The sequence below is a fragment of the Podarcis vaucheri genome (assembly GCF_965113315.1).
Source record: "Podarcis vaucheri genome assembly, chromosome: 5".
Lineage (NCBI taxonomy): Eukaryota > Metazoa > Chordata > Lepidosauria > Squamata > Lacertidae > Podarcis > Podarcis vaucheri.
This window is the reverse complement of record NC_138763.1, coordinates 13,365,238-14,518,670: the sequence shown is the minus strand read 5'-3', so window position 1 is coordinate 14,518,670 and position 1,153,433 is coordinate 13,365,238. Positions and strand designations below refer to the sequence as shown.

The 1,153,433-nt window shown below is 44.0% G+C and overlaps 2 protein-coding genes and 1 long non-coding RNA gene across 16 annotated transcripts in view; 2 read left to right on the top strand and 1 right to left on the bottom strand.

Annotated features, from left to right (window-relative positions):
• The window catches only part of NLGN1 (neuroligin 1), a 674,832-nt gene extending 554,035 nt beyond the window's left edge, over positions 1-120,797 (top strand). For 6 of the 9 annotated variants that reach the window (XM_082224056.1, XM_082224062.1, XM_082224060.1 and 3 more), the window contains 3 exons: positions 103,727-103,939; positions 114,362-115,151; positions 117,964-120,797. In XM_082224056.1, the coding sequence (XP_082080182.1) occupies positions 103,727-103,939; positions 114,362-115,151; positions 117,964-118,798 (1,838 nt within the window). In that variant the 3' untranslated portion in view covers positions 118,799-120,797. The remainder of the gene's footprint in view (positions 1-103,726; positions 103,940-114,361; positions 115,152-117,963) is intronic. The other 3 variants (XM_082224059.1, XM_082224063.1, XM_082224061.1) reach the window with 1 other exon arrangement.
• A 186,951-nt stretch (positions 120,798-307,748) lies between these two features.
• NAALADL2 (N-acetylated alpha-linked acidic dipeptidase like 2) lies at positions 307,749-976,342 on the top strand. Of its 6 annotated transcripts, XM_082224107.1 has the most exons (15): positions 307,749-307,786; positions 326,173-326,253; positions 569,835-570,327; positions 637,282-637,552; positions 647,128-647,247; positions 693,991-694,141; positions 764,943-765,086; positions 775,243-775,338; positions 777,810-778,015; positions 783,597-783,725; positions 819,192-819,338; positions 858,242-858,337; positions 928,273-928,366; positions 935,705-935,903; positions 975,438-976,342. In XM_082224107.1, exons 3-15 carry the CDS (start codon positions 569,843-569,845, stop codon positions 975,634-975,636), a joined length of 2,337 nt encoding a protein of 778 aa, XP_082080233.1. In that variant the 5' UTR covers positions 307,749-307,786; positions 326,173-326,253; positions 569,835-569,842; the 3' UTR covers positions 975,637-976,342. The 6 variants fall into 6 exon arrangements, with proteins under 6 accessions (XP_082080233.1, XP_082080234.1, XP_082080235.1 ...); XM_082224108.1 differs by lacking the exons at positions 307,749-307,786; positions 326,173-326,253 and adding an exon at positions 326,260-326,437; XM_082224109.1 differs by lacking the exons at positions 307,749-307,786; positions 326,173-326,253 and adding an exon at positions 399,194-399,198.
• A 6,839-nt stretch (positions 976,343-983,181) lies between these two features.
• Positions 983,182-1,153,433, bottom strand: part of LOC309533346 — a 510,607-nt gene continuing 340,355 nt past the window's right edge. The window contains exon 2 of the long non-coding RNA XR_014220149.1: positions 983,182-985,282. This is a non-coding gene — a long non-coding RNA (uncharacterized lncRNA). The remainder of the gene's footprint in view (positions 985,283-1,153,433) is intronic.

Here is a 1,153,433-nt window from a genome sequence, read left to right as displayed (position 1 = left end):
ACAATGCTATGCTAGACTGGGGTATAATGTCTGCTCCATTTTCATGATGGTTTATATTAAATTATTACCAGGCTAGAAGTAATAATAGTGTGTGACACACACACTATTTATTGTATATAAACTGACTGACCACACAAAGAAGGGGGGAGAGCATTCAAACTCTTTGTTTTGGGAAAGGAACCAATTTTGGCAACTCCCCTTCCTCCCTGAAACCCATCCCCATTTGCTATAGAGGGACCCCCAAAACTCTGGGGAGCAGAATTTGGGAACTGGCCTTGAGGGGAGAGGAGAAGTTGCCAAACAAAATCCTCTCCCTCCTTTTCTCCTAACAGGTGCCTTTCATCACCTGTTGAATTCTAACCACATTGCCCAATCACCAAACAATAATTTTAGTCTAAGCCTCCTCTTTTCCTACGGCCACCATCAAACCACGCTGGTAATCAGGACTGTGAAATATAGAAGATTAATGTAAACTTAATCCGTACAGGCATTGATTTGAATGTTCCCATGCCAAGATCTATTATCCGTCTGCCTTTCAGATAGCTCTCTTAAATGACCCAGTGCATTCGTTTAGCTTCTGACAGCATGAGAAATGTCATCACCCCCCACCCCGTCTCCATCCCTAAAATCATTTTCTCATTTACAGAGAGTTAACCAATCACATCCTCAAGATCCCCCTCCACTTTTGCACAGGCAGCTCCTTGGGGACCGCCGTGGTTTTATTCCTCCACTGAGTTACGCAGCTTCTTTAAACACAGTCCTGTTGCTCTCTATTTCTATAGCGGTGCCTTGAAAAGTTCTCGCGGGGGAATCTGCGGCGACCTTGGTGTTGTGTGCCATTTGTGCATCATTAAAAGGTTGTAATGAAGTTCTGCCGCACACAGATTGTGAAAGGTCAAGCAGAAAGTTGTGAGCCAATGAGGTTGGGAAGAAAAATTGCGCTGGCGGCAGAGGTTGAGGGATTCATTATATCGATGCTGTGGGGTTTTCAGCAGAGTAAGAACTGGGTTAGCAACAGAATGTAAATCTTCGCAGCCACTTAGTCGGAGTCTGCTGCTTCTTGATTTGTGAGGGTGTATTTTTACTGGAGTACAGGAAAAGTCACTACGCTCCTCAGGAAAGCCCCTGGAAGAGGTTGATGCCTAGTAGGTGGTGAAAACAAGACAGACAGACAGACACATTGATGCATCTTGGTACCTTAAGAACACCAATTCTGTTTGCTGAATGAATGGGGATATTTCAACATAGTTGTGTAATGTGTTGAATGAATAATGCTGCAATCCTACAGCTGACTTACCAGGGGCTTTGGGTGCCCCCAACTGTCACAATTTTCAGGTGGTATTCAATCACATGCCAGCAAATTCATATCGTACAATTAAAGGTGAGTTTAAATTCCTGTGTGACAAACCTGCTCTCCCACCCACCCCACACAAAAAAACCACTGGACTTAGGAAATGGGGGGGGGGAATGATAAGGAAAGTGATAGAGAAATGTGCTGGAAGGTTAACACTCACATAACATAATGCAGTGTAATCTCCCCACAAACATTTCAGAGTAAATGCTGAATGAATAGCAGGCATTGTCTAACCTCCCCACAACCTTTGTGCAAACAAATCAAGACAAATGCTTAGGAAACAGGAAGCAACCTAAGCCTCATAGAAACCAATAGGACTCACCTCTGAGGAGTCATTTTATAGGATTCTGCTGTAGGTTGGAGATAGAAGACAAATGCGCGACCTGGTTCTCTGGCAAAATGCCAATCATTATGATGGATATTTTTTTAAAATAAAAAATATATCCCGCATTCCCATAAATTGTACTCTAGACAACTTATGAGAAAACAAAACATCATGAAAATACGATGAAATGTGAAACAATACCACATGCACTACAGGAACCAAACTAAAACAATTTGGGTGTGTGGAGGGGAGCTTGCATTTATGTATTGAAAAAATTGCTTCCAGCTTTTCTGCCAAATGCCATTCTTTCAAAAACAAATCCATTAAAATGAGCGTCGCCTTGAAAATTCCTGCCACATCTTCATAATGATTCTCCATCAATTAACAAGAAAAGAAATTGTGCTGTTTTTTCAATTGCACCAATCGACAGGAAAGAAATGGCATTTATCGAAAGGGAGAAAAAAGTCCAATGGGATTCTCAAGGGAGGCAGTGCAGGATATTTGATGAGCTGACCTTACTCACAAAGGGTGTCTGATGCCACACAAAAACCCCCAAAAAACCAAATGCAGAACTGTGCCAAACTTGGCATAACATCCTGCAAACATCAGGAGAAGGCATCAAGATACTCAGTTTCTGGTCACATTAAACTACTGTAATGCCGTGTTCATCAACGACCTTTGAAGATCACACATGAACTTCAGCGGGTTGAAAATGCTGATAACAGTCACATTTCACAATATGTCTATTCTGACTTCTAGGCCATTTCTGAGTGCGATTCAAAGTGGTTGGGTGGGTCTTGTGGCTAGTGACTATTGATATCCTCACACTCTGTGAATTAAAATCCCATTTAAATGAATGAAAAACCAAACATAAAATTTACGGTTTAGAATATAACAACAGAACGTGTGATGAAATGGATTCATGACAACTTACGATACAATAAGGCTGCTATCTTAACACCCACAAAGTGTGCAGGTGAGGCTTACAGAACACAATGGGGTTTACAGTGGTACCTCGGGTTACATATGCTTCAGGTTACATACGCTTCAGGTTACACACTCCGATAACCCAGAAATAGTGTTTCAGGTTAAGAACTTTGCTTCAGGATAAGAACAGAAATCGGGCTCTGGTGGCACAATGGCAGCAGGAGGCCCCATTAGCTAAAGTGGTGCTTCAGGTTAAGAACAGTTTCAGGTTAAGAACGGACCTCCGGAACGAATTAAGTACTTAACCCGAGGTACCACTGTATTTTGAATTTAACATGCATAGCCATGGCACTGTTCATTTGTTTGTCTTTGATGCAACACAATATTCTTGGCTTGTGCCCAACTCAGTCGTACTTAGAGTAGGCTCACTGCAATCAGTGAACTTGACAACTTAAGAATCTTCAGACTTCTGGGGGTTTACTCTGAGTATGACTTAGCTGGATACAACCCTTTGCTACAACAGTCTAGCAATTTTACACCTCTGAAGAGAATAGTAACAACTCTGGGAACAGCTTGGTTAGGCAGCTGTACAAATACAAACGCAAAACGATCAGGTGTGTCATTTTATAAGAAGAATATAACAAGTGTTTTAAGGGTTTGTTGAATTGAAGTAACTGACTATAATTCAAAAGAAGAAAATGCTGCTACCTGCCTTAGAGATGGATCTGCATATTTAAACAGATGGATAACACCAACATATAATTTATCGTTTGGGAAATTATCTTTGATATATTTCCCCAATCAAAACTGTTTACAGAGAATGTTTACAGCAATGCTGTTTGGTGCCAAACCATCATTTTGCAGGTGAGCAATGAACAAATTTGTGACTAATGAATTAATCCCACCAATTAATTGAATGATACTTTTGGATCCCATTCCTTGTGAAAGAACTTTTACATCACACGTTTGGTGGCTGATAAAGTAGTTGTGGCACATTATCACAAACCCTGTTCTACACAGTTTTTTCTGGTGGGATATGTGGTTATTAATGGTGTAATTAGTAATTTCTAACAGGAAGCACTGAAGGCTTAAGCTACATTTTTCATCCTTAGTAGGATAAAATGGAAATAAATCTGAGCAAATAAAATCTGGTTGGATTTGGTTTCTGTAGTTGTTGTCATCCACCATGGTTATAAATATTGCATCTTTTCCTGTCTGAACAAAATTCATATTTTAGATGAGCAAGTCATCCATAGTTCAAACTGAATCAGCTTTCATCAACAGTGAGCTATTTCCCCCAAAATTACAGAAGTGGCTCAGCTCATTTCTGAGCCAATTTGAATTTGACAGTCAGGGATCATCTGCAAGCCTCCCAGATTTCTGGCTGTCAAGTGAAAGCTTTGGGTTGTCACTTTTCTGGGCCTGCAAATAATTTTAAGTGAATATACCATAAGGGTTAAAATCTCTTGAAGTAGGGGCATGAGGGGGAAGCACAATTCCTTTTTTGCAGGAGATCCTTGGGGCATGAAGTGAGTGTTTTCATTCATGCAGTCTCATTAAATCTCTCTTTTTACCATCTAATGGAGTGATCACCCTATCAGGGTCATTGTATTGGGGTGGGGTGGGAAGATGGTTGCTGCCATAGGTACATGGAGGCGGCCATCTTTCCCCCCATATAATTCCCCAGGAAGGGACTGCATGTTTTGACATCCAGTCACTTCCTGACAACATTTTCAAGTGGTTTTTTATTTTATTTTTTAGGGCAGGCAGGACTGTAGAGCCACAGAGTAGAGCTATCGTTGCTCTATGCAGCTGTAAAAATGTTAAAGAAAGAGAAAGACAGTCCTTGGGCTACCTCATAACTACATGGACCCATGATGTGGCTTAATCGACATATTTGCATTCAGCTGAAGGAAGCATGAGCAGATTGACTCTTAAATGGAGAGCAAACCAGAACGCTCTTCAGCCCTACCTTTAAGCAGAGACACGTTATACATTCTAACAATGGAAGTGTTTTGACAACCATTCTCTGCGCACAAAAGAAATGCTTCTGAATTATGCAAAGATGTGCCCAAACCACTAAGAACGATGGCCTATCAGTCTGTTTTCACCCTTCATTGCCGGTGAATTGATCTTCAAAAGTGGGCATGATACAAGTCAAAAATTGGGGTGGGAAGTTTTGAAAGGTCAACATGGCAGAAGAACAACAGCAATGTTGTAGCATCACAACATAGAGGGGGAAAATACTCTATATTTTACTGCTGTTATTAGTAGTGACAATTTATCGACAGTACTAGTGTTAATGGTGTCTCTTCACAGCAGGGATTCCCAAACTTTTTGGGCCGAGGAGCCCATTTCAAAAATGTAAGGATTTGTTGTAGGTACCCAAATTGCAGGAGACAAATTGATGATGCTTCCGGGCAGGTAAGGTCACTGCTGCTTAGCAGGAGGGAGATGGGGAGGGGCAGTTGCACTGCACTGAGTTCTATATCCCTTTTGGATCTCCCCCTTCTGGTAAATAAAAATAACCCATCTGTCAGAAACCTGGAACACTGGCTCTGACGCATCTGGAAAGCCACTTCTAGATTTAAGGGCAGAGAGATAAAGGAGTGAGGGCAAGGCCACAGGGGTGTTTGAAGTTGGCACTCATATACCACCCAGTCAACATTGTGTTCTAGAGAGTTTTCCATTAATAAATCGGTTTGCAATTCAAACTCATTAAAATACTACTAGAGGGGAAGTGTAACAACTCTGTGGTTATGAAGCAACTAAAAGAGCATCCATTTCTGGATTGGCACCTTTCACATTTGGAGGGGTTTTTATTGAACAATTATAAAATAATCTCACATTCATCTTCCTTGGAGAAGAAGATGGAATTTGCAGTAGCTACAATTTCATAAATATGGCATGCTCAATCCAGCAAAATATGTGTACTTTTCATGTTTACTGAACAAAGAAGACTCCCTCACCTTGTAACCTTAAACTTTTTCACTCAGCTCATTACATATTGGCTTGGAGAGACTCTGGGAACAAGAATTCAGAGGATCAAACAATGATTTTCTCAAAGAGAAAAAAGGGGTGGAATTTAAATAATATATTAATGCAAATAAAGGGAGGGAAAGTTTTGGAGTTGGCAGCCTCCAGGTTCCTTTCTGTCATACAAATTTATCATCTTGATAAAGTTTGCACAAGCCCAGCAGCAAAAAACCAAACATCTTCTTATACAATCTTGAACACCCTTGCCTGGTAATAAGTCCCACTGAACTCATTTATAGGATTGCACTGGTAATCTACAAATGAGGAAAAACAACAGTTTGAAAGGAAGTGAGCACATTTTGTTTGTGATTATGTGTGATTCCATCACTACTGTTGATTTTATATGCCTTGGTCTCATCTGCACCATATATTTAAATCAGTATCATACAATTTTAAACTGCAGTGGCTTTTCCGAAAGAATCTCGGGAACTGTAGTTTGTTGTTAAGGGTTCTGAGAATTCTTAGGGGGCCTTCATTCTCCCCACAGAGCTACCATTGCCAGAAACTCTGGGTGCCAAATGGATTGAATGTTTGGTAGAGCTGCTAGTCCAGGTCATAGACCAGCTATGCTTCCTTTATGAGAAATTTTCCTATATCACTTAATATGAGGGAGGAAAAATCCAGCATACTGTAAAATCACTATGAGCATTGTCAAAAAAACCCATAACCAATAAAAATGCTACAAATGTCAAAGTCAGAAATACAAAATTCAGTCTTTGGATATGCAGCCCCCAGTTTCCCCCCACCAGTTGTGTAAACCAGGCAGAGAGATCACTGAAGACTGCAGCACCTAATAATAATAATAATAATAATAATAATAATAATAATAATAATAATAATAATAATGTATTTTCCCAGCCACTCTGGGTGGCTCCCAACAGAATATTAAAAGCACAATAAAACATCACACTTTAAAGCTTCCCTACACATCTGGACTGCATAAATGCCACTTCAGCTGTCCTGACCTCCGAAGGAAACAGTTTATAACATACAAAGTAAATAATGTGTGGTTTAATACACCCTCAGACCCTGAAATCTGGGCTCTCTGATAGGGTTGCCATACATCCAAAATTTCCTAGAACATACCCAGAATACTGCAGTCGGAAGCGGCAAAATGTCTAGGAAAATTCAGACGCATGTTGGCAGTGTGGTTTTTGCCAATTTCCCTCAAAAATAGCAGAAAAAGAAAAAAGCTCAACAACTTTTGTGTCTGGATTTTTTACTTTTTGAAATATGGCAACCCTACTCTCTGAACATCTCTTGAGATGGGACATTGTTTCATAGTGTCCACATTGCCCATGGTTAATAATATAGCATCTGCGGGTCTGTAAGTGCTGGTTTGGAGGGGAGGGAATAGTGTCTCTCTGACCTTGCAGGATTCAGCTTCCTCTTCCTAAAATGAAGAAGATTCAACTGCTTCAAGAATGCTCAGCTAGACAGCATATTAACATCAAGGAATTAGCGCATGTAATGCAAAGTGACGCACTATTAAAATGGCTTTCAACCATAAATACATCGCAGCTGCTGTTCCAGTGACAAGATATCTATCCCCATCACTCAAATTCCGCACTTATCACACAAAGGACCTGTGTTTACAATGAAGGCCCGAAGATATCAACGAGAAAGCACTGAGGAATGAGAGAACCTCATTTGCAGTGCTTGAGGCGCTCTCAAATAGATTGCGCTCGCGTCTTCCCTTGACTGACAGCAAATCTCAGGAAGGCAGCCGCAGACATTTCTATAAAAAATGTATAAACAAAGATTATACAGCTGTTCACTTAACGGGCGACCAATTATTCAAAACTCTATGAAAAGCGCAAAAGTCATTTGAGGCTGGCAAACTTGGCAGCGAGATGACCCGGAACGGAACTGAGGGGAGATTTCCACCCCCCGCAAAGAAACTGGCAACAGAGCAGCCTTCAGAGAGAGGGAGGGAGACAGAGGGAGAGAGAGAACAAGACAGATTTCTCTGATAAAACTTCTAAGAAGCAAATTGCTTAGAAAATAAGCCATTTGTCAATGTAAGATACAACAGACTGCAGTGATGGTCTGCTGGCACCCTGATTAAAACCTGCAATATCTTCAACAGAGTATGGTAATCAGTTATGGAATTACAAGCTATCCAAGATGTAGTCCCCAGAGTCCTCACAGTAGAGTAATCCCAATGTCTTCCATAGGTTTACTCAAAGATGGAGGCTGCAATCCATTACCTAAAGTATGGGATTGCAACCTTAATGTGAAAACTATCATGCCAGTGTTAATTTCTCACACAGCAGGCTCATAAATCAGAAGCTACTGCGAATATTATTATTTCTTATTAATAATAATTAAATGCATATACCAACCCTTCCTCCCAAAGGAGCCCAGGGCAGCAAACACACAGGTGATAAAACCAAATAGCTAAAAATATCTAAACATGTTCACCAAGATCAGAATACTGGATTTCTGCATCCTTGTTGGAAAAGAACATAGACTCGATATGTTTTATCACTATTGGTTCTCCAATCAGGAAACTGTAGAACCTAGATTCTCTGAAGTTTCTCATCAAAGTGAGAAGTGCTGTAGATAGAAGAATGCCGGTCAAAGATAGCCACAATTGTTAATCTACTCTCCTTAGTTTGTAAACTTGCTTTGAGTACATCTTAAGTGCCATTAGTCGCAATGGCATAAACAAAGTAATTCAGATAACTGGGTTGTTGATGAAATGCTAAGGTAAAAAGGTAAAGGTACCCCTGCCCGAACGGGCCAGTCTTGACAGACTGTGGGGTTTGTGCGCCCATCTCACATTTATTGGCCGGGGGCCAGCGCTGTCCGGGGACACTTCCGGGTCACGTGGCCAGCGTGACATCGCTGCTCTGGCGAGCCAGAGCCGCACACGGAACGCCGTTTACCTTCCCGCTGGTAAGCGGTACCTATTTATCTACTTGCACCCGGAGGTGCTTTCGAACTGCTAGGTGGGCAGGCGCTGGGACCGAACAGCGGGAGCGCACCCCGCCGCGGGGATTCGAACCGCCGACCTTTCGATCGGCAAGCCCTAGGCGTTGAGGCTTTAGCCCACAGCGCCACCCGCGTCCCGATGAAATGCTGCTGTGCAGCTAATTCAAAACTTGATGCTTGTCAGGAGACCGAATAATAAAAAGTGGTTTCTTCTTTTCCGCAGAACCCTGATAGTTTTGAGAGGTCTTTTGATGTGACAGAGGTCTTTTGATACATTTGAGGCCTATTGTGCTCCCCAATTGCTTCTTGCAACCTGTATTTACAATAGTTCTGTGGTTCAATGGCATCAGGACCATTTTTAATGCCATCATGTGCTCCCTAGATGTTGCCCTGGCTTCTTTCACAGCAAGACCTTTTTGAAAATAGCAATTCCTGACATAACTTCCATCTTTTCCCAAGACAAAAATGGTGACAAATGGGCAGGAAGAAGAGTGAAGCCCAAACAGTTTGCCTCATTTCATGTTGTGTTCATTAAGTGAAATAAAACACCTCCCTTTATTGACACCTATGGCCAAACGTATTCCTAATGCTTCAAAATGCTGTCATTCTTGGTGCCAAAGTGGTGTGCATCTTCTTCATTCACCTTCAATGCCCATGGCTTCAGTCTCATGACTGCCATTTAATTGGCAAATCCTAGGCTCTGTTTAACCCATAGCGCCACCCGCGTCCCTTTGTAAGTAAATAAATGAATGCAATTTCCCGGGTGTCTGAAAGTGGGATCATATGAGATTCAGTGGTATGGATGACTTGTGGATGTCTTTTACTATTACTGCACATTCATTTGGAAACTACTTGGTGCTGTAATTTGCTTTTCAACTCTTTTCGTAGTGTATTCTTAAATGACTATGACATACCCTGGGACCTTCTGGTGAAGAGTGGGTACTAAGATCATGTATAGAACACAGCCATTACATGTTCTCTGTGCCCCTTTCTCTCTCACACACATCCCAGACACGCTCTCTATATTGGACATATCTGGTGGAGACCAAATTGCACTGGTCCAAATATAACCTGCCACTCTGCTATCCTCCAGCCTCTGATCTGCCTTGTAGGTTGAAGGGTCTCTGCAAATGCAGACCTCAACACTGTGTTCTTGGTGCCTGTCCTCCAAACCTCTACAAAGGTCATGGCAGTGGTAGTTGTTTTCCTTTCCTTTCTGGGGATTAATTTGTAACTTTGCTTGAACTCACAGTTCCTCCAGATGCTTTGAAACCCCCTGACTTGCCTGGCACAGCATATTCCTGCTGAGGTTCCCTGATATCTGATTCTTTGCACATTGCAGTGGTATTGAGGCACTATCCTGGATAAAACCAACTCAGTAAGGTCTTTTACTGCCGTTGGGCACTGAGTGACCTTTTGAGCTTTTCTGTCACAGATTCCTTCTTTGGAGAGCTGTTCCATATCGACAGAATCTGGAACTGTAGGTTTGCGGTGCAGTCTCTGAAGTTGTATCTCTGGCCTAATTTCTCCCTTGGCCACCCAAAGCATTCCTCTTACACAGAGCTGTCAGGTCATTCAGTCTTGTTTTCAAATGGATTTCATTCTTATAAGAAGCAGCAGAATAGTCCTAACTTCAAGAAATGATGTTCCATAAACCTTCATGTTGTTATATGATTCTGTGAAGAAGAGCAGCAATTAATCCAGAAGAATACAGTTCTTACTGCTACGTGAATTAAGCTGATTTATTCAGATAATTGCTTTGTATATCGTCATCAGTGCAGCTGGTGAGAAATCACCTCCATTGCCTCAAGCAAAGGGGACAACTCTGACTTGTGTCGTCTGCAAAGGAAGATGCAAACACCAAGTTTTGCTGGTTAAACCCCATACATGCATGTGTACATGTACCACAAGCAATGTTGAGGGGTGGGAGACAGGGAGCAAACACCCCACCCCCAAACAAGAGACTTGGCCTCCTTCCCCTCATTTCTGGATCCTTTTCATTAACATGTGCTATTGTTTTTCTTTGCCTCTTCTGTGACCCCCCTTTTTATTATTATTTTGATTTTTAAAAGAGTTAATGATATCTTTGGAATATATTAGGAAATGGTTCCTGAAAGTAGCTGCAACTAAATGGCCTTTTGTCATATTGCTGTTGGACTTAGTTTATAAAAAGGTAAAGGTAAAGGACACCTGGATGGTTAAGTCCACTCGAATTTGACTTTGGGGTGCAGTGTTCATCTCAGCTTTCAGGCCCAGGGAGCTGGCGTTTGTCTGCAGACAGCTTTCCAGGTCATGTGGCCGGCTTGACTAAACTGCTTCTGGTGCAACAGAACACCATGACAGAAGCCAGAGCTCATGGAAATGCTGTTTATAGTTTATAGATCCAGATAATTGTACCAATAACATAATCTTCCTAGGTAGCATCTCGTTATATCTGGCAGCTATTTTCAAATCCTTCTTAAAACTTTCCCAGTGGAACGGGTGCAGAGGGGCAGGATGAGCAAATCAAGGCATTTATTAATTATTATTGATTGCTCCCTACCAGTGGCGTAGCGTGGGGGTTGCAGGGGGGGCCGGCCGCACAGGGCGCAACATCTGGGGGTTAGGGGGCGCAAATTACTTGCCTTGCCCCGGGTGCTGACAACCCACGCTACGCCACTGCTCCCTACCAACTACACCCTTCCAGACAATTTTCTGTACTGTTTCAGAGAGAGACCCATACCTTCAGGAGCAGCTTTTGGATTGGTGTAGGGGGTCATAAGTGGCTAGGTTGTTTTTGTTTAGTCGTGTCCAACTCTTTGTGACCCCACCGACCAGAGCACACCAGGCACTCCTGTCTTCCACTGCCTCCCGCAGTTTGGTCAAACTCATGTTGGTAGCTTCAAGAACACTGTTCAACCATCTCGTCCTCTGTTGTCCCCTTCTCCTTGTGCCCTCCATCTTTCCCAACATCAGGGTTTTTTCCAGGGAGTCTTCTCTTCTCATGAGGTGGCCAAAGTGTTGTGTGCTAGCGCAAGACCACTATTAAATACTTCCCCATGAACCCACCTATGTTCCTCAAGCACTGCTCAGGTGCTAGATTTTGTACAGAACTGAAAGGAGGATTCCTCTAGCAATACAGTACGGTTCATCTGCTTCATAAGGCAATACAGGGCAACAAAGCACTCCATCCTCCTCATCTGGATTCACCCAGAAAGACCAAGGGAAAGTGAGGACACACTGGGGGTGATTTGTGCAAAGGAATTGCCAAACTGTTAAGGCATCAGTCTTAGCTTCCAATTTCCTGCCCTTGTGGAGCGTGAGCCTTAACTCTAATCTTAAACAGGCAGGTTTTTTAATCACTGAATGTAAATACATATTCAATATGTATCTTAATTATGTACATTTCAAATATGTATGTTATCTCAATGTACACATTTCTAAATGCATTTTATCTTTAATACACACATCACTTGCATGCATATTTTAATGCATCTTGGTACGTCCTTTGAGCCAATAACTTTATTGCAAAATTCAGAGAAGTATGAAATCTGGAGAGAGAGAAAATCATTATGTTCTGATCCATGGATTAATCCTAGAGGTTATTCCACTTAAAAATGCAGACCAAACACATTCTCCTCCATCCATATGCATGTTTTGTATATTATTATTTATAATTCTCCTTAAAGAATTATTCCCAAATGTGTTTGGCCCGAAAAAAAGATCTGCCTGCAAGAATCTTTTGTTCCTTCCTCTCCCCCCCCCCACATGAACCAATAGTCTGATTCAGGATAAGGTGGCTTCATAGGTTCTTCTGTACTAGCTAAATCCCTAAATCTGCATGCAGACCATGTTCTATATGTAAGCCAGTTCCTAAAGATCCATCACTCTCCATTGAAACTATGAAACAGGCTCTAGAATCATAGAATCATAGAATCATAGAATCATAGAATCATAGAGTTGGAAGAGACCACAAGGGCCATTGAGTCCAACCCCCTGCCAAGCAGGAAACACCATCAGAGCACTCCTGACATATGGTTGTCAAGCCTCTGCTTAAAGACCTCCAAAGAAGGAGACTCCACCACACTCCTTGGCAGCAAATTCCACTGTCGAACAGCTCTTACCGTCAGGAAGTTCTTCCTAATGTTTAGGTGGAATCTTCTTTCTTGTAGTTTGAATCCATTGCTAATATAGGACACCCACACAGCACAGGGCACCTTTATATAATTGTGGTCCATCTAGTTCATTGATAACTACTCTATCAGTGGTTCTTCACAGACTCAGGCAAAGGATCTCAGGTAATAGGTTCTGATCTTTCCCAACACCGGCTACCTGATACCCCTTTTTAGTGGGAAATACCAGAGGCTGAAGTTGGGGCCTTACACTTGCAAATCATGCCCTCTGCCACTGAACTATAACCTTGTTGAAAAGCCTTGTTGAATGAGACCAGAGGCCTGTGTAGGCAGAGGCACCATGGCCAACCAGATGTCTATGAGAAGCATGCAAGAAGGACCTCCATGAATTTGCCCAATCCTCTTTGAAAGCCACCCAAGTTGGGTGGCCATCATTGTGAGGATGAATGATATGCTTTAACTAGACCCTGTGTGAAGAAACTCATTTTGTCTATTGCACCCTTCCAACGCTCGTCTTCGCCTTATTGTCATCCACGAGATGTCTCATTGTTGGTCATGTTATGAAGCTAGTCACCACATTTAGCAGTTTTAAAAAATTTGGCCTATGATAATGCTGCTGATTTTATTTATTTATTGCATGAATGCTCATTGAGTTATAATTGTAAATCAAAGAGTAAGTCCCTCCTGACACCCCCTCTTTTGTTCATTGTAATAGATGCATGCCTCTTAGAGGATTCAAATCTCCTGCCACTCAAGATTTGTTTCCAGAAAAACCTTATTAATCTAAGTACACCAAGTGAAATCTTCTGGTACGTTGGGTTATCTTCTAACGATGGAATGCGTGTGCGTTTTCCTTTCTTTCCAGGGAGTCAAAATGTTTCTGCAATCCCTCCCTTGGTTTTTCTTTTCGAGCCATTTTATTTCATAGAACATTAAAGAGGAAAATGAGATAACCCGCTCATCCCATACTGCATGAAACGCTAATCTTCTGTAACATTTAATGAGGATTTTAATGCTTTATTGATATATTTATTTTTTATTAGAAATTCGTTTAACTTTAGCTTAATATTTGTATCTCCATCTCTGTTAAAATAAAAAAGTGGCTTATAAAAAAGAGATAATGTAACCTAATAACACAAAACAATGAAACAATACCCAGGCAACAGACAACCATGGTTAAACGATTGCATTATTATTATTATTATTATTATTATTATTATTATTATTATTATTTATAATTAAGCATCATGGTAATTAAGATGGCACTCCTAGCCCCATATCCCTATACTGGTTGTGCACTGGTTGTGTGTGTGAATGGAAGTATCTCCCCATCTGCGAGGAGAGTACCACTGACAGCATTTGCACCAGCGCTAGACCATGATAAACCCTAAATTGTGGCAGGGAGGGGCTGAGCTGGCCATGGACCCACTGGATCCCAGCCCAGCCCTGCTGCCATCATCAGACAGCCTGAGGTCTAATCTGGCTCTGATCACCAACCCCGCATCTGTCCCAGCTGGCCTAAGTTGCATGGCAACAGAAGAGGTGGTTATCTACACCTTCCATCCATCCCCACTGGTGCACTGCCAGGGTTAGGATCGCTCTGTAAAACTCCAGGTGGCATCAGTATTAACACTTCACTGATAAACATAATGGAACAGCAAACCTCTGACTGAAAGCTAGCAATATTCCCCATTTTTGCCTATGTTCTTCCTTAGTGGTCCTTTTCTGCAGTGGTGCCTATTTGTGGAACGCTCTCCCTAGGAAAGTTCCCCTGATGCCATCTTTATATATATTGGCCGGCACTTTCTTGATCTCCTGCCCTCAGGCAGAAGATATAGACGCATGATTAGTCGCACCAACAGGGTAAAGAACAGCTTCTATCCGTGGGCTGTTAGGCTGCTGAATGAAAAGATAACAACAGGGCAACTGACTTTTGGGTTTGGGGTGTGTGTGTGTGTGTGTGTGTGTGTGTGTGTGTTAGTACACGAGGGGAATTAAGACTAAGAGAGCTGAGTGGGGGGGTGCTTGTGTAATGTCACTATATACAAGTTGTATAAGTGACAATAAAGTATTTCAATTTTTAATTTCAATTATATAACTTTAGGTGCCAGACAAAAACTTTCCTCTACCTCCAGGCTTTTGGATTTTACCTATCTGTGGCCTTATAGAAGTGGGTGGGATGTTTCTAAGAAGTTTCTTTTTCTTCTTGGTTTTAATGTACCTGTGTGGGGTTAATTGTCTACTTGGTTGCTTTGGGTTGCTCTGGGCAAGATTAAGTACCTGACCCGTTATAATTATAATAATATGCAGGAGAATGAATGAAGAGATATTGGAGTTCTGATATTTGTTTGGTGGGTGGCAGCCACAGCTTTGTTTTGGCATCTTGTTCCCCTGCCCCCACAGAATCTTTCAAACTTCTAAATGTGGCACAAATCATTAAGGGTGGTTTAAAGTGCCTTACAATTTGTAGGTTGTTTTAAGAGATGTTTGAAATACATTGTGATGCGGGCAAAGAACAGGGATACTGACGGTCTCTTTAAAAAAAGCAATCAATAGCATTCCATACTGAAGGCAGCTTCTTTGATGAGATTAATAAAGGCTGAGAATCCATTCTGAATGCATGCAATGACTTCTATTACTGGGGGGAAATGAAAAAAGCTGCTATTACTGACATAGTCAATAGATTGCACCTCGGTGTATACTGTACTTTCTGCATTTTTAATATAAATTCATCGTGCTCTAGTCCCACAGCATGATCAGCATTCATTTAACTTCAGGCCATAACGCAAAAGAACTTAAAGTGTTATGCAATGGAACAGATAACTTGACTTTAAAAGCTTCTATTCAATACAGATTTCTCCGGTCCTTATTTACACATCCCTCTGCAGGCCTTTAAGGGTGGGGGGGGGGGATGAAACACCTGTTAAGGATGGAGATTTCACACAAACACAATACAGAATAATAGAATTCTAGGTTGGAAGGGATAACTAGAGTCATCTAGTCCAACCCCCTAAAATGCAGGAATATTTTGGCCAACATGGGGCTTGAACTCACAACCCTGAGATTAAGAGCTCCTGTTCTGCCAACTGAACTATATGTATGTATACACATGCATGCACCCTGGGACTTCTTGTCCCAGCCAGTGTGGCACAGCCAGTGTGGTGTAGTGGTTGAGAGCGGTGGACTCGTAATTTGGTGAACCGGGTTCGCTTCCCCGCTCCTCCACATGCAGCTGCTGGGTGACCTTGGGACAGTCACACTTCTCTGAAGTCTCTCAGCCTCACTCACCTCACAGAGTGTTTGTTGTGGGGGAGGAAGGGAAAGGAGATTGTGAGCCGCTTTGAGATTCCTTAGGGTAGTGATAAAGCAGGATATCAAATCCAAACTCTTCTTCTCTTCTTGATTTCCATGGAACTTATATCACAAGTTACTCTTATTTTTCCTTCACTCAAAAACTCCTTGGGCATTTCTGGCAAGCAGAAACTGCTGCGGTCATCTCAAAATTTTACTTGATATTTTTATTTGTTATATACCCGTGCTACTTTTCATTCAAATGAATTGCAAAGCTGCTTACAAACAATAAATAACAATAACGTCATAGAGCATCCCAAATAAAACATAAGTCATGTAGAACAATTCACACATCAGTGAAACAATTGCAATCTATAAAAGTCCTATCAATGAAACAACTAAGAACCTAAGGTAAGCAGCACAATTACAACAAATGTCGTATTATGCAGGGGTCAGCACACTTTTTCAGCGAGGGGCCGGTCCACCATCCCTCAGACCTTGTGGGGGGCCGGACTATATTTTGAAGGGGAAAAAGAACGAATTCCTATGCCCCACAAATAACCCAGAGATGCATTTTAAATAAAAATACACATTCTACTCATGTAAAAACACGCTGATTCCTGGACTGTCCATGGGCCAGATTTAGAAGGCGATTGGGCCAGATTTGGCCCGGGCCTTAGTTTGCCTACCCATGTATTATAAGGTAAAGGGACCCCTGACCATTAGGTCCAGTGAATTAAAAAATCAATTCATGTTACATGTTAATTGTCACACACATTCAACCTTATACATAACATATAATATATTATTTCTACAAATTCCCCACACCTCACCCTATAACTATCTCCCCTTTTACCCAAATACCCATGTGACTTCCTTCACCCACATGCGTGATATCCAACTTGTTACTTACAACAACAACAACTCTAATATTGTGTTTATTTTTGTTCATTAGAATGATCATCCATCTATTAAAAACATTGCTTCTTAACTTAATGGGTTCAATCTATACTTATCCAGAGGTTTCTAATAGAACGATTTTGTACAATATATTCTTCAACACATTTCCATTCCTTTCTTAATTTTTATTTTGATTGCATTCTGATTGATGCTGTCATCTTGGCTAGTTCAGTATATTTGCAGAATTTAGTTTGCCACTCTAACACTGAGGGAAGAGAGAACTGAACCCTTTCAACACTCCAGGTCTGGAACAAAAATGTACATGAAGGGCTAAACACGTGAAATGGATTTATGAGAAGAAACTGAGGTGCTGTTTTTAAGGTGAAAAAGTGGACAGCTGGAAGGTTGGTTTAATGGCAAGTGAAGGATGTCAACTGGGGATTAAATAAGAAATGAGCAGCTACGGGGGAATATCTTGGACATATGCTTGCAACGAGAGCAGGAAACCGGATTTTAAGAAATTGTGTTAAATTAAGTAATTTGGTTTGATTTGCAATCATTTGGGGCTCCTGGGGCTAGAGGGTGGGGCAAGGCAAGGCAGGTGGGAAAAGCCATTGCCTGATGGTCTCCTACCCCTTGTGATGAGGTGAGACGTGATGGCAACTCTAGTTATATTTTTGGGCAAAGCTCATTGCCCTCTTCAAAAAGAAGCCCCCATGTGTAGTGCAGTGGGACATTTATTTATTTATTTATTTATTTATTTATTTATTTATTTATTTTGCAGGGAGTGCTGTCTGAAAAACTGGGCCAAATGTAATGAATTCTCACCATTCAGCACTATCTAGAACATGGTGCTTGAATGGACTTTGCATTCACTTCTGCAAAGTGGTGCGGCTGGGAACTCTCCATGTTTATAGGGAGATTCCACACTGTGCAGCACAAGAAGTGTACCACTGCACAGATGACTTGAAAGCGTCTGCGTGCTCTGTAGCAGTTCCAGCATCGGCTAATATATTACATCATGGTTCATGGCTTCACTAGGTTCTGGTGAACCTCTTCAAATATCTTGAAAAGTCATATATACCTTGTCGCTCTTACGTCAAGGGCTATCCCTGCCCTTCTGATTGTTGTAAGCCAAAGCTGGGAACAGGGTGGAGGTAGATCAGGATCTATATACTATTAGATCATTGGATGATTTGAGGAAGAGTCCTTGATGTTCCATGTTTCACATCAATAGAAATAGCACCAGTAAATTAGGGTGCTAGATCTCTGATATCATTCATTGTGATGCAGAACTGTACATGCAGATTATTATTATTATTATTTATTAAATTTGTATAACCGCAGGTGTCAGATCCATGTATTCCTGATTTAAAGGTAAATGTAAAGGGACCCCTGACCATTAGGTCCAGTTGCAGACGACTCTGGGGTTGCTGCGCTCATCTCACTTTATTGGCCGAGGGAGCCTGCGTACAGCTTCTGGGTCATGTGGCCAGCATCTGGCGAACCAGAGCAGCACATGGAAATGCCATTCACCTCCCCCCCCCCCCGAGCGGTACCTATTTATCTACTTGCACTTTGACGTGCTTTCAAACTGCTAGGTGGGCAGGAGCAGGGACCAAGCAACAGGAACTCACCCCATCACAGGGATTCGAACCACCAACCTTCTGATCGGCAAGTCCTAGGCTCTGTGAATTAGGGTGATATGCACCTGTATCCCCAAGAGCTACACAGTTCATGGGAATGCAGTAAATTGGATCTGCCCAAAGCCGCCATTATCCATTGGCTGCATCCCTCTACCTGCCCTGCTTCCAGTTTGCTGTTTTCAACTGGCTTGGATTGGAAGACCTCTGGATCCTAGTTAAAAGAAGAAGAAGTAGTTCCCCCCAGGTATGTCCACCCATGCCTGTTGTAAGCAATTCACTATAATCCAATCAGTACTGCAGTATATAATAACATGAAGTATTCAGCAGGCAGGTTATCATTATATTTGAAGAAAATTTAGATCAGAAGGGAAGAGAGGAACCCTTCAACAATAGCTGATAGCTAGCCAGCAATTTTTCTAAGTACCGCTTTACTCTCCACAATCAAGTAGGCAGGGGAGGCAAGCTATATGGCATTAATTTGCAGGTTCATCAAGGGATGACATTGACTTCTTTAGCAAAAGGTACAGAGGTAGCCTCTTTAAAGAGGAGTTGGAACAGATCATGACATTAAAGACAAATAAATCTCGAAATTACCGGAGCAAATTCTAAGGGGAAGCTATGAAGGTTCTTTGTAGGTGATGGATCAAGTGCACACATGTTCATCCTAATATTAAGAATAATAAACTAAAGCTGGCAAGACTGGCCAGAGCAATGCCAGCTAATTAGGGTTCTGAAGAAGGAGCTCTGAAGGGAACACATGAAATAGCTCACAGCTGAAGGAGACGGAGCGCCTGCAAATGTAATTTTTATTAAAAGGTAGCTAGCCGTCCCACCCCCACCCCCCATGGTAAAATCATCAGATAGTTTTTACCGTATTTTTTGCTCTATAAGACTCACTTTTTCCCTCCTAAAAAGTAAGGGGAAATGTGTGTGCGTCTTATGGAACATATGCAGGCTGCGCAGCTATCCCAGAAGCCAGAACAGCAAGAGGGATCGCTGCTTTTGCTGCGCAGCGATCCCTCTTGTTGTTCTGGCTTCTGGGATTCGGAATATTTTCTTTCTTGTTTTCCTCCGACAAAAACTAGCTGCGTCTTATGGTCTAGCGTGTCTTATAGAGCAAAAAAAAATGGTATTTTATTTTAAAAGATTGTGTGCAAAATGTTTAGAAATGAAAACTATTCTACAGAAAAGAACAAGGGAGGATTAATTACCCGTTTGCTTCTTTCAGCATTGAGCCTTTTGCCTTTAACCATGGAATGCACTGAAATTGTTCCTGTTTTGCATATGTGGACTTAATTAGACTGTAGGATGGGCATATTGCTTGTAACCTTTTTTCCTTAACATACTGCTTGTAACTTTCTAAAGCTAAACCCAACTGTCTTTTCAGACTTCATGTCAATACTAAGGCTTTCTCCTGGGCCATAACTTTTTCATCGTCCTTTTGTTCCAGTGCTGCAAGTGTGAGGCATGAGGAGACATGAAAGGACGAGGTGCTACAAAACATGTTAAGTTTTGTGTCAAATTCTATAATACGTGCAGAACAAGCTCAGCTTGTTTGGAGAAGAAGTATCTGCTGCATAGCCTCAGAATTACACTTCTTGAACATGAGGGATAGTCATAGCTCAAAAGTGAACATGACAGAACCCTTCGTCTCTGCTTCTGTTGCACTCTTCCTTCTTCCCAGAAAAATGTTTAGCCCGTCTACCACCAAGATGTTACAACCATGCCCTCCTGGTAGTTGTCCTCTGCTCTGCCACCTCCACACGTATACCTTTCCCCTAAACAGGGGAAAACAAGTTCCCAGTTATTACCCCTTTGCCAGGATATATTGGGACATAACTGGGAACACTTAGAGTGGAACTGTTTTGCTGTCATATAAAGGTGACTGCTTATCCAGTCTCCCAATCCACCCTTGGTCTCCTCTGACCTAGTGGGCCTATCAAGGCCTCCAGGTTAGGTTTTGCCTTTGACTGGGAAAGAGCCACTCTTGACTGTGCCAACCTGACAGCTACACTTGGCTTTTGTAAGGACTTGCTTTGTTGGCGCCATCTCTGCTGGGGTTCCCAGACCCTGCCGGCTCTCTTAGGCAGACAAAAACACAGCAACAAAGCTTCCATACATATACACATTAGTTGCATGAAGAGGTCTCCAAACATACAATGGGAGGTGGGGACACACCATACCCTGCTGCTAATGTTGATGGACTCCCACTCCCTGATGGCCACACATTGAACATCTGCATTGGAGAAGCTTATACAGACAGGACTCTATGCAGTCAATAACCCTGATCATGGGGTGACCCTTTCTGGTGGGTGGTACACAGCTTACCTCCAAGCTATATGAATGACCGTATGCCCCCATACAAACCTGCCTGGGTTTTGAAACCTTTGGGTGCCGTTCTCTTGGTCCCACCACCACCACAGTTACGCTTGGTGGAGATGCAGGAAGAAGGCCTTCTTGGTGGCTGCTCCCAGACTTTGGAACTCCCTCCCTAGAGAAGCTAGACGGGCTCTCTCCTTGCTCTCCTGCCACTGACAGGTGGAGACTTTCATGTTCCCATAGGCTTTTTGGGAATGGACTGCTTTTTATTAAAAGGCTGGTGCTTGCTGGTTTTATTGCAATTGTTGGTACATTTTAAGCAGATGTTACATATGTATATAGTTTTAATTCTATCAATGTTTAATGGCATTCTGTTCTAATTCTAATTGTATTCTAATGATTGGTTTTTCTCTATTTTTAGTGGTTCTTGTTTTCTGTCAGGGAAAAAGCAGGGAAGAACTCAAGTTACCTTGTGTTCCATCAGGAGAAATGTTAGGGTATTTAACAACAACAACAGCCGCAACAACAACATTGTCACTGTTTAGCAGCTGATTGTTCTGGGCTAAATTACTTCTATGGAAGGGCAAGATATAGTCATCCAAAGTTGCCTCCTCTCTGACCCAATGGGTTCTTTCATGGTTGGTTGGAATGACATGTGAATTCATCCTTGAATATTCACTTATACTCACTTAATGCACATCTTATGAAGATCCTTGATCCATATAAAGCAAACAAGCCTTTGTGTCTTTGTGTCTTGCAGAGTGACAGCTGTCAAACCCATTCTTACCCCTTGATTTGCTGTTTCTCCATCCAAACTGATTCTTAAGCAAAGTGGGAATAAGCGTCTCTGATTGCTGTTGCTTCCCCCTCCCCCATTATTGTGATACTATACAGTTTATCCATTTAAAAATAAATAGAATGAAGCTGCTTTCTTTTTTTTTTACATGGCAGAAAAATTGCACATTAATAAGGAACTTTCCACAACTTGATGAATTTGTTTGCATTGACAGGTACCAAATGTTTATGGTGTCAGCTTATTTCAAAACATTACAGGTGCAGAAAGCAGGCAGAAATAGCTTTGCACAAAATTATGCCTTGCCAATGGATAACCCAATCCAGCTTTCAATCAGAAAGAGATCTCTTTTCAAGTACAGCCATTAAGAAATGAAAGGTCTATTCAGATGCTAAACAGGAAAAAATGAAGGTAGGGCTGGAGATTTCTTGTGAAATGCAGGGAAATAGGGGCAGCACATATACACATGTGACAGCAAGGTGGAAGACCCTTTTCCTGGGGTTTTCAAATAGATACATAATTGAAGTTGTTATCTATGTGTTGATTGGGTGATTGGGCCATCTTGGAGGTGTCGACAAGCTGGAGGCGAGGGAATGCAACTTAATGGACAGCTAATCTGATGATTGAATGGTAAAAGTGGAATCTGATCTCTTTGATGATGGAAAATCAATAGTCTATTAAATTCATAGGGAGGACAGAATGGGAATGGGCTGGAACGACAGAGAGAGAGAGAGACCACTGGATTTCTTCCTCATATTGCCTAGGTTGCACTAATTAAGCACCAGTTTTAAGATGGAGGGCTGCCAGGAGAATTGAACTAGTAATGAGATTTCGTCTTGAAGTAAATGAAGCAAATGCACCATAAGGCTTGCTGACAGTCAATTAAACCTCTTTATCAATGCGGCTCCTTCCTTGAAATAAAGTATCATATGGTGGCTATAAAATAAACTCGGACGGGGAGCCTGTGAAACTTGTATTACAGAATCGTCAGTTGAACTTGCCACTGTCTGAGGTTTCCTGACTTGGGGAGACCGGTGCTCAGAATACAGACACTTGTTTGCTGCTATTCAGACAGAATGGTCAGGAGCAGAAATTGCCCTCAGCATTGCTAATGGTGGGTGGGTTGCTGTTTGTTTTGAAAAGCATGCCAGATAATGAATACTGGATATGGAAGGTGTGCTTTCCATAAAAGGTGTTACAAAAAGTGGTCCTACTGATAACTTGAAACACAGTCAAAAGAGGGAAAGCAGGGTAGCCAAGCAACCTCCCTGTGTGTTTGCTTACACATGAGTAGAATTAACACGGCAAAGTGGCTTCTCACTGCCTCCCAACTGCAAACCTGCTCTGATAATAACCCTTTTCCTGTTCCCGGGAGATCCCATCTTCCCTAATGTGGGTATCTCATTCAAACATATGGAGAGACTGCCAACTATCTCCCAGACATTAGCTTTCATTGATGAGCTCTCATCAACCTATTCCAGGCTATTAAGCAGCAATCTATCTAAGGAAGAAGTAGTCCCAGAAGCTGTAATAATAAACACTTAGCACCATGTATGCAAAGCATGCTCCGAGCCCAATGACATGAGACATGCATACGATGTTCCCATGTTTACCATAACACTGATGTGGTTCTGCAGGGAGATTTGCTGCCAAACGTATTAAGAGTCTGGCCTTACTGAGCACTAGTTGCTTGTGTTCTTGCAGGTATCCCTCCTGCTCCCTTAAAACAATGAATTGACTTGTAAAGTCTCACTGATATTTCTCCACAGTGAACTATATGGAATGTGTGCAAGCGATCACTACGTTTCTTGTGAAAGTCTTATTCATTGCAATGGAGCATACAAAGGAGACTGTCCTCTTGCATTGCGCCATCAGCGCTCGCTCTGCATATACCGAAGTGCATTCTCATGTTCTATCTGCTATTGACTGAATATACCGCTGGCTGCTTTCTCACACAGATAATCCTTGTTTTAACAGAAAGTATGAGTGATATCCATTCACCATACAATCCCTACCTCCTTTTTCCCTACGTGATTCAGGTTCCGTTTCTTTCATCGTCTGGGATAACACTTCCAGACTACAGTGGTGCCTCGCAAGACGAATTTTTCGTCTTGCGAAGCACAAAATCCCATAGGAATGCATTGAAATTCAATTAATGCGTTCATATGGTCAAAAAAAGTCCAAACAAAGCCAAATTTGGTACAACAAGAGTTTATTAAGTGCTCTTTAAAGTCACACATACTGTAAAGAGCATTTCAAAAATTGAAGGAACAATTAAGTTTCTAAACATGACAGAAAAACATTTAAAAATCAACAAAGTGTACAGTACATTTTCTAAGACTCTGGGGGACAACTCGAAGAAGGTTCCTTTTCCACTCTTTGCTTCTTGCTGAAGAACCCCCTCCTCAACTGTTCCCCCAGCCACCCACCACACAGAAATTCAAATCCAGAATTTTTTAAAAAAACAGCAGAGTGGCCCAATGGTCACAGAAAATCATAAAAATGCAGAAAAAACACACACAAGCTTCCAGATTCTTGCAAACCCCTCCCCAACACCAGGTCCTTGAATTCCAAACACCCCAACCCAAAATCCAAAAAACCCCAAAAAAGTTTTAAAAGTTTAACTTACCAAATGGCTGCAAAAGAAGTTTTGGAAAAGCTTCAAAAATCACCAAAGTCTTCAAAAACCTCAAAAAAGGCTACCACACCGCGTTCTATGAGTTGCTCCTCGAAGTCAAGTCGCAACTGTATTAACGGTGTTAAGAAAAAGGAAACAAACTTGCAAGACGTTTTCGTTTTTCGTCTTGCAAAGCAAGCCCATAGGGAAATTCGTCTTGCGAAGCAGCTCAAAAAACGCAAAACCCTTTCGTCTAGCGAGTTTTTTGTCTTGTGAGGCATTCGTCTTGCGGGGCACCACTGTATTGCTGTTTTCAGGTTGGATTCAATCACATACCAGCAATTAAAGATTGAGTACTCTTGCACACACAAAAAGAGACCACTTATTGACTCCATATCAAACTTTTAAAAAAAAACAAGGAAAGTGATGGGGAAAGTGCCCAGAAAAACGTGGGATAAAACTACTCGATGCAACATTGTAGGATCTCCCCACAATCAAATCAGAATGGATGCTCAGTAAATAGCAGGCATCGTCTGACCTCCAACCAAATTTGGTCCAAGGAAATCAGGATGAATGTTGAATAACCAGGTCTTCAGGAAGTGACCCTTGTGTTTCCTTTTAAAAAAATAATCCTTATTAATTTAAATTACACACATATACAAAGAATTTACAATCTCATACTACAAAAAGGAAATTAAAGAAAAAACAATTAAGAAAAAAGAAAAGAAGAAAATACAGGGGGGAAAGAAAGAAGAAAAAGCAGATTTACGTGCATAAAAAAACTTAATCTTCCTAATTAATATTTAAACAAACACTTAAACAAAAAAGACTTCTGACAAAACGAGCCTTCCAATCATTCTCATTGTACTGTTTATACTGTCGTCGTTTTTTCCGCAGTTTTATATTCTTTAATATTGTTCCCGTTTACTCCACAAACAGTATTTGTTGTGTTTACAAGTATCACTCGAGTTCTGCTAATATGGTGTGGTTGGTACAATATGATCTTATGTTTCCAAAGAACATTACAGTCCTCTAGGTACATGTCAGCCTGCCCATTGACATTAGGTTGGTCTATTCCTCCTTTCTTTTTCCCCCCTGCCTTTGGTGCATGTGGGCAGCTGGGGAAGACAAAATGGCAGATAATGAACTTTAAGGATCTCAGCAAAGTCCAATGGTATTTCCTCCTGGGAGATTTTGAAAGAATCTCCCCCCACCCCTTTACATTTTCCACCACCCTGTACAGCTGATTGCAGTTCAGCTCTGTTTGTTTCCAGAACTTGTTTCCAATTACTGAAGCATGGTGACAAAAGGGGACACAGGCTAGAAAAGTCTGGTTGTCATTAAAGCATTTCTGAAGTCACCCTGAAAATCGCCGGAGGATGTCTTTCGCACTTGGTGAATGCATGTTCTTAGCTCTTTTCCCTCTTGAAAAGAGGGAAACATGGTTGGCATCTTCACAGGAGTCTGTGTGGGAGCCCAGGCACCAGATGAACTTCCTGCAATTCAGCGACATGCCTATACACACAAAATCTTGTCACAGCCCCACATTTTTCAGGCAGCTCATTCTTAGAGAAAGTGAGGTGAATCCCTGGCTAGAACCATTTAACACTGATAGTAGTCGCGGATGTGAATTCTAAGGTAGCTTTTCAAACATGGCTAAGCTTTTCTGTCTCCCGTTGCCTCAAAGAAGTGTTGTTGGTCCTAGGCTGTGGAACACTCCTTTGGCTGAGATCCCCACTTTTGGCCTTCAGAGGTCTCCTATACACACACATACACACACAAACACACAGTGGTACCTCATGTTACAGACGCTTCAGGTTACAGACTCTGCTAACCCAGAAATAGTACCTCAGGTTAAGAACTTTGCTTCAGGATGAGAACAGAAATTGCTCAGCGGCAGCGCGGCGGCAGCGGGAGGCCCCATTAGCTAAAGTGGTACCTCAGGTTCAGTTTAAGAACAAACCTCCTGAATGAATTAAGTTCTTAACCCAAGGTACCACTGTGTGTGTGTGTGTGTGTATGTGTATATATATATATATATATATATATATATATATATATATATTTGCTTTCGTAGATTTTCACGGGTACAGGAATGCAGGTTTTGGTGTCTTCGGGTGTCTTCCCGTGTAAGAGTCGGGGTGTCTGTGCGACGTTTCGACGAGGTCTCACTCGTCATCTTCAGGCTGGTGCTTTCGGCTTCTTGTTACTGGAACAGAGCAGAGTCTGGTGTTTGAGTTCCTATAAATACTGTTGAGGGGTGTGGTGTATAGCCTCCAACGTTCTGGGCAGAGAGGAAGTTCCTAGATTAGTGTGCCTTTTCTTCTTTTGTTCCTTAATTACTTGAGGGATATCTTGGGTGATTTCATGAGTGATATTCTGAATATCACTGGGTGGGTCATTAATTACTTGAGGGATATCTTGGGTGATTTCATGAGTGATATTCTGAATATCACTGGGTGGGTCATTAAGTGTAGATTAGTTGCTAAAGCTCTCGTGTCTTGACCTCTTGAGCTTGTGAAGAGTTTTTCTGAGAAGATGGCTGTGCTGCATTTAGTTGTGCTCTGGCTTGGCTTCGTGTATAGGGGCGAGCTATGGTTTTGTGCCTTGTGCCAGCAATCCCTACACAGATCTGGCTGGCACAAGGCACAAAACCATAGCTCGCCCCTATACACGAAGCCAAGCCAGAGCACAACTAAATGCAGCACAGCCATCTTCTCAGAAAAACTCTTCACAAGCTCAAGAGGTCAAGACACGAGAGCTTTAGCAACTAATCTACACTTAATGACCCACCCAGTGATATTCAGAATATCACTCATGAAATCACCCAAGATATCCCTCAAGTAATTAATGACCCACCCAGTGATATTCAGAATATCACTCATGAAATCACCCAAGATATCCCTCAAGTAATTAAGGAACAAAAGAAGAAAAGGCACACTAATCTAGGAACTTCCTCTCTGCCCAGAACGTTGGAGGCTATACACCACACCCCTCAACAGTATTTATAGGAACTCAAACACCAGACTCTGCTCTGTTCCAGTAACAAGAAGCCGAAAGCACCAGCCTGAAGATGACGAGTGAGACCTCGTCGAAACGTCGCACAGACACCCCGACTCTTACACGGGAAGACACCCGAAGACACCAAAACCTGCATATATATATATATATATATATATATATATATATACACATACACACACACACACCCCCCACATGCCTGTGCAATTGTTTAAGGTTATGATGATGACTCTGTATAGCTTTTAAGCAGGGGGTTGTTTTGAGTGGTAACTCGGGAGAACTGAGTTCCTTACCCTTTTAAAAAAAATTATTATTATTATTTGTCGGGGGGGGGGGCTGGAATGGATATATATCCAATGTCTGAGCCCAAAATCCACCTATATCTGTAATCAATAAAGTTGTGGTCATTTCTAATCCAGACCATTCTCTGCTTGTCTTTATTAATCACATCTTACATTTAGCAACTGGCACCACGACTAGGCCAGCAACAAACAAACAAACAAACACACACAAAAATCTTCGTGGTGAGTTCCCCACCTTTTTTCTAGAAAAAATGGATTTTTTTAATGCTAATGTACACCTCCCTGATGTATAAGATATTGCTAAGGAGGTGGTGCTGTGCAGGAGCAGGAAGCAGATGATATTGCACAGACCTTTTTCCTGGATATTTATTTAATCAAGTACTAAAAAAAAATCCTCATAGTTATTTGGGTGTTAGGAACCTCAGAAAACTCTGGTCCTTTTTGCGTAAAATGTAGCCATTTCCCCCATTTCTATCTATACCATGGGGATAAGAAGGATGATCAACGATAGGGTTATAGATTCTTGAAACAAGGGAAGCACTCTGGGTAGTAGAAAACACTATCACATTATCATTACTATTTCCAATCCATTTCTGGGACAAGGAGATATTCCCATTGGAAACTCAAGTCTTGCAGACGTGTAGCCCATAAGGAAATAGTGGGGCCAAAGTTAAATGTGAGAGGTCTTAAGGAAGTTGGGAGGCTAGGGATTTTATGGCATGCGGAACAATTGTTTGTGAACAAATACACCATCATTGCTAGGAACAACTTTTGCAGATTAACTTTTTGCATCTTAATATTTATCCTAATATTGTTTTTCAGTCTTTTCGTAACCTGCCCTGAGACTTTATGGTGAAGAGTGGGTAGGAAATATAAATTTAAATAACATTTTAAAATGGTCATCTTATTTCTATGACTTCCTGAAAACTACCACATGTATAAAAAACCGTTTTGAAATTTGCTATATTCTATTCCCCCATTTCAGTAATTTCCTTTGATTCCCTGACTTTTCATGGATACATCATATTGGAGAGATATTTTTTGTAGACTGAATACTGTACAGGTAGGCTGGGTAAGTCTGCAGAAAGAGCCTTCATGCTGCATTCTTTGAAACCACAAATGCTCTCTCGGATAGTTTCCCTTCACTAGAGCTTCTCCCTTATTTTGAAGTTATTAAATTCAATTCCGCTGGGTACCGTATTTTTCGCCCCATAAGACGCACTTTTTCCCCTCCAAAAATGAAGGGGAAATCTGGGTGCGTCTTATGGGGCGAATGCAGGCTTTCGCTGAAGCTTGAAGAGCGAGAGGGGTCGGTGCGCACCGACCCCTCTCGCTCTCCAGGCTTCAGGAAGATATCCGCAGCCTAGGCAGCCCTGTGGGAGGTCCCACAGGGATGCCTAGGCTGCGGATAGCAGCCTGCTTCTCGGAGCGTCGGGCGCCCTGAAAGCAGAGCGCCCGACGCTTCGGGAACAATTCCGCAGCCCAGGCAGCCCCGTGGGAGGTCCCACGGGGATGCCTAGGCTGCGGATAGCAGGCTGCTTCTCGGAGCGTCGGGCGCCCTGAAAGCAGAGCGCCCGACGCTTCGGGAACAATTCCGCAGCCCAGGCAGCCCCGTGGGAGGTCCCACAGGGCTGCCTAGGCTGCGGATAGCAGCCTGCTTCTCGGAGCGTCGGGCGCCCTGAAAGCAGAGCGCCCGACGCTTCGGGAACAATTCCGCAGCCCAGGCAGCCCCGTGGGAGGTCCCACGGGGCTGCCTAGGCTGCGGATAGCAGCCTGCTTCTCGGAGCGTCGGGCGCCCTGAAAGCAGAGCGCCCGACGCTTCGGGAACAATTCCGCAGCCCAGGCAGCCCCGTGGGAGGTCCCACAGGGCTGCCTAGGCTGCGGATAGCAGCCTGCTTCTCGGAGCGTCGGGCGCCCTGAAAGCAGAGCGCCCGACGCTTCGGGAACAATTCCGCAGCCCAGGCAGCCCCGTGGGAGGTCCCACAGGGATGCCTAGGCTGCGGATAGCAGCTTGCTTCTCGGAGCGTCGGGCGCCCTGAAAGCAGAGCGCCCGACGCTTCGGGAACAATTCCGCAGCCCAGGCAGCCCCGTGGGAGGTCCCACAGGGCTGCCTAGGCTGCGGATAGCAGCCTGCTTCTCGGAGCGTCGGGCGCCCTGAAAGCAGAGCGCCCGACGCTTCGGGAACAATTCCGCAGCCCAGGCAGCCCCGTGGGAGGTCCCACAGGGCTGCCTAGGCTGCGGATAGCAGCCTGCTTCTCGGAGCGTCGGGCGCCCTGAAAGCAGAGTGCCCGACGCTTCGGGAACAATTCCGCAGCCCAGGCAGCCCTGTGGGAGGACCCGCAGGGATGTCTAGGCTGTTCCTTGAGCCACTTGCCGGGGCTTTATGGGACCAGCGCAGCTCTGCCCGGCCACCGGGAGCTGGGGGAGAAGCTCCGCCACGCTCCCGGTGGCCCTGCAGAGCTGCCTGCGGTCCTGGGACCAGCGCAGCTCTGCGCCGCCATCCCGAGCGGGGTAGCTCTGCAGGGCCACCGGGAGCGTGGCGGAGCTTCTCCCCCGGCTCCCGGTGGCCGGGCAGAGCTGCGCTGGTCCCAGGACCGCAGGCAGCTCTGCACGGCCACCGGGAGTGGGGCGGAGCTTCTCCCCCAGCTCCCGGTGGCCGGGCAGAGCTGCGCTGGTCCCATAAAGCCCCACAGGGCTGCCTGGGCTGCGGAATTGTTCCCGAAGCGTCGGGCACTCTGCTTTCAGGGCGCCCGACGCTCCGAGAAGCAGGCTGCTATCCGCAGCCTAGGCATCCCTGTGGGACCTCCCACGGGGCTGCCTGGGCTGCGGAATTGTTCCCGAAGCGTCGGGCGCTCTGCTTTCAGTCCCGTCGCGGGACTGCAGGCAGGTCTACGCCGCCATCCCGAGCGGGGCGCTAAGTCCCGCCCCGCTCGGGATGGCGGCACAGAGCTGCCTGCCCTCCCGGGACTGGTGCACTTCTCCCCATCGCCAGCCCCACAAGCTCGGGGGACAGCGGGGAGGCAGAGCGTGCCTTCCCACTGTTCCCCGACCTGGTTCTTCCAGCCCCGCACCTGGGGGGGGGGAAATAATTTTTTTTCTTTATTTCCCCCCAAAAAACTAGGTGCGTCTTATGGGCCGGAGCGTCTTATGGGGCGCAAAATACGGTATTTACCTTATTGGGGTTTATCTCTGGCTGGCTTTCCCCCTCATGTCAAAACCCCTGCTGCTCTGACACTATGTAATCTATTCTACTACTTGCTTCCATTGCTGGCTCTAGTTAAAAACCAGCTTGTATCAAAGGAGGCTATGGTTTTATTGTGAGTTTACCTCAGACTGGCCTCTTTTGCTCCTGATAGAGACAATCTCTCCGGGTTCAGAGGCCAGGCCTCAAAGGGAACGCTGGGAGATGTGTAGCTCTTTCAAGAAGTTGTTTGCTCTGATCTGCTTTATGTAACCCTGACTCCTTTCTGTGCACAATTTGTCATTTTATATTGCACTGGGACACACTTGAGATGAACCAATAAAACCTGTGACACCTCTTCTCAGCCCTGAGGGATACCAACTCTTGACCCAAAGTGAGCTCCCATGCCTCCTAATCGCTGCAAGGCTGGGGGAAATCTGAGCAGGCATGGCATCTCCCTCCAGCGTGCTAAAGCTCTCCCTACTCTAAAGCTCTTCAAAGTCTCAGGTGTCTCCAGGTGAGAAAGTGGCGTTCTTTCCAAATCTGTGCTCCCATCATCTCCATCCACAAAATCTTAGCCACCTCTAGTCTATAGGCTTCCTCTAGTCTATAGCCGTGTGGTGTAGTGGTTAAGAGCAGTGGACTTGTAATCTGGTGAACCGGGTTCGCTTCCCTGACCTCCACATACAGCTGCTGGGTGACCTTGGGCTAGTCACACTTCTTTGAAGTCTCTCAGCCCCACTCATCTCACAGAGTGTTTGTTGTGGGGGAGGAAGGGAAAGGAGAATGTTAGCTGCTTTGAGACTCCTTCGGGTGGTGATAAAGCGGGATATCAAATCCAAACTACTACTACTACTACTACTACTATTCTTCTTCTTCTTCTTCTTCTTCTTCTTCTTCTTCTTCTTCTTCTTCTCAAACTCAGCCCTCCAGATGTTTTGAGACTACAATTTCCATCATCCCTGACCACTGGTCCTGCTAGCTAGGGATTATGGGAGTTGTAGGCCAAAAACATCTGGAAGGCTGAGTTTGAGGAAGCCTGCTATAGTACTTCTTGCAAGATTGTGCTGGTCCATGGAATTCCCAAGTGAGGTCATGTGCATGTACGGTATATGTATGAACCACTTCCTTTGAAAAGTTCACTGTTCTTAACAAAGCTCTTTTAGTCTCCCATTTCATTCTTCAGAGGCTCAGGGTGTGCAAATTTGTCAGTTTTGATGTATCTCAGTTTCTCATTTTTCCACTTTTTTTCACTTCTCTACATTTCCAAATCAGTTTGTGGGTTTTTTTGTTTTTGTTTTTTAAAAGCTCATGAAAATTTGCCTGTTAAATTCTCCTGATATACATGTCTTTGTACACCATTTCCCCCAATGCACACATTTTTGGTAAAGCAATTTCTCCTTCTAGAATGCATTTGTACACTCTTTTCACTAATGTATATACTTACGCCAGTAAGTGCATTTCTGTACACATCCTACTTGCCGAAGAATGGCATTGCAAAATTTGGAGAAGTGCAAATTTTGTAGGTTGGCTCTGTTTTGGCTCATGTATGTTTCACAAACGACATCTTAGATTGGTTCACTTTTAAATGCAAACTGAATCTCCCCCATTTATCCATATTCACTCCATATTTTGTTTTCACTTGACTTCAGCGGCAAAGGAGATAGGTTGGGAAGGTTATATAGCACTAGCTGAGCAGCTATACAATCCCCAGTGTGCCCTAAAGAGGCATGTCCATGGAAGCCACTCAGAGTGAGGTGTGTAGTTCTTTGCCTAGCCGGTTCCCCAAGGTTGGATTGTTTCAGAGAACTGAGCACAACCTTTCTGAACTGGCTGGGGATTGCTAAGCCCTTTCTGCCAAGGTTTTATTGATCTTAAATATGAGTTAATTGCTATTTCAACCAAAAGTCTACCATGTCAGAAGGTCTATTTCTGATGTGAAAATATAATCTCATAAAAATGTGGTTGAAGCATAAAGGTTGGGGCTCAGAACCCATAATTCCTATGGGTTGACAATGGTTCAGATGAAATCCAGTGTATCCAAGTTCCATTTACTTTAAGAAAGAGAATTATATATTACAATCACACAGTCCGAAACTCAACACAGAGTTAAGCCTACATATAAGCCCATTGAAATCAGCGGAGGCGAGCTTGTTTAGTTATGAGTTGGGTTGTAGCCTTACTATTGACATGGTGACAATAGCGTGAATGCACTTTCCCAAAATATATACTAATTACTGCATTGCAGGGATGTTATGTCAATAGATAAACTGGTGCAAAAAAGTAGGATATATTCCAGTTGTGATTCAAGAGGGGAGGAGTAAAAAAAGGGAGGGGAAAGTTTCCTGATAGCTTTTTTGAGAGGGGGAAAAAAGAGATGTTCACCAATTTGCATATACAATAATAAATTCTATCTCATTATGCTTATCTGAATGCATGTGGCATTGAATGCAGTATATTGTGTGATGCATCAGACAAGGAAGTACGGTATATTGAGCTAAATCTTTGGAAGTTAACATTCTCTTTAGGTAATGCTTAATGCAATTCAGTTTATTAGTGCTCTGGTACGTATGCGGCATTCTTGGAGCTTGGCAGCAATCCATGTCCATTCTGGAGATAGTTTTCCCCCTTTTGCCTTCTTCTTCTGACCTTGAATTCGACTTTGGAACAATACTTTTATGCAGGGCAAGCAATGTCATGAGAATAATATATTTTAGATTGCAAATATTAGATAGCGTCTTTGCTATGAACTGTTTAAAAGCTCGTAAAATTACACGGGAGGTATTGGGGGGTGGGGGTGTTTTATGCAGAACTCCCACCCTCTTCTCCCCCGCCGTTACTCTTCTCCCCAAAGGATCCACCAAGCTCAGCTTGATAAATCAGCTTCAAAAGAGGCTTGGGCAAACACATGGCGGATCAGGCTATCAATAGCTACTAGCCATGTTGATTATACAGGGACGCAGGTGGCGCTGTGGTCTAAACCACTGAGCCTCTTGGGCTTGCCGATCAGAAGGTCGGCAGTTCGACTCCCTGTGACGGGGTGAGCTCCCAGTACTCTGTCCCAGCTGCTGCCAATGTAGCAGTTCAAAAGCACACCAGTGCAATTAGATAGGTACTGCTGCGGTGGGAAGGTAAATGGTTTTCCGTGCACTCTGGCTTCCGTCACGATGTTCCATTGCGCCAGTGGCGGTTTAGTCATGCTGGCCAAATGACCCAGAAAGCTGTCTGTGGACAAATGCCGGCTCCCTCAGCCTGAAAGCGAGATGAGTGCTGCAATCCCATAGCTGCTTTGACTGGACTTAACAGTCCAGTGGTCCTTTACCTATGATGATCATGCTCTGCCTACAGAGTTGGGTGCAGTCATGGTTCTGAATACTAGTTGATGGACAACACAGAAGAAGAAGAAGAAGAAGAAGAGTTTGGATTTGATATCCCGCCTTTCACTCCCCTTCAGGAGACTCAAAGCGGCTAACATTCTCCTTTCCCTTCCTCCCCCACAACAAACACTCTGTGAGGTGAGTGGGGCTGAGAGACTTCACAGAAGTGTGACTGGCCCAAGGTCACCCAGCAGCTGCATGTGGAGGAGCGGAGACGCGAACCCGGTTTCCCAGATTACGTGACTACCGCTCTTAACCACTACACCACACTGGTGAGGTGTGCTCTTGTGTTCGAGTCTTGCTTATGGCCTGTTTAGCCACTGTGAGTACAGGATGCTAGATTATCTGGGCCATTGGCCTGATCCAGCAGTAATAATATTAATAATAATTTATTATTTATACCCTGCCCATCTGGCTGGGCTTCCCCGGCCACTCTGGGCGGCTTCCAACAAAATATTAAAATACAGTATTGCGTCAAACATTAAAAGCTTCCCTAAACAGGGCTGCCTTCAGATGTCTTCTAAAAGTCTGGTAGTTGTTTTTCTCTTTGACATCTGTTGGGAGTGTGTTCCACAGGGTGGGTGCCACTACCAAGAAGGCCCTCTGCCTGGTTCTCTGTACCTTGGCTTCTTGCAGTGAGGGAACCACCAGAAGCCGGACCTCAGTGTCCGGGTAGAACGATGGGGGTGGAGATGCTCCTTCAGGTATACTGGACTGATCCGCAGGCACTTCTTACGCTCTTATGTTCTTATTGCTCCTTTCCTCTCCCAGCTACTACAGCCAGATATTACCTGGGGAAGGGAAGAGAAGGGAAGGGAGTGGAAGAGTGAAACTTAAAAAAAGGCTCTCACCCATTCTCCTAGCAATTAGCTGTCTCTCCTTTGCCATGCTCTGAGTAGGATCACCTTCTTGAGCAGCACATTGGATGGAAGGCGAATTGTAAACATCCTTCAAAAATAAATAAATCTCAGAGTATGACAAAAGGGCTTGGGGAAGTTGTTCCACTATGTGTGGGAGGAAGCAAGAGCGCACCGGCTGTCTTCACCTGTGCTTGTTCCACCTTTGAGTCTGCTGGGTATCCATTTGTAGATGTGGAGCTCAGACAGTGTGCATGCATGTAAAAACCATTCTGTGTGCCTGAGAGGTTGGTTGCTTCCTGGGTTATATGTGGGATATAAACCATGAAGACCTGGTTGGCATGTTACACCCACATGCCCATGTCTAAGGAAGTTGCAGGCCATGTGCATGCTTTCTGCCATGAACAGAGAAGCAATTTGTGCATGTGTAATGACACAATAGCTCTAGCCCCAAAAGAGAACATTGGGAACTGCTGATTAGATATATACATGGGAGACTTGAAACCAAAAAATGCTCCTGATCAGAGTCCCGATCAGCTGAGCCCCCCAAGTACTGCATTCCACTGCTTTTTCCTTCTGATTTTCCAGAGGCCCCCCCCCCCCAATGGATGTGCAACATCCCATAGTTACTGAATATGTTCCGTTTGCCTCTAGGTTTGTTTTTTGAGGGGGTGCTCTGTTATAGTTTTCTTTTTAAAGAAATGTTCTTCGGTTTCCCAGACATCCCTGTTCTTTATCAAAAAAGTGGGCCTTTTGGACTCACCTCTGTTGGCACTCAACTCCTGAGTTTGCTATTAGCAGCAGTGACTTCAGAGAGAGAAGAGCCCTTTTCAGGTATTCAGTGGGAGTGTGCAAAGAGGCAAACAGGAACATGTAGTGGGGTGGGGTGGGGGGACTATTCAGTGATGCTGTGTGCGCCTGTGTAGGGTTTCCAACATGAGGATGGGGACCATGATTGCTTAGGCATTACAGATTTTCATATCTTTAATGCAGAAAATCACCATCTGCCTGGAAGTTTATATGCACAAGTCCCATTGAAATGAATGGGTTTGTGCAAGGATAGTACTGCACCAATCTATGTTAATAAGGCTTGCACTAAACAGTTTCTGGGTGGATTGAATCCACAGTCTTTACGAATATCTTCCTTGGACCCTAATAGATAGAATTCATATGATACCAGCTTTGGGGAATTTCTTGAGATAATTCACTGGTTCAAAAGCCTTGATTTCTAACAATTTATTAGACTCCAAATTGTGTCGTGGGAGTGAAAGAGTCCCTCTTGTTACTTCACTTTTAGTTTCCACCTCCAATCATTTTCTGAAGCAATCATGTTTTCTCAAATGCAGAAATAGATTGCAAGCCTTTCTTATCCAATCCCCCCCTCCCAAGTCTATAGAAATTGGATTCCGTATGCTGATTGTGTGCTGATTTGGACAACAACTTTTGAAAAGATCTAAAAGACTGCAGAGAATTGGAAACTATATTGAATTATGAAAATAGGCTAGAGGGGCTCTGGGAGACTACAGAGAATTGAAAACTATATGGAAGGAGATTCAGAGGGTTAGAGGATATTATCTAATGAACACATAATGCAAAGAGAGGTCTGGTCATTAGTGGTGATTCAGATGATTGTGACACAAGAACTTCTACTAGGAAAAAGTACCCAAGAAAATTATAAAAATTCCTTCTAGTAGCACCTTAAAGACCAACTAAGTTAGTTCTTGGTATGAGCTTTCTTGGTATGAGATTTCGTGTGCATGCACACTTCTTCTGTGTATCTGAAGAAGTGTGCATGCACACGAAAGCTCATACCAAGAACTAACTTAGTTGGTCTTTAAGGTGCTACTAGAAGGAATTTTTTTATTTTGACTACGGCAGACCAACACGGCTACCTATCTGTAACAAGAAAATTATGTCTATGATTGTTAGGATCAGTACAACCACTGGGCAAACTGGCAAGTTTCTGGGGGTCGGTGTGGTGGAGAGAAGAAACAGGCATTGCATTATATTACATTTACTTACTTCCACATCTCTCCCCTCAATTATTAAAAGCTTCAAGGTCATGCTAAAATCCACTGGAAACAGCAGTAATATTGAATAGGGATGTAAGCCTTAATCATAGAATTACTTAAATGCCATTCAAATCTTGTTGAGGACAGATATTGCCAAGTGTCTAAAAGATAGAAATATACCAGCTGAACATGAGTTGGGAGGGAGTTTAATATTTTGGCACAATCACACAAAAGATGCTTTCTTCATTACTACTTGCATTGCATTACAATGCAAGAAGGACCCTCAAATGAGCACTCAAGAAGTCTATGTTGTGTGCTCCAGACATGGTTGTACTCCAACTCTCATCAGCCAAAACCAGCATGGCCAATGGTCAAGGATGATGAGAATTGTAGTCGACAAGATCCAGAGGGGACCATAATGGCTACACTGGTAGTCCTCCAGGTCCCATTCTAATTAGGGTTATAATAAATCAGTTGCAATACAACAGACTCTAACTATACTTTCCAGAAGCAATGGAAAACATTTTTGTTCTGAAAAGTTGTTCCCCCCCAATGGGATGAAAAGTTCCCTGCCTTAGGTGTTCTTTTTATATTGGTTTTTAAACCCATCTTCAGTTGTTTTCTTGTACTGTTTTAGAAAGTGTTTGTAGCTCTTACGATGGTATGTCTATAAATTGCCTCGAAACATAAAGGCAATCCATAAATTAATTTAGTAATCATCATTCTGATATAGCAGGCAGCTGGCATTCTGGGGCTCAATCTGGCCTTCATATGTTTAGCTATAGCCTTTTGCTTTTTGCTTGATTCCCCTGCGTGAATTATGATGTGGGCAATGGGGTCTCCAGTGTGAGCAGTGGAAGGACTTCTATAGGAAATGAGCAGCTGAGGTACATTAGAAGTGACCTCAGACAGAGCCTCTCTTGCCGTCATCAAGCTAATGTAATGACAGAATACTATGAAATATGGAAAGGATTTGCTGCATAATTATTAACCAGGATACAAAAAAAGGGAGGAGGAGGAGGTCAAAGAAAGAAGGTAATGAGAGTTGAGGATTTGAGAATGATGGATTTATTTTTGTTTGTTTGCGGTGTATTTTTGTTTTTTGAATTTGTATTGTTGGATGTGGTTTGTTTTTTCTTTGTTTTTTCTATTTTCTTTTTCAGCTTTGTTTTTTCCTTTGTAATTTCAAAAATTTTCAATAAATGTCATATTAAAAAAACAAAACATCAAGAGACGTAAGGTTGGTGCAGGGAAGGATTCAGGTTTGATGAGGCCCTAAGCTACTGAAGGTAATGGAGCTCTTTATATGTCCAGCTGTCCTTTGTCAACAACAAATTGTCGCTGTTTTTTTGTGTTGAATATATGCTATATGGTAATTTATGGACCTAACAGAGCCATTTGCACATGTTGCAATGCAACCAGTCCATGCAGAATATAGGCACCCTATGTACAGAAATGAGCAAACCAGTGATATTTTAGGGAGCAGGCTAGCAGGTGGGGCCCATTACTTTTGTTAGGGGATCCCTGTTCTCCTCGCCAAACTACAATCCTTAGAGTGGTTTATCAATCAATTGCTCTCCTCCCAGAGAACTATGGGAATTGAATCTCTACCAGGCAAATAACAACTAACAACTCTAAGCTCCCCTAACAGACTACAGCTCCCAGAACTCTTGGGAGGGAGCCATGAACGTTGAAAGTGGTGTAGTGCTTTAAATATATGTTGTGAATGTGGTCTCAGTCTGCTACCACTGCTAGGCTGAATTACAGAGAGGATTTCTCCTCTGCAGTTGAATGTTTCACCTATTTATTCCTCTATGAGTCCCTGTTAATTAAGAGTCATTATCTTTTTAAGAAAGGCAGTGCTGCCTGCTGAGAATTCCTGTTATACAGCAAATGTATCTATCTTTTGAAGTTTGAGATGAAAAACAACAACAACCAGATATGTGCATGGTATCTTAAAAAATAAAAATAAAAATGCCACTGGAAATAACTTCTTTAAATACTAATTTGAAAGGAGTACAATCTGAATGGGAAACAAAGATAACTTCAGAGAAAAAGGGGGGGGGAATCTTGTTTTTCCTTTCTCCCCCCCCCCCAAAAAAAAGATTTCTCCTTTGGGGACTAAACTGCTGCCAGTCACATGACGGATTAGATGTTTGGAAGTTTGCCAGTCCATCATACTGAGTGTGTGATTTCTTTGATGTCAGTTGCATTAGCATTCTGCTAAATATGATGAATACCTACTAAACTAGAATGAATTGAGGTCAGCATACCAGTTGGCTATACTGCGGTTTGTCTGCCTTCATACTGAGATCTGGGCTTCCAACCTAGTTGGGGGGTGGGATTCAGAGATGTAGAGAGAATACTCCGCCTCCCCCCATGCTAAGATTTTATTTAAAGGCTCTTGTTGGTAAGACATGTTGTTCTTGCTGTTGCAGTTCTTAACATTTTACTCTGCTTGCAGAAGAGGCAGAAGCTGTAAATCTAGGCACATGTTTCTGGGATATAGTATAGGGATCAGCCAGTGAAGGGCCCTCCTGGGAGGGATTGTAGCTCACTGGCGGAGCATATTTTTGCATGCAAACCACAGTCAGTTCCTGGTATCTTAAGCCTGGCTGTTTTATTTGTGTTTCTGGCTACCCACCAAGCCAAATGCTACCCACCAGCCAGGTATGGTCAACAACCATGGATCACTAAATCTGCTGTTTTCTAACTAACTGCACTCGCTCTTTGTGTGTCTCTGTGTGTGTGTGTGTGTGTGTGTGTGTGAGAGAGAGAGAGAGAGAGAGAGAGAACAGCTAATGTGTTGGGCTTGATGGATCTAAAGTTGTGCGATCCCTGTTAAGTATGTAATTGGTTTAATTGTCACTGAAATGGGCTTGCCTGTGTATTGGTGAAAATATTTAACATGGGGAGATTCCACTAAAGCTAAAGAGCAGCAAGAAGATCTCTCTCTGAGCTTTAACTAGTTGACAATTAACTATTGTTGTTTCCTGCTAGCTAACATGTGAGTGAGTAACCTTAGATCAGGTGGCAAAGGTATTTGGTTGCAAATCTCCATTTTGAAGGGAGTTGCCTTTGAGTCTTTTGCGTCCCAGGCTTCATGGAGTAAGGCTGTAAATGAAGCTCTCAAGGAAAACAGCTCCAGACAAAATGAATGATGTTAAAGAGAGAAAGAGAGAGAGAGCGAAACCTTTGCTTATAGATCTGTTTGGCTTATTTAATATTTTCTAAGATGCTGAGCTGATGCTGGACAGCACGAGATATTGTATGGATATTTTTGGTGCTTTAATTTTGTTTTAAAGGAAATTCTGCAAGTAAAATTTTGAATAATCTTTGTATGGGCCTGGACAATGATTATTCCAAAAGGACTCAGTTCTTACGCTTCCCGTCACCTCCAACCGCGCAATATTAATATCTGCAATAGTCCTCCTATAAGAAATTATGGCAGGATTTTCTTTCTTTGTGACTGAGCCTGCCATTGAGCCAACCTTTCAAAGCTAACCTTCAAATCTCCTACCGAGACTTCAGAGGTGTAATCTCAACAAACATGTATTAATTTTATGTGAAACTCAGAACCCTTGGGTACTGCAGGGTCCCCAAAGCTAGCTGGCTGTCATTCTGCCACCAGCCTAGCTCTATCAGGAGAGAGAGTCAACTATTAAATGCTATATCTACTTCACTACTGAGAAAGAAGAGGAGGTAAACTATAGTTCCCCAGGTAGCTGCTGGAGTAGAGTACCGCATCAATCAACCTTGTAAAAATAAACTGATTGACACTGAAGCCTGCCGGGTGACTAATAGGAGAGCTAGCAGTTCAGAACCTTAAGGACATTCTGAACAGTACCAGAGAATTAATCCCAGCTTTTCTCCTTGTAAAATAAATTCAGCCAACCCTGAAGTCTGCCCCATAGGTTAAATGAAAAGCCAGACTGCCAAAGGCTGTTTCACCAGATGCAGAACTGTGGTGCGGTGGGTGGTTGGGGGAATAAAATAATATCTCCAGAGCATTACTCTCAGACATTTACAAAAAAAATTGCCACTTTTAAGACAATTTGAGAATTGTGTGCAGGAGTGCTGCTGGGAAGAGGGGAACCCGGTTTGTTATTTTACCCCAGAATTTCCAGCTGTCATATCTTGGGGCTGTTGATGTAGTTTAAAAACACCCAACGTACTCTTTTCTTCAGTGGCGATCACTGTGAAAAGTAGAGAGCAGCACTCTTGTTTATCTGTCAAAGGGTCACGTGCAGTGCCTTTTTCTAGAAAAATAGGTTCCAGTACTCACCGTGTTACAGTAAGCATCACACTTTTTACCCCCCCCCCCAAAAAAAAGAGGTGTTGGTACTGCGTAGCCTTGAGTACCCCCTGAAAAGAAAGCACTGGTCATGTTGCTTTGATGCCATTGGTCAAGTGTTACTAAACACTTTGAGCATCTCCTCTGGAGACAGAGGTGGATAGCAAAGGAGAAAGCTTGTTATATATAAATTGGAAATGAATAATATTTGCTAGGTGATCTGAGTATATCTCTTGGAGGTAGAGAGGAATAAACTCAATTCACCTTGCATTTTAAGGCAAATTTACCTCAAACGCCATTTCTGAAACAATACATGAACCAAACCACAATTATCCTTCGAAACTGGCAGTTTTGTTTTTATAAAAAAAAACAAATTACACTGTTGTTTTCTAGCCAAGCAATGTGTACAAAAATACATGTCCAACTGTAAATTGTGCATATAAGTTCATGTGTTGGTGGAAATTACCCTAATAGAATGCAGTTCTCTATGTAATGTATAGAGACCACCATATTGGTTTTCCCTGTCTCACATAACAAATGTGTAGCAGACTCATTGTTCCCTCACTGATTATGTAAACTATCAAACTTATCCAGATTTGCATTCTCAGTTTTTCTCATGTCAATACACCTGTCTATTTAAACCCTCCTATTTAACCTGCATGAGTTGGGTAACCGTCAAGTTACTCAGATGAAGGTGCTTGAACCATAATTAATTTTGGAGCATCTGCTTTAAAAAAAGGAATCACAAAACAAGTGAGCATATAGTATCCAGCTTATAGCTTCTCATTCCTAATACAGTGGTACCTCGGGTTACAGACTCTTCAGGTTGCAGACTCTTCTAACCCAGAAATAGTACCTTGGGTTAAGAACTTTGCTTCAGGATGAGAACAGAAATTGCGCGGCAGCGGGAGGCCCCATTAGCTAAAGTGGCACCTCAGGTTAAGAACAGTTTCAGGTTAAGAACGGACCACCAGAATGAATTAAGTTCTTAACCTGAGGTACCACTGTATTAATTTGAGAACAGTTTGGGTTCATTCTAGTGCCAAAATCTGCCCACTAATTTCTTAGTCACTTTCTCACATGGCAAAAGATGCCTCCATTTTTCTGCCTCATTTTCAGAATTTCTTTAGAATTTCGGTGGCCGTGCAGTTTTGAGCTCACCTTAGTGTTGTAAGCTCACTACGGGTGTCATGTGTGCTCTTTCTTTCCAGTAAACATTGCTCTAACATTCCACAGCCTCCCTGGCTGCCTCTGCTTCCTGCTCTGGAAAGCGCCCCTTGGAGGAGTCAACTTGCGATGTCCTCCCCTGGGAAAGGTGCAAATGGAGATAATTTTATAGAATTAATTTATAGAATGACAAAAAGGGCACTCATAGAACCACTTTGCCACCTCAAAAGGAAGCTACACATACCGGAAGAAAATCTGCACCCCAGCTGTGAAAATTTCAGTGAAATTTTCTCTCCCCTTTGGTGATTTTCAAATGCAATTTCATTTCTCATCAAGTGATGGAAAATGGTCAAAGAAGAAGGGGGGGAAATGCAGGATAAATTTCCGGCACAGCACTAGGTCATTCACACGATCGATGGAAGTGAGATGGAATAATTTGTACGGTTTTCCCCCTCTCATTCTTTTCAACCTCCAGGGAGTGATTTTTCCCTTTCCTTCTTTTAACATCCCTGTTGATAATCCTGCAGCCTTGCTCAGTAATAACCTCTCCCAGGAAAAGGGGGGGTGGAATTTGCAATACCCCCATGACTACTGTATGCCAAATTTGCCCTTCAATCTTAGCTGTGACTTTGTTTTAAGCCATTATAAGGGGATAGACCTCCCAAAGCAATGCCAGTGTGGTACTTTCTGCATCCCTCATATGGATGATCATTAATGCTCATAAAAGAAAGACAAGGACAACATTTCATCAGCTGCCCTTGCTCAGTGTACGACCTGGATATTATAAGAGAACGGTTTTGCTCCTTCAGCTATAAGGAACCTGCCAGGAAGCACCATGCTAGGGGGCATTCAATATGCAAAGGCCACAAGGGGTTTCACTTAGCTTAATGAGAATAGGAACTAATAAACCTACAGAGTAGAGATGGAATGAAACCGGGATTAAACAGGTAGCTCTGAATAAAAATAATAAAAATAATAAACCCTACGCCTTCTAATCTCAGGAGAGAAATGGGAAAAGTCAGAGGACTACCGTGCGAGGGGCAACACAACATGGCAATAACCTTATTTATCTGTTTTGATTATCAGCTTACATATCCACAATACCTGGGATAAGGTAAAAGCAATGGTTGTATGAAATAGATTGGCCCCACATTTTCCAGAGGAATTGCAACATAATTGCGGGATGGGGGGGGGCAGCGACATCCGGAAATGTTTTCACCCTCTCTCGGAATACTAGAACTCAGAGTTACCCAGTGAAACTGATTTGCTAAAGATTCAGAATGGACAAAAGGAAATAGTGCTTCACCAAATCTACAAGTAATTTATGGGATGCATAGTCGATAGAAATGGCATTGGCCATTAACTTAGGTTGCTTAAAAGAAATAAAAATAAAAAAGAGGGTAATGTGCCCATCAGTGACAATTTAGCCATGAGACCTTGCCCTTTTTTTGCTGAACTACAGATCCCATCATTGCTGACTATTGCCCATCGTGGCTGGGACTGATGAGAGTTGAAGTTAAGCAGCATATCATTGCCTGTTGGCGAGTCTCCTTACAAACACTAGGTTGCATCCAATGTAGCGCTAAGTTGGCCACTTAATGATATGGTTGTTCTCCTGGTGGAATGTTGCTGTGCGAGGGAAAACACAAATTCATTACCAAAAGTAGTTACAAAGAAGTGTAATAATTTCACACAAATCCATTCCAAAGAATGTCAAAAGCTACTTTTAAGCTCCTTATACTCAACTTGACCGTTTGCAGTTGTTCTGTTAGTTCCAGTAGTGCAAGCTTTTGCACAACAGGCTTCTGCTAGAGCAACTGTTAACATTAGAGTGCTACATCAGGCATAAAACGTGGCCTTCCGCTAACACAACAGTCCTTGGACTCAGCTACATTTGTAAAGATAAAGTGTTTTATAAGCGTTATAACACTGTGACACCCGATGGCGCTATGGAGTCCCGTCGTTTGCCAACGGGATTTCCCTGTGTGATGTTCACAACGCGTTTAATCTGTCTAGATCCAGCCCTTGTATTGGAAGAAGGAGAACTCTGGATACAACTCCCTGTTACATGAGCAGCAGTAAACGACAGCATCCATCAGCTTTAATAATTTGTGTCATTTTGTTTAAGAAAAATGAATGGCATGCAGCACTGAAAATTAGGGGTATATGTGTGTGGAGGGGGAAGTATTATCGTCTTAAGAAGAACATATCCAGCCTTTTACTATAAAAGCCAAAGTGTGCAGAACCTTCTTCATCGCTTTGTAGCACCCCCATTGTCTGCTTGCCCCTCGTGTGGAACTGAAAGGAAGGCTGCTTATGCAGGAGGACAAAAAGAGGTGTAATGAATCATGAAATGAGCCCATTTTGTTCAATAGGGCCCACTCTCAGCTTTCTTTCCACACAGGAAAAGAGCCATTCAGACCCAAAATGGAACACAGAATCCGTGCATCGAGAAAAGCCCAGGGGGAGCAGGACATTGGTGATCAAAACTCTTTTTGTGTCCCCGCCAAATATATTGCAATTCAATGAAACAATATGCGTGTCTGAACATTTGCTTAATAAAAGCAAGGGTGGAATAGAGCAGCCGAAACGTTTATTTTTTTTTCCTCCTTCTTCTGCCTGAAAATGGCATTCTTGTGTAGAAAAACGCCACCTCTCTCCGCTGTCTCAGGAATCATTGCTTCAGGTCCTTCTGAACCAAAGGAAAACATAGGAAGCTGCCTTATACCAGGTCAGATCACTGGTCTATCTGGCTCAGTATTGTCTACACTGATTGGCGGTAGCTCTCTAGGGTTTCAGACAGCAGATATTTCCAGTCCTACCTGGTGATACCAGGGATTGAACCTGTGACCTCCCGCATGGAAGACAGATTCTCTACCAGTGAGCTATGGCTCTTTGGATGTGCTGCTGTAAGGATTGCTAGGACAATATCTGGGAAGCAACATTTGAAACTTACTATATGAGCTCTATTTGACCCATCCTTTCTCCAGCAAACATTGTGTACCAAGGCTGAAATGACCCAATCACCCACTTTCATGACACATTGTGTGTGTGTGTGTGTGTGTGTGTGTGTAATTTCTATGCTGCCCTATTCCCCTAGATCTCAGGGCTATTCACAACATAAAATTACAATATAAAAAACACAGAATACACAATAAAAACAAAAACAAAGACAACCCAATGATTCCCCCTTCTGCAACACATTTATAAGGGCATTGGATAATGATGATAATATTTGTTTGTTTGTTTGTTTGTTCACAACAGAATAATAATAATAGTAATAATATTAATAATAAAGCAACAAAACATCAAACATTAAAAACTTCCCTGAACAGGGCTGCCTTTAGATGTCTTCTAAAAGTCAGATAGTTGTTTATTTCCTTCACATCTAATGGGAGGCCGTTCCACAGGGTGGGCGCCACTACCAAGAAGGCCCTCTGCCTGGTTCCCTGTAACTTGGCTTCTCACAGTGAGGGAATCGCCAGAAGGCCCTCAGCGCTGGACCTCAGTGTCCGGGCAGAACGATGGGGGTGGAGACGCTCCTTCAGGTATATTGTAAATCTGAGAGCCAGTGTCAACTGAAAGCCAGTGTGGCGTAATGGTTAAGTGTTGGACGAGGATCTGGGAGAGCAGGGTTCAAATCTCCAATCAGTCATTGAAGCTCACTGGCTGACCTTGGACCAATCGCCATCTCTTAGTCTAACCTACCTCAGAGGGTTGTTGTGAGGATGAAATGGGGTAGAGGAGAACCTTGTGAGCCACATTGAGCTCCTGGGAAGATAAAGGTGGCATATAAATGTAATAATAATAGGCCTGGTTAAAGAGGAACTCCCCCCCCGCCCATATCTAAAGTGCACTCATACCATTTAACTCATGACCTGCTTATGTCCTTCCTCAGAGTAGATGTAGCTTCACTTTTTGCATTGGCAAGAAACTCCAGATTGTTTGGGGTGCTGATTTCATCCATTGTGCTCTTGTTCTCCCCATCATTTCACTCTCTCTGGTTTTCTCCCAGTAAGATTGTCCCAATACTCCCTCTTTCACTTTTGCTAACTTAATTAAGCCCTGCTTAGGGAAGCTTTTAATGTTAGATGCATTACTGTATTTTAATATTTTGTTGGAAGCCATCCACGGTGACGGGGTATAAATATATTATTATTATTATTATTATTATTATTATTATTATTATTATTATTATTATTAGGTGGAATGTCCTATCAAGTTAACCAAGCAGGGTCCGCTCAGAGCAAGACAATCACAAATCTAGAAACTGCTATTGGAACTGTGGTCAGTATTACCTGAGTCATCCTTGTGATCGCAATAGCAAACCTGGACCTTTTCTTCCCTACCTTAATTGGCCTGATCCAACTCTGAAGAGACGGTTAGTCATTTTCATTATGAAAGGGCAATTTAATGTTCTGCTGAAAAATTCAAAGATTATCCCTGCTATTTCCCCACATGTCATTACAGCTGCCCACATAAACGCTGGCTTTCTTTATGTTTCTCACCCTTAGCTACTTGGAAGTAGACGTTCTGTCTGAAGAAAAATGTTATCTGTAAGGAAGTTGTTCCATAACCCTTGTTCATCATCATTCCCCATCACACAAGTGACAATGAGTGTGTCTCTGCACATAGCGCTAGGCAATTGTTGCTGAAAAGATTGGATTGTTCTCCTTCCTGTGAAATTGGGTGAAAATGGTGCAACAGCTGAAGCAACAAGTGCCCCTCTCTGTTTTCTTCCATGGATTTGTAATAATTGTTTGAAACAGCTGTGTTATTCAGAACAGCTGTCTGTATCTTCAGGTATGTGCTTTTTGTCCCCCCCCAATGGGATCGATTACATGCAGCAAAGGCACTCGACCCCCAAGCCACAGCCTTAGCACATATTTACAACCACAGCTGCTTCAGGACCAGGGTAGAAGTCAATCTTTGCCAGCTTCCATGCCTGTCATCAGCATTCACACAGCTGTTTCAGCAGCCCAGTGAAAATCATCTCGATATTGAGAATGGATCTTAAGGCACAATAACTTGTTAGCACCTACACAACATTGTGAGGTGGGCAGGAAAATGAACAGAAATGCTAGTGCCCAGGAAATGGCTTTACACATATTGCTGTGGAAATGTGAAGGCCTAAACGCAAAACTGGGGAAAAACAAGAAACTGAGAGATGCTGAAATTGAAAAGTTTCTTCATCCCTACTCCCTGTTTAGGGAAGCTTTTTGTTATGTACTGAAGTTCTCACCCTGGGCCAGCAGGGGGATACTGTAGATAGTTTTCCCTCAGGTCCACATATGCAAATAAGGGATTGAAAGTGACGTTCAGTGATTGGATAGTTGCAGGAAATGGTTACTGTTGCGTTCTAGTGGAGCTCTATATAAGCAAGCTGGCTGAACCCTTCAGTTCAGTTCTGTTCTAGCCTGTTGAATACACAAGAGCTGTTTGAAGAATTGCTGTGTCGTCTGATATGTTCACCCACAACTTAACACTTTTAATGTTTGATGCATTACTGTATTTTAATATTTTGTTGGAAGCTGCCCAGAGTGGCTGGGGACACCCAGCCAGGTGGGTGGGGTATAAATAAATTATTATTATTATTATTATTATTATTATTACTACTACAGACCTTTGCACTGTGCTCATGGATGCTGGGAAAGAAGTGAGGAGTGAGACTGCTCAGCATTCTTAGCTCATTCTTTGCTCAGATGTTGATGCACGAGAAAACAAATAACACCCAAATAGGGCTTAAGTTTATGTTTGCACCTGACTCTGGCTGGGGGGATCTCAGAGTTCTGGTGGATCCCTGAAACCTGGTGTCTACCCACCCCAGTACTTTGATTATTTTACTTTTGCCACCATATATTCTGCTCAAGACACCAGACGTATCTTGGAACATATTGGGTTCCATTATGTTGATTAGAATCTGTACCTCTGCCACAGATCCACATAGAAAACAAGAATCCCAACTGTAAAGCCCTCCAATTGTTGGCAGAGCAGCTGGTTAGAATCAGAACTTAATAAAAAAAATCCTGCACAGTTTCCGGTGAGCATTTTCATCAAGTGCTAAGAACCAACAGCCCTTGGGGCCCAGTTTTTCATCCCTTCCCGTGAAAAGCTTTGTTCATTTTCATTGAACTCACTTGCTCTCTGTTGGTTTTTTTTAAATTTTATTTTATTCAGGATTTTCTTGTTTTACAGAAGTGTAGTGCCTCGTATTTATTTTTTTTTATGTAACATTTTTACAAATCCATTTCATTTGTTGAGGCATTAGGGGAAGAAGAAAAGAAAAAAGAAAAAAGAAAGGGGGGTGGAGAGGGGGAAGATGGATAGGGGTGGGGTCGGGTGGCGGTGTTTCTATTATGTTTAATGTATGTAGAGTTTGGTGTCAGCGTTGCTTGTGTTGTTCGCTTGTGTTCCTTTGGTGGTGAGAGGTTGGGGTTGGCCTAGGGTGTGATTGTTTGCTTGTGATTGGCTGTGGTGATCTTTGTTTTCGTGTGTGGGTGAGGTGGGTGGGTGTTTTGGATCAGGTTAGCCATACTGATTTGTATGCTGTTGGTGGATTATTGTCACTGTTCTGTTGGGCTGTGTATGTGATAAAGGGGAGCCATACCGGGGTGAAGGCGTCTTCTTCTGTTTGTCCCCATGTCAGTTTCAGTTTATTAGTTAATTTTTCTAGTAGGGCTGTTTCCCATACTATTTGGTACCATTGGTCCATGCTTACTCCTGACAGGTCTCTCCAGTGTCTGGTTATGGTGTTTCTGGCTGCTGAGAGCAGGTGGGTTATGAGTTCTTTGTGGTGTCCCTACTAAACATCTTCCAAGACAACAATGCCCATTTACACCACTTGCCCTCTGTTTTATAATCATGAAGCTACGTAGCATTGTGATGTCATCTGACTCGGTGGGAACCACACACATTTGACTAATCCAGAAAAAGGAGAAGCATGGGTGGGAGCAAGAAAGCAGGGAGAAAACAATGAGGTCTTTAAGCAGAGGCTTGACAACCATATGTCAGGAGTGCTCTGATGGTGTTTCCTGCTTGGCAGGGGGTTGGACTCGATGGCCCTTGTGGTCTCTTCCAACTCTATGATTCTATGATTCTATGATTCTATAACAATGCAGCTGAGCAAGACTGAAACCTGCTTGGGTATATAGGACATGACTTAACAGTCTTGTAGTTAAGAAGCTACCTTAACAAACTTGCTAATTTCTCCCCCAAATGTGGAACTGGGACAATATTCAGCGCTTAAGGAGTGACTAATCCACACTGTGATCTTGTGTGTGCGTGCTATGCAAAAACCCAGAAATGCACAGTGAATTTGGTCGTGCCAAACAGCTGTAATGCTGTGTGCTATTTCTTCACTTAAGATGTGTTGTGCTGCAAAGGAAAATAAAAATGGAGTGCAAATGCGTGCTTGGCGGCGGCGCTGAAGCCCTTTCCCAATCTAGCCTTAACTTCAGCAACTGCATTTATGCATGCTGAAATGTGGTGACAGTATTTCATTTCCTTTGGTATAAATTAGAGCAGCTCCTCTGAAGTCTATGAAATGGCTCGAGATTTATGCCGGTGTCATTAAAGGCACAACTGGCCCATTATGATTTCATTATGGTGATGCATGTGGTGCTGTAGGAGACCCAATTAAAAACTATCACTGCTTATAGGCTAAAAAGACAAATGTGTATAAGATTTACCAGGTTGCTCCAAGGAATATGGTAACTCGGAAGGTGGTAAAAGTTCATATTGTGTTTTCTTCCCCAACTTTGGTTGCAATTTCCTCTCTCTGCAGTAGCCAGATCTGCGCAGGAGACGAAAAAAGGTACACCTGATGAAATTTACACAATTTATTAAAGGCACGGAAGCCAATTTTGGGTGAGTTCGTAGCTCCCTAGTGATGGGGGGGGGAATTCAATTCAGATTGCATATTTTTTTATATAAAATCACTTCTGAAACAAATTATGAACCAGAACAGTCATTTTTCAGGATTCGCACTTCTCCGAATCTTGTGATGTAACTCCCCACCCAAAGTAATGTGTAAAAAAGAAAGCACATGCTTGAGTAATGTGTGCATTAGAAAGTATATATTAGTGAAAATAACATGCAAGCATGCATTATTGTAGGGGAAATGGTTTTGCAAAAAATAAGATATATATTTTTTGCAGACTTGCATACTAGCATGCATATATTAGGAGAAAGTTACACCAAAATGTTGGTGAATTGCTGCAAGAACAGTTGTGTTTTTTTAATGCAAACTGAAGTGGAAATGTAGAGAACTGAAAAAAGGACTGAAGCAACAGAGAGAAACTGAAATTGACAGATTTGCCTGTCCCTGGATAGAGCACATGCCCTGCATGTAAAAGGTCTCCAGTCCAATCCCAGTTAAAAAGGGAGAGATCTGTACCAGACACCCAGCTGCCATTTAGAGGAGGCAAGCTGGGCTAGGTGGCCAAATCAATCTGTGTTGGCTTAAGACAGCTTCCTATGTCCTTGTTTGCCATCATTTCGGCTATTGTGGCAAAAGAAGAAGAAGTCTTCACCCAGCACCACCAATTCCTGAATCCACTGGAGCGTCCATGACTTTAATAGTTGGATGGAACAAGAGGAACTCTGAAGTTTCTCAATTCAAAATGCTCCAGTTGTGGCGAGGATATAATCCAACGAACACTTTATCCTTCAAGATTAAGGATGAAATCAATGTCTGATTGTCTATCTGTATTTTTTTTTTTTTGTACACTTGTGTCCCATCTTCCTGTCTCCAACACACACACACCCCGGCTTGTGCAGCCCTCATTATCTATGAAACCATATTCTGTTCTAATCAAGCTACATGGTGCCATGCAGTTAAGTGGTACACCGAAATAAAAAGTGACAAGAACCTTTGTAAAATACCAGAGCGTCGTGACCCATTTTTGATGCTGTCGTCGTATACGGTATAAAGTCATAGGTAGTGACAAATCTAGTGGGACATCCAAGAGGCAGATGAAAATGGCTTGCGGTGTTTGCTGAGTGTCTGAATCTCTGCTTTGTGTCCCCATGCAGCCAACACCAATATTATTTATTTATTTGCCAATTAGATTTGGTTAGCCACCTCATGATGCAAGTCCGCTTGGTGTCATCATCCAGTTTTTTACTCATACCAAACAGGAATGGTAAATACTTTTGGCTTTATTTGTCGTGATTATTTTCATTCAAGTTCTCGTTACTTGAAGGATGGAGAAAGACCATTTTTTTCAAAAGAGAAAAAAAACTTGCCTTTTCTCTTTCTCTTGTAATGCTTTGGCTTCCACAATATTCTCTTTTTCACCTTGGTTCATTCATACTGCCAGTCTGGGGTGAAAGACAAACATTGGACAACCCAACCCTGTTTAGAAATCTTGGTTATCAGTGGGAGCCTTTAGTGCCTATCAAAATGACATTCCAGGAGTCCAAGCTCATTTTCAAACCTGCTTTTTACACTCAGCCCCTGCAATGCACCAAAAATTCAGACATATGCCATTCTAGTTGCAGGTGCATTTATATCTATTTTAGTCTACATACATGCATCATTTTATTTGTGTGTTACATCATAAGCAATAAATAAAACATCAAAAAGTACACAACCAAATTACACCATCTCCACATAAATAAGATGATCTAAAATAAATAATAATAATAATGATATATAATAATATTTTTTTATTTATACCCCGCCCATCTGGCTGGGTTTCCCCAGTCACTCTGGGCAGCTTCCAACCGAATATTAAAAACAATACAGCACCAGACATTTAAAAACTTCCCTAAACAGGGCCGCCTTCGGTTGTCTTTTAAAAGTAAAATAGTTGTTTATTGCCTTGACATCTGCTGGGAGGGCGTTCCACAGGGCGGGTGCCACTACCGAGAAGGCCCTTTCCCTGGTTCCCTGTAACCTCACTTCTTGTAGCGAGGGAACCGCCAGAAGGCCCTCGGCACTGGACCTCAGCGTCCGGGCAGAATGATGGGGGTGGAGAAGCTCCTTCAGGTATATAGGACCGAGGCCGTTTAGGGGTAAAGATACAGAAATTTAATATCAATAACAACAACAAACCTCCCCCCACAATAAACCCTGCTAAACAATACCCGAGTCTATTCAGCAGCCTCAGCTTTTGTAGCTGAAGTCAGGCCCTTGTCCTCCCAGGCCAGAAGAACTGAACAGAGGATAAGGCTACCAAAGTCTACTACCTACAATGGCTATTTTCTACAGCCACTGTTGGAGGCAGTCATGCCTCTGAATATCAGGTGCTGGAGACCAGAGGAAGTGAGAGTCCTCTTGCCCTGTAGGCATCTGGTTGGCCACTGTGAGAACGGAACTCTGGGCTAGAGGGACCATTGGCCCAATCCATCGGGCTCTTCTCAAACCCTGTAACATTTCAATACCACAAATGTTATGGGCTGGTTTCCCTGTAGAGCAGGAGCCCCCCTCCAGACAGTGATGATGTGGCAGCATTGGGGAAGCAACAGAGAGGAATGAATGAAGCAGGCTGTGGACAGTCCTGTATAAATCCACCACTAACACACTATTATTGTGTCAATGACACATTGTGCAACACACCTGCAGACCCCTGCCCTCCTCCACGTCTGGAAGGGTTCTGACCTCAAAGAGATATACTGCAGGACTGCTGTAAGAAGTCAACATGGCTGTCAAAAAAAATCCTCAAGGCCTAAAGCGATGAAGCTGCCAGGGACAAAGAGCTCGTGAGGGGAGAGGTCACTAGTTTGGGGAATGAACGGACCGGGTGGTTTAAGGATATAGGTGGAAGATGAGGGGGAACTCACACTGGACTCTGGAGCTTGGTGGGCTACAGATTGCTGATGGGAAGGAGAGACACAACAGATTGAATTTTACATACTGACTCAAAGCCATATTTTTTTCTGCTGTAGGTGTCGAGTAAACACAATAATTAGGTAAAGCCAGTCATCCATCAGGAAAACTACATGTGGTGTAATCCTTTTTGTCAACTGTTGCCTTTTTTCTGGATTGTATCCATGATTGCTTAGAGATGCCTGACCTTTCTGTGAGGAAAAGAATGTTCTCAGAGAATGCTCTTCATTCTAAGCCCACTGGACTGCCATTATTCAATAAAGCTCAGCGCCTAACCAATATCCAGTTTTGCAATAAACAGAAGCTTGAAAGGTAATTCTATGAGAATTGTTTATTCATCTTCTCCATAGGGATTTGCCCATGCTATTGAAATGCTACCTACAAATGTTGACAAGTGGCTTATTTCTTTTCTTTCCCCCTCCTAATTTATAAAATGTATTTTATTCAGTCTTCGGCATTTAGAATTAATTATGTATGATACTGGAATTACTGCAGAGACATCCACACAGCAGAAACGGAGAATGGCCAGATAGACTTGCCAGATCATTCCAGTAAAAATAATGGGAACCTCTATAACTTACGAGGACTTGATGGTCACTTCCATGCCAGACAATTGCATGGGCTACATCATGTTTGCTGTTTCCTTCCCTCCTGCTGCCAAATTGCCATTATATATAACTCCCTCACCAACCCCAAGTGAAGCAGAGCAGTCATAGGTTTCTCAATTAAGAGTTTGGAATATGGTAAGGCAATAGATCCCTGCAAATGGGCTGAGCTACATGAGCAGCGGGGACAACAGCAGCATTTTCAGCGGGTGCAATTCAAGGCTTCTGATAACTACTGAAAACAGCCTTGTTTGCTAGGAAATTGAAGGAAGCACTGCCAGCATTTCCTGGGGGACCTGAATAACCACATAGTGTCCTTTCCTTGTGAAGGTCTCCCAAGAACATGAACATCTATCAAGGCTCATTGGTAGAGGCTGAACAAAAGAGTCCCACAATTTTGCCTCCAAATTTGGCAATTTCAAGGGGTAAGCAAAAGTCACCCAGAGATGTTCTTCCAGCATCTACCCCACCCTAGAAGCCTGTCTGAGCTGTGCTAGACCACCAAGCAGCACAGCTAGTTCTAAGGCAGAGATGAGGAACTTTCATCAGCTCCACATTCCCTTTTGGGCAACCTTCTGGGTGCCACGTGGCAGTAGCAGGCAAGATTACAAGCGAAACTGGGCAGACCAACATATGCAAAATGTTTCTTTTGTACAGTAAGCTACTTTCTGCACACACACCTCTCTGCCTCCCAACCAGGCAAGCAGGAGGTGTTGCCAGAGTTCAAGGACGCATTCTAGCCAGGCAAAAACAAAACAAAACAAAACCACTTGAGAAGATTGTGCAAATGGTTGGAAGTGTGAGGACGATATGTTTGGTAGCAGGTGTGTGACCTAGCTAAGCCTGGAAGGACAGCTAAAGTCTTCACCCCTTAATGCAGATGTTTTCAACCTTTTTGAGTCCACGGCCCCCTTAACCAACTGCATTCTTTCTGTGGCACCCCTGTGGGGCACAGGAGCCCAGTTCTGTCACCCCTTGCCTACAGAGCTGGCAGCCTCTCACCCGTTTATTGAACACCCTCCCTTGTGGGGTATTCCCTCAGTCTCCTCTCCCCCTACCCTCTCTTGGGGAGCCCCTTTGGAGGCAGAGACATGAGACAACATCAGAGGAGGGAGAGAAGGGAAGGGAAGGGAAGGAAGCCATAATTTAAGACACCCCAGGGTGTCATGCACACTGGTTGAAAGCCCCTAGCTTAATGCATTACTTAGAGGTCAGCATGTTGGTTGTGTGAGGTTCGATGTATCCCTCAGTGAGTTGTGTTGTCCTGAGGGTCCCCACCCAAAACAATACACTGGTGGGTGGAAGCCACTGGGAAGAGCATCCCATTCCTGGTCAACCGCTTTTTGTCCCACTTCCCCCCTCCCAAGTTGAATATTTTCAGAAGAGAACCTATTTGTGTTTGTTTATATATTTACCCGTTTTCTTACCCGCACTTCATCATAAGGTAACCAACGGCAGGTTGCAACAATATAATCCACAATTATAGAAAGAAATGTAACCTTTGCAGTTCTAAAGCACCAAAAAAAGGAACAGAGCATGAGGAGAAGAAAAAGAATGGGTTATATTGTATTTATTTGTTGCAATTAAACCTTTTGATTGGTGAGAAAGTGAAGTTACACCAGGTCCAAACCCCAAGGCTGCTGTTGCTGTTCTGCCTAAGCCTAGCAGAGGAGAAGCAAGCTTCTAAAACAGTGTTCTATGCCAGGTTGCCAGGTTACATGACAGAGTTCAAAGGGCTTAGGACCCAGCTTTTCTCCTTGCCACTTCCATTCACACTCCATTTGGGGGGACTTACAGCGCTGTGGGTTAAACCACAGAGCCTAGGACTTGCTGATCAGAAAGTTGCGGTTCGAATCCCAACGACGGGGTGAGCTCCAGTTGCTCGGTCCCTGCTCCTGCCTACCTAGCAGTTCGAAAGCACGTCAAAGTGCAAGTAGATAAATAGGTACCGCTCTGGCGGGAAGGTAAATGGCGTTTCTGTGCGCTGCTCTGGTTCACCAGAAGCGGCTTAGTCATGCTGGCCACATGACTCGGAAGCTGTACGCTGGCTCCCTCAGCCAATAAAGCGAGATGAGCACCACAGCCCCAGAGTCGGCCACGACTGGACCTTATTGTCAGGGGTCTCTGACCTTTACCTTATTTTCGTCCAGCTTTGACTCAGCCTGCTGAATTCCAACTAGGCCAGAATGAGCAAGTTATGCCAGCTTATCTTTGGCTGAGCTGGGGTGTGGGACTTAATGTTGACTGAACGCAGCTAAGCTGGAGATTTGATGCATCTGAAGACCTTGCCACTTTGACAAACTGCAAAACTTGTTTGCCTCCGCGTACCCCTCCCATCTCTTCCTAGAAATCGTCCTTTGTTCAGAGTGAATGCAAAGTGCGTTGAAAGTATTGTAATGTGCAACGGTAAAGCATTCTCTTAGAGCCTTGGCAGGTTATATAACAAGAAAGGAAAGGTACAACCTGTCCTTATGCAATGAATCATTGCACAGATCACACCTAACTGTCTGCCACTATCTTTAGAAATTGGTGGAAGTTAGTCATTACTCCTAAATGGCAGGCCCCCACAAATTACTAAGCGGTGTGGGGGGGGGCAGAATGCATTTGGCAGCAATCACTTCTACTTTGAATGTTTCGTGAATTTAACAAAACCAATCTGGACTGAACTCCATGCATTTCAAAAGTTTGTCCAAAGTTTCTGCCATACCGAAGAAGCAGGCCAGTTTTGAATATTGTCACGTTCTCTGGAGCATGTGAACAGCTTGCTGCTAAAGGATGAGGTGGGAAGGTGAGACTGTGGAACTTCATCACCAGCCTAGCACTTGAGTGACGCATTTCTGCATTTTGCAACACTTTGAATTGCTAGGTATTTCTAGACCAACCACACACACACACAAAAAAAAAAACTTTCCAAAGTCGCTTGGACTGTTTTGGAATATAAGGTTGGCATCAAACAGGCACTATGGTACCACTTCAACAGTCATCGCTTCCCCCAAAGAATCACAGAAACTTTTTTTGTTTACATTTTATTTATTTGCTTATTTATTTATTAAATCTATTAGCCGCTTTATCTTGCTCAAGGGAACCCAGAGCAAGTTACAAACAAACAAACAAACAAACAAACAAACAAACAATTTCACATCACAGTGGTACCTTGGTTCTCAAACTTAATCCGTTCCGGGAGTCCATTCAACTCCCAAAATGGTTTGAAAACCAAGGCGCAGCTTCCAATTGGCTGCAGGAGCTTCCTGTACTCAGTTGGAAGCCAAGGAAGCCACGTTGGATGTTTGGCTTTCAAAAAAACGTTTGCAAACAGGAATACTTACTTCCAGGTTTGCAGCGTTGGGGAGCTGATTTGTTTGGGAGCCAAGCGGTTCAAGTACCAAGTTAACACTATTCCCTCTTCTCTGGATTTTACAACCTATGTTTGGTGTGAATATATTAGTGAAAATGATGCACAAAAAAATCATTCCATTGGGGGATGTTTGCTTGCAAAAATGTGTATGCTAGGCAAAAGTCTTTACAAATACAGATATATTGAATAAATATATACAGAAATTATTGTGAATTTTCATCAAGACTTTTCACAAACCTAAATGGGAATAGCATGAACCAACTGGGAAAAACTGACAGATTAAACCATCCTTACTATGAAATTGAAAATTTCTGCATCATCGAATGCTCCCCATCGCTGCCAACTCTCTCTCTCTCTATATATATATATATAATGTGTGTGTGTGTGTGTGTGTGTGTGTAATTTTCAACAATTATTAAACATACTTTTATATCTCATACAATTTTTTTACTTCCATCAATCACATCTGAAAATTTTCCAATCTTTTTCACTTAATATACATTTCTTACTTTCACTATTACATTTAAATATCATAACTAATATCTGTCTTCTTTCTCTTCTTTGCAATATTTCATATATTCCTCCTTACAAAACTTCTTGTAGGCCTACTAGCGTAATTTATTGATTACTGTTGCTCTTCAAATCATTTGTATATTTCTTCCAATCTTCTGAAAATCTCTGGTCCCGCAGGTTTCAAATCCTTCCTGTCATTTTGTCCAATTCTGCATAGTCCAATAATTTCGTCTGCCATTCTTCTTTCATCCCTGCCAACTCTCATTATCATTGCCAAACTGGTGAAAATTAGAGATTAGCCATTTTTCCCCACTGCAGTGCAGAAACCACTAACAGAGAAGAACCCCTCTCTTTCCCATTGCTTCATCTTGAGTGTGCATGCATTGGGCAAGTGGTGTTGCTTCCATTAAAATAGCTCCCTGTCATTCAGAAGGTTGACATTTTAGAAGTTTAACACACACAAGGCACCTTTCTAAGCTGCAAGAAATCTCAAAGCTGAGCTTTTAATGCACTGTTGTTGGTTCCATTAAATGGTGTGTTTCATCTTGCTTCTTTTGGACCCTGTTATGAATCTATTGCATTGACTCCATGGAGCAGGCTCAGTAATGTGGCTGGCTTAGTTCTGCATTCCCTGCAGAGGACTAAGAACATATAGGTTGCCTGAGTGCATTAATTAAATGTCAAGCTTGAGTCAATGGACCATACATGTTTGTTCTAATGACTCAGTCAGACCTCGCTGGTTCTGTTGAAAAACCTGATGAGAAATCCAGACAGGTTTGGCCTCAGCAAGCCAAGTGCCCGTGGGGCTGTCTTTTCCATCAGTCTCCGGGAACTCAGCCTCCCATGGTTGACTTGTTTGCCCTGTTTTCTTGTTTATGTCATGGAGGGTGGGCCCATCATCAGTTCCTTGCATCTTTGGGTAGCTGCTAGGGACCCTGTACCCTCCCCACCAAAGTTGGCTCTTGCCAAGGGATGGAGAAAGATTGTGGTTTTTGTTTTCATTTTAAGAAGAAACTACCTGATTCACATGGACGCGGGTGGCGCTGTGGGTTAAACCACAAAGCCTATGACTTGACGATCTGAAGGTCGGCGGTTTGAATCCCCGCGACGGGGTGAGCTCCCGTTGCTCGGTCCCAGCTCCTGCAAACCTAGCAGTTCAAAAGCACGTCAAAGTGCAAGTAGATAAATAGGTACCGCTCCAGTGGGAAGGTAAACAGTGTTTCTGTGTGCTGCTCTGGTTCGCCAGAAGTGGCTTAGTCATGCTGGCCACATGACCCAGAAGCTGTATGCCGGTTCCCTCGGCCAATAAAGCGAGATGAGCGCCGCAACCCCAGAGTTGGCCACGACTGGACCTAATGGTTGGGGTCCCTTTACCTGATTCACAATGCAATATACCAACTCCACAAAATTATGATCTTTTGAAAGAAGCTCTTTGCTGAATTTTGCAATACAGTTCTCCAAGCAATGCGCGCAAAAATGCACACGTTAGGCAAAAGTGTGCATAAAGTTGTGCACACTTGTGAAAAATACAAAATGCACTCGGTTAGGGGAAGCTGCTTGCCGTGTCTCTGGAGCTGAGTCCCATTAGTCTATCTTCCCCATTGCATGTTCATTCCGTGAACCTGCGCGTACTTTCCTACTCCCATTGTATTCCCTTTGCCTTCACCTCTTTATGCCAATAAAAGCATTTATACGAGGACATAAAGGCAGCCCATCATGGGCTCTTTGCTGTTATATAAATGTTAAGTAGAAGAGGAGAGCAAGTGGCACAGGGGTCACTGAGGTGTGAAGCCGCAGAATACCTCCCAGCAAAGGGCCTCGTATCCTTTAATCCAGTGCCGAGCACAACAAGGAACATTTCTGGAACGATTAAAAAAAAAAAAGAAGGAGGAAGAAAAGAGAAATGAAAAAAATGAAGGTTCTCTGGTGAGGTTTGATTAGAAGTGAAGAGGACTCTGAAGTGTTGCTGAACTAAAATGAACTTTGATCTTTTGCAAAGACAGTCGAGCCATAATGAAATGGCTACTTAGCAGGACAAGAGCAAGCTGGAAGCAAATTTCTGTAGCTTTCCCTTCTGAAAGCAGGCAGTGGGGGGTCTAGGAGATGATGAATGTTATACTACTGTGCAGCTGCACTATTTTTTTAATTTACAGTGTGCATTATGATAAACAGGATCCCGGGGTCTGGAATGACTGTGCTGGCCATCAGCTTTGAGAACAGATCAAAAACCCCTGTCATTTTCACATCAAAAAAAGTGTATCTTGAATTCCTTTCTCTCCCTCCCTCCCACCCTCCACTGTGAGATTTCAGGGAGAATGAAAACCACCCTTCTCTGTGCCTTTCTGTGACTCCCCCCACCAAAAAAAAAAAAAATCTTTTCTTTCCACTTTTCGTCAAAGGCAAAGCATTCATACTCAGGAGGGTGGAGTTCATCTCTCTTCTTTTCAAAAGATGTATGACAGCTTCTCCCGGGAGAGGGTCCCAGGCTTTTAAAAGATTTATTAGGCTGCACTATTTGGGATTTTTGAGGCTAGACTTCTGTCTTTGAGGCAGTGCATTTGATGGTATGAATTTTTTAAGCAGCAGCAACTGCACGGGATAAGGATTGTCAATCTGTTGCCCGTCATTTGCTGGGAAGCAGTGGTGCAGTGGTGGTGGGGACAAGGAGGCTTTTGTCAGCCAGACACTGGGGGGGGGGAGTTTGCTGGCATGGGGGTCAGCATAGGGGTCAGTATGCTGCCATCTTCATGGGAATTATATGTAATATGCAAAACTGCAGAATGGGGTTACTGGGCAGGGATGTCAAATAAAGCTACATCGATATGCAGACTTCATTGGGTGAACACAGCTGGAACGTTTTAATGGCAGTTGGACCCGATCCTTCTTTCGTGTCATGAACTTAGCTTTGTTAAACTGCACATTAACCAGGAAAAAAATGTGCATTCAAACCACAATGGATGTTTTCCAGTGGAAAAGTGTTTGTGTGTTTGTTGGGGAAGCGCCTAACCCTTTCCTCAACCATCACTACTTCTTCCAGCCCACAATCTGCTCTCCTTTCCAGAAGAAAAGTCCAGATGCATGTATACAAGGGTGCCACAAGAGGAGAAATATTGCAGGGGAATTTTCCGTGGGGAAAATAGTAGGTGGGGAGAGTGAAGCACCTCTCCGCAAACATCTAGTGAAAATCACCCTCCTCCCTTATACACAATACATCCCAGCGAATCAAAGAGTGGTTCAGTCATTTGTGTCCCAACCTCAGCAAGTCCCAGTGGCATGTGCTCCTCAAATGCATATGGTAGCCTTGCCCATCCCGGTTCCCTTCTGATCTTTTGGTGGCCGCAACAGGAGTTGTGCTGCAAAGCATCTGCAAAGCCTGTGGTTAGGTGAAGCTCATCTACAGTCTCTTCCAGAAATAAAGACCTTCTCCTGCTCCACCTGACCTCCTAATTAGCCTTGTTGGCTTTCTGCATAAGCAGCTGAGGTCAGCAATAATATATAATGATCATGTTTCTTGCTTTTTAAATTAATCTCATGTTCAGCGTTGGCAAGATCTTTCATCGCTAATTAAATGTGAAGCGCACAGCCCTCCACCCAGCTTACGGGACTTTTGTATCCACTGATAAGAGCATAAATAGCATTTAAATAAAATGTGATCATCATAAAGGTGAAATGTGATTAAAAATAAATCTGGGAAATTCTGCCTTCTATGAAATATTTCTTAAGAGTCCCCGTGGCCCTTGGTCCAGAGGTGTTTACTCCTCTGGTTTATACCCAAAACCAACCTGTGCTGATCTATTAATAATGCTCAAAGTACAGCATCTGTTCTCTGGGCTCATATTCTGGCCAAGCAAACCCTGGGTAATGTATCATAGCAAGCAATGCATTACTGAGAACGGTGCCACTTTGAAGATATACTGTAGTAGTTCATCACCAGGTCCCCTTTCCTGTGATGATGTATTGCCTCATCAGAGCACCAGCTGACAAGTGGAAATGCACTTCAAATAGACTTTGTTTAAGCAGAAGCATACTTTCAGCAGAGCAAGCCTGTTGAGATTGTGGCACTGACAAGCTTTCAGAGTTTAAGATGGCGTTAAAAACCATCTCAAGAGTTGCTGGTGAGAAAAATGGGGCAAGTGAGGAATTTGAAATGCCACTTGGATCTGAAATGTTTTTGCAAGTTCTTTTATTTCCTTGAAGACTCTGGGAGCAAAAGCCACGAGCTAGAAAAAACACACGACTCGTTCAGCCTGCGAGGCTTTTGATTTCACGTTTCCAAGCTGCCACTCCCACCACATGGCTGCTGTTGAAACTTTCCCAAAAAGAGTTTCTGGTGTGGCATAGCCAGGTTGCAATATAAAGATGAAAGCCCTATTTCAGATTGAAGCAACTGGATGCATAATGCATTTTGGAATGAAGCATTGTCCGGACCCATAAAAATATTATTCAAACTTTTACTTGCAGGATTTTCTTCATAACAGAATTAAAACATCAAATGTGAATGAAAAATATCCGTACAATATCTTGTGTTGTCCAGCACAGGCGCAGCACTTTAGAAATAAAAGATAACTCCAGAAATCAAAAGGGTGTCTGTCTCCCCCATTCCAGCCTGCCTTAGCCTGCCTAAGGCTATCCATTTTCTTTGAGAGCTTTTATCACATCCTTCCGCATTCAGAGAAAGACTAAACAGGCAACTTCCTTCAAAATGGCGAATTTGCAGCTCAATAGACTCATCAAAGGTTACATTCAGTTTGGAGCTAGAGAGCAATCAACAGGTAATCATTAACCCATTAAGGAGCTTAGAGTCTCTTAGAAAACTACTGTGGAAAACCCCCAATATTAGGAATGCACTTTTAGCCATTCTCAATTTTAAACCTTCATTAATACTCAGGTATTTTCCATTTCTGTGTCAATTAAACCAGTTATACTTAACAAGCCCCAGCGTCCTATGAATGCAGGAACAACTCCTTGGCCACTCCAAAAGGAAACATCTGGATTGTGACCTACATCATTTTCTCCTCACCCCCCCATCTCTTTTTAAAGCCATCCAACTTTGTGGCCATCACTGCACTTGACACGGCTCACTTTTATGGGATGCAGAGGAAGCAGGCATTGCAGGAAAGACACACTGGCTCCCTTCAGACATTCTACTTGTGTGTAAAGCCAACATGTGAGTGGAGAGTGCAGTGACAAGTTGTCCTCATTATCACCTGCATCACCCTCTCTGCAACCCAAGAGCTTCCATGGGTACACCAACGGGCTGAAGCTTAGCATGATCACCCCTGCTCTCTCTCTGCTCATGTGCTGCAATGCCTGATCCTGCCAACCTAGCAGTTCGAAAGCACATCAAAACTGCATGTAGATAAATAGGTACTGCTCCGGCGGGAAGGTAAACGGCATTTCCGTGCGCTACTCTGGTTCGCCAGAAGCGGCTTAGTCATGCTGGCCACATGACCCGGAAGATGTACGCCGGGTCCCTTGGCCAATAAAGCAAGATGAGCGCCACAACCCTAGAGTCGGCCACAACTGGACCTAATGGTCAGGGGTCCCTTTCCCTTTTTACAATGCCTGAAAACAGCTAATACAGTGGTACCTCGGGTTAAGTACTTAATTCGTTCCAGAGGTCCGTTCTTAACCTGAAACTGTTCTTAACCTGAAGCACCACTTTAGCTAATGGGGCCTCCTGCTGCCGCTGTGCCGCCACCACGCGATTTCTGTTCTCATCCTTAAGCAAAGTTCTCAACCCGAGGTACTATTTCTGGGTTAGCGGAGTCTGTAACCTGAAGCATATGTAACCTGAAGCGTATGTAGCCCGAGTACCACTGTATTTGTCTCCAACTACAATCCTGCAGTCCTATGCAGATTTACCTGCGACTGAACTCCGTGTGACTGGTTTCCAAGTAAGGAAAAATAAGATCCATGGCATGTCAAACCTTCTTTAAAGCAACCACCCATTTTAGCAATCCTTCCTGCTTGAAAAATTAATGAACTGCTATTGATTTTTTTTTGTTTTTAACCCTCAGAAGTGTCTTTTTATTTTGGGGTGGGGTGGAAGCAGGAAACTGTCTCTTCCCCCTTGCTGATTTAATGCCAGGAAGGAAGTTTCAGCAAAACCATTGAAGCGTCCCCCCCCCTTTACTTTTAACAAAAATCCAAGAGTTGTTTCTCCTAAAAGTGTTGAAATGAATGGTACTTAAGAGGAACCCCTTATCCTTCTGTGCACTAAATGAAGTGCAAAGCCGTTTCCATATTGAGCTGCACTGACCTTTTGGGAAAGCTCTCTTTGGGATCCAAAGGTCCATTATAGTTGAGCATTTTGCTTTAGCAGAATAGAGAACTTAAACTGCAGTGCGCTTGGTAGTGAAGTGTGGATGTAGGACAGGGAAGGGATGTGATGTATGGTCCAATCTAGCCAGCGTTTCTCTCATTCACTCGTGCTGGTAGAGCAACTTGCCTTTCTTTCAATGAGGTTTGAAGGTGTGAAGGATGGTGAACTACAGCCAATTGCTTTCTGCAGAACAAGGAATGAGAGAAGGGCTTTGAAGTCATTTTTTTTAGCACAGACCCTGGGATTCTGGAAAAACGTTTCAGGAACACTACCGCTGGTCAAAGATGGGGGTAGTTCTGGCCAGTGGCGTAGCGTGGGGGGTGCCAGGGGTGCCGGCCGCACCGGGCACAACATTGGGGGGGCACGTTTGGCTGGCCCTTCGCAAGACGAAAGTCCATAGGGAAATCTCCGGGACAGCAGGGAAGCGCAGCGCGTCTTCCCCACTGTCCTCGGATCTCCTCCGAAGCCTGGCGGTGGGGCGGAGAGACCTCCTCCCGCCGCCAGGTTTCGGAAGGATGCTCCGAAGGCTGGCGGCGGGAGGAGGGCTCTATGCCCCACCGCCAGGCTTCGGAAGGCTGCTCCGAAGCCTGGCGGTGGGAGGAGGTCTCTCCGCCCCACTGCCAGGCTTCGGAAGGCTGCTCTGAAGCCTGGCGGTGGGGCGGAGAGACCTTCCCCCCGCGCCAGCCTTCGGATGGCTGTCCTGAAGACTTGTGGTGGGAGCAGTGGCGTAGCATGGTGGGTGCACCTGGCGCAACATCTGGGGGGGGCGCGGAAGAGACTTGAGTGCTAAAATCCACGGGTTAGGGGGCGCAAATTACTTGCCTTGCCCCGGGTGCTGAGAACCCACGCTACGCCACTGGTTCTGGCTGTCCCTTGAGGCTCAGTTGGGTTAGGTAGCATGGTGTTGTGTCGTTTGCCTCCTAGGATGGGTCATAAGGAAAGGGTTAAATGAGTGTGATGTGATTGGCCAGTGGGAATGCAAGGGAGGAGTAAAAAGAGTGGGAGGTTTTGAAAGTCAGTTGAGGTTTCGGAATTGGAGAAGGAAGAGGGAGGAATAGGCAGTGAGTTGGTCGAGTTGTATTGTGAGAGAGTGAGAGGACTTGTTAGGTGGAGTCAGATAGATAGTTGGGGATAATCAGTTTGAAGTTGTTAGGAACTAAGATAAAGAAACTGCCAAGAAAAACTAACTGAAAGCATAAGCTTGTTCCTGCATTTAAAAATAAACTTGATTATTTGTTAATGTTAACAACCGACTGGACTCCGTGTGTCCCCGTGAGATACGGGGTGGTGGCAGCAGAAGAAAGCAATCGCAGTGGCGGCACAGGGTCAATAGACCATCAAACATCCGGGGGCCCTGTGTGATCACCACAGGTGCATTGTCTATCTGCAGCCTCACAAGGCTTCAGAGTGAATGCTGCACCTGGGGCCATTGCCATTGCTCACATGGACAAAGGCTGTGGGTGCATATCTGGTGTACATAAGGCTCTTCAGACCTTTGAGTGAAATATAGAGGCCAGGGGCAGCACCATTAAGAACCTGATTCATCCCATCCATCTATTTTTATGCATGCATAAGAACATAAGGAGACCCTGGTGGATCAGGCCAGTGGTCCATCTAGTCCATGGTTCTGATCCCACAGTGAGCAGTCAGGTGCGCATGAGATACCTACGAGCAGGACCTACGAGCAGGACAACAGCACTCTCCTCTCCTGCAGTTTCCATCAACTGGTATTCAGAAGCGTATTGCCTCCAACACATAGCCGTCGTGCCTGGTAATCTTATTCTGGATGAATGCTTACTTGGTGGGGATGTAGGAGAGAGAGCAGAGAGAGCAGAGGACCTTAAGGTCCATAAATAACAACACTTTGGAGGTCCCGAGCCTCAAGGAGATTGGTCTCAAGTAGGGTGAAGGTCTTTTCAGCACTGGCCCCAACTTGGTGGAACGCTCTGTCACAAGAGACCAGGGCCCTGTGGGATTTGATATCTTTCTGCAGGGCCGGCAAGACAGAGCTGTTCCGCCTGGCCTTCGGTTTACACTCACTCTGACCCCTTATATGGGATTTGGCATATAAATTTTCCACTGGCTTTTTTTGCTGGCCCATGTAGGACAAGCATGGATAGCTGGATCGGGGGAATATCTGATGTTTCCTCCCTTTATGGTCTTGATTTATGGGCTACACTAAAATGAGGCTGCATTTTAAGCTGTACTTTAAGCCGTATTTTAATTAACTGTTTTTGTTTTTTTCCTATTACATTTTATTGTAATTTATATTTGGTGTTATCCGCCCTGAGCCCAGCCCTGGCTTGGGAGGGCGGGGTATGAAATTATTATTATTATTATTATTATTATTATTATTATTATTATTATTATTATTACCTGCTCCCAGGCTTTGGAACTCCCTTGCTAGAAGGGGTGCCAACTCCATGAGGCCAACCTATCTTTGGGGGCCCCCAACATCTGTTGTCAGGGGCCCAGGTGTCCTCACTGTTGAAGGGGCAGAAGAAGCCAGCATGGAGCTGTGTGTGGTATGGCTTCAGTGGCCAGTTCCTCCTGAGTGTGAGAGGAGGAGGCGCCGCTGGACATTAAAGCTGTGCTGTTTTGGGCTCCATGCTCAGCCTCCTCCTCACCATGCAATGTCAGGCATGTGCAATGAGATCACCCAACGCTCCCTCAATCTTGGGAGCAACTTGGGGCCTCTGCTCCCTAGAGAAATTAGACAGGCTCCCTCCTTGTCTTCCTTCCGCCGGAAGGTGAAGACTTGCTTGTTTTGGGAACTTACTGCTTTCAAAGAAGGGCCTCTTGCCATGCTGCTTTGTTGTGATTTGTCTGTATGTTCTTAATAGATCTTATATTGACAGAGACCAGTGGCGTAGCGTGGGTTGTCAGCACAAGGCAAGTAATTTGCGCCCCCTAGCCCATGGATTTGCGCCCCCTAACCCTAACCCTCAGATGTTGCGCCCGGTGCGGCCGGCCCCCCCTGCACCCCCACGCTACGCCACTGACAGAGACAGACAGTTGAAGTCTATTCATGTTTTTATATGATTTTTTTCGTATGTTTTTTCTTATTTTACCTGTAAGCTGCCTCGAGTCCCTGTCAGAGAAAAAAGTGGGGCATAAATGAAATACTACTACTACTAACAACAACATCATGGGATGTATCTTATATAGGGTTGCATCTCACTAGTGATTCATAACCCACCAGATATGACCAGTGTCCTAGCGATGAAATTTTCATTCTTTGCCATAGCGAGCCTCCCTAAGTCATAGTGCTAATGGAGTGGCATTATGCAAAATATGCCTTGTACAAATAACTGGAATCTGTAAGCAGTTTGTTCTCATCCTCCCTGTCGTAATCCATCAAACGATAACTCATTTGTCAAACAGAGGACAGTTCATTAGTATTCAACAACCATTTGCACAGAATAAAACAGCAACAGTATAAAAATTGATGTTGCGAAACTTAACAAATGAGAGAATAAGGGAAGTGCAGCTCAGGAAATTGCAGACCTGCCCTCGAGGGCCATTTTTAGGTCAGTTGTCTGCATTTTAATATTACATTTGTTTTAGAGGCGGACTCTACGCTCTTAGGTTGGGAGAGCAGCCAATTTACAGCTAGGTGACTTTAATATCAAGGGGATTTAGTAAATGAGAACATAACAACTCCTGGGACACAGTCTGGGTCAAAAAGGTGCAACACATCCGAACGTGGAATTATAATTCAATTTCACAATTAAATTACAAAATGACTCAGACCTCTCACTTCCATATTTCCCCTGTTACAAATAGACTTTCCTTCCTTCCTTCCTTCCTTCCTTCCTTCCTTCCTTCTTTCTTTCTTTCTTTCTTTCTTTCTTTCTTTCTCTCTCTCTCTCTCTCTCTCTCTCTCTCTTTCTTTCTTTCTACCTCATAATACAAATTATCTCCTACACCACCTGCCACTAGGGGCAGCACAGTCCCTCCCTCCCTGCCACATACCTGCATCGGAGGCTGCTCTGTGCCCACAAGACTCTCACGCTAAACAACAGCAAGCCACTTTAGGCCACTAGCATTCCAACTGCTTAGGTACTCACCGCAAGCTTTTATAAAATCCAGCCACTTTTCAGCCAAACTATTACAACTTCCATACAGCCTTTCTCAACCTTGGGTCTCCAGATGTTTTTGGCCTACAACTCCCATCATTTCTAGCTAACAAGGCCAGAGCTCAGGGATGATGGGAGTGGTAGTAGTCCAACAACATCTGGGGACCCACAGGTTGAGAACTGCTGCATGATAAGAACAAATCAACAGAGGGAGAGAAAAATAGTGCTTTGTGCATGTGAACCCTATCTCATATAAACCTACTTGCACATTAAGCTCTTCCTCAGAAGCCCTGCTCCAAGGGCAGGCCTCTGTTTGTCAGACATGTGGTGGGTAGTTCTGAGAACAGGGCCTCCTCAGTGGTGACACCACTGTCCTTAGGGGAAAATCATTTGTGTGTGTGTCTGATAAAAGGGGCTATATTTCATAAGCTGCTGCTTTAGACGAAGTGAGACTCTAGGTCTATCGAACTTACTAATCTTGAGCTAGGTGGTTCAGACACAGGTCCAACTCTTCTTGGAGAATTGGACCTTTGACTTCAAAAGCAGATGCTTCACCATTCAGCTATATCTGAAGACATTTGAAGTTTCCTTGTTGTTCTTTTAGCTGTAGCTGTAATTGTTTCTGTTGTTTACTGTCATTTGCTGAGTTGTTGTTTTCTCCGTTAAAAAATAATAATTCCTGATTATTTTTATTGCTGCGATTCTGGTCTTCTCTGAGTATTTTATATATTTTTTTTATTGTGGCTCTTTAACAATGCTGCTAGTTGCCTTGGGGATACGTTGACTGGAAAGGAAGGGTATAAATGTCTTAATAAATACATACATCAGCATGTCAAAACTTCTCAAAAATCCGATTTCCAGCGATTACTCCAAAGTTATCAAATTATAGATGCAGGAGGATTGATGTGTGCACATAAATTTTCTGTCGAGCTTTTCCCACATTTCTTTTGTTCAGCATAACTGTGTTATACCAGTTTCCTGGCTTTTGGGGTGAGAGTACTGTGAATTTCCTTAGTTGGCTACTGCCCAAACTTCACAGCTCTGTATTTCCAAGTGAATGTCTGTTATACCAACTGAAGGCTCTAACCCTGTCCATCATTAGTTGGGGGTAAGGCCTGCTGAGCCCGGTGGGTCAAGTACTTTATTCATTCCACACTGACTTTATACTCTAATTTTCCCCATTTCAATTTGGCTTGGCACCATTCGCTGTAATGGCTTGTCACATTTATTTAGCCTAGTAATGGGGAGCCTCATGTTCAGGGGCTGAATCCACCCCTATGGGCCTCTCTGCTTGGCCTTTGGAACTATTCCCAAGTCATATCCCCTCTTCCCAGGCCAAATCCCTCACTGGCTCTGCTTTGCAACCTCCTTGATTGTTTTTGCTTGGGTGGAATGCATCCTTGAGCTTCGAGCATGCTTGCTGCTTATCTGCTTGGAGGATAGAGAGGGATTTGTGAGTGCGATGAAAACTAGCCCACATTTAATGTTGCACCCACTTCGGGTCCTGCCCACCCCCTGCCCACATTTGCCTCTGCCTCGAAGGTCACTCAGAAGGGTATGTTGCCCATGGACTGAGAAACGGTTCCCCACTCCAATTCAACACCTTGGAGAGAAAAGAAAAGGCCAGCATCCGTTCTGAGCTTCCACTTTGAAAGCCCAGCAACTGATCTGTACTAAGATTGGATTAATGAACCTCTCTGGGAAAGACCTTTATGAGTTCCTAGTAGGCCACAGTGTTGCCTGTAAGCTATAGAAAACCATCCTACATCCACGACATCTGATATATTCCATTACCGTTATTGGATTCCAACCGATTGCCCACTGCCAATAAATCAACGGCGCTAGTAAAAAATGATATCATGCGTATGAAAGCAGCAGGTCTGGAATGCCGCATGTACACGGTGATAAAAAGTGATACCTTTTGTTTCTTAACTTTCTGTTCCTTAGATTTAGGATCTCTGAACAGTGGGTCATAGAAGTAACAATGTTTTCCCAGCTGGGTACGATTTTCAGTGAATACAGACCTCCCTCTCCTACTCCCCCCCTCCAAAAAAAACCCCTCTTTGGTAATGTTTACAACCTTTCAACTATAATAGAGCTTTGCAAACCCATCTACCTTCAACTTTCCAGATCTAGACATCCCGGGCTTTTAAACTATTAAAATGCAGATTAACTCAACTTCAAACAGATTTATTTCAGATAGCTCCTGCAAATCCGTTAGGATTACCTGCCCTTAGACATCATTTCCGAGTCTGCAGGGGTTCATTAAGGAAGGATTTGAATGTGACGGGGGAGGAAAGGGCCGGCAGGATTGCATTTCGAAAACAACCCATGTGATCATCACACCTGATACCGCAGAACTGCTTTGAACTCAAGAGACTCCCCAACATTGTACGTTTCATAGCTTTGTTTACAAAGCCAGAGCATCCATCTAATGGCCTTTTGCAAGTAGTTTTATGGCTTTGTTCCTCGTGGCGTCAGGAACAACAATATTAAAATGGTCGTAATTTATTCTCCAAATTGTAGGAATCTTCAGTAATTTCCTTTAAGGAGTGCCTTGAGATTCCAACTTGAGTTTTTCAGTATGTTCCTATCATCTATAACCCGTTTCAAAATGCAATTAGCCTGAGGGTGGATCTAAGGCTCCTCTTCCCCCTCCCCGCGCCCCCCCACTTCCACTACGGTTTTTCAAATTGGAAAAAGGAACTGTTTAGAATTATACGCTTTAATAATTGCGCTACCACTTGTTTTGCTAATTGGCTCAGCAGCTCTTCAAGATACACAGAGCCAGAGCTGTGTTCGCAGCTTAATAACAAATTAATGTTTTCCCTGACTCCAGACTCTGGAAGGAAGACCCTCTGCCCGGCAAAATCGCGTAAATATTTAAATTAAGATTATGCCCTCCAAGAGCAGAGAGATTGTTATGATTAGGGGCTGCAAGGTTAGAAATCAGAGATTGTGTATCCATTAACTCTGGAGCACCAAATGACAGCACAGCTCTGGCTACTCCTGCCTAGCAACTTCTTTCTGCACTTGCCAGTTGCTGTAGTCAAAGAGAAAAGATGTGAATGAAAGTCATCAGGTAGGAGAAGATTTGAGCACATTATGCATGGCGCATGATCTCTGGGTTGTGGGCAGGTGGCCCTAGTTATGACTAACTCTCCTTCTTCCGTAATACTAGAACTGTCTCATAGCACCAGAACTCAATACCTTGCAAGTGTCCTGATTTTCCAGTGGCCAGTCCCGGAATGACAGAAGCCATCCTGGTTTCTGATTTGATCCCTCTTTCCCCCCTTTTCTCCATGTCTCAGAGAACAATTAAAAGTGGTGTGCTTCTGTAATATGCAAATATGAAGTCCTGTTTCTGCTGGGGAAAAGATACCTGCACCCAGTGAAGGAAATAATGGAGCTGGCATACGAAGCCCTTCCTATAACTTTGAAAGAAAAGCTCACCAAATCCACTTTAGATTCTTTCATTGCAATGCTTCCACAGCCAGCCATTTCTTAGGAAACATGAGGAGTGTTGCTTCCTTTGGTACCTGGTTGGCTGCTGTAATCAGGGGCGTACGAAGGGGGGTGCAGACCGCCCCGGGTGTCACCCTGTCGGGGGGGGGTGACAAAATGGCGGACGGCACTCGTCACCATGAGGGCTGCAGCATGCATGAGCCAAGCGTCTTGGTGCCTGCAGGCTCCATGCTGTCCGCCCGCTGCCTCCCCCCCAGCTGAAGGCGGCTGGGCCCCCGCTGTGCACCCGTCCCTATGGGTGCCATGCGCCCCATCTCATCCCCATAGGGATGGCACGGGGTGCGTGGTGCCCATAGGGACCTCACGGGGCATGCCACTGCGCCCATAGGGATGGCATGGGACGCCGCACGCCCTGTTCCGTCCCTATGGGCACTGTGCCACACTCCTATGGGTGGTTCATCCCACCCCTGGGCATGCCACCCCAGATGCCTAAGAGCCTTCCTCTGTCGCTGGCTGTAATACAGGACTAAATAAGCCATTCCCCTTCATGGATCTCTTGCAGCTGAGGCTGCAATACTTTGGCCACCTCATGAGAAGAGAAGACTCCCTGGAAAAGACCCTGATGTTGGGAAAGATGGAGGGCACAAGGAGAAGGGGACGACAGAGGATGAGATGGTTGGATGGTGTTCTTGAAGCTACCAGCATGGGTCTGATCAATCTGCGGGAGGCAGTGGAGGACAGAAGTGCCTGGCGTGCTCTGGTCCATGGGGTCACGAAGAGTCGGACACGACTAAACGACTAAACAACAACAACAAAATAAGCCATTGGCCTTGATCCAGCAGCATTCTACTTATGTTTTTAATTGTATTAGATTTAGAAGTCTGTTTCAGCTGCAACGTGGAAATACAGTGGTGCCTCGCAAGACGAAAAGAATCCGTTCTGTGATTCTCTTCGTCTAGCAGTTTTTTCGTCTTGCAAAGCAAGCCCATTGACGGATTAGCGGATTAGCGCTATTAGTGGCTTTTAGCGGCTTATCTGCTGATCGGATCAGCTGATAAGCAGCTTAGTGGCTTAGAAAAAGGGGGGGAAGGGAAAAAACCAGCAGGAACTCGCAAGACATTGTCGTCTTGCGAAGCAAGCCCATAGGAAATTCGTTTTGCGAAGCACCTCCAAAACGGAAAACTCTTTCGTCTAGCGAATATTTCGTCTAGTGATATTTTAATTAGCAGGCATTAGTCTTCTTTGGCAAGGCTATGAGGAGGAGATTGGAATTACCCACTTTCTATTTTTCCTTGTTCCTGTTTTCTACATTGCTTATTTTGGGGAAGGGTTGCAGTTCAGAGGCAGAACACACACTTTACATGCAAAAGATTCCAGATTCAATTCCTGGCATTAACCGGTAAGGCTGGAGAGGAGTCCTTGCATGCTCATGTGCTGCGAGCCCCGCCACACATCTAATGATGTGTATGCAAGAACAAAAAGGGCACAAGATCACTTGTTTTGGTTCACTGAGGCAAGTAGGTGGGCTGAATTTAAGCCCAGGGAACGGCCCTGAGTGTAGGCTGTGGGCATGGGCCAATCAGATCCACTCCCCAGAAGCCTGCCTCTAGGACCACCTGTGATTGGCCAGCTTCAGGCAGGTCAAAATTCAAACTCCCCACAGCTGACAGGAGAGGGGACATGATATAACCTTCCAGCCATTGGGCACCATCCCCAGATGCAGTGACCATGGGCAAATCCAGTATATTTGACTGAGAAAAGGTCGCAACTGCAAATCCTGTGCAAAAACAGGAGCTACAATCTACAGCTGGATGTTTGTGAGTGCGAAGAGTTGTTGCGGATTCAATTTAAAGGCTGCATGCCAAAGAACAACTTCTTTAAATGCTACTTAATTGGCAGTAAAGCTATTTAATTGTGCTACAGATCTACAGCCCTTGCTGGAAAGGCTCGTTAAAGACTGGCGGTGAAGTCATTTGGGATTTCTAGCTGTAAAATGATTCAATCTCATTCATAAGTAGAAGAAACTGAACATACAACGCAAGTGTCACTTATAGGTGGTAATCTTCGGCTCATGGGCTCTTGTTTGTGAAGGTTTCTGGGAACTGTTGTTCTGTGGAGGGAAACTAAATGTGTGTTGCATGTACTTTACATGTATGGTCTGGACCTGGCCAAAGTTTAAGGGACCCTGGAGGTCATGTCATCCAGCACCCCGGTCAGTGAAAGAAACATTGCAACCACAGCATCTCCAACAAATGGTCTTTCACCCTTGGTTTGAAACCCTCAACTGAAGGAGAGTCCATCACCTTCTCCTGAGGCAGCCTGATCTCCAGTTCTTTGCCAGTAGGAAGGTTATCTTCAAGTGTGGGAGGGCCATAGCTCAGTGGTACAGCATCTGCTTTGTATGCCAGAAGGTCCTAGGTCCAATCCACAGCCTCTCAACATAGGACTGGGAGAGAACCCTGTATGTGAAATTCTGGAGAGTCCACTTCTACTCAATGTAGGGAATACTGACTTAGATGGACCAATGGTCTGATTCACTCTAAGGCAACTTCTTACATTGCTAAACTTGAGCTAAATTCTGATTCCCTGCAAATTCTACCCACTGGATCTAGGCCAGATAGGTCTGCTCATGGAACGGATACTTCCTCCTCCTTTTTGCTGCTGGAAATACAATACTATAATCTTTATTGTCATTGTCCCATACAGAACAACGAAATTGAAAAATCTATGAAAAATCAGACATTCAAAAACCAACAAGCCTGCTATCCCAACTATCCCAGCCTGGTTAGCCCCTAAAAACTCTGATACCCCATAATTAAATACAATATACTCACACAGAGACTACTTTAAAGTAAAGGTAAAGGTACCCCTGCCCGAACGGGCCAGTCTTGACAGACTCTGGGGTTTGTGCGCCCATCTCACATCTATTGGCCGGGGGCCAGCGCTGTCCGGAGACACTTCCGGGTCACGTGGCCAGCGTGACAACGCTGCTCTGGCGAGCCAGAGCCGCACACGGAACGCCGTTTACCTTCCCGCTAGTAAGCGGTACCTATTTATCTACTTGCCCCCGGGGGTGCTTTCGAACTGCTAGGTTGGCAGGCGCTGGGACCGAGCAGCGGGAACGCACCCCGCCGCGGGGATTCGAACCGCCGACCTTTCGATCGGCAAGCCCTAGGCGCTGAGGCTTTAGCCCACAGCGCCACCCGCGTCCCTAGAGACTACCTTACACTGTGTTTAAAACCAAAATCGCATTTGGGTAGAAACTGTTTCTCAGACGACTAGTCCTAGTCTTTATAACCCTGTACCTTCTTCCAGAAGGCAGAAGCTGAAAGAGATCGTTTCTGGGGTGTGCACTATCCTGCGCTATCTCTGCAGCTTTCTTATGGCACCTGGAAGCATAGATTTGATCCAAGGTGGGAAGATTGCACCCAATTATTCTCTCCGCAGTCTTTACAACCTTGGACAGCATTGTATTTCCCTGACCGTGCAGCTCCCAAACCACACACACAGACCATAAGTCTCATCATCATCATTATCATGCTTATTCAGTGTCATGGCATTTCCCCAGCCTGCTCCGCATCTTTGGCTCCTAGGAACTGTACAGTAGCATATCACTACATGAAGTAAGTAGCAGTAAATGTATATCAACCCGGATTGGGATAACACAATACAGGGATGCCATTACTGGGCATTCCATAACACGGTCTACCTTACACTGCAACATTTTAACAGAATCAACATGGGCACCTGTGAAGAAACATGCTGCATACCACATCTTGTTGCACCCTTCTCTCTGCATTCTCCTAATGCAACCTTGTTCTCCCCAGATGTTGGACTAGAACGCCTATCAGTCCCACCCGCTGTATTCTAAAACACCTGGAGACAGCCATAATAGCTATCCTGAAAGCTGTTACATGCTGTGAAGCTGTCCCAGGGGTGCAAAGAAGGAAAGGGAATACATTCTACAGTGGTGCCCCACAAGACGAATGCCTCGCAAGACGGAAAACCCGCTAGACGAAAGGGTTTTCCATTTTTGAGCTGCTTCGCAAGACGATTTTCCCTATGGGCTTGCTTTGCAAGACGGAAACGTCTTGCAAGTGTTCTGAATTTTTTTCGCTTCCCCCCCTTTTTCTAAGCCGCTAAGCCACTAATAGCCTTTTAGCCGCTAATCCGCTAATCCTTTAATAGCCGCTAAGCCTTTAATAGCTGCTAAACCGCTAATAGCGCTAATCCGCTAAGCCGCTAATAGGGTTGCTTCGCAAGACGACAAAACCGCTAGACAAAGAGATTCACGGAACAGATTAATTTCGTCTTGCGAGGCACCACTGTACTCTGCCCTGCTGGCTGTCCACTAACACAAATGACCACAAGATGCTAATAGGTTGCCACAGCTTCTAACTGTAATGATTCTTTCCCTGGCACCCTACAACTTATTTGTGTTAGCAGAAAGCCACAGTGTGAGAGGAGATTGATCACAGAGCTTTCTCCCCTCAGCCGAAGAAACTCCACAGAAGAAATTCCCTTGATTGAGCCATTAGATTGGAATAACCTTTCTATCTAGACCCTGAGTTCAACCTAGTTTCTTTTCGAGCTCCTGTGCTGATTCGATTGTCCAGTCATTTGGCTGCTGTCACAAATGGATGGCATGTAAAGAAAAGCTATGTATTCTTAACCCCAAACATTTCCATCACTTGTTGAACTTTGAACATACATTCCAAGTTTTCGGTCTGGTGTTACTTGTCCCATCAGTCTTTCAGTACTGCTGCTCTCTGGGAGTCCCTCATATATTGCAAAAAGCAAAAGTTTGATTCCCTTAACAAAATAACAAGCCACATTGCACTGTATAGACATAGACCCCTCTGGAAAGTTGTGGTTTTGCCTGAATCACTAGTGAGATCAGAGGCAGAGCATGGAGGGGATGGGGAAAATGCTCTCTCATTCTTGCCTACCAGCAGCTATAGGGGAGCAATCATTGAAAGTATTGCTTGATCAGGTCCAGTCCCAAGTTCGATCCCTGTCTTCTGCAGGGGAAGACTTCAACACTTCAACACTGGAGAGCTTCTGCCAGTCAGAGTTGGCAGTTCTAAGCTAGATGGCCAAACAGTCTTGATATGGTATAAAGTGGCTTTTTCTGTTCCCAGGAACAAAACCCCATCAACACCAGCATTGTGCGGTGATTAGAGTGTCAGACTAGGACCTGGGACACCAGGGTTCAAGTCTCCACTCAGCCATGAAGCTCACTGTCTGAACACGGGCCACTCACCGTCTCTCAGCCTAACCTATTTTGCAGGGTTTCCATGAGAATAAAACGGGAAGGGGGTGAGCCGTGTACATCAGCAGCAGCTCCTTTGGAAAAAGCTGACATGCAAATGTAATAAATAAATACAAAATATTCTTTCATAATATTTTAACTAGGATTTAAATATTGCAATGTTTGAAGTATGAATTTGGAATAATTGATTATGAAAAGTATTTTTTCACCCTTCATTCTTTTTCTTGTTTCTTTCTTTTCTCTTTTGTCTTTCTTCTTTTCTAGTCTTCATTCTGGAAAATTGTGTAAACAAAATGTTTTTATGTATGGTTATGTATTGTTTCTATTTCTTTTCTTCTATTCATTTTTTGGTAACATTTAATAAATTTTAAAAAACCAAAACAAAATATTCTGTGTTTATAGCATATGTGCTTTGGGAATGTGTAAATAATAATAACAATAATATCCAGTAAGCAAAGAGCACACCAACTCAGAGGCATAGAAACTGTTTGTATGTTTTCTTTGCCCATTGCCTTGGAGAGAGAGAGAGAGAGAGAGAGAGAAAGAATAATTCTATTACAGAAAGTCAGTCATGTAGAATAAATAGGAAGCAAAAGTAGGATTTATCAGTCCTTAGCCCCATGGGTTGTACACAACACAGGAAAATCCAATTAGAGCTGCAGCAATGTTGTTCAAGCTCCTCATGGTCAGGGCTGTGAATGAACAGCCTTGCCTGCAACTTCATCTTTACACAAGTCCATTTTCTTCTGTTGCTGGCCCTGCACTTTGCTGGCCGCACCTGACAATGTAGGCAGCACACTGGGCTACTTACTCCTTTATGATCAGAAACCAACCCAATGCTTTTTCCTGCCTGAGGCAAATAGCAAAATGGCACCCATTCATCCTACCTGCAGAACCTGTCTGGAAATAGAGAGAGGACAATGCTCATCATAATAAGAATAAGAATATAATAATTTATTATTTATACCCCACCCATCTGGGTGGGTTTCCCCAGCCACTCTGGGCGGCTTCCAACAGAATATTAAAATATAATAATCTATTAAACATTAAAAGCGTCCCTAAACAGGGCTGCCTTCAGATGTCTTCTAAAAGTCTGGTAGTTGTTTTCCTCTTTGACATCTAGTCAGAGGGCGTTCCACAGGGTGGGTGCCATTACCGAGAAGGCCCTCTGCCTGGTTCCCTGTAGCTTCACTTCTCGCAGTGAGGGAACCACCAGAAGGCCCTCGGAGCTGGACCTCAGTGTCCAGGCAGAATGATGGTGGTGGAGACGCTCCTTTAGGTATACTGGACCAAGGCCGTTTCCTCCACCAGACCTGAGAGCACTAGACTCATTTAGCAGGTGCAGGGTAAACTAGCTCAGAGGAAATGGCACCAGGATTTCCCCAGCATCCACCACCTGAGGCAACTGTCTCATTCTGCTTAATGAGAGCGATGGCCCTGTTTGTGACCTTAACACCTGCAATTTTCTTCAGGGCTAATGGTGGAGGAGTAAAACTTCTTTGGACGAAATGGACAGTTCTTAATTTTGCCAAATACTCTGAATGGCATTGTCCTAAATTCTAGAGATCAAAAACCACCTGGTCACTCCTGGGGATTCTTTCCCACAACAAGGGTTCTAGCCAACATTTGCAGGATCGATTTTATTTTATTTCCCCTCCTGCAATCCCAGTCAGAACTTAAACATTTTTATTTATTTATTTTGTAAGGATGCAAGATGACCTAATACCTGGCAAGGGACTTGATTTCACCATGCTGCTGTTAGTTCTGGATTGGGAAGCGGCATTGATTCAGTGCATGACCTTCCAATCAGCCATTTCATTCCCTCGGATGCACAGCCTGGAGCAAATTATATAATTGACTAAACCCCAAGCAAACAATCCTTTATACGAACTAGTAATGAGCGGAGGGTTTGTGTTTCCAGAACTTTAAAGCACAGGAGCTGTCACAGTCCTGCTGGAGGAAATGGCAGCCGTTGGGACGGTTGTGAATGATACTTTGCAGCATTACAAAAAAGGAATGGCTCTTGCAGCCCTGAACAAAAATTGTTTGCTTTTTGAGAAGTGCGCCCACTGAGATCAGCTGACCGCATCCTCAACTCTGCATTAAATGGAGTAACCCAGCCAGATGGGCGGGCTACAAACAAACAAACAAATTACAGTGGTACCCTGCAAGACGAACGCCTCGCAAGACGGAAAACCCGCTAGACGAAAGGGTTTTCCGTTTTGGAGGCGCTTCGCAAAACGAATTTCCCTATGGGCTTGCTTCGCAAGACGACAGCCCATAGGGAAATCTCAGGGACAGCGGGGAAGCGCAGCGCGTCTTCCCCACTGTCCTCGGACCTCCTCTGAAGCCTGGCGGCGGGGCGGGGACACCTCCTCCCGCCACCGCCGGGCTTCGGAAGGCTCCTCCGAAGCTGGGCGGTGGGGCGGGAACACCTCCACCCGCCGCCGGGCTTCGGAAGGCTCCTCCGAAGCCGGGCGGCGGGGCGGGAACACCTCTCGCCGCCGCCCGGCTTTGGAACGGTGCTCCGAAGCCGGGCAGGGGGGAGGGAACACCTCCCGCCACCGCCCGGCTTCGGAACGGTGCTCCGAAGCCGGGCGGGGGGGAGGGAACACCTTCTGAAGGCAGGCGGGGGGCGAAAGTCTTTGCTCCCCCCTGCCTGCCTGTCCCGGAGGGCTTTTGAAGGCAGGCGGGAGGGAGCAAAGACTTTCGCCCCCCGCCCGCCTTCAGAAGCGGTCCAGGACCTCTTCTGAAGGCTGGCGGGGGGCAAAAGTCTTTGTCCCCCCTGCCTGCCTTCCCAGGGGCTTTCAAATCGCCCCGGACAGCGGAGAAGTCCTCCACTGTCCCGGGGCGATTTTAAAATGCCGCCCGCCAGCATTTTAAGATCGCCCGGACAGCGGAGAAGTCCTCCGCTGTCCCGGGGTTTTTTTAAATGCTGGGGGTGGGAAGAAAAGCCCTTGTCCCCCCCCCCCAGCCTTCAGAAGAGGTCCGGGGACAGACTGTCCCCGGACCTGGTCTGAAGGCGGTTTCCCTAGGAATGCATTAATTGATTTTCAATGCATTCCTATGTGAAACCGTGCATCGCAAGACGAAAAACTCGCAAGACGAAGAGACGTGCGGAACGAATTAATTTCGTCTTGCGAGGCACCACTGTATTATTATTATTGTTATTATATTTTCCATGAAGGGTCCACTTTCTCCTTTCAGTAATAGACCACCCTGGCTCCTACTTTATTTATTAAAATTCTTACAGAAATTTCTTAAGGAAACAACACACAACTATAGAAACAACACAGACAACTACACACCGTAACTCCAAGACACCAGTGTTCCAGAAGATACATTAAAAACAGATGCAGAATCAAAGCAAGGTGATTTGTAATTGTCTTCCTGTTCTATCTTGCACAATCTGCACATTATTCTATCTTGCACAAGCTTGCACAATCTTGCATTGTATTTGATGTCATCTTAATGTTGATTATTTTTTGAGGAGACTCAGCATCAATCCTGTTGTGCTTATCTTTGAGTATATGCCTAAAAGGTGGAGTTATAGCTCATATAAAAAGGTAAAGGACCCCTGGACGGTTAAGTCCAGTCAAAGGCGACTTTGGGGCTGCAGTGCTCATCTCACTTTCAGGCTGAGGGAGCCAGCATTTGTCCACAGACAGCTTTCCGGGTCATGTGGCCAACATGACTAAACCGCTTCTGGTGCAATGGAACACCGTGGAAAAAACCAGAGTGCACTGAAAAGCCATTTACCTTCCTGCCCAGCGGTACCCATTTATCTACTTGCTCTGGTGTGCTTTCGAACTGCTAGGTTGGCAGGAGATGGGACAGAGCAATGGGAGCTTACCCTGTCATGGGGATTTGAACAGCCGACCTTTGGATCAGCGAGCCCAAGAGGCTCAGTGGTTTAGACCACAGCGCCATCCGCGTCTCTATAGCTCATATAAAGAAATAACAAGCAGGAGGTCTGAATTTTAGTTCAAAGGTGTGTTTTAATGACAACAACAACAACAACAACAACAACAACAACAACAATAAATTTTATTTATATCCCGCCCTCCCCAGCCGAAGCCGGGCTCAGGGCGGCTAACAACAATCAAAATAGTTCAACATTCTAAAACATTCATTATAAAATTAATTAAATCAAATTAAAATCAAATTAATGGCAACCATCAAGCAAAATTTTGTGCAGATTGCCAGAGGAGGGGGTCAGGCTGCGCCCTGACAAAAGGCCTGGTGGAACAGGTCTGTCTTGCAGGCCCTGCGGAAGGATGTCAGGTCCTGCAGGGCCCTAGTCTCTTGTGACAGAGCGTTCCACCAGTTTGGAGCCGCGGCCGAGAAGGCCCTGGCTCTAGTTGAGGCCAGCCTAACCTCTCTGAGGCCTGGGATCTTTAGGGTGTTTTTATTTGCAGACCGTAGATTTCTCTGTGGGACATACCAGGAGAGGCGGTCCCGTAGGTACGAGGGTCCTAGGCCGTATAGGGCTTTAAAGGTTAAAACCAGCACCTTAAACCTGATCCTGTACTCCACCGGGAGCCAGTGCAGCTGGTACAGCACCGGATGGATATGATCTCGCAGCGAAGACCCCGTAAGGAGTCTCGCCGCGGCATTCTGCACCCGCTGGAGTTTCTGGGTCAGTCTCAAGGGCAGCCCCACGTAGAGTGAGTTACAATAATCCAGTCTGGAGGTGACCGTCGCGTGGATCACAGTGGCTAGGTCAGGGCGAGAGAGATAAGGAGCCAACTGCTTAGCTTGGCGGAGATGGAAAAATGCCGCCTTTGTTATAGCTGCAATCTGCGCCTCCATAGAGCGGGAGGTATCGAAGATTACACCCAAACTCTTCACAGATGATGCTGGCACTAATTGCACCCCCGCAAGAGACGGGAGTTGCCCCCTCAATCCCATATCGCTCCGTCCCAGCCAGAGGACCTCTGTCTTCGAAGGATTTAACTTCAACCGGCTCCCACGTAACCATCCAGCCACAGCTTCCAGACATCTGACTTTTCCCATGAGAAGCAATAGAGCAGTCAACCCCATCTTGGTCTCTCCAGATGTTTTGATCTGCAACTAGCATCTGCACCAACCAGCACATCTGGAGGGTATCACTGCTTTGCTGGATGGTGCTGAGGGAAGCTGTAGCCCAAAATGTTTGTGGAGCACCAGGTTGGGGAATGCTGCAGCAGAGGGTGCCCCTCTCTCAGCAGGCAAATGAGATCAGTTCCTTCATTGCTCTACACTACACATCTGGGCTAGACAGCATCAAAAAAAGACATCACCTTGCCAACAAAGGTCCATATAGTTAAAGCTCTGGTTTTCCCAGTAGTGTTGTATGGAAGTCAGAGCTGGACCATCAAGAAGGCTGATTGCCGAAGAATGGATGCTTTTGAATTATGGTGCTGGAGGAGACTCTTGAGAGTCCCATGGACTGCAAGAAGATCAGACCTATCCATTCTTAAGGAAATCAGCCCTGAGTGCTCACTGGAAGGACAGATCCTGAAGCTGAAGCTCCAATATTTTGACCACCTCATGAGAAGAGAAGACTCCCTGGAAAAGACCCAGATGTTGGGAAAGATGGAGGGCACAAGGAGAAGGGGACGACAGAGGACGAGATGGTTGGACAGTGTTCTCGAAGCTACCAGCATGAGTTTGACCAAACTGTGGGAGGCAGTGGAAGACAGGAGTGCCTGGCATGCTCTGGTCCATGGGGTCATGAAGAGTCGGACATGACTAAACGACTAAACAACAACAGCAACACATATGGGATCAAAGGGCACTGTTCCCCAGCCATTTTTATCAATGGAACCTATTTTTTATTTGGAAATTAACTACTGGAGAATAATGTGAACCCCCTTCCCACTAAATGCAATTATTCCATTTGCATCACTTGCTATTTTCAACCACAGTATGTGCAATATGTGATACAGTCGACTTGATTTTATAGTACATTAGTTTTGCCCAAATGCATTTATTATATTGAAACCCCTATTAGGTACTTGCAGCAGGAGCAAAGCCTCTAGATTTTTCTTTTACTGTGCCTTGTGGGAAATCAAATGTTTTGAATTTTTTTAAAAAATCCATGGGTGAAAAGTTCACTCTTGTGGCCTCCTATGTAGTCAGTACCCAAGGCAGCTGCTATAGCAATTTAAAAATGGATGAAGCAGGCCACTACCTTGATGAATTGACTGCCTCCTGACCGCCATTGCATAATTTGATATGGAAAACATGTGCAGTGTGGATTGGTGATGAAATAATAAAATGATTTATTTAATAATGGACACTCTCCTCGATCTATTAATCACATTGGAACAAATAGCTCCAGGGTTTTTGAGATAAAATGCATTGGAAAATATATATAGGCAACAGTAAACATCAGGGGCTGCATTGGTATCTCAGCAGGAAAAAGTTCCATGTCCCTGATTTGAAACCATGTACATCTTCTTCTTCTTCTTTCCAGTTTTGACTGACCCAAATATAGGGCAAGGTTTCAAGTCATGATTAAGAGTGAGTCACGCAGTCAGTTTCCATAATAGCAAACTCATGGCAGGCTTGTAGTTGCTGCAGTAATTAGCAAGCAAGCAAGCAACGCAGAATCCGGGTCAAATGCTCCAGTTCCATCATTCCTGAATTATGTTCCAAAAATTCTGGCAACCACAGCTGACTCCAGAGGGTGGCATGGCTGAACATTTGCTCAAATGGTAAGACCAGAAAAAGGCACTTCACCTCAATAGGCCCACAATCTCCCTTTGTATGGGACCTCACACAAAGTTGAAAAGAGAATTCATGGGAGAATTCTTGGTTTGTCCACCCCTCTGTTTGCAGGTTAATGGAGCCCACCATTTTGGTCAGAGAACTACACTTCAACATTCAGAGTAGTGTGGTTTTCAGTGGGTAGCTGTGTTTTAATTTAGTATTGTTCCAGTAGATTCATTTTTACAACCAGACCAAATTTCCTCGCAATTCCTGCTAGCAATACTCTTTCACAACAAGGGTATTTCCAGATTTCTGAAGCGGCTTGCATTTTCCAAAGGGTGGACTTCTAAATTAAGGTTGTACTGGGATCACCACTTGCCACCTAAGGCTATGTGACAAATTTGAATTTGGGGAATTCCAACATATTTTTTTTTATATCCACGTCTTTCAAGTGCCAATTATAATGTATTGATCCAGCTGCTAAGACTGTTCACTTCCAGGACATTTAAAATGCATACTTTGAAAGAAAACGCATTGGAATTTGGTTTGTGACCTGTACGATTCAGCTCCTGGGAAATAGGTTTTGACAGGATTGGGCCTGGCACACCTTTGTTTAGTCCTTGTTGCAGTTCAGCTGATATCTTAATAGATTGATGGTATTTTACCCCCTCACTTGTATCTTGAAATTTTCATATTTTGTTTTTGTACTAGGGGTTGCTACCCCTGCTCATTTTGATTGCCAACCCTGCCTACCTTCTATCACCTGCAAACCCCACCCTCTCCCTTTATACCTCACCCACCCCACCTCCTCACAGCTCCTTCAAGGTGGGCATGGGTGGCACTGTGGTCTAAACCACTTAGCCTCTTGTGCTTGCTAATCAGAAGGTCAGTGGTTCGAATCCACACGACGGGATGAGCTCCCGTTGCTCTGTCCCAGCTTCTGCCAACCTAGCAGCTTGAAAGCACACCAGTGCAAGTAGATAAATAGGTACCACTCCAGCAGGAAGGTAAACGGCATTTCTATGCACTTTGGCACTCGTCATGGTCCTCTGTGCACCAGTAGCAGTTTAGTCATGCTGGTCACATGACCCAGAAAACTGTCTGTGGACAAACACCATCTCCCTCAGCCTGAAAGCAGAGATGAGCACCACACCCCACAGTCACCTCTGACTAGGCATAAGCATCCAGGGGTCCTTTACCTTTTACCAAGGCTCAATAGCCTCATAGCTCTTTCAGCTGTCTCCCTTATTCTCACAGCTCTTCTGTGTCATTTCATTTCTGCTTTATTCAAACATCTGCTGTTGTTTAAAGCCACAGTTTTAAAACCTGCCATGTCTTTTGCTCCCCTGCCTTGACTTCATGCAAATCCGGGATTGTGGTGTGACCCTACAAATCTTCCAATGGAGGCTGCATGATGACAGCCTTGCCTTTGTATGTATATAGGAAGATACCATGTGATTTTCTGTGTTGCGTCCCACCATGGTGTGAGTACAGATGAAGCGTGGTTTATAGATATTTTAAGATAAATAAATAACCTCTGCCCCCCCCAAAAAAAATAAGACAGCATTTCTGCATCATATGCAATGCTATGAAATCTACAGGAATGATTTCAGACTTCATCCCATTTCCACTGTGAGGCATTATGAGATTGTATAGCTGCAGGCATAACCTAAGGGTTCACTGTGTGGCAGAGTTCATATTTATCTTTGAGGGCGATGAAGAAGGAACAGCTAGATTTCCAGTATTCCTTCTGACCTGATAATAGTTCTATTCTTCTCACAGGGCTTTTTCTGACAAATGCATTTCCTTGTTAAAAGGAGGCTGGTGAGGCACAGCATGAACAAAAAAAAATGTGCAAACCAGCCCTTAGTGCACCCTTACAATATTAGTTGTGAATATAGCGTTTATATTGTTGGTGGGGCATAGCGGCTAAAGTCGCTGAGCTATGAAGCAGAAAGCCCTTGGTTCTAATCTCCCCTGTCTGTCATGAACTCTGCCAGCTATTATCTCTCAACCTAAATTGGCTTGTCTGCAGGAGAGAGGATATTCTTCTTCTTCTTTGGTGATCATTTGTAGCTGAATAAGATTGTCTTCCATGAAAATGGTCTTAATAGCGAGTCCATAAGTGACTGTGGAGGCCAATTCTGGATCCACATGCCCTTCCACAGTGGGGATGTAGATTTCTGGGTGGGAGTTGATCACAGTGAGGGTTTTCCAAACGTGCCTTCCTCTTATAGCATGTTTCTCCTTTTCACCCTGACTTCATAATTCTTCAAAGTCCACAATGCCTTTGCGCTCATTGGAGCACTCATAGGCCAGTGTTTCCCAATTGTCGGTGTTTAGACTACATTTTTAAAGATTTGCCTTGAGAGCATCTTTAAACCTCTTTTGTTGTCCATTGGTATTTCGCTTTCCATTCTTAAGTTGGGAATAGAGTAGTTGCTTTGGAAGACAATAATCAGGCATCCGAACACCATGACCAGTCCAACGAAGTTGATGTTGAAGAATCATTGCTTTGACACTGGTAATCTTTGCTTCTTCCAGTACACTGGCATTAGTTCGGCTGTCTTCCCAAGTGATGTGTAAAAATTTTCAGAGACACCGTTGATGGAATCTTTCAAGGAGTTGGAGAATATTATTACTAGAACTATTGCTACTTTCTAAACCATGGTCTCAAGTTGATTTACATGTAAGATCATTAAAAACAGCTAAAAACACAAAAAATACATGCCTATTAACAAGACTAAAACTCTAATGCATGGCAAAAACCCATTTATCAAGCTGGGAAGGCCTGTCAGAACAAAAATGTTGTGTATCTCAAAAGGAATACTATTCCATAGACTGGGTGCAGCCACACTAAAAGCCTTTTTCCGAGTTACTTCAGAGGGGCCTTCAGATATCTTTGGGACATGCAGGAGAAACTCTATTGCAGACTGCAGCAATCTACTGGGTGTATAAGGAGTAAGGTGGGCACTGAAGTAAGCTAGTCCTGAACTGTATAGGGACTTCTATGTTTGCAGCAACACCTTGAATTTGGCTTGGCAGGAAATTGGCATTGACATTGTAGAAGGTTTCCCCCCATAATTTTCTTCCACAAGAGCAGCACGTAAAATTTGTAGAGGAGCTTCCTTGAGGCCTGGCAAGTCTGCCTGGCCCTGTATACCATTTTCCTACCCATTATACAAATGCTGAAGTATTCCTTCTGCAGCTCTAATGTGAGTGCCTTCAGCTGCCAATCCAGCGGGTTGGACCTGCTCTCCCTTGATGTCATCACCTGGTAGGGGAGCCTCAACTTGGAGCTACTACCATGGCTTTTGCAGAGACCAGGCCCTATGGCACTGAGGAGAAAGAGATGGGAACCCGAGGACAGTCAGTCGGTCCTAGGCATGCAGGTCCAAGGCTGTGGCAAGGGCAGCTGGAACTCTAATTAGGTGCCCATAGAGCCCCAGTAGAGATCTCCTTAGAATTCTTTGGCTGCTCTCAGCCGTTGAGCCAGTTCAAGGATATTGCACCTTTTGTACCTGGGCAAATGTACTAGTTTCCTAGACAAGCTCGCCAAATGACCTACCAAACCTATGTTTATATGGCTACAATATGGGTGTGAATGGATTTTCACTTTATATGTGCAATTTACACAACACAGATGCTCATGCTAAACATGGATCAATGTATCTCAAAGCTGTTATAGATTATCCTAAAGCTATCATTGCAAATGACCTCCCCAAAGAGGAACTTCATTATTATGTATTGACAGAATACCCAAGCTTAGGATCTTTAGGAAATCTGGTTCATTGGGGGTTTTTTTGTTGTTGTTTCAATTATTTTGCTTTTTTCAGTTTTAAAGTAAGAACTGAAATGGATTTGTCACACCTGGAGTTATACTGAAAGGACCAAATAGGGTGTCCCAGACTGATGCTTCCTTATCTATCTTAATGAGATGGATAAGATTTCTCCAGAAGGACCCAATGAATTGTGTGCTTCAGTTAGAGTAAGCAGGGCAGAATTAAGGTCTAGATAATTAATCTAAATAATCTCGGATGAGACTCAATAGAGACTCTGCAGAACAGTCATTGCACACTTTAATTCATGCACCATCTGTTTTGGGCAAATTAGCACAGATGAAATTTTGCATCCACTCATCTGCCGACATGAAGGCTCCGTTAGCCTTCGGGATACATCAGTGCTTAGTTACCAAGGCTATATTACATTGGCATGTTGTTCATATCATGCATCAGGCATATCTCAGTAGATAGGAACCCTTTCACCATGAGTCACCAACATTTTTGGACCCATGGGCACATTTGCAAACTGTTGTGGGCACCACAGCTATACACAACATACATGGATAGCACGCACATGTACACCCACCACAGAACAACAGCCCATCCACTCAGTTAGATTTTTTTTTTTTGGGGGGGGGAGTGCTTTAACGTCCCAAGCCTAATTGGATATACTGGATGTTGTAGCAGGAGAGAAAAGGTCAAACCTTGTTTCTTTCAAGCCGAATTTCAGGAAGAGAAGCAGCAGGGTGAGACCCTGTGCACACTATGTTGGCAAGCATTCATGGGTGTAGCCAGGGGGTGCAGGGGGTAGCTGCCCCACCCCCAAAATCAAACAAGTAAGAAGTAAGTAAGTAAGTAATGATAGTCATTGCTGATGGAAATATGCTAATTGGACAGCAGGACATCTTTGGCGATTATGTCCTTTTCGGAAGAAATTAAAATGTAATGGAAGAAATATGGGGTTATTATCTTTAAATTAATCAAGCACAATGTGTATTGGCTTGTACCAAGGACAAAGTGCATCCTTAAAAAAAGATAAATAGTGGTGTATATATATATAGTAACTACAGCTTGAGTAACACGTCCAATGTTGGACACAAGAGAAAGTAATATTATGAGTTATGTTCCAGTGATGAAATATGACAGCTTAAAAGAAAGTGGGGGAAGACAAAAAAAAGGTGGTCACTTTTAACTGAGCACTTTTTACTGAATACAATAGTAGAAATCAGTTGTGTTCAAATTCAAAATGATGATTACTTGGTTTAGAAAAAGAAATTGTTGATTATTTTTTTGAAGAAGCAAAACTTAAGGCTTGAAAATGTGCTGGGTGTGGGATATGTTGATTATTAGCTTAATAGTGGTTTTGTTGTTGTTGATTTTCTTTTTGATGCTTGCAGAAAATCCACATAGCAGTGTGAGTTCTGTGTACTTTCGCAAGAGGGATGAGTATTGTGTTGCTTTTCAGTTTTATTGTTCCCAATGCACCTTGAAGACCAGGCAACTAGGCTTTTGGGCTGGTGTCATTTTAAATATATTTGCAGCTTAGACTGTGTCACTTGCAATCTTACTGGTAGAAACTATGAAGTGTTATGATGGCAATCATCTCTATTAACTGTGTAATTTGGAATTCTTACTTTCCATTATTCGTTACGCTCAAGATTCTGTATTCCAAGTTTTGAATCCCCCCCCAAAAAAAAATCCCTGTTTTTTTGTTTTTGTTTTAAAAGCTAGAGTCTAGTCCTTCATATCTCTGTAGATACCATCTTAAAACATGCAAGCAGCAGTAAAGGAAGAAACATTTGTTTAGTGCTAGAAACACATACTACATGCATTTAAATGTGTTCGTTTGCGATAAAATAGATATTTAGTTACATTCTTTAATCAAAATTTTCTTACAGATTTTTTCTTTTTAAGAGTTTGGTGGAGAAATGAGACAGAATGGATGTATGAATGAAAGCACGTGATTTTGACATGGACCAGAAATAGACTGAGCTGTCCATCATTTAACTAGAATCAAAATTGTAAGGACCTGTCACCTCTGCTCTGTGATAAACAGCCTGGTGTTTTGCTGTGCTAACAGCCAGGCAAATACTTTTGATCTCTCTTAATACTGAACAAAGCTAATTTACTATCTATACATATTCAGTATAAAAGAAAACGCATGCCCTGTGATTCATAAGGCTTAATACTATGGTCTGATTTCTAAGGGAATCAGAATCTAGTCTCGGAGGAGGAGAGTTGATGGGAGGGAGCAGAACTGAGGGGGGCACCAAAATGAGATCCACACTAAATTGCTTGCTAGTACTCTAGAGGCCCACTTTGAGTTAATCGGTAATTTTTCACAGACGACATCTAATCTATGACTATAAATTACTTTGCACTCTTATTATTCCTTAATTGAAGTGCACCAATGTGAAGTTTCCATACATGTAGCAGGAACGATTCTAGCTTCAATTAACTGGAATAGAATTGAAGCCCATTTTCCCCTCCCCTCCCTGTTCTCTCTCCTTTCCTCCCTGAATGAGGGAGTATTGTTTGACATCTTGTATTTATTTAAATGGTCACAGAAAATTAGAGAGATTACTACTCTCTGTGGACTGTTTCATAACACTACTCTTAAGCGTAATGGTAGGTCTTTATATAATCTTGTATTAACTTGAACTTAGTAGCTGCTATGTATATACTACGAACACACACACACGCACACACACACTGCCCATTGGCTTAGCGTGTATCCCAAATTACAAGGCAAATCAGGGTGTTTCAGGGAAGACATCTTAACAAGACATCTTAAAGTGGATACGGGAATTTGTCACTTTCTAAGTGACTCTATGGCTTTGGATGTTGAGAAAACACATGGCTTTGACTCCCACCAAGAAACAAAGTGACAGACTTCTCAATTAGTTCATTTTTTAAAAAAATCTAAATGTTGCACATAGCACCAAACACATAGAATTTACCTCCAGCTTTCAGATCATTCTGATTATGTAGTTTCCTCTCTCCTCCAGATGCTTCATTGCTGGTTCACATGAAAACGCTGACTTAAAAAAACCCCTAAACAATGATTTTTTGTTACGGATTTGTGCCATGAGTGTCCTGACTCAGAGCCTAAAACATAGCAGAGTTGGCACCATGTGTTTGACTCTGGGTAGACTAATGTACAGCCTGGGTGCCACCACAGAAAAGGCTGCCTGCAAATTGCCAGCTGTGCAACTTCAGGTAGGGTTTCAGAAGAAGATTTAAAGCAGGGATTGTTGACTTTCTGGGGTCAGTGGGCACATTTGGAATTTTAAGAAAGTACCAAGGCACGAGTTACAAAATGGCTGCTACAAGGGCAAGGCAAAACACAAAATGGCTACCATGGGGGTGTTGCATAACACAAAATGACTGCCACATATATAAAAGGCAGGACCCCCAAATGTTGTGTTCAATCCTGGCATCCAATGAAATGTTGGTATGTTTAAGGCGGCATGTTCCATGCAGGAGAGGCTGAGCTAGTGTAAACAGGAATGGAGTGGGAAGAGCAAACAGTCTCTCATGCACTGTGGAATTTTGAGGGGATATTTTCTGAGAGCTTTCATGGGTGGCCCAGAAGGTACTGGTGAGACGCGTTGCCAATTCCCAATTTAAAGGTTTACATGGAACCTGGCTGTTCTTCAGATGGAAGCAGACTTTGGACTCTGCTTCCACTATTGGCTGGCTGTGCCAGACAGGCCTAAGCTGTCAAGCGAAATGCGTTAACTTGCCTTCTTTCCATGATGATGCTCAATGTCTGTTTCACCTTGGCTTATATTATTTTTAAAATGAGAGGGGCTGAAATTGAATCAATGCTTTATCTACTCCTCTGCGTTATGAAAAGCGATTCCCATTCTCCTTAAGTGAAAATTGAAATAGCCGTAAGCAGAGCAACCGCCAGGAAGGCAAGATTTTTGATAAAAGACAAATTTGCTGGTGAGTTTCCTTAAAGCGGGAGAGCTCATGCTCTTAATCCACAGAGATAGAAATATTACCACAAATTCTCTCTGAAAGGTTTGCTCAGCAGAAAAAAAAAATAACACACAACACCCCATTCCTATTTACCCATTCATTATAGCATAATATATTTCAGAAAGCACCGAGAAAATACACTCAAGTCAGCTTGAATGACTTATATCCTGGAATACAGTTGTATATAGATGTGCGCACATATGCATCTAGATTTGCAATCTACCTCATCTCAGCGGCTCATGTTTAAAACACAAAATAAAAGACTGCAAATGGACAAATGAAGTCATTCCTTATTATCCTGCTCAACAGCTAATTTTGCCAGAGTGCCATGTGGAGAAAATGACTGCAGGGCTTACAATCAGCAACAGTGGGAAGCCAAGCACCCTTTTAATCCAGAGTCTAGCATAGGCAGCAAATAGGGCCCCATCTGAGCTATGTCCAAACAACACCAGCAACAAATACACTCCGCCATCCATGTGGAATGATGTGATATTGTGATGAGCATCCGGAAAGGAGGGGAAAAAAACAAACAGAAGAGGCGACTGCATTGGTCACCAAGGCAAGGGAGAAACGTAGACCCTCCAAGTTTCCCTCTTTTCCAGGGACAGTCCCAGATTTACAGAATCCGTCCCATCTTCTGATTTAAGCCTGGGATGTCCCGCTTTTCCTTAGGATGTCCCTCTTTTCACCAGAGAAATGTCGAAGGGTATGGTAGGACACCCCTATTTTCATTGGATAAATATTGGAGGAGATGGAGTTATGCGACCCCCCAAGCCAAGGGGCTAAGTAACTATACAATAAGGAACTTCAGAAGACATCCGAAGGCAGACCTGTATAGGGAAGGTTTTAATGTTTAATGTTGCATTATGTTTATAATATATGATGGAAGCCACCCAGAGTGGCCGGGGCAACCCAGTCAGATGGGTGGGCTATAATAATAATAGTAGTAGTAGTAATATAATAATACAGTCATACCCCATGTTACGTCTGCTTCATGTTACGTTCTTTCAGGTTACGTCCCGCGGCAACCCGGAAGTACCAGAAAGGGTTACTTCTGGGTTTCGCCACTTGCGCATGTGCAGATGCACAAAAGGACATGATGCGCATGCGCAGAAGCGGTGACTCACAACCTGCATGTGCGCAGACGCACCGCTGTGGGTTGCACTCTTTTCATGTTGTGAACGGGCCTCCAGAGCGGATCTTATTCGCAACCAGAGGTACCACTGTAATAATAATAATAATAATAATAATAATAATAATAATAATAATAATAATAATATATTATTTATACCCTGCCCATCTGGTTTGGGTTTTCCCAGCCACTCTGGGCAGCTACCAACAAAATATTAAAATACAGTAGTCCGTCAAACATTAACAGCTTCCCTAATAGTAGTAGTAGTGTGGTGGTGTAGTAGTAGTAGCCAGTGTGGTATAGTGGTTAAGAGCGGTAGTCTTGTAATCTGGTGAACCGGGTTCGCTTCCCTGCTCCTCCACATGCAGCTGCTGGGTGACCTTGGGCTAGTCACACTTCTGTGAAGTCTCTCAGCCCCACTCACCTCACAGAGTGTTTGTTGTGGGGGAGGAAGGGAAAGGAGAATGTTAGCCGCTTTGAGACTCCTGAAGGGGAGTGAAAGGCGGGATATCAAATCCAAACTCTTCTCTTCTTCTCTTGTAGTAGTAGTAGTAGTAGTAGTAGTAGTAATACATTCCTATTTACATTGGAGAAATGTTGGAGGGTGTGGACAGGTTCTCTAGGAAGTGCCATTTTTTTATTTGAGCTTGACTAGAACTTTCTTTTTCACAACATGGATGTAGGAGTTTATTTATTACTTGGGAAGGCCCATATCTCAGTGATATAATACCTGCTTTGCAAGCAGAAGATGCCATGTTCAATCCCTGGCATCTCCAGGGAGGGATGGGAGAGGCCCCCTAACTGAAACACAGATAAAGGGTGGTACTTAATGCAGCCCATAGCTAAACTATGGGAACTTGCTCCTACCAGAGGCAGCAATGGCTACCAACTTAGATGGCTTTAAAGGAGGATTGGAAAGATTCATGGAGGACAAAGCTGGGTAAAGGATAAAGGGATACATCCGATCAAACGAACTGAGGAAAAACTCCATCAGAAGTACACAGCCAATGTTACCTCAGAGCACACCATGCCGCCCTGACTGGTTGCTAGGCAACAACTCCCAGGCCACCATTGGCTAGCTGACTTTAACACTAAGAGAAATGACCCTCCAGTTGCACTTCCAACAATAAGAGCAACCATATTCTACCAGAGGCTACAGATGGGGACCGAAGGGAGATTCTGCAAGAATAAATCCCTATTGCAATTCAGTGCAGTCGTATCATTTCCTTAATGTAATCCCTGACCTTTCATATCCATTACAACACTGCGAGGGAACCAGCAACTAGCAGAAGCATGTGGAAAACATTATGGCACTCTGTGTGCCCGTGAGCAAGAGTAGGCACACCCCCCCAACAGAGTATTTGATTTGCCAGTCATTCCTACAACATCCACATGCATTTTCCGTCACTGCTGCAAAAACTCCACATGCATTTTCCCAGCACAGCATAACGTTTCCCACAAGTGTCACCCCAAATAATATCTGTGTTGTAAAAGAAGACATTACAATGAAGTAAGCTCTGGTGGCTCTATAATTTTGCTGCCCTGGGCAAGTTGGGGCAGCAGGATAAAGTTAGATGACACTCAAAGCAGTTGAACTCAAATGCTTGGGAGCTGGGGGGGGGGACTCAAGTTTTTTTTTGACACTTCCGTTTGAACTCGCAAAGAGCTCCTTTCCTTTTCATCCCCCAAGCCTCCTTGTGTCCTCTGCTTCTGTCTGTGTGACAGCCACCTTGTTCCTCAAAACAATAGAAGTGCAGTACTTTGTGGCAAGGGATATGGGAGTAGGACAGGATTAAAAATGGACTTGCACAAAGCGCAAAAAGTATACATTTCTTATACATGTCAGGAAGTGGCCAGAAGGCTTCTCCTGAACAGCGAAAGGTCTCTCATTGTATATATTTTTCCCTCCGGGTTATGGGACTTGCAGTCGATTCCCCTAAGCCAGTAAGAGATGACTCATGAAATGACCCCTGATCTCAAGACCGAGGCAGGTTGGCATTGGCAGAGAGGTTATCTCGGCTACCTCGATCCCAAGTCACTCAGGGCTATACATCAACATGAGCACCTTAAACTGGCCCTGCGAATGCACTGGCAGCCATTGCAGATTCCCACCCCCAAACAGATTATATGACTATGTGCTACAGTACCAGTTTGGTGGGACGGGGGTGGCGCTGTGGGTTAAACCACAGAGCCTAGGACTTGCCGATCAGAAGGTCGACGGTTTGAATCCCCGCGATGGGTGAGCTCCCGTTGCTCGGTCCCTGCTCCTGCCAACCTTGCAGTTTGAAAGCACACCAAAAAGTGCAAGTAGATAAATAGGTACCACTCCAGCAGGAAGGTAAACGGCGTTTCCGTGCGCTGCTCTGGTTCTCCAGAAGTGGCTTAGTCATGCTGGCCACATGACCCGGAAGCTGTGCGCCGGCTCCCTCGGCCAATAAAGCGAGATGAGCGCTGCAACCCCAGAGTTGGCCACGACTGGACCTAATGGTCAGGCGTCCCTTTACCTTTACCTACCAGTTTGGTAGCAGCAATCTCCACTAGCTGCTGTTTCTACACTTCAAAGGCAGCTCTATGTAGAGTGCATTATAGTAGCTGAGTCAGGAGCATGCAAAATTATGGCCAGGCTAACCCAGAGCTGGAAAAAGTTGCTCCTAGCTACCGAAGTGGCCAGGCTTTAATGACAAAGATGACTCAAGGAGCAATTCTGGGTGGAGTGCAACAGATTCAAATTATCTGATGCAAACAAGCCCTTTCTGAGGGCACTTTTCAAGTGAGAAAGGGACCACCGGGTCTTCCTTACATGCCGCTTCAGTAAAGAAATCACAGGTTTCCTTTTATTTGTTTGTGTCCAACAGTGCATGTGGTTTTCATGCATTATTACCAAACGTGGGGTATCAGGTCAGGCCTGGACTGGAATTGCTCATGAATCGAAGTCAAAGCAAACTGCACTTTCCTCTCACGCTCTACCTCTTACTTTCGATTTTTGCTTCTGTTCCCCGCATCCTTGCAGGGGAAATCTCTAAGCCCAGATTGCTTGTGGAAAGCACTTAGGGGAAGAGTAACAGCTTGTTCGGAAAACTTCACAACAGATCCTCTGGGAAGGGAACCTGTGCAATGTTAAAAGAAGGCAAGGTTGTTTGTACCGGGTTAGTCTGCAGCCGAGACAAGCAAGATCGATATAGCTTTGAAACTGATGTAGGTTGCAATGGGACACCGGATCTCCACTGGTGGGATGGGAATGATGTATCTAACAACACAACAGCTGCAGAGGCACAAAATAAATAATAATAAGAAAAGGCAGCGTACATTAGTTCTGTGGATCGAAGATTCCCTAGGAAGGGATGCTTCTTCCTTTGCTTCAAAGGCCACAGTAGGACAGACCTTTGGGGTTTTTAATGCCCACAGAATGAAAAGGAATGAGGAATGAGACCACCAGAAGAAATTCATATTCAGCTTCTGATTTTGGCAATAGGGAAGGAGGATGGAAGTTCTCTCCCGCTCTCAAGCAGAACCAAACTACTTAGCATAAATTAGTTCTCAAGAGAGGTCCTTGGGCATTTAATCCAGTCATGGTCTGGACATAATTTAGCCAAATGAAGCATCTCTAAGTCCCATGGATCTCAAAGGACTTGAATAGCCACATGTAAAAAAATTAAAAATAAATTGTCGTGAAAATTCGCCAGTAGTTTAGTGCAAATTTCTCCTAATAAACACACTTGTGCATTTCGACTAACATACACATTTTTTCAAGCAATTGCCAATAATGAAATGCATTTTGTATGGTGTTTTTTTAATAAATATATTTACATTTTATGCACACTTCCTTATAATATACACATTTTTTGTGTGCATATTGTTTTGTTGGAGAACTGCATCATAAAACTCAGAAAACTGAATTCTAAGGGAACACTTTGTTTCAATTCATGCATTGGTTTTGAAATACGTGAATTAATCAGTCATTTTAAGTCATTTTAAAGTCAAAGAGAAGGGAATTTCTCATTCATCTGATGCAAAGGACTGGATCTTACCTTGCTTCCTCCCAGCATAATGCAAAATGGGTGGAGCCTTGCATCTGATCAAAGCTTTAACTTCTATTGGACAGCCAGTCTTTTGAATGGAATGCAGTCCCTTATTTCTCTTTCCGTACTTAAATGGCAAGACTTGCCTCTTCGAAAGGAAGTGGTAAAGTGTCTTGAAAGAGACAACAGTTAGCCAATTTTTTACTTTCTTTTCTTTTAGTATTCTGCCTCTTTTTATAAGAATTTTAAGACTTTGGTAGAAGGTTTATTTTATGTCTCTTATTTTGTCTTCTTTTACTCTAGGCAGGCGTTAGCTTTTATCTGCCTCCTATATCCCTTTTCATTCCCCTGGAAAACAAACAAAGAACAGCAATTGCCTGGGTCTGACCTTTGGGCACATTCCAAGGTGTTCCAGATGGGGTGTGGGGAGGGGTTTGATTGACAGGCCTCAGGAGGCACTCAACTTAAGGCACGAGTCCCTCCTGTATTCCATGCACACTTTACTATGAAAGAGCACATCCTGTATTTTCTGTATTCTGATACCTACTCACAGTGGCATCCCTTGTCTGCCAGAGGAATATATTAAAGACATGCTAAGCAACATTATTCATATATATATATTTAAAAGTGGCACTGTCAGCAAAGTGAAGTATACCATCTTCTATGTTATGAATATAAGATGTGCCTTAATATTCACAGCAGGGCGATCGACCTAATAAAACCTGATTGGGGAGCTGATCTAAACTCACAATAGATGCCCATTGCAGAAGCAAATGTGTTCTCTGAAATTAATCGCATTATTTATGTGGCGCTTTAAATCGCCCACAGCTCCCAAGCTGAGGGGTGCATTTTAAAGGACCCTGCCCTCCTTCTCCTTTAAAGCCATTCAGATAGTACACGCCCAGCAGCCGCTATTGAAACTCCAGAGGTATGTCACAGGGGGGAACAATACAGGAGTGTGTGTAGAGCAGCAGGGCTGCACATGTAGAACTCTTTCAAAAGGCTGAGATGTGAACAAGCAAAGGGTCCAAGTAGGAGACTGAACAGGTGTCTGGAGGAACTGCAAGAAGGGACAATCTTGGCTTCTCCAATCTTAAATTCAGTTCTCTACATGTCTGCATCTATTATTATTATTATTATTATTATTATTATTATTATTATTATGATGAAAAGTGGAAATTCGTGGAAATTCACCAGCATTTTAGTGTGAATTTTTCCTAATAAGCACTTTTTAAATCTGCAGTTTTGACAAACACGCACACATTTTTGCAACAAATTTCCCCTTTTGTGATGGGTTTATTGTATGTTATTTTCACTAACATATCAGTATCCCCCCAATAGTTGCATTTTTTGCTTGGCTGGAGAACTGCACCACAAAATTCAGAGAAGTGTGAATTCTGAAGGATGACTGTGTTTCGGTCCTCGTGCTGTTTCGGAAAGCGTGTCTTTGCTAGATTTCTCCTTAAATGTCAACTGAATCAGAGTTCTTCCCCATCCCTAGTTGCAAGGACTAAATGCACACAGCCCCGGATGCAGGATCAGATAATAATAATAATAATAATAATAATAATAATAATAATAATAATAATAATAATGTATTTATACCCCTATAATTTATAGAGTTTCCCCAGTCACTCTAGGGAACTATGCACGTAGCACATGATTGTAACCTGCAATTCCCCACCCAGCTAGAATATATACTGCAGAAGGCTGCATCATATGCATATAGGAGGAGACCTATGATACATATCCATACATTCACCTTCTGAAGAGCACAGGGAGCCCTGTTGTGCACAAATGTTCTGCCTGCCTAGGGCTTCCTTGTTTACTTGAGATGAGAGCCTACCACCACATGCATGAACTCAGGTGAATTGCTCACTCCACCGTGACCAAAAGCCAGGACAAATTTGGAGGGAGGTCTTTGTCTCATTGGATGAGCATGTATTCTGTTCGACGCAAAAGGTCTCATGTTCAACCCCCAGAATCTCCAGGTATGGCCAGGAAAGACACCCTGTCTACAGCCCTGGAGAGGCCCTGCCATTTATTGTATGCAATGCGGAATTAGGTTCACCAGTGGGCTATGACAACTTCCTACATTCAGCCTGGCTTAAGGCCACTGAAGCAAAATCTGTGCCAGATTGTGGCATGGACTATCAATTTGCTTCTGTGTATCTGGATGGTGGTGTTCATTTCTAAAGCCAAGTATATCCTCTCTCCCCCCCCCAAAGAAAACCCCTCCTATTTTGGAATAAATAATAATATTGTATATTAAGTACAACTGGTTACATACCCAGAGATTGTAATCTGACATTTGCTACAGTGGTTATGCATCTCTGCAATCTTTAATGAAGCATAACTGTGTCTGATTCCTGTATTCTCATTTCATCTCTTTTGCCCTTTCCTCATCTGCACAATATTTTTTAGCTTGTAGTAGGCCATAGGCAATGTATTGTCTTATTCCACAATCATTGTACAGGGCTTATTGAAAGCCAGTCACCTTTCTAGCTAGTTAGCTAGCTATCCTCTATCTAACTATCATCTATCTTTCATTCTAGAAGATGGTTTGTAAATTGGCAAGTCACACTAAATTTCACTGTGACTTTATAATTCCTGATTTAGGCACCTTCCCTCTGAATCGTTATTATATTTCCAGTGTGGTCCTCTCTGCTGAGCAAGGTTTTCTTGTTGTATAAGAATAATTTATTATCACAATTACTCATTTCTGGATCTAAGAGGCATGTGATTTTAAAGGCCAGAGTGGAAGGCTGATATCCTTGTTTCTGTTTTTACTGAGTTCTCTTTTGATTTCATCATGAAAATTGGTGGTAACTGCCTTAATATTAATGCACTGAATATTTTTTTGTGCTTGGTTCTATTAGATTAAACAGTATAACACTCTGAATGAAATATCTTAACAATGTGCCCACTTTCTTAGCAGTAAATTGTTAACAAAACCATGTGGCACTCAGTTCTGTTTTGGTGCATAACATGAAGAATACAGGAAGTCAACTAAGTAGGGTCTGAAGCACACAAAGAATCTATTCTGCTCTGACTAACATTGGAGATAACCTGAGCCGAAATATTCCTGTGACAATCTTGACCTATGGCCAATAAATTCATGGGTTGTGAGCATCTGAGCCAGTTTTATAGCACATCTTTTGGAAGGACTCTTGTTGAAACATATCAAGAGCTGGTGGAGCAAGCAAACAATTAAAAACTGTTATGTACTGAAGTTCTCACCCTGGGCCAGCAGGGGGATACTGTAGATAGCTAGTTTTCACTCAGCTCCACATATGCAAATAGGGGATTGAAAGTGATGTTCAGTGATTGGATAGTTACAGAAAATGGTCACAGTTGCGTTGTACTAGAGCTCTATATAAGCAGGCTGGCTGAACCCTTCAGTTCAGTTCTGTTCTGGCCTGTGAATAAACAAGAGCTGTTGAAGAATCGCTGTGTCATCTGATATGTTCACCCACAACTTAACAAAAACTGAAAATCAACATGGCTGCTTTCGGTCTCCCCCACCCCCATATACAGAATGCTATATGTACTGCATACCTATTGCACTTTTCAAAATGCCTTACATTTATTTGTCGTTTATTTATTTACGTATGCCATTCACTTCATTTCTGAATGCCTTCCCACGAAACATCCTGAAGCAACTGAGCAATAAAAATGTGTGCAAAAAGAACTGTAAATGACAATTACGCAGGGCTACATATTGTGTCTTGCACCAAGATATAATGCTGTCTCTGCATCCTCTGAGAGAATAATAGTGGACGCCGTTATTCCTCACCACCCTGAGGAACTCTCTCTCTCACGCTGTACAGAGAGAAGGCAGAGAAAGAGCTTTATGAAGAAAGAAAATAATAAAACGTAAATGCTCCCTGACCCCACTAGGGGTTCTTCTCAGTTGCTTATTTTTTTCCAATCCTAAATTCAGTTCCTCACATTTTGCAGCATTTTTGGGGGGTAATCCTCATGAAAATTAACCAGCGTTTTAGTGCATATCTGTCCGAGTGAGAACATTTTAATATTAAGTTTCACTAATATACACATTTTGGAAAGCAGTGTCTTAAAGACAATGCATTTTTATGTTATTTTCTCTAACATCTTAAGTTCCATGCACACTGTCCCCTAATTTATGCAAACATTGGTTGAAGAGCTGAATTTGCAAAATTGAGAAAAGTGTGGATTTTTAAGGACAGCTGTGCTTTTGTTCGCACATTGTTTCGGAAAGATAGATTCAGTTTTAAATGCATACCAAACCAAATTTCTCCTGCATCTTGAGCCCCTTCAAATGCTTTGGTATAGATCCCCTCACCCCAAAACAACTGAAATTCTCCACAGCTGAACAGGGCGGTAAAAGGGGGAGGGCCATTCAGCGTCAACCCCAATAGATTGCGGCTTATCCAGCTTAATAAATAAAATAAAACCAATAACTTTACAAAGGATATTAAATCACTCTATGACCCAAAAGGCCAGGCTTCTATTTGTCACTCTGGACATAAAATTATTAGAGTCAGTCAAGATTCTCCACCAGATTGCTAAGGGCAGAATCAGTCTTGGACTTCCTTTCTCTCTCCTTATAACAGTTTGTTAATAAGATGCCATTGCTATCGCCCATTATGAAAAGGGCAATGTAGATGGGCCATCTCGTTTTTGATTAAAGAGTGGAATGGAAATTTCGTCCACTCCTCATCATAATTAAAGGTTGTTTCTCCATTTTCTGTAATTAAACCCAGTTATGAATAGAAGTAGCTTTTTCTCTTTTTTACAAAGATATTCTTAATCAAAGGTTTGCGGGTGTTGTTTTTTTTAAAAGTTCTTTCTAAAGCATCCTGTAGACTGTTGCCCTATGAAGAAGTGGAGGGATTTGATCCAAGTGCTCTCTTGCTTTGATTGCTAAGCTTGAAGGTTAAAGATCGACATTTGCAATTTTCATAGCTGCAACTCTTAAGCAAGGTTTTCAAATAGCACCAGGAAGAACCTTTAAACTACAGAATGCTACAGAGCAGAGGGAGGAGACACAATTTTGTGATCATTGTCCAATTCATGCGTATATTAGACTTGCGTGAACAAAGGCAGCGAAGTCCTCTTGGGTGTGTGTGTTTTAAATGTTATTAAACAAGAATGACAGCCCTGTTATCTATTTGTTATCTGTGTGTGTGTGTGTGTGTGTGTGGTTTAAATCACTGAGCCTGGTCAGCGGTTCAAATCCCCATGATGGAATGAGCTCCCATTGCTCTGTCCCAACTCCTGCCAACCTAGCAGTTTGAAAACACCCCAAAAAGTGCAAGTAGATAAATAGGTACCACTCCAGTGGGAATGTAAATGGTGTTTCTGTGCACTCTAGTTTCCATCATGGTGTCCCATTGCACCAGAAGTGATTTAGTCATGCTGGCCACATGACCCAGAAAGCTGTCTGTGGACGGACGCTGGCTCCCTCGGCCTGAAAGCGAGATGAGCACTGCAACCCCATAGTCTCCTTTGACTGGACTTAACCTTAAGTCCAGGGGTCCTTTACCTTTTGTTTTTACATATGTATGTAGTCAGTTCTCAACATTCCATAATAGTTAGTCTGCAGGGAAAAAGAAACCATAAATGGGGCCATTCATATAAAGAGTGGGGGTGAGTTGCACAGCCCGGCTGAGGAGTGGTTCTCAATGGTTGGGGTCACATGGGGCAAGGGGAAGGCATAACCCACAACCCAGTATTGTCCCGATGTTACTCAGAAAGTGCTGTCATTTGCTCCTACGTGAAAAAGGAAAGCATTGTGTTTGAGGATACTGTCACTGTTTATTGATGTACATTGATGATTATGTTTTTATATGGAAGCCACCCACAGTCGCTGAGGCAACCCAGCCTAATGGGTGGGGTATTATTATTATTATTATTATTATTAATTATTATTATTATTATTATTATTATTATTATTATTATTATTATTATTACTATCAATGTTGCTTAATGCCAAAAGAGGCTACACAGCAGTTTAAAAAGTACAGAGTCCAGTTACACCAACCTTAAACCATAAGCATTCACAATTAAAATGGAAAATAAAATAATCCCATTAAAATATTAAAATGTAAGTATCCGCATTGAAACAGGTAATTAAAACAATCTTATTAAAACAACACAGCAATTGTACACCTGACGCCTCACTGTGAAAAAAGCTCACCTCTGCATTGCTACAAGCGGATGCCACAGGCATAGCAAGACCAACTAGGTTTCATTTGCTGATCTTAATACCTTTACCGGCATGGGAAAGGAGAAAGCATGTACAATATATTTTACAGTGGTTTTAACCAACAGGCCTCGACGCAAAGAGCATGCACAGTGCACAAATGGCGCTATAACCATGTACAAATGGCTTCTCAAAATTCTCCACCCTACCTTTGGGAAGACACGTTGAATCTGAAATTTTCTCAGAAAAAAATATATATATCTTAGTTTGTGAATAAGGAAAGAATGAACAGAAAGTGCATATAGTGCTACGCAGCTCGAATCATTGCAATATTAGAGAAATAAGTAAGATTTCAAAATATTTATTTATTCTTTCTATCCCACCCTGTTTCCTGTGTATATACAAATATGGATGTTAACTTGAGGTTGGGCAACAGTTAGGTGGGTAGATTACCTATTGCTGGAGCCCCCCCCCCAATGATGGGCTTCCCGATATTGTTGGACTGCAACCCGTAGCCACCCCAGCCAGCTTGAACGATGCTCAGAGGTTGTAATCCACAATATCTGAAAGCTATCATGTTGGTTACTCCTGGACTAGGAAGATATTCCTGCCCGGCTCTTGATGCGTAACATACATGCTCCCTGTGGGCCTAAGGAGTTTGGATATGGGGGTCTCAAAACACACCACGAAACAGATTGCGGGAGATGCTTATGTTCCTTTTTTGCATTGAAAGCAGCCTATCTTCTTCCAAAGTGCCTGCATAATGCATACCATCGTTTATCATGCATAACATTATTATAATAAACACTGAAGGATTTGTAGTGGGAATGATGAGTCACTTGTAAATGGTTGCCAAGTGGATAAAGAACACAATGTATTTACATAGCGCTTAACTCCTGTTACATTCGAAAGCTGCCGTCAGATAATAACGGCACAACAAGCGTAAGCCGAAATTTAGCATGCTCTAAATCCTTTCTCCTTTCTCTCTCCCCTCTTTTTGCAACTTGCAGGTTTCTTGAGCACAGGGGATCAAGCAGCTAAAGGAAACTATGGCCTCCTTGACCTCATTCAGGCCTTGAGGTGGACTAGCGAAAACATTGGGTTCTTTGGGGGCGACCCACTGAGAATCACTGTTTTTGGATCTGGCGCCGGTGGCTCATGTGTCAACCTCTTGACTTTATCCCATTATTCTGAAGGTAACCGTTGGAGCAATTCAACCAAAGGTATTATTGCAGGTTGCAAATTTTGACGATTTTGGTGTCTTGCATGCCACCACTATGACTTCTGTGTGACGCTCTTGTGTATATATGTGCATATATATAAATATATAAATATTTGCTTTCGTAGATTTTCACGGGTACAGGAATGCAGGTTTTGGTGTCTTCGGGTGTCTTCCCGTGTAAGAGTCGGGGTGTCTGGGCGACGTTTCGACGAGGTCTCACTCGTCATCTTCAGGCTGGTGCTTTCGGCTTCTTGTTACTGGAACAGAGCAGAATCTGGTGTTTGAGTTCCTATAAATACTGTTGAGGGGTGTGGTGTATAGCCTCCAACGTTCTGGGCAGAGAGGAAGTTCCTAGATTAGTGTGCCTTTTCTTCTTTTGTTCCTTAATTACTTGAGGGATATCTTGAGTGATTTCATGAGTGATATTCTGAATACCACTGGGTGGGTCATTAAGTGTAGATTAGTTGCTAAAGCTTTCGTGTCTTGACCTCTTGAGCTTGTGAAGAGTTTTTCTGAGAAGATGGCTGTGCTGCATTTAGTTGTGCTCTGGCTTGGCTTCGTGTATAGGGGCGAGCTGTGATTTTGTGCCTTGTGCCAGCCAGATCTGTGTAGGGATTGCAGGGGGGTGCAGCATCCGGAGGTGCCACTATAGTTTGGCTACTGGATGGAGTCTGTAATATGTCTGTGGAGAGGGTCTGGGTTTGGGTCTGGTGTGGTTGATTGGTGACGGCGTTCTGTGTGCCTCTGGTTCTGGTGTCGGTTTTTTACAGACTCCATCCAGTAGCCAAACTATAGTGGCACCTCCGGATGCTGCACCCCCCTGCAATCCCTACACAGATCTGGCTGGCACAAGGCACAAAATCACAGCTCGCCCCTATACACGAAGCCAAGCCAGAGCACAACTAAATGCAGCACAGCCATCTTCTCAGAAAAACTCTTCACAAGCTCAAGAGGTCAAGACACGAAAGCTTTAGCAACTAATCTACACTTAATGACCCACCCAGTGGTATTCAGAATATCACTCATGAAATCACTCAAGATATCCCTCAAGTAATTAAGGAACAAAAGAAGAAAAGGCACACTAATCTAGGAACTTCCTCTCTGCCCAGAACGTTGGAGGCTATACACCACACCCCTCAACAGTATTTATAGGAACTCAAACACCAGATTCTGCTCTGTTCCAGTAACAAGAAGCCGAAAGCACCAGCCTGAAGATGACGAGTGAGACCTCGTCGAAACGTCGCCCAGACACCCCGACTCTTACACGGGAAGACACCCGAAGACACCAAAACCTGCATATATAAATATATATACACACACATACACACATATATATGTAGCTAGATGTATCAAAAGCAACTCAATCATTAGATGGTATTAATCTTTCTGTGCTTTGCGGGGAGGGGTGGGGTTCATACCCGACTCAAAGGGGTGTAAACATATGTAAAAATCTCCCTCTAACTGACACAACTTCATACTCCTTGCATTCTCCTAATGTAGAGAGGATGGCTTTCGTTTGGCACTTTAACTCTTCCACGTTTATTGGGAAATTGAGGGCTTAATTAAAATGACTCGAGTAACGTGAACGGGAGAAAATGAACCACAGCATGTTGAATGTGTTGGGAGGAAGGGAGTCAAAATGGCTCTGGTGTCATTGTGAACACTTAATAAATAGCACCGTCATTACTGGTGGTGCCACAGTGAAGATAAGGAGGCATTTAACAGTTGATATTCCTCTTTTCGGAATGCGGGTGGCGCTGTGGGTAAAACCTCAGTGCCTAGGGCTTGCCGATCGCATGGTCGGCGGTTCGAATCCCCGCGGCGAGGTGAGCTCCCGTCTTTCGGTCCCAGCTCCTGCCCACCTAGCAGTTCGAAAGCACCCCTAAGTGCAAGTAGATAAATAGGTACCGCTTTATAGCGGGAAGGTAAACGGCATTTCCGTGTGCGGCGCTGGTGCTGGCTCGCCACAGCAGCTTCGTCACACTGGCCACGTGACCCGGAAGTGTCTGCGGACAGTGCTGGCCCCCGGCCTCTTAAGTGAGATGGGCGCACAACCCTTGAGTCGGACACGACTGGCCCGTACGGGCAGGGGTACCTTTACCTTTATTCCTCTTTTCAATCATACCATCAGAAGATTTTGTCCTGAAAGGAAAATGAACTAAGAGACATGAACTAAGAGACATATAGGGCAGAGATGGGGCAATCCAGGCCTCTCTGTCTGGTCCTCTTCTCCATCACGTACCTTATTCCTAGGACATGCTTTTCATCAGCCTGAGTTTATACCCTCCTTGAGTGTTTTGCTTTGCTGGAATGTCTCCTTGAACTCTAATAATGCCTCTTGCTTCCTGGATGGAGGACACAGAGGAGTGTGTGTGTGTGTGTGTGTAGAAAGCAGCCTACACAGGGCATTGGAATAGATGACCCTTGGGGTAATCTCTACTGCCCAGAGATACAATGTGCATGTGTCTCTTCCCCCACATTTGCCCCCGTTCCTGCCTGCTGCTGACAGGTAGACCCTGGAAGTGGAAGGTTGCCCAGATGGGATTGTGCTTCTTGGTCTGCAGAATATCCCCCTTGGATATAAGTTCCTAAAGGGGGGGCACACTGGGGATCATTGCAGTTGCCCGATACCCCTATAAGTAATAATCAGATTTCAGGGTCCTTGTTTGTTTTCATTTTCAAATACATTTTCATCTAATATTTCAACTGAGGTTGGGTCTGTTTGATCCAATGTTTATGAATTCATTCATTCATTCATTCATTCATTCATTCAAGTGTTTATATATTCAAGACAAAAGCATCCACAAAGCAGCTTGCACTATAGCTAATGTGAATGGGACCTGAGATGGCTTTTTAAAAGAGACTGAACAAATTCGTGGAAAATGAGGCTAATAGTCACAATGGCTAAATGCTTCGTCCGAGAACAGACACCAGTGCCAGATTTAGGGACGTGCAGGCTGCCTCCTGCATTGGGTGCTGAGCCGGGGGGCGGGGTGTAAAATTGAGAAGATTCATAATCAAGAAGATCCATTTTGGGGTGCCAGTTTTTGGGTTCGTGCAGGGCGCCATATTACAAAAGATTTCCAGAGATTTCCACAGTCTGCCTCTGAATACTAGTTGGTGGGGAACAACTGCAAGAGAGGGCTGTTACCCTCATGTTCAACTTCCGAGCCTCCCAAAATGTATCTGGTTGGTCACTGTGGAAAATGTAATGCAAGACTAGCAATACCTTTTAATTGATCCAATATCCTTACACTGGGAAGGAGCAGTTACCTCCCTCCGCTTGTGAGGCTTGCAGAAAACACTTCCCTGTTGGGTATTCACTCAGCAGAACTTATATGCCATGCTTTTCCCCCCCAGGGGGTACATACTCATGGGTACATAGTACCGGCACCCCTTTTGTTGTTGTTAAAACGTGTGGCACTTACTGTAACAACTTCATGGTGAGTACCACCACCTATTTTTCTAGGGGGTGAAAGCACTGCTTATATGTACAGTGGTACCTCTGGTTGCGAACGGGATCCGTTCCGGAGCCCCGTTCACAACCTGAACGGAACGCAACCCGCATGCACGTGACGTCATTTTGCGCTTCTGCGCAAAACCCGGAAGTAACCCTTTCCGGTACTTCCGGTTTGCTGCGGGACGCAACCTGAAAAGACGTAACCCGCAGCGTTCGCAACATGAGGTATGACTGTACAGTGGTGCCTCGCAAGACGAAATTAATTGGTTCCGCAAGTTTTTTCTTCTTGCGAGTTTTTCATCTTGCGAAGCACGGTTTCCCATAGGAATGCATTAAAAATCAATTAATGCGTTCCTAGGGAAACCGCTTGCCAGGCTGGTGGTGCAGAGAAGGGCTTTTCTCCGCACCGCAAGCCTTCAGGACAGGTACGGGAACAGAGGGGAAGGCGTGCAGCGCTTTCCCTCTGTTCCCGGGGCTTGCGTGGGAGGAGGGTTTTTCCTCCCCACCGCCAACATTCAGAACAGCATTCTGAATGTTGGCGGTGGGAAGGAAAACCCTCCTCCCACCCCAAGTCTTCAGGAAAGCCATCCAATGCCGGGTGGCGGGAGAAGGTGCCCCCCCGGCATCGGAGCTTTGTTCTGATGCCGGGTGGCGGGAGAAGGTGTCCCCCCCTGGCATCGGAGCTTTGTTCCGATGCCGCGCGGCGGGAGGAGGCGTCCCCCCCCCGCCGCCCGGCATCGGAGCTTCGTTCCGGTGCCGCGCGGCGGGAGGAGGCGTTCCCCCCCGCCGCCCGGCATCGGAGCTTCGTTCCGGTGCCGCGCGGCGGGAGGAGGCGTTCCCCCTCCCCCGCCCGGCATCGGAGCTTCGTTCCGGTGCCGCGCGGCGGGAGGAGGCGTTCCCCCTCCCCCGCCCGGCATCGGAGCTTCGTTCCGGTGCCGCGCGGCGGGAGGAGGCGTTCCCCCCCCGCCGCCCGGCATCGGAGCTTCGTTCCGGTGCCGCGCGGCGGGAGGAGGCGTTCCCCCCCCCGCCGCCTGGCATCGGAGCTTCGTTCCGAAGCCGGCAGCGGGAGGAGGTCCGAGGACAGTGGGGAAGACGCGCTGCGCTTCCCCGCTGTCCCTGAGATTTCCCTATGGGCTGTCGTCTTGCGAAGCAAGCCCATAGGGAAATTCGTTTTGCGAAGCGCCTCCGAAACGGAAAACCCTTTCGTCTAGCGGGTTTTCCGTCTTGCGAGGCGTTCGTCTTGCGGGGTACCACTGTATATATTCTTTGGAAAGAGAGTCAGTGACATTCACAGTATAGATGAAGCCAACAGTATTTCGCCAGTTGTCAAGGGCCTGTTTAGCTTTTTTTTTAATGTGTAGAAATGTCTAGAGGAAAGTTCACTGACACAGCTCTCTGTTTCAAAGCTAATGGCAGAGCGGCTGCAAACTGTTATCTACTGTGAAGAAAATGAGCACTTAGTCCAGAAGTCTTTTGTCTGAATCGGTTATGAATTACACTTGGTGCCACCCAAGGAAAGAACAGGCTTTTAAAAAACCATCTTTTTGCATGTGCAATCTAAAATTGCCCAAGTATCAAGGTCACTCCTGCGTGCCTTATCCTGATCTGTGCTCTTTTCAGCACAGCCAGCCAGCAAGGGAAAAAGGCTTTCTCCCCTTCAGGTTTGACACCCCATAGCAGGGGTCGCCAGCCCGGTGCTCTTGAGAACTCATGCGCCCATCACTACCTCCTATGGAGGCGGTGAAAAATCACAGCAAATGTCTCTTCAAAAATCTACAGTGCATGGGATGGGGAAGCTGAAGCTGCCTGCACCATTTTGTGTTGCTGTCTCTTTTGCTGCTCTTTTAGATGTGGCAGCCAGGGGCAGACTTTGGTATTATGGTGCCCTGAGCTAGGCCAAAATTTGGCGCCCCCGCCCCAGCCCTCACAGCATGCTGGGCTTTGGGAAGGAGGTGGGAGAGCCAGTGTGGTGTAGTGGTTAAGAGTGGTGGACTTGTAATCTGGTGAACCGGGTTTGCGTCTCTGCTCCTCCACATGCAGCTGCTGGGTGACCTTGGGCCAGTCACACTTCTCTGAAGTCTCTCAGCCCCACTCACCTCACAGAGTGTTTGTTGTGGGGGAGGAAGGGAAAGGAAAATGTTAGCCGCTTTGAGACTCCTTTGGGTAGTGATAAAGCGGGATATCAAATCCAAACTCTTCTTTTTCTCTTGGACCCTGTCAGAGCCCTCATGCCTTCTCCCCATAGCCAGGCAAGTGCTTCTCATGCACCCTCTCTGCTTGGAGCCCAGTGCAGAGGAACTGGCCAAACTGCCCTAAAACCACCTCTGTGGCAGCCATTTTATGCTAAGCCACACACGCCCCAGTTCCCCAGTGTTATGGCATTGCTAGAGCTCTCCTCCGAGCTCCAGCCTCTGTGACCTGGAGAAATGGACCACTGCCTACCATCTCTTCCTCACACCGCATTCTGAGAGGCACTTTGTAAGTGGGGGATGTGATTGTCACAAGGAAAGCAGTCATCAGTGGGGAAGCCATTTTTGCAACCCCTTTCATTTTGCCTCAGGATAGGGTGGGAGAGATGGTTTGAGCTGCACTGGAGCTGTCATCCATTTCCACATCCCCAACAATGTTCAGGACTAATAATTAATAATAAATAAATAAATAAATATCCCGCCCTCCCCACCTGAAGCCGGGCTCAGGGCGGCTAACAACAATAAAATAGTACAACATTCTAAAATCATTCCATAATAAAAGTAATTCAAATGCTCGGGGGTCGCATAACCAGTTAGCATGCCAGAGTCTCGATCGTTATCGGAATTAACCAGACAATCGCTCCACCAACTAAGAACGGCCATGCACCACCACCCACAGAATCAAGAAAGAGCTATCAATCTGTCAATCCTTTCCGTGTCCAGGCCGGGTGAGCTTTCCCCAACTTGTTCTCATTTCATCCCAACCCTGCCCCCAGCAAAAACGTTTGAAAGTTCAGCCCAGTTCTAATGAGCTCACTCCGGGGGACAACATTGCCCACCCAGAGATGTGCAGCTTTTGGTGTGGTGGCTCATTCACTTAGACAGTTGACCATTTGTTCCTGCAGTTATCCAGTATTGATGAAGAAACATGCATAGGCCAACCCCATACTCCAAACAATTGTTTAGCAGCATCAGCAGCACAATGGTTGAAAATATTTGAAGAAGAATCCATATCATCTTTTTCTCAGAGAGAGGTGGATTTTCTCAAGGAATGTTTTTAGAAGAAGTCCTCTGGAGAAGGTTGGGTTCAGCTTTAATCTGAACCATGACATTTTTGTCGAAATTAACTCGACAACATAAGAAGGGTCTACTGGATCAGGCCAGTGACTCATCTAGTCCAGCATCCTGTTTTCACAGTGGCCATTCCATAAATTAGAGTAGAAATATCCATCTGTCCTCCAGTGACTGTGATAAATATGACTCTCACTCAAAGTGAGACTAGATTTATTTTAGCTGTATAGAACCACAGACCAAGATAGCGTTTTAAAAATGGTGGGTAATAGTGAGGGATGTACACAATGGAAAATATCAATGAACAAACTGTAGGCATGAATAACATACATTCAACTGGAGTTTGGACATGACCCAGCCAAAGTTAAGCACTTTTAAATCAGCATACGTCCCAGGGAATAAGTGCTGTTCCATCTTAATAAAATTTACTGTTAAGTAAACATACATTAGATGAGGTTACACAGTCTGTTGATTTTGGTTCTATCCCACTGAATGTAAGGTAACTTCAACATGACCAGATGGATGGATTATGCCCTTTACTTTTGATAGTACCTGCTCTCTGTGCTAAGGTTACAATCCTCAAACCATTTACTCTGGAGCAGTGCCTCTAATTTCCATGGAGTTGCTTCAGAGAGAGAGGCTTTAAGGGTTAAAGTGGAATATCCCTTTCATCCATTTTTTTTCATTATCACAGTTCAATAAAAAAAAAAAAAAGATTTTTGTCCTTAAAGTAGCTGAATTGAGCTTTATGGTTTGAGGACTTCGACCACTTTTAACTTAATCCAACCTTTAATGGAGCATTTAACAAGCTCTGCTGTTTATATCAGCAGTTTCTGAGCAGGTGACTTTCCTTACCATCTAATCCATAACCCAGTAAGGCAGAAGTTGCAGGGATTTAAGCCGATTTAGTGCTTTTGCCATCAGTGGAAATAAACACGGCGCAGTGGCATTCATTTGCTATTTTCTCCCATTGAGGAGAGAAGGGAGTCATGTGTCAGCTTGAGGGTTATACTGGGCTGAGGATTATCCGTGGAACAGGAAATTACTCTGTACTATCTATGTGAATGAAGCTGTCCTTTCCACTTAAGTGAATGGCAAAGCCTTTTGGGTGTGGCTGAATCTATTTCTGGTCTGTGTTACCGACACCTTTTTTTTTTACCCATTCTGTTTCACATTTATTTACTTTCTCCGCCCCCCCTCAAAATCCTTTCAAAATACATTGCATTCTGTCCATCAAAAAACAGGTGTAAAACCATATTTTTGATATCTTTAAACCTATTTGGGTACCTTTAAACTGCTGAGGAAATTCATGGCAACATTCAGAGGAGCGTGAAATTTATTGGATAGTGAGATTCCAATCTGTGTGTTGGTCCAAAAGGTGCAGAAGGAATCAGAAAGTCTCAGATTCCTTAAGCATTCCCGAAACAACAGTAAAGGGAGCAGCGTGGGGCAGATCCCATAAACCCATTCACTGATGGAGCAGAATTCTTAATCCAATTTGAGTGTATTCTGCCATAATTTAAAAGAAAATTCCTCGAGTTCAATGTAAATGAAATCCAATGAATAGTTCAGAAGCTGAACTTGGATTCAGAATTCTATTGATTTGTACAGTGCTGGCAATATTAACCACCGTAATGCAATGCAGAGTTTGAAACTGCCCACACTGATTGAAGATTACAGTCAGTAGTAAGCATATTGGCTCTGTAGAAATATGAGCTGCTTTCAAGCGGTCACTATTTTGTGAGAGGGATTCAACTGCAAACCAGAAAATTAAAGGTTTGAACAATTAAAGCGCTGTGTTTCAAAAAGCAACCACCACCCACTTTTACAAAAATCAAACCTTCTGTGGTAAGGAAAGTGATGGGGGAAAGCACTAGAAACTATGGGGCAATGATCTATTTATGGAGAAACTTAGAAGTTCAGCACAACAAGGACTGATCACATCACCTGGAAGCAATCTTAAGTTGATACCTGTGACATTTTCATGGGTCCTGTTGAAGTGCCACCTTCTTGGGGTGCTGCAAATAAATAACAAACTAAAATGTGTAATTCAGTGTTTGACTTTTGCACGCTGTGCCCTTTTCCTACCTACCTCCTCCTCATGTGGAGATAGTAATAAGTATGTGGGCCTTATTCCATTTGTTTGAATCTAGGAATTCTCGAACCGATTGATCTGTTCCTTGGAAGAAGGAGGCCTATCATGTGCCTATGTTCAAATAAACATGGTCTCCTCCATTGATTATTTTCTTCCCAGATGGAAGGAGAGAGGTTTCTGTGTGATGCCACGATGAGGATGCTGCCAGTTCACTTCCACAACTCAGTTCTTGTGGAATGTGAAAAAAGTGGTTTATAGGGCATAAAGAATTAAATAACTGCAGTAGAGTCTTTTTTTCCTGAAACTCAGAGATGAGGGACCTGTGGCCCTCCATACATTCCCATAATCTCTTATTGTTAAGGTAGTCATGCTGATTAGAGCATCTCAAGTTCATCCAGACAGCCACAGGTTCCCCATCTCTGCTATAACAATTTAGTACAACAATTTTATTCAAAATAAGCCACATTCTTCATGGACGAATTGTGACACTGAAGGCAGCAATAAATACATGGGCATTAATGCTTTGCATCCGACATTCAACTCATGTTTTATTCAGTGGTCCAGGTGCAGGAATGATCCATCAAATAGCTATACTCTTTTCTTAGTAATATTAATATTGATTTATCTACCACTTATACGTATGTCCAAATGGCTTCTAAGTGGTTTAAAACTATAAAATCAATGCATAATTAAAATACACAAAGCAATTGCATCAAAGCAGTAAGAGCATCCATAACTAATATATACAGTAAAACAAGTCAACTTTTGACAATAAAACACAATTAAAACAATAAAACCAGAAGTTCAGTTCAGGGGAATGCTTGCCTAAACAGTCTTCCAGAGCCAGAGGAATGCCAACACTGTTGGGACCTATCATAGTTCAGCAGGGAGGGCATTCCACAACACTGGGGTCACCAATGGAAAACCCCATCTGTGTGTATCTCAGGATTGGCATTTTATCATTTGTATACAGATCAGCGTGGACAGAAGGCAGATCTGAATCTTCAGGCCATCTTGACTTCTGATTGCTTAACAATAGCAGCAATGAAACAACCCTCCTTCTACCCTAAATTTTACTGTTGAAATTCAGAAAACCTGGGAGAACACAGGGTAGATTTTGTGTGTGGAAGGCCTGTGAGCTCCATTATGTTCTACTACTAGTGCCTGAGCTCAGAATTATTTAATTCTAAGTGTATTGTTTATTTGCACCTGGCTCCAATTGGGGGATTTTGTGGTTATCGTAAAATGTAAAGTAGGCACTGCAAGTTTTAAGTCTGCTTGTCTCACTTGTGTTCTCTCATTAGTCTACAACAATAATATATAGTTTTTGTTTGGACACAACTGTATTACATTGTTTAACTGCACACTGCACATATACCAACCAATGAGTTCCTCCTCCACTTCCTTATCATTCTCATTCTCATCCTCATTTATTATTATTATTATTATTATTATTATTATTATTATTATTATTATTATTATTTCCTAATGATTGTATTGCAAAAATGAGGTGTTTTCCTAACTTAACTCAAATATTTTAAGCATGTAACCACTTAGCTATTGTTTTCGGGTCTGTTTTCTTATCCTGTCTTCTACCTTCCCATACAGGACTTTTTCAAAGGGCAATAGCTCAAAGTGGAACAGCTCTTTCCAGCTGGGCAGTCAGTTTTCAACCTGCAAAATATGCCAGGATGCTGGCTACAAAGGTTGGCTGCAATGTGTCCGACACTGTAGAATTAGTAGAATGTCTACAGAAGAAGCCTTATAGAGAACTCGTCGATCAGGATATCCAACCAGCCCGATACCACATAGCCTTTGGTCCAGTCATTGATGGGGATGTGATACCAGATGACCCTCAGATATTGATGGAGCAAGGAGAGTTCCTCAACTACGACATAATGTTGGGAGTCAACCAAGGAGAAGGGTTGAAATTTGTCGAAAACATTGTCGACAGCGAAGATGGCATATCTGCAAGTGACTTTGACTTTGCTGTTTCAAACTTTGTCGATAACTTATACGGATACCCTGAAGGAAAAGATATACTGAGAGAAACAATTAAATTTATGTACACTGACTGGGCGGATAGACATAATCCTGAGACAAGAAGGAAAACACTGCTGGCTTTGTTTACTGATCATCAGTGGGTTGCACCAGCGGTTGCTACAGCTGATCTTCATTCAAATTTTGGATCACCCACATATTTTTATGCCTTCTACCATCATTGCCAAACAGACCAGGTACCTGCATGGGCAGATGCTGCTCATGGGGATGAGGTTCCTTATGTATTAGGAATCCCAATGATTGGTCCTACTGAATTGTTTCCTTGTAATTTTTCCAAAAATGATGTCATGCTGAGCGCAGTGGTGATGACATATTGGACAAACTTTGCAAAAACTGGGTAAGTAATTGATGAGCTTATAAGGCAGATCAAGATTTTGGTCAAATCAAGGCCTATCCTTTCTCATGACACCCAGATCACAAAGAAGGGTTTCCACATTGGTAATTGTAGTTTCATGTGTTTTCAGCTCATAAGCTTACAACTGAGAGCAACATATTTAAAATGATCCAGAAGGGCCATAATCAAAGCATTTCATCTGAAATTTCCCTTAAAAGGATTTACCATTTTATCTCTTAACACTCACAGAGGATTACATTTCTCTACTAGTCTAGTGTATGTCTCTGGAATTGTGGGGAATGATATTTTCCCATGTTCCCATTGTTGTTGTTGTGTCCGACTCTTCGTGACCCCATGGACCAGAGCACGCCAGGCACTCCTGTCTTCCACTGCCTCCCACAATTTGGTCAAACTCATGCTGGTAGCTTCGAGAACACTATCCAATCATCTCATCCTCTGTCGTCCCCTTCTCCTTGTGCCCTCAATCTTTCCCAACATCAGGGTCTTTTCCAGGGAGTCGTCTCATGAGGTGGCTAAAGTATTGGAGCCTCAGCTTCAGGATCTTCCAGTGAGCATGTTCCCATTATGGCTGGGGATATAAGCTGAGTTCCAATATAATTATCAGGTGTTGTCAACCACTTTATTGATGCTACCTTGTTAGGCTTTTGATTTGAGATAGTCTGATGACTAAATCTAAATAAATGAATCTGATCAGATCTGCATTGCAGGGGGTTGGAATAGATGACCTTCAGGGTCCCTTCCAACGCTACAATTCTAAGATTCTGTTCTCACTATATGGAAGGATTAGACTGACATCCCAACCAGCTGTAAATGATGCCTAACACTTTAAACTCAAAAGACAACCAGGAGGAGAATGGGCTTCATTGGATGCCAGGGTGATATTACCCTATATGTGCAGCTGCAACCATGAGAGAATGAATCACGCCCTTGTTCAATTTTAACATTTTGAATATTTTAAATATTTTAGAAGTAAGGTGCATGGAAACAATAATGTGCGTAATTATTATATTGGGGGAAAAACCAGGAAGCTGCCTTATACAGATTAACACCGTTGGTCCCCACTTCACATTTCACCTCTGCTGCTATGAGCTCACTGGCGAAACGTCTCTCTTCTTCAGCCTCCCCCCACCATGAATAATATGAGGACAATGCTGCCCTATTTTATAGCATTGTTGTAATAATTGCAAAGGGATGATGAATGTAAAGTGTCTTGAACTTTCAAAAATTGCCACATGAATGTTAATCATTTCTTCTAGTTCCAATGTTCTGGTGGTGACTGCTCTTGCTTATGTAGCTAAAATGGCAACACCCAAGCATGAGAGAGGAGGTGGAAATAAGCTTGGGAATAACCTGAAGGGTGAACATTCAGTGGGTTTGGGGGCAGGATTTCTCAGTGAGGAGGGAGCCTGCTCAGTGGTCATGAAATGCTAACTGATTGTTGAGAGGAGGGGACATAAAAGCAAGTGGGAACGAATATGGAGTGAAGTATTGGAGAGGACTTGGCTGGCTGGCTAGAGTAGTGAGGAGGAGTACTCCAAACTGCAAGATTTTGTTGCAGGTTCGACTTACTGTTATTATTCTTATGGGCAGCAAACGTAGCAGGAGTATTTGGTTCATGTAGCTCAGTCACTGTTACGACACGAATCCGTCATGCATTTAGCATCAAAGGCTGTGTGAAACTTTTATCTTCAGAAGACACTGCACCACTGATTACCACTTGCTGGAAGTCAATAGTGAGGAAAGTATATTGACTTCATGTCCTGCAAGTGGACTTCATGGTAACACCTGGTAGGCAACTATCAGAAGAATGAAGTTCAGCTCTTGATCTGATCTATCTGGACTCCTCTTACATTATACATGCAGGAGTGTCTCCACCCCTACCATTCAGCCCAGACCCTGAGCTCTAGCTCCAAAGGTCTTCTGGCTGTTCCCTTATTGTGAGAAGTGAGGTTTACAGGGAACCAGGCAGAAAGCCTTCTCAGGAGTGGCACTCACCCTGTGGAACACCCTCCTATCAGATGTCAAGGAGATAAGTAACTACACAACCTTTAAAAGACATCTGAAGGCAGCCCTGTATAGGGAAGTTTTTCATGTTTAATGTTTTATTATGTTTTTGTATATGCTGGAAGCCGCCTAGAGTGGCTGGGGCAAACCAGTCAGCTGAGTGGGGTACAAATAAATAAATAAATAATATTATATTTTATCTGACCACGTAACAGATGGTATGGCATTACTAAGAGCTGAGCCCTCTCCCCAATGTTTTGCTGATCAAAAGCCAACTTCATAATATGTTTTATTTTAAAAATGCTGACACTACAGTGGTATCTTGGGTTACAGATGCTTCAGGTTACAGACACTTCAGGTTACGGACTCTGCAACCCAGAAATAGTACCTTGGGTTAAGAACTTTGCTTCAGGATTAGAACAGAAATCATGTGGCAGCGGTGCAGTTGGCAGCGGGAGGCCCCATTAGCTAAAGTTGTACCTCAGGTTAAGAACAGTTTCAGGTTAAGAACAGACCTCCAGAACGAATTAAGTTCTTAACCCAAGGTACCACTGTATATGAAATATTTGTGGGGTGGGGGAAGAGAACATAAGGAGAGTCCTTCTAGATCTGGTCAAAGGCCTGCCTATGTCCACATCATGTTCTCACAGTCTCAGGCAGGATGCCCATGTGAAGCCAGCAACCAGGACCTCACTGTAATGATGTTCTCCCCACTTGTGATTGGTGTTTTTTCCACCAATGCTGGAGCCATTTTCAGTAACATTGAACGTGTCCACTTTTTTCTCCCTAGGGATCCGAACCAGCCTGTCCCACAAGATACTAAGTTCATTCACACGAAACCCAACCGCTTTGAGGAAGTAGCATGGACCAGATACTCTCAGAAAGACCAGCTTTACCTTCACATTGGATTAAAGCCGCGAGTGAAAGAACATTACAGGGCCAACAAGGTGAACCTGTGGTTGGAACTGGTACCTCACCTGCACAATCTTAATGACATTTCACAGTATACCTCTACGACGACTAAAGTGCCATCAACTGATATTACTTTCAGACCAACCCGGAAAAATCTGGTACCCGTAACTTCAGCCTTTCCTACAGCCAAGCAAGATGATCCCAAACAACCGCCAAGCCTAATTTCAGGAGATCAAAGAGACTACTCCACGGAGTTGAGTGTAACTATTGCTGTTGGAGCATCTTTGCTGTTCCTGAACATTTTAGCCTTTGCAGCTCTATATTACAAAAAGGACAAGAGGAGGCACGACGTCCACCGGAGATGCAGCCCACAGCGTACAACTACCAATGATCTTACACACGCACAAGAAGAGGAAATAATGTCCCTCCAGATGAAGCACACTGACTTGGGTCATGAATGTGAATCCATCCATCCACATGAGGTGGTTCTCAGGACCGCCTGCCCCCCAGACTACACACTAGCTATGAGGCGGTCACCTGATGATATTCCTTTAATGACCCCCAACACCATTACAATGATACCCAACACTATACCTGGGATTCAGCCCTTACACACATTTAATACATTTACTGGTGGACAGAATAACACACTGCCCCATCCTCACCCACACCCGCACCCGCACCCCCATTCACATTCAACAACTAGGGTATAGCCAGACAAGGTGAAACAAACTTTTTTGTGTGTGTGTGGATTACAGTGGGTTATAATTACAGAAGATTTCACTTGGCTTTCAACCTACAAGACTCTTATTATTTAAATATGGAGAAATATGATGTGAATATACATATCAAGAACTTTGGGGATTTTGGGGGGGAATGAACTGTACATATATACAAATGAACTTTTAACAAAAAGAGAAAAAAAAGAAATTATAACTTTTTTGCAATTGCTTGAAGCAGTTGTCCTGAATGATACTTTTTTCATTCACATTCGAGTATTAATTTTTTGAGGATTTAAGTTACATAATGGAATTAGGCATGTGCAACACAAAAGTGGGAAAGAAACTATGACTGAAATTAAAAAGTTCTATGAATATGCACAATGGGACACGTTAATGGAATGTCAGATAATTTTCACCAGTTTTTATTTGGAACTGTTTTCTTGTGTAGACCATATTTACATATTTGGATAAGTATACAAAGCACTAGTGCTGTTAAAAGGCCTTAGAAAGGGGCTTATATGCTGAGATCTGCCAGTTTAAAAAAAAAGGAAAAGGGAGAAAAAAGGAAATGAGCTTTCATAGTCTGGCAGGTTATCACATAAGTGCTGTCAGTATAAACATTGCGGGAATAAAGGAAACCGGATATTTTAGCACGATGTGCATGATAATTTATTATGCTTGGTGGCTGTGCTGCTGATTAAGCCGTAATTAAAAAAATTCTTCTTGTCCCATTGGAGTTCTCAACAGAAGCTTCTTTCCTCAATTGGCGCAACCTAAAGGAGGTTTGTTTTCAAGGGGGAAAAAAACATAATCGACAACCCCGAAATTCCCAGTAGCTTCCCAGTAATGGAAGGCATTACAGAAGGTCTTAGAAGTGTTTGATGGTACAGTTGGTGCATAGCAGAGAACAAACCCGGATAGGAATCCCAAAAGAACATGAAAGGCAACTCTGTATGTTTCTAAATGCTCTCTTTTCTTTCCACCCAATTAATTTATAGCGATAACAATGTGACTAGGGCATCCTTTGATGAAGCACTTAACATGTTGTTGAAGGTTCATTACAACCTCTTGCGTTTATACCAGTAAAATAAAATTTTTAAAAAATAATCCAAAGATTTATTTGCAAGGAATATTTTGCAATGTGTAAAGATGCCCTCATCCCCTCCCTGCCCAAATCACAACTATTACAGCTCTCAGTAATTCTGTTGACTTTGTTATATTGCACTGAGGAAGTTCATTCCTAGGATTTCCGAGGTATTCCTTTTTTCTTCTGCATTTACTCTTCAGCATTCCTGTAAACTCGCTCAAAATCAAAGGAGATCTCTCTGCAGAGTACAAATATTGATACAGAGGCTATGGGAGGATTGAAGTCACCATCTGGAAAATGTTTTACTTCTGCATCTTACTTAATATTGTCCTGTTTTGAAAGGAATGGTATAAAATGAGAGGAAGGTCTTTGTATCCCTCCCCCCCCCCCCGTTACTTTTGGATTTTAAAGAAATGGTATGTCACGGTCATTTAAAAACAAAACAAAAAACAAAATGTTTGTATGTGTAATCAGATGTACATTTATATTTAAAAAAGAGAAAAAAATTGAGATGGACTAAAGAGCACATCCCTGAGGAATACTTTCTCTCTTTTCCTGTATTATATTTCTATTAGAGTAAAGTTACGTGATTTTTTTTTATTTTGCATTTTTTCAAATTACTAGCAATTTTGATAGTTTGTAAGATAACGCGCAGAACTTTCTCTGACAAACTAACTGCAGTAACAGAAATGTTTCTTTTCAGTTACTCTTTTTCAAGATTGAAAGCTTATTACACACACAGCAAATTGTATACTACTTGATGGGGGAAAATAAAATCTTTGTACTTCTGGGCCATTCATGTTGGCCGCTGAGTGAAAAAATAAAGCTAATCTGGATAATGGATATTATAATTATTCCAATGCTAAGAGACCTGATATTTGCTCATTAAAGAGCTCAAATGTTTATTGCTGTTTTGTCATTTTTTTAATGAAGTAATGGTAACTGTCTCAGAATAAAGAGTTATTTCTTGAGATCAGTCTGGCTTTTGAAGACTTTGGTACGCCTTCTACAGCTAAAAATAATATAATAAACAAATAACAACCATCACTTTGGGGTTGCGACTCCACCATTGAATTCCTTAGGAAAGCGTAAGTCACAAGCTGTAACCGATTACATTCTTGCCTGGAAGTAACTAAGCACCACTAAACACACTGGGACTTACTTCTGAGTAAACATATATAAGACTGGGCTGTGTGTTTTCCAGCCAACATTTGCAAGGCAGCAAAAAGTTGGTTGCTGGAAACAACAACTTCAGGTTTTATTTTTAAACACACATTTCAAATAATATTTGACAATTACAAGAAAAGGTTATACAGCAAATAAACGCTCAGAAATCCAGCTCTTAGCACATCAAATACGAGTTTAAATATGAAAGTGGAAAATGGACCCTTTTTAAAATTTTCAAGTGCTTCCTTTAGTTCTCCTTTCCTTTCCTTTCCTTTCCTTTTAAAAAGCACACAATACAGATAGATTAATGGCCCCAGTCATTAAAATTCCCTCGTAGAAGATGACACAGGGAAAGTCTTCAAAATTCAGGATGGTCTATGTGCAATTTCTGCCTGACGTGGTTGTGACTGTGACCTGCCAAATGTAAACCAATAAAAAGAATTGTTTGCCATCGGATAACTATTGTTTAATCAGAAGATTGTATTTTGCTATGTGAGTAATGGAAACAAATCCGGGGGGAGGGGAGATGACCACAAGAAATATATAAATGAATTGTTGTAAACCAAGATTACACATTGAAGAACAAAAAAACCCCAAAACCCATAGAAAACCAGGTTGATGGATTTTTTTTAACAGTAAGAAGACAAAATAATTTTCTGTCCTAGATTCCTGGTGGTCATATATCTCACTTTAGCTCTCTCATCCTCGTTCATATTCCCTCTCTCTCTGTTCTTGTTTATGTTTATTAGTTAAAAATAAATGATACCCAACGCTATACACCCCCCTTTGCTTTGGGCAGCCAATGATTTTATTATAACTGTGAATTATGAAGGGACTAATGCAAATGTAAAGTTTATTTTTTACTTGCTCACAAAAGCACAGGATGAAGATCCTGGCTGTGATCCTGCGCAGTTGGAAATGGAACACATGTATATATATGGCTGCACAAAATCACAGTCACGGGTGTTGCAACCCTTGACATTCCTCATTTTCAGCTGTGTGTTGGGGCATATCTAGCGTGTGCCCTATCTCAAGCTCCCTGTAAATTCCTGTGCACATATGAAAGTATCGGGTGTATGAGCGCTTGCATTTGTTTTCATGAAGGGGGAGCAGATTCCTCTGGATATTTTCTTCCTCCGTTACACCAAATGGGAAAACCCTTGCAAGTGGAAGAGCTGCGTCAGGGCTGGGGAATCTGTGGCCCACCAGGTGTTCCTGCACTACAACGCCCATCATCCTTGAGCACTGGACACAGGCTCCCCAGCCCTGAGCAGCCTATACAAGGCCCCAAAACTTGTAAGAAACCACTGGATGATGATGATGCATGCCTTCATTAGGGCAGGGAAGGGGATACTGGCCCTCCAGATGTTGTTGGACTGCAACTCTCTTCATTCATGGATCATGCTGGCTGAGGCTGGTGGGGGTTTGTTTACAACAACATCTGGTGGATCACAGGTTCTCCATCTCATATAGGAGAGGGATCCAGAAGCTCTTGGGTGGCCATGGAGAGCACCATCCAGCTTGCAACTCTATAATTGCAGGGCAGCAGTTAGGATGAAAGTGGAGGGATGTCTCCCCGCACATCATTCAGTTTTGAAAGGCCGTGATTGTGTTGCTCTGATTGAAGACATCTGGGATGTGTTGTCGTTGTTCATGAAATAATAATAATAATAATAATAATAATAATAATAATAATAATAATAATAATTTATTTGTACCCCGCCCATCTGGCTGGGTTTCCCCAGCAACTCTGGGCGGCTTCCATAGAAACAAAAAATACAGTAAAATATCACAGATTAAAAGCTTCCCTGAACAGGGCTGCCTTAAGATGTCTTCTAAATGTCAGGTAGTTATTCATCGCTTTGACATCTGATGGGAGGGCGTTCCACAGGGCGGGCGCCACTACCGAGAAGGCCCTCTGCCTGGTTCCCTGTAGCTTTGCTTCTCGCAATGAGGGAACCGCCAGAAGGCCCTCGGCGCTGGACCTCAGTGTCCAGGCAGAACGATGGGGGTAGAGACGCTCCTTTAGGTATACTGGGCAGAGGCCGTTTAGGGCTTTAAAGGTCAACACCAGCACTTTGAATTGTGCTCGGAAACGTACTGGGAGCCAATGTAGGTCTTTCAAGACCGGTGTTATGTGGTCTCGGTGGCCGCCCCCAGTCACTAGTCTAGCTGCCGCATTCTGGATTAATTGTAGTTTCCGGGTCACCTTCAAAGGTATCCCCACGTAGAGCGCATTGCAGTAGTCCAAGCGGGAGATAACTAGGGCATGCACCACTCTGGCGAGACAGTCCGCGGGCAGATAGGGTCTCAGCCTGCGTACCAGGTGGAGTTGGTAGACAGCTGCCCTGGATACAGAATTGACCTGCGCCTCCATGGACAGCTGTGAGTCCAAAATGACTCCCAGGCTGCGCACCTGGTCCTTCAGGGGCACAGTTACCCTATTCACGACCAGGGAGTCCTCCACACCAGCCCGCCCCTGTCCCCCAAAAATAATACTTCTGTCTTGTCAGGATTCAACTTCAATCCATTAGCCGCCATCCATCAGTTGCTTTCTCTTGCCCACGGCAACCCAGAGCAACTTACAAAAAACCAAACAAACAGACAGTGAACCCCGCATAGATACATGAAAACCAAGAGGAAAGAGAAATATATCGAAAACATCCCAGCCACTACTAAAAGGCCACAGGTAGTTAAAGACCAAAGGCCTTGTTATAGAGGAAAGTTTTTGCCTGGTGTCTAAAGATATGCAGGCCCCAGGCAAGCCTCTCTGGGGAGAGCATTCCACAAACAGGGAGCCACAGGGTTAAAAATGGCAATAAATTTTGGAGCTCTTTCCTGAAGTTTATTCCCACCGGAAGGTATAAATGTTTCTGGAGGGTCGCCCCTCCACATCTTTCAAAATAGACCGGGGGGGGGGGATGAGTGAGATATTTTATTTGTTGCGTCTTTCTATCAATAAGTTATCCAATATAATCAAAGAGGAATCAACGTTCGGAATTCATGCGAAGCGACTGCTTGTTTTTACTGCCTTTGCATATTTGTCAATATATGTGTAAGTACAATGAAGTATTATTTTTTATCCTTTATTTTAGAAAAGTATCTTGGACAAGAATCTAGGAATCATTGGCATCGTTTCCTGCCAAATCGTTTTCTATAGTATCTTGAAAGTATTATCCATGCACAAAATAAACTACCTTGGCATTTGGTTAGCAAATAGAACCTTTGCTGCCCAAGGTTCCTCCCTTGTCCCCCGCTAGCCCTTGGATAAGAGGTTCTGCAGGTTTTCTGCATTATTTCACATTAAAGCATGGAATAGCTGCCTCTTTCTCTCATGCAGATTGTTTTATCATTGTGACAGAGTTGTACATACAGGCCAGCACCTGTGATGTTACCACCAGGCACAGAGAAGGACTGTTGTTTCCCCAAAGGTTCAGGATGAAGATGTACATGTGCACACATGTTTATGTACCTTTGAACTTACTTTTTAAAGTGAGGCAGTCCATCTCTTTCTCAAGGGGAGAACAAGGCTGCGGGCCACCTGTGGCACTGATCCATTGTGCTCCAGCAGTCCCCACTGACTGAGGATGCTCACTGCATTTTGGTATCTGTCTCTTTTTTGCTGTAGAGGAGAGCAGAGGAGCACTTAAAAAAACGAAACCACAACATTTTGTTAGCATGTGCACCTATATATCAGACACTGCACTAGTTCCTTTTTTCACACTTGCATCTTACAGCTACCTATCTGATTAGTAAATGTTGCTGAATGGTTTGGAGTCACTTATATTCTATGTAACTAGACTAGACCTATTTTAGGATTAAACTTCCTTAAGGTTTTTTTCCCCAGGTTAAAACTCCACATGTATGGCCTTTGGCCAATGGAAGTGAGAGACAAGTAGTGGGACAGAAAGAGAGAGAGAGAGAGAGAGAGAGAGAGAGAGAGAGAGAGAGAGAGAGGCAGACGGACAGAGATGATCCACCCACTTTTCTCTCTGGGTTCACCAAACTCTGCCCACTGCTGGTATGTCAGACTGACAGATAGCCATTAAGTGAATGTGACCCTCAACAGGAAAAATAATGCTCTGTCTTCAGCCCTAGGTGATCTATCATGAGATACATGCATGCATTAAAGAGGTGATAGTGAGCTACAACAGTTTCCTAAGTCAGTGCAGGATAGATTATTGCAAACTCAACAGCTATAGTGGGCAGCAGATGGAGAAGACTTGTCATCACAGTAGGGCATGCACAGGCTGTGATCTTCAGTAAAGTAATAGGCAATGTGAATATCATGACAGATAGATAGATGATAGATAGATAGATGATAGATAGATAGATAGATGATAGATAGACAGACAGACAGATAGATAGACAGACAGACAGATAGATAGATAGATAGATAGATAGATAGATGATAGATAGATAGATAGATAGATAGATAGATAGATAGATAGATAGATGATAGATAGATAGATAGATATAGATGGTGATGGATAGATATAGATATAGATGGTGATAGATAGATGATAGATAGATGATAGATAGATAGATAGATAGATGATAGATAGATGATAGATAGATAGATAGATGATAGATAGATAGATAGATGATAGATAGATAGATAGATAGATAGATAGATAGATAGATAGATAGATGATAGAGATAGAGAGTCAATAGATAGATATAGATAGAGAGTCTTCACTCCTAATACTGGAACCCAAAGCTGATTGTCAGGAGAGTCAGCCCAAGCCCTTCTTCACAGAGTGCATGATTGGACTATGAAATTTCCTACCATGAGATGTGATGATGGCCACCATATAAAATGGCAATGAAAGATGATTAGACAAATCAATGGAAGAGAAGGCTGTTGTGTCGTGTGAGCTATGTGTTGCCTCCACAGCCAGAGATGCCAGTTGCTGGGGAACAATGTTCTACATAGGCAGCTGGTTGCCCATGGTGGGAAACAGGATGCCAGACTAGGCAAGCGTATGGTCTGATCTAGTGGGGCTTTTCTTATGTTAAGCAGAAGTAGTGCTTAAGCAGGGGTCCACACCTCAAGGTCTGGATGTGATGAGTCACTGAGCAACTCTTGCCATCTGGTCCCTTACAAACAAGCAGGTAGCAAGTAGTGCTGGAAGAAAGGAGGGTTAAGGGTGTATTGAAGAAAGTGGGTCCCACTGGCTTCAAAACCTGGGACTGAGATGTAAGCAAGGGTGCGGTATCTTAATCTGTGAAAGTTTGTTAGATAGCTAAACCGGTACTCAGCTTCCTGGTATTCAGGGCTTTTTCTTTCCAGCCGGAACTCACTGGCACTCAGTTCTGACACCTCTCAGGTGGGCACCATTGTCATGCCATTATAAGAGAACAAGGGAGGCGTTCATAGTGAGTTCTGGCACCTCTTTTTCTAGAAAAATAGCACTGCTGGCATTTTTCATTTGAATCACACCACCTGTGAACCTGGTTTCACGCTGCAGATGAGGGATGTTGCTTTGCTGGGGGGAGGGAGGAACCCACACAATATGCCTGGCATTCACCCCCAAACTTGGACGTGATTGCAAAACTGCCCTGCTATGTTCAAGAGAAAAGCACATACACACCCACACACGACTTATTTTTAGCTGATCACCTGGCTAAACGTTTAAGCTGGTTTTAAATAAAGAAGCCACTTGATTGCCTACTGAGAGATCGGCTGCTCTCAGAACAGCTTCAAGTCTGTGCATGCCTCTTAAGAACACAGTTTCCAGATGAGTCAGGCCAACGGCCCACCCAGTCTATCATCCTGCTTCTTTCAATGGGCAACCAGATCTCTTCAAAGGCCAGATCTCTCTAGGAAATCCACAAGACGTACATGAAGTCAAGAGACCTTCCATGCTGCTGTTCCCCCTGCCAACCTGATAGTCAGTGATACATTGCCCATTTTGCTGTGTAGCAGGGACTGAGAGCCTGTCATCCTCCAATGTTATTGGACTCCAACTCCCATCATCCTTGGCCATTGGACTTTCTGGCTGGGGTTGATAGGAGCTAGAGTTCAACGATATCTGAAGTGCCACTGGCTCCCCATTTCTGCTGAGATGTATTTGGCCTTGGAGCCAAAATAAAGGCATGCAGTGTTTTCTTGGAGATCTTGGTTAGTGTTAGAGTTACCAGCTCATTTTGCAAAAGAAGAAGGTATAATTGGAGCACATGTGGAGGGTTCTGCTCTTGTAAACCTTGCAGTAAATTGTATAGCGCAATTTCTCTTGGGTATGGGAGGCTCTTGTAAGCAACCGTTGCGCATAAATGTTGAATACATTCCTTAAATGTATTCAGAAATGGAACCACCGCAACTAGAATTGCAGGTGGTTTTTCTCATTGAGCATTGTTACATTATTCAGCATTCAATAAGTGGGTGTTTGCCACCTCATGGGTTAAATATATCCCTGAAATTAAAGTACAACAGCTGTAATTAGATCACAACAAGACATTCTTAATGTTCTGCTTGTCATTTTACCAGATATGTTCTGAAAAGGCCTCAAAGAAGAGGGTTGTGGTTTTTTTTTTAGTAAGCTGTCAAACGTGACGTCAGTTTACTCTTTGATGTTTTGCAAATTGTTTTCCCCTGTGATATTGGTTCATTGTATTAGTCCCTTCCACTTCTCTAATAATGAATTGTTATAGACAGCTGCTATATAATGTAAGCAAACATTAGATAATTTGATGATCATTGTCTGGGGAAGGGGGAATACGCCGAAATAAATTTTTAAAGAATGGACATTCCTCAGATGAGTGTTTTGGGGGGTTTATTTTGTTTTTAATTTCATTCTGTGAAGTAAATTGTCAAGATTTCTGCTGCAGCTGTGGATGAGAATTACATTCCTCCTTTCACTCAAAATGAAAATGCATCATTTAGCCCTTTTCTGAGGTCTCCAAAGAAAAGTTCCTTCTTTGAAACACGCAACGTTGAAACAGATTTATTTTCTGATTGGATTTAATTCTGGTACGACGCTGTTCTTCAACGGAGGCCAACCACCAGCTACGTTTGATAAATTGTTCAGTTGAAGTATCAAGAAGAATCAATGGATAAACCACAAGCGGTGCACGGCAAGCCTTTTGTCTTGGGTTTCATTAATGCTATTGTGTAATTGATTTCTTATTTGCAGATTTGAGAGAGAGAAATCATTTGAGAGATGTGGTAAGAATGGAATGGCATATGCAAAGCTAAGCATGGACAGAAGCTGTTGCATGAAAAAGCCTTGGATTGGCAGTAGATGCCTTATTTCTATATTATAGGATGATGATGATGATAATTTATTAGTCATATTTTTGTACCAAGGTGTCTCAAAGGGCCTTACAAAACAACAAAAATGGACATAGCAAAGATTTTAAAATCATATAAAAGGTAAATAAACAGAAACGTCTAAGGGAGCTGGGCATGTTTAGCCTGGAGAAGAGGAGGTTAAGGGGTGATATGATAGCCATGTTCAAATATATAAAAGGATGTCACATAGAGGAGGGAGAAAGGTTGTTTTCTGCTGCTCCAGAGAAGCTGACACGGAGCAATGGATCCAAACTACAAAAAAGAAGATTCCACCTAAACATTAGGAAGTAAGACAGTAAGAGCTGTTTGACAGTGGAATTTGCTGCCAAGGAGTGTGGTGGAGTCTCCTTCTTTGGAGGTCTTTAAGCAGAGGCTTGACAACCATATGTCAGGAGCGCTCTGATGGTGTTTCCTGCTTGGCAGGGGGTTGGACTCGATGGCCCTTGCGGTCTCTTCCAACTCTATGATTCTATGAGAAACTAAGGGAGCTATCATAAAAATGAGAAGCCACTGTAAAATATGGGAAGTCAGTTTAAAAACACACCAGATCAAAACTCCATTCAGGAGCAGGGCTACTGCTGCCTGAGCCAGCCAAAGTCTGGCAGAGGGAAAACAAGTCTTTGAAATAAAGCTTGAATTACACCACCCTTTCTCGCTGGCTTGACAGGTCATGTGATGGAGCTGAATGGACTTAAGATCCGACCTTAGTCCCCACCCCCACCCCAGTCCTGCCTCCCCCAAGCCCCGCAAAATTATTTATGTATTTATTAATTAATTATATACCACCCTTTATCCAAAGATCCCAGGGCAGTGTAGAACATTAAGAACATAATTTGCACAGCATAAAAATAAAACCATTTTGTTGTTGTTTAGTCGTTTAGTTGTGTCCGACTCTTTGTGACCCCATGGACCAGAGCACGCCAGGCACTCCTGTCTTCCACTGCCTCCCGCAGTTTGATCAAACTCATGTTTGTAGCTTCGAGAACACTATCCAATCATCTCATCCTCTGTCGTCCCCTTCTCCTTGTGCCCTCCATCTTTCCCAACATCAGGGTCTTTTCCAGGGAGTCTTCTCTTCTCATGAGGTGGCCAAAGTATTGGAGCCTCAGCTTCAGGATCTGTCCTTCCAGTGAGCACTCAGGGCTAATTTCCTTAAGAAAGGATCAGTTTGATCTTCTTGCAGTCCATGGGACTCTCAAGAGTCTCAATAAAAACATAATACAGCATACTAATAAAAAAATATCATAATAATAACCCCCCCTCGCACACATTTAACAGGCCATCGATTATTTAATGGCTGAAGGCCTGGGTAGAGAGGAAGGTTTTTGCCTGGTGCCTAAAGACATATAATGATGGTGAGCCTCCCTGGGAGAACATTTCACAAATGGAACCACTAGAGAAAAGGTCCATTCTTGTATTGTCATCCTCCAAGCTTCTCAGGGAGTAGGGATGTAGAGAAGGGTCTCTGATGAGAAGCAAAAGGGACAAAATGCCCCTTTTGACTTGAGATCCACTAGTCTCAGCTTCAGCCAGCTGCATCCTGGCTGAGGTGGGATGAGGGCGTTAATGCCAACACTGTCCAGCTCAGGCGGGAACCTCCTGGCTCAGCTGGAGAGCCACTGGATCCTAATTTCCTTCATGCCGGTTGATCTAGCCTTAGGATTGTGCCCTTCCAAAACTCTTCCAAAATACATTCAAAAGGACGAGGTCCTACCTACCCTCAATTATAGGATATGCACAAGAAGGCCACTGACATAATTTAATACCCTCACAATTCAAAACGTAAGCCCTGTGGAAATGAAAATGTTTTTACCTTGTACCTTAAAACAGACAACAATTGCACCAGGCAGTCTTCCCTGGAAAGGCTTCTCTCAAATGGGGATCTTAGCTGATGAACTAAGTGTCTGGTCGGTTCAGAGATAGGCCCAGTCCTTAAGGTCCTGAGGTTTTATAGGTCAAAGCCAGAACTTTGAAGTACACCTGAAACTAACTTGTAGCCAGCAAAGTCAAGCCAGGATTGGTGTTGCATGCAGAATCATCTTTCCCTGGTCAGCAGTCTGTCTGCTTAGTCCTGCACCAGCAGCAGTTTCTGAACTGTCTTCAGGGAAACTCAAATGTAATGCTTTGCAGCAATCTAACCAGAATGCGGACAAGAGAAATTAGGCAATCTCCAGATGTGAAATTCAAGATCTTTTGAAACATTTCTGAGCAGTCAGGGCAATTTATTAGAACATTTTCCCATCAAATTTAAGTAATGTTTAATAGTTAAATTAAAAATTAACTTTTTTAAAAAAAAAACAACAACCGTGCATTTTACAAAGTGGAATTTGATGGCCACTTTTTACCTCAGAACCCTAGTGCTGAATCTTGGAATAAAGATTTGATCTCAAAATCTGAAAGTCAAATGTTTTGATGGGATAAATGAATGGGAGAAGTTGACATAAAATGTACTAAAATCAATGGCAAGTTATCTATCAGAAACTGTCAAATACCGTCAGCTATTATATACCATCTGTCTGCTATGATATTGACCGTTTGCATTTTAGACACTGTCAGAAATACTGACCTCTACTTCCAGATACTGTGAAATGTTGATTGATTCTGCATAACCTTTGGGTGTTAAAGGCTACCGCTGGATATTAAATATCCCCCATGTATTTGCTGAATGCTCTTGCGCAGGCCGGAAATATTGGAAGAATAGCCACCGTTTAAATTTAGAGAGGATAATTCTGAGTTGCACTTTTCGAGCAAGTTTGACTCGGCTGTTTAAATTTTGTGCAGAGATGATGCAGTCAGCAGAATGTAGTCAGTGGAAAATGGATTTTAAAAGATCTCAAACCTGTGGCCTTCCAGATGTTATTGGATGCCCTAGTTGGGCTTTGCATAGCATTCCCGCAGTGGTGTCCAAACTTTTTTCAAAGAGGGCCAGATTTGATGAAGTGAAGTGAAGTGAAGTGAGGGCTGACCAAAGTTGTTGACCTTTTTTTAGGATCAAAGTTGTTGAGCTTCTGCCACAGGGGCCAGATTAAACTGACTGGTGGGCCGGATTAGGCCCCCGAAACAGACTTTGGACATGCCTGCTGGGGTCATGAACATAGCTGTCAACGTTTTCCTTTTTTTTAAGGGAAATTCCCTTATTCTGAATAGGATTCCTCGCAAGAAAAGGGGAAAGTTGACAGCTATGGTCATGAACAATGGCTAGGACAGAAGGTCTGGGAGTTAAGCAAATCACTCTATTATCCACATCATCAACTCAAACAAAAGAAGCCCGAATGAGCTGTTAAAGCTAACCATCAAAGTGGCCTGGATGAATCCCATAATATTTGCAACAGCACAGCAGAGTGGGCCTTTCTCTGAGTGCAGTCTTGCCCTCAAAAACCACAACCCCCTAATTGAAGACTTCAGGGACCTTCAAAGCTTATAGCGATCATTTTCTTCATAGTGACTGGGTAGTTAGTTTCTATTATAACATTTCAGAGCCTATTTTCTCTCATCAAGGTTGCTTCAGGCAACACACAGGTGGTAGGTACTCCTTTTCCCTGCTTCCATTGGAACAGTTTAGCTTCTTTTCAAGTCCATAACAGCTCATTCCCAAAGTGTTGTTCATCTCAAGTTACATGCTCTGGCTGTCATACTAGAACACAGTAGCGGCTGGAATTGAATTTCAGGCGGGTCCCCTTCCTCAAGCAGCTGTGACTGTTGAAGCCCAATGGGCCCCTGTCTAATCTTTATATTTCGCCCATTTCAGACCGCCATTTTAATTCCCACAATGCCCTGGAGTGACACTACATTGGTGCCACTGTGAACAACTAAAATAGCCGCTGCTTGGCACCAGTCAGGGTGTGTGACATCATCCCATTGCTGTGAGAGGTAGTACCAGATTGCTATATGCAGAGAGAAATACGAAGTGTACAGTTGGCCCTGCGCTCAGGAATATATTTGTTTTTTAAAAATATTGATATATGCTATTCATTTGAAATATAATCGCAGATTACAACAAGCATACATAAAACTGTACAATAAAACAGATAGATAGATGATAGATAAATAGATAGATAGATGGATGATTGATAGATAGATAGATGATAGATGATAGATAGATGATAGATGATAGATGATAGATGATGATAGATAGATAGATAGATAGATAGATAGATAGATAGTGAATCAGGAATCGGCTAACTTATGTAAAGATATATTTGTAATTGCCTGCATAAGCTTGGTGGGGGGACGTGGGTGGCACTGTGGTCTAAATGACTGAGCCTAGGGCTTGCCGAACGGAAGGTCGGCAGTTCGAATCCCCACAACAGGGTGAGCTCCCGTTGCTCAGTCCCAGCTCCTGCCAACTTAGCAGTTCGAAAGCCCGTCAAAGTGCAAGTAGATAAATAGGTAACGATCCAGAGGAAAGGTAAACAGCCTTTCCGTGCACTGCTCTGGTTTTGCCAGAAGCGGCTTAGTCATCCTGGCCACATGACCTGGAAAAACTATCTGTGGACAAACGTCAGCTCCCTCAGCCAGTAAAGCAAGATGAGCACCGCAACCCCAGAGTCCTTCGCGACTGGACTTAATTGCCACAGGTCCTTTACCTTTACCTTTTAAGCTTGGTGGAATAGAAAAGTTTCCAGCAGGCATTAAAAAACATGGAAGCAGAAGGTTCCTGCTAAATCTATGTCAGCAAAGTAGTCCTCTAGACTGGACCAATGACCAGGGAGGCATTCTAGTGTGTGGCATTGCTACTCATCTTCCCTGACCCTTTAACAGAACACCCCAGTTCCCACCATATTTGGCAAGATCTGGAAATATGTTTGTGGGAGGAGAGGGGCTATTTTGTTATTTTTTTAAAAAAAAATAATGCATTTTTTTATCTTGTATTTTTGTTGTTGTGAACTGTCCTGAGACCTACAGGTGATGGGTGGCATACAAATTTAATTAATTAATTAATTAATTTTAATAAATAAATAAATGAAAGAGCCAGGGCGTTCCTGTACCCTACATTTGCCCTTGGGATGGGGGTGGGGAGAGAAGCCAAGCTGCAACATTTTGAGAAGCACCCTGGCTCCCGCAAAGTTCTGTGAAAACGGGGGCATTCCTGAGAGCTGTGTTCCCATTCAGCTCCCCCCCCCCCGGGGGGCAGTAGCTAGGCAGTAACGCTTTGAGTAGCATCCTGGCTCCTGCCAAGTTCAGCGACAGCCAGTGGCAGAAGTGGGTGATGGCAGGGAGTGGTAATTCCCGTTTCTCCTCAGCTGGCAAAACGGAATGGGATGCCCCTGCCCATGGAATGAAAGGCTTGGTTTTCAGTGTCACATATGGTCCCCCCCCCCAGGGGGGGATAGGTTAGGCTGAGGGAAGGCAACTCAGTTCCTGCGGCTGGACTATGTCAGCCATTGACCTGATTGAGAAAGGTCTGCTCATGTTCATATGTTCTCACTTTGATGTGTGCTCCTACTAGACTATATACAAAATTGAAGCTAGTCAGATCTCTATAGCTTCCTTTCCCTGCTTACATTACAGAACTGCCTGTAATTCCCAATGGAGATATCTAAACTCTTTCTCTTTCTCTCTCAAATTTCACAAGGTTAATGAATTCCCATCATTAAATTTCCAAGTAATATATGGGCTACACAATGTATCATGATTGCTGGTATTTCATTTGTTATCTGTGCTTTTGCTTGTTTGTTTGTTTTTACAAATAATAATAATAATAATAATAATAATAATAATAATAATAATACTATTTTAAAAAGAAAATTATCCTCATACGTTTTGCAGGACTTGTCAGTCTTGCTTCCAATGCTGCTTAGGGAAAATTTGTGTGCCAACTCTGATTCTCATGGTAACTTTTCAAGAGCTGCAGCCTACAATTCATTTGTCAGCATTTGTCAAATATATGTTGTCCAGAGAAATAAGGATGTCCCAAACCTTTGGATTTCCACTCCAAGGTGACTGTAATTGGGGAGTGGGGAGGAACAGTCATGTAAGGCTATCATCAGTGAGCAATTCATACTTGGCGAAATTTTACATCTTCAGCTTAAGGTCTATGACTCATAGAAGCCTCATGAAAAAGGCATCTGAAATGTTCCAGCCTTGCACTGTCTGTTTGCAAACTAGGCCATGAAAATCACACGGAGGAATGAGTTGTCATCGTCTTTCCCCTTCACTCCTAATATTGCGCTAAAATAGCTCCATGGGTTTTTGCTTTTTTTGGTAGATTAACAAGACTTCCCTGGGATCTATTAATGTGTCATATGGCATTATTTTCCTTCATTGTCTGATGCACCTTAACTCTCTCTTAATCATACGTCTCCACTATATTCCATTGACAGAAGCTCCAGGGCGCTTTTCCGTTTTACTGCAGCCCATATACCACTGTGATGGCCTTCCAGATATCAGCACAGCTTGGGATTCCATAAACTCTATTACCCATGATTTACTTGGTGCGCTTGGAAGTTTTGTGGGCAGGAAATGGAGGAAGGTAAAGCTGAATGGCGAAATGGTGCTACAACCATGCTCTCCACCCTCTAGAAAATCTAGATGAGTGAGAGGGACTTGCAACAAAATGTTCATGTTTAGAGTTTCAGCCATACCTACTTCCAGAATATTCCATTCCACCTTTCTCAAACATAATGTATATTTAGCATTCTGTGGCCACTGAGAATGTCCAGTTCTCACTGGGCTTTATTTTTTTGGAGAGGGGGCTTTTCAGTTTCCCCCAATATTGTTTCGCTTTTAATGTTTTGATGCTGTATCGTTTTTAATATTCTGTTGGAAGCCGCCCAGAGTGGCTGGGGAAATTAATAATAATAATAATAATTTCTACCTCTGAAAACCTCCCTTGTTTCTTCACAGTAGCCCAATTTAGGTGATGCATCCATCACAGTTGTCCACTGTGAGAACAGGAGGCTGTGCTAGGTGGGCTATTGGCCTCTTATGTACAAACCAGACTATCTTTGTTTGGGGGACCTCCTTCTCATTCTGTTGAGTGAGGCTCTGAAGTTGTGTCTCAGTCCTTTCTGGACAACACCACTGAATCAACTCAGGAAGAACTTGGGCTGAGAACAGATGCGATGTTTCTAGTGCCATTTTGATGAAGCATTCACCATACCCCCATTTCCCCTGAAGACTGAAGAGAGATTACAAAATTGGCATGTTGAATTCTCCTGCCCCCCCCCTACCTTCGTTCCCCACCCCTCCCGTCCCCAATTGATTTCTTTACGACTTAATATATCTGGCTATAGCTAAGCACTGCAACTAATTTCTCATATGTTTCTTTTCTTTCCTTTTCTGCTTTTCATTTTCACCTTCAAAAGAATATTCCCTTTGCCCGCACAATGGAGATAATTAATCAGTCAGCTGCCTATTTTGGAGAGAACAATAGCTTTTGCTAAAAATAGGCAACTTTCTGGTGAGCAGAGGAAATTGCAAAAATCTTTACATTTGCCTTTCACAGAGCTCAAGTGAGAGTGGGCAAAGCCATTTTGCAAAGCTGACACCTAACTTTAAAATCCTCATTTGAACTGATGCAGGGGGTAGAGGTTGGCCGAAAATTGCTTCTTCTGATGGAACATTATTTATTTCATCACACATGTGATCTTCAATTTTGCTTCTGAGTTGATTAAATTGTGATTTCTCTCCCTTTCTTTCACCCACCTGGCACAATCCCCACAGAATAGGCAGCTGTATAAAGGCAGTAATTATTTTTCCTTATAACCATTGGCATGAAAGGTTTAGTCAAGAAACTAAGAAAGAACTTTATTGTCTCTTGGAAACAGGGATGGGTAATTCTGACAATTCCAGTTTCTCTCAGTTTCTCATTTTTTCCAATCTCATGTTCAGTTGCCTGCATTTCCATTTCTTCTTCTTCTTCTCCTCCTTCTTCTTCTTCTTCTCCTCCTCCTCCTCCTTCTCCTTCTTCTTCTCCTCCTCCTCCTACTCCTCCTCCTCCCTTTAAAAAAGTTCTCCTGAAAATTAATCAGCCTTTTGGCGTGAGTTTCTCCTATTATGTGCAAATGCTTGACAGTTAATCCCTCTTCTATGGGAATTGTAGCTTTGTGAGGGAAATATGGTGGTCTCTTAACAACATTCAGTACCCCCCAATGAACTACAGTTCCCAGAATTCTTTGGGGGCAAACCATGACTGCTTAAAGTGGTATAATAGTGCTTTAATTGTACAGTGCAGATGGGGCCAGACTGGGAAGACCTGAGTTCACATCTCCAGTATGGCCTGATTGCAATATTACCCAGCTTGGCTGAACTATCTATATCTATATCTATATCTATATCTATATCTATATCTATATCTATATCTAATCTATATCTATATCTATATCTGTGTGTGTGTGTGTGTGTGTGTAGCTGAGAGCATAAGTGCAACTTGTAAAACACAAAGGATCTTCAGACAGCTGAATTTCTAGCTTTACACTAGAAATGCAAACCATCTTAGAAAGAATTGGTGTCCCTACTAGCATGAGTTAGATACCAATAAGAACATGTTGGGTCAAACCAAAGCCCAATTAACTCCATCATCCTATTCTCATAGTGGCCAACCAGATGCCTATGGGAAGGCAATGTGTGGGACCTGAGCAGAACAGTGCTCTCCCCACTTTTGATCCCCATCATCAAAACCCATCAAAGGAAAGAAGCATCCAGCCTCTGAATGATTGCTTCCCCTCTTCTCCGACTTCTGTGCTAATCTGTCGCAAACAGTAGCAAAACCTGAAAGTTTCCCCAGTGCCTCATTCCCCTGCCAGAGTAAGGAAAGGAGGGTCTGTGAATTGCCCTGGGGTTCAAACAGATTATATCAACGCTCCTGCTCTTGGGGGGGGGGGTCCTGGGGAGGATGGAAAAGGAATTGGCAGCAACCCATTGCGTGCTATTCTAAGGGGAAGGACCATAACTCATGAAGAAGGTGTGAGGTTCAATCTCGAGCATCCCCAAGTGATAAAACTGAAGAGTTGCTTTCCATTAACATAGACAATGCTAAGCATGGCTGGTCCACCCATGACAAGGTGGGGCAACTGCCTCAGGTGGCAGGATCCATGGGGGCAGCAGATCTGGCCTCCAAAGAATGCATCGCCCACTACTGTGGCCACTGTCATGGTGGCAGCAACAGCTGTGCAACACAACTTAGAGGGTGGATCTGCTGCCTCCTTGGCAGCCTCCTGGCCCAATGCCACCTCTACAATGGCCTCTTGGTGAATAGGAGGCATCACTGGCTTCCAGTGTAGATCTTCACTCAGCCGTTCTTTCCTAGAGGGCAGGGAGAGTGGTGCTGTTTTGTGGTTCATTTCCAGTGCAAAGACATGTCTTGGACCAGCTCTGATGCTAAGCTAGATGGACCAATAGTCTGACTCAGTATAAGGCAGCTTCCTATGCACCTATGGTCTGTTTGACTCTGGTACCAAGAGCAGTGGTGAAGTACCCTGCAGTAATGGGGTTGTTTGGCAGGGGCTGGGGGTTAAATTTGGTGACTACATTTGAGGGTTTAAGACCATCGATGTTCCTCTGCTCTGTTTTTCAGTATCTAAGATAACAAAGATAGATCTGTGGTTGTTGCCTGCCAGTGGATTTCAGGTGTGCTTTATTGAGTAAATTGAAGACCATAGGAACATAAGAAGTTGCCTGAAACTGAGTAGGTCTCATTATTAGTCGAAACAACTCAGTATGTCTGAACTGACTGGCAGTGGTTCTCTAGGGTTCTCTAGGGTGTCCAGCAGGGATCTCTCCCAGCTTGGGGATTGAACCTGGGACCTTCTGCATGCAGGGCAACTGTTCTTGTACTGAGCTACAATCCTTCACCATAGAAGCTTTGGGAGAGTATATTCATATGTGAACAACAGCAGGATGCTGGGTGTATTTTACAAAAACAGATCAGGGATAAGAATGGCAGAAACATCCAAGTTATTCCAGCAGAACTCTTCAAGTAATATCACCACACTGAAGACTGGAGCAAAACAATCATGATATTATTATTAGTGCTCACTACCTTGACATTATTCATCCATCACTGTGTGTATGGACCATTGTTAAGTACAGAAATCACAACAGAATATGCAGTGTGGTGGGAAATTACTTGACGACATCACAGGGCAAATTTCATTGCACGGAAAGAGACATCAGCATGTAAACAACCGCCTCAGCTGTAAATTAGAGCAAGACCTGGCTTGTTCGCTATTCAATGATTCCTCAAATAATTCTAATTTAGCCAAGAAAATATTCCGGATGACATCCTCTCTCTTTTAACACATTTCAGATTGAAAATGAGGAAAACTAAACAAATGAACGGAAATGGCTTTGCTCCATCATACAGAGTTCATATTCATTTTTTCCTTTGGAAAATGATTCTGAATGCAGCTCCTTCCCCAAGCAGTGAACAATTTAAGTTTATTTTGTTTACATACCATTTTCTTGCATGTTAACTCACAGTTTAAACCAGGTTTCCGACCTACAGACACGTGCGCACACACACACACACTGGATGTTGTTTGAGTCCAACTTCCATCAGCCCCAACCAGCACGGGTGATCAGAGTTAAGGGTCTAACATCTTGGGATGCCATTGGTTTAAAATAATGGTTCTCAGTTAAATAGACAGAGAAATGGAGAAGGATAAAGGATACTAGCAAGTGAAGGAACCATATATGGCCACTGGCAGAGGCAGTTCTGGAAGAGGAGGTCCCAAATAACACTCATTCCTGGGTGAGCTGGTGGAGAGGTCCTCACTATCTCACCACTTCCCGAAATAGCAATTCTTATAGGATTAGATAAATTAATGGACAATAAGACTACCAATAAGGGACACGGGTGGCGCTGTGGGTTAAACCATAGAGCCTAGGGCTTGCCGATCAGAAGGTCGGCGGTTCGAATCCCCGTGACGGGGTGAGCTCCCATTGTTCGGTCCCTGCTCCTGCCAACCTAGCAGTTCGAAAGCACACAGTGCAAGTAGATAAATAGGTGGGAAGGTAAACGGCGTTTCCGTGCACTGCTCTGGTCATGCTGGCCACATGACCCGGAAGCTGTCTGTGAACAAACGCCAGCTCCCTCAGCCTATAGAGTGAGATGAGCGCGCAACCCCAGAGTCGGTTACAACTGGACCTAATGGTCAGGGGTCCCTTTACCTTTAAGACCACCAATGGCTACTAGCTGCCACATCTATGTACAACTTCCATTGTTGGAGGCAGTATGTCTCCGTTTACAAGTTGCGCAAGTGGCATTTTTGTGCTTGCCGGTTTCCCATAGGCATTTGGTTGGCCACTGTGAGAATAGAGTGCTGGACCAGATGGGTTTTGGCTCTAATACAACAGCACTCCTAGCATTCCTTTGCCCTAAGATTTGGTGGTGGACAGAAGAGGGCACATGCCCAGAGCTAGCTCTACCATTAGGCAGATTGAGGCAACCACTCCATCCCTCCTCAGCAGGAGAAAAACTGAGATCCTTGGAAGTCTTGCCTTGTTCACCAGAGCTCAAGGTCCCGGGAAACTACTCTCTCCATATATAACAAGAGCCTACCGAGTGGTCTTCAGAGGTCTTCCTGTCCACTTGTCCGCCTTCTTCTCCCGAACTGCTTTGATGGCGGAGCGTTGCGCAGGATTCTCCTGACAACACCTCCCAATTTGCGGTGATGGACGGAAAGGGATTTTAATGATAAGCCTCAGCCCACACAGAGCAGCACTTCTTTTCTTCTGACATGTTTAGCTAGTCTGTGGAGCAGCCCTGGACCTGAGCCAGCTTTGTCTAAGCTGCCATTAAGTTAGATATTGAAAGTTCTGACAGACACTTTAGACATGATATGAAGGATAAGGATCAAGGAAGGCTTGTGCTTATTAGGTGTGTAATAGAGAATGAACGGCTTGATGGGAAGTAAGAGGGCAGTAAATGACATGCTGCAGAGTTTATAAGAAGACTTCCTTGGGAGGGAACTTTCCCCATTTATCTGACTCTTTATTTATGTAGTTCCAATCATAATAGACATGATCCAGGCAAAATTAAACACACCACTACTGACTTGTTGGGTCTTAACCCTATGGTTATCTAAGAAGAGGAGCCTGCTAGATCAGGCCAATGGTCTGTCCAGTCCAGCATCCTGTTCACACATTGACCAGCCAGATACCTATGGAGAGCCCCAAAACAGGATCTGAGTGCAGCAGCTCTCTCTTCCCTTGTGTTTCCCAGCCACTGGCATCAGAGGCATACAGTGGTACCTCCGGTTGCAGACGGGATCTGTTCTGGAGTTCCGGTCGGATCCCAAGGTTTCTGCAACCTGAGTATCGCTTCTGCACATGCGCAGACTGCTTCTGTGCATGTGTGCGCAGTGAAACCCGGTAAAATACTTCTGGGTTTGCCATGTGCGCATCCCGAAGTTTACATAACCAGAGGGTTACATAAACGGTGGTACAACTGTACTCTCTCCCACTGAAGTTGATGGGACTTCTAAAAGTGCTTAAATTAGGCTTGGGTGTGCTTGATGTTATTACAATATTAAAGTGCATTACCTGACATGAATGGCATAGCCTTCATGCATTCATCAGGCCCCTGCAGAGCTCTGGGCCACGGCTAAAATGTGGCAATCAGCTCTCGCAGTGTTACTGAAATGGACAGGCAGAATGAAAGGGCAAATGAGAAAGGAGGAGGACATTTTGGCAGTTCCAGAGAATGAAAAAAACAAGAATAAAGAGGCAAGTCTCATAGTGCTGCTGGGGCAAATGTTCATTCCATCTCTTCACTCACTTTAAGGCAGAGCTTTCCAAATTGTGTGTTGCGACACACAGTGTGTCAGCTGCGGCTAACCTCCGGTTTGCTAGTAAAACTGCATTACTTTGTTGCAAAGTGATGCATGCCTTAAAAGTGTGTCACCAACGTGAAAGGTTTGGAAAGCTCTGCTTTAAGGCTTGCCTCTTCTAATATTAAAGGCAAATGATGCTGCAGTGGTAACTCTAAGGAGTACAGACTTATTTGGGGGGACATTTATACATGTCAGGATCTGAAATTTTGGAGCTGGGAGAACTTTGAAAGCAACGTATTCCCTTCAGTTTCCCACTGTTGCAAATGAAATGACACCCGCAGTTGAAGCTTTTTCCATCTTTCCCTTTGGCAATGAAAACACCCTCTAAACTGATATTTTACAGTTCAGGACCCCAATATATACCTCCTCACTCTTAGAACTTCTTTGAAGGTCCTTCTCCAAAAGGCTTGGAGGTTGGTGACAAGGGAGACGGCCTTTCCAGCTGTGATTCCCCCTCAGTGGAATGCACTCCCCAGTAAGGTCTGCCAGGCACCTTCACCAACATCTTTTTGGTTACAGGTTAAAAACTTACTTTTGTTCCCGGGCCTTTTGATGTAGGGAGATGATGTTATTTTGTTACTAGTGTGCTGCTAAACAATCCGTGTGGCTGTTATATAGGAGGGGAGTTGTGTTGTTTTTATTATGTTATAATGCAGTAGTGACTAAAAAAGGATTAATAATAGCAGCAGCAGTAATAATAATATCCAAAATATTAATCAAGAAAAATAGACATCCTAAAGTAATTTGTAAATAACAACAACAACAACAACAACAACAACAATTATGTATGCCCCACCCTCCCCAGCCAAGACCGGGCTCAGGGCGGCTAACAACCAATAATACAAACAAGTTGATTAAAATACAATTTAAAAGATTAAGATACAACATTAAAACATTAGGATGCAGCCTCTTCACAGGAGGAGAAAGGAAAAAGAAAGAGGGGGAGGGAATCAAACTGATTCTAATCCAAAGGCCAGGTGGAACAGCTCTGTCTTACAGGCCCTGCGGAAAGAAATCAGATCCCGCGGGGCCCTGGTCTCATGAGACAGAGCATTCCACCAGGGCAGAGCCAGTGTTGAAAAGGCCCTGGCTCTGGTTTAGGCTAATCTAACTTCCTTAGGGCCCGGGACCTCTAGGGTGTTGCTATATATGGACCTTAAGGTCCTCTGTAGGGCATACCAGAAGAGGCGGTCCCATAGGTACAAGGGTCCTAGGCCGTGATGGGTTTTAAAGATCAAAACCAGCACCTTAAATCTGACCCTGTACTCCACCGGGAGCCAGTGCAGCTGGAAAAGCACTGGGTGAATATGCTCCCATGGCAGAGACCCCGTGAGGAGCCTCGCTGCAGCATTCTGCACCCGCTGGAGTTTCTGGAACAGCTTCAAGGGCAGCCCCGCGTAGAGCGAATTACATAGCTTACATATGAACCTGGGCATGCATTTACCTAACCAGACCTCATCTCCACAGGTTCTGTATTTCATAGGGCTCCATACAGGCTTCAGTGTATAAATTTAAGTACACCAGGCAAAATTAAAAAGGACCACATCAAACATACTTATTCTTTTCATTGAAGACACCAATTGGGTTCTCAGATTTTGTTGGTGCCCTATTTACATTTCAAAGAGACAGAGTGTATCCAAGCAACAAGACGATCCCTAATTAGGACCCCCATAAAGTTTCCTTCCTCCGTTTGTGTTTCACTTTCTAGTCTGAATCGGGCTGGTAAGAAAACTTTCCTCCCTTCCGGCACATTTCCTGTGACCTCCAACTTTGAGCTGCTACTCGTCTTAATGCCTTCATGCGATCCAAGGGAATTTGTCTAAAAATATTCCCTTCCTTCCCAAATCTTCCTCTAATGGTTTTGTTATACTAATGAAGCGATTAGGTCTCCTTATCCTTGCTGTGGATGCTATTAAACCAAGTGGAGATATAAAGCCTGCAGGGAGGACCCTTCGGGCAAAACATAAAATGGCCATTTCATGGGGGCAGTTGACTTTCTTCATCCTTGGTAATTTCGCAACTAATTTGAAAGCCAGGCTGACACCGCATGTGATCCACCAGGCCAAAGACGCCTCTGGTTATAAACCAGTTTGCAACCTGCTAATCCCACTGGCTTCCTGGTGCTTTGCAGAATCGATCTCCAGCCAATAATGGCCTACCGCCCTGCAGCTATTTTGGAATTGCGCGTGAAGTGCATGTATCTCATGCAACAAACAACACGTCAAGATGAATTCAGTTTCCTTTGCGCTACAAAAAGCCACTTCCAGAAGCAAGGACGCAACACAGATCTGGTGGCTTTTCGTTCCTTAAGCAAAACCCAAATTGCAGTCCCTTTACTTTTCGCTATGTAGGCACCAAGCAAAAATACCCCCTTTCTCCTAGACCTTTGGCTAATTAGCTAATCTATGGCCTTTTAAACTGTGTTTTTGTTTGTTACTATTTGGGGTTTTTTTTAACATTGTAAACAACCCTGTGATCCTTGAATGGAGGTTGGTATAGATAATAATAATAATAATAATAATAATAATAATAATAATAATACCTCAATTGCCACCAATGAATATTTTGCTTCCAATAAAAAATAGCTTCTAGGAGTGAATTTCACAGGGACAACTGGGGCATACCTTCTGCCCAAACCCCATGGACTTGATTCTACTCACACAATGTCCACAACTGTAAGTTACTTTTAAAAGGGGACACATTAAAAGCATTCACATAATAAACAACATATCTGGTGTGGACCTATTTTTTTTAATCTTAGAATAGAAAATATTAGAATAGAATAGAATAGAAAATAGATTTTCTAGATTTTCTAATTAGAATAGAATAGAAAATATAGAATAGATATTTTTTTAATCTTAGAATAGAAAATGCATATGCACATTTGTGTTTCCATAGAAATGAATGAATAAATAAATAAACCGAAACATTGGAAATAAAATGAGTTTTCTGGGCTTTTAAATGATCAAGAAACAATGTTAGGAGCCAAATGAACAAATAAGAAATTCAGCCCTCTTGAGAACCACACCTCCACTTGGGCAGATAAATGTCCCACTAAATGTGAAAATAACAAGCAAGGCTTTTCCACGTTCCTAGTAAAAGACTGGCGCCTCTGTCAAAAACCTGTACTGGAAGCAAGATAAAATGCCTTCTCCACAACAATGGTAAATCAAATTATGGGACACAGCGATTATGTCTAAATTGACAAACTATGTGCAGGTTAAGGAAGACAGAAAACAAACTTTTTATTTGAAAAATGGGCACCTTTTATTCAATACTAGGATGCCACATTGTAAATGAATATAGGACAAGACAACTGTTTTGTCATGTTATAAGATGGATTAGCTGATATATTTTTTATTTTCCTTCTGTTGTCAGAAAATTGCAAACTGGGTATATATGCATGTTAACTTTGAAGAAAACCTTGCTGTGTTCAGTGCAGCTTGCTCTCTCAGATATGCATGCCTGAGATTGTAGCTATGCAGCCTGAGCCTATGAATAGTTACTCGAAAGGAAGAATAGATGAATCTGTCATTTTTGGTTTCTCTCGGTTTCTCCTTTTCCCAGTCACCACGTTTCTATATCAGTTTGTGATTTGTATTTTTTACAAGGTCCTCATGAAAACCCATCAGTGCTTTAGTGCACATTTATACTCACACACACTTTTCTTCATGCAATTTCCCCATATATATATTATTTATAGAAATATTTACATGCTGCTATAACAAAAAACTATCAAAGTGGTTTGAAACGGTGATATATCTATGTATAATAGTAAAAAACATGTACAATTTTTGAATCAGGCACCATTAGCTAAGTATTATAGAATATTGTCTTAATCGCCTGCATAAGCTTGGTGGCTTAGAAAAGTTTTCAGCGTGAACTTAAATGTCAAAACATAAAACGCCTGCTGAATCTCTCCTGGCAGATTATTCCACAACACTGGGACCATGCCACATAAGGATGGGTTTCTTGTTGTTGTCAGGTGAGCCTCAGCAACTCAAGGGATGACAAGTGATGCTCCTGTAGATGATCCTAGTGACAGAAGATTTCAGGTGGTCCTTAAGGCACCGTAGACCTAAGTTGTTCAGGACTTTGTAAATCAATACAAAGATATTAAACAGAAGTGATAGGGTCATATTCCCCATCTCTCTTCCTCCTCCTCCTCCTCCTCCTCCTCTTTTTCTTCTTCTTCGAATTTATATACCACCCTATACCCTGGGGTCTCAGGTTCACAGAATAAAATCAAGATATAAAACCACAAAATACCTAATAACAATAGTAATAAACCCAATAGCCCAATAACCCAATAACCCTCCCCCCAAAAAAACACATTTTAAAAGGGCATAGGATGTAAATCGGATCAGCCAAAGGCCTGGTTAAAAAGGAATGTTTTTGCCTGGCACCTAAAGGTATATAATGAAGGTGCCAGGCAAACTTCCCTGGAGAAAGCATTCTACAGACAGGGAGCCACTGCAGAAAAGGCCCAGTCTTGTGTTGCCACCCTCCGGACTTCTTGAGGAGGAGGCACATGAAGAAGGGCCTCAGAAGATGATCTCAGGGTCCGGGTAGGTTCATATGGAAAGAGGCAGTCCTTGAGGTATTGCAGTCTTGAGCCGTTTAAGGCTTTATAGGTCAAAACCAGCACTCTGAATTGGGCCCAGAAACTTATTGGTAGCCAGTGCAGTTGGACCAGAATCAGTGTAGTAGGCTCAGACCATCATGGTAAAGGTCATCTTGCGCACATTCAGCTTTTCACGCTTGGGAAGGGGGGAGGGAATATTTAAAAAAACTAAAAGGGGGAGGAAAAGAGGTGAACGTCTGGCAAAAAAGACTTTGTCAATCTCACACACCACTGAACCCAATGTGTTTTGATTTTACACAATTTTAGCTTTAGGCACGATCCCTGGAACAAAACCCCAATGTTAGTATCAAAAAGGCATCAGAAAATTTCCATCTACTCTCTGTGTGCTTATGACTCTGTGTACTTAAGACTTTTTTTCAAAAGCAATTCACTGCTTGATAAATTGTTGTCTTGTACTGCACACGCTCGCCCATTATATAAACGAATCAAACAATTTAATAAGCTCTTCAGCACACAAAGGCTTCCTGTATGAATTAAGCTACAAACATCTCTTGTTGGAACCAAGAAAGAGTCTTAATGTACAATAGCAACACTCTTCTATTACCCATTCACCTTTGCAGTAGTCTTAGACACAGGAAATAAAATAACACTATAACTAAAATGAATTGAGGATGCTGGAAATTGCTAAATGACCCTCATTACCAACCAGTATCCGACTTGAAGAAGAGATTAACTCCCTATGGGTTTGTCACAGAACCCTCCTGCTTCTCTGTTTATCTCAGCTCATTTTCAAATTTCCTTCCAGCCATCTGGAATCACAGTGTGTCTCCAGTTACTAGCCCCAGATCTCATTTAAGACCACCATTTTGAAAGGAAAAGGAAGAGGGAGGATGATGAGATGGAAAAAGGATTCACCTTAGAACAGATATCATTTCCCCTTCCTAGCTCAGCACCAGCCTTGCAAACATTTTATTTATTTTGATGGTTATGTAAAATATGTTTTCTGCCAAGGCCAGTGCTAAAGAAATCACGTGGGATTCAGACGCTGCCATGCTCATCTAAATAGCAATCACCAAAGTGTGTTTGAAATTATAAGGCTTTAATAATAGCTCAATTGCTTTAGACTGCATTAGGATGAATGAGTCAGACTCGGAAGCGTTCGGGGAAAAGAAAACCCCAACAGATTAAATCGGCTAAGCTGGCTTTTAATTTTGGCTGGGAAAGGGAGGAGTAGGGGAGGGAGCAAATTGAGACCTGACACGAACAGATGCAACTCTAATAAAGTTGACAGAATTGGAGTCACTTCTACCGGGTCGCCCTCCTAGGTCTTTCCAGGAAGTTATTATGCATGCCATCTAAGCGGCACAAGTGCCAATATTTGTTCCCTGATGCATGCAAATATCTCTGGCTGGTGTTTAAAAAGAGAGACTTGAACCAATCAATTTGCCCCAAGGAATTTGTAAATGCTTATGATGCAGTTTGTTTCATGTAAATTACTCTGAATGGAGAGACAGAACAAAATACAAAGACCCAAAACCTGGGAAACTACAGGAGAGAGAGAGACACTCATAAAAAACAATCTGCTGTCTTACCACGAAAATCTAGTCTTGTCCCAGGTTATCAAAAATAGTCCAAGGCAATAGGAGTCTGATTGACATAAGAGCAGAAGTAAAGCCTTGATAGAGCAGACCTTTGGTCCAGCTATTCTCACAGTGGCCAACCAGATGCCTATAAGAAGCCAAGAATCATGGCCTCACCCCACAGAAAGTAGTATTCAGAGGCATGCTGACCCTGATCAAAGCAGGCACCTTTTCTTTTCCTCTAGTCCTTTCCCCGTGAAAACCTGCTCTTTAAAGCTGGATCGGAGTAAACAGTAATCCGTGGAAAAATCAAATTGATGCTTGCTCCGATTAAGTGCTAAAGAGCAGTTTTGGGCAGGCAAAGCTCAGAACAAAAAACAACAATGCTCAGACATGCAGGTTTAAAGCGTAAAAAAAAAGCATGGTGTCAGCGTGGATAAGCCCTTTCCCAATTATAGCTTGCGGGGGGAGGGGGGCTGCAATTCTAAACAGATGTAAATCCTATTGAATTTAGTGGGGCTCACTTCCAGGTAGGTGAGATTAGAACTGCAGTCTAAGGGCATATCCACCCTTACCTTTTGCCTGTGTGCTCTGTGCTTTAAAGCTCCATCTCTGAGCACCTTTTTAAATTTTTGCTACGGAGCTTTCCCGCAAAAACCCACTCTTTATAGTTGAATCGGAGCAAATGGAAATTTGGTTTTTCCATGGATTGTTGTTCGCTTTGATTGAGCTTTAAAGAGTGGGTTTTCATGGGAAAGCTCTAGAGCAAAAATAAAATAAAATAAAGGTGCTCAGACATGGAGCTTTAATGTGTGGACCGTGCCTGGAAATTGCAGAGGAAAGGTAAATGTGAATAAGCCATAAGCCAAGAGAGCTGGCAAACTGTCGACTGGCTGGATTTCAGTGTCCCTTCTGACTCACATACAAAGTATTGAAACAAGCTGTTTTTTGTTAATAGCTTCTTACATCCATTTTGTACAGCATCATATGGCTTGCTTTCTCCTCCCCTCTCCTGGTTGACACAAGAGAAGAATGTAAGCAGAATGGATTAAGTCCACTTAGATGTGATACAAAATCAGTGTCTGAGCCCTTTAATCAGCGAAGAGGATTTTGTTTTACCCAAATAAAATCATAATGGCTAATCATAATACAAAAAGAACTGACACTTGAGGAATGAAGGAGTCCATTTGTGCAATCCAGCTGCAAAACAGTAACTAAATTATTAAATCATTGTTGGGATCCCACATCCAAGTGCACCTTGCAAATGTTACATATGGATGAAACCAGGCACTCAAGTTTTCTTTAAGGCTGTAGTCGAAAGCATGCTTTCTTGGAAGTAAATCGCACTAAAACCAACAGGCCTTTTCTTCCAAGGCTGCATTTCTGCTTGTTAGAGTAATGTGAGCAAAGCAGCAATTTATCAGGGAATATGAACAATATATTTTGCAAATTTTAAGAAAAGGGGTTTCAGTAAAAGGTAAAGATAAAGGACCCCTGGACGGTTAAGTACAGTCAAAGGCGACCACAGTGTTGCGGCACTTATCTCGTTTTTTAGACTGAGGGAGCCAGTGTTTGTCTACAGACAGCTTTCCGGGTCATATGGTCAGCATGACTAAACCACTTCGGGTGAAACAGAACACCGTGATGGAAGCCAGAGAGCATGGAAAAGCCATTTACCTTCCTGCTGCAGTGCTACCTATTTATCTACTTGCACTAGTGTGTTTACAAACTGCTAGGTTGGCAGAAGCTGGGACAGAGCAACAGGAGCTCACTGCCGCTGCATGAATTCGAACTACCAGCCTTCCGATTGGCAAGCTCAAGAGGCTCTGTAGTTTAGAGCATAGCGCCACCCACGTTCCTTAAAGGTTTTCAGTATCCATTGTTAAAGTTTGTGTGTGTGTATGGGAGAGAGAGACAGAATAGAGGAAAGGTGTTCCATGATTAGTAACCTGAGACTGACACGAAGGTCTTACCTCCCAACAGGAGACAAATATATACAAAATGAGACAAACTCAGAAGGGCATCTTTCCATTACACCTGGAATGACATGGAAAGTACTAAAGGCTACATTTTCTGAGATTATGGCTGCACAGTCTACACGGCATAAACTCTTGAAGGACTAGAACATATTTAAGTCATTAGACTTCTGCTGCTGCTGCTTTTTTCTGCTCCAGTATGTGTCACTATGTAATTTCCAACCACTCTCTCTAGTCCGAGAGCTTCAGTCATAGCATTTTCCTTTTGTCCTCTCTCTCCAGCATTCACACTTCCATGTTGTTGTTTAAAATATGGAAGGTTCTCTCTGTTAGATTTTCCCACACAGCAAAACTGATTTCGGTCCCTGCCGCCTGTGACTTTGAACTTTCATGCTTGAATGTTGGAAAAGAGAATGTAAGTGTGAAATGACAATATTTTCTACTCCTAGCCGAGGTTGCTAGTGGACCCTACCTTTCTCTCACAGAGTCCAAGACCAGCGTGTCACCACGCAGGTTAAAGGACTGCAGCTTTATGAGGCCCCATTCTAACCCCAAAGCAACAAAAACTGTGCTGCAAATTTCAGGTTCTGCATTGTCAAGAATATATATATGGGTGGGAAGGGGGGAGAGAGAGAGATTTAAAAACAACGATCAAAATTAAGTCTCTTTGTTCCTGAACCTTTCTTGCAAAATCCACATTGTTTTTGCATACCAAAATAACACCACAGGTCATACCAGGACCACTCTCCTCAACTTCATTCCCTGTTGCTAAAACAAGGCAGCATTTTTCTTTTTTCAGGGGAACTTGAAAAGGGGTGAAAACATTCACAGGTGGTGTTTCTGTTGCTGAAGCAACTGAACTGAGGTATTCTACTTTGCTAGTACAGTTGCCTTGGCAATAGAGACGTACGCCACACACACTGAATTAAAGCAAGTTCACAAGTTTAGTTAAGGCATTCGTTTGGGTTCACCTGCAGAGGCAATACTATTTTGGCAAAAATCTGGTTGGCCACATAGTTCTGTGACATTTTCACATTCACTATATGATCCCCAATTCGTTGGGAGAAGCTAGGGAATAAGCAAGCCATGGGGATCTGGAAACAGCAGTAGCAGAGAGGGAAGCAAGAGCCATCAATAGCGAAGAGCAGTAGCCAAAACAGGAGGAGGGAGGGGGAATATTGTCAAGTGTTTTGAAGTTTGGTATATATTTAATTGACCAAATTGAATTAAACGATTTAATTTCAGCTACAAGCCAACTGCAATGGGATGCGGGTGGCGCTGTGGGTTAAACCACAGAGCCTAGGGCTTGCCAATCAGAAGGTCGGCGGTTCGAATCCCCGCAACAGGGTGAGCTCCCGTTGCTCAGTCCCTGCTCCTGCCAACCTAGCAGTTCGAAAGCACGTCAAAGTGCAAGTTGATATATAGGTACCGCTCCGGCGGGAAGGTAAACGGTGTTTCCGTGCGCTGCTCTGGTTTGCTAGAAAAGACTTAGTCATGCTGGCCACATGACCCGGAAGCTGTATGCCAGCTCCCTCGGCCAATAAAGCGAGATGAGTGCTGCAACCCCAGAGTCGGCCACGACTAGACCTAATGGTCAGAGGTCCCTTTTCCTTTACCTTACAAGCCAACTGCAAGTAACCAAGAATTGCCTTGTGAGCTGCAGGTGTGATGAGTATTTTCAACAAGTTTTGATAGATGCAACCGAGTTTGCAAAGGAATTAGAAATGCAACACAACTTTTCAGACAGATCAAGTTAGAAAAGGAGGAGAGAAGGAGCAGCGGTTTGAGTATGCGGCCCAAGAAAAGGCACCACAAGGTCTAAAGTAGAAATTCAAAGTCGGTTTCTGTTATGATATTTCAGACATGGTCATACCATCTGTTTAGGAGAAATTTAAACAACTACGATATAGTTCCTTAGCTTCCTGTATGATATATGCAGTATCAACAACAACAACAAAACTACTGAAGATGTACTTCAGGCCTGCAAGAATTTGGAGAAATCATTGGTGCACAATGGAGACAAAATACTGATGCTGAAGATCTGTGCTGTGAACTTATAGTAATAGCTTGAAGACTTCCAAAGTCTATGCCAGGGGTCAGCAAACTTTTTCAGCAGGGGGCCGGTCCACTGTCCCTCAAACCTTGTGGGGGGCCAGACTATTTTTTTTTTTGGGGGGGGGAGAATGAACAAATTCCTATGCCTCACAAATAACCCAGAGATGCATTTTAAATAAAAGCACACATTCTACTCATGTAATAAACACCAGGCAGGCCCCACAAATAACCCAGAGATGCATTTTAAACATAGCTGTCAACTTTCAGATTTGAAAATAAGGGATCAGCGGGGACAGTCTACGGGATATCTAACAATCCAGGATAGCAGTGGGAAGCAGCACTGGAATCAGGGAATTTCCCGCAAAAAAAAGGGAAGGTTGACAGCTATGATTTTAAATAAAAGGACATATTCTTCTCATGTAAAAACACGGTGATTCCTGGACTGTCCGCAGGTCAGATTTAGAAGGTGATTGGGCCGGATCCGGCCCCCGGGCCTTAGCTTGCTTACCAGTGGCCTATGCTGCCATGAGGAGGGGTATGTGCAAGTAGTTAGTTTCGCCTATGGCACAAATAGCCTGGCATTGGCACTTTCACTATTGCTACCTATATTCATGGTACATCTAGAGAATTAGGAGAAAGGTTTTAGACTACTGGTACAAAATGAGTTGGATTCAGACTTAGTTGGACTACTTTAAGTGTGACTGACTTCAGCATGTTGACTCTTAAGTATTACTAAGCCTGGCTCCAACCCAATGCTATTTTTATCACAACTAACTTAAACCCTATTTATTTCAGTGGGTCTACCCTTAACATTACAAAGTCTGGCTCCAACTCAGTGAAACAGGATCAATGTGCCTTGACACTGTGCCAGTTAATCTTGCACTCCTGTGATGTAAATGTCCACAATTATATATGCATGTGTAGATCCAACAATTAGAAAAGACCTTCTAAAAACTCTAAAATTCAGCATGCATCAATAGCAATTAATTAAGTCAGCAACAAGATTGCCCAGCCACCCAAGGCTGTATGGATTATGGTATGCCTTTATGCTATGAAATGTTTCATTTTTATTGCTTAGCCACAACTTCCTTAATGTCAGTATGTAAAATTTGATCTTGAATCCAATGAGCCCCATTATAATACAGTCTACTTGTATGAAAAGGGTTTCCTCAAGGCAGATTAATGACTTAGTTCTACTTGAAAGCATTTTGTCATTCACTCTGTCCTGAGTCTGCAATTCATTCTCCATATAAGCTAGAGTTCAGCAAGCCACAGAAAAGAGAAAGAATTCTCACTTTAGCGTCCCTTGACTCAAGCGATGGTTAGGATTGTTTACCTTATGAGGACTAGTAAGAGATGTCATAAAACCAACCCAAACTGAGTTTGGAAGCTTCTTCTGCATGTCTCCCTTTCTTCAGCAACACCCCTTCCCCAGTGATTAATAAGGAATCTGTCTCTTGTGCACGTTTTAACAAAGGAAGCCCGGAAATCACTTAACTGAGCAACAGCTGCTACAGAGGCCTTTGCAGAGTATTGTGCATGCCTCTTCCCTGCTGGTCTTCGCTCAGTGGTAGAAAGCACATAATTTGCATGCAAAATGTCCCAGGTTCAATCCTGGAGAGCAAGCGCCAATCAGTGTTGATAATACTGAAGTAGATGGGCCAATGCTCTGAAATTGTATGAAGCAACTTCCTGTGAACCTGTGTAATTGTCTGATCGTTGTTAATTTTGATTTTATGCAGGAGCTGAATCGAGAGAATCAACAGAACTGCTCAACAAAGACTGGATATAGTCTGACCTCCATGAAAACTTTGTGCAAGCAGCCCATGATAAATGCTCAATAAACAGGTCCCCAGGAGGAGCCTGGGAGTTTCAAACAGCTCTGCTTTCCTTACTGGATATGATCTTATTTCCTTGTGCAGTAGGCTGTTGAGAGAGCCCAACTGCTACATCAGGCTACAAGCGAGAACTCAGTTTCCTCTACTTCTTCATATATATATTTTTTTAAAAAATTAAGGTACCAAAAAAGAAGAAGGAACTAGGGAAGAAGAGTTAAAAACCCAACTAGACTGCAAGCGATCAATTGACATCTGGCAGGCTTCATGTTAACAGCTAATAGTGCAGGTAGGGTAGCTTCCCTATTAGCGTTTGTAGGGTTTTTGTGTGTGTTTTCAAATCTATGTCTATCCTCATTATCAACTGGATGGCTAATTGGTTCCAGATGAGAAAAGAAACACCGTCTTTCTTGTTGGCATTCAAAGAGATTGTAGGGGAGACAAATTGCAACACTTTGCAACTCAACTTAGCGATCCACCAGCTGGTGGATTCTCTCCAGCTGTTTTGGGAACAAGGACAGATAAATATTGTAAAAGCACAAAGGGAAGTTACATAATTGACTTGTTTCACCAAGAGGTTGCCAAGACTTACGGAGCCATTTAGGATTCAATGGGAAACAAGGCTCGCTCTGCCACTACAGGTGTTTGGTTAGCATCAAGCAGCTAGGAAAACTGCATTCCCACTAATTCAGAACAGGCATTTTGCTGCCTGAGTCAGACAAGATTTGTCCTTCCCCATTCCACATGCAGAAGCCAACCAGACTGGCATCCACGCTGGTGATGGAATGCTATCCTCCACCACATCTGAAACAGCAGGCTAGTTTATAGGGGTCAGGACATGCCATGCACCATACAGAGTTTTCTCCTCCAACAGTGGAGAACAACTAGGGGGCATTATTGTCACCATGGACAGAGAAATGCTGTTTCTTCAATTCTCACAATACTAGAACACAGGTTATCCAACGAAGCTGAATTGTGTCACATTCAAGGTGGAAACAAGAACAAGTACTGACTCTGGATAAATGGAGAAATAAACTAATCGACTATGCGGAATTGGACAAACTAACGGGGAAAATTAGACTTCAAAGAGATCATAAGTTTTTGAAGGACTGGGGAAAATTTAGAGAGTATTTGAAAACTATATGTGAGGAGAATACAACGCTAGTGTGTTTCAAAGAAGCTTTGTGAAAATTGAGGAATATCGCAAAAAATGTAAATAAGGATATAAATTTTTTTATTTAAAGGTGATATTATTATTAAGAAATGTGTAAATAGGAGAATTATCTTGGATGACTGTCAGAGGAGTGGAGGGAGGTTCAACAAACTAAAATATGTGATGTGGAAAATGGAAAGATGGAAGTTTTCATAGAAAATGTAATAAAAAATATTCTTAAATAATAAAAAAAGAATTGTGTCACATTCAGGACATGAAAAAGGAAATAACAGTACAAAGTTCAACCTATGGAACTTGCAAGATGTTTGGTGCCCAACATCTTAGATGGCATAAATAGGGGGCTAGGGCAAATAGGATAAAGTTATCAATGGCCACTGATCAAGAAGGTTGCACGCTAACTCCAGTATCAGAGCCTGTATGCCTCTGAAAACCAGCTGATAAGGAAGAACAGCAGTAGGCTGTTGCACTCATGATTGGCTTGTGAATGCACCATGGACATCTGTTTGGCCATGGTCACTGTGGCAAACACTGGCCCATTGACAGCTATGAGTCAGAGAAAAAAGCCAAGAATCGCAACCACACCAGAGGAGCTAACCACATCAGCCACGTTTGCTGCCTGGTCCGACCCAGAACACTTTATAATCCTTCATTAAGAGGATCCAATGGGCAGTCAGGATAGACAGAACCCAAGAAACATTTATTGCCTATGGAAGTTTCCTCCTGTAACCCCTGCATCCTTACCACAAAGGAGCAGCGTTACAATACTCAGTGGGTTCATGATACAAGACAATGTTCCTTCAATGTTCTTAATTTGGCCTGCTTGGGGACTTGCCTACCCCTGAATTTACAACTTACTATCTTGGGCCTAAAATGGTAATTCTTGTCTCAGTTGGCCACTGACTGTAGGTGATGTACAGTCGCACCAGCAAAGCTGAGATTGCTTGGGAAGATGCACACAAAGAGTTGCTCCCGAACTGGGTATTTTTTTTACTTTATTTCAGTTCATCCTGGTGAATGTTTTATTTAAAAGCTTACACAGCTTGCTAAGGAAAAGGCTAGAATGTCCCAATGGCTCCATTCTCTGTGCTAAAAAGACAATGACCTGCAAAGTCTGTAGGGTGTAATTTACTTCAGAGGACAGGTAAGATGCAGCGCTTGTAGCCTGTGATTTTAATGATTGCCTAAGAATGGGTCATTTTGTCAAGTAGCAAACAAACCCAGTTCAACTAAACATTATCCTCTGATTCTCAAAGTCAGGCAGCTTTTCATCTGATTATTTCAGAGGCTGCATTTGCCATTTAAGAGGCTGGTGCAATGCTTAAGTTGAAAAGGGGCTGAATACCCATTTTAAGACCAAAGGCGTTTCGAGGGGAAACATGGGCATAAAATGTGAACAGACAACAGATTTATCTGTTTATTCACTCAACTGTTTATGCAGCATATTATTCATTTGTCCCAAATGCATTTCAAAGATCCAGAGCGTTAGAACAGTGAGCATGATCCATATGTGCTTAGCAGGGCAGCTGCTGGTTCACTCTACGCATGCACAGGCCTCTTCTAAGTAATGGGTGGACAGGATGCAGTGTGGATGGAACATTGTATGCCTGGCCAGGCAAGTGGCACAAGAGGAAGTTAAAGGACTCAATGGGCCTTCTTTTCCATACACAGGTAAAGGTACCTCTGACCACTGGGTCCAATCACGGACGACTCTGGGGTTGTGGCGCTCATCTATAGGCTGAGGGAGCTGGCGTTTGTCCGCAGACAGCTTCCAGCTCATGTGGCCAGCATGACTAAGCCGCTTCTGGCGAACCAGAGCAGCGCACAGAAACGCCATTTATCTTTCCGCTGGAGCGGTACCTATTTACCTACTTGCATTTTGACGTGCTTTTGAACTGCTAGGTGGGCAGGAGCTGCGACTGAACAATGGGAGCTCACCCTGTTGCAGGGATTTGAACTGTCGACCTTCTGATCGGCAAGTCCTAGGCTCTGTGGTTTAGACCCATACATGTTGTTTTACCATATCTTTGCCTGGTGACAGCACTCCTGTTGCAACCCACCTTGGATCAGGCCCTGACCAGCTGAAGACCAACACACATACTAAAACCTCAAGGACTTTGGGTTTCCTAGAGAAAAGCTCAACAACTTTTGTGTCCCAAATTTTCCTTCTAGGAATAATGGCAACTCTAGACTTGGTAGAAGGCAGCTTTCTCTATCCCTAGGTGGAAGGCCTTCATTAAGCTTTCCTCTTGCCTGCATCTCCACCTGCAGGGGTAAGCAAAGGCCCCCAGCTAGAGTGGCCAAAGTCTTCGAAAAGACTTCCCTGCCTGAAACCCTGAGAAGCTGCTGCCAGTCAGTGCAGGGAATACTGGTCTGATTCAGTATAAGGCAGCTCCTAAAGCAGAACCTCTTTCTGGCAGGCACCTGGTTAAGGGCGCAGGAGCAGCAGCAAGAACAACAAAAAAACCCCTCCTTTTTCTCAGAACGAAAAGGATTAAAAATGTAATTTCTTTCTGAGAACCTGGCACACAGAATACTGTTCAAATTACTGTTTGCATCCTTTGAACAATTTTGTGTAGGTGACCAATTCTTTTTTGTTTTTTATTATTTACCATGTCTTTTCCTTTTTATATTTTTCCTTTTTTGTATTTTTCTTATTATTTTTGAATATTTGGAAGTAACGTTTAATTCATGCTTTCTCTGTAATTTTAAAAAATACAATAAATATAATAATAATAATAATAATAATAATAATAATAATAATAATAAACTCTCGCTTTTCCCCTTCTTCCAAAGCTTATGTTTTGCTCATTCTTTCCCTTTTTTTGCAAAGCGGTCCCATTCTTCGCCCTCTGCCCGCCCCCTCTTGACACCGAGATGTCGCCATCTCGAACCGCTCTCGCTCCCTTCCGCGCCCTCCCTCGCCCTTTGCCGGGCCGCTAATGCCAAACGGGGCACTTGATCCCTTGTAATAAGCGCAAATCAGCTACCGGGAGGATGGAGGGAGCGAGGGAGGGAGACCGAGCGAAAGCCGCCCGCTGCTCTCTCACGCCGCTTTACGGCTGCTGAAAACCCCCCCGAGAGAGCTCAGCGCCGCCGTACAGCGCCCAGGCTCCCTCCTCTCCCAAGGTAAATGGATCCGCCGCAGAGAGTGGGGGGGGGGAGAGAGAGAGAGAGGGGGGCGGGGGAAGGAAGAGCGCAGGCGAGAGCCTGGTGGGCAGAAAAGTTGGCCAAGTCGCGGCGAGGCGAGGCAGGCGCGCGGGAGCGCGCGCGCGCAGGTAGCGGCTCGCGGGCTGCGAGGCGCCAACCCGGCAGCGGAGAGCGAGAGCGCGCAAGGACCGAGCGCGCGCAGGCGCCGCCGCTCTTCCAGCCCAGCTGCCGTTCTCCAGCACAGAAGCGCCCCCCTCCTGCCTTTTATCCCACACCCCCATCTTTGCCTCGCTTTCTCCCGCCCTGCCCGTAGCCGTAATGAGCTTGACCCGACTGTTCCAAGTCAAACGGGGGTGGGGTGGGGGGGGGGAAGGAAGGAGGTTGTGGTCAGAGTTCGGGGCAGCTGCTTTGCAGTTGGGAACACAGCTGTCAACGTTTCCCTTTTTTAAAGGGAAATTCCCTTATTCCGAATAGGATCCCTCGCAAGAAAAGGGAAAAGTTGACAGCTATGGTTGGGAAATGGAGAGGCTTTATTGTTTGCAAAAAAAAGGGAGGCTCTGGCCGGCTTCCTGCAACTAGAGCGAAGGGGGACCACGATGTAGGTGGAAGGAAATGTAAAAGGAGGGGTCACCCCTCCAAAAAAACCACCACCTTAGGGTCCCCAAGTTGCTTCTCTGGACACTAGAATAGATCCGTGAAGCGCATTGCAAAATGCTATGCCCGTTTTGCAACGCTGTTGGCAAACCCGCGTGCGGTTGTGTAATAACCCGGAGAAGGCTGCGGACGGCACCGATCGGCTCTGGACAGCAGTTGGTTCAGTTCCCTTTGCAAACAAAAGTCGCTCCCGTAGGCCAGAGCTAGGGAATGATGGCAGGAGGAGGGGCGCGCGCGCGCGGAGCTTTAGGCGCTGTTAACCCCCCCCCCCCGGAGCAGCATCCCAACGTGGGCTGTATCCCAGCAGAAACAAGTCTTCGCTTGCGACGATGTTGAAACTTGAGCGTGGAGCGCTTGACTCCCAGCCACGAAAAGCCCAGCGAAACTTCACAGCAGGAAGGGCGGAGACTGGCATGGGATCCATGCGCCCTGTCGGAACCAGCGTGAGGTTAGAGTAGCCACTTTGTGCGTCACCAGCAGGGGAGGGGGAAAAAAGAACACAGACTTTCATGCTCTAGTTTTTAGGTTTGGATGAAAAATTGGAGAAACCTCTGCAATGTAAATAGAAATACAGGGCACCTCACCATAGTGGGAAAGGCTGTGTGCCTGCTCAGTCTGCTGTCCAAACCCCCTTAATCTCAGATTTTATGCTTTCTTTATCTTGCACCAGACAGCTCTTAAAATTCTAGACTATCCTCTGTCAACTATGACACATAGCAGTCCTCCTAAGCACAAACATATAAAGAGTGCTCAGAAGTAAGTCCTGTTACATCCTGTTTACACCCAGACAAGCCTGTACAGGATTGCAGCCACAGTACCAATTAAGAACATAATAAGAGCTTGCTGGATCAGGCCAATGAGCCGTCTAGTCCAGCATCCTGTTCTCACAGTGGTTGACCTGTGGAAAACCTGCAACCAGGACCTGAGCACAGGAACACAGGTTCCTCCTTTGGTTTCCAGCAACCAGTATTCAGATGCATACTACCTGTGCCCCTGGGGGCAGAGCACAGCCATCAGTGAACTTCGGAGTGAACTTGCATAGGCTCAGGTAGTAGGGGATCATGCTGAGGATGCTTCTAGCTCCATCCTATGCTATGTGCTCAGAAGTAAGGCCCACTTCCCTAGTAAGTGTACAAAGTAGGTAAAGGTACAACTTTTGAGTGTACATGTAGAGCTGTGCTCTGAAGTTGCTGCCCAAAGGAAAATCGGAGTTGGAATGGAACTTGAAGGGCTGTCTAGTACAACCCCTATATTGCAGGAACAATATATTTCAGCTAAAGCATCCATCCAGCCTCTTCTTAAAAACCTCCAAGGAAGGAGAATCCATCACCTTCTGAGGTAGTCCCAGTCCACCGCTGAACAGCTCTTATTGCCAGAAAATTCTTCCTAATGTTTAGTCAGAATCTCCTTTATTGTCAGCAAGTAAGACTGTGTATTTGGAGGAACTAGCAAGTAATTATAAAGCTACAATCTGAAGCACAGCAACTGTGCCATTGAACTTGGCGAGGTTTGTCTCTTGAGCAAATGTTCATAGGATCATGCTCTGGGCATGCTTACATTGGAGTAAAAACCATTGAAATAAAATAGATTGAGTTTGCTTCCTAGGACTGGGGTGTATAGAAGGATCTGGGTCTTTCTACAGCACAGGTAACCCATAGAACTCAATTTATGATGGGGATTGCAGTTATTTCTGTAAACCAGGGGTCAGCAACCTTTCTCAGCCATGGGCAGGTCCCTCAGCCCATGTGGTGGACCGGACTATATATTTTTTTTTGGGGGGGGGATGAACAGATTCCTATGCCCCACAAATATCCCAGAGATGCAGTTTAAATAAAAGCACACATTCTACTCATGTAAAAACACACTGATTCCCGGACCATCTGGGGGCCGGATTGAGAAGGTGATTGGGCCGCATCTGGCTCACGGGCCTTAGGTTGCCTACGCCTGCTGTAAACGAAATCCCATTACTTGTGGGTCATGTGCTTATGTTGATTAAGTTCCGGCTGGTCATACATGCTGCCTTTTTGATTGGTTTTATGAGGCCCTTGGAGTGACCTGGCCCTGTAGAGAAGCTGAACATAGATGGTCAAAAATGATGTTGTAGACAAAGCGAGAGGAATAGCAATATTTCCAATCCTATGCAAGATTACTTGGAAAGTCTCATTGAGTTTCATGGAGTTGTTCCTTCAAAGGTATCCATAAGACTACAGCCTTGGGGGTAATCCTAGGGCATGATCCCCTGGGGTGAAGCTTAAGATGCAGTGGGTCTCCAGTTTATCTGGTGTTCCGCCCTTAACCCTGGCTTAGCCAAAGATACAACAGCTAGCTGAACCGATGCCCGTGTAAGTCCCCAAAAGGTGAGTTCCGGGGAGGTACAGAGTGGGAGCTTAGGCTGGATTCTAAGGCAGTTTAGTTCAGCCAAGTGACCTGGCAACCCATCACAGAACACTATTTTAAAAGCTTGTTTTCCCTCTGCTAGGCTTAGGCAGAGCAGCAGCATTGCTGGTGAACAGAATTTGACTCTGTTATATTAAGTTTAATACCAGTTTAATTTACACCTTCTTGTGTAAAATGCTTCTTGTGCATAGGATTGTTCCCTAAAAAGTGCTTGACTCTGGATCATGCTCATAATTGTTTGAAGCCTCCATATCCGAACCCTATTTACTGCTAAATTTGTTTGCCAATTACACCAACTCAGCAAACTGCTTGTCTGGTTCTCACTGTTGCATGCTATATTAGATTCAGATAAAACTGGAAATTAATTGTTGTGACATTTTTATCTGCATAATGTAAATAAATGGTGATTCATCCTACACAAAGGCATATTACTCCTTTTTTTTTTTTTAACTCAGCGTGATTTCCTTATTTTTCACTGGATCTTAAATGCTGCCCTGAATTCATTAAAACGTTGCAACATCGCTGGTAATCTACAAATAGTCTCTGCATTAATATGATTGGTGGGGCTGTCAGCGTGGTTTTTGCTTTATTTTTTATCCTCATTGCCTTCAGGTTTCATCCAGAAAGGTATTTAATTATTTGTTTTCAGCATGTTAGGGCTGTAGCTTTTAAATGTATGTGCAATTAACGGTGAATAGATAATGAAGGCTTTTTCAATTGAAGATTTTGTCGTGAATGTGGATAAATTGAACTGTCCAATACCTTTTTTCGGAATTAGATGAATAGCCTGCCTTAACCTAGTGGCACGGGGAATGTAATGAGAGTTCATATTGTAATGCATTAAGGCTTGTTTCTTAAACTGTGGTAATGAATAGCTTGCATATTGCAAGAGAGCAGGGTAGGTGGAATGGTCTAAGCCACAGGGGAACAGAAGAGGCTGGTGCCCAGAAAGAGAGGGGACCTAAGAAAGCAGCATGCTAAAGAAGGCAAAGGAAAAAAATATATCAAAATGTGGGATGGATCGTGGAGGGCTCCATAGGAATTACAGTGAGGGGAGGAGATGTGAGAAGAGATTGAAGGATTATAGCTGGCTGGTTTGAGCATCTGCCTTGTTTTAGAACAGGCAACCCCAACCTCCGGCCCTCCAGATGTTTTGGACTACAATTTCCATCATCCCTGACCACTGGTCCTGTTAGCTAGGGATCATGGGAGTTGTAGGCCAAAACATCTGGAGGGCCAAAGGTTGGGGGTGCCTGTTTTAGAAAGTTCTGGTTTCAATCCTTTTTTTAAAAAAATAATTTTTATTAACCGGCCAGTCAAATCAAATTAAATCACATCACATAAATTCCGAATTACAAAGCTGAATTTTAAATTCTGGTTTCTGGTTTCAATCCTGGGCATGTTCAAGTAGGGCTGGGAAAGACTCCCTTTCTGAAACCCCAGAAAGCTGCAGCTCATTATTGTACTAAGCTAAATGGGCTAACGTATACCTATACTACATGATATGCAGCAGTAGACATACACAGAGTAGATCTATTGAAATCAGTCGATATTTAAATTACTGCAGTCTATTAATTTCAATGGGTCTACTCTGACCAATGTTGAATATCACCCAATCTTTCATGTATTGAATGATACAGTCATACCTCATGTTACGTTTGCTTCATGTTACGTTTTTTCAGGTTGCGTCCTACGGTGACCCAGAAAGGGTTACTTCCGAGTTTCACCACTCACACATGCGCAGAAGTGCTAAATCACGCTTTGCGCATGTGCACAAACACCAAAATCGCACCGCACACCTGCGCAGATACGGCGCTTCAGGTTGCGGGCTTTTCATGTTGCAAACGGGCCTCCGGAACGGATCCCGTTCGCAACCAGAGGTACCACTGTATTTCAAATCTGCTTATCCATCTTCCAACTTCCTGCTACTATATATTGACTGGAAAGTTGTTTGTTCATCTATTTTCTATGCACTTGGACACCCCTTAAGATATTGTCACCAGATTTCACATGGTGGTTCCTGAGACTGAGGCCTGTTTGGATACCATCAGATGCCATTTTCAATCAAGATATCGGACTGGAAAGAGTTACTTTTAGGGCTAGACTAGAGATGAATTTTGCAACCTGCACAGGTGCAGACTGTTGACAGGTGTCTTGTTAATAACGTTAGCCAGCTTCATTGTATTTAGCCTTTACATTGCAACTTAAATGAAGCCAGGAGTGAGAGTCACAATTGCCAGATATCTAAACACACCTGGGCTTTATTCACTCACTGATGTGGGTGATACCAAAATGGTTCGACTGCTTTCATAACTAATAGAAAGCTGACATTTGGTACGTGTTTGGATTCTCAAGCAACTCTGAAAAGGGGGTGTTTTATATCTTTTACCCAAGACTTAAAACATGGCTTTTACCACTTTAAAGAATTCCCTTTGCTGCATTATACCATTCCCTTTACCACATTTTAAATTCACGAAAACATTTTTCATCCCAAGAGCCGCATTCCCTCTGGGGGAGCTTTTTAGGGGCTACATTCCACCACCCCGCATCCAAGCAAGCAATATGAAGACAAAGTCTTAAATTCCAAAGACACAAAGCACAAAAGAATTTGAGGAAGACATTGAACAGGGCTAGGGAGGGGAGTGGCACGGAAAGAGAAGGTGTGGCCAGAGCGGGGAGCACATGTAAGTAAGAAGGTGGGCAGGTGAGGGTGGCCTCAAGACAGAGTGAGGTTGGTGGGGTATTCACTCTAAGGGACCGGCTTCCACAATTGGTGATCTAGTGAAACCTATGGTTTGTGAAGGCCCATGAACATAGATGGAACTCCATAACTCTATAATAGCAGCCAGAACTGCATCAGAGACCATATAACAGTTCCCTGCTTCCCAGCCAACCTATTGGACTGGTGAAGATGATGTTATCCAGGACTGCCTTTATGCTTTCAAAATGCAAACTATATGTTGCCAGTGGCGTGGGGGCGGAGAGAGAGAATATATACTGTAGTGTGTCAATATCGGGATGCGGGTGGTGCTGTGGGTTAAACCACAGAGCCTAGGACTTGCCGATCAGAAGGTTAGCGGTTCGAATCCCCACAACGGGGATGAGCTCCCGTTGCTCGGTCCCTGCTTCTGCCAACCTAGCAGTTCAAAAGCACGGCAAAGTGCAAGTAGATAAATAGGTACCGCTCCAGCGGGAAGGTAAATGACGTTTCCATGCACTGCTCTGGTTTGCCAGATGTGGCTTAGTCATGCTGGCCACATGACCCGGAAGCTGTATGCCGGCTCCCTCGGCCAATAAAGCAAGATGAGTGCCTCATCCCCAGAGTCGGTCACGACTGGACCTAATGCTCAGGGGTCCCTTACCTTTACCTGCGTCAATATCAGTCTGTTGTACACAGAAGCAAGTGCCTTCCTTGTGGCTAAGATACCTACAGCAGGTTTAGATAAACTTTATTCGCAGCATGAATTTCCAAAGCAATGTTAGTGTTTATTTTTATATATATAATTTAATACATGTAGGCAATCCATAATTTCTAGGGAATGTCCTCATCTCCCTCCCTCCGTAGTCTCATCTATTGGAACAGGCATCTGAAAACACAGCAATATTACTTTGACATGCATCTTGCATCAAGAAGACAGATTATATATATTTTGCCCTTGTCTGGGTGTTCAATTGCGATTTTTGGTACTTTCTACATTAAATTGCATGATGCAACCTCAGGTGTAGTTTTAGGGATAGCAGTAGCTTATGCATGTTTACTCAGAAGTATTTTCCACATTTTCAGTGGGATTTACTGTCATTGTGTGTACAGAACTGCAGCATTATTCTTGCATTGTGAATAAACACGTTTGCCAGTGTTTAATACCTGACAGAAGAATTCATGTGGGCAGTGAAAGATAATTAATGGGAAGGGAATGTCAAGGTGAAGTCAGCTTGTTGTTTAGTCATTTAGTCGTGTCCGACTCTTCTTTTTTTTATATAAAAAAAATATTTATTAGAGGTTTGAAGATTACAGAAAAAAGAAGAAAGAAACAATGAAAAGTTAAACAAAACAATACCTTACAATACATTAAAAAAAGAAAAACAAAAAACATTACAGCAAAACAACAAGAAAAACAAAAACATTTAAAAACACATCCAATATTTCCGTACCTTTATCTTTCATTTACTTGTTTCATCGACTTCCTCACATCTCCCTTTTTTGTATTCTAGTTCAATTAGCTATTTCAGCAAATCCTTTCCATCTTTCTCAATTTTTGTTCTATAATTTATCTTAACACAATCTAACCTTAAATTTTCCACTTTGGCCCATTAACAATCTATTTTTACTTAATTCTTTATAAGATTTCTGTGAAAGCCATATAGCTTCATTCCAGCATCCTTTTAACATTCATTAATTTTGCAATATTTCTGTAATTTTTTTCCAATCTTCTTCCACCGACTCTTCTCCCTGGTCTCAGATTCTGCCAGTCATTTCTGCCAGTTCCATATAGTCCATCACCTTCATCTGCCATTCTTCCAGGGTGGGTAGATCTTGTGTCTTCCAGTACTTTGCGATGAGTATTCTTGCTCCTGTTGTGGCATACATAAAGAAAGTTCTATCCTTCTTTGGCACCAATTGGCTGACCATGCCCAGGAGAAAGGCCTCTGGTTTCTTCAGGAAGGTATATTTAAATACCTTTTTCATTTCATTATAAATCATCTCCCAGAAATTCTTAATCCTTGGGCACGTCCACCAAAGGTGAAAGAATGTACCTTCAGTCTCATTACATTTCCAGCATTTATTATCGGGCAAATGGTAGATTTTTGCAAGCTTGACTGGTGTTATGTACCACCTGTAGATCATTTTCATTAGATTCTCTTTTAAGGCATTGCATGCCATAAACTTCATACCTGTGGTCCATAACTGTTCCCAGTCAGCCATCATAATGTTATGTCCAACATCGTGTCCGACTCTTCTTGACCCCATGGACCAGAGCACGCCAGGCACTCCTGTCTTCCACTGCCTCCCGCAGTTTGGTCAAACTCATGTTTGTAGCTTCGAGGACACTGTCGTCCCCTTCTCCTTGGGCCCTCAATCTTTCCCAACATCAGGGTCTTTTCCAGGGAGTCTTCTCTTCTCGTGAGGTGGACAAAGTATTGGAGCCTCAGCTTCAGGATCTGTCCTTCCAGTGAGCACTCAGGGCTGATTTCCTTCAGAATGGATAGGTTTGATCTTCTTGCAGTCCATGGGACTCTCAAGAGTCTCCTCCAGCACCATAATTCAAAAACATCAATTCTTCAGCGATCAGCCTTCTTTATGGTCCATCTCTCACTTCCAGGTTGTAGATATGTGTAAATAAACCACATATCCTAAAGACACCACAGTCTCCGCTGTCCCTCATTCCAAGGAGACTGAACCCTGGGTAAGTGCCTGGAACCCCTGGAACCTCTCACCAATCAGAGCAACAACGCACACACATTATTATGTGTATAGAGTAAAGCAGTTAAGTGCATGCTTAATTTTAAATATGTTGCTCTGTTGAGGATTATTGCTTATTAAAATTTCACCACACTGAAAATGGCTATCCATTGACTGACATGAATTGAGGGAACTGTGAAGAGCACTTTCTAAAATACAGTACTTGCAGGTGCTGATAAAAACCAAATGATTACAGTCGATAAAGGAGGACACATGTGTTTTTTGTTTTTTTAAGCCAGCAGGGAGTTGTTTTTCTTATGGAAAAGACATATGGACTGGCATGGGCATAGAATATGAAGGAATTAAAACCAGCTTGTAATTTATGTGATTCCCACCAGGCTCTTACAGGAAGAAAGAGCACCAACAAAGTGTCCAGGTGGACCCCAGGAAAGAAGGGTAAAAAAATCCTGAAAGACTCTCAGTGGGAGAAGGAGCTAAGACCTTACACTGAGTTTGATGACTTCATCTAACCATGGGTGTGATAAGTATTCTGAATGCGCCAACCAACCTTGTGTAAGGTTGGCAATAAACGGTAAGACGTTCCACAGCCCCAGTTAGGTGGGTAGGCAGAACAATCCTTAGATGTACCTTGCAGGTGTTTTTTAAGTTGCAGATTCATGTGATCCTTTTCATAACGCAAAGTCCTCATGCAATTGCGTTTGGGTAGGTAAAGTTGGTCCTGTGAAATTAGACACGTGTTTTGCTCATGACTCAGTGTATCTTGGAAACGCACCATATTGTGAGCTGAGCCAAGATATGTGTAGGGATGTGAACATGGGCTGGTCACTCAAAGCATTCACAAAACCATGCTTAAATCCGCTACCTTATATAATACAATTTAACATAGGAGTGGCAATAGAATATCTGTCAGCTTGTTGGATGCACCTCGATCCAGATTACAGCTCTACTCATCCTTTGTGCTTTTGCTACTGGCATCTTAAGCTTAGTTGCCCATGCAGTATTCTTTCAAAGACTAATAAAACAAAGGAAGGCAAGAAGTGGGGAACCACAGTCCATTCTGCATTATTTCATAAAGCAGTAAGTTACAGGACAGAAAAGGAAAACACCGTTTCAAACCAGGGGTTACAACCAGGGCAGAGCAGTTGTGTGTTGAGACCCCACAGCCACCCCCTCATTGGAAATAACTCACACAAGGACACAGATATTAGGTTTATGTTATTGGGCAAATTTTGGCCACAACTTTATTGAATTACAGAATGTGAGTGGTATTGGCTTAGGCATTGATTGGACCTGACTATATCTGACGCCTGCCCATTGTGCAGGAAGTCCAGTAAGGGTAAGCCCTGTAGGGGGAGCCCTGTGGATGCGAACCAACTCAAGCTCCCCCTGGTGTTCCCGTCGGGGTAGTGTCAAGGCCCTAGCCCCCAGCCGGGCTTCGGACAAGATCAACCCCCCCCCGGATTCCTTTAACGGAATACCCGTAACCATGGAGGGGCAGGTGATGGCCACACCTCCCCTCCCCCACACAAGGTCAAACAATGCCTAACTGCAACCCTAACAAAGTTGTGGCGATTGCTACGAGGTAGCCAAAAACCAAGTGGCCAGTACCAATTTGCCAAGTGGAAAAATTCCTCCCAGGCCCCTCCGACAACCAAGGCGACCAACCAAAGTCCATAGCAAGGCCAGTGCCTAACCTGCAAAATAGGGAGGGAGGGCAGGTGGTTGAGGAAGTCCTTTGGCTCGCTCCTCAGTTTAAACGGCCCTGGCCACACCCCCCAGCCAGCGGATTGGCTGGCCAGGCTCTGACATGGCCAGAATCCCCCAGGCAATGGGGGACAAAGTCCCCTGCCCCCGGTGGGGAGTGGGTGGCCACGCGGTCCACCGCAACTCCTCCCCTCTGGGAAATGGAGCAGATTTTTCAGCTCGATGGGCCTGATTCATGTTTTCTTCTGAGGTCAAACTGAACCCAGCACTTTCACGCACTGCAGCAAATAAGTTCCTGGAATATACTTTTGTTTTTCTATCCATTTTTATGTGTCCTCGGCAGACTATTTGGGAAACGCAAGCAGCATTAGGGGGGAATGAGAGAACTATGAATAAGAATCACGAAACTGCTTCTTGACATATACTTTTGACAAGCAGAGCAGAAATCAAGTTGAAAGGTGAACTCAGATAAGCTGTTAGGTGTCTCGTATGAATTCCTCACCTCCTCTCTGGAGAGGGTTTTTAGCAGCCGTAGTAAAACGGAAGGAGAAGGTCATTGAGATAAATGAAATGTGCCAGGGTCATCCCAGATTGCTAAGTGATGCTGACATTTTTGTGTTCTGAGCTCTTAAGATCACGAGGTGGTGATTGGAGAGGGCTGATTGTACAAGGACGTTATGCAGAAGACGGCCGAAACGAGCAATGGGGATGACTTTTCAAAATGGGCTTGACGAGGGCTAGTTGGCACGTTGCATTCAATTGAAAAGTGAAAAGAATTCTTGCTGAAAGACTAGAGATGGAACATGCTAAATGGGTTGGGGAAGAATCCTTTGTAAACAGATCAGTTCTGACTCTGGGTTAAGATCACTGTACCTTCAAGGCCTGGACCCCTGAGCTTCTCCTCTAGCTATCTCTGCTGCTTTGTACAACCTGTTATACACCTGGATGTTTTGTTCCTGTTCTGAAAGTTCAAGTCCTGGGTATTGCTGCACATGCACAGCATAGCCAGGGAGCCTGGGATCAGGGGTGGACCTTGGTAATATGCTGCCCTGACCACTGAACTATGGCTGCTCCCACAAGCCTCATAAAAATGTTTAGATTATTGTGAAGACAGTATGGGACAGATGTTATCAGTGACACAGTCCAGAAATTTGCCTATCTCTAGCTGGGATGCTGGCATCTGTTACGAAGCAAACTTCAAGCCTGGACTATGAGGTACAAGCAATTCCCATTATCAGTTTCTTGTTACTTCCTTCACCCCGTTTTTCTGGAGAAATAGCTAAAATGTCTCTGATTCAGATTTCTCTAGCAATTGGTATGTCTTGGGTTACCTTATACCAATCTCTGAGAGTCCCCCACACACACACTGATTGACAATCTCTGCACTATTTTGGGGTGCAATGTAATCCCCCATTTTAATGGAGGGGCACACTAATATTTCCTTTTCTAATTTTCTATTACACGGGTGGCTTTATGTTGTATTTCCCCCCATTTCCAGTTCTCTAGTTCAGCAGGACGTGCCGTGCTAATTTCAGTCCCCTTGCGAGCGAATTGGTGAGGCGTCAGCATCTTAATATTATAATACAATGCAATGATATCAGAAGGAGGTAAAATCCTAGCTGTTAGGATGCAGCTTGCATCCTCCCCCACTGCAAAGGAGCTGTGGAAGGCATCCATTAGAAAGACAAAATTTTAAACCCCCTGCTGATTAGTTAGTGGTTAGGAAGGGATTACTCTGACAAACCTCTAACTAGATATCTACATAATATAATTAGTGAGGAATGGGATTCCCACTTGAAGAAAAACCACATGTGTATTAGTAGTCTTCATGTGGAGACGAGCATATTTTAGCTGTCTCTTCTTTGTGCTTGTTTAAAGGTGTGCTTGCTTTGCTAAGAACAGTGCAAGAGAAAGTTTATTTCACCATATGTTCCTGTCTTTACCGTATTCACCATGCAAACTGAATCATTTTGTTCCAGTAGTAGCATTTTTGTGTGAGGAGTAGGCTAGGGAAGATATAGAGAGGGGGCGGATATCATACACAATACATTTTAAAAAATGATCAGAGAGCAAAAGACAACAGATGGTTTTGCAGAGAATGCTTCAGCTGCTTTTGTGTGTGGGTTGGTGAAGTTGTATCGTTTTCCTTTCATACGTACCTGCTGAGTTTCTGGTATGGATGGTGTGGAGACTTATGACATACATAAGAAACATTCACACTTCTCTGAATTTTGCATTGAATATATGGAAGCAAAATTTATTTATACTCCTAGTTTTTGCCCTGATGGGACTCAAAGCAGCTTGAAGATAAAAACAGGAGCCACTAAAAAAATAGAAAAATCAAACATTAAAATGCAATTAAGCATTGATTGAATTAAAACTATATAATAGATAAGATCTGTTTAAAACATACCAATAAGTACAATACAAACAGCACAGCACCAGCCCTTTAATTAAAAACAGTCCTTCCCCCAAAAAAACCCTGTAGGAGCAAGTCTTTCACATCCCAACCTGGAAATTCTAGGGATTGGACCTGGTGCCTTCTGGACGCAACACAGATGGTCTAGCACTACTTAGCTATAGCCCGACTGTCAAAAGAACAGTCAGCAGAAGGGGACACAGGGTGACTCCCAAGCCACACTGAGATTCCTCTCCAGGAGGACTCCAGGCCACCAGGTAGCGCGTTGGAAGATGGCCGATAATAACATCTCTCTGACCCATATGAGGTAATTAAGGGGCTGCTATGGGAAGTATGCAGTCTTCATACCCCCCCCCAGGAGATGGGGGGGCGCTGCCTTGCCAGCGGTGTTCACAATGCACCCCCTGATCCGAGAGATGGGGGTGCCAAACACTTGGCACGAGCCCTCGGTGAAGTCAGATCTTCCTGACGCCGATTCCAATTAGCACGTGCTGGTTGCTTCAGCTCGGAATTATAATTGGAAACATACGATTGGAATGAAGCTGAAGCACATATATCAAGTAATGTTCGAGTGATAAGACTGCTGATTAATGGATCTCTGTGACCGGGAGTGACGGATGGATAAGTAAATCTTCTGATGAATCACCACTAGGAGACTGTATGTTTGGAATGAAGGGGGGGGGTGGAGGAAAAAACTTTTTTTTTCTTTGCACGATGTGATATTAATAATCTTTCACCCCAGATAGAAATAAGATCATTGCATTTTCACTAATCACAAGCAGGAATTCAAGAACTGTGTGGGATGGATTATAACAGAAGAGAGGATTGGTGTGTTGGTTTCTGCTCTCTTCACTGTGCAGCAGAGTGCTTGTCACAAGACAATGTTTACATTCCACAGTCAGAGTACTGTTGGGTTTTCCCACGGGAATGGGAAGCTGGATGTGACGTACACTGGTTTCCTGTTTTTCATAGTTCTCTCGGTGTTCTTCATTCCAAGGAGAAGGACGGTTGCTTCTCTGCTCCCGCAGAGGCAAGATGCATGTTTGTAATTTCTCAACTCTGAACTGAAAATAAAGCAACTTTAAGCATGTGGCACGTACTGTTCATCATTCCGTTGTGCAAAGGACTCTGCAGCATCAACATTTTGGTTATCGGGCCCAGAAAGACGTAAATCAAACTGAGGAATGCCAGCAGAGGTACAGAGGAACGGATCGCGTTATCTGCTCTGCGCGTCAAGTTTGATTGATGAAGGTATGTGCTCATGCTCCGGAGCAGCCTGCCAGTTTCTAGTTTATGGCTTTATGGCTGGACTTTGAACTTTTAAAAGCCGTTTTGCCGCGATACAGTTTAAGGCATAAGCTCACAGGCTTGGTGGCTGAGAAAGCGAAAGTACTTTTCACAAGTGCTTTTGGACGCTGCTGTAAGTGTTACGCAGCTTGGTTAAAACAGCAGAGATGGAAAATGCAAAGCTGGTTGAAGCTTTTGGGATTCCTAAGCTCAATAAGAAAAATTACACGGAGTGGGTGCAGTATGCAGAGGCAATTCTGCGGAAAGAAGGTCTGTTTAATGTTATTACAGACAACCCCCCAGCTCCAATTACAGCTGAATGGACTGCTAAGGATTCCAAAGCAAGGGGAACGCTTACATTGATAGTATCCCCAGAAGAGCTCTGTCTGTTGCGTGGCAAGACCACAGCTAGAGAAATTTGGGACTCTTTAAGAGAGGCTCACTTGAGGACAGAAGCTGGTTCCTCAATGTACTACTATGCCAAGCTGCATGGTATGGTTCTTGCTGAAGGTGGAGATGTGCGTAAACACCTGATGGAGATGCAGAATCTGAGACATGAGTTGCAACAGAGAGGACTCAACTTTCCAGAGGCTGTGTATTCCTTCATGATACTACATTCTTTGGGACCAAGTTGGGAGTCCGTTGCCACTCAGATTGCTGTTCAGCCAACTGCTCAGCTCACAGTAGCCTATGTTACTGCCGTGATCCAGAATGAAGCAGATCGCCGGGGTGCTAGCTGCATGGGTAAGGGGGAGTCTTCACAGACGTCATCCCAGAATGCAGTGGAACCACCAGAGGGCGCCAAAGCTTTGAAGGCAGTGAAATGCTACTCGTGTGGACGTCTAGGCCATATGAAGAGGGAATGCAAATATCCCAGGGCCAAGACAGAGCAGCGCAGCGGAAGTTCATCGCGTGGAAAAGGCCAAAGCAAAGGCAAAGGTCCGGTGTCCAGGACAACGCAGCACAAGGCAATGGTCTCACGCTTCACTCCAAAGGTTGCAAAGGTCCAGAAGACGTCTAGATCTTTCTTCGTTGTTGATTCAGCAGCTACCCACCACATGTGCAACGATAAGAGACTGTTCGTGTCTTTTACACCGCAGGAAGGTGCGATTCACCAGGCGGATGACCACACGATCCCCAGTCAAGGCTATGGAACTGTTGTACTTCACAGTTTGGACTTAGAGATACATGATGTACTTTACGTTCCAGATGCCACACACAATCTTCTAAGTGTGATGCAGCTGAATGAACGGAACATTGATGTTTCCTTCAAGAACAAGAAATGCACCATCACAAAGAAAGACGATTATGTATTGCATGCTGAATGTGTTGATCGTTTGTTTGTTTTGTATTATGATGATGTTGTGCAGAATGAGACTTGTTGCATTGCAGGTTCTAACAAAAGTTTACATGCAGGATGTATTCATGATTTTCACAGGAAATTTGGTCATTTGCATTTTGAGGCAGTATCTAAAATGCCTGCCTTGGTTGAAGGTATGACTATTAAACCCTGCAGGTACCACATGAAGTGCAAGGCATGCGCAGCAAACAAGGTGAAAATGGCTGTGAAAGGTAAAGTGTCTAGTAGGCAAGCTACAGAACCATACCAGATTGTTCATGCTGATTTAGTCGGTCCACTATCGCCCTCTTTGGGTGAAAATAGGTTCTTCATGGTTCTCATTGATGCATTTTCCAGGTATATTTATGTGTACAATCTCAAGCAGAAATCAGAGGCTTTTCCAAGGTTCAAGGAATTCTGTGCTTGGTTGGATAATGTGCATGGTAAGAAGATAAAAATTCTTTTCACAGATCGCGGGGGAGAATTCACTTCTCAGCAGTTTGAAGCTTTTCTGACTGAGAAAGGAATTCAACACGATTTGTCCAGTCCTCGCTCGCCATGGCAGAATGGACTTTGCGAAAGGGCAAATCAAACATTGCTTCAAGGGTTAAAAACCTTGCTGCATGATGCCAATCTTCCAGAGAGTTATTGGGCCGAAGCTCTCTCGTGTTTTGTTTACAGTTACAATCGCAGGTTATCTTCAGCGATTGGTTGTACCCCCTAAGAGAAGATGTTTGGCAAGAAACCATACATCAAACACATGAAAATTTTTGGTTCTGACATGTGGATTCACTCACCACAAAGCTCCAAGTTAGGCAAACGTGGATTGCATGGTATCTTTCTAGGTTATCAGAAAGGTTCTTACAGAATAATGATGACTGACTCTAAGACAATTAAGCTCACAAGAAGTGTTGAGTACAATGCCAAGTGGGGGGAGAATGTGGGAATTTTCCAATGTTATCCTGATGACAGTGATGAGACTGAGGATAAGCAACAACAACCCACACCCACTGATGAAGGTTCTGATTCTGAGTCTGAAACTGAATCGGATACTTCAGAGGATTTCAAGAGTGCGAAAGCCTCTATGCGACCCTCTGAAAACTCTGATCAGGAATTGGAAGAACCATTGTTCACAATAGGTCACTTTTCTCCTAAGAAGGAAGAGGAAAGTGTTGAAGACCAAAGGCTGATTCGCAGGTCACAAAGAGCCACAAAAGGCAGACCTCCAAAGAGATTTGCTGATGAATTTGCTAAGACAGCAGTAGCAGCTGTTAAAAGCTCCAAGAAGGTATTTGAACCTTCAAGTTTCCAAGAAATCCAGGATTTGGATTCTAAGGAAGCTGAGCCATGGTTAAATGCCATGAAGGCTGAGCTTGATTCCTTAGAAAGGAACAAAACTTGGGAGCTAGTTCCAGTAGTTCCAGGAATGAAACTGCTTGGAAGCAAATGGGTCTTCAAAGCGAAGACAGATCAAAATGGCAAGATAGTCAGACACAAAGCCAGATTGGTAGCCAGAGGTTTTGCACAGGTACCAGGTGAAGACTATCACGAGACCTACTCACCCACGGTGAGATATGAGAGCATTAGGCTTATGCTCAAGCTAGCTGCAGAGGAAAATCTACACATTAGTCACCACGATGTAAATACAGCGTTTTTGTACGGATCTCTAGGTGAATCACTTTATATGCTTCCACCTGATGGCGTACAGGTAAAACAGGGATTTGTTTGTGCTCTGAAAAAGTCCCTTTATGGTCTCAAACAAAGTGCACGGTGTTGGCACACGAAACTCACTGAAGCATTGTTTTCTCTAGGTTTTCAGCAAGGGAAAGCTGATCCATGTGTGTTTGTCAAAGAGGAAGGGCAAAAGAAACTATATTGTTTGTTTTATGTTGATGATATTTTATTCTTTTGGAAAGATGTCACAATGTACAATAATGCCCTAGCTCAACTGAAAGAGCACTTTGACATGAAAGATCTTGGTGAGGTAAACAACTACCTATCTCTGGAAATAGAGAAAGATCAAAGTGGTAACATTCTAGTACACCAGTCAAGGAAAATTGCTGATGTGTTAAGCAAACTGAACCTGATGGATGCTAACCCTGTAGACACACCGATGACAACAGGTTATCAGGTAGAAGACACTGAAGAAGCATTTTCTGACACTACACTGTACAGAAGTGTGCTAGGCAAGCTAAACTTCATTGCCAGATGTTCAAGACCTGACATTGCTGTTAGCTGTAATTTGCTAAGCAGACAAGTTAACAATCCTACTGTTAAGGATTGGAAAGCTCTGAAACGCATAGCACGCTATTTGAAAGGCACTATGCATTACAGACTGAGATTTAACAATCAGAAGTCTGGTGGTCTTGAGATTTTTGCAGATGCAAGTTTTGGAAGTGACACTACAGACAGGAAAAGTACGTCTGGAGTTTGCTACATGTACAATCAGGGTCTATTTGATTGGTCATGCAAGAAGCAAACAACAATTAGCTTAAGTACTTGTGAAGCTGAACTGAATGCACTGTCTTATTCACTTAAGGATTGTGAATGGTTGTTACAATTGTGCAAAGACATGAAAATTCCTGTCAAATGTCCAATCCAGGTTTACCAGGACAACAAAGCATGTTTGGCTTTGCTGAATTCGGAAGGTTGTAAGCAAAGCACAAAGCACTTGCAATTGAAGTTGCAACATGCTAGGGAACATATTCAGAAGGGACTCGTAACGGTGTCCTATATGCCAGGTAATGAAATTCCTGCTGATGTATTGTCCAAGATTGTATCAAGGGATCAACACTGTACCTATGTACAGAAGTTGGGTTTGTACTGATATTGTACGAACACGCTGCCCAGTGATGTTCACGGAAAGGGGGAGGATGTTGGTTTCTGTTCTCTTCACTGTGCAGCGAAGTGCTTGTCACAAGACAATGTTTACATTCCACAGTCAGAGTACTGTTGGGTTTTCCCACGGGAATGGGAAGCTGGATGTGACGTACACTAGTTTCCTGTTTTTCACTGTTCTCTCGGTGTTCGTTATTCCGAGGAGAAGGACGGTTGCTTCTCTGCTCCCGCAGAGGCAAGATGCATGTTTGTAATTTCTCAACTCTGAACTGAAAATAAAGCAACCTTAAGCATGTGGCACGTACTGTTCATCATTCCGTTGTGCAAAGGACTCTGCAGCATCAACATGGTGAACGGTGAGAAAGAGGAAAATTTTCATGACGCAGTTAAAAAATGGCGTCTCGCCAAGACAGGCTTGCCGGAGAAAGAAGGACAGGGGGAGGAGAATCAGGATCATTCGAAAGAGAAGGAATGTTGGAACGCAAGCTTGACCTGACAGAGCCTCCTGATTCATTTGATTTATTTGGCAAGCCTGAGAAAAGTAAAGGACAGACCGAAGATTAATTTTTTATTTTTGGAAGCGTTGAACAGAGGCTGTCCCTGAGTGATATGATCTTTGAAGAGTACAAAACCCACACAAAGGATGCCTGTTTTCTATCTGCTTGTGAAAATTATCAGAGATCGCAAAGAAAGGAATATACGATAACAACAAGAAGAGAAAGAAAGTAATAAAGGACTATCTGGATTGAACTGGATAGAACTGTCTAATTAAAGCAGTAATATAAGTGATGTTTGGACTCTTGCAGAGTATATGTATGGGTACCCCCAACAAAATTTGGCTGTATAATTTGGAACTAATGTGATTTGGATAATGTGATGTGATTGGCCTGTTAATAAAAATTATTTTTTTAAAAAAGAGAGATTACTCTCCAGGAGGACTATTGTTGACTACTGATCTCCATTTTAAAAAGATTCAGAGAGTATTTAGATGCGCATGGACTGTGGTGTGCGCAGAGCCAAGCTGCAAGGGGAAGCACAACCTTTGTCATCCATTTAGTCAGGCCAGCCTGGCTTTGAAACACTTAAAATATTAAGCCTGCCTTTTGCTTCTGGAAAACCAGGCTGATGGATTGACACCCGCAAATTGCAAAACATCACACTAACAACGATTTGCATTGAACCACTGCCTATATTAAGTTTAATTGGCTTTACAGAGTACTCCCTTCTTTCTGTTTTTTGGGTTTTTTTAATAACAATGCACCAAGAAGTTGAGCTGTAGGGGAGACTTGTTCAGCATAGCTTAGCTTCTTCAGTCATTATGAGCGGAACAAGAAATTAGGCTGGCAAAGGAGGATATCTGGAGGCAGCCAATATGATGGGAGAGGTAAGACTAGCATTTTCCTACATATGATAAGCCTCAGTAATAGGGAAGGATTGTGAGAGGCATTCCATGGACAGAAGCAATCCTGTAAGACCCATTATAAGGGAGCCACAATAATACAGGACTAGGAATCTAGAGAAAACAGATTTATTTCATATCAGGAAACCAAGAAATAAATTGGCCAGGAATTACTTTGTTGGTTGGTTCTAAGTGTCCTTGTGCATATTCTATTCATATTAATGGCCCTCTTGAAGAACTTCCAGGTGGGTTGTAGGGCTCTTGTGCACAGGGTGGTCATTTGTGTAAAAAAGAGGACACAGATTTGCATGCAAGTTGCAAATGCCAGGCAGTGTGGTGCTAAGTACAAAGAATTCTGGACTTCCCCCTTCTTCTCCTCTGCACCCTATAACCCTCCCTAGACAGTTGAAGGAACCTTCAAGAACAGCTTTAGGGGATGCACTTGCTGTATTCAAATTGAGCACCATGTCCATAAGAGCAAAAAGACCCAGAAAATGGTTCAGGTGCACAGTGGCGTAGCGTGGGGGATGCAGGGGGGGCCGGCCGCACCGGGTGCAACATCTGGGGGTTAGGGTTAGGGGGCGCAAATCCACGGGTTAGGGGGCGCAAATTACTTGCCTTGCCCCGGGTGCTGACAACCCACGCTACGCCACTGCAGGTGCATCTCTCTCCCCACCACACTGATGAAATAAAAAAATGTACATACATCAGCAACTGCGGTGCTTACTCAGAAAGAAGGTCTTTGCACCTCTCCTTTGCACCTCTGTTCAGAATGGAAGGAAGGGGGATATCCAGTTATAGGAGCCAATTCCTAGGGGCCAAAGTCCATTCAGCCCCCCCCCAATAAAATATTTGAGCTCCCACCCCATAATCATGAGATAATTTATTATTTGCACCCTGCCCATCTGGAGTGGTTTCCCCCAACCACTCTGAGCAGCTTCCAACAAAATATTTAAAACATGATAAAACATCAGACATTAAAAACAGGGAATGTCTCCTTCAGATGTCTCCTAAAAGTCAGTTGTTTATTTCCTTGACATCTGATGGGAGGGTGTTCCACAGGGCAGGCACCACTACTGAGAAGGCCCTCTGCCTGGCTCCCTGTAACTTGGCTTCTCGCAGGGAGGGAATTGCCAGAAGGCCCTCAGTGCTGGACCTCAGTGTCCGGGCTGAACGATGGGGATGGAGACGCTCCTTCGGGTATACTGGGCCGAGGCCATTTAGGGCTTTAAAGGTCAGCACCAACACTTTGAATTATGCTTGGAAACATACTGGGAGCCAATGCAGGTCTTTCAGGACTGGAGTTATATGGTCTCGGTGGCCACTCCCAGTCACCAGTCTAGCTTTTCACATTCCGGATTACAGTGGTACCTCTGGTTGCAAACGGGATCCGTTCCAGAGGCCTGTTCGCAACATGAAAAGAACGCAACCCGCAGCAGTGCATCTGGAGAAGAGGAGGTTAAGGGGTGATATGATAGCCATGTTCAAATATATAAAAGGATGTCACAGAGAGGAGGGAGAAAGGTTGTTTTCTGCTGCTCCAGAGATGCGGACACGGAGCAATGGAGCCAAACTACAAGAAAGAAGATTCCACCTAAACATTAGGAAGAACTTCCTGACAGTAAGAGCTGTTCGACAGTGGAATTTGCTGCCAAGGAGTGTGATGGAGTCTCCTACTTTGGAGGTCTTTAAGCAGAAGCTTGACAACCATATGTCAGGAGTGCTCTGATGGTGTTTCCTGCTTGGCAGGGGGTTGGACTCGATGGCCCTTGTGGTCTCTTCCAACTCTATGATTCTATGATTCTATTCTATGATTCTATGATTCTATCTACGCATGTGCAGGTTGTGATTCGCTGCTTCTGCGCATGTGCGTGATGTCATTTTGCACGTCTGCGCATGCGCGAGTGGTGAAACCCAGAAGTAACCCTTTCTGGTACTTCCAGGTTGCCGTGGGACGTAACCTGAAATAATGTAACATGAAGCAGACGTAACATGAGGTATGACTGTAGTTGTAGTTTCCGGGCATTGCCATTCAAATTCTATGCACATGTATGCAGGGTGACTGCCTTGGGTTAAAAACCTTGCTTCAGGATGAGAACAGACACCATGCGGCGGTAGCCTGGCAGCAGCAGGAAGCTCCATTAGCTAAAGTGGTGCTTCAGGTTAAGAACAGTTTCAGGTTAAGAACGGACCTCTGGAACGAATTAAGTACTTAACCCGAGGTACCGCTGTATATCCCATCTTTTCTCAAAGGAGCTCAAGGGGGCATACATGGTTCCCCCTCCCACTTCTCATTTAGTCTTCACAACAACCCTATGAGGTATGTTAGGCTGAGAAGCAGTGACAAGCCGAAGGTTACCCAGTGAGCTTTAGGTCTGAGTGGGGATTCGAACTGGTATCCCAGGTCCTAGCCTAATGCTCTAACCACTACACCACATGGGCTCCTGTAAGCGAACAAAGAAATGGGCCCCCAAATCATTACGATGTTAGTGGTTTGCCTTTGCAATTGCTAGAGGTGAACTTTCAGGAACTATTATTTTGTTCCCCCAGCTCACACACCTTCCGGAAGAATGTTTTCTTTGCTGACATCCCTTCAAGAGTTTCCCTTCCCCTAGAAATCGTGAGAAAGTTGGGTGAGCTTTTCTCTTTGTAAATCATTGTCCTCCTTCTCAAACCATACATTTTTATGAGTAAATGTATTTTAAATGAGTTTCCCTCCTTGTAAATAAATATTGAAGTGCATTCACTACTGTGCTGTAATATCTAGATGCTTATATAACTAAAAAAAAATGGCAAAAAGTAACCACTTCACTTTGGCCTTGCTTTGTAGTCAGGCATGAAGATTTTGAAAATATAAATTTGTATTAAATTGGGCCATTAGCTTTGAAGTTATGAATATTTAAACTTGGCAATTTTGCACATGCATATTACATGGACTGGTTTTTTTTAAAAAGACACATTTTCTAATACAGCCTCTTTTACTTCTAATGCTCCTAAGATACATTTAAAGAAAACATTAAATAGAAATGAATGTTGGCTGGAAAAGCTGATATTAATGCTGCAATTAGTCACTGCAAACTAAAATGACAAACAATAATTTCAACAGAAACAGAACCTATATTAGGGGGTTACTGAACGATTTTGGAGAAGTGTATTTTCTCATTTGGTTTTCTTTATTGGAAGGAGCAAACAAACTATTGAGCAAGTGGGTGTATTTGAACATCATTATAAATCATGGTTTATTGTGGCAATAATGTACCCAGGTGAGCCTCAGGGTCACAAACTCCTTGCTCTGTTTTTCAACTTATCTGACACAGCTGTTCAGAGATGTTCAGAAACTTTCCCCATTATTATTATTATTATTATTATTATTATTATTATTATTATTATTAAACTGCCACTTGGCATGTCATCTGTGTTAGAAAAACACTAGGGCCTAATTTGAATATTAGAATGTCTGGCATCTGGTGGGAGGGGCTTTTGTGTTCTGCTCCTGAATCGACCCCTTCCCTTTGGGTGTTCAGTTAAATTCAGTTAGACCAACTGTCATTCTTGCCTCATCATGTGGTTTTAATTTCTCTCAAACAGTATGTTACTGTGTTAGAACTTTCTTTATTCTTAAAGCTTTGTTTGACATTTACTTGAGCCACTTACTTGGCTGAATGAAAAGAAACTCAACTGAAGAAAGGTGGAATATTCTAAACTGGGTAAATGAGGGGATATTTACCAGTCTGACAGGAGGATTGATTTTTTTAATCACCCTACCCTCCACAACAATCTGAACCCAAGAAACTGTGGTCAGTACTAACTGTGGCTTCTTCAAATGGGGGCAGAGCTTCTGATGCTGCATTCCTGTTCCCCCACAGAATGGCCCTATAGGTTTGATGCTGCGTCATGATGTGGTGTCATTCCCCTGGTGTCATTGCTGAGTAAAAACAGGCTGTGAAGAGCGGACTGATTAACCTCGACATTAATATAATAATATATTGCCCAATACCTGCAGGTCTCAGGGTGGTTCACAAGATAAAATCGGGATACAGTGGAACCTCGGGTTGCGAACATGATCCGTGCAGGAAGCAGGTTCGCAACCCGCAGCACCATGCCTGCGCATGCACAGGTCGCGATTCAGTGTTTCTGCGCATGCGCGAGCGCCAAAACCTGGAAGTAACCCGTTCCTGTACTTCTAGGTTCAGTGCGGTGTGCAACCTGAAAACGCGTAACCTGAAGCGTCTGTAACCCAAGGTACCACTGTATAAAACCACAAAGTACATAATCAGCTTAGGAAAACAACAACCCAATAACCCCCCCAACACCCCCAACATAGGATCGGGCATAGGTTGTCAATCAAATCAACCAAAGGAATGTTTTTGCCTGGTGCCTAAAAGTGTGTAGGACTTCCGGCGATGCTGCCATGGTGAACAGCGGATCCCACGATAGTGGGTGCCAGCCATGCAGTTAATTAAGGATAATCCGGGAGTAATTATCCTTGCAAGCCCCCCGCCCCAGGGTCGGGGGGGAGAGCTTTTACTCGCAGATCATCCTATAACTGCCTCTCACTCCGATGGAATGCGGGAGCAGGGATGCAGAGTGCATAGCAATGTATGTATCGGAAACTCCCCAATGTGGTTGCCATGAGTGGAGGTACTTCTGTTTCTTTTAAGATGGATGTGCATTCGGACTTAAGAAACAGACGGGCTCTGGATAAAGGAGAAAGATGACGTGCTAAATGAATCAGCCACTGAGTGTCAAGCTTTTGATCTGGAGAGGACTCTCGTCGGAATTGGATTGCTATGTAAGTGAAGGGGAGCTTCAATAAACAAGAGGGGAAGACTCGAGAACATCAGCAGCAGACCTCCAAGCAGCCTTTGGAAGGCACAACCCATAGAATGATTCCTGCTACTCCCCAGAGGAGGAGGAGGAGATGAGTGGTGGTGATAGCTGACTCCCTACTGAGGGGAACAGAGTGAGAACTGTCTAAACAAGAATGTTTTTATAGCAGGCGCTGAAAAGAGTACAGTGAAGAGTACAGCCTGCTGGATCTCAATAGGCAAGGAGTTCCCAAGTGCTGGTGCTGCCACACTAAGTGACTGAGTTCTTACCTGTTCCTTCCACATAGCTCAGTTGCAGAGCATCTTCTTTCCTTGACAACTCCAGACAGGGCTGAGAGGTACACCTGTCTGAAATCCTGGAGAGCCATTGCCAGTCAAAGTAGACTATATTGGCTAGATGGACTTGGTAAAAGGAGCTTTCTATATACAATGATACCTTGGGTTAAGTACTTAATTTGTTCCGGAGGTCTGTTCTTAACCTGAAACTGTTCTTAACCTGAAGCACCACTTTAGCTAATGGGGCCTCCTGCTGCCGCCGTGCCGCTGGAGCACGATTTCTGTTCTCACTCTGAAGCAAAGTTCTTAACCCAAGGTAATATTTCTGGGTTAGTGGAGCCTGTAACCTGAAGCATATGTAACCTGAAGTGTATAGAACCCAAGGTACCACTGTACCTCGAAATACTTAAACAGTTCCTTTCCATCTCTGTTCAATCTGCATATTTGTAAATAATCTCAATTACTCCAAAACCTCAATAATAATAATAGCCACTCAGTGATCTCAGGCCTAAAGAAAACTAGTCTCTTTGTAGTAAGCGCCACCCCTGGAACTTCTCATTGATTGAAGAAGTGGGAAGCACACAACAATTCTTATTTTTCACAGTGCCAAAGGGTATGCTGTATTTGAGAGACGGGAATTCCCTGAAAATTTCACCAGCTGAGCACACTTTCCCCCTCCCTCCAATTTAAGTCAATCTGACAGGGAGAGTTTAAAAAAATGAATTGGATAAAAATGACAAACTGTCAAGATATGTAGATACTCAGAGCTAAGCTTCCCTGTAATGTATGCATGCACTCAGTTGGAAATAAGGGAGTATTATTCTATGTTAGCGAGTTTTATTTTACTTTATCCCACTAGTTATGAAGGGTGCAGAACTGCTAGTCAATGGCTGCAATAATCTTAGGACTGTAACATTGAAAGACTCCTGTTCTGTATAGTGTTCTCATTTCCTCTATTTTTAGGCTCTTTTTAAAAAGTGATTCCTACTTCCGTGCCTAGTTGAAATATGTTGTGAGAAGCTTGACATGTGGCAATGCAGGATAGAGCCTTTGGGTGCCCCATCTTTGGGATGACCTACTCTTACAAACCTGAGTGGTGCTCACTGTTACGAGCCCTGTGGAGACATCTGGGCAAGGCTGGTCAGCAGGGGAGGATGTCTGGGACAGGACTGTGGAATTAGATTTTGGGGAGGGGCCCAGTGGCTTGGGAGATGTTGGTCTAGATCAGCTGTTTTTGGACTACAACTCCCATCAACCCTAGCTAGCAGGACCAGTGGTCAGGGATGATAGTTGTAGTCCCAAAATGATAGTTGTAGTCCCAGGGATGATAGTTGTAGTCCCAAAACAGCTGAAGACCCAAATTTGGGAAACTCTGATCTAGAGGCTGATGAGCGGCCAAGTTGGTTTTCAAGCAAAAGTCATGACTCTGTATCATAGAGTTTCCTGATAGCTGTTTCTGTATCACACCCTGATATCTGTATCGAGATTGAAATATATGCATTAGAATGGCCTTTACCTGTTTGATATTGCCATAGTTTGTAGGTGAAAGCATATGAATCAGTTTCAACAGGCCTTTTGTTTGGAGAGGACTTGTGGCGTCGGATGTCATGATGCCACAGGCCTTTTGACTGGTAGTGGGTGATGTGGTGGGGTTGCAGCGCTCGCCTAATCTCCCAATAGCTGAGTCTCCAATGCTTACTGGGAAGCAGAGGGATGCAGTGAAAAGGAGGTTGGTACAGTGTAGATGCCAATCCAGTGCTCCTAATGGCGTGATTGCACCATGTTGACCATGATGATAGTTGTTTCTCATCCATTGAGTTGGGGCCAGTAAATTAGGGCAGGGAACTTTCTTTTCAGCCTAAGGGCCTTGTTTTCTCATGAGCAACCTGGGGCCCAGTTGCCATTGGTGGGTGGGGCCAGATGCGAAAGTGGGTGGAGCAACGAATGCAACTCTTACCTTTGTACAGCTACACTCCAGCCGTGCAAAAAATGAGATGCTTCAAGAGCCTTGCCTTGCACATCTCTCTATCCAGGCAAGCAAAGGGCACCATTAAAATTCCAGGATGAATTCCAACCACACAAAAGATCTTGAAGAAGGTGCAGAGGGTTAGCCTGAGGGAGAGGTTCCCTACCCTGCATTAAGAATATTGAGAAGGTAAAAAGTCCTATAGAAATCCCCCTTCCCTGATAGACCACAGTTTAGGCTATGTTACAGAGGCTTTTGATTGCAAGCTGTGTATCTAAATTCAGTGCCAGCCATCTTCCCAGGGAGGGTGGCTGTCTGAAGTGAATCCCCTAGGAGAAGATGTGATAATTCTATGCATAAATAATAATTTGCAATTAGCTTTTTAAAAACAAAACAAAAACAAAAACGAGGATTCATTGATCTGAACATGGATGCCATAGTTGTAAGCAGGCCCTGGAGGATGCTAACGATTTTATAGCACTCTTCTCATGCTGGGAATATAAAAAAAAAACGAGTCCCCTCTGACACGCTCATCTTTTGTTTTGTACTATGAAAGTTGTCTCCTGCGTTCTCGCTTTGGGATTTACTGGCACCAAATAAAAGTTTGGAGATTTGGAGAGCTGGATTTAGGGTTCAGCTGCTGGAAAGGGATAAGACGTAGGAGTGTTATCTAGCTAGGCAATGAAATAAACCCCTGAGGGAGTGAAACAATAAATGTCTTTTTCTACAGACACCTGCCTGGAAGCACAGAAACAGCAGGGTGGTTTTCAATACGGGGAATGTAAGGCCCAAAGTCAGGTGCGCTTGGGGATGGAGGAGATAATCTGGTTTGGTTCTCGTCTTGAACCTAGCTAATTCACATTCCTGAAACAATATGCAAAGCGAGAGGCAGCTGTCAGTCAACATTTGCACTAGACTGAATTTTGCAGTGCAGTTCCCCAACCAAATGATGTGTACAGCTAGCGCATATATTCAGGGGAAGTGTGCGTTAACATGCATACATTGGTAAAAAATAGCATTCGGAAAAGCTTTATATTAGCGGAAACAGCTTGCAAAAAGTGTGTCTATTCTGAGAAGCACATACTAAAATGCTGATGAAATTTTCTGATGGTCACAGACTGATGCAGAAATGTGGCGAAGTGATTGGAATGTGTCCTTGAGCTGTGATAAAGCCTCTTGCTTATCTTGATGGAGGTAGGTGGGGTGTGTGCATGCACGCACACACACTTTTCTGAGATTTGTATGGCTGGAATGTAGCCTACTGTACAAAGGGGGAAAGGAGAGAGGGCTTGGTAGAATAAAAACTATTGGTGATTAATTTATGTTTATCCTAATGCGATGGAATGAACAAAAGTTCGAAAGAGCCGATGGAAAAACGTGACTGTCACCATCTGTATACTCTACAATCTACAACTTTTTCAAAATCCTATTTGGCTCCGATATTTGCGCTGGCTCTACGGCTTCCTACAGACCCACACTTGATTTTTTGAATTCCTTCATGAAATACTGGTGATTCCACTCTGTCACAGTCCATCCCATGAATGGGATAACCTCATAATAAATTGCCAATCAGATTTGACTGTGCAATTGTAATAATAATAATAATAATAATAATAATAATAATAATAATAATAATAATACAATGCTGTTGCAAGAACCTGGATGAGGTAGGGGAAGGGCACAGCCAGGAATATTAATTACAGGTAATTTACAGCCAGATACTGTGGATGGGACACAGCATTTCCATGTGCTCTGGCTTCCATCATGGTGTCCCGTTGCGCCAGAAGCAGTTTAGTCCTGCTGGCCACATGGCCTGGAAAGCTGTCTGTGGACAAACGTCAGCTCCCTTGGCCTGAAAGTGAGATGAGCGCCACAACCCCATAGTCACCTTTGACGGGACTTAACCATCCAGGGGTCCTTTACCTTTCTACTGTGGGTGGTTACCAAGAATAAAACTACTTGATACTTTAAATGTGTGATTGCACATCATATGACTGTTGTTTTGTTGTTGCTGTTGTTTAAATAGGAGCTATGCGAATCCCTGCGATGGGGTAAGCTCCCATTGCTCGGTCCCTGCTCCTGCCAACCTAGCAGTTCAAAAGCACGTCAAAGTGCAAGTAGATAAATAGGTACCACTCCACCGGGAAGGTAAACAGCGTTTCTGTGCGCTGCTCTGGTTCGCCAGAAGCAGCTTAGTCATGCTGGCCACATGACCTGGAAGCTGTACGCCGGCTCCCTTGGCCAATAAAGCGAGATGAGCGCCACAACCCCAGAGTTGGCCACGACTGGACCTAATTGTCAGAGGTCCCTTTACCTTTACCTTATGGGAAGCATGATCAACATTAGGACCTTAGGGAGGGGGAGTTAGCCCTATTTACTCACATGCAAAATTTACATAGAACGGAAATGGACTAATTGTTCATCCTTAGAACACACAGAGCCTTGTTCCTCTGCGAGTGAATTTTGGCTGGGGGAAGTACCGGTAATTGGCATTCTTGATTTTTGATGATACTTTTGATTTTCTCAATTCAGACTCAGCAATGCCCAAGGACAGTTTTAACTTTTCCAGTTGATCCTGATATACCCAGCTGATGAACCATACATTAAAGAGAAACTCTTTTGTATTTTTATCCTGATTTGACAGAATGAAAAGGTGGAAAGATCCCTCGGTAAAAAAATTCACCATCACTATCTCCATAATCTCTACTTCAGTGAGCTTCATCCAAGTGCGAAAATGAAAAATTTTAAGCTGCCAAGCATCAGTGGCAGGCTAAAATGAAAAAATTGCAAGTTAATAATGGCAGTGCCTCCTAAAAAATTGCCAGCCAATTTAGCATTGTTTTGTCCAAGGTCACGCTTAGGTGTGGTGTTTGTTTGTTTTGTTTTAGGCATGGAGAGCTGAAAGCAAAGAAGTGGCAGCAAAGGTTTAACACTCAAGGTTATCTAATGTCTAAGATAAGTGCTGCTTCTAGGTTTATTTGCTTAAAATTGGGCAGAGGGATCCTTTCCCCAGCAATGAAGTGGGGAGTCTGTGCTATTCTTTATGGTAATGATAAAGTCAATGGAACATAAAATCTGAAAGGGAGGGCAAGGAGGAAAAGAGAAGGGAAAGATCTGAATTATGCCTCCTAAAGCGATATTTCACCTTCACAATGGACATCTGATAATATATAACTGATCACATCATGTAGAAAATGCTGCTCCTTGAGCCAGTGGAGAAAAGTGATGGCCCACTCAAAATAACAAAACAGATCCCGGCAGGCTTCTGCTAGCTAAGTGCTTGAGTACCTAACTCTGCCTATCAACAGTGCAATTGAAAGTGCTTAGTTTACCCTATAAAACCTCAAGTTGCTTTGATGCAGTGTGCTTTTGGAAATCACCGTTCTCACTGTCTCATCAGAATCACTAAGGTCAGACTTTTGCAGGGATGCACACACACACACACACACACACACACACACCACATTTCGAACCATAGATTTTCAGCCTTCATTTTAAAGGTTCAGGTCCAGAACATTTCTCCCATCCAGATATTAGTGAAGCCCACAGCTGCTTAGCTCAGAAATACATTCTATCACCATCAGAAGAGATTATTGTTGGGTGTCTTCCCTGACCATTTTTTCCTGAAGATGTCTTCCATCATCTGGTCACCTCCCCTCATAAATGATGTCGTAGAGCTGGAAAAGGTTAAGAAAGGGGCAACCAAAATACTCAAGGGGGGTGGAGAAACACCTCTTTGAGGAAAGGTTATATCGTTTGGAGCTTTTTAGTTTACAGAAAAGCTAACTTGGAAGCAACATGACAGCGGTGTATTCACTTATGCAGGGTTTGGGCAAAGTGGATAGAGAAATGTCCCATTCCCCCCAATCTCTCATAACACTAGAACTCAGGAATGTTGAATGAAGCTGAATGTTGGAAGATTCAGGGCAGGCACACAGTGCATTTTTGAAGCAGGGAAATTTGCTTGCACGAGAAGTAGTGATGGCCACCAATTTGGATTACTAAGAGGATTAGAGAAATCCATCATTATCAACATCTTCACTTTTAATTTGTATACCTCCTTTCTATCTTACAATACTCAAGGCAGTTTACAAACTAAAGAAACAAAGAACGTACACCTTATAACAATCTAATGCAATACAAAAATGTGATAATAAAACAGCTTTAAAATAAGCAATCTACATCAAATAAAGTAACATTCAACAATCACTACAATAGTATAGAATATTACTACGAGCATATAAAAATTAAACAGAAACCCACTCTTAACAATTACAATAAATAATTTCAAAACTACAATCAATAAAACAACAGCAAGCCACAGTGGATAAAATAATACAATACAAATTGAGAAGCAGAAACTGGAGGGTGGGGCAAGGCAAGTGGAAGAAGGCCTTGACTGATGGAGTCTCTCCCCTCACAATTCTTTTCCATGAAGGAAAAGGCTAAGTTCTACCTCCACTGTTGGAGCCACTGTGCCCAATGCCAGATGCTGAGAGATACAAGACGGGAGAGTACTGTTGTGTTCTGGTCCTGCTTGTAGGCTTCCCATGAACATCTGGTTATCCACAGGATGCTGAAGTAGATGGACCACTGGCTTGATGCAACAACTTATGTTCTGTGGGACAAAGAGACTTCACAGAATCACAGAATCATAGAGTTGGAAGAGACCACAAGGGCCATCGAGTCCAACCCCCTGCCAAGCAGGAAACACCACCAGAGCACTCCTGACATATGGTTGTCAAGCCTCTGCTTAAAGACCTCCAAAGGAGGAGACTCCACCACACTCCTTGGCAGCAAATTCCACTGCCAAGACAGCTCTTACTGTCAGGAAGTTCTTCCTAATGTTTAGGTGGAATCTTCTTTCTTGTAGTTTGGATCCATTGCTCCGTGTCCGCTTCTCTGGAGCAGCAGAAAACAACCTTTCTCCCTCCTCTATGTGACATTCTTTTATATATTTGAACATGGCTATCATATCACCCCTTAACCTCCTCTTCTCCAGGCTAAACATGCCCAGCTCCCTTAGCCGTTCCTCATAAGGCATCGTTTCCAGGCCTTTGACCATTTTGGTTGCCCTCCTCTGGACACGTTCCAGTTTGTCAGTGTCCTTCTTGAATTGTGGTGCCCAGAACTGGACACAGTACTCCAGGTGAGGTCTGACCAGAGCAGAATACAGTGGCACTATTACTTCCCTTGACTTGTCCTATATCGCCTGAGGGTACCATCTGGGGAAGGCTGCTTTCTATTATGGCACCCTATACATGCAATCTCAACAAGTCTTTGTTTTTGACTGGCTAATTTGAAATGGAGAGCTGTCTCTCTTTCTTCTGCATCACCTGAGCCTGTAAACAACTTCCCCACTCCGTTACTAACATGGTTTTGGCTTCTAAGATCCGACGGGATCACAGCTTGAGGGCTTTTAATTTTCCTAGCTGTCATATAATATAGCATATCAAGTCAGTTCAGCAGCCCTAATCTAATGTGCACTGCAATGAAACTTTCAACACATCAATCAATATGTATTAAAGTATATTTAAAACTGGTGTGTGTGTGTGAAGCAACCTCCCAGGTAGTAATGGTCTCTTGACAACTTCTGTCCTTTCCGTTCCATGTTATTTTATCTTGGACCAAAACTATTTCTTAAAAGTTTTCCACATTTCTTCAGACTTGCGTAACTTGTCTTCAGTCGTTAGATCATCTGGACGCCAGCAGCTTTCTTCCTTGCTAAGGAAAGTCCTCGCTAGTTTGTTAGGTTAATCGGCTGTGCCCTTCTGGAAGAGTAAAATCATGTCTCCACTGACTCAGCAAGGCACATGGGGAAGGCTGAGCAGACAAGAGAATATGAGAGTTCAACCTCCATTCACTTCCTGTCCTGTCCTTTCAGTACCTTTTGATTTCCTCCATGTCCCCATCATTGTTACATAGTGTTAACCCAAACCTCTCCCTTTTGGTTCATCTAATACATAGATCTTCCTGCAGTCTTGTTCACACTTGCCTTACTATGTAGATTTTACATGCTGTAAAACTTGCAAGGTCCCCATTGACTATCAGTTGTATTACTGTGAACAGAGACCCCCTCCACACACACACACACATTCTGAAATGGCTTTGTAAATAATGTTGCATAACTGAATTATGGAAAAATGTCATGCGTTGTCATGACCCTTGTCACCACAAAATATGACATTGGCCTAACTGCACTGGCTACCAATTAGTTTCTGGGCCCAATTCAAAGTGCTGATTTTGACCTCAGGTTGATCAGCCCCATCTGCCCCAGGGAAACATCTGCATTTGCTGCTCTGTCTGCCTTTGCCTCGGGCCCCACCCACAGTGACATGAGACCCCCAGAAGGCTTCACCAAAAGGAAGTGTGGCCCATCAGCTGAAAAATGCCCCATGCCCCAGTACTACACTCTTTGTTTTCTTGCAGTCTCATTTTCCAGATGGTTCTTCGTGAAGTTTGCAGCCAAACAAAGCCCCCTCTCTGCATTCTTTTTAAAGAGGTCTATCAAGCACATCATTTGACGAGCCCTTGACTGCCGCACATTTGAGGCAGAGAGACAGAAAACTGTGTCTACAGAGAGTGAAGAAGAGAGAATTAATAGGAGGGAATATATGGTGTCGAGGGAAAAGGTTAAGCAGATTCATGAATGCAAAACCAGAAGGAGAAAAACGAAAGAAAACACCCCCACGTTCTTCTAAAGCTAAAGTCAGCCATGTAAGTTAAATCGCATACAAGCATGACTTTTTCTCTGAGACAACTCGTGGATGGGCATGTCAGAAATTTAGATGTGTCCTTTGTTAAGATAAATGGTTTCCGTCCTATTCGGAAGCAAAACATTCGACTATGTTGAAGAAGCCTGTATTCTTTCAGTGCAAAAGAGGTTTCACCAGCGTGTTGTCCTAGGGTCAAACAAGACATCAGATCTGGGAGTTGGCCATGACATAATTACTGGCCCAAGGTGAAAACCTTTCTTAATACCTGGCAATGTAGACACATAACTTAGGATTGATGTAGTGTAAAGGGAACATTTAGAAACTTATGAATTTGGGGAAACAGAGATGGTGTCTGCAGGTATTGGTATGGTCAGGCATCTACTGAAGGGCTAGGTGCTCAGAAGGGCCCAGGGCCAACCACTCTGGGTCCACAATTATTGGGACACCTACTGTGCCCCCTTCCTCCCTTCACACATAGCAGCCATGACATGGCATTGTATCTGGTTACCACCAATACCAGTGACTCACTTCCAACCTGGAACTGAGCTGCTGAGCATTCCGCAGACGTTGGTCACCATTTGATACTACTAACACTACAATATTTCATTTTAATATGATGCGGATGCTGCTGGACTATTCAGCATAGACCCACTGAATTTAATGGCCCATGATTTTCAGTGGGCCTACTCCGAGAATGGTTTAATGCAAACCATGACGATGAATGATTTTTTATTTATTTAGATTTCTTATCCACTCTTCACTATAAGGTCCCAAGGTGGGTTACAACAATGTAAAAATACAATATTCAATTAAGTTAAAATCTGTTAAAATTTACAATGAGAATGATAGGATGGGTCCTAAAATATAGGATGTTAGAGTTGGAAGGGATCCCAAGGGTCATCTAGTCCAATTCTGCAATGCTAAAGCATCCGTGACAGATGACCACCCAAACCGTGCTTTCAAATCTCCAATGTTAAGTTTGTCGTCTATTAAGACACTTAGATCAGGCTTCCTCAGCCTCGGCCCTCCAGATCTTTTTTGGCCTACAACTCCCATGATCCCTAGCTAGCAGGACCAGTGGTCAGGGATGATGGGAATTGTAGTCTCAAAACATCTGGAGGGCCAAGGTTGAGGAAGCCTGACTTAGATCCTTTTCATATGTACTGCTAGTAAGCCAGGTGTCCCCCGTCTTATATTTGTGCATCTGGTTCTTCCTGCCCGTGTGCAGAATCTTACATTTGTCCGTGTTGAAATTCATTTTGTTAGTTTGGGCCCAGTTCTCCAATCTGTTATAGTCATTTGAATCCTGATTCTGTCTTGTGCGCCATTAGCTACCCCTCCCAGTTTGGTGTCTTCTGCAGATTTGATGAGCATCCGCTCAATTCTTTCACCCAAGTCATCTATAGAGATGTTGAAAAACAATGGGCCCAGGACAGAACCCTGGGGCATCCCACTTGTCACTCCCCCCCCCCTGGATGCTGGAGAACCATTAGTGAGCACTCTTTAGGTTCAGTTAGTGCTGTGGCGCTGTGGTCTAAACCACTGAGCCTCTTGGGCTTGCCGATCAAAAGGTCAGCGGTTCAAATCCCCACAACGGGGTGAGCTCCTGTTCTTGGGTCCCTGCTCCTGCCAACCTAGCAGTTCGAAAGCACGTCAAAGTGCAAGTAGATAAATAGGTACCTCTCTGGCGGGAAGGTAAACGGCATTTCCGTGGGCTGCTCTGGTTCCACCGGAAGCAGCTTAGTCATGCTGACCACATGACCCGGAAGCTGTACACCGGCTCCCTCGGCCAATAAAGTGAGATGAGCGCTGCAACCCCAGAGTCGTCCGTGGGTCAGGGGTCCCTTTACCTTTACCTTTAGTGAACCAGCTACATATCCACCTAACAGTTACCTCATCCAGCCCATATTTTACCAGTTTCTCTGCAGGAATATCATTTACCTCTGGTTTCAAAGACCAGGGAAAAAAGGGGTGCACCTTCAGCTTAACTCAGGGTACAATGACGATGCCAAACCTCCTTCTGTGGGGAGAAATTTCCAGTGATACCATCTAACATCAGCCCTGGGTAACTTGCTCCCTAAAAAGGCAGAAATCATGCCGTCGCAAATCTCTCTTAACACCATTGTGTTCTAAGTGAAGTGCAATACTTACTGTAGCAGCTACAGTAAGTGGAATCAGATCATCTGTCAGTAAAAAAAAGAACTACTTTCCCCCTTTTCAGATGTCTGCTGTTTTATGTCTGTTTTTCTGTGTTTAACATATAATGAGATGTTAGAATACACAACAGTTTTTTATATTAGTTGTTTTCTCATTTTAAGCTGTGGTGAGATAGTGAGGGATGTGTATATAGTTTTTCTTGTGTGTGGAAAGATGCAAATAAATGGGTGAAGGAACTAAAAGCTGCAGCAAATTCTCCCAGTTGAACTTGGAATCAGGAAGAGTGAATCATTCATTTATATAAAAATGGAGGACAAAGTATAGGAGTGGAAGCAGGGTAAAGGGCTCATGTCTATGCAGAATTTATCTTTATGACAAATGTTTCCATCCCAGTGCTCTGATGCAGATAGCTTGCAGTGGTGTTTAGTAGATATTTTCTGCTCTCAATGGAATTAAAGTTAGCTATCGTGACCCTCCCAGGAAGAAAACAGGACAGTTGTCTTAACAGGTTGCTTGGTTGGACTGCATCCTTTTCTATATTTCCACTTTCTTTCCTCTCACTATTAGTCTCATGAAGGGTATTTACACATTACTTTCAACGATTGTACAATCTGTATGTTATTCACATGTAATAATAGACTTGTAGAACTAGGTGGGACTACAAGGGTCAAGAGGTCCAACCCCTGCAATGCAAGAATCACAGCTAAAGAATCCCTGTTATCCAACCTTTAACAGTGGTGACTTCCCCCAAAGACTCCTGGGAATTAGAGTTAAGGGTGCTGGGAAATGCAGCCTGCCTTAAGAAACTACAATTCCCTAGATTCTTTCAGGGAAGCCACAAGATTTATCCATTCTTAAGGAAATCAGCCCTGAGTGCTCACTGGAAGGACAGATCGTGAAGCTGAGGTTCCAATACTTTGGCCACCTCATGAGAAGAGAAGACTCCCTGGAAAAGACCCTGATGTTGGGAAAGATGGAGGGCACAAGGAGAAGGGGACAACAGAGGACGAGATGGTTGGACGGTGTTCTCGAAGCTACTAACATGAGTTTGACCAAACTGTGGGAGGCAGTGGAAGACAGGAGTGCCTGGTGTGCTCTGGTCCATGGGGTCACGAAGAGTTGGACACGACTAAACGACTAAACAACAACAACAAGAAGATTTAAAGTGCTTTAAATGTATAATGTAGATATGACCTAGATGCCCAAACAGAAGCACTCCATGGAGCAATCTGTTGCAGGATGCTCTTCTTCTTCTTCTTCTTCTTCTTCTTCTTCTTCTTCTTCTTCTTCTCCAGAATTGCAGTCACTGGTCCCCTGTAAGAAAGCGACTAGACTATTTCTGAAAATTGTCCTTATGGGTAAAGCAACCCACCAGAATCTCACTTGTGGAGTAGCTCAGGGCTCTGTCCTCTTCCCCCATGCTTTTCAACATCTATATGAAACCACTAGAAGAAATAATCACGGGTGTTCATCAGTATGCGGATGATATCCAGCTCTACCTCTAATTTAATTTGGAGCCAGTGAAGGTGGTGAATGCCCTGTGTGAGTGTCTGGAGGACGGCTAATGGATTGAGATTGAATCTCAACAAGACAGAAGTATTGTTTCTGGGAGACAGTAGGGCTGAGGGACTCCTTGGTCCTGAATGAAGAAACTGTGCCCTTAAGGGACCAGGTGCACTGCCTGGGAGTTATTTTGGACTCACAGCTGTCCATGGAGGCTCAGGTTAATTCTGTGTCCAGAGCAGAGCTCCATCTGCTATGCCAGCTGAGATCCTACCTGCCTGCACACTGCCCTGCCACAGTGGTACATGTTCTGGTTATCTCCTGCTTGGACTACTGCAATGCACCCTACATAGGGCTACCTTTCATGGTGACTTGGAAACTCTAATCCAGAATGCGGCAGCTTGACTGGTGACTGGGAGTGGTCATCAGGGCCATATAACCTGTACTAAAAGACCTACATTGGCTCTGAGTTCATTTCCGAGCACAGTTCAAAGTGTTGGTGCTGACCTTAAAAGCCCTAACTGGCCTCGGTCCTGTATACCTGAAGGAGCACCTCCACCTCCATTGTTCAGCCCAGACACTGAGGTCCTCCTCCGAGGGTCTTCTGCTGGTTCCCTCACTGAGAGAAGCGAAGTTACAGGGAACCATGCAGAGGGCCTTATCGGTAGTGGCACCCTCCCTTCAGATGTCAAGGAGATAAAGAACTACACAACTTTTAGAAGACATCTGAAGGCAGCCGTGTATCAGGCATCTTTTATTGCATAATGTTTTATTACGTTTTTATATACGTTGGAAGCCACCCAGAGTGGCTGGGTCAACCTATCAGAGGGGCTGTAGTGTGAGCTGGAAGTCTCACAGATGAGAGAGGCAGTATCTTTCATATTCCATTGCATCCTGCCCGCTTTGTTTTATGATGTTTACATCGAAAACAGGTTTGGGGGACAGAGATATGGAATCATCAGATTTCGAGGAAAGGATAATAGAGTTCCTGCTTTCTCTCCCGAGACATGTTTTAAGCAAGCCCTTTACGTTCCACCAGAGCTTTGATGATGGAGCTAGGAGATGGCGTTACATTTGGAAACAAGGACCAAATGGCAACAATAGCATCACGTCATCAAGATTGACTACACTGAACGTGCTGGATGGGGAGAAAACAGATAAAATACTAATCCTATCTCATGGGATTTCGCTCCCTGCTGGAACTAATCTCATTAAGTTAAAACCACCTGAGGCTTAAAAGAGAGACATACAGTGCAGTGAGAAATTATATTTATCCCAACCCAGAGGAGAAGAAGGAGGGAGAAGGGTGCAATTTATACCTTCATTTTGACATTGCCAGTCTTGAATTATCAGGTCGTTTGTATCCCTTGGGAAAGTTATTGTATCATCAAACTGCACAATTATGTATCTTATCTAAACGTTGGTTACCTGCCTGCTCAATTTCATGGTTTTTCTTTTTCTTCAACCCCCTTTGAATTGATTTCTTAAAGAAAATAAATGATTGGGAACCTAACACAAGCAAATGGCAATTGATGTCTTGGAAATAAACAAGGCCCTTCTTTCAGAGTTAGAGGTAACCTTTCCTCAAGTGCAGACACCAGTAGAGAAATGCTTTCTCACTTGATGGCAAGTCCTTGAGAGAAAAGGGAGGGTGGAGGGAAAGGAAGTGCCCTGTAATATGCAATTATAATCGGCTTTTAGACGTTTTTTAAAGGAAATGGAAGAGTAACCCGTAGTTTGCATTCATTATTTAACATGTGTTATCATACAATCATAGAACTGTAGATTTGGAAGGTACACCAGTCCAACCCCAGCAATGCAGAAATCTCAACTAGATCATCCATGACAGAGGACCACCCAACCTCTGCCTAATCTTCAATGAAGTGATCTTCACCCAATCTCCAATGAAGGAAGGTGCGCCACCCCTTGCCAGCGTCATTCCACTGCTGAGCAGCTCTTACTGCCAGAAAGTTCTTCCTGGTGTTTGGTCGGAATCGCCTTTCTTGTAACTTGAAGCCATTGGTTTGGGTCCTAGCCTCCAAAGCAGGAGAAAATGAGCTCACTCTATCTTCCATGAGGCAGCCCTTAAGATATTTGAAGATGGCTATTGTATTTTTCCCCCCCCCTCAGTCTCCTCTTTCCCAGGTTAAACAATACCCAATTATGTCAACCGTTCCTCATAAGAGTTGATTTCCAGACCCTTTATCACCTAGGTTGCCCTCTTGTTGGCCATACTTGTGGGGCTAATGAGAGTTGAGTTGCAGCAATGAATTAGGGTCACTATGTTGGCTTCTCCTGTCCTGTTATAACTAAGGAGAAGATAGTGCAGCCTTCCACAACTTGGTGCCATTCAACTTGTTTGGACTAAAACTGCCAACATCCCTGGTGGTCATGGTGAATGAGACTGATGTAAGTTGTAATTCAAAATGTCAGGTTGTGGAAGGATAGCAAATTGTTTCTATGTCTTATCCACTATGTTTCATTTTCTTCTTTGTTTTTCCTATGTCTAACTTTAGGGTGCCCCCCACAGGTTTTTTTTAAAGAGAAGACCTGTTGAAATTAATGAGTATCTCTTAGGGCACATTCTTAATGCTAGAACTGCAGGGGTGAGCATGTTTGGATGTGGTGGATCTTTGGCTGCATCAGCCAGGCTTTGCCAGTGTAAGTCCCTGGCTCAGCTGGAGATATGCTGACCTAAGTCCCTCATCCCAGGCTCATTGGTTGAGCTGGAAGATCTGAGGCTGCTAAAAGCCCTGAAAAGAGGGCATTCTGGGGGAGTGGCAGGGGTAGGACCATAGAGGAGACTTAAGCTGGATCCTGTCTGTTCAGCTCGGCAATGTGCCCTAGCAACTCTGTGTTAGTTAAACAAATGAAAAGAGTGCTGCAACTCTTATTTTCAAGGCTCATTTTTTCCTCTGCTAAGCTTAGGCTCCACTCCTGAATGGAGTTTTGTGCAGTCGTACCTTGGTTCTCGAACAGCTCAGTTGCCGAACAAATCGGCTCCCGAATGCCGCAAACCCGGAAGTGAGTGTTCCGGTTTGCAAACGTTTTTCAGAAGCTGAATGTCTGACACAGCTTCCACTTGAGTGCAGGACGCTCCTGCAGCCAGTCGGAAGCTGCGCCTTGGTTTTTGAACGGTTTTGCGAGTTGAACAGACTCCCGGAACAGATTAAGTTTAAGAACCAAGGTACCAGTGTACTGGCATATTTTACACCAGTTTAACTTAAGCTGGTGTTGCTTCCTCTGCCTTTCCAGGTTTAGGATTGCTTCTTAAGTTAGGTCTATTAATTGCGGTGGGTCTATTCTAAGTAAAACCTAGCTGAATAGCACCCTTAGATTGTTAGCTTGTTTTGTGCTTTGTAAGCACTATGAAGAGTTATGGCACTATAATGAGCAATTCTGTGGTACAAACCATAGTTTGCCATTACGTATGAGCTGACAAACAATGGTTTGTTCTTGTTCTCCAAACAAGGAACTACAAGCAGGGTTTATTCAAGTAGTGCCAATTAGTTGGCATTACATATAGACTGAACCATAGCCTTGAATGGAGGGGGAAGAGAGAAAGCATGAAAGATTCATAGTAATGGAACCTCGTTACTGCAAAGTAACTTTTTCAAAGCCAATCCCTTTTAAAACACACTGAGTTAATAGTTGGCCTGTAGGGGCAATAATTAGTCAGGCGCAATTGTAGACCAATTAAAGTAATGATAAATGAGAACTTGAAACCCATCCTTCTTGTCTCAGCTTGATGGCTTGTGAATTTATTGCTGAAAAGGGGGGAATGTTAAGTCAACCCACTGAAGCATTATTACTGAGTTACTAGAGTAAAAGGCTGAATAAAGCATAATTTGACTGCTTGGAGAACTAATCTTTCCTTTGATGCTGGAAGAATGTCATCTCGGTATGGTTCAAGCAGTTTGGGATGGGGCACCCGGCTTATTTAGCAAATGTTCTGTGATTTAAAGGGCGTAAAATTGCAGTCCTTGGAAGAAGCCTGGAGTCTAAAGGCATTGTAATTAAAAGTCGCTTTGGAAGTCGCCATTGTGCCAGAGCATTTGAACTTCCAAGTGCAGTGGTTTGAGAACTTCCCATCTTTTTGGGAGTCCTTTCCTCATCAATGCAGAGGAAACCTGACATGCTGCAGAAGGCAGCACTCTGCATTCCTGGTAGCTGCCTCTCCCTTTACATCCCACCCCAGTAGCAATGCACTACTTGAACATTTTGGTTTCCCTCAAATCCTCATTTTTTTTTCCAATCTTAAGTCCAATTCTCCATGTTTCCACATTGCTATTAGCATGCCACCAAAGCTGCCTATGGCTGTTAAGGGAATTGTATGTTTCTCTCTCTCTCTCTCTAATGGTATAATATATTTATCTGTGCATTTAACTGTGTTTTAAGTTACTTGCAGACCTCCAAGTAACAAGCAACTAATAATAAAAATAGTAATAATACATTATTATTATTATTCACAATAAATTAAATTATAGCCTGTGGTGCAATGGTCAGTGTGTCTGGCTGTTAACCAGAATACATATTTTTGAATGGATTAGTTTTTGCTACTATTGACTATTGATTTGCGAGTAGGGACCACTCCCACTATTGAAACTTACATTGGCCTGAGTTCTTGGTGTGTTTTTTTTCTTGGCTATTAACCAGGGCAGGATTCCTGAATTAAAGGGGGCTGAACTGCCTGACTCCAGGGTTCCTTCCAACTCTACAGTTCTATGAGTCTACTGACTAAATTATTTTTTATTTCATTTAAAAACACTTATTAAAATCCACCAGCATTTTATGGCATTTCCCCCAACGTACTTGTTTTTGTATGCAATATCTCACAATACACACATTTTTTCAAATCCTTTCCCCCTAGTATAATAGGGTTTTTTGTTTTTGTTTTTACTAGTTTAGTGCATTTAATGCTCTACTCTGGTACAACGGTTAAGAGTGGCAGACTAGGACCTTGAAGACCAGAGTTCAAATCCACACTCAGCCATAAAGCTCACCTGGGTGATCTTGGGCTACTCATTGCCTCTCAGCCTAAGCTACCTCACAGGGTTGTTGTGAGAATTCAATGAGATGGAGGGGGGTTAACCATAGAATCATAGAGTTGGAAGAGACCACAAGGGCCATCGAGTCCAACCCCCTGCCAAGCAGGAAACACCACCAGAGCACTCCTGACATATGGTTGTCAAGCCTCTGCTTAAAGACCTCCAAAGGAGGAGACTCCACCACACTCCTTGGCAGCAAATTCCACTGTCAAACAGCTCTTACTGTCAGGAAGTTCTTCCAAATGTTTAGGTGGAATCTTCTTTCTTGTAGTTTGGATCCATTGCTCCGTGTCCGCTTCTCTGGAGCAGCAGAAAACAACCTTTCTCCCTCCTCTATGTGACATCCTTTTATATATTTGAACATGGCTATCATATCACCCCTTAACCTCCTCTTCTCCAGGCTAAACATGCCCAGCTCCCTCAGCCGTTCCTCATAAGGCACCGTTTCCGTTTTGTCGGTGTCCTTCTTGAACTGTGGTGCCCAGAACTGGACACAGTACTCCAGGTGAGGTCTGACCAGAGCAGAATACAGTGGCACTATTACTTCCCTTGATCTAGATGCTATACTCCTATTGATGCAGCCCAGAATTGCATTGGCTTTTTTAGCTGCCGCGTCACACTGTTGGCTCATGTCAGCTTGAGCTCCTTGGAGAAACAGTTGGCATACAAATGCAAGAAATAAAAACAAAATAAAATATGGGGGGGGGCTGTCTGGAAGGTGTCCTTGAAATGTGATCCTGTCTCTCTCTGGCCTGGGTGGGGAGAGGTATGAGCAAAAACCTCTGTCTTTTCCATGGCTGGAATGTAGGTGAGCATTCAAAGGTAAACCCAGACAGATGGGCAGGGTATAATAATTAAAACCATTAAATGTCACTTTTGCTTCCATCACTGCCCACCAATGGCATGCAATGCCTAAAAGTTTCCCAATGAGGAAAAGGGTCCATTTCCACAGCTAATAACTGGGATTTGTAAATCAAATATACTTTGCCATTGGAAGCATACCAGACTAGTATTTCAAGGACTGCCACCATATCTCTAGATCAGGCACAGGCAAACTTGGCCCTCCAGATGTTTTGGGACTACAACTCCCATCATCCCTAGCTAGCAGGACCAGTGGGTCAGGGATGATGGGAATTGTAGTCCCATCTGGAGGGCCAAGTTTGCCTATGCCTGCTCTAGATGGTACAGAATGTCCACCTGACCACACAGCGACCGGTAATTTCTCTCTATGTGTGACGGAGTCTGAACCACTAGAATCGCAGTGCATCGAAGGCTGTTCTTGTTGCAAGGGTTTGCTCTCAGTAATCACTCATAAAAGCAATTCCAGGTGGAAATATAAGCTCCCCAATAACAAGCGAGAACAATGAAAACCCACAGACTCCATCATAGCCAAACGGTTTTGGCAGGCAGTTTAGGAATCATGATAATACCCAAAGTGGCCAGGGAGAAAGAGGCTCAAACACCGATTATTCTTCAAGGTAGGCTGTCCGTTCCTTGCAAATTCTGAGCAGCAGGTCAAAGATCTCATTTTCTGCGGCAGAACTGCTTGCTGAGTAAGATAACTTGCACCCTAGCAAAATTGGTGGAATTGGGCCAGAAGATAATCAATGTCCTGTACTATTTACATTTTCTTGACATATTGCTTTGTGATTTATTTATTTATTAGGGAAGGAGGAGACGGGCTTAGAAGTAGGACACAATGAACTAGAAATGGAAATTGACAAAAGGGCAAGGTGGGGTTTTTTTCCTACATTGAAGGCTTCCTCCCCCTCCCATAAATTAGGGGTATGGGAGACTAAGAGTGAACGAACAGAGGGGGGGAGGGGAGAAAAAGTGTTAGAGTGATCTTAACGCAGAATCTCATTAAAGCGGCTGTCAAGAGTCCTTCTATTTCGCCATCACCTCCTCCATTCCGTAAGAGGCAACTGTCGTCTTGAGTGAGTGTCCTGCCAAGGAGGCATTTACAAATAAATGAAAAATGTCACAATTGATTTGGCTCCTTTTGGAGTACTTTGTGTCAGCTTTGTCACAAACTGTCTTTGTTACTTTCCCTTTTCAGATTTCTCAGGTGGACGTGGGGAAATAGCATATGATGGTTCTGGACCTTTCGCATCCGGCCGTGGGTAAGTTCTGCGTGCCTGACCTTTTCCTCCCATCTGTGTAACCATTTGGGGACACTGTTCAGGTTTTCTCCTGCTTTCCCTTGACTCCTCCGGAAACAACCAAAGAAAAGCAATATTGTCTGTAACGACGTTAGTGCGACAATCCCTGTAGCAGAATGTGACCAAAAAGGAATGGTGATCATGTTTCATAACATTCCCCGCTCCAATTTTGAAGTGTTACAGGTAATATTTAGGGAACGCTACAAACAGCAGCTGTTTTGTTAAAAGAAATAATAGAACAGGCTTTCATATTCCTGTACGTGTAATTTCCAGATACTCAAATCTGATCTTTGGTAATTCTTTTTATGGTGCATTTTCCTATAGAAAAATGTTCTGTATGTTTAATTCCTTGGAAATAACGTAGAAAGTGCAAGCTGCAACTTTCTTTTTTTCTTTTTTAAAAAAAGTTCTTTGATAAGAAAAAGAAAAGATTATTACATAATAGGTAAGTTGGCTTTTAACTTCTGTAAGACGCCTTGGGAACTAATCCATTAGGCTATAAACATAAGAAATAAATAATTAAAAAATCCATGATATAATAGCATTGCAATGTAATTGAAATGCCCTCAATATCAAGAGAGAAGAGACATGTGACATTTCCGATAAAACAGGGTTGGTGAACCTTTTCCAGCCCAGGGCCAAATTGCCTTGTTGTCAATCTTTTGAGGGCCACATACCTAAGTGTGTGGAGTAATGGATGTGACTTTGACTTATACAGTAGACTACATTCCAGCCACATATATCAGAGATTTCAATACACACAATACACACAAACACCTCTTCATCCAGGCAAGTGAAAAAGACATCATTGCAGTTCAGGGATACATTCCAGCCAGGCAAAAGCACCAGGAATATGTTGATTTCTTTTTGATAACATTGAAGTTGGATGCCCAGACAGATCTCCCTAAGAACAGAACTGTCTAGACTTGTCAAATTTCAGAGGATGGTGTGATCTCTGGAGACCCTCTACTGGTGACCTCATGGTCTCAGGGAGGGCACTTCTTTAGATATGTAGAGACAGATCATTATTTTAGGTCCTTAAATGTCAAGGATAACACAAATTAGAGCTGCGTGCACATTTCTTGGAAAGGGAGAAGATCAGAAATCGTTGGGGTTTTTGTGGGGGGAGAGAATAAAATCCTTGAGAAATTTTGGCCTATGGTTCTGCTTTGAATTGAGCTTGGAAATGAATTGCCAATCAGTACAGCTCGCCGATGAGAAATGCATGCCAGCAGCCTGAGCTCCACACTGGGAGACCAAAACCAGTTTCTGAAACACTTTTCACAAGCTGCTCCACCTATGCCCTGAGATCTTCTGGCTCAGGTTGGATGGAGAAAACAGGAGTGGTGGCTGCTTTCTTACTCCCTGGGTGCTGACACCATTTGAATCACTGTGAAACGCTGACCTGATTTTTTTGGGGTGTGTGTGTGTCAGGTTTTCTTTATATTGATAAGAATAAGGCTATCAATGGCTACTAGCCATGATGGTTGTGTCCTGTCTCCATGGTCAAGGGCAACATTTTTCTGAAAATCAGTTGGCTACTGTGAGAACAGTATGCTGGACTAAATATGCCATTAATCTGATCCAACAGCTTCTCCTTGTGTTCTAAGGTTCTTATGAGTGCATTGCATTCAAACTGGAACTGATCACTGCACGACTTCATTGTCAGTTATTATTATTTTTCCAAAAGCTATTTATTAAAGTTTTTAAAATATAACAATGAAAAAAAAAACATAAAAAGAAACAAAATACAAAATACAACATAAAAACAGTTAAAAAACATAGTTTTCCATAACATATCTTCCTTACGCTTATTTCCCTAGACCTCCTCATACCTCCCTTCTTTGTATTCCACTTCAATTTGTTAGTTCAGCAAATCCTTACCATTAGTCTTTTACCCATTTATAAACCTTTTCCCCCCCGTATCTCCTAAAGCATTACAGCTGGAAACCCCTTAGTTTCTATCCAACATCCTTCTAACATTCATTAATTTTACAATATTTCTGTAAATAGTCTTTAAATTTCTTCCAGTCTTCTTTCACCAACTCTTCTCCCTGGTCTCAGATTCTGCCAGTCATTTCTGCCAATTCCATGTAGTCAATCACCTTCATCTGCCATTCTACTTCATTGTCAGTTATATGGCATCCAGTCCTTTGCTCCTCCTCCATCTCCCAAAAACAAATTGAGCAATGTTAGAATTCTTAACCATCTTGGCCTTGGCGGCAGATGACTCTTGGGACCAGTAGCGTGCGGTCAGTGGACTAGCAAGACTAGGCTGGTCCCCTAAATGTTCCCCTGGCATCTCCTTCCCAAAGCCCGGGAAGCTTATGCCTTAGGGAGGGAGGTGATCTGATGGGTCCAATAACCCTCCTGCCATCTTCCCTAAGCCCACCCAGCTTTGGGAAGGCGGTAGGAAGGCTGCAGCATCCTATCACAGGCCCAATACCTCCTTCTCAAAGCCTGGAAAGCATCTGTCTGGCTTAGAGAGGGAGGTGCAGTGCTCACATATGTGATGTCAGAACGCCAAGATGTCATGTGTGTGATGTCACCCTCCCCACATTGCACTTGCAAGCTGGCACCTCTGGCCCAACTGTTCCTCTATGAAAAATTTCACCACACACCACTGCTTGGGACGTAAATGGGCAATGCAGAAGGTATTTGTATTTTGAGGAGATAGTGATCTAGCATGGCCATGTCTTCCTGCCTTTGTTTCCTTCCCCTCTCTATCTATTGTTCTGCTCTTTGATGGCTGAGAACAGCCATTTAATGCCCTAATCTGTGGAAGGAAGTAATAGTGATGGATACCTTCCTTCTTTGAAGTGAGATGTTGGGAGAGGTGGCTAGCTAATGAATAACCTATATGTAGTTAGTAGCAGGGGCGAACAAAGGTGTCGTGACACTCTGGGCGGGGCATCGCTACGTAGGGTGCATGTGTGGCATCGCTACGTATGATGCATGTGCTGTACGTAGCGATGCCACGCATGCACTGTACATAGCGGTTTGCTGGCAGCACTACTCCAGCGCCATACGGACGGTGCCAGGATGTCTCCATCGCCGCTACAGCCGCGAACGGAGGGTCCCCCACATGTGGTGGCGGCACGATGGCTGCTTGCACCGCTGAGAGCCCCCGTGGAGTGCCTTCTTGTCCCCCCCCCCCGACATGGTACCCGGGGTGCATCGCCCCCCCACCCCACCCCCGTTGCGACGCCACTGGCTAGTAGCATGTAGGCAGTCAGGCAAACCACACAGGTTAGCTGTCTATAAATCGGATGGCTTGGGGGCATAGTTCTGTGAAGCTCATGCATGGGCTGATCGACTGCAGGGCCATGCAAACTGAGGCTACCTGGGGGTCACTTTGCCACTTCTTGAAGGCTTCCCAGTGGCAGATCGAAGTGCTTGCTTGGTAATGTATGTAATGCTTGCTGTTTAGAATAAAATCTTTAATCTTCTCACTCACTTGTGTTTGTATTGCTTCTGAATCTTATTAAAAGAACCACCTTGCATTTGGCAAGACAGAACTCTTAACACTTTAATCCAATGCATACTTATTTGGACATGGATTCCACTCTGTTCAGTGCTACTTGCGTCCAAGCATGTATAGGGTTGCAGCTTATGGGGCAGTAAGTTTGCTGTGCTAGCCTGGTTGCTCACTGGTAGTGAGACCAACTTGTGATCAAATGAATCCTGGGGTATCTGGATCTCTCCCCCATGACCAGAAACGTGCCTTTCAATGCTACAGGTGGGCAAATATCCTTGTAGCAATGGGGATTTGAAGTTTACCCAACAACCCACAACTACCATCACAGTTATAATGAGCAAGCAGACTGCATTCATTTTTCTTTGTGCTTTTTGCTGTCAATTGAAGAGATGCCCCCCCCAAACCCTAATAATTCCTACAAACAACATTTGATTAACTCGTTCAGAATCTAGAGGTATTCTCCCCTCCGTCGTAGCAGCTGCTGTGCCTGTAAAGATAATGCTGGATTTAAACTTTAAACAGATGACATTCATTTTCCTCGGGTTTCTTCGCCCTGCCTTCTTAATGCATTTTTCTGATGAAGCGCTGAAACCTTTCACTTGATAACAAATGCACATGTGCAAGCACTAACAGCATTTGCATCGGCATTTTCTTAGAGCTTACAAGGTGCGCCACTTATGGCAGTCGCACTCCTAGAGTGGGCAGTTGCATAATGTGAGCAGAAATCAGAAAGAAAAGCCAAGCAGGTCGTGGTCCAAAGGTGCACCAGCAGCAATGCTGATGAACTTAGGCAGTTCTGGCTCTATTCAGTGTCTGGATGAGAGGTTGCATGGGAATCCCACTATGGGATACTGGGATGAAATCAAACTCTGTGTGAGCGTGGGTAACTCTGGAGTCTCTTGTCGTTCAGAGATTGCAGTAGTGCAGTGGTTCTCAAAGGGTGTGGCCTGCCACACTGGTGTGGCAGGCAGTGGCGTAGCGTGGGTTGTCAGCACCCGGGGCAAGGCAAGTAATTTGCGCCCCCTAACCCGTGGATTTGCGCCCCCTAACCCTAACCCCCAGATGTTGCGCCCGGTGTGGCCGGCCTCCCCTGCACCCCCCACGCTACGCCACTGGTGGCAGGAGAGGTTGGCAAGTGTGGCAGGAAGATTCAAGGGCAATGAAAGAAACATTTAAACCATGCGTAGGCAAACTAAGGCCCGGGGGCCAGATCCGGCCCAATCACCTTCTAAATCTGGCCCGCGGATCGTCCGGGAATCAGCGTGTTTTTACATGAGTAGAATGTGTCCTTTTATTTAAAATGCATCTTTGGGTTATTTGTGTGGCATAGGAATTTGTTCATTTTTTTCTTTAAAATATAGTCCAGCCCCCCACAAGGTCTGAGGGACAGTGGACCGACCCCCTGCTGCAAAAGTCTGCTGACCCCTGATTTAAATATTCAAGTACAGTGGTACCTCGGGTTAAGAACTTAATTACTCCTGGAGGTCCATTCTTAACCTGAAACTGTTCTTACCCTGAGGTACCACTTTAGCTAATGGGGCCTCTCACTGCCGCCACCACGCGATTTCTGATCTCACCATGAAGGAGACTTCTTAACCCGAGGTACTATTTCTGGGTTAGCGGAGTCTGTAACCTGAAGCGTCTGTAACCAGAGGTACCACTGTACAGCATAGTACAGTATCAAAATTAGAAAAAAAAAACATTGGCTATTCTTCTACAGTTCTCCATGACATACTCTTGTGAATGGGGATTTTTAACTCTGACTAACATGAAAGATCAGAGAAGGAGAAAGGTTTCTTTGTGTTGATGAGGAAATGAGAATTTGTCTCAAGTTGGACCTAATATAAATGAGAAGAGCTGGCAAAAACAAGCTCACACCTCTCCTTGAGTTTGTGTACATACTTAAGGTAAATACATAAGAGGCTCTTTTTAAATTATATTTTGGGAATGATTCATGTTCTTATGTAGCTGCATTTATTTATTTATTTTACTTTCTGGATGTTCCATGGTCATATTGCATAGTGTTATAAATCAAGCACTGCTAGGAATTGTTTCTGTTTGTTTTCCAATGTATTTCTTATCTTTAAAAAATTCTGTTTGTGGCAAGCAATTTTTTATTCTGAAAGAGCGGCCCAGATAAAAAAGTCTGCGAACCACTGGGGTAGTGGTCCAAATATCTGCCTTATAAGATGTGTCTTAAATAACACCACCTCAGTAGTGAGAGAGTTTAATGTATGAGGAGTCACTGCTGAAAAGTCTCTTTCCAGGATGCCCACACGATGTACCACATACTGAGGAACCACCAGGATGCCTTATCTGGTCATCTTAGAGCATGGGCAGGTTGAAAAGAAATAAGATGTTCATTCAGATATTTGTGTTCCAAGACAATTAAGGCTTTAAACGTCAAAGCAAGCACCTTGAACGAGACCTGGAAAACAATTGACAGCCAGTGTAGCTGGTTGAATGGGATGCGGTAGTGCTGTGGGTTAAACCACAGAGCCTAGGGCTTGCCGATCAGAAGGTCGGCGGTTTGAATCCCTGCGATGGGGTGAGCTCCTGTTGTCCAGTCCCTGCTCCTGCCAACCTAGCAGTTCGAAAGAACGTCAAAGCACGGTGTTTCCGTGTGCTGCTCTGGTTCGCCAGAAGCGGTTTAGTCATGCTGGCCACATGACCCAGAAGCTGTACGCTGGCTCCCTTGGCCAATAAAGCAAGATGAGCACCACAACCCCAGAGTCGTCCACGACTGGACCTAATGGTCAGGGGTCCCTTTACCTTTACCTATAGTTGATTTAAGGGGTGCTATTATTGTAGCCTGCTGCCCCACACCAGCATCCTTGTGGCAACATTTTGCACTAGCTGTAATTTTTGGACCATCTTCAAAGGCAGCCCCACATAGAGCACATTACAGTAGTCCAGCTTGAAGTTTGCCAAAGCATGGGTAATTGGTGCATTACCCAAAGCCAAGCAGCAATGCTCTTAGCTGGAGCCTCAAGTAACAACGGTTGTTCCAGGAATGCCCTCAAACTGTGCACAGACTTCTCCAAAGAGGAGTGCAATCCATTAATGGCAGGTAATTTTGCTAACTCCCAGATACGTGCAAATATTACATGTGTTGCCTTGAAAGCTGCTTTGAGCAACTCCTTTGTAGAGGGGGAAAGTGTGATATAATGTTTTAAAATGAAACAGGTATCGCTGTTCCACATGAGAGCCTGGATATTCAATTACCTAATCTGTGTTCTCCCTTTTTTGGATGGGAAAATTTGAAAATTACGGCTGCATTACTATATGTTCATTTACCTGAATTCATTCCATATTCAAAAGCACATTCTGTTTCAGTTGTAAAATGGAGATTGAATCAGCGCATGGTCAGTAGGTTTAATTACACGACGCTTTAAGCAATTAAGATACTGCCTTTCCATAGATAAGTTGAAAATTTTCTTATGTATCCAGTCTCAGCATGGAGAATATGTGGAGCGGAAATACATGGATACTGTGATCCATACTTTTGAGAATGGGCTTTCTATAACTTTAATGTAATCACATGCCTTTTGCATCAAACCAGATTGTTACAGGAGGTGTGATCTTTGTTGTGTAGTTTGTTGTTTCTACGTAAAGTGCCTTGGGCAGAAGGGTGGCAAACAAATTAAAAATGAAATGAAATGAATTCCATCAATTTAAATTTTCTGAAGAGCCTAAAATACGCTACCATTGGTGTTAGCACTGTAGTAGCAACAGTGTGTGATTTATTTCTGCAAGTTGAAGATTAACTCATCTGGGAAATAGTGCAAGACTTTATTAAAGGTATCCACTTCTGTGAAAACTGGAACCTGGATTTTCTTTACTTTTCCTCTTCCCACCCCATAAGCTTTTCTCTTTATGTCTTGTCTGTTGAATTGCAAGCCTGTGAGCAGGGCCTGTGTTGTCGATGAAAGCTCATGTCAATCAGGCATTATTTAGGGGTTCAGCCACACTTCTGCTTGTCTCGTGCTTAGAAAGTATGTGTCCAAGTAGTTTTCCACTTGAACCACATTTTCTAGGTTTGGTTTTGCCTGCTCTTTCATGCTAAATTGGAACAAACTGCAATCCATGAAAAATCTGCTGACCATTTGTTCCGATTCACCATTAAAGATTGGGTTTCCTTGCAGGACAAATGGAGGTGTGGAGAAGTCTCTTAGGTGCTGCAAGACTTTCTGGCCCTGCTGGCATGATACATTTATAATCGGGGCACTGACTTGGGCCCCAGATTATGGGTGTCCAATGGCACCCATGATGTAACGTGACGTCATGGCGCTTCCAAGGCTTTGCGGGGCCTTGGAAGTCATGTCTGAGGTCTAGTGAGACTTCTAATGCAACTTCGCAGAGCCTTGGATGTTACCTCGGAGATCATGTCAGAGCTCTGCAGTGTGGGTGCCGAGCACCCACAAAAATACAGTTGGCACCAGTGTTTATAACACTATGATACCACTTGAAACAGACATAGCTTCCCCCAAAGAAAAATGGGAACTGTCATTTGTTAAGTGTGCTGAGAGTTGTTAAGAGACCCCTGTTCCCCTCACAGAGCTACAGTTGCCAGGGTCCCCTGGGAAAGAGGGTTTGATTGTGAAACCACTCAAGGAATTGTAGCTCTGTGAGGTTTAAGGCGGTAAGATATTGCTTAAATTTTATAGTGCATATGGGGCTTGTGTTGGTTTCGAAGCAATAGACTAGCACGGCTACCCCTTTAGAAATATTGATGATGATGATGATAAATAGTTGTTGTTGTTCAATATTATTAATTCATATAAGCTTTTAGAGACGAGGAGAGAGGAACTTCTGTAGCATGAGCAAGATAGTGCAATCCTATATTTGTCCTTGCATGGAAGGAAATTTTATTGAGATAAATGGGGTTTTGCTTTCAAGCCCCTCTGCTTGGGGACTTGCGTAGCGGGGTGCAAGCCATGCCGTGATTGCTGCATTTTTAGATTGCTTATTTGATCTTGTCAATTAATGCTCATTTTAAAATGCTTGTTCAAGTATAATTTTTAATTGCTCATAAAATGCATTTTAAATGCTTTTATGGCAACAATTTGGATTTAACAGTCAATTATTGCCTCCAAATAAAGTGTTAATAGGTTAGAGAGAACCACTGAAATGCTTCTCAGTAGCTTGAAAAAGACTGTTTGGAAGAGGATTCCCTTGGTAGTCAGAGCGCATCTCTTGCAGAGAACGATGCCCTAAGCGGCATGTGCTGTAAATCTGTTGTGTCTACTTTCTTATTTTATTTTTTTGGAAAGGCAGCACTCACAAATTTCAGGGATGAGAGCCACGCCTATCAAATGGAACCTCTTCATTTGGGGTGAGGAGAAGATGACCAGAACAATGCAAAGGAGCTGGAAAATATTTAGGCATTGTGTAAGCAAAACTGCCCAATTGAAAGTAATGTGTATAGACTCCAGGGGGCCTTCTGGCAGAGCCTCCCTAAATCCCAAAACATGCCCAGGTTGCCAAATGTAAGGAAATCTTATTACCTTCTTAATTCAATTCCTTGTCAGTTCTGACTGCATTTCTACATCATAATCCACTGGCACCTCTCTTCACATTACCCTTCTCAATGAGACTAAAAATATGGAAGCTGCCTCTCCTGTCCCATGATTCCCATGTGTCTGGGACAGGGAGGATAGAACATGCCGCAGGCAGTAGGTTGACCTCAAAGGGATAGCACTAAAGAGTATTTTCCTCACTTTGGGTAACCGTAATAATAATAATAATAATAATAATAATAATAATAATAATAATAATTTATTATTTGTACCCCGCCCATCTGGCTGGGCCTCCCCAGCCACTCTGGGCGGCTTCCAACAAAGATTAAACAACAAAAGTTTTTTTTTAATTTTATTGATTATTTTCACATAACAAATTATTTCAACAATTATATTTTTCCCCATTTCCCCCCTCCCACCCCCACATACCGCCCCTCTCTCCCCCTACTTCCCTCAGTTCCTCTCTCTGATTTATCAGCACATATTGTTCTCTGCATATTAGAAAAATGTAAAGATCTCTAAATTATCTATCTATTATGTTAATAAATAAATTTGTGTATGTTTATTCAAAACCTGCCAAGGAGTCCAGTTCATTTTGTTGTTTCTTTAAGTACTTTGTAAAAGGTTCCCATTCTTCTTTAAAGTCACAGTTGTCCTTGTCACGTGGTTTATGCGTCAATTTTGCCAGTTCCACATAGTCCATCAATTTTTCTTGCCACTGTTCTTTCGTCGGGGTTTCTTCATTCTTCCATCCTTGTGCTATTAAGACTCTTGCCACCATTGTCGCATACATACAGTGGTGCCCCGCAAGACGAATGCCTCGCAAGACGGAAAACTCGCTAGACGAAAGAGTTTTCCGTTTTGGAGGTGCTTCGCAAAACGAATTTCCTATGGGCTTGCTTCGCAAGACGACAATGTCTTACGAGTTCCTGCTGGGTTTTTCCCCTCCCCCCTTTTTCTAAGCCGCTAAGCCGCTTATCAGCTGATCCGATCAGCAGATAAGCCGCTAAAAGCCGCTAATAGCGCTAATCCGCTAATCCTTCAATGGGCTTGCTTCGCAAGACGAAAAAACCGCTAGACGAAGAGAATCACAGAACGGATTCTTTTCGTCTTGCGAGGCACCACTGTAAATATATTCTTCATTTTCCTTGGCAGGTCTTTCCCTTAAACAACAAAGATTGTTGTGGATACATGAGTGTGGAACTGAGTTGACTTGAGTGTTGTGTGAACTAACATTCCCCATGCATGGGGGAAACTGTGGTTCTCCAGCTGTTGTTGAACTCCAACCTCCATCAGCCCCAGCCAACATAGTCAATTGTGAGCAGTTATGGGAGCAGTAGTCTAACAAAGTCTGCAGGGTTCTGTACCTCCAGTCTTTGCCAATGACCTAGGTGGAAGCTGGGTATTTGGGTGTGCCAGTGAATGCGAGAGCCTAGGCGGCAACTATCAGCTGATGAGTGCTGAGTGGGTGTGTGGGCTGGAGCTGTTTTTGTGAGGGTTGGTTGGTGCCAGAATTAGGGTAGATCAAACTGCCTGGAGTTGTAAGACTGCTGGTGCATGGAGCTGCCATGTGTTCACATACCCAGGAAATGATTAAGAGCTGGTCATCAGCTAGGTGACTAGGGGCGGGGGGCTGGAAAAGGCTCTGGTCAGAAACTCTGAAAAGTCAGTGCTGTTGCAAACAGTCCTGACCTAGATGGTCCAATGGTCCTTCTCAGTACAGTATAAAACAACTTCCTATATTCCATGACAGAAAGCATAAAGATAGAAGACACAGAAAGTTATAAAATTACTGTTGTATCTGCCTGACTACAAAACTGCCTCGACAAGCTACAGTTGATTTTTTTAACAGTTATGATTTCTTTTTTTAAAAAAAATAAGGGACTGCCAATTTTCAAGCTATAAAGATAAGATTTGTTTCTGATGCTGAGTCTTAGAACTTAATGTAGAGCTCAGCATTGGGTATGTAGCACATTTGTTTTCTCTAAAGCCAATTTATTTTAAATCTCAAGAGATCGGCGTTTTCCTTGTCGCACATTAACAAGGCATGTCCAAAAAGCTTACCTAAAGACCATTAAGATATGCATTAATCCACTTTATTTAAATGTGGTATATTTGTCAATACTGATTGTTGGTTTTAACTAATGAAGGTTTTTTAATGCAAAGTTTATTATGGTTTTCACATTATTACAACCCGCCATCCACAGTTCCTTATTCCCCCTTGCCCTCATACATTGTTGTTGTTATAGCATTTTCATTTCTGATATAATAATAATAATAATAATAATAATAATAATAATAATAATTTATACCCTGCCAATCTGGCTGGCCTTCCCCAATATTTTGTTGGCCTTCCAACAAAATATTAAAATACAGTAATGCATTTTAATGCAAACATTAAAAGCTTCCCTAAACAGGGCTGCCCAATCTTAAGTTGTTTGGAATGTTATACAGTGTTCAGGCTCATCTGCTGAAATATGGGCTAGTATAAATGAGTGTTAATGCTCTGCTTGGGTCCCAGAATCGCAACCATTAATGGTGTTTAATTAATACTGCCAAGTTAGAGATTGTCCCCCCACTGGATACACTAACAGATCTTGGTGCTCAAATGTCAGTGGCACCCTGTGCAATGCCAAAATCTGGCACCGCCACCTCTCGCCTTCTATTGGACAAATCGGTCATGTTCCCCTACATCTGCCTTTGCTGAGTAGACTCCAGAGGACCATGTCTGAAAGGATGGCAAGGGGAAAATTGTTATCTGGCTCTTTCCAACCATCTAACCCAACACAGGAGCCTTTTTAGAAGTCAAACTAACCATTATCCATTTTTATAAAGTATGGTTCCCCATATATCAACTGATGTCAGCGACTGGTCTGAAGAGGAGGAATGGTGGAGAAGAGGGAGACAGTATAGATTTAGAACACTGGTTTGCAGAAGGTCATAGTTCAGAGGCTGCAGAGGGAAGAAGCTGGGAAATATTGGGGGGTGAGCAGGAGCATGAAGAAGAAGCACCAGGAGAAAGACAGCTGACAGACTCAGTGTCATTAGACACCATTCCTGACCCCTCTCCCAGGGCATGGCATGTATTGAGAGTAGTAGAACAGAAAGCTCAGAGGCAGAAAGCTCAGATTAGCTGGCACAGGGATAAAGTAGAATAGAAGAGACAGAGGGAGTGGGACTTCACTTGGAGCAACACTAATCTAAGATTATCTAAGATTAATCTAAGAGAGACAGCATTTCTACGTCTCTCTCTGTGTGAATTTTGATTGAAAGACTGGTAAGAACTATTCTTGTTTTTCTACTTATTGGTTTCCACCATGGGAGGGATTGGATTCCCGGAAGCCTTGACGACTATGCAAATAGAAGTGAAGTTAATGTAAGACCTCTATTCACTCATGCTTACTTATAGAGAGGCTATGTCATGGATAGTTGAAGCCTTGGTGATGTATTCAATGATTTAGGTACTTGACAGTGTCCTCACTCAATTTTTATTTTTTTTATTTCTGCGTGACATAACACTCTATAGGTTTCATTGCTATTGGTCAATGTTATTTCACTGCAAAATTAATAAAATATTCAAAAAGAACAAACAATAATCTGGAGAAATCCCCATTCCTGCAACATGCCTCCCACTTGTTATAGGGTAATTGGATATTAGTAATTGTAATTGGCCCTGACCTAGCCACTGTGATCCACGCGACGGTCACCTCCAGACTGGATTATTGTAACTCGCTCTACGTGGGGCTGCCCTTGAGACTGACCCAGAAACTCCAGCGGGTGCAGAATGCCGCGGCGAGACTCCTTATGGGGTCTTCGCTGCGAGATCACATTCATCCGGTGCTATACCAGCTGCACTGGCTCCCGGTGGAGTACATGGCCAGCATGACTAAGCCACTCCTGGCAAACCAGAGCAGCGCACAGAAATGCTGTTTACCTTCCCACTGGAGCGGTACCTATTTATCTACTTGCACTTTGACATGCTTTCGAACTGCTAGGTTGGCAGGAGCAGGGACTGAGCAACGGGAGCTCACCCCGTTGTGGGGATTTGAAACACCGACCTTCTGATTGGCAAGTCCTAGGCTCTGTGGTTTAACTCACAGCGCCACCCACATCCCTTACTTGGGTATTACTTGATTCCAAAAATGCACTCCAAATCTCTTGGAAGCTTGTCTTTTTATGCAGTTAATAGAGCAGGGTTTGGAGGTTTGAACATGCAGAACCCCAAATCCTCGAGACAGCTTTCTGTACTGCCTCCCATCACTCAAGGCTGCCCATTTTCTTCCCCATGTCCACTCACGATCTCTGAGATCAAGCACCTTCTCAACCCATCAACCATTTTATTTCCAGCACTCAAAAGTACCATATGGTAACAAACTCAATAACCTGAACACCAAAACAGAAAAACAACCAAAAAGAAGAAGAACAACAACAAAAAATAGCCAAACAGAATCAAAAGCTTTGTTATAGACTAGAGTGCTCAGTCTCTAGATAACCTATTGTATTTTCCAGTTAGGAATTCAGCTCCCATAAATGTTACTCTGCCATGGGCAGCAGAACATCTGTATCTCTTTTAATTCAGCCACTGTTGCAACATGCCTGTAACCATGCTAGATATTTCTAGAGGTGTTAGTTGGGAAAGATAAATTGCTATATCACAGGTTTAACTGATCAACACGTTATCTCGTTACTGCCTTTAGTCATCATTGCACATTCAATAATGTCCAAAAACATTATCCATAACACAGCAGAGTGTGATGCCACTTATAGTTGCAACAGCAGCAGCAGCAGCAACAAAAAAGGAGTTAATTTAATAAGGCCAAATCTGTAAAACATGGCTTTAAGCAGTATGCATTAGGTTCAGACAAGCCTCAAGCCTGCTGGCATCCATTTGTCTTAGGAGACAATGGACGAGTGCACTTTTGAGAGTGAAGTCAAACCACCAGAGAGTTACAGCGCCTGCTGTGGCTGTAGAGACCAATACGTTTTGTTGCATCTGGGGCAGATGAAAGTGTCCGATTGTGCTGCTGCAGGTGCACCATGGCGCTCCCCCTCTCTGTGCTTCTGCCAGTGCTCATTCCTCCTCTGGTCACTGTTGTGGATGCATGACATAACTCTTTTGCCTCTTGGCACTGTGGTTGTCTGCAAGAGATTCCCATGGGGCTGGGTTGATGTTGCCAGTCTTCAGGTCTTGTTTGGAGACATCTTTGGACACAGATTTGGTCTGCCAATGGGCCTGGTGCTTGAAGCCATCTCCCCATAGAGAATGTCATAGGGCAGGCATGTCCAACAGGTCAATCCCCAGGAGTTTCTGGTCAATTGCGGTCTCCTTTTCCCTTGCAGTGGCATAAGAGCATCCAGCCCTGCCCCCTCGCCCTGTCCTCCATTTGTGCATGATCGCTAGAACAGAAGATGGAGTTTTTGCCATGAGGCTGATTGTTTCCTAAGCAATCTTTTTCTGAGCGACTTTTCCCCTTGCCCCTATTATAAATTTTGACACATTTTCCTCTCCCAAAAAAGATTTACTTGAACCCCCCAAAACAGCACTCCCCCCCTAAAAAAAGCTCAACAACTTTGACCTGGACCCTGACTGATCACAGTCTCTTGGGAGTTGGACGTCCCTGTGATCTTCTGCGAACATGATCAAGCCAGTGTAGACATCGTTTATTTATTTTATTTATTTATTGAATTTATATACCGCCCTATACCTGGAGGTCTTGTTGAGACAGGAGTGTGAACATGCTGGGAATGTGGACTTGGGAGAGAACACCTTTGTTTGAGACTCTGTCCTGCCATGGGATGCCCAAAATCTTCCTAATGCACCACATGTGGAAGGTGTTGAGGCGTCGCTCCAGGTGGTTGTAAGTTGCCCATGACTGATTTCCATAAAGTAGCATGGAAGAACACAATGATTTTTTGAAGCTTAGGTGGGCATTGGATCATTTTGAGTGGTGTGAAGAGTCCTTTTCAGCTGATGAGATCAAAGGCCTTCATCAGGTCTATGAAGGTGATGTACAACGGGGGTCTCACTGCAGCTGGTGCAGTGAGAAAATCATGTTGACCTCTGAACTCTAAAGCCACATTATGACTCAGGATAGACCCTGTCAACAAGTGACTGTAATCTGTGGAGAACTGCAAGGGCAAAGGCTTTCCTCAGGCATTCAGCAGGGAGATTCCATGGTAGTTGTTTCAAGTCATGGCAGTCACCTTTGTCCTTGTAGATGATCACACTGCTGTAGTCCTGCATGTCTTGCAGCACAGATCCTTGTTCCCAACACTGCAAAAGGAGGCCATGGAGGTGTGTCTTGAGGGAGGAATTGAAGCCAGCTTTCAGAACTTCTGTTGGGGCTTTACCACATGGCTGAGAGTTGATGGTGTTCTTCAGCTTGTTAAGGGATGGAGGGACATCCAGCTCTTCCAAGAGAAGCAGAGTCTTGAAGCTGTTGATTCCTGTGTCAGAGACCATGTTGTCTCTCAAGTACTTGATATTGCTCTTCCTTTATAGCTACACCTGCTTGCTGCAGTCTATGATGATTCTCCCAACAAGGTTTTCAGCGGGGCAGTTTTTCTGACACCTGGTCCAAAAGCTCTCTTCATGCCTTCGTACATTTTGCAAGTGTTGCAAGTGTCAGCAGCAAGCTCTGACACAGCTTTAGCCAGTAGTCATTGGCCCATCATCTGGCAACCACTGGGCTCCTTGCCTTTCTCAGTGCAGGAAGCATCTTTTCATATGGCACATACTTGAAGTTCACAAGAGCCTCATGCCTTTCAGCAATAACAGACTCCATGTCCTTCACGCTGACCTGAAAGCAATTGGGGATCTGTTGCTCATTTTTGCCAAAGGAAGACATAGCTGTGTTGTAGGTTGCCTCTTTGATGCAGTTCCACCTTGCTTTGACACTCTCCCCAAGGCAGTCCAGTAGAACCTGCTCAACAGAATGAGAGAAGCACTCACAAAGTTCAGGTGTGACTATTCTGGCAGTGTTGATTCAAGGCTGCACTTTCTGCTTTGTGCATAAATGATGTTTTGGGTGTGGACTAGCTGCAACAGCTCTCTGTAATAATGCCTCCACCTTCTAGCAATCTGCTCTTCTGGGTTTATCACTTCAAAGGAGCACAATCCATCACAGGTAGTTCAAAGCTTCTGTGATAATCTGACAGTTCATTCTTCCCCATCACTAGAATCAATGTGTTGCAGGGCATCCTCCCCCCTGGAGCTGAAAAAAGCACCTGCCTGGTGAGATGTGGTGGTAGTTCACGTCTTGCCTTTTGCCTGGACAGAATAACATAGTAAGAAAATAAGAAGAACCGTGCTGAGTCAAACTGAAGGCACAGCTAGTTCAACAGTCTCTCTTCACAGTGGCTACCTAGATGCCTATGGGGAAGCCCACAAGGAAGACATGAGCACAATAGCACTCTCTCAGTCACGTTCCACTCCTTCTCCTTTCCTCTTATTCTTTCTTCCACCTCTTCAATGTATCACCCACCCTTCACCCTCAGGTTTCTGCATGGGTTACAAAAACTTACAATTCAATATTAAAAATACCTAATTACAGGCACAGGAATATGCGTACAGCGGTACCTCGGGTTAAGTACTTAATTCGTTCCAGAGGTCCGTTCTTAACCTGAAACTGTTCTTAACCTGAAGCACCACTTTAGCTAATGGGGCCTCCTGCTGCTGCCACACCGCCGGAGCATGATTTCTGTTCTCATCCTGAAGCAAGGTTTTTAACTCGAGGTACTTTTTCTAGGTTAGCAGAGCCTGTACCCTGAAGCATCTGTAACCTGAGGTACCACTGTGCTGCCTCTGAAACTTGATGCAATACGTTTGAAGCCATCACATAGTCCTCAAAAGTCTCATCCTCTTTTAAAGCTTTCCAAGTTGGTGGTCATCATCTTATCTTGTGGGTTAAACTTTCATAGTTTAACTATGAGCTGTGTGAAGAAGTGTTTCCTTTTGTCTGCCTTGAATCGTCCAGCACTCAGCTTCATGGAATGTCCCTGACTTCTAGTGTTATGAGAGGGAGAAAAACAATGCTCTGCCCATTTCCCACAGACCAGATATATTCTATCATGTCTCCCTTACTTACTCACCTTTCTTTTAAACTAAAAGCACCACAGGTTATAACCTTTCCCCCAGCCAATTGATCATTCTTGATTGCCCTGTTCTGCATCTAGTGCAAAGTTAGAATGTGTCAGGGACTGGCTGGATGAGGAAGAGTGGTGGGCATCACCCATCCAGGAACCCCCCCCCCCAGGGATGGCTTGGAGGAAGAAGAGTTATACCCAGGAGAGTGGGGGGTGGGATACTGGAGACCGGTTGGAGAAGAGAACAAGCTGGGAGGTGGTAGAAGCAGGAAGTGTGAGAGTCAGAGAGTCAGAAGAAGAAAGCTGTTCAAGGACAGGGTATGTGTGCTGAGGGCCTCAATGTGAGCATAGACTCTGAAAGAGACTAGAGGACAGGGAGGAATCAGATAGTTTCAGTTTCACAGAAGTGGGCCAGTCACACCAGAGTGAGCTCTCCTCCTCCTCTTACACTGAGAACACGAAGAGAATTGCACATTGCTGAGCAATGGACCAGACAGGCCCAGAAGGCGGTTCTTCCTTCTCGCCATAGCTTACATCTGCTTGGGAGAAGAGGGCTAGAGACACCAGTTCCAGCAACATCTCCACCTAGGGCAGTTTAGTCTAGCTGAACTCTCTTGTGTTCTGCCTTTTCTGTATAAAAAAGCTGGTTGCACTTTGAGTCTCAAATCTTCCCTTTGACCTGTGGATGAACCTGCCTTTCTGACAGCCATGACAGAATGAATCACAGCAGAGGTTAGAACTTCCTCAGAGATCCCCAGTTTCCTGGGGATCACTGGTCTAGAGCCTAATTGTTTGCAGATGTATCAATATAGAAATATTCAACAGTTGCTGTAGAACACTGAGAACAGAGTTGGACTGGATGGGGCCTTTGGCAGCATGTTCTTATGTTCTTAGTGAAACTCAAATGCCATGACGTGTTGTTACTTGAATTAACATTTTCAAAAGTGATACATAGACAGGCTTACTTAAAAATAAAATTGTGGAAGGCTGCAGTTCAAAAGACACCACAATGCATCATCTTAAAAGGGCCCATAAGGCAACACAATATTTTCCTCAAAAGAGGTAGCTATTTATTTTGCTGTAGAGCATCACAAGTAATTAAAAGGAACCCTAACGTAATCCTTTAGCATTGCATATTAATTCCAAAGAGGGGCGAATTAATCTTCTCTGATTGCATGGTAATTCACAGCTCACCATGGTAATACTAGAAGACTATAAATAAATCTTATATAATAATGTAGGGTCTGCTCACACCCAGCTCCTTTAGATAGCAAATAAATAAAACTCTAAAGGGTGGAATACCGTGCATGCTTGTCTAGGAGTAAGAACTATTACTCTCTGTGGGGTTTACCTCTGTGTAGACATTTGTAGGACTGCACTGTAAATGGACTGCACAGTCTTGTGGTGGTGATCTTGGCAGAATCATAGTTGAAGTGACAATATTTATCTGTAATGGTTCTCATAAACAAGCATCCTTGGAACTATAACCCCTTGGAGATACATTTTAGAGTAAAGGCTTAGACCATCTGGCCATCATGACAGATAAGTTCTATATTAAAGTCAACGGGACTCACAGCTACTGGTGATTTAGAGGCATGGTGCATCCATTCCTGGAGGCAGCTTAGAAACCTATCCTTGTTATAGGAATTTCCTCAACTCCATGATCATTTTAGTTCTCCTTTCCAACTATACAATATCCTTTACAACATGTGGTGACCAGAACTGTACATAGAATTTCAAGGGTGGTGTTTGTTTGTTTTTACCATTGATTTGCATAAAGGCAATACAATAGGCATCACCTACCCTTACCCACAAAATCCCTCCCCTAATGATTCCTAATTTGGAGTTCACTTCTTCTACTGAGCTATTTACTGTAATCTCAAGGCCTCTTTCCTGGTTAGTCACCACCAACTCACACCCCATTAGTGAATTTAGAGTTTCTCCCACCCTGAATATAAAGAGAGAGAGAGAGATTTTACTTCAAACATCCCTTCATTATTAAAATTGCACATTTATTATTATTTTCTACTTACTCTTCTTCAGACAATTACTGATCCATAAAAACCAAATGCAAGATGGTGATTCAGGGTGTGGAACAAATTCCCTCATGGATCCTGTAGATTACCTACATAGACAATTATAACTTTACATCCAGGTTACTGCATATCAGGGATTACCTACCTTCCTTCCTTTGCTGTCCAACAATTAGGAGTCAGAAAAATCTAGTAGTGTTACCAGCAATCTTTCAGTTTGCCTTTAACAAAAATAAAACCCTTTAATATTTTATGTGATTATTATTATTACCTGAAAATGAACTTCCAGATTGTGTTGAGTTATATCCAATGATGTTGTCCTATTAGCATAAAGACCTCTGCCTGCACAATGGGACTCCCTCTACCCCCTATGTTGCCCAAAGCTTCTCTGGGTCTTCCCCAACCTCCCAGGGCATATTTGGAGAGCACACAGGAAGAGGAGACAGAGAGGAAGTCCTGTTGTACAGGCAGAAGTCCTTGACTAATGGGACAAATTTGATGGATACAATTCTCAGACTTTGGTTTTTCTGTGAAATCCAATTACAGCCTGAGGATATGTGGGCGCCATATATTGCTTATTGTATTGAAACTCTTTTCATTTCCTTGCATTAGGACACCTTGCCCCTGATCCACGGTTTCCATAACAGCTTTTGCTCCATAAATAAATTTCTGTCATTGAGAATAGGCTTGTGAAACATGGTCTCTTCTGCTGATCTTAAAAAGGCCTGTGCATCTTTGAGGCAAAACAAGTTACCAAAGCAGGATTTGACGTAAGCTTTTTAAGGCTCTGAAGTGTCTACAGCAGGGTGAAGAGTGATGTAGCTCCAAGGACATTCTATGCATCTCTACCGGCAGGGTGATGCAGTGGTACCTCTGGGCTTCCAGAGTTATTTTGGGTTGCCCTTGTGAACCCTGCTTAGGAGAAGCAGGATCTTCTGTATAGGCCATTGGTCTTCAGTTGTGGGTCAGGACAAGTGGGTCACACTGCAGGACAAGTGGGTCACACTTGTCCTGACCCACAGGACAGGACCCCCTGTCCTGTGGGTTAGGACAAGTGGGTCACACACACAAGGTGGGTCTCACCAGTAGCATTATCATGCTGCTGCTGGTGGCAGTGATGGTGGCAGTGGCAATGGTGATGAATACTTTAAGCAAAAGGAAAGGGGATGGGAAAAGATAGTGGAGGAAAGTTAAGGAGAAAGGTGGATCCCATCTTTGAGTTTGGGGGGAAAGGTGGGTGCCATCTTAAATTCTGCTAGTTGAGATTATTTGTATTTCATTTGCATTCTGCCTTTCCTCCAGTGAACTTAAGGCAGTATACAGTACATGGCAGCATAAGTCAAGCCCACAGACAATGATAGGGAACATGCAACCACCACTATCCATGCACATTGGGCATCAAATGGAGCTGATAGAAGCTGAAGTCCAGAAGAACATGGGAAGAGCTCACGTTGTAAGGGCTCCTTCGTTTACCCAGAGCTTGGTATCAGGAGCCCTTCTGCAATAAATACAAATAATAATTACTAATTAGACAAGCCTGGCTAAACAATTGGAAGGCTCGATATATTCAAACAAAAGGCACCCAGTTAAGGAATTGAGGGGGGAAAGAGAGAGAGGCTAGCTTTGGTGTTGAATTTGGCTCATAAGAATTTCTCGAGAGAAAACATTGGGGAAATGAATGAATGAAGAACTTCTCTTTTGAAAAAGAAAGAGGTGCCTGATAAAGTTAGTTGTGTGGAGTAGTGTGTATGCATGTGAGGGATGTGGGAACAGATGTTGGAAAGAAGGCAGATGTACTGGTTGTCTCTTTCCTGTCCTTCTGAAAAAAAGAATATCCCCCCATCTTCTGCTTAAAAATAAAAACCAACCATATGTCACAGTAGGAAGCGAGAGGAAACAGCTGTTAATCCCTGCAGATTTGCCTCTCGCAGCATTGCCCAGAGTCGGGGGGGGGTGGTATTCTGGTATAATGGAAGTCTTCTGTGTAGGAGACCGCTGGCTCATATTGAGAAATGAGAACTGTTAAAAGTAGAAGTTCTTGCCGTTTAAAAGTCAAATTATGGATGCTCCAAGTTGGGATTTAAGTACATTATCGGATTGACTTGGAAGATACCCAGTGATTGTACAGTCTTATCACCTTGATGTATAACACATTTCATAACACAGGGGTATAAAGCAAAATGCCCAGGGAACTCGTAGTACTTTCTAGGAGTCTCCAATGTGACTCATCCCTTCTGCAGCACACAAATTGTTGCTGCTGTTAAAATTTATATATTGCCCTTCATCCAAAGATCACAGGATTGTTTGCAGCATAAGCCACATTTGGGGCTAGGGTCCAGGTGCCTTGATCAGCCTGCTTCTTCTTTATGGGGGTGGTACTCAGGCGCATATGAAGTAGCCTTATATTGAGTCAAGCCAATGGTCCATCTAGTTTGGTATCACGACTGTCAGCAGCTCTTCAGAGTTTTAGAGAGGACCCTTTCCCCACCCTACCTGAAGATGCCTGAGGTCTTCCACATGAAATGCATGTGCTCCACCACTGAACTGTGGTAGAGAAGAATGAATTGAGGTGGAATTGATACTTTTCAGCAAGGGAGTAGGGAATGAACACAATCCTTTGATGTCTGCTTGGAGGATCTGGCTGACCAACCCAGTGCCGGATTTGCGTATAAGCTGAACAAGCTATAGCTTAGGGCCCCACTCTCTTGGGGGGCCCAAAAAAAATTAAAGGGGGAAAAACAACTGTATTAATTGTATTTCAGTTCAACAATTACTTTGATAAAATACATATTTTGTTATGTGCAAATGGCTTTAGATACTTGTTAGGTCCATAAATTACCATATCTCATATAAAAAGGTAAAGGGACCCCTGACCATTAGGTCCAGTCGTGGCCCACTCTGGGGTTGTGGTGCTCATCTCGCTTTATTGGCCAAGGGAGCCGGCATACAGCTTCCGGGTCATGTGGCCAGCACGACTAAGCCGCTTCTGGCGAACCAGAGCAGCGCACGGAAACACCGTTCACCTTCCCGCTGGAGCGGTACCTATTTATCTACTTGCACTTTGACCATATAGCATATATTCAACACAAAAAAACAAGGACAATTTGTTGTTGACAAAGGAGAGCTGGACATATAAAGGGCCCCATTACTTTCAGTAGCTTAGGGCCTCATCAAATCTAAATCTGGCCCTGGACCAACTCCTTTATACATTTGGTTACAGTGGTTAGGATGGTGGAATCTACTAGTTTCTGTAATTTTCTCATGGATGCAGTCTTCAGCTGAGTTGCCACATTTCCACATCAGTTCTGCTAAGTCATAAAGCACTGGCATTAGCACATCTGTACCGACAACCTATGCTAGGTTTAATGTATGCATTTATTTATTTAAATGTTTATAGTCTGCACCTCATAAAAGCAGTGGCGTAGCGTGGGTTGTCAGCACCCGGGGCAAGGCAAGTAATTTGCGCCCCCTAACCCCTAACCTGCCGACGCTGCCAGCTTCTTCTTGCTGCTGCCTGGTCTGGTCTGGTGTGGTTCTCTCCCGCGCTCAGCGCTGCGCTGGGCAGCCGCTGCACTGTTCCTCCCCCAGATAGTCCCTCGCTCTCTCTCTGCACCGCACGCCTGGCACCCACCCCCTCCACAGTGGGCGGAGAACCGGCGGCTCGGATCGGATTTGCACAGCCAGCACTGCAGTGAGAGAGAGTGAGTGAGCCAGGTAGGGGCAGAGAGCTGAGAGTGCGAGCGCCCCCCCAGATGTTGCCCCCCTGCACCCCCCACGCTACACCACAGCATAAAAGTATATCAGCATGCAAGATACAATAGAAGCAGTAAACACATGCATAAAATAATAATAATTAAAAACGTCAATAAAACATCAGTACATACTGGTTGATTGAAAAGAGAAATTCAGATTGTGAAGGCCTGCCTAAACAATACAGTTTTCAGAAACTGTCAGAAAAAAGGCAGGGATGGTTTCTGCCAAAGCTCTGCTGCCAGGGAATCCAACAGGTCAGGACTCCAACTCCCATCATCCAGCATGACTGAGGATCAAGGATGATGGGCCTTGTAGTCCAGCATCATATGGAGGTCCACAGGTTCCCCATTCCTCCTCTAGAGGGATACTGCTGGCGAACTGGTCTGTTGGTCTAAAAGAATTATAGATGCCAGACGATTGAACACTAGCATGTGGAAGAAGGTTGCTCTAGCAAAATTGGGATTCAGTTTTACTGTCTTGCTTTAAAAAACAAACAAACCATGAGCAAGCTCATTTTGTTAGGCAGTAAGAAAGCAATAAAAGCTTTATAACCATTTTCAAATTGCATTTGAACCCAGCTGGAATTAACCCGAGACCCAGCCGGGAAGTTAAGGTGATGGTCCATTTTTTGCAAAAGCCTAATTAAAAGGCCTTTAGGGGTGTGTAAATGTGTGTTCTGTGTGGAGAGTATGCCATTCCCTCTGTGAATCTCATGAAAAGCCAAGGGTGCCTTGAATATTCCCATTAGAAGATCATGTTGGGGGCTGCTGCAGTGCTGCTGGAGAAAAGACGTTTTATATGAATTAACCGTGAGCAATTTATAGGTGGTATCTGTGCATTAGTTCATTGGAGTGATGTCAGTCCTGGTCTGGAAGGAATAGTTTATGGCAAGCTACTCTGCAGAGCCAGCACAGAATATTGAAACTGTAATTTTTGTGAAGAGGTTTCTTCTTCTTCTTCTTCTTCTTCTTCTTCTTCTTCTTCTTCTTCTTCTTCTTCTTCTTTGTTATATACTGAGTTGAATAGGATCCAAAATGCAGCAGTCTGATTGGTCCTAGAACAATGCAGCAGTATGAACGGTCTGCAGGAGCCACCCAATCCGGCTCCAGATGGAAGTGAATCCACAACCTGATTGGCCTATAGGAGAATTCCGGAATTTGCTAATCACGTACAGCCCATTGTGTAAATAATGTATATAAAGCAGATACTTTGTGGGGATTTCATTCCTCCACACCACTAAGAGCTGAATAAAGAGCATGAAATCCACTCTCGACTCTGAGTATATTTCTCTTCTTCTTCTTCTTCTTCTTCTTCTTCTTCTTCTTCTTCTTCTTCCTCTTCCTCTTCCTCTTCCTCTTCCTCCTCCTCCTCCTCCTCCTCCTCCCCTTGGCAAATGCAGCACTGAGCTGAGAAAGGACACTAAAAAACTCGGCTTCAGTTCTCCCTGCCTTGCCTTGAGCATCTGGAAAGTGCGGTCTTTGTGCTCACACACGGGATGCTTTTTAAACTGAAGACTTATAGTGCCTTAGTGCAAATCTATTCTGTATCCATTTACAGTTTGAATCTGAATGATAGGGAAGGAAGAGCTAGCAAGCTGCATTGGTTCCCAAAGAGAACCTGTGCCGATCTCAGAGCAAAAGGTTAGTTCACACATACATGTCTATCCCTTCATTTCCCCCCGCCTGATAACTTAGCAGTTGAATGTGTGCATTGACTCAATCAAATAACATTTCATTGGAGCCGACACTGGGTGATATAAAAAGATTTGTCTGCAGCGTTAGGTGTGTGATAGTCAAGTCACTACTTGATGGTGGACTTGCATGTCTGAACCCATCCCTAGTGTCCCCATCAAGCTGCTTCTATGAGTCGCTTCGTCGTCGTCACAAATCTAACACCGCAGGCAGACCTTTCATATCACCTGTAGCGCCTTAAACATAGGAGACAGTTCACACATTCAAGTTGCCTGCGCTCAAGGAACAAAGCAAATATGGTGTGAATCAGCTCCTTAAGCTTCACTTTCCAACTCAGCCAGTATAGTCAGTTAACCAAAGGTGAGGAATTGTTTTGTTTTTGCCATGTGGATGCCCACAGCTAATTTAGTTCATCGATAAAACTAAGCGTTAGACAGTGCAACGAGTCATTAATAATAGTATAAATTCATTATTGGCCTGGGCCAGAATGAACTGACCCAACAAAAAGCTTTTAAATCCAATTATCAGCCATCCAAATGCTCTATTCCCTTGTGGTACAGTCATTTTTTAGTCAATTCGTGGGAATTCTGGTTAAAAGTGATAGAGCTGAATGGTTAATGAGTCCTTTTAAATGTCACGCCATCAATTTCTTTCCCAAAAGGGTAAACTGAAAATTCCGAACTACCACAGAACCACAGTGTAATTTGGTGTCCATGAATATCTCGCTTCTACTGTGAAATTTACGTAACCCAAAGTACTTTTAAAAATGTGCGGGACGTTTTAGATGTCAGACCAGATTACATCTGAAGGAGCAGGAAAAGGGAAAGAAAGACTGCTTTTAAAAGTAAGTGAAGTAATAACTCTTCAAATTGTCACAAAATGGATAATGACTGCACACCAAGGCTTTTGCATGTCTAATTTATGGGAACGAATCTACCAGAGTCAATTTAAGGAGTCTCATGGCAAATACACAACTAAGTAGAGAATTTATTACTGAGAAGAAGAAAAAAGTCTTCATAAATGTTGCAGGTTGGTTCAGGAAGGGTATGAGGAATCATAGGCCAGAGCCAAATGGTAACATTGAGTTGGCTGAATTTCATTCCACCATTATAATGAGAAATCAGAGAGAGAGGTATCTGTGTTTGATAGTTAGAAAATGCCCTAAATGATGCGTTTGTAAAGGGTGCGGCCCTTAACAGGTGATCAACATTTTGGAACTTGGGTGAAAATAATACACATTAAACTGAAAACGTTTTGGGTTTACTGAACAGAGTCAAGGTAGCTATACAGATTTCCATATTGCAAACTAGGATGCTGCTGTTGTGGAAAGGGCTATTGCCTTCAACGGCATTATGTAGTTTGTGCCTCCTTATTTTCCCCCTGTCCTTACTTCGTTGAAAGAATCTGTAATCAGTTTTCAAGTCATGGAAATGTGTGGCTTTCCGTGTGTGTACCTGTGACAAATGATGCTCCGGCACATCATCCTGGATGATGAAGGCTAGGGTTAGGGAACCTGAGACCCCTCTTGATGTTGTTTGACTTTGGCTCCTATCAACATCAGACAGCATGACCAATGGTCAAGGAATTATTATTATTTATTTATTTATTTACACCCCGCCCATCTGGCTGAGTTTCCCAAGCCACTCTGGGCGGCTCCCAATCACGTGCTAAAAACAATACAGCATTATGGGATGGGCTAATGGTTCTTGCATGTCAGAATAGGGGATAGAAAGGGATGTGCAAGCATGTACAGAAGGTTTCCTACTGAAAAAGTTAAAACGGATATCCATTGTTCTGCCCACTTTTGCTTCTGGCCATGCCCGCCACTGATTCTGAAGTCCTTGGGTTGTTCCCCAGAAGAGAATGTGGCCCCTTGGTCTGTACAAAAGATTCCCCACCCCTGCCTGAAGACAATGTTGCAGAATGTATAGACAAAGTACCTTGCAAGCCCTCCTGCTTCTTGGCAGCGGCGCGAAGTGTAGAAAAAGCCTCTCTAAGTGACACAACAGATGACATACATTCTTCAGATAAAAGATGCCACGGGTGTCTTGCTGCTTGGGTTTTTATTCTGCTGTTTTTTTATGAGTAGGGTATGAAGAAGAAAGTGGAATAAACGTTTGTGCCTGTGTGGAGGAAAGGGTATCATCTGGCAGCTTAAACATTCACACTTAAAGGAAAATAAAAATAAATAGATCAACTGGACCTTAGTTTTTGCCTCCTGCTGTTGTTCCCATAGGGAAGAGGTGCTGTTGTCACATAAGACAACCGTGAAGGCATTTTGTGTGTGGGGGGGGAGGGGGAACTATTCTCCTAAAGTGTTGTGCTATTTATTTGGCATGGTTGCTTGAAAAGTGTTCTTTTCATTCTTCTGCACTTTTGCCAAAGTCTGTTTCCCAGCTGGTGATCACAGGTGGATGCATTGCTTTGTGGGCAAAGAAACCCCAGAGGTATTTTGCCGTTTGGAAAGTGAAAATATGTGTTTCTTCCACTGCTGTCTTCTGATTTATAATCCACACCATCACATACGAACATAGCAAACTGACTGATACTGAGACGGATCGATGGTCTGGTCTGCTTTCCATACCAGAGCTCAGCAAACTGTCCCGTCGCGTAGAAATCCGCCCCTGATTTTTGACGCAAGCTCATGTGAGCAGCCCAGTTTAGGAGATGGGAGGTAGCCTTCCTGTAAAGTAAAGGGATCCCTGACCATTAGGTCCAGTCGTGGCCCACTCTGGGGTTGCGGCGCTCATCTCGCTTTATTGGCCGAGGGAGCCGGCGTACAGCTTCCGGGTCATGTGGCCAGCATGACTAAGCCACTTCTGGTGAACCAGAGCAGTGCACGGAAATGCCATTTACCTTCCCGCCGGAGTGGTACCTATTTATCTACTTGCACTTTGATGTGCTTTCGAGCTGCTAGGTGGGCAGGAGCAGGGACCGAGCAATGGGAGCTCACCCCATCACGGGGATTCGAACCGCTGACCTTCTGATTGGCAAGTCCTAGGCTCTGTGGTTTAACCCACAGCGCCACCTGCATCCTCAGCCTTCCCAGCCTTCCTGAGGATGATGTTAAACATTTTGGAGTCGGAATTCTTGCTGATCTACTACAAGATACTCAGAGATCGACTAGCAAATCCTGACTTACATTATACACCTCACACCCCTATTTTAAGGTAATTTGTCTCCAGGAAAGAGAGCTGCTGATTGCAATCAAAGTCTGAAATAAAAACAGACCAGTGGCTGGGTTGAACTATGGGCCACTTCATTAAATTCAAACATAAACAGAGCCTGAAGATGGGAAGCTATTGATGCGGGAGCTAAATAACTGAATATCAGGGAAATGTCTGAAACTGCCAGCGCCTGCCTGGATTGGGGAGGCAATTTCTCTTGCCCTCCCAACCCCAGCCTATTTCTGAAGGTTAGTGGAGATGCCTTGCTGTATCACCAAACCCAGAGCCCTCAAATTCCAAGTGGATGAGGCAAGCTCACAAAGGTGACCATTATGCTGCTCCCAGGCCTGAAAACCCTGAGCTGCAGGCCTTGGGAGCTACCCTTCGCTTTTAAAGGTGACTAATGGGGTCAACAAACAGGCCTGTTTCCCTTCTCACACCTACCAGCCAAAGCAAGCTGTTAAAATGTTCCTTCCCATGCAGTCTGGAGTAGGTGAGGAGAGGAAAGGGGAAGCTGGAATACACAAGCAGAAGTCTATTGCACAGGTGCAACAACAGCACTGAATACAACACAATATTTATTTGCACTGGTTGAGAGAAGATGATATTGGTTGGTTTTCCTTTCCTCTTGGAATTCTGTTGCTTCAAAATAGCTTTTCTGTGTGCATAAATTACCATATTTTTCACTCTATAAGACGCACCAGGCCACCACAAGACACACCTAGTTTTTGGAGGAGGAAAACAAGAAAAAAATATTCTGAATCTCAGAAGCCAGAACAACGAGAGGGATCGCTGCGCAGTGAAAGCAGCAATCCCTCTTGCTGTTCTGGCTTCTGGGATAGCTGTGCAGCCTGCATTTGCTCCATAAGACGCACACACATTTCCCCTTACTTTTTAGGAGGGAAAAAGTGAGTCTTATAGAGCAAAAAATACGGTAGTTCATGTTTTATATTGTTCATGGCTGGCCTAAATCTGCTTCATTGTCACAATTTACTTTTTTGTTTGTTTTACATTGCCACAAAACACTTCGATTGCCACTCTGGTGGCAGCAAAGACTGTGGCATGCAATTTATTTATTTTTTGCAGGAATAGTGATTGCCTCACAAACATCATAGGCTTTGATACATGGTTGTCGGACTTATTTGGAGATTTTGTTAAGGCATAATCCTTAACATTTTTTTACTAGTTAATGGCAAAACTCCCGTGGATTTCATTGGGACTATGATTTGCTCCGCTGAGATTAAAAAAAGTAAACACTTATTGGTGCTTAAAGCAAAATTGTCGTTCCATCCTACTATGAGCATTTTAATTGCTTTACTTCTCCATGCATCAAGAAAGGAAAGCTCATCTCCAGTGAAGCAAATATTTTGCACCTGCTTTTATTTTCTCAAAGTTAATTGGACTGGTACCAACTTATTCTTAAGGGGGGGAAATCATAAACAAGAAACATTGACCCAATATATTTCTAATTATTAACTATATATCTATATTAACCGTGCTGTACAGTTAGCAAATAATTGAGATTTAAGAGAACAATTTGCATTAAAGGAGATCTGTTAAAACCTGGGAGGAAATATAATAAAGACTGACTCTATTATTGCTGCAGATGGAACAACATAAAATATAAAAATTAGCCCAATCAGCTGCATATTTACTAATCTTAATACAGAGTAGATTTTGGTCTATCTGAATGTGCACTTGTAATTCAGCCTTGTATCCCACCCATCCTCCAATAATTTATGGTGAGACATTTTTTCTCCATCCACTGTTATCCTCAGAGCAATACTGTGGCATAGGATATGCTGGATTCAAGTGACTAACTCAGTGTTACTTGGTGTCTTCCTCTGCTTAAAGGTAAAGGTAAATGGACCCCTGATTGTTAGGTCCAGTCGTGACCGACTCTGGGGTTGTGGCACTCATCTTGCTTTATTGGCTGAGGGAGCTGGCTTACAGCTTCCGGGTCATGTGGCTAGCATGACTAAGCCGCTTCTGGCAAACCAGAGCAGTGCATGGAAACGCTGTTTACCTTCCCGCCGGAGTGGTACCTATTTATCTACTTGCACTTTGATGTGCTTTCAAACTGCTAAGTTGGCAGGAGCTGGGACCGAGCAATGGGAGCTCACCCCATCACGGGTATTCAAACCGCCGACCTTCTAACCGGCAAGCCCAAGAGGCTCTGTGGTTTAGACCACAGCGCCACCCGCGTCTGCTTACTCCCACCCAAATCTATTCTTTACCTTTGACATGTCCCTGTCTAGAATGCTCACTTTACATATATATTGTGCATTCAGTAGAGAAAGCAACAGAAGGAGGATTTTACCAAAAAGAAAAAAGAAAAAAGTGGGGGGAGGAAAATGTAATGGTATAATTACATGAAGAAATAAAATGAATGCAAGAAAGGGAAATTGTTCTCTTAATAGCTTGGGTTACACAGTTACATAATGGCTCACTTGCTTTTAAAAGGATGGAAGGAGAAGAGTGCCTTCTTGATAATAAGAGTGCTCATTTTGCAACTTGACAAAATGCCCCCAATGATACTGTTTTGTTCTGGAATGAAATAAATAGAGCCTATTCCAAGCAGCTTGAAATGTAATCAGCAATCCACCAAATAAAATGTGTTGTGCTTGTGTGAAAGTGAAAGAAACAGAGAGGAAGGGAGGCAAAGTGACAACATTCCAGCTGACTGTTCCTTTCAAGGAACTAATGAGGAAAACTAAATGTGGGTCTACCACCACTGCAGGGATGGAGGAGAAATCAGTTTCACTTAACATCTCAGTGCACACTTATCTGATTCACATTTCCAGAAAGGATATGCAGATTGAAACGCAAGCTATCCTTCAAAGTTAGCCTGCGTCTAAATTTTGTGATGCAGCTCTCCAACAAAAACATGTGTACAAAAATAAATATATTAGGGAAAAGAATGGATAAAAGTGCATGTAAAAGTGAGTGTAACATACAAAAAATTGCATTGTTTGGAGAAATGGGTTGCAAAAAAATGTGTATATTAGGCAAAATTGTGTACAAAAATGTGCATATTAGAGGAGAAAGGCACACTAAAATGCTGTCAAAGTTGCAAGAGGACATATTTTGATATCCTGATTTATTACTACCCTAAGGAGTCTCAAAGCGGCTAACAATCTCCTTTCCCTTCCTCCCCTACAACAAACACTTGTGAGTGAGGCTGAGAGACTTCAGAGAAGTGTGACTGGCCCAAGGTCACCCAGCAGCTGCATGTGGAGGAGCGGGGAAGCAAACCCAGTTCACCAGATTACGAGTCCACTGCTCTTAGCCACTACACCACACTGGCTCTCATTATGACAGAAGGATCATAGTAATGTGAATTTCAATTCTTCCACTACCTAGGCCCCCCTCCATGACACATGCTCTTATGCCCTCGGAGATGTTGACTGTGACATTTCTTTATGTGGAAAAGGAATCATAATATGCATAATTTTGACCTCACTAATGAGAGTTGGAAAAAAGCTATTTATAAGATGTAAAGAGGTGCTGTTTGTAAGGTGAAAAAAAACAGCCAGCTGGAAGAATGGTTTAACAGCAAGTGAAGGGTGTCAACTGGACTCTAAATAAGAAATGATGCAGCTATGCGAGGAAATGATGATGATCATAAAAGCCGATTTTAAGAAATTGTATTAGTTTAATTTGGTTTGATTTGTAATAATTTGGAAAATTAATAAAAAAAACTTTTTTTGAAAAAAATCTATAGGAAAATAGGAAATATCCTTAAAATGAGCCACACCACCTAGCTCAGCCATTGCAAACTGACTGGCAGCAGTTTCCCAGGGTTTCAGACAGGGAGTTTCCCAGCCCTATATGGGCTTGTTGGGTATTGAACCTGAGATCTCCTGCAATACGAAGCAGATACCCTAACCACTCTGCTGTGGCCCTTCCAAGAAAGTGACTTGACTTCAGGGAGGCATACTCAGATTTTATGTTGCTGGAAGCCTGACACTTGTAAGAACCTTAACATTTTATTCCCAGGCCATTGATACTGGGGAAATATAATCTATCCCCTCCTTTTGCAGTAAGAAATATCTTTTCAAACATTTCTATTGCTTCTTTTATGAGAGGCAAATTTTCAGATGCCTGCTGCAGAATAAATAAAGCTGTCCTCCTAAATTAAAGGCACTATTTAAACAAGGAAGAAGAAACTTTGCTGCAGTAGAGATGATGATTGGCTGTCATAGCCAAGGAGATGGCATCCCATTGAAATGAAACAATAATCATTTCTACCTTTCTTGGGACTTGGAAACTATTACTTAAACCTCTCCACAGATGTATTATCACTAACAAGGTCTCCTGAGAGAGATGGCAAAACTGCTAAGCTATCAACTCAAGAGCTGAATGGCTACAGTCCCAGAGGCTTGCTTTCCTTTGAAATTAGATGGGGAAGAGTTGAAGAAATATAACACAATCTGGAGAAGGAACTGCAACATAATTCCAGTGGTCTTGGGAGCAGTCACATGTAAGTAGAAAAAGACAGGACATTAACCCAGAGCGTCGGTCAAATCATAAAACACTTGCACCCAAGTTCACTGGCTTTATGTTTTCACTACATATATCTTGCTCCAGAGTCTGCCTTGTCCTGACCAGTTTATTGCACTCCTCAACTGCAAGGTAGGCTTCCGAACAATGGGAATCTTCGCCCTGCAATGTGGTGGCGGCGGCAGCAAGAGATACAAGCTCCCTGATCTGTTTGTTTGGATTACCACAGATAATGCATGATGCACGGTTGAAATGTGTGGTTATATTTACACAAGCAGATTTTTATCATGCATTTCTCTCTCTCTCTCTCTCTCTCTCTCTCTCTCTCTCTCCATACGGAGAGAGAGGGAGACTGGTGCCACCATTACAAGTTGAAAACAAAGGCAGGGATAATTAGAGAACTGGAGGGGATTGCAAAACATATAACACCTGAAAGATCTTCATTGGCTCCCAGTACGTTTCCGAGCACAATTCGAAGCGTTGGTGCTTACCTTTAAAGCACTAAATGACCTCAATCCTGTATACCTGAAGGAGCGTCTCCACCCTCATCATCCAGCCTGGACACTGAGGTCCAGTGCCGAGGGCCTTCTGGCGGTTCCCTCACTGTGTGAAGTGAGATTACAGGGAACCAGGCAGAGGGCCTTCTCGGTAGTGGCACCTGCCCTGTGGAATCCCTCCCAGCAGGTATCAAGGCAATAAGCAACTATTTTACTTTTAAAAGACAACTGAAGGCAGCCCTGTTTAGGGAAGTTTTTAATGTTTGATGTTTTATCGTGTTTTTAATATTCAGTTGGAAGCCATTCAGAGTGGCTGGGGAAACCCAGCAGATGAGTGGAGTATAAATAAATTATTATTATTATTATTATTATTATTATTATTATTATTATTATTATTATTTCAAACCATCACCCATGGCTGCAAAGAACATTGCGCTTCCAAGGGCAATGGTCCCATCCATCAAATGTATGAAGTGTACTGGGCAGATTAAGAGGTGCAACAGACTTTGGGTTCTCAAATTGCAGCAGCACCCTGTGCAATGCTAAAATTTGGCACTCCCTCCACCTCTCACGCTTCATTCTACAACATTGTTGTGGCGCCTCCTGCAGGGCAGCACTCAGTGTGGTCAAACTGGGTCGTGCTACCCTAAAACCGCTTGTGCAACAAAATATAACTCAAGTTAACACGCTGGATTCCAGGAGCCCAGCGGCTGGATGGAAGATGTCCTACACGCTACATCCCTTAGGATCCCTTCTCCTTTGTCAACTACATCACAAGTAGGTTCAAAGTGGAGGTGTGCTACATGCTGACAATAGGTTGTTCCAACCCTAGTGTCTGCACTGGTACCCGGCTGCAGCATCTTTAAGGGCAGCCCCACCTAGAATGCATTGCCCTACTCCAGTCTTGAGGTTGTCAGTGCCTGGAACACTGCTCTTCAGTCCAGGGACAGTCATAGCTGGGGTTTGTTCTTATCATGTAACACCCACCTTGTTAGCTCAGTTTCTCCTCTGTGGTATAGTTCAACTCACCCTTAACTAGGCCTGATGAAATGGGTCCTTGCCTCAGAAGCTCATGAGTTAGGTTCCGCGGAACGAAAGCAATTCTTTTTTTTTTACCACCACCCCATGCCTCAGTAATATCCGACGGGTCCTCTCAAAGATGACAAAGCTTGGCAAATGATCGTACCTTTCAGTACCTATAGAAATTAGCTACTTAATGCCATTAACCTTGGTTTTCATTCCCAGTTCTAACAACTATCTGTGTACATACGTGAGGCTGCAATTTAATTCAAGGTTACCAGATTTTTTTCAATGAATCCGGGGACACTTTTCAGCTTCAATGGAATTTGCATGGGGACTGATTTGTAAATCCGGGGACTGTCCCCAGGAAATGGGGATGTCTGGTAACCTTGTTTAATCAATGTGCCTTAAAAAAGGCAATGGACTCCTCTCTTCTTGGCAGCTGTGGCTTTCACTGGCTGTAGGAATTATGGAGGACGACAGGAGTTTGGATGCAGGTGAGCTGTGAAGAAGCACGCTGGAAAGCATGCTCCAGGACAAGCTGCAGGCTAGCTCTGTAGAGGCTCCTTTTATTAGCACAATATGCAAAACCAGACAAAGTTATTTTGGCACCTGTTTCCACCACGTCATTTCCCCCTTGAACAATGTATGATGGAGACAAAGGTCACAGACAGGGCATGGCAGACCACTAAGAGAGCAAAGGTTAGATAGACAACATGATGTTCAGACAGCTGTGGCTTTATCTGGGGGGGGGGGGAGTGTGCTCCACACCCGAAGGTCACGCGTTCAGACAGCTGAGGCCATCTGCAGGTGGAAGTGTGCTCCACACCCGGCGATCATTCCTTCACCCGGCTGTCAGAATCTTTCAAGATGGATTAGACAAATTTACGGAAGATAAGGCTGCCACTGGCTTCTTGTTGTTGCTTAGTCGTTTAGTCGTGTCCGACTCTTCGTGATCCCATGGACCAGAGCACGCCAGGCACTTCTGTTTTCCACTGCTGGTAGCTTCGAGAATACTATCCAACCATCTCGTCCTCTGTCATCCCCTTCTCCTTGTGCCCTCCATCTTTCCCAACATCAGGGTCTTTTCCAGGGAGTCTTCTCTTCTCATGAGGTGGCCAAAGTATTGGAGCCTCAGCTTCATGATCTGCCCTTCCAGTGAGCACTCAGGGCTGATTTCCTTCAGAATGGAGAGGTTTGATCTTCTTTCAGTCCATGGGACTCTCAAGAGTCTCCTCCAGCCACTGGCTACTAATCATGAATACCAGCTGTTGTAAATTGCAGGAGGGGCAGGGACTCTTGTGCCCAAGTCCTGCTTGTTAGTTTCCCATAGGCATCTGTGAGAACAGAATGCTGGACTTGATGGGCCATTGGTCTGATCCAGCAGGCACCATTTTCATTTCCTTTACAGGAGCAATGGGCTAAATCATGGTGTTTCCACTGAGGCCGTGGTAGTTTGCCAATGCTGTTGTTCGGGCAAACAACATTTAACAGTACTCAAATGACCTGTCAAGTTGCTCAAGTTAGGCCAAAACCAAAGATTAGTTTTCAGTCAAACATCCACAAAGCCTGTTATGTTACACTGGTGAATGAAAGACTCAGTTCCAGTCCTTCCCCCAATGTATGCCTGAGCTGGTTAGTAGACCACTTGGGTGTAATCTGTTATTACTCTAATAGTGTGCCCACAGACAACAGGAGACTTGCTGCTATTAGCAAGCTACTGCATTTTCTTTTTATGTCAAGGCCTGTGTTTATGGACCTGAAGAAACTGAATTTCCCTAGGTATATGGCTGTGTGGGTGATTTATGCAGTCGTTGGGCCTGCTATTGGCACCTCACTGAATTTGGCTTGCAGCAGCCACCCAACCTGATGAGAGCTGCTAGTTCCTTGCCCTCCAACACCCGGCACAGGGAAATAAATAACATGTGTTTTACGCTGGGCATGCAACACTATGCTAAACCACTTCTATGAAAATGGTGGTGGTCTTCAGGAATACTGTCTGAGATTCAGTAAAAAGTTTTCTTTTTTGCTGGGGACGGGGGCAGAGAAGCAGTTTCTCAGCAAGGTTTCAAAAGCCCACTTTGAGATCTCTTTGATATTAAATTTCAAAGACCACTGCATTTTAAAGAATGCCCCTTGCAGTTTCTCAAAGCAACTCTAGCATGGTTCTAGATTCAGGTAGGTAGCTGTGTTGGTCTGACACAGTCGATATAAAAATAAAAAATAAAATAAAAATTGCCCAGTAGCACCGTAGAGACCAACTAAGATTGTTCTGGGTGTAAGCTTTTGTGTGCATGCACACTTCTTCAGATACACTGAAACAGAAGTCACCAGACCCTTATACAGTGGTACCTCTGGTTAAGAACTTAATTCGTTCTGGAGATCCATTCTTAACCTGAAACTGTTCTTAACCTGAGGTACCACTTTAGCTAATGGGGCCTGCCGCTGCACGATTTCTCTTCTCATCCTGAAGCAAAGTTCTTAACCCGAGGTACTATTTCTGGGTTAGCGGAGTCTGTAACCTGAAGCATCTGTAATCCGAGGTACCACTGTATATAGTGGGAGGGTGGGGGGGGGTTCTCAGAAGGGTGGTAGGAGATGGGTGATTGACTCAATGGGTATGGTGAATGGCTGTTAACAACTGCAATTAGTCCTACAGGAAAAAGCAAGGGAATGTATGCAGATGACCAAAAATAGCTTTAGCGTATGTAATAAAAGCTATTTTTGGTCATCTGCATACATTCCCTTGCTTTTTCCTGTAGGACTAATTGCAGTCGTTAAAAGTTGCCAACAGGTTTACCATACCTATTGAGTCAATCACCCATCTACTACCACCCTTCTGAGAAGAACTCCACCCCACCTTCCCACTATATAAGGGTCTGGTGACTTCTGTTTCAGTGTATCTGAAGAAGTGTGCATGCACACAAAAGCTTATACCCTTTGCATTTTGGCAAAGCGCCCGACATTCTGATAGGTTGTCTTTTCACACAGAACCTTCCAAACACAGTAGCAAAAGAAATGTGCTTATTAAAATACTGAAAAGTGGAAGGTTAAGGCTTGTTGTGAGTTCTTAGAGCACCTCTATACTCTGTGCAGCCTTCCTGGGTGCCTGCGTTTCAATTAAAGTCCAGAGGAAGGTGTCATAATGTAGCTCCTCCCACATGGTTTTTTCAAATCAGGAAGTATGCTCAGTGTTGTAGAAATTGCTTCCTGGAAAGAAAAGGAAAGAAACACACCACCCACAACCCTCTTACTACAATAAGGCAAGCTCAAGATGGGAACCCACAAAAATTCTAAAGAAATTCTCACACCCCCTGAGGAATGAGGGAAAAATGAAAGCTTCTTTCACATAGGAAAATCTATCTATCTATCTATCTATCTATCTATCTATCTATCTATCTATCTATATAAAAAAACTGGAGGGTGGATTTTGGCACAGAACCAGCTTGCAGCTTTGTAGGGTTCAAGCATAGTGTTACTCAACATGCTTTTGTACACAAAATGTTCTACTAAACTGTTTGCTCTTGAACCACTAATGAAATTATTAGGTGCACATGCACACATCACAATCCTTTGAACTGTATGGATACCCCTCACCAATTCTCTACTTTTCTTTTGCTCTTTTGTTCCTGGAGTTCTATTGTTCAAGATCTCTTTTATTTCTCACAATCAACACATTCATTTTTATTTTTTTTGCCCGACTCTTTCATGTCCCTTGTGTTTTTAATTAATATTTCAAAATCTCAGCTTCTTTCACTTATTTTGAATAATCCAAACTCATCTGCATTTCAATAGCACACCTCTAAAATTGTGCAGGTTTCATATTAAATACCAATTAACATTTTTCTTTCTGTGCATGGAAATGGCTTAGTCTCCCTGAAAAAGTTTAATCACAGCTCTTACATTCATATGACACTTAAAATATTTAAACAAAGGGTATTATAGGTGGAAGAAATTAAAGCCAAATAGCTAGTCTGTGCAAGGAGTAATAAATGTATTATGTTAAGCATAGCTGTATTATTTATAATGACATAGTCCAACTATAGTACATTCTTTAGACAGATATACTGCGATTCTCTGTATTTTTTCTAAGCGTATCTAATATCTTAAAAATATAAACTTTGGGATGAATCATCTTAAGCTAATTAAGAGATGGATTTTAATTCGGGAAGAAGGAAAGAAAGAAATATAATGTACACTTCCAAGCCTATTTCATTTCAACTACCTTGTAGGTGGTAGCCTTAACTATTCTATTCTTGGCAAATGAAGAATCATGGGCTAAGAGAATAGCTTTAAAATATTGCCTTTTGTGGCTATTTGCAGTGGTTGGAATGAGTGGATGCTGGACAAACATGTAAGATGAGAGAGGAAGGAGAGAGAGGAAGGTGACATTCCAAACATTGCCTTCTCTATCCTGTAACCCTTAGTTTATGACTTTGATGAAGTTACCTGCAGCATCATTCGGTAGCAGGATGATGGGAAACCACAGGATACTTGGGATACTTGCACAGCACCATGTAAATCCCTTAGTTCCCATTCAAAGCATTGTGGTCAGAATGGGAGGAGGCAATAAAACTAGGCAGTCCTATACACCAGGTTGCAGCCTCCCCTCTCCATCTTGCACCATCACTTCCAGAGAACAAGGAACACACAGATCAAGGGACAAGCTTACTGTCAGGAATTGCTGACCGCTGCCCCATGTGGCAAAGCATATAACTACAGTTTTGCGCTGGTTCTGCCTGGCCATTCACTCCTCCTGGACAGGAAAGAGTATTACATGGCTTCCTGTCTGTGGTGCTTTGCTCAAGCAGCAAGGTCTGTTGATCAGAGTCTTCTGTTTCTAGTCTTGTTCTTTGTCCTAGATTCTTCTCTGGCCCTGCCTTGTGCTTTCTGCTCTGAAGGCTGACTGGAGAGATGGGCCGGCTGGAGCCCTCTCTACGTGGCCGTCACTCCACCCTCCAGCCAGCAGTTGATTGGCTAGCTCAGGAGAGGGTGGAGTGATGGCCGGCAAGCAAAAAGGGGTGTCGCCTGGGCTAGGGAAGCCCGTGCCATTTCACAAACCCTGCCCACTGCTTTAATGTGTGAGCGGTAATTCTGATCCAAATTGTTATTTGGTACTGACTCCTAGTTTCTGGTTTGCTGTGGGCAGCTAACCACAGCCCAGCCTTGAGACTTTTCAAGAATACAGAATTCTTCTTCAAACTTAGATGTTCTGGGCAAAGCAAATGAATAATAAATGTTGTATAGCTAGTGTGATGTTAAAGAAACAGGGTACTGGTAGTCAAAATAAAAAAAATCCTTCCAGTAGCACCTTAAAGACCAACTAAGTTAGTTCTTGGTATGAGCTTTCGTGTGCATGCACACTTCTTCAGATACACTGAAACAGAAGTTGCCAGATCCTTCTATACAGTGAGAAGGTGGGGAGGGGTATTACTCAGAAGGGTGGTGGGAATGGGAGATTGGCAGATAGCTGAGATGAGCTTGTTGACGACTCTTAACGACTGCAATAGGTCTTCCAGGAAAAGGCAAGGGGTGAGAAGGTGAAAAATGGCTTAGTCATGTATAATGAGATAAGAATCCAATGTCTTTGTTCAAACCAGGTCTCTCCATGGTTTTGAGTTTGGTAATGAGTTGCAATTCAGCAGCTTCTCTTTCCAGTCTATTTCTGAAATTCCTTTGTAGTAAAACAGCTACTTTGAGATCTTGTATAGAATGTCCTGGGAGATTGAAGTGTTCTCCTACTGGTTTCTCTGTTTTGTGATTCTTGATGTCAGATTTATGTCGTTTATTCTTTGGCGTAAGGTTTGGCCTGTTTGTCCAATATAGAGAGCTGAAGGACACTGTTGGCATTTGATGACATACACAATGTTAGACGATGAGCAATTATATAGTCCCAAGATGGTATGTGTGATGTTGTTGGGGCCAGTAATGGTATTGTCCGGGTGTATGTGGCAGCAAAGTTGGCATCTGGGTTTATTGCAGGCTCTGGTGCCAGTGTCCGTGTTAAGTCTGGTTGTAGTATTATTGTGGGTTAGGAGTTGTTTAAGATTGGGTGGCTGTCTGTAGGCATTGAAAGGTCTTCTTCCCAGAGCGTGAGAAAGAGAATTGTCATTGTCCAGGAGAGGTTGTAGATCTCTGATGATGCGTACTGGCAGGGTACTGGTAGGGCAGAGATTGCCAGGCACTATATTACAAGTTTGCAAATGTGTAGCCTTATCACACAAAAAGAAGAAAAAAGAAAATGCAAAGCTCACCCCAAACTTCAGGATCAGGTGGGCACATGGAGTCTTCAGCAGACAGAAGAGGAACAGGCAGTCTGTTGCATTAACAGAAGCCCATTTGGCTGTTGGGCTTACATCATTGGATGCCAGCCGGGGTATGTGGGTGGCACTACATATTGAATTTCTGGCATCTGTCTCTCTCAGGAGACAATGGAGCTGTGCATATTTAGGGGTGAAGTCAAACTTCTGTGATGGTAGAGATCGATACTGGAGAGACATGCTTTGTTGCAGCTGGGGTAGATGAAGGTGTCTGGTAGGGCTGGGCGATATCTGGTTTTCAAGATCACGATATATCACCAGCTAAACATCATGATAGCTTGATATCTTGATATATATCTGCAGTGGCAGAGGGTTCCACCGTACCTCCCTGCAGCAGAGGAGAGTGCACTGTGCTCCCCTGTAGCAGCAGAGGGCCTTGCCACACCTCCCTGCAGCGCAGAGGATCTTGTCACACTTCCTCACAGCAGAGCGCCTTGCCGCACCTCCCCATAGTGGCAGAGGGTCCCGCCATACCTTCCCACAGTGATGTAGGGTGCGTCATGCTTCCCCGCAGCAGCAGAGTGCCTTGACAAGGCTCCCCACGGTAGTGGAAGGCCTTAAAATGTAAGGAAGTAGCAGATTTAATAAAAATATTGAATAAATTTCCATTTAATATATTTAATATATTTTCAACTAATTTAAGAGTAGTTTAAGTGATTTACTAGACAAATTTCACCTGCTTCCCCACTCTAAGTGGAATCTATGCATCCATAAGCCCCATTGAGTTCAACCAAAGTTACTTCTACTTTCCGGGGGGAAGCCTCATTGAATTCAGTAGAGCTTGCTTGTGAGTAGACACGCATTTGCTTGCACTGACAAACACCCTCCCCATCATTCTCACACAGTACCCAACCTCCCGTTTCAGCATAAGGCAGCCAGATAAATCTTCTCCCCTCCATCCCCACCCCCACCACAGAAGGCCCCCCCAAAGCCAAACTCTCCCTTTTTTATCAAAGGGAGGGAGGGAGGACAAGAGAAATATGAAACTGCTTCCTTTGTTTCTAGACGTACACCCAGAAAATTGTTTCCATTCGATTCAGTGCACTCCTCATTCTGCACTTCTGACACCATGTTTGGAGGCAAGAACTGTGTCTGAACATTTGAGAATCATGAAATCCAATGGATAATGCACTTCCGATCCCCTTTTGGCTTGAGAGGAGCAGAACTGAAAAGTTGGTGTCACAATTCACAAACAAATCAAATTCCTCCAACATACCTGCTCCCCAGCAAGTGTACATTGGATTGCAGCCTGAGCAGTCTTACTGGTTTAGGGAATTCATAAAAAACGAAGAAGCCTGCAGTAAGCAAAGCCTAACACAGTGAGTATTGCACTATGCATTAAGAGTCTGCTTCCAGTTAATTATAGATAATGCTTAAGGGCCTTGATAAGTGATGGTTTTGTTGTTGTTGTTTTGCTTCTTTTGCATATGTACATCTGTCTTTCCATATACCATCTACGCTGCAGCAGAGAACAGCAGGCATCACTGTTTCATTAAGAAATAAGGAACAACGAAAGCAAAACTCTTTGCCTTCTGCTGATTTCCATTCCTCAAGGCCTTAGCAAGATGAATCGGAGTTCCAGGTTGCAAATCACAGGGGTGGGCCAGGCTGAATAAGAAAGCTGTAAATAACCGTCCACTCTTAACAGGCCTGATTAAAATGGTGTCACCTTTCTACCCTGACCTGCTCCTGTCCTAAATCACTGTGATTGTTCTCTGTTTGTGTGTGTTTGCTTTTTTATTTCTTTTTTTTTAAAAAACACCCAAACTAAAGCAACATCCTCATGCTTGCAGCAAATGCCTAAGCTGGAGGGGAGCCATGCCAGCTAGTTCCACCTCAGACGTGTGGCATCTTCATCCCTGCAGACATTTGCATTGTAGGTGTGCATATTGGAGAGATTTGACCTAGGCCTTCTCCCTGCTCATTCATTGACTGAACACAGAAACTACTCTTCCTTTTTTGTGAACCTCTCTGGCAGTGCCATTGAAGCATGTGAACGTAAGCGGGTACTCGCTTGGTGTTAATAAGGATCAGGCAGACTCAGCAATGGAGATTGACAGAAATCCAGAGGTCTTTATACCTGAGCAGATCACAGCAAATCATAGATCACGAGACAACCATGAGGGACTCACGATATTGTCATCAAAAATTAGCCAATTAGCAAGCTCTTGCCACGCTACCAGCTCCTGGTCAAGCACTGGTCAAGCACGGAATTCCAGTTCTGCTTTCCATTGCTTGCAGTGACGCTCTGTCTAACCTCTCCCCTAGTTATGACAGGACAGGGAGTTTTGGAGATTTTGTGGTTTTGCTCTTCCTGTTCTGTGGATTTATTTAGCCTGTATCTGAGGAGATTTAGTACCAGAATATCTGATTCACGTCTTCCCCTTGTCCAGGGTACACGGATGTTTGTAGGGGAAAGGTCGGCTCCTAACTTTGCTGTTTCAAGCAGTTTGCAGTTAGCTAAGGCACAGCTTCCCTTTGATTCAAAATGGATTTTAAAATACTGTAAGCCTGATTATATGTGAGCATATGTGAATATATTGATTACTGATAACTGATTATATGGATAGCCTAGGGGTAGCCCTTCTTCCTTGCCTCACCATAACCCTGAAGTCCAGCAATGACCAGGGCCACTGACTGCAGAGCAGGGCCTGTATTCCTGCTTTCAGTCTTGTATTTGTGATCAGGGGACCACTGGACCTGAGGCTGACTGGCAGGAGGCTGCTGAATTGCATCCCAGAACACTAGGGCCTTCAGAACCATCAATGGATACCTTCTCCTGGATGCAAGGAACCAAGCATTTTGCAGACTACCAAGCCAGTCCAGTGGTGAAGGGAGCGTACCTGGTAGGAGGTAAGGGAGAAAAAGAGAAGTATCTATCTTTATGACATAGAATTATCCAACAAAGGGAGTATAGTGTGGGAGAAGTGAACTGGAAGTCAAGACTTGAAAGGTTTCAGTTCACCTCCAGCCCCATCACAGCAAGTTACTCACTTGGAGCTCTCCACGGTGCTGGAACAAGCAAGCTGTATTTCCTATGCTATTTCCTCTGCCTAATGGACTCCTTTCCAGCTTCTTCCCACACCAGAGCAGAACATTGCAGTGTTGAAAAATGACACTGTATTCTGGTGGCTTTTTGGTACTCAATAATAAGAAGAATGCTTGCTTATTCCTTTGACTGAATAAGTAGCATTATGAAGTTGCTTCAACAAAGCCTGGGCCAAAACTCTGAACTTGCAAAGTGCTGGCTGAATTTTTGGTGTGTCTTGGGTAAGACAAAGGGAGGAATATTTCACTTGACCTTTGCAACTTCAATGGTAATAGCAAGGCTACTTCAGAAGGTGTTGAATTCTCCTTCACTGGAAATTTTTAAACAGAGGTTTGATGGTCATCTGTCAAGGATTCTATAGTTGTGATTCCTACATTACAGGAGATTGAACTAGATGACCCTTGGGGTCCCGTCCAACTTTACAATTCTATAAAAATTCTAAAAGTTTCTGCTGACCCAAAATGTTTGGTGACACTTCACATAGAGGGCAGTATAATACGCAGTTTGAAAATTTGGGGAGTTGGACTTTAGCGAACCCTATAACACTCAAATTGAAATCTGAGCTGCGTACAGCTTTAGACAATAATTTGTGCTGCGATTTAATGGTCATTGCTACTGAAGAAAAAAACATGTAAATCTCATTCTGAAGCATTTGATGAAAAGATGCACAACTGCTCACAAGGAAACACCAACTACTATTGTTTCCCCTCATTCTTTGAAATATGCATAGTTATTAGAAAAGAAATTCTAATAGATTTCAAGAACTGGGGTAAAGAGAGACTGGTGGAAGTATATAATTATGCCAGATAGTTAACTGAATGGTTTTGTGATGCTGATGAACAAATTGCTTGCTCTGTAGACATGCTTAAGGACAACTGATTATCCTGGATTCATTAATATTCTTGTCAAACTTGCTGAGATGTATAATATTGATAATCTCATCACATGCCTGCATTTTGTATCAATTCCTTGAAGACAATGCATCATGCATGTGATGAAGTGGACTTTAATTCAAGAAAACTTATGCCATAATAAATGTTAGCCTTTAATGCACCACAGTACTCTGAGTTTCTTTTCTTCCAAGGCAGAATTTACACTTTAAACCTGAAGCTCACCTGGTGCCTTCACTCCATATCTTTAGGCATCAGGCAAAAAACATCCCTCTTCTCCCAAGCCTTTGGCTAATTAAAAAAAATTATCTATGGCCTTTTAAACTGTGTGGGGAGTATTGTTTCTGTTTGCAATTATATATTTTTGTGTTTTTATGTTGTAAACTGCCCTGTGAACTTCAGATAAAGGGCAGTGTAGAAATTTAATAAAGCAAGCAAGCTAATGACCTTTTTTGTGATCTCTGAATTCAGCGGAGGAGGAAATGAATCAATAAAAAAACACAGGGTGGGATCCAGTGGTGACTGTCTACTGATGAAAAGGAATCCACCGACGGAATGGGGGAAAGAGGCCACTTCCAGAAAGCCCCAGACTGAGGCCTCGCTGTGGGCTTGAGTCCTGCTGGGAGTGAGATTAAAAGCATGCTAAATAAATAATAGCTGTGTCACTTGCAAGCTCTGAAGCCCTGCTAAAGTAGAATGCAACCATGTAGATATTCTGCTTTAAGAAATCCATATATGCTCTGCTTTGTTGAACTCTAAAAGGAAGAGTTTCTTTCTTTTTCTGCTTTTTATTTTTGTACTTTTGATAATGGGCTACCCCCCATGTCACCAAATCAGTATGTGATAAAAGGTCTTTGATTTATTTTACTTTATTGCACATGAACATATGACACTTTTTAAAGCAGCCATGAGCCTCATATGGCCCAGTACCGCTTCTTTTAACTGACAACGTTTCTCAAGATCTCAGACAGAATGTAGAGGATGAACCTGGGACCTCCTGTTTGCAAAGCATGTGTTCTGTGTCTGAGTTATGGCTCCTTCGCTTGGTGAAGCATATATTGTTTTCAGTGCTAAGGTGAATGTTGAGAGGTTTCTCTGCCTGCCCCCCCCCGCTTTAATTTTGGCATGGTTATTACGGGATTTAATGTTTCCGGTGTGTGTGTGTTTTTGTAGTTGCCATGGTAGTGCATTTTATCAGTCTCTTTCTTCATGTGACTGTCTGTTTGTGTACATGCATGCACATGCCTGAAGGACACTTCCTAGAGCTCAAGCTTAGGTGACTGACTGATCTACTGTCCCTTCTGGACTGCTTGTATTCTGCACATGCTCAGAGGTACTGTCTTCTCTGCTAAATCGCACAGGGTAGAATCTGGATCTGTGACTAAATTCATAGGTGTATCTTTACCTCCCTACATCCATAGCACACACACAATACTGGGAATGGAGAGTATTAAGAAAGAAGAAGAAGGAAATGCACCACACGTATTTTGCATATACTCCAGCCAGCCTGGAATAACTGCCCTAGTGACCAACAACACCAACAACAATGGGGTCATGCATTCAAGATATGTGTGGCAACAGCCTACTGATATCGCCTGTCATGGGCTTATATTCACTAAAGAGCTCTCTGAGGGCCAATGATTTCACACAGTGATCAGTTGCACATAGCTTGTCCCTGATTTTCCTTTCCTTTCCCAGAATAATGCAGCCTAAGGCAGAAGTCTTCTACCCTTATTACGCTTCCATCCCGCCCCACCCCTCATTCTTATTTCCCACTGCTTACATTTGACCTCCTTTGCTCCATCTCCTATGCACCCAATTACATTCACAGAGCATCCCCTGATACACTCATGAATGGAGATGCAAAGATCTACTGAAGCTGTCTGCAGACTTATTTAGGTTTTGCAAAAGTGCTCCGTATACAGTTGTAGCAAGGAACCCGTGACCCTGCAGACGTTGCTGCACTCCAATTCATGTCATCCCTGACAAACTGGCCAAGCTGTGCCAAGGCTCATGGGAGTTGAAGTCCAGCATCCTCTGGAGGGGGAATAGGCTCTCCATTCCTGGTATACAGAATGCACCTGCCTGCTTCTTCTGCAGATAATTGTTTGAGCTAAGGAGGCTGAACTTTGTGGCAGAGTGTGGAACTGAAACTGGATTGTTCAGAGTCCACCTTATTATACTGGTCCTTCTGGAAGGCTACTCAGAGAAGCAGAACTGAACAACTTGAAGGCTTCACTTAAATTTGCATGATTCCTCAGCAGACTGCTATGTAATCACCTAACTCTGCTATGTAATCTCAGAGAGGTGTCCTAATCTTAATCACTGACTTTCTCTGCCTGTTTTGGAAGACTTAGGCTGTGTGTGATAGGGAGGGGAGGAGAAAGAGAAGAAACAAGCGAAGCACAAGTGAATTGGGTTTAAGCATTGGCGACCTTTTCTGACTGGCATATCAGATTCATTTTTCTCTCCTGGTTTCTGCATTGTGCTACATTTAATTTCACATTGCATATTCTTTCTTCATTATATAGCCCTGGTAATAATGCAAAATTACATTTTTAATTCCCAGTGATACCTTAATCTAACATTGCATTTACCTCTCTCCTTAACTAATCTTCTGCCCTCCTGAGCAGACTTGATTAAAATTGTTGCATTTATTAAAAAAGAAATGGCCCAAAATAGATCAACTTGAATATTGCTATGCATAGGACCAAGCCGCCCTTATTAAGGTTTGCTCAGCATGCAGAAGGGTCTATAAGCACATCATCCTGCATTACCTGCGTGCAGAGAGCACCAATTCGCACATAATTTGTGTGTGCGTGCTTTTATGTACTTAATGGATGATTTACAAGGATCCTGTTACAGCCAGACTGCACAATCACAGGGTCTGCCTGAATGCTTAAACTTGCTAATTCAAATATACATTGACTGTGGGGGTCCAGATGCAAACTAGAAGCAGCACGGTTTGAAACTGCATGATGAGTCCATGAGCCACAATGCAGGTGGTCCTGTAGAAAAATATCCAGCCATTGTTCATTTTTTAATGGTTACTACAGTGGTGCCTCGCAAGACGAAAAGAATCCGTTCTGTGATTCTCTTCGTCTAGTGGTTTTTTCATCTTGCGAAGCAAGCCCATTGACGGATTAGCGGTTTAGCGCTATTAGCGGCTTTTAGCGGCTTATCAGATCAGCTGATAAGCGGCTTAGCGGCTTAGAAAAGGGGGGGAAGGAAAAAAAACCAGCAGGAACTCGCAAGACATTGTCGTCTTGCGAAGAAAGCCCATAGGAGATTCGTTTTGCAAAGCACCTCCAAAACGGAAAACTCTTTCGTCTAGCGAGTTTTCCGTCTTGCGAGGCATTCGTCTTGCGGGGGACCACTGTACTTCCTATGTATGGAAACAAGTATAGAATTTTAGGGCAGAACCACACCATATATTTAAAGCACATCCAATGCACATTTAATAATAATAATAATAATAATAATAATAATAATAATAATAATAATATGCCACCATCTGACTGGGTTGCTCCTCTGGGTGGCTCCCAACAAAATATTAAAAACACAATAAAACATCAACCATTAAAAACCTCCCTGAACAGGGATGCCTTCAGATGTCTTCTAAATGTCAAATAGTTGTTTATCTGTTTGACATCTGATAGGAGGGCGTCCCATGGGGAGGGGGGGTGCTACTACTGAGAAGACCCTCTGCCTGTTCCCTGTAGCTTCACATCTCTCAGTGAGGGAAGAAGGCCCTTGGAGCAGGACATGAGTTTCCTCAAAGAACCCTAGGAAGTGCAGCTTGCTAAAGGTGCTGAGAATTGGAGCTCTGTGAGGGGTAAAATACAGTTCTCAGGTTTCTTTGGGGAAAGTCATATGCTTTAGATGTGAAATTTATGTGCTTTAAATGTATGGGGTGGATCTGGCCATCACTGTATTCAATATTAGTAGTAAACACTCTAGGTTAGTGCAGCCTTCCTCAACCCAATTCACTCCAGGACCACAAATCCTGTTATCCTGGATGATGGGATGATGAGATGATGAGAACCAGAGTACAAAACACCTGGAGCACACCAGGGTCTGAAAAACTGGACCAGTGTTTCCCAGTCCTTTGATATCTGGAGCCCAATTTTCTTTTGAGGGGGAGTTGAAATTTGAGGTTCATTTCACTCCGACACTTCATAAACAAACAAACAAAACGTATAGTCTGAGTCAATCCCCACATTATGTGCAGAGTCATAGAATCATAGAATCATAGAATCATAGAGTTGGAAGAGACCACAAGGGCCATCGAGTCCAACCCCCTGCCAAGCAGGAAACACCATCAGAGCACTCCTGACATATGGTTGTCAAGCCTCTGCTTAAAGACCTCCAAAGTAGGAGACTCCACCACACTCCTTGGCAGCAAATTCCACTGTCGAACAGCTCTTACTGTCAGGAAGTTCTTCCTAATGTTTAGGTGGAATCTTCTTTCTTGTAGTTTGGATCCATTGCTCCGTGTCCGCTTCTCTGGAGCAGTAGAAAACAACCTTTCTCCCTCCTCTATGTGACATCCTTTTATATATTTGAACATGGCTATCATATCACCCCTTAACCTCCTCTTCTGCAGGCTAAACATGCCCAGCTCCCTTAGCCGTTCCTCATAAGGCATCGTTTCCAGGCCTTTGACCATTTTGGTTGCCCTCTTCTGGACACGTTCCAGTTTGTCAGTGTCCTTCTTGAATTGTGGTGCCCAGAACTGGACACAGTACTCCAGGTGTGGTCTGACCAGAGCAGAATACAGTGGCACTATTACTTCCCTTGATCTAGATGCTATACTCCTATTGATGCAGCCCAGAATTGCATTGGCTTTTTTAGCTGCCGCGTCACACTGTTGGCTCATGTCAAGTTTGTGGTCAACCAAGACTCCTAGATCCTTTTCACATGTACTGCTCTCAAGCCAGGTGTCACCCGTCTTGTATTTGTGCCTCTCATTTTTTTTGCCCAAGTGCAATACTTTACATTTCTCCCTGTTAAAATTCATCTTGTTTGTTTTTGCCCAGTTCTCTAATCTGTCAAGGTCGTTTTGAAGTGTGATCCTGTCCTCTGGGGTGTTAGCCACCCCTCCCAGTTTGGTGTCATCTGCAAATTTGATCAGGATGCCCTTGAGTCCATCATCCAAGTCGTTGATAAAGATGTTGAATAAGACCGGGCCCAAGACAGAACCCTGTGGCACCCCACTAGTCACTCTTCTCCAGGATGAAGAGGAACCATTGATGAGCACCCTTTGGGTTCGGTCAGTCAGCCAGTTACAAATCCACTGAGTGGTAGCATAGTCAAGACCGCATTTTACCAGCTTCTTTACAAGAATATCATGGGGCACCTTGTCAAATGCTTTGTTGAAATCAAGGTAGGCTACATCCACTGCGTTCCCTTCATCTACCAGGCTTGTAATTCTGTCAAAAAACGAGATCAGGTTAGTCTGACATGACTTATTTTTCAGAAATCCATGCTGACTATTGGTGATCACAGCATTCCTTTCTAGGTGCTCACAGACTGTTTGCTTAATGATCTGCTCCAGAATCTTCCCTGCTATTGATGTCAGACTGACTGGGCGGTAATTATTTGGGTCCTCTCTTTCCCCCTTTTTGAAAATAGGGACAACATTTGCCCTCCTCCAGTCTGCCGGGACTTCGCCTGTTCTCCAGGAATTCTCAAAGATGACTGCCAGTGGTTCTGAGATCACATCTGCCAGTTCTTTTAATACTCTTGGATGCAGTTCATCTGGCCCTGGAGACTTGAATACATCTAATCTAGCCAAATATTCTTGTACTATCTCCTTAGTTATTCTGGGCTGTGTTTCCTTTGCTGAATCATTTGCTTCAAATTCTTCAGGTCGGGCATTGTCTTCTTTATCGGAGAAGACTGAGGCAAAGAAGGCATTGAGGAGTTCAGCCCTTTCTGTGTCCCCTGTTTGCATTTCACCATCTTCTCCTCTGAGTGACCCCACTGTTTCTCTGTTCTTCCTTTTGCTACGAACATACCCATAAAAGCCTTTTTTGTTGCTTTTAACCTCTCTAGCAAGCCTGAGTTCATTCTGTGCTTTAGCTTTTCTGACTTTGTGTCTACACGTGCTGGCTATTTGTTTGAATTCCTCTTTGGTGGTTTCCCCCCTTTTCCATTTTTTGTACACATCCTTTTTTAATCTTAATTCAGTTAAAAGTTCTTTAGATAGCCACCCTGGTTTCTTTAGGCACCTTCCATGTTTTCGTCTCATTGGTATTGCCGGATGTTGTGCTTTTACTATCTCCGTCTTAACAAACTCCCAGCCATCATGAACTCCCTTTCCTTTTAGTATTGCTGTCCATGGGATCTCACCCAGCACTTCCCTAAGTTTTATGAAGTCGGCTTTCTTAAAGTCAAGAAATTGAGTCCTAGTATGCTTGGCTGCTACTTTCCGTTGTATAGTAAACTTCAGAAGAGCATGATCACTCGCGCCTAATGTTCCTTCCACATCTACCCCACTAACCAGGTCATCAACATTGGTTAGGACCAGGTCTAAAATGGCTGTTCCTCTTGTTGCTTCTCCCACTTTCTGGACAATGAAGTTGTCTGCAAGGCCAGTGAGGAATCTGTTTGACCTTATGCTCTTGGCTGAGTTTGACGTCCAACAAATATCCGGGTAATTGAAGTCCCCCATTACTACTATCTCCCTTCCTTTTGCATGCTTGGCCATCTGTTCCAGGAAGGCATCATCTATGTCCTCTGTTTGGCTTGGGGATCTATAGTAAACTCCCACAATGAGGTCTCTGTTATTCTTCTCTCCCTTAATTTTGACCCAAATGCTCTCACTTTGGCTTTGAGGTTCTAAATCATGGATCTCTTCACAGGTATACACACCCCTGACATATAACGCCACTCCTCCTCCTTTCTTGTCTGGTCTGTTTCTCTGAAATAGATTGTATCCCTCCATTATTACATTCCAATCGTGGGACTTATCCCACCAGGTTTCAGTGATGCCTATTATGTCATATTTAGTTTGCTGTACCAAGAGCTCAAGCTCATCTTGTTTATTTCCCATGCTTTGCGCATTAGTCCTTCTTGCCAAAATGGAATAACCAAGTTGAAAATGTCTCAATGCCCTCTTTTCACCTTTGCTAAATCAGTCAGGGCTCAGAGATAGGTCTGTATGTTATGGACAGTGATGATGCTTGTGGAATTCCCCTGCAGCCTATCAGATGGACTTTGCTCCTTACTTCAGTATGGTTTTAATGTCCTCCTATTTGCAGAAAGGACGCTGGTGGCACTGTGGTTTGAACCACAGAGCCTAGGACTTGCCGATCAGAAGGTCGGCAGTTCGAATCCCCGCGGCGGGGTGAGCTCCCATTGCTTGGTCCCAGCTCCTGCCAACCTAACAGTTCGAAAGCACGTCAAAGTGCAAGTAGATGAACAGGTACCACTCTGGTGGGAAGGTAAACAGCGTTTCCGTGCACTGCTCTGGTTCACCAGAAGTGGCTTAGTCATGCTGGCCACATGACCCGGAAGCTGTACGCCGGCTCCCTTGGCCAATAAAGCAAGATGAGCGCCACAACCCCAGAGTCATCCATGACTGGACCTAATGGTCAGGGGTCCCTTTACCTTTATTAGCAGAAAGATAAATGCTGTCTAGATCCTCTCTGCTCTGAGGGTCATAGAATACTGGATGCATCCAACATTGTGACTTAGGCTCAAGGGCAGGTGGGACTGGATTGAGTGAAAATGTTGCTGAGTTCACTTCTACTGGATTAGCAAACCTCCTGCATGCTGCCGAATATATGGGAAGATGGAAGATCCACTGGCGGTATCCCTGCCAGTGGGAACTGTCAGAAAGCCCCAAAACAGGGAATGTGAGGACAGAGCTGAATCAGCCTGGGTTTCTCTGGTTTCTGAGTTGGCATTGCAGAGGGTGTCCTATTGCTGTACCAGCCTAAAGCTGATGCAGGGATCAGGCCCAATCTGCCCGCCCCCACCTTCCATCATTGTGGCAGCAGCAGGGAATTTAGACTGCTCTGTTAATTAACCAAAGCACACTTCAGCCTCTCTCACATCTGTGAATTACTCCTATAGATAACAGGTTTAGGCCATCATGATGGGGGGGGGGGGAATGAGCAGTAACAAGCAGCTTTCAAATTGGCAAGATCAAGTAAGTTAAGTAAAATCCTCGTGCAAACTCTCATTTATATCGATGTAGAAAATGGTGCCAAGTTTAATTTGTACTGCTTTGCCCTGCAGTTGGAGTTCTGCTTCCTATCTTTCTTAAAAAATAAAAAGGTCTAAAAATGTGCTTAAGCATTTAAGTGGATCATCAAAATAGCAGCAGGAGCAGGTGTTTATGGAGTTGCACATTCAGAGCAGTGCAACAGGGTGCCAGTTTCAGAGGTCTAGTATACTGGAGGTGATGGAGTTTGGTTTGGGGTTGCAGCCAATAAATCCTGCAGACCATTGTAACCATGGATATTGCATGTAAAGTGCATTGAGTTTCAAGTTAATTTTTAGCCAGATTTCCAGCCTTCCTGACTGTAAAATAATAGAGAGAATTTGTGTGTGGAATAGCCTCCAGAGATAGGTTCAGCAAAGCCTGCAGTTACCATGGTTAATGTTGAATATTTGCAATTTCCAGTCCTTGTTTGGAAACCTGCATGGCAAAAGCATAGAAGAAGCTTCCTCAAATGCGGCCCTAAAATGCTGTTTAGTCATTTAGTCATGTCCGATTCTTCGTGACCCCATGGACCAGACCATGCCAGGCACTCCTGTCTTCCACTGCCTCCCGCAGTTTGGTCAAACTCATGCTGGTAGCTTCGAGAACACTGTCCAACCATCTCGTCCTCTGTCGTCCCCTTCTCCTTGTGCCCTTCATCTTTGCCAACATCAGGGTCTTTTCCAGGGAGTCTTCTCTTCTCACGAGGTGGCCAAAGTATTGGAGCCTCAGTTTCAGGATCTGTCTTTCCAGTGAGCACTCAGGGCTGATTTCCTTAAGAATGGATTGGTTTGATCTTCTGGCAGTCCATGGGACTCTCAAGAGTCTCTCAAGAGTCCCTCCAAGGCTCGTAGCTGAAGGCAAACCCTGGTTGTCCTCTTATCAGATGGGATCCTTGCCTTTGGCTGCTGCCTTTGAAAATCCCCACAGTGGACCATTCTGAGGAGAGAGGCTGAGTGACCTGTGTGTGGCCCCACTGTGATCACTTGAGCCAAATTATATCATTGGGCCAGTTCCAGACTGATGCAGCAATTTGCCTGCCCTCGCTTCCCACCTTGAGCAATGTGGCTGCTGGTGCGGTGGCAGTTCTGCAGATCCACCATGCTCTGTCACTTCCCAGCTGGGGTTTGAATCGTCCTGACAGAGGTATACAGTCATAACCCATCCTCTCCTAGTGTGTGTGTGTACGTGCATGCCAACTGGGCAGAGCTTTCTCTACTCACACTGGTTATTTCCCATTCCCCACATTGTTCAAAGAGGCCTGCTCCCTAGTAATTGTGTTTGGGATTGCTGCCTCGGGCCTCGACCTCCACGGTTGTTGCCTTGGCAGGTAATATTCCAGCTCCATCTTACCTGTGCCCACTGTACAGCTGTACCTTGCACACGATTTCACACTTCTCAGCCTATAGTATTGCTACTGTCACCTTTAATCCTTCTCCTTTTTAAGGAGAAATGATATCAAAAGAGAATGTGTAAATAGAGCTCATGAACACATGGCAGGTTAGCTATTTACTGCCGGCCCTATGTTGTCTGTCCCCATAAGCCCATTTAGAGACACAACAGCCTGCCTTTCCCATAGCCTGCACACACACTGCTCGTCCCAAGTATCCACAATGTAATAACTCAGCCTAATAACAGATTCCGTCTCTAGCATTGGTGGGTCTTCCCCCATCAACATGCAACAGCACACAGGCCTTCCTGTCCCCAGGCTCCTTGCACAGCCAGGAAGTTAATGTTTATGTGTCTTCAATTACATCATAGTAGTTCAGGAAGTGGCCTGGCAGGAGGTGGGGCCATCATTGCAACTCAGCCAGTGCCTGGAATGGGTAGTGGATCTCAAGATCCTCTACATTGTTGAATGCTTGTTGGTTTTGAACTGTTTGTTTTTATTACATTTACATCCTGCTTTTCCTCTAAGAAGCGTAAGTTGGAAAACACCCGCTCCCCATTTTATCTTCACAACAAGCTTGTGCTAGGATGAGAGAGAGTGACAGAAGTATTTGCACCATTACCAAATGAGTATAATGGCCGATTGGGGATTCGAGCCATGGTCTCCCAGGTCCCAGTCCAAGACTCTAGCCTAGAGGCCACTGGCATGGCACATGTGGTTCCCACAGAATGCCACCCCCTCTGAACTTAGGCTTCAAACAAGGGTTCTATTGTAGCTAATAGGTTGTGTCATGTTATTGGGGTGTGTGAAAGCCTAGAAAGGTTGGGTCTAGCCACTGCACTGCTCCAGCCACTAGAGCACACTGACTGTTGCTCAGCTCAGCGCTGCAACCTAACAACAACAACAACAATTTTATTATTTATACCCTGCCCATCTGGCTGAGTTTTCCCAACTACTCTGGGCAGTTTACAGCAGGGGTCAGCAAACTTTTTCAGCAGGGGGCCAGCCCACTGTCCCTCAGACCTTGTGGGGGGCCGGACTATATTTTGAAAAAAATAAATAAAAATGAACGAATTCCTATGCCCCACAAATAATCCAGAGATGCATTTTAAATAAAAGGACACATTCTACTCATGTACAAACACACTGATTCCTGGACCATCTACGGGCCGGATTTAGAAGGCGATTGGGCCAGATCTGGCCCCCGGGCCTTAGTTTGACTGCCCATGGTTTACAGCATATATAAAAACATGATAAAATATCCATTCCCGATACAGGGCTGCCTTCAGATGTCTTCTAAAAGTTGTGTAATTCTTTGTCTCCTTGACATCTGAAGGGAGGGCATTCCACAAGGAGGGCGCCACCACTGAGCAGGCCCTCTGCCTGGTTCCCTGTAACTTCGCTTCTTGCAGTGAGGGAACCAGCAGAAAACCCTCAGAGGAGAATCTCAGTGTCCAGGTTGAGCTATGGGGGTGGATATTTTCCTTCATAAGTCTTTTTGACAAATACTTATGGCCCCTCCTTTAATTCATCCCTCCTGTTCATGAAAGCCACACAAGGAACTTAAGGAACTGTTTGACTAAAGGCCAGTGCCTTAAAGGAGTTGCATGGCTTGTCTGCTGTATTTATATAGTTGTTGTTGTTGCTATTAACATAAAAAAAGTGGATTTTGTCACACAAATTGCTGTGGGTTTATTTTGCTCTGAATGTAAACTCTGGATTATTTTGCTAAGTGAGGGAGAAGGAAAACCCAAACACTTACATCTCTTCACAATTTAATTAGGAAACACAATGCTCATTTCAAACCATTTGGTACATTTAGTACAATTACCAGAATTAATTCTGGGACAAAGCCTAACAAACAGATAAACAACATAAAAAGGAAACAAAAGAAGAAAAGAGTGTGGAATTAATGAGATCAGCACTAAAGATAGTTTGCATTTTGTCTTAGGCTTTTCATTGTCTTCCCTCTGTCACTTTCAGTTTGGGTGACAGAATGAAAAGGTACCCCTTAGAATCTAATCCAGGGAAGTTAACGCATATGGTCAGAATCTAAACTTTAACTATATCCATTAATTTTCCTGCATTTTTAGGGTCTTGGTCAATGGAATTCTATTTTGCTCCACGGATTTTGATGTGGGGTTCTTGTGGAATTTAGTGTAATGGAAACCCACTCTGGCATTGGGCTTCCTATAGATAACATCAATAAAGCTTGAATCACCCAACTGACCTATCAGAATATGCAAACTTCTGATGAAAATGGGGCTCCCAAAATCTAGCCCCAAGAGTCCAAGGATATCTGGAGGACCATAGGTCCCCTACCCCTGGAGGAGAGACATGAAGCAGTATACGTAGCTGGTATGGCTCTGTTGCAGCGATTGATGCTGTTACCCCACACTAAATAAACATCTCGTTTTCCTGGTAGCTTAGCAATCACTTGTGCAATGCTTGAACTTCATTTTACAGTCCAGGCCCATCTCACGTCTAAAGGATCAGGAGAGGGATATAAGACCCTGGATTCTGGGAATTCATAACATTGTGTTATCTTCCCTTCTAAGCTAAGGTTACCAGATTTTCCCCCCAAAGAATCCAGGGACACTTTTTTGTTTTGAAGAGGGGAAAAAAGTTATTTAAAAAGTTAATTTTTTTAAAAAGATTTTTTAAAAAAGAAGTAATCTGTGGTCTCCTTTCTCACACGGCCTTCCTCTGGGCCCTGGCCTGCTCTCTTGGAGTGCTAGCTGTCATGGAGTAGGTTTGGGTCAGGCCTGGGCTTGGCCACATGTCCTTGCCCTCCCGGTGTTCTCCTACCTTTTTTCCTCAGCAGCGGCAGCAGCATGGCAAGGTCGGGGCTCCCCTCTTTTTTCTCCTTCCTCTTTCTCTCTCTTCCTTCTCCTTCTCCCTGTATCGGCTCCAGGGTTTTCCTGGCCCCGGAGTGCAACTGGGCAGTCAGCTGGGTAGCTGGGCTCTCTCGCTCCCGGCTCAGTTTGGGTCGTGGGGGGGGGGCAGCGGTTCCCCCAGTTGATGTGATAGGCGTCCCCAGTTCCCCCTCAGCAGTGGCGGTGGAAGCGACAGTCTTAGCAGCCCGGAGCCAGCCTGTTGGCTCTGGCTGGCTTCAGGAGCTGCTCGCTGCCGTGGCGTCCACCATTATGCCTCGCCGGAAGTCCCCATATGATGTGTCTTGTGCCGTTGAACCAATCACACAACGTCCATTCCCAACTAATAAATCTACAACACTTAAAATATAAATCCGGGGATACTGAATGAATTCCGGGGACAGATTTTGTTCGGGGACAGATTTGTAAATACTGTCCCGGGACTGTCCCCGGGAAACGGGGATGTCTGGTAACCATATTCTAAGCCAGAGGTGGGAAAACATTTGCGCTCCACTGGCCACTCAAAGGTGGTTATGGGGAGGGGGACTGTCAGCTCATCAACCACCTAATAGCACAATGACATTCAGTGACTGGGCACTTTGAAGTTCTTGTGTTGAGATTTCAAAGCACCACACAAAGCTAATCTAACTTCCTTAGGCCCCGGGACCTCTAGGGTGTTGCTATTTATGGACCTTATTAATGTGTTTACCAACCACCTCTCCCTCAGTTGCTCTAAAGCTGAGGGGGAGGTGGCGGGTGAACTCCCTGCACGTTCAGTGCTGCTTGAGTAGAGTGCGGCTTGGGCACTGGGATTCTGGCACTGGGATTCCAGCGCACCCTGCCCTGCAGTGCCTTGTCCCACTCCCACAGGTGCCCAAGTGGCTAGCTATGCCACTGTAAGTCAGCTAGTCACTGTTCTTTTGTGTCTTAAGCATTTGTACTCTTTCCTCACCCCCACCCGCATCCAACCATTTTCTTTTTTCCTGCTTTTTTTCAAGCAAACAATAATTTGACACATTACCATGATGGTCAGGTAATCAGAGGCTGCTACGTGAGTCGTTTGTCAGACGGCAATCAGAGCAATGTTTAGTTTAAATATTCAGGAAGTAGCAATCAAACATAAAATAGGCAAGGATAAAAGAGAATATGCATCAGGCAATTTCCAGCTAAACTTTCAGGTAGCAAAATGGGATTTCTCAATAACTGCAGCAATCTGGAAACAAAGTTTTCAATTGTAAGGTAACTCAGTGATGTTATGAAGCAGAAGACGCTCCCTGGCATGCCATACATTTATTTCATGTTGTTTAGTTGGGAGTAATAGGGGATCAGCATAAAGGGAACCGTCTTCTCTCCATAATTCCATCACTCTGTCTCATCTGAAGATTTGAGAAGGGGTAGGAAATTGCCTTCTGCATCCCGAAGTGTAGAGGGAAAGCATATCCTTGGGGAAGAGTGGTGTGTATCTTTCAATAAGAAGAGGGAGTATGGTGAGAAGTAGGGATGTTTGAGAAATATAGTTCTGTGAGTTCAGATGTAAATGGACCTGACTTACACCTCCTGAATTAACATGAGGATTGGAACGTAACTCCGATTTGGATTTTGCACATCTCAGAATTTTGCAGTATGGTTCTCAGCTCAAGAAAAGTACCATGGAGGCATTTTGATCACAAAGTATACTATTTAAATATGTATTTATTTATTTTTTAAATGATATTTATTAGAATTTTACAAACAATAAAAGGTTACAAAGTTAAAAATAGAAAATAAAGAAGAATAACAATAATAAAAGAAAAAAGATACAAAAATAGAAAGACAAAATACATAAAAAGTAAAAAGCAAGTTAAAAAAGAAAAAAAAGAATCAATATTTTCATGTCTTATATTTCAGTTACTTGTTTCCTGACCTCCTCACACACCCCTTTTTTTGTATTCCAGTTCAAATAGTTAATTCAGCAAATCCTTACCCTCTATCATTTATCTTTACTTAATATCTTAACCTATTTATAACTATATATTTCCAACCACTGTCAATCCGTATTTACATATTCTTGTTAATCTTTTTACCAATACCGCTTATTTTCAATCCAACATCCCTTTAACATTCATTAATTTTACAGTATTTCTGCAAATAGTCTTTAAATTTCTTCCAGTCTTCTTCCACCACTTCTTCTCCCTGATTATTTAAATATGTATTTTATCTCAATACATATTTAGATAGTATACTGTGTGGTTAAAGTATGCATATGAATATGATTTTTAATGCACATTTGCAAAATAAAAATAAAAATTACGTGCTAAAGCAGGAAAGAATAGATGTGTGGATAAGCACATGCAAGATTTACCCTGACCAGAGAAAGACCAACCTGTCCATTCCTAGGTGAGAGGAAGCACAAGCTCCAGTCTGTTTAACACCTGAAGCCACTCAGAGTGAGTTATTGTCTTGTGGATGGGATCTAGCACAACAACAACAACAACAACAACAACAACAACAACAACAACAACAACAACAACAACAACATTTTTATTATTTATATGCCACCCATCTGACTGGGTTGTAATGACATTTCCTGCTACACCAACACTGGGATGCTAAGGGTTGTCCCATCAGTGCAAGTATTTCTCATTCTGCAATAGAACATTATTCCCATCTCCTCTCTCCGTGTGTCTCCTAAATTTGTTCTGTGGGATTCCCCCAACCTTCTGGAGCAGAAGTTCTGGCAGCATAGGGTGCACCTGGGGGAGTGAAGAGGAGCAACGTTCCATTGTGCTAACAGTAATCCTTCCATGAGCACAATTATTTAGTTGACTTAGTCCCAAGTGGGTCATAAAATGCAAAACCAATGTTTTCCACAAAGGTTGCCGTGCTAATTGCATTAAGGGTTCATCAGGTCTCAGCAGCAAGAATGACTCAGATAACAAAAAAGAAACTCTTAACCCTGTCATTACATTAAACTAAGCCGAGGATTAATTTGCAAAACACACAAAGTGGAGAATCAATTCAAACATATTAGCTAGAAGTGGGAATATTAGGTTTCAGCAAGGTCATCATCATACATTCCACCTATCATAATTGTTTCAGGGTTGGATGACACCCACCCTTCTATAAAATCCCCATTTGGATGGAAAACGTAGTGTCTTTAAAAGACTTGTCATGTCACAGTCTTAAACAACACTGTGTAGGTGTAGGTCTTTAAGTGTAGGTCTTTAAGTGTGGGTCTTGCTGGCAATTATCTAGGCTTAGCAACCGCCAGAGTGTTTGTTTGAGGAACAAAGAGGAAAACAAACCAAATTTACTGTAAACTGGAGTCTGGAAGGAATGCAATTAGAGATGGTAGTCTCCTAAACACACTCTCACCTAACTCATTCCCTCTACTCTCCATGCTCTTCCTTCTCCTTTCTCCAGTTGGCAGAATGACCCCTGTTCCCCACTGCCATTTATTGATTTTATGAATTGCTTCCAAGGAAACATCTCAGTTATTTAACACTAAAAGCACATATAAAGCCATTTCACGTGTGATAATAATTTCACGTCCAACACAGATACAGGTTAAGATTAAAAAACAAACAAACCTTCACTTAAGAAATAAGAGCCTGTTGGATCAAGTCAATGGTCCAGCCACTTCAGCATCCTGTTTTCACAGTGGCTACCCAGATGCCTATGGTAAACCCACAAGTGGGACCTCGCTTCTCCTGTGCTTTCTAGCAACATATTCAGAAGCATGCTGCCTCTGATAGAACACAGTCATCATGTCTAGTAGCCTCGGATAGTACGATCTTCCATAAATTTGCCCAATTCTATTTTAAAGCCATCTAAGTTAAAGTCCACCAATAAGTTGGTGGCCATCACTGCATCCTGAAGGAGCGAATTCCATTGACTATGCACTGCATGCAGAAAAATTTCCTTTCACCTGTCCCAAGAAGCAGTGTTGGCCACCAACTTGGATGGCTTCAAAAGAGAATTAGACAAATCTGTGGAGGGTAAGGCTGTCAGCAGCTACTAGCAATGATGGCTATGCTCTGTTGAAGTAAGTGTAGTGAAATCACAGCTAAGACGCTTAAATCATATATATGACTGACAGTCTTCTTTGGGAATTAAGCCAATGTCCAGCCTTCAGCATTCAAAAACTTTACTTGCAGAAACTTGTAGTTATAGATGAATTAAAACATAATATATACAGTCACATGCTCATCCAAGCAGGGGCTTACAGCCTTTTCTTCTAACTCCCAAACAACTGTATTTTCCTCTCTTTCCAGAGTTAAGCACTCAACCTTCTGTATCTCCTTCAATTAGGCCATGTTTTGCAGCTCCAATGAGAGATCTCCACCTTTACCTTCTCCTGCTGCTTTGCTCGCTTTCTTTTGAGCAGAGAAGATGCGCTCCAGCACTCTATTCAACTTACCAGTGTTCACAGTGGATTCCGAAACACAGCCATCTTGTTTCACATAAAATGGAGTCTCTCCTTAGAAGCATCCAGTGTGACCAATGATAGCCAATCACATGAGAACTACCAGACAACTCTCTAGAATTCAGTTACCAACCAATCAAATTTAAGCACATAATAATCCATACAAGCATTTACAATTTCAGTGAATTAAATTAGTATACTTAACATGTTCTACCTCCACTGTCGAAGACAATATGCCTCCGAATACCAGTTGCTGGGAATCAAAAGTAGGGAGAATGCTGCTGTATTCAGGTCCTGCTTTCAGTCTTCCCATAGACATCGGGCTGATCACAGTGAGAACAGTAGTCTGAACAAGATGGGCTATTGGCCTGATCCAGTAGACTGCTATCATGATTTTATCTGGAAAGATTTAGGGATATGTTATAATTAGAAGGAGAGGTGCATGGCAAAAAGTACTCCTGCAAAACATCTTTCCCTGTCTTGGCAACTGCTTTTGCTACTGACTATAAAAATTTAGCATTGTCCTGTCATGAAGCAAAGCAAAGGAAGAGCAAAAGAAATGAAAGCAAATGATGGAAGGTATCAGCAGACTTTTTCTTCTTCTTAAGGGAGGGGGTAATGCCATAAAATCTGACACTTGTTAATTACCTAGTTGAAGAGTGTTTAACAAATGGGTAGCCAACATTCTTAATGGGTGCTTGACAAAGGATTCTGAAATGCCATTGCAGGCAGTACAAAATCCCATAAGAATGAGTTTCCAGGAATAGGTCTAATAGCCGAGGAACAGTAACAGACACTTTCAATTCAATTAATCATCTAAACAATGGGATGGAGGATGGGATGGGGGAAGAGAAGATAAAATAGAAGTTAATGTTTCAGCAGAAAACTGCCTGCATAGAGCTACAACCCTGGAAGAGAGCCATTGTGAAATCTGCCAGCCATTGAGGCAAGGTTTTTTTCCCCCCTCTTAAGAAAAGCAGCCAATTGGTGAATCATGTGACCTCATACTTCTCAGCAAATATCATTAACTAAATTGACCCACAACAATAACAGAAGAGAGAGAGGAGTAAGTGGCAGACTCCAAATTACATCCAAACCCAAGCAGGCAATGACAACAAAGATAAAAACTTGGGCAACCCACTCATTTGGGCTGAGCATTTGTAATCCTCGATAATTATGTAAACCTAATGTCAGATGATGGGGCAGCTATTCTTTACAGGGAGCTACAAATGCATTAAAATAATTCAAAAAATGGATTGCTGAGAAATGCCATTCTTCATGTGAGGTTATCCAACGAAGCTGAACAATGGAAGTTCCAGGACAGACAAAATGAATAACTTCTTTTTTGAAGTGCATAGCTGAACAATGGCATTTGCTCCCTCCCACAAGACTACTGAGTTGGATGCCTTCAAAAGAGGATTAGGAAAAAATCATGGTGGAGTAGGCTGTTGATGATGGCTTCTAGCTACAATGGCTCTATTCTACTTCTACTGTCAGCAGCAATATGCCCCTGGATAGCAATTGCTGGGAATTTTGTGGGGAGAAAGCTCTTGCACTCAGATCCTGCTTTGAGGCTTCCCCTAGGCATGTGTTTGACCACTGAGAGAATAGGGTGCTGGATTATCATTCTTAGTATTACAATTGATCCCAAGGTATGTTGCAACAACTAGCTAGGTGGACCTTTAGTCTGATCCAAATATTATATTGTATGTTCTCCAGATGGTTCTTTTAAAGCCAAATTTTACTTGTGAAGTGTAAAGTGTTGGGGAGAGCTTGTTGAAGTCTCATGAGCTTCCCACCTTAAGCTCATGTCTTTTTTAGAATTCCTGCTCCATGATTGCAGTCATGGGATTGTTGTTTTTCACATGACAGTATATGTTCTGACTCCACAGAGTGGGAAGTGACAGAGACAGGATGTTTTTGTTACTGTTTTCCGTGAAGTAGGACTATTGTCCTTTGTATTTCTCTCTCTTTGCTGCCTGATGCTAGAGAGAGAGGGAGCCATGTTGCAGTGCTCTGTGTGTGTTTATATGTAAATAAAGTAGATTAGCCAAAATGCTGAGCTGCTGAGGTCTGCTACGCAAGCTGCAAGGACTCTGCGGATCCCTAAGTGTGCCGATGTCTGTTGGCATCAGTCACTGTGATGTTTGGGCTCAATAAATGTTTTGAAGCTCCTGAACGATCGACCAGGAGGGAGAAAACATGCCAGTTGGGCATGTGTCTCTGCCAGGGTCCTACTCAAGTGTAGGATGAGCTCCTGACAGTTTTATCCTCCATCACAACATGTGTCTCAGGTGCATCATGCTAGTGTTTGCAATAAGAATAAATGCAGCCATTGACTTAGATGGGAGGAATGTAAAGGAATGCATTCAGGGACATTCTTTGGGCACAGGGATAATTCTCTTCCTTGGCTCTTGTGACCTCAGTTGTTAATAATCCAGCCTGCTCCTGATTCTGCAGAGTCTCATCTTTACATAATCTACTTTAGCTTATTAAATTCATTGACCACAACCAGCAGAAATCCGGGAATGCTTTATAGAACAAGAAGTGAAATAGAATAAAGAAAATACAACTCTTGGTTCAGTTTCTTCGGGGAAAGAAAAGATTAAACTGTTGAGAGCTGACTTTTTGTTAACTGGTAAAATCGTCTGCTTCAACCACAGCCCCAGTCATCCCCCACTGATGTGATTGCTACAGAGCAAACTGCTCACTTCTCCAGGATCATCTCAGCTCCCAGGCTCATCCCAGGTGACAATTATTTCAGGAAAGAAAGTTGGGCTATTCAAGGTAGAGGAGGGCTTTATTCCCTATGTCTGATCCAAGTAACACGCAGGGTCATTTTACATCATTGTGAATGTTGCTCCCCGAAAATAACTCAATCAAAGGATTGGCTATTTAATTTCACACAATTACCGTATTTTTTGTTTTATAGGACGCACATTTCCCCCTCCAAAAATTAAGGGGAAATGTGTGTGCGTCCAATAGAGCGAATGCAGGCTGCGCCGCTAAGCCCAAAGCCAGAACAGGAAGACGGAGCACTGCGGAGCGCTCTGTCTTGCTGCTCTAGCTTGGGGACGGTGCCTTCACCCCGCTGTCCTGCAGAAGCTAGCAAGGCTGTTCCCAACAGCGAGACGGAGGGCTCTGTCTCGCTGCTCTAGCTTGGGGATGGCTGCGCACAAACCTCTGCAGGGCAGCGGGGTGCCTTCACCCAGCTGTCCTTCAGAAGCTAGCAAGGCTACTCCCAAGCCAGAACAGCAAGACGGAGGGCTCCGTCTCGCTGCTCTAGCTTGCGGACGGCTGCGCACAAACCTCTGTAGGGCAGCGGGGCGCTGCGCTCCAAAGGCTTCAGGGATCTTTGAGGCTGGCGGTGGGGGAAAGCAGCACTTCCCTCCACCGCCAGCCCCACACGCTCTGGTGAATGTACCTTGAACGCACCTTGTTTTAGAGGGGGAGAACAAGAAAAAAATTTTTCCCCTGTTTTCCCCCTCCTATGGTCCAGTGCGTCCTATGGTCCGGTGCGTCCAATGGAGCGAAAAATACGGTAATAGCATCATGTGCATTTTGGACATGGAGGGTTTCCCCCGCTGAAAGGAAGGGTGCCTGTACTTGTGTTATTTAGTAATTGGGTGTCTGGAGGCCTTGGACTCATTACAGTGGGATTGAAGACACAACACTCCATCATTCTTCCATTGCGTCTACTAGAAAGCATAATATCAAAGCCTTTTGCTACCTAGGGAAAAGGAAGGCACTTGAGAATTCAGAGCTCTGCCTTTGTTTCTTATAAGATCAGTTTACAACCGAAGGTGCCTCATTTTATATCAGCTGTAACCAGTATACTTTCTTTATATATATATATGTATAAAACAACAAGGAATAAAATATTGAGGCTGAAGTCTGTCTCGTTGAAAAACTGGTGGTGGATGTTGTAGCAGAAGCATCTGATACACCCAGCTGAATCTCATACTTGTTTGAAAGGGAACCTGAAGGACAAAGAAATAAGGAAAACATTACAAAGCTACTTCGCTTCTTTAGTTTCACACTCATGTTATTTTCCAGTCTGCAAAACAAAATCAAAAGGAAGGAAAGTGTCTCATTTAGAATGTGGCAATGAAGGGTGAATCGTTTATTTTTTTTACTTAGCGGGAAACCTGTAGCTCAGTGGCAGGACATCTGCTTTGCATGCAGGTTCGATCCCCAATATCTCAAGGTGGATAGAAGTCCCCATCTGAAAGCCTGGAGAGCTTCTGTGAGTTTGTTGTTGCTGTTTAGTCATTTAGTCATGTCCGACTCTTCGTGACCCCATGGACCAGACCACGCCAGACACGCCTGTCTTCCACTGCCTCCCGCAGTTTAGTCAAACTCATGCTGGTAGCTTCGAGAACACTGTCCAACCATCTTGTCCTCTGTCGTCCCCTTCTCCTTGTGCCCTCCATCTTTCCCAACATCAGGGTCTTTTCCAGGGAGTCTTCTCTTCTCATGAGGTGGCCAAAGTATTGGAGCCTCAGCTTCAGGATCTGTCCTTCCAGTGAGCACTCAGGGCTGGTTTCCTTAAGAATGGATAGGTTTAATCTTCTTGCAATCCATGGGACTCTCAAGAGTCTCCTCCAGCACCATAATTCAAAAGCATCAATTCTTCGGCGATCAGCCTTCTTGATGGTCCAGCTCTCACTTCCATACATTACTACTGGGAAAACCATAGCTTTAACTATACGGGCCTTTGTTGCAAAGGTGATGTCTCTGCTTTTTAAGATGCTGTCCAGGTTTGTCATTGCTTTTCTCCCAAGAAGCAGGCGTCTTTTAATTTCGTGGATGCTGTCACCATCTGCAGTGATCATGGAGCCCAAGAAAGTAAAATCTCTCACTGCCTCCATTTCTTCCCCTTCTATTTGCCAGGAGGTAATGGGCCCAGTGGCCATGATCTTCGTTTTTTTAGCATGGACATTTCTGAGCTAGATGGCCCAATGGTCTGACTCAGTTTCCTATGAATGCTATAAGGCAGCTTACCATTGACAGACAAAGGAAAAAGATGGGGCAAAGGAGAGCAATTTGGCAGGAAAGGGGAGGTGGGTGGGGAAATTTTAAAATTCATCTTAAAAACCATTGTAAACAGTTAAAATCGTTAGTAGGATTGGAATGACACTTGTAGTTAAATGGTGAATATTGGATATAATGGAGATGTAAAAGATTTGGATTATTATAAAAGATGCAGGAGGAAATGATTAACAATAGGACCCACAAAGGGGAGGAGGGAAGTCCAGGAGGTTCTTTGGAATCTTGTTTTTATGTTGTATGTTGGATATGTGATTGTAAAATTCAAATTTGGAAAATGAAATAAATAAATTTATTAGGAAAGTAGAGGTGGTGCTCTTGGTGAAAGAATAGCTTGTTTCTCAATGAACACTAGTTCACAATACTTGTTGGGTTGTGTCCTTCTCTTTCATAAAAACACAGCGACACCTCCCAGCAATACCTCTCATGTAAGGAAAAGAGGATGTTCCCTATCTTGTTCCTTGACCATTCCATGGCTTTGCATTCCATTCTGGTCCAAACTGGAGAAACTTGCAGGCTTCACGTAGGGTCAATGTGAGAAGAGGATGCTGAGCTAGATGAAGCCCTGGGCTTGATCCAGCAGGGCTCTTCTCACTGTCCTGATGTAAGAAGTAATTCTAGAATCAGAGCAAGTACAGGTTGCTATGGACTTTGGTCCATCTTCATCTCTCTCACGTCCTTCACCTTAGATGCACATGTAAACATTGACTGATGTGATCATATAGATGATTGCCTCAGGATTATTTTCATGCAGTGTTTTATTGACGGGCACATCTGCTCCTGCACGTTAGTAAAACAACACAACAATGAAGCATGATACAGAGTATCTCTATCTCTATCTCTGTCTCTATCTATCTCTATCATCTCTATCTCTACTATCATCATCTCTCTATGCAAACACCAGCATGACATTTGATTTATTTTTTTTGTATGTTGTTTTAGCACTGCATACAACAATACAAGCACTGCTGTAAAACACTACTGAAAAAGAATTTTGGTCCACTTTTGCCTTCAATCAAATCAAGATGGTTTGCTTTTTTTCCCCTGAGCAGGGGAAAATATACACACCAAAAAAAATGGTTCTCTTCTATAGTTTCCCAGTTTTATTCCTCTGTCTGCAAAGTGAAATCAAAAGGAGGTAAGCTAGTAATACAGAGGGCAGAAAAGTTATGAAATAAATGAAAGAATGGAAAGCAGCAGCAGACTTCACATGCACAGTGATTTGTAAAAGATGAAGAAGTACAAAGGCGCATTCCTCATGCATCATCAAATCCACTTCAGAAACAAGATCATTTGGGGGGGGGGAATTCCAAAACCTGGAGAGATATTCCAATGAATAGAATTTCAGGAGCTAATTTGGACCATCCTTTTGCTTCAATGCTCTAACTAAATCTGCAGCAAATAGCCATCAACACATCTTCATTCGCAGTTTTAATAGAGGGCTTATCTACATTTACTTTTCCTCCAGATTTTTCAGGCACAGTCCATACTTTAATGTGTGTCTGAGTGCCCCCACTTCTTCTTCTTTTTGCTCTGAAGCTTTTCCCTCAAACACCCACTCTTTAAATTGAATTGAGGCCAACAGCAATCTTCAGGAAAATTAAATTGCCATTTGCTCCGATTCAGCTTTAAAGAGCAGGTTTTCACAGTGATACTCCAGAGCAAAGAAACACCAGTGAGCTTGAACACAGAACTTTAAATGACAGGCCTATGCCTGGAAAAAGTGGGGTAAGAGATAAGTGTGGATGAGCCCAGAAAAACAAATAACAGAGTGGCTATTGCATTTCCTGTATTAACAAAGTACCTTGCTATTCATTCTCTCCTACCCAAGGACATTTTCAGTATTTCAATGCAAGAAATAAATAACAGCAAAGACTCAGCTCAGAGAAGGTACAAAAGCTGGTCTCTTTAAAACAACTGAGAGGAACAGATTAATTTATTTTTTACCTTGTTGAGAGATGAATACTGTTTTCTCCTGCCTGCCCCCCTTTTACCTCTTTGAATGTTTTATCAATAACAGCCACCCTGAGGAAACAAAGGTAAAATTGAATTACCTTGGATTAAATGGATTAATTTCTCAAGCAGAGTAAAGGACTGATGGGAGGGTGGTAAACGATGAATATTTGTTCTTCAGGGAATTGGATTTAGTACTCTGCATCACTGCAAATACATACAGAATGACTCCATAATAAAGCTCCTTAATGGTGAACAGTTGTCCTTTTGAAAGTTCAAGTTCCATGTGCATTTCTTTGGTTGAGCAGCAAGGTGGTTGCCTATATAGCCTCCTCCAACCTGGTGCCTCCTAGTAGTTTTGGACTACAACTCCCATCAACCTCAGCCAGCATGGTCAGGGATGATATGACTTATAGTCCAGCAACATCTGGGGCACAGAGTTGAAGAATGCGTAGGTAGAGAACCGACAATGAAATATCCTGAGATAATTTGAAGGTTGCATATTCAGTACGTGTTAAAACAGGATGGGTTTTATTGTGGGTGGCTGTTTTTCTTATGTGAAAATGTTGCAGTGTTCTACCATGTTGAACCTTATGGTTGTGAATAAGTCCAAACAGAAGCTGCCCCCCAATGTAGGCCATGGCCCCCACCCCTCAAATTAGGTGTGCTGGTCCCAGGGGCTAACCAAGAGGTGAGGTCCGAGTCCAGTCCAAGGTCAGTGGTTTGGTATGGAGGCTGTCCGTCAAAGCTGTAGCTGGATCCAAGGGGGGAAGTCAGGTGGGATCAGGAACTCTGGCAGAAGAGCAGGACAAGGTGCAGGCAGGAACAGGCTAGCAACAATTTTGTTCCCGCAACCTGGAACTGGGGCTGACTGGCTTTTATCTGCCCCGGGGCATAGGGTGGCCCCGGTCCACAGGTTACTCGCCTCTCCTGGCCTGGAGGCGAGCACTCCTCCTGCGGGAACTTAGTTCCCTCCGCCTCTCTGCTGGAGGGTTACCGGACCCAGAGGCAACCTCCTCTTCCCCTGACGGGGCTGAGAGTGGAGCACCTGCAGGCAATGGGTCCTCTATCACCTCAGGGGCCAGAGCAGACTCAGCTGGTACCTGCACCTGAGGATCCAGCACAGGTGAGGACCCTTCAGGCTCAGCTGGTTCTGGAGGTGGGGACTCCTGTGCAGGCTGGGATTCCTCAGGTTCAGCCTCTGAGTCCGAATCCCAGGCCATCACACCAGGTCTATTTGAAAGGTGGGTGGAATACCATAGATCTACCATGCATGACTTCTAAACTTATCTCATATCATTGCAACTAGGGCCACCACTGAGAAGGGCAGATGATCTTTTCACAAAATCTGCCCAAGTATATTGAAGTTCCCAGTGGCGTAGCATGGGTTGTCAGCACCCGGGGCAAGGCAAGTAATTTGCGCCCCCTAACCCGTGGATTTGCACCCCCTAACCCGTGGATTTGCCCTAACCCCAGATGTTGCGCCCGGTGTGGCCGGCCCCCCCTGCACCCCCCACGCTACGCCACTGGAAGTTCCACATGGTTCCAGAGGTCTCCCAAGCTCAGGTTTTGTACAAGCCAGCTCTTTGTAGGGGGTGTTATGTGGCCAATACCGGTATTCAGACCAGTATGGTATTATTACATTTTGGTCCATACATGGGTTCTTTATGTGAGGGACACATAGCTACTTACCTTTCTTCAAATGTGCACTTAAAATGTTTTATTGCATAAGGCTCCACAAATATAGGCATGTGCATAAAGGGTCAATTTGGTCCATCTCCATCACCTCATTTTCCAGGGGAAATAGATATGCAAATCAGGGCTTTGTGCACATGGCTAAACACGTGGAACCATTGTAGATGTGCAGCATGATGGAGGCAGACTTTATGTATTTATTCAATGGAATCTGTACAGTGGTACCTCGGTTTAAGAACTTAATTCGTTCTGGAGGTCTGTTCTTAACCTGAAACTCTTCTTAACCTGAGGGAGCACTTTAGCTAATGGGGCCTCCTGCTGCCGCCTCACGATTTCTGATCTCATCCTGAAGCAAAGTTCTTGACCTGAGGTACTATTTCTGGGTTAGCAGAGTCTGTAACCTGAAGCATCTGTAACTGAGGTACCACTGTATACCACTTAAATGTAAAAAAAAACCCCCAAAAAACCCACTTGGAGGTTTTCATGTGATATGCTTTAAAACCAGTGATACAAGTCGGAGTTAAAAATAAAGTTACCAGGTTGGAGAAGAGTGGCTAAAATCCTCAAGCTCTTGTGACACCGCCACTCAGAATTCAAAATTTCTGCAAATTGTGGGCGGTCCCAAACGTTGATCTCTTGCTACCAGACACCAAGTAGTGGCTGGGCCTGTGGGCCTGTCTTCTCTCCTGGTGAGGGCCTGACCAGTAACTCATAAAACCCTAATAAGATCCCTGTTGAATCAAACCAAAGGCCAATGCTTTAAGAAGGGGTGGGTGGGTAAACTAAACTTAGCATCTATGTTTCAGTGTGTGCTAGTATTCTATTTCCAACATTGTACAATGTAAATGCCACCGTCAGTTGGCATTTGGAAACATATGGCTGCAACACCATGCACTATGCTACAAGTTTCTTATCTAGTGTTGTGTGACAAATAATTCTGCACAGCTTGTCAATGATGACAGTTGAAGTTTTGGGGTTTTGGGGGGTTTTTTTTGCTTAGATGCCTTGACAGTGCTTGTATTAAACAGCCAGAGCCCTACACTCCATTAGGTTTTTGTAAAATGAACTGCCTGTAACTTGTGGTTTCCCTTATAGTAGCAGCAGTGGCAGCGGTTGCAGGCTAATCCTCTGCAGTTGGTTGGTTTGGTTTAGTGAGAGCCTTCAGTCGTACAACAGGTAGCAGATCTTTCTCAACAGCTAGCGCAGGGACTTCAGGGCTAAAAATTAAGTGAGATAAGCAAGAAGTAATTTTCCTAGAACAGGGTTGTTGTTTTTTCAGCAGTGAACTCTAAACAGGATTATTAAATATAAAGGCTGCAGTGGGCTTTGTTTATTTTTTGCAAACAGCCTGGGTAATACTTCCCCAGTGGAGTACAATCTATCAAATATACCAACAGCAGACTCATCCACTGACTGAGGATCCTCATGTAGCCAAAAGAGCACCATCAGTGCTCAAGAGGTAGGAATCAGCAGGCCTGAAGGAACTCCAAGTTTGCAGAAGCACCTGGAGGGTGCAGTGTGGTGGGGAAAGATACAGAATCGCCCTCCTGACATCAGCATCAGAACGGGGCTGGGTCAGGACAGGGTAGCACTGATGTAACGGCAGCACAGATTTATCAGTGGAGCCGATGCAGTACCCATCTATCTGCACTGCCCATCTATCTGCACAAGCCTAACCTTGCCATCAGCTCACCCTGCCCAATCCCCATCAGTGGAAACATTGGGGCGGCCAACATTGGCTGATTGCTGAAGAATCTATGCTTTTGAATTCTGGTGCTGGAGGAGACTCTTGAGAGTCCCATGGACTGCAAGAAGATCAAACCTATCCATTCTGAAGGAAATCGGCTGCGAGTGCTCACTGGAAGGACAGATCCTGAAGCTGAGGCTCCAATACTTTGGCCACCTCATGAGAAGAGAAGACTCCCTGGAAAAGACCCTGATGTTGGGAAAGATGGAGGGCACAAGGAGAAGGGGACGACAGAGGACGAGATGGTTGGACAGTGTTCTCAAAGCTACCAACATGAGTTTGACCAGACTGCAGGAGGCAGTGGAAGACAGGAGTGCCTGGTGTTCTCTGGTCGATGGGGTCACGAAGAATCAGACACGACTAAATAACTAAACAGCAACAACATTGGCTTCCAAGTTCATTTCTGGGCCAAATTCAAGGTGCTCACATTAAAGCCCTAAATGACTTAAGCCCCAAATATCTGAAAGATTGCCTCTTTCACTTTAGACCTTCCCAGGACCACCAGAGTCAGCCCTCTTGGTAGTTCCACCTCACTATGAATTTTGAGATGGTGGCGACCCAGCAGAGAGCATTCTCTGAGACAGAACCCAAGTTGTGAAATCCCCTCCCTGCAGAGGTGTGTTTGGCTTCTGAACTCTGCAGCTTTTGGCAAATGCTGAAGACATAGCTCTTTATCCTGGTCTTTGACACCCGAGATGTGCTTTTTTCAGAGCCCACTCTATTCCTGTGATGGTGATCTGTTTTAGCTGTATTTAAATTGGAATTTCAAATAGTTGTAATCTGCCCTAGAATCTGAGTTCTGGTGGGCTCTGGCTGGAAAAAAAAAACTCTGTAAGGAAACTGCAGCAATTTAGATATAATATGCAGCAGGATAAGGGGAAACAAGGAAACTGTGGAGGGGTGAATGGGAAGTTTACATTGGTTAAAAATATTGGGGGGGGACCATATATGTAATTAACTTTTGAAAATCAAAATAAAATTGTAAAAAAGGGAAACTCTAGCAATTTACTTGAGTGTAGTTTGTTCTACAAATGGTGCATTATAAATGTAGAATGAGAGTAACCTATCATGGATTTCCCCATGGTTTCCCCCAGGACTACAGCTCCCTTCATCCCTGACTACCCATTCTTCCTAGGGCTGATGGGAGTTGGAGTCCAACAACAGCTGGGGAAAACCAAGTTGACTACAGTTGAACATCCTCATGTTCTACTTTGTGTCCATCTTCTACTTTTCTTCTCCGTGGAGAATTCTGACAAGACATTCATAGCCTACAAAATACGAAATAACAATAACATGGAGAGTATATTTTACTCATTGGTATGTTTATTATACCATATTTTACAAACTTCAAAGAGTTTCTTCTATCAGGATGTCAGGTCTTCTGTTGCTGCCCAGTTTCCATGGAAACATGGAAGTGGTAGCTGTGCCCACAGCTGAAGCAGAACTTTGTTTTCTAAAAATATTCTAGGCAAATCTGTAGATTCTGTTTAAAATATTAAGTACTGAACATTAAATTCCTAGCATTTTTTTAAACGCAAAAAAATCTCTGAGCTGAGATGTAAAGACTGTTAGTCTGTTGCAACAACAACAAGAAGAAATCTGCTAGCAGTTCAAAGACCTACAAATTAATTACACTTTCCCTCCCTAGAGATGTATATTTCATTTCTTTTGTCTCCAAAGTAGGTGGCCGAGGCTGTGCTTTCCGACAAGAGGCCAAGATGGTCATGACCTCGGGTGACTTTAAAAGAGGATTAGACAAATTCTTGAAGGAGAGGGCTGTCATAGGCTATGAAACAGAATGGCTACATTCTACTTCCACTGTTGGAAGCTTTTCAGTACTAGTTGCTGGGAATCGCAGGTGGGCAGAGTGCTGTTGCACTCAAGTCTTGCTTGCTGGCTTCCCATAGGCATCTGGCTGACCACTGTGAGAACAGGATGCTCTACTGAATGGACATCGGGACTGATCCAGCAGCACATTCTTATGTGTTTCACTTGGTGTTACTGTTGTTGTTGTTGCAAGATGGAGTTCATTGGATTCATTTTAGTAAATGTTGCACTTAATGAACAAGGCTGTTTTACATGGATTTTGCCTTTTGGTCCATCTAGCAGAATTGATGCTTTTGAATTATGGTGCCGGAGGAGACTCTTGTGAATCCCATGGACTGCAAGAAGATCAAACCTATTCATTCTTAAGGAAATCAGCCCTGAGTGCTCACTGGAAGGACAGGTCCTGAAGCTGAGGCTCCAATACTTTGGCCACCTCATGAGAAGAGAAGACTCCCTGGAAAAGACCCTGATGTTGGGAAAGATGGAGGGCACAGGGAGAAGGGGAAGACAGAGGATGAGATGGTTGGATAGTGTTCTCGAAGCTACCAGCATGAGTTTGACCAAACTACAGGAAGCAGTGGAAGACAGGAGTGCCTGGCGTGCTCTGGTCCAGGGGGTCACGCAGAGTCGGATACGACTAAATGACTAAACAACAACAACAACAAGCATCACTGCAGTGACTGGGAGAGGCTCTCTTGGTTTTCAGACGTAGGACATTCCTAGTCCTACCTGGAGATGCCAGAGATTGAACCCAGGAATTCTGCATGCAAGACACAGTTTCTGTACCACTGAGCTACAAACCTTCCTGTGACTTTCTACTATCTACTAGGCTTGTAGAAAGATAGCATTAAGAATGAAGACGCGCCCACTACCCTGTGAAGTAGAGAAGGCATGTGCAAGAGTGACCTGAGAATTGGGCTCTTGTGGATCCTAAATTACTTAGGTGCTCTTGATATTTTTACATGAAGTCTCATAAATTAACTCATTAATCAAGCATTAATGGCCTAGTCAAGGCAGATGTTGAATCCAGCTGCTAAACATGGTTTTAATGGGCTTTCTCTCACTTTTTTTACAGAGCCAATTAATTCCAGTATGATGTTATACTCTTAAGGGGGGAGAAATGTATAGTGTTTGTCAGCCAGGGAAGACAACAGAAGCAATTTCTGAACAAGTATTATTTAATGACTTAAGGTTAGTTAGATTGCCTATTAATTCTCGCATTATTCTCAGAGAACAGGAACATAAGTCCTTGGAGTGGGCCTACCAGGCAACCCTCATGCATAAGCGTGGTTTGTGTATGAGATCATCACAATTTTGTTACCAACTTACTCTATGGAATTCACACTCATTCTTAAGCATTCACTGTAAGCTGTTCAACATATTCCCAAGTAGTCATGAGGCTTACTGCCTTGAGCATGCAGTGTAACAGTTCATACTGAAATGCAGTTGTTGACAGCATGGTGGGGTGGTGGTGCTCACTTGATCTCCTGACAGCAGAGTCACAGCTGCTTACTGGAAGATAGAGGGGAGGTTGGCATGGTGCAAACACACCAGCAGGAACACTGAATTGGCTCTGCTAGTGTGTTTGAGCCACATCAACCTCACTACTGCCTCACCCATTCTCCTCTCTCTCCTGATTAGCAGAAGCAGCAACTCAGATGTTGGGAGGTCAGGGTAGTGATGATGCCCCATTGTGTTGTTCACTGATGCTGAAATGCCTTTACTTTCCCTCAGGCTTCTTACATATGCTTTGTCTGCTCTGGAGAACTCTGTCCAGAAATTAATAGGCCTTATAAGGACTAGAGAATATGGTGAAGAACTTCTGGTCAGTAAATGGCTTTCAGTAACTTTGTATTTCCAAATATGCTACAAAGACATATAACATTTGGGTCAAATAATACGGTGCAGAGAGCTTACTTTAAAGCAAACATTGTGTAATGGGTTTGAGTTACTCGTGCGTAAACTGTCCCCGTTAGGGAGCTTAATTGCCTGGGTTAAACCGTCCTGACTGCACAGCCCATCTCAGCGTGGCTGCCTCAGTCGCTAGCAGAATCTGTCTGTGGGCGTTTCTTAAACCTTTTCCAGCATAAAAGCTGTTTGACTCCCAGTCGTCTCTGCCTCTCACTGCGCGGGAGTCTTCTGCGCGGGGAGGGCGTGGGCAGTGGAGGACCAGTGCTCTCCTCACTGATGTCCAGGGAAGAATCCCGGAGCTCTGCCTCCGCTTCCCCCATCTGCCCTCCTGGATCCCTGGTGTTACGCCGATTTCCTTCCCCCTCTACCAAGCTGCGTCTCCCCCTGGTGCTGGTACCTTCTCCCTGACACATTGTTTCATAGCTTAGTTGATCGCTCCACTGTTGGGATTCTGTTACTTGATGAACCAGTGTTATTGTTGTTGCTGCTGTTTTTAAAAACCAAACCAATGGTTTTATTTGCAAGTTTTGTTAAAAATAATAAAAGGTAAAGGGTAAAGGGACCCCTGACCATTAGCTCCAGTCGTGGCCGACTCTGGGGTTGCGGTGCTCATCTTGCTTTATTGGCCGAGGGAGCCAACCTACAGCTTCCGGGTCATGTGGCCAGCATGACTAAGCTGCTACTGGCGAACCAGAGCAGCACACGGAAACACTGTTTACCTTCCCGCCGGAGCAGTACCTATTTATCTACTTTCACTTTGACGTGCTTTTGAACTGCTAGGTTGGCAGGAGCAGGGACCGAGCAACGGGAGCTCACCCCATCACAGGGATTTGAACCGCCAACCTTCTGATTGGCAAGTCCTAGGCTCTGTGGTTTAACCCACAGCGCCACCTGCATCCCTTGTTAAAAATAATAATTACCAGCAAAATGCTTGTTTCCTCCTCCCTTCTGGCATAGCTAAATATGCAATATGGTGCCCACATCCACATTTTTTGTGCGTGCTGTGAAGTGTTAGGGAACAATTACAGCTCAGTGGTAAGGGACGTGCTTTGAATGTAAAAGTCCTAAGTTCAATGCCTGGCATCTCCAGATAGGGCTAGCAAAAAAACCAAAACATATGCCTGAAACCCTGGAGAACTTGCTGCCAATCCTGATTTGTTTGCAAGGTTTTTATACCCCATCCAGTTAATCCCACATTTTTTCCAGTGTGTTTCCCTAGCACCTTGCTAACCACAAAAGGTCTGGTTTGGTTGTTGTGGTTATTTTAAAAAAGTGGTGTGTTGTGCTAGGGCAGTGGTTCTCAAAGGGTGTGGCATACCACACTGATGTGGCAGGAGAGGATGGCAAGTGTTGCGGGAATAATCAAGACCAATCAATATTATATTTCGGGAATCATTCATGTCTTTATATACCTGCATTGTTTAATCCTTTCAGGGTGTCCCATGATCACGTTATAAAGTAGTTGTGTTCTGTTAGCAGTTTGTTTTTGTATTTCTCATCCATAAAAAAAGTTCAGTGTGACGTGAGCAAATTTTTATTCTGAAAGTGTGACCCAGAGAAAATGTTTGAGAACCTCCGTGCTAGGGTAACTAAGCCCTTTGATTCACATTGTTATTATTTAACCACCCTTCACCCACAAAGTCCCGAGGTGTGTTGTACCGATTTAAAATGCAGTGTTAAAACAGCTAAAGTGAATTACAATCACAAGGATATGTTGAGTCTTAAAAATATACATCTCCACTGACAAAGGCCAGGGTAAAGAGGTACATCTTTAGCATATGACAAGAATTGCATAGTTACATACCCTCCAACATTTATCCAATGAAAATAGGGGTGTTAATAATAATAATAATAATAATAATAATAATAATAATAATACCCCACCCATTTGATTGGGTTGCCCTAGTCACTTTGGGCGTCTTCCAACATATATAAAAACATAATAAAACATTAAACTTTTTTTAAAAAAAAATGTCTTCAGGTGTCTTCAGAAGGTTGTATAGTTACTTATCTCTTTGGGTTGCACAACTCCATATCCTTTGACGGAAATAGGGACGTCCTTCCATACCCTCCAACATTTCTCCAATGAAAATAGGGGTGTCCTAAGGAAAAGCAGGATCAAATCAGAAACTGGGGCGACTTCTGTAAATTCTGGACTATCCCTGGAAAGTAGGGACACTTGGAAGGTCTGAAGCTATGCTGCCAGATGCTCCTCTCCTGCACTACCACTGTCTAACCTTCTGAGGGCGATAGAATTACCAGGAGAGTCCCCTGTACTGATATTAATACCCAAGTTCTGTAGTGAGAAAGGTGGTCTTTCAGATATCGGAGGCCTACCTTGTTTTACTGTGCAAACCTCCAGCATAAGCTTTGATCTGTCCCGCAGAATAGTGAGTGCCGAAGGCAACCATAATAAACAGATGACAGCAACAGACAGCAAGCAGAGAAAGTTGAACGGGATTGAGGCCTTTCACTTATGCAAGCTTGACAATTTCGTGAGGATAGAACTCATTCAGCAGCCTGTGGGACTTGGGACAATTTCCTTTGGGCCCAGGTGGACAGAGCAACTTAATTAGGTATTCATATTAGGGCAACAATGGATGAAAATAAAATGGAAAGAATTACACTTTTCTCCCTATGGAGCAGTCTAGTAAAACCGTTGAATTGTATAGGTCTTTGATTAGCCTTAATGGCCCATTACTGGCTCGGGAAGGGAGGCATAATCGCAAATACACTGAACTGAACAGGTCTGATCAAAGGGCAGGAACACAGCAAAAGATTGTTAAATGAATCTGCATTTACATTTCTGATGCGGAAGATCAAAGGCAAAGGCAAAGATTACGGGAACCTGTCAGGCTTGCAGGCTTTCGGGCTGAAATAAGCCAAACAGAGCAGGCCAAAAGCTCTGCTACAACTCCACAGAGCTGAGCTGCAGACATTAATAGCAGCCTAATTATAAGTCCATTTTCACCACATGGGCATATTCAAACGAAATGAGCTTGCTGTATGAAATGGGCTTGGACCAAGTTGCCTGACGGTGGCTCTCCCCTTTGGCTTCTGATGTGAGAATCAGGCCTGTTGTGCATTGCAGAGGGCATGGAGTAGAAGATTCTTGGGGTCCCGTCCAACCCTACACTTCTAAGTGAGAGGAATGGCATGTGAATAGCTTGTGGGTGTCAGTGTGTCACTGTGGCGTTTGCCCTCCTAGGTGTGTGACATCATACTGGGTTCATAAGGAAAGGGTTAACTAATTGTAAAATGACTAACCTATAGGAACCCAAGGGGAGGAGTAAGAGTTAGAGTCAGAGTTGTTAAGAAGTCAGTCTGGAGTTAGAGAAGAGAGAGGGAGGATAAGTCTGTGGGTTGGGCTAGTCTGATGTGAGAGAGTGAGAAAATCTGTTAAGAGGAGTCAGTCAACCAGTTGAGATAATCAGTCAGAAGCTATTAGGAAGGTATAGGCCGGTAAAGAAACTAAGGTTAAGAAACTGACAAGAAAATTATCTGAGAAACCATAAACTTGTTAATCCTTATAAAATAAACTTATTTATTTGGCTTAATTTTAACAACTGCCTGGACTCAGTGTGTACCCAAGAGTAATGGGTTGGTGGCAGCGGGGAAGTGAGCACAGTGGGGGCACTGTGGGTTAAACCACAGAGCCTAGGACTTGCCGATCAGAAGGTCGGTGGTTCAAATCCCTGCAATGGGGTGAGCTCCCGGCGCTCGGTCCCAGCTCCTGCCAACCTAGCAGTTTGAAAGCATGTCAAAATGCAAGTATATAAATAGGTATTGCTCCTGCGAGAAGCTAAACGGTGTTTTCATGCGCTGCTCTGGTTTGCCAGAAGCAGCTTAGTCATGCTGGCCACATGACCCGGAAGCTGTATGCCGGCTCCCTCGGCCAATAAAGCAAGATGAGCGCCGCAACCCCAGAGTCGGTCATGACTGGACCTAATGGTCAGGGGTCCCTTTACCTTTACCTAACCACTCCTTGAGTGTGTTGGCACGCAGCCAAGGAAACAGGGGCAATTGGCGGGCCACCAGCTGGCTCCAGCCCACTGTCCGGTGTGCCGGATGATCTCCAGTCCTTGATGCAGCATCTGCGACCCGAGCTTCAGAAGCTGGGGCATGCTACTCAGCAGAGTAAACGCTACGCAATGGAAGTGGCAGGAGAAGTTGTGTGAGCATATTTACAAGCAGTTTATTTGGCATACATCAGGACAAAAGGAAAACATGTCTGATCTCCTTCGTGTCCAAAGCAAGATGGCAAAAGCAAAAGCTATACACAAACGGTTCCCAGCAAGCTGTGCTGGAGTGTAAACAGGCATGTGACACACAACAATCATGCCTGTTCCTTAAGGTGGAACGGAATATCCTAACAGAGTGAACATCCCCTTCTCTTTAACACACTCACATTTCCCCCCCTTTGCTCTCAGGATTGGAGAAAGGCAGGGGCAAAGCAAGGGGTGCAGCAGGGGAGTGACGCGGTGGCTTGGGCGCATGCAGGCTCCACGCTACCCCAAATGATCCACCCCCTGCCTCCCCCTCAGCTGTAGGGCGGCTGAGTAGAAGGAGGCAGGCAGACTCCTTGGAGGCCCCATGGAGCGCCCTGCCCCGGCTTGTTCCACCCCACAGGCAGCAGGCCCCGCCCCTGGACACCACCAAACCAGGCGCTCGATTGGCTTGCTCTTGTTAGTTTTTGTTTCTCACTAAGCAGCTGTGTGGAGTCACAGGACTCTGTTTACATTCCAGAGACCTTGCAGTCTCATGGGAAAGGGAGATGGGATGTGACGTTAGTGGTTTCCTGTTTCCTTTGTTCCTTTGTTCAGTTGCTCTCTGCTTTCATAGAGAGAGGATGTATTTTCTGTTCTGCGTAGGTTAGAAATAAAACTCTTTGCAATGTAGCCAAACCTCTCGTCTCTTCCCTGTGCTGGGAACCCTACTGGATAGAATGTGCTTGAGGCCTTATCAAAGGCTCAGGTCATTAAACACGTCGGAGGCGATTTCAAAGGCTCAGCTCGGAGGAAGATGAGGCCTTATCGGCTTCGCCGAGCGGAGTTCCGACAGCTCTGCCACTGGAGAATGGAACTCCATAAATTGGAGAGGGGTGTCACTACTGAGAAAACCCTGTCCCATGTGCCCACGAGTTTAATAATGGGCCCGTAAGCAGGGCCTCTGAAGTTGATCACAAGGTCTGGGCACTTCGTATTGGTGCGAGTCAACTTTCAAGTAACTTGGTTCCAACTCATCAAGGGCTTTCAAAGTCATAACCAATAGTTTCAATCGTGCATGGGAATGAACTGGCAACCAGTGCGACTGATACAATATTGGAGCAACGTGCTGTGAGTGCCTCTCCGCAACTTCCGCATGAGCAGCCGCATTTTTCAAGAGCTGAAGTTTCCAAACCATCTTCAAAGGCATTCTCACCCAGAACACATTGCCATAGTCTCTAGGTTGTCACGAGCGCCTGGGTAGCTGATCAAAGATCCAGTGCAGCAAGACTGGGCCACAGCTGTGTGCCGGCGGAAGCTTTTAAAAGGCACTGCAGCTGCATTTTAGCAGGTGCATCATGCTTAATTGAAATCTACAGCAGCATCGCCCTTTCCCTGGCAGTGTAATGATGACTTTAGGGGTTGCCCACCTAGTTGGTTTCAAACAGTTTTACTTTTCAAGCAGTAGGGGAAAAAAGGAGAGGTGATCATTCAATGCTAAGAGGATTTTGTTGAGTAGAAAAAAAGACTGTTAATGCACATGTTGCTTTCAAAGAAAAAAGAAAAGAAGGAGTCGATGTCAAAGTGAGGCTAGATCATTTACTGCAAGATTAAAGTGGTTACCATAGGACCTGCTCCTATTATATGTCAGGGTTCAGGCATACTCGCCTTTATCGCTTCTGACTACACTCCTCACAATAAGATGTGGGAGGTCAGAGTGTGTTCGCCATCCTTTGAATCAGAATGTTTCATTACTCTGGCCCATTCTGTGCCAAAGTGTGGAAATGGGTTTACCTTAATGCTAAGCACGCCAGGGGTGCAATTCATCTTTCAGCCGATGTCAGCAGCAAGAACCCTGTCGGTCCAAGAGCTGGCTCTCATGTTCGACTCTTAATGTATAGGTCGCTGGTTCAAGTAGCTACTATAGATGTGCACTGCTCAAGCTGCAGGCTTCCTCTTCAGAGGGCTGCTGCCCACTCACCACCATCATGGCAACCTCTTCTTTGCTTCATAGATGGAACAAGAATGTTGTGATTTCCTTGACTGTTTGCTTTCCTTGCTCTTTCTAGCTTCAGACAACCTTGCCTGTAGTTGCAAAATGTGTGAGGGAGATCAGGAACGAGCAGCTGGTACCTTAGCTGTCATTCTCTTAAAATAAAAAATTATTAGGAATTTAAACAAACATATTATCTTAAATCATATCATCCTTAATTCCCCCCATTTCCCCCCTTCCATAAAACAACCCCCCCTCCGCTCCCCCCCTGACTTCCCTCAGTTCCAATCTCTGGTTTCTCTATACAGTGGTACCTCAGGTTACATACGCTTCAGGATACAGACTCCGCTAACCCAGAAATAGTACCTTGAGTTAAGAACTTTGCTTCTGGATGAAAAAAGTAATTAATAGAATTAAAACCATAGGAATAGAACAATATAATAGAATTAAAATGATATAAATATAAATCTATTAAAATACAGACAGTAAAACAGCAGAGTGATATTAAAAACCCTTTTCTTGAAAAACAGTCAGTTCCCAAAGACCTGTCTGAATACAACAGTCTTCACCTGCCAGCAAAAGGACAACAAAGAAGGAGTCAGTTGAGCTTCTCTAGGGAGGGAGTTCTAATGTGCAGGAGCAGCCACTGAGAAGGCCCTCTCCGGCATATCCATCAAGCATTCCTGTGAGGGTGGCAGGACTGAGAGAAGGATCTCTCCCAAAGCCCGGAGAGATTTGTATGGGAGAATGCAGTACTCAGAAATCCCCTAAATTAATCCATATTGGGAAGAGTTGGGTGGTGGGAGTTTGTGGTAAGGAGTTCAGAATGCCAGTTCACTGTAGTCTTATTCAGTTCATGTTCTATCAAAATGTGAGAAGGGAGCAGAGCTATGTTGATTTGTCCCATCATGCACTTTCTAGCCCCCACCTCCCCCTAACCTGGGCATAAAAAAGGTAAAGGGACCCCTGACTGTAAGGTCCAGTCGCAAACGACTCTGGGGTTGCGGTGCTCATCTTGCTTTATTGGCCGAGGGAGCCAGCATACAGCTTCCGGGTCATGTGGCCAGCATGACTAACCAGAACAACATAGGATGTGGTTATTTTCAGGTATGAAGTCTCCAACCCTGGCAATAATGTTGGTCATGTGAGTTGGCCCTGAGGTCACTAACGTGGGGAGAATATTTTAATCATAGGATTCCAGATTTGGAAGAGACCACAAGGGTCATCTATTCCAAACCCCTGCAATGCAGGAAACTTCTGCCCAGCTTGGGGCTCAAACCCACAACCCTGAGATTAAGAGTGTCATGTTCTTACCAACTGCGAATATCTGCATAGGTACCTTGTAAAGCAGAGATGGAGAACCTCAGGCCCAGGGTATTTATTTGGCCCTCAGAACTCTCCATAGGCCACACCTACCCTTCACAGGCCACATCCCTCTCTGGCCATGTCTCAAAAACATTTTTTTTTGCCTGGCTGGAATGTGTCATTGAACTCTATTCTCTCTTGCTAGTCAAGAAGGAAGGTGAAGATGTGTGCATGTGCATGTATACAGGGCCATCTTACCCAGGACAGTTTCTATACATGCAGGGCCGTCTTACCCATAGGCGCTAGGGCTGCGGGGCACCCAGGCACCAGGCTCTCAGGGGTGCCAGGCCGAGAGTCCGGGACCCAAGAGATGAGTCTGGGGAAGAGCCCACCCATTGATCGGAGCACCGTGGCAGGACCTTCTGCTGCGGGTGGCTCTGTGCTGTGAGTTCGGGGATAACTGAGCCAGTGAGATGCTGAGGCGGCCAGCTGGCTCTGCCCTCCTGCATGCCTGGGACTGGCCAAGCTGGGGGTGGGCGGGTGGATCTTTGCACCCCAGTGCCACATATGCTTAAGACAGCCCTGCATGTATAGAAACTAGAAGAAGAAGAAGAGTTTGGGTTTGATATCCCGCTTTATCACTACCCGAAGGAATCTCAAAGCGGCTAACATTCTCCTTTCCCTTCCTCCTCCACAACAAACACTCTGTGAGGTGAGTGGGGCTGAGAGACTTCAGAGAAGTGTGACTGGCCCAAGGTCACCCAGCAGCTGCATGTGGAGGAGCGGAGACGCAAATCCGGTTCCCCAGATTACGAGACTACCGCTCTTAACCACTACACCACACTGGCTCTCAATACAGAACTCAGAACTAGTCTTCTGTACACCCATTGCTCCATCCATATCTGCCTTTGGCTGGCCCCACTGACATGTGTCCCTCAGAATGCTGCCCAGATGGAAATGTAATCCTTAGGCTGAGGGGGGGGGGAACCACCCAGCCCATTATAGAGTATTTGCATAGTTGAGGTTGTGCCAGAGATGAGTCTATTCAGTGGCTGTTTGTGGATTCTCTCCTAAATTGGTGTGGGGGGATATGATTTCACATATTTGGCAATCATTGCATTATAATGGTACAGATTGTCTCATAGCAAACACCGACCAGCTGTCAGAAGCATAGTTTGAGGAATAACTTTGTTCTGCCGCTGACAAGTTTCAGATGAGGAAAGCGCACTATTACTGTAATGTACCTCTCCTGATGTGTGTCAGCAGTGAGTCAAAACAGCTTTGCAGATTATGTTGCTAACATGATGAGAGGGGTCTTGAGTCACCGTGTGACCAGCGTTTGCTTTGCCAGGAGCAGCACAAGTTGCTTTGATTCGGGTTGCCGGTGGGATATGTAAAACACATCTAGGGCACTTCAGATTCTCTGTAAGAAGGTTTCTCTTCTTGGACAGCTGGCTTTTGCTCTGACACAGGGCAGACGCAGTTAAACAGCTTTCTTGGGAGATGGAAATGGAGATACAAAAATGGCTTGTCGCAGAGAGGAGCCGCTGAGAGTGTGAAGCGCAGAAGAGATAAATAGGGTGAGTTGGAGGAAGAAGTATTTTGGATGTAAAAGCAGAAGAAGAAGGAAAGTCTTTTAAGAGGGCAGGATAACTGCGTAACCCCTAATGGACTGATTTTTGCAGAGCCAGAGAAGGCTGTATTGCCATCTCTTGGTAGAAGCAGAGAACTGCTGGATTTGGCTGGGATTAGTGATTTGCACATGGCCCCAGGAGTCTGTTTGCATGTTGGGATTGCCATAGGTAAAAAGGTAAAGGACCCCTGCATGGTTAAGTCCAGTCAAAGGCGACTATGGGGTTGCAGTGATCATCTCACTTTCAGGCCGAGGGAGCCGGCGTTTGTCCACAGACAGCTTTCCAGGCCATGTGGGCAACATGACTAAACCACTTCTGGTACAATGGGACACTGTGACAGAAGCCAGAGTGCACGGAAACACCATTTACCTTCCCGCCACAGCGGTACCTATTTATCTACTTGCACTGGCATGCTTTTGAACTGCTAGGTTGGCAGGAGCTGGGACAGAGCAACGGGAGTTCACCCCATCACACAGATTTGAACTGCTGAACTTCCGATCAGCAAGCCCAAGAGACTCAGTGGTTTGGACCACAGCGCCACCCATTCCTGCGATTGCCACAGCAGTCAAAGGACAGCCTATTACAGACTGCCTGAACTGTCAAGCAACAGAAGGAATCCTTGATCTGGGTTCATGTTGGTCTAAGAAAACATGGCTGATCGCCTAACCTCATTCAGGCTATAATCCTGAACTGGTGTCTGCCCAGATTTTACTGAACTCCCAACTCATCTTGCAGTCCCACAATGACTTTTGATGCTAAAAGCAGGTCCTTAGGCTTAACTCTGCTCAAATATAATGCCTGAAGCCTGTTGATTGCTGTAGGCTGCGCCATAAATAGATATAAAAATGCATCCACCTTGAATCGGAACTGGAATTATTTCTTTATATGGTATAAGATGAACTTTAATCAACATTTTGTACCCTCTAATGGTTTAATAACCCACTGAACTTTAAAAGAAATGCAAGTAAGTAAAATAGTTTTGCTGGTGGACTCATTTCCTGAAACAACTTGCAGCCTACAGCACATTTTGAGTGGCTTAGTTATAAACCTCAAGAGACACTGATCCAGTCTTAACTACTCAGTACAAACTGTGCCACGCTCTAATAAGTGCAAAGGTATGTTGTAGTACACTGTTTCCATTTGCTACTCCTTTTGCAGCTTTCTCAGTTGGTAGCAACTTTTTCTTTCTGTGCCTTCCTAGTCCCGGGAAAACAACTATGGAAAAAGAAGGAACTGCTAGGATGCTAATTATTATCCAGATTTGAAAACTGGCCTTTTAGGGTCATGCAAAAGCATTGTTCATGTTGACTTTCATTAGTTGCACACTAATCTCTTTCAGTGATTGGGGTGGTGGGGGGAAGTAAAACACTGTCTTTGAATTTGTGCATGTGAAATGACATAATTATAGTTTTATAATTATAGTGATTATAGAGCCAAGGGGGGAGAAATGATTTTTGTCTACTACATTTTTTTTCTTAATGATCTCTGAGTACAACAATAATAAAAAGAGAGCGTGATTTCTTGCATCTTGGGGAGCATGAGAAGTGATGCATTTTCGCCCATTTCAAATATTTATCAGTCTTTCCTAGACATGTTGTATATAAAAGTAATGAATAAAACACAACGGGAACAGCAAAAGGACCATGTTTTAATGCATTACACATGAACGCTCACAGTTGCAGGAAGAAATAACTGGCCCTTGCATTATTTAAGGAGATGTTTTTTCCCCCTTTCCCAGGGATGGATCGTGTTGGATTTACTCCATTTATGAGTCAACTTCCTGTGGCCGGGAGCTATTCTGCAACTGCTTTAAGATGAGATTCTCTTTGGCTTTGGAGTAGAAAGCTGTATTTTTAATAGCCAATGAGAAAGCAGGTTTATATTCAAAACAAGATGCAGCCAGGTAAAGCTGAGTGCTAGAATTGAGGTCAGCTAGAATTATATTGTATATAGACTGGTGATAAACATGTAGCACAGGGCTGTAGGCTCAGCAATATAGCACACACAATATAGCCTACAGCCCCAGGTCCCATTCCTCACATATCCAGTTAAAAGGATCAGATAGATGATGGGAAAGACTGTTGCCTGAGATCATTGTTACTTGCTGCCAGTCAGCCAGCTGCTGCTGAGAAGACCCATTCTATGTACAGTGGTACCTCGGGTTACATACGCTTCAGGTTACAGACTCCACTAACCCAGAAACAGTGCTTCAGGTTAAGAACTTTGCTTCAGGATGAGAACAGAAATCATGCTCTGGCGGCGCAGCAGCAGCAGGAGGCCCCATTAGCTAAAGTGGTGCTTCAGGTTAAGAACAGTTTCAGGTTAAGTACGGACCTCCGGAACGAATTAAGTACTTAACCCGAGGTACCACTGTATAGCCCTTACTTACCTTCAGTGTCTTAGAATTCTAATGGGAGCCCTTCTTTGCAGTTTCAAGAACCCGGGTACAAGTTTACCATTTCAGTGAGAGCTGGACCTGGGGCCTAATGCTACCATTCTAGACCCGAGACTTTATTGCCTATTCCTCACTCTACAGTGGAGAATGGAATGGGTTTGATTGGAGAACACTCTAACACTCCTTTGGAACATAATAGATTCTCAGTTTAGCTGACTACTGGGCATGCAACACCTCTTGATCTGCATTGGGTCCCTTACCTTTCTCGCCCTGATCTGGCCACAGTGATCCATGCGACGGTCACCGCCAGGCTTGATTATTGTAACTCGCTCTACGCGGGGCTGGCCTTCAAGCTGACCCAGAAACTCCAGCGGGTGCAGAATACCGTGGCGAGGCTCCTTAGGGAGTCCTTGCCACGGGATCACATTCATCCAGTGCCTTACCAACTGCACTGGCTCCCGGTGGAGTACAGGGTCAGGTTTAAGGTGCTGGCTTTGACCTTTAAAGCCCTATGCAGCCTAGGACCCAACCCATGTACCTACGGGACCACCTCTCCTGGTATGCCCCACGGAGGACCTTAAGGTCCACAAATGACAACACATTGGAGGTCCTAAGTCGCAAGGTGGTTAGATTGGTTTCAACTAGGGCCAGGGCCTTTTTAGTACTGGCCCCAACTTGGTCACAAGCTCTGTCACAAGAGACTAGGGCCCTGTGGGACTTGACATCTTTTGGCAGGGCCTGCAAGACAGAGCTGTTCCGCCTGGCCTTTGGTTTGGACTCAGTCTGACCCTTATGTTTCCATCCCCTTATGGTTTTGATCTATGGGCTACTTTTAAAACAAGGCTGCATTTTAAATTATATTTTAACCTGTATTTTAAATTGGTTCCCCCTCCCCTATTATATTTTTATTGTAATTTTACTGGTGTTAGCCGCCATGAGCCCGGGGAGGGTGGGGTATAAATAAAATTTATTATTATTATTATTTTATTGGGTTAAGCTGCCATGCTCTGGCAAAGTGATTGACAAGACATTATGGACTGTAAGTGTAATACTTTTGCAAAGTGCTTCTTCTTCTTTCTTTTTCTATCACCACGCCAGTGGATGCAACACAATTGCAACAGGTTTCCACTTCCTGTCTTCCGTACTGCATCTTCCTGAACACCCCCAATCTGATCCAGAAGGAAGAAAGACAAAGTCCCATGTGTGCAACTGGAAGTCTGCTGTCCAAGGGGGATGTTGATATGCAATATCACCCTCGGCGCTTGCACCGATGGTGTTAATACTCTCATTCCTTCATGTAGCTGTTTGATCCTGCAGCTGCAAATAGCGGCCGAGTTTCGCAGGATGGCTGGAAGCTTTTGGTTCCTCTTGGTATTTATGGACAACTTCTCTCTGGGCACAAATCAAAGATTAGTCATTGTCGGTGCTTATCAGCCATTCTACAAGCTTATCTACAATTCTGCCAGTTAGACTTGGAATAATTCTCTGTTTCTCTTTCCTTCCCGTAACATTTGAGAAGACCCTATTTTGTGTAGTTCTGCCATTTCCATCATGTAAGAATCTAAATTTAGTGAAGATTTACGGTAAAGAAAAAGAAGGAATTTCAGCTTCTGAATCCCAGAACAGGCTTCTGCCATTAAATCAGTGATTATTTACATTATGTCGCAGTAAAAGAAAGTTGTTATGCACTCTGTCCCAGCTCAATTTTCGCTATTACATCTTTTCTTTTTCCATACACAAATGCAAATATAATGATCCCACACTAGCAATTAAGCTTACCACTTCAACCAAGTACACGTCTTCTCCGTAAAGTGAAAACTGGGTTTACATATTCACTGCTACCAAAGAAAAGGGGGAGATACAAAACTTTCACCCATCCATCTTAAATAACTTTTTTTTAAAAAAGTGTGTGAATCTGTATCTACCGCAAGCTCATATATTATGTATGGCAGCTGTGCTTTGATCATGATGAAGGGAGGGCTATAAAAACTTTGAAATAGGAAAATAAATGCTTTGGTGGTATTTGAATCTTCCTCCAATTATTTGGCAGTATTATCTTTTACATGGTATACAAATGGTACCCACGTACGTTTTCCCGATTTTATGTGTCCTTCCACCAATTTTATTTTAGATGCCGGGTGGCGCTGTAGGTTAAACCACAGAGCCTAGGACTTGCCGATCAGAAGGTCGGCGGTTCGAATCCCCCCAACGGGGTGAGCTCCCAGTGCTCCTGCCAACCTAGCACTTCGAAAGCACACCAAAGTGCAAGTAGATAAATAGGTACCGCTCTGGCGGGAAGGTAAACAGCGTTTCTGTGCACTGCTCTGGTTCACCAGAAGCGGCTTAGTCATTCTGGCCACATGACCCGGAAGCTGTATGCCGGCTCCCTTGGCCAATAAAGCGAGATGAGCGCCGCAACCCCAGAGTCGTCCACGACTGGACCTAATGGTCAGGGGTCCCTTTACCTTACTGCCAGAGGCAGCAGGCTTCTGAATGCTGTTTGCTGGGAATTGAGTGGGGAAAAGATTGCTACACTCAGGTCCTACTTGTGAACTTTTCAGGGATATCTGGTCAGCTGCTGTATGAACAGGATGCTGAATGCTGGATTAATAATGCTGGATTTGATTAGAGTTTATCCACACTTACCTTTCCTCCTGTTTTTCCAAGCATGGCCTGTGCTTTAAAGCTCTGTGTCAGAACACCTTTTTGTTTTGTTTTGTTCCAGAGCTCTCCCCATGAAAACCTGCTCCTTAAAGCTCAATCGGAGCAAACAGCAATCCGTGTAAAACCTGAATTGATATTTGCCCCGACTGAGCACTAAAGAGCAGAAATTCCACTCTGATTTCCATACAATAATAATCTGGTGGTCATGCTGCTAAATACTTTGACCTCCCGCCACGCACACCAGAGGTAAGTGAGGAAGCATCACAGTTGTGACCTACAGCATTATGGATTTGGATGTTTTCTGTCTTAATAATGTTGCATTATTATTATTTCTTAACATCTGAACTTAGCCAACTGTATCTTTTTTAAAACACAAGTTTAAACATTCTTTATTCTGTAAGCAAAAAAAAAAAAAAAAAGAAGAAGAAGAAGAAGAAGAAGAAGAAGCCACATTTTCTTTGGATAATTTTAAATTGGGCATTTAGTAAACAGCTCAGTCATCTGGTTGAGCCGCTCACAATACCATGTTTGTTTCTTTCCCTTTCAGAACTGTAGGTCTTTGGTTCTTTCATAAGAGCTGTTTGCCAAGTGGCCTGAAGCCATGGAGAAATTACTTTTCTGTGAAAGCTGCACCTTTGCAAATAGCATGTGAAATTACTAAGATGTATTTAGTTAAAACAAGAGCAGCAACAGCAAAAAGTGACGGGAATAAATGAGAGGGGAAAGAAAAAAAAACCATAGGCTCTTTAACTCTCCCTTTCATTTCCTATAGGATAAGAACAGGAAATGCTTCCAAGCTTTCTTTTCCCTCTCTGCATTTTTCCATTAAAATGATGTTCGAATGTTTGGCCAGATTTGCCATCCAATTTTTACCCTTTACTCTTGCTTTTAGCCTTCATACCTTCAACTCTTTGGGAATCAATTGCACAGCATGTAAAATAGGACTTGATGGGGCAGAGAAATAGGTCCGTACTCTCCATAATCCCAATTAAAGGGGATTTCATCATAACCTGCATTTCATCTTGTTTCTAAATTCCATTTTAAGGCTTTGAGGCCATGCCGGTCACTGCAGAAATGTTTCATCTGCTTAACAAGACACCCCCTCCCCCCGCCCTTGATATTTTAGCAATTTGACCTTGGAACATTACATGGAAATGTGTTTCTGTCTTTGATTCTGTCAAAGGAAATGCAGAATTGGAGGGGGGGCAACTGGACGGAATGGGAAATCATTTTTAAAATAGTTGTGCTTAAAAGAAATGAAGTGGCTCAGGAATCAGATTAGCCCCTTTTTGGCATGAGGTTTTCTTCTTCTTTTTCCTTCCAAAGAACAATTCTGCATTCAGGACTTTCCATTACCTTGCTTGGAGGGAAGTGAACAACATAATGTTGTTGCCAACTTTATCTCCCCTCTCCCCTCTACTCTCTGAGTAAACTGATGATACTTCTCCTCAAATCTCCAAAGGTATCTGTCAAGGCAGTTTCAGGTTTTCAGCAGAGTGGGTTAGGTTGAAAGATGGTAACAGGCCAAGATCCCTTTCGGATGAGCAGAGCCTTAAACCCAAGTATCCCCAGTATAAGTCCAGCAGTCTACCACATGCTTAATAACATATATATTGCTGAATTTAGCCTACATAGTGTTGCTGTTGTTGTTTTTTCCAATTTAAGGCTTCTGTTTTTCTCTGATCGGGGAGTATGTCAGTGGCAGAGCACAGGTCTATTCAGGTAGCAGGACTGGAAAAAGATTTTCATTGCCTGAGACCCTGGAAACCAGCTGCCTGCTGGAGTAGAAAAGCATTGGGCTGTACCAAGGATAGCCAAAATGGTGCTCTCTAGGTGATATTGGACTACACTTTCCATCAGCCTCAGCCGCCATGGTCAATGGTTAAAGATTATGGCAATTGTAGCCCAAGAATATCACACTGGCTACCCCTAGATGACTTAGTGGTCTGATTTAGGATAAAGCAGCTCCATTATCCTAAGATATCTTTTATTATGCTAGTAAATGTTGTTGTTGTAGTAAATGTGTGGTGGAGTCTCCTACTTTGGAGGTCTTTAAGCAGAGGCTTGACAACCATATGTCAGGAGTGCTCTGATGGTGTTTCCTGCTTGGCAGGGGGTTGGACTCGATGGCCCTTATGGTCTCTTCCAACTCTATGATTCTATGATTCTATGATTCTATGATTCTATGATTTAGTTGTGTCCGACTCTTCATGACTCCATGGACCAGAGCACACCAGGCACTCCTGTCTTCCACTGTCTCCCGCAGTTTGGTCAAACTCATGTTAGTAGCATTGTCCAACCATCTCATCCTCTTCTTCTTGTGCCCTCCATCTTTCCCAACATCAGGGTCTTTTCCAGGGAGTCTTCTTTTCTCATGAGATGGCCAAAGTATTGGAGCCTCAGCTTCAGGATCTGTCCTTCCAGTGAGCACTCAGGGCTGATTTCCTTCAGAATGGATAGGTTTGATCTTCTTGCCGTCCATGGCACTCTCAAGAGTCTCCTCCAGCACCATAATTCAAAAGCATCAATTCTTCAGCGATCAGCCTTCTTTATGGTCCAGCTCTCACTTCTTTACATCACTACTGGGAAAACCATAGCTAGTAAATAAAAATCTTTTATTATGCTAGCAAGCTAGCACATTAATACTTCTTATTCTACTGAAAGAGACCCTCAAATGTGGGAGTGCTAGAGATTTGGCTTTGAAAATAGTACTGAACATTCACTTTGTTTCCCCTTCAAGATTTCACATTGAAAGATTTTGCGTCCGGTCTCCCATCTTAATCCTTTCCCTCTGTTGTTTCCTTATGATAATAGATACTGATGTAGCTCTTCAAATGAACATGAGTCTCATATGTTCTATCAATAGTATGAGCTCTGGTGCTTGAAATCCAGCTATTAATTGATAATTTTTTTCGGTGGTAGATTCCCTACATATTTGTCAGATTATATTAACTAAGGTGTATGGAATGAAAGAACTGTATTCTGAAAGACCACCCCAAATTCTGCCCTGAAATCTTTTTCCCCAGGTTAACAGGGTTGCAATTTGATTTATTTTCCCTGGAAGCAATTATCACAGAAATGAGTACTAAACCTCCACTGGATTCTGCTAGATTTCCAGAAGTGCATTCTCCGTCATGTGAAATCTTACATAAAATGCAAAAAACCCACGCTCAGGTAAGGAAACGTCAGGAAAATGGCATAAAGTGTTGTCTGAATGCAGCCCATATGTGTGCGTGGGGAGAGAGAGAGAGAGAGAGAGAAGCAGACTTACTGAGCAACCATCTCAGGAAGGAGAAGATAAATGAGACTCCACTTCTCCTTGGTGGGGAGAAAGCTTAAGTTTGAAAATAAGTTGGGGTCTAGCACTCTTGTCTCCTTCAAAGAACATCCTGTTAAAAGAGAGCCTTACATCTGTGAGAGCAATTGTAGAAAATGTTGAGATGTTTCTTTCTTGTGTGTGGTAAAAGCAAGTGAAGAAGCTGGTTGCATTCTTTTCTTTTCTTTTTATCAGTGTAAAAGGATTTTTTGTTTTGCTTTTATTTAAAGGCCCCTCCCCCCTTCCCTTTCTTCCCTTGCTGTTTCAAAACATTTCAGACAGGCACTGTTTGTTCTTTGCATCACTCAGAACAATGTGTCTTAGGCATCGCTTTGTGTATTTGTGAAGAAGTCTTTCTTACACAGTGCTGTGCTAAGTAGACAGTCCATTAAGAAATGTGCGTCGAATTCAAGCATATAGCTGATGAAATAACAGAACGGTGGAACTCGCTCAAGGACACCCATCACAAAGACAAATGCAAGGGTGCAGAGTGAAGTAAACTGTCATAGTAAAAATACCACAGGAAATGATGTACTTCATATATCTATTTTCCACCTCACCACCCATTGAGCAGAGAGAGCTCTGAACACAGAACTGAATGGAGCCAATGAGCTCCAGTCAGTTCTATGGGAGACGAGATGGGACTTGCCATCAGAAGATGTCTTGAGAAGACTGAATGGTTCTGTGCATATAAGGAGTTGTTTGAATGTGTGCGAGAGATCTGAGTGGAGACTGAAGCAACATGCATATAATTTGTGTTTGGATGTGAATGTGGGCAGCTACGAACGGAGAAGGAACCACCACCAAAAACATGTCTGTGAAGGAATGAAGCACTTTTGAATGTATTCTTACTTATGCAATGATTGCTTTCTGTTGAGACATTGGGTTATTTAGAGCAGCAATTCCCAACCTTTTGGGGCCCAAGGCCACATGTGGAAATCAGAGAAACTGCCATGGGCACCACTACAAAATGGCTGCCATGGGTGCTCAGCATACTCTTAAAATGGCTGCACTTTAAACTCGCCTAATGATGGGATTTTTAAATGTGCCATGGGTGCCAGCACAAAATGGCTGCAATAAGACCTCCCTCAAAAAAGAGGTAACGGTATTGTGTACCATTGGCTACCATCATACACCAAAATGACTAGGAAGCAACAGCTTTCTATATTATGTGAAGCTGATGAAGACATATTTGTGATATTATACATTTGTACAATGTACATGTGAATCCTTAGAAGGAATAACATGGAAAAGGGACAAGGTAAAATGAGAAATCTCTGCCTAGATGTGGAAACGAATGCAATGCCTGGCTCTGTTGTGTTCAGATATTGCACAAACTATTAGAGGGACTGATAGAACTATCATACTGATGAATGGCTGCATTCAGTGGCATTAAAGAAAATTTATGTTAGAGCAACTGTCACTAAAAACATTCATTTATCAAAGGAACTTACTTACTGGTCTCTAATTTCTATTAGTGAGCTATCAATACCACATTAGCTAATCCATGTGCATAATGGCAATCATGATGTTCCCCCAAACCCAGTAAACTTTCAAATTTATCATCTTCTTATGACTTGTCTTGGATTTTGATGGCATTCCTACAAAATGGTATTTATCAGCCCTGATCAGTTTATACCTGTAACTGTCTAATGCAGGGGTCTGCAACCTTTAAGACAAAAAGAGCCACTTGGACCCGTTTCCGAAGAAAAAACAACAACTGGGAGCTGCAAAACCATTGCGACATTTAAAACAAATATATCTCCGGAGCCACGATCTGACAGCGGGCGGGAAGGTGACGTCGGGACGGTGCGTGACTAACGCACGCACCGCCCCCATGCGACGTCACAGCCAGTACAGCGCCCGCCACAGTGAGGAGTGTCGGGGCGCACAATGCGCCTCCTCCCCTCGCTAGTATCCGCCCCGGAGCTGCAGCAAAGATGTAAAAGAGCCACATGCGGCTCCGGAGCCGCGGGTTGCAGACCCCTGGTCTAATGTGATGTTCTATGCTGAGCCCAAGTCTAATTATGCAGGTCAAAAATCTCTCATCTTCTCAAAGCTCTGATTCTTCAAGTGAATTTTCCCTCTTGTCTGGATCAGTAAGCTACCCGCAGATTCACCCTTCCTCACAGTTTGAAAATCTGAGTTTAACAAGTCAGTCTGTTTAGAATTTTGATAGGACACTTTGGTGTAATTTGTTCAAGGCTGGAAGGATTGACACTGATCTTTGAGGAGTTGGTGGGGTGGAGGAAATAGCTGATCATGTTGTATGTGATTTTTTGAGAGACTAGGATGAAAAAGAACCTCTCTTTCACAAACATAAGAAGTTGGGCATTACAAATTTGTATTTAGGGGCTGTCGTTTGTGTGGGAATGTTAAGGATAGTAGGAAAGGATACATTGAATAAGTATTATCTTTCCTTCACTCACGCTAGTGAGTGATGCAGCAGAGCAAATTCCCCTCAATCTAGCTGGAAGCTAGTTTGCAGATTCATTTGAATCTCTTAGTTAAGATTACTTTCTGTTATCTCCTTTAATCCCTCTTTAAAAAATAAAGACATGAGGAGTCTTTCTGAGTAAAGTAAAAAGAAGTTTACTCACATTTCAGTTCACAATTTAATCCCTGAAAGCTACATTCAGATGTCTTCTAAACGTTGTACAGTGGTACCTCAGGTTAAGTACTTAATTCGTTATGGAGGTCCGTACTGTCAGAGGCTTAGTGCTGTCCAGCTGGCCATAGATAAGACTCCGGGCTCCCAGCCAGTTCCAAACAATTGATTTATTTGACAAAGTTCAAACGTGCATCTCCAGCGTTTCCATTAACCTCCTTCCCCTTGAGCGCAGTTGCTCCCTCTAATGTTATTTCCTCCTTTTCCGCATCCAGCATGCAATTCTGTGAAAACTCCTCCCCTTACTTCCTCTGTGCAAGGCATGACTTGTCCCAGGCTCATCGTCCTCCCCCTCTACGTCAGACTGACTGTCAGACGACAAGCTGCTGATGATCTCTTTAGGCTCTCTATAACTGCTGGTTTCTGTCCTTTCCTCTTTTCCCATTTGCCTCTCCCTGACACGTACTTAACCTGAAAGTGTTCTTAACCTGAAGCACCACTTTAGCTAATGGGGCCTCCTGCTGCTGGCGCACTGCTGGAGCATGATTTCTGTTCTCATCCTGAAGCAAAGTTCTTAACCACTATTTCTGGGTTAGCTGAGTCTGTAACCTGAAGTGTATGTAACCTGAAGCATATGTAACCTGAGGTACCACTGTATAGCTACTTATCTCCTTGGCTTGGGGGTCACATAACTCCATACCCTCCAACATTTGCCCAGTGAAAACAGGAACATCCTAAGGAAAAGCAGGGCATTCTGGGATCAATTCAGAAACCAGGACGGCTTCAGTAAATCTGGGACTGCCCCTAGAAAATAGGGAAACTTGGTCTGTTCCTTTAGTGGAGTCCCGGCTAGGGAGCTCCATACCCCAAGAGACCCACCTGGCTTCTCTCATCCCCATAGCATTTCAATACAAAGCTATAATATTGTTTTGTCAGGCCTGTTAAGATATGTCCGAGCTCTGATGTCATTCCTCTACCCCCTAAGTATGGCTTTTATCGCTTTTAACTGCTTTTATTGTTAGCGTTTTAGCATCTAGCTCTCTTCTGCTGTGCTTTTAATTATGGTGTTGCAAGCTGCCTTGGACATCTTTTTCTAAAATATAAAAGGCTGTGGGGGCAACTCACTCTGAAGCTGCACCCATCATAAACATGCAATTTATCAATCAGCTTCACTCTCCCTTGGTGAATGGCACCTGTCCTGTATGGTTGGATCTTCTAGGGATAATGAAATAAGATTTGACAATGAACATCTGGTGGCGAAGGACCAACACGGTGATGGGTCATTTCATTGGTAGTGCCAGCTGTGTACTAGTGGTAAACTGCAAATGCAAACTATATTGACATATTCCCTGCTGTACCAGATTCCTCCCTCAGCAAACGTGCTGTTGATTTCCTTTCATTACCTCCCATCAGTTCTACTGATGATGCCACTGTCCAATGTAATAGCATTTCAATATTGATTTTCCAGACAGTCCTAAATAATGCTGTCATATTAATAACCTCCGAGGCACTCTTGGGGTCAGGCTTCGTGTATCTTCCTTAAGATAACACAATTGCAATGATCACCATTCTTTAGGGGGTCTCCAGGTCAACAACACATTTTTTTAACCCGACAGATGATTACAAGAACTGCTTGTTCCTGGGAGAGGGAGGGACATCGATATATTTGTTTAGTTTAATAATGAAATGTTGCTGCTGCTGCCGTCGCTGCTTTTTAAGGAATTGGTGTGTGTTGTGATCTGTTATTACACTTACTGTGCAGCATTAATGTGATGGCACCTTTCTCACACTGAGTTCCATTTAACGTTTGCCTCTGGTTTCCTTACATTACCTGAAGCATTTACGCCTATGGTTGCTTCCATGCTGTACAGTGGTACCTCGGGTTACATACGCTTCAGGTTACAGACTCCGCTAACCCAGAAATAGTGCTTCAGGTTAAGAACTTTGCTTCAGGATGAGAACAGAAATCGTGCTCTGGTGGCACGGCAGTAGCAGGAGGCCCCATTAGCTAAAGTGGTGCCTCAGGTTAAGAACAGAGTCTCTACCCAAATCACAACCAGATACAGTGGTACCTCGGGTTAAGCACTTAATTCATTCAAGAGGTCCGTACTTAACCTGAAACTGTTCTTAACCTGAAGGAGCTGCTCATGAGGTGGTGTGGCGCTTCAGAACAACCCTCCCGACATGGACATCTCTGCCGATTGCCTCAATGGGACAGGGCAAGGTGGCAGCAATGGCAGATTGGATCCACCGGCACAACTGTGTAGCCACTGTGGGATGCAATCCATTGGAACAGTCAAATGGAACATTCCTTATTTCCCTAGAGTGGGCACAGGTAGGGGGACATCCAGTCAGTGTAACTTCCTCTTCCACTGGTCTGGAGCTTCCTCCCCCTGTATGTGACCTGGGAGATGGGCGGGGCTCTGGCTGATGCCATAAAAGAGCCCAGTCACACAGCCATTTCTCTCTCTCTCTCTCTCTCTCTCTCTCTCTCTCTCTCTCTCTCTCTTTCTTGCTGCTCTCTTGCTGCCATGCTGCTCTCCAGCAGCCATTTTGTTCTCTTCATGTAATTTTGCACATGAGCTCAATCTCCATATGAGATTCACTCACAATTTGTTATGTAACTTCAGTGGTACCTCCGGTTGCAAACGGGATCCTTTCCAGAGGCCCGTTTGCAACATGAAAAGCCCGCAACCTGAAGTGCCACACCTGCGCAGGTGTACGGCGCGATTTGGTGCTTGTGTGCATGTGCGAGCGGCGAAACCTGGAAGTAACCCTTTCCAGTACTTCCGGGTCACCGCAGGACGCAACCTGAAAAAACGTATCATGAAGCAAATGTAACATGATGTGTGACTGTACTAAGTAAAGTCTGCCTTTCAGGGATCAAATCGTGAACTGAAATGTGAGTAAATTTCTTGTTACTTTTAAGGAAAGACTCTTGCGTCTTTGTTTTTTAAAGAGGGATAAAAGGGGACACCAGGAATAATCCATCTGGGCAAGCCAGATTGGATTACTTAACTAAAGAGATTCAAACGAATCTGCAGACTCGCTTCCTGCTATATTGAGAGGAATCTGCTCTGCTACATCATTCACTAGCGTGAGTGAAGGAAGGATAATACTTATTCAATATATCCTTTCCTGCTACCTTTAACATTCCCACAGCCACAACCTTGCTGCCATTCTCCCTAACCTCAGCCTCATCCAGGTAAGAGGGAACAAGGCCAGAGGTGGCCTCCACAGCTCTGCCCCACCACATAGGCCACTACTCAGTGGCATAGCGTGGGTTGTCAGCACCCGGGGCAAGGCAAGTAATTTGCGCCCCCTAACCCGTGGATTTTAGCAGGGGGCAGAGAGCTGCGAGTGTGAGCGTGCCCCCCCCAGATGTTGCGCCCGGTGCGGCCGACCCCCCCTGCACCCTCCACGCTACGCCACTGCCACTACTGAATAGGGCGCCTGTCAGTCTCTCAGTTTGTGATTTTCAGGTTGTGAGTTTTGTTGCTTATATAGCCAAAAGAGAATCACGCACATATATGAGGGAGGTATCAACAGGATTGGGTGAACTTTGAGATTTAGAGAAGTACAATTGAAGCAAAAAACCCCAAAACAAAACCTAAGGGCAGAACTGCCTACAACATAGGACTCAGTGAGTGGCCCTGTTTTATGTATTATACCATCTAGATGCCTACTACTGTGCCAAAGATACATAGCCTCATTCTTTAAAAAAACACAATAGAACTCAAGATAAAACAAAACCAACACTGTGAAAACAAAGCAAAACAGCAACAAAAGAAACAGAACTATAAAAGAAAACCAAGGCAACGAAGGAGAAGAATCTTTTCTACATTCAAACACTCTCTAAAACCAGCACAAGGTTTGCCTGATGTTGGAAGGCTAACAGTGAAAGGATAGAATGAACCCTGGGAGGAGCTCAAAACAGATGTCCTTGGACTTCAACTCCCATCAGCCCCAACTGGCATGACTAACAATCAAAGATGGTGGGAGTTGTGGTCTGGTAACCCCTGGTGAGCATTAGATAGGCCACCTTTGTTTTATAGCATAAGTGCCGCTGGAGAAACAGCTAATTTCACATAGAAAGGAGATTCGAAGCAGGGTTTCTGAGGAAGATCTCCCATGTGGGAGAAAGCAATTCTTTTATACAGCTATAACAAAGGCAGCATTTTCCCATCTCCGCCAAGCTAAGCAGTTGGCTCCTTACCTCTCTTGCCCTGACCTAGCCACTGTGATCCGCGTGACGGTCACCTCCAGACTGGATTATTGTAACTCACTCTACGTGGGGCTGCCCTTGAGACTGACCCAGAAACTCCAGCGGGTGCAGAATGCCGCGGCGAGACTCCTTATGGGGTTTTCGCTGCGAGATCATATCCATCCGGTACTATACCAGCTGCACTGGCTCCCGGTAGAGTACAGGATCAGGTTTAAGGTGCTGGTTTTAACCTTTAAAGCCCTATACGGCCTAGGACCCTCGTACCTACGGGACCGCCTCTCCTGGTATGTCCCACAGAGAAATTTACGGTCTGCAAATAAAAACACCCTAAAGACCCCAGGCCACAGAGAGGTTAGGCTGACCTCAACTAGAGCCAGGGCTTTCTCGGCCGCGGCTCCAATCTGGTGGAACGCTCTGTCACAAGAGACAAGGGCCCTCCAGGACCTGACATCCTTCTGCAGGGCCTGCAAGACAGAGCTGTTCCACCAGGCCTTTTGTCAGGGCGCAGCCTGACCCCCTCCTCTGGCAATCTGCACAAAATTTTGCTTGATGGTTGCCATTAATTTGATTTTAATTTGATTTAATTAATTTTATAATGAATGTTTTAGAATGTTGGACTATTTTGATTGTTGTTAGCCGCCCTGAGCCCAGCTTCGGCTGGGGAGGGCGGGATATAAATAAAATTTATTATTATTATTATTATTTTAGAGCAGGGTTGGGGAACCTCAGGCTCAGGGGCAAATGGAGTCCTCCAGGCCTCTCTGTCTGGTCCTTCGGACTCTCCTCGTGCCCCATCTCCCCAGGCACAACCACTCTCCCAGGCCCTACCTCTCACTGGCCATGATCTGTATCCTCCTGGAGCACTGTTTCTCAACCTGTGGGTCCCCAGATGTTGTTGGTTTACAACTCCCATCATTCCTAGCCAGCATGACCAGTGGTCAGGGATGATGGGAGTTGTATTCCAACAACATCTGGAAACCCACAGGTTGAGAACCGCTGTGCCTGGAGTGTGGACTTGAGTGCAGACAATGACTCTTGCTTGCCTGGAAGGAGGATAGAGATGGATATGGAAGTGTGTGTACAACTGGTGACATTTGCGGTCTTGTTCCACTCACTTTTGGTTCTTCATGGCAACCGCCATGGGCATGTGACCTCCACAGGGTTGCCAAGAAGGAAACATAGCCCTCAGACTGAAAAAAAGGTCCCATTTTGATTTAGTATTTCTGATTCTGATTCTTAATATACAGCTGAAACTTGGAAAATTGGAATATCATGAAAAAGTTCATTTATTTCAGTAATTCAACTTAAAAGGCGAAACTAATATACGAGATAGTCTCATGGCATGCAAAGCGAGATATGTCAAGTCTTTATTTGTTATAGTTACAGATAGGTAGCCGTGTTGGTCTGCCAAAGTCAAAATAAAAAAAAATTCCTTAAAGTAGCACCTTAAAGATCAACTAAGTTAGTTCTTGGTATAAGGTTTCGTGTGCATGCACACGAAAAAAGTGTATCTGAAAGTGTATCTGAAAAAGTGTGCATGCACACGAAAGCTTATACCAAGAACTAACTTAGTTGGTCTTTAAGGTGCTACTGTAAGGAAATTTTTTTATCTTTATTTGTTATAATTGTGATGATCATGGCGTACAGCTGATGAAAACCCCAAATTAACAATCTCAGAAAATCAACACAGACTGTGGAAACTTCACACTGGACTTCAAGCATCTGGCATTGTGTGCCTCCCCATTCTTCCTCCAGACTCTGGGTCCTTGGTTTCCAAATGAGATGCAAAAGCTGCTCTCATCAGAAAAGAGATTTGGGGAGCCATGTCATCAGTTGGTGTTGGTCCACTGTGGTTCATTAAATCCAGGGTCAACACAGCCGTCTACCAGGAGACTTTGGAGCACTTCATGCTTTCTTCTGCAGACGAGCTCTATGGGGATGGTAACTTCATTTTCCAGCAGGACTTTGGCACCTTCCCACACTGCCAAAAGTACCAAAACCTGGTTCAGTGCCCATGGTATTACTGTGCTTGATTGGCCAGCAAATTTGCCTGACCTGAACCCCACAGAGAATCTATGGGACATTGCCAAGAGAAAGATGAGAGACATGAGACCAAGCAATGCAGAAGAGCTGAAGGCTGCTATTGAAGCATCCTGGTCTTCCATAACACCTCAGCAGTGCCACAGGCTGATAGCATCCATGCCACGCCGCACTGAGGCAGTAATTGATGCAAAAGGGGCCCAAACCAAGTACTGAGTACATATGCATCCTTCTACTTCTCAGAGGTCCAATATTGCTCTATTTGCAGTCCTTGTTTTGCTGATTTCATTTAATATTCTAATTTTCTGAGATTGTTAATTTGGGGTTTTCATCAGCTGTACGCCATGATCATCACAATTATAACAAATAAAGACTTGACATATCTCACTTTGCATGTCATGAGTCTATCTCGTATATTAGTTTCACCTTTTAAGTTGAATTACTGAAATCAATGAACTTTTCCACAATATTCTAATTTTCCGAGTTTCACCTGTACTTGCCCCACAATTGCAGATTTCGCCTTTTGCTTTTCTCTTAATAAATGCTTATTTTGCTCAATGTGTCTTGCACCTGCATAACTCCTGATGGTACACAGTTCCTTCACTGTTTTTGCACTATCACTGCCACACTTCTTCCAAGTGGTTCGCTCCATAGCAATGTGTGAACTGGCTAATGTGTTCTCCAAGCACATTTTGTCATTTGCGCGATGCTCCCACAAGTTCCACTAAGCCAGCCAATGGATCATTGCATCCTCCCCCCTACAGTCTTATAAAACACTGCATTTTAAGTGCTCAGAAAATGTGAGGTTGGGAACGGCACCTTCATGGGAATAAGTTGCAGGCTGCATGCAACCAATGGGGGCAAAGGTGATTTACAAATAGGTATCAACTCTCGAAACATATCCCAAAAATGTAACAGTTTCCTTTAATCACAAATGCTTGATAATGATCAGAGGTTAAATAAAAAAGTGTCATCTCAGTTGCTTTAATTATTTTCACGCCCACAAAGAAACTTAACAGCAGTTTAATTAGAAATATTAGTCGATTGAGCTGCATCTACAGCAGACATTGTGTCTGTTCAGGGAGAAATAAAGAAAGCTGGGGTTAGAGATCTGAGCAAATCACTGCAAATAAGTTATTTGTGCATGTATTATAAACTTGTAGGGCCATTTGCAGTGTGTAATAAAAATGCAACAATCACCCTCCACAAAAAAATGTCTATAAAAGAGTGGCAAAGCCTAAAAGAAAAGATAACAGCATTAAAACTGCTTGAAATGACAATGGTTTGTTTGCTGACCATTCCATCTGTCAATTTTGTTTTCTTTGCACTTTTCCCTATGAATTTGAAATTTTGTTGTTGTTGTTTTTTAAAAAATGGCCTAATCCAACAGGCTATTATTGTGTTCTTATGTTCTTGATCATTTCTCTCCGAAAATATTCTGCTAGTATGGTGAATCTTCATCGGAATTCTTCTTGTGCTGTAAGGACATAAAAATGAGTGCAGGGCATATTTGTGCTTCCCTGAAAAACAACAGCATTTCACCTGGAAGGGAAGTGGTTGCTGATCCCCACACTAAGCAAATAGCTCGGTTTTGGCAGGAACATGACTCACATCCGTAATTGTCCTCATAATAAATATTGAGCTTTGGGGAACATGTTGCTGGAAAAAAATAACTTTGTGCCAGCCAACCACGGCAGCTTGCTTTGTTGTTCCCAGCAAATTGATGGGCTCAACCCTGTACTCTTGATGTTTATGCATTTCCACCCACTGCTACTGGTGCCAGCCACAGTTCTGCACCAGAATACCTCCCACCTCCCTTGAGATTCTTGGAAACGCAACCTCTTCGCATTTCTTCCTCCCCCTCCAACCACAACATGAATATCTGTAGATGTGAAATAGAGGTGTTGAAACTGATGGGCATTTTCACTTGCCAGGTTTGTCTGAGGCTAAGTGCCAGGGCCTGCACAAGACATTTTGGCACTTGGGATAGACCCACCAAATGGTGCTTCCCTCCCTGCCAGGAAAGAGGGGTGAGGGAAGATCAAGGAACAAGGGAGGAAGAAAGATTGACATTGGGATCTGCTGCCTTGGAGGATCCTGCTGCCTGAGGCAGGTGCTTCACCTGGCCTCAGGGATGGGCCAGCTCTGCTAAGAACTCTATGCAGAGCTTAATAGTTGTATCTGGTGTCAGCATTCGGAGGCCGGGAGGTAAGCTGGTAAGCCCCAGCTGTGCCATCTCCATCCATTGGCCTGTGCTCCGGGGCCTTGACACGCAATACATTTCCTATTTTTTGTGAACGGAGAATATGTGGAATCCACAAAGCTTCAGCAGTGGCAATAATAGATTCATTAGCCACGTTCAGGTATAGTCAAATTATTACTGGGGCAGGAGTGCAAGGCTGAGATCACTAAACTGGTGTTGACTTAAATGAATTTTTTTTTTCTGCTGAGAGAGAGAGAGAGAGACTTTTAGGGTCCAACCTTCTTAAGGCAGGTTCCAACAACATGTCAAATTTATATAATTGATAGTAAACATAAAACACAGTAACAATAGAATTGGAAAAGAAAAAAAACCCAATAGTCACCAGAAATAACCTCAAAGCAGCGGTAGTCAGTTGGAATGTTTAGACCCTTGGAATGTTTTGGACTACAACTCGCATCATCCCTGACCATGTGCCATATTGACTAGGGCTGTTGAGAGTAATCCAGAACATCTGCAGGACACCATATTGTCTGTCCCTGCCTTAAAGCAACCCCTTGTCCAGTAAAGCTACAAAGGTGCGTAAGCGTCAATTGACAATAATGACAGCAACATTTCAGTGAGATCTGGAAAAAAGAGACGATACTATATTTGTTACACTGACAATATCCTCAAAGAAAAACTTTGAGCTTCTTAGCATAAGATAATATCCACCTTAATTTTGAATAATTGCTTTGGTTATTATTGAGACTGTGAAATGGACTAAGCAGGCAAATCCAGTCTGCTTTCTAGATACAGCAAATGTGGATTAATTAAGCATTAGATCTTGGCCTCTTTATGGCATTCCAAAGTGTTGGAAAGAGGTATAGATCAATCATCATGCTAAATACATGATAGAGTAGGGCCTGAGCCAAACTAGACTATAAATACAATAATTATCTGGGAGCATTCCTGTGCGGAGTGCAGTTCTGCCCTGGGATCCTTTAAAATTATTTTTCAGCTGAGATATGGCCTGAGAGGAGAATATTTGCTGTATTTCTAGTGGAAAAGAAGCTTGTGCTAGCTTGTTTGACTATGGCAATCAATGTTGCACTTCTCTATAGAAAATGATGCAGATTGGTCCATTATAGTTGTCTTTGGTAAAATGGCCTTGGGGGTATTCTTCTGTTCTCTTGATTATACTTATATTTTGCTTTTTTCTCACAATCCAGCATGGTATAATGGCTAGTGTATTGGATTGTGACCTGGGAGACCTGGGTTTGAAGCTCACAGCCATGATGCTCACTGGGTTGTCTTGGGTGAATTAGGTATTGTCTCTCAGCCTAATGTACCTCACAGGGTTGTTGTGAAGAGGGGAGAACCATGAAGAACACCATGAGTTCCTCAGAAGAAACAGTGCTGTGTAAATGTAATAAAAGCAGTGGTACCTCTGAAGTTGAATGGAATCCATTCTGGAAGTCCATTTGACTTCCAAAACGTTTGGAAACCAAGGTGCAGCTTCCGGTTGGCTGCAGGAAGCTCCTGCAGCCAATCAGAAGCCACAGAAGCCACGCTGAACGTTTGGGTTCCAAAGAACGTTCACAAACCGTAACACTCACTTCCGGGGTTGCAGCGGCCGGGAGCCAAAACGTCCAACTTGCAAGGCATTCGGGGTCCAAGGTATGACTATAAATAGAAATGACATTGTTTTGGCAAGGGATTTCAAACTTCTGCATATGCACTAGCATCAGATGTACAGAGTGTGTTGTGCTGAAACCTAGCCTCCCATTTCTCTAGAGTTTTCTTTCCTTTGAAGGAAGCTGCCACTTTTCTTCCCCATATGATGGACACCTTAGAACAGGCTTCCTCAACCTCAGCCCTCCAGATGTTTTTGGCCTACAACTCCCATGATCCCTAGCTAGCAGGACCAGTGGTGGGAATTGTAGTCTTAAAACATCTGGAGGGCCAAGGTTGAGGAAGCCTGCCTTAGAATGTCTCTATGATTTCCATGAATTTAAGGAATGAATATATCTTATTTCTGCAAGGAGTGTGTGTGCGAGAGAGTTATATCCTTAAATGTTTGTCCACTTTTCTGCAGCACGCATTTCCTGATCCAATAAAGCCCTGTGAAAGAAGTTAAATCATGAAATTTTCCTCTGGGCCTTAACTGAAAGAATGGGAAGCTTGGGAGGGTGGTTTCCCGGTGCCGGAAGAAGCTGCTCTCACTCATTTTGCTTTTAAAGGAAGATCTTCCTTTTATTTACTTTTCAAGAGAATCTGTCTGCATTGATTTCTTGAAAAGCAAACAATACTTCATTTTCAAAATCACTAACTGCACAAATGTCAGGTGCATGGAATGCAACCTCCCTGCATTACCATGCTTGCAAAAAAGCTCAGCTGGGGCGTGATTGCGTTTTCAGGAAGTGCAGGCACCTGGGAAGTCAGCAGAAGGCAGGCACCACTGAGAAGAAAGAAAGAAAGAAAGAAAGAAAGAAAGAAAGAAAGAAAGAAAGAAAGAAAATCATTCACAAAGTTATTGGCCACCTCAGAAGTGAGGTAAGTGCAACCTGCGCCACATGAGAATTTCATCCAAATTTTCCTTTCCTAATTTCAAAATGCAATTTATTTTCTCATTAACTGACGGTTTGGTGGTAGGCAATGGTGGTGCAGAATTTTTTTAGGCACAGCAATAAGTCTAGCTGCATGCTTAGACCAGGGCAGGAATGTACTTCCAGACAAACCTAGAGATGGTGCTCAGGACATAAGTGTGTCCCATTGAAGGGGGACTGCCATACCATAATGGGGGCCTCTAGAGAAGAAGCTCATCTTGCACAACATGCAAGTTTTAATCTCATGTTCTCTCCTAGATGTGATGTGCAATTCTTTCAAAGCCTAGACATGAGGCATCTTCTATGATGCTTCACCCCACCCCACCCAACCCAACCCAGTCCCTTTAACTGACGCCTTCTCCTGAGAGCTCCATGATGCAACACTCTTTTCTTGCCTCTTAGGGTAGCATTTGCAGACCTACATATTTGTAGGCTGCAAGGACTTTGGCTCGGGACACTATTACTTACTTATTTGCTTACAACCTTCATATACCAAAAACTAATTCTAAAATTGCCCTTGCCACCAGTCTCAAGATCCGTTAAAAAAGACCACAAAAAAACCGCACACGCAAAACAAAAACGGGATGGGAGAGAGGAGGGCATATGTGGTCTCCAAATACCTGCAATACTTCATGGATGTGAAAGAACCTCTTATCTTTGTAGCCAATGAGTTATCAGTTACAAGCTTTGGGAGCAAACTCTTCCTCCCAAAAAGAAAAAGAAAGAGAGCTGTAACTGACGAGTGATACTGGTTGTAGCACATCTATTTTGCATATCAGCTCTGCAAATGCTGCAATTTGCATTGAGCACCTGAGGGAGGAAGTCTTATTTTTATCCTGCTGTTTCACAAAGAGGTCAAGGAAACACAGTGGGAAGAGCTGCATTTGCAAACGGAAGATCTAGCTCTGTTGTCAAGGAGGCCAGACCCTGGTGGTCTGGGGGCTGTTCTGATTTGGGGAATAGGGAAGATGGAACACTTGTGATCTCATGCCTGAATGTTCCAAGTTAGGAATATTCTGTGATCAGTGGCAGAACATATTGAACAGCCTTTCCCAATCTGTTGCCCTCCAGATGTTTTGGACTTCCATTCCCATCTTGCATGGTTGACTGTCTGCAGATGATGGGATTTGTGGTCTCACAAATATCTGGTGGGCAATAGGTTGAAGTGGGCTTGTCTAGAACATGGTTGATATTTTGGAAAGCAGTTAATATGTGACACAAATCACTATCAAATTAATTTGAGAGTGCCAGCACTGAAAGTTTGTAGATATTGATCACTAGCAGTGCATTCATGAGAGCAGAGTATATCAGAAGGTCCAGACACTTTTTTGGTGTCTCAAAGCAGCAGAGGTGAGAAAGTTCAGAATTAGAGAAGACTCTTGGTTGGAGTTGAAAATCCATTGATGTGATGTTTCCTCCCAGAAAACCCAAATCCCTAAAGTGTATTAAATGTAATCCCCCTTCCAAAAAAACCACACACAATTTTCTGAATGCCAAGGAGATGTCATTAAAGAGACAGCCTGTGCATAACGAGCAGGGCTTAAAACAAGAAGGAGAGCGGAAAGCCGATTGCCAGACATTAATGGGTCAGTAAGAACAGCACGTAGAAGTCTTGCTCCTTAAAACCAGCCAAGAAGTTATAGTCAATTGGCAATGGGTTTGCAGATACTAAAATACTTGCTGAGTTAATTGTCTAGGACTAGGGCAGCAGGGAGGGCAACCCTTTGAAATTCCATTTTGAAACTCTGGATTATGTGAAATTATGAAAGTGCCTCAAAGAGAGATGAGCTAGAGATTGGGTGACCACTTGGAGCAATGGCTCTTTCCGAAAGACCTTACTTAAGTTGGAATTAAATCATTATTTGCAGAGGCAAAGTCTCCTGACATGAAATCTGTCAATGCACAGATGTTCAGAGTGAAGATATTAATGTCATAGACATGCCCTCCTCTCTCCCTCCCTCCCCCAAAAGCTATTTCAAAGAAGTTGCAATTGCCTCATTAGTTGCAGACCAGAGCTCTTGAACATCATTGTACATGATGTTCTTGAACATATACAAATGACTTCCTGAAGATATACTAGATTTTGGGCAGGTTGTTGAAAATAAGTGAATTAGCAGGGCTAACTTGAATAGCCCAAATATGCTGTTTGCATTTATTTTCACAGCACTTTTGAGCACTGTTCAAACTACTAAAGTTAGTCATAGAATTATAGAGCTGGAAGGGACCTCAAGGGTCCTTGAGTCCAACCTTCTGCAATTCAAGGATCTCAGCTAAATAATCCCTCTCAAATGACCATCCAACCTCTGCTTAAAAACCTCCAGCGAAGGAGAGTCCACCACAGTCTGAGGGTGGCCATTCCACTGTCAAGTAGCTCTTACCACCAGAAATTTCTTCCTAATATTTAGTCAGAATCTCCTTCCCTGTCACTTGAATTCATTGGTTCAGGTCCTACCCTCTGGAGCTACACCGATTCTGTGAGTTTCACTGGGTTTTTTGTTTTCTCTTCCATGCAGTAATGGCCCATTGGGATAGGTCTGTTTTTCCACAGCACAGAAGAGGGCATACTGGGAGGAATAATGGCTTGCCAGGACTTGGCCTATTGCATTTCCATGCATGCTTTGTTAAATTTGGCTTTGTGTGTTTGAGGTTCCTCCATCCCCCCTCCAACCGCAGGATAACTTTCCCATAAAGATAGATCACAGCTGACAGTTTTCTGGCAGAATGATCGCTTACGTAGTACAATCAAATGGCCACCACTGGGCCCTTAAATTAAGTTGTGCCCCATCCCAGAAAACAATAAAGATGTTTGTTTGTTTAGGGCAAGTTGCTGACTTGTAAAGAATAATTCTGAAAATTCTGGTTTTCAGCCTTGTTTATCCATTTGTCACATTGATCCACTTCAGTCTAATATGAAAAGACAGCTATGGTGAGCCCTGCTGTTGAAAAACATGGTGCAGTGCTTGTGAGTAATCAGGAATGCCAAACACCCACCGCCCCACACAAAGAACAAGAAGTCAATAATGGAAAGAGCAATGCTTCTCTTGAATTGCTTTGCACCCAAGGGTGAAACAACAGGCTCCAATCAATAAGAGACCGGTTGCAACATCTCTTGAATGCTCTCTTCCTCTGAACGCAAACCATTGCTCAGCGCTATCCGCTTATGCCCGCTGAGGGGATTGAAGAAGTCTGACTTGCGCTTTAATGAGAGAGGTCCTCCTGACTTCCCCTCTGTCTTGCAAGCATTCAAAGCGCAGATCCATCTGTGCACACAACCTCTCTCCAGCTGTGCTTTGCAAGGAGGGTGGCGCCAGCTTTGATGTCGCCTTCCATCCAACTGGCATAGGTTAGCACTGCTATGGGGCTGTTAGCCAGCCTCCTCATCTCTCGCACTGGACCCCTCTTTGAAACCTTGCAATTTGCGCTTACAGACTATAAGTAGATCTGAGAATGCCACAGATGCCATCCCAAGTCAGTACATGTGAATTGCTTGTATATATATATATATATAAATAAAATATCCATAGTAGCCATGCTCATATTTCATTTTAGGATAATAAAAATGAACTTGGCGCAGGGCATTTCCTGGGGATTAATGGCTGGCTGAGGTTAATGGGCCTTGGCTATGCTCTGGGCCATCAACTCCTCCCAGCTGGTCATTAATCCGCAGGAAATACCCAGCACCAAGATGATTATATACCTTTATGTGGGTTCTTCTTTCCGAGCAGAATTCAGGAGCCCTCGGTGCCTGCTGCTTTTAGCCACAGTTAGAGCTTACAGCACTTACAGGCTTCAAATGTTTGCTGGCATTTCCGCTTAGTGGCAGCCCAAGAGTGCTGTGCTTCAGAGCTTTTTCAAAGAGCACCTACAGAACGGGTAGAGAATGAGCACTCAGCCTGCCGGACTGCTAGGTGACCTGCTGATTGAGGCAGCTTTACCAGCATGGACAACGTCTGGGTAGGATAGCCTGTGGACCGGATTTCTGCTTGCTCTTCACGGCATGCAGACGAAAGCCACACAAGCAAGCTCAAAAAAGCACAGTGAGATACGTTTTCATTTGCAAGGGGAGAGTGAGCAGTCCTGGTTTTTAGATCTTTGGGAGACTTCTGAATGTTATGATGATCTGACGGGAGCAGGGAGGAAAGGAAAAAGTGGAAGAACAAAGTGTATCTGTTATGTACTGAGTTGAATAGAATCCAAAATGTAGCAGTCTGATTGGTCCTAGAACAATAGGATCCAAAATGCAGCGGTCTGATTGGTCCTAGAACAATGCAGCAGCATGATTGGTCTGCAGGAGCCACCCAGTCCGGCTCCAGATGGAAGTGAATCCACAACCTGATTGGCCTACAGGAGAATTCCGGAATTAGCCAATCACATGCAGCCCATTGTGTAAATAATGTATATAAAGCAGATACTGTTGGGGAAATTCCATTCCTCCTCACCACTATGAGCTGAATAAAGAGCATGAAATCCACTCTCGACTCTGAGTATATTTCAGTATCTAAGATATACGAAGTCCAACTGATGGATTTAATTTTTTTTATTCATCACATTTATATCCCACCTTTACTCCAAGGTGGCATAAAGGGTTTTCTTCCTATTTTACCCTCGCAAGAATCCTGTGAAGTAGGGTAGGCTGAGAGACTGTGACTGGCTCAAGGTTACCCAGTGAGGACTCACCCACACATCCATTGGTCTGGCAATTTCTTCTGTTTGCCCCATGATTTCTAGGCACGGGTCCGGGAGGTGTGTTATTTGACCCACCTCCTTCCCATAGCTGTCAACTTTTCCCTTTTCTCGCGAGGAATCCTATTCGGAATAAGGGAATTTCCCTTTAAAAAAGGGAAACGTTGACAGCTATGCTCCTTCCCCGGAAAAGCCCACTGTTTACTGCTGAATCGGAACAAAACATCAATCTGCAGAAACCCCAATTGATATTTGTTCTGATTCAGCCTTAAACTGTGTGTTTTCCTGGGGGAAAGTAGAGGGACAAAGGGAAAACTTTGAACTCTGGTCTCTCAGGCACCAGTCCAACACTCTAACCACTACACAATGTTGACTCTCACGCCATACTGATATCAACCCCATTAATTTCACTGAGTCCTACTCTAACTAAAGTTGAATGCAACTCTGTGTCCAAAGCAAAAAAGAGCAATTTCTGAGGGGGGGGGCACTCTCCCTGCAAGCCACCTTCACACCTTACATTTCAAGCACTGTTATACCACTTTAATATAATAATACATAATAAATAAATATTCAAGTGTCTTAATCATCTGCTCAAGAATTTTCCAGGGCAACTTACAGAAATGTCAAATATACAGAGTTTAAAACTGCACAATAAAACAATTAATCCATAGACATTAAAAACACACCCCAGAAAATTATAATCAATACGGGCAATTAACCAAAAACAAATCAAGAACTAATCTTCAGTAGAAACAACCCATTGCATGCCATGGAATGTCTGAGAGCAGAGCAGAGTTTTAACTTGACACTGAACATATAGTAAAATTGGTGCCAGATGAGTCTTGCTGGAGAAAGCAAACCACAGATGAAGGGCCACAATCAAAATGGCCCTCCTCCTTATTGCCAGTCCTTGAATCTTGAAACAAATGTTTATGTGCATTGGTGAGACTGGTAATTCTGGACCCCGGTTTCCCATTACCAGAACATGCCGCAGTTAGCCTCAGCCTTGCACACTTCCCTTCCCTCCCTGCAAGGAGACGATCAATTTCCAGGCATCTTTTGCAACAAGCAAAAGTTTCCTATGTTGATGGAACACAGAAAAGTGGTCCATTCAAGCCACAGTTGCCTGTTTTGGGGTGGGAAACTTCAACTCTATAGACAAATGATGTAGATGGGGTGGATGAGCCAGAGGGGAGTCCATTGACTTCACCCCTTCCGTCACATCGCAGCTACAGTTCTGCACATGTTGCAGAGACAACTTGAGAAGCAGGGATCTTGCCATCCTCAGAGCTGCTCCCTGCACAGTCGGGGCTGTGGTACAATGGTTGATGCAGGACAAGTGAGATCATCCCCACTCTCTCCACCCAAGCAATTTCCATAGCATGCTTTTAAATGCCTGAACAGAGCTTATGGATTTGTTACAAATTGTGGCCGGAAGCTTCAGATTTCCTCCACTTACATGCAAAGGGAGAGAGGAGCACGCAAGCCTGAGGCTCGCCATGACACAGTCATACAATACTAAATCATGGTTTTGTGTTCTGTCTGAATTTAAACCCCACACACATCTTTAAAACCAACAAATCTGAATAAAGCCCGAATTCTTGTCTAGAAGCACAGAAATGGAATAATGCTTTTTTTAAATCCAATTTTTTACACCAGGGTTTAGCAACTCTTTTCTATTAATGCTTTTACTGCTGCACACTTTCAGTCAGTAGCATGGTGTGTGTGTTGTTTGCTTTGGACTGGCAACCTGAAAAGGAAAAAGTTGCTTTTATTTTTACCTCTCTGATGATCAAGCATTACTCTATTAAGAGATAATATTTGTAAACGAGTGGATGAATGCACAGCTTCAGAAACGGTAGGCTTTTTCCTCAGCTACATACGTTTCTGGTGATGTGATAAAATGATCCAATGTCATCTCTAGGCTAAGCAAGCAGGACAGAAGAAGGGCAATGCCTTACTTCTATAAATGCTTGTGTTCACCAATATCATGGTGCTCACTATGAAATCAAGGCCTTACAAAAACGCATGCCCAAACAAGGTTGCTTTAACTTGGGCTCCATCATGCCACTTTTAACAGTCATAGATTCCCCTCAAGAATCCTAGGGAGCATAGTTTGTTATGAGTGCTGAAAGTTGTTAGAAAACCCATATTCCCCTCACAGACCTACTATTCCCAGAGTTCCCTGGGAGAAGGAATTGATAGCAGCCCATTTTGAGAAACAGATACTGAACTCGATGGACCTTTAGTCCTTTTAGCAGGACTCTTCTTAAATTGTTTTGTGTAAAAATTGCAGACACAGAAGAATGGAAGCCTTTTTCAGACTATTTAAAAAAACATTATAGTATGATGAATTCGTGAGCAGGATACGAACTATGAGCAACAGCAGGAATTAGACATTACTGTATATTGTCATGATATAAAAGATATAAGATAGGGTGCAGCAAAGGGGAGAAATAAAAAACACAATTGAAAATGGGATGGCAGGTTGAACCCCCAAAGAGAAAACTCTATTATGGATTGGAATGTATATATGATTATTATTATTTTTGAAAATTTAATAAAATATAATGGGGAGGGGGGGATCCATCCATCACTACATGAGAGCCAGTGTGGTGTAGTGGTTAAGAGCGGTAGACTCGTAATCTGGTGAACTGGGTTCGCGTCTCCGCTCCTCCACATGCAGCTGCTGGGTGACCTTGGGCTAGTCACACTTCTTTGAAGTCTCTCAGCCCCACTCACCTCACAGAGTGTTTGTTGTGGGGGAGGAAGGGAAAGAAGAATGTTAGCCGCTTTGAGACTCCTTAAAGGGAGTGAAAGGCGGGATATCAAATCCAAACTCTATCAAATCCAAACTCTCTAATAGCAGGATTTTTTTTTAAGCTTAGTTTTTGTTTTGTTTTAAAGCATAGAAAATTCAAAAATGTTTAATCTTGCCTTAGATCACCTGTCTTGACTAGCGTTGAGGAAGAAACCCATAAGTAAATTAGATGGTTCAAGGAAGGAAGATGGGTGAATGACTTGCCATCTCTAAAAGGAGAATTATAAACAGAACCTGAGGCTAGAAAGGTCTTGTTTTCCTCAAGTTATCTATAATTTAGGATCCTCCTCCAATTCCCACCAGGCCCCTTGGAACATATTTATTTAGCTACGTCAAGCTTGGCTGGTAGGTAATAAACACTGCAGTTCAAGTTTGTGAACTGTGGATGTCAAAGGCTCAGATCTCCGAATAAAGAACACTTCCTCTTGTAATTAAACTTCAGATGGGTCAGTTTACCTTCCTGGCCTTGTAAGCAGCACAACTTGACTTCTGTCACACTCCACATCTTTCTAAAGAATGACCTTTTGTTGTTCCTGGCGTTTAATGAACTGTTAAAATAAGACCTGGCATAAAGGGGGCAGTTGTATAACATTGTGCATCTGGGCAGCACTTAATAACAGCCTCAGCGAGAAAAATAAATAAATACAGAACCCATCACCTGCCTTGTTTTCACACAGGTTCACAACATATAAGAAACAATAACTTTTCACATCCATTTAGGCAGTTTAGGCATCTATGGCTCACATGGTTGTAGTCACACTGGAGAGTACCTCTTTTCTGTAAAAAAATATTCCGTTATGAAATGACTAACCCACATCACAAAATGACAGGCTCATATTTACTTGTTTGCCATATTAAAGAAATGATCACTAAATATTTTGGTTGTCAAATATGATTCATAATGAATATGTGCGGGAAAGGGGTGCCAAATTTCTAATATCGAGAAACATTCACACAGTTGCTCCAAATTTTGAATAAGTTCAATTCAAGGCTCAGCCATCTTGGACCTGGGAAAATGGGCAAGTATATTGAGCCACACTACTGGCCGCTCACAATTGGCCTCAGGGGTGAGGAACATCAGGCCTGGGTCCCAAATGCATCTCTAGATCATTCTTGGGACTCTCTCCAGGCTGCACACCCTCTAAAACCACTACCCCACCCCTCGGTGGTCCTCTTCTGCACCACCCTTGAGGTTCTTTTGCCCGGCCTGGATGCATTCTTGAACTCTCACAATACATCTTGCTAGTCAGGAAGGAAGGCTTATGCGTTGCTGTAGAAACTAACCTACTGTACAAAGGTAAATTTTACGGTTGTTGATCCACCCAATTTTTGTCTCTGGCTCCGCCTATCGCTGACATGCTGCCCACAAGGAAACGCAGCTGCGCCATAGCCCTGAGCACCTCACTTTACCCTGTAGCATAACACAAGCAGGGAAGCCGGTTTTAGCATTCTGGCACAGCTTCCCACCCCCCTCTCCTCTCCGTCAAATCCAATCCAAATGTTTTCCCTTTGCTTATACTCTTGAGCTCTTTATATCTGTCATTCATGGCTGTGCCGGTTTCTCTGTTTAGCAGCAGCATGCTGTGGGCCTTCCTTGGGTCAATAAGAAAGCCTCTGATCTTTGAAGTGCCACTGAGCGTAAGATCTGAATGCGGGAACCAGCACAGCAGAAGCTGGCAGGTCTGGGGAGACCCTGTTATAGGTGTGTGTGTGAGAGAGAGAGAGAGAGAGACACACACACACAGAGAGAGAGAAGGCATGTATGGTTTTTTCCCACCCTCCATGTGCATAAGGGTTCCTTGGATCCAGGAACAATCCATAAACTCAGAGGCATAGCCACAGTCTGGTACTGCTGGCAGTGATTTGAAACATTAACTCAAGCACAGAAAGCATTGCCTTGCTATAGTTTATAGGTAAAGGTAAAGGCTGGGGACGCAGGTGGCGCTGTGGGTAAAACCTCAGCGCCTAGGACTTGCTGATTGTATGGTCGGTGGTTCAAATTCCCGCAGCGGGATGAGCTCCCATTGTTCGGTCCCAGCTCCTGCCCACCTAGCAGTTCGAAAGCACCCTTAAGTGCAAGTAGATAAATAGGTACCGCTTTATAGCGGGAAGTTAAACGGTGTTTCCGTGTGCTGCGCTGGTGCAGGCTCGCCAGAGCAGCTTCGTCATGCTGGCCACGTGACCCGGAAGTGTCTCTGGACAGCGCTGGCCCCCGGCCTCTTAAGCGAGATGGGCGCGCAACCCCAGAGTCGGACACGACTGGCCCGTACGGGCAGGGGTATCTTTACCTTTTTAAAGGTAAAGGACTCCTGGACTGTTAAGTACAGTCAAAGGCAACTATGGGTTTGCGGCGTTCATCTCACTTTCAGGCCGAGGGGGCCTGGTTTTGTCTACAGACAGCTTTCCAGGTCATGTGGCCAACATGACTAAACTGCTTCTGGTGCAACAGGACTCTGTGACGGAAGCCAGAGCGCAAGGAAACGCCATTTACTTTCCTGCCACAGTGGTAACTATTTATCTACTTGCACTGGTGTGCTTTCAAACTGCTGGGTTGGCAGGCTCTGGGGCAGAGCAACGGGAGCTCACCCCGTCGTGCGGATTCAAACTTCCAACCTTCTGGTTGACAAGCGCAAGAGGCTCTGTGGTTTAGACCACTCCAGAAGGTGCGGGGAGATTAGGAGAAGCTGTGCTGTGTGATGGCCCCACAAGACTAGAGGGGGCTGGAGGCCATAGAGCTGATCAGTCCCCACAATGCAGGGAATCAGTGCTTCCACCTGAGGAGGATGCTTTTTCAACCTGAGGGGTGCATTTCCCCATGGAGAACCTTCCAAAGGCCACAGCAGAGAGATGCTGTATTCCAGCCTCACAAAAGTCAGAGGAACATGTATATGTTTGTGTGTTTAAGGCTATATTCCAGCCACTCAAAAGCACTGACCTCCCAGTCAAAACGTGGCAGCAGGTGCACTTACTTGTAAGTAAATAAGCCTGGAAAAGAGGAGATTGAGAGGAGATACGATAGCTGCCACATAGGAGATGGAGCAAGCTTGTTATCTCCTGGCCTGGAGGGTAGGACTCAAACCAATGGCTTCAATTTATGAGAAAGGAGATTCTGACTAAACATATGGAGAAACTTTCTGGCAGTAAGAGCTGTTGGATTGTGGAACTGTCTCCCTTGGGAGGTTTTGGACTCTCCTTCCTTGGAGGTTTTTAAGCAGAGGTTGGATGGCCATGTGTCCTGGTTGCTTCTGCTGAGATTCCTACATTGCAGGGGATTGCACTAGAAGGATGACCCTTGATTCTATGATTCTATATTTATCAAAGCAGATTAGTGGTACAGACTCAACAGCAGGTCAATACAGCCCAGGAGCAATTACAAGGTGGAGAGTTGACGTGGATGAACCCAGCCTAGGAGCAAGGCCAAAGTTCACAAGGCCAACATTGGTAACAAGGAATTCAAGACTGTCCAGGAGCAGTAGAGCTGTCCCAACCAGTTTCCCTGCCCACCCGCCAAGCTTTTAAGCAGATGTGGGGAGCGTTCACCTACTTACAAAAATCTCTATTCCTATGTGTAAATTGACTTTAATTAATATAACTCCCTTCCTGAATTCCACCGTAACTATCTTCCTCCACCCATTCATCCTCAGAGCAAGGCCACTGACCCATCCATTTTATGAGTACACAAGAATGCATCACAACTAGCTCTGAAACAAAGCTAGAACTTCAAAAATACAGGTTCTTTTATTTCAAAAAAGTGATTTGGTTTCCAAAAAGAGGATTCTAAATGAAGCTTCCTGGTTCTTGCTAATGTTGTTTGCTTTGCTCTGCTTCATTTCCCCCACCCACCCCTTTTTGTTTTAATGTTTAAGCTGCCAGTTCCCAAAGAGCCTCATTAAGGGGTTGGAGCCTTGGAAGAACAAATTAATTCAGAAAGGTGATATTCTAGTTTTGGTGCCTGTCTTTGAGTGTGTGATGGCATGGCAGCAATAACAGGAGAGTGGGAGAGGGAGGGAGGGAAAGAGGAGACAGGGGAAAGACCCTTCATACAAACCCCGAGAGATGCACAAAGAGAGGGCAGAGGCATGCATTCCTCAGCGAGAAGCCAGAGCCTAATTAGCAGCCATGAAATGAGCAAAGATGAAGTGAATAATCTGCCAGGGAAGTACAGTATAAGTCCATTCTGTAAACATAGGCTGGTGATTCTCAACGTAGGTGGCAGCCTACATTAGGGCAGTGAAGCGGGGACTTCTTCCTGGAAATTCCCATTCATTTGTGGATTGGAACAATAAGTAGAAGGAACATTAACTCATCCCCATACAAGTGCAGTTGATGACACTGAGTGTTCCATCCTTCGCTTGATTCCCAATGTATGGAGTCATTGTGGAAAGTCTGGAGAGCCAGTGTGGTGTAGTGGTTAAGAGCGGTAGTCACGTAATCTGGGTAACCGGGTTCGCGTCTCCGCTCCTCCACCTGCAGCTGCTGGGTGACCTTGGGCCAGTCACACTTCTGTGAAGTCTCTCAGCCCCACTCACCTCACAGAGTGTTTGTTGTGGGGGAGGAAGGGAAAGGAGAATGTTAGCCGCTTTGAGACTCCTGAAGGGGAGTGAAAGGCGGGATATCAAATCCAAACTCTTCTTCTTCTTCTTCTTCTGATTTCCCTTAGGGTTTCCTAAGTATACAACTTGGATCAAAGTGTACACTTACACCAAACAAAATGATCTACTAAAATTGCAGGAAGCTGTATCAAAAGCTGCATATCTATATCTATATCTATATCTATATCTATATCTATAATCTCTATCTCTATCTCTATCTCTATCTCTATCTCTATCTCTATCTCTATCTCTATCTCTATCTCTCTCTATCTCTATCTCTATCTCTATCATCTATCTGTCTGTCTATCTATCTATCATCTATCTATCTATCTATCTATCTATCTGTCTGTCTATCTATCATCTATCTATCTATCTATCTATCTATCTATCTATCTATCATCTATCATCTATCTATCTATTTTAAAAAGTAGAGACATCACCTTGCCAACAAAGGTCCGTATAGTAAAAGCTATGGTTTTCCCAGTAGTGATGTATGGAAGTGAAAGCTGGACCATAAAGAAGGCTGATCACCAAAGAATTGATGCTTTTGAATTATGGTGCTGGAGGAGACTCTTGAGAGTCCCATGGACTGCAAGAAGATCAAGCCTATCTATTCTTAAGGAAATCAGCCCTGAGTGCTCACTGGAAGGACAGATCCTGAAGCTGAGGCTCCAATACTTTGGCCACCTCATGAGAAGAGAAGACTCCCTGGAAAATACCCTGATGTTGGGAAAGATTGAGGGCACAAGGAAAAGGGGATGACAGAGGACGAGATGGTTGAACAGTGTTCTTCAAGCTACGAACATGAGTTTGACCAAACTGCGGGAGGCAGTGAAAGACAGGAGTGCCTGGCGTGCTCTGGTCCATGGGGTCACGAAGAGTCGGACACGACTAAACGACTAAACAACAACAACAATCTATGTACCGTATTTTTCGCTCTATAACACGTACCCGACCATAACACGCATGTAGTTTTTAGAGGAGGAAAATCCGTAGGCATGCCACCCGTAGGCATTCCCTCCATAACACGCACAGACATTTCCCCTTACTTTTTAGGAGGAAAAAAGTGAGTGTTATGGTGCAAAAAATACGGTATTTATCTATCTATAGTGAAATCAGTCGCATGTTTATTAAGCAAATGTTACATTTTGCAAATTCGCTATCAGAGCAATGCTGGTTCTTTTGATACTGAACTGATATTAAAAGCAGGCAGCCAATCTTGTTCAGTCCCGCAATAGTGCTATTTTATGCCAACAACGCCAGTTACTTCTCACATCCCGGCGCAGTGCAAATGTGAGAACATACACAACAGCACAGTGCTTTTGCATCATTTACAGCACAATCCTATACATATATAATACTATTCTCAGCTTAAGTGTGTAAAACCAAAAGCTTCAGCCCCAATCTCATCTTCTTAGAAGTCTCATTGAACAATCCCAGGTCAGTGGGGTTGGGATCACAGCCTAAGACTACCAAACCTATGATGCAGTGCATAGCTAAACAGAAACATGCACACAATACTTAAATTCAAGATCACAATTGGGGGAAAAACAGTGAAAATAATCCCCCCCCCAAAAAAAATAGGCAATAGAAAGGGAGCCGGGCAAATAAAATTGAAAATGGATTTTTCTTTCTAATGCTGGCAGACAAATCTTTGGCCTTATTGGGGTGGTGGGCGGGTGACAAAGTATGATGGCATTGTCTCTGCATACCTGAACACCTGCGAAACCCACACAAATACACCAAAGTTCCAAGATTTTTATCTTTCCAGCAGCAGGTGAAATCCTCATTCTTTGCCCACGCTTTTCAGCTTTTCTTAGTTTGTGTTCTCATCCTCCCGCCTCTTGCATTTTTAGAAGTACGTGTGGTTTTAATGTTTAACGCAGGTATAAATAGTAGGAAGGAAAGGAAAGGAAAGGAAAGGCAGGCAGGCACATTTTGAGGCCCAATCTGTGTGCATAACTAGCAATCTCCATGTAATTTGAAGAAAATAAGCTTAAATCATAGAGGAGTTTGAGTAAGTTATTGATATTGCCAGAGAAAGAGAAGTGGGGAAGAGGCTGTGATTTGCCGACACTTTCCCACTCGGTGGGCTCTTTTTTTTGTAAGATGTTTTCTATGTGTCTGAATCCCACTGCTGGGGAATCACACGTGCTGTGTGATTTGTATGCGTGGTTCCCCATCCAGCTAGGGATGCACACACAGAAGTCTACTTACATGTGCATATGGCCCAAAGGTGCATCCAGGGAGAGATGCTTTTGGTTTTCATTCATTTTGGAAAGCACAGAGTCCAATAGATGAATCTCTTGTTGCTGGTGGTTGATTTTTTGTATGTGTGTGTCTGTGCAAGTCCCACAATATGAAGAGATCTTGCTTTGCAAACCTTAAGGAGCAGGAGCAGAGTTGGGGGTGGGAATCGAGAGTGGACAGAGAAAAATGGTCACAAGCAAGATACGTATTAATGAAAAATATTTGTCCTCCTGCAAGCAGGAGCATTGGGATGCAAATGAGACAGCTGCGTTCTTTAATTGCAGCTGGATTAATAAAATGTAATTTTTACAACCCATTTGCAACAGACCGCTGGGGAATACATTTTATTACCACTCTGGGTGTCTTCTAGTTAATAAATTCGTGTCTTCTGAGCATAAGCGTTTGGCTTCAAATCCCAGATACAAGTTTATTAAAATTGTAATAGTTCTTGGAGACTATAAAATGAAATGAAGTGCACAAAATGTACATTTCCAGCACATGGCTCTCAAGCCATTTTTTACATGACTAATTTCCATGTTTCTGGCCTTGGCGGTGTGGTGTGGTTGAAGTTAAATAATAAATATTTAACCAGCCACAGATATTGGTCTATGTGCTTTTCAAACGTGGGCTGTTTTAGCCCCCTTTGCAATCTTATTTAAGGTTTACATTTCATAGAATCAGAGAATTGTAGAGTTGGAAGAAATTTGAGGGTCATCTAGTCCAAAACCCTGCAATGAAGGAAGCTTGATCATCACTCAATAGAACAACGTTGGCAAAGTGTTTCTTAAGTTTTATTGACAGAAGTCTGATAGAGCATCATGTTGAACACATGGAAATGTTCACCGCCTTCTGCTCTGGTAGGTTTCTGCAATGCATAGGCTTTCTTCCACACATGCATACCTGTCATAAAGATGAGCATTTCCTTAATAATGGATATGTTCTTGTTCGATATTTGCAGAGCTTTAGACTCTAAAGTACATCTTGGTGTACAAACATAATTAGTGCCTTCCTACTGACAGAGGAAGGAGATAGCTATACTTTGCTAATTTCTTCAAGATGAGCCAGTCAATAGTTTCTTCATATTGATTGACACGCATCTCCTCTAACCTTTACTCAGGAGCTCACTTCAATTAATTATAGCATCTTGGTGCTATTTTGTCTTTTGCAATATTCTTGCCAATGATTCTTTTGCATTCAACCCTTGATTCTGATGTTTACTGGTATTCATTTCCTGGTATTTGAACAGAAATGGTTCATAGTCCAGTTCCCGACATTCCCTGTTGGTCTGGGGAAAACTCCTGCCTATAACTCTGAAACCCTGCCAATCAGTGTGGGCAGTACTAAACTAGGTGGGTGGATCAATAGTCTGACTTTGTAGAAGATATCTTCTTGTTGTGGTCTTTTGTGTTCCAACCAAATGGATATTGAACAGTGTCGTTAAGTGCAGGAGAATTTAATACCCCACTTAGAAGGTACCACTATGTGTTGATGTGAGGAGAAGGTGCATGGACTTTACTCCTGTGACTGTGTCTTGCTAAATGCAAGGTGGTTCTTTTGTTTATGAGATTCAGAGGCACTGCAAACACAAGTGAGTGAGACGATTAAAGATTTTATTCTAAACAGCAAGCATTACATACATTACCAAGCAAGCCCTTCAATCCGCCACTTGGAAGCCCTCAAGAAGTCGTGAAGCGACTCCCCCAGGTAGCCTTAGTTTGCACAGCCCTGCGATTGATCAGTCCGTGCGCGAGCTTCTCAAAAACTATGCCCAACACCATCCGATTTATAGATAGCTAACCTGTGTGGTTTGCCTGGCTGCCTACATGCTACTAGCTACATACAGATTAGCCACCTCTCCCAATGCTTCACTTTCTTCAAACAATGTCCAACATCAAAAGAAGGTACCCAACAATATCACTTCCTTCCAGCAGATTAGAGGCATTAAAGGCTGCTCTTCAGCCATCAAAGAGCTTAACAAGAGATAGAGTTGGGGAAGCAAACAGAGGCAGGAAAGCCAGGAAACCATGTTAGATCACCATCTCCTCGAAATACAAATATCTTCCGGCTAAATTGCCCATACAGTCTAGAAGGCACTGCTTGACACAACCAGGATGACACAGTGAAGGACTTCACGCACCATGCTTGGAGAGGACATACCAATCTGTCAAAGTAGCTTATCATGTCCATTGGCTTGTAAAGGTAAAGGACCCCTGACAGTTAAGTCCAGTCACGAACGACTCTGGGGTTGCGGCGCTCGTCTCACTTTACAGGCCGAGGGAGCCAGCGTTTGCTTTCGCAAACAGTTTTTTCTGGGTCATGTGGCCAGCATGACTAAGCTGTTTCTGGCAAAACCAGAGCAGCGAACGGAAACGGCATTTACCTTCCCGTTGGAACGGTACCTATTTATCTACTTGCACCTTTTGGGTGTGCTTTCGAACTACTAGGTTGGCAGGAGCTGGGACTGAACAATGGGAGCTCACCCCGTCACGGGGATTCGAACCACCAACCTTCCGATTGGCAAGCCCAAGCAGCACTGTGGTTTAAACCACAGCGTCACCCACATCCCCCATTGGCTTGTGGGGATCAGCAAATCTGTCAAATTCCAGTTTCTCTCCTTTCCCCCCCTTTGGTCCTTCACAATTTCATATCAGTTCGCAATTTTCAGAATTGTAGTGCAAATTTCTCCCAATGCAGTTTTGTCTAATGTGGTAGACACGTTTTTGCAAAGCATTTCCCCCCCCCCAACAGGATGCATTTTGCATATTATTTTCACTAACGCATGAATTTGTATTCATTACTATTTCATTATTGAATTTATACCCCAACCCTCCTCCCCAAGGAGGAAGTATTTGCACAGCTTCCATTAGTATGTTCGTTTTTGCACACATTACAAAATGTGTACAGTTGGAGAACTACATGACAAAATTCAGAGAGGTGCAAAGGGCGGCCATGCCTCATTTCACATCCTGTTTCAGAATGTGTGAATTAAACACATTTACATTTAAATATGAACTAAATTGTGTTTGGGCTGCATCCCTTTTGGGTGTAGTTAGCCATCTTCCACGCATTGCCACTTGCATTGTGCCTTTGTCACTATCAACAATGCCATCTAGCAATAGCCAGTGGTGGAGGAAGCCACTGGGGCGCCTGGGGCGGGGCGCCCAGGGACAGGGCGAGCCGCCCTTAGGGGCGGGGCTAGGGCAGGGCGTGCTGCCAATAGGGGTGGGGCGCATCGTGGGGCCTCTGGAGTCTGCCTGTCTCCTCGCACTCAGTCGCCTTACAGCTGGGGGGGGGGAGGCAGCGGGTGGACAGTTTCAGCAGCGCAGAGTCTGTGCGTGCCCAAGCCACCACGTCTTTCCTAGGAGAGATGCCTAGGAGAGATGCATGGCTCGGGCATGCTGCAGGCCCCGCGGTGAGTGTTGCCCAGTATTTTGTCACCCCCTCAGTGGTGACACCCAGGGCAGACCGCACCCTTCCTCCCCCCCCCAGCAAAAGCATGTCCCTACTGCTGGCAGGTTGATCCTTCCCAGGTGCGCTACAGATGCAAAAACAGTTAACACATTTATATAAAACACATTATATTATATTATATTATATTATATTATATTATATTATATTATATTATATTATATTATATTAATTATATTATATTATAAAATATAAATATACAGTATTGTTTAATTAGTGTTTTTATGGAGCAGTCAAGTAATTTCGTTGTCCCCGAAGGGGGCAATGACAATAAAGATATTATTATTATTATTATTAAAACACATTATATATAACACATATATAAAAGCAGTTTTAAAAAACTACTACATGCTTTTAAAAAATAAGCGATTGTATGTATAAAATAATTGCAAATAAATCCATGTAAGGACCTCCACTTAGGGATAAAAAAATCTCTTTTGGAGGCTTATTGAAAGAGCAAAGGTCAAATTCCTCAAGAAGTCAGCACAATACTCACTTCCCTTCTCATCTCGTTCACAGACAATGCCACTTATCCTTGAGATACTTGGAAGACATGGATTGGCCTGAACTAGTGCTTTGCAGAAGAGGCCTCTAAGTAAGGTAATGGTGGAGCTAAGGCTTATTTTATAAGTGGTATGTTGGGGCTATGTACTCCTACTTGAATCCTGTGCTATCCGACTTGGAAGCCCCAGATCCTATTACGTGAGCCATGAACATGTGCCATGCTTGATGCGGAACACTTTCGCATAATGAGGTTCACCTGGCACCCCATTAACCTCTTTAGGTAAGAACTCATCTCTTCTCCCAGGCATTCATGTTTATTTGCTGTGCTGGTATTTGATGCAACTTATGTGCACTTAACTCGTTTGCATTCAGCTTTATGCACTTGGGGAGGGGGGAGTAAAGGCGGATGGGAAGAGGGCTGGCATTCAGAAAAAAAGACATTGGCTATGCTACCCACCACTGAACTGAATGTGTTTTGACTATATACAATTTTGCTTCACACACTATCCCCAGATGTAGCCTTCGTGTAAGCTGAGAGTCGCCTGCTATTTGACTGAGTTTGTTTTATATGTTATTGTATGACTTTTATTGTACTGTGCCGTTCTTTTTTCTGATTTTATGTCATGCTTTATACTTTTAAAATTTTGTCAGTCACTTGGAGAGTTGTTGCTTGTATTATTATTATTATTATTATTATTATTATTATTATTATTGACAATGAATTCTTAGAGACATTTATTACTTCTCATATTGTGGGGTGGAAACTTATAAGTCAGGAAGCTAAGCTCTGGTGATATTTGGTGATCCTTGGTTCAAAAGTTCTGAATCTATGCTCTTCAGTACACCCCACACAGAAGTTTATGGCGCCTCTTTAGTGAGGGAAATGCACTCCCTGTATGCTCAGAGGCATTGTGTTCTACAACTAGCTTGTGGAGAGACCCCCCCACCACCAAAATGACCCCAAGAAACCCCTGATATAAGAATGAGCCCAGGCTGATGGGAAGCTGCTTTTGAAGAAGACATTAGTTTATATACTGGTCTCAGATTGGAAGATTTTTTTTGCAATTGGTACCAAGTGCATGTTAAACCATGTGGCATAACCATGTGATTTCAAGATACAGCGGAGTTTGGAGATACTTTGGGGCAATTGTGGTTGTCTTAGACACATGGGAAACCACAAGTCTCTCTGTCCTTCTTGATAATGCAAGACATTCCTTCTCTGTGTGCAGCATGCTGCAAACTTTCAGACTGGTGGTTGTAACTTGGCTTTTGGTCCATCTCAGCCTGTCATTGGACTTGTTCTTAGATGGCTACCTTCCCAAGAGAACAGATGGTCCTTGTTGCTTGCATTGCTCTGAAGCACTTTGTACTGCATGTCAGTGGATGACAAATGTCAGTGGTGACAGTAATGGTATCCATGTATCCTGAACGCAGATTTTCCTTAGAGTCTAATGCAGTTTGCAAACTGCTCCTCCTACATCCTGCTATAGCAGAGTTTGTGCATTGCCCTAACCCATGGGTAGGCAATCTAAGGCCCAGGGGCCAGATCCGGCCCAATCGCCTTCTAAATCCGGCCCGCGGACGGTCTGGGAATCAGCATGTTTTTATGTGAGTAGAATGTGTCCTTTTATTTAAAACGCATCTCTGGGTTATTTGTGGGGCCTGAATGGTGTTTTTACATGAGTAGAATGTGTACTTTTATTTAAAATGCATCTCTGGGTTATTTGTGGGGCAAAGGAATTCGTTCATTCCCCCCCTCTCAAAATACAGTCTGGCCTCCCCCAAGGTCTGAGGAACAGTGGACCGGCCCACTGCTGAAAAAGTTTGCTGACCCCTGGGCTAATCCATGTTGTGGAACTCCCAGTGTATGAAAGTTCACCAGATTCCGCCTTCCCTGCCTTTTAGGATGCTCATTTTCGGAGGATAGGCTAGTTTCTGAAATCAGAGATCTGAACACACACTTTCTTCCCAGTTTTCAGTTGCATGTTTCAGTTGGATGGTTTCAAGGTCTTTGGGCAGCATGTCTGAATGGAATAGTTTGAACAGGTTAGATGAATTGATTGCATTTAATTTTTTTAGTCAATGTGGTTGAAATCCAGTGAGAAGGTAGGTACTTTTCTTTGCAATTTTCAGAGTGATAGCACCATTATCAATGCTGCATCTTTGGGGATGCTGAGAACCAGGTCCATGCAGAGCTTGTCTGATGCCCATGGTGGGAGTCTTGTTAGAATAAAGTTAGAAACTAAAACAACATAAGTCTGCCAGGCCCATGACAGTTTCCCCACCCACCCCCCGACTTAGCCCTTCAAGACCTGGGGCAAGAATACCCAGCTCCCCCCACCCTCTCTCCACAGGCCTGGTTAGAATACTGGTGTTTCAAGTTAGTTGCCACTCATGACAGCCTTGATCAGCAATACAAACCAAGTGCACATTTGGGTTACATCTGAACTGCTCATTCCAGCAGATTGTGCCATAGAATTCTCCATTAGTCAATAAAGCCAGGTTACCTATAGGACCAACATGCCCCTTATATACCACCCAGATCATTCCAACCATCTGGTGAAGCCCACCTGACTGTCCCAAAGTTGTTTATGATTTGTTTAGTGTCTATGCAGACCAAGGTCTTTAGTGTTGTGGCACCAGTACAGCAATAGGACACTGTTCCTATTGAAATCATGCACCCATAAGTCTGATATTTTGCCACCTGTTGAAAACATTTCTGCCTCGTCAAGCAGTTTTAAAGCATTGGTGTGGTTTTGCATCTATCATTTGTTTTGTATTTTATGATTTCACAATATAAATCCATTTTAATGTTTGTGTTTCACATCGCCATGCTATATTTTTTTTTAGCATGAGCAAATACTCCTATGAATAAAAATAAAACGAATCATCTGGGCCAAGGTCATAACGCCAATTCCCGTCACCAGATAAGTAAGTGTCAGAAACAAACTAGGTTCGGCACTGAGCTGTGAAGATGACATAGAGTTAATTCTGAAGTGAGTCTGCAGAAAATTTACTCAAGTCCCATTATCAGCATGTCAGTAAGGATGCTTAAGGGATTCAATATTTGCTACTTTTGATAGGAAGTGATCTGCACCTTAGCCGCAAAATTTATGTGTGCATCAGATTTTATAATTTCCCATTGGTTGCAACACTACTCTTGCTGGAGGCGGAATCTCAGCATGCATTCAAAAATACAGATTTTGAGATAGAACACTTTGGGAGAAAATATACTCAAAAGTTTAATTGTGAATCTTGCTGCGGTTGTGTGTGTGTGTGTGTGTGTAGGTAGGTAGGTAGGTAGGTAGGTAGGCAAGTAGATCAGCATGATAACAGGATGGAAATGAGCTATGAGCAGGCATGCAAAAATTACTTAGTCTGAAAATAGACTGCTTGGACCACACTACCTATCAGTTTTGTTCGTCATATGGATTGGCTGTAGGAGTTTTACTTCAATAGGGAAGAAAGATTCCTGTATGCAATGTTTTTTTCATGTATTTTGCAATAGCTGTTAAATTCAATGAAAGGAGATAAAACTCAGGAGACCATTTGGTTATAGCCACATTAAGAAGAAAAACACACACAACTATATTAAATCCAATTTGATTCTTGCTTTAAAACACATGTAAAGAAATGACAATCTTTGTGGAAGCTTAAATTACTGCTAACTAATCAACACCACTTAGTGACTTGCTAACACTGTGTGTGATTTCTAATTACTTCTGTAGTTTGTCATTGTTTAACACAATCAAAGCTAATTGACCAGAAATTTTTTTTTAGGTGATATTGTTGTAGGCTGCAGCGATGTTTTTAGTGTTATTGTTCCACTTTCTTTTAAGCACCCCAACCTTCTCTGCATCATTAAATCTTAAATTGGACTTTGAAAAGAAGTGTATTTTATTACAATTATCAAATGGAAAGGAATGTTCATTCCATGGTAAAAAAATAATCCACCAGAAGGGTCTTTATTGCCATTCTTTGCAGGTCAACGGTTTTTAAAAAGGGAAATTTGAATCAAAATGACATATTCTCATTTATACTACAGTAGTTATAGAAGTCAAAGGCAAGAGCAGGAACTAGTGTTAAGTGGGCATTGCTGCCTTTCCCTTTTAGTGGAAAATCTTAATGTCTAAGAGTAAAATTAATGATAATGTAGAACTATTAGTGGATTGTGCAAATATGTCTTTGGTGAGTAATCTGTAGTCATTTTATCTTGTCCTACATATTATGAAATATGAAATCTAATTTTTCTGCATTTACCTATTTTTACAAATTTTCTTTCTCTTCCTTTCCCTTCTTCCTATGTGGAAAGAGAGTTCTTTGGAGCCGGGGTATAGATTTAGGTTTGATGAGGCCCTAAGCTACTGGAGGTAATGGGGCCCTTTATATGTCCAGCTGTCCTTTGTCAACAACAAATTGCCGCTGCTTTTTGTGTGGAATATATGCTACATGGTAATTTATGGACCTAATAGGTATCTAAAGCCATTTGCACATAACAAATGGGAGCCTACACAACACAAAACACTGTTGCTATATGTAGGTTTTATTTTATTTGTTTTTTATCTTATATCTTGGAAATGTACATCCAGGGTTTTTTTCCTTTAATTTTTTTTGGGGGGCCCAAGAGAGTGGGGACCTAAGCTATAGCTTGCTTAGCTTATACGTAAATCCGGCACTGGGTGGACATGTAGTATCTGGAACAGAGGGAACGACCACAGCACAGTGGTAGAGCATATCCACTCCATGCAGAAAACCCCAGCTTCATGCCCATTTGAAAAGACTGTTTACCAGGTGACGAGAAAAATCCTGGAGATTCTGTGCCAGCCAGAGTTAACCCTAATGAGTTAGATGGGCAAATAGTCTGACCTGGCAAAAGGCAGTTTCATGCCCTGGATCAATTGTTCTTCAAGTACAGAGCCATTGAGCTTAGTGGCAGGGACAAACGCGGCAGGCAGAAGGTACACTCTATTGACCAGTGACAAGCAGCAGAGGTTGGCGAAGCAGAGTGGTGTGCTGGTTTCCCAGTGTGGATGGCATTGCCGGTAACCAAGATGGAGTGGGGTGAAAAGCCAGGGAGGTCAGTGTGGTGAGGGCGCAGTGGCAGAGCTAATCCAATATCCCTGCCCCTGCAGCCACACAGCACTGACCTCCCCGTTGTGTTTACTCTTCCACTCAGTTGCTGGCAGTGACCTCTGCACTGGGACGCCAGGTGAGCAACGCCGCCCCACCCTTACCTGCCTGCTGGCCATTACCGGTAGAGAGTTAACGTACCTTATGAACCTTGATGGCTGGGATAGCTCAGTCGGTAGAGCATGAGGTGCTGATTCTTAGAGTCATGGGCTTAAGTCCCACGCTGGGCAAAAGATTCCTGCACTGCAGGGGATTGGATTAGATGATCCCCACGGTCCCTTCAAACTCTAGAATCATACTATGGTTCTATGATTCTATGACTACCTGACTCTGTATGCTTGATGCTAATCGCTGATGGGGCACTTTTGGGAGTTCCCTATGCCCCTGAAGTTTGGTTGGCCTTCACTAGGGACCAATATTGTGGAAGTCCCCATTGGCAGAAGTCTGACAGGAACCACCCCTGCCTTCTTGTAGGCATCTTCTGAAAACTGCATTGTTTATTTTCTTTTTCTTTCTTTCTTTTTCAAAAAATATTGTTATTAGTAATTTCAACATAACATTTTATCAAAAAGCATATCATCCTTAATCCCCCCTATTTTTCCCTCCCTCCTCTCCAAAATACAGCCCCTCATCCCCCAGACTTCTCTCAACTCCTCTCTCTGGTTTATCAGCATATGTTATTTTCTGCATGTTACAAAACTGTACAGATCCTTAATTTATCTATCTAAACGTTATCAATAAGAAGTTTGTGAATGTTTATTCAAAACCTGCCATGGAGTCCAGTTCATTTTGTTGTTTCTTTGAATACTTTGTAAAGGGTTCCCATTCATCTTTAAAATCACAGTTACCCTTATCATGTAGTTTGTGTCAGTTTTGCCAATTCTGTGTAGTCCATCAATTTTTCTTGCCACGGTTCTTTGGTTGGCATTTCCTCGTTCTTCGACTCTTGCTGCCATTGTCACATACAAAAAGACATTTTTGAAAACTGCATTATTTAGATAGACCTTTGTAATGTTTATTGATTTTTTAACGGTGTTTTTATGGATCCTTTTACTGATTTTATATTAACTCTGTATGTTGCATACCACCTTGATATGTTTCTAGGAAAAGTGCAGATTATAAGGACTTCAGAAACCAGGCTCCTAAACCAGGCCAAGTCAGAAGTTTTATACTCTCTGCCAAGTGCAAGAGCTGATGCAACATGCTTTTTCTTTAGTGCCTTAAGATGGCTCTGGGGCCTGAGTGCATGCTGTTTACTATAGGTTGAGGTCCCAACTTCCGACCATGAAGTCAGTGGTGCAATCCCTGGCAGGACTGGACAATGAATACATGTCATATTCTAGATTAGGGATAGGTTCAGAATATTTTGCCAGTATATTTTGCATGTACTTGTCTCTGGAAGTTCTATGGGACAAGGAAACACATAGAGAGGAATTTGGTCAGCTGAATTCTGGCAAATAGCCTGCCTCAGGGTTGTGGTTTTGAGCCCCGTGTTGGGCAACAGATCCCTGAATCGCAGGGAGTTGGACTAGATGACCCTCATGGTCTCTTCCAACTCTACAATTCTATGATCAGCAGAGCATAATGCTACTATGACCATAAGGGGAGCCTGCAACAAAATCTGATTTGGTATTGTTTTATGCAAGTGTTCCTACATGTGCAATGGTTTTAACTGTTTTGCATAGGTTGTTGTTGTTGTTGTTAAGTCGTTTACTCATGTCTGACTCTTCGTGACCCCATGGACCAGAGCATGCCAGGCACTCCTGTCTTCCACTGCCTCCTGCAGTTTGGTCAAACTCATGCTGGTAGCTTCGAGAACAGTGTCCAACCATCTCGTCCTCTGTCGTCCCCTTCTCCTTGTGCCCTCCACCTTTCCCTACATCAGGGTCTTTTCCAGGGATTTTTCTCTTCTCATGAGGTGGCCAAAGTATTGGAGCCTCAGCTTCAGGATCTGTCCTTCCAGTGAGCACTCAGGGCTGATTTCCTTCAGAATGGATAGGTTTGATCTTCTTGCAGTCCATGGGACTCTCAAGAGTCTCCTCCAGCACCATAATTCAAAAGCATCCATTCTTCGGCGATCAGCCTTCTTTATAGTCCAGCTCTCACTTCCATACATCACTACTAGGAAAACCATAGCTTTAACTATACAGACCTTTGTTGGCAAGGTGATGTCTCTACTTTTTAAGTTGCTGTCTAGGTTTGTCATTGCTATTCTCCCAAGAAGCAGGTGTCTTTTAATTTCGTGGTTGCTGTCACCATCTGCTGTGATCATGGAGCCCACGAAAGTAAAATCTCTCACTGCCTCCATTTCTTCCCCTTCTATTTGCCAGGAGGTGATGGGCCCAGTGGCCATGATCTTTGTTTTTTTGATGTTGAGCTTCAGACCATATTTTGCGCTCTCCTCTTTCAGCCTCATTAAAAGGTTCTTTAATTCCTTCTCACTTTCTGCCATCAAGGTTGTGTCATCTGCATATCTGAGGTTGTTGATATTTCTTCCGGCAATCTTAATTCCAGCTAGGGATTCATCCATCCCAGCCTTTCGCATGCATAGGTTATTATACTGTAAATCTCTTCAAGATGCTTTATGGAAAGCAATTAATAAATAATAAAATAGGGTTCTTTCTCATTAAACTGAACATAGACCCAACAGCACTTCATATAGATGACTGTCTGCTGACAGCTCTTCAGATAGAAAAGTGCCTTATTGTAGAGCAAGATACATAGGGACCGTATACTGTAGATGAGACTCTTAAGGCTGGAAGAAAGTAGATTTCTTGATAGCCCATTGCGAATTTATAGCAGAGGCAAGATTTGGACTGGGACATTAGCTACTACACCACCATGCAGAATCTCTTGTTTTGCACCAATTTTATTTAGGAACCCCAGAGAACAGGCAGAAGCTGCCCATATTTTTCACAGCCGCAGCACTCTTGAATTATTAGAACATTCAAAAATACAAGGCCAAAGTCTTGACTGGTGTAAATTGTCACTGCTCGACTGGAATCAATTTTACATCTGCAGAGAATCTGGTGAAAAGCCCTTTAAGGTTACTTGATTAATACTTTAGCAGAGCTGGAAAATTATTAGAACATTCAGGGGCCTCTTCTGTCATTCCATGAAGCCCTTGACATTTATTGTAATTAAAAATCAAAATGCCTACAAAACATTTCTCTTGTTTAAATGTTAAAGAAGTGGTGCTCTCGTCACTTGAAAACACCCATTCATCTTGACCCTGAGTGTGGGAGTTTAATTCATCTAAGAAGGGAGTCGGGGGATTTAGTGATGAACTAGGCATGAAGTGAATGTTACATTCCTCACCTTCTTCCTCTCCAGTATTTTGTTCAGGGTCATACACCCATTTTTGTTGTATTTTGTCATCATCTAATTAAACTGTGGGTATGTACTGAGAATACGCAACTGAGAGATAAGCTAGCTTTAGGGTGGAAGCCAAACTCCACCGCTTCTAACTGCCAGGCTGGAAGGTGGGGTGGCAAGGAAATTCTGGGTTTAGCTAGGACTGATTCCACACCTTGCCAGTAGCTGGACATGTTGAAGATCCAAAGAATGCTTGGCTGATCCCGCTCTGCCCCCTACTCATCCTGACCCTACCATCAAAAGGCTTGATTTTTTTGTGGTATGTAAGTGCCACCAGTTGTGAAGGTACCACTGACAGTAGCTTCACCTGCTCACAATTTAGGTGGGTGCAGTCAAGAGCTCTGCAGTTTCCATTGGTGGAGCCCACCTACCCCGGGCAGGTAGGGATGGGCAGTGGAAAAACCCTGCTTCACCCATACTCTTTCCAGCATGGTAGATCAGGGGGTTGGATTGCCCTGGCCAGCAGCAATCTTACGCCTGGGAGTTGTTGGCATCCGTCTGTCTTGAGGGACAATGAAAGAATATGCCATCAGGGGTAAAGTCAAACCATTGGAGAGTTGCAGCACCTGCTATGGCTGTAGAGACTGATATGGGAAAGACATGTTTTATTGCAGCTGGGGGAGATGAACATGTCTGGTTTTGCTGGCGTTTCTTCTCTCAGTGTTCCTTCCAGTGGTCATTCCTCCTCTGGTCACTACTGTGGATACACAACCTGACTGCCTGAGAGTAAGTCTCATTGAAGTCTATGGGGCTTACATCTGAGCATATATACATAGAAAATGTGCCAAGTTTCCAGAACAGGCATAGGCAAACTCGGCCCCCCATATGTTTTGAGATTACAATTCCCATCATCCTTGACCACTGGTCCTGTTAGCTAGGGAGGATGGGAGTTGTGGTCCCAAAACATCTGGAGGGCTGAGTTTGCCTATGCCTGTTCCAGAACCTTTTCCTAAAGCAAAATGGCAACCAGATTGGAGCCTTCCCCCACAAACACATCTGATAAATTGTAAGTTGAGTGCTTTGTAAGACTGGTGGAAGTATCTCTTGAACATTTTGAACATCCTTAGCTACTGCTTCATTAGATTTGTTGTAACCCATCCTGGGACCTGGGCAGGTAATAAATTATAATATTAAGAATAAAAATAATCGTCTTGCTTCATGCCAGTTGCTTGTGCATAGGATTACTCCTTTAGTGTCAGAACTGGGGCTCAGAAGATATTCTCAGTGTTTATAAAAAATAACATGTGAATCTGCCCCCTGATAACAAACTATTAGAGCACAGCACATTTAGAGCCAACCTCTGATGTTCTGACTTCACACATCTGCAGGGGCAAATCCCCTGTGCTGCAGAGAGGATGCGATCTTGTAAGGAAAGTTTGCTACTTTTCTTTTAACAAATCTTCACTCTCCCCCCCACCCCATTGAATCTCTGTCCACTCGATCAGGAAACACATTCATGCCACACGCAGCACTGCTTCTTCGCCTTCGTGATTGTGAGAATACTCTGAGGCAATTAATCTAGAACAACAGACACAGTATTTATGAAGGCAATATAAATGTTAATAGCAACGCGAATTTTGTGTGCACAAGACAAAAAGGTCAGGTCCCCCCCCTCCCCATCATCGCTTGGGACAGTTTGATAATGAACGTTTAATAATGTCAAAATCGTATTGCTTATTCAGCAGAGATGAGATATCATATCATGGAAGTCTATCACCAATGATGAAATCATTACCTGAGCTGAATGGGAAGAAAGCCAGTCAGTCATCTGGGAGGATTTATTTAGATAGCTTCTAACACAAGGAGGACCTTGATTTAAATCACTTCATAATGCCTTTTTGTCTCTGCCTCTTCATCCCCTTTACTTTCCGAGCTTTACAAACAGAATAGATCTGAATGACAATCGAGGAAATTTTCTTGGTTTCCTATTTTACGCTGTTTCACCCCAAGTGCTCAAGAGAGGTACTAATCCTTTGAAAAAGAGGACAGCCTTCTAACAAATTAACGTTAAATGCATTCCCTATGAGCCAGCAGAAGGCAAGGCAAATTAGGATTATCTTTTCGCTAAAAAAATAAAGTCTTAAGAAGAACACAGGAAGCTGCCTTATACTGAGTTAATCAATTGGTCTGTTGGATTCAATATTGTCTACACTGACTGGCAGCATCCGTCAAACATTTTGAGCAGGTTTCTTTATCTGCCCTACCTGGAGAGATCAGGAATTGAACCCGCAACCTTCTGTATACAAAGCATGTGGCGTGTATTCGGCCTTTTCCCAACGTTCAGCTTCCGAGTGAATTTTCTAGGAGAGGGGTAGCCAACATAGGACTTACCCACACATACCTTTACTCCCAATTTCCAAGCACAGCTTGTGCTTTCAAGCTTCATGTTTGATCGCCATTGGATCAGAGCAAGCAGCAAGCCTCAGAAAGTTCAAATTATCATTTGTTGTGCTTCAGCCTTATAGAGCAAGTTTTCACAGAGAAAGCTCTAGGGCGAAAGAAAGAGCACTCAGAGATTGAGCTTTTCATTGCAGACCTGTGATTAGAAACCACAGGGCAAAATGTAAGTGGCTAATAATTTAGAGATAATTTTATTATTTATACCTTGCCCCAGCCCCAAGTTCATTATTTTCAGTGGGTCCACGTAGTTCATCGCCACTCAGTGTTTTCAACACTGACGGGCACCAAATCTCCAGGATTTCAGGAAAGCATCTCTCCACCCTTACCTGAAGATGCTGAAGACTGAACCTGGGACATAATAATAATCATAATCATAATCATAATCATAATTTCCCCAGCCACTCTGGGCGACTTTCAACAGAACATTAAAAACAGAATAAAACTTCAAACATTAAAAACTTCCCTGATGTCTTCTGAAAGTCGGATAGTTGTTTATTTCCTTAACATCTGATGGGAGGGTGTTCCACAGGGTGGGTGCCACTACTGAGAAGGCCCTCTGCCTGGTTCCCTGTAACCTCACTTCTTGTACTGAGGGAACCACCAGAAGGCCCTCAGACGCATGCTACAACCCTTCCCTTTCAGAACAGATCAAACTTTTGGGGGGCTTCCTTTATGAGTACACCCTACGCCCGGGCTATCTGAAGGACTGTATTCTCCCATACAATCTTCAAGCTCCATGATCTTGATCTCTCATTCTTGCCACCCTCACAGGTGGTAGGGACCCAGGAGAGGGCCATCTTGGTGGCTGCTCCCAGATGTCCCTTACTGGGGAGGCTAGACTAGCTCCCTCCTCGTTGTCTCTTCTTTGGCAGGTGAAGGCTGTTTTATTCCAGCAGGCTTTGGTAAACTAAAGGAAAGGGCTTTTAATGGAGTTGTGCTGTGCGATCTGCATTTTAACATATTTGACATTGTTTTAAATTCCATTATAGCTTAATTCCTTTTTAACTATTATCTTTTATTTGTTTTTAGCTATCCGTGTTTTCCCCTCCCCTTCTTTTAATTTTTATGAGGTGCCTTGAGTCCCATTTCTGAGGGAAAGGCAGGACTTAAATGAATAAAGTCAGTGTGGTGTAGTGGTTAAGAGTGGTAGACTTGTAATATAGTGAACCGGGTTCACGTCTCCGCTCCTCCACATGCAGCTGCTGGGTGACCTTGGGCTAGTCACACTTCTCTGAAGTCTCTCAGCCTCACTCACCTCACAGAGTGTTTGTTGTGGGGGAGGAAGGGAAAGGAGATTGTGAGCCTCTTTCAGACTCCTTAAGAGAAGTGAAAGGCAGGATATCAAGTCCAAACTCCTCCTCTTCATAACAATGCTCTCAATTGAACATGGGACCTTCTGCATTATGGACCTGCTTTCAGAAAACTCATCAAGACCCTCAAGATATTGCAATACTTGCTCAGTGGCAGAGCGTGTGCCAGTCATGCATAAGGCCCCATTAGGTGATGGAGGTGGGTCAAAGGAACAGCTTTATGTACCTGCTTTCCTCCCAAGGCCCTCAAGGTATTGCAAGCACTCAAAGGGGATGCTAGGGAGAAAGTTTGCCCATCTCTTTGTCAAATATAGCTTAGGTGATGATGTGCTATAGTGCGGAGAAACGGATGCAAAGCCGCTTTTGCTTGGCATTCTTTTACAGGCAGGCGATAATGGCCCTGGCAACACCAAAATCCAGCATTCTCCCATCTCTCGCCTTCCACTGGATGTCACTGTTGTGGCACCTGCTATGTCTCTCCAGAAGCACTGTGCCTAGTGCGACCAAACCGGTTACTCTACCCACTAGATTCAACTTGGTTAACACTGGCTGGACTTGGCTGAGTTGGGAATCAGCCAGCTGAACTGGAGATCTGCTGCATCTTAAGCTGCTCATCCAGGCAGATCTTGCCCATAGGTTTGACCCCTTAGTTGTGTTTTCATGATGGATCTTACACCGGACTGCAGTTCCACTGTAACATTGATCACACCCTGAATCATCTTTTTAATGGAGCCTTGAGTGCAATTCATCTGAATCAGCGGGTACTTGTCCATTCTATGGGTGATGCTGAAATCTCATCAGTAGAAGTTGTATGAACACTGAACATTAGTAATGAGCTCACACTTTCCCCCTAAAAATCAAGTGTCAGAGAGGGTATTGGGAATGCAGGTCAGCAATAACTCACAAGGTGTCAGTGAAGCTAAGGCAATCTCATAGGTAAACTGGTCCTAAGTTGTTACGGGGTTTGTAGGCTCATAGTTGCACTTTGAACATGGCTCAGTAGCATATTGTCAACCAGTGCAGATCTCTGAGCACAGGTATTATTTGCTGACAAGGCCTCACTCCTGTTGGCATCCATGCTGCAGCATTCTGCACTAACTGCAGGTTCTGAATCAAATGCAAGGGTAGCCAATGTCCCTATTTTCCAGGGACAGTCCCGGATTTACAGAAGCCGTCCCAGTTTGTGATTTAATCCTGGAATGTCCCGCTTTTCCTTGTTGTTTAGTCGTTTAGTCTTGTCCGACTCTTCGTGACCCCATAGACCAGAGCACGCCAGGCACTCCTGTCTTCCACTGCCTCCTGCAGTTTGGTCAGACTCATGCTGGTAGCTTCAAGAACACTATCCAACCATCTCGTCCTCTGTCGTCCCCTTCTCCTTGTGGCCTCAATCTTTCCCTACATCAGGGTCTTTTCCAGGGAGTCTTCTCTTCTTATGAGGTGGCCAAAGTATTGGAGCCTCAGCTTCAGGATCTGTCCTTCCAGTGAGCACTCAGGGCTGATTTCCTTAAGAATGGAGAGGTTTGATCTTCTTGCAGTCCATGGGACTCTCGAGAGTCTCCTCCAGCACCATAATTCAAAAGCATCAATTCTTCGGCGATCAGCCTTCTTTATGGTCCAGCTCTCACTTTCATACATCACTACTGGGAAAACCATAGCTTTTACTATATGGACCTTTGTTGGCCAGGACGTCCCTATTTTCACTGAAGAAATGTTGGAGATCATGGCACTGCAGTTATCCCATCTTGAAGCAACCAGCACATGAACTATTGTGCAATGTTTTCCCAGTCCAGAAATGTCATAGCTGTTGGTAAAGCGCACTTCTAGCCAGTGACAGAGCTGAATCCAGAAGCTGCAAAACAGCTCCTTCAACAGGAGGGCAATCCCATCCAGGAAAGGCAAGTGACCAATTTCTTGGACCCAGGAATTGCTCACCCACAGTGCCTGCTTGTTGCCTGAATTCAAGCTCAGCTTCAGTTCTTCCCTAACAAACTCACGCACCTACTTTCTCATATATGCCAACTTTATATCATTAAAAAATAATAATAATCTGTGGCTGTCTTTAATGCTTCGTCACTTAGTTTAGGTGAAGCAGTGTAAATAGGAGCAAATCCACTTGCATTTACACCACTCCTGACAGCGGCTTGACCCTACAAGTTGGTGCCTATGTTGTTACATAGGCAGGGCTTATTAGCAAGACACCCACAGACTTCTGTATTGATCAGCTGCATAACAAATTGCACACCAGGCAATCACAGTTTGTGAAAGGATCAGGGAAAGAAAGGGGGGGGAGAGAACCACACACACACACACACACACATTATTATCAGCAGGAGCCCAGAGTCATTATGCAGTTAGCGTCTGGCTTTGATCTGAAATCTCGTTTCTACCAAATTTACGCCAGTGACTTTAAGGAAAATTGTCCTTTAATTAGGCTGGTGTAAATGAGAGGTGGAAGCGGACCCTTTTGCCTATACTTCACTCTGCAAAATGATTATAACTCACTCTTCCGTAGCCTTTTAACAAGTCAAATTACATTCTGTGTCTAGTTAAATACAAGTGTTTCTGCACAGAATTGGGTTGGATGGAAGGCGCCTAAGGATGTTTGTGTATCCAAGTAACGTTGTTAAACATTACACATTGCTCGTTCTCAGTCCTGTATGCCTGTTATGTGGAGTTTATTCTCTCTGCCACCCACCCTGTTTTTATGTGGTATGCTGTTTTGATGTCATGTCTGCTCCACCTACTGGAATATTGATTCTTAACCCCCCCCCAACCCGGGGCTTACTCTTAAAATAAAAATAAAAAATCAGTATGATTTATATTGGCACTTGCTGGTGACATTATAATTTCGAAGTCTGCCAGCAGCTGGTTTCTAGCAAACCTCAAAATAATGCTAATGCATTGATGGAAGCTCATGAATTGCAACTAAAGCTATGGATGGCTAAAATAGTCATGTGAGTCTCTCAGTCTGACCTACGTTTTGAGGTTGTTGTAAAGATAAAATGAGTGAGACGGTCAAAGCGCAGGCTGATCTGGCAGCTAGGATTCAGATGCAGCGGATGAGGAAGGGGCAATTGAATCAGGATTGCCCCAATCCCTGGCAAACCAGCAAGTCCTGGACCTTGATACTGAGCCCAACTCTGGCAAGCCTGAAGCACCCTGAACCAGGACTATCAGATGCAATGCCTCCTAAGTTGGACTCCCCCAACGGGCTGAGCCCCCTACACCAAACACCTCACTGATACATGAGATGTACCAGTTGGAATTAAGTCACAGAGAGAAAATAGAGGACTCAGCTCCATAGATCTCTATTCCCCAAGCTGTATGGTAAGCTCAGATTGGTGATGGGATAAGTTGGAGTCATTTGCTAATGCCCAATGAGCTGTCCATGGTTCTGCAGGCCTTGCAGTTAACCACCCTTATATTCTCTAGGTCGTTGTTGTTTAGTCGTGTTCCACTCTTCGTGACCTTATGGACCAGAGCACTCCAGGCACTCCTGTCTTCCACTGCCTCCTGCAGTTTGGTCAAACTCATGTTGGTAGCTTTGAGAACACTGTCCAACCATCTCGTCCTCTGTCATCCCCTTCTCCTTGTGCCCTCAATCTTTCCCAGCATCAGGGTCCTTTCCAGGGAGTCTTCTCATGATGTGGCCAAAATATTGGAGCCTCAACTTCAGGATCTGTCCTTCCAGTGAGCACTCAGGGCTGATTTCCTTCAGAATGGACAGGGTTTCCTAAATGTGGGTGTCCAGCTGTTTTTGGACTACAGTTCCCACCATCCCTGACCATGGGTCCTGCTAGTTAGGGATGGTGGAAGTTGTAGTCCAAAAACAGCTGGAGACTCAAGTTTGGGAAACCCTGCTCTAGATCTCTATCAAATGTCTACAATTGTGTGTGTGTGTGTGTGTGTGTGTGTGTGTGTGTGTTTTGAAGCTATCTGCTACCCTTGTCCTTGTCGTTGTGAGCTACCACATTGAACTTCCATGTTGGTGATCTCAGATCTCTCTACCACTCCAGTCTACTGACTGGTCATGCCACCCTTTGAACATGGGTTCTGCCTCTGCTGAGATGAAATGGTAGAGCAAACAACATTGCAGCACTCTGAATGCCTTGGATAAAGGGATAGGAATGAATGAATGAATGAATGAATGAATGAATGAATGAATGCAGCTTTTAATAATAGTGCTAATAAAAATTAGGGGGAGCAGATTCCTTTGGGATGTCAACCTTACCCATTCCAGAAAGCTACAGGCTGGCATTGCTACATTAAAATCCCGTATAAAATAACCAATTGAAATAATTGAATTAGATAAAACATAACAAGCTTAAACCCACCCCCATTTATTCTGGATTTCTTCTAGGCCATCCACCCCCAAGGAAACAATAAAAATGCGAAGAGCACAATAAAATGTCCAATTAGCAAAACCCAATAAAAGTGTGCAATTACAAATCATGCGAAATAAAAGATGCTAAGCAAGTGATGTCCTGCTGAAAACTCTTCTTGCCACAAGCCAGATCATTGTATCCACCACACAAGTAGAGCTAGCTATACGAGGGGGCACAGGGCCCCCTGTCTTCCAGGACCCCACCGCCAACCTCAGCATTGGCTCCTTAAGGAGAATGCTTCGCACTGGCCAATTCTACATCATACATTTAAGGTACTCTTATACCACTTTAAAAATCGTGGCTTCCCCCAAAGAATTCTGGGAACTGTTAAGGGAGCTGAGAGCTGTTAGGAGACCCCTGTTCCTCCCATAGAAACTCTGATTCCCAGAGTAATTTAACAACCAATCCCTTTTCCCGGGGAATTGAAAATCTTAGTGCCTGCACCCAACCAAAACCTGAAACGGTCCCCCTGTTGAGAACAACCTCCTTTCATGTGTTCACCTTGCCCGATTGCTCTTGCCACTTTCCGACTTAAAGTAGCTTATTCTCAGGTTGCATTGCTCTAAACCTCCAAATCCTTTCTTTTCTACCTTTGAATCAAAGGCTAGATTGTGACAAGAAACAGCCTGAGATTGTCGCTGGCCTTTTGAAACCAACAAGAAAGAAACCTTATGGGGTTCTATTAGGCACGGAAATGATCAGTAATAAAGTTTCTTTTGTGTCTGTTTTTCTTTTTTTCCTCCTGCGGAACAATATTATTCAACTTCTTGACACTAGGCACCCGGTTTTTATTTTATTTTTTCTATCCAAGGAGCTAATAATGTTATTTTTGTCCTTGCGTTATCGAGGCGAGACAGAGATATTTGTCCTTTTGATGCGTTAGATATCACATTATCCATTCCCCCACCCCATTACGATTTGGCAGGTGCTATCTCAAAGACCAAAGGGACAGTGTAAACATAGGTTCAAGTTGTCTTCTAGCACAAGGCCTGTTTGTGCATTCAGTAAGATCAAGTAGTGGAACTGTCCCTGGACTCTGCCACTTTGGAAAGATGGGAGGAGTCACAATTTTTAAATGTTCCTCTTGTAGCCTTATTGGAGTTCACCGATTGGGTCTGCATTGCTCCCAGGAGGGAGGGAGGAAGTCAAATGACACCGAGGGTTGGTTCAGAGAAAGGGTTCTTTATTTCTGCTCTCTGGAGCAGCAGAAAGGCACTTGCATGGTCAGTCCACAGCAACTCCAAAGAAAGAGAGATTTCATGCAGTATATATATCCTCCAGGCACCCTCTTCCCCCCCTTCCCCAGGAATCCAGGCACGTCAGCTTATACATGCAGGTTGACATCACAGATGTTCCTGCTCCGGTACTCTTAACCATAAAAGGGCTTTCCTTCCTGTATTCTGACCATAAAAGGGTATTCCTGTTCCTATATTCTTATCTTGGAACAAGAGGTCACCAACTCCAAGAACATACTCTGGCGCTGTTCCTGGACTAGGTCTGTGTGTCAGAGTGTGGTCAGGACGTAAGATAAGACCTACATAAGACATGTCATACCTACTCCACTGGAACAGCCAAGGTCATCCATTGCCATGACTGATAAAGGAGAGAGCTTTGTTTATACAGCTGTGTTCTTGTTATGCATTTGCTCAACAGCTCAAGTTTATGCATTTTAGAAATGCTAAGAAGAAAAGGCGGGGGTTGGGTCCTGTTTCAAACTGACTGCACAGAAACCCATTCCTTCACTCTGTGGTGGAAGGGAAAGCCTCTCTGCCCTGGTTGGGGGAGACATTTAGTTCAATTCACATTTGAAGACAAACTTATGTAATTCAAACTTCCTGAAACACCACACAGACCAGAATGCACCTGTCCTTGAAGATTCACACTTCTCTGGATTTTGTAATGCAGATTTCCTACCACGTATCTTAGGGGGAAGCATTTATGAAAATGATTACAGTGGTACCTCAGGTTACATACGCTTCAGGTTACAGACTCCACTAACTCAGAAATAGTGCTTCAGGTTAAGAACTTTGCTTCAGGATGAGAACAGAAATCGTGCTCCTGCGGTGCGGCAGCAGCAGGAAGCCCCATTAGGTAAAGTGGCGCTTCAGGTTAAGAACAGTTTCAGGTTAAGTACGGACCTCCGGAACGAATTAAGTACTTAACCCAAGGTACCACTGTATATTAATGAAAATGGCATCCAAAATATATTATATGAGGAGAATTGTAGAGTTGGAAAGTACATCTAGTCCAACCCCGTGCAAGGCAGGAATCACAACACACACACATACACACACAAATGCACACAATGTGTATGTTAGGAGAAGTGCATATTAAAATGCTAATAAACTTTCATGCTGAATTTCAAAAATAAGAAATTGAGGTGGGAAGTAACAGCATTGTTCATATCAACATATCTGAACATGGGACACTAGTATGCCAAGGACAAGCCTGACCCCTTTTCCCTGACATGCTACGTTTCTGTGTGCAGGAATTTTCGTTTGTAAGAGTACAAAAGCTCGTATATGCCAGATCAAATTGCTTGTCTGCCCAAGGAACTCATTTCAATACTCGGAAGAGGCATCAGTTAAAAGGATCACCTAACAGATGATGGAAAGTATCTGGAGAGTCCTTTTTGCATGCAGGATTTTTTTGTTTGTAAGAGTACACAAACTCCTATAGGCCAGATCAGTTTGCTTGTCCATCCAGCACAGTATGATCCTTTTAAATTATGCCTCTTCCAAGTATTAAAATGAGTTCCTTGTGCTTACACACTATGTGCTCCACCACTGAGCCATGCTCCCTTCCCAGCAGGAGACCATTCATTCATACGCCCAAGACCCAGAAAGGTCAAATGCAGGTCAAAATGGTGAAATCCAGAATAAGGCTTTGCCTCTTCAGATGGGTTCTTCAAGTGGCTTTCAAACAGTGTTGTGGGGAAACCTGGGGTGTCTTGGAAGTTTATCTAGCGTTCTTAAAAGAGAAGATTGGAAATGTCCAACAAGTTTCCCAGAGAGAAAGCTTTTCCATTCCTCTTCCTCTTCTATATAGGTGCCTAGGCCACATTTTCAGTTCATGCAGGAGAACAGTGGAGCCCTTTAGACTTAGACAACACCTGAAGTGGGAAACCTCAAGCCCAGAGGCCAAATGTGGTGCAGTGAATGGCCCTATCCCAGGGCCTGACCCTGCTTCCTTGTCAGCTTATTAAACAGCATGTCTTTAAAGCTTCCTCTGATGGCATTTCCATTTTCTTCCTGTGCAATTTTCCTCCTTCTCCACACAAACTTTCCTTTGCTAAGCCATGACTCTCTGAATGTTATTCTGTCCACGCCTGAGATAATAACGCATCAAAGTCAGAAAACGGAATTCGGCAGACAAAAAAAAAGGAGGCATTTTCATGTGAAGATTCATAGGGCCGAAGCTACAGTATACTTCCCTTTCTAATATCAGTGGAGCTTATTAGGACTCTAGGACTCAAAAAAAGCTATTTACATTTTCCCCCTCTATTTTTAGCTTTTTTCAAGCATTACTTCAGAAACAAATGCAGACTAATCAGGTTCGCTTTGGTTCAGTCGTTCCTCCATTCTCTCCTCACTGTCTTGCTGTGGGGAAAATGTATTGTTGGTTTTGGATATTTTACATGGACACAGAAGAGACCATGCTGGAGACCGTTTCTGTTTCTCTGTTCCCAAAGCAATTTTTATGTCCAAATTTAATCTGACCATGTCCCTTTAGAAAGCAAATTTTGTCATGAACTGTTGAAAATCCATTGTCAGATGGTCACAGCCATGGCTGTTATTTTCGTCCACTGTTAAGCCCTGCATTAGGTCATATCAGCAAGAGTGTAAAGCACTTAGATAAGCTGCCAAGCCGTTCAATCTTTCATCCCTCCCCCAAACCAGATCACTTATTTTATTTTTATTCTCTCTCTCTCTTCTTTGCTAGCTATCTAAGCCTTGCACTTTCACACATGTAGCCTAGTTGAAAGAATTGTTAACTTCCTCTGGGCAGCTCCCAATAGAATATTTAAAACACAATAAAACACCAAACTTCCCGATACAGGGCTACCTTCAGATGTTTTCTAAAGGTTGTGAGCCAGCGTGGTGTAGTGGTTAAGAGCGGTAGACTCCTAATCTGGTGAACCAGGTTCGATTCCCCACTCCTCCACATGCAGCTGCTGGGTGACCTTGGGATAGTCACACTTCTCTGAAGTCTCTCAGCTCCACTCACCTCACAGAGTGTTTGTTGTGGGGGAGGAAGGGAAAGGAGAATGTTAGCCCCTTTGAGACTCCTTCGGGTAGTGATAAAGCCGGATATCAAATCCAAACTCTTCTTCTTACTCATCTCTTTGAAATCTGATGGGGGGGGGCATTCCACAGGGCAGGTGCCACTACCAAGAAGGCCCTCTGTAACATCAGTTCTCATGGTGGGGGAATCATCAGAAGGCCCTCAGAGCTGGACCAGGCTGGACAATGGGGGTGGAGATGCTCCTTCGGGCATACAGGCCCGAGGTCAAATACCTACACTTTGAATTGTGCTTGGAAATGTACTGCAAGCCAGTGTAGATCCTTTAGGACCAATGTCATATGGTCCCAGTGGCCAGCGTGATTCAAGAATCTAGTGGAATTAAAGCAATTTTTTGACACAACCTTAGGAGCTGCAGGATGGTAAAAGGAACTGAGGAAAAAGGCCAGCCCAAGACATTTTGCTGCCAGAAGCAAATGCCAAGATGCCACTGTCTCCTTATTTCACATAATAAGATGACTAGGCTTGGCAGTTGAATCTTACCTCAACACTGGTGATGGGACGTTGTCTTCCACAACATCCGGGGCTAGGATTTTGATGTTTATTTTGGGTGGTGGTGAGATACACTGTGTGACATACACAGCTCTGCCCTTCAACAGAGGCCTTAGGACAAGACGGGGAACCTGTAGTTGAGGCCCTTCAACTCGCAACTAAACTCCAACTGGACTACAAATCCCATCATTCCTGACTATTGCCCATACTGGCTGGGGCTGGTGGGAGTTGGTTCACCCGCCAGCATTTAGCATCCGAGGCAGCTGTTTCCTCTTGTCTCATGATAGGGCTGGCCCTGGTGTGGAATTTAAAGGGAAACTGATGCATTTAAAATAAGCTGTGAACTTTCTTGGGCAGGGAGTTCCACACACTCGTCCCTGAGATTTTTATTTCTGTTGTACATCAGCCTCAATTGCAGACATCCATACTACAAAAGAAACTTTGCTTATACTCTCAGTTACATAATTTGCAGCTGTGTGGGCTTCCACCCAGTCTCCTGTGGTGGAGGAATAAGTGTCACTTGATTACATTTCTATTGCTGTTCTGAAACCTGTAATCTTTAGGCTCTGGCAATGTTTTAATGCATACGAGAAGGTGAGCTTGTGTCTGCGGCTCTGAATAAGCTGAATAGAAAAGGGGCCAATATTTCTTAAGGAGAATTCCTCACGTGACTCAAGAGGAAGAATACAACAGCAAGCCACAAAAGGGTTTAACTTCTCTTGTGAATACATATTGATTCAAATGGAGTGAAAGGGATGTCAATTAGTGTTCGGAGGTGTTTTGTATGGTCTATAATTAAGAAAGAAAAGGGGGGAGGGTGTTTTGCATCACCAAGTACTGAAATAAAACGTTTGTTACATTAAAACCACTTGCCAGAATTCCATCGCACGCTGTTTGCAGGGCTTGGAATGAATTAGTTCAGAGGAACGGAGTTCACTGAACTGGCTGAAAAGTTTCTGAGCTATATCTGAAAGTAGTTCCCATAATTGCTGGGTAAACTAAAGATGAATTGGGTTCATTTTGGGATAGACGTTTGAATGGCTTCTTGTTCATTTTCACATTTATTCCCTCTCCTTGCCCCAAGCAGACAATAACACCCACCCACACACCCCAACCCCGATAATGCTGAATGCAATCTCACATCAGCTCCACCCAGTATGGTCCACAGTCAGGGGTGATGGGTGTTACAGTCTTGAAACATCTGGAAGGCCACAGCTTTGCCACCGCTGCCACTGAGTGAGGGTATGGTAGAGTGGTCATAGCATGTGCTGCCCTCCAGATGCACAACTCCCTTCATCCCAGACCCATTGGCCTTTATGTGGACAAACACAAACCCCTGTGTTGCAAAATGTAACAATCAACGCAAATGCAAACGCAACATACTGGCTAATAACTGGTAAAGGGGACCCCTGACCATTAGGTCCAGTCGTGACCGACTGGTAGTGGATATATAATTAATTACAATGTCGTTCAAAATATACTAATACGCCACTTCAAAAGAATGTATATATCATACAGTACATCTCACAAAATATACAAGTGACTGTAAGTTGTTGTATATATAAGAGTCAAATGAGGAGTCAAACAAATCAATGAATGGCGAGGAACGCCAAGCCGTCTTTCAAAGGAAGACGTCCTATAAAAGTCTCAAAGGAAGGCGTCTCTCAGAAATCTTAAAAGGAAATCTCAAGAGGACAGTGTGTCCGGAATAGTTCACTGTTTCGGAATAAAGTCTTCATCAACAGAAAATGGAATAGAAGGCATTGCTGGCAATGAATGAGCAACCTGCATGTATGTTATCCAGTAAACCAAAATATATAAAGAGGTACATGTGTTTCCATTTGTATCTATTGGCCTTTAATGGCTGGTCAGTTCAGCTACATCCGGACAGCACTGTGTTGACTATCCCTGCTCCTTTATATTGTCACTGCGGTCAGAGGCATGACATAGTAGCATTTAACGTATTTGTTATAGCAACCATTAATTTCTGTTACTTCTTTTTTTAAAAAATATATTGTTGGTGTTATTTACTTGTTCTCCTGTTACTACTTTTCTGATTCAATTGTGATTGTTGATTTTGTGTTGCGTTGTGTTCATGGCTACAAGCAAGTTGCTGGGATCATTTCTTATTTATTATTTTGTCGAGGAGGATGTAGTAAAGGCTGCATGCAAATCAATTGGCAGTGGGTGGGGGGAACTAAAATACTGTAGCTGCCAGAATTCTCTGGAAAATCTTGCCTTATGGCTTGCTGCCAAGCTGTATGTTCAACCCATTCCTCCAGAGACCTGCTCCTTCACACAATCTGAATGCCTCCCATTACTAATCACTAAACTAATCTGTGTCCTGTCATCCTTGAAATGCGCTACTCCGTAAACTGCAAATTCATAACCAGAGACGCTGTTGTGATGGATTGTTAGTGACAGGTGATCCGAGCTGTCATCCATTCCATTCTCTCCCTTCTGCCTTCTTGAGTACCCACCAGTGGATTGACATTTACACACGTGTTGTCTTGACGGTACAGAGTTCACTAAGTTAGAGCACCGAAATCAGTGGAGATATTATTTCTTCAGTGCCCGTAGGCAGAGTAAAGACACACAGAAACCAACCTTTAGTCTATGCTTGCAATAAAGTGTTTCCCTTAGTTCAAGGAAGGTGCTAAGAAAAAGCTGAACAAAGACACGTTGAAGTTATTTTATACTGAATATGCCCATGGGTCCCTCTGTTCTGACTGGCAGAAGTTCTCCAGGGTTCCAGGCAGAGTGCTAGATGAGAACCTTTCTAGGAGGAGAAGCTGGGGACTGAACTAGGAACCTTCTGCATGAAGGGTTGTGTTGATGAGAGGCAGATTTCAGATTTCAGACCAGGGTATGGCTCCATCTCCTCTTCAGAGGTGCAGTTGCCAGAGAACTCTTGACTCCAAAGAGCCTGGGACCATGACAGACCTGTGTGTGAAAATGCCATACCTAATCTTGCAAACAGGGCTGCCCTTTTTCCTTGCTGAGACAGAGCAGCCAAAGGAGCCGGGCTCAGGGCAGCTAACAACAGTAAAAATTACAGTAAAAACATAATAGGGGAAGGAAAAAAACCCCCAATTTAAAATACAGGTTAAAATGCAATTTAAAATGCAGCCTCATTTTAAAAGTAGCCCATAGATCAAAACCATAAGGAGAGGGAAACATAAGGGCCAGACTGAGTCCAAACCAAAGGCCAGGTAGAACAGCTCTGTCTTGGAGGCCCTGCAGAAAGATGTCAAGTCCTGCAGGGCCCTAGTCTCTTGTGACAGAGCGTTCCTCCGAGTCGGGGCCAGTACTGAAAAGGCCCTGGCCCTAGTTGAGACCAATCTAACCACCTTGCGACCTGGGACCTCCAAAATGTTGTCATTTGTGAACCTATCCGACTAACCGGTATAACCGGGAAGGGTTAAGCACCAACAGGGGGAGCCCCCGAGATGCACATCCCTAGGCGCTCCCCGAGGGGTTACCGCTCGGGAGCGCGCTTTAGGCCCTGGCCTCCATAGGTTTCGGACGAGGCGACGCCCCCCCCGGAGTCCTTTAATGAACTACCCTTCAACATTTGGGGGAGGTGATGGCGTTCCTCCCCCCCATCTCATTTGCACAATAATACCCCTGCCAATGCCTAACCGCCAAAACCAAGGTGTTATGACGTTTTGCTACGAGGTAGGCGAAAACACCAAGTGGCTTCCAAAATATAGCCAATTAGCCAAATGAAAAAACTCCTACCAGGCCCCTTGTGGCGACCAGCTGAAGCCCATAGCAAAGTCCAAATGTAAACCTAACGGGCAGGAGGGTGGGAAACCGCAGCTGCTGAAAGAAAAGAAAGGGGCGAGCATGGGCTGCCCCGACCTTAAATGCCCCTTACAAGTACACGCCCCCGCCACCAGCCGATTGGCTGGCGTGGTGAATGATGAATCTTAATGACCCTGGGATTCCCCAAGTCCCGCGGGGCTGCAGCCAGCCCCGCGAGGGTGTGAATGGGGCGTGAGCCTGCAACCCCCCCTCCGAATGCCGGGAGTGGCTTTCCGGGCCAGCATTCCCGGGCACCAGGTGTGGGGCCAGCAAGCGCGCCAAGCTCCTGCCGAAGCCCCATGATGCCCCCGTCACAATGCCCACAGCGTGGCCATGGACAGAGAGGCCGGCGGGTGGGTGGAGAGTCTGGGCCAGGCCTCAGTGAGCGGGCGGCAAGGCTTCAGATTGGCTGGCACCAATCAAAGCCTAGCTCCCTTCCTCCGCAGGGCAGGGAGAAGCCAGGAGGAGGGAGGAGGCGCCGCCATGGTGTGTGTGAGGGATGCTGGTGGAAATGGCAACCGAAAAAAGAAATTGCAAAAGAAAAAATGGCACAGCTCGAACGATCACACTGATCCAAGCGGCAAATCCAGGACCATCTGCAGGCCGGATTCAGAGGGCAATTGGGCCTGATCCGGCCCACAGGCCTTAGTCTGCCACCCCGTGTTCTATGCTGCCCCATTCTAAGGTGCATACCCAAGGCTAGCTAAATTATAATGGTCCTTAGGCAGGGAATGTTACGATATTGAAGCAATGCAGCCGCGAGCTACTGCTAGCTTGAAAGCAAAACATAATGGGAATGTTGGGACTGTTCTGTGGGAAACAGAGGGACAGTCAGTTCACAGTGCAGAGGGCACCGGAATTAGCTCAGAGTGTAATATGAGCTGTACAGGAAGTACAGGAGGAGTTTGTCTCTCAGCTGTTGGAGTTTGAAGAGAGCAGTCGTGTTTTCTGTAACGCTGCAAAGACAGAAATAAAGGCATGTAAATACGTTTCTGTCCATCTCTTTCCCCTGCCTGGGGGGGGGGGCAGAAAAGGGTGTGTGTGTTCTTCTCACGCTGAGAAGGATCGCCTATCGCGACCTCTGCCTGGATCTTGCCGGGAAAGCAGACAGGGAGGTCAACAGGAGACCAAGCCGGGTGCCTGGGAGAGTTGCCAGTTTCTCCTGATAAAGGGTTGATTTCCGACAGAGAATTCCACACGTGCCTCTTCCTGGAAAGTAAAAATACAACAACAATACATTAAACAACTAACAATTTACTGCCCTTTCATGACCCCCCCCCCCAAATCAGCTGTCTGAACCAGCTGCCTCACTCTGCCTAATGGTAGGGCCAACTCTTTGCACAGCACAAAGGATTCTAGGTTCAGTCCCTATCATCACCACTTAACAATGGCTTTCAGGTAGCCTGTTACGTGTTCATATATCATCTCACTTGGAAACCTTTTCTTCCTTCCTTTTTACAAGCAGTCTAGGAGAAAGATGAAGAGCAGAATAATCAGGATGTTTAGACGAAAGCCAAATAAAGGAGGAATATACCCCAGGGGAGCAAACAAGGTTGCTGAAGGAAAGTCAGAGAGGGCTTTTAACCGGCTACTCTTAACTAATTTAATTGATTAAAACATTCCTACTGAAAAGCGACGTTCATAATTGGCCATCAGTACATCTCCCCATCACTACCTCTTCTTTTTTTAAAAAGTGCTAGAGCTCAGTCCCAGCTGTGGCTAATTAGTTTGCACACTGAGCTAGTTCCAGATGAGCAGATTCATCTGATAGGGTGTCCTGCGGCTGTAAGAGATGACCAGCTGCAGAACAGCAGAAAAATAGCCAGAGGTCTGATTGTGATGCAGAAATAGAACACTGTGGAGAGGGATGGTTGGGAGTAGAACCAGGTGCCGCATGAGAAATTTTAGCTTGGGTTCCTACTCCTCTCCCACCCACCCCAAAAGGTCATTTTCCTGACCCTGAGATGCTGTAGAGACCTGTGCAAGTCCCCAAACCATTTCACTGCTCTAGGTTGATCAAAACCCCTTTTGTTTGTTTGTTTCCCTTGCCATTCCTTAGATGATTAACCCAAATTTTGTTCAACACAACACTTTTTGGGTCTTTCCCCCAGCCCCAGCAATTTTGAATCACCTTCTCTCAAAACATGTTTGACATTTTGCAGAGGTTGGTAAAATCACTGTTTTTTTCAGGAAGGAATTAAAAACATTTTAAACGATGTATAGAAAATTGCATATATTAGGGGAAAGTGTCCATAAAAGTGCATATATTAATGTTTGCACTATATTAGTAGAAAATTACTTACCCAAATATGCATGTTAGGCAGAATTGCAAAATAAAGTATATATAATTTACATTATATATATATGACAATCCACATTTAAATATGCATTTTTAAACATATATTCTTACAAATGGGTAACTGAGATCTGATCTGTCCATTCATTCAGGAAAGACCAATTGCAGTGGTCAGTTTGCACTGGAATCCACAATGAACAAGTTCCTCAGTAGGCCCTACTTTTGTGTCCCTACTTTTTTTGGGTCTTTTGGAGCCACACACTTACATGGAACTTCAGCGCTTGCATTTTCTTGATGGCATATCTGAATCTGGATTGTGTCGGCCTTGCTGTGGTCCACTATTTCAAGCAGCTAGATTGCCAGATTCCTCCCCACCCTCTCAAGCTCAGGAAAACACTGATTTCCATTTCTGAAACGTTGAAGGGTCCAGAACGGTAGTTTAGCTCTTAAGATTAATCTTCCTGGGAGTTAAAAAGAACACAACAACAAAAGCATTCTCCACAGCTGTTCCTGCTGAGGATTTGCTTATGCTGCAATGTGGAAACTTCTGTTGGTGTTGGATCAAGGTGTTTTTAGAAGATGCTTTCTTTCAAATTCATATCACTCCAGATGCACTGGAAGAAGAATCAATATGATGCGTTCCTCCTTCCCAAGTGGGGAAGCTGCAGTATACCAGTGACAAAGCGGTTTGCTCTATTCAAGCTGGTAAAAGATCAGACTCAAAAGCAAACTGAAGTGGCAAACAGGCAATACACAGAATAACAAATGGCCCTGACTGGGTACAAGGTTACTCATGCATATATCGAGAGGAGGTACTCCTGAATACCTGTTTTCAAAAACTGAAGGACTTTCAAAGCGAGTCTGAGAAATATCCTCCTCCGCAAACACACAAAAACACACTCTTTGTAAACTGGGACATGTAAACTGTTGGCATTCCATATGGAATATAGCATGGTGGCCTGGGAGGAAATAAAATGTCTTTTACTTGGCTCTCATTTCACAAATCATCACCATCATCTTGCTGTTACCATAATTATTTATTGCAGTTATTGATGGCTTACTACGAAAATGTATCCAAAGGTCTTACAATTATAAAAGCAAACATGTTCCAAAATTCAAAATGCATCAGAAGGATAAAAGAACATTAATTGGCTAAAAGTGTTCACTCTGCAATTCCATAGAAAGGACAAATCCTACCACACCCTGATGAACACCAATATAGGCTTGCATATCATTAAACCCTATGTCCCCTCTTAAGATCCAAAAGGAATACAGTCAGAACTCTTCTTACGTCCGCCTCCGCTTGCATCCATTTCACCCAATGTATGCCGCAAACCCGGAAGTAACTGGCGGGTTTGCTCCTGCTCCTGCGCAGGATAGGCGATCACCATTTGTGCATGCGCAGGAGTGGCAATCGCCGTTCACACATGTGCAGAAGCGGCACCTCTCCCAGCAACCCGTTTCGACCTCCAGACGGACCTCTGGAATGGATTATGGTCACAGGTAGAGGTTCCACTGTATGTTTGCCCAGCATCCCAAAGTTGATAGGGGGAGTGTATCAACCAGCCAGGAGGCGAGGCTGTACAGCTGGAGGTGAAGGAGCCAGGGGGGCTGACCGCCAACCTGTCACCAATAATTTGCTGCCATCTCAGCGATTGAAAACAGTTCCAGACCTTTCTAAGATCCTTCTTTCTAAGAAGTGTGTGCCTCCAAGCACACCAGTTCCAAAAGTCTACAGGAGGGGCATAACCATTTTTTGAGACATCTTCACAGCATTTGTCTTGTCTCAGACTCTTGGTGCCATTCTTAAACACTTAAACTTCTTAAACTAGCCATGCCTGTAGTGATCTGTACTCGTAGCCTGACCTTGTTAATTATAATTGCTTAATTGACACTGAAATGGGAATGCCTGTATATTGCTAAAAGGTTTAACATAGGGAAATTCCCCTGGAGTATGCTAAGTGGTCTCTGAACTCCTTGATGGGTTGATAAATTCACTATCGGTGTTTTCTGCTAGGTAACACGTGGTGTTTTAACCTTAAATCAGGTGACAAAAGTATTTGGTTGCAAATCTCCATTTTGAAAGGGAGTTGACTTTAGTCTTTGGTCTCAGGCTCTGTGGGAATGAGAAGACTTACACAATATATTGTATGGAATTGTTTGGATATATCTTTGATGTTTTGAAGAAAGTTCTGCAAGTAAAGTTTCGGATAATATCGAATGGGTCTGGACAATGCTTCCTTTCAAAAACAGTCAGTTTTTATGCACCCAGTTGCTTTCAGTATTAATATATGCAATAGACCTGTCCCATTTGAGCACCACACAAAGCTTTATTTCTTACTTACACAAAAGAGCCTGTCATAGCATTTGGGATGGGAGCCCCAACAGTACCTTTGCTGTAGATGATACAGCTTTGGTTGTTTATCTGTTCTCCCCCCCCCCCTTTGTTTTTCGTTTCCTGGAAGCGGATGAGCTCAAGAGAATCATTTAGAAATCAGTAGCTGTTTTTAATAGTCTCATAGTATCAAATAGTTATACCAAAGATGAGCATTGCAAGTGGAAAGCATGCTTGCTTAACGATTATGTGTCCCTCGGTAGACACGTTGAAACCCTTGTTGTGTTAGTGGCTTCCCAGTCCGCCAGCCTCCAGGCTCCTATATCCGCCACGAATGTCCAATTCCAAGTTCTTGTGAGGGAGCCATATTCTGAATATTTCACAAGTGCTTAGCAGGAAGGCCTTCATCTTTTGCAGCTGTGGGGGGGAGCAGAAAGACTGTTCAAAAGTGCAACTTTAATCTTCGTTATAGTGAGCAATGAAAACGACTGACAGCTCAAAGAAAGGACTGTATGTGTTGTAACCCCACCTCCCATTTAGTTGCCAACAACTGGCTTGCAAGAAAGCAAACAACACTAATGTGATGTGTGTTCCTACAGACATTTCCATTTCAAAGTCCTCCTATTTTTAAGGAGAAAAATAATAATAAAAGGAAAGCAAACTGTACAGGAGCTTGTTTGTGGCTGTCATGGAATTTTCCTTTTGCCAAATGAAACGTACCTCCGCCTTCAGCATTTTAAAGTCCTTTTGCTTTGATTTTTATTGTCACCTTAATTGTCTTCCTGTCGTAAGGGGCCCTGTGCTTTGAAGGGCAAAATAAAATTTAGCTATTGCTTTGCCTTGCGCTTTCACTTTTCGAGAACACTGCCGTATTTTATATTACAGGTTGCCTTGCTTGGCTGATCTCCCCTCTAATGAAAGTACCTGATGATTGAGCAGTGCTTCACTCCGCTAGCATACCTGGCTACTTCATTTTTCCATGCTTTAGGGTTGCTTTTGAACTATGTATTGAGGGAAGGAAGGGGGGGGAACCTCCCTGTGTCTGATAGAAGGGACTGCAGCTGATGACTAGGTGAAATTCTCCTACAAACATGCCTCACAGTTAGAGTTGGGGAGGATTCAAGTTCATTCCATGAACCCCCATTTTACCTCCCTTACACATATCCTCAGATTAAGTTGCATAATCAGTGAACCTTGGTAGCGCTACAAGGACATCTTCCATTAAAAAGATGGTTGCCACTATAGAAGAAGAAGAAGAGGAGTTTTGATTTGATATCCCGCCTTTCACTCCCTTTAAGGAGTCTCAAAGCGGCTAACATTCTCCTTTCCCTTCCTCCCGCACAACAAACACTCTGTGAGGTGAGTGGGGCTGAGAGACTTCAGAGAAGTGTGACTGGCCCAAGGTCACCCAGCAGCTGCATGTGGAGGAGTGGAGACACGAACCCGGTTTCCCAGATTACGTGACTACCGCTCTTAACCACTACACCACACTGGCTCACAGGAACATGGGGGCAGCCATCTCTTTCTCCCTGCAATTCCCCAGGAAGGCATTGCAGGTTGTGACATACAGTTGTTCCTGGGGAGCATTTTAAGAGAGTTGTTTCTTTGTTTTAAACTGTGTAGCTGCAGAATACCTCTAAGCAGCTCTGTAGGTTAAAGGCTTCAGACCACCACATAAGTACCCTTTTGTGCTGGTCCTGGGGTGTTACCGTGCAGCGTGGTCTAAGCCTGGTCCTAGGTCAAGGGTAAGGAGGCTGTCTGTCAGGGGCGAAGCAAGGTCCAAAGCAAGGAGTTGGGCGTGGTCAGGAACTCAGGAGAGCAGGTCAGGGTGCCGGCAGGAACAGGATACCAATGATGTTGCTCCCGCAACCTGAGAGTAGGCTGACTGGTCTTTATCTCCTCTGAGGCCTATGGCGGTCCCGGCCCACGGGTGACTCGCCTCCCCTGGCCTTAAGGCGAACACTCCTTCTGAGAAAACTTAGTTCCCTCCGCCTCTCTGCCCTGAGCCTCTGCAGCTCAGGAGAGGCTGGAGGGTTACTGGACCCAGAGGCAACCTCACCTTCCCCTGACGGGGCTGGGAGAGGAGCACCTGCAGGCAATGGGTCCTCCGTCACCTCCGGAGCCTGAGCGGATTCAGCTGGTGTCTGCTCCTGAGGATCCGGCACAGGTGAGGGCCCTTCAGATTCAAGCTCCTGCCCTGGCTCAGCCAGCCCTGGAGGCGGGGACTCTTGTGCAGGCTGGGATTCCTCCGGTTCAGCCTCTGAATCAGATTCCCAGGCCATCACACCTTTTGTTGTTGAAAAAAGTATATGGATTTTGTTTAGGAAATGGGATTAAACAGAATGAAACAGGGCTGGTTTTAATAGTATCATAGAATTGTAGATCTGGAAAGCATCCTGAGGGTCATCTAGTCCTCTGCAATGCAGGAATCACTTTTTTATTGTTTCTAAAAAAGAAAATCTAGCATAAGACTCAAATACCATGATCCACCCACTCATACTCCCAAACCAAGGGTACAGATGGATTTTCCCCTTTCTAAAGAAATCTGTTAGTTTTCACAGAAGAGTCCTAATAAACATGTAGGCTTCCATCCACCACACTCCATACCTACTTCACCTCAGTGTGCCCACATATGGTACTGTGGTCTAAACCACTGAGCCTCTTGGGCCTGTCAATCGTAAGGCCGGCAGTTTGAATCTGTGTGACGGGGTAAGCTCCCGTTGCTCTGTCTCATCTTCTGCCAACCTAGCAGTTCGAAAACATACCAGCGCGAGTAGATAAATAGGTACCACTGGGGCAGGAAGGTAATTGGCATTTCCTTGTGCTCTGGCACTCATCACGGTGTTCTGTTGCACCAGAAGCCATTTAGTCCTGCTGGCCACATGACACGGAAAAGCTGTCTGTGGACAAACGTTGGCTCCCTCGGCCTGAAGCAAGATGAGCTCCACACCCCATAGTCGAATTCGACTGGACTTAACTGTCCAGGGATCCTTTACCTATACTGAAGTGAACAAGCATTCAAGCTAGTAAGGTTTGTTTTGAATGGTTGGTAATGTGTTGTAGGATAATCATGTTCCATTCTGTATATCTTTAGCCAAAGTGGGGGCGGGAGAAAGAAAATAGCCTCTTTGCTCTTAAATCTGTGCAGAGCAGAGCAGGCCATTGCAAACAAAATAAGCTGGTAGAGAGATGTCTTTAACATTATGCAATGAGAAAAGAAATTGCTTTTGAAAATGGTCAAGGAGGAGAGGAAATTTATATGAAATTCTCATAGGTGGGGTATAGGTTTTTGTTTGTTTCAGTTACCTTACTTTTAAGGTGCCTGAGGGGTGATTGTGAGTTCATTCTGCAAATCAACTCAGCAGTGGTCTGCACTCTGCAGCTTTCCTTGGTGCCCATACTTTTGTTAAAGATATCGTGTAGGAACTGCACCCTTTTTTTCATATCAGGATGCCTAGGCAGCCAGAGAAGCTGCAGAGTGCTGGGGGGCTGTTTACACATACACACCCCCACTGACCACCTTGCAATGAGAAAGTCAGCTCAAAACCCTGAGCCCATCAAAATTCTAAAGTGAGTGAGATCAAGAAATGGGAGATTTCATAGCGGGGGAATAAAATGTTTTGGGGGATGGAGAATAGGAGGACTGATATCAGCACAGTACCAGGTACAGCATAAGAGGTTTTTCTATTTGCATCTGTGAAATATGAAATACTGACCAAATATTTACCTAAAAAAAGACCTTTTGTTTCTCTCTTGCAATGCCATGCTTTGTGTGGAAAACAAGAACGAGTAATGCTCTTCTAATTTACATAAGGTATTAAAAAAGAGTGGGGAGATTTCATCAGGACTGTTGACGTCTACATGAGCATGGAAATCTGCCCTTGTTCCAGCAAGTGTGGGGGATGTTTTAGACAGATGGCAGCTGAAAATGCAAAATTAATTAAAATATGATGTGTGGAATATTAGAGGAAGTTATTAGTGTACTTAACTAGCTGTTGATCTCTAATGTCATGCGAGTTGCTGGCATCCTGAAGTGTAGAACAAATTGTTTCTGAAGAAAAAGCCCTGTCCTCACTTTTATTTTTAAGTCATTATAAGAAGGAGTGTTTCATGTCATGAGGCTGGAGCACACAGTACTTTTTAAAATTGCTCCACTCTCACTCTGTCTACACACCCACCCCATCTCTGATTCCACCAGACATTCATGCAGGAGGGCAACATATGAAAGAAGCCTCACAATACAACACCTGCAAGCTCAGACAGCACAATCAAATAGGGCTGGAGTCCAGTTTCATTTAGTGGGTTGCCCAAATCAAAGGGATTTCCTCCATGGACGTATTAAATTTGTCATGTAAGGAGACAATTGCTTATACAAGCAGATAAGCCTTCCAAACACTTGGAAGGAATGTATCTGGAATCCATTTTTAGAATTTGCTGGCAAAACACTTGGCTGCTGAATTCCCTTCTCAGCCAACAGAGGACTTTCCCATTCCTATGAGTTATCCTTTCCCCATTTGTGTGTATATGAATATATCCCTCCTTGACGCCTACCCTCCCTCCCTCCCTCCCTCTCTCTCTCTCTGTCTCATATGTATCCTCTAAAAAAAATGTGTGGTTGATGAAAATGAACACACTGGACATATGGATACTGTTGTGACCTTTTGTAATAGAGAGGAAGGAGTTGGCATATAAAGAATTCTGTCTTTGCTTGTTTCAATGTGTATTTCCTATGTAGCAATCATGGGGAGAAAATCACTCCCTATGGTCACTGTTATCAGGCAGCAAGCCATTGGTGGTTTGCTAAATAGCTCGCCACCCAGGTAGGGCATTCTTGATGACCTGGATGAAATAATCCAAATGCTATTGTGTACTGTCTGGCAATGGTCCAGTTTGGACATCAGAGCTGACTGTATCCTTTTCTCATCACATTGAACTCTGGTTTTATGGGATCATAGAATTGTAGAGTTGGAAGGAACCCCAAGGGTCATCTAGTCCAACACCTTGCAATGCAGGAAACTCAGCTAAAGCATCCATGACAGATGGCCATCCACCCTCTGCTTAAAAACCTCCAAGGAAGGAGAGTCCACAACCACCCAAGGGAGACTGTTCTATTGTCAAACTGCTCTTACTGTCACAAAGTTTTTCTTGATGTTTAGTGAGGATCTCCTTTCTTGTAACTTGAAGTCATTGGTTTGAGTCCTCCAGAGGAGGAGAAAACAAGCTTGCTCCATCTTCCACGAGACAGCCCTTGATATATTTGAAGATGGCTATCATATCTCCTCTCAGTCTCCTCTTTTCTAAGGTAAACATACCCAGATCCTTCAACCATTCCTCATAAGGCTTGGCTTTTAGACTCTTGATCATCTTGGTTGCCCTCCTCTGTACACGTTCCAGCTTGTTAACATCCTTCTTAAATTTTGATGCCCAGAATTGGACACAGTATTCCAGGTGTGGTTGGACCAAGGAACAATAGAGTGGTACTATTACTTCCCTTCATCTGGACCCTATACTTCTGTTGATGCAGCCTAGAATAGCATTCACTTCTGAATGCACCCATTATCAGTATAGTATGTGACAAGAGCTGCAATGTAGACAATGAGAAGGAATGTCAAAATTGCTCTACCGATCCACCTAGGGATTTCGGTTGCATACAATCAGATATTCCTTTGCAAATGGATACATGAATCATCCTGCTCAATCCAGCAGCTGGAGCTGCAAATATCTAGCCCAATGAATAAAGCTGAAGGCCTGCCAAATTCAGTCTCATTCCCCATCTGTGGAATAGGTAAAATAGGTGTCACGGTGGCCCTTGACAGCTGACGCCTTGTAAAGATCATGGCAACATCCAGCGCCCTGTGAGCAGATTCCTACCTGAAAGATGTGATTTCCCCTCCTCGGAAACCTCCTGCAATCTAGATCAGCTCCAAAGGCTCCCCCAAACACACAGGGCAACTTGGAGGGCATGCAAGGAGTTTCAAGGTGAAGTTGAAATCCATTCCATCGACAGTGACTGTTTCACTGTCCAATGGACATAGTTGGCTTTCACCCTCTACCAATGAGAAGGGCTTTTTTCCAGTTGGAACTCACCAGAACTCAGTTCTGGCACCTCTCGGGTGGGCGCCATTGCCATTCTAAGAGAATGAGGGAGCCGTTCATGTTGAGTTCCGGCACCTCTCTTTCTGGAAAAATAGCACTGCCAATAAGCATAAGGTAATGTGGTTTTCCTTAACAATAGTCTCCCAGACATGAAAAAGTTTTGGATACATACCTTCCTAGTGCAATTTTCCAAGCAGCTTAATGCAATTCCAATCGTCAAAGTTAATAACAAAGCCTTTCAGAAATATCTCATGGATTTCTGTTAGGAAGACTTTTACCCCCCCCTTTTTTTGTTGCAGCTTCTCAAAAAGAAATTGCAACTTGTAATCTCACTGTATCCTCCCCTACACAGCAATTACATGAGTTGTGTGGGCTGCTTGAGGAAACTTTGGCCATTAATTTTTTTTAAGAGAAAGAGGAAAAAAACACACACCTTGATATTACTTTTGATCAGAATGGAAATCATCTTGTTTCCCACTGTGGCTGCTTATATATAACCCAGGGAAATAAACCTTGATGGCTGTTAATGTCTAACGCGTAGGCCTTAGAATGCAGTCACTGTTGCCTGGCAACGAGAGAAGATATACTGAAGTCCCAGAAGAATAAATAGAAGATTCAGCAACCGTGGGGTCATCTTCAGAGCAGATGATAAAGAAATGGTTCTGCATGGTTTTAAGTAACATTTTAATAGCCTAATGGCAGATGCATTAATTTTATATCTTGCACGTTTTCTAGTTTTGGAAAAAAGCGAGACGTATGGCAGCAAATCCAGTGATATTTAGAGTAGGGGTGCTGGAAGAACTCTTGGCTTGCATCTCCAGACTGAAAGCTTCTGACATGGAGAAAAAACACACACTGCTTTTCTTAAGAATAGCCCTGCTGAATCAGGCCAGCGGCACATTAATCCAGCTTCCTTTTCTCTGTAGATGCTTATGGGAAGCCCATAGGCAGGATCTGAGTTTAACAGCGCTCTCAAAGATCATTTGTCCACCCTTCTGCTGATGCAGAAAAGTCCAGGACAGTGCACCTCTACAGGAAGGGAATTTCACAGCTGATGGGATGCTGCAGAGAAAGTCCCACAACATCCCAAATTCCCAAGGGCAGTGTAACTACTGCGCATTTGTTGAGGTCTTTGAGGAAGTCACTGTTAATAGTTCAGCATGGCTCAGATGCATACCTTATATCCACCATGAACTGTCTGTACAGTATTGGTGGGGCCAAGTTTGTGAACTCCCTTGCAGTCAAGGTCAGACAGTCCCACTTCCTGCTGAAATTCCAGCTCTTGCTGAAGACGACTTCTTCTTCTTCTTCTTCTTCTTCTTCTTCTTCTTCTTCTTCTTCCATCAGCCTTTTAAATTGAATTACGATTTTATAGTTTTAACTCCTGTTGTATTCAGTCTCTTGTACACTGCTTAGAGGCTACTGCAGTTAAGAGGCATACAAATGGTTGAAATGAATAAACTATAGGGAAAGTAAAGTAAATCTTAACACCTAAGAGGGTCTGCAAGGAACCCATTCATCTGAACCCATTTGTGTGTGTTCTACCTTCTTGGATCAACAAAAAACAATCCTCAGCCCCATCATCTATTTGGCAGGCATTCATATATAGCAATCTTGATCATCTCTCCTCTAGGCTAAGCATACCAACTCCTTCCTTGGAATATTCTCACCGTGGAATATTCTCATGTGACCTCATTAGTCAGGATCCTCCTTATGAGGGTCGTGCATCAAATGCTTATGTGAGCAAAATTTAAAAGTGAAGGTAAATCCATAGTCCTAAAAAGATCTCTATGGAAGAGTTAAGTTTGTTCATGGGTCAGACTGAATACAGGTGCAAACTGTCTCTACACATATGTGAAAGAGTGTACAGTGCAGAATGCTGCAGCGAGACTCCTTACGAGATCACATTAATCCGGTGATATACCAGCTGCACTGGCTCCCGGTGGAGTACAGGATCAGGTTTAAGGTGCTGGTTTTAACCTTTAAAGCCCTATACGGCCTAGGACCCTCGTACCTACCGGACCGCCTCTCCTGGTATGTCCCATAGAGGAACTTACGATCTGCAAACAAAAACATCTTGGAGGTCCCAGGCCACAGAGCCAGGGCTTATTCGGCTGTGGCTCCGATCTGGTGGAATGCTCTGCCACAAGAGATTAGGGCCCTGCGGGACTTGACATCTTTCCACAGGGCCTGCAAGACAGAGCTGTTCCGCCAAGCCTTTGGCCAGGGCACAGCCTGACTCCCTCCTTTTGCAATCTTCACAGAACTCTACCCAATGGTTGCCATCAATTTGATTTGAAGTAATTTTTTAATGAAATGATTTTAAAATGTTGTATTATTTTATTGTTGTTAGCCGCTCTGAGCCCGGCTTCAGCTGGGGAGGGCGGGATATAATTTTTTTTTAAATATATTATTATTATTATTACTCTGAAGAGTGTCCCTGCATTTTGAATAGGAAATGCAGATGTTTCCTTCTGCATCATCAGAAAAACCTTTTAAAAAGCAGGATTCCCAATCACAGATGGTGATGATCTCATTAGGTGTTCAAATGAACACGTGTAGGTCAGGATCAGACTCTGTTTCTGTCATCTAGCTCCCATTTGCATGTTCATTCAAACACCTGAAAGGGATTTGCGTGTCCCTCCAGGTGGAAGCAGTCTTGGAGACAGATTAGGTTTTAAAAGGGGGGAAAAGTTAGATCGAATCATATCGCTTAATTGTCTGCAGAAGTAAAACTACAGAAAAAACCAAACAAACTTAGATCACTTCTCTTCAGAAACAATTGATTTGCTGTTTATAAAGGAAAACAAAAGGAAGACTTTATAAGACCCATAAACAACACCATGGAAAATTCAAATGCAGCATCATTTATCAATTTCCATGGAGCACTATACAGCCATATACTTCAGATCAATAGGCAGAGCAGCTATTAAAAGAGCTGATCGTGTTTCTGTTTGCCATAATGAAATTTAAGTTTAATGTAAAATATCTACAAAACAGTTCCCCGGTAAGGTATAGAATAGGCAATTACTACAAGCTGGCGCAGAAATATAGAAGAGGGGCTCAGTGTCGGTGCTAAAATACCCTTTTATTGGCATCTTTTATCATATTCATTGCCTAAAGAATGTTAACAAAAATAAGTGTATAAAATAGCCATGAAACACAATGAAGTTCAGTGTAAACAAACTTATACCTTGGTTCAATGAGCAAAACAAGCTTCTAAGTCCCCAGTTCTGTTATGGCCAGGAGCATTTGTCCAAGGTTGTTTATTTATTTGACACCAAAAAGGGGTAGTCCTGTTGGACTCCACTACTCATCAGTCTTAGCCAGCGTCTCCAATGGTAAGGGACTAAAAGCGTTGCAGTCCAGAGCATATAGAGTGGACTATATTGACTACCCTGCCCTAGAACATAAGATGAGTGCTTCTGGATCACACCAGGGGTTCATTTAATCACAACACTGTTTTTCTACAATGGCTGACCAGATGCCCTGGTGAAGTTTACAGGTAGGTTGTTCTCATTTTCCACTTCTGTGTGCCCCCAAAAACTGGCATCAGAATTTCCAACTCATTGAAATTTTATCAGTTTGGTCACTGAAGCACATTCTGCTTCACCAACATGGGACTATGGAAAGTCATCTCTGTGTTCCCCCATCTTGGTGCTCTAGAGTTAAACTGGTCATGTAGTACCCTGTGACCGTAATGTTGTGAGTGGGCGCTTCTTACTGAGAAAGTGTAGGATGGCTGGAACTCAGTAATCATGAGGAGGACTCTAACTAGCTTAGTAAAGATATGGGTTGTTATGTAATGAGGCATTCAACTTGGCTGGAGTAAACCTGAGTCCACAAGGTAGCAGGGTTAGGGTTAAGAAAAGGAGAGAGCAGAGCGAATGTCACTTTGAGCATTTTGACATTTTTTCAGTGCAATCCTTAACACATTTACTGGGCCAGGGGTGGGAAGCTCAATCTGGAGAACAGGTCAGATCCTGAACTCCTCCAACTTTCCCCCTGCTAGTGAGGCTCACTGACCTCCCAGAAAAGCAAAAATTCGACCTTTTCCTGTTGGGCAAAGATCAGAAGATGACCCAGATGGTTGCCAGAGTCTGTGTACAGATCTGTAGGCACAGACCATCTCCCAACTCAAACTAGTTCGTTAAGAAAATCCCCAAACTCGGATCTATGGCTGACTCTGGGTCAGCTCACTGTGGTAGTTTATTGCTGCACATTGTTTTTAAATTTATTGTTGTACATTGTTTTAATTGTTTGTTTTCCTTATGTGACTGTACCCCCAAGTGTGTTATATAAGCTGGTCTCCGACTGTAATAAATTATCTATCTATCTACCTCCAACTCTCATGGGCCAGTTTGACATGTGGGCTGGACCACCTACTTGTCAATCACCTGACACCACCATCAAGTCAAGTGATAGAACTTCAAAGGAGAGAATCAGAAGAGCACTCGAATATTCTCCCTCACTTTGGTTTCAAAGGAGCACTTTGACACACCACTCTGTCCTCCTGAGAGGAGGAAAAGGCATCGCCAGAGTGAAGAGAGACAATCGGGTCAGGCAAAAACATTAAAGGAGAGTGTGAAGGAGGGCAGGTGGTGAGTGTGGCCTGAGGAGAGGCTGGGTAGGGGGTGTGAAGGAAGTCCTGGGGACCAGATAGAGAGTCTTTCAGCCATGCATTGGGGCTGAGGTTCCCCCGCCCTGATCTGGGCAGTCTGTTACACAGAAACATCCATCTGCACAAATGGGAGGACCCTTTTGAGTATGGGTAGGCAAACTAAGGCCCGGGGGCCAGATCCAGCCCAATCGCCTTCTCAATTCGGCCTGTGGGCGGTCTGGGTATCAGCGTGTTTTTACATGAGTAGAATGTGTCCTTTTATTTAAAATGCATCTCTGGGTTATTTGTGGGGCATAGGAATTCATTCATTCCCCCCCCTTCAAAATATAGTCCGGCCCCCCACAAGGTCTGAGGGACAGTGGACCGGCCCCCCTGCTGAAAAAGTTTGCTGACCCCTGCTTTTGAGTCTTCCCAAATAGCTTCCCAAATAAAGGATGAGCGGGGGGGGGGCATAGCATAAAGCATATCAAAACACAATATTGCTTAGATTGCCTAGGCTTGGCTGGGACATAATTACCAGGCAGAGCTCAAAATGTGCAGGTTCTGCAATACTTTATTCAAGAGAAATATTCAAAGAGTACAAAGCAGTGCTAACTGCCTGGTTCCCAGGCTAGTCTGACCTGGAACAACTTCAGTCAAGCTGTGTTTCTTAATGTAGGCATCAGATTGCACCCCGAGAGGGGAGAAAGAGTGCTGCCAGTCTTGCCTCTTCTTAAAATCTAAAAACATTGCAATCAGAGAAAGAGCAGCTATCCGCCCATTGTGATGGAGTCTGACTAGCACCTGAGTCTGACCAACATGTCAGGAACTGCAGGAGTTGAGAAAAAAGCAACTATTTAGACCACTAGTTCCCAATTACTTAACTACTGAAGACCTCCTTTTTTCAAAAGTCAAGCCACGGACCCCCTACTTTTGAAAATTTTGACAACTCTATGGTATTACCTGTGCAAAGCAATTTTTTGAATAAAATGTGGGGTGGTCCCTAATAAGCAAAGGATTTTAAGTATACTAAAAAACCCAGACCATACAATTGGTGATATTATCACAAATTGCCTATACCCAGATAGTAGGAAAAACTTGTCTCCATTGCTCCACTACAACTGATTTAAAAAAACCGATTGCATCCCTAACTTCAAAGTGTTCTATATGCAGAAGGCTATTTATATGAGAGAGTATTCAAACATGTCATTCCTTACTTCTAATCTGAGATGGTACATCTTAGCAAAACTTTGCAGCATATGGTTCTGCTAGCTGAGGGATCTTGCACCTTCAAGACAAAAGGTGAAGGCTTGGTCAGGACTTGATAAAGTATTGGTAAAGACTGAGTAGAAAACAGCAGGAAACCTGATTTTAAGAATTTGTATTAAATTAAATTAATTTGGTTTGTTTTGTAATAATTTGGAAAATTAATAAAAAGAATTTTTTGGGGGGAAAGAATTGAAAAAAAAAACCCTAGCTCATTCACAATACAGGGGCTTAAAGTTGTATTGGAAAACTTGTTGTTGTTTTTAAGAGCCGTCAACAAGGATAGAGAGGGATAACTGGTCTCTCTCTAAATCAGTGGTTCTTGGAAGTCCACACACACACACACACACACCCTTGGACTTCTTGAAATTTGCTGATGGACTTGGTGGACTCCTTAATTATTTTTCTGCCTGTTGCAAGAATTGTAAAGGGCATTGCTGGATGCCATGTGATTTAAAAAAAATCATATTTCTGTGCTTCTTTTATATTGCTTTTTATTGCATTACAATTATAATTCCACAGAAGTCACACTAGAAGACAATACGGGAAAAAATAAAAGAAACAATAAATATACAATAAAAAATAAATATGAAAATCTAATATGGAATGCCACGGACCACCCAAATGAAGCTCATACACAACTGCTGGTCAGTGGAGCACATTGTGGGCCATCCCCATGCTATACTATTATTAATATTCATTTAATGTGTTAATTTACCACTTTTGTCACAAATCACAGAACACAAGATAACAGTAAAATATAAGCAACATCAATAATAAAATCACACTATATAAACTGTAATATACCAGCAATATCAATAATAAGGCCACTGTCGGTACTATAAAACAGGAAAAACTGCTTGCAGGGTACTTAGAGAGGAGGCAACATGTGACCATTTTGATATTGCACAGTTCCTTTTTATAAGTTTTAGTATTAAAATAGTGCAGAATGTAGACTCACAGCAATGCATGCTTCCCAATGGAGAAGGCAATTGGTCTCTCTGTGATTCCCAAGTATATTAGGCACTTGTGCTTTGGACTTCTGCACAGAGATAATCTTTTAGCAATATGCCTAGCCGAATGATATCTCTTTTATTGGCATTGTTACAATTGAAATAAGTGCTCCACAAAATTGTTGCGATTTGTTTCCCATGTCAATTAATTTTGTTTAAATGCTGCCTTTTTCGAAAAGCCAATAAGCATATTCTAAAAAGCCACTGGGCCCATCACCTCCTGGCAAATAGAAGGGGAAGAAATGGAGGCAGTGAGAGATTTTACTTTCTTGGGCTCCATGATCAGTGCAGATGGTGACAGCAGTCACGAAATTAAAAGACGCCTGCTCCTTGGGAGAAAGGCGATGGCAAACCTAGACAACATCTTAAAAAGCAGAGACATCACCTTGCCAACAAAGGTCCGTATAGTAAAAGCCATGGTTTTCCCAGTAGTGATGTATGGAAGTGAGAGCTGGACCATAAAGAAGGCTGATCGCCGAAGAATTGATGCTTTTGAATTATGGTGCTGGAGGAGACTCTTGAGAGTCCCATGGACTGCAAGAAGATCAAACGTCTCCATTCTGAAGGAAATCAGCCCTGAGCGCTCACTGGAAGGACAGATCGTGAAGCTGAGGCTGCAATACTTTGGCCACCTCATGAGAAGAGAAGACTCCCTGGAAAAGACCCTGATGTTGGGAAAGATGGAGGGCACAAGGAGAAGGGGACGACAGAGAATGAGATGGTTGGATGGTGTTCTTGAAGCTACCAGCATGAGTCTGATCAAACTGCGGGAGGCAGTGGAGGACAGAAGTGCCTGGCGTGCTCTGGTCCATGGGGTCACGAAGAGTCGGACACGACTAAACGACTAAACAACAACAACAACAAAAAACAACAATTTAACCAAGGCCACCAAATGCTAGAAAAACCAAGTCAACTTTCAGAAAGTTCTTCCTGATGACTTATCAGAATCTCCTTTCTTGTAACGTGAAGTGATTGGTTCAGGTCCTAGCCTCCAGAGCAGGAGAAAACAAGCTAGTTCCATTTTCCATGTGACAGCCCTTGAAATATTTGAAGATGGCTATCAAATATCTCCTCTTTTCCAGGCTGGTGAGGTGGGAGAAGAAGCAGAAGAACGGTCTTAGTTGCAGTCAGCTGAGACTCTTCCAGACAGCAGACAAATAGAAGACATAACAATTGTTGTTGTTGTTGTTTAGTCATTTAGTCGTGTCCGACTCTTTGTGACCCCATGGACCAGAGCACGCCAGGCACTCCTGTCTTCCACTGCCTCCCGCAGTTTGGTCAAACTCATAGTGGTAGCTTCGAGAACACTATCCAACCATCTCATCCTCTGTCGTCCCCTTCTCCTTGTGCCCTCCATCTTTCCCAACATCAGGGTCTTTTCCAGAGAGTCTTTTCTTCTCATGAGGTGCCCAAAGTATTGGAGCCTCAGGATCTGTCCTTCCAGTGAGCACACAGGGCTGATTTCCTTCAGAATGGAGAGGTTTGATCTTTTTGCTGTCCATGGGAGTCTCCTCCAGTACCATAATTCAAAAGCATTGATTCTTCGGTGATCAGCCTACTTTATGGTCCAGCTCTCACTTCCATACATCACTACTGGGAAAATTAGGACTGGTGAATTTTACCAACTTCCATAGCAGAGTTTGGGCACTTTAAAATGTCAGGATTCTTATCGGATGGTCCAGAATCAATACTAAGATACATGTGAAATGATTTCAGATTTTCAGCTCTGCAATTATATGAAACACATGACTGCTGGTTTGAACACCCATTTGGATTCACATCCAGCAATCTGTCCATATACAGTTTCTTATTCTTCTGCAGATTTAGATATGGATCGCTGACCTATGTTCAAACTGTCTTTTAAATCAGGCAGAGCTGATTGTGAAAAAGAAAGAAAAGGAATCAAAAGCGAAGCAGTTTACGAGAGAGTATCAGCACGAATGTCCAGAAGATAATAACCTATTTTGCAGACATTCAATTGCTAATTATGTTTTTATACCTTTTTAGCAAACTGGATTCCCACCCCCCCCTTTAAGTACAAGAAAAGTATATAGCAACTATAATGGGGCTCTGTGGTAATTGAACAATCAGCTGTCTGTCATATCAGCATTCCTTAATCTTGAATTTGTGGCTCTTGCAACAGAAAGACATTTATGTAATATGTCCAGTCCGATAATGTATTATGTGGAGCTTGCATTGTATCCTGGTAGGACTGTGTTCTGCTCTGATCTAGGTAAATATACTCAATAAACACAAGAGACGTAACCGGCTGTGTTCTTAGATAAATAAGGTATACTATTCATTGTATCAAATTGTAAATTTCAACAAAAGTAACTCATAAAGTTCAACAAACGAACAAAGCAGAAGAAGCAGTGGATCAGATCATTCTCTAGTCAGTTCATCCATACGGTACATCTGTGTAATGGTGTCTATTCCACTATTCCACCTGTCTGTTCATAAAGTCCAAACCATTCCACAAAATCTGTGAAATTTACAATTTGATACAATGAATAGTATACCTTATTTATCTAAGAACACAACCGGTTATGTCTCATGTGTTTATTGAGTATGCTTTGTGTGACCATAGGTTGGTTTGTTGTTGTTTTGCTTGGTAAATATACAGCATTGTTTCTCTACTCTCAATAAATTTCCCTAGCCCTATCAATATCCCACCCTCAAAATCCCACCCTCAAAATCCTTCAGATGGAGATTTCAAGGACTTTGTGAGTGATCTGAATCCCCTTGCACCCGTAAGCCGATCTCTCTTGGCTTTCCTCACATTTTTGCATCGGTAGAGAACCCTGAGATGTTTTGGTGAGATGGTGGTGGCAACTCTACTCCACAGTGGGTAAGAACCTTTTCTCTAAGAAAGGTGATAACAAATGAGTCAATTTCAAATCAAGCCAAGGGTGATTAGCTCATCACTACTTAGGTTCAGGCATGTGGATCCAGTGAATCCTATCATTCGTTAGCTCAGGAGTGGGGTCTTGGGTTTTAAAAATAAAATTGTTTGGCTTATAGTTTGTAGCAGTTAAAAACTTGGGAGCTGGGTTTACCCAGTCCCTCCACTGGCAGGTTCCATTGGTGAAGGGCTGGGGGAATGTTTTTTTGTTGATTAATAATTAAATGTTTGGCCCTGTGGGTAAAAGCCTCAGCACCTAGGGCTTGCCGATCGAAAGGTCGGCGGTTTGAATCCCCGCGGCGGGGTGCGCTCGCCAGATGCAGCTTTGTCACGCTGGCCACGTGACCCGGAAGTGTCTCCGGACAGCGCTGGCCCCCGGCCTCTTAAGTGAGATGGGCGCACAAACCCCAGAGTCTGTCAAGACTGGCCCGTACAGGCAGGGGTACCTTTACCTTTACCTTTAATTAAATGTTACCCAAAGAATGATGAACTTGCCCTTGGTAACAACAGGACAAGTGGCTAATAAAATGTCCTTTTAGTGGCCAGTTCTTGATGATCTCCCGCTCTCCGTAACAATATCAAAAATATGGAGAATATCCTTGTGTGCTCTACCCACATTTTCCCACATCTGGTATTCCAGTTTATCAGCTGCTAAGACAGTGTATTGACTAAGGCATAAAAAGCAAGAAAAGAAAAATGCGACAGAGCATATGTATTTTATGTCTCATTTTCTCTGTGTTAGCTTTACATCTGAAACACACACACAAACCAAATCTATAGGAAGCTATTTAAGCAACAGTGTGCATCTACGCTAGAAATACACATGGCAAACAGCTGTGCGGTGCCAAAATATAAAATACTTGAAAATGGGATGAGTGAGACGTTTTCCTGCAGATTGGCAAGGGAGGGGGGCAGACGGAATGGCAGGTCTGTGGCTATCTAAAGTTAAGTCCCCCCCCCATCCTGTCTAGTTGCAAGGCAGTAAACTTTAACTCTTTTGAAATTATATATTGATTCGTTCTCAGGGAGATTGCACACTCTTCTGTAATCCTTTAAGAGATACAATGGAGAAAAGAGAATATTAATCCATACCTTTAGTGGTAGTCATATTCGTTTAAGAAGCTTGATTGCCATCTAGGGATTTTTTTTAAAGGGGATATGGGGAAGGCTCCCTTTTTATCTCAGACCTTTTGAAGAACAACTTTTTTTTGGCAGATACTTCAATTTGGAATTAAATCAGTCTGTGGCCATAAATGAAACACTGGTGATTAGGGCTAGTTTTGCCCAGCCAGTCTATGCTTGTGGTTGTATCCACTGGTAGTTTTGTACTAGTGGGAAGTACTTCTATTTAAGGACTTTTATTTGGGATGCTGGTGGCGCTGTGGTCAAAACCACTGAGCCTTTTGGGCTTGCCGATCAGAAGGTTGGCGGTTTAAATCCCTGTGACGGGGTGAGCTCCTGTTGGTCTATTCCAGCTCCTGCCAACCTAGCAGTTCGAAAGCATGCCAGTGCAAGTAAATAAATAGGTACTGCTGCGGGGGAAAGGTAAACAGCGTTCCCTTGCACTCTGGTTTCTGTCATGGTGTCCTATTGTGCCAGAAGCAGTTTAGTCATGCTGGCCACATGACCTGGAAAGCTGTCTGCGGACAAACACTGACTCCCTCGGTCTGAAGCGAGATGAGCGCCGTAACCCCATAGCGGCCTTTTACCTTTTCCTTTTTTTACCTACTTCTATTTGACATGGGTGGTGCTGTGGGTTAAACCACAGAGCCTAGGACTTGCCAATTGAAAGGTCGGCGGTTCGAATCCCCACGACGGGGTGAGCTCCCATTGTTCGGTCCCTACTCCTGCCAACCTAGCAGTTCAAAAGCATGTCAAAGTGCAAGTAGATAAATAGGTACCGCTCCGGCGGGAAGGTAAACGGTGTTTCCGTGCGCTACTCTGGTTTGCCAGAAGCTGCTTAGTCATGCTGGCCACATGACCCAGAAGCTGTAGGCCAGCTCCATCGGCCAATAAAGCGAGATGAACGCCGCAACCCCAGAGTCGGTCACGACTGGACCTAATGGTCAGGGGTCCCTTTACCTTTACCTATTTGCATGAGACTAATTGTCATGGAACCACCTTATGTGCTGCAGGGACCCCCTAAAAAGCTGGCATTGCCCCACCCCCAAATGCTGGCATTGCCCACTTTTGGAGGCCAGTGCACTCATTAGTGCTATGGCTGCCAGCCAGAAAATGGGTGCCATGGGAAATGTGGCATAAGTCAAAATGGGTGGCATAACTACAAATGGGTATGCACAGTTGGAAAAGCGCAAGTTGTGCATGGCCCTGTCAGCACCTGCAGCTCATTCACCCCTTTTGCTGCTCTGAGACACTTTTCTTGACACATTTTTTTGTGGGGAGTGACAGAACTGCCTGAAGGTGCCACTTCTGTAAGGGATATGTTTCTTAGAGACCTTCCTAGCTTTGCTGTCCACTTCATCTGTATCTCCAGCTCTCTGGACAGGCGGGTAAAGTTAATGTCTGACGTTGCAGGGCAAACTTGGCTAGCCAACTCTTTAGCTCTGCATTTACTGACTTCTGCTATTGCCAACTGATGAACAGTGAGCTCCAAAAAGCTTAAGGGCTCTGCCTTGCAGCTCTCCTTTCGATCTATCATAAAATGAGCCTCAAACTCCGGGTCCCCCCCCCCGAGATGTTCCAGTTTTAGGACCAAACTACATGTTATAATAAAAGCAAGGCCGAGATCTTAGAAGCTCTTTTTGTGCCAGGTCTACTTGGGTTACCTAATGCCAAAATAGCTTTTAAGCTCCATGCCTTGCTTGGGAGTTGACTTAACGCAGTTTCAACCAGCCTGCCTTTCAACAGTTGAAATCGCTCGAGTTAAATGTACATAAGATTAAGTCAAATTAAAGGTCCAACCAGACTGTGGTCCAACCAGTATTAACTGCAGGAATGTTTTCTGAGACTCATAAAACTTAATCAGTGAAAGGAGTAGAGATTTTCAGACCCCGGTTCTTACTGAAACTCCTTATTGTTTTGTCATGCTTTGCTTCCCTTGAAAGTGGTATTTTGCAGAAGCTGGTGTTTCCAAATTTATCTTGGAATTTTGCATTAGGTTTGTTGTGTTATTAGCTGGGTACAACAGTGCAAATGCTTTAAAAGTCCTTTAACCTTAACAGCTTTATGGGGGTGGTTGTTTTTTCTCTCTCTGCTCTATTCTGCATTTATTTTGGGTGAGAAATCTTCATTCAGTTTGCTTTCCATTACTTTAACAACTTGTGCATAAGTCCAGACTTACCTCTCAGCCCATGAGCCTCCTTGTAGAAGGATTTGGAAAAATCCAAGAAAGTGGGAGGGGTCAGTCAACCATGACATAGCAATATCTGAGTAAATCTTTCTGACTTAGATGGGACAGCAGTTTGCTTAAAAGAGGGGTGGGGGACATTTTTGGAGACTGCATGCTACTTGTGAGCAGGGCTACAGCAACAGATGAGAACTTCACCATTGTACAGTAGGGTACTTTCCATTTTGTTGTTGTTGTTGTTTAGTCGTTTAGTCGTGTCCGACTCTTCGTGACCCCATGGACCAGAGCACGCCAGGCACTCCTGTCTTCCACTGCCTCCCGCAGTTTGGTCAAACTCATGTTCGTAGCTTCGAGAACACTGTCCAACCATCTCGTCCTCTGTCGTCACCTTCTCCTTGTGCCCTCCATCTTTCCCAACATCAGGGTCTTTTCCAGGGAGTCGTCTCTTCTCATGAGGTGGCCAAAGTATTGGAGCCTCAGCTTCAGGATCTGTCCTTCCAGTGAGCACTCAGGGCTGATTTCCTTAAGAATGGATACATTTGATCTTCTTGCAGTCCATGGGACTCTCAACGGTCTCCTCCAGCACCATAATTCAAAAGCATCAATTCTTAACTATACAGACCTTTGTTGGCAAGGTGTTGTCTCTGCTTTTTAAGATGCTGTCTAGGTTTGTCATTGCTTTTCTCCCTTCATGGATCACTGCCTTGCCGTGGCGAAGGGGCTTGAATAACTCAGAGAAGCTATGAGCTATGCCATGCAGGGCCACCCAAGATGGACAGGTCATAGTGGAGAGTTTTGACCAAACGTGATCCACCTGGAGCAGGAACCGGCAAGCCACTCCAGTATCCCTGCCAAGAAAACTCCATGGACAAAGACAACAGGTACTTTCCATACACCTTCACAATTTCCAGACACGCAAGAGTCCTTATCTGAGTTCAAGGACTCATTTCACCCACCCAAAAACACTCAAGGAGCAACCAAACTGCTCACGGGAGCAGATTGCTGGCAGCAGGCCACTCCTCTGCTGATTTGCAACTGGGCCAGGTTCTTGTGTCAATTCACAAAGCCCTAAACAACGTGGGCCCAAAATATTTTAAGGGCTGCCTGACCCCTTATACACCACCTCAATCACTGAGCTCCTCTGATGAGGCCCATCTGGTACTTCCCTCAAGCCTTTATTGGGGCAGGTGCTGCCCTGTGGAACACCTGCCTGCAGATGTTCAGCAAGAACCACCCCCTGCTTTCTTTCAGACGTCTTCTGAAAACTATATACTTTAGACAGCCCTCAGCAATGTGAATTTTCTCTTTTTAACCAATCAATTTGTATTGATGCTTAGGTGATGTTTTCCGTAAGGTTTTGATGACTGCTTTTTGCTTATCTTATCTTTATATGCTGTATACTGTCTTGTTGCATTTTTATAAAAACGATTATATATATGCCAATATACATATATGCACACGCACGCGCATGCGCGCACACACACACACACACACACACAGAGGTATACAGAAGGAGCTCAACAAGTAGGATGGAGCCACTACACTAGCTTCCTGGCAGGTGAGTTACTGTTGATGCATGATCATAAATGGGTTTATGATAATAAACTCCCTGCTTTAGGATGTTGATTCTGCCACTCTGTTAAATGTCAGAGATAAGTTGGATGCTGGAATGAACCAAACCATGCAAAATTCCCATAATGCTGCTTCTGGAGCTTGGTGAAAAAGTCAACCAAGTATGCAACATGTGTGGGAAAACATGGTTCCCATGGTAGGGTGAATAATGCTGATATGCAGATCTCTGGTGTGACTGCAGTTGGAATACTGGGTGGAGTTCTGGTAACATCACTTCCAGGAGGCTATTGTAGAGCTGGACAGGATTCAGAAAAGGGCAGACAAAATGATTGCAGGCATAGGCAAACTCAGCCCTCCAGATGTTTTGGGACTACAGTTCCCATCATCCTTGACCACTGGTCCTATTAGCTAGGGATCATGGGAGTTGTAGTCCCAAAACATCTGGAGGGCCAAGTTTGCCTATGCCTGGATTAAGGGAATGGAGCAATTCACGGCAAGAATGTTACTTGCTCCAAAATGAAAAGAAGCAGAAGTTCCAGCAAAGGAAGGATGGATACAAAAACTTATGGAATATGCAGAAATGGCGAAGCTTACCGGAAGAATAAGAAATCAAGATAATTATTTTATATATATAAATGGAAATGGTTTATTGAATATTTACAGATAAATTGTAAGCAGATAGAAACATTGGCAGGATTACTGTAATGGCCTGCAGTTTCATAAAAGTATATATTTAAAGAAGATGAATAAATGAGCAAATGAGGTTAATTTGGATATGCAGAAGATATTGAAAATAAATTTAAGGAACCTCGGAAAGAGGGGGAAAGAAGTCAAGTTTTGAAATGTCAGAATGATTGTAAAATTAGTGAAATGTATACAATTAGTGCAAAGCAGAGACATCACCTTGCCAACATCCAAAACAACAACATCATCAACAACACACAATTAGTGAAATGTATAAACTTGAAAAGTGTTTGTGTGTGTGTGTGTGTGTGTGTGTGTGGATGGAACAACTCTCCTGTGAGAAAAGGCTCCAACATTGTAGTATTTCTAGTATTAAGAAAAGGCGAGTGAGAGGAGACAAGATAGAGATGTATAAAATTATGCATGGTTTGAAGAAAGTTTTTCTTCTTCTCACATAACACTTGAACTTGGAGACAACCAATGAAGGTAAGTACCTGAAGGTGTGTCTCCACCCCCATCGTTCAGCCCAGACACTGAGATCCAGTGCTGAGGGCCTTCTGGCGGTTCCCTCATTGCGAGAAGTAAAGTTACAGGGAACCAGACAGAGGGCCTTCTCAGTAGTGGCGCCCACCCTGTGGAACACCCTCCCTTCAGATGTGAAGGAAATAAGTAGCTATCCTATCTTTAAAAGACATCTGAAGGCAGCCCTGTTCAGGGAAGTTTTTAATATTTAATGCTGTATTGTTTTTAATATTTGATTGGGAGCTGCCCAGAGTGGCTGGGGAAACTCAGCCAGATGGGCGGGGTATAAATAATAAATTGTTGTTGTTGTTGTTGTTGTTGTTGGAAGAGTCAGGACAAACAAAAGAAAGTACTTTCCCACACATAGCGAATTATGGTATTTGCTCCCACAAGAAGTAATGATGGCCACCATTTGGGTGGTTTTGAAAGTAGATTAGACAAATCCACTGTCAGAGGCAATGTTTCTGAATGCCAGTTACTGGACATCCCATGTGTTATTGCATTCAGACTTCCCATAGGCACCTGGTACACCACTGTGAGAATGGGATGCTGGAATTGACAGATCACTGGCCATTGTTCTTATCTGTGTGATGCATGTTAGGTTAATAGTCACCTGTGCCCTACGCAGCCCTATGGAGAATTTCTGGATGTAAGAGGAAGTCTTAAAGGAGTGTTCGAGGAGGTAATAAAAGCAGTGCCATGGCAGGCCAAAACTTGCTAGAGCCACGGTCTGGATGAATTGCAGGCATTACGTTCAAATTGTCAAACTCTGTGTGCATGCTGGTCTGCTCTGCAGAAGCTCACAAAGTTCCAGGAATGGATAGCGCGAGTTGCAATGTATCAAAAGCAATTTTGTTCCCACGACAATCTGGTGTTTCTGCTTCTTTCCGGCAGCTTGGCGGGTGAAATATAGCACAGAAATCCCACACGGAACATCGCTTGTGCAATTTGCTACAGCAATATCCTGCGCCGTCTTATCTGCAATACGTCCTAACATGTTCCACTCGCGATTTATAGGCTCACCCTTCTGATACGCACTATGCCCTCCACCCGCTTGTCTTGGCAGAAATCGGAATTTATGGGTGAACATCTAGATGAAGACTAGACTTTCTCTGAAGTTGACCGAACACTGGCTAGTGCGCATAATTGCGCCTACTATGTCTCAGTGCAGGTGACAATGAAGATGCCATCCTTAGCCTGTGTTGCATCCTGAAGCAACCAACTGATGGAGATCTTTTTGGTGGTCCAGAAATGACTGGCTCCCTTGTGTGGGAAGGTTTCCTGGAGCCCCCTGAGACCTATTCTGACCAACTGGCTGCAAATTTTGAGGATAAAGTTGCTTGGTTCCATGGGGGCGTTGATTATGCAGTACAGTGGACGCTCGGCTTGCAAACGTGATCCGTGCGGTTTGGCTGGCATAATAGCTGTGACCATTCCTAGACTATGATAGATTGACCACAGTAGCCCAGTAGCCCACTTCATGTGGGGCTTAACTGGCAGTTGATCAAGAAGTTTGCAATTCATGCAGAATGCTGAAAACTTAGGCATATGGTGTTGTTATGCATATTACTCTTTTTACTTGCATTATAGTAACAATTATTCTATGTACACTTCTTAACAGTTTGCTGGTGTATCTATGTTTTATTGATAATTTTGAATCAATGATGCTTTATGGGTAATTTTATAATAAGCACTGCTTAGACTGCAGGCATGGCCAAACTTGGCCCTCCAGCTGTTTTGGGACTACAACTCCCATCATCCCTAGCTAACAGGACCAGTGGTCAGAGATAATGGGAGTTGTAGTCCCAAAACAGCTGGAGGGCCAAGTTTGGCCATGCCTGGCTTAGGGCATTACTGTTTTTGATTTTTTGATTGACTATCTGTCTATCTATCTATCTGAAGGAGCTTCACCACCCTCATCATCCAGCCTGGACACTGAGGTCCAGCTCCAAGGGCCTTCTGGCAGTTCCCTTGCTGCGAGAAGTAAGGTTACAGGGAACCAGGCAGAGGGCCTTCTTGGTAGTGGTGCCTGCCCCGTGGAACGCCCTCCTGGCAGATGTCAAGGCAATAAACAACTATTTTACTTTTAAAAGACAACTGAAGGCGGCCCTGTTTAGGAAAGTTTTTAATGTCTGATGCTGTATTGTTTATAATATTCAGTTGGAAGCTGCCCAGAGTGGCTGGGGAAACCCAGCCAGATGGGCGGGGTATAAATAGTAAATAATAATAATAGTTGTTGTTGTTGTTGTTGTTGTTGTTGTTGTTATATAAAATTTTCCTACTCATATTAAAATACTGCCCCTCAATGAGGCCAAACCTAGATTCACAAAATGTTTAGGGGTATGCGTAGCCCTGCGTCCCCCCAGGAAAAAAAACCACTGACTACTACTATTAATGCAGGGGGCTGGATTAGATGACCTCTGGGTTCCTTCCAACTCTATGATTCTATTGTTCTTATATTTATCACCCACTCTTCATCCTAAGTTCCCAGATTTGGTAAGGACATTAAAGACAACATTTAAAACCATTCAAAACAACTGTCCATTCTAAACAAACAAACATCTTCCTTAACCACATTCGCCTCCCTTTTCCTTCCTTCCTTCCTTTCTAGTAACTTCTTCACTTCTTTTCATTTTTCTTTCTACCGATGGACCTAATTAAAATGTTCCATATGAGAGAGTTTCTTTACAACCTTAAGTCTTGTTAAATATATTTGAGTTATCCCTATCTTCTTTAAAAAAGAAAGGAAGGAAGAAATAATTGAATCAGCCCCAGAGTGGCATTTCTCTCCCAGAGGGTGTGAAAAAATGTGTTGAAATTGAGTTGCATATATTAAGAGAACAACATAGTGCTCTTTAATACAGCCACATAGTATGTATATTGTGAGCTGTCATGGAGCTGGAACCTCACAGGCTGTTTTCAGTGTGTATAGATAATTGCTGGGGGAAATGTATTGCAAATGCCAGTTTATATGTGAGCGCATGAAACTTTAATGCCTTTCAACGCAGCATGTGATACCAAAGCAAAACCTAGACATTTCTTATTGCCCTTGTACCTCTCAGCTTAGGCTGAGGCTCATACACAAAAGTGTTGTTGTTGTAGGATGTATGGTGGGCCCACCGGATTTCAAAATGAAACGGGGAGGGCGGGGGGAAATAAAAAATACTGGCAGTCTGCTCTGTGGAAAGGAAAGTTACGCATTAAATAACTTTACCAAAACCACTCTGCAATTGAATTGTGAAAGTCTCAGCAGGTGCCAAATTGCCTGTCATTCATCCTTTTTTCTACGCATATCTTCTCTGGAGCATTGAAAACTCAGAATCCGCGTACATCTTTACTGAGCAATTGGATAGAGAACTAGGAACTACATACATTTTCCTTACATTTCTATGAATAAGATTCTATGTTGGGGATTCCCCATCCTCCTTCTGAGGAGGGGAGGTGCAGGTATTTGGGGTTTATTCTTGGGGTTTTTTGTGTGTGAGAATATAAATGTGTGTAAATTTTTTCTGCCATTTGCGAACTTGGGCTGGGGGAACCCAGATTGGGAGGGTTTGGAATATGTAGGTTAATTGGAGGAGGGTGATCATTTTGATCATGGCTATTTTGTCTGAGAAAGTGAAGTTGGTGTTGTTCCATCTCTTCAGGTCTTTGTTGATTTGTCGCCAAAAGGGGTTGTAGTTGTGGAGGTATAATGCTGATACAGGTGGCGCTGTGGCCTAAACCACTGAGCCTCTTGGGCTTGCCGATCAGAAAGTTGGCGGTTTGAACCCCTGCAACAGGGTGAGCTCCTGTTGCTCAGTCCCAGCTCCTGCAAACCTAGCAGTTTGAAAGCATGCCAAAAAGTGCAAGTAGATAAATAGGTACCACTCTGGCGGGAAGGTAAATAGCATTTCCATGCACTGCTCTGGTTTCGCCAGAAGCAGCTTAGTCATGCTGGCCACATGACTCGGAAAAACTGTCTGTGGACAAACGCCGGCTCCCTAGGCCTGTAAAGCGAGATGAGCACCACAACCGCAGAGCCGTTTGAGCAGGACTGGACGGTTATCAAATCCAGCCACTAAAGCACTTCTGTTCAATTAAAAGTCAGGCGTCGTGAGGGTAAAGAGATACAGTGGTACCTCGGGTTAAGAACTTAATTCGTTCTGGAGGTCCGTTCTTAACCTGAAACTGTTCTTAACCTGAAGCACCACTTTAGCTAATGGGGCCTCCTGCTGCCACTGTGCCGCCGCCACCGTGCGATTTCTGTTCTCATCCTGAAGCAAAGTTCTTAATCCGAGATACTATTTCTGGGTTAGCAGAGTCTATCACCTGAAGTGTCTGTAACCTGAAGCGTCTGTAACCCAAGATACCACTGTATTTTGAAATATGTTTAAAATACATAAAACATTTTTTAAAGGGCTTCTGATGTGGGGTGAATTTCCGTGGTGAGTGTGCCACAGTCAGAGCACTTCTTTGCGCTCCTTCCCAACTGGCAGCTTCTGCATTTATTTCTCCAGGTGCATTCTATATATAGTCAATAAGCTGTTTAACACCCTTATTTTTCATTTCTTTTTCTCTTCTCTGCCTCTCATTGACTGTGAGATAGTATTTTGTTATCTGTTCAGCTTTTGCATTTTAAAACTTTGATATTAATAGAGTTACATTGTAAGGTAAAGGTAAAGGTACCCCTGCCCAACAGGGCCAGTCGTGACCGACTCTAGGGTTGCGCGCTCATCTCGCTCAAGAGGCCGGGAGCCGGCGCTGTCTGAAGACACTTCCGGGTCACGTGGCCAGCGTGACGAAGCTGCAACTGGCAAGCCAGCACCAGCGCAGCACACGGAAACGCCGTTTACCTTCCCGCTATGAAGCGGTACCTATTTATCTACTTGCACTTAGGGGTGCTTTTGAACTGCTAGGTTGACAGGAGCTGGGCCCGAACGATGGGAGTTCACCCTGCCGCGGGGATTTGAACCGCCGACTTTACGATCAGCAAGTCCTAGGCACTGAGATTTTACCCACAGCACCACCCGCGTCCCTTTAGAGTTACATTGTGATCAGCCCCAAAGATCAGCCCCCAAATTGATCAGATTGGTGAGGCTTGCCTGAAGAGGCATATTCTCATGGCCTGCTGAAGCAGCACATTTTCAATTACTTGATTTTAGTATTATATTACTGCCACCAGGGAGCGACATTTGGGTTTTGTTTCAGGAGTTCCTTGGGTTGGCTTCTGTAAGATCATACCCATTGAGACCCACTTTTTTTTAGCAGAAACATAAAAACAAGGCAAACTTTGGAGTTACCACCTCCACATCCCACCCCCTCCAAAAAATTATTGGTTTTTAACATTTCTTTTGCTGAGGGACCAGATGTAGTGAATTTCTGAGAGTGAGAGGTCTTCTGGAATGTAGAACAGGATCCATAATTAAATATAGTGTGTTCACATGAGTAGAATGTGTCCTTTTATTTAAAATGCATCTCTGGGTTATTTGTGGGGCATAGGAATTCGTTCATTCCCCCCCACCCAAAAAAAAAAATATAGTTTGAGGGACAGTGGACCAGGTCTGAGGGACAGTGGACCGGCCCCCTGCTGAAAAAGTTTGCTGACCCCTGCTCTAAACCACTAGTGTCTCCAGACATTGATGTAGTAGCTGCATAACTCCTCCTGATTCAGATGATGTGGAGAGAAAGAGCATACTGACAATAGCTTTGAGGATTACTGAACATTTGACTTCAATATTTGAAGGGTTCAAATGTGTGGGGGGTTTTTTGGGGGGTGAGCACTTTGGTACCTGTCTGACATGAGATATAACTGTTATAAGTCCAGTGCAGGGAAAACAGGAGGTATAGGAAGAGGAAATGCCATATTTAGTGTTTATATTGATGCGTTAATTAAAAAAAGGATGTGATGGCAGATTACATTTTAAATGTAAATAATGGAGAACATTTTTTCAGCATAAAAGATTAGTGGTAGTGGGAGATTATCCAACTAAAGATTTCTACTTCCTCTAGGACACTAAGCTCCACATTGGAACTTCCCAGCCCTTTCCTTTCTCTGTGTGACTCCCTAAATGTGTTCTAGGCATTCCTTCAACCACCCAGGACAGATTTACAAGACATGCAGAGAGAGGAGAGAGTGAGGAAGTTTCACTGCAGCGCTAAACATCCTTGTGTGCTAGTGGAACTGTTTAGTTGGACACCAGCCTAAACTGTTTTTCCTTAAAAAAGCACTATATTACTCTGCAAAGAGCATTTATTGCAGCTGCGTTATTTGTGTCATAATAACCAAAGGCACAGGTGTGCAGATGAAGAATAAGCACATGCAATCTAAAACGCAGGTGAGGCTTGGCTGCTTTTTCTCCCCAGTTCCAGTCTCCTAAAGTGGTTCCCCTGGTTATTGCCAGGGAAGGGTTCCAAAATATTTCTGCTCCACAAAAACCAGGGCTGGGTGGTGAGAGGTTGTTGTTGTTTAGTCATTTAGTCATGTCCGGCTCTTCGTGACCCCATGGACCAGAGCACGCCAGGCACTCCTGTCTTCCACTGCCTCCCACAGCTTGGTCAAACTCATGCTGGTAGCTTCGAGAACACTATCCAACCATCTCATCCTCTGTCGTCCCCTTCTCCTTGTGCCCTCCATCTTTCCCAACATCAGGGTCTTTTCCAGAGAGTCTTCTCTTCTCGTGAGGTGGCCAAAGTATTGGAGTCTCAGCTTCAGGATCTGTCTTTCCAGTGAGCACTCCAGTGAACAATGGATAGGTTTGATCTTCTTGCAGTCCATGGGACTCTCAAGATCCTTTCTAAGGGTGGCGGCGGCCTTCCTTTCAAAACCAGAGAATCAGCAAAGTCTCCTGGCCTTGATTCAGCGAGAGGCTTCTTGCCCCAATTGTTAGTACAGCCATCATGTGTTTTAAAATGTCTGTATGCATCATGCTAATATGAGCTCCTCACACAAAGTAACATGGGGACGAGAGGCGTATGTAAATGCAGGGTGGTGGGGGGAGAGAGCGAAAGTAAAGTGAAGCCGTCTTGTCTCAAAACCAAAGTCCTAAATTACTCCTTTAATGGGGTTTTTATTGCAAGCAATATAACTAGTTGTTAGCACCTCCAGAGTACAGCTCGGAAGCAGTGCATTTTAATTGTTCTACGTGTTACTTGGATGTTTCTACCGATCCTCAACCCAGCCTCCATCTATTACAAGTGCTACAGCAGTGAATTATCCAGGGCCCATAGAGCTCTGATAATGACACACAAGGCGTCTGTATTGCTAGTTCAGATGCAGCCAAGATTAAGAGTGAAACAGATTGCTTATACAGTGGGCCTCTTCTCTGAAGTGTCAATAATGAGGGGCAGGGTGAGGGGTGGGAAGGAATAATTGACAGACAGACCATCACCTGTGTGAGAATGGAAAGCACTACAGTGGTGCCTCAGGTTAAAAACTTAATTCGTTCTGGAGGTCCGTTCTTAACCTGAAACTGTTCTTAACCTGAGGTGCCACTTTAGCTAATGGGACTTCCTGCTGCCGCCACGCTGCTGCTGCGCAACTTCTCTTCTCATCCTGAAGCAAAGTTCTTAACCCGAGGTACTATTTCTGGGTTAGCAGAGTCTGTAACCTGAAGCGTCTGTAACTTGAAGCGTCTGTAACCCGAGGTACCACTGTATTTTGAAATACGTTTAAAATACATAAAACATTTTTTTAAAGGCTTCTGATGTAAACAGTTGTCTCTTTGGCACCAATGAGAAGATCACTGTTTTAATATCTGAATCACTTTTCACATGTCTCAGCGTGTCATACAGCAGGTATAAAAGAACAGGGAAAAAATCTAATATATCATTGTTATTTCCTCACTTTTTCATAAAAGTGATTGAAAGTGACTTTCAGCATAAAATGGACATTAAAACCAAGCAGAACAAGAAAAAAAGGGGGGGGGGGAGTTTTGTAGCAATGACAATAAACACCAAGGCAGAGACCTAGCACATTTTTTTTAATGGCATGTGATCACGGGCATGCAGTCCCTGCCCCATTTTCAGGCTCCATAAGTTTCACAAGCAGCTGTGACTCAGACTGAAGATTGGCCCTACCATTAGACAACGTGAGGTGGCTGCCTCAGGTAGCAGCTGCTGGTGGATGGGGAACATCCATTAAGTTAGTCTGTGTCCCTTAGGTCTGTTTGGGGACAATGCCTCTCTACATATAGAGGAAATAAAACTGTGGTCTGGCCAGTGAGAGAAAGACTTCAGCATGTCTGTAGGGGCAAGGCGTTAGATGGCTACATGACGGAGCTGAACCCATCTCCACATATTGCTGCTGTCCAAACTTGGTGGAGAAACCAAGATGGTGCTCCTAGGTGGCTGGAGAGCTGAGCTGGGAGCAAAATGTGCAGAGGAGTCTTTCATTTCCTCAAATGACGCTGAAACTATCAGGATGCTCAAAGATTCGATGAAATAAAGATGGCCACTGTTCAGATGCAATTTTATTTTATTTTTTATTATAAATATGCATATGCCACTTGATGGCAAAAAAAGCATTTTTTGTAACAAAAAAAAGTAAAAAATGAAACAATGAAATTATTGGGACATCAGAGAAAAGCAATTATTTGAAACAATCGAAAATAATTAAAATAAACAGTAAGCTAGGTAAAGGCAAAGGGACCCCTGACCATTAGGTCCAGTCGTGGCTGACTCTGGGGTTGCAGTGCTCATCTTGCTTTATTGGCCGAGGGAGCCGGCATACAGCTTCCGGGTCATGTGGCAAGCATGACGAAGCCGCTTCTGACGAACCAGAGCAGCGCACGGAAAAGCCGTTTACCTTCCTACCAGAGTGGTACCTATTTATCTACTTGCACTTTGACGTGCTTTTGAACTGCTAGGTTGGCAGGAGCAGGGACCGAGCAACGGGAGCTCACCCCATCGCTGGGATTCGAACCGCCGACCTTCTGATCGGCAAGTCCTAGGCTCTGCGGTTTAACCCACAGCGCCACCCGCATCCCATCCAACAGTAAGCTAGGAAGCAGATTTAAACTATATATCTGGATAGGCTTGCCTAAACGAGAATGTTTTTTTAGAAAGCACTGAAAATAGGATAGGGAAGGCACCTGCCTGATGTCCATGCTGCCACACTAAAATTCAAGTGGGGATGCTAGACGAAGGGACCTAGACGATTCCATCAGGCAGAAATGTTTCACCATCTGAAGTCTGTACAACGATGACTATTCTGTGCTTGATGGGTTTTGGATTGCACCAGCGGAGTCATGCAGAGTATGAAAACAAAGCATTTCTGTCTTGTCAACCCTGCTGGAAGAGGTCTTAAGGGGCTGGAAGCGACACTCCTCTTCTGGGTGAAAATATCAGCTCTTCTCAGCCGAGTTGCCATCCTGGCTCGCCGTCAGCGAGGCAGAGCTTGCCAAAGGACAGGATTCAATTCCAAAGTTCTGGGAGGTCAGCCCAAATGTTGAGACCCCTTCACAAATCACACTTCGCAGCTCATGCATATTATAACACAATTTCATGGGGCGGCTAGCGCGATCCAGCCTTCCTGTCGCTGGAGAGCAAGTCCCTCAAACCAGACTTTTCCCACCTCCCATCCAAATTAAGGATCCTCATGCCAGGAATTAGTTGCTTACTTTGCATTCATACTTGTAACATCGTTGTTGTCTTGAGTCTCGCCTGCCAAAGGAAAAAGCCTTGCTGTTTTAAAGAACATAAAGCAGGTATATAAAAATTTGCCAAGCATGAAAGTTTTTAAAATACATAGATGTCCATCAGGCACAATGCACAGCAAAAATTAGGTCTGGCACTGCAAAATTGGAACCAGCAGGTGGGCACATGTGGGGAATCATCATCTTCATCTTCGTCATCTTCAGTGCTTTTTTTCTAAAAAAAAAGTTTAGAGGTACTTTTATTTTCCTACTTATATTGAAATACTGCCCCTCAAGGAGGCCAAATTTAGATTCACAAAATGTTTAGGGATATTCGTACCCCTGCATCCCCCAGAAAAAAAGCACTGATAATAATTATTTATACCCCGCCCAGCCACTCTGGGCAGCTCCCAACAGAATATTAAAAAGACGATAAAACATCAAACATTAAAAACTTCCCTAAACAGGGTTGCCTTCAGATGTCTTCTAAAAGCCAGGTAGTAGTTTATTTCCTTGACATCTGCTGGGAGGGCCTTCCACAGGACAGGTGCCACTACCAAGAAGGCCCTCTGCCTGGTTCCCTGTAGCTTCCCTTCTCATAGTGAAGGAACTAGCAGAAGGCCCTCGGAGCTGCCATCTCATAGGTAAGCTGGTCCTAAGGATTGAGCCACTCCCTGATGCTGCTTTCAGGGCACATTCACGGTCAATATTCTATCCACAATCTTGTTAGGTCAGCCTCCAGGGCAATAAGAGAGCCCTGCTGGATCAGCTCATCTAAATCCAGCATCCTGACCTCACAGTGGCCAACCACATGCCCAGGGACGCGGACTTATAAAAAATATTGGGGGGGCCCGGGAAAGCTCGTGAAATGTAAATAAGCTCATGAATATGCAAATAAGCTCATGAATATGCAAATAAAGTGGCGCCGCCCCCTCGTGAGCGTATAGGGGAGAGCGTGCTGCTGCCTATCAATCAGCTCCGGAACAGCTGATATGCGGGAAACCTGGGGCTAGAGGCAGGAGCCCCCGCCCCCGGGGATTCCCCTGTTCTCGCGGGGGACGGCCGGGGCTCTCCGGCTAGGGCGCACGGCTGGCTGGCTGGCTGGCGAGGGAGCAGGTGGGGAGGAGGCGGGGGACGGCGGCGGCGCTCTGCTGAAGGGCGCCCGAGATTATTGGGGGGGCTGAGCCCCCCCAAAAAAAATTTTGAGGGGGCTCGAGCCCCCTCAAGCCCCATGGAGTCGGCGCCTATGCACATGCCTGTGGGAAGCTTGCAAGCAGGACCCCAGGCACAACAGCATGTGCAATTCACAGGAACTATTATGCCTCAATAGATGTTGCAATCGTAGCCCTGGAAGTGTGCTCCACACCCAATGATGCATGGAACCTGTTGAAACTCCTGTGCTCTTGGACGAATGCAGCCTTGAGAAATAAAACTGCCCTTTTTTGGCATGAAATATGTGCTCCATTTCTTTTTCCATACTCAGTTTATTAAGAACTTTTTAATTTAGTGGAAGCATAAGTATTATCACATTTAGCTCCCATAAAGACCACTTTTTAATAACTGACTTAGTTCCACAGACTCTGGCCGCAAACATCTGTCCAAAATGTCATGTATGTACATGTTACCTGTCAGCATTTTTCCATATGGCCTAATTCAGGAATGGGGAACCTTTGGTCTTTCCTCCAGATGCTGTACAAATCTATTCAGCCTCAGCCAGCTTGGCCAATGGTCAGGGATGATGAGGGTTGGCATCCCTGTTCCCTGTGACTGAGATTTACTGTTTCTGACTGTAGATGCCATTCATGGGACTCAATGTTCCTCTCTGTGAAAACCTTTCCATTCACATAGGAAAACTAGGCTCATGTGTAACCACTAGACTCTAACCTAGTGGTATAGATTTTGGGGGCAGTTAGTCTGGATGATGCTCATGAATCGCTAAGAAACCTGTGACCTTGCATTTGTGGTGTTATAATCTATGAGAGGAAACCTGCTGAAATGGTAAGTCAGGTTTCTTTGTAAGATAATGACCTTAACTGACCAGTTACGTACTGCCATTTACAAGTCTAGAGAAGCTGCCATAGATGCAAATGGGTGTTCACAGGCACAAAGCAATCATGCTCAAGGTATTGGGCATGGCCGCATCTCAAATTCAAAGATAATTACATTATCTGGAAGGAGTTGCTGTGCAGGGTCAGCACCACTGGGAAGTCTCCACCAGGGTTGGCTCGAGACATTTTGGCACCTAAGGCAAACCACAAAATGGCGTCTCCCTCTGTGCCCAGGAAGAAGGGGTGAGTGAAGAGCTGAATCAGGAACAAGCAGGGAATATAGATCTTCATTGGGATCTTCTGCCTTTGTGGATCCTGCCACTTGAGGCGGTCACCTCACCTTGCTTTGTGGATGGGCTGACCCTGAGTTCCCCCATCCCATGAAATGGCATTTCTCCCATTTTGGAAAGGCCTTCCCCACTCCACCTCAAAATTAGGGACATCCTGAAATGCGAGGGTAAACACCAGCCATAATTCAATGTGTTTTCTCCACTTAAAAAGGAATAATAGTAAAATATAGAGGTATTTTCAATCATGTGTAGCTGGTGTGATAACTTCTCACATATCAATTGATTCATAGAATCATAGAATCATAGAGTTGGAAGAGACCACAAGGGCCATCGAGTCCAACCCCCTGCCAAGCAGGAAACACCATCAGAGCACTCCTGACATATGGTTGTCAAGCCTCTGCTTAAAGACCTCCAGAGAAGGAGACTCCACCACACTCCTTGGCAGCAAATTCCACTACACATTACAAATTCCATTACACATATTTTTTTTTTCTGTGTCACTTCAGGTGTTCCCCTTTCAGACTTCCACCAAGTGCATGGCCAGCTCACACTTGGTTGAGATGCACTTTGGCATGTGTTGGGTGTGCTTAATAGGCAGAATCTCCTTCACACCTTCAGTAAACGTGTGTGTGTGTGTGTGTGTGTGTGTGTGTGTGTGTTGCCTCTGGACATCCCTATTGTGTGGAGACTGCTTCCAGTGGCATCTACCTAGCACCTGCAAAATGTGTCAAACTATTAGAAAAGGAGAGAGGGCAGCTGCTTGCGGGTGGTAGATGTGTGGGTGTGAAAAAGCTTTCAGTCTCACACTTTCACCATAGGTTTTCCCAAGTAGTAGCAGAAGAAGACTTAAGTTCCAGCACAGCACATCAGCAGCCCTTTAACAGCCCTCAAACACAAGTGAATATAAATAAAATAAGTCAACAGAAGGTAATGTGGTGAAGTTTTGGAGAGTTAAAAAGCCACAGAGCACATTAGTAGGTGCTAAAAGCTTCAAGTTCAAGATGCTGTTTAATATGGAAAGTCAGCATTCAACAGCTGCACATTTATGTTCCCCATTGTTGCTGGAGACAATTTTTTTGCACTGCCTGGGGGAAAACAGCAACAACCAAACAAGCACCCCCTCTGTTCTTATTTTGCACACACATATATATGTTGCAGGTTGTTAGAAGGAAAGCATGAAGCACTCCTCCTCAACTGGCATTCCAAAACCATGTTGGAAAGTAGAATTAAAATCTTTTAGCTTGATAGGTTTTTGTTGTTGTTGGTTTTTTTTAAAAAAATTATTATGGGAGGCAGGTACACAATTCTCTCCTGTCACATGCATGCACAAGTTAATTGCAAAATAGTTCATGCATGCTCTGCAATGGGAAAATTAATTTGGATCCAAGAGTTAATTGTTTTTCAGTGATACTATCTTTAACACCAATCAAGTATTAATTGTGAAGCAAGCCATGTACAATTTTGTTGTCAGATGCAACTCCTTAGCTTATTAAGTCCTTCTCTGTGCAAAGGCAGAATGCGGTTAGATGTTGCGTTATATAGTCCACACCCCCCAAAAATGACCTTAAGGTAATTGTCCTGCCTACAGCATGAAGAAGAGAAGGAAACAGTGGAGGAATAATTGACTAGAGTTAGGAATGTATGGAACAGGTTTATGGAACGACATGACTTTGATCCTTTTTCCTTGGAACATGCTGGATTAATTTAGTTGGCAAATCCTTTCTCCCCTCCACTAGTGGGCATTTTGGTGCAAAATGCCACCATGGCATTACTATGCCAAGACACCATGATACTTCTGTTCTGCCTTGACACCGCCTTTGTAGATTTATCTTTGTAGAGTTTCTGAAGCTGGTGCTTCTGTGGGCGCTTGTGGCCTGCAAGGAACCAACACAAGAGCACAAAACCGATTTTTGATCCATGAGAATATCTTCGCAATAACAGAAACATGCTGCCACTGAATCGGGAAGTAATGTATAGCAATTATGCCCTGTAACTGTGAGGTAAAAAAAAGGCAAAGGACCCCTGGATGGTTAAGTCCAGTCAAAGGCGACTATGGGGTTGTGGCACTCATCACACTTTCAGGCCAAGAGAGCTGGCGTTTGTCCACAGACAGCTTTCCAGGACATGTGGCCAGCATGACTAAAATGCTTCTGGCACAGCGGAACACTGTGATTGAAACCAGAGCACACAGAAATATTGTTTACCTTCCCACTGCAGTGGTATCTATTTTATCTACTTGCACTGGCGTGCTTTCAAACTGCTAGGTTGGCAGGAGCTGGGACTGAGCAACGGGATCTCACCCCATCGCGGGGATTCGAACCGCCGAGCTTCTGATCGGCAAGTCCAAGGGGCTCAGTGGTTTAGACCACAGCGCCACCTGCATCCCTATAACCATGAATATGAGAATCAACAGGTAAATTTAAACTATGGGAACTAAAGGACATTTCAGTTGTAAGGTGTAGGACCAAAAGAAACAAAGGGTTGTATCCAAGCACAGAGTTCCATATGTGCAGTGACATCTCCCCCTTCCTCTCCTCAAAACCTGCTCCAGAGGGTCCTCCGATCCTCTGGAACAGACGTTGAGGGTGTGCAGGGGGCTGCAGAGGAAAAGAGGAGAAAGTTCTGTTGCATTAACAGGTATCTGTTGCGCTAGTGGAACAGCAGCGTTGGCTACAACCCAAAGGATTGTTTGCTTATCAGTTACATTTCCAGCACATCCTTCCTCTAAGCTGCAGTGCAAAATGGGATTTTTCTATTTGATCTTCACACACACACATCCCTGTGCTGTGCATATTAAGCGATGAGACACTGTCAAGCGCGAGGAGCACAGGAGACCGTGAGCTGCTGTTGCGGTGGGGCCTTGGAGTCATACTTGTACCACTGGCATCGGTGTCATTTACCTTGATGGGATTTTGAGGTGGGGGCAGTAGGGTGGCACTGAGGTCAGGGCTGTGAGGGCACACTGGCATGGGTGATGGATTACAGAAGGACACAAGAGGACCCTGCTGGAACACGTCAGTGACCCATCTAGACCAGCACCCTGGAGATGCCGGATAAACTTCAGGGATAACTTTCGGATAGTGCTGCTTGACAGTGGAACGGACTCCCTCGGAAGGAGGTGAATTCTCCTCCCTTGGAGGTTTATGCGCAGAGGTTGGCTGGTCACTTCCAACTCTATAATTCTATTATACTCATGTCCCACATGGCTGCCAATGCATAGCCTGGCAGCACAAGGAAATGGTTCCCACTGTAATAAGGTGTTGTGGGTGGGTGTTTTCTAGAGGTCCGCTGTGCTTGATTTGGGTGTGAGGGGTCTAGAATCAACAGCCTACTCATCCCAAAGCTAACTGGGACATTTGGGGCTAGTCAAATCTTTCTCAGCCTCCTCCATATATCACTGGGATAAACGGGATCAGGCCCATAAACCGCTTTGTGCATAGGGCAGTGTGAATAGTAGTTGAGCAAGATCGACTTTATGATTCTGTGGTTCTCACAGTGGCCCATCAGATGCTTGTGGGAAGCCTGCAAGTCGGGCACAAGCTCAACATCACTGTGTCCACTGGCAATTCCCAGCAACTGGCATTCCAAGGCCTAGGTTTAAAAAAAGGGTAAAAGACTCCTGGACAGTTAATTCCAGTCAAAGGCAATTATGGGGTGCGAGGCTCATTTCACTTTCAGGTTGAGGGGGCCGGCATTTGTGTGTTCAGACCCAGAAACCTCCCCCTTAAATAAATTCACACTTGACTCAAGTTTTGATTTTGTTTTTTGGCAGAATTTAGACCACAACTTTATTGATTACAGAAAGTGACTGGTTGCATAGGCTCTGGTTCAACTAGCTCCCTGCCATGCAGGTAGCGCTGACCCAGGGCACCAGCATAGGTCAGCCAAGGGTGAACACCTGGGTAAGTGGAAAGCTGGGAACAAGCTATCTCCGCCACCCAAATGTCCCCCTGAACTCAGGCACGGGCACAACCCCCTCTCAGGGGTTGACCAAACCATCGAGTCCCTGGATTCCTTTAACGGAATACCCTTCACATAGGGATGGTGAGAGCGTTCTCCCATTCCTATCACCTGAACCAATGCCTATCCTCAACCTTACAAGTTGTGATGATTTGCTACGTGGCAGGGGAAACCCAAATGGCAACAGCCAATCAGCCAAGTGGGGGAAATTCCTGCTGTGCCCCTGTCCCAACGACAGACAACACATGACGGCATAGCAAGGTCAAGCGCAACAAGCCCTAAAAACAAGGAGAGGTGGGTGGGTGTTCCTAATGCACACGCGGAAAGAGGAAGCTCTGGGTCACGTGCATGGGCATAAATAGGTCTCTCGAACAGTTTTGGATTGTGTCCCATTGGCCAGATTGCACCCAGCTTCAAGGGATCTGCCAATCAGGTGTTGTGGCTGACCAATCGTACCCACCCACAACACAGGGTGTCAGTTGTCCAGGTCTCACTGCAATATGTGCCCTCTTTAAGGGAGGACCCGATTTGGCCACAGACAGCTTTCTGGGTCATGTGGCCAGTATGACTAAACCACTTCTGGTGCAACAGGTCACTGTGACAGAAACTAGAGTGCTGGGAAATGCCATTTACCTTCCCACCTTCTGCTTGCACTGACATGCTTTCAAACTGCTAGGTTGGCAGGAGCTGGGACAGAGCAACAGGAGCTCACCCCGTCACGGGGACTCAAACTGCCAACCTTCCAATTGGCAAGCCCAAGAGGCTCAGTGGTTTAGACCACAGCACCACCCTCTTACACTGCCTCTGACAGTGAAGGTAGAACATTGATTGTCTATCAGTGCACTCGCACAACCCTGACATCACCATCACTCTGCCCGGTCCAGGGAAGTAGATGCACTGCTCGTGTCTGGAGAGCTACCCTGTGTTTCTGCATAGGAAGCTCAGCCCACCTAGCTCAAAATTGTCTGCAGGGACCGGCAGTGGTTCTGTAGAGTTTCAGAGCCCTACGCAGAGATTAATGGTTGAGTGGGGATCCGTGTCCCAAGTTCGGCTCCATACCATCAGAACTAGTCTGACTCCCAGAGCAGAATAATAACCAAGGCACCTTGCTGTACTGTATGAGTCCCGGCTTCTCCCCATTATTCACAGTAAACCAATATGACAGAAACGAGCTATTCTCTCTTGTTCGAACCTGCTCAGGTGTGGTCTGTACTGGCTGTGTCAGATGAAAGATTAAATTCTATCTTGAAATCAGATCCCGACGCAAAGAATTTGTCTCTCGGAACTATGAAGTGGCTGCTATGTAAAAAAGAAGAAGAAGAAGTAAAAAGGCTGCTACCTAGACTGTGGGAAACACGCGAGGGAGATTGAAGGTGCATTTCCCACAGTGGGTTCACCTGTGAGGGGGCGAAATGGCCATGGAAATATCTGCAGCAAACGGATACCAGGTTTAATCCCCCCGCCCCGCCCCGCCCCGCCCCAAATAAGCAGCGTGTGAAATCCAGCCCAAATCCAGCACTTCCAAGTTCTATTACAGTTAGTTTCCAGGGCAGAGGGATTTCAGCATCCGCTTAACTCTCACACTGATTTTGGGGTGAGATGGGGGGGCATTAAAAAAATAATACTTTTCCCCCCAGGTAAGCCACCACCTGACTCCTTGTTTCACTTTGAAATATTTTGATTACTTAACAAAATTAAGAAAAGTTTAGCAAGGGAAAAAAAGTTTATGTGATGGTTGTTGTTGTCTGCCTTGTCTGTAAATCACATTGGGACTTTGAGTTTTGTGGGAAACGATGTATAACCTGAATGAACCTAACCTAAACCTTGTTTATGGTAATTAGCTGCGCTTCTCTAGGGAATGCTTATTTGCTGGTTTTACAGCTTTATCTGGTTGTTGGACATGATTGGGTCCGTGCATCCCCAGAGAAGATTTGATTCGGGTGAGGGACCTGGTGTGGCATAGTTGGTATAATGCCATGGTGAGGGGGACAGGCTGAGCTTCCATGCTCCTCTCAGCTTCAAAGCTTGCTGGGTAACAACATTTATTGCCCGTCAGTCTAATCCAGTGTTTCCCAACCTTGGGCCTCCAGCTGTTTTCGAACTACAATTCCCATCATCCCTGACCACTGGTCTTGCTAGCTGAGGATTATGGGAGTTGTAGTCCAAAAACAGCTGGAGGCCCAAGGTTGGGAAATGCTGGTCTAATCTACTAGTTACAGAATAGCAGTCAGAGTATAAGAGAGGGGGGAGGAATGTGAATGTTACCTTGAGATCCTTCAGGAAAGGTGGGAAATGGTGTACTGAACAAACAAACAAAATTCCCTTTTCTGCAGGGGCTCAAAATGATATAAATGTGTTTGTGCATGTGCATGCGTGAAAAACGGGAATGTCACTGTATCGAGAATGTCTGTGTATGGTCTTCATTGTTAAGCAAAGTGACCTCCTAGACTAATACAGAGATGGGGTCCAAATTACTTTTTAGGTTCTGGGCCTCTCTAAATTCTCTCTCTCTCTCTGTATATATATATATATATATATTTAAAATGCATGCTTTGGGGTAAAATACATTTAGAAATGCATACATTTCAACAACAAAAACACTTATTTTGGGATTGATTTGAAAATAAATTTTCATATTAATGCAGATTAGTTAATTATTGATTAATGTAGAAGATGGGAACACATTTTTAAAAATATGATTTGTGAATGAGTGCATGCAAAATTGACCCAAATTGTCAATAGGTGGATCCATGTCTCTTGTAGACAACTCAGGGAGAAAGAGGAATGTCCCCATTCTCCTGTCTCAGTTGAGATTCATCAAAGCATGGAAAACCATTCTGCAAATAAAAACAAACAAACAAACCCTAGAATAGTCTTGCTTCTTCCTTCACAGCATATAAGGGCATGATAACGCTCAGCCTTCTTAATTAGATGACATTTTACAGAGTGCTCTAAATGGGAACAAATGACTATTGGCACACATGCCGTGTTGTATTTTACTATGTGTATTAGTTTAATATGCAGGGTATTTGCACAACAAGGTTGTAACTCTGTTTGCATTGCTCCAGTTGATAGCTCTGTAAACGCCAGAATAAAATAAATCGTAAGGTTTCATTTCTTCCTATTTTTTTGTTGTTGTTGAAAAAATATATCCAATTGTTCATTACCAATTTACTGCAGAATTACATTTTAACATGCTTGCTATTCCTTCAATGTATGTGGGGAGGGAGAAAGTAAATATTTCCTCAGACAACAAACTTGTGGCTCAGATAAGATTATCTTTGCAATTCTGCCCTTGGGCTGAAAGGAGAAGGGTGGAAGAACATTTCCCCCCATTCTTTGTTCAGTTTTGCAATCCTTGCTTTCCTCTACAGTCATACCTTGGGTTGAATGTGCTTCGGGTTGAGCGCATTTGAGTTGCGCTCTGCGGCTACCCAGAAGTAACGGAGTGCGTTACTTCCGGGTTTCACCCCTCACGCATGTGCAGACGCTCAAAATGATGTCACACGCATGCGCCAAAGTGGCAAAACGCGACCCGTGCACGTGCAGATGCGCTGTCACTTCTTACGTTGCATTCAGGATGCGAACGGGGCTCTGGAATGGACCCCGTTCTCATCCCAAGGTACCACTGTAATATTAAGAGTCAAAACAATCATGTAACCAGTGCTGGCCCTAGCTTTAAGCAGTTTGTGGCAACTACCTCAGGTGGCAGATGCTGGAAAGTGGGCAGCACTTGAAGGCCACTGCTGTGTGTACCACATGAGCTGCCCTGCATCTCCCCAGTGGGGCAGTAGTAAACTACTAGGACATTTGAAAAAGCTAAGCAGGGTCTGGTCTGGTTTCAAATTGGATGGGAGACTGTGTGTTGAGATCACTCTTGGGGTCCCTTCCAAGTCACAGTTGCCTCATCTTAACCTCTCAGGGAGGGACGCATTATATATATGGCCCTGCTTGGTCCTGAAGTACAGAACTTACAATGCAATCCTTAACAATGTCTTCTCAGAAGTAAAGCTTATTGAATTCACTGGGGCTATAGCTTGTTTAGCTTATACGTAAATCCGGCACTGACTGTAGTTATGCTGCACAAACCAAGTTCTGCTTGCGCAACAGGGCTTGTTTAGTATTATTCTCATAGAAGAATGGTTTCGGTTGCAATCCTAAGCCCACTTATCTGGGAGTAAGCTTTGGGCCCCACTCTTTTGGGGCCCCCAAAACATTTTGAAGGAAAACAACAACTGGATGTACATTCCCAAAATATAAGATAAAAAACAAATAAAACCTACATACAGCAACAGTGTTTTGTGTTGTGTAGGCTCCTATGATGTAAGTCATGGGCCCCGCCTGCTAGCCTGCTCCCTAAAATATCACTGGTTTGCCCATTACTATATATAGGATGCCTACATTCTGCATGTGCAAATGGCTTTAGGTCCATACTTAGGTCCATAAATTAGGTCTATTAGGTCCATAAATTACCATATAGCATACATTCAACACAAAAAACAGTGACAATTTGTTGTTGACAAAGGACAGCTGGACATATAAAGGGCCCCATTACCTTCAGTAGTCTACAGCCTCATCAAACCTAAATCCGGCCGTGGCTACAACCCCTTCATTTTGTTATATGTCGTTCTGTGTGCTCCATGTTTCCTTAGCATTCACACATGTGCTTTTACACCCATGTACATCTAGAGACAAGATGAATCTGCCCCGTGAGAGGTTTTGCTTCTAGAGACTAAGAGGAGGAGTCTGAAACCAGAAGCATGACAAGTCGCAAAAAGTCATTTCAAAAAGGCATGCCACAAATCTTTACTGATTTATCAGGGAGAGTTGCCAGAAAAAGTTGGCCTTTTCCTTGCAGACAGAGACAGCTGGAGATGTGCTTTTAAAGCAGGATCGTATCATGCAGTTCAGGTTGGAATGTGGTTAAGCTTGGGCCTTTTTAAACTTTCCTAAGAACCTTTCCCTATTTCTGTGGAATTTTTTTGGCTTTCCCAGTGAACCCAGATATTAGCTAACTGACATTACTTCCTGCTTTCCCCAAATCCCCACCTCTCCTGCAATCAGGTGCACAAAAAAGAAACAGACACTAGGAATCCCAAGCCTTCGGTGTTGTGACTAGTCACATTAGCTGCTAACAATGTACATAGCTCAAGCAGCGTTCTGCCCTGCCTAGAAGTGAAAGTAACAGAGGAGTGATTAAAAAGAGAGAGTGAATAAGAGAGTCCAAAGTTAGACAGCTGCCGTGTTGTCCGAAGCACATGGTAATTCAGCGGAGGAGATCAAAGGATGTGATGTCACTTTATAGAGAACAGAGAAACAGGTCAGGCGAGCCCAGGTAACTCGGGAAGGCAGGTTGCTAATTATTCCCAGAAGAAAGTAAGGTGTACGGTTACATTGCTACAGTAGGAAGTCAGGAGGTCAAACTTTCCCAGTCACCGACTCAGCTGGGCACTGCCTGGTTTCTCGGCAAAGATCCTGCTGTTTTCTTCCCCACATCCCACAATCCTTAGAACATGGGAGAGAAAGAAAAGAGCTTCGCAAATCCCCCCTTGCAAGGTAAGTGTGTGCAAGCGGTGAGATCACCTTTGTTGTCTGCGAGGAACAGGGATTAGGTTTGAGGCGGTTAATGTTTAGCTCTCGGAAGCTACAGGCAGCTGCTGTCTGTCATCCCTGGTGGAGCTTTGCGCCTGCACGTGGATGTGTTCTCTGGGAAAGCGGGGAAAACCCGGTCCCTTCCTGCGATCCTTTTATGTTCTCTTTTTCTTGGAAATGCCTCCTCGATTCCGAGGAGTTGTGCTGAGTTGTGCTGTGTTTTTAAAAGGACTGGGAAACATGCCATTCTTGGATGAAAGTCAGCATTTAGCTTCCGGTTCCTTGTGGTTGTTGCAGGTTATATTTTGCGGTTTGCAGTTTCCTTGAGTTGGAGGACTATCTTCAGTTTGCAATGAGGAAAAAGTTAACTTGAGGACATGGCATATCAAAATCCAAGAAAATATACGCACTTGCAAATTTACTGGTGCTCCTATCAAGCGGAAGAACTAATTTGACTTGTAACAGTTATTTTGCAGAGCCAGCTAGACCAGTCCTAAACATGTTTACTTAGTTGCAGTCTCTGTTAAAATTCAATAGGACCTGCTTACCGGCAAATAGGCTTTTGCATGTTGCTGTACAACGTACATTGTCAAACTTGGCGGTGACATATGAAACAATGGCTTATCTTCATGACAGATGATTCTGGATAGGTGTGTACATAGCCAACTGTATGGTGAATACAAATTCTTCCTTGGCAACCAGGCAAACCTTGCACACATTGCTGTGCTTCTATCCACCCCTCTTCCTCTTTTTTGGCCCCCAAATAACCAAGATCCATACCTGTGGGCAGGTAAGCAAATGGGCCAGTAATGTGTCTGGGGAAGCTGTTTCATAACAAAGCTTTGCTGAATGCCATCTGAATGGGTGGTGGAAGTGGAAGTGGGGAAACTCTCTAGACCCATTTTATTATTGTTGCATTTTTTAAAAAATCAAAGAGCACAAATTTCATTTTAAAAATGCTTCTCACTCAGGTGTGACTATATCCGCAGATCAGAGCAATGAGGCCGGTTAGGTGACATGGCTGCCGAGATGGTTCCCTCTTTTTAGTGGCGCCTTTAGGAAGACCCAGCCACTTCAGGATGATGGGTGGGCGCACAGCTAAGGAAGCTGTGGGGTACATTAAGTAAAATAATGCCTCAGAATTCCTTAAACAAGGAAAGTTGAGATAGCATACAAAATTTGTTCAGGGCGAAACAAATAGGCAAGGTTTGTGACTTGGCTAGGCCAGGTAAGAGCCAAGATGGCAGCTCTAGCAGATTGCTCCAGATGATGATGATGATGATTTATTTCCACCCCGCCCATCTGGCTGGGTTTCCCCAGCAACTTTGGGTGGCTTTCACCTAACATTAAAAACAGAATAAAACTTCAAACATTAAAAACTGCTCTAAACAGGGCTGCCTTCAGATGTCTTCTAAAAGTCAGACAGTTGTTTATTTCCTTGGCATCTGATGGGAGGGCGTTCCACAGGGCGGGCACCACTACTGAGAAGAGAGACCTACTAAACCTCTTGGTGTGAAGATTAGCAGAGGGGGCCTGCTTGGTAGTTCTACCATCCATCTTCATAAGTTTTTTTGGGGGGGGGCTGGGGGCTGAGAGAAGTTATCATCTGTGGTGCTCCCTAAGCTGTGGAACTATCTCTTACAGAGGTGCACCTGGGACCCTCATTGCATAGTATATGCCTTTGACACCTAATATATATTGTGGGACGCGGGTGGTGCTGTGGTCTAAACCACAGAGCCTAGGGCTTGCCGATCGGAAGGTTGGTGGTTCGAATCCCCGTGATGGGGTGAGCTCCTGTTTTTCAGTCCCTGCTCCTGCCAACCTAGCAGTTCGAAAGCACATCAAAGTGCACGTAGATAAATAGGTGGAAAGTTAAATGGCATTCCTGTGTGCTGCTCTGGTTTTGCCAGAAGCGGCTTAGTCATGCTGGCCACATGACCTGGAAAAACTGTCTGCGGACAAACGCCGGCTCTCTCAGCCAGTAAAGCAAGATGAGTGCCGCAACCCCAGAGTCATTCGCGACTGGACTTAACTGTCAGGGGTCCTTTACCTTATATATATATATATTGGAACTTACCCTATCCTCTTGACTGTAATCTGTATTTTTAAATTGTCATAACCTGCCCTGGAACCTTATGGTGAAAGGTGGGTAAGAAAAAAATAATAAAATAGCATTTGAATGCAAAATTATTAAAGAAAAAAAGTGGGTAGAGGGAGAGGAAGGAGAGGAAAAAACAACAAGAAGAGAACAAACAGCTCACAGCAACACTCTAAACATCAGTACAGTATTCCTGTTTTGCACATACTGATGGATGCATGCCATCCAAATTTTTGACTACGTATCCAAGTGAAGCTGGTGTTTATAAAAAGTGCATTCAAATGTAGCAAGAGTGTTAAGATCTGCAGACCATTTCAAAATAGATGGTAGGTATTTATCCTTCCAGGTTCAAAGTATTTTATCAGCCTTAAGGGCTCACAAAATCTTTTTTTGTTGTTGCTGTGTTGTTAATTCTCACACCATGGGAATGTGATTTAAAAGCGCGCAACACATAGACATCTGTGAATATCAAAGATTTCACCAGTGCAAAATGGAAATGGACAAGAAGTTGAGAACAACACAAAACATCCCTGGATGCACCTCCAGCATCTATCTGAATTAGATAACGTCTTCCTAAGGAGATGTTGCGTTGAGTCCATTCTACTCAGATTATCAATATTTGAAACTTCAATCTCTGTTTTAAATCTGATGATGATAATGATAAAAGCATTTTTGCAAAGCATTTTCCCTAATATAATGCATTTTTTTACACATTACTTTCACACACACACACACACACACACACACATATATATGTGACACTTTGCCTTAATACACTCATTTTGTAATGCATTTTTGAGTTGGCGTACTACATCACACATTTCAGAGAGGTGTGAATCTTAAAAGACAGCCGCACATCACTTTGCATATTGGTTTGGGAAATGGGAATTGAACCATCCCCCTCCCTTAGTGTTCACTCACTGCAGATGTGTTCATCCAGGGACTTGGTAATGTAACTTTAGAGGGAGACTTCTGCCTTTTTGGTTTTTTGCTCGCCTTATCTCTCCACCACCTTGAGCAAGCATTTCAGATTGTGATGGTGAAATATGCAGATGCTCATTTTCATGTGGATTAACGTGAAGCCTAAAGCAAGCAGGGTGTGGTTTTTGGAACAGGTAGAAAGTAAACACCAAATAATAGACCTTTTGATGGCTGCTTGTTTCAAATTGGCACATAATTCAAAGACTTTATGTATCTGAGGAAGTTTGAGGTAATTTCTTGTATTTATATCCTGTCTTTCTCCCATCATGAAGTCTAAAGGCACTGGTAAGGCACATTTAGACATTGTGGAAACTCAGATCTGTTTAGCTTCCGACAGCTTCCTATGCCTTCAGATCACACCCCAGGACTTAATATACATATTAGGGTGTGGAACCAGATTTCCACACATATTCATTGTCTCTATTTTCCTGGGATGTGGTTGTTGTAGTAAATAAATTAATACAAAAACAGCTGGTAGTTAAAATCCATTGAGAAGTACAATAGAATTAAGAATGTGTAGAGCGCATATGGCATTCTTCACCTGTGTGATGCAATGCACAGAGGGGGCTGTGGGACCCCCCACAATATTGGTCCTAACTCCAGCATCACACACTTCTTTGATAACTCAGCGGTCAGTGTGACATTTGAAAGGAAAGCCATTGGGTTGTATCCAGTGCTGCCATTCTGCTTTTGCTTGTGCAATAGAACATCCGTCTCGTCTCTCCCATGCAGTCCCCCCCCCCGAAAATCTGCAGCCAGGGTTGGTCCTCCCATTGGGCAGAATGAGGTGGCATTCTCAGGTGCCAGATAGATGCCTGAGAAGAAAGCTGTGTGTGCCACATGGGCTGCCTTGCACCCTTAAGCGAGTGTGCTGCCATCAGTGGAGGACGCCTTCCCATTGCCACTATTAAGTGAGATTCAAATGCTAGTTTCTTGGCTATCATGCATAGAATGTGATGCATGTCTGGGGATGGAAGGCTAGCCTGTCAACTTCAGTTTCTCATTTATCCAGTCTTGAATTCAGTTCACCCCATTTCTGCAGCAGTTGAAATTGCGAAAATTCGCCAGCCTTTTAGTGCAAACGTCTCCTAATGAAAACGTTTTTGTATGCAGTTTTGTATGCATATCCCCCCCCCTTTGCTACTTTAATGTTTTCTTATGCAACTTTCATTGGTATATTGATTTTTATGCATATTCCGCATAATACACACTTTTTTAAAAAAAAAGGAAAAAGGGGCTTGGAGAACAGCATCACAAAATTTGGATAACTGTAGATTTCAGTTCTCATATTATTTCAGAATGTGTGAATTTGAGAGGTTTGCTTTTATAAATGCAAACAGAATTGAATCCCCCCCCCCCCCTGACTGCAGTGTTGGCAGTGAGGCAATGCCATCAACTTGGGCTGCACCAAAGCTTGAAGACACCCCTGCCCAGCTACTGCCAAACGTATGTTTCATGCCCTTCAGAAATAGATGGCAAGAGTTTCCTCATCTGCTTCAGAGCAGCTGTAAAGCCTCTGCTTAGCATATGCATTTGCATTGTCAAAAACTTTTTAATTGGATGCAACGACAGATGCACAAAGCACTCGGCAAAGAGGGGTGGCATGTCGCCGTGGTGCCGCTACGACTGAAACAAACACAGCCTAATTGACAAATCATACTGCAACCTGCAAATATTGATTTTACGGTGCGTGGGGTTGGGGGGAGAGCTAAAGTACAGCAAGGTTAACTGTTTTGCCCAGAGTGGTATACCGTGTCAGCTGTGAAGCACTAGAAATAGAACCGAGAGCTCCAGCTTTCCGTCCCTGTGCTCCTGCGCTCACTTGGTTTTAGGAGCCTTTCCAACATTCACAGGTGTGCCGGCCTGATTGTCTCTTAGCATAGCATGCCTGCTAATGCAGCGTGAGCTGAAGGTAGCACCACCCCAGTGCCATGAGAAGGGAAAGAGTGAAATGAATGGATTTAGGGTCCTAGTTGAAAAACAAACCCAACAAATTTAGGGTGCAGACTTAATCGTTGTGGGGAGGTGTATAGCTTTGAGCAGGCATGGCCAAGTTTGGCCCTCCAGATGTTTTGGGACTACAGTTCCCATCATCCCTGACCACTGGTCCTGTTAGCTAGGGATGATGGGAGTTGTAGTCCCTAAACATCTGGAGGGCCAAGTTTGGCTATGCCTGGCTTAGAGGGAGAACATCTGCATTGCAAGCAAAAGGTCCTAGGTTTAATCCTTAGCATCTCCAGATAAGGATGGGAGAGATTCTTGTCTGAACCCCTGGAGAGCCACTGCCTGTCAGTGTAGACAGTACTGAACTAATGATGATGATGATGATAAATTTATTTATACCCCACCCATCTGGCTGGGTTTCCCCAGTCACTCTGGACGGCTCCCAACAGAACATTAAAAACACGGTAAAAGATCAAACATTAAAAACTTCCCTAAAAAGGGCTGCTTTCAGATGTCTTTTAAAAGTCAGATAGTTGTTTATTTCCTTGACATCTGATGGGAAGGCATTCCACAGGGCAGGCACCACTATCGAGAAGGCCCTCTGCCTGGTTCCCTGTAACCTCAATTTTCACAGTGAGGGAACTGCCAGAAGGCCCTTGGAGCTGGACCTCCGTGTCTGGGCTGAACAATGGGGGTGGAAAAGCTTCTTCAGGTATACTGGGCCGAGGCCATTTAGGGCTTTAAAGGTCAGCAACAACACTCTGAGTTGTGCTCAGAAATGTACTGGGAGCCAATGTCGGTCTTTCAGGACCAGTGTTATATGGTCTTGGCGTCCTCTCCCAGTCACCAGTCTAGCTGCCAAATTCTTGATTAAGTTGTAGTTTCCGGGCTACCTTCAAAGGTAGCCCCACGCAGCGCTCATTGCAGTAGTACAAGCAGGAGATAACCAGAGCATGAACCATTCTGGTGAGACAGTAGGGTCTTAACTGGCATACCAGATGGAGCTGGTAGACAGCTGCCGTGGACACAGAATTGACCTGCACCTCCATGGACAGCTGTGAGTCCAAAATGACTCCCAGGCTGCGCACCTGGTCCTTCAGGGACACAGTTACCCCATTCAGGATGAGGGAGTCCTTCACACCTGCCCGCCCCCTGTTCCCCCAAAACAGTACTTCTGTCTTGTCAAGATTCAACCTCAATCTGTTAGCCGCCATCCATTCTCCAACTGCCTAGATGGACCAATGGTCCAACTGGATATAAGGCAGATTCCTATGTTCCTATGTCTACTCAGAAGTAAGAATTGGTGTCCTATGTTGAAACAGTCTTGCACTGGGAATTCTGCACCAGCTGAAGTTTCCAAACTGTTTTCAGAGGCAGCCCTATATATAATGCATTTCAGTGATCTAACTCAGAGATTACCAGAGTATAGATGACAAAGGTGATGCTATCGCTGTCCAGATAGGGGAGCAGTTGGGCCACCAGCAGAAGTTGATAGAAGGCAGTCCATGCCATCGGGGACAGTGATGGATCATGAAGTACCCCCAAGCTGTGTACCTGTTCCTTCAAGAGCAGGCAACCTCCCATCCTAGGAATCCCAGATGATCTAGGAAACCACCCACTAACAGTACCTCAGTCTTATCTGGATCTAAGTTAGGGAGCAAGCCTTAACGCTGGCACAAAATACAACAGATTCAAATCCAGGAGGGAGGCTACTGTTGGTGGAACCAGCCCAAGCCTGGTACACTTGGAATTGGATTTACTCCACTCTAAGGAGGTCATGTGATGGAGCATCCAGTGTAAGTTTCTCCCTCTGCTCAGTCCCTCCCATGCCACACTCCCAGAATGCCCCTTTTGGGGAACTTATACAGTGGTGCCTCGCAAGACGAAAAGAATCCGTTCTGTGATTCTCTTCGTCTAGCGGTTTTTTCGTCTTGCGAAGCAAGCCCATTGACGGATTAGCGGATTAGCGCTATTAGCGGCTTTTATCGGCTTATCGGATCAGCTGATAAGCGGCTTAGCGGCTTAGAAAAAGGGGGGAGAAAGGAAAAAAAACCCACAGGAACTCGCAAGACATTGTCGTCTTGCGAAGCAAGCCCATAGGAAATTCGTTTTGCGAAGCACCTCCAAAACGGAAAACCCTTTCATCTAGCGGGTTTTCCGTCTTGTGAGGCATTCGTCTTGCGGGGCATCACTGTACCAGCTTCAGGTGAACCAGTAAGGGATGATGGGGGTTACTCCCGTATAGCCTCAGATGAGTTAGAGATCTATCACTCGCTCATCCGGGTGGATCTTGTGCTTGGATTGTGCCCTTGGTTAAGTCCATTAACTTCAATGAGTCTACTCAGAGTAAGACTAGCATTGAGTACCACCCCAGATTTATGGGTGCTGCCTTACACCAGTGATAGCTGAGGAATTTAATCTTTGCTAAGTCTAATACAAACTAACCTAATCTACACCTCCTGTTCAGATCAGAACATAGTTATCCTTTGGAGTTTATAATTCTCCAAATTGTGAGGGCGATTCTCTCCTTAAAAAAATAATGCATCAAAATGAGTGTTAAAATATGTTTTGAAATGTGTTGCTTTATGAGAAAATGAACTCAAAACGTGCATTTAAATGCTAGTTAGGTGTACATTTCCATGCAGTTGTGGTTTTTTTTTTAAATGCAGGTTGATTCCAAACAGGGGAGAAGGGGTGTTCTGCATATAAAGCATATTCTTTGCTAATGAGCTATCGTCTGTCTATACCTGTGTTATGCTTATTCCCAGCTGTGCTGCCTGAAATCCTTTTTAAACTGGGAGATACCTTTCAGCTATGGACCCTCCAGGAGTTTAAATGGATTAACTCTCTACACTCCCCAGCCTCGGATATAGTGCTACTAATACCTGATTAAACAAGTCATCATCCTCTCCCCTGCATTGCAATGGGGATAGCTCCCATTGGTGCATAGCTGTCGACGTTTCCCTTTTTTAATGGGAAATTCCCTTATTCCAAATAGGATTCCTCGCAAGAAAAGGGAAAAGCTGACATCTATGCATTGGTGTAAATAGTAACTCTCCCCTTCCCCCCAAGGTTAAGTACAAACATGAATGAGATGTTCCTCACACCAAATAATAATAAAATAATAATAATTTATTATTTATTTGGGTTTCCCCATCCTCTCTGGGCGGCTCCCAGATTAAAAACAGAATAAAAGATCAAGCATTAAAAACTTCCCTTAACAGGGCTGCCTTCAGATGTCTTCTAAAAGTCAGATGGTTGTTTATTTCCTTGACATCTGATGGGAGGGTGTTCCATAGGGTGGGCGCCACTACTGAAAAGGCCATCTGCACACACAGTTGCTAATGAAACATTTAGCATATGCCTAATTGTCTTTTTAAAACAAGTGGATTATTTCCTTTTCATAAAAGTGTACTGGATCAGGCCAATGACCCACCTAGTTCAGCACCCTGTCCTCACAGACCCCTAGCAAACACACACACACACACACACACACACACACCAGTGAAACCATGATCTTTAGTACTGGTCACTGCTGGGTGGATTGTGCCGTGATGGAATGGATAAACAGACCAGTCTCATAGCTATAGTTTGTTAGCGACTTTCTCAATAAAGTTGGCTAGACACTCCCTCCCCAAATGCAAGCAAACATAGCCTAAGGGAAAATGGTTGTTGCTGTCCAAGTGGCTCATATTCTATCAGTTTTCAGGAGTCTAGTTGATACCTGCAACTTGCATTGAATACAGACAGCCTGCCACGTCAGGGTTTGTGCTTTGTCTGGAGCGAACGGAGGGAATTTCCTCCACATGTTGTGTTCAATTACATGGAGCCAATTGGACTTCCGGGGTGGCGCCATCGGCAATGGCGGACTCCCTCTGAACTGGAGGGACTAGTTCTGCGTGAAATGGGTCTTTTCCGCTACGGCGAAGCGGGGACCCTGCTAAAAATCACAGGCAGATGAAGCCTGTGACCATGGGACTCGGTGGGCCCCCTTAGCACCCCCCCAACCCGCAAAGGAACCCACTAACGGGCTCCGAAGTGAAGAGGGGGAAGTGGCGCGGTGCTGTGAGTCAACTGCTATTTCCGTGGACTGAAGCCGCACAGCCGTTGCCGGAGAGCGCTGCCTTTTTCCTGGGACAATTTGGCTTCTAGAATAAACACCCGTGAGTACTTAAACTTTGAACAATCGGACTTTAAATAAGGACTTGCGAGAAGAAAGAAATTGGACTTAAAAATTTACTTTAATTTGGATTTGAGAATGATGGATTTATTTTTGTTTGTTTGTGGTGTATTTTTGTTTTTTGAATTTGTATTGTTTGATGTGGTTTGTTTTTCTTTGTTTTTCCTATTTTCTTTTTCTGCTTTGTTTTTTCTTTGTAATTTCAAAAATTTTCAATAAATATCATATTTTAAAAAAACCAATTACATGGAGCCAAACACTGACCTACAATGGAGACGAAGGACCTGGGGCCCACCAGATGATGTTGGACTACAACTCCCATCATCATTGACCATGCTGGCTGGGGTCTTTGAGAGATATGGTCCAGATTTATCTGGTGGACCATAGATTCCCCTCCCTTGGCCTAGATGGGGTGGTCCACAGAAATCACAAAACATTATTTCCAAGTAATGTGGAATCATGGGAAGATGCCAAGGAGTCAGACCATTGGTCCATTTCTGAGTGGAAGGGGCTCTCCAAGCTGGTCTGGTGATTGAACCAGGGATTTCTTGCATGCAAACTGCATGGTGTACCACTGAGGCATATTCTAGCTTGAAATTGGAATTTGCTGCGTCACTTACTGAACTAGGTAAAGGTAAAGGGGTCCCTGACCATTAGGTCCAGTGTGGACGACTCTGGGGTTGCGGCGCTCATGTCACTTTATTCGCTGAGGAAGCCGGCATACAGCTTCCTGGTCATGCGGCCAGCATGGCTAAGCCACTTCTGGCGAACCAGAGCAGCGCACAGAAATGGCGTTTACCTATTTATCTACTTGCACTTTGATGTGCTTTCGAACTGCTAGGTTGGCAGGAGCAAGGACCGAGCAACGGGAGCTCACCCTCTCGCAGGGATTCAAACCGCCGACCTTCTGATCAGCAAGCCCTAGGCTCTGTGGTTTAACCCACAGCACCACCCGCGTCCCACTTACTGAATTAGCTTGTGTCTATACCCATATTTGAGAGGGGGGGTACCATAGTCCTGCAGTTAGCTCACATGTAGCTTAGGCCTGCTTGAATAGTCCCACAGCCAGCTCACTAGTACTCTGTGCTTTTATTTGCTCATAATTAGGTGCAAACCTTTCTGCCCATCTCAGATCAATGTCAGGGAGCAGCAGCTGATTCTTGGAAGCAGTACAGAAGGCTGAGTAACAGTGTGCATGTTTTGCTTTGTGCAAAACCCAAGGCATACATTCCTAGATCACCTTCTCGCGTTCCTCTGGGCTAGTTGTGATTTGAAAGTTCAAGCTACCAGGCTGAGGTCTTTGAGTGCCTGTCAAATGTCTGAAATCAGAGATGAGATCCAGGTACACCTGGAGAAGATCAGTGAAGGGTTTTTCATGTTCTACCAGCTTTTGGCAGAAGCCAGGGATTAAGCTCCAAGGGCTCTCTCTTGTTGTTGTTTAGTCGTTTAGTCGTGTCCGACTCTTCGTGACCCCATGGACCAGAGCACGCCAGGCACTCCTGTCTTCCACTGCCTCCCGCAGCTTGGTCAAACTCATGCTGGTAGCTTCGAGAACACTATCCAACCATCTCGTCCTCTGTCGTTCCCTTCTCCTTGTGCCCTCCATCTTTCCCAACATCAGGGTCTTTTCCAGGGAGTCTTCTCTTCTCATGAGGTAGCCAAAATACTGGAGCCTCAGCTTCAGGATCTGTCCTTCCAGTGAGCACTGAGGGCTGATTTCCTTCAGAATGGATAGGTTTGATCTTATTGCAGTCCATGGGACTCTCAAGAGTCTCCTCCAGCACCATAATTCAAAAGCATCAATTCTTCGGCGATCAGCCTTCCTTATGGTCCAGCTTTCACTTCCATACATCACTACTGGCTCTCTCTAAATCCCAGCTATTCCCTTTATGCTAATTGTCTTCTCTGTCATTGGGGCTGACATTTGCCAAAGAATTCACTTGCTGCCATTTCATGGGTGAGTCAGAATTTGGTGCTCTGCTACTTCACACTCTATGCACATGGTGTGGCCAGGAAATGGTGTGTATGCATCCTGGATGCTACTGGGCTTGCCTGATTGTGGATGGGCTGCAGTTGTAAGATAAGGTCTACAGCTCTGCGGCAGAGCATATAAGCATTTGCAAAGACCCATGTGTCATCCTTGGCATCTTTCGTTGAAGAACCTCTAGTCAACCAGCTGAGCTGGGGGAAGCTTCCACCTAAAACCCTGGAGAACTGGTGGGCAAGCAGTGGCTAGAAAAGTCTCAGTGGGCACTGTGGTGTGTAAGCACATAACAGCCTCTTCTAACCTCTCATAATCGGGTCCCCTTTTAGTCTCTTGAGGTTGCTTTCATGGTGTCCTCACAATATCTTTGTCAATATCCTTATTGTGGCACCCAGAACTGGACACAGTACTCTAGGTGGCGTCTGACCAAGGCAGAATAGAGCAATGCTGTGACTTCCCTTGATTGGGACGCTATACTTCTGCAGCCTAGAATAGCATTTAGTTTCTCCCCTGCTGCATCATACTGTTGACTCATATTAAGCTTGTGGTCTACTTAGATTGTTTTAACATGTACTGCTGACAAGCCTAGCTTATATTTGTGCAACTGTGGAACCTTACAGTTATCCGTACTGAAATTCATTTTGCTAGTTTTGTCCAGTTCTCCAAGCTGTTAAGGTCATCTTGAATCCTCTCTTGAAACCCCTCCCAATATGGTGTCATCTGCAAATTGGATGAGAATACCCTCGATTCCTTCATCCAAGTCATTTATAAAGATGTTGAACAACAACGAACCCAGAACAGAAACCTCACTTGCCACCTTTCTTGTCAGGATGATTAGGAACCATTAGTGAGCACCTTTGAGGTGGGTCTCCATCCATTCTGCAAATCCACCTAACAGTTACCGTATTGGCCTGAATATAAGCCGCACTTCTCCCCCAAATTCCGACCATGAAAAGTTAAAATGCGGCTAATATTTGCGACCTTACGGTATGCAGCCAGGAGCATGGGGCAAACAGAGCCCAGGAGCATGGTGAAGTGGCATCCACCTTGTGCGTAGTCCCCGTCCTCTCCCCTAAGACCGGGAAGGGAGAGAGCGAGGAAGGGGAAAGGCCGCTGGCAATGCACCACTGCTCCCCCCCCCCCAGTATGCAGCCAGGAGCAGCGAGGAATGGAGCAGTTTATATTTGGGTATTTTCTTCTTCTCTTCTCTCTCCCCCCTCCAATTTTTAATATGCGGCTTATATTCAGGTGCGGCTTATATTCGGGCCAATACGGTACCTCACCCAGCCCAGATTTTACCAGCTTCTCTGCAAGATTATCATGGGGGACTTTTTCAAAAGCCTTACAGAAATCAAGATAGACTTCTGCCACAGCATTCCACTGAAGCTTGTAACTGTCAAAAAGAAAGAAATGGGGGTGTTTTTTTCTGGTGGTATTGTGTGGGTGGTTTACTAGGGAAGAACTGGGCAACCCAAATCCATCCTATTTCAGTGTGACTGGTGCTCAATGATATGTCTGCCCCATTCCATTTTATGACAATTTTTTAAAAGCGTACCTGAAAAACAATGTATTATTGTGTGTACACAAATTTTGTGTAAAATATGAATTTTCAATGCATTCATCATCTGTAAAATACATGTTTTATATTATTCAATGTGAAAATTTAATGTGTTTTATATTATTTCAATGCATTCATCATCTGTAAAATGCGTGTTTTACATTATTTTAATGTGAAATTATTTTAATGTGCACTTTCTGTGCAATGAAAGTGCTTTTCAAAATCTGGCGTAGTGCGCAATTTGACTAGGGATTGTGGTGTTTCAATCCACAAGAAAGTTCAGAGCATTGAGTCTGACCCAGCTAATTTCTCCCACAGACCTTCTGTTGTACATGAAAAAACTCTTTGAGAAGACTTGGGCCTTTTATTGATGATGCGTGTTGAATGGCATTGCCAGGCAGTGAGAGGGGCCAGGGTGGTGGATCAGATATCCTAAAGCAAATGCACTGATATGCTCCACTCTTGAGCACTGGTAATTATTTATGATTTGACATCAGTAAATGGGGCGGGGGGAATCTGCAGGACTAGAACAGAAAAGCAATCTTTTCGGCTCATGCTCTGGGTAATTTGATCTGAAAGTCACTGAGGTACAAAAACACAAAATAACTCAATTGTGCTTCCACAGTGCACATTGTAGAGCTGAATCAATTTTTCCCCCTGCCTGTTCTCTTCAAGCTACCAATTTCTGCATCTTTTCCTCTATTGCTGAGCTTTTATTTTCCCTGCTTCCTTTTCCTTTTCCATTTTGGACCTCTGCCCACCTCCCCATCTCCTCACCCGTTAAGATGCAACGGTATTTTGCAGTTTTGCACTTAAAACAGAGGTGTCATTGGAGCAGCTTGGTCCTGCTATTTAGACTATTGAAAAACTTTGTATCTCCCCACCTTAATGACTCTGCAGTAAGCTGTGGAGCTCAAATCAAGCCCTGCTGCTACACAGTTAAATCATAAGCACATCATTCTCCGGCAAGTCTTAAGAAAATAAGGCGACACTTGCTGGATTCAACTGTCCATCATCCAGCAGCCTATTTCTATCAGCAGCCAATAAGGATGTGGGGGGGGATTTGATTCCATTTGCATTTAAAGGTAAACCTATGTACCTAATTCACACTTTATGTGAGAATCAAAACACAGCCATTCCTCAAAGTCCACATCTCTATGAATTTTGTGGTGCAGTTCTCAAACCAACCACTGTTTAAAAAACACATTTATTGGGGAAATGTGTGCTTAGAAATGAATATATTAATGAAAAGAACATAGAAAAATGCATTATATTAGGGGAACCGCTTGGGGGGAAAGTGTACATTAGTACAAAAGGGGGGGATTTACTAGGAGCAGGTCACACTAAAATGCTGACAAATTTTCATGAGGATTTGAAATAAGAGCTGCAGAAATATAAAGAACGTAACTGAATATTGGAAAAAATGAGAAACTGAGAGAGTCAACATTGACAGATCTGACTGCTCTTGCTCACCACTGTTGCTTTCCTATATTTAGTATTCAGTAGCATGGTGCCTCTTTTTGAGTACTGATTTCATTTGTCCATTGCTGCGTAGAATCTGGACAACAGTGTGCCAGTGGAAAGCCTGGTTTTCAGATGGTCATGTTGTTACTGCTTACGGAGAGTTAAAGGAGGAGAGACAAGGTGCACCAGACCAGGCAAGGTGCCGTCCCCGACTGCCAAGACAGACCATCCTTTAAGGTGGAAAAGAAAAGCCCATCTCCAAAGCGTGTTCTCCCTGAAATCATAGAATCATAGAATCATAGAGTTGGAATAGACCACAAGGGCCATCGAGTCCAACCCTCTGCCAAGCAGGAAACACCATCAGAGCACTCCTGACATATGGTTGTCAAGCCTCTGCTTAAAGACCTCCAAAGTAGGAGACTCCACCACACTCCTTGGCAGCAAATTCCACTGTCGAACAGCTCTTACTGTCAGGAAGTTCTTTCTAATGTTTAGGTGGAATCTTCTTTCTTGTAGTTTGGATCCATTGCTCCGTGTCCGCTTCTCTGGAGCAGCAGAAAACAACCTTTCTCCCTCCTCTATGTGACATCCTTTTATATATTTGAACATGGCTATCATATCACCCCTTAACCTCCTCTTCTCCAGGCTAAACATGCCCAGCTCCCTTAGCCGTTCCTCATAAGAAGAAGAAGAAGAAGAGTTTGGATTTGATATCCCGCCTTTCACTCCCTTTAAGGAGTCTCAAAGCGGCTAACATTCTCCTTTCCCTTCCTCCCCCACAACAAACACTCTGTGAGGTGAGTGAGGCTGAGAGACTTGAAAGAAGTGTGACTGGCCCAAGGTCACCCAGCAGCTGCATGGGGAGGAGCAGAGACGCGAACCCGGTTCCCCAGATCACGAGACTACTGCTCTTAACCACTACACCACACTGGCTAAGGCATTGTTTCCAGGCCTTTGAGCATTTTGGTTGCCCTCCTCTGGACACGTTCCAGTTTGTCACTGTCCTTCTTGAATTGTGGTGCCCAGAACTGGACACAGTACTCCAGGTGACGTCTGACCAGAGCAGAATACAGTGGCACTATTACTTCCCTTGATCTAGATGCTATACTCCTATTGATGCAGCCCAGAATTGGATTGGGTTTTTTAGCTGCTGTGTCACACTGTTGGCTCATGTCAAGTTTGTGGTCAACGAAGACTCCTAGATCCTTTTCACATGTACTGCTCTCAAGCCAGGTGTCACCCATCTTGTATTTGTGCCTCTCTTTTTTTATTTTTTTTTTGCCCAAGTGCAATACTTTACATTTCTAGCTGTTAAAGTTCATCTTGTTTGTTTTGGCCCAGTTCTCTAATCTGTCAAGGTCGTTTTGAAGTGTGATCATGAGAGCATGTGTTGTGGTGGCGTCCGCTGAGCCATCCCTCTGTTTCCAGGCAGTGTTGTTAAGCTTAACTGTGGCAATGATTGGATGGCTGGGTTGCTGGGGCAAATTACATGTTGCAATTTTGGTGGGTGGGATCAAATGTTTTAAATACTGGGCACTCAGCTTATTGCTTTCTCTTTCACTGAGTGCATTGGATCACCCGCCCACCCACCCACCCTGAGTTCAGGGAGTTTCGTTTGACCTTGCTATGCGTGTCATGGGGTTGTCTGCCATTGGGGCAGGGGCCTGGTAGGAATTTTGTCCATCTGGCTGATTGGCTGGGCCATTTGGTTTTTGCCTACTACGTAGCAAATCGTCACAATTTGTAAGATTGCGGTTAGTCATTGGTTATAAATTGGTTGGAGGAGGGGTAAGGATTGGCTGGGCCTGCCCCTCCAATGCTGGTGCGGAAGGGAATTCTGTTAAAGGAATCCAGGGGCTTGCCACAATTTCGTCCGAATCCCTGAAATGGGGCTAGGGCTGGCAAGCACTGGGGAGTATGTGGGTGAGTGGTGAGGGCCTGTGACTCAGCTCCATTGCTCCCCAATTAATTCCCCAGGAATTAAGCATAAATAGATTAATAGAGTATTAAAGAAAAAAATAAGGTTAGAATGTGTTAAGATAATTAGAGGACTTCCGGGTTAGCGCCATCGCCGAATGGCGGACTCCCTCCGAGCTCCGGAGGGAGTCGGCTCGGCAGGGGCTGGGTCCTACCGCGCCGGCGACGCGGGGACCCTTAAAAACCACGGGAACGGATCCCGTGGACATGGTGACTCGGCTGGCACCGTTATCGCCCTCCCGGCTCGTGAAGGAGCCTTTTTAAAGGCTACGGATCGGGCGCCGGGGAGTGGCGTGGTGCTTTGAGTCCTCCGCTTCCCCTGCCGGGCGCAGCCGCATGCCATCCGGCGGAGAGCGCTGGCTTCTTCCAAAGGAAATTCGGACAATTAACAACAACCCGTGAGTAATTGGGCAACCGGGTATAAAAGGAGGAAAAAAGAAGTTTTTTTCCGGATTTGGCACGAGCGGGAGGGGATCCAAAAAGGAAGTCAGTCCCCTCCCTGATTGTAAACATGCTAAAACAAGGACTGAGAAACCAAGATCAATTCAGAAGTTTATTGATGACAAAAATTACTAACTCCACGATGTGAATTATAAGAACTGTGCTGGAGGAGAAGAGTTGAGGGTGAGAGGAAAAAGGCAACCCCCCCCCTGGGAACCGGGGCGATTCGGAGAGCCTGGCGAAGAGAGATGGAGAATTTGACAGCTGTCAAAGGAGCTGTCAAAGCTGGAGAATATAAAGAGGACTTTGCTACAAGTTCTTTGCTGGTTAATTTTGTTACAATTTGATATAAATATGGATATAAACTGTCGGGGAAAAAGAAACAACAAATTGACTTTTGGATTAGAGGATACAAAGTTACTGCAATCCCCCTAGAGGGGTTTCGGGACATTACAAGTGTCGTATGTGGAAAACTACTCTGGGATGTGCACAGGTCTTATCTCCTGGGAAAGCTGCAGAACTGAAATATTATTTTGTCTACAGAGGTGACCATAATATAATAGAATCTTCTATTGAAGCAAGAAAGGAACTGGACGTAAGTATTTGTCCCTGAATAACAAACCTCTGTAGAGACATTAAATTGTGGAACAAGAATGTTTTGACAGCTGAACAAGACAGAAACCTGAGAAACCAAGAAATAAAAGAGCAAATGACTAAATACGACACGGAAAGAACAACGGGAGGAGCAACAAAAGATTAAGGAAAATTAAAGGCCTCTATCAGACTGGATTTTTGAAGTTAAAAATTATTAAAACAACCAAATCTGAAGAAACCGGCAAGATGGACTGAGAAAAATTTGGCTGTGGACTTAAGATCTCCAGGCCGACAACATACAGACAAATGGACAGGGGGAATCAAAACCGGGGAAGGGAGGGGGAATCCTAGAATCCAAAGGCTTTGTAACCAACTTTTTGAACTTTTCTATATTTTCTATCTTATATTCTTTATAACTTTGATCTCATATGTTTTTGTCTTTTCTTTTTTTAGAAAGGGGGAACTCGTGGAAGGAATGAGAGCTGATCTTGGGGGGAAAATTTTGTTCTATTATAAGACGAGGAGTGACGTTAAGATTGTGTAAATTTAAATTGGTTTATGAGTAAAATATATTAGGCTTAAATTGGGGATGAGAACTTGTGGAACCAACTTAGGGAAAGGGGAATACAGTTGGGAGGGGAAGGAGGAAGTCCCAGAAAGAAGGCTATGAAAAGAAGGGTCTAAACTAGTTTCTCTTTTTTTCTTTTCTTTATCTTTCTTATTTTTCTTATTCTGTTATTATTGGAAATTTTAATAAATATGATTATAAAAAAAAAGAATGTGTTAAGATAATTATAGGATAGAAAACAGAGGAAGATGGAAAGGAATTGCTGAAACAACTAACAGAAGTGGAATACAAAAAGGGAGGTGTGAGGAGGTCGTTGAAATAAGTGAATGAAAGATAAGATATTGAAATTGTTTGATGTGTTTTAATTGGTTTTTGTTCTGTTAGTTCAATGTGTTAGTGTTATGTAGTGTTTTTGTATAGTATTGTATTGTTCTTTTTTTTTTTTTTTTTTTTTTGCTCCCCAATATTGTTTTCCCTTCACTGGCTTCCGAGGGAGTTCAGAAGTCAGTTCTGTCCCAGGCGGGAAGGACAGATAGTCTTAACCAATGCCTAAGCAACCACTCACAGGTATGTATTTTCATAAAGTTGTGGCCAAAATTATGCCAAAAACCTTAAACAAAAATTATGTGTGAGTTGTGAGTTATTTGAGAGGTGGCTTGGGGACCTTGACACTCAAATGCTCATGAGATGACTATCTGCAGGTTGTCACATGACCAAAGGGGCATCTTCTGATGACCATCAGTGGACAGGATGGAAGGAAGGCGGTCTTATTAGACACATGCACACTGTGACACATACACACATCAGAATGCAGTACCTCCCTTCTGCTGATACAGCGGCTTATTCCCCTGGTTGTTCCTCAGCTTACGAAATTACATGTAAAAGCCATAAACTCTTTTTGTATCATTCATAAACATAATAAAAAAACAACATTATATCACATATCTTTGACTTGTCAATAATTCTCTCCTTAGCCTGAAGGGTTGGGGAAGAAAATTATTCCTGTTCCACATTTTAATTATGCCATAAACTTTGGGAAATGACTATTGATCTTCTACATATGGCATAAAAAGATTGCTTTCTTCTTGTCATATAAAGACATTCTGAAACATATTAGAGAGATTGAAGCACATACACTGAACACTCGGATCATTTTCTTCTGTAAAAAAAATGCGATTTTTTCAAAAATATGCAACCAAATACTTTTATCTCTGGGGGATGCATTTTAACTAGCTATCTGCAGCCAAAGAGTTGTCTGGTCAGTTAATACCAACAAATAGCAATTATTTCTTTGTTTATGTACTGATTTTCATACAAAAATCCAAAGCAGCAAACAGTACAAAAACATAAAACCAAGAGCATACAGATTAGTTACACTTAAAATGTTATATACCAGTTATGGCCTGTCGAGTGATAAAGTATGCATTAAATTATTTTCCCCAAGGGGAAGAACCTGAGGTTATCTCTAAAATCAAAGAGGGTTATTTATTTATATATTTATTTGCTATTGTTAGGTGCTTTTCTCACAGGGGCAGCCAAAGTGACTTGCGTTAAAACCAATAAAAATCTTAAAAAGCAGTTAAATGACTACAAGAGATTGGGACTTACTCTTCCCTCCCCACTAGAAGAGGCCACAATCCTACCCTTCAAATTTAGTGCCAAAAGCCCAAGTATTTGCATGGCCCCTAAAAATGGATAAAGATGGTGGCAGGCATGCCTCTACCAGGCAGAAACACTAGTGGGTAGGATTGGTCTCATCATCATCATCATCATCATCATAATTTATTATTTATACCCCGCCCATCTGGCTGGGTTTTCCCAGCCACTCTGGGCGGCTTCCAACCGAATATTAAAAACAATACAGTGTCAGACATTAAAAACTTCCCTAAACAGGGCCTCCTTCAGTTGTCTTTTAAAAGTAAAATTTATTGCCTTGACATCTGCTGGGAGGGCGTTCCACCGGGCAGGTGCCATTACCGAGAAGGCCCTCTGCCTGGTTCCCTGTAACCCCACTTCTCACAGCGAGGTAACTGCCAGAAGGCCCTCGGAGCTGGACCTCAGTGGGGTGGACGATGGGGGTGGAGATGCTCCTTCAGGTATACAGGACCGAGGCCATTTAAGGCTTCAAAGGTCAGCACCAGCACTTTGAATTGTGCTGGGAAACGTACTGGGAGCCAATGAAGATCTTTCAGGACTGGTGTTATGTGGTCTCGGTGGCCACTCCCAGTCACCAGTCTAGCTGCCGCATTCTGGATTAATTGCAGTTTTGGAGTCACCTTCAAAGGTAGCCCCACATAGAGCGCATTGCAGTAGTCCAAGCGGGAGATAACCAGAACATGTTGCCACCATCTAAACTTCCTGTGGAGGGGGTGCACAGGGAAGGGTTTCCCAACAGTCCCAGATTGACATTATGATCAAACACCTCCCTGGCATTCGTTCTCCACCTTTCCCCTTCCACATAGTCTAAAACTGGGCACAGTCAATGCATGGGGGTGGGTGCAAGATCACACCTTTTGTCCCCAGCTGCCTAACCTTCGTGCGTTCATTTTTATTTTATTTATTAATATACCAACTTTCATCACAAGGTCGTGGGGTGTTTAGAAACATAAAAGCACAAAACACATAGCGTAACACCACCACCTCCATGTTCACAGAGCTTAGGGGGCATTGAGGACAAAGACACCACAATTCTCCCATTCTCATTGCCACCCACAAGTTGGAGGATCACTGTCTGAAGAGTGGAGCCTTTTGGAACTGTGGAGTTTCCCTGCGGATTTTTGAAGCCCGGGAAATCAGGATTCTAAGATGATGCTGGAGCCTCACTAGCACACAGGCTAGCCATGTCACTCTCCAAATTGTGGATAGTAATGGGAATGGCATGGTGGTGGTTGAGCTATTGCAGTTGTGGCCATTGTCACACTCGTGTTTTTTGAATGGGGCATTTGTGAACCTGGTATTTTTAATCCTCTTTTTTATATATAAAAATATGTATTTGTATATTACTTTTCACATGCAGTGCCAAAGTGTTGTGTCACAGGGTTAAAGCAATATGACACGAGAACAAATCAACATATACAGGGGAAACAAACCGCGGAAAATAAAATGTAAGCACTGCTAGGCTTGTATGAAGATCCTGTCAAATTTTTCAAACTTTGCCCTAGAAGAAGCTATACCTTTTGGTGAAATTTTGGTGGCAAATCTACACTCAGGTGGTAATAGTAATAATTACAGGTGGTAATAGTAGTAGTAGTAGTAGTAATAATAATAATAATTTATGCATACCCCGCCCATCTGGCTGAGTTTCCCCAGCCACACTGGGCATCTCCCAACAGAATATTAAAAACACGATAAAACATCAAACATTAAAAACTTCCCTAAACAGGTTGGCTCCTGTTTAGTGAGCCAGTGTGGTGTAGTGGTTAAGAGCGGTAGTCTAGTAATCTGGTGAACTGGGTTCGCTTCCCCGTTCCTCCACATGCAGCTGCTGGGTGACCTTGGGCTAGTCACACTTCTTTGAAGTCTCTCAGCCCCACTCACCTCACAGAGTGTTTGTCAGTGGCGTAGCGTGGGTTGTCAGCACCCGGGGCAAGGCAAGTAATTTGCGCCCCCTAACCCATGGATTTGCGCCCCCAACCCGTGGATTTGCGCCCCCTAACCCTAACCCCAGATGTTGCGCCTGGTGCGGCCGGCCCCCCCTGCACCCCCCACGCTACGCCACTGGTGTTTGTTGTGGGGGAGCAAGGGAAACGGAGATTGCAAGCCACTTTGAGACTCCTTAGGTTAGTGATAAAGCGGGACATCAAATCCAAACTACTACTACTACTACTACTACTATTCTTCTTCTTCTTCTTCTTCTTCTTCTTCTTCTTCTTCTTCTTCTTCTTCTTCTTCTTCCTACTGGCTCTTGGACCCGGTGTGTAGTTAAAAAGGAAGTGAATGTGGCCTTTCATCAACTAGAACAATTGGAACATTTGTGAAAAGTCTGCGTCATTGCAGCAGCTTTGGCAATGGTGAGGCAGAACCAGACTCACAAAGTCACATGATTATACCATGTTTATGAAATGGGGGGGGGTGTATTGCATTACTTTAAAAATCTTAAGGGGGGGAACTACTGAACTATAGTTGTTGGGAAATAAAGACTAATAATGCAAAAATGTGACTGTGAATAGAAGGACAATTGGACATCTCAGATTTGGGCTTTTTTGGATGTTCTGAAACATGCATTTGCTACACCTGCATTATAGCAAATGGCTGCCTCTGAAGAATGTTTGTATTTTGCTTCTTGCGACATTCTGTATCGGCCACTTGGTAAGACATGTTTTATTGGTGGAAAATATGCAGGTAATTATGGCCACAGTTGCAATTTAGTGAAATTAAATGGTCAGATGCCTGCCAAGAATTCCAGGACTCAAAGAAAAGCAAGAAGAAACCAGTTCATGACTTTCTTCTCGAAACTGGGCTTCTAGACAAAAAATGAATAATGATGCATTGAGCAGAAACATCAAGATCCTTTGATTCAGTCTAATTCTTCCATGCACTCTGCTGCTTTCCACTGTGAAGGCAGCAATGAGGGAGTGTGGTCAGTGGCATAGCGTGGGTTGTCAGCACCCGGGGCAAGGCAAGTAATTTGCGCCCCCTAACCCGTGGATTTGCGCCCCCTAACCCGTGGATTTGCCCTAACCCCAGATGTTGTGCCCGGTGCGGCCGGCCCCCCCTGCACCCCCACGCTACGCCACTGAGTGTGGTTGAAAGCCACAGAGATCTCACAGATGGATCTCACTTACTGTTGAAGTGCCTACCTGGATCCATCATGGCTGACTGTGCTTGACCTCACCTTCAAATCAGTACTCCATTTTCAACTGTGAAGGTGGCATTGGTAGAATGGTGGCTAGTGGCTATGGTGGCCTCACTAGTTGCCTTGCCTTGTGCTAGTGAGGTGCCCACTGTGCCAATTGTGATTGTCCGTGCTTGGAAGTGATCACACCAGGTGCCTAGTCTGATTGTGGACCAACCCAGAAGTGGAAGGTGAGGCCAGTAAGCCTTGGTGCAGTGATGGGGCTGTGAAGGGCAACACCAGAAGAACAGGCCTTGACCAATGACTCATAAGCTCATAGGGCTTGTGAGAAGAAGCGCGCGCACACACACACACACACACACACACACACACACCTCATGGCTTTCTTCCACATGCTGGGGAAAAGTGAGAAGGAAACTGGAAATACTTGGGGGCTGAGACAGAACCTGAAGGGGGACAGAGTCCTTGTTGTGTTTTCTTCTTCCAAGTCATACGCAGCCTGCCTGCTAAGAAGTGGTAAGTGGTAGGCAGGCAAGCAAGGAGAAAGAATCAAACCAACAGAAAGACTCCAACTTCCATTTTCTGGTAATATTCTCAAGAGACTGCAGCCCTATGGCATGGAGCTTCCACCTTCTCTAACCTATATCAAAAGTTGAATATATATTTTTCAGCCTGAGAGTTGAATTCTCTCATGGGCAACCTTTCATGGTCCACAGGCCACTGGTGCATGTGGCCAGAGACAAAATGGATGGGGCAATGGATGTCATTCATACTTTTGTACAATAAGCTATATTCCAGCTGAGCAAAGGTCAGATGCACACACATGCACACACACACACACACACACACACACACACACAATCTCCATCCTCAGGACAGCAAGAGGCATCACTATAGTGCAATGATGTCTCCCCTTCATTGCCGCAGCCAGTCAGCAGAACTTGAGGGGAGGACAGAATAGGCCCAGCAAGAGGCAAGGACTAGGGAGAGTCCTGAGGACCAGACAGAGAGAGCTGGAGGACCATATTTGGCTGTAGGCTAGAGGTTCCTCATGGTTTTCATATATAATTGCCAACGTGATTTTGTCCGTTCTTCAGCTGGTCGGTGGGTGGAACCAGTTGAAAGTTGGAGCTATAATTGTGTGTGTGTTTTCTGGAGAGCATGTGGTAATGACCAGCAATGATGGGCATCTTTAAAGCCTGAGTTTTGCACTCCCATAGCTTGTGTTGTAATAGGTTCTTTTGTGTTTTGGTGTGATAGGGGGATTTAATTTGGTGGCGCTAATGGTGGGTGAGGTGGAGGGCGAATTCACACTAGTCTGTTAATATTTCTAGCACTGAGCAGCTAGAATTCTTTCTGAGTGAAAGAATCACTCAGCTCTTCTATAGGAAACCCCCCACTCACCTGCTTTTATCATTTCCACTGTGCCAGGTAAGGCTTGAAGTATAAATCCTGGCAATGAGAATTTCCTTTTCCCTTTGAATGTGAGGAGAAGGCAGCTGAACTCTCACGAGTGTCTGAGGTTGCCAAGACCTGTAGGCTGCATTCCAGCAGGTACACAATGAACCAATTAGAAACATGCAGGGTGACAAAATGTGCCGTACGGGGGCAGTCAGTCAATTTGGATGAAGTTCCACGTCGAACAATGCCTTTGGAATTCTACCTCATGTAAGCAACGGAATGCCAAGAACACACACACATTTAGAAAGGAAGAAAGTTAGAAGAAAGTGGAATTAATTCTGATGGCAGCATGAAAAAGAGAACACACTGGGGAGAAATGATTCCAATTTACTTTTTCTTTTAGTTATTGGGAAATACACACACACACACACACAGCCCTCCTGGATCAAACCAAAGGCCTATCTATTCCAGCATCCTGTTCTCGCAGTAGCCAGCCAGATGCCAACCTAGCAGTCTGAAAGCATGCGAGTGCAAGTAGATAAATAAGTACCACTGCAGTGGGAAGGTAAACGGTGTTTCCATGCGCTCTGGTTTCTGCCATAGTGTTATTTTAGCCATGCTGGCCACATGACCCAGAAAGCTGTCTGTGGACGAACACCAGCTCCCTTGACCTGAAGTGATATGAGTGCTGCATCCCATAGTTGCCTTTGACTGGACTTAAACGTCGAGGGGTCCTTTGCCTTTTTCTTCTTCTTACGTTTATGGGAAGCTCAGAGGGACAATACTCTCCCCACTTCTTATTTCCAGAAGACAGAGGCATATGGACAGCAGAGGTTTTACTTTTTATGGTTGTCAGTTGCTTTAAATAGTTTTAATATTGTTTTAATGCTGTAATCTTTCCTGGGACCTGAAGGGAGGGTTGATGATGATGATGATGATGATGATAATTCATGGCGATCATGGCTCATAGCCATCAATTGACACCCCCCTGTCAAATGTCAAGGAGATAAACAACTTCACAACTTTTATTGAAGTTTTAAATGTTCGATGTTTTACTACATTTTCCTATTTTGTTGAAAGCAGCCCAGAGGGGCTGGGGCAACCCAGTCACATGGGTGCATGGGTGCAAAAAATAAAATTATCACCATCATCATTGGTCTGACCCTCTCTTAAAGCTACCCAAGTTAGTGACCATCTCTGCATTTTGTGGAAGTGAACTCCATAATTTAGCTAGTGGAGAAGTATTTTTTCCATTGTCTGTACTGAATCTTCCATTGCTCACTTTCATTAGAATTCATGGCTTCTAGTATTATAAGGGTGAAGGGACTTCTCCCCATCCACTCTCTCCACTCTATGCATAAGTTTATATGCTTCAGTTCAACCTTAACACACACACGTAATATATAGCAGGAAAAATTCAATATATTGAATTACTTGAGTCTGAAGGCAACTTCACTCTGTTTAAGTGTTCACATGAGGATGTGAGCCTTTCAAGTGAGACTAAAAGTGGCCTTTGGACATGCACTTACAATGTAAAATGTCTGTAGTATTTGGGATTCGTAATTCATATTCTTCCCAATGTTCCTACAAGTGCATCCTCAGGCTGCCTCGCAGTGGTACAAAACGTCTTCAGCGTGCTTTAAATATGGTTGCGTGCATGGAGGAATGCACTCGGCATTTTAAAAAAGTGAAATCAGAAGTGGACTCAATGCACAATGCCTCCAATAAATACATCAGGGCCGCTTCATTATGATACGTTAGTTCTGCAGTCTCCTAGCAGTTGCTCCAGGAACGCCGGGTTTCTTTTGGAAGTGAGTGAAACTGTTTAGTCTGAAAACAGGAGGAACTTGTGGCCTTTGGCTATCGGGCTCTTCCCATTCAAGTAATGAGAAAAATCCTTGGCAGCTTCATTTCGCTTTATTAACCACTTTTGTGATGGGGGCTCACAATGACATTTTGCCAAACATTATTCTGTCTGTGTCCGACATTTCTGAGCTTACTCTGAGTCCATCCAACTCCAGCTTTGATCAGCTTTGGCTTCACATCTATTGGCAATCTGGAATTCCCGCTGGAGGCGATGGGTGCAGATGGAACAAGGCATGTTCCTCCTGCTGTTCAGATCAGATTGCTATGTTCTCAGAGGATCAAGAGAGAAGAATCAAGGAGTTCCAATGGCAGCATCTATGGCGTCCCCCGGGTGGCGCTGTCGTCTAAACCACTGAGCCTCTTGGGCTTGCCGATCGGAAGTTCGGCAGTTCGAATCTCCATGACGGGGTGAGCTCCCATTGCTTGGTCCCAGCTCCTGCCAACCTAGCAGTTCAAAAGCACGCCCGAAAGTGCAAGTAGATAAATAGGTACTGCTGTCGCGGGAAGGTAAATGGCGTTTCTGTGCACTGCTCTGGTTTCACCAGGAGCGGCTTAGTCATGCTGGCCACATGACTCGGGAAAACTGCCTGTGACAAACGCCGGCTCCCTCGGCCTGCAAAGAGAGATGAGCGCTGTAACCCCAGAATCGTCTGCGACTGGACTTAACTGTCAGAGGTCCTTTACCTTTACCTATGGCGTCCCCACCTAAGATTACCATGATCTTCGGCAAAAGTCTTTTTCACCACGTATGACCTGATCTTATAAACTGAAGAAGCCAGAGACTGCACTTGGGATGTTCTGGATGGAAGAATACACTCCAGTACTGAGCTATATCCACTGCCCACAATGGAAATCTTTAGAACAGGGGTCAGCAAACTTTTTTAGGAGGGGGCCGGTTTACCACCCCTCAGACCTTGTGATGGGCCGGACTGCGTGTGCGTGCGTGCACACACACACACACGCACCCACACAGTGGAGGGGGCCTTCTCTCTCTCTCCCTCTCTCCCCCAGCCCCTCCCCTCCCCCTGCTTTCCTACCTCCTCCACAGCTCTGCCTGCGGTTGGGAGCCAGCAGCGCCAGCGCCTCTCCTTTCTGGGCCGGCTTTCCCAGGCGCCAGCTGCGGGGCCAGCAGGTGCGCCAAACTCCAGCCAAAGCCCCGTGACATGCCTGTCATGATGTCCGCAGTGCGGACATGGACGGAGAGGCTGGCGGAGTCTGACCGCACCTCAGTATGTGTGCAGCGAGGCTTCGGATTGGCTGGCTGCTGGCACCAATCAAAGCCCAGCTCCCTTCCTCCACAGGGCGGGGAGAAGCCAGGAGAAGTGAGGAGGCAGCGCCACAGTGTATGTGAGGGAAGGAGGGGGGAATTGTGCCCCCCCAAATGCCAAAAAATAGTGCAGCCCAAATGATCCAACAGTGTGACGCGGCAGCTAAAAAAGCCAATGCAATTCTGGGCTGCATCAATAGGAGTATAGCATCTAGATCAGGGAAGTAATAGTGCCACTGTATTCTGCTCTGGTCAGACCTCACCTGGAGTACTGTGTCCAGTTCTGGGCACCACACTTCAAGAAGGACACTGACAAACTGGAACGTGTCCAGAGGAGGGCAACCAAAATGGTCCAAGGCCTGGAAACAATGCCTTATGAGGAACGGCTAAGGGAGCTGGGCATGTTTAGCCTGGAGAAGAGGAGGTTAAGGGGTGATATGATAGCCATGTTCAAATATATAAAAGGATGACACAGAGGAGGGAGAAAGGTTGTTTTCTGCTGCTCCAGAGAAGCGGACACGGAGCAATGGACCCAAACTACAAGAAAGAAGATTCCACCTAAACATTAGGAAGAACTTCCTGACAGTAAGAGCTGTTGGACAGTGGAATTTGCTGCCAAGGAGTGTGGTGGAGTCTCCTACTTTGGAGGTCTTTAAGCAGAGGCTTGACAACCATATGTCAGGAGTGCTCTGATGGTGTTTCCTGCTTGGCAGGGGGTTGGACTCGATGGCCCTTGTGGTCTCTTCCAACTCTATGATTCTATGATTCTATGATCACGCCAATATAAGAGGCTATTCCAGGACAGTCCACGGGCCGGATCCAGAGGGCAATTGGCCCTGATCTGGCCCCCGGGCCTTAGTTTGCCAACCTCTGCTTTAGAATAAATCAGACCAGCTTGCTTTCCCAAGGCATCCCAATAGAAGCCATTGCAGGGTATATTTGTGTGTGTATCAAAGGAGCCAACTCCCAGGGGCCATGGGGCTTCGGCCCCCACAAAAAGATATTTGAGGCAGCTGGGCCACCACAAAGTTGATGGGCATTCCCAATCAAGTGATGTGTGTGCACTGCATCCTGTGATGCGATTATGTGCGGGCAGGGCTTACCTGGGCCCCCACAGTATTTTATTCAGTTTGGCACCCCTGATGTGTATCATCATCATCACCATCAATGAATGAATAAACTTATTGCCCACCCTTCACACTAAGGTCCCAGGCCAGGTAGCAACAATTTAAAATACAACATTTTAAATCAGCTCTGTCCTCTAGAAAAGCGCAGAGAGCCCATGTTGGGCAGCCATTCTGAATGGATGTTGTCTCCATGATCACTCTAAAACTCTTGTTGACTACCTGGGTGTACATTTCTGTGTACATATTTTTTAAATTAAATATATATATATATATATTTAAGATTCCAAACCCCTTTGTTCTCTACCAGTGGAGACCCATGAAACTTGTTTCCAGCTTCATGTGTTCCCCATGTTTTTTGAGCTAGCGTTTGAATTGGGTCACTCCTGGATATCTGACACCACACATGTGGCCATATCAATGTTCCTGTAAAACATCCCTGATACATTGTAGTGTGGAAGGTTTTGCTCCTTTCTAGATCACATTTCCTGTGTAGTAGCTTTTCCATTCACGGGCTGCGAACTTTTAGTCTAATTCCTTTCTAATTTAAATGTTAATGATCCCTCTTTTGAGATGAAAGAGGGATATTTCTATTTGTTTAACATTCAATCACTTTGAGAAAATGAAGATTTATTTTATTCCACCCCCCCTGAAAAATGATCACAGTAGCTATAATGTCTCAAGGATTCTCATTGAATAATTTAGTCCTCGCTGTGTGAGAGAACTATTTGCTTAGAACAGTATTTACAACAGCCAACTTTATAAGTGTGTCTCCAACATTGCCTTGCCCTTCACAAGCAATGCATTCTGCTATATTACTGCTTTGACACTTTTTATTACGGCCTTTTGATTGCCTCTTTTAAAATTAAAATTGTGGTGATTGTGTATACTTGTGTGTGTCTCTGTGTGTGTCTGTGTGTTATTCAGAAAAACAAATTTAAATGCTCATAGCTTATCTTGTTTTGCATTTTTGGGGTGGTGGTAGCAATTTTAATTGCAAATTTATAAATGGGGAAATGTTAGCTGTCATGTTTTATCTGAGGACAGGCATCAAGCAATCTAGTTCAGCATTCAGCATGGACTGTTTGCAAGAAACAGTTTGAGGGTTACAGCTGTGGGGAACAGGGAAGGCACACAGCCATTATGAAACAGATGTAACTCCTTCATACATGCCCTGATTGTGACAATTATGTGATCATTCTGGACTCACACACGTTTACTTGATGTTCACAAAATGCCTGCAATTTAGTAAGACTGAAATCTTATATCCAGTTACTTCGAAGTAAGCCCTATTGAACTTAATAAGTCTTACTTCTGAATAGAAATAATAATAATAATAACTTATTTATACCCCGCCCATCTGGCTGGGCTTCCCCAGCCACTGTGGGCAGTTTCCAAAAAATATATTAAACAACTGTAATACATCAAACATTAAAAGCTTCCCTAAACAGGGTTGCCTTCAGATGTCTTCTAAAAGTCTGGTAGTTGTTTTTCTCTTTGACATCTGGTGGGAGGGCGTTTCACAGGGTGGGTGCCACTACCGAGGCGGCCCTCTGTCTGGTTCCCTGTAACTTGGCTTCTCGCAGTGAGGGAACCGCCAGAAGGTCCTCAGTGCTGGACCTCAGAGTCCAGGTAGAACGATGTGGGTGGAGATGCTCCTTCAGATATACTGGACCAAGGATTGCTCTGTTAGCACTTAGAGATGCAAAAGGCACATTTTTCCTGTTCTGCCCTGTAATCGTTGCATGCATCACTGTTTCTGTCCCACTGCATTTCATCTTCCACCAAAAAATACATGGTTCAACCTGCTGTCCGCTACAGCAAAACTATGCAACTTACATAATTATGTAATTTACATACATTGTCATTACATCATTCCACTCCATTAATTGCAGACTGAGGAAACACAATGCAAATAGGGGAAACATAGTTAACTGTGTATCATTTGCAGACAGTAACAGTGAATAGTGATTGTATTTATTGGATTGGTTTCCATTCTGGGTGTTGGTATGAAAAAGCAAACGTTGGCAATTTCCATTTCTGTTTCAGTTTTTGTTAGAATCCAGCTCCCTGCCCTCAGGCTTGTACTCAGAAGGACTCAACATAAAATAATATTTGAAAATGGCGGTGGGGGGGGGGCGAATAGGCAAATTTAAAAACCATTTATTTAAAGTTAGGTCCCCAACCCTTACTCAGCCAAAGATACACCAGTGTAACCTGCTCACTGAAATTGAAATTGAAATACTTTATTGTCACTTGTACAACTTGTATACAGTGAGATTACATGAGCACTTTCCCCCCACTCAGCTCTCTCAGTCTTAACTCTCCTCGTTTACTGACGCATACCCACCAAACCCAAAAGTCAGTTGCCCTGTTGTTATCTTTTCATTCAGCAGCCTAACAGCCCACGGATAGAAGCTGTTCTTTACCCTGTTGGTGCGACTAATCATGCTTCTATATCTTCTGCCTGAGGGCAGGAGATCAAGAAAGTGCCGGCCAGGGTGTGAATCATCCCTGAGAATTTTCCTCACTCTCCTGAGGCAACGTTCTTCCGCTATTTCATCCAGCGGATTCACGGGACAGCCCATAATATCTTGTGCTGTATTCACCACCCTCTGTAGGCACTTCCTATCAGATTATGTCAAACCAGCGTGCCACACCGTGATGAAGTATGAAAGGACACTTTATTTTGTTGACCGGTAGAAGGAGATCATCAAATGTTGATTGATATCATTCTTCCGCAATACTCTGAGGAGATGGAGTCTCTGTTGGGCTTTCTTAACCACCTGAGTTGTATTTATTTTCCAAGTAAGGTCTTCACTGAGATAAACACCTAGGAATTTAAAGGAAGAGACTCTCTTCACACAGCCCTCCCCGATGTACAGCGGGGCTAGTTCTCCTCCTGCTCATCCCAGTTTAGCTGGAGCTTAGCCACCTGAGCCTATGCTGGCTGAACCAAGGCCAGTGTAAGTCCCAAAGAGGGATGAGGTGGGGCCAGCGACAGTAGATTTAACCTGGATCTTAACCCCATTCAGTTCAGCCATGTGACCTGGCAACTCAGGGCAGGACACTGTTGTTTCCCCTCTTGTGGGCTTAGGTAGCTGCAACAACTGAATGACTTTTGGATCTGGCATAACTTTACACTGGCTTAATTTACACTGGCTTGCTTTATGCTGGCTTCTTGTGGATAGGACTGGTCCCTCTGTTAATCTTATTGAAATATACTCGGAGTCCTGCAGTGATTTCATGCTCATTATTGCAGGCTGTAAAACAGTGATTAAATCCCCCCCCTAAAAAAAACCCTCAAGCCTTTATATACATTATTTACACAATGAGTCCTGTCTGATTGGCTGATTCTGCTTCCCTCCTGGAGCCTGATTGGTCTTCTCCTGCAAGCCAATCAGTTGTTGCATTCTACGATCCTACCAGCCTAATAGGCTGATTAACTTCTTCCTGGAGTCTGACTGGTCTTCTCCTGCAAGCCAATCAGTTGTTGCATTCTAGGATCCTACCTGCCTATTGTTCTAGGATTCAAGCTTAGTACATAACACTTATTCACCCTGCTTGCACCATCTTTAGTGTGTTGTCGGACTCCAGTGCCCATCAGACAGAGTGAATGGTCAGGGGGTGATGGGAATTGGAGTCCAACAACCTCTGAAAGGACCATGGGCTCCTTGCCTGACATCAAGAATCCTAGGACACATTTGTTACCGTTTTGGTCATCTCTACTGAGCTTTTTCTCACTACAGTGGTGCCCCACAAGACGAATGCCTCGCAAGACGGAAAACTCGCTAGATGAAAGAGTTTTCCGTTTTGGAGGTGCTTCGCAAAACGAATTTCCTATGGGCTTGCTTCGCAAGACGACAATGTCTTGCGAGTTCCTGCTGGTTTTTTTTCCTCCCCCCCTTTTTCTAAGCCGCTAAGCCGCTTATCAGCTGATCCTATCAGCAGATAAGCCACTAAAAGCCGCTAATAGCACTAATCCGCTAATCCGTCAATGGGCTTGCTTCGCAAGACGAAAAAACCGCTAGACGAAGAGAATCACAGAATGGATTCTTTTCGTCTTGCGAGGCACCACTGTACTAGGAATTTATTTAGTTTATCAACTAAATTTACACCCCATCCCTCATTCAAAACAAAGCACAGGGAAACTTACAGCCATGAAAATATCATATCGTAATCATAATAAAGCAAAACCAACAAAATGCAATACAATGAGCGTTAGTGAAAAAACTCTCTGCCAAGACCAGACCACAAATAATGCTACAGAATCTAAGTGCCCAGATTAATAAAAATGTCTTCAACTGTTTCTTAAATATTTCCACTGGGGAAGACGGACTATCATTTCGGTGATATGGTAGTCAACCATCATAAGTCCCACAGATTTCAAAGGAGAATAATTACGCACATAACAGGACTGATGGTATTTAAGAGTGTTTAACTTTGGCTGAATCATGCCCATCACTGCAGCATACATACATTTCTTTGGGTGGTGGCAGGCTGGTGCGGGGGGAGGACATGGGAGAGAAGGATCTCCTAATTCTGCATTAAATAAGAACAGGCTAATAATCTTATATATGGTGCCATAAAATGGCATCCCATAAACTACAGTAATGGCTTTTATTCTGAAAATGCTCCTAGCATCCTAAGTGAAGAAGTATAAATGTGACTTCCCTTTCGAATGGAGAAGCTGATGCTTCTGTTTATGGCAACAGCTGGAGCTGCCGTTATATTTTATTTTGTCATCCCCACCCTCTTTATGGCTCCAGGTAATGAAGCAGTCCATTTATGTGAAATAGTTGCATCACTAGTTTTTGCACCTCTTATCATTCTACTTCGTTTTGTTTTAGAGGGTTTTAATTGCTATTCATCTCCATACTGGGTTATGCTGGGCTAAGCACTTCTTGTCTGTTGTTGCTGCAAGATTCACTATTAGGCAGGGATAACCAAAATTATTCAATTCAATCCTTATATTAAAAAGTGTGACTGGAGTGTTGGACTGTCTCAAGCCCCTTTGCAGCCATGAAGCTCACTAGGTGACCTTGGACCAACTGCAACCACTCAGGATCACCCTATTTCTGTCCCATGGCAGTTTCGCATGCCTTCAACGTTAGGGACACATCTCATCCCATTTTCTGCAGATTTTGCTAAAAAGACACTGTATTCTCTTCTCTTCTCCTTGGCGATCACTCATAGCCAAGTAAGATTGTCTTCCATAAACACGGTTTTAACAGTGAGTCCGTAATTGACTGTGGAGGCCAATTCTGGATCCACATGTCCTTCCACAGTGGGGACATTGGTTTCCGGGCAGGAGTTGATCACAGTGTGGACTTGCCAAGCATGCCTTCCTCTTGGCACGTTTCTCCCTTGCGTCCTAAGTTCATGCTTCTTCAAAGTCCATGACACCTTTGGTAAAGGCTGTTCTCCAATTGGAGCGCTCGCAGGCCAGTGGGGTTTTTTTTTTCAGATTTGCCTTGAGAGAGTCTTTAAACCTCTTTGGTTGACCACCAGCATTGCACTTTCCATTTTTAAGTTTGAAATAGAGTAGTTGCTTTGGAAGACGACAATCAGGCATCCGAACAACATGACCAAACCAACAAAGTTGATGTTGAAGAATCATGGCTTCAACACTGGTGATTTTTGTATGCATCGCTCCTCCAAATACGCATTTTGTTTGAATTTCCCTCCTTAAACTGCATTTTTCTGCTTTTCTATGCAATTCTGCCTAAAAAAGACAGGCACATTTCCCCATGAAATAAAGAGGTTTTTAAGGAACTTTTTGAGCTGAAACCGCAGCACAGAAATTCGAAGAAATTACATAACAGGAACATAGGAAGCTGCTTTATACTGAGCAAGACCATGTAGCTCAGAATTGTCCACATTGATTGGAAGAGGATCTCCCAGGTTTCAGAGAGGGGGCATTCTCAACCCTACCTATAGATGCCAGGGACTGAACTTGAGATCTTCTATCCAAAACTAATGCTGTACCATCGATCAACCCCCCTTCCCAAAGGAACTGTGTTCTATCCTACTATCTACATATTAGGTCAGTTTGCTTTATAACGTGGATTGAATGAATTTGTCCTCCAGCCTAACTCCTAGCCTGAAATGAGGAGTGGGGAGGAGGGAGAAAGACAAAACAGGTAGGAAACCTTCAGCTCCTTGGAAGAAAGATGAAATATAATTACTGCTGCATAGCCATCACAGCAACTGGCACATCCTAGATCAGGCTTCCTCAACCTTGGCCCTCCAGATGTTTTGAGACTACAATTCCCATCCTCCCTGACCACTGGTCCTGCTAGCTAGGAATCATGGCATTTGTAGGCCAAAAACATCTGGAGGGCCGAGGTTCAGGAAGCCTGTCCTAGATGAAACAGAGAGAACTTGTGGATTTCTGAATGTGCTTGAGTACAACCTTCATCATCCCTGGCCTTGGCCATGCTGGCTTAGACTGACTCCACCCCTGTCTTATATATTGACAGCTAGTTCATTCTCCAACCCTGGATCCTTTCCTGTAGCCAAAAGAGCATAACTTTGTCACAAGAGGGAGGTAATCAACAGGTTCAGGAAACTCCCAAGGCTGCAGATCTAACAAAAATATTGAGAGGAGATCCCTCTCCCACAAAAATATATAGCCAATGTGGACTGAGCATGATCAGTAGCCATGATTATTCCAGGGGGACAGAAACTGGACGTGGATGTGAAATGGAGTATCCTGGAAATGGGTGTGGTTTTGCTGGCTGGAATTGGATCTCTCCATATTGCAGAATTTTGTTAAAGGTCCCTCCTGTAGGTAATGATAAGGCAACTGAACTGGATATAACACCGAATGCAAGCAAAGACAGCATTTATGCTTAACGTTGAGAGAAGCAAGGAAGTGTTGGTGATGCATGCCAGGAAGCATTAATCTTGTGCCTTTCCTTTAAAGGCTGTGATCAAAACTGGATTGTTGTGAGGGAGGCAGTAGAAAAATAGGCCCTTCAAGGCAGAAAGGTCAGAGTTCCCTGTCTCTTAAGAATGCCAGAATTCCGTTTTTTTTTTTTAAAAAAAAAAGGCTGGTTCACCCATCAGTCAAGAATAAACGATGCCTCAAATAATCGGGAGGCTTGACTAAAAATGGCCTAGTAGCTGAACTGTGGAGGTAATTATCGCTGGCCTTCTTTGGTGGTTTCCTCTGGCAGAATGAAAGAGAGAGAGGTTCAAAGGAATGGATGACTTAGGTGCTCTTTAAGGAAGAGAGGGAAAGGCATTTCGGAGGATAAGAGAGCCTTGAAAGGCAACTAACTGAGCTGTTTGTGTCAGGTTCAATAAATCCTCCCCAAACCTGCATAAGTCAGATTGGCCCTGCACAACTTAGGGCTGACCAAGTTGAAGACCTACAGGCCACCACCCATGTCTTAGGCCCACCGCCTGCTTCTCAACTTCCCTATTTTCAGAGTCCCAGACAGTCAGCAAAAACACAAAGCTTACTGAGCTTTGGTGGACAAGTTTGCATGTTGCTGGGCTGTGTTTGGCATTTGTAGGTCACTTGTGAGACTTTCATAGAGACCCTCACCAAAAAGAATAAGATACATGCATTAATTGTTGTAATTCCAGCACATATTGGAATGGCCATCTGGAATCCTGGTGGCCATACTTAATCCTTTGATGGATCTACTAGACCCTCCAAGTGTCCCTATTTTCCAGAGACAGCCTGAGATTTACAGAAGCCATCCCGTTGTCAATTAGACAACAGATCAACAGAGCCAGACTGATACCCAGAGAGAACTTGCTGCAAGACAGACCCAAAAAAGAAAACAACAGAACACCTCTAGTCATCACATACAGCTCCCAAGTTAAAACAGTACAACGCATCATCAGAGATCTACAACCTCTCCTGGCCAATGACAGTTCTCTTTCTCAAGCTCTGGGAGGAAGACCTTTCATTGCCTACAGACAGCCACCTAATCTTAAACAACTCCTAACCCACAATAATACTACAACCAGACTTAGCACGGACACTGGCACCAGAGCCTGCAATAAACCCAGATGCCAACTTTGCTGCCACATACACCCGGACAACACCATTACTGGCCCCAACAACATCACACATACCATCTCGGGACTATTTAATTGCTCATCGTCTAACATTGTGTATGCCATCAAATGCCAACAGTGTCCTTCAGCTCTCTATATTGGACAAACAGGCCAAACCTTACGCCAAAGAATAAACGGACATAAATCTGACATCAAGAATCACAAAACAGAGAAACCAGTAGGAGAACACTTCAATCTCCCAGGACATTCTATATAAGATCTCAAAGTAGCTGTTTTACTACAAAGGAATTTCAGAAATAGACTGGAAAGAGAAGCTGCTGAATTGCAACTCATTACCAAACTCAAAACCATGGAGAGACCTGGTTTGAACAAAGACATTGGATTCTTATCTCATTATACATGACTAAGCCATTTTTCACCTTCTCACCCCTTGCCTTTTCCTGGAAGACCTATTGCAGCCGTTAAGAGTTGTCAACAGGCTCATCTCAGCTATCTGCCAATCTCCCATTCCCACCACTCTTCTGAGTAATACCCCTCCCCACCTTCTCACTATATAGAAGGGTCTGGCAACTTCTGTTTCAGTGTATCTGAAGAAGTGTGCATGCACACGAAAGCTCATACCAAGAACTAACTTAGTTGGTCTTTAAGGTGCTACTGGAAGGAATTTTTTTATTTTGACTATGGCAGACCAACATGGCTACCTACCTGTAACAGAAGCCATCCTGGATTCTGATTTGATCCCGGAATGTCCCACTTTTCCTTAGGATGCTCCTGTTTTCATTGGAGAAATGTTGGAGGGTATGAAGTTATGTTACCTCTGAGCCAAGGTGATAAGTAACTACACAACCTTTATACTGTCATCATTGAATTCACACTTGGATTTTTACATACAATATGAATAGAAATGTATAATATAGCAAAAGCTAGTAGTGCTCAACCCATCCAATTTATGAACAAAATATCATTAACATGGCTTAACAACCATCATCAATTTTATTTTTTTAAGAAAAATAGTAGATTTATTTGGGTTGTGCTAGCTTTGGGTCTCTTTCCATGCTTATTCTCTTCAATGCCTCAGAAGTAATATTTGACACAAATAATATATGTAATATTAACATGTACATGAAGAGAGATTTTTCTTTTAGGAAAGAGGGAGGAAAAAAGCTCTGCAGCTTAGAGATAAAGTGCAATATGGCTATTGCTAAGGGAGCTACATTTATTTCTTTGAATAGCAAAACAAATTATGTGAGCAAGACAGCTGTGCATCGTCAATACACAAGTTAGTGTTACCTTTGGGCTGAAGAAGTTAACTTGCTGTTTGCCAGATTTCTGACTGTTGAAGCCCCTTTCGTTTCCAACAGAAAATTGTGGGCACAATTCAGGCTGACAGTGAAACGTGAGCATTTTAGAGTGTAAAAGTGAGACAAACTATCTGGTGTGAAAATTCTTCCGGGCCAGATTTGAAAAGGTTCAGGGTATGGCACAGTATCTCATTGATTTCCAAGTCTCTGTGATGCTCAGCAGGTGATCTGTGCGGTTTTCAGACATTTTGTAGGCTCGGGAGAATAGCAGACAACTCACCAGAATGAAAATGCACCCATCAATGGCAAGATGCCAGCACATCTGTAAGTATGTTGCAGATAGATAGATAAATAGACAGACAGAGAGACAGACAGACAGACAGACAATTTCGGGTTAGCTTCTTCATAGCTGCTGCTAACCACTCTGAAAACAACAATATACCATCACAGTAATATATCCTCTTATTGTGAAGGGTGTTTGTTTGTTTGTGTTTGTTTGTTTGTTTTTCTTTTTTTATAATAATTTTTATTAATTTTCCAAACATATAATAAGACAAATAACAAAACAAAACCATAAAAGACATACAAACAAATAAACATATATAATTTCTTAAACTTATTTTCATAAACCTTCTTTCCCGGACTTCCCCATACCTCCCTTTTTCTGCATCCTTATGTTAACCCTTTCTCAGCAACCCTTCGTTCAGTTGATTCGCTCGTTTTCGTTATGCATTCTTTAAAATTGTAATTTACAGCTGCAATTCTCTATTTCTTATAACTATAACATCTCAGCCATCATCAATTTTACAACAGTCTTTAAGATATTTTTTAAATTTCTTCCAGTCTTCTTCCACCGTCTCTCTCCCCTGGTCACGGATTCTGCCGGTCATCTCTGCCATTCCCATGTACTCGATCACCTTCGCTTGCCATTCTTCCAGAGTAGGTAGCTGCTGCGTCTTCCAATACTTTGCCAGAAGAATTCTTGCCGCTGTGGTAGCATACATAAAAAATGTTCTGTCCTTCCTTGGCACCAATTGGCCCACCATACCCAGAAGAAAGGCCTCTGGCTTTTTAATAATAATAATAATAATAAATTTTATTTATATCCCGCCCTCCCCAGCCAAAGCCGGGCTCAGGGCGGCTAACAACAATCAAATAATCAGTCAAATAATCACACAATCTAAAATATTTCATTATAAAATTAATTAAATCAAATTGATGGCAACCAATTATGCAGAATTATGTGCAGGTTGCCAGAGGAGGGAGTCAGGCTGCGCCCTGACCAAAGGCCTGGCGGAACAACTCTGTCTTGCAGGCCCTGCGGAAAGATGTCAGGTCCCGCAGGGCCCTAGTCTCTTTTGACAGAGCATTCCACCAGTTTGGAGCTGCAGCCGAGAAGGCCCTGGCTCTAGTTGAGGCCAGCCTAACCTCTCTGAGGCCTGGGACCTTGAGGATGTTATTATTTGCAGACCGTAGGTTTCTCTGTGGGGCATACCAGGAGAGGCGGTCCCGTAGGTACGAGGGTCCTAGGCCGTATAGGGCTTTAAAGGTTAAAACCAGCACCTTAAACCTGATCCTGTACTCCACCGGGAGCCAGTGCAGCTGGTATAATACCGGATGAATGTGCTCTCGCAGCGAAGACCCCATAAGGAGTCTCGCCGCGGCATTCTGCACCCGCTGGAGTTTCTGGGTCAGTCTCAAGGGCAGCCCCACGTAGAGCGAGTTACAATAATCCAGTCTGGAGGTGACCGTCGCATGGATCACAGTGGCTAGGTCAGGACGAGAGAGATAAGGGGCCAACTGCTTAGCTTGGCGGAGATGAAAAAATGCCGCCTTTGTTATAGCTGTAATCTGCGACTCCATAGAGAGGGAGGTATCGAAGATTACACCCAAACTCTTAACGGACGGTGCTGGCACTAATTGCACCCCCGCAAGAGATGGGAGTTGCCCCCCTGATCCCATATCTTCCCGCCCCAGCCAGAGGACCTCTGTCTTCGAAGGATTTAACTTCAACCGGCTCCCACGTAACCATCCAGCCACAGCTTCCAGACATCTGGTCAGTGTGTCTGGGGCCGAGTCAGGATGGCCATCCATCAACAGATAGAGTTGGGTGTCATCAGCATACTGATGGCAACCCAGCCCAAAACTCCGGACAAGCTGGGCGAGGGGGCGCATAAAGATGTTAAAAAGCATCGGGGAGAGAATCGCACCCTGAGGCACTCCACACACCAAGGAGTGACGCGATGACAATTCCCCCCCAAGCGCCACCCTCTGTCCCCGATCAGAGAGAAACGAGCGCAGCCATTGAAGGACTGTGCCCTGGATCCCCACATCGGCAAGGCGGTGGTCCAGGAGTTCGTGATCGACCATGTCAAAGGCTGCTGACAGATCTAGAAGAATCAGCAGCCCTGACCCGCCTCGATCCAGCTGCCTGCGGAGATCATCTGTTAGGGCGACCAGAGCCGTCTCGGTCCCATGACCAGCGCGGAAGCCGGACTGGAATGGGTCCAGAGCAGATGTTTCATCCAGAAACCTACCAAGCTGTTCAGCAACCGCTCTCTCAATCACCTTACCCAGGAATGGAAGATTCGAGACCGGGCGGTAATTGGATAGATCTGAGGGATCTAATGATGTTTTCTTTAAGAGCGGACGCACCACCGCCTCCTTCAGTTCCCCTGGGAATATCCCGGTGCCAAGGGACAAATTGATGATATCCCCCAGGGGGCCCCGCACCTCGTCTGGACACGCTCTAATCAGCCATGACGGGCACGGGTCAAGAGGACAGGTGGTGGGCTTTCCAGCTTGGAGGAATCTGTCCACATCAGCTGGAGATATCCGGTCAAAGTGGTCCAATACTGGACCCGAGGACAGTCGAGGGGCCTCCAGTTCCTTTATTGTATCCAAATTGGCAGAGAGGTCATGGCGGAGCAACAGGACCTTCTCCGCAAAAAAGCTCGCAAATGCCTCACAGCTGTGTGTCAGATTGTTATTTAAATTTGGCTGTCCTTCAAGGGACGTTAAAGACCGAATTATACTAAATAATTGCGCCGGGCGAGAGCTAGCGGATGCAATGGAGGCCGAGAAGTAAGACTTCTTAGCAGCCTTCACTGCCATCTCATAGGTTTTCATAAAAACCCTATAAGATGTTCTTGAGGCTCCGTCACGGGCACCCCGCCATACTCGCTCTAGCCGTCTGAGGTCCCGCTTCATTTTCCGAAGCTCCTCGGTAAACCAGGGAGCCCGGTTTCTGCGGGGTCGCAGAGGGCGCTTAGGTGCGATCTCATCGATGGCTGCCAGGAGCTGGGTATTCCAGCCCTCAACAAGCTCAGTCAATGAGTCGCCAGGGGGAGCAAGGTCCCGCAAGGCTTGACGGAATCTATCCGGGTCCATCAGCCTCCGCGGGCGAGTCCAAATCGGCTCGCCACCTAAGCAGGGTGGGGGTGGAAAGTCAATCCTGGCTTTCAGAGCGTAGTGATCAGACCATGGCACCTTCATCGAAGGAGACATGATCACATCTATACCGGCGCCAAAGATCAAATCCAGCGTGTGGCCTGCTTGATGTGTGGGGCCCGAAACAAACTGGGAGAGCCCTAGTGTCGCCATGGAAGACACCAGGTCCAGAGCCTGTGAGGAGGGAGTGGCATCAGCGTGGAAGTTGAAGTCTCCCAATACCAATAGGTTAGGGAACTCCAAGGCCCAGCCGGCCACCGCCTCCAGCAGGCCTGACAGGGTGGCTGCTGGTGCGCTAGGTGGCCGGTACACCAGCCAGACAGCCAAGCTCTCCTCGGAGCCCCACACTAGGCCAACACATTCAATGCCGGGGATCGATGGCGATGGTAGAGCCCTGAAAGAACAATCTTCCCGGATTAATACTGCCACCCCTCCCCCCCGGCCCACAGTCCGTGACTGGTGGAGGACGGAGAAACCCGGGGGCGCCATCTCTCGTAAGGTAACAGTTACCCCTTCGCGCACCCAGGTCTCCGTCACACAAGCCAGGTCAACTCCCTGCGAGATAAAGAAATCTCGCAGGGTAGCAGTTTTGTTGCCTATAGACCTGGCATTGCACAACACCAGTGAAGGAGGTGAGTAATCCTTGCTCACCCTACCCTCGTCTCTCGGGATGGGGCGCAGATTGGAAGGGGTACGAGCATATCCATATCTCGATCCCCTTCGCCTATAACATCTGCCCCCACCGCCATACCTCCCTCAAAAATGTCCATTTGAGGACCTTTTTAATTTCATTATAGATCATTTCCCAGTAGGCCTTTACCTTCGGGCAGGTCCACCAAAGGTGATAGAAGGTACCTTCCGTCTCATTACATTTCCAACATTTGTTACTGGGCAGATGATAAATTTTTGCAAGTTTGACTGGGGTCATGTACCACCTATAGATCATTTTCATTATATTCTCTCTTAATGCATTACAAGCTGTAAACTTAATACCTGTATTCCATAACTGTTCCCAGTCATCAAACATTATGTCATGACCTATGTCTTGTGCCCATTTGATCATGGCTGGTTTTACTACTTCATCTTGTGTATTCCACTTCAGCAGCAAATTATACATTCTCGACAAGTTCTTAGTATTGGGTTCTAACAGTTCTGTTTCTAATTTCGACCTCTCCATCTGGAAACCTATTTTCCTGTCCTGTTTAAATACCTCGTTTATCTGATGGTAGTGCAACCAATCTCGTACCTTAGACTTTAATTTGTCAAAACTCTGCAATTTAACTCTTTCACCATCTTGTTCTAAAATTTCAGAATATTTTGGCCAGTTGGACTCCATATTTAGTTTTTTTATCTCTTTAGCCTCCATTGGTGATAACCACCTAGGGGTTTTACTTTCCAGCAAATCTTTATATCTTATCCAAACATTATACAGTGCTTTCCTCACAATATGGTTTTTAAAGCCTTTATGCAATTTTACCTTGTCATACCATATGTATGCATGCCAGCCAAATCTATTATCATACCCTTCCAGATCCAAAATGTCTGTATTCTCAAGAAGTAGCCATTGTTTCAGCCAGCAAAAAGCTGCCGATTCATAATAAAGTCTCAGGTCCGGCAGGGCAAAACCCCCTCTGTCTTTTGCATCAGTTAAAATCTTAAAGTTTATTCTGGGCTTTTTGCCCTGCCAGACAAATTTTGATATGTCTTTTTGCCACCTCTTGAAACAGTCCATCTTATCCAAGATCTGGAGTGTCTGGAATAAAAACAACATTCTAGGCAATACATTCATCTTAATAACAGCAATTCGGCCTAACAAGGAAAGTCTCAATCTTGACCATATTTCTAGATCTTTCTTCACCTCTGCCCAACATTTATCATAATTGTCTTTAAATAGGTTTACATTTTTAGAAGTCAAGTTCACGCCCAGATATTTCACCTTTTTTGTTATTGTTAAACCTGTTTCCCTCTGAAACTTGTCTTTTTCTGCCATTGTTAGATTTTTCTCTAACACTTTGGTTTTTTGCATATTCAGTTTAAAACCTGCTACTTGCCCAAATTCCTCAATTAATTCTAAGACTCTTTTAGTACTAGTCTCTGGCTGTTGCAAAGTCAATACCAAATCATCTGCAAAGGCCCTTAATTTATAGTCTTTTGCTCCGAACTGAACACCTTTAACCAATTGGTCCCCTCTAATCATGTTCAGCAAGACCTCCAGGACTGTTATGAAAAGTAAGGGTGATATTGGGCATCCCTGTCGTGTACCTTTTTCTATAGGAATCTCTTCCGTTACCACATTGTTAACGATCAACTTTGCTTTTTGCTTAGAATATATAGCACCTATACCGTTTTCAAATCTTTGGCCTACCCCCATCCCTTGGAGATTCTTCTTCATAAAGGTCCAACCAATGTTATCAAAGGCTTTCTCCGCATCCACAAAAATTATCACTGCCTTTCTATTAATATTTACTTCCAACAACTCTAAAATGTCTATAATGTTCCTTACATTGTCTGACATATGTCTCCCTGGGAGAAAGCCTGTTTGGTCCTTATGAATCTCCTGCACCAAAACTCTCTTCAGTCTTTTTGCTAAGATGTCTGCAAAGATTTTATAATCCACATTGAGTAATGATATAGGGCGGTAGTTTTTGACCTGATTCTTTTCAGTCTCTGTTTTCGGTATAAGTGAAATAAAAGCTTCTTTCCACGATTCGGGTGCCTTTTTCCCTTCCAAAATTTCATTACAAACTTCCTTCAGTGGTTGTATTATCCAATCCTTCAGTGCCTTATAGTATCTAGCAGTCAAACCATCTGGGCCTGGAGATTTTCCCAGTTTCATCTTCTGAATGGCGTCCTCTATTTCTTGTCCTGTTATTTTCTCATTCAAAATCCTTTTACTTTGATCTGAGATCTTTGGTAATCCGTGCTTTTTAATAAATTCTTCTATTTCCTGCTCATTAACCGGCCCTTGTGCATATAGTTTCCTAAAGAAACTTTGGAAACAGTTATTTATCTCATTTGGTTTGTGGATAATTTTTCCTTCCATTTCCAAACTTGTCACAGTATTCAATTTTTGTCTCTTTTTCAGTTGCCATGACAGGAGTTTCCCACATTTGTCTGCCGATTCAAATGTTCTTTGTCTCATTTGCTTTATCTTCCATTCTATTTCTTGATTCATCAGTTCCATATATTGTGTCTGATAAAACTTTATTTCTCTCAAAATCTCGTGAGACTTTGGTTTGGACCTCAATTTCTTCTCGGCTTCTTTTATCTTTTCCAAAAGTTTTTCTTTTCTCTCATTCTGTTTTTTCCTCTTTATGGAGTTTTGTTGTATTAGGAAGCCTCGCATCACGGCCTTGCTAGCGTCCCAAATTGTTCTTTTTTCCACATCAGTTCTCAAATTTATTTCAAAATAGTCTTTCAATGCTTTTTGGGCCTTTTTGTAAATCTCTTCATCTCTAAATAGGGCGTCATTCATCCTCCATCTGAAGGTTCCAGTTGTTGTTAGTTTCATCTCTATCTTCACTGCGTTGTGGTCGGAGCAAGTCTTTGGGCAGATTTCTGCTTTTTTTATCTTCGGTGCCATACAGCTAGTTACCCAAATTTGGTCAATCCTTGTCCAGGTCATCTTTGCTTCAGAAAAGAAAGTTCCCTCCCTCTCCAGAGGGTTCTTTACTCTCCAAATGTCAATCAAATCCAGTGTTTCAGTCATTTCAAAAAAAGGTCTTTGGAAGTCTCCCATCATTGGAGATTGTCTGTCTCTGTGCCTTATCCATGTTAGTGGAAACAACACCATTCATGTCTCCCATCATTATAATTTTAAAGTCCAGATAATCCATTAAAGTCTCATGCAACTTCTTGAAGAATTCCGCCTTCCCCTCATTTGGTGCATATATTCCCAATATCATAATTTTTTCTCCTTGAACTTGTATTTCTATTGCCAGGTATCTTCCTTGTTCGTCTTTAAAGATCATTTTAGGAGCCAATTTCTCTTTTGCGTAAATCACAACACCTCTTTTTTTAACTTTATCTGATGAGATGAATTCTTGTCCAAGCCTCTTATTTATAAGTAGTTTCCTATGTGTCCTGGTCACATGCGTTTCTTGTAGGCAAATTAAGTCCAATTGCTCTCTTTTCAAAATATGAAAGACTTGGCGCCTCTTCCTGGGGAGGTTAAGACCATTACAATTCCAACTAAGAAGTTGCAGAGACATTTTGGTACTATGTACCTACTCCTCCAACTGCTCCAAGTTTTTGTTCCTCCTCCGATGGTAGTAAAAGTCCAAATGAGAGATTTGCAATATCTGTCGGTTCTTTCTCTACTGTTGTGTCTACTGTTCCTTTCTGTAGATCCTCCTGGTTTCTTTCCAAAAACAATTCTTTGTCTTGAACTGTTTTTATTTTAATCTTCCTTCCTGTGTAGTTAAAGGACAGTCCTTGTGGGAACTCCCACCTGAAAGGTATATTGTTCTTCTTCAGCAGGTAAACCAGATCTTTGTAGAAGGCCCTTATCTCCAAAATGTATTTAGGGATGTCTTTAAAGATCTGAACTTGACAGTTCTGGATTACAAGAGCCTTTTGGTAATGTAAATCTAGTATTTTGTCTCTTTCTTCTTTAGATCTCAATGTAATCAAGCAGTCCCTGGGTTTCTTGCCTTGCCTTCTGCCCAGCCGGAAGGCCGTTGTTATTTCAAATTCTTCCTCCTGAAATTCGTCCTGCCAAAATTCCAGAATATTTTCTGTAAGGAATTCTGCAAGACTATCTTTCTCCTCCTCTGGAACTGATCTTAATTTAAGATTTTTCTCCTTTCTCTGAAGTTCCCACAAAGACAAGGTTGCATCATGTTCATTCACCTTTTTTGTAATTGGCGCAAGCTCCCTCTTAGTTTCTTCTGCTGTGTCTTTTGCACTTTGAGCAATCTTTCTTGTTTCTGAATTTTCTTGAATAAGCTTATTTATAGAGTCTGTATTAGAGGCTACGCTTGCCGTGTTCAAGTCCAATCTTGTTGTCAGGTCATTCAATTTTTTTGTATTCTCCGCTGACTGCTTTGTCAGTGCTTCCAAAGACTGATTTATTTTGAGCAATGCCTGTGTCATTGACTCCATAGATGCAGTTGGTGCTTTTTCCTGTCCAGCTGGTGTTGTGCCTTGCATAGAACCCCTTTTCTTTTGAGTTTGCTGAGTTTGTTTTGCTTTGGATCTAGTTGTTATCTCATCTGGTTGGCTACTCATGTCCTCAAGGTCAATTCTCACAGGAAAGGCTTAGAAGTGGAAAGTTCCACTCTTTCCCTCTCACAGTAACAAATTTTCTTTAAGTCCTCTAGAGGGAGCATTTAATTGTATCCAGTTTAGAAAGTCAGAAACACATAAGGTAGGGAACAAAGAATCCAAAAAACAGAGTCCAAAAGTCCACAATCAAAACACTTTTTACAGTTTCAATATCCTGAAATGTTCACAAAATAACTCCATTAAAGTCTTATAACTTTGTTTCAGGCAAAACCCCCACTTTGTATCCAGTTTAAATTGACAGTTCAGTTGCCCGGTGCTAGCTCCGGCAGCCCGACTCAGGGTTTTGACAGTGAAAGATCTCTTTCCTCCTCTCCTTCACGCAGGTTTATAAATTTCACTCTTACTCCCCCCCCTTCTCCTGCTTACTGGGGGGAAGTTTAAGTCCGATGTCAGGTTTTAAACAACTTAAAAGTTAGTCTTCATTTAAATGCAGCTTTGTTCTTTCGTTGCTTTATTTACATGCAGTCCGGGGAGGCAGACTTCCTTACTTTATGCCTTTCCCGTTTTCAGTCAAATTTCAAAAATTCCACTTTAAATGTCCCGTTCCGTCTGTCAATCTTACTCACGGGTTTTGCAGTCCAAATTCAGTTTCAGGAAGGAATCGGCGCTCTCTGTTCAATGGCGACGCGGCTTCACTCCGCAGGCTGGGTGACGACTCTCAGCACCGCGCTCACACCCGATGCCGCTCCGTAGCCTTTAAAAAGGCTCTTTCACAGTATCGGGGGGCGCAAAAGGTGCCCGCCGAGTCTCCTTGTTTACAGGCTTCAGCGCCTGTAATTTTAGGGGTCCCCCGCTCGCCGTAGCGGGTCAGACCCGAACTTGCGGAGCAGTCCTCCCTCGGAGCTCGAGGCAAGGACCGCCATTGAACACTGGCGCCGACCGGAAGTCTGGCGCCGACCGGAAGTCTGTTTGTTTGTTTTTCTTTACACTTTTTATATGTGGAGATTAAGGCTACCTCACATTTCAGTTCTTATATTGTTCCAGAAAGTGTGAACTAGGTAAGGTAAAGGTAAAGGGACCCCTGACCATTAGGTCCAGTCATTACCGACTCTGGGGTTGCGGCGCTCATCTCGCTTTATTGGCCGAGGGAGCTGGTGTACAGCTTCCGGGTCATGTGGCCAGCATGACTAAGCCGCTTCTGGCGAACCTGAGCAGCTCATGGAAACGCCGTTTACCTTCCCGCCAGAGCGGTACCTATTTATCTACTTGCACTTTGACGTGCTTTCGAACTGCTAGGTTGGCAGGAGCAGGGACCGAGCAACGGGAGCTCACCCTGTTACGGGGATTCGAACCGCTAACCTTCTGATCGGCAAGTCCTAGGCTCTGTGGTTTAACCCACAGCGCCACCCACGTCCCTGTGAACTAGGTAGATTTGAACTAGGTAGATTTGAATTAAAAAGTGAAGCCAGCGGAATTTCTCACCCATCCCTAGGTCCCGGTCCCAATGGTCAAAAAGAGTAGCATTCCCTTGGCAATGGAGTAACTCCCAGCGCCATCGTGCCTGCTTTCTTTCCCACGCCTCTAATGGTAGGCCCACTTTCTGCTTTCTCGTTGTGTAGAGAATTTTGTGCTATGTTGCTGTGGTGGTGGTGGTGGTTGTGACTCTTATTATTACCCTCACATTTGTGCTAGGCCTCAAAAGTGATCACAGTACTTCTGAATCTCAGCATGGTACCATAAACGTGATTCTGCCCTTTACCTTTTGGGGAAGCACAGGCCACTTTCTAACACAAATTTTGGCTGACTACCAAGGCTGGCCAAAAATTACAAACTCTAATGATGTAATGATGGGGCTCTTGCTTTGGAAATAAAAGGTTCCCAGCTTATTTTCCAGGTCGAGCTGTGAAAGTCACTTGTTTGAAACCCTGATGGCCCAGGGCTGGTCAGTGTTGTGTAGGAAATGCTAAGCTAGGTAGACTAATGGCCTGACCCAATATTCGAGAGCATGCTATATATTAGTGAGCTGAAGTCTCTCTGTGTGTTCATAGATATATTTTTTAGTTTGACACTTGAAAATACCATCAAAAATGATGCATTTTCTCCACAAGGCCATTGTTTTTTTACTGATGCTGTGTAGAAAAAACAAATGACATAACGATCCATTCAGGAAAAATGGAATGATAGTGTCAGTGCATCCGATCTACATTTCAAAGTAGTCCAGAGTATGAAATTCTCATAGACTTTATTTGCTGCAAGCATTGAAATTAAATTTGAGACATTGTGTTGACAGGCACACATTTATCACCATGTGTGTGTGTGTTCAGACTACCAAGTTGTGTATGGTGGCAGCCTTCAAAGCCCTGATTACGTCTGGCTAGACTTCATTTCTCTGGAACTTATCAAGTAACCAAGGAGTTTACACCAAGGGACAATCAGAGGCCATGAATCTGATCACTACCAATATCCTGTTTATAGTCATGGCTTTGTGAATGGTATTGCGAATGCATAGAATGCATAAAAACTAATGTGATGTGTTTGGTGGTACTGGTGGGGGAGATAATATATACCGGTAGATATAAAATGAAGTCCAACACTGCTATGGTGTTACATTGAGAGGGATCCACACCCATGACATGCGTCTGATTTTATATAGCCATATTTGCAATCTTATGAGGCATACAGCCCCCACTGAGGTAGTTTCCCAGCACCAAACCCACAATATGTCATTATCATCATTACTGTCCTACCTTTTTTTCACCTCTATCCAATGAGACAATATGAAATCATTGCAATTGGTACTGGGAGCCACTAATCTGCAGTAATAGTGTTTCCTCTCTTCCTCTCTTCCTCCCTTATATCCTGTACTCATTCTGCCACTGAAACACCTTACAATGCTTAGCATCTTATCTTAAGGGCTGAAATGGTTTCCTAGCATCTGTGCTCACTTATAAAGAGGTGAGGATGAGAATTGATGGAATTGCATGAAACCCCACACGAAGAAGAAGAGGAGGAAGAAAAGCTACACACACAGACGCTGTGGGCATTTGTTAAATGGACTGGAATCTTGGTCTGAAAAGCAATTTTGATCACTGAGTGGCTTTTGGGGAAGGAAAGGGAAAAGGAAGGTGGTGAATTAGATGAGCTAGGAAAATTGAGGGGCGGGTAGAGCTATCGCTCTATCTGTGTAATTTTTTGCTATTTCCAAAGCCTTTAAGGGTCTAGCTGTAGGCTTCAATTCCAGACACAGCTGGTTGCATCTGAGAATGTCACCAAGGCCTGATTGTAGTAACCACCATGCAAAACATATGGGGGAACCAGAGGAGAATCCTCAGTTGTCACCACTTGCAAAACACAATGAAAGGGGAGTGTTGTGTTGTGTTGTGTTATAGTCTTGATGTATTGTTTTTCTGACTCCCCTGTACCAGGCACTCATAGAAGCAAGACAGGCGGGTGGTTGCAACACCATGGAGAGTTCTGAGAGATTAACGTTCTCTGGAAAAGGCCAGAGACATACCCTCCAAGTGTCCTGATTTTCCAGGGATAGTCCCAGAATTCCAGAAGCCATCCCTGTTTCTGATTTGATCCTGGAATGTCTCTGTTTTCATTTTTCCTCACCGCCGCCTCTCAAAGAATTAAAAGTGGTGGAGATCAGCCCTCAGCCTTCCTGTCATTTTTGGAAACAGGAGAAAACATTTTTGCTCTGTGTGTGTGTGTGTGTGTGTGTGTGCGCGCGCACACACACAACAACAACGGAGTCCTGTTCATGCTGAAAATAAAATACCTGCACCAAATGAAGAGAATGGCGAAGCTGACATACAAAGCCCTTCCTATAATTTTGAAGGAAAATGTAATTGCGATGCTTTCACACACAGCATTTTTTAAAGGAAATTTGTGGAGTCTTTATTCCTTTATTGCAAATGGAGCCTTACGTTGCAAGCCTTTACATGTCTACTCAGAAGTAAGGTCCACTTCTTTCAGTGGAGCTTGCTCCCATATAACTGGGCAAAGATTATGGAGCCTTACACTGCAATCGTAAGCATTTTTACTCAGAAGTAAGTCCCACTTAGTTCAATAGGATTTACTCTCTGGCATGTTCCTGATCATTCTTGGTTTTGTTGTTGTTGTTGTTGTTGTTGTTGTTGTTGTTGTATATCCCACCTTTTCCCTTGACAAGGACTCAAGGTAGCTTACAGCTGAAATTCCATTCCATTCCGTTTATCTGTTGAAGTTGTTGTCCATGATGCCCTCCCTCACACAATTTTTCTTTACAACAATTTTGTGAGGTAGGTTAGGCCGAGAGGTTGTAATTGGCTCAAAGTGACCGACGTAGATGTGCATATGACGTGTATGTGTGTGGGAGACCAAACATGGGAGAAGCTTCCTGATGTAGAATAGAATGTCCCTATTTTCATCTGAGTGGGACGCGGGTGGCACTGTGGTCTAAACCACTGAACCTTGGGCTTGCCAATCAGAAGGTCGGCGGTTCAAATCCCCACGATGGGGTGAGCTCCCGTTGCTCGGTCCCTGCTCCTGCCAACCTAGGAGTTTGAAAGCATGTCAGAGTGCAAGTAGATAAATAGGTACCGCTCTGACGGGAAGGTAAACGGCACTTCCGTGTGCTGCTCAGCTCCCTTGGCCAGTAAAGCGAGATGAGCGCAGCAACCCCAGAGTCGTTCGCGACTGGACTTAACTGTCAGGGGTCCCCTACCTTTACTTTTTATTTTCATCTGAGCAATTTGGAAGGTATGCAGAGGTGAATGGAGGCCTTGTAAGTCTCTTCCTCCAGCAGAACCTTCCCAAGCTTCACCCCCCATCACCTGAAAACTGGGGCCTTTACAAGGCTAAACCTCTGGCTTGCAGACAAGCATTCCTTTGCCTTTCTGTGGCCTCCCACCTTGCATGCTCTGTTGGACAGGTGCTGCAACACAGGAGGCAACTTCAGTGCTCTGAGGAGCCAGGCTCAGTTCTCCTGTTGCTTTGGCATCTTTCCCAAACAATGTGAAAAGGATCTAGGAGTCTTGGTTGACCACAAACTTGACATGAGCCAACAGTGTGACGTGGCAGCTAAAAAAGCCAATGCAATTCTGGGCTGCATCAATAGGAGTATAGCATCTAGATCAAGGGAAGTAATAGTGCCACTGTATTCTGCTCTGGTCAGACCTCACCTGGAGTACTGTGTCCAGTTCTGGGCACCACAATTCAAGAAGGACACAGACAAACTGGAACGTGTCCAGAGGAGGGCAACCAAAATGGTCCAAGGCCTGGAAACAATGCCTTATGAGGAACGGCTAAGGGAGCTAGGCATGTTTAGCCTGGAGAAGAGGAGGTTAAGGGGTGATATGATAGCCATGTTCAAATATATAAAAGGATGTCATATAGAGGAGGGAGAAAGGTTGTTTTCTGCTGCTCCAGAGAAGCGGACACGGAGCAATGGATCCAAACTACAAGAAAGAAGATTCCACCTAAACATTAGTAAGAGCTGTTCGACGGTGGAATTTGCTGCCAAGGAGTGTGGTGGAGTCTCCTACTTTGGAGGTCTTTAAGCAGAGGCTTGACAACCATATGTCAGGAGTGCTCTGATGGTGTTTCCTGCTTGGCAGGGGGTTGGACTCGATGGCCCTTGTGGTCTATTCCAACTCTATGATTCTATGATTCTATGAATAGGAGAACTGAGAGACAGCTATTGCTCGAAATTTGCATTTCTCCAAATTATGCAACATGGGGCTCCAGCCAAGTGCTGCATACAAAAATGCATATGCCAGGTTAATATGTGCATGAAGAGCACATATTGGTGAAAATAACATGCAAAAAATTGCCTCATTTTAGGGGGAAATGCTTTGGGGGGAAATATATAGATGATAGCCAAAATTGCATACACAGAGATGTTTAATAGTAGTAATGCACACTTGAAAACACTGTTGCATTTTCAGGATAACTTTTTTATAGTCAAAAAAATTGCAAACTGATATGGAAATGTAGAGAAGTCAATTTAAGATCGGAGGAATAGGAAGGAGACAAAATTGACAGATTCACACATTCCTTCCCAAAAAACTGTATAATGCCTCCCCTCCCCCCCCTCCGCACCTCATGTCTCTTTGCTATTTGTTCTAGCTAAAATTGCTCTGGAGCACAAGATGGACAGAGGTGAAGGACGTTATTATACAAGATAAGAGGGCAGAGTCCTGGCATTGCAAAAGGGTTGGGGGCTAAGACCTGTCAAGGTTTAGTTGGCTCAAATGAAGCCCATGTCAGAATCACGACAATTTTCAGTCCCTCGAGCCTTTCTGTGAGTTTCTACTCTATTATGGTGGTTACTATTAGCTGCTGTCACTTGAGTAAAAAAGAAAGGGGGGGAGAAGCTAGCTCAGCAGAATGTGAAACAGATAAAAAGAGAAATTACAGAGGCCAGAAGACAGTGGGAATCAAAACAGTACTGCTTAGAAGGCTTAGGTGTTTCAAAATGACAAGGTCATTGAACTCCTACATGACTTAGAGATGTGCTTTTATGCTGCTAGGAGCTTGCTTCATTCGGAGCAGTCTGGATATTATCCACTCTCTTCCACATGGAGAGATCATGTTGCAAACAGGGTCTGCATACAAATGCACTGTGAGCCTCCCCTGCCATTTCAAACCCACTTCAAATGCACCACTATGAGCCACAGCTATGTCCAGCTTCCTTCCATGGTTGGAGACAACCTGCCTCTGAGCACCAGTTACTGCAGATGAAGAGAGCACTGTTGCACTCAGCTCTTGCTAGTGGCCTTCCCACAGGCAATCCCACAGCTGCCTATTCCTGTATTGCAGGAAGCTGGACAGAATAAATAATAATAATAATAATAATAATAATAATAATAATAATAATAATAATAATAATAATAATAATAATATATTTATACCCCGGCCATCTGGCTGAGTTTCCCAGCTACGCTGGGTGGCTCCCAATTGAGCGTTAAAAACAATACAGCATTTTTATCAATACAGATGACCCTCATGGTTCCTTCCAACTCTACATTTCTTTGATTCTTTGATTCCGTTACCCTATCTGGTGGGCCACTGTGAGAACAAGATAAAGGTAAAGGGACCCCTGACCATTAGGTCCAGTCGTCGCCGACTCTGGGGTTGCGGCGCTCATCTCGCTTTATTGGCTGAGGGAGCCGGCGTACAGCTTCCGGGTCATGTGGCCAGCATGACTAAGCCGCTTCTGGCGAACCTGAGCAGCTCATGGAAACACCGTTTACCTTCCCGCCAGAGCGGTACCTATTTATCTACTTGCACTTTGACGTGCTTTCAAACTGCTAGGTTGGCAGGAGCAGGGACTGAGCAATGGGAGCTCACACCGTAATGGGGATTCGAACTGCCGACCTTCTGATCGGCAAGTCCTAGGCTCTGTGGTTTAACCCACAGCGCCACCCGCGTCCCCGAGAACAAGATACTGGAGTAGTATTGTTAAATGTTCGGAAAAAGTCAGAAGCCCAAGGCAGTATAAGTTCTTCAGCTACGTTTATTCAACATTTGTCAGTGACAACAGCTCACTCATAGGAAAACAAGAACCAAACTGACTGGACAACACAATAATAATGCCAAGCATGAACTGACCATTGACAGTTGAAAGTGCATGTGCTTACTTGCCATTAAAACGTTCATCTACCAACGCTTATACGATTGGTTAGAACGTGCCTTGTAACATAAAATGTGTGAAACCCAATACATAACAAGTATCCAGAAGGTTACGTTCTTGTAACAGCCATCTTCGAATATCTGAAGGGCTGTCCCATGGAAGATGGAGCATAGCTTGTTTTCTCCTGCTTCAGAGGGAAGGACCTGAACCAGTGGTTTCAAGTTACAAGAAAGGAGATTCCGACTAAACATCAGAAAGAACTTTCTGTTGGTAAGAGCTGTCTGACAGTGGAATGGACTTCCTCGGGAGGTGGTGGCCTCTCCTTCCTTGGAGGATTTAAAGCAGAGGTTAGATGACCATCTGTCACGGTCATACTTTAGTTGAGATTCCTGCATTACAGGGGATTGGACTCAATGACTCTCAGGATCCTTTCCAACTCTACAATTCTAGGATTTTATTCTATGATTATTTACCGCTGAGCTGATGCCAATATGCTCAAATCGTTCTGCTCCACCCCAATCGTTCTGCCCGGACACTGAGGTCCAGTGCCGAGGGCCTTCTGGTGGCTCCCTCGCTGCGAGAAGCCAAGTTGCAGGGAACCAGGCAGAGGGCCTTCTCAGTAGTGGTACCCGCCCTGTGGAACACCCTCCCACCAGATGTCAAAGAGAAAAACAACTACCAGACTTTTAGAAGACATCTGAAGGCAGCCCTGTTTAGGGAAGCTTTTAATGTTTAATAGGTTATTGTATTTTAATATTCTGTTGGAAGCCGCCCAGAGTGGCTGGGGAAACCCAGCTAGATGGGCGGCGTATAAATAATAAATTCTTATTATATTATTATTATATTGATAGTATGCGGAGAGCCTTCCTGACCTCCTAGTTGCCCTCGAGGGTCTTAATTGTCCATGAATGGTTGGTTGGTTGGTTGGTTGGTTGGGGGGAAAGGACCACTGTTGTGCCCTAAGTCCTGAAGCAAGAATGAGTTGTCAGTCTGCACCCTGTTATCAACATATGGATGGGCTGCAGTGTACTCTTGGTAATGGGGAAGAATCTAGTATTCCTGGTTGGGGGATACTTTATGAAAAAATTGCATTTCCTTCCCTGTAAGTGTCAACAGATGTTAAATAGTCTGAGCTGAGCAATCATAGTTTGCGATTAACTAGAAGCACAAATGTGTGGTTTGAAGTGGGTTTTCAACCTACATTCTGTACTAACAATCATTTGGCCTGATCCTTGGCAGACCTGCGTTGGCAGACCTTCATTAGATCCATTGTTGTACAGGAAGGGGTCAGTGCACCTGGTATTGTTACGAGGAGATGGGATGGAGAAAACAGTTAAGCAGCTCTAAGCCAGCGTCTGCCCAACTGATTGAAAGTTCAAACTATAGTTAGGTTCCAAACAATGGTTAACACAAGCAGGGGCTTGTAGTGGTGTCTAAATTGAGATTATATAGTGGTACCTCAGGTTAAGTACTTAATTCATTCCAGAGATCCATTCTTAACCTGAAACTGTTCTTAACCTGAAGCACCACTTTAGCTAATGGGGCCTCCTGCTGCTGCCGTGACGCCAGAGCATGATTTCTGTTCTCATCCTGAAGCAAAGTTCTTAACCCGAGGTAATATTTCTGGGTTAGCGGAGTCTGTAACCTGAAGCGTCTGTAACCTGAAGCATATGTAACCCAAGGTACCACTGTAATTGTAACAGAAATGTGGAACTACAGACCCTCTTTTATTATTTTTTTATTAGATGTGTTTGTTTATTACATTTGTATCTTGCACTCAAGGTGACTTACTCAGGGTGATCTATCTATCTCCTCCTTGCTAGAACCAAAGGCAGCATATTCCAGATTCCCTCCTATGTGCTCTCTCCCTGCTGAGGATGAGTCAAAATTGAATCATAGAATCATAGAGTTGGAAGAGACCACAAGGGCCATCGAGTCCAACCCCCTGCCAAGCAGGAAATCGCTGAGGTGGTAGCCATAAAAACAGGTGGTAGAGAATAGGTATGCAAGAAGGCATCATTTTCTGTTCCAGCTTGCATTTGTCTCATGCAGCAACGATTCCATTTCCGCCAAAACCTGCGTTATCCGTCACAGTTTCCGCTGTGGTGAAATTATGCAACTTGTGCAATTTGCATAATTAAGTAGTTAATTAGTTGAGCAAATTGCATCATTTGAGTTGCCGTTACATGATTCCATCCTATTCATATCAGTGTAAAGAAAACACTATGCAAATGTGAGGGGAAAACGAGTAATTTTGTATTCGTTGCAGACTGAAAGCAACAGCAGGAAATACCAATTGAATTTGCTGGATTGATGTCTGTTACAGACAAGGAACAAATAAGTGAACGTCAGCAATTTCCATTCCTGTTTCTCTTTCCATTGGAGTTCTCTGTCATCCCTAGAGAGGCACCACTCTCTTCCAGTTTGCTTCAGAATCTTCTGTATCTAGAAGCTGGGACCTAAGCTGATGAACTTTATCTCTGAAACTGCATGTGCTCAGTCAAATCCCGGTTAGACCCACCAGGGATCAAGAGACCCTCGTATATATCTGAATGTGCACCACAGGGCTATTGTGGGGATATGAAAGGATAAGGATATATTGCTGCTGAGCCCTTAGCGTTTGGTGAGGGACAAATCTAGAGAAACAACAAGTGAAACTGATTTAAGGCACAATCCAAACTCTGGTTGCTGCCTGGTTTAACAGAGACATGGGGTCACCAAAACATCTGCAGCCCAGCCAAACATACTTGCCAGGATAGAAGAGGGGGCAGTTAAATCGCTTTGCCAGCCTGGATATATCAGAATCCAATGGATCCTCAGCTGTCTCAGTCCCTCCCAATCATGGAACAATCCATTTCGGAGATTTTCATTGGCTGCCACCAGTGGGGATCCCATCGACAGCACCTCTGCCCACCCACCCATTCAGTGGCTATAATGGGGAGCTCCACACTGGCAGAGTGGCACTAGTTTCACTCTACAGGCAGAGGCTAGCATGAAGGAGCACCTTTCCCCAATCCAACTTGCTCCCCAGCCCAGTGCAAAGACAACGAAAGGCCATAGGCCAATCTAGCCCATCTCCTAGTTCAAGCAGATGTTCCATCCAGTCCTGCTACAAAATAGCCTTTCAAAGATCCCAAAAATTGTACTAGGAACCTTGGAAATTCATTCAAGTCAAGTACATGTCCTCCTCTCATAAGATAAATGAACATAAATCATTTAATGGAAAAAAAATACATTTGCTGATGATCTGTTGTTTTAATTAGGTCTGGGAGGACTTGTGACCCTCCAGATATTGTTGACCTACAACTCCCACCATCCTTGATCATTAACCATGCTGGTAGGCCCTCATTGGGGTGGGGGGGTGGCAAGCACATGTTCCTCAACCCTGATTTTCAGAATGACCTATCATTCTGCAGTTGGACATTAACATTGTCTCCATAGGTCCTGGCAAGTCATGTCGCTTTATGAACTTCCCATTTTCTTTCTCCTGAACTTTCTCTCGCCTTCAGTTGTCTTCTAGAAATACCCTTAATTATAATCCTGTGCACCTTTAGTCATTAAACAATACCAACAGAGCTTCAGAGGGAGATAAATCCTGTCAGTTCATGGCAAATGCTGACACCTGCCTAATTTCCATTCCCTTTTAAGAAGAAGGATGACTAATTTTCAAAGAATCATCTTGGAGCCTTCCTGGAAATGTGTTCATGTCATTGGACTCAAATAGGAAGATGTAGCTTACAAATAGCTGTCAATCTAAAATAAGTACCTCTGGAGCTTTTCCAGCTTAGGCGGGTTTTTACCTTATTAAACGGAATATATGATTGCGTTATGAAAGGAATTTCCATCACAGATTGCAAAGTTTTGTCAGGCGAGGCAAAACTCCACAATGACTTTACAAATTCACTTCTAGCTGTTGGCATGTGGATAAATGGTAGGTCTGTGGACGAACCGTACTGCAGGTAGTCAGGTCATAATAACTTCTTACTGATGAGGAATGAATTGTCTCAGTAAAGCTTTGTTATGGAAGTACTTTCTTCTCTCATTTCCCTGAAAAGCAGTGTTGGAAACATGGGGAAAGCACTACTGAGAAGGAAAAGGGAGTATTGACACCATATATGTCATTCCTGGTATCCCTCGCTTTAAGCTAACTTCTAATTTTAAAGCAAAAAACCAAAACCCTGTGATTGATCAAATAGTTTTATTCAATATATTGCATCCTCATGCAGGGGTACCCAGTTGTTTTGTTTCTATGTTACAATAATATTCATAATAAAAACAACAACCCAGTGGAATACTTTTCTTCGGAATATTTTCTGCTGTACTAGCAGTCCTACCTAGAAGATGCCATTTCCAGTGTTTCTATATGCAGTAAATAACACAATAAAAACACAGCTGTGATAGAAGTTGTTCAAAATGAATGGTGTTGATTTGCAGTTAAGCAAAATCCACATCTGGCCACAACTCATTTTACAGAGAGAAAATGTTTGTGTTTTGGAATAAGTTTTGGACTACACTAGATCACTCGAGAAAATCACTTGGTTACATTTAGTGGAACAGTTTCTCATTTATATATAGGTTTCAGAGGTCATAGTAAGACCTGCGCTATTAAAAGGCACATCCATATCAGTTAACATTTTACTTCCCTTGACAGTCACTATTTGGTGCAGACCACAACACAACAGTGTAGAAACTTGTATCAAGTAAAACACTCCTTTTCTTTTTTATGGAGTTCCTTTGGATCACACCATCCTCCACACAAAAAAACAGGCTTGACAACCATATGTCAGGAGTGCTCTGATGGTGTTTCCTGCTTGGCAGGGGGTTGGACTCGATGGCCCTTGTGGTCTCTTCCAACTCTATGATTCTATGATTCAATTTCCAGAGTGGCAGCCTTGTTAGGAAGAATTCTGTTCCCATTTAAAGACAAAGAGTATGTTGAGATTAGTGCTTGCTCTGCATCCAATGCATTCCCACTGCTAGTTTTTCGAAGCCATATTCACATGATATTATATTGATCCTGTAGCTTCTTGACAAACTCTGCTATTCACTTCGAAATGGTCTGTGCACCTGAGACAGCCATCGCCCCGCAGGGAGAAATAACCTTGCTGTGTTTTAAGCCACTAATGTGACCATACCCTAAGAAACATCACCATCTTTCATGGACCAGAAAGTCAGTCTTGGGTCTGAAGTGGGCTCCCTAGTCTGTGAAAGCTTTTACCATTCTATAATATTGGTTAACCCTTGCTTTTTCAACAAGCCTTTAAAGTGGAGATTAGACTTCTCCCAGTCTATGCCTGTAGTGGATTTGAGAGAGATTTAGATATGTCTGCACTGTTCATTGCTTATGGATGTTTCATCCACACACAAATAATAATAGTAGTAACAGTGGTGGGGAAAATGTGGTTTTCCACATACTGACTAGGAATTCCCATCAGTCTGTTACGGAAGGGGGGGGGCATGTCTTCTTCACTACAATATATTTGCTCAATTTCTCTAGGACTCCATCACCCCTCCCCTGTCCTCCATAATCTCTCAAGTAATCCAGTCAAAATCACTCTGCCAAACCTTTCCTCGGGCAATGCCAGGTGACAGACTATGCGTACATGGACCATTGTCTTCTCAGGATGTGCTTATCTGCGCATATCTCCAGCTCTGCATATTCCCCCCTTCCTCCTCCATATGTTAATCCAGTGTAACCCAACCTCTCCTTAATGTATTCATGATGTAATCTGTGTAACCCAACCTTTCCTTAATGTATTCGTGATGTAACTGGGAGGTATTTTGCACTGTATTCTGGGACATGGAGGGAGTTTCAAAAGTTCATGTCACCCCCTTTCTCGCTGTTCAATCTCGCCTTGAACCTGTTGCGCAATAAACTTGGACCTTCTGCAGTTGCTCCTGTGTCCGGCTGAGCTCATTTTCTTCCGCAGGGACCCACGGACTTAGTCCGATGAGCTGGGTGGCAGAGTAACCCCGCACCCAGATTTTAGCCGTAACAGTTGGCTGCCCAACGTGGGGCTTGCGGTTCTCCCGAGCTGCTGACTGGGGGCCCCGAAATCTTCAGCCGGCTCCAGGCCATTTTGCCTGGGAAGATCCTTTTGGACCCCCAGCCATCTTCTGGGCGGTAATCGAAAGCCCTAGGAGTTCAGCCGGGGAGCAAAAGAGGGATCCAGCCGGCTTATTCATCGATCCCGGGATCATCATAGAAGACGCGTGAGTATAAGGAAAAAGGAAAATCCAGTGCACTGGTGGGAAGGGGGTGGAAGTCTCCTGGCAACTGAATTCTCTGCCCTCCTCTCTATCGCTCCTTCTTGCCTTTCTCTTGGTCCGGTTAGTGAGAGAGACCGTGGACCGCTGCTCAACCCGAAAGGGGGGTTCTGAGCTCTATCCCTTTTCCTTAAAATCTCCAGCCAGCCGCACCAATTGGGAGCCCGAAAGTAAGACGGAGAGACCCAACTTGAAAGATAGCCGACTCTCTGCAACGGGCATCCCAGTTGAAAGCAAGGGGTTGGAGCTCTCTTTCCGAACTTCCCGAGCGTCCTTGCTAGGGGGCAGGAAGTGGTCTTGCTTTCTATCCCAATCCCAGCCGCACCGGTCGAGCTACATACCACGTGTACTGTAAGCTCGCTTCCGAAAGCAAGGGGGATTTTCGACCCGAAATTCTATCCAGGGACCACCCGATCTGGCACTGCATGGCGCAGGCGTCCAGTAGGGCCCCTTTTCCTGAGATGTGACGATAGGTAGGAGGTTGCCAGGAGGGATAGCCCATGAGGAATTGGGCAGGACCGGCAGAGTGGAAAGAGACCCCAGGTTACAGGAAATAAGGAAATAAGGAAATAGGAAATGGAACGCAAGGAACCGGATAGCTAGAGCTCTCTAAAACCCACTAAGGAAGTTGCCAGGCAACTAGAAGCCCCTTCTCCTCTTTACTATACGTCCCTGTACTAAGCATACCAAACCCCTAGACATACCAATCCTAATCAACCCCTCTTTTTCCCCTTCTCTATCCCAGACACCCCCCCCCAAAAAAAAGAAAAAAGCAAAAAAAGCAACAACAGCAACGCATGCATCTATAAAGGGGTACCCAGTCAACCAAGCGTTGTGAGCCCTACCAGTTTGATTAACTGGTGGTGTGTTTGAAGAGGCAAGGAGGCTCATAAAACCATGTGGGACCTTCCTACTAATTTCACTTAATGAAGCCAAAGGTAGTGGCCCAACTCCTTGCAATAACCAACTAAAGGATGAGAATATATATGTTTACATGTTGTCTGTTATGTGTGTTGTCTGTTAATACATATATGAGAAGATGTATGTTTACATGTTGTCTGTTATGTGTGTTGTCTGTTCCTTCTGTCTCTGGCAGACTGCCTTTCTTAAGTGTGCATAGTTTAAACTGCAAGCTTGCTTCAAAATTTAAATCTAAGGAAGCCATGCTGGATCTTAGCAGTCCTAAATAAGACAAAAATTGAGAATGAAGTGTGCAAATGTTTACCCCACCTCTTGCTTTGCCCCAACTTTTGAGATTGTGAGTCTACAGTCTTATTTTGGAAGGTGCTGATAACCTAATGTTTCTGCTGCAAAAGCCTAGTTGAGCCAACTGCTCTCTCAAGCTAAAATGCAGTGTATGTACTTCATTAAGCATATGCCTATAAAAGTATGGTGTTCATTCAAAGAAAAATATTTGAATCCAGTTTTAACTTTGATTTGGTTGGACAGAAGAGTTATTGTAAGGCTCCTGATATCAGTCTCTATAAGACTTCATGGCCTCTTTTGTTAGAAAATGCCCCCCTCCCCCTTGTTTCACTCTGCCTCTTTCAGTTGTTTTCCCCCTTCTTCTGTGCCAGGTAAATTTACTCCCGAGTAAGCTTCCTTTAAAGGAAACTGCAAAGAGGGGAGGGGGGCAACACTCGTGTATTCCCTTAAAAAAAAATAATCAAATCTAGGGCTGCTTTAACTGTGCTTTATAAGAGATCCTCTCCCTATCTTACGAAAACTGTTCACTTCAATCTTCCTTAAATATCATTTCAAACTCACTCAAACTATCTCAAGATCTGCAAAAAGGGTTCTGTGTAAAGTTATGTACTTTTATTTTCCTCTTCCTTAGTACATGATAGGAGCATAGATGTTTCCTTTCCCAGCTGTAAATCTGTACTTAAATGTGTATGCCTCTTTGGTAGTACAAATCTTGCTGCAAAATCTTGCTGTGAACCCTATATTTTGGAGGGTTGGACTAGATGACCCCAGGGTCCCCTTTCAACTCTCCCGATTTGTGGCTGTGTGGAAGGACATGTGTCTGCAAGCATTGGAGGGTACTTCTTAAATTCTGGTGACGTGATGGAGTTGAAATTCAAGCTAGCTATGCTCTTTAGTTTTAAAAGGTGAGAGGTGAAGCCCAACTGGTAATATCAAGCATTTAAGTGATTACAGTGTTCATCATTTTGTCTATTATTTTAAAAAAAATCAAACTTAAAAGTCCATTAAAAGTTTAAGCACATAAAAATTCATATAATCAAGTAGAATTAGCCTTGACCATCAATCCTGTAAATAAAGGGCAGTAAAATTTGTCTGCAGATGGTAAGGCTGAGAATGTTAAAAAAAAAAAAAAATCATATGAATTCTAACTCTCTGGCCATTTTACTCATAAATAAGAGAGCGGTTGATTGTTCCGCGAATGACCAGATAAAATGACCAATAATGATAGTCCTTTCCTGTACATAAAGGAAGCACTCCTGTTGCTGGGGCTGAAATTGCTAGCTTTGGTGAATACTTAAATTGCTGAGTTTCTCTTTTTTGTTGTTTTAAAATCTAACCCTATTTTTAAAATCTACTCCTTACCTTTCCCTTCCTTATTCTAATTGAGCCAAAGGATGCAACATTTTCAATGGTATAAAAGGTTTGCTGAGACATGAACTCTGCACATGCACAGAGGCTAGATCAGCTTTAAAAAAAAAAAGAGAGAGAGCGAGAGAAAGGAGGGGGGAGAGAGAAGGTTTGGAGAGCGTGAAACCTATACAAATTTCCTTATGTAAAACTTGGAACCATTGAGCGAAATCATCCTTAATGTGTTTTGCTCCAGGGCTACTTAAGACAATAGAGTTAAGTACTGGACATGCCAAATTCTTTTCACAGGTAAATATCAAAGCACTCCCACTGTGAGTTCCTCTCTTGAGTAGTTTCCCCCCCCCATGTGATTTAAATTTTATAACAGTTTTCTTGTGTGTGTGTGTATGTGTATATGCCTATGCATTTTAGGAACAGCATTTCCTGACAGACCTCTCACATGAAATAATTTTCCCTTTTAACAGAGTGTCCTTTCTGAGGGGATGCAAACAGTGATTTAAATACTCTATAAAAAGTAATAATTGCATTTGTTTTCCTTTTGTCTTACTTCCCTTAAAGCCAAACAGTCACTTTCTTTCTGTTCAGCAAAACAAGTCTGAATCCCTGCTATATTAGTTGATTTCCTTCTATCTCTTTGTGGCTTTGACATTATTTTTTAGGTTACAAATAATCTGTTTTCCTTTATTAAGTTCGTTTTATCAGTTCTTCCATTATATATATGAAATTAATCGAAGCACAACCAAACATTGTTTGTGGAATGGTATTTGTTTACCTTTTGCCTGAGCATTTCTTAATTCTGTCATTTTGGCTAGTGCAAGGTACTTGCACAACTTTAAATTGCCATTCATTTTCTTGGTATTAACTCATTTCCCAGTATTCCACTATTAACATTACAGCTGATGTCACATCAAGAAACACTTTTATTTTCATTTGGGATGTTAGAATGCCAAAACAGATTACTTCAGGTTACTTATTAATTGTGTGTCTTAGCATTTATTTATTTTTGGTTCCTCATAGCTCATTTTGTGTGTTTGTGTTTTACTTTGGGGACATGTTCATCACATGTTGAAAGTCAGTTTCATGAAGTTCTTTTATCAGATAGCACATGGTGAATTTTAAGTTTTCCCCCATTGTTTTCCCATCTTTTCAGTCTAGTGGTTTTGATAATATATTTAATAATAATTCTTTTCTAAATCTGATGTCCTTGTGTCAAGTTTGTTTTCATCTGACTGGTAATCTAATTTTTTGCTTTCTTTTGTATTTTTTTAACCTTTGTATTTTTCAGTTCTCTTTCTATACATGTGGAGTAATTTTTATTTTATAATATGAAAAGAACAACAACAAAAACTAAGTGAAGGAAAGCAAACAAACTTAGCAGATAATAACAGTAATTATATGGAAATGTGATAATAAATAATACTAAATAGTAAATTTTATTTCTATCCTGCCCTCCCCAGCCGAAGCTGGGCTCAGGGCGGCTAACAACAATCAAAATAGTCCAATAATGATAATGAATAAAATGTTTAATCCACTAAGATTGTTATTATTTGCAGCTTCCCATGGAAACTGGAGGACATCCTTTTTGCCTTTTGCCCCTTCCTTGTCTAACTGTTTTTAAGTCACCCCAAAACCCTGCCCCTTACAGGATATCACTTCTACAGATGTGCAATGATGAAAAGCAGCAACAACCCCTCAACAACCCCTCAACTCAGTTCTTCGCTATCACAAGACCTGCAACACCAGAGTTTTCAAAGTGGCCACAGCTATCTCTTTAAAATGATATAGACTGACGGGGGGGGGGGGCTGACAAAGGGGGGAGGAGTTGAATTGCAAGGACATTTTTCACTTGAACCTCAAGCCTCTGCTCCAAGATTCAAAAGATACATACGTAAAAGATCATAATGGTGTCAAGATATGCAACAGATATTTAATTATTTTGTTTTGTATTATGTGTTATTATGTAAGAATGTTGAAATGTGTCTGACAGTGTGATTTCCACAAAGGGGGGCAATTTATTGTGTGTAACTGTTTTTATGTTTAATGTCTTATTCCTTACACACCAGTGGAGAATTCTCATGCATTTTATACTTTCTAATAGCTCACACTATTGTGTAGTCCATTGTTTAGATAACCACAATTCGTTGTCCCACCTGGCACTATGCCAACCTTCCCTACCCATTTTAAAAATGTGCTAAAACTTGCTTTACCAAGGAGAAGCTTCTAAGAAACATGAAGGTGGATATGCTTTGGTTTAGCAGGAATGATTCCTTATAGACTTAAATTGACTTATTTGGACAACTGCCCTTGTTAAGAATGGTTTTCTTTTAACAGATTGGTTTGAAGAGTTGAGAACCATGGGGCAAGATAAATTCAAATTGGACTCAGTTTGAATTGGGCACGTGTATCCAGGCTGCAATTAGCCTTTTGGTCCTTTAAGTGCAAGTGAGCAACCCCCATGCGTGCAAAACCACAGCCTATAATAAAATCCCATAGCTAAAGGCCAAGGCGAAGACATCTCCCTCAGAGATGCCCAAACCTGTGCCAGCTATGGTGAATGCCAGGCGACATGGTTAAATGAAAGCCCTGAGGGGATTCAACAGACAGGATGTGTTGCTGTAGCACTATGTCAGTGTGAGACCACAGAAGAGCTACCTTGACACCTGAGAACACAAAATGGCGGGGGGGAAGCAAACTGCACTTTGCAGTCATTAGTGGACCTTCCTGCCTAAATGTAAAGCATAGATCACTATTGAGAAAATATTTCTTCCAAGGTGCTAGAATACCACAAGTAACTGAGCAACAAAATATTAATTTACGTGATATCCTATGTCTAGCTATGTGTACTGTTACACCATTATATTTCTGTGCAAATATCCTTAAAGCAGCATGATATGCAAGTCCCTTTCAGGTTTGCATAAACCCACACATCTGGTACGGTAGATACCAAGTTATTATTTAGCGCATATATATAACACGCGTGTACATTGTATTCGTCCGTGTTGCTCCCTCTTTTGCTGCCCTGCTCAACCCACCTCCTTTCCATTAGAGCGTATTCCCACTCACAGGGAAAACCTACATTCACCGAGATTTAGGGTGCGGAGAAAAGATTTGCAAGTTCTTACAGAACTTTAATGCAAATCTATCTCCGAATGGGGGACTGTTACGGAAGGGGGGGGGGCATGTCTTCTTCACTACAATATATTTGCTCAATTTCTCTAGGACTCCATCACCCCTCCCCTGTCCTCCATAATCTCTCAAGTAATCCAGTCAAAATCACTCTGCCAAACCTTTCCTCGGGCAATGCCAGGTGACAGACTATGCGTACATGGACCATTGTCTTCTCAGGATGTGCTTATCTGCGCATATCTCCAGCTCTGCATATTCCCCCCTTCCTCCTCCATATGTTAATCCAGTGTAACCCAACCTCTCCTTAATGTATTCATGATGTAATCTGTGTAACCCAACCTTTCCTTAATGTATTCGTGATGTAACTGGGAGGTATTTTGCACTGTATTCTGGGACATGGAGGGAGTTTCAAAAGTTCATGTCACCCCCTTTCTCGCTGTTCAATCTCGCCTTGAACCTGTTGCGCAATAAACTTGGACCTTCTGCAGTTGCTCCTGTGTCCGGCTGAGCTCATTTTCTTCCGCAGGGACCCACGGACTTAGTCCGATGAGCTGGGTGGCAGAGTAACCCCGCACCCAGATTTTAGCCGTAACAAGTCCCAGGCAGCGTGCTCAGGGATGATGGGAACTGTAGTACATCCACATCTGAAGGACCACAGTTTCTCCACCCCTTGTCTATCAGTGCCACGAAACACTCTCTGTTGTTTTTCAGTCCATCCATATTCCCCCCTCACTGTCCCCACAATCTGTGTTTGAAAAACGCTTACTAAACAATTCCTGAACAAAATAAAATGTCTTTGTGGGTGGTAAAAGGAAGAACCATTCATGGTAAACGTCTCCCTCTGGACGGGAAGGTTTGCTAATGTGATTAGTAACATCTACAACTCATCAATTATCCTAATCACGCACTCTTTGCTTTGTTGTCAGCATTATCACTCACCTCAAATCCTCACCTCTGACAGATACCCTGTAATCTTTGGTTGATCTATGGTGCCCCTTAAGGGACATAATTGGTTGATGTAGAGCCTGGTGGGTATTGAAACCCTTACGGCAAAGTGCACATCACAAGAAGGGTCAACAAGCAAATTATCCTTGCTTCAGGGATTATTTTGCTCTTTCTGTTGCCATTTTGTCTGGGCCAGACACAGGTTAAAGTCAGCATCCCAAACCATTATTGGCTCTTGTGACAACAAGTGACCTATCTGCTGGCTTCCAAATATCTCCTCCAATGCAAAGCACAATTAAATGTTGGTCAGATGAAATCAGCCCCAAGAAGGGGTTGTGGTGGTAGGATTTACAAGGTTTAGTAGCAAACCAAGGTCTCAGATTGCTGTTTTATAGTTTTTCTCGTGTAAAATTTATAGGACTAATCTGAATATGACCTTCCTCTAAGAATAGCAGTTCCTCCTTTAAATGCTTATCAAGGTAAGGCACAAGCAATGTTTGAGTACAGATCCTTTCTCTCTCTTAATTCCCCATTCTGTTTGTACAATTTCAAGGACACTTCAAAGACAGAATCTGGCGCTTCTCATTCAATATCCTTTTTCGCTTTCAAAGTCCTAATGAAAATGAACTACGGTAGTAATTGCCAATGCTTGGTTTCCTTTCATTTTTCACTTGGCTTGGTGAGTTTCCAACAAACATTTCTTTTCAGCACACTGCGGATTTCTGTAGAGCTGCCATTAATCCTAACCTGGCTACGTACGGCCTGTGTCAATGTAAACCCCCGGAAAATCACATCCCTGCTTATCTGTGCCTTAGCTTTAAAGTTCAATGTAACTGCAAGAGCACTGACAAATGTTTTGTGCCAGTGCAACCACACTTTGATGAGGATTACAAAGAGAGCAATATGGCCTAATAGGCCCATGCACCTTTCGCAATAGGGACTCTGATCCGACCACAAGAGCCAGTGTTCTCCAGTGCTTAGCAGAGCTAGCCCTACAAATAGGGGTGGCCATCTGAGGTGGCAGGTGTTGGGGGCAACAATAATAGCCCCCAGTTGTTCTGAAGTTGAGCCCCCATCAGTCATTCTGCTCTGTTGTCACATGACCTGTCCTAGGACCCCTCATCTATCTTGTTGGTTCAGGTTCAGTATGCGAGTGGTTCCCCCTCCACAGACCACCTGAAAATTGCTGTGGGTTTTAGTGATCACTTAATTACATTTTTTTCTGCCCGGTGTAAATATCATAATGCACTGTGCTAGGGGCTGTATGATTTTGAACTGGATTTTTATTGCTTCTTTAATTTCTTATGTATTGCCTTTTACAGTATTGTCCCACAGAATTTAAATTGTAATACAATAAGATACAAAATATAAAAGTAACAATAACAATACAACAAAAAAATCAGTATAAATAGTTAATGCAGTGGGTCTTCAACCACAAATTCACAGACATGCTGCAGACCACCTGAGGGAAGCTTGTGGACTAATGGTGGTCCACAGGTCACAGTCTGAGCAGCCCTACAGTGCAGAATACAGTGGTACCTTGGGTTAAGAACTTAATTCGTACTGGAGGTCCGTTCTTAACCTGAAACTGTTCTTAACCTGAGGTACCACTTTAGCTAATGGGGCCTCCCGCTGTGCGATTTCTGTTCTCATCCTGAAGCAAAGTTCTTAACCCAAGGTACTATTTCTGAGTTAGCGGAGTCTGTAACCTGAAGTGTCTGTAACCTAAAGCGCCTGTAACCTGAGGTACCACTGTACTATCCCATCTCCACAGCTGAAGTAATATTCAACTTCAGCTGTAAGACTGAAGCTGATTCAGGACTGCCCTAATGGTGAGCATGGTGGACTTAAACTAGGGAGACCCAGGTTTTTGTCTATGCTTAGGGGGTTGCCTTGGTTTGCTATTAGATGTCTGTGGCCTTTCGTATTGCTACTCCCAGGGGTTGCTAACCATTCCATAAAGCAATTAGAATAATAAAGGAATAAAGGTCTGCACTTAAATATCAGGGCAGGTTAAAGCATGCAATCAAAACAGCAGAATTAAACATGGGATATTGGCCAAAGTTTAAAAGCACTGGCATTTAAAAAACAAAAGAACCCATTTGCCTGATGCCAACAAGGCATAAGAATATATGCCAGGGACATATCTGATCTTAGTGCTAAGTTAAGGAAAATGTTACCTTCTCCTTGACAAGCTTGGACTTATCTCCAATCTTAGTGCTGTGGTGCTTGGTGTTATGATCAGAGATCAGAAATCCTTTACCTTTAATATTAGCTGTTCGTGCTTTGTATGGGAATTACAGGTCTCTGTGCCTAATATCATATGATGCCAAGTGGGCTTGTTTTGCCCAAAATGACTTCATGGGCCAAATTCAAAGGCCAGCTGGGCATAATTAAGCCTGAAGGTTGGAGGTTCCACACCTCTGGCATACAGGGAGATTTTTGTGGTGAAAAGCACTCCTTCAGTGGATGTACTGCAGGCCATTGAGATAAATTCATTGACTCCGCAGTGTGTGCATGTGCCTGATTCCCATCAATGACCATTCAGTAAGATCAAGAGGGGTGTTTCCAAAACAATTGATTTCCTGTGTTTTCTGGAAAGTGGACATTGACAGACTCCCATCACTTTTCTCACAGCAGCTGCTGTTATCCTCTCCTCTGAATCTTTTTTCTCTTTCCTCTGAAGAGTCATTTCAGTCTACAGCCACTTTAAATGATGGCTTGTGCTATTAATAATCCTAGTAATTACGGGCCCTTGCTGCAACTCTGCCTTATTGGGAAGAGGCTATTTTTACAGAGTGCCAGCTTGAGAGGCCCATGCCCTTTGATCAAATCCTAAGCTTCCCAGTGCATGCTTCCAGCAGAGATGATAAATTAACAATGAGGGCACACCTACCCTATGGACTTCACACTGGTCTAACATTAATTCCCTCAATTTAGAAAAGCCTGGCCATTGTACTTCTGGGTGGTTTGTTTTCTCAGTCCTTCACCAAGTTCTCAGTTTCTCCCAAAACTTCAGTTCCCAGAATTCTTTGGCAGGGGGGAGCCAATGGTTTACACCTGCTTGGAGTTTGTAATGTGTGTGCCAGGCTCCCATCAAGAAGAAGAAGAAGAAGAAGAAGAGGAGGAGGAGGAGTTTGGACTTGATATCCTACCTTTCACTCCCCTTAAGGAGTCTCAAAGCAGCTAACAATCTCCTTTCCCTTCCTCCCCCACCAACAAACTGTGAGGTGAGTGAGGCTGAGAGACTTCAGGGAAGTGTGACTAGCCCATGGTCACCCAGCAGCTGCATGTGGAGTGGAGAAGTGGGGAAGTGAACCCAGTTCACCAGATTACAAGTCTACGTCTCTTTAACCACTACACTGTACTGGCTTTCCATGCTGGATCAATCATATCATACATTGCCACCCTAGGTGCCTTTGGGCAGGCTAGATATTTAAATAAATGTTGCAAATTTATCAACTGTTTCCTTTAATACACACTTCACCTTAAAGCTGTTCTCTGCAGACCAGTGCAAAGGACCGCATTGCTTTCTTTCTCCATCATTACTCAGTGCTGATGAATATATTTGTCAACCTTTCGACTGAGTGGTTTATATTAAGGCCATCTCCCTGATGAAGTGGATCCTTGAACTTGTGACTTCTCATTCATAGACGCCATCTCCAGCTCCTTTTCACCAGATAGTTAGATATCTCTTCTGTAAGCTATATAATTCTCAGTTTCAGTTTGGCTCGCTGGGCTGTTTTCCCCAAACCATGCCCCACCTGCTATACCCCTGATGTCACAGAGGGGCAGGTGGAGATGCAGCTGTCAATGTACAATTTGGAGCTTTAAAGTGTGCACAGGCAAGGAAGGCTTGCTGCCATCACCAGTCAGCAAAGAGAGCAAGCTACTTGGGATTGGCTGCGCTAAAGGATTACCTATGGAGAAGTCTGTGATGCAGCCTATCCCAGCAGAAAGCAGAGCTTAAAGCCACCAGCTAATAGGTGCTGACTTCAAGTCGTGTGGAATCAACTGGGTTATGGAGTTCCCCATAGGGAACTTCGCAGAAACCTGATCCATGAAGGGCCCCTTCTTGCAAGGAGACCGACCCACACTTTGAAGTGTCAGCTTCAAAGCCCAAGTCATAAGCAAAGAGCCATACCCAGGGCTTGGAAGCACCCACAATCTGCTGGTCAAAGCACTGCGCACAGATCTATGGAAACCCTGCATGGTGCTTTGAAGTCCTGACAATTGTGAGGACTTGTTCCATCACTGGATGCCACTGTGAAGTCAGGTGATTCACAGGTGTATGGCTAAACCCACACCTCAAATTTCACCTGTGAGGGTTAGGGGAGATATGCATCTGGCCTACTGGCTGCATCAAGCTCCACATCCTTCATGTCTAAGGGGGAGTAGCAGTCAGGGGTATTGCTAGGGCTGGACCACTGGGTTCCAGAGCCCCACGAGGGGTATACCCATCCCCATTTCTTTTGGAAGAGTGAAATAAAATGGGACCCATTCTGCCAAATCTTTCTTGGAAGGTAAGGAGGGTTATGGGATGGGGGGATGGGCTCATTTTCCATTTACTAATCAGATTAAAAGGAACTCATCCCACTACCTGGTTGCTACCTAGACGTTAAGGAGCATCACTGATAGCAGACTCCTCCTAGTTCCTAAGATGTGGTTTCCTAACCCTGTAAATTATGCATCCGTGTACACAGCTTACTGTGGCTCCTTTACTTGCACCATACTTTCCCCCCTTTTCTAAAATCTGAATAACTTGTTCATTGGCACATGGGTATTTAAGAAAGAAGCTGCAGAGAAAAAGCCTTTCATCTAAATATGGATAGATGATAGATAGATAGATAGGCCAAATGTTTCCAACAAACCAGCTTGCTTGATTAAGAGAGAAACCTTTGGCCATGCTCATTCATGATTTTCCAATTACAGATAGGTAGCCGTGTTAGTCTGCCATAGTCAAAATAAAAAAATTCCTTCCAGTAGCACCTTAAAGACCAACTAAGTTAGTTCTCGTTATACATGACTAAGCCATTTTTCACCTTCTCACCCCTTGCCTTTTCCTGTAAGACCTATTGCAGTCGTTAAGAGTCGTCAACAGGCTCATCTCAGCTATCTGCCAATCTCCCATTCCCACCACCCTTCTGAGTAATACCCCTCCCCACCTTCTCACTATATAGAAGGATCTGGCAACTTCTGTTTCAGTGTATCTGAAGAAGTGTGCATGCACACGAAAGCTCATACCAAGAACTAACTTAGTTGGTCTTTAAGGTGCTACTGGAAGGAATTTTTTTATTATGATTTTCCAAGTTTTCTTTGGGCTATCTTCAGAAAAGTGGTAATCTGAGATTTCCTGCACGCAACTCCCTGGGCTTTTGATGGCTGCTGACGGTCCTTTTCCTTAATAGGAATGGCTTTGTGCCAAACCTGGCTAGATGCTTGGTGTCTTTTACTCCCAACATATATCCCCGGGATATTATTCCACGTGACCTTTCCTGCAGCTTTCCACTGAACCTAGTCAATTTGAGTGCATTTATAAGCTTCCTGCCGTCTCTATCTTTTGCCTTTGTGATGTGGGTTATCGTTTTTATGCAGATGATAACCAGACTTATGTATCTCTCTTGGCCAGCTTTCCCTAGTACACTCTGTTATCAGTCTGCCTCACTGATGATGAACATGGGGAGGCCTAGAACTTTAAATCCAGCTTAGTACTTGGAGCTTGCCTTATCGGTTTCCCAAGTATGTTAGCATGCGTATTACAAATAGTGTGTGCATGTGTGCATGAGCATGCGAGGATATTTAATTATCTTGAAAATATAGTTTAAGTCTTCACAAGCAGAAGTGGAATATTCTTCTTCTTCTTCTTCTTCTTCTTCTTCTTCTTCTTCTTCTTCGCTCTTAACCCACTGTCACCATACTGTATTAAGATGACTGTTCTAATCTGATTTAGGATTCAAACATTCCCTAAGCAGTTTGCTGCTGTACAAACACTTGGAGTATTCAGATGAAACAGCGGCAGCTGCAGCATGTCTGATAAACTAAACTTAAATGTCCACAGTGTATTCTAACACTACTCCTGCAGTGCCAACAGTTTTTGTACAGGCTTTATTCCAAGGAGCCTGATCCAATAAAAGTTTCTCTGCTTATAGAAGAGAACTCTACTGACTTCTTAACTCAGGTTGCAAGTTTGTCTCCCGTTTTTACCAAAATAGGGGTGGCCCAACCATTAGGCAGATGTCTCTGGCCACTGATTTTGGGTGTCCCAAAAGGGCAGCAGATAGTTATTTAGTTATTTGTGATTTTATTTTTTATTGCCTGAGAGGGAAAATCAGCTTATGGGGTTTTCTGCCTCAGGTATAAAAAAAAAACTTGACCATTCTTTGTGTTTTGCACTTTGGCCAGAAGGAATGGGAGCCACTTTCTGCCTGCCTCTGGAAGTAAAATGTATTTGGAGCGGGCACTCTGTCTGAGAAAGTTCAAGACTCTTCTTCTCATCACAGTATTGTGTTTGTCTATCCCTTTCTAGTTACTGGGCCCCTCACTATTCTTTCTTGTATCTAAGGAATTAAGTTTACTCTTCTTATCAAAGAAGTATCCCACTTACCTTGTAATCACTTCCCTCCTGAAGGTTAATTTATGGGTCTGATATGCTACAGCATCCTCCTACCTTCTGCATTCAAAGTCCATTGCTCTCCGTCATGCTTTCAGCCTGGGTCTCTCCCAGTCGTACCTTCCCCTTATACGTTGGCAGGGGAGAACAGAGCATGGGCAGGCCTCGGCCAGTTTATAACAACAGCAGCAAACACCAATTTGCATCCCAAAGCAGCTGCCCGAGGCACTTGCTTCACTGTGCCTAATGTTAGGGACAGCCCAGGCTGCCATTGCTTTGGAATTAATCCCCTAGAGTAATAGGCCTGCAAGAATATTCCATCATCAAGTTTACTAGGAAAGGACAGAAGAATGAGATTTTATGAGACTCTAGGAACTTCAAGTCTGTACTCCAGATATCAGAATTAGTCTGCAAATGAAAAGCTTCCTTCACATCAGTATGCAGGTCATAGGGAATGGTGAGTACTTAATGTGCATTCTTCAGAGCTCTTGGGGTTTTTTTTTCTATATCCTGAGCTAATATTTCTTGCTTATTCTCCAATAGTTCCTTTACAAGCCCACGTTTCACTCTTCCTATATGACACTACTTCCTGGCCTAATTATCATAGCTTATGCAGTGCCATTTCTGCCTTGGGGAAATTATGAATTGATTATTGTGTCTGGAGGATGGCAGAACACTTAGCTGTTGTTTTATAAACTGTCCTCCTTCAGAGCAACCAGTTTTGCCTACCACTTTTTGTTAGAAAAGGTCCTAGGGGCTTGAAACAAGCATCTCAGCTAACTGAACTGAATGAGATGGCCAGGCCTTCAAAGTTCTGAAAAATGTGTGGATTCAACATGATGACAGAAGTTCAGTTTTGCTTTGACTTTCTCCTGCTTCGGTGGTTCCTTGTGGTGGGCAAAGCTCATTATGGGGCATACCCAGAACCTTGATTATTTACAGGAGGCTGAGGCGAGAGGAGAGGGGCAGACTACAAGATCAAGGAGACTATTGTTGTCAGGAGTGTGTGCAGGAGCCAGGCCCTGTGACCAGTAGGACTTTGCAGGACTGGGGCCTCCCTAAGTTTGTTCTGGAGAGGCAAGGCGCAGCTGCACAGGTGAGGCCAGTTGGTAACTCACAGCACCTGGTGGCAGGAGCCAGGAAGGGATATAAGGTCAGCATTTCCCTTCGGCTCTTTGCCACAGCAACACATTTCTTTCCTTGCTGCGTTTGGCTCCTTGACCCCTTGCTTCTTGACCCTCAGACCCTTGACTTCGTGACTCTGTGCTTTCTGACCCTTGGCTTCTTGAATCCTGGCTCTCTGACCCTCAGACTCTTGGCTTCCTGACTCCTGGCTCTCTGACCATTGGACTCCTGACTCCTGGCTCTCTGACCCTTGGTCCGCAGAAAGTTTTTCCGGGTCATGTGGCCAGCATGACTAAGCCGCTTCTGGCGAACCAGACCAGCACACAGAAAGGCTGTTTACCTTCCCACCGGAGCGGTACCTATTTATCTACTTGCACTTTTTGGTGTGCTTTCTAACTTTTAGGTTGGCAGAAACTGAGACCAAGCAACAGGAGCTGACCCCATCACGGGGATTCGAACCGCCGACCTTCGGATCGGCAAGCCCAAGAGGCTCAGTGCTTTAGACCACAGCACCACCCGTGTCCCTTAGAATCACCTTATAAAATCATTATAATTAGGGATACATTGCAGAATGGCTAAAAAGTTCCCCTTTCATGCTGATTCATGAAAGGAATTCTGCAAGCATCCTGCTGCAGAAATAGTAAGGTATCTTTGACTACATCTGTTACCTCTTAATACCTGAGATTACCAAATGAAGCCACTGACAGATGGAACTACTTCACCCAATGTGTAACTAATGCTTGCATAATTCACTGCCACTGGGTGTGTTTACTACACTATTTTAAGGCACAGTCCTAACCTCCCCTCTCTGCTGCTGGGGCTTTGAGAGATTCTGTGTCTTTGCTGCTTATTATGGTCACAGTGGAAGGCGTGTGAGTGGGTGCAGGATGATCAGACCTGATTCAGTTCCGACGCCACCATGTGATCACCGTGAGACTAGCTTTGGATCAAATGGATACAGTGAGATGGCTTGGCTCTGCCCTCCTACCCACAGAATGGCCCAGCTGGGGTGGGGCTGGGGTTCACTGGCTCCTTCCAGAGAGGCTCTCGCTAGCAGGACATCCATTCATCCAGCAGTCAGTGGGAGCAGTTAGACCACTGATGGCCAAACTTAGCCCTTCAGCTGTTTTTGGACTACAACCCCCATCATCCCTTGCTAACAGGACCAGTGGTCAGGGATGATGGGAATTGTAGTCCCAAAACAGCTGGAGGGCCAAGTATGGCCATCACTGATTTAGATGGAACAGCTGGGTGGAGTGACGGCTCCATTCATTCCAAACACACACACACATTCAGCCCCGCGTACGGCTGGGGGACATAGGTTGCACTGCCCAATGACCTCAAAAAGGATTAAACCATTTAAAAAGTACTCTCACTGTGCAATAGAACATGTCTGTCGATTGAACAAATGCCTAAAGGATAGGTCTGTTTCAATGATTATTTGCGGAGCTCAGTCAAAGATTTCACATCAGCTGTTTTTTCTCTGAAAGAAAGGAGTAGGATGATGGGGAGGAGGGAGAAAAGACTAATGTGGGGGTGATCATCGGAGAAAATTGCTGCTCCGTTAAAGTCCAGAGTTAATAAATGCTAAATAAGTGTGTATATTTGCATTATGTATGGTGGAAATCTGAGGACTAACTCAGCTTGCACTTATATGATCCATTATGCATGTCAGTTGTTGCATGGAAATTCCCCTGTATGGAAGCTACTGTGAAGACAATATGGAGAAAGCCACTACAGCTTGCATTTTTTCTGTAGGCACCTCTTATGGGTTTGCCTAGAAAGCACTGTGGTTGTTCCTCTCCTGTAGACACTGCAAGCTTTATCCAAACTGTTGCCTCTTCCCTTATTCAGCTACTAGCAGACCTAAATCCATTGTGACAGAAGAGAAGGTGCTAAGCAGATTGAAGGAAAATAAATAGTTTATACATAATATATGCTACCCGACACAAATGTGTTTTATAGTCCTGTGACACAGGAAGCCTTGGGAAATCTTACACTCACAGGTGAATCTGCCATTACATTTTTCTTACGTGGAGCCACTCTTCAACCCAGCCACTATTTTTAAGCACAAAACCTCCAGGGCATCATATACTAAGATCTTCTTTACCTATTTAATCCATCCTTAAAATATGCACACATCAAAACAGCTTGGGGCGTCGCGGTACCATTTCGAGTGAGAAAAGCTGGGTGGAAAAAAATGTCCCAGCGGGGCTGAATCCCAGCTTGCATCCTTGTAGTTTCACAGCAGAGGTCAAAGAACATTCATTTTTTTAAAAATAATAATATATATATAGGTAATAATAGCAATGTGTATTTATAGTGACTTTTCAGGTCTGTTCCCTGCAGTGCTACTGGAAAGGCTGTACTCCAGTCAGAGGCGTAGCAAGGTCAAGTGGTACCCGGTTCAATATTTTTTTTGTCACCCCCCCAACATAGCAATTTTTGGGAATGTTGTCCAGAGTTGTTCAACTTTTTTTAGGGAAGGTTGCCCATAGTTGTTGAGTTTTTTTAAAGGAAGGGGTGGCCGCAGAACAGATATGCCCACAGATTGCACAAATCTGACTGACAATCACATTAAACTATAATAATAATAATAATAATAATTAATAATAAATTTATTATTTATACCCCGCCCATCTGGCTGGGCTTCCCCAGCCACTCTGTATGAGCGCCGCGCACTGGAGTTTTTGTCACCCCCCTATGCATGACACCCGGGGCAGTCCACACACCCCTTGTGATACCCCTGACTTCAGTAGGGCCATAAGACTGCAGATCTCCCTCTCCACGTGCATGGAATGACAGTAGCTCCTAGGATTTTACTGAAAGATTTCCCTAGGGCTGCTCCCCTCATGATCCTTTTACCTAGCATTCCCAAGGACTGAACCTGGGATCTTGTGGGGGGTATTATCTGCCAGTGATCTACGGGAACTTCCCCTCCAGGATGGGCCAATGAGAGCAGGCAAACTCTAAAGTATGTTGAGCATTAGCTTCTAAATGTTACAGTCATTCCAGTAAACAGAAGGCCAATTTGCATAGATCTAAAAGTGGAGGCGCACCTTGATTCTGAATAGCCAGCCTTCAGATAATAGGATTCTTTTGCACTATTCATTAACCTCAAAGAACTCCGAGACATATTCATAAGCCTCCAAGTCCAGTGCAGAAGATAATGTGATTACCACTGTAATTAATTGGAAATAATACTCAAACTTTAATTCCCTTTGCCATATGCTTCCCTGCATGCTAGAGTGTGAGGTGCTCAGAATCTATTTATGCTCCAGCTAGTGAATGGCGCATGCTGCATTGTTAAGCTAACCGTACTGCTGGTGTTTAATGTCATTTAGAATATAATTAACGTCAGATAAGTACCTAGCTGGACAAAGCGTAATCTGGTCAAATCTCCATTCATAGGTGGCTATGGAAAAACAGGGTGTAATAATGCAACGTGGGCTGTTCGAGGTTACATTATATGGGAAAGACAAGGGTGTTGCATGCAGATTGAAGTTCTCAGCTTCAATCTCCAGCACTGCCAGGTAGGGCTGGGGAGAAACCTCTACCTGAAGCCTTGGAGAGCCACTGCCAGTCCGTGATGAACAGGTATCTTCAATCTTTTCAGACTCAGGATCCACTTCTAACCGAAACCTGCATTTATGGACTCATTTATTAACATTTTAAAGGTAAAGGGACCCCTGACCATTAGGTCCAGTCGTGACTGACTCTGGGGTTGCGGCGCTCATCTCGCTTTATTGGCCGAGGGAGCCGGCGTACATCTTCTGGGTCAGGTGGCCAGCATGACTAAGCCACTTCTGGCGAACCAGAGCAGCTCATGGAAATACCATTTACCTTCCCACTGGAGTGGTACCTATTTATCTACTTGTACTTTGATGTGCTTTCGAACTGCTAGGTTGGTAGGAGCAGAGACCGAGCAACGGGAGCTCACCCCATCACGGGGATTCGAATCGCTGACCTTCTGATCGGCAAGTCCTAGGCTCTGTGGCTTAACCCACAGCGCCACCCGTGTCCCTTATTAACATTTTACTACATGCAGTGCTCCTGTTGAGATCTGCCTTGGATCAGTCAGCAACACACTAGTGGGTCTTGACCCACCAGTTGAAGATCAGTGATGTAGACAATATTGAGCTAGATGGACCAGTGATCTGGTTCTATATAAGGCAGCTTCCTAATGTCCCCAGAAGACTAAAGATCTCATTTAGCAACAGAAAGGAAGGAGGAAAATCTCTTTTACTCTGTTTCAGTGACTTAAAGTTGTTAATCTGGTCCAAGATGATCAACTTCTCATTAATCATAATAATTAGAGACAGATTTACTGAGCATTAGTGCAATTTTCAATCATGCTAATAGTTGTGCAATCCGCTGTTCATTAATATAAATGAGGTAAATTAGGACCATGACATTATAAAGAAGAGGAAGGAGCTGCTGGAACTTTCACTGATCCTCCCCAAACTCCATCAGTTTAATTGTGATATGTTGTTGCTCAGTAGCCTTTTCTCTCTCCCTCTGTAACTAACATCTGGGTGGTTTTTTTTTTGTTTTTGTTTTTTAAGCATAGATGGTTCCCCAGTAATTGATGGGAGCCATTGAAAGGGTTGGATTTTAACTGTAGACAAAGATCTGCAGTAATTGATGGGAGCCACTGAAAGGATTGGAGTTAAACTGCAGTGTGTGATCTTAAGAGCTGTCTGCACCAAAGGGTGTTCCACTGCTATGTTCTCTAGAGACTGATCTGAGGGTTAGTGGTGCATTTTATCCACAGCCTGGCCATCACCTTGTATTGTCTCCAGTTCCCCAGACTTAGCATTGTTCCAGGGCAGTGGGTGGTAGAGTAATAGTGGGTGCAAATAATAATAATAATAATAATAATAATAATAATAATAATAATAATGGTGAAGAGGATTCGGAGACAATTCTGCAATGTGCCTTTCTTTTTCTAGGAGGACAAGAAAAAGAATCTTAGCATTCCCCTGCCCCAGGAGAATGTCTTCTGATTATTTTTGGCTGAACTCTTACACCTCTTACACATTCTCCTCCCTCCTTTTCCTTAACAAGTGTAAACTTCTTTTTTTAAAAATGCACCATGATTAAAGTTTGGTAGAGTCATGCAAGCTAAGTAACACTGCTGTGTTTAGGGAGGACATTCATACTGACAGATCAGCCTTTGCTTATCTCAAAAGTCTACTGATCCAGCTGTCAAGTGAGGCAGGATTCTGAAGGCATATTGTTCTTATCAATGGGCTCCAAAACATTTTACACAACACTGAAAATCACCTGTTTTCTAATTAGTATTTTTAAACAAATTCTATAACTTTTTTTAAAAAAAACAAAACAGTATTTTAGCAGAATTAATATTCTGGCACGTAGACCGAATCTATCAGGCATTAGCTTTTGATAACCACACGTGCCACTTTAGGAGTTGTAATTTGATGTAGTAATTTTTGCCTCTCTTTCTTTTTTTGCCCAGATCATGTTTTTGAATAACATTTTATTTGTGAAATGATTCCCTTGCCTCTCTGCACTAATAATCTATGCTTGCGTTGGTTTCAAAAAGCATTGCTTTGCCCTTGGCTACTGCGGGGAAACAGCTGTGATTTGAGATGTCAGCTTTGCCGTTAACATCAAGTGCTGTGAATCACTTTTCATGAATGTGTTTTGACTAGCACCATAGTATTGTTGGGTGTGGATAGATGAATATCTGGGAGACTGACTGCCATGTCAACTTGAGCAAAAACATTTGCTTTCTTTCCCCCTCCGATCTAGATTTTCCCTTGTTGATTACAAAGACCCCACCCCCCTCCCTCCATATTTAATTAAACTTTGAATGGATTGCTATCAGAAGCGGCTCACCAGGTGGGGGCAGATCTGCCAAGCTAGCTTCTTGACAGCTGGGTCGCTGTTACTCATTGGAGGCAGAGGGGCAAGGTGGTGTGGTAGCCAATGAGCTACAAATACACCCTCAGAACCTAGTTAGAACGTATCCTTGAAGTCTGATAAGATCTGGATGGAGGGTTGAGAGGTATGTGTGTAGAAACTAGCATATTGTAGAAAACTACCTCCTACATTCAGTACTGCACCCACCTTTGCTTTTAGCCCTGCCTACCACTGCTCCCTTTATCTCTTATGGGGTATCCAAGAGCCCGTATAGAGAGCCAGTGTTGTGTAGTGGTTAAGAGCGGTAGACTCGTAATCTGGTGAACCGGGTTCACGTCTCCGCTCCTCCACATGCAGCTGCTGGGTGACCTTGGGCTAGTCACACTTCTCTGAAGTCTCTCAGCCCCACTCACCTCACAGAGTGTTTACTGTGGGGGAGGAAGGGAAAGGAGAATGTTAGCCGCTTTGAGACTCCTTCGCGTAGTGATAAAGTGGGATATCAAATCCAAACTCTTATGTAGGTCTTCTATTGGTCGGAGAAAATAACAGAGGCCAACCAGAGAATATTGAGAAGCAAAGCAGCTAGTAAGCCTGATCTTTATTAAACTGTTGCAACAGGCTCCCCCACTCACCCCACATAGGGAGAGAGGAGAGGAACCCAGGACATTGGTGTGCAAGCTCTTATACATACAGTGGTACCTCAGGTGAAGAACTTACTTCGTTCTGGAAGTCCGTTCTTAACCTGAAACTGTTCTTAACCTGAGGTACCACTTTAGCTAATGGGGCCTCCTGCTGCCGCCGTGCCGCTGGAGCACAATTTCTCTTCTCATCCTGAAGCAAAGTTCTTAACCTGAGGTACTATTTCTGGGTTATCGGAGTCTGTAACCTGAAGCGTCTGTAACCTGAAGCATCTGTAACCTGAGGTACCACTGTATAGACTTTTGAAATTGCCTACCTTGTAGCTCAAGACCACCCCACAAAACATCATACATACATCACAAAAAGAGGTGGTCCCCAGCAGAAATTTGAGTGTGTTGCTTCTCTCCTGTCTGCCAGGATACCTGATAATGCCTTATCTGATTGCCTTTTCTCAGTAGCCTGGCCTTTGAGATGGTAAATACTTAGTTCCTGAATCCCTTACACATATTGACAGTGTGCTCAACTTAACAGATACTTGCCAGACTGTATTTACAGGGAGGTGTAAGCCCCTACTGCCCAAAGACAATTGGAAAGCTTTTCCCATTTCCTTCCTCCTTGCAGAGAAATATTTGAGGTCAATTTGGGAGAGTCAAAATGGCTTCAGGATTGTTCTCCTGTACTATTTCAGACACGTGGTTTATATACTTATGTATGTGTTTGCCTTGTACATTTATGAACATTTGTTTTATATATATAAGACCTTAGAATTCCTATAACACCTGGAAGGTTACCCAGAATGGAATGTGACTCTCTGTCTGAAAAAGGTTCTCTATCATAGGGGTGGATTTTCAAATTTCAGCAGTGCCCTGTGTGTTGCCAAAATTAGGCACCCCCCCTCACCTTCCATTCTGCTCAATTCACTATGCCATAGTTGTTATGCCCTGCAGTATCCCCCAGACTTGGCTCCCCCAGTGCAGCATAACCAGTCATGCTGCCCTAAATCCACCTCTGTCCACCACTGCCTCAAATCTTTGCACAATCAGGTGGTAGCATGCAGAGGGAAAGGGAAGGAGGGTATTTTTCTCCTCCCTTGCCCATCACTTTTATATGCCTGTTGTCTTTGTCCATGGAGTTTTCTTGGCAGGGATACTGGAGTGGCTTGCCGGTTCCTACTCCAGGTGGATCACATTTGGTCAAAACTCTCCACTATGACCTGTTCATCTTGGGTGCCCTGCTCGGCGTAGTTCATAGCTTCTCTGAGTTCTTCAAGCCCCTTCGCCACGGCAAGGCAGTGATCCATGAAGGGCAGGAAGGTATTGCGGCAGGAAGGTAAATGGCATGAGTTTGATCAAACTGCGGGAGGCAGTGGAGGACAGAAGTGCCTGGCGTGCTCTGGTCCATGGGGTCACGAAGAGTCGGACACGACTAAACGACTAAACAACAACAAATGCCCATCACACTAGCTTCTGGCTTGCTAACAGCAAATGAAGCAGTACTAAGATAAAAATAAATTAGAAGGAGGAAGCCACTTTCAATGCAGGAGGAGTTGATGTCTCAGTAGATGTGGATCAGACTGTACTGTGGGTCATGGAAATAGTGTTGCTGTTTTTAAAGTACCGGTATATTACCACTGGTCGTGCTGTGGTCTAAACCACAGAGCCTAGGGCTTGCCGATCAGAAGGTCGGTGGTTCGAATCCCTGCGACGGGGTGAGCTCCCGTTGCTCGGTCCCAGCTCCTGCCAACCTAGCAGTTTGAAAGCATGCCAGTGCAAGTAGATAAATAGGTACTATTGCGGCAGGAAGGTAAATGGCATTTCTATGCACTCTGACACTCGTCATGGTCCTCCGTGCACCAGTAGCAGTTTAGTCATGCTGGCCACATGACCTGGAAAGTGCAAGTAGATAAATAGGTACTGCTCCAGCGGGAAGGTAAACAGTGTTTCCGTGCGCTGCTCTGGTTCGCCAGAAGCATCTTAGTCATGCTGGTCACATGACCCGGAAGCTGTACGCCAGCTCCCTCAGCCAGTAAAGTGAGATGAGAACCACAACTCCAGAGTTGTCCTTGACTGGACCTAACGGTCAGGGGTCCCTTTACTTTTACCTTTTACCACTGGCCTTATGGTGAAACACAGCAGTTAAAACAGCTGCTAGATGAGCGGTTAACAAGGATATGGGGAAGAAAAGGGAACCAAAGGAGATGTTGTGTGAGACGTTGCAAAGGGGGCATATTTGCCTAGTCTAATCCTTGTACAAATGCCAGCCAGGAATCACTTTGATGGTGCACTATAGAAGCACTTGAAAGCTGGTGAGAACGTTAAGGGGGAAGTACGATAAGCAGCAGTAAGCAAGTCAGCACTTTGATTGGAACCACGATAAGCAACATTTCAACACAATGCCTGATTGAAAGCCAGCTTTGAACAGGAATGATGACTCCGTAATAGGGAACCGGACAACTGGAAAATCCCATGCATGCTAAAATTACACCGTGGCTTGTGTGAAAACATTTCTTGAACATGCGATGCCACCTTTATATGAGGTGGCCACATCTGAGGAAATGCAGAGGAGGAAAATACCAAGGCTGTGCTGCCCTTTCCACACACAAAAACCACATCTGATTTATTCCATTATAGTTCTTACATATTTCTCCTGGAGTCTGCAGCCTTCCCGGCTGCTCAAGCTTCCCAAGGAGTGGAAAGGGCTGTCAGTGGTCACTAACCATTATGGCTAACCGTTATGGCTATGCATAAATGGTTGGAGGCATAAATACTTTTGAATACCAGTTGCAGGAAGCCACAGTGATGGTGAGGAGAGTGCTCTTGTGGTCAGGTCCTGGTTGCAGGTTTCCCAGTTGCATCTGGTTGGCCACTGTGAGAACAAGATGCTAGGTTAGATGGGCCACGTGCCTGATCCAGGCACTTCTTACATGCCCTTCCTGTCCTCTCTAGCCAGTCTCAGTCTTCACCCTCCTTCTCCCTTATTGGCTTCCACTCATCTGCACTCTCTCTGGTGCAACCTCTTAAACTCCCACTTCCTTTCCTGTACATCCATCTGCCTGTTGCCATTTCCAATTCCCATTCTCCTCACCTTTTGTGGCACTGCATCCTCAATGTGCTCTGCAAATTCCACTCCGACAGGCTCAGCTTACAGCATGACTGCCAATGCCTCAGTGTGCCAGAGAGGAATTCTTGCTCATCCTTCCTCACATCTCCCTTTTGGTAACTTGTGGATGCAATTTCTTTTTCTCGTTAATTGATGGGTGGCGCTTGGGAGACAGAGAAAACACCAGAACAATTTTTTGGGCACAGCATTATAAAATACAGAACATTTTTCACCTCCCTGGTTGAAAGAGATATCCATCAATAGCTCACGTCCAAGTCACATGACGCTATACATAAGCCAACTGAGTGTGTGCAATGATGTGAAAAACAGTCCCACAAAAGCAGCTCCCCGTCTAGTTTCTTAACATCTCACGAGCCCCCTCATGTCCATCATTTAATAATGACAGGCTCGGAATTCAGTTGAGACAATCTGTAATTAATGCATAATAGAGTGCCTCATGATTTTCTGAACAAGCTCCTGTTTGGATAGTCAGAAGGGTTTCAGTGCCGTTGCTTAACAGAATATCATGATCTATGAAGTTGAATATATATATATATATATATATATATATATATATATATATATATGCTTTCGTAGATTTTCACGGGTACAGGAATGCAGGTTTTGGTGTCTTCGGGTGTCTTCCCGTGTAAGAGTCGGGGTGTCTGGGCGACGTTTCGACGAGGTCTCACTCGTCATCTTCAGGCTGGTGCTTTCGGCTTCTTGTTACTGGAACTATTCTCTTGTGGTGATGTTCCATGTTAAAGAGCAATTTGGAATCTGCAAAATTAATTTCGTGTCCTGTTTCTTTCTTTCTAACAAGAAGCCGAAAGCACCAGCCTGAAGATGACGAGTGAGACCTCGTCGAAACGTCGCCCAGACACCCCGACTCTTACACGGGAAGACACCCGAAGACACCAAAACCTATATATATATATATATATATATATATAGTCTTGTCACTCCATCTTTCAATATGGCCCTTGATAGATCATTGCCAACATTTAATTATATTGTCATGGTTGAAATACTCAAGCAAAAGAAGTCAGGCCAACATTCACAGCCAACGCTTGCTTTTGGATGTAATTGCACATATCAAACAGATCCCACGGTTGTTGCTGTTTGTGAACAGAGGCTGCTTGGAAGCAAACAGGTGCTGGGTGTTGGTGGTGCCCAAAACATTTTAATAAATGGAGCAAAAGTGCAAATTAGGGAGACCAGAAATGTCCAAAAACTTCATTTCTGGCAGTAAACCTGTCCGCAGTTGTAGATAAACACTCTGGATAAAGTAAAAGGTTTCCGAAAAGTCACTGTAGATCATTGGGGAAAAGGTCATGATTTTATCCCCCACCAGCTGTCACAAAAGATTAATCCTATTTCCATACCCTCCTACATTTCTCTGATGAAAATAGGGACATCCTATTCTCCATCAGGAAGCTTCTCCCCAATTGGATCTCGCTGCACACATAGATGTCGTATACATCAACATTGGTCATCTTGGATCAACATTGGTCATCTTGGGCCAATCACAATGTCTCCGCCGAACTTACCCTGCAGGGTTTAAAATATCCCAGCCCTAAAAAAATATGAGCAACCTGCATAATTTTAACACTGATACTTTCTGCATGGAACAAATAGATAAGGTGATACCTGGATGATTGAGAACTTCAAGGACAGCCTCCATTTTCAGAAGTCTTCTGTATTGCACATTCAATTCCCTATAAAGATATTTTGACCCCGGTACACAAAGCCTATAAAAAAATTAACTGTCTTCACTACAGCCTTTCAGCAAGGCCACATTATTCCGTTATTCTCCTATCAGAAAATGAAGGTGAAGAACTTATGTTTGATTGCAAATTTCCTGAATATAAATGGCAGTTGAGATGCTAATAAACATTTACAGTATATCCCAGAACAAATTGTGAACATCACCATAAATCTCTAGGAAAGATACCTCGGCCTATTAAAATACCTGATAAATCATCTTTACAAGGATGTGCTTGAGAAAACACTGTCTTTCGTTAACAAGCTTCCTTTAACAAAATTATGAACTCAGGAGCGTCAGAACTTGCAGAACTCCAAAGAAGACTCCAAAGAATCTAGAATTCTACTTTGAAAGTTACCTTGGCATTCACCTAGCATGGCTGAAATGTATGTATTCCCAAGGTCATCAATTAACTGCATGTTGGTATGGTTGCTCAGACTATCAGTCTGTAGTCTCCTCTCATTGCTGTGGACATCTGTGGCTGGTAAAGTCATACCCATCCATGCCCACATGTCTTTTTCTGCCACCCCAGAGCTGGAGTCTCTGATGTTTTTTGCTAGAGTGTTTGAGCCTCCATCTAGAACGAATGCACCCAGAAGACTGCCCTGACAACCAGGCAAAGACAGGAGATAAAAGCCTTTGTATTCATGTTTTGAATTGATGCTTTTGAATTATGGTGTTGGAGGAGACTCATGAGAGTCCCATGGATTGCAAGAAGATCAAACCTATCCATTCTTAAGGAAATCAGCCCTGAGTGCTCACTGGAAGGACAGATCCTGAAGCTGAGGCTCCAATACTTTGGCCACCTCATGAGAAGAGAAGACTCCCTGGAAAAGACCCTGATGTTGGGAAAGATGGAGGGCACAAGGAGAAGGGGATGACAGAGGACGAGATGGTTGGGCAGTGTTCTCAAAGCTACCAGCATGAGTTTGCCCAAACTGCGGGAGGCAGTGGAAGACAGGCGTGCTCTGGTCCATGGGGTCACGACGAGTCGGACATGACTAACCGACTAAACAACAACAAAAGCTACATTTAGTCAGGGCAAGGTGGTATATGCAGAGCCAGATGTGTACAGACTAGAGCTGCGCCAAACATTTTGGTCTGCCTGCCAGTCCCAAGGTGCAATGCTGTTTGTTTCCACATGTGCCTGAAGAGAGAACAGATGCTATATTCCCAGTCAATGACTAGGCTAGATTCTAGCTTCCTCATATGGAATTCAAGTTCATGCCCTGGTACAAAAGACTTGGTGGGCTAATTCTGGCCTCATTTCTGTTGTAAGTGAACAAGCCCTAATCATCACGAACTTTTCAGCAGTGACAGCCTATAAGTGCAGAACACACGCACTGAAAAAGCAGTCACACAATTCCCATAGGATAAGCATTGTCCATATATTTGCAAATGATGTTTTGGGTTCTTGGGGCAAAAGCGAAGCCTTTGACTGGAAAGATGCCCTAGACTCTGCATTGGTGTAATTGTGCCATTGTATCAGCTCATGCCCATCTAATTAAGTATTATTTTTCAGTGGTGATGTCAGTTTCCATTGGAAAGCTCAAAAGCAAGGCATGGAAGATGATAGCCTTCATTGTTTATTTGTCCCCAGAATCTGTTTTAATAGAGATATACTGCCCCTTTATAAAGAGGTGTCATGCACCTTCAGGCCACAGCATTTCATCCCGTTCGTTTTGATAATTTTCATAGAATCATGGAACTGAAGAGTTAGAAGGGACCCTGAGGATCATCTAGACCAACCCCTTGCAAAGCAGGAATTTGCAGCTGCCCCATACAGGGATTGAACCTGCAGCCATGGCATCAATAGCACCATGCTCTAACCAACTGAGCTATCCAGGCTGTTCCCCAATGAACTGACTGGTTGGCCATCTTAGGGACATAGGAAGGTGTCTTCTACTTAATCTTAATCTATCTTAGTTTTGCCTGCAGTGCCTGCAGTGACTGGCAATGGCTCTTCATAGTTCTAGATAGGGGGCATTCCCAGCCCGACCTGTAAATGCCATAGATTGAACTTAGGACCCTCTGTAGATGCTGTACCATAAGTTCTTTCTAAGGGTTCTTCTTTCTCCCCTCCTCCACCAGTTGGTGGTTGAGTGATGAAAACATTGTGAGGCTTCTAATTCTCCTGAAAACTTTCATGGCTAAAACAAACTATTTCCACCCTATCTAAGTAAAGCGAGTGTGTCATCTGAGTTAATACCAATTTTGTAGTTCTGGAACAACAATTCCCTTGGTACGCTGGTATTTTTCAGAGCCGTGTAATGAAATGACAAGGAATACATTGTGAGCTAAAAGTAGGCAGAGGTGGAGGCTGTTTCTCGATTTCAGGGTGATTCAGAACAAAGAACACTTGAATGTTTCTCTTCACCTTATAAAACAAGTAATAGCAAGTATGTCCATCTCAGAGGAAGATAAAGGTAAAGGGACCCCTGACCATTAGGTCCAGTCGCAGATGACTCTGGGGTTGCGGCGCTCATCTCGCTTTATTGGCCGAGGGAGTCGGCATACAGGTCATGTAGCCAGCATGACTAAGCCGCTTCTGGCGAACCAGAGCAATGCACGGAAACGCCGTTTACCTTCCCGCTGGAGTGGTACCTATTTATCTACTTGCACTTTGATGTGCTTTCAAACTGCTAGGTTGGCAGGAGCAGGGACCGAGCAATGGGAGCTCACCCTGTTTCGGGGATTCGAACCGCCGACCTTCTGATCGGCAAGCCCAAGCGGCTCAGTGGTTTAGACCACAGCGCTCAGATCTCAGAGGAAGATACGACTCTTTAATATATACCAAAATGTACAGACGAGAGATCAGGTTGATTATTTGGAATCTTATTATTTGGAATTCCATAAGTTGATTCTCAGATAATGGACATTTGCAACCTAGCTGATGGATAGAGGAGCTGGGACGCACAGATCAGTCCTATTCCTAGCTCTTGACATGTTTGCATCCCTGTCTGCCACTTCAGCTCTCTGATATAGAGCAAGGATATACTACAAATATTGTTGTTGTTGTTGTTTAGTCGTTTAGTCGTGTCCAGCTCTTCGTGGTTCCATGGACCAGAGCACGCCAGGCACTCCTGTCTTCTATTGCCTCCCACAGTTTGGTCGAACTCATGCTGGCAGCTTTGAGAACACTTTCCAACCATCTCGTCCTCTTCCGTCCCCTTCTCCTTTGCCCTCCATCTTTCCCAAACAAATATTATGAATAGTAATAAAGGCAATGTGCCCAACCTCAGAGTTTTCAGAGATATGCAATGGAAGTTCCCTTTATGGTACCTTCTTAGAGCTCATCCTGGAGATTCTCCACCATTCAGGAAAATGGTGATTGATTGACTGGCTCATGTTCAACCAAGTAATGGAAAACTTGCCTGCATTTCCCTTTTGCCTTAATGCATTTCATGACCAGAGTAGCCCTTTCTCCCATTTTCCTAACTTATATCACTTCTAGCAACACTTGTTGCTTTCAGTTGACACACCAGCAGGTCCTATAAGTTTAATGGCCCCATCAGCATTTTCATGTTTGTGTGAGTAAATGCCTCTGGGGAGGACTTGCCAGGTTTTAATGAATGTAGATTTTCTAAAGCTGAACCTAAAATTGTGACAACTTCCATAATATTACATGTGAAGGGATGGGTGGATCAGGGTGGGGTGGGAGACAATGTAATTTACCCTGTTATTCCATCCTTCCCCCTTTACAGTGGTACCTCAGGTTAAGAACTTAATTCGTTCCGGAGATCCGTTCTTAACCTATAGGGTTTTCATTTTGCTTAGAATTATCATCATTATTCTTGATTCTGACAAGGTAGATATGGGCCTAAGATCTAAGAAGTCTTTTAACAGGTCACCCAAAGTATCAGTCTTATGCTCTGGTGATTTTTAAATAGTTATTCCTTGCATTTAAATCCCATCTTCTTCTTTTTTCTCCAAGGAGCTCAAGTTAGCACATTTATTCTCATTTATTCCCCACATTTATTCCCCACAACACCACCATGCAGTGAGCTTCATGGCCAGGTGGTGTTTTTGAACCCTGATCTCCAAGATCCTGGCCTGCTACTCTAACCACTACACCACACTGGCTCCCTAGTGGGAGATTAATATCAAATATAACAACACAGCACAGTTGCCTTTTTACTTTTATAACTTATCTAATGGCTTCCTTTGTGATTTCCTGCTGGCTAGTTCAACAGTTTTAAAGCTGTGGGCATCTTGTTAAGGTCTGCCTTTGTGAATGTGTTCTGAGCAAAAACAGAATAAGGTTGTATAGATTATTGCATGGTCAGTGACAATGGTTAGTCACCAGGGTGTTCTGAGAACTTAGGAGGTGGCCTGAGCAATCCGGAAGGGTTTAACTGCTCTGTCGATGGAATTATATATCTTTTACCTAATGGAAATAAAATCTGTCTTCTGCTTTTTGCCCTCTAGCTATGGTTCGCCCATTCACATAAGGAGGACAATGCCCTTTATTTCATGTTTCTAAAAGCTTAAGTGCTTTCAGGTCTGGGAAATGAAAGTAAAGGTTATTTGAGAAATAGACACTTGTAAGTTCCACTTCAACCATTTTGGAGGGTTTTTATACACATGCCTCACTTAAAGGGCACGGCTCCATCAATCAGATTTATTTGAAAGGTAGTAGATTTTTGTGTACTTGGTATACTGAGTTACAGCTTATCCCTAGCAATGATTAGTCATAAATCCTGCAATTATTCAAAGAATAGCCTCTTGATTAGTGGCATTGACTGTGTTATCCTCCGATATTACAACGGTATGGTAGCATTTTCATAATAGCAAGGGATTTAATTGCTGTGAAGATTTATTTGCCGAATACTAAACACTGTTGTAAGCAAGGTGTTTGAATTGTACCTTACAAGAGCCCAGAGTATTATCAGCTAATTAGGTACTGAAAGTGCATATGTAATGTTAGCCAAGAGTGCTCAACCTTCTGACACAAGCTTTTTTAAAAAAATAAAAAAAATAAAATTATTACAGCAACTGTGATACATTTGGCATCATTCTGTTGCCAGACTGAATCATCTCTTGGAAGTGAATTGCATGTGGGATTTCAAATTGCGACTGAAAGTTGTTGTTATTTATTTATTTGGAGCATTTGCACCCCAAAAAGCTCCCAGTGCAGTTTGCACACAATCAAGGCAAGACAATCTCTAACTGCAAGCTTACCATTTAAAAAGAAAAAGAAAAAAGACCCACAAAGGAAAGGGGAAAAGGAGAGAAGAGGAAAATGAAATTACTATTTGTTCAAGGGGCAATTTCTCTAAATACCCTAGGAACAGCAGTAAGGAAAACTCTCTCAGTGCACAGTTAGGGACAATTATGACATCAATAGCCAATAAACCAATCCTTCTGCTTGTTTGAAAACTCTAAGCTAGGTCGTGCTTAAGGGTGGGGGAGCATTGCAATTTAATTCCCATTGAAAGGCAAAGCGATCTAGTTTGCAGTTCCCAAAACAATATGTGAACCGAAAAACACAATCCTCCTTCAAAATTTGCACTTGTAATGCAGTTTCCTAGCCAAATAAGGTGTACAAAAATGCAAATACTAGTCAGTATTAATTAAACAATAAAATATTTGGGGAGTTCCTTGTAAAATCATGTATATTATGCAAAATATGCGTATTAACAGAAATACATACTAAAATTTTGATCAAATTTCATGAAAACATTTTAAAACTAAAAATCAGAAACTTAAGAACGAAAAAAAGAGAAGCTGAGAGAAAAGGAAACTGGCAGATTTTCCCACCTGTACATATGTTGTGTGTTCTATAACAGTGCAGTTATTTCCTGGACAAAGGAAATGAATGATGCTGTATATTTGAGTGAGTCAGAATCCCATTCACTAGTCTTGCAGGTAACAGCAATGCCACTATGCCCTATGTACAGACCAAGAGACTGTAAGCTCACTTTTCATGACACTGTTTGGTGGGCATGCTAGTAAGATCTAAATTTTAAAATTGATAAATAATTATGGAAAAAAAAATATTGCCTGTACTATCACAGGTAGCTACATCAATGTCTAGAACTCTCACCTGCTGACAAATAGTTCACATATAATCCACTTCAAGGCAGCCCAAGAAAAGAATATGGAAGACGTAACCTCAAATAGATGGAGCTGATAGCTTTTTCTGTATCAAGAGTGGGAGGACCCAATCTGTTATTGCAGCTGGTCTTGAGTCAAGCTCATATGTCACTCCCAACCCCCTAGCCATGATCTTCAAAGTGTTGCTTATGATCCTTAAACCTCAACTGGTTCTGGGACAGCAGCCGAAGCCTTTCAGAATAACTTGCCAATCATCACTTTTAAAAAAGGAAAGAAAAATACAAAGGTTGAATAAGGCAGCATTCTTCTATGTGTGCCATATCCCCAGAGTCCTCTAGCTTTCACTCCTCTTAAAACCTTTCATCCAGCTTCCCTCCAGCTCATGCCTTTTATTTAATTTCACATGGGAGATGCCAGCATAGAGACAATCAAAACGTCTGTAGATCTGACCATCTGAACAACAAAAGACAGAGGGCCATGATCAGAATGTAGTTTCTGTCTTCCCGCCCACCCTCTGCTGAAAGGTGAAGTTTCTTCTTCTGTTAGGAAGAGTGTCATTCTCTTGCATTTGTCACATGATAGATTATTCCTCCTTTGGTCATCAATGCTGCAACAATAATCATTGACAAAATAGAACCAGCTGACACAGTTCCACGGACCCATCACAAATAGCTATTTTCCAGAAGGGTGCCTCAAGTTGGTGCTTGTACACTGCATCCCCATGTGAAGAATGTCACAAGTGACAGCAGCATGTGCATCTATGCACACATAGCACTTTGTTGCTTGGGGTGATGTACCTATTGGATCATCTGCAACCATTCCAGCCCACCCATCACCTTAAAGGGGCTCCTTTGGGTGCCTTCACTATCTGGTCCTGGTGAGGATGAGCCCATAGAGGAAGTTTGGAGCAGATAGCCAGAGCAGGGAACTGACGCGAAAGATGCTTGTATCAGAAAGCAGAAGTGAGATAGAAAGTTCCTTCAGTACCATGGACAGGTCCTAAGGAAGAGACAAGTTGTTCTGGCAAGAGCCCTAACCAGTAGGGCTCTTGTGATGGAAGTATGTGTGATTCCTTTCAGGTTAAGCAAATTAGGATGTTTAAAGGATGTAAAAGGCTTTAAGAAAGAGTAACTTTTTTTTTAAGGAGATCCCCTACAAACACCTACCTTAGCATCTTTAATTGAGACATCAAGACGAGAAGAAATTTGAGTGAGATTGGATTAAATTTATAGATTATGTTAAAGAACACTGTAAATATGTTAAAACATTAGCAGGATTGGTGTAGCATTTATGAAGTTGATATTTTAGTAAAAAATGAAAAAGTGAAAATTAATTGGAAAACTAATAATATGCAAGGGGATCATTATTATTATTATTAAAAAGGAAACCAGGGAGGAAGGGGGGGAGTCAAACAAGATGAACATCGTGTTAGGATGAATGGAAAATCGTTGTTTCAAAAATCTTGGAAAATAATTAAAAAAGAGAGAGAGAATATTGTGTTTGATTTCAGTGAGATAGTTTTGGGTTGTTGTTTTTTAAAACAACAAGCCTTTATTTATGTCCGGATCTGATATATCATTTGCTGGGATGGCAAAATGTTATAGAGTGTATCCAGCACTGAAAGTTCACAGGAGATGCATGTCTGAGACCTCATTTCTTTGCTCACTAAGGCTCTGCTGCTGCCCTCCAAGAAGAAGGTGATGTGGAGCACAGATTGGGGATTTATTTGTATTTGGAGGAAATGCTTGGCAAGCCATGAATCTTTTGCTGGCTTTCCTGCCTTGAGCATCAAGGCTTACTGCAGAGAAGTTCCTAGAGGAGAAAGGAATCTCTGCATGGAGGTTGTTAGGGAGTGTCTGGGAACTTGCTCTATGGTTGCCCTCTTGCTCTCCAGGAGTTGCTGTCAGTAAAGTGTCATGGTTTACACACACTCTGTCTCTCTTTCTCCTATGCATACACATCTTACCATTCCATAGGGAGACTATGAATTCCTCTGCATGGCAGCTGAGAATGGGTGGTTCTGTCCATTTCAATTTCTCAGTTTCCTACCCCCCCCCCCGTTTTCCACATTTTGCCCAATATACCAATTTCCCAAAGCAATTTCCCCTAATACAGTGCTGTTTTAGGGGTTGTTTTTCAAAGTCTGGAATGGATTAATCCATTTTGCATTACTTTCTATGGGAAAGCGCACCTTGGTTTTGGAACGAACTTTTGGAATGGATTAAATTTGAGATCCAAGGTACCACTGCATGCACTTTCTGTGTAAAATACACCATTTTCATTCACCGTTAACATATGCATTCTGCAAGCATCTTTCATGTAAAGCACATATTTTTGCGCACACATTTTGCACACTGAAAATGTGTTGCAATGTTCAGATAAGTGTGTTGGGACGGAACCTCAAGCAAGTTTGGGGATGTCGGGTTGGCATGGGCTGTGGTGAAAGGCCCATTAAACAACTTTCTCCTGCATCCCTACTTAGAACGCCTCTCGGGGGAAAAACAAATCACTAGTAGCCAGGACTTGAAAAACAGAGTGATGATGGGCTGTGCAGTTCCTCTCTTCGCTGTATTAAATCCTCCTGGGAATAATAGATTGTGGTAAGATGTTGGGGAGGGGGTGATTTCAAAGGGAGTGCTCAGATGCAATTGTTTTGCACATCACCTACATGTGTGTCTCAGGGCTTCCGTTCTCTCCCAGAGATCTATAACCTATTTATCACAATGAGCTAGGTGCTCACGAACTGCCTACTTCTCCCCCCCCCCTTTAGTACCTTCCAGAAGCAAAGCTGAAGATAAATTATTGACAATCTGTCTTAACCTTGATAAGTCATAGTGCTTGAAGGCTTCATTAAGGAGAGATCAGTCAAGTTTAACTTTGTCATACTTTTCCGGCAATTGGCGTTCTGAACCTTTTGGAGCTTTGTGATGCAATTTGCATATATAATGAGTATAATGAATACATCCGAGGGTGGCATCCTTTCATGATATGAATTAGCAAGAGAAAATTTAGATTACTTTTATATGAAGTATTTATATAGCCAGAATATTCTGGGAGACGGTGTGTCATATAAAGGAGGGGAGAAGGCAGAGAAGCAGCATTTAAGAAGGTTGATGGACTTTATAACATCACCTTGTGACTTCTTTCCTCCTATCCCAGCAGCCCTGGGAGCAGTTGGGCCACATGTCAAGGAATGATCAGGAGCACTTTTAAAGCCTCTATACGGGTCCTTTTCAGCTGCGTCTTTGCCTGTTCCACTCCTGATGTCATGCAGGAAACCAGGTGTGTGGCAAGTGGGTGTGGCTTGAGGTAAATGGCCTCATGGTCCAAATTAGGACCCTTGGCAGGGTTTCCCACTGCTGGTATGAGAGGATGGGCATTGTTATCTTTGTCAGCTGTCAAAGAGGCTCCTGTGAGGATGTCAGAGCCCAGGTGAGGGGGGGGGATTCTGATAGGAAAAGCAAAGATCTCACAAACAAGTCTGCCCTTAGTAAATAATTAATCTACAGTCATTTCCTTTCCTCCTCTTTCTCTCTCTCTCTCCCTCTCTCTCTCCCTCCTCTTTCCCCGCCCGCCTACATAAGCACTGCACAATGAAGTAAATAAACTGCTGACTTCTCACAACGGTAATGAACTCTCAGAAGAACTAGAGGACCGCAAAATAGATCTGGGATATTTAGAGAGACAGATCAAAGGGGTTTGCCTTAGAAGCGGAATGCAAACAGGATGCAAAAGGACCTGGAGGCTTCTATCCATCAGTGGAGGAGGGTTTCGGAAAAGTAGATATACTTTTCAGCTCAATGACTTTTTTAAAAAACAACCACATTGCTTTCTTTAGCAGGTGTTTCATGATGCTGTAAGTGAATGATTGCTGCACATTTTTTCTCTACATTCCTGGGTAGCCATGGATCCTGAAGAGGGTATAACCCAAAATCATGTTGAGGGGGTACATTGGTCCTGACCCCCTCCCCATGGCCACATGCACACACTTTCCACTTGCTCAACCTCAAATCAAGTTGGGAAGGTTAAAAAATGTATTGTAAGTGCAATTGGTGGAATGCACTTACAATTCTCCTGGTTAGAGCAAACTGAATAAACTCGCAATCCCTATTCTGCCTGATGTCAGGAACTGAATGCACCCACCCCCATCATATATCTCCATTCAATGCAGGAAGACTTCTGAAGGGGATGTGGACATTGCAGGAAGGGCTTATAGATATGGCCTAACACCACCCATTCACAAATTTGGAGCAAATACTTGCAGGGGGTGCATTTCAATCTATGTCGATTGTGTATGTGGTTGTTTGTAAGTATCTAAGTGTATCCATGTACTTGGATAGGTTTGTTTGTTGGCCCCTACGTGCATGTTCATCATTGGCTACAGTATCTAGAATAGGGTTTCCCAAATTTAGATCTCCAGCTGTTTTTGGACTACAATTCCCATCATTCCTGACCACTGGTCCTGCTAGCTAGGGGTGATGGAAGTTGTAATCCAAAAACAGTTGGAGACCCAAGTTTGGGAAACCCTGATCTAGAATGAGTTGTGTATGTAAAAAGGTGGGTCAACAAAGGTGGAAGCACAATGGATAGAAATTTAGTGCCTCAACTGCCAGCACTTCATCTGGTAGTCATGAGCAGATCAGTATCATTTTACCTTAGCTGAAAATAGTTTCTTTGGAATCCAGTTACCTAGCAACTTCTCTTGATCCTGACTCCATCAACATTCCTGCCATTTCCCATGCCTTTACTTTTAAACGACCTATTCCAATTTTGCGAGGTGTGCATTTAGTTTAATGTGTGAGTAAGTATGTACTTTGATGTGCTTTTCTGTCTGGGAAACTGGTCCACGTCATCCATGAAATAAATGAGGATGCATCTCCCCGTTATTTTGTAGCAGTAATAATAATAATAATAATAATAATAATAATAATAATAATACCCTGTAGAGAAATTTGAACTAGATCAGGGATGTGTAACCTCTCGCCTGTAGGCCAACCCTGGTCTGCCAGCATTCCCCATTGTGTCAGAGAGTCCATTTTGCACAGACAATACAATCATAAAATTGTAGAGTTTGAAAGTACTTCAAGGGTCATCTAGTCTGACCCCAGCACTGCAGGAATCACAGTTAAAGAATCCCTGGTAGATGGACATCCAATCTCTGTTTAAAAGCCTCCTGTGAAGGAGAGTCCACCATCTTCCAAGGTAGTCCATTCCACTGTTAGAATCACAGAACTGTAGAGTTGGAAGGGACACCAAGGGCCATCTAGTCTAACCCCTTGCAATGCAGAAATCTCAACTAAAGCATCCATGACAGACGGCCATCCAACCTCTGCTTAAAAACCTCCAAGGAAGGAGAGTCCACAACTTCTCAAGGGAGGATGTTCCACCGTCAATCAGCTCTTACTGTCAGAAAGTCCCTCCTGATGTTTAGTTGGAATCTCCTTTCTCATAACTTGAAGCCATTGGTTCAAGTCCTACCCTTCAGGGCAGGAGAAAACCATCTTGTTCCATCATCCATATGACAGCCCTTGAGATATTTGAAGATGGCTATCATATCTCTTCTCAGTCTCCTCTTTTCCAGGCCGAACATACTCAGCTCCTTCAACTGTTCCTCATAAGGCTTGGCTTCCAGACCCTTGATCACCTAGGTTGCCCTCCTCTGCACTCGTTCTAGCTTGCAGGAATGCATGAGCATCCACACTGAAATCTGTCAGTCATTGTTATTGTTCCCAGTTGCTGCCTCTCGTTTTTGATGGCATTCCCAGATACCACGGAGATCTATTGGGTGACATCTTTTCTCATGCAAGGAATCCTCATGTTGTCAAGCCTGCTACATAAAACGTCCATCAACATCACTGGAGAAAGCAATAAAACCGTCTTTGTCAGAATCTGGGACCTGGGAATGTGCCTGAGTGTGTTTTCTATCTGAAAAGACTGCTATAAGAGATTATTTGTCAAACACTGTGCTGTTTTTCGCTGACATAACAAGCAGCTACCTACAACAGGTTGTAACATCTCACACTTGCTTTCCATGAACTGGAACTGATCAGGAGTCACAAAGCTGCCGTCTGCCATGCTGAGTTCATTTTGCTGAGAATCGCACATGCAATGTTTTTCTACACTTCAATGATTTATAGACCGAGCAAAGAAGCAGAAAACCTTGGGTGGCTACTTGCTGGTTTAATTTGCCGATAGACCCTCAGAAACGTTTGCTGTTGAGAATGCCTGCTAAAACAAATAGCATTTTAAGCATTTCTCCCTCCCTCCCTCTTTATCTCCTCAGCTATTCTCAAGTCACAAGTTCTGCCACAGTGTTGCAAAACAGAATATATATATCATCCTGTCATGATTTACAAAACAGTCATGGGCTATGCATGCTGCTGTATTTTGCAGCATTTTGAGTGGCAATAAATGGATTGCTTATCTCTTTATAAGCAAAGGGCAAAAGCAGCAAAGGGTCAGATTCAGAGAAACTGTCTAATGTACCTTGAAGGAGTCCCTTGTGTGCAATGAAAGCCAGCAATTTCCATTCCATCTATATTTGTCACAACCAGTGCTGTTTCCATTTTGCTGCAGTTTGATTTCTGCAAAATGCAACATCATTTGCCTTGCTGTTCACTGTTTAATGCAAGTTACTTAACATTTATGCCCTGCCACGTGATGGCATTGTGTGTAAACGCCACCACAGATGTTTGGGGCGGCCCAGCCCTCTAATTTAGAATGGGGGGGTATCACCCTCCATGACCCCCCCCCACATTCTCATCGCCAGTGCTTTAGGGTTTCCATGCCTGCTTTATGGGAATAACTTATAGCATAATTAGAAATCTGTTCTTCAAAATAAATTATGCAATTTCCATAGTTTAAGAGATTTTCTTGCTTTTGGAGATACTACATTAAAAAAAAAGGTTTTGCAAAGTTGCGATAATCCATTAGGAAACTGTTTTTCACTGCTTTGCCATATTGCATGGGTGGAGGTAGGAAGATGGAACATTGCACGCAGTTGAAATGTTCCAAGGCATTTTGATTTTCATAGTTCATATAAGTTTGTATAATGTGTAAGGTTCACTGAAGAAAGGTTTGGGCAGATACTAATCAGTAATATGCCACAGAACATTGGGCATGCACTTATCCATGTTCCCAGGGAACTAATTGAATCATTAAGGAAGGCCTTAGAAAATTGACCACATCACGTGGAGCTCAATTATGAGTTTGCCGGCAATCTAATTTCGCTTTAGTTGTCATTTTGGGTGTGTATGCATGTATGGCATGTGTTCAACTGTGTCAGGCAATTGTGGGGCGTTAAGCAGCTTGCAAAATCTAAAGTTCTCTTGTATTTCATAAGCGGTGGCAGCAAAGCCGTTCCCTAGGACAGGTTGAGATTAACGGATTGAGGCCCCCCATCATTTAACAAATGAAATGGCTCCCATCCACCTCCAGTTATATGAAGAGCTGCATGTAACAACTGGCTTGTCTACTGAGCCTTGACTAATGAATTCAGGCTCCACTACTTTATTAACAGGGCTCTGTCTGCAGAGCTTTCTGCTAGGCCAAGAAAGGAAAGAGAGTGTGGTCTGAAGGCTGGTTTCTGCTTAAGGGAACAGGAACAGTCAGCTCACAGTGCCCCAAAACAACACAGCAGCCAAAAGGTCCTTGTTTTATGCAGATGCTCAACTCCAACCACATCAAGAGATATAGCCAGACAATTTGCTCTGAAACAGAGCTTATCCACTCTTACCTTTTGTCCTGCTCTTTCCAGGCAGAGGTCCATGCCCTGAGAATTTTTTTTTTAAAAAAACATCTCTTTAAAGCTGAATCACAGCAAATTGGGGTTTTCCACAGATCAATGTTTGCTCCGGCTGAGCTTAAAGGAGCAGGTTTTTGCAAGGAAAGCCCAGGAGTGGGGGGGGGGGAGTGCTCTGACAAGGAGCTTTAAATTGCTGGCTATGTCTGGAAGGAGCAGATGAAAAGAAAATGTGGATAAGTCCAAAGTCAGGCACTATGATCCAGGTGAGAATGTTGGGACTTTAAATACATGTTTATTTTTGAAGCTGTGTGCACATGAAATTTTATGCTAGAACCAATGGAGACTGAGGACTATTTTTTTCTATGTGGTCCACACACAACCTAGATTTATTGTAATTTTTTGCCACTGAAAAGCAGTTCCTGAAAAACTGACCTTGTGTTGAAGTTAAATGCTCATTGCCAATGGATTCTGTATTACCCTGTCCACTTGAAGACAGATGAAAATAGCTATAGGTGGTCGCAGCAATGGGAGTGGAGGTTATCTACACCTGTCCATTGAAGTTGTGGGTATATATACCAAGAACGCAATCACTACTTCCTTCTTCTTTTTCCTGCATTATGTCCAAGGAGCAAAGGGCGTGAATAACTTAACAAAGGGGAGGGGTTTTGAATACATATCAAACAACCACACCTACCCTTGTGGACAGAGGGATGCGGGTGGCGCTGTGGGTTAAACCACAGAGCCTAGGCCTTGCCGATCAGAAGGTCGGCGGTTCGAATCCCCGCAACGGGTTAAGCTCCCGTTGCTCAGTCCCTGCTCCTGCCAACCTAGCAGTTCAAAAGCACGTCAAAGTACAAGTAGATAAATAGGTACCACTCTGACGGGAAGGTAAACAGCGTTTCCGTGCGCTGCTGCTCTGATTCGCCAGTAGTGGCTTAGTCATGCTGGCCACATGACCCGGAAGCTGTACACCGGCTCCCTTGGCCAATAAAGCGAGATGAGCACCACAACCCCAGAGTCGGCCACGATTGGACCTAATGGTCAGGGGTACCTTTACCTTTACCTTTTTACCCTTGTGGACAGCTGTATCTAGAATCATTCTATACTGAAAGCGGCATGTTGAGGACAAGCATGTATGATGCCGGGTTGTGGAGAGCTACATTTGTTTCCTTCAAATTTGTTTCCGTCTGTGTGCATGCTCAATCTTCCTCCGTCTCTCTCCCAACCCCCTTTTCTTTTAAAAGAAAACTGCAAGAAGGTGCCTTAGCAATTACATACATTGCAGTCGAAAACTCTGGCTTTTAGTTGTCAGAGCAACCTATGTATTGTGGAACGATATGGATTGAGGAGAGATCCACAGAGATTTCTAAAAAATAAAATAAAAATGTAACAATAAACGAGATGCATGCCTGGTTTGTTATCACCACCCACACTAGGCATACAAATGGGTCTTTGTGCAAAACAAACCGTTTTGCCACAAAGAAAACTGAAGGAAATGGAGGTGTCTTGCCTAAAAGCTTGATTTGTCAGCGGCGATGATTTAAGTCAGAGGCTTTAAAAGCTGCATTTCAGAAATTGCCTGTGAATTCTATTCTCGAACTTCTCACCGCCTCGCTTCTCCCCCTTCCCCACTTCTTTCTGTAGTAATTGTGTATAATTCCCTCCTCCTCACTTTCAAAAGCTGTTTAGAGTTCACATGGGGAACTTTACTGACATATGACAGGCCCACACCATTGGTAAGGAAACAAAACAAAACTAAAATAAAGAACCCTCACAGGTGCTTTTTTGTTCTTTAAAGATGTCAATGTCAGAAGTCAACATTCAAAAGCCAGTGATGGCTCCAGTTCTAAACCAACTGGTCTTCTCATTTTTCAGGGTGCTCTAGAACAGTGGTTCTCAACCTGTGGGTCCTCACATGTTGTTGGACTACAACTCCCATCATCCCTAGCTAGCAAGGCCAGAGCTCAGGGATGATGGGAGTTGTAGTCCAACAACATCTGGGGACCCACAGGGTGAGAACTGCTGCTCTAGAAGAAGCACTTGGTATCAGTGCCATCTCCAGGTTTGGGGAGAGGGCTGAGGCAAGATGCACATTTCACTCTTGTCTGAGCAAGCCATCTCCCTCATCACTGTGGTCATTCCCTCGCCATCCCATCATTGCCACAGCCTAGAGAGTGGAATGGCGCTGGAGGAGACTCTTGAGAGTCCCATGGACTGCAAGAAGATCAAACCTATCCATTGTTAAGGAAATCAGCCCTGAGTCCTCACTGGAAGGACAGATCCTGAAGCTGAGACTCCAATACTTTGGCCACCTCATGAGAAGAGAAGACTCCCTGGAAAAGCCCCTGATGTTGGGAAAGATGGAGGGCACAAGGAGAAGGGGACAACAGAGGATGAGATGGTTGGACAGTGTTCTCGAAGATACAAACATGAGTCTGACCAAACTGCGGGAGGCAGTGGAAGACAGGAGGGCCTGGCGTGCTCTGGTCCATGGGGTCACGAAGAGTCGGACACGACTAAACAACTAAACAACAACAAGAGAATGGAAGGGCAGAGGTGCACGAAGTTGCAGACCCTCCTCCTTAACCAGAGTTGACCCTATGTGCTACTTCCCAAAACACTGGCCTTCTGTTTTTTGGGCTGTCTAGTCCAAGGTCACACCCACGCCATGCGTTAAAAGCACCCTTCTACCACTGTAACAGTTGTGGAGAATCCTGGGGGTTGTCGGAATGGTCACTCCAAGAGTCCCCAGGATTCTCTTGGAGGGAAGGCATAGCTGTTAAAAGTGGTATAAAGAGTGCCTTGGTTTACAGAGAAAGGGTCCTAAGAGGAGGAAGAAGGGGCTTGAAATTGTTCCACCACCTCTCAGCATTTGGAGAGTAGGCTGAGCAAACACACAGGTCCGTCACTTCACCTTGGAGGGTGGGTCTAGCCCAAACACTGCTGCTTTTTCATTGGCTGGTGAGGTCACATTGCTTCACCACTTCTTTTGGGATGGAATGAGAATGATCATGAGTTGCTCCATTTGAAGCTGGGTTTTTTGCCTGCTGCTGTGTTGATCTTGTGTGTTTTAAGGATGTTCTGATTGTGGTGCATTTCCAGTTATTGTTGTACTGAACAGTATTTATTTATAGTTATTAAATTTGTATACTTCCCTTCATCCTAGATCTCAGGGCAACTTACAGCATAAAAATACTACACACACACACACACACACACACACACACGTATACACACACACACACACACACACACACACGTATACACACACACACACACACACACACTTTTCCCCCTCCTAAAAAGTAAGGGGAAATGTGTGTGCGTCTTATGGAGCGAATGCAGGCTGCACAGCTATCACAGAAGCCAGAACAGCAAGAGGGATTGCTGCTTTCACTGCACAGCGATCTCTTTTGCTGTTCTGGCTTCTGAGATTCAGAATATTTTTTTATTGTTTTTCTCCTCCAAAAACTAGGTGTGTCTTGTGGTCTGGTGCGTCTTATAGAGCGAAAAATACAGTACATATATCCATAATAAGAATGAAAACAAAAGAAACCAATAACAAACCCCCTGCCCACCGACTGAACTGTTGTTGTTTAAACACTGAATTGCTGCTAGGGATGTCACCAAGGAAAACATTTGTGTCATGCCCAATTGTGTGGGGGTTTTAAAGGCCATCTCCAGGTATGGCTGGGGGAAAACCCAGTCTGAATTCCTGGAAAGCCCCTGCCAATCAGTGTAGACAATGCTAGATAGATCAGTGGTCTGATTCAGTATAAGGCAGCTTCTTTTGCTATTCCTCGGATTCTCAAGTGTCCCTATGGAAGTGTCCATTTGGGGGGGAAACCCCAAAAACCTGGCCTTTACATATTGAGATGTCTCCTTAATTTGGATTTATGTTCTGAAATATCTAGGTAAAGCAAGGAGGAGGGAAAGCCTGAGTGCACCCAGTAATGCAACACAGCTCTGTGAGCAAGAACATAGCCAGATGATGATATTTGTATTCAAATATTAAGTTCAAATACAAAAGGCGGGGAGCATATTAGCTGTAAAAATGAGACCTGTCAGGTAGCATAATGAAAACGAGCCAATATGGAAGAAATTATGATCTGTACAGTGGGAAGTCAGATAATAACAAACATATTTAACAAACACGGCGGAGGGGGACCTGTCAGAAGCCAGGAAATTAAAATATAGCCAATTGTTAAAGCAGAAGACGACCGACTTGCTTAGGCCTGGTCCTGCAGGCGCAGAGCTAAAGGAGGAAGCTTTCAAGCGTTCATCCGTGAGAGATGAAATTGCGAAATCTTCAGTTGCATATTTCCATCCTATGCTGGGTGGTCCGAAAGGAAAGCATGAGTGGTACCCCCACCCCCTTCACCACAAAACTCTGCCTGATGTTCCTTGTTTACTTGCGGGGTGGGGAATAAAGTGAAGGGCGTTGGCATAGATCAACACAATGGGGGGACATGCAAAAAAATATAATTAAAAGTACCAAATGGAGTGCAGATCTCTAAGCAGAGGTGTAATATGCTGGCATGGAAGCGAGAGCTGGACCATAAAGAAGGCTGATCACCGAAGAATTGATGCTTTTGAATTATGGTGCTGGAGGAGACTCTTGAGAGTCCCATAGACTGCAAGAAGATCAAACCTATTCATTCTTAAGGAAATCAGCCCTGAGTGCTCACTGGAAGGACAGATCGTGAAGCTGAGGCTCCAATACTTTGGCCACCTCATGAGAAGAGAAGACTTCCTGGAAAAGATTGAGGGCACAAGGAGAAGGGGACGACAGAGGGTGAGATGGTTGGACAGTGTTCTCGAAGCTACAAACATGAGTCTGACCAACCTGCGGGAGGCAGTGGAAGACAGGAATGCCTGGTGTGCTCTGGTCCATGGGGTCATGAAGAGTCGGACACGACTAAATGACTAAACAACAACAACAACAAATATGCTGGCAGGGTTCCACTCCTGTCAGCAGTTGTGCTACAGCATTTTGCAATAAATGCAGCTTCCAAATCAAGTGCAAGGGAAGCCCCGCATAAAGTGCATTGCAGTCATTCTGTCTTGATATATACCAATGCCTGATACATAAGTGAAACTGATTTCCTTTAGCATCGAGCTTTCTCCATGGAATCACCCAAAGCTAAAGCTCTGGGTAGGCAGTGAACACCTCTTGCCTCCAGTGCGCATGTTTGCAAAAGTATGTGCATATAAATACTAAGGAATCATGCAGTGCCCACCTGCCTCTTCACACACTGCAGCTGCTGGGATGTATTTTAAACTGCTGACAATATCCAATTCTAGACCAATTATGTTCCCCTGGTATATATTTAACCAAAAGAATGAACATGATCCTGGTGTTTAAGTCAGTGGAGGCCTGGTGATTGCTGACTTGGTGAATACCGAGTGCTAAAGGCAGAATAGAGTCCTCAGGAATGGGTTGCTGTGAGTGGGGTCCTGGATATGAGAACTGGGATGTTACAGCTCTGACTCTGTTTTAATCTCTGACATTTTGGAGGAGGAAACTGGGTCTACCCATCTCTTATTCCTCTGATAACTTCATGCAAGGAATGGAGAGCCAGTGTGATGTAATGGTTAGAGTGTTGGACTATGACCTGGGAGACCAGGGTTTGAATCCTCACTCAGCCATGAAGTTCATTGAGATGCCTTGGGCCAGTCACTATTTCTCAGTCTAACCTACCACACAGGTGCTGTTGAGGGGATAAAATGTGGAGATGAGAACTGCACACACCACCTCAAGCTCCTCAGAGGGAAAGTGTGGTATATAAATGTAATAAACAACTGTTTTGCCCAAGCCTGCATGGAGTATGTCCTAATCACCAGCTTGTTGAAGACAAGCTGGGTCAGGACATCGCCAGCCTCCATGCATTGGTGACCACATGCTTGAGGTAGTAGATGATTTTGTCTACCTGAGCTCCACCATAGCCAACCAACTCTTTATTAACACTGGGAAGCGTACCGGCAAGGCAGTTATGGTAATGGCTTGCCTCTACAAAAGGGTGAGAGAATGTGATGCTAACAGGGAAAAAGGGAAAAGGACCCCTGGGTGGTTAAATCCAGTAAAATGCGACTATGGGGTGTGGCGCTCATCTTGCCTTCAGGCTGAGGGAGCCGGCATTTGTCTACAGACAGCTTTCCGGGTCATCTGCCAGCATGGCTAAACCGCTTTCAGCACACGGAGGATTGTGAAGGAAACCAGAGTGCATGGAAACACCATTTATCTCCCCGCCACAGTGGTATCTATTTATCTGTTTGCACTGGTGTGCTTTCGAACTGCTAGGTTGGCAGGAGCTGGGACAGAGCAACGGGAGCTCACTCCGCCGTGGGGATTCGAACCACCAACCTTCTGATCGGCAAGCCCAAGAGGCTCAGTGGTTTAGACCACAGCACTATTCGCATCCCTGTGATGCTAACAACCAACAGCAAGATGAAGGTCTACCAGACTTGCGTGTTGAGCAAGTTGCTTTAAGGTAGTGAGACATGGGCAGCTTACACCACACCTCAGTGCCTTCCACATGTTCTGTGTCAGGAACATTTTTGGAATCACATGGCAGAAACAAAGATATGTTCTCCCAAGCCCATATTCCCAGCTTTCTCTACACTGGTTTGGTCATGTCCACAGAATGGAAGATGGCAGGAACCCCAAAGATGTGCTTGATGGGGAGCAGGCTTCAAGCACCAGGCCCATTGGCAGACCGACTCTGCATTACAAAGATGTCTGCAGACGTGACATGAAGGCTGGCAGCATCAACCCCACCGTGGGGGGATTCCTTGCAGATGACCACAGTGCCTGGAGACAGTCAATCAGGTCCTGTATCCATAGCAGTGACCAGAGGAGGAATGACCTCTGGAGGGAGCTCATAGAGAAGGAATGCCATGGTACACCTGCAGCAGCAGCACTACTGGACACCTTCACACTGTAAGTCCCCAACACTTTGAGTTCACCCATGAAGGCGCACTCTACTCTTGTCAGGCAGATGGATCCCAACCAAACACACAAATGGAAAAGGAAGGTCTGGCATGAAAGCCACAGTCTGGTCTGAGTATGGACTTGATGGACCTGTGGAATCTGATGGAGAAGTGCCCATCATCTCAGGAGAGTGCATTTGCTCCTGCCAGTCAGTGGCGGAGGAAGCCTCTCGGGCACCTGGGGTGGTGCGAACTATCCATAGGGGCGGGGTGCATGGTGGTGTGCGGTGCCCATAGGGGCTAGGGATGGGGCACGCAGCGCCCATAGGGATGAGCAGAGGCAGAGCTAGTGGCAGCGTGCATCCCAGGGGGATGCGCCAGCAGCAGGGAGCGTCTTGGGGGGGGGCAGAGCCTGTGGTGATGTCACCACCCCTCAGGGATGACACCCGGGGCAGGCCGCACCCACCTTGCTCCACCTCTGCTGCCAGTGTTCATTCGAGTGTTCCTACATACCTCTCTGTTTCCTCTTCCACTGTCCAATGCCTTCTGCTGCCTCTCCCCTAAGCGTTCAAGACTGCATATGTTGGAGAGCAAAAGGCATTCTGTCTTCCTGCTCTTGCCTCCCGGCACACCTGGGGCAGATGATTTTGTTACAATAAGGCAGGCATTCCTTGTGCCTTTTCGCTGAAAGGATGTTCAGGTAAACATCAAGAGCCTCTTTTATTCACGTCTGCTGGCATATGAAGGCAGAAGGAGAATTGGGGGGGGGAGAGATGTCTACAGGATGGTAAATGTCTGTCAGGGAAGCAAATGTAGAACCCTGTGATTCTACACACACGCACACCCCTCCCGCTTCTCTTTTTATGCTTCGTTAAGTTAAAGCAATATTTATTTTATCAGCCAAGAGTCTTGCCTCTCTAGGACGTTATTCCCATTGTGAGAGTCAAGAAGCTTTTCCTCAGTCCACGTCTTTAAAGGGCTCGCTTCAATAAAGCACCTTTTTATTTTTGGTCAGGGAACATATAGATATATAATATTCAGAATCCATGTCTCCTTCAGCCCCACACCTTGACACTGAGCATAATTGAGGAGGTTAGCGTTGGCATGCTCTTACCTATTACCTGTCGTTTGAAATATGACAGTGCTTTAACTGCAGGACCTGGGGGACTCCAGCACTTGGGCTGTGCCATCTGATTTGCCTGACAGCCTCTTACTGACTTCGACCCTAAGATAATTAACATGGCCCTGGGGGCCTCTGCTGCCTTGCCTTTGCCTGCTTGCTTAATAACGTGTTTGTTGCTTTCCTCTCTCTCTCTCTCGGTGTGCGAAGAACCTTCTGATTGTTGCCGCAATAAGGAGTATCAGCCATGACTGTCTGCTGGTTAACTCTGGCTGAGACTTCTGTTTAATCATTAAAAAAAGAAAAGAAGCGGATTAAAATTCCACTGTTAGCCAGCTGTTTTGCAGGGTAGGGCGGTGCTACTCATTTAGTGCTGCAGAGAAGGCATCTTAAGAATAGACAACCAGGAGGTAACAAGAAAAGGGATGTACAGTGGTGCCTCGCAAGACGAAAAGAGTCCGTTCTGTGATTCTCTTCGTCTAGCAGTTTTTTCGTCTTGCGAAGCAAGCCCATTGACGGATTAGCGGATTAGCGCTATTAGCGGCTTTTAGTGGCTTTTAGCAGCTTATCTGCTGATCGGATCAGCTGATAAGCGGCTTAGCAGCTTAGAAAAAGGGGGAAGGGGGAAAAAACAGCAGGAACTCGCAAGACATTGTCGTCTTGCGAAGCAAGCCCATAGGAAATTCGTTTTGCGAAGCACCTCCAAAATGGAAAACTCTTTCGTCTAGCGAGTTTTCCGTCTTGTGAGGCATTCGTCTTGCGGGGCACCACTGTAGCTCAGTGGTACAGCATCTATCTTACATACAGAAGATGCTGAGTTCAATCCCTTGCACCTCCAGGCTAGACTGGGGAAAGACATTGCGTGCAGATGGTCTCAGGTTCAATCCCCAAATCTCCAGATTGGAATCATCATCATCATCATTTATTACTTATACCCCACCCATCTGGCTGGGTTTCCCCAGCCAATCTGGGCAGCTCCCAGCAGAATATTAAAAACACAATAAAACTTGTCCAAACAGGGCTGCCTTCAGATGTCTTCTAAAAGTCAGATAGTGCTTATTTCCTTGACATCTGCTGGGAGGGCGTTCCACAGGGCGGGTGCCACTACTGAGAAGGCCCTCTGCCTGGTTCCCTGTAACCTCACTTCTCGCAGTGAGGGAACCGCCAGAAGGCCCTCAGAGCTGGACCTCAGTGTCTGGGCTGAATGATGGGGGTGGAGACGCTCCTTCAGGTATACTGGGCTGAGGCTGTTTAGGGCTTTAAAGGTCAGCACCAACACTTGTGTTCGGAAATGTACTGGGAGCCAATGTAGGTCTTTCAGTACCAGTGATATATGGTCTTGGTGGAAAAAGCCTCCCTGTCTGAAACCCTGAAGGGCCACTGCCAATCAGTGTATAGAATACTGAGCTAAATGGACACACTGCTGGTCTATGACCATAATAAACTGGTTGATTGAGCTAAATGCACCAATGGACTGATTCAGTCTAAGGCAGCTTCCTTTCGTTCCTTTGAGCAGGTAGATGGTCAAGATGCAAATGTTATCAAGGACAGGAGTGCAGCAAGTCAAACAGCTGTGTTTTATTGTATTTCCTTTGGTTCCAGAGTTAGAAGCTACTGAACAAACGCGCTGCTTAACCACAAATAGGGAATTATATATAGCACATATCAAGAATGCAAACACAGCTTACCAGACGGGGAGACATTCAACTGGTTAGCTCATAAACACCAATAAATTCAAGCTTCATTATATGGGCACTAAGGAAATTAGAAAGACAAATCAATGGAGCTTGTCACACCCATATGGCAGAAAACCTTTTAAATCTATATTCCTTGCTGTGAACATTATGCAAATTGGGAATTAGGAGCAAAATGGAAAATATACCATTCAATATTATTTGGTCATTTGAGAGGAGATATCTTCAAAGAGCAGATTTCAAGGAAAGAAACATGGGCGGGGGGCGGGGGACACCCACAAATACAAGAAGACAAAGCTGGAAAATAGGTTTTGTTTTTTTAAAATGCAAGCATAGTAGAAATTGAGTTGGAAATAGCTTGGGTTTATTAAGGACTTACTGGGAACAGTTGGTTGTATTTCAGAATAGAACTCCTTCAATTTGTGCCCGGCCCATTTTATTTCAGCCGCTTCCTATGGGGTGGAGAGAATGGGGCTGGAGAAGGGCAAGGAGACAGCAACACTAAGGTTATGTGGGTGCAAGAGATTGGTTCCACCTCTGCACCCTTACAGCCCTGACCTTGCTGCCACCCTGACTCACCCCAGCCCCACCAGGTGAGAAGCAGTGGCCCACCAGGTCACAACTGAGTGCCGCATAAGAACATAAGAAGGTCTTGTTGGTTTGGGATATGACCCATCTAGTGTAGCAACCTGTTCTCACAGTGGCCAATGCCAACCAGATGCCCACTGTGGATATTTTCACCCCCTTCCATTGCAAGAATCTCCTGGTGTTTTCAGAAAGGAGGGGGCAGAAACTGCTCTTCGCTTCTTCCGCTCCTGCCTGACTCTCTGGGGAGTCTGTGTGCTATCTCTGTAGTGATTAGATGGCCGAGTGAGAGCTGTAACACTCATGCAAGCCAGTAGCTCTTTAGTTTTAGTTTGCAGTAGCTATTAGAAAATAAAGAAGTTGTGCTTCACAGCTTTCTTCCGTGTTGCTCATACTCTGCTGAGTTTGGTGCTCACAATGGACAGTTGTGGGTCCAGTGCACTTAGACCTGATTTCCAGGAGTGGAAGGTCTCTGGAAGTGCTCCAGTTCACCTAGCGCAGTCGGGGCAGAACCAGTTATTGAGCCCAGTCATTGGCATCAGCTCCAAGGCGTACTGACACCTTCTAGCAGGAACCAAGTACAGGAACATCATTCCCTTCTGCAGTTTCCAGCAACTGCCATTTAGAGGCAGGCTGCCTCCAAGAGCTTAAGGAGAACATAGCCATCAGGACTAGTAGACTTATTGATAGCCTTATCATCCATGAATTTGTTGATGGTGCCGCTCAAGTTGATGGCTGTCACTGCCTGTTGTAGGGGCAAACTCCATAAGTGCAACTTAAGTACTATGTGAAGTACTTTCTTTTCTCCATCATGAATCTTCCAGCTTCAGCCAACAGTATTAAGCAAGGACATAAGAACCTTGCTGGATCAGACCAGAGGCACATCTAGTCCAACATCCTGTTCTCACATTGGCCAATGGGATGCCTATAGAAAGGAGAACCTGAGAGCAATGGTCTCTGCCAACTTGTGATTCCCAACACCTGGCATTCAGAAGCCTACTGCCTCAGACATGCTGTTGTATAATATGAAGTGTTAGTAGCTGTTTTACTACTTTCATGAACAACAAAAACAAGATGGCCTCCCTGCGGCCTCACCAGCATCCAAGATGGAATGCGTGGAGAAGAGGGCCACCAAGATGATAAAGGGCCTTGAAAACAGACTGGTTGAGTGTGTTGGGCGTGTTTAGCCTGCAGAATTTTAATTAGTGATTATTGTGGGGGTGGGGGTGGGGAATTGTCCATTCATGCAGGACTGTTGTTTATGGTGGAGGTTTGAAGGAAATGGTTTTGTCCTCCTCATCTGAAGTTTCATACCCAAGAACCAAAGCCTATGGATTTCCCATGTTTACTTTCTTTGATTAGTTTTGTCAGTATTAGCTCACTTTTGTACTGAAATATATTTGTTGTGTGTTGAAATATTCCGTGGAAGAAATTTAATTTTGGAGGTTTTGTACATTTGGCAAAATATTTTACTGATGTAAAGAACTCAGTATTCTTAAATAAAGTTAAGGAGGGGGGGGGTTGATATTGGTTGATAGGGTTTTTGTTTAGGGCCATTCAGTTGTTTGCACATGAAACACTAGATTGCCACTTGAGGTAAGGGAGATTCCTGAGGAGCCGATTGTCACATAAGGTACCAATCACAGAATCACAGAATTGTAGAGTTGAAAGTGACCATGATGATCATATAGTCCAACCCTCTGCAGTGCATGAATATATCACCCAGGGTTGAACCACGACCCTGAGATTAACAGTTTCATGCTCTACCGAGTCCAAATGCTGTGCTGCTTCGAACCCAGTTGCCGAAACTCTTTTGAAGCTCTCATCTGGGAGCCACTGTGTAAGGTGGCACTCATACCTGGCAGGCTCTGGTAAAATAGGTGGCACAAGTGGCTCTGATTTCACACACACACACACACACACACACACAGAGAGAGAGAGCTATTTGGTGCCACCTGGTGGGCTTACCAGCCACAGAAGCAGTTCTACAATCTGCAGTGGACAACCAGACTTCCTCACCCCTCCAAAACAGGAGTAGGGAACCTGTGGCCCCTACAGATATGATTGGGCTACATCTCCCATCATTCCTGATCACTGCCCATGCTGTTTGGGGCTGATGGCGTGGCAAGTTCAACAACACTAGGAGTGCATGGCCCTCCAGACCATCTTGGACTCCAGCTCCCATCAGCTCCAGCCAGCATGGACATTGGGCAGGAATTGCAGGTATGGTTGTCCAGCAACGTTTGGGGTACTCCAGCTTCCCCCTCCCTACTCTGAAAGCTATAAAAGGCTGCTCACTAGTTTCAGCAACAAAGCCTTTCTGCTGGGATGTTCCCCATAATGAATTGCCTCCTTAGGATGAGAAGGTGTTTCTGCTAAAGAGTCAGATCTGTAGGTCAGTCTAGGGTTCCACCTGCGCTATACATTGGAAGCAGTAGCAGTCATGGCTTCCCCCCCCAAAGAATCCTGGGAACTGTAGTTTGTTAAAGATGCTGAGAGGTGTTAAGAAACCTGTTTCCCATTAAGATTGGCAGTTCCCAGAGAGGTTTAACCATTAGCGCAGGAAACCCTGAGGAAGCCCCACTGCTGAACAGGATTAACTTTAAGCCAGATTCATTTACATCATCTTGCTTTACATCAGCTTCATGTGTTCAGGGTTGTTTCCTATCCACATTTAACACTGGAGTCAGCCCCAATGAAAACAATGAGAAGTACTTCTGAGAAGACATGCATAGGATTGCATTGCAGATATATCAGTCAAGACCTCAATCACAATAACAAGCCAAAGGATTTCAAAGCCCTTATTTTATTTTGTATTTTTTTGGCTGTTTGATATGAGCTCAGCTGAAGTCAACACCACAGCAGCAGAAAACTGTCAGCATACTGAAGACTCAGCATCCAGTCTCCTCCTTTCTTCACTTAATGGCCTTCTCAACTGCACACAAGTGGTTCAAGACCAATTCCCTTCCCATGGCACATTCCATCATTAGATGTTAAAGCTCCTGAAAAATGCTATTCCTCCATATTTCTGGCCATTTTAAATGTGCATCGACTTACAAATCCCAAATACTGCCATCAGCATCTTCTCAAAATATAAGCTCACCCACCCACATAAACACACACACACACCCTTCATAAAAGTGAGGAAACCATAACTCGCACAGTCTTCTTTAGCTGTAGAAGTGCAAACAATTTGTTGCAACGCAGCTGCGAAATGGCATTCTATACACAGCAAGTGGAAGAAAGACCATCATCATTAAAAGTTTCTGCTGTGCTGGCTTGTATCCAGTATTGCATGCTATTTATTAAACCTATTAGTCACTTGTTAACTAAAGGGTCCCCAAGTGACTTACACCAGTCGGTAGAGCATTGGGCTAAACCACTGAGCCTCTTGGGCTTGCTGATCAGAAGGTCGGCGGTTCTAATCCCCATGACAGGGTGAGCTCCCATTGCTCTGTCCCAGTTCCTGCCAAACTAGCAGTTCGAAAGCATGCCAGTGCAAGTAGATAAATAGGTACCGATGCGGCAGGAAGGTAAACAGCATTTCTGTGCACTCTGGCACTCATCATGGTCCTCCATGCGCCAGTAGTGGTTTAGTCATGCTGGCCACATGACCCAGAAAGCTGTCTGTGGACAAATGCCGGCTCCCGTGGCCTGAAAGCGAGATGAGCACTGCAACCCCATAGTCGCCTTTGATTGGACTTAACTGTCCAGGGGTCCTTTACCTTTGACTTTTACCTGGGCAAAAAAGATTCCTGCATTTGAGGGAGTTGAATTAGATGATCCAAACAATGACACACACACATCCTTAGCCAAGAAGTCAGTTTTGTGACTCAACAATCGTTTCATATGCAAGCTGCAACTTGTTAAGGGTACTGTGAGTTATTGTTGTTGTTGTTTAGTCATTTAGTCGTGTCGTTGTGTCTGACTCTTCGTGGCCCCATGGACCAGAGCATGCCAGGCACTCCTTCCCTTGCACTTGATTTGGAAGCTACATTTATTGCAAAATGCTGCAGCACAACTGCTGACAGGAGTGGGACCCTGCCAGCATATTTGTTGTTGTTGTTTAGTCGTTTAGTCGTGTCCGACTCCATGGACCAGAGCACGCCAGGCACTCCTGTCTTCCACTGTCTCCCGCAGTTTGGTCAAACTCATGTTGGTAGCTGCGAGAACACTGTCCAACCATCTCATCCTCTGTTGCCCCCTTCTCCTTGTGCCCTCCATCTTTCCCAGGGAGTCTTCTCTTCTCATGAGGTAGCCAAAATATTGGAGCCTCAGCTTCAGGATCTGTCCTTCCAGTGAGCACTCAGGGCTGATTTCCTTCAGAATGGATAGGTTTGATCTTCTTGCAGTCCATGGGATTCTCAAGAGTCTCCTCCAGCACCATAATTCAAAAGCATCAATTCTTTGGTGATCAGCCTTCTTTACGGTCCAGCTCTCACTTCCATACATCACTACTGGGGAAACCATAGCTTTAACTATACAGACATTTGTCAGCAAGATGATGTCTCTGCTCCTAACAACTCAACTGTGAGTTGTTAGGAGACCCCTATTTCCTCTCACAGAACTACAATTCCCAAAGTTTTCTCTGAAGAGGGATTGGTTGTTAAACCACTCCAAGAAATTGTAGCTCTGTGAGGGGAAGAGGGGTCTCCTAAGTGCTCTGAGCAACCTTAACAAACTACAGCTCCCAGAATTCTTTGGGGCAAAGCCTTGTTTTTAGAATGCTATGGTAGCGCTTCAGCTCTATGGTGCAAAAGTAGGCAAAGGAACAGCAAGGTGCATCTCTACAGCCTCAGCTCAAAGAACCATGACATAAAATCAAGAGTTTGCAAAACATTTCTTTGAAAAAGTGTTTGATATTTTAAGAAGTAGGTTACAGCCCACAACCAGATTGATCTGTTTCTGCTGGGATGAATAAAAAATATCATAGCACAGTTTTCAAAACACTTTGCAGTGGCTCCCCCTTTTTAAAAAGGGGTGTTTTTATTGGGGTGCTGCAGTTATTCAACTGTGCCAAACAATAAGATATAAAAATTGAGATGGTAAGTTTTTAAATAAAGTTCCTGGTTGAAATTTGGCACTGTGTGATGAAAGAAGCTTCAAATGAATGTAGCATTTCAAATTAACATAACAGAATTATAAAGCAATAAGCAAAAACTTACACATTCTGTCAGTCTTCCATCTAATTGGTGTAATTTGCATTGTAGCACTGGGAAGCATAGCAGGAAATGTGATTCTTCTTCTGCAGCAGACACTAAAGAAGAATTGTAATTAAGGTTGTGTGCAGGGCACATAGTTTATTTCAGAGTTCTCCCTATTTGCATTTATTTGTATTGTAATTGTTTTTTTATGGGGATATTTTTATGACTCTGTCATTTTATCAGGATCTGTAAGACAAGAAAATCACTGTTGTTAACTTACAACAGCTGCCTATTATCTTTCACTAGTTATTTTCAGTGTACAAAGGTTACCCTTCTCAACTATTCTCTGAGGAACTTTAAGCTGAGAGGTAGTAATTTAGCAAAAGTGACCAGCAAGCTATTTGAATGACTAGAGACGTGAAGAACCTTGTAATGAGCATCAGAAAATCACAGTTTAGATAATACAGTTTACCTAAAGCTTACAAAATTTATAGAGGCAGGGCCTTTCCAATCGTGGCCCCATATCTTTCAACTATATTTTGAGATATATTTTGTTTATATATAGCTGCATCTTTGTTTTTAAACAAAACTTTAACATGCATTGTTTCAAAGTGTGTTCTGTTGATAGCATCGTTAGCTGGGTCTTGTATTGTTTAGATGGCTGCTGGTTTTAGGGATAATTTGGTGATTAGATTGTTTTCTTTATTTTTTAAAAAAGGTTTTATTTATAGTTTTAACAGATTTTTCAGGGCATTAATGATCTTTTGTAAGCTGTTTTGGCAAGGCCTTGCCCTAAAGGCAGCATTTTTATATTGAAAATAAATAAATAAATACAAAGTAAGTACTCATGAATCCAAACCAGAATACAATCTTTAGGAATGCGAGATGTTATACTAGTCGTAACCAAAATCTTCCTTGCTACTCTCAAAAATCTTTTCTTGCCTTCTTCTGAATTGATGAGTATGAGCTGCAGCAAACTTTAGGCTCATTTATTTGTTTGTTTATTGTTTCAGGAATATGGCTGAATATTCAAAGTTTCTAAGCAATGTAGAAATTGTGAATGAAGTGTGCTCCCTTCTCTATCTTCACATGAGGGGAAGATCTTAAAAGCTTCCACTTTTGGTGTTGATTAAGCCACAGTTTCCCGATATGTCAGCTTAGGAAACTGTGGCATTGTTAACAACCCGAAAGTACAGTAGTAAGGTATTACATCTCACCATATAAGAAGCAAGGGTCAATAAGAAAAATTGTACAGTGGTACCTCGGGTTAAGTACTTAATTCATTCCGGAGGTCCGTTCTTAACCTGAAACTGTTCTTAACCTGAAGCATCACTTTAGCTAATGGGGCCTCCCGCTGCTGCCGCGCCACCGGAGCCTGATTTCTGTTCTCATCCTGAAGCAAAGTTCTTAACCCGAAGCACTATTTCTGGGTTAGTGGAGTCTGTAACCTGAAGCGTCTGTAACCTGAAGCATATGTAACCCAAGGTACCACTGTATCTTAAAAATAAATTATGTAAGTTACCTAATTGAGGCACAGTGGGCAGCAAGACGAATAGTGGAGTTTTTGAGGAAGATGAACTGCAGTGGAGTAGAAACAGTGCTGCGTGGAGCAAATGCAGGGTGGGATGGGGAAAAGATGTCTTCTTATACAACTAGGTAAAGGTACCCCTGCCCATTCGGGCCAGTCTTGCCAGACTCTAGGGTTGTGCGCTCATCTCACTCTATAGGCCGGGAGCCAGCGCTGTCCGCAGACACTTCCGGGTCACATGGCCAGCGTGACAAGCTGCATCTGGTGAGCCAGCGCAGCACATGGAATGCCGTTTACCTTCCCGCTGGTAAGCAGTCCCTATTTATCTACTTGCACCCGGAGGTGCTTTCGAACTGCTAGGTTGGCAGGCGCTGGGACCGAACGACGGGAGCTCACCCCACCGTGGGGATTCAAACCGCCGACCATGTGATCGGCAAGTCCTAGGCGCTGAGGTTTTACCCACAGCGCCACCCGCGTCCCTCTTCTTATACAACTAGCTGTGGCTATTTGAGATTTGTGGCAATAAAGCAAAGATCTGGGGGGCAGGCCCTGTTTCTTTTGTGTACTTGCCTAAATCTCTTAGAAAACAATATGGTAAGCTAAATCAAAGTTTAAGTGGCCCGCAGCCCAGTGAAGTTGATGGAATTATCACGCATGCACACACACATTTAGTTAAGATCTGACTGAGATTTTGCATTAGTTCTCTTGTTACAGTTTTTTCTCATTTCCATTACGCAATCTGACTAGAATTGTTTTAAATCCGAAGCAAGGCTTGAAGAAGCACCATTCAGGTGCCAAGGGACCTCAGACGTACGTGGTGTGTGAAATATAAAATATTCACTACACATAGAAGTGTCTGGAAAACTCTCGGGCGCTTTCACAGCTGAGAGTGGAAAATTGAAATAAATTTGAATTAAAGGGGGAAAATTAACAGTTATAAAATTAGAAGTGCGTGAAATTAAAATGTGATTGCAATTTTGTTTTAAACCGCTAGCTTGACAAAGAAAGAAAGAAATACCAGAAATAATTTATTTAAACATCATTAATTCTTCCAGGAATAATGTGTACTAATTTTAGGATTGGTAGCACCTTTTGACTGGAGATGTCAAAGAACTTTAGAAATATTACATCAGTTTTGCTTCATTCCATGATGTCAAAGAACTTTAGAAATATTACATCAGTTTTGCTTCATTCTATCCCTGGCTCAGGATGCTCCACCCTCACACATCCAAAAGAACACCACACCACAAGACGTGTGCATGAAATACACCACAGCAGGAAGGTTTCAAGAAGCAGATTCCAAATGTATCTAGACACTGAAATGTCTACCACAGAGCAAGAGAAGGAGAAGTGTCCGTTATTCTGGTATATGTTTTTGTTTTAATATTGTAAACCACCCTATGATCTTCGGATGAATGGTAGTATAGAATTATTAGAATTATTATTGTTGTTGTTGTTGTTGTTATGTACTGAAGTTTTCACCCTGGGCCAGCAGGGGATACTGTAGATAGTTTTCACTCAGGTCCACTTATGCAAATAAGGAATTGAAAGTGACGTTCAGTGATTGGATAGTTACAGAAAATGGTTACTGTTGCATTGTAGTGGAGCTCTATATAAGCAGGCTGGCTGAACCCTTCAGTTCAGTTCTGTTCTGGCCTGTGAATAAACAAGAGCTGTTTGAAGAATCGCTGTGTCGTCTGATATGGTCACCCACAACTTAACAATTATTATTATTGTTGTTATTATTATTAGGCAAGGGATTCTCCCTATTTTTCTACACAAAATAATAATAACTGCAGATGTTCACTGCAGCTGCAAGGCTCTCCATAGCCTGTCTGTGTTTTCCAGTATTTTGTGAATACTGTGGGCTTTTAAAACACACCATATTTCCTGGAATGTCCAGGAAGAGTTTTGATAGCTAGGTCACCTTGGAGCAGCTGCCCAAATCAGAAATGAATTGTTACAAATGGAAGTAACCCTAGGTCTGGTGGGTTCAAAAGCATCTAGATATCCTTAGCATATGATCCTGGCTTGCAGCCATGGCCAGGATCAATCACTGCGAAAAGGGGGTTAAGGGCTGTGTGACAACAATGTTTATATTTTAAAAGAGAACAGTGATTTCTTGCCCATTTGGTTTCAGAGGAAAGCTTCAAAACCAAGCCCCGTAGCATGCAAAAAGCTTTGAAGCCATGAAAAGCTTAGAAGTCACTTAAGAAACAAAACAAAAAATAACTTCAGTGTTTCTTTTTTTTCTCTCCTCCAGACTAATGTTCTGCCCTATCTCGGTTTTGAAGGCTTAGTGTGCTTTTTAAACATTTGGAACTAGAATTCAGAAGTGTGTAACCAAAATCACAACAGCTCTGTCCCTTCTCTTTTTCTCCCCGTGAAACGACAAAAAAAAAAAATCTTCATTAAAATGCAAATAGGCACACCCCATAAACATTTAGATGAAGAGGGTATTGGAGAGTTTGCAATTTTAATAAACTGTTAATATGAAAGCTGTGGCTTTCTGGCTAAATTAGAATTTGCATTCTCTTGAGATTCGGTGTGCTTAGAATGCTCTGCTTTATTTGTTGGGCTGTTAAACAATGCTAGCACATGGGCCCAGTTTCAGAATGAAGGGGAAGAGGAGATAAAAGTTTCCAGCTAATCTTGAAGCTTGAAAGTGGATCCTGAGAGCCTGTCCGATTGCAAAGAGACTGACATTTCAAGGCTGGAAGGATGAATGCAGCCCATAACTTCTGCCACCACACATCCACGTCCTCTTATCCCAGAACCCTCTGCAAGGGCTTTCCCCCCAAACTTGGATGCCGTTTGCTGGACTCTTGATGGCCTTGTCAGGTAACCTATCATACTGATCTCAAGCATACTGGCTTTGCTCAAACTGTCTTGGTTTCTGAGATTTAGCTTGGAAATACTATAATCCACCCCTTTCCAGCCAGGCCCCATGGGGATCATATAACCGTGAAAGAACAACAATACTTCATATACTATTTTTATATATCTTGGTTAAATCAGATCAGTGACACATTAGGAGAAACCCTGTCAAGTTCTTTTGTCCAGGAACAGTTATCAAGAACTAGCATGAGTAATTTATTATGCAGTGCTGCTGACTTTAGGCTCCTGCCTGTGATGTTCCATTGGGGACCAGGCAAAAGAAACAGGAGCTGGATTTGCCAGACAGCTACAGTTTTCATGCAAGGAACACAGAAAACACTTAAGCAACCAGGGCTTTTTCACTTGCTGATGCTTTACTTGGAAAACAAAGAAGTACCTCTCTCTCTCTCTCTCTCTCTCTCTCTCTCTCTCTGTGTGTGTGTGTGTGTGTTAGAATCTGAAAAGTGCTACTTCCTATTTACACAGCTGAATATTGTTGGGTTCTTCCCCAACCCGTTTGAAAAGGACAAACCAGAACATCAAACTTTGTTGTTGTTGTTTACTCGTGTCCGACTTTTCGTGACCCCATGGACCAGAGCATGCCAGGAACTCCTGTCTTCCTCTGCCTCCCGCAATTTGGTCAGACTCATGCTGGTAGCTTCGAGAACACTGTCCAACCATCTTGTCCTCTGTCATCCCCTTCTCCTTGTGCCCTCCATCTTTCCCAACATCAGGGTCTTTGCCAGGGAGTCTTCTCTTCTCATGAGGTGGCCAAAGTATTGGAGCCTCAGCTTCACGATCTGTCCTTCCAGTGAGCACCCAGAACATCAAACTAAGAAGCCCAAATTACAGTGTGTTCCTGTTTGGTCTCATTCAAATGCTTCCATCATTAATAGTAACGGTTGAGCTCCCTAGCTCTGCCTGGAAAGCATTTGACTTCACACCCATTCATGTTGGCGTTCACCTGTATCAGGAAGACAAGGGAAGAATGTGCCTTTGGGGGTGAAGTCAAATTGAAAGGTAAAGGTAAAGGTACCCCTGACTGTTAGGTCCAGTCGCAGCCGACTCTGGGGTTGTGTACTCATCTCACTCTATAGGCTGAGGGAGCCATCGTTTGTCCACAGACAGCTTCCGGGTCATGTGGCCAGCATGACTTGTTGGTTTCTGTTTCCCTCACTGTGCAAAATGCTTGTCACAAGACAATTGTTTACATTCCACAGTCAGAGTTACTGTTGGGTTCTCACGGGAATGGGAGACTGGATGCGACATATACTGGTTTCCTGTTTTTCAGTGTTCTCTCGGTTTCTTTGTGTCGAGATGAGTTGCTTCTCTGCTCTCACAGAGGCAGGATGGATGTTTGTATTCTCTCAGCATAGAGTGTAAATAAACTTTAGCGTGTAGCACAATACCTGCTTATCCTTTCGTTCTGCGGACTGGAATTCTGCTCTGCTGGGCTCAAAGCAAGATGAGCCGTAGTGTCAGCTCTAGATGGGCTGGAGCTGGCCAAACAAACTAACATGACTAAGCCACTTCTGGTGAACTGTTTACCTTCCTGCTGGAGTGGTGCCTATTTATCTACTTGTACTTGATGTGCTTTTGAACTGCTAGGTGGGCAGGAGCAGGGACCGAACAACGGAAGCTCATCCCGTCGCAGGGATTCGAAGCACCAGCCTTCTGATCGGCAAGTCCTAGGCTCTGTGGTTTAGACCACAGCGCCACCCACGTCCTGATGGAGAGTTACAGCACCGCTTGTGGCTGTAGAGACCGATACCGGAGAGACATCCACCCTTAGAACATTGTCGTTTTCCCCAGAGCCTTTTCTGGAGATTTGTTTGTTTGTTTGTTTCTTAAATTTATACCCTACCCTTCATCTAAGGATGTAAATCTGAGGGCTATTACCCCCTTCTGTCTGACAGTAAGAGCTGTTCGACAGTGGAATTGTCTCCCTCAGGAGGTTGTGGACTCTCTTTCCTTGTAGGTTTTGAAGCAAAGGTTGACTGGCCATCTGTCAAGGACTGGATGACCCTCAAGTTCCCTTCCAACTCTACAATTCCATGTCTCTATGATGCTTCTACCATGGTTAATCAATGATCCCCCTACACAGAAAGAAAAATAAAGAGCTTGCTGGATCAGGCCAATGGCCCACTTAGTACAGCATCCTGTTCTCAACAGCCGGATGCCTGTGGGAAACCTGCAAGCAGGATACGATACGATAATCTTTATTGTCATTGTCCCATACAGAACAACAAATTTGAAAAAAAATCTACATCAGACTTTCAAAAACCAACAAGCCTGCTATCCCAACTATCCCAGCCTGGTTAGCCCCCTAAAAACTCTGATACCCCATAATTAAATGCAATATACTCCCAAAGAGGGACCTTACTCCCATAGAGACTACCTTAAAAGGTCAAGGGACCCCTGACCATTAGGTCCAGCCGTGACCGACTCTGGGGTTGCGGTGCTCATCTCGCTTTATTGGCCAAGGGAGCCGGCATACAGCTTCCGGGTCATGCGGCCAGCATGACTAAGCCGCTTCTGGCAAACCAGAGCAGCGCATGGAAACGCCGTTTACCTTCCTGCCGGAGCAGTACCTATTTATCTACTTGCACTCCACCTAGCAGTTCGAAAGCACATCAAAGTGCAAGTAGATAAATAGGTACCACTCCGGTGGGAAGGTAAACTGAAATCCAGAGGTCTATAAGGCTGTAAGCATGCCTACTTGCCTACAATGGATGGGCAAGTTAAATTATAAGGCCTTCCTCAGAGAGCCTTCCCTAGGCAAACTGTTTGGAGATGATTGAAGGAAGCTGTGAAAGTTTTGCGCAAGAGAGGGTTTTTCGTATCTTCAGTTTCATCTCAAAAACACTTCGAAACATCAACCCCACTTTTGCACCAAGAACACAGTTTGTTCAATGAAGAGAAAACAAAAATATGGTTTGGGGGTGGGGGATAAAGATGGAAGTTTTTAAAACCTTGTTTATGTCACTGGAAAATAAAATACCTATGGCTTTTTGAAATAATACCAGCCTTAGCGACTACCCTATTCATAAATTCACCACAGGCAAATGCCTGGTTTTAAATAATACGCTTGTGTCTGACCTTTTAAGGAAATTACTAATGTCTTTGTTTAGAGTGCAGAGGGCATGGATGTGGCAGACTTGTTTTTCTGCTAAATCAAATATATTCTCCCAATATTACTGCCAAGTTGTCAAAAAATGGCACTTCATTAAGTTAATGTGACCTTTCAGAATAATACCTTTCAACCCTTTTGGTTGTGCAGATTTGTGGTTGTAGATTTTCTGAGGTGGAGGGAAAAAAGTGTAACAGTAACCAATTTCTTTCTTCTCTTGAGGTAGACATTTTTCTGTGCCTCTGTACTGTGACAAAAATGCAATTTGAAAGACTCAGAGGATAATGTGAAGAGAAGCTCTGCTTACTTGGTACTTTTGCCTTGTTTTCATTAAGACTTTCCATATCAAGGAAAAGCCAGCAAAGAAACAATAAAATCTCAGAGTATCTATACCTATGTATTTGGCTACAGCTTGGGAACATTTTACTTCTGGGATCACTTTACCCCATGTAGGCCCACTTAACCCTTTCAGTCTGCAAAATCTGCACAGTTGCTGGTGCCACACAATATTCAATTCCACATCTGCTCAGACAAGCAACCAGCCTGAATCCAAAAGACACACACTCACTATCTTCAGTCTCCTCCAGCAACCATTGCAAACTTCCCTGTTTACAAGTCCTGGTCACAGGCTCCCAGAGCCTGCCAGCGGCTTGTGCCTAAAATAAGACTAGCTTCTCAATGATTCATTCCCTGGTCAAATCCACCTTTGAGGAAAGATTAGCAGCTGATTTTTTTTCCTTGCTTTTTCTGTGATTAGAGGTGTTCCAGAGGTTTCCAGAACAGGAATTCATAACAGCCAGGAAAAGCAATGCCAATGGTTCTCGTAAATGGAGCCAGCCCCTTTCTCCTGCTGCCACTGTGATATGTAACCCCCCTTCCCCACTCTCATTACTCCTTTAATGAGACTAGCAAAAGCAAGATGGACTTACTGAATGTCGAAAGCACCAGCACATCTGGGCATTACGTTCCCAGTTGGATAGGAACGTAATAGCTAAGTACACCTGCTCATCTATATTAATACGTCCTCCTTGTAGGAAGGTAAATTGCCTGTGGCATCATCAGTCCAGTTGAGTTGCTAATCTTTTTGCACGTTGATATATGACAAGCAGCTACATTGCAGACTGTCTGTGCTTCTTAGAGTCTTGGAAATCAAATTGAAGTTGCCTTAGCAGCACAGGAGGATGAGGTGCTGACAGAATGTCTTAGTTCTGCAGACTGCTGCACCAAAAATCTCCAGTGACAATCCAAAAACAGTCTTAACTAGTTAACTGGTCCTATGCCGAAGATTTCTCCTTCATTCTCCAAGGTTCAGAAAAAGGCAAGCAAAATGGTCAAGGGGATGGAGCGACTCCACTATGAGAAAAGGTTGCAGCATTTGGGAGGTTTTTTTTTATTATTTGGGGGGGGGCATGCAAGAGATGATGTGATAGAAATTTGTAAAATTGTGCATGGCATCAAGAAGTGTGGATACCATTTTTCTCCCTCTCTCATGACGCTAGAACTCAGTGACATCCGAAGAAACTGAATATCCAAAGGGCAGCCCCATAGAAGATGGAGCAAGTTTGTTTTCTCCTGCTCCAGAGGGTAGGGCCCAAATCAATGGCTTCAAGTTACAAAAAGGAGATTCCGACTAAACATCAGAAAGAACTTTCTGGTGGTAAGAGCTGTTTGATAGTGGAACAGACTCCCTCAGAAGGTGGTGGACTCTTCTTCCTTGGAGGTTTTAAAGCAGAGGTTGGTTGGCCATCGGTCATGGATGCTTTAGCTGAGATTCCTGCATTGAAGGAGATTTTACTAGAGGATGGGCAAGATGACCCTCTAATTCTATGGAACTCGCTCCTGATGGCCACTGATCTAGATAGCTTTAAATGAGAACTGGACAAATTCCTTGAGGACGAGGCTACCAATGGCTACTAGTCACAATGGCTATGTTCCACGTCCACTTTGAGAGGCATCATGCCTCTGAATACCAGTTTTTGGGAATCACAAATGTGTAGAGTGCCCTTGTGCTCATGCCCAGCAAATCTAAAAAAATGTGGTATAGACACTGACAACTGGGAAATACTGAGAGCGCTCCAGTTGGAGAACAGCCTTTACCAAAGGTGTCATGAGCTTTGAAGACACTCAAACTCAGGAAGCAAGGGAGAAATGTGCTAAGAGGAAGAAACGCTTGGCAAACCCTCACTGTGATCAGCTCCTACCCAGAAACCAATGTCCCCACTGTGGAAGGAAGTGTGGATCCAGAACTGGCCTCCACAGTCACTTACGGACTCATTGTTAAAACCGTCTTTATGGAAGACAATCTTACTCAGCTACAAGGAATCGCCAAAGAAGATGCCCAGTTTGCAGGTTTCTCATAGGCATTCAGCTGACCACTATACGAACAGGATGCTGGACTGTTAGATGGCCTATTGGCCTGATCCAGAACATCTTATGTTCTAATGGGGGTGAGCTTGACTGAATGTATGTTTTTTTTCTTTTTGTTTCTGAACCTGTTGCCCTGAACTTTGCTTCATAGACGGCAGACTTAAGCACAGGAAGCAGATTTTTCGTCCCAGTTAAATGCCGGCACGACTTTCTGTTGGTTGTTTGACATGGTTTGTCATTTGGACAGGTGCCTCAGGTTAAGCTGCTCTCGTTTAATTAAAGCCAATTTCAGGAACCAGGCTAATGAATGCATCTTTTGTGGCGTGAAAAAGCAGTACATATATAGGCTAGCAGCAGGGGGTAAATCAGCTGTGCACAAGTAACTAGCCTCTTTCAAACAACCCTAGAGGGTTCTGGAAGTGGTGAATGGTTTAACCCGCTCTGTTATTTGCTTGGTGGTTTGTTTGTAGTATGCATTGTTGTTTGTTTTAACTCTTTGATGGGTTGCTGTTACCTGACCTGCAAAGGGAACTATGGGGAAGTCTCGTGAAGGCTTACCTACCATTTTTGAAATGGGGAAAGACTTGTTGGTTGTGATCCTGATGCACGTTGGACCATTTCGTACAAAAATAACCCACCCATTCTGCTCACTTTGATGTGACAGAAAAGATCAACTTCTAGAAGAGATAAGTTGAATCAACTTCAAGAAATAAAGCTTCTTATGCGATTAAGCTATGTCCTGTTAAAGAAAAGGGGGGAACAACACTCTAATTCTTGACATTTATCCAGTTAGCAGTGGAATAATTTAGCTTATTTCGAGAGATTACTTGGCGCACAAAAGGGGTTGGGTTATTTATATCGTGTTAATCTGGATGTGATCTTTATTCTTTAGTGGGTGAGAAAATGTGGCGGTGTTTGTTGCTTTCATTCTGTGACCAAAGGGCTTCCTCTGAAAGTAAGTGAAATTCCCTGTAAGATGGATGCTCAGTACAGGAATAGCCTTTTGCTCAGTCTCTGCTGAGGTCAAGTACAGACAGGGTGAGGGATTGTGTACTTCTACTTCACAAAGGTCTTGCATGCTTTGATTTCATCTGGAGAGTAACTGAAAAGGTCTTGTGTATTTTTTGAAAAAGCTGTCTTGTTGAAGACAGGTGTTCTGAGCTACTTATTTTAAAAATTGCCTTAAAAGGGAGTTTAGGCAAATGCACTGAGGCTAGGTTCACGAATGTATAGTAGCCATGGCTCTGCTTATTATGGGGTAGCTAACCTGCCAGATGTTTCTGGTTTATTGATATATTATATTCCGCCTTCCTGCCAAAAGGAGCCCAGAATGGAAAACACATAAGTAGTAAAGAAATACATTTAAAAATGTAATTAAAACATACTTGAAAACAGTTTAAAATGTCAAACACGTTTAAGAAAAGATGTAACCAAATCATGTGCTTGCGTAGGCTCACCCAAATGGAAAAGTTTTCAGCTGGCGCCTTGTAAGAAAGTACAGTCATAATGTCAATAGGCAGGGAATTCCAAAATACACACAAAAGCAGTGTTTCCCAAACATAGGTCACCAGCTGTTTTTGGACTACAACTCCCATCATTCCTAGCTAGAAGGACCAGTGGTCATGGATGATGGGAATTGTAGTCCCAAAAAATCTGGAGAAACAGTTTGGGGGAACACTGCGCTAAAGGAATGACTCCTTACAATCACAGAATGCATATTGCACCCCATTTGTACACATGCAAGTTCTCCAGACTGATGTGATCAGGTCAGCCTGTATGGACACATCTCTCATTAGCCTCAGCCAGCAGGAAGACTGCGTCTTTCCCAACCCTGGTGTGGAACAACAGTTGGGAGAGGGTGATTGCACCCATGTCCTGGTTGACATGCATTTGGCCACCGGATGGAAAAGGATGCTGGATCTGACCTGTCAGTGCTAGTACTAGGGAATTGGTGCCTTGAAGAGAACAATATTAAAATGTGGGAAGTTGTTGAACTGAGATACAAACATAGCACCATATCCATCAACTGACCCAATTTGAGCAGGGCATCCCAGAATTACAGAAGTCACCCCAGCTTCTGACTGGATCCCTGGAGTCACTTGGTTCCCGTGAGAGTACAGCCCTGAAAGACGTGGATCCCGGTTTTCCTCTGCAGGATGTTGGACGGTATTTAGCACACGCATAAAGCATGCCAGTAATTTTTAGCCGTTCCCACACAGTTCTTCTCCAGCTGTGGTTATAATTTGATCTTCAAAAGAATCCCATCTGCAGCTGGTTACCTGACAGAAGAAGCCTTTATTCACCTCTGTACCTTTCCCTCCCTGGTGATTACAACATTTTTCTGGTAATGTGGTGACTCTGAGTCTGTGCTCTATGGTGTGTCATGCCCCAACTCTGTATTCATTCAGATGTCAGGTAACAATCCACCTTTTGAGCCGAGATCTTAGTGACTGATGAGACAAGTCATTTTTACACTATTTTTTTTTTGTGTGTGTGAGAGAGAATTATTTTAATGCTTTTGCGTATGCTGTATTATGCACTTCTCTTTTCAATTTCTTATTTGTAAATTGACCTTTTTTCGATGAGGGGTGATGCACAAATATCTTAATAAACAAAATACTGCAAAATGTAGCTTTCACCCTGGGAATCGGGCTCAGAATGAATCATTTCCCCATTTGTTTGCTTCTGCCAATTCTAAATTGAACCAGGTGTGGGGTTGGGGTGTGTATTGCTTGTCATTAATTAATATGCTAAAAGCGGAGTTGCCATTTTTTGTCTGAAAGAAAATAATGGTGCCATAGTTGGAGGCAGGCGATTATTTTCTAACGTGGGCCAAGAGGCCAGTTCTCACTCACCAGGGTACAATTTTGGAGGAACTTGCTGGGGAGGTGCTGAGGAAGAATGAAATTTAGCAGGCGAGGGCAATAGACATAAAATAACATCACATAAAAATAGGCTAGATCTGACATTTTACTAGCTTTTCACACCTTACCCTGATCGCTTATCAAAATGTGGTTTTACTGAAGTGATGAGTAAAATGGATAGCAAGCCTAGTTAAAAGAGACACACTTGTTTCTGCTCTCAGCCTTTTAGCACAGCTTCATAAAATACCCATTGTGGGGGGAAATAAAGGTTGTGGGAGGTATCTGGAATTTGTTGAGATGAATATTTTTAGTGGTAGCGAGCCTGCGTACCACTTAAGGAGTGCCTCCCAGATGCTAAAGGAATCATTAAAACTTCATTTTATAACCACTGGACCCGGCCTTAAAGGCTTTTGAACTGCTGGGGCCTTCTAATCATACAGTATTGCTCTCGTTTGCCGGTGAAGCGGATCCAATGGCTTTTTCAGCATATGGTCTATTTCTGCTAATGAACGGGCAATTTATTCACTTTAACATATAGACTGTAAAACTAATCCTCCTGCAGAAACATTATGCTTGCTAGCCCGCCCTAACTCTCATGCTTCTTTGGCACCGGGGGGTGGGGGTGGGTGGGAATTGGTGGTCTCAGGAGATACCTTTCATAATTAGGACTGTGGTCACAATTCATGCCAGCTATGGGGCCGAGTTCATTACCTCTGTTTCCTTTCCAGTAAAAGCTTGTAAAATTAAATGGAGTCACACCACTGAGGAACTGGATCAACTGTATTCTCAAGGGGGTAGTTCTGACTACCTGTCTAAAATTGTGGATCACTGGCATTTATTTTAAATGGGTTTAATGTGCATGCAGACCTTTTAAATGTAGCGAGCCGTCCAAATTCAAATATCTTCTGCATACGTAACAGATTGGCTTCTTCTCATTACTCAGAGAGAGTTCTCAACTATAATCTTTATGTACTGTGCCTGTACAATAAGGACACGTAGAGATCCCATCTAAGCAACAGCCTGTCCTCTGCCTATGATTTAACTCCCTCCCAGTGCCGGATTTACGTACAGTGGTACCTCGGGTTAAGTACTTAATTCATTCCAAGGTCCGTTCTTAACCTGAAACTGTTCTTAACCTGAAACTGTTCTTAACCTGAAGCACCACTTTAGCTAATGGGGCCTCCTGCTGCCACCGTGCCACCGGAGCACAATTTCTGTTCTCATCCTGAAGCAAAGTTCTTAACCCGAGGTACTATTTCTGGGTTAGCGAAGTCTGTAACCTGAAGCGTATGTAACCTGAAGCGTATGTAACCCGAGGTACCACTGTATAAGCGAAACAAGCTATAGCTTAGGGCCCCACTCTCTTGGGGCCCCCCAAAAAAAATTAAAGGGAAAAAACACCTGGATGTACATTTCCAAAATATAAAATAAATAAATAAATAAATAAATAAATAAATAAATAAAAAACCTACATACAGCAACAGTGTTTTGTATTGTGTAGGCTCCTATAATGTAAGTAATGGGCCCCGCCTGCTAGCCTGCTCGCTAAAATATCACTGGTTGGCTCATTTCTATATATAGGGACGCGGGTGGTGCTGTGGTCTAAACCACAGAGCCTAGGGCTTGCCGATCAGAAGGTTGGCGGTTCAAATCCCCGCGACGGGGTGAGCTCCCGTTGTTTGGTCCCTGCTCCTGCCCACCTAGCAGTTCGAAAGCAGGTCAAAGTGCAAGTAGATAAATAGGTACTGCTCCGGCGAAAAGGTAAATGGAGTTTCTGTGCGCTGCTCTAGTTCGCCAGAAGCGGCTTATGCTGGCCACATGACCCGGAAGCTGTGGACAAACGCCAGCTCCCTCGGCCTACAGAGTGAGATGAGCGCACAACCCCAGAGTCGTCTGCAACTGGACCTAACCATCAGGGGTACCTTTACCTTTTTATATATAGGGTGCCTACATTCTGCATGGATGGGTTGCATGGCAACATGTGCAAATGGATTTAGATACCTGTTAGGTCCATAAATTACCATATAGCATATAGCATACAACACACACAAAAAGTGGCAATTTGTTGTTGACAAAGGACAGCTGGACATATAAAGGGCCCCATTACCTTCAGTAGCTTAGGGCCTCATCTAATCCGGCCCTGGTCATCTGCTTATGGTTTAACTCCCTTCCACTGGAGATCTGTCAGAAGATGAGCCTCAGGTCTCCCAGAAGCATGGGATGGCTTTGAGGAACTGGTGTTAAGCGGGGGGTATGTGGACCACCCTGATACTGCATGAAGTCATAGCCTTTAAGATCCCTCACCTCCTAGTGGCCGTCAGGCAATGCACCCCATCCATACTTCCTGCCCTATCAGAATCACCAGTCTTCTTTGGAGCACAGCTCTCATGGGTAGGGAACATGGATTCAGACTTTTCAGGGGGGCTGCTCCACCTTATTCATCCTGATGCTCTTGCATGATGCAAGCTGGAAGTGAGGATACGGATGATGGGAAAATATGGGCCCCATCAGTTTCTGCGGTATTCTACTCTGCACCTTGTTTCTTAGCCGGAATTAGCGAGTTACACAGTATTTTAACAAATGTCATGTTTAATGCATCCTCACGGGGCATTATCATGAAATGTCAGTCACTCTTTGTTGAAAGAAAAAGGTGCAAAAATACCGGTAAGTGGATGGAGTGGATTATGCACATAGCCCTATAATCATTTTGTTCTCATTTGTGGGCTTTACTATACACACTGCAAATGCTGCAAGTGAAACTCAGCTGTGCTTAATGCAGCCCACAGAGCTATCCTGTTGCACAATGGTATTACTTTTAATGAGGAGCAGCCGTCACAATTCAGACCATGAAATAGGAAGATTGGAAGTGACCAAAGAAGGTCATCTTAGCATAGCAACAGGTGGTAATCATGAACTGTAGGATGCATATTGCTGGGGACGTTGTAGCCGGTATATTTTTACAATTGGTAGAGATGAGAATCTCTAGAGTCATGGATCCTCATCTTCCTGTGCCCCCCCCCAAAAAAAAATTTACATTCAGATCTTTATTGCAGTAATACCCATCTCTTCTATAGACATCACCTTGCCAACAAAGGTCCGTATAGTAAAAGCTATGGTTTTCCCAGTAGTGATGTATGGAAGTGAAGCTGGACTATAAAGAAGGCTGATCGCCGAAGAATTGATGCTTTTGAATTATGGTGCTGGAGGAGACTCTTGAGAGTCCCATGGACTGCAAGAAGATCAAACTGATCCATTCTGAAGGAAATCAGCCCTCTCACTGGAAGGACAGATCGTGAAGCTGAGGCTCCAATACTTTGGCCACCTCATGAGAAGAGAAGACTCCATGGAAAAGACCCTGATGTTGGGAAAGATGGAGGGCACAAGGAGAAGGGGACGACAGAGGATGAGATGGTTGGTTAGTGTTTGCGAAGCTACCAGCATGAGTTTGACCAAACTGCGGGAGGCCGTGGAAGACAGAAGTGCCTGGCATGCTCTGGTCCATGGGGTCATGGTCTTACCAAGGAGTCTCTCGTTCCAACTCTGACCAGACCCAAGCCTGTTGAGCTTCAGCAGTGCTGGTGCATTATGGGTCTTCAGATCATAGCCCTCACCATAAGTCACAAGTTCATTCTCCTTCCTACTGAGGCAGCTCATGCAACCACATTACTGTTGAACGATAGCCTGCAAACACAGTCGAGCCACTATATACATTAAAAAAACCTCAGTAGGTGTCTCCTTGCATAATTATGGGCAGGACTGTAGCATAGATTACAGTCCCTACTAAAGCAGCGTCGTAAGGAACATTTTAAGGGGTTTTTCTCTCAGTCAAAAAACCGGGGAAATTTCAAGGGAAGCCGAAACGATTTTGATAAGACCAGGAGAAATACAAAGAAGGAATTCCTCACACCTCTCAATTTAGGCTAGATTGATACAGTGGTGCCTCGCAAGACGAACATAATTCGTTCCGCGAGTCTTTTCGTCTTGCGATGTTTTTCATCTTGCGAAGCATGGTCCGTCACAACTGCGCCTCTTCAAGCGGCTTTAAGAAAAAAGCACAAGACGTTTTCATCTTGCGAAGCAAGCCCATAGGGAAATTCATCTAGCGAAGCAACGCAAAATCGAAAAACCCTTTCGTCTAGCGAGTTTTTCATCTTGCGAGGCATTCGTCTTGCGGGGCACTACTGTACTTGAATAGCAAGGATGACAGAGAAGATCTGGACACCTTTTGGATTTGGAGGAGTTTGGATTTGATATCCCGCCTTTCACTCCCTTTAAGGAGTCTCAAAGCGGCTAACATTCTCCTTTCCCTTCCTCCCCCACAACAAACACTCTGTGAGGTGAGTGGGGCTGAGAGACTTCAGAGAAATGTGACTGGCCCAAGGTCACCCAGCAGCTGCATGTGGAGGAGCGGAGACGCGAACCCGGTTCCCCAGATTACGAGACTACCGCTCTTAACCACTACACCACACTGGCTCTCTTTTGGGACAGCTACTTTTTTATATACATAGAAGAGAGATTGGTTCGTAAAAAATATGTTCAGAAATGTGTATTTTAGAATAAAATAAGCACGGAATACATATTAAGATAAAATACATATTCAGATATGCATGTTATTATAGATTATGTTTTTAAATACCTATTCAAATATGAATCACATGGATTTATTCATTTTTAAAATCACAGATTAATGTGGAAACATGTGAAATGCACTTATGAATGCATGGAGAATTGACAAGGATTGGAAATAGATTGATCCATTCATAGTTATCACAGAATCAAGCACCTCAGATTTTTCAGCCCGTATATTAAGGCTTGGATATCTAGTTGCTGGGCATGGAAAAATCCAGCCCATGATAGATTTGATGCCGTAGCTAATGAGATACGCTGACTTTTGTCTTTCAACAAGACTCAGGGGAGGCTCAATAAAAAGGAAAATTAAAGCTTCATTAACATGATGTTCAGTTTTCAAAATCAGCTTGTCTTGGAGTGGTGAGCACTTCACCAGCCTACAAGCTGTTGTCGAATTGATTAAGATCTTGATTTGTACTGTGTCTGCAAGTGACAAATATTTATCTGGATGTGGGCTCATTATGAGGATTCTCCTAATAAACTTTCACAGTTTATTTAGCATTTCAAGCTACAAACGTGCAAGACATGGCATGAGTTTTTTGATGTTTCCACATCCAAGTGACCTTTCGTTATGCTTCTGCTTAATGATCTGCTATTTCAGAAGGAAAGCAAGCTACAATAACAATGAAATTAGTACAAAACAGCTGCAATTTCCGTTCCCTCTCCCTCTTTTTCTTCTTCAGCTTTGCACTGTTTATTTGTACTGGTTCTCCACTGCATCTAATAAACATGATGTGGCACTTTAATAACCTGCGCTGGTTTGTCTTTCTCACTTTCCCACAAGAAAATCATCTACCCATCTGGACCTTAAGGAACCACCTCATTAGAATAAATGTGATGCAGGAGGTTTACCTATACAGCTTAACAGCTTAGTGTCAGGGATATATAATGACACATACATATAATTGACAGATAAATTCTGGGCTCTTTATGACAGATGTAATCAGAACATGATATACACCAGTGATTTTCGAGCTCACTAACTTTCCCATTGATTGTATTGCAAGCCTACCACAGAATCCCTGTGTATACCAGAGGACTCTGTTGTTCTTTTGGGGAAGGACCAAAGCTCTGTCTTGTTAAGTATAATTGTTTAATTGTACATTGAAATGGAAAATAACTCTGAATGTGTATTGCTAAAGGGGTCATGGGAAATTCCATTGAAGCTAAGAAGAGCTCTCTGGATAAGTCTTAGCAGCTTGATAATTGACTGTTGTTGTGTCTCTCTGCTAGCTCTCATGTGGTGTTTAACCTTAGATCACATGAGTAAGGTGTTCAGTTGCAAATCACTGTTTTGAGGCAGTCTTTTGTTCACTAGCTAGTGAAGACAAAGGTGTGGAAACGAGTCTCTCCTGGGGAGAAAGCAGCCTCCAGGCTAATGGAGTCTGTGGGAGAGAAAGGGCTCTGTTTGTCAGCTCTGATTATAAATAGTATTTTATATTTGTAGGAAGTGGAATGTGTGTATGGACAAGCACATGATTTTGTACAACTATTTGGATGTCTCATTATTTGTTTTTCAATCTGTTTGAAGAAAGTTCTGTTAGTAAATCTTGAAAAATTGGATCTGGGCAATTTTTATTTCAGGAGGTAGCATGTCTTGGTATGAGACAGCTTCCTATATTTGTTCCTGTGTTCTAGGGTGCATGCTAAGTTTGTGTGCGGTGCTTCCTGCAGACCTCCAGGAAGTTGTTGTATACCAACAACATCAAGAGGGCAACAGATCCCCATCTCTGCCCTATGATGTTTGGGCTCACTTTTCTCACATGAACTGAAGGTGCAGCCTAGCACACACACAACACTCCCCTATGGCTTGGCATTGCAAGGTGATGTCTATCCTTGAAACTTATCTGCCATTGCTAATCTGCATAAAGAAGAAGCCCTGATAATTTCCAAGGAATTCCCTTGTTCTCCAGAATATATATATATATATATATATATATATATATATATATATATATATATATATATTTACTACTGATATAGATTCATCCATAGCTTGCAGTCTACAGACATACCCAAAGGAGAATGATCACAGCTTCTTTAGGTTGACTGGTAATTCCCTGTTAATAATGTCACATAGAAGCCAAGCTTAAACAGGAGACCAAGAGTTTATAAAATTATGAATAGTGGAGAGGTATTTTCTCTCTCTCCTCATATAATATCAGAACTCGAGATTCCTTGCCCAATAAAGTTTTTTTTAAAAAAAATCATCATCATCATCGTTATTGTAATAAAATATATACCATGCCCTTCAAAAAGATTTTCACCAGGGCGGCTTACAGTTATCAATAAAACAGGATCCATAAAAATACAACATTAAATCTACATAATAAAAAGCGACATAAAAGCAATTTCAGGGTGAAGTTAATAAGCAAAATGTTCAATTCAGGAATGAGAGAAAGATTATTTCATCACACAACATGGAATTAGCTTAGGGAATCCACTAGTGACAAGAAGTGGTGGCCACTAGGTTACTGGGGAAACATTAACTGCATGAAAATCTACTTAATTTGTTGAAATCGGACTATTTTAATGTCTCGACTGCAGAATTTGGAGTGATGGCAGCTTGGAGGAGAATGTGCATTATCTTTAGATATGTGCTGCCCGAGAACAGGTCTAGATGCTGCACATATCTAAGGGCTCAGCAAACCCTTCTTTCCCTGCTGGATGGAGCTTATTGGGTCATCATCTCATCAATTCACCTGCCCAGAGCACCTGAAAGGCAAGGGAGAGCTTTATCACAGTGGTAGACCTGCTTTGTATGCAGATAGCCTTGAATGAGTATAAGGCAGCTTCCTTTGAAAACAATATTGACTGGCTGGTGATCTCATGGCCTCAATTTACACAGCGAATAGCTTTAAATTATATCAAGGGAGGTCAGGATCCCTTTCCCTAAAAATGCATTTCCAGTTTAAACAGTCATAATCGCTTCCTCCGTATGGGATGCCTCAATCTCTATCTTCCAGCTATTTCATCACCCAGGCAAACTCCTATCCCAAATTTTGGTCTGCTTTATAATACAGTGTTTTCCTCCTGGATGTAAGTATATAATGCCGCCTTATTTTTGGTGCAATTTCTTCACACTCTGGGAGGTGTGTTTTTGGTAAGTAAATGATTACCTGCTGTATTGCCATCTGTTTATGAGCTTTGGAAACGTTATTTGTAACTTCTTTATAGGTGGGTCTTCCGGATGGGAAGGAAGTACAAAAAGGAAAAAGAAACCTTAGCAAAAAAAAGAGCAATCCTTAGCAGATGGTCTGAGCAGCCAGGTCCTCTAAGCAGCCAAGCTTGATGGTTTAGAGTATCATTGAGTCTAATTTTTGTACAGATTAAATCATTCTTTCTCTCAAAAGATGGCAGCCATGTATTTATATCTGCAATCAATCTACTGCTTTTGGGAGAAAGACTTAAAGAAGGATAGACAAACATTATGTGCCTTAGGTCATTTTTAAAAACCAATCAGCGGAAACATTTTCCTTTGTGGGGGAGGAGGGGGAATTTTATATCCCATTATTGCTTCTACTGCATTCAGCAAAAATAGTTTACAGGTTCCTTAGATTGCCGTGACTGCAGCTGATTATTTTATCACTTGGTCCCATTAAATTTAGTAGGATCTACTTTAGAGTAATGTATGGAAGTGAGAGCTGGACCATAAAGAAGGCTGCTCGCCGAAGAATTGATGCTTTTGAATTATGGTGCTGGAGGAGACTCTTGAGAGTCCCATGGGCTGCAAGAAGATCAAACCTATCCATTCTGAAGGAAATCAGCCCTGAGTGCTCACTGGAAGGACAGATCCTGAAGCTGAGGCTCCAATACTTTGGCCACCTCATGAGAAGAGAAGACTCCCTGGAAAAGACCCTGATGTTGGGAAAGATGGAGGGCACAAGGAGAAGGGGACGACAGAAGACAAGATGGTTGGATAGTGTTCTTGAAGCTACCAGCATGAGTTTGACCAAACTGTGGGAGGCAGTGGAAGACAGGAGTGCCTGGCGTGCTCTGGTCCATGGGGTCACAAAGAGTCGGACACAACTAAACAACAACAACTTTAGAGTAATCTATGCATGGAATCAGGTTGTCATTTGAAACCCAAGTTGTTGTTTTTTTCATTCTCTATTCTAATTGATAATTGCTGCAGTGTATGCCTTTAGGGGTGAAGTGAAACACTTGGAAGGTTTACAGCACCTGCTATAGCTGTAAAGACAGGAGAGACATGTTTTGTTGCAGCTGGGGCAGATGACGGTGTCTGGCTGTGCTGCTCCAGATGCATCATGGGATTTATTTTCTCTCCCCCCCCCCCCGTGGTCATTCCTCCTCCAGTCACTGCTATGAATCATCATCATCATTTTATTTCTATACCGCCTTTCCATAGTTGAAACTATGCTCCAGGCAGCTTACAACATTACAACATTACAGAAGTCGTAAACAATAAATAAAACACATCAAAAAGTACACAACCGAATGGAAACAATTTCCACGTAAATCATAAGATCTAAAACTAAAGATACAACAATAATAATATCAATAACAGCAACAAGCTCTCTCCACCTGAAACATTGTGTGGTTATTCAGATAGCTGATAGGAGATGGGCATCATGTTCAAAAGCCCTTATCATACAGAGACTGAACTCTTTTAACTGAACTCTCACACATAAGGCTAGAACTGTTGAAGACAACAGTCTTCAACCTCTATAATCACTGAATAAGTTTTAGGGCTCAGCAGTGATGCCCTGGAGTAGTAGTGTTGTTGTTGTTGTTGTTGTTGTTAGTGTGATTTCTCCCCCATCACACCAACTGCATGGTTTCCTGTAGTACCAAAATACAATGTTGCAATCAGTTAAAACAAACAAAACAGTCGAAATAATACAAGGATCCTAAAAATATATATTCTCAGGTGTGAAAGACCATGGCAAAGATGTGCATCTTGAGCATATGATGAAAGCTATACAGTGAAGTAGCCAGGGGGAAGCACCTCTGTGGAGAGGGGGGCTGACTCAGAAAATGCCCTCTTTCAGGCTGTCACCAGGGCCGTCTTTAGCATATGCATCACCGGGGTGCAAAGATCTACCCAGCACCCCCATATTTAGTTAATTTTGCATGCATGGTGGCGTTGAGAATGACAAGCGCTGTCGCTGAGTCTGAGAAGTGCTGGCGCTAGTGTGGCGCGTCTTTGATAAATGAGCACACAAAGTCGAAAGTCCTTTAGTGAAACAGTAGGTACAGTGGTACCTCAGGTTAAGTACTTAATTCATCCCAGAGGTCCGTTCTTAACCTGAAACTGTTCTTAACCTGAAGCACCACTTTAGCTAATGGGGCCTCCTGCTGCTGCTGCGCCGCCGGAGCCCAATTTCTGTTCCTATACTGAAGCAAAGTTCTTAACCTGAAGCACTATTTCTGGGTTAGTGGAGTGTGTAACCTGAAGCGTATGTAACCTGAAGTGTATGTAACCCGAGGTACCACTGTATACATTTCGTTAATACCTAGGTATATATGTATTTTGTTTTTCTAGCTTAGTCAAAATTATTTATTATCTCATAACAGGTAGATAGTTAGGAGCTTAGGCGGCTTCAGTGGTGGGTGCCTGGCGCCCCCCAGAATTCGGCGCCAGGGTGCCCCACACCCCTTGTACCCCCGTGTAAAGATGGCCCTGGCTGTCACCCTCCCCAAAACTCTGAAGTTGGCAGAACTACCAAGAGGCCCCTTCATGTTTTCAGTACCAGTGGTTCACAGTTCTTTCACTCAAAAACCTATTCCTTGTTATGTCTCATTTTTCATTTGTTTCAGCAGCCAGCTTCCTGACGTGTTAAACAACTAGGAGTCAAAATCTATTGGTGAATTGATGCTGATTACCAAGAGGTCTACCAACACATCCCAGTTTAACTCCCAGCTCACTGCTGCTTTATTTGATTATCCAGTTGGAAAAATATTTGACTGTTTGGGAGCCAAAATGGTTGATGTTGAAATGGCTTTAATATTAAGGAGAAGCATCCCTTCTACGCACTGTTGAAAGAGATGGCATTGTGGATTTTGCAAATAAATTACGGCCTGAATAATTGAGGTGTTTATTTCGTGCAGCAGATGGTGGGTTAGAAATAGGTAATTCCATCCCTTGCAATTATTTTGGTTTAAATTTTCATAAAGGAGCAATATTAAGGGAGGGGGGCTGAAGCAGGAGCCTACAGCCATGCACTATATTTATAATATGTAATTATTGTCTATAAGAAGAGAAGTTGAATTTATAAGGGCTGTCAGAACTACAGGCAGCATATATATATGTGTACAATATATATTCCAATAAGCGATGCAAAAGACAATTTTGACCAGTTGTCTCCCTATTTTTATTTTAATGTGTTTTAATTTGGAAAGTCTTACCTGACTTGTGTGGGCTTGTCTTTCAAGCAGTTTTCACCAACTACAGTTCCTATGAATCACAGCTGCTGCAGTTATGCTGATTAGGACTGATGGGAGCTGTCATCCGAAACATCTGGATGCACCTGATTGGCTAAGGATGCTGTAAGGGTTGAGATGGCTCCTCATGAAACTGAGTTCTGCAAGCTACATGGGCTTTATAGCACCATAAAAAGGTAAAGGGACACCTGAGCATTAGGTCCAGTCGTGGCCGACTCTGGGGTTGCAGCGCTCATCTCGCTTTACTGGCCGAGGGAGCCGGCGTACAGCTTCTGGGTCATTTACCTTCCCGCCAGAGTGGTACCTATTTATCTACTTGCACTTTGTGCTTTCGAACTGCTAGGTTGGCAGGAGCAGGGACCGCGCAACGGGAGCTCACCCCGTCGTGGGGATTCAAACCGCCAACCTTCCGATCGGCAGGTCCTAGGCTCTGTGGTTTAACCCACAGCGCCACCCGTGTCCCTTAATTATAGCACCATTGAAGCTAAGAAGAGCTCTCTGGATAAGTCTTAGCAGCTTGATAATTGACTGTTGTTGTGTCTCTCTGCTAGCTCTCATGTGGTGTTTAACCTTAGATCACATGAGTAAGGTGTTCAGTTGCAAATCACTGTTTTGAGGCAGTCTTTTGTTCACTAGCTAGTGAAGACAAAGGTGTGGAAACGAGTCTCTCCTGGGGAGAAAGCAGCCTCCAGGCTAATGGAGTCTGTGGGAGAGAAAGGGCTCTGTTTGTCAGCTCTGATTATAAATAGTATTTTATATTTGTAGGAAGTGGAATGTGTGTATGGACAAGCACATGATTTTGTACAACTATTTGGATGTCTCATTATTTGTTTTTCAATCTGTTTGAAGAAAGTTCTGTTAGTAAATCTTGAAAAATTGGATCTGGGCAATTTTTATTTCAGGAGGTAGCATGTCTTGGTATGAGACAGCTTCCTATATTTGTTCCTGTGTTCTAGGGTGCATGCTAAGTTTGTGTGCGGTGCTTCCTGCAGACCTCCAGGAAGTTGTTGTATACCAACAACATCAAGAGGGCAACAGATCCCCATCTCTGCCCTATGATGTTTGGGCTCACTTTTCTCACATGAACTGAAGGTGCAGCCTAGCACACACACAACACTCCCCTATGGCTTGGCATTGCAAGGTGATGTCTATCCTTGAAACTTATCTGCCATTGCTAATCTGCATAAAGAAGAAGCCCTGATAATTTCCAAGGAATTCCCTTGTTCTCCAGAATATATATATATATATATATATATATATATATATATATATATATTTACTACTGATATAGATTCATCCATAGCTTGCAGTCTACAGACATACCCAAAGGAGAATGATCACAGCTTCTTTAGGTTGACTGGTAATTCCCTGTTAATAATGTCACATAGAAGCCAAGCTTAAACAGGAGACCAAGAGTTTATAAAATTATGAATAGTGGAGAGGTATTTTCTCTCTCTCCTCATATAATATCAGAACTCGAGATTCCTTGCCCAATAAAGTTTTTTTTAAAAAAAATCATCATCATCATCGTTATTGTAATAAAATATATACCATGCCCTTCAAAAAGATTTTCACCAGGGCGGCTTACAGTTATCAATAAAACAGGATCCATAAAAATACAACATTAAATCTACATAATAAAAAGCGACATAAAAGCAATTTCAGGGTGAAGTTAATAAGCAAAATGTTCAATTCAGGAATGAGAGAAAGATTATTTCATCACACAACATGGAATTAGCTTAGGGAATCCACTAGTGACAAGAAGTGGTGGCCACTAGGTTACTGGGGAAACATTAACTGCATGAAAATCTACTTAATTTGTTGAAATCGGACTATTTTAATGTCTCGACTGCAGAATTTGGAGTGATGGCAGCTTGGAGGAGAATGTGCATTATCTTTAGATATGTGCTGCCCGAGAACAGGTCTAGATGCTGCACATATCTAAGGGCTCAGCAAACCCTTCTTTCCCTGCTGGATGGAGCTTATTGGGTCATCATCTCATCAATTCACCTGCCCAGAGCACCTGAAAGGCAAGGGAGAGCTTTATCACAGTGGTAGACCTGCTTTGTATGCAGATAGCCTTGAATGAGTATAAGGCAGCTTCCTTTGAAAACAATATTGACTGGCTGGTGATCTCATGGCCTCAATTTACACAGCGAATAGCTTTAAATTATATCAAGGGAGGTCAGGATCCCTTTCCCTAAAAATGCATTTCCAGTTTAAACAGTCATAATCGCTTCCTCCGTATGGGATGCCTCAATCTCTATCTTCCAGCTATTTCATCACCCAGGCAAACTCCTATCCCAAATTTTGGTCTGCTTTATAATACAGTGTTTTCCTCCTGGATGTAAGTATATAATGCCGCCTTATTTTTGGTGCAATTTCTTCACACTCTGGGAGGTGTGTTTTTGGTAAGTAAATGATTACCTGCTGTATTGCCATCTGTTTATGAGCTTTGGAAACGTTATTTGTAACTTCTTTATAGGTGGGTCTTCCGGATGGGAAGGAAGTACAAAAAGGAAAAAGAAACCTTAGCAAAAAAAAGAGCAATCCTTAGCAGATGGTCTGAGCAGCCAGGTCCTCTAAGCAGCCAAGCTTGATGGTTTAGAGTATCATTGAGTCTAATTTTTGTACAGATTAAATCATTCTTTCTCTCAAAAGATGGCAGCCATGTATTTATATCTGCAATCAATCTACTGCTTTTGGGAGAAAGACTTAAAGAAGGATAGACAAACATTATGTGCCTTAGGTCATTTTTAAAAACCAATCAGCGGAAACATTTTCCTTTGTGGGGGAGGAGGGGGAATTTTATATCCCATTATTGCTTCTACTGCATTCAGCAAAAATAGTTTACAGGTTCCTTAGATTGCCGTGACTGCAGCTGATTATTTTATCACTTGGTCCCATTAAATTTAGTAGGATCTACTTTAGAGTAATGTATGGAAGTGAGAGCTGGACCATAAAGAAGGCTGCTCGCCGAAGAATTGATGCTTTTGAATTATGGTGCTGGAGGAGACTCTTGAGAGTCCCATGGGCTGCAAGAAGATCAAACCTATCCATTCTGAAGGAAATCAGCCCTGAGTGCTCACTGGAAGGACAGATCCTGAAGCTGAGGCTCCAATACTTTGGCCACCTCATGAGAAGAGAAGACTCCCTGGAAAAGACCCTGATGTTGGGAAAGATGGAGGGCACAAGGAGAAGGGGACGACAGAAGACAAGATGGTTGGATAGTGTTCTTGAAGCTACCAGCATGAGTTTGACCAAACTGTGGGAGGCAGTGGAAGACAGGAGTGCCTGGCGTGCTCTGGTCCATGGGGTCACAAAGAGTCGGACACAACTAAACAACAACAACTTTAGAGTAATCTATGCATGGAATCAGGTTGTCATTTGAAACCCAAGTTGTTGTTTTTTTCATTCTCTATTCTAATTGATAATTGCTGCAGTGTATGCCTTTAGGGGTGAAGTGAAACACTTGGAAGGTTTACAGCACCTGCTATAGCTGTAAAGACAGGAGAGACATGTTTTGTTGCAGCTGGGGCAGATGACGGTGTCTGGCTGTGCTGCTCCAGATGCATCATGGGATTTATTTTCTCTCCCCCCCCCCCGTGGTCATTCCTCCTCCAGTCACTGCTATGAATCATCATCATCATTTTATTTCTATACCGCCTTTCCATAGTTGAAACTATGCTCCAGGCAGCTTACAACATTACAACATTACAGAAGTCGTAAACAATAAATAAAACACATCAAAAAGTACACAACCGAATGGAAACAATTTCCACGTAAATCATAAGATCTAAAACTAAAGATACAACAATAATAATATCAATAACAGCAACAAGCTCTCTCCACCTGAAACATTGTGTGGTTATTCAGATAGCTGATAGGAGATGGGCATCATGTTCAAAAGCCCTTATCATACAGAGACTGAACTCTTTTAACTGAACTCTCACACATAAGGCTAGAACTGTTGAAGACAACAGTCTTCAACCTCTATAATCACTGAATAAGTTTTAGGGCTCAGCAGTGATGCCCTGGAGTAGTAGTGTTGTTGTTGTTGTTGTTGTTGTTAGTGTGATTTCTCCCCCATCACACCAACTGCATGGTTTCCTGTAGTACCAAAATACAATGTTGCAATCAGTTAAAACAAACAAAACAGTCGAAATAATACAAGGATCCTAAAAATATATATTCTCAGGTGTGAAAGACCATGGCAAAGATGTGCATCTTGAGCATATGATGAAAGCTATACAGTGAAGTAGCCAGGGGGAAGCACCTCTGTGGAGAGGGGGGCTGACTCAGAAAATGCCCTCTTTCAGGCTGTCACCAGGGCCGTCTTTAGCATATGCATCACCGGGGTGCAAAGATCTACCCAGCACCCCCATATTTAGTTAATTTTGCATGCATGGTGGCGTTGAGAATGACAAGCGCTGTCGCTGAGTCTGAGAAGTGCTGGCGCTAGTGTGGCGCGTCTTTGATAAATGAGCACACAAAGTCGAAAGTCCTTTAGTGAAACAGTAGGTACAGTGGTACCTCAGGTTAAGTACTTAATTCATCCCAGAGGTCCGTTCTTAACCTGAAACTGTTCTTAACCTGAAGCACCACTTTAGCTAATGGGCCTCCTGCTGCTGCTGCGCCGCCGGAGCCCAATTTCTGTTCCTATACTGAAGCAAAGTTCTTAACCTGAAGCACTATTTCTGGGTTAGTGGAGTGTGTAACCTGAAGCGTATGTAACCTGAAGTGTATGTAACCCGAGGTACCACTGTATACATTTCGTTAATACCTAGGTATATATGTATTTTGTTTTTCTAGCTTAGTCAAAATTATTTATTATCTCATAACAGGTAGATAGTTAGGAGCTTAGGCGGCTTCAGTGGTGGGTGCCTGGCGCCCCCCAGAATTCGGCGCCAGGGTGCCCCACACCCCTTGTACCCCCGTGTAAAGATGGCCCTGGCTGTCACCCTCCCCAAAACTCTGAAGTTGGCGGAACTACCAAGAGGCCCCTTCATGTTTTCAGTACCAGTGGTTCACAGTTCTTTCACTCAAAAACCTATTCCTTGTTATGTCTCATTTTTCATTTGTTTCAGCAGCCAGCTTCCTGACGTGTTAAACAACTAGGAGTCAAAATCTATTGGTGAATTGATGCTGATTACCAAGAGGTCTACCAACACATCCCAGTTTAACTCCCAGCTCACTGCTGCTTTATTTGATTATCCAGTTGGAAAAATATTTGACTGTTTGGGAGCCAAAATGGTTGATGTTGAAATGGCTTTAATATTAAGGAGAAGCATCCCTTCTACGCACTGTTGAAAGAGATGGCATTGTGGATTTTGCAAATAAATTACGGCCTGAATAATTGAGGTGTTTATTTCGTGCAGCAGATGGTGGGTTAGAAATAGGTAATTCCATCCCTTGCAATTATTTTGGTTTAAATTTTCATAAAGGAGCAATATTAAGGGAGGGGGGCTGAAGCAGGAGCCTACAGCCATGCACTATATTTATAATATGTAATTATTGTCTATAAGAAGAGAAGTTGAATTTATAAGGGCTGTCAGAACTACAGGCAGCATATATATATGTGTACAATATATATTCCAATAAGCGATGCAAAAGACAATTTTGACCAGTTGTCTCCCTATTTTTATTTTAATGTGTTTTAATTTGGAAAGTCTTACCTGACTTGTGTGGGCTTGTCTTTCAAGCAGTTTTCACCAACTACAGTTCCTATGAATCACAGCTGCTGCAGTTATGCTGATTAGGACTGATGGGAGCTGTCATCCGAAACATCTGGATGCACCTGATTGGCTAAGGATGCTGTAAGGGTTGAGATGGCTCCTCATGAAACTGAGTTCTGCAAGCTACATGGGCTTTATAGCACCATAAAAAGGTAAAGGGACACCTGAGCATTAGGTCCAGTCGTGGCCGACTCTGGGGTTGCAGCGCTCATCTCGCTTTACTGGCCGAGGGAGCCGGCGTACAGCTTCTGGGTCATTTACCTTCCCGCCAGAGTGGTACCTATTTATCTACTTGCACTTTGTGCTTTCGAACTGCTAGGTTGGCAGGAGCAGGGACCGCGCAACGGGAGCTCACCCCGTCGTGGGGATTCAAACCGCCAACCTTCCGATCGGCAGGTCCTAGGCTCTGTGGTTTAACCCACAGCGCCACCCGTGTCCCTTAATTATAGCACCATAGACGAGAGGGATTCTTTTACGGTGGAGCTATAACTTTTAAAACATATTTTTAAAGAAACAAACACAACTGGCGAAGTATATTGGCTGAGAACAGGGGTGAGCAACCTTAGGCCCAGTGGCCAAATATGGATCTCCAGACCTCTCTATCCGGTCCATAGGACTCTCCCCAGGCCACCCCACATAACTCACTGGAAATACTTTGTACCCTCCTTGAGGGTTCTTGTCTGGCTGAAATATATCCTTAAACTCTGTCTATTCCCCCTGCTTGCTAAGCTAGAGGGGTGTGTACGAGTCTGTGTAGAAACTAGCCTACTGCACAGAGGGAAATTTTAGATTGGTTACTCTGACCACTTTTGCCTCTGGTACCACCCAACAGAGATCCCTGAGCCCCCCAAAAATGTGTTTTGGGGCTCCATACCCTCAGATGGGTCATGCGACTTTCCTGGCCCAGAAGACACATGTCCCAGTTTTTGGCTCCAACATGTTGGAGGGTGTACTGACATGCGTCACCCTATCCCCACCCTACTATCCAGAAGGCTTCGAAGGAGGAAATGAAGCCCTCAGGTAGAAACTGGTTCCACATGCCTGATGTGAGGGCAATGATCCAGGAGGTCATGGGCTCATATTCCCCATCAGTCATAACTCACCTTTAGCTGTTGTTGCGTGGGTTCTCCCCACAATGCTCAAGTAATGTTGGAAGCTCCGGGTCATGTGGAAGAATATCGTGAAACATAAACTGTTGGGTTGGAAGGTACCCTGAGGCTCATCAAGTCCAGTCCCCAGGGATCTTCAAATAGCTGTTGTTGTTTAGTCATTTAGTTGTGTCCGACTCTTCGTGACCCCCTGGACCAGAGCACACCAGGCATTCCTGTCTTCCACTGCCCCCCACAGTTTGGTCAAACTCATGTTCGTAGCTTTGAGAACACTGCCCAACCATCTCGTCCTCTGTCACCACCTTCTCCTTGTGCCCTCCATCTTTCCCAACATCAGGGTCTTTTCCAGGGAGTCTTCTCTTCTCATGAGGTGGCCAAAGTATTGGAGCCTCAGCTTCACGATCTGTCCTTCCAGTGAGCACTCAGGGCTGATTTCCTTCAGAATGGAGAGGTTTGATCTTCTTGCAGTCCATGGGACTCTCAAGTGTCCTCCAGAACCATAATTCAAAAGCATCAATTCTTCAGCAATCAGCCTTCTTTAGAGGTTCACAAATGGAAATCATCTTCATCACCACCAGGGCTTCTTTAATAGGTTGGCATCTGAGGCTGACAGCCCATGAAGTAACTGCTTCTTCTTGCTGTTGTTATTTATTTTGGGAACCCTGCCTGAGCACTTGGGAGAGGTGATACAGCTAAGCTTTAAAGTCCTATACTGCTGAGGACCCAGGTGCCTGAAGGAACACCTGCTTTCACGCCAACCTTTCTGTGTATTGAGACTTTTCTCCAGGTGCTGCCACCATCTGAGATAAGGTGGGTGGTGATGGGAAGCAGAGCCTTCTCAGGGGAGGCACCCCTCCTGTTGACTTGCCTTCCAAGAGAGGCTCATCTGATGCCAACCTTGTTATCTTTTTGGTGAGAAGCCAAATTGTCGTCCCCCCACAATCCAAGCTATGCCCATCTGCTGATCCAGCAAGGCTCCTCTTATGTTCTTGAGGTTTTACCTCAACAAGGTGTCAATCTTTCATTAAAAAAAAGAATGAAAGAATTATGAATTATATCTGAAATTGGCACAGATGAAATAACCATGCTTGCATTAATATAATAAACACAGTTGTTTAGGGTGGTACCCTGATAATGCAGTGCTCCTAAAATAACTACTTCTATTTTATGACTGTCTGAATATTACATTTTCATGCCATTTGCCTGACATTTAAACTCATAACAGCATTACTTTTATGTGCCATTGGAGATCTTTTATTTTTAATAATGTCCCTGTTCATAAATAAAGCATTGAAGCTATGTGGAACACTTAAAACTAGTGCATGGAAGCTTTCTTAATAGTTTTAATTCCTCTGGAAACTATAAATATACCTGAACGTGTAAGTTCAGTGTTTGCTGTTGTTTAAACATGATGTTAGACAAGCTCCATGAATGAAAAATTTAACTCTTGATGCTACAACAACACACCTTGGTTCCTAAGGTATTTATTTTAACAAAAATAACACAACTCTCTTACTGCAATTGCAGTCACTGAGTTTTAATGTTTTATTAGCCTGGGGTGTATATTGCATTATACACCCTGGACCTCAATCTCTTTCCCCCTCCCCACTTCATAGGAAACATTGCTGTGTGCTAGTTTCGAATATATTCTAGCATTGGGCTGGTTTATCTGGTTTTGACTTTTTCATGTCAAAATCTGCATTTTGACACTAAATGTCAAAGGGACTAAGACAGAGGTCTTTCCAAGTGCATGGGCTTAGAGAGTGCAACATTATTTGTTAGTTTGTTCATTTTCAGGGTTGCTTTCCATTAAAAACATCCTGAAGCAATTTAACAATAGGCACAATTTCAAGTCCAATACAGATACAGACCATGATAAAAACAACCACAAAGGGACATTGCCAATGGGCACCAAAAACATGGCAAAGATGGTGCCCGTCTCACAAGCATCAGCAGGAGATTCCATCATACTAAAGTCCCAATTCCTGCATGATTACAAAATGAACTTCCTGGTGAGGTGGTGTCTGCAGAAAGCATTCTCCTGCAGTGCACAGTGATTAGTTTGGTATTTAAGGGATGAGACAATCTTTTAGGCTTCCTGGTTTCAAGCTGTACAGGGTTTTGTTTTTTGTTTTTTTGTACCGGTACCAGCACCTTGAACTTAGCCAGGTAGCTAATTGGCAGCTAATTAGAATTTAGATCTATTCAGATTTGTTTCCCTTGTGGTTGTGCTTCTTCAATTGATCTCCCAGAATAGCAGTGTAATCATTTAGGAATCTAGGTCTATGCTTTGTTCCAGAGGTATGTATTTTTCAAAGACGTTGCCAAACCAATAGCTCTGTTTACCGCAGGAAATGGATCATATTATTTTGACACATTGACCTCAAGTTGTAACCAAACAATCATTTGGAAAGAGACAAACCATGAGGTCGGATTGTAATGTAATGTGAAGCCAAACTATGACTCTCAGTAGAACATCAGTGGGGGAACTGGGAGATGAGTGAAGCAGCCATGATTTTCTCTCTGTGCACCAGCTTGTTTATTCATGTTAGTTTGGCTTAGCATTTTGGGTGAACAAGATAATTGAATGGAGGGCCTGGGTGGGTTTCTGTGAAAGGAGATGCTCTTTGAGCTTACATGGTGCATTAAAGGATTAACCATCACCAGCTATGTGAATGGAGATGCCGAAGTTGTGGGGTGGTCTGCTGAATCTGGATTTACATATGGTCTCATATCAGCACCCCAATCTCCAAATGGAGAGAGATTCCAGGGGTTCCTGGCACTTATCCAGGGTTTGTGTTTCCTTTTGGGAATGAGGCACAGTGGAGACTGTGGTGTCATTATGATGTATGGTTTATTTATGTGATGGAGGGATTCACAGCATTACCACCCAAAGAGGGTCTTGTTTCTCCTGCATTGCTCTAAAACGTGGCTCTGACCAGCTTGCTGTTTTTTTCTTCATCACTCCAAAATTCAACTCTAAACTCTGGCTTTTGTTCTTCCCACTATTACCTGAGAATTGAGGGGAGGGCCTGTGTCCATTTCCCATCTCCCACAAAGCTGCTTCCTTTGCTCTCCTTAAACCTCACCAGAAGGCCATTTCCCAGAATTGGAAGATTTGATTAGCTTTTAACACTTCCTAGATCCAGGGATTAGGGGAGCTTGGCACTCAGATTAATACACACACCCAAAACTCATAACAACATTTATTTATCAGTTCATTTACGCTGCCTGGGGTTGAATTGCACAAGTACAAATGCACGAAGGAAGGGAACTTTGCTGTTTTGAATCTCTATCAAAAACTCTCTCTCCATCTCTGCCCCTTGCAGAATCTGCCAGCTGCCTTTTTTTGAATAGCAAACAATTAAACGCGTTTCTGTTAGCTGAGCAAAACCTCCTTGCCGAACCACATCCTCATGTTGTACAACGCAGGCTTTGTTAAATTGGAAGGCTGTTTATGGAGGGATGGGGGCGACATGAAAGAGGAACAGCTCCAGTGCCGTGTTAACGACTTGACATGGCCTTGCATGAGAAGAGGGATGAAAGAGGCTTGTGAATGGATTCAGCCGGTAGTTAATCCCTGTGGGAATATCTGTGTGAACAAATAAAGGTTGTCGAGATGCCCATTTTCACAGGAAAGGGCCACAGGAAGGACCTTGCATAGGAATTAAGTAAAATCGGCATTGTGCTTTAGTTTCCCTTGCTGACACGGAGGGAAACAAGGCCGGGAGAGGAGAGTCAGGGGAAAATAACATTCCGTATCATGATATTTCTGATGTACCTATCGTGGTGACACAACTTGAGTCATAGGCTGTGCCTGCATATTAACAAAGTAAAGGATGCCTCGTTTCTTTCAATGGTTCATGAAACCCACTGCGTTAATGCACTCCAAGGGTTACAAGTCAAGCACAGAGCGGTTGTTAGCAAACTGCCAATCTGCTTGCTCTGCCGTACTCTTACAGTTTGCTGCTGTCTCGAGAGTATACAGCGAATGCTCATACCAGGTGATTACCACGGTTCATGGACCGGGGGCTCTGGCCTGGGGACTACCATCTCCCACTAATGGAAATAAATTTTATATGCCAAAGCCACTAAACATGATTGTTAGTCTGTTTCTTCTCTCTTTCCCACCCCTCCGCTGCCAGGCACTTTAAGCAAGAATCCTTGCCGTTGCCTTTGATGATTAGCTATATTTAAAATGCTCCAAATGTGCAATTTTCCCTTTGTCGTTTTTAATTTCAGGATGCATTTGTCTAACGAGGAGCCATGAGCGCCTCACCTAAATGGAAGCTATTGTGCCTCTCTACATATGTGCAAGCGTGGGTGGGAAGATATATATCTTGAAAAATGAAATGTCATTTTGCATTTTAATTGCCACGTAGAAGAGGGGGCCTTGTTTGAAGACGTAGACTGGTGAGGAGCACAGAAATAAGAATCTGGAGTCATTAGAGCTGGTGTTTTTACAGCCGTGTTGAACAGCCCTTGTTTAAATTTTGGGGTGGAAACCTTTGGGATTTTTGGTGTGGTGGGCATTTTCCACACACACACACACAAAGGTCATGCAACCACAGCCGCGAGAATGTTATTAGCCCAATGCTGGAAAGGAGATATTATACCGACAAAAATGGAATGGCAGACAAAATTATCCAAGTATGCTGAGATGGCAAGATTATCAGGGAAAATTAGGAATCATGACGACCAAAAATTTGACAGAGAGTGCGACAAATATAGACAATACCTAAAAGATCACTGTAAACACCTGAAATCTTTGGCAGGCCTTGAATGACTCCTGCAATGTGACATAACTTATGGAAATAATGGATAAATAAAAACTAGATATTATTTAATATGCAATACAGAAATGTAGAGGATCATAGAATCATAGAGTTGGAAGAGACCACAAGGGCCATCGAGTCCAACCCCCTGCCAAGCAGGAAACACCATCAGAGCACTCCTGACATATGATTGTCAAGCCTCTGCTTAAAGACCTCCAAAGAAGGAGACTCCACCACACTCCTTGGCAGCAAATTCCACCCATGTTGGGGTGGAGGGAAGTCCCAATATTTCATTATACAACTTTACTTTATTTCCAACACTTCAGTATCTCTTTTGTGTTTACAGTGGTACCTCGGGTTAAGAACTTAATTCGTTCTGGAGGTCCGTTCTTAACCTGAAACTGTTCTTAACCTGAGACACCACTCTAGCTAATGGGGCCTCCCACTGCCACCCCGCCACCAGCACACGATTTCTGTTCTCATCCGGAAGCAAAGTTCTTAATCCGAGGTACTATTTCTGGGTTAGCGGAGTCTGTAACCTAAGGCGTCTGTTACCTGAAGCGTCTGTAACCCGAGGTACCACTGTATATCTGATGGAGAAGGATAACTGTGATGTGCTTTAAAAATGAATAAAGATAAAAATGCAAAAAAGGGGGGGTCATAAGTTGATGTTTCAGGTTAGATATCTTTGTTCTGAACCGTAAGTTGAATTGATCAGTTCAGTTCAGGAGCAATTTATGGTGCTTGTATGCATGCGAATGAAATCCACCAACTATACCTTGACTGCTCCCAATTATACCCCCAAGGGGACATCACAAGAGGGCATTTCCACCCCCCACCCCCCGGCCTGGTAATTTTGAGCACAGTTAGGGAGGCAACAAAGAACCCACAGGCAGAAGGGTGCTTGTATGAGTAACCCTGATCACTTTTCTGAACAAAGGTGAAACTTACAAGGAATAATAATCATAATTATACTTTAATTAACAGTTTTGCTTCACCTTTTCCAAACATGCCCTCCTATTTAGATCACAGTGAGTTTGCTTTGTTTATACTCTGGTGAAGAGATTTGTGAGCTGGAGGTCAGGAGAATTTTGAGGAAAGGACATTGCATTGCTGCAAAGGATCTCCTTAGAAATGATGAAGGGAATCAGATTAGTTTTGACACTGTGTGAACTGCTGGCTGATTGATTGTTTTCCTTCCCATCGAGATTAGCTGTTGTTGCTGTTTTAATAAGAAAAGAGTCGTTTCTTTAAAAAAAGAAAAGAAAGAAGGAGAGGAAGGAGAGGAAAAGATCAAACTGCTTCCCTTTGCAACATTCTGAATCCTATTCCAAATGGCAGCATTGGCCAGTGGTGTTGTCTGGGTACCAATCTGGGATAGAAGCCCATGGTTCCACTTAACTGAATGAGCAGGAGGACCCCTACAAAACATGAGGACAAATTTATCATATTTTGATACTAACTAAGAGAGCCTCCTATAGGACCATGAACTCCTGGGCCTAAATTTACCTAAGGACATCACTGGTGGCCTCATTGATGGTTTTCCATTGCTGTGCTAAGATACATATTTGCAGGCATTTAACTTACTAAGATGTGAAGTTTTTAAATCTCCTGAATGTATTAGTTTTTAATTGGTTTGTCAGCTAGCTCTTCTTCCTTTACAATTAGCCAGGATTTTATTATTTTAATTATTTGTTACATTGCAAACTGCCTTGATCAATTTTAATTAATAGAAGAGACGGTGTGGGGAGACTGTAATGCAATATCCATTGCCTCTGGTATCTTTAGTATCTCTGAGCACATACAGGATTTATTTTAAATGAGTTCTCCCCCCATTCAAATTTTGATTGTGCATGAGAAAGCCGACCTGGCTTATATTACCAAGACTTGGTTGGGTGAGTAAGTCTTATGCCCATCTGGGTATTTGATGTAGCATCAGAGAAGGCCTGAGGATCAGGGAGTGGGATCAATGTAGCGGGAATTCAATCCTTCAGTCTTCTTGAGTGGGAAGCTAGAGTGTTTGTGCCTTGCATTGGGCATTAAGGACAGATTAAGGATTCTACTGGTTTACTAGCAGTCCTTGCTACTGTTAACGGAGAAATCTGACGGCTCCCTTGGACAAAAAACAAGGACACCGGACAAGAATACCAAAGCAAAACAGCAGCCAGTATGCTTGGTCTTTATTGAAGACTTTATTGTGACAGGACTCCCACCTGCCACAAGGTGGAACAAGATGGAAGCCCCGAACAAAAGAGCACCCAAACTTTTATTAGCTGCTAATCCCCATGTTACTCCCCCCCCCAATACTACATCACTAATACATCATGGTTACATCATGAAAGGGGAGGTCTGGTGGCAGTAATCTGAGCATCCTGGACCCTGCCCCATGGTTCTCCTTGCCCTCCACCAAACACCCTTCAAGTGTAACAAAAGAGATATTTTCCCAGCCAAGTTAATCACACCCTTTTGTCTTCATCTGGGTTTGTTATTTCTGGAATGGCTACCTGTCTGGCACTCAGGTATCAGGATGCCAGGGATTATCACTCAGGCAGAGGGGCTGCTGAGTAGTTGAGCTCACATGTCTATATGAATTTCCAGTGAGCCAGTACATAGATACATTTATCAGTGAATTCTTACATTTGGTATCGTGCCTCAAAGGCCCTTTGAATAGATAGGAAGAAACTGTGATGAAGTGTTTTGTGGGGACAAATCACAAAAGTCACAAAAGTGATTGTGCTGATTTTGGTAGTGGACTGCATGTGCATGCTATCTGCTGGAGGGGCAATCCCCCCCCCAACCGATACATAAATTCCTGCAACACGACTTAGCAGTCTTCCTTGTCTGAGCTGACAGTGGGGGTCTTGGCTGTGGTGTTGAAAACGGCTAGGTTGTTGGCAGTGGTATTTTTCTAGAAAAAGAGGTGCCAGATCTCACCACGAACTTCTCCCTTGTTCTCTTAGAATGGCAATGGTGCTCACTTGAGAGGCGCCGGAATTGAGTTCTGGGGATTTCTGGCTAGAAAAGGGGGGGGGAGCCCTGGCTGTTGGTCTTGGGGGATTTCAACATTCTTTCTGACGTCACCAAATCTGAGGCAGCTAAATATTTATTATATATTTTGGAAAGCAGTTTGTTGGTTTGCTATGCATTACGACACTTCTTAAGATATTTTAAGCACATTTTGCACAATGATTCTTCTTCGTATTATTACCATTTATTAAATTTGTATACTGTTCTTCATCCAAAGATCACAGGGTGGTTCACAACATAAAAATACAAAATACGGTATTTTTCGCTCTATAACACGCACCCGACCATAACACGAATGTCAGGGGTTCAGGAGCAGAGACGCAGAGAAGGGAGGAAGCAGAGAGCGAGGGGGAGGAATCCGAAGGGAAAATGAGTGATGATGACGACCCGAGATCTCCAAGCCTAAGCAGTGAGTCAGAGGACTCCCAAAAGGGAGCCCCAGTGAGCAGAGCAAGGGGGGGATCCGGGGGGACACCCCAGGAGGAAGGGAACAGAGGAGATTCAGAGAGTAGCAGCTGGAAGTCGGGACCCACGCTCATAACTGAGGGCGGCAGCAGCTGGAAGTCGGGACCCACGCTCAAGACTGAGAGCAGCAGGGAGGAAGGTAGCCAGGCATCGGGTTCCGGAGGCTGTCAGCAGGAGGGAGGGCACGAGTCAGGGGTGGTCACGCCCTCCTCAGAGAGCGAGGCAACGGTTAAGAGGAAAGTAGAGAGTTGGGCGCGCGCGCCAAGTTCAAATGCAGCGGAAGCTGGAGCAGTAAGCAGCCCGGAGAGTGAGCCAGGTCCTAAAGCCCGCCGCAAGGAGGCAGAAGGATCAGGGGGGTCAGCGTCAGAGGAGAGTAGAAGGGAGGAGGCCCAGGGGGGCAGAAGGACCCAGAGACGTAGGGAGAGGCGAAGGAGGTGGAGCAAGGCTAGGGTATTAAGCTGGTGTGCAAGAGGCGGGGACTCAGACGGGTCTTCGCCGACCTAGGGCAGAAGGTGTAGAGCTGCACGCTGCAGTTCGGAAATGAAACCTGTAACTTAATAAAGACTCTTATAAAGTGAACGCTGGCGGACGTGGTCCTATGTGAGCTGGGACTGGGTGGCAGCTCTGACAGTAAGACCCGTCTCAGAAAAGCTTCGGACACCTGATATCTCGCAGCGGAGAGAGAGGCAGCTGGAGGAGGGGATCGGTGTTTGGGAGCAAGCTCACGACGGTTAGCAGAGATGACGGAAGCAGAGACAGTTGCAGCGCTGCAACAGGCAGTTACCCAATTGAACGCGGAGGTACTGGCATCCAAGAAGAGGGAGGAGGATGCGGCAGCCGCCTACAGAGATCTCCACGCCAGGTTTGAAGCATGGGTTAAACACGGGCAGCCAGGACCCAGACCGGAGGGGGTTGGGTTGGCACGGAGAGCAGGAGGGCTTGTGGCTCACTTCGATGGGAATTTACAACAGTACCCCAATTTTCGAGCAGACGTAATGTGCGCACTGCAACTGCTGGCAAAATACTTTAGAGATGAGGAAGAGAAAGTGGGGTTCATACTATCCCATTTGCATGGGGATGCTAAAGCGTGGCTACGCAATTTGTGGAGGGATAAAGATCCGGCGCTTCAGAATGCAGATGCCTTTATCAAAGCGATGGATGCGTGTTTTTTGTCTACTATTGATGTGGATCTTGCCCGACGGGAGATTCATGGACTAAAACAAGGGAGGGCAAGCGTCCGGCAGTACCACGCCCGCTTTTTTGCGCTGGTCAGTGCCTTAGAGTGGGACCGGGATTCGCCCCCTGTCAGAGACCTGTTCTGGGAGGGTCTAAGCTCTGCGGTCAAGGATGAAATTGCAAGGGGGGAGAGGCCCCGAAGCACGCAGGAGGTGGTCCAAAGGGCGCTGACTGTGGGGGTGAGGCTGGAAGAACGTCCATGGTGCAGAGATGAAGGACGTGGAGGGCGCGAAGCAGCGAGAAGTTTCTCTTTCGTTCCAAGAGAAGCAGCGCGTGCGCAATCCACACCTCCGCCTGGAGGGGGAGGGGAACCGATGGAGGTTGGAGGTGCAAGGGCTCAGTCAGCAGCCAGAGCCCAAGCACCGACAGCAGTGAAAGCGAAGCCTCCTAGAGGGAACAGGAAGTGTTACATCTGCGAGGATCCAGGCCATTTGGCGAAAGAGTGTCCCCGGAGGCTCCACAAGCACACTGCAGCCTCAGCAATGGTGACTGCAGCAACGCAGCAAGGAGAACCACAGCAGGGAAACGATGATGTCTGGCTGGAGGCAGAGGCACTGGGGCCCAGCCAGACGCATCAGTGAAGCAGTCCCCAGCGATCTTGCAACCCACGGACCCCCTCCCACCCAAACCAGTAGTGCAGCTCACAGCATCTCTCCAGCTACCCGATGGCGTCACTATCGAAGTGCCGCTTTCTGTGGATTCTGGAAGCAACGCAGACTTTATAGCGCAGGATTTTGTGGAGCAGCACGCTATACAGCTACTGCCTGCCACTCTGCCCCTGCAAGTCGTCACAGTGGATGGCAGAGAGTTGCTAGGGGGGCAGGTGGTGAAGCAAACGCCACCGATGGTGATGCGCCTTGGCAACCACAGGGAAGTCATCAGTTTTAATGTCACCCAACTGTCGGACACGCCCATTGTGTTGGGCATGAGTTGGCTGGACAGGCACAGTCCGACACTGGCTTGGTACCAGAGACAGCTGATCTTCGGCTCCTCTTATTGCGCAGAACACTGCATCCTGCCCAGACAGGAGGGAGAGGAGGAGGAATCACAACTGCAGTTGGGAACGTTGCAAGCAGTCCCCCACAAATACGCAGACTTTCTGGAGGTCTTCTGCGAGAAAGAGGCTGACAAGCTACCACCGCACAGGCAATATGACTGCAAGATTGACCTCCTACCAGGGGCGACGCTGCCGAAAGGGAAGCTGTATTCCATGTCTGAGGACGAATTACAGGAACTCAAACAGTTCATAGATCACAATTTGCAGCGCGGTTTCATCCGGGAGTCCAGGGCAGTAGGGGGCAGTCCTGTTTTCTTCGTGAAGAAGAAAGACACGCCCCAAAAAAGACTGGTGGTGGATTTTCGCCTCTTAAACAAGATGACCAAGCCTTCTGATTTCCCCATGCCCAGGATTGACGACCTACTAGCGACGGTGCGCAAGGGACGCGTGTTCACCAAGTTGGACCTGCGAGGTGCGTACAATCTCATCCGCATGAGGGAGGGCGATGAGTGGAAGACAGCCATGTTCACGCCTCTGGGCACCTACGAATACAGAGTGATGCCGTTTGGATTGCAAAACGGTTCTCACTGTTTCCAAGCTTTCATGCATCATGTGTTGGCGGGACTCCTTTACAAGAAGTGCGTCTGCTTTCTGGATGACATCCTGATATTCTCCGAATCGCAGCAAGCCCATGACCAAGATGTTCGGGAGGTGCTGAAGAGGCTGCAGCAGCATAGACTGTACGCCAAACTGGAGAAGTGCCAGTTCGACACGACGGAGGTGGATTTCTTGGGTTACAAGTTGTCGGACAAGGGGCTAGCCATGGACAGCGCCAAGGTTCGTGCGGTGTTGGATTGGAAGAGCCCGCGCAACCGGAAGGAGGTCCAGCGGTTTGTCGGCTTCGCCAACTTCTATCGCAAGTTTATCAAGGGGTTCGCGATGCAGACGGCGGCCATCACGGACACGCTAAGCTCCAAGAAAAAGAAATTCATCTGGACGGAGCAGGCGGAGCAGTCCTTTCAGGCACTCAAGCGTCTCTTCGCGTCGGAAGAGCAACTGCTGCATATCGACCCCAGCAGACCGATGCGGGTAGAGACAGACGCGTCCGATAGAGCAGTGGGAGCTGTCCTGCTGCAAAGGGACCCACAGGGGGTCTGGAGGCCGGGAGCGTTCTACTCCAGAAAGCTCAGCAAGTCGGAGCAGAACTACACCATCTGGGACAGGGAGTTGCTGGCCATTCATGCAGCTTTCAAGGCGTGGAGGCACTTCCTGATCGGCGCCAAGCACACGGTGCAGGTCTGCACGGATCACAAGAATCTGGAGCACTGGCGCACGGCTCAGTTCCTGAACCAGAGGCAGATACGTTGGGCGGAGTTCTTTGCTGACTTCAATTTCCGAATAGAGTACGTCCCAGGCGACACCAACGTCATGGCGGATGCACTGTCCCGCAAACCGCAATACCTCGAAGAGGCGACGCCAGCGGCAGCCATGCACATCTTCGCGCCAACAGCGTGGGCGTGCGCTTCAGCCACAGTAGACCTGGATGCGGTGCGCCGGGCGTTGCAGGACGACTCCTTCGCGCAGGCGAAGATGGCAGAGGTGCACAAGGGCACGGCGAAGGGCGACGAGTTCCAGATACGAGACGGCTTGCTCTTACGTAAAGGGGCCATCTACGTGCCGGGAGACGAACTTCGCGCCAGGGTACTGCAGCAGCTGCACGACGCACCCACGGCCGGGCACTTTGGCACGGAAAAAACGGTGGAATTAGTCGCAAGGGACTTTTGGTGGCCCAGACTGAGAGGGGAAGTCGCGGACTACGTTGCGAGGTGCGACACCTGCCAGAGGGCCAAACCGGTGCACAAACCACCAGCGGGACTGCTGGAACCGCTGCAAACGCCGTTTGAACCGTGGGAGAGAGTGGCCCTGGACTTTGTTACGGATCTACCCAGCTCGAGAGGCAAGACAGCTGTACTAGTGGTGGTGGACTTGTTCACCAAGATGGCACATTTCATTCCGTGTGCGAAGGTGGCCACGGCGGAACAAACCGCCAAACTGTTCATAGATCACGTGTTCAAAGTGCATGGTCTGCCGCGGTCTATCCTGTCCGACCGCGGGCGCCAGTTCGTCTCGAATTTCTGGCAGAAGCTGATGAGTTTTCTAAATGTCAAGGTCGATCTGGCATCAGCAAGACACCCGCAGACCAACGGGCAAGCAGAGAGGGTCAATGCCATCATGCAGCAGTACCTGAGATGCTATGCCAATCAACAACCTGCGACCTGGGTGGATTACCTGCCGCTCGCCGAGTTCGCTTACAACAACACGAAGCACGTGTCCACAGGGGTGACGCCGTTCTTCGCCAACAATGGGAGGAATCCCAGAACCTTCCCGGGACGGGAGAGAGTGGGGGACGGAGGACCACAGACGGCGGACGCGTTCGCGTCAGAGTTGCAGGCGGTACACGATCAACTCAGACGGCAGCTGGAGCTAGCTAAGCACGCCTACAAGGTGCAAGCTGACAAGCACAGGCGGGTTGGCGAAGAGATCCAAGTGGGAGACTGGGTCTGGTTGGCAGCCCACGCAGTGCCGACCAGGTCACTAGCCAAGAAGAAGTTGGGGCACAAGCAAATTGGTCCGTACCAAGTCGAAGCACAGATCAACCCGGTAGCCTTCCGACTGGCGCTGCCGGAGGGTTCCAGAATGCATCCGGTGTTCCACAGGTCGGTGCTCACTCCCTACAAGGCACCTCACAGATTCCAGGAGCCAGGGACGGCACCGAGTCCGTTCCGGGAGCGGACGGAGACGCGAGGGGTGACGCAGCAAGACCCCATCAACGAGGTCACGGAGATTTTGGACTCCAGATGGGGGGAAGAGGGAGTCGAATACCTCCTAGCCAGAGAGGGCACCCGGGCCAGCGCCAATAGCTGGGTGCCAGACTACGCTTTGGAGGAACCCCTGCTCAAGGACGAGTTTCATGCCCTTTTCCCACACAGACCCATGCCAGCGAGCTTCTTCGACGACTGGCTGTTCACGCCCACACTTTCTTCCAGCACGTTCCATGGATTCGACTCGGACGGGGAACCCGCACTGAGCACCCGTTCCCCAGAAGGATCGCCGGCGGGTTCGGCGTCAGACACCTCGTATTGGTGGGACGATCGACCGGAGGAGCAATGGCGCCGGAAGTGGCTGGAGATGCCAGGTCGAGCGACCGACGCAGAGACTGACATGGACGTGTTCGGGGAGGACCTTGGGTTCGAGCACGGCGGTACAGAGATGGAAGCGGAACAGGTCAACGTCGGCGACCGCGAGGAGGAAGACTCGGAGGTCTTCAGTTGGCGGCCAACCACGGGGAGCGAACTGTATCCGGCATTCCCTCCCGTGATGATGGAGCACCCAGCACCCACACCTGAAAGCGGGGAGGGGGGAAGGGGGGGCTTCGAGGGGGGGATGGATGTCAGGGGTTCAGGAGCAGAGACGCAGAGAAGGGAGGAAGCAGAGAGCGAGGGGGAGGAATCCGAAGGGAAAATGAGTGATGATGACGACCCGAGATCTCCAAGCCTAAGCAGTGAGTCAGAGGACTCCCAAAAGGGAGCCCCAGTGAGCAGAGCAAGGGGGGGATCCGGGGGGACACCCCAGGAGGAAGGGAACAGAGGAGATTCAGAGAGTAGCAGCTGGAAGTCGGGACCCACGCTCATAACTGAGGGCGGCAGCAGCTGGAAGTCGGGACCCACGCTCAAGACTGAGAGCAGCAGGGAGGAAGGTAGCCAGGCATCGGGTTCCGGAGGCTGTCAGCAGGAGGGAGGGCACGAGTCAGGGGTGGTCACGCCCTCCTCAGAGAGCGAGGCAACGGTTAAGAGGAAAGTAGAGAGTTGGGCGCGCGCGCCAAGTTCAAATGCAGCGGAAGCTGGAGCAGTAAGCAGCCCGGAGAGTGAGCCAGGTCCTAAAGCCCGCCGCAAGGAGGCAGAAGGATCAGGGGGGTCAGCGTCAGAGGAGAGTAGAAGGGAGGAGGCCCAGGGGGGCAGAAGGACCCAGAGACGTAGGGAGAGGCGAAGGAGGTGGAGCAAGGCTAGGGTATTAAGCTGGTGTGCAAGAGGCGGGGACTCAGACGGGTCTTCGCCGACCTAGGGCAGAAGGTGTAGAGCTGCACGCTGCAGTTCGGAAATGAAACCTGTAACTTAATAAAGACTCTTATAAAGTGAACGCTGGCGGACGTGGTCCTATGTGAGCTGGGACTGGGTGGCAGCTCTGACAACGAATGTAGTTTTTAGAGGAGGAAAACAAGGGGAAAAAATATTCTAAACGAAACAGTGGATGTATGATTTTTGTGGTTCATGCTGTGGCCACAGACATGTGATCTGACAGTGAGTTTGGAGTAGCCCAATGCAAAAATCCCGAGGATCCATGTGGATCCATGCTTTGTAACCATGTTTTTGCACCTCTGCGGCCCAAGGCAACAGGGGGTGCGTGATTTTTTTGGTGCAAGATGTAGCCATGGACATGCTATGTGATCTGATGGTGAATTTGGGGTGACCCAGTGCAAAAATCCTGAGGATCCAAGTGGATCCGTGCTTTGTAACCACGTTTTAAGTGGGGAGGGAAGGAAAAGCACGCAAGGGACAAGGAACACGCATGGGGTGGGTGGAGAAGGATGCTGTTAATAATGCAGAAGAGGGGTTTAAGGGGAGAAGGCTCCTCTACTCTCCCACTTTGCCCCCTTAAAGCAAGCAGGCTCTGCTTTTCTTCCTCCTCCCCACTCATATGTAATGAAGTCACCAAGCAAGCTTCCCTAGAGAGAGCATGAAATAAAAAAGCAGGTTTTGTTGCTGTTGTTGTTGAATCCCATTTTGAATTGAGATGGTGGACTGAACCCTTCAGAGTTTTATTAAAGGGTTTTTCTTTTTCTTTCTATCCTTGCATACAGTTTGATTCTCTTTAGAATCAAGATGGTGGACTAAAACCTTCAAGGACTTCACTGATTTTAACCAGCCGTTGCATAACAAGCAGTTTTTTGTCTATGTCAGCATACAGTCGAACACCATTTTTAATTAAGATGGCTGACGAGCTTTCAAAACTGCACTGAGTTTTTTGGTTTCTTTGAATTCCTCAGCAACACCGGGTTATGAGGCTGCTAGTAAATAATAATAGGAAACTGGAGTCAAATATCTGAAATTCTGTGTCACCCTTGACATTCTGGACCTCAGCCCACAACTTGTCCAGTCTCTCTCCTTCCTATCAACAGCGCACATCCTCTTTGTCCCCTAGACCCTGTATGAGGTTTTCTTCCCAGGTCAGATTAAAAAAAGAAACCACAAGAATAGACTGAACCTGAGGGGTTTGAACTGAAAAGCTGAGAAGGAAGCATGGATAGAAGGAAGAACACACTTCACGGGAAAATCAATACGGCCATGAGAAAGCTACTTCAAACAACCAAGTTTCTATAATTGTCAATACAGATTCACTTAAATACAATTTGTCTTCTTTCACGGGTGTAACATCTGCCAAAAGTGAGCATTTCGCAAGATGCCAGGCTCTTCATACACATCCTAATGGGGGTTATGGATTTAGGATGTATGCTTGTGTATGCACATACGTTGTGAAAATAAATATACTTGCCTTAGTTTCCACCCACAGCAGTTGTCATAGCAACCTGCTGCACCTACTTCAGCTGTCACACACCAGTATTCACTGAGAAATATATTGTATAATGTGGGCGCAAGTGTGGCTTGCGTTAGTCATGTGCGGGTATCATGCATACCTGTGCTTCACGAAATAAAGAAAATGATTACTACCTGCACACAATGGCTTCAAAATTAAGAAAACATATTTTTTGTCAATTGCAGTTAAAATTTAGATATATTTTTAATGCATTCTGACAGTAGGTTTTTTTTGGGGGGTGGGGGAACACCACAAGTAGTACTTCGTCTCCCTTGCACAACCTCAGCTTTTGCAAATCCCCCAAATTTAAAATAGCCTATGGTATATCTATGTGTTTAGATCACATGATTGTAGCATCTCTGTCCTTCCTCCCATGGGTGGGAATCATCATCATCATCATTTTTAATTTGTATACTATCTTTCTATCTTACAATACTCAAGGCGGAGTATTGGATTGCTAGTAGCCATTGAAACCTTTGCCCTCCATGAACTGGTCCAACTTGAAGCCGTCCAAGTTGGTGGCCATCACATCTTCGAGTGGGAGAGAGTTCCACAGTTTAGCTACGCACTGCATGAAGAAGCTCTCTCTTTTATCTGTTGCGAATGTTCCAACATTTAGCTGTTACATGAAAGAGATTGAAACTTTTCTCTATCCACATTCTCCATGCTATGAATAATTTTATAGACTTCTATCATGTCACCTCTTAGCTTTTATCTAAATTAGATAAAATTTCTTCATGGGGGAGGTGGGGAGTCACTCAATTCCCTTGATAACTTGGGCTGAACCTTTTCCAATTCTAGAACATTCCTTTGATGTGAGGTGACCAGGACTGTACAAAGCATGCCAATGCTAGTTGGTTTCTCACCCTTGTGAGGTGATTTCAGTCTTCGTACCTGTTATACGGTATGTTTGCTTACACAGCCAGCTTGATATTTTGCGATGTGGTGGCGTGGAAATACTTTTTTTATAAATAATACAATTTGTATTACTTTCTCACTCTGGCTTGGATTTTAGGGTTGAGCTGATCGTATTTTGGCGTGTCTGTTTAATGCTGCATATCACCTAGAGAATTCAGTTTTATGAGGTCATAGAATCATAGAGTTGGAATAGACCTCAAGGGCCATCGAGTCCAACCCCCTGCCAAGCAGGAAACACCATCAGAGCACTCCTGACATATGGTTGTCAAGCCTCTGCTTAAAGACCTCCAAAAAAGGAGACTCCACCACACTCCTTGGCAGCAAATTCCACTGTCGAACAGCTCTTACTGTCAGGAAGTTCTTCCTAATGTTTAGGTGTAATCTTCTTTCTTGTAGTTTGGATCCATTGCTCCATGTCTGCTTCTCTGGAGCAGCAGAAAACAACCTTTCTCCCTCCTCTATATGACATCCTTTTATATATTTGAACATGGCTATCATATCACCCCTTAACCACCTCTTCTCCAGGCTAAACATGCCCAGCTCCCTTAGCCGTTCCTCATAAGGCATCATTTCCAGGCCTTTGACCATTTTGGTTGCCCTCCTCTGTACACATTCCAGTTTGTCAGTGTCCTTCTTGAACTGTGGTGCCCAGAACTGGACACAGTACTCCAGGTGAGGTCTGACCAGAGCAGAATACAGTGGCACTATTACTTCCCTTGATCTAGATGCTATACTCCTATTGATGCAGCCCAGAATTGCATTGGCTTTTTTAGCTGCCGCGTCACACTGTTGGCTCATGTCAAGTTTGTGGTCAACCAAGACTCCTAGATCCTTTTCACATGTACTGCTCTCAAGCCAGGTGTCACCCATCTTGTATTTGTGCCTCTCATTTGTGCCTCTCAGGTGACTGGTAAAGATGCACAAATAATGACATTTCTCAGAGAGGCTTTGCAAATGCCCACTCAGGACCAACCCAGGTCATTTCACTGCCTGAGGTGGAATGGCAAAGGTCCATAGTCAAAGGTCACATTCGTACTTTACATTTAAAGCATTATTAAATGACCTGAACAGTCATGGCTTCCCGCAGAGCATCTTGGGAACTGTAGTTTGTTAACAACAACCACCACCACCCATCTGGCTGGGCCACACTGGGTGGCTCCCAACAGAATATTACAAACACACAGGTGTTTCTTTGGTGGGGGAAAATGTTGTAATCATGAATTAACTCACTGGAAAAAACCCACTGCCCTTTCACCCTACCATCTCAGTCTGCCTAATGCAGGTCCTATTCTATACCTCCTCCAGCTACAAGATTGTGAAGCTCTCCTGAAAGCGTTTTTGTTAGTGCATGAATTTCCCGTGAGAAAATGAATGCTCCTTAGGAAATCTTGATCTTATTTAGAGAACCCTTTCCAATTAAAGGAGGAAAAAGCCCTCCTCTGAGTACTCCCTTTCAGTGGGAAATAGCTGTGATAGGCAACATAGAAAAATGGTTATTGCTTATTCAGAGAAGCAGCCATTAAATGCAATTTTATACCATTTTTATGATATGCTTACGTGGACAGATACTTAAGCATTCTTGATTAGCATGCATCCTCCTGACCAAAATACTCCTTTAAAACTGTTGCAAATGAAGAGTGCTTGGACGCTGCCGATATATGTTGGCTTCTGTGTTTTTGGTTTTTGTGTGTGTTGTTTTATTTTTTTGGTTTTGTTTTGCTAAGAGTCAGCACTTACAGCCATTTGATTTGACATGCTGCCGCTGCGTTCTGTTTTATATGCAGACTAGGATGAAGGCAGCTGTGCGGGAATGCTGACTTCTTACTTCCAGTGCCATAAAAATGAGCATTTTAGAGCCTTCCATGTTTGGCTTTGCTTTTGCTGTAGCATGTACGCAAAGCATTGTTTCTGAGGGCTGTCTATCGATTCCATGTGGTGTGGTGTCATGTTGTGACTTTTTGAAATAGTGGTGCATAACCTGCAGCCCTCATTGGATCTCGCTAGACAACAAGTCCCATCGGATTCAGCCAGCATGGCCAATGGTCAGAGATAATGTGAGTTGTCAGTAAACAACAGCTTGAGGGATACCCATTCCTTACTGCTGTTTTAAGTGGAGGCAATCCACACAAATATTGGCATCTTGGTGATCAAGGACTTCTGTGTTTTGTAGCTGACTGGATAGAAAACACATCGTGGGAGGGGTGCTATTTCACGTAACCGTGACACTACTCTCTGGCTCAGAGTTAGACTCCATCTGCACTACACATTTAAAATATAATAATAATAATAATAATAATAATAATAATAATAATAATAATAATAATAATAATTTATTTGTACCCCGCCCATCTGGCTGGGTTTCCCCAGCCACTCTGGGCGGCTTCCATAGAAACCAAAAATACACTAAAATATCACACATTAAAAACTTCCCTAAACAGGGCTGCCTTAAGATGTCTTCTGAATGTCAGGTAGTTATTTATTGCTTTGACATCTGATGGGAGGGTGCCACTACCGAGAAGGCCCTCTGCCTGGTTCCCTGTAGCTTTGCTTCTCGCAGCGAGGGAACCGCCAGAAGGCCCCAGAAATCATACCACTTTAAACAGTCTTGGCTTCCCCCAAAGAATTCTGGGAACTGTCATGTGTGTCAGGAGTGCGTGCAGGAGCCAGGCCCTGTGACCAGTAGGACTTTGCAGGACTGGGGCCTCCCTAAGTTTGTTCTGAAGAGGCAAGGTGCGGCCGCACAGGTGAGGCCAATGGGTAACTCACAGCACCTGGTGGCAAGAGCTGGGAAGGGATATAAGGTCAGCATTTCTCTTCAGCTCTTTGTCACAGCAACACGTTTCCTGCCTTGCTGCGTTTGGCTCCTTGATCCTTGGACCCTTGACTACGTGACTCCTTGCTTCCTGACCCTCAGCCTCTTGGCTTTCTGACTCCTGGCTTCTGGACTCCCATTCCTGCTCCCTCCCTGCCATCTTGCCTCCGGTCCCGATGTCCCCAGCCGGGACTTCGATTGCCCGTGAACTGGACCGTGACAATGTATCAAAGATGCTGAGAGTTGTTACGAAAGACCCTGATTCCCTTTCAAAGAGCTACAGTTCATAGAGTGATTTAACAATACAGTGGTGCCCCGCAAGACGAATGCCTCGCAAGACGGAAAACTCGCTAGATGAAAGAGTTTTCCGTTTTGGAGGTGCTTCGCAAAATGAATTTCCAATGGGCTTGCTTCGCAAGACAACAATGTCTTGCGAGTTCCTGCTGGTTTTCCCCCCTCCCCCTCCTTTTTCTAAGCCGCTAAGCCGCTTATCAGCTGATCCGATCAGCAGATAAGCCGCTAAAAGCCGCTAATAGCACTAATCCGCTAATCCTTCAATGGGCTTGCTTCGCAAGACAAAAAAACCGCTAGACGAAGAGAATCACAGAACGGATTCTTTTCGTCTTGCGAGGCACCACTGTAGAATCATAGAATTGCAAAGCGGCAAGTTCCGGGGGGGGGTGTCATTTAGTCCACCCCACCCCCCATGCAGGAATCTTTCGCCCAACATGGGGCTCGAACCCATGACCGTTAGATTAAGAGTCTCATGCTCTATCGGCTGAGCTATCCCAGATTGTCGCTGAATTCCCTGTAAAAGGGAACTCTGATAATTCTGGTTATGCGAGGAAAATAAGATTCTCATTGCAACTCTAAGCACCCTTGAGCAACTACAGTTCCCAATATTCTTTGGGGAAAACCATGGCGGCTTAAATAATTATGATACTGCTTTAAATGTATAGCACAAATGGAACCTTATTGCAAATTGATGTTTGCAGCGCTCTCTTTAATCCACATAAACTCTACATAAATTATTTATAAAGCACCTGAAAACTATTGGTTCCTGTTAACTAGGTCATTCTTGTATGGTTTGGAGATTCTACTATAAGAATATGTTTACTATAGGAATATAAACCAGGTCAGTTCATATGGGGAGAGGCGGGCCTTTTGGTTATTGTAGTCCTGAGCCATTTAAGGCTTTATAGATCAAAATCAGCACTTTGAATTCAGCCCAGAAACCAATTGGCAGCCAGTGCAGTTGGACCAGGATCAGTGTCTTGCCCCAGTGAGCAACCTGGCCGCTGAATTTTGCACCAGCTGAAGTTTCTGAACCACCATCCGAGGCAGCCCCATTGCAGTAATCTAACCTATGGGTTACCATAGCATAGATGGCAGAAGTTTGGTTTTCCCTGTCCAGATAGATCACGGAGCCTCAAGTGACAGCAAAGGGTCCAGAAGCACCCCAAATTGTGTACCTGCTCCTTCAGAGGAAGTGTAACCCCATCAAGAACAGGCAACCTCCCATCCATCTGGTCAAGGGAACCATCCAGTCTTATCCGAATTGAGCTTCAGTTTGTTGGCTCTCGTTCAGTCCATTACTAAGACAAGACATCAGTTCAGTATATACACTGCCTCACCTGCAGACATAAAGGAAAACTAGAGCTGTGTGTCGTCAGCATGCTGCTGACAACATACTCTGAAACTCTGGATGACCCCACTCTGCAGTTTCATGTAAATGTTAAGCAGCATGTGGGATAAAATCAAGCCTTCAAGAACCCCACGTTGAAGGCTCCACAGGGCTGAAGAGCACACCCCAAACATCATCCTTTAGAAACAACCATCCAAGTAAGTCTGGAACCACTGCAAAGTGGTCCACCCACACCCAACTTGGATAGCTGCTCCAGGAGGATACTATGGTCAATGTTTATTGAAAGTCAATGAGAGGTTGAGGAGAATTAACATAGACAAATTTTCCCTGTCTCTCTCTCAACCAAAGCAGTTTCTGTGCCAAAACTTGGCCTAAACTCCAGTGGAGATGGATCTAGAAAATCAGTTTCCTCCAGGAGTGTCTGGATCTTGTCCACAACCACCGCTCAAGAACCTTGTATAGGGCCTTAGTACCATCACATTGAATTTGGCCGGGTAGCAGATTGGCAGCCGGTGCAACTTCGACAAGGAAGGTGTTTTACGCTGGCAGAAGTTTGACCCCACAAGCAACCTAGTTGCCACATTCTGCACCAGCTGCAACTTCCAGACCAAGGGTGGCCCAACACAGAGTACATTGTAGTAATCCAGCTGTGAGATTAATGTAGTACCAAGCAGTATAGGCCCTGGCACTGTGGGATCCAGTTCGACCGCTTCCTGCTTGCTAGCCTTGGATTCAGTGAGTCCTTGATCACCGCTATCATGCTTATAGCCAAACCTGGTTCACCACCTCTGCCTCTGATTCAGTGCCTGTTCACTGCTGGACTCTAGAGTGATGGCAATTATATTAACATTAGGTGATTTTTTTTTTCAGGCATGTGTCTCCTAACACTGGTAGAGCCCAGATGTTTGCGATGTTGATAGAACCACTTTATGAGCAACAGCAACTGGACAGGAGAGTGACTGAAGAGTGTGTGCTGGGTTTACAAAACGTTTTATCATTGGAGAGTTATTATGTGCTGGTGGCAAGTCTATTAGCAATGTCATTTGGGGCACTGTCGGGGGGCGAGGGCCTCCAAATGGCTAATCCTTTGTAAGGAAATAGGATTTGCAAATTAGGAGCAGTGTAGATCTAGATAGGGTGCCCTCTCTCTCTCCCTTTCTTGTGTTAACATACAGTGGGCTGTATCTGCATTTTGGAGTATTTTGTAATCTCCTTTCTCCCCTTTTCAAATATGATTGCTCAACTCCCTCTCTGTGCTGCCGCATATAAGTAGGTTCATCCAATATGTGACCCAGAAAACACTATCTGGAAGATCTATCTTAGATAAAGAAAATTTATTAATGTGTAACAAGGAGTGGGAGGAGGCCGCGATGCGGGTGTCAGTCAGATACCCGTCACATTGAGGAGTTAATATCTGTATCTGCATTTCATTCTAATTGATGGGTCTGTCTGCTGTTTGAAAAGCGTTAAATTGCCGCTGCTTATGTGATGGAATGTCTATTGTCAAAGTATGAATGAAAACGATGTCTCGTCCCTGCAGTCAGTTTAGAAAATGATTTGTAGGGAATTGACTTTGAATGTTTAGATTAGAGGTCAGAGTTCTACTTTGAGGGTGCGCGTGTTGAGATAGAAATATGCCTGGAACTGCCACTGTCATACTCTGCCATTAAGGAAACCATTTTGCTAAGAATACCAACCAGGCAGTAACTTTGATTCATTTAAAATGGGAGAGAGACAAAGGAGGGGGGGACCCAAGAAGTAACTGGAGGAGATTAAATCAGATCAGCAGGACAAATTCCAAGTAAATTAACGAGACATTCAAGAACTGCACATTTATATACAGGTAACGAATAAAGCATTCTGTCCAGATGGAAGGCTTTTGTTGACCAATTAAAGAGAACAAAATGTCACCCTGGAAGTTTCAACATAAGCCAGCACTTCCTGACTTGGGTAGATGACTGGTAAAATGCGTTTTTATCCTCCCTGAATCATTCTTTTTACTGAGAAGCACTATAAGCAACAACTTGCATCATTGGTCATGCCTGCCAGGTCTGATGGGACAGAGTCCAAAAAACTTTGGAGGGAACCAGATACAATGGGAAGGAGCATGACAAGACACTGTGACCTCAGTTGGGGCTCATCCTCACTTCCATTTGCGCTGCTGCTTTCACCCAGGAAAACCAGTTGGGTTTTCCCTGCATCAACATTTACTATAAATTAGCACTAAAGAGTGAATTTTTCAGGAGAAAGCAGAGGGAGGAAGGCAAAACCATTTGGACTCATGTCTCGAAAGCATGCAGCAAGCAGAAAACCGCTTGGGCTACTAACCTTTTCTGGGCATGGGGCAAGCAGAGGTGTGGGTGAGCTCTCAGATTCATCATTTCACTTATTCCCCAACAGGCATAAAAAGGGATTCCCTTCTGGACAGTTCACCATTAGTATTTTCAAGCTAAGGAGGAATTTTAAATAGTGTTTCAAATGCTTGTAAGACATGCCAGTGGCCTTGACCTGATTGGCAAGCATACCTGGCAGCCGGGAGCTGATTGGCATCTTAGCAACCCCAAGATAAGAGAAGCTCTCACCCTGCACATTTTTAAATAGGGCCTTCACTTCCTCTACTCCTTTTGCAGACCTCAGCCAGAGATCCACCTTTTCTGAACTCCACTCAGTCCTGGGTTTGGGTTACTCCCTAAACAGCATACAAATCCTGATTTATAAATGAACAATACAGACTGGACTCTCCACTTAAAAGCTTTGCTGAAAAAGGAAAGCCTTCAATAAGCAACAAAAAGGGCAACAGAGATGTAACGGAAAGGAGGAGGGATTCCAAATAAATAAAGTTACACAGTTTAGATATTTTTTTAAAATATGAAAGCTACTTATAAAAGAGGCTAGAATACCAGATCACTACAAATCTCCCGGCATTTATGAATCTGCATCTGATCAATGCATTAAAGAACAACCTAGAACTCTGTTTAAAACAATTCATTGCCTTTGGGTTGACTTTATCCTTTTAACCCACAGGTAAAAAGATGGCGTACCACAAAGTCGGCGCAGACCAGAGGGCACAATATCTAGATAGTGATGACCTTCAAGCCACTTCCCTGGAGCTAGAATGGGATATGGAGAAAGAACTGGAGGAGCCCGGCTTTGACCATTTCCGGCTGGATGGGACAGTCCATGAACAAGTGGGAATTACTCAAAACACGGACCTGGATCTGGAGCCCATCCAGCCATCAGCATCTCCCAAAGGGAGGTTCCAGAGGCTTCAGGAAGATCCGGATTATGTCTCCCATTATACAAGGCCTCCACCAAAGAGCAACCGCTACAGCTTTTGCTGGATATTTAAGCTATTTTGCACTGCTTTGAGTCTATTTATTTTGGGGGTTTTGATCGGCTACTATGGACACGTACGGTGCCCTCCTTCCCCACCACCACCTCCAAAACCAAGTGATCCTCACCTCAGCCAGGAGATTCTGAAAGAAATCCAAGCAAAGGATGTTGCACAGATTTACAGGTATGTGTGTATGTTTAAAAGCAATTGTATGATGTTGGCAAATGTATGTCTTGCTCAGTATTTTCATTAGCTGATTATAAGGAGTGGGTATACTCTCTTGGTAGCTCCACCACCCTCAGAAGCTTGGAGTGCTGGTGGCCTTGGAGAGGGCATTCTCTGTGGCAGACTTTAAGTTGTGGAACTGCGTCCCCATAGAGGTGCGTCTAGCACCTTCATTATACAACTTCTCGAGAAGGCTGGATGCACCTCGGCCTTGGCCCAGTATACCTGAAGGAGCGTCTCCACCTCCATCATTCAGCCCAGACACTGAGGTCCAGCGCCGAGGGCTTTCTGGCGGTTCCCTCACTGCAAGAATTGAGGTTACAGGGGACCAGACAGAGGGCCTTCTTGGTAGTAGCACCCACCCTGTGGAACACCCTCCCACCAGATGTCAAGGAAATAAACAACTATCTGACTTTTAGAAGACATCTGAAGGCAGCCCTGTTTAGGGAAGTTTTTAGTGTTTGATGTTTTATCGTGTTTTTAATATTGTGTTGGGAGCCACCCAGAGTGACTGGGGAAACCCAGCCAGATAGATGGGGTATCAATAAATTATTATTATTATTACTACACCTTTTTACTCCAGCTTTTGGCACTTGAGATTAATATTTGTAGCAAGTTTTTTAAATGTTGTAACCTGCCCTTGGACCTTAGGGTGAAGGATGTGTTAACAACAACATCTGGGCAAGGGATTGAACCAAGTGTTTCCCTCTCTGCTGGGTACAGTTAATCCTGACTTCTGGGATTGGCAATTTCAAAAACAGGCAGCCCTAGTTGGTAGACATGGTGGAATTAGGAGCAATGCAAAAGGCAACTGATGTCTCAAGCATTGTGGGAACAGAAATAGCATTTGTGACAAGCACAAGTGTTTAGTGCATCTCACATGGCAAAGTAAGTCAAACTATGGCTCCCTGAGAGTAGCTCACAGGACTAGGTTGAAGCTTTCTCTTGTACTGCTTGTTTTCTGTCTTCAGGGATTATTATTATTATTATTATTATTATTATTATTATTACTACTATATTTTAAAGGGCATTCAAAATGTGTGTTGTTGCCACCCACCCACCCCGCACGTTAGCCTCCATTGGTATTGCCCCAGGAAAACCACTACCAACTGATCCTGCTGAACATATAAACTGTCTAAATTCAATTTTGGATGCTCCAGGTCTGTGCAGTGATTATCATGCCTGCCGACATTATACATATTCAGATGTTTTCATACTCTTGTAAAACATGCCTACTGTGCGGGGGAAGTTTTCTTTCCAGAAGGAAAGTAGAGATGCTGCTTCTCTTTGAGAAAAAAAAATAATATAAATGATAACCAGCATCTGTTACATGGGAACATAGAAACATTCACCCACAAGATTATTTGAATCAAATACCCACATTTCTAGAACTTTATCACTCTTTTTTAAAAAATAGTGTCTCTTTAACCCCCTATTCCATCAGCATTAACCATATTCACAAGGTGTTTTTTATTTTATTTTAAGTTGTTTTCTATTTACTTGTGCAAGCTCTCTTGTTCAGTTCCCTCCCTGAGGCTCTGCTTTGGACTGAAATCGTTAACTCCAGGTACTCCCATGGACTTTAAGCACTGTGTGGAACTGCCACGAGGCATCAAGGCCTGTTTCAGATCATTTATGATACTAATTGTTCCTCCTACTCCTTGGTTAACACACTGAATGGCTATGGTAAAGAAAAAAGAAAAAATGAATAGGTTTAGGGAGCAATCCTATATACAAGAAGCAAGCATATAGCAAGATAACATGAATTAAGCTGGCATATAGTATACCAAATCCAAACTGCATCTTGGCTGAGCCAGCCTGAGCCTGGCAGAAGGAAAACAAGACTTTAAAATAGTGTTTTAATTACCGGTACTACTGCTTCTCCGGCGATCACTTGTAGCCAAGTAAAGTTTTAAAAGTGAGACCATAAGTGACTGCGGAGGCCAATTCTAGATCCACACGTCCTTCCACAGTGGGGACATAGGTTTCCGGGTGGGAGTTGATCACGGTGAGGGTTTGCCAAACATAACTTCCTCTTAGTACATTTCTCCCTTTTGTCCTGATTTTGAGCATCTTCAAAGCCCATGACACTTTGGTAAAGGCTGTTCTCCAATTGGAGCGCTTGCGGGCCAGTGTTTCCCAGTTGTCGGTGTTTATACTACATTTTTGTAGAATCTTTGAACCTCTTTTGTTGACCAACAGCATTACGCTTTCCATTTTTAAGTTCGGAATAAAGTAGTTGCTTCGGAAGATGATCATCAGGCATCTGCACAACATGTTGAAGAATCATTGCTTCAACACTGGGGATCTTTGCTTCTTCCAGTACACTGGCATTAGTTCACCTGTCTTCTCAGGTGATGTGTAAAATTTTTCAGAGACACCGTTGATGGAATATTTCAATGATCCAGTGAGTGAGGTTTGAATTACAGCACTCTTTTTGCAATATTAAGTTATGCTGAGTTGTCAGGTCATGGGACTGATCTGAAGGGGTTTAGGATCAACCCTAAATCTCTCCCCTTTTGGTCCCAAGCCTGCCACACCCTTGGAATCCCCCTTATACCACCTTAGATCTACAGGGCTTGGCTGAGCCAGTTGGGAATGGGAGGGATATCCTGGTCTCTCCAACTGAGCTGAGGATGGGAACTTATGTCTCCAGCCAGTGATCCAGTGGATCCCGCTTATCTTGGTAGATCTTGATATCAGAACAGCTATGGCTCTTCTTAGTAATATAAAGTCAACACCGCTAGCTCTCTTAAAATGCATAACTTTCCCACAGTTCAGTTTGTGAATCAAGACATTTTGCCCCCTCTTGGCATTTTGCCCCCTCTTGGCATTTGCTCCTGGCAAACCGTGTTTCTTCTGAAGCACTGCCCCTGCAGAAATGCTTAATACTAGCGTTCCAATTATTGGCTTGTGTTGAATTTGCTAATTAGTCTGAAAGCACAGGCAGAGATGATTGCTTTTGTGTATTTAAGACCCCCAAAAGAGGAATTTTGAGAAAGGAGCACCCAAAAAGGGACAGTAATAGAGCTAGTCAAGCTTCGGAACAACAGGGCTGAATATCACCAGAGCTGTCTAAAATGCATTAAAAATCCAAAAGAAATGAAGAGCTTTTAGTCTCCATAGGCACTGGATTTTTCTGTCTGGTATTGCAGATGCCACACTGAAAATTACTGAGCCAGAAGGTGGGGCAGATGTTCTACTTAACTATGTGTTAACTTGTTTGAATCTCTGCTACCCCTAAACACAGAGCTAATCATAGTATAGCTACAAGTGGGATCATCAACAAAATGTTCAGGGTTCCAATAAGACATGCCCTTTCCCAGGACACTCCATTGTGTTCCACTCCTATTCCCTTCCTGGTTTTCCACTACCACCACTCACAGTATTCCATGGCCACTGAAAATGATGAGTTCTCATTGGGCTGCTTTTTTTGGGGTGGCGATCCCTTAAGGAAGGACATTTCACAAAGAGAGCTTTCATTTTGTAGTCATCAGCAGTGCTTCCAATAATAACACTGAAAGAAACTTATCACTCAACAGTGGTGTATAAGGATCTAAATTTGTGAGCGGGTTGTCTCTATTATTCTGTCAACAGAAATATTGGCAGATTGGAAGCTGCCATCTATGGGGTCAGAGTGTTGGTCTGTCCAGTGCAGTATTGTACAGACATACCGTGGAAGTTGAACGGAATCAGTTCTGGAAGTCCGTTCGACTTCCAAAATGTTTGTAAACCAAAACGTGGCTTCTGATTGGCTGCAGGAAGCTCCTGCAGCCAATTGGAAGCTGCGGAAGCCCCATCAGACATTCAGGTTCCCAAGAACGTTCGCATAGCAGAACACTCACTTCCGGGTTTGGGAGGTTCAGGAGCCAAAACGTCTGAGTACCAAGGTGTTCGGAATCCAAGGTACAACTGTACTGGGAAGCAGTAGTTCTCCAGGATTTCAGAGAGGGGACGTTCCCAGCCCAACTTGGAGATGTCGGGGTTTGAACCTGGGACCTTTTGCACAGCCAGGCGCTCTGTAACTGAGCTTCAGCCCTCCTCCAGCAGATATGTGGGGTAAAATGATGTCCGTGTCATCAGTTTCTTTGTATCCTACTTTTCTGTGGTAAACAATGCTCAAGCCAGCTCACGGTGTCAAAATAGTTCACATTATAAAACATGGCAACATATTCAAGATAATCCACTCACAATTACAAAACATACTAACAAAACTTAAATAATCATATAGATATGAATAGGCTCATCAAAAGATATCACATTATAATTATCCACTAATAAGTCATGCCAATATGGAAGCAGAATCCAAACAATAGGAAAAATGATTCGTCTTATCCGAAACTACCTGCTAAACCATTCTGCTGGCCTTCCGGTCCAAAGACAAGAGTGGTGATGGTGGAAGGCATGTGAAAATGCAGTTGAGCCAATGGGGTTGAATTTCTGCATCGTGATTCCCTTTCAGCTCAAGCTGCAACTCAGCAGTAGAGCACATCCTTTGCCTGCAAAAGTCACTAGGTTCAATACCCGTTATCTCCACGTAAGGGTTTCAGAACCCCCTGTCTAAAACCCTGGATAGCTCCCACCAGTCACTGCAGAAAATACTGGGCTACATGGACCATTGGTCTAACTAACTCTCCATAAGACTATTCCCCATGTGCCAGCCAAGGCATAGCGAATATGATGCCCTCCACATGTTGTTAGAGTACAAAACCTAACATTCCTAGTCAGTATGGCCAGTGGTCAGAGATAGGGATGGATGGATTGGTCCGCTTTGAATTTCCCCATACCTAACTCTTCTGATCTTAAATTCAGTTTTCCACATTTCTGCAGCAATTTGAATTAAAATTAATTCCTCATGAAAATGAGTTTTTTAGTGCATGTTTCTTTTATTAAACATTTTTTGAATAATTAAAAAAAACACTTTTTTGCAATTTTGCCCAATAGGCACATTTTTGCAAAGCAAATGCAATATAATGAATGTGTATACATTATTTTCACAAATGTATACCTTTTTATACACATTTCTCCCCTACTATATGCATTTCTGTACACATTACTTAGCTGGCGAACTCCGACTGCAAAATTCGGAGATTTGTGAAGGTTTTGATTCACATATTATTTTGGAATGTGCAGATTTGGTAAGGTAAAGGGTAAAGGGACCCCTGACCATTAGGTCCAGTTGTGGCCGACTCTGGGGTTGCGGCGCTCATCTCGCTTTATTGGCCGAGGGAGCTGGCGTACAGCTTCCGGGTCATGTGGCCAGCATGACTAAGCCGCTTCTGGCAAACCAGAGCAGCGCACAGAAACGCCGTTTACCTTCCCGCCAGAGTGGTACCTATTTATCTACTTGCACTTTGACATGCTTTCAAACTGCTAGGTGAGCAGGAGCTGGGACCGAGCAATGGGAGCTCACCCCATCGCGAGGATTCGAACTGCCGACCTTCTGATCGGCAAGTCCTAGGCTCTGTGGTTTAACCCACAGTGCCACCCATCTCCCACCAGATTTGGTAGGATCACCTAAATCAAATTTCTCCCCCATCCCTAGTCAGAGATGGTGGTAATGATAGTCCAGCAACATTTGGAGGGCATCCCGTTTGCTACCCGACCAAACAAATGCATCCCTGCAGGTCTCTAGGGGTGTACGATTTTGTGTTCATCTGCGACGTGATGGATTTACTTTGTCCTTCATTCGGTATTTTCTTGCAGCAGGGAATTAGTGAAAATCCAAAAACAGTATGTGCGTATACACATTTCTCCAGCACTTAACACACTGCACTGAAACAATTTCTGAAGGCCATAAAACACCTGTTTGTAGGTAAGAAAGAATTAGTAGGCTGTCCCTTGCGTGTGTAGCACAACGGTGAGAGGCTTATAATGAACAGTGTCGGCTGAAGCCCAGGTGTTTCCTCCCATAATGTGCTAGCATATAGAAATTGCTCCAAAGTTAAAGAGGCACGTCAGCATAAAATGTACAGTGGCACCTCGGGTTACATACGCTTCAGGTTACATACGCTTCAGGTTACAGACTCCGCTAACCCAGAAATAGTAGCTCGGGTTAAGAACTTTGCTTCAGGGTGAGAACAGAAATCATTCTCCTGCGGCATGGCGGCAGCGGGAGGCCCCATTAGCGAAAGTGGTACCTCAGGTTAAGAACAGTTTCAGGTTAAGAACAGACCTCCGGTATGAATTAAGTACTTAACCTGAGGTACCACTGTACAGCACTTGTGACTGTATACCACCAACCCATAAAAAATGACATCGCCTAACAGCAATGCGCAACGTAAGAAAAGGGGTTATTTTAATTATTACTGTGATTATTTGATTAATTTATGAATTGCTCTTCATGTGGGTCTCTAATGGAGCAATCCTATGCACACAAAAATGGGTGTAAAGCAAGCCAGCATAAGGTTACACTGGATCCAAACCCTGTTCAGCCATTGGCTTGGCAAAGGGAAAACAAGCCTTTAAAATAGTGTTCTGTGCTGGTTTGTCATGAGGCTGAGCTAAACAGGCTTAGCATTCATCCTGTTTCCCACTTCTCTACTCCCTGGCTCTGAGACATGGTACTTGCAATCTTAGTAGCATCGTTTTTGTTCCTATTGGTTGTTTTTGAAACTGTACTCGACCTTGCCCTGTTTTGTTTTGTTTTCCACTTTTTTCTTTCTTCTTTTTTTTTTTTTGGCCATAAATTGTTACTTTTAAATTCCTACTTTGCAGGCAACATCTGAAAAAAAAAAACCACAGTTCTGTGTAAGGTAAAAGTGTGCATCTAGTGGTTATCTTTCCTTGTTCTGTTGCTCCACCTCGCCCTTGGTATTAATCAAAGACATTCTGAGGCCTGATCCTATGATAGTTCTGAGAGAGTCAGCAGTTTTGCTTAGCTATCCCTGGGGCATCCTTTGAGGAAAGGTTTTGAAGCAAACCTTTCAGAGCGAAAAGCCTCAACAGTTTAATTAGCAGTCCCTGGTAATTGCTTCAACAATCATCAGGGTTTTGCTGCTACTGAATTAAACGTATCAGCTTTCATTAACCATCCTGTGGATCTTCGGGGAAGTGGGCAGGATAGCCTCTCAGTTGCGGGAGCTGATGAGGCTGCCAGCATTTTTACATATTGACTTAGAGAGCTGACGCAGCGTAGGGACTTAAGTTTGCAATGCACACTTAACCTGGTATTGACATGTCCTCCTATTTGAAGCGTAGTCCTCCAGATGTTGTATGCTAGAACTCCCAGCATCCCTGACCATTGGTCATGCTGGGTGAGGATCATAGAATTGTAGAATTGTAGAGTTTGAAGGGACCCCAAAGGTTATCTTGGAATGCAGGAATCTCAGCTAAAGCATCCAATGACAGTTGGCCATCCAACCTCTGCTTTAAAACCTCCAAGGAAGAAGAGTCCACCACCTTCTGAGGGCATCTGTTCCACTATCAAACAGCTCTTACCACCAGAAAGTTCTTTCTGCTGTTTAGTCAGAATCTTCTTTTTTGTAACTTGAAGCCATTGATTTGGGCCCTACCCTCTGGAGCAGGAGAAAACAAGCTTGTTTCCTCTCCCATGTGACAGCCCTTGAGATGTTTGATGGGCGGGATATAAATAATAAATTATTATTAATTATTATTATTTGAAGATGGCTATTAAGTCTCCTCTCAGTCTCCTCTTTTCCTGGGCTAAACATGCCCAACTCCTTCAACCATTCCCCACAAGGCTTTGTTCATTTGGGATGATGTGAATTGTACCTTACAACATCTATAAGGCACCACATTGCCTACCCTTGTACTAGACTATAATAGCAGTCCCAGAGCAAGATTATTGAGATAATATATGTGAAATGCTTTGTGGTGTGCTTTAAAGTGATGAGGGAAAGGTTGTGGCGAAGAGGTAGAGCACATGCTTTGCAAAAGCTCCCAAGTTAGATGCAGAGCTACTACCAGGCAGTAGATGCTAAATGGACCAATAGATAAATCTAGGTGGACCAAAGTAGGCAAGTTCCTGCATCCTTATGATATATACATATAAATGCTAATTATGTAAGTATGTACATGAGGGATGCGGGTGGCGCTGTGGGTTAAGTCCAGAGCCTAAGACTTGCTGATCAGAAGGTCGGCGGTTCGAATCTCCATGACAGGGTGAGCTCCCCTTGCTCCGTCCCTGCTCCTGCCAACCTAGCAGTTTGAAAGCACATCAAAGTGCAAGTAGATAAATAGGTACCACTCCAGCGGGAAGGTAAATGGCATCTCCGTGCACTGCTCTGGTTCGCCAGAAGCGGCTTAGTCATGCTGGCCACATGACCCGGAAGCTGTACGCCGGCTCCCTCGGCCAATAAAGTGAGATGAGCGCCGCAACCCCAGAGTCGGTCACAACTGGACCTAATGGTCAGGGGTCCCTTTACCTTTACTATGTATGTGGAACCTTTTCCCAAAGCAGTTTACAGACAAAAATAAGAACTGCTAAAAACAATTGTTAAAAAATAATAAAATAAGCCTTGATAGAAGTAAAACTATGTAGAAATATAAAATCTATTAAAACAGCACAGCATGAGCCCTTCCATTAAAAGTTCTCAGTTCCCCAAAGCCTGCTTTAACAGGAAAGTCTTCACCTCCTGTCGGAAGGGCAACAAGTACCAAGCCAGTCTAGCTTCTCTGGGAACGGCATTCTGAAGTCTAGTAGCAGCTTCCAGAAAGGCCCTCTCCCACATCCCTTCTGAATGTGCCATTGGAGATTGCGGGACTGAGAGAAGGGCCTCCCTTGAAGATCTCAGAACCCAGGCAGTTTCATATGAGGAGATATGGTCTTTCAGATAGCTTGGACCTAATCTGTTTAGGGCTTTATAGGCAGTGCTTTTCCCACCAGGTGGAGTACAGTTCCGACAGCAAGGGAGGCAGGGGCGCATTTATTTGACCTGCACCAGAACCAGGAGCAAACCCAAAACCAGCTAGGCAGACAGCTTACTGTAGTGCTTAGCACTTCCGCAGGCAGTGAACACGACTGTTGTCAAACTGGCATCTGTTCAGGGCTGCCCCAAGTCACTCAGCGACTTACTGTAACAACTTCATGGTGAGTTCTGGCACCTATTTTTCTTGGGGGGAAGCACTGTTTATAGGTCATAACCAGCACTTTGGATTGTGCCCGGAAACAGACCAGTAACCAGCCGAGCTGTTGTAGCAAGGGACTCATATTCTCCCTAGAGCCCATATTGTTCTTACACAAGAAATTCTCAAACGCTTCGATGTTGTTAGAAAAGGAAACTAGGTTTCTCTTGATGTATGGTGCTGTTAAATATGTTACTGCAGCTCTGCGGCATGTGTCCGCAACAATTAGCAATTAGCTTCCTGCCTTGTGTACACAAATCAAATTGCACAAGCCTCCAGGGAGATGAGTCTTCCTCCGGTTGCTTCTCGCGGGACTTCTCCTCCAAGTCGTCAATCCTGCAAGCAGCCATTTACCTAAGGGGTGCTAATAAGACAGGCCAGGCAGTTCCCAATTCTGCAGAGAATCGCCAGTCTGCAGGTCCGTTGTACTGAATTGAACTATTGTTCATTCCATGCTCACAACAGGAGTGACAAGAATGAAGGCCGTTGAGGAGTGAGGGTTATTTTATTTTTTTTTTTATTTTTTGTTCTCTGGGAATCGATCGGGGATAATGAAATTGACGTTGTCTGAATAGTAATCAGTTTCAATGAGCGGCATGTTGCAGTGGCCTTACTGAAAGGAGACGGCTCGTCACAGTTCATTTCATATGGAAAGCTGATGAGTTTCCTGGGGTACTTCAGCATCAGGCTGAAATAATCACAACCAAAATTGATTTTATTCAAAGGCAAATAACTTCTTTTTTAGCAATATGTTCCTTAGCTTTGAAATGGGAGTGCGATGACTTTCAAACAAGGAGAACGTGTATGGAGAGAGGGAGGAGGTTGTGGGGAAGAGTGTTCACTCTCAGTGCAAACCATTGTGCTGGTCTCATTGTGCTGTTATGTAATGCTTTCCGATTGACAGCCAGATAGTAGGGATGCTTGAAGAAGCTTGAAGAAGTTGAGTTTCAATATGGGCTGATGTGTTCCATCCCTTCTGGGCAAATATACAAATTGGAGCTTAGTAATTCGTCGGTTTTCTGAATTTTCTGAAATATGAAGTGCGTATTTTGAGAGATAGCATGCTTAGGAATTCGTTTTTTGTTGGAATATTGAGATTTAAATCGGGAACTTTCTGTGTGTGTTTTTAAAAAATTAAGAGTAAGGCAGAAATGGGATGCAGAAGACTTAGTGGGGAACACATATGAAAGTGGCATGTTCAGGAAATAAATTAACTCCCCCATCCTTATTGGGTACATGTGTATTGTGTCTACTGAAAAGGAAAACTGGCGCATGTGCTGTTCCATATCCTGGTTAGTTTCCCCTCATGGTCAGTGGCTACCTCCTTGGCACTATATATCACACAATTATGTTTCTCTACTCCAGGTGTGTAGGGGCCTTTGACCCTCCAGTGTTCCATATCTGGAGGTCCAAACGTTCATCTCACCTACTGTAGGCCATCAGTGCCACCACCGATACAGAGCTGGAACAAGGAAGCTTGTTATGTGAGGATGTCTCATAACGTGCTACTTTTTGTATCTATAACATGATGAGCTGGAAGGATGCTGGTCGGCATTGAAACTGGTATTGTGTACATCAATGACACCTGAGGTGATTATTCATCATCATGCTTGAAAGATTATTAGTCTCAAAAATAATAATACAAAAAAATAAATAAATACTGTGGACTTGGAAAGGGTGCAGAAGAGGACACACAAGAAGTTCCAGGAGCAAGATCAACTCACCAAGGTGAGGAAAGGTCTCTTAGCTTCTTCCCAAAGTTGGGAAAGTGCTAGCTAGGCCACAGGTCAGCAACCGTTTTCAGCCGTGGGCCGGTCCACCGTCCCTCAGACCATGTGGTGGGCCAGATTATATTTTGAAGAAAAACAATGAACGAATTCCTATGCCCCACAAATAACCCGGAGATGCATTTTAAATAAAAGGACACATTCTACTCAAGTAAAAACATGCTGATTCCCGGACCGTTTGCGTGCTGGATTGAGAAGGCGATTGGGCCACATCTGGCCCCGGGTCTTAGGTTGCCTATCCCTGAGCTAGGCTTTCAGAAGGAGGCGGGAGGACTCTAGGACCCTGTCAGAGCCTCACACCTCTTTCCCAAAACCCAGCACCATGCTTACCAAGCTTTGAGACAGCGCCCCCTCCCATTTGCTCAGCACCCAGTGCTACTTGCACAAACCTAAACCTGCCCCTGCCTCAAGTGTCAAAAAACAGGGTAAATAAATGTGTCTTTAGCATTCTCTGAAAGCTGTACAATGAAGCAGCCAGACGCATCTCTGTGGGGAGCAAATTCCACAAATTATTGTTATCACGGGGGGGGGGGGTGTTCTGCCCTGTGCTTCACCCTGCTTTCTTTGTTCTTTAACGTGAGAGAGGATCAAATTTAATTCTGGAAATGACAAATATTTGCTGTAGTTTTCACCCTGACTCCCTGACCTTAATATGTCTGCCCCCCTCCCCCGCACAAGATTTATATTCTGCTCTGCTTGATAGTAATAAAACCTCAGAGAGGTTTACATAAGTTAAAGCAGTTTTAAAACATTGTTTAAAACATTCGAAATATAATTAAAATCAACGATCAGCCAAAAAACAGGTTAGAATCTGTGCTAATATTGTACACATCAAACATGTTTTTGCAGAGAAGAACAAAGTGAAGTTGCTTGCCTGATTTCCATAGGCAGGGAGTTACACACTATGTGACCACACTAAAAAATCTATTTCTTATGCATGCACAATGAGTGTACTGAGATGCCTGTAATAGGCTCTAAGGCATATGCCTACAGATGAGATCGCAGCACCAAAATGAGTCCCGACATGATTGTGGAATCAGGTGACACTTTCTTTTCCCACTGAAATTTAATCAGTGTACACATATGCCGAACTGGAGCCAACCCGTATGGAAGAACAAAATGCACACCAAAGAAAATGACAAAACTGTGCGTTCTCTGTGGTTGAATAATGTCTGGTTATCAGAATGAAAAATTGGCAAAACATTAACATATCTGTGCTGCTCCAGGAAGAAGATCAGGTATCTCCCCCTCAAACCCCCCCCCCCTAAAATCCAGGGAGATATTCAGGTAGGGATAATTTTGTAAGCACTCCTAAATGCTACTGCTCATCTTAGTCACCTGCTGTGATAAAGTTAATCTTTTTCTCACACTCCCATGGACACTCTCTCATAAGCATTCAATTAACATTAGGAATGCTCGTTAGAAATCTATTCAGCCTCTCTTTTGTTTCTCCAGATCGCTAAGAATGAAATGTCAAGCAGCTCTTTAAAATTTCCATTCATCTTATTAACGATTTCTTAGTACTGGATAAACAATCATTTTCCCAAAGTCTCAAACATGACCAGCAATTTGTACATTATTATATTTTAAATTAATAAAAAAGGAACACCATATGTGTACACACACACACATATATAGTCATACCTCAGGTTACAGATGCTTCAGGTTGCACATTTTCGGGTTCTGCACCACGCCAAACCGGAAGTGGGTTACTTCCGGGTTTTGGTGCTTGCGCATGTGCAGAAGCGTTGAATTGCGACCCGTGCATGCGCACACACGGCGCTGTGGGTTGCGAATGCTGTGGGTTGTGAACGTGCTGCCTGCACGGATCACATTCACAACCCAAGCATCCACTGTACACACACACACACACACACACACACACACACACACACACAACCCACACAGTGGTTTAAAGAGCAAGCGCAACTGCAAAGTGCCTGGGATTGTATGGCTGCATCCTTTGCATGTACTGGTATTTTAATCAGGGTAATGTATCTGCAGATGACCAGAGAACCTAAGAAGACCAAAGGCCCATCTAGTTCTAGCATGTTGTTCTCTCAGTGGGAAGCCTGAAAACAGCACCCAAGAGCAACAACACTCGCCCCCCCTTCTCATTTCCTGAAATCGGTAGCCAGAGGCATACCAAGCCGAACCCTTGGTCCACCAAGCTCATTATTATAGAGGTTCTTCAGCATTTCATAGAATCATAGAATCATAGAGTTGGAAGAGACCACAAGGGCCATCAAGTCCAACCCCCTGCCAAGCAGGAAACACCATCAGAGCACTCCTGACATATGGTTGTCAAGCCTCTGCTTAAAGACCTCCAAAGTAGGAGACTCCACCACACTCCTTGGCAGCAAATTCCACTGTCGAGCAGCTCTTACTGTCAGGAAGTTCTTCCTAATGCTTAGGTGGAATCTTCTTTCTTGTAGTTTCGATCCATTGCTCCGTGTCCGCTTCTCTGGAGCAGCAGAAAACAACCTTTCTCCCTCCGCTATGTGACATCCTTTTATATATTTGAACATGGCTATCATATCACCCCTTAACCTCCTCTTCTCCAGGCTAAACATGCCCAGCTCCCTTAGCCGTTCCTCATAAGACATCGTTTCCAGGCCTTTGACCATTTTGGTTGCCCTCCTCTGGACACGTTCCAGTTTGTCAGTGTCCTTCTTGAATTGTGGTGCCCAGAACTGGGCACAGTACTCCAGGTGTGGTCTGGCCAGAGCAGAATACAGTGGCACTATTACTTCCCTTGATCTAGATGCTATACTCCTATTGATGCAGCCTAGAATTGCATTGGCTTTTTTAGCTGCCGCGTCACACTGTTGGCTCATGTCAAGTTTGTGGTCAACCAAGACTCCTAGATCCTTTTCACATGTACTGCTCTCAAGCCAGGTGTCACCCATCTTGTATTTGTGCCTCTGATTTTTTTTTGCCCAAGTGCAATACTTTACATTTCTCCCTGTTAAAATTCATCTTGTTTGTTTTTGCCCATTTCTCTAATCTGTCAAGGTCGTTTTGAAGTGTGATCCTGTCCTCTGGGGTGTTAACCACCCCTCCCATTTTAAAGAGGAGAATTTTGTTTTCTACCCAGACGTGTCTGGGGTTGAACATGGGGACTTTTTTCTGCATTCAACGCAGTTTCCCTACCGCAGAGCGGCAGCTCTTCCCCACACGCACTTTTAATTCTAACCACTTTGCCCTTTTCCCCGTGCTACAGCCGAAATGCCCATCTTCATCACCCAGAAGTGATTATGTCTAAACCTGCTGGATGCACTCTGATGTGTCCTAGCGCTCCCTGCACCCCACACCGCTCCTGTTCCTCTTAGTTAGATTTGCATTTTGCAATGCCCTTCCAGACATTGGATCACGGCGAGCCACCTGCCTCTGCTGACATATTCAAATAATTTGGGATGGAGGCCAGTTCTGTGCAGGGCCTGTGCCCACTGCTTACGTGCTTGACAGTAACATCTGGCAACACAGATGCTGAATTGGAGAGAGCCGTAATTATTTTGAGAGGAGGAGGAAAGTTGTCACGCACAATTATTATCACTCTCCCATTGCAGGTATTAAAAACCGGGGAGCTAATTCTGTTCTTAGATGGCAGCATATGTTTTTCTTTCTTTCTCGGGGAGGGCGGGGGGTGTTACCAGCATTTTGTTTTCTTCCTTGCATCTTTGAGGTCAAGCTCGCTTGATGCTTGGTGCTATCTACAGGCTTAAAAACGAACACACGCACCCTGAAAAGAGAGGAGTGGAGGTTTCAAAAAAGCAAGGGAACAGAGAACGGTGTGTGTTTTCTTTTCTTGGAACAGTGACACAATAGCCATTGTGAGGGCTGCCAAGCTATGCAGGGGAGTCCATTCGAAGTGGAGGCACATGACAAGGTCCTCTGCTGGTTATGCGCCATGTCCCCGAGCCAGTCGTCAACAAAAGCTGTCGGATTCGGTCCTAGTGAAAGGACTGTGCTTCTGCCTTGCTTTTCTCAGCTGTGGTGACCTTTGGATTTTTCCCCCCTTCTTAGTCTTTTTCACCCCCTTCAGCATCTTCTCTGCTTCTTGTCTTCTCCCACATCCTCCCTGTGTCCCTCGCAGGTTATTAATAGAATATGACAGGTGTGATTGAACGTGAATGTGTATTTGCAGAGTTATCGTGAAGCAAATATTTAGACTGTCTGGTAAGACAAGCAAATCAGGGGCTGTGGTGTGTGTGTTTGTGTGTTTGTGTGTGTGTGTGTGTGTGTGTGTGTGTGTGTGTTTTAATTAGAAGAGGCAGTTGAATACCCAAAGTCTGCACCTGCATTGCAAAGAAGCATTGGAATGACACTGTTTCATTGCAGACAGGTTGAAAACCACTGGACTTGTCTTTTGTTTCAAAGATATAATTTTGGAGAACAGGAGTACTAAAAAGGAAAAGGAAAATTCCACGCTACAGAATATATTTAGTTCAGAATGATGGGAACAACCCACCTGAATGTCAGCATGTTTGGACCTAGTTTGGTTTTCATGTAAGAGCAATGTCATTGTCAACAACAAAATTGCTGTTGTTGTTTTCCTTTATTTCTAAGATGTTTACCAAGCCTTTCTATATGGAACATTATGGATAGAGCAATCCTAACTATAGGAAGCCCGTGTAAAGTACCTCTATTCTGAACTCTGTCTAAGAGCTTCTGGGAGGGGCCACTGCCAGCTGAGTCTGCAGATGAGCTGCCAAGCTTTGAGGATTGGTCCCTAGGCCACATGACAGGAGGGTGGAATAGGTGTAAATATCTCCTTGCCCCATCCTGCTCTCACCACACATCCAGAACATCTTGGTGCCTGGTACAAACTGTCAGCATCTTGCAAGGCCAGCACATCCCATTTTGTTGCATAAGGTGGAAAGGGAATGTGGTGTCGTGCTGTCCCCCACTGTGCTGCCACCATGCCCTGCTGAAGCCTCCCTTAGCTGTGGCGGCGGCGATGTCTGGTGAGATCGCACCAAAATCGCATGAGATTTCATGTGTTCCATGAGATCTCATGCCAGAAACCAGTCCCAGCTTCTCTGTCGGTGGTGGGATGAGCAGGATGGGTGGGATGAGCAGATGGTGCCTCTTTGACTTCTGTTGCCCAAGGCAGCTGCTTCACCCTGCCTCATGGGCAGGCTGGCCCTGACATCTAGCCACACAATGATATGAGTAGTGATCTGTAGGTCATATGCTAAACCCAGTATCCCCCTGTTGCATCGTTGGCATAAGGATGCTGGAGGAATTTGATTCATTTCATGTTTTAAAGTGAATCTAGCCAATTCACACTTTCTGAAACGACGCACGAATTTTAACATGGGCAGTCTTTGAAATTTAGGCATCTCTGAATTTTGTAATGCAGTTCCGAAACCAGGTAATGTGTGCCAAAACGCTTAAATTGCATAAAATGAAAATAGCAGTGAAAATAGCATACAACATTCGATATATTGGGGCAAATGTGAATATTAGGGAAAACATGCTTTGCAAAATGTACAGAAATGCATTAACAAACTGTATATTACATAAAAGAATGCACTAAAATGTTGGTAAATTCTCATGAGGACTTTTTTAAAAAAGAAATCACTAGCATGTGGAAATGTGGAAAAATGAGCAACTAAAATTGTGTTACAGAGAGTTGGACTAAATGACACTTTGGGTCCCTTCCAGCCCTACAATTCTATGATTACATGACAGATTTGCCCTTCCCTCCTTAAGAGGCAGGAACTGCTAGGCTTAACATCTGGATGGGAACTGCAGCCTGCCTACACCATTAAAAACACACCATATTGGTTTTTAAGTGGACTTCACACAGTTAAACAGGTGCCTGTTTCCTCTCACAGTTAATTTTCCTGTACACGTGACGTTCATTATATGTGGCAAAAAATGTCTTATTGGGACTAATGTATGACACAGCCTTTCATGCAATGCCTCCGGTGATTAATGTTCCTTATTATTTTCAACATTTCTTTTCCCTTTGACTAAGACATTCAAATCATCCTTCTCACTGATTCAGAAGATTGGAGGATGGGAGAGGAGTGCTGAGAAAAGGATTATCTTTGTCGAAACTGCGCTGCCTTCTCCTGCCTTTTGGTGGCATATTAATTCTTGAGTCAATATTGCTGGTCAACTGAAAGAGAGAGAGAGAGAGAGAGAGAGAGAGAGAGAGAGAGAGAGAGAGAGGGAGGGAGGGAGGGAGAGAGGGAGAGAGAGAGAGAGAGAGACTATTATGTGGTTTGGCTTAATGAAATATTGCTGAACTGTAACAAAATGGAAACAGTAGAATAACCTTTGCAGCTTTTAAGAACAGCACATCAAATTGCCTCGCTAATTATATTTGATCCATGTGCCTTGCGGTTTCTTTTCTTTTCTACACTCTGTTCTGAAAAGTTTGCAACTGTGCAGCTGCCTATAATGAGATCCTGTTATCAGGGGAAGGGGACATTAAGTGGTGCAGGGGGAGAGGAGCTGGGATATGGGGAAGCAGAGGTAGGGGGAAAGATTGTGGCAGAGTTTTATTTTTTAAAAAGCAAAATTTGGAATTGTCCAATGTTATGTGCATCACTGAAACATGGTCGTGCATTTTCCATGTACATACATTCTTTCTTGCTTAAATTCTTTGGGAAATCCCCAGAACTGAGAACTCGAACGCAGTTAATGCCCTAATCATGTCCCTATAAAGAATGTCATTGTGGATGTTTCTGGCATCACAGCCTTTGCCATAGCATTGACAGCTACACATGACTTCTTAAAACAGGGGTCTCCATATTCTATAAGATTAGAATTACTGGTGAATATTCTGCGAAGAGGGTGGCGCTGAGGGTTAAACCACAGAGCCTAGGACTTGCCGATCAGAAGGTCGGCAGTTTGAATCCCCACGACGAGGTGAGCTCCCATTGCTTGGTCCCTGCTCCTGCCAACCTAGCAGTTCGAAAGCACGTCAAAGTGCAAGTAGATAAATAGGTACCGCTCTGGCAGGAAGGTAAACGGCGTTTCCGTGCGCTACTCTGGTTCGCCAGAAGCGGCTTAGTCATGCTGGCCACATGACCCCGAAGCTGTACGCCGGCTCCCTCGGCCAATAAAGCGAGATGAGCGCCGCAACCCCAGTCATGACTGGACCTAATGGTCAGGGGTCCCTTTACCTTTACCTATTCTGCGAAGAGTAGCAATGGAAGGATCAAGGGCAGGCAGAGGAGAAAGAGGTAAGCTGGAGACCATGATCTGTAGTTCTAGGAGAGTGTGGGCTACAGTGGTACCTTGGGTTAAGAACTTAATTCATTCTGGAGGTCCATTCTTAACCTGAAACTGTTCTTAACCTGAAACACCACTTTAGATAATGGGGCCTCCCGCTGCTGCTGCGCCGCAGCTGCATGATTTCTCATCCTGAAGCAAAGTTCTTAACCTGAGGTACTATTTCTGGGTTAGCTGAGTCTGTAACCTGAAGCGTCTGTAACCCAAGGTACCACTGTATTTTACTTTTTGCATTGCTGTCAGACACTTTTTTTTTTTACATCACCTGTCATCACACAACATTCTCGTGATTTGGGCTTTTGAATTGCCCCAATGTTTTTGTTGAATTGCCCATTCCACCCTCCCCCTGTATCTGCCCATTTTGACTCTGGCTTTCCATTTTTAAAAAGGCCTGAGTTGTGCGTAGCTCTCCTCCACCAGATCTATGAACTGTAAATCAAGTTGTAGTCTCCTCAATCGACACATCTCTATGTGGAATCAGAGATAAATTTGGATAACCTTTTGGGCCACCGATTGTAGATGTGGAGTCACGAACGATGTCTGAAATGAACTTCACAGTCTTTTGCATGTTTTGTCAGAAGTAAGTCATCCAGAGCCAATGACAGGTCCTTTAGTCTTTATCCTCCAGCCCAATAAATTCTGCAAGGGCAAAAGTGAGACTAAGGAAGAGGAAGGCAGGCAGGCAGGGCCACACTCCAGAATAGTTTTAAACAAAAATGTTTCACGTCACCCACCATGATGGCAGGCTTTTCATTAATGTGTAACACTGGTGTTGCAAGTTAGCATTTCTGTTCTATAAGCTGCAAACAATTCTCCCTCTTCTGTACAGGTAAAATGAAGGTAGTTCTGAAGTTATTGCCAGCGATTTTGATGCATACGGGGGGAATTAGACAGTGGCACTGACATGAAGATGACCTCGGTCCATAAAGGTCTTTATGGTTGACAGCTCTCAACAGAAAAGTAAAGTGAGTCCTCACAAAAGAAAATGGAACAGACAGAGGAATGATGCTGGCAAGCATCACCTCTTGGAATAAAGGAATAAAGGAACTATACTAGGTAGCTAGGTAGGTAGATTAGATATAGATAGATAGATAGATGATAGATAGATAGATAGATGATAGATGGTAGATGGTAGATGATAGATATAGACAATGATAAATAGAAGAAAGATAAATAGATGATAGATAGATATAGATAGATAGATGCTAGATGCTAGATGCTAGATGATATAGATAGATAGAGATATAGATAGAGGATAGGTAGGTAGGTAGGTAGAGATAGATAGATGATAGATAGATAGATGAAAGTTTGCTGTACCCCAGGAGTCAGGTAACCTGTGGACCCAGCGATGGAACATGTCCCCTTGCTGCCCAGGGGGGATGCTTGTGTGTATGCAGCCACACACCCATGCTGGGGGTGGGGTGAGGGGTGGAGGAAAAATGGAGCCCACTGTGCACGCCCAGGCAGATGGGTGGGGTATAAATAATAAAAAATAATAAATATATTACTACTACTACTACTACTACTACTACTACTATTCCTGCTACTACTACACCAGTCCTGAGCAGCATGGCCATCTTAGCGCCAACTCGGGATCTGAGCATTGAAGGGTAGTGTGGGGACACGGCAGCCACACCCCCCTCAATCTCTACCTTGCATGAAAAAGAGCCTTAGAAAGATGCAGTTGGGAGTGAAGAGTACCCTGGGGGAGGGGCAGCCTATTTCCCCTTTCCCCTTCCTTCACATCCCTCCTGTGCTTAGATGCTTTCCTTCCCATGGGATTTTTTTTGGGGGGGGGTAAAGAGGGAAGGTGCAAATGGCAGGAAGGGGGATGGGTTAAGCATCCCCTCCCATCCCCCACCACTCCTCTGCTCCTATTTGCAGCCCCATAGGCTGCTTTCCATTTAGGAAAAACAAATGTCGGGGGGCAAGAGGCACATGATCCCAGGCGACTTGACCTGAGAGCTTTGACAGTGTGGAAAGAACAGAAGGAGGGAGGAAAGCGAAGGTGACAGATTTCTGAAGGAGTGGATGTTTAGTGCTGGAAGAGGGACAGCTAGGAGGAGAAATGTGAAGATTTCCTACACAGTTTATTGCTAATGGATTAGTCCTGGTTGTCCTTTTTGAAAAATGACCAGTCCCTTCCCCGGCATTTTTGTGCTTTAGTTTCACTAGCATTCCTCTCCCTTAAGGTCTGTTAAGGTAAGGTTTATGGCAAGGCACACTATATTCTTCCAATGCTTTACAGTGCACAGCATATTGTGTTTTCTTTTCTGTGACAATAAGACAGTAACTTACTCTGGTGTTAAATAAGGGTTCAGCCCCTTGGGTTTGTCAGTGTGGGTTTTTGGATGGTGAAGGCACTGATACATAGTAGAGAGCTTTTCTTTCAGACAGGTCCACGTTATGTCAGGGGAAAGTGGTCAGGGGCCATGTACTGGTGGTGGAGAAGGGATTGGGGACAGAGGTTGGTGGGGCCAAAGCTAAAAATTGGATGAGGACACACACACACATTCACACTCATGTGCATTCACATTCCCCATTAACACTCAGCCATCCAGCCACACAACCCCACACAAGGGAGCATGATACTACCTGTCCCCTCTAAATTCTGCTCTCTCTGACCTGGGGGTGGGAATCAGCATCTCTGGCTGCCCAGGGGAGATGAATGCAGCTGACAGGAAGTGTGATGTATTATTTTGGGAGGGATGAAGCCTGCTTGGATGCTGCCCAGCAAGGTTGGCCTAGCTTCCCCTTCACAGACAAAGGAGTGTGTGGGCAGCATGGAACACGCTGCACAGGGGAAGATGGGGATGGAGCCAGCACCCATGGCAACATTCCCTCTCCAGGCAGTGTGAATAACATGCAAAAAAGAAAATCCAGGATATAGTGTCCTGGTGGTCATGCCCATACCAATTGAAATATACAATAATGAAACCATGTTGTTTAGTCGTTTAGTCATGTCCAACTCTTCGTGACCCCATGCTAGGCACTCCTGTCTTCCACTGCCTCCCGCAGTTTGGTCAAACTCTCATGCTGGTAGCTTCGAGAACACTGTCCACCCATCACGTCCTCTGTCGTCCCCTTCTCCTTGTGCCCTCCATCTTTCCCAACATCAGGGTCTTTGCCAGGGAGTCTTCTCTTCTCATGAGATGGCCAAAGTCTTGGAGCCTCAGCTTCAGGATCTGTCCTTCAAGTGAGCACTCAGGTCTGATTTCCTTCAGAATGGATGCGTTTGATCTTCTTGCAGTCCATGGGACTCTCGAGAGTCTCCTCCAGCACCATAATTCAAAAGCATCCATTCTTCGGCGATCAGCCTTCTTTATGGGCCAGCTCTCACTTCCATACATCATTAAATGAAATCATAAGCATTACTACAAACAAATTTAGCAATACAGCAAAATGCCATTGCTGCTGCCTATATACCCAGGCCACTAAAATGCATTTGGTGCAAAAAACAAACAAACAAAGAAAGAAAGGATGGTAAGGATGGTGCCAGGTGGGCCTCCCTAGAGAGAGCATTCCATAAGCAGAGGGCTACTACAGAGAAAGCATGAGATGGCAGTGGTTTAGCATGGGGAGCAGAGGGGCAGTTGCCCTTGGCACAAAATTGTTAGATGTACAAATTTTCAACATCCGGTGCTGCCTCAATACAGCTGTGAGTTTCCATCACTGGGCTACTTTGAAAGCGGCTTCTCCATGTACATCAGGAGCAGTGCCAGATTTACATATAAGCTGAACAAGCTATAGCTTAGGACCCCACTCTCTTGGGGGCCCCAAAAAAATTTAAAGGAAGAATAACTGGATGTACATTTCCAAAATGTAAGATAAAAAACAAATGAAATAAAACCTACATACAGCAGCAGTGTTTTGTGTTGTGTAGGCTCCTATGATGTAAGTCATTGCCCCCACCTGCTAGCCTGCTCCCTAAAATATCACTAATTTGCTCCTTTCTATATATAGGGTGCCTACATTCTGCATAGAGTGGTTGCATGGCAACATGTAGCATGCAGCGGCGGACCTTAGTGCAGCACAGCTGAATGTAGGTCAAGCTGTTGTACCTGTTATCTAATATTAAAGAGTGCTTGTAGACTGACGATCAGGCAGCATGCAGTGTTTCCCAACCTTGGGCCTCCAGCTGTTTTTGGACTACAACTCCCATCATCCCTAGCTAGCAAGACCAGTGGTCAGGGATGATGGGAATTGTAGTTCAAAAACAGCTGGAGGCCTAAGGTTGGGAAACACTGGACTAAGGGTCTTATGCCTACTGATTTATTTCATGTAATACATAATTTATTTATTTTGATCCCATTATGTCTTTAAATACCTATTAGGTCCATAAATTACCATATAGCATATATTCAACACACAAAAACAGCAACAATTTGTTGTTGACAAAGGACAACTGGAGATATAAAGGGCCCCATTAGCTTCAGTAGCTTAGGGCCTCATCAAACCTAAATCCAGCCCTGACCAGGAGGTGACCTCTCCAGACAATAGAATGACTTTTCTTTTCTTTTCTTATCTTTGTGGCTGGGATCTCCTGGGTGATGCAAACTGCATACTCTGTCAGTTTCCCTTCCTTCCAACCACCCTTCCACGCAGCCCTGGGTGCTGGCAACCCAGGCTACACCACTGTGAGTTGGGGTTGGGTCCCTCTGTTTCAGGTGGTGCAAGGGCATTGTTGAGATCGCTGAGAAGTACCTGTATCACCAAGGATGCTGGAATTGTGGCTGGTATTCCCTTTATCCATTGTTTCCCATTCCAATATGTCCCCCCCCCTTACCTGAGATGGCCATGTGTTAGATATGGCAGCCATTCCACCATCATGGCAGTGGTGTATGAGTATTTCTGGTCCTGATATAATTGCAGCATGTTATTGCTGTGTCAAACATCAGAATTTGCACACAAAGGATGGGGGATTCAATGAATCATGACCACTCACAGTGTAGTTGTGTTGGAAAGAGGGGCAAATATGTTTGTTCTAAGGAACAGTGTGCAAATGCAAATGATGCAGAATGTTTACTATTAATGAGGTTCTTCCCTCCTTGATTCCTCACCAAGAAGCTGCAGTCTTCAAGTCAAGGTCATAAATATGCTTTGCTTGGTGTGTGTGTGTTTTTTTTTAAAAAGCCGTACCGCATGCACATTCCATAAGAATAACTTGGTAAAAGTTAAATGCAGCACTTTGTCTTTCTATATAAAATGGCATTTTGCACCATTATGTGTCCCTGAATGTCTTGCATGCCTTTGGATCTGATTTAAATAGGATTGTTCCTTTTTGCATTTGCGTGGCTGTTCTTAGAAGGCAGTCTTCTTATAGCTTGCGCCTGGATATGGCAAAATGAGCTTTTCTTTTTATTAACTGAAAAATAAATTGCACTGTCTCCTATCTGGATGCAATAAAATGCACTGTATGTTTTTGTTTAATGCCAAGGCACATAGTTTTTTAAACCGTACATCAGGCTGCATTGAAGACTAGTTTTGCTAAAGCTTTCATCGTGATTTACAACTATGGGAGCTGCTGCATTTCTCCTCATTGGAATTTCTCCCTGTATTTCCTGGGCTTGTTTTTACAGCAAAACCAGTGCATTAGGAATCCTTCATTGTTCTGTTTTTATTTCCAAGTTTTATACAGAGCATTTGGCATGCACTCTTTGCCTAAGACTTCAATTCCTTCGTGCCAGCCTCAGTTTATTTGTATAACCCTTTTCCATGCTGATTGGCTTCAACTCAAGTCACAAACCATAGTTAAACCATGAATTAAAGTTGAATGTGAGTGGCTGTCCTTCCTCATGCCTCATTATACTCTAGCTTTGTGCTGTGACCGCACTGGGGCTTATCGTTCGTTTCCCTCAGGCAAACCAAATACAAACCTTGGTCACAGTTTATGGTTTGTTTGGAAAGAAACAAGAAGTGAGCCTGTATGTAGATGACATGATAGCACAGACCATGGCTTGCTTCCTGGTATTGCAGAAGTAAAGGTAAAGAAAGGTAAAGAAACCCTGGATGGTTAAGTCCAGTCAAAGGTGACTACGGGGTGCGGCACTCATCTTGCTTTTCAGGCCAAGGGAGCTGGTGTTTGTCCACAGACAGCTTTTCAGGTCATGTGGCCAGCATGACTAAACCACTTCTGGCACAACGTGACACCGTGACAAGTGCCAGAGTGCACGGAAACGCTGTTTACTTTCCCGCTACAACGGTACCTATTTATCTACTTGCACTAGTGTGTTTACAAATTGTTAGGTTGTCAGAAGCTGGGACAGAGCAACGAGAGCTCACCCTGATGCACGTGAACGTAAGCAGGTACCCACTTGGCATTAATAAGGATCAGGCAGACGCAGCAATGGAGAATAAGAAGGTGAAGTTTATTGCCAGGCAATAAGGGCCCAGTTTGGAATCTCTTCCAAAAGGAACTGGGACCCCGATTGGCAGAAATCCAGAGGTCTTTATACCTGAGCAGATCACAGCAAATCATAGATCATGAGACAACCATGAGGCAGTCACGATATCGCCAGCGAAAATTAGCCAATTAGCAAGCTTCTTGCCATGCTTCCAGCTCCTGGTCAAGCACTGGTCAAGCACGGAGTTCTACTTCTGCTTTCTGTTGCTTGCAGTGACGCTCTGTCTAACCTCTCCCCTAGTTATGACAGGACACGGAGTTTTGGAGATTTTGTGGTTTAGCTCTTCCTGTTCCTGTGGATTAATTTAGCCTGTATCTGAGGGGATTTTTTACCCCTCAAATGTATTGATTACTGATAACTGATTATATGAATAGCATAAGGGTAGCCCTTCTTCCTTGCCTCATCCCCGTTGCGTGGATTCGAACCGTCAACCTCCCAATTGGCAAGCCCAAGAGGCCCAGTGATTTAGACCACAGCGCCAGCAGCATGCACAAAGTTGCTGTAGTAAGAACAGAAAGACACAGCGAACCGTCAATGCGCCAATTCTGGAATTAATAGAACAGGTTCTTAGTTAGATTTGTGTTCCTGACCAAAAACGAACATGTAGAACTGCATCAATTTCAATTCCCTTTCCCATTTCTGTAAGAATTCCCCCCCCACCCACACACATCTCCTTGTTGTGCAACTCCATGCCTGCCTTCCACAACAATAATTTTGCACTTGCCCGCTCTCGGTAGATCTCTGGGTTTTAGTGAAAAACCAAGGAGCCCCCACAGCCCTTAAGCCTGCCCGCCCCTCCCATAGAGGCTGGGGAAACCCGGCTTTCTCTGTTTGTTGTACTTTCACTTGCTGTACTTTGCTTTCACTCCTGAAGCATCTTGCACATCATTACATCCTTTATAGTTTCCCCTCCGCCTCCTTCCTGCCCTCCTCCTGCTTCATGTGCCCCTTCCATTTTCACCCTCTCTTCTTTGCGTAATTGTTCCCCCGTTGTTTCACAGTCACCTTCCCACGGTGAATCATTAGGTAGGATCAACTTGACTTTGATGCTTTGCCTTTTATTGTTTCATTGCGCGCTGCATAGGAATGGATACCAGGAGACACATATCTTTGTAACTTCCTGTTAGGCTACCTTGATGCAACGAGCTTAAGTGGTTTTTGGAAGACAGGCTCTCTCTCTTCAGTTATTGCCTGGTGTGTGTTTTTGACAGCTCAGCTGCAGCATCTGTGTAAGTTGCAGGGAGGGGGGGAACATTCATAAAGCGTGCCTTATATCAAGGGGAATGGAACGGGGAAGAGAAACTGTGCCAATTTGTGAAAAAGAGAGGGAGGGGCCAATGGTTGGAATGGGATGTTGAGTTTCTACATCTGCTTCTCCAGCACAATTCTTTATGATGCCATGTGCCAAAAGGTGCGTTTTCTTCTTTTCCCTTGACACCACCTCTTTCCAAATGTAAAAATAAAATGAAATACAGTGGTGCCCCGCAAGACGAATGCCTCGCAAGACGGAAAACTCGCTAGACGAAAGAGTTTTCCGTTTTGGAGGTGCTTCGCAAAACGAATCTCCTATGGGCTTGCTTCGCAAGACGAAAATGTCTTGCGAGTTCCTGCGGTCCCCCCCCTTTTTCTAAGCCGCTAAGCCGCTTATCAGCTGATCCGATAAGCCGGTAAAAGCCGGTAAAAGCCGCTAATAGCGCTAATCCGCTAATCCATCAATGGGCTTGCTTCGCAAGACGAAAAAACCGCTACATGAAGAGAATCACAGAACGGATTCTTTTCGTCTTGCGAGGCACCACTGTAATAAAAGTTTCTCCTTACTTGTTTTCTGTGAATTTTCAGCCCATACAAACCACAATTGGTGGATGTATTCATTATAGCAGAGATAGGGAAATTGTGGCTCTCTGGATATTGTTAGACTTCAATTTCCTTTATTCCTGTTGGTCATTCTGATCCCAGCTGATCCAAAGAGCCACAGACTCCGCAGGACTGCGTTAACAAACTCTCATTGTGTTCACGGCAAAGGGATCACCTTTTTGTGTAATTAACTAACCTTTCTCATTGCTTATTTTAATTTTACTGACCTTTCCCTCCTCTTTGCCCCCATCTCAAGTAAGCATTTCTTTAGAAGCGGCTTTTTTATGTTGGCAGATATCTTAAGACATGAGTCTGAAGGCCTATGCCAGAATTGCTCTTTTGATGTATTAAATGCACCAATTCATGTCACTTCCATTAGAGATGGATGAGTGTGTCCTCTGCTCACCTTGGGTTGACTTGAAAATAAACAGAATTATTCTAAAATCAGAAATAACTTGTTTCATTCTAAAGTCGATTCAAGACTTAGGAAAATGATCTGCCCTCTGCCATTCCTCCCTAATCCCAAAATGGCCAATCTCCCCGTCCCAGTTCTCCCCGAAACACTATCCTCCCTTTCCCCTTGTTGGAAGTACAATAGCAGGGATTATTTAGGTGGTAACCCAAGGGACAGTTATGTTGACAATCAGCCAACCAAGATGGTGGTGCTGGCCTTGTTGCTGCCTAGCAACCAGTCAGAATGTCATGATCTTTGCTAAGGGGCCATTACCAAAAATCTGGCCTGGCTATTCCAACAGTTGAATCCTTGCTGGATCCTGGAATTAGAAGGGACCCAGGCATACAGCCTAACCTCCCCTCACCTAAATTCACAACATTATTATGAGTTTCTCTTATTTTTTCTGCACTCCATTTGTTTTATTCCAGTGATTGAGTTACCACCCCTTATAGTAGACTTTCTCAAACTTGGGTCCCCAGATGTTGTTGGACTAAAACTCCCATCATCCCTAGCTACCAGGACCAGGGGTCAGGGATGATGGAAGTTATAGTTTAACAACATTTTTGAACCCAAGTTTGAAAAAGGCTGCCTTAAGGCATCACTTGACAGCAAGGGGGAGTTTTTTCCTTCCCTTCTGAAATCCTGGAGCTGTGGGGTTCTAGGTTCTCCTGACTTTTCTGAGTGACTTATAGGAGATGTAGTTCTCCAATTATGTCAGGAGTGGTACTGCTCTGAACTTATTGCTTTCATGGGGCTTTGAAAATTAGGTTGAGGACAGGGGTGCCAACCTGAAGAAAATATGGGGGGGGGGAGGTAAGCGCCACCCCACATAATCAATCACATGCACACCATATGAATGACAATGACAATCAACATTTTTTGGGGGGCTTGGCCCCTTCAAATATTTTATTGGGGGGGGGGTGAAGACCCCTTAGCCCCTAGGAGTTGACTCTTATGGCTGAGGACTTTCACTGTATACAGCACATATGTTTCCTGTTTTAGTTATTTTTTTAATGCAAACCCCTCAGTGATTCTTTTGTAGCAATGCTGTGGGTGCAAGCTATTTTGTCTATACACATACATGCATACATACACACATACATACAGCAAAACATTTCTGGCTCATTTTTTAAAAAAACAAATCAGATGCTAAAATTTTATCTTTAGCTATGCCATCCTTTGCTACACTAAACTTTATAACACTGCATTGGAGTTTCTGCTTCTGGGCTCCAACTACCTATTACAAATTACAACAGCTTCTTTATTCTGTTTTGTTATGCCCTGGTCTTGATTTGCTTAATGCATTTTGAAATGTTTTATTTGGCACAATGGAAGACCAAAGGGGGAGGGAGGGGAGGGGTGGGTGGGAAAGTGAGAGCAGATGAAACAATACAAATGATACCTTGCTAGTAAATGGAGGAGAAACACGTCATTGGCTATACATCAGTCCATTTTAATTTGGCTGCAGAACTGTGCTTCTTATTTCCCTGCTGTCTCGCACCGAAATGTAGCAGCATTACAGAATCACCCTGGGCAGCAAGTCTTCCGACTGCTTAGAATGGAGAAGCCTTTATTGTGGTGTTTTGATCGCTGCTCATTTGCCACAGCCAACAAATTAAAGGCTTGGAACACTCTCGAGCCTAAATTTATGGATTTGGTGCCTCGTGTGGCTGTTTTTTGCCATTATCGGTGCTCCTTCCTTCCTTGCCAGGCCTCTGCAAATCCAATTTACTAGCATCTGGGCAACTAAATGATATTTTTAAGCGCGCGCACACACATTCAAAGAGAATTTGTTTTAGGATGCCTCTTAATGTCTTGCTGACATTTGTCAAACAAATACGATTTGCCGGCTCATGACTGCCTCCCCTCCGTACTTTGAATGCCAAACGCTAAATGAGAGAGTTTTTTTAAGATCCGTTTTTGCCAGCCCTTCTGCAGTGGAGACACTGTTTTCTCAGTTGGCCCGTCTCAGGGGTGTGATTGCCAGATGCTCTCCAGCACTCATTAAACTAGAATCAACACCCTTTCAAAACCCAGGAAGATACTGGAAGACGGACCTCTCTGACACCATTTCATTGAATTATCTATAATCAGCTCAAAGAACTTTTAGAGTGTATAATATACCGCCAGAAGACATCTTGAGTGCATCTGTCCCCTCTGATATATATGCTAAGGAGACTAATAAAGAAATTGGAGAACGGTTTTTCAAATGCTGAAAACATTTAGCCATGTAAATCACTTATGCCGAGACTAAGGGATGACGGCATTGCTGAATCTTCAGCAGAAATCATGCTTAGCAGCACTTAGTAATGTGGCAGTTTTTCATATGTAACCCGTGTTTTTATATCTAGCAGAAATTTCAAAAACACTAGCTCTTCAACATTTTTCTCTGGTTTTTAATTGGGTCAGTTCACATATGGTTTGGCCATCCTGACCTCCTGTTTGTATGGGCCCAACTTGTGTGTATATGCTATTTACCTTGCTTTGTAATTTGCTTCGTGCTTAAGGTTGCATGGTTTTAGTCTTGGCCTTATTTCAAGTCTGTTGACCATAATAAATGGTTAGTGATTTGAATGGAATGACAAGGTTAGGTTTCTCTGAACCATGTACTCAGGGAGAGAAATGGAGAGAGTTTCCTGCTTGGCAGGGGGTTGGACTTGATGGCCCTTGTGGTCTCTTCCAACTCTATGATTCTATGATTCTATGAGAGCATACAGTCTTCAGGATTGATAAACCAAGAGTAGACATTTGCATGTGAACCAAATCATTGCGTTGTCTTTAGGTCACAGTTTTAAGATTCACTGGCTTAAGTATGTCTAAAAAAAACCTCATGACTGACCAAGTCATAAAGAGTGCACCAGCCATGTATTTTGGCTTATCAGGATCTTGAAAAATTGCCTATTTTTTTCCCTGAACTTTAAAATTAAGGGTGGGCTGTTATGCATAAGACAAGGCCTAATATACAACCACTGAGCTGTTTCTACCTAGTGAGTCAAACATTATGCAGACCTGGTTTAGGTCAACTCTAAATATAGCTAAATATATCTACTAATAGGGTCCCCACATAATATACCGTATATAAATTAGGTGTTCCACATGTATAGGCCAAAATGCAAGCAACATGTATTTTCACATGCATGTCCTATAGATAGAAGGGGGTTTAGCTCACTATGCTGAAAGATGGCCTATGGGTTATGGTGGGACCACCAAGTCAACACACTCAGTGTCCCTGCCCATCTCATGCATTTGGAGGCCATGTGACCACACTTCACACCAGTGGTTCTCAAACTTTTTTCCTCTGGGCTACACTTTTAGAATAAAAATTTGCTTGCACCACATCAAATTCTTTATTGATAAGAAATACATTGGAAAATAAAAAAGAAACAACTCCTAGCAGTGCTTGATTTATAACGTAGAACTCAACTACTTTATAATATGATCATGGGACACCCAGAAAGTATAAAATAAACTCATCTAAATAAAAACATGAAGCATTCTCAAGATGGAAGGGGAGGGAACACAATCTCAAGATGGAAGGGGAGGGAACAGCTGCAGTCGCCTGCGATTCCTGCGCAATGTTTGCCATCTTGCCAAAGGTTGCAGGCAGCTTTACCTGCAGCAATTGCATGTTGATTGCCCTTTTAAAAGACAAAGTCCAGCAACTGGAGGAACGTGTAGCTACGCTCCAAAGAATTAGAGAGCTGGAGCTCTTCTTGGAAGCAACAGAGCACACCGTCCCCACCAAGGAGGAGACAGGGGACTCCCCTGAGAAGGAGGCTAGTTCACCAACTCAGGAGCCAGATATATGGAGAAACGTGACTCAAAGAAGTAGGAGGCCCAGGGTTCACTCTGATTGTTTAGAAATACACAATCGCTTTGAGGTCCTTTCCCCTAGCATGGAAGACGAAGAGCAGACTCCATTTGAGGATCTCTCCCTCATTACAGTCGATCAGGTATATGAAGACGAGCAGCAAAGTCAGTCCTCAGGGAATGTGCAGGCGACCTTGGAATGGACAGCTCACGGAAGAACCCCGACCAAACCCAAGAGGAGGCGTGTAGTGGTGATAGGGGATTCCCTACTGAGGGGAACAGAAGCAGTGATCTGTGGGCCTGACAAGATGTCTCGGGAAGTGTGCTGTCTCCCTGGGGCTAAGATCCAAGATGTAACTGAACGACTGCAAGGAATCATAAAACCCACTGACAAATACCCCTTCCTCTTGGTTCATGTGGGAACCAATGACACTGCAAGCAATAGCCTCCAGAAGATCAAAAGAGACTACGAGGCTCTCGGCAGGAAATTGAAGCAACTAAATGCACAAATTGTCATCTCGTCTGTCCTCCCAGTTGAACGACGTGGCCCAGGGAGAGAGGGGAAAATAGTGGAAGTGAACAGCTGGCTTCGCAAATGGTGTAAACAGGAACGGTTTGGATTCTTAGATCACGGACTGCAGTTTCTTGAAGATGGACTTCTGGCAAGTGATGGGCTGCACCTCACAACGGTTGGGAGAAATGTTTTTGCCAAAAATCTCAGAAACCTCATCAGGAGGGCTTTAAACTGACTAATGTGGGGGAGGCAGACAGTGCTCCTGAAGGTAGGAGTCTATCAATTATTGAAGATGATCATCCAAATGTCATAGACCAAATGGAGCAAACAGCATGTGGACCTAGTGGTGGGAGGAAAAAATCCTTAAATAAGAGACACGGGGGAATGATTAATGGACTTCAATGTCTGTACACTAATGCGCAAAGCATGGGAAATAAACAAGATGAGCTTGAGCTCTTGGTACAGCAAACTAAATATGACATAATAGGCATCACTGAAACCTGGTGGGATAAGTCCCACGATTGGAATGTAAAAATGGGGGGATACAATCTATTTCAGAGAAACAGACCAGACAAGAAAGGAGGAGGAGTGGCGTTATATGTCAGGGATGTGTATACCTGTGAAGAGATCCAAGATTTAGAACCTCAAAGCCAAAGTGAGAGCATTTGGGTCAAAATTAAGGGAGAGAAGAATAACAGAGACCTCATTGTGGGAGTTTACTATAGATCCCCAAGCCAAACGGAGGACATAGATGATGCCTTCCTGGAACAGATGGCCAAGCATGCAAAAGGAAGGGAGATAGTAGTAATGGGGGACTTCAATTACCCGGATATTTGTTGGACGTCAAACTCAGCCAAGAGCATAAGGTCAAACAGATTCCTCACTGGCCTTGCAGACAACTTCATTGTCCAGAAAGTGGGAGAAGCAACAAGAGGAACAGCCATTTTAGATCTGGTCCTAACCAATGTTGATGACCTGGTTAGTGGGGTAGATGTGGAAGGATCATTAGGCGCGAGTGATCATGCTCTTCTGAAGTTTACTATACAGCGGAAAGAAGCAGCCAAGCATACTAGGGCTCAATTTCTTGACTTTAAGAAAGCCGACTTCATAAAACTTAGGGAAGTGCTGGGTGAGATCCCATGGACAGCAATACTAAAAGGAAAGGGAGTTCATGATGGCTGGGAGTTTGTTAAGAGGGAGATAGTAAAAGCACAACGTCAGGCAATACCAATGAGACGGAAACATGGAAGGTGCCTAAAGACGCCAGGGTGGCTATCTAAAGAACTTTTAACTGAATTAAGATTAAAAAAGGATGTGTACAAAAAATGGAAAAGGGGGGAAACCACCAAAGAGGAATTCAAACAAATAGCCAGCACGTGTAGACACAAAGTCAGAAAAGCTAAAGCACAGAATGAACTCAGGCTTGCTAGAGAGGTTAAAAGCAACAAAAAAGGCTTTTATGGGTATGTTCGTAGCAAAAGGAAGAACAAAGAAACAGTGGGGTCACTCAGAGGAGAAGATGGTGAAATGCAAACAGGGGACACAGAAAGGGCTGAACTCCTCAATGCCTTCTTTGCCTCAGTCTTCTCCAATAAAGAAAACAATGCCCGACCTGAAGAATTTGGAGCAAATGATTCAGCAAAGGAAACACAGCCCAGAATAACTAAGGAGATAGTACAAGAATATTTGGCTAGTTTAGATGTATTCAAGTCTCCAGGGCCAGATGAACTGCATCCAAGAGTATTAAAAGAACTGGCAGATGTGATCTCAGAACCACTGGCAGTCATCTTTGAGAATTCCTGGAGAACAGGCGAAGTCCCGGCAGACTGGAGGAGGGCAAATGTTGTCCCTATTTTCAAAAAGGGGAAAAGAGAGGACCCAAATAATTACCGCCCAGTCAGTCTGACATCAATAGCAGGGAAGATTCTGGAGCAGATCATTAAGCAAACAGTCTGTGAGCACCTAGAAAGGAATGCTGTGATCACCAATAGTCAGCATGGATTTCTGAAAAATAAGTCATGTCAGACTAACCTGATCTCGTTTTTTGACAGAATTACAAGCCTGGTAGATGAAGGGAACGCAGTGGATGTAGCCTACCTTGATTTCAGCAAGGCATTTGACAAGGTGCCTCATGATATTCTTGTAAAGAAGCTGGTAAAATGCGGTCTTGACTATGCTACCACTCAGTGGATTTGTAACTGGCTGACTGACCGAACCCAAAGGGTGCTCATCAATGGTTCCTCTTCATCCTGGAGAAGAGTGACTAGTGGGGTGCCACAGGGTTCTGTCTTGGGCCCGGTCTTATTCAACATCTTTATCAACGACTTGGATGATGGACTCAAGGGCATCCTGATCAAATTTGCAGATGACACCAAACTGGGAGGGGTGGCTAACACCCCAGAGGACAGGATCACACTTCAAAACGACCTTGACAGATTAGAGAACTGGGCAAAAACAAACAAGATGAATTTTAACAGGGAGAAATGTAAAGTATTGCACTTGGGCAAAAAAAACGAGAGGCACAAATACAAGATGGGGGACACCTGGCTTGAGAGCAGTACATGTGAAAAGGATCTAGGAGTCTTGGTTGACCACAAACTTGACATGAGCCAACAGTGTGACGCGGCAGCTAAAAAAGCCAATGCAATTCTGGGCTGCATCAATAGGAGTATAGCATCTAGATCAAGGGAAGTAATAGTGCCACTGTATTCTGCTCTGGTCAGACCACACCTGGAGTACTGTGTCCAGTTCTGGGCACCACAATTCAAGAAGGACACTGACAAACTGGAACGTGTCCAAAGGTGGGCAACCAAAATGGTCAAAGGCCTGGAAACAATGCCTTATGAGGAACGGCTAAGGGAGCTGGGCATGTTTAGCCTGGAGAAGAGGAGGTTAAGGGGTGATATGATAGCCATGTTCAAATATATAAAAGGATGTCACATAGAGGAGGGAGAAAGGTTGTTTTCTGCTGCTCCAGAGAAGCGGACACGGAGCAATGGATCCAAACTACAAGAAAGAAGATTCCACCTAAACATTAGGAAGAACTTCCTGACAGTAAGGGCTGTTCGACAGTGGAATTTGCTGCCAAGGAGTGTGGTGGAGTCTCCTACTTTGGAGGTCTTTAAGCAGAGGCTTGACAACCATATGTCAGGAGTGCTCTGATGGTGTTTCCTGCTTGGCAGGGGGTTGGACTCGATGGCCCTTGTGGTCTCTTCCAACTCTATGATTCTATGATTCTATGATTCTATGATTCCCAAAATATAATTATAAATGAGCCTCTTACATATGTACCTTAGGTATGTATACAAACTCAATGAGAGGTGTGAGCTTACTTTTGCCAGTGTTAAAAAATTGAGAGAAACTCCCGTCTTCCCATCTCTTTCCTGATCTTTAATATTTGTCAGAGTTGAAAATCCCTATTTTGCAACAATACTGTATGTTGTGGAGAACTGCTGAAGAATAACCAATGTTCTTGAAGAGAGGCATGGATACTGTTTCTGGTTGTATATCCAATATAGCTATAGCTACAATACGATACGCTGCTACCCTGAAATATTTTTAAAAAATTCATTGTCCTTGAATCTTCCCGCCACAGCAGCCATCCTCTCCTGCCTCGTCAGTGTGGCACACCACACCCTTTGATAGCCTCTGTTTTACACATTTGAAGCTTTCCTATGCAAGTGGTGGTGCGTGGGGACTCTGGTCCAAAGAGGATCTCATTCCTCAGGAAGAAGTTCCACAGGTACATTCTCAGGGCCATCTTAAGCATATACGGCACCATGGTGCAAAGATCCCTTCGGCACGCCCCCCTTCCCAGAGTTGCCTGCCTTTTTTAGGGAGGACGGGGCTGATGGCGACGCGCCCAGCTTTGTGGGGCTGGAGGAGGCGGGCAACGGCTGGAGGGCAGCTCCTCCGGCAGGGAAAAGGTGGAGGCTGGATGCGGTGGCTCCCGACTCAGCTAGCCGCTTCGTGCCATGGTGGCTATGGCAGGCGGATGCTCCAGGTGTGGCACTGCTTTGGCACAGCATGGCGGAAGTGGGCAAGGGCGGCGAGCTGATGCCAGGAGGCACCACATCCAGTCTCCGCCTCTTCCCTGGCGCCCTCCAGAACTGGTGCCCTGTGCCACTAGCCTCTATGGGTAAGAAGCCCCTGTACGTGGACATGCTCCGACTTCATTTGCTTTCAGGCATGCCAGTAGAGGCAGGATCTATCTACTTCAGGATTGTCTTCAGTGACTGGCATTAGCTTTCCAAGTTTTGTACAGGGTGGGGGGCATTCCCAGCCCTACCTGGAAATGCTGGGGATTGAACCTGGGACTTTCTGCATGCAGAGAGGATGCTCTGCCACTAAGCTACAGTCCGTCCACCCCCCCCCATGAAACCACCTATAAACCCATCTCAATGGTCACGAGGAAGCCCTGGTAAGTCTATGCTTAACAAGGAGTTACTGCCAGAGGCAAGCCCAGAGTTGCCTCTGCATAATGTATGAACTGTGAGGACAAAGAATAATGTATGAGGGCAAGGAACATGAACTGTCTTAATCCTGCTAGGAAAATGAACTGATAATCATCCCGGCTTGAGCTCCTTTCCCAAAGAACAATGGAAAGGCTTGATCCTGAAAGATTGCTGCAAAGGAGTGTGCAAGGTTATTTTTATGTGTCTGGTTGTCTACAGGGAGACTCTGCGTTGTTGTTGTTTCCTGACCAGCAAGAACAAAGTGATAAGAGGAAAGTTCTTCTTGGAATCGCTCAACTTTAAATAACTTAATGTTACTGACAGATTTCTTGAAGGTCTGTTCCAGGCAGTCCTCCAATGCATTTTCCCTCTGGAGCTCAGTTATTTACAGCTTTTCTGGCTTAATTAAAACTGTTCCAGCATTTCCCTTACCTACAGCATGTACTTTTTTTTAAACAAAATAAAACAGATCTTTGCAAATTACCCATTGTATGCTTAGATTGTGTGTGTTTGTGTGTGGATAGATAGATGATAGATGATAGATAGATGATAGATAATAGAGTTCCTGCACCTGAGGATGAGTGTCTTGGGAGAAATCACCGGAGTATTCTTATGCTAGACCTTGGGTGCTAGAAGGGTGTTGGAAAAGATAAAGTTGGAGGAAGGAAACCAAGAGACCCAATCTCCATTCATTAGATCGCATCCCCAGTTTAATGGACCTCAAGAATGAAATGCTTATGTTACCACTCGGCCACAAAGAATGTTAAGGTTCTCATGTCCGGGAAGGACCATAGTTCAGTGGCAGAGCAGGAGGTATCACTTTCGATCCTCAACCTCCAGGGCAGGCTGGGAATAAACACAGTCTAAAATTGATGTCAGTCACTGTGGACCAGGAGTTGGGAACCTCCAGCCCACAGGCCAAATTAGACCTCATGAATCTTCATTGTGATGTGAGTCTCCTCTCCCCTCAAAAATTCATGTCATGGTTTCAACGTAAACCCTGAAAACTTATTGTGGTGTGCCATAAATGATCCAGTTCCAGGGTTGGTGTGGGGTGTTAGCAACATAACAGAATTAAGAAAAATCATTATTTTCAGCACTCCATTTTTCAAAACTTTTTTTAAAAAACTATAGTCAAGACTTCTGAAAGTCTGCCCTGATAGATACCTTAAACTGTGTCCTGATAGACACTTTAAGTAAACAGGGGAAAAAAACTTTTATGCTGACAAACCTTTTTATGTTGAGATTTTTTTTCTTTTTTAAAGTTTTTTTATCTTTCTAGCTGAGGCTCTAACTGGATTTAAATGCAGGCTGTATTGATTTTGAGCATCTTTTTTATTGTGTGCCAATTCTGGTGTTCATGCTTTTTGCTGTTGTTGTTTAGGGTGAAAAAATTGCAAAAAGCTGTATTAAATTGAGGCTGCAATCCTACATACACTTGCCTAGCTGTAAGTGCCATGGAACTCAATGGGCTTACATCTGAGTAGAGTAGATGGTGCTCTAAGTCTGAAAATGAACCGCATGCTGAATTCTCACCCTTAAGGGGCAGCCTTGCTACAGTGGAAGAGCTTTCTCCAATTTTCTCCTTGCCATGTATAATTCTATCATGTTGTCTCTTACTCACCTCTTCTATAAACTAAAAAAACGGTGTCCCAAATGGTGTAACTTATCGGTCAGGTTCTCCACCCCCTTTATAATTTGGGTTGCTCTTTTTCCAATCCTTTCCCAACTCTACAGCGTCCTTAATGAGGCGTGTTTACTGCCATGTTTCACAAGCGTTTAACTTTCACTCATTGTTTGGAGTGTCATAATGGGAATATATGCATGGAATGATGATATCATCCATGTGCATCCCACCTGAGCATTAAAACGCTGCCCTGGACACCTTAGACTTAACACTTTCCTCATGCAGATTCACCAAACACATTGAAAAGATTTGATCGGTATCCATAAACTATATAAAAACACACACTGGTAAATTACGCACTTTGGCGTACTGGATTGACACCTCTAGCTGTCTAGTAATTTGGGGCGTGAGATGGATTCAAAGACCTGGGAGTGTTCCATGTCAAATCAGAAGTTCATGTTAATTCAGGAAGAAGTTTGATCTCAGCTTTTAATTCACAGATTTACATGTAGCAAGAGAGTAATCCAAACCACCGAGACTGCTTATCTTTATGATTATAGTTTGTTCAAATGTCTCAGGTATGTTGTTGTTGTTTAGTCATTTAGGCGTGTCCGACTCTTTGTGACCCCATGGACCAGAGCACGCCAGGCACTTCTGTCTTCCACTGCCTCCCACAGTTTGGTCAAACTCATGCTGGTAGCTTCGAGAACACTGTCCAACCATCTCGTCCTCTGCCGTCCCCTTCTCCTTGTACCCTCCATCTTTCCCAGCATCAGGGTCTTTTCCAGGGAGTCTTCTCTTCTCATGAGGTGGCCAAAGTATTGGAACCTCAGCTTCACGGTCTGTCCTTCCAGTCTCAGGTATGGTCCGTTTTAATGAGGAAGTGTCTGCCCACCTACATTTCCAGATCACATGTGAGAGTGAGTCAGCACAATCTAAAATATAAATGCCCTTGTGTCTGAAGCAAGATGCCCTTGGTCACAGCCTCGTCTGCATTGGAGCACTGCAAGGAGACATCGGAAAGACTGTATATTACAACTGGACGTAATCTATAAGCTGTGAAACTGCTTTATACTGTCAGTAAAGGAACCGACCCTACGCAAACTGTCTGGTGTTTTTCTCTTCCATTGGCACACTCTGTTGGCGTGTTGAATGGGCACTCTGCACATGCCCCAACACTGACTGCTCAGGTCTGCACTCTGGTGTTTTTCCTGACTGGCAGGGAGAGGGAATCCATAAGGCCACATCTTTTCGTGCCCATTTTTTCCTGGAAATTTGTATCATAGAGAGAGCAAGGTTAAAAAGGTAAAGTACCCCTGCCCGTACGGGCCAGTCTTGCCAGACTCTAGGGTTGTGCGCTCATCTCACTCTATGGGCCGGGAACCAGCGCTGTCCGCAGTCACTTCTGGGTCACGTGGCCAGCATGACAAGCTGCATCTGGAAAGCCAGCGCAGCACACGGAACGCCGTTTACCTTCCCGCTGGTAAGTGGTCCCTATTTATCTACTTGCACCCGGAGGTGCTTTCGAACTGCTAGGTTGGCAGGCGCTGGGACCGAACGACGGGAGCGCACCCCGCCGCAGGGATTTGAACCGCCGACCATGCGATCGGCAAGTCCTAGGCGCTGAGGTTTTACCCACAGCGCCACCCGCGTCCCTAGAGCAAGGTTAACAGACCACAAGAGGGAAACTAGGTGGCGTGAGATTACAAGGTTATTCTGTAGTGGTTTGCTTTTGAAACCGGTTCAACATAATGATTAAGAGCTTGGGTTGTGCTGTGAGTGGCACTTCAGAAACATGTCTTTGAGTATTGATGCAGCAATCGTCTGTAGCATCTGACCTTCCAGGACCAACGCCTCTACCAAATAACAACTGGTGATGATGTCAGAAAAAGCAGAATAGTGACTGACAGAGTCGTCCATACCTGTGGAAAGCAGAATCTTGCTGTTTTTAGATTCATTTTCTGAAATTAGTAACTGATAGAGCTAATTTTAATCCAGAACATACTGGAGGTTACAGGACCTTCAAAAAAATCTTCCTGACAAGCTAATGTGTGTGTTTTAGAACACTGTTGCATTCTTAGCAGTCTGCACATTTTCAAGTCCCGTTAGATGTACCGTGATTCACACACCAAATGTACTTAGTACTAAAGTTGTGGGGAAGTAATCAGACAAGTTGATTTTTTAAGAAGTGAAACTGTCTAGAGAAGAATGATAAGTTTTGCATTAATCTGGAGTGAAGGAAAAACACATGGTTGGATCTGATGAGATAGAAGAAAGGCAAAGTGGAAACATCGGTTCATTAGAGGGGAATTCCAATTTCCAGTATTAGTAAAAAGCATTTTTTATAGCAGGCTAGCTTAGTATAGACACTATCCTTCTATGTCTTCTAACCAGTGCTATTTTTCTAGAAAAAAGACGTGCCGGAACTCACCCTAAGTGCCTCCTTTGTTCTTATAATGGCAATGGCACCCACCTGAGAGGTGCCGGAACTGAGTTCCGGTGAGTTCCAGCTGAAAAAAGGCTTGGTTCTGACCATATTCAACACTTTTAAAATGGTTCTTGGGATAGGCTTACTCTCTTGCATCTGTGTCCATATTTAATGGTATCTGGCAATGCCCTGCCTAGCCTTCAGGTATTGTACTAGGTCAGGCATAGGCAAACTCGGCCCTCCAAATGTTTTGGGACTACAACTACCATCATCCCTAGCTAACAGGACCAGTGGTCGGGGATGATGGGAATTGTAGTCCCAAAACATCTGGTGGGCCGAGTTTGCCTATGCCTGTACTAGGTGCTTTTTTTTGCAAGTTTATCTCATGGAAGGGATGTGTGTAATAGAACACAGGCCTGTAACAACCCAATCCAACCCACCCACCCCCATTTACAAATACTTGATAATCACCTGTTCCATGACTAAATCCAGCAGCAACTTCTCACTTTTCTCTTTTGGTCCTTTCCTTCCGCAGACAACCTCTTCACCCAAGTCTTGAGCATTGTTTATGGGAGTGATGCACCTGCAACATCCACCTCAGTGCTTTGCATTGCATTCGCTAATTGTGCACATTGTGATCTCTTCCACCTTCCCACTTCCCACTTTGCTCAATTCAAAGACTGAGTGGCAACACATTAGAATTATGAGAAAGGAAAGAAAGAAAACAACAACCCAGCTACACACACACACCAGCAATTAGGAAATATTTTCCCTAGTGCCAACGAAATAATACTGAATAAGCAATTCATAAAGAGATCCCAGTTCGAGTTTGCATCAATGCTATATTCAAAAGGCCAACTGGAGCTTTGCCGGCAACAGAGCGGCAGGTCAGGGCTTTTGAACAAGTGGGCCTTTGTTGTGGATAATTAAGCAATACTCTCAACACAGGAGAGCTCATTTGAATTCTCTTCCCTTCCTACAATAAATTCATTCACATAATTCTTATCATTTTTACATGACCCTTGCAGTTTTCTCTTTGTCTTTCACCTCTCTGTTCCCTACCCATCCTAACCTCCATTAAATATTTTTTACCATTGAAAACTCCTGAATCCCTGATAGGTTGGGATGGCTTACCCATTACACTAAGAGTGTGTCCTGAGTACTGGCTCTGGAGAAGGTAGGGTGATAAGCTACAAAAGAGGACTGTCAGGGACTGTGCTGAGGAGGAATGGCAGGAGCAACTCCCTCCCCCTGCTCCTGCTCCTGAATCTTCCCAGGAGCAGGAGGACAGTGTAGATTTGGAACGGTGGTTTGCAGAGGGGCATAGTGCAGAAGGCAGAAGCTGGGAAATACTGGATGGGGAACAGCTAGGAAAAGAAATGCTGGAAGAGAGGGGATTAACAGATTCACATTCTCTGGACAGCCTTCAACCCCGCCCCCTTCTCTAAAGTCACAAAGAGCTCAGAAAGTGTTAGAACAGAAAGTGCATAGGGTGCAAACTCAGATTACAAGACGTAGGAGTGATGTAGATTAATAGGACGGAGGGGGGGAGTGACCCTTAATTGGGAGCATCACCATTTCTCGGAGAAGTGTTCTTTGTTCTCTCGCTGTGATTATTAAAGTTTCTAACTGGTAAGACATTCCTTTCGTTTGATCTTTTGTTTACTGCCACGGGGAGGAAGTTGATTCCCTAAAGCCTGACAAGGACTGAAAATCCCATCACATATCAATGATGCTGTTGGGAATGCAACAGAAGCTGAAGGCTTACTGTTCCTCCTTGATCCCCAACTCTCCCTGTGAAGCCCCAAGTCACAGGTCATCAACGTGGTGCCCCCAAATAGTACTAGACAACACTGCCCATCATCCATGGCAATTGGACGTGCTGACTGGAGCTAATGGAAGTTGGAGACCAGCAACTTTTGGAGACTATCGTTTTGGCTACCTCTGTTCTGGGCCTTTCTACTTTGTTCCCTTTCCCCAAACTTGCTTGGGAGTGGAGATGGAGTACGAGCAACAGAAGCAAGGGCTCCTTAGAAGCTTCCCAATGATGCTCCATTCTTTTCACCTCTGGAACTTGGAACAATGCAACAACAGCATCCAAGGAAACACTCCAGAAAACCTAGAAAACTTTGTTCTCCGGGGTGTCTCAGCTTATACTATGGAGCCTGGCGTTTTGGGAAACTATTATTCTCAGGGGGTTTTGAGTTGACGATGCTGCCATTGCAACTTTTTAGGTGCCAAGATGGAGACAGGTCCCCAGAGACAACTTGCCACTGTTTCCCCACTGCTGCAAGTGGATAGATTTGTGGAAAGGCAATGGTGCAACAGGGAGGAGGGAGAATGGGCTAGCAGAGGTGGCCGGGGCATAGCCTTCAACTGAATTTGACAGTGTTACAGTCCAATACTGTATATAAATTATGCACATCAGATCTTGGTCAGCTGGCTGCATTTTATATGTATTTTGACAGCTCTTTCCTGTTTCTGAATTCTGCACAGCTGGGAGTCCAGTACTATAATTATTGTTGGTATGTTAACAGAAATCATAGTAAGAGATGAACTCCATCTGGTGGCAACATTTTAGTTACAAAAGGGGGGGGGGACCAAAGGATTAATAATATCTAGCGGCAGATATAAAAGCCTGCCACTGACTGTAGAATTAACAAGGTAATATGTCTATTCAGAAATTAAATTGCTAGCCTTAAGGTGTTTTTTGTTACTACTTTCTTTTTCTTTTTTTCTTCTTGAGAGAGAGCGAGAGAGAGCAGGTCCTTTGCTGTTAGGAATATGATTCTTTACAGCTAAAAATAAATGATGCTTTAAAATCTGCTTAAGCCCTTTCCCTCTTATTCATGGAAATCAAAGGATTTTTCCCTTCAAAAGTTTCATTATTCCCAGCCTTCTGGTTATTTGCAACAAAGCATAAGCAGCAGCCAACAGTTATCTAGCTACAAGATGAAAGGGAACAACCTGAATAGGCATATCAGTTGTCAATCTGGGCACATACGAACATAAGAAGACCCCCTGCTGGATCAGGCCAGAGACCAGTTCAGGATCTTGTTCTCACAGTGGCCAACCAGATGCCCATGGGAGGCCCAAGGGCAGGACTTGAACACAGGACCACCCTTCCCACTTGTGATTCCCAGCAGCTGGCATACTCAGTTGGCTGCCAAAGCAAAGATTTAAGTGAAGTTGGGTCTGGGTCAGGGTTGACTGTACAGTCAGACAAAGTGATGCAGCCGGATAACCTTGGACCAGCCTCAGGCAGCTAATTTTTGGTGTCAACATCAGACGTCCTAAGAATTTAAGAAGAAACCTGTTGAATCAGACCAAAGTTGCCACTTGATCCAGCATTTTATTCTCTCAGTGGCCAACCAGATGCCTATTGGAAGCCCAAAGGCAAGACCTCCTTGTGAATACAACAACCACCACCACAACAACAACAACAAATGATGTATGCTTCTGAAATACCTCTCTTGTCGTCTCTCTCTCTCTCTCTCTCTCTCTCTCTCTCTCTCTCTCTCTCTCTCTGTGTGTGTGTGTGTTAAGGGTGTGTATATATGTAGGGGTCTGGGCTGGGGCTGCCCACTACTTGAGTATGACTCCTGACAGCTTTCCAGCAGTAATATGGCTGGTTGGATCAAAAAGTTCCCCATCCCCTGGTCTAGACTGAGCTCTTTAGCAATTTGCCTGGGGGAAGGCAACTTTGCCCACAAATCATTCAGTTTAATCTCATCTGAGAAGCCACAAATCTAAGCAACCGTTTGCACTGATAATGACCATAGACATCATGTCAACAGGAAAGCAAGAGGAGTCATCACCCCCATTTCATGGAGCAGCAGCAGCTCAAGTGATTTTTTTTACGGTCTTCATTGCCTAGGCCAAACTTGGCCCTCCAGCTGTTTTGGGACTAAAGTTCCCATCATCCCTGACCTGGTCCTGTTAGCTAGGGATGGTGGGAGTTGTAGTCCCAAAACAGCTGGAGGGCCAAGTTTGGCCATGCCTGGCCTAGGCAAACCAGGTAAAGGTAAAGGGACCCCTGACCATTAGGTCCAGTTGTGACCGACTCTGGGGTTGCGGCGCTCATCTCGCTTTGTTGGCAAAGGGAGCCGGCGTACAGCTTCCGGGTCATGTGGCCAGCATGACTAAGCCACTTCTGGTGAACCAGAGCAGTGCACGGAAATGCCGTTTACCTTCCCGCCGGAGCGGTACCTATTTATCTACTTGTACTTTGACGTGCTTTTGAACTGCTAGGTTGGCAGGAGCAGGGACCGAGCAATGGGAGCTCACCCCGTCGCGGGGATTCGAACCACCGACCTTCTGATCGGCAAGTCCTAGGCTCTGTGGTTTAACCCACAGCACCACCCGCGTCCCATATGCAAACCAAGGCTGCCCTTAAAAAAACCCCCAATTATAGATATATAGTGGCATAATCCTGATACTGAACTCAGAAGCAGAAATTCTGGAAGAGCTTTAAGCAAACATTTAGGAGGTTATGGATCATGCCATTCACCAGCTGAAGAAAACTTTATTCCTATCCTCCACAAGAAGGCACAATTCATCTGAATAACCACTGCTGCTGCTATCACAAATTTCTGTAGAAACGCATTTCATTTCAGGCAGTAGACTTGTGAGCAAACCTTCTCCTTTGCCACTGAACTATTCTTTTTCTTTGAATACAAGGTAGGCCACATTTGCTTCACAAGTAGCCCATTTGACTTTATGTCAAACCAATAACTAGAACAACAATGAAAAGTGGCAGAAATGACTGGCAGAATCCGAAACCAGGGAGGAGAGACGGTGGAAGAAGATTGGAAGAAATTTAAGGACTATCTTGCGAAATATTATAAAATTGGTGAATGTTAGACTGATGCTGGACTGAAGTTAAGCGGTTAATAGCTGAAATGATTAAGATATTTGGGGGAAAGAAGAAAGAAAGGTGTAAAATTAAGTGTAAATTGAGGATGAGGATTTGCTGAATGAATAATTTGAATTGGAATACAAAAAGGGGAGGTCCGAGGAGGTCCGAGAAATAAGTCTAAGAACATGGGTGAATGAAATTATATGTGTTTTTAATTTTTGTGTTTTTGTATTTTGTGTTTTTATTTTTGTCTTTTTTGTATAAACTTGGAAAAGCTAATAAATATTCATTTAAAAAAAAAATAGAACAACAACGAAAATTCACCTCACTGAACATTCATTCTCTTTTCATGCCCTATAGTCCCCCAAGCTGTAGCTTCTTCTTGGCACCACATTCCTGCTTGGATTCTTTCCCCTCTTTTGCCATTCTGACTTTTCATCAAATCAATTTTTGGCAACCCACTTGGTTCCTTCAGCTATGTGTGGTGCTGGGATGCCATTAATATGGCATGATCATATGGGCCACCACTGGGTCACAAAAACAATAAAGGGGGGACGGACGGAACAAGAGATGTCTGCTTATTCCTAATTAGGGATTATTATTATTTTGTTTCATTGTAATTGCTATGTGTGATGTTGACATCATCAGTTGCCTTGAGCATAATAATGGAGAGGTGGGATATATAAGTCAATAGGCAGATAATTTGAGTTTCTGTCCTCCATGTGAGCTACTATGGAAATCATTGAGTCCATTATGGGGTAAGAAGCCTGAGAACTACAGGCCTCTATCACTGTAATTGCATTTCACTTTCTGAGACATCAATTTAGAAATATTTGCTATGGGCTTAAGGAAAGGAGGGGGGGAGAGAAATCAAATCGCAGTTCATTTGTCCATCTGTGCCTCAGAGGGATTGTAGAAGTTGACTTCCAATTTGTTCCTGAAGTGCCTTTTGTTGTTTCGCAAATTAACACTTCCATTCATTTCAACTGCTCGGGGAATGTATGCTTTGCACAATAAAGTGTTAGGATGAGAGATGATGGAATAGCAATATCTGTAGAAACAGCCATGTATATATGGTGACAGAGATAGGTAGATGATAGTAGATGATAGATGATAGATAGATATAGATAGATAGATAGATAGATGATAGACAGATAGATGAATAGATAGATAGATAGATAGATAGATAGATAGATAGATTAGATAGATGATACATATAACATGATTCAGGTGGTCTTGGTCATAACAAATATGCATGAGTTTGTTCTTGAAGAAACAGGCATAACTTAAAGCTAATCCATTAACAATTTGATGTTGTTTTCATTCATTAATCTGGCACATAGCAATGCTGCCCCTTGCAAGAAATCCTCACTTCCTTCCATGATAGCCCATTTACTGCACCGCTAACATCCCCCTCTTTGCTTGGATGAAGGTTTTAAAGGCAACTGTAAAGTCAATAACTCTTCCTTGGCTCAATATGCCTTTCTCTCTCTTCTCCAACTTTACCAAAGCCAGTGAAGAGGGATTGGTTTTTATTTTTATTTGACAAACATGTTTTTTATTAGTTTTCCAATATTCTAGAGGGACTCATTGTTAAGCCATTCTGGGAATTGTAGCTCTGGAAGAGGAACAGAGGTCTCCTGGCAGCTCACTGCTCCCATAACAAGCTACAGCCCCTAGAATTATTTGGGGCGAAGCCATGACTGCTTAGAATGGCATCATACTCCCACTCTAAAGTATGGTGTGATTGCAGCCACAACATCACCATCTTTCCATTTCTGGTGACAGATACAGCTGATGTTTATTTTGGTCACTTTGGGGTCAAGGATATGTATTTATTTGCCCATATGTGCATTGGCCCTGTGGGAAGGATTTTTTTTTGGGGGGGCATGGTCTAATCTACACTGTTGTTCTGATGACACTGGAGCATTGGTGCAAGTGGTGTGTTTCATTATGAATTGGGCCCAGTAGCAGGATGAGTTTAGGTGAGGACACTGTTGTCATCTTTGAGGGTGGTAGGCATTACCCAAAGCTCTCACCTGTAGGCTGTGAGACCTATGGGGTGGATACAGAGCACCTCTGAGACTATCCCAAGTATGCCAAGCTGGGAAAGCTTTCCTGCTCAACTTGAAGGGCGAGGCAGAGGGAGAGAAGCAAGCTTAACTGCTAACCCTCTCCTTAAGCAGGGCCAATTCACCTGATACAGGTAAGACTGTGCAGCACCAGAACAGTTTCCCACACTGTCATTACCCTCTACAATTTATAGTTGGGAAATTAATGTGACATTGGTACTACCCATATAAATGTATCAAGAGCCAGTGTGGTGTAGTGGTTAAGAGCGGTAGTCTTGTAATCTGGTGAACCGGGTTCGCGTCTCCGCTCCTCCACATGCAGCTGCTGGGTGACCTTGGGCTAGTCACACCTCTCTGAAGTCTCTCAGCCCCACTCACCTCACAGAGTGTTTGTTGTGGGAGAGGAAGGGAAAGGAGGTTGTTAGCCGCTTTGAGACTCCTTCAGGTAGTGATAAAGCGGGATATCAAATCCAAACTCCTCCTCTTCTTCTTCTCGACTCTTTTCTTCCTCCTCTGGTCACAAGAAGTTATATATCTTTAAAGTTCTGGTTCCCAGTAATACACCTGGTGTGGGATGGGTTTTACCAGAAAAAGGTTCTTCAGACATGTCCTGGGGTCTAGTTGTATTACAGAGACCCTCACTGCAGTAAAGAGTTAGAGATTAATATTTCGCACTGCTACTGCAGTTAAGTCTCACACATTGTTTGCACACCATCTCATTCTAGTATCTTCATATATAGTAAGCATAAGGTCTTGCCCAGACATATTCATTGCCCTTCCCCTTCTAGAGACCTGGCATACCGTATGACAGATTCCATAGCAATAGCAGGAATGACATTTTAGAGCAGCTGGGCTCAGTGCACACTGGCGCTGTCACTTATCAGAGTGCTGAATTTTCCAAGAGGAGTAGAGGCCAGTTTAAGAAATGTTAAGCCTACATGTCAGTAAGAAACGTGGAGCTACAAGATTTGGGAAATTGCAATCCTATATTGAGCTCCTGTCCTTGACCACTGTCGTGCTCAGCAAACTTTGCTCAATGCTCTGATATCCACTAGTTCCATTCCTTGCTCCCCCCCGGCATGTGGCCCTCGAAAGTTTGCTCAGAAGGGAATGTGGCCCTTGGGAAACTTTTCCCAAGAGAGAAAGAAAGATTATTCTAGTTATGTATAAGAAATCAAGTGCGGAAACACTCCTTCCATTGAGAGACAGTAACAGCGTTGCCTTGGTTTGCTTCCATTTGCCAGTTTGCTGTAAACATGTTAAATTTGTTCCCCACCTTCCATTCACCATCTTTAGTTTTGACAGCTTCAGCAGTGCAGCCTTAAAAACAGGGTTTTATAAAGAATCCCGATGGAGCAGATGGGGGTGTAGGCCTAGCAAGAGAGCCTAATTTTCTCCCCACACCTCCTTTAACGTCAAAAAGGAAGGAAAAGAGAGAAGAGAAGCAATCTGAGTCTAACAGCAGATGAAAACCATTACAGACCCCTTTTCGGCTGGTTCTGTTGAATGACACTGAGTGCAGAATGATTCCCAGTTCAGGGAAGAGCACCATGGCAGCTGCGTCTCATGGGGTTCATGCTTCATCTAGCAAGAGACAAGCTGAACTCTAGCTAGACATGACCAAGCATAGGGAAAGCAGGTTGTGTTCCAAACATCTTGTTTGTTATGCTGTCATCAAGAGCTGCTTGCAGTTCTTGCAAGATGTCCTGCACTCAGCCTCTCAGATGTTAGAACAGCAAATGCAGATTAAACAGTTGTCCAATTATTTATGGTCGCCGACGGTTCACGATGGCAAGCATTAAGCACATTTTCTTTTCTTTTTTAAATGAGAAGATTGAACTGTGTGCAATTTATTTCGGGTGTGATTGCTGCTCTCAAACAGCAGGAAATTTTAGGGTGGGTGGCACCAGTACATCCCTGAAACAGAGGGCATGTGATTTGCATATGGTAATCTATATGCAAATTTAGAAATAATTACTATTAATTTAAATGGAAGTACATTGCCTTTCATCACAGTGGGGAATGCTATGAACAGGCGTCCGCTGTCCATGTGCTAACTGATGATGGGCACAAGGCCCCAACTCTTCCCTCTTATGGCTATTTATATTTGTCTATTTGGATTTGTTTTAATGAAGCTTATGATGAAGAGTTTGGATTTGATATCCTGCTTTATCACTACCCGAAGGAGTCTCAAAGAGGCTAACATTCTCCTTTCCCTTCCTCCCCCACAAAGCCATTTCCGAGCCTCGGGAGGAGAGGGTGTTGTGGGCTGGCCCCTCCCACAAGCGCGGGGCTGGAGTTTAGCCCCGCGAGAGCCAGGGAATCCCCGGGGGCGTGCCTCTCCGCCTTCCCCCTGCCCGCCAATAGGCGGGCTGGGGAGGCGTGGCCTGGGCTATTTAAGGCCAGGCACGCCCCGGGATCCCCCTCTTTCCCCTCGGCAGCAGAGAAGCTTTTCCCAGCCCACCCACCCTTAGGTTAGGCAGTCTTGACCTTGCTATGGACTTCGGTTGGTCGCCGCAAGGGGCCTGGTAGGAATTTTTCCAAGTTGGCGACTTTGCAGCCTTTTGGTTTTTTCGCCTACCTCGTAGCAAATCGTCACAACTTTCACGGTTTTGGCGGTTAGGCATTGGCAGGGGTCTATTGTGATGCAAATGGATGGGGGGGAAGGACACGCCATCACCTTCCCCCGAGAAAAGGGTAGTCCGGTAGAGGACTCCGGGGGCGTTTGCCTTGTCCGAGACCTAGTAAGGTGAGGGCCGCCGGCACGCCCACGAGCGGTGACACCCGTGGGGGTCCTAGCTGGCGTACTCCAGCAGGACACCCCCACGGTTTGTGTTCAACCCTTCCCGGTTACCATGCCGGGTAGTCATAGGAACCAATGCCTAAGGCCAATACCTTCAATTCTGTAATCAATAAAGTTGTGGCCATTTACGCCCATTAACCTTAACTAACGTGTCCTGTGTCTTCATTTCTTTGGGGGAGGGAACTTGCCACACAACAAACACTCTGTGAGGTGAGCGGGACTGAGAGACTTCAAAGAAGTGTGACTAGCCCAAGGTCACCCAGCAGCAGCACGTGGAGGAGCGGAGACGCGGACCCGGTTCACCAGATTACGAGTCCACCGCTCTTAACCACTACACCACACTGCCATTTTCAGGATGCTGCAGGTCACTTTGGTATACCATATGAAAATCAGCACATACATTCTTTAAAATATAAACAAATGATAACTACCACTTCTCTTCTTCTTCACATTTATGAAGACCTGTTTGTGTGTGTGTGTGTTTGAGAAGATAATAGGAATTTTCGTCGTCCGGAAGGGAAGCATTTGAAGTAGGCCAGAAACATTCAGAAAGAACTACAGAAATGTTGGTTTTCAAACCAGCTAGATGGTCGGATGCAGCAGAGGGAACCACACAGAGATATAAAGGAGGCTGTCGCAGATCTGAGTGAGACTGAAGAGAATGTGGAATGCGAGGAGTCTGTGATTAGCACTCACCTGTCACAGGTGTGGAGGATTTTGAAAGCTGCAGTGATTGACATTTGGGACAATGCCAGATGGAAAGGTCAGCTTTTCATGAAGCTTGGACTTTCTGATTCAGATTGATACCCGACATTTGTTTTGTGTTCTGTGTGCATATTTTGGGATCTCTATGGCAACATTAATCATTGTCAGATGGAAAGAATGTGATGAGGAGATACAAGCAGGAAGGAAAGGCATAAATATATATGTTGAGGCTTCCTCTTAAATTGGAGTGGAGCAAAATATTATATACGTATATTAATTTTCAGTTTTTTTCTTTCTTTTTTTAAAAAAATGCAAATTGTAATGGGATTAGACTCATGTGAAATTGTTACATTTCAGGAAGTCTGATGTATCCATTCCTACCTACTTCTGGTCCGGAGCTATATAGCCAGTCCAGGAGTTTCATCACCATCACATTTCACCTTACAATTCTATGATGCTATGACACACTGATCTTTTTCATGTCTGCAGCTAGAAATATATTAACATAGTGCTTATCCACACTACTTCTTCTTCTCTCATTTCTTTTGCCTGGGGAAAACCACTCTTTAGCACTCAATTGAAGCAAATGGCATTTTGGGTTTTTTCTGGATTGATGTTTGCTCTGATTTAGCTTTAAAGAGTGAGTTTTCCCTAAGAAAGGAGCAGGGAAAGGGGGAAACTGCTCGTACCTGTGCTTTGTAGGCATGGGACAAGTGGAAGTGTGGCTCAGCCCTAACTTAACTCTAGAGGCATGGCAGGATAGATAATGGAACAGAGCTCTTATGGAGAAACTAATGAAGCATCTTAGAGAGCTCAGAAACACAAAGACCAGTGATGGTTCTGAAAATCTATGGTACATGTTGTTCCTAGTGAGCCAGTGTGGTGTAGTGGTTAAGAGCGGTAATCACGTAATCTGGTGAATCGGGTTCGCGTCTCCGCATGCAGCTGCTGGGTGACCTTGGGCCAGTCACACTTCTTTGAAGTCTCTCAGCCTCACTCACCTCACAGAGTGTTTGTTGTGGGGGAGGAAAGGAAAGGAGATTCCTGAAGGGGAGTGAAAGGCGGGATATCAAATCCAAACTCTTCTTCTTCTTCTATATGGTACATGTTTATTCTGTACAAATAAGACAATGAAAAAGACATAGTTGTCCCCTGGCTACCAGCTATCCATGGCTCACTTTGGGACATCGGTATATATGGAGAGTAGAAGACACTTAGCTAATATAATCAACCCTAAGCTATTATAAAACCTGCTTAATGCTTGACTATATCATTTCTTGGTGGGTAGTGGTAAATGGCAATTATTTTTCAGTTTTGAAAATACTTATAATAAACTATGTTCAAAAAGGCTCAAAGAAACTAAGTAGTTCTGAAACTATTATTTTTAATCACATTTGAAATAAAGCTGCAGGTGGCTATTTGTGAAAACCATTTTAAACTCATAATTACACATTAATTAGCTGCCAATTTTAAGAGTGATTAGATGTGCTATTAGCAGTTCATTATGCTATACTTGCATGTTAGCAAGTTGCTAGTTAATGGAACATGCCATTTGGCAAATATTAGATTTTACTGAAACAAAATGAAAGTATATTAGCAATTTGGGTTACCATTGACCTTTGCACAATATGACAGTTCATTTTGCCTGTAGGGTACTTATTTGCAAGATCATCAAACTGATGAAATAAGTGGACTGCTTTGATATAAGCTTCATGGCAACATCTAGACTCAACATGGACAGCAATATTCATTCCTCCAATGATAGATATAATCTCCATCTGTAATCATTATGGAACAGCATTTATAAGAATTGTACTTTAAAGTCAGTTGATGGATAGTGACAGCCTAGTTTCCTTGTTGTGTTACTAATCATACAGGTGTATTTATTGCAGATATTAATTTGTGCAGCTTGAAGTAACTAGAAGCCTAAAAACTGGCTCCTTTTGAAAATAAAACATTGTCAAGGCCCATAAGTTTATTTAAAGATTTACTTGCAGAACTTTCTTCAAAAAAAAAATAACAAAATCATCAAAGGTACATCCACATAATTGCATACAATATCTTACGCAAAGCCAGCGCAGGTTCATCTTTTTAGGAATATAATATAATTCCAAACAGACCTAGAATCAAAGATCTCTCTTCTTACAGCCTCCATTTTGCCTGAGGCTGTGTGTTTCTGGAGAGCTTCATTTATATCCATTTATAACCTTCAGTACTACACATTTAGGCATTCATCATTTCAGTGTCAATTAAACAATGATACTTAACAGTTCTGTTTTAGGGAGGCCTTTTTGTGTTGAAAAGCTGCCTCCAGAATGGAATATAGCTAAATCTCCTTTGGCTGCCCTTTCCCCATTGGCTTTACTTTCCCGGCAGCCACTGCCAAAAGAAATAGGAAAGTCTGTTCTGTTTTTGCCTATCTAGATTAGGAAATCTTCTTCCCTTATCACCTCTGTAACCCTCTCCCTGAACTTGCTACCCACTCTGCCAGCCCATTCCTATCGAAGTTTACTTAGATCTCCTTACTTATTCCAAGGCATGTTTGCAGAGGCTTGCATCCTGAAACTTTATTCCCAACTGGTTTGTTTCCTTCTCCCCTGCTTGTCCACCTTGGTATCCTCACCTTTGGATTGCACCAGATCCTATTTGCTCAGAGCACTCTCCCCTCCTTCAGTTTGCAGCAGCTGCTATACAGAAGCATACTGCTTCTACCATAGAGCGAGAATATAGCCTCCCTTAGGGCTAGTAGCCTTGTTGGCAGCCCATACCCTCCAAAATATCAAAGGCAAAAACTGGGATACCATCTTCCAGGATACCTTTTTTTTTTTCTTGTGGGAGAACAGCCGCCATTTTGGGTGCCATGATCTCACATGATTTTGTGCCATGATTCGCTCTCCGTAAAACACACACACACACACACCGGTATAGAACCCGAAAACACCTGTTTTGGGGCACCACATGATACCGCATGCTTTCTTCGGTGGGAAATCACAGAGCAAAATAGCGAGAGATCATGCTGCCCAAAATGCCCCACCGTCCTCTCATGTGGGGAAAAAATGGCATGTCCCAGTTTTTCCAGGACACTTGTAGGATATGGTAGCCTTATCCTCCATGAATTTGTCTAATCGTCTTTTAAAGCCATCTGAGTTGATGGCAGTCACTGCTTCCTGTGGGAACAAATGATTTTAACAATACGTTGTGTGAAGAAGTACTTTATTTTGCCTGTCTTCAGTTGTCAAATCGCTCCTGACTTTCTGGGTGGTTGTGGGAGGAGTAAGTACCAGGATGAGGAAGTCTGGAACTTGTTAGATAAACCTACCTTAGAGTGTGTGAACCCTGCCCCTGCAGCCCACACCTCAATTTTTTCCTCTTCGCTTCCCACCTCTCTCTCTCTCTGTCTGTGAAATACAATACCATTTATTTGTTTTACAGCCTTGCTCTTTATCCTCTGACCTTGGAGGGATAGGAAATGTTTCTGAAGCTTCTAAAAATGTGGAGTTAAAATATAACAATGCCAGTATCCTTGTCCTTCACTGTTTGGTATTCAGAATAGAATGGTCATTAATGCTAATAACTAATGACATACTGCTTCCCAGACCCCATCTGCTTCCCAGCTAGCTGGTAGATGACTTCTCCGCCTCAGGGAATGTGCAGAAGCAATAAAAAGTGGACCAGGCCAATGTTTCGTGCTTTCTGCAATGAGGAAATACAGCTCCCTTGTAAATCTGTACTCCCCAGTGCAGTTCTGAGTACCACTTTTATGGATGTCCCTGGTTTCCCTCTCCTTTCCTCTCTCCCGATTTGTTTTCAAAGTGTCACTGCAAGCACAAACTAACACTCATGATTTCTTTGTTCAGACAGAATGAGCCATAGGAGTAAAGCGAAGTTTAACTCTGGCAAGTAATGGCTTTGCTTTAGTTTTGCACAGCTTAATTGATGCTGCCGTTTCTCAGTAGCTCAGCTTCCTCTTTAATGCCTAGCAACAGCCACCGCCATCTGGCCTTTAAGATTAAACATTCACATTCTACTCTGGCCCATTTCTTCTTTAGATAAAGCAATTCAGGTGATTGCACATTAAAGCACACTTAATACTACAGGGGCATCTTGAAAATCTTAATTCGGAGTTCCAAACATCTGCATGCTGCTGTTCACTTATCTCTGCTCTTCCTCTTACTGCAGTGTTATCTAATCAAACTTTGCCTTAACATTCTAATTTTGTGTACGCAGCTGGCGCTTTGGAGGAACCTTTCCAATGTTGTCCTAAACTTTTGCTTTGCAACTAAATGTATGAATTCAGGCCGGGTGAGAAGAAGAGGGAAACAAAAGGCTATGTCCAATTGATCCTTCTGTTGGAGAGTCTACTTATAGCTTTGAACAGATACAATGCAATCCCATCTCTTAGCTACAGTTAGGAGTCCAGGATTGGGGTTTGGCGGGTAGCTCAGTTAAAATATCAACAGATTCTATGGCTGCTCAGAAAAAGGCAATATGTACATACCACAACCAGGAAACTAGGAAACCCAGTCAGATGGGCAGGGTACAAATTCTATATCTATATCTATATCTATATCTATATCTATATCTATATCTATATCTATATCTATATCTATATCTATATCTATATCTATGCACGTACACACACACACATCATACATACATACATACATACATACACTGACTGGATGGTTTATATATTTATAAAAACCAACTGGACAGTTAAGTCCAGTCAAAAGCAACTATGGGGTGCAGCACTCATCTCGCTTCAGGCCGAGGGAGCCAGTGTTTGTCCACAGACAGCTTTCCAGGTCATGTGTCAGCATGACTAAACCTTTTCTGGTGTAATGGCACACTGTGACAGAAGCCAGAGCACATGGAAATGTCATTTACCTTCCTGCCACAGCGGTACCTGTTTATCTACTTGCACTGGTGTGCTTTCGGACTGCTAGGTTGGCAGAAGCTGGGACAGAGCAATGTGAGCTCATACCGTCGCAGGGATTTGAACTGCCGAGCTTCTGATCAGGAAGGCCAAGAGGCTCAGTGCTTTAGACCACAGTGCCACATGCACCCCACCCCCTTATATCCCCTTTTAATTTATACCTAAAAGTATAAAATAAGAATGCAGCAAACATTGCAAATTCCCATATTGCACAAACATACGATACTTATCAGGCAGCAAATTACATTCAGCCTTTACAGGAAATACTCGTTTTGTGCAGGGATTACATTCCAGACCCCATCACGCATCAGAGGGACATGTTCCACATTCTGAGTGACATTTTTGTGGAATTTTCAGGTCACTTCCAAGTGTCATGTTTGCACACATGAAACAGTCATTGCCTTTGTTTGTCAAGGTTCATTCCTCCTTCAGGAATATTCTCTGTTTCCGGCGTGCTGAACCTCAGGCCTGTGGGCCAGATGTGGCTCTCAAACTCCTATATCTGGCCCTCAGGAATTTCCCAGGCTGCCGTCCTCTCCTGGGCTTTGCCCCAACTCTGTGCCCTTCTTGAGTGCTTTTGCCAGGCAGAAATAAGTCACTGAACTGGGATAATACCTCCTGCTTTCCTGCATAAAGATCTGAGACATGTGTGCAGAAACCTCTGGCTTTTGTGTGGCTAGAATGTAGCCTACTGCACAATGGGAAAAGACAGACCTTTGTTCTACTTCCTTTTGCCTCTGGCTTTGCCCACCAGAGGCATGAGGGTCGCCCTGAAAGAAGGTCCCCCACCCCTGATCTAATGCGCATGGAGGTAAATCACATGGGCATGGAGATGAAAGGACTATGTTGTGCTCACACAGCCTTCCATTTGACACACGCCCTGCAGCTGCTGAGGTATATTTCCAAACTGTTGATAATATAGTGCAAGACAATGATACTGTTTCTAGTACGTCTTTACCAAAAGAACAATCACCCTCTTGGGTTTTAAATTACTGGAAGACAAGCTATTGTAGTGTAGATGAATTCAGCTTGCAGCTGGCAGTGAATAGCCAACAGCAACATGTAATAGTGAAGGGGAGGGGAGAGAAATCAGTGGTTTGAGACTGGGGACTTGACAAGCGTGATTCTGCTTTTGCCTGTGGAGTGATGGAGGTTATGCCCCAGATAAGGCTCATCTTCTTACGCAATATGCTTAAGAGTGTATTGCCCCATTGGCTGGAAATGAAATTATTTTGAAATGCAGGCACACAAATCTAAAGTATTTATCTGAGCAGCTATTCACTCTTCTAAAAAACAAAAGACAACCCCAAGATCATCGTGATTTCCAAAGATTTGCATAGAGTCAGCTGCTAACAGTGCATCTATTTAATTATCAACCTCTCCTTTTCTCTCTCAAGGACTTCAATTACTGAGCTGCACTTCTGAATTCCATCGCTGTTCGCCAGAAACCAAGGCCATTTTTTAAAGGAGTTAAATCATACAATTTAAACCAAAAAAATAAAAAATTGCCATTAGCTGTGAGCATAACCCCACAAGCATTCTGACTTAGCAATGCGATCTAATCAGTTCCTCAATTCAAGGAGATGAGGAATGATTAGGAATTGAAAGGGACAAAAGCAAAAGGATACCACCAGCTGGGCTAACAGGGTTCAGGGCTTTTGTGATCAGTGGCCATGCAGGTGTGTCCCCCACCCCCACCCCCAAATAAAAGGCTGCAGGAAAAACCTTCGACTGCTATTCAGAAATATGCAGAGTCCTTTCCTGTATCTAAACTAATGAAACTGACTCAGGAAGCCAAAGATGCCGCCTGGACTTGATTACTTTGCTAGTAACTTTCATTGAGGAATCATAGGATTGTAGAGTTAGCATGTTACCTATGGTCTTCCAGGAAAGCAAAAGTGGTTGAATTGGGGAGAGGGAGAGAAAAACCAATGTTTTTGAAGACTGTGTGGGTCAGTGCTTTAACTAAGAAAAGGAGGAGGAGACTTTGTTGTTGTTTAGTCGTTTAGTTGTGTCCGACTCTTCGTGACCCCATGGACCAGAGCATGCCAGGCACTCCTGTCTTCCACTACCTCCTGCAGTTTGGTCAAGCTCATGCTGGTAGCTTCGAGAACACTGTCCAGCCATCTCGTCCTCTGTCGTCCCCTTCTCCCTGTGCCCTCCATCTTTCCCAACATCAGGGTCTTTTCCAGGGAGTCTTCTCTTCTCATGAGGTGGCCAAAGTATTGGAGTCTCAGCTTCAGGATCTGTCCTTCTAGTGAGCACTCAGGGCTGATTTCCTTAAGAATGGATAGGTTTGATCTTCTTGCAGTCCATGGGACTCTCAAGAGTCTCCTCCAGCACCATAATTCAAAAGCATCAATTCTTTGGCGATCAGCCTTCTTTATGGTCCAGCTCCAGACTACTCCCTCTTTCTTTCCACTATTACATTTTGCCCTGCAACATTTCATTGGGTGATATCCAACAGACTTATTCCATCAGTGCAAGGATATCTCCTTACATAATACAACTCCTTGCCCCTAGCTCCTCTCTCTGTGCCCTCACCAAATCTGCTTTGAAGGGTTTGGGGAAACAAGAACAAGATACGGGGAGTGCAGCAGGAAGATAGAGGGGGAAATTCCATTGCGCAAGCAGAAATTCTTGCACTGATGGAACTAATTAGTTGGATACTGCCTGTTGCCTCTGGTTCACTGCCTATGTGTGGTGGGGAGGGAGGGCTGTGTTTCAGTGGCAGAGCATGCAAAAGGTCTCAGGTTCAACCCATAGGATCTCAAGGGACAACTAGGAGATTTCCCTGGAGACCCACTGCCAGACAGAGTGGAAAATACTGAGCTAGATGGACAAAAGGCATCATTTTAGCCTACCATCATTGCTCAGACCTTTGCCATGGTTGTTGAAAGGGGTCTCAGAATGCTTTAAATGTATGGTGTGAATGTGGCCAGTCTCTCTGGAGTGTATTTTTTAAAAAAGAAGAAGTAGGAGGGGTTCCCTTCTTCCAACAAAAAGCAACCCATTTACCTAAACTCCTAAGATATATGAAAAATGACCGAGAGTGCCCCCCTAACTCTCAATAAACTGTCCTTACTCTGGTGTGAATAATTCAAAGGCTCTCTCATTTTGCTACTTTTTGATAGCCAAAGTTGAACAATTTCACAGTCTGTGAAATAATGGAAGCAACAAATGTGGGAACTGTTCTTGTTATCTACTGTAGTATGATCTTGCAGTTGCTGTTCTGAAGGCAGGAAAAAAAGTCACTTTAAAAAAAAAAAAGACTACTGTCTTTGGTGAACCGTGGGAGAGAAATACCATCTGACAAGGATTGTCAACTTCTACTGCACTAGATAATTAAGCAAGCAGCGAGACAGTCAGTTAGCTTTGCACTTTGGATCATCATTGAGAGAGAAAATTCTTTTTTTTCCTTTTTTTTTGGGAAGGATCACAGGTTAAGGATGCTTTTAATAAAATGCTTTAAATAAAAGGGGAAGAGAGAGTCTGATGACTAAAGCAAACAGGTTTTGAAGCAGATACCAAAGTGAATTTAGGCTTGGTGAGAGGTTGCCTCTAATCCTAAACCAGGGTCATGGATGTAGAACCTCTTATGTGTGGTTTTTTCAAAACAGAATTTTTTTTGTAAAAGTTCCTGGGTTTGGCAGTGAGCCAGAATTGAACACACAATCTGTCCCAACAAAGCATTCACTTCAAAGGTACAAGGGTAATCCTAGTGCAAATCTCAGCAGACCTTTGAGATTGTGCGTTTTACTAGAAATGAGCAACTGGCTAGTATTGGCTCAATGGGGACCGATGGTGGAGGCAGAAATAAAATGGTGGCTCAGGACACAAGGCCAGTTTAAGACATCTTGGAATATGCCTTATGCTGTCTCAGGTAATTGGTCTAGCTCAGCACTGTCAATGGCTTCACAGGGTTTCAGGCAGGAGACATTTGCAGCCATACCTGGAGATGGTGGGGATTGAACCTGGAGCCATTTAAGTGCAAAGCAGATGCTTTGTCACTAAGCTATGGACCTTGCCCATCTTTAATTCCAAAGTCTCAAATTACCTAGCTGCACCACTGCAGGTCTTGCCATGTTGCCCAGGATTATTATCATTTTCAGAGGCCAGTAGGGCAAACTGGATAGTTTTGCCTCCCTTTCTGGGGGCAGGAAGGCTGCTGGCATTCAGGACTTAGACCCCACATATCTGAAAGGCCCCCCTCTTCCCTACAGACCCTCCCAAATGTAACAACCAGCAGAGGGACCTTCTCTGTAGTTCTACTGTACCTCCTTCAGAAGCTAGAAGGGTAACCCAAAAAAGGGCGTTCTCTGTGGCAGCCCCTAAATCGCAGAATTCCCTCTCCATAATGGTGTGTCTGGCTTCTCCACTTTACAGCTTTTGGCAAATACTGATGACACACTTCCTTTGTCTGTGATGTGTGTTTTCCAGGTTCACTCTTTTTCTGTAATCCATTTCATCTGTTTTTAATTTTATATTGTAACCTGGCCTGGAACCTGCTGGCGAAGAGCAGGAATTATTAATATTATATTTGTTGTGGCACGATCCTGTATTTTTGCAATTATTTAGACACAAAGCAGTCTGTGGTAGGATAGGGTTGCCTGTGTATTTAGTATCACAGCCTTTTAAAGCACAGAAAATGATTGAGATCAGGGGTTGAGCACTGAGGAATCAATGTAGCTATATTTAGATTAAGCGTCTATATGGACTCATGCCATCATTGTTTCCCAGATTATGCTACTTTCCTGAAAAGCGGTAGAGTAGGGGGGCTGTCAGCGGGGGGTGGGTAGGGGGAGAGTAGCGTATTTTCACAGAACCACTCATTGATAGAGATTTATCTTTCTAAATGGTGACACTGTGGATTAATTGAGGTGCTTTGTGCAAATGTCAGTTACTGGCTTTTTGATGGATCAAGCTGTGTACTTTTTGTGTTGGAGGAGAGTTAAGATATTGCTTATCATCTGTCTTGTGTATCTTTCCCCTGGAAAGGGGGGGAAACCGTACGAGGCAGATATTGAGGCAGTGTGGGGAGGGAGTGTGTGAGAGAGCTGTGCTTTCTGGCTCCAGAGGGGCTTGACAAGATGGGAATGAATACACAGTATATTTACGGTCTCTCTTCCCATTCCAACATGCTGTCATTTCCTTCCTAAATAAAGATCAGTTCATTTGCAACACACATGCACACAAACTCCCTACTGTTATTTCTTGAACAATTAGACTCGAGGAAAAGCTAAACAGAAATGTCAGTTCAAACATGGATCACGTCAAGTGAAAGGAGAAAATACCGGTAATTTAAAACACACATACACCCCCCCCAAAAAAAAAACCCCAAGTAGTATTTGAAAAGCAGGCGCAGAATCGCACAAGCATATTTCACTCCTGGGTGACAGTTTTTGATGGAATTTCTGCCCATAAGGCACCTTTATAGAAAAACAATAGCTCTATGGAAGTGTTTTCGGCAAGGTCTCTTCCTGCTCCAGTCAGACAGAAATCCATATGAATAAATGCCCTTTAATAGCAGTGTTGTGGCTCCGGGAGTCTTACAGGGTTCACACAGTCATTAGGCGTGGTTAAAAGCAACAGCAACCACCCTGATTTTCATCACTTGGTGGCTTCCATGTGCAAATGGATTTTCACAGCTCAGAATGCCTTAGGTCAGGAGTACAGAATTGGTGGCACAGCAGGTGCTATTGGGCTACAACTACCATCATTCCTGACCATCAGGAGCCAGTGTGGCGTGGTGGTTAAGAGTGGTAGACTCGTAATCTGGTGAACCGGGTTCGCGTCTCCGCTCCTCCACATGCAGCTGCTGGGTGACCTTGGGCTAGTCACACTTCTCTGAAGTCTCTCAGCCCCACTCACCTCACAGAGTGTTTGTTGTGGGGGAGGAAGAGAAAGGAGAATGTTAGCCGCTTTGAGACTCCTTCGGGTAGCGATCAAGCGGGATATCAAATCCAAACTCTTCTTCTAAAGAATTGGTGGCACAGCAGGTGCTATTGGGCTACAACTACCATCATTCCTGGCCATCAGCCATCTTGGCTCTGATTGATGTGAGTTGGAGTCCATAAGCCTCTATAGGTTTCCCTCCCTACCAACACACCAATACACTTACACCTTAGCTGGAATTTTCAGCTTACATTCCAGCACCACTTCAGAAATGGTTGGAAGCTGTTGCTTCAGAAGCTACTCAGTTCAAGCTTAGAGTTTCTACAGGAGCTGGAGGCTCCATCCCCTTCTGGGTTCTGTGCCTGGCCCTGATCCAGGAATAAGTTCACGTGGGCTTCTCCTTTCTATTCACATGTGGTGAGCTGGACACTTTGCTAGCAGTCCTGAAACTCCTGGCTAGCATACCGCATCATCTGTTCCTGTGGACCTGGAAGCCAAGGGGAAGTATGAGAGCTCCTTCATGAATTTATCTAATCCTTTTTTAAAGCTGTCTGAGTTGGTGGCCACCACTGCCTTCCGTGGGAGTGGGCTCTATAGTCTGATAGTTTTTGGACGCCAAAGAAGGTACTCACTGACACACTGGTGCCTTGGGACATCTCATTAGAAACTCTTGTAGCGAGTTGGCGGTGATGGGATAGGATTCTCAGCTCTCTAAATGGCTATTCTGAGAGCCACTTGGGGGACAAATTGAAGCATCTTCCTTAGGAAGTGTTCCCACTCTGCCCATGCAGGCTGGCCATTGTTTCCCCATGATGGGAATGGCTATGAAGCCCTCTGTTTAAATGCTTGGCCAGTGGAATTATTTTTGTCTCTGGCTCCAGCCTCATGGGCTGCCTCTTGCTTAGTTCTGAAGCATCCTGGCTCCACATCTGGTCTGCTTTATTCTGTCTTTTAGTCACCAGGTTCTGCCATTGGTCCAGCTTGCCCCAACCTAGGAATAAGGTTGCATTTCTCCCAATGGAAAAAGTGGGAGCCCTACCCCCAGTTTTAAAATGCGGACCACAGCCCTCACCTGACTACTTTCCTTTGGTCAGTTTCATTTGTATGTTTTATGAAGCAAGAGTAAGAAAAGATCCAGCGACAGCAAATTATTCCTCGCTGCATGCCAGGCATGCTGGTTCAGCCAATTCACTCCCTCCATTAATGCCTATTTTATATCAAAATGCCTGGGTACTGTAAGTGTTCATTTTTCTTCAGAGACAAGCCATATTCCTCCACCTTTTGGGATTGTCACGCTGCTGTGCTGGCAGGGAATCCTAGCCTTATAACTGTTGAGCGCTGATGAGCTGTACAGACAAATTGTTTTATCCCCTTCAGGAGGCTTCCAGCCTCTTTACTGCTTTACACAATAGCATTCAGATTGCTGAAGCTTTATGGTGTAGATTGTGAACTATAATCCTTTGTGATTCATCTCTGGGTAGCTGAAACCAATGGTTTTCAAACTTTCTACCTCCAGGAAACATGTTCCCTGTAAACCTACTGGCCAAGGAACCTCTCTGGGTGGCAACAGATTATGAGGTACACATTGTCACGAAGACCAGTAAGCCACAAGCGAATTTAGAATGTGTTTTACTCATCCTAATCAAGAATCCCAGAATTCCCTAGAACACAATTTTGGCAGCCATTGGGTTAAACAGCACAATATTCTGCAGAAGAGAATGCAAAGTGTCTTATTTCCATGCAAGAATAATGCTTGAATTTAATATTTACTTGACATTATAGTGATACAATATAGTGGCGTTGTGGGTTAATCCAAAGAACCTAGGACTTGCCGATCAGAAGGTCGGCGGTTTGAATCCCTGCGACGGGGTGAGCTCCCGTTGCTCAGTCCCTGCTCCTGCCAACCTAGCAGCTTGAAATCACATCAAAGTGCAAGTAGATAAATAGCTACCACTCCAGCAGGAAGGTAAACAGTGTTTCCGTGTGCTGCTCTGCTTCACCAGAAGCGGCTTAGTCATGCTGGACACATGACCCAGAAGCTGTACACCGGCTCCCTCAGCCAATAAAGCGAGATGAGCGCCGCAACCCAAGAATCAGTCACAACTGGACCTAATGGTCAGGGGTCCCTTTACCTTTATAGTGATACAAAGGGAAAAGAATTCCATTCTTCCTTCCTTCCCTCCTAACAACATGGTGGCCTACAGTTGTTGCTGGACTACAATTCCCAACAAACTTGACTTTTGGCAATGCAACTGGGACTGATGGAACTTTTAGTTCACCATCTGCTGGAAGCCACCATGCTAGGTACACCTGCTTTATCATGTAGATGGGAAATTCATCTGAATTCCCAACTTCCTTCCATCCTTTAGTTAAATGTTGCGGGGGGGGGGGTTACGTTGTGAATTTACATCTTCTGCTTTGACAAAGGGTTGCCATATGTCCTCTTTTCCCAGGACACATCCTCCTTTTCATGGATAGAGTTGTCATAGTGATCATTGGTTAAAAGTAAAAGTCGGTAAATGTGTCTTCTTTTTTGCTCTTCAAAATATGGCTACCCTAGCAGTGGTTTGTTGTATCAAACCTGTATAACAAAGATTGAATCACACTGGAAAGTTATTTGCTTTATCACTGCAGAATCGAAGGATGACTTGCATATGTGAAAATGAGTCATATTCTTCTACCACTACAGTGAAACATGCTCACATATTCAAATCCTATCACCAAGTGCTGAGTACGCAGGCAATGAGAAATCAAGATGTATGCATGTGTCAACCAGCCTATAAACATCAAATGAACACCATGGGCACCAATGCAGCTAAATGCAGCTATTCTTACATCCTGTTGAAAAGAATGGGTTAAATTGAAATTGCAATTAACTGAATTTCTATAGCTTACAACAGAACACTTTTTATTTTATATTATTATTATTATTATTAATTAATTAAATTTCTTAGTCACTTTATCTTGCCAAGGCAACCCAAACCCAACTTTAGCTAAACTGTGCCTCCTTCAGTATAAGGATCATTTTGTGCTCTGGTCAGATGCTGGATCCACAGGGCAAGGCAGCAGGCCTTTGAAACCCCTGCCTCCAAACTACCTCTTCTAGGCTCCATCCCCTTGTGAAGAACTTAAGGTTCTGAAAGGTCCAGCCTTCTGACCTGAAGATGGACACCCTTTCTCCATTCCATTTCCTCCCACCTGGTGAGTGTCCTGTGCTGCTGTACTAATTTACTGTGAAAGGAATTGGTTCCTCAGGCACAAGGGAAGGCACCCATGAAGGTCTTGGCCATGGTCCTACAGGTCCTTGTGGTATGGGAGGTTCTTCTGAGGGCTCCTATCTGATGGTCCCAGGCACAGCAGCTGGCTCAGAGCCCTTTGTTGGTGCCTCTGTAGCCCCTGACTCTGATCCTGGATTGCTGCATGATTCAAAGGCCATGACAGATCACTTTTAAACTTCAAGAACAGTGAAGTTGAAGTACATGGGTCATTTACAACTCAGTGATCCTGAACATATTTGCTTGGAAGTATGTTCAACTTGGTCTAAAAGGATATCTTTCTCAGTAAGAAAGCTTAGGATCACAGCCTTAGCCTTGCTAGTGGAACTTCAGAAGAGTTTGTTTGCTAGATTAAAATATTCCCAAGAGTCATTAAAACACTTAATACCTGCTGATTTGTTTTAATAAAGCTTAGAGCATGATTTGCATCAGGATTTTTAAATATTCTGCAAAAGGAATTATGAAGTAAATAAGGAATGCACTTGTGTTGCTTTAATTCAATCAAGGATATTGTCACTAAAGTTTCAATAGCGTATTGATTTAATTACAGAGTGGAAAGCATCGTTCATTTCATAGTGAAAGGAACAATTTCATAATTGTGCTCTTCATTTAAAACTACCTCCCTCACTGAAGCAAAGTGCAGGCTGATGGGAACTGTGTCAATCTTATTTGTATGGGATGAGTTCACTTCCATTATTTATTCTATTAATGCTTCCAATACCTGTGGGAAATGTGGGTCTTCAAGTAGCAATTGTGTTAATCAAACGACTTTGTGCATTTTGGGACTGTCCAAGTTTGTGTCATTGCCTTAAAGGGCATAGCTGATGAAATCACTAGCTTGTAATGTACTAGTGATTGGATTAACTTGTCTATTTTGTGCAGTCTGTTTGAAGACTTATTGGAGATAAAGTGGAAAAGATTAAATCCAAAGAGTTGACCTTTGACTATTATTCCTCTTGAAAAGAGCTCACAAGTCTTTAACATAAGCCCACTTCATTTCAAACGTGTGTGTGTGTGTGTGTTTTTATTTGGTATTAAAATAGGCCACAGATGGTGAATGTCATTCTCATTAGTTTAAAATGGGTTTCTGGCTATTGGGCCGGAACAAGATAGGATCTGTTGTGTTCTCTCATATATGCTGTGTGTACATGGTGCATAATATCCGAAGAGTCCCATGTGCCCTCATACTCCCATATGTGTATAGGTTCTCTGCGTTTTTCATTAAATCAGCCCCTCCTCATGCTGTCTTAAAGACCATTCTGAAGGTTCTCCCAACTCTCAGAGCTCATATGACCTGAAGCATGGGCAAAAGTTCATTGTGTGATTCCTCCAAGAGACAGTGGTCTCCAGGAAGAGATGTAGAAGGAACTAGAACTTCTCCTGCTTTAAATGCAAGTTTGTTGGTGCAATAAGACCCTTAAAGGGGGAATCATTGCTAAGTCCTAATGTTAGGAGCTTCAGATAATGTTTCTTCAGATCTTTGTATAAAGGACACTTTCCTAAGAAGTGTACCAACCACGTTCTCCTCCTTAAGGCAGCTAACTGGGCGGTGTCTACCCACCCCATTCGGACCCTTCACTTCCACCAGCTGCAGAGAATTTCAGCTACATTTAGTCAAAAGGCATCTCCACTCATAACAAGGGACAATTTGGGGAAAAACGTTTAACAAACAGAGAGAGGCTATTTTGTTATCTTAATTCTAGGAACAAAACACAGCTTTCCCCAACCCAGTGCCTCCCATTGGTTATGCTGATTGGGACTGATGGCAGTTGTAGTCCCAAACATCAGGAGAGTACCAGGAGCAGTGGCGTAGTGTGGGTTGCTGGCGCCCTGGGCAGGTAAGCTGCTGACACTACTGGAGCGCCCCCCACCAGAGCCATGCAGGGCTGTGCTGCTCAGCCTGCAGGGGGAGAGCCCATCTGGCTGACACAGCCTTTGGTGGGCAAATCCCCCTGATGCCTGTGGGAAGAGCACCACACTATCACTGGTGGAGGGGGCAGGGGGAGCACACCGCCCCCAGTACCATGATCCCAGTGGGGTGCTATCATGGCTGCCCCCCTGTGCTGGGTGCCATGCCCCCAGGATGCATGCCATGCCCCTGTGGGTGGTGCGCCATGCCCCCAGGGCATGCGCCAGCCACGCCCCCACCGTCTCTCTGCCCCCGGTGCCAAAGCATGAAGCTCCGCCACTGCTGCCTGCCTTGCTCCATTCATGTCTGTTTTCCGTGGGCCTGAGCTGCTCTGCTGCCTTTGCTAGGGTGTGGATTTCTATAGAAGCCGATGCCTGTATGGGGGCACTTGGTTCTACCCCCTCAGAATTTTGCACCCATGCTACACCACTGACCAGGAGGGCAGCTTCCTAAAAGCATCCATATCTGAACGAGTCCCTTGTCTTCCTGGCAGATGATGTTAGGTTTTGTTTGTCCAGATGGGTGATCCTATATTCTTGAAAGGCTAGCGTCAAGTTTTACAAAACAACCAGAAGACTGGGCTAACACAATGGGCCTCCTGAAATTCTTAATGTGATATATCCACCTGCTTCTTGTGATAAGATGGTTGGAGAATTAGGCACGATAAATTTTCTAGATTCTAGGCATCGTACAAATAAAATCAGAGGCTTCTTATCAGAAAAGTGAAGAGGCATTGGGGAAATCCAACATGTTAATCGAGTACTTCTGTTGTTGTTTCTTTGTTGTCAGAGATTTGATACAACTGCGTGGGAAAGAAGATAGAGATATTGCAATGAAGCTGCTGGCTCAGTGGACATCCTATGGCCTTGAAGATGTCCAGCTCGTAAATTACTCTGTCCTCCTTGACCTGCCGGGCGCTTCTCCAAATACAGTGACTCTGAATAGCACTGGCGAATGCTTTTATCCTAATGGACAGCTGTGTAGCAAAGAGACCAAAATGCTTCACAGTCAAGACCTTCTCTACTCCTATGCTGCTTACTCTGCCAAAGGAACTCTCACGGTAATGTAACCATTTGTCTCTGTCATTTTGGTGGGGGGAGGAAATAGAAAGAAACAGCTTCCATCTAGATTTAAACCAATGGGATGATGTATTGTTTGCAAGGCTCAAAAGAAGCCAAGTAGGTGTGGGTTTAAGATATAGTATGCTTTATGACTCAATTTTTGGCATGATCCATCTCTGTTTATGTTTTATACCTTTTTAAGTGGAAGCTGGAATTCTTCATATTTTTGGTGAGTCAACTGCCTTCTTTTAGATTCATGTCAATAGCATTTGATGGATTTTTTTTAATTCTTCGATTATAGTTGATGAGGCAGCTCTGCTAAGCACCACCATACCTTTCAAAAGATTCCTTTAAAATGAAGTTTTTGAGGACCGCTGGGTTGCAACCTGGAGGTTTGGCCTTTACCTGAATGTGGAGGAACCATAGATCGACGGCACAGCACCTGTGTGCAAAGCTCCCAGTCCTCAGTTTTCCCTCTATCATTTTGTCCAGCAGGACAGGTAACAAACCTGCCTCTCATTAGGTAGAAATGATGTTATTGATTTCAGTTATTATTATTAATTAAATTTATTCCCTGCCCTTCACCACTGAACTATGGCCATTGTTCACTTATGCTTCCCCTTTTGCTCTTAAAATGGAACTCTTGAGACCCACCTCCTTCCTACATGATTGAGCCAGTCCATATTTAACATGAAACTTCTGCAATCTCATCTAGTCAGGAGTGCAGAACCAAGATGCTTACTAGGCTGTGATGCATGATAATGTTCAGCCACAGGCCTGGAATAAGCAGAAACCCAAACCTGAAACATCAGAAACATTTGGTTTACATGATGTTATCATTTGCTCTAGGGGAGAGATTTTCTCAGCTGGGCACATCTGCAGGTACTGCACAACTGCACACACATGGCAATCTCTGCTACTGCTATTTAACATTTATTTAGTGCTAGGTGCAGAGTAGAGCATCGGAATGAACAGTCCAAGCCCAGAGGGTTTGTAATCCTCTTCTGGTACATAGAAAAGGAGCTTGGGGGGGAAGATAAATTTATAAGCACCCACACCTGCTCTTGGGAAATGTGTGTTCCAAATCTCTCTAGGCCTCCAGAACTGAAGATCCATCTGGTAAGCATGCTGCATAATAGCCTCCTGGAAGTGTACAGAGAATTATGGCTTTCAGCAGAGAAAAGTCCTACCACTTCAGTTTACTTAATTACACCTCTGTACCATCTGAATCAAGGCAGTTAATGTTGTGTTGGTGCAAGCTACTCTACAAGCTGCCAAAGCTGCTTAGATCTTTGAGATCAGGGCATTAATCAGATCAAAGAGTTATTTTGAAGTCTATGGAGAAGTCTGCATATAATTTGCAATCCTTGTACTGTATATCATGACAGCATCAATGGCTGGTGGACTCTCCTTCACTGGAGGTTTTTAAACAGAGATTGGATGGCCATCTGCCATGGATTCTTTAGCTGTGATTCCTGCATTGCAGAAGCTTGGACTAGGGAGCTCTTGGGGTCCCTTCCATTGCTACAATTTTCTGGTTCTATGATTCTATGCAAGGTAGGTTAGGCTAAAAGACAATGACTAACCCAATGTCATCCAGTGAGTTTCACTCAATGAGTAGAGGTTTGAACTTGAGGTCCTAGTCTAACACTCAAACCACTACCACCACCGACTCCAACCTAGACACAGACATACACAAATGCACACACATACACATCCAGTTGCATGTAATTGATTTATCCCTGTTGCTGTTGTCTTTTTCTTCACTTGAACTACCAGCAGAAAGAGCTATTAATGGCTGTACAAAATGTGGCTCACTGCCAGACACTCACGGCAGGACTGCTTTGGTTTCTGACAATGTTATTTGTAGAACAGCCGCACTCTGCTTCTTTGAAAGCCTGTCATGTCCATTCATCTTGTGGCCATATTGTACCTGAATCTCCCAATTTGTGCTTTCTAGTAACAGTCTGAACAGCAGGCATGGTATATGAAATCTTCTTTTTGAAAACAAACTTAGTGCCAGTGATGGATGACCCACTTTTGCTACCTCTGTGTAATTTGCTGTAGGCTGGCAAAGTGACAGTGTTTACCCCATTATAATAACAGGTGGGGTCAGTGTATGATTTCGCAGATCGCGACCCTGTTGCTTGTGAAATGCACATTAAAATAGATGATTCATCATATTTCAGGTCTGTGGGAGGGAAAAGAATTACTTCCTGATGTGTTGTGTTTGTGACTAGAAAGCCTCATGAATTATAACTCAATAGGAAGGGAGTTTGGAAAATCTTTCTTTTCTCCAGATTCCCACTACAGAAAGCATTTCCCTCTAAAAACGCTTTCTGAATTTTCTGCGACACAACTTTTCAACGATATCTTTCATCACATTGCCAGAAGTGCATATTTTGTGTGGTATTTTGCATCATGTTTAACGAAAAGCAAACAGACCCAATAAGACTTTGCCTGTGTGTGTGTGTGGGGGGGGGGGTTTGCTATTGCTATGTTTCCTTTACATTTTTAGCACCATTCACATTTTACTTCAGATGTATTTATTTGTTAACGACTCTTTTTATGGGGGTTTTTCCCTTCTGTAGTTTTTCCCTCTAAGGATAAAGCTTTGCATTGTGTCAAATATTAAAGAAAATGTAAATATATTTCCCCGAGCTTTCAATGAGTTCTGTCAGATCCTGTGAAACAAAGAGCACGGCGATCTGAGACATATTAGGTTTAACCTCTGAAAGGATATGAGCCTCTGAAATGTACATTAATAGCTGAGGGAAAGCAGTGAGGGGGGGGGGAGAGACTCAGGAAAATGTTCCAGTTGAAATAGAAAAACAAATTTCTGTGCCAGAACTTTGCCAGTCCCCCCCTCCCGCCCCCGATGAAATCATAAGTTCATTGATTTTCAAGATCAGGTAAAATAGGAGACAAAATCAGCCAGTAAATAAACTTGGTGGATTCAAAATAGCAAATGCCTTCAAATGACTGTCATAATAGCACACTTCATCAAGTCCTAGACATATTGCGATGCAAAGAGCATTGCAGATTTTCTTCACCCCCAGCAAATTCCCCCACTTTGTATTGTATGGTGCCTTTAAGACTGAGGCTGAATATATGAGCCTCCTGGTTTGAATCTTGCAACTCCCCTGTGAAGAAAGGTTGCAGCATTTTGGACTTTTTAGTCTAGAGAAAAGGCATGATAGAATTTTATCAAAATGATTCAAGATATTGGGGGGGGGGAGTACTTCATACAGCAAATAGTTAAGATAAGTCACTCACTGCCAGAAGAAACAGTGATGGCCACCAACTTGGAATGATTTTAAAAGAGGATTGGACAAATTCTTGGAGGAGAAAGCAATCGATGGATAAAAATTGGGGATGGCATGGAGTGCACATAGAGGAAAACCCATTTCACTAGTGCTAATGCTTGCACTAGCATATCAATTAAGTTATATTGCAGACCTTCAATCAACTTGGCCACCCTCTTTTGCACACATTCCAGTTTGTCAATAGCCTTCTAAAACTGTGGTGGGACTTTAGGTGTGGTCTGACTGAGGCAAAATACTGGTACTATGACTTGATCGGGGCACTATGCTTCTGTTGATGCAGCCTAGAATAGCATTGGCTCTTTTTTATTGTTGTTGTGTCACACTGTTGGCTCACGTTTAATGTGTGGTCTACTAAGACCCCTAGGGGACGTGGGTGGCACTGTGGTCTAAACCACAGAGCCTAGGGCTTGCTGAGCAGAAGGTCGGTGGTTCGAATCCCTGTGACAGGGTGAGCTCCTGTTGCTCGGTCCCTGCTCCTGCCAACCTAGCAGTTTGAAAGCACGTCAAAGTGCAAGTAGATAAATAGGTAGCACTCCAGTGGGAAGGTAAATGGCATTTCCGTGTGCTGCTTTGGTTCCCCAGAAGCGGCTTAGTCATGCTGGCCACATGACCCGGAAGCTGTACGCCGGCTCCCTCGGCCAGTAAAGCAAGATGAACGCCACAACCCCAGAATCATTCATGACTGGGGTCCCTTTACCTTTACTAAGACCCCTAGATCATTTTCACATGTATTACTGGCAAGCCTGGTGTGCCCCATCTTATATTTGTGCTTCTGGTTCTTCCTGCCTAAATACAGAACCTTACATTTGTCCATATTGAAATTCATTTTGTTCATTCAGACCCAGTTCTCCCATCTGTGAAGATAATAGTGAATCCCGATTCTGTCTTCTGCAACATTAGCTATGCCCCCCACTTTGGTGTCATCTGCAAATTTGATGAACATTCCGTCAATTCCTTCCTCCAAGTCATTTAGAAAGATGTTGAACAACAGTGGGCCCAGGAAAGAACCCTGTGTCACCCCACTTGCCACTTTTTTCTAGGATGATGACGAACCATTAATGAGCACTCTTTAGGTTTGGTCACTCAACCAGCTACGAATCCAATGAACAGTTATCTCATCCAGTCCACCTTTTACCAGCTTCTCCAGATGAATATCATGGGGGACTTTGAAAAAGCCTTACTGAAATTAAGATACACTACATTCACAGCATTCCCCTGATCCACTAAACTTGTAACTCTATCAAAAAAGAAAAAAGAAAAGAAAAGAAATGAGATTTGTCTGATATGACTTGTTTTTTGAGAAACCCATGCTGGGTCTTAGTAATCGCAGCATCCTTTTTCCTAAGTACTCACATACCAACTATTTACAGATTAGAGAACTGGGCAAAAACAAACAAGATGAATTTTAACAGGGAGAAATGTAAAGTATTGCACTTGGGCAAAAAAAATGAGAGGCACAAATACAAGATGGGGGACACCTGGCTTGAGAGCAGTACATGTGAAAAGGATCTAGGAGTCTTGGTTGACCACAAACTTGACATGAGCCAACAGTGTGACGCGGCAGCTAAAAAAGCTAATGCAATTCTGGGCTGCATCAATAGGAGTATAGCATCTAGATCAAGGGAAGTAATAGTCCCACTGTATTCTGCTCTGGTCAGACCTCACCTGGAGTACTGTGTCCAGTTCTGGGCACCACAGTTCAAGAAGGACACTGACAAACTGGAACGTGTCCAGAGGAGGGCAACCAAAATAGTCAAAGGCCTGGAAACGATGCCTTATGAGGAACGGCTAAGGGAGCTGGGCATGTTTAGCCTGGAGAAGAGGAGGTTAAGGGGTGATATGATAGCCATGTTCAAATATATAAAAGGATGTCACATGGAGGAGGGAGAAAGGTTGTTTTCTGCTGCTCCAGAGAAGCGGACACGGAGCAATGGATCCAAACTACAAGAAAGAAGATTCCACCTAAACATTAGGAAGAACTTCCTGACAGTAAGAGCTGTTCGACAGTGGAATTTGCTGCCAAGGAGTGTGGTGGAGTCTCCTCCTTTGGAGGTCTTTAAGCAGAGGCTTGACAACCATATGTCAGGAGTGCTCTGATGGTGTTTCCTGCTTGGCAGGGGGTTGGACTCGATGGCCCTTGTGGTCTCTTCCAACTCTATGATTCTATGATTCTATGATTCTACTTATCTGTTCTAGGATCTTTCCTGGTATCAACATCAAGCTCATCGGTCAGTAGATACCTGGGTCTTATTTCCCCCAGTTTTTTAAGATGGAGTCAACACCTGCCCATCTCCAGTCTGCAGGAACCTTACTTGTTCTCCAAGAATTTTCAAAGATTATAGACAGAGGCTGTGGGATGGCATCCACAAGCTCCTTTAATATCCTTGGATGCAGCTCATCAGGCCCTGCAGATTTGAATTCATTTAAATAGCTAGGTACTCCCTTACCACCTCTTTTCCTATCTTGGGCTATAGCTTTCTCCTTAAATCATTTATTCTATTATCACCAGGTTGAGCACTATTTTCCTTTTGAGTGAAGACAGAGGCAAAGTTGGCGTTCAGCAGTTCTGCCTCCTCTTTGGCACCCAATATCATGTCTCCATCTTGTTCATGCACACTACATGGAGGAGGGAGATTATGAGACAATATTGTTAACCATTAGCAATTTTGTTTTCCTGAAGAGGAACTTTGAACTTTGAAACTGAGTTAAGATGTAGGGAGCAATAGCACTCCTAGCAGAAATCAGACCAATCCCAGAGGTTCTCAAATTACATGGAAGGATGCAACAAAACAATTTTACAAATATAAAGGTGCCCTAGCTATATCTTCAGAAAAGTATGGGAGCACCCCTATTAATGCTTTTTCTGATCAAAGCTTTTGTTGTTCTGATTCTAAGAATGCTATTTATTCATTCCATCTAGTGCAAAGCTGGATTTTGCTGGAGATACATATGCTTTTCAGTCCACAGATTGCATTTTAGAGAGTAAGCACCCCATTTGAATGGATGAATCAAAGTGTTTAGCAGCGCCACAGTTTTAGGTATAAGAGGATTTACCTTGGCATATCTAAAGCAAACACACAAGTGTTCTTTTTTCTGCAGCTGATAAAAGGCTGTGTTCCTCTTTGTTTTTCAAATAGCATTATTTTTCCCCTCAAGGAAAGCAGTTTATCTGTACTTTACCACCAGCGATTCTGCTTTCATATTCAGAATGTATAAAGATCAGGATTATACCATTTTAACATCAGCAGAAGTGAAAGCTAAAAGCATTACAGAATCCACTCCATTCATTATGGTTGGATTATTTTATTTTATTGTACAAAAGTACACACACTACAAAAGTGCATTAGCACCATGTGTACTGTAAGTGTGGAATACATTATTAACAGGAATAACATCCTGTCTCCAGGAAACACTTGCATCATACATATGCATTTTTAGGTTTTTCCATTACAGCGTCTTGTATAGACCACAACCCACCTGAGAATCGTTTAAGGACCAGAAATATCAGTCCTTGTTTTCTCACACCTACCAATGTACTGAAAGGGGCACTAGATGAATACAACAAAAATATTGTACTGTACCTTAAAGACTAAAACATTTACTGCAGCATAAGCATTCCAGTTACTAGAGTCTGCTTCTTTGGAAATCAAGGCAGCAGCCAGTCTTGTAGGAAATGCAGTTTCATACAGCTAGCATGTTTAACTCTAGTTAAATGCATAAAGGGGTTAAGACCACAGAGTATGCTGTTGTTTCTAGATCTGACCAGGTCACGCTCCCTCATGTCTGGTGATGGACAGTTGAGAAAGTTCTTTCATTTGCCTTCTTTCCACTGTTTGTTCTCTTCCACTAAGTGAACTTGATCAGAGAGGCTGTCTGAGTTTGACCGCTCCAAGCTCACACAGTGTGTTCAGAAACTTTTACCATAATTTGTAAACTCAGCTGCCATTCATGCTTCTGTGGTTGAGTAAAGAAATAGATTTATCTGTTTTGCGTGTTCAGACCCAGAGACCTTCCCCTAAATAAAGACACATTTGACTCCAATTTTAGTTTTGGTTTTTTGGCAGAATTTAGGCCACAACTTGATTGATTACAGAAAAGTGAGTGGTTGTGTAGACCCTGGTTCGACTAGCTCCCTGCAGCCTTGCAGGTAGCGCTGACCCAGAGCTCTATCACAGGTCAGCCAAGGGTGAACATCTGAGGCAGGTGAAAAGCCTGGGAGCAGACTCTATTCACTCCTCAGATGCTGCCCTGGACTCAGGCACGGGCACAATCCCCTTTTGGGTGTTGACCAAACAAGTTGAGTTCCTGGATTCCTTTAATGGAATACCCTTCACATAGAGATGGTGAGACCATTCTCCCATCCCTACCACCAGAACCAGAGCCTATCCGCAACCTTACAAGTTGTTACGAATTGCTACATGGCAGGCGAAACCCAAATGGCAACGGCCCATCAGCCAAGTGGGGAAAATTTCTGCCGTGCCCCTATCCCAACGGCAGAGGACACACGACGACATAGCAAGGTCAATTGCAAAATGCCCTAAAATAAGGGAGAGGTGGGCGGGTGTTCAGATGCACGAGCTGAAAGAGGAAGCTCTGGGACACGTGCATGGGTTTATATAGGTCCCTCGATCCATTTAGACTGCACCCCATTGGCCAGATTAAACCCAGCAACGAGGGACCTACCAATCGGGTGTTGTGGCTGTCCAATAGACCCACCCACAACCAGGAGGTCAGTCTCCAGGTCTCACCGCAACATGTGCCCTCTTTTAGGGAGGACACGATTTTCTGCTCTAGTTATCCCTAGTAAAAAAAAAACTTCCAGTCTTTTTGGGAAAGTTACCTTAAATATCTATTTCAACTCATTATAAATCATCTCCCCAAGGTCCTTAGCTACTTACATGTCCACCACATGTGATAAAATGAGCCTTCTGCTTCTTTAAATTTCCAGCAAATATTTGACGTTGATTTATACATTTTGGCTAATTTATTTTGTCTTAGGTCCCACCTACACATCATTTTCATAAAGTTTTCCCTCAGGGTAGAACATGCTGTGAATTTCAACCCAGATTTCCATAACTTTCCCCATGATTCTAATTCTACATTATGCTCCACATCCCTAACCCAATGGATCACAGCAGATTTAACCTTTTCATCTTTGGTTTCCCATTCTAACAATATCCTACACCTCCTTGAAATCAGTTTTCCACATCAGCATTTCTCAGCATCTCAGTAGGCCAAGTAGGAATGGTCATAGCAGTCACCGAAAATAGTACAGTGAAGGAGCCGACTTGATCTCGAATTCCAAAGTGTATGTTGTGCCACATTAAATGATTGTGTTCTTCTACATGTGGAACAGGCATTATGTGGCACTTGCAGTTGTGCCAATTTCACCAGTCGAAGTGGTCGAGTGTGCACATGCGGTGCAAAGTGATCTTATAGGTAAACTGGTCCCAAGTTGTTAAGTTGCTATGAAGAAGCAAAGCTGGCAGGCTAGGTAAAGAACTATTGCTGGCTTTAGACTTCTTTAGACTGTCATGGAGGCAAATACTGAGGTCAGATGAGTACTACAATGGATGCTCAGTTTGTGAACGTGATCCGTGCGGGATGCATGTTCGCAACCCACAGTGTTGGCAACCCACAGTGGCACATCTGCAGGTTGCAATTCAGCATTTCTGCACATGCGCAAAGCGCAATTTAGCGCTTCTGTACATGCGCGGCCGCCAAAACCTGGAAGTAACCCGTTCCGGTACTTCCAGGGTTCGGCGGGTCCGTAACCCGAAAAAACGCAAGCTGAAGCGTCTGTAACCCGAGGTATGACTGTATAATCCAAGGCAGCAGACAGGCACTAGTGAGCATGAGTGTCCTTACTGCTAAGGGCAGGGTGGCACCCAAGATTTTGCTCCCCCCAAGTCTGTGGTTAATGACACCACTGCTTCTCACTGAAGGCTGCTACACACATTACTTTTTGGCTCTTTGTCTATATTTAGGCTCTTTGTCTGTATTTATATAAATGTAGCACATACAAATGAAATATTTGTGTTTGCAAACACCTATGGACTGGTGCAGATACCATGTAGGCGTGTTTAGCCACATGTAAATCAAACAGCAAATGTGATTGTCACTGTGTAATAACATGATTGCCACCCTATACTGCTTGTGAATTGCCTCTTGGTAGCTACCATCTGTCTGATCCTCAACGTGTTGAGAAAGAATACACTAATAAATAGCATCTATTTCTGTTTATACAGGCTGAAGTCTTTGATGTGCAGTACGGGACTGCAGAAGATTTGCTCAGGATCCAAAATACTGCAAATGTCTCCAGGAAAATTGCGCTTCTGAAGCTAGGACGTTTGCCTTTGCTGTATAAGGTAAGCTGTGGCGAGAATGCAATTTTACCCTAATTAATTGTTCCTTTTTCTGGTGTTCAAATTGCAACGATTATGATGACACCTTGTTGTGACTCGCTCACCTAAAGTTGTATTTAATTGGTTCTTTGCAGCAACCACTCCTGCGATTTTTGGCTTTATTTTCGTTACCTGTGTTCTGTTCCCAGTTTTCCTCACATGATTATGACGCAGTGTGACTGGCTAGCTCCTTTTCTCTTTCTCTTTTTGCAAAGGCAAAATATATGTTTAACACATTTCAGTTTGATGACAAGGTGGATGCTGAGAAAAGTTTGATGCATACTGTGCTTCTGGGAGAAATTTGTTTTAGGAAAACAGCTAAGAGTGAAGAAGATAAGATAAACCCATTTACGGCTGGTTTAAAACACAAGCTTGGGGGGATGGATTATAATACCTGTGCACACTGACCTGGGTGTAAACAGGTGGCGCTGTGGTCTAAACCACTTAGCCTCTTGGGCTTGCTGATCCACAAGTCAGCAGTTCGAATCCTCATGATGGGGTGAGCTCCCGTTGCTCTGTCCCAGCTCCTGCCAACGTAGCAGTTTGAAAGCACGCCAGTGCAATTAGGTAAACAGTGTTTCTGTGCACTCTAGTTTCTGTCACAGTGTTCAGTTGCATCAGAAGCAGTTTAGTCATGCTGGCCACATGACCTGGAAAGCTGTCTGCGGACAAACGCCGGCTCCCTCGGCCTGAAAGCAAGATGAGCGCCGCAACCCCATAGTTGCCTTTGACTGGACTTAACCATCCAGGGATCTTTTAACTTTTTACCTTTTAACCCATTTGAACACAATGTGATTTGCTTCTGAGTACAGTGGAACCTCAGGTTACAGCGGGGATCCATTCCGGAGGCCCAACCGCAACCCAAAAATGATGCAACCCAAAGCGTCATGTCTGCGCACGCATGCTGCATGATTTAGCGCTTCTGCGCGTGTGTGAATGGTGTGAACCCGGAAGTAACCCATTCCAGTACTTGCGGGTTTGCGCCGGTTGCAAGCCGAGGGTGACGTAAGCCGAAGGCAACGTAACCCGAGGCTTCACTGTATACAGTGGTACCTCTGGTTACAAACTTAATTCGTTCCGGAGGTCCATTGTTAACCTGAAACCGTTCTTAACCCGAGGTACCACTTTAGTTAATGGGGCCTCCTGCTGCCACTGCGCCGCCGCCATGCAATTTCTGAAGCAAAGTTCTTAACCCAAGGTACTATTTATGGGTTAGTGGAGTCTATTTATGGGTTAGCGGAGTCTGTAACCTGAAGCGTCTGTAACCTGAAGCATCTGTAACCCGAGGTACCACTGTACATGTTATATTAGATATCAACTGAACTCTTTTCACACATTCTCCTGAACATGCAATGTTTAAAAGCAAGTGTGGGGGCATCCAAGTTCTGTCCCAATGAAAGCCCTTTGACAAATGTTGGCCTCACCTGTTCATCCCACCTTCAGCTGCTCTCAGTCCCTGACGTCCCTGCATTGAACAGGGAAGGTCTGCATGGAGATTTTACTCAGGTTTGCTTGAACTCACCTAGAACTGCCTGAGTAACTGGGAACTGTGATAATATTACGGCCCTGATTGCATAGAGGGCAGTATTCATGTTCAAGCAAATATGAACAAAAGTCTCCCTGCAGAACTTTTCCTGCTCATTTATAGGAAAGCTGGCTCCAGTGTGCACAGGGATGTTGAGCACCCTTGCCCACCCCTACTGTGGGGTGCTTTCAGTTGACTGCTTGAACCTGTCTATATTGTGGCATGTGGCATTAGGTCCAGTTAGCCTGAGAATGAGATAACTGGAGCTCCTTTATATTGAGTCAGACCAGCCCATCCAGTTTACAAGCCCTGACAATCATCTGATTGTTAGTGTCTCTGGCATCATTCCTGTTTCACTCCAGGCTGGGGAAATCTATGCAACGGGGTGCTTTTCTGGAAACTTAGGCAGGTAGCCGTGTCCTTTAGAACCCTGATTTTCCCGAAGACAGTTTTGCAGAGAACTGCAACCTCTGACAGATGCTGCTTTACAGCAGCCGTACTAAGAGTTGCACAGTGTTAAGCAAAATCTGTGTGCTCCACACTTCAGTCTCCTGTGGCATCATTTTACAAAGTTTGCAGCAGCAGATATTACAAGGAGGGAAAGGGCAAAGAGCCAGAGCCAGAGAGAAAAAATGAAATGAAATGAACTGAGAGCAGTAGTAGCTGGAGATGGCTGTCTCCTATTGTCATGTGATCTGAGATCAGAAATCTCAGTCTCAATCTCAGACATCATTACTTGTCCTGTTGGAGATTCAGACATGCCCTGAGGTGAAGCTCAGCATAACACATTGCCTGTCTAACCTCAAGCTTTTGGGATCTTACCAGCTCTGTTGGACTCTCTCCAAAATCTGAGGCTTCCAGCTGCATTGATACACTGTGGGTGTCTCAGCCACTGAAACTCAGTACTGTAATGGAAAGGAATATAGCACAAAAAGGAATAGCCAGTTGAGAAGTCTGGGGGAATCCAGAAAGTATCACCAGTGCTGGCATTCAGCCTGACGGTTTCCATTGATTCCAGGAGAGGGGAGGCAAGGGGGAGATTTTTGCAGTCCTTCTTGGTTGGTCAGTTTTGGAACGAAAAGCAAAGGTGCTCCTGGGAAAACGACAGCATCATAACATGGTGTCATTGGCCCTTTCTTTCTAAATCCTTTCTGGTCCCCCCCCGTCCCCCGCCCCCCCGCAACACCCTAGAGCAGATTTGGTGAGGGCTCAGGGGGCACACAGGGAAAGGATAGGAAGAAGATCTGTTGCACAAATGGAAATCCTTGCGCTGACTAAAAGAGCTACTCGGATACTACCTAATATATCTACAGCGTCATTGCAGACAATGAGTATTCTTGCAAAAGAATAATGTTAAACAACAATGGATCAACTCCTTTTACCGGTCCACAATAGAAAGTTGTCCTCTCATATTGTATCACAGTGTGGTATGTTGGCTTGACAGCCACGGACAGAAAGTCTCTACAGAGGGTGGTGAACACAGCATATGATAGCATTGGCTGTCCCTTGAGTCCGCTAGATGACATCGCAAGGGATCATTGCCTTAGGAGAGCAAGAAAAATTCTCAGTGATGACTCACACTCTGGCCATCACCTCTTTAATCTTCTGCCCTTGGGCAGGTGATATAGAAGTATAATCAGCCGTACCAACAGGCCAAAAAATAGCTTCTATCCGTGGGCTGTTAGGCTGTTGAATGGAAAATAACATAGCAAAATTGACTTGCGAGGTGGTGTGTTGTTCGATAAGCACACAGAGTGCAATGAGATTGATTGTTTTTTGCGGGGAGGGAGGCTTGTTTAATTTCATTGTACACAGGTTGTACAATGACAATAAAGGTGGTATTATTATTAGTAATAATAATAATAATAATTCATGATAACCCTAGGGCCTTGGATAGTTTGGGTAGTATCAGTGCCAGATTAAGCCCTGTGGAGGCTCCTAGGAAGTCAATTGTATTTTATAGAGATGGGGAGAAATTGGGTTTGTTTTACATTTTCATACAAACCTCCCTAACTTGCATTTCCCAAAACAACAGCCAAGCTGAAATGTAGCTATCCTTCAAAATTCAAACTTCTCTGAATTTTGTGATATAGTTTTCCAATTCCCCTCTCCTCCCAAACACGTATATTAGGGAAATTGTACCTAAAAATGTGTCTATTAGCAAAATATAACATAAAAAATATTATATTGGGGAAATGCTTGCCAAAATTTGTATATCTCAAATTCAGATTTGTTATTAAGGCAACATAATGCCAAACAGAAACTTATGGACATAAATAATACATAAAAAACATATGTAAAGATAAAAATTTGACCTGTACAATAAATATACATAAAAAACCAGAGTCTGAAGGTCTCAATGGAGGTCACATGGCTTTGTCTAAGTTGAGCAGCCTTCACTGCAAATTTGGCTGAATTAAATGCACAGGTGTGTTTATTAGGCAAAATTGCACACAAAAATGCTAATATTGAATATTAGCGGGCACTTAAAACAAACAAACAACACACAGACACTTCAAGTGGAAATGTAGCAAACCGAAGACTAGGAATATGAGAAACTGGAGCCAAAACTGACAGATAGTATTTTAGAGTTTTCCCTTCATCGTATAGAATCAAATATTTGCTCTCTGTAGACTGTTAATAAACCTGAATTGAACTGAGCAATAGAGTGAACTGGAGATAAAAAAACAATTTAAAACAAAAGTACTGTTGTCCAGGAGAGCCAACCAAAACCATTTAAGCAGCAGAGCAGAACAAATTCAGCCAGGAAAAGCAGACATAGAAGGAAAACTAGAACTGGAAAATTATATCTCTAACAATCAAAGCTGGAATAAACAAGGCAGACTTCACCAAAAAAACAACTATCATTACTTTTGTTTAAGTGAAGCAGGCATAACTATGACTTGCTGCTCAAAACACTCACTTTGGTAGCTAAGTTTCGGAGCTGGTTTATCATAGATGGACATGTGAATTCGAGAGGAAATTGAACTTTCCATTCCTAAAAGGAACCCTGATAGTTGTGTAAAACCATATTTCAAAATCCAAGACTTTCTAAAAAGTAATCAAGGCGTTAGTAACACTGCGATGGTAGCAGCAGGTAAATCAATCCAAATCCCAAGAGTTCTCTGATGAAATGCCAGAAAGTGAGAAAATTAACCAGGCATCGCAGAGTAATCTTAAAAAATGAATTCCTGAACTTGGCATCACCACCAAGTAGGCCCTCTGCTATCATTCAACCCAATCCAGTGCAGAGCTTCTACTGGAGACTTGGCATAGACCAAGACATTCATTTAGATTAGGGAAGATGAACCTGTGGTCTTTCAGATGTTGTTGAACTATAACTCCCATCATGCCTGAACATAGGCTATGCCATCTCAGGCTGATGGGAACTGGAATGCAACACTATTCAGGTCCTACATCCCTACATTAGATATCCAGTCCCAAGACATTTAGGGCTTTGAAGGAAAGAATACTCACTTTGAATTGACCTGGAAATGAAACTGGAAGTTGGGAACTTTTCTGATACAGGAGAGCAGCAGACAGCAACTGTATGTGTGTGTGTGCGTTTAAATATATATAGGCCTTAGTCCTGAAGGGGAAAAATATGAATTGATATAAAGCATTAGATTAAGTGTTAGTCACCATTGCAATGTGAGTCAAGTAGATTAGGCCTCCAGAATGCATTATCCAACTAACTTTAGCAAATGCTGATAAATATGCATGAACTTCTTATTAGGCTAGATTGCATTGTTATATTCCCAGTAATTTTTCATAAATGCTTGAATTCTTGCAGACAATTTTCCATTGTGATCAACTTATATGCAAGTACTGTTTGGGAACGGGATAGATTGTGCTGCTGTTGTTATTGTTAGCTTGTTTTATTTATTACTTGTTGCCCCAGCCACTCTGGGCAGCTTCCAACAGAATATAAAAACACAATAGAAACACCAGGCGTTAAAAACTTTCCAACACAGGACTGCCTTCAGCTGTCTATGGAAAGTCATATAATTGCTTATCTCTTCGGCATGTGATGAGAGGACATTCCATAGGGCAGGCACCACTACCAAGAAGGTCCGCCCTGCCTGGTTCATCCATCTTTAAGCACCTTGAAGTCACTTCGATTTCAGTGGGAGAAATTTACAGGGCAAGACATGTATACTCATTTATTTCCATGTATCTTACTCTCGGGTAAGCAGGTATAAGGTTGCAACCTTGAACAAGTGCTGAACCTTCCCATCAACATCAGTAGGACTTAAAGGAACAGGCAGTGTATGGGGGACTTCCATTCCCAGCCCCCACACACGTTGGTGGAGCACCCATAAATGTACCCTGCCTTGTTTTGCCCTGACCCACCCCATTCTGCCCCATCCCACCCCCTTTCCCACTCCCATTCTACCCTCTTCCAGGTCCAAAAGGACCCGGTTGTCAGTGACTGAGAATCAATTGGACACTCCTAAAATAGTCGCTTGTTGTCTTTGTCCATGGAGTTTTCTTGGCAGGGATACTGGAGTGGCTTGCCAGTTCCTGCTCCAGGTGGATCACATTTGGTCAAAACTCTCCACTATGACCTGTCCATCTTGGGTGGCCCTGCACGGCATAGCTCATAGCTTCTCTGAGTTATTCAAGCCCCTTCACCACAGCAACGCAGTGATCCATGGAGGGGTATGTGTTTGGACAGTGTTCTCAAAGCTACAAACTTGAGTCTGACCAAACTGCGGGAGGCAGTGGAAGACAGGAGTGCCTGGTGCGCTCTGGTCCATGCGGTCACGAAGAGTAGGACAAGACTAAATGACTATACAACAACAAACATGGTCACTGCCTAAACAGTACTGCTGGATTGTGCCCATTGTGTTCAGTCCACAGAGGCAATTATAAAATAGCAGAAACATTGGATTTTGCAGCTAAATTTACTCTGAGTTGCTCTACTAGCCAAATAAAACACTCTCATTTTCAAGTTCAAAGGTGGCGGGTGAGCGAAAGACTTTGTTTTGAATAGAAACCATCTAGGTCTCAAATATTGTTTTCGGCTCTGAAAACTGTGCTATGTATCTAAATGATTTGAATCCAAACTCATTATGTACATGAAAGGTCAGTAATCATTGCTAGAATTTGACGTGTCTTCAGCAGCCTGTTGTGTTCCTCTTATGCTGCAGTCCTCCGTTAAATGCCAGACATAATGAAATAGCAATCAGTGTGTATTGGTGTGTATTATCTAGGTCCTGAATAGGATGCAAAGGTAACAATGCACTGATTACTGCACTGTGCAATGCGCTGTTCAAGGAGAAAGTTACAGAGATTAAGCCCTCCAGACATTTCATATGAATGCTTGGTTTTCAAAGTGTTTCATCAATAAGAAGATAGAAGCTTGGACTAGACTAGGAATGATCTACATTTGCATCCAGCGGCTGCTTCCCAGGAACCTCACATTATATTCTAACAAAAATCGTTGAGAGATGGTGATTGGGGCTGAGGCAAGGTTACACAGTAAGGAGCATGGCTGAGGTCTACACCAGACAGGCTCCCTTAGTCTTTCATTGCAGCAGAGGTCCATGTGTGCTAACATTCAGGTACGGAATTCATTCAATTATTGGGGACTTGCATTGGAAACGGGGAGCTCTTCAAAGCAGGAATATGCATGCAAAGGTACGTCTCCTTTGGAATGACAGGGGGTGGGTGGACACATGCACACATCAGATCTATGTTCCAAAGCAGCACTGAGTCAGGATGGTGATATTCCCCCAGCCAAGATCTGAAATAAGACACAGAAATGGAGCGGGGGGGGGGGTCAGCAAAACAGCCATAGGCTCAACCTCAAAGTAACCACATCAGCCACACTATGAGAGAAGGAGGGAGCCAGATAAGGCAGAATGAGGAACATGGGCTTAAACTCCTCAACACCACCCCCTGCATCATGGAGATGCCAGTCAGGCCCACAAACACCCACAGTAAAGATGGAGGCTGTGGCTTCAGCCTATAGCGACAACCTGCAGCCTAACACATGTTTGGGATACAGAACTGGGAATATTTGAGTTGAGTTGATTTGAGTTGGCAAACCAATGAAAACCGCTAAGAGAAAAGATTGGAATATGCTTGTTGTTGTTGTTGTTTAGTCGTTTAGTCGTGTCCGACTCTTCGTGACCCCATGGACCAGAGCACGCCAGGCACTTCTGTCCTCCACTGCCTCCCGCAGTTTGATCAAACTCATGCTAGTAGCTTCAAGGACACCATCCAACCATCTCATTCTCTGTCGTCCCCTTCTCCTTGTGCCCTCCATCTTTCCCAACATCAGGGTCTTTTCCAGGGAGTCTTCTCTTCTCATGAGGTGGCCAAAGTATTGGAGCCTCAGCTTCACGATCTGTCCTTCCAGTGAGCGCTCAGGGCTGATTTTCTCTCCATTCTGAAGGAATGTCATATGGTTGTGCTTCTCTAATTATGGATATTTCACAGTGTTAGGCTACCTGCAAAGATGTTATCTATTGATTCAGTAGGCTGATAGTATTTGCAACTTCCATGATATCTGCCGTTTTAGCGATCAGTGATATCTGAACTTAAGTGAAGTTGATAAATCCTTTTTGCCAAGTATCATTGTTTATAAACCAAGTTTATAAACCAAGGGTGTTTTTTTTTGTGGGGGGGCTACTGACTTTCCATCCCATTGGGGGTCCTCCTTGAACCAGCTCACCTGTGTAGGTAGTATATGTGGCACCATTCTCCAGGAGTCATAGAAGAAGGCAATCTAGGGATGCTTCAAAACCATGCCTTACTGGCAGATTCTTTTTTTGCTTCTGCCAACATCAGAACTCTATCATCATTAAGTAGAGGGCCATGTTGATGAAGGTATGGCCTCCATCTCTGAGGGTGTGAACCTCTTCCACCGCCTTCAGATACAGCAATCCAAAAAGTCCATTGTCATAGGACTGCAGCATTGAGAAATCATAAATGTCACTATAACTATTTCTAACAGGTTCCTTGTGAGAATATCTGCTGTCCTGCTTCTGTTCCGGAAAACAAAGATGGAAACATACTTACAAATCTCAACATTTTTAATTCCTGTATCTAAGTTAATCATTGCAGTCTGGGCCATTTTATAGGTTGATGTGGGATTCAAAGAACAGTCCATAGATTCAGGAAGGGAAACTGTGGATCATTTAGTCCAACCCAAATATGCAGCTGTCCCTTACGGGGATCGAATCTGCAACCTTGGCGTTATCAACACCATGCTCTAACCAACTGAGCTATGTTGGGGATATGTAAAGTACTAGCATAGTTTCCAAGTACAAAAGGGTAAAGGGGCCCCTGACCATTAGGTCCAGTCGTGACTGACTCTGGGGTTGCAGCACTCATCTCGCTTTATTGGCCAAGGGAGCTGGCGTACAGCTTCTGGGTCATGTGGTCAGCATGACGAAGCTGCTTCTGGCGAATCAGAGCAGCGTACGGAAATGCCGTTTACCTTCCCGACGGAGTGGTACCTATTTATCTACTTGCACTTTGACGTGCTTTCAAACTGCTAGGTTGGCAGGAGTAGGGGCCGAGCAACGGGAGCTCACCCCGTCGCGGGGATTCGAACCGCCGACCTTCTGATTGGCAAGTCCTAGGCTCTGTGATTTAGCGTCCCTTTAATTTCCAAGTATAGCTTCACATAATCTTTTAGATTAGGTTAGAATAACATCTTTACTAGTTTCAGAAATAGACTAGAAAGAGAAGCTGCTGAATTGCAACTCATTACTAAACTCAAAACCATGGAGAGACCTGGTCTGAACAAAGACTTTGGATTCTTATCTCATTATACATGACTAAGCCATTTTTCACCTTCTCACCCCTTGCCTTTTCCTGTAAGGCCTATTGCAGTCGTTAAGAGTCATCAACAGGCTCATCTCAGCTATCTGCCAATCTCCCATTCCCACCACCCTTCTGAGTAATACCCCTCCCCACCTTCTCACTATATAGAAGGATCTGGCAACTTCTCTTTCAGTGTATCTGAAGAAGTGTGCATGCACACGAAAGCTCATACCAAGAACTAACTTAGTTGGTCTTTAAGGTGCTACTGGAAGGAATTTTTTTATTTTGACTATGGCAGACCAACACGGGTACCTATCTGTAATCTTTACTAGTAATACGATGCTTATGGCATTCCTTCTCAGGTTATTGTGCTTGTGTTATGAGAAGCCTTCCCCATAAAGCTAGCAACCTTTGTCTGTCCTAGAAAAGCACTGCTATACAAACACACACACACACACACACACACACACACACACACACCCTAATTTCCTAAGCATGTCTTTTATTTCTAAGGCAGTCAAGCTTTTTCTGTTCAGAAGTTGTTTGTGTCGCTTATTTTCGGCAGCGTTCAGTTATAGGTTGGTTTCTCTCCCCCCACCCTTCCAATATATAGTATCTGTAAGGAAGTGAATCAAAAAAACTGCTTGGGAGTTTGTTGCGTCATTTCTCTGCCAGATAGTTTATATCATAGTCTCCAAGGAGAAAAGATAACATTTAATTCACTTTACTACTTGACCTTGTCTTCTGTCATATAGCACTGGCTGTGAAATGCTCAGCAAGTTCAAAATGTGCTGATTCATGAGATACTCAGATCCTTCTTTTTTTTTAAAAAAAGGAGTCTTTATGACAAATCGGAGATTAATTAGCACTGGGGAACTGACGGCTGAAGGAATTGCTCTTCTTCTCTAATAACCATGTTTATCATCTTAATGCCAAATTTACTTCCAGCTATTTAGTTGATGGCATAAATGTGTGATGAAGTGGACCTGCTCCTTTTGGCATCAGATAAATAGCGAGGTTTGCAGAGATCTTCATTGGCCTTTCAGTCAGGATCCCTTCTGCAAAGGAAGAGGCTACAAGTAAGATGTATTGGAGGAGGAGAAGAAATCATAAAGCTGCTCATGGTTTAGTTTCCTTAACCATAAGCAAGCATTATGGAAGAATACCAAAACCAAGATAAATTTAAAATTGTTACCAACCATGAATCATCAAACCAAAGCTATGTATTACATCTGCACCAGGCAAACCATGACTACAGCATGGTTGCATACATACTTACTCAGAAGTAATTCCCACTGTGTTTTCTACGACTTAACTAGTAAGGGAGTTTAGAATCACAGCTTCAACATAGTTTTCCTGCCTCTTCACTCTTGCTTCATTTCTCTGATGAAAATAGGGATGTCCTAACATATCCTCAAGGGACGTGGGTATCGCTGTGGGTTAAACCACAGAGCCTAGGACTTGCCGATCAGAAGGTCGGTGGTTCGAATCCCCGCGACGGAGTGAGCTCCCGTTGCTCGGTCCCAGCTCCTGTCAACCTAGCAGTTCGAAAGCACATCAAAGTGCAAGTAGATAAATAGGTACTGCTCCGGTGGGAAGGTAAACGGCATTTCCGTGCGCTGCTCTGGTCTGCCAGAAGCGGCTTAGTCATGCTGGCCACATGACCAGGAAGCTGTGCGCCTGTTCCCTCGGTCAATAAAGCAAGATGAGCGCCGCAACCCCAGAGTCGGTCACGACTGGTCCTAATGGTCAGGGGCCCCTTTACCTTTACCTTTAACATATCCTCACACATTTCTCTGATAAAATAGGAGTGTCCTAAGGAAAAGTGGGACATTCCGGGATCAAATCAGAAACCGGGACAGCTTCTGTAAATATGGGACTTTCCCTGGGAAATGGGGACACTTGGAGGGTCTAGCATAATTGAGGGAGAAAAGGGCCTTCCATATATACAAAAATACAGTTCATGCGAGGGTCCTGGGCCTCTGTGGGTGGAGAAGCATGTCTCAGTTTGTATGTAGGTCCCCTTACATATGTAGGAGAGTTCTGCACTGGCAGTGTTGCAATCAGGAGGCTGAGCTGGTTAAGTTGAGGAATGCCTCTGCTTAATCCTGCCTCTACTCTCAAAAGCCCAGCATAAAATAGTGATGATATTTGGATTCCAGCCTCTGTTACTTTGGCCGATAGCTGGTTGTTTAGCTTTTTCAGTTTGGTTTAGACTTGCTCCTTTTATTTGTGCTTGTCTTGACAACATGTTCTGGTTGTTGTTGCTTTTTAAATAATTATTATTTTTGCCACACTCTGATATCATGTGTTGATGAAGGAAGGCTTCAAAATGTTTTGAATGAATGAAAGACAGCCTGGATAGCTCAGTTGGTTAGAGTATGGTGCTGATAATGGCAAGGTTGCAGGTTTGATCCCTGCATGGGACAATTTCATATCCCTGTTTTGCAGAGGGTTGGATCCTCCAACTCTATTATTCTATGAAGTGGAAGTGACACAGACAAGAAAACGACAGATTTTTTTTTAGAATCCGTCAACTGATTAATTCAGCACATATTTTTAGTCTTATCATTTTTAATCAATCAGCCTAGTTGATTTAATCAATTCAGTCCTGCGGTTCTAGTAGATATACTTTTGAATTGCACGTTAAGTGGCATTGCTGGGTTTGCTTTTTTTTTTTGTTTGTGGGACTGAAAGATTGACGTTTTTCTCATTAGGCTTCCAAATGTACATATTCTCATGTTATCCTGTGTAATTGCTTCACCGCCTCTCTCTTAAAGAAAATTATGTATTGATTTTGTTTCTTTGCAAATAGCTGTGGCTCAGATGCCCACACGAAGGGCAGTTTATGTGCATATGTGAGCGACAGATTGATTGAACACCGCAGTGAGTGAATTTAGTGCCACTTGCTCAGTGATCTAAGCTTTATTTTCTCTGAAGATGAAGTTCTTCCAAGGGACTTTTCTAGACATAAATTTCCTCCTTTCCTTCCATCGGGCCTCATAAGCCCTAAACGTGAGGCTCGGATAAGGAAGGGGAAGAGATGTTTCAAAAGACATAAAACAAATATTCTGGCTTCTGTGGGTTTTTCTTACTGATTTTCTTAACATCCTGAAATTCTGCTGCAATATATATATTTTTTCCAGTCTAGATTGTAACTGCAGCCATTTACTCTGCACAGGAGCCATTAATTCTGTTCTAGCAATTGGAGAGAAATTTGGTTTGGTTTGCATTTTTATGTGAACCTAATTGATCCACATTTACATTTCCTGCAACTATATAGAATCATTGGATGGCAGAGTTGGAAGAGACCATGAGGGTCATTTCGCCCAACCCGCTGCAATGCAGGAATGAGGTCTGAAGGGAAAGAGAAATAAAAAATACCAGCCACCAGGAAAACCAGTTATGCTATGAGCAAGGGTACGAGGGTAACTAACCCATTAACCAGAGGCCTTGGAAAAGGTGAGAAAGTGGTGATGGAGAGTAGGATGGTCCTGACCTAACAACCAGAGGCCTTGGAAAAGGTGAGAAAGTGGTGCAACCTCAAGTTATGGACGTGAGGCTAGGGAGGGGAGGCCTTGTACACAGGGGTTGATGATTCTCACGTGAGAAGCCAGATCAATAGATAACCGTGTATAAAATACACTTCCGTATTGAAGAGAAATATTGCAGGTAATGTCTGAATGTAAGATTATAGAGGGTAGTGATTAGTGGATATCCATGAGGTTGTACAGTAATGCACGGTATACATATACGTTCTTAAGTCATATATATATATATATATATATATATATATATATATATATATATATGCAGGTTTTGGTGTCTTCGGGTGTCTTCCCGTGTAAGAGTCGGGGTGTCTGTGCGACGTTTCGACGAGGTCTCACTCGTCATCTTCAGGCTGGTGCTTTCGGCTTCTTGTTACTGGAACAGAGCAGAATCTGGTGTTTGAGTTCCTATAAATACTGTTGAGGGGTGTGGTGTATAGCCTCCAACGTTCTGGGCAGAGAGGAAGTTCCTAGATTAGTGTGCCTTTTCTTCTTTTGTTCCTTAATTACTTGAGGGATATCTTGAGGGATTTCATGAGTGATATTCTGAATACCACTGGGTGGGTCATTAAGTGTAGATTAGTTCCTAGATTAAGTGGAGTTCCTAGATTAGTTCCTAGATTAGTTCCTAGATTAGGTGGGTCATTAAGTGTAGAGGAAGTTCCTAGATTAGTGTGCCTTTTCTTCTTTTGTTCCTTAATTACTTGAGGGATATCTTGAGTGATTTCATGAGTGATATTCTGAATACCACTGGGTGGGTCATTAAGTGTAGATTAGTTGCTAAAGCTTTCGTGTCTTGACCTCTTGAGCTTGTGAAGAGTTTTTCTGAGAAGATGGCTGTGCTGCATTTAGTTGTGCTCTGGCTTGGCTTCGTGTATAGGGGCGAGCTGTGGTTTTGTGCCTTGTGCCAGCCAGATCTGTGTAGGGATTGCAGGGGGGTGCAGCATCCGGAGGTGCCACTATAGTTTGGCTACTGGATGGAGTCTGTAATATGTCTGTGGAGAGGGTCTGGGTTTGGGTCTGGTGTGGTTGATTGGTGACGGCGTTCTGTGTGCCTCTGGTTCTGGTGTCGGTTTTTGTGGGGAGGGCTAATTTCCAGATGTCTGGCAGGCGGGACGTGTCGTCACGCTTGTTCATGTTGTGAGGGTGTTTCTCTATCTCGATGGCTTCCATGATTATTCTCTTGTGGTGATGTTCCATGTTAAAGAGCAATTTGGAATCTGCAAAATTAATTTCGTGTCCTGTTTCTTTCATGTGTTGGAAAAGAGAGGAAGTTTTTTCTTCTTTTTTGACGGCATTCTTGTGTTCTGCGATACGTGCATTTATTCGTCTGTTTGTTTGTCCAATGTACGTGGCTGGGCAGACTTTGCAGGGTATTTCATAGACCCCTTGGTTTTCCAGCTGGATTTTGTCTTTTGGGTTTCTGAGGATATTGGCTATTTTTTGGTTGGTGCAGAAGGCTGTTTTGATATTGTGTTTATGGAGGATTTTGCTAATTTTGTCTGTAGTGCCTTTGATATAAGGAAGGAGGGCCATGCCATTGTTTTCTTCTGTGTCTTGGTTTTTGGGGGGTGTTTCTTTTTGGATTAGCTTCGTAACCCTGTTTTTCTGGTATCCATTGGCGATTAACACATTTGAGAGATTCTGTAACTCAGTTGTCAAGTGGTCTTTGTCAGCCAGGCGTTTGGTTCTGGAGATGAGAGTCTTGGCTACGGAGTTTATTTGTGCAGGGTGGTGGTGTGATTGTGCATGTAAGTAGCGGTTGGTGTGTGTTTTTTTCCGGTAGATAGTGTGTCCTAGGGAGCTATCAGGTTTTTTGTAGATTAGGACGTCAAGAAAGGGGAGTTGGTTGTTGTCTTCTATTTCCATAGTGACTTGTATTTTGGGGTGTAGGCTGTTGAGATGTGTGAGGAAGCTATCTAGTTTTTCTTTCCCGTGTGGCCAAATTACAAAGGTGTCGTCAACATATCTGAGCCAAAGTTTGGGTTTGTGTTCTGACTTGTCTAAAGCATTGGTTTCAAAGTGTTCCATGTACAAATTTGCGATGACCGGTGAGAGGGGTGATCCCATAGGTGCTCCTTCTATCTGTTTGTATCTTTGTCCATTGTGGATGAAGTACGTGTTGGTTAGGCAGTGGTTGGTCAGGTCCAGGATGTATTTGGGGGGGTTGTATTTGTTTTGAATGGCTGTCAAGGCTTCATTAATGGGCACTTGAGTGAAGAGAGATACAACATCGAAGCTCACAAGTAGGTCATCGGGATGTAGGTATTGTTTCTTTATTGTTTCTATGAACTGGAAGGAGTTAGTAACGTGTGAAGCGATGGATTCTGCATAGGGCTGAAGTTGCTTAGCGAGAAATTTAGCGAGATTTTGTAGAGGTGAGCCTATGGAGCTGACTATTGGTCTGAGTGGTGTTCCTTCTTTGTGTATCTTGGGGAGACCGTAGAGTTTGGGGCATCTGGATGATTTTTCTCTGGGGATGATTCTTAGCTGGATTTCTTCACTGATAGGAGAGGCTTTTATTTTATTTTGGATTTGGTGGTTTTTTTCCAGATAGGTGGTGGAAAAAACCACCAAATCCAAAATAAAATAAAAGCCTCTCCTATCAGTGAAGAAATCCAGCTAAGAATCATCCCCAGAGAAAAATCATCCAGATGCCCCAAACTCTACGGTCTCCCCAAGATACACAAAGAAGGAACACCACTCAGACCAATAGTCAGCTCCATAGGCTCACCTCTACAAAATCTCGCTAAATTTCTCGCTAAGCAACTTCAGCCCTATGCAGAATCCATCGCTTCACACGTTACTAACTCCTTCCAGTTCATAGAAACAATAAAGAAACAATACCTACATCCCGATGACCTACTTGTGAGCTTCGATGTTGTATCTCTCTTCACTCAAGTGCCCATTAATGAAGCCTTGACAGCCATTCAAAACAAATACAACCCCCCCAAATACATCCTGGACCTGACCAACCACTGCCTAACCAACACGTACTTCATCCACAATGGACAAAGATACAAACAGATAGAAGGAGCACCTATGGGATCACCCCTCTCACCGGTCATCGCAAATTTGTACATGGAACACTTTGAAACCAATGCTTTAGACAAGTCAGAACACAAACCCAAACTTTGGCTCAGATATGTTGACGACACCTTTGTAATTTGGCCACACGGGAAAGAAAAACTAGATAGCTTCCTCACACATCTCAACAGCCTACACCCCAAAATACAAGTCACTATGGAAATAGAAGACAACAACCAACTCCCCTTTCTTGACGTCCTAATCTACAAAAAACCTGATAGCTCCCTAGGACACACTATCTACCGGAAAAAAACACACACCAACCGCTACTTACATGCACAATCACACCACCACCCTGCACAAATAAACTCCGTAGCCAAGACTCTCATCTCCAGAACCAAACGCCTGGCTGACAAAGACCACTTGACAACTGAGTTACAGAATCTCTCAAATGTGTTAATCGCCAATGGATACCAGAAAAACAGGGTTACGAAGCTAATCCAAAAAGAAACACCCCCCAAAAACCAAGACACAGAAGAAAACAATGGCATGGCCCTCCTTCCTTATATCAAAGGCACTACAGACAAAATTAGCAAAATCCTCCATAAACACAATATCAAAACAGCCTTCTGCACCAACCAAAAAATAGCCAATATCCTCAGAAACCCAAAAGACAAAATCCAGCTGGAAAACCAAGGGGTCTATGAAATACCCTGCAAAGTCTGCCCAGCCACGTACATTGGACAAACAAACAGACGAATAAATGCACGTATCGCAGAACACAAGAATGCCGTCAAAAAAGAAGAAAAAACTTCCTCTCTTTTCCAACACATGAAAGAAACAGGACACGAAATTAATTTTGCAGATTCCAAATTGCTCTTTAACATGGAACATCACCACAAGAGAATAATCATGGAAGCCATCGAGATAGAGAAACACCCTCACAACATGAACAAGCGTGACGACACGTCCCGCCTGCCAGACATCTGGAAATTAGCCCTCCCCACAAAAACCGACACCAGAACCAGAGGCACACAGAACGCCGTCACCAATCAACCACACCAGACCCAAACCCAGACCCTCTCCACAGACATATTACAGACTCCATCCAGTAGCCAAACTATAGTGGCACCTCCGGATGCTGCACCCCCCTGCAATCCCTACACAGATCTGGCTGGCACAAGGCACAAAACCACAGCTCGCCCCTATACACGAAGCCAAGCCAGAGCACAACTAAATGCAGCACAGCCATCTTCTCAGAAAAACTCTTCACAAGCTCAAGAGGTCAAGACACGAAAGCTTTAGCAACTAATCTACACTTAATGACCCACCCAGTGGTATTCAGAATATCACTCATGAAATCACTCAAGATATCCCTCAAGTAATTAAGGAACAAAAGAAGAAAAGGCACACTAATCTAGGAACTTCCTCTACACTTAATGACCCACCTAATCTAGGAACTAATCTAGGAACTAATCTAGGAACTCCACTTAATCTAGGAACTAATCTACACTTAATGACCCACCCAGTGGTATTCAGAATATCACTCATGAAATCCCTCAAGATATCCCTCAAGTAATTAAGGAACAAAAGAAGAAAAGGCACACTAATCTAGGAACTTCCTCTCTGCCCAGAACGTTGGAGGCTATACACCACACCCCTCAACAGTATTTATAGGAACTCAAACACCAGATTCTGCTCTGTTCCAGTAACAAGAAGCCGAAAGCACCAGCCTGAAGATGACGAGTGAGACCTCGTCGAAACGTCGCCCAGACACCCCGACTCTTACACGGGAAGACACCCGAAGACACCAAAACCTGCATATATATATATATATATATATATATATATATATATATATGCTTTCGTAGATTTTCACGGGTACAGGAATGCAGGTTTTGGTGTCTTCGGGTGTCTTCCTGTGTAAGAGTCGGGGTGTCTGTGCGACGTTTCGACGAGGTCTCACTCGTCATCTTCAGGCTGGTGCTTTCGGCTTCTTGTTACTGGAACAGAGCAGAATCTGGTGTTTGAGTTCCTATAAATACTGTTGAGGGGTGTGGTGTATAGCCTCCAACGTTCTGGGCAGAGAGGAAGTTCCTAGATTAGTGTGCCTCTTCTTCTTTTGTTCCTTAATTACTTGAGGGATATCTTGAGTGATTTCATGAGTGATATTCTGAATACCACTGGGTGGGTCATTAAGTGTAGATTAGTTGCTAAAGCTTTTGTGTCTTGACCTCTTGAGCTTGTGAAGAGTTTTTCTGAGAAGATGGCTGTGCTGCATTTAGTTGTGCTCTGGCTTGGCTTCGTGTATAGGGGCGAGCTGTGGTTTTGTGCCTTGTGCCAAAAGTATTATATCATTCATATATATATATGAATGATATAATACTTAAATAATACTTGTATGGTATATAAAGTTATGTACGAATGGTTAATACATATTATGTAAAATTTATAGTAGGTAGTATATATAAGGATATTCATGGGGTAAATATGTAATGCGTAATTATACATATTAATATGTATAACATGGGGCTTGAACCCATGACTCTGAAAGTGTCATATCCACCAGGATATATGTGTGTGTGTGTGTGTGTGTGTGTGTGTGTGTGTGTGTGTGTGTGTAAATGAGCTGTCTTTTGAAATTCACACTTTTCCAGATTTTGTGGCACACTTACCCAAACCTGAATATATTAGGGCACAGGTGGACAAGTGAATCTTGTTGGCAGGCCAGATTGCTATCTCCTGCACACACACATCATGGGCCAACTTTGATGTTGATGTTGTGCAGTGCAAGAAGTGCAAGGTCTTGAAAGACCTACATTGGCTCCCAGTACATTTCTGAGTACAATTCAGTTCAAATTGTTGGTGCTGACCTTTAAAACCCTAAATGGCCTCTTCCCAGTATACCTGAAGGAGCGTCTCCACCCCCATTGTTCTGCCTGGACACTGAGGTCCAGCACCGAGGGCCTTCTGGCGGTTCCCTCGCTGTGAGAAGCCAAGTTACAGGGAACCAGGCAGAGGGCCTTCTTGGTAGTGGCACCTGCCCTGTGGAACGCCCTCCCACCAGATGTCAAAGAGAACAACAACTACCAGACTTTTAGAAGACATCTGAAGGCAGCCCTGTTTAGGGAAACTTTTAATGTTTGACGGACTATTGTATTTTAATATTTCGTTGGAAGCCTCCCAGAGTGGCTGCGGAAACCCAGCCAGATGGGCAGGGCATAAATAATAAATTATTATTATTATTAATATTACTCATATTCTGTTTCTGTAGACTAGGGGTAGTCAACCTTTTTATAGCTACCGCCCACTAATGCATCTTTCTTGATGGCAAAATTTCCTTACCGCCCATCAATGCTTGATGGAAGGAGGATTCCGCTTGTGTCGTAGAACCCGCTACCACCCACCTAGAATCTTGAAACACCCACTAGTGGGTGGTAGGACCCAGGTTGGCAACCCCTGCTGTAGACTATCCTCTGCTTGGCTTCCTAATAGCAGTTTGACTAGTGAAGCTTCCCATTGTCTAAGAATATTCTCATATCTACCAAAAATACCAAAAATACTTTGTGGATCCAGGCTGCCTTCTATGGACTGCCAATAGAACCCATTCAATTGGGATATAACCCAAAGTTTCCCAAAGTAAAGTAAAAGAGCACAACTTGTTTAAGGAATGGATTGACAATGCTGGAAAATGACAGCCCTGGAAAAAATGACCGCCTAATTAAATTCATGGGCATGCAAGCGAAAGAAAGTACTCTTTAACACAGTGCGTAATTATCGTATGGAATTTGCAGTCAACAGATGTGATTATGGCTGCAGCTTAGATCGCTTTAAAGGGGAATTAGACAAATTCTGTGTTCAATAGCTGTTATCCAGGACAGTTAAGCTGAACTACCGTATCCAGAGACCGTGTGCCTCTTCATCAATCCAACATTCAAGACCGAGTCCAGAGAGCAGCATTGGGAAAGGGACTTGCAGCCAACTGGCAGCTGTGTCATGGGGTGCGGCAGGAGTCTGCCTAATTTCCAGTGCTGTTTAATAGTCTACATGAAACCACTAGGAGTAGTCATTAGGTGTTTCGGAGTGAGGGGCCATCAGTATGCTGATGACATTTGGCTCTATTTCTCTACAAGAGAGGTGGCCAACTCCCAAGAGACTGCGATCTACCTACAGAATAAAAAACTGGCAAAATCAAAGTTGTTTTTTTTAGGGTCTTCCCTAAGCCCTGTTTTTAAGGGTTTTAAGGGAAAGCCTTGTTTTTAAGGGTTTTTTTAGGGGGGAGAAAGCGGAACAGCCACTCACCAACAAATCGCTGGGGAGACAAACTGCCTCACTGACTAAACTCCGTCTTCCGTTCTGCAGATCATGCAACCATGGAGGGCGGGGGCGAGGGGGCAGGTACGGATAAGATTTTATCAACGCTAAGAGGGCCAGCGATTGATCGCAATCTACCAAAACCTCCCAGGGATCTACCAGTAGATCGTGATCAACCTGTTGGACATCCCTTCTCTATAACATCTGAATCAGGAGAGAGAGTTGCTGGGCCATGGGCTGGATGCAGTGGAGAGATGGATGAGGAGAAACAAGTTGAGCTTGAATCTTAGCAAGATGGAGGCACCATGCATGAGTAATAATAATAATAATAATTTTATTATTTATACCCCACACGTCTGGCTGGGTTTCCCCAGCCACTCTGGTAGGCTTCCAACAGAATATTAAAAACATGATAAACATCAAACATTAAAAACTTCCCTAAACAGGGCTGCCTTCAGATGTCTTCTAAAAGTAAGGTAGTTGCTTATCTCCTTGACATCCGATGGGAGGGCATTCCACAGGGCAGGTGCCACTGCCGAGAAGGCCCTCTGCCTGGTTCCCTGTAACTTGGCTTCTCTCAGGGAGAGTACCTGCAGAAGGCCCTTGGAGCTGGACCTCAGATATAATGGTGGGGGTGGAGACGCTCCTTCAGGTATACTGGGCGGAGGCCGTTTAGGGCTTTAAAGGTCAGCACCAACACTTTGAATTGTGCTCGGGAACGTACTGGGAGCCAATGTAGACCTTTCAAGACTGGTGTTATATGGTCTCGGCGGCTACGCCCAGTCACCAGTCTAGCTGCTGCATTCTGGGTTAATTGTAGTTTCTGGGTCGCCTTCAAAGGTAGCTCCTGTGTCTGAGAAATTGGTTAGCTGCCTAGTCTGGATGGGGTTGCTCTCCCTCTGAAGGAGCAGATTCACAGCTTTTGGGTCCAGCTATGTACTAGAGGCTCAGATACCCATAGTGGCTAGAAGTACATTCTACCAACTCTTTATTTAAATACCAGGGCACTAGCCATGAGAGAAGACCAACAGCACTCATATCCTCTTTGGAGGCTTCCCCCTTCTTCCCCCCACGAATTTGTGTCTATCATTACGCTGCTGACTCCAGCTTTGCATTTTGTTAATGAAAAATACATAAACACTTAAAACAAAAGATAGGGAGAATTATATGATTGGAATTGTAAAACAGGAGGCAAGGAGACGTGAATCGGTTGATTTCCCATCCATGTCCGCTTCGGGTGAGTTCACCCATAAGCCGATTACACTTTGTTCGACATTATTATTCTTATTATTTAAATAGGAACGAACGAAACATACACAAAAATTCACATTTTTAAAATGCATTGTTTTGAAAAGCATTTCCTCTCGCTTCTGAATATATTTACTCTCAAAATATGCATTTTAAAATATGCATTTTTATTTTTTTGAGCTGAGAACTGTGTTGGAAATTTAAAAGGTAAAGGACCCCTGACGGTTAAGTGCAGTTGCAGATGCCTCTGGGGTTTCCGTGCTCATCTCACTTTACTGGACGAGGGAGCCTGTGTTTGTCCGCACACAGTTTTTCCGGGTCATGTGGCCAGCGTGACTAAGCCACTGCTGGTGAAACCAGAGCAGCACACAGAAACTCCCTTTACCTTCCCACTGGAGCAGTACCTATTTATCTACTTGCACTTTTTGGCGTGCTTTCGAACTGGTAGGTTGGCAGGAGCTGGGACCGAGCAATGGGAGCTCACCCCGTTGCGGGGATTCAAACAGCCAACCTTCTGATTGGGAAGGCCAAGAGGCTCAGTGGTTTAGACCACAGCGCCACCCGCGTCCTTTGTTGGAACATTAGGGAGGTGCTAAAGCCAGTGAATTACTTAAGTCCACATGTTGTTCTGGGAGGTATGGAATCAGGTTTTGACTTCCACAGACTTTCTACCGGAATGTTCTGTTGACATTTTCTCTGTTATGCTAGTCAGGGATGCAAGTGGCACTGCAGTCTAAACCACTGAGCCTAGGGCTTGCCGATCAGAAGGTCAGCGGTTCGAATCCCCTCAGTGGGGTGAGCTCCTGTTGCTCGGTCCCAGCTCCTGCCAACACAGCAGTTCGAAAGCATGTCAAAGTGCAAGTAGATAAATAGGTACCTCTCCGGTGGGAAGGTAAACAGTGTTTCGTGTGCTGCTCTAGTTTCACCAGTAGCGGCTTAGTCATGCTGGTCACATGACCCAGAAGCTGTCTGCGGACAAACACCGGCTCCCTCGGCCTATAGAGTGAGATGAGTACCACAACCCCAGAGTCGTCTGCAACTGGACCTAATGGTCAGCGGTACCTTTTCCTTCATGGCAAAGGAACCTTTGGAAAAGGTCTAGACCTGTCAACTCAATGTAAGGTAGCATCTCTCCCCCCCCCGCCACCTTATTAATATTGCAAGCGTATTATTTTATCAGAATCCCTGCATATGTTTTAGAAAACAGTTCCCTAGCTCTCCCTTCTCCTCATCTCCCTGGGGTTTTCTTTCTCTTTCTTTTCTTTCTCTCTCTCTCTCTCTCTCTCTCTCTCTCTCTCTCTCTCTTTCTCTCTCTAGTGAGAGTGTGAAAAGTTATATATTATGTCTCTTGTAATCTCTGTGCTTTAATCTCCTAGCTCAAACCATCTGGGCTTTTTATACTGATGGATATTACACAGGGTATTTTATTACTCTGTGAATTTTAGAGAGGGAAGGATGATCTGGAGTGATAATGTCAGCAGGGACCAGCATGATAAAATACGGCTCTGAATTTTACTACAATCTCTGAATATCTTTCCAATGCATATTAGTAGATTTATGTGTCATAAATAAAGTTGAACAACACAAGCTGCATATGGACATTGGAAACATATGGATATGGAAATTAATTGCAGAATAAAGAAGCAACATTTGAGTGGCTTTTGCAGCAGAAAAGAAGAGCAAGTTTAGAGGGGTGACTGTGAGACTTTCCACTCCCCTCTATCACAGAGCTTCGCAAATAAACTTGTTTCTGTCTTCTAGTGTCTGTTTCAGTTGTAGCTTAGGGCCATCTTGGCTGTGAGTCCTGGCAGACCTGCTCTCTGACTTGCATGCCTTTTCCACCTGGGTTGGGAGGGCAGGGCCTGGACTGACTCCAGCTACAAAATCTTAGGCTGCTGAACAGGAACGTGGGCTGGAGCATTACTTACAGGGCTTTGTTGTGCGGTGGGGACAGTTGTTGCTATTAATTTTGTTGTATCTTTCTTTGGGATCTTATGATTTATGTGGAAGTTTTGGTTGTGTACTTTTTGATGTTTTGTTTAGAGTTTATGACTACTGTAGGTTCTGTCATTTTTTTCTTTGTTGTAAGCCTCTTTAACCACGGTTTTGGCTTTGGAAAGGCAGCATGTGAAATAAAATGATAGCTAGATTGATTGATTGAGCTTCACACATTATATATTTAGTTGTGCACTTAAAAAAGGAGTGTACATGACAAACATCAGCATCGTACAAGTTTACCCATCAGGAATTTGTGGTTAGCTACAGCTTCCTGTGGAATGTACTTTCAGCAGCAGGTTTTCATTACATAAAGTGTGAAATACTCATCCATTTTCCTGGTACAGAACTTAGGGTACAGTTATTGCAGGTATTAATATTGTGCAGCTTGAAGCAATAGGATGAATAAAAATGGACTCCTCTTGGAATAAAAAATGTCCAGGCCAAAAAATATGAGTCATTCTGTAATATTTACATCCTATTCCCTTTTAAAATGTGGTGGGAGTTTCTTTTTTTGGGGGGGCTATTGGGTTGTTTTTGTTTTTATTATGTGTTTTGTGGTTTTGTATCTTGATTTTATTCTGTGAACTGCCCTGAGACCCCCAGGTATAAGGCAGTAAATAAATTCTAATGATGATGATGATGATGATGATGATGATGATGTAAACCGACCTGGAACCGTTTGGGGAAGGAATGGTAAGACATATTTCAAATAAATAAACACACACACTTTCCGCTACTACAGCAGCAATTGTATGCAGTTACTTGTGAGTCAACTCAAACTGAATGGGACTTATAAGTAAACATGCAAGGAATTGTGCTGCGATTACTTTAAATGCACTTGACCCACATATTTAAATACTCTGTCCTTTTCTCATTGGGTGCAGAAACATCCATTTATTATGGTTCTATATATTTTTTCCTACTGAAGCATGGAAGAAGGTTTTGCCTGCAGGATATTTTGCCTGAATTATGTATAGGGATGAGTAACATAAAGTTGATCATCAGGGGTAGAGACACACACACACAAACACACACACTAGCTGATATCCATAGCATAAGGAAAATCTGTGTTATATTATTATCCGAAAGACTACTTTAAGAGCATCTTTGCATTTTCTTGTTTTGTGTAGAGCCATAGGTGTGAGCAATGACTATAGATTTTAAAGCTGCAGTGCTAAACTCACTTTGTGAGGAATAAGCGCAACTGAAATCAGGAATACTTCTGAATAAACATGTTTGGCATTGCAGTGTAAACTTCTTTTATGATGCTTGCAGTGCCCATGCAGCAGTTTTGTGTGGTTTGTTGTGGAGCAAGAGAATTCACAGCACACAGAATCTGTTGTCCTGAGCCACTGAAGATTACAGTGAGTCTTGGGGCACCTTAAAAACTAACAATTTTATTATCTCATAAGCTTTCATGGACATGTCATCATGGTCATGAAGTGTTATTCCAAGTTACAGCAAAATAGACGAATGGGGTGTGTGTGTGTAAAAAGAGGAAGATGAAATGAAGAAAAGTACAGGCAGGAATAATTACATACTTAAGAATGGTAATCAGAAAACAGTTTTTGATGGCACTGACATCCTGGCATCGGTGAGCCAATTAACACATATAATGTGCTAAAACTCCTTTGGGTGGCTTCAAGTGATAGCACCGAAACTTGACATATTGTAAATTGCTGATTTCGTGTTGCAGTTCTTCTTTGAAGTTCCATTGCTCCAGGATGGCCACTTTAAGGTGATTTAACATTTATGGAGTCTCTTGAAGAGTGAAATGCCCCTAGCTTCTGAATATTTCATTTTTGGGTGCCAGGTTTTTGCTAATTTATTTTGTGTGTGGAGAGGCTGACCTGCTAGTAGAATGAAGAAGGGCTTTGTTGGCAGATGATGGCATATCTCATACTGGTAAATGAGCAAGTCGATGAACCCCTGATCCTGTGTTTGACATGGTTAGATTCTGTAATACCATTGCCAGAGCAGATGTGTAGACAGAATTAGCATCTAGGTCTGTTGCTGAGTAGTAGCTGTTTGAAGTTGGGAACAAGTAGTCTGTAAACAAGTACAGGACTAAAACCCAAGGCCTGTGATAGAAAAGTGTCATTATCCTGACTGAGTTGATGGTAGATTTAAGTGCACCTCTGGATGTGAAGTCAACTCACTGGAGAATCACAGCACCTGCTGTGGCTAGAGAGACTTGTAACTCGTAAAGCGTGTTCTCCTTCATGGAGAGCATGTGTTGCGGTGGGGTCTAACAGGACACCCCCTCTTGGTTACTGGGCGGGACCATTTGGGTGGCCATGACTGTGATTGGGCCAATTTGGGTTGTTGGGGAGACTTTGATGTTACCATTTAGAGCGTTGGGCCAAAGGTTTTATGTTCTTGGCACACAGCTTTTTTCAGTCTCTTTTCACTGTGTGCATCGGATCGCCCGCCCACCCTCGCTAATTTAGGGCTGTTGTGTTTGACCTTGCTACGCCTGTCATGGGGTCGTCTGCTTTGGGGGCAGGGGCCTGGTAGGAATTTTGTCCATTTGGCAGATTGGCTGGTGCCATTTGGTTTTTGCCTACTGCGTAGCAAATCGTCACAACTTGTAAGGTTGCGGTTAGGCATTGGTTAATTGTTGGTTGGTGGAGGGGTAAGGATTGACTGTGCCTGCCCCTCCAATGCTGCTGATGCAAGGGAATTCCGTTAAAGGGTTCTCCATGCTTTTGTCTGAATCCCTGATCTGGGGCTTGGGCTGCGCAAGCCCTTGGGAGCATGTGGGGAGAGGTGAGGGCCTGGGGCTCAGCTCAATTTTCTCCCCAATATTGTTTTCCCTTACTGGCTTTCGCTAGAATCCGAAAGTCAGTTCTGTCCCTGGACGGGGACAGATAGTCGGAACCAGTGCCTAAGCAACCACTCACATTTATGTATTTTAATAAAGTTGTGGCCAAAATTATGCCAAAAACCTTAAACAAAAATTCTGTGATTTATTTAGAGGGTGGCTTGGGGACCTCGACATGCAACTGCTGCCTTCTGCATTGTTTTTGCTGTATTGGCAGCACTGAAGTGACCACTCCGGGGTACAAGCCTGGGCAATGTACATGAAATATTACGTTAGTCTTCCTGATTATAATGCGTTTTTTTTAATATACATGTAGATTCCACCCTAATGTTTCTTTCACACTGCAATACCTGTCGTGTTATGAAACTGTGGCCTTTTAACCAATATACTGGCATGTCACACTAATTTCTTTTACACTGGTGGTTGGCACAGTGACAAATGTCATTTGACAACAGCACTGCTTTCTCATCCGTTCCACATATGTGTGCTTTTGTTTCCCCACAATTCCCCCCACAAAAACAACAGGAAAGAACTGTATGCTGGTATACTAGCCCAAATTTCATCGTTTTACTTTCACAGTTTGCCAGGTTAAAAGTAGTACTGCTGCAAACACATTTAATTCTGGAATCAAATAATATGGAGATGAGCACTAAACATGCAGCATCTTTCAGTTAGCGTTTCAGAAGTGGCTTTTATGTTGTGTGAAAGCTCAGATATAATGTCTAAATTAACAGTTAGGGGAACTTTGGGGAAATTGAATAAACTGCGGTTTGAGTGCATACATACAGTGGTGCCCCGCAAGACGAATGCCTCGCAAGACGGAAAACTCTCTAGACGAAAGAGTTTTCCATTTTGGAGGTGCTTCGCAAAACGAATCTCCTATGGGCTTGCTTCGCAAGACGAAAATGTCTTGCGAGTTCCTGCGGTTTTTTCCCTCCCCCCCCTTTTTCTAAGCTGCTAAGCCGCTTATCAGCTGATCCGATAAGCCGATAAGCCGCTAAAAGCTGCTAAAAGCCGCTAATAGCGCTAATCCGTCAGTGGGCTTGCTTCGCAAGACGAAAAAACCGCTAGACGAAGAGAATCACAGAACGGATTCTTTTCGTCTTGCGAGGCACCACTGTATTCAAAACTGTGTTGAAATGTATCATATCTGCATCCTTCTCTTTCTCCAAAGCTGCCCATGACAAGAGTCTCATTTTATCTTCACGACGATATGAGGAAAAGAGAGGTTCTTGTTCAAGGTTGCCCTCAGAGCTTTGTGATTCAGAGTGGATTTGATCCTTGGTCTCCCTGGCAAAAATCCACTGATATCTAAATTCACTATACCACACACTCTCTCTCTCTCTCTGTTCATGAGCATAGCAGGAATTTGGAATAGATGGCACACACTTTGTCGCTAAGACTTTTCTTTGGAACAATTTAGAAGTTGCTTCTGCAACTTTCTTTGTTTCCTGCAATAAACAAGCCTTTCACACTCCCCACCCTCTGCCACACCATTTTCCTGAGACGCCCCACTGAAACTTGCACCCATTTTATCAATTTACACTGTATGTAATTGGAAAAATAAGGAACATTCAGCAGACGTCTACAGGGAGGAAAGCAGGCAGGAGTGTAGTCACTGATGTGTGAATGCAAGTAACACTTTTTCAATACGCTTTTTGCCATTATAGAGAACGTGATCTTTGTGTGAGTGTGTGTGCACAATAGAATCCTGAATCATATTATCAGAAACATTAGTTAAAATATAACAGCCATTACCATTTCATACCTTTAGAGAGTTGCAGCACATGAATCAGTGTTAAGTGTGCAGCCTGAATAATACACACTCTCTTGTAAATCTAGGGTAAAATAAAGCTGTTGCTAGAATTACCAACTTCTGGTTTTCAAAAGTTTCCGTGTTTGGGAAAACTGTTTTTTTCAGTTCAACTTCTAATCAACTCAAACCTTCCAGGCAGCTCCAGTGCATTGTAAAATATTTGGACGCAGGCTCATCAAGGGGTTTAGTGTTGCCTTGCATGAATGGAGAAAGGCACCGAAAACACCCACGGTGGCTGAGCATAAAGCTTATCGCTTGAATTAAATTGCTTCTTGGTCTGGAAGTTTCCTTTTTGGGGAGGAACTGCAGCTCAGTAGTAAAGAATATGCTTTTTACCTAGAAGGTCCCATATTCAACCTCTGGTTTAAAGGGATCTCCTGTTCTACCAGGTAACGTAAAAGGCCTCTGCCTGTGACCCTGGAAAACAGCTGACAGACAGAGTAAGCAGTATTGAGCTGCATGGACAAAAATCTGACATGGAATGAGGCAGCCTTCTGTGTTCCTAATTGCCGGACTGATATGTCCAGTTTTCATTAAGAAAACAGACCCTCCAAGTGTCCCTATTTTCTGGGGCAGTCCCGGATTTACAGAAACTATCCCAGTTGTTTCTGATTCGATCCTGGAATGTCCCACTTTCCCCTAGGACGTCCCTATTTTCACTGGAGAAATGTTGGAGGGTATGGATTTATGTGACCCCTGAGCCAAGGAGATAAGTAACTATAGAACCTTTGAAAGACATCTGAAGGCAGCCCTATATAGGGAAGATTTTTTTAAAAAAAAACTATAATGTTTTTTTCTAGGGAACCCAGTCAGATGTGCAGGGTGTCTGTGTGTCTATGTGCATGCAGGGCCGTCTTTACCTGGGGGGTGCAAGGGGTGTGGGGCACCTGGGCGCCAAATTATGTGGGTCGCCAAATTTATACCTACTGTATACCGGTTCCTCTTGATTGGCGGCCGTGAAAATCAAAGGAGAGATTTCCCCTCCCCAAAATATTTTTTGGGGCGGCTAAACTAAATCTGGGGGTGCTGGGTGGATCTTTGCACCCCGGTGGCGCATATGCTAAAGACGGTTGTGTGTGTGTAGTTAAATGGGACATCCCTATTTTCATTGGAGAAATGTTGGAGGGTATGAGAGAAGATTGTAAGCATCGAGGAGCAGATGAAACAAGATGAAGCAAGTCAGTCTTTTTCAAGATACTGCTCTTTGTAGGGATTTCTTCAAGCTTGGAAGGACTGGCAGTGACATTTCTGAAGTGTGTGGGATGGGACCATGCAGTTTCCGAGAGAAAAGGGGATGAAAGGGAACTTCTCCTTTGCAAATCAAATGATTTAGACATTACATATTTGTCCTTTTCCTCTAAGTTTTCGTTATCCTAGGCAGCTGCCGAAAGTGGGCCCTGAAAAGCAAGGGAGGGGCCCGTGTCCCCTCAGCCGCACTCAGGGTAGATCCTTTGAAGGTAGGGAGCCAGGGGTCCTTTCCCTTTAGTTCCCTTTTTTAAAGAAAATGAAATTAAAAATATGCATGCATATATAAAGGGGTACCCAGTCAACCAAGTGTTGTGAGCCCTGCAAGTTTGATTAACTGGTGGTGTTTGAAGAGGCAAGGAGGCTTATAAAACCACTTCATGTGGGACCCTCCTACTAACTTCGCTTAATGAAACGAACAGGAAGCGAGCCAACTCCTTACAATAACCAACTAAATGATGGAATATATATATGTTTACATGTTACAGGTTGTTTGCTATGTGTGTTGTCTGTTAAGTGTATATGAGTCTGTTCCTTGTGTCTCCGTCATTTTAGAAATGTTTAAGGGGTTTGTGTTTAAAACTGGCCACAACATCCACAGACTGCCTTTCTTAAGTGTGCATAGTTTAAAACTGCAAGCTTTCTTCAAAATTTAGTTTAAAGAAACCATGTTGGACCTGATCAACTTAAACATGGCGTGTTTTTAACACTGGGAGCTGCCCAGAGTGGCTGGGGAAACTCAGCCAGATGGGTGGGATATAAATAATAAATTATTGTTATTATTATTATTATTATTGTCCGTCTTTCAGGACTGAAATCTTTGGAGTCCAGTGTTTGCTGTTTTGTGGAAGTTCTTGAAAGACACTGGATGTTATTAACAGTTGCAACGGAGAAGTAATAATGTGAAGAAGGAGAAAAGTTTAAATCGTTAAGGTTTGACAAAGGATGGTATCACATTTTTTAAGATCACTATATTGTATCCATTGCACCTCTCGCACAAGGATGATAGTTCAAGGGGAATTGTCTTTCCCTTTCTCCTCACTGTAGACCCCACAAAACCTATTTCGAGAACAGAAGCACTTCTGAAGAAAGGTCTTGGATATGGAGCAGGAATTTACAATGGGAGGGAGGACTGGGGAGGCAGCTTGCACGATCCGGTCAGTCAGAAGAAATTGGAATTTCTTGCTTCTAAATGTTAATAATGGGCTTGAACAATGGTGTCGGTTGCTGTGAAATGTCATCAACATTTCTCGATGACCATGTAATTGACTGTAAATTGGATGTATGTCTTATTTGATGTTGGTTTACGTGCGCTGCGAATTGTTTTCTACCCAATTTTTTTCATTTATGCTATTTTAGAGTAATTAAGTCATTGTTGTGGTCCGTGGGTGAAACCAATTATGAACAAAATTATATACTGAACTTGAGTTTGGAAAACACGGTTAACCATAGTTTCTGCTAGTTTTCCAGAGAACTCTTTGTGCTCGTTTAGCTCAGTGCTGAGGAAAATATATCTCAGTTATGAGGTAAAATATACCTCAGTTATGAGGTAGAACAACACACAGTAATACACAATGTACCATATGGTAAAAATGGAAATGAAATGAAGAACACAGTCAAGTCTGTTTCCTGCTTTCATACATTTTTCTGTATATGTGTCCTTTGCGTAGAACAACACATGTGCATGAAAGTGAAAAAGATTTTCCCACTGTTTTACTCTAGAAGTTCTGTGTATATGGCTGAGAAAATAGTTGTTTGGCAAACGACAGAAGAAAAAAATAATTGGGAAAAATGTACCTCTTAATTTCATTTTAAAATCATTTCAATCATGTTTCTATGCCCAGTTTTTGACCAACAACAATACAGCTTACAAGTATATATAAGCAGCTTACAAGTATATATAAAAAAACCTCAGTAACAACTCAATTCTACCTTGTTCCTCACATTGACCTTCAGTCTCCCTGTCTTCCCTGACCGGGAAGTGCCAAAATATATTGGGCTGGACCTGCATTTATTGATAACAACTCCATCATCATTGGCCTCAGACAGGTGTCCTCACAGTACTCTTTTTTTATGTCTGCTAAGCACATTTTTCTTTAGGCAAGCTTACCGAGATGTGTAGAACGTGGGTACGTGTTTTAATCTGGTTTTTACCTTATCGTGGATTTTAATTATTTTTTGAAGGATTTAACTGTTTTTACTGATAAATTCATTGCTTTAGAACTTTCGTAAACCTCTTTGAGATGGTTGTTGCTGTTTATACAGGCAAGTGCTTTATGATTTTATGAAAGAAATAACGGGTAAATAAACAACAAGAATTATCTCTGTGTCTTCTCTGTGCCTGAACTGGCAACGCCTCAAAGCCTGCATATTTGGAGAGACTGCTGGGAACTTGGGGACTCTGATCCTTCCTCAGCCCCTTAATTTTCAGTGACCATTAATAAAAATCTCAAAACTTTAATTTTTTTTTGAAAAAATAATATTTATTGAAATTTTAGAAACAATAAAAAGTTTCAAAGTTTAAACATAAAAAATAAGAACAAAGAATAACCCTAATAGAAGAAAAAAGAACTACAAAGGTACAAAAACAAAACACATGAAAATTGCAAAATAGAAAGCAGTTAACAAAAAGAAAAGAAGAAGAAAAAAATCTATATTTTCATATCTTGTACTTCATTTACTAGTTTCCTGACCTCCTCACACCTCCCTTTTTGTATTCCAGTTCAGATATTTAATTCAGCAAAAATCTCAACACTTTAAGTGGGTCTTAGAACAGATAGCCCTTCAAACAGAGGGTTTCTGCAAATAGTGGAACATCCATCCCGCTGGTTCTAGCCATAGGAGTCCCCCTAAATTTTGCTGCCATACTTTATACCATGGGTAGGCAAACTAAGACCCAGGGGACAGATCCGGCCCAATCGCCTTCTAAATCCGGCCTGCGGACGGTCCAGGAATCAGTGTGTTTTCACATGAATAGAATGTGTGCTTTTATTTAAAATGCATCTCTAGGTTATTTGTGGGGCATAGGAATTCGTTCATGTATTTTTTTGTCAAAATATAGTCCGGCCCCCCACAAGGTCTGAGGGACAGAGGACCGGCCCCCTGTTGAAAAAGTTCGCTGACCCCTGCTTTATACTCTTTATGAACACTGGGGGAAAAAGACACGCTAGTCATCATTCTCATCATAGATAGCAAACTGAAAATGACAGTGTGAGTTAATCCAAAATCACCTCCTCTCTGTGTTGATACACCATAAAGCTGCCCAGTGTGGCTGGGGAAAGCCAGCAAGATGGGCGGGGTATAAATAATAAGTTATTACATTAGTACCTTGGGTTAAGAACTTAATTTGTTCTGGAGGTCCATTCTTAACCTGAAACTGTTCTTAACCTGAGGTACCACTTTAGCTAATGGGGCCTCCTGCTGCCGCCGCACGATTTCTGTTCTCATCCTGAACTTCTTAACCTGAGGTAATATTTCTGGGTTAGCAGAGTCTGTAACCTGAAGCGTCTGTAACCTGAAGCGTCTGTAACCCAAGATCCAAAGCAAAGGTTCCCCCACCCTCCATTTTGAGAGTGATGAGTAAGGCACAGCGCACTATCCTCCGGCCTAAAAGAAAAACAAATTCTCACTTCAGACAAATATGATGTATGTGAATACAAGCAGTGCAAAAAGCTCACATTCACTATATTTATGCATATCATTAATGTCCAAAGTGGCATGTTGCTAGGTTTGTTTCAGCGTTAAATGGTAATTACACGCAGAATGCTCCATTGCCTGGTTATTTTAAAATATATAGTATTTCATGAAGCAATAGCTATGTAAAAGATATGGAGTTATGTACTGATAAAATAATGCAATTTTTTTTTTGGGGGGGGGGGGTTCCTGGACTGTAAGCAATTCAATTATTTTGTTGCTGAAATAAATTGAGTAAAGCTTATTGAGTCCAATCTACTTCTCTTTCCAGGGAGTTGTAGTTCAATTTCGTTTTTAATTGGAATTGAACGTTGCGGACTTCTTAGCACTGGTAAGCAAGATCTGGCAATAAAATAAGCTCTCCAATTTATAATAAAAGTTCATGAAATCTAGTAGAGGGAGCTAGCAGTATATCTACTTTAAATAAAAATATCCACGAAATCTGTAGGAAAAACAATAACAAACCATTTTTAGAAAGCTGCAGTTGTGTTACAAATTGCTTTTTCTTGTATGAGACTTAGGTTACTTTGAGAATGGACAATAAATTGGTGGGGGCGGAAACGGGCAATGTGAAGATGAAAAATGTGACCCCCAACAATTTGTGGCTGAATGGGCTTTTCATCTGCCTTGCTGGCAACCTGTAACTTGAATTGTCTCCCGGAGTGGCGAAACGCTGGTCACCTACTCAAAGAGCTTTCTCCTGAAAAAGCTTTAGTAATGTGAGCCAGACAACAATTTGAACCTGCCGCTGGAGCACAAGGCAGAAGTGCAATCCATTACTTTGATACAAGTTGCCAGGAAGAAAGGTGCAAAACGTGCCTTTATCCTTGCCAAGGAAAGAGTTTCAAAACTCAAAAGCAGACTTGGGAAGCTGCCTTATAATGGGTGAGACTGTAGGACTGGCTTGCTCTGTGTTTTCCAAAGGGGGTGATAATGCCCCCCTGTAGGGGGGGCGCTGGTATGATCCGGGGGGGGGGGGCGGTAGTAGCCTCAGGTGCAATAGGGGGCATTGAAGACATGAAGAGTGAAGAGAAGAGAAGAGAATTTTGAAAAACCTTTTGCGTGTTGAGGTCCCCCAAAACACCCCTACCCCAATAACTCACACATCACACAGAATTTTTGTTTAAGGTTTTTGGCATAATTTTGGCCACAACTTTATTAAAATACATAAATGTGAGTGGTTGCTTAGACATTGGTTAGGACTATCTGTCCCCCCGCCTTGGGGGCAGAACTGACTTCCGGATTCCAGCGAAAGTCAGTGAGGGGAAACAATATTGGGGAAAACTGGAGCTGCGACACAGGCCCTCAGCTTCTCCCCGCATGCTCCCAGGGGCTTACGTGGCCCAAACCCGATTCCGGGGGTTTGGATGAAAGGATGGCAAGCTCCTGAATTCCTTTAACAGAATTCCCTTGCAGCAGCAGCATTGGAGGGGCAGGCCCAGCGAATCCTTACCCCTCCTCCGACCAATTTTAACCAATGCCTAACCGCAACCTTACAAGTTGTACGCTGTAGGCAAAAACCAAATGGCACCAGCCAGTCTGCCAAATGGACAAAATTCCTACCAGGCCCCTGCCCCAATGGCAGAAGACCCCATGACAGGCATAGCAAGGTCAACGCACAAGACCCAAATCAAAGGAGGATCTGGTGCACACAGCAAAAGAGAAAGCAGATCGCTGTGTGCACTGCTTAAAAAACCTCTGTTCCCACCCCCAAATTGGCAACATCAAAATTACCCCAGCAACTCGGACCACCAATCCCTGCCTGGGCCATCCATTCCAAACTGCCTGTCATAAGCAGGGTGTCTTGCCTGGCCCCCACTGCAACACGTGCTCTCTTTTAATGAGAACACGCTTTGTACATTTGTTATATCTGTTGTGTAATGACACCGCCAGGTTGGGCACTGTTGCGGGACAGCTACAGTGCCTCCCCTGGATCTGCTGTTCATGCAGTGGTGTAGGAAGGGGGTGCGGTCCGTCCCGGGTGTCATCACTGGGGGGGGGGGTAACAAAATGGCAAAAATATGTGTTTTTAAAAAATGGGCTCACAACCCTTTTTGAAATGGGTGATACCTAGCTCTACCTCTGTTTCAAATCAGAACCAGTGAAGGTCCTGTGTGAGTGTCTGGAGGTGGTTGGAGGATGGATGGCGGCTAACAGATTGAGGTTGAATCCTGACAAGACAGAAGTACTATTTTGGGGGGACAGGAGGCGGGCAGGTGTGGAGGACTCCCTGGTCCTGAATGGGGTGACTGTGCCCATGAAGGACCAGGTGTGCAGCTTGGGAGTCATTTTGGTCTCACAGCTGTCCATGGAGGCACAGGTCAATTCTGTGTCCAGGGCAGCTGTTTACCAGCTCCATCTGGTACGCAGGCTGAGACCCTATCTGCCCGCAGACTGTCTCACCAGAGTGGTGCATGCTCTAGTTATCTCCCGCTTTGACTACTGCAATGAGCTCTACATGGAGCTACCGATGAAGGTGACCCGGAAACTACAACTAATCCAGAATGCGGCAGCTAGACTGGTGACTGCGAGTGGCCGCCGAGACCACATAACACTGGTCTTGAAAGACCTAAATTAGCTCCCAGTACATTTCTGAGCACAATTCAAAGTGTTGGTGCTGACCTTTAAAGCCCTAAACAGCCTTGGCTCAGTATACCTGAAGAAGCATCTCCACCCCCATCGTTCTACCTGAGGTCCAGCTCCGAGGGCCTTCTGAAGGTACCCTCCCTGCGAGAAGCCAAGTTACAGGGAGCCAGGCAGAGGGGCTTCCCAGTAGTGGCACCCGCCCTGTGGAACGCCCTCCCACCAGTTGTCAAAGAGAAAAATAACTACAAGACTTTTAGAAGACATCTGAAGGCATCCCTGTTTAGGGAAGCTTTTAATGTTTAATAGATTATTTTATTTTAATACTTTGTTGGAAGCCGCCCAGAGTGGCTGGGGAAACCCAGCCAGATGGGCGGGGTATAAATAAATTGTTGTTGTTGTTGTTGTTGTTGTTGTTGTTGTTGTTGTTGTTGTTGTTGTTGTTGTTGTTACTGGAGGGGAAACACCTGCACCCACCACACACCCCTTCCTACGCCACTGGTAGCTAGGTGAGTCAGGGGGCACACTGTGGGGCCTGCAGTGTGCCTCAGCCACAAGTCGCTCCTGAGGGGGAGGCGGTGGGCGGACTGCCTGCAAGCTCCACACTGCTTTTTTGAGCAGCGCAGGGCTTGCGTCTGCCCACCACCTCGACCGCCCTACAGTTGAGGGGGAGGTTGCGGAGAGGCTCCACTCAGCACACCCTGCCTTGGCTCACCCCGCCCCCATAGGCGGCTTGCCCTGCCCCTGGCTGCAGGACGCACATGCTGCACCGGGCACCCGAGCGGCTAGCTACGCCACTGCGTTCATGCTGGAGGCGAGGGGTTTTCTCAGGCTTGAGTGAATCCTTTTTGGCTTCACCAAAGCTCAGGAAGTACCATATTTTTTGCTCTATAAGACTCACTTTTTCCCTCCTAAAAAGTAAGGGGAAATGTGTGTGCGTCTTATGGAGTGAATGCAGGCTGCGCAGCTATCCCAGAAGCCAGAACAGCAAGAGGGATTGCTGCTTTCACTGCGCAGCGATCCATCTTGCTGTTCTGGCTTCTGAGATTCAGAATATTTTTTTTCTTGTTTTCCTCTTCCAAAAACTAGGTGCGCCTTGTGGTCTGGTGTGTCTTATAGAGCGAAAAATACGGTAGATTGAAGCTTGCCTGCCTATTTGGTCAATGGCAGGCGGATTGTAGCACCTTTCTGTTTGTTCGTTGAAAGAAGGTATATTTTGAGGGAAGGGCTGAATATTTATTTATTTATTACTGAAAAGGGAGCAGTGGGCCGACTAAGTCTGGGAACCTCTGGTTTCAGCCAGCAGTAGCTCCACATCTGAATGGATTTCGAATCTGCTGTACTTCATTATGGCTTAACATATATGCCATATAGGATTGTTGTAGGATTGCTCACGGTCTCTCCTAGGCTTTCTTTTTTTTGGGGGGGGGGTGCACTGTATAACCTGCCAAATAAATGCTGACATACTAGCTTTGAAACTTCCAACCACAGAAATCATAGGGGGGAAAAATATATGCTATAAAAAGCATGATATGCAAGCTTTTTCAGAATCTTAAAATGCAAGCAAGCTTTTTGATATCCGGTTTCTAATTAAGGAAAAAATTAGGCCATTGTGACCCACAGAGTTAGACAAAAAAGCCCCAGAGCGTGTTAGATAGAAAGTTGATATTTATGATTTGCAAGCCAATTTATCTATAGGCTGAGTGAAGCAGGAAACTCTTGCGGCTTAGAATGAAAGCTGTAAAAAACTCCTAGTTCAGGTCACATATTAGCCTATAGCAAGCTTGACCGTCTTCTCATTTGCAATTTGATATGATTTGTTTGTTTGTTTGTTTATAACAAATATTTTCACCGCCTGTACAGAGCACAGGGCAAATTACACCAATTTAAAGTCAAAGTATCATAATAAAACAATAACAATGCACTGACAAAGTAGCATTAAAGAATACTACTACTATAAACTATATAGTAAAAATTTAAGGAAGACAGATCCCACACATAAAACATAGCCTTAAAATGAGACAGGAAAATGAGAGTACCCCCTAAACATTTATTTATTTATTTTAGGGGGGAAAGCACTGGATACAGCCAGAGTGGGGGGCCACACACATTTCATAAGGCAAGTCAGTGAAAAGACCCTGACATTTGCTTATTATGAGGATTAGGATGATAACGTGAAGTACGCTTAAAGAAAATTAAGGTGGTTCCCCACTCCCCGCCAATAAGAGGGAGAGAAAAGAAAGTGCCCTTTTTATTGTGGCAATGGCCCATTTTTCTCATTTGGAGAAAAAAGCATGGCAAGGAACTTTCAAGGAAAGATTTTATTTAATCTTAGTGATTAAATTAAATGTCATCTGATGGGAGTGTATCTATACAGAGCTGAAAACTTTATTGTGCTTCTTTATTTACATAAGCAGCAGCAGCAGCAGGTTTTTGATAAAGTTTGCCATCCTGAAAAGAAAGCTAGAGAATTATTTCAATTAATGCAGAAGATAATTTCTGTTCCATTCAGACTAAGTGCATCTTCTACCTTGTTAAGTCTTTATAGAAACAGCCTATCATTTCACAAGATTGCCTTCTGTGCTTGATTCCATCTATGTTTCGGGGGGGGGGGGCAGTTTACACATGGCTCCTGATTTCTTTCGAGTTTCTGTTGTTTAATATCATGATGCTACAGCATCCTTTTTGAGTTGCAAGAGGAGAGCAGGATGGCAAATGGGAATCCATTCACATCACAGGTGTCAGACTACACCTGGAGTCCTGTGTCCAATTCTGGGTGCTGCAATTTAAGAAGGATATTGACAAGCTGGAACGTGGTCTGACGAGGGCGTCCAAGATCACAGAATCATAGAATCATAGAGTTGGAAGAGACCACAAGGGCCATCGAGTCCAACCCCCTGCCAAGCAGGAAACACCATCAGAGCACTCCTGACATATGGTTGTCAAGCCTCTGCTTAAAGACCTCCAAAGTAGGAGACTCCACCACACTCCTTGGCAGCAAATTCCACTGTCGAACAGCTCTTACTGTCAGGAAGTTCTTCCTAATCTTTAGGTGGAATCTTCTTTCTTGTAGTTTGGATCCATTGCTCTGTGTCTGCTTCTCTGGAGCAGCAGAAAACAACCTTTCTCCCTCCTCTATGTGACATCCTTTTATATATTTGAACATGGCTATCATATCACCCCTTAACCTCCTCTTCTCCAGGCTAAACATGCCCAGCTCCCTTAGCCGTTCCTCATAAGGCATCGTTTCCAGGCCTTTGACCATTTTGGTTGCCCTCCTCTGGACACGTTCCAGTTTGTCAGTGTCCTTCTTGAACTGTGGTGCCCAGAACTGGACATAGTACTCCAGGTGAGGTCTGACCAGAGCAGAATACAGTGGCACTATTACTTCCCTTGATCTAGATGCTATACTCCTATTGATGCAGCCCAGAATTGCATTGGCTTTTTTAGCTGCCGCGTCACACTGTTGGCTCAAGTTTGTGGTCAACCAAGACTCCTAGATCCTTTTCACATGTACTGCTCTCAAGCCAGGTGTCACCCATCTTGTAGATGACCAAGGGTCTGGAAACCAAGACTTATGAGGAATGGTTGATGGAGCTGCGTATGTTTAGCCTGGGAAAGAGGAGGCTGAGAGGAGATATGATAGCCAACAAAAACAGAGTGGCTTGCCAAATTATTGGAGTATTACAATATATCCAAAACAATGGGAGAAATTGGAAGGATCTCAAAAAAGAAGATAGACAGGGACTGGAAGGTGTTTAAAGGATACTTGCAAAACCATATTGAAAAATCAGAACTACTATTAGAATAAACAAGTTCCGTTTTAAATACTGAAATACTAAATAAGATGGCTAACAATGTGTAATAGAAAAAAAGCATGAAATTAGGTTAAAGGTGTGTGAAAGAAAGTAATAGAAGTGGAAAGCAATTGCAATTGAGTAGATTGGAAGTCTAACACAAAGATGGGGTGAGGGGTGGTAGGTGGTGATGGGAAAAGAAATTATCTGTGGGATTGAGTGTAGGTATGTTTGAACATTTTAAAGGATTGTATGAAATGTATGTTTGTATGCTTGTATACTCGCAATATGTGTGTATTAATGCTGAGTTGTTTTAATAATAAAAACTTTTACAAAAAAGAAAAAAAGAGGAGATATAATAGCTATCTTCAAATATCTAAAGGGCTGTCATATGAAGGATGGAGCAACATGGTTTTCTCCTGCCCTGAAGGGTAAGACCCAGACCAATGGCTTCAAGTTACAAGAAGGGAGATTCTGACTAGACCTTCTGAGGGTATGAGCTGTTCGACAGAGGAGCAGACTCCCACAAGAGTTGGTGGATTCTTCCTTGGAGGTTTTAAAGCAGAGGTTAGATGGTCATCTGCCATATATGATCTAGTTCAGATTCCTGTATCGCAGGGGGTTGGACCGGGTGACCCTCGAGGTCTCTTCCAACTCTACAATTCTATGATTTTGTGATTCTATTATCCTGCAGCACTTAAACATTTTAATGCATGCGTCCTGTTACCTTTGGGTTAGAGAGAGAGAACATTAAATGCCTCAGTCTTATTTTCTGCAACAAAAGAAGCTCCTATTGAACTATGTCCTTTTGACATCCATAATGGCAAAAGTAGCAGTATGATTAAGTATTTAATGTAGTGCCTTTGCTGCCTTGTTTGCGCATATATATATATATATATATATATATATATATACAGAGAGAGAGAGATGTGTACACTGCTTTGCTCTCATTCTAGCTCTGTTGATATAAAAGCTCTCACACACGCTGTCTTGTAGCAAAGGAACAAGAGGAGGGTGACATCTAATTAAATTCTTGCAATGCAAAGTAGTTATTCCTCTTCTTCTTTTTTTGCCGATAGTTTAAATGGCACTTTGCTTCCCGTCAGTGATTTTATGCATTGCCAATTAGTACACTGGGGAAAAAAGGGACTGCTCGCAGATTCTTATGACTCTAATTGGGACTTCAGCATGAAAGGCCCATCAGAATAAATATCCAGTAACTCATCCTTTGTCCGGCTAAGAACAGATAGGTCTCTGGTTCATTAGTATGGGCCATGCAACTGCCATACCTTGCACTGTGAACTTAGAAGAGCTTTCAGTCCATGTTCTGTAGGATTACCTAGTGTGGGGGTTAATTGGCATTGTTCCTAATCCTGCAATAAATTCCATGCATGCAGTTAATTTTAATGCATGCTGAATTAATATAACATTCAGAAATGTCAACACTGGAAAATGAGAATACCTTTGAAGAGGAGGGCCAGCTTACACTGTTACGCTCACATCCCATATTTTATTCCAGGACATCAGGCTTGCATGTCTGAAGGTTAGCCCATTTATCCCATGCCAAGTATGAATTTATTTGGTTCCATTTATTCTTGCAACATTGCAAGTTGCACCACAGTGAGCCTTATAGTAGGGGCTGATACTCAGTTCTCCCCTTTTGCTCTTGACCTGCCAAACCCTCCCTCATGCTAACTCCCTAGCACAGCAACGTGTGCCCTCAAAGCCATTGCTTTTGGAAACAGAGCAGGAACTTAGGCTGCATCCACACAGCAATTTATTCCCTTCCCCTGACATTTCACTAATTGCTCATTTCTCCATTATATTTGAACCTTTGTACTGTGTACTAGCCATTTCCAGAAATCTAGCGGAATCTAGCAAAAGCTTCAGCACTCATTTCCATGCTCATTGCTTCTAGGAAGAAAAAAAAAATCATTTGCAACCCCATTAATCCAAAAAATTGTGGGAGTATAGTGACGAACTGTGGCGTAGTATACTAGCATATAGTTATTTCCTGCCATTTCCGGTGTGTGTGTGTGTGTGGAATCATGGGGGAACAGAAACATGCATGTCCTGAACGAATCAGGGAGTAGTGATTGGACAAAGCCTTGTGTTTTGTTGCACCATGCCTACTGGTGTGAATGAAATTAAACACAATATGCCAGTATATCAGAAAGAAGAAAAAAGCCACAGGTCCATAGCTCAACAGGTACTATAGCTTGAAATGAACATTATAAAATAGGCCAGAAGTACTAACATTACAGGGACGCGGGTGGCACTGTGGGTAAAACCTCAGCGCCTAGGACTTGCCGATCGCATGGTTGGCGGTTCGAATCCCCGCGGCGGGGCACGCTCCCATCGTTCGGTCCCAGCACCTGCCAACCTAGCAGTTCGAAAGCACCTTCTTGGTGCAAGTAGATAAATAGGGACCGCTTACCAGCGGGAAGGTAAACGGCGTTCCATGTGCTGCGCTGGCTCGCCAGATGCAGCTTGTCACGCTGGCCACGTGACCCGGAAGTGTCTGCGGACAGCGCTGGCTCCCGGCCTATAGATTGAGATGAGGGGTACTTTACCTTACTAACATTACAATCAATAAAACTAATGCAAGATTCCCCACCTCCCTTACCGCTCCGCCTTGCAAGGTGAGATTGGAAAGGAAAGGAGGGAGAGCATTGAAACTGATGGCTAAGACGACTAGGAGCAGCTTGCACTGATGTGAGCTAATTATGAGCGAAGGCAAACTTTCAAGGGGAGTTTCAACTCAGCTCATAATTAGTGGGGCTTTCTTGAACTGCGGAAGTTTATTTTCAAATCTCCCCAAGTTCTAGAAGTTTGGCACCACTCCTAATGGCCAGATGCTAACATGAGCTGAGTGAGAGAGAGCTTCACAGTACAAGAAATGTTTCTGCACCACACATTCAGATTAGAAGTATGTTGTCCTTTCGCACTGCATTTTTAATACAACAATGTGCCCAGCTGTGAATATACCAATTAGAGGACACTGGGCTCTGAATCACACTGTCTCTTAGACTCAGAGTGTAAACAGGCCCGCAGGTCAGTGTAGATGTGCATATTGTATGTATTTTTATTTCAAGGCCTCAAGGAGCAGCTAGAGAGATAAAAGCTGACCACCATACAAATGAGCATTGCAGCCATTAGTTTCTACATGCTGTGGCTTTGTCATTGAAGTCAGCATTCTGAGAATTATATACCCAGCCCTTTCAGGCTTTACATGAAATTCGGGAAAACTAAATCAAACTGCCTGTGATTAAATTGGAACAAGGAGTCTTTAGAGATTTAGGGAAAGACCGTTGCTCTGGAATGATGGAAGTGGAACCAAATCTTGCATTTGAAACTAATCCAAGATTGTAATCATGAAACAACTCTGTGTGTTGATTGATGGGATAAAATGGTAATCAGTATCCTTCGAGAGATGGGGGAAGAGAGCAGGAAAGAGAGATGCTTTCTTCATCATTCATGAAAATCTGTGGGAGTTGCTTCTCCATGTTACTGTCCCACATGGTTGTGGTTTTGTATTAAATTATAGCCTGCCTTTTGATTGGCACATTCAAGGTGGCTAACAAAATTCAAAATGGAAGAAAGGATTTACATTAAATCAATTAAAAAAAGACTGTACACTGTGTGGCATCACCACAACCTTGCTGGCCTTTCCATGTGGCTGTTGCATTTGCATATGGACAACAACCACAATAGCACCACAGGGAAGTAGCATCCCATGTGTGTGTAATGGGACAGACAGTTGAGAGCACACTGATTCCCAGATGGTGGATCACAAGACAGATGTCTTGGGCAATCCTGGAAGAAGGAAATATTAATCTGAAGACAGGTTTCAGAATGACGTGGTCTCCAGCTAGATGGTCTCTGCAGTACACATCTAGGGATGGATAGGAATTTTTCATTTGGTCCACATTTTTTAAGTAAACCATCATAATTCACACCTCCTGGGCTAACACACAGCCTGGGATGCAATTATCTTTAGGATTTACCAATTCTCTAAATTTTGTGATACAGCATCAGCTCAATGTACTGAAATGCTACAGACATAGCCAGAATTGCATCTGCAGTGATGAGTAGGTAATAACAGTTTAAATAAATACATACATACTGTTTTGTGATCCAAGCACTATTTAAATGTGTAATGAAGTGCAAATTGCTGTACAGATTCTTAAATAAATTGATAAATCACAGATTAATGTAGAACTAGGATGGAATGGAGTTGTGTGAATGAATGCATGGAAAACTGATACTGACCAGAAATAGTCTGATCAGCCTCTGAACATCAAAGGTTTAATAGTTAATGAAAGGAGTGGGAAGAGAGATTGGGATGGGGAGACAAGTTCATTCAAGTATCAACAACCAGAGATTCAAGGTACAGTTTGTCCTTCCAATTTAAGTGGGTTTACCTGTTTCAGAGAGTGTGAATTAAGTAAGTTTGCTGTGAATCAGATATGATGCAAATGAAACTTCACCTCCATCTCTATATCTCAATAGTGGATTTTGCCTTATCCATCATATGCAATGTCCTCTGTCATTAGCAGAGTGCATGCAGAATACGTTGGAGTATGTAAATTTATGCTTGCAGAGAAAAAGCCAAGTCATGGCTAACTAAGGTCATGAGCTCAAGCATCCCATGAGGTATAAGTCAGAGCCAGATGTGCTGCTGGCTTGAACTTAGCCTTCCTGTGTTGCATCTCTGCTGGAAAAGTGCTTTACTGGAAAGACTGTCTATTCTGTAAGCTGTCTGCCTCGAATGAGAGGCAGACAGAAGTAGCATCACTTTATACTTGTACATAGTTGTTCTTCTACCTGTCAGTAAATTATACAGTTGCTGACCTTACTGAACCACCTGGCGTATTTCTCCTACAAACAATGTCCTAGATTCAATTGCACACTCCGCTGGCGAGCTGCCTGCACTGTGCAGACAATGTCTATGGTGTTTTCAACCCTTTATGGCGCATGTGACCGTACTTTTGCAAGGAATATTACTTACAAATTTCAGGACGCGTTTAAATTCCGAACAAGGCAGTTCCTGAGTCACCCTGCCCCCTCCTGCCTTACGCATTTTGCATAAAGACCGGGACAGCTTTCATTCAGTCACAAACCTAGTAAGGAGCACATCTCAGGGAAGGAAAAACACTGTGTGGGTAGATGGCTTGCACCGTTAATTCTCTGAACAATGCCATGAGCACTTCTTGTGGGATTGCACTCCCTACGTTAATAATGCTCTGTGTGGAGAAGTCGCTTTTTTCGTCAGTCCTGAGCCTAGAAATAATGAGCTTGGAGAGAAAACATGGTGTGTCTTCTAGCAAGCGACGACTGTTCCACCTGGGGAGAGTAGCTTTACCATTCCTGGAAATTTGGCTCCCAGTTCCTGCTCGTAATGAGTTTCCACTGATTGGCCTGGAGTCATTTCTAGCAGTTGGGAAACTGCATTTATAAATGCAAAATCTGGGATAAGTTATTTGACTGGGGTGTTTGTTTGGAGGAATGCTGACATATTGGTTCCCAAGAAACAGGGATTGTGTTTTAGGCCATGCTACATGTTTTAGCAATTGTACACCTTCTCCCCTGAATGGCTTGCGTAACCATGGCAGCAGGACCAGGCACTTGCTGTATTCTGTATCTAAGTTCCCTGAAGCCTATCAAAATAAAACAGCAGAGGAAAATAATTTTTTTTTCTTTTTTTGGTAGGGGAAAACAAAATGCATTGTGTTTGTTCTTTCTGATTTGTAATGTGCATTACCACATTATTAGGACAAAGCAGCTTTGGGGCAGAGAAGTGACGGGGGGAAAGAGAGTTGAGGGAGGGAACTGATACCCAAGATAACTGAACAAGTAATCAGCAACAGTAAGATGTATTGGTTTGTGTTGATTAAGGCCACATCTACTCTATAAATTTAAAGCAGTATCATATAATTTTCAATGGGCATGGGTTCCTCCTGAGAACTCTAGTTTGACAAGAGTGCTGAGTATGGAGAACTTACGAAACAGCAATGGGATACTAGCTCCACCCAAGGTATGATGGAGAACAGCAACAACTGACAAAAAGATAGACATAATACAGTAGAAGGACAGGAAGAAACATCATGGATAGTATAATAGCCACACACAAGAAGAACAAAGGGAGAGTTTGAAGGCTTCGCTTGTAGGACTGTAAATTATTTGATGTGTTAATGCGAATGGAAGTCGTTAAAACTGCAGCTGTGGTATAAGGGTTTGTTATTCTGACTAGTGTGTAATTGGAATTTATAAGTTTTGGGAATGTAGAGTTAAAGTAAATTAATCAAATCATCAATTCTAGCATGTGGGGGCCCAGCAAAATAATATAATTTGGCATCTGAGCAATTGGCATTAAAAAAATAAAATAAAATAAATTACAGAGAAGAGTGCTGAGTTAGGAGACCCGTATTCCTCTCACATAGCTACAATTCCCAGAATTGTTTAACAATCAGTTGCTTCTCTCGGAGGGTTCTGAAGATTGTAATTCTGGCTGGTGGCAGGGGATATCCTAACAACTCTCAGCACCCTTCACAAACTAGAGTTGTTTTTTGTTTGGCGGGTTTTTTGTTTGTTTGTTAATGTTTAGTACTTTAAATGTTTAAATGGTGTGCATTTGTTTCCTGCTTGGCAGGGGGTTGGACTCGATGGCCCTTGTGGTCTCTTCCAACTCTATGATTCTATGATTCTATGTGCTCAAAGTCAAGCCACAAACAATTTATGCTGTGATTTAGCTCTTTGGTAGGCTGCATAAGAACATCCCCTGTGATAATTCAGAAAGGAGTGCATTGATTTTGCGTTCAACGCTAGGATCTTAATCAATTAATTCTCTTTTGAAAATTCGCTCCACATTTGTTCCAACCATCTTCCTAGCTTTAGTTGTTGTGGTTCTGTTTTTGAAACTACATTTCGCTGTCTCCACAAGATTTTTGCAAATCATCTTAAGACTAATTTACAAGGCAATTCAAGCCTTAATAAGAACAAGAACAATTCTTCATTGATTAGCAATGAATTTCTTTAATCCTGCAAACCATCTCTCTGGCATTCTGCGTTCTGCCCACAAGGGATATTCCTTACGCTTGTCCCAGGGTATGGTCTGAAAGCTCATGAAGCCACCACCTTGCTGAAGCTAAGCAGGTTTGGTTCTGGAGGGGTGACCACCTACGAACCACATGTATATCCTGCCTTGGATTCCAAGATGGAAGGAAGGTGGACTATAAATGTGAGAAGATGGTGAAGCAATGTTAACGACCTAATGCTGATGCTCTCCTTTTGCTTGTGTGTCTTCCCAGCTTTCTCTGCTGGAAGAGGCAGGTTTTGGAGGTGCCCTTCTTTATGTCGATCCTTGCGATTTACCAAAGACTCAGAACCTGAGCGAGAAAGCATTTATGGTGTCCTTGAACGGTGGAGGTGATCCTTCTACACCGGGGTACCCAAGTATTGGTGAGTATTACAAAGAGTATTTTCCCACTGCATACTGCTGTTTTGTTAAGCTGTTGATTGAAAACTGGTGCATTGGAAACATGGGGTAATGGTGGCTCGTAGGCCCTGCTGCTTGCTTGCCAGGAGTACCTAAATATTTTGCTCCCCTTTTTTATGTGCACCCCAGGCTGACAGGAGCAGCCCAGCCCATTTCACCACCTGAGGCTCTTGTTCTTCTGTCACCTGAGGCGGCTGCTTTGCCCTGCCTCGTCTGCGAGCCGGCTCTGCAGACTCCTGAGATGTTGCTGGAAGCTGCTGCTGCCACTTCTCCACCAGCGACAGAGGCAGTGGGGCGGGAAGAGGGTGCCACCAGTGGCGTAGCATGCAGGGGGGCCCGGCCGCACCGGGCGCAACATCTGGGGGTTAGGATTAGGGGGTGCAAATCCACGGGTTAGGGGGCACAAATTACTTGCCTTGCCCCGGGTGCTGACAACCCACGCTACGCCACTGGGTGCCACCCAAGGCAGCTGCCTCAGGGGCAGACCAGGCCTGTCTGGATGTTACCAAGGCTGCATGATTGTTCATGCACACCTGGGAGAGAATTCTGGGTGCTAATTTTGAGCTGAATGGGTCTTACCTCTAGGAAGATACACATAGGGTTTTTACTGCATGGGATGAATTTATGTAACATAGTGAATCTTCTCCAGGGAATGAGAAAGTCCTGACTATGTACGGCTGCTCAGTGTTACTAGCTGAAACAAGTGGCTTAGAAATTCTCTCTGTCTCTCTCGCCTCAATCTGTCTCACTTTCTAGGTGTAATAAAAATTAAAGTTTTGTTCTCCTGCAATTCAAATTAAGTGAGACCGTCTCCCACCCATGTTGTCAGAATCCTACAAAGCTTTCCTTTTGCGCGATGCCCTTTTTCTCACCTGTGCCTGGGGGTTTCATGGTGGTTCGGTGAAAGAGATCACTTTGAACCTTGCAAAAACAGCAGCACCTGGAATCCAGAGTTGCCATTGCATTTAACAACATGGAAAATGCCCAGCACTGATTATCCCTGGACTCAGACTGGAGAGGCAGGTGGCCGCCTTAAAAAAAAAAAGGAAAAAAAAAGCAGCAATCTGTGGCTAATTGGGAGAGGACAGGGAGCAAGTGACACGTCAGCTTTTTTGCAGAGAGAAAAGCGAAGTGTAGTTGATAGTGAATTATGCCAGCACCTACCACTGAGTATTGGCAGCTGGTGAATGCTCCTGTTCTGATAGAATATTGGCAAAAGCCCTGGTTGGAGAAAAGCTTCAAACTGCTGCTTCCCTTGTTCCTATTATGAGTCAAGCACCTGGATGCTCAAAATAGGGAATTATTTCACAGTAGCTTAAATTCATGCTGGGCTAAGTGGGCAACCAAGTTCAGAGAACTTGACCTTAGTGTGAGATCATCTGCTGGTACTCAGAGAGCCAGCGTGGTGTAGTGGTTAAGAGCGGTGGACGCGTAATCTGGTGAATGGGGTTCAATTCCCCGCTCCTCCACATGCAGCTGCTGGGTGACCTTGGGCTGGTCACACTTGTCTGAAGTCTCTCAGTCTCACTCACCTCACAGAGTGTTTGTTGTGGGGGAGGAAGGGAAAGGAGATTGTGAGCTGCTTTGAGACTCCTTAAGGGGAGTGAAAGGTGGGATATCAAGTCCAAACACTTCTTGTTGTTGTTCTTCAACTGTTAGGTCAAGACCCACTTGATCCAAGGTGGATCGCAACTACCGCTGTGCAAATATATGGCAGTAGATCAAGGAATGGGTCCCCAGGTGCACATCTGGGTTAAAGTGGGACCCAAAAAGGTTGAAGATACCTGGTCTACTTGGGTATATTGTCTTCCTGTTCCAACTTCTCTTCACAGGCACTTTTGTCTGCTCAAATTTCAAGATCTATGGATTAGGGGAGCTTGATCATTCCAGTCTTCACAGTTTCCTATACAAAATTCAACTTCTCTTTACCTCTTGGACTAATGTTTGGAACACAACTTTATTTTAAATGTTGCAGTCCAGCTCTCAGCAGTTGAATCATATCAAACCATGTATTTATATGTGTCTCTGAATATGGATGTTTGTGCCTGGCAGTTCCAGACTGGCCTCAGATTGTGCATTTAGTGGGGTGGACCAGGATTGTGGGACTCTTTACATAGTGAAATCAAATTGGCATTATCCGTCCTGAGTTTCAGTATGTTTAATGCCAATGGGGCCCACCTGAGAGGTGCTGGAACTGAGTTCTGACGAGTTCTGGCTAGGTATAGGTATGTAAGTGTGTGTGACATGTTCCTCTGTATCACCCCTCTCCTCTCTTGAGCCCAAGGCAGGATTACATAGCTAGGCTGAGAGCTGGTGGTTGGCCAAAGATCACCCTGTCAGTGTTAGAAAAGGAAAAGGTTCTGACCTCCTTTGACTCCTTCGCCTGGTCCTCGGACCCTAGTTGGCACAAAAGAGTCCTTGAGAAAGAGTATCTTTGCAGAATGCTGCTTTTATTCTTGAAAAAGTATTTCCCATCCATGACCGGTAGCTTTCATACACCACAAACTCAGCCAACTTTCAACCAACCAACACTAACATTGACCACTCTATATATACAGGTTCAATTGGTGAAAGGTTGTATGAGTCATTGTAGGCCGCTGACTCATGCTGACTTAGTTCTTTTAGCATTAAAGAAACAGCGGCCAATTTTTAGCCGTGACACACCCCAGGGAATTTCGTGGATTAACAGGGAATTGAATTTGGGTCTGTCCATTTGTTCCCAGCCAGCCACCCCACCCTGCTAGTCCTAGTCCAGCACTCAAACCAATACACCATGCCCAGATTAATGAAAAAATATAATGCAACAGGAGAGGGACACGGGTGGCGCTGTGGGTTAAACCACAGAGCCAAGGACTTGCCGATCAGAAGGTCGGCAGTTCGAATCCTCGCGATGGGGTGAGCTCCCATTGCTCGGTCCCAGCTCCTGCTCACCTAGCAGTTTGAAAGCATGTCAAAGTGCAAGTAGATAAATAGGTACCACTCTGGCGGGAAGGTAAACGGCGTTTCTGTGCACTGCTCTGGTTTGCCAGAAGCGGCTTAGTCATGCTGGCCACATGACCCGGAAGCTGTACGCCGGCTCCCTCGGCCTATAGAGCTAGATGAGCGCCGTAACCCCAGAATTGGTCACGACTGGACCTAATGGTCAGGGGTCCTTTACCTATAATGCGACAGAATCACAGGCAAAAAAAAAAAAGTGTTGAAGTTAATGTAGGCCATAGGTAGGTCCATCCATCTGTATTTCTAACCCTGCTGTAGCTGCAGCAGAAGCTTGAGACTTTGTCCCCATCCCTGCTATGTGAGCCGGTTTGAGACTCAAGGTACCTGTTACACAGTGGGATGCGTTTCGCCGTCTTGCTCTTTTCTCAATGTTTTTCTCTCACTGTTTGGTGGCAGCGGCAGGGGGAGGGAGGGACCATTACGAACCCCACTGTGAAATTGTAACAAGGTTCCATCAAGCATATTTGGTGTGGTTACTTGTCCAGACACCGGAGATCTGACTTGAATTGGCACTAAATCAGCCGAAGCAACAATGCTGTAACACTGCATGACTGGAATGGCAAAGAAAGGTGTGTGTGTGTTGAGGGGGAAGGGGGAAGAGAAATATTTGCCTCCTCGTCATCGAAGGGTGTTAGCTATTCTCAGCATGAAATGCTATGACATCTCAGTGGGAAGGCATTGAGCAATTTCTCGGCATCTCAGCCTACCTGACCTAGTGTTCTTAAGCACTGCCCTGGGGAGTGACAGAAGTAAATGTAGCAGCCTCCAGCTTTTACTCTTGTTCATTTCACGAGGAACGTTTGAAGAATGGCTTGCTGTTTATCTGTTCACTTGACCCCACAACGTTTTATGTAGCCGCCATGAAAAGTAAAGTTAATTGAAACGGTTACACCACCTCTAGGGCTAAGGAGCTAAGGGTCCAGACCGTATGCACTGATTTTTTTGATGGATACAGTAAATGCTCTTTGGGGTGGTTCATAGAATACAACCAGAGATTTTGCAGGAGGGAAAACTGCATAGGCATGTGTGTTTGTGTGTGTGTGTGTGTGTGTGTGTATGAATGAAATGGATGGTTTATGTCAAGCCTTTAACATTGTTTGCACATCTTTACAAGTCTGTAAATATGAGCTCTTGCCTCTTAAAGTCAAAGGTTTTTTTTCACCCCATCCAGAAACACAGCAGGGAATTCTTTTTTGCCTTCCTGGCTGCTTGTTAAAAGTTTGTCACAAGAACAGTGCAGATCACTGGACCCCCTCTGCTCACTGGATGCATTTATCCTTTATTTCTTGTATTTATATCCCACCTTCCTATGCAATATGTTGCCAATGGAGGTTTAGTGGCGTTCATCCCTCAGTGAAGGCTGCCAGAATAAAAACAGAAGGGGGAAAATGCCAAATCTGTTTGTATTCTTAATAAAAGGGTGGACCTATCAGGATTCAGATACAGTGTTACCTCGGGATGCGAACGGGATCTGTTCCGGAGCCCGGGTCGCATCCTGAATGGAAAGTAAGACACGACGGCATGTCTGCGCTTGCATGGGTCGCGTTTTGCCACTTCCGTGCATGTGTGTGATGTCATTTTGAGTGTCTGCGCATGCGCGAGCGGTGAAACCCAGAAGTAACGCACTCCATTACTTCTGGGTTGCCATGGAGCGCAACCTGAAAGCACTCAACCTGAAACACATTCAACTCGAGGTATGACTGTACAGGGAAATGCAAAACAAATAAACACTCATATGCTTATTGTGGGTTGTCCGTGGCCCCTGGGAGAAAGGGATGGTGGATTAGATGGGCCTCTGGTCTGATCCAATTGAGTTCTTCTTATGTACATTCCTGGCCCTGTAGGAATTCCTTATGGTAGGGTTGCCATATCCCGGACATACCCAGAATACTGTTGGAAGCAGTGTCTGGTTGGAAATCAATAAAATGTCTGCGGAAATCTGGACATATGGGAAGCCATGTCAGCAGTGTCAGTTCTGCCAATTTTCCCAAAAAAGGAAAAAGCTCAGCAATTTTGCTTCTGTGTCCGGATTTTCACTTTTTGAAATATGGCAACCCTACCATACGGAAGCTCAGTTTTTGCTGAAATCCCACAGTTCTTTCTAATGAGCAAACTTGCCTTTAAATGTGTCAGGGACAGGGCAGAGGAGGAATGGTGGAGACCGTCTCCCCATCCTGACACTTCCAGGGAGGAGGAAGAGGAAGACAGTATAGATTTACACCAGGGGTTTGAGGGAGGTCGCAACTCAGAGGCAGATCAGGGGGAAAGTTGGGAAATCATGGGAAAGCCAGAGCAACACCTGGCTGACATGTCATTAGAAAGCATTCCAGACCCCCCCCCCAACCTCCCAGAACCTGGGGTGCCTTGAAAGTAGGAGAGCAAAGAGCTCAAAGACAGAGGGCAGGTAGCAGCACCTGTAGAAGTGATGAATGAGGAAGTGGAAGAGACTGGGGGGTGGAGATTCACTTGGGACAATGCCATTATCCAAGAGGCTGGGTTCTATAGCCTCTCTCTTAAATTACTGAATAAAAAAGGACATTAAGAATCCTTCCCTTTATATTCTGCCAGCCTCCTGATAAAATGCCTGCTTTAGGGAAACGCTACGACTAAGATTTGATACAGGGATCAGCCCATTGCCTCCTGTTTGAGAAATGTTGCTAGACTGAAAGGAACATAGGAAGCTTCCTTTTACTATGTCAGACCATTGGTTCATCTATAACTCAGTATCATCTTTACCACACCCACCAGTGTGACATGCAGCCCCCAGAAGGTGGCCTTTGAGGGAATGCGTACCTTGGACTGAAAAGGGTTCCCCAACCCTAGTGTATGGGATGAGGAGGGAGAAAAGATGAGGCCCAGAAGAGAAAATGGCTGGCTATGAGGCCTTCTTCAGACTCAACAAGGCAGCAGAACAAGAGACCCTCCAAGTGTCCCTATTTTCCAGATTTATAAAAACCATCCCAGTTTCTGATTTGATCCCAGAATGTCCCGCTTGTTGTTAGGATGTCTCTATTTTCATCAGAGAAATGTTGGAGGGTTTGGAGTTATCTGACCCCAGAGCCATCTGAAGGCAGCCCTGTACAGGGAAGATTTTTAATGTTTTAGTATGTTTTTATATATGTTGGAAGCTGCTCAGAGTGGCAGGGCATAAAATAATAATAATAATAATAATAATAATAATAATAATAATAATAATAAGAAGAAGAAGAAGAAGAAGAAGAATAGAATAGGATGTCCCTATTTTCATTGGAGAAATGTTGGAGGGTGTGGAACAATAAGGAAGGGGGGGGCCCAGTCAAGGTCCAGGAGTGATCCATCTGAATAATGATAGGAAGATCAGTAGGGTGAGTCTTTTCTATGCGGGTTTTTCTTGCCTGCACTGCTTTCAGTCACTTGGGCTGTTGTTGGCAAGGAACTGTTAGGTTTTATCCGAGTGCTGTAATTCAGAGCATTCTCCTAAGCTGAAATCTCTCATCAGGTATATATAAAAAAATAACTCAGTAAATGAAGATATGGAGAAAAGCTATTTACCAGGCTTCCTGTGTAAATAGCAAGACATCACTACTACAAGGAGTAAGAACCCCATTCCTGAGATAAGCCACTCGGTAATGGGATTTCTATCTCTGCCATTGGGTGGAGGGAGCGAAACAAACAAACAAAATATCATAAGGAAGTGCTGAGAAAGCATCAGCACTGAGATGGCTGCTATCTGTTTCTGAAATGCTGAAATACAACAGCTTAGTTCAGTAAATACCTTACGCTCTTGACAGAAGTTTCTAGAGAAATGCCCTTCTAAAAAATTAATCGGGCAAGTTATAGCAGTAGCAAAACGATGCTTTATATACGTGTTACTCTATGACAGCATGCATTGCACTGAGCTGTCACATCATTTATTTGAGAACCACAGCTTGTTGGTTTACATTATGATGTCCCAAACGTACGTGTGTGTGTGTGTGTGTGTGTGTGTGTGTGTTACACACAGCTTTTGTAGTACGGTGGTTAGAGTAGGAGCTAGGAGACCAGGGTTGAAATCTCCAAGCTCATTTGGTGACCTTGGGCCAGCCACTGTCGCTGAACCTAACCTTTCTCACGGGGGTTCTTGTGGGGATTAAAGGAGGAGGGGAAGAACCATCTATGCCACCTTGAGCTCCTTTGAAAAGAAGGTGGGATATAGAATCTCAACTAAGAGATTCATGGCAGTTGATCATCCAACCTCTGCATAAAAACCTCCAAGGATGGAGAGTCAATCACCTCTCATGGGAGACCGTTCTACTGCTGAACAGTTCTTACCTTCAGAAAGTTATTCCTGATGTTCCTTTCTTGTTACTTGAAGCCATTGGTCCAGGTCCTACCCTCTGGAGCAGGAGAAAATAAGCTTGCTCCATCTTCCAGGTGACAGTCCTTCAGGTATTTGAAGGTGGCTATCATATGTTCTCTCAGTCTTCTTGTCCCCAGGCTAAATATACCCCACTCCTCATAAGGCTTAGTTTCCACACCCTTGATCATCTGGTCACCCTCCTCTGCATATATGCATTGTTGTTTTTGTTTAGTCGTTTAGTTGTGTCCGACTCTTCGTAACCCCATGGACCAGAGCACACCAGGCACTCCTGTCTTCCACTGCCTCCCGCAGTTTGGTCAAACTCATGCTGGTAGCTTCAAAAACACTATCCAACCATCTCGTCCTCTGTCATCCCCAGCATTCACTTTCATACATCACTACTGGGAAAACCATAGCTTTTACTATACGAACCTTTGTTTGCAAGGTGATGTCTCTACTTTTTAAGATGCTGTCTAGGTTTGCCATTGCTTTTCTCCCAAGAAGTAGGCGTCTTTTAATTTCGTGCATGCTGTCACCATCTGCAGTGATCATGGAGCCCAAGAAAGTAAAATCTCTCACTCCCTCCATTTCTTCCCCTTCTATTTGCCAGGAGGTGATGGGACCAGTGGCCATGATCTTCATGCATATATCCATAGATGAATGTATATTTTCATCAAGTCACACACTGTTCCCTCTCTCTCCTGTTTGTTTCCTTTTTTTTCAAAAACAAGAATTTTGGGCAAAAACAGCTAACTTGGTGAAACTGTAGCAAAAGCCAGCAGAACGCTCAAGAAGGATTCATGAAAAGCCCTTGACACTTAGTACTTTAGTAGTGTGGCATTGTTTAATTGAGCATAGTCAATTATTCTGCAGTATTTACAGAGGATCATTTAGAATATGCATAAGCACACAGACTGTGATTGAAATTTATGCCAATTTATTTGTAGTGAGAACAAGAATCCCATACTCTTAGTTGGCTGTTGTTTTTTAATCTGAGGTTTCTTCTTGCCTTCCTCTGCCTGATATTTCATTCCCTTGGAGACATGAAGCTGAACAGGCAAAAATAACTGGAAAAATCTGCATTGTCTAGTAGTTTCAATCACGCATATACATCGTGGCATAAGGTGTTTCCTTGTAAATCATCTCAACTTTCACAAGATTTCTATAGCCCTTACTTGTATGGTCCTTCAAGGAGATATATAGCATAGAACTTGGAATTTAAATAGCCACATAATTTCCACCCACCCTCCTTGCATATTTGCCTTTGCAGCTGTGAGAGCAATCTGGTAAAAAACCCTCTGGTTTTGGTTTGTTTTTGTTCCTTATTTATATTGAATCCTTTCATAACAAACTCTCAAAACCATTTCATATACATAGCTGCAGAGATCACTCTCTGAGTATGTGTGATCAAAATGGAAGTAATAGTATTTGCATGTTGTTAAGATGATGAGATTCCACTTCCTGCACTGCTTAGCCATAGAGCAGATGCATAATCCAAACACAGCAGTGAGGAATTTCTGCAAGTAGGACAGGATAGAAACAGAAGGAGGAAAAGGCAAGCTTTGCACCTTAGAAAAATGTGTGGTGCTTTCAAGTGCTGCTTGTCAATGATTATGTGCAAGTGAAACAAAAGCAGGGTGGGATTAGTGTATTTAGACCACATCTACTCAAAATATTTGCAAGTGTTATGCCCACCAAAAAAGTTTTCTGTGTAACATTTGACCCAGCTAGAACCTTAAACCTTGTCATGCTGAAATTTCCCCTGGTCTTCAGGCAGAAAGGTTCTGGTGTTATTGCTGAGGAAACTCAGTTCGGATATTCTGTTTGGTATTTGGAGAGGAAGCGGAGTTATGTCTTATGTGAATCAGAAGACCAGGTTAAGGACAAGAGCTTCAGCAGTCAAATAGCAGCAGCTCCTCTTTAATTTTGGCAACTGGTGCCTGCAGATTGACAGCTTGCAACATTTCTGATTTGTGGCCAATGTGATCGTTATGGCTGCAGCACAAAGCTGCTTTTAATCGTATCACAGGTGGCCTTTGTTTACCACATAGGGAGATGTGCATCCATAATGGTTTGCCTCCAGGGCAGCAGAACAAATTCCACAGTGATCTGCACACATAGTGTGGGCTGGGTTGGGGGCTCTGTGTTGGAAACCAATTCCCCAGCTGTACTTTTGTTGGGCTTCTGTCAATCAGCTTCCTCCACCTTTCCATGCCCTCCCTCGCCTACCCTCCAGACACCCATACTATATTTTCTCATTTTACCTGTCTAAAACCCAATTAAACTGATATCCCCCCTGAGCTTCCACCGGCCTGCATGAAGCAATGAGATATCAGTGCCATTCATGCATGAGGGAAAATAACACTCCAAAAAGTAAAAAAAAAAAAAAATGATGGAAGGGGAGGGGCATGGAACACAGCCGGGGGAGGGGAAAGCAAAAACACACCTGCTTGTTCTTTTCTGATTCTTTCTTTCCTATAGCATTCTGTTTGGTTTCTTTAGACCATGCAAAGTTGTCGCCTGAAAGTCAAATAGATTTTGTTCATGTTTCTCTATGTGTGCTTTTGAGGGAGATTATAAGAATTTGCCTGGAACCAGGTTGTTGTTCACCCCCCTTCCCTTCCACCCATCTCACGTCTAGAAATTACAAGCTGATCATCTCTGTTATTAGAGCGCTTGCTTATTAATGCTGTGTAATGAGCTAATCAGGGGAGACTTTTTTTCCTTTCGTGATGAAGATCAAGACTGAGGGTGGTTGGGAGGGAGCTGGTGATTTGGCTCAGAAGATCAGGCTCATGCTGGGAAATCCTGCTGGGAGTCATGGAATAAGACTAGCACCTAACGCCCAACATTTTTAGAGGGAAATGTGGGACACCACCCTGGCGACCCCATCGCTCACTCCCTTATTGCTGCTGACCTCTTCCTCGCTCACCACAGCAACCCACTCACTCACTTGCCTCCTCTCTCCCCCTCTTACTTTTGTCTGATGTCTTCGCCTCCTGCTCCACAGCCTTGGGAATTGCTACATGGTCCAGAGTGGCCTGGGGAAGGTCGCCCCAGCCTATGCAGCCTCAGTAGATGCCATGTGGCCCAAAGTGGCCTGCTGGAACCTAAAATCTCTTGTCTTTTGGTCCCGTGCCAGAGCACAGGAATGAAAGTGGGGCATCCAAGATCAAGATCAGAAGCAGGGGTGGCTCAATCCTAGATTGTTGTCGTTTAGTCGTTTAGTTGTGTCTGATTCTTCATGACCCCATGGACCAGAGCACGCTAGGCACTCCTGTCTTCCACTGCCTCCCGCAGTTTGGTCAAACTCATGTTGGTAGGTCCAAGAACACTGTCCAGCCATCTCGTCCTCTGTCGTCCCCTTCTCCTTGTGCACTCAATCGTCCCCAACATCAGGTTCTTTTCCAAGAAGTCTTCTCTTCTCATGAGGTGGCCAAAGTATTGGAGCCTCAGCTTCAGGATCTGTCCTTCCAGTGAGCATGCGACTCTCAAGAGTCTCCTCCAGCACCATAATTCAAAAGCATCCATTCTTGGGCGATCAGCCTTCTTTATGGTCCAGCTCTCACTTCCATACATCACTACTGGGAAAACCATAGCTTTAACTATACGGGCCTTTGTCCTAGATATCCTGGTGGAATCAGGACACTTGAGGGGTATGCTAGTTCACTAAATAACAGGAAGCAATGGGTAGGAATAAATGACATGAAAAGGGGATGAGATAGATTCATGGAGGCAGTGTGCAACATACATAAGAATGTCAGGACATCAGAAGAGCCTACGGCATCAGGCCAATGGTCCATCTACTCCTGCATCCTCACAGTGGCCAACCAGATGCTTGTGGGAACCCACAAGCAGGTTTCTACCCCAAGAGCACTCTTCCCCTCCTGTAGTTGCCAGCAACTGCTATTCAGAAGCATTGCTGACTCCAGCTGTGGAGGCAGAGCATAGTCGCCATGACTAGTAGCCATTGATAGCCATCTCCTCCATGGATTTGTCTAACCTTCTTTTAAAGCTGTCTAGGTAAGAGGCTGGACACGGGTGGCACTGTGGGTTAAACCACAGAGCCTAGGGCTTGCTGATCAGAAGGTCAGCAGTTCAAATCCCCACGACGCGGTGAGCTCTTGTTGCTTGGTCCCTGCTCCTGCCAACCTAGCAATTTGAAAGCACGTCAGAGTGCAAGTAGATAAATAGGTACCACTCTGGCGGGAAGGTAAACGGCATTTCCCTGCGCTACTCTGGTTTGCCATAAGTGGCTTAGTCATGCTGGCCACATGACCCGGAAGCTGTACGCCGGCTCCCTTGGCCTATAGAGCGAGATGAGCGCCGCAACTCCAGAGTCGGTCACGACTGGACCTAATAGTCAGGGGTCCCTTTACCTTTTTAGGTAGGAGGCTAACACTGCCTCCTGGGGGAGTGAGTTGAACCATGCACTGTATGAAGGAGTACTTATCTGTCAATCTTCCAACACTCAGCTGCAGTGGATGTCAGCAAGATGTGGCTTCAGGAGAGAGGTAGAAAAACTTTGTTCTATCCACTTTTTCCAGGCCACACTTAATTTTATAAACTTGTACAATGTCGCCTCTTACACAACTTTTCTCTACACTTAAAAGCTCCAGATGCTGTAACCTTTTTCACAGGGGAATACAGAGGTGGGGTAGCTCCCAGAGGTGCCCAGCCCCACTGTTCCAAGACCCATCACTGCTATTGGTCATCTTGCCATTGATGCAGCCAACTGACTGATTGCCCACCCGTGGTGATGGTGATGATGTAGTGTCACCTGCAAACTCTCTGCTGACTTTATTATTCAGGTCCAGTCCCCAATGAGGCAATGGGGAGTTGGGGAATGTGTGAGCAGCCCAGAGGCCCCTGATCAGCATTGCTGCTGGTCTGCTCCATCCAGTGCTTGTCGCAAGACTAGAATATAAACAGCACTGGTCAGGGGCAGCATGGCTTAACTTGCTTGAACAATCAGCGAGGTGGAAAGATGGACACAGAATACGAAAAAGGAAGTCAGAGTGCATGTGTTGCCTTGCATAGAGTGAAGAGGAGAACAGATTCTTCTTTGGGCATGCAGAATGATCATCTCAGGTGCAAGGCTTAGGGAACTGTAGATCCTTGCAGATTCCGGAAGCTATTGTGATTATTATTATTATTATTATTATTATTATTATTAGGCCAAGGCTGGTGAGAGTCCTCAAAAAGAGCCATTTCTGGAGCATGACAGGGGTAGAAGAAGGAACAACTTAGGCTGAATCCTAAACACATTCAGATCAATCCAGCATAGAATACTATTTTAAGGTCTTCTTTTCCCTCTGTTGCTGAACAGGGCTTGGACCTGGGTTAACTTTATGAAGACTTAATGGATACTGGCTTGCTTTATGCCACCTTTCTGTGCTCAGGATTGCTGCCTAAGTGGATCAAATCAGGATGTGCTGGGCATTGCTTTGTTTGGTAGAAAGATAAAGGTATCTGCATGTCCTGGAGGTCTCATGTGGGCATGCATATAAATACAGTCATACCTTGGTTGATGAATGCCTTGCGACTTCAACGTTTCGGCTGCCAAACGTCACAAACCCGGAAGTGAGTGTTCCAGTTTGCGAATGTTCTTTTGAACTCAAAAGTCCAACGTGGCTTATGCAGCTTCCGATTGGCTGCTGGAACTTCCTACAGTCAATCAGAAGCTACGCCTTGGTCTCTGAATGTTTTGGAAGTCAAACGGCCTTCTGGAACGGATTCCAATTGACTTCCGAGGTACCACTGTAGCGAGGATTTATCATCATCAGAGCTGGTGTTTATGAGAGGCAAATGCTGGGAGCTTGCAAAGCCTGCCCACCTGCAAGCTTCCCAAAATTTATTCTCCTGGCTCTGCAGGTGAATCTGAGAGCAGCTTTAGGAAGCTCACCCACCTCTAGCATACATCTAACACTCTCGCTGTAACTGCAGATAAAGTTTTGAAACGGCTGATGTGTGGATTCTCCCTGTAAATTATATAGTATCTTTATGTCCTTCCGTTTTTAATCTTTCGTTCTGTGGTTTTTTTTCTTTTTTCTTTTTCTTTTTTTAAACTGACTTGTGATAAAGTTCAGTATCTGGTTTAACCTGATATGGAATTGTGTACATCCCGAGGCATGGAGTGCTAGGAGGCTGGGACTGCACACCGCGGCTCCGAAAAGCTGCCACGCGAACACCTGCGTATGCACCTGCATCCAAATCAGCAGGCAGCGTTTGGAAGCAAGCGCCGCAAAGTCAGATGGCTGATTGTTTAAGCAATTAAAGGTGTAATTAGGTTTATAATTGAACTTTTGCCTGGCGTGTATTCTGAATCTGGCAAACAAGGATAAACCCACCAGTCTTTAGCCCAGCTTGATATCTGTTCAAGCTCATTGCTAGCCAGGCTTAGCGGATATATGCATTTGGCTAGTGGGGGTAGGGGGATAAGCCTCAGGTTTTATTTATATGCAGGCACACATTTTGTGGTCCCACCATCTTAGGCTTTTCATAGCATTGAAGACTTCTTTGCAGCTATTTTTACTGTGCTACTAACATTGCTATTTTACCTGCTACAGTCGCAACTGTTTCCCTCTCCCTTCTCCTCCTCATTTGGATAAGTTATTATTAAAATGGATTCCTTTTGCAAGTCTCTCTATAGGATACTCGTAAAAGAAAACAAGAAGGTATTAAATCTGTAAGTAAAATAAATTCCCAAATACAGATTCTTGAAAGCAATTTGTTTCTGAGTGGATTTGAGATAAAAACTGTTGCATAATGATCTTTGTCAGTAACCATACGAAGGGGAGCTGAAAAGAAAACGGGACCATTGTTCTCATTTGTTTACTGCCATGTTTTTAGGAACTGAGTCTTAGATTTGCCATTTATTAAGCCAGCAAGCACATCCTCCCCAGTTTCTTTTTTTAAAAAGGCCATGCAGGCTGATTAGATAGGGGGGAACAGATACATGTGAAACTCGGAAAATTAGAATATCATGGAAAAGTTCATTTATTTCAGTAATTCAACTTAAAAGGTGAAACTAATATATGAGATAGACTCATGACATCAGCTGGTATTGGTCCACTGTGCTTCTTTAAGTCCAGGGCCAACACAGCCGTCTACCAGGAGATTTTGGAGCACTTCATGCTTCCTTCCGCAGATGAGCTTTATGGGGATGCTGACTTCATTTTCCAGCAGGACTTTGGCACCTGCCCACACTGCCAAAAGTACCAAAACCTGGTTCAATGCCCATGGCATTACTGTGCTTGATTGACCAGTAAACTCGCCTGACCTGGACCCCATAGAGCACTGACCCCTTGCACTCTCCAGGCTTCAGGAAGCTGTCCGCTAGCCGCGGAGAGCTGCATGAAGTCGCACAGCTCTCCCACGGCTAGTGAAGAGCTTGCCTGCACCCAGAAGCTTGGGGCGCGCTGAGCTCAGCATGCCCCAGGCTTCGGGCTTTGCACAGCTCTCCGCTAGCCGTGGGATATATATATATATATATAGATATAGTGTATATTAGACAAGCTTGCATGTAAAAATGTGTATATTAGCTAAAGCTGCATGCAAAAACGCATACATTAGGAGAAATTCACACTAAAGAGTTTTCATGAGGACTTTCCCCTCTTAAACCACAAACTGATGCAGAAATCTGGAGAACCGAACATATGGGTGGGGGTGGGGGGGAAAGGAAATGGAAATTGACCAATTCATCCAACCCTCCTAAAGGGCCTTCCAAGATCTGGCATTGTTGAATGGTGCAGTAAGCACCACTACCTTTAGCATGGAAGTCGTGACAATTGTTGCTCCCCTTCTGGCAATGAAATCCCTGGACTGTTCTTCTGTACCTATCCTGTGGGAGAGATGTCAGTGTGTCACTCACTGCTTCACCGTGGAATGGGCACGATCACCATTCAGTTTATTTTATTTTCTTTACTGCAAAAGTATCGCCTCTATCCTAAAGTCGGACGAGAAGGGCAGTGTGGAGAAATGGAAGCTTGTTTGGTCTTGGCACAGAGCAGCATCTCAGGGTTGATTGAGTGAATCATACAGATCACTTTCCCTGTGGCAGTCCCATTCAAGTAAGTGGCCTGTTTCTCACCAGCTGGCACCGCCGCTCCTGTGACTGCAGCTACTTTTTATATATCTTCACAAAGTGCTGACAGCTAGAATTGCCACTGAATGGTGTCCTAAGTGGAATTTGAAGTGAATCTGGAAGGTCTGCTCAGGAAGAGCTTCCAGGGAAGGAACCTGATAAAGATTACTGAAATTTCCTGCCAGAGGGAGGGAAGGAGTATCTGCAGTGTTTGAACACAGAGCATAGGAATGAAGAGATCACCACACCCCAGTTGTCATTTTTAACTGCACATAAATGATGCTTTGTGCTCCCAATGGTATCAGGGCAGTTATACATGATCCTGCTTTCGATACCATTGGCATCTCAAATCAGGGCATGTCCTGTAGCTTCCTGCCAACGTCCTGTAACTTTTAAAGGCACAAATGTTTTGGTTTGGGTTTTTTTCTACTGCTTTGGCTGTGCCATAGTTGCAAGAGCATCCCCTCCCCATGGCAAGAAGCCAATGATGTTTGGAAAGTGTCACAGAACAACTGATAAAGCGAAAAGGCATATGGATGGTCCAGTATAAATGCACCACTAATGCACTGCAGATGGTTACAGCAGTCATGAAATTAAAAGACGCCTGCTTCTCGGGAGAAAAGCAATGACAAACCTAGATAGCATCTTAAAAAGCAGAGATATCACCTTGCCAACAAAGGTTCGTATAATTAAAGCTATGGTTTTCTCAGTAGTGATGTATGGAAGTGAGAGCTGGACCATAAAGAAGGCTGATCGCTGAAGAATTGATGCTTTTGAATTATGGTGCTGGAGGAGACTCTTGAGAGTCCCATGGACTGCAAGATCATCAAACCTCTCCATTCTGAAGGAAACTAGCCCTGAGTGCTCACTGGAAGGACAGATCCTGAAGCTGAGGCTCCAATACTTTGGCCACCTCATGAGAAGAGAAGAGTCCCTGGAAAAGACCCTGGTGTTGGGAAAGATGGAGGGCACAAGGAGAAGGGGATGACAGAGGATAAGATGGTTGGACAGCGTTCTCGAAGCTATGAACATGAGTTTGACCAAACTGCGGGAGGCAGTGGAAGACAGGAGTGCCTGGTGTGCTCTGGGCCATGGGGTCACGAAGAGTCGGACACGACTAAACAACTAAACAACAATAAATGCAATATTATTGCATCGGCAACATTTTACACAATGAAAAAATAACAACTTCCCCTCACTAGTCACCACCACTGGTAGAAAAGTGGCTCTGGGAACAGTGCCTGCTTCCACTGAGATCTCACCAAAATATTGTGAGATCTTGTGGAGTGCATGAGATCTTGTGAGTTTTCGGTGACATTTTGAGGGATCTTACTGGAACCCACTGTTGTCAGTGCCACTTTGCCTCCGGGGACAAAATGGAACAAATCACCCCTTACCTGGAGATGCCAGGACTTTTGCTTACAAGGTAGACTCTCTACCTCTGAGCAATAACCCTTCCCCAAATGTTGCCAAATGTCTTTGTTTCCTAGCCTATTGGGTTGTGTGTGTGTGTGTGAATCTAGACCTCCATGTTTGTTTGAATATATTGATTCTGTACCACTGGAGTGAGCTAAGGTTGCTATTTTATTCTCTATTAAAGAAACAAGTTTTGCTTCAAATGCTTCTTCCATGTTGATGGTGGCATTGACAGGTGCATCTGTTCAGTGTATTTAGAAAAAAAATACCCTCCCAAAGCCCCTTGGGGTCTGTTAAAAAAAAAAACTTCATTGAAGTCACTAGTGTTTCAGAGTAATAGCAAAGTAAGGATTTGCATATTTATTGAAAGCTGTGTGCTGCAGAGACCACACAGCTCAAAACGCGGAATGAACAAATGTTTGTGCTCTCAGCTGAGATTTCCCCCTCCTAATAGGTGTCGGCAAAAGGACCCATTTTCCTGATGCCCATTCTCTCCTGATGTTATACTGGTAGGAAGGGGATCAATTTATAAGAAATTCAAAGTGCCTCCTGTTGGTATTGAACGTACAGAGGCCATGCCAGTTTAAAATTTGCTTTGGAAGTGATTTCCCAATTCTCCTTCTTTTTTCCAGCAAGAGATTTTAATAATATTCTGTCCACTTAACTATAACGGAAGCAATATTGAAAGGCTATTAATGGTTAGGAGAGAGGCAGCTGTAATTTTTGCATGCTGTTAAGGTATTATGTAAAAGCTATTTTTACCTTTGTTATAACAATGACACATTTGGGAAACGGGGTAGGGGAGCAAAATGGATAATGACTCAAAACTCCTTGTACCACTCAGGCTCCATCCCCTCTGGGGAACATTAACAGAAGCAAGAAGTGTAAGTGGTATTTGAGCTCTACTTTCAGATAACTAGGAAACAACAACAAGAAGTTGTCTTGTAGAGCAATTTGTAGACCTGCCTTTGGGCAAGATAGATAACGTGTTTATGGAAATCTGGGAGGACAGCTGCCTCTTGTGTCAGGGCCTGCAAACCTTTTGGGGACAGTTTCAGTTTTGAAGAGGTGCTGTGGGTGCTAGTCATAAAATGGCCGATGCTATGGTGTGGCCTAACACAAAATGGCTGTCACATCTAAAGGACCAGAAAAGGAGACATGCATACCCACCAACATTTCTCCAATGAAAATGGGGGTGTCCTATTCCATATCCTCCAACACTTCTCCAATGAAAATAGGGGCTTCCTACCATACCCTCCAACATTTCTCTGATGAAAATAGGGACATCCTAAGGAAAAGTGGGACATTCCAGGATCAAATCAGAAAGTGGAACAGCTTCTGTAAAACTGGGAAGGTCCCTGGAAAACAGACATTTGGAGTGTCTGACATGACCACAAAATAGTGTAAGCACCCCCACATGAACCATCAATGGAGAAAAGGGTGCTTGCATCAGTTTGCTCACAGAGAGAAGAATTTTGCACTTCTCGGTTCAATGTGGAAGGGAGGGTGGATGTCCAATCCTGGCATCAATGAAATGAAAGCATATTCAGGGTTGGGGCTTCAGTGTCGGACTGCAACTGCAGAAGGAGCAAACCGTCTCTCATCCATTGTAGCTTCTGCTGAGAAGCCATTAAAGTGCCATTCATAAACAGTAGGGTCTGGGGTCAGTAGTACTACCAAAGACACATATCCAACAGACTAATGGCAAGCTGATTCTTCTGGTGTGGATATTTATACAGCCCAGGCTTCACCATGAACACTCAAGAGGGAGGTGTTAGGCTCAGGGGAACTCCAAGGCATGCAGAAAATAATAATAAGGAAAACATGGAGGATCGAGAATCCCAGCAATTGCTCAGTAGAGATTGATCATGCTCACCCGCCCTAGAATGCTAACTGACCATTGCTGGGTGGAGATTTTGGGAGGAGAAATGGAATGGAAACTCTCCCAGCATGAGAGAGTTGTGCCACCAAATCATTTTGGTGCTTAGATGTCATGGTAGGTGGACCATTCAAATATTCTGTTCTGGTCCATCTAGAAGGACCTTGAATCATTGACTAGGCAGGCAAGAGAAGTATTCACTAGGTAATAAATGAAGATTATAGGAATATGCAAAGATGCCCTATACTGAGCCAGACCACTGGATTCAATGCTGTCTATGCCAACTGGCAGTGTTTCTCCAGGTTTCAGATAAGGGACACTCTCAGCCCTATCTGAAGATAGCTGGGATTTAACCAGAGGGACCTTCTGCATGCAAATATGCTCTACCACTAAGCTAAATCCCTTCCATTGAGCATAACTGCACAAATTTTGGGAAGAGACCTAGTGTAACAGCTGGATCTGAAGGCCTTCTCTGGACTACTGATCTGGTACATTAAAAAAAAACAACGGATAAAAAATCGTTTTGGGGCAGTGCAACAGAGAAGGAGTGGTGTGTGATTTGACTTGCATGTCTGGAACACAGCTGATGTCTGAGGATGACACTATGGATCAATGTTTTCATTAATGGGGCTGAAAGAGTAATTAAGGCAAGAAGAGGAATTAGTGCCCCGGTATTAGACCAACATTCATTAAGAATTGATAATATGCATTTAACTGCTAATGACTTCAAACATGCTAATGTTACAATTGCTTCCACCATTGATTTTCTGGGACACAATAATGTGTCCTTAGCTATTGTGTATGCTTTGTGTGATGATTGTATTGTTGATTCCGGGACGCTGAGCTTCATCCAAATGAGGTGCTTCCAGAAGCTGCACTTGTTAAATAGGACAGCCCTGCTAGCATGACTACAGAAGAAAACAAGAGATGGATGGGCCTGGGGACGTTGAAGTTCATTGCATGAAATCAAACAGCACCTTTACAATGTGGCAATTGCTGCTATGCTGAAGGTGATCTTCCAGTGATCCATTCTTCCACCGTTATTTGCTATGAAAATGCTAAGAGACTCTTTGCTAATGCGACTTGCACACACCCAAATAAATGCCATTCTTGTAACTAGAGTATGTTGCAAATTTAATCCAAAGATACTCAAGGATAAGACGCGGCAATTTCGAAATGTATTTATTAACTAATAAATTTATATATTGCTTGTATGCCAAAATGGCTTGTAAATGATTTACAACTATAAAATCAATACAAATGTAAAATGCACAGTAACAGCTCCATCGGGGCACTAAAACATCCTTAATTAAAATATAAATCCATCATTTTAAAAGCACGACAATTAAAACACTTTAAAAAAATGCACCCAGTTAAAACAATAAAATCAGAAATTCAGTTCAGAGGAATGTTCACCTAAACAAACATATCTTCAGCAGCCGGCAGAATGCCAATACTGATGGGGCCTCTCATATTTCAGTACTGAGGGTATTCCACAATATTAGTGCCACTGGTAAAAAACACACCAACCCACCTCCTTGTTATCACATTCACTGAATAGGAGGAGAGGATGAAGGAGTTGTGGGAAGCAGTGAACTAGGGGCAAATATTGGTTGCCATGCCTCTTATTCTTGGTATTGAGGAGGACCAAAGAGTAGGGAGGATGCCTTGCCACTCAAGACAGTGTTCTCATCATGTATATGCAGCTCACTTGCCTACAGTTTGTTCGTTCTATAAGGTGTTTCACAAGTTATCATGAATGAAAAAAGAAGAGGGAAGGGCCCATGTACACAATCCCACTCACCCTCTTGACATCTTTAATATGTTTGTAGACCTTATGAATACACAGTGGAAGTGAGGAACAGGTTTAAGGATTTAGATTTGGTGGACAGAGTGCCTGAAGAACTATGGATGGAGGCTCGCAACATTATACAGGAGGCAGCAACTAAAACCATCCCAATGAAAAAGAAATGCAAGAAAGCAAAGTGGCTGTCCAACGAGGCCTTACAAATAGCGGGGGAGAGAAGGCAAGCAAAATGCGAGGGAGATAGTGAAAGATACAGGAATTGAGTACAGATTTCCAAAGAATAGCAAGGAGAGACAAGAAGGCCTTTTTAAACGAGCAATGCAAAGAAATAGAGGAAAACAACAGAATGGGAAGAACCAGAGATCTGTTCAAGAAAATTGGAGATATGAAAGGAACATTTCGTACAAAGATTACCATAATAAAGGACAAAAGTGGTAAGGACCTAACAGAAGCAGAAGACATCAAGAAGAGGTGGCAAGAATACACAGAGGAATTATACCAGAAAGATATGGATGTCTCGTACACCCCAGGTAGTGTGGTTGCTGACCTTGAGCCAGACATCCTAGAGAGTGAAGTCAATTAGGCCTTAGAAAGCACTGCAAATAACAAGGCCAGTGGAAGTGATGGTATTCCAGCTGAACTATTTAAAATTTTAAAAGATGATGCTGTTAAGGTGCTACACTCAATATGCCAGCAAGTTTGGAAAACTCAGCAGTGGCCAGAGGATTGGAGATCAGTCTACATCCCAATCCCAAAGAAGGGCAGTGCCAAAGAATGCTCCAACTACCGCACAATTTCACTCATTTCACACGCTAGCAAGGTTATGCTTAAAATTCTACAAGGAAGGCTCAAGCAGTATGTGGACCAAGAACTCCCAGAAGTGCAAGCTGGATTTAGAAGAGGCAGAGGAACCAGAGACCAAATTGCAAACATGCGCTGGATTATGGAGAAAGCTAGAGAGTTCCAGAAAGACATCTACTTCTGCTTCATTGACTATGCAAAAGCCTTTGACTGTGTCAACCACAGCAAACTATGGCAAGTTCTTAAAGAAATGGGAGTGCCTGATCACCTCATCTGTCTCCTGAGAAATCTCTATGTGGGACAAGAAGCTACAGTTAGAACTGGATATGGAACAACTGATTGGTTCAAAATTGGGAAAGGAGTACAAGGCTGTATATTGTCTCCCTGCTTATTTAACTTATATGCAGAATTCATCATGTGAAAGGCTGGGCTGGATGAATCCGAAGCTGGAATTAAGATTGCCGGAAGAAATATCAACAACCTCAGATATGCAGATGACACAACCTTGCTGGCAGAAAGTGAGGAGGAATTAAAGAACCTTTTATTGAGGGTGAAAGAGGAGAGCGCAAAATATGGTCTGAAGCTCAACATCAAAAAACGAAGATCATGGCCACTGGTCCCATCACCTCCTGGCAAATAGAAGGGGAAGAAATGGAGGGAGTGAGAGATTTTACTTTCTTGGGCTCCATGATCACTGCAGATGGTGACAGCATGCACAAAATTAAAATACGCCTAATCAGATTCTGATTTTGTTTTGGTCCATTTCACTCCAGTGGAAGCATTGAGGTTGTGGGGACAGAGCTATGATAGAGGCTTACAGTGGTGCCCCGCAAGACGAACGCCTCGCAAGACGAAAAACTCGCAAGACGAATTTCCCTATGGGCTTGCTTCGCAAAACGAAGCTTGCCCCCGCACCCCGGACCTCTTTTGATGCAAGGGGCGGCGGGGAGAAGATCGCGCGCGCCTTCCCCTCTCTCCCCGGACCCCTTTTGAACCAAAGGGCGGCAACGGGGAGAAGCGATTCCCCCCGCTGCCCCTTCCCTTGCTTTAAAACAGGTCCGGGGACAGAGGGGAAGGCCCGCGGGCCTTCCCCTCTGTCCCCGGACGGTCTCCATAGGAATGCATTGATTGATTTTCAATGCATTCCTATGGGAAACCATGCTTCGCAAGACGAAAAACTCACAAGAAGAAAAAAACTTGCGGAACGAACTAATTTCGTCTTGCGAGGCACCACTGTATAATATTCTGCATGGCATTGAGAAAGTGCAAATGTAGTTGCTGATCTAGTTGGATTTCTGAACACAGCTAATATTTCATTTGCTTGAAATTCAACTTAAGCCGATGACCTAAAAGAGATCAGGTTTCTTCTGAGCTCACACCTCTCCAAATTAATCTCAGATTTTTAAAAAATGTATTTTTATTAAAGATTTTCTTGATTTACAAAAGTATGTGCAATGTCTCTCTCTTGTATTTTTTCCATGCAACAGTTTTACAAATCAGTTTCATTTGTTGAGATGTTAGGAAGAAAAGGGGGAAAGGGGGAGGGGAGATGGGGTGGTCGGGTGACAATGTTTCTATTTTACTTAATATATGCAGGATTTGGTGTCAGCGTCGCTTGTGCAGGTTCTCTGCTGTTCACTTGTGTCCCTTTGGTGGTGAGAGAGGTTGGGGTTGGCCTAGGGTGTGGTTGTTCATCTGTGGTTGGCTGTGGTGGTTTTTGTTTTCATGTGTGAGTGGGGTGGGTGTTTTGGTTCAGGTTAGCCATATTGATTTGTATGCTGTTGGTGGATTTTTGTCATTGTCTTGTTGGGCTGTGTGTGTGATAAAGGGGAGCCATACCGGGATGAAGGCGTCTTCTTCTATTTGTCCCCGTGTCAGTTTCAGTTTATTGGTTAATTTTTCTAGTAAGGCTGTTTCCCATACTATTTGGTACCATTGGTCCATGCTTACTCCTGACAGGTCTCTCCCATGTCTGGTTATGATGTTTCTGGCTGCTGAAAATTTCTTCCTTTGTTAAATTCTGTTAGCTCTTAGAAGTGTCCCTTAGTTCTACCTTAGATGCTAAAGCTCTTACTTTTTTTACTTTTTTTTCTTTTTGAATGAGACACAAGTGGTTTTCAACATGGTATTTAATAGATGTTCTTCAAAGTATAGTAAATATCACCCATTTTAGATGTGCTGCAAAAAAGGACTCCCAGAGGAATGCCATATATTTAATGTTAGGTACTCTGATAGGAGTGCCGTGTTCTTGAAATATTTCCAGTTCTTAGGTCTACATTAGTCAATCATTCTTTCCCTTGCTATTGTTGAGTGATGGATCCACTTTGTTCCCTGTGGAGATTCAGCCTTTAAACATTTTTATATCCTCCCCATGCTATTCCCCCACCCCCACCAAATCCACCTGATTTATTTTAATAGCTGTATTTCATTCACAGGTAATCTATTTTCTCTCTGGTAGAATGAAGCAAGCAGTCTGTAGCAAAGTGTAGGGGTCTTTTCAAGAACAACCAAGAGATTCCACGTAGCATTTCAGTAGCAAATCCAGCTTTCTTGCATTTAAATATGATTTGCCTAGGTAATATTCCATGGTAATACTTACTTTTTTGGGATCTACAAAACACACAGCTGGAGCTAATGCTGTTCCAGATTTTCATGGTTTTCAGATAAAATAAAATTACCCAGTGTATTGTTGAGAAATCCTCTGCAGCATCAAAAAGGGCCTCCCCTTCTCTTATATGTGTGTGTGTGTGTGTGTGTGTGTGCAAACTTCAGATAAAATGACAATGTATGCTGGTGTTTGGCTACAACTTTGATGAAGCCTTAAGTCTTGTCACTGCCAACCATACTTCCAACATAGCCAGGACACAGAGAAGGGTCTCTCCATCTGTACCTATGCCATTTAATTCAACACTTTTAATTGTGCCTGGAAACAAATTGGCAATTGATGTATCTGGTGCAGGATGGGTGCCATTAGCATCCTTGCAGCCACATTCTGGACCAACTGCAGTTTCCCAAAGACTCTTCGTATATAACTCATTGTGTTAATCCAAACCAGATGTAACCAAGGCATACGTTCTTGTTGCCCTATAGGGAAGCTTCCTTAATCTGCTTCCAAGCAGCTATTATCTCTTGTGAACAGGCACATTGAGATATCACCATTCCTGCGTGCTGCCCAGTGCATTCCTTATGGTTCTACACCTGTGATTTATGTCTGTTTTCATTCACTATTCTAGCCGCGCTGGGAGAGATGACCCCTGTCACAGTCTGAGGATCAAGAAACAGAGATTATGACAGTAGAAGGAGGAGGGGTATTGTTGTACGACCCCATAGTATTGATTCCTTTCTTCATGCTATTTTCTCTCTTTTTTGGAAGATTGTTAAATTATTTACAGGGACGTGATTGCATGGCATTGCGAAATGTAGCAGAACCCTTTATATTTTTGCAGGTTAGACCAGAATCTCAGATTCCATTAAAGGAAGCTCTTTGGTTTTACGGAGGTTACATTTCTTAGACTTTCCTCAGCAGCAAGCCCTTGTATTACAACTGAATGTAGAATGCATAGGAAATGTCAAATTTCAGGGACTCTTGACTCAGCCTCTCAAAGTTTGCACCAACTGCTGTTACCCGTTCAGCGAGAAACTCACCAGCGATGTTTCACTGCATATTTTATCCCAGTTCTTTGTGACTGATGTAAGAGCAGTAGGAAGGTTGTGTTCTATTTTGCTGGAGAGGAAGAGGATATCTTTGCCCTTGTTCACTGCTGTGTTCAAAGGTCCTGCCAGGCAGTCACTTGTGTACATGATGACAATGGAAGTCTGTGACATGACTGAACAGGGAAGATCCCAGAACTGAACTGCTAATCCCATTCCATCACTCTGGCTCAAAGCTGTGTTCACGAGTTCTCCACAACTACCTGCCATGCAGCAATATAAGGATGAGTGCATTCCCTGGAGGAAATAGCATGCTGCCTTGGGAAAACAGACTTGCTTGCTTGGAAAATGTGGCCTCCGTAATGTAGTTTAGCTCTCAGTGAAGACGTGTGGGAGGAGGGTTATGTGTGATAGCTCTGCCTCTAAATCTCCACTGGCTGCTGCCCCAGACCTCTGAATGATGACTGGAGGATCTGAAGGAAGGAACTTTTGAGCATTTGGTTGACATATGGCCTGGAACACTGGACGATCAGGGTTCACAACAGCATGGAGGATTCTAGGAATTCTTTTTTTCTTCTTTTTTTCTGTGAACTGCCCTGAGACTACCAGGTATAGGGCGGTATGTAAATAATAATAATAATAATAATAATAATAATAATAATAATAATAATATAACTAATAATAATTTCTGACACACATCCCACTACCACTACCATCCTCTAGTGCCTTCTTAACATAATTTAGCATGCAGCCTGGCTGGAATTTTCCAGTGTGGAACCCACATTATACTGTTCCGGTGGCACATTTTGATAAGGCAAAATTGTGACAACTGTATTTGTTTTTTTCTACATAGGATTTTTCACAAGTGACAACTCAGAAAGAGCATACGAGACCTTTTTATTTTTTGGAAAAAAAGTGTTGCCCTTTAATTTCAAAGAAAAATAATATAATTCTTTGAGAATATAAGTTACAAGACTGAAGCCAAATGCCAAAGCAATATTAGCTCTTCTGCTTGCGTAGGAGCTGATCAGTTAATGTATCTCAGCCGCCCTTTAAAATTCATCAGATAACTACTTGGACTGAAAAATCCCTCACCCTCCCCATATTCTGCAATACCTGGAAGAGCCCTGTGACCTTTAAAATACTGAGTGTGCACAAAAAAATTGCTCAACGGCATTTCACAGTTTGTTTCAAGGGAGGGATGGCTATGCATATCTGATGGATCCAGGCAGGGAGGCCTGGTAGAGCCTATCAAATTAGCAATGCAATTCACTTTGTTAGTATTATCCTTAAGGATGACTGAACAGGGTCTAGATAAAACAGTCTGAAACTGGGGCTCTTTCACTGAATTTAATATGAAATGACTCTTTCAGATTATTTATTTAGTTATTTGCTTGCTCAAAACATTAGGAGGCACAGGTCAGTTCTGTGTCCAGGGAGCTGTTTACCAGCTCCATCTGGTACGCAGGCTGAGACCCTACCTGCCTGCGGACTGCCTCGCCAGTGTGGTGCATGCTCTGGTTATCTCTCACTTGGACTGCTGCAATGCGCTCTATGTGGGTCTACCTTTGAAGGTGACCCGGAAACTACAACTAATCCAGAATGCGGCAGCTAGACTGGTGACTGGGAGCGGCCGCCGAGACCGCATAACACCGGTCTTGAAAAACCTACATTGGCTCCCAGTACGTTTCCGAGCACAATTCAAAGTGTTGGTGCTGACCTTTAAAGCCCTAAACGGTCTTGGTCCAGTACATCTGAAGGAGCGTCTCCACCCCCATCGTTCTACCCAAACACTGAGGTCCAGAGCTGAGGGCCTTCTGGCGATTCCCTCACTGTGAGTAGCCAATTTACAGGGAACCAGGCAGAGGGCCTTCTCAGTAGTGGCACCTGTCCTGTGGAACGCCCTCCCACCAGATGTCAAAGAGAAGAACAACTGCCAGACTTTTAGAAGACATCTGAAGGCAGCCCTGTTTAGGGAAGCTTTTAATGTTTAATAGGTTATTGTATTTTAATATTTTGTTGGCAGCCGCCCAGAGTGGCTGGGGAAACCCAGCCAGATGAGTGGGGTATAAATAATAAATTATTATTATTATTATTATTATTATTATTATTATTAGTCAGTGAGAAATAGCTGGGTGTTTGGATGGACTTGCAGCCAGATCTAACCAAGGCCAATCTTGTCCAGCATTCTGTTCTCAGAGTGGCTAGCCAGATGGTTGCAAACAGGAACTGAGCACTGGATTCAGGGATCATTCAGTCATGTTGAGACAGCCCCAAATCACTGTTGCTTGTGTTGGGTGGCACAGAATGATCTGGGGCTGTCGAGGACTGGGACATCAAGCAGGAAGGAGAGGGGGGTGTCATATGGGGAACCATATGAAAACCAAGAAGGACCTACCTGACCAGCTGCATATTTGCAAGAGAAGGCAGAAGCTTCTTCCTGGCATCTCCTTCCTTGAATCATAGACTTGGAAGGGACCCCAGGGGTCATCTACTCCAACCCCCTGCAATGCAGGAATATGAGCCAAAGCATTCATGACCAATCGCCATCCAACCTCTGCTTAAAAACCTCCAAGGAAGGAGAGTCCACAACAGCCTGAGGAATGTTCCACTTTCAAACATCTTATCGTCAGGAACTTCTTCCTGCTGTTTAGCCAAAATCTCCTTTCTTATAACTTAAAGCCACTGGTTCAAGTCCCACCCTCCGGAGCAGGAGAAAACAAGCTTGTTCCACCTTCCACATGACAACCCTTAAGATAGTTGAAGATGGCCATCATATTTTTTTCTCTCAATCTCCTCCTTTCCAGGCTAAACACACCCAACTCTCTCAACTGTTCCTCACAAGGCTTGGTTTCCAAACCCTTCATCATCTTGGATACCCTCCTCTGCACACATTCCAGCTTGTCAACATCCTTCTGAAATTGTGGTGCCCAGAATTCGACATCATATTCCAGGTGTTGTCTGACTAAGGCAGAATAGAGCAGTATTATTAGGTACCTTGAACAGAAGACTATACTTCTGTTGATGCAGCCTAGAATATTATTAGATTTTTTTTTGCTGCTGTGTCACACTGTTGACACATGTTCAGCTTGTGGTCTACTAAGACCCCCTAGATCTTTTTCACATGTACTACTGTTGAGCCAGTTGTTCCAGCTCCTCTTAAGGCTTGGCTTCCAGACCCTTGATCATCTTTCAGTACATTTCAGTAATATCACACAATACTGTGTCTTAGGTTCTAATCAGAGTTATTTTTCACACTTTTTTTTTTTTTGGAGAAGTGGGGCAATCTTTGGCATGCTGACATTTGCATAGGAACTCTGGGACGCTATCCACAGTGTAGAAGGATTTCTTTCTTTTTATTGCACTGACGGAGGAGTCAGATCAGTAGGGACAAAACCTGCAAGCTGCTGAACAGTTCAGCCCATTTTAAAAAGAAAGCAAAAAGCTTTTTTGGCCTGTGGCTGCACTGCTAATATTAGTCATAGCACCTGCCTCCTCTTTGTTCCAATACATTTTCATGGAGGCATTTATGAAAGATTGTGTCATGATCTCCATGAATCTTATTTTATGCACAGGTATTTCCATCTTTAGCAATTTGTCATGCGTTGGAAGATGACAGCTATCAGGAATTTGCCCTTTTCATGGGGAGGAGTATCCCAGATACTTCTTCTTTTAAAAAACACTCCCTTTAAAGCTCTTTGTTCCTTTATTTGTTCTAAAAGTGGTTGTCTGTCACTTTAGAGAACTGAAGCTCCCTGAAAGGTCTTCATCCCATTAAGCCACAAAAGCCAACCTCCTCAAATAATACAAGAAAGTCCTGAAATCTGCAAAAGCATCATTCCTCGTGTCTTCATTCTGGGGAAGATGAAGACATACCAGAGTTTACAAATCTGAAGCTTCCATTTTTCTGTCTCATCCATAGTCTCTTTATACTGTCTTCATAATTTGGGGGTGTGAGGGGTTGAACTCAGCTCCTTGTTACAACATGTTCAAGGGTGTTCTGTGTTTGTGCACTTTCTATCTATTAAACATTTCTTCAGTGCTAGGGATGTTGGAATATTCTGAGGAAATTGGAAATGGGAGTGGAAATTGTTGAGGTTCTTTGTTGCATCCTCTGGAACAGAAACCAACCCAGCAAACTGCCCTGTGATGAAGGACAGTATAGATGGTAGTGGTGGTGGTGGTGGTGATGATGATGATTTGTGTTCACTGTTCTTGCTGCTTTCATTCCTCAGACAATATCTAATTGATGACACCCCCCACCCACAATTGTATTGATTGTTTTGCATTCTAATGAATGTGGTTGAATAGCATAACGATAATGTAACTATGTAAGTTAAATAATTTCACCACAGTGGACAATGGGATGAATAACATGGTTTTTGGCAGAAGACAAACAGCAGTGGAACAGAAACGGTGCTGCGTGTGGCAAGTTCAGGGTGGAATGGAAAATTGCATCCTACATGCAGCTTCATTGGCTGCCCGTGCTTTTCTGATCTTGGAGGAGCTACTTCTTGATAACTTCACCAAAGCTTTAATTGAAGGATAGCAAGGTGAGAAGGCTGGCTATCAGACACATGAGATTGGAGGCTCACTGGCTTCAGTTATAGAGGGGGCCTTTCTTGTTAAAAAAGAGCTCTCTACATGGATTTCACCTTTTTGGAAGAAGAAGAAGAAGAAGAAGAAGAAGAAGAAGAAGAAGAAGAGGAGGAGGAGGAGGAGCATGGTGGACACCCACCCTTTATTTCCATGCTTCCAGAAAGCTCAGTCAAGGATGGGGTTTTCAGGAAAGCCAAGCACCTGGGGAGGATACAGAATGCAGACCACTGGGGAGAGAAATTGCAATTAGAAACTTACACAGCAGCATTATACCTACTCAGACCACCTTGCTTAGTATCTTCCACACTGACTGACAGCAGCTTTCTGACATGGCTCTTTCCCAGTCCTACTTGGAGATGCTCACAACTGAGCCCGGGACCTTCTGCATACAAATTATGTGTTCCACCACAAAGCTATGGTCTTCCCTAAATGAAAGGACAGGACACTCACAAAACTCGTTGGCTACCTCAAAAGCAAGGCAAGCAGAACAAAAAAAAATCCTTTACCTTACCCACCAGAATTTCCTCTCCCTTTCTATAATTTTCAGATGTAATTGATTTTTCTAACCACTTTGCAAAGGGTGTTTTATTAAGAAAAAAGGTGGAAAAATATTTGGTGCAGCTCTAGTCTGTACTCATCCAGCTCTGCGTTTACCACCTTGCCCTGACTGAATGTAACTTTTGTTGTTATTTAGTCATGTCCGACTCTTTGTGACCCCATGGACCAGAGCATGCCAGACACTCCTGTCTTCCACTGCCTCCTGCAGTTTGGTCAAACTCATGCTGGTAGCTTTGAGAACACTGTCCAACCATCTCGTCCTCTGTCATCCCCTTCTCCTTGTGCCCTCAATCTTTCCCAACATCAGGGTCTTTTCCAGGGAGTCTTCTCTTCTCACGAGGTGGCCAAAGTATTGGAGCCTCAGCTTCAGGATCTGTCCTTCCAGTGAGCACTCAGGGCTGATTTCCTTCAGAATGGAGAGGTTTGATTTTCTTGCAGTCCATGGGACTCTCAAGAGTCTCCTCCAGCACCATAATTCAAAAGCATCAATTCTTTGGCGATCAGCCTTCTTTATGTTCCAGCTCTCACTTCCATACATCACTACTGGGAATGTAGCTTTTAGCCACTCTAAAGGTAGGTTTGACAAATCCAAGCAGAACTCAGCCCAGATTGAAACATATGAAGCTGCCTTGGCATAGTGAGGCAGACCATCTACTGATGTTTTAATCTTCATCAGAGGAATTGATATTGGCACAGATCCTTGAAGAACTGAATAGCACATGAATGTGGCACTTTTTGCAAGAAAATAAAAAATGAAATAACAATAAATGCTATAACAACACCAGTGGTATTGCCTCTGTATATAGCTTTTAATACCAATGGCAGAACATCATCTAATGCATTGCTGTGGTTATATCTACCCGTTGCACAGACACTTCTGGCAGAAGGGAAGGTTGTGTGCTGCATAATGCCATTGTTTGGCCATAGTTCTGAGAACAGCCATGAGTGTAGGGCCTGCAAGAATAGCAGCTGTCAGTGCCCTAAATCCCCTTGCCACCTGTCTATTATTTGATCAGATTACTCTGCTTTGATGTGCTCCCTGCAGCTCCCCTCATTTTCCGATTAACCCACTTTCTACCATATTGCTCCCAAGCCCTCCTCTTGATCCGACCGCTGTGCTTTGCCCTGCATCTGATGTGGCATCTCAAAATGCTTTCAGAAGAGCCTTTTTAATTTAGGATGTCAGCGCCGCAGGAGGAGGGCAATTTAGAGGATTGAAAAGCTGCTATATTTTCCACCCTCCAGGATAAAAACATGTTGTTTTGGTAAAAGCTGAAAATGGTTCAAGGGAAGACTCTGGGATAAAAATAATCCCATCCCTGGGGAGTCCTTCAGAAATGTTTTATGAAGCCTTGTGGGATGAAGCTATTTCTTCTTCCCCCTCCCGCTGACTGAAATGGTTGCAGGGCAAAATGTATGCCAGTTGGTTGATGTGGAGCACCCCAATATATTTTCTGCAAAGTACCATTTGTACTCATAATGGATTCTTTTTTTCTGATCTCAGTTGTTGGAGGGACTCAGTACAAGAGTTGTTGCAGTGAATGCTTTGAAGTGCTCCTTCTGAAACTGTTTCAGCATTTTGGCAGCCAAACTTTCCTTTTGTTGACCACTCACAGGAAGCCAAGGAAGACGTGTTTCTTGCAAATTGGCCGTGGTGGCTGGCTGATGGAGTGGAAGGCATGGAGACTAATGTTAGGTGGAGCCAGAGCAAATGATAAGCAGAACCAAACAATTCAATTTTATCTCCGTCTTCCTCCTTGCTGATGTTGTGCAAGTTCGACACAATCTGTTCAGGGTTGTGGGCCAGTATTTATTTCCTTCAAAGCATTACAGTGGCACCTTGGTTTAAGAACAGCTTAGTTTATTAACAACTTGGATTAAGAATGTTGCAAACCCAGAAGTAGGTGTTTTGGTTTGTGAACTTTACCTTGGAAGCAGAACATGTTCCGCTTCCTGTTGAGTGTGTTCCATTTGTAAATTGAGTCCCTTGCTGCTAAGGGAAAGCACACCTTGGTTTAAGAACGCTTTGGTTTAAGGAAAGACTTCCGGAATGGATTAAGTTCATAAACCAAGGTACCACTGTATAACAATACACAGGCATAATTTCAGTGTTTATCTTCTAATGTTTTGCTTAATGTTTCAGTGGATTTTTATTGCATTTTGATATTGTGTACTTTTTTTTTTGCCTGTGGTTTTATTACTCTAATCTGTGTGAACCACTTAGAGATTTCATTTTATTAGGTGGTGTGCAAGTTGTCATTGAAATGAAATGATGGAGACTAAGGAGGAAGCTGCCACACAGTGCCACCCCCTGGACTGGTTGTAAACAAGAAAGCAGGCAGGTGGGGGCTGACTGAGGGCAGGTTGAGGTTGCTGGGATTGTACCCTGTTTGTTCTTATAAGTCAGTATCCACTGCACCCCCTCTTCTCCCACCACCATATGTATGCATACAAAGAAGGGAATCACAGCTTGAATTTCTACTTCGATTTTTTCCAGTGATGGGCTGGCACATATTGCAGTATTCTAGACATGCAACAACTGACAAGCTTGTAGACTCAAGGGCCTTTTTAAGGCCAAGTACTGTCTTTTCCATTCCCAAAAAAGTAAATTGATTGTGACTCTGGACAGAGGCAGGGAATTGAATGAAGTAGGGAGCAGGGGCAAGAAACACATTTGATCAGACTCAGATTTTTTTGCTGCAAATCATTCTGCAGAATCAGTAAAATCTCCCAGTTGTAGGGTCACACACAGAAGGGGGAGGGAACCCAACCTAAAATACCAGTCAAAACATTTGCCATGGAATCAAATGTTGCAATTACCATCCTAGGCAAATTTGAAACCCAGTCGGAATGCTTAAATAACCTGGCTAGTGGCAATGTCTGGCCTGGTTGCTCAGAGAGGGCTTCTGGAGCACATTTTCAATAGAGCTGCCATTGAAATTTCAACTAAAGCAGAATTTGAAGAGAATTTGGGTGTGCTTCCCTAGAGAACACATTTAAGGAGCTTCAAGGAAAAGCCAGTAGCTTCGATAGGTCTAGTGAAAGGCACCACATGGGCTTTCATATAAATGTATATATAGCAGGTCCCTCCTTGTGGTAACTGCTTCATTGGGGCAAGACCTACAGGGAAGGGTTGCTGTGACCACTAGGATTGACTGTTTCGTTTCTCTGACTAAATTGTTAACTTCAGTGACTCTGGGTATTGTTTTCTTGCTGACCTCCACCTAACTCCAGCTCCTGACACAACCCTGGGTTGTTCTTGTTTTTCTTTTGATGAAGTATTATGATTCGTTTTGATTATAGATATTGAAATAATAATATACTACTGCACTGCACTGCTCATAGCCCTTTGGCAGGCTCTCTGCCAATCCTCGGCTTAAACCAGAAACCCAGCTGTTTTAGGGACAGTCTCTACTTCCAGACTTATGAAGCCTCTCCAATAACCTCTTACCCATTTTCTACCAGACTCAGCTCAAGACTAAAGACTTTTCTCTCTCTTCCTCTTCTTCAGTGATCGCCACCGATCTCACTATTCTTTACCAGTGGCACAAATGACTATTTATGTTCCAGCCAGTCTACCATTTGACCAATCAGATTTGAGTAGCATAGAATTCCCTGCCCCCATGAGTAGCCAATAATTGCTACCAAACCAGCCAATCAGAAGAGAAAATTCACAAGCCTCTGATGCGGTATGAAAGGAACGTATTCGACTAAGTAACTGACAATTTCCAGTCACCAACAGATGCTGAGGATATCAAATTTAACCCTTCATATAATACCGTGCACACAGTAAACTCTTATACTTTATACATAAAATGAACAGTCTCAGTAAACACATTTTAAATGTTGATTTCTCCACAGTAACTAAGGAGTATTCTGGGCTTTGATCCGTCAGTGAGGGAAAAATCTACACACACACACACACACACATACACACACGAGTCTCATTTTCTTTGGGTGCTACATCAGGGAATCTGCCACACCTCCATTGTGTTCCTGCATTTCACTGCATTATGAATAATCTCTGTCTGCCCTGTTAGACATTTTTAGAATTACTTTCAATAAATCTGTGCTTGGCCACCCTTGTAGATGTTTTGTTGTTGTTAAGAATAATGCAGGTTTAATTATGTGGATAATCTGGGTGGACTTCAGTTTTAGCCCTTTGGTGTTAATAGCTAGCCAGGTCCCCCCTCCCTTTCTCTTATCAGACTTTGAAAATAGGATTTGCTGAACTGGTAATGATGTTTTTGTATTGTGTGGCCATGCAGCTCAACACCGTTTTCTTTTCTTCTTCCTTCCCTTTTTGGTCACTCTCTCTCTGCCAAGTTATTATTGAATCAGATAAACTGTGATTAGTATAAACCCATAATGAAGAAATAATCGTATTTAGGCTTAGCACACTCGTCTTACAGCTTCTGCTTGTTTGGCTTGCTTACACAATGTGGCTATTTTGGGAGCCTGTGTTATTAGATATTATTTTGCCTCTCTTTCAAGTTGTACAACAAATTAAAGTCCACACTGATGGCATAAATCTGGGCCAGAGCTTCTTTTTCTGCTGCTGCAAACATTTCCATCACTGGAGCAAAAGTCTTGGATCTCATACACCTGTCTACACTATCCATGTTGCATCCAGCTGTTGGGTTTCTTAACAACATAAGAAATCTGGGCTGCTGATTAAATAGCAATAAATATGCATTATGGTTTTTTTTTAAAAAAAAATCCTTGTCATGAGTTCATGTGACTTTGTCTTTTTGTTACCACTAGTAGCCACTGACAGCCTTTTCCTTCATAAATTTACCCAATCTTCTTTTAAAGCCACGCAAAGTGGCAACCATCAATGTCTTGTGGCAGTGACGTTCATAGTTTAACTATGCACAGCATAAAAAAGAACATTCTTTTGACTGCACATGGACTGGGAGGAGAAGCAGAAGGTCTGGAGGCTGTTAGACGTCCAGTACTTCATCAATTTTGAGGTGTGGGGCACCCTGGCCAACATTACCATTACGATGAGCAACATGGAGGTCCTCATGAAACACAGCAACTGCACTTGCATCCAGAATGTTGCTCCTTCGGCCGCAGTGTACCCTGAAAATGCTGTGTAACTGGGAGACCCCAACATTCTCATCTGCTTTGTGGACAGGTTATTTCCCCCAGATTGTCAATATCTTCTTAATTTGAGGTGCCCAGAACTGTGGGTTCTGACAAGGCAGAATAGAGTGGTACTGTTACTTCCCTTGAACACTGTACTTGGGCTCTATACTTCTGTAGATGCAGCCTAGAATAGCATGAACTTTTTTCTTTCTTTCTTGTTTTGCTACTGCATCACACTGTGGACTCATGTTAAACTTGTGGTCTACAAAGAACCTTAGATCCATTTCATATTTACTACTGCCAAGCCAGGTGACACCCCCTCCCCCAATATTTGTGCAGCTGGTTCTTCCTGCCTAAGTGCAGAACCTTAAATTTGTCCCTTTCAAAATGCATTTTGCTAGTTTGGGCCCAGTTCTATATACTGTTACAGTCATCTTGAATACAGATTCTATCTTCTGTGGCATTAGCTATGGCTCCCAGTTTGATTAGCATCCTCTCAGTTCCTTCATCTAAGTGATCTATAAAGATGTTGAACAACAATGGGCCCAGGACAGAATCCTGCAGCTCCCCACTTGTAATTTTTTTCCAGGGTGATGAGGAACTGTTGGTGAGCACTCTTTGGTTTGGTCAGCCAGCTAGCTACCATTTCACCTAACAGTAACATCATCTAGTCCACATTTTACCAGCTTCTCCCAAGGATGCCCTGTAACCGTCAGCAGCTGACAAGCTTTGAGGTCAACTGGACTGGCAAAGACCAGTCCCAGATACCCTTGAGCTGGGAATCCACACATAGGTAGGTTTAGATAAGCCTCCTTGGATACCTCAGTTGGATACCCACATCTCTGCTTGCTTCCTAGTTGCATTTTGTAATTTCATTGTGTGCCAGAACCCCCAAGCCTAAATAGGCCGCATTAATTGGCCCATTTTACTCCAATGGAGCAGAATGGGGACAAAAAAGTTTCCATTCTACCCATTTATCTATTTATTTAAAGAATCTTTCTTTCATCCTACATGTCCACCAAGCAAAACAAAACAAGGCTCCTAGGGCTGGGAGAAGAGAAACTAACAAGATCTTGGACAAAATGTCTGGCCTATGGAAAAACTAATTGACAGGCTTCCTTTAGTGGTATGTTTTCTTTACTCTCTGACACAGCTATCAGTCTCTCTGCTGCCTTTCATCTTCATCCCATGGAAGAAAGCCATTTCCTTTGAGGTGGAAACATAAGATCACGTGCCAGCTTCACACATTTTCCTTAGCTTGAGCCATTGCCCCAGTCTCCTGAGGTCTAGATGGGTGAGCAATCTGGTACTCCCACTTCTTCAGTTTATTTTTGTGTCTTCCATCATTTCTCTTAACTTGTGCATCAAAGACTTCTCTGCTGGAGCCACGAAAGAGTGTAAATGTCTAGGTGAAAGGTGAATTGATCAGTCTTTACTCCTACAACAAACTGGTTTGACATTGAAGTAAATGCATAGAACAAAACGTCCGTAAAGGTCAGTGTGCCTTTTTCCTTCCTTTTCTTGTTCTGATTCAATCAGTGGAGGGGTTTTTTTTGGGGGGAGGGGGGACTTTTATAGATTTTCATGCAACAGAAAACATTTTCAGTTTGGCACGTCTAACTGAATCACCTGGTCAACAAGATGTCCAGATGAAGTGCTCCTAATCTGTCCCCTCTGGAAATTAATTTTATAATTTTATAGCTTCATAATCACTGCCTTAATGTGCTCATTATGAATGCTGATGTTATGCAGAAATAAAATAGAGGAAAATATGGTCCATTAAATACCGATGTAAGTACATACAGATCTAGTCCATTAGGGCATTAGTTTTCTGAATGGGTTCTAGGGAACCCAGTGGTTCTTCAAAAACTTAAAGGTTTTTCTGAATAAATGAGAGGTGCAAGAGCTTCATTCTGTGAGAAAGTGGGGTGGTGGCTGTTATAGGTGCTTTGTCCTCCATTGTTAGAGCATCTTATATGTGTGCGGGGATGTCCTTAATGTTTTGTGCTCCTCTCCCCTTTTCTGCTATTTTTCTTTTTGCCCCCCCCCCCCCGGCATCCATTTTGTGACTGGCACCTATCCTGCTTTAATATACATCATGGAAATCGCCCTGCCCACAACTTCTCAATATGATCAAAGCTTGCTAGTGAATTTGGGCTGGGCTGAACTGCTTGACACACATGTGTTGAGTTGAAGCTGAGGGAAAATGTTGTTCTAGTGCAGCAAATCACAATTTACACTGCTTGAAATTATTGTTTGTTTTCTAAGCTGCAACAACATGGGTTTAGCTGGCTGTGAAAGAAGCACATCTGACAAGTTAGGAAATAATCCCTTTCAATATTTCATTAGGATGCAGTTTAACGAAAAAGATATTCTGTTTCAGCAGTTTTTCCAGGTGCAAAATTTGTAAGTTCTATCTTGCTCTGCCCTCAATTAGTCGGTTAAATTCCAATTGCTGCCGAACTGTTATCCCACCGCTGATAACCATTTTTGGCATTGCTGATTATTATATCCTTGCTCACTTTTCTGAGCACCATCAGGTGCACTGCATAGGCCTATCACATTGGTTTCATTAGGTTACAACTCATAACAGTAACACATTGGGTGATATGGCTGTGTATAGCATAGCTGTCAACTTACAGATTTGAAAATAAGGGACCATCAGCCTCAAAAATAAGGGATCAGCAGCCAAAATAAGGGATTTTCTGGGCACAGGTATGTTCAACTTCTGAGCCCCTCTGAGCCAAAGGTAGAAAGCCCAGCCAGCAGCCAAGCCTTAAGCCTCAAGGAAAACCACTGTCACCTCTCCGCTGGGAAGCACTGAGCAAAGGTGAGTCCCCAGGCAACACAGCCGATTTGATCAGCACAAGGCATGCAAACTCCACCCCCCCCCAGTCATTCTTAGACTTCTTATTGGGTGAGCAACACAGCCAAGCAACACAGTTGGAGCCTCTCTCCTCCCTGGCCGGCAGGGAGGGAGGGAGCGGAGCTGCTTCCTTTGAAACCCGGGAAATTTAAGGGACATCATCAATAAGGGACAGCAGCGGAACATGGCGCTGGGATAAGGGACTGTCCTGCCAAATAAGGGACGCTTGACAGCTATGGTGTATAGTAGCTTGTCTTGTCATATGAAATGAAAAGTTTTTTAAAAAAATCTCTCCCAAATATTTTAAAAGAACTGCTTTGGAGTGGGGGGAAAGCCCTTAATGGCATTGTGCACATACAGAACCTGAAATAGTTTAGCAGGCCAACATTCAGAAACTGTGTGGTCTTGAGGCCAGGTCCTTTGCTGCCACTGGGGCCACTGAGCAAATCAAAATCTGGATGGGAAGAAACAGGCTCTTCAATTTCATGTGCTGAGCTCAGTAAAACCAATCTCAGCGAGAAGACAAATCAAGCATTGGTATAATAGGTTGTTGAACAGAGAATTGCTCTAGTGCACCAGAGTCCTGCAGGACTGTTCTAAATTAAAAGGAAAAGTGGAGGACTGAGAGTCACCTGTATATCATTACTTCGTGCAACTCCAGAATGGGAAAAGAAGAAGAGAGAATACCATCAAAGATGAAATGGAGTCCCTTTAAAGCAGAGCGCTGCGTTTCCCCATCTAAATGTGAAGTAATAGATATGCACTCCATGTCTGGACTTTGTGGGGGGAAAGCCAGCCAAATTCACACAATAGCTTGTCGAAAAATAAATGCTGGTGTGAAAGAGCAGCACAATGAGGTGGGACTGAGATAGTAGAAATACGGTAGAACTGAGCGGGACCACTTCAGGTTAAGGTAGTAGATTGGACTATACTATTTCAGATTGGAGGTGGGGGGGGGGGTCAGTTCTTTTGGATGGTCTCCTAAGTTGTTGTTTTTCAGTGGGAGTGTTCAGAAATAGCATTCTGAATTGGTAGAGTCCACTCTGCCACCTCACCCTTATGCCTCTTTATTCTGTGGCAGGATATTTTGGGGGGTTTTTTGTTGTTGTTTTTTTACCAACACCCAAAACACAAACAGTGAAACCCCTCAGGTGGCCAATACATTGGGTATACATAATCAATAATAACGTATTCAACCATATATACAATTCTATATACATAAACACTCCTCCCTTCACAAGGTTTATTTAACTTTTAACATTTTAATTGCCCCAAATTGTTTAAACCTACCCAAATATTTCAATATCTTCTCAAACTAATCCTCCTCCTTCTCACTGACCTTAAATCATTTCATTTTATGTATCTTCACAGTTAGATATTCTAAAATTATAATATTTTTCAGTTTTTTTCCTCCATTGGTTCACCCCTAGCTCTCCTGCATTTTTCCAATTACTCACTATAACCTGTCTGGCTGCAATTACCATCTATTTTACCCATTTACATTCCCTTTTTGTTTCTAACTTGGTGCTACTCAGGTTAATAAGAACCATTAATTTAGATATTTCCACCTTCCTACCCACAATTCCAGATATTTCTATACCAATCTGCTTCCGGAATTCATTAACTAACGAACAATCCCACCACATATGACTGTATGTTCCCATCACTCCACATTTCTGCGGCAGGATATTTGTGACTGGCTATCCCATGGTTTTGTGGTGGGGTACTTGAATCAATTCCATGAGATTGGGGTTTAGACCCTTTTCTGCTGCAGATTGTTTGTTTGTTTGTTGACTTTATTTTATTTATTTGTACATATACACTACATATTCAAATACTGTAGGTTTTATAAATAAAACACATCATGTATTCTTCAACTTTAACATTACAAATTATATACTCACATTCGTCAAATATTTATACACCTTTCCCTTTCCCCATATTCCCTTGTGACTCCCCCCTGCGCATGGCATCTTTAATTCTACTTTCTAATATTACTATTTATATTTATTATTTAGTGTATTCAAAATTCCTTCTTTCACTTCATAAATCTTATCTTTGTGAGATTAATCTATGCTTATCAATAAATTACTGTTGGAACATCTTTGTACCATGTAGTCATCAACACATTTCCATTCCTTTCTAAGAGTCAGGTTGGATTGCATCCTGATTATTGCTGTCATTTTTGCTAATTCAATAAAAAAAATAAATGAGTTGCCAATCTATCACTGAGGGTATTTCTGCACACTCCCAATTTTTGCAACCAATAATCTAGCGGCGGCTGTTGTGTACAAAAAGATTCTGATTTTATCTTTCGGAATGTCATTTGAGACTATCCCTAAGAGAAATGCCTCTGGTTTCTTACCAAAATTTTAAACATCCCCCCCCCAATTCCTCATATATGTTATTCCATTTTTTTAAAAAAGAATTTTTTATTGGTTTTACAAAAATTTTTAAACAATACAAACATATAAAAAGACATACAAACATGTATAATTTCATAACCTTTTTTCATAAACCTCGTTTCTCAGACTCCCCCATACCTCCCCTTCCTGCATCCCAATGTCCAAAGTTATTTCAGCAACTTCTAAATAATTTTATCAAACATATGTCTTCCTAATCTTTCCTTCAACCTAACCTTATATCGCTGTAATCTCCCTTTCTTTCTCAAAACCTCGGCATTTTAGCATTCATCAACTTTATAATAGTTCTTAAGATAGATTTTAAATTTCTTCCAGTCTTCTTCCGCCGTCTCTTTCCCCTGGTCGCGGATTCTGCCGGTCATCTCAGCCAGTGTCATATAGTCCATCACTTTCATCTGCCATTCTTCCAGAGTGGGTAGATCTTGTGTCTTCCAATACTTTGCGATGAGTATTCTTGCTGCTGTAGTAGCGTACATAAAAAAGTTTCTATCTTTCTTTAACACCAATTGGCCGACAATGCCCAAGAGAAAGGCCTCTGGTTTCTTGGGGAAAGTACATTTAAGTACCTTTTTCATTTCATTATATATCATTTTCCAGAAGGCCTTAATCTTTGGGCACGTCCACCAAAGGTGGTAAAAAGTACCTTCAGATTCTTTACATTTCCAACACTTGTTATCAGGCAAATGGTAAATCTTTGCTAGCTTGACTGGGGTCATGTACCACCTATAGATCATTTTCATAATATTTTCCTTTAAGGCATTACATGCCGTAAATTTTATCCCGGTGTTCCACAACCATTCCCAGTCAGCAAACATAATGTTATGACCAATGTCCTGTGCCCACTTAATCATAGCTGATTTAACTGTTTCATCTTGTGTATTCCACTTCAGCAGCAAATTATACATTCTTGACAGGTTCTTAGTATTGGGTTCTAACAGTTCAGTTTCTAATTTTGATTTCTCCACCTGGAAGTATGTACAGAATTAGATTGTTTTGATTTTTTGTTGTATTTTATGCACTTTTTGTTTCCATATTTTTTATTTTGTTGAATGGAAATATTTTTCAGTAAAATATGAATAAAAAACCATCATTGTGCACATCAATAAAATTCACATAGCAAAAGGCCTGTACAGGATAGTTTCCAAAAGACTTCCCAAAGAATGGAGTACCTCTGCTGTACCTCAAGTGGAAGTGAGTTCCGCAGGGCAGAACCTGCTGCACTAAAGGCTCAATCTCTAGTGAACCACCACCAAACCTCCAAGGTGCAGGGAATCACCAGAAGTGTCCCACGAGCTGTTGCTTTGATGTTACTCACCTGTTCAATTTATCTCTAAATTCAGGCATCTTTCTGCTGCGAAGCTAATAACATTTTTAAAGAGAGCCTTCGAAGTTCCTTTATAGTAGAAATCTGGCAGGTTGATAGAATATTATTGCCTTTTGAAGCTAGTTATGAACATCTCATGGAACATGTTCCTATATTGTAATTAGGTTTGTACACAGGCAACCTACGGTCCCCGATTCAAATAGCTTTTTTTATGGTTTACATTTATGTGGCCCAATGTCAGACTGCCGATGCCCAAACCTCTATCCAAAAGTCCAATAAAGTTTCCTTATCAATTTTAGGGGAGAAAAAGTTGGAGTTTCTTCATTATTGCAGGGCTAATACATCACTAACCTCATATTACTTTCCATTCTATGGGATATTATTTTTTCTGTATGAAATTCCACTGGGAGCAATGGTTATTAGAACAGGTAAATTGAACTACGCATCACCAAAATAATTTTCTGTCTCCCCCCCCCCCCCGCCTCTCTCGCCTAAGTCCCAGAGCAAATGTTGTCATGCTTCAGGGAAGCTCTAAATCCAGGTCTGTGATTACATTTGTTTGTTCTCTGCTGCCTTTTTGACACAAGCATTTTATACCTGCAAGCAACAATGGTGTTTTAACATATTAATGGGAGGATTGTGAGATTAAAGCATTTGTTATGTCATTGCTTTGAAGAGAAATAAGGGCAAACACTCACCAAGGACTTGAAACTGAAGGGGGAGATTTCATACCAAATTTGACATCTTTTCTATATTTATGAGATCTACTTTCCTGCTCCTGCAGGAGTTGATTAGGTTCTATAATTTGGCTAATCAGGCTTTAATACTCTTTGTCACTGCCTCTCAAATGCTCAATTCATCCAACACATTTCCTGAACCACCCCCACCCCCACCCTGCTGCCACAGGCCAATTCTGGAAATGAAGTTGGCATATTGATTATTTTATGGGCTGGGCAGACTAAGGGACGAGATAGCAGTGATTGAATACATATGCATTGCTCCACTTGAATTTGTGACTTTCTGTTGAACGGCTTTGCCTGCATTGATTTGTTTCTTTTGTAGCTTTCATTTCTGGGCAACAAATTTTCTATCAAGCTGAGCCAAATTATGCCCCATTGAAATCTGAATTTCTGAAGCAACCCTTCTCCATATTTTAATGAAAGTGTACTTTGCAATTATAGAAATAGACCCCAGAACATCCCTATAGGTGTGTGCATGTGTGAAATCACTTACATTGGCAGTTTGTATTAGCATACTAAATTGATTCATTTATTGTGCTATCGAAGCCTATATAAATATTTTAGCAAGGTCAGGTACCCATTCTGCATTTCACCTTGGGCAACACAATGAAGAGGAGGCATTGTTTTATAATATTGCATCCTCTTCAAACGTCCCTTTGATGAAATGTTAATTTCTTTCTTTGATCATCTCCTGTGCTTTTCCACTTCTCTTAACCCCACCCCCTCGGGTTTAAGTAAACTGATCTTCCCACTGAGCTCTGCTGAATGACTATTTTATTTTTATCAATAATTTTATTGGTTTTACATATAATCACATTACGTAACATCGTACCTTCTTGTATTATCTCTTTGGCTCGACTGAGCCTAACGTCTACCCTCCCTCCCATCTGATGGTTTACAAAATTAAACTTTACATTTTTACATTTCTCTTCGTTTCCTATTCTTGTTATATCATTACCTAAAATATTACATTACTCAACCTGAATAGGGAGCAATTTCATTTTACAGATCTTCAGATAACCCTGCTAATGATCTAAATTGCTTACAGTTGTTTTTCAAATATAATATAAATTTGTTCCTGTCCTTTTGGAATGCTTGGTCTCACTGGTTCCGGATTCTTCCCGTCAGTTTCGCCAGTTCTGCAAAGTTCATTCTTTTCATCTGCACCTCTTCTTTTGTTGGTAACTCCTGTTGTTTCCATCTTTGGGCTAACAAAATTCCTGCCGCAGTTGTTGCTTTTAAGAACAATTTTTTATCTTGTCTCAGTATCTCTCTACCTACTACACCCAATAAAAATAATCTGCTGGGTTGTTGTTTTTTTTAACAAATATGTATTTAAACATTTTCTTTAACTCATTATATATCATTTCCCAGAAAGCTTTTACCTCTTTACATGTCAACCACATATGATAAAAAGTACCTTCCATTTCCTGACATTTCCAACATTCGTTTTTTGTTCTATACATTTTGGCCAATTTAACTGGTGTTTAATATACATCATTTTCAGCTGAATGACTATTTTAATACATGGTTACAAGCAGACCAATCACTGTTCTTGTGTAATAATCCCTTCAATATATAGCACATTTCTTCTTTTGGATATATGTTTTATACACATATTATAGACATGATGGCTAATTTGATTTGATGATAATGTTACTACCACTACCACTTTTTTTAAAAAATAAAAAACTACTGTGCAATGTTATAAACACTTCACCACATCTAAACTACTTTACCATATAAAGAAGTGATAAAATGATAAACCAACATGCAGCATTTTCTTTGAGGGAAATTAATCTGTGAATGGCAAAAACCAATGCCATTTTCCTCATCCATGACTGAACACCCTCAGCACAGTTGCAAAAATATCGAAACACGATAAAATAGTTTCAATGCAAACATTCTATGACGTATTTGCTTTCAGCACCATGGCCAATTCCTACGCCACATATTCAGTATGCTGAACTCAGAAATTTATTTAATGTATGCATTTGTATTCTGCCTTTTTCAGTTTGAGCTGAATTGCATTTGCTTTCATAACATTCCATGATGCAGGCCCAAACTGGTTTGTATCCAGTGAGGTCTCTTTGCTTGTGGAAGGTACTTTGATCCAGTGAAGGCTTCTATCAGCATAATGGAGAGGGAGGCTGCTATTACTATAAGTATTAGTATTAGTAGTATTAGTAGCTGATTTCTCCTTCCCATTCAGCCCCACTACTTCCATTGGATCAAAGAGCTTTAAATTAAACAAAATAAAAAAATTAATTCCAGTAGTACCTTAGAGACCAACTAAGTTTGTTATTGGTATGAGCTTTCGTGTGCACGCACACTTCTTCAGATACGAATATGAAGTGTGCATGCACACGAAAGCTCATACCAATAACAAACTTAGTTGGTCTCTAAGGTGCTACTGGAATGATTTTTTATTATTATTTTGTATCGACCACGGCAGACCAACACGGCTACCTACCTGTAACTTCAAAATAAAATAAAATAAAATTTCAGCACACTTTCCCACCTGCAATGCCAAATTCACCAACTTCCTTGGTGTTAACACTTCACCATTCCACTCTCATTCTCATCACAACTTTGGAAGTAAAATAGATGACATGCCAAACCTAGAGGTAAGGATTTTTTATTTATTTATTAACTAGCCCAATGCTACTGTTTAAAGATGTGAATGAAACACTTGCTGGACCCTCTTTCCTGTTATTTGTGGGGAAATTCATCAATAGCTAGTGTCTGATTTTGGGGCATGGACATGATGCATCCTTTCCAACACCATTTGCTCTTCCCACTCACTTCTTGTTTGCGTTGGCTTAGCCTCTGCTACCTTGAATACCTCTCTCTTAAACATGCCCATATATTGTTGTGTGTGATTGGCTGCCCACCTTCCCATCTGTTCTGAACAAATGAGGGGTGTAGGAGGTTCTCTCTGTGAGAAATTGGGGTGCTGGCTGATGTAGGTGCCTTTTCCTCAATTGTTGGTGTATCTTATGTGTGGGGTTGGGGGGAAACCTTCAATATTTTGTGCTCCTCTCTCTTTTCCTGCTTTCTTCCTTTTCCTTTTCGCTCCCCATGACCGCCATTTTGTGACTGGCACTCAAGAAACTTTCTCAAAATTCCAGATGTGCCCACTGGCTCATAAAGGTTGGTGACTCCTACATTTTTTGAACCCCAGATACAGAACAGCTGGGTCAAACAACCATGAAACGTAATAATACCAACTAAACTGAAACAGTCACCTCACACTTCTCATTTCTGAAGCCAGTAGTAATCATTGGTGGGATGTTATCATTATGCCAGCCTATGACTATCATTTCCAAAGGTCATATGAGTCATACCTAGATGAGGCGAAGGATAGAACCCTCAAAGGCTTTTCTTTGTCACAGTAAAAATAGTTCCATTGTACTGTGCTCTCTTCTTGAGCTGATTATTAAATGGATAATAGCTGCCTAACTGTCAAGTTCAGCAAACTATCCGTAGCTTGAAGTCATTATTTTGTAACATATTTTCAGGCATCTTGTGTTGAGAATGAGCTGTATAAAATTAAATGTGGTTTTATTTTATTTTATTTTTAGGCTATGGGTTTTTTTCCTCCTTCTCCAGTCACTCTGCTTCTGGAAGAAGTGAAATAATGCAATGAAGTACCTATAATAATATATCTACATAATGAGGTCAATAAATGTGGGGGAAATAATGTATTGTTATAATTTTAGATTAATGTTAGATTGTTAAGGATTCTGCTGGAAGAAAGTTAATTATATTTAATGCAGATTGTATCAGGATGCCTCTATGCGGAGCATTGTAAAAATTTAACACATCTAATTTATTCAGTAAACCTGTCACCGTAGATTACATAAAAATGATTATTTTTGGAAGATATTGAAATGCAGTCATTATACAGCAGTTGTTTTAAATTAGTCTCAACAGAGCAATTGTACAGTTTCTTATTGTGATCCAGATACTGTGGTGCTTAGCTGCTGATGCACACAGAGATCTCCACATCACTAGGGACTGCCTTTTTCTCTCCGGTGTTGAGAATACGCCATGCATAGAAAATGGGGATCTCCCACATGTCTGAAGGTCCACAGGTACAAGAAAGTTCAGTAAGGATTCCATTTGTTGAATGTGAACGTGATTAAGAGCAAGTTTGCCAAAACCACTGTTTTGATGCTGTGTCTCGTTTTCGCTGGGCTCCAAGTTATAACCTTGCTTTTCTCAATAAACAACACTGGCAAGCTTCATTAATGATGAGGGCTACATGCGTATTCTTGCTAAGATGTCCGTATCACCACTGGATTGGCTCTGCTAGTAGAATTGGCTATAGGATTATGCTATACTCCTTATGAAACTCTTTGGCCACTTTTTTCCAGACCTAGCGTGTCAAATTTTTGCTAATATAAGCCACATGATCCTGCCATAGTCAAGCACTTTTAAAGTCTCTTTTATTACACACTATTACAGAGCATGCAATTAAATTTCTCCGAGACTGGCGGACTTTGTCTGATCCACGGCTTGGAATAAAGTAGCTCAGTTGAATGAAATTCGCTGAACTACTTCAAAAATCTCTGAGCTACATAAGAATGTGGTGCTGATCATTGTTGGGTGAACTAAAGGTTCATGAACTAGGTTCATTTTGGGGGTAGAACCTTGAATGTTTTTGGTTCATCTTCACGTTCATCCTCCAATCCCCAAACAGGAGACACAGACTCTTAGCTTTCATTAAGAAAAAAGTCAGTCAGCTGGACATCTGTTAATAAAATTAGAAAACAAAATATGACCGCAATGTGTTAGGCAGGGATGGAAGTGCTGCTAAGGTCACTTTCTTAAGGAAGGAATGTGAGACATTTCAGTGAGAAGTACACATAGAATGCAAATGACAGTTGTGTGGCTAGCAGAAATCAAACATGGTAAACTCTTCTAGCATGGAAATACAATTCTGAGGAAAGCTTCACCAGTGGACATTTTGCCTGTCAGATATCTTACTACTTTTGTGTGGCCTCTGATTTCCTTTTGCATCCTCTACTTCAGCACAGAAGCTTGTAGCATCCTGAATATTGAAAGAAAAAAAAGAAAAAAGTTGCCAAGGATTCATTTGGATGAATCTGAAAGAACAACACTGTAATTTAAAAGGACAAAAGTGAACTGGAAGTGGTTCCTTTTTAGAGAGGATGAACTTGAACTAAAACAGTTAAAAACAAACTTTCCAAGCACTGGAATGATCTATCAAGTCAATACTTTGAAAGGTATGAAGAAAGTAAGTCAGAATAGAGATGCAAATATTCACAGCATGGCTTCACCACTTGCTAATCTCTGCTTGCTCTCTTTGTACTAATTTGACCACTTGACTTGGCCATCAGCATGTTAATTTTTCCAAGAAACCCAGAACTGTGCACTCATTTTATGCATCCCAAATAGCTCTAGCTGCACTAAAAAACAAAACAAAACTTAGCCAAGAATTTTAACACTTTAATAAACTTTTAATGTAGAGTATTTAATTTTAAACCTACAGTCCTAGTGAATGTGTGGCCAAAAGGTGTAGAGGTATCAATTTGCAAGGGGAGGTTATATATGGCCCACATACATTAGGGCTTCTCTTTTCCTTCCAGTTCTGCCAGTTTTCAATGCTATAACCAGCAGAACTGGGATGGAACAGACAGAAGGTGAGAAGGACTAAGGGCCACATTTTGGTCTAGTGAAAGTACTTCGGAGTATAAATGGATCCGTAAATACTCAAAAAACCACAACCCAAACATGCTTTTGGGGGTACTGCTTACTAACAGCAATGATTTTGATGTCTGAAATTCATTGCAAGTCATTCTTCAGTGAAGTAATTTCTTAACAAAGTGATGCAAAGGTCCTTTTCACTTGATTCTAAAATTAAGTTAAATATGTTATGGGTTAATTGACATAATTTACTAGTTCTTCCCAACTTTCAAGAGACATTGTTGAATAGATACAGAAGTGTGTGTGTGTGTGTGTGTGTGTCAACCCAGTGATATGGGTGGGGTACCAATAATTTTTTAAAAAAAATAGTTAGTTAGTTAGTGTCAGTTGTTAATGACATTTCATTGCACCTAACTGTGCATAGAGGAGTAGACTAAGCAATGAGGAAAGTTTGTTGCTCAGTAGCAGAGCATCTCCTTTGCATGCAGAAGGTCCCTGATTCAATCTCAAGTATCTACAAGGAGGACTTGGAGAGAACCCTGTCTTGGCACCCTGAAGGGCTGCTGCCTGTCAGTTCACACAATACTGAGGTAGATGAATCAATGAACAAGGAAAGCTTGCCTGTACCATTGTACCTTGGAAGCTGAACGGAATCCATTCTGGAAGTCCATTCATCTTCCAAAACATTCAGTCCCCAAGGTGTGGCTTCCAATTGGCTGCAGGAGCTTCCTGCCCTGCACACAATCAGAAGCCGCAAAAGCCGCTTTGGACGTTCGGCTTCCAAAGAACGTTCACAAACCAGAACACTCACTTCCAGGTTTGCAGTGTTCAGGAGCCAAAACATTCGCCTCGCAAGGCATTCAGCGTCCAAGGTACAACTGTATAGGGATTCTTTAAAAAAAGGTTTAATGTTTTATTATGCTTTTTTAATATATGTTGGAAGCCGTCCAGGGTGACGGGGGCAACCCAGTCAGATGGGTGGGGTACAAATAAATAATAATAATTATTATTAGTCATAAATTAAATTGTTATAATGAAAGAAAAAACCCTATGTAAAATCACATAGAAACGTTTTCGTGTTTTACAGCACCATCTGGTGTTGCAAGTTTATAACGCTTTTAAAACGCTGATTTTTGACCAATGCAGCTGAGTCCATAATGTTGAATCAGACAGCGGGATGAAGTGGGTGGTCGCTACCAAAGCATCCCAAGAAAATAACCACCCATACTCACATTGTGCAGAATTTAAACTTCATGTTGCAGGATCTGTTGGTTAATACAACTGTGACTCATTTAGAATCCAGGACTTGTGCCTTGCGCCTTCATTCCTAGACTCAACCATAATTCCATTTTATGTTAGTGTAGCTTGCTACACCTCCATTGCTACTAGTACACATTCATCCTTGTGAGTAATAATTATCAAGCATTAAAGCAACTTAATTGCTATAAAGATTTTAGCTCCAGTATATGATTAGAGGAGTGATTAATCAATTATTAACCAATCTCCTGTTGGGATAATTGGCATATTTTGAAGGAACGTTTTTCAGGACCATCTCAAGCTATATATTTCCCTCAGAGGGATTTTGGTGCCATAGCATGTTTCCATGGTTAGCATAACTGTCTGATGGAGAATTTTTCCAATGAATTGAGAGAAATGGTTTAAGGAAGATCTGTTCAAGGAAATGAATTGGGCTATTTTATTTTATTTTTGCACCCTGTAATTTTGTTTAGGGATTCCCTCCTCTCTTTATGTTATTGCTGCATCACAGGAATTCATGACAGTGAATAGCAGGCGTAAAAGGCCTTGATATCAGGCACCGCAAAGCTTATGATCTGGCTGCCCATTCTTATGAGATAAGACTCCATTGATGGCATGCAAAGTAACAGATAATAAGGACATCACTTCTACAGCTTCTTTCTTATGATTCAAATGTTCTTTGTATTCTTCCTCTCCTCCTGACAAAATTAGCAATATGAGAACATAATATGAGAACCTCCTTCTTTGGAGGTCTTTAAGCAAAGGCTTGACAACCATATGTCAGGAGTGCTCTGATGGTGTTTCCTGCTTGGCAGGGGGTTGGACTCGATGGCCCCTGTGGTCTCTTCCAACTCTATGATTCTATGATCCTGCTGGATCAGAATAATGCCCTACCTAGTCCAGCAGACTGTTCTTACTGTGGCCAGTCAGATCCCTGTGAGAAACTCTCAAGAGCACTCTCTTCCCACCAGGCTTCCCAGAAACTGCAGTAGCATTCAGAAACATTCCTACCTATTGCCATGGAGGCAGAGCATAGCCATCATGGATAGCAGCTAATGATAGCCTTAGCTCTCATGAATTTTCTCAATCCACCCAGGTTGGTGAACATATCTCACTAGCAGCTTCAAAATAGTGCAATGCCAAATGTTTCCTCTGCATTTTTAAAAGTATTTTCCATCAATTACGGACAAATGAAATCGAATCCCAAGGGGAGGGAATATTGCTGGTGAACCTTACATTTGAGATGGCAAGGGGCCATGTGAGTGCCCCTTCTTTCAATCTACAAGTCATTTCTTTGATAGTCCGTATTCTTCAGCCATCTTAGTGTTAGAATTCCTGGCTCCGTGACTGCAGTCATGGTGTTGTTGTCTTTCACATGACGGTGTATGTTTTGACTCCACAGAGTGGGAAGTGACGGAAACAGGATGTTTGTGTTACTGTGTTCTTTGAAGTGAGACTTTTGCCCTTTGTTCTTTTTCTCTTTGCTGTCTGATGCTAGAGAGAGAGGCAGCCATGTTGCAGTGCTCCGTGTGTGTTTATATGTAAATAAAGTAGATTAGCCAACGTGCTGAGTTGCTGAGGTCTGTTACGCAACTGCGCAAACTCTGCGGATCCCTAAGTGTGCTAGTGTCGGTTGGCATCGGTCACTGTGATGTTCGGGCAGAAGAAAGCTTTTGAAGCTCCCAAATGAAAGACCAGGAGGGAGAGAACATGCCAGTTGGACATGTGTCTCTGCCTGGGTCCTACTCGAGTGTAGGCTGAACTCCTGACACTTAGTGCTGCCAGTATTTCCTGAAAACTTTAGGGCAATCTCAACTGGACTTCCCTGTAAATGTGACGAGATGCCCATTGCTATCTTTAAACACGTAAAGTCTTCTTTACTTTTAAAGGAATTGTGGAAAGATCTATTTTTTTCAGGTAAAAGGAATACCTTTCCTTAAAAACAAAATGAGGGAGGCACACGGCATGCTGGGCAGCTGTTCAGCCACTGAGCTACAGCCTTTCTGGAGAATGTAGAGCACAGAAGACATGTTTAATGAAAACGAGAACACACACCACTCTCAGCCTTCTCTCAATGATACACTGAGCTAATCCCTGCACCCACTGACTTTCTAAAGGAATTCTACAGCACCCTGTGAATCAGGGAGAAAACGGGAGCCTTTCACAGAGGAATAAAACTTTTTGAGAAACTGGGCAGATTTCAGTCCAGCACGACCTCAGGAAAAAGCCAGAAGGAACATGAATAATATTGAGAAGAAAGCCTTACTCCTATTACAACTTTGCCATACCGTCAATTGTGCTAAGAAGAGGTTAAGAAACTAATTATATCAAGAAAGTTACTTAGAAGTGAGAGACAGCATATTATTGAACAAACCTTGAAGTGGCCGTAATGAGTCCAATTAATCTCACACAATACCTTATTCTGTTCGATAGTAGGCTGCAGAGAAAAATAATTACATTAACAATCAGGTCTGCATTCCCTAACTCAATCTTATTGTGGCAAAGGACTCTAGGTTCATAACTTTATTTGTTCCAGTGAAATGTAGGTTAGATCCACTATTTATTTAGAAAGGAAGAAAGATTTGAGCCTAGGGCCTGATCTATAGCTAGTTAAAATGCAATTCCTGCATCCGTTTACTCTTTCAGGAGGTGGGTGAATCAAGTGGTGCGATTTGACTTTCCCCTGTAATTCTGATGAAAAAGGTTCTGCCCCCAAAACAGCGTCAGTGTCTAAAGATCATGGTGACTAAGCCAGTGTTAAACCAAGTTTTGTATTTCATACATAATGGGGGACGGAAATGTAAGCTAACCACTGTCAGCGCGCCAAAATCAACACACAGAGGAGAGGAGGCAAATGGGGGAGTGAGCAGGACATAAATGAGAAATGTTATGTCCAAACTGGACCACTGTAAAATGTCTGTCAGCTATATTGTTCATCCCATCTCATGGGTTACATGAGATGAAAAAGTTTAGGATGTAAAAAGAGAATGAAAAGGTCAGGGTAGAGGTGTGTAATTTTTTTATTTATACTCCACCCTTCCCGGTTCAGAAACCCGGGCTCAGGGCGGCTAACAACAAATTTAAAACACTTAATTGTGATACAACAAAAAACAGCATAAAATACAGTATAAAAGCATGAATAACAATAAATTCTAAAATCAATTTAGGGGGAAATCCATCCAATAAAGTATTGTGGGGGCCCAGGTATGCCCCACCCTGCATAATTGATCACATGACAGTGCACACACACCATTTGAATGGGAATGCCCATCAACGTTGTGGGGGCCTGGCCCTCTCAAATATTTTATTGTGGGGGCCGAAGCCCCCACTGACCCTAGGAGTTGGCTCCTACATTTCAGCATATGGTGAAAGCTGTGCATTAAATGTGCCTCTTTGGGAGAGAGTTCTACAATTTATGAGATGCCAAAGAGAAAGCCAGGGTCTGGGAAACTTAGATGAGGGGGCCGAATGCAGCCCTCAGGCCTCTTGACTCTCCAGACCACACACCCTTCCAAACCATAGCTCTCACCAGTCCCACTTTGCATTTTTCCTGGGTGTTTTTGCCTGGCTGGAATTGGTCCCTAACCTCTGATCATGCTTCTTGCTTGCCTGGATAGAGAGGGAAGTGTGAGTGTGAAGAAGCTAACCTACTCCATAAATGGTGTTCTTGTTGTTTAGTCGTTGAGTCATGTCCGACTCTTCGTGACCCCGCCAGGCACTTCTGTCTTCTACTGCCTCCCGCAGTTTGGTCAAACTCATGCTGGTAGCTTCGAGAACACTATCTAACCATCTCATCCTCTGTCATCTCCTTCTCCTTGTGCCCTCCATCTTTCCCAACATCAGGGTCTTTTCCAGGGAGTCTTCTCTTCTCATGAGGTGGCCAAAGTATTGGAGCCTCAGCTTCAGGATCTGTCCTTCCATTGAGCACTCAGGGCTGATTTCCTTCGGAATGGAGAGGTTTGATCTTCTTGCAGTCCATGGGACTCTCAAGAGTCTCCTCCAGCACCATAATTCAAAAGCATAAATTCTTCAGCGATCAGCCTTCTTTATGGTCCAGCTCTCACTTCCATACATCACTACTGGGAAAACCATAGCTTTTACTATATGGACCTTTGTTGGCAAGGTGATGTCTCTACTTTTTTAAGATGATGTCTAGGTTTGTCATTGCTTTTCTCCCAAGAGGGGGCAATGACAATAAAGATATTATTATTATTATTATTATTATTATTATTATTATTATTATTAGCAGGCATCTTTTAATTTTGTGGCTGCTGTCACCATCTGCAGTGATCATGGAGCCCAAGAAAGTAAAATCTCTCACTGCCTCCATTTCTCCATAAAAGGTAGCATTCATTATTATTTTGCTCTGCCCACTTTTGCCTCTTGCAATATGGCATGTGGTCCCTGAAAGGTTACATAGAAAGAAATGTGGCCCCTGGCTGGAAAAGGTCCACCATCACTGCTTTAGGCTTTCCTCATGGGAAAAATGTTCCAGTGCCTTGATTATATTGCTTGCTCATTTCACTGGCATTTTTATCCAATCTCCCTCCTGAAATTTACCATTTAAATTTTACCATTTGTTTTACCATTTGTGTATAATGAACAAGAAGAGGGTGTATAGGGAGAAAGAATTAAGGCTGACCCAGTACAGTGGTACCTCAGGTTAAGTACTTAATTTGTTCCAGAGGTCCGTTCTTAACCTGAAACTGTTCTTAACCTGAAGCACCACTTTAGCTAATGGACCTCCTGCTGCTGCCGCGCCGCCGGAGCCCGATTTCTGTTCTCATCCTGAAGCAAAGTTCTTAACCTGAAGCACTATTTCTGGGTTAGTGGAGTCTGTAACCTGAAGCGTATGTAACCTGAGGTACCACTGTACTTTGGTTCATTGAGTAATGCCGCCAGATGAATGGGAGAGAGGCACATCAGTGAAGAGGTGGTTCTGCTTTTACTGCAAAGATCACTGCTTGTGAAATGGATTTTGGAAGCCAGAAAGCCTTGTGATAAGTAGCAAATGCTGGAACCAAGCTGTGCTCCTTCAGAGGAACGTTGACTTACCCCAAACTATCAAGTTAATCTAAAATAAACCCCCCTCTGCCCCCCAGAAAAAGCTTCCTCAATTCAAGAAGACTCATTCTTAAAATGAAACAGAATATTTATTAACACATCCAATAGATAGTGCCTGCACTCCCTAGGAAGTATCAACAAACGAGTCAATGAGATGCTTCCTGGTAGCTCAAATCACTGTGGAAAATATTTTGTTGCTTACTGCTGGGCAAATCCAGCCCTGTAAAATAAATGTTGGCCAATGATATGCAGGAGGTGAGGCTTAATCCAGAATGTTTTTTTTTCCTTCAATTTATAGCTGTAGAAACAACTTGCAGCAAATATTATAGACCTTGCCTGAAGCCAAGGGCAAGGATGCTATTAGATATGTATCAGAGGACTTTATGTATATGTGTGTGAATCCTGTTAGAAATATTTCCCCCAACATTTCCTTTCTTCTTGCCTCTCTCTGTCCTCAAATTATTGATGTTCTGTGTATTTTGAAGGTCACGTTCTTTCTCTCCCTCCAGTATATTAGGCATTGAGAAACTGGGTGTGGGCTACAGAAAATTACTAGATAGGGTAAAGCAAAAGGGCAAGGGAGTGACATCAGTGGAAGAGCACACAGCAAGGCTTCAGAAGGGCTGCTGCAGGATATTGTTGAGTCTTCTGTTCACCATGTAGCAAATTATATGGTTTGATTAGGGCCGTCCGTCCCATGAGGCGGGTGAGGCATTACTGACTGTAATGAACTCTCACTCCCAGGGACACTCCAAACGAGCAACTTCAGCATTTTGAAGGAGGGGGAATGTCTGTAAGTTTAGTGAGCGTTCCGGGGTAAGAGGGGGCTGTTCCTACATCTATAGCGCTTTCTCTGGATTCATTCCTTGCATTCTTCTAACTCCTCTGTTCTTGATTACAAAAAAAAACCCAAAACAAAAGAAAATGTATCTTGAGCTGCTGATAAAATGCAGATTTTCTTTTCAAAATAGCCCAGTTTTGTTTAAAAGTTTGATTCAGGGTTTAAATTTTAAAAAGGAGCCTGTAGGCTGCTTTTCAGTTTAATTTTTGTTTTCTTTTTTGTTTTGGGGTTCGTTTTGGATCCAGTTTTTGCATTTCTGTTCTTGAATAGAAATCATTCTCTTTTGGCATCAGTTGGTGCAGCTCACCTCTTCTTCACCATCAATTTCCACTGTAAAAAAATATGAAGATAAAGAACACACATTTCCAATATTTCTAAACAGAATAGTGTGGTATCTCTTTTATAATGTAGAGATATGGAACAGTATGGAGAACAGTTGCTTGCTTTCCTTGTCCCAATGTACCTCCCATGCCTACTAGCTGTATAACTGCAGTTTCTTTGACTCACACTTGCAATGCCCTGCACTCCCTTACATTTTGAATTCCCCCACCTCCTTTTTTTTGCTTCAGCACTACCTTTCTCATCCTGTCATTCTTGGCTGCTTCAATTTTGTTGTCGTGCCTGGTCTTTCCCATTTATTACAAGCACAGTTCACTTTTTACGGGTTTGGGATCACAAAGCTCCACTAAGCAGGTTCTGCCAGTGGACACATTAGATTTTATGTGAATAAATTACCTGCTCAAAGAATGTAGGCTAAGGCATGAAAGCAGAGGGGTGGAGGAGCTAAGAGCCAGAATGCTAACCATATATAATGTGAGATCATAGCTTTAGAGGAGGTTTTTCTTCCCCTGCCCTCCTTATTTAAAAAAAGGAAAAACAGACATTTTTAAAAAGGAGTGGGACAATATGTCATTGTTGTTTCCTGTCTCTCTAATTTTTGCAAATTTAAATTCAGTTCTCCGTATTTCTCCTTCATGCAGACTTGAAGCCTCCTCTCCCCTGGCAATAAAACATGATGATAAGCTGGGCTTTCTTTCAGCTGGAGCTCACTAGAGTTCAGCTCTGGCACCTCTCAGGTGGGCGCCATTGCCATTCTAAGATAACAAGGGAGAAGTTCATGATGCGCTCCAGCATCTCTTTCTAGAAAAATTGGACTGATAATAAAAAAAATCTGGGTTTGGTAGCTAACTACTGAGATTAGGAGGTTCATACCAATGAAGCTGAGTGATGGAACATTCAGAACAGGTACGGGAAAATTATGGAATGCGCTTCCACTGGGGACAGTGAGGGCCACCAACCTAGATGGCTTTAAAAGAGCGTTAGACAAAATTCATGCAAGAGAGGGCTTTTGATGCCTACAGTAGTGATGTATGGAAGTGAGAGCTGGACCATAAAGAAGGCTGATTGCTGAAGAATTGATGCTTTTGAATTATGGTGCTGGGGGAGACTCTTGAGAGCCCCATGGACTGCAAGAAGATCAAACCTATCCATTCTGAAGGAAATCAGCCCTGAGTGCTCACTGGAAGGACAATCCTGAAGCTGAGGCTCCAAGACTTTGGTCACCTCATGAGAAGAGAAGACTCCCTGGAAAAGACCCTGATGTTGGGAAAGATGGAGGGCACAAGGAGAAGGGGACGACAGAGGACGAGATGGTTGGATAGTGTTCTCGAAGCTACCAACATGAGTTTGACCAAACTGCAGGAGGCAGTGGAAGACAGGAGTGCCTGGCGTGCTCTGGTCCATGGGGTCACGAAGAGTCGGATACGACTAAATGACTAAACAACAACAAACCATGATGGTCATGCTCTATCTTCACAGCTTTAGAATACCAGTTGCTGGAACCCCGGGGGTCTTGAATCCTGCTTCCAGGTTTCCCAAAGACATCTGGCAGCCACTGTGAACACAGGATGCTGGACTAGATGAGACGTTGTCCCGATCGAATTAATAATTCTTTTTAATTATATCCTTTTGAACTTAAGGGCAGAACTACTATAAACAAACTTGGCATTAGTCAAAGATGAGGAAAGATAAGTATTGGCAGGGGATACTTTAAATTTTAACTGCTCTCTCAGTGAATCGCTTATTATTCGCGTTGGTAACTAATTTCACAGGTGGTTGTCACATGTGCTTTTATTGGTACTCCACAAGCAATTTAAAATTAGTCTGGGAACTGTTTCAGTAAAGCAACGCCAATAGACCTACATTGTAACTAGAGTCACCCTGATCTCTTGTAAAAATTACTTTGACTTTAATATTGCATCGTTCTGAAATGAAGGTTATGCTTTTCCTGTAATTTATTTTTATGTTGCTGGAAATTCTGTTCACAGTGAGGCATATATTTTCATACTGGATTTTTGTGTGTGCGTGATTTAAAATTATTTGAAACTGTTTGTCATCCAAGAACTTCCATTAATAAACTAATAAATATTTACAATTACATACACATACACACACAAGTGCGCACACACACATGAATGCATATAAGGAGAGGAGGGGACGACTGAATTTAGAGAACATTTTCTTGATATGTTTGTTCTTGTTCATGGAAGGATATAAAACAAGGTCAGGAAACCTGTGGCCCTCCAGATATTTCTGGACTACAACACACGTTATCTGCATCTGTTGTCTGTACTGGATGGAACTGAAGGGTGTTGGAATTTAACAAGCATCTGGGTAGCCAACCCTGATATAGAAGCAGCATGGATGTGCTTTGCGTGTGGCTGGTCACTCTATAAAACCAAACAAAACCTACACTTCTGCCACTTAGCACACCACAGTGAGGAGAAGAATATATCTATCCCTGAACTGTTTGCTCCAGTGGTAACCAACATGGTTCGCTCTAGATCAGGGTTTCCCAAACTTGGGTTTTTGGACTACAGTTCCCATCACCCCTGACCTCTGGTCCTGCTAGCTAGGGGATTATGGGAGTTGTAGTCCAGAAACAGCTGGAGATCTAAGTTGGCAAACCTTGCTCTAGATGCAGATGGGTCCCAACTGCCATGAGCCCCAGCCGGCATAGCCAATAATCAGGGATAATTGGAGTTGTAGTCCAACAGCAACTGGGTGGGTACCATGTTAGGTGCACCTGGTCTACTCTAACTGGAAGCAACTGTGCAAGGTCTTGGGGACCTTGATCCTTATAACTGCCACCTAATCCTTATAATCTCAGGTGACCAAGATGGAATGTGGGACCTTCTGTTTGCAAATAATTGTGGCCCACCACTGAGATATGGTCATTCCCATTTAAAAAAAAAACAAAAAAACAGTCCTTGTGATTTGGAATGACAGTTCCTTCATGCCAATGTTCTTTAAATTGTATTTTGGGAAAATCCTGGTGTTCCATGAAGGTTTATTTGCAGATCTTCAATGAGATGAGCATTCAAAGTACCTGAAAGACAGCACAAATATTTCATTTTGTTCTGCAGTTGCAGAAAGGTGTTTGGTGTGTCCTAGTCTGCAGTCTCAGGTCATGCAGGTCAATAGGAAGACCCAGCTTCATGGCATGCTTAATGGATAACTGGACAAATAGATAACTGTGGAATGGGTTCTCTGAATGCAGAAAGTCTGAAAGCCACCACTGTACAGCTTGTGCTATGTTATTGTGGCCATTCCTATTTTCTCTTCTTCTATAACAACCTGGGGCCATTCAACAAAGCTGTATGGTGAGAGTCAGGACAGAAAAAAGGAAGATAAACTATGGCATTCGCTACCCCCAAAATATGGTGACAGCCACCAATATCCACCAATCATGGAGGAGAAAGCTGCCTCTGGTTGCCAGTTGCTAGAGAACAACCATGGGAATAGGCTATTGCACTCACAACCAGGCATCTTGTGTGCTTCTTAGAGATATCAAGCTGACCACTGTAGGAACAGAATACCGTGGTAAAGGTAAAGGTAAAGGTACCCCTGCCCGAACGGGCCAGTCTTGACAGACTCTGGGGTTTGTGCGCCCATCTCACATCTATTGGCCGGGGGCCAGCGCTGTCCGAAGACACTTCCGGGTCACGTGGCCAGCGTGACAACGCTGCTCTGGCGAGCCAGAGCCGCACACGGAACGCCGTTTACCTTCCCGCTGGTAAGCGGTACCTATTTATCTACTTGCCCCCGGGGGTGCTTTCGAACTGCTAGGTTGGCAGGCGCTGGGACCGAGCAGCGGGAGCGCACCCCGCCGCGGGGATTCGAACCGCCGACCTTTCGATCGGCAAGCCCTAGGCGCTGAGGCTTTAGCCCACAGCGCCACCCGCGTCCCTGAATACCGTGGTACCTTGGGTTAAGAACTTAATTCGTTCTGGAGGTTCGTTCTTAACCTGAAACTGTTCTTAACCTGAGACACCACTTTAGCTAATGGGGCCTCCCGCTGCCGCTGCACGATTTCTATTCTCATTCTGAAGCAAAGTTCTTAACCCGAGGTACTATTTCTGGGTTAGCAGAGTCTGTAACCTGAAGCGTATGTAACCTGAAGCGTCTGTAACCCGAGGTACCACTGTACTGAACTGTATGATCTGAATGTCTGATCTGTAAGGGGTCTTTTTCATAGCAGGCAGCTGGACTAGATGATCCTTGAGATCTCTCCCAGCTCCATCTCTGTAACCGGATCAATGGTTTAACCCAGGACAGTTTCCGTAATGCTCTCCTGACACAGTCAAGGCTGAGGGACAAAATAAATCTCATGTTCTGGTGCCACTGGGAAATCGATTACAAGTGTAATGTCAGTTTATGGCCATAAGAACATCATAAGCCAAAATTTATATGCTTCCGCAGAAACAAATTATGCATGGCATGTGATTATTTTCCACTTTCTTTTCAGGATACAGACAGAGTAGCATTGGTAGCCCCTGCAACTCCCTTTTGTGCTGGCTGCAAGCCGTGCCCTCTTTGTGATGTTCTGAATCCCCGCAGTGTTTACAGCATGCTATAAACAAAATAATTGCTATCCTAAAGCTGTCACAATCAGTGTTTTCTTAGAGATTTTCTATTTCCATTTCATCTCCTTGCAGTATATTCTAAGGTTTTTATTATTTTTAATAATAATAAATCTCATTATTATGGGCACGTAAGATTGCCTGCTTGTACATAACATAGTGCTGGCTTTAGAGGTGTCAGGATACACACGTCATAGGTTTCAGCTGCTACCTGAACTTTTAGGGTGCTTCGTGTTTCTGTAGCTGTAGACATCAGGAATGTGTAGGAGCTTCCAATGGCTTATCAAAGCTTCTTACTCATTATGCACCACATCAACCAATTTATTATTTGCCCTTGGGCAAATGTCACCATGCATATCTGCCCAGTGGCCCCAGTTTGCAAGCTATTACAAATTTCCTAGAAACTTCCTTATGTAAGAGGGAGAGAGAACGTTGCTAAGGTTGCTGACTTGAAGGGATCACTGCCACCTTGACCTCAGATTTGCGAGATCATCACTCGGGACATTTTGCTACTGTTTATGGAAACTCAGCTTTTCTTTGGAATTGCTGATTTATTTTGCCTGAGCAGGAGCGGCCAGACCTGCCTTGAATTTTGTGAAGTGAAATCCTGCAGCAATATGGGAAGGTTTACAATTCCAAAATTTCCATTAATATCATCTTTTTCACGAAAAGTAAATTTATAATTTCAAGTAACGACAGAAGGGGGAGATTCCAGTTTCTGATGACATTTCCCTGTAAAGAAATGTCTGCATAACCTCCCCTCAACATAATTTAAGCATGCCGATTTACACATTTCTGAACCCAGTCCTTTTCTTCTGGGGGGGGACTCAGGGGTACCCCTAAACATTTTGTGAATCTTTGTACTTTTGTCCATTTACTGTATTTATTTATTTTTGATTTGAACTATAAAATGCTGATTTTCTTGAGTCAAAATGAGAATACCCCTAAATATTGTTAAAGGGAAAAAAAGCACTGTCTGAACCTATACAGTCTTAAAAACCTGTGTATACAAATTTATAATAGTCTAGTGTAATGAGTGCAACTGCAGCTGAACAATCTAGAAAAAGGACAAAAATGTGCCGTTAAGTCCTTTAAAACACTGTCTAAAGACAATGCTGTGTGTACAATTAGCACAAATGAAAGTAGAGCCTGTAAATAAAGGAGCCTTATTCGTTCTTACATTTGCATCTGTGGATAGGGCCTCTGCTTTCTCCTTTTCCAACACCACCTTCTCACTAGGGGCAGAGGAGAATTTTGCTTTGCCTACATTTTCAAGTGAACCAACTTAATTTGCACCTCTGCTTGGAAAATAATTATCCATTGGATTTCACACTTTGCTGAATTTTACAGTAGAATCCTCAACTCAAACAACTTACCAAATTGTGTGTATTCATATTGAAGCAAAGTGCATTTAGAAGTGGGTACATTAAAATAAAATGCAAATTTAAGGGTTGCACCCAACTAACTTTGTCTCCAAGTAGCTCCGAGTAGCTCCGTTGAAATTAATGGCCATGACTAACTGAGGCCCATTAATTTCCATGTGTCTACTCTGAGTAAACATTAGCTGAATACAACCATTTGGATATGTGTGAATTTCAAAGGATGGCTGTTTCAATTTGTGTATCTTTTCAGAAAGTGCAAAGTAGGTAGATTTAAATTTAAATGCAACCTGAATCAAATTCATCCTAACTCTTAGTGGGCGAAGTTTGTTATGCCGAATTCTGCTGTTGAAATCCCGTTCTGCAGTGCTTCTAAAGATGTGTCCCTTGTCCACATGGTTCCCCTTCCTGAGCATCACCCTAGATGTTGTTCTTCTGCTCTAATATGCCTGCAGGAAAAGAAACTTCACAGTCTTCCCTAAACTGGCAATTCCAGCCGATGAGAGAGAGAGAGAGAGAGAGAGAGAGAGAGAGAGAAGCAACTTTTGGATCTAGCCTTTTCAGCAATTCTTATAAACCAAACTAGACATATAGAAAGCAAAAACAAGGTTCAGCAGAAACTGCAGTATCTAAGCAACCCACTTTTCATATGCCATCTGCATATGTGTCTGTGGGCAAACTCAGAGCCACATTTCATACTGTTTCAAAAGCTATATATTGGACCAGCTGAGCTGTTTGTTTTTGCAGGATAAGGGAGTTTTCCTTCATCCTGAACAGTCTCATGGGAATAAAATGGCACAGTATAATATGTTGTCACAGGCATCAGTTTACATGTCAGGGCTGGGCCATAGTCTGAGGTGAACAAGGAACCATTGGCAGGACCAAAGGACAGCCCAGGAGGCAGGCTCAAGGAGCAAGCCAGAATTCAGGGCTCCAGAAGAATGAAGGACAAAGCATTCCTTGTTGTTCAAATCTAGTTCAACAGCAAAAGGAAACTGAACTGCTCAGGGGAGTCTTTAGCCCCCAAGTCTGAGAAGCACCGCCCTTGTGAATGACAAGTGCCACCGCCACCGGTGCAGTGCGTCTTTGGTAAATGAGCACACAAAGTCGAAAGTCCTTTAGTGAAACAGTAGGCATACGTTTCAGTAATACCTAGGCATATATGTATTTTGTTTTTCTAGCTTGATCAAAATTATTTATTATTTCATAACAGGTAGATAGTTAAGAGCAGGGGTCAGCAAACTTTTTCAGTCCACTTTCGCTCAGACCTTGTGGGGGGGGGGGCGGACTATATTTTGAAGGAGGGGAAATGAATGAATTCCTATGCCCCACAAATAACCCAGAGGTGCATTTGAAATAAAAGCACACATTCTACTCATGTAGAAACACCAAGCAGGTCCCACAAATAACCCAGAGATGGATTTTAAATAAAAGGACACATTCTACTCATGCTGATTCCCAGACCATCCGCAGGCCAGATTTAGAAGGCAGTTGAGCCGGATCCGGCCCCTGGGCTTTAGTTTGCCTACCCATGGTTAAGAGCTTAGGCAGCTTCAGCGGCAGGTGCCTAGAGCCCCCCAGAATTTGGTGTCCGGGTGCCCCACACCCCTTGCACCCCCGGGTAAAAATGGCCCTGGAACGACTTCCTGTTCAGGAGGTTCCAGTGTCCAAACTGAGTGAGCTTTTGCAGTAGAGAAACAGTTTAAGATTGTGCTTAATCCTTCATACTGTAATCTGTTTTCCTCTGAAATCCCCCGCCCCCAGTGATTTACTGTAGCCAAGCACAGGCCAGAACAATCTGCTACAAGCTGCAGTGGCATACCCTCCAGAGTGCAAGGCTGGCCCAATACATGTTGGCATCAGCCCCCAAAATGGTGCCCCACGTCCCTGCCAGGGAAGAATAGATGAGGGAAGATCTATATCAGGAACGGTGTGTGTGGGTGTGTGGGTGTGGGTGCATGTAAAGATCAACATCTGGATCTGCTGCCTCAGTGAGTCATACTGCTTGGGGTGCTTGCCTCACCTTGTCTCATGGGGGGGGGGTTGGCACTGTTTGGGTGGAGTGGCAGAGCCAGGGCCAGGGGGGATTAGGCTGGATCTTGATTCCATTCACATGTTCTGTTAATCTGGGGTAAATGAAGCTGGCAAAAGGGTGTTGCAACTCGAAATCTGTTTTCAAGCCTTGTTTTCTGTCAGGCTTAGGCCGGCTTAGCCAGCAGTAGCCTTGCTTCCTAGCAGACTTTAGGTCTGAGGTGCTTTACACTGCCTTAATTTAAGACAGTATAATTTATGCTGGTTTCCTATTCTTAGGATTGCTACCTAAGCACTCACAGGATGCCAATCCCCTCCTTTCTTCTCCTACGCTTGCTTTAACTGCATGATGCATATGTAGAAATCATAGGTTATGATGCTTATCTCCTGTATGTGTAGTGAGATACATCATTGTCTGAATTGTTTGCTTGCATCAATCTTCTTGTTTCACTTTCTATACAATTGTTATGCGGGGTCCTTTTTAAAAAATCATTAAAACAAACCTGCATCTCTTTGCTTCTAACTCCTTGATATTTAGTTAGCATTTAGCTTGCAAATGATTACTAAAACCATCCCCTTACTTCCACTTCTTACTGCCATCTGCTGAGCATCTCCTTAGAGAAATTAGCTGCATTCCGTACTGGAAGTGTGAATGACAAATTTGTCACCGTATGCAAGGCATAAAGGGAAGTGGTGGGGGAGCACTTTTAAGCAGTGGTCTAATTGCAAATAAAACAAGCTATACCAGAGGCAACGGAAAGGAAGGGTGAGATCTGCTTGAAAAAGCAAAGACTACTGGGCCAAGGAGATGGTCCTGCTTGTAGTTTCTCCCTACAAATCTCACTGGCCACTTTTGAGAATCAGCTGATGGACTATATAGGCCTTTGGCTCAATCCATCAAGGGTTTCCTTATGTCCTTGTGGGTCTCTTCTGTTAGATTGTCTGCCATTGATGATGCCTTACAACACAATCCAAACCCAAGGTCTGCAAGGATGAGCAAGTTTGGAATAAGGCAGATCTGTCCCAGCTAGGGCTCAGCCAGCAGTGAGGGAACATCCTGTTGCCTCTTCTCTTGGGCAGCCTCCTCCCTTGGGCAGGTTGCAGTGGCTGCTGGAGAGCAGGCAAGGAGGAGAAGAGGTTACAGCCGCTGAGGCCCAGCCCTGTGTGATGCACTGGCTTTCAGGCACAGGCAGAGGGCAGGACTGCCCTGGGTGGAAAGAAAGGGATTAGTGGAGCAGAGCACGAGAAGTCTTGTTTTGTATTTGTTTACAAACACACTGTGTGTCTATGTCTAATCTTGCCCCTTTCTAAAATTTACTGGCATGCGCTTTTCTTTTTGTAACTATACCAAACCTTATGATGCCTTATGAGGAACGGCTAAGGGAGCTGGGCATGTTTAGCCTGGAGAAGAGGAGGTTAAGGGGTGATATGATAGCCATGTTCAAATATATAAAAGGATGTCACATAGAGGAGGGAGAAAGTTTGTTTTCTGCTGCTCCAGAGAAGCGGACACGGAGCAATGGATCCAAAGTACAAGAAAGAAGATTCCACCTAAACATTAGGAAGAACTTCCTGACAGTAAGAGCTGTTTGACAGTGGAATTTGCTGCCAAGGAGTGTGGTGGAGTCTCCTACTTTGGAGGTCTTTAAGCAGAGGCTTGACAACCATATGTCAGGAGTGCTCTGATGGTGTTTCCTGCTTGGCAGGGGGTTGGACTCGATGGCCCTTGTGGTCTCTTCCAACTCTATGATTCTATGATTCAAACAATAAAATAAAATTGCGGTTACGGGTTTTCTCAGGACAGTGAGGTGTGTGTGTGGTGTTCCGTTGGTGTCGTGGTGGTTGGACTTGCCCTTATTTTGATAAGAAATGTTCTGTGGTGTGGAGGCTGGGGGACAAAAAAATGGGGGGGGGAGCTTTGAAGAAGGTCAGTTGGGGAGAGTGAGAAATGTCCCTGTTTTAATCTGATGAATGTTGGAGGGTATGTAGTAGATCAGACCTTGGAGGAATAGAATTGTAGAGTTGGAAATAGTCTGAAGAACATCTAGCGCAACCTACTGCAATTCAGGAATCCTGCCCACAGCCATGGGCTCAACTCACCTTATCATGGCCGTTTTACAGATGTGGGGAGCAGTTTTGCCTGAGGGCACCTCAGGAGAGACCTGTTAGCTGCCTCTTAATATCTGCCATTTGGTTACTTCTTGCTGTGTGTTCAATGGATTGCATGTTTTCAATGGGTTTTTATGTATTCCTATTTACTCATTTTGTTCCAAACCGCCTGTGGATTGCGCAGATAAGTAAATAATCAATTCTTGGTAGAGGCTCGAATAGTGAACTTTTTTCATTCACGGCTCACATGCTTAGCCAGTATGCGGCCTTAACTCTTCATTTTATTTACTTGACAGAATTTATACACCACTTTTTTTATAAAAACACACACGCTTTAAGCTGTTTACATTAAAGAATATAAAGTATTCACAAGCAAATGTTGATAAAATCCATAGACTTTAAAAGCAGAAGACATAACAGGATTATCAAAACACAGGTAAAACCAGCAGCCTTTTTGAAAAAGAAGAAAAAGGAAAAAATATACATAATAAAATTTCCTGTCTGGGTAGCCTTGCCAGAACTAAAACGTTTTTAGCAGGCATCAAAAACAGCACACAGAAGGTGCTTGCCTGTTGTTAATAGACATTTGTCTCACTAAAGTGAAGGAAATGTCAAAGGAAAATAGGGATGAATGAATTGAATGCTTTTTAAACAAAGTGGGTTTATTTTTATTTTTTTAAAAAAACATCTTTTGGGCTACTTTGTCTTCCAGCTGTGTACTAAACACTCTGCCTGCCATAAAAGCAGGTAACACCCCAGGAAAGATGCCCATTTCACTCTCTGCCATGCCTCAAATCAATATGTGGTTTTTAAATGCACCCTTTTTAAAACCACATGTCGTACCAGCTCCCATCTCAGTGTTATCACAGTGGGCAGAACAGCTCGTTTCAGCTTCCAGGAAAAACAAAAAAGAGAAGCATCTTTGGAAGTATATTTAGAAAGGCAGCTGCAAAACGGAGGTCCCTTCTTTCAGCCCATGGGGGGATTGGTTTTAGATTAAGATTTACATTATGTCTCATTTGCATTTTTCACCCCCCCCTTTTTTTACACTGAAACCTAGGGATGTTCTCACATTTGCTTATTAACGACACCCGTTACCTAAAGATGCACGCAGCAAGCTGGCAGATGGCCATGCCTCTGCTTATGGGTTCCTTGGCAACAGAGCAGAATGTTTGAGTTTAACTTTACCCATGTTGTCGTTTCCTAACTTGCATGTTTCTCCATTTTGCTCTTTACTCCACGCAAACTCAAGTGTTTCCATTTACACACGCCTACATGCCTTCCTTCTGCTTTGCTGAAAGGGCCACCCACTCGCTATCCGTCAACTTTTCCTTGAAACCCTCTCCCTCTCTCTCAGGTGAAATCTTTGACAGTCTTTTGAGGACCACAGCTGCCTTCCCCGTGCTGGAGCCAGTTAATCTTCCCCATCCCATCTCTGCGAAACCACAGGCCATTTTTTTGCCCCTTTGACAAAGGAATGAGGAATTAATAGCTCACTATTTCGCCAATGGTGTCATGTGGAGTGTTTTACAATGGCGTGTTAAAGTGGCTCTAGATCAGTATACGTACCTTTGGGGATGAAGTAGTACTGTAGGACTGCTGTATTTGTAGAGACAGGGGCCTTTTGTGAGAGGCTACCGGCTGGTTGCCCAGGAAGGTATAAAGAAGAAGAGTTTGGATTTGATATCCCGTTTTATCACTACTCGAATGAGTCTCAAAGCGGCTAATGTTCTCCTTTCCCTTCCTCCCCTACAACAAAGAAGTGTGACTAGCCCAAGGTCACCCAGCAGCTGCATGTGGAGGAGTGGAGACATGAACCCGGTTCACCAGATTATGAGCCTACTGCTCTTAACCACTACAACACACTGGCACAAAAAGACAAGGAAAGGTTTCTTACAGTCCTTTTTTATTTCAAACTTGAAAGAGAGAGGCTATAGCACCCAGCCTCTTGGATAATGGTGTTGCCCCCAGTTCATCGCCGCCACCCCTGTCTCTCCCACATCCTCATTCATCGTCACCTCCTCTACGCATGCTGCTAAGTGCCCTCTGTCTTCGAGCTCTTTGCTCTCCTACTTTTAAGGCTCACCAGGTTCTGGGAGATGGTGGGACTGGAATGCTTTCTAGGGACAACGTGTCAGCCAGCTGCTGCTCCAGCTCTGATTGCTCCTCCTCTCTCATTATTTCCCAACTTTCCCCCTCATCTGCCTCTCAGCTGTGACCTCCCTCAAACCCCTGTTGTAAATCTATACCGTCTTCCTCTTCCTCCTCCCTGGGAGGGTCAGGGTGGGGAGGTGGCCCACTTCGGCTGATTAGCATTTTACGTCCTTTTAAATGTGTTTGCGGGAGAGGGATTATTGCTTTGTTTTATTCTTGTTCTTGCTTTTTTATGTATTTTGAGGTTTTTATTCTGTATTTTTAAGCTGCGACATGCCCTGAGATCTTTGGATGAAGGGCGGTGTAGGAATTTAATAAATAATAAATTTAGTAAATGAATGAATTCAATAAATATAAATACCTAGGCCTATGGTAGTGCACCAGTGATGTAGAGTACCTGCAGTGTACAAATCCAGAGAAGATTATCGTGTGCACATGAAGGGGGTCTAAAGCAAGCCAGTGTAACTTAAGGCGGCATAAAATTACACCTGATCCAAATCCTGTTCAGCAGCGGGACTGCTGGTGGTGCTCTGCTTAAGCCTGGCAGAGGGAAAACAAGCATTTGAAATAGTGTTCTATGCCAGGTTCTGTGACTGAGCTGAAAGGGCTTAGAATCCAACCTAAGTCATCCCGTCCCGTCCCGTCCCCCCCGGTCCGGCTGCACCCCTGCCATGCCCCTGAAACACCCCTTTTTGCGTACTTACAATGCTATTGGCTCAACTGTCTTTGGCTTAGCCAACTGAGTGGGAATCAACTGACTGAGCCAGAGATCTGCTGCATCCTATGCTGCTCTTTCCAGTGGATCTTGCCACAGGATCCCTGACTCTGTTAGATTGTATACGGAGCTCATTTTGCACCCAGGGTGACTAAGCCAAACTCTTGATTGAGCACAAACATGCTTTCCCCCCCTTTTCTTTTGTAATTTATAATTTCCTGGAAGACAACACGGCCCTCCTTGCAGTGTCTGTTCGCAGCATAAAACTGTCAAATTCCCATTAAGCTTAAGGTGAAAAATTAATGAACCATTCAGTTCAGTTATTTCAAAACTAATACAATTCTATTAGCATTGTAGCTGAAAGTCAAAGAAGTGGTATGCACAATTACAGTTCAGTGTCGAGTCAAACTTTCCTTTTTCTAAAGAAAGAAAACAAAAAGGAAGATCATTAAAATGCTATTTTAGGGCACAATAGGAACACACACACACACACACACACTTTCCCTCAGACGTCTAGATACATGTTTGGCTTTATTCATCACTGACAAAACATGACTTTCCTGTGCAATAATTTGGCTGGGTGCCAGTAGGAATGCAGAGAGTTGTCTTATACTGAATCAGACCAGTGAGCCATCTAGCTCAGTATGTCTTACACTGACTGGCAGAAGTTACCTGGGTTTCAGTGGGGACATTTCTGGCACTACATGGAAATGCCAGGGATGCGACTTTTGCATGTAAACAGACGCTCTGTTGCTGAGCTCCGACCCTTCCTTAAAGCAAACTGTAAAAGGTCTGGGTTAAATGTTGATGAGGAGGGACCATAAAAAGGTCAACACTCGTTCAAGGACCACCATGCAATACAGAGACCCGCATAGAACCCCTTACCGAAACATCAACCATAACATTTGTTTGGTACCCAGCCCCCCAGTAGAATTTGATAATGATGTGAATTTGGTTCCAGAAGGAGGAGGAGTTTCGTTTCTGCTCCGTGATCACAAGGGGACTAGACTTTTTCCAGGACACATCCTCTTTCTCAGGGGTACAAATTGCATTTATTTGCTTTGAATGGCTGTCATGGCGTCCTCTTTTTTGCAATAATAATAATAATAATAATAATTTATTTATATCTTGCCCTCTCCAGCGGATAACAACAGTGAAAGTATTACAGTTTACATAAAATCATAATCAATTAATTGAAATACATTCTAAAATCAATTCATTCTGAAATCAATTCAGAATCAAATTAATGGCAACCATTGGGCTAAAGTTCTATGAGGATTGCCAAAGGAGGGGGTCAGGCTGTGCCCTGGCCAAAGGCCTGGTGGAACAGCTCTGTCTTGCAGGCCCTGTGGAAAGATGTCAAGTCCTGTAGGACCCTAGTCTCTTGTGACAGAGTGTTCCACCAGATCGGGGCCACAGCCGAAAAAGCCCTGGCTCTGGTTGAGGCCAGCCTAACCTCCCTGTGGCCCAGGACCTCCAAGATGTTTTTGTTTGAAGACTGTGTGCCTTCACACAGCAGATTGTTAAAATGCAGTGTTCACTTCCAAAGGAGGCAGTGATGGCTACCAACTTGGGTGGCCTTCAACAGAGGATAGGACAAATTCATGGAGGTAAAGGCTATGAATAGCTATGATGGCTGTGCTTTGCCTCCATGGTAGGAGGCTGTATGCTTCTGATTACCAGTTGCTGGGCATATATCCTGCTTACAGATTTCCTACAGGCATCTGATTAGAATCATAGACTTGTAAACTTGGAAGGGACCTCAAGGGTCTTCCAGTTCAGCCCCCTGCAATGCTGTTCAATCTCAGCACCCATGAAAGATATCCACCCAGCCTCTGCTTAAAAACCTCCAAGGAACGAGAGTCCACCACCTCCTGAGGGAGACCGTTCCACGGTCAACCAGCTCTTGCTGCCAGAAAACGTTTCTCGGAAATCCAAAAGTGCCTGTCATGGAATCAGAGTGGCATGTTCTGTTCGTGAACTGTTCAAATGCACTGATCTAGAGAAAGGTTTTATTGTCGTATACTAAGTTGTTCTCTTTACCCCCTCAACTCTCCTTGAAGATGGAAGCTATAAACAGAACCGATCGAACCTCACTTCTCTATTAGTCCAGCCTATTTGTGCGGCATTGGTGAGGAAGCTGTTCTCTTCCCCCGAGAAGGCTGGTGGAAATGAAGATTGCGAACCCCTGGAATTGCTGGCTACAGGTAACAGTTTCTCTCTCTCTCTCTCTCTCTCTCTCTCTCTCTCAGAATGAGGATCCTCTTTAAATTCAGAACTTCCGTAAGCCCTTGAAATTGCATTACGCGTAATTGTGTATAATTGGGGGCTTTGACCAATTGCAGGTACATTCCTTTAGCAGCACTTTAAGAAGAGGCAAGGAGAGAGAGAAAATATATATCAATTACACTCTGAAGAGCTTGCTGAGATTGAGCTCAGAACATTCTGAAGAGCCGCTGATAAGAAGAATGATGTTAATGGGGGGGGGGGAGAGAAAGTATTTCACAAACTCGTTTAAAAATACAGCGGTGCCTCACAAGACGAAAATAATCCGTTCCGCGAGTCTCTTCATCTAGCGGTTTTTTCGTCTTGCAAAGCAACCCTATTAGCGGCTTAGCGGATTAGCGCTATTAGCGGTTTAGCGGTTTAGCGGCTAAAAGTCTATTAGCGGCTTAGCGGCTTAGAAAGGGGGGGGAGCGAAAAAAATTGCAAGACTCGCAAGACGTTTTCATCTTGTGAAGCAAGCCCATAGGGAAATTCGTCTTGCGAAGCACATCGAAAAACGGAAAACCCTTTCATCTAGTGGGTTTTTTGTCTTGCGAGGCATTCGTCTTGCGGGGCACCACTGTACACAAAAATTCACAAAGCTTACACATACCTGTCTCATTGTTTGTTGCATCTGCCAAGATCTAACTGATGCAAGTCAGATATCTGGAGTACCATGTCTCTCAGCACATGGCATTAAAGTCTAATTCATGCTATTGACTGAGAAGATCCCTCCGATTCACCCAAGAGAGGCTTCTGTAGCTGCAGTGCCGTTTGTTAGGCCTTGTTGGACAACATACAATATCAGGGAAGCGTTTAAGGCACCAGGAGAGCATTAAAGAGTTGGCTTTCCTCACGTTTTCTTCCCCTGAGTGTGTGCCTCCAGCATATCTACTAAGCTCTCTACAAATAGCTCTGTTTGTGTACACTTTCATTTGTATCACATTGCACCTCTGTGTGTGCGTGTTTGTATATCATAAGGGGGCCTGTTTCACTTAGGGTAAAAATAAATAAATCTGACAACAAAGAGGCAGAAATGCACTGAGCAGAATTTGGTGAAAGGTGTTCTCATCTGAATGTTTTGGGAAGCATCATACACGCAAGGAAAGGCAGCAGATCACAGCATTTTCAAGTTGGAAGGGATCCTGTGGTCCATCTAGTACAATCCCTTGCAATGCAGCAACCTCAACTAGATCATACATGGCAGATGGCCATCCAGCCAGTGTGGTGTAGTGGTTAAGAGCGGTAGTCACGTAATCTGGGAAACCGGGTTCGTGTCTCCGCTCCTCCACATGCAGCTGCTGGGTGACCTTGGGCCAGTCACACCTCTGTGAAGTCTCTCAGCCCCACTCACCTCACAGAGTGTTTGTTGTGGGGGAGGAAGGGAAAGGAGAATGTTGGCCGCTTTGAGACTCCTGAAGGGGAGTGAAAGGCGGGATATCAAACCCAAACTCTTCCTCTTCTTCTTCTTCTTAAAAATCTCCAAGGAAGGAGGGCCCACAACAGCCTGAGGGAGACCGTTCCACTGTCAAACATCTCTTACGGTCACAGCTGTCCATGGAGGCGCAGGTCAATTCTGTGTCCAGTACAGCTGTTTATCAGCTCCATCTGGTATGCAGGCTGAGACCCTACCTGCCTGCGGACTGTCTCACCAGAGTGGTGCATGCTCTGGTTATCTCCCGCTTGGACTACTGCAATGCGCTCTATGTGGAGCTACCTTTGAAGGTGACCCGGAAACGACAACTAATCCAGAATGCAGCAGCTAGACTGGTGGCTGGGAGCGGCCGCCGAGACCATGTAACACCGGTCTTGAAAGACCTACACTGGCTCCCAGTACGTTTCCGAGCACAATTCAAAGTGTTGGTGCTGACCTTTAAATCCCTAAACGGTCTCAGCCCAGTATACCTGAAGGAGCTTCTCCACCCCCATCATTCTGCCCAGACACTGAGGTCCAGGGCCAAGGCCCTTCTGGCAGTTCCCTCGGTGCAAGAAGCCAAGTTACAGGGAACCAGGCAGAGGGCCTTCTTGGTAGTGGCGCCCGCCCTGTGGAATGCCCTCCCACCAGATGTCAAAGAGAACAACAACTACCAGGCTTTTAGATGACATCTGAAGGCAGCCCTGTTTAGGGAACCCTTTAATAGTTAATAAACTATGGTATTTTAATATTCTGTTGGAAGCCGCCCAGAGTGGCTTGGGAAACCCAGCCAGATGGGCGGGGTTTAAATAAATGCATTATTATTGTTGTTGTTGTTAATATTAATATTAATTATTAATTTTTTATTATGTTAGTCCTGATGTTTAGTCAGAATTTCTTTTCTTATTACTTGAAACCATTGGTTTGGGTCATGCCCTCCAGAGCAGCAGAAAACAAGCTTTCTCCATTCTCCATGTGGCAGGGCTTTGGGTATTTGAAGACAGCTGTCATACCTCCTCTTAGTCTCCACTTATCCAGGCTATTGGCCTGGCAGAAAGGTTTTCAGTGAGGATATATGGCGATGTTACATTCCATCGGGTACATCTATCCATACCCTGAGATGGCACCAATGTGCTTCAAATCTATCCGGAGTGATAAGCAAGAAACTGAAAGATACAGGTTTGGGGGAAGGAGAAATACCTTTTGCCAGTGGGTGGGTGGTGGCCATTGGGACTGGTGGGGTAGAAATCAGTGAGGCCAATGACTGGTGGAGCCTCAGCCAATGACAGCCAGAGCTAAGCAATTCGAGTTTTATCTCTACCATCCCCGCTGCTGGGGACTGAGAAAGGGCAGTTCTGTTTCGCAGAGCCATGCAGAGCCTCATGTCTTTCAGTAATCACATAGTTTCTGGTGTCTTTCAGTAATCACATAGTTTCTTTTTTTGGGGGGGATGTGGTATCAATTTCTGTCCAGCCCGAAAGGAGTGTATATTATATTTATGAGGAAAACCACACCATCTTATGCTGTTGAACAGCGAAAGGTCTTAAAAATCAATCCAGATTTATTTAGAGGAGGGTGGAGAACAGATAAATCAGATTAAACAAACAGTGTCCAAGGGATCAATCACTTCCATGCAAAAGGTGACAGAAGAGCAAGTTCGTACTGCAGCAACTTCCAGTCGTTCATCAGCTGTGCTAAATAAGGCATTGCATGAGAAAGTTTACAGTATATTCAGCATTCTGTCTGCAGCCATTGATTCACAATTAACTTACTTCATAGACTATTTGATACACTGCTAAGCAAGAATTAATTTTGCAGAGATAAATGCACTGTATTAATGATGCAGTGTGGAATATTCCCCTATCAGGCTGGCCTGCTGCATAGATAGCATCCATTTCTCTTTTACAAAACCTTGGGTTACAAATTCTTTCCAGATTTGAGTCAAAATGTGGATGGGATCAATTTCCGAGATGAAAAAGGTACCAGGATAAAGCAATGGAAACTAATTAAGTAAAGTTGTTTGTGTATTTTCAACAGTGTAAGAAACTGTTTATTATTAGCATTACAGTGCAACCTCGGGTTGCAAACGTGATCCATGCAGGAGGCATGTTTGCAACCCACAGCGCCACATTTGTGCACTTATGGGTCGCAATTTGGCACTTCTGTGCATGTGCAAAGTGCAATTTAGTGCTTCTGCGCATGCGTGAGTGCTGAAACCTGGAAGTAACCCGTTCCTGTACTTCTGGGTTCGGTGTGGTGTGCAACCTGAAATCGCGTAACCTGAAGCGGCTGTAACCCGAGGTACCACTGTAGTTATTCCTAAAAGAAATCCCCACTATTAAAAAGCATATGAAACTGATACACTTTTAACTTATTGAATTAGAAGATTTAATACATAGATTTTAAAAAAATATATCTATGCATCTATCTATCTTTATGGGAGAAGGAGGCTCCCAGTGATGTACTGGGGAGAATTCCGGATTTGCAAGGATGTTAATTCATATCCTTGCTCAGTCATAAAGTTCCCCAAACTACACACTGGGAGGGATGCAATGATAAATGGCTTATGCAACGGAAATCCACTCACACAATGAGATTTCCGGTTTATCAGCTACCTGCATGCCCCACCATCTGCTCCAGATGGTCCCCCAATCTTCCTGAACATATTTTGGGGGAATACGGTAGCTGCCAGGGAGAGTAGAACCCCCACTGCATGAGAAGACACCCAGTCAAGCTATATTGAATCTCACCAAATCATGGAGTTTTGCAATGTGGGTGCTTGTCTGTTTATCACCTGTAAACGGCTCTTCGGTTTGTGGTAGTCCTGAGCATCATTTGGTCTTGTGGGACTCCTCCTCTGTCAGTGGGTCCCAGCTGTGGATTCTCTGGCTGTGGTGGCACTGGGCAGGCAGATCTAATGACACATTTAATTTCCTACCATGTTCCACAGCACTAGAAAAAATATTATTATTATTATTATTATTATTATTATTATTAATAATAATAATAATAATAATAATAATGCAGGCTATAGCCTGCGCTGCCCCACCCCACACAAACCCACAGTAAGAGACCACATTTATAGGAGCAACTACATGATAAGATGTGTGCATGAGACAGCCACATGGTTTGGAACAATTTGAACCATACAATACGATACGATACGATAATCTTTATTGTCATTGTCCCATACAGAACAACAAAATTGAAAAATCTACATCAGACATTCAGAAACCAACACGCCTGCTATCCCAACCTGTTTAGCCCCCTAAAAACTCTGATACCCCATAATTAAATACAATATACTCCCATAGAGACTACCTTACACTGTGTTTAAAACCAAAATCACATTTGAATAGAAACTGTTTCTCAGGCGGCTAGTCCTAGTCTTTATAACCCTGTACCTTCTTCCAGAAGGCAGAAGCTGAAAGAGATCATTTCCGGGGTGCGCACTATCCTGCACTATCTCTGCAGCTTTCTTATGGCACCTGGAAGCATAGATTTGATCCAAGGTGGGAAGAGTGCACCCAATTATTCTCTCTGCAGTCTTTACAACCCTGGACAACATATATAGGCACATAAAGGACATGCCACATCAGCAGGCAACTTAATGGGTCTGAGTGTCCGTTCCCATTAGCTGAGCAAATGTCAATAATCAGGGATGATGGGAGTTGTAGTCCAACATTTGGATACCCACCTCTGACATATCACATGATACGTTTCTTCCTACACAGTTTGGGCCCTCAGTGCTACCCATGTGCGGCCACAGATATGCACTGTGTACAACAGTGACAAAGCAACATGAGGCCACGTGTGTTCGTTATGCATCGGTTAATGGATTTTGAAGTAAAAAGGGCTCAGGAAGATGGGGCCAAACTGGAACTGTTAATGATAAGAGTAATCCCTTTCTGTTCTTTTAGTCGTGAAGTAGCTTTATGGCTTAGATAAAGTTTAGAGAATATTTCAAGCCGCATTAAGCTAAAGTCTCCCTGTCACTTTCCAGAGCATAAAGTAGAAAGAGATAAAGTTGTCAAGACCTTTAAAGTCTTTCATCGGACGTCTAACAGTGGAAAGTGAGATTTGTTGTCAGAACTGTTTAAGGGAAATTAAATTTTACTCCTTTTCCATACTCCATTGAGAGCTCTTTGAGCCTTTTGTTAGGCGCACTAAGCCTTTAAACCAAGCAATGTTACTGTACAATGTGCCCATTCATTTTATTATCTGATTCCAGAACATACCGCTTGCCGGTGGAGAACATTCTCTTTCATTACTACCCATTTAAGGATGAAATGACCATTGAAGAAGGCATGGTGTGGCCACCAAAATTGGGTTCTATTTCCCCTCTTCTTCTGTAACTGTTGCAGCAATAGGGGTGGGGGAAAAATTCAGTTTCAAAAGTGGACTCATCTCATCTACACATCCCAACCAATCTGCGGATTGGAGATGGATACAAAAAAAATTGTTCTTACAGAAAGCTACTACCTGGGGCAACTGATTTTCAGTGCTTGCAAAGCTCTGTGTGCAGCTCTCTGCAAGCCATGGCATTGTCTGATTGCAAAGAGTTGTGCACCCAGCTATGATATGGGGTAAAGCTGCAACCTCGCTTCTGGCCCAGCCACATTTTTACCTGACCCAGGTACTAACCAGATAGGTCTGGCCTGGCCACAAGGGCTTTCAAGGCCATATGAGTAATCCTGGTGGGTCTACTTAGCTAAATCATCTTGCTGTGCCTGTTTAAAATGCAGCTGATATTCCCATACCATGATTGTATGGGGGGGGGAATCATTGCTCCTTAGATCCATGGGGAGCACTCATTCTCCTCCCCCCTCCCTAAAAAATCATCTGGACAGTGATAGTGCAACATCAGTTCCCATCACTCTCAGGGGGGAATTGCACGCACTAGGGAAATTGTTTGCAAAGTTTGTGAATCAGGCAAAATTCCATTAAAAATGTATACCGTATTTTTCGCCCTATAGGACGCACTTTTTCCCCTCCAAAAATGAAGGGGAAATATGTGTGCGTCCTATGGGGCAAATGCAGGTTTTCGCTGAAGCCTGGAGAGTGAGAGACATCGGTGCACACTGACCCCTCTCGCTCTCCATGCTTCAGGAAGCTATCCGCAAGTCTTGCGAGCCCGGGGGGACCTCCCACGGGCTTGCAAGGCTTGCGGGCAGCAGCCTGCAGCCCAGAGCACGGGGCGTCCTCCGGAGAACGCCCCGTGCTTCGGGAAGGTGTCCGCAAGCCTCCCGCACCCGGCAGGAGGTCCCACCGGGCACGTGAGGCTTGGGGCGGCAGCCTGCATCCCGAGGGGCGAAAAATCCTATGGGGCGGTGCATCCTATGGGGCGAAAAATACGGTATATTGGGGTAAATGTTGCTGATGAATTTTGATATTTTTTCCTTTAAAAATTTGAATATTGACATGGAAATGTTCAGAGCTTCACTTAAACGAGACCCTTGTTCCCCTGACAGAACTACTCATGATGGTTTAACCATTACCGTACTCCATACCCTCTAACTGTTAGAGTCTAACATTTATCTGACGAAAATAGGGACGTTCTATTCAACAACAACAACGATTTTATTATTTATACTCCACCCATCTGACTGGGTTGCCCCAGCTACTTTGGCGGCTTCCAACATATATAAAGACATAATTAAAAAATTCCCTATACAGGGCTGCCTTTAGATGTCTTCTAAAGTTTGTATAGTTACTTCTCTCTTTGGCTCGGGGGTTGCTTAACTCCAAACCCTCCAACATTTCTCCGATGAAAAGAGGGACGTCCTACCATACCTTCCAACATTTCTTTGATGAAAATAGGGACATCCTTAGGAATCAAATCAGAAACTGGGACAGCTTCTGTAAATCCAGGAAAATAGGGAGACTTGGAGGCTCTGTCAGTCTGAAGTGTAGCTCTGTGAGGGAAATAGGGCCCTCCTAACAACTCTCAGCATCCTTAGCAAAACTACATTTTTCAGGATTGTTTGGGTCAAGCCATGACAGCTCAAAGTTGTATGATACTGCTTTGAATGTATAGTGAAGATGGGACCATATACTGTGCTTGTACCATTTTTAATGGTTTTATATAGCTGCACACTACCCTGGTGTTTTGTAAGAGGGCGGTATATTTTATAAATAAAAATAAATAAACACACAGCCGGGCACACAGACAAATCTGAACCACAAGATTGATGATCTTTGTCTGACCCCATCCAAATCCCAGGCTTGGTGGGGTGAATCTGTGTGCATAGTGAATCTATGCACAGGCGAAATCCCCACTCACGTTACTGGCATTAATGCTCAGAACTTCAGTATCGTGGCTTGCACTGTGTTGTATTATTATTAACATTTTGCTGAAGGTGGGGGGAGGAAAAGTCTATTTGCTATTGCTCCCCTTTCAGCCCGTAATGAGGTCATTTGTTTTCTCAGCCCGAGAGGTAAAAGAAAAAAATAAAGATATTAGTTTTAATTAATTTTTAAAACAAACTCATTAGTCAAATGCTGGAAACATGAACTTGAAAGCCCTTTTGACAAAGACAGAGGGACGGGTTATTTTCCTTGTTGCAATATTCTCTCGGTGGAAACATTTCTGCGTGCTTCTGGAACGAGACCAGCAAATGAGCTGACTGGGGTTGGCTGAGGAGGAACAGCCAGCGAAATAATTGCCTCTGATTCTTCCCACATCTTCCCATTGGTTCCATGACTTTTAATACATACACCATCCTACATTCCAGTTCCCATTCTCTTCTCTCGGCTGCTCTTCTCTCGACTGCCAAACTGGCGACAGTGATGTTCGAAAAGGGAGGTATTACCAGACTGGGGTAGCTCTGAGGTTTGCAGAGAAACATTAAATTTTGGAGTTTTAAAGTAGCAGGGGGCTTGTTGCAGAAAAGGTTCTGTGTCTCACCTCAAGGAAGACAGAGATGACTATAAAGTGTAATATGGAACTTTACTTAACACCATCAGTTAATACTGGTTAAAGCAGGAGGGGAAAGAGAAACTACATTTATAATTCAAGAAGGAATCCCCCTCCCAGAAACCCCATTGTGGCTCTGTTCTTCCTCTTAGTAAAGTATTAATTAAACATTGCTGCTTGTCTGAACAGAACGAAGGAGGAGTGCCACTGTATTCTGCTCTGGTCAGACCTCATCTGGAGTACTGTGTCCAGTTCTGGGCACCACAATTCAAGAAGGACACTGACAAACTGGAACGTGTCCAGAGGAGGGCAACCAAAATGGTCAAAGACCTGGGAACGATGCCTTATGAGGAACGGCTAAGGGAGCTGGGCATGTTTAGCCTGGAGAAGAGGAGGTTAAGGGGTGATATGATAGCCATGTTCAAATATATAAAAGGATGTCACATAGAGGAGGGAGAAAGGTTGTTTTCTGCTGCTCCAGAGAAGCGGACACGGAGCAATGGATTCAAACCACAAGAAAGAAGATTCCACCTAAACATTAGGAAGAACTTCCTGACAGTAAGAGCTGTTCGACAGTGGAATTTGCTGCCAAGGAGTGTGGTGGAGTCTCCTCCTTTGGATGTCTTTAAGCAGAGGCTTGACAACCATATGTCAGGAGTGCTCTGATGGTGTTTCCTGCTTGGCAGGGGGTTGGACTCGATGGCCCTTGTGGTCTCTTCCAACTCTAGGATTCTATGATTCTATGATTCTAGGAGGAACCCAGAAGAGTCCAGCGCAGACTGAGCATGCTCAGTATCCATGGGGCATTGACTAACTCAGGCTTCCTCAAACTCGGCCCTCCGGATGTTTTGAGACTACAATTCCATCGCCCCTGACAACTGATCCTGCTAGCTAGGGATCATGGGAGTTGTAGGCCAAAAGCATCTGGAGGGCTAAGTTTGAGGAAGCCTGGACTAACTGTTGAGGCAGCAGGGAGGGAAAACTGGGTTGGCTGGAAAGAAGAGACATATAGATATAAAAGGTCTTGAGATAACCTCATTCTATGGGTAGGCCGCTTCCTGGATCATACTGGGCGTGGTGGAGCCACTATGCTATCTTCCTAGCTGGTGGGTCACTGCTAGTTCATGGGAGGAAGGCAAATGCATTGGCAGGAGCCCCAGATTGGCTGTGCTAGCATGTTTGCCTTGCCCTGACCTCCCCATTGCCTCACTATTTACCCTCTCTCTCCCAGTAAGCAACATCAAGCCAGCCACAAGGAAGTGAGTGTAGCAGCTCTGCCGCATGTGACAAGATGCTTCTGGAGAATAGGCCATAGAAAACAAATCCGAGATTTTAATATACCTGGATTGGGCAGCCGAGTGTTCAACACAACGATAACAACAAAAAACCAAAGTCGAAAACTGCAGAGCCTAATGAACATACATAGTGGACCCAGAATGCTGATTGACTGGGGAGCAGATGGGAGTGGCTGGGACCCCGAAAAGAAGCGCTTCACACTGCAACATTTTGTTGCAGGCGTTCCTTTGCTCCTTCTCATTTTTCTCATAATCAGGCTGTGGGTGCTGTCACTTATGTAGCCAAAACGGAACCACTTAATTGAAGGTTTTTCTAAGTGTTTTGTGGCTGGATGCTGCCCAGAGTGGCCAGCCAGATGGGCGGGGTATAAATAAATTATTATTATTATTATTATTATTATTATTATTATTATTATTATTATCATCATCATCATCATCATCATCATCTCAAACATATGTTATTTCTCTCTTAGCAGAAAGAAGAACTGTGACACTGGAAGTTCAAACACAACCAACATACAAAACAATGTCCAACGTCGTTGCATACGTAAAAGGAGTCACAATTCCTGGTACGTATATCTTTAGTCTGCCACCTGCAGTGGTTGAAAATAAGAAGGCAGTTGTGTGGGGAATGACTGGGGGCAGACTGAGCTTGACAGGGCAGGGTCTCATTGGTCTAGGAATCACTGAGTGCTGCATGTTATCTAAATTTCATTACTTTAATTTTCATTTTCTTAAAAAAAATTATTATTAAAGCTTTTCCATAATACAATAAAGTAGAAAAATAAAACAATCTAAATAAAAACAAAGAGAAAAGAAAACACCACAGAAAAACCAAAAAAGAGAAGAAAAGAAAAGAAATAAATGGGAAGAAAAGTAAAAAGGACTTCCCATTTCCCCTCTGTCAGTTACATAAAAGAAATTACTCAAAATAATCACTATAGAATAACTCCCAGAGGATCTACTTTCTGTAAGGCAATATTTCCCCAACCTCCTGACCCAAATAGGTTAATTCATTTTCCTTCTTACACTAGAAGTCCAAAATGGGATCTCTAATTATTATTATTATTAATAAATGCCAGTGATATTTATTTCTCTATTCAAACACATCAACTTTGTATCCAACCATTCCCTCATATTGAACAATAATAAGTGTTCCATCTTTTTAAAAAAGGTTCCATCTTTTCCCCCCCAGATTGGTATATTTCAGGCAGCACTCAGCTAAGTTTTATACTCAGAGCAGAGCCACCGAAAATAATAGACCTAACATAGTCACGTTCATTGATTTTGACAGGTCCACTCTGACTAAAACTTAGCTGAATGCCACCCAAATTCTTGTTCTGTACTGTTCTCTTGCGGCCTAGACATTATGGGGGAAAATATGGACACTTACACTCTGTTAGTTTCATATATTATATAAAGCAACAACAACGACAAAATCCTCTGAACTCCAGTCTATTGATTCTTGCACCAGTTAAAGCTCATTGCAGATTGTGTCTAAAATTATTCTACAGTGTTACTGCAGTGAGGAGAACTACCAGGGAAATTTGTCAATCAGACTGTGTCTGCCCAATTAAAAAATGTTCATAAGTAGTAATCGCAGGGGGGTAAAAACCCTGAGGAATATGTAATTTCATAGACAATTTAATGTACAGACAATTTGCTATACAGACTTCCCCAGCACACGCCAACATGTTGCCAGCAGGGATGTGTGAGAACCTTCAGATAAGAAGAAAAATAAGAATACCCTTTAACTTTTCTTTATTTAAGAAAGGGGCTTTTTATGCTAGACTGTTGTTAGACTAGAATCATCATGACAGACATAAATACTATGTTTCCGAGCAAATGTACCAGAACAATTTGAGGCTGGGCAGGGGCTTTTAAAGTCGTTCCTTTTTGATGTGCTTTAAAGCTACGGTTGCCACCTACAGTCTCTTGAAGCGAAATATGGAGGCAGCTTGACATTACCTGCTGAGGTGGCAAGTCTGAGGGATTTTTAAAGGGTTTTGACAAGGCTAATGAATTTTACCAGGCTGTAGCTCTATAGGCAGTGGCAGGCGGTGGGCTCTGAATTTTTAGCGGTGCCCTGTGTGATGCTAACATACAGTGCCCCCGCTGCTCATGCTCTGCTCTGACGACATCTGGGGACCAAAGATTCTCCACATAAGGGCTATTCTTATGTTCTTATAACACTTCAGTGCCTTTAGAGCAGGCATCCCCAACCTTCAGCACTCCAGATGTTTTGGACTACAGTTCCCATCATCCCTGACCACTGGTCCTGTTAGCTAGGGATCATGGGAGTTGTAGGCCAAAACATCTGGAGAGCCGCAGGTCGGGGATGCCTGCTTTAGAGCAAAGAAGGCAACAGCCCACGGTGTCAGATATGCTCATTTTGGTTTACTCCCTGAGGCACAGCCATGAATTTAAGTGTAATCATTTACTCCAGTTTTACCAGTTTCAGTCGTTTCTGAAACCTGCTCAATCTTCAGTGACGGCAGATAAGATCTGAAGATGAGGCACTTGGAAGAGTTCTGTACCGCAAGCTACAACATTCCAGGGAACCAGGCAGAGGGCCTTCTCGGTAGTGGCACCTGCCCTGTGGAACGCCCTCCCACCAGATGTCAAAGAGAACAACTACTACCAGACTTTTAGAAGACATCTGAAGGCAGCCCTGTTTAGGGAAGCTTTTAATGTTTGGTGCTTTATTGTATTATTATTATTATTATTATTATTATTATTATTATTATTATTAGGCTGGCACAGCAGGCAAATATGTTTGCATCTCTGGTTAGGATCAGGGTGCCAAGTAGCCAAAATCTAACTAAGGCTTAACAGGTATAAAGCTTTTGCTATTCTCGTGAACAGACATCTTGAAGCCGGCTTATTTCAGTGGTGCACAGCAGATGCGATGCAGCTGGGCAAAAATGGGAAAGATCACCAATACAGTTAATGCGTTCAGTGCCAATTTCTCGTGCTGCTTAATTAACAACAACAACAAAAATTGTTTGGTTGTTGTTTTTCTTCTCCTCCCCACCCCCAGATAGATATGTAATAGTTGGCAGCCACCACAGCACGTTAGGTGCCTATAGCAGGCAGCAGTGGACTCATGGAACTGCCGTGATGACTGCATTCATCCAGGCCTTGATGAGGAAAGTGAAGAAAGGATGGAGACCAGACCGGACCATCATTTTCTGCTCATGGGGAGAAACTGTGTTTGGCAAGATCGGCTCCTACGAGTGGGCAGAGGTAAGAAAATGCTGCCTTTTACCAATGTCCTTAACCCAAGGGAAGCTGGGGTTGCCAGAAGGATCAGCACCAGCGGCCAGCACCTTTGGACACTAGCACTGTAAGGAGCTACAGTTGTACCTCTGATTACAAACTTAATTCGTTTCGGAGGTCTGTTCTTAACCTGAAACTGTTCTTAACCTGAGGTACCATGTTAGCTAATGGGGCCTCCCACTGCTGCCGCCCCGCAGGCGTGCAATTTCTGTTCTCATCCTGAGGTAAAGTTTTTAACCTGAGGTACTACTTCCGGGTTAGTGGAATCTGTAACCCGAAGTGTTTGCAACCCGAGGTGTTTGTAACCCGAGGTACCACTACACCATAGCTGTCAACTTACAGATTTGAAAATAAGGGACCAGCAGCCTCGAAAATAAGGGATCAGCAGCCCAAATAAGGGATTTTCCCAGCGCAGGTATGTTCGACTTCCAAGCCAAAGGCAGAAAGCCCAGCCAGCAGCCAAACAAAGCCTCAAGCGGTGGTTCCCACAGCGCAGCAACCTGGCAAAGGGGATGCAGCAAGGAAAACCACCATCACCTCTCTGCTGGGAAGCGCTGAGCATTGGCCAGTCCCCAGGCAACACAGCCAATTTGATCGGCACAAGGCATGCAAGCGCCACCCCCCAGTCGTTCTTAGACTCCTTATTGGGTGAGCAACACAGCCAAGCAACACAGCTGGAGCCTCCCTCCTCCCTGGCCGGCAGGGAGGGAGGGAGAGGAGCTGCTTCCTTTGAAACCCGGGAAATTTAAGGGACATCATCAATAAGGGACAGCAGCAGGACACAGTGCTGGGATAAGGGACTTTCCCGCCAAGTAAGGGACGGTTGACAGCTATGCACTATACTGGTACCCTCATTAGGAAGCATAGAGTTGAAAGGCACCATGAGGGTGCAATGCAGGAATCTTTTGTCCAACATGGGGTACATTGCTGTGAGGGCTTTAACTGGAAATTAATAGGGAGAACAACTTAAAACTGGAAAAATTACAATCTGAAAGAAACTCAAAGGTTTAAAGATGGGTCATGGGTTCGAAACCCACGTTGGGCAAAAGATTCCTGCATTGCAGGGGGTTGGACTAGATGACCCTTTTCTTCCAACTCTTGCGTTCTATTAGTCAAAACAGCTCAGCCCCTTGGGAGTGTCTGTTGACTGAAATGTTTGCAAGGTTTCCGGCATGCCTACCAAAGAGCTTTATTGATTAAAATGAAGATGATCTCATTTTTTTAAAAAAATGCATTACAGACTCATATTTTTTCGGTGGTGACTGATGAGTCAGCAGCAAGGTAAACAAGGTGAATGAGACGCCTAAAAATAGTAGAAGGGAACTGAGCACTGCCTGCGATTAGTTCACACCAATGCAAGCAATTAATCACAAGTGCTTTTCAGAGTTCCCCCCGCAATTTGTAGACAATTAAAGTGTTCCTCCGTGGCAAACAAAAGCTAAGCAGAGTCAACTGAATGGTGAGCCTACCAGATGAAAATAATTTTCTAGAGGTATGTCAGAATCCATTGAGGGCACAAGAAGTGTTAATGAGACAATCTGTCAATCCCTACCTTTCTCAGTCAATCAGCCACGTGGAGGAAACTGGGTAAATAAGCAGTAAGGACAATCTAGGTGGGTGGTTAATTGGTACATGCCTGTCTGTCAGATCAGACAACAAAGCAAGGCAGAAGGAAAAGATGGATGGGAAAATGTTAAAACTAAGGATAAACACATACTAGCACATTCAATCAGAGCACTTGAATAAGATGGATCAGAACAGGTACATGTTTTACCTGGCCTGTTGTGATCCTCTGTATCCAAAACAATGAAGAATATGAAACTGTAATAGCTATTATCATATTATTATTTCTTTGAGTTGTTGCATTATCAGTTTGATTCAACTGCGGTGAATTATGGTGCTTCAGTTTATGATTCCCAATTTATCATTCCCAGCTATTTAAAATCAAAGAGCACACCAAGGTAAACAGTTGCTCTCAGACTTCTGCTTTCTATTTGCAGCATGCGTAAGTGTATTTAATAATGTTGCGACGTGCCCTCCTTGAGCTACAGCATGCTGATTGACTTGAATAAAGGATGTGTGTCTCTCGCTCTAACACACACACACAATACAAATGTGAAGGGGGCTTCAGCAGCACTGCCTTTCCCCTCCTGCAGCTGAGTGAAGTGTCAACAATGCTGTTATCTCTACGGATTACCATTGGGCATTCACATGAATGGGTCCAAGGGAAGTGGGAAGTGAAGTCCTAGGAAGCTCATTTGGGAGGAAGAGATCTGCACATGGGTACAGCAGTGCACACATAGGGCCCTTTTACACGAACACCGGATTTGCAGTGGGTGAGAGGAATGTCCAACACCCATGCCATCAAGGGGGGTGGGGGTGGCAGCACTTCATACCCCAACCTTACCTCAGTGAGCTTTATCAATGTGCCCAAAGCCTGTGGCCATATCATCAAATGGGCTTCAAGGGTTATAGCATCTGATAGTCATAGTTGTGTCTAGCTACAAATGTAGCTCATCTTTGAATGTGTGGAGGCGGGAGCCCTAGTCGGGTGTTCATAATGAAGGAATGAGCACACAGTGAGGGGAGAACTTGCTGAAGTGTAAAAGCTCTGCCTCCTCTCATTTGAAAAGGGGAGAACAGGAAGGAATGTGCTGGTTTCACTCCCTGTCCCAAGCCACATTGCTCTCTGTGGTTTCTAGGGTGACCGTGTGTTGAGGAGAATCCTCCTATACAGGGTGGGTGCCACTACTGAGAAGGCCCTCTGTCTGGTTCCCTGTAACCTCACTTCTTGCAATGAGGGAACCGCCAGAAGGCCCTCAGTGCTGGATCCCAGTGTCCGGGCTGAACGATGGTGGTGGAGACGCTCCTTCAGGTATACTGGACCGAGGCTGTTTAGGGCTTTAAAGGTCAGCACCAACACTTTGAACAGTGCTCGGAAACGTACTGGGAGCCTATGTAGGTCTTTCAGGACCAGTGCTATATGGTCTTGGTGGCTACGCCCAGTCACCAGTCTAGCTGCCACATTCTGAATTAGTTGTAGTTTCTGAGTCACCTTCAAAGTATCTCCGTGTAGAGCACATTGCAGTAGTCCAAGCGGGAGAGAACCAGAGCATGCACCACTCTGGCGAGACAGTCCGCGGGCAGGTATGGTAGGGTCTCAGCCTGCGTACCAGATGGAGCTGGTAAACAGCTGCCCTGGACACAGAATTGACCTGCACCTCCATGGACAGCTGTGAGTCCAAAATGACCCCCAGGCTGTGCACCTGGTCCATCAGGGGCACAGTTACCCCATTCAGGACCAGGGAGTCCTCCACACCCGCCTGCCCCCTGTCCCTCCAAAACCGTACTTCTGTCTTGTCAGGATTCAACCTCAATCTGTTAGTCACCATCCATCCCCCAACCGCCTCCTGATACTCACACAGGACATTCACTGCCTTCACTGGTTCTGATTTAAAAGAGAGGTAGAGGGGAGTGGGAGTAAGACGCTTGTGCATACTCTCTCCCTCCACCCAACATTGCAAGTGGCTGCAGCATAGGTGGAAATGGGTCACTGGTGCCCCTTACATCAGCTGGGCGAAGCTAAACTAGATACCTCCCCTTCTCCTTGGGCTGCTTTCATCCCAGAGGTCAATGAGGCTTCCTTTTGAATTGTCCTTTGTTCCCGAATTACCAATAAAGAATGGGTATTCCTGGGGAAAGCAGTGAGGCAAAAAAAAAGGGGGGAGCACACAGATACAGAGGTTTGAAGTGCGAATCTGTGCCTAGAAAGTACGGTGCAAAAAGTGTGGATACCACCCCCCATTTAGAAGAAAAATGCCTGTCTTGCTTTGACTTGGATGCCTTTACAAGAGATTTAGCACAATTCATGGAGTATAAGGCTATCAATGTCTATTAGCCCCAAGGTATTAAGACTGAGGGCACAAGGGGACAGCAGAGGACAAGGTGGTTGGACAGTGTTCTCAAAGCTACCAACATAAGTTTGACCAAACTGCGGGAGGCAGTGGAAGACAGGAGTGCTTGGTGTGCTCTGGTCCATGGGGTCACGAAGAGTCGGACACGACTAAATGACTAAACAACAACAAATTACTTCCACTATTGGAGGCAGCACATCGCTGGGTACTAGCCACTGGGAATCACAGGTAGGGAGAAGGCTGTTGTACTCAGGTCCTCCGGAAAAACAATCTCTCAAAGGACCTGTTGATGGCATTTTACCATTTTACTGTTGAGAGGGTACTAACTTATGGTCTCTGTGTGTGGTTTGGGAGCTGCACAGTCAGGGGGAAAACAATGCTGTCCAGGGTTGTAAAGACCGCGGAGAGAATAATTGGGTGCACTCTTCCCATCTTGGAACAAATCTATGCTTCCAGGTGTCATAAGAAAGCTGCAGAGATAGTGCAGGATAGTGCGCACCCTGGAAATGATCTCTTTCATTTCTTCTGCCTTCTGGAAGAAGGTACAGGGTTATAAAGACTAGGACTAGCCGCCTGAGAAACAGTTTCTATCCAAATGAGATTTTGGTTTTAAACGCAGTGTAAGGTAGTCTCTGGGATGCGGGTGGCACTGTGGGTTAGAGGGAAGAGGGTGGAAAAGCAAATTTAGGCCTGCCTCTTCTCACGTGCTTTATGAAGTCAGCAGCTGCTGTAAAAATCTAATGGAGAGATTTGACAGGGGATGCCACTGTAACAAAGTTGAAGTGTGCTGAAATTATTGCTAAATGGAAAGGGGTGTGATTTGCTTGGGATCATGTATAAGCAATGTGCGGATTTTTTTATTTTTTTTAAAAAGCCTCTTCCTTGCAACTGAGTGATGTTTTTAGAATGAGCTGTGGGAGGTGGGGGCGAAGTACCAAAAGGGCCCCTTGTAACTGACTGGAAGCAAAATTTGTTTAGTTCCACTTCAAATCATCTTTACATCAGACATAATTGTGTTACACCCCTTCTGCTCGGCATAAAGAGCCTCTTCATAGAACAAGCGGCTCATTACTGGGAAGGCAAATGGGAAATAATTGAAATGTGGCTCATGCAGATCCCTTTGCCTTAAAAAAACATAATAAAGTGACAACACTGGAGAAAGGACGCAATTCAAATCTAAAATAATGGTTGCCTGGTCTGAAACATCAAGTGCATTGAGAGTGTGTCATTGATTGCATTTGAAGTTTGGTGTCTTGTCAGAGGCAAGTTTAAGATTTTTTCCCCTTCTTAAGTAAAACAACTTCCTGTTATTTTGCAGTATGTAATGTTTTCATTCTCAGCTTTAAAACTGTAGAGATTCTTAATTCCTTCAGGCCCTGTTTTTCATTTTGTTTCAGACGATGTGAGAAAAGGAATTATAACCTTGCTAGAGAGAAATTAAACAAAGGCGTTCTTTGAAGTTCCTAAAATGATATTATAGAGGGTGGGGGAAATGAGTTAATTATTACTTAGGGAATTGGAGTGGGTAGTAAAACACAACACACACACACCCTTTTATTCCCTTTGCAAGGGACTAAATGAATATTGTACATCTTAAATGTGATCCTCTTATTCAGTATGATTGCTTGTTTCAGGATCTCAAGGAAGTTCTCCAGAGGAACGCTGTGGCGTATGTGAGTCTCCACGATCCAATCAGGGGCAAAGCAGTTTTGCATACCATCGCATCTCCTTCTCTTCAGCAACTGGCAACTGAGGTTAGAAAGGTGAGAACCTTATTCAATCCCTCGTGATGTTTAAATCAGGTGTAATGCGAAAATTCATATTTGACATTTGCAAATATCATGACGGTGTACAATAAAAACAATTGCAATACCATATGATCATAAAATACAGAATGGCCAACATTGAATCAAATCCATTCTCTTAAAAACACATAGCAATAGGCGATGAAATGTCAGAATTGTAGGCGCCTGTCTCGTTTCAACGGCAACAGTGTCCCAAACTCTATGGAAAAACAACATTAGTTCATGTAGAAATTAAATATGTGGGAGATAAGTGTAGGAGTCTTCCGGAGAATTTTATATTAAAGCATGATATTTTTTAACTTCTGGAGGTTTTGGTCTTTGAGAGCTTGAATGATCAAAAGCGCCCAAAGCTACAGAATTCCTGTACATATAAGCATAGATTTGTAGAGAAAGTACCCTAAGGGTAATTGAGTATAACCATCTGCAACATAGGAATCTCAGCTAAAGCATCCATGACAGATGGCCAACCCCAAACTCTGCTTTAAAACCTCCACTGTGTTCCAAGGGAGTCTGTGTAAAGTCTTATGTCCATGTTGGGTTGCCAGACCTCTGGGTCTGACCTGAAGTCTCCAGTTTGCCTGGCCTCCTCCAGCTGGTAGGCAGAGGGCTTGGCGCTCCAGGTGGGTAAGAGAGCTTTTAATAATAAAAAATATTTTGAAATATAAAGAAGACCACACATGCAGCTTGCAAACTTCAGCCCAGCCCAGAAGTGCCAACTTGGCTTCGTGACCGTGGGTGCCTGGGGCCATGGATGCCAAGCAGCGTGGCATGGCCCTGGCCCTGGAATTTGTGGGTGCATGACCATTCATGGGGAATTTTGTGGGTGCACCCAGGGCCCCAGGGAGTTGGCTGCAAATTATAGCATAGACACTCTGGGGAGGTCTATCTTCTTCTGCTCTGCTCTGCTCTCCTAAATAATTTCCATCTCCAGGGCCTGCCCCTGTGACATCACCAGGGGCCATTCCTAGGTCTCAGATTTATTTGGCTCCTGAAATCTCAGAGACTGGGATGCTCCTAACCTACCAAGTCAATGTGAACGTCGTTTTGGAAGGTCAGGGCCTACCTAAAAATTTCGGACCACGTGCCCTTGTTCTCACAGAGCAGCTTTATTGTTTGGGCAGGTTGCCGTTTCTACCCATTAAATGATTGTCGTTACAAAGAGTTAAGTGGGCTGATGGTATATAAATAAATGAGGGAAATGGGAAATCCATACTCAGCTTGGAATAATGTGCAGAAGCAACTTTCTTGCTCAGACGCGTTACTTTGGGGGGGGGGTGTGCTGATCTTCAATTCTTTAATTGGTTGCAAGGGATGTTGTTGCTTGGCACATAAACAACACGCAAGCACTCATTTTATTTGCCTGTCATGGGGATTCTGGCTGATATACTGAATTAAAAAGAAGAAGGCTGATTTAAATATTTGGATTATTAAGCCAAAGAGGAATTCAAACAATTTGAGACCTTTGGAAAGTGAGAGTGAACTCTGTTCAGCCATGCTAATTATTGTCCACATTGATGGCAGGAGGATTCTGCCAAGTTGCATTTGTGCCTCTGACTGTTTTGTGAGGGAAGTTGCCATTTGTTGGCTGGCTGTGCTAATGAATCACCATTTATTTGGCAGACTGTCACTGGAAACTCAGAGGGGGTTGGTACGGAAATTAAATCTCCCAAATAAGACCATTAATTCATTAGTCTTGAATTTACATTCCGCATGCACAGAAGTTATCCTTGACGGATCAATTAGTTGACATTCCCCAGGGGTTGCCTTGTTAGTCTGTTGCAGCGAAAACAAAAAAGAACTTTGTGGCACCTCGAAGGCCAGACAAAAAGATTTTGGCGTAAGATTTTGTGAGCAACTGAAAGAGTGCTGGTCAGCTCCTTCTCACATGCGATGAATGAATGTCTCTCCCACTTATAAAGCCTCACACTTTGTATTGTATGCTATCCGGAATCTGTGCAATTTTATGTTTTTGAGATCCATTCTTTAGATTATGGATGTATTTTTGTATTTATTTTTTTACTACATCTGAGAAGAAATACTTCTCATTTACACCACTTCATAAACATTTTTTGGGAAGCAGTTTATAAATGAGGATTTAGGAATGTAAGAAGGCATTGATTTCTGCTCCAAACTATATTCCCCACCTGCTCTGCTGTTTCTTTTCCACTGCAGTTCAGCTTCCAAAAAAGCTATGATATTTGACTCACTGTCTGCTGTGGAAGAGTATTATGTAATCAGTCACACCACTGTTGCATTGTTATGTTATTCTGCATCATTCATTTCAGTGCAAAGGAAATACAATGCAAATGTGTTGGGGGGTGTCATCAATCATGTATCATTTGTGGGCTAAAAACCACCACAACCATGAACAGAAATTATGAATGAACCACAACAATGAAGAATGATCACTTCAGAGGCTCCTAGTTCAGGGCATTTGAGAGAGATCCCACTTTGCCTTGCGCAAGTCACAAATCTTTCTAAAGCAGCCTGCTTCATTTTGGGATGCAAGATTCATTCAGATCCACTGCACATTCATAGTAAAGGGGAATTAGAAGGAGGAGCTAATGTTGTAAAATCATTGTTGGATTATAACCATTGGTCATGCTGGCTAAGGCTGAAGGAATCATAGAATTGTAGAGTTGGAAGGGACCTCCAGGGTCATCTAGTCCAACCCCCTGCAATGCAATGGAAGCTGCAATCCAACGATAATTTGACAGTATCATGTTGGCTACCCCTGATGAATAAACTCTCCTAATCGGTTGGGTGCGCAATTCGATAGCTCTCAACAGGCCAGCCATGTGCCACACATATCCATGCTATCTATTACTAGCACAAAGAGGGGGGGGGGGAAGGAAACATTAATACTAGAATGAAGTTTAGGATATGGTTGCCTTGCCAGTGTAACCTATGCATTGCTGAACTTTATCCTCTCAACCTTTATAACATCTTAAGAATTGTTAGGATGACTGGGAGAGGGGCTAAGACTCCGATGACAGGAGGGGAAAGTGTCTGCATGAGCAGAGATACTGTTAGCATGCAGAGGGCCAGGAGGCCAGCTGACAAGCCCCAACTGAGCCGTTCCCTTCCAGCCGTCCCGCTGTAAAGACCATAACCTCTGCTCCAACGTAAATCAGCGACCCGGGCTTCTGAGCCAGGGCACACTATCAGCAGATCGAACTGCACACACAGAATAGGCATGAGGCTTGCGGAAGCATACTACAACTACAGATTTATTAATCCTAAATCAGGACAAAGAAACCTGTCATCTCTCTTGCATGTCGTCTCAGAGAGAACAGCTAAAAACAAAAGCTATACACAACGGAATGTATATACTGTGCTGGAATGTAAACAGACATGTGATACGTATGAATCCCATGTTTGTTCCTTAAGGTGGAATGGGTTTGTAGGGCAGCAGTTGAAGAAGGAGCAAAAAGGGTTTTCTTGTGTGTGTGTGTTTCTTTCTGGCTGATTAGCTGTTTTCCCTGTGTAAAGGTCAGAGGGGGCAGGGTTTCTGTTGAGGCAGGGGATTAGCTGTGGGAGGAGCTTATCAGAGTTTGTAGGGCAGCAGTTGAAGAAGGAGCAAAAAGGGTTTTCTTGTGTGTGTGTGTGTGTTTCTTTCTGGCTGATTAGCTGTTTTCCCTGTGTAAAGGTCAGAGGGGGCAGGGTTTCTGTTGAGGCAGGGGATTAGCTGTGGGAGGAGCTTATCAGAGTTTGTAGGGCAGCAGTTGAAGAAGGAGCAAAAAGGGTTTTCTTGTGTGTGTGTGTGTGTGTTTCTTTCTGGCTGATTAGCTGTTTTCCCTGTGTAAAGGTCAGAGGGGGCAGGGTTTCTGTTGAGGCAGGGGATTAGCTGTAGGAGGAGCTTATCAGAGTTTGTAGGGCAGCAGTTGAAGAAGGAGCAAAAAGGGTTTTCTTGTGTGTGTGTGTTTCTTTCTTGCTGATTAGCTGTTTTCCCTGTGTAAAGGTCAGAGGGGGCAGGGTTTCTGTTGAGGCAGGGGATTAGCTGTGGGAGGAGCTTATCAGAGTTTGTAGGGCAGCGGCGCGCGCCTAGCGGCGCGCACAGTTATACCCATCTTTTAGATTTAGGGGAGCTAATCTCAAACGTTTGTTGGGGGAGACCTAGGTTTTTTTTGTGTGGGGGAAGTTATTTGTCCTGTCTTCAAGCTTTTTATGATGGAGGACCTCTGTAGCCACCCCCAACAACACGATCTCATGATGGAAGGGGAGGGAACAGCTGCAGTCGCCTGCGATTCCTGCGCAATGTTTGCCATCTTGCCAAAGGTTGCAGGCAGCTTTACCTGCAGCAATTGCATGTTGATTGCCCTTTTAAAAGACAAAGTCCAGCAACTGGAGGAACGTGTAGCTACGCTCCAAAGAATTAGAGAGCTGGAGCTCTTCTTGGAAGCAACAGAGCACACCGTCCCCACCAAGGAGGAGACAGGGGACTCCCCTGAGAAGGAGGCTTGTTCACCAACACAGGAGCCAGATATATGGAGAAACGTGACTCAAAGAAGTAGGAGGCCCAGGGTTCACTCTGATTGTTTAGAAATACACAATCGCTTTGAGGTCCTCTCCCCTAGCATGGAAGACGAAGAGCAGACTCCATTTGAGGATCTCTCCCTCATTACAGTCGATCAGGTATATGAAGACGAGCAGCAAAGTCAGTCCTCAGGGAATGTGCAGGTGACCTTGGAACGGACAGCTCACGGAAGAACCCCGACCAAACCCAAGAGGAGGCGTGTAGTGGTGATAGGGGATTCACTACTGAGGGGAACAGAAGCAGTGATCTGTGGGCCTGACAAGATGTCTCGGGAAGTGTGCTGTCTCCCCGGGGCTAAGATCCAAGATGTAACTGAACGACTGCAAGGAATCATAAAACCCACTGACGAATACCCCTTCCTCTTGGTTCATGTGGGAACCAATGACACTGCAAGCAATAGCCTCCAGAAGATCAAAAGAGACTACGAGGCTCTCGGCAGGAAATTGAAGCAACTAAATGCACAAATTGTCATCTCGTCTGTCCTCCCAGTTGAACGACGTGGCCCAGGGAGAGAGGGGAAAATAGTGGAAGTGAACAGCTGGCTTCGCAAATGGTGTAAACAGGAACGGTTTGGATTCTTAGATCACGGACTGCAGTTTCTTGAAGATGGACTTGTGGCAAGTGATGGGCTGCACCTCACAACGGTTGGGAGAAATGTTTTTGCCAAAAATCTCAGAAACCTCATCAGGAGGGCTTTAAACTGACTAATGTGGGGGAGGGAGACAGTGCTCCTGAAGGTAGGAGTCTATCAATTAATGAAGATGATCATCCAAATGTCATAGACCAAATGGAGCAAACAGCACGCGGACCTAGTGGTGGGAGGAAAAAATCCTTAAATAAGAGACACGGGGGAATGATTAATGGACTTCAATGTCTCTACACTAATGCGCAAAGCATGGGAAATAAACAAGATGAGCTTGAGCTCTTCGTACAGCAAACTAAATATGACATAATAGGCATCACTGAAACCTGGTGGGATAAGTCCCACGATTGGAATGTAATAATGGGGGGATACAATCTATTTCAGAGAAACAGACCAGACAAGAAAGGAGGAGGAGTGGCGTTATATGTCAGGGATGTGTATACCTGTGAAGAGATCCAAGATTTAGAACCTCAAAGCCAAAGTGAGAGCATTTGGGTCAAAATTAAGGGAGAGAAGAATAACAGAGACCTCATTGTGGGAGTTTACTATAGATCCCCAAGCCAAACCGAGGACATAGATGATGCCTTCCTGGAACAGATGGCCAAGCATGCAAAAGGAAGGGAGATAGTAGTAATGGGGGACTTCAATTACCCGGATATTTGTTGGACGTCAAACTCAGCCAAGAGCATAAGGTCAAACAGATTCCTCACTGGCCTTGCAGACAACTTCATTGTCCAGAAAGTGGGAGAAGCAACAAGAGGAACAGCCATTTTAGATCTGGTCCTAACCAATGTTGATGACCTGGTTAGTGGGGTAGATGTGGAAGGATCATTAGGCGCGAGTGATCATGCTCTTCTGAAGTTTACTATACAGCGGAAAGGAGCAGCCAAGCATACTAGGACTCAATTTCTTGACTTTAAGAAAGCCGACTTCATAAAACTTAGGGAAGTGCTGGGTGAGATCCCATGGACAGCAATACTAAAAGGAAAGGGAGTTCATGATGGCTGGGAGTTTGTTAAGAGGGAGATAGTAAAAGCACAACGACAGGCAATACCAATGAGACGGAAACGTGGAAGGTGCCTAAAGAAGCCAGGGTGGCTATCTAAAGAACTTTTAACTGAATTAAGATTAAAAAAGGATGTGTACAAAAAATGGAAAAGGGGGGAAACCACCAAAGAGGAATTCAAACAAATAGCCAGCACGTGTAGACACAAAGTCAGAAAAGCTAAAGCACAGAATGAACTCAGGCTTGCTAGAGAGGTTAAAAGCAACAAAAAAGGCTTTTATGGGTATGTTCGTAGCAAAAGGAAGAACAAAGAAACAGTGGGGTCACTCAGAGGAGAAGATGGTGAAATGCAAACAGGGGACACAGAAAGGGCTGAACTCCTCAATGCCTTCTTTGCCTCAGTCTTCTCCGATAAAGAAAACAATGCCCGACCTGAAGAATTTGGAGCAAATGATTCAGCAAAGGAAACACAGCCCAGAATAACTAAGGAGATAGTACAAGAATATTTGGCTAGTTTAGATGTATTCAAGTCTCCAGGGCCAGATGAACTGCATCCAAGAGTATTAAAAGAACTGGCAGATGTGATCTCAGAACCACTGGCAGTCATCTTTGAGAATTCCTGGAGAACAGGCGAAGTCCCGGCAGACTGGAGGAGGGCAAATGTTGTCCCTATTTTCAAAAAGGGGAAAAGAGAGGACCCAAATAATTACCGCCCAGTCAGTCTGACATCAATACCAGGGAAGATTCTGGAACAGATCATTAAGCAAACAGTCTGTGAGCACCTAGAAAGGAATGCTGTGATCACCAATAGTCAGCATGGATTTCTGAAAAATAAGTCATGTCAGACTAACCTGATCTCGTTTTTTGACAGAATTACAAGCCTGGTAGATGAAGGGAACGCAGTGGATGTAGCCTACCTTGATTTCAGCAAGGCATTTGACAAGGTGCCCCATGATATTCTTGTAAAGAAGCTGGTAAAATGCGGTCTTGACTATGCTACCACTCAGTGGATTTGTAACTGGCTGACTGCCCGAACCCAAAGGGTGCTCATCAATGGTTCCTCTTCATCCTGGAGAAGAGTGACTAGTGGGGTGCCACAGGGTTCTGTCTTGGGCCCGGTCTTATTCAACATCTTTATCAACGACTTGGATGATGGACTCAAGGGCATCCTGATCAAATTTGCAGATGACACCAAACTGGGAGGGGTGGCTAACACCCCAGAGGACAGGATCACACTTCAAAACGACCTTGACAGATTAGAGAACTGGGCCAAAACAAACAAGATGAATTTTAACAGGGAGAAATGTAAAGTATTGCACTTGGGCAAAAAAAATGAGAGGCACAAATACAAGATGGGTGACACCTGGCTTGAGAGCAGTACATGTGAAAAGGATCTAGGAGTCTTGGTTGACCACAAACTTGACATGAGCCAACAGTGTGACGCGGCAGCTAAAAAAGCCAATTCAATTCTGGGCTGCATCAATAGGAGTATAGCATCTAGATCAAGGGAAGTAATAGTGCCACTGTATTCTGCTCTGGTCAGACCACACCTGGAGTACTGTGTCCAGTTCTGGGCACCACAATTCAAGAAGGACACTGACAAACTGGAACGTGTCCAGAGGAGGGCAACCAAAATGGTCAAAGGCCTGGAAACGATGCCTTATGAGGAACGGCTAAGGGAGCTGGGCATGTTTAGCCTGGAGAAGAGGAGGTTAAGGGGTGATATGATAGCCATGTTCAAATATATAAAAGGATGTCACATAGAGGAGGGAGAAAGGTTGTTTTCTGCTGCTCCAGAGAAGCGGACACGGAGCAATGGATCCAAACTACAAGAAAGAAGATTCCACCTAAACATTCGGAAGAACTTCCTGACAGTAAGAGCTGTTCGACAGTGGAATTTGCTGCCAAGGAGTGTGGTGGAGTCTCCTACTTTGGAGGTCTTTAAGCAGAGGCTTGACAACCATATGTCAGGAGTGCTCTGATGGTGTTTCCTGCTTGGCAGGGGGTTGGACTCGATGGCCCTTGTGGTCTCTTCCAACTCTATGATTCTATGATTCTATGATTCTATGATTCTATGATTCTATGATTCTATGAAATGTCAACAGATACTACCTGCTCTTCATTATTTTGCTGTGATTCCATCATTGCAGGGGGTTGGACTAGATGGCCCTTGGAGGACTCTTCCAAATCTGTGATTCTATGATTTGGAAGCCTCTGGGATTGGGATCCCCAAGCATGAGGCGAGGTTTTGTGTTTGTGTCGGCTGCATCTGCTGGGCCCTTGAGTATGTTGCATTCTGAGGGCAGGCAGTCCTTTAAATATCCTGGTCATCAGGTTTTGAATATCAAAACAATTGCCTTGAATTGAACTCAGAAAGGAAATGCAAACCAGTAAATTACCAGTGTAATATGCAATCTTAAAAAAAGAAAGAAAAAGGTTGCACTTAAGATTCTGGCTGTCAGGTCTCGCACCAGTTTGTAGTTTCCAAATTATTTCCAAGGACAGCCTATTGAATCCAATCTGAATTGTTACCAAAGCATGCATGGTGTTTGCCGGACCAGTTGTGTTATTTCACATGTAATAAGAACAAGAGAGCACAAAGACTCAAAGCAGTGGCAGCTCCATGTCTCTTATAAAGCCTCGTTACACTCTGGAAGAGGGGGAAGAGTACCCTACGGGACTTTTTGATCAAATCCATTGTGCGCAATACAAAATATTAGCAGTAATAAAAAAACAATGTGTTATATGTGGCATAATAATAATAAAAAATCCATTGTAGCTTCATATTAAAGGTTCCCTAACGTGAATTTGGACTATAAAGTCACTGGTTAAATTTATTCTGTAGTCTTCTGCTTAAATCTATAATTGTATAAAGTGTGCATGAAGTGAAATCATTATCTCTGCTGTTGATAAAACAGTAATTGTTTCCTCGTTGTTGCTGTTGTTTGTCCTTATCTTGAATGCAGCCTTTGAGTCATTTAGCATTCTGCAAAGCAGAATTCTTGGGCTTCCTCATAAAAGAAGGCATTTGCATCTGTCAATCAAACTTTTTAATTAACCAGAAGAGCAAATCCAAAATCATAGATCATATTTACAAGATATCTGCCAGTAATCATGTACAATGAGTTATCTCTGCAACTGAAATATCATTGCATCCCGGCGTCCATACAGAAACAAGTCACCAAAGATGAACACTGAATAAATATGTTAGTCATAGCCTCTCCAGCTGCTGGGTCAGGCTTCCACTCTTGTTATCTCTCTTGGTCTGTTTTTGTGCCCAGCCTGCTAGCATATGGGACACTCACTTTACTAACAGGGAGGTGATAGTCCTATATTCCATGAATTTGGGGAAGGGCCCTAACTTAGTGGTAGAAAACATTTGCTGCATGCAAAAGGTCCCAGTACAACCTCTGGGATCTCCTCATGTCTGAAACCCCAGAAAACTACTCCTGACTGGAATCCAGTGCTCACCAACTTTTGAGGGATGGTGAGCACATTTGGAATGGGCACCAGTCACAAAACGGCTGCAGTGGGTACATGACATAACACATGTAATGATCTCTGGCAGGCAATCAATCCCCAATGACTCTCCAGCAGTTTTATGTACGTGGCTCTGTGGTCTAAACCACTGAGGCTCTTGGTCTTGCCAATCAGAAGGTCAGCAGTTCGAATCCCCGCAACGGGGTGAGCTTCCGTTGCTCAGTCCCAGCTCCTGCCAACCTAGCAGTTCAAAAGCATGACAAAAAGTGCAAGTAGATAAATAGGTACCACTCCGGCGGGAAGATAAACGGCGTTTTTGTGTGCTGCTCTGGTTTTGGTGTTCTGTTGTGCCAGAAGCAGCTTAGTCATGCTGGCCACATGACCTGGAAAAACTGTCTGCGGACAAACACCGGCTCCCTTGGCCTGTAAAGGGAGATGAGCGCCGCAACCCCAGAGTCATCTGCGACTGGACTTAACTGTCATAAGTCCTTTACCTTTTACCTTTTTTATTTTACAAAAAGACACATCCCAGCCAGAGCCCAGCATCTTGTCTGCTCGCATTTACCTTTGTTGGTCAATCTGAAGTTTCACCCTTCCCACATCAGGAAGGATGCCAGACTCCCCCCTTTCCTTCTGATTTTTTCCAGACACCTGGATCAGGGACTGAGAGGCTGACCTCCCTCCTCCTCCTCCCTCTGCTTATCTGCTGATAAGCAGACCTCTGCTTATCTGCTGATTGCCTAGCAACTCTCTGGCTGCCTTCCAACTTTTCCTCTCCTTGAGAGCTAATAGAGTCTTCTCTGGGAAGTGGGGGTCAAACTGCCCTTTATCGATTCTGACAGCCATCTGCAGAGTCGAACCCTCATTCATTTAGTTCAGTCTCTAAGTCTAACTCATCCCCTGCACTCTGGGGGGGGGGCACATTCCTGACAACACAAAATGGTTGCCCCATTGAAAAGAGCAGGAAAAGAGTAGGGGTATTATTGGGTTGTTCTTTTTCATTTACATTTTGTGTTTTATAGTTTTATATTATGATTTTATCTTTCAAAACCTCCCTGAGACCTGCGGGTATGGGGCGGTATACAATTTTAATAAATGATAATAAAAAATAATAAGAGACAGGGCCATAGAATGGTGCAGGCATGTCCCCCCCCTTCAGTCCCCCTCCTTATCAATGGAAAAGGGCACCTACATCGGTCACCACCATGTTCACCCACAGAGAAAAGCTCTTTGCACCTCTCTTCCGACCAGAATGGAATGGAAGGTGTCCATTCTAGGTATGCAATGAAACACGACATATTTAAGGGAGTGTTCAATACAGGTATGGATTTTAAGGGAAATACTCAAGAGTAGGAGCTGGTAGGGAGGACGATAATGCAAAACCCCTGTGGATTTTGTGTTTTGAGCTTTTTTTAAAAAAAGAAGAAGCGTGGCAACGCAATAATATTCCATATTTCTGGTAGGATTTCTTTGAGATTCTTCTACCTTTTGCTTCTGCGTGCATTACTTAAGCCACCCCCTGCTCCACCCACAGATCTTGAACTTAAGATTTCAGCCAGCTTCAGTAGAATTAACCCAACAAGCCGCTTCTGATCATCAGAGGTTGGGAACTGTTGACAGGCATTGCAGGCTTCAGATTAAAAGCGAAGAAGTGACACCTTTTCTTATAAACGAAATGTCAGTTTCTTGGAGAATCAATGCCACTGCATAGATGTAAGCGTGAAGTTTAATGTTTCAAATGGATTAATTCAGCTCAAGTAAGTAAGAGATCATGCCTCATTAACGGCGGCTTTTTGGCGTATTATTACTTCAGGCACATCAGTCTCCAAGTAACTTTTCCCCCACCAAACTTAGAGTGGCATGAAAATGTAGAAAGGAGGAGAGGAGATGCTGTGCGAGGGACCACATTAGAAATGCGACAGGTACTTCCTGATGTGTTAGAGATGAAAAAGGAAAGCCACTGGGGGATGGCAGGCAGAGATAAAGCACTTTCTATTGTGGCTTCCTGCATATGGAATTCCCTTCAGAACAGAGGGCGCTGCCTTGTGTTGAATGAGGCAATTGTTCCATTGCATTGAGTTTTGTCTACTGGCAGTAGCTCACCGGTCCCCCAGAAAGGGGACATGCCCAGCCTCATCTGAAGATGCCAGGGATTGCAAAGCAAGATGCTCTACCACTGAGCTATGGTCCTACCCTGGGTCCTCAATGGGTTTCTGCCAAGAAGTAAAGCCATTTATGTTCTCCCTGGTTGTTGTTGTTTAGTTGTTTAGTCATGTCCAACTCTTCGTGACCCCATGGACCAGAGCACGCCAGGCACTCCTGTCTTCCACTGCCTCCCGCAGTTTGGTCAAACTCCTGTTGGTAGCTTCGAGAACACTGTCCAACCATCTCGTCCTCTGTCGTCCCCTTCTCCATCTTTCCCAACATCAGGGTCTTTTCCAGGGAGTCTTCTCTTCTCATGAGGTGGCCAAAGTCTTGGAGCCTCAGCTTCAGGATCTGTCCTTCCAGTGAGCACCCAGGGCTGATTTCCTTAAGAATGGATAAGTTTGAGCTTCTTGCAGTCCATGGGACTCTCAAGAGTCTCCTCCAGCACCATAATTCAAAAGCATCAATTCTTTGGCAATCAGCCTTCTTTATGGTCCAGCTCTCACTTCTATACATCGCTACTGGGAAAGTTCTCCCTGGTACTTGGGGTTAATTGATGATATCTCCCATTGTTGTTGGTCACCGGACTGTGATGATGGTTTGACTCTTATTGGTTGCTTTTTTTGTTGGTTTATTGGTTTTGTAAATATTGTAAGGTTAAAATAGGTAGGGAATGAGCTCCTTGGGGGGTTGTGTGAGATGATTGGTCATGTGCGGATGCCTGATTATCATCTTCCAAAGCAACAAATCTATTCCAAACTTAAAAATGGAAAGCATAATGCTGGTGGTCAACAAAAGAGGTTAAAAGACTGTCTCAAGGCAAATCTAAAAAAGTGTAGTATAAACACTGACAACTGGGAAACACTGGCCTGCGAGCGCTCCAACTGGAGAACAACCTTTACCAAAGGTTTTCATGGGCTTTGAAGAAGCTCGAACTCAGGATGAGAGGGAGAAATGTGCTAAGAGGAAGGCATACTTGGCAAACCCTCACCATGATCAACTCTTGCCCAGAAACCTCTGTCCCCACTGTGGAAGGATGTGTGGATCCAGAAATGGCCTCCACAGTCACTTATGGACTCATTGTTAAAACCGTGTTTATGGAAGACAATCTTACTTGGCTATGAGTGATAGAAGAAGAAGAAGAAGAAGAAGAAGAAGAAGAAGAAGAAGAAGAAGAAGAAGAAATGCAATGGAATTAAATGCTATCGATCAATCAGTCTAGGGTCTTCCAAACTTAGGTCTCCAGCTGTTGTAGAACTACAACTCCTATCATCCCCAGCTACCAGGAACAGTGGTCAGGGATGATGGGAGTTGTAGTCCAACCACAGCTGGAGACCCAAGTTTGGAAAACTCTGAATTAGTCAATCAAGATGAATAAAGATGGCTGGCTCAAGCTCACTGTGTGCTTCAGCTTCCTTGGAGCCTTACTATTATTATTATTATTATTATTATTATTATTATTATTATTATTATTATTATAGAATAACAACAACAACAACAACAACAACAACAACAACAACAACAACAACAATTTATTACTTATACCCTGCCCATCTGGCTGGGCCTCCTAAGCCACTCTGGGTGGCTTCTAACAGGATCTTAAAAACACAATAATAGATCAAACATAAAACTTCCCTAAACAGGCTGCCTTCAGATGTCTTCTAAAAGATAGTTGTTTATTTCCCTGACATCTGATGGGAGGGCGTTCCACAGGGTGGGTGCCACTACCGAGAAGGCCCCCTGCCTGGTTCCCTGTAACCTCACTTCTCACAGTGAGGGAACCTCCAGAAGGCCCTCAGAGCTGGACCTCAGTGTCCGGGCTGATTGATGGGAGTGGAGACGCTTCTTCAGGTACACTGGGCTGAGGCTGTTTAGGGCTTTAAACGGCCCAATTGTGCTTGGAAACGTACTGGGAGCCAATGTAGATATTTCAGGACCGTAGAATCAAGGGTTGCAAAGCTTTTTGGGGGCCATCTGGAATTTTGAGAAAGTGACATGGGTGCCAGTCACAAAATGGTTGCTGTGAGGGTGGGGTTTAACAGAAGATGGCTGCCACAGGGGTGTATAGGAGAGGTCGAACCAGTGCAAAACGAAATGAAACAGTAAGAGCAGACCATCTCATGCACACTGTGGATTTTCACTGCCGTCACCGTAGGAGGTAGTGGTAGACATTAGATGACCCTTGAAGCTCTTTACAACTCTGTTATTCTCTTTGGACATGGATAAAGGGGAGAAATGCATGTCCAATATTGTACTTTGTTGTGCCAGCAGACATAATTCCAGCTTCCCAGGAGGCTTTTATGAACTGTAAAAGAAAAGACAAACAAACTTGTACAAAGTGTATTGTTAAAACAGAACTTATTCCCCCCCACCTCCTTTTAGCATGTGGTATGTGTTCAAAAGAATGCCTGGCATTAAAAAAAAAAAACCTTTAATGTTCTTAAATGGAATTTTTCTTTCCCCTTAATGAAAGATGACGCTGTTTGTCTCTTTATGGTAATCTCTGCCTCAGAAGCTTCCCCCCTGCACCTTCCCCAGACTCCCCACCAGCGCACTCACACACTCCTTTTAGTTCAGCGTCGCTGGCTCAATTGCAGGGTGTTCCTCAGCAATTTGAGAAGTCAATCAGACTTCACTGAAACGTGTTGAAAACAGGGACCTTGATGTAGAAGTTTCAGCTCAGAGAGGTGGACTGCAGCCTGCGCACCTTCCCGTTCCTGATCGCCGTGTTTGAAGACAAAGCTGAAAGGGGGGGGGAGCTTTAGAAGTGGCAGGCTTTGAAAAACAGAGGATTAATAATTCAAAATACAATTTGTCACCCGGCGTCGTTCGACAAGCAGGCAAACGCTACTGTAATGTGCAGTAATTATCTATTCCCCCACCCGCCCGGCGTGTTGGATCAACAATACAGGTGCCTGGAACGGCACAGTTCAAAGCATACCGTTGTGGTTGCGATTCTTTAAGCCTGTGTAAAATCCGTGAGCAGATTTTGCCCTCCCGCGTGGTGCCTTCCCTGAATGTTGCACACTGGCACGCACCTTTGTATTCCCATCAGCTCTGATGTCTGCAAACCCACCCAAATAAAGAGAAGGGAGGATCATTACATGGAGATTAGGGGGTAGAGTGTATTTGAATCTACCCACAAAGCGCTTCAGGGGAAGGAAAGAGAGTGAACTAGTATAATTTCTACAGTTCACACTTGAGAAACACATTCGCCTCCCCAAAGAATTCTGGGTACTGAAGTTTGTTGAGAGTTGCTGGGAACTATAACTCTGCGCAAAGCAAACTATAGTGCCCAGAATTCTTTGAGGGGAAGAATGTGCTTTGAGTGTACTGTGGTGCCTCGGAAGTTGAATGGAATCCATTTCAGAAGTCTGTTCATCTTCCAAAACTTTTGGAAATCAAGGTGTGGCTTCTGGTTGGCTGCAGGAAGCTCCTGCAGCCAATCAGAAGCCGTGGAAGCCACATTGGTCATTGGGGTTCCAAAGAATGTTCACAAACCATAACACCCACTTCCGGGTTTGCAACGTTCAGGAGTCAAAACGTTTGACTGGCAAGGCCTTTGGGATCCAAGGTACGACTGTACTTTGAAGCTATAGTCTGTATGCAGCCATAATAAATACTTTGGGGAAATAAAAGAGTCTTTACATGATGCCGAAGAATTTCCTGATGCAAATTTGCAGATGGTGTGGCACTACTGAAGAGGTCTATTCTATGAGAATCATGTCCCCTCCCCATTCTTTTTTGTGTTTTCATGAAATTGCTCCTTTCATTAATGACTGAAGCCGGGATCCAACTCCCCAAAGCATCGTGACATTGCGAAAAAACTTTGCAGCATTTTCTCAAATCCTTCAGCTATGCTGATTTCTTCTACAGAAGAGGTCTTCATCTACAGAACTCCATTGCACCCTGAAAGGGATAAGAAGAAAAGGTCTTTGCCTACCACTGTTCTATTGATTTTATCTTCTGCAGCATCTTCCAAACATTTTTGTCTTGAAGATGCAGTGTACATCATTTTCGCTGCCAAAATTCAGCTTTCACTCTGTAAGTTTTGAAGGTCACCTTGCAATGGAAGGAAGGAGAGAGAGAGAGAGAAAGAGAGAGAGGAGAAAAAGCACATCTCTGAAATATATTGTAATTTGTATTCATCCCAGATTATACTCTGCAACGTTTTTGAAACTATCAGCTTTCAGTCTTTAAAGATCTTATCTCATAAATTCTGAGATAAGTCCTAGAAAAAGTGTTTTATCAGGTTGTTGCTATTGTTGGGAGGAGAGAAGGAAATCCTAGACAAGTAGCTTTAGAAATCTGTATACTGTAAAGCCTGCTGTTTCTCCACAACAGGTTTTATATTTAATTTCAGTTATGCTGCACTTGCTGTAATAATAAAAAGAAAGAAAGGATGTCGCACAACACACATATGCTTTAGAAGGACAAATCTAGCTGTTTAGTCTCCTGAGGCACATCTGTGCAGTTCCACACTGCAGGTGAAATCACAGTATACGTTATTGGGCAAGAGTCGGCAAAGTTTTTGTGGCTTGGGCAGGTTTCACGGCCCCACAGATGCAGGTGGGCCGGAGTGTGTGTGTGCATGCACGCATGTGCAAGCACTATTTCCAGCACTCCTTCTGGCATGGAGGAGGCATGCGCAGCTTCCCACTGGCTGCAGGAGCTTCCTGCAGCCAATGGGAAACCGGCTAGCATTGTGGAAAGCGGTTCCCACTCTGCTCCACACTGGTTTAGTGTGGCGCATGGGAGCCGACCGAGTGGGCAGTGGGGCTCCCCGAGCGGGCAGTGGGGGTCCATGGGCTGGTTAAATGACCCATGGGTTGTGGCCCATGGGCCTTAGGTTGCCAACCCCTGTTCTTGGGTAGACCTGCGTAAGCAACCTTGCAGGCCTCCAGCCAGTAGAAGGCAAGGTTGATAGGGAAAATACATTGCTATATCCCACTGACACCTATACTCTGTTCCTTTCCTCCTGCTCGCTTGCTCTCTTCTCACTCTTTTCTTGCATGAGGATCCCATGAAGGCAGCTCAAGTCATGTAGTGTAGAACCAGTGGGGACGTATGTGTGTTTGTGTGTCTGTGCGTGTGTGCGTGTGTGTGCATGCTTGCATGCTTGTGCACACACTTTTCCTTTTTAGCAATGCTAGTGATGTATGAATGAGACAGAATGACTGGAACTCCATGCAGCATGTAACTCCCTATTTTCCAGGGACAGTCCCAGATTTACAGAAGCCTTCCAGGTTTCTGATTTGACCCTGAAATGTCCTGCTTTTCCATAGGACGTCCCTATTTTCATCTGAGAAATGTTGATGGCATGCATGCAACTCCAGCTTCCAAGCTTTTAAGATGACTCCCTTTCTCTCTCTCAACCCACAATCATATGCTTGTTCATTTTAGCTTAATTAATTAGGCCCACATTTATTGCTGCTGCTGTAATTTACTTGCCCTTCACCCTAAGGTCACAGGGTGAGGTGCAGCAATTAAAACACAATGTTAAAAACAGATTTAAACAACTTGCAATCACAGAAATAAGGTAGGTACTAAAATATGCATCCCATGTGCCAAAAGCCTGATGTCATCTTCAGCATTCCTCAAAAGTTTTGTAATGAAGATGCCAGACACACCTCTGTGGGGAGGGAGTTCCAAAACTTTGGGGTTGTCAGAGAATGTGAGCATGTGGGTGTTTGGGAGTGAATCACATAGCAGAGGAGCCTCCACTTCAGGGCTGGCATAGTTCCCCCCAATTTAACATAGTGTATCACGGTAATCTGGTCCTTTGGGTCCTGTGATTCCAAAGGCCTCCCAGGACCCATCAACATCCCATTCCCATCCTATTCAGCCCTGCTGCTTCCAGAATAGCACTAACAGTGCATCTATGCCGGCAAAACATTCTGCAATCACACCAGGTGCTTTTCCCAGAGGCAAAAGCACTTTCCCAGGATGGAGCAGCACTTAAACCATATCCTGAGGCTCCTTCATCTTGTCCTTGGTTTGCTTTAGGATGGCAGCTTCAGTTGCCCTTCAGTGTGCCCTTTCCATAGTAAGCTTTCAAAAGAACTACCTGGCCCGTTCATATTTGATGCTTATGAGTTAGTATTTTGAAGTGTTTCTATTAGTTTTGTATTTTTCCAGTTACAATAGACTAGTTGAATTCAGTTCCTAGCAATGCTATCAAAGTGTGTTTTATGCTGTTGCATTAATGGGTAATGGCAACTAGCTTCCTTCAGTAGTACAATAGAGCCATTGTCTGCTTTGTGGTTGGCTATTAGTCACCCCCAGATCTCTGCTCCAAAAAAAAAAAAATGTACCTTGTGTGATGACTTCACCACGTGATCAACCTCCTTACAAATGATTGTCTAAATTAAGCCACAGTGTCTACAGCTTCTACTTATCTCAAATGGAGGCATGTATGTTCAATAATCCGGCAAAGTAAGCAAGCGAAAATGCGAGACAACCAGAAATATCTCTAAATATCCCATAAAGCTTTGGCCTTCATACTGTGCGTTCCCATATTAAATGGTACTGCCTCACACCTACCACACAAGGGCATTATGAATCTCAATTAAGGCTTGCTAAGTGCTTTGGCTGAAAGGCAGGTTTCATAAATATTACAGCACTGTAATTATCCTGTGCAGCGGGCTGTTGAAAGAGATAAGAAGTTCCTCATCGGATGTGGTGTTTTGGAGAAAACACTGGAGGGTTGAAATTTATGATTTCTGCTCTTATACGTGTAGCATGGCGAAACTGTGCAATAATTCAGATGGTGAAAAGTATAACTTGGTGACATCTTCTGGGTCACTTGATTCATCCGCCTGCACCTCCAGCTGCAGGACAACGTTCATCCTTCCTGTGGCTGTGTTTTGTTTTATAATAAGACTTCTTCCATCTCCTTTTTTGTAGAAGGCAATTGCTTACAAATATCATTCACAGGCATGTGAATTGGAGAAGTCAAGTATCACTGCACTGTCACTGACATTACTTCCAGTTCAGCACAGGAGCTTTGGATATGATTCACAGGGGGATCAAAACCCTTGTGCCTGTGAACATCATGTTGAGAGAGAAGGCAGCATTCGCTTTACCAAAGATTAAACCAGCAAAAGGCAGAAAAAAGTGAACAGCCCCAGCAAAGACTCATTCAAAGGCTCACAGTAAGGGAAGCTGGGTGGCATTTGTATGAGAAGGTATCTTTTCAAGTTTTGTTTTTGTGGATGTGATTAAATATCTGAGCAAATAGTTACACACACACACACACACACACACACACACACACACTACCCTTGCACTATAGTAGGCCTGGAAACGATGCCTTATGAGGAACGGCTAAGGGAGCTGGGCATGTTTAGCCTGGAGAAGAGGAGGTTAAGGGGTGATATGATAGCCATGTTCAAATATATAAAAGGATGTCACATAGAGGAGGGAGAAAGGTTGTTTTCTGCTGCTCCAGAGAAGCGGACACGGAGCAATGGATCCAAACTACAAGAAAGAAGATTCCACCTAAACATTAGGAAGAACTTCCTGACAGTAAGAGCTGTTTGACAGTGGAATTTGCTGCCAAGGAGTGTGGTGGAGTCTCCTACTTTGGAGGTCTTTAAACAGAGGCTTGACAACCATATGTCAGGAGTGCTCTGATGGTGTTTCCTGCTTGGCAGGGGGTTGGACTCGATGGCCCTTGTGGTCTCTTCCAATTCTATGATTCTATGATTCTAGTTGGTTTGTATTGGCAGCCACATATGAGTATTGAGAGCTACCATACAATGAACTACAGATGCATAATAGTGGGTGGTGACAATAACTTCAACGTTAGTATTTGGTTATCTATATCCACTACTTTTTTAGAATTTACAAAATTCATCTGCAGAGCAATTTTGCAGTCCCCGCCAAGGGAAGCAGATGAGGAGCCATAGGATGCTGCTGACTGCAAGCCAAGTCTTCTCATATGTCATTCTTTCACCATGATGTAATTTATTTCATTCTCACATTAAGCCTCTTTTTAAAATTTATCTTCCCCTCTTCAGTATCATGTGATATGATTTAATTCCTTGTTGTTGTGTCATTTTGCTTTGCTTTGTTTTGTTTTGTATGAGCCACCTTGCTGCAGTTAATGCTGATAGGAAATAATTTTTCACTGTCCCTGATTTGTCCCCACCACTGGCATTTTCATTAATATTCTTTTTTACATGTTGAAAACACATTCATTGCTAGTGTCACACTGATCTTTGGTTTTTATGTCAGCCTCCTTGTTGTTATGCCAAAAGTGTGTAAAACGTGGATTCTTTGCCTGCAGATTTTATCCGCTTATGTAAAAAGTGGCGGGGAAATGTTCTGGCCATTTCTATATTCCCCATTATACCCAAAGGGTGTGGGGAGCAGACTTTCAGATTTAGCAGGTCTTGTTCAGGCCTGAATAACCAACTGAATCAAAACAGATTGAGTTGTTTCTCAGTGCTACAGATACAAAGCCAATGTTGTGGCTGGCACACCCCTTAATACGATCTTTTTCATATATTTTCTCCAGAGGAGAGTATATTATTATTATTACTATTGTTATATTATTTATTTATGCACACCAGCTGTCAAATACGGTTTAGTGAATATTCGGCATTCTGATCCAGGGGGGATAATTTTTACAGAAATATTCTGGGGCAATATTTTTCGGCACCAGTTTCTAAATTACACAAAAATATTGCCATTTACATATAAAATCATTCAACACAGAAAAGCCAAAACACTGATCCTGTGATATGACCCACATATTCTGAAAATGCCAAAAGTGCTTTCCATTGGTCTAAGTCCAGCACAAATTCATTCACCTTGCATTGAAGAGCAGGTTTCCCCAGAAGCTTACAAGGCAGAGGAGGAATTTTGAACATCCATTGTTCTTTCTGTTATCACCTAGGTTGTGATGAGTGCACTAAGTGGCCAGTTTCCAGCTGTCTCAGCATGGCTTTTCCAGCCTACTGAGAGGATGAAAGAGCAATAGATTGACATTTGCTTGACTTCTGACACTTTAGCCATTCCAGGTCAAGCTTATGAAAAATCTCAGCTTGATGTCTTGGGTCTGCTGATTTGCACTTCCTCTGTTAGGTGTTCTCCTGGGTAAGAGTGCCAATTCTGCAGGTAGCAGTATAGGAGACCAATCTGTCTTTTTTCAGTGTGGGCAGATGGGGGTGGGTTGCACAGTGCTACTGATGAATTTGAGAAAGAGAGGTGAGGATAGTGCTTGGATAAGAAGAGGTGCCAGCAAAAAAATGCAATGCAGGGGTGGGCAGACTTCAGGTTTATCAGACCTATATCTTTTTTTTCTTTTTCTTTTTTACTGGATTGCTGAGATCTACCAGTCAGAGCCAGGTGCAAAAGAAATGCAGATAGCATTCAAGGACAAGATGTCTCTGAGCACATTCTAAGCAAAGGAATTTGTTTTCAATAACAGAACTTCTCTCACCTCACAGTCCATTCACATAAAAGTCCACCCCGGTTAGTTTCGTTAATTTCAGCTCCTTAATTTTAGTGGAGAAAATTTTGTTCTTGCTACTGGAAAACAATTGGGAGTCAGAAACCCATGCTGATTTACTGCCAATGAATTACAGTATATAGTTGCCATTAGATCTCAGTTTGCCCATTCCTGTCCTAATGCACCCATTTTTTTATATTGCCCCCTCCACCAGCTAGTGTATTTAAAAAGCTTGGAGTGGTATGATTTAGCTGAAATTGAGGTGGTGGTGGTCAGTGGATGGGACTTACAGTTCTTATTGCACCCCCACTTTTCCCCTTGTGGTCAAGAGCATTCATTCACCAAACAATGATAAGTTTGCAAATTTGAAAAACCCTAAGAGGCTTTCGAAGAATTGTGTCAGGGCACGGTAGCATTCCACATTTTTAAAAAAGTTAGTGAACCAGTATTTTCAGATACAGGAAACATCCTGTTCAGACATCAGATGAATGTTTGTGGGAATGAGTTGTTGGAGAGGTTTTGTGGCTACGTGTGGCCATGATTGTAGGAAAACTTATTTGTTGTAGCCCTGATCAGAGGGATAGACTTTTGCGTGAACAGTTATTTCCTAGAGGGAACCAGAGCAAATATTATCTGAACCCTCTCTAGGGCTCTGCTTCAAATTGAAGAAACACAGGGAATACTAACCCCAACCATATTTAAGCACTATTTTTAAAGTAGAAGTTGGTATTAGCACAGCATCTTTGTTGCTTACCTTGCCCTGCAGCAAGCTTAAATTTTAGCAAGGAGCTTTGCAACTGTTCTGTGTGCATCTGATAGCTAGCTTGGCTCCTTACTGTAGTGTGAAGTGTGTTGAGGAAATCACACAGCAACATTCAGTCAAGATGGATCAGTGGGATTCAGTGCACAGGGAGGTCTTGTTGACTGGGCAGCCTAGAACCTCCAGGCACGCTGCTCAGGCTTGCACCTTGGATAGATCGCTTTGGTGTTGCTAATGCAGCAAAACAAACACAGGAGGCAGCAGCTGTGAGTTACCAGTTTCTGCAGCCACAGCAGGCGCTGTGATTGTCTTCACTCCTGAAGGCACACTCCATTGTCTCTCGAGACAGATGCATGCCAACAATGATTACAATGGAACTCTAACTCTGGTCCTAAAATCCACAGAAATGGCTCCCGCAACCACCCACTAATTTTATTCTGGCTATGTAGGACTTCAGCAAATATATATCCAGTGTCAGATATATGGGGTTTTTTAAATGAAAATCCTTATTTACTTTTATTATGAAGTATTTGAAAACCCTAGAGTCAGGGGATATAGAAGGTGTTAACATTAATTTGTTCTGTTATTGATGTTTTGTCTTTGCTGAAGTTATTTTCTCCTTACACCACTGCAGAGTGGTTTTTATCAAGAATGGCTTCAAGCTGCCCTCAAAACTAACCCAATCAGTATTAATATTCTAGTTATTTTTAGTAAGCTGAGCATATCATATATGTAGATTCAAATTATGATGTGCATAAGTTGCAATGAGAATATGATTGCTTAAGAATCTAAGGCTTTAGGGGGGGAAAAACTTGTTTACTAACAAATTCTTTCAGCATAGAGATAAACTTGGTTGTTTAAATCAGTGTTTGGCTATTCTGCTATTATATTGTAATTTAAAATAATTTAAAATAATTTAAAATGGCTGTTTCTTTGAATGTAAGGTGGACTTAATAGATATGTTTATGATGGAAGTCATTAAAGCTGCTCTGTCACAGTGTAAGCACTTGATGCTCAAATCTGAGACGTATGTTCTTTTGTCTTTCTTGAATCTTGCAACATTCAGCTTCATTTGGAAGTTCTGTGCTGATTTTGACAGCACAGCTTCCTTGAGTGCCTGATCAGCTGAACGCTGAATGCACATGGTCAAACTCTCATTTTACATTCTCAGCTAGCGATGTGAATTGGAGTGGAAGTGCACTTGGCTAATCCATGTGTTTGATTAGGAAGGTCAGCAACATCTCTAATCATTGGTCTTACTAAATGCTTAGTGTCGTTGGCATTCTAGGACCTTTCTACTGTGGGCTTACATTCTGCAGTGCGATGAAGCCAAGAGGGCAGTAATGTGCAGTGCAGACCTTTGTAACTCAACTGAATTGCTCAGGGATCCAGAAGATAAGCCCATACCCCTGCTTAGAAAAGCACAGTCCACTGTAGGTGGGGCAGTCTCAAACATGTTGCTTTCTAGATGGCTTGGCAGCTGGCTGGCTTGTCTCACCAGCTTTTCCCATCTGCACGAGAAACAGATGCTAAGGCAGCCTGGTGTTGTGGTAGATTAACCCAATTTCCACTCCAGAGTTGGTGGGGAGTATTCTGTTCCACTATACCCACTGAGAAGCACAGATTCCATCTGTTCATGAGTTGGCACTAACACTCTAGGGAATCTCAAGGAGCTCCTTGGAAACTGCTTGCAAAAGAACATCTGAAGCTACAGTGTAGGCACATCCAAAGATGTCTGCCATTCCAGAATCTCTGCATGGGCGAGAGCGAATGTAAAAAGAGATTGTCAGTGGAGATGGAGGGAGGGAGATACCTTTCCATTTTAATAGCATCAAGTCAGGAATAGGTTAAGCAAAATCGGCTTCTCATGCCATGCCATAGCAAAGGGTCATATCTCAGTGGTAGAGCATTTGCACTGCATAAAGAAGGTTCTAGGTTCAAGCTCTGGCATCTTCAGATAGGGCTGAGACCTTTGTCTGAAATCCAGGGAGAAACCCTTGTCTGAAATCCAGGACAGCTTCTGCCAGTTGGACCATACTGAACAAGATGGATCAATGCTCTGAATCAATATAAGGTTGCTTCTTGTGTTCCTGTGGTTGAAGGGCAGATGTGCTGTCAGAATCTGGAGCCAAATGGACTACACTCAGGCAAGGTAGCCCTGTTCAGGGAAGTTTTTAATATTTAACGCTGTATTGTTTTTAACACTTGATTGGGAGCCGCCCAGAGTGGCTGGGGAAACTCAGCCAGATGGGGGGGGGGTATAAATACATTATTATTATTATTATTATTATTATTATTATTATTATTATTATTATTATTATTATTATTAGGTAGTGCCACTAAATATTGCCAGATGCTTCAAGATGAAGGCTTTGTCACAGTCTGCCAACACTGGGAGGCAAGAAAACCTGCTGAGCAAAGCTGCTGATAAGTTGTCAGTTAAGCTGTGGCCCGAGGCAGGCAAATGTTTGCTGTCACTGGACTTCAGGTGTACGTACATTTGCTACAGCAGGAAGAGTTCTCAATCCATGCAGTTCTAAAGTAGCCATCAGGGTATGAACAGTAAACTTCTTCCAGAGCAAGACAGAGTCAGTTTTACCCTTGATTGGGCAAGCCAAGGGAGGTCACAAGAAGGCTCCTGCCTTAACAAGTTCCTGCACACTTGACAGTATTCATCAGAGATATTCACTGTTAATGATAAAGAAGTTATAGCCCCTAAACACTTCTTTTTTTATGGGATGTGACCACAGACCCATTTATTTCAGCAGAAACGTCTCTAGCCCCCATTTGGATGTGGTGTTTCTCACAAATGGTGCCATTTAATGCAAGGCTGGAGAATAGTAATGCCTATCATCCTTGAACATTGGCCATGTTTGCTAGAGCTGGTGGGAGCTAACAACAACGGGAAGGCCCCAAGTTGCTCAGTCCTGAATTAATGAATATTGTCGGGCAATGACCCACATATATATCCGTGAGGTTCTCCTTTGTGGGGAGATGACCTGGTAACGCTCCTTTTTTGTGTGCATACCATTACCCCCTGGCGGTGTCCTCAGTGGCGGACTTACACTGTTGGGGCCCTGAAGCTTGAATTGTTATGGGGGCCCCTTCACAACCAGCAGTAAGGTCTAGGTAACCACTGTTATCTTTTTCAATGGGATTGTTCCACAACAGAGCACCACACCCTTACAATGCCTGTGCTACTGACTCTCAAACTTTGGGATTGTTGAACTATATACAACAAAAGATTAATGTCAGGGACACGCCAGGCAGAGAGGAATCTGCAGAAAAAGAGGAATTGGCTGCACCTGAGTCACCAAGAAGTAGGAGGCGGAGCAAGTGACTAGAGCAGAGGCAGGCCAGCAGGAGGTGGGGAAGGAAGTGGTATATATCTGGCCTTGGGAGGGGTCAGAAGCCAGTTGAGTCAACTGACTCTGACGGTGAAGGATGCGTTGTGGAAGCTTTGACTGCTGTAAGCCTGTTATTGAGAAATAAACCTCAGCTACTTAAACTGCCAGCGTTCCATGTCTTGCGTGGGAGAAGCGCGAAACCTGACAATTAATCAGTTTGACGCAAATCAATGTAACTCAAACTAGGTCTACTAGACACCCACCCACCCTTTTTAAAAAAGCAATGTGGACTAAAGTCGATTCCGGGGTCTCTCCGGGATGAATCTTAAGCTTCATTAGCTTCACAGTAGATCTGCCCTGGGGTGTCCTCCTGATGTTTTGGAGCACGCAACTCCCATCTGCCTCAACAAGGATGGCTGTGTTGGGAACTGAAACCCAGGGCCGGCCCACCCATGAGACAAGGGGAGGCAATCACCTCGGGTTGCAGGATTCACATGGGCGGCAGATCCAGCCTGCAAGGAATGCATCGCCTGCTGCTGCTGTAGCAACAGCTATGGTGCACTCTTTGGAGGCTGGATCTGCCCCCTCCTCAGCAGTTCCCCTGCCCCATGTAGCCTCTACAGCAGCCTCTTGGTGAATAGCAGGCATTGCTGGTCTCCTCCCACCCCTGAGGGGGAAAAGGCAGGGGGCTGCTTTCTGAGGTTTCCTGGGCTTTGGATCCTTCCAGCATGATTCAGAGTGGGCCCCTCCCCACCATTACATCTTTTGATTTGATTCCCCCACCTTCTTCCTGATGTAGATCTTCATTCGCTGCTTCTTCCCTGGTGTGGAGCTACAATATTGTGGTTCGCCTCAGGTACCAAAATGTCTTGGGCAGGCCCTCCTGGAGTCCAGAGAATCTGGTAGACACCAAGTGGGTGGTGTATATGAGCAGTATATTTCGCAGTACTGTCTCTCCTCCAATATTTGAGCCTTCTAATTGACTTTTTCCTCTGACCCCTGAATTTATTCTTTGCTTCTATGTAAATGTCCTCAGAACTAAGGAGTCAAGACTTCTTTAACCAAAGTTAAACAGTATTTCTCAGGTTTATGTTTTTACGGGGCCATTTATATTCTGATACTTAGTGCAATAAAAGTTGAACCAAGCAGTTAGGCATTGAGATACAAGTACTATTGATCTAGTACACCAATGTCACAAATTCATCAATATTGCGTACATGAGGGATGATGCTATTTAATAAAAATACTGCTCAGCACTACATAATTACATTATAAAATTTTAAACACCCCTTGTTGGTATTGGAAATTCATTTTCCATATTATAAAATACTCTATCTCGTTACTCATAAGCAGTGTTTTTTTCATCAACCAGAGATGAGAAAAACCCCTTAACATTTTTTGAGCAGGATGCATGCCCGTAAGTATCGTCTTGAAAATTACGTCTCATTTGTACCTCACCTTCTTCTACGTTCGAGACAACTTGTACATAGTGCATAAAAATGTGAGCATGTATTTAGAGATGGAAGAACCCTCCAAGTTTCTCCTCCAATTGGATGGGGGGTTCCAATCCTTCCACCCCAAATCTGAAATGAGGGGGAACTTTCCAACGGTGTTGTCTTGCCCCTTCTTGTTTCTGTCGCCCTCTTGTCTCCCCAAGGAGATAGTATCTAAAGATGCTTTCCCTTCCTTCTTACCCTCTTGGCAGAAGCAGGAGCAGCAATGAGAAGCAAAATGGAGGTTTGTTTACCTTACTTCTTCTGCCAATGTCTCTCTCCCTCTCCTCTCCCTCCAACAGCCCAGAAGAAGTGAACCTGGACACAATGCATTCTGGGAACAGTAGTTCTTTCAGCACTCCCTGCAGTTAAAACTAGAATTTTGAGAAACTATCTCAAAAGGTAAAAGTTGTTGAGCTTTTCTCAGGAAGACCCCAAAATTATAGAGCTTTTTTTAAGTATCCATGACAAAGTGCCACCTTTCAGAATCTCTCCCCCCCCCCCGGATGTCAATTCTGCCTTTCAAATCCTGGTAATGTCTGGGAAAATCCTAATTAAGAGTCTTCCTCTGGGTGGAGGCTCCTTTGGCCTTCCAGATGTTGTTGGACTCCACCTCCCATCAGCCTCACCAAGCGTTGTCAATGCTCAAGGCTGATGGGAGTCGTAGTACGAACCATCCAGAAGGTGCCAAAGCTGGGGAAGGCTACTTGTTCTCTTGCTACTGAACAATCGTTTGAGGGCCAGAGCATGCAGCTGAAGCTGACCAGATTGCTGACAAGGAGGGAATTGCAAGTGGCAACATCTAATTGAAATGAATTCCTCCCGCATTACCATTCCCTCTGAACGTATCCTTTAAAAGATGCTGTGTGCAGTGTAGCAAACAGGGATGCCATACGGTGTGCCTGATAAAATCTGGCAGCATTACAATAATCAGAATGTCGAGCAGCAAAAGCTAGAGAAACCGGCTTGAAAAAGTAAGCTAAATGCACTGGCAAATTAATTAATGTTAACAATCCATCTTCTCTCTTCTTGCCCCTGGAATTTCCCGGTGTGCTTAGAATTTTTTCAGAGAAGAGAATGTGCTTGAACAGCTGATGCCAAGATGTTAAACTGATCCCCAAGCAAATACCTTCTCCTCTTCGGATTGCTGTGTTTGTCACTGTCTCCTGCATTAAGGAAACGTGTAAAGTTCCTTATATAGGCCTGCTTCCCACTTTATCAACTCCCCCCGGGGGGGGGATTGATTTGCTTTGGGTCCCATCTGGAATGAGAGGGTTTTTCACTCTGTGTGAGTGCCTGGAGGCGGTTGGAGGATGGATGGCAGCTAACAGATTGAGGTTGAATCCTGACAAGACAGAAGTACTGTTTTGGGGGGACAGGGGACAGATGGGTGTGGGATTCCTTGGTCCTGAATGGGGTAACTGTGCCCCTGAAGGACCAGGTGCGCAGCCTAGGAGTCATTTTGGACTCACAGTTGTCCATGGAGGCACAAGTTAATTCTGTGTCCAGGGCAGCTGTCTACCAGCTCCACCTGGTACGCAGGCTAAGACCCTACCTGCCCGCAGACTGTCTTGCCAGAGTGGTGCATGCTCTAGTTATCTCCTGCTTGGACTACTGCAATGCGCTCTATGTGGGGCTACCTTTGAAGGTGACCTGGAAACTGCAATTAATCCAGAATGCGGCAGCTAGACTGGTGACTGGGAGTGGCCGCGGGGACCACATAACACCGGTCCTGAGAGATTCGCATTGGCTCCCAGTACATTTCTGAGCACAATTCAAAGTGTTGGTGCTGACCTTTAAAGCCCTAAAGGGCCTCGGTCCTTTATACCTGAAGGAGCATCTCCACCCCCATCGTTCAGCCTGGACATTGAGATCCAGCGCCGAGGGCCTTCTGGCAGTTCCCTCATTGTAAGAAGTGAGGTTACAGGGAACCAGACAGAGGGCCTTCTCAGTAGTGGCGCCCACCCTGTGGAACGCCCTCCCTTCAGATGTGAAGGAAATAAGCAGCTATCTTCTCTTTAAAAGACATCTGAAAGCAGCCCTGTTTAGGGAAGTTTTTAATATTTAATGCTGTACTGTTTTTAACACTTGATTGGGAGTCACCCAGAGTGGCTGGGGAAACTCAGCCAGATGGGCGGGGTATAAATAATAAATTATTATTGTATTATTATTATTTCAAGCAAAAGAATGTAGCTCAGTGGTAGAGTATCTGTTTTGCATGAACGAAAGATTCAGGTTCAGTTCTTGGTATCATCTAGTGAGGTTGGAAATGTCCTCTCTCTAACATCCTGGAAATCCTTAGTGAATCAGGATGGATAACACTGAGCTAGACAGACCAGCTATCCACCTTGGAATGAGGACCAGAAGGCAGCATCACGAGAACAGGCCTTTTCTGTGGTTGCTCCCCATTTGTAGAATGCTCTCCCCAGAGAGGCCCGCCCAGTGCCTTAGTTACATATTGTTAGGTGCCAGGCAAAAACATTCCTCTTCTTCCAGGCCTTCGGCTGATTAAACAATCTATGACCTTTTAAACGGTTGCAGGGGTGGGTGCTGGTAAGTATTTTTGTGGTTTTTAAATTGTTAACTGCCCTTCGATCTTCAGGGTGGTATAGAAGTCAAATAAATAAGTAAATAAATAAATATCCAGAGTTACGGAAACTTTAGAGTGTCCCTGTGTGTGATGTAATAAGTAAAGTACTGAAGGGGTGTAGTGGGGACATATTCCTGATGCCATATCAAACTTGCCGTAAGTTTGAGGGCAAGTCAATCTTAAGGTAAGTACTTAGAAATTGTGTGGCTATTCTAAGGTCTGTCTAGTGAAGGACTGCAACATTTCTTTAAAATAAAGTAGTTTAATTCTTGTCTTTCAGTGACTGCTTAAGTGATTTAGCATGCCACAATCCCCATTAATCAACAGATCAGTGCCACAATACAAGACATGCATGTTTGTGTATCAGGATTGGGGGAGTGTAGGGTTTTGTGTTGTTGTTTTTTAAAGAAAAGTAAGAAATCTGCATTTCTAAACTGGCACACAGTGTGAGGTTGTTAAATATCTTTCTGAAGTGTTTGTAAACTCTGATTCAAGAAAGCTCAAGAGGGTAGATATAAATTAAGAACCAAGGTGTGAGGGGTTTGGTTGAACAGGAATCAGCTGCTATCTGAAGCAATTTGCTGAATTTGATTGTGTTCTTTAACGACAACTCTGTGTAATTGGTGACCCACCAAACCAAACACCTCTTGGAGGTCCTTTCCCAATTCTACGCATGCATTATACCAAGGGCGCTGTAAACCAGAATTACCTGAACTGCAAAAACAGGGACACTGTCAAGTGTCTGGCAAGCCATGTCACTTATTTTTCAGGCTATTTTTAGGCTTGGTGGGCCACAACTTGTGTAGACTGGCCTGAGGTCACTTGCTGCCTTCTGGGCTTTGCTGTCTGTTCAGCACAACAGCAGTACATATGATTTTTAATTTTGTGAAAGTTTTAAACAGCTGACTTTACCTGCTTTTTTTGCCCATAATTTTATTGCTTTCTTCTTTCTGAAAACCTCTTTGCTTTGTTTTCACGATCAGGCAAGATAGAATTTAATGAAATAAGTGAACAATAAATAACTGCAGGGTGCTCATGTGCAGATCCCTCCTTTGCTCAAACAGCTGGACAGGAGGGCACTATGTCAACTGTGATAAGTGGTCATGCAGATGTTGCAGCTGTGCATGGATGGTATGCTGGAGCCCCTCCTGAAATCTCCAGCTTGTATTAAGCGTTTACACCTTGATCTCAAGGTATGATTAGAGATGTTTATGCATTTGCACAGGTATAGGCAAACTCCGGCCCTCCAGATGTTTGGGACTACAATTCCCATCATCCCTAGCTAACCGGGCCAGCGGTCAGGGATGATGGGAATTGTAGTCCCAAACATCTGGAGGGCTAGAGTTTGCCTCTGTCTGCATTTGCAGATGTATGTACATAGGTGCGATGTGGAATTGGAAAATTTGCACATTCAGGGTTCCCAATCATATGGGACACCTGTAGATACTTAATACCATAATACATGGGTGACACTGTGGTCTAAACCAGTGTTTCCCAACCTTTTTTGGGCAAAGGCACACTTGTTTCATGAAAAAAATCTCGAGGCACACCACCATTACAGCCCCGTGACGTCAGCGTGCAGCGTCACGCCGGGAGGGACATGAATTGCTAGCAAATTACATAATCACCTCCTTGAGGGCTGGCTCATCTTCTCCGAAGGCAGAACCCCATTAATTAACAGGACAGACTCACACCATAGCCAAGACGAGGGGGGAAAACCTCAGTCATGCACAGTCATGCACATGTGGGAGCTAAATGAGGACGAAGACCGGGCAGAGAGCAGGGTTCAAATCACCCCACCTGGCCAGGACAATCCCTGGGTGCTCCCTTGGGCCACTCGCCTGACCCACCTCGCAGGGCTGTTGTTGCGAGGATAACACGGGGAGAACCACGCGCGCCCCCGGGAGCTCCTTGGAGGAGAAAGCGGGCGATGAATGCAATGCACGAAATATATGAGAGGCGACCAGGTTTTGCAGGTGAGGGGCCCCCGCCAGCCTCCGCTTCCAACACCCGGCGCAACGACGCCGAAGTTTCCCCCCGGGCTCGGCTCGGGGAGCAGCGCTGCTCCCCCCGGCTCCCCTTCGCCCTCCCGGCTATCTCTGCCGCCCACTGGGGACCCCCCTCACCTGCCAAGTCCGGAGCGCCGGTGGAAGTTGCATGCATGCATGCAGGGCGCCGCGTTGCCATTGCATTGCACTGCACTCCATGCAACGCCTGCACGCATGCATTGCCTTGCACGCCCGCCAAGGGGTCTCCCCGCGGTCCGATGCGTCCCCTCCAGCGCGGATGCAGCATTGCAAACAGAAAACCCCCCCGACGCAGCCCTACCTGGGGGGGGCAGCCTCCGCCTCCGCGGGGATCCCCGGGCTCCATCCTGCCGCCCGATCTCCGTGGGGGCGCAGGCAGGCTGCGCGGGGTCTGCGCGGAAGAGCCCCTGCCCGCCCGGCCGCCGCCACTGCGCTCATTCCATGGCCGGGAGAAGAGCGCTTCAAACAAAACGCCCGGCCCGCCAGGCCACGCTGGGAAACGTAGTTCGCGCACCCCGCGCGGGCGCGGAGCCCAAGGGCGAGGGGACTACGGATCCTGGCAGCCCCCGCGCCGGGGACAGAGGGAGAGAGTCCGGGTGCAGGGATGGAGGGACGGGTGGGCGAGCGAGTGAGTGAGTGGCAGCCGCCAAGCCTTGGCCGAGAGCCAGGAAGGGCCTCCCCGGAGGAGGAGGAGGAGGAGGGAGGCGCAGAGCGGGAGGGAGGGAGGGAACCCCAGGGGTCATCTAGTGACGGCGCCCCAATCGAAAATTTGACTTTAAAAAAAAAATCTTTCAAATTTTTTAATTTTTCCTGCGGCACACCAGGCAACATCTCACGGCACACTAGTGTGCCACGGAACAGTGGTTGGGAAACACTGGTCTAAACCACTGAGCCTCTGATCAGAAAGTTGGCGGTTCGAAGCCCCGCGATGGGGTAAGCTCCCATCTCTGTCCCAGCTCGCGCCAACCTAGCAGTTCAAAAGCATGCCAGTGCAAGTTGATAAATAGGTACCACTGCGGCGGGAAGGTAACAGTGTTTCTGTGCACTCTGGTTTCCATCACGGTGTTCTGTTGCACCAGAAGTGGTTTAGTCATGTTGGCCACATGACCCAGAAAGCTGTCTGTGGACAAACGCCGCCTCCCTTCGACCTCAAAGTGAGATGAGTGCCGCAACCCCATAGTTAACTGCTCAGGGGTCTTTTACCTTCTTACATAATACCATATCAATCGAAAGGTCTACAGACCTTCTGTTTAGACGTTAAGCTAAGGGTGGGGTCACTGGGTATGGTCCCACTCCCTCTTCCACACATTTCAGATGGAGCGAACTTGTGTTTTGCATTGACCCGTGGGACACCCTATTCTCTAGCTGTTCAGCGGTCTCCCTCAGGAGGTTGTGGAGTCTCCTTCCTTGGAGGTTTTGAAGCAGAGGTTAGATGGCCATCTGCCATGTATGATCTAGCTGAGGTTGCTGCCTTGTAGGGGATTGAAATAGATGGCTCTTAGGGTCCCTTCCAACTCTACAATTCTATGATTCTATGAGATCCTGACTACAACATTTCTGACCATAGGGCTCTGCAGACTATAGGCATGAAAAATCTAGGCTCACTAAGTGTACGTAACATGTACACCCTGAAAGTAGGGTGATTTTACACAGCCTGATCAGGATCAGATCCATGTTTCCAGGGGCCCTTCGAATGCCCACCCCCTCGCCCAATTATCACTATCATTATTGTTCATTTCTATACCGGTTTATATTTTTTTAAGAAACCAACTCAAAGTGGTTTCTCAAACACATTAAAACATCAAATAAAACAATGCAGAATGAAACATTACTAAAGAAAGGCAAGTACATTCCAAGCAACATAATTAACAGGAAACTAAAATATTACCTTCTTCTTTTTCCCCAAAACAAAACATTCCAGAGGTCAGCTACAAAATGCACAATTATTGCAGCAAAGTTAAAAACAAAATCCTTAAACTTTACTAAATAAAGTCAAATATAAAATGCACATTTAAAATATCATAATTAACAAGAGAACAACAAATGTTCGTTAAGCATAGCACATTGCCACTGCTTTTTCTATCAATCCTGCCCATGGTGGTTTATGGTGGGCAGCGGCTTTGGAAGCTCATGCTCAGTGACCTGGGTCTGCCCAAAGGGACAGCCAAGATGGTCTCTGGCCTCTTCAGCAGCCACAGCCCTTGTTGCTGGAGCCATCCTCTCAGACTAGGTGAGAAAAGTCTAGCATGGCAAGGAGCAGGTCTTCCAGAACTCACAGCCAAGTGCTCCGCTACCCATTGTGGTGGATGGCCTTTTTCTTCTTCTTCCAAATGAAGATTTGTGCAAAAACCGTCTGGGATGAATTTATGAATGAGGATATGCAAAGCTGACATTGGTTGTTCTGTTCATTTGCACTGGTAAATGGTTCATATGATGTGCATCCACTGGAAAGGCCTTGCTTCCTTTTCTAAACTTAATTCCCCATGAAGTTTTGTTTTTTAATTCACTCCCCCCACCCCACCCCAGCTCAAGCCAATCGTTGCTGTCAATGATTTAGAAATCCCCATGAGATGGAAAAATCTATTTCCCGAAGAGTTGTTCTAAGCAACTCATTTTCTTTGGTAGATTCAGGAAGCCTTGAAGCTACATTACTGCTCTGTTGCTGCTTTCCTTTCCTTTGAAAGCTTCCTTCCTTCCTTCCTTCCTTTTGGGCATCCATACAAGTTTTCACATCTACATGCACTGGTTCACCATTGGCAAGAAGCTCTGGTGATTGCCCACCCCTGAGGTCTCCATGTTTTGTGGAGGACTCTGAAAAGGGGCACTCTCTCACTTTCAAAATCAATGCAGTGAGGTAAAACAAAAAGAGACCCAGGCCCTTATGTGAGACGTTTCTGGTACACACAGAAAGTGGAATGAGCAGGAGCATGTTTGTACTAGACATTGAAGAAGGAGACACCAGAAGTCTTCTTCTTCTTTGGTGATCACTCGTAGCCAAGTAAGATTGTCTCCCAAAACACGATTTTAGCAGTGAGTCCAAAAGTGACTGTGGAGGCCAATTCTGGATCCACACATCCTTCCACAGTGGGGACATGGGTTTCTGGGTGGGAGTTGAGCATGGTGAGGGTTTGCCAAACGTGCCTTCCTCTTAGCACGTTTCTCCCTTTCGTCCTGAGTTCAGGTGTCTTCAAAACCCATGACACCTTAGGTAAAGGCTGTTCTCCAATTGGAGCACTCGCAGGCCAGTGTTTCCCAGTTGTCAGTGTTTATACTACATTTTTAAAGATTTGCCTTAGGAGAGTCTTTGAACCTTTTTTGTTGACCACCAGCATTACGCTTTCCATTTTTATGTTCAGAATAGAGTAGTTGCTTTGGAAGACAATTATCAGGCATCCGCACAACATGACCAGTCCAACAAAGCTGATATTGAAGAATCATTGCTTTGACACTGGTGATCTTTGCTTCTTCCAGTACACTGCCATTAGTTCACCTGTCTTCCCACCAGAGGTAAGGCAGAAGACAACCTCAGCTGAGGTTCACACTAATGGGTTTATTTTCCACTGTTCCTAAGGGTCTTGAGCTTTCCAGTCACAACATCCTACACCACGTCTTAGGCTTGCGAGGCTAAATATGTATGATAAATCATTGTGAACCCTGTTGAAATGATCAATAATAAAACAGTATTATTGTGCATGCTGCTGTTCGGACTCCCAAGTCAAATGCATTGCATTTGTCTTTGTCTTTACATCAACAATAGCATGCACATTTCTTAAAATACATTCATTTAAATTGTAGCATTGCTGACCGAAACTCTAGGCATACTGGTGGTTAATGTGCTTAGGAAAACATCACCTACATTTGTTGTAGTTTTGATAAACTTAATATAGCTGTACGTGTGACTCCCAAAACTAACCTTGAATTTAATTTTATGTTTTTCAGAGGCACAACTTCACCTGTCTTGGACAAGACAAATGTGCAGAATTTAATGTCAGTTCCGTGCAAATGCAAGGCGATTCTGATTATTTTATCAACCATCTGGGGGTCCCGGCTCTGCAATTTTCATACCAAGATTCGACAGCATTAGAGGTAATTGCTAATGAAATCACCAGATAGGACAGGCTAATCAGAAAGCCAAATCTGGCTTCCCTCAGCAAATTCTGCCCCTATCAAGTAGATGGCTTGTCAGAAGCTGCTGGCTCATTTGTTTGCTTCTCTTGAAAGGTATGGATGTTCCTGCAGAGTATTTGGTCTCATCAGCTCTCTCGAAGTGTGTGTCATGTTCCATTGGAAAGGGAAATGTGCGCTGTCTCTTGCATTTTCACGCAGGCAATCATAACAAGGAAATTGCTGCAGCAGGATTAACATCGGAACATAATTGTAATATTCAAAGCGACATGGGATGTGCAAAGTGGGGGTTTTTTGTGTGTGTTTTTGCTGTTTTACGCTGAAGGATGGGCTTGTGTGCTGTCCCCGATATTAAGCGCAAGGGGATTATATGTATACAAAGCATTCTTTGCCTAGAAAATAAGAGGACAGGGGAGGAATATGTGAGTGGAGAGAAGAAAAATGATACCAGTATTTCTAGGGAACTTTTTTCTGCCTGCGTTAAATATGTTAAAGGATTATTATCACCGCCCCCATCATCATAATTTATTGCCGCAATGATTTCTTTTACCTCCCAAGTTTTACGGGCAAACCGTTGCAGCACCAGGAGTTCTGAGATACCATCCTATGCACTTTAAAGAGAATGTTAATAGCAACGTGTGTGTGTGTGTGTGTGTGTGTGTGTGTGTGTGTGTGTGATTTTGGATCGGGACCACAACACTGGGAGAGAGTTAACCCCTTCTGCAACTCCAGAAACACCCTCTTTTTTTTACAGTCTGAAGTGTCCCCTTCTGCAACCATTTGCCCTGCAGGGGAAACCACATAGGTACAATTCAGGTTAGCCCTCCCTGCTCCAGTCCCAATCTGAATAATCTGATTTCACCAGCCTGTCCTCTGTGCACCCCACTCCCATCTGCCCTTAGATGCTATTAGCATTTTCTTTTAAAGGCAAGTAAGCACTGATCACGGGGCTCCCAAACTAGTCTGGCCCAAACTGGAACCAAACTGAGTTGGGAGAATTTTTGTTTCTTGTCTTAAAAAACAAAAAGGAAGAAAGAAAAGAAATCAGAGTAAATGGCATGACATAATTTATTGTTATAAATGATGAATGCTGTTGGATGTAGAGCATTTGGAGGGAAATGAAGTTGGCAATCCCTATTTAGGGTTTTTTAATGTTTGCAAGATAGTACAATTTCAAAGTGAAATGTGGAGATGTTTCACATTTACAAATGACAACAAGGCTAACTTTGTCTTGGTTCTGAGTTTACAACAATGCTCCCAACACAACGGGCATCTGGCAGAGGAGGCACTCCTGTGTATGTTCTAGAGAGCCAATGTGGTCTAGTGGTTAAGAGCAGTGGACTCGTAATCTGGTGAACTGGGTTCGCTTTCCCGCTCCTCCACATGCAGCTGCTGGGTGACCTTGGGCCAGTCACACTTCTCTGAAGTCTCTCAGCCTCACTCACCTCACAGAGTGTTTGTTGTGGGGGAGGAAGGGAGATTGTGAGCCGCTTTGAGACTCCTTAAGGGGAGTGAAGGGTGTGATATCAAGTCCAAACTCCTCCTCCTCCTCCTCCTCCTCCTCTTCTTCTTCTTCTTGCACTAGAACTTGCAGATATTTGACAAAGCTGAATGGTGGAAGATTCAGTGGCTTAGGGCTCTCATCTATGGGACCGCCTCTCCTGATATGCCCTGAAGAGGACCTTAAGGTCCACGAATAACCATAGTTTAGATGTCCCAGGCCCTTAGGAAGTCAGACTCTACCAGGGCCAGGGCCTTTTCAATGATGGCTCCAACCTGGTAGAATGCTCTGTCCCATGAGACTAGGGCCCTTCAGGATTTAATCTCTTTCCATCGGGCCTGTAAGACAGAGCTATTCTGCCTGGCTTTAATTTGAATTCAGCCTGATCTTTTATTTCCCTTCCCTTCTCTTCCCTCCCCCTCCCCTTTTATGAAGATCACCCACTCTGAGACCCCCCAGCTAATTCTCCCCTGGCCTCCTCACTGGCCCAAGTAGGACCCATTCAGCCAGCTAGCCCTGGGGATTATCTAATTGATTCTTGATTTTTGAATTTTATTGTTATTCATGTTTTTATACTGTATTTTATGCTACTTTTATAATTTACTGTTTTAAAGTGTTTTAAATTTGTTAGCCACCCTGAGCCCGGTTTTTGAACCGGGAAGGGCAGGGTATAAATAAACAAATATTATTATTTATTATAAAAGAAAGCACTTATTTACACAGTGCATAGTTGAACTATGGAATTCACTCCCACATGAGGCAGTGATGGCCACCAATTTGCATGACTGTATTTGCATGAAAATCAGACAAATTCATGGAGGAGAGGGCTATCGAGGGTGAAGTGAAGGACATGAGGCAGGAGTTGGTACTGCAGGTGAGCTGTGCGCAGGCGAGCTGCAAGCAAGCTGCTGGCTAGCTCTGTGGAGGCTCCTTTTATTGGCATAATATGCAAAACCAGTCAGATACATTTTGGACTGTGACCTTCACACATCTTCCAATCCCAAGATTGAGGGGTAGTACAAAGTTATTTTGGCACCTGTTTCCACCAAGTCATTTTACCCTTGCACAATGTATGACAAAGGAGACAAAGGTCTCTGAGGCAAAGGTCACAGACAGGACACGGCAGACTACTGAGACCGCAAAAGGTTAGAGAGAGGGCAAGATGTTCAGACAGCTGTGGCTTTACCTGTGAGGGGAAGTGCGCTCCGCACCCCAAGGTCACGCGTGCAGACAACTGAGGCAGCCCGCGGGCGGAAGTGTGCTCCACAACCCAGCGATCATTCCTAGAGAGGGCTACTAGCAGGAAGGGCTATGCTCAGACTCCATAGTCAGAAGCAGTAATGCATCTGAATGTCAGTTTCTGGAAATGACAGGAAGCGGGAAATCCCTCTTGTTCTCAAATCTTGCTTGTGGGTTTCCCACAAGCATCTAGTTAGCCTCTGTGAGAACACAGCCATTCACCTGATCCACCAAGCTCATCTCATGTCCTTATGCGCATATGAAACCAACATACTTGGGAAAACATGTTTCTGCAGCTGTGGTATAACACACCCAATATTTTAAATGTGTTTTCTGTCAATTGTCCTTTTGGAGAAGTTGCATTATTTTATTTCTTCCATGCACATTCCATTACCCGCTTAAATGAAAAGCTCATATCGAGTAGCGGGAGCTTGGAACCCGTTGTGCGTCGGCATCTGCACCACTAATTTGCCCATAATTAAATTTCCGCAAACGCAGAGCAATCTCTGGGTTTGCCAAATGGTGGAGTCATTTCTTCCACCCTGCCCAACGCCCGCCCCCCCTTCCACTCTGCACAGACACATTTTATAAGAAATGGTTGTGTTAATTGAAACGTCTGTAGTTGGTATCCTTTCTTTTTAGCAGGGAGGCTTTTCAATTTGTAAAACACTGTTGCACCTTATTAGGAAAATCATTCTGTTTCAGATTAAGTATAAGGCAGAGGTTGTCGTAAAAGAAATGGAAAAGCAGATGTTCTCTGATTAAGAGTGCAATGTTTATGACAGGCTTGTGGTCCAATGCTCATTTCTTTTGTCACTTAACAGCTGTTCTATGCAACTTCCGTTCCAGAGCTGTGTGTTCACTAATCTATATAAGAATCTATGGGCTCCGATGACATCAAAGCATGCGCAGAAGCCATTTTTCTTTCAGTCATCTATGAGAGAGAGAGAGAAAGAAAGAGAGACTTAACCTTTCTCAAGTACAAGAACTCAGGGCAGTAAACAAACTTAAAAACAAAAACAACACAACGTTATTTCATACAATTGCAATTGATTAAAAGAGAAACTCTGCCATTTTGAATTAACTTTTTTGGGGGAATTTAGGGCTGGATTTAGGTTTGATGAGGCCCTGAGCTATTGAAGGTAATGGGGCCCTATATGTCCAGCTGTCCTTCATCAACATCAATTTGTCGCTTTTTTGTGTGTTTTCAATATATGCTATATGGCAATTTCTGGACCTAATCGGTATCTAAAGCCATCTGCACATAACAAAATATGTATTTTATCAAAGTAATTGTTGAACTGAAATACAATTAAGAAGTATATTAATAGTGAAATAAAATTAAGAAGTATATTAATAGTGGAATAATTATTAAGCTCTAACTTTAAAAGATTGGGGGCCCATTACTTGCATAATAGGAGCCTACACAACACAAAACACTGTTGCTGTATGTAGATTTTATTTTTATTTTTTTATCTTATATTTTGGAAATGTACATCCAGGTTTTTTTCTTTAATTGGGGGCCCCCAAGAGAGTGGGGCTCCAAGCTATAGCTTGTTTAGCTTGTATGTAAATCCGGCACTGGGGGAAAACCTCTGCTAAAATAAAGTCCCTTCTCACACTCCTGCCTCCACTTGGGAGATTTCTGGAGTGGGCATAGTTACCACCCGAGGTGAGATATGTGGCAATGAGAGGCAGGACCTTATGGTGGTGACGCCGAGGAATGGAGATGGCATTTGGTTCTGTTTGCACTTCCTTTATTCATGCTTCCTTTAACAATTTATGGACAGTAATGCAGCTATCCCTTGAAATGTGTGCCTCTCCAAACGTTGCAGCACAGTTCTCCATCCAAATAATGTGTACAAAAATGGGATATATTAGGGAAAGCATTCGTAAAATGCAGATATGAGTGACAACAACATACAAAAGCACATTGCAGATACAAGAATGAGGGGAAATTGATTGCAAAAATGTGCTTACTGATAAATGTGTGCTGAAATCCAGTTTTGTTACTGCTTGAGTGTAACAAAAAGGGGGGAAAGACCCTTGAAGCATATTGCAAGAAGAATAAAACAATTAAAACATTTTTTTTAAAAAATACTTAAAACATACAGAATTAATTAAGATTAATGATAAACTAAAAACCAAATTAAAACACATAATGTCAGCATTTTATATGTATGGCTAGGTATGCCTAAACAAAAAATTCTTTAAGCAGGTACTGTAGGCAGTAAAGCAAAGGTGTCTTCCTGATGTCAATGAGCAGGGAATTCCAAAGTTCATGTAAGGTAAAGGACCCCTGGATGGTTAAGTCCAGTCAAAGGCGACTATGGGGTTGTGGTGCTCATCTCGCTTTCAGGCCGAGGGAGCTGGAGTTGGTCCACAGACAGCTTTCTGGGTCATGTGCCAGCATGCCTAAGCCACTTCTGCTGTGACTGAACACCCTGATGGAAACCAGAGCGCACGCAAACGCCGTTTACCTTCCCACCACAGCGGTATCTATTTATCTACTTGTACTAGTGTGCTTTCAAACTGCTAGGTTGGCAGAAGCTGGAACAGAGCAACGGAAGCGCACCCCCTCTCCGGGATTCGAACTGCCAACCTTCTGATCCGCAAGCCCAAGAGGCTCAGTGGTTTAGACCACAGTGCTGCCCCACTAAACAAGTGATTTAAAAAAAAACCAAAACAAGTGCAGAATGAGTATTGTGTGGCAAATGCAACAGGGCCAGTTCTGCAGATCAGAGTGGCTGAGTGTACCTGAACAGTTGTTGTTGTTTAGTCGTTTAGTCATGTCCGACTCTTTGTGACCCCATGGACCAGAGCACGCCAGGCACTCCTGTCTTCCACTGCCTCCCACAGTTTGGTCAAACTCATGCTAGCAGCTTCGAGAACACTGTCCAACCATCTCGTCCTCTGTCGTCCCCTTCTCCTTGTGCCCTCCGTCTTTCCCAGGGAAATCTTTTTCCAGGGAGTCTTCTCTTCTCATGAGGTGGCCAAAGTATTGGAGCCTCAGCTTCAGGATCTGTCCTTCCAGTGAGCACCCAGGGCTGATTTCCTTAAGAATGGATAGGTTTGATCTTCTTGCAGTCCATGGGACTCTCAAGAGTCTCCTCCAGCACCATAATTCAAAAGCATCAATTTTTCAGCAACCAGCCTTCTTTATGGTCCAGCTCTCACTTCCATACATCACTACTGGGAAAACCATATGTATGTGATGTACATATACATATAATCAAAGACATATATGCCTATTCCAAATGATTTCTCATATAAAATGTCTCCATCAGCAATATGTTCTGTACCTGTGCATATAAGACTATGTGGACAGACCTTCTTGAAGTATTACACTCTGCCATGAATAGCCAGAGGGAGGTGTGATAATATCACCATAATGGAGGATTCAGAAAGGGTATTGTTCAGTCTGAATGGGAGACCTGCCGCGGATCATAAATTGTACGGCAGGCAGGCCAAACCTCATCTCCCTTTAAGTAGTTAAACCATTGTTGCAACCGGTGACAAAACGGGAACATTTTCTCTGGTCCCCAATTAAGTCTTTAAAAAGGCTAATCTTAAAGAGAGTATTATTGGCATAATTGTCCCCAAAGACCTGGTATAGATCTTTTTGGAAAAGACTGATGATTATCCATTGCTTTTATTGCATAAAAAATTGACCTTGACTCATCACTGCAAAAATGAATTAAGGCAAGGCGTCAAATTTAAGTTGCCAAGGAGGATATAGTGCTTCTGTTGATTTTCTTAGGGAGGGGAGGTGCTCTGAGCTTCATTTAATGGCCTTTTCCTCATGACCTCCTACATAAAACCTCCCTCAAAGCTGCCATTTATATCTATTGATTATATGCCCCCCAATTAATTATGAATGAGAACACCTCTACTAATCTTTGGTTTGTAATTATAATTTTAATTCCTTTGTAGTTAATCTTTTATATATGTTTGACTATTCTTACTTTATGCATAACAATTAAAATTAAGAGCCAGATCATTGGCTCTCGGTGCAGTGACATCTCCCCTGTGCCAAGTTTATAAGCGGCTTCCACACTACAAGAAGTCATCCCAGGCTGTCCGAGTAGGGTGTCAAGCACCATGTAAGGTGAAAGGTAAAGGACCCCTGGACAGTTAAGTCCAGTCAAAGGCGACTATGGGGTTGCAACGCTCATCTCGCTTTCAGGCCGAGGGAGCCGGCGTTTGTCCACAGACAGCTTTCTTGGTCATGTGGCCAGCATGCCTAAACTGCTTCTGGCGCAACAGAACATTGTGACGGAAACCAGAGCACATGGAAACACTGTTTACCTTCCCGCCACAGTGGTACCTATTTATCTACATGCACTGGTGTGCTTTTGAACTGCTACGTTGGCAGGAGCTGGGACAGAGCAACAGGAGCTTACTCCGTCGTGGGGATTTGAACCACCAACCTTCCGATCGGCAAGCCCAAGAGGTTTAGACCACAGCGCCACCTGTGTCCTAGCACCATGTGGCTCTATCCTGTATCCATACAGGTCATCAAACACAGGTGCCCTTCTTCTCAAAGGAAAGGAACGTGAAGCATAATAATTTTGGGGCAGATGGGCTTATAGCATGCAGAGCCTGTACTGTACAATTGTAAATCTCTGTGCTATCAGAATGAATTCATGGGATGCCACCCATTTTTCCTCCCTCTTTACTTTCCTTAACAATACTGGTCCCTGAACCTGAAAAATAATTAAAGGAGAGAGAGAAAGTGTCACATTAAGCAGAACATGTAGTTTGGCACTGTGTCCTGTGTTTTTGCTGGGTGGCTGCCCCTTATCAGCATTTGACACCTGACAAGATGGAGCCTTGGAGTTCTAGGCCTGGTGCTCAGACTGCTGCCCCAGTCCCCCACCTCTGTTCGGCTGCTGCATTTAACCTGAACTGTGCAGAATCTGGAAGCGGAAGAAAGCTAAATGCTTAACAAAATGCCTGTGTGGGCAGGTGGATGGGTTTTTTCTTAAGAGCAAACTTGCTAGTGGCCATTAGATTCTGATTAGCTTTATTATTGAGTATATTATAGGTCGTGTGGACAGTTAATCTTGGATAATCTCCGCACAGTTTTCAATTATTAATTAACATTTCTCCCTGAAAATGGCTTGGTGGCTCAGAGCTTATGCTATATGCTGTCACGCACTGTCACAAATTATCCCCAGTAATGATTTGAGGAGGCTAAATGGCTTTTATTGAGACTAGGAGGCCTATCCTTAACATCTTTCTAATACCCATGCAGTTTCATACCTTGGGGAGGTGGGGGCAGTATAGAACTTAAGCAGTCCAAAAAACAAACTCTTCCTTCTTCGCCGTCTATTTTTTTCCTGTTTGACTCAGTGCAAAAATATAATACCAATAATACAATGTGTGTGTGTGTGTGCACGCACACATGCACATTTGTAGCATTCATATGTATTATAAATGCATGGATTGTAAGTTTGGCAGTGTGTCTAGGCTGCTCAGATGACAAGACTTCCCTCTCAGCCTAGCGGTCCAAAGGAAAGCAGAACGATATGTTTGGTTCCTGCTTGGCTGCCTGAGTTGCCGGAAGGAGGTGTAAAACCACCTTAGGGACTCCACTCTGAATTTGTGTAGGGTTTATACAAACCTTAGCATTTTCTTCTCCTGCAAGGAAGCAGAGGATTAGGATAAGTTTTCCTTCATCTACAGAAGCCACCTTCCCAACTTGATATGCCCCATCCTTTGCTATTGTTGTCATTCCTCTCCCTCTGTCCCTCTCTCCAGAGTATCCTTTTCTCTTTCTTTCTTTCTTTCTTTCTTTCTTTCCTTCCTTCCTTCCTTCCTTCCTTCCTTCCTTCCTTCCTTCCTTCCTGTCATGCTAAGCTTTTACACCACCCTCATTGCCATGGTGACTGAGTTTACAGAGCCACCAGTAAACAGATTTGTGCATATGAGCTTATTACAAAAATAAAAAAGCTGTATATATGTGTTCTCTTAACACTTGGCTCCTCTGACTTGCAGAAGAAGGGGGAGGGGGAGAGCAAGAGAGAGAGAAACAAAGTACTGCATAAGTTGTATTTTTTAAGCTGAGACGTTTAGTCCAGAGCTTGAGTCTTTCTCTTTTGCTTGTCATTGATTCAAGCTATTGCTATAAGAGATTAACAAAATGTTGAGAATGTAGTTCAAGACAAAGAGTGGAATTAAACACTGTAACTTTTACAGATGCTCCATCTTTTATAAACCTCTATCATTTATATCTCCTTTGCCTCTGAGTTATCTTAACAACAGCATCTCAAATACTTTAGCCTTTATTCATATAGAAAATGACCCAAACTCACTCCTAAACCTGAGTGTTTTATAATAATAATATAATAATAATTTATTATTTATACCCCGCCCATCTGGTTCTGTTTCGACATCCACCCTGGGTCGCTCCCAACAGAATATTAAAAACACAATAAAACATCAAACATTAAAAACTTCCCTAAACTGGGTTGCCTTCAGATGTCTTATAAAAGTCAGATAGTTGTTTATTTCCTTGACATCTGATGCGAGGGTGTTCCACAGGGCGGGCGCCACCACTGAGAAGGCCCTCTGCCTGGTTCCCTGTAACTTGGCTTCTGGCAGTGAGGGAACTGCCACAAGGCCCTCGGAGTTGGACCTCAGTGTCTGGGCAGAACGATGGGGGTGGAGACACGCCTTTAGGTATACTGAGCCGAGGCCATTTAGGACTTTAAAGATCAGCAGCAACACTTTGAATTGTGCTCAGAAATGTTTTTTGTTTTATTAAAGAACCATGGTCCCAAGTAGAAGTCCTGACTCTAACCTTTACAGCCCTAAACAGTCTGGATTCAGGAAAGACACTCGTACCCTCGAGAAGTTATTCATTGTCAATTGAAATCGTTTGGGTTGGGTCCTGCTCTCTGGAGAAGAAGCAAACAAATTCGCTCTATCATCCATGTGACAGCACTTTAAGCATTCCGGTAATGCTTGAAATTGTGCAGGCAATGCATGGTTAAATCTCAGAGGCAGAATAGGCATTACAGTTAGTGAGCTGGAGGAGATGAGTCTTCCTGTTGGTGCCTTCATGGCTCTTTCAGCACCAAAATTACTATTACATATGCAAAATGTGTGTGGGTTTTATAATGCAAATTGTCATGACTTGTACATGCCACAGAATTTAACTTATCGTGATGTAGATTTCTTTGTCCCCCTTTCTCTTCCACATTGCCCTGGGTGAAGTTTGATTGAGCCACAGAAGAAAGCCTTCTGCAGTGAGAGTGATTTCCCGATAGTTTCCGCATTTACGACAACAGCCTAGGATGGAGAGGATGATTGGCATTTATTAAAAGTGGAAAATAGAGCACAGCCATCATCATCCTTTTCACTTTTATGCTCTTCCATAATCTAGAGGCATATCCAGCTCTCAAAATAACCAATAGCCATTCTAAAACATTATCTGTTTGTTGTTCAACCCTTTCATTCTGACCGTTTCTGATAGCGTTTAGCTCGTAACGTGATGTGCTTTCTTCTGCTGCGATAATAAGGCAGGTAGATCAAGATTATGGTTGGTATTATTAGTTTGTTTCAGAAAATAATGTGATGTACATTATTAAAAAACCAACCTGGATATTTCTCTCTCTCTCTCTCTCTCTCTCTCTCTCTCTCTCTCTCTCTCCTTATTTATTGATGGATGTAAATTTAGCATGAAGTATTTTATGCTAGCTGTCCAAATTCTGGCTATGTAAGGCTTCCAGGACATTTATTTTTACCACCTAAGTAATAAAAGTTGTTTTCCATATCTTCAGTCAAACGCAAGTACAGGCCAAAAAAAAGAAGAAGATGATGGGGGGAAGCATAAAAATTTCGTTGTTGCGTTACTCCTAGCCTATGCAGAGATACAGTAATATCATGGTCCACAAAGCAAATTGGGTGGGTAAGGGGGGGTGGAGATACAAAGAGTAGGTGTTCAGTTAAAATACACTGAAGAGTCTTGACAGTTGGAAATTGTATCGTCTTTGGAGGGAATGCATAATGATTTTTATTTCGTTTGAAATATGCAGAACTTTCTGAAGGTAACTTTCACCCTCTGTTATTACTTTCAAAGCATCCTCTCTCTCGATAGATACAGGTAGATGGTGACAGATGATATAGATAGATGATAGATAGATAGATAGATAGATAGATAGATAGATAGATAGATAGATAGATAGATGATAGATAGATGATAGATAGATAGATAGATAGATAGATAGATAGATGATAGATAGATAGATAGATAGATAGATAGATAGATAGATAGATAGAGGTATACACTCACAGTTATAATTGCTAAGTGAGCAATTGCTGACATTCTCACTGTTTCCCCACTGTCTACATTTGTAAAATTTATTTTGCATTATCTTATTTTAATATTTAGATTCCTTGCTATCTGTACCATGTGATAAATGAGCTGACACAAAGATTTAACCATACATCTCTGTAAACACTGAAGACATTCCTCAGGGAAGGGGCATCCTGTTCACCCAGTGCCGGATTTATGTATAAGCTAAACAAGCTGTAGCTTAAGGCCCCACGCTCTTGGGCCCCCAAAAAAATTTTAAAGGAAGAAATTCCTGGATGTACATTTTCAAAATATAAGATAAAAAACAAATATAGGTAAAATAAAACCTACATGCAGCAACAGTGTTTTGTGTTGTGTAGGCTCCTGTGATGCAAGTAATGGGCCCCGCCTGCTAGCCTGCTCCCTAAAATATCACTGGTTTGCTCATTTCTTTATACAGTCATACCTTGGTTCTCAAACTTAATCCGTTCCAGAAGTCTGTTCCAAAACCAAAGCGTTTCAAAACCAAGGCGTGCTTTGTCATAGAACGTAATGCAAAACGGATTAATCCGTTCCAGACTTCTTTTTTTAAAAAACCCTAAAACATTGTATTTCACTGTTAATATACTTCTTCTTAATTGTATTTCAGTTCAACAATTAGTGTGATTAAATACATATTTTGTTATGTGGAAGTGGCTTGAGATACCTATTAGGTCCATAAATTACCATATAGCATATATTCAACACAAAAATCAGTGGCAATTTGTTGTTGACAAAGGAGAGCTGGACATATAAAGGGCCCCATTACCTTCAGTAGCTTAGGGCCTCATCAGACCTAGATGAGAACATACTCTCCCCCTCCCCCTGTAATTGGTGTTTTGCACACTTGGGCTATACTGCATCATTTATTTATTTATACCCCTCTTTTCCAGTTTTATTCCATTTTGGAGGTGGTTCCTTGTTGTCTGAAAGGAGAAGCCAGTGTGGTGTAGTGCTTAGAGCATTGGACCAGGTGCTGGGAGGTCAGGATTCAAATCCCCACTCAACCACAAAGCTCACACGGTGGCCTTGGACCACTCACTCTCTCTCAACCTAGCCTACCTGTGAGCATAAAATGGGGAGGAAGAGAACTGTGTTCACCATCTTGAGGTGCTGGGAGGAAAGGTGGCATATAAACACATTAAAAGAATGAATGAATGAATGAATGAATGAATGAATGAATGAACAGGATGTTTTACAGCGCTGATATTTTAAAATAAAAAGGCTACAGGTCAGATGTGACCACTAAATAAAGAAATAAATATGTTTATTCAAAGCATTTCAAAAGGCTGCCACAACAGCTTACTACTATCAGTGATTAGACCACCCCTGGACTCAAGCTTTTAACTTGAAAATACACATCACAAAAGGAAGGAGGACTGGGGAGGAGGAAGAAAAAATAAATCCCAAGACCCGTTCTTAATTACAAAGCTCTTGTAACAAGTAGCTGAGTTCAGGGAAAGTAGAAGAGAAATGTTGCTGGTACAGTGGTACCTCGCAAGACGAATGCCTCGCAAGACGAAAAACTCGCAAAACGAAAGGGTTTTTGGTTTTTTGAGTTGCTTCGCAAGACGATTTTCCCTATGGGCTTGCTTTGCAAGTTTGTTTCCTTTTTCTTAAAACCGTTAATACAGTTGCGACTTGACTTCGAGGAGCAACTCATAGCACGCGGTGTGGTAGCCTTTTTTGAGGTTTTTGAAGACTTTGATGATTTTTGAAGCTTTTCCAAAACTTTTCCGACACCGTGCTTCGCAAGACGGAAAAAACAGCAAGACGAAAAAACTCGCGGAACGAATTAATTTCGTCTTGCGAGGCACCACTGTACAGTCATACCTTGTGTTGTGTTAGGTTCATGTTGCGTCTTTTCGGCTTGCGAATGCGGCAAACCCGGAAGTATACACTTCCAGGTTTCGCCCCGTGTGTGTGCGCAGAAGCGTTCTGTGCACTTTGCGCATGCACAGAAGCACTCTAGCGTGCCGTGTGCATGCACAGAATCAGCACTCTATTTATGGACTTTTTGGGGTCTGAACGGCACCCCAGAATGGATCGAGTCCGTAACTAAAGGTATCACTGTATTTCATCCAACCTCTTTGAAGTCCTGCACTCCGATCTCTCTCCCTCTCTTATAGCCTGACAAAATGTCTGCTGTACTTTGCAGCTGAAGGAGGAGCCGAAAGATGCTAGCCTTTCAACGGAGGAGACAGAGAGGCTGCACAATCCCATCTCTCTCCATCTCCGAATGTGAAAGTAATATAAAAACAATCTCCAAATATCAATAAAACTTAATTAAGCAATACAGTACAACAGTTACACCTAGAGACTGACAAAACACGGCAAAGCAGAGAATGACTAATAACCAGCTGAATTAAAGTAGCAATATGCTTTGCCCTCTGAACACCAACTGGATTAAAAATGTCTCTCAACAAAATTGGCGGGAGTGGAGGCGAGAGCGGTGACCTGTTGGGGTCTCCCAGGGAAGGAATTCCAGAGAGACGGAAAAATTACTGAGATGGCTTTTTGCCCCATCACTCTTATCATGAAGGGACTTGGAGTAACACCTCCTGGGGACCTTTTGAAAGAAAGAATATTTATTTGCAAATAAAGAGAGAGAGAAAAAACACTGCCAGCTGTCATTAGCCTAAGCTGTAAGATGCTGTAATCTGCATTACAGAACCTGAGGTTTTTTAATAGTGGGTCTCAAACCTTTTGGAGCCACTGCTCCCTTGGTTCTATGAACTCATCCTCAGTGCCTCCAATAATAATAATAATAATAATAATAATAATAATAATAATAATAATAATATATTTATGCCCCACCCATCTGGCTGGGTTTCCCCAGCCACTCTTGGTGGCTTCCAACAAAATAAAGCACTTGCCTGGCAAGTACCTCTGCATGACCGATGGCTCACACCAGCTGACTATCTGCAAGCAAGCTAAATAAATAGAACTTTTCTTTACCTCTGTGGATCATGGGATTTGTGAATGACACCTAAGCTAGCTCACTTAGATGTCTGTGTTATAACGGCCCTCCAGAATGACAGAGGGGAAACAAACTTTGCTGTTAGGACCACAGCCAGCCATTAAAAAATGCCTCATTCACATTATTGCTTCCTAGTGGGCATTTTCACTCCAGAGCTCTGTTTAAAGGATATGTATAAAACCCCTATCATTCCTGGATTTTGGATACAAAGACATGGAACCATAATGGGATGAAGGGAAAACCGAGAGCCAGCTAGCTGCTAGTTGCTCCAATCTCTTTGGCAGTTTCTACTGCCCTGCTGTTAATATTTCTTTTGAGAGGCGAGCTTTTTCTTTCTCTGATCTAAGACAGGCTGAATTCAACCAGAAACCTGGTTACAGCCAGGGAGAGTCAACACTCTTCCAAAGCAAAGTTGCACTCCTGCTAATACTTATCTGGTGGTTTACTTGACTGCACAATGTTTGTAGTCGTTTCTTGATATATCAGGTGTACTGAGAGGGTAAAGGTAAAGAGACCCCTGACCATTAGGTCTAGTCATGGCCAACTCTGGGGTTGCAGCACTCATCTCGCTTTATTGGCCAAGGGAGCCAGCGTACAGCTTCCAGGTCAGGTGGCCAGCAGGACTAAGCTGCTTCTGGCGAACCAGAGCAGCGCATGGAAACACCGTTTACCTTCCCGCCGGAGTGGTACCTATTTATCTACTTGCACTTTGACGTGCTTTTGAACTGCTAGGTTGGCAGGAGCTGGGACCAAGCAACGGGAGCTCACCCCGTCGCGGGGATTCGAACCGCCGACCTTCTGATCAGCAAGTCCCGCGTAAAAAAAAGCACATGGACTTTATTCTGTACCCAAAGCACAGCTTCTTTGTTTTCAACAAAGAAAGAAAGACTCGGAAGAATTCAGAATGCCCTGTTACTAGATCAGATCGCTTGTCTCAATGGACTTTTCTTATCCAACAAGCCCAAAATAGTCTTCTCTGACCCCCTGGAATGATGTTGTAACTTTGTTTCAGCCAGAGAGGTGATACGATAGCCATCTTCAAATATCTCAAGGGCTGTCACATGGAAGATGGAGCAAGCTTGTTTTCTCCTGATCTGGAGGGTAGAACTTGAACCAATGGAGTCAAGTTACAAGAAGTGAGAGCCCAACTAAACTTCAGAAAGAACTTTCTGACATTAAGAGCTGTTTGACAGAGGAATGGACTCCCTTGGGAGGTTGTGGACTCTCCTTCATTGGAGATTTTTAAGCAGAGGTTGGGTGACCATCTGCCATGGATACTTTAGTTGAGATTACTACATTGCAGCAGGATCGGTTGAAGGAACTGGATATGTTTAGCCTGGAAAAGAGGAGATATGCCCGTCATCTTAAAATATCTCAAGGGCTGTCACATGGAAGATGTGGCAAGCTTGTTTTCTCTTGCTCCAGAAGGTAGGACCCGAACAAAGGGTTGGACAAGCTGACTCTCAGAGTCCCTTCGAACTCTACAATTCTATAATTTTATGTCAAGGTAACTTACATAATTGATTAGGTAAATTACATAATTTCACCACAGCATACAGTGAGAAAAAATAAGATAGCCTTTGGTTGGAAGACAAACTGCAGTGGAAGAGAGATGGAGCTGCATGGGACAAACACAATGTGGATTGGAAAATGTTGCCTTCAAGAATCCAAAATGGAAGGCTGTAAGCAGGCTGAAGATGACATGTGAGAGGTCTTGGAGCTTAACAATTATTTTCGTCATGTGCATTAACTAAGTAGCTGAGACCAAGCTTCCAATGCAATATACAACTCTTTCTTGTTCCTCCCCAAAGACTAGCAGGAGGATGATAAATTATGCAAATGACTAAGCACAGAAAGTAATAGCTTTTTCAAAATAAAGAAACATGCATACTGGCAATTTTTGTAATCTATACAGGTAAACATTTTTTCCACATGCCATTTAAATGGATACCAAAAGTATAATGAACCGCAGACGAACATTCATTATCAGCAGCTCTCAACTCGTACTTGTAATGGGATAAGAGATTTGTTTTTCCTCGTGGCGTTACGTAACAATGAACTCAAAGTTGCTCACGTAAAACAATCCATACAATCAGCTTAACCTCCGCGTGTGTTTTGCCTTGTAAAACACCGAGCCATTAGCCTTAACAATGTCAGTGTGTTCTTGCTAAAATCCAGCTAAATTAGCATCCAAGGGAATATTTAAGAGCACCTTTCACAATGAGTAATGTATTAATGCATTATGGGCTTCTACTAAACTGAGCAACCCTTCAATGCTCTGTGAAGGATTTAGAAAGTGCTAATGTGTATGCTCAGGAGGAAAGGAAGAAATGGGTTCACTTCAGATCTGCAAAGACAGGTACAGACTGTAAAGCAAATGTATGGCATCAGAAAAGCAGCCTTAGGTAAGATATTTAGGATTTGGAGGATACAAACCCAAAACGATACAAGCACCAGGGATGGCTTGTCTAAATTGGCTTAATTCTGAAAAGCAGGTGTGCCTTCCGGTTTCAACTGAAGCACGATGGGTGATTAATTTCATCCCTAACTATTTCTACCTTGCAAGTAAGAAACTCCTTAAGAAAATGAAAGGATCTCTGCTGGATTATCCAGCCCATCATTTTGCCTGTCCAACTGACCCAGTCATGTAGAAGTTACATGTGTTTTATATATTTTTAGCTACTGCAGATTTTAATCAGTTTAATAAGTTCATACAAACACCTTTCTTTACCCTATTATTGTAATGCCCCCCCATATTTTTCTAAACCTCTTAGATATTGGTGTGTTGTTGTTTTTAAAAAAGCTACAGTATATAAAGTTTGTCCAATAAGCAAGCAAGCAAGCAAGCAAGCAAAGTTAAACTTCTCTTCCCTCAGCGGCCAATCATAGAATCATAGAATCATAGAGTTGGAAGAGACCACAAGGGCCATCGAGTCCAACCCCCTGCCAAGCAGGATACCCTTAGAAGCAGAAGCAGAACTGAAGAGCAACATAATTTTCCCCACGTACTTCATCTGCCCTCAGAATGAAGAAGAAGAAGAAGAAGAAGAAGAAGAAGAAGAAGAAGAAGAGGAGGAGGAGGAGGAGGAGGAGGAGGAGGAGGAGGAGTTTGGATTTGATATCCCGCTTTATCACTACCTGAAGGAGTCTCAAAGTGGCTAACAATCTCCTTTCCCTTCCTCCCCAAAACAACACCTGTGTGAGGTGAGTGAGGCTGAGAGACTTCAGAGAAGTGTGTCTAGCCCAAGGTCTCCCAGCAGCTGCATGTGGAGGAGTGAGGACACAAACCCGGATCACCAGATTATGAGTCCACTGCTCTTAACCACTACACCAGACTTATCTACATTCGCAGAACGCCTTGATAGCTTATCAGGACCGTGAGGTGGCAGGCTGGGGAGAGGTTGGGGCAGTTCAGGAACAGAGGGGATCCTGTCAGTGTACCCAAACTGCTCTGAACTTGCCACTGCCCTGCTCCCTCAACAACTGGCAGTAATTGTGGTGCTGTTGCCATAGACTCTATGCCCGGCTTTACGTACAGTGGTGCCTCGGGTTACAGACGCTTCAGGTTACAGACTCCGCTAACCCAGAAATAGTACCTCAGGTTAAGAACTTTGCTTCAGGATGAGAACAGAAATCACGTGGCAGTGGTGCAGCGGCGACGGGAGGCCCCATTAGCTAAAGTGGTACCTCAGGTTAAGAATAGTTTCAGGTTAAGAATGGACCTCCAGAACGAATTAAGTTCTTAACCCAAGGTACCACTGTATAAGATAAACAAGCTATAGCTTAGGGTCCCACTCTCTTGCCCCCCCCCAAATAAAGGGAAAATAAACTGGATGTACATTTCCAAAATATAAGATAAGAAACAAATAAAATAAAACCTACATACGGCAACAGTTTTTTGTGTTGTGTAGGCTCCTATGAGTTAAGTAATGGGCCCTACCTGCTAGCCTGCTCCCTAAAATATCACTGGTTTGCTCATTTCTATATATAGGGTGCTTACATTCTGCATAAGGGACGCAGGTGGCACTGTGGATTAAACCACAGAGTCTAGGGCTTGCCGATCAGAAGGTTGGCGGTTCGAATCCCCGCGACAGGGTGAGCTCCCGTTGCTCGGTCCCTTCTCCTGCCAACCTAGCAGTTTAAAAGCACATCAGAGCGGGAAGGTAAACAACGTTTCCGTGCACTGCTCTGGTTCACCAGAAGCGGCTTAGTCATGCTGGCCACATGACCCAGAAGCTGTACGCCGGCTCCCTTAGCCAATAAAGCGAGATGAGCGCTGCTACCCCAGAGTCGGCCACGACTGGAATTCATGGTCAGGGGTCCCTTTACCTTTTACATTCTGCATGGACAGGTTGCATGGCAACCTATTAGGTCCATAAATTACCATATAGCATATATTCAACACAAAAAAACAGTGACAATTTGTTGTTGACCAAGGAGAGCTGGACACATAAAGGGCCCCATTACCTTCAGTAGCTTAGGGCCTCATCTGGCCCTGCCATAGAGGCTTCGCTGTCATTTCAGTCATCTATGGTCTTTCCCCCCTTCCACACTGAAGGGGGTGCATGTCTTTTCTTCATCCATCATTAGTTTCATTAAAACTCACAAACATCGTAGTAACAAACAGATGCTATTGAGTTATAGCTTTTCTTTCTTTCTTTTTTGCATTTTTAGAAAATGCAAAGATAGGATTCACCATGAAGCATCTTCAAAGCTGTAAATGCATATTCCCTCCCCCAAAACAACCATCACTTTAGATATATGGCGGCTCTGCAACCCATTCCATTTCAAGCTTGTTAATTAGTTTGTCCTCGTCTGCATACGATTTTGCACACTGTGTGTAACTTTATTCCGCCTCGCGAATATTCCTGTAGTCTTCTCACATTTTGTGTTGTCACTGTTTTATTGGTTTTCATACTTAACTTCATCTTTAATGACCTCAAGTTACAGGAATGTCTGTTTTATTCTGATTATTTTTAGCCATGAGGATGTTTGAAAAATGCACTTATGGTAAATGAGTCATTACGCTTCCCATCCCTAGATTTGTGCTTGGTAAGCAAAGCAGCATGACTGAGCATGGCTCTGGGGGAATTACGTGAAACATTAAAACATGGGAATTGCCTTGCTGGGCTCAAGTAGAGCTCGTCTGCCTCCAGTTGTAGCCAACCAGATGTACCTGGAAACTTACAAGCAACTGAGCTTATGATCACATCCCAATGTTTATCCCCAGCATCTGGTCATCAGTGATGTACCCAGTTCATCCTGGTTCCCACTCAGACCCTTGGCTCAGTTATTACCTATTCCAATATTCACCACAATCTAAACACAGATGAGTTTTCAAGGTGCACTCAGTGGGTAAATACAGACCTCCAAAGAACATGGCTATGCACATGCTATGATGCTGTACCAACACTTGACATGTCCCCTGAGTTCTTCTTTCGAAGAGTGGAGTGGGCAGAGTCCTGTCTGAAGACACGGGATCAGGCAAGCAAGGGAGCACTCCCAAGAATAGGCTTGGTCTGTTCATACACCTCCACAACCAGTGTCTTGGCCATGGAGATGTTGGTGGAGTCAATGACACAAGATTACTCGGCTCCCTCCCTGAAGGTAACGAGCACATCACTAGCAGGATGTGGGACTGGGGTCCATTTGGGCCTTTCCCCCGGGAATATTCACGGGGTACTTCAAGGCATACAGAGATCACATGCTGAATGTGAGAACATCAAGATGTTCCCTGTTTAGGGAAGCTTTTAATGTTTAATAGACTACTGTATTTTAATATTCTGTTGGAAGCCACCCAGAGTGGTTGGGGAAATAATAATAATAATAATAATAATAATAATAATAATAATAATAATAATAAATCATATATAGTTATGTGATGATATAAGAGAGCCAGTGAATTCTCCTTCCCCAAATTGCCCAAAGCAGGGGGTGATTTTTTATATTAAAAAAAACTACTGATAGTTTGTATGGAAAGCATTTCCTCCTTCCAGCAATTTAAGAGGAGAGAGGGTTTGTTGTTGAAATGATTCTGTAACAATATTATTATTATTATTATTACTATTATTATCAGGGAGGACAGGCACATTTCTTGGCTACTTCTATTCTGATGTGAGAGATGGGACAGCATTGAGACTCTATTGACATTTTAGTGAAAAATTGCCAAATCCTTTCGCAGCTGGATAAATGGGTCTTTACCATGAGTATTCACTTATTAAGGTTATAGTCTTGTTGTAAACGTGTTTTTTGTGTTTGCATTTTTAACTAATTTTAATTGTAAATCGCCTTGATATGGTGGTTTAGAAGGTGATCAGTAAATTAACTGTAACAACAACAATTCTCACTTTTCTAACCAATATACAAATTGAAATGCAGGTATCTTTTGAAGTTCACCCTTCTTTGACTTTTGTGATGCACTTCTCAAACCAAAACAACGTATGCAGAAATGCATATATTCAGGGAAGATACGCAGATACTCATGGAAATAATGTGCAATAATTCATTATATTAGGGAGAACTGCTTGCAAAATGTCTATATTAGAGAGAGAAAATCTCATTGCAACATGTATTGGGGAAATGTACACAAAAATTCTGGTAGTCTTTGTAAGGATATTTTTTAAATAATAAAACAAAAAAACCCCCCTAAATTTCTTCAGAAATGTGGAGAACTGAATTTAGGATTGGGAGGGTGAGAAACTAAGCGAAACCGAAATGGGCAGATTAATCCATCCCTCTGTCAAACTGGCCATTCTTGTGCAATTCAGCCATGTCTACATAGGAAAGGCAGAGAGTTCGTTGCCAGACCATCTGTTCTGGAAGGTAGGTTTTTATAGTGTGCATTTAAGTAAGCCCGCCTGTAATTAGCTAGCCTCACATTTTATACTTCTACATAGGTAAAATGGGGACGAGCGAGTTCTAATTAATGTAGTGAATGGATGGCTAAATCTACGGAGCAGGTGGAGTACATATACATGAGAGGGAGAGAGATGCGACGTTATTGTCTTTGCTGCCAATTTTATGGCTGCTTTGGGAAAACCAGGCTCTATATTGTCTTTCTGGGACCAATCGCAATAAATACTTTATGGCTATTAATCATGAGACCAATCATTTGGCATCATTAAAAAGTTATCAGACTTCCTCTGTTAGACCTTTTTTTCCTTTTGTTTTTTTGTTGATGAAGTACAAAGGACATATTATGATAAATGTTGCTGTTAACCCGAGGGTCTGCGGATTCAGAGGCAGAGGTGTAGGAAGGGGGGGCAGGGAGGGGTGGACCGCCCCGGTGTCATCTCTGAGGGGCTGACATTCGGTGCGCCGCTTGCCCATGACTCCCAAGCCTACTCTGAGTCATCAATGTGTGTGGGGGGGTAACAAAAAAGATTCTGTACTGGGTACCATCTGACCTTGCTATGCCACTATGTTCAGAGGCCCAAGGGGAGAGGCCTAGGAGTTCAAAGGTGGAACCTAGTTGAGCTGAGCAAGGGTAGAGTTTGACATCCCTTGGTATTTTGTTAGACAAGTTTGAAACTTCTTTCAGCTGATCTCCAGTGCAATTTTGTTTCTCTCTTCCCATTGTGTTTTCAGTACACTACTACTACTACTATCAACAACAACTACTTTCTTATTTTATTATTTATACCCCAGCCCCACTGGGTGGCTTCCAACACATAAAAATGCAATGAAACATCAATCATTTAAAACTTCCCAATACAGGGCTGCCTTCAGATGTCTTCTAAAAGTTGTGTAGTTATTTATTTACTTGACATCTGATGGGAGGGCACTCTACAAGGTGGGTGCAACTGCCAAGAAGGCCCTCTGCCTGGTTCCCTGTAACTTCATGTCTCGCAGTGAGGGAACGGCCAAAAGGCCCTCGGAGCTGGAGTGGAAATTGCAACCGTTCACAGATTCATCTCATGTCTGCAATGGAAATCAAACCAGCGAATAGATTTGGTATTTGCTGTTCAGTTCACAAACGATATAAAACTGATTATGCTTTTCCTCCCTTTGCACCGCATTTCCTTTGCATTGAAATGAACAGAATGGGACAACGTCAAGACAGCATGATCTGTGTAATATACACTATTAATTCAGCCAATCACACGAGATACATAATTTTGCAGTGAGAGGAATGGCACAGTTTAGGGAGGGTGCCAAGTTGCAGACAAACAGAAACAGCGCTGTGGGTGACAAACTCAGGGTGGAACAGAAAGCAATGCCTTCTTACATTCCTGTTTGGCAGGGCCTTTTCACTGGCTGTGCCAATTCCTCTGCTAATCTCCTTTCTTGGAGCCTTCCAATGGCAGATGAAGACATTTTTGTATAAATGGGTCTTTGGCCTACAGAAGCATTTGTGGGGGTTTTTTGTTTTTGTTTTTCTGCTGCTGGTTTGTTTTCCTTGGATGCTTTTTTTAAAAAAAACTGCTTTTGGTTTTATTTTCTCCTATTTTCATTGCGCTGTTGTTTTTAATATCGGCTTTGATATTGTGTTAGTATGTAACCACTATGAGTCGTCTTGGTTGTAGCAGGTAATGGCAGTTGTGGAAAGGCAGGATATATATTCAAAATCAGGAACGGGGAACCTTCACCCCATTGAATGTTGCTGGACTTCAACTCTCATGAGCCTTGGCCAACGATGCTGGGATTATGAAAGCTGTAGTCTAACAATGTCTGGAAGGTCAGAGGCTTTCCGCCAGCATTGTATATAATAAACATACTCTGTCATTGTGAGACAAACCATGAGACCAAGGAACCCTAGTTAATGGGTGAGGTGGGGTTGGATCAATACAGTACGATTAGGGTTGGGGGATGAATCCAATTCACTTTGCATTTATAGATATTTTACACATTCTGCAGCAATATGCAAACCAAAACAAAGCCATCCTTTAAAATCCACGTGTCTCCAAATTTTGAAATGCAGCTCTCCAGCAAATTAATGTGTACAAAAATGCACATACTAAGGTTTGGCGTGCATATAAAATGCGTATATCAGTGAAAATGGCAGGCAAAATTGCTTTGCAAAAATGTGGATATTAAAGAAGTTGCATTAAAAAAATGGATATTGCACTAAAATTCTACTGAATTTTCATGAGGGTTTTTGTGGATGTTTTTTTTTTTAAAAAAAAAATCACAAACTGATGTGGAAAAATAGAGAATGGAACTTACAACGACAGAATGAGAGGTGCGGGGACGACGACCTGAAATGAAAATATTCACCTAACCCTAATTAAGAGAAAGGACTTGGATCATTCTTGAATGCTGCTGAACTGAAGATCATGGGAACAAACCATATCATTAGTGTAGCAGTGCTGCAAATCCGTTAGGTAGAGGTCTCTGAGTCCTCTGACATGTGCATCGTTCTCCTGCATGAGAAATTCCACCTCTTCATTCTAATGGAGAAGGCCCGTATAGGCTTCCATTTAACTGTCAAGATAATAATAATAATAATAATAATAATAATAATAATAATAATAATTATTATTTATACCCCGTCCATCTGGCTGGGTTTCCCCAGCTACTCTGGGTGGCTTCCAACAAAACACTAAAATACAATAACCTATTAAACATTAAAAGCTTCCCTAAACAGGGCGGCCTTCAGATGTCTTCTAAAAGCTTGGTAGTTATTTTTCCCTTTGACATCTGATGGGAGGGCGTTCCACAGGGCAGGTGCCACTACCGAGAAGGCCCTCTGCCTGGTTCCCTGTAACTTGGCTTCTTGCAGTGAGGGATCTACCAGAAGGCCCTAGGCACTGGACCTCAGTGTCCAGGCAGAGCGATGGAGGTGGAGACACTCCTTCAGGTATACTGGACTGAGGCCATTTAGGGCTTCAAAGGTCAGCACCAACACTTTGAATTGTGCTCAGAAATGTACTGGGAGAACGGCTCCCTCCCCAGTCCAACGAAGGGAAGCATAACTGAGCACCCAAATATTTTGGCAGGTGTTAAATCAAGACCCATCATTTTAATTAAGTAACAGCTCCCCCCCCAAAAAAAAATAATCTAATGAGGTAGCCGTTGGCCTACAAAAATTCAAAATCAAGGTTCCACTGACTCCTCATTTAAGCTGCGCAAGGCTTTCGTGCTGATGCAGGCATTATTCCCACATCTGCATACACAGGAAAATGTGAGAATTGCTAATACATGAGGCTGACAGATTGGTGAAGCCTGTAGCTCCAGAAATTGCAGTATGATGCTATACTGGTGTGTTTCATTTCAAGCTACTTTAGAATAACTGCTGCATTTCAAAAAGGTTGCATCTCATTTTGCCCCTCTGCTTGCTGAAGTTCAAAAACTATGTTTAATATTCCCTTTTCTTTTATACATTTATACTTGTTTACACATGTTCCCCATCAAAATCTTGAACGGGAAACGTCAGGAGCATAGTAAGCAGGTCAGTTATTATTAGCTTTCACTTTATTGGCCTAATCTTATCTTCTAAACATTTATACAACTGGTGAGGTAAGTTAAATTCTACACAGAGAAGAGGGCTCCCGTTGTCTCATCAGTTTCATTTAGATGCATTTGTAGGCGGCAATGGGGAAGAGAGGGTTTGTCTACAATTATATAGACCTGAGGAGTTATTTTTATGGACCTAACCCCTGTAAATATAAATGTCACCAACTATAAAGCATGTTGCTTGTTAAAGTCGAAATATAAAGCAAGGTTTAAAAACACAAGTAAACATGGCAACAAAAGTGCTCTCTGTCTATCTGAACAATGCTTCTGGTACATTCCAGCTGAGTTATAAACTCACATTAATATTTCCTGAGAGAATTGGCAGAGTTTGTCATTTTGAACTACTACTCCCTCCCCCCACACCTTTAAAAAGTCATAGAGCGATTGAGCACAAGGAATGAATCATCCTCTCACCCACACCAATTATTTACTCTTCTGGCGGAGAAAAAAATAACAACAGACATGAAGTCAGTTGGCATTGCAGAGGGAAAGCATTCGCCTACACACTGTCTGGTCTTGGGGTAAACATATCGCCTTTGTTTCTCCCCTTGTAGAGAAGAAGTCATTCAGCTTTGTCTCAGGACCTTCCTCCAAGAACTGGAGAGGGCAGAGCTTAAGTCTGATGAGGTAGGAACTTTGGTCTCTGTCTCACCAAAAAGTACTGTTTGGGCACTATTCACATGCAGAACTTATGTAAGGGGGAGTTGGTAGGTTGCCCTGGCCCTGACATCTTGCATGCATGTCAGCAAAGGCAAAGCCTATGCAGGAGTAGCTTCTTACACACCTGCTTTGCCTCTGCAGACATGGACTTCCAGGAGGAGTGGCCGGCGCCACTCAAGGTGTCAGGGGTGGGACCTGGAGCAAATTACTGCTGCCATCTTCTTCATGCATAGGTTTTGCACGTGGAGAATGCCCAAACAGATTAAGGGGTTTCCTCCACCACAGAGAATGAAGTGTGAGGATTCAACAAGGTTCACCTTCTTGTTTTCACAGCCACAAGAGAAGTTCTAGTTAAAACAGGAGTCAGTGGGCTCCATGGAGAAGGGGCACTCTTGCCCACAACGGGGGAAGCCACTCTCTTTTCTGACATAACTATGGACCTTATTACAGTATTAACAGCTGGTTGCCTTGCAGGTGATGCAGTGCTTTGCCATCATTTTAGGTACTTTATCCGTGGTGGCTCTTGGGGTCTCAAATTTCAGCAGCGCTCTGTGTGGTGCCGAAATTCGGAGCTCTTCCACCCCTCATGCTCCATTCTAAATCATAGTTGTGATGTCCCTGGCAACACAGCTGAGACTACATGCCTAGTGATACTGAACTGGTCATGCTCCCCTAAATCCATCTCTGAGTTGACCCTCTATCCTTTGCAGACATTCTGAAGGTGTACAAAAGATACCCCACATTCATTAATCTTAAAACAAACTGACCCCAGGGAATACACCCTTTAAAAGCCCCCCCCCCCCGCACTCTGGTGATACAGGAGAAACCAAGGCTAAAACCCTCAGGCTGCTTCCCCAGTTCCTTACAGAATATATCTCACCTCGTTCTATGGGTCACTGTTCAACCTCTCCCATAATCTCCCATCAAGGTGGTGGTAGTCAGAGTTTGAATGCATAGAGTTTGCTCCTCAGAGGATGTTACCACGGATCTGAAGTTTCATAATGTACAGGCCTCAGTAGCTAGCCTCCGTTTTAACTGATTCTGCGGAGGTCCCTTCTGTTCAAAACAGAAGCAGCATTTGGTGTGAGACTGAGACCTACCTTGGCCTTCTGAGCCTCTTCCGCTTCTGCTGCCTTTTCCTAAGCCATTTCGTTGTGGGCCAAAGAGCTTGCCACTTCAACCAGCTCTCTGAAAAGTTGACCAAGGATTGTAACAGAAAGCTATCCCTAACTGCCATCTTTAAATGCTACATGTGCAGAGGTGTCTACTTTTGCAGTTGCAGCAGAGATTTTTGTGGAAATTCTACCCATTCAGAAAATGGCATACACCTTGCAGTTCTGGCTCCAGGAGGTGGGATGTAGCCAAGTAATGAATGACCTCATGTCTAAAAGGAGTGCAGAAATTCACCAGGGGAGATTCCATGACCACCCTTCCTGTCAAACAGTGAGTGCTATTTATAAACACAGGAAAAATTAAATGCTAATGCTCCAGAGCATTTAGGGATTTCAACTGCATAGGCATTGGTAGCATTGCAGACACAGACAGGCTTCCTACCATGCTAGTCTCAACCATCGAAAGAAAATGTAAAATCAATAGTGTAATGAAGCAATATAATGCAATAGATGTAAAATAAATTCTAAATAGCCATTGGAAGAAAAAGAAAGGCCAGCCTATAATCTGCATTTCCTAAAGCAGCAGCAGAAGTAGCAGTAGTAATAATTGATAGTGGAGCATATACTAGGCACAGAGTCCAAGGATGTGTGATCACATATTGCTAGTCCCAATTCAGCATCCAATAAGCAAAATCAGCCCTGAATGCTCACTGGAAGGACAGATCCTGAAGCTGAGGCTCCAATACTTTGGCCACCTCATGAGAAGAGAAGACTCCCTGGAAAAGACCCTGATGTTGGGAAAGATGGAGGGCACAAGGAGAAAGGGACGACAGAGGACGAGATGGTTGGACAGTGTTCTCGAAGCTACCAGCATGAGTTTGACTAAACTGCGGGAGGCAGTGGAAGACAGGAGTGCCTGGCATGCTCTGGTCCATGGGGTCACAAAGAGTCGGACACAACTAAACGACTAAACAACAACAACAACATTTTCATCAGAGAAATGTTGAAGGGTGTGCACACCCTCTCCCCCCAGGGCCACACCCCTCACCGGTCTTGTTTCACATCCACATTGAGTGTTTTTGTGTGGCTGGAGAGCTTCCTGGAACTCTGAGAATGCCCCTCGCTTGCCTCTTTGTGAAGAAACTAGCCTACTGTGCCAAACTTTACAGGGCAGTGTTTTGCCCTGACTTGCCTCTGGCCCTGCCCACTACTTGCATGTGGCCCCTGGAAGATTTCATAGAAAGCAATGTGGCCCTTTGTCTGAAAGTGGTATCCCACCTCTGTACAGGCCTCTGTGCTGGAGTCCTAGCTCGTGTTATGCTCAGTAATATATATAATGGATGATGATAGGTAATGATCTCTCTGATAGGTTCCTCAGCGCTGCAGCCCATTTGCTTTTTATATTTTAAAAGAGGCAAAGCTCACATTCGTATCTCTTTTCCTCCTTTTCACAATCATTTGTTGATTGAAAAAGAAAAGAAAGAAAAGGATGACTTCTTACTTGCTTTAAAAAAAAGAAAGAAAGAAACCCATTTCTGATTTCTGCATGGTTTACTACGTTCTCAAGGGATGCTTGCAATTTTTTCGGATTATGCAGTTTTATTGCTGCTTTTTATGATATTGTAAAGCCAACGCAAACAGTGGGAGAGGTTAGATGAAAATATGAAAATAAATAAAATGCTGTCAACACCTGTAGCAGTGTTGCTGTGAAGCTCTTAGTCAATCTTTTATATGGGCATTATGTTGTTAGAACTGTTGGGTCATCTTTCCAGCTTCTTGAGACGGTTCAATTTGTCTAGGTCATTCAGATCATACATGAAGTTTAGAGTGGATTTCAAAATAAATTCAGCGCTCATGATTTCAGTGGTCTTCAAACTCTACAGCTTAAACTCACTTGTAACATTGTGTGAAACTCGTCTTTCTTAAACTATCCTGGATTATTTAAAAATAAGAGAAGTTTAAAATGTACTGTAAGTATGGTAGCAACAGTGTAATAATAATAATAATAATAATAATAATAATAATAATAATAATAATTTTTATTTATACCCCGCCCTCCCCAGCCAAGGCCAGGCTCAGTCTAGTGATCCACAGCTCTTAATTGTTGGAGTTTTGACCATAAGAGTATAAAGGAAAGCCACTCAAGAGCAGCATGGTGGCCTGCCATTGGACTCCAACTTCCACCAGTCCCAGTAAGCAAAGTCAATGGCCAGGAATGATGGGAGTTGGAGTCCAATGGCATCTGAAAGTCCACAGGTCCCCCTGCCCTGATACAAGACAAGTGTATGCATGAAGATCACTTCTGTTACCTGGTTTTCTACTGCAGTTGTTTTGTGGCAACAGGTTGGTGTGGGAGGAATCGAAAAATATTACATTTCTTTCACGGAACGAGGAATTTTAGCCTCCATTTCGACAGCTGCATTTGTGATTCCTCAAATTGTATGGAAGTGATTATAGTGCAGCGTCTCCTATCTCCATGTGCTCTTGAGTAGGTCAGTTCTTATGCATTTCTTTCATCTTATGCAGTTTCTTTTATGTGTTTTGGGGTGGTTCCACAAGGATGCTCCGTGCATATCATTGGCAACAAGTAAACAGAAAAGAAGGCTTTTTGTGTGAGCTGTGAAAGTTTGTTTATCACACATTCCATTATATATGCAATCATATCTAACGTGCCTGGTCTTGCATTTAAGTAGGAACCACATAAGCTTCAGTTCATATGGCATATCAGGGATTTTTTGGTGGGGGCAGGGAGAGAATGATAAACTTTTCCTCTGTGCTGCAATCTTGATGAAGATCATCCTCCTTCGAATCTGCGTGGTGTCTTTTGCTGAGTGTGAAAAGGGTTGCATATTTCATATCCCTCTAAAATGAAGTTAATTACATGGGAAAGGGTTAGAAAATCTAAAGAATGGACAGAAGAAAGCAGATGTACATTCTGACACATGCCATAAATAAATCAAAGGGAATGATTTTTTTTTTCCCATTTAGAGGCCAAATGTAATTGATTCATAAATCAATTAATCACTGTGTCAAGAGACCAGAGGGCAGCAGAAAATGGTGCCCAAATTAAAATGAAAAGGAGGCAATTCTCTTTAAGATTGGAAGTTGGATGCTCAATCGAAGTCTAATCAGAAGTGACCCACTATTGTGAAAGGGGAAGCATCAATATCTTTCTAATTTCACAAAACACTTCCTTAAACGAAAGCTCAAATGATCAGGAGAACTGATCATTCTTAAGGGAAGATGAGTGAGTGATCTTGTCTGAGGACATTTTGGTTGACTGCAAGTGTGATGGACACAGGAGTGACACTAGAGAAGCCTGATCAAAGGAGTGGAGGAATGACAAGGACGATTATCAAGATTGCTATTGGGATACATCCAGCCTGGAATACCAGAATATTGTTCCAAAAAATCAGATAAACTTGACAAAGTCCGCAATACCCGAAGGAGCGTCTCCACCCACATCGTACACTGAGGTCCAGTTCCGAGGGCCTTCTAGTGGTTCCCTCACTGCAAGAAGTGAGGTTGCAGGGAACCAGGCAGAGGGCCTTCTTGGTAGTGGTGCCCACCCTGTGGAACGCCTTCCCATCAGATGTCAAGGAAGTAAGCAACTATCTGACTTTTAGAAGACATCTGAAGGCAGCCCTGTTTAGGGAAGTTTTTAATGTTTGATGTTTTTAAGTACTTATGGTGGGTGGCGGTGGAATTAATTAGCTGGAACTTTCTGTTTCTGCCTGACTGTTGAAATAATCTGTTTGTTGTCTTATTACCAACTCTCCTTACCCTCTCAGAGGGCAAGGGAACAGCAGAAGACAACATCTGTTGGGAATGCTTTGTAGCTGTTGTAGTCCTTGAATAGTGAAAGAAGCAGATCAGCAACACAGCTTTGTCTGTCAAGACCTGAGTAGACATAAAGGCAGAGCAAAAGGTAGCATCTCACATGTGGCAATATGGTGTTCCTTTATTATCTGTTGCATGTGGTTAGCTCCTTCAGTCCTCAAGGTGTTAACACATTGCATTAGAGTCAGCTAAGTAGCACATTTTCAGTTATTATGCTTATGAGGGAGAGAGAGCATTGCTATTGTTGACTCTGTTGAATAAATCAATGGGAAGACTCATTCATTTGTGTGTGTGAGAGAGAGCACGCTGCTGGATAAAGCTGCCCTTACTAAGTACTGAGATGTGCTTATAAAAGTATCTGGGCTGCACACTGTTCATTGGGATAAAGAGAGGTTGACTTGCTGACCTCCTGGAAAAACACAAATTCGATCTTCTCCTTTTAGGTAAAGATCATAAGTCGACCCAGATGGTCGCCAGATTCTGTCTACAGATCTGTAGGCGCAGACCATCCCCCAATACAAATCAGTCTGTCAAGAAAATCCCCATACTCAGACCCACAAGTGACTGGGCCAATTTTCTATGGTAGTTTTTCCTAAAGATTTTATGTGTTTATGCGTTTAGCACATTTTTTAACATGTAAGCTATTCTCACAGTGGCCAACCACATGCCTTTGGGAATCCCCAAAACAAGATCCAAACATGAGGACATTCTAGCACCTGGTTAGTTAGTTAGTTAGTTAGTTAATATACTGCCGTATACCCGGAGGTCTCAGGGCGGTTCACAAAAAAGATTGCAATATATAACATAAAAATAAAAACAATAACCCAATAATTCACACACACACCCCAAAGAGCCACATTTTAAAAGGGTATAGGATGTCAATCAGATCAACCAAAGGCCTGGTTAAAAAGGAACATTTTTGCCTGGTGCCTAAAGGTATATAATGAAGGCGCCAGGTGAACTTCCCTGGGGAAAGCATTCTACAGACGGGGAGCCACTGCAGAGAAGGCCCGTTCTCGTGTTGCCACCCTCCAGACCTCTTGAGGAGGAGGCACGTGAAGGAGGGTCTCAGAAGATGATCTCAGGGTCTGGGTAGGTTCATATGGAAACAGGCAGTCCTTGAAGTATTGAGGTCCTGAGCCATTTAAGACTTTGTAGCTCAAAACCAGCTGAATTGGGCCCAGAAACTAATTGGTAGCCCGTGCAGTTGGACCAGGATTGGTGTAATATGCCCAAACCGTCTTGCTTCAGTGAGCAACCTGGCTGCTGGATTCTGCACCAAACCGTCTTCAGAGGCAGCCCTACGTATAACACATCGCAGTAATCTAACCTTGAGGTTACCAGAGTAGTTACAACAGTAGGTAGGCTATCCCTCCAGTGGTGGCTCATGAACCTTAACGATAATGGGTGGATAGTTTGGACTCAACCCAAATGATACTGCAAGGCCTTTTTTAGCATGCAAAGTCAGTCCGGATGAGCAATTCATTCAGAGTTTCAGAAAACACTCAGAGACAGGAGGGTTATTGGGGAATTAATTCAGAACAGGCAGCGTGGGTCAAGTGAATTGGTTCAGGGCCATGAAGCAGGTTTGCTCAAGCAAGGTATTTTGCAGCGTGATTTAAAACAGGGTTGAGACAAAGCCTGGTGGTAGCTAAGTAGAAGGGCAACTGTTTGGCATGTAGGTTCAATCTCCGACATGTCCTTTCTCTGAAACCTTGGAGAGCAGCTGTCACTCAGTGTAGACATACTGTATTGGGCATTTGAAACAAGCCACAGAGTTCATGTTGAGTAGACCTCATAGATGGAAACACTGAAGAGACACAAATAGATCTTTGCAAGGTTTAATAACTATGCCTCTCCTCCTTCTGGAGGGGAGGGGTTGTGAGCGGAAGCCAATTCCCGCATCATGCAGGGGGCATTTGCCCCCTTCCCTGCCATCATCGCTGGCGTGCCACGCCTCCCAGTTGGGCACCCAATCGGGTGACACCGCGGGGGCGTGGTCTAGCCACTCAAATGCGGCCGCGCCAGCTCTCTCCACCAGTGCGCTGCCGATCTCCACGAGTCACCCACCCACCACTCCCTTCAGAGCGTAGCTTATTGCTTGACCTTGCTATGGACCCACGGTTGGTCGCCCTGGTTGCCCAGGGGGCCTGGTAGGAGTTTTTTCCATTTGGCAAATTGGCACCAGCCTCTTGGTTTTTTTCGCCTACCTTGTAGCAGTCGTCACAACTTTCTTGGTATTGGGCTGTTAGTCATTGGAATGTGTTGTTGGTGTTATGGATGGGCAAGGTGTGGCCATCGCCTACCCCTTCACTTATGGGTATTCCGTTAAAGGAATCCGGCGGTCGTGGATCCTGTCCGATGCCCTGTGTGGCGGGGGGGGGCATGGCATGACCCCCGGTGACATCAGGGGAAAGCTTATAGTTGTATTTGCATCAACAGGCTCCCCCTACTGGTGGCTAACCCTTCGTCAGACTCACCCCTATCTGAGTGGGTGGAGTCAAATCTGCGGTTGTCCAATTCCTAAGCCAATACCTTCTCACATGCTGTAATCAATAGTTGTGGCCTTTTTCTAGCCCATTAACCTAATATCCTGTGTCCACGTGTCTTTATTATTCCCAAATGGGGGGCGGGTCCTCAAATTGCAAAAACTCTTCAAACATACATCTTACATAGTGGTTATAATCACCACCCATCCATCCACTGGGGGGGGGGTGTAAGGTACAGAGCAAAGCACATTATATAGCAAACTTGATTGCTGACACCGCTAATTACAGTGGCCTATCAGCACCTCTTAAACTGCCACACAGCGGCAAAAACTAGGTCAGAATATGCACCCTGGCTCTTAAAGTGGTACACACCCTGTGGAACAGTAATGAACCCTACCTTTAAACAAACTATCCAACAGACTGAGCTAGATGGAGCAATGGATTGAGTCACTATAAGGCAGCTTCTTGTGTTCTCTAAGTTCCTGTTTCAGAATACTAGGCTATGCTCCGTATCTGATTATCAGTCTTTGCCTAGCTTGTCATCTCTGCCTTAATCCTGCTTGTGTTAAAGTTGTGCCTTATCAACAAGGCGAAGTGGGTGGCTCAGCTTCTAGGACTCTTGTCATATGTCAATGAATTGCTCAGAGTCTCTTCCATCAATCATGCAGTCCTACAGTGTTCCAGTTCAGCTGTGATGTGATAGAAGGTTATTTTCAGGAATTCGGTTGAAGAGAAGAGAGTTGATCGATGGCTGCTGATCAAAAGATGCCACCCCATTAACTGAGAGCGTGGAAGGGAAAGGTTTTTTGGCTTGTCAAGTAGATCTGATGGTCTTTGGGTGATGGTCTTCATCCCATAATGATAACCCTTGGAGTGTTTCCAAAACTGCTTTTAAAAAGTTGGGAAATAATCCAGGGGGAATGTTCAACAAGGGGAGTGCAAAAATTTTACTATCCCGCCATGACACACTTTGCACCTACTTTCTGTAAGCAAAAATATTTACAAGTTACTAAGCATTAAAATAGCGGAATAGTGTGTGTTTTAATATTTGAAAGGATGTACAAAAAAAATATGTGGTGGGGCGTATTCAGTATTATGGGCAAGATCAGGGGTCGGCAAAGTTTTTGTGGCTTGGGCCGGTTCACAGTCCCGCAGACGCCGCAGTGGGCCTGAGTGTGTGCGTATGCATGCATGTGCAAGCGCTATTTCTGGCGCTCCTTCCGGTGTGGAGGAGCTGTGCGCAGGAAGCCGGCCAGTGTTGTGGAAGGTGGTCTCTGCTTGCTCCGTGCCGGTTTAGCGCGGTGCACGGGAGCTGACTGAGCGGGTGGCAGGGATCCATGGGCCAATTAAACGACCCCCATGGGCTGCTTGTGGCCCATGGGCCTTAGGTTGCTGACCCCTGAGCAAGATGGTAGGGTCACACTACAGAGACAGTCTGTGTGAATGAGAAGGTTTTAAGCCCATGTCTAAAGCATAGCACCATAGACACTTGTTTGGGAGGGTGTTTTGTAAAAATAAGTGCAACAATGATCAAACGCTTGCTTTGAGTCGTCACGGACAAGTAGCTCAGTGAAAGGTTCTCTCCTGAAGACATCATCATCATCATCATCATTTTATTTGTACTTTAAATGAGCTTTAATATATAGTGTGTACACAGCCTTAGTGGTTTCAAGTGCGCTTAGTTCTTTTAAGCGGGAGGGTGCTGGTTCAAGTGCTTTATTTATTTGTTACCTAGCCATTGTTGGCAATTTGTGTGTGTTATTCGCGCAGCAGTACATTGGGCTCTGCTCCTTTCCACTTAAATGTACTGATCTGTTCAGTCTCCCTGCATAAACATCTAAAATAAAGATGAATCGTTACTGTCAATCGTACCTCTCTTATGCACTGTCATCCTAATAATGAATGACTGGAGTGGTTCTCTTCCTGGATATAGTGTGTGTGTGTGTGTGTGTGTGTGTGTGTGTGTGTGGCAGACAAGCAAGTGCTGAGCTCTCATAGATGAAAATACACTGGTAAGGAATCTATTACCTCATTAATTCTTCTGAGAATGATTGATTATGCAACATTCAGATCTTGCAGGTTTCTTTAATGTTTCATCCAGCGAGAAGCAAGGAAGTCACCACAGTTATTTCCTACTTTGAAACTGAAACTACCACTTCGTCTTTTCTGATTATTTTTTTAAATGTATATAATGCATTGGAAAGATTGCATATGGGTTCTTTCCACATTGCTATATAGATTTATAAGGTATGGTGTTCGTGGGTCTGGTTTTCTCAGTATTGGAACCATAGAGAAACAGTGGTACCCCGGGTTACATATGCTTCAGGTTACATACGCTTCAGGTTACACACTCCGCTAACCCAGAAATATTGCTTCAGGTTAAGAACTTTGCTTCAGGATGAGAACAGAAATCGTGCTCCAGCGGTGCAGCAGCAGGAGGAGGCCCCATTAGCTAAAGTGGTGCTTCAGGTTAAGAACAGTTTCAGGTTAAGAACGGACCTCCGGAACGAATTAAGTACTTAACCTGAGGTGCCACTGTATAAGCTGTACACAAGACCCTTTCCAGCCATGCCCATCACACTGCTGTTGATATAAAGGTTTTTATATTTGCAGTACTAGTTAAAGCCCTACTTATTTATCCGGGCCTTTGGTTGTGCCTTATTGGTAGAGCATCTGCTTTTCATGAAGAAAATCTCAGGTTCATTCCCTGACAGTTCTGGGTAGGCAGGGAAATATTCCTCATCTGAAACCTTGGAGACCTGCTGCCAGTCAGTGTAGGTCGTACTGCGCAAGATGGACCAAGAGTCCAATTCAGTAGAAGGCATCTCCTTATGGTCCATCTATTCAACCAGTGATCTCTTTAGCCACTGAGAACCAGGATATTTGCATAGCCACTCCCTTCATCTGCATATTCCCATCTGAGGTTCTGTTTCTTGCTCACTAGATGTCACATTTTCTTCTCTGTTCATTTTGTACATAGAAGAGGGATTCTGCCACTGTCTCCACTTGCAGAGCCAAAGCTGCATGAGTGTTCCAAATACTCAAGAGCATTGTATGACTGAAGTTCATGTTCTAGCGGGATTCCAGCAGAGAACTTATGGAAGAGGAGGTTGGAAGGGAGCTTAGACTGGGGCTGGATCTTGGGAGAATAGAAAGGATCATTGGGCACTGCCTTTTATATGTGCAGATTGCTTGCAGGAGAGGGGAGTCAGTTTGCACCTTGTGTGAGAATTGTGATTAACATATCTTGTGGACTTGTGGCAAGGCAACGGATTTCTGGGAAATGATTTACAATGAACTGAAAAGATGCTTAAATTGACCAACACCCCCTCCAACCCAAAGCATTTTTGTTGGGGATAATAGGGACGAAAATTCCCCCAAAGCTGTTTAACCTTCTTATGTATGCAACAACTGCAGCTAGAACTTTATATGCACAGAAATGGAAAGACGAAGAGACTCCAACTAAGGAAGACTGGCTTATAAAACTGGTGAACTATGCAGGAATGGTGAAACTGACTGCTAAAATAAAGAGGACAAAATGATTGTATTGTCATAGAAGAATGAAGGCCATTGGAGGACTACCTATTGAATTATCATTCTTATATGAAATCACGTGCAGGATTTGAGATATGAGCAATGGAAGAATGTGGAGAATGGATTTGGGGGGCGTAGAAAATAAATGTAGATGTGTTTTAATGCAACTATTAAGTGGAATATAAAAAAAAACAGGGGAGGAGGGATGGGAATTCAAGAAGAAAATGTGTAACAAAAAAGATACATATGATTGGAGTTATGTAATAATTCGGAAGATTTAATAACAATAATTATAAAATGAGAGAGAATTGTGATAAAAATTGCTAGAAGCGTTTGCCAAATTTATTTTGCATGAAATGCCACTGACGTCTAAACTTGTTTAAGTGGAACAGCCAAGCTCGGTTCTTTGTAGAAAAGGAGCACACAGAAGTTTAAAACAACCAGAGACCCTCAGAGCAGTGTCCTAGCTGTCAGAAGCAAGCTGGGAAAGTTGCAAAATGCATGGCACAGCAAATCAATCCTGTTAAATCTTCCAGCGGCATTAATATCACTTCCAAAGCAAAGGTTTCAATTTCAACACTTCACAGTAATATATGGTCTCTAAAAGGAAAACTTTCTGGCAAGTCAGGAATGGATTAATCACACTTTTGATACTAACCATTCCAAAATTCAGGACTCTACTAAATGTGGATATAAGGACTTGAGCATCAGGCAGCCGACTTTTGAATATCAGCAGATGTCAGACATGGAGAGAAGCTTCAAAAACGTATTTCCAAACATACAGGTGCTTATCACCTATGGCCAAACACAGCTAGAGGAACATTTAAAAACAAAATCTCCAGCAGAACTGCATTCAGAGTTCATCAAATGTGCCATTATCTTCCCTGGCTTACACTCAGATGCTAAATCAGAAATGAGGTACCTTCTTTCAGCCAGAGGACTATATTCTGCCCTGGTCAACCACCCAAGGACCACTTGCGAGTGCTGGGTGGGGACAGAAGCAAAACTGGGTGCCCAGTCAGGCTTATATTATGAACACTGAGAACTGTGATGTGATGAAGCAGCAGCACAACCTCTGCAGTGCAAATTGGTTGCTCTCAGATCATTGAATTATTTCCATATGTACCGAACCCACAGTTGTGCTTCCGCATTTGGGCAAGATACACATGGAGGTCCTTTGCTTAAGCTGAAAATTAGCAGAAGCTACCAATGGGCTTTGAGCAGTAAGGTGCAACAAGGAGCTTCTGCCAGCAGTATATGTGAGGTCTTAGCGGACAACGAGCTTAACATGAGTCAACAGTGTGATGCAGCGGCAGTTTTTAAAAAGAGCTAATGCTGTTCTAGACTGCATCAACAGAAGTCTGCGCAGCTCTCAAAAACAGAAACCCAAAGATGTTGCCAGTTTGACTGTTCAATGATCAGCCCTCAAGAGAATGAATTCCCTATGAGTGTCTATGCAATGGAGCCCGGTTTTATAAAATTCCTCACACTAGCTACATCTCAGGAAGATAAGCCAGGCCTTCTGCCTAGATCCTAAAGCACAAAAAATAGGAGTCCATAGAACCAGCCAAACCTAGACTATGCAATCAACAGCTGTGCATGATGCAAGTATTGCAGGACTGTACCACTTCAGACAGCAGGTAGGGAATCAAACATATACCAGTGCAAAACCCCTGAGCAGAGAAAGCAAAGCCTTGATTTCCCCTGTTTTGTGCTCCTCTTGAATTCCCATTGAACTAAAACATTAAAAAATTAGGTTCCTATTATTTTTGCTATTATTAGTTCTTCATTTGTATGCTGCTGTTTTGAGTGTGTGATTTAGCTTAAGTTGGAGATTGTATTATTTATTTATTTATTTTATTGTTCTGTTATTGATTTGTTAGCTGCCTAAGTTTGCTTGGAAATATTGATGGGATAGATTAAAACCAAAAAAGCCCAAACCAAATGCATAAGCGTGAAACAGTGAGCACCTGATAACAAGTAGTGTTAATTTATTACTGTTAATCTTGGGAACTCAGTAATAAACAATGGTCCATCTCTGAAAACTATCTACTACCAGTTCTTCAAATAAACTAGCTCTTTTTTTAATGAAGTTCACTGTTTTGCACTTTAGCACAACATCTTGAATGCCAAAAGAAAAAAGGTAAATAGGATAAATGGATGAAATTGAATTGAACTGTAAACTGAACTAGTTCAATTTCTAAATGGATGTACATGAACAGGAATTAGTTCATTTTTATAATTAACATTCTAAGCTATGCCTACTACTGAAGGGGAGGGATGCAGTTCCTCTTGAATAAATAGTTTTGTGTTTTATGGCTCTAATTGTCATGCATATATAATTTCTGACAAGCCAATTAGTCATTTCAAGTTTTGGAATTACTAGCAATGCACAAATGAAATCAGTATGGATTTTTCTCCCCTTAGGCGTAATAATGCATTGAACGGGGAAGTACATTTACTAAGATAGACGCCATTTCAGAAGGACACTTTTTTTTTTACAGTAAAGATAACTATATCCCTTTTTTCTGTTCCAGAGTTTGGAACAAGTAAATTAGATCACTAAAATGAAGTCTAATCATCAGCACAACTTTAAAACAATTTGAGGTCCTTTGAACCTTCAGATAGAATCCAATAAGGCATTTGAAGAAGGAAATCAATAAGAAGTCTTAAAGGTTCTCTCCCTCTCCTTTTCTCTTTTTTTGTCACACAGACGGCAAGTTTTCTCTCTGAAGCCCTTTTTCCTCTACATTCAACAATATCCAACGAACTAGTGTCTTCCTTCAGCCTACATGAATCCATCGCAAAGGTAGAGGAAATTTAAGATGTCTCGCTCAGTAATACAAGCATTCCTTTCATGTTAACCAATTATGAATGAATCAATTTCTGTTTCAAAGGTGTTTCAAAAATATTTGTATATGCCAGACTGGCTGGTTATTTAAATGCATTAGAGTGCATTTCACATTCTCAGTATTCAGAATGCAAAAGCTTCAGAATCTGTTTATATTTAAAATATTTGGTCCTCACTGACATACTGATTGTCCCATGGTTTGCTTTGGTGTTATTGTTGTTTTTTAAAAATATTCCAGTACTTCCACAATAGATCACAACCTGAAATTTGGTATACACAGAGATAGTCAATGGTGTTCATCATGCTGAATAAAGATGATGTTAGGTTCTGTTTGTCTTGGTAGACAATCCTGTATTTTTGGTAGAGTATTTTCAAGTTTTTCCATCTCCAGGTTTTCCCTTTTAACCTCTTCTTCCTTCACCAAAAACCTCTTATCTCCTACAAGAATATAGAAATGTACTACACATATTTGATTCAGAAACTTCTTATGAACTTACTCAATTTCTTACAGTTTAATATCCCCTTCCTTCCATCATGGAACCCAAGGTGCTATAACTGTGGTTCCCATTCACTGACCAGAACCAAACCTGCTTATCTGTGCCTTCAGGTCATAGGATGGTATACCAAGGATGGGGACCTTGTGGAACACCAGATGTTGCTGAACCACAGCTCCCATCATCCCTGGCCTTGAACCATGTTGAATGGAGCTGATGTGAGTTGGAGTCCAACAACATCTGGAAAGCCACAGGTTTCCCCAATTTCTTATACCTTCTAAAGAACAATAACCCAACAAAGAAGGCAAGCTCCTTTCTTCTCATCTCTGAAGCCCTTTTTATTGACCAAAGCAGCTGCTGTGGGCACATTTCCATCAGAGAGAAGGAAAAGGAAAACCATGGAGATTGTTCATTTGTGGATCTAGCAGGCAGACCTGGAAACTGCTGTGCGAAGGCTGATAATATATAGGGAAGAGTAGAGAGAAGACTTCTTGTCATGGCCTGTTTGAGTTTTTATGAAGCCTTAAACTGGGAATGCTGCAGATTAAAGAACATTTGTTGTGCAGGATTCCCCTTTCGCCTTTCTTGGCAAGAAAGACAGCTGCTTTGACACACATCCTTGACACTAAAAGGATTTCAAAGGGGATCCCTGTCACTCCATCCTTGGACCCTGAGGTCTGGAGAACGAACAATTCATCAATCCTGTTTACAGGAAGAATTACAGTCACCGTTAAATCATCTGCATTTGAACAGTCCCTGTGGTATGTGCTGGAACGATTAGCAGTGACAGAAGTGCTTTTGGATAGGGAGATGGCAGTTTCTTTGAGATAATTATCACATGAAATTTCAATGCGGTGGCGGTGGTAAGGAAACTAATTTGTAACCTCTTTCTCAAACACCTCCATTGGCCTCCACCCGCCTCAGTTGAGCAGGATGACAACTCTCACATTTAGCTATATGAACTCCAGCACTGATGCACTAGGTAATTATAATAAAAAAAATTCCTTCCAGTAGCACCTTAAAGACCAACTAAGTTAGTTCTTGGTATGAGCTTTCGTGTGCATGCACACTTCTTCAGATACCTTCTTCAGATACTATAGGTAATTATAGATGCTGGACTTAATGATCTAATGGGTAATAGTCTTAGCTGGTACAGTGGTACCTCGGGTTACGAACACTTCAGGTTACAGACGCTTCAGGTTACAGACTCCGCTAACCCAGAAATAGTACCTCGGGTTAAGAACTTTGCTTCAGGATGAGAACAGAAATCGTGCAGCGGCGGCAGCAGGAGGCCCCATTAGCTAAAGTGGTTCTTCAGGTTAAGAACAGTTTCAGGTTAAGAACGGACCTCCAGAACGAATTAAGTTCTTAACCCAAGGTACCAATGTAATGCATTTCATTTCACCAACTTGAAATGGTCTCCTATCGAAATGGCAATCGTATTACTTCGTTTGCACCCAAATGTGGTAAGCTGACCCTCCAATGTTTGAGGTTCCTCCTGCTCATTCTGTTAAGTGGGGCCCTAGACTTCTGCCCCCAAATTCTACTGGACTCCAGAGTCCATCCCCCTCAGGTAAGATTTGAGCCAGGGCCAAGATGAACCTCCAGAGAAGGAAGGGCTAAAAATGTCAGCTGCCTCTCCCTCAATATGGCTTAGCTTGACTAGAATTGGAGCTCAGCAAGGAAGCCTTGGTTAAATGTTTGGGGTCTCTTGCCCCCACCTCCACAAATCTCTGACAGCGCCAACCTTCCTTGTGGGAAAATGCCTTACATTTAGACAGAAGGAGCAGGTCACAGGTCACAGAGCGCTCCCTTTGAAGGTATCCTCAGCTGCAAATAAGGATAATGTTTGGATTGTCATTTCCAGCTGGGGGTTATGGGGTCTGTAACCTATGATTCCTCATAGGAAATGTCATTCAGCAGCCTGTTGTTCCATCCTACCCTCTCTCTCTCTCTCTCTCTCTCTCTCTCTGGAAAGCAGAGCAAAGAAGGGAGTAAACAGGAACAAAGGATTGATTTGGGGTTTTTCCAAGTGTTCAGATCAGATACTTTTGGGGGGGTGGCTATGAGGTGGGTTTTTTTTTCTAGTACTTGACTGGAAGCCCCCAAAACATTTGTCACTGTAAAAAGGGTGGGTTTCTGTGCATGTCCAGTTTCAATCCAGTTTCAATCCAAACAAATCCAGGACAATTCCTGAAATGGACTGCTTGGCCCTGAGAATTATTTTATGGCTTTTAATAGGTAGGCACACTATGAGAAATACTTTTCCTCTTTCCAGATTTCAGTTAATACTATCCACTGTGCTTGAAGGTAGAAACCCCAGCACTTTTTGGAGTCTGTGGCATCTGCAATGACAGGGAAATTGGGGAGTTGCCACACAGTTCATTTTTGTGTCAGAGAGTACAGGACTCGAATTCTTTTACTGAGTTGTTGGAGGAATATGTAACAAATTTAGAAAGAAGATAGAATATGTGAATGATGATGATGATGGGCAAGAAGTGGCTACATTAATATGAACCCTTGGCAAAGCAAGACAAATATGCATGTGTGCTTGACACTTTAGTACAATAAATTATTTTTCTGGGGTGTGAATTCATAATTTTGAACTTGTAATTGCATACAGTTTATCTTGTTGCATGGACGTTTTAATTTATTAAACACATTTATGTAGACCTGTTGTGGCTTTTGGCAGGACCAAATGCATTTGAAGTGAACTCTCTGTAAAGTAAAATGAGTTTGGTGTTATCCCAGCAGGCCTAAGGGCCTTGGGTTGCTCTGGGAAAGTGCCAGCACCTTTAGAAACCCTGCATAATTGGGGTTCTGAAAAAGTTTATGGGTGCAGAAGTTCCTCCACTTCAGAACTTGACCTCCCATGAGTCAGAATGTGGCAGAAAGGGTGATGTAGCAGGTCAGAGCTAGAAAACTCACCCCTGGCATCCTCTTGTGTGTTTACTTTAATGTCTGGAGAGGGTGCTGATTACTCAAGATCAAGACTGATTTACAGCAGACCCTGAACCACTCCGTACAACCAGTGCTTTCTCCCCAAAAAAAGTGTTTAGGGGTACTCTCCTTTTCCTACTCGTATTGAAATACTGCCCCTCAATGAGGCCAAAATTAGATTCGCAACATTCACAAAATGTTTAGGGGTATGCATACCCCTGCGCGCGCCCCCCCCAAAGCACTTCGTACGACTAAACTCCTGAGCTTTGGGAGAGCAGGGAATCCGCGATCGCTGAGCTTGTGTGGCCTAAGGTGAAGCTTAGGTAGTCAGTTCATATATATTTCCTGTCACTTCTTTTCCCTGCTCATGTGAATGTAGGCAGGGCTAATGTGTGGCAAGTTCCCGCCTCCCCCCAGTGGAAATAAAAACACATGACACAGTTATTTAAGGCTGATGGGCCACAACTTTATTGGTTACAGGTGATAAGCGGTATTGGCTTAGGCATTGGTCCTAACCGACTATCAGGCTTCAGCCTGTTTGCTTGAAGTCTGGGAAGGGTTAACCACCAGTAGGGGGAGCCCTGCTGATGCACATCAACTAGGAACTCCCCCGGGGTCACTGCTCGGGGGCGTGCCTTAAGCCCTCACCTCCCCAGGCTTCGGACAGGGCCTTGCCCCCTGGAATCCTTTATCGGACTACCCTTCAATATGCGAGGGAGGTGATGGCACTTCCTCCCCCCTCTACATAACAATACCAGAGCAGCTGGAAGTGGCAAAAGAGGGAGATCCCCGGCCATACCTGTGTTCAATAGAGCAGGCCATGCCTCCCGGGCCAGCCGATTGGCTGGCCAGGGGATGACGCGCCCAGGGATTCCCTCAATCGCGCGGAGGCTGAGAGCCAGCCACCATGCGCACGGTGGGAGTGTGAAGCCTGCAACCCCACCTGCTTTCTAAGTCAGAAGTGGCTTTGCCAGTTGTGTGGGCTGGAGATAGAGTTTATGGAGGGGGGTCCCCGAAGGTGCTCACTGTGGCCTAATTTAGGGACTGCCCTTTTTGCGGAGTCTTAAAAGCCAGTTGTTTAAGCAAGGGCCAGTACTCAGGAGCAGAGCATCCGCTTTGCAGGCAGAAGGTCTCAGATTCAACACCCAGCTTCTCCTGGTCGGGTTGGGAGAGACACCTGTCTGAAACCCTGGGCAGCCACCCTAGTCAGTGTAAACAATGTTGGGTGGACCAATGACGTCACTCACTATCAGGTAACTTCCTATGTTCTGATGCCCCTATGTTCCTTTGGTGATTATTATTTTTTTAATCATTCTTGTGTCCAGGACGGATCTTCAAGGGCATAATAGAAAGCATCCGAATAAATATAGAGAGATGCTTGTGTTTTCCTGCAATAGCAAAACTGAAATGGAAACTGTAGCTTTCATTTCTGTGAAATGGTTCCATATGCATATATCCTTACAGCAAGGACCAAGCAACGTGTTACATCAAATATGTTTTTTAAGGTTACCAGATGTCCCCGTTTCCCTGGATTTACAAATCAGTCCCCATACAAAATCCACTGAAGTTGAAAACTGTCCCCGGATTCATTGAAAAAAATCTGGTAACTTTATATTTAGATGCTTGACTTGAATGTTTTTAAAATCAAACTATCAGATGCAGGGGCTCCCAGATCATGATAGGGAGAATGGTGGGATAACCTTTTGCCTCTCTATTACAGCCTTAATGACACACCCCCACCCCTCAGAAAAAAATCTTGCTACTTGTATTAGGACAGGGTTTCCCAACCTTAGCTCTCCAGCTGCTTTTGGACTACAGTTCTCATAATGGCCACTGGTCCTGCTAGCTAGGGATGATGGGAGTTGTAGTCCAAAATCAACTGGAGACCCAAGCTTGGGAAACCCTTTATTAGGAGGAAGCTCAGAAAGGTGTGTGTGGCTTTTTCTGGTTCTGCAGAAGGGAGAGAAAGGGTTAAACTCCACTCTATCCCTGTGGTCCTGCATCTCTCTTCCCCCAATAGCTGCTACTTTGGTCTTTAAAAATAGCCACACTCAATCCAAAAATGTGTTTCACATAATATCATGTTTGGCTCCACATGATAGTACAAGACCAGACCTGCTGGGTCAGTTCAATGGCCCACCTAGACTAGCATCCTGTCCTCAACAAAACGCTTATAGGAAACATGAAAGCAGAAATTGAGCACAATAGCATTCTGCCTTCCTGAGGTTTCCAGTGTCCAAGCAGATGCCTATGAGAAGCCCATAGTCAGGACCAGAATGCAACAGCACATGCTTCAAACCCCCAATTGCACTAGCAAGTTTTATTTAAGGTGTTGAGGACCAGGTTGTACTTAACATGTACTTGCAATTTTCTTTTTACATTACCAGCCACTTGAAGAATCCAAACTGCTTATTATACATATCCTTCCTCTTTATTTCAGACAGATGAGAGTTGCTCGGTTTAGTGGATGGTTTCTTTTGCTTCATCTTTCTTCACGTTCTTAAATTACCGAGGCAGCTAAGAAGTTGGGAACTGTTCGAAGAGGAAGGAAATATTGATGCAATCTAATATTTTTTAGCGCGTGTTGTTAAGGTTCTTCCATCTTTCCAATTGTCTATTAGACTCCAGCAGAACAAAATCCTTCTGTAGGACTTCACCTATATGATTCAGAGTCTAAAAATACCATCTGTATACCATCTGCACATTGATCTTCGGTATAGTCCCCTAGAGGAAGAGAGAGCTCAATAAAGTTTTATTTACTTTAAATGGAGTGTAGGGGAGGAGGCGGGGTAATTTAATTTCACCTGTAATGGAAATGTCTGAGATGGTACATGAAAGGGAACTGCAGCTATAGAGGGTAGAACATTATTTATCTGATGAGTTCTGTAGTTAAGCATAAATATTAACACATCAGTTATCCATAGTCAATGTATGAATGGTGGTAGAATTATTATGTTGCACACACCGAAACATTGTGTGTGAGAGCAGGCATTTCTTTCTTCATTGATTGATTCTGTATGTGGGTCCCAAACCAAAGCTCAGGGAAGTGCCTGTCGCTCATTGTTAAAACATGTGCTTTGCACACAAGAGGGTTGTATGCAAAATTATACTCAGAGTAGACCCAATGAAAGCAGCACACTTAAGGTAGTCGATTTCATTACATCTCATCAGCTTCAACCCACGCTGTTCAAGTTTGAATCCCTGACGTTCAGCTAAAGGATTTAAGGGTTATTGGTCTGGTCCGGTATGGGCTTTGTAAGATTCCTGTTTAGGAAAAAATAAATCTGTCAAATTCAGTTCTCTAAGTTTCCCATTTTCCCAATCTTAAATTAAGTTTTCCATATTTGCTTTCCTTTAATTATCATGAAAATTCACCAGCATTTTAGCGGAAATTTCAAATACGAAACACTTTTTATTTTTGCAGGCAGTCATGACTAACGTACACATTTTTGCAAGTAATTTTCCCAAATGCAAAGTATTTTGAATGTTATATCCACCATTACAGGCATTTAACGTAGATTTGTGCATGTGTTCATTGTAGTACATAATATTTGCTTTGAGAACTGCATCAAACAATCCAAAGAAATGCAAATTTGAAAGGGTAGCTGTGTTTCGGTTTGCATGTTGGTTCAAGAAGTTTGAATCAGGCAGGTTCTCGTTAAAATGCAAGTGAAACCAAATTTTCACTCAGTTATTCTGTCTGACACCTTGGAGAACCAGAAACCACCTTGCAACACTGATGATTTTTTGAACCTTAAACAACTGTTCATTCTAAAAAGCTCTAATACATGTCATGGTTGGAAGTGATTAATATGAATATCTAAAAATAAAGAATGCCATGCCTAAGAAGGTGTACAGTACAATCCTATTGGTATAAATACTCAGAAGTAAGTCCCGTTCACTTCATGTGGCACATTCGTAACTAAGGGTATATAGAAACACTCTCTTAAGTTACTTAACATTGTTGTAAGTTGGGCATTAAACCCTTTAATCATAATACTTATTAGTTTGTGTTTTCTCTTACATTTTTCTGCAGGGTGGTGACAAAGTAGAGGTAAAAATATTTACATTTTTGTTCTTTGTAAAGGCGGATTCAGCTGCTCTCCTAATATTGTCAGATAATCAGAGTTTGGATGTTTGTGGAGGAAAGGAAGAGAGAGAAATCCATCTAAAGAGGAGGGAAGGCTTGTCTTAGACTTTTGTTTTGTTGTGTTTTAAACAAACTGATTGCATGATGATGGTGATAAGTTTTTCGATAATAAGAAACTTCCCCTCTTGGGCACCTTATTTATAGGTAGCCCAACCCCATTCTTGGTGATAATGCCAGCAGCCAGTGCAGTTCCCCCTATTCCTAAAAACTACCCCATCCAGAAAACTTTGGTAAATTGTTGCTGTCTCATCTAAGTCATGAGAAGGGGCTCCCACAAAAGAATGGGATTATACTCTTTTTTCATGACAGCATTGGTTCATGGAGCCATATCAGTTCTAAACTTGTTCCGGGGTTGAAAGCCCAAAAGTGATGAGCAGAGCCTTGTTGGATCAGACAAGAAGGTTCAGTCTTATTCATAGTATTGTGCTCTCAGTGGGAGGAGAGGATTTGATTCAGTTCGCATTTCTGAGCTCACAAAACCCACATTTTCCCAAACGATACGTGAACTGAAGCACACCCGGCCTTCCAAATTTGTGCATTATCTGAGCACTCGGGAGGGAAAGACTAGCACCTTTTCATCTTCTTATTCCAGAATTCTGTCTCTCTGAACACAGCTTGTGAATTTCCTTAAGAACAACCCTTGCTCATATCAAATCGTTGCCGGCAGCCCTCCCTGTGCACACCCCTCCTTTTTTGTGGCATATTTAAGTTTTTTTTGGGGGGGGGCAGTGCCTGTACACCTTTGTAACAGAGAAGAAAAATTCCAGTGTCTCATACAATGCAGGCTTTCAAACTGCCATCAACGGGGGTCTGTCCTTGAGTTGATGGGGCTTCAAAGTGCAGCATTTCTTCCAGTGTGGAATGTTCACAGATGTACACTTCCCTTTTGTCATTAATAGATGCATAATTAAAGTCAACAAAGGGGAAAAAATATTTACTGAAAGTGTGAGGTTTTATATTTACCTTATATTTTGTGGGCATACTTTACAATTTCTCAGTATATCGCTCTCTCGCCTCCACCTCTCTCTCTGTGTGTGTAGATAGATAAGCTAGGCCTTCCAGAGTTAGTGACCTTTACTACTTATAAGCTCATTATCACACTAAATTGAGCTGCCATCGTTGGAATCCTTTCTGAAGCCAGTATTTCTAATCAGACACGACCTTCCTTCATCTGTTGCAGCATGTTAAAAATGTAGAGAAGAGAGAGAGAGAGAGAAAGAGAGAGAGGAGGAAAGTATTTGGTGGTGTGCCAAAGAGGGGGTAAGATCCTGCCACATTGGTCTAAGTGAATGTTTGTTACTTCTAGTTAAGAATGTTGGAAATTACGACCATAAAAAGCGGAACTGAAGCAGATTTTTATTTTTTATTTTTGTCCCATGTTCAGAAAGGAGATCAATCCATTGGTGTTTTCTGTTGCTATTGTTCTCACAACCCCTTCTGGGATCTTTACTTCACCCTCAGGGAAATTACCGAGGTCACCATGCATAGCTAAGCCCTTTCCAGGCTCCTAATCCCTGCCTGCTCCCTGTCTGAGAGAGTGAAGCCCGTCTCAGCCCTTTCTAGGCTCCAAGCTGATCACTCTCCGATTCCTATGTGTCATTCAAGACCAAGCACTTTCTAAGCCAATGATGAAGGCTGCTGCCTCCACCTTGGAGACCCTCAAGCAAAGTTTGGTGACAATAGCTCAAGAGGTGGCCAAACATGTAAAAAAAACGGGCAAAGTCACAGTGAATTCACATTTTGGTCCACCATCTTGATTCAACATGGTGCCTGGCATACCAGTGGTGACTGTCTGCTGCCCCCATCTCAGTAACCCTTTTGGCAATGACCTGCGCCTCTCTAGCAGAGATTAGAACAGGCTTCCTCAGCCTCGGCCCTCCAGATGTTTTTGGCCTACAACTCCCATGATCCCTAGCTAGCAGGACCAGTGGTCAGAGATGTAGTCTCAAAACATCTGGAGGGCTGAGGTTGAGGAAGCCTGGATTTGAATAACACATGGATTAAGTTCTAGTGGATGACCTTTGGCAGGACAGAGCTCACCTGCCAGCTGTTTAAAAAGCAAATATAGGGATACAACTAAGTACTAACTTGTTTTATATCTATTGTGAGTATAAGGAGATAAAGAAAATGTTAGGAATGAAGTTAGCTACATCTGTTAAACAGAGTTAAAGGAGTTAAATATTTTGGTATCCACCCTTACCTAATTTAGAAGCAGGCTTGTATGTAATAATGCCATTTTAGCTTTCACTACTTCTTCTCTCTCTTTTTTGGTATATCTTTTCAATTGTCTGGCATCTTCACAGCTGGGCCTGAATAAATAAATCCTGATTTAGCAAAGTAAATATTGCTTTTATGATAATCAGTACCCAGCACAAATGTGCCGTTATTGCTGTAAATTCAACATTTTCTCTCCATTTTGAGATGATAAAGCTTACACTGGCTTTAAGGAATGTGTCCTATAATACCAATTACTGTTAATCTTTCGAGGGACATAAGATCGTTCAAATCGAGCCCAAGCTGGTTGCTTGAAGGGTCATGGTTGTAATTTAAACTATGTTTTCTCACACACAAGCAGTGGAAGAATCTACAAATTCAGGGCCAATTCTGCTGTGGCCAAGGGAGGGCTCAACCTCTGGAGATTTTATGCTTTCCCAGCTAAAGCTTCATAAGATTTGCCTTGAGGGTTAGGGAAGGCAAAGATTATGCGGTGATGCAAAAGAGAAACAGTTAAATAATTTGCCTCAGCAGCTGATGGGCACCATGTTTAAATGACTGGCTATTGGGATTAGGTTCATTACAGCTAAGTATATAATCATAGTTAATCATTCCCTGGTTTTAGGCTGGCAGAGCACCAGGCAAAATAACCTGGCTTGGCCTTGAACAATCCAGGTCCACCCATATTTGAATTCTGCTGCCCATCTGCCAAATATATGCAGGCAGGATTGGACACTGTTCCAGTAAACACGGTCTTTGACATTAAAGCTGAGGGTGTCCCAACCAAAATCGTGGTCAGCATTTTCAAACTAGAGAATATTGTGAAAAACGTAAGATCCCTGCTGAAACAGTCTATTCCATGTTGTCCCTGTTCTTACAGAGCTCCTGTTCAGAATGCAACATAAGCCATGCTCTTTTCTAGCATCTCTCTCTCTCTCTCTCTCTCTCTCTCTCTCTCTCTCCTTTGTCCTGTCCCACCCATCCCCACCCTAAGTGGCATTCAGCATACCATGTTGATTGATTGAACTTACTCAGTTCTCATTGAGCTCTCTGGGGAAAGCATTTTTATTTCTAAATAATGATAAATGTTTCTTCTTGGTGCCTGCTGAAGTCATTCTTATTTCGACAAGCCGGGTGGCACTGTGGGTTAAACCACAGAGCCTAGGACTTGCAGATCATAGAATCATAGAGTTGGAAGAGACCACAAGGGCCATTGAGTCCAACCCCCTCCCAAGCAGGAAACACCATCAGAGCACTCCTGACATATGGTTGTCAAGCCTCTGCTTAAAGACCTCCAAAGTAGGAGACTCCACCACACTCCTTGGCAGCAAATTCCACTGTCGAACAGCTCTTACTGTCAGGAAGTTCTTCCTAATGTTTAGGTGGAATCTTCTTTCTTGTAGTTTGGATCCATTGCTCCGTGTCCGCTTCTCTGGAGCAGCAGAAAACAACCTTTCTCCCTCCTCTATGTGACATCCTTTTATATATTTGAACATGGCTATCATATCACCCCTTAACCTCCTCTTCTCCAGGCTAAACATGCCCAGCTCCCTTAACCGTTCCTCATAAGGCATCGTTTCCAGGCCTTTGACCATTTTGGTTGCCCTCCTCTGGACACTTTCCAGTTTGTCAGTGTCCTTCTTGAATTGTGGTGCCCAGAACTGGACACAGTACTCCAGGTGTGGTCTGACCAGAGCAGAATACAGTGGCACTATTACTTCCCTTGATCTAGATGCTATACTCCTATTGATGCAGCCCAGAATTGCATTGGCTTTTTTAGCTGCCGCGTCACACTGTTGGCTCATGTCAAGTTTGTGGTCAACCAAGACTCCTAGATCCTTTTCACATGTACTGCTCTCAAGCCAGATGTCACCCATCTTGTATTTGTGCCTCTCATTTTTTTTGCCCAAGTGCAATACTTTACATTTCTCCCTGTTAAAATTCATCTTGTTTGTTTTTGCCCAGTTCTCTAATGTGTCAAGGTCGTTTTGAAGTGTGATCCTGTCCTCTGGGGTGTTAGCCACCCCTCCCAGTTTGGTGTCATCTGCAAATTTGATCAGGATGCCCTTGAGTCCATCATCCAAGTCGTTGATAAAGATGTTGAATAAGACCGGGCCCAAGACAGAACCCTGTGGCACCCCACTAGTCACTCTTCTCCAGGATGAAGAGGAACCATTGATGAGCACCCTTTGGGTTCGGTCAGTCAGCCAGTTACAAATCCACTGAGTGGTAGCATAGTCAAGACCGCATTTTACCAGCTTCTTTACAAGAATATCATGGGGCACCTTGTCAAATGCCTTGCTGAAATCAAGGTAGGCTACATCCACTGCGTTCCCTTCATCTACCAGGCTTGTAATTCTGTCAAAAAATGAGATCAGGTTAGTCTGACATGACTTATTTTTCAGAAATCCATGCTGACTATTGGTGATCACAGCATTCCTTTCTAGGTGCTCACAGACTGTTTGCTTAATGATCTGCTCCAGAATCTTCCCTGCTATTGATGTCAGACTGACTGGGCGGTAATTATTTGGGTCCTCTCTTTTCCCCTTTTTGAAAATAGGGACAACATTTGCCCTCCTCCAGTCTACCGGGACTTCCCCTGTTCTCCAGGAATTCTCAAAGATGACTGCCAGTGGTTCTGAGATCACATCTGCCAGTTCTTTTAATACTCTTGGATGCAGTTCATCTGGCCCTGGAGACTTGAATACATCTAAACTAGCCAAATATTCTTGTACTATCTCCTTAGTTATTCTGGGCTGTGTTTCCTCTGCTGAATCATTTGCTCCAAATTCTTCAGGTCGGGCATTGTTTTCTTTATTGGAGAAGACTGAGGCAAAGAAGGCATTGAGGAGTTCAGCCCTTTCTGTGTCCCCTGTTTGCATTTCACCATCTTCTCCTCTGAGTGACCCCACTGTTTCTTTGTTCTTCCTTTTGCTACGAACATACCCATAAAAGCCTTTATTGTTGCTTTTAACCTCTCTAGCAAGCCTGAGTTTATTCTGTGCTTTAGCTTTTCTGACTTTGTGTCTACACGTGCTGGCTATTTGTTTGAATTCCTCTTTGGTGGTTTCCCCCCTTTTCCATTTTTTGTACACATCCTTTTTTAATCTTAATTCAGTTAAAAGTTCTTTAGATAGCCACCCTGGCTTCTTTAGGCACCTTCCATGTTTCCGTCTCATTGGTATTGCCTGACGTTGTGCTTTTACTATCTCCCTCTTAACAAACTCCCAGCCATCATGAACTCTCTTTCCTTTTAGTATTGCTGTCCATGGGATCTCACCCAGCACTTCCCTAAGTTTTATGAAGTCGGCTTTCTTAAAGTCAAGAAATTGAGTCCTAGTATGCTTGGCTGCTCCTTTCCGCTGTATAGTAAACTTCAGAAGAGCATGATCACTCGCGCCTAATGATCCTTCCACATCTACCCCACTAACCAGGTCATCAACATTGGTTAGGACCAGATCTAAAATGGCTGTTCCTCTTGTTGCTTCTCCCACTTTCTGGACAATGAAGTTGTCTGCAAGGCCAGTGAGGAATCTGTTTGACCTTATGCTCTTGGCTGAGTTTGACGTCCAACAAATATCCGGGTAATTGAAGTCCCCCATTACTACTATCTCCCTTCCTTTTGCATGCTTGGCCATCTGTTCCAGGAAGGCATCATCTATGTCCTCCGTTTGGCTTGGGGATCTATAGTAAACTCCCACAATGAGGTCTCTGTTATTCTTCTCTCCCTTAATTTTGACCCAAATGCTCTCACTTTGGCTTTGAGGTTCTAAATCTTGGATCTCTTCACAGGTATACACATCCCTGACATATAACGCCACTCCTCCTCCTTTCTTGTCTGGTCTGTTTCTCTGAAATAGATTGTATCCCCCCATTATTACATTCCAATCGTGGGACTTATCCCACCAGGTTTCAGTGATGCCTATTATGTCATATTTAGTTTGCTGTACCAAGAGCTCAAGCTCATCTTGTTTATTTCCCATGCTTTGCGCATTAGTGTACAGACATTGAAGTCCATTAATCATTCCCCCGTGTCTCTTATTTAAGGATTTTTTCCTCCCACCACTAGGTCCGCGTGCTGTTTGCTCCATTTGATCTATGACATTTGGATGATCATCTTCATTAATTGATAGACTCCTACCTTCAGGAGCACTGTCTCCCTCCCCCACATTAGTCAGTTTAACGCCCTCCTGATGAGGTTTCTGAGATTTTTGGCAAAAACATTTCTCCCAACCGTTGTGAGGTGCAGCCCATCACTTGCCAGAAGTCCATCTTCAAGAAACTGCAGTCCGTGATCTAAGAATCCAAACCGTTCCTGTTTACACCATTTGCGAAGCCAGCTGTTCACTTCCACTATTTTCTCCTCTCTCCCTGGGTCAGTGGTTCGAATCCCCGGTACGGGGTGAGCTCCCGTTGCTCGGTCCCAGCTCCTGCCAACCTAGCAGTTCAAAAGCACGTCAAAGTGCAAGTAGATAAATAGGTACCGCTCTGGCGGGAAGGTAAACGGTGTTTCCGTGCACTGCTCTGGTTCACCAGAAGCGGCTTAGTCATGCTGGCCACATGACCTGGAAGCTGTACACTGGCTCCCTCAGCCAATAAAGCGAGATGAGCGCTGCAACCAGTCGGTCACGGGGTCCCTTTACCTTTACCTTACCCAGATGTTTAAAAAGTTCATATAAGGTGTGTGTTATTGTTTTTGTCTGTTCTATTCTGTATGTTTGAGATTATGGTTGTAAATTGGCGATAATTTTATTTTATCTTTCTTGGTAAACTGTTTTGAGGATTTTTCCTAAAATAAATTTTATGAAATATTTTGCATCTTTGTGAACGTTAGAGTTTCACGTCTTCTGATACCTCCCTCTTGTGAGTGGATGGTGAAGGTTTGGCTATATATAAGGATCCATACTATGTTTACTATTTAGCATACCTCTGAAATCTGGAGATATCATAGAATTGTAGAGTTGGAAGGGACCATGAGAGTCATCTAGTCCAACCCCCTGCAATGCAGAAATCTTTTATCCCATGACCCTGAGATTAAGAGTACCATTCTCTACCGACTAAACTATGTCATACAGACATCTAATAAGCCTAGACAGAGCCATATTCCATGAAATTTTCTAATTCCCCTTAAAAGCCCTCTAAGCTGGTGGCTATGGCCACATAGTTTGTTAGTGAATGTCGTGGTCCGGGTTACAGGCAGTCGGAGTCCTGGCTTGGTACGTCGGGACCGGGGTAGAGGTCAAGAAGCAGGAATCAGCAGTCCAGGGTCAGCAGTCCAGGGGTCAGGAAGCCAAGAGTCCACAAATTAGGAAACCGGGAGTCAGGAAGCCAAGAGTCCAAGGGTCAGGAAGCTGAAGCACAGCTAGGTGGGTAGCATGCTACTGTGGCAAAGAGCCAGAGGGAAATGCTAGTCTTATATACCCCTCCCGGCCCTTGCCACCAGGTGCTACGAGTCTTCTGTCAAGCCTCACCTGTGCGGCTGCACCTTGCCCTTCCAGGCCAAACTCAGGAGGGCCCCAGTCCTGTGAGGCCGTACCAGTCACAGGGCCTGACTCCTTCACACACTCCTGACGGTGAATTACATAAATGAATGTTGTCTGCCCTGGACCTACTGTCAACCTTGATGTGAAGGTAGAGCTCATTGGTAGAGCACATCCTTTACATGCAGGAGGACCCAAGTTCAGTCCTTAGCATCTCCAGGAGAAGACCACTTTCTGAAACCCTGGAGAGTTGCTATCAGCCTCTGTAAGCAATACTGAGCTGGATGTGCCAGTGGTTTGCTTTGGTAAAACACAGCTTTCTGTGATCCTACGTTCTAGTCTTATAAAAGATGGAAGAACATTCGCTCTATCCACTAACACCATAGCATGCATAATTCTATGAATCTATAACATTTTCAGGGGACGCGGGTGGCGCTGTGGGTAAAAGCCTCAGCGCCTAGGGCTTGCCGATCGAAAGGACGGAAGTTCGAATCCCCGCGGCGGGGTGCGCTCCCGTTGCTCGGTCCTAGCGCCTGCCAACCTAGCAGTTCGAAAGCACCCCCGGGTACAAGTAGATAAATAGGGACCGCTTACTGGCGGGAAGGTAAACGGCGTTTCTGTGTGCGGCTCTGGCTCGCCAGAGCAGCGATGTCACGCTGGCCACGTGACCTGGAAGTGTCTCTGGACAGCGCTGGCCCCCGGCCTCTTGAGTGAGATGGGCACACAACCCTAGAGTCTGTCAAGACTGGCCCGTACGGGTAGGGGTACCTTTACCTTTACCTTTATAACATTTTCCCTAGGAAAGGGGCTGCAATCCTATGATCATCTTGGTTGCTCCTGAAGAAACATCAGGGTCATGTTTGTCCCTGATTCAATGAGAATCAACCAAACCAGTAACTGCCTCTATCTTATCACTTTTTGGTCATTGTCTCATCACCTTCTTGTCATAGATGCAAGTGACCTTGACCCATCATGGGACACAAATTATTATTATTATTATTATTATTATTATTATTATTATTATTATCATCATCATCATCATCATCATCATCATCATCATCATCATTATCCCATCCACTCTAGGCAGCTTCCAACACATATAAAAACATAAAAGGTAAAGGTAAAGGTACCCCTGCCCGTACGGGCCAGTCTTGCCAGACTCTAGGGTTGTGCGCCCATCTCACTCAAGAGGCCGGGGGCCAGCGCTGTCCGAAGACACTTCCGGGTCACGTGGCCAGCGTGACATCGCTGCTCTGGCGAAGCAGAGCCGCACACGGAAACGCCGTTTACCTTCCCGCTTGTAAGCGGTCCCTATTTATCTACTTGCACCCGGGGGTGCTTTCGAACTGCTAGGTTGGCAGGCGCTGGGACCGAACGACGGGAGCGCACCCCGCCACAGGGATTCGAACCGCCAACCTTTCGATCGGCAAGCCCTAGGCGCTGAGGCTTTTACCCACAGCGCCACCTGCGTCCCTATAAAAAACATAATAAAAACATAATAAAACATCAAATATTAATATTAACAATCAGGTCCAATATTTTAAAAGTCCAAAAGAAATCTTTGAAATAAACAACTTAGATCAAATAAAGCAATATTCAACAATCCATTCAAATCTAATGCAAACAGTAACATTAAACATCAGCAAATAAAAATTAAACAGTTTACACTTATCAATTACAATGAAGAATTACTAATCAATAAAAATAACAGCAAATCACAAAGCATAATATAGCACAAAGCATACAAATAAAAGGATCCAGCTGAGAAACAAGGACACACAACTTATGAACTTATTTTGAAAAAAAATATCCCTGAACTCCTCTCTTCCCAGCTGCTTCTGCTATTCTCAAAGTCAGGCAATCACAGGCCCAGATTTTCTCTCCTGGATTCCTTGTCACATGGAGGACCTGAACCAAAGGGTTAAAAAGCCTGTAATTTTGCATTTGTTTTGCCTTTATTGGAATGAGGTTTTCATCTCTGATGCCAGTCAGTTGCTCCAAAAATAGTGAGTCCTGTGGCACCTTGAAGGCTGGCCTGTTTCTAAGATTTATACCTGCCCTTTCCTCCAGGGAGCTTAAGGTAGCGTTCATACGAGTTCCTAGGAAGTCTCCCCTCCAGGCATTGACCAGATCCAAGCCTGCTTAGCTTCAGCAAGGTTATTGTGGCATGAACTTCCACAGGCCCGGGAGATCTTACTTCATCAGATGTAAGACAGAACAAAGCAAAGAGCTTTTTGCAGCCAAAGAGAAAGTGTGCAAAATTCAAAGTAACAAGCTGGAGCAAAAAGCTGCAGGGTGGGGGGTGGGGAGGCGAGCAGGGAGCAAAAGAAAGAGCATTCAGTAGGGTGGGGAGAAACAGCTGCAAACTTCTGTATAGGAAAAAGGCAGTATCTTTTATTCCTGCTACATTTAAGCAAGTCGTCTCTTTCAAGTTAACTCGGAGCAGGTCTGCTGTTACGATTGAAAAAAACATAAATTTTTGGGACTGCAAATATCAGGTGGAATTGTGAGGACCAGTTCTGTGGCAAAGAGTAAATCTCAAATTGCACTGTGAGTCAAGAATACTGAGTTTAAAAATCACTACCACCTTATCTCTGTCATAGAATCATAGAATCATAGAATCATAGAATCATAGAGTTGGAAGAGACCACAAGGGCCATCGAGTCCAACCCCCTGCCAAGCAGGAAACACCATCAGAGCACTCCTGACATATGGTTGTCAAGCCTCTGCTTAAAGACCTCCAAAGAAGGAGACTCCACCACACTCCTTGGCAGCAAATTCCACTGTCGAACAGCTCTCACTGTCAGGAAGTTCTTCCTAATGTTTAGGTGGAATCTTCTTTCTTGTAGTTTGGATCCATTGCTCCGTGTCCGCTTCTCCGGAGCAGCAGAAAACAACCTTTCTCCCTCCTCCATGTGACATCCTTTTATATATTTGAACATGGCTATCATATCACCCCTTAACCTCCTCTTCTCCAGGCTAAACATGCCCAGCTCCCTTAGCCGTTCCTCATAAGGCATCGTTTCCAGGCCTTTGACCATTTTGGTTGCCCTCCTCTGGACACGTTCCAGTTTGTCAGTGTCCTTCTTGAATTGTGGTGCCCAGAACTGGACACAGTACTCCAGGTGTGGTCTGACCAGAGCAGAATACAGTGGCACTATTACTTCCCTTGATCTAGATGCTATACTCCTATTGATGCAGCCCAGAATTGCATTGGCTTTTTTAGCTGCCGCGTCACACTGTTGGCTCATGTCAAGTTTGTGGTCAACCAAGACTCCTAGATCCTTTTCACATGTACTGCTCTCAAGCCAGGTGTCACCCATCTTGTATTTGTGCCTCTCATTTTTTTTGCCCAAGTGCAATACTTTACATTTCTCCCTGTTAAAATTCATCTTGTTTATTTTTGCCCAGTTCTCTAATATGTCAAGGTCGTTTTGAAGTGTAATCCTGTCCTCTGGGGTGTTAGCCACCCCTCCCAGTTTGGTGTCATCTGCAAATTTGATCAGGATGCCCTTGAGTCCATCATCCAAGTCATTGATAAAGATGTTGAATAAGACCGGGTCCAAGACAGAACCCTGTGGCACCCCACTAGTCACTCTTCTCCAGGATGAAGAGGAACCATTGATGAGCACCCTTTGGGTTCGGTCAGTCAGCCAGTTACAAATCCACTGAGTGGTAGCATAGTCAAGACCGCATTTTAACAGCTTCTTTACAAGAATATCATGGGGCACCTTGTCAGATGCCTTGCTGAAATCAAGGTAGGCTACATCCACTGCGTTCCCTTCATCTACCAGGCTTGTAATTCTGTCAAAAAACGAGATCAGGTTAGTCTGACATGACTTATTTTTCAGAAATCCATGCTGACTATTGGTGATCAAAGCATTCCTTTCTAGGTGCTCACAGACTGTTTGCTTAATGATCTGCTCCAGAATCTTCCCTGGTATTGATGTCAGACTGACTGGGCGGTAATTATTTGGGTCCTCTCTTTTCCCCTTTTTGAAAATAGGGACAACATTTGCCCTCCTCCAGTCTGCCGGGACTTCGCCTGTTCTCCAGGAATTCTCAAAGATGACTGCCAGTGGTTCTGAGATCACATCTGCCAGTTCTTTTAATACTCTTGGATGCAGTTCATCTGGCCCTGGAGACTTGAATACATCTAAACTAGCCAAATATTCTTGTACTATCTCCTTAGTTATTCTGGGCTGTGTTTCCTTTGCTGAATCATTTGCTCCAAATTCTTCAGGTCGGGCATTGTTTTCTTTATCGGAGAAGACTGAGGCAAAGAAGGCATTGAGTAGTTCAGCCCTTTCTGTGTCCCCTGTTTGCATTTCACCATCTTCTCCTCTGAGTGACCCCATTGTTTCTTTGTTCTTCCTTTTGCTACGAACATACCCATAAAAGCCTTTTTTGTTGCTTTTAACCTCTCTAGCAAGCCTGAGTTCATTCTGTGGTTTAGCTTTTCTGACTTTGTGTCTACACGTGCTGGCTATTTGTTTGAATTCCTCTTTGGTGGTTTCCCCCCTTTTCCATTTTTTGTACACATCCTTTTTTAATCTTAATTCAGTTAAAAGTTCTTTAGATAGCCACCCTGGCTTCTTTAGGCACCTTCCACGTTTCCGTCTCATTGGTATTGCCTGTCGTTGTGCTTTTACTATCGCCCTCTTAACAAACTCCCAGCCATCATGAACTCCCTTTCCTTTAAGTATTGCTGTCCATGGGATCTCACCCAGCACTTCCCTAAGTTTTATGAAGTCGGCTTTCTTAAAGTCAAGAAATTGAGTCCTAGTATGCTTGGCTGCTCCTTTCCGCTGTATAGTAAACTTCAGAAGAGCATGATCACTCGCGCCTAATGATCCTTCCACATCTACCCCACTAACCAGGTCATCAACATTGGTTAGGACCAGATCTAAAATGGCTGTTCCTCTTGTTGCTTCTCCCACTTTCTGGACAATGAAGTTGTCTGCAAGGCCAGTGAGGAATCTGTTTGACCTTATGCTCTTGGCTGAGTTTGACGTCCAACAAATATCCGGGTAATTGAAGTCCCCCATTACTACTATCTCCCTTCCTTTTGCATGCTTGGCCATCTGTTCCAGGAAGGCATCATCTATGTCCTCCGTTTGGCTTGGGGATCTATAGTAAACTCCCACAATGAGGTCTCTGTTATTCTTCTCTCCCTTAATTTTGACCCAAATGCTCTCACTTTGGCTTTGAGGTTCTAAATCTTGGATCTCTTCACAGGTATACACATCCCTGACATATAACGCCACTCCTCCTCCTTTCTTGTCTGGTCTGTTTCTCTGAAATAGATTGTATCCCCCCATTTTTTCATTCCAATCGTGGGACTTATCCCACCAGGTTTCAGTGATGCCTATTATGTCATATTTAGTTTGCTGTACCAAGAGCTCAAGCTCATCTTGTTTATTTCCCATGCTTTGCGCATTAGTGTACAGACATTGAAGTCCATTAATCATTCCCCCGTGTCTCTTATTTAAGGATTTTTTCCTCCCACCACTAGGTCCGCGTGCTGTTTGCTCCATTTGGTCTATGACATTTGGATGATCATCTTCATTAATTGATAGACTCCTACCTTCAGGAGCATTGTCTCCCTCCCCCACATTAGTCAGTTTAAAGCCCTCCTGATGAGGTTTCTGAGATTTTTGGCAAAAACATTTCTCCCAACCGTTGTGAGGTGCAGCCCATCACTTGCCAGAAGTCCATCTTCAAGAAACTGCAGTCCGTGATCTAAGAATCCAAACCGTTCCTGTTTACACCATTTGCGAAGCCAGCTGTTCACTTCCACTATTTTCCCCTCTCTCCCTGGGCCACGTCGTTCAACTGGGAGGACAGATGAGATGACAATTTGTGCATTTAGTTGCTTCAATTTCCTGCCGAGAGCCTCGTAGTCTCTTTTGATCTTCTGGAGGCTATTGCTTGCAGTGTCATTGGTTCCCACATGAACCAAGAGGAAGGGGTATTTGTCAGTGGGTTTTATGATTCCTTGCAGTCGTTCAGTTACATCTTGGATCTTAGCCCCGGGGAGACAGCACACTTCCCGAGACATCTTGTCAGGCCCACAGATCACTGCCTCTGTTCCCCTCAGTACGGAATCCCCTATCACCACTACACGCCTCCTCTTGGGTTTGGTCGGGGTTCTTCCGTGAGCTGTCCGTTCCAAGGTCGCCTGCACATTCCCTGAGGACTGACTTTGCTGCTCGTCTTCATATACCTGATCGACTGTAATGAGGGAGAGATCCTCAAATGGAGTCTGCTCTTCGTCTTCCATGCTAGGGGAGAGGACCTCAAAGCGATTGTGTATTTCTAAGCAATCAGAGTGAACCCTGGGCCTCCTACTTCTTTGAGTCACGTTTCTCCATATATCTGGCTCCTGTGTTGGTGAACTAGACTCCTTCTCAGGGGAGTCCCCTGTCTCCTCCTTGGTGGAGACGGTGTGCTCTGTTGCTTCCAAGAAGAGCTCCAGCTCTCTAATTCTTTGGAGCGTAGCTACACGTTCCTCCAGTTGCTGGACTTTGTCTTTTAAGAGGGCAATCAACATGCAATTGCTGCAGGTAAAGCTGCCTGCAACCTTTGGCAAGATGGCAAACATTGCGCAGGAATCGCAGGCGACTGCAGCTGTTCCCTCCCCTTCCATCTTGAGATCGTGTCGTTGGGGTTGGCTACAGAGGTCCTCCATCATAAAAAGCTTGAAGACAGGACAAATAACTTCCCACACACACACAAAAAAGCACCTAGATCTCCCCAACAAACGTTTGAGACTAGCTCCCCTAAATCTAAAAGATGGATTTAACTGCGCACGCCGCTAGGCGCGCGCCGCTGCCCTGCAAACTCTGATAAGCTCCTCCCACAGCTAATCCCCTGCCTCAACAGAAACCCTGCCCCCTCTGACCTTTACACAGGGAAAACAGCTAATCAGCCACAAAGAAACACACAGTCACAAGAAAACCCTTTTTGCTCCTTCTTCAACTGATGCCCTGCAAACTCTGATAAGCTCCTCCCACAGCTAATCCCCTGCCTCAACAGAAACCCTGCCCCCTCTGACCTTTACACAGGGAAAACAGCTAATCAGCCACAAAGAAACACACAGTCACAAGAAAACCCTTTTTGCTCCTTCTTCAACTGATGCCCTGCAAACTCTGATAAGCTCCTCCCACAGCTAATCCCCTGCCTCAACAGAAACCCTGCCCCCTCTGACCTTTACACAGGGAAAACAGCTAATCAGCCACAAAGAAACACACAGTCACAAGAAAACCCTTTTTGCTCCTTCTTCAACTGATGCCCTGCAAACTCTGATAAGCTCCTCCCACAGCTAATCCCCTGCCTCAACAGAAACCCTGCCCCCTCTGACCTTTACACAGGGAAAACAGCTAATCAGCCACAAAGAAACACACAGTCACAAGAAAACCCTTTTTGCTCCTTCTTCAACTGTCTCATTGGGCCAGATTCCAGGGGAGCCACCACGATGATTCCCAGTAGTGCAAGTGGTGCTTTCTCTCTCTCTCCTCCCCTGTCACATGTTCCTGCACAGACACACCCCATCACCATATTGGCTCTGGAGCATTGAGACAACCCCTAGAACAGCACATGGGGAAGAAGGAGAGGGGAGCAGAAATGCTTTGCACTGACAGGACAGTCATAATAGTGCAACACTGAAATTCCTCCCTCTGTTTCCCCCCCTACTAAAATCCCACTTCTCTTTTAATCACAGTCCACTATTTATGTGTCAGGAATTTAGCCAAAGATGCCCTAACTCAGCTCTGCATATTAAATGAAGACCCTTTCCGTGACCCATTCTCAGCTGGAGAGTCTTGTTGCACAATAAGAAACCAGTCTTCTGGTGTACATAAGAGCTGGTGTGCTTGGACACATGACCATACTGCTTTAGAGTCAAAGGTGGTGGGGTATCATCTTGAATGCCTCTCACATTTTTTAATTCAGTGCCCTACACACACACACAAATAAATAAATGCCCAAACGAAAATGAAAACCAAGCATATCAGGGACAAGGTATAACGATCCCTGGCAGGCAAGCTGCCTGATAAGCAGCAATGACTCTCCGTCAGTTTTGTGTAAGTTTATTTACAAGGGGGGGGGACCACATTCACCTGTTCTCATTAACAGTACTTGCTCAGTCTGACTCATCATCCCTCCCCCAACAGGAAGAATGCCAAAATCCCATCTTTCTTCTCCTTCCTTCCCATTGTTCTCTGAGCTTCTGCAGTCTCCTAGTACGGGGACTGAGTGGCTGGCCTGTCTCCTCCCCACTCCCAGAAGACACAGCCTCAGCCTCTGGCTTATCTGCTGGTTGCCTGGCAATGCTCTGACCAACTTCCATCTCTTCCTCTCCTTGGGAGCTAACAGCTTCTTCCCTGGGAAGGAGGGGGGCTGGGCTGTCTTCTCTAAACTCTGACAAACAGCTCTCATCTGCAGAGTCAGCACCTTGCTCGTTTAGTTCAATTTATGAGGCTGACTCTTCTGCTGCACCCTGGGGTAGGGGGCATGTTCCTGACACCAGGTTTTAGCCCAGATTATCTTCTGCTGGGCTGGGAGAGCATTCGAAAATATGATCTCAAACTGCAAACCAAAATGGTACAATTCATTATATCATCTCAGATCTCATTCTGCTACGTGTGTACAGCACTCTTGAATGTATCTCATATTTGTGTCCCATTACAGAGAGAGGTGACCAAACAAGCCTAGATGATACCAGCAGAATACTGTAGCAGTGAATGAATGTCAGTTGATGAGAATTACTAATGGGGAGAACGCTGTTGCATGCAGGAAGCCCACGGGAATGTATTAAAAAATCAGAGTTGATGACACATGTCTAATGTCAGCAGGGAGGTCATGCCACATATTGGGTGTCACTACCCAAAAGGTCCTGTTCTTTGCCCCTACAGATTAGATAGCAGGAACAGCTTTAGAACTTTGTCTATACCAGTAATCACAAATTCCAGATTACAACACTGAAGAATCAACCAGCATTGTTATTCCCATACATTACTGGCATGTGTGTGGTGCTGGTGAGGTTGTAAGAATACTAGCTTTCCTACATGTTTATGTTTTGACCGAGGCAAGATTAGAACTGAGAACGTCAAAGTTCTTGCACACTTTGATTCTCTCCTTTCTCAAACATACAGCAAACAGCTCCATTTGACCACATCTCAGACAGAATGGCTTCTTCTACCATTCTCCCAAGGGAGAGACTTGGTGAGAAGAGTCAACTGTGCTGCCCCTTCACCTCTCGTGAAATCCCCAAATGTGGGCCCTGTTAAAAAAATTAGCCACAGACCTGGAGGAAATGAATTACGCCTCGTTAAGAAGCTGCGGACGCATGCATAAAGCTTAAAAGATCATGAATATAAGCACTTGAGTCTCTTGTCATAATCTGTGGCCATGTGAATTATCACACCGGTTAATGATTCAAAGTGCTATGGAGAATGGTTAGCTTTTCATAAGGGTAGTTCAAAGAATCACAGTGAAATGCAGCCATATGTAAAACTACACACTCATTAGCGCTGAGATATAGGCAAGGAGCCAAATTAACATTCTTGCACTGTCGTTCCTGATTCGAAGGCAGCCAGTTTCTGGCTGTAAACAAATGGAGCCAGCTATCAGATTTACAGCCCCTCCTTCCTGTGAACCTCCAGGTTTATTTATTATGTCTGCATTATGTGAATTTCTTCATTTCCCTGGGAGGAAGAATAATCAATTATTCCAGTATCTGTGTATTTCACTTACCACTGTACAGAACAGGGGGACATCAAGTCTGTTAATGCTTGTCTCCTCCTACCCTGAGAAATTGCAGAACCCTCTTTGGGAAATTACCAAAATATTCACACACAAAAAACCACCAGCCGCCACTCCTCGGCATCCCATAACTTTTTAAACCTAGCAACAACAATAAGTTGAAGATCAGCTTCTCCCCACCCCTTCTCTCCAATAAATCGTGCATCTCTGAAATTGCATTGTAAGAGCCAAACTAGATGAGATATTGGCAATCTATGATCAGTGCTGGGAAGGGGGGATGCTAGCCTCTCACCCCACCACAGTATCATTTCTTCAAATCAAATACCTTCCCCCAAATGCTGTTGGCTTCATTAGAAAGAAACCATACATCAGGGATGTAGGAACACATTGGTCTATCTGTGCCAGTGTGCTCTACACTGGCTGGCAGCAGGATTTCAGGAATGAAAGTGCAACAGTCCCTCTTTTAGTGCTAATACGGTAGGCTCACATTTAAAGGCAAATCAAGCAAATTTATCCCACATCCTAAACCCCAGGGGCATAGGATTGCAGTCTGTAAGTGTTGGAAGCATTTGCAATCCTTTACAGCAACCTGTCAGGAATGAGCCAGCTCCAAGTGAAGATTTACAGCCAACTGCAGAAAGCAGCCAGGAACAGAGGGGCTTAGATTTCACTCAGGCAGGGGAGAGCAGACAGCTACAGACTTCGGCTCTTCCTGACCTTGAATGGCCGGGTGATAAGGCAGTAGCTGAGAGCAGGCTGAGAACACAGCCAAAGCTTGCTGGAAGCACAAACAGGAGTGAATGGTCACAGGGGGAGCCTCTCAGAACAGGAAGAGGTTGGAGCTGATCCACTAAGTCCGAAGCCGGTGAATGGGAGGGCTGCTGGATAGGAAGCAAAACAAGAGACGTAAGGGTCGGAAGTTCTGTCAACACCGGAAGGAATCTTCAGAAGGGTCATCTTGAGTGATGATGCCAGAGGCTTTGTTAGAGCCATCCAGAGCTATCTGTTTGTTTTTGCAATAAATCCTCCTTTTTAATTACCTACACTTACTGTGTTATCAAGCTGGGAACCTGGACTCCTGACACAATCTTCTAAGGTAGATCAGTAGTATCAGCCCTATACTGCAAACTGAGGGCAATCCTTGCTGAATGATAACAACTTGACTCATTCCAGCTATTGACTTCACAGCTGAGGTGAGATTTTGAACCAGTGGCCTTCCAGTTCCCACCAAGATTTTTGTATTTATTGTTGCATTTTTCTTGGAATTTCCCATCAAGCATGGTGGCAAACGTGGTTTTATCCCTCATCAATTTATCCTCACAACGACCCTGCCAGGTAGACTAGAATGGGAAACATTGGTCTGCCAGTTCCTAGTCCTGCGGTTCTCAAAGGGTGAGGCACATTGCACCAGTGTGGCAGGAAAGAATGGCAAGTGTGACAGGAAGATTTAAGGACAAAGAAACATTTAAACATTTCAGTATGCTATGCTATGGTATGGTATCAAGTTATTTTTTTAATTTGCAGAATATGGATAAATATCTTTTCAAAACGAGAGCAAGAACATTGGCTATTCTTCTGCCGTTCTCCATGACATATTGTTGTGTTTCAACTCTGACAATTATGAAATATCAGAAAAGAGAAAGGCTTCTTTGTGTTGATAAGGAGATGAGTGTTTTGTTTGTATTAGACCTCATAGAAAAAAGATTACCCGGCAAAATCAAGATCACACTTCTCATTGAGTTTGTGTAAATACTCAAGGTACGTATGTAAGAGGCTTGTTCACAACTATATTTTGAGAAAAAGTTTCATGTTCTTATGTAGCTGCATTGTTTTAGACTTTCTGAATGTCCCGTTATCATATTATAAAGTACCTGTGTTCTATGTTATACATCAAGCACTGCTAGGAGTTGGTCCCGCCCCCATTGTATTTCTAATCAGTATAAAAGTTGGTATGGCTTGAGCAAACTTTTGTTCTGACTCAGAGAAAAATGTTTGAGAACCACTGTCTTACTCCATTGCTACAACCACTAGGCCATGCTCTTCCTTTTGGGTCCTGCTTGCGTTTTCCCCACAGGTATCTCTTAAAGGTAAAGGGACCCCCTGACCATTAGGTCCAGTCGTGACCGACTCTGGGGTTGCGGTGCTCATCTCACTTTATTGGCTGAGGGAGCCGGCGTACAGCTTCCAGGTCATGTGGCCAGCATGACTAAGCCGCTTCTGGTGAACCAGAGCAGCGCACGGAAACGCCGTTTACCTTCCCACTGGAGCGGTACCTATTTATCTACTTGCACTTTGACGTGCTTTTGAACTGCTAGGTTGGCAGGAGCAGGGACCGAGCAATGGGAGCTCACCCCATCGTGGGGATTCGAACCGCCGACCTTCTGATCGGCAAGCCATAGGCTCTGTGGTTTAGACCACAGTGCCACCCGCGTCCCTTACAGGTATCTCTTCCGCCCCTGTTAAAAACTGGCTGCTAGCCTGCTCCAGCGCGATCTTCTTGTGTTCTTATGATACATGTTCATATGTCTCAGATTTATTTTCTCTACCTCCACTCTATTTGCTGCAAACATGGAATTTATATCCATGTTTGGTGTTCTTTCCACATAACACGTATGGTGTTTAAAATTGTTCACTGGAGCATGATGGTTTGCTTAGAAGAAGAAAACTGATATTTGAATTTAAAATTCCATGCTGGGGGATAGGGCACACAACTTACGGGCTTTGGTTTTCTAATGGGAATATGTTGCATCGTTAAAGGCAGGATTAAAGCTGCAATTAATGAATAACCCTCTAATTCCCCAACAAGGCAAACAAACTGACCCCAAGGTGCTGCTTTTAATGTGGAAGTTTCATTGCAATATACTTGGCTTTGTAATAAACAAAAAACACCACGATTAAAAAGTGCAATCTGGAGTCACGTTTCTTTGTAGCTGCTGCTGAAACCTCATCTGGCTAATTAGCTCTTCCAGTCCAGTTTCTGCTAATGTAGTTCTTACCGTGTGTCATGCAAATGTATATTAATGCCATTTAGAATCTAAACAGCTTGAAATTTCCCTCGCCGCTCAGCAGAGGTCAGAAATGTTTGCAAGAGAATAAGTTTTAAGAGAGAGAGAGAGAGAGAGAGAGAGAGCTGATTCGCAGGACAAAAGAAGAAGAAAGAATTCAAGCCAGCCAAAGTCCCCCTGATTTCAACGTGAACGCATTAATCATGTGCATAATGCTGTGCCATTGAAATCAGTGAGACTGTAATGTGCTTAAATTTTCCTGTATCATATTCTCACGCCCAATCTCCAGTATATATTTAAAGCAATGCTATGCCTCTTTAAGCAGTCATGACTTCCCCAAAAGAATCCTAGAAACTGTAGTTGCAAGGTATTGAGAGTTGTTAGGAGACCGCCATTCTCTTCGCAGAACTGCAATTCCCTGAGTGGTTCAGCAATCAATCCCACTTCCCAGGGAACTCTGGGGATGCGGGGAAGGGCTGTGGCTCAGTGGTAGAGCATGTGCTTCGCATCCAGAAGGTTCCAGATTCAATCCAGGTAGGTCTGGGATGGACTCCTGTCCAAAACCTTGGAGAGCCACTTCCAATCAGTGCAGACAATACTGACGTACATGGACTAATGATTTGACTTGGCATAAGGCAGCTTGCTATGGTCCGAGTTGTCCACATGAGTTGTTAGGAGGGTTCTGTGCCATGTTTGATCTGTAGCAGCTCACTCGGTAACACTGACAGGTAATCGTGTGCCATGCATACCCTAACAAAGCTTAAGATTCTAGATTCAGGTAGGTAGCTGTGTTGGTCTGACACAGTTGAAATAAATTAAAAAATTAAAAAAATGTCCAGTAGCACCTTAGAGACCAATTCAGTTTGTTCCAGGTATAAGCTTTCGTGTGCATGCACACTTCTTCAGATGGTATCTGACAATTTTTTAAAGTTTAAGATTGTGCAGCTTATTTTAAGTCCTTTCGGTTCTGAAGCCATGGAAGACGAAATTGAGTGCTCCCACCAGCTCATGTCATTTATTGAAACTCTCAAGGTCTGCTCACACTTGGAAGAAGAGTTTGGATTTGATATCCCGCTTTATCACTACCCTAAGGAGTCTCAAAGCGGCTAACATTCTCCTTTCCCTTCCTCCCCCACAACAAATACTCTGTGAGGTGAGTGGGGCTGAGAGACTTCAGAGAAGTGTGACTGGCCCAAGGTCACCCAGCAGCTGCATGTGGAGGAGTGGGGAATCGAACCTGGTTCACCAGATTACGAGTCCACCGCTCTTAACCACTACACCACACTGGCTCTCTAACTAACCATGTGAGCCATGTGACAGACAAGGAGAAAAGTTGGTAGTGCTGGCTCCCAGCCTTCAGGAAGGTGATTCCATGCATCTGCCATGTGTGGGTCTCAGCGATTTCTGTAAGAGCATCATCAGCCTGCTGGATCAGGCCAATGGCCCATGTAGTGCAGCATCCTGTTCCCCACGGTGGCCAACCAGAATGTACATCACCATTAGCAGCAGCTTGGCTAAAGAACAATATCTTCTGAAGGGAAATGTCCAATAATAGCCATGGCCAGAATGCCTGACTGCAAATGCTCCTCTTGTGAGAACGCATGCCAGATGTTAGGTGATTATATCAGAGCAAGGTAGTTATAGGTCTAGGCTACATTTCAGCAAGTAATAGCATTCCAGTAATTATTTAGTCCAGTAATTAGGGATGTGTACACATAGCCGCTTACTCCAAAGGGATGCAGGTGGCGCTGTGGTCTAAACCACTGTGCCTCTTGGGCTTGCTGATCAGAAGGTCGGCAGTTCGAATGTGCCCGACGGGGTGAGCTCCCATTACTCGGTCCCAGCTCATGCCAACCTAGCAGTTTGAAAGCACACCAGTGCGAGTAGATAAATAGGTACCACTGTGGCAGGACGGTAAACGGCATTTCTATGGCACTCGTCACAGAAGTGGTTTAGTCATGCTGGCCACATGACCCAGAAAGCTGTCTGCGGACAAATGCCGGCTCGCTCGGCCTGAAAGCGGAGATGAGTGCCAAACCCCATAGTCGAATTTCACTGGACTTAACTGTCCTTTAGCTTTTCACTTTTACTGATTACTCCACAGCGCAGGTGCCACTACTGAGAAAGCCCTCTGCCTGGTTCCCTGTAGCTTTGCTTCTCGCAGTGTGGAAACCGCCAGAAAGCCCTCGGCGCTGGACCTCAGCGTCCGGGCAGAACAATGGGGGTGGAGATGCTCCTTCAGGTATACTGGGCCGAGGCCGTTTAGGGTAAAAAGAAGCAATATTTGTATACAGTGGTACCTTGAGTTACAAATGCCTCAGGTTACAAACACTTTAGGTTACAAACTCTGGTAACCTGGAAGAGTTACCCCAAGTTGAAACTTTGCCCCAGGAAGAGAACGGAAACCGTGCACCGGTGGTGCAGCGGCAGCAAGAGGCCCCATTAGCGAAAGCATGCCTCTAGTTAAGAACAGTTTCAGGTTGAGAATGGACCTCCGGAATGAATTAAGTTCGTAACTAGAGGTACCACTGTATATGCAATGTGTGAAAAATACCCTAACCCATACATTCTTATATAAATTTGATATTATTATCCTAATACATATGTAAATATTAATAGCCTACTACATTATGTATAAACCCATTCCAAATCATGTCATATTTATCCAATGTTACCGCGAAAGTAATAGGACTGGCAGGGATAAATGTAAGACATTATGATTCTATGATTCTATGACATGATCTAAGAATGTTCAGGCCAGGATGTATTGAGATCCTCCATCAATGGCACAGGAATCTCCTGTCACACATTAAGACTCTCAGAGCCCATCATATATGTAATGAAATCCACATGGAGGGTTTTTTGTTTGTTTGTTTTGTTTTGTTTTGTTTTTTTGCTTTTCAGTGGACAACACCAGTATAGGACTTCTTAAAACACATGGAAGGAACTGATGAGCTGATATGGCTATAATTGACAATGTCAGATTAAAAGGGAGTGAGTGGTAAATGGCAAGCTCCAATTGTCAAAGGGAACAGCTAGTTCTTTGCATCTTGGAGACATGACTTGCATTTTCTCCCGCAGCGCCAGACTCCTTGATTCCCCATAAGCTTTCCCTCATCCGAATTAATGCAAGCTCTTTTTTTCCTGAGCTCCCCTTCACTAATTTCTTTTGACACCGCGGGATTCTCCTCCTCTGCTTCAATGACCCCCTTTTAGCTTGTGCTTTCGTCACCAGGGTAATGCAACTGACAAGCGCCTATATGAAAGCTGACACAACTCATTGATATATATTGTGCTTGCAGAGAGCAATTTGCCCAAAGATCATAGCCTGCTTAGCTATTTGTCTCACACCTACCTGGACAGACAGGGCTGTAAAGCTCATCCATCAACATTCACAATGAAAGCTCCGTGGGATTTTGGAAAACGTACAATGAGAAAATGAGAGCTTGTGTAATCAAGATAAGATAAAAGGTGACAAGCAGGAGAGCTGATACAAGCCAATGTTTCTTGGGAATGAAGGCTCATCTCGCAACTTTAGATTAAGCACAGGTTTATTCTTGTACAGTTGGATCCCAAAAGACATCCCAAAAATGATTTTGGATGCACCAGGAGCTTTAAACTTTTCAGCAGCGGAGGGTGCATATGACGACAATGCAGTTGCCCATCAAACAGTAAGATGAGCAGATCCTGCAATTGCTTTTGAGTACAATGAGCAAAACTGGTTTGGATATACTTCTGGAAAGTGCAGATACTTAACCTAAATCTCACTTTGTGTTATATTTGCAGTTCTGTGGGAAAGAAAACTGGAGATATATGCTCCGAATATCACAACGTGTTTCTGAACAGTTATTGTGGTACCCTTCTGTTGCAACTTAAGACCAGTTCACACAATAAGGATGTATGTGCCATAGCTTGGCCTCCTGATCATGATCAAAGATGCATTCCTAACCCTGGCCACTGCCTGGCAGGGCTTAACAGGACAACTGAACCACTGACACAACTGCAGCCCTGCTGAGCATCCTGACCAGGGTAGAAGGTTGTAGGGCAAGCCAATCTTTGTGTCAGTCTTGAGCTGGCAAGGCGACAGGTCCTGATGCCATCATGTGACAGCAGTGGGCCTGGATTTAAATTAAAAGGGGCATTCAAATCTCCAAATGTTCCTTTTTAGCAGTTAATGGTGATTCAGATCCCCAACTTCTTCTCGGTCATCTGGATCTGACTGAAGCAGGATGTTTTGTTTAAAGATGTGAAACAGATTGGAACCCCATAAGAAATGCGGAGGTGTCTAACATGGGATGTGACGAGGAAAGTAGCAGTTTTTATTTCAAATGACAGTTCCTATGGGGTCATCACATTTGAGTCATCTTATACATATTTCCCTTACCCATTTTGTGAACAGATGTGCATTTAAAAACATGCATTACCCATCACCAACTTCATTATGATATAGTATCTGAAGTCTTACTCCCTAGCTTCTGCTGTAGAAGCTAGGGTGAGTGGTATTTATAAGATGCAAAATCGTTTGCATTGCAAAGTGTAACCATATCAGTGGGCCCATTGAGAGAACCATACTGCCCTGGGATGAGCTTTCTTTCCCTTTCAGGAAAAAGCAGCAGTGCGAGAGCGAGCTGCAGGTGGCTGGAATGCTAAACAGGATGTAACTGTTGGGGACTGTACCGGGGAAACAAAGGGGCGGTCTTTTCACTGTACTGAGCACCGGATGTTAGCTCAGAGTGTCATCTGACCTGTACTGGAAGTACAGGGGTGGAGTTTGTCTCTCTACTGTTGGAGACTGGAGAGTGCAGACACGTTTCTCTGTACTGCTGCAAAGACAGAAATAAAGCAATGCAAATAGATTTCTGTCTGTCTCTTTCCCCTCCCTGGGGGAAGCAGGGAGGAGTGGTGTGTCCCTCTCACGCTGAGTGGGATCGCCGATCGTGACCTTGCCTGTATCCTGCCGGGAGACGCAGACGGGGAGGTCAACAAGGATCTCAAGCCGAGTGCCGGGAAAGTGGCCAGTTACCTCTGATAAAGGCTAGAGAATCCAACAGCTTGGACACACCTTCTGTCAGTACTGGGCTGTTGGCTGCAGTCTGTGGTGAGACAGGGACCATGGGCAAGCCAGCAGAAGCTATGGACCAGCTGCAGGAAAGTGCTCAATGGTACAGCACTTGCCTTGCATGCAGAAGGTCTCAGCTTCCATCTCTGGTATCTCAGGTCAGGTTGAAGAGCTGCTACCAATCAGAGTGGACATTGCTGAGCTAGATGAAGCAATGGTCTACCTCGGTAGAAGGCAGTTTTTGATATTTTGCCATAGTCAGCATCACAGAGCATGTCAGGGCTGAAAGGCAAAAGAGTAGGATATCCAGGAACAAGGCAGAAGGCAGAACTGAAGGGCAAGCCAAAGGAACGCAGCCAAAATCAGGAAGACCTTGTTGAGCAAGGAAGGCTCAACTGGAATTACTGGTGCTATCAAAGCAAGACTTTGTGGTGGACTCTCACTGAACAGAATGAAGAGGATGATCCCTAGATGCAGCAGGGCTAGCTTACCTCATTTTGAAATAATTCACATTATCATATAAAGACTGGGGCAGATAAAACCATTATGTCCAGATTCTAAAGTCATGTAACTGCACTGCTCCACTGTGGCCAGAAACAGGAAGCTCTTTTATAGTTCTTCGTAAGAGGTTCCAACAGCCAGCCTGGGTGGGTAGAATTAGTGCAGGGATGAAGGCCATAAATTGCCTGGGCAGGATGCTACAATGTGCAGTTCAGTGGTTCGCCACATGAGGCAGCCACACAAAAACCCCAAGAGCTCCTGACTTCTTGCCATGTTGAAAGGAAGAAAGCATCACACACACCAGGTATTTCTCTGCATGATCCCATTGTTCTGTCATTTCTTGCCGTGCTCATGTTAAGAAGATGCCGTCTGCTGCAGGATCATGAAACAAATGGCCTTTCTTCCTTTGCTGATATTGTTTCACTTTGTGCAGGTGTATCACTGTATGGCACAGGGCTTCCCATTTTAAACAGCATGCTACATTAAGGGCTGGGGTTGGAAGATGAGCTCTTGAACAAAGCCTTCTGATAGCACAGCACACGTTTAAGGTTTTATGAAACTGTCTGGAACCAAGGCGGGGGAGAGCGAGAGAGCTCACTGTAGCTATTTTTAATAAGCAATGGAGCACAGCTATAAATCTGGGGAGGCTTTATGAGGTTTTATTTGCTACATTATTTGTGCAATCATAGCCTGATGAACACTGTTATAATTTCCCTTTTATGTCTTTGGCCCTATGTCATTTAAGGCTGTTTGAAGAACCCAGTATGTAGGGAAGATTCAGATATGGTGTGAAAATGCACAGGGCAATAACGTTTAGGGATGTTTGTGTGTTCAGAGGTGACACTCTTGGTTCACGATTTACGCCACAACTTACATTGCTTCTCACTTTTCTTCCATGTAACTCAAGGAAGCCTCCAAAGAGTTTCTTCTTAGTCTCCTATCCTATTATCTTAGGAACATTGGAACCTGCCTTACACCAAGTCAGACCAATGGTCCATCAGTGTCATCTATACTGACTGGTAGTGGGTGTACAAGATTTCAGGCAGGGTTCTGTCCCAGTCCTCCATGGATATCCCAACCCTGAGAACTTCAGGTCCATTTCCCCTTTGTTAACACCTCCCAACAAAGGGAGTGGTATTCAGTACTAAGGATAGCAAAGGTAGGACGGTTGTGTTGTATCTAGGGCTGAGTGAAAAGGACCTCTCAACGTTCTTCACACTGTGTGTGTGATTTTGCTGAATATTCTCCAGGGGAAAACTGAAATTCTGTTCTTAGGTCATATTGGCAAATGAAGAAAGGAACAGGCTAAGAAAGGAAGACTGGAAGGTAAACTCATTGCTTCCTTCAACAATAATAAAATATTATTAAACAATTGTAAGAGAGTATCATCAGTGGATAGTGAAACTGGGGGAGAACTTGTTTGATAAACTTTCAGGGTGGGGGATGAAAATTCAAAACAGTTCAGGAGCAGTTCGAAAAGGAAAATAAATTCTCATAAAATTATTTTCTGTGGAGTTTTGATTCAGCCCCTAGACATATCAGTGGTGTTGTTAATAGTCGCAGACAACCAAAATGATCAAAGGGATGAAGTAATTTCTCTATGAGGAAAGGTTACAGTGTTTGGGACTTTTTTTAGCTTAGAGAAAATTTGAGTACCACTGTGTACAAATAGGCACAGCATGGAATGGCGAAACTGGCTAGAGAAAAGTTTTTCTCCCTCCCTCATAACAGATGAATAGTGGAAGACTGGGGAGGGTATAGCCAAACTATGGAAGTCATTCCCAAGGGAGGCAATGATGGCCACCAACCTAGGTGGCTTTAATAGAGGATTAGACAAGTTTCATGGAGGAGAGGGCGATCGATGGCTGTTAGCTATGATGGCTATTCTCTGCTTCCACAATTGGAGGCCGTAAATGCTTCTGAATACCAGTCGCTGGAAGCCACAAGAGGAGAGAATGGTCCTATGCTTGGATCCTGCTTGTGGATTCTCCACAGGCATCTGTTTGGCCATTGTGAGAACAGGACTCTGGACTAGATGGGCTGTTGATCTGACCCAGCAGGGTTTTCTTATGTTCCTAAAGTTATCTTGTGCTGATACATGAGACAATGGACACATCGATTTAGCCCCACTGTAATCTGTGTCCGTCTTGCTCTCTCTGTGTGTGTGTGAACATACGTTTGTGCCACATCCAAGCGATACTCGGTCCAGTATACCTGAAGGAACGTCTCCACCCCCATCGTTCTGCCCGGACCCTGAGGTCCAGCGCTGAGGGCCTTCTGGCGGTTCCCTTGCTGCGAGAAGCCAAGTTACAGGGAACCAGGCAGAGGGCCTTCTCGGTAGTGGCCCCCACCCAGTGGAACACCCTCCCATCAGATGTCAAAGAGATAAACAACTACCAGACTTTTAGAAGACAGCAGCCCTGTTTAGGGAAGCTTTTAATGTTTAATAGGTTATTGTATTTTAATATTCTGTTGGAAGCTACCCAGAGTGGCTGGGGATACCCAGCCAGATGGGCGGGGTATAAATAATAAATTATTATTATTATATTACTTTATGCCACTCGTGGAGTGCTTGCTCACTAATCTTATATCACAACATATCTGTTATTCTTATATGGCAGGGATAGGAGGGATAGGTAACATGAGAGCCTAGAGATGTTGTTGGGCTACAACTCCCATAATCCCTAAACAGTTGACTATGCTGACTGGGGCTGATGGAAGCACCATGTTGACTACTTTTGCTTTTGGTATAACAAGGCTGTCCTTCTCTGCACTTATTTTTTTTATGTGCTTTTTATTTTATTTTTTTATTTCCCCCGCCATGAAATTTCACAGCTACCATGCTAGTCGTCATGTGATAATTAGGAAATCACATTTTGTCCCCCATTTCAAATCAATATTCTTGTAAACCAAATAGTAATTTCCAGCTCATAAGGAATGTCTTGTATAATTGCAACACGGCTCAAGCAGTCCCTGATGCATCTTTGATTTGCCATTAATTGTGGCTTGTTAAAAATTGTTTTTGAGAGCTGTACGTGACAGCCTCTTGTTTGGGAGGGGAGAATGTTGGAAAGGAAAGACGGCTTGTTTTGAGCTCCTGAAACTTTATGTTCTGAATCTGAGGCAGTAATGTGAAAAATTCATCTGATGATTGCATAGAACTTGGCAGTTTTGTTATTTCTTACATCTCCGTTACTAAAGATAGCAGCAACTGGATATCAGTGTGTGTGTGTGTGTGTGTGTGTGTGTGCGCGCAATGGAATTGGTACCTAGTCACACCCACACCATACTTTGAAATGACATGGCTTCCCCCAGAAAATCCTAGGAACTGTAGTTTGTTGAGGGTGCTGGGAACTGTAGTGAGGTGAAGTACAGTTTCCAAGATTTCTTGGGGGAAAGCCATGTGCTTTAAATCCACTTTAAATGTACAGTGTGGATGTGACCCATGTATGTGTGTGGACTTGATGGCCCTTGTGGTCTATTCCAACTCTATGATTCTATGACAGTGTTTTCCTTGCTTAGTCCCTTCTCATCACTAACCAACATTATTTTTTCATGTGATTTGTTCCATTGCACATGGGTTGTTTGAGGCAGCCTCCGGGCTTTGCCTGCTCCACTGATAAGCTGCGGCCTCATGAAGGAAAGATGCTCATATAGAGAAGAAGCAAATGTTGCACAGCTTTGGTGTTTGTTCTACAGATATAGGGTTTTTTGTGATGAAGGATGTGCTAAAAATGAAGCAGATAAATAAATAAATAAAGCAACTGGGCTAGGAAAAAGGCCTTCAACTGGAGCCCATAAAGCACTCCCCCCCCAGGCTAATCGTAGCAGAGAGGGGTCACTTTTGAGGAATAATTGCAAGTGGAGAGGGGGAAATTAATTACCCTCCCCAGCAGCAAGCCCCTCAACCACCGTAGTTAGCCTTGAGGGAAAAGTTATAGTAGTAGCCTTGGTTACGGTACTAGAATTATTTTAGAGCCTAATTGAGGTGTGCATGCAGTGCTATTTTTCAAGAAAAAAGAGGTGCCAGAACTCACAACAAATGCCTCCCTTGTTCTCTTAGAATGGCAATGGTGCTGTCAAGTACAAGAGTTCCCCTCTCCCTCCTGGTGGCTCACCGATAAGAATTAACGAGCATTTGGCAGATTTATAGTCCTTTCATTTCAGCATTATGTTACAAGCACAGACAGGCATCCCCCCGCAAGTATATCAGTTGCCTACTCTGACCCATCCCCACTTCTGCAGCAAGAAGCCTGCCAACAGGAAGTCCCCCCTGCATCTCCTTTCTTCTCTGACACACTTGGTCCTCCGAGTTTGGGGGGAGGGAAGAGGTTCCCCCCAACTCTCGATCAATGTATCACCCAGCTGCTCCCTCCCTTCTGGTTGCTTAGCTACTATCTCATAGCTGGGTAGTTCCTCTCGCAACTGTGTCTGCCTCTCTCTCTGCTTCTGGAAACACTGGACTCTTCTGTTAGGAGCTGATCTCCCTGCAATTGTATTCATCAATCTTCCGATCCAGACCAGCCCCTGATAGGTGCCCATCTGAGAGGTGCTGGAACTGAGTTTCAGTGTGTTCCGACTGGGGAGACAAGCCCTGTGTGCATGTACTGGTCATCCTCCCCAGCTGAACTCTGGAGGAAGATCCCATTCGGCCTGGTGGGGGGAGTGACAACATGCTTTTCAAGTTTAATTGCAGGCGGGGAGGAAAGTGAGTGTGTGTTTGCACACATATACAACTGGTGTTGTTTGTGTGTGGCACCCTTAACAGTTTTATCCGGTTTGCCAATATGATCATGGCTGGGGTTGCCATATGTCCGGAATTACCTGGACATATCCAGAATACTGCTGTCTCTAGCAATAATAATAATAATAATTCAACAACTTTTCTGTCCAGATTTTCACTGTTTGAAATATGGCAACCCTATCATGGGCACCAAAAAGATTGGTGACCCCTGGCCAGATGCAGTGACATGGAGGAAAGTTATCTATCCATATTTTTTTTTTCAATGGAGCTCTTTCTCTGGTGGTATTATCACAAGAAGAAGTGATGCTATCAAGTTTGGGGGAGGTTCCCCCTGAAACCTGCTCATCTGAAGCAGGAAAAAGTGTTGGCTTTTTGCAGTATAGTAACGCTGCAGAGAGCTTGTTGGGGAGATCATGCATTAAAAAGAAAGGACTCAAAAAGTACTTAAAGGTTTTAATAAGAAAAACAAAAACTCCATTTACACTAAATGCATCAACAAACCAACATGACCCAACCACCAACCCATCCCCCAGGGTAATGGGAGAGCTAGGTGCTGCTCCTTATATACTCTACCCAAATGCTGACACACCTTAATCAAATACAACTCAGCAGCACCTGCTACGTTTCACAGCTGTAAAGCTGGGTCTTGTTATCTTGCTCTGGCCCTTGCTCCGGCCCCTTAAAGACATACACATGGAGTGGAACAATGATGAACCTTTACATTTAAAGAAACCATTCAACATTTCCCCTGCGGTTCATCATTGTGGAACAAAAACATAAAGCATACTTTGTACATGTTTTTCATGTGTGATGTAAACTGCAACCTATAATGTTTGGTATGTTTAAGGTACATTACCACTCTCTTAAGAGCAGAGAAACAATGCATAGTGGGCTTTTCCACATTGTGATGCATCTTTTAACAAAAGCTTAACTGTTTCATATTTTACACTTGGTGAATAGCACAAATCATAATCTTCGCCTGGAATTTGTTGAAAGCCCCTAGCAACTAGTCTTGCCTTGTACCTTACAACTTCATTTTTGTCATTCATTTTAACTCTATAAACCCATTTTGAATCAATAAGTCTCATATCTGGGGTTTGTGGTACAAGAGACCAAGTGTTATGCTCTTTTAAAGAAGCTATCTCAGAGTTCATAGCTTTATACCAATTTACAGCTTGGTGCTTAGGTAAATTCTGAACATCATTGTAGCTTTTTGGCTCAAAAACCGCCTTATTGGCATACACAGTATTAAAATGTTCATCTGCAAAACGCTGTGGCTTCTGCCTGTTTCTATCTGAACGTCTCAGTCCGGAAGGAGAGTCAGACTCCTCAGACTTAATGGGACTAAGTGAACTACTAGTTTCAGGTTGTAAATCATCATTGTCAGACTGAAGAGGTGCCTGTAGGCTAAGCTCACGGTCAGAAAACTCAAGAGAATCTAACCTCCCCTCAGGTGCCTGTGACTTTAAATCAAACAAATTATCAGATTCAACAGGCTTTTTGTCTTTTTCTATTAATTCAGAATCACCATTTCCTCCTGCTGCTGCTTCTTCTACCTCTTCTTCCTCAGTATCATTTATACCATTAGTATCTTGGAAAACAGCAACTCCATTCCAATTTACAGTTTGTATCATGCTTCTGGTAATATGAAATTTGCCAGTTGCCGGTATGTAAATTCTGTACGTCCCCTGCTGGTAGCCCATTAATTTTCCCTGAACACTACGTTCACCCAATTTCTGCTTAGCGGGATAATGCATAATTACATCTGAACCCCAAATGCGTAGGTATTTCAGATTAGGGCGTTTTTTAAACAACTTCTCATAGGGGGTGACATCTAAACCAGAATGATAACTGCGATTTCTAACATAACAAAAGGCATTGAGTGCTTCAGCCCAAAACGCTTTGGGCAGATTAGCATCATGCAGATAAGTTTTAACCCCTGCCTGCAGGTCACGCTGCACAACTTCAACAAGCCCATTTTGCCAGGGACTTCGGGGGCAAGATAACTCATGAGTAGTCCCCTGCGCTTCCAGGAATTTCTCAAAATCCTCAGAAACAAATTCCCCGCCCCGGTCAGAAAACAGGTTCTTAATTGGTTTGTTAAAGTGCGTTTTTACCCAGTTGCAAAAAACCTTGTACTTCTCAAATGCTTGGGACTTCTCAGCTATTGCATAAGTCCAACAATATCTACTATACTGGTCTATGAGGGAAAGCCAGTACTTAGAACCTCCTAATGATGGTGGGAGTGGCCCAACTAAATCACAATGTACACGCTCAAATGGCTCAGTTACTTTCCTATCTGAGCACCTACCCTTGCGTGCAACCTTAATCTTATTCTTGCAACAGGATAGACATTGCATAAAGAATTTACATGGTTTTAAGTTCAGGCCATTGACAATATTCTTTGTCTTAATTACATCAGCAAAATTCAGGTGTCCCAGAATTCTGTGCGCCTCGTGGACACACCCAGAATGTGGCCTTACATTCCTCAACCCCTGGCTTGACTGTGCTGCTCTGCAATTTATAGGCAATTGGGAGTAGGTGCGAAAATACAGTCTATATAAACCATCAGATTCCCGGGCATACAATAGACGTTTGTTCCCCTCGAAAAACTCACACATTGACTTTAAGAAACGCACAGTTATGCCTTGACGAGCAAAACACCTTACTGATAATAAATTGTCCATTGAGGGGCAGTAAATGCAGTTCGCTATTGTAATGTTTAAAGAGTCAAGTTTAACGGTACCCCTGCCAAGCGACTGCAGGACTTGTGAATTGGCTAAATGTACATTACCAATTTCCTCTTCGAAAGAAATAAACAAGCTTCGATCATTGCAGACGTGCTGCGATGCTCCTGAGTCGATAACAAAAGACTTCCACTTGGCATCTTTAATTCTTTTACGATCTTTAGTCCGAGCGTGAAAAGCTCGCGGCTCGTTTCTGTCTCTACTATACGATGCCGGCTGCTGGGCTGACGACCGTGATTGTCGAACAGAAACAGGCTTGGGAGTACTTTGCTTTCTTTTGGATCTGCAGTCCCTTGCAAAATGTCCTTGCTTATTGCAGAACCAACAACGCTTTGCAGCTTTAAATGCAGTTGTATCACCACAGGTTTGCATATGGCGTTCCTCATTCTTTCTGGAAACAGGAGTGCTTATGGCACAAGCCTCCCTTCTATCCAACTCGCCCATTAATCTTGCCGTTACCCCTTCCACAGTTAATTGTGCTGGTGGAACAGCAGATATCTGGCTAGCTATACCATCAAAGTCCTCGTTAAGGGAACAAAGGATGATAAAAACATACTGAATATCAGGTACCTCCATGTCCCTTCGAATTAATTCGCCGCGTATTGCCTCCAGACGTCTCAAGTGTGCTGCCAAATCACCACCAGGCTGCAACTTCGTCTGGTACAACTGCTTGAAAAACGTCAATGCAGACGCTGACTCTTTTCTAACATGCACTGCTGCAAGACTGTCCCACATTTCTTTGGCAGTTTTCTTATTTCTTATATAGACTACTTGCTGGTCGCTGACTGCCAAATTAATTATCGCCCTGGCTTTTGCATCTCCTTTCGACCAAGCATTAGTTACAGGGTCAGGAGGGTCATCAGTTACACAGGTCCATACTTCTCTAGAGGTCAAAAGCGCCTCCACCCGAAAAGACCATAAACTATAGTTCTCATCTGTTAGCTGTGGGAAGACCAGAGCCTTCTCAGCTTCAGGAACCCGGTCAACCATTCTGGAACTCTTCCAGACCCACAAAAACTACGCTAACAGGAGAAGGAGTTTTCAAACCTTTCTCAGAGTCCAAAAATATGCAGTCATCCACTCAGCAGCTGGGCCCATAACCAAAGATGTTGGCTTTTTGCAGTATAGTAACGCTGCAGAGAGCTTGCTGGGGAGATCATGCATTAAAAAGAAAGGACTCAAAAAGTACTTAAAGGTTTTAATAAGAAAAACAAAAACTCCATTTACACTAAATGCATCAACAAACCAACATGACCCAACCACCAACCCATCCCCCAGGGTAATGGGAGAGCTAGGTGCTGCTCCTTATATACTCTACCCAAATGCTGACACACCTTAATCAAATACAACTCAGCAGCACCTGCTACGTTTCACAGCTGTAAAGCTGGGTCTTGTTATCTTGCTCTGGCCCTTGCTCCGGCCCCTTAAAGACATACACATGGAGTGGAACAATGATGAACCTTTACATTTAAAGAAACCATTCAATAAAAAGTAGTCTTCTATTTTGATGTCTTACACTGCAATCCCTTCATTTCTACTCAGAAATAGGTGGCAGGTAAGTTAGGGTGGTGAATCTGTCAAATTCAGTTTCTCATTTTTTCCCTGTCTGAAGTGCAACACCCCACAAGTTTGCAGAACAAAAATTCAGACCTTTGTGAAAATTCATCAGCATTTAAGTGCAAACTTCTCATATATACATTTTGGTAAAGCAATTTCCCTCCAATACAGTATACCTTTGCATGTTATTTTCACTAATGTATGCATTTCGGTGCAAACATTAACCTGGTTCATACATTTTAATACACATTAACTTGGCTGGAAGACTGCATTACGAGTGTACGGAACAGTGAAGTTCAAAGGGTGTGTGTGTTTCAGTTGGTGGCTTGAGCAAATTAGATAGGTTCAACTTCACATGTAAAGCTGAAAGGAATTTCTCCCCCTTTTAAGGTATAGGACTGCAACTTTTCGCTGTTAAAAAAAAAAACAGGCCAAGAACCACTGTCTTTCTCTAGAAAGTGCTTGCATGCACACTTTCTCCCACTTACATATTCTGTACTAAGCACAATGTAAATATGATTTGGATCCTGGCCTTCTGATTAAATCTGACAAAATACAAAGTAGCGCTACTAGCTGATGCAGTCGAGATGCGATCCGAGAAAAGGCATGCTTGAGAGAGCAATAGGTAAAACAAATTGCATAACCTTTCAAAGAGCTCATTACTAAATATGAACTTTAAAGGGGTAGCATGAACTAAACCTGACGAGGATTCTAAAAGACAGACTTTAGAGTGAGTGGGAAAATGGGTTTGCATTCTTGGAAATTAATGACCCAGTAACAGGTTTTGTGAACAAACAAACAAAGCTTGTCCTTTGTCCTCACTGCAAGAATTTTGTAAACAACAACAACAACGAAATTTATCTCCATGACTTGTAAAGCTGTTGCAAAGCTTATAAATCTCCTACATGGTTTGTAAATATGTTCCGGATTGCTGAAATCCATTTTTTAGTGGGGCAGGGTATTTGCTGTAGATCTATTCCGTAAGTCCCGAAGAAGTTTAAGGGTATTTAAAAAGAAAGGAAGCAGCAGCTAAGCCCTATATCATTTTTAAAACAGGATTTTAAAATCAGACCGCCGACTTGCAACCCCAGCTTTTCCTCTGTATCGATTTTGGCCCTTCCTTATCATTCTAGGAAAATATAACATACTTTACTATCATCCAATTTGAAAGTTCACTTCGGGGCGGCGTGCTTGGAACAGCTGTTTTCCGTTGCTCCCTATGGCAGCTGCCTCTGTGCTGCAAGCTGTTTCTGAGCCACAGCTCACCATGCAGACTGTGTGATTTTTCCTCTGTGCCGCTACAGGCCTGAAAGATGGTCCAGCAGAAGGTCCTCCTCCCGGTCTTTAATTGGGGTTGACAACATTTGGTTTTAATATTAGCCATTTTCACGTGGTCTGAACATGGGCTAACTGAGGATCTGGAGACGGGAAGTGGGGATGCAGTTGTTATCCTGGCCCCAGTGTCTACATGTTCATTTGCATTTTTAAAAAATATAATTCTTTAATAGATTTTTTTAACATATCATTTTCAACAGTAATTATACATACTTTTACATCTTATTCAAATTTTTGACTTCCATCAATCCTGTCTGAAAATTTTCCAATCTAATCTCTCAGTATGCATTTCTTATCTTCCCTATTGCATTTCAAACTCATAACCAATATCTTTTTCTACTTTGTAACACTTCGTAATTTGTTGATTACAGTTGCTCTTCAAATAATTCATATACTTCTTCCAATCTTCTGTAAATCTCTGGTCCCGCAGGTTTCGAATCATTCCTGTCATTTTGTCCAATTCTGCATAGTCCATTAATTTCGTCTGCCGTTCTTCTTCCATCAGAATTTCTTCTTGTTTTAATTTCTGAGCTAACAATACTCTTGCCGCAGTTGTTGCATATAAAAACAATTTAACATCTTGCCTATTAATGTCCTGACCTATAATACCAAGTAAAAATGCTTCTGGTTTTTTTTTTTTAAGAATGTATATTTCAACATCTTTTTCATCTCATTATATATCATTTCCCAGAAGTTCTTTACTTTTTTACATTCCCACCACATATGATAAAATGTTCCTTCTTTTTCTTTACATTTCCAACATTTGTTATTTGTCTTATACATTTTAGCTAATTTCACTGGTGTAATATATCATCTATACATCATTTTCATCATATTCTCTTTCAAAGCATTACAGGCTGTAAATTTTATCCTTTCATTCCATGTTCATTTGCATTAGGGAGGAGGTCACACAAATGCTTGGAAAGAACATGCAATCACAAGGCCTGCCCACCACTCCTGTGTATGGGTTATCCATGTCCAGCACCACTTGTGAACACTCCCCCCCCCAATGTCTACATGTTCACCAGGCACTGGAAGGAGTTCCGTACTAAGGATGGGGGGAAATTTAGATTCAGTTTGCATTTAAAGGCAAACATATCTAAATCTCATTTTTGGAAACTATGCAAGAGTTGGAACACAGTCATCCTTCAAATCTCTGAATTTTGCAGTGCAGCGCTGCAGCTAAATAATGTGTACAAAAATGCACATTTTTGGGGAAAGTGTCCCTCTAAATGCAGACATCGCAAACTGATGTAGAAACTTGAAGAGCCAAACTTAAGATTGGAAAGATGAGAAACAGAGAGAAGCCGTAAATGACAAGTTGCTCCATTCTTATCTCATGCACACAGAGAGCTTTACGTGGGTAGACCTCTTCCATGCAAGGAGAAGCCCCATCCAATCAGGCAGCCAGGAATAAAAACAAGGCTCTGGACTTCAGTGATCCTCAACATTCATTTTGCTGATGCAGCTAATCTAGACCAAAGACTGGGTCACCAACTGCTTAAGCAATGACATAAGCAGATCCCGTGTCTTGTAGCAAATAACTACTTTACCAAGTGGATCCCAAAAAGAGTAGATTTTGTGAGGTTGGAGAAAAAGCAAGAGTTCATCTTCACCCCACCATGTGTTCAGCTTTGAGAGGAAACAATAATGGCAATCCTGAAGTTGTACATACAAGATTAAAGTTGGTAATTCATAGTGCACTGGGCAACATTAGTTTCATCACGTCCTAATGAGAAATATATCAACATAACAAGCAGAGCAATATTTTACTGCAGCTTGAATTCCTTTGGGGGAAAGAAAACAAGCCTTAACGAGTGAAGCAGGCATGGGTTGTGTGTCCACCCGCATCCCAATTTACCTGACAAGGATGTGCATTCAAGTGTTTAATATGAGTCATTCATTGAGTCAATTAGGGCATAGGGCTCAGCGTGCGTTGCGAGGTTTCTGAGTGTCCTTTTGCTGTGTGGTACTTTGCTAAATGGGACACGGGTGGCGCTGTGAGTTAAACCACAGAGCCTAGGACTTGCCGATCAGGTCGGCGGTTCGAATCCCCATGACAGGGTGAGCTCCTGTTGTTCGGTCCCAGCTCCCGCCTACCTACCAGTTCGAAAGCACATCAAAGTGCAAGTAGATAAATAGGTACCGCTCCGGCGGGAAGGTAAACAGCATTTCCAAGCGGCTTAGTCATGCTGGCCACATGACCTGGAAGCTGTACTCTGGCTCCCTAGGCCAATAAAGCGAGATGAGCGCCGCAACCCCAGAGTCGGTCACTACTGGACCTAATGGTCAGGGGTCCCTTTACCTTTACCTTACTTTGCTAAACAGGGGAAAAGGTTTAACCAAGAATGGCAGGGGTGGGGAATTGGTTCAAGGGTTGCATTCACTCTTGACCAGCCTTCCAGGGGCCATGTGCCATCAGTGCCCAAAATGAGTGTGGCTACCCTAGACCTTTTGCATGCATGTGGACACGCACTGGCAGATCACAGGTACATGCATATTCCCACTCAGTAGGGTCTCAGTGTCAGTATCTTCCACTGCCACTATTGCAGAGGGTCATGTGATCGGATGATCATTTCTTATCTCTGTGCGTGTGAGCGAAAGTCAAGCCGACAAACTTCCTCTCTTTGCTCTCTGTCCAGCTATAAAGCTAGAGAGGATGTGTGAGAAGCAGCCCACACAAAATGCCTTGTTTCTTTTGCTGTAAATAATAAAATACTTGATGCCACAATTCCTACACAATTTTGCTTTCACTGACTCTCCTAATACGCTTTATATCATGCACATTTCTCTTGGATGTGTGGCGATGCCTTCTAAGGGACTCCCGTAAGAGGCACCTCCCGTCACTCAGAGAGCAGGAAAAAACATTGGGAGGATGGAGATCAGTCCCCAAATTGTGGATTGGCCACCTGAAGCAATAAGCAACAAATTCTTTCTCTTTTAGAGAGATTTTTCTCTCCTACTATCTCACAAGATAGTTTCTTGCAATGCACTCTATATGGGACTTACCTTGTGCTCAGAGATCTGCACTGGTTATTGATTTATTACCACGTCAAGTTCCAAGTGCAACTATTGGTATCTAAATCCCTCCTAAAACACTGGCTCAGGATTTCAGTGTTTGATCTAGGGAAGGGTTTGTATCAGCACCTGACCAATGAGGAATTTGTCAGCAAATGGCAGAAAACCATGGCTAAAAAAGCCACCTCTATTGGTCTGTCACCCCCCCCCCAACTGTATTACCTGGGTTATGAAGGCGCCCTAAAGACATTAAAGCAAAGATTATGGGATAATGCACACAGTGACTTGTGATCTCAATCACACACAGTCTGTAGTCCGCTGGCAGTCAGAGTACAATACGGGCATGTCTTTAAGTTAACATCTTACATTAAAAACTTGACAGTACCAAACTAACTATCGAAGGCTTTTCACCAAAGCCAGACTAAATGTCTTTCCTTCTGCAGTGTTGGATGGCAGGTTGAGAGGAGTTCCCTACCAGGACAGACTTTGCTCGTGTGCTCAAGACATCGATTCCATAAAACATATTTTGTTGCACTGTGCAAAATATGAGCAAGCCAGGGCTGAACTGATACTACCCTTGCTGGTACCTTTCCCAGGAAAATCAGAGGCTCACTATGTCAGGTTCCTGTTGGAAGACCGGACAAATGCTAGAACATTAGCAGTGGCAAAGTTCTTATCGGTGGTTGCAAGAACCAATGATCCCTATATTCTGAACAAAATGCTTGTTTAACCTGAAGGTAGGCTGTATGAATTGTGTATTGCTTTGTAACAATTCGTTGGGTTTCTGGACTGTAATAAAGATTGTTGTTGTTGGTATCTAAAGCCCTTAATGTCATGAGATCAGTTTACTTGAAGAATTGCATTACCCCATATATGCCCACTGAACTGTTTTGTTCTGAGGAACTGACACTGTTGCAGATGCCAAATAATTCTTATTCTACTGTTGCAGCACCTACACTTCGGAAGGTGGAGTCTCCTTCTTTGGAGGTCTTTAAGCAGAGGCTTGACAACCATATGTCAGGAGTGCTCTGATGGTGTTTCCTGCTTGGCAGGGGGTTGGATTCAATGGCCCTTGTGGTCTCTTCCAACTCTATGATTCTATGATTCTATGATTCTATGATTCTTGACATCTGGCAGGTGCCTTCACCGTATTCTTCTTGATGCCCGATTAAAACATTTTGTTGGAGGCAAGCCTATCCAGATGGTGGCATATTTTCACCTCTTCTTAATTTACTCATTTTTGGTTATGATATAACAGGGTCCCTCAGCTGATTTAAAGAGGATTAGATGACTACATGGGGGGAGATGGAGGAATTAATGATTATAATACCTCCGCTGTCAGAATACTGAATACTAGTTTCTGGGAGTCACAACTGGGAAGAGTGCTGTTGTAAAAGGTAAAGGACCCCTGGATAGTTAAGTCCAGTCAAAGGCGACTATGGGTTTGTGGCGCTCATCTCGCTTTCAGGCCGAGGGAGCTGGCATTTGTCCACAGAGAGCTTTCCCGGTCATGTGGCCAGCATGACTAAACAGCTTCTGGTGCAGCAGAACACAGTGACAGAAGCCAGAGTGCACAGAAATGCCGTTGACCTTCCCGCCGTAGCGGTACCTATTTATCTGTTTGCACTGGTGTGCTTTCAAACTGCTAGGTTGGCAGGAGCTAGGACCGAGCAACGGGAGCTCACCCTATCTCAGGGATTTGAACCACCGACCTTCTGATTAGCAAGCCCAAGAGGCTCAGTGGTTTAGACCACAGCGCCACCCACATCCCTTTGGTGCTGTTGTGCTCAGGTCCTATTTGTGGGCATTCTATAGATTAAATTTGTTTGGAAATATTGATTTTAAATACACCTTTAGAAGACCAGTGAATGCATTTTGCTTTATGAAATACCCATTGCTTGGAATCTCCTCTGAAACTGCAGGAGAGGAAAGTCCTAATCTGCTCAGTTCTAACTTTTGGACTTACCTTGGGCCTCTGGTTGGTCATCGTGAGAGTGGAATTCTGGACTTGATGGACTCTTGTCTTAATCCAGCAGAATGTGGGGTACCATTTTTGTGTGTGTATGTACATCACTAGTTTTATTGTCCTTTAGAACTGCAAGAAAATGTAGTGTGATATAAACTGACAGGCCGGTGGCTAATAAGCATCACACGACAGAAGGTGAAGTGCCATTTCTTTCCTTGGAGACACAGGACTTGCTGTTATAAACTCGAATGAAATAGTGGTGCTTTGGTTTGGCTGGTTGAAGCCAGATGCCTCTTTGCTCCTGGCGACTGTTGCACTGAAACCGAATCCTGACCTTAAGTGGCTGGTGCTCATTTCTGGCTGTGATTAACAGGATGGTTAAAATAATTTTTCAGGCATTGCCGTTACCAGTTACCCTACCTTGATTGCAAAAATGTGTCATCTGTATATATGTAAACTGTACAGCACAGGAGATGGGAATGTTATGAAGACTTGGAGACAGAGGGAGAGATTAAAATTACATGAATGCATGAAAGACAATGATCTTGGTCCAATATTTAATGGAATACTCTTTGTAATGAAAGCAGCACGACATCTGCATTATATGCGCAAATCTTTCTTTTAAGAGCAAAGGGATCGAAATCAAGGTTTTCCTCTGGCATTTTCCCCTCTGATTCAACTGCTTCGAATAAATAGGTTTGGCCCAATGGAAGTTTGAATGAGAAGAATTAAAAAAAACACAGTTTTTGCTTATCATGGAATCATAAAATTGTGGAGTTGAAAGGGTCCCCAAGGGTCATCTATTCCAACCTCCTGCAATGCAGGAATCACAGCTAAATAATCCCTGACAGATGTCCATGCAATCCTCTTTAAAAAACCTCCAACGAAGGAGAGTCCACCACCTTCTGACGGAGTCCGTTCCATGGTCAATTTTTTAACATGAAGCACTGGGAGCCAAAATATGCATCTGAATTTTTGGAGACTAAAGCATAATTAGAAGTCCAAATAGCCAGCTGAAATCTGAATTTTGAAACACAAAAGGGGAAACAAATAACAGCAGAAGTTGTGCTAAGTCTTTTCTGCATGCACTTTTTATTTAATTGCGTGATGAGTTCCCACCTCCCACCAGTAGAAATAAAGACACAAGACACCATTATTTAGGTTAATGGGCTAAAATTAGCCACAACTTTATTGGTTACAGGGGATGAGCAGTATTGGCTTAGGCATTGGTCCTAATCGACTATCCGGCTTCAGTCTGTCTGCCTGAAGGCCGGGAAGGGTTAAACCAGCAGGGGGAGCCCTGCTGATGCACATCAACTAGGCGCTTCCCCGGGGTCACCGCTTGGGGGCATGCCTTGGGCCCTGGCCTCCATAGGCTTTGGATGGGGCCACGTCCCCCAGAATCCTTTACTGGACTACTCTTCAGTAACCAGGGGAGGTGATGGTGCTCCTCCCCGCCCATTCATCTACATAACAATACCCCAACCAATGCCTAACTGCCAAACCGAGGAAGTTGTGACGATTTGCTACGAGGTAGGCAAAAAAATCAAATGGCTGGTGCCAATTTGCCAAGTGGAAAAATTCCTACCAGGCCCCTTAACAGTGACCAACCGAAGTCCATAGCAAGGTCAAAGGAGAAACCTTGAAGGGTGGGTGGGAAATTCCCCAGCTGATCGGCAGCAAGCCACACCCCCTGAGCTACCCGATTGGCTCGCCAGGGGGATGATGCGGCAGGGCTGGGAGCCAGCCTCCGCACAAGTGTTGGGGGCGTGAAGCCCGCAACACCACCTCCTCCCGAGTTCGGAAGTGGCTTTAGAAATTCCCCACTGTATAGCATCTCAATGGGGATGCCAAGTTCAGTAGTTGAAATCAACTTCAGGAATATTCATGGGGAATAATTTGTATATCAAAAAATTCTGGGCAGATTTAAAAATATATTTAAATAGTTCCTTTCCCTCTTAAAAACCTGCAAGGGAACAGGATGGGATGAATTTTAGTACCATCCTCAGATGAACCAGCCCAGCAATGATTTTGGTTTAGGGACCACCCTTAAGCACAACCTCTTTTTAACTCACATTTTGAAACCACCTTAATCTCATGCACCTTTCTTCTCTTGCACCCTCTTTTTCCACCTCTTGCCTAGCCCTTACCCAGTTTTTGGAGTGCCCGCTCCTGAAATAAATGGCAAACTTCATGAGCTCCTGAGGCATTGCTATTTCCTCCCAAGAAATAGGCAAGAATATTTTCTGAATGTCAATGCAGAAATCCCTTTTTGATTGACCTGGTGTCTTATGTGTTTGTGTGTGTTTTTAATAAACTCCCCTTCTCCATCTTCTGTTCTTTGCAGTTCTGGAAATAGATTAAATCATGACATTACGGATGAAAACTAATAAAATAATTTGAGAGAAAAGAATGTAATGTACTATTCCTCTCTAACCCAACTAGCTGTCACTACTGGAAGCCTGCAGAGGTAGAACTCTCATTACACAGACAGGACACATGGTGTGCATTTTAGCTAGAGATGTTTGAGGAATTCGATTCAATTTGATCTGCATCAGTTGGACTAATGTTTGCATGGAAACTTATGATGTAGCTCCCAGCAGCCTAAGCATATGAAAATGTGTCTAGAAATGTGTGTTTTGAGAGAAGCCAGGATGACTATGCTCTGCTTCCACAGTTCAAGGAAACGATATTTCTGAGTACCAGTTGCTGGAAACCACAGGAGGGGAAAAAGTGGTCTTTTTCTTGAATTATCCTTGTGGGCTACAAGAAAGGAGATTCCAACTAAACATAATTTCTGACTGTAAGAGCTGTTCAACAGTGGAACAGACTCCCCTGAAAAGTGGTGGAGTCTCCTTCCTTGGAGGCTTTTAAGCAGACATTACGTGGCCAACATGTATGATCTAGCTGAGATTCCTTCATTGCAAGGGGTTGAACTAGATGACCCTTGGTGTCCCCACAATTCTATGATTTCTAGAGCAATCAACCATGCATATTAACCAGACCATCCTTAGGACTGTTCTGCATGAAACCTTTCTGCACATTAAAAAACAAACACTCGTAACTTTCGCTTTTAAACATTATTTTGTCCATTATTTATGTGTTTGAAATATTTATAGACCTCTAAAATTAACCAAATATCAATGCAGTGTGCAACAGCAATTAAAACATTTTTTCCCCAAAGAAAATTTGGGTGCTGCTGCCTGTGAGTCAACTTTTAAAATGAACCTTTTTGCCTGGCAGGCTGCTTTCCATTGGCACAGACCTTTTTGAAGTGGTTAGTATTCAAATATGCAATCTCTTATCAGCTCTCTGAAATGATACAGACCTGGGAGGAATGCCCTGCATCATTTTCCTGAATGTGTAGATAGATCTTCATTCTGTCTCTCACCAATTGCTTCAAAAGCTGTGTTGAGCCAGATTATACGACACAAAACTTTGTTTTTTTGGAACGTTTGGTTCTTAAGTTTTATTCCAGCTCCTAGTCAAAACATTGGCTTCAAAGGACGTGGTGCAAACTGCTCCCTCACATATGAGGCTTACCCGAGAGAGAGATATCTCCACTGTTGGGGAGGACAATGAGAGAATCTCTTTGGCAAGCATGAAGCTGAATCATGCTCAGAATATTTATCTTATATGCGGTCCAATGACTCCCAACACCCCACAGAGGCATCTATTTGGCTACTGTGAGATCAGGATGCTGGACAAGATAGGCCATTACACTGATCCAGCACGCTCTTCTCACATTTGCACATTTGCACATGTGGCTGGTGTCTAAAGGTGCCTGTGCATAGACATACTCATGCCCAGAGCTCTCCAATGCAAAGAGGGATTCTGCTTAATCATGCCCCCGCCCTACACAAATATAGGAGATCTGTGTGCCTGCATCACAAATTGAGTCTCTTCAGATGCTGGCTGACTGTGCAGATGGTGGGTCCCAAGGTGATGTGGGTTGGGAGTGTTGATGTCCCTGCAACCCCATCACACATCCGTCCAATGCATGGTGTTCAACTGCACCGCCATATTGAAGCTTCTCAACTAATAGCAGACCACACTCAATAGACGCGTACTGTCCATATCAAGGGAAGTAATAGTCCTACTCTAGTCTATCTGGTCTAGTCTGGGACGTGGGTTTGTCTAGTCTAGTTTGGGACATGGGTGGCACTGTGGGTTAATCCACAGAGCCTAGAACTTGCCGATCAGAAGGTTGGCAGTTCGAATCCCCGTGATGGGGTGAGCTCCCGTTGCTCAGTCCCTGCTCCTGCCAACCTAGCAGTTCGAAAGCACGTCAGAGTGCTAGTAGATAAATAGGTACCGGTCTGGTGGGAAGGTAAATGGTGTTTCTGTGCACTGCTCTGGTTCGCCAGAAGTGGCTTAGTCATGCTGGCCACATGACCTGGAAGCTGTATGCCGGCTCCCTCGGCCAATTAAGCGAGATGAGCACCACAAGCCCAGAGTCGGCCACGACTGGACCTAATGTAATGGTCAGGGGTCCCTTTACCTCTACCTTTACCTTTATTCTGTCTTGGTCAAACCACACCTGGAATACTGTGCCCAATTCTGGACACCCCACAATTTAAGAAGGATGTTGGTAAGCTGGAACTTGTGCAGAGGAGGGCAACCAAGATGATCAAGGGTCTGGATATCAAGCCTTATGAGGAATGGTTGAAGGTGCTAGGTATGTTTAGAGGAGACAGAGGAGATATGATAGCCATCTTCCATTATCTCAAGGGCTGGCACATGGAAGAGGGAACAAGCTTGTTTTCTCCTGCCCTGGAGGGGAGGGCAGGGGGTGGTTAACCCTTTCCACCCATGCCATTATCCCAGAGCTGCAAGAGGAAAGTTGCTATTTGGTGCCAATATGTAGCTTTGCTTTAAGAGAACCATATTTTCACAGTGTGGGACAGTTCTGTTTCAAAATAGCTGGGCATATGCTCATTTCACTGCTGACATGCACATGCAAGAAAACCCCAGAAGCCATTTGGCCAGATACGTGTGATGGCAGTAAAAGAGACAGAAGAAGAGGACTTTGTGTCCAAAAGCCAATTGCAAACAGAAACCTACTGACTGTGTGCATTTTTAAAAATTATTTTTTTTGCAGATTTTGCATGTCCAGGGTGCTACATTCGCAGGTGGTACGGTGAATTGCTTCAACCCTTTAATCGTTTATCTTTTGTTCTTGTCTCTAGCTCTTTCTTAGCTCCCTGGTTTCTTAACTCTTTACTTAACACTTTAATTCCTGTACTGCTTCCAGAGACTGCTGTGAGCAGTAGCACTGCAGCAGCAACTGTAAAGGGATTACACTACAGGCAGAAGTCTGCCTGCATGATGCCCTTGTACACAACATGTTTCCTGATGTATGAAGGATCTCTGGGTCCTCTAGGAAGAATAATTGTTTGGGGATAAAGCAGGGGTAGCCAACTCCCAAGAGACTGCAATCTGCTTACAGAATTAAAAACTGGCAGTGATCTACCCCCGTTTTTTGGGAGTTCAGGTCAAATTTATTGAACTTTTATTAGAGAGGAAGAAAGCCCTGTTTTTAGGGGTTCGGGGCTAAGGAAAGGGACGCAGTGATCGACTACCAAAACCTCCCGGGGATCTACCAGTAGATCGTGATCGACCTGTTGGACATCCCTGGGATAGAGCATATTCATGGTCTAGAGCAGTGATGGCCAAACTTGGCCCTCCAGCTGTTTTTGGACTACAACTCCTATCATCACTATCTAACAGGACCAGTGGTCAGGGATGATGGGAATTGTAGTCCCAAAACAGCTGGAGGGCCAAATTTGGCCACCACTGGTCTAAAGGCATCAAGTTCAGTCTTCACGAAAAATTGCCAGCATGTTAGTGTGGCTTTATTACAAATGTATTTATCACAGATCTATTTCCATATGCAGTTTTGGATAATATACACTTTCCCTCCTAATATGCATCTTTTGTACATTCCCTTCAGTAATATATACATTATCACACACATTTTACCACAATATATTCATTTTTCTGCATATTACTTGATGGAGGACTGCATTGCAAAATTCGAATAAGTCTGAATTTTGAAGGGTCTATATGTTTCATATACAGTGCAATACAGTGTATTGAGAGGTGCAGGAATGAAATTTCTTTAACATGTTGATTCAGAAGAGTGAAATCTTTGGCAGGGGATGAAGGAGGATGGTGGGTCAAGAAGCCCAGGGAGAAAGGCAAACAAAACAAAAAGTCACAGCAGAATATTGAATGCAATTTTGAAGTACGCAGCCGATTCTTTGGCTGCAGGTCTCCAGTTAATTTCTTGGGCTGCAACCCAGAGCTCCTTTGCAGAAGCAGCTCACACAAAAACATTCACAAGGAAAATCAAGTGGAATCCAGAGGATCTATTCCCCATGGAGAAGCCTTCTCATACAGTTAGTTGTCCATACAACTTACAGAAATGATTGTACATCCATGGACAAAAATTCATTAACCGTGTTTTAATTCGTGGTCCTGCAGTTTGGCTTTTGCGTAGGACCTGCTGCCAGGTAATAGGATCAAAGGCTAAGTGCTATAATGCAGAGATGGGTCATTGTTTCCATTTCTATATTCTAGCCCAGTGTTCCCCAAACTTGGCCCTCCAGCTGTTTTTGAACTACAATTCCCATCATGCCTGACCACCGGTCCTGCTAGCTAGGGATGATGGGAGTTGTAGTCCAAAAACAGCTGGAGACCCAAGTTTGGGAAACACTGTTCTAGCCCCACAGCCTGTGTTCCAGGAGCATGTTGGGAGAACAGGATCCATTCCCAGCATGCCTCCTTTCTACCCTGCCTGCCATCAGAGCTCCAACAGCAGGGAAACACGAGTGTTAGTTCATCCAGACTGCCTGGGAAGGGGTTTCCAAGGACATATCTCCCTTTCTAGGCATTGGCACTGAGAGCAGAAAATCATACAATCAGTGACCTCTCTCCTCTGAATTACAGCCCTAGCACTTCCTCATTTCAGTTTTACTTCTTCTTAATTCTAACAATGGAACTTAATATTTCCACATTTCCATAATTTCACCTGAAATGAAACTTTTATTTCAAGATCAAAGAGTTCTTCTTTACATTAGCACTTTCATTTTGGTGGGAAGCACTGGGAGGTTTTTTGTTTTTTTTAAAAGCTCTTTCCATGAACGTGTTTAATGATGGTAAGATTGACAATTAAAAGGAGCTTAAGTTTTCATTGCTTGGAGCATAACCTACAATACAGCCATTCTTTCAAGGGGATATAATATATTATTGATAGGTGGCCTGCCTCAGAATATATTAATTCAGGCTAAGTAAAACACGGTTTTTGCATAGCCTCTTGCGGAAGACAGCAATCTGGCCACAAAGGCTGCAATCTTGCACGCCGTTAGGCTGCTTAACAGGGCGATCATCAGGAAGATGCAAGAGCACAGGATCCTGCCTTCTTCCAAGTCAGACTACTTGGTCCATCTTGCTCACTATTGTCTACACTGTCTGACAGCAGTGTTTCAGCCAAGAGTCTCTTTGCAAACCTTGAGAGGCTGGCAACTGAGCCTGGGACTGCCTGTATACAAAGCCCAGGTTCTTCCATGGAACTATGACCCCTTTCTGCTGAGTTCAGTGGTGTGTTTATCTGCAAAGCACCATTAGTGTGCACACAGGGCCGTCTTTACCCGGGGGTGAAAGGGGTGCAGGGCACCCGGGCGTCGAATTCTGGTGCCCGCCACTGAAGCCGCCTAAGCTCTTAACTATCTACCTGTCTTGAAATAAATAATTTTGATCAAGCAGATATTCAAAGCCGGCCGCCTCTGCCACCTCCACCCTGGCCACTTTCTCCTCCACAGAGTCCCGCTCTGCATGGAGAGGTGTTTCCCTCTCACCCGCTGTCAGCGCGGCTGCTGCATCCCTCTTCTTCTCCTTCCTCCTCCTGGGGAGCTTTGAAAAATGCCTGGATGTGAAGCTGTGCATCTTTGCGGAGCTCGGGCACCCGGTTCTTGAGGGGCGACGGCAGTGAGACTTGGAAGAGCAGAACGCTGCTGCCGCTGCTGCCGCTGCCATGGCCTTGCCTGTAACCGCGGAGAAGTATATCTTGGGTGCAGACGTGGGCAGCACTAAATCTGGGGGCGCTGGGCAGATCTTTGCACCCCGGTGGCACACCCCTGCTTGGCAGGGGGTTGGACTCGATGGCCCTTGTGGTCTCTTCCAACTCTATGATTCTATGATTCATTAGGTCCATTCTATGATCATTAGGTCCAGTCATGGCCGACTCTGGGGTTGCGGCGCTCATCTTGCTTTATTGGCCGAGGGAGCCGGCATACAGCTTCTGGATCATGTGGCCAGCATGACTAAGCCGCTTCTGGCAAACCAGAGTAGCGCACAGAAACGCCGTTTACCTTTCTGCTGGAGCGGTACCTATTTATCTACTTGCACTTTGACGTGCTTTCGAACTGCTAGGTTGGTAGTAGCAGGGACCGAGCAACGGGAGCTCACTCCATCGTGGGGATTCGAACCGCCGACCTTCTGATCAGCAAGTCCTAGGCTCTGTGGTTTAACCCACAGCGCCACCCGTCCCCGTTAGGTGCAGAGGAAGTGTCAAATGGAGAGGAGGGAATGTCTTCCTCTTCTAGACATGATGTGTTGTTTTAGAAAGTAACCAAAAAGAAGCTATTAACATGCACTGGTTGGTTGTTTTTTGTTTTTCTTGCAGTCTAACCATGACTGACATATTCAGCACTTAAAGACACATAGCATCCATTAAAAAAGCAAGAGGTTAGAATGTATTTTGACCCAAGAAACCAGGATCTCCATTGTCTTTGCCAAGGTCAGGAACTGTAATTCCCAAGCCCATCTTTTAAAGGACAAGGATCAAGAGGTCAGAGGAGAAGCAGTCATGTTGAGAGAAATGCTTGCCCCCCTGGTGACAAGTTTTTCTTGTCCACAAAAAATGTTTCCCATCCGATTATGTCTCGGATCTTCAAGAATGCTTGGTTTCACCTATGTAGTTACCATTGGAAACAGCATGTAGTTACCACTGAAAACCAACACTGGGGATTTTATATTTCTGCTGACTACTGCTGTCATGGACTGGGTAGAAAGGGTAGTGCTTGTATTCCAATTTAGATATTTCACCCCATGATTTCCTTTGCCTGGCTGACAGGGAGCCTTAGGCCTCGCGATCATTCATACACTGCACCAGATAGATGAATCACAAACATCGGACAAATTGTGCATCTGTTTGCATTTGCAAATGTCTGGCTCATTCGTGACATTACTCATATGATACCAGATTTGTGTGTTCTCAGAACCTAGATTTATTCCTTACTGCATGAGTAATACAAGAACTAATAATTGCTTTAAGCCAATAAGAGGGCTCCCTTAGGTGATCCAATAAGTTGTGGTTGGAGAATTTGATTCTCCCCCTTGCTATTTGCAACCAAGATAACAGACACCTCATTTTTGTCTCTTGAGGATACACAAACCCCAACTGTGAACATACCATAATGAAATCCATTATCAAATATACAGACACATCTATTAAGTATTGTGATGAATTAGATTTTTTAAAATGAAAGCTACAGCGCACATACGAAAATGTACTATGCATATACACAACATGTCATTTTATTCTATTTATTTTTGAACTTCTGTGTACAGCATGTTTCAAGTACAGTGGTACCTCGCGTTAACAACTTAATTTGTTCTGGAGGTCCGTTCTTAACCTGAAACTGTTCTTAACCTGAGGTACCACTTTAGCTAATGGGGCCTCCGCTGCCGCCACACGATTTCTGTTCTCATCCTGAAGCAAAGTTCTTAACCCAAGGTACTATTTCTGGGTTAGCGGAGTCTGTAACCTGAATTGTCTATAACCTGTAACCCGAGGTACCACTGTATTCAATTTGCACTGCTGAGCATATCTCATGTACCTGCTCAGCTAATCCATCATTCCTCAATTATGATTTTTTTTCTAACAGTACATATATAAATATATATATAAAGAAAGGGTTGATCTTGCCCCCCCCCCATTTCCCCTCCTTAAGTCTGCTATGGATCATGCATAAGCAGGAATTCAAAAATGCTATTTGCCTTATAACCATGACACCCTGATTTATAGGAAGAACATTATGCATAATTGCTAGGGTTTTAAAAAATATTATTCTATAGCTGTCACTGTGAGGGCTGCACATAGTAACCAAGACAACATGGCTCTAGAGTTGGGTGGACAAAATGATATAGAGATCCTTTTGGCACAAACATTTAGCATAACCGAGTGATGCTTTTCAGGAGATGTAGGGTGCTTGGAGAAACTCATGGTTTTAGATCACATTCCAAAATCACCTCCATGCACTAGCTCCTTTCAGAAGTGCCATCATACATTTATGGAAGACCTGGAGTGGGCACAGGGCTGTGTTGTGGTCCAAGGGGCTCAAGTCTTAGTCCAAGGAGGTAAAAGCCTTTGACGAAAACATTCATGCAAGAGAACAGGGTTCAAGGTGCACTATTGTCTCAAAAAGCCAAGGTCAAGCACAGAGAGCCAGTCTAGGTCCCAGGCGTGATCCAGAAGCAATGTCAGGAAACAGGGGATGTCAACTTGAATAAAATATGGGGGGTCAGGTAAGCCCCACCCCACATAATCAAGCACATGACAGGGCACACCCACCCCATTTGAATGGTAGTGCCCATCAACCTTTGGTGGACCTGGCCCCCTCAGATATTTTATTGGGGGGCTGAAAGGACCTCAGCCCCTAGGAGTTGGCTCCTATGTCAGGAAACAATCCAAAGTCAATATAGACTAGAGCAGGGAAGAGAAACTATACACAGGAGCAAAGAACAAGGAGATGGAGACTAATGTTGTCTATAGTAACTGGAAGGTTTGGAGAACTCTATACTGTGGCCTCCTAGACCATATCCTAGCCCCAGCTGCTGGTAGTAAAGGATTTCAAGGGGTTGCTTTCTGATGAGTTGTGTGTTGATACTTGGTCCATAGATACATGCCGTGTCAACACTCTTTGGCCTAGACCTAGGCCTTTGGACTGAGGAGTGGTTTCACCCCATCCTCTGACAGCTACATGGGTTCTTTAGCTTATCTTCCACTAGAAGGCCCCTCAAGGAGTTCCTCGGAGTTGGTTCCAGGAGACCCTGCCTGCTCTCCAAGTTCCTCAACCTACAGAGTTTCTCATTCATCCTCCAAGGACTTTATGTCTGGCACCAAGTTAGGGCGAGGCATGACAAGCTGCTGTGCTGGTCCTGTTCCCAAGTGTCAAAAGCCACTAGCTTCACTCTGTGTTCAGTGGATGGTCTGAATGTGGAGCCCATATGTGTGTGGCATTGTTCTCAGCTGTAGTATTCAGTGAACTTTTGGCTGTCCTAATCAGGCCTTTATAATGTGAAGGAAATCCAAACTGTTTTAGATATGTTCCAGTTTACCAGAGTCTGGAATAATTCCAGTCCAAAGCCACTAGAGGCTAGACAGAGGTAGGTGAAGAGAGAGATTTTTGGTGGGCTTTTCTCCTGCCTAATGTGTTTTTGAATTTCTGCTAAATAAAGGGGGTTGGTCACCATCCTTCAAGTAAAGAATACATCTTGCAGTCATGATCCCACCAGTGATCCCATGTTGCTGAAGGCCAATCTGACAGAAATTTCTGAACTTGGTGCATGACTTTCTATACATGCCAAGATCTAACCTTTTGGTTGAGCTTCAGTCCCACTTAAAAATACAGGACATTCCTTGTTCATTAATGCATTTTTTTCCCTGATCAATATTTCCCAAAGCATGAATAAAATATATGAAGTGCTTTCCTTTTAGAGAAATACACATCATATTTGTAGCATTTATTGAAATGATTAATCCTATCTTGTTTAGAAACAGCTATCTTTTGTGAATTATTATGCTCTAGTTCATCTGTAGCAGCTTTTGAATTACTCTAGTCTTCTCTCAGAGAGCCCTCTGCTGACCCAAAATGTATCCTGTCAGATTAGATGTTTGTTGAGCTGTCTGTTTAAACACAGAAATACATCCTACTACTTAACCTTTGAGTGTCAATAGTGCCAAAGAGGAAATGTGAAACTGGAAGGTTATATAGCATTATGAACAAGCTTGAAGAAATGTGTACAATGTGTACAGAGCACCATTTTTCACAGACATTTTGGGCAGTTCCAAAAATTCCTCTATATTTTGGCAGTTTTCCCAAACTTTGCGTGAAACTGTTAATTTACATTGCCCTCACTTGCCCTCATCATGACGTACCTGAATCTTAATGGCCAAGTAACCCTCTTTACTGTGTGATTGGGTGGGGTTGCCCATGGGACTAATTCAGAAAACAGCAAGTCGGGGAATTATGGGATAACCAGGGAAAACACTGCAATCAGGGAAAATAATGGAGGAACTGAAGTGCATATTCACACTATTTATGTATTCTGGGAGCATAAATTTCTACCCTAGCGAAATTGCTAGTTTTCCTTTGTTTTCGCTTGAAAATCCAACACGGGAAACATTCACTCCTTTCATCTCACAACCCCAAGAAAACAGGGAGTTTCTGCAGCTTTTGTTGTGTCATGAGTAATTTCCCCAAACATTTGTGGCTTAGTGCATTGTCCAAAGTTAAGGTGGGACAATGTTTATTTTTACGGAGGTAATTTCAGTTCAGTTAAAATTTTAATGTAAACTTAACCAGATCTTCCTTCCTCCCTCCCTCCCTCCCTCCCTCCTTCCTTTTTCTCTTTAATGTGAGCTTCACCACTCACTTTAGTTTCTCAGCCCTATTTCTGCCACATGTTCCCATGGATTTCCTAGGAAATGTGACATTTCCTGGAGTATCTGAAGAAGTGTGCATGCACACGAAAGCTCATACCAATAACAAACTTAGCTGGTGTCTAAGGTGATACCGGAAGGATTTCTTTATTATTATTATTTTGGAGGGGGGCCACTAGGGGCACATCGGAAGATGGCTGACAATAACATCTCTCCGACCCACACGAGGTAATTAAGAGGCTGTGATGGGAGTAAATAGCCTCCCTGCCCCCCAAGCGTGTGGGGGGGGCTGCCCTTGCCTGCTGTGCCCTATACCAGCCCCGAATTTCTGGGGATGGGGGCACTAGGCAGAAAGCCCTTGTGCGGATCTCGGCGCTCCTGGACGCTGTCTCTGATTCACGCCTCTAGCTGCAGCAACTTCAAAAGAAACAATTAGGAGGAAGCTAATGCACATATTCCAAGGAAGAAGGGGGAGTAAAGACTGCTAAGTGAAGAGATCTCTGATAAACAAGACGGGTCGGAGGAACAAGAATAAATCATGAGAAGACACACCAAGGCTCGGTATGTCCGGCAACGGGACTGGATGGGGGAGGGGGAAAAACTTTCCTTTCTTTTCTCTATGTGATTAACCAAGAATCCCCCCCCCCCAAGTCACAAGTCAGAAATGCCGTTTAAATGACTTAAGCTGTGGATTTAAGACTGTGTGTTTCTAACCAAAGCATGTTTCAAGAAGATCATGGAAAGCATAAGAGCTTTGGAATGACGCAGCAAAAAATAGCATCGCCATTTTGGCAAGTTCTGTCGAAAGACTTATGTCTGGGAGGAGGAACAGATCTGTTTTCATATTGTGGGTGAGCCTCCTCAGAGGGACTAAAGAGTGACAGATTTGCGAGATTAATGATGGAAAGAGTGCTGTTATTTATGAAAGTGATGATATATGGAAACCATCTTGATATGATGATTGGACAAACAGAAAAATTCACACAGGATTATAATTGGTGTTTACCTGCTTAAGGAGATTATCAGAAGAGATCATAAAGGGGAAAAAAAAGAAAAATATATGAACAAGATGAGATGTGGAAACAGCAAGATAAGACTGGATAGAATTATGAACATTATTTGGACAGATTTGTGGATATTAACGCAGCAGCAAGAAGATGATCGGAATCCCCCTTCGGAACTTGAAATATGGGTCCCCCCAACAAAAATTTAAAAGTCGGCTTTGTAATTCGGAATTTATGTGATGTGATTTGATTTGATTGGTCGGTTAATAAAAATTAATTTTTTTTAAAAAAAATGATTTTTAAAATTTTGTTTCGATTACGGCAGACCAGCACGGCTACCTACCTGTAACATTTCCTGGAGTGTCTATGGAAATATGTTGCTGTTTTCCAGAGACACTCCAGGAAATGTGATGGGCCTGAGAAACTATTTTAAAGTGTAAAAGGGAAACACAGCAGTGGAAAGAAACAAACAGCCTGGAACAGTGGTTCTTAAACCCTTTTTGGCTCACAGACCTCTTTGAGAATCTATGGACCACTCACCTCCCTAGGGGGGAAAAAAACACCTAAACACAACATTTTGCATGCAACTTATTTTACTGCACTGGAAAAACCATTTTGGACCCATATTCATGGATCCCCCAAAAACCTTCCATTGACCTCTTTGGAAACCTTGAATATGTCCAGAAATAGTTTGGTCTTATGACATGGTGGTTGTCTGTTTTTCAAAGTGGAAGACTTGATAATCTCAATGTGTGTGCTGAAGTTATTGGACGCACCTAAAATATCTCTTTGGATTCTAGCCATTATGTTCTATAATTAGGACATTAAGTTCAGGCCATGTAATTTGGAATATGCAGAAAATATAAAAATAAATTTAAGGAACCTCAGAAAGGGGAGGAAGGAAGTCGAGTTTCAAAATGTTAAAATGATTGTAAAATTACTGAAATATGTAAAATTGAAAATCATACATTTATTTATTTTTTAAGTTCAGGCCGTGTTTCAAAGGGTTGTCTTTGGAGCGCTGTGTCTGTTTTGCATGTATGTTCAGTGCTGTGCTCCTGGGATGGCATGGCCAAAAATAAGACCATAAATAAGAAATCAGTGGCCTTTTCTGTCTTGCTGCATTATGCGGGCTTGATGCACGTTTCTGCAAAGTTATTACTCACCCTGCTCAAAATCAATGCTCCAAGCTTTCCTCCCCATGATTGATTTCTCCAGGTTAACATTCCACATACGTGATTTAATAAACACTATGATTACCCCCATTAACACACATATAAACTGCCTGTGACATAATGCAAAAGGAAAGACAGAGAGGGAGGGAGATCACAAGATTTGTAAATTGCTTTACTGATAAGGTTCTCTCCCCACCCCCCGCAACTACCTTTTTATTTCGAGACTTCTAAATTTAACTGTTGGGAGCCAACTCATCCTCCCTTCAAGTTACTTTTATTTATTTATTTCATTCCATTTATGAATCATAGAATTGTAGAGTTGGAAAATACCCCGAGGGTCATCTAGTCCAAACCCCACAGTGCAGGAATCTCAACTAAGGCATCCATGATAGATGGCAACCCAATAGCTGCCTAAAAATCTCCAAGGAAGGGGAAGTCCACAACCCCCCAAGGGAGACCGTTCCACTGTCAAAGAGCTCTTACTGTCAGAAAGTTCTTCCTGATGTTTAGTTGGAATCTCCCTTCTTGCAACTTGAAGCCATTGGTTCGGGTCCTAGCCTGTGGAGCAGGAGAAAGCAAGCTCGCTCCCTCTTCCATGTGACAAACGTTGAGATATTTGAAGATGGCTATCATATCTCCTCTCAGTCCATCTCAAAGCAGTTTACCAAATAAAAACATCGGCAGTGATAACGTATATAGAACAATTTCAAATATTAAAAACAAAGCAAATTTAAATCCTCTACAGATTCAGACTGTGATAAAAGACCTGTTGAAAAAGGAAGGTCTTCAATAAGCACCAGAAAGGCAATAGAGATGACACCTGTCTGATATATCTGTATCTATATCTGTATCTATATCTGTATCTATATCTGTATCTATATCTGTATCTATATCTGTATCTATATCTGTATCTATCTCTATCTCTATCTCTATCTCTATCTCATCTATATCTATATCTATATCTCGGGGGTGGGGGGTTATTAAAAAAATTGTGTGGGTGGCTCCAGTTCAAGTTTGGGCTCAGGAGCGGCAGCCCAGGCTCTGTAGGGGCTCTGGTATAGGTGTGGACAGCTCCTTGTTTTGTTTTGTTTTGTTTTGTTTTGTTTTTTGTGCGCCGGCTGTTTGGGCTCGGGAGCAAACGGCAGGGCTCTGGCTTTGTATCGGGGTCTGGCGCAGACGGGCGATCGTGCAAAAGAAGCTCAACAAGTTTCGGGGCTCAACAACTGTCCAGCTTTTTACTTCATGAAATAAGGCAACCCTAAAGGCCCAATTTCTACATTGTACGGAAGAGACTGCTTGATGCATACTACCTTGAGCTCTTGAGAGGGAAATACAATGTAATTACATTTATCTAGCTAGTTATCAGTTGGTAAGTTTAATTTTTCCCACTTAGTTTGATGAAAGGGGATTTTTCTGAGGAACGGTCAGTATTCTGATCCAGTTTCTGGGAAAATGTATTGTTAAGTCTTCACTAGGTGTGCTAAGCATTGGGATGTGGGATTTGGCACCCAAGCATGATGGGGAATTCCTACAAAAACATGGGGGGGGGGGTTGACTGTGTTTGCTTATTCATCTATTGTCTGTAATGGAAATTGATCATACGGCTATGATCAGTGAGAGCCAGTGTGGTGTAGTGGTTAAGAGCAGTAGTCACGTAATCTGGGGAACCGGGTTTGCTTCCCTGCTCCTCCACATGCAGCTGCTGGGTGACCTTGGGCCAGTCACACCTCTCTGAAGTCTCTCAGCCCCACTCACCTCACAGAGTGTTTGTTGTGGGGGAGGAAGGGAAAGGAGATTGTTAGCCGCTTTGAGACTCCTTAAAGGGAGTGAAAGGCGGGATATCAAATCCAAACTCTTCTTCTTCTTCTTCTTCAGTATTTGCTGCTGCTGTCCTTTTCAGTCTGCAAATGATAAATTGTGTCCGTCCGTCCCCCCCCAACCAATTTGCATTGTGTTTCCTTTTGCATTGAAACACATGAGGTGGAATAATACAATGGCAATGTAATTGGTGTGATTTAAATAATAAAATATGCAAATTATTCAAGGGACATAATTTTGCCACATTGGACAGAGAGATGAATGACGTGGTTTTGGGCAGAAGGTGAACTGCAGTGGAACGGGAAAAGCGCTGCATGCAATGGATACAATCTGGAACAGAAAAATATCTTCTTCCATCCCTAGCTACCCCCCACCCATCGTTTTTTTTAAAAAAATTCTGATCTAACTTTCCAGTTTCTTTCTTGGTCCCTTGGGATATCATTAACTTTGTTCTTCTGCAGAGCTTCCTTTCACCTCCTTGCTCTTCCTTCACAGAAGATGACAGCTCTTTTTCTCAGCAGCCTCCCTGGCATTTTCTCCCCTTTAGGTAGAAATCTTTACAGCTTCAGATCTTGCCCCTGCTTGGAAGTGGGTTTCAAACTGATCTATAGTGTGCTCTCTGTCTCCATGTACTGTGAATGTGTCCTGCCCCAAATTTCTTTGCAGGCTTTTAAGATATCCTGCTGGGATATCTTTTCCCTCCCTTTCCCATGTCTCCAGAAATCCTGGATGTTCGATAGTATTCCAACAACATCTTTTCTGGGTGTCAACAATTATTCTTTCTTAAATATCAGATAGTACAGAGTAATTTGTGTGCCAAGGCCCCGTGACCCAGTCGCTCACTACGTAATGAAATAACCAGACCAGACAACATCGTATAGAGTTTGGGAGTTCAAATAGGCCATAGCTTTAATGGTTACAGATATGAGGTTTAGGCATAGGCATTGGGTGAAGCCATTTATTCAACTCCATCCTGTCTGCTGGGAGTGTATCTAAGGGTAAACCACACTATGGGGGCCACTATGACCTACATCAAATAGGAGTACCCCCTGAAGGGTCCCCACTGGAGGAGTTCTATGGCCCTAGCATGGGACAGATGCAACACCTCACAGATCCCTTTAACAGTATACCCTTAACCAGGCATAGGCAAACTCTGCTCTCCAGATGTTTTGAGACATCATCCCTGACCACTTGGTCCTGTTAGCTAGGGATGATAATAATAATAATAATAATAATAATAATAATAATAATAATAATAATTTATTTATATCCCACCCTCCCCAGCCAAAGCCAGGCTCAGGGCGGCTAATAACAATAAAATAATACAACGTTTTAAAATCATTTCATTATAAAATTAATTCAAATCAAATTGATGGCAACCATTGGGCTAGAGTTCTGTGAAGGTTGCCAAAGGAGGGAGTTGGGCTGTGCCCTGACCAAAGGCCTGGTGGAACAGCTCCGTCTTACAGGCCCTGCGGAAAGATGTCAAGTCCCGCAGGGCCCTAGTCTCTTGTGACAGAGCGTTCCACCAGATTGGGGCCACAGCCAAAAAAGCCCTGGCTCTGGTTGAGGCCAGCCTAACCTCTCTGTGGCCTGGGACCTTCAAGATGTTTTTGTTTGAAGATTGTAAGTTCCTCTGTGGGACATACCAGGAGAGGCGGTCCCGTAGGTACGAGGGTCCTAGGCCGTATAGGGCTTTAAAGGTTAAAACCAGCACCTTAAACCTGATCCTGTACTCCACAGGGAGCCAGTGCAGCTGGTATAGCACCGGGTGAATGTGATCTCGCAGCGAGGACCCTGTAAGGAGTCTCGCGGCGGCATTCTGCACCCGCTGGAGTTTCTGGGTCAGTCTCAAGGGCAGCCTTGAGCCTTGATGGGAGTTGTAGTCCCAAAACATCTGGAGGAGCAGGCAAAGGCTACAACCTCCCCTCTAGCCAAAGCCTAACTGCTAGTTGAGCCAGGCAAGGAAAACCGAGGGGCAGAACCAAGCAATGCTCATCAGCCGGGAAGTCCCGCCCCCTGGGGAATGCCCAGGCCCAGGTCTGCCTCCTATTGGCCAATCCACAGGCAGGCATCCTGTCCCCCTCAGGTGGCCTTCAAATCACTGACATGAGGCTATGGCCAAGCAAAGGTCTGCACTTTAAAGTTCCAAATTTGCCCCAGATCTTTCCCCATGAATGAGTTCCTGCTCTTTATAGCTGAAGTGCAACAAACAGCAGTTTGGGTTTTCTGTGGGTTGCTGTTTGCTCTGTAAAAAGTGCATGGGTTGCACTTTTAAGCTTTATTTTATTTTATTTTATTTTATCCCCCCCCCCCCAGCACTGGAGTTTTCCTTACACAAACCTGCTCTTTACCACTAAATCGGAGCAAACAGCAATGAGTAAGCCTCATTGAACTCAACAGGGTTTTCTTCTGAGTAGACTGGTAGAAGACTGTGCCATAAAAGACTTTTCAAGGCAGCTTATCTTCATGAAGCAATGTCGGTTTGTATATAATGTCAAAAGTAGCATACCTGAGAATTAAAACCGAACCCTAAAGCAGATAACCCTAAACACAGTATGTTATCAAATACAAAAAAAATTCCCCAAATCAGGAGTTAATAAAATAATGAGTCAAGTTTAAAAGGCCTGGGCAACCTTCCCTGATTTTTAAACCTGATACCTGAACCTAATATGTGGGGCTTCCTCTAGAAGCTGCAGCCTGTGAAGGACGTAGCAACTATATTGTTGAAAGAAAGACTGAGAGAAGGAAGGTAAGAGAAAAAGAAAGGCAGATGTTCGTGTGGAATCAGTTTGTTGATAGATTAGTCAACTACATGAGGTTGATGAATTGACAGAAGCCCATTGTAATCAGTGAGAGCAACTATTAATGCAATATTCTTTATGTTGTAGTTCCAATGTATTAATGTAACATAGAATAAGAATAAAAAGCACATTCATATGTTAATGCTGCCCACTCTTTCTATTCTTGGGTGGTGGAGCTTTTGTTTATTAAGTGGTGAAATATCTTACCTTGCAGTGCCTTTGGGTAATATGCAAAATGCATTTAAAGTTAATTGATTAGTCGGTGAAAAGACAGAACATTAATCAAGGGCAAACCCTTCATACGGTTGACAGCCCTAATGGCAGTAAGTAAAGGCAAATAGTTTAGGTTGAAAAAAAATGATAAGTGAGAACACTGAAAGTGATACTATATATCAGGCTGGAATTAATGGTGGATTCTGGAACTGGTCAAGTTGAAGGCCACTGTTCTAAATCAGACATTCCCCCTGATCCAATTATTCTCTGTGAACATGAGTAATCTGCTGTGCTCTGGGATGTCAAGATCTGCATAGGGGCCTCAGAAGTACAAAAAAGAATGGCAGCCCATAAATTGTGGAACTTCCTCCACATACCACTGTGTGTGTGTACATCTTTTGTCATATTCTGAAGATGCAGGTAAGGGACAGTGGACACTTGGGTTGTGATCATGATCCGTGTGACGTGTCTGTGCATGCGTGGGCTGCGATTCAGCTCTTCTGTGCATGCGCAAAGTGTGATTTAGTGCTTCTGCGCATGTGCGAGCGCCAAAACCTGGAAGTAACTGGTTCCGGTACTTCCGGGTTTGGCGCAATGTGCAACCTGAAAACACACAAACGGAAGTGTCTGTAACGCGAGGTATGACAATATTTTGTTTTGTGGGCTCCGTCTCTCCTGTCAAATATATACTGCTCTGTTTCGGTTGGAACAGTTTCGTCTGTGCTTATGATTGCATAATATATTGTTTTAGCCAGATCCTGAACTTTATGGTGAAGGGCAGGTAAGAGATCTTATAAATCAAGATGCTCATTTTGATAGAGAGGGGGTTATGTGAAACACACATGATTTTGCTCATACCATGCCACTTCCGCCATTGAAATGAATGGAGAAGACTGCTTGCGCAAGAGGCCTGATTGAGTGCATTGAAACATATGGTGAACTATGCATCAGAATACTGTGCTTAGGTATAACACCGTTGGCATTTGTCTGTTTCGAAAGACAATGGAAGAATGCAACTTTGGATGTGAAGTCAAACCGTCGGCGAGTTATGGCGCCTGCTGTGGCTGTAGAGACCGATACGGAATAGACATTTTTTATTAGGCATAAAATGCATTAAAATTTATTTGATCTCCATTTATTTATTTATTTTTTCCTCTCTTTTCTTTTTTCCTTCCAGCTGACAGGCGAAGTAATTTTGCAAATTGCCAACAACCCAGTACTGCCCTTTAATGCCCTGGATATTGCATTAGAAGTACAGAAGAGCTTTAGAGGTAATTTGTTCCATGGTCCAAGGATTCTTGGTTAATGTCTCTTTTTTTATATCCCTTTGCTTTTTGATGATGAGCATTTGCTTTTCATCACTGTAAACAAACAGTATGTGCCTATTTCATTGGACCAAATTGTTGTATGTGTTGTATGCATACCCAGGATATGGCCTGAAGGAATTTGATTGCTGCTCAGCAGGTCTGGGTGTGATCAGTGTCTAGGTGGGTGACTGCTGGAGGAATCCCATGTAGGGTCCTTTGGCTCCATGTTGCAAGAAAAGTGGGGTATAACATGTAAGCCAATAAAGTGTGTAGGCATTTGTGTGTTATAAATTACAGCAGCGCCCCCAGGGCCGGATTTAGGTTTGATGAGGCCCTAAGCTACTGGAGGTAATGGGGCCCTTTATATGTCCAGCTGTCCTTTGTCAACATTTATTGAATATATGTGTATATATATTTGTGTTGAATATATGCTATATGCTAATTTATGGACCTAATAGGTATCTAAAGCCATTTGCACATATTGTCATGCAAAACGTCCATGCAGAATGTAGGCACCCTATATATAGAAATGAGCAAACCAGTGATATTTTAGCGAGCAGGCTAGCAGGCGGGGCCCATGACTTACACCATAGGAGCCTACACAAGACAAAACACTGTTGCTGTATGTAGGCTTTATTGCATTTGTTTTTATCTTATATTTTGGAAATGTACATCCAGGTTTCCCCACCTTTAATTCCTTTGCCCCCCCCAAGAGGCTGGGGCCCTAATCTATAGCTTGTTTAGCTTATACATAAATCTGGCACTGAGCAGTCCTATGCATCAGGATTGTCTATATTTTTTGGCCTGGGGACCACATTGAGGGTTGGCTGCTTCTTCAGGAGCTATATGCCAGCAGAAGGTGAGGAGCAGACTCAGCAGCAAGCTCTCTCTCTCTCTCTGTCACACACACACACACACACAGAGAGAGAGAGAGAGAGAGAGAGAGAGAGAGAGAGAAGTGGAGTTTTAGCTTCCTGGGGGCAATGCTAGGGTAGAGGAAGAGGAATATTTCTTCTTAGCCCAGTCTGGGGAACAGAAAACACAGAGGAATGTGAAGCCCTCTTCTTATCCTTAAAAAAGGGAAACTTCTCCTTTTTAAAGGTAGGAAGAGGTTCCCAACATGTAAAGACCAAGCAATGACTGCATAGAAAAAGAACAAGCAGAAAATAGACATAATAAGATAAGTGAATTGTATTAAAGACTGGCATATAGCATATAAATTCGTGATTCTATGAATTTGGAGCAGGAATCGTAGGAGGGCACATGGAAACAACTATGACCAAACTTGCAATAATAATAATAATACATTATTTGTATCCCGTCCTCCCCAGCTTTAAAATAAGCAACTTACATCAAAAAGTAACATTCAACAATCATTAGGATAGTATAAAATAATAATATCACCATATAAAAATTAAACAGAAATCCACTCAACAGTTACAATAAATATTTAAATATTTTCTAAACTATAAACTATGTAATAATAAATGCTACACATTTACTTAGGAAGTAAGTTCCAGTGAAGTCAGTGGATCTTACACTGTGTTGAGACAACACAATAGAATTGTGTATAATTTTTAATAGAAGTCACACCAGTGACCAGTATTTAAATCACAATCAAGGATAAATACCATTTTAGGGCCAAACTGCAAGGGTGTTTCTCCCCAGCTCCTTGTAGGGCAACATCAAATGGAGGAAAGGGAAAGGGGAAACAGCACTGAACCCCCGTGGCTCTTTGGTTTGAAGACTGGCCATCTTGCTTATTTATTGCCGCAGTTCACGTTGGCAGCAGATCACTCCGGCTCGCCTCTCTCCTTGCAGCCACTAGGAAGCGGGATAATTTAATGCCGAATAAGTTGCTCGAGTTGATTTATCAGCCGGTTCTTGAAAGCTCTGTGTTAGAAATGAATGACCTTGATCTGTGTGTTTGGATGAGAGGGAGGGAAAAAAGAAGACAGTTCCGCCTCCGGGAAGGCAAATAGAGAGACCCAGGCTCTAGGAAATAACACAGCTGGCCACTGGCACCTACAATATGTGCAGCAGCTTTGCTCCTTCAGTGTTTGGGAGGCTCAACCTTGCCCCTAGAGCAGGAATCCCAAGCATGGTGGCCAAATGCAACCACCCCAGGCCTCTCTATTTGTTCCCTGGGACTCTCTCTGGGCCACACCATCTCCCCAATACTACCAAATAATACTAACAGGCCACAGCCTCTCTCCAGGCCTGCTTCACAACTTCCTGAATTGCTTTTGCCTAGCTGGAATCATAGAACTGTAGGGTTGGAAGGGGCCATTAGCATAATCTAGTCCACCCCCCTGTAATGCATGAATATTTCGCCCAACATGGGGCTTGAACCCACAACCCTCAGATTAAGGGCCTTAACTGAGCTATCCTTGAACTGGGACAATGCCTCTAACTTGTCTGGATGGACAGTGGAAAGATGTCTGTGTGCAGGAGTGAGAGTAAAGAGCTCTGACTTGCGCATGGCTAGAATGCAGCCTGCTGTACAAAGGTAAGAGTCACAGGGTTGCAGGTTCGATCCCCGTGTGGGACAGCTGCATATTCCCGCATTGCAAGGGGTTGGACTAGATGATCCTCAGGGTGCCTTCCAACTCTATGATTCTATTATCTATTGCCCCCTTGGCTCCACCCGCTATGGGCGTGCGGCCCCCAGGAGGTTCCCCAGGAAGGAAGGTGGCCCTTGGGCTCAGAAACGTTCCCCACCCCTGCCCTAAGGTTTCCACCTTGAAACCTGACTAATCCAGTAGCTGCAATAAATGTATGCCTTGGGCTGCATAAATGCAAGAGCAGCGAACCCCCGTGACAACTTTACAAACCTTAGCTTTATGAGATCAGACAAAGAAGTGGACGGTGTAATGAAACTGATCTTAGAGACAGAGGAGCTGCGGGGAATTTCATTAAACAAAATTGCAAAGTTAACAGAAATGAGAAAGCTTATCTTACTAGTATTAGTGCCATGAAAATAATCCTCCTTTCCTTGAAGTGAAGTGACTGAAACTAATGAATTAACCAAAGCTAAGAAAAATGCCAGAGACATCACCTTACCAACAAAGGTCTGTGTAGTTAAAGCCATGGTTTTCCCAGTAGTGATGTATGGAAGTGAGAGCTGGACCATAAAGAAGGCTGATCGCCGAAGAATTGATGCTTTTGAATTATGGTGCTGGAAGAGACTCTTGAGAGTCCCATGGACTGCAAGAAGATCAAACGTATCCATTCTTAAGGAAATCAGCCCTGAGTGCTCACTGGAAGGACAGATCGTGAAGCTGAGGCTCCAATACTTTGGCCACCTCATGAGAAGAGAAGACTCCCTGGAAAAGACCCTGATGTTGGGAAAGATTGAGGGCACAAGAAGAAGGGGACGACAGAGGACAAGATGGTTGGACAACGTTCTCGAAGCTACAAACATGAGTCTGACCAAACTGCGGGAGGCAGTGGAAGATAGGAGTGCCTGGCGTGCTCTGGTCCATGGGGTCATGAAGAATCGGACACGACTAAACGACTAAACAACAACAACAACAAGGAAAAATGCCAGATTAAATCAACAAGCACTGTTGTATACTTTAAAAAAATTACAGCTGTTTGGCAGGTACTTTTGAATGACAGTGATTTCCTGCATGGGATGTTGTGTCTCTATCCCAAACCCAAGACTGAATCGTGCATCTCCCTCCTCTGGTGGAATTTATGAACATGAGTTCCAAGGGATATATGAAATTGCCTGATATGGGGTCAGTGAATTGCCTACATTGACTGGAAGTAGCTTTCCAGAGGTCTCAGACAGAATTTTTTTCCTATCCTTTCCTTCCACCTTTCCTAGAGATGTAAAGAATTGAATGTGAGATCTTTTGCATTCAAATCATGTGCTCTACTGCTGAGCTACAACCAATCCGCAAAGGAATAGCCCCCTGTCTTCCAGCAGCAGATAGGGATTCAGTTCACCTTTAAAGGCAGGTCTATCTAATCTAAACTTTCTGAAACAACATGTTAACCAATTACAGCCATCCTTCCTAATTTGCTCTATTTTGAATTTTATGGTGTGGTTCTCCAGCCAAGTAACATGTACAAAAATGTATATACTAGGTCAAAGTGGGCCTAAAATGCATTTATTGGTGAAAATTGCATCATAGTCAGAAAAACTGCTTTGAAAAAATGTGAATGTTAGGAAGAAGTCACTTACAAAAATGTGGTTATCGGGAGTTATTTGTAGCAAAATGCTGGTGGACTGTCCAAGGACTTTTTGAAATGAATTTGCAGACAGAATTGGAAATGCAGAGGACAGAATTTAATATTTGAAAAATGTGAAACAGAGAAAGACCAAAAATAGGCTGATTTGCTCATCCCTACAAGCAAATCTAGAACCAGCCACCCACCCACCTATTCTATGCAGCTACTTAGGAGTCTCAGGAGGTTGGGTATTAATGTTTAAACAGTTCCTGCACCCAAATTCAACACCCAAGACAATGTTAATTGGCTTTCATTGATGCCTTCATTTATTTATTCTGCTCTGAACTTCTGAAGCATTTCAGTATTGAGACGATTTCGTGTTGTTTTTAAAGCAATGAATTCTGTGTTGAATTTGCAATGCCTATCGTATCAAACAGCAATGGCAAATGGTGTGTGGGGGACCATTAGGATGTGAGAGACAGCTTCCTCAGGTGACAGACATTTGCAGTACCCACCTGCTGCTAACAGTTTCCTAAAAAAATAGCCCTGCTCTGTGCCCCCACAAACCCACTTACTGCCTTCCAGAAGTGTGGAGGATGTTGTCCTGTCACCTCTGTGGAAGGAAGAGTCAGCTGCCACTCTGTTCAGATTCTGTAAATGGAATAAGGTAATAGGTAAAAGCTTAAGTCCAGTCAAAAGCGACCATGGGGTTGCGGCACTCATCTTGCTTTCAGGCTGAGGGAGCTGGTGCTTGTCCACAGACAGCTTTCCGGGTCATGTGGCCAGCATGACTAAACTGCTTCTGGCATAGTGGGACACCGTGACGAGTGCCAGAGCTTATAGAAACACTGTTTACCTTCCCGCCACAGCAGTACCTATTTATCTACTTGCACTGGTGTGCTTTTGAACTGCTAGGTTGGCAGAAGCTGGGACAGAGCAACGGGAGCTCACCCTGTTGCAGGGATTCAAACTGCCAACCTTCCGATCAGCAAGCCCAAAAGGCTCAGTGGTTTAGACCATAGCACTACCTGCTCCTCTTTGTAAATGGAATGGGAAGGAGAAGGTGCCATCTTGCCCTTCACCTCAGGGAACAAAATGTCTTGGGACAGGACACTGAAAATACTAACCTTCTATATTAGCAATCCATTGTTAATCAATCAATTTTTAATTAACAATAGTAAGCAAAAACATGTATAAAAACAACCCCAAGCCCAATGCAAATACAGACTAGGATAACGATCACGAGTTGAAGGACACTTTGGGAAAGGATGGTCTTTAAGTGCTCCTGAAAAGACAACAAAGATGGCACCTATCTGATAGGTATCAAAAGGTGGATGCTGCCATGCTTGGGGTTGCCATATTTCAAAGAGTGAAAATCCGGACACAACAGATTTTTGGCCAAAGTCTTTGAGCTATTTTAAAGGAAATTCACCAAAACCTACACTTCCGATATGGGTTGCCACATCTAAGTGGTTTTCTGCCCAGGTGCTGTTTCCGACGGCTGAAACCTGGCTGAATATCCAGGAAATTCTGGGCATATGTCAGCCCTAGCCATGCTAAATGCTTGATTCCTACATAGTGCAGAATGGGCTTCCCAATGGGGTGGTACCTGTAGGAGTTCCTCTCCTGTACCACACAGTGGTCAGTGGAGCATCTCAGTGGGTGACATGATTATTCAGGTGTCCTCGTCTCAAGCAGTCTATGGCTTTGTGCACCAGGACCAGGTCCTTGAACTTAGTCTGGCATCAAATTGGCAGCTGACCAGAATATAGATTTTTTTTAATTTCCCCTTTCCAGGATTGTCATTCTTAAATTAATGGTTTGCATACCAGAATATCGGTCAAGTCGCTTAGCAGTCTAGCTATATGAATTGTTCTTGAGTGGTGGCTTTCAAAGATGTTAGCAAGCCTACGGCTATGTTCACCTCTGGATATAAATAGTATTATTTTAAGTGCAGTTGCATTCCTATTATCATATCATACTGGACATGGCTGCCTTGAAGTGACAGCGACACGTGTGATTTATCCCTTGGATAAACACAGTGGTTGCAACTGGTAGGCTGTGCTATTCGGAAGTGCTTGCTAGTTTTATCTTATACATCTTTCGACACCACTCCTAAGGAGGGAAAATTACAAATGTTATCTCACTCAAGGGGAAACAGCAACACTTTTATTATCCTGCATTTCCAATTCGTTATGCAACCCTCCCCAGCTTGAATCAGGATGAATGATCTCATCTGGTTATTTTAAGTTGTTAAATAAATACAATTGGAGGCACCAGAAAAAGGGAACTTGGGAGATGCATACCGCTGATTGCTGAATTATACGGCAGGTTTTTCATTGCACAGGCTGCATGTAACTGGATTTTATTCAAAGTCATGTTATGCCGGATGGATATTTATTCTCCAGACTTGGATTGAATGCAGTAACATTTCTCTGCGTAACCAATTGCTTTCCATAATGGGCACCAGTGGATTTTTAACGCTTGTAAATTATGCTTCTGCCCTGAAGCATTCATGTACTCAAGCTGCCTCGCTTGCTAGAGTGAAACAGGGGTGGCTACGGTATGAGTAAAATGTTTCACACTTAGTTTATCACTGGGAGGGGAAGGGGTAACTGTCCTTTAACCCAACAGTAGGCAGACGTCAGGTTCTGATTCATGTTAATTTACAAGGCGCTTAACAACTTGAGTCTAGGATACCTTAAAGACTGCCTGATTCCTTATAACCCTGCCCTGGCCTATCACTGAGGAGTCATTTGTGGTGGCATCCCAGGGTACAGATGCATGGCTTATAGCCACCAGGAGACAGTCCCCTCTGTGTTGAGTTTCTGGTGCTTGGCTAAGACCTTTTCATTTCAGCAGCAAGTGAGGTTCTTTCTGACTTCATGGTTAATTTTAACCAATTATCTGAATTTGGAATCTTATTGCACACTGCTTAAAGACTAGGCATTAAGCAGTGTGTAAATATTTGGAACAAATAAACTGCAACCGCAAAGGCCCACCAGTCAGAGCCAAGTGGTTAAGTGTGACTCAGACGTGTGTTCTACCACAAGTGAGCACGTGGATCTGCCAGTCAACCTCAACACATTTTTACCCATAGTGTGTTTCTCTTACTGCTCTCAGATGAACATCTGAATCTTGACCGCTTGCTGACAATGGCCAACGCCCTGAGGGAGAGTGCCCAGTTGTTCCAGTCAGATGAGATGCGTCCAGCGAACGACCCGAAGGAGAGAGCTCCCACCCGAGTCAGAATGCTGAACGACGTCTTGCAAAGCCTCGAGAGGAACTTCTTAGTTCCACAGGTCCCTCCAGGATTTTACAGGTAAAAGATTCTTTTCGCTCATTTGCGCCAACTGCTATGGTAATCTTGTTTGTTTTGGCTTTCAGAGCTGCCTTGCCATGCTTGCGTATCTCAGCGAGAAGGCAAGATAAAAGCTCATTTTTCACATTTTCCTAAACACGAATAATCCTTTCAGGGGGGGGGAAATGGCGGGGGAATGAAATTGAAATTAAAGTTGTGTCATGGGAAGAGGTGTGATTAGAATGCAATTTGTAACATTTCTGTCGTGGCATCAGTGCTGAGCAGATATACTCCACTAAAGAAACCCAAGGCTTCATGACAGTCTTTTGTAGCGACATAAGGTTTCTCTTGATGGATTTAACCAAATAGTCGATAGATACTACTTGTCATCACAGCTGTGTTTTCCCTCTGTTCTCGGATACAATATTCTTCTGGGAACTGCAGGTGCTACTGCACTCATCTCCAGCTTGCAGAATTGTCTTATGTTCACTTTATTCTCCCCACCAGCTTTGCCTCAGAAGATACACATAGGCAACTCATATGTAGGACATGGTTTTGTATTTTACCTTTGTTAGACACTTTGAGCAGCATTAGGTGGAAAGGCAGGATGCAAATACAAATTAACAAAGCGCAAATGTGTGTGTGTATCATGGGCATTTGGCCATTGTATGGTTAAAAACCATAAGGCACGCGGGTGGCGCTGGAGTCTAAACCACTGAGCGTCTTAGGCTTGCCAATCAGAAGGTTGGCATCCCCACGACGGGGTGAGCTTCCGTTGCTCGGTCCCAGCTCCTGTCAACCTAGCAGTTCAAAAGCACGCCAAAAAGTGCAAGTGGATAAATAGGTACCACTCTGGCAGGAAGGTAAATGGTGTTTCCATGCACTGTGCTAGTTTTGGTGTTCTGTTGCACTAGAAGCAACTTAGTCATGCTGGCCACATGACCCGGAAAAACTGTCTGCAAACAAACACCGGCTCCCTCGGCCTATAAAGCGAGATGAGCGCCACAACCCCAGAGTCGTCTGTGACTGGACTTAACTGTCAGGGGTCCTTTACCTTTACCTATGGTTAAAAAAGTGCACGTATACATTTACATATCTTCATTTTGTGTGTGTGTGCTCCTATTTCTTAGCAGATCCATTTTGCTATTGTGGTGAATCACCATTACTGAGGAATAAATAGTTCTATAAATATGTTGTGCCAGATTAAATATTGCCTTGCTTCTTTTTTGCCTTTCAAGAAGTGAGGGGATTGTATAATTGGGGGCTGCACTCCCAGGCAGTGCCTTCACCTGGCTGTCATTTTTATTTTTCCAACAACGAGCCTAGAACCAGGGGTGGAGAAATGGATCCAGATAATTATCTCGTCCACCCACTGTAGTACTGGCCATCTGTCAATCACCTGATATCTCTATGTCAGACATAGCAGGAACATGTAAAACAAACCATAGAGTTCATAAATTGAAAATGCTGTATAATGGGTCACTCTTAATAGCAGCCGCCTGGGCATGATGTAATGGAGAGGAGTCTTGTTTTTCCCAATAGGGATAAAAACAGCACCAGGGAAGTCAATGCTGTGTGGATTAAATTACCTTTCCGCCAGAGTCACTGCCCCAGTCTATTTTAAACCCTTTGCAGCAACTACTTTTAAGATGTTTTAAATGTATATACAATGTGGAACAATTCAACTATAGATCTTCTGAGTCATCTGTATTCTGGCCTTAACAGCATGTATATAACAACGAGATTCAGCCACAAACTATGTATGTCTTAGAGAAGCCATGGGGGAGGGTTTCTGAACACCAATATGTACACAATACTGATCATGGGAATAATAATACTGATATACCTTTCCCTGTTGTAAGAACTATGGAGATGATGTGGTATGAACAATCATGAAAAACCCTGTATATATATAAAAAACCATTTCATTAATAATTTCAGAGGCCATAAAGTATTTATGGGAGAAAACACCCTTCGTTTTATTTCTCTTGTAATTCTGAAAACTTACTAAACAGCCCTGCATTTCTATTTACACAAAATGTGTGATCTGTTGAGTCTAATAAGAGTTGGCAGTGCATTTTGTATATTTCAGATTGGGGTTTACCTTTTTTAAAAAACAAACAAAACAATTTTGGTAAAGCAAACAAGGAAGAATTGGTGGGGGGGGGGAGAGAGAAAGAGAAATCTCTCTACCACAGTAGAGACCTTGTTTTGCACTGTGTTTCAGCCCGAAGTAGAGATTTACGAGTGAGTTATAAACCTCTGAAATAGTGGTTTATAATGGAAACGCTGGCAGACCTTTAACTATAGCAGCACAAACAGTGCTGCAATAAATACTCGACTTCATCTGTAAACAGAAATTTAGGATGCAGTTTGCAGCCTTGACCTTCAGGCTCCAACTGTGTTTAGATAATTAAGATTCCATAAATACTGTAATTTACTGCCTTCTGAAGGAAGAATATGTGCCCATAATAAAGCACATATTCTCTGGGGTGGGGGGTGGGAGATGAGGATTGCTTCCTGTATATTCATTTGGACTTATGTTCTCCAGTTCAGTCACAGTGCTTGACAAAAGTGTAGGCATTGTTTCTCAATCACCATCAGCAAGCCTAGTCGCCATCATCTGTTTCCCGCATCATAGAACTGCCACTTTTAGTTCAGACAGCAAATCCATTTGAGAAAGAAGGAAGATTTGGTTTGGTGCAATGCTGGATTTGCTGCATCAGTGATGACCAGAAGACATTATTTCGTCTTCCTTTGGCTAATTCACTGGAATTATTTATTTAGCTTAACGGTTTATACGCTGCTTAACTACAGTAGTCTCTAAATGGTTTACAAAGATAAAATACCAAAAATAAAAAAATCAGTTAAATCTATAAAATTGAAGTACAATTAAAATGCCTGCTGGTGATGGATGTTCAGTAGGAAGGTCATGGCATGTTTGACCTTGATCGGAAGGGAGGTACATAAAATTGGACCCACAATTGGGCACCCCAGTTTGTGGTGGATATGGGCTGTGCATCTGAACCACTAACAGCGACTCCCCTGACTACTTCAGTGATTGGGCAGGGATATAAGGAGTTAGGTGGTCTTGAGGATATCTTGGACCCAAATTGTTAAGGGCCTTGTAAATTAATACAAGAAATCTGAACTTGGTTTGGTAGTGTATAAGCAGCCAGTGCACTAGAATTATATGCTGGCCATAGTCTGCCCCCATCAGTGGTCTAGCTGCAGTGTTTTGCACAAGCTGGAGCCTCTGGGCCAGGCCCAAGAAAGGTTCACAATTTAGGGTTATCATTTTTGTTCTGGATTTTTTTTCATCTGGTGACTTCAGAACCATCCATTACAAGAGCCAGTGTGGTGTAGTGGTTAAGAGTGGTGGACTCGTAATCTGGTGAACTGGGTTCGATTCCCCGCTCCTCCACATGCAGCTGATGGGTGACCTTGGGCCAGTCACACTTCTCTGAAGTCTCTCAGCCCCACTCACCTCACAGAGTGTTTGTTGTGGGGGAGGAAGGGAAAGGAGAATGTTAGCCACTTTGAGACTCCTTCGGGTAGCGATCAAGAGGGATATCAAATCCAAACTCTTCTTCTTCTTCTACAATCTAATCCAGGCTAACAGAATGGCCCCTCTGGAATTTGGCACACATGCGCACGTGCGCACACATACACATTAATTTGTAAATATGTGGTTGGCTACTCAGAGCTTAAATATATGACCTTTCATGCACCCTTTAAAACATGCATTTGGAGAGGACCCCTAACTTGCCAGAGAGAGAGAGAGGGAGGGAGGGAGGGAGGGAGGGAGGGAGGGAGGGAGAAGACCTCAAATACAGGACAAATTGTATCAGTACAGGATGCATCATTTCATATTGTTTTATATTGAAATTCAGGACAATCCTGTATTATACAGGACCAGTGACAACCCTTCCAAGTATCTAGAAGATACTTCCATATGGTTGGCTCCCACATGGCTCCTGCAATAGTTACTTCTCAAATCAACATTGCTCCACTGGTATGTCAGTTGTGCAGCCAATGTGATTATTCCAGACAGGCCCTCGGTCATTGTAAAGTTGAGATGAATCAATCTGGATGTGAGGTAAAAGAGTACTCCCATGCGGTACTCCCATGCAGAGCTCCTGTTGCTTGGTCCCAGCTCCTGCCAACCTAGCAGTTCGAAAGCACACCAGTGCAATTAGATAAATAGGTACCGTGATGGCGGGGAGGTAAATGGCGTTTCTGTGCATTCTGGTTTATGTCATGGTGTCCTGTTGCACCAGAAGCAGTTTAGTCATGCTGGCCACATGACCAGGAAAGTGCTGTGGACGAACGGAGGACAAATGGACAAACTCTGTAGGCAAACTTTTACCTTAGTCTATTTTGAAATGTCTTGGTGCCAAAGTCACTCAATGAAATCTGGCTAATAAGCCATAAATGCTGGAAGTCAATAGCAGTATCAGGCAGTCAGCACAGGGGACCACTGTGTGGAGAGAGCTCAAGAGGCCTAATTCTTACTGAGGGAATCAACCTGTGTCTAGGTAACGGGCAGATGAATCTGCCAATTTCGGTTTCTCATCCCGTTCCACCCCCCCCAAAAAAATCTCTAATTCAGTTAGGAAATATGTTACTTGTTAGCATTTCACTCCTCCGTTGCTGATGTGTGATTGTTACATCTCATGTCTGTATTTACTGTACTATCCCTTTAAGCAAAACTAAGTGGGACTCTGGGGAAATGGGGGGAAATGGGGGCTTCTGAAGCAATTGAGAAGGAGTTCTAGAACGTCTAGAGTTCTCTTTCAGGCCTCTGTTAAACTGAGTGAATAATTCTGTCAGAAAATAAATGTTAACTTGTTCACCGGAGTTTAACCGATACAGGAATCTTAAACTAATTAATGAATACGTAAATATACAGAAGAGCCTCTGTTTGCTACTGTATTTTGCTGGTGATAATAATTTTAAAGGACAGTGCAACAGAAAAGCACCAGAATTTCACCCCATATATATAGAGAGAGAGAATAAGTTTATGTTGTATTCCAAATTACAATCAACATTTCCCAACATTTCCCCCAGCTCTTGGCCATTTTGCCTTTACATCTCCTAAGAATGTAACAGGGGAAAAGTTTAGCTGGAAACATTCAAATCCACCCTATTCCTTTTTTTTATTTATTGCATTATTCAACCACTCTTTCTTAAACAAGTGATCCCAGGGCACATTGCATCACATTTAAAATCGAAGTGACAACAAAAGCATTGTTCCAATAAAAGCTTTAGAGCAATACAAAATCAATTAACAGAACATCTACTCTTCCAAAAGTCAGTTGCAACGGTGTCTGCACAGGCCTGACTTACAGGCTGAATGTCTCTCTGATGGAACTTGTTTTGTTTGCTTGCTTCAGGTAGGCGTGAGTTTCATCCAGCCTTTTGTGCATGTTGTTGTTGTTGTTATGTTCTCATGAATTTCCAACTTTTTCCCCATGGATGTTCTTCTGAGGTCTACTTTCCCCTTAAATGAATCCAAGTCTTATTAGCTGTTTTCACTGGCATATTGGCAGACTGGAGCTTCCAAGAATTCTTGGCCACGTTTCTTACCTGATCCTGTGTGTGGGTTTTCTGTGGGTTGACACTGTTTCTTTGCCTGGAGACAAGGTGACCTGGCATACTCTGAAAAGAATGCTTGGTCTGTGAATTAAGGAGAAGTACATTAGCAAAATAAGGAAAAACATGTCACCTCAATCCCAACCATTTGACCTTTAATACTTTCCTCTGGTGCCATCACTGCACTCCTAAACTATTCTGTTTGATGTTGCATTGTAATCCTTGATCCTGGCAATTATGATGTGGCTGTTGATCAGTCCCATTCTAGGCTGGCTGCAAGTGGCAAGTCAAGCATTTGATGGACTCTCAAGTCTGAGGAAAGGCCATCTCCCCAATACTTCCAACTCCATCCATGCTCAGCACTACTCAGGTGTGCTGCGTGGCAGGTGGGATATGGAGGCAGCCAAATGGACTGAAAGAAATGGGTAGAAAGATGAACATCTTCTTCCCTCTGGAAGATTTAAAGATATGTTACAGTGTTCAGATTGTCTACTCAAATGTAATTGACTTAAAGGCAACTTACACTCAGGTAGATGTGTGCAGAATTTCATCCTAAGGTATGTAGTATGGGTGGTTGATTATTACGATTCATTTGTTAGTAGTCACATATTATTCTCCTTTCACAAGCTTCTTAAAGTGATGCACAATTTAAAAAGAAGAAAAGCAATTCAAAACAAAACAAAACAGGCACCTATGGCAGAGACAAAATCAGCCGATGGAGGTAGCCTTTCGGAACAAGTTTCTAGAAAGTGATAATAGCAGACACGTGTCGTATCTCAACAAGAATAGTATTCCACAGAGTAGGAACTCTGAAACATTTGGAACTTGAAGGAGAAGTTCTCCTGCAGACGATAGTGACAGACTGGGTTTATAAGGGATAAGGCAGTCTCTCAAGTAACCTGGTCCTGAGTTGTACAGGGTCTTATATGTTAATACCATCACCTTGAATTTGGCCAGGTAGCAGATAGGCAGCCAGTGCAAATTCTGAAAGGAAAGTATTTTATGCTGGCAGATGTTTGCTCCCACAGTCAACCTAGCTGTCACATTCTGCACCCGCTGCAGCCTCTAGACCAACCTCAAGGGTAGCCCCACAAAGTGCACATTGCAGTAATCCAACTGTGAGGTTAATGTAGTGCCCTCCAGATGTTGTTGGATTATAGCTCCCATAGTCCTTGATCATTGACTGTGCTGGTTAAAATGATGAAAATTGTAGTCCGGCAACGCCTGACACACACCATGTTGGCCACTCCTGGTATGTAGAGACTAAGACATTTGCGTGAGTGGGTGGGCATGATAATTTCGTACTAACACTATGAATTATGCCTGAAACTCATGACATTTGACTTAACAAGAAACTGAGAAGCAGTAGGTACACTTGCACACATTATTTCTTTACTTTAAACCACCATTGTGGCTTCAGTGTACATTTTCAACAGCTCCAGGCTGCAAAAATGTAGCGTTAATGCTCCTGTTTTTCATGGAATTTGGCACATTGTGTTCTGTGACTAAAATATTACCTACAAACCCCATGTGTGAAAAACGAAAAACAAAAGTGTTGTTATTGTTTTAATGTTTTAATGTGCACTGGATGTTCCTTCTCTGTTGTGACATGAAAGTGCAACAATTTCACAAAGTGCAAACTGACCTCCTAGGTTTAAGGGCAGTTGCCATCACATCTCCTAAAGCTAAGCTGACATTTTTCAGAAAAAAATCCCCCTACCCGACTGTTTCAGATATTTCTCTTTTCCTTATCATCCTACAATTAGGACACTTAGCAGAATCTTCTTTAAATGTTCTTCACCAGTTTCTCTGTGGCATTCGCCATCTTACACACACTTCTTCTTCTTTGGCAATCACCCGTAGCCGAGTAAGATTGTCTTCCATAAACACGGTTTTAACAATGAGTCCGTGAGTGATTGTGGAAGCCAATTCTGGATCCACACGTCCTTCTACAGTGGGGACATTGGTTTCCGGGTGGGAGTTGATCACAGTGTGGATTTGCCAAGCATGCCTTCCTCCTAGCATGTTTCTCCCTTGCGTCCTGAGTTCGAGTGTCTTCAAAGGCCATGACACCTTTGGTAAATGCTGTTCTCCAACTGGAGCGCTCGCAGGCCAGTGTTTCCCAGTTGTTGGTGTTTATACCACTTTTTTAAAAAAAAGATTTGCCTTGAGACAGTCTTTAAACCTCTTTTGTTGACCACCAGCATTGCGCTTTCCATTTTTAAGTTCGGAATAGAGTACTTGCTTTGGAAAACAATCATCAGGCATCCGCACAACACGACCAGTCCAACGAAGCTGATGTTGAAGAATCTCAACACTGGTGATCTTTGCTCCTTCCAGTACACTGATATTAGTTTGCCTGTCTTCCCAAGTGATGTGTAAAATTTTTCGGCGACACCGTTGATGGAATCTTTCGAGGAGTTGGAGATGGCGTTTATAAGTGGTCCATGTTACATACACACACAATGCCTGGGAACAACGGTAATGAAACAATTCCATGCACAAGAAGCTGGCACAAAGCAAACCCTTGTAAATTAAGCAGACATAAAGTTAACATAAGTCTTGCTGCACCACTTTTGCCTTCCTCTGTCCCCCTAAGTCCCAACTAAAACATCTGCATGACAGGGGATGTCCTTGCCTGTCCTGTTTTCCTGCCCCCTCCTTAAAGGTACAAAGAAAGACAGAGACCTGAGCTCCTGTGTCTTTAAATTTCCATGGTAGGATTTAATAGAACAGGGAATGTAAAACAGCTGCCTCTTGTCATGCTGATGTGTACCTGCCAGAACACTCTATCCTTCTGCAACTCTTAAGGTAATGGGACCTGCCTTGGATCCATTAAGATGCAGGGGAGGACAGGATATAAATCAAGCATGCAACCCAAAAAAATACAGAAGGCCTTTCCTCCTGTAACTCAGCGTTCGCCTTAATACATTCTCTGTTGCTTTCCAGCCATGCCAACAAGAGAATGAATCTTAGTGATCTTCAGCATTCAAACCTCACACAGTGAGGGGCACGCTTTTCAGACCCTTAGCCGTAATAAGAATTAAAATGACAACACATGAAACAAGACATTAAAAAACAGAGTGAGACTTATTTTTAATTTAACCAATGCTTTCCTTGGGTCTCCTATCTTAGCGGGTAAGTCACATTTTGGTCCAGCTTGCATAAAAGAAGGGGTGAAACTTAAAAATGGTAAAGGTAAAGGACCCCTGACATTTAAGTCCAGTCACAGACGACTCTGAGGTTGCGGCACTTATCTCGCTTTACAGGCCGAGGGAGCCGGCGTACAGCTTCCGGGTCATGTGGCCAGAATGACTAAGCTGCTTCTGGCAAAACCAGAGTAGCGCATGGAAACACCATTTACCTTCCCACCAGAGCGGTACCTATTTATCTACTTGCACTTTAGTGTGCTTTTGAACTGCTAGGTTGGCAGGAGCAGGGACCGAGCAACGGGAGCTCACCCCGTCGTGGGGATTCGAACCACCGACCTTCTGATCAGCAAGCCCAAGGGGCTCAGTGGTTTAGATCACAGCACCACCTGCGTTCCTCTGGCAAAACTTAGCAGATCGCAAAATAAATTAACAATTGTTGTAATCTGAGGCCCCCTTTCAGCTGGAGACCGCAGACCTAATGGCCTCTCCCCACCTAAAAATAATAATAGCCCTGCATATGAGTACAAGAGGGTCAATAGAGGCTTTTGCATGGCTAGAGAATTCATTGTTGAGTGGATCTTACTCCCAAGCAAGTGGGAATTGCATGATACCTTAAATATCTGTAAGAAAGGAGGGCTGGGTTGTATCCATATTTCACAACTCCTTGCTCAAATAACGTTCAGCTTTAGAAACTTACTTAAGCATTTGTCTGTACTCACGGCTGAGTGAAGGCTAGTTTATGGTTACCAGACTTGCTTGGTTGGTTCAACGGCAAAAGACACATCATATGGGGAGTTCTGGTGAGGCATAATGGTGGGTGCCACGGCAGCGAGCAGCTCCTGAAGCCAGCCAGGGCTGACTGCGCTACCGGTCTGATTCCGGGCTACTGAGACTGCCGCTGCTGCCACCACTGCTGAGGGGGAACCAGGGACGCCCGGCGCGTCAACTGAGGGAAACCGCTTACCCCACCGTGACCCAAATTGAGCTGGGAGCGAGAGCACCCAGCTGACTGCCCAGTGGGGCTCTTGGACCAGGAAAACCCCAGAGCCAACACAGGGAGAAGGAGAAGGAAGAGAGAGAAAGAGGAAGGAGAAAAAAGAGGGCAGCCCCAACCTTGCTGCGCTGCTGCTGCCGCTGAGGAAAAAAGGTAGGAGAGAGCACCTGAGCCTACTCCACAGCGGCTAGTGCTCCAAGAGAGAAGGCCAGGGCCCAGAGGAAGGCTGCGCTACAGAGGAGGCCACAGAAGAGAAGATATTACTTCTTATTTTTTTAAAAAAGTACTTTTTTAATAACTTTTTTCTCTTTAAAAAAAAAGTGTCCCTGGATTCTTTGAAAAAAAAATCTGGTAACCTTAAGCTAGTTGCATGTAACTTGTCTTTCCCCTGCATACTTGCATTGGGGTGGCTACCCTTTGGGGACCTCTAGGCACACATGCAAAGCAATGAAGCCTACTGAGGTAGGACCCTTACAGTAAGAGCTGTTCGGCAGTGGAATTTGCTGCCAAGGAGTGTGGTGGAGTCTCCTTCTTTGGAGGTCTTTAAGCAGAGGCTTGACAACCATATGTCAGGAGTGCTCTGATGGTGTTTCCTGCTTGGCAGGGGGTTGGACTCGATGGCCCTTGTGGTCTCTTCCAACTCTATGATTCTATGACCCCACGAACCCAACAACCAAGCACACACTGCAAGCTAGTCTATTGGCTACAACAGAATAGTTCTTCCCACCAAGCCTAGTTTCAGTGAATGGAGGGGTGAAGAGGAAACCCTGTGGTGACCAAAAAACGGCATTTGTGGGCATCTGTGTGCCCCCAGGCACCACGTTGGTGACCCTTGATTATAGGATGCAGCTCTCAATTCTCTGTTTGGGAACAACCACCTGTTGCTAGAGGCTGGGCATAAACACAGCCATTTCGATGCACTGGTATTTAAAACTCTGTTCGGTTCTGCACTTTAATATTCATCGCTCTTCAAAGAAACAAATTCAGCGCAGAGTCCCCGAGTAATATCGGCTAATCTGATAATGCTCTTACAAATTCCTGCTGTGGTTTTGATCTTTCCTCATTATCACTAATCATGCTGAATCATGCCCTTGCCTAATAAATCCTAGGAATTAAGAAATTGAGCATAACCTAGTTGAAATGACCCAGAGGTTTTGTACCCAGAAAAGATGCTGAGGGCGAATGAGAGGGAAAGGTTCATAATGAAGCTGAACAGTTTCTTCGTGGCAAACGTTATGCTTATGTGAAAACAGCTTCTTTCTTTGTGAACCACAAATTTTTAATGAAACGACATGTGAAAGAGAATTAAACCAGTTTTGTCTCTCCATGAGTTTTCCTCGCCTTGCTACTTATTCACAATGCCAATTTTCTGCAAATCTGAACATTAGATCGATTGAATATTAGGGTATAATTAGAATAGAGGGATTTATATGTGTGTATGTGTTATTATTTCTGTTGTTTTTCTCCTTTCTTTTATTTCTTTCCTTCCTTCCTTCCTTCCTTCCTTCCTTCCTTCCTTCCTTCCTTCCTTCCTTTCTTGTTGGATATTTCTGACTTCATTGGTTCTAGATACAATTTTATTGTATTGTGAAAACTTTAATAAAAATCCCAGGGGCGGGGGAGAGAACATCAGAAAGCAGCGGCATTGAGGGCTGATTTTGAAGCTTTTCTATATGTGAACATATATATAGAAAAACTCATACATAAAAGACAATTCCATATATAAAACAACTAAAAGAATGGAGCAATACCACCGCTTCTCGTGATTTGAACAGGATTCAGCTCAGGAATTATGTTAGTGCAATGACTTTTAGATGTGCAGTGCAAATTCCCCACCTCCTCCTCAACCAGCATGCCCCCCTGTGCCCCCCATCTTCTCCAGAGGGTTGGGGGAACCCACAGAGCAGAATTAGGTAGGAGGAGTGGGGTGGGAGGGAGCTGGGAATTCACATGGCAAAGCTAAGCTGTTGCACTAGCATAGCTCTTTAGTTGAATACCACCCTTTACTTATTTTATTTATTTTTAAACATTTTTATGCTGCTTTATTGTAATAAAACCAAAGAGAGGCTTACAAAAAGAGTGGTTTACAGTCCATTGATGTAGCCTAGAATTTCACATTACATTGTTGACCTGTAAGACTCAACAATGAGTTTTGCCTCCCTAGGGTGGTTAGAATAATAAAAAAAATTCCTTCCAGTAGCACCTTAAAGACCAACTAAGTTAGTTCTTGGTATGAGCTTTCGTGTGCATGCACACTTCTTCAGATATAGTGAGAAGGTGGGGAGGGGTATTACTCAGAAGGGTGGTGGGAATGGGAGGTTGGCAGATAGCTGAGATGAGCCTGTTGACGACTCTTAACGACTGCAATAGGTCTTACAGGAAAAGGCAAGGGGTGAGACGGTGAAAAATGGCTTAGTCATGTATAATGAGATAAGAATCCAATGTCTTTGTTCAGACCAGGTCTCTCCATGGTTTTAAGTTTGGTAATGAGTTGCAATTCAGCAGCTTCTCTTTCCAGTCTATTTCTGAAATTCCTTTGTAGTAAAACAGCTACTTTGAGGTCTTGTATAGAATGTCCTGGGAGATTGAAGTGTTCTCCTACTGGTTTCTCTGTTTTGTGATTCTTGATGTCAGATTTATGTCCATTTATTCTTTGGCGTAAGGTTTGGCCTGTTTGTCCAGGCCACCCTGTTTGGGTGGTTAGGTTCTTCTCCCTTCTTGACAGGCAGTTGTTCAACCAACAGAGCTTCCTTCCCCGATTCTCTCTCCAAACTGAAGAACTGTACTTGCTGGATTATTGCCTTCCATGCAGCTACTGCCCTGACATTGAGATTTGGGAGCTGTTTTGAGACTTTGAACTGGAGAAGTGTGGGGGAGATATTTTAATATTGCAGGTGCATTGCTTTAAATGTTCTACCACTGGAATTTTGAAGGCATTAAGTGCATTTTTACCCACTGTGAATCGTACCTCCCAAGGCTTGGAACAATACTTGCTTGGAACTGCAACCTCCTGGCTTGCAGTTCCTTGGGACTTGGTGTTTTATGTGGAGATAGGTATGGAATATACTGGTAAGAAACAGCAAGCCTATATCAAAGCAGTGGCTAGAGATAATTCACCAAAGGTAAGGAGAAATCTACTTGAGGAAAACTGTAGTTTTACACTAACAAATATGGGTAGTATTTCAAAAATCGAAGTTCTCCCTCCCTCCCTCTCTCTTTCTGCAAAGGCATCATCATTCTCTCTGTGTTTGATGTTCAGGGATCTCCCTGGTTTGGGTCCAGCACCTTTCTGGTGGGTGTCATTGCCTAGCACTGCACTTTGTGTGTGTGTCCCCTACCTGTATTCCTGAAGAATTATGGCATGTCTATTCAAGAATATCAGAATACTACCCACCCAAGATAAGATATGTTGGAAATGTAAGGAAATGGATGGGAATTTCTTTCATATGTGGTGGACTTGTACTAAGATAAAAGCCTTCTGGGACATGATATATAATGAACTGAAAAAGGTCTTTAAAAATACTTCTATTAAAAAACCAGAAACGTTTTTACTGGGTATAGTAGGAGAAGAAATTCCTAAAAAGGACATAACTATATTTATGTATGCTACTACGGCTGTGAGGACACTTATAGCACAGAAATGGAAGCAGCAGGAACTTCCAACTTTGGAAGAAGGGCAGACTAAAGTGACTGAATATGCAAAACTGGCAAAGCTGACAAGGAAAATCCGAAACCAGCATGATGAGCTGTTTGAAAAGGACTGGAGTAAATTAATGCAATATACGAAAGAACATTGTAAACATTTGAAAACGTTGGCTGGTCTTAAAATATTTTGTAATGTTGATATGTGGAACTGGTTTACAAATACGGAAGTAAATTTATTTAAGGATAAAAGGAAGGTAAATCGGGTGAGATAGGAATGCTAAGACGAAAGGATATACCTATGAAAGCCAGGGAGTGGGGGGGGGGAGTCGAGGCTCAGGATGAACAAAGATGTAAGTGATGTTATGATTTCGTTGACATGTGACAAAGTATAAAATGAAAATTTAATAAAAAAATACATTTTTTAAATAAGAATGCTATCTAGTTTGAGGGGTACCTGGACTGCCCTTCAGAGTCCCCTTATACCACCCTCCTAACTACTATTCTCCTCTGCTGGTTTCTCCAACCACTTTCATGCTCTATTTCACCATTCTCCTGCTCCCACTTGCTCCATCTGCCGCCCCGCCCCCACAAAAAAAATTCTTATTAGGCTGCAACAGGAAGGAGTTCCTTTCTCTTTTCATTCTTAAAAAGATTTATAGCCAGCTTCAGAGGCACCCTGGTGAACCGAAGATGGCAGGTGTGCCTGGAGCCTGCCCCCAGCTATGAATGTTAACAAAAAGGGGGGGAAAGGAAGATGTTTCAGTGATTAGCATCCACCCTAGTATTTCCCTGGCGGGTGACTTGCTTCCTGCTTCACGGGGGCACTTTTAATCTGCTGCCTTCTCTGGCAGTCACACAGAGTCCTTCAAGGTCCCAGATTTAGAACCTGAAGACCACCCTTAATGGTGTCACCGTCTTATAAGTAATGCCAACAAAATATCCCATAACTGAAAGGTGGTTAAGTAGGACAAAGAGTGGGGGGGGGGGATAACAGTCGGTATTAGTGCTTTTCATTGAGCCCAGGGCACAGGGGATGGTCAAAATCAGGGTTCAGGAAGGTATACTGGCCTTGGGCAGGATCACTCCCATGGAGATCACCCGTGGACCGGACTGGTGCAGCGAGATGCTGGAAATCACATCTGTGCATGCCCAGATGCTGGAAATCGCGCCTGCGCAGAGGCAATTTTCGGCATCTGGACATGCACAGACACAATTTCTGGTATCTGTGCATGAGTAGATGCCATTTCCGGCACCACTCGGCGAATCCCTGCACCACACTGTGCTGGTTTAGTGCAGCGTGCGGGGGACTCGCTGAGCAGGCAGCTCGGTTTGGGGACGGCTCGTGGGCCGGTGAAACGGTCTTCGTGAGCCGTATCTAGCCCATGGGCCGCACGCTGCTGACCCCTGGTCAAAATGGCATTTTCTAGTTATATTTTGGTGCTACCTGAGATCCAGACATAGCCAGAGAGGTGGGGAGGGCGGGAGAGAAACTGGTGCTATTCTTTCTCCTGTCTAGTGTTTATTGATTTTTTTTTTTGGAGAAATATATTGCTTCTTGTTTGTATTTTGACATTGGTGAGGTTGGAGATTCAACTGCAAATATATTTTCTATTAAAGGAACTGTGTCGTTGCTGCTACCATCTGTATCAACAGATAATGCAAGAAGCATTGCTTGAGTAACAGTATTAATGGTATTCAAATAGCTTGATGACTGTTCGCAGGAATGTGATATGGATAAAAAGGAAACTTTATACATAGCAGTATCGAGAAGCTGTTTCGGCAGCCAGCTAACCTAGGCAATATTTAAAGGAAGAAAATATAAATAGCTTGTTAATCTGCATGCACCGTTTACGGTGGGTGCTAAATAACTGTGCAGTAGTAGCAGAAGTAACTTATTTGGCTAGATTTAGAAAGCTATGTAAAATACAATGCAATCTTATTAAAAATTCAGCTGCCACGAGTGAGGGGGATGGAACTGAAGCATCCAGATATATCAGAATCAACAGGATCTTCCATGAGGCAGCCCTTTAGATCAGGCATAGGCAAACTCCGGCCCTCCAGATGTTTGGGACTACAATTCCCATCATCCCTAGCTAACAGGACCAGTGGTCGGGGTGATGAGAATTGTAGTCCCAAACATCTGGAGGGCCGGAGTTTGCCTATGCCTGCTTTAGATAGTTGAAGATGGTGATCATATTTCCTCTCAGTCTCTTCTTTTCCAGGTTAAACATATCCAGCTTCTTCAACCGTTCCTCATAAGGCTCAGTTTCCAGACTCTTTGTCATTTTGGTTGCCCACATTGCATCTTGTCAATATCTTTCTTAAATTGTGGTGCCCAGAACTGGACACAGTACTCCAGGTGTGGTCTGACCAAGGCAGAATAGAGAGGGACTATGACTATAACTATGACTATGACTATGGGGGACGTGGGTGGTGCTGTGGGTTAAACCACAGAGCCTAGGACTTCCCGATCAGAAGGTCGGTGGTTCTAATCCCCGTGATGGGGTGAGCTCCTGTTGCCCGGTCCCTGCTCCTGCCAACCTAGCAGTTCGAAAGCACGTCAAAGTGCAAGTAGATAAATAGGCAGGAAGGTAAACGGCATTTCCGTGTGCTGCTCTGGTTCGCCAGAAGCAGCTTAGTCATGCTGGCCACATGACCCAGAAACTGTACACCAGCTCCCTTGACCAATAAAGCGAGATGAGCGCCGCAACCCCAGAGTCGGTCACAACTGGACCTAATGATCCTTTATGGACCCTTTACCTTTATGACTTCCTTTGACTGGGGACTCAGCTACATTGCTAAAGAAAAGTCACTTTATATGTGTTGTAACACTGTGATACGAGATGGCCCTTTGGAGTCTCGTCTTTTGCCAACATGATTTCCCTTTATGAAGTTTAGAACACATTTTCCTGAAACACTTTTTTTGGTGTGTCTAGATCCAGCCTATGACACTATACTTCTGTTGATGCCACCTAGAGTAATATTTGCTCTTTTTTGCTGCTGCATCTCACTGTTGACTCATGTTAAGCTTGTGGTCTACTAAAATACCTAGATCCTTTTCACATGTATAATCCAAGTGTCCCGCACCTTACATATGTGTAGGACTAATACTCTTATTTCTTCTTTGGCGATCACTTGTAGCCAAGTAAGACTGTCTTCAAAAACAGGGTTTTAGCACTGAGTCCGTAAGTGACTGTGGAGGCCAGTTCTGGATCCACACATCCTTCCACAGCGGGGACATAGATTTCCAGGTGGGAGTTGATAATGGTGAGGGTTTGCCAAGTGTGCCTTCCTCTTAGCATGTTTCTCCCTTTCATCCTGAGTTCAAGTGTCTTCAAAGCCCATGCCACCTTTGGTAAAGGCTGCTCTCTACTTCTGTCAAGTGCTGTGCTGTAGCTGGGCTGAATCTAAGCATGTTGCAGACTGGGTCAGAAACCTGGATGGGAGAATAATCGAAATGCCTTTTAAGATAGGAAATAAATATATTTTATTTGTGGGCTTAAATTTTGTTTATACTTTATTCTAACTCTTTGTAAGCCACCTCTCTGAGAGACTGAGGTGATAAATACCAGTAATAGAAACTATCAGATAAAATGCCCGCAGTAAAGAATATAAACCAGAATACAATAAAAACAACCAACAGTGGGATGACTGACTGCCCAAAGTCAACCCCAAAGTATGTGCTTTGCATTCTTTTCTCGAGGAGTGAGATACATATTTGAACCTCTTCTGGTAAACTATTTCAGAGCCTTGGAAGAACCACAAGGAAGGCCTGAGATTCTCTGTGCACAACATACGGGTTACAAATACGTTAGCATCATCAAATGTGAATCTGCATTGCCATTAATGCAATGGCATTACATGGACTAAGGAAGGAGAGGAGACGCTCACAACTTCAGTTGAAAGAAAAGAGCTACATGGCGGGAGAGTAGGTTGTCAGGTTACGGTGGAGGAAAAATTGGATTTTGTTTGTATTTTAATGAGGAACTACCTAATCCACAATTCTTGAACCAAAATACAAACTGAAACATAACCACCCACTGAAATTTGGACTTCTCTTAATTTTTCAGTGCGTACCCCCCCACACACACACAATGTGTGCAAGAATACAAATATTAGGAGAAAGCAAGCACAAAAGTGCATCAATTACAGAAAGTTACATAGAAAAAATGTATTCTATTGATTGCTAGCAAAAAATGTCTATGTTACGAGTTATTCTAAGATTCTTGTGCTTTCTTCAGCATTGTCAAACTGAACTGAATTTAAAATGGGGGGGATGAGAAACCATAATTCACAGATTTGTCTATCCTGAGTTACAATCTGAAAACAGGCACTGTCCACTTAAAACGGAGGTGGCTAACATTTTTGTTTTATTTACTTATTTATTTATTTATTGCTCAAAGGCCCCCCCTTTTTACCCTTGGTGTGGCCACCCACACTCTTGCAGACATGCACTCAAACAGGCACACAGTCTCCACTCCTTTGCTACATAGACAGATTAGGGGAACCTGACCGGTTCTGCCACACCGGGCTCTGAGCCTAGGGGGCGCCACAGGGCGCCACAACTATGACAGAATGGAAGGCGAGGGGCGGACACAGAATTTTGGCCTTGCACAGGGTGCCTCTGAAATATGAAAGAACAAAATCTGCTTGTGGTTGCTGGTCTATGCCAATAAGCTGAGGTGTGGGGTTATTGCCCTATTCCTTCTCAGCAACTGATTCCTCTAATGGCCAGAAAGGTGATTTGTATTGCTTCAAGGTGATGGACTGGATAGAGAAGTCTAAACTACTCTGCTCTGCTTAATTTTAAATAGGTGGGTTCTTTAAATAGGTGGGGGTGGTCATTAACAACCCCCCCATCTCAAAACCAGGCTTTAACCAGCCCTGCTTTGAAACAGGAATCAAGATCCTGTGATGCTCCAGATCAGTGGCTTAGCATGGGTTGCCAGCTCCCAGGGCCACGCAGAGAGGTGGGAGGGAGGGAGGGAAAGGGATGGAGTACATATGAACTGAATTGAATTTTATAATTTCGGTCACAGACCAGTTCCAGCCCACATACAATATCAAGGAAGTCATAAAACATGATAGGGATACATTTGAATTTGCAATTAGGTATAACAATCTGTAAACAATACAGATATAGCAACAGTTAAAAAATATATAAATTAAAACTTAGTCACTAACATATAACCTAAAATTATCATTTAAAACCTTAATCATTATGATAGCACAGCTTGTTCCCTAAGTTTTACAGCAATCACACAGAATTTGGCTACCCTTCACGTGATCTCAGGATCCTTGTCCTCTACCAGGGATTTTAGATATTGAAGTTCGGATTCATTTGGAGATTTTTGCATAGCAGGGGTAATAAATACCGAGCGTATATCCTTGTAGAAACGGCAGCGTAACAAGGCACGAGAGACAGTTTCTACCTCCATCAAGCCGCAGGGGCAGACTCATGGAGTACATATGGACATTCAACTGCCTAACAGTGTCCATGTCACTCAGGTGATGGCAGACACAAAGATAAGAAGAGTCATTCTGTTGTCTGGAGAGGTCACTTCCTGGTTCTCATGGAGAAGCCATTTTCTAGGGTTGCCATATTTCAAAAAGTGACAATCCAGACCTGATGGGAACAGTAGTTCAACTGTACCTACAACCTGCTCTCCAACTGCAGATGCAGCTAGGGACAAGCCATCAGTGGCTTACCTTCTCCAGTCCTTTCCCAGTCCTTTCATCTGTGTCTCTCTCACACACCTGCTCTGCAGCACACCTAAAGTCCTGCTCACTGCAGTCAGCAGGACAGAGAAGCAGGTAAAGAAGCTGGGGAATACACAGGCTGGAGGAGCCAGCTGTACTTCGTTTCCCAAAACAAAATGCACTGTTTTCAAGGGACAGAAGAAAGCTGCAGATTTCTCCCTGGCAACTGCAAAGGAGACTCTGCTGTAAGCTCAGCCGGCTGCATGTTCTAATGTCACTTTGTGAGCTGCTTCAATAGACTTACAGAGTATTTTCGCCCTGCTGATGGCTATGACAAGGCTCTCATTGATTTCAATGAGGCGAGGTGAGGTTCAAGTGCTTTGCTAGTGCATAATCCCATTCAAATCAATACTATCTGCTCCAGTTTTCTCAGATTGCTTCTTGATAGCTCCTGTTCCCAAATGGAGTTGTTCTCATAAGGTACAAGGTGTAAAATATGTGGCTGGGACCAGATCTTTTATTAAGGCTTTCTTTTTTCTTTCTCTACCATTTGAAAGCCGGGGCTTAAGAAATGGTGAAAAGAAAGTGCTTTTCTGCTAGGCAGAGAATTTGGCATTCTGCAGATCATGGCGGTGGGGGCAGATGCTATAGGCGAAGGGGATCGAGATACGGATATGCTCGTACCCCTTCCAATCTGCGCCCCATCCCGAGGGACGAAGGTAGGGTGAGCAAGGATTACTCACCTCCGTCACTGGTGCTGTGCAATGCCAGGTCTATAGGCAACAAAACCGCCACCCTGCGAGATTTCTTTATCTCGCAGGGGGTCAACCTGGCTTGTGTGACGGAGACCTGGGTGCGTGAAGGGACAACAGTTACCTTACGAGAGATGGCGCCCCCGGGTTTCTCCGTCCTCCACCAGTCGTGAACTGTGGGCCGGGGGGGAGGGGTGGCATTATTAATCCGGGAAGATTGTCCTTTCAGGGCTCTACCATCGTCATCGATCCCGGCATTTAATGTGTTGGCCTAGTGTGGGGCTCTGAGGAGAGCTTGGCTGTCTGGCTGGTGTACCGGCCACCTAGCGCACCAGCAGCCACCCTGTCAGGCCTATTGGAGCCGGTGGCCGGCTGGGCCTTGGAGTTCCCTAACCTATTGGTATTGGGGGACTTCAACATCCATGCTGATGCCACTCCCTCCTCACAGGCTCTGGACCTAGTGTCTTCCATGGTGACACTAGGGTTCCCCCAGTTTGTTTCAGGCTCCACACATCAAGCAGGCCACACACTGGATTTTATCTTTGGCGTAGGTATAGATGTGATCATGTCTCCTTCGATGAAGGTGCCATGGTCTGATCACTACGCTCTGAAAGCCAGGATTGACTTTCCACCCCCACCCTGCTTAGGTGGTGAGCCGATTTGGGCTCGCCCGCAGAGGCTGATGGACCCTGATCGATTCCGCCAAGCCTTGCAGGACCTTGCTCCCCCTGGAGACTCATTGACTGAGCTTGTTGAGGGCTGGAATATCCAGCTCCTGGCAGCCATCGATGAGATCGCACCTAAGCGCCCTCTGCGACCCCGCAGAAACCGGGCTCCCTGGTTTACCGAGGAGCTTCGGAAAATGAAGCGGGACCTCAGACGGCTAGAGTGAGGATGGCGGGGTGCCTGTGACGGAGCCTCAAGAACATCTTATGAAAACCTACGAGATGTGTGTCCAGTTCTGGGCACCACAGTTCAAGAAGGACACTGACAATCTGGAACGTGTCCAGAGGAGGGCAACCAAAAAGGTCAAAGGCCTGGAAACAATGCCTTATGAGGAACGGCTAAGGGAGCTGGGCATGTTTAGCCTGGAGAAGAGGAGGTTAAGGAGTGATATGATAGCCATGTTCAAATATATAAAAGGATGTCATGTAGAGGAGGGAGAAAGGTTGTTTTCTGCTGCTCCAGAGAAGCGGACACGGAGCAATGGATCCAAACTACAAGAAAGAAGATTCCACCTAAACATTAGGAAGAACTTCCTGACAGTAAGAGCTGTTCGACAGTGGAATTTGCTGCTAAGGAGTGTGGTGGAGTCTCCTTTGGAGGTCTTTAAGCAGAGGCTTGACAACCATATGTCACGAGTGCTCAGATGGTGTTTCCTGCTTGGCAGGGGGTTGGACTCGATGGCCCTTGTGGTCTATTCCAACTCTATGATTCTATGGCGGTGAAGGCTGCTAAGAAGTCTTACTTCTCGGCCTCCATTGCATCCGCTAGCTCTCGCCCAGTGCAATTATTTAGTATAATCAGGTCTATAACGTCCCTTGAGGGACAGCCCAATTTAAATAACAATTTGACACACAACTGTGATGTATTTGCAAGCTTTTTTTGCGGAGAAGGTCTTTTTGCTCCGCCATGACCTCCCTGCCAATTTGGATACAATAAAGGAACTGGAGGCCCCTCGACTGTCCTTGGGTCCAGTATTGGACCACTTCAACCAGATATCCCCAGCCAATGTGGACAGACTCCTCCGAGCTGGAAAGCCCACCACCTGTCCTCTCGACCCGTGCCCGTCTTGGCTGATTAGAGTGTGTCCAGACGAGGTGCGGGCCCTCCTGGGGGACATCATCAATTTGTCCCTTGGCACGGGGACATTCCCAGGGTGCGCAGTGGTGCGCCCGCTCTTAAAGAAAACATCATTAGATCCTTTAGATCTATCCAATTACCACCCGGTTTCGAATCTTCCGTTCCTTGGTAAGGTGATTGAGAGAGCGTTTGCTGAACAGCTTGGTGGGTTTCTGGATGAAACATCGGCTCTGGATCCATTCCAGTCCGGCTTCCGCGCTGGTCATGGGACCGAGACGGCTCTGGTTGCCCTAACAGATGATCTTCGTAGACAGCTGGATCGAGGCGGGTCGGGGCTGCTGATTCTTCTAGATCTGTCAGCAGCTTTCGACAGGGTCGATCACGAACTTCTGGACCACCGCCTTGCCGACGTGGGGATCCAGGGCACAGTCCTTCAATGGCTGTGCTCGTTTCTCTCTGGTCGGGGACAGTGGGTGGCGCTTGGGGGGAATTGTCATCGTGCCACTCCTTGGTGTGTGGAGTACCTCAGGGTGCGATACTCTCCCCGATGATTTTCAACATCTTTATGCACCCCCTCGCCCAGCTTGTCCAGAGTTTTGGGCTGGGTTGTCATCAGTATGCCGATGACACCCAACTCTATCTGTTGATGGATGGCCATCCTGACTCTGCCCCAGACACACTGACCAGATGTCTGGAAGCTGTGGCTGGATGGTTACGTGGGAGCCGGTTGAAGCTAAATCCTTCAAAGACAGAGGTCCTGTGGCTGGGACGGGACGATATGGGATTGGGGGGGGCAACTCCCATCTCTTGCGGGGGCGCAATTAGTGCCAGCACTGTCCGTTAAGAGTTTGGGTGTAATCTTCGACACCTCCCTTTCCATGGAGGCGCAGATTGCAGCTATAACAAAGGCGGCATTTTTCCATCTCCGCCAAGCTAAGCAGTTGGCTCCTTACCTCTCTCGCCCTGACCTAGCCACTGTGATCCACGTGACGGTCACCTCCAGACTGGATTATTGTAACTCGCTCTTCGTGGGGCTGCCCTTGAGACTGACCCAGAAACTCCAGCGGGTGCAAAATGCTGCAGCGAGACTCCTTACGGGGTCTTCGCTGCGAGATCACATTCACCCGGTGCTATACCAGCTGCACTGGCTCCCGGTGGAGTACAGGATCAGGTTTAAGGTGCTGGTTTTAACCTTTAAAGCCCTATACGGCCTAGGACCCTCTCTTGGTATGCCCCACAGAGAAACTTACGGTCTTCAAATAAAAACATCTTGAAGGTCCCAGGCCATAGAGAAGTTAGGCTGGCCTCAACTAGAGCCAGGGCTTTTTCGGCTGTGGCTCCGACCTGGTGGAACACTCTGTCACAAGAGACTAGGGCCCTGCGGGACTTGACATCTTTCCGCAGGGCCTGCAAGACAGAGCTGTTCCACCAGGCCTTTGGCCAGGGCACAGCCTGACTCCCTCCCTCGGCAATCTTCCGAAGCAATGGCCCAATGGTGGCCCGTGGCTTGAATTTAATTAATTTTATAATGAATGATTTTAGAGTGTTGTTTGTGCTGTACTTTTGTACTGTTTTATTGTTGTTAGCCGCCCTGAGCCTGGCTTCGGCTGGGGAGGGTGGGATATAAATAAAATTTATTATTATTATTATTATTATTATTATTATTATTATTAGGTGTGTTTGGGTTTTTTTTACATGATTTTACAGGAGTGCACAGTTAGGCTTTTAAGCATTTTATTATATATATTTTTTTATTTCTTAAAAAAATATTTTTATTGTAATAATAGTGCTCAGCCGGAAGGGAGATTTTAGCAAAGGCAGCTGTGCAAATACCCTCCACTAACGAGTGGCCCTGGTAGCAATCACCTCCCTTATGCTCTAGAGTGCCATTTTATATAGACAACCTCCAATTTGTGCAGGGGTTGCATTTCAGATCATCGTGCACATCAGTGAAGTGTGTATAAGCCCCACCCCACCCCCCGTTACACCCCTATCACACTCTCTTCTTGGTCCAAAAGTGTCCTGAGAATGCACAGTCATGCGTTCTTTGAATGTGCACAAAATGGGAGTTGTGTGTGCTTCAACTTTACTGACGAGCTGCAGGAGTGAGGGCAGGAAGCATTGCCCTCACTCTGATTTGGCTTCAGGGGTTATCATGTATGGATTTTGTGTTATTGTTGTTGTTGTTTTTAAAAAGGTCATTGATTTATTCTTGTCCTGAAAGGCACTTGTTACTAATCTAGTGTAAAGCAACTCATAATGTAGACTAATTTCCTAGGTTGAATGTTTTATGAAGCCTAAACAGAGGGAGGTCAAAAAAGCAATGGTGACTTCTGGATAAAAATAAATGCCCCCACTAGTGCTTCCACTGCTGGAACATAATGATAATGATGATGATGATGATGATGATGATGCCACCGCCGCCAACAATAACAACTTTTTTATTTATACCCCACCCATCTGGATGGGTTTCCCCAGCCACTCTGGGTGGCTTACAGAATATATAAAACATAATAAAGCATCAAACACTGAAAACTTCCCAATACAGGGCTGCCTTCAGATGTCTTCTAAAAGTTGTATAGTTCTTTATCTCCTTGACATCTGAAGGAGGCTGTTCCACAGGGAGGGGGCCACTACTGAGAAGGCCCTCTGCCTGGTTCTTTGCAGTGAGGGAACCAGCAGAAGACCCTTGGAGGAGGGCTTCAGTGTTTGGGCTGAGCAATGGGGGTGGAGACGCTCCTTAAGGTATACTGGACCAAGGCTGTTTAGGGCTTTAAAGGTCAGCACCAACACTTTGAATTGTGCTTGGAAACACACTGGGAGCCAATGAAGACCCTTTAGGACCGGTGTTATATGGTCCCGGCAGCAACTCCCAGTCACCAGTCTAGCTGCCACATTCTGGATTAGTTGTAGTTTCTGGGTTACCTTCAAAGGTAGCCCCATGTAGAGTGCATTACAGTACTCCGAGTGGGAGATAACCAGAGCATGCACCACTCTGGCGAGAAAGTAGGCCGGCGTACCAGATGGAGCTGGCAGACAGCTGCCCTGGGTACAGAATTGACCTGCGCCTCTATCGATAGCTGTGAGTCCAAAATGACTCCCAAGCTGCACACCTGGTCCTTCAGGGGCACAGTTACCCCATTCAGGGCCAGGGAGTCCCCCACACCTGCCCGCCCCCTGTCCCCCCAAAACAGTACTTCTGTCTTGTCAGGATTCAACCTCAATCTGTTAGCCGCCTTTCCTCCTATGTAATGCTTAATGCCAAGATAGGCAGAAATGGAAAAGGTGAAAGGACACTGAGATGTAAGAAACATCCCTTCTGCCAATCACAGCTTTCGAACGAAAACCATTATTTCTGTCCCGTGCAATCCTGTGCAGGCTGCCTCAGACGTAATATTTGCATGAAAGCTACTCCCAAGTAAGTATGCATAGGACTGCGGCCGTAAGAATTTTAATCTCAGCGCTATTTTACTGATAGCATTTTAATGTTTCTCTGTGTGGAATAATACTTGTTCATTCAACACTGCAAGCTAGTTTAGTATGTGCAAAGTTTATTATATATGCTGTGAAGCATCTGCTTCTCCCACTTGCAGAGTGAAATGGTTTGCTCTAGGAACAGACATAATGGTATTGTGCTATAGCTCTGGATCTTGGTCACACAGAAGCAGAAAGGAGGAACCATTTCATAGGGGGAGAGCTCTACCAACATCTCTTTAAGTCTTCATGCATAATAATAACCTAATAACCATCCTGCATTTGCCTGCATTTCCCGAGGAAACACCATCCTATTTGTGCCTTGTGTATATTTCAAGTGTATATTTAGAAAAAGGCTATTTAGCATACAGTCTTAATAACCTCTCATTTTGGTGGCTGATTTGTTTCATTAAGTAGGGTAAGCCAATGAGCTAAAGAAAGAGGGAGAATTAATTTAAATATATGAACATATTTGACTTTTGGACAAATATAGCTATAGTCATGGGAAGCAGAACAGCATGTGCCATAATTGTACCTGGTTTTGACAAGCATTTCAGTGGTTTTTACATTTCAATGTCAAGCGGTTGTCAATAGCATCTCACCATAACTCGTAATTCACTGATTATTATTTTTTTAAATCATTATTTCACAAATGTTTTAGGGAAGAGCAGAGTAGCTTTTATATTCTGTAAGTAGCTTTTACATTAGAATATAAAATAATTCCTTTTAAAACTTTATGGTGATTTTTTTTTTTTTAAGATCTACATAATTACACTAAGCTATTTACACATGCATGATACTAAAGGTTTAGTTGTTTGGTTTGGTTTTGTGGCCTGATGGAAAACATTCTCTTTGAATCATCTGGGCTGCTTCAGTATGGCCAAGTCCTATGCCTCTCCAGATATTTTTAAGAAGCAAGGGCTGGAGCTCAGTCTGTAGAACATCTGTTTTGCATGCACATGGTACCAGGTACCATCCCTGCCATCTCAAGAAGGAGTGATACATGCCCCTGTATGGGAATGCTGTAGAGCCACGGCCAATCAGTGAAGGCACTATTGAGCTAGATGGTTCAATGGTCTGATTCGTTACAAGGCAGCTTCCTGTGTGCCATAACAAAGGACAACAGTTCTCTTTTTATCACACTCCACCCATAAATCCACCTAATGCATGCAGCAGTAGCAAGAATGCAAGCTACTCGAGACTGGTACCTGTTGTCACTTGCCCCATTCTCAACCTCTGTGCATTCAGCAGAGGGTGAGGAAAATATCTGGACCTTGCGCATGCACATGTGTATATACTAGGGGTGCACGCCAATAATAAGATTTGTTGATTACAACTGCAAAAGACGCCTGCTTCTTGGGAGAAAAGCAATGACAAACCTAGACAGCATCTTAAAAAGCAGAGACATCACCTTGCCAACAAAGGTCCGTGTAATTAAAGCCATGGTTTTCCCAGTAGTGATGTATGGAAGTGAGAGCTGGACCATAAAGAAGGCTGATTGCCGAAGAATTGATGCTTTTGAATTATGGTGCTGGAGGAGACTATTGAGAGTCCCATGGACTGCAAGAAGATCAAACCTCTCCATTCTGAAGGAAATCAGCCCTGAGTGCTCACTGGAAGGACAGATCCTGAAGCTGAGGCTCCAATACTTTGGCCACCTCATGAGAAGAGAAGACTCCCTGGAAAAGACCCTGATGTTGGGAAAGATGGAGGTCACAAGGAGAAGGGACGACAGAGGACGAGATGGTTGGACAGTGTTCTTGAAGCTACCAGCATGAGTTTGACCAAACTGCGGGAGGCAGTGGAAGACAGAAGTGCCTGGCATGCTCTGGTCCATGGGGTCACGAAGAGTCGGACACGACTAAACAACAACATTGCAATACATACATTAAAAGAGTAGGATTCTATTTTAATCTTTCCCCAAAACTAACTGGCCCAGAATCTAACTGGCAGCCAGTGCAGTAAGTTCAGGATTGGTATAATATGTTGGAACCATCTTGCCCTGGTGAGCATACTGTAAAACATACAAATGAGATTTCTAAAATGCAGTCTTCAAACTCATATGCAGTACAGTCATACCTTGGGTTGAATGTGCTTCAGGTTGAGCATTTTCAAGTTACGCTCCACAGCAACCCGGAAGTAATGGAGCGCGTTACTTCCGGATTTCGCTGCTCGCGCATGTGCAGACGCTCAAAATGCTGACATGGGCATGCGCAGATGTGTCTTACATTCTATTCAGGATGCGAGCAGGGCATCCCATTCACATCCCGAGGTACCACTGTACCAGCAATCATGCTGAGAACCAACAGTCATGTGATCTGTAGTAATACTGAGAAGCAGAGGTGCTTTGACCCAAAGAAGGTCTTCTTCGGTGGTCAATGTACAAATCTTAATGCTGTCACTAGAGGTGGACTGTTTAACTGGTCTGTATCAATATTCTGAGCTGTCCAGTCATGGATGCAATTCATAATGCTTCATAATAAATAAATGTTCGGGGGGGAATTAAAGACCGTAGTCTGATGAAAATATTGTCTACAGGAAACTCACCATTTTGTGTGCATATGATAAGTCTGGAAAAATATAGGTTGATATGAAGTTAAGTGTTTTTCTCATGCCCAATCCACAATTATAAAGGTAAAGGGACCCCTCATCATTAAGTCCAGTCACGACCAACTCTGGGGTTGCGGCGTGACTCAAAGAAGTAGGAGGCCCAGGGTTCACTCTGATTGCTTAGAAATACACAATCGCTTTGAGGTCCTCTCCCCTAGCATGGAAGACGAAGAGCAGACTCCATTTGAGGATCTCTCCCTCATTACAGTCGATCAGGTATATGAAGACGAGCAGCAAAGTCAGTCCTCAGGGAATGTGCAGGCGACCTTGGAACGGACAGCTCACGGAAGAACCCCGACCAAACCCAAGAGGAGGCGTGTAGTGGTGATAGGGGATTCCCTACTGAGGGGAACAGAAGCAGTGATCTGTGGGCCTGACAAGATGTCTCGGGAAGTGTGCTGTCTCCCCGGGGCTAAGATCCAAGATGTAACTGAACGACTGCAAGGAATCATAAAACCCACTGACAAATACCCCTTCCTCTTGGTTCATGTGGGAACCAATGACACTGCAAGCAATAGCCTCCAGAAGATCAAAAGAGACTACGAGGCTCTCGGCAGGAAATTGAAGCAACTAAATGCACAAATTGTCATCTCGTCTGTCCTCCCAGTTGAACGACGTGGCCCAGGGAGAGAGGGGAAAATAGTGGAAGTGAACAGCTGGCTTCGCAAATGGTGTAAACAGGAACGGTTTGGATTCTTAGATCACGGACTGCAGTTTCTTGAAGATGGACTTCTGGCAAGTGATGGGCTGCACCTCACAACGGTTGGGAGAAATGTTTTTGCCAAAAATCTCAGAAACCTCATCAGGAGGGCTTTAAACTGACTAATGTGGGGGAGGGAGACAGTGCTCCTGAAGGTAGGAGCCTATCAATTAATGAAGATGATCATCCAAATGTCATAGACCAAATGGAGAAAACAGCACGCGGACCTAGTGGTGGGAGGAAAAAATCCTTAAATAAGAGACACGGGGGAATGATTAATGGACTTCAATGTCTGTACACTAATGCGCAAAGCATGGGAAATAAACAAGATGAGCTTGAGCTCTTGGTACAGCAAACTAAATATGACATAATAGGCATCACTGAAACCTGGTGGGATAAGTCCCACGATTGGAATGTAATAATGGGGGGATACAATCTATTTCAGAGAAACAGACCAGACAAGAAAGGAGGAGGAGTGGCGTTATATGTCAGGGATGTGTATACCTGTGAAGAGATCCAAGATTTAGATCCTCAAAGCCAAAGTGAGAGCATTTGGGTCAAAATTAAGGGAGAGAAGAATAAGAGAGACCTCATTGTGGGAGTTTACTATAGATCCCCAAGCCAAACGGAGGACATAGATGATGCCTTCCTGGAACAGATGGCCAAGCATGCAAAAGGAAGGGAGATAGTAGTAATGAGGGACTTCAATTACCCGGATATTTGTTGGACGTCAAACTCAGCCAAGAGCATAAGGTCAAACAGATTCCTCACTGGCCTTGCAGACAACTTCATTGTCCAGAAAGTGGGAGAAGCAACAAGAGGAACAGCCATTTTAGATCTGGTCCTAACCAATGTTGATGACCTGGTTAGTGGGGTAGAAGTGGAAGGATCATTAGGCGCGAGTGATCATGCTCTTCTGAAGTTTACTATACAGCGGAAAGGAGCAGCCAAGCATACTAGGACTCAATTTCTTGACTTTAAGAAAGCCGACTTCATAAAACTTAGGGAAGTGCTGGGTGAGATCCCATGGACAACAATACTAAAAGGAAAGGGAGTTCATGATGGCTGGGAGTTTGTTAAGAGGGAGATACTAAAAGCACAACGTCAGGCAATACCAATGAGACGGAAACATGGAAGGTGCCTAAAGAAGCCAGGGTGGCTATCTAAAGAACTTTTAACTGAATTAAGATTAAAAAAGGATGTGTACAAAAAATGGAAAAGGGGGGAAACCACCAAAGAGGAATTCAAACAAATAGCCAGCACATGTAGACACAAAGTCAGAAAAGCTAAAGCACAGAATGAACTCAGGCTTGCTAGAGAGGTTAAAAGCAACAAAAAAGGCTTTTATGGGTATGTTCGTAGCAAAAGGAAGAACAAAGAAACTGTGGGGTCACTCAGAGGAGAAGATGGTGAAATGCAAACAGGGGACACAGAAAGGGCTGAACTACTCAATGCCTTCTTTGCCTCAGTCTTCTCCGATAAAGAAAACAATGCCCGACCTGAAGAATTTGGAGCAAATGATTCAGCAAAGGAAACACAGCCCAGAATAACTAAGGAGATAGTACAAGAATATTTGGCTAGTTTAGATGTATTCAAGTCTCCAGGGCCAGATGAACTGCATCCAAGAGTATTAAAAGAACTGGCAGATCTCAGAACCACTGGCAGTCATCTTTGAGAATTCCTGGAGAACAGGCGAAGTCCCGGCAGACTGGAGGAGGGCAAATGTTGTCCCTATTTTCAAAAAGGGGGAAAGAGAGGACCCAAATAATTACCGCCCAGTCAGTCTGACATCAATAGCAGGGAAGATTCTGGAGCAGATCATTAAGCAAACAGTCTGTGAGCACCTAGAAAGGAATGCTGTGATCACCAATAGTCAGCATGGATTTCTGAAAAATAAGTCATGTCAGACTAACCTGATCTCGTTTTTTGACAGAATTACAAGCCTGGTAGATGAAGGGAACGCAGTGGATGTAGCCTACCTTGATTTCAGCAAGGCATTTGACAAGGTGCCCCATGATATTCTTGTAAAGAAGCTGGTAAAATGCGGTCTTGACTATGCTACCACTCAGTGGATTTGTAACTGGCTGACTGACCGAACCCAAAGGGTGCTCATCAATGGTTCCTCTTCATCCTGGAGAAGAGTGACTAGTGGGGTGCCACAGGGTTCTGTCTTGGGCCCGGTCTTATTCAACATCTTTATCAATGACTTGGATGATGGACTCAAGGGCATCCTGATCAAATTTGCAGATGACACCAAACTGGGAGGGGTGGCTAACACCCCAGAGGACAGGATCACACTTCAAAACGACCTTGACAGATTAGAGAACTGGGCAAAAATAAACAAGATGAATTTTAACAGGGAGAAATGTAAAGTATTGCATTTGGGCAAAAAAAATGAGAGGCACAAATACAAGATGGGTGACACCTGGCTTGAGAGCAGTACATGTGAAAAGGATCTAGGAGTCTTGGTTGACCACAAACTTGACATGAGCCAACAGTGTGACGCGGCAGCTAAAAAAGCCAATGCAATTCTGGGCTGCATCAATAGGAGTATAGCATCTAGATCAAGGGAAGTAATAGTGCCACTGTATTCTGCTCTGGTCAGACCACACCTGGAGTACTGTGTCCAGTTCTGGGCACCACAATTCAAGAAGGACACTGACAAACTGGAACGTGTCCAGAGGAGGGCAACCAAAATGGTCAAAGACCTGGAAACGATGCCTTATGAGGAACGGCTAAGGGAGCTGGGCATGTTTAGCCTGGAGAAGAGGAGGTTAAGGGGTGATATGATAGCCATGTTCAAATATATAAAAGGATGTCACATAGAGGAGGGAGAAAGGTTGTTTTCTGCTGCTCCGGAGAAGCGGACACGGAGCAATGGATCCAAACTACAAGAAAGAAGATTCCACCTAAACATTAGGAAGAACTTCCTGACAGTAAGAGCTGTTCGACAGTGGAATTTGCTGCCAAGGAGTGTGGTGGAGTCTCCTACTTTGGAGGTCTTTAAGCAGAGGCTTGACAACCATATGTCAGGAGTGCTCTGATGGTGTTTCCTGCTTGGCAGGGGGTTGGACTCAATGGCCCTTGTGGTCTCTTCCAACTCTATGATTCTATGATTCTATGATTCTATGATTCTATGATTCTATGATTCTATGATTCTATGATCTCACTTTATTAGCCGAGGGAGTCGGTGTACAGCTTCTGGGTCATGTGGCCAGCATGACTAAGCCGCTTCTGGCGAACCAGAGCAGCAGACGGAAATGCCGTTTACCTTCCCACCGGAGAGGTACCTATTTATCTACTTGGACATGCTTTCGAACTGCTAGGTTGGCAGGAGCAGGGACCGAGCAATGAGAGCTCACCCTGTCACGGGGATTCGAACCGCCAACCCTCTGATCGGCAAGCCCTAGGCTCTGTGATCGTCCTTATCGTCCCTATCCACAATTATAGATGGTGCCAAATTCTAAAAGATTGTATTTTAATAAAGTGATGCCGCTTAATGATTCCCCAATAATTAATTCAACACCTGTGGGCAAAAACTGTGGGCAGGGCACCAAACATGTCTAACCCACCCATCAATACCAGCAGACTCAAGAGTGCAGGAAGGCTTCACTCTTTCGAATGCTGTTAAGCAGGGGAATGCGAAGCAATTGGGCACTCCATTTGCTTGCCTTTTGGTGATTTCCAGCAGAAGCAGATGAGGGCAGAATTAGCTGTCTGGCCCATTCCCTACATTGTGAACACAACACCCACTTCCTTTTGCACCCATTGTTGAATCCAGCACCTGTTTCCCTTCTGGTCCTTTTCCATTCCGTAGGAGCATGTAAACTCCATAATACCCCCACTGCTGCCTCAGCTTAACCCCTGAAACAGTTCAACCTCATTATCAAAAAAATAAAATTAGTTCTTGCATTATGGAATATTACAGTTTAAGCCATTTGCAAAGGCTTGGCATTATCTCGTTTGATTTATTTAAGACGTGGCATAATACAAGTTACTTTCTGGCTGGTATGGGTCTTATTCCATGCCCATTTCAGCTAATGAGAAACAATGTTTGAATAGAGGGCCATTATTTCTATCACCAAACGAGCACATTTTTCAGTCACAGAAATGGCTCATAAAGACAGTGGAAGGTCTCTCCCCCCCCCATCTTTTAATAAAATTCCTTTTGTATGTACCTTTGCCTTAGTTTATTAAGGCTGATTTGTCAGCTCCATGAAGAGGTTTTATCTCCTTCAGAATTGCTGTCTGGCGTTATTAATTACTTTTCCCAGTTTGGCGCTGTACTTTTCGGGTTGCTATGATGTGTCATTGAAATGGACCCATTAAGGATGAGTGATGTGTGTAGTAATTTCATTAGTGTCATCAATAATGCATTGCACTTTCCTTTTAAGAATCTCTTTGTGCGGGTTGCAGTGACTCTGTGTATTATACTTATGCGATCAAAATGGTTAAGTTTGGAGGGAGGTATTTCGAAGTGATTAGGGATAGGGATTGGACTGATGTCATTTTAATCACGTAAATATCAAAGAATTATGGCCATCAAACTACTGTGGTCAACAGAAAGAGGACTGTGGCTTTCTGGTGCCTCAAATTCTTCTATTATTTTCTGCTAAGACACAATAAAAACAGCAAGTGCTTTGTTGTTGTTGTTGTTGTTGTTGTTGTTGTTGTTGTTGTTATATTTCATAGAATTGTAGATTTGGAAGAGACCCCAAGGGTCATCTACTCCAACCCCCTACAAATGCTGGGATCCTGCCCATGACCATCCATGGGTGGGCTTGAACCACCAACCTTCTGGTTACTGCCAGACACATTAACCCATCGCACCACTATTTATACATTGCCTTTTCCCTTGGGGATTGCTAGGAGTATTTTCCCCAGACTTTTCTACTACTCCCATCTAGTGGCCAACTCAGCATTGCCAGTTTCTGTGAACTGCTGGTGGGCAGAGTGCTGTTGTGCTCAACGTCCATCTTGCAGACTTCTCACAGGCATCTGGTCTGCCACTGTAAAAGCAGGAGGCTGAACTAGAAGGGCCATTATGTGGAGCTCCAGTGGCCGGCTCCAATTAGCCCCTCAGAAGAACAGAAAGGGCCTGTGGATCACTGGCAGAGCAGATTATTTGCATGCAGAGAGAGCCATGTTCGGTTCCTGGCATCTGCAGTTAAAAGGAACTTAAGAATGCAGGTCAGTGAATGACCTCTGTCCGAGACCTTGAAGAGCCATGGCTATTTGGAGCAGATGGTGCTGGACTAGGTGGACTAATGATCTGATTCATTAGAAGGCAGCTTGATATATTCCCATGCTCTAAATTCATGTCCTATGCCCCTCGGTTTCTTAAATCTTTCTTCTGCCTTTTAGCTTTGCCCTTGTTGGAATTCTTGGTACTGTGGTCTTTCTTCTGCAATAATGCAGGCAGGATTGTAGCTGTAAACTAAAGCAGAGGGCAGTTTTGGGCAGCGCTGAGAAACACTCCCTGCTTTTCATCGATTTGTTCGCATTCCTTGTCAAAAGTTTTCTCCATTTATTTCCATTGCCCTTGCGTTCCACCGCCTTCATTTGCCGTGAGTCACGATGATGTCATCCTGTCATCTTTTCTGATTGCTACCCAATGCACAACATTGTGACGTCACGTAACATTGTGAATCAGATAAAAAGTGAATGTTTGCAGAAAGCATCTGCACAAACCTCTGTCCCACCAAACAGGGGCTTTCTATGAAAACCCCAAATTTGCACAACTCTAAACAAAGGGGTGGGGAAACTCAAGCCTGAGGGCCAAATGTGGCCCTCCGAGAATCTTTACCTGGCCAGGCCTAACACACTCTCAAGCCAGACTCCCTACTGGCTCTAGTGATCACAGCAATTCTTCCCAGTAGGTCTTGCCCCAATGAGGTGGTTGTGTGGATGGAAGGTCCTTGCCTTCCACCTCTCTCTAAGACTCCTTCTCCCTGGGTCCTTCCCAAGGCATCTAAGGCTCCCTCATCTAGTGTCCCATTGCTCTCCCCTCCTCATTTTTCTCTGTGTTCTGGGAGACGGGAGGCGAAGACTCCCTGGACTCCAGCAACCAACCTCATCTCTGTCTCCTGGTCCCATCCTCTCCTGCCTCTGATTCTGGTTTGCTCTCTGCTCCAGCCTCTTTGTGCTCATTAATCAGCTTCCAACATCTCCTCCTCCTCCTACCCCCAGTCTGTTCCCTCTTCTCCTTCTGACCACTCATCATTGTCCCTCCACCAATGCCCCTGGCTCTGAGCCTTCTTCCCCTGGGGGTTCCCTTGGGGGTTCCCCAGTTGGTGCGGGTCCCACCAGTCTTCAGCATCCAGTCAGCCCATGACATCAGAGGACAGAGGGATGTATGCAGAAACTACCCCTGCTGTCCCAACATAGCACTGCAATGTTGGAAACAGCATGATGGCAACATTACTGCTGAGCTGCCGCCATGCTGTTTCCGTCACAACAGTAATTTATTATTGCAAAGACTTCAAAGGGTTGCAGGAGGCAGACAACCCCCTGCTGGATGTTTTGGAGCTTTTTGTTGCTTAAATAATAGAATCATAGAGTTGGAAGGGACCCTGAGGGTCATCTAGTCTAACCCCCTGCAATGCAGGAAACTAAACTAAAGCGTCCATGACAGATGGCCATCAAATCTCTGCTTAAAAGCCTCCAAGGAAGGAGAGTCCACAACCTCGCGAGAGAGACCATTCCACTGCAGAACAGCTCTTACTGTGTCTGTATTGGTTGACACATTGTATTTCAGCTGCTCATAAAGCAAAAGATTGACCCTGGTACCTGGTTGGCCAATCTTGCTGAAAGAATTCTGAGGAAGGGAGAGCATTGGTCAGACTTTCCATCGCTGTCCGATATGTTTTCCAGCTCCCAGCTACAATGATGTATTTACACCCAACCACGGTTTAGAGGCAGCGAAGAATTTAAAATGTTTCCGTTATGCTGGTTTTAGTGTCTTTGTGGGGTAAGTTATGGCCTTTATGCAAAGGAGACTCTAAAGGAAGCATTTCCAAGTGCACTTTCTAAGTTGCCATTTAACCTGTCACTTTTTTTTTTTTAGCCAATCCCTCTCTTCGAATAGTAATTAGACGTCTCCGATAGTGATCTGCAGAAAATACTCTCTGGTAGTCTTCTGGGTGACTATCGCTGGCAGTTTTATTACTAATTTGGAGTTGCCACTGGGCCTGTCATGTAATTAAGTTACTAATGGAGTGTCTTGGCTGAGCTGCTTTCTTTTGTTATTTTTTCCCCTCCTCTGTCCGTTCATTTTATGAATTCCTTTGTATGTGTTTGATGATAAACTCCTGCCTGCAATCGCTCACCAACCTTCTCCCCCCCCCACCATTATTTTCCAACATCACGCAATATAGTTTACAATCAAAGGTGCCCCTGGGTAGAGATTTATGATATTTACATACTGCTCTAATTAGGATAATGATTACACCTGCTTTAAGATAACATTTATTACCTGCTCTAACAGACCCACCAAAGCCTAGTGGAAACCAACTGAGTAGGGTTTTTTGGGTTGTTGTTTTTTTGCTTTTTTCCAAAAATGCTTTTAATCCTGCTGTGCTTAAAACAAGAGACATATAATAGCTTTGCTTCGAAGAATAACAGTGGAACCATTCGACTGGGAGCCCTTTCCTGTTCTCCATCTCCTTGCTGCTTTCTCACCCTCTCAAGCAGTGTTCTTCAGCTTACCTTGCTTTTCCATCTCTATAATCCAGACTGCCTTCAGTTAGGGCACCTGGGACTTCCTCCAGAATGCCTTGAAGTGGTTTGCATCACTGCACAGGGACTGGCAGGTCTGCACAGCTGACATCTAGCTATAAGTTCTCTTGCTTTCCAGGAAAAAAGGTCTTGTGGCTTTTCCTGCTCCCCTTCTGTGATTCAAGTTGCTGTTGGACTGCAGTTCCCATCATCTCTGACCACTGGCTGAGCTGCCTGGGAATGATTGGATTTGTAGTCCAACAGCATCTGGGGACACATGGCTGAAGGTTGCTCTCTATACCCCACCCCCTTTCATGCACACAAAGAATCTGCTTCTTCTCCACACATTTGTTTGTTTGTATCCCGCCTTTCCCCCAGAACTGGAACTCAAGAAGGCTCACAAAAATTAAAACAAACACAAATAAAACACCAAAAGCCAAAAACATTAGAATCATAGAACTGTAGTGTTGGAAGGGAACCCAAGGGGTTTCCTTTATAAAGTAATAATATTTTTATTGGTTTTTCCATGTATACATCCTTGAACAATATTTCTCTTAACAATTTTCCATGTCCTCCCCCCAGACTTCCCTCATATTCCCATTTTGTTTTATCTCCATATTACTCACCCTGCGTGTTGTTTCGCCCAAAAAATCCCCATACATATAATCTTACTTTTTGTTATATACAATTGTGTTTGTTTATTCAAACCCTGCCAGTGAGTCCAATTCTTTATGTTGCTTCTTCATGTATGTTGTAAATGGTTCCCATTCTCTTTTAAAGCCTTTGTTATCCTTTTCATGTAATTTATCTGTTAATTTTGCCAGTTCTGCATATTCCATAAGTTTCCCTTGCCATTGTTCTTTTGTTGGCATTTCTTCTGTCTTCCAAGCTTGTGCTAATATAATTCTTGTCACTGTTGTTGCTTACATGAATAATTTTCAATTTTCTTTTTAAAAAATCTTTTTAAAAAGGGGTATCAATTCCTAACCCCAGCAATGCAGGAATCTCAACAAGATATCCATGATAGATGACCATCCAACCTCTGCTTATAAACCTCCCAGGAAGGAGAGTCCACCACCTCTTGAGGGAGTCTGTTCCACCATTGAACAACTCTTACTGTCAGAAAGTTCTTCCAGATCTTTCCTTTCTTGCCACATGAATCCATGGTTTGGGTCCTGTCTCATAATACTAGAACTCAGGGACACCAAATGAAATTGAATGTTGTGGATTCAGGACAGACCAAAAAAAAAGTATTTCTTCACATGGTCATGTGGCCAGCATGACTAAACCACTTCTGGCGGTTTCCATGACAAAAACCGGAACGCACTGAAACATTGCTTACTTTCCCACTGGAGAGGTACCTATTTATCTACTCGCACTAGTGTGTTTTCGAACTGCTAGGTTGGCAGAAGCTGGGACAGAGCAACAGGAGATCACCCCGTTGCACGGATTTGAACCGCCAACCTTCCAATCAGCTAGCCCAAGATGCCCAGAGGTTTAGACCATGGTGCCACCCGCTCCCCTATTTCTTCACACACAGTACATAGCTAAATTGTGGAAGTCACTCGCATAAGATGTAGCGATGGCCACCAGCTTAGATGGTTTTAAAAGATGGTTAGACAAATTAATAGTGGAAAAGGCTATCCTTGGCTACGAGTGAGGATGCCTATGGTCTATCTCCATTCTCCAGTTGCTGGAGAGCTCAAGTGCAGAGAACCCTGTTGCTCTCCATTCCAACTTGTGAGCTTCCCATAGGCATCTGGTTGGCCAAAGTAAGAAAAGAATGCCGAACTAAATGAGCCTCCGACTCCGCAGACCCAGCAGGGTTTTTCTTACATTCTTCTGAGAACAGAAATACATTGAATGCCTTATCAAGCACTGTGGCTAAAGCGTATCCTCCCTCAAACAGGGCACGTGTTGCGGTGAGACCTGGAGACTGACCTCCTGGTTGTGGGTGGGTATATTGGGCAGCCACAACACCTGATTAGTAGGTCCCTCATTGCTGGGTTTAATCTGGTCAATGGGGAGCTGACTAATCGGACCGAGGGGCCTATTTATACCTATGCACGTGACCCAGAGCTTCCTCTTTCAGCTCGTGCATCGGAACACTCGCCCACCTCTCCCTATATTTAGGGCATTTTGTGATTGACCTTGCTATGCCATCGTGTGTTGTCCGTCGTTGGGGCAGGGGCATGGCAGGAATTTTCCCCACTTGGCAGATTGGCTGTTGCCATTTGGGTTTCGCCTGCCGCGTAGCAAATTGTCACAACTTATAAGGTTGCGGATAGGCTCTGGTTCTGGTGGTAGGGATGGGAGAACAGTTTCGCCATCCCTATGTGAAGTATATTCTATTAAAGGAATCCAAGGACTCAACTTGGTTTGGTCAACCCCCGAGAGGGGGTTGTGCCCGTGCCTGAGTCCAGGGGAGCATCTGGGGAGTGGACATATCCTGTTCCCGGGCTTTCCGCCTACCTCAGGTGTTTACCCTTGGCTGACCTATGATAGAGCTCTAGGTCAGCGCTACCTGCAAGGGTGCAGGGAGCTAGTTGAACCAGAGCCTATGCAACCACTCACTTTCTGCAATCAATAAAGTTGTGGCCTAAATTCTGCCAAAAACCAAAACTAAAATTTGAGTCAAGTGTGAGTTTATTTAGGCGGGAGGTCTCTGGGTCTGAGCAAAGTAGTTAAAGCACTGTTTCTGGTCTTGGAGTTATTCTGAGTTTTCTCTATCAAAACACTTTATCACAAGTCCATTTGATTTGGAATGAGGAACTCCATTCAGAAACAACCCCACTCTGTATGTTACAGCTAACCAATCAGCCCACTGTGCATTATCCACGAACCAAACTATCACATAAACTAACATTTCAGAAAATCCTCCCCTTGTGAAAATTATGTATCCAATTTTGTGGTTCACTGTCCCAAACACACGATATTACTTTTTGACGTGGCAATAATATTTGGGAAAATCTTTGGGGAGGTGTTGCATGGCTGTACTTACAACCGTGTAAGATTTACATTAGTTCCTTGGGGATGGGGAACACCCCGGTGAGATGAAAGAACTATTGAGTATGGGGATCAGGCTGTTATTCTTCTCAATGAGAAAATGTTAGTGGGATGTCGTGGGGCTGGGGCTGTGATATATATTTCATCCTGATTGACGATGTTTCCTTTGATAAGATTTGTAGATGTACGCTCCTGGAGCGATGAAGGGGCACACTTCTGGGAAGGCAGATAAAATATACACAGTCGACTTCTGAGCTTGCCGCGGGTTAATGTTACAGTAGGTAATGTGTATCATTTGTAAAACGTGGCTGCCACCTGGGGGCATCATCGATGATTTCAGATGATTTCAGATACCTGTTTTCATCTGTTTGAGTCAAGCATTTACTGTTTCTTATTGTTCTTTTTCAGAAACATCCTTTACAGGCTGGATGAAAGGACACACCAATTTTCAGTACTGCTAGAGGCGGTGGAACACTGCAAGCTGCATCAGTCAAATGAGACTCTTCAAGCAGCCTTGTCGAAAGTGCTCAGCAGCCTCAATTCAGCTCAGGTTTCTTTCAAAGCAGGACTCAATGTCTTTGAGGCTGCCTTACTAGGAAGCAAATGAGGAATCTGTCTCTTTCACGTGTACACACACACCTACACACAGGGAAGAGCCTTGTTTACATTTTGCAAAGGAAAACTCTGAGCTGGACCAGAAATTGTACGTGGTTGAAACTTTTCCTTTCTTTTTTCTTTTTTTGACTCTTTAAAAGAGTCCCTGTTTCACGGCACCATTTTGTACAGTTAGATAAATCTGAAGCAGCCTTTTGCACTGTTGACAATTTATCATGTACTTCTATTTCCAAATGATATATGGAGGAAAGCTAACTCTTTGGAATGTGTTGGTACACACAAAATCAGCCTTGTAAATGAGCCCATGAAAGCTAGTAGACTGCAAAGCAAAGGACTAGCTTGCTGTGACTGTCAGGAGAGGACAAAGGGCTGTGTCCTCCTTCCAGAAGCCCTGTCGTTCATCTTCATGGAAGTCCATGTACTCACTAAGCGGGTGCTTAGATATAAGGTGGAATATCTCTGAAAATTTCATTTGCTTTATTGAAAAGGGGGTGGGTGGAGATTAAGACTCAATATCATCATAAATGTGGGGGGAAATAGATCTTTGGATTTAGAAGATCAGATTTGGACTCAAATAACGAATTGAATTGGGGTGAAACAGAACAGATCTGAAACATATTGGACAGCTTCCAGATATTAAAGATACAAGGCAAATCTTTTTTCTACAAGAAATCCCATATATATATATATATATATATATATATATATATGCAGGTTTTGGTGTCTTCGGGTGTCTTCCTGTGTAAGAGTGGCCCTCCTTCCTTATATCAAGGGCACTACAGACAAAATCAGCAAAATCCTCCATAAACACAATATCAAAACAGCCTTCTGCACCAACCAAAAAATAGCCAATATCCTCAGAAACCCAAAAGACAAAATCCAGCTGGAAAACCAAGGGGTCTATGAAATACCCTGCAAAGTCTGCCCAGCCACGTACATTGGACAAACAAACAGACGAATAAATGCACGTATCGCAGAACACAAGAATGCCGTCAAAAAAGAAGAAAAAACTTCCTCTCTTTTCCAACACATGAAAGAAACAGGACACGAAATTAATTTTGCAGATTCCAAATTGCTCTTTAACATGGAACATCACCACAAGAGAATAATCATGGAAGCCATCGAGATAGAGAAACACCCTCACAACATGAACAAGCGTGACGACACGTCCCGCCTGCCAGACATCTGGAAATTAGCCCTCCCCACAAAAACCGACACCAGAACCAGAGGCACACAGAACGCCGTCACCAATCAACCACACCAGACCCAAACCCAGACCCTCTCCACAGACATATTACAGACTCCATCCAGTAGCCAAACTATAGTGGCACCTCCGGATGCTGCACCCCCCTGCAATCCCTACACAGATCTGGCTGGCACAAGGCACAAAACCATAGCTCGCCCCTATACACGAAGCCAAGCCAGAGCACAACTAAATGCAGCACAGCCATCTTCTCAGAAAAACTCTTCACAAGCTCAAGAGGTCAAGACACAAAAGCTTTAGCAACTAATCTACACTTAATGACCCACCCAGTGGTATTCAGAATATCACTCATGAAATCACTCAAGATATCCCTCAAGTAATTAAGGAACAAAAGAAGAAAAGGCACACTAATCTAGGAACTTCCTCTCTGCCCAGAACGTTGGAGGCTATACACCACACCCCTCAACAGTATTTATAGGAACTCAAACACCAGATTCTGCTCTGTTCCAGTAACAAGAAGCCGAAAGCACCAGCCTGAAGATGACGAGTGAGATCTCGTCGAAACGTCGCACAGACACCCCGACTCTTACACGGGAAGACACCCGAAGACACCAAAACCTGCATTCCTGTACCCGTGAAAATCTACGAAAGCATATATATATATATATATATATATATATATATATATATATATATGCAGGTTTTGGTGTCTTCGGGTGTCTTCCCGTGTAAGAGTCGGGGTGTCTGTGCGACGTTTCGACGAGGTCTCACTCGTCATCTTCAGGCTGGTGCTTTCGGCTTCTTGTTACTGGAACAGAGCAGAGTCTGGTGTTTGAGTTCCTATAAATACTGTTGAGGGGTGTGGTGTATAGCCTCCAACGTTCTGGGCAGAGAGGAAGTTCCTAGATTAGTGTGCCTTTTCTTCTTTTGTTCCTTAATTACCCACCCACCCAGTGATATTCAGAATATCACTCATGAAATCACCCAAGATATCCCTCAAGTAATTAAGGAACAAAAGAAGAAAAGGCACACTAATCTAGGAACTTCCTCTCTGCCCAGAACGTTGGAGGCTATACACCACACCCCTCAACAGTATTTATAGGAACTCAAACACCAGACTCTGCTCTGTTCCAGTAACAAGAAGCCGAAAGCACCAGCCTGAAGATGACGAGTGAGACCTCGTCGAAACGTCGCACAGACACCCCGACTCTTACACGGGAAGACACCCGAAGACACCAAAACCTGCATATATATATATATATATATATATATATATATATATATATATATATATATATCAGGCTTGTATTTAAGCCCTTGGGTGGTATAATAATAATAATAATAATAATAATAAGTAGTAGTAGTAGTAGTAGTAGTGCATTGAGTTCCATGAAGGCAAATGAGTGGACTGCTGCAGGAGAGATGAAGCTAACAACCAGTGTACGTCTTTAGTGGGCTGAATTTACATGCATCCATAGTCTTTTACTTTCTCAGTTGAACTGCAGCCCACCCACCATTCTGTATCACAAACTTCTGGTGAAACTATCCGTTTCAACAGTGGTTTGTCAGGTAGCATTAGGGACTGCTGTTCAATGAAAAGAGTCAACAGCAGAGCAAGTTGATTCAGAACTAGTGGATCTTGGTCATGAAACCTTACAGAGTGATGAGGGCACTTTGCAAGTGCCACTGTGCTGATTACAGGCACCTGTATGGATACTGTAAAACTTCCGTCATAAATATCTTCAGGTTTCACTGATTAACCCCTTATTTATAAGCATACTTTACCCTTAACTAGCAGCAAGCCAGGTCTGACTGTCAAATTCCACCAGCAATACTGAACAATCCCTCCTTTGTATTCGCAGACCACTTTCAAGCTGCTTATGTTTTATAGACATTTAGCATTAAGAATTAAGCTTTCCTCACCTTGAGGTGGCTAGCGAGTCAATCGTGTCTCCTGTGGATGACAAGGTTAGTCAGAGTCATAAAACAGTGTTGCTAGTATTGTTCTCCGATAAGAAAGAGATGTTTATGGACTATAGCTGTCACTGTCTGCCCAGGAGACATAACGTTGGCAATGTTGGATGTGGTTACATTTCTCCTCCTTAATCTCTGGCTACAACCAAGATGGCAACATACATACGACATTGTGAGGCATATCCCGGTGTTCCATACTCATGCTCAGGCAAACACCTGAACACACCTATGGCTACTGTCATGTCACATACAGCTGGGGATGCAAAGTACTGCTGTTGTATATAGCAGAAATTAATCCTGTTTCACCCTCTGAATTGTTGGCTGACCTCCCAATATAAGTGAAGTGTTAGGCAAGTTATTCCCAGTGGAATCAAAACTGGCACCAGTGGAGTCGGGCTGTCAGGAGGAATGCAACTGAAAATGGCAAATCCATGGTGAGCGTCATGGGTATCCTGAATTCAGTTTCCTAACAGGGAGAGATTTCTGTTTTCCTGTCAAGAACCAGTACATATTCAGAAACCAATGGCTTTGAGTTTCATTGTGATACAAGCATGGCCATGGTGCACTAAGAGTTCACCTTTCAGCAGTTTGAAGGTGGGCTGCAATATTTGGGGACATTCTTTGCTCCTATAGATGTAGATCAATTTACTCAGGGACCTGAGATGTTCACTGTGAGCTCGCCTTGCCTCATGGGTGAGCCGGCCCAGAATAAAAAATGACATCAGGATTTGCTGCCCCTTTGGATCCTGCCGGCTGAGGCGGTCACCTCATGTAGCCTTGTGAGTGGGCTGGCCCTGATGTGAGGTCTTGTCTAATGTGTGATTCTCAGTGAGAACTTAAATATGTTCTTCTTGTATCCCTATTAGGTTTGTTGACACACGCACACTTTTCAAATGCTGTCCATGGCTCTAGCATTTATTAATTGGAAATTTCATAAGTTCATGATTATTCTAGAACTACGTTCCTTAAGTATTTGATCTATTTTTAAGCAACATTTTCTAGTTTGATCCATCAGAATCCATATTAGGTCTATATATTTATTAGGTCAACCAAAAATGCCAGAATATAGTGTGCAAACTTCTGCGTTCTGCAGAACTCTTCATCAGGCTAGATGGTAAATAAGTGGGGAGAAGAGGAGAGAGAGAGAGAGAATTGGCTGGTGGAAAAGCCATCTGTGTTTGTGTTGGGAGGAGACTTAAGATGGAGGGTGGAAGAAGGAAGCAGGCATTCAACTTAGTGCCTGTGAGGCACTATGCAGGTTTCAGGTTGTACCACAGTCTACTGTGGCTGAATGTTTATGTGCTGAGAATGAGCCTAGTCTTCCCAGAGCTCTTATTCTCCTTTCCCGCCCCTTCCTCTGGTTGTGAGGAGATTTGAAGCTTTGGCTTCCAGTTTCAATTAACCACAGTTTAGTGCTCTGTCCAAAATTGTGGTTAATTTCAACCGTGGTTTGTTTCAACACACCAGCTTTGTAAAACTCAGTTTCAGATTGGCTTGTTTCAAGTGAATCATAATTAAAATGAGCCACAGCTTGTGTGGATCGGACAACACAGCAAACTGCAGTTCAACAAAAATGGGAGTGAAAGCTTCCCAACTCCTCTTGAAGGCCATCAAGGGGCAAAGAGAAGATGGATTGTGGAAGCAATAATGCCTGGATACAGCCAGCAAGCTGCAAGGCTCCAGGGCAATATGAAAAGCTCCATCTATGATGCCTGATGACCTGTGAATTCTACTTACCCACCAGAATGGGAGGCAGCCAAACTTGAAGGTGGCCTTCAAAGAGAATATCACAAGCACCCACAAACCTGTGGTACTCTTTTCTTAAGCGTGGATGGGTGAAGTGAGCTCTCAAAGATCATTTTTAAGCCCTTGCAAAAGGTCATCGTGAGCTACATTCCAACACTGATTGCTACCTTCAAGTGCCCGTAAGCTCAATATGAGGCCTTGGCTAGATTGATAACAGGACATTGCTCCAAATAAGTTGTGACCTATATTTAATAGAGAAGAGTGGCTGATAACTGGATTAGCTGCCGGGGCAAATGTAAAAGCTGTTATTGAGGTTTGGGGCTGGTCTCTCCTCCTCTTCCAATCTGTGAAGCTCTCTCTCACGCAAGACATTTATTACAGAAGGTCATATCTCTCTATCTCTCTCAGCCTCCCATTACAAACTAGAGAAGGTGACCAGCTTCCTCTTTCCTGCTCTTTTGCCAGACTCCTATGTTCAATCTATTCATGTAATGTCAGAGCCTGCAAGGGAATTGGGGGCATCAGTTAGTGTCAGCAAGCCAGCTGGCATCTGTACACATCCCCCCATCTCCAGCAGCTCACCACAATCCAAACCCGTTTGTTCAGAAGAAAGTCCCATTGAGTTCAATGAGTTCTTTCACCTAAGTAAATATGCTAAAGACTGCATCCATTGATATGACATGTCCTCTGGGGCCTCTGAGTAGCATCGATAAAGTAAGGTGCCAGTAAATCATAACAGGCAATGTCATCTGGATTAATTTTGGTATTGACCAGCAATAAATTAAATTTTCTCTTAAAAGTAATAATTCAACAGGCATCGCCAGACTGCTGAGGAATTCTTTGCTAGTCATTTGCCAGTATCCAGTCTATAACAAACAGTGTTGAATGATCCCGCAGCCAGGAAACTTTATGGCTTCTATATTTGTGTGTTTAAGGTGGATGAAAATGAAATGATAATGAATAAGCTAACATGATTTTATTCGTGCATATTTTAGTGCCCCCATAAAGAAGATAAAATACAATCAAGTCAGGCAAGTAATAAGAATACGGGGGAAGTGGGATTTGGGTACTAAGTTCATGATGGGCTGTAAATTGTTTTTAACGTCTTAGGGGATAAAACCGTAAAATCTATAGTATGTGCGTGTTAAGCAGATGTATATACAATCACAAAGCACACACAAAACTGCCTAGTGCCTTAAGCCCTCTTCAAGCATTCTGTATTCACGTTAAGTAAACTCGTGAGCATGCTCTGCGCCCTCGGCTATCCAGATTACCCACCTGGAGAATAATCTCCTGAAGTGGGGAATTGCCTATACTTGTAGTGGTTCGCTGTAACCCTGGAAAAATCAAAGTAGCAATACAACAAGTCCAAGGAAACTTTTGCCTTCTGGACATTACTGAACTACAGTTCCCATCATCCCTAGCCATTGGCCATGCTTGTTGGAGCTAACAGGAGTTGTAGTTCAGCAACGTTTGAAGGACCAAAGCTTTCCCATTCATAAAAAATGGATTTCCCAACCCCCTCTCCTCTGCAGCCCCAGGTGCCCTTCCAAAGCCACTCCTCAGGGTTGGGTGGAGGCTCTGATTCTGAAACAGTATGAAACGTGGCACAGGTTTGAGCAGGAAGCTATGAAACCAGCCTTGCAGAAGTGTGAGTGCCTTTGACTACCATAAACAACCTATTGGATATAAGCCATAATGTTGAAGGTACAGAAAACCAAGCTTTGCGAGTCAGCCCACAGCATCACATCAGTTGGTCTGGAAACTGGGCTGTATTGATGCTTACTGCATTCATTCACAATGGCTGACTATGTGAAAGGGAACAAATACACAAGGTGGTTTGAAAGCAGCCTGCATCCATGTTGTGTAAAAGTCTGTGAGTCCCCTTTTCTGTCTTCACTGGGGTAGAGCAGGAAATGTTGCAGCTCCATGTTGAAGTCCAGGGGCTGCGCGAAAACTTAGCTGTGAAGCACATTTGACGAAGGCAGCGTTCACACTTTCAAATTGTTTAGAGGCCCTGACTTCAAATCCCCCTTTGCTCTTCTTCATTTTAAAGACTGCATGCTGCCTATTATCTGATGCCTTCAATGTCTGTGACAGGCAGAAGTGAAACGACGGCAGTATTGTACTGAGTATTGTACAAGTCTCTCTCTGGAAGGAGATTCTTTACTGACTCCGTCTAAAGTGCATTTGATATAATGCACCGGGGTGACTGTCTTTACTATGTCTTTATTATAGAATCGCTCTAGGTATGCAAGGCACTAAATGGAGGGAGTAGAATGGGGTTTTTGTAATAGCATTCCAAAGACACAATAAATCTGCCTGTTTGGAATGTACTGTGGGGAGAACTGTTCGGCTTAGAGAAGTTCATTCTGGGTCTTGCCTTTTTCTTTTTTAAAAAACAGCAGCTTTTCATTGCACCCTGGAAGTTTTAGCCATTTAGACTCGGGTAGAATTAGGACTACTTTTAATATATATATATAAATGCTGCTTTGAAAATGCGGTGCATAGTAAACTGAGCATCCCTCCTTTCACGGGGAAAGAAGCTCTGAATTTAGTCATTTAGTTTAGCCATTTTATTCACAATCTGAGATGTAAAAAAATATATTTTAAAAAACGTGATCTGTCATGGAAAAATCCCATTGAAGAAGATTACAGTGGTTACCCAAACCTCATTGCTGGTAGTGAAGGGGCCTAAAAATGTAGGTCTGCTGTTGCAGTTAAGTGCACATTTTTAGAAACTTGCTGAGAACTACCCCTGTCTTCTTCTTTTCTCCAGAAAAAGCAGATGTGCAGAACTTAGATTCAGATCAGGGCTGAGGTGTGTGGGGAGGAGAGGGCATTAATATCTACCTCTGGTTATTAGGAGCTATAAGTAGCATTGCAGTGTGGTGTGTTCATCTTCAGTATGCCAGCCAGCCAGCCATGCCCTCTTCATAATGCTCCATTCTGACCCCCACCCCAGCCACCCACTCCCAAAACAATCGGCCAGCGTTCCATGGCCACTGGGAATGTTCAGCCCTTGCTGCAGATGTTTTGCAGGACATTGCCTCCTTAGCGGTTTTCATAGAATCATAGAATCGTACAGTTGGTAGATGACCCCAAGGGTGATCTAGTCAAACCCCTACAATGCAGGAATCTCAGCTAAAGCATCCATGACAGATCGCCATCCAACCTCTGTTTAAAAACCTCCAAGGAAGGAGAGTCCACCACCTCTTGTGGAAGTCAGTTCCACTTCTGAATAGCTCTATACTTCTGGAAACCTCAGAGGTTCCCCCAAGCATGCTGATACCCATGTCTTGTTTCAGCATAGCCACTTTTTGGGTACATAGCCATCATCATAATTCATCACCTGAGTTTTCTATTTGCATATATGATGGTAAGATAGCAGGCCCAGCAAATGCTCTTAAGAGACATGCTCTGCTTAACCTTAGTTTTCTAGAGGAGGCCTTTGAATCTGCTGTGCAATGTTGCTTCCATCATGGATGTAGAAATCATTTCTTCTCCAGCTACCTAAAACCTTGAAATTGTGCCCCTGGCATCATCCAACATAGTATGTACTGGCAGTGCAGTATGCGCTTACGGAGCTGCGAATCTAGCACAATGCATGCTGCGCTGGTTTGCTTTCTGAGCGCTACTGCAAGGTATCAAGAAGTCCCACTTACAAAGGCATTCTTGGGGTGCTTTGCCATTGATAATCTCACGTCCATTTCATTTCCTGCCAACAAGTCAGTGTTGGTGACCAGCTTAGAGGCAACAACCACACGAAGCTGTGAATGTTGGGAGATACAGGACAGAGAAAAGAACACACTAATTCGCACAGCGCATAGCCAAACTATAGAATTCGGTGCTACAAAATGTAGCAATGGCCACCAACTCAGATGGTGTTAATAGATCTTTAGATAAATTCAGGGAGAATGAAGCTGCCAATGTCATTAAGGCTGTGCTGTACCTCCACTATTGGGGGCGCTATGCCTCTGAATCAGTTGTTGAGAACTGGAAGCAGGGAGAGAGTTGTTGTCCTCAGGTCCTGCTTGCAGGCTTCCCATAGACATCTGGTTGGCCACTGTGAGAACAGGAAGCTGAACTAGGTGGGCCATCATTGGCTGGATCCAGCAGGGTTCTTCTTCTGTTTTATGGCTTGATCCTCATTGGCCTGTTATGGAAGCCCCAGAGGGACTTCAGTGGGTCTTGCCATCGAATCTTGCAGGCTTTAGTTAGATAGCTCACTCGGTAGAGCATGAGACTCTTAATCCTAGGGCCGTAGGTTTGAGCCCTACGTTCCTGCATTACAGGGGCTTGGGCTAGGTGGCCCCTTCCAGCTCTACAATTCTATTATTCTATGTCCCCAAAATATAATATAGGATAACAAACCTATCAGAAAGAAAAAAACACCAGGATTGTATCCAAGAGGCAATATAGGGGGGGGGCTGTTTTTGACTAGAGAGGATTAAATAATTTTTCATAGCTGCCTGTCTGTGCAATAATGCCATGTAGTAGTTGCCTTAAAGGTAAAGGTGAAGGACCCCTGACAGTTAAGTCCAGTCGCGAACGACTCTGGGGTTGCTGCGCTCATCTCGCTTTATTGGCCGAGGGAGCCGACGTTTGTCCGCAGTCAGTTTTTCTGGGTCATGTGGCCAGCATGACTGAGCCACTTCTGGCGAAACCAGAGCAGCACATGGAAACACCATTTACCTTCCCACTGGAGTGGTACCTATTTATCTACTTGCACTTTGAATGCTTTTAAACTGCTAGGTTGGCAGGAGCAGGGACCGAGCAACGGGAGCTCACCCCATCGCGGGGATTCGAACTGCCAACCTTCCAATCGGCAAGCCCAAGGCTCAGTGGTTTACACCACAGCGCCACCAAATGAATTCAGACATTCATCCCGTGGTGTGCTTCAGAAGAACGTGTCCACCATTTTGCATGGTGGGTCTTGTTACAAATCTCGGCTTGGTACAAAATGGTGTGAACCAAAGTGAGGCTGCACCAGTTCACAGGGTAACATCTGTCTGCTGAGTTATTTGAATTAAAGCCACACATTTCCCTGAAGAATCATTCCAAAAACAATGCTGATATATCCTGTATCCCCTACTACACCCTCAAGTTAATAAACAACCCATGATAGAGTTGAAAAAGGTGGCTCATGTCACAGAAGCCATAGTTTTGATATAGTGAAACTAGTAAAGCAATAAATTTCACATGATGTGGAAAGTGTGCAATGAAAGATTGATTTTTATAACCTCCTAAAATATGGGTTTAGGGACTGGGTATCACACCTTCTCTCATTCATATATATATATATACTATCTTTCTCAGAATTTGTATTTTTTAAAAATTAAATATATATACTATTGACTCAATGTAAGTAGATTCTACATTCAGTATTTTTATTAAAAAAGCATATATTTCCTCTTATAGCTACCAGATTTTTATATTACAACAGTGTTAATTCAGAAAGACACTGAGAACTGAAATGTACACAATAAATGACAGCAGTTTTGATTGTAAAATTAATATTTTTCTTCCCCTGAATTATGTATTTCTTTTCTAGAGATTAAACTGGATTATGAAGATCTGAATATAATGTACATTGCACTGATGAATGCTGTGGAAATCTTTTTGATTTGCTGTATTTTAATATACTGTTTAATTTTATCAATAAATTAGTCTGTAAACACCTCAAAATGCTGGCTCAGCCTAATGACATATACGGAAGAAAATACTTCAATTAACTGCGCTTGGTAAAATATGAATGACAGCTTGAGAATATCAGCTCAATTTATAATTCGCTGAAACCAAAGCATTGGTAATGGTATGATGGTTGACTGATAAATCCTGGCAGCAGTTTGTGAAGTGAGTGAAGTCTGGGGTATGGTGACAGTTTGAATCCACAGTCACAAAGCTCAACATCATATGAAGTGTTATTGGATAGCACCACCGAAGCCAAGAAATGGAAGAGGCGATGGCTGAATGCTCAAATACTCCCATACAAAAGTCTCCCTGTTCATACAATGCTAGCTGGGAGAAAGGCTCTAGCATAGACTGCTCTCTGACATACTAGCTTTGATTATGCAAGGAATTTGCTAGGATTTGTTCTAGCTTTGCTGGGGTGCCAATACTCCAGTTGGTCGTGTCATTGGTGCTTACCAGAAGGTAAAAGGAGTGATATGGCAGAGAGTTTGGCAGAGTGCAAATGCACTGGCAGGAAAGACAGAATGACTGTGCTGGTGCACTCGCACTGCGCTGACCTCCCTGTCATTTCGCTGACCCTCCACTGCCTTCTAGTAAGCAGCAACAACGCAACTGACTGGAGGTCAGCTGTGCCCTATGATGCTACTGATCCAAAGGCCCCCAGTCCTCCATGGAGGTCTGATCCATAGACCCCTCATCTATATTTGCTTGGAGCTGGCATAGCAAAAGACACACACAGAGAGAGAGAGAGTTGACAGAACTGGCCCCCATCTCACATTTTGGCTAGAGTGAGCCAGCAAAGCCACATAAAGCCAAACTGGAGAAGAATACAAGGGACATTTGCATTCTTTAAACACATTAAACTATATGCACTTTCAACTGACCTGATCCAGTTTTAGTCATCTCCATGAGTATATTTTTTAAAATAATATTTCAATTCCACATTATCTCCATCACAGAACTCAAGGTGTTGTTGTTGTCATCATCAATTAATTAAATGTACGAATCACCTAACCTCTAGGTGACTTACCATAAAAAATAATTTAAAAAATCCAGTATAGACAAACTATGGAATAAATGTATGGAATGTATGGAATGTGTTCTAGCAAATGAACAGGCGAAAAGAACAGAAACCCTTCCTTTATCACGAGCGCAGTTACTATCAAACTAATCCAACACTTTGAGAAAACAAAGGTCTTAAACTGACACCCAAAGGATGTTAAGAGGGTACCAGCTTGGGCCTCTTTAGGTGAACTGCATTCCACGACCCCCTTTCTTGTTGCCTTTGGGGGGGGGCATGCAGAGATGGGTCTCCATGGATTATCTTAGGGATCTTAGTGGAATCATCAAGAAAGAGATGCTCCTTCAGGTACTGGGATCCCAAGACAGAAGTGGCTTGCATGGCCAGGGCTGTCTTAAGCATATGCGGTGCCAAGGTGCAAAGCCCTGCCCAGCGCCCCCAAAGCTTGCCCAGTCCCAGGTGTGCAGGGGGGCAGAGCTGGCCAGTCACCTCAGTGTCTCACTGGCTTGGTTGCCCCCGAACTCGTGGTGCAGAGCTGCCCACAGCAGAAGAGCCCACCGTGGCGCTCCGACTGATGGGCGGGCTGTTCTCCAGACTCAACTCTTGGGCCCTGGACTCTCGGCATGGTGCCCCTGAGAGCCCGGCACCTGGGTGCCCTGCACCCCTAGCACCTATGGGTAAGACGACCCTGCACCTGGCAGTGCAGAGTCACACTGCTGCAGGCAGATTGCTATTACTTACTAGGAGGGAGAGGGGGAGGAACAAGTCAGCAAGTAGGTTGGTAAGGTGCAAACACATCAGCGGGAGCACAGAATTGGCTCCATACATCAGGCTTTATGGGTCTGCAGCTTAAATTGGGCCCAGCCGTATACTGGCAGCCTTGGCAACCTCCTATTCTTAGGCTTGACATATAATCCCTTGCCTGCTTAGGTTCAGGAAGCTTGCTGTGTCATGTGATTTTGGATTATACGCTGGTACCCCACCCCCAATATGGCTGCAGGTGAAGTTCTGCAGTGCCCTCTATGTCAAAAGATGTGTCCAGTCAATTCAATGGTACTGAGACTTATATTATGGTGTGGATGGAAATAGTTTTCACATTTGCATCCATGTCAGTGGACCACTTGTGAGATGTTTGATGTGTAGATGTTTCCTTTTCTGGATTGGGGTCTCTGTGTTGTTGCTTTAATTATTCCTCCTGGAGTTGCAGAAAGGAGGGACGGTGGTTGGACTGAATTCTTACTAAGATGCTCCATCATCATCATTCATTCATTTATTTGTTTATTTTAAAATTCCCATTGGCTTTCTTGAAAACAAATGGCTAGACTAGAGATAAACCTACACTTTGAGTTGTGTTTACACTCCCACTGAGATAGATGACCAAGAAAAGGGTCATTAGCACTTATCAAGAATGCAAGCTTTTGTAGAAACCTTCACATCCAAAATTGCTCTTTTTTTCTGCTTCAGTGCTTAAACTGCACCACTGGCAAGAATAATCAAGGACAAGATAACCCCTTTTAATTAGTGTAATTAACTAGAATCTCTACAATGCTCATTTGGCTTATAATAACCAAGTAATTTAAAATTAGTCTTCTCCTAGATAGAAGTTATAATTGCCCCCTACAGTTTCTTTTTCAGTAAAGTCAATCCATTAAGAAAAGAGTAGGGAGTGATCCCCATGTGGTACAAAAAGGCGAGGGGGAAAAGGAAAGGAGAAGAAAGTAAGGCTATGGAGTGTTGTGCCAGTGTACCAGTCATCAACCAAAAATATTAAGAAATAATCCCATGTCATAGCTCTTAAAATTGGTGATGTAATTCAAGAACTGTATCAGTGCATTTCAACCACATAATTTTGGATTAATTTGTCTTTAAGGCTGCAATACAGCTTTGATATATAAAAACAGAAGAGCCCTGCTAGATCAGCCCACAGGCTGATCTAGTCCAGCATCCTATTCTCACAGTGGTCAACCAGATGCCTAAGGGAAGCCCACAAACAGGGCCCAAGGACAAGGGCCCTCTCCCCTCCTGTGGTTTCCAGCAACTGGTTTTCAGAAGCATCGTTGTCGTTTAGTCGTGTCCGACTCTTTGTGACCCCCTGGACCAGAGCACGCCAGACACTCCTGTCTTCCACTGTCTCCCGCAGTTTGATCAACCTAATGTTCGTAGCTTCGAGAACACTGTCCAACCATCTCATCCTCTGTCCTCCCCTTCTCCTTGTGCCCTCCATCTTTCCCAACATCAGGGTCTTTTCCAGGGAGTCTTCTCTTCTCGTGAGATGGCCAAAGTATTGGAGCCTCAGCTTCAGGATCTGTCCTTCCAGTGAGCACTCAGGGCTGATTTCCTTCAGAATGAATAGGTTTGATCTTCTTGTAGTCCATGGGACTTTCAAGAGTCTCCTCCAGCACCATAATTCAAAAGCATCAATTCTTCGGCAATCAGCCTTCTTTATGTTCCAGCTCTCACTTCCATACATCATTACTGGGAAAACCATGCCTTTAACTATACGGACCTTTGTTGGTAAGGTGATGTCTCTGCTTTTTAAGATGCTGTCTAGGTTTGTCATCGCCTTTCTCCCAAGAAGCAGGCGTCTTTTAATTTCGTGGCTGCTTCTGCAGTGATCATGGAGCCCAAGAAAGTAAAATCTCTCACTGCCTTCATTTCTTCCCCTTCTATTTGCCAGGAGGTGATGGGACCAGTGGCCACGATCTTCATTTTTTTGATGTTGAGCTTCAGACCATATTTTGAGCTCTCCTCTTTCACCCTCATTAAAAGGTTCTTTAATTCCTCCTCACTTTCTGCCATCAAAGTTGTGTCATCTTGATGGCAGAAAGTGAGGAGCATGGCTGCCTGCAATTGTGAAAGCAGAGCATAGCCCTCATGGCTAGCAGTCATTGATAGTCCTCTTCTCCATAAATTTGTTCAGTCCTCTCTATAAGTCATCTATGTTGGTGGCCACCACTGCCTCCTCTGGGGGTGAGTTCCATAGTTTCTTCTTTTTCTTCTTTGGCGGTCACTCGTAGCCGAGTAAGATTGTCTTTCATAAACACAGCTTTAACAATGAGTCCGTAAATGACTGTGGAAGCCAATTCTGGATCCACATGTCCTTCCACAGTGGGGACATTGGTTTCCGGGTGATGTGGATTTGTCAAGTGTGCCTTCCTCTTAGTTTGTTTCTCCCTTTCGTCCTGAGTTTGAGTGTCTTCAAAGCCCATGACACCTTTGGTAAAGGCTGTTCTCCAATTGGAGCGCTCGCAGGCAAGTGTTTTCCAGTTGTGGGTGTTTATAATACACTTTTTCAGATTTGCCTTGAGAGAGTCTTTAAACCTCTTTTGTTGACCACCAGCATTACGCTTTCCATTTTTAAGTTTGGAATAGAGTAGTTGCTTTGGAAGATGATCATCAGGCATCCGCATAACATGACCAGTACAACGAAGTTGATGTTGAAGGATCATTGGGGAACACTGGAGTTTAACGATGCGTTGTGTGAACAAGCATTTGTTCTGTAACCTTCCAATATTTAGCGTTGTTGGCTGTCTATGAGTTCTGGGGCTATAAGAGTGGGAGACAAACTTTTCACCATGCCAGGCACAATTTTATAAAAAAAACATTATTTTTCATGTCACCACTTACTCTCCTTTTCTCTAAACTAAAGAGTCCCAAACGCTGCAACCTTTCCTCATGCAGGAGTTAACTCCACCCCCTTGATCATTTGAGTTGCCCATTTCAGAACCTTTTCAAACTCTGCAATATCTTTTTGAGGTCAGGCAACCAGAACCGTACACAGCACATTTCCACTGGGGTTGCATTCCCAGACACTGTGCATGTTGGCAGGACACGCATAAGCCCACCCTGCCCCTCCCAGTTCCACCTTGCCCCCATCCTGCCCCCTTTCTGCCTCCTTCTAAGGCCAAAAAATTGTGTGTGTGAATGGGGAGTTGCCTTCATTCCAAATGTGACCACACTATAGAGTCGTACAACAACAGTATTATGATGTCGGCATTATTTGTTGGGAGAAGCATGCTTAGGGTTGTGCCTCAGTGTGGTCCAGTTAGCAATTATGTCCTCTAAATTAGCTTTCCCCAACCTGGTGCCCAGACACATCCATCATCCCCAGTACATACATGATGGCTGTGGGTGATTAGAAGCATTGACCAAAGCATCTAGCAGTGGTTCTCAACCTGTAGGTCCCCAGATGTTGTTGAACTACAACTCCCATCATCCCTGAGCTCTGGCCTTGCTAGCTAGGTGTGATGGGAGTTGTAGTTCAACAACATCTGGGGACCCACAGGTTGAGAAAGGCTGATCTAGAGTGTATCGGGTTAGGGAAAGATGATCTACAACTTGTTATCCTTGATGAACAAGAAAAAACAATTTACCCTTCACTTCAAGGTGTAGCATTGATGGACTGATTATGTCCATCCCATACATTTTTAATCTTTGGATAATCCCAGTGCAGAGTGGACTCCAACCAATGGAAGTAGGAATTGGGAAGGATTGAGGTTCAGTGATAGAGAATCCATTGCATATAGAGTATCCCAGTTTCAATCCCTAGAAATTTCAGCTGAGCTGGGAAAGACCCTTGCCTGAAGTCCTAGAGAACGTACTCCCAGTCAACATAGACACTACTGAGTCAGACAGACCAATTGTCTGGCTTGGGACAAGGCTTGGTCCTAATGAGTCAAAAAGGATGTTGTTAACCATCTGCAGAGCTATCAGATACCAGCATGTACCAGCAGTGGGAAAGCCCACTGATTCCCTGAGATCTCTGAATTTGAGCCAATGAAAGCATAGTTTCATTAAAACAGGGATGTGCAGAAGGTAGATCCATATCTAGCAGCAAATCCCTCTGCTGTAAGGTGGCCATGCCCAATTGTTTTAAAACAGCAACAACTAAGAAGCTCTATTTTCTCAATTAGGCTGATAAAATTAATTAGGGTTTGGGGGAAGAAGCAGGAGTGGACTGACAGTGGTTCTCCAAGATTTTAGACAAGGGTCTCCCCCAGGACCATTTGGAGAGGCTGTGGATTCAGCCTAGTTTAAAGCTTGAGAACATGCTGGAAGTTACAGTGTTCCTTAATTCTCAATGTACATTAAATTCACATTTCTCTGAATTTTACACTACGGTTCTCCAGCTGAGTAACGTGTACAAAAATGCATATACTAAAAAGTATTTCCATCAGCAAATATGTTTCATAGTCAGGAGTTCAGTGAGAATAATTTTAGCAGAAATGTTGTGCCGTGGGTGGGTAATGTAAAATGCTTTTTAAAAAAGAAAGTACTCATAACAGACTTCCAAAAAGCAAGGAATTCTTTATTTCAGCCAAGTCTCCACTGACTATCTGTTGGGTGAATCTTTAGATGCAACAGTAAGGGGGAGGGGGACCCTAAGAAATACATCATATTTGAACTGGGCCAGCATAAATCACTTTTTCATGATATACCATTCATAACTTGATTCATTGATTCATCTTTCAACAAGACAAGGTCAGTAGAAATAAAATGATTCAGTTTCTTGCCTGCCGGAGGAAGGAACTTAAACAACAAATTCATCTTCACATCTAACCTCATGGAATTTCACATACACATACAAGCTGAGTCTAGAAATAGACTTTGGAATAGATCTGGGCACTCTGTAATATTAGCAGGCACTGCAAAATAATGGCATGGGCTTGAAAATAAAGTGAGGAAATGACCTAAGCCAGCAGAACTTTGCTACCATATCATATCACATCATGCTAGAGCTCTGCAGCGAAACTTTTGGGTGATAATTTAACGCACACAAGTCTTTCACTACCGTCACTTAGCTACTAACCCAGTGGTGCTGTCAGGGCTAGGCTTTGTGCAGACCAACTTTTGTAGTATACAAAACAGTATGTATTGGCATCTAAATAAACGCCTGTCTTCCTTGACCATTAAATCTGAAGTCTGAAAGATCAGAACTTGGGGACGTCCAAAGAACCCGGATTTTGCAAAACTCAGAACAGAAAAAGGAAGAACTTTTTTAGAGTATATTGTTAAACTATGGAATTCAATCCCATAGGTTGTAGCGATGGCAACAAATTTAGATGGCTTGAACAGAGGATTAGATCAATTTATGAAGGATAAGACCATCAATTTCTACTATGCAGAATAGCTCTATATTATTACTGCCACTGTCTTCTGTATCTCTCTGAATATCACTTGTTGGGAATCCCAGATGGGAAGAGTCAGCTTGTGAGCTTCCCATAGACATCTGGTTGGTCACTTTGAGGACAGGATGTTAGACTAGTTGGGTCTTTGACCAGATCCAATAAATTTCTTCTCATGCTCTTATCCAGTAGCACCATTGCCACAATCTAAGGATCCTTTGAGATCTCCTCTCTTGCTTTCTCTACCATTTTCGGTCAGAGGGGGTTTTGTGATGGGCCATTAGTCACTTTATTAACTTTGTCTTTCGGGTACCACGAGACTGGGGGGGGGGCGTTGCTGCAAAAGATGACCTCTCTGGAAACACATTGACTTTAAAGGGAACACACAGGGAAGGTAATTGATTTGTAACTATCTATTGATGGCCGTGATATGTGTTGCTTGAAAAAGAAATGTACGGGCGAGGAATGAATAAAGATTTGTGCAAAATAAAACCAATGGGAGTGGAACAGAAAATACCAGTTGAAAATGCAAATGTCAGAATGGATTGATGTACATCCCTAGTCTCAGGGCAGAGCAGTCAGACACCGGTCTTGTGCATATCTCAACTTAATAAGCTGAGATATGTACATTCAAAGCAGGCCAGTATATCATGGTAGAACCTTTGCTAAATAATTTGGTACTGATGAAATGTGAACACTTCCAGCACTCAGTAACCTTTAAAACCTTTCATTTCTTTGGTCTGTAACTGTGCTCTAGGCAAAGACATAAAGAACTGGTTCAAAGGTTTCTAATGGTTATATAGAAAGAGCACACATCAGAGTCTTTTTTTCCTCTTTTTTTTTTTGGCCAAACAGACATACGGTGTTTTACAGGGAGAAGATATTTCCCTGTAACAACTTAATGGTCACCCCAAAACCAAAGTAATCCCCCAAAAGAGCTCATTTCCTTTAATGTTGGGAAAGATTGAGGGCACTTTAAGCATAATTAACATTGGATACAAGAAGATCAAACCTATCCGTTCTTAAGGAAAGCAGCCCTGAGTGCTCACTGGAAGGACAGATCCTGAAGCTGAGGCTCCAGTACTTTGGCCACCTCATGAGAAGATAAGACTCCCTGGAAAAGACCCTGATGTTGGGAAGGATTGAGGGCACAAGGAGAAGGGGACAACAGAGGACGAGATGGTTGGACAGTGTTCTCGAAGCTACTAACATGAGTTTAACCAAAATGCGGGAGGCAGTGGAAGACAGGAGTGCCTGGCGTGGTCTGGTCCATGGGGTCACGGAGAGTTGGACACAACTGAATGACTAAACAACAGCAACATTACATTTCATTACATTACATCGGTTCTCTTTTCCCCCAGAACAACTTATTCTGTGTAAAAAACATTTTCTAACAAATACAGTACCAGGACAAATATTAACATATGGGAGTTACAGTCTGCGGAGCCACAGCAACCCTTGTATATACAATACAGAGCTAGGTGAAGAACTGGCCTGGCTCAGTAAAGAACTATTTCTTATGTTCCTGTGATGGTTCCCCGCCCCCCCCCAACTCAGCCATGTTTTCTGCATCTAATTTAGAGCTTGTGTTTAATAATTGTTGTTTGTATCTGGTATGGCATGCTCAATAAAACTAACGCAGCAACCATCTGGCTGTTATTTCATTCTTTCTCTGTATGAAAGAGCTGTTCTGTTCTTCATTATCCAGCATGGAAAATTCCCCTGTACAAACAGCAGAAAGGATAACAATTGCTAGTAAATATTTGGTGCTAAATCCATGAGCTCCCCACCCCCTTCTCCCACAGGAAGAAGAAGTGGAGTCATCGAAACTGCTACTAAATCGCAATTTGGAACATGTGTGGATATGCTTCCTCAGGTGCTATATACGAGGGTAAAGGTAAAGGACCCCTGACAGTTAAGTCCAATCACGTATGTTTCTGGGGTTGCGGCACTCATCTCGCTTTACTGGCTGAGGGAGCCGGTGTACAGCTTCCTGGTCATGTGGCCAGCATGACTAAGCCACTTCTGGTGAACCAGAGCAACGCATGGAAATGCCGTTTACCTTCCCGCTGCAGCGGTACCTATTTATCTACTTGCACTGCATGCTTTCGAACTGCTAGGTTGGCAGGAGCTGGGACCGAGCAACAGGAGCTCACCCTGTTGCAGGGATTCAAACAGGCAACCTTCCAATTGGCAAGCCCTAGGATCAGTGGTTTAGACCACAGCGCCACCCACGTCCCTACAGCGTCACCCACTGTATATATGTATATGAGGAGCTGTTGGCTAAATCAGGTGAATTTCCACAATAAACTGCTATATTCCTTAGGGGAAATGCAAAGCAATGTTCCGTTCCTAGATTTTCACTGGCTTGTGTCTGATGCAAAATTCACAGCAAATTTGGAGGGGGATTTTTTTCTGGTGGAGTGTAAGGAAGTGATCCTGTAGCAAAATCCACCATGATGAGCAGAGTTAGGATCCAGTGGATCTCTGGCTGATGTGGGAAGTTAAGCGGAGGCAGACGTTGAGGAAGGTTTAGGAAAAGAAGTAACGACAATTGGGTATATTTGCATTTTTCCCTGTACAAAACTAAAGCATTTATTGTTGAACATTCCACAAATATACCAAATAGTAACATATTATTTTCTATCCTGTAAATTATAAATGATACTCCAAAGAACTCCAATGTCAGCAAGGCTAGGGGGGTGGAGGTTTCTATAGTGGCAGGGTGAGTCCCTGTGGACTTTCTACAAGGGTGGACATCACTTTTTGGATTTGGAAAGAGGAAGCCAAAATGTCATATTTCCCCTGGGATACCCTCCCAGTGGCCATAGGATTTCAGGGTCAAAGCTGTTAAATCAGGAAGAATGTAAGTAGCTTGGTAAGACGAGAGTAAAGAGGCTAGAGCAGGGGTCAGCAAACTTTTTCAGCAGGGGGCCGGTCCACTGTCCCTCAGACCTTGTGGGGGGGCGGACTATTTTTTTTTTGGGGGGGAGGTAATGAACGAATTCGTATGCTCCACAAATAACCCAGAGATGCATTTTAAATAAAAGCACACATTTTACTCATGTAAAAACAAACTGATTCCCAGACCATCCGAGGGCTGGATTTAGAAGGCGATTGGGCTGGATCCGGCCCCGGGCCTTAGTTTGCCTACCCATGGGCTAGAGTAAAGAGATATTGTCAGGCTTCAGGAAATTAGCTTCCTCTCCTAGAAATGGTGGTCCTCCCAATTAAGGCTCACACTCCCTCTGTCCCTATTAATCTACTTCACTCCTATGCCTTGTGATCTGAGTTTGTACTCTCTGCACTTTCTGTTCTGAGACTTTCTGAGCTCTTCTTGACCTTGGGCTGAGCGGAGGAATGCTGTCCAGAGACTGTGAATCTGTTAACCCTCTCTCTCCCAGAGTTTCTTCTCCTAGCTGTTCCCCATCCAGTATTTCCCAGCTTCTGCCTTCTGAACTATGCCCCTCTGCAAACCACTGTTCCAAATCTATACTGTCCTCCTGCTCCTCGGATGATTCAGGATTTGGAGCAGGAGGAGGGGGAGGGGAGGCTCCCACCATTCCTCCTCAGTGCAGCCTTCCTCTATGACAGATATTATTCCTGGCAACCTTGAAATTATTCGCTGTGGAGGTATGGATTTTCTTTTTAAAAAATTAATAATAATATGTTTTCATTTTATTTTCATTGCATCATTTTGTTGCTGTTTTCTTTGCTCTCCTGGGATCCTTCGCGATTAAAGGCAGGATAGAAATAATAATAATAATAATAATAATAATAATAATAATAATAATAATGTTAGTAAAATAGTTTTCCCCCCAATGCCTGAAAACAGTTCCCATCCCATCTCTCTCTCCCCCCAAAGCATCCTCTTTGTATATGTTTACAATTCATAGAAGATAAATTCTGCCACAGTGGGCCTATTTCATTACCACTATTCCTTGATGTACCATCATCTTGAAGGAGGGTGGGTGGGTGGAAATCCTCCAGGCTACGCTCAGAAATATGTGTGCTAACATTGTCGTCCAATTATAACACATAGTGGGGTAGTAAGATTAAACAAAAAAGGAAATTAACTGTTCAATTAATTCACAAATCATCTGCACAGTCTTTTATTTAAAATGAATTTTATTACCGCCTCCTTCTGTGTTTAATTTCGTTGTAATAAATAGCCACCTCTCAAACACTGCGAAAGGAGAAATGTTTCAAGAAATACAGCACCAGTTGCTGGATCTATCAGAAGATACACGAGAAAGGAAGGGCAGGGATTTAGAAGGGATAAAACCACAAACTATTGATTGTGTCCAACAAAGTCATCCCATTTGGACAGTCCCTGCTGAACAGATTTATTGGGGTGGGGGGTCACAAAGAAGGGAGAGGGAGGGGAAGTTCCATTCTGGATGTCCCTGCATCAACAGCTTGGATGCCACAAGTGAAAATGGTCCTGTCTTCAGTGACATGGTAGGATGCGGCTGTTAATGACTACTAACCATGATGGCTATGTTCTACCCTGCACCAATAATAATAATAATAATAATAATAATAATAATAATAATAATAATAATAATTTATTTATTATTTATACCCTGCCCATCTGGCTGGGTTTCACCAGCCACTCCAGGTGGCTTCCAACTGAATATTAAAAAAAAATACAGCATCAAACATTAAAAACTTCCCTAAACTGCCTTCAGTTGTCTATTAAAAGTAAAATAGTTGCTTTATTGCCTTGACATCTGCTGGGAGGGCGTTTCACAGGGCGGGTGCCACTACCGAGAAGGCCCTCTGCCTGGTTCCCTGTAACCTCACTTCTCGCAGAGAGGGAACCGCCAGAAGGCCCTCGGCGCTGGACCTCAGTGTCTGGGCTAAACGATGGGGGTGGAGACGCCCCTTCAGGTATACAGGTATATCATCTTAGTACAGTGCTGAACTCCATTCGGAGTCATTATTTATAAATGTGCAAGTAGCAAATTTGGGCTGCTTGTTTCGCTGAGGAACCGCATCAACAAATAAAAGACATAATTTGCAATTACCATGCAAACCTTAGTTATCTTTTCTCCTCTTTTTGGGAGATGCAAAAGTGGCCACCCAGAGCCGAATGAATAGCCCTAATGCATCCAGCCAGATGTTTTCTCCAGATTTAGTTCTTATTTCAATCTTCAATCGCAGGCGTAGTCAGTTCATTCCTTGGCTTCAATGAAACACAAGCCAGCCTTTTTTAATTTACAATTATCTAGCACTTTTTTTTTAATAAAAAGCAAATCCCTTTGGCTAAAGAATTAAAAACAGCCAGCGTACCCCGTGCTTTATAAGAAACAAGTGACTAATAATAAAAAAGCTGTGCAATGAGCAGAATGGCAATTTCCTTATGGGGGGGCGGGCGGGTGCTTCCGTTTTCGGCAAGCAAGGCTCAGCGATGCCAACAGAGAATATAAATAAGGAAAATCAAATCCCTCCCAATGCAGGAGAGGAAAGTTGGCCTTATCAGATAATGAACTGGCTTTTAGTGATGAGAATGGTAATAGTGCCATTAGCAATGCTGATAACACTGACAATAGCCGTTTGCTGGAGACTGAGGCTCGCTTGCTTCGCAGCCGGTAGGAAAAAAGGCAAATACATGGCAAATGTTGCCATGAACTGTTGAGCTTTTATTAAGGACCTGATTTTGAAGTAGCTGCTAGCAGCACCGTAACAGAGGAGGGACAGCTCAGTTCCAGCATAAGCGATGAGCACAAGGATTAATAATAATAATAATAATAATAATAATAATAATAATAATAATAATAATAATATACTCCTCCTGTCCCTTGCTCTGGCAAACGGATGAAGTGATATAAATAAAAAATTGTCCAGTAGCACCTTAAAAGTAAAGGGACCCCTGACCATTAGGTCCAGTCGTGGCTGACTCTGGGGTTACGGCGCTCATCTTGCTCTATAGGCCGAGGGAGCCAGCGTTTGTCCGCAGACAGTTTCCGGGTCATGAGACCAGCATGACTAAGCTGCTTCTGGTGAACCAGAGCAGTGCACGGAAACACTGTTTACCTTCCTGCCATAGTGGTACCTATTTATCTACTTGCACTTTGACGTGCTTTCGAACTGCTAGGTTGGCAGGAGCAGGGACCGAGCAATGGGAGCTCACCCTGTCACGGGGATTCGAACCACCAACCTTCTGATCGGCAAGTCCTAGGCTCTGTGGTTTAACCCACAGTGCCACCCACTAAGTTTGTTCTGGGTATAAGCTTTCATGTGCATGCACACTTCTTCAGATTTCGTACATGCACATTTAAGCCAATATCCAGAACAAACTTAGTTGGTCTCTAAGGTGCCACTGGACAATTTTTCAATTTTTAAAAATTTATTTCAGTTGCTTCAGACCAACGCATCCAGACCTACCTGGATGAAGTGATAGAGAGGCCTCCAAGCGTTACTATTGTTTGTGACACATTGGTGATGGGGAAACCAGAAAATGAGGCTCACTTACTTTTCTGTTACTCATAGTGTAGGCAATCCTATGGCAAGATCCACCGGGATGAGCAATTTAGGATGTAGCAGATCCAGAACCGATGAACTCCCTAGGTCCGCCAACTTTCACTCTGGGATCTGAACCTTACATTTTGTGTTCTTGCTGCACCTCTACATTCTACACAGCAATCCATGAAACCATCCAAATCCTAAAGATCTTTTAACATTTTTCATTCACCAAAAAATCCTGCCCTTTGTTTTACAGATGAAAAATAGTGCTTCAATCTAATAAGGGAGGTAAAGGGATTGGGGAGCGGGGAGCGCTGTGGTCTAAACCACTGAGCCTCTTGGGCTCGCTGTTCAGAAGGTCGGAGGTTCAAATCTGCGTGATGGGATAAGCTCCCGTTGCTCTGTCCCAGCTCTTGCCAACCTAGCAGTTCGAAAGCATGCAGTGCAAGTACATAAATAGGTACCTCTGTGGTGGGAAGGTAAACGGCATTTCCATGCGCTCTGGTTTCTGTCCTGGTGTCCCGTTGTGCCAGAAGCAGTTTAGTCATGCTGGCCACATGACCTGGAAAGCTGTCTGAGGACAAACACTGACTCCCTCAACCTGAAAGTGGAGAGAGTTCCCTTTGACTGAACCCTCCAGGGGTCCTCTAACTTTACCTTCACCCTAACAAGGGAACATCTTAAAAATATGGCTCTATGTGCATGAATTATTGTACTCAGAATTTATGGTCCTGGAATGGAATTTGAAGTCAAATTCTAGTATCTTTCCTCGATGTCAAGGAACAAAATACCTCATTTCAATTTTATCATTTGCCTGTTTACATATTTAAATTCTGTCTAAGGGTCACAAGGCAGTTAACAGATAAGACAACAGAAGCAGCAATAACAATGTAAATGGAGCACAGAGACATAGAAACACCAAGTCACACCATTGGTCCATCAAGGTCAGTGTTGTCTACACTGGCTGGCAGCAGCTCCTCAGAGTGCCAGACAGGAGGTCCTTCCCATTCCTACCTGGAGACGCCAGAGATCAAACCTGGGACTTTCTGCATGCAAAGGAGATGCTCTGCCATTGAGCTATGGCCTTTAACAGCAGCAAACAAACAAACAAACAAACAAACAAACAAATAAGGCACCAACAATCAGATCTGCTCAAAAGCCTGGCACAATACCAAATGATTTTTATTTCGTTGTATCCTTTAAGGGTGTTTACACATTTTAAGCAGGGGTGGACAGATAATAAAAATAATAATACCTTTATTGTCAATGTACAACCCGTGTACAATGAAATTAACTGAGCCTCCCCCCCCCAAACACTCAGTCTCATTGCACTCTGTGTGCTTGTTGCGCAACACAATAACCCTGAAAGTCAGTTGCACTATATTATTTTCTGTTCAGCAGACTAACAGCCCACGGATAGACACTGTTTTTAAGCCTGTTGGTACGACTGATTATACTTCTATATCTCCTGCCCGAGGGTAGAAGATTAAAGAGGTGCTGGCCAGTGTGTGAATCGTCCCTGAGAAGTTTTCTCGCTCTCCTAAGGCATCGATCCCTTGCGATGTCATCTAGCAGGCTCAGGGGACAGCCCGTGATATCATGTGCTGTGTTCACCACCCTCTGTAAAGACTTTATGTCTGTGGCTGTCAAGCCAACGTACCACACTGTGATACAATATGAGAGGACACTTTCTATTGTGGACCGGTAGAAGGAGGTCATCAATTGTTGTTTAACATTGTTCTTTCACAAGACCCTGAGGAAATGGAGTCTCTGTTGGGCCTTCCTAACCACCTGAGTTATATTGTTTTTCCAGAGCAATCTATTTCTTGTCTGTATCACTTTCACATGTGTTCATTCATACATCTGTTCCATACTGGTTCTGCAATAATCTGCAAAAAAGCAACAACTGCAAGAATGTTTTCATAAACATCTAAATCCATATTTCTAAATGCATTTGATCTATTAAAATTTTGCATATTTAATACATTAGAGCTGAGAATTCTGTTACAAAATTCAGAGAAATGCAAAAACTGAACCACCTGCCCTTTAGTCTATGAGGTGTGGATCAGGTCATTTTGTATGGAATTCATGGAGAACACATCCCTGGAATATCCCTAGTGTTTCCAAGGGACAACAAAGCCATTGAACTGGAGACAGTCATTCATCTTTATTCCTTTTTTACCATTTCACTGACTTGCACTTAAGCAAATTGTACCTAGAGCCTGTTAGGTCTTAATAGCATTGTCTTCTCTACCGAGATTAGTTATTTATTAACTATGCTATGGTACCATCTTTGTAAATCATAATCTGTCATAATCTTGCCTCTAGCCTCAGTTATCAACAGATTTAACAGAGGCAGCTCTGTTGGTGTAAGGAACACTATTATCTGCTGACATTTACCTACCATCCTGCCACACAAAGATACAGCCCCATTAATTTATAATCTATGATACATAAAATATACATGCAAAGAATAAATGATGGGCTTTAAAGGCTGGCGTTATAATTTACAGGTGCTGCTAGGTTAATCAAAGCCAGAGTCTTTTTTTATTATTATTTCCCATGACTTAAAAGTTCTTTGGGAAGGGCCCTTGATCATTCATAAACCAAAGAGTTAAGAGAAATGTCATAGCCCAGTCAGAGAACATTTCCAGTTAGGGCTGGGATGGAATCCTGTCTGAAATCCTGGAAAGCCAAGCAGTATGGATAGTACTGAGTTAAAGGAACCATCAGTCTTGCTCTGAATGTGTCATGTAATTCTACTCAGTATTGATCCAGAGTAGATTCCAATGTATAGTTAGTAGAGTAAAAACTTAAACAAGTTGTAGGATTTCCAAATAATAGACCAGAGGCAATTGTGTTTCATCCAGCAGGGCTTTACTGCTACTGAAGGCAAATGAGCACAATGGTCACAAATCCAATACAGTCAGGATTGGCACTGACCATAAGAAATCCAGTTGCAGCAGACCTAACTTAAACTTACAATCAATTATAATAAGTCTAAACCTTAACACTGTACAGTGGTACCTTGGTTTAAGAGCAGCTTAGTTTATGAACAACTTGGAATAAGAACGCTGCCAACCCGGAAGTAGGTGTTTTGGTTTGTGAATTTTGCCTTGGAAAGAGAACATACTCCGCTTCCGGTTGAGTGTGTTCCGTTTGGAAATTGAGTCCCCCGCTGCTAATCAGAGGCTTCCCTTTGAGTCTGTCGGCTGTTGAGTCCCAAGCACCCACACAACACAGAGGTGATATTTGGAGCTTTCGTTGTTGCTATTTTTTTGCATTTTTGTTTTTGCGGCTTTTTCATTTTTTTATTGTGACTTGTTTTATGGGACTGACTTGTGACTATGGCTTGTGACTTCATTTTTGTGATTTTGTTTTTGTGACTTTGTGGAACCTAGTTCAGCTGCTGGTTGATTGTGGGACTGCAAAAATGGATAAAAGCCCCCCATCCAAACAATGACTATCATCAGTGCATGTAAGGATTTTTTTTAAAAAAAATTTGATCATCTACAATACTGTTTTATTTATTTTATAGTACAGTACATCGATTATTGCCTTCATTTTATGGATCAATGGTCTCGTTAGATAGTAAAATTCATGTTAAATTGCTGTTTTAGGGGTTGTTTGTCATCGTCTGGAACGGATTAATCCATTTTCCATTACTTTCTATGGGAAAGCACGCCTTGGTTTAAGAACACTTTGGTTTAAGAACGGACTTCCAGAACGGATTAAGGTAATAAACCAAGGTAACATGTATACAGAACACCACACCAGAAGGAGAAAGAGAAAGCCAGGCTCCTTCTGGCCTTACTTTTATAGTCAGTGTGACCTCGACAGAAAGAGATAACAGAACCAGTTTAAGCCAGCTGTACTCAGCTTCTCTGAAGGAATAACCTAAACAACATGAACCTTCTGCTTGCTTCTTTCACACAGAGAAGCTTCCAGAACCCTCTTGAATTCATTAGAACAGGAAATATCTCTACACATCAGATCAATACTTTCTGCACTAAGAAATGCAAGCCAACAGAATGAACTAGGCTCCTACATTCTTAATTCAAAGCCTCAAGCCTGCCTAATGAAATGAGGCAAACATTCTCTCCCCTCATGGACCATCTGGTGGAAGGAAGGCAGATACGTACTTAGGATGATCCTACAGGCTTAACACCATGCATGAATAATTATTACTCATAAAATACAGAACCCATTGATTTCTTGAATGTGTGAATGTGTGGCACCATCCCCAATAGAACGTCTGTCATGTCATCCAAACTTCAACTTGATTTCCAGTTGAGACAATCCATTCAGTCATCTGCAAACTGTCATAGGTCAAGGAAACTGATATCAATAGTTGAAAATCTCACAAGATTTTGGTGAGATCTCACAAGATCTTGCCTGAACCTGCTGCCACAGCTGCTTTGGGGCACAGCCATAGAATCCAGGTAAAGGAGGTTTTGGTAACAGCTCAATGGAACATATTGCATTCCCGTTTTGCCTCAAGCAACGAAACAGGATGCGCTGCCCTTGGTTGCAGAAACTGTCCTGTTTAAAATGTCTCTTAAAAAAAACAAACCAGAAGTAGTTTACAGTATGTCCACACAAAGACTTAGAAAGTTGGTAGTGCTTCAGAAAGGAGAAGCATTAATTATGCAATAAAACAACCAGGAGGAAGTCCAGTACAGATGGAAATCATAGCTTGCATGCAAAGATGTAAAAGACCTACCGAGTGGTAAATTTGAAGAATATTTTTATTACCTTGCCTCTCCTGGGCACAAACAGCTTGCCTCCTTAGGACATCAAAGAATGAAAACATTAGAGAAGACCTTCTGGGGTCATCAAGTGTTAAACCCCGTTCAGCAGCAGGTGGCCTACCTAAACCACCTTTGTTGTAGAAAAGAAAAAACTCAGCCCTCGTCTCTAGTGATCAAGATCTTTGGAAACAGGACTGGAAGTGACCTTCAGAGACTTTCCCACCACTTTGCCTGCATCTTGCAAGACACATCTGAAGGAAGTGGAGATAAAGAATGCAAGATTTAATCCATCTTAATCTTGTTAAGGTAGCAGGTGACCCACTTCAACAGGGGCTGGTGGGTCTTGCCACATGGGCAGGCTGCCTTGTCTGAAACGGCAAGTACACCTTTCCCAGCTGCCACTGCACAAAATGTTCTGAATTTTATTAGCCTCCAGGCTCGATTCAAAATCCTGAACCTGTGGAAATTCATGATAGAGCTTCCTGTAAAAGAGATGTGTGGGTTGATTGTGAATACCCCAAAGAACCATTTGAACTTGACTGGCGTTACAATTGATCGGGTCCTCCTTTAAAGAGGGCACGTATTGCTGTGAGATCTGGAAACCAACACCCTGTGTTGTGGGTGGGTACGATTGGTCAGCCATAACACCCGATTGGTAGGTCCCTTGTAGCAATCTGGTGCAATCTGGCCCATGGGGCGCAGTCCAAACGGTTCAAGGGACCTATTTATACCCATGCACATGACTCAGAGCTTCCTCTTTCAGCGCGTGCATTCAGAACACCCACTCACCTCTCCCTACTTTTAGGGCTTTGCGCTTGACCTTGCTATGACATCGTGTGTCGTCTGTCATTGGGACAGGGGCATGGCAGTAATTTTCCCATTTGGCTGATTGGCTGTTGTCATTTGGGTTTCACCTGCTGCGTAGCAAATTGTCACAACTTGTAAGGTTGCAGATAGGCTCTGGTTCAGGTGATAGGGATGGGAGAACGCTCTCACCATCCCTATGTGAAGGGTATTCCATTAAAGGAATCCAGGGACTCGATTATTTGGTCAACCCCTGAGAGGGGGTTGTGCCCGTGCCTGAGTCCAGGGGGACATTTGGGTGGCGGAGATAGCCTGTTCCCGGCTTTCCGCTTATCCAGGTGTTCACCCTTGGCTGACCTATGCTGGAACCCTGGGTCAGTGCTACCTGCATGGCAGGGAACTAGTCAAAACAGAGCCTATTCAACCAGTCACTTTCTGTAATCAATAAAGTTGTGGCCTAAATTCTGCCAAAAACCGAAACCAAAATTGTGAATTTATTTAGGGGGGAGGTTTTTGGGTCTGAACACACAATTTAAGAGAGTCATTACAACAGGCACCTGGAGAAATTCAAGGGGGAGCTTCATTCCTCTTATCTTGTTCTTGTTCCTTTGAACATCTCCCCTTAGATTTGTATTTTTCATCTAATTTGCACATGGAACAAGTCAAGCTCCTGTACATGGAATGATGGGTGCGGCAACTCATCCCTTGCCTCAGTCAGACTGCTAACACCAACCCTGTGGAGTTTCACACCTGCTAATCTGGAAGTGCATTTCCTACTAGGGTAGCTGTGCCCAAATAGCAACAGACAAACGAGGAACAGTCCTTCGTTTCCATTCAGAACAGTGATTTACATTACATTTCTAGCCATTTGGAACTTTTACTATCTAGTAAGAACACTCCATTTCCATCCCAAATTGTGATTTAAGATAATACATATAAAACACTAGCAGGTTAAGACCGTTTAATTAGCACTAAAAATTGGAGACATTAAGCACTAAAAACGTCAAACTGCCTTTCCAGGTAGATGAGGGTAACTTGACTATTAAAATTATATATTCTGCACCCTGCACCTTAACAAGATTAAAATGGATTAAATCTTACATTCTTTATCTCTGCTCCCTTTATTGTGCATTTACATATATAAACAATTATGATGGCTGCCACAGCTGTAATAAAAATACTGTTTGTGAATGAAAGCCCAGCACTTCTCTGCAGAAAAAAGGCAGCTACTGGAGATCCGAGGGCTGGGTTGGAGAAATATCTTCTATATTAATGAAGCTAATTTACATGGCAAACAGTTTTATTTTCTGTTTTCCTTTTGGAATTTCTTATCTCCGTCTTTCATTTGCAGAATAAACAGTCAGCCGTGAATTTGCATTCCCCTTCCCCGGTTTCCTGTGGAAGAGCAGCTTTATTTAAGGGCATTAAAGATCAAAGTGCTAACTTTTTCGTGGATTTCCTCTCTCTTCCCCCACCCCAAATGCTGATGCTCATATTTATATATAGAACAGAGATAAAAGGAACGTAGCACAGGTATATTATAAGGTTTGGAAAGGTGGGAGAAGAAGAACTAGTTTATGATCTCATGCCCAATTTCTTGGAAGGATGCCCAGTGTTTGAAACTCTTTCCTTTGAAGAAAATAATTTAACCAAGGATGTTGTTAGGCCTCCACTGCTAAGGATGGATTAAGTAAAAGCATGCAATAGTGGGCGGGTGGTTTCACGTTTCATTTTCATTTTTAAAGCCGCATTCATTTCATTTTATCTTCATTGATTTCAATTTTCTTTTCACCTTTATTTTTGTCCATTGATTTCAGCAGAAAACGCCCCCTGTTTTTTGCTCTCTGTGATGGCATTTTCCACCCAAGCACCAGGAAGTTTTACAGGGATTCAAACACTTCTCCAGTTCACAAGAACTGCCGAATTTCAGACTGTTTAGGCAAAGGGTCCCCATGTGAAACATGAAAGGGCTGCCCAACACCTCTTTAAAAGGAGAGAGTCCAGAGCCCTCAGATTCCTGTTCTGGCAAATTTGCAAGGCACTTTAAGGAACACTGCAGCTCTTCTGGAGTTATCAGTGTTGACTGAGATCAGAAGATCTTCAACCTGGTAATACACCCCAGTTGTGAACCGCTTTCAAGTTTAGGCTGGCACCGATTTTGCCTATCTTTTGACACCAACTGAAGACATTTCTCTTCTGCCAGACATTCTGAATAGGCTGTGTATGTTTCTGCACAATTGACACAGAATTTAGTTTAAGGGTATTGGCATAATTTTGGCCACATTTTTGGCCACAACTGGCATGTTCTCTCCCTCCTGGTTGATTGTTCAGGAGCTTCAAAAGCTTTCTTCAGCCCAAACATTACAGTGACCAATGCTAACTGACACCAGCACACTTAGGGATCCGCAGAGTCTTCGCAGCTTGCGTGACAGACCTCAGCAAATCAGCATTTTGGCTAATCTACTTTTTTTACATATAAACACACACGGAGCACTGCAACATGGCTCCCTCTCTCTCTAGCATCAGACAGCAAAGAGAGTGAACAAAGGACAATAGTCCGACTTCACGGAACACAGTAACACAAATATCCTGTCTCCGTCACTTCCCACTCTGTGGAGTCAAAACACATACCGTCATGTGATAGACAACGATCCCATGACTGCAATCACAGAGCAGGAATTCTAAAAAAAACATCCTGGGGGAGCATTGGACCAGGTTCAGACTCAAGCTCACCCCAAACGCTCCCAGGGGCTCTGGCGTGGCCCTATCCCCTGGAAGGGGATCGGACAAATGCAAGGTGAACCCCTAGATTCCTTTAATGGAATACCTTTTTGTGCATTGAAGGGGTAGGTGTGACAACCTCCCCTCCTCTCCACATTGAACCAATGCCTAACCGCCAAACCTTACAAAGTTGTGAGGTTTGCTATGCAGCAGGCGAAACCTAAGTGGCACCAGCCAATCAGCCAAATGGGAAAGTTCCTACAGGGCCCCTGTCCCCAAAACAGATGACCCACAACAGCATAGCAAGGTCATAATGGACCCTAAATATAGGGAGGCTGGGTTGGTGATCCGATGCGTGAGGCGAAAAGAGGAAGCTCAACGCAACGTGCAGCAGTACATATAGGTCCCTCGGTTAAGGCATGAAACGATCCCATTGGCCAGAATTACCCCAGCAACTGAGGGACCACCTATCGGGTTTTTCTGGCTATCCAATTGCTCTCACCCACAACAGCAGTTGGGTCAGTATTGATGATTTCACCGCAATGGGTGCTCTCTGGGAGGAGGACACAATTTGTCATGTATATGGCAATATGGGATAATGAATGTAATACTTAACTATCTTTTCATTTCTGTGCTTATTGACTGCTGCATTTTAAATTGCCACGACGTGTCCCAAGACTTGAGGACTGTTGATTTTATATCATATTTTCGCATGGTAATGGTGCTGCTGTTGCAACCCACCTCAGATTAGGTCACAACATGCTAGTGTTTCCTAGCTCAACAAATGAAGACCAATGCGCACCTGTCCAGTCTCTCAGCTTGAAGATCTCCAGTGAGGGAGAGCCCTCTAGGTATTCGCTTCAAGTGTCATACTTCTCTTCCTATCAAAAGATTGCTCCTAATGTTTAGATGAAATCTATCCTCCTGTAACTTAAACCGGTTCTCTCTCATCCAGCAGAGAACAGGTCTTGGACCTCTTCTAGGTGACAGGCCTTCTGGTACTTGAAGATTCATGTCCCACAGCTCCGTTTCCAATTCTCCAGCCCAAACATGGCTGAGTTCTTCCACCTTTTCCTCAGAGATTCCTTTGAAGGATTTCAACATTTCATTGCATACCTCTGAAACTGTTCCATACATATGATCCCATCAAAATTGCAGGGTGTTTTTTGTTGTTGTTGTTTTCATTCAGTTTGCAGATGTGCACCCGTTATGTGGTGGAGACAGAGAGAGAGAGAGAGAAATAAATGGAAGGGAACTGAAGCAAGAGGCAGTGCCATGCACACAAACTACTTCACTATGGCTTCGGCCTAGGGCTGCAATTGAGCCTTGAAATGAAAACCATCAAAAACCGACGACTCCCCGCCTCCTCCGCTCAAAGTTTTGTCTACTTCTTCAGACTCAAGGACCTTCAGCAGGAAGTGCGTGGCTCATTTATCTTCTAATGTACATTGCATTTGCTAGTTTCTTTCCGACGCTGGCAATGCAAATGGGCTCATGTGACCTCCCCCCTCCTCCTCCCCTCATTCTAGGATGTGAGCCCTTCTGGGGTGCATATTAGAAAGATGACCTCCTGCATATAAAAGATAAGTGAGTTAATAAAAATCTAAACTACATGAGAGGCAAGAGTAAATGGGGCATATAATTTTTTCATGAACTGGTCCCTTAAGTTTTGTCTTGCTCAAGCATCCTGGATTTTTCTACATATTTATGAAAACAGAAAGTCGCTGCCCTGATATACTTATGCGCAACCTGCTTAAGAGTTTCCTGTATGATTCCCTCTCTCAAAATGCCCAGTGTTGATTATCAGCGTTAACACAAAAGGCAGAACAATAATCTGCTTTTGACTCTCTCCTTTCTCTGGCAAGCTTTGCTTAAGAAACTACTCAGCTTTGAAATGGCGTTTTGCTGTTTGCCCACATTTACTCGGAGCTGGTTTTGAGGCACTCATCAAGGATAGCAAGCAACAACAACAGCTACACTACTTGAAGGGGGGGGGGTGCATATTCTAATTGGCCTTCAGTGGAAGAGAGACTTAAAATACATTTGCTTGTGATCAGTCTGTACTATTTGGATTATGCAAATGCCTTGAAGAATGTGGCTTTGGATTATAGGATAGTGGTTGTAAAAAATGCATGCACACACACAACCCCACAGCCTGATCCCTTGTTTATTGGTGGAAAGGTAGCTGTAATATTTTGAAATCTTGCCCCTCTGTATTTTTGTATTAACCTCAGCATAGGATCTGTTCCAAGCCAAGATTTATTTGCAGCACTTTGTGAGTGAAGGTAAACAGAATGATAACATAATAAGAACTATGTTGGATCAAGCCAAAGACCAATCTAGTCTAGCATTTTGTTCTGTAGCATACTGATCCATAGGGGCTGGCTCCTAGGGGCCAAGGTAGTTCAGCCCTTCCCCAATATATATATATTTTGAGGGGGCCTGGGCCCCTCAATGTTCAGAGAACATCCTGGTAAAGGGACCCCTGACCATTAGGTCCAGTCGTGGCCGACTCTGGGGTTGTGGCACTCATCTCGCTTTGATGGCCAAGGGAGCCGGCGTACAGCTTCCGGGTCATGTGGCCAGCATGACTAAGCCGCTTCTGGCGAACCAGAGCAGCGCATGGTACCTATTTATCTACTTGCACTTTGACGTGCTTTCGAACTGCTAGGTTGGCAGGAGCAGGGACCAAGGAACGGGAGCTCACCCTGTCGTGGGGATTTGAACCACCAACCTTCTGATCAGCAAGTCCTAGGCTCTGTGGTTTAACCCACAGCGCCACCCGCATCACATTGCAGCCCTCCAATTGTCTGGAGACGCTGGCGTCTCTGTACGCATCGACCATCCTCATTTGTCCAGTACATCCTGGAATTACAGAAGCCATCCTGGATTCTGAGTGGATCCTGGAATGAATGTCCTGTTTTCAGTGCTGTGTTCTTGCATGAGTCAGCTGGGTCCTACAAGAGCTTGGCACTGAAAGATGCACATTTTTCATGTGAAAGAAGACAGCCTAACCAGAGCCCATGGAGGGGGCTGGCTTGCATGGGAACCCAGCAAGGAAAGATGCATGTCCCAATTTTAATTGGCAGAATGTTTAATTGGCAGAAGGTATGCCATAGGAGCCAGTGAGATGTCTCTAGAAAGTCCACAAGGATAAGTACAATAGGACTCTCCCAACTCTTGATTCCCAGCAACTAGCATAAAGGAGCATGCTGCCTCCTATGAAGAAGGGAGAACATAGCCATCATATCTAGTAGCCACTGGGCAAGGTAGTTCTGTCCCTTCCATTGCTGCCCCCATTGCCCTCCAGATCTGGGAAGGCTGAATGCCTCTTTACGTTCTTTAGAATCCTGAAAGAGGCAGGTTTCAAAATTATGCAGGAAGCCTCCTCAAGTCTCCAGTTCCCCACTATAGACATTCACCCTCCAATTCATGAAGGGTAAATTAGAGGATTTTCCAGCTCTACCTGGCAATGCTACAGACTGAACTTGGGGCCATCTGCATGAAAGCAAATGATCTACCACTGAGTGATTTTGGGGTCCTTTCTGGGGCTGCCACCTGTTGTCCCATATTTCTGTGTAAAATGCTAAATCCTGTATTGATTCAATACAGGGCGCAATTTTTCCTGTATGTACAGTGATACCTCTGGTTGCGAACGGGATCCGTTCTGGAGACCCGTTCACAACATGAGCAGAACGCAACCCGTGTCTGTGTGTCCGTGGGTCGCAATTTGCTGCTTCTGCACATGTGAGTGACGTCATTTTGTGCATCTGCGCATGTGTGAGCGACGAAACCCAGAAGTAACCCTTTCCGGTACTTCCAGGTCGCCGCGGGACGCAACCTGAAAACACTCAACCTGAAGCAAACGTAATGTGAGGTATGACTGTCTTTCTGCACTGCTCTTTCTCATTCTCTCTCTCTCTCTCTCTGTGCCAAATTAGGAATCCTCTCCAAATGCATGTGTGTGAGAGGTCATGTATTTAAGCTCTGGGTAGCCAAGCACAGACAGATTTACAAATTCATGTACATGTCCCCATGTGTTTGTGTGTGTGACAAATTCCAGTGGGGCCATCATGTTAGGCTGCAATAGATGGTAATGGATTGCTTTGAAATCATTTCAGCAGCAGCAGATGAAGAAATAAAATTCAACTGCCCCGCCCTGCCCTGTATTTTGCCAGAACAAAGGTGGCAACCCTAATCCCTTCCAACGCTGCAATTTTATGATTCTATGACATAATGCAGAAGAATCTGTGGCTCTCCAGATGTTATTGTATTCCATCTCCCATCAGCTCAATCCAGCATGGCCAATGGTCAGGGATGATGGGAGTCATAGTCCAGCAACATCTGGAGACACAGAGCTTCTGGAATAATTTGTCTATATGAGCAGAGCATTGTTGTTGTTTAAACTTATATCCCAGCCCCCCCCTCTCCAAATGAGTCCAGGGTGGCAAACACAAACAAGTTAAAACAATGCAATTAAGAACAAAATAAATACGCATTTAAAAACATTTAGAAACAACACATAATAATTCCAAGACTGCCAGGAAAAGAATCTGCTTACATTCCTCCTAAAAAATTACAATGATGAAGGCAGACACACCTCGCCAGGGAGGGCAATCCACAGACAGGGAACTACCACTGAGAAGGTCCTGCCATGGGTCATTGCCAACCAGGCAGCAGCCATACTTCTTGCCCTGGGGATCCTTGCTATATTCAGCCCCACCACCCAAATATCAGGTACATTGCTGAGGTACAATGACGAAACAATGTGCATGGTCTGGTTATTGGAACATGGGCATAGTATCAAAAAACAAGTGTTTTCGAAACTTAAGAGCAACACTGATAACACTGTTTGCGCACTGTAAGGTTGCGACAACAAGATCCTCTTGATGTTTGCCTTTCTTCACACTGGTAAACTGCTAGCATATACATTGCTCCAGCACAACATCGCTCCTTTGCCATTCACCTTTCCAGGCCTCCATCTGAAAAGGATTCAATCTGTGTGGAGTACTAACAAACTGAAGCATGGTGAATTTATTCATTTAAGAGAATTATTCATTTAAATTTTTTGCCACTTAGCATTTAGGCTTATTTACTATTCATTTATTCTCCCCATTGATATTCATTTATTCATTTATCAAATATTCATTTAGATGGGTTTCGTCCTAACCACAGTAACTATAGGGACAAATTTGCAGTATTTTTTTGTTCCTTAAGTAGGCTAATTCTTGGAAAGACTATAGAGGAAGGAGAGGAGAGTTGGCTGTCAAGTCCATTTACCAACAAAATACTTCCCGGCCGTTCTCCCTCCCGGATATGTGCCAATACTTGAAAATGAGGGACTCCTCAGTTGATGTGTTAACTGTGCACACACAGTTAATGTGCATGACACCTTTAAATGATCTTGGACTGAGCCCAAACTCCTGAAGATTTTGGACCCAGAGCATAGTTTCTGGTGCTGACATGGGTCCCTGCCACCAGAACAAGGAAGAAGAACTCCAGTTTCACCACATTTCTGTAGCATTCCTGCAGACCTCTGTGTAGTTTTCTGCATATGAAGGCCACTGCCATCTTCTGAGCCAAGATTCCACCAATTTTACATAATACAGGCTTCAGGAGCCATCTAAATCTTGCTTGCTTTGGCCACAACAATAAATTTATCTGCTCACATCAAACCCATGGATGTTCCCTGACATTTGTTTAACTGTAGGATGCGATAAGATGAAGGTCCCTCAGGTGATGCAATGGGGCAGGGCATCTGGCTCTTAACCAGAAGGTTGCTGGTTTGATTTCTATTATCTCTTCATTGACATTGCAAAACATGTACAGTGGTACCTCGGGTTAAGTACTTAATTCATTCCGGAGGTCTGTTCTTAACCCAGTGGCGTAGCGTGGGGGGTGCAGGGGGGGCCGGCCGCACCGGGCACAACATCTGGGGGTTAGGGTTAGGGGCGCAAATCCATGGGTTAGGGGGTACAAATTACTTGCCTTGCCCCGGGTGCTGACAACCCACGCTACGCCACTGTCTTAACCTGAAACTGTTCTTAACCTGAAGCACCACTTTAGCTAATGGGGGCTTCCTGCTGCCGCCGCACCGCTGGAGCCCGATTTCTGTTCTTATCTTGAAGCATAGTTCTTATCCTGAAGCACTATTTCAGGGTTAGCGGAGTGTGTAACCTGAAGCGTATGTAACCCGAGGTACCACTGTACCAGGAAAAAGAAAACATTAACCATGCCTTGCTAGCCTCCAGTTCCTGTATACAAATGTTACACCATCCTGAAATGTTGGGGATCACTCTGGAAACCCCATCTGAAGGACTGGAGGAAGTAAAAGTTGCTGGTCTACCAGCAGAGCAGAGGTACAAACCATGGAGTCCCATCTGTGCTGCTGCTAGATGACAACTAAGGGAGGAGTTGTTTTTCTTAGCAGAGAGGATATTCAGATCCAGCAAGGCAGTTCTTAATATCCAAATATTTTCTGGTGCCAAGGGAGTCTTCAAAACTGATTATTTCAACAAGGTCTCTCCATCAACTTTTCTCCATATTACCTTAAAGTCCGCAATGCTTCGCTTTACCCAACAGAAGATGTTCATTAGCTACCAAGCCAAGTTTAAGACTTGGCTTACATTGGCTTACAACATCCTAAACACCTTGGGACCGGTGCCCCAAGAAAGAAAGAACTACTTCTGTATAGTTCAGCCCAATCACCACAATCTTCAGAGGCTGTTAATAACTCCAACACTCTTGCTCTAGTCATGGTTTCAATAAATAAAGAATAAACATCAATCATCTATCATCTATCTATCTATCTATCTATCTATCTATCTATCTTTCTATCATCATCTATCTATCATCTATCTATATCTATCTATCTATATCTATCTATCTATCTATCTATCATCATCTATCTATCATCTATCTATATCTATCTATCTATCTATCTATCTATCTATCTATCTATCATCTATCATCTATCTATCTATCTATCTATCTATCTATCTATCTATCTATCATCTACCTACCTCTACCTCTACCTCTACCTCTACCTCTACCTCTACCTCTACCTCTGTCTCTGTCTCTGTCTCTGTCTGTCTCTATCTCTATCATCTCTATCTCTATCTATCTCTATCTCTATCTCTATCTCTATCTCTATCATCTCTATCTCTATCTCTATCTCTATCTCTATCTCTATCATCTCTATCTATATCTATCTATCATCTATCATCTATCATCTATCATCTATCATCTATCATCTATCATCTATCTATCATCTATCTATCTATCTATCTATCTATCTATCTATCTATCTATCATCTATCATTGTCTTGGCAGACAGTCACTTTCTTATCTTCCCTTTCTACCACCCCCTACAGTTTTCATTCAGTCTATAAGCACTTTAGACTAGGGTCCTTTTCTTTGATCATTGTTGCTGTTTAGTCGTGTCTGACGCTTTGCGACCCCATGGGTCAGAGCACACCAGGCACTCCTGTCTTCTACCGCCTCCCACAGTTTGGTCAAACTTCGAGAACACTGTCCAACCATCTTGTCCTCTGTCGTCCCCTTCTCCTTGTGACCACCATCTTTCCCAACATCAGGGTCTTTTCCAGGAAGCCTTCTCTTCTCATGAGGTGGCCAAAGTATTGGAGCCTCAGCTTCAGAATCTGTCCTTCCGGTGAGCTCTTTGATCATAGAATCATAGAACTGTAAAGTTGGAAGGGACTCTGAGGGCCATCTAGTCCAACCCCCTGCAATGCATGAATCTTAACGAAAGCATCCATGACAGATGGCCACCCAATCGCTGCTTAAAAACCTCCAGTGCAGGGGAGTCCACAAACCTCTGAGGGGATCTGTTCCACTGTTGAACGCCTCTTATGTTCAAAAAGTTCTTCCTGAGGTATAGTTGGAATCTCCTTTCTTGTAACTTGAAGTCAATGGTATGAGTCCTATCCTCAGGAGCAGGAAACAAACAAGCTTGCTCCATCTTCCATGTGAAAGCCCTTTAGATATTTCAAAAAAATACGGCTACTATATCTTATCTCTGTCTTCGTACAAGAATACAGAGTAATCATACAAATGTCTTGGAGATCTGGCACTCTATTCTCTCTCTCTCTCTTTTTAAGCCACAGTACATATTTAAGGACTCTCAATTTGAGGTTTATTGCTGCTTCTCAACAGGGTTACCATCTTCCACATGCCGTCAAAAGCCACCTATGATCCCTGATGGAGTTTCATTTAATTTGGCAGCAATATTATTCAGCTTTGTTATTGGGTTTTCTTTGAAAACCCTGCTGGGATCCAGTGTCTTCTGCTACTCTATTTTCCCTTAAATATCTGAAGTGGAGATTTTTTTATTATTGTTGTTGTTTAGTGATGACCTGCTGTGCAATATTTTTGATTACCTCTTTTTGACTTCCAGGTAATTGCTGTAGCCTCTCTCAATCTCAGAACAGCCTCTCTCCTTTAGATCATTAAACTGCGATGCTCTGTTTGTCGTTTCTATTCCGGTTTTACCCTAGAGAACCTCCTGAAAAGGTTGGGGGGAGAGGATGTCCATTGTGGGTCAGGGTGTGTGAGGATGGGTTCATTGTGGGGTGGGGTTCATTTTGGGGCAGGTTGGCTGCGTATTGGGCTGTGAATTTCACAGTTTCACATACCGACTACCACGTTCGAACAATGCAAATATATAATGTGCACAAATTTGCATCGTTTAATGCACATTGATTTAGGGGGCATTTCTGTCACAAGATCTGTTGGGCTATGTGGCTTAGGTTCCCGTGGATGTCTGTTTCAAACCGTGTCTATCTGTCATCCAGTCCTAATTGTAATTATTTCTCTCTGTCATTGTAATTTTGTGTTATCCACTGTTATTGTGTCTGCCGTTCCCAAATGTCTTTCTTGTCGTGTCTGTTCTTCTTATGAACTACTTTGGGTGTTTATTTCTGACAGAAACGTAGAGCAGAAAGCAATGATTTAGAATTATTAGTGCTGATAGGCAACTTGCAGTCCTTTGTATCTAGATGTTTTGCTTAAGCAGCTGTTATGAATATGGACTCAACAAATTGATCAGGGTAGCCCCAATTGCTTCATCCTGTTTGCTTTCTCCCTAGATAGAGCTTTATCCTGGCAGCATTTTTATTATTATTGCTGTTTCATACTCATTTCACAAATATTCTAAAAAACAACAAAGCCCCTTCCGAGCTCGAGAGGAGGGGGGTTGCGGGCCATCCCCTCCCACACACGCGGGGGCTGGTTTTAGCCCCCGCGAGAAGAGGGAATCCCCGGGCGTGTCTGCGACCCGGCCCGCCAATAGGTGTGCTGGGGAGGCGTGGCCTAACCCCTTTTAAGGCATGCCCAGGGACCGCCCTCTTTGCCCCGTTCCAGCTGCCCGGTTTTCCCATCCCACCCACCCTTTAGGCTTAGCTAGCTCTGACCTTGCTATGGACTCCGGTTGGTCGCAAGGGGCCTGGTAGGAATTTTTCCAAGTTGGCGCACTTCCAGCCTTTTGGTTTTTTCGCCTACCTCGTAGCAAACGTCACAACTTCCGCGGTATTGGCGGTTAGGCATTGGCAGGGGGAATTGTTATGCAAATGAAGGGGGAAGGAAGCGTCATCACCTTCCCCCAATGAAAAGGGTAGTCTGGTAGAAGACTCCGGGGGGCGTTGCCCTGTCCGAAACCTAGGGAGGTGAGGGCCCCCGGCACGCCCCCGAGTGGTGACACCCGTGGGATCTTAGTTGGCGTACTTCAACAGGGCTTCCACGGCTTGTGGACAACCCTTCCCGGTCTCCATGCCGGGTAGTCAATAGGAGCCAATGTCTAAGGCTCCTTCCAATTCCTGTAATCAATAAAGTTGTGGCCTTTTTATGCCCATTAACCTTAAATAATGTGTCCAGTGTCTTCATTTCCCTTGTGGGAGGGGACTCGCCACACAACCAAGAAGGACAAAGAAGGAGCCATTTATATTTTATTCAATTGCCTGTGACTAGATTTCTTTTAAAGGTATTGACAGTGCCTTAAATAGTCAACCCAAGAGTCAGCAGTCCTCTCCCCTTTATCACTTGTAAATGCCCTGGGATTTAGTGAGTACACTCATCTGACTTAGGTTACACCCATTCTCTCTTGTCCACATTCATATTCCTCTAAGCCCTAACCCTAACTGTAACCCTACCATAATGCAACCCTAACCATAACTGTAGCCATAATCCTACCACATCACAACCCTAACCCTATCCCAACTCTAACCCTCACCCCTACCCCAACCCACTAGCACACTAGCACACTAACCCAAACCTAGGTTTAAGGCCGGGTTAGAGTAGGGTAGGGTTAGGGTTTAGGGTTTAGGGTTATGGTAGGGTAGGGTTAGGAAGCGTGCTCTTGGACTCTGATAATGCCTCTTGCTTGTCGGGATGGAGGTCAGAGAGGGGTGTGTGAGCCAGCCTCTGGCACAAAAGTAAGATTCGCATTAATTGCTCCTCCAACTCTTGCCTCTGTCCCTGCTCATTACTGGCCCCTGGAATTAAAAAAAAGAACGTGGCCCTTGTTCTGAAATGTTGAATCGACCACCTATTTCTTGTCAAAAAGCAATGGGAGAAAAACCTGTCTGGGTGGAGAAATTTGGCAGAGCTTCGCTTCCTCCTCTTTCAGTAGGCCTCTTATTCATTAAAGTACAATTTCCCCATGTATGTTAAGTTTTTATTTATGTAAATGATCCTATTGAAATCCCTGGGCTTATTTACATAAATAAGGATGCAGGGACCAAGCCTCTGGAGAGCAATATGCCCAACAGGGTTATTTAGAAGCGAGTACAATGTGTTTCTCAGTAACCCAACTTGCATTTCAATGGGCCACAGGAACCCTTGGGAAGCCTTTTAAAATGTGTTTTCTATTAAAACTCCTTCCTCGAACTTTGCCAGATTATTTAATTTTGGATCTTGAGGCTAAGAGGTTATTATTACCTGTGATGAACACTGTGTACAAGTTGAAACAGCTTGGCTCCCCCAGTTATTTCACACATTAAGGCTCTGTAATTGATTTGATGTTAGTCGTGCACACTTGATTTGGTTTAATAAGCTGTGCTGACTTGTAGGGCATTATTACGAATTAGAACTGGATAGATATACACATGCCTCTTCCTACTTAACACTCGGTTCCCTTGAGAGGCAGCCTTATTGCCTTCCTCACTTGTCCTCTCTAAACTCTGTGCACACTTCTTATCTGGGTTCACATTGGAGGTGAACCTGCATCCCCATTAGATCTACATGCAGTGTGTGCGGGGGGAAGACTGTACAGAAATAACTCCCTTTCCAGACTGGACTTCTTGCCTTGTACTACTTTACCACTGTAATGTGGTTTGTTTTCCTATTCTGCCACAGAGATTGGCTCAGCTCAGACAAAGCAGGAAAGCATGGTTTCCTGATGTGTAAATGAACCCCATGTGTCCCCCCCTTCCTTCTCTTTTGTAACAATGAAGAAGAGTTCAGAGCCAATCAATTTCACTTTTAAATGAACCATAGTTCCCCATAATGCACAAAAAACAGGGAACTGTGTTTTCCTTAAAATAGAAATCCAGGAGGAACTCCAAGTGTCCCTATTTTCCAGGGACAGTCTTGGATTTACAGAAGCCACCCCAGTTTCTGATTTGATCCCAGAATGTCCTGCTTTTTCTTAGCAGGATGTCCCTATTTTCATCGGAGAAATGTTGGAAGGTATGGAGTTATCCAACCCCCAAGCCAAAGAGAAAAGTAACTATACATACAGCCTCTAGAAGCCATCTGAAGGCAGCCTTGTATAGGAAAGTTTTTTTTTTTAATGTTTAATGTATTATGTTTTTATATTTGTTGGAAGCTGCCCAGAATGGTTGGGGCAGCCCAATCAGATGGGTGAATATAAAGAATATCATCATCATCATCATCATCATCATCATCATCATCATATAGGATATCCCTGTTTCCATCAGAGAAATGCTGGAGGGTATGTTAGTTCGCTCTTGAGAGTCCCATGGACTGCAAGAAGATCGAACGTATCCAGTCTTAAGGAAATCAGCCCTGAGTGCTCACTGGAAGGACAGGTCGTGAAGCTGAGGCTCCAATACTTTGGCCACCTCATGAGAAGAGAAGACTCCCTGGAAAAGACCCTCATGTTGGGAAAGATGGAGGGCACAAGGAGAAGGGGATGACAGAGGACAAGATGGTTGGATAGTGTTCTCAAAGCTACCAGCATGAGATTGACCAAACTGCGAGAGGCAGTGGAAGACAGAAGTGCCTGGCGTGCTCTGGTCCATGGAGTCACGAAGAGTCGGACACAACTAAACGACTAAACAACAACAACAAATGTTAGTTTGCTCCAGATTTTGAAGGAGCTCCAGTTGGCTATTGTACAGAGGGTTAACATTTTGCTTAGGGTAGCAAAATGCCTTGCGCCAGCCCTTTCTCAAGTCAAGAAACCACCATTTTAAATCTGTCACAGCACACTGTGGCATATCTGATGTGCTGATGAACACTGAGGAAAGTTTCCAGTGGTGGCTCCCCCAACCAGCCGCCCAGCATCCAGGTCCCAATACTGGCATCAGTACTGGTGGATTATACTGGGACACTGGCTCCCAGTCAGTAGTCCTAGGGTGCTGGGGCCTCAGGCAACAGCCTGTTCAGCTTCCTGGATCACAGGTTTTCTAGGCTCAGACTAGATGGAACTTGCTCTGACCCAGCAAAGCAATTCTCATGCTTTTACTATCTTAATCACACTTATTTATGGACCAAGAAAAAGACATCAGCATAGGACAGTCTGTCAAGAGCAAAAAAAAAAAGAAGGGGGGGAGAGAGAGATTATATGTTTGAGTGAGAAAATATGCTCCTAAAGGGTGTTCTGATTCTGAATATAAATTAAATTGCGAGACATGCGAAGACATGCAGAAATTCTGCTGATGCAAATTCTATACGGATCGTATTGCCTTGAAGTCTCAGAGTGTGCTAATAACTTCCTGAAAGCTGTGAATCCCAAATTATGCCGGATTGTGTCATGGCATTCCTAGTGTCACTGAGGTTTGTTCTCTTTTGATAGGCAATGCAGAGACAAAACAAAACAGAGCTTCTGTCGAGGCAGAAATGAGCTTGCCCTCTAAAATACGCTTTTGTGTATATTAACAGGAGATTTCTTGGAATATTCTCCTGAACTGCAAATATTTGATCCTGAACATAATAGGCATTCAGTACATTTTCAATAGCAGCCAGCATGCCTGAAAAAATTGTCTCACTCCTTATATACCCAACTGATCACTGCATTCTAAAGGAGAGGGCCTCCTGCAGATACCAGCTTATCAGGAAGCCCATTGCACACAATGTTGGATAACAATAGCAATAGTAGTAGTAATAATAGCAACAGCAATAGTAAAAAGAATAATTTGACCAGTATCTTGCATGTAGCAAACAACATCTGAGAGGAGTTGGTAGGTGATGTGCTAAACATCAAGATTTCCTGGTTTATTTTAAACTACTTCTGCTCTCAAAAAGAGCAATGTTCTGACTAAACAAGCCAGTAGCTCTTAGCCTTAGTTCTGTGCCAAATATATGGGGATATTGAAACTGGCTTACTGCACATATGTGTGACTTTAATGTCCTGAGGCAGGTTGCAACAATCAGAACACAAACAAAGTATATAATACAGTAACTGTGTATAGGGCTGTAATGTATGTTATAATTTTTTGTGGGATTTTTGATTATTTGGGATATGAATGAAAATACATGTTGCAGAACTGGGCCAGACAAGGAATCTCTGGGTTGGCTTGTGCAAACCAGCCTGGCCAAGCAGATGTGTTAACATGGCAAAAGGAGTTGATGGCCCATCTAAGAGGAATCCTTGCACCTGGGCGGACAGAGGTTGCCAAGATGATTATCTCTCTGTGTGTGAGATTGCAGGAAAAGTTGTGCTGGGAAGAAGGAAGAGAACAAAGGGAAAGATCCATCTCTTGGCATCTAGTTGGGAGAGATGCCTTTGACTCCAGTGCTGCACTGCTGTGGAATACAAGCCCCTCTTGAAATGACCTTGCTGTAAGATCTCGGCTTTCTCCATGCAGACGGAAGGTGTAAATATATGAATAAATCATATTTCTTAAAGCTATGGCAGTCTCCATTGTGTCCTCAATTCTCCAAAGGAGCACCCCTATAATCTTGCTACCGCTCAGATATACACTAGTAAACATATATCCCCCTTCTTCCCAAAGGATCCTATATATATTGTTTAGGAAGCAATGAATGAGAATTGCTTTGAATGTTCTAAAGCACTATATTTAAGATGTTTCCTGATCCTGCTAATGTATCCTCTGAAGCTGTTCCATACCAGAGAAGCAACGTGCTTTTCAGCGATATTAAGAAGACATTTGTAATTATTTATTTCTATTGATACTCATAAGCATCACTTTGTTGTAGACTTTTGTTTTAGGTGTTTATAATCACCGGGCATCACTGTCTTTTCTCAATCAATTCTGCGCAGTGCATACCCAGAATGGAACGCCGGCCCATCTTCTTAATGTCATGTACTACATAAATAGTGTGAGATTTGTAGTCTCCCAAATCCTTTATCAGCTGGTAGCACAATTCTTTGGAAATCCTTTCCCTGGCTTACGGTAACACACTACTTTTATGATGAAGCCATTCAGGGCTTTACTAACAGCTTTGAGGTGAGAGAGAAGCCCTGAATACAGTACAAGAATTGGAAATGTAACGGCTATGGATTAAATCTGTCCTCTAGGAAAAAAAGAGAGATCACTGTGCGGGGATGAGGCAGGCACGAATGAAAGGAGAAATGATTTTGTGTCAAAATAATCGTGTCCCCAAGTGATGGGGTTTACCCTTGCCAAGCTGTAGCAGCCTGGGCAGCAGACGATGATGAACTGGTATAAATTCGCAAGAGTCGCCGATGCTCTTCCACATCACCTCAATGAAAAAGAGACTAGTTGCCAATAGAAATGGAAACAAATATTTCTGAAATGACAGGAACTGTAATTAAAGCCACATTCACGGCGTACATTTAAAGTACTTTTAAAAGCCATGGCCTCCCCAAAATAACTCTTTGTGCTGTTGTTTTGTTAAGAGTGGTGAGAGGACGTGTACAAATTTAACAGGGCTTTGTTTGTTTGTTTTGTTGCTGTTTTGTTAATGTTGTTAATGTTATTTTATAGATAGGAATGCTGTCGTACTTTGTGAATCCTATAATATGATTTTTGGTGTAACTCTGATGCTTATCTTATCTTTTAGTTGTTTTGTTAATAGTGTTACATGGATGGCAATTGGTTTATTTGGAATTGTTTTACTAATGATTTGTTAAGTATTCTATATGATTTATGCTGTATTTGTTATGTTCCATTATGTTATTTTTATCTTTTGTTTGTAAGCCACTTTGAGATTTATTTGAATAAAAAGTGGCATAGAAATAGGTAAAGGTAAAGGGACCCCTGACCATTAGGTCCAGTCATGACCGACTCTGGGGTTGCGGCGTTCATCTCGCTTTATTGGCTGAGGGAGCCGGCGTACAGCTTCCGGGTCATGTAGCCAGCATGACTAAGACGCTTCTGGCAAACCAGAGCAGTGAACGGAAATGCTGTTTACCTTCCCGCCGGAGTGGTACCTATTTATCTACTTGCACTCTGATGTGCTTTCGAACTGCTAGGTTGGCAGGAGCAGGGACCGAGCAATGGGAGCTCACCCCATCGCGGGGATTCGAGCCACTGACCTTCTGTTTGGCAAGTCCTAGACTCTGTGGTTTAACCCACAGCGCCACCCATGACCCTTTTGGCATAGAAATAGAACAACAATAAAAAAGAGTGCTGAGACCCCACTATTCCCCTCGCATAACTACAATTCCCAGAATAGTTTAACAGTCAACTCCTCTTCATAGGAAAATAATACTTTGTGGTAGGAATAGGAACCCCCAACCATCACAGCAAACTACAGCTCCCAGAAGCCTTTGAGGGAAGCTATAGCTGTAGTATCATAGGGCTTTAAATGTATTGTGGGAATGTGACCTACAAATTAGTACCTGAGTCTGCATTTTTCCTCCTCACTCCCAGTCCAGACTGATTGTCTCAGACTGGGAGCCTATGGGCAGGGGACTGTCACCTCACTGATACTTGCAGGCTGCTTGGGGAACCGTTGCCAGCTGATAAAAATGCCAGTACTGATGATAATTGGCAGCATCGAATGTTAATTACACTTAAAGTAGACTCAGGGTAGACACCGCCCCCTATCTACTGGGAGGAGTGTGAAGAATTTGCAAGCTGTCCATAAATCTGGGTCTTGAGGAATCATGCTATGTGATCTGAAACCAACCTCGCCCATCCTAAATGATACCCCAGGTCATATGGCTGGAACACAACAGCAGGCACTTAAAATCATATTCCAAGCAATAAATTGCCATCTTTCTCAACAGTGACTATGCACCAGTAAACTGTTATAGAATAACTAGATTCTATCATGTTGAATATACATTTAATGACCTCAGAAATGCATTTTAGTGAATGGGCCAATAGACCAAAGAAGGCTCAGAACTCATTCCATCTATTATGTCAATGCATATTTAGGGAGCTTGAAAAATGCAGATTATCGACTCTATTATTGATGCAAAGAAGCCATTAAAGCCTATCAGGTAATTAAATACCCTCCCATAAAGAGCCTACCTACTATATGCAATCTAAATTTATAGACATGATCAAAATTAATGACATCTCTAGAGCCATTATATCAGCTTTCAGGCACCATTTTATTGTTGTATTTTTATTTATTTCCTTCCATTTTCATACTGGAGTAATAAGAAAGTCAGGGATCTTGCAGTACAAAACAAATCATCTACATTCTGATTGCAAGGTTTTTAATGGTCACCATAAAATGGCCAGGTTCACTCCCACTCCCAATCTTTTTGTATCTAAAAAGAAATGAAGTATGATTGGCTTTCTCAGCACAATGTAGCAATTTTTGCAATTATAGTAATAATTCTACCCTGATCGCAGGGGGGTGGGGGAGAAATCTAGCCAAATAGGGTGGTCCTTCATCATACTTTGCAGAGACAGTCTCTGAATGACCTGAAAGCCCCAAACATCTGAAAGAACGTCTCCTTCCCTACTGACCCTCTCAGGTGCTGAGATCTACAGAAGGGTCTCTCTTGGTCAGACATCCCCAAACTCAGCCCTCCAGCTGTTTTGGGACTACAGTTCCCATCATCCCTGACCACTGGTCCTGTTAGCTAGGGATGATGGGAGTTGTAGTCCCAAAACAGCTGGAGGGCTGAGTTCGGGGATGCCTGCTCTTGGTACCTACACCTCCAGGAGCTTGGGGGGTGGGTGGGATGGGTCAGGAAAAGACATTCTCTGTGATGGCCCCCCAACCTGTGGAACATGCTCCCTACAAATTTGCATCTTGTTGTTGCTGTTTAGTCATTTAGTTGTGTCCGACTCTTCGTGACCCCATGGACCAGAGCACGCCAGGCACTTCTGTCTTCCACTGCCTCCCGCAGTTTGGTCAGACTCATGTTTGTAGCTTCGAGAACACTGTCCAACCATCTCGTCCTCTGTCGTCCCCTTCTTCTTGTGCCCTCAATCTTTCCCAACATCAGCATCTTTTCCAGCGAGTCTTCTCTTCTCATTTGCATCTAGAACCTTCATTATACTGCTTCCAGAGGATGTAGAAGACAAATGTCTTCACCCTGGATTTTGACACTTGAGGTGTATATTTTTAAGGGCCAACATTGCCTGTGCTCTGAGAGTGCAGCTTTCTCCCGACTGATGTGCAGAGTGTTTGAGGACCAGGACATTCGCAGGGAAACCAAAATGCTTGTTTACAAAGCTATTGTACTACCAACCTTACTATATGCTTGTAAAACATGGACCACTTATAAACACCATCTCCAACTCCTCGAAAGATTCCATCAACGGCGTCTCTGAAAATTTTTACACATCACTTGGGAAGACAGGCAAACTAATACCAGCATACTGGAAGAAGCAAAGATCACCAGTGTTAAAGCAATGATTCTTCAACATCAACTTCGTTGGACTGGTCATGTTGTGTGGATGCCTGATGATCGTCTTCCAAAGCAACTACTCTATTCCGAACTTAAAAATGGAAAGCGTAATGCTGGTGGTCAACAAAAGAGGTTTAAAGACTGTCTCAATTTAAAAAAAAATTAGTATAAACACCATCAATTGGGAAAAACTTGCCTGTGAGTGCTCCAATTGGAGAACAGCCTTTCCCAAAGGTGTCATGGGCTTTAAAGACACTTGAGCTCAGGACGCAAGGGAGAAACGTGCTAAGAGGAAGGGATGCTTGGCAAATCCACACCATGATCAACTCCCCCCTGGAAACCAATGTCCCCACTGTGGAAGGACGTGTGGATCCAGAATTGGCCTCCACGATCACTTACGGACTCATTGTTAAAACTGTTTATGGAAGACAATCTGCTATGAGTGATCGCCAAAGAAGAAGATATTTTTAATAATAATAATAATAATAATAATAATAATAATAATAATAATAATTTATACCCCGCCCATCTGGCTGAGTTTCCCCAGCCACTCTGGGCGGCTCCCAATCAAATGTTAAAAACAGTACAGCAATTTTAAGACTCACCTTATCTTTTATTATTGTAGATGGTTTTAAACTGGTTTTTAATGTTGTGTTTAATGCTGTGTAACCCACCCTGGGACCTTAGTTTGAAGGGCAGGTAGATGTTTGATGCTCAGAACCCATGAGCAGATTCAGTGGCGTAGCGTGGGGGGTGCAGGGGGGGCCGGCCGCACCGGGCGCAACATCTGGGGGTTAGGGTTAGGGGGCGCAAATCCACGGGTTAGGGGGCGCAAATTACTTGCCTTGCCCCGGGTGCTGACAACCCACGCTATGCCACTGAGCAGATTCACCAGCTGTTTTGCATCCAGTGTGTGTGGTTCTGACAAAAACCAAATTCCTCCGGGATTTTATGAACCCTGGACGTGGGTGGTGAGCTCCCGTTGCTCGGTCCCTGCTCCTGCCAACCTAGCAGTTCGAAAGCACGTCAAAGTGCAAGTAGATAAATAGGTACCGCTCCGGCGGGAAGGTAAATGGCATTTCTGTGTGCTGCTCTGGTTCGCCAGAAGCGGCTTAGTCATGCTGGCCACATGACCTGGAAGCTGTATGCCGCCTCCCTCGGCCAATAAAGCAAGATGAGCGCTGCAACCCCAGAGTCGGCCGCGACTGGACCTAATGGTCAGGGGTCCCTTTACCTTTAACCCACCCTGGGACCTTTAATGTTGTGTTTAATGCTGTGTAACCCGCCCTGGGACCTTAGTTTGAAGGGCAGGTAGATGTTTGATGCTCAGAACCCGTGAGCAGATTCACCAGCTGTTTTGCATCCAGTGTGTGTGGTTCTGACAAAAACCAAATTCCTCCGGGATTTTATGAACCCTGGCCTCGATCCAGCACAGCATTAAATGAGCTTAAGTGCTATTGAGATCAATGGGACTTCGGCATGCTGAACTACATGCTGCAATGGAGCCAATGTTGCGAATTCTTTCTGTTGATTGTCCTTTTACGAGTTGCATTCATATGCAAAAAGGCAGCTATATAATTTTGGCTTAGGTGGCTGATTTTTACAGTGTGTGCTAAGTCAGTGGCAAAAAAGAAAAAGAAAAGAGGTATTATTTGCAAACCCTAGCATGGTTGAAAATAAAAGCTTGAAAATATTGGACCACATAGCAACAGGGTGCTTTGTACATTCTCTGCAATATCTACTGCCTTGACTCACCCCATCACATTATGACAGTGGGAACAGCTGTTTGCAAAGAAACTCAAGAAAAGTGAATTAATGCAGATAAGATAGATCTATAAATCAAAATGAGCTCCAAATTCCCCCACATTCATTTATATCTTTTGTTTCTCTGCAAAAGGGTGATAGATTTCAGTGCCAACTTTCTTTAATGCATTTCTAACTTGATTGAATTCTGCAAAGGCAATCAGTTTCCTATTAAAAACAAGTGGGACCTGCGACAAAATGTGTGGAGTCCTCTTGTTTATGTTTCCAAGCCACCAGCCACACCCATTTCTAGGGCATTCCATTCCATTTCCTTCCCCTCCATCTTCTGTCTCTTAATTCCATCTCAATGGTTAGTCAACATTCCATGGCAACTGAGCAAATAGGTCTAACTCATTGGATTGTTTGAGGGTGTCAGTACGTTTCTGAGCACAATTCAAAGTGTTGGTGCTGAACTTTAAAGCCCTAAACGGCCTCGGTCCTGTATACCTGAAGGAGCGTCTCCACCCCCATTGTTCTACCTGGACACTGAGGTCCAACGCTGAGGGCCTTCTGGAAGTTCCCTCATTGTGAGAAGTGAAGTTACAGTGAACAAGGCAGAGGGCCTTCTCAGTTGTGGTGCCCGCCCTGTGGAACGCCATCCCTTCAGATGTTAAGGAAATAAACAACTATCTGACTTTTAGAAGACATCTAAAGGCAGCCCTGTTTATGGATGTTTTTAATGTTTGATGTTTAATTGCATTTTTAATATTTTGTTGGAAGCTGCCCAGCTTGGGAAACTCAGCCAAATGGGCAGGCTATAAACATATTATTATTATTATTATTATTATTATTATTATTATTATTATTATTATTCTCAGTTCTATCTGGAGATGCTGGGGATAGATCCTGGGACATGCAAGAGAGGTGGTCAACCATTGAACTATGGCTTCTCTCCAACTTTGCACTTCTTTAATTCAAAGGCAAATGCCTGAACACATTGTTTGGCATTTGCTTGATGTCTATGCTTCTGAACACCAGTTGCAGGAACCTGCAAGGGAAGAAGAAGAAGAAGAAGAAGAAGAGGAGGAGGAGGAGGAGGAGGAGGAGGAGGAGGAGGAGGAGTTTGGATTTGATATCCCACTTTATCACTACCCTAAGGAATCTCAAAGCGGCTAACAATCTCCTCTCCCTTCCTCCCCCACAACAAACACTCTGTGAGGTGAGTGGGGCTGAGAGACTTCAGAGAAGTGTGACTGGCCCAAGGTCACCCAGCAGCTGCATGTGGAGGAGCGGGGAATCGAACCTGGTTCACCAGATTACGAGTCCACCGCTCTAACCACTACACCACACTGGCTCACAAGAAAATGCTCTTGTGCTCAGGTTCTGCTTGTGGGTTTCCCATTGGGGCATCTGGTTGGCGCTGGACTAGATGGGCCATTGGCCTGACCCAGCAGGCTAGTCCTACATTCTTATCCCACAATCCCGAAGTCTGCCCTTCTCTGCTTTAGCTAATAAGTGGGTGGCTTGATGGGGAAGATGAAAAGCTCAGATTGGGAACCTCTCCCATCAAAAAGTTTCTTTGCAGGATGCCGACGTGGTGAACGCAACAATGGAAGTGGGTTTACCCTCTGCAGAATTCATGGCATGAGGAGGATAATAAGGCCCTCCAAGGCAATAATTGCTTCACTGTAGGGTGCTTCTGCATCTCAAATTGCTTGGCATCTGGGCATTAAATCATCCGTGCTCCTGGTGGTTAATGCTGCTAGCTAAGCAGGCAGACAGTCAAGGAGCATTGTTAATCTTACCCAGCACGATTCTGGTGTGTTTGCAGTGAGGGTTCAGCTTATTATCATCAGGATTCATTATCCAAACCAAATATCAAAATAGATTGTATGCAATGATGCTTTCATAGAGTCCATCTGCCTTTGTTCGGCAGCAAAGTCGTTCAGTGTGCCTTTTTATCAACAGGCTTCGCTCTGTATTCTCCCCTTGATGCGATGGAAGCCCCCATGCGAGGGTTATTCAGCAACCCAGAAGTTGCCTTATTAATTTCACAGTCTGGGCATGCTAGGATCGGCTGGTGTTGTTCCTAACTACATTTTACGCTAAATGGAATGAATGTTGTAAATAAAGGAGAGTTGAGTGGCTTAAAAGGCGAATGTCACGCTGACGAGTGACAAGCAGGAAGATTCCACGAAATTATGGCACTTTATACACCTAGATGCGATTTCAGTTCTAAAGCATCAAAGATTATATAGGGTGTTCCTATATTGCTATGCAGTCACAAACACACCTAAAAAAAGAAATGTCACTTGTTTTGTGTGAGTGAACTCATATTGTGATTTCTGATGGCGTACCTGTCCACCGCCCTAGAAAAAAATGGACATCTGATTTTTTCTCACAAGAGGACAGTGGCCAAAATGGCCGCTGCAATCTCACATGATTTTGGGTTTCACTTATTCAGGCCTGACACCCTAAAATGCATGGCATTCGGTGCTGTGCCTGAAAAAAGCACTCTTTGGGGCCCCCGGGATCTTATGTGGGTCACATGATTCATGAGGAATGGCAGACCTGGAAAATGGAAGGTATGTGATGAGCGTATGTAGTAAGTGTAGAAAAATGCATTTAATAAAGAGATGGATCTAGGCTGGTCCCTGTTGTTGCTCTAGTTGTGTTTGGGCTGTCTTCACCTTCACAGTGGTCATTTTTGACAGTCAACTGGGTGAATGGCTTTCTTTCTCCCCATCACAACCTTTTGACAATGCTGAATTGCTCTGGGTGTACCCAGTTTGATGTGGGGTGATCTGGGGCCGCCACAATCCACAATCCACACAATCCAATTCCCAGATTGACTGCAATCAACTTGATTTAATTCAGGATCCAGGATTCAGCCAGAACTGGCACACAGCCCTAACGTTTAGCTATTCACAAAACGAACTTGCGGTTATCAACGTTTGGGTTCCTGGAGTTCAAATTATCTAGAAAAACAAAATACATATATACCTAGGTATTACCAAAATGGATACCTACTGTTTCACTAAAGTACTTTCGACTTTGTGCGCTCATTTACCAAAGATGCGCTGAGCCAGCAGCGGTGCTTGTCATTCTCAACGGTGCCATGCGTCAAAATATTATGTTACGTATTGTCAGCGGCATCTTTGACATGACTGATGTTTCTTCTAGGTAGGTGCCTAAACAATGCTTATAAGTTTAAGTGTGGTGGTGTTGTATACTTAAGTATTGTATTGTAAAGTAGTGTATTGTAAATAAATGAGCAAATAAAAAAGTTTGTTTCTTTTTCCTCCCTTCTTTCGTAAGCAAGAGATAAGGCGTAAGCGTGGTGTCTGACATAAGCACAATAAAAGTTAATTTGAGGGCGCTGGGTGGATCTTTGTATGGCCTCTGAATACCAGTCACTGGGAGGCAACAGAAGACAATTCTGTGTATTGAAGATTTCCCAGAGACACCCGACTGGTTGCCCTTGGAAGCAGAATATGCCGGTGTCATCCATCCAGACTCATATTAAGCTCTTTTGACCTACCAGTGCCATTCCAGTTCCACAACTGACTTGCCACACTCACAAACCTGAGGCTGTTGTCCATCTGCCCAAACTTGTGAGTTTCTTGCCTTGCCCACAAAGATGTGATTCATTTCTTCACAGGAGGGCAGTGCAAGGGCCAGCTGAGGTCGGGGACTTACCTTTGAAATAACTTCCAATTTTATATATATATATATATATATATATATATGAAACAACAACAACCACCCATATTGGTCTAAAGCCATTAATCAATAAGCAAGGATACCAGGTGAAAACATATGGTCTTTGATATTTAATAAATGGATTAACAGAGCCGACCACTTAATATTCAGCTTCTGCCTTAGGAGTATAAATTAATAAGCATTAGGTCCTATCTAATGAGGAATTTCCCTTTTAAAACCTGCATGAATTATCAAAAAGAGCCTTGGCAGGATTTCAAAGACATTTTCTGACCTTCTCGTATTCTGGCCTGCATGAATTTTTAACAAGATGCTATATATCTTGAAAGTCTATTACAATTCATCTGCGTCTATTTCCCCATGCCCCTCCCCCAAGCCCCCTCCTGATCTTTAATCAGACCACTGAAGCAGGGAAAGGAAACAGATCTAAAACAGCAAGGGAATATTTAATTTATGCAAATGAAGTTTAAAAAAGAGTCCTTATGCAAGTTAATAAAACCTCACACACCGCTTTTAAATATTAATAGCAGCCGGCGAGAGCCTTTATTTATTGTGACATATTCATTTAGATTCATTTGGGGAGGTTTTTTTGTTTTTGATAGTATCAACAACGTAAAGCGGTCCAAAGATCAGTTCGGAAATTCATATTTTGCAGCATATGACATGCAGCAGGGACAATTAAAGGCACATGGCCAGGACTCCATTACGGTACTGGAATGTTACCTATATTCTGAAGTTGTATAAAGGAGAGAGCTGGGCTGATTCTGGGTAGTGTTTAATGGCAGGAGACGGTTCTGGGATGCAACAATCTTCTTGAGAGGCAAGCAGCTACCTGAGGAACTTGTGGGATTTTCTTCGGGGAAAGATTGGACAGATTGACGGATTGTTTTAAAAACAAGTCATCCTGCCTTTCCATTGAGTCCATTGTGTCAATTGGTTCTCTCTAGAATTAACTTAGATGCATTCACACAAGAGTTCATTCCATTCCCATAACTTCCCCCAACTGTTAAGTTGTTGTTTAGGGAAGCTTTTAATGTTTAATAGGTTATTCAGATCAGATCATGAAGCTGAGGCTCCAATACTTTGGCCACCTCATGAAAAGAGAAGACTCCCTGGAAAAGACCCTGATGTTGGGAAAGATGGGGGGCACATGGAGAAGGGGACGGTAGAGGACGAGATGGTTGGACAGTGTTTTTGAAGCTACCAGCATGAGTTTGACCAAACTGCGGAAGGCAGCGGAAGACAGGAGTTCCTGGCGTGCTCTGGTCCATGGGGTCACAAAGAGTCGGACACGACTAAATGACTAAACAACAACAACAAGGTTATTGTATTTTAATGTTCTGTTGGAAGCCGCCCAGAGTGGCTGGGGAAACCCAGTGAGATGGGTGGGGTATAAATAATAAATTATTATTAATTGTTGTAGTTGTTGTTTATTGAATTTATATACTGCTCTATACCTGGAGGTCTCAGGGCAGTTCACAGAAAAGTTCCACATTACATCTGAGCTTCCGCATGGTGTAAGAGTCACTTCTGGGACTATTGTGGAATAGAGCACACATTTAGCTCTCATTTTCATATTATTTGCAGACAAATTATTTCTGGAAGCAAATAACATGGGAACAAGCACTAAACCTGCCCTGTATTCCACTATAGTTCCAGAAATGGCCTATAATATCACGTGAAAATTCAAATACAATGTGGAATTTAACAGCTGAGGACAAGAACGGAATGAACTGTAATGTGAATGCAGCCTTGATGTTCAACACAGGGTGGAAATTAATCCTAAAGCAGTATCAAAGAATTGTAGAATTGGGAGGGATCTCACGGGTAATCTAGTCCAACCCCCTGCAATGCAGGAATTCTGCCCACAGCTGTTACTGGGCGGTCTTGAACCACAAACTTTTGGGTTAACAGGCAGGCGCACTGATCCATTGCACCACAGGCTCCCAAGTTGTTCACTCATATGTATGTCAACTTATTTAATGAAAGCTCTACAAAACTTTACATATTATTACCATGTTGCTTCTTTTCCCTTAGGGCACTCGTATACCTCCAAAAGAGGCGTACGTTCCATTTTAGTAAACCGATTATTAGAAAAGTATTGTCTGGAGCCAGCTGATCAATAAAGGCTGCAGACACTAATAGCATTTCTATGCTACTGAGTGTTTCGCAAGCGCTTTCCCCTTGGAATTAATCTCAGCATCCCAACAATATTCATGGACCCTGATGAAAATCCACAGCAATCTATCGATCGCCCTGTGAAATGGATCCAGTAATTATTAAATGGAGAAATGTGGTGAGCTCTTGGCACATTCAGCGTCCTACTGGGCTCTTTCAAAGTGCAGCTTTCTATTTTAATCCCCTGGAATTAAAATAGGTAATTTAAAACCATTGTAATAGAAGTGCAGATAAAACGTAGGCCACAGATTAGAAAAGGTATGGCAGTCCCAAGGGGATGGTTAACAAGCAGTGTTAAAGAAGCTGTAAAAGGCAAAGAGGCATCCTTAAAGAAAAAGCAGACATCTTGCCCAAAGAAAGAAAATAAACAGGCGTATAACCTATGGCAAAATAAATGTAAATTGACAAGGAGGCAAGCAAAAGAAGATGAACTTGAGTAGCATTTTTTGAAACCCATTAGCAACACTTTGAAAAAGTCTTCCAATACTCAAAAACAGGAAATCGGCTAAGCTAGTGGTTGGGCCTCTGGAGAACAAAATTGTGGAAATATAACTGAGGGGAAGATTGCAAAAGAAGCTTATTTGTTCTTACTTATTTTATACTGCTTTGTAACTGACGTTCTCTAAGTGGTTCACAATAAAATAAAACAAAAAACAGCAGCAACACACTCAATAAAAAACAACAAAGCCCACTTTTAACTCTCCAAAAGTAAACATGACAGGAGTTGAAATTGTAGTCCTTTTGGTTTAAAACCGACTCAGTAAAAAAGCTTTTTGAGATAGAGAATTTATTACTTTCTTCCTAATGTTTAATAGCACAATCAAGTGAGTCTCTCTGGGCAGTGAGTTTCAGTAGAAGTCTGGCATTACTAGGAAGGCTCTAGATCAGTCTTCCCTCACCTGGCTCCCTTCAGATATTTTGGACTACAACTTCTACCCCATGCAGCTGTTAGGATCGTCCTACTCGTGTGTAGGACCCTGGCAGAGACACATACCCGACTGGCATGTTCTCTCCCTCCTGGTAGGTCGTTTGGGAGCTTCAAAAGCTTTCTACAGCCCGAACATCACAGCAACTGATACCAAAAGGCATTAGCACGCTTAGGGATCCTGCAGAGTATTTGCAGTTTGCATAACAAACTCAGTAGCACAGCATTTTGGCTAATCTACGTTTATTTACATATAATAAACTTGGAGCATTCTGACTTAGCTCCTTCCTCTTTCTCATCAGACAGCAAAGAGAAAGAAACAAAGGACAATAGTCCTACGTTCCGGAACACAGTAATACAAAACATCCTGCCTCCGTCACTTCCCACACTGTGGAATGAAAACATACACCGTCATGTGATAAACAACAATCCCATAACTGCAAGCACGGAGCAAGAATCCTAACAGCAGCATGGGGTGGATGGCTGTAGTCTAAGATTTCTGGAGGGCATCAGTTGGGGAAAGAATCCCATAACTGCAAGCACGGAGCAAGAATCCTAACAACAGCATGGGGTGGATGGCTGTAGTCTAAGATTTCTGGAGGGCATCAGTTGGGGAAAGCTGCTCCTTGCTAATTAGCTACCCCCTGCATTTCAGATGGAAGGGCACTCATGAAAGATCCTGCTTGGACCTTCTCAATTCACAAGAGGGACTATGTGAGAGGAGGAATCACTTTGCATAAAATTGGACCCAAGCTGTGTAGGTCTTAATTAAAAATCAAAGCCAGAACCTTGAAATGAACTTGAGTGGAAACCCACCAGTAGCCAAAGTAGAGTTGATTTAGTACAGGTATTATGCACCGTTTTGGCTGCTGCATTTAGGTCTAATTAAAGCTTCCAAACCATCTTCGGTGCATATGCAATGTCCTACATGAAAGTGACATCTAAGCAAGAAAATGATCATATCTGAATGTGACAATGTTCCCAATGGAGACTGTAATCAATCCCTCCCATCCTTGTTTTCCCTGCTCCATCATGTCCCTCATTGATTGTATAATTGAACAGTTTCTCAGCAAACAAAGGCCAAACATACTCATAAGCTTGTCATTGGGGGTGGGTAATGGGAGAGGGTGATTGCTTTGCCCTAACCAGGTAAGGAGAAATAGTTGATGCTTGTAGCAGGCCCCAGCAGAGGCCCTGCGGCAGAGGTGCAGGCCCTGGCCCAGTCACTGCCGGGGTGCTGAAGCACCAGAGGCAAGGGAGAGGCCGGCGGTGGCAGCAGGTGGGCAGAGGCTGGGTACCCACAGATATTTTTTTTGTGGGTGTCCAGGCCCCCAGGGCACCCTGGAGTTGGTCCCCCAGACCCTAACACTCCAGCAGCAGCACCCACTCCATTAGGATGTGTGTCACTAGCACAATATATTCACACAAGATCCACCCTAACCACAGGAGAAGACATTATGGAGAGCGGTTTGTGGGCCTCATGATGAACATAAGAATAATCACAGGATGTTGAGCTTTGGAGTGAGAGAGTTAAGCCCAAATCCATCCTTAATCACATGGCCCCTCCAGGGAGGTCACGATATCTCACTCTAATTATCAGGAGAACTGTAAAGTATTTCACATACTGATTGTTCATCACTGCACAGTATGTGGAGCTACTTTTAGATATGCATATCTTCAGAAGGAAGGTGTCGGGCTATCTTTAAGTCAGTCTGTTCGGTTCTGGTTTCAAAATACGTCATTTCATATTTTCTCAGCAATAGCAAGAGTCAAAGGAGCTCTCCTCCCCACAGCTCCAACTGCCATCCTGGATTGCCATTTTCTATAGCATTAAATAAAGGTGCTTTGGCAGAGTCCCCCTGAGTGATGCATGAGCTCATCAAAGCAGTTCATCCTTGTAGCCCAAGGCTCTGCGTTGAGCATAATTAGGGTTGGGTGAATCTGTCAATTTTGGTTTCTCTGAGTTGCTCATTTCTCCAATCTTAGGTTCAGTACCATTTCCACATCAGTTTCTGATGTATGTATATATGTGTATAGGTGTGTGTGTGTGTGTGTGTGGTCCTTATGAAAATGCAACAGCGTTCTACTGTGAATTTCTCCCAATATACACATATTTGTATGCAATTCTGTTTAATACACACACTTTCCCCAAGCAGTTTCCCCTAAAGTAATGTATTTTGTACGTTGTTGTTGTTTTTACTAACATTTAGATGCACAATGCATATTATTTATTTAGATGCACAATTTATTCTAGCATATGCAATATTTTTGCACATTACTTGGTTGGCAAGCTGCATTTCGAAATTCAGAGAAGTGTAAATTCCTTAACAAACAAACAATTCAATATTGAAATGCTGTAAGCCGATTTGAATCCCATCTTGGGGGGAAATGTGATATATAAATACATTAAGTAAATACAACAACAACAAAAACAACAACAACAGTACTAAGGGGAAGGGAGGGAGGGACAATGTAGTTGCAGCTGCTGGTTGCAGGTCTTATTGCACTCCAAGTAGCCTCAGCAGCTTGGCCTAAATATAGTTCAGAGGGGAGAGGTCTTCTCCCCAGACTAGATGCCCTTCAGATGACCTAGATGACCTAGATGACCTTCATCTTTTCTCCAGAGAAGGCTAAGAGCAGCAAAATCAAAATTGATGGGGAAGGCAATGGTGGTAAGAATTCCTCTCCAGCTTCCTGAAGTTTCAAATGCTGGTGCTGTTCTCACAGGATGGCTTTGTTACCATTCACATTTTGGAAAATATGAATGAGGTAGGCTCACCTTTGAATGCAAACTGAATCAAATTTCCCACCTATCTCTAGCCATGTGCAAACTCAAAGAAGTGGTTACTCCTTATACTGTCGAGATTCTGCCCAAACCTGAATGGAGCAACAGTTGCTAACTCGGACCACCCATCCTGAGCAACAGTTGACACAGCAAACAGCAAATTCCAGCGAAATTTCACATGCAGCTTTGTGATTTAAAATACCTATGGAGGTATTTTGATAAAAGCCACAGGATATGAAAGGAAACAAATACGAGAAGTCCACAGAATGGCGTCTCTCTTTCTCTCTCCTCATTCCATTGCTCGATAGTCCAACAACGGTTGCTGATCAATCAATGTGCAATGCTTTACAGAACCTTTGTTTGGCAAGCACACAAGTTTGGGCATTTTTTGAAGGCATCTTCCATTTTGATTGATTTTACATTTTTGCAATTTCCAGAAATGACGGGCATTGAGCATCTTCGCCTGATTCGCATTGATTTACATGGGTGGAATTGCAGGAAAACAGGGCAATTACTGCTTTAGTGACTGTGGGGGTGGCATGCCCCCCCCCCCGAAAAAAAGAAAACATAATTATCATAAACTGTTGAAATACAGGTTGACAATGGCCCATGGCTAAGCAGGCAGGACAAATACATAAAATCATTCCTGCTATTGCAGTCTGGTACTTTAGTAGAGTTAGAAATGGTTGATCATACAAAGTTCATTACTTCAGTCATTTCTCATTTTAAGTACCAGGCACATCAGGAGCTGCTTCTACCTCAAGCATTCTAGAATGAATCAGTTTTGAATAATAGGACCTTAATCCTGGAAAGCACTAGCAGAGGAAGATTGGAGCCTTCACACCAGGGTTGTGGAACTTCCAGGCTTCTCTGTCTTGGCCTTGAAACGCTCCCCAGTGGTAGGGTTGACATATGTCCATTTCTCCCCAGACATGTCTGGGATTCCAATAGCAAAATTACCAGCTGGGTGAATTTTTTAAAAATTGGCAAAATGTCCAGGTTTTTGCAAAGCGAACCAGGAAGTGGGCGATTTCCAGGGGAACAAGCTCAACATTTTTGTGTGTGTCCGGATTTTTACTTCTTGAAATATGGCAACCTTACCCAGTGGTGGGCATGCGAGAAAGCCAAGTTCCTGGGAAATAGTAGTAGTAGTAGTAGTAGTAGTAGTAATAATTATTATTATTATTATTATTATTTATTATTATTATTATTTACAACCCGCCCATCTGGCTGGGTTTCCCCAGCCACTCTGGGCAGCTTCCAGCAAAAGATTAAAATACAAATTAATTGAATATTAAAAGCTTCCCTAAACAAAATGAAATGGGAAAATAAAATGTTCAAACTGGTAATTCTCCCCCTCTAACCCCCCCCCAACCTTTGGCTTTTCTTTTAGGGATAATGGGAGTTGTTGTCCCACACAACCTTTGATTTATTGTGTGGCTGGCTTCTTTGGCATACTGCATCCTGCCCTGTTCTCTTATGAGTGAAGAGTGAGCCATAAATTTGTTTTAATAATTAGAATCTGAATGAACACTGTAGCAGAAAGAATGCTGGGCTAAAATGGCAGGGCTGAAATGATACTTGCTGATGGATGGATATTTACCTATTTTGTGTAGAACTCTAAACCAGTAGTGTGGCATAATGGTTAGAGTGTTTGACTAGGAGCCTCGGAGAGCAGGGTTTGAATCCCCACTCAGCCATGAAGCTCACTGGGTGACCTTGGGCCAGTCAGAAGAAGAAGAGTTTGGATTTGATATCCCGCCTTTCACTCCCTTTAAGGAGTCTCAAAGCGGCTACCATTCTCCTTTCCCTTCCTCCCCAACAACAAACACTCTGTGAGGTGAGTGAGGCTGAGAGACTTCAGAGAAGTGTGACTAGCCCAAGGTCACCCAGCAGCTGCATGTGGAGGAGCAGAGACGCGAACCCGGTTCCCCAGATTACGAGACTATTGCTCTTAACCTCTACACCACACTGGCACACTGTCACCATGATTTAGCCTAACCTACCTCACAGTGTTGTTTGTGAGGATGAAATGGGAAGGAAGAGAACCACACGCAGCACCTTGAGCTCATTGGAAGATAAAGGGTGTATTTAAATGTAATAAATAAATAATTTCACAATGAAAGACTGCTGAAGTGGTGTACAATGAGATAAAATAACAAAAGTTTACAGACTCCAGGAAGAAAAAGCAATGAAACTATTTATGCAATTGTGCAACTAATATTCCATGAAACGACTGAGCCACATTTCAGGGAAAGCCTTCTTAAACACACACCAAAAAGTCTCCAATAGCTGCCTAGTGAAAATAATAACACTCAAAGCAACAGCACCTGGAAACACTCAATGACACTCATTTGCGACAGGCCCTGTGACAAGTGACAGGCCTTGCAAAAGAGCTTATGTTGTTGCAGGGCAAGGTGGTAGTGTTCCCCTGCAAAAAAAGAAGCTTGTGAAAGAATTACTGCAATAAGTTGACAACAACTCCTGCCCCCCTTGCCCCAACAACATAAACACCCAAAGTTACAACTCGGCAGGAGAATTTTGAGGCAAAAGAGGGAAAGAAAGGGAGAGAAAGATGTGATGGAAAGCAGCTGGAAGAGAAGGGAGAAGGAGAAAAAAGAGAGAGTGCTATCTAATCATCTGGCTTTATGACTTCCCCAGTGGAAAGCTGGCTCTCTCCCTCAAAGAAATAGATTTGAAGGAAATTCTGTACTCTAACTTTGCTTTGTTGTACCCTGCAGCCTATGGGAGTACTCCTTAGTTTGGCTAAGTTCCTGGAAGCTTGAGGAAAAAAAATCACTTGCACCATCAATCTCTCTCAAGGACATCCTTAATCAGATGTACTCAGGAAGTATAAGCTGCATTCTCTGGAGCTTTGTAGTGAATTCTCAGGTAAGACAAGCAGCCCGTTCCCCTCACTGGTTAACAGCATCTCTTCTGTTTGAAAGCATATCGACAAATTCCAGGTGATATTCAAAGGTGCTTTGATAAATACATTTCTTGAATTTCCTCTGCTACTAGCACTATTTTGTTACTTGTGTGTTTGTGTGTAAGAAGCTTTGGGGAACCACTATTTCCAAACTGGAGAAAGGCTCCATGCCATTTGCCTTTTTAGGTTTATTCATGATTTTCCATTATAAACAGTTAGGCTCCAAATTAGGCTCCTTTTCCTGATGCCTCCTGTTAGCAAGCATCACTACAGGGAGTGTGCTTGATTTTGTGTATTCCTTTCTTGCGATATATTATATATCAGACTGTTTTTCAAGACATACTGGTTGACACTGTGACAGGATGGTGCAGGACGCTTTGTTACCCTATATACAAGACCCCCCTGCCTTTGCCAGTTCCAAGGACAAAAGCCTACCAGGTGCCATCTGCACTACACATTTAAAACATTATTATACCATTATAAACAGTCATGGCTTCCCCTAAAGACTTCTGGGAACTGTAGTTGTTTAAGGGTACTGAGAGTGGGTAAGAGACCCCTAGTCCCTGTTGATATTTCCATTGCAGCTTAAGGAACAGGCATGTGTGTCACATGTCTGTTTACATTCCAGCACAGTATGCTGGGAATTTCCGTTTGTGCATAGCTTTTTGCTTTCAGCTGTTCTCTCTGAGATGACATGAGAGAGAGGTGACATGTTTCTTTGTCCTGATTTATGTTTAATAAATCTGTAGCTATAGTACGACTTCACAAGCCTCACACCTATTCTGTGTGCGCAGTGCACTCTGCTAATAGTGTGCCCTAGCTTCTCAAGTCCGGGTTGCTGATTTACATCAGAGCATGGGCAATGGAAGGAGACAGCACAGCTGGGGCTTATCAGCTGGCCTCCTGGCCCTCTGCATGTCGACAGTCCCTTCACAGAGCTACAGTTTCCAGAGTTCCATAGGAAGAGGGACTGGTTGCTAAACCACTCTGGGAATTGTAGGCTTGTAAGGAGAATAGGCATCTCCTAACCACTCTCAGCACCCATAACAATCAATGCCTCTTCCCAGCTTCTGAAATTGCACCAGGCATGTGCACAGCACACTGAACAATATGGCGTATAAGGCCTTTTTGGAAATCATAAGGGTTAGGAACTCATAGCCAATACCACCTTTGGTTAGGTTTTCCTCGCACTCTGGAGGAATTGCAGCTGAAGTAGAAGCTGCCTTGCTTTATGTTCCAAACGGAGCCATCACTAGTGGATCTGAGTGAATGAGAGCCAATCAGTTCATGGTCTTTTCACAGTATTTAAATTACTTTACATTGATTGGGATACAGTTTATCGGTTTAGGATATGGGGATACAGGCAGAATCAGTCGTGGCTCTCAGTGGTATTCATGATTCAGCAATTTCACTGGGATTGCCTTCAGAAACCTCAAGCACCACTCCCTTTCTGCTTTGGTCTTCCTCTTCATTTATGTATTTCCTCTGGGTGCTGTATTTTGCAGGAATGATCTTTGCTATTACCTGTATGCTGGCACTAGCTAGGCATTATTTATCAGCAGCTCTGACTTTTCCTATATTAAACTGTTTCTAGTCAGGCCCAGCTCTTACCAGTTATTGAACTTTGGATGCTGGCTAATGCTTGACACGTTCCTCAAATAAAACAGAATTAATTTTGGTTAGTCTGTAGACTCGCTCTCCCCCCAATAGGTAGAGAAAGTTGTCTTTTCCCATCAGCCCATTAACTCCTTTTCATAGTTGACCCTGAGCTTCCCATTGATAGTCGTGTCATCTCTGCCGAGAGGCTTACTCTGTCTTTTAATATTAGAAGCTCACCAGAGCCACCCATTAGGGAATAATATTCACGATTTATGCTTTTTATAAACCCCTGACTGGGTTGTTATAAAGCAAACAGCAGATACTCCACACCAATTTCAAGCTGTAGATCAGTCAGCTGCTAAAGTGCTCAACTAGCATTTGCTGCAGTAAACACCACAGGTCTGACATTATGGCTGATATCAACGGTTTTAAAGACATGGTTGGTTAGGTTCCGTGAGGTAAAACGTGGCCTAGAGGATAAGATGCTAGATTTGAGTAAAAGAAAAAAGAAAAAGAGATTCCCCAATCAATTGTCAATTTAGCAGGTGTTTTTAGATAAACCCATTTCATTTACGACCAAGGCATGGTGAGAAACATTACATGTTTCTTGAGTACTAATATGTCTGTACTGAATCATCTGGTAGGTGGATTTTGGTTAAACTCAAACTCTGGCTGATCAAATGACTGGATCGGGATGTAAGTTCCCTTCCCCATCAGATTGGCTTTAGTGACCTTGGGGGCATAATTTTGAGGTTAGGCAAATCAAACTCTTCTTGGTCCATTGTCACATGTATTCACTCAAAGGCCATTTATTTAAGTGCAAAAGAAAGTAACTGCAAATGGAGGAAAAATTCATCAATTGCTTATCATATGTGAACTGAAAGTGACAACGACGAATACAGACCCACTGCACTGGTTTCCTTTCCAGATCTGGGGAAATTAAGCAAAAAGGGGCAATTTCAGCTCCCTTTTCTGTTGAAATTCCACAACCTCCCTACTGATTAGATCTTTACTAATGTCAGAAATGTCTAAAATAAATATAATCATTTACCACGTTTGCTTCCCTTTTGAATGGGTAGGGTGGAATTTGCACTAGAATCTCAAAAAATTGGATATGAGGACAGAGGAAACTGCAAATATATAATAAGCAGCCACTCTGGGTGGTAACTCTGGTCCATCTTGTCCAGTGATGTCTACACTGACAGGCAGAAGCCCTCCGGGATTTCGGACAGGGATCTCTCTCCTGGTCCTACCTGGAATGGCCAGAGATTGAACCAGGGACCTTCTGCTGTTAGCCAATCAGGTTACTGATAACCAATTATTGATTATATTGCTTTTGTGAATTCTCATAATTTTTCAGCTGGAGTGCCTGTTGCATTTAAAAAGAGATGTTATACAGTAGCTGGATTCCATTAATATTCCTTTAGTATCCACCCAAGAGAACTCTGACAGAAAATTTCTTCTTAATGCTACTTTCACTCTTATATTGATTAATTCAACTCTTATAAGCAATACATCACTTTAAAGCACATCACTTGTTCTAATAATCTAGTACCCTAAGCAAAAGCAATGACAAACCTAGACAGCATCTTAAAAAGCAGAGACATCACCGTGCCAACAAAGGTCTGTATATTTAAAGCTATGGTTCTCCCAGTAGTGATGTATGGAAGTGAGAGCTGGACCATAAAGAAGCTGGACCATAAAGAAGAATCGATGCTTTTGAATTAAGGTGCTGGAGGAGACTCTTGAGAGTCCCATAGACTGCAAGAAGATCAAACCTATCCATTCTTAAGGAAATCGGCCCTGAGTGCTCACTGGAAGGACAGATCCTGAGGCTCCAATACTTTGGCCACCTCATGAGAAGAGAAGACTCCCTGGAAAAGACCCTGATGTTGGGAAAGACTGAGGGCACAAGGAGAAGGGGACGACAGAGGACGAGATGGTTGGACAGTGTTCTCGAAGCTACCAACACGAGTTTGACCAAACTGCAGGAGGCAGTAGAAGACAGGAGTGCCTGGCGTGCTCTGGTCCATGGAGTCACAAAGAGTCGGACATGACTAAACGACTAAACAACAACACCCTAAGCATGTAGTTGGTATACTACCCCAACAACACCATGAACCTTGCTTATTGGCCAGGACCAGTTAGTAGGTAATAATCTTAGCAAGCCAGAAGATACTGTGTTCAGATGAGATGGGGGCCCTTTTTCAAAAGTATGTGGTGGTTTCCCAAACACTGACTTTTGTTGGGAAACTGAGGTCAGATACACACACGGCAGAAGTTTCCCTCAGTTCTGGTCACCACACAGAGGCATTTTAAGGTCTGAAAGAGTTTACTGCTGGAGAAGATCAGGCTTCAGTAATACAGTTCTGGACACTGATACATAGATACAGCTTGTAGGCTTAGCAGATACGGATACAGATATATACAAGTAGGAAGTATTTCTGCTGCCCCAGCAATTCACGACATAACAGTCTCCGACTCACTTCACAAGTATCATTGATTGACTGACGAGCTGATATGCCTTAATCACTTATATAGAGAGCACTGGGCTGTCGCCATAGCAACTGGCTTGGCTGACTGTGCACTTGTTGGCTTATCACATAAGTGAGGTGGTTTGTGCCCATAAAAGGAATTAACCCCTTCCTCCATCTGGGTGGATCCCACCTTATCTGAACCTTATGCTGTGTTAAAGGTTTGTGCTCAACTCGTGTCACCCTTTTATGCCCTACCTTTGGTGCTAGGCTGCTTGTTCGCCATCACCTTTCTCCATATCCCTTCAATATGAATCCTTAACATGTTTCCTGTTTCTACTGTCTCTGCTCAGGACTCAATGCTGCACTCAGCCTGCTAATTCCACTATTAGCTCTTCAATATGTTCTGCTTCACTTAACCTAACCTAACCTATCTTAGCTATTGCACCATCTAAATTCCCCTCTTTTGCATTCATATAATTCTGTATTCCTTAGCTTAACCTATTTTCTTAGCTCAGCTTAGCAGCATTTCTCTCATTTTTATGAAAGTTCTTCCCTATAGCTGGTGTTATAGCCATCTTATTTACTTAAAGAGTTCCTATCAAAGGATTTCCGGGGTTCTTTCTTTCAAAGTTCCTCCTAAATGTATCACTGCATGCAGAGCAGATGCTCTCCTACTGGGCCATGGACCTTCGCCCCCAGCTGATAAAGTTCCTAAACTTCATGACTCTACAGCTTTGAACTTGTATTGTTTGACAGGGTGAGCAAAGAGAGCCTGAGCTGCCCCATTCATCTCAGTGGCAGGCTATCTCTGCAGTCTGCCTGTGAAGGTTTTAAATTATATAAATGGCTCCACTGCTAATCGTTTTTGTAGGCACTTCTAGCTGATGTACTCTGGGCATGGAAGTTGGACTCCTTTGAAGGAAATTGATTTTAAACACATTTTAAGAGAAATCTGGTATTTAAAGAGAGAGGACGATCTCTTAGACCCAGCTGAGACGTTACAGGGATGAGTTTCTGATGGTTCAAACACAGCATGGCAAGCCTTTGGAATCCACACTCCATCCTTTTGCATCACATGAGAAGGAAAGGTGCTTAAATCTCCCTATTGCAGTGTGGAACAAACTACAGATTCTGATAATGTCTGAATATGGAAACAGTCACGTCTTCAAACAACAATTATTTATTACAAACCAGGGTCTGAAACAAGAGTTATATCCTATTTTATGCAAACCTCCTAGACAGGCTTCCATGGTTACATGGTAAATAAAGGTAAAGGTAAAGGTACCCCTGCCCGAACGGGCCAGTCTTGACAGACTCTGGGGTTTGTGCGGCCATCTCACATCTATTGGCCGGGGGCCAGCGCTGTCCGAAGACACTTCCGGGTCACGTGGCCAGCGTGACAACGCTGCTCTGGCGAGCCAGAGCCGCACACGGAACGCCGTTTACCTTCCCGCTGGTAAGCGGTACCTATTTATCTACTTGCCCCCGGGGGTGCTTTCGAACTGCTAGGTTGGCAGGCGCTGGGACCGAACAGCGGGAGCGCACCCCGCCGCGGGGATTCGAACCGCCGACCTTTCGATCGGCAAGCCCTAGGCGCTGAGGCTTTAGCCCACAGCGCCACCCGCGTCCCTACATGGTAAATAGATTCTGTTAAATAAACAATAAATCCTAATTTCTTATAACTGACTATCACAATGGTTTCTTCCCAGTATGTCTGGCTTGGAAATTGCTGTGAGTAGAGAATAGTGGAGGAATTGATTCCTTTCATGTTTCAGTACAAACCCACCTAATTGGTCATTCTCAAACCATTAAAGAAAGCAAAACACAGCTGTTTACCCTTCAAAGCTTGCACTACTTTGAATTGTGAGATGCTATTTCTCTGAATGACAAGTGTGCCCAGAAACGCATATACTAGTGAAAACAATTTGCAAAACTAGATTTTATGAAGAAAAATTCCTTGCCAAAAAAATGTGTGTGTTAGGGGAAATTTGCATGGAAATGCATGTGCAGAAATGATACAGAAATGGGGCAAACAAAACTTCAGGTTGGAAGAATGAGAAATGGAGAAAAATCAAAACTGTTTGATATGTCTATCCTTCACTGAACCCGGAAGTGATGGAAAACATCGCAAAAAGTGTGCTGACAAGCTCAGGACAGAACAGGACAGAACTTATACCAGCAGTGTCGAAGTGCACAGGAGTTGGGAACAGAACCCCCGTATGAAATGTTGTCTACTATATTTCACATACCCTCCAACATTCCACTGACCCAAACTGGGATGCTTGTTTTTTGGTCCCCAGCTCTCATGGGAGGTAGCTGATTTGTGTGAGAATGTGAGACCCAAAAATGAGTGTCTTTTGGTCTGGCATGAACCAGCTGACTCGCACCAGAGCGCCGGACCAAAAAAACAAAGGGGGGGGGGACTTTCCAGGATCCAATCAGAAGCTGATGCAGCTTCTGTAATTATGGGATGTCCCACTCAAATCGGGATAGTTGAAGGGTATGACTTCATTGACTTCAAATGTCTGCCGTTGCCTCTACACATAGTGCAACCTTCATATTCCTTCAGAAATAAACCCCACTCTGTTCACCAGACATTTGCTTGGGCATTAGCACCATTTTGCTGAAGAAGTAGTATGTTTTTTATTTTTAAAAAATGACAAAATGTAAAAAGAGGAACTGCAATATGTACAAGTTTCCCCATGGAAACTTGTAAACTCCAGTTGAGGTGATCACAACATTATTTCTGTGAGACTGAATTGCATTAATGGAAGGCAGAAGAAAATACACTTTGCACATGTTCAGGCACAATCATCTTATTCCTTGACAAGTCCCACTGAAGTCAGAAAAACTTACTTCTGAATGAAAATTGCATCAGATCTAGCTGTAGCAGAAGGAAAAGGAGTGTGTGGAAGGAATGGAAAACACAAAATTAAAAGAGGGAGAGAATGATGACAAAGGTTTGAGCAGTAAGAGAGGAAAGGGGAAGAGGGGGAAACAAGAAGAAAAAAAGGCATTAACAAAAACTAAGCTAACACAAAGTAAAGGTTGCAGCGCAGTGTGCAATCCTCTGCACGCTTTAAGGAGGGGGATTTGCATTATGATCTACAATATGACTTCCCTTAGATCATGAACCATGCTGGGAGCCTTGAGAAACCACATTTCCCTTATTTCTCATCAGTTCTGGGCAACTATTGGACATGTTGAGAGATGCCAGATACCTGGGCAAAATGAGAGCCACAGGTTGTATTTGGATCACCAAATGAATGAATGAACAAGTAATTTGCTTAATCATTTCCATCCGCATAACATGGGTTTTCTGGTTACAGAACGCTGGCTTTAATAGGCTGCTGTAGTATTTGTGACATTCCAAGAGTCCCAAATGGAAGGAAAACACACTGAGCTATTTTGTTCTCCATTCTATTTTAAATTAATTTAATTTCCTGAAGGAGTAGGGGACCATCACAGGTACGGGCATCTGCAAATTCCTTTGCCCATCACCTTTTAATATGTGTGATACCTTTCCACTTTTCTTCATATGGGGATTTCAAGCTTGATTTGATTTATAATATTTCACTGCAAGATCCATGCTTAACCAGGGATTTTATGCTGCTAGAAATCAATGGAAATGAAAGTTTAATTTTATAAGAAGATTACACCTTCTGTTCTTGGAAATATTTATGTATGTATATTAAAATATGCTTTGGGCGATATTCATCTGTCATATGGGGAGATCAAACTGATGCTCTAGAGTAAATTAACCTTGTTGAGCTTGGTTTTTCCTTAGCCACTGGACAGAAGAGAATGTTTGCTTAACTCAGTTGACACACCGAGCTTACTACTACTGTCTAAGTTGATTATTTGGTTCAGTTCTGATCATTAGAGTCTAAGCATCTGGGTTCCCCAGTTTGCAAAATGAAACAAACTCTGCCGCCAAAGAGGCTTAGGATGTGAGCCAGTGTGGTGTAGTGGTTAAGAGCGGTAGACTCCTAATCTGGGGAACTGGGTTCGCGTCTCCGCTCCTCCACATGCAGCTGCTGGGTGACCTTGGGCCAGTCACACTTCTTTGAAGTCTCTCAGCCCCACTCACCTCACAGAGTGTTTGTTGTGGGGGAGGAAGGAAAAGGAGAATGTTAGCCGCTTTGAGACTCCTTAAAGGGAGTGAAAGGCGGGATATCAAATCCAAACTCTTCTTAGCAGGCTGTTTATCTTTTCAAAAAGAGCTTGTGTGTGTGTGCAGCAGAGGGACAGAGGAACCTGCCTTGTACTGGATCAGGACATTGGTCCATCTAGGTATTCATTCTCTACATTGACAGGCAGAAGATTTCCAGGGCTTCAGATAGGAGATGTCCCCAGCCATACCTGGAGATGACATGGATTGAACATTTCACCTTCTGCATGCACATCACAGAAGCAAAAAATTGTAGAGTTGGAAGGGACCACTAGGGTCATCTAGTCCAACTCTCTGCAATGCTGGATTTTTTTGCCCAACATGGGGCTCGAACACACAAACTTTAGGTTAAGAGTCCCACACTCTACTTTCCAAATGCTCTCCAAATGAACTACAACTCTTCCCTTTGAAAACAAAAGGAAAAGTAGAATGAAACACCAATTGAGCTGAATTCTATTAACCAGGGGTCAGCAAGGTTTACCTTGCCTGGGCCAGTTCACTCCAGTGGAGATCCCTCTGTGGGCTGGATCACACGCATGTGAGTGCCCGCACCTGTGATTTCTGGCATCTGCATCTGCGCAGACACGATTTCTGACGCTACAGAAGTGAGTCCCTGCACCGCACTGCACCAGTTTAGCACAGTGCATGGGGACTCGCCAAGAAGGCAGCTTGGTTTGGGGGCAGCTTGTGGGCCAGTTGAATGGGCTGCTTGTGGCCCATGGGCTTTAGGTTGCCGACCCCTGCTATTAACTTTGTGTGCTAACAAAAGCCAGAGAAAGGGTTCCCTCTAACACAGTGGCCAGCATCCTATTCTCATATTGAACCAATTCTAGGTTTTCTGTAGACTCTGGGCAATGAGAATCCCTAAGCTGAGAGCCCCCCCCCCCCATTCACAGAAACAAACATTTGGTTGGTAAAATACCTGTTGCCAGCTCCTTCATAGCACCTTTCTACTCATGGCATGGTGAAGAGGAGAACCTCAAAGCTGGCACTGCAAATGTGCACTGTGCGCCATCTTCCCACAATATTTGCACTAGTACAGTGGCAACCTATCCAAAATGGTAAGCGCTGTGCTGAGCTTGCACGCAATGTTTATGAGAATCTCCAATGTAAATGCACTTCTGAATGCATGTTGCTACTTGGTCACAAATACATGGATCTGTTCTAAGCATGACTACGTTTGGAGTCAGCCCAGCAGGAAGAAAGAAGGAGTAACTAGAAGAAGGGTCTGTGTTTTCAGAAGCAGTGCCAAAATTGGTGTCATGTTTAGTTCCTCCTACAGATGGGAAGAAAGTATAGTTTTGAGTGTTTTCCAAGTAGTCAGCCTTAGGACCCCTCCAAACTGGTGGCTGTAGCTCAGCAGTAAAGCCTCTGTTTTGCATGCAGAAGATCCCACGTTCAACCCCTTGTATCTCAACGTCATGCTGAGACAGACTCCTGTCTCTGGAAAGCCACTGCCAAAAGTGTACACAGTAGTGATAGAGATAGACCCAAATGGTCTGATTCAGGATAAGGCAGCTTCCTAAGTTTCTGTGGTACTGATGGATTTGGACTGGACCATCCACACATCATTTGCCTTTAGTAGTTGCTCCGTGATGCTTCCCCAATGTTAACACATTATTAACATCTGGAAGGACACTCTTGCACTCCAAATCAACAAAAACAGCTCACACGGACACACACACAACAAACACCCCTCCAGAATATTTGTGCTATAAAAAGTTGCAGGATTTACTGAATGGAAACAAAGCAGTGGAACCACCCCAAAATTTTTGCAAGCACAATCCCATATAAAGGCCCAATAAAAGGTAAAGGGACCCCTGACCATTAGGTCCAGTTGTGACCGACTCTGGGGTTGTGGTGCTCATCTCGCTTTATTGGCCAAGGGAGCCGGCGTTTGTCCGCAGACAGCTTCCGGGTCATGTGGTCAGCATGACTAAGCCGCTTCTGGCAAACCAGAGCAGCGCACGGAAATGCCGTTTACCTTCCCGCCGGAGCGGTACCTATTTATCTACTTGCACTTTGATGTGCTTTCGAACTGCTAGGTTGGCAGGAGCAGGGACCAAGCAACGGGAGCTCACCCCGTCGCGGGGATTCGAACTGCCGACCTTCTGATCAGCAAGTCCTAGGCTCTGTGGTTTAACCCACAGTGGCACCTGCGTCTCTTATCAAGGCCCAATACACAAGCACAAATAATCATGAATTCACAATAAAAAGGATGTTGGCAGGGGCCCTTAGCTGATCTAAAAGTGCAGTATTGTTTTCCCTGCAAGGTGTCTTGCTTGGCTGCATCGACTGTTATCTGAAAAGGGTGTCTATCAAAAGCCAGAACAAAGCGGCTGGGATCATCTCTCTTCGAAAGTGCAGCCTGTGACTAAAGCATCCCCGTTTATGAGTCCATGAATCTATACCCATCCCCCCAAGCCCATCTCTTTTGTGTTATTTACGAGGTGGCATTGGCATTTGAAACAAGATAAGGTTAAATGGGCAAATCGCTTCTCCATGCTGGGGGAAGGAAAGGGGGGGGGGAAGGAACGCTCCCAGGTTCTAGACTACCCGCTTGCGCATGATAATGAAATTGGGTTCACTTCATCGAGAGGTGACTATTAATTCTGCACTGGCAAAGGTCTTAAAGTCAACGCTCTCAATGAATTTTTGCCGGCGAGTCTCAGGTGAATGGCAGCACTTCAGCGATAAGTGAGCCTGTTGTCAGTGTGAAAACAGAACCTCCCTAACGCCACTGTGGCATGTAATTTTCTTTGTGGGGAGGGGAGCCACACTGCAATATGTCATTTACTGCTCTTCCAGCATCTGCATATGTGGCTAAGACGTACAGTGGGGCAGAACAGATTGACAGACCTCTCTGTCCTTTCGGCTGAGAAGCAAGCGCTCACTGCAGCTCCCCTCAAGGAAATAAGCTGCAGACTAGAAAACAACAGACGGCACTAAGTTTTACTGCCTGCCCCCAAATTACAATATTAAATTATGTGTTAAAAAGGTATTAGCAGCACAGTCTTCTGGAAGAACCAGCCTTGCATCCAGCTTGAATTAGCATATAGATGAACAGAAGTTTCAGATGAAGTGAAGCTCAGATGAGTTTCCTACCTTTAATATTTCTTGCCTTGAAAGAAGCTGCCATCAAAATAACCAGCTTATGTGGAGTGTTTTGTGCCCTTCCGTTCCCGTGGCAGCATCAGGGAGAGTTTTAGCAACTAATGCAGAGGAGGGATTTGTAGGTCTCACGAGAGAAGCGAAAGGATCTCGCCACAGTTTGGTGACTTGTCTGTGCGAGGAAAAAGAAAAGAAAGAAATTAAGATGATCTTGTAGCTGACTGCTTCTGAAGCTGGAAGACGTGAAAATATATGATGGGTTAGCCAAAGTGGTGCCCTCCGTATGTTGTGGACTATAACTCCCAATATCCTTGACAAATGGAGATGTTGTCCATAACAACAGAAGCAAGAGTGGTTAACCTTTGGCCCTCTAGATTTTGCTGAACTTCAACTTCCATCAGCCCTAGCAAGCATGGCCAATGATCAGGGATGATGCTCATATGGAGGGCAATGCTGCCCCACATTTGATCTAGCAGATGCTACACATAATATAAGAATCAGGAAGGAAGAACTTTCTGGCAGTAAGAGCTGTTTGACCATGGAATGGACTCTTTCAGAAGGCGGGGACTCTTCTTCCTTGGAGGTTTTTAAGCGGAGGTTGGATGGCCATCTCTCGTGAATGCTTCAGTTGAGATCCTACATTGCAGGGGGTTGGACTCGATGACCCTTGGGGACCCTTCCAACTCTACAATTTTATTATTTTGTTCGGCAGTAGGGCTAGGGGACCTATATCACTCCAAAGGTAGTTGGACTCCAACAACTCCCAGCAATTCCAGCAATCAAAGCCAGTAGTCAGGGATGATGGGAGTTGCAAACTGTTGTTGTTGTTTTTTGATCAAATAAACAATAAAGATTTTATGAAATAAAGAAAGTTTATGACACAAAGTGGGCAAAACATAAGATACTTCAGATTACAATGCTATTTCACTTCAGTTCTTTCTCAGTTGTTGCACAGCTGTTGCCGCTTAATACTTTGGTTTTTAAACAAGGTGGTACTTCCTGCCAGTTACATACCCCTTAGACAACCCTACTCCTGAGGTACTCCAAGTAACAGACCCAAGGGATCTCCACACCCCTCTCAGCTGGTTTGGGAGTCTCCTTTTTTTGTAGAAGAATCTCTCCCCTCCTGACTGGAATGAGTCCTAAGTAGACTATATTCTACTTCTCCTGGCTCAGCCTCAGCCTCCCAGTTAATTACTGGCCTAATTACTCTTACAGGACACCACACACTGTCCTTCACATTAAGCTCAGAGACTCCTTTCTCTAGCTTGTGATATATTCCTCAGAGTGGATGTTTCTACCCAGAACCAACTCTTTCTCCTCTCACTCCTGATCTCCTGTTACAGGGAGTTACATACTGAGAACATCTGAAAGGATACAGGTTCACCATCCCTGTGCAGTGTTGGACTTCGGGCTCTCAAATTTCAGTGCTAAAATTTGGTGCCCCCAGCTTCTCACACCCCGTTCTACAGCATGGTTGTGGTGTCTTCTGTAGCGTAGTGCAATGGCACCAGTTGCACTACCCTAAAACCACCTCCGCCATGTGCTATAGACTCACTGAACATAAGAAGAGTCTTGGGATGGTAGAGGAGCTATCACATGTCCCTACTGGGACATCAGATCCTAAATTCTCTGGTATGAAACTGACAAGCAAAAGTAGAAATGTCCCACATACCACAGAGGTGGAGCTAGCTGCTCTGATACCCAGAGCGGCACACATGCTGTGCACACGGGGGCGGGGCTAGCCACCTGCAGGGGCGGGGCGAGCATCCCGGGGGGGGGGCAGACGGCGATGTCACCCCCCTCAGGGATGACACCCTGCACATTTATGTCCTTTGCTGAATGCACACTGAATGCAAACATATTTGGCACATAAATTGTGGAGCTGCTCTAATGGCTGAAGGATAAGCTATGTACTAGTCTAGGCCCTGTGACTAGATTGGATTGAAAATCTAAATAAATGAATGAAGTGGAAGACTAATTGAAAATTAGGTCTTATCCGAACTCCCCAAAGTCGATAAGAAGCTAACCCGTTCTGAATGCTTCCTTCCTTTGAGACAGTTGTGGCTTATTAAGGTTGCCTGAAAGTTATAATACTTTCCCACTGCAGTTATAATTCTATGCATCCAAATCCTATTATGGAAGTGCAAGACTAAATCAATCTTTTGATCAATTAAATTCCCCCAAGATCACTGGAAAAGACACTCGCTCACTCACCTACTCCCGGACATGCAACACAAACAAAAAGATGTTTCAAAGCTGGTACTAATTCAATGGAAATTAAAACCAAAGGCCTTGGCTCACTGGCTTCAGGCAGCGCCCCGGACAAACGCTGGCATGCTTTATCTTCCAAGCTGCTGAAACGTGGAATGCAATTTCACACACAAAACCACATTGGCTAGAAGTCACGAGAAGCCACGACAGCAGAAATGATGGCAAGGAGCAGTGGAAAGGAAACCATGCCAAGGCGTAGCATCCAGCCAAATGATCCTTGAAGCACCAGTCATTTTCGATAGCCACCATTGCTGAATGAATACCTGAAATGGTAGGTTTGGCAATAGGTAGCAGAAAGTGTTACCATTTGTTTATTCTTTTGATATTTGCAATAATGGGGATGATTGCACCACAGATCATAATTAGTGCGCCAAGGTTGAAATATGACCTGCTTGACCTCTCTACCCGTCCCTCAGGCCTTTCCCTGTGCCATATCCCCTTCATAACCATACGTACTCTTCAGCAGCCCTAGTTCATACTCTCCTTAAGTCTTTTTCCCTTCCTGGAATATGTCCTTGGAGTCTGAAAATGCCTGCTGGTTGCCAGAATGGAGGATAGTGTGTGTGTGTGTGTGTGTGTGAGAGAGAGAGAGAGAGAGAGGGGGGGGGAGCCTACCTCCTGTGCAAAAGTGAAAGCTTCCATTTGTTTGCCACCACCACTGTTCAGCCTCCCAGAAGGTTGCCCAGATTGGAACGCAGCCCTCAGTCTGCAAACAAACAAAAAAGGTTCCCCAACCCTGGTTATAGTGAATTGGATGACATCATCACGGTCTGTAGCCAATCATGTTTGGCTATGTCATGATTACACTAAGGTCAAGTGAAACCTATTTAGACTGGGGTGAAGAGAAGACAATACAAATGAATGGGAAACAGGAAATTGGAAAAGGGGAGGGGTGTTTCATGACACTGCCAACAATGTGCATGAAAAACATAGTTGTTTTGACTCAGGCCATTATTATTACAGTGGTACCTTGGGTTACATACGCTTCAGGTTACATACGCTTCAGGTTACAGACTCCGCTAACCCAGAAATATCACCTCGGATTAAGAACTTCGGATGAGAACAGAAATTGTGCTCCGGCGGTGCAGCGGCAGCAGGAGGCCCCATCAGCTAAAGTGGTGCTTCAGGTTAAGAACAGTTTCAGGTTAAGAACAGACCTCCGGAACAAATTAAGTTCTTAACCCAAGGTCGGCTGATAGCTCAGTTGGTGTTGATAACACCAAGGTTGCAAGTTCCATCTCCGTATGGGACAACTGCATATTCCTGCACTGCAAGGGGTTGGACTAGATGATTCTCGGGGTCCCTTCAAACTTGACAAATCTATGATTCTATGCTTTTGGGGGTCAACCAGCAGAGATCTCTCCCTGCAGAAAAGCCTCTGAAGCAGTGGCAGAGCCACTCCTAAACTTCCCGGAGTGATGGTGCATCAGGAGGCAGACCGAGATGCTCACAGCCAGGAGGCTGAGTGCTCAATTGCAGAAGATGACTCCTTGTGAATAAAGAGCTATTCAGGAGTTGGGCCCCTCACATGTGGAGAAACCTCTAGGGTGGGGTTGTGGCAGCTCCAGTGGTGGAGGAAAGGGGCGGGGGGCAGTTCAACCCAGGTGCCATCTCTGAGGGGGGTGAAAAGAAGCCCCCCCCCGTGGAGGGCTCTCACCCCCACAAGCCGCCGCCATTGCGCTGCCGCAGCCACGTGCAGAGAATCCTCTGCTTGCGACTGCACCCTCTGCCGCCATCCATATGGCGCTTGAGCGGTGCTGTTGGCAAACCGCCTGGCAGCGTATGCATGTGCACCATACGTATGGTGCATGCGTGGCACAGCTCGAGTGCTGTGCAGATGATGGTGGGATCCCTCCACCACCGCTGCAACCGTGAGCAGATGATCCCTTCGCTGCCACTGCAGCTGCGAGCAAAGGATCCTGCCACCATCTGTATGGTGCATGCGCATAAGCGGTACGTAGTGGCATGCATGCATGTGTGGTGTGTAGCAGCGTGCGGACATGTGCAGTACACAGCAGCGCACATGTGCTGCCAAGCAGTTTGCCCTGCTCCCCGCACCAGCTGCCAGTTCTCCTTCCTTCGCCCCTGGGCACCTCTGCCTTAAAAGCCTCAATGTGAGGGTGGGAGAGCTGCTGGAACAATGTCTTGCCGTCACGCTGTGTCTTCATAATAATAATAATAATAATAATAATAATAATAATAATAATAACAACAACAACAACAACAACAACAACAACAACAACAACAACAATAATAATAATAATTTTTATTTATACCCTTCCCTCCCCGGCCAAGGCCATGCTCAGGGCGGCTAACAAACAATAATAAAAACAAGTTGAATGAATACAACTTAAAAACAAGATTAAAATACAACATGAAAATATTGAAACATTAAAATGCAGCCTCATCACAGGAGGAGAAAAGAAAAAGAAAGAGGGGGAGGGAATCAAATTGGCTCCAAGCCAAAGGCCAGGCGGAACAACTCTGTCTTACAGGCCCTGTGGAAAGAAATCAGATCCAGCAGGGCCCTGGTCTCATGAGACAGAGCGTTCCACCAAGCCAGAGCCAGTGTTGAAAAGGCCCTGGCTCTGGTTGAAGCCAATCTAACTTCCTTAGGGCCCGGGACCACTAGGGTGTTGCTATTTATGGACCTTAAGGTCCTCCGTGGGGCATACCGGGAGAGGCAGTCCCGTAGGTACGAGGGTCCTAGGCCATGAAGGGCTTTAAAGGTCAAAACCAGCACCTTAAATCTGACCCTGTACTCCACCGGGAGCCAGTGCAGCTGGAAAAGCACTGGGTGAATATGCTCCCATGGCAGAGACCCCGTGAGGAGCCTCGCTGCAGCATTCTGCACCCGCTGGAGTTTCTGGGACAGCTTCAAGGGCAGCCCCACGAAGAGCGAATTACAGTAGTCAAGCCTGGAGATGACCGTTGCATGGATCACTGTGGCCAGTTCGGGGCGGGAAAGGTAAGGGACCAACTGTTTGATGTGGCAAAGGTGGAAAAATGTCGCCTTGGCTGTTGCTGTAACCTGTGCCTTCATGGAAAGGGTCTGATCTTCTGGCGTCTGAGCCAGACCTAGTAAGGCTACCAGACCTTTTTTTTTTTTTAAAAAAAAAAAAGGCGTCTGAGCCTGATCTTCTGCTTACCCTGGATTCCCCCTTGACTTTCCTCTAGGCCTGAGCCCTTGTTAGCACTACTGCATGCTCAAAACTGGAGCTTTGATGGGCCTTGGATGAGGCTGCTGACTGTACCCAGGATAGCTTTGGTCCCCTGCAACCTGTGACCTTTGAATCTCCCAGTGACCCGAGCAAGTGGAGAGATGACTACTTTTGGTAGCAGATGCAGAGGTGAGAGGCACTAACATGTGAAAAGGGATGGGAGACGGGTCTGCTTAGACTTTCTTGCGCTGCTATTAATACTTCTTAAAAATTCCTAGAAGGCCTTGTCGAGAGGGTTCTGAACCTCCTTAAAGCCTGCTTACATGAAGGTAATTTTTGCAACTAGCTCACAAGTCAAAGATTTGACATACTGAAGTGTTTTGAGGCTTTGAGATCTAATGGTGGGCTTGAATTATAACAGCTTGCTACATCCGTGTAGCCTCATGCCAAGAAGAGGTGGACCTGTTGAATTTTTGCCTACTGTGAGGTTGTCAAAGACACCAGAGACCTGCCAGAATCCAAGGTGACTGTGCCAAAGCGCAGTTATACACAGCTAAATGAGCTCTTTTTATTCAAACAAAATTTCAGTTTGATGGCCAGGTTTGGAGGGTTAAATGCCTCTTTGTTTGCCTGCACACAGGAGAAACATCTAGTAATTAAATACACATTGCCCAGACAAAAGTGTTAATTGCAAACAGCTTCTTTGACTGAGAATCTGGAAAGAAAGCCTTTTTGGCTATCTCCTGAAGAGATGCTTGTGTAATTATCATCAATCAGACCTTGGCTATTACGGAGGGTCCTTTGTGAATCACAAAAGAAATATTGAGGCAGGCACAATGATAAAAGAACCCTGCTTTGCTAATTGCTAGTACACAGTCTAAGCAGGTTTGATCTACTTGGAATAAAGGCTTTTGACTTCACGTAGCTTCACCCAGCCAATCGAATGCTACAGACCTTGGCAGGAGTAGATATGCATCCTCTCTGCTATGCACCCTAGGCAGGACTACCAGACCTTTAAAAAAAAAAAAAACCATTGCAAATATTAGTGTTGTTGTTGTTTAGTCGTTTAGTCATGTCCGACTCTTCGTGACCCCATGGACCTCAGCAAGCCAGGCACTTCTGTCTTCCACTGCCTCCCGCAGTTTAGTCAAATTCATGCTGGTAGCTTTGAGAACACTATCCAACCATTTCGTCCTCTGCTGTCCCCTTCTCCTTGTGCCCTCCATCTTTCCCAACATCAGAGTCTTTTCCAGGGAGTCTTCTCTTCTCATGAGGTGGCCAAAGTATTGGAGCCTCAGCTTCACGATCTGTCCTTCCAGTGAGCACTCAGGGCTGATTTCCTTAAGAATGGAGAGGTTTGATCTTCTTGCAGTCCATGGGACTCTCAACGGTCTCCTCCAGCACCATAATTCGAAAGCATCAATTCTTCGGCGATCAGCCTTCTTTATGGTCCAGCTCTCACTTCCATACATCACGACTGGGAAAACCATAGCTTTAACTATACGGACCTTTGTTGGCAAGGTGATGTCTCTGCTTTTTAAGATGCTGCCTAGGTTTAGACAGCATCTTAAACAAATATAACAGCAAATATTAGTACTTTGACTAAAATAAAGGATTGTCTACAGAGCATGAACATAGGAAATAATGCATCATATTCCATTCTATGGCGCTGCTTGTTGCTTGCTGAAAATGCAATGCTTGACTTCTGAAATTTGGAAAGTGTACTCAATGCCTTTCCCCCCCCCCCCATATATGGAAGTGCTTCCTATGGAGCCTCTTGATGGGATTCCACAATGCCGTAAAACGTATGTAGAACCACACAATATGTAAAAACAATTTCAAATCCAATGCAGATAATGAGTTGTGTATTCCCCCCAAAAAAAATCCATTTACAAAGCTTGTTAAAAAAGGAACATCTTCAATAGGAGCAGAAAAGATAGCAGAGATGGTGCGTATCAGGTATGCAATGAGAAGGAGTTCCAAAGGGTAGATGCCACCATGCCCCAGTTCCAACATTGTGTGGAATGAACTTGATGAGATGGTACCTGCAGGTACCAGAGACTAACGCACGCACCGCCCCCATGCGACGTCACAGCCAGTACAGCGCCCGCCACAGTGAGGAGTGTCGGGGTGCACAATGCGCCTCCTCCCCTCGTTAGTATCCGCCCCGGAGCCGCAGCAAAGATGTAAAAGAGCCACATGCGGCTCCGGAGCCGCAGGTTGCAGACCCCTGGTCTAAGATATATATAGAGAGAGTGTCTGAGAAAGAGTTCAGGAAAAGGGAGAGCCAAATAGTGGTAGGTACCAACCAGATTTCCAGAGGGAATCTTGTTGTATCGCCTCTCCCTCTGATGCAAGCAGAAGCAATTGACAAATGGAGTTGGGATCACCTGAGTTATTGCTCTCTTGCCTGCAGACCATCTGCAGATAACTCCCATCTTCTTCTTCTTCCTCCTCCTCCTCTTCTTCTTCATTGGAGCTGTTTCAATCATAAAACCAGAAACAATGCCTATGCAGAAGGGAAAGAAACTTTCTTTTTAAAAAAGAAAAGACTTGCAAGCCCAGGGCTTTTGAAATTCTTCAGACCCCCTACTTTCCAATGTATCCTTTAAAGTCTCTGTGGATTCTGGATGCTGCACTGCTGAAACGTCAAAGGCTCCTGATTTTTTAAGACAAATGAACTGTGCAGTCAACCTTAAAAAGCCAGGTCACTGTCACCCCTGATAATTGTTGACATTTTTAAAAAATTCAGTTGGACAACAACGATTTGAGTGGAAGCTGGTACGATTGTTCAAGGGAAACTTCATGTTTTGATTCGACAACGGGTGAATTATTTAATGGCTCCCTTCAAAGCCTTGCCCTGAGGGTTATGCAGATATAATTGTACTTGGTGCATTACCAGGAATGAAAAATGCTGAAAGGTGAGTGGTAGGCTTCTTTCCCTCCCCGCCCCATTAACTTTGTTTCACAATTCCAGACCAATAGGTGATACAGTTTACCAGTGAGCATCTAGGTAAAGGTAAAGGGACCCCTGACCATTAGGTCCAGGGGTGGCCGACTCTGGGGTTGCGGCGCTCATCTCGCTTTATTGGCCGAGGGAGCCGGCATACAGCTTCCAGGTCATGTGGCCAGCATGACTAAGCCGCTTCTGGTGAACCAGAGCAGCGCACGGAAACGCCGTTTACTTTCCCGCTGGAGCGGTACCTATTTATCTACTTGCATTTTGATGTGCTTTCGAACTGCTAGGTTGGCAGGAGCAGGGACCAAGCAATGGGAGCTCACCCCGCCGTGGGGATTCGAACCGCGATCTTCTGATCAGCAAGTCCTAGGCTCTGTGGTTTAACCCACAGTGCCACCTGCGTCCCTTAGTGAGCATCTAGGTGTGGGAGTCATATAGCCACGGTAAAGGCTTGTAATATTGCAGGGTGCCCCCTGACCTCGGCTGACCAGCACTCTGAGCTTTACAATGCATTGGAATTTATTGACCTAAACGGAGTTGTATTTCCTCTGGGCAGTGTAACCCTATATGGTTTGTGGGTGGGTTAAAGCCTTGACCGGATGAGGTAATGTGAGACATTGGCAAACGGCCATGCGGCTGGGAAGAGACAAAGAACAATAAAAAGTGACCGGAGAGGAGAGAAGTCTGAAATGAGCTGCCCTCCATCCATGGAAACATTGCTGGCTCTCTGTGTCTTTATTTTATGCTAAACAGTCGCATTTTTGACGGCTGGCTTCGTCATCTAGGCACACTTAAATGCATTCCACTAAAGCCCTTTATTTGGAGTGGGAGAGACATAGAGAGGAACCTGTGGGGAAATGTTTCAAGTAAGGCAAGACACATGACTTTTGACGCAGCAGTATACAAAATAGATTGATTTGGTGGAGGATATCTACCACATGCACAGTACAAAAGGAATGGCAGTGGATCTCCAGGGACCATAAGAAGGCCTTGGTCTTCTCAGGCCGCTGATGACACTGTGAGTCCTGGAGCAGGCCAAGGGTGCATCCAATCCAATTTCAACAAACCTCTAAGGACAATGTCTCCAAAATGAAGAACTGAGACATGCCGCTTTTGGTTACATTGAAGTGAGGACATTTATGATAAGCAGAGGCATCTTCACGATGGTGCATAGGTCTCTTGAGGAAATTCTCTAACCTAGCAACTAACATCATCCCTCACTCATTTCCCAGCAATTTCCACAAAGACTGCAGTATTCCAATAGTTCAGCCAGCTGTTTGAGGATACTGGTCTAACTCGTTGGAAATCCACGTTTTTGAGAAGAATCTCACCATATGTGGAGTTGAAGAACCTGAGATGGGATTGCAGGGCCTTGCCATTGTCCCTGCTGAGAGATAACCATCCATTCCTCAAGCACCATCTATCTGCAGCCGTTCCATCAATGGATTCAAGTTACAAGAAAGGAGATTCTGACTAAACATCAAGAAGAACTTTCTGATGGGAAGAGCTATTCAACAGTGGAATAGACTCCCTTGGGAGGTTGTGATCTCTCCTTCCTTGGAGGTTTTAAAGCAGTGGTTGGATGGTCATCTATCATGGATGCTTTAGTTCAGATCCCTGCAATGCAGAGGATTGGGCTAGATGACCCTCAGGATCCCTTCCAACACTACAATCCTATTATTCTGTGATCATGTAAGGTAGGATTGTAGAGCCTCTCTCTTGGCTCCGCTGAGAGACCAACACATTTTTACTCCTCCTCTCCCAATTATCCAATTCCTCCGAGTCATTATAGCTACGAATAAGTACCTGCACTTACTTTTTTCCTCCACCCTCCGGACACTTGTAAGCCTAAAAGCTGGAACAGTCTTAGCACTGGCATTTGTAAGCCACATTGAAACTCTTTTTCAGCTGATGAGTAGGATTTTTTTTTTAATGATTTAAATACATAATTGTTAAATACGTGGAATTTGGTAACCCTACAAAAACACATCAACTGTTGAGAACTGAAGGGGGGCAGTTCTGAATAATTATTATTAGTAGTATTAATAATATACATAACTAAAGGTAAAGGGACCCCTGACCATTAGGTCCAGTACATACAATTAAACATAATCCCTCTGCACGAATTACATATTGGGCTCAGACCATGCAGTCATGGGTTCTAATTCTACCTCAGTCATAGAAGTCAGCATACCCATTGAACCAATCACCCATCTCCTACTACCCTCCTGAGAAAAACCCCACCTCACCCTCCCACTATATATAAGGGTCTGGTGACTTCTGCTTCAGTGATCTGAAATGTGCATGCACATGAAAGCGTATACCTAGAACAAACTTAGTTGGTCTCTAAGGTGCTAATAGACTATTTATTTATTTATTTTTCTTTCTTTATTTTTATAGAAGTCAGCAGTTGTAGTCAATCATTCTGAGCAAGAAAATCTTCTGGTCTGGACACACCCCTAATATTTATTCACTTTTTAGGTATTTCAGTTTTATAACTTTGCATTTTTGCGTTAACTCATTCTGGGACCTCAGAGCGAAGGGTAATCAGTTTAATAAACAAATAACTAATATTAATTTTCTGTAATTCCCAGTGTTGCTTTGGGCAACTTTCATCATGTACTGTTAGCTTCTCTGCCATGCCACGCAGGTTCTCTTCAGCTAGCAAAGAGGGAGCGTTTGAGAAACACGAGTATCAGGTTGTAATTGATCCATTTCTGTGTTCAGTATGATTGCTTGAATCAGTGTCTTCCTTTTTTTTTTTTTTTGCAAAGCACAATTTATCTCCCACTGTAATTCATAACTGTTGCTTTTATTTCCTTAGCATCAGCAGATTGCTTAACCTTGAGGTTAGCTTCTGTGAGATTGCCGGTATCTAATGTGTAAATGCGGGATTTTGGAATTCAGAGTCTGTGCTTGCAGTGGGCTACCTTCCAGATTACATTATATTTCTGAAGAGATCAAGCAGAGTGTTCGAAGCCATTTGAGAGACACACCATGCTCCAGAAAAGACTAGGAATTTCAGGATCTGAGGCGTCAAAAGAAATAGTGGCATTATGAGTGTGGGCTTCTGTTAGGCAGAATACAGGCTAATGGTTTAGGATGATTAGGGAAATGTCTCTTAATGGGAGCCAATGACTAGAAAATAGCTGGAGATTTCTTCAGACTATTCTGATGAGAGAGAGCCAACCATTTTACACCGCCTCCAGTTAAAAGGAAGGGATGGGGTGAATTAGGCATGAAAAGATCCGTCAACTTTGGTTCCACTTAGTTTTTTGGTTTTCAGATATTAAAATCAGTTCTCCAGTTTTCCACAGAATTTTGCATTTTAAGAAATCCTCATGAAAATTTGCCATCATTTTAGGGCTAATTTATCCTAATGCACACGTTTTTGTATCCCACTTTGGCTAATACACACATTCTTTCAAACAGTTTCCCCTGATACATTTTTATATTATTTTCACCCTCTCTTATACTTATTGTTTGCCTGAAGAGCTGCATTGCAAAATTCAGAGAAGCCCAACTTTTAGAACAGTGTTTTTCAACCACTGTTCCGCAGCACACTAGTGTGCCGCGAGATGTTGCCTGGTGTGCCGTGGGAAAAATTAAAAAATCCGAAAGATTTTTTTTTAAGTCAAATTTTCGATTGGGGCGCCGTCCCCGGAGAGAGGCGGGTGAGTCGGGCGGCGAGATGCGGAGCGGCGTCGGCGAGGAGAGGCCGCCCAGCGCGGGGCTCTCGCCGTCTGCCTGTCTGGCTGCCTGCGAGCTCGGCGGGCAGCGCCTCCGTCCGCAGTGCCCGCCTCGCGGCTCTCATTCCCTGCCCCTGCCAAAGCTCACCCAGCCAAGCCGCGCTCTCCTTCCTGCCTCGCTTTGCTGCCTCCTCCCCCCCACCCCCAAAGCTTGGAGGTTCCCCGGCGCCGGCCCACAGGTTTGACTCCCTTCTCACACCTGTTCGCGCTCCTTGCACGGAAAGGGGCGGATGGGGAGGAACGGGGCTCGCCGCTGCCTCTGCTCGCCCTCCCCCCTCCTTCGTGCGTCCCTCCCGGCGTGACGCTGTGCGCTGACGTCACGGGGCTGTAACGTGGTGTGCCTCGAGATTTTTTTCATGAGACAAGTGTGCCTTTGCCCAAAAAAGGTTGGGAAACACTGTTTTAGAAGGATAATTGTTCTTTGGTTTGCCTACTGGTTCAAGAAGTGCAAAATAGGTAGTTTCTCATTAAAATACACACAAAACAGAATTTCTGCCCCATGCCAAGTGTTTGCGTGATGGGGGGGGGACAGGAGTAAAGTTACAGTAGAAGTAGTTTTGGAACAGAGGGAAAGACATACCCTGTTCACACACACACACACACACACAGACACACACACACCTGCCTGGGTCATACCATTGTGTGAGCAGGGGGAGTGAGGATCATCTTCATAGCTGTCAACATTTCCCTTTTTTAAAGGGAAATTCCTTTATTCTGAATAGGATTCCTCGCAAGAAAAGGGAAAAGTTGATAGCTATGATCATCTTGGCCTCTCCCATACATCTGCATTGCTGTTCCTGCTCTCTGCTACAATTCTGAATCCTAAGAGATCAGACTTCTGGTTTGTCTGAGATAACTGCTCACGTAAAGCAGATTTCCCCACTGCAGAGAATTACCCCTGCCTGACACATCTGGGTGGGGAGAGACTATAGGAATGAGGGTGCCTGAGGCTCGTTTTGCACTCTACATTTAAAGGGGTACTGTCCCACTTTACACAGTCATGGCTTCCCCCAAAGAACTGGGAACTGTCGTTTGTTAAGGGAGCTGAGAGCTGCTAGCCAACCCTCTTCCCCTCAAAGAACTAAAATTGTCATTACGGTTTAACAATCAACCCCTCTTCTCTCTGTGAACTGTAGTTCTGTGAGAGGAATGGGGATCTCCTGATAGCTCCCAGGATCCTTGAGAAACTACAGTTCACCTTCATTATTCCTGCTTGGCAAGGGGGTTGGACTAGATGACCATTGGGGTCCCATCTCTACAATTCTATGGTTCTATTATTCACCTCAGCTTAACAGTGCTGTATGTGCAGGAGTTCCGAAGGCCTGTGGAGCTGGTGCACTCTTCCCTTTGTCCCACAATTTCTTCTATTTGTCATGGTATTTCTGGACATGGGCCTGAAAGGGTCTTCTTTTGTTCTGCCACTTTCCCTGGGGAAGTCCACAGTATATTGCTGAATTGACAAACAATCCATAGTAAAAGCCACTGCCGCCCTTGGGAGGAGGTAGAATTGTGGGCTTCACGGTCCCACCACACGTGCAGCAGCTGGAACCCAGCCCCTGCACGATTGGGGGGATTCCAATCTTGTGTCTTCCAATACTTCACAATGAGTATTCTTGCTGCTATTGTTGCATATGTGAAAAAAGTTCTATCCTTCTTTAACACCAATTGGCCGACCATGCCCCGGAGAAAGGCCTCTGGTTTCTTCAAAAGGGTATATTTAAATACCTTTTTCATTTTGTTATGAATCATCTCCCAAAGTGTCTTAATCCTTGGGCATGTCCACCAAAGGTGAACTCTAATCCTCAAATTCGTCTGTTTTTCTTTAAGTTCAGTCATAGCAAGCGTCAACTTATGTTCATCAAATTGCCTATGTAGGGCTGGGGCTCTCTTTCTCTTTCTCTCCAGTTGTGTTACTTTACATTCAGCAGCAACGGCTTTTCCCCTGGCTTCCTCCACAGTTTGCCGTATCAAAGTAGGTTCCTGTATCAATTTCTGGGTGGTTTCTGTATTGGTATTATTTATACTTTCTGTATTTAAGTTAATTTTAGTAATTGAAACATCCACTTTCACATTTATCGTGTCCATTTTTCTGTTAAGCTGATCCAGTGAGTCATTTATCTTATATAATGCAGCCACTAAAGCCTCTTCTGTCGACATTCCTTTTGGTTTTAAATATACTGGTACAAAGGCAGCGACAGAAGGAGCAGGGGGCCTGATGATGGACCTCTCCTGGATTGTTGCCAAGTCCTCCCAGACCTTAATGTTTTGTTAGCAGTTGACTGGTCTGTTTTTCCTCTTCCATTTACCATAACACTTAAAAGATTCAAGGTCAGTCCCATAACACTTAAAAGATTCAAGGTCAGTCCCAGAGTCTCACGGTTTTTAACTTGCAGCTGGAAATTCCCCTAGCCCAGCTCTTGTAAAGCAACCAGTTTCAAAGGCTTCCACTAGGGGGAAACAGTTTCTATTTGTAATAGTCAATAGTATCCTCTTTTAAACAATCCAAAATTAGTTTCAATTTTCAGTTACTTTTACTCCTTTTTAAAGCAGCCGGAGACAGTAGAAACAATGTATTTCTCTTGTTTAGCTAGCTGTCAATGAACGTTCTAAACGCTGTCAATGAACATCCCAAAAGACGTCAGTCCTGCTAGCAGTCTGTTTCCAGGGTCAGAGCGGCGGTATTTTAAATCTCTTCACTCTCTCCCACAGGCATACTCAGTCCGCAACTTCCCCCTCTCTTCTCCTGCCTCCAAGAGGGGGTTTAATGTTCTTTGCCGATGGAAATTTAATATTTTACAAAAGGCTTTCCAAGACTCCAGCTTGCAACTTCATTGCCTCAGTCTATTTACAAAAGGGGAAGGCGGACTTCCTGTTTTGAACCTCCCCGTTACGGTACCAAATTAAACTTTTAGAAATCCAATTCTTCCGCTTCAGCTCTACACACGGGTAATTACTTTAAAGTTAAATTGTCCACAGGAAAAGGTCACCGCTCTCTGGCAACAGCTATGCGGCTTCGCTCCATGGAAGAAGCAGACGATTCGATGCACCACACCGCTCACCCCACGTCGCTCCGGACCCCCCAAAACCAGGGATCCCCGTGAGTGGGGGAGGCGCAAAAGGTGCCCGCCGAATCCCACGCTCACAGGCTTCTCCCGCCTGTGATTTTAATGGGTCTCCACCTTGTGGCCTGCCTTATTTAAAGCAGGACGTGGCCAGGGATCTCCCTCTTTGCCGCCTGCCAGCTGTTCCTGCTTTTCCCACCCTCCCACCCTACAAGGTTTTCGTTCCTTGACCTTGCTATGAAGCTTGGTTGGTCGGCGTTGAGGGGCCTGGTAGGAATTTTTCCACTTGGCAAATTGGCACCAGCCACTTGGTTTTCGCCTACCTCGTTGCAAATTGTCACAACTTTCTTGGTATTGGCGGTTAGGCATTGGTATAGTTCTGTAGATGGAAGAGGGGAGGTAACGCCATCACCTGCCCCACATACTGAAGGGTAGTCCATTAATAGATTCTGGGGGGCATGGCCCTGTCTGAAGCCTAAGGAGGTTAAGGTCTAAGGCACGCCCCCCAGCGGTGACCCCAGGGAAGTTCCTAGTTTATGTGCATCAGCAGGACTCCCCTTATTGTTAACCCTTCCCGGACTTCAAGCAGATGGGCTGAAGTCGGATATAGTTGGTTAGGACCAATGCCTAAGCCAATGCTGCTCATCACCTGTAACCAATAAAGTTGTGGCCTTATTTAGCCCATTAACCTTAATAATTGTGTCATGTGTCATTATTTCCACTGGGGCGGGGGACTCGCCACACAACCCTATTGACATTTGTTCCATTTCAGCCCTAAGACAGCTTGCTCCTTTATTCATTTCAATTATGAATCACTTCCCGCAAAAAACATCAACAATACATATACACACCCTAGTTTCAAGTCCAACACAGAAGCATACAGGGATTTAAAAAAAGATCTCTACTTTAAAGGCTTGCGGAAAAAGGAATGTATTCAATAGGCACTGAAAAGATAATCGAGAGGGGGCCCATCTGATATGTAAAGAAGAATGTAGAGGCAGAGGAAATGAGAAGAGGGAGAGGGCAGGTCCTACAAACAGTGCCATGCAGAAGGAGGCAGAGGAGAATCTTGCATGTCTTCAACACATGCCCATTGCCAGACTCAATTCTGCACAGCCAGCGACATTTCAAACATGAAAGCAGGACCATTTGAAGGCTGCTAAATCCCTCCAGCCCTCCCTCCCCCTTCTTTGCACAGAGCTGGTGTTCCTTGCCTGCTATGTGCTGAACTCATTCGCTCAGCAACCGCATGTCTTGCTCCGGTGTCTAGAGCAGGATGTGTTAGCAAACCGATGAGAACAGTTTACCCGTAAAGGATCTGGTTATGCAAAATATCTGCAGCTCAGAGATATTCTTAAAATGCAAAAGATTTAACAGGGAGACAGACTGCAGCTGTGGAGAGAAGGGGCTGTTCCAGCCTAATCTCTCAGAGCAAGGAAGCTCCTTTCCCTCTCAAGTGTTGTTCCCACTATTTATTTGATAATGTGCCCCTTATATTTGTGCAGTAATTCACTCCTTTGAATTTCCAACCTGCAAATGCCCATACACAGCGGTGGTAGTGGTATGTGTTGCTCGGGGAATATTAATTGCTTGGTGACTATATAAATATTATCATGATAATCATCACCACCACCAATAATAATGCAGATATACAGTGATACCTTTGATTGCGGATGGGATCCGTTCCAGAGGTCCGATTGGATCCCAAGGTTTCCACAACCTGAGGCCTGCTTCTGTGCATGCGCAGACTGCTTCTGCCCATGCACAGAAATGGCCTACCGCTTCTGCGCATGCGCGCGTGGCAAAACCTGGTAAAATACTTCCTGGTTTGCCACTTGTGCATCCTGAAGTTTACGTAACCAGAGGGTTATGTAAATGGAGGTACGGCTGTGTATCATAAGACTCCAGCTGCCCTGAAAATGTCAGAAAACCATTTCACCATCACAGCTTCTCACTGTGTCATGCAGAGTCCCGAAATCTGCAAGAGCAGGAAAGGGCATGGGTAGGAGAAGGTGGCAGCCCGGCCCCTCATGTTGGCTCAACGGGACCTGCTCTCCTCAGCTCCACCAGCTGGTACCGTTCAACACATCCAACTACCAGTGATGGTGGTGGCAGAAGTGGCTTAAGGGGGCCTGGCTTGTGCGGGCACACAGAGGCCCCTCAGCAGTCATAGCCACTGACCATAGAGACTACACTGCTGGCACCGAAGTGCGGCCTTGTAAACATCTGGCACAAGTGCCTCCTTTGACGCTCAAGGCGGGCTGATGGAAGCCGCGTGGTTTTACCATATGTTGTCTAAGGCTCCCGCATATAACCAAGATGTTTTGTTAGTGAAGTATTGTCACATACTCCTCTTGGCAACAGCTATTGCGGCAGCTCACACAGCACTGCCCTTTACCCATATTCCATCCACAGTGCACATAAATATAGGAGTAGTGGCTGGGGACATTGCGGTGGAATCAAATGTCCTTATTTTCATCTGAGGAATGTTGAGGAGGCATGATTCCTCTCAGTTTGGGGCTCGAAATGGTATTATCTAAAGGACCCCTGGACAGTTAAGTCCAGTCAAAGGCGATTATGCATTTGCGGCACTCATCTCGCTTTCAGGCCAAGGGAGCCGGTATTTGTCCACAGACAGCTTTCCAGGTCATGTGGCCAGCAGGACTAAACTACTGGTGTACGGAGAACCGTGATGGAAACCAGAACACACAGAAACACCATTTACCTTCCCGCTGCAGCAGTACCTATTTGTCTACTTGTACTGGCGTGCTTTTGAACTGCTAGGATGGCAGGAGCTGGGAGAGAGCAACGGGAGCTCACCCAGTCGCGGGGAGTTGAACCACTGACCTTCTGATTGGCAAGCCCAAGAGACTCAGTGGTTTAGACCACAGCGCCACCTAGGAGAGGGGCAACCAACTTGGTTCCCTCCAGATTAGGCCTGTGTGTGCACAAACATCCACAAACGTCCACACACATACACACACACACACACAGAACATCCTTTACATGGGCTGTGCTGACCGAGGGACCACAGTGGATCTTTCCCCCCAAGCAATCTGTGGGTGGGGCTAATATTTGATTATGGTTTTTAACCCCTAATCAAGCATATGGATTTCTCACTCTGTTTCCAAGAAATGTTCCGTGCATTATCAAGTATAAGCATGAGGAGGCAATTCGTGTAGAGACTGAAGCATTTCAGAATATATTTGCTTTCCTAAGCAGTTGCCTTCAATAGCATGCAGCGTGTTGTGTGTGTGATTTTATTTTATTTTTAAGTCCAAGACACTTTTCTTTTCAATTGCTCATGATGGTTAATCAGCAGATCAAGAGACAGTCTTCATCTCTAATTGGAGCACAACGGAAAACATAATGTAAAAAGGATAATCGGTGCAGGGACAGGCAATCATCTTATGTTTATTCCCCCAAAAGCTGCATTATATGGCAATGTTTACCGCACATTTCCATTCAGTGTCACATATACTCATTTCTAGTGTGTCTCTTATCCTGAGCTCTAATAATTAGCTTGCATGTAATTAAAAGCTGAATAAGGAAAAGGCAGTCTTGTTCAGATTATGCCAGGTTGTCACTGTCCCTTCTTCATTCTCCGCAGGAAACAGATATTCCTTTTTTCTGTTCAAATTAATCCACAGGCGCTTATTTACATTCCAAAGTGGAGTCAGATTTATTGCCCTAAATGCTAATTCTTCATTTCCTGATTATTCAGGAGCCATGCAGCGGGGAAAACAACAACCTCCTGTTGGGAATTGAAGTCTCTATTCCTGAACATATTTCTATATACATACTAGCCAGTGTCATCTGCAGACTGTATGCTCATCATTTGGTATAGAATCCTATTCTCCACTTTGATATAAATCTGATTTTGACTGGAAAGAGTTGATTGGGCAACCCTTGAGCAACTGCCAGGACGTCTTCTTTCCCCCACTGTTTCATTCATTTATTATCTTTTAGAAAAGCATGTTTTGGAGATGGAAATTCCAACTCAAGCGAAATAACCAAAACACCAATACTAGAGGATACAAGTGGAACCTGCAAGATAGAATCATAGAATTGTAGAGTTGGAATGGATACTGAGGATCATCTAGTCCAGGGTTTCCCAACCTTGGGTCTCCAGCTGTTTTTAGACTATAACTCCCATCATCCCTAGCTGGCAGGACCAGTGGTCAGGGATAATGGGAGTTGTAGTCCAAAAACAACTGGAGACCCTAGGTTGGGAAACACTGATCTAGTCCAATCCCCATCCCAGGCATATACAGTTGTTCCATAGGGGGATCGAACCTGCAACCTTGGTGTTATCAGACCACATTTTAGCCAACTGAGCTATACAGACTGACAACATGTTGCAGTGTTGTCTAGCCTCTAGCCAGGATATGAAATTCCTTTCTCCCTCCCTCCCATTTTTCTCTCATTCCCACTCCCAGCAAACAGCATGCTCAGTAGTCAATGGGCTGATTTGGACGTGCTCCCTCTCCCTTTTCCTTTTGCAAACATTGATGTTTCCCCAATTCTGCTGACATATTGGTGGCATACGCAACGGCACTCAAAACTTGGAAACAGATCTGTGCGCAGCAAGCTTTCCCAAGCTATTCAGTGAAATGCTATCAATTTGCATCAAGAACGGTAATAATTTTGGGGAGAAAACAGTTCCCTACAATTTATCACACTTGTTAATTGCTTGCGGGCTATTTTTCAAGCAAATATTCTTAAAGCAAATCTGAAATCCCCCAGTTCTCAAACCCACACATTTTCAGGAAACACAGTTGTGAAGTTGGAAGAGATGCAAGAACTTGATGTAGTTTGCTCAATAATGCAATATTCTTACAGAAGTTGGATCAGATTGTTTGGCAGGATATCTGTGCTGCAAAATTAAGAGTCGCCATATGTCAAATTTTGAATACAGTATTGTGTTTCAGATCTCGTTATAAACTTCCTGATCTATTACTTTCCCCCAGAATTCAATTATAACCTTAGGGGTGGGGGGGATTCATCAAGGTGGCTCCTGATTTCTCAACGAGAGCCATAGCCCCTGTTATGGGTGTGTGTGCATGCCATTGAGCAGGATGCATCAGATTACAGAATATTTAAAAACCTATCTGTCAGAGCTGCTTGAAGATCCTAGCTCACAGAGGATCACGCTAGCCAGCGATCATTTAGTAAAAGTCTTTATTGAATTACAGTTTCCATTCTCACGCTGCTGCGCGCAACTCTACGTCTAGTAGCTAGATCGACGAAGCTCCGTCTGAGTCTCCGCCCCGTGCGCACCAACTTAATATCCTAGCCCTGCTCCACCTTTTCCGCCTGACTGTCCTCCTCTGGGTCCCTCTACCCCCCGGGGCTTCTTCCTTCCGGGATTCTTCTGACGCTGACCCGGACCCTCCTGCCTCCTTGCGTCGGGCTTTAGGACCTGGCTCCCTTTCCGGGCTGCTTACTGCGCCGCCTTCCTCTGCATTTGAACTTGGCGCGCGCGCCCAACCTTCCACTTTCCTCTTAACCGTTTCTTCGCTCCCCGATGGAGGTGTGGCCACTCCTGACTCATGCCCTCCCTCCTGTGGTGAGCTGCCAGCGCTTGCCCCCTGGCTCCCTTCCTCTTCCCTGCTCTCTGGCGGTGACGCTGGTCCCGATTTCCAACTGCTCTCCTCTGAGTCCCCTCTGGCTCTATCTTCCTGGGGTGCCCCCCTAGACTCCCCCCTTGCCCTGGCCACTGGTGCTCCTTTCTGTGAATCCTCTGATTCACTGGAAAGACTCGGAGATCTCGGGTCGTCGTCATCACTCATCTTTTCTTCTGCCTCCTCCCCTTCGCTCTCTGTTTCCTCCCTTGCCCTTGCCTCTGCTCCTAAACCCCTGACATCCATCCCCCCCTCGAAGCCCCCCATTCCCCCCTCCCCTCCTTCCGGTGCTGGAGCTGGGGTGTGCTGTTGCAAAGGGACGAACGTCGGATATCGTTCGCTTCCCGTGGCGGGCCTCCATCTGAAGTCTCGCGGGTCTTCCTCCCTGCTCTCGCCGACGACGGTCACCTCCGCTTCCATCTCTGTGCCGCCGTGCTCGAAACCAGGGTCGTCCCCGAAAACGTCCATGTCCGTCTCTCCCTCACTTCCTCCTGGCGGCGTTGCTCGTCCTGGGCCTTCCAGCCACCTTCTGCGGAACTGCTCCTCTGGTCTATCGTCCCACCAATACGAGGGTTCTGATGCAGATCCCGAGGGTGACCCCTCCGGGGAACGGACGTCTTGTGTCGGGTCCTCGTCCGAGTCGAACCCCCGGAAAGTGCTGGCCGAAAGCGTGGGCGTGAAAAGCCAGTCGTTGAAAAAGTCTGCTGGCATAGGTCTATGTGGGAAGAGGGCATGAAACTCGTCTTTGAGTAGAGGTTCGTCCAAGGCGTAGCCCGGCACCCAGCTGTTCGCACTGGCCGGGGTGCCCTCCTTGGCGAGAAAGTATTCTACCCCCTCTTCCCCCCATCTGGAGTCCAAAATCTCCGTGACGTCATTGATGCGCTCCTTCTGTGCCACTCCCGCGTGCCCCGTTCTGTCTCTGACCGGACTCGGCGCCGTTCCGGGTTCCTGGAACCCGTGCGGTGCCTTGTAGGGAGTGAGCACCGATTTGTGGAACACCGGATGCATTCTGGAACCCTCCGGAAGTGCCAGTCTGAAAGCTACCGGGTTGACCTGCTCTTCGACTTGGTAGGGTCCCAGTTGTTTATGCCCTAGTTTCTTCTTGGCCAACGACCTGGCCGGCACTGCGTGGGCTGCTAACCAGACCCAGTCTCCCACGTGGAGCTCTTCGCCAACCCTTCTGTGCCTGTCCGCTTGTACCTTGTATGCGTGTTTGGCCAGCTCCAGGTGGCGCCTCAGCTGATTGTGGACTTCCTGCAGCTCCGACGCGAACGCATCTGCTGTCTGCGGCTCCCCCTCCCCCATTCTTTCCAGTCCCGGGAAGGTTCTGGGGTGCCTCCCGTTGTTGGCGAAGAACGGCGTGACCCCCGTGGACACGTGCTTCGTGTTGTTGTAGGCGAACTCGGCAAGCGGCAGGTAATCCACCCACGTCGCAGGCTGTTGATTCGCATAGCATCTCAGGTATTGCTGCATGATGGCATTGACCCGCTCCGCTTGCCCGTTGGTCTGCGGGTGTCTCGCCGACGCCAGGTTGATCTTGACGTTTAGGAAGCCCATCAGCTTCTGCCAGAAATTCGAGATGAACTGCCGCCCGCGGTCGGACAGAATAGACCGTGGCAGACCGTGAACCTTGAACACGTGGTCTATGAACAGTTTGGCGGTTTGCTCCGCCGTGGCCACCTTCGCACACGGAATGAAATGTGCCATCTTGGAAAACAGGTCCACCACCACCAGCACTGCCGTCTTGCCCCTCGAGCTGGGCAGATCTGTGACAAAGTCCAGAGCCACCCTTTCCCAAGGTTCGACCGGAGTTTGCAGCGGTTCCAACAGTCCTGCCGGCGGTCTGTGCACTGGTTTGGCCCTCTGGCAGGTGTCACACCTCGCCACGTAGTCTGCGACCTCCCCTCTCATTCCAGGCCACCAGAAATCCCTGGCTACTAATTCCACCGTCTTCTCCTTGCCAAAGTGCCCGGCCGTGGGCGCGTCGTGCAGCTGCTGCAGCACCTTGGCGCGAAGGTCGTCTCCCGGCACGTAGATGGCCCCTTTACGGATGAGCAATCCATCTCGTAGCTGGAAACCGTCGGCCGCAGCCTTGCCCCTTTGCACCTCTGCCATCTTTGCTTGCGCGAAGGAGTCATCCTGCAACGCTCGTCGCACCGCCTCCAGGTCCACGGTGGCCGCGGCGCACGCCCATACTGTTGGTGCGAAGATGTGCATGGCGGCCGCTGGCGTTGCGTCCTCCAGATACTGTGGCTTACGGGAGAGGGCGTCCGCCATGATGTTAGTGTCCCCCGGGACATACTCTATGCGGAAGTCGAAGTTCGCAAAAAACTCAGCCCAACGTATCTGCCTCTGGTTTAGGAACTGTGCCGTGCGCCAGTGCTCCAGATTCTTGTGGTCCGTGCAAACCTGCACCGTGTGCTTGGCGCCGATCAGGAAGTGCCTCCACGCTTTGAACGCTGCATGAATGGCCAGCAACTCCCTGTCCCAGATGGTGTAGTTCTGCTCGGACTTGCTGAGCTTCCTGGAGTAAAACGCTCCCGGCCGCCACACCCCCTGCTGGTCCTTTTGCAGCAGGACCGCCCCCACGGCTCTGTCCGAGGCGTCTGTCTCCACCCTCATCGGCCTGCTGGGGTTGACGTGAAGCAGCTGCTCTTCCGACGCGAAGAGACGCTTGAGTGCCTGAAAGGACTGCTCCGCCTCCTCTGTCCAAACGAACTTCTTTTTCTTGGAGCTAAGCGTGTCTGTGATGGCCGCTGTCTGCATAGCGAAGCCCTTGATAAACTTGCGATAGAAGTTCGCAAAGCCGACAAACCTTTGGACCTCTTTTCGGTTGCGTGGACTCTTCCAATCCAATACCGCTCGAACCTTGGCGCTGTCCATGGCGAGCCCCTTGTCAGACAACTTGTAGCCCAGAAAATCCACCTCCGTCACGTCAAATTGGCACTTCTCCAGCTTGGCGTAGAGCCTATGTTGCTTTAGTCTGGTCAGCACTTCCTTGACGTGTCTGTCATGCTCCTGCTGCGATTCCGAAAAGATCAGGATGTCATCTAAGAAACAGACGCACGTCTTGTAGAGAAGTCCCGCCAACACGTGATGCATGAAAGCTTGAAAAACATGGGAGCCATTTTGCAATCCAAAAGGCATAACTCTGTATTCGTAGGTACCCAGTGGCGTGAACATGGCCGTCTTCCACTCATCTCCCTCCCGCATGCGAATGAGGTTGTACGCCCCTCGCAGGTCTAACTTGGTGAACACTTTTCCCTTCCGCACCTTCGCCAGGAGGTCGTCGATTCGTGGCATGGGGAAGTCCGACGGCTTGGTCCCATTGTTTAAAATGCGATAGTCCACGACCAGTCTTTTTTGGGGCGTGTCTCGCTTTTTAACAAAGAATACAGGACTGCCCCCCGCTGCCTTGGACTCTCGGATGAAACCGCGCTCCAAATTATGATCTATGAACTCTTTGAGTTCCTGCAGCTCGTCCTCTGACATGGAATACAGTTTCCCTTTAGGCAGCGCCGCCCCCGGAAGCAGGTCAATTTTGCAGTCATATGGTCTGTGAGGGGGTAGCCTGTCCGCCTCCTTCTCGCAGAAAACTTCCAAAAATTCTGCGTACTTGTGGGGAATCGCTTGCAGCGTGCCTAGCAGCAGCTGTGACTCCTCTTCCTCTCCTTCCTGCCGGGGCACGATGCAGTGTTCAGCACAAAAGGAAGAGCCGAAGATCAGCTGCCTCTGGTACCAAGCCAGCGTCGGGCTGTGCTTGTCCAGCCAACTCATTCCCAATACAATGGGCGTATCTGATAGTTGAGTGACATTGAAGCTGATGATTTCTTTGTGATTCCCAAGTCGCATCGCCATTGGCGGCGTCTGCTTCACCACTTGCCCCCCTAGCAACTCCCTGCCATCCACCGTGACAACCTGCAGGGGCAGTGTGGCCGGCAGCAACTGTATAGCGTGCTTGTCGACAAACTCCTGCCCTATAAAGTCCGCGTTGCTGCCCGAGTCGATGGTAATTGGCACGTCCATGGTGATTCCATTGGGCAGCTGGAGAGATGCGGTGAGCCTCACCACTGGTTTGGGCGGGAGGGGGTTCACGGGCTGTAAAATCTCTGGGGACTGCGTCACTAACACGTCTGGCTGGGCCCCAGGGCCTCTTCCTCCAGCCAGACTGCTTCGTTTCCCTGCTGTGGTCCTCCTTGCTGCGTTGCTGCAGTCACCATTGCTGAGGCTGCAGTGAGCTTGTGGAGCCTCTGGGGACACTCTTTCGCCATATGCCCTGGCTCCTCACAGACGTAACACTTCCTGTTCCCTCTAGGAGGCTTCGCTTTCACTGCTGCCAGTGCTAGGGCTCTGGTTGCTGACTGAGCCCTTGCACCTCCAACCTCCATAGGTTCGGCTCCTCCTCCTGGCGGAGGCGTGGATTGCGCCCGCGCTGCTTCTCTGGGAAGGAAGGAGGGGCCCCTGGCTGATTCGCGCCCTCCACACCCTTCGTCCCTGCTCCACGGACGTTCTTCCAGCCTCACCCCCACTGCCAGTGCCCTCTGAACGACCTCCTGGGTGGTTCGGGGTCTCTCCCCCCTCGCGATCTCATCTTTAATCAAGCTGTGCAACCCCTCCCAAAAGAGGTCTCTTACAGGGGCTGAATCTCTGTCCCATTCCAGGGCACTGACCAAGGCGAAAAAGCGGGCATGGTACTGTCTGACGCTGGCCCTCCCTTGTCTTAGCCCATGCACCTCCTTCCGGGCAAGATCCACGTCAATACTTGATAAAAAACACCCATCCATCGCTTTAATAAAGGCATCTGCATTCTGGAGCGCCGGATCCTTATCCCTCCATAAATTGCGTAGCCATGCTTTAGCATCCCCATGCAAATGGGCCATGATGAATCCCACTCTCTCTTGCTCATCTCTAAAGTCTTTATGCAGCAGTTGCAGTGCGCACAGTACGTCTGCTCTAAAGTTGGGATACTGTTGCAGGTTCCCATCGAAGTGAGAGACCAGCCCGCCTGTTCGTCTCGCCAACCCAATTCCCTCCTGCCGGGGTGTCTGCTTCGTCAGCACGTCTAACCTGACCTGGAGATCCCTGCAGGCGGCAGCTGCCTCCTCCTCTCTCTTCCTGGATGCGAGAGCCTCGGCATTCAGTTGTGCCACTGCTTTTCTGAGTTCCTCTATCTGCTGCTCAGCCGTCATGTCGTCTGCTGTTCGTGAGCTCACTAGTAGGCACCTGTTTCTCTCCCCTCCTCGGGGCTGTAGATGCCCACAATTGAGAGACGGAGCTTACTGTCAGAGCTGCTTGAAGATCCTAGCTCACAGAGGATCACGCTAGCCAGCGATCATTTAGTAAAAGTCTTTATTGAATTACAGTTTCCATTCTCACGCTGCTGCGCGCAACTCTACGTCTAGTAGCTAGATCGACGAAGCTCCGTCTGAGTCTCCGCCCCGTGCGCACCAACTTAATATCCTAGCCCTGCTCCACCTTTTCCGCCTGACTGTCCTCCTCTGGGTCCCTCTACCCCCCGGGGCTTCTTCCTTCCGGGATTCTTCTGACGCTGACCCGGACCCTCCTGCCTCCTTGCGTCGGGCTTTAGGACCTGGCTCCCTTTCCGGGCTGCTTACTGCGCCGCCTTCCTCTGCATTTGAACTTGGCGCGCGCGCCCAACCTTCCACTTTCCTCTTAACCGTTTCTTCGCTCCCCGATGGAGGTGTGGCCACTCCTGACTCATGCCCTCCCTCCTGTGGTGAGCTGCCAGCGCTTGCCCCCTGGCTCCCTTCCTCTTCCCTGCTCTCTGGCGGTGACGCTGGTCCCGATTTCCAACTGCTCTCCTCTGAGTCCCCTCTGGCTCTATCTTCCTGGGGTGCCCCCCTAGACTCCCCCCTTGCCCTGGCCACTGGTGCTCCTTTCTGTGAATCCTCTGATTCACTGGAAAGACTCGGAGATCTCGGGTCGTCGTCATCACTCATCTTTTCTTCTGCCTCCTCCCCTTCGCTCTCTGTTTCCTCCCTTGCCCTTGCCTCTGCTCCTAAACCCCTGACACTATCTGAAAACTCAGTGGAGAGCAGTATGACTACCACCACTTGAATTGTCTATAAACCAAAATATTTTGGAAGGGAATTACTGATTGTTCACAAATCAATGGGCAACTGATGGCCCAATGGGCAAACCTAGTACAGTGGTACCTCGGGTTACATACGGTTCAGGTTACATACACTTCAGGTTACAGACTCCGCTAACCCAGAAATAGTGCTTCAGGTTAAGAACTTTGTTTCAGGTTGAGAACAGAAATCGTGCTCTGGTGGCGCGGCAGCAGCAGGAGGCCCCATTTGCTAAAGTGGTGCTTCAGGTTAAGAACAGTTTCAGGTTAAGTACGGACCTCCAGAACGAATTAAGTACTTAACCTGAGGTGCCACTGTATCAGAAACAACTTTATATGGCTCTGAACTGACATGTTAGACGGGGCCTGCTCAGAAGGGTCCCACTGATCCCACCCTAACCCTAACTGAAAATGGCTTCCTCAGTCACAGACAATAATGCCTAGGTCTGTGAAGCCATTCATCATTTTAATTTTATTGAAATGACCCAGAGTTTTGCAATATCAGATGGAAGAATCAATGAGGGAAGTGGCTCCCCCAGATCTTGCCACCATAAGTCCATGGCCCAGGGGCCAGGTGGATAGAAGGAAAAAACACCTCTCTTCATATGAACTTACCTGGACCCTGTGACCATCATCTGAGGCCCTTCTTGGTGTGCCTCCTCCACAAGAGGAACAGAGGGCGGCAATACGAGAACGGGGCCTTCTCTGCAGTGGCTCCCCGCTGGTGGAATGCTCTCCCCAGGGATGTTCGGCTGCCATCTTTACTGTACACCTTTAGATGCCAAGCAAAAATATTCCTCTTCAACCAGGCCTTGGGCTGATCGACATCTTGTACCCTTTGAAATGTGTTGTGGGAAGGGGGATTTTTTGTTCGTTTCATTCTTAGGTATTTGTCTTAGGTATTTTGTGTTTTTTTATTTTGTGATTTTATATTGTGAACCATCCTGAGATCTAATAGCAGCAGCAGCAGCAACAACAACAGAAACAACAAACCCCTAGAAGCGTATTTGGGCACCAGTCTGTAGATGCTGAGCTCTGGAATGTAATATTTCTCTTTTGGGGTTTGTATGTAGCATTCCCAACTGCACACATCCTTCACAATTGTGACGTCCCCACAGCTAGGTGTTTCCATCTTTATTTTGGAACCAAACCACCTATGACTATAAGGGTGTCCATTTGTATGAGAAAATACACTTCCAGTCCCTACGTAACTCCTAGGAAAATATAAGGCCTTCCTCCAAGAATTGGTTGGTTATTTGTATTAGAACCCCTCCAAACAGTGTTTTCTTTTTCTTGAAAAAGAGGTGCAAGAACCCCCAAAGTTGTTGAGGTTTTTTTACTAAAGAGCTACCAGAATTCACCACCGAGGTGAGTTCTGGTGAGTTCTGGCTGAGCAAAAGCCTTGCCTCCAAAGATAAGATAGTTCAAACCACTGTTTTACTGGCACATTTTATAACATTGGAATGAGAAAATATGGCTTATGAAATATCTATAATAAAGGACAGGAAATTATATTATAGCAATTGACTGGGATACAATCAAATCTTCTTCTTTTTTAACAATCCCATGTGGCTTTATGTATTTTTCTAGTCTATTTTAAGCCGTGTACCTGCTGTTAGGAGCAAGGCTTCTAATCAAAATGGGGCTCTGTTTTATTCAGACCTTGAAGACCAAATAGGTAGCGTTAATTGGCTTTATGTCTGACCTGCTTGAACAATTCACAATCAGCCATTCCTTTGAAACATTAGCATTATTTGACCAGGTGGGGGGTGGGGAGCATGTCAGATTCCCAAAGGCATATAGTTTAAACAATTCCCATCATATATTTTCTAAAAAGCAAAAGTGGAGCATGCTCATACCATTAAATTATGGGAGTATAAAGAATGCCTTGCTGGAACTTACAATATTTGTGGCCTTTTCCTGATACTGAATATGCCTAATGTCCAATTGGGAGGGGACAAAGAAAAATGACCCAAAGCGACTTTTGTCTATAGTTCTACTCGCAAAGCTAAGCTGGTCAAAAGCACTGTCCTAAAGCAAATGTATTCTTGCTAAGGGTGAGAAACAAATTAACAAATATGAGGGATTGTGCAGGAGTCCTGATGTTCTTCCACCAGGACATAATGTTGGCAGTGCAGAAATGGGCAAGAAACTAGGCATCTGAGTCGTACCAACCACTCTATAAATCAGATGTGGTGAAGCTGGATAGTATATCAGTTAGAATGTTGCATTGGGACCTGGGAGACCAGAATTCAAATCCCCACTCAGCCTTGAAGCTCTTTTGGGGGGACCTTGAACCTTGGACCAGGCACTGACTCTTGTGAGGATAAAATGGGGAGGTGGGAAATCATGTGTGCCACTTTGAGCTCCTTGGAGGAAAGATGGAGTAGCAGTCAATCAGACAAATCAGTGAAGATGTTAAATGTTTGGCTTTCTGGCTATTTGCTGAACTACAACTCCCATCAGTCCCAACAAGCATGGTGCCAATGGCCAAGGATGATGGGAGTTGTAGTCCAACAGCATCTGCAGGGCTCAAAGTTCTTCACTCCTGCTATACACGATATGGGAAAGATAGGTGAAAGGGGACAATGAAGAGTAAAGGCTGGAAGTCCGTATGGCAAGAACTAACAAGAGCCGAGGCAAGGTAGGTTTTCTGGGGACTGGGAGGTAGAGGGATTACAGAACTAGAAGACGTATTTATTGAGTGGGGAAATGGGCATCTTGGATGCTTCAATCTCTGTGATGAGTTAGCCCTCCCAAAGCCAAAGAGATGATGATGATGATAATACCCCGCCTGTCTGGCTGGGTTTCCCCAGCCACTCTGGGCAGCTACCAACAGAATATTAAAAGCACACTAAAACATCAAACATAAAGAACTTCCCCAAACAGGGCTGCCGTCAGATGTCTTCTAAAAGTCAGATAGTTGTTTATTTCCTTGACATCTGATGAGAGGATGTTCCACAGGGAAGGCGCCACTACTGAGAAGGCCCTCTGCCTTCTCTTGAGGATTGCAGGGACACTTGATAGGCTCTGGGCATCTTGCAAGAAAGGTAAACATTTATTCCCTACGATTTCTCCAAAGAGCTCAGAGCAGATTATATATGGCTCCCAGGAGTTTTCCCCTCAAGGCAGCATACAGGATCAAACTCGCTTAAGTTTAGCAGCAGAACGGAGAGTTTGTCAAATCAAGAAGTGAAACATAGACCCCCTTCTGTTCAGACTAGCCTTCCCAATTATGAGTCCAGCCAAAACACTCCTACAAAGTTCTTAAAATATGATAGTCAATGTGGAACTCTTGAGAGGTGATTTTTATGTTGTCCCCCACCCCCCAGTCTGCATATGTGGTTGGGGTTCTTTCTTTAAAAAATAATTTTAATGGTGTCTGAGATGATATCTGCATGTTTTATATGAATCCTTGTTAAAAAAAAAGAGTCTTTTTCTGATTTATTTATCCATTCATTTCTACAAACACCCACCCACCCAATAGACCACAGGACAGTTTACAGTGTCAATTGCAAATTACAACACTCCATAAAATATAACTTTTCCATTGTTATTTTTTAAAAAAACAACCTGGGCTAGTTTCTTCACACATTCACACACACGACTCTCTATTGAGAGAGGCAACAGGCATGATCAGAGATCAAGGATCTCAAGGAGGATGTGAAATAGGGTAAGTAGTGGGTTCAGCTGGGGGGTGTGTGTGGCATGAAGAGGGTTCCAAGAGCTAGCAATGCATTTAGACACCTGGACCTAAGGTTCCCCACCTCTGTTCCAGAGGCAGCCCTTCAGTCAACTCATTGTTGAAAATCCGAGACAGCCGTGATTGATAGACCAAGGGTAAGACTTCAGCAGAAGCCTGAAGTAAGAGATTATAGACATGACTGAAAATTGCAGTCACAGTATTCAGTGCCTAGTTAATGATGAGTGTTACCGTATTTCTCACTCCATAAGACGCGCCAGACCATAAGACGCACCTAGTTTTTGGAGGAGGGAAACAAGAAAAAAAATATTCGGAATCTCAGAAGCCAGAACAACAAGAGGGATCACTGCGCAGCGAAAGCAGCGATCCCTCTTGCTGTTCTGGCTTCTAGGATAGCTACGCAGCCTGCATTTGCTCCATAAGACGCACACACATTTCCTCTTACTTTTTAGGAGGGAAAAACTGAGTCTTATAGAGCAAAAAATAAGGTAATTGGAGAAGAGGACTATGTGGAAATTGGCTCATGTTTGGATATGGGGCAGATCTGAACCTCTCAAAGTGACAGAAACCCTGTGTTGTGTTTTATATACTACTTAAAGCGCCAGGGACCTAATAGTATATACACCCTTATTTAAAGCAACTGTAACGCTGTGAAATTAACCACTTAATGTTAGTTAAGTAACCAGGCGTAAAAACATCGCCACCTGTTTCTATGAATATCGATTGAGAAAAAAATGGATCATACTCTGTTTTTAAATTTATCTTTGGATATCTGTACTGTTTAGCCCTGTGCATATTCATAGCTACTGTTGGGTACGGCGGAGGAAAGAAAATCAGGGGAATTGAGATGGGGTAGCCAAGGAAATGAGAAATAGGTCACAGCAGGGGACACTGAAGCATGAGATACCCTTCAAAATAAAGGAATATGGCATTCTTCACAGTGAACATGATGGGATTGGCGTAAGAAGAAAGTTTCAAAGGTTTTTGTGTTCTTTTGTGTTTGTTTTTGCTGCAGAGCTTGGATCAATTGGAAACATGGTTTAGTTGAATCAAAGCACCATTGTCACCATTGTCGCCCTCCACAACCCCCACTAGTCCCAGTATTGCCAATCGCTGAGGTGATGAGAGTTGTGGTTCAGCAACATCAAGAAGGCACCATGTTTAGCTGTGATTCCTGCACTTCAGGGGGTCAGACTAGATGACACTATGGGTCCCTTCCAGCTCTACAATTAATTCTATGATTCTGTGGCTATCCCTGACTTGGATTTTCCTGTATTCTTACTGAACAGGCACCTCTGGGACATTTTTGCCCTTGTTTTTATTTTGCATTTAATCATTTCTACAGTATATCTCGATTGTATTTGTACAATAACACAGCATTTGTTGTTGCCTCTGTATCTGTTTGCTTAAATATTTATAATTTGGTCATGAATATTGGTCACGAAGAGCCTTTCATCTTGGTACAATTGCATGTAAAATGACATCTTTGCTGTGCTTTGTTAGCTAGACCAATTAAATCCTTTGGGATAATGGGCCTTTCAACACCAACCTATTTTTAGTACCGCAGTGTGTGAAAGAAAATCAAGTGGGGGGATCTTGGCATATTAATTAACAGGTGCAGTCGTACCTCCTTTTGCATCTGGGATCCATTCCAGAGTCCCGGACGCTCAACGAAAGGGACGCTCGACAAAGCGCTGCTCTGCGCATGCGCGAAGCGCGATTTAGCACTTCTGTGCGTGCGTGAGTGGCAAACCCGGAAGTAACCCTTCCAGTACTTCCGGGTTTGCCACGGACGTTTGACGAAATGGACCCTAAATGGGGTGGACTCAAAACGAAGTACGATTGTATATTCATAGAATCATAGAATCATAGAATCATAGAGTTGGAAGAGACCACAAGGGCCATCGAGTCCAACCCCCTGCCAAGCAGGAAACACCATCAGAGCACTCCTGACATATGGTTGTCAAGCCTCTGCTTAAAGACCTCTAAAGTAGGAGACTCCACCACACTCCTTGGCAGCAAATTCCACTGTCGAACAGCTCTTACTGTCAGGAAGTTCTTCCTAATGTTTAGGTGGAATCTTCTTTCTTGTAGTTTGGATCCATTGCTCCGTGTCCGCTTCTCTGGAGCAGCAGAAAACAACCTTTCTCCCTCCTCTATGTGACATCCTTTTATATATTTGAACATGGCTATCATATCACCCCTTAACCTCCTCTTCTGCAGGCTAAACATGCCCAGCTCCCTTAGCCGTTCCTCATAAGGCATCGTTTCCAGGCCTTTGACCATTTTGGTTGCCCTCCTCTGGACACGTTCCAGTTTGTCAGTGTCCCTCTTGAATTGTGGTGCCCAGAACTGGACACAGTACTCCAGGTGTGGTCTGACCAGAGCAGAATACAGTGGCACTATTACTTCCCTTGATCTAGATGCTATACTCCTATTGATGCAGCCCAGAATTGCATTGGCTTTTTTAGCTGCCGCGTCACACTGTTGGCTCATGTCAAGTTTGTGGTCAACCAAGACTCCTAGATCCTTTTCACATGTACTGCTCTCAAGCCAGGTGTCACCCATCTTGTATTTGTGCCTCTCATTTTTTTTGCCCAAGTGCAATACTTTACATTTCTCCCTGTTAAAATTCATCTTGTTTGTTTTTGCCCAGTTCTCTAATCTGTCAAGGTCGTTTTGAAGTGTGATCCTGTCCTCTGGGGTGTTAGCCACCCCTCCCAGTTTGGTGTCATCTGCAAATTTGATCAGGATGCCCTTGAGTCCATCATCCAAGTCGTTGATAAAGATGTTGAATAAGACCGGGCCCAAGACAGAACCCTGTGGCACCCCACTAGTCACTCTTCTCCAGGATGAAGAGGAACCATTGATGAGTACCCTTTGGGTTCGGTCAGTCAGCCAGTTACAAATCCACTGAGTGGTAGCATAGTCAAGACCGCATTTTACCAGCTTCTTTACAAGAATATCATGGGGCACCTTGTCAAATGCCTTGCTGAAATCAAGGTAGGCTACATCCACTGCGTTCCCTTCATCTACCAGGCTTGTAATTCTGTCAAAAAACGAGATCAGGTTAGTTTGACATGACTTATTTTTCAGAAATCCATGCTGACTATTGGTGATCACAGCATTCCTTTCTAGGTGCTCACAGACTGTTTGCTTAATGATCTGCTCCAGAATCTTCCCTGGTATTGATGTCAGACTGACTGGGCGGTAATTATTTGGGTCCTCTCTTTTCCCCTTTTTGAAAATAGGGACAACATTTGCCCTCCTCCAGTCTGCCGGGACTTCGCCTGTTCTCCAGGAATTCTCAAAGATGACTGCCAGTGGTTCTGAGATCACATCTGCCAGTTCTTTTAATACTCTTGGATGCAGTTCATCTGGCCCTGGAGACTTGAATACATCTAAACTAGCCAAATATTCTTGTACTATCTCCTTAGTTATTCTGGGCTGTGTTTCCTTTGCTGAATCATTTGCTCCAAATTCTTCAGGTCGGGCATTGTTTTCTTTATCGGAGAAGACTGAGGCAAAGAAGGCATTGAGTAGTTCAGCCCTTTCTGTGTCCCCTGTTTGCATTTCACCATCTTCTCCTCTGAGTGACCCCACAGTTTCTTTGTTCTTCCTTTTGCTACGAACATACCCATAAAAGCCTTTTTTGTTGCTTTTAACCTCTCTAGCAAGCCTGAGTTCATTCTGTGCTTTAGCTTTTCTGACTTTGTGTCTACACGTGCTGGCTATTTGTTTGAATTCCTCTTTGGTGGTTTCCCCCCTTTTCCATTTTTTGTACACATCCTTTTTTAATCTTAATTCAGTTAAAAGTTCTTTAGATAGCCACCCTGGCTTCTTTAGGCACCTTCCATGTTTCCGTCTCATTGGTATTGCCTGTCGTTGTGCTTTTACTATCTCCCTCTTAACAAACTCCCAGCCATCATGAACTCCCTTTCCTTTAAGTATTGCTGTCCATGGGATCTCACCCAGCACTTCCCTAAGTTTTATGAAGTCGGCTTTCTTAAAGTCAAGAAATTGAGTCCTAGTATGCTTGGCTGCTCCTTTCCGCTGTATAGTAAACTTCAGAAGAGCATGATCACTCGCGCCTAATGATCCTTCCACATCTACCCCACTAACCAGGTCATCAACATTGGTTAGGACCAGATCTAAAATGGCTGTTCCTCTTGTTGCTTCTCCCACTTTCTGGACAATGAAGTTGTCTGCAAGGCCAGTGAGGAATCTGTTTGACCTTATGCTCTTGGCTGAGTTTGACGTCCAACAAATATCCGGGTAATTGAAGTCCCCCATTACTACTATCTCCCTTCCTTTTGCATGCTTGGCCATCTGTTCCAGGAAGGCATCATCTATGTCCTCCGTTTGGCTTGGGGATCTATAGTAAACTCCCACAATGAGGTCTCTGTTATTCTTCTCTCCCTTAATTTTGACCCAAATGCTCTCACTTTGGCTTTGAGGTTCTAAATCTTGGATCTCTTCACAGGTATACACATCCCTGACATATAACGCCACTCCTCCTCCTTTCTTGTCTGGTCTGTTTCTCTGAAATAGATTGTATCCCCCCATTATTACATTCCAATCGTGGGACTTATCCCACCAGGTTTCAGTGATGCCTATTATGTCATATTTAGTTTGCTGTACCAAGAGCTCAAGCTCATCTTGTTTATTTCCCATGCTTTGCGCATTAGTGTACAGACATTGAAGTCCATTAATCATTCCCCCGTGTCTCTTATTTAAGGATTTTTTCCTCCCACCACTAGGTCCGCGTGCTGTTTGCTCCATTTGGTCTATGACATTTGGATGATCATCTTCATTAATTGATAGACTCCTACCTTCAGGAGCATTGTCTCCCTCCCCCACATTAGTCAGTTTAAAGCCCTCCTGATGAGGTTTCTGAGATTTTTGGCAAAAACATTTCTCCCAACCGTTGTGAGGTGCAGCCCATCACTTGCCAGAAGTCCATCTTCAAGAAACTGCAGTCCGTGATCTAAGAATCCAAACCGTTCCTGTTTACACCATTTGCGAAGCCAGCTGTTCAATTCCACTATTTTCCCCTCTCTCCCTGGGCCACGTCGTTCAACTGGGAGGACAGATGAGATGACAATTTGTGCATTTAGTTGCTTCAATTTCCTGCCGAGAGCCTCGTAGTCTCTTTTGATCTTCTGGAGGCTATTGCTTGCAGTGTCATTGGTTCCCACATGAACCAAGAGGAAGGGGTATTTGTCAGTGGGTTTTATGATTCCTTGCAGTCGTTCAGTTACATCTTGGATCTTAGCCCCGGGGAGACAGCACACTTCCCGAGACATCTTGTCAGGCCCACAGATCACTGCTTCTGTTCCCCTCAGTAGGGAATCCCCTATCACCACTACACGCCTCCTCTTGGGTTTGGTCGGGGTTCTTCCGTGAGCTGTCCGTTCCAAGGTCACCTGCACATTCCCTGAGGACTGACTTTGCTGCTCGTCTTCATATACCTGATCGACTGTAATGGGGGAGAGATCCTCAAATGGAGTCTGCTCTTCATCTTCCATGCTAGGGGAGAGGACCTCAAAGCGATTGTGTATTTCTAGACAATCAGAGTGGACCCTGGGCCTCCTACTTCTTTGAGTCACGTTTCTCCATATATCTGGCTCCTGTGTTGGTGAACAAGCCTCAATCTTGGCCAACAATGATTTTGATAATGGACTTTCTTATTTTAAGCATACCTTCTAATACTTAAGGAAGTTGAGGCTGAGAGATACTGAGCTGGACCCAACTAAGTCCTGCTCAGAGTAGACCCTCTGAAAACAATGTGAGTTAGTCACGTTCACTGAGTCCTATAGGTCTAGAGAATTCCTTAGCAGGATTCAACCCAGTGACTTTGCCCAAGGACTTGTCAGGGGAGAAGAGAAGTCTTCATTCAATATCTTCAATATATCAATTTTTGTGTTGTATCCACTTAAGCACACACTGACAAAATATATATTTGCATATCTGGACTGTTTTGCTGCTTTCAAGAGAGCCGGTGTTTCCTATTCCTATAAATAGAACAGTGGCTCAAAAATACTATTCGCCATTATTATTCATAGTAGTATTTTTTAAGGGTTTCACATAGCCTCCCCAACCCAACCAGGGGAATGTCTGACCCAGATCAATTTAGGGGACAGGACTAATGCTCAATTAGGGTTTCAAAAACCTAGATCAACATAAGGTCAGGAGAGGGCAGCAGAAGAAGAAGATGCCATCTCTCTCCTACCAGTCTACTGGTTTCTGCTTCGCCAACACATTCCTGCAGGAAACACACTTGTGAAGCAGACCCTACAGCCAGCAGGGTTGAAATCCCTGTACAATCCTGCTCCACACTGCTTTGCAAGAATGTTCCCTGCAAGGAATGCATTTGCCAAGAAGGACCCTGTTGTCATCAGGGTTGAATGCTCTTGAGCAGAGGCCTCAATCCTGCTGGGGTTTACTTGGTGTGCTCCCTGTACGGAACACGCTGGTGAATTAGAGCCATGAAGCCAGTAAGACTGAACCCTCTGGACACCAGCTGCTCCATTTAAATGCTCACATTTGTTTTCCTACTGGGAAAAGGTTCCCTACTGGGAACAGGTGTATACTGCCAAAATGCAGTGCAGGGCTTGGAGGTCCTCTTGCAAACAGCCCTTTCTCTTCCTCCCGCTTGGACTACTGCAATGCTCTCTACGTGGGGCTACCTTTGAAGGTGACCTGGAAACTACAACTAATCTGGAATGCGGCAGCTAGACTGATGACTGGGAGTGGCTGCCGAGACCATATAACACCAGACCTGCATTGGCTCCCAGTATAGAATCATAGAATCATAGAAGCATCTACTTCTCTGGAGCAGCAGAAAACAACCTTTCTCCCTCCTCTATATGACATCCTTTTATATATTTGAACATGGCTATCATATCACCCCTTAACCTCCTCTTCTCCAGGCTAAACATGCCCAGCTCCCTTAGCCGTTCCTCATAAGGCATCGTTTCCAGGCCTTTGACCATTTTGGTTGCCCTCCTCTGGACACGTTCCAGTTTGTCAGTGTCCTTCTTGAACTGTGGTGCCCAGAACTGGACACAGTACTCCAGGTGAGGTCTGACCAGAGCAGAATACAGTGGCACTATTACTTCCCTTGATCTAGATGCTATACTCCTATTGATGCATCCCAGAATTGCATTGGCTTTTTTAGCTGCCGCGTCACACTGTTGGCTCATGTCAAGTTTGTGGTCAACCAAGACTCCTAGATCCTTTTCACATGTACTGCTCTCAAGCCAGGTGTCCCCCATCTTGTATTTGTGCCTCTCATTTTTCCCCCCCAAGTGCAATACTTTACATTTCTCCCTGTTAAAATTCATCTTGTTTGTTTTTGCCCAGTTCTCTAATTTGTCAAGGTCGTTTTGAAGTGTGATCCTGTCCTGTGGGGTGTTAGCCACCCCTCCCAGTTTGGTGTCATCTGCAAATTTGATCAGGATGCCCTTGAGTCCATCATCCAAGTCGTTGATAAAGATGTTGAATAAGACCGGGCCCAAGACAGAACCCTGTGGCACCCCACTAGTCACTCTTCTCCAGGATGAAGAGGAACCATTGATGAGCACCCTTTGGGTTCGGTCAGTCAGCCAGTTACAAATCCACTGAGTGGTAGCAGAGTCAAGACCACATTTTACCAGCTTCTTTACAAGAATATCATGGGGCACCTTGTCAAAGGCCTTGCTGAAATCAAGGTAGGCTACATCCACTGCGTTCCCTTCATCTACCAGGCTTGTAATTCTGTCAAAAAACGAGATCAGGTTAGTCTGACATGACTTATTTTTCAGAAATCCATGCTGACTATTGGTGATCACAGCATTCCTTTCTAGGTGCTCACAGACTGTTTGCTTAATGATCTGCTCCAGAATCTTCCCTGGTATTGATGTCAGACTGACTGGGCGGTAATTATTTGGGTCCTCTCTTTTCCCCTTTTTGAAAATAGGGACAACATTTGCCCTCCTCCAGTCTGCTGGGACTTCGCCTGTTCTCCAGGAATTCTCAAAGATGACTGCCAGTGGTTCTGAGATCACATCTGCCAGTTCTTTTAAGACTCTTGGATGCAGTTCATCTGGCCCTGGAGACTTGAATACATCTAAACTAGCCAAGTATTCTTGTACTATCTCCTTAGTTATTCTGGGCTGTGTTTCCTTTGCTGAATCATATGCTCCAAATTCTTCAGGTTGGGCATTGTTTTCTTTATCGGAGAAGATTGAGGCAAAGAAGGCATTGAGGAGTTCAGTCCTTTCTGTGTCCCCTGTTTGCATTTCACCATCTTCTCCTCTGAGTGACCCCACTGTTTCTTTGTTCTTCCTTTTGCTACGAACATACCCATAAAAGCCTTTTTTGTTGCTTTTAACCTCTCTAGCAAGCCTGAGTTCATTCTGTGCTTTAGCTTTTCTGACTTTGTGTCTACACGTGCTGGCTATTTGTTTGAATTCCTCTTTGGTGGTTTCCCCCCTTTTCCAATTTTTGTACACATCCTTTTTTAATCTTAACTCAGTTAAAAGTTCTTTAGATAGCCACCCTGGCTTCTTTAAGCACCTTCCATGTTTCCGTCTCATTGGTATTGCCTGACGTTGTGCTTTTACTATCTCCCTCTTAACAAACTCCCAGCCATCATGAACTCCCTTTCCTTTTAGTATTGCTGTCCATGGGATCCCACACAGCACTTCCCTAAGTTTTATGAAGTCGGCTTTCTTAAAGTCAAGAAATTGAGTCCTAGTATGCTTGGCTGCTCCTTTCCGCTGTATAGTAAACTTCAGAAGAGCATGATCACTCGTGCCTAATGATCCTTCCACTTCTACCCCACTAACCAGGTCATCAACACTGGTTAGGACCAGATCTAAAGCCCTAAACGGCCTCAGCCCAGTATACCTGAAGGAGCGTCTCTACCCCCGTCGTTCAGCCCGGAAATTGAGGTCTAGTTCTGAGGGCCTTCTGGCGGTTCCCTCCCTGAGAGAAGTGAGGTTACAGGGAACCAGGAAGAGGGCCTTCTCGGTAGTGGCACCCACACTGTGGAACTCCCTTCCATCGGATGTCAAGGAAATAAACAACTACCTGACTTTTAGAAGACATCTGAAGGCAGCCCTGTTTAGGGAAATTTTAAATTTTTGATGTTTATTTGCTTTATTATTATTATTATTCTGTTGGGAGCCACCCAGAGTGGCTGGGGGAACTCAGTCAGATGGCTGGGGTATAAATAATACATTATTATTATTATTATTATTATTAGTAGTAGTAGTAGTAGTAGTAGTAGTAGTAGTAGTAGTATTATTATTATTATTATTATTATTATTATTATTATTATTATTCCCACCCAATGCTTCACCCACTGACATCCTCAGGTCACCCCAGGTGTCCGGTGGCTGTCTCCACCCAACTCTGTCAAAATATGTATCCCCCTGAATCAATTTAGTTTGGATTTCGGCTGAAACCAGTGCACAGCCGCCTTCTTCTTCTTCTTCTTCTTCTTCTTCTTCTTCTTCTTCTTCTTCTTCTTTTTCTTCACCATCCACAATGATCTTCTACCATACTTCCAGTGAGGTCAGGGTTCTATGCATGGATGGGGATTACCCCACATTATCCTCAAAATCAAACAATGAGGTGGGTCAAGGCCAGACAACGTACCTGCTGTCAGGAGCTCGTCCTACACTCCCTCTCTAGCATCAGACAGCAAAGAGAGTACACAAAGGACACTTCCCACTCTGTGGAGTCAAAACATACACTGTCATGTGATAAGACAACAATCCCATGACTGCAATCATGGAGCTGGAATTCTAACACTTGCCCCAGTGGCACCTAATGAATTTCTTGGACGAATGGGGATTTCTACTCTGGTATCTCTGGACAAAGTCCGCCATGCTAACCACTACACCGTGCTGGCTCTCCTAATGCAAAACAAGATGGCACAGAAAATTGAATCGACTCGCAGCACATCCATTCTGATATGTTGCATAGTGCATGCTGGCTCTTGAGGAAAAGGGATAGGGACACCGAGTGCTTTAACTGGAGTGATTGCACTTTTCCCAGCACTTAAAGAAGAAGAAGAAGCGAAAAGCCATTTTAAAAGGTAAGCCATCAGAGGATAGGGCAAAGGAGAAGATAACAACATTTCATCATTAGTCTAATCAAGGTAGCAATCTAGTTCCATGGGGTGAGCCTGATTACTAAGGTGATGAAAGAACGGTGGTGGTGTCCATGAAGCAATTGTCCCTGGACTGGGAATTATTTAATTATGTCCTATAGCTAATCAGTGTATGTGAGAGGGCTAAGCCATAAAGTGTTTTGTGTTGGGAGGGGCATTTTTCACCGAAGATATCTTGGGGTGAATTGCATTGCTCCTTGCATGTGCTTTTAGGGTGTGTGTTTTTTTTAAAAAAAATACTGTGAAGAGGGCTAAAAATATTCACTCATACGGAGCGAAGGCAAGAAGAGAGCCCTCACTCTGAGGTAGCTTTATGACATCATCATTTAGCTAAATGTGCCCTCTCTCCCTACTACTGGCTAGTGTAGCTTTTTAAAAAGAAAACTCTGGTACTTAGAGACTTAGGAAAGTTAAACAGGTAAAAGATTTTATTTTACAGCAAAACTGGTAAAACAAAAGATGTGTTCTTGAAAAGAAACAGTAAACATAAATATATCATAAATTCAGTGTATGTCATAGGCTTCTAAACAAGATGATCAATGTACAGTTTATATTCACTTCATTTCCTTAAGCTAGTTGCAGAGGTGTTACAGCTTAGGTCTTCATACTTGGGTTTTGAAACAAGTTGGTACTTCCTGTCAGTTTCCCAACCGTCTATAAATCTCACTCCTGAGGCTCCTCTTTTAATATACCAGACCAGGGGATCACCACACCCCACTTAACTGGTTTGGGATTATTCTTCTCTCTCCAGAAGATCTTTCCCCTTCTTAATGAATTGAGATCAAATTAGAACATTCCCTCACAACTCTACTTCTCCTTTCTCTAATTCAGCTTCCAAGGTCTCACTGAGGAGATTTTACCCCTCCCATATCCAAGAATCTCCTGAGGAGTCTGCTGATTCTCCAGACCAAACTGACCAAATCAGTCAGTCAGTCAGTGTGTGGGGGGGGGGAGAGAGAGAGAGAGAGAGACTGAGTGTTAGAGATCGTGTGTAGAGATAAGGTTGCTGCTAAGAGCAGCTGCAGGCACTCAGCATTCATTTATGCTTAGACCTATTTAGCTCTGTATATAGTTGTATAATAGTTGTAGATAGAATAAAGAAGATATTCTACAGAGCTGCTCTCCGAGTTGTTTATATACTCTGCTAGACTCTGCTAGACTCTGCTGTGCGACGACTGTCTTCTTGTTGGGGTGAATCCGGTGCTCACAACTCTAAGCTGTGAGTCCACAGCACTTTGACCTGTTCCTGTGCAGAAGGTGGTCTCTGGAAGTGCTACCCAGCTCGCCTAGCCCAGTCGGGGCTGAAGTGCATGAGTCCAGTTGGTGGCACTGGCTCAAGGGTGATGCTGACACTCACTTGGCTGTTATAGTATTGCAAAAGACACCACCCACTGTCTTTAAACCTAATCCACCAGCTCAGAGACTTCCTTCTCTGGCTGTAGGGTGAATTACATATAGCTAAGAAGTTATACTCTTATCCAGCTGAATGCCAAGATCCCCACTTTCCATTACTTCACCCCACCCATCTCATACTCCTGTTAGAATTCCTGCTCCGTAATAGCAGTCATGGGATTTTTGTCTATCACATGATGGTGTATGTTTTGACTCCACAGAGTGGGAAGTGACGGAGACAGGATGTTTGTGTTACTGTGTTCTGTGAAGTGGGACTATTGTCGCTTGTTCTTTCTCTTTGCTGTCTGATGCTAGAGAGAGACGGAGCCATGCTGCAGTGCTCCGTGTGTGTTTATATGTAAATAAAGTAGATTAGCCAAAATGTTGAGTTGCTGAGGTCTGTCACGCAAGCTGCGAAGACTCTGCGGATCCCTAAGTATGCCGATCTCTGTTGGCATTGGCCGTTGTGATGTTCGGGCAGAAGAAAGCTTTTGAAGCTCCCGAACGATTGACCAGGAGGGAGGGAACATGCCAGTCGGGCATGTGTCTCTACCAGGGTCCTACTCAAGTGTAGGACAAGCTCCTGACAACTCCACCCCCCTCTGACTAGCTGTACCCACAGCCAATCAGAGTGAGTCTCCAGCCCTGCACTCCAAGAGCTACACCAATCTGATGGAATTCTGTGGCACTGCATCGCTCTGGGCTGCCTAGATAGGTTGTGTGATGGTGTCATCCCTGATTGGCTGGGACCATGTCATAATGGAGCAATGTGTTTCCATACCTTAAACAGCACCAAGAGCAAAACAGTGCCCTGTGGCACCCCTCAGCACAACTACCAGGAGGTGGACACATAAACCCAGCCTCATAAGTAGAGGTGTGACCACTGTAACACATAGCTACCTGTCCCAACACCTGGAGACCTAGTCCATATTGAAAACCAGCGATAGAACAAGCATTTGGAAATTCCTGTGCATGCCTCAGAGTATGCTAGGCCCACACCAAAGGCTTTTGTGGACCTCCGGATTATCACTTAGTTGCAGACACTCTCCACTCGAGTCAATTTCTTCCTGTCACCCAGTGAACATCAATAATATAATTTTCAGCATGATTACTAATTGATCTGCAAGCTGTGAAATTAATTCATTTGAACCAGGGATTCAAAATTTCAGATGATTAAAACAAAACAAAAAAAGACCAAAGCCAAAAGCGCTTTATGGAATGATTGATTATAAGCAGTAGCAACTCTAACAACAGAGACGTTGGAATTAGTTGTCCTAATTCAGAGGGGGGGCTTTATTTGTTTTTGTTTATAAAAGCTGTGCTATTGCGTTTGAAGCTATTAAACGACATTTACACTCTGTAATTTATTTTTTAAAACAGCTTTTTGGGGTGCTTTGACCCACTAAGCAAGTATGTTACCCAGCAGGTGTTAAGGAAAAGCGAGACTAATCATTACCATTTTGACTGTTCAAGGAGCCATTTCAGAAAATGACCCCTTAAAAGGTAGAGAAACTTGAATAGGTAAGGGCTTTGCTCCATTAATGATTCCACCCCCCTTATTGCTTTTTTCGGTGGTGGGAGATTCTTACTAGAGATGGGCTTTGGCTTTTTAGCATGGTTACAGTATTTTTCGCTCCATAAGACACACTTTTTCCCTCCTAAAAAGTAAGGGGAAATATCTGTGTGTCTTATGGAGCGAATGCGTGGTCCCTGGAGCCAAATTCGCCATCAGATCACATAGCATGTCCATGGCTATAGCCTGCGCCAAAAAAATCACACATCCACTGTTTTGTGGGGCTGCAATGGCGCAAAAACTTGGTTACAAAGCACAGATCCACATGGATTCTCAGGATTTTTGCATTGGGCTACCCCCAACTCACCGTCAAATCACATATCACATCTGTGGCCACAAAAATCATACAGCCACTGTTTCGTTCAGAATATTTATTTTCTTGTTTTCTTCCTGTAAAAACTAGGTGCGTCTTATGGTCAGGTGCAAGGAGGCTGGTCTGTTAAGGCAACACAGAAACACAGAAACACAGATTTGTAGAGTTGGGGGGAACCATGGGGGTCATCTAGTCCAACCCCCTGCAATGCAGGAATCTTTCACCCAACATGGGATTTGAACCCATGACCTTGATATTAAGAGTTTCATGCTCTACCGACTGAGCTGTCCCTCAGGATGGATCAGTTCTCCACCCTCTGTCTGCCCTCAGCCAACCACTACTTGCTTGCCTTCTTCCAACCAGTCAGGGGTTGCATTTGCTCATCATTGGTTCTGGCTGCACCATGTTATTGGTCTCCTTGCCTTCTGCCCTACCAATGGGCAGCAGGTGCCACTGGTCAGTTTCTAAAAGGAGTGGTGATGGATAAGTCCCCTGCTCACCTGTCTCATTTTGGTTTTTTTTATTATTAATATTTTATTGGGTTTTATCAATAGAAAAGTTTAGAAAAATACAAAAACAAAAAAGATACACAATTACAAAATACAAAAATACAAACATTAGACACAAAAGAGAAAAAGAAAAAGCACATATAAAAAAAACAAAATTTCCCTCTTTCTTAATTTCTCATCTTTAGTTGACTTATTTTCCTGACTTCCTCACGTCTCCCATTTTTGTATCCCCTTTAAAAATTGGTTCAGCAAATTCATGTCCTTTTAGTTTATCTATTATTAATCCCATCTTGCATTTTACCTTGTTGCTAGAACCCCTTCAGTTCATTTCAATGTCATCAGCATTCAAAAATTTTACAATATTTCTGCAAATAAGTTTTAAATTTCCTCCAATCTTCTTCCACTGACTCTTCCCCCTGGTCTCACCTGTCTCATTTTGGAAACCTCCTTCCCCCTTCCTTGACTTTGTCAGAGAACTTTCAGATCTTTCTGAACCGTTTCTGAGAAAGCTCAGTAAACACCAAGCTCAGGGCATATTTCCAACCCTGCCAGTCCCCTGCTCTTCCTAGGAAATGCATTGAAGTGGAGGTGGCGGCGGCAGCATAAGAATGCCAAATTATAAATCCATAGAACCCAGGCAGGAATGACCGCTCCCCACATTAAATGGGGGGCGCCCTTTGCGTGGTCGCGCACAGCCCCTGGAACCCTGACCATTAGGTCAAGTCGTGACAGACTCTGGGGTTGCGGCGCTCATCTCGCTTTATTGGCCGAGGGAGCCGGCGTACAGCTTCTGGTCATGTGGCCAGCATGACCAAGTCGCTTCTGGCGAACCAGAGCAGCTCACAGAAACGCCATTTAACTTCCTGTCAGAGCGGTTCCTATTTATCTACTTGCACTTTGACGTTCATTTGACCTGCTAGGTGGGCAGCAGCAGGGACCGAGCAATGGGAGCTCACCCCGTCATGGGGATTCGAACCGCCGACCTTCTGATTGGCAAGTCCTAGGCTTTGTGGTTAATAATAATAATAATAATAATAATAATAATAATAATTTATTATTTATACCCCGCCCATCTGGCTGGGCCTCCCCAGCCACTCTGGGTGGCTTCCATAATAACCAAAAATACAGTAAAATATCACACGTTAAAAACTTCCCTGAACAGGGCTGCCTTAAGATGTCTTCTGAATGTCAGGTAGTTGTTTATCGTTTTGACATCTGCTGGAAGGGCGTTCCACAGGGCGGGCGCCACTACCGAGAAGGCCCTCTGCCTGGTTCCCTGTAGCTTTGCTTCTCGCAATGAGGGAACCGCCAGAAGGCCCTCGGCGCTGGACCTCAGTGTCCAGGCAGAACGATGGGGGTAGAGACGCTCTTTTAGGTATACTGGGCAGAGGCCGTTTAGGGCTTTAAAGGTCAACACCAGCACTTTGAATTGTGCTCGGAAACGTACTGGGAGCCAATGTAGGTCTTTCAAGACCGGTGTTATATGGTCTCGGCAGCCGCCCCCAGTCACCAGTCTAGCTGCCGCATTCTGGATTAGTTGTAGTTTCCGAGTCACCTTCAAAGGTAGCCCCACGTAGAGTGCATTGCAGTAGTCCAAGCGGGAGATAACCAGAGCATGCACCACTCTGGTGAGACAGTCCGCAGGCAGATAAGGTCTCAGCCTACGTACCAGATGGAGCTGGTAAACAGCTGCCCTGGACACAGATTTGACCTGTGCCTCCATGGACAGCTGTGAGTCCAAAATGACTCCCAGGCTGCGCACCTGGTCCTTCAGGGGCACAGTTACCCCATTCAAGACCAGGGAATCCTCCACACCTGCCCGCCTCCTGTCCCCCAAAAACAGTACTTCTGTCTTGTCAGGATTCAACCTCAATCTGTTAGCCGCCATCCATCCTCCAACCGCCTCCAGACACTCACGCAGGACCTTCACCGCCTTCACTGGTTCTGATTTAAAAGAGAGGTAGAGCTGGGTATCATCCGCATACTGATGAACACCCAGCCCAAACCTCCTGATGATCTCTCCCAGCGGCTGCATGTAGATGTTGAAAAGTATGGGTGAGAGGACAGAACCCTGAGGCACCCCACAAGTGAGGACCCAGGGGTCTGAACACTCATCCCCCACCACCACTTTCTGAACACGGCCCAGGAGGAAGGAGCGGAACCACTGTATAACAGTGCCCCCAGCTCCCAGCCCCTCAAGACGGTCCAGAAGGATGCTATGGTCGATGGTATCAAACGCCGCTGAGAGATCCAGCAGAACTAGGAAACAGCTCTCACCTTTGTCCCTAGCCCACCGGAGATCATCAACCAGTGCGACCAAGGCAGTTTCAGTCCCATGATGAGGCCTGAATCCCGACTGGAAGGGATCCAAATGGTCCGCTTCTTCCAGGCGTGCCTGGAGTTGTTCGGCAACCGCTCGCTCAATCACCTTGCCCAGGAATGGAAGATTTGAGACTGGGCGATAGTTGGCCATCGTGGCCGCATCTAAAGATGGTTTTTTAAGAAGCGATTAAATAACCGCCTCTTTCAGCGGGTCTGGGAAGGCTCCCTCACGGAGGGAGGCATTCACCACCCCACGAAGCCCATCGCCCAGTCCTTCCCGGCTAGCTTTTATAAGCCGGGATGGGCAAGGATCCAGGAGACAGGTGGTTGGTTTCACTCGTCCAAGCAGCCTGTCCACATCCTTGGAAGTAACAGAGTCCTGCCCTAGAACCCTATGTGGCACCATTAGCAGACGTTTGGCTTCACCTTCCCCAGGTGGGATACCTGAAGGTCTCCGCCTACCTCAGCCAGTTGCCCTGGGGAGGTGTTGCCAAGGTAATCAGGCCAGGTAGGGGGAGGGACCACCCTGCCCACACAATACAGGGAGGATCTCACCTGGGAATTGTCCGTTGACTCCAGAGCTTCTCCTGCCCCTCCCACTTAAATGAGTTCTTTATGACCCCAGGATTCCCCAGGTCCTGTGGGGTTGCAGCCAGCCCCATGAGGGTGTGAATGGGGCATGAGCCCGCAACCCCCCCTCCGGATGTTGGGAGTGGCTTTCTCCACGTGGGCACTGCTACATCAGGGTCACTGTTGAAGGGCCAGAAAGGAATTCCCTGCATTGGCAGGTTTGCCTTTCCCGTAGCAAACCGTCACAACTTTGGTGGTATCAGGCCTTGGGTAGATTCCTTTAGTCTATCATCTCTAAATGGGGGTGGGCATGTAGCGGTGACCCACCCCCCTTCTCTTTGAGGTGGCGATACCAGGGTTCCCCATTAAAGGGTTGTTTTGAGGGGAGGCTTTGGCCGTACGCCTATAGGTTGTCATTGCTCTCCCCTGTGGCAACGGCATAATGGGGGCTTGAACATATGTTCTCCAGAGCCAGCCCATCCCCCACCCCACACTGGATAACCCTAATGTTTTCCAGATCCCTGGAGGGGGACTGGGAAGGATAAATGCCCAATGCCTGAGCCAAGGTCTCACATCTGAAACATAATAAAGTTGTGGCCAATTTTAATCCCATGCCACGTTGTCTTGAGTCGTTATTCCACAAGGGGCCGCTCAGGGTTTAGGGGATTCCAGCTGTCCATGCAAACGACACTTCTGGTCATCGAGACTGTTGTAAGAGAGGTCTGCAAGAGAATCTATACTGCCAATCCATCCATTATTACAAAGGTTCAGTAGAGGGGCAAAACTGGCAGAGAGGGACAGGTGGCCGTTGAAAGGTAGAAATCAGGAGCTGGGCCAAAGGGGCTGAAGGTCAAGGACGAAGGAAAGAAGGAAGGGGTCGCAATTTTCGTCATCTCATCACCAAAGTGGCAGTAAGTAAAGGGAAACTCAAAGGCTTAATGTGCACCAGAGTTCCTGGGGCAACATGTTAGTGATTCCTGCCCTATAGTCCTGCCCTATGGTGATGCTGAGGCACAATCGAGAGCTGGAAGGCCGGCCAGCTGCCATAGCAGCTCACAGATTGAGGCACCTGCATCCCACTACAAGAGCCGAACAGAATGCTACATTCTTCAACCTTGTGTCCCCATATGTTTGTTCGACTACAATTCCTATCATGCTGAACACTGGCTAAGTTGGCTGTGGATAATGGGAGTTGTAGTCCAACAATACCTGGGGGGCCAAGGCTGAAGAGCATGCTGTGATTCCCTATTGAGATACAACAACTCCCTGCTCAGGCTCAGAGGTATTCTTCTCAATGTGCGTTTAACATCCGCTAGATATTTTTACAACATGGATATTTATTTTTGAAGTAAGCATCTTTTTCTTTACTTGGAAGTTCTGCCTTCGAAACCATGCCACGTGCCTGAACAGTTTTCTTCACTTTTCAGTCCACACTGGGGTTTATGCAGATGCAATCTTTATTTTACTGCCACTAAACACTAGAGAGAAGGATTTAGAGAGATATCTGCCTTTACCTCCTTGCCCTGCTGCTGTGTGTTTTGCTGCATATTACGATAATAAAGGATATAGTCCATTTTCGGGTGTTTTGTTCCAGCCTCATTACCTTACATATTCCTGATATTGAATTTCATAAAGCATCCACCGGCAGACTCCTAGTTGATCAAATCATGAATTTTATCGCCCTCTCCTTTCATAATGATTCAACTTTCCACTCTCATCTTCCCTTAATGAAAAAAAAATGCCACCACCAGCTGGGGATGCATTCCAATCTTCTTCTACCCTTTTTTCTCTGCTGCTAATGTGGTCTCTATTTTCATGGCTGTTGAACATTATAAGAATTTTTTAACTTAACTCTCACGGCATCAGGAGGGAAAGGATTGCTGCCTCCACTTCACAGATGGGGACGGGGGGCAAATTTGCTGACGATTCCCTAGAAAAAGGTCTCTGTCAAATGTTTCAAAAGTAGGGGGTGGAATTGGGCCCCAGGTTTGTAGAATACCTAAAGCAGTGTAACATTTAAAAGACACTTACAGTACATGTTCCTTTTACAAAATATGTATCCTAGAAAAGGGAAGATCACAACTAGGAAAACAAAACAACAATTCACACAATTATGTTGTTGTTGTTTAGTCGTTTAGTCATGTCCGACTCTTCGAGACCCAATGGACCAGAGCACACCAGGCATCCTGTCTTCCACTGCCTCCCGCAGTTTGGTCAAACTCATGTTCGTAGCTTCGAGAACACTGTCCAACCATCTCATCCTCTGTCGTCCCCTTCTCCTTGTGCCCTCCATCTTTCCCAACATCAGGGTCTTTTCCAGGGAGTCTTCTCTTCTCATGAGGTGGCCAAAGTATTGGAGTCTCAGCTTCAGGATCTGTCCTTCCAGTGAGCACTCAGGGCTGATTTACTTCAGAATGGATAGGTTTGATCTTCTTGCAGTCCATGGGACTCTCAAGAGTCTCCTCCAGCACCATAATTCAAAAGCATCAGTTCTTCGGCGATCAGCCTTCTTTATGGCCCAGCTCTCACTTCCATACATCACTACTGGGAAAACCATAACTTTAACTATTCAGACTTTTGTTGGCAAGGTAATGTCTCTGCTTTTTAAGATGCTGTCTAGGTTTGTTATTGCTTTTCTCGCAAGAAGCAGGTGTCTTTTAATTTTGTGGCTGCTGTCACCATCTGCACTGATCATGGAGCCCAAGAAAGTAAAATCTCTCACTGCCTCCATTTCTTCCCCTTCTATTTGCCAGGAGGTGATGGGACCAGTGGCCATGATCTTTGTTTTTTTGATGTTGAGCTTCAAACCATATTTGAAGCTCAACATCAAAAAAACGAAGATCATGGCCACTGGTCCCATAAAACAAACTGTCTTAAAGTAGCCAGATAATGCAGGGATCCAGAAATTATTTCCACCTGTCAATATCATGTGTTGTAAAGAGCTTGAAAGCACCGAAGCAGAAACAGGCAACTTAAGCAAAATATTACTGAAAACATCAACAACACATACATATAAAAATGTCACATGAATGCAAAGTTACTAATATGTATTCGTATGATACTGCTTTAAACAATCATGGCTTCCCCCAAAAGAATTATGTAGTTTGTTAAGGGTGCTGAGAGTTGTTAATAGAATGTCTGAAAAGTTTGAATTACTACATTTCATTATGTGACAGATTTCTGGGGCAGAAGGCAGAGAAGCCAACAGTTAGGTGGAGCCAGAGACAATGAGAGGCAGAGCCAACTACAGTGGTACCTCTGGTTGCAAATGGGATCCGTTCTGGAGGTCCATTTGCAACATGAAAAGCCCCCAACCTGAAGCGGTGTATCTGTGAAGGTGCGCAGCACGATTTGGCGCCTGTGCGCATGCTCGAAGCGCAATTTAGCACTTCTGTGCATGTGCGAGTGGCGAAACCCAGAAGTAACCCTTTCCGGTACTTCCGGGTCACCGTGGGACGCAACCTGAAAAAACATAACATGAAGCAAATGTAACATGAGTAATGACTGTAATTCTATTTTTGTCCCCATACTCCACCCTGCTGAGATCTACAAGAGCAACACTGAGACTTAAGGTGCAAGAAGTAAACGGACAAAGCCCCCCTCTAGACTGGTTGGAATTTAGAAGGGATGTGGGCTTTGGAAGAATCAAGTCTGAGGTTGGTGGGTCTATGGACAAAACTTTGCTGGCTATAGTCCCCCACGAGTTTATCATGTCTATGTAGAATAAGCCAAAGAAACATTTTCCCCTCCAGTGGAATCTGCATGCGTAGGTTAGGGCCGACAAATTCACTGGGACATCCTTCCGAGTAAATATGCACAGGATCCGGCCTCATATCAATTGCCTACGTATTTCAGACATGCCACTGTATGCGTCTGTGTGATATAGCGGTTGCCATGGTAGGTACAGATTTTTCTATTAACCAGGAGGGTGAATAGACTCGTAAAACTCATGCAACTGTTTAGCAAATGAATTTCAAATGAGAAATGTCTCGATTTGACCCTGATAAATAGAAATCTAATATTTTCATAAAAGTGCCATAAAATCTCCTCCTGGAATATAGATCAACAATCCTTTTTATTAAAAAAAAAGTGTTGACGCCTGTCCAAATCTAAGAAAATGTATGATTTCTGTTATTCCCTTCATCTGAGGAGACAATCTGGGGGAATGTATCACACTGCTAAAAATATGGATAAGGAGGCGGAAGACTACAGCAATACCATTCGTAATTACGCAGGCGAGGCTGTTCAGGTTATAACATCCTCATTAGATTTAGACCTCTGACATCAGGCAGAATGTCTGAAAAGTTTAAATTACTACATTTTATTATGTGACAGATTTACATGCCGAGTTTTTAATAGCTGGCTTTCGCTGCTGCCCTGCACCATTTGCTCTGGAGTCATTTGGGCTCTCCAAGGAGTGCCTACTTTATATGCATCCCAACCGTCTCATGCGTCCATCCCATTGGTTGCTGTGAGATGGAAATGTTTGTCTCTCTGCATGGCCAGAGGGGTTACTGGGAACTGGAGGTTCTTAGGCAGATCACAATGAGCACGCACACTTTACATGGTGGGGGCCCTTTGCGGGATCACGTGAGGTGCTACAGTTCCCAGGGAACTTACTGGCAAACAGGGACTGGCCTGCCTCTCAGTGTTATTATTATGAAGATTCACGCCAAGCCCCAATAATCAACTTTCATTGCTGGGAGGTGGGGCCAGTCCCATTTATATATAGAGGGTGGAGCGGACGGTAGCCAGGCAGTTGGCTCTGGAGATTCACCCACCCTACCCTCCCTTAGTTTAATGTTTTCTTGTTTGCAGGTTAACTTTTTCTTCCTGTTTAGCGGGCACTGCTATGGTCTTTGACTGGTTGCTGTTGAAGGACCAGGAAGAAATTTTTATATGTATGTGTTGTTGTTTTTTGTAATACAGTGGTACCTCGGGATGTGAACAGGATCCATTCCGGAGCCCTGTTCATATTCCGAACAGAACGTAAGACGCGACAGCGCATCTGTGCCTGCGTGGGTCACGTTTCGCTGCTTCCGCACATGCGTGTGATGTCATTTTGACTGTCTGCGCATTTGTGAGCAGCGAAACCCGGAAGTAACAAGCTCCGTTACTTCCGGGTCGCCGCGGAGTGCAACCCGAAAGCACTCAACCTGAAGCGTATTTATCCTGAGGTATGGCTGTATTTTTTTAAGTTGCCTGTTTCTGGTTCAGTGCATTCAAGCTCTTTACAACACATGATATTGATAGGTGGGAATAATTTCTGGATCCCTGCATTATCGGGCAATCGTCAGTCAGGAGTCAGGAGTCAGCTTTGCCTGCTAAACAGCAGCCTGAAGGGGGAGAGGGCAGAATGAGTCCACCTGCAGCTGATCAACCTTCTCAGAGGAGAAGGCCCTGATGAGAACTCATTGGCACAAAAGAGAACCAGTTGGCTCTGCGTACCCTCCAACATTTCTCCGATGAAAATGGGGACATCTCATTCCATAATGATAATTTTGCTGTTAATACCCCACACATCTTACTGGGTTTCCCAGCCATTCTGGGCAGCTTCCAACATATATAAAAACATTCAAAAAAATTAAAAAAAACCCTCTTCCCTATACAGGACTGCCTTGAGACAGCTGGCGGGTTGGATAACTCCATACCCTCCAACATTTCTCCCATGAAAATAAGGATGTCCTAAGAAAAAGCAGGACATTCCGGGATCAAATCAGAAACTGGGACAGCTTCTCCATATCAGAGACGTCCCTGGAAAATAGGGACACTTGGAGGGTCTGGCTCTGGCCTTCTTAAACAGAGGTCTCATTAGGGTGAATAGTAGCAGCAGATCCTGACGTAGATTTTTGCTCACCCCTTCTTCAGGATTAACTGTAAAGGTGAAAAAATGGTAAATGGCCCCGTGGATGGTTAAGCCCAGTCAAAGGCGACTGTGGGGTTGTGGTACTCACCTTACTTTCAGGCCAAGGGAGCCAGTGTTTATCCACAGTGTTTGTTCTGGGTCATGTGGCCGGGATGACTGAACTGCTTCTGGTGCAACGGGACACCGTGACAGAAGCCAGAGTGCACGGAAATGTTTACCTTACCACCATAGCGGCACCTATTTATCCACTTCAACTGGCATGCTTTTGAACTGCTGGGTTGGCGGGAGCTGGGCCGGAGTGGCAGGAGCTCACCCTGTCATATGGATTCGAACTGCCTACGTGGTTTAGTGGTTAAGAGCGGTAGACTAGTAATCTGGTGAACTGGGTTCGCGTCTCCGCTCCTCCACATGCAGCTGCTGGGTGACCTTGGGCTAGTCACACTTCTCTGAAGTCTCTCAGCCTCACTCACCTCACAGAGTGTTTGTTGTGGGGGAGGAAGGGAAAGGAGAATGTTAGCCGCTTTGAGATTCCTTCGAGTAGTGATAAAGTGGGATATCAAATCCAAACTCCTCTTCTCTTCACTGCTAGGGAAGAATACGCCATTTTGTGGTTTCCCTCAGGTACCAAAATGTCTTGGACTGGCTTTACCAGGATGCTAAAACATGCAACCACAGTGACTGTTATAACTAGTTTATATTATCATCAACAATATTATTTTTATAGAAGGAATAATCAGGAAACTTCCTGGTTGGGCATTCGAAATGCTTATTGCTTAGCATGTTTCTTGAATGTTAGATTTTTTGTCTGTGTTGAATGCATTCAGGTATTCTGCGTTTTATGGATTGCAAGATAATTGTACACAGCGCTAATAAACCTTGCATTGAATTGAAGCTTCTCTATTTCATTTCCCCCAACAGGCCTTAATTGTAATGGGTGTGCCTTTCTTCAGGGTGAAATAGTAATCTTATAAATGAAGGTTACGTTGGCAAATTGGTAACAACAGGTGCTAGAAATCTCCATCTTTCCATCTTAATCAGTTAGCCATCTCCTGTGCTGTAGACAGTTGCTTTGGGGAAATTAACAATATTGCTTTCTACAAGCCAAGGCATATTCCTCTGTCATTCATTCACTTATTTCTGGGTTAGCACAAAATTAAAAGTGTATTTTACAGGGGAAACTCAATTACCAAAGCCCCGGCAGGAACAAGTAGTAGTAAATAAACTAAATATGAAGCAAGTGTAAAGTGATGCTTCAAAAAAATAAAATAAAATAACTGCAGAGCAAATATACTGTGACTTTTAAACCCCTCACCCCCAGATTACGTGGGGGAAAGCTCTTCGCTGTTCTCCATCCCCAGATGAGGACCAGATAGCATAACATCACATTTTTGTTAAAATCTGCACATTGTGATGCGTATGGATGGGAATGTGCCTGAGGCCTCATCAAAAGCTCAGGTTGTTAATCATGTTGGAGGGCAATTCCGGAAGATGAGCTTTATCAGCTCGGTCATAAAGCGTGTTCTCATAGAAGAGAGAGCACGTGTTGCGGATGGGGCCAAACAAAACCCTCAGTTAGCGACCAGCCCATTGGGGGCAATGGGATGGAGCAGATTGGTTAAAGCTGTTACTGGGGCAAAATTGATGTTGCCAATTTAGGGGTGGGTTTAGTCCCCTTATATAAGCAGGGTCCACAGCTTTCTCTTTCTCTTTTGCTGTGGACATCGGATCTACCTGCACCAAGTGCCTTCAGCGAGAGTCTGGTTGTATATTCCTGTGATTTTCCCTTTCCCTTCGCCCTTTCTTCTCTTTTCTCCTCCTCCTAGTATCCCTTCCTTTTACTTTATTCCCCTCTGGCTCCGTTCATAGACCCCCTTTCTTGGGCAGGAGTGAGCTCTTAGCTGCGGTGCTCCCTGAGGGGGGGGGGTACGAGGCCTCTGGCCCCGGGTGGCTGACGGCCCGGTTCTCGGCCGAGCCAGAGGACCCGGGCCAGGCGGGGAACAGCCTCCCTTCCTCCTTCTGCCTCTCTGCAGCTTAGGGGCCTCCAAAAAATTTTGCCCCATCTCGGCCTTGCAGGTTGTTGCTGAGGCCCCGCTGAGGCCTGGTTGGCCCTGCTGGGGCCTGCTCCCTCTGATCACCCCCCCATCGGGCCTTTGGGCCCGGGGAGGCCCGTTCCGGGCACGGAGGGTGGTACGCGCCGGGCAGTGCCTGCCCGTCGTGTGTGGGTCCGTGGGCGCGGCGGTGCCGCCGCGGCTTGGTCAGCCCGAGCGAGGCCTGGTCCCGGCCTGCTGCCTCCGCGGAGCCCGTCCTGCGGCCTGTCCGCTCTGCCCGCTGCCCCCGTGGAGCCCGTCGGGCCTAGGAGGCCCTTGCGGGGTCCGGGCTCCTGTGCGCGGCGCGCGGCCGCCGCGATCGGCGGGCCGCGCTGCGCCGGGCGTCGCGGCCTGTAGAGCGGGGGCTTGCCGGCGCTGCGGCTCATCGCGGCCTGGCGGCCTGGCTGCGGCCTGTCTTCGCTCGCCTGCCCCTCGCCTTGTGGCACCTTCCTTGGCCCTGGTGAGGCCCCGATTCGCGGGCGCGGGGCGCGGGTGGGCCTCCGCGGCCGGTGGGGACGCGGGCCGGCGGCCCGGGACTGCTGCGGCCGGGTGGGCCTGGCTGGGGGCCATCCCCTACCTTCGGGGCTTCTGGGGCGCTGGGGGTGGCAGCCTGGGCTGAGGTGACTCACCTGGTCTGGCGTGGGCTCCCCAGGCTGCTCGCTTCTTTCCCGGGCAATTTTGGCGGGAGCGCCATTTTGCCTCCTTTCTTGCATATGAGCCATCTGGTGGTCAGTCCCTGTAACTGCAGGGTCTGACAATAATAATTGAGTGGTGGCCTCTGGTGGCCGCAAGGTGTATTACAGCGAATTTTTTCCTTACTAGGTGGCGGCCTCTAGTGGATACTGCTATATTGCATGGGCCACATTGCTTGATACCTGGTGCCTTCAGTTGTTGGCCTGGCTGTCTTAAGTGCTGCCTCGCCATTGTGAATTGGTGCCGGTTGGGTTGTTCGCTACTACTGAGTACCTAATTTTATTTGTTTATTGCTTATTTAATTTTCTTTCTTTGCTCTTTTAGTGTCTTTTATTGTTATTGCAGTAATTGTCTTAATTGGTCCTAACTTGTTGATTCTTTATTTTATTTATTTTAAATTTATTTCCTATACCAGTAGTAGGGATGGCCCCAAAGAAGGCGACAAAGAAATCTGGTCCGGCCTGCTCTGCAAAGCGGCCTATAAAAGGCCCGTCTCAGGCCTTGCGTTCTCCTGAACCTGGCCAGTCGGTGAAACGCCTTCATTCCATGGTCTCTAGTTTGGCTGGTGACCCGGTGGCCCTGGCAAGGATGGAGGCGGAGCTGGAGGGTTTGATGCATCACCGCTCGACCCCGTCGACTTCTTCCGCCACGCTGGCTCCCCCTGTGGACCCTTCGTTTCCACCATCATCATCCAGTGAAGAAGAGGGAGAGCCACTGCCAGCCAGTGGCTATTTGCCTGACGCGTCACAGGCTCGGTCCACGGTTCCGCCTGTGTCGCAGGTTGCCGTGTCACGGGGTCGGGCTTCTTCCCGGGTTGGAGCCAGAAGGAGGGCACCTGCACGGGGTCCGGTTGTGCGGGGTTTACCTGCGCAGCCCGCAGTCGTGGGGAGCTCGATTCCTGGTCATTCACAGGTTGTGTCTTTTCAGTCACTTCCAGCCACTCCGCAGCAGGGCGATGCATCAGAGTCGTCGGTCGAGGACAGCCTCCCTCTTCCTCCGAAGACCTCCTCGGGTGGACATCGCCGTCGCAAGAAAAGCTCCAGGAGGCGTGCCAAGAGGAGACGTAGAGACACCTCGTCCTCTTCATCAGGTGCGTCATCCCAGACTTCTAGTAGTGATGAGGAAGCGCCCCTTAAGTTATACTGGGGTTTCGGGGAAACCTCGGGGCTCCCAAAATGGGTTTGGGAACGGAGGGCGAATTCCCATAGGGCCAGGTATGGTGCAGTGCTAGACTGCCTTGAAGGGGTCCTGGTGCCAGGCATAAAGGCCTCCACCAACTCGGCCAGGGACATCATTCCGGGGGCTCACCTGTCCGCCAAGTTGCGTTCCAGGATATTGGACGGCCGCTATGTCGATATATTTAGCCTAGCCCCCCCTTTGGAAGGCCAGGAGCCTCTGGATAAGGGCCTGCCTGCTCCAAAGAAGCGTTCGATCATAGCTAAGGCCGACAGGACCTTTGAGCGTTGGCTAGATAGTTTTCAGGTTTTTGCTGGAGTTGTGGCCGCGGCCTACCCCAGGAGATCATTGCATCTTTGGGTGTATCTATCCATTGTCCGTTCCGCCTTCACAATGGCCGGAGAAACTGCCGCGCTAGCTTACGACCAGAATTTTAGGCGTAGGGCGGCTAAGATCCCTACGGCCCGCTGGGATCGGAAGGACTTGGATGTCTGGACCACTTATGTGGCCCCCCGAATAGAGAAGAAGGCCCCTGACTCCCAGAAGTTTAAGGCTGCCCCTACCAGGTTGGGAAAAAAGCTTTTTTGCTGGGATTTCAATAAGGGTGCTTGCACACGGCAGTCTTGTAAATACGCACATGCATGTGATAAGTGTTCAGGGAACCATTCCGGGTCCGCGTGCCAGACTGGCCGCCGCCCCTTTCGGAAAGGGGGGGCTCTCAACAGCCCCCAAAAACCGCAGCACAGGCCCCTGCCGGGGGAGCAGGGAAGTAGCTTGATCTCCTCTTTAGCTTACACCCCGGTTAGGCTACAGCCGCTGCTTTCCTTGTTGGAATTGTACCCCGATGCCAAGGTGGCATCTTATTTGCGCGAAGGTTTTTCTTTAGGTTTTAGAATCCCGGTGGTCTCTACCCCAGTTGCCAGAAACCCAGCCAACCAGAAATCAATTAGGGATATGCCAGAGGTGGCACGAAGAAAAATTGGTAAGGAACTAGCTTTACGTCGCATGGCCGGTCCATTTGCGGTCCCTCCATTTCCCAATTTGCATATTTCACCTTTGGGCATAGTTCCCAAAAAAGCCCCGGGGGAATTTCGCCTAATACATAATCTCTCACATCCCAGAGGCACATCAGTAAATGATGTGATACCCCCGGAGCTTTGTTCGGTGAGGTATGCTTCTTTGGATCACGCGATCAAGATGATCCGAAAATTTGGGCCAGGCGCCTTACTGGCAAAATGCGACATTGAATCAGCATTTCGGCTGCTTCCTATTCATCCCGAGGATTTTTGGTTGCTGGGATTTCAGTTCAAAGGAAGTTTTTACTTCGATAAGGCTATGCCCATGGGTTGCTCAGTTGCCTGTGCGGCCTTTGAGAGTTTTAGTTCGTTTTTGGAATGGGCTTTACGTGAAAAAACCGGTTTAAGCGGTGTCACGCATTATCTTGATGATTTTTTTGGTCGCCTCTGCAGGCAATACGGGGGATTGTGTAGTCTTATTGCAAGCCTTCGCTTCCTTAACGGAAGAGCTGGGCGTCCCGTTAGCGGCTGAGAAGACCGAGGGTCCTTCTACCAAGCTGACTTACCTGGGTATCTTGTTAGATACCGTGGCTCAAACATCTAGCCTGCCGCCTGAAAAAATAACCAATTTAAGAATGGTCATTGAGGAGATGATTCCTTTAAAGAAGGTCTCCCTGCGGCAACTTCAGTCTCTGCTGGGCCACCTGAACTTTGCTTGTAGGGTGGTTGCTCCTGGGCGACCTTTCTGTTCACGCTTGGCCAGACTCACCTCGGGCTTGCAGGCCCCGCATCACAGGGTCCGCCTTCCTTCTCAGGTACGGGCTGACCTTGCTATTTGGCTGGAATTCTTGGAGGAATTCAACGGGGTGTCCTTGTGGCAGGACACTTTGAACCTCCACAACGACTTCCAAGTGCATTCGGATGCTGCGGGGTCCTTGGGGTTTGGCTTGTACTGGGATGGCAGGTGGTGCACCGAGCGCTGGCCTCCTGCATGGCGGGGGCAGGCTATAACTAGGGACTTAACCTTTCTTGAGTTTTTCCCCATTGTAGTGGCAGTGCACTTGTGGGTCGAACAATTTAGGGATCACCGTGTTTGTTTCTGGACTGATAACCAGGCGGTGGTGAATGTACTGGCCAAGCAGTCTTCACGATCCCCTCGGGTATCTGCCCTTCTTCGGGCCTTCGTTTTGCATTGCTTGCGTTTTAACATTGTTTTTTCTGCCCGTTTTGTCCCAGGAATTTCTAACGAAATTGCTGATGCTCTGTCCCGTTTTCAGATGGAGCGTTTCAGGTCCCTGGTGCCAGTGGCTCGAGACCGTCCGGAAATTTTCCCGGATCATCTCTGGAACCTTGGCAGAACTTAGTCTTACAGGGAGTAGCTGCATCTGTTGCACCTTCTACCTTGAGGTCCTATAAAAAGGCCTGGGCGGACTTTTTGTTATTTAGTGGGCAGCCTGCTGGGGAGGTCACCACCCCCCATTCGACCTCTCAGGTGCTCCGGTATCTGGCACATCTATTCCAGATGCGTCGGGCAGCTAGGACCCTACGCCTGCATTCTGCAGCAATTTCCTTTTTTAGTAAAGCATATTTTAATAAAGATCCATGTAGGAAGTTTGTAGTGCGTAGGGCCCTGGAGGGATGGGGGCGACTCACTCCTTCCAGGCCCGTCTCCAGACGACCCATTACATTTGAATTGCTGGCGCGGATGCGGTCTAAGCTGCGGAGCATCTGTTGGTCGAAATTTGAGGTTCGGCTATTTTCAGCAGCCTTTTCGTTAACTTTCTTTGGGGCCCTGAGGGTTGGCGAAGTGGTCCTCGAGCCCAAGCAGGACGGAGGTTCTAGGGGTTTGTTGATGCAGGATGTGAGTGTGTCTTCAAGGGACCTGCAGGTTCACGTCAGGAATTCAAAGACGGACCAACTAGGCAGGGGCGCGGTCATTACACTTCCTGCGACGGGCAAAAGCGGCCCTTGCCCGGTGAAGGACCTTAAGAAGTATTTAGCCCTGCGCCCTGGTGGCGAAGGGCCCCTGTTCATACACGAAAATGGCCGCCCGCTGGTGAGACACCAGTTTGCGGGAGTGTTGCGAAAAGCTGTGGAGGCTTGTGGCCTCCCGGCTTCTGAGTTTGCCCCTCACTCGTTTAGGATTGGGGCGGCTACAACTGCCGCTCACTGGGGTTTGTCAGTTAAGAGGATAAAGGACCTGGGTCGGTGGCGTTCGGATGCATTCAGAACCTACGTGAGAAAATAATGTGTTGTTGTACTTACATATGTGTGTTTTACCCTAGGTCGGGCTGCTATCCGTATTTGGATAGTAGGGCACAATATTGTGCACTGGGCTGCGGACAGAGCTCGCCAGTCCGGACTGGGTGACGGCCTGGGATTCCCGCGCCGCGTTCAGGTGTCCTGGATTTCCAGAAGGGGGATGCTGTGGAGGGAATTGTTATCTCTCATGCGAAGGCGTGTCTTCCAATCTGGCCCTCCTTCAGCGATCGTAGTGCAGCTCGGGGAGAACGATATGGTTTCCTCTTCCTGCTACGAGCTGCGTGCTACCATATTACAGGACCTTGGGGAATTGGCGGCACGGGTGCCGTCAACTAAGCTAATTTGGTCACAGCTGTTGCAACGCCGCATCTGGCGTGGTAGTCCTTGCCCAGTCGCCACTGAACGTGTAAGGAAGCGGATTAATTCCGCAGCAAGCAGGCTGGTGGTGAATCTGGGTGGGGCTGTAATCCCTCACCCTCTGATTTCATTCAAGGCGATTGAGTTTTACAGGGATGATGGGGTTCATCTCTCGCCATTGGGGAATGATGTGTGGCTGGATGCTTTAGTGTCCAGGCTGAGGGTGTGGTTTAATTTGTGAGTGGTTGGCGGCGAGCGTAAGGGCTCGAATGGCGGTTAGGCATTGGTTAAAATTGGTTGGTGGAGGGGTATGGATTGGCTGTGCCTGCCCCTCCAATGCTGCTGCAGACGGGTATTCCGTTAAAGGAATTCTGAAGCTTACCATCCCCCTCGTCCAAACCCTGACGGCAGGGTGCGGGCCGTGTAAGCTTCAAGGAACATGCGCGGAGCAGTGAGAGTCTGTGACGCAGCTCCATCTGACTCTGACCATGTTTCCTCCGGGACTGGCTAAGGAGTCAGTGCTGTCCCCCAAGGCGGGGGGGGGGGACAGGTAGTCATAACCAATGCCTAAGCAACCACTCTCAATCTGTATAAAATAAAGTTGTGGCCAAAATTATGCCAAAAACCAAAACAAAAATTATGTGTGATGTCTGAGTTATTGGGGTAGGGGCTTTGTGGGACCTCAGCACGCAAAGCGTGTTCTCATAGAAGAGAGAGCACGTGTTGCGGATGGGGCCAAACAAAACCCTCAGTTAGCGACCAGCCCATTGGGGGCAATGGGATGGAGCAGATTGGTTAAAGCTGTTACTGGGGCAAAATTGATGTTGCCAATTTAGGGGTGGGTTTAGTCCCCTTATATAAGCAGGGTCCACAGCTTTCTCTTTCTCTTTTGCTGTGGACATCGGATCTCCCGCCCGCCCTCCCTTGTTTGGGCTTGCGCTTTGACCTTGCTTTGCCTGTCATGGGGTCGTTCGCCTTGGTGCGGGGGCCCAGTAGGAATTTGTCCAATTGGCTGATTAGTGCGTGCCTTTTGGGTTTTGCCTACTGCTTAGCAAATCGTCACAACTTGTAAGGTTGGCGGTTAGGCATTGGTTAAAATTGGTTGGTGGAGGGGTATGGATTGGCTGTGCCTGCCCCTCCAATGCTGCTGCAGACGGGTATTCCGTTAAAGGAATTCTGAAGCTTACCATCCCCCTCGTCCAAACCCAGACGGCAGGGTGCGGGCCGTGTAAGCTTCAAGGAACATGCGCGGAGCAGTGAGAGTCTGTGACGCAGCTCCATCTGACTCTGACCATGTTTCCTCCGGGACTGGCTAAGGAGTCAGTGCTGTCCCCCAAGGCGGGGGGGGGGACAGGTAGTCATAACCAATGCCTAAGCAACCACTCTCAATCTGTATAAAATAAAGTTGTGGCCAAAATTATGCCAAAAACCAAAACAAAAATTATGTGTGATGTCTGAGTTATTGGGGTAGGGGCTTTGTGGGACCTCAGCACGCAAAGCGTGTTCTCATAGAAGAGAGAGCACGTGTTGCGGATGGGGCCAAACAAAACCCTCAGTTAGCGACCAGCCCATTGGGGGCAATGGGATGGAGCAGATTGGTTAAAGCTGTTACTGGGGCAAAATTGATGTTGCCAATTTAGGGGTGGGTTTAGTCCCCTTATATAAGCAGGGTCCACAGCTTTCTCTTTCTCTTTTGCTGTGGACATCGGATCTCCCGCCCGCCCTCCCTTGTTTGGGCTTGCGCTTTGACCTTGCTTTGCCTGTCATGGGGTCGTTCGCCTTGGTGCGGGGGCCCAGTAGGAATTTGTCCAATTGGCTGATTAGTGCGTGCCTTTTGGGTTTTGCCTACTGCTTAGCAAATCGTCACAACTTGTAAGGTTGGCGGTTAGGCATTGGTTAAAATTGGTTGGTGGAGGGGTATGGATTGGCTGTGCCTGCCCCTCCAATGCTGCTGCAGACGGGTATTCCGTTAAAGGAATTCTGAAGCTTACCATCCCCCTCGTCCAAACCCTGACGGCAGGGTGCGGGCCGTGTAAGCTTCAAGGAACATGCGCGGAGCAGTGAGAGTCTGTGACGCAGCTCCATCTGACTCTGACCATGTTTCCTCCGGGACTGGCTAAGGAGTCAGTGCTGTCCCCCAAGGCGGGGGGGGGGGACAGGTAGTCATAACCAATGCCTAAGCAACCACTCTCAATCTGTATAAAATAAAGTTGTGGCCAAAATTATGCCAAAAACCAAAACAAAAATTATGTGTGATGTCTGAGTTATTGGGGTAGGGGCTTTGTGGGACCTCAGCACGCAATGGAGATGCTGACACAATGATCCCTTCGGCGCCCCACCCCCCATTTCCCAGACTTGTCAACCTTTTCCCAAGCCTCTGCGGGGGTCACCCTCCTCCTGCGGGGGCTTGGGAAGGAAGCTGCACGCCCGCCAGCCATATAGTTGGTGGGGCGCAGCTTCCATCCTAAGCTTCTGCGGGGATAGCTCTCCTCCAGCGGAGGCTTGGGAGGCAAGCTGCATGCCCACCAACCATATGGTTGACGGGGTGCAGCTGGCGGGCATGCAAGAGGGAAAGGGGAGGCCACCGGCAAAGCCACGCAACTCCCCCACTTGCTGGGGTGCCCCAGAGAGGCCAGCGCCCTGGCGCAAAGCACCAGTAAACCCCATGGGAAAGACGGCTCTGCAGACCAGTGTAAACAGTCTACACTGATTCTCAGACCGATCAGGGAATGCCAGAGGTAGAACCTGGGCTTTGCAGCATGAGAGCTCCGTTCTCTGCCTAAAGTTGTGATCTGCCACCTCGCTCCAGAGACCTTTACATTCCTGGTTTTAAAAAGAGGCTCAGGAGCTGTACATTCTCCCATCCACAACCCCTTCTAGCATCCTCCTTGCTCCCTGCTGGGTGAATGACACAGCTGTAGTCCTGCTAACCGAAGCAGGTAAGAGAGAAAAACAGAAGAAAGGGCTGGAGGAGAACATGTGGCAGGTAAGCCTCGCTGGCTGCCAAATCTCCTCTTTCATCAGACAGCTTAAACGTTGGGACTTGATAGTGATGCTCGAAAAACTTATCGCCTTTCCAAATTTGAATCTAAATTGGTCTACGCTTTCCAGATGTATGCACAGATCAGAACTTCCGCTGTTCACCACCTTTAACACTTCATGAATGTTGCAGTGCAGTTCTCAGCTGAAAAAGAAAAAAGAGAAAAGAGAATAGTACGTGGTGCATATTTTGAGAGAAAATAGGTCTAAAGGTCTTCTTTAAAATGCATATTTAGATTACAGAATCATGTGAAAATAGGACAGTGGCATGAGCCAGAAATGGACAGATTTCTCTATCCCTACAACCTATCTGGCCCCAAACCTATTTAGCTTTTGGACGGCTTAAGAGCTTGGCCCCGATATTTTAAAGACCAGCCTTGCACCTGTGTAGGCCTTGTGTCCTACACAATGGCAACCGTGCCCTAAACAGTCATCTGTTACTGTCGCCCAACTCCTGTGCTTCCCTCCCCCACCCCAAAGAGCTGGGGTCTGAGAAATCTTGAGAGCCATCTGTACACAGCAGTAAACATAAATCAATCCGGATCTCAGCTAGCTACTTAACTTGTTTGAGTACGCCATCCACGCACCAACTTTCCTGGAACTGTCAGTGGAACAGATGGATGAAGCCGCCCCGTCTGCCAGCTTGGAGACTGTCCCGTGAAGGAACAAGGCAGGTAACACACTTTGATTTGCCTCACCGATACAGAGCACTTTAGAAAGGATTTACAAATGTTAAGACAAAGTTTATCTGACTTAACACCTCGAACCTCAGGTGCTGGTGATCACAAGACAGTCTGCAAGAGGAATGAATGCCACTTGCTTTAATGGGAGAATGTTCTCCTCTCTTACGCAGCTTCTTGGGGATAAACAGATGTCCTTTAAAACTACCACAGCTGGTCACCTAACTTTTTTTATGTCATAGGCACCATGCATCTAAGCTGCCCTCCACCATTCATTCATTCGTTTCCTTGCTTCTTTATTTATTTGGGAATTCTGGCCACAAGAATTCTGCAGGCTTGGTATTTGCCTCACGTACTCTGACAACTCCTGCAGAGAGGCCATACATAATGGCTGTTCCCAGGCTATAGCAGATTATAAAATTAAGGAGTCACAAAGGAAAATGTGGAAATGCCATTAAAAATAAGCTAAATGTTATTGACTGGGATAGTGATTCAAGCAAACCACGGATCATGCAGCATAGAGGAGAGGAACCTGGGGGGGGGGGCAAGGGATGCCTTGCCCCAATAGAATATTTTTGGGGACTGCACTCTACCAGTGCATGGGTAAGATCACCCTTAACATGCAAGCATATTCACATGAACACACAGAGAGAGTCATCTGCAACCACACACACACCAGTTTCCTTTTATTTACACCTATTTAAATTTGCATAATAAACCCATTCATCATCCTATCATTATCTTACACAGACTTCCCAACTTATCTTTCATTGGCATCCTATTTCATATTCTTTGGTTTGCTACATCTCCTTATGCTTTTCATATATATTTTTCATTCTTTCGGATCCAACACCATTTCCCCAAGGAAGCAGGCTTTTTTTTAACCAAGTAACTCTGTTCAGTTTTCACTCTCAACTTCTCTCTCACTCACTCACTCCCCCTCCCCAATATGTGTGTGTGTTTTAAAGTTCTTCTGCTTGTGGAAAAGCAGAAAATACCTCAACAGCTGAACAGCCCTGCTGAAATTCCTAAATGCAAACGGCATCCCTAAAATTGTACCTATGCAGTTGCAAAATTCATGGACACGCTTTGCATATTTGCAAGAAACACAAGTCCACCTCTCCGTGGTGACATGCCCCTTTCTTGTTTTCATAATAATTCCTTTTGGCAGAGTTGCTTTTTTAAATGGATCTTCTCTGTAGGTACCTGTATAAATATAGGCACCATCATCATTGTCATTATTTTGTACCTGCTTGGCATGCTGCCCTGTATGGCGGAACTGCTCTCACCACTCTAAATCCAGGGCTGGTGGATGGGGACTCTGAGGGCAAGATAAAATCCAGCTGTTGGCTATATCTGACCTGCAGGTTGAGAATTGCCCATCGCTAACATAGTGAATTATGGTGCTGGAGGAGACTCTTGAGAGTCCCATGGACTGCAAGAAGATCAAACCTATCCATTCTTAAGGAAATCAACCCTGAGTGCTCACTGGAAGGACAGATCCTGAAGCTGAGGCTCCAATACTTTGGCCACCTCATGAGAAGAGAAGACTCCCTGGGAAAGACCCTGATGTTGGGAAAGATGGAGGGCACAAGGAGAAGGGGACAATAGAGGATGAGATGGCTGGACAGTGTTCTCGAAGCTACGAACATGAGTTTGACCAAACTGCGGGAGGCAGTGGAAGACAGGATGCCTGGTGTGCTCTGGTCCATGGGGTCACGAAGAGTTGGACATGACTAAACGACTAAACAACAACAACAACATAATGAGTGTGATCATATCAGGGTGCTACAGAGTCAATCAGATTTGGCTGCATTATGATGCCATTGAAGGTAAATGAACCCAACTGAGTTCTGAGTTGGCCCTGAGTGAGGCCGATGTTTCCTGCACTGTATTTCATTTCTTCTGAATGGGTAGGGCCATTGGCTTACTTTGGACATTATGTGCACCCCGCCCTCCTGAAAAATAATAATCACAGCGTCGTGTACATAAAATAAACAGTTCTCAACTTTCCAAGGAAACATTTAATTAATGCTGGAGGCAAATGGCTTTTGCTAATTGAAAAAGAACCAAGCATAACATGTGTCTGCTTAAATAATTATATTTATGAGAAAGGAGAGGGAAGCAGAGGTGCTGTTGGGCAGTCAGTAATAAAAAGGACAATGTCACAGTGGACCCCGATTCGTTCTGTCACAGGGAATAATTTGTTTTGCAATAAAGATCTATGTGGGCTTTGCGATATGTCACATTATGTTGAATGCGTGACTCAGTCCTTGAGGTCTGACACAGAGGGCTGCAACTCTTTTTAAATGCAATCTCCCAAGTTTACTACTTATTTTTCTATTAGAATGACATCACCATCAGCCTCTTTATAACCACAGCAGGTAAGCATCGCAAGCTCTATGTTTATTTTTTTACTTAGTTCATGCATCGTTTTAGAACTGTCATTTCTTTTGCCCAGCCCCTATCTACTTACTGCAAATGTGCTTTATCTGGTCTTCGTCCTCCCTTATTCAGTTTCATTTTAAGAGATTCTCCCTCTCAACACAAAGACAAAATACAATTTTTGTTCAGGAATCCATCAAGTCAGTTCATTCGTCTAAGGCAGGCATGGCCAAACTTGGCCCTCCAGCTGTTTTGGGACCACAATTCCCACCATCCCTGACCACTGGCCCTGTTAGCTAGGGATGATGGGAGTTGTAGTCTCAAAACAGCTGGAGGGCCAAGTTTGGCCATGCTGGTCTAAGGCATCAATTGGCCATATATTCCCAATGGATCTGCTGGGACCACTTCAGGGAAGCAAAGAGGATCTGAAGACTCTTTGACTAGCGGTCAGTTTTGAAGAGAAGAGGGAACAGGAGCTGAAGCATGGAGAAAGAGGGGGATTTGGAATTAATTTTGAGTATGCTGGGGGGGGGGGGCAGGGAGATGCCTCTTAGGTGAAGTAAAGAGAAGGTTTTTTAATGGTGACCTGCAGCTTCCTTTGCGCAGCCTGAGGAAAATCAATGACAGGACCATCAGGCAAAATTGCTCCTGCCAATTACCAGTTTATCTTTACAGCTTCCTGAGGTCAAATGAAATCATCAAGTCAAATTGAGCAGCTAAAATCAATCCCTAGAGCTGGGGTTGGGGATCCGTGGTTCTCCATATGCTTTCTGGACTGCAGCTTCCATCATTCCAGACAGCTGGCCATGCTGGCTGAGGCTATTGGGAGTTGGAGTCCAAGAACAGCCGGAGGGCCACAGGTTTCCCCACCTCAGCTTAACACTCAATACCTCTTTCCAGGAACCTCTTGGAATTGCCGCTCTGTGAGAAAAACAGTGGGTCTCTTAATAACTCTCAGCACTCTTAAGAAACAACAATTCCTAGGATTCTTTGGGGAAAGCTATGGTTGTTTAAAGTGGCATGATACTGCTTAAAATGTCTAGTGCAGATGGTGTAAAGGTAAAGGTAAAGTCGTGACCGACTCTGGGGTTACAGCACTCATCTCGCTTTATTGGCTGAGGGAGCCGGCATACAGCTTCCGGGTCTTGTGGCCAGCATGACTAAGCCACTTCTGACGAACCAGAACAGCGCACGGAAACGTCGTTTACCTTCCCACCGGAGCAGTACCTATTTATGTACTTGCACTTTGATGTGCTTTCGAACTGCTAGGTTGAGAGGAGCAGGGACCAAGCAATGGGCGCTCACCCTGTCGTGGGGATTCGAACCGCCAACCTTCTGATCAGCAAGTGCTAGGCTCTGTGGTAACACCAACAATTGGGAAACATTTGCCTGCAAGCACTGCAGTTGGAAAACAGGCTTTACCAAAAGTGTCATGGGCTTTGAAGACACTCGAACTCAGGACACAAGGGAGAAATGTGCCAAGAGGAAGGCACACTTGGCAAATCCACACTGTGATCACCTCCCGCCCGGAAACCAATGTCCCCACTGTGGAAGGATGTGTGGATCCAGAACTGGCCTCCACAGTCACTTACGGACCCACTGTTAAAACTGTGTTTATGGAAGACAATCTTACTTGGCTACGAGTGATCGCAAGGAAGCAGAAGCAGATGGAGCAAAAATGTTTATGGAGCTGATGGAACATACATACATGTATACATAATTTTATTTGCACGCCACCTTTCTATAGTTAAAACGATGGTCAAGGCAGCTTACAACTTTAAAAAGCATGACTACAACATAACCAAAGTAGTAATAAAAAATAAGTCAATTGTCAAAAACACATAGCCAAATTGCACAATTTCCACAAAAATCATAACAGGATCTGAAATTAAGATACAAAAAAAAATGGATAACAATAACAGCAGCACCCCCCCAAAAAAAAAACCCGTAAGCCAGGCATAGGCAAATTTGACCCTCCACTGGTCCTGTTAGCTAGGGATGATGGGAGTTGTAGTCCCAAAACATCTGGAAGGCCGTGTTTGCCTATGCCTGCCCTAAGCAATAGGGGAGCAGGTCTTCTGGGACTTGCCTACATAGCAATCTGCCTTGCTTCAAGTTAGACCATTAATCCATGCCTCTTAGTACTGTCAACTCTGGCTAGCAATGGTTCTCCAAGTTTAGATCATGGATCTCTCCCAACCCTTAGACAAATTCATGGAGGAGGCAGCTTTCACTGGTTACGAGCCACAATAGCTTTGCTCTGCCTTCACAGTTGGAGGCACCGATCCTCCAGAATGCCAGTTGCTAGAAACCAAAGGAACATACCTGCCAAGTGCCCCGGGGGGAAATGTGACAACCTGTTTTTTCACGTGAGATACTCTTGCACTGCACTCTCACCCCCCCCCAAAGATGCTTTTTTCAGGGTGAGAGTTAGGTACGGGTCACGTGACTCAGCCGGGAACACATTCTGTAAAATGTGTGTCCCAGTTTTAATCTTGAAAAAGTTGGATGGTGTTTTCCTAGCCCAAAAATGGAAAATGAGCAAGGTCCCAACCAAAGAAGAATGGCAACTTAAACCATGGGTAGGCAAACTAAGGCCTGGGGACTGGATCCGGCCCAAACGCCTTCTAAATCTGGCCCGCGGACGGTCCGGGTATCAGTGTGTTTTTACATGAGTAGAATGTATCCCTTTATTTAAAATGTATCTCTGGGTTATTTGTGGGGCATAGGAATTTGTTCATCCCCCCCAAAAAAAAATAGTCCAGCCCCCCACAAGGTCTGAGGGACAGTGGACCGGCCCCCTGCTGAAAAAGTTTGCTGACCCCTGATGACATACACCTTGCAGATTTAACATATAGAATAAGAGAACAAAAAGAACACACATTTAAAGAAGATTGGAAAATGTTTATTGAATACATGGGTGAAAATTGTGTACATCTGAAAACACTGGTAACTTTAAGATAAATTCAACAGTGCAAATAAGTTTTGATGAATGTAATACTGGAAAACTGAATAGTTTGGGTTATGTAAAATATGCAGGGATGTTTGATATACAAATTGAACCATTGAAGGGAAGTCGTCGAATTAAGATTGTTTAAAAGAATATTTAAAAATGTAAATTAGAAAATTAATACAAATTATTATAAAAAAAGAAAAAGTTGGATGGTATGCGCCATGGGAGAGCCCTCTTGTGCTCCCTGGTTTTCCACAACCATCTCATTGGCCACTATGAGAACAGGATTCTGGAACTAGATAGGACATTGGCCTGATCCTGCACGCTACTCTTCTGTAAGGATTGAACCTGAGACCTTCTGCAAGCAAAGAAGCTTCCTATTAGCGAAGAAAGTTCTGTTGCTCACACGCCAGCCTTTTCTTTATTATTTTGCTCAGCGCCTTTTCTAAAGGACAAAAGGAAGTGGCCATCTCTCTCTCTCTCCCCGCCCTCCCACTGTGTATGACAAAACCAGAGACAGTGGTATGTTTAACGCTGAGCGCAGTCCTCTGCCAATCTCTGAAATGTCAGTGCCTGGGCAGCCTGCTGGGCTCTGCGCGGAGTCATGGTGCCAAGTCTGCTAATAAAAAAGAATAAAGGTTAATGAAGGCATTGGGTTATTTATTAGCTGGAATGAAACCGCCTGCTTTTTATCTGTATTGTTTGTTCAAGGCAGAAGGTCTCACATTTGATTTTTAACACTATTTTATCCTTCTGTAGCATTTGGGGCTCTGTTACTAGCTAAGACTTAATGTTCTTTCATATATATATATATATATATATATATATATATATATATATATATATATGCTTTCGTAGATTTTCACGGGTACAGGAATGCAGGTTTTGGTGTCTTCGGGTGTCTTCCCGTGTAAGAGTCGGGGTGTCTGGGCGACGTTTCGACGAGGTCTCACTCGTCATCTTCAGTTTTTCTTGTCAGCTGGAAGGTTTCCTCCCCGTAGAGGTGAGATATTTGCTTTCGTAGATTTTCACGGGTACAGGAATGCAGGTTTTGGTGTCTTCGGGTGTCTTCCCGTGTAAGAGTCGGGGTGTCTGGGCGACGTTTCGACGAGGTCTCACTCGTCATCTTCAGTTCGGGTGTCTTCCCGTGTAAGAGTCGGGGTGTCTGGGCGACGTTTCGACGAGGTCTCACTCGTCATCTTCTGAAGATGACGAGTGAGACCTCGTCGAAACGTCGCCCAGACACCCCGACTCTTACACGGGAAGACACCCGAAGACACCAAAACCTGCATATATATATATATATATATTTGCTTTCGTATATCCCCCTTCCCCACAAGATGCATGGATTGATTATGGTGGGTCACCTTGAGAGATGATACTTCACAAGCCACAATGACTCCAGCAGAGAGAAGAAGGAGGTGGGTTGTTGTTTTTTGCTCAGGCTACCCGCCAGTATATTGGGAAAGGCAGCCAGGCTGACTGGCCCAGGACTGGTTCTCACATTCCACTTTCTTCAAAACATGAGCATTTTGGCAGTCAGTTCTGGGCACATGATATGGAAGTTGCAAAGTACAAACAGAGGTTGTGATGGCACATTTGTGCTACAGAGCCTCACCCATGCTCTCTTTCATACACTTTGAAGTGTGTTTGAGTGGTGTGTGTGTTGTGGCTTTTTCAGTCTGCGGACAACCTTCTGCAAGCCATGGGTCATGGGAGGCAAAAATAGGCATGGTGGCTGCAGCAATGGGCATTACTTTTATCATTGTCCAGTAGGCTATATTCCTTGCCAAAGTGAGAAGTTTGTGTGTGCACACTCCTACCTCCTTATTCCCACCCAGGTAAGCAAGATGCAATATCATGTTTCCAGGACAAATTCCAGCAAGGTAAAAGCTCTTGAGCAGAATGTGCAGCAGGGTCAGTGAGGGGCGTTGCTTGAAGAGGCAGGTGTAATGGGGTGTGTGTCCTGAGGTCCAGAGAGGAAGGCATAGAGCATGGGTAGGCAAACTAAGGCCCAGGGGCCGGATCCTGCCCAATCGCCTTCTCAATCTGGCCCATGGACGGTCCGAGAATCAGCATGTTTTGACATGAGTAGAATGTGTCCTTTTATTTAAAATGCATCTCTGGGTTATTTGTGGGCCCGGCCTGGTATTTTTACATGAGTAGAATGTGTGCTTTTATTTAAAATGCATCTCTGAGCTATTTGTGGGGCATAGTAATTCATTCATCCCCCCCAAAAAAAAATATATACGGCCCCCCACAAGGTCTGTGGGACAGTGGACAGGCCCCCTGCTGAAAAAGTTTGCTGACCCCTGGCATAGAGGGTTGTGTTTGGCCTGAGGTTTCCCCGCCACAACCTGGCAGCGTTCTGGTCCTCATGAAGTGTTTTGACCCTTTCCCAGTATAACTTTGCTCAGGAAAGGCTGTGGTCCAGCACAAAGATAGCTCAGTGTTGTTGTTGTTGTTGTTGTTGTTGTTGTTGTTGTTGTTGTTGTTGTTGTTGTTGTTATTTATACCTCGCCCATCTGGGTGGCTTCCAGCAAAATATTAAAATACAATAATTCATCAAATATTAAAAGCTTCCCTAAACATGCTTCTGCTTGTCCCATGCCTAGAAAGCATGAGTCTGAGAAGTTTTCCGCTTGACCCACTGCTTGACCCACATCCTATGGCCTTTTAAAATGTGGCTCTTTTTGGGGGGATGTAATTGGGTTGTGGTTTTATTTTGATTATATATATTGTGGTTTTTATTTATCTTTTCTGTGAACCACCCTGATGCCTTCAGGTATAGGGCGGTGTATAAATTCAAGAAACAACAACAACTTTCTATGAATGGGTCCAAGCGGTTTTCTCATTGGCTTGTGCAACGGTGCAACGGCACTTTTCCCCCTGGCGCCATTGGGCCTGCCCTCACTTAAATATAGTGGACCCAGCTCACAGAACACCAATTCCATGAATTCCTACAAACTACTCCAGGTTATCTTGTGGGGGGCTTGTGTGAGGGATAACTTAATAATTTGGAGTCTCAGGCAGGATTTGATCAAATAAACACAAATGATTTTATTAAATAAAGAAAGTTTATGACACAAAGTGAGTAAAACATAAGATACTTCAGATTATAATGTTATTTCACTTCAGTTCTTTCTCAGTTGTTGCACAGCTGTTGCTGCTTAATACTTTGGTTTTTAAACAAGGTAGTACTTCTTGCCAGTTACACACCCCTTAGACAACCTTACTCCTGAGGTACTCCAAGTAACAGACCCAAGGGATCTCCACACCCCTCTTAACTGGTTTGGGAGTCTCCTTTTTTTGTAGAAGAATCTCTCCCCTCCTGACTGGAATGAGTCCTAAGTAGATTATATTCTACTTCTCCTGGCTCAGCCTCAGCCTCCCAGTTAATTACTGGCCTAATTACTCTTACAGGACACCACACACTGTCCTTCACATTAAGCTCAGAGACTCCTTTCTCTAGCTTGTGATATATTCCTCAGAGTGGGTGTTTCTACCCAGAACCAACTCTCTCTCTTCTCACTCCCTATCCCCTAACCTATTCTCCCAACCTCTATCCCAACCTAAAAAACTGTCTCTCCAAATCCTCTCCTTTTCAGCCCCCTCTCCTGGAACCCTGACCAATTGGAGGCTGCCATTCACTGACCATTTGCTGGCAGGGAAAAACACTTGGGGACCCAACCTGCCCAGCAAAACAAACTTTTCTGTCACAGCTTGCTCCTTTCCCAGGGAAAACCTGCTCTCTCTAAATTGGAACAAACAGCAATCCATGGAAAACCTGATCACTGTTTGCTCCGAATAAGTGCTAAAGAACAGCTTTCCCTGGAAGGAGTGTGGATAAACCCAAAGAGTAACAGGAAAAGTTGAATTACCATATTTTTCACCCTATAGGATGCACTTTTCCCCCTCCAAAAATGAAGGGGAAATGTGTGTGCATCCTATGGGGCGAATACAGGCTTTCGCTGAAGCCTGGAGAGCCCCACCGCCAGCCTCACAAGCTCGGGGGACAGCAGGGAGGCAAAACACCGCCATCCCGCTGTCCCCCAACTTTGTTAGAAGGCTGGCGGGGGGGGGAGAAGCCTGCTCCTCCCCGTCGCCAGCCCCACAAACTCAGGGGACAGCGGGAGAGGCGCAGTACACCTTTCCCGCTGTCCCCCAACTTGGTTAGAAGGCTGGTGGGGGGGAAGCCTGCTCCTCCCCATTGCCAGCCCCGCAAACTCGAGGGACAGCGGGAGAGGCGCAGCACACCTTTCCCGCTGTCCCCTGACTTGGTTAGAAGGCTGGCAGGGGGGGAAGCCTGCTCCTCCCCGTCGCCAGCCCCGCACATTCAGGGGACAGCGGGAGAGGTACAGCGCGCCATCCCGCTGTCTCCCGACCTGGTTTGGAGGCTGGCGGAGGGCTTCCCCCTCCCCCAGCTGCGCAAGCTCCCAGAGCGATGCTGAAGCTGCCCGCAGCTTCGGCATCATTTTAGCTCCCGTTCTGGGGGCTGGGGTCGGGGGAAGCTCGGGCTTCCCCCGCCCCAGCCCCACGCCTGGGGGGGGAATAATTGCCCCCCTTTATCCCCCCAATCTAGGTGCGTCCTATGGGCCAGTGCGTCCTATAGGGCGAAAAATACAGCAATCCTCAGAGCAGAGGGTACTATATTGGTCCTGAGCGATGAGTTTGTAGTCACTAAGGTACTTTAAAGCCAAATCCAGTGTGTACATATTGTAACATAAAAGAATAAAGAATAATAAAAAGAATTTTGGATTTCTAATCACCAAACTGGGAATTTATCAAAGTCTAGTTCCACTCCCACTTTCTTTCCATTGAACTTTAAAGACTAAAACCTGGATGTACTCCAGCTGCCTCTAAGAACGTTTTTCTACATCAAAATCCATCTCAAGGAGAATAGGGACAATGAAAGATGTGATCTAGAGGCTGATACAAATATAATATAGTGTGTGCAAGATAATGTTGCGGAGACTCAGGGGATACAGTAAAGGTTTTGAGAGATGTATCAGTGAGATATTTCTGCAAAGACTCAGAAGAGATAACAGAAAATGAAAGGATAATCTGATATCAAACTGTAGAAAAGTGCAGTAAGAAATTGCATTGTGAGGAACTGGATTGAGGAGATTGAGGAGCAAAAGTTAGAGAGACTGCCTGGACATGCCCTCCTGCCACATTTGTTTCACGTAAGTTTCATTTTGTTTATTAGATTTCTTATATGCCTGTTGCTTAAAAAAAAAAAAAAAGACAATTTACATCAGCTTAAAATATACAAGGCAATAATACGAAACAATATGCATGTCATAGCAACATCACCAAACCATCCTGGTAGACAACACGTCAGAGGTAATGAAATATAAAAGGTATAAAAACAACCACCACATCCCATCAAATGAGCATGTTAACCCAGCACTGAAGAAGAAGAGGAAGAAGAGTTTGGATTTTATATCCCACTTTATCACTACCTGAAGAAGTCTCAAAGCAGCTAACATTCTCCTTTCCCCTCCTCCCCCACAACAAACACTCTGTGAGGTGAGTGAGACTGAGAGAGAAGAGACTTCAGAGAAGTGTGACTAGCCCAAGATCACTCAGCAGCTGCATGTGGAGGAGCAGGGAAGTGAACCCGGTTCACCAGATTACAAGTCCACCGCTCCTAACCACTGCACCACACTGGTGGCATAGTGGGTGCCAGGCAGTCCTTCCTGGGGAGAGCCTTCCACATATGAAAGGCCGTTACTGAAAAGGTCCTCTTCTCTGTCACCACCCTCTGAACATTCCTTGGGAGGTGACGCTGTGGTTGAATGTTGTTGTTGTTGTTGTTGTTTAGTCATTTAGTCGTGTCCGACTCTTCGTGACCCCATGGACCAGAGCACGCCAAGCACTCCTGTCTTCCACTGACTCCTGCAGTTTGGTCAGACTCATGTTTGTAGCTTTGAGAACACTGTCCAACCATGTGGTTGAATATTCGTTGACTATTCTGGTGCAACGTTCAGGGAAGGGCTGCAGCTCAGGGGCAAAGCATCGTTTTGCATGCAGAAGGTCAGATTTCAATCTTGGGTATCTCCAGGTAGAGTGGCAATTATTCCTTCTCTGGAACCCTGCCAATCCCCTGCCAGTTGGCTAATACTGAGCTAGGTAGACTAATGGTCTCAGCATAAGGCAGCTTCCTACATAGGAAAAACACACTTATTTATTAAAGTTGTATACTGCCTTTCATTTGAAACACCAAGGTGGTTTACAGAGCAAGAAAACAACAGCAACATCAACAACAATATATAGCAATAAAAGCCACGGAGTCTGCTTATACCAAAGCAGACCCACTGAAATTAATGAACCTAACTCCTGTATGTTAATTTCAATAGGTCTTTGTTTTTTTAAGTAAGACTAATATGTTAATCAGCAATGCTACAACATCAGTTTCAATTGCAGTAGCTAGAGATGTCAGGAGCCAGTGTTGACAATCTTGAAAAATGTGAGTTAAGAATTATGTTTTTCAATTGCTGGCTGAATCACCCAGCAAGAGGTGCCTAGATGATCTCCTGAGGGAGATCATTTTGTGTTTGATTGTTCCAATACAAAATATACTTTTAGATTTCTTCTCCCCTACCCACCACCCAATGCAAATTAATGTGGGAACAAGATGGAATGCAGTAATGAGTGTGAATTCCATGTGTCTTCTTTCTTGTGATCACTTGTAGCCAGGTAAGATTGTCTTCCATGAATATGGTCTTAACAGTGTGTCCATATGTGACTGTGGAGGCCAATTCTGGATCCACACGTCCTTCCACAGTGGGGACATAGGTTTCCAGGTAGGAGTTGATCATGGTGAGGGTTTGCCAAATGTGCCTTCCTCTTAGCTGGCTTCTCCCTTTCGCCCTGAGTTCGTGTTTCTTCAAAGTCCATGATGCCTTTGGTAGAAGCTATTCTCCACCTGGAGCACTTGCAGACCAGTGTTTCCCAATTATCTGTGCTTATACTGCATTTTTTAAATATATATTTGCCTTGAGAGGATCTTTAAACCATGTGAAAGTGGCTTGGACCAGAAAGATCTGATTTGCAGCTACACTGTTTTCCACTGGTATCAGAGACAGGGAAGGTGTGTCATATGGGTTAGGAAGAGAGGCATACTTACTCCTGCCTTTGCTCCTCTGCATGAGTAAAGGAGCAAACAGTGGAGCAGACAGTGGATTGAGTTTTCTGAATTCTGTGCACTCCCTCAGCTAAACTTTACTCTCTCCTTCTACACCACATGTTTTTATTTTTCCTTTGTGTTAACATTCATGCACACAAAGTCAATACCCCACAGAAACAGAATGTTCTGCCACTGGTGTATATATATAAATGACTGATGTAATTCTTCATTGCAGCAGATAAGTTACTAACTTCAAGTTCATGTTAGCTCAAACATTCATTGATCACCAAATCGAGATGACAATACAGTACCACTAGCAGCCTGGAATGGATTGTGCTTTTATAACCACAGACTCAATAATCATTTCCTGCTTTTACAGGCATGGCAGATAATTATTTGCACAGGAGTTAGCAGATACCATGGGTGGCTAACTTCAAGAAGAAATATTAACTCTTGCCAGGGTATAAGACTTTTGGTTGCCATATCTTGGAAATCCAAAATACCAGGAGATGGGAAGGTTCTGGAAGTGGGTCTCTCTCAGTCAGGGGAAAGACCCACAGCTGATCCAACAGGCATCAAGGGGACATAGCCCAGAGTCTTTGGGCTGGTCTAGGATTGGAGGTGTCAGGGACTGGACTGATGAGGAATGGGTGGAGACCACCACCCGCTCCTCCTGCACTTCCCGGAGAAGAGGGAGACAGTATAGATTTACAACAGTGGTTTGCAGAAGGTCACAGTTCAGAGGCTGGTGTCACAGTCTGATTCACGGGCAATTGAAGTCCCGGCAGGGGACATCAAGACTGGGGTCAAGATGGCAGGGTGGGAGCAGGAACAGGGGTCCAGAAGCCAGGAGTCAAGAAGCCAAGGGTCCGGAAGCAAGGAGGCACAAAGTCAGGGATCCGATGATCAAGAAGCAAGGAGTCAAGAAGTCAAAGGTCCGAGGATCAAGAAGCAGGGAGTCAAGAAGCTGATGTTCAAGGATCAGGAAGCAAGAAGCCAAACACAGCAAGGGAGCGTGTTGCTGTGGCAAAGAGCCAAAGGGAAATGCTGACCTTATATTCCTTCCCAGCTCTTACCACCAGGTGCTGTGAGTTACCAATTGGCCTCACCTGTGAGGCCGTGCCTTGCTTGTTCAGAACAAATTTAGGACTTTGCAGGACTGGGGCCTTTCTATTGGTCACAGGGCCTGGCTCCTGCATGCACACCTGATAGCTGGAGAGAGGAGAAGCTGGGAAATATTGGGTGAGGAGTAGGAAGAAGAAGCAAAAAGGGTGAGACAGCTGACACAGTGTCTTTAGAAAACATTGCAGACTCCCCTTCTCCTAGAACCCGGCGAGCATGGAAAGTAGGAGAATAGAAAGCTCAGAGGCAGAAAGCACAGATCAGCCAGAGTAGGGATGATGTATAATAGGAGAGACAGAGGGGGTGGGGCTTTACTTGGAGCAACGCCATTACTGCAAGAGAGGCACTTTTCAAAGTCCTAATGGGCACCAATTGCCAATGTCTGAGGGGAAAGCAAAATGGCTTGAAGAAGGAACTCATACCCGAAAGGCGTCATTTATTTATGTTATTAAAAAAAATTCCACAAAATAAAAATTGGAAGCAACACAAGGCCTTGGGGGAGCCAAGGGAGACCACCAGGCTGCCCATATTTGTGACCACTAAGCCAAGCCTCTTAAACTTTATTGGAGACCACTTTCAGAAGTCAGTATAAGACAGACCTTACATACCTGTCCCAAATATCAAATGGAACTATATTTTGGTAACCATCATTTTTTGTAGAGAGAACATCACAGCTCCCTCAAGTCCATCTCCAGAAACTCAGAACCTTTTCTGCTTTAGATTCAACATGGGTTTCCCCCTTTTTGTTTAGTTGTCAAAATTAGATCTCATTAGAATTTGGAGAGAGTTTGGAAGGCAATCCCTTCCCCGTCCACCCATCAGGTCTCCTATTTCCAAATGGCTGGTAGCTCCAAATTGTGTTGCGTTGTGTTGCTTTATTGTACAGCTTTCACATTGCCGATGACAATATGAAGGTTACAGTTGTTATTGCTTCAGTTTCCAGCAGCGAAAGGAAGATCAGTCACTATTATACTCAAACAGGAAATTGTATATAATGATAATTATTAGATATAGTTTTCTGAACACAGTAACTAAACTACCGCAAGCACCCAATAATAGCTATTAAAAGAGCTTCCCCAACACTCTCATTTTCCTTTTTTATTTTTATTTTGGATGGTCAGACCTAATAAAGCTTTGTGCTTGAGTTCAGATAAATGCCCTTGATCCAAATCCCTAGAAAAGTCAATGCCTCAGGTTGACCCAGAAGACCTTGCAACGGTTTTGCCACTCAAACCCATTTCTTGTGCTAGGGCTTAGCCTTGAGAAATACAAAACAATATCAATACAATGCAAAATAATCAATGCAAAATACAAAATAATTCTAAGCATGGAAAGACCCCTTCAACATTGACTATATCTCGACACCACGTGTAAGATCCCACCAGACTAGGGTAGGAATTTGGTGTGCATTCTGCAACAGGTCATTGATGCAACAATAACTTATTAGCGGTGGATTTATACTGGACTGCCCACATATTCTGCTTTGTTACTTGTTATGTGATCCTTCCCCATAAATATCATTGCATTATTGCTATCTCAAGGACTCTCTTGCACTGTGGGGCAACAAACGAGGAACAAAGAACCTTGGAAGGTATGAGGTATATAAAGTGGCAGGATTTCAGCTGCAAGCTGCAGTGAATGCCTGATTAGAAATGAACCAGTATGTCTATCCCAGAACCTTTGCAGTACAACCACCCTGATACCATTTGCTTTTGCTTTATTGTGTATTTTTATTTATTTATTTGGATTTTTCCTGTTGTGAACTGCCCTGTAATCTTTGGCTAAAGGGCAGTATTCAAATTTCAACAACAACAACCAGTCCCAATGAGCACCAGCCAGCCATGCAACTGATTTCATCTTGTCCCTCTCTTGTCCTCTATCTCTCTTAATACTACGCTCTTTATTGGCTTACTAATGTAGGCGGTCATTTTTTTAAAGAAAGAACGATTTGGCTTTCCCTCAAAATGATGGATAATCTCACTGGAAAAGTTTGACAATGACAGACAGATACATCGCATGTGAAGAGGTAATAGGAAAAGCAGAGGCGCTGATCGACAATGTGATGGATAAGCCCTTAAAAGCTTATCCAGATTAACGCAAGAATCTCACACTCTCTTAAGCGGTATACCATCTTCCCTACATGTGTTATGTTGTCCTACATCCAGCTGAAAATTTTCTCAAGACTCTGACCTTGGGGGAAAACCGCTCCGGCATTATAAAAAATCAGACGACAGATAGAGGGTTGTTTTCACAAAGGTAAGTATTTATTTCAGGGTTTCAGAGTTTCTTAGGTCAAAATTGGGATGGGCAAAATCTCTTGATACCAGCTTTTCTCCATTCCTCTTTTCCCTAGACTTAAATTCAGTTCTCCGCATTCTCACATCTGTTTGCATTTTTTAAAAGTCCTCACAAAAAATCATCAGCGTTTTAGTGTGCACATCTTCTAATGTGTGCATTTTTGCATGCACTTTCCTCCTGTATAATGTATGTATGTACACTGGTTTTCACCAATGCATGCATTCTTATGCACACTTTCTCCTAACATACGTACACATTTTGCGTTGGAGAAATATATCACGAAATTCAGAGAAGTGCAAATTTCAAAGGATGACTGCGGTCTGGCTCCTGCATTGTTTTGGGAACAGCAAATTAGGCAGGTTCACATTAGAATGAAAGTTAATACCGAGCATAGCAGAAGGATGGCAAATTAGTTCAGACTTCTCCCTTCAAACGTGGTTGGAAAAAAAGCTCTGCATGCCGCCACCTCTGAAAAGCTAACCTACTCATTAAGAGTATCAAGAGACAAAACTAGACCAACAGATTATGCAGACACATAGCGGCTAATTTTGGCATATATCAAGGAATGTGTCCAGAGGAGGGCAACCAAAATGGTCAAAGGCCTGGAAACGATGCCTTATGAGGAACGGCTAAGGGAGCTGGGCATGTTTAGCTTGGAGAAGAGGAGGTTAAGGGGTGATATGATAGCCATGTTCAAATATATAAAAGGATGTCACATAGAGGAGGGAGAAAGGTTGTTTTCTGCTGCTCCAGAGAAGCGGACCCGGAGCAATGGATCCAAACTACAAGAAAGAAGATTCCACCTAAACATTAGGAAGAACTTCCTGACAGTAAGAGCTGTTTGACAGTGGAATTTGCTGCCAAGGAGTGTGGTGGAGTCTCCTACTTTGGAGGTCTTTAAGCAGAGGCTTGACAACCATATGTCAGGAGTGCTCTAATGGTTTTTCCTGCTTGGCAGGGGGTTGGACTCGATGGCCCTTGTGGTCTCTTCCAACTCTATGATTCTATGATTCTATGAACAGATTCATGATTGGCAGATTCCCACTAAGTTTGAATTTATTTGGTATTGATCATGTATGGCTATCCATTTCTACCCACCTCCCACTCTTTTGTCAAGCATATTCATATTTTGAGCTGACATTATTACATAGTGTTTCTTCGCCAGTCATATGTCCCAGTTAATGTAAGTTGTCTGCTGAAATGATTAATGCAATGTTGTCTTGGGGTTGATGGTTGGCTTCCATTGAGATTTGAGTCGATCATTCAATAAAGCTTAAAAATAAAATAAAAATGTGAAATTTTTTTCCAGCTGATCAATTCTTATGAGGATTTTTAAAATTTAAAAAACCCCACAAAATGCTGCAAAAATGTGCAGAACTTAATCTGAGACTGGAAAAAAAGAAAAGAAATGGAGAGAGGCAAACAGATACCTTCGCTCCTAGTTCAGAAAAAAATCTGTATTTATGCTCTTCCACACAAGTTGTGGTTCCATATTCTGCATTAGGAACCTTCAGATATTTGAAGACTGCTATCGTCACACATGTTCTTAGTTTCTGATTAATTCTTTGAAACTGGTGTGTGTGTGTGTGTGTGTGTGTGTCAAAGTAGCAGCCACACAACATATATCAATACAACAACCCCCTATAGTTGCTGAAATCACTGAAATGAACCTACTTTTTATCTTCCATTTTCCGCCAAACCATAGCAGGATGTCAAAAGAATAGTTGTTTATTTGAGAAGCTTGTAAGTGAGCTTTTGATTAATGTGAGCAAACTGTTTTGTAAAGGCTGGTCAGGAAGAGGAAATAAATAAAAAAATCTTTCACGGGATGGCCCACTATTCAAACAAAGAGAAATAGTGAGATGTTTTTCAATTATCTACTGCACTGTATTTTACTTTTTTTTTTAAATAGAGAAGGGCCCGGTTCTCACAATTTGTAATAATCCTTTCAGGTTTTGGATTCCCCCCCCCCACCTTCTCACCAGAATCCTATAATTTTATAAACTTTGTAAAATGTGAACATTTTAAAGGAGAGGCCCATTAGAGGTTAAGGACAACAGACCTGCCTGTTACTCTTTATTTTGATAAAAGACAACAACCAAACATCATCTGGGCACTGACGCCCATAAAAAGACACATTTCACAACAGGGGACTGCTAATAATGCTACAACTGCTTTTCAGTGCAAGCATTGCTTATCTTGCCAACTGCCAATTTGCGGTATGTATTTTCTTATGACTACCACCCACAAAACTTTACCTATAATTTCTCTTTGCAGACGGCATTTGCTTCCAAAATAGGACACAGGATGGCAGTTGCCAGCATCATTTATTTTAATTGAAAGAATGGGAGGGGGAAAACTTTTTATATATCGTTGCCAAATAACACCAGGATAGACGTGTGTGTTCTCTCTCTCTCTCTCTCTCTCTCTCTCTCTCTCTCTCTCTCTCTCTCTTTCTCTCTCTCTCTCTCTCTCTCTCTCTCTCTCTCTCTCTGTGTGTGTGTTTGTGTGAGAGAGAGGTGAAGCTGAATCACCACCACCAACTCCATTCATTTGAATATCAAATAAACATCAGCCTTCCAATCTTGCTCCCTCTTTCCCACAACCTTTAAAGCACTGTTTCCCAAATTTGGGTCTCCAGCTGGTCTCCACTGATCCTGCCAAATAACACCAGGATGATGGGAGTTGTAGTACAAAAACAGCTTGAGACCCAAGTTTGGGAAACACTGCAAAGGGTCTTTGTTGCTGGTTATTTGGCAAGAACAGGAATGTTTTATACAGTGCTTTTTTTCTGGGGGGTACGCATACCCCTAAACATTTTGTGAATCTAAGTCTGGCCTCATTGAGGGGCAGTATTTCAATATGAGTTGGAAAATGAGAGTAGCCCTAAACATTTTTAAAGAGAAAAGCACTGGTTTTATAGATATTGGAGAAGGCTCTAGTCTTCAATAGGAGCCTTCTGCTAGAATCGGCGAGACCCCAGTGTTAATTCCGTTAACGGACTCACAAATAGAAAAGGCTTCTGAAGCCTTCACCCTAATGTCAAGAACAAAGAAGTCTCTGTCTGGTTGATTCCATGACACTGGGCAATGGGAGTGAGTTGCTGAGGGGCATAAACGGAGAAATCTGGCAATAGCAGATATGGCTGTCCTGTTCAGTATGGCTTGTTTTTCCTTTGAAATGACTTTCTGTGATGGATAAACTTTTGTTTTGTTCCTAGGACATTATATGCTGGACATATGGATAATTTGTATGGCTCAATAAGAACTATTTATGTTAATGTACAACCAGATACCTTTTATGAGGTTGGAGGGATACTCTGTTATATATTTATTCTTATAGATAAAAAACCAACACGATTATAAAGAAATACAATAAAATTTGGTACTGTGCCACAATGATGAAATTAAGCATGTAGGATTAGGTGCAGTGAAAACAGTAGATTTCTGTACCGTTTTGCATTTTCAAAAAATAAATCTCTTTATAACCTTTATTAAAACATTAAATAGAACATTATAAAGCATCAAAATAAAACATTGCAAATGAAAAATCAAATTAAGATCCACATAAAAACCGGCATTATGAGCAAAATAACATCCAAAAATGCCATCTTAAACATTCAAAAGGCATTACAAATAAAATGCAAATACAAAAGCTGAATAAAAATTCCACATATCCAGCCATCATTAGTGATGGAACAAAATAACTGCTACCGTCCCCACGCACAGTTGACATCTTCCAAACTCCTCCTTAATAATCTTACTCTCAGAAATTGCCACCAGCCATGCCCATAACACAGTTAATCCCCAGCCAACCATTTGTCGGAAAGCAAACATCTAATGTGCTGCCCGTGTCTCTGAGAAGTGGGTGGATACTGCACAGTTACTGAGACTGGATTCCTCAAGGGCAATACTTTGTCAGTCTCCTGTTTTGCCCTGGAAAAAAATCTCTGGAAAAGTTGCCATCACCTTAGATTTCCTGTATAACCTAATATGGTTTGGAACATTTGTTTTCATTTGTGTATTAAACAAATGTCCAGCATATTGCATATATTTTGTCTGATTTTTCTGTTCCATTTCCTCTGCCACCTAATTTTATCTCAGTCTGTGTCTGTGTTGAATTTGAAATTGTTGCCATTTATAGAATTCCTTTTTTTATTGTCTTTATAAGTAAAATTGTTTCGTATGTATGGAATTGTTTTTAATTGTTTTTATTGTGAACTTACTTCAAGATATTTTATGGGAAGCAATTCGTAAGTGGTCTCAAATAAACAAACTAACTTTATTCTCATTCTTTTGGGATTTTCGCAGTACAACATTTAGCTGCTTATTAATGTTTTAGCGGCAGTTAACAAAACCTCAACTCGATTCTGATGTTCTGATCTTACATCTTTTTTTTAGATATCCCTAAAGAATTTGTATACAATATCCAACTATTTCTTGTATGTAACTTTCTCAGTAACTTTATCCCCAAAGCTCTTAATTTTCTCACCTGTCCACCAGACACAATTTTCTCCCTAGCTTTGCAGCATGCTCCACTAACCTCCACATATAGCTTTGCTAAATATTTTGGAGTTGGTTACCTGCTATATAAAATCTTATAAAAGTTGTCTGCAAGATGTATGCAAGATGACTGAGCTACATTGGTAGTAAACATTATTTTTATCCACATTTCACCAGAAACATTAATTTCTAACCTTTCACCTCTCCCCCAAATTCTTTTAAAAATCATTTCCTTTGTTGTCTGCATTAGATTTCAGAATTTGGGATATGTGAGATAACAAACGTTCCCCCCTCCACCTTGTATAATTATTTCTTCAAATTATTTATTCAGTTCAGGTCTTATTATACCTTATTACTTTTTTATTTTATTTTTATTATTTTATAAATTTTATTCATTTTTCTTTTTCATTCATAACTGTCAGGGAACTGACATCGGAGCCTGAGTCAGAGGGAAGGCTCTCAAATGATGCTGGAGAAGGGCCAAGCAGGGAGAGAGGCAGTTCAGCAGAGGGGGAAGCAAATCAACGTTACACCTGGGATAAAGGGGGGCAGATGGGGGAATCGGCGAGAGGGCTCCAGGACTCTTCACTGGACACCAGCGGGGAGAGCATGGGTCCTCCGCTACCCACGCCCTCCCTGCGCAGAAGACTTCCACGCAGAGAGAGTAGGAGGAGACTGGGAGTCAAACAACTTTTATGTTGGAAGAGGTTTAAGAAACGCCCACTGACGGATTCTGCTAGCGACTGAGGCAGCCACGAATTGAAGGGCTGTCCAGACAGAAAGGTTTAACAAGGCAACATAGCCAGGAGAGGCGGCAACTTACGCACGAGCAACCCCATACCCATTACAATTACATACATATCAAATTCTTAACAATTACTATGTATTCCTCCCTCCCTCCCCTCCTAGGCTTCTCCCAACTTCCACTTCTAGTTCTTTTCTCCAAAGCAACTTTGCTACCTCCTAACAGCAACTTTGCTACCTCCTAACAGAAAAAGTTATTAATAACATAACATCAAACCTAAAAACATAAAAATGAAAGTAAATGCACCATATCATTTCTCTATCTTCTACACATTTTCTAATACTTATAGTGTGAATGTTTATTTAAATCCTGCCATCAAGTCTATCGACTTTCTTTGTTTCTGCAAGTATAATATGAATGGTTCCCATTCTTTTTCAAAGTCACTGTTGTCTTTTTTCTCTTAGTCTGTCTGTCATTTTTGCCAGTTCTGCATAGTTCATCAACTGCTCTTGCCACTGTTCTTTAGTTGGTATTTCTCCAGTCTTCCAACTTTGTTCAGTCAACATTCTTGCTGCTGTAGTGGCATACATAAATAAAGTCCTATTTTCTTTCGGTATGTCTTGGCCTAAAATACCTAGTAAGAAAGCTTCTGGGTTTTTTTTACAAAAGTTATTTTCAATATTTTCTTCAGTTCATTATCTATCATTTCCAAATAGGCTTTTACCTTTTTACAAACCCACCACATATGATAAGACGTACCTTCTGTTTCACATCTCCAACACTCTTTCTTTTCATTTTTATACATTTTTGCCAATTTGAGTGGTGATAGATACCATCTATACATCTTATTACTTTTTTAAATGAGAAAAAAACCTTAGTTGAAATACTGTTATGGTCTTTTTGTAGGCTTTCTGGACACTTCCGGCATGTCACTTCTGCAAACTGAAGCCCTGGCTTCTACTAAACATATACCCTGTAAGTGTCCTGGGGGGAAATGGGACATCCTGCTTTTTCTCACGAGAAGACGGCAGCCATTTTGGGCAATGTGATTTCATGCCACAATCCCCCCCCAAAAAAAGACCTTTTCAGCACCACAATCTTACACCGTGCACCAAAATGCCTGTTTTAGGGAGCTGTACCACAAAAAGCACTTTTTAAAGGGGAAATCACTATGCGAAATCTCATGTACCCACAGCGCCAAAATGGCTGCCATCGTCTCATGAGAAAAAAACAGGAAGGTATCATCCCGGAGGATGGCATCCCAGTTTTTCCCTTCGATGTGTTGGAGGGTATGCAAACAGTGTATAGGATTAGGCTCCATTGGCTAGTCTTTTATCACACACTGTAGGCCAACAATGGGGAACCTGTGACTTGTCAAACATTGTTGGACTACAACTCCCATCATCCCCAACCACTGGCCATTTTGGCTGGGCTAATAGCAGTTGGAGTGAAATATCATCTGGAAGATTGCAGAATATTATGAGTCAAAACTCATAAAAGAAGGAAATAAAACCTAAAATAGTTTTTTAAAAAATAAGAAAAGCAATGAACAGACTCTCCAACACTTTCCCTAAATAACTAGGAAGTCTATTTTATCCTTTTAAAATATGCTCACTAGGAACATTATTATGATGGCTTTATTGTTCTTTCACACACACACATTCCACATTAATCCTGCATGCTTTAAAGAAGAATCCGAGGTGTGACTGGAATTCTAAATGAAATATCTATTTATATACTTTTTAACTGCTAGGTAGATTTCTCAAACACAGACAGAGGGTATTTTGTCATTTGCGTATGAAAATTAATTCATAAATCTTTTTAATATTTACAGCTGCCCTGGCAGAGCTTATAAAAAAAAATTGACTTTCCTTATGGAACTATCTGATCTCATATTCATGACACAGGAGAGACAAATGTAAATGGCAAGACAACTTCATCTTTTTTAGTGCAAAAGAAATGCTGCTTTTTTTCCTTCATAACTTTTCCTTGTAGATTTTGTTTTCTCATTTCATAACTGCTTTAACAAAAGGACTGTGCCATCAATTTTACAACACTGCATTATTCATGCCAACCATAGTCAAAGCAAAACGGCAGAGAGAAAGAAACAAAAATAGGGGACTGTCAAGATGAAAGCTAGAAGTCTCGTGGCCTTGTTTTAACCTGGTAAATACATGGTCCAGGAATTTGTCTAAGTTTTACAAAATCCAGAGTGCCTCAACAGGTTATCTGCTGCCAGAAGTCCCCAAAGGTCAGGTCCTCATCCTCTTAAGGACAGAAAACTTTGCCCCGGGCTTTTGCAAAGAAGGATTTGGCCAAGTGCACACTAAGGCTGTAGCTTGGTAGCTTGCTTTGCAGGCAGAAGGGCCCAGGTTTAATCCCTAACATCTCCAATATGGAAGCCTTGGGGTCCCTTCAAATGCTACAATTCTCTGAGACTGTGATTCTATGAAGCAGAACGTATGGACCTGCAATAGGTTTGAGCCTGTTCCGATCTTAAGGCCACATCTCTAAGGTAAAGGGACCCCTGACTATTAGGTCCAGTCGTGGCCGACTCTGGGGTTGCGGTGCTCATCTCGCTTTATTGGCCGAGGGAGCTGGCGTACAGCTTCCGGGTCATGTGGCCAGCATGACTAAGCCACTTCTGGTGAACCAGAACAGCACACAGAAACGCTGTTTACCTTCCAGCCGGAGTGGTACCTATTTATCTACTTGCACTTTGACGTGCTTTCGAACTGCTAGGTTGGCAGGAGCAGGGACTGAGCAATGGGAGCTCACCCCATCGCGGGGATTCAAACTGCCGGCCTTCTGATCAGCAAGTCCTAGGGTCTGTGGTTTAACCCACAGCACCACCCGCGTCCCTGCCATATCTCTATTTGAGTGTAAAAAAAGGAAGTTAGTATTAAGGTAGGAGAGGAGGTGAAAGAATGAAGAATTGACTCCAGCAATGCTGTTTTTCCTGCATAGCTACTTTCTTGTGGTTTCTTATTAGCAAGGTTGTAACAACTTTGCCATCCCTGTAAGAAGCAGAACTCATTGCCTACTTCAGGGTCGAGGGTAGCAGAGGTATATATGCAAATCCCATCTAACAAATGGCTAGGCTTTGCTAGCGGGATTTAGGTTACAGAAAGCTTTTTCAACAAAAGGAGCACAGCATTGAATTCATGTCTGCTTTTCATTGATCTCTGCTATCGCCAAGCCTGATCTGGTACCTGATTTCGATACAGACACACCTGATCAACTGAGAGATAGAAGCAGTGGAGACTAATTAGACAGATAGCTGCATGCTGATTGTTTTCTTTTTATGTGTAAATGGAATGTTGGAAGCTTCTTAAGCTGTGCCAGACCACTGGCATCCTTAGCTCACCATTGTCTTCACTAACTGGCAGTGTTCTCTCCATCAAAAGAAGGACCCCATCAGTATCTATGGAACTCCAGCATGGACTCATTAGACCTGCTCTTTTTTATTTTATGCTTTTGCTGTTTTCTTGGGAGTGCAACTAATGGAGAATGAAGAGTCAGGCATCCAGAAGGTTGCATTTGGCTTGATGAGATGTTTACCCACCTTTTGATACAGAAGGATGCCTATGGATTTGTTTGCTTGTTGTTAAAGCCTGCTCAGTCCTCACTGGACAGTTTCAGGGTTTCCCCCGCTTTCATAGAATCATAGAATCATAGAGTTGGAAGAGACCACAAGGGCCATCGAGTCCAACCCCCTGCCAAGCAGGAAACACCATCAGAGCACTCCTGACATATGGTTGTCAAGCCTCTGCTTAAAGACCTCCAAAGTAGGAGACTCCACCACACTCCTTGGCAGCAAATTCCACTGTCAAACAGCTCTTACTGTCAGGAAGTTCTTCCTAATGTTTAGGTGGAATCTTCTTTCTTGTAGTTTGGATCCATTGCTCCGTGTCCGCTTCTCTGGAGCAGCAGAAAACAACCTTTCTCCCTCCTCTTATGTGACATCATTTATATATTTGAACATGGCTATCATATCACCCCTTAACCTCCTCTTCTCCAGGCTAAACATGCCCACCTCCCTTTCCCCTGCCTAGAGATGTTTTGCGCTTCTACAAAGTTCACACAAGCTTTCGATCAGGGGTAGCTTGGTGGGCAGAATCTCTCCGATAAATTCCCAGGCTTACCAGAAAGGAGGAAGTGAAGGACCAGGTAGCAGGGAGATTGGTGTAGTGCAAACACCTAGCATGTCTTTTACACTTCCCTGTGTCCTCTTCTTCCCAGTAAGGAGCAGTGACCCATCTGCCAGGAAGCTGGCATAGTGGCTCTCCCTCACCCGGTGATCCATTTCTGCTTCTGATACCATCCTCTTGTGCATGATTGGTCCCTCACTGGCTACTTAAGCAACATCACCCCCAGCCTGAATACTGGAAATGGAGGGGGTGATTCTTCAAAGCCTCGGGTCTTTTAGAACTGCTTAGGATCTCCTCTAGTGCAGTAGAGCAGTAGCAGACTGGCAGTATAAGGGATTGAATGGGAACCTTCCACATGCAAAACATGTACTCTGCAGTGATTCCTATAATCATTAAGGTGTTCCCTGTTGCTTTTTAATGTGAGAAATATCACACATATCCTCATCCTCATCCTTTTAAAGGTGAGCCACCTTTATTCCTGCATCCCACTATTATTTTTCCTCCAGTACTGGTGCCCAGGAGGACTCCCCTGAGTGAGTGCTTGAGGGCCCTGCTCTTGCCACTTACCATCTGGCCTGGGGCGGGGCCTGAAACCTCACAAGGACTGTGTGCTGCTTGCGGCCTGCTGCCCAGGAGGACTCACCTGAGTGAGTGCTTGAGGGCCCTGCTCTTGCCACTTACCATCTGGCCTGGGGCGGGGCCTGGGGCCTCATAAGGACTGCCTGCTGCTTGCGGCCTGCTGCCCAGGAGGACTCCCCTGAGTGAGTGCTGGAGGGCCCTGCTCTTGCCACTTACCATCTGGCCTGGGGCGGGGCCTGGGGCCTCATAAGGACTGCCTGCTGCTTGCTGCCTGCTGCCTGCTGCCCAGGAGGACTCCCCTGAGTGAGTGCTGGAGGGCCCTGCTCTTGCCACTTACCATCTGGCCTGGGGCGGGGCCTGGGGCCTCATAAGGACTGTGTGCTGCTTGCTGCCTGCTGCCCAGGAGGACTCCCCTGAGTGAGTGCTGGAGGGCCCTGCTCTTGCCACTTACCATCTGGCCTGGGGCGGGGCCTGAAACCTCACAAGGACTGTGTGCTGCTTGCGGCCTGCTGCCCAGGAGGACTCCCCTGAGTGAGTGCTTGTGGGCCCTGCTCTTGCCACTTACCATCTGGCCTGGGGCGGGGCCTGGGGCCTCATAAGGACTGTGTGCTGCTTGCGGCCTGCTGCCCAGGAGGACTCCCCTGAGTGAGTGCTTGTGGGCCCTGCTCTTGCCACTTACCATCTGGCCTGGGGCGGGGCCTGGGGCCTCATAAGGACTGTGTGCTGCTTGCTGCCTGCTGCCCAGGAGGACTCCCCTGAGTGAGTGCCTGAGGGCCCTGCTCCTCCCTGCCACTTACCACCTGGCCCAGGGCGGGGCCTGACAGGCCTCACTAGGACAGTTGTTACTGCCGGAGAGGCACAGAGTGTTTTTAAAATGTTTTTAAAAATTTTCTCTGGATTTTTTGTATGTGGGGGGTGGGGGTGGGATTGATGTTTGGTTGGGCTTGGGGAATTATTATTTTTTATTTTGATGTTTTTGTAATTTTTACATTTTTTGTTTGTATTGTTTTATTGGTTTTGTTTGTTTGTTTAAGGTGTTATTTTGTTTTTAGGGGGAGGGGTCAGGGCTGCCGGGGAGTGGGCCCCAGCCCACAAAATGGCTGGGGCATGTTCCACAGGGGGGGATGCACTGGGACAACCGATCTCAGTGATCACGGGTAGGAGGAGGAGTTACGCTAAGACCAGACCATGTCATTACAGAGGAGGCAGGTTTAGTCGTTGTCTGAGGACTATCCCTGCCTCCGGGTCTGGTCCCGACCGGATGGATACTAGAATCAGCAAGGGATACCCACATGACCTGAAGGTGCTGCTGTGCAATGCCAGGTCAATGATTCATAAGACCACTGCCATCCATGACTTGATCATGGATGGAGGATTTGACCTGGCATGTGTAACAGAGACTTGGCTGGATGAAGCAGATGGGCCTGTCCTTGCCGCTGCTTGTCCACCAGGTTTCTCTTACGCACAGCAACCCAGGTCATGTGGGCGGGGAGGGGGGGTTGCAGTGATTTTTAGGAAGTCATTAGTTTGCACCAGGCATCCTATTGGGAAGACCCAGTTTTCTGAGTGCATGTTCTGGAAGTTGGGCAATAGGGGCAGTACAGGATTCCTTTTGGTGTACCGACCTCCCCGCTGCGCCAAGGATTCCCTGCCCGAGCTGCTTCAGGTCGTGGCGGATGTTCTCCTGGAGACACCTAGCTTGGTCGTCCTGGGGGATTTTAACATCCATGCCGACACGACCTTACAAGGGGCCGCTCGGGACTTCGTGGAAAGCATGGCCTCCATGGGGCTGTCCCTGAATAAGTCTGGCCCAACCCATAGCCGTGGACATGCCTTGGACCTGGTGTTTACCTCTATGGATGTTGGTGATCTGACACTAAGTAAAAGCGAAACGAAAGAAGTGCCATGGTCAGATCACTTCCTGGTGCAACTGGACTTCTCTGCGACCCATCCCCTCTGCAGGGAGGTGGGACCAATTCGGATGGTCCGCCCCCGCCACTTAATGGATCCAAATGGTTTCCAGAGAGTGGTAGGGGATGCTTTATCCCATGTTGATGGCCTTTCAGCTGATTCCCTGGTGGCCCGCTGGAATGTGGAGTTAACCAGGGCTATCGACTGTTTGGCTCCGAAGCGCCCTCTCCGATTGCATGGAGCCCGGACAGCCCCATGGTTTTCCACGGATCTGAGGGCAATGAAACAATCGTTGAGACGGCTAGAGCGCCGGTGGCGGATAACTCATTCCGAATCTGACCGGACACAGGTTAGAGCTCAACGTCGAGCCTACCAAGTGGCGATAGCGACGGCGAAGAAGAATTTCTTCACCGCCTCTATTGCATCTGCAGAAAACAGCAGCAGGAGACTTTTTCAGGTGGTTCACAATTTAGCGGAACCACCTGCAACATCGGGGCCCAGTACGGGCCACATGTTCTCCTGCAATGATTTCGCAAAGTTCTTTGCAGATAAAATCGCTCAGATTCGGGAAGAAGTAGACTCCACCGTGGGAGCAGGGCCGGGGCGGGAGAGTGCAAGAGTTCTGTCTAGTCAAGTTGAGTGGGATCAATTCCAATCTGTTACCTCCGAGGATGTGGACAGGCTGCTTGGACGAGTGAAACCAACCACCTGTCTCCTGGATCCTTGCCCATCCTGGCTTATAAAAGCTAGCCGGGAAGGACTGGGCGATGGGCTTCGTGGGGTGGTGAATGCTTCCCTCCGTGAGGGAGCCTTCCCAGACCCGCTGAAAGAGGCGGTTATTAAACCGCTTCTTAAAAAACCATCTTTAGATGCGGCCACGATGGCCAATTATCGCCCAGTCTCAAATCTTCCATTCTTGGGCAAGGTGATTGAGCGAGCGGTTGCCGAACAACTCCAGGCACGCCTGGAAGAAGCGGACCATTTGGATCCCTTCCAGTCGGGATTCAGGCCTCATCATGGGACTGAAACTGCCTTGGTCGCACTGGTTGATGATCTCCGGCGGGCTAGGGACAAAGGTGAGAGCTGTTTCCTAGTTCTGCTGGATCTCTCAGCGGCGTTCGATACCATCGACCATAGCATCCTTCTGGACTGTCTTGAGGGGCTGGGAGCTGGGGGCACTGTTATACAGTGGTTCCGCTCCTTCCTTCTAGGCCGTGTTCAGAAAGTGGTGGGGGGGGATGAGTGTTCAGACCCCTGGGCTCTCACTTGTGGGGTGCCTCAGGGTTCTGTCCTCTCCCCCATGCTTTTCAACATCTACATGCGGCCGCTGGGAGAGATCATCAGGAGGTTTGGGCTGGGTGTTCATCAGTATGCGGATGATACCCAGCTCTACCTCTCTTTTAAATCAGAACCAGTGAAGGCGGTGAAGGTCCTGTGTGAGTGTCTGGAGGCGGTTGGAGGATGGATGGCGGCTAACAGATTGAGGTTGAATCCTGACAAGACAGAAGTACTGTTTTTGGGGGACAGGAGGCGGGCAGGTGTGGAGGATTCCCTGGTCCTGAATGGGGTAACTGTGCCCCTGAAGGACCAGGTGCGCAGCCTGGGAGTCATTTTGGACTCACAGCTGTCCATGGAGGCACAGGTCAAATCTGTGTCCAGGGCAGCTGTTTACCAGCTCCATCTGGTACGTAGGCTGAGACCCTATCTGCCTGCGGACTGTCTCGCCAGAGTGGTGCATGCTCTGGTTATCTCCCGCTTGGACTACTGCAATGCACTCTACGTGGGGCTACCTTTGAAGGTGACTCGGAAACTACAACTAATCCAGAATGCGGCAGCTAGACTGGTGACTGGGAGCGGCCGCCGAGACCATATAACACCGGTCTTGAAAGACCTGCATTGGCTCCCAGTACGTTTCCGAGCACAATTCAAAGTGTTGGTGCTGACCTTTAAAGCCCTAAACGGCCTCGGTCCAGTATACCTGAAGGAGCGTCTCCACCCCCATCAGTCTGCCCGGACGCTGAGGTCTAGCGCCGAGGGCCTTCTGGCGGTTCCCTCACTGCGAGAAGCAAAGCTACAGGGAACCAGGCAGAGGGCCTTCTCGGTAGTGGCGCCCGCCCTGTGGAACACCCTTCCAGCAGATGTCAAGGCGATAAACAACTACCTGACATTCAGGAGACATCTTAAGGCAGCCCTGTTCAGGGAAGTTTTTAACGTGTGATATTTTATTGTATTTTTGGTTTTTATGGAAGCCGCCCAGAGTGGCTGGGGAGGCCCAGCCAGATGGGCGGGGTATAAATAATAAATTATTATTATTATTATTATTATTATTTCATAGTTTTTCATGGCTTTCAATTCTCACCCCCCCCCAAAAAAAAATGCTCTTTGCTGCATTTGAACAAGTACTGTCACATGTTGTAAGGGCTCATCCGCACTTCTGCTTGTCCCACCTCTTGGCTCCAGGGGAAACCTACTCTTTACAGCTGATTCGAAACAAACATAAACCAGATTTCCCACAGATGATTGCTCCAATTTAGTGGTAGAGACCAGGTTTTCCCAGGGAAAGCAGCAGATCCAATGGAAAACTGATAGGCAAGCGGAAAACCTCTTAGACCTGTGTTTTCTAACCCTAAGTCCACCCAGTGCATCCAGATGTGCTGATCCTCCAGATGCAATTGGAGAAGAATGCAAACAGTGGTGGATTAGAGTCAGGATGTGCTGTTCCATAGCAGCCACCCCACCCCAAGTGCCCATATCTGTAAGTGTTTCAATCACCATACAATGCCCTAATATCTGCATGCCATCACAAGGCAGCACAATTTATAATCAGGGATGAATGAATTTTCCCTAACAATGAATAGGAGGGGAAGAGGGAGAGGATTAGAGGGGAACAATCGGATGGGTGCTGTTTTTCTATATACACCACATGCAAAGCAGTCACGTTTGTAACCAAAATATGCACCAACAATACTTTATTATCTGTAGCATCTCCCTGTAAGAGATCATTCAATACAGTTTCACAATAGATAATTAACAAAACATAACAGCATACACATCAATATGAAAGCATGGGGACGGGCTTGCTCTGCACTCAGAAGGCCTCTGGTTCTATCACTGGCATCACCTGGTAAGACTGGGAAGCTCAGAGAAACCATGGTCTGAAACCTTGGATGGCTGCTGTTGTAATTCAGTGTAGACCATACTCAGCTACATTGACCCAATGGTAACTTGCTATGTTCCTAGTCCATGTGAGTGGACTGATCAGAAGGGGCCATCACCTTGGCAGTGCAGCAGCTCCATCCATGCCTTGGTCCTACAGTTTCATACCCTCTAACATTCCACTGATGAAAATTGGGGCACATGTCTTTGGGTGCCATGGGAGCCAGCTGACTCATGCAGCGCTGGAGGTGGGAAACAGGAAATTCCAGGATTGAATCAGAAGCCAGGATAGCCTCTGTAATTCCAGGATGTCCCAACAAAATCGGGACACTTGAAGAGTATGCAGTTCAGAACTAGTCAGATGGTGCTGAGTATCTATTATTTGGATGCTTCCCATCACTAGAACAAAAAGGGTATGTGCAATGCATCTCCCTCCCTGGGAATTCTGCTTTGTGACTTTTCTTTTTAAAGCATCCATATTGTAAATTGTATTTTATGGTCCATGTGAACCATTTGGAGTACTTGGTTGGATAAGCGGCATATTAACACAATAAATAAATTATGGGTTTAAAAGGAACATTCGTCTTTGGCCACTGTCAGGGAACTGCCATCAGTGCCGGAGGGGGAGAGCAAAAGCCAGAGGGATTCCAGAGAGCGTCCAAGGATCGGGAGAAGCAGCCCATCTTCTGGGGAAGAGAATCAGCGTAGCACCAGTGGAGAAGGGGGGCAGATGGGGGAAGCGGCAAGGCGGTCCCATGACTCCTTGCCTGGGACCAGCGGGGAGAGTAGGGGTCCCTCCGTTGCCCACGCCCTCCTTGCACAGAAGGCTTTCGCGCAGAGAGAGTAGGAGGAGACTAGGCGTCAAGGAGCTTCTTTGCTGGAAGAAGTTTAAGAAACGCCCACTGACGGATTCTGCCAGCGACTGAGTCAGCCACGGGTGAGTGGCATCCGGACAGATAAAGTTTACTTAGGCAGCCAGGCCAGGTGTTCGCACCCAGCCAGGGAGATAGTTGCCTGCTTACGCACGAGCAACCCCATAGAAACCTTTACAGCCACCTTTTGAAAGATACAATATGTTTTAGGCAGCTACCTGAAAACCAAATAAGTTGCTTGCTGGGCCTCTTTGGGCAGAGCATTTCCCCACTATGATGGTGTAAAATGTGAAAAGGTATAAATCTGAGCTCACTATTATGTTGTGGGTTGACATAGCAGCCGCCACCCCATCAAGCCATCATCCAAACCCTGTGACTCTCCATGGAGCCTTTGAAAGGAGAAAACAAGCCTGAGCAACTCTAGAACTAAACCCAAAGCAATTGTCACTAATTCAACCCTGGCTGATTTATTTTATTTTATTTTGGAGTGGGAGGAGAGTTCGGTCACAACGGATCACTTCTGAAAATGCCACGCTATGAATGTCAGCGAACATTTTCCAGCCCAGTTACGACTGGAGAACTGACATAACACATTTCCATTAGTTCCAAGAATTTCCCCTCTCTTCCCCTGTACTTACGAATCACCAAATTAATCTTCATCAGTGCTTATTCCTCCTATTGTTTGTTTTAGTCCCGTTCTTTATTTTGCAGAAAATATTTGTTCTTTCCCCCATGTTATTTATTTGGCTTTGCTGGCTGTCTCATTTGCTATTTATCTTATTTCCATTTCTTATTACTGGCAATACAGGCACTCTTTTTCCACCCCAGAGTGCTGTCCTGGAACCATATTCATTTTATTCCCCCTGTTCTTAAATTCCTCCGTGTTAATCATTTATCAGCCCCTTGCAGACAGGGAGAGGGGAAACCGGGCAGATTCCCTTCGAAAAATAAATTACTACGTGGCTTCACTTTGATCACTACAGTAAGTTAGGGAAGCATCATTGCACCCATTATGCTGCCTTCGCATCACATCCCTTTCTGTTAGTGAACCAAACAAGTAAACCAGCTCAAAATAGGCCATCCCTCATACATCTGTTAGAGCTAAGAAGATTTAGCTCTGTGCACACAAATGCAGTTGCTTGGCAATTCCCATATGCACCAACCTCATCTTGTCCAGGGTCAATGTTCATTTCAGGATGTAATTTGAAGTTTGTTCTGCTTGGGCTTCTTGCCATCTTTTCAGAAAACAGTCGTGGAAGGAAGCCCTCCTGGTGGGATTCACTGCTGAAGTGAAGCACATCGAAAACTGTTGCTTAATAGCTGAGCCCAGACTCCAGTTTTTTGTGGTCAAAATGTCCTGGGGTGCCGGCACCCAGCAATGTCTTACGGGGGCAGGAATGCTGATTCGCATGGATCTCACCTCCCTGCAGGAGCTTCCCCACCCATTGCAGTAGAAGGAGTAAGATAGCTAATGTGTTGCCTTCCAGCTGCTATCAGGGCTGGCCCACTCACGAGGCAAGGTGAGACGACTGCCTTGGGCAGCAGGATCCATGGGGGCAGCAGAACAGGCCTTCCAGGAATGCACCGCCTGCTGCTGCTACTGCCATGCAGCATCAATATCAATAAAATTCAAAAATTCAAAGGTCATTGGGGGGGACCCAGTCAGTAGACATCAAATGATCACTAGGGCTAGCTGGCCAAGTTGGTCCTACTAGGGCCAGCAAGGAGACCAGGGAAGAATTTAAATGTGGGGTCCCAGATAGGGTTTCTTCATAGAAGAGGAGAGGGGGAAAGGGAAAGGGAATAGTGGATCAGGCTAATTCAGATTGAAGCCAGGCAGAATAGCTCTGTCTTACAGGCCCTGTGGAAGGAGATCAAGTCCTGCAGGGCCCTAGTCTCGTGGGTCAGAGCATTTCACTAGGTCGGAGCCATCACTGAAAAAGCCCTGGCCCTGATGGAGGATAGGCTGACTTCCTTAGGGCCTGGGACCTTTAAGCTATTATTATTCATGGACCTTATATAAAGTGCTTTATCTTCGCCAATGTAGCTGAGTCCCCTGTCACCTCTCCAGCTTCTGACACCTCCTCTTCCCAGTCTAATCCTTCCTCTTCCTCTGACCGCTCATTGTTGTCCCACCATCAGTCCCTGGACTCCGAGCCTTCCTCCCTTGGGGTTTCCCCAGCTGGTACCTCCCACTATTCCTCTTTGTCCAGCCAGTTCATGACACCTGAGACATTCCACGTGCAAAGTGCCTTCTATCACTGAGTTACATCCCTTCCTGAATACATGGTCTGACTGGGTATAAGGAAGCTACCTGCATACCTAACTATAACTTACCGTATTTTTCGCTCCATAAGACACACCTGACCATAAGACGCACCTAGCTTTTAGAGGAGAAAAGGGGGAAAGCCTCATTTGGGAGGGGATCAGCTCACAGTTGTGCAGCTTACTTTGCAAAGAGAAAAAATCCTGTTTTTATGGGGTTCAACTCACACTTCTGCAGCTTCTTTAGGAAAGGAAAGGGAGCCATTTCTACAGTTTCCAGACAGATAATCTAATCAGCCGGTCATATGTCGCTGGGGAAACAAATGGCCTCTGTCTGCAGAACATTCAACAATGGAGGCCTGGGCAAGGGGCCGGAAAGGGACCCAGAAATCAACCACACATTTGCTCCATAAGACGCACAGACATTTCCCCTTACTTTTTAGTAGGAAAAAAGTGTGCCTTATGGAGCGAAAAATACGGTAGTTGCACCACAAAATCTTTCTTCAAGCGCCTGCTCACACTCCCTCCTTCCGTATGGCTCTGGCATTTGGCAGATGGGGAGGGTTTTACAGATAGGAGGCACTCTTCAACCATCATGAAAACAAAGGCGAAATGAGGCAAATTGTATCAGCTCATCTCTTTTCCTCCAACTGCCTCTTACGCTGCAATCGCTCCATTTCCCAGTTGCATGCCGGGAGATAACTAACAAGACAAATGGGATGATGTTAGCTGTCTTATTCCTGATACTGTCTGATGCTAGCCTGCATTGTTCAAATTAATTAATGCCACATCATTATCTTTAGATGGCAGGCAGATGTTGGGGTTATGCTTGTTGTGAACCTTGAACACTTCTACTTCACAGATCAAGAGCAGTTGCTTTATAACAGAGAAATCAAGGTCTAGGCCTACTGGCAGCGATTTGGTTTTGTAATTATCTTAGTAATAGGCCTCTGTTATTATGCAGTGAAGGTCCTCTTTCCTCTGCTGATGGGTCATGGCAAACCCGCGGGATCCATATATGGTCCAGTTCCAATTTCTCCCCTGTAAATGACTTGCCATCTGTCAGCCGTTCAAGTTCACCTATTGCCATTCCAGAAACACCAATAAATTAATTGCAGACTTGCAGGTTCAACTAAGATCATAAAATTGATTTAGGCTGTGATTTTTTTGTCGTCCCCTCACCATCACACACAAAAAAAGAGAGTCGAAGCTGAGCTGCTAAAAATAATCAAGCATATTTGGCCAGGAAATGAAGTTCAGAACATTTTATATTGGTTTGCAATCGAGGTGGGTTGTATTTTGATAAAAAGTCAGATTTAATGGGTAAATCTGATGCCCATCCAATTTGCAGAATCTAAATCCTTCTGCTATCTTTCCTTTTGCTAAGTGAAGTTGGAGACGCCTGGAGAATGCGTGTGGAAGTCGTTTACAGCGGTATCTTGTTGTTTTCTGTATTTGGGTTGCTGTCAGTGGGTGACACAGTCCTGGTGTTCTTGGTAGTTTTTGCAGGACCCATGAGATGCAGGGTCAGGGTGTTATGCACTGAAGTTCTCACCCTGGTCCAGCAGGGGGATACTGTAAATAGTTTTCACTCAGGTCTGCATATGCAAATAAGGAATTGAAAGTGACGTTCAGTGATTGGATAGTTACAGAAAGTTGTTACTGTTGCTTTGTAGTTGAGCTCTATATAAGCAGGTTGGCTGAACCCTTCAGTCCAGTTCTGTTCTGGCCTGTGAATAAACAAGAACTGTTTAAAGAATCGCTGTGTTGTCTGATATGTTCACCGACAACTTAATACAGGGGTTCTTGCATATGTGAATATTGATATGCTACTGGGGGTGCATTTCCAGACCACAATGTAAGTGGCACAATAAACAGCATTGCCTCCAACAGCCATAGCAGCAGTAATATTCGTTGTGCTCAAACTAAAAGGCTTTCAATTGATTTGGTGAGCTGTTATATGTAGGAATTGGGGTGAAAGGGAGCCTCTTCCATAATCAATTCAAGAGATACAGCTTTTCAGAGAAGAGATCAAAGCTTTGCAGCCCACCGTGCTGGGTGGAAGGTTGAGGAACTGCCTCTCCAGGAAATCTACTCTTATGCACAATAACCGTGCAGAGTACGTCTTATTCAAAGGCAGAATAGGGACAAATAGATACAGGGAGAAATCCTATGCACAAGAAGCAGGCCAGTACGTTTCTGAGCACAATACAAAGTGTTGGTGCTGACCTTTAAAGCCCTAAATGGCCTCGGCCCAGTATACCTGAAGGAGCATCTCCACCCCCATCGTTCAGCCGAGACAACAAGCTCCAGCTCTGAGGGCCTTTTGGCAGTTCCCTCACTGTGAGAAGTGAGGTTACAGGGAACCAGGCAGAGGGCTTTCTCAGTGGTGGCGCCCGCCATGTGTAACGCCCTCCCATCAGATGTCAAGGAAATAAACAACTATTTGACTTTTAGAAGACATCTGACGGCAGCCCTGTTTAGGGAAGTTTTTAATGTTTGAGGTTTTATTGTGTTTTTAATATTCTGTTGGGAGCCGCCCAGAGTGGCTAGGGAAACCCAGCCAGATAGATGAGGTATTATTATTATTATTATTATTATTATTATCATCATCATCATCATCATTATTATTATTGTGGTACCTTGGGTTAAGAACTTAATTTGTTCTGGAGGTCCATTCTTAACCTGAAACTGTTCTTAACCTGAGGTACCACTTTAGCTAATGGGGCCTCCCGCTGCCGCCGTGCCGCTGCTGTGCGATTTCTGTTCTTATCCTGAAGCAAAGTTCTTAACACACGGGGGGGGGGTGTCTGCAATGAATTTACAACATTTACCACAAAGCCAGCACTTTCCTTCTTTCGTCCCATCCCTCAGTGGTGTTTACTTAGCGGGCTACGCTGCTAATATAGAATTGAAAAGTTAACAAAAACT

Bases quoted from the DNA above. Each gene is read 5' to 3' on its own strand.
- NAALADL2 (XM_082224105.1), top strand. From the start codon at position 399,377: ATGGGAGAGAAAGAAAAGAGCTTCGCAAATCCCCCCTTGCAAG. The intron at 775,339-777,809 runs GTACGTATATCT...CCCCACCCCCAG, and splicing joins AAAAGGAGTCACAATTCCTG to ATAGATATGTAATAGTTGGC. The intron at 783,726-819,191 runs GTGAGAACCTTA...TATGTTTTTCAG, and splicing joins TGGCAACTGAGGTTAGAAAG to AGGCACAACTTCACCTGTCT.